The 1128257-nt window shown below is 41.3% G+C and overlaps 5 protein-coding genes and 2 long non-coding RNA genes across 10 annotated transcripts; 4 read left to right on the forward strand and 3 right to left on the reverse strand.

The window, feature by feature from the left end:
* Window positions 1-67499: 67499 nt before the first annotated feature.
* Window positions 67500-711146, forward strand: NEGR1 (neuronal growth regulator 1). 4 transcript variants are annotated; one of them, XR_004001643.1, is made up of 9 exons: window positions 67500-67847; window positions 327334-327566; window positions 454684-454809; window positions 496600-496731; window positions 555809-555929; window positions 563660-563811; window positions 688711-688981; window positions 702203-702283; window positions 705515-711146. XR_004001643.1 is itself a non-coding variant. In XM_030572935.1 (7 exons), exons 1-7 carry the CDS (start codon window positions 67672-67674, stop codon window positions 688833-688835), a joined length of 1065 nt encoding a protein of 354 aa, XP_030428795.1. In that variant the 5' UTR covers window positions 67500-67671; the 3' UTR covers window positions 688836-699677. The 4 variants fall into 4 exon arrangements, 2 of the variants coding, with proteins under 2 accessions (XP_030428795.1, XP_030428797.1); XR_004001642.1 differs by lacking the exon at window positions 705515-711146 and having other exon boundaries at window positions 702203-702568; XM_030572935.1 differs by lacking the exons at window positions 702203-702283; window positions 705515-711146 and having other exon boundaries at window positions 688711-699677.
* On the reverse strand, window positions 131046-154928 carry LOC115656357. The gene is made up of 3 exons (XR_004001644.1): window positions 154918-154928; window positions 152981-152982; window positions 131046-131124 (listed from the first exon to the last, which is right to left on the reverse strand). It is a non-coding gene; the product is annotated as an uncharacterized LOC115656357 (long non-coding RNA).
* A 101597-nt stretch (window positions 711147-812743) lies between the features above and the next one.
* Window positions 812744-828700, forward strand: ZRANB2 (zinc finger RANBP2-type containing 2). Its single transcript, XM_030571462.1, has 10 exons — window positions 812744-812884; window positions 814018-814070; window positions 814182-814290; window positions 815591-815673; window positions 817832-817908; window positions 819060-819197; window positions 820349-820521; window positions 823444-823530; window positions 826082-826246; window positions 826790-828700. Exons 1-10 carry the CDS (start codon window positions 812829-812831, stop codon window positions 826851-826853), a joined length of 1005 nt encoding a protein of 334 aa, XP_030427322.1. The 5' UTR covers window positions 812744-812828; the 3' UTR covers window positions 826854-828700.
* Window positions 828701-837932: 9232 nt separating this feature from the next.
* PTGER3 (prostaglandin E receptor 3) lies at window positions 837933-852059 on the forward strand. The gene is made up of 2 exons (XM_030572744.1): window positions 837933-838787; window positions 849981-852059. Exons 1-2 carry the CDS (start codon window positions 837933-837935, stop codon window positions 850266-850268), a joined length of 1143 nt encoding a protein of 380 aa, XP_030428604.1. The 3' UTR covers window positions 850269-852059.
* A 149533-nt stretch (window positions 852060-1001592) lies between these two features.
* LOC115656725 lies at window positions 1001593-1010489 on the forward strand. Its single transcript, XR_004001744.1, has 4 exons — window positions 1001593-1001664; window positions 1003690-1003784; window positions 1008171-1008309; window positions 1010104-1010489. It is a non-coding gene; the product is annotated as an uncharacterized LOC115656725 (long non-coding RNA).
* Window positions 1010490-1046597: 36108 nt separating this feature from the next.
* Window positions 1046598-1048225, reverse strand: LOC115656781 (paraneoplastic antigen Ma1 homolog). The gene has a single exon (XM_030573930.1). The coding sequence runs from the start codon at window positions 1048095-1048097 to the stop codon at window positions 1046598-1046600; it is 1500 nt and encodes a 499-aa protein (XP_030429790.1). The 5' UTR covers window positions 1048098-1048225.
* Window positions 1048226-1082775: 34550 nt separating this feature from the next.
* On the reverse strand, window positions 1082776-1125398 carry LOC115656063 (cystathionine gamma-lyase-like). The gene is made up of 12 exons (XM_030572334.1): window positions 1124997-1125398; window positions 1120784-1120865; window positions 1120210-1120305; window positions 1109796-1109905; window positions 1108954-1109085; window positions 1106685-1106742; window positions 1104611-1104688; window positions 1100849-1101001; window positions 1100466-1100587; window positions 1098567-1098619; window positions 1089901-1090039; window positions 1082776-1083770 (listed from the first exon to the last, which is right to left on the reverse strand). The coding sequence occupies exons 1-12, from the start codon at window positions 1125162-1125164 to the stop codon at window positions 1083744-1083746; spliced, it is 1218 nt and encodes a 405-aa protein (XP_030428194.1). The 5' UTR covers window positions 1125165-1125398; the 3' UTR covers window positions 1082776-1083743.
* Between the last annotated feature and the right edge of the window lie 2859 nt (window positions 1125399-1128257).

The following is a 1128257-nucleotide window of genomic DNA, read 5'->3' on the forward strand; positions in this document are numbered from 1 at the left end:
GTTAATTATACCCAACACTACTGTTGTCACAGTCAAGTTAGCATATCAAATGCTGCAGAAAGAATATTCTGTATCAGAATATGCAGAGGAATACAATTTAGTGATGGGAGAAGATCAAGAAGCCAAGACTCCTGTGTTATAGATTAGTCTCTCTCTCCCCGCCCCCCCCCCCACCCCCCTGATTCTGGGTGACTACGAGAAAGTGATTAAACTTCTCTCTGCTTTAGTTTCCCACATGACTATTATATTATGAATAAAATGGATGTAACAATACATGCCCACCTCACAGGAGTCTGGACTGACAAGAGCTTGGGAAACTCCGAGAGAAAGGTGCTAGATAATTATTATTCTTTGGTTATGTTTCTAAGGCTCAAATCTCCAAAGTATGCAAGGATCATTAAATAAACTGAAAATTGACATCACTGATCCTTTAGGAGAAGGAACCATTTCATCTTTTTTCCTTCATAAATTTGAAGGCACTTATTTATGAACAGTGAGATTGCAGGAGCACGTTGCTGGGAGTGGCCCACACTTTCACTCATCATGGAATGCCTGCTATATGACATGAAAATTGTGAGATCCAGGTTCTGCTTGATCTCTCATAATAGTGAGATGATGGCTGAGGATCCTCAACTGAGAGAGCTTTGAGATTGGGAAGGTGCAATGTCAGCCTACCACAACCTCATCCATGCCTGCTGGGTCCTACAGGCAAGTCAGCAGCACCTTGTAATGACTGGATTTAAGGCTGACGAGAGTTATAACAGCAGTAGAATGTATGTTTGGTCCCATATTCCAAGAATATTCATTGCTGACTCTAAACCTAACCTTAGTCTGAAGACAAAGTCCAGGGGCATTTTGTAGGAACTGGAGTGTTTTGGTGAAGCTGGTTAGCTACCACCTTCCTGATGTTCTTGATCTGTAAAGATGGTGTGGTAACTGGAGGGGCTGTTCACATTGACTGGTGATTCTTGTTTAAGGGTTTCTGGGATTATGCCTCTCAGAAGCAAGCAGTAGTGCCTACAGGTATAACCTTTGCGGTCAATAGTCGTTAGGGGATCACAGGTCCATACTACTTAGGTTAGCATCAGCTTCCTGCAATGCTTTAAGCACCTTTGCTTGTTAGGGGCAATTGGAGAGCTTCTTGAGTCTATTTAGCTTAACAATTACTGTATGGTATGTTTTTCTAATTCTTTAACCATTCTCATGGCTCTCCTCTGAACTGTCTCCAGTTTATCAACATCCTACATGAACTGTGGACTGGCCACAGTATTCAAGCAGTGGTGGCTCCAGTGCTCAGTGCAGAGGTAAAATCCTCTCTCTACTTGTACTGAAGGTTTATGTTTATGCATCTAGGGATCCATATTCTCTTTTAGCAACACCATTGCAATGGGAGCTCAGGTTCAAGTGATTATCTGCTGCAACCCTCAGATACTTTTCAGAGTCACTGCTTCTCAGGATAGAGTCCCCCTTTCTTGCAAGTCTGGATTACACTTTGTTTCTAGATATTATACACTAAAATTTAGCCATAATAAAACAAATCACTTTTCTTGTATCTAACTTACCAAGCAATCCACGTCTTGCTGTATGAGTGACCTGTCCTCTCCACCATTTTCCAGTCTCCCATTTTTGTCTGTTAATTTTCAGTGACTCTTTTTCTTCCAGGTTGTTGATAAAAATGTTAAACAGCACAGAATAGGAACTGATCCATCTGGAACCCCACTAGAAACACAGCTGCTTGATGATAATTCCTCATTTACTTTTACATTTTGAGGTCTATCAGTTAGCTAGTTTTTAATCCATTCAATGTGTGCCATATTAACTTTAGAGTTCTATTTTTTCATCAAAATGTCATGTGGTACCTAATCTAACACCTTCCAGATGTCTCTTACATCAACTTTATTACCTATTAGCAACTAAATTTATAATCTCATTTTTAAAAAAAGTTAGTTGGATACAATCAATTTCTGTAAACACATGTTGACTTGTATTAATTATATTACACTTCTTTAATTCTATACTAATCAGGTTCCATATCAGCTGCTCCATTATTTTGCCTGACAGCCTTATAACTATCTGGGTAATCCCGTTTTACCCTTTTAAAATATTGACACATTAGCTTTCTCCCAGTATTCTGGAATCTCCACATTGTTCCAAGAAATGAAAGGCTATATTAATGGTCCAATGTACTCCTCAGCCAGCTCTTTAAAAACACTTGTATGCATGTTATCTGGACCTGCTGATTTTAAAATGTCTAACTTCAGTAGCTGCTGTTTTAACATCCCTGCAAGATACTAATGGAATGGAAAGAGTGTTGTCATGATATGGCTAATTTATCTCCCTCACCCCCAATACAGAATATTTATTGATCACTTTTGCCTCTTTTGCATTATTATTGATAATTCTACTTATTTCCATCTAGTAATGGACAGATCTCATTGTTAGGATTCTTTTTCCCTCTCTAATATACTTTAAGAAGGAGGCTTATTTATTGTCCTTATCTCTGTTGATCATACATGTTTTCCCTTTGCTTCCCTTATCAATTTCTACAATTCCTAGACTGATTTATATTCATGACAACCAACTTCTCCTTTTTTCCTTTTGCTTATATATAATTTTATAGCTGTGTTCACTTCCCCTCTAAACCAGGTCACTTTTTTAAACAAGGATAGCCTCCTCCTTTGATTGTGGCTGAGTGTCCTTAACAAATTCCCAATTACCATTAATGTTTTTCTGACTAAATTCTTCCTACTGGTTGATTTGGCTCATAATTGTTTTCCACTTTGTGAAATTGGTCCTCTTAAAGCACCAAGTATAGATATTAATGGTTTGGATTTTGCACACTGTAAATGTGATCAGTTCACGATCACTTGTACCAAACTTACCACTCATTTTTAGTTCTGAGATTAATTTCTTTGTCAAGATAGGGGAATTCTTTATTAGACCTTATGTTGGTTGCTACATTTACCAAAATTGTCATCTATAATATTTAAAATTTTCAGAAGATGTTTTAGCACTGGCAGCATGACACCTCCAGCATATGTCACTCAAATTGCAATCCCTCATTATCACACAGCTTTTCCTGCATGTTGTTGATAGCTGCTTACAGAGTAGGTCATCCATTTCCCTAGTGTGATTTGATGGTCTGTAGCAAACACAAATTAGTATCCCATCTTGTGCTTTATTTGTTAGCGCATTGATCCATACGCAGTAAAGATAACTTTCTTCTGAGTTGTCAGTGACTCAAACATACAATGCCATTTTTGACACATAGTGCCACTCTTCCTCCCCTTTTGCCTACATGATCATTCCTAAATGTTATAACCATGGATTTTTTTTAACCTTGCAAGTATGTGACTCCTCCCACCAGGTTTCAGTAATACCAGCTAGATTGAATTTATGCTCATAAATAAGCCATTCCAATTCCTCTTGTTTGTTATCCAGGCTCCTAGTTATTGGTGTGTAGGTAACTGAAGAAATTCTTCTCCATCTCCTTTGGTTTCTTAATTTTGTTCTCAAAATCTTGATTTTTGGCGCTAAATGAGTGTTCATATCTTCCCTTTTTACCATCCCCTTTTGTTATTAGTTTAACACCCTCCTGACTACTCTAGACACTCTGTCCCTGAAGAAATTGGTTCTCCTTCTATAGAGGTGGAGGCCATCCAAACTATACAGGCCCAGCCCTCTCAAAATAGAAAGTGGACCAATGTTCCACAAAATAAAAACCCTACACCACTTACCTAGTCAGTGATTCACTTCCAGAATCTACTGCCTTCTGTTTTCTGTCACTTGTGGAACAGGAACATACGAATGGCCATACTGTGTCAGACCAAAGGTCCATCTAACCCAGTTTTCTTTCTTCCAGTAGTGGCCAATGCTGGGTACCCCAGAGGGAATGAACAGAACAGGAAATCATCAAGTGATCCATCCCCTGTCACCCAGTCCCAGCTTCTGGCAAACAGAGGCTAGGGACACCATCCTTGGCTAATAGCCATTGATAGACCCGTCTTTCATGAATTTATCTAGTTCTTTTTTAAACCATGGTATAGGCTTGGCCTTCACAACATCCTCTAGCAAAGAGTTCCACAGGTTTACTGTGCATTGTGTGAAAAAATATTTCCTTTTGTTTGTTTTCACTCTGCTGCCTATTAATTTCATTTGGTGTCCCCTAGTTCTTGTGTTAGAATGAGTAAATATTTCCTTATTTACTTTCTCCATACCAGTCATGATTTTATAGACTTCTATAATATCCACCCCCAGCCTTAGCTGTTTCTTTTCCAAGTGGAAAAGTCCCAGTTTTATTAATCTCTCCTCATATGGATGCCGGTCCATACCCCTAATCATTTTTGTTGCCCTTTTTTGAACCTTTTCCAATTCCAATATATCTTCTCTAGATATCCCAACATTCTGTTCACTTTTTTGACTGCTGCACATTGAGTGGATGTTTTCAGAGGACTATCCACAATGACTTCAAGATCTCTTTCTTGAATGGTAAAGCTAATTTAGACCCCATCATTTTATAGGTATAGTTGGGATTATGTTTTCTAATGTGTATTACTTTGCATTTATCAACACTGAATTTCATCTGCCATTTTGTTGCCCAGTTTTGAGAAATCCTTTTGTAGCTTTTTGCAGTCTACTTTGGACTTAACTATCTTGAGTAGTTTTGTATCACCTGCAAATTTTGCCACCTCAGTGTTTACCCCTTTTTCCAATCATTTATGAACATGTTGAAGGATCTCCAAGATGATTATTTGGACAATATTCTTCTTTAGCACTCTTCCAAGTTCCCTGAAATCCATCTATTTATATGTGATGCCCTGTCTTTGACTTAAATGTGACCCATCACCAATGGATCCTTGCCTATGGACTTCAGAAGCCTATTCAGTTTTAGTGATGTCTTATCTCTTGGCTCTGAGAAGACAGCACACCACCCTGTTGTCCCTTTGTTTCTTGTAGAATATTATTTAAGTTCTTCTGAGTATTGAATCCCCAACAAGGATCATCTGTCTTCCTTGGGCAGGTGGAGAATGCTTTGTGAGCAGGCTTAATTTTCTTACAGGTTGGGTCAAGCAGCCATCCACAGGTGTCCTGTATCTCTCTCCATTCCTTAGGATAAGCTGGATCTTGAGAAATATCTTCCACAGTTTCCACATGGAGAACCTGGTATTGATTGGAAAATTCTAGTTGTGTGGAAATCCTCCTGATCCTCTTCTCTCTATGCACTATGGCCTGCCCATCCTCCTCTGTATCCAGGCACATAGAATGCTGCCTTAACCTTTTGTCTCTTCTGGTTACAAACAGCCACGCCTCTTCTGATTTCCTCTTTCTGACTCCTGCAGTGATCAGTTCCTTTCTCTGAACAGGGGACTGCTGTTTCCTGAACCTGACTGTGTAGGAGCTCCATTGCATCTCTACTTACCCTTCCAATCCAAGAATCTTTTCTTCCAGCACAGCCACCAATTTGCATTTCATATTCAGGAAATCCTTTCTGGCAAGTCCACTACCACTACTTCTTGCTAAATGTACAGCACACTAACATGTCTTGTGTTAACTGCTCAGATGGACATCAATGGGCACTATGGAACTTTTAGCACATGGTAGCAGGGTCCACCCAGCCAGTTGGTGTGTGGCAGGCTAGTGTACTGTATGTTCACACCCTGGCTTGCTGTGCACTAACTGACTGGGAAGACAAACCCTTTGAGAAATCATTTATATGTTCATTGAACTTCCCATAGATAAACCTTAGGAGCAGCTTGATACTTGTTCAGAAAATTCCATGAGGAAGCCAGTGGGGAGCATAAAGCCGCCTGTGTAGATGACATAGTTGCATTTTAGAAACCAAAGTAAGTATCATCAGGATGCCACACTGCTTTTAGCAGTGGACTCTCATACCTTGAGGATTTGCTTAAAGGAGTCCCTTCTTCAGGTGAAGGAATTCTTATATCTGAGGTCATATGTAAAAAGTATGGACACCTCCTCTCCTACCTTCCCTAGATATTTGCTGTAGTGAGTAACCAAGTATTCTAGTGTAGATCCAGCTGTAGAATACAAGTAAATCAAGAATATATTACTACCAACCACCCAAGTAGCCCTTTGTCATAAACAGATAGCTAAGGGTTAATGTTCTTTTACCTGTAAAGGGTTAACAAAGGGAACCAAACACCTGACCAGAGGACCAATCAGGAAACAAGACTTTTTCAAATCTGGGTGGAGGGAAGTTTGGATGTGAGTTCTTTGTTCTTTGTCTTGGTTCAGTGACCCTCTCGGCTCTGAGAGTGATCTTTCTATCTCCAGGCTTTCTAATCTTCTGTTTCCAAGTTGTAAGTACAAGGATAGTAAGACAATAGGTTTATATTGTTTTTTTGTATTTACATGTGTGTAGTTGCTGGAATGTGTTAAATTGTATTCTTTTTGGATAAGGCTGTTTATTCATTTTTTTTCTTTTAAGCAGTTGACCCTGTATATTGTCACCTTGATACAGAGATCAGTTTGTCTTTTTCTTCCTTTTTATATAAAGCTTTCTTTTTAAGACCTGTTGGATTTTTTTTTAGTGGGGGCTCAAGGGGATTGAGTCTGCAGCTCACCAGGGAATTGGTGGGAGGAAGAAGACAGAGGGGAAGAGAGAATCTCTTTGTGTTAGATTTACTAAGCCTGACTTTGCATACCCTCTGGGTGAGGGGAGAGAGAGATTGATCTCTCGGTACTTGTGTTTCAAGGACTTGAAACAGGGAATCTCCTAGAGTATCCAGGGCAGGGAAATCTGGGAGGAGGTAAAGAGAGTGGAATCCCTTTGTTTAGATTCACGGAGCTTGAATCTGTATATCTCTTCAGGAACCCAGGGAGGGAACACCTGGAGGGGAAGAGGGAGAAAGGAAATGGTTTATTCCCCTTTGTTGTGAGACTCAAAGACTCAGTCTTGGGGTCCCCCAGGGAAGGTTTTGGGGAGACCAGAGTGAGCCAGACACTGGAATTCTGGCTGGTGGCAGCGATATCAGATCCAAGCTGGTAATTAAGTTTGGAGGTTTCAGGCTAGCTTCTCATGTTCTGAACTCTAAGGTTCAGATCTGAGTAGGAAAGTTATGACACCCTTATTACACATTTTTCAAGGTACCTGAACTACCAAAAAAAGGGAAATATATACACTGTACTATGCACATAATGAATACTAACTTTATTTATTATGTTGTGAATTATGCAGAGGCAGAAAAGCTATCATTTTAAAAAAGAAAAATGGAAAGCTTTTTTGTAGACTTTGTGTAGCATAAGCCTGACCTTTTAAATACATATCTGGAGATTACTTGGGTTATGTTTGACAGGAGTCTGTCATCCAGCTAAAGTTGAGGACGACTAAGGGTTCAACAGAGTAGATCAGACTCTAAATTCAAGTATTAACCTCAGAGAGCAATGCATTTAAGTATCCTACCATAGTAGATTTAAAAAAAATTAGTTTAGTATGTTGTCCAATAGCTGCAAAAACGTCTATCATCTAAATTTCTTAACAAATAAAACATTCATCACAATTGTATACCCAGCTATTCTGCACTGTACATGGTGTGTAGTCAACTGCTAATACCACAATAAATGAGGACTTTTTTTAAATCAAAGATTATGTTGTCCATCAGTGACTTGAGCGGAGGGCCTTATTAACAACAATTAGTTTTAAGAAAAAATATACAGGTATATACATTTATAGTTTAAACTTATCTGTAACTGCATGGTTCATCTATTACTCAATAGACTAGCCAAAATAGGAACTTTTTTAACATTTAATACTATTTTAAAATGAATTTATAAAGTAGCATGATATTTAAAATTAAAATATTAGTCACTAAAAGGAATAATTAATTCCTGCTGAATAGTATGGCTGTTTTTAGACTGAGTGGGCTTGTTTCTGGGTTGAGATGCACACAAATCAGCAGAAATTCCATTGACATTAGAGTTACACCAGTGTAAAACTACTAAGTGAAGTCACCATCAAGCTTTTATGCTATAAAATGTAAACACAAAAATATAAACATACTTATTCAGAAATGCAAGCAATTTTTCACAATAATACCGTGTTTCAAAGTAACACTTTGTGAATGGTGACACTACAGTTAGTATTCCCCATATTGCAATGAATCTGTTAAAATCTAACAGATATTACATAGCAGATTATTTAAGAAATGTAGCCAAAGATATAATCGTTTGCTGCGACGTTACTCCCAGATTCAGTACTGTGTAAAAATCTAACTGCACTATATTTGCCATCTTTAATTCTAAAACAGAAAAGGCAAAGAACTTCAGTAACAAATCCACATAACCTCTTTAGCCCGATGTGCACAGTGAATAAATAATACTGTTTCATAAAGGGCCTGGGAAATCCTTCTCTGTGAATAGCACCTTGGCAGTGTATAGTAGTTACTTGGAAAGAAAGTTGGATACTTCAAAATTTGGATTTTAACCAATGTGGGCCTGATTCTCTTATCTCTGATGCTGGAATAATGCCACTAACTTAAATGAAGTTATTCCTGATTTACACTAGTGTGGTTTAGGAGAATCAGGTCATATGACTGAAGTGTTTTTGTATCAAGGTTCCTCAGAGCAAATGAAACACCGCTCTGATTCTGAGCTGCAGTAAACTGATAGAATTCCACTAAAGTATAAATCAGCTTAGTTTTATCATCTCAGGATCTGGCCTGCTGTCCCTATTCAATGTTAGATGTAGCACGTTTTCTAAATCAAGGGAAAACAAATCTTCAGCAATTAAAGATTTGATTTACATTCAGTGTTTCATGATTATAGCAAAAGAATATTTCAATCAAGGACTAGAATAAAAGAGATTAGTTACCTTTACTTGTTATATTTGCATCGCAACTCTGAGATGCTGACTTCCCCAGTTCCCGGGGGGTGCTCTACCCCTACTCTGCCCTATTTCACCTGCCTCTTCCTGCCCCCGCTGTTCCCTCACACCTCCACACTGCTGAACAGCTGATGGTGGCAGGTGGGAGGTGCTGGGAGGGTGGGGGAGGAGCTGATCCGTGGGGCTGCTGGTGGGTGCTGAGCACCCATTATTTTTTTTCCATGGGTGCTCCAGAGTCAGCGCCTATAGTAACACTACATTCTCCAGTGTCCCTCTGTGCCAGTCCAGACTGACTCCTAACAAAGGGAGTAGGAGAATGAAGCAATGCTTTGTGACTTCACAAAAGTGGGGAGACAAACCCTGTGTACTGCTATTTCTCTTCATAGCAGTTGGTACTGCATCATCTCTGTAGGTTTACACAGATGCCATTTCAAAGGGAACCACTTCACATCAAACTTTTTGCCAAACTACCCGATACCTCCCAGTCGCTCCTACCCCTCTGTTTTCTGCTCCTAGTCTCTTGCTGTGGGGGCTGGTGATCTTCCTTCCCCCAGCTATTCCTGCTCCCTCCTGGATCTAAGTGACTTCATGTAGAGATGCCCCATACCTCCTCTTCTGAGTATGCACTGACAGCAAAAGCAAGCCCTAAAATTAAAGATAATTTGAATTTTGAAGCTCCAGCATCAGTATCTAGCAATTCCATAGCTCAGGACTGTTAGGATCGGGTGTTCAGATTCAGTCAGATCTTTACATGCTATATCAACTGATGTAGGCATGAATCCATTTTGATTTTGTGAAATCAGCAGCTGTGTGACTAGCTTTTGGATGTCACTTTATTCAAAACATGTTCTACTTATTCATGATTAGCCAAACGCAGTTCAGTGTCCAATAATAAATAATATGCTTAACGAAACACATAATAGGCACATAAGAATATATAGAAAATGCACTGTGCTATTTAACAGATTAAGTATGACAAGTGGTTAGCTATAAAATAATAGTTGTACTCAGTCATTTACTTAAGGCCAAATGAATATTTACCCAAGAGATGGGAATTGTTCCATTATTTCAGTTAAAACATACTTTTAGAAGGATCTGAAATGAACACCATTTAAAAAAAAATTCAAAGTGAACATTATATTTAAATAAGCTTGACTGAGAGTTACTTTGACAAATGTCAACAAAATCCAAGTTAGCGGTGACAAACCAACCTTCACTTACATTTTGAAACTCCAGAGTATGGGCCAGACTATCCACCTTCCATGAGTGCCCAGAGGGGATACTGTGTGTGCATGTTCTCATTTCCATATTTGGAGGAGGATCATCTGCTTCTGCAGCAAGGTCCTACCAACCCTCAGATCTTGCAGAGGCCTTTCCTTGTTGCCTGGGGTCTGCACTTGTGGGAGGGGATAGAACCTGGCTGGGAAGGGAAAGGAAGGGGACAGGTCAAAGAGATGTAAACTGTTCCCCTTCCAGTTCCACAGAAATCAGTGAAGAAAGATAGTGCTATGTTATCTTCTCCACTTCCCTCTCCCTCCCCAGGAGCAGCCAGAACTGGAGGTACAAAGCTTTCACAGATATGGCCCTGCATTAACCAGCAGATCAAGGGAAGTGATTAATCCCCTCTATTCGACACTGGTGAGGCCACATCTGGAGTACTGCATCCAGTTTTGGGCCCTCCACTACAGAAAGGATGTGGACAAAATGGAGAGTCCAGTGGAGGGTAATGAAAATGATTTCAGGCCTGGGGCACATTACTTATGAGGAGAGGCTGAGGAAACTGGGATTATTTCGTCTGCAGAAGAGAAGAGTGAGGGGAGATTTGATAGCAGCCTTCAACTAGCTGAAGGGGGGTTCCAAAGAGGATGGATCTCAGCTATTCTCGGCTGTGGCAGATGACAGAACAAGGAGCAATGGTCTCAAGTTGCAGTGCTGGAGGCCTAGGCTGGATATTAGGAAACACTATTTCACTAGGAGCACTGGAATTGGTGAAGCACTGGAATGGATTACTTAGGGAGGTGGTGGAATCTCCATCCTCAGTTTTTAAGGCCTGGCTTGGCAAAGCCCTGGCTGGGATGATTTAGTTGGGGTTGGTCCTGTTTTCAGCAGGGGTCTGAACTAGATGTCTTCCTAATCTGCTGACTCTAAGAATTATGATGGCCAGAGGGAGTGAGGGTTGTTCCCCTGGTAGGTTGGGGATGGGGTGCTGCGCTGATACAAGAACAGGGGAAGGACTGACAGACTTTGGGCCTAGTCAAAGGCACTGGTGTGTGATTATGTAGGGCATTGTGGGATGGATGCTGACACTTTGCACTGGGATGAGAAATAAACTCTACCCCTATATAACACGACCCGATATAATACTAATTCAGATATAACGTGGTAAAGCAGTGCTCCAGGGGAGCAGGACTGCGCACTCTGGTGGATCAAAGCAAGTTCGATATAACGTGGTTTCACATATAATGTGGTAAGATTATTTTGGCTCTTGAGGACAGCGTTATATTGGGGTAGAGGTGTATATGGCTTTGAGGACTTATATTTTGGACCAAAGAGGGTACTATTGTCAGGAAAGCACGCATAGAGTTACTGGGGACTCCTAAGGGGAAACTGAGGCAGATGTGCCTATTGAGCTGTGGTCCACTCCAGACAGGGACCATCCTAAGACAAAGATGCTATATAAAATCCTGCTCAAGCCTAATTGCATATTAAATGTTTACAATATGGTGACTATGCTTTATATAGCTGGCTCAGTTCTGACATCTGGAAAATATAGTAATATGAGGTCCTGAAGAATTTCAAATTTTCATTGTTATTTTTGGCATCCCATACCAAATGCATATTCATGTTTTTGAAAACACTTCATATTTCTATAGATTTTTTCGTTGTATGCAGGTGCAATTGTAGATTCATGAATACAGCTAATCACTTCTAATACTTACAGGAATGCTGCCATTGCATTGAAATCATCTGTATTTTTTTCTGATGGGTCTGTGTAGGATGTTCAGTGAATGAATTATAGTCTAGAGTAGTCTCCAAGACCTGTGGAAAAATTTCTTGCTTAAGGCCAACTCATCAGAGGTTTAATTTCTTTTCTCTTTAGAGAAAGAAAAAGAAAAATTACTCTTGGCAATAAGGAATTCTCTTATCCTACTCATCCAGAAGGTCCAAATTGGCTTTCTTATTAAAGATGAATAAAAACATTCATGGCAGATAATTTATTCAACAAATTTTAACTTTTTTAAAACAATTTGTCCAAAAGAAGCTTTTGGTTTTTTTATATAGTTGCTATTTGACATTTATTCATCAGATTACGATGGGTTTGGAGCTGCCCTCTGATTTATAACCTCTGTATGTTGAACTAGTTATTAGGATGTTTACTATATGAATATAATGGTGTAGCTCAACAGGGCACTGTCTGGAAAAGCAAGTAGGAAAGAGAAGAATGGCTCAAGATGGCCCATCTCTCAGCAAACACTTGAGTTAAGGAACAATGCCAGAAGAATAAACTGTTAAAATAAACAATACTTTTTCTTTCTGAACACTATCTGATCAACATAGACCCATGGCCATTGGTCCTGGGAGAGTGGCAGGTGCTGAACTCGGCCAGACCTTCCAAATAAGAATAGTTGATACACAGGGTATTGTAGCCAAGGTCCCAGTCTACAAGTGGGAGAACTGTGAAATTCCACCCCAAGACAGGTGAAGGCATGACACCTCCGACCTGAGCGGATGAGCTCAAAAAGACCAGGAAGGGGCCATTGGTGCAGCTAGCCCTGTAACCGTGACAGGATTCTCTGACTGTCCAGGTACAGTTCCTTGAAAGTTTTTAATATTCAGGTTCAAGTTAATACAAGCCACTGCATTATCTTTATGTGGGGCTCAAGCACTAGAGAGAAGTCCTGCCGCCCTAGAAAGGGTCCTGCCATTCTATTACAACTCATCTCTGAGATTTCAGGTTTATTTTTGCATGTGTGGGTGGGTCAGTATAAAATACATAAGATGTCAGTCTGTTCACATTTCATTCATACACAATAAATCCTTAAACTCAAAATAAACTATGTAGAAACACCCAACAGTATTCAGAGATCAGTTTTTGTGTCTCCAGTTCCCTGTGCTAGATTTCCTCCTTCCCACAAAAAAAGCCTTACTAGGCTAAGCTTCACCTGCTTTTTTTTCTTTTTCAATTCAGGAAGGCACTCTGAAACTCTCTACAGGGATTCAACCCCAAAAACTTGACTCTATGCTCTGGTTCAGGATGTACTTCTCCAGAGGGGTACCAGAAGCCCTATGTCTCCCATCCCAAACCCCTCCTCCTGCTGATTTCGTTGCACACATCCAAGCAAGGAACAGAAAACATGCTAAGATCAGTGAGACCACGGGTAGAATTTAAAAAACCAGCAAACGAACTCACTACACTATTTGATCAATCCCCAGAGGAAAATCATTAGTGTTTTAATGGAGTTATTTCTAATAATGAGTATAATTGTGATCTGCTTGGAGGCATTCTGTGGGCAGAAAGATGCTGAATTCATGGAAGTCATAGTGCTGCATTTTCTCATGATCTGGCCTCTTTGGGGCACTCAAGGTGCAAAGGGGACAGAACCTGACTACAACTATGTAGCAGAGAATTTCCTTGGTGGCGGGGGGAACTCCCTGGTAGAGCTCATGTGCTGAATGCAGGCCTGTACGTCTAACACCTCTTCATGACCTAACAGGCTAGTTGGAGATGGAGTGCGGTGTCGCAGCTCCCCTCCACCATGGCCATCCTGCACTTTGCATCAGGGCTGGGACTGACCATGAGAACTGGGAAGCCCCAACCCAATCACATTAGTCACTGCAGCTGGCTTGCAAAGATCTAGTCACTTCCACCACCACCCCACGTTTACTGAGGCACCTACTTCATCTTGAGTTTTTTCTCCTGACAAAACCAGACATACTTCAGATTCCTCAAAGCTCCTATTGATCCGCTTAACTCTTTCAATATTTTATTGTTCTTACCTTTTCTCTCTCTGGCTTGTCTGATAATCTCCTCCTGGCCTCCTCTACCCTACCCCTCTTTGTAGTATAGGCTCCTCTTTTACCATCAGATATTTGAGCAGTCCGTCACAAAGCCACAATGCCTGCTGCTTCTTTTTATTTTTATTGCAGCTTAATTAAGATGTCACTGAAAATATTCCAGGCTCCTTTCATATCAGTGCAGCTAGATTCATGCCTTATCAGTGAATGGTGTTTTCATCCCCTAGAACTTATGGGGATAGCTACATCAGAAGTTAATCTTGGGGAAGGGAGATGGTGGTGCTATAGCTGCTTTTCCCCCGAAGTGCAGTCAGAGGAGAGGCAGCTTTACAATTTGTCCAGGCTTCCATATAAGTTCCACTGGTGGAAGCTGACAGGGAGATGTGTTGAATCTACTTCCCGCTCTTGGACAGCCCGACCTACTTTGGGGACTATGCCAAATGATTCTTAACACAATTATGGAGTGGAGTTGCAGGCAACTTGCATTGTTGTTCTGTCTGAGGCTAATGTAAGGGACCCACAGTCTTCCAGGGGACTGTTTCTGCCAGTGTACAACCCAGGGAGTGCATCTTGCCCATAGAGTTTATACTTCCTCCAACTGCATCATGCTCACTAGATTTCTTAAAATCTAATCCCCTAGCGCCCCTGTTCTTGCAACCCTTCCCTTAGTATTGCTATGCCAAATGTCAACAAGTAGCATTGTTACATCTAGTCATCTAGGTTCCTTTTCTTTTAATTGTGTGAGCAAGATTTTAGTCTTGAATAAATACTTGTTGATAGTTTGGTAAACCAAAGGCCTTTGGCAGAAGTCATGATGAGCAGTAGAAGAGTTTGCTCTCTGTCTTAATCTCTCTGCTCAGATAAAATCAATTCTTGTAACAACATTGCTTCCTAAGAGACAGGTATTGGTATATGGACTGCGATTTGTGGAAGAAGGGATTGCCTGTGTGTTCTTGGAGTGCCTCTGTTCCAAGACTGCTGCATATATGTAAATAAAGCAAGTTGTTTTGTAGAACATATCGTGAGCCTAAATCACTGATTTCTTGTCCATTGCAAGGCCCCATACTTCAGCTACTATTCAGCAGACTGGCCATGCAGATGGTCAAAATGGGGACACTGGTGTCAGAAGGCAGAGCAACACTATATTGAATTCAAGTAGCTCATGAGCCTATCACCAACCTTCCCTACCACTTTTACATTCTCAGTCAAGCCTTTTCCTTTCTTGTCAGAATATATCTAACTCCCTTATCCTTTGCTGTCTAGTCTAACATGTCCAGTCTAAAATGTACCGTACTCATTACCATAGTATTAAAACTGGATCCTTCAGACCTCGTATCATATTTGATGCCTTAAATTGTGCCCTTGGAAAGCAAAGGTGTCCTTCAGGAGGACAATACAGAGCCACTATGCCACACAACATTCCAGATGGAGTCTGTCATGCCTGTTGCAATGATTTATTCACAGAAGCAAGAGATCCAAATAGGGACCTCAATCTGGATTCTTTGTGCCAAATTCTGTCATGGAGTATGCAGGTGCACGTCCCTTGAGCTGAATTTGGCCCCTTTGATTCATTACATTGTTTAGATTTAAAATATTTTGTGTTGCTCATTAAAAGGAGAAATGGAGCAGACCATTAAAATGCTTCCAAAAATAAATATCAATTTAGTGTGCAGACTGCCTCATCTGTTGTGATCATTTAACTGCATTTCCCCCCATCATTATGTGTAAAAGTAAGAAGACTCAAATTCTGACACTACAGTACCACCACAAGTTTGATCTAGTTCCTTATTTCTTTTGGAGTATTTTTGTTTGGTTCCTTGGCATTCTTTTTACATGTTGTACAACATTTGTGTGTTTCTCCTTCAGATCTGTTTCTGGAAGTGGGCAGATAAGATCAGTTTTAGAAGGAAAAGATCCTTAAGTATTACAAACATTAGTTAGCACTTCAGAGCATGTTAAAATGCATACAGTGAACCAATTAAAAGTTTTACATTTATATTGTTAGAGATAAAATAAGTGCATTTGGGAAAACAACTTAGCCATCTTACCCTTTGCTGTGGATCAGTGTTTCTTAAAGAGAGATGTGGCAGTTGCATGGTTTTTTAAAGTGTTTTCTCTGACTTAAAATTCTAGATGGTGCTAAGATTTCACTGAAGGTGTTTATAACGCAAACTTTTTGGATTCTGGTTTGCTGTAATGCATCTACTCAATATGCCTTATGCAACTTGAAAATGCAAGTTAATCTTGCTAACCAGGAAAAATAAGAAAGGAAGTGTGTGGTTTTTTTTCTTTTGAAATTTAGTTTATACTGAAATATATCCAGTCTGAAAATGGAGTATGAAAAATATTGGTGACATTTTTTAAAAAGATGCAAGAGAACTAGACACCCAAATCTATTGGGCACCCTCCTCCCTTAGGCTTCTTTGAAAATCCCAGCCTATTCCTTGTCTTACTCCCCCATCACCTCACTTCTTCTTAAAATGTGTATTCTAGTAGTTAGAATAGGGAATTAGGATTCAGAATTCCCAGGTTCTATGCAACTGATATGCTGTTTGATCTTGGCAAATCACTTAACTTCTCTGTCTGAAGTTACGCAGTTGGAAAACATGTTTTCCTCACAGAGATATTATGATGCTTGCTTAACCTAAAACCAGTTTGTATATATTTATCAGATAAAAGGCAAAATATGCTTTATTTCTTTATTTTTCTTTCATTCTTGCTGTGGTAGAGAAAGTGTTGAAACTATTGCAGACAATTAAACCAGGATCCAGACTCAATCCACTCTGTGTTCATGGTTTGATTAGGTCAAAGCCTCTATCACTTATTGTCTCAGCTATGGAGAGCAGCCTGTTTCTTGCAGTAGAAGAGAGCAGTAAATCCAGTAGGGCTGTCACAACACTGTATCTAGTCTGCAGCTGACAAAATAGATCAGACTCCTCATCCTCGCTTTCAAGGTTCTGTACAGCATTGCTCACCCTACAACTTAGTATTTGTCTCTGCTGCGCCCCACCCTTCCCACATACCATATGCTCTACCAACTCCTGTCTTAACATGCCCTTCACCACCTTGTCCCACTCGCAATTCTGTGCTGTTTTCATGCTGCCCTTATGTCTAGGGCAGCTTCCCCCTTCCAGAGTACAAAGCATGAAAGTGTACTGTTTTTCCTGCATTTTGCTGCATTAAACAGAGTGTATGTATAGAAAGAGACATTACTGAACCACAGCTTGTAATGATGTAGCTTGTTCAGAGAACTCATGATGATGTTTAACTGGAAGGCCTTTTTTTTGCCAGCATGTACTTCTGTTCATCATCACTCCATTTTATAGTACTTGTGCAACCCAGTAAGCTGCCTAAGTAGGTTTTACCACTTACTCCCACTATCAATGACTTTCATGTTTTCCGCAGAACCAATTAACTTAATCAGTTTTTTTCCATTGGGGAAAGGCTGGCTGCATATTTATTTGCCCCATGTATTTGCATGTGGCAGCCAACTTTTTGTGCCAGCAGAAATCAACACAACATAAAATTAGCTAGCAGAAGGAGAGAATGAAGAGTAGGTGGAGTGCTGCCACTATTGTTTAGTATGACAGCAGCATAAGAACATGCATATTAGGCAAGAGGAGAGAAGGCAGGGCAGGGAACTGAAGGGAAGAGTTTGGAGAAGAGCAGGTGAAGCAGGCAGATGAGCCAAGGATGGCCTGGGCCTGAGCAGAGGAGGAGGTGAGAGGTATAGGTCTGCTGCTATGTCTGGTGGGAGGGGTTGCAGAGGTAGACTTGACTGGCACAGGCAGTGGTGATGCAAGAGGCTGAGATAGAGATGATAGTGTGAGAGTAGCAAAGGAGAGGCAAATCAGTAAGGAAGTGCAGGAAACAGAGTAGGATTTTCTAAAAGCATTCTAAGGTTCTGGCCTAACTGTTCCCATCACACTCAGTGGGAGTTTTACCATTGATGTTAATGGGAGCAGAATAGGTCAAGGCTGAGCTCTTTTGAAAATGCAACCCTTAACCTTATTCCTGGCTGTAAAAGAAACAAAGATTTTCACTGTAAATTCATTTTCTTAAAATCAACTGTCCCTTCTCAGCCTGTTATCATGGAACGATCACACCCAAAAAACCACCGCAGCAGCTAAATTCTGATTGTATCCCTGTTCAGTTGCAAGTGGGGAAAGGGAGAGGGTCATTGATCTGCCAAGAATCACTTAAAAGCCAAGTTTATCTAGGCAGAAGAGGCCCCTTTATACTTCCTGCAATAAGCCAAGAGACTGCACATCTCTCCCTGTTGAAATAAAACCATGACAACAACATATGCTGATAACTGAAAGGGCTGCTGTTATTAGTGGTAGTAATAATAGTACAGTGGTAGCTTAGGCATTGTACAAACACTCTACAAGGAGTAAGTGTTAGGCACAAGCAGGCAAGCCAAGATTTCTCAAGAGATGCAGAAATGGTCCAGTTCTTTAAGAATATAATGTACAAGAGGAGGGGGAATCTCTTAACAAGAGAATCTCACTAAGACCACCTTTGAGTAGGCTTGGAAGGATTAAATTTGTATTGGTAAATGTCAGTAAATGTTGATGTCACTGTACCACACAGGCAAATTAAAAAAAAATACTTCCATTGATTAATAATCAAAATATACAGGTAGGCAAAGTAAGAAGTGTTGCTTGAGCATTTAGTGGGGTTTGATTTAAGGATATTTACTTTCTATATTTTCACATGTGATGTTGATAGTTTGTGTTTTAAAGGTTATAAGTCTTTGTCTTTGAATTTCAATGTCTGCAGGCATTCAATAATTACTGTCTGAGCTCCCTAATTTCTCGCAACTGTGAAAATTTAAATTGATAAAAATGAAAAAAATGCTTAAATTTTGATATCTATTGAAATTATATAAAAAAAATCTAATTCTGCCAAGCCTAATTATGAGAGAGTGATGTAATCGTGTGGTCCAGTTCCAAACACATGTAAAGTCTGTAGAATGGCAAGCAATCTTCTGGCAAGCTATAGGTGTCATTTTTCATGGTTTCTATCTAAAACATGACCAGTTGTGAAATTTTAGTTTCCTCTTAGCTATGACTTTGAGAATATGATTATCCTAAGTTAAAGCTTGACCAAGAGTAAGAATGTTTTTATCATTGAAAATAGTTAACATTAATAATGTGTCCTTCCACACACAATACCAGCTCCTGAACGATCTTCTGTAAAGAAAAAGTTGTCTCTTTAGTGAAAGGGAGAATAGAAAAGCCACTCCTATATTGAATCTACAGATCAAAATTGCTGCCGCTTAACCAATTACATAGATTTCAGAATCTGCACTTCTTGCAAGAAAGCATTACTGGCCCACTTTTGTTTTTAAAATTCATATTGCTGTGCCCTCCCTATGCCCACCTCTGCATCCGTTGATTAAGTAGCCAACATGAAGAGCGAACAGGGGAAGGCAAGAGTTAGAAACATCAAATGAAGGATTGAGGGAAAGCAGGAGAGCTCAAAGGGAGGCAATCCAGTAGAGTGCCTATGTGTTTTTAACATTGTTTAACCTTGCAAACCAGCTGCTTGAAAAGAAAATGCTTTCTGGGATCAAAACTGTCAAATGAGCCTCCATCTCAAAATGAAAACCGAATTTTTAAACCTCTGTAAATCTGGAAAATAAGCTCAACCTCCTGCATCACTTTAGTGTTATTCAAACAGTTGCTAATCTCTACAGTACTTTGACCCCTCCTTTTGCAGCATCCAGCTGAGGACTCAGAAGCAAGTCAGAGTAGCTGCCTTCATCCTCTGTCACCTTCAAAATCCAAAGGCTCAAACTGATACCAGAATTCTTCTGCAACATGATCATACCTTCCTGGGGAGACAGGTGCCAAAGGAAATTCCATAGTGCCAGTGGTATCCTTGGTCTTAGGGTATGTCTACACTATTAAATTAGATTGAATTTATAAAGTCAATTTTTTCAGAAATCGATTTTATACAGTCAATTGTGTGTGTCCCCACTTAAGACCATTAAGTAGGCGGAGTGTGTCCACAGTACCAAGACTAGCATAGACTTTTGGAGCATTTCACTGTGGGTAGCTGTCCCACAGTTCCCACAGTCTCCGCTGCCCATTGGAATTCTGGGCTGAGTTCCTAATGCCTGATGGGGCAAAAACATTGTCGCGAGTGGTTCTGGGTAAATGCTGTCAGCCCCTTCCCCCATCCATGAAAGCAATGGCAATAAATCACTACTTGCCTTTTTTCCTGGGTTACCAGTGCAGATGCGATACCATGGCAAGCATGGAGCCCACTCAGCTCACTGTCACCGTACGTCTCCTGGGTGCTGCCAGACATGGTATTGCATTGCTACACAGCAGCAGCTCATTGCCTTTTGTCAGCTGACAGGGCATTACGACTGGTAGCCATTGTTCTTGTCTCCTGGGTGCTCTTATAGCCAACCTCGATGAGGTCATTCGGGGGCACATGGGCAGACACGTGTGCTCCTGGCTAGCCTCAGTGAGGTTGCTCAGGGGCACCTGGACATAAATGAGAGACGACGATGTCTAGCAGTTGTACTGCACCGTCTTCTGGCGAGCAGCCAGGAGATGATGATGATGATGTCTAGCAGTTAGGCTGGCAGCAGATGGTGCAGTACAAGATGTATAAGAGAGATGGAGTGGATCAAAACAATAAAGAGACCAGATTTGTTTTGTATTCATTTGCTCCCCAACACCATGAATAGTGGGGGAGGGATAGTTTAATGGTTTGAGCATTGGCCTGCTAAACCCAAGACTTTGAGTTCAGCCCTTGAGGGGGCCATTCTGTGTAAAATCCCTGTAAGCCATGTCATCAGTAGCCCCTTCCTCCATCAGAGCTATAGCAAACAATCATTTTGCACCTTTTTTTTAGTGCAGACACCATTACACAGCAAGCATAGAGCCCACTCAGATCACCTCCACAATTATGAGCACTTTAAATACTACGCGCATTATCCTGCAGTATATGCAGAACCAGAACCTGCAAAAGCAAAACCAGATGAGGAGGCAATGGCAGCACAATGATGAGAGTGATGAGGACATGGACACAGACTTCTCTCAAAGTACGGGCCCTGGCAATGTGGACATCATGGTGTTAATGGGGCAGGTTCATGCCATGGAACGCCGATTCTGGGCCCAGGAAACAAGCACAGACTGGTGGGACCGCATAGTGTTGCATGTTTGGGACAATTCCCAGTGGCTGCGAAACTTTCACATGTGTAAGGGCACTTTCATGGAGCTTTGACTTGCTTTCCCCTGCCCTGAAGCTCAAGAATATGAAGATGAGAGCAGCCCTCACAGTTCACAAGCGAGTGGCAACGGCCCTGTGGAAGCTTGCAATGCCAGAAAGCTATGTCTGTTGGGCATCAATTTGGAGTGGGCAAATCTACTGTGGGGGCTGCTGTGATCCAAGTAGCCAATGCAATCAAAGAGCTGCTGATATCAAGGGTAGTGACTCTGGGAAATGGGCAGGCCATAGTAGATGGCTTTGCTGCAATGAGATTCCCTAACCGGGGTGGGGCAATAGACAGAACTCATATCCCTATCTTGGAACCAGAGCACCAAGCCAGCGAGTTCATAAACCGAAATGGGTTCTTTTCAATGGTGCTGCAAGCACTGGTGGATCACAAGGGACATTTCACCAACATCAATGTGGGATGGCTGGGAAAGGTACATGACACTCGCATCTTCAGGAACTCTGGTCTGTTTCAAAAGCTTCAGCAAGGGACTTTCTTCCAAGACCAGAAAATAACAGTTGGGGATATTGAAATGCCTATAGTTATCCTGGGGGACCCAACCTACCCCTTAATGCCATGGCTAATGAAGCTGTACACAGTCAGCCTGGATAGTAGTCATGAGCTGTTCAGCTATAGGCTGGGCAAGTGCAGAATGGTGGTGGAATGTGCATTTGGACTTTTAAAAGTGCACTGGTGCTGTTTACTGACTCAGATAGACCTCAGCAAAACCAATATTCCCATTGTTATTACCGCTTGCTGTGTGCTCCACAATATCTGTGAGAGTAAGGGGGAGACATTTATGGTGGGGTGGGAGGTTGAGGCAAATCACCTGGCCTCTGATTACATGCAGCCAGACACCAGGGTGTTTAGCAGAGTACAGGAGGGTTTGGTGCACATCAGAGAAGCTTTGAAAACCAGTTTCATGACTGGCCAGGCTACAGTGTGAAAGTTTTGTTTGTTTGTTTCTCCTTGATGGAACCCCCTCCTCCTCCTTGGTTCACTCTACTTCTCTGTAAGCTAACCACCCTCCCCTCCCACCTTCAGAGGCAATAAAGTCCTTGTTGCTTCACATTCATGCATTCTTTATTAATTCATCACACAAATAGGAGGATAACTGCCAAGGTAGCCTGGGAGGGGTGGGTCAGGAAGGAAGCACAGGTGAGGGTGAGGGAGGAAGGAAGGACAAGGCCACACTGCACTTTAAAACTTCTTGAATGCCAGCTTTCTGTTGCTTGGGCAGTCCTCTGGGTGAGGAGGTTATGGAACTTGGGGAGGAGGGTGGTTGGTTATACAGGGGCTCTAGCAGTGATCTGTGCTCAAGCTGCCTATCCTGAACCTCAACCATACACTGGAGCATATCAGTTTGTTCCTCCAGGAGCCTCAGCATTGCCCCTTGCCTTCTGTCACCAAGCTGACACCACCTATCATCTTCAGCCTGCCACCTGTCCTCGCATTCATATTGTGCTTTCCTGGACTCTGACATTGTCTGCCTCCATTCATTCTGCTTGGCTCTTTCAGTGTGGGAGGACTGCATGAGCTCAGAGAACATTTAATCGTGAGTGCGGTTTTTTTGGCCTTCTAATCTTCGCTAGCCTCTGGGAAGGAGGAGATAGTGTGAGCTTTGAAACATTTGCAGCTGGTGGAGGAAAAAAGAGGGAGAGTGGTAGTTAAAAAGACACATTTTAGAGGACAATGGGTAGACTCTTTCATGGTAAACCTTGCTGATAACATTACATAGCACATGTGCTTTCAGTACAAGGTCACATTTTGCCTCTTATTGAGGGTATGCTGGTTTGGTGTAAGATCTTTCATGCAGGGCTGGGCAACAGAATTTGGCTTGCAGGCAGCCATGGTAAGACAGTCTTTTGGCTTCTTTAACCTTCATAATGTGGGAATGGTTTTAAACAGCAGCGCCCTAATTTCCCATACCAAGCAGCCATTGGGTTGGCCATTTTAAAGGAGGAGGGGCTGCAGTTTTTGGGTTAATGTGCAGCACAAACCCAACTAAAGCCCCCCACTCCTACACACCCCCAATTTTCTGGGATGATTGCTTCACCCCTCCCCACACCACATGGCTAACAGCAGGAAACATTTCTGTTCAGCCAAAGGCAAACAGCCCAGTGGGAAGAGACACCTTTGAATGTCCCCTTAATAAAATCACCCTATTTTGACCAGGAATGATATCAGTCTCCTGAGGATAACACAGAGAGATAAAGAATGGATGATGTTTGAATGCCAGCAAACACCGGGACCATTCACTGCCATGCTTTGTTATGCAATGATTCCAGACTACATGCTACTGGCCTGGCATGGTAAATACAGAAAAAAAGCATATCTACTAAACACAAATCCCCATTCCTTCCAGCAATCATTGCTATCCCAATCCCAGGAGAGACTCTAGAAACTGGAAGATATTAATGATTTCTACGTCTTAGAAGGCAGAAATAGTGTACTTAGGAAGATGTCTTTCTTTCCTCTACATGCTTTGTGCAGGCTCTGCTCTAATAAAAATAACAATCCTGCTTTGCTCTCCTGAAACTGTGTAACATTCACTTCATATAGATTGCTCTGATTATTTTTCCTCACCCATTTTGTAGAGATGTGCCTTCCATTCCTCACCTTTATCACTCCTGTCTCACCTCCTTTTCCATATATTGTTTCTTGGGGCAACGAATAATCCTGGCTCACGAATATCAGATGTATGTAAGTTAGATGGCAGAATCATGTTCCAGCAGGGTTATTTTATATAAATTATAGAAAAGCAGACTTTCTGCCTTTCAGATCTTTAATATTTAGATGTTTGGATTTTGTACAGCACTTTCATTTTCACAGCAGCTGTAGGCATGTTGTTTCCAAGTGAGTCTGTGTGCAGACCATTTTCTGAGCCACCTTGTCTGATGAAACACTTTCAGCTTACATCAGTGGAGTCAGTTGGCTTGACTTTTTTTTTTTAAATTCTTGTAAAATATGTATTTTGATATTCCACATCCACATCTGCCATAAGTCAATGAGAGCCCTTGTGATTATTTGTTGTGCTACCATAAATTTAACAAAAACTATGCCAAGCAAAGCTGTGCAGAGCAACCTCAGAATTCTGAAGGCTAGTGGTGATCAGAGAACAATAATATTAGCATTGCATGGCTAGCTTAATCTCTTTTCTCCTGTAACCTTAACACTGTTTCAGACATTGATCAAAAATAAGACAATTCACTAATTTCCTTCCAATGAAGTTTAGTATCTAATTATAATTAAGTGGCATTTAATTAAAACACTTTTCCTAAGTGGGTCTTTGCTGAATCATGTTAACGGGCTCATTTGGGTTATCACATATGGTTTCTGTTTATCATGTGTAGTGGGAGTAGACTTGGTTGGTGAATCTTAATATGCTTTATACAGCTGTTCACCACACACTAAGGAGCTGATAAGCAAACATTAGCTAGCTGCTGAATGCAATAATAAACTGAGATATGTACCTATTGTGTAATCCGGCACACATGTGCCAGTTACTTTTTGTACCTTCCATTTTACTTTAACCATGAATAGCTTTAATATATTCTACAACCCTCCTTATGTTTTAAAACTTTTGAATTCAATTCCCACTTAAATGTTTACCTTTACACCTTTTTAATTTCTTTACATATTGTGACTGGACTTTTCTCCAGTGTTGTAAGAGCTATCATAATGTTTCTTCCCAGACAACTTAGTGAATTAACATGCTTGCCAGTTTCAAGGCTGCAGAAATGTTCCATGCTCACTGCTGTGAGCCTTACACTTGGCAAGTGCCAACAGGTCTGCAGTGATGTTTAAAAGAATTTTATTCATTGGCAACTCCACCATCATTCCTTAGTGTCACCTCTCTCACTGTTCTGGCCATGATCTTCTCCTCCCCACCCTCCTAGCAGGCATCCTGTCTTTTGCTGCATCATATTCAAGCTCTTCACTAGACCACGTCAAAATCTTTCAAACAAACCCTTTTTTTCCAATGAAAAAGGACAAATTTTCAAATTGGAAAAAATTCACAGACTTTTAGTTCTGCTGAAATACTTGGTGTTTGTGGTTTTTTGTTTGTTTTTGTTTTAATGAATTGTTTCTGCTGTTCTGAATTAATTTTAATTTTTGGTGTCTCACTGGGAAATGTTAGGTTGAATACAGGCTCTCATGTTATGTGGTATCGTTCTGGCTTGGTTGGCTGAGTGTGCAGATAAATTCTTGGAGACTGTGTGATACACTGACTCCAGCAGCGTCTCACTCTGGCATTCCTTTGTGCTTGGGGAAGCAGGCTGATAGTGTGTGGACACACTGGGGGTCACTGAAGCAGGCCAGCTACTTTGATTTCATAAGCAGTACTACTGTCTCCCTCTTGGTGTGAGGTTTTCATCAGTGTTTGCCTCTCAGCTCTGCTTGTTCACCTGTTGGGTGGAGAGGAAATATTTCCCTACTTCTGAGAGGTTCAAAAGTGATTGGCAATGTGGGAAAGACTTCTCAAAAAGGCCTATGGCTTGTTCTTAATTTTTGAAAGGAGAAGACTGGTGACAGCCTTTGGGATAGACCAGTGTCACATCCTATGTGTTCCTCTGAGCATGGCAGACCACAAACAGAGGCTGCAAAGAAGCAGCAGTCCTTTCAGATACAATTAAAGGAATATTTTTCAACTCCAACTTGAGATTGCTCCCTGGGAAGGGCATTGCCTGATTCCTTAAACAGTCCTGGGAAGGGAAGGGGACTCACTCGTGACCTGGAAGCTTCAAGAGATGAATGTTCCCCTGACAAACATTGATGTTGAAGGTTGTGATAACTCATAATGACATCAGTGATGCTGAGGAGTCTTTCCTTCAGAGTGCAGCTCCAGTTAGTCCATCCTTTGTATACTCAGACCAGCATGAGGGTGAAGCTGTGCTGGAGATTACTCCAGGGCGTGCTAGTGGCCAGGGAACTATCCCTCTCTAATAAATGCTGAAGGCCTTTTTCAGTCCTGGCATGGACATTTTTCTTAGCTCTCAATTGGGATGAAATGTGACTGCAGCCCCTAGCAGTGCAAAGAGGCTCTGTGTGCATTGGTAGGAGGGCATTGCTCTTGCAATATGTCACTTTCAGCAGCAAACAGCAATTTAGATCCCAGGTGGCAGGCCCAGTAAATCAACAAAACCATCCTCCTGGCTTTGGAGGTATTGTTGGATTGTACAAGGGCAGTGCATCAACAACAGGCTCACAAGGTCAGTCTAGGCAACAAGAAAGTGAACATCAGGAATGATTACACAAATAGGAACACTGGAACTGTTAGTGGCTGAGTGCCAGAGCAGTCACACCCACTGAGTTCACAAAACCACACATAGCAATGGCAGTACCACTGCTCACAAGTGTGGCAGCAGCATTGTCAGTTCCAACCTCAATTGACCGCATGCCGCCATCTGTGTGCAGCTTTGAGAAGCAGCATACTGTGCACCACATTTTGTAGAAAACTGACAGCTGTCACTTTGGTGTGGTTAAAGCCCCTGAGCTATCACTTGGCTTTGAGGTTACAGATGACTGGGTCAATGTATTGAAGGCAGTGCATGGTGGTGGACTCTCACACATTCCTTGCCTTGCCCATTACCTGAATCTTGCTGCCTGAGAATTCCTGCAAAAAGAGAGGAGTGCCTGTAATTGTCCTCCTATGGCCTGAAAGATCTGTGTGCAAAGTGGCTCTAGAGAGCACTGGCCTGCCACCACCTCCCTATATGTATCTCTTGTGGAGAAGACAGGTTGCCTGTGAAGGTTTCCCTGACACCTCTCTGCCAGGGAGCAGAATCTGCCATCCTGTGCTCCTTTACTGTGACTAACAGAAGCTTCTCCATTGCCTTTCCTCTTCTCCCATAGATATTACTCCTTCATATTACCCTCCCCTGGAGCCCCATTCCCTCTCCAGGAGTGCAGGCATGATGGCTGACAAAGGACATCCTTTCCCAGATTAGTTCAATAACCAAAACATTTTTGGTTTAATTTTCCCTCCCAGAACCCTAAAATTGGAAACATCACGATTTATATTTTCAAAATATTTTGCAATACTCTCCCCCTTCAGAATATTTGGATCAGCCTTCACCTGCAATATTTTACATAATCATACTCCTGACTACACTTTCTTCCTTTCATGTACCTACCTACCTTGTTCGCTCTGTTATCTTTGGGCTTGACCTTTAATCAAGCAAAACTTCATTTGAAATCACACCTGAATCAGAACTGGCCCTATGAAGTTCTTTCTAACTGTCCTCTTATAGAATAATCCTATGGAACTGAGATAAATGCAATGCAAGAACTGGATCAAAATACCCTTTTATCTTAAACAAATGAAAAACGTCATCACTCTAATTTCTGGAGACCTAATCCAGAGTCCATTGACATCAATGGAAAGAATCTCACTAACTACAATTCTACAGAACGGCTCAAAAAGCTTGCAAAACTAACATCATTCTTAAATACATTCTACAGGTTTATAGAGCAATTTGAATAGCACCTTCTGGGTTTCATGCACATTAAATTTTATAGGAGTTTTGCATAAGAATCACAGGACTGATTTTTTTTTTAATGTTTTATGCTGTTTGCTAAGCTGGAATAGTGTCTTGCCTTTTTTTACCTTCCATCCTCCATCTTTCTACTCAAATCCTAACTTAAAAAACAGTTCATTTGATAAAGACTGGTGAATTTTCTACACCGGAACTCTGCGTTTTGTTTTGTCTCTCAGATCATTGTTTTATGAAAAGCCCAAATTGGCTCATCACTTCCAAAATAGGCTTCCCAGGACTAACAAGATTGTAATGGCTCTTTACAGTGCAGGTCAAAAAGGTTCTTTCAAATGTGTTTTTCTACAGAAAATAGGAGTTTTGACACAGCAAAATTTTTCATGAAAACTCTCTGCTTTTTATAGAAATGAGTTTTTGTTGAAATCTTTTTAGATGAAAACTGAAATATAAGTTTTGTTTGAAAACCAAAAAATTCTGAGTTGTATCCAAAAGCTTGTAGTTTTGCGTTCTTCAACTAAAGTCTAATTTTTTTCTCTTTTGACGCAGGGGAAAAGATACATTTTCCAGTCTGCTCTAGTCATTTAATCTGCAAAAGCTCAGGAGCCCCTATTCTGTTGGTGGTTCTAGTGCTATCATCACCAGTTGTGCTTTAAGTACTGTGACTAATACCTGCCATGGGTGGTTCATTCTCTCTCATATTCTCCCCAAGAAGAGAATTGTGTGCGCACAATGTAATGTTTTGATTTGGTAGGGTTTTGTGTTTGGGGTTTATTTTATACATGCACTGGTACAGAGTTGTTGGAGAAGGCAAGACTGAAGAAGTGCACCTTGTGCTTGGCTGTGGCTCATGAGAAATTATGGATCTTTTAAAAAGCCTCCTTAGGCTCAGGGCATATGAAGGGAAGTCAAACATTCTCCTAAGGTTCTAGGGAGATTAGGGACCTTGGGAGAGGTGTAATGTAGCAACAGAAGGTATCACTCTTTTCTCCCCTAACCCCAGTGCCCTCCTGCCTGGCTGGCTGCTCCTGCTTCCCAGCACCATCACATGAGCTGCCAATGAGCTGAAATTGCTGTAGCTTATCAGTTTCCCATGTCCCATGCTTACTACTTAAAATATTCATAACTTTTAAAATAAGAGTCTAAATTAGACTGTTTAATTACCTAATCTTTATTTATGTGCACTACAGCTCTATCCTTTATCTTTACTTCTTGGGGTGTCTCTTGCAACAAAGTGAATAAAAACACTGACATTTGTGAACTCTGGACACCTCTTGAGAGGGAAGCGATGTCCTATTTAATTAATGAATCCTTCATCCACTAGGCATAAAATCGAGTAGGAAAACTCCTACCTCTGCCACAGACCATTACCAACTGTAAGGCCGATATTTCTGTGTGAATTTTATGGGCAGGCAGTGCAAAATCAAGCTTACAATAGCAACTCTGTGGCAGTAGAAACTATGGAGCAGCTGTAACAGATCCACAATAATGGCCTGATGATGGGCTGTCATTTAAATCAGGACCAATCATAGTTCCTCCAACTTTCACAGAGTTAACCAGGCAGTCAAATAGAGTAGAATGCAATAGGATGTGCCTTTAAATCTGACTCTTTTATCCATGGCGATCAATAATGATTAACACATCACTCTCCCTCTTTGACTCTTCAGGGATATGTCTTTTCAAGTGATGATGATGCTGCGTACTTTCCCTTTCGAGTCTGAATGTCTTCATGATGAGTGATAAATCTATAAACATTTGACCTTAATGAGGAGCATGGTATACATTTTCTTTTAGTTTTGTATGAGCTGTATGGGAGCCAAATTAGGCCTGTCACATGTTGTTGACCTGAATTTGAGTGGGAAGGGTGCATGAGGACACATTCTCCAGCATGTGTCCAACTGAAAATAAGTCATTTACTTTCTGGCCTGTCCATTATGATTAGCAGAACACTAACTCTACTTTACACACCCTTTATTCTTCTTTCAAAGTGGACTATCTCTTGTTCCTGATCTGGTGACTTCCATTTTAGATAAGGGTTTTTGGAGGCAAAATGCCCTATTTGGGCTGAATCACAGCCTTTCAAAGAGCTTTTGTCCCTGATTTAGATTGAGTATGCAGCCAATCTAAATACAAATTCAATGTGTTGATGTAAGACTGAAACAGAGTCATTTGTTTCTGCGGTGGGTCTGAGTCAGATCTATCCTGTGGCTCTACTGATGTCATTCTCATTTGGGTAAATAGAGAGGGTATCTGTTTTTTGTATACCTGAGTTGTATAAGGCTTGAAGTATCATATTCTGAAGTGTCCTCCAATGAGAAGCAGCTTTGTTCTTATTGTGTTTCATGACATTCACTATACGTAAGTTCTCTCACAAACAGTACAGTGAGAGGCTATTTTTTATCTTACTCCCATGTTGGAAGCACACTGATGTAAAATAATGCTAAGATACAGAGTGTCTTCTGATTAGATAGGCTTCATTATTACATTGATAAAGTCAAAGAAGACACAGGTCACTATACAAGTATTACAGATAGATCAAATTCACAAGAGTTCCTGTTGGCTAGAGCTGACCTGACTTGGGAGTTAGTGTGAAAATACAGACCTTTTTACTCAGTTTTGTTTAGAAATTGAAAAACAGATTACATTTTTGTTTAAAGAATATTATGGAACACAACATCCCTTTGTTGTCCTATGCATTGTGTGTTGGGAGAAGGGGGGGTTGTTTTTTATTTTTCTGGTTTCCTTTTTAACAAAACAAAAAACAACTGGATAAGCCATATTGTGGACTACTATTTTATCTGGGTAATGGTTATCAACATTTATCATAACATTGATGTTTGTTTCCAAGTGGTCTACAAACTGTCTCTAATCTCTGAAATTATATACACTTCACTTATGATTCAGCAGAGGAAGAATCCTCTCCTATAATACACATTCTATAGACAATTTCTCCTGTGTCCTAACTTGAAATGATTTAGCAAAAAAAATAAAAAATAGCTGGCTGTCCCTGATTAGCTGTTTATAAAAATGTACATTAGTAGTATAATCTTCTCCTAGAAAGAGTGCTCTGAAATCCTCTTTCAAAATTTTACATTAAAGGAGGCTTGACTATATATAATAGTAGTCAAAGTCTGAAAATCCTTGGTCTTTTACTTAACAAATGAATACTGGCAAAATATCTGGATGTTTTTATTTATTTATTTTTTGTAATGATCTCTAGCTTCATCAGAGTTTTTTTTGTTTGTTTGTTTTACACACAAAGCTGTTGAGGAGAGAGTTGAATGACATACGAAAGTATAGAAATTCAGATTTTAAAAATGATCCAATTAACATATTGGGGGGAAAAAGTGTTTGTCAAAATTTGACACTGTGTTTGTGCCCACTAATTCAGAACATTTTTCTCCCTGTCAATCTTGCTCCAAAAAATATTTTGTATCACTGTACATTGATGATATGAACAAAATCATCAAGCTTGCTTTCGGCATGATTTATTAGCAGAATCTAGAAGGTTCAAATACTACAGTTTGATTTTTTTTCTTGTTCCTAAAAGATGACACATTTTTTAGCTGTCTACATTTGTTGCTTCTTATTATTGAAGGCAGCATGAGATCTGCACATGTCAAATTGCCTCTGGCTAGCAAATATATTTCTGGGATACATAACGTTTTAAACAGGAAACACAGGAACAAGTCTACAAGCCAATCTGTCTACAACTAATAAAGTATTCATAACATACTTCTAGAGTAAGAAGCTGAAAAGGAAGCACCTGTCGGTCACAAGCTATATGTTACATTTCCTTTTGTTACAAAAGTGAGACATTGACAGCATGATTGCGCATAGCAAATCAAAATGAGTTTATTAAACTCTGGACCACATCCCTTTTGTATTAAAAAGCTATCAGTTAGGTAGGATTTACATGTGGCCATAGACTGAGTATGGGTTAGGCCATACAATTTAGATTTATGGAACTGTTTCTAATCCCACTTGAGCTACAGACTCCTCATATGATTTTTGACAAGTTAAACCCTATGCTTCAGTTTACCCATCCATGAAATGGGTTTAGTGATAAGTACTCACCCTTGTGAAGAGCTTTGAGGTCTTCAAATGAAAAGTGCTAAAGAATACTTCATATTTATAGTGTGCAAGGACTTGTGTTCTGACTCTTCCTGCCAACCAAAAACCAACAGGCATACCTTGTTGTGGCATCATATAATTTACTAGGAGCTGCAGAATGAGGTTTCATCAATTGTCACTAATCACTGCCTCTCAGTGAATCATCTGGCAACACTCTGTAACAGCAGTGCAAAAACCCCATCATTCCAGAATGCACCTTCTGCCTTTACTGCCTGTGATCTAAAAGTGATTAAACATCCTAGTACTAAGCAGGAACCCAGAGAAGTATGAGGTGATCCTGTAGGTTCGAGGATGCAACCAGGAGAAATGGTGGGAATTATTATTTTCACTGGAAGGATCCTCTCTCCCTGTTGTTCCGTCTTGAGGAGCATGTTGGATGCTTTGATCCTAGATGTTCATGTAGCAGCAGTGACCAAGACTGTGTTTTTTTCCTTAAGTGCTTGACAGATAAGGATGTTACTTTTTTTTTTTTCTGGACTTCCAATGCCTCTGCCTTTACTGATGTCTCCAGACTAGATTACTACAGAGTACGTGGGGCTTGAAAATTCATTTGGTGCAACTGAATTGGGAGTGAGGGTTGAGCCATCCTGATTTAAATAGGAAGGGGCTAGTTGCAAAGCATTTTCAGTCTTCATCTCTGGAACTTACATTCATCTCTCACTTGATCTGGCAGTGTGTGCTTTTGATCTTCAGGGTATGTAGTAGTATTAGATGATTCATACTAGATGATTTGTCCTTACCCACTTCCTACAGGGAAAGGTTATATGGGATGATATACTGGATGTGATTTTGATTAGCTTATTTTCATACTGCTGCTGACCAGGTTTGCATCCATATGTCTGTGATACATATGCTCTCATAGCATCAGCGAGAGAAGTCATGTGAGTACATCTCTCTGCACAGGTCATGTATTTGGGAATACCTGATCAAATCTCTTTAAGTAGCAGAAGAATGGGGACTCTGCATCGCTAAGCAAAGTGGCCTAGTTACAGCCTGGGGCAAATATTCAATATTAAGAGGGACATCTTGTGCCAAAGATATGGAATGGGTTGATCTGACACCTTCTGCTCTCAATTTTTATTTCCACCTTTTATCATTTTATTTCACTAATTTTATTCCTTAAATTTCCTCCCCTCCTCTTTTCTTGTAGTGTCATACCTTCCTTATCGGTCTTCTCTACCTGCTTTCAGTCTGGGGTGGGTGGGGGGGTTCATCTCAAGTATTCAAAAACAGGTCTACCTTTGTGATTCTCATTCTCTTGGAACAAGACAATAGTTGAACAGTGCATTGCTCAATGCATAGTAAGCAAGTATAGACAGATCACTTCAAAGCTATGCCAAAGGTTTTCCACTTCCTGTATCTGTCTTCTTTTTGACTGCTGTATTTCTTTTGCGTATGCTTGTGCTTAAAAATAATAAAGCTAATAAGCACAATAAAGGTCACCATATCATTCATAGTAATGAATGTATTTTAAAAGACACTCAGACAGAACAGTCCTGGCTACATCTTTGATTCCGATAAGGAGAAGAAAGGAGGTCATTGTTGACACACTCAGTGATCCAATTGCATTAATGCAAATGAAAAATGTCTGTACCAGTCCATTTTAATATATATTAGAATACTCAGAACAGATACTGCATGTTAGATTAAGCTGTAACTTATTGTATTGTATATTGAAGCCATGCCTATAACTTTCATTTTTAATTGATGTGGCTTCAGTTTTTGGGTGGTGGATGTTAAAAGTACCTTTATTTCTTGTAAGTATAAGGGCTTTCTTACTTTTGCCCTCACTAACACCCTATATATATGTAATTAATCTATTTCATAATGCTCTGTCTGCTTTACTTGCTGGCACTCTGTTTAAATACTGGCACTGTCAAAGCTAGCAATGAATTCCGCTTGCAAGAGAGAGTCTTGTTTATCTTATTGGTAAAATGCAAAGACTTCTTAATGGGCTTTGTATTACAGCACAACAGTGAAGTCATCTTGCAGAAGTTCTTCCCTGGGATTTATATCTGGCATCGAAAAGGGAAAACTGTTAGGGTGACTGGGATGGCAGACTTATGACTCTTTCGTAAAACACAGAAATGAAACAAAGTAGAAATGTGGAGGCATGCTCAATCTGTTTCAAATTACATTTTACTACTTTGACTATCACTGGCATGTACCTTAATTGAAAAAACCTGGACTCTCAAAGTTAGTACAATGGCTCTCACTCATATACAGGAGAGGTCCAAGGCTCTGTGTGTTTCTTCTGAATGATAAATGGCCCTATGCAGGGCCAGATACGCTGATCTTGCCAAGCTGTGTACAGTGCAATGATAGTGGGAGGAGTGACAACGATCGTTTTATGCTTTGCTTTGCATTTCTTCGATCCTTGTGCTGGTTGAGGTGCAGTCTATTCTTTGACATAGAGCAGAGCTGCCAAAAAGCTATAAGGGACTGTTCTGGCACCCAGGTATGGCAAGACTGCAACACAGGCTCCCCGGGGCATACTTTCTTACCCCTAGGAAAGCCCCCTGTGCCACAAGCCAGAAGGAAGTGTGGCATAAAGCTGCGCACGATGCAAGGGTAACTTTTTAAGACTGCTTTCCATATGTCTTGTGATGCTAGAGTGTGGGGGCATAGATTTTTAGGGTGGATGTTCCCAGCACACAGATCGAAATATGTTTAGTTAGCATTACATGCCCAACTATCCTGATGTGCCCTACTGATTGAATGTAATATGATTTACAGATTAAATGCACAGTACTATAAAACATCCACGTAATTGAGAGGTGAAATGAGTCTGTCTTTCTGCCAAAAAACACTTTCAATCAGGATGTCTCTGGATGTTTAAGTGATGTTGGAAATATGTGCCATTGTCAAATATTTCACTAATCATTTTGTCCTTGCCTCTCTGACATCAGCTCTATTTAGTGTAAGCTATATCATTAAATTATCGGTCATTACTATTTAGAGATACTATTGGGCAATATAAATTTAAGCCTTTTTTATTATGTGGAGAGCAACGCACAGAGCTTTTTCTGTTCATTTAGAATTGATAAGGCAATCTGTTTGTTCTCTGGTTACCAGCCTGAAAGAGAATGTTGGTAGCAAACAGTTAGTTTTGCCACACTTCACCTAAAACTGAATTGTTGATCAATTAAAAGACAATACATCAGATGTTTTCAATTGTGTTGTGGTGGAATTAATTGCTAAACTGCTAATATTAAGTGTGTGGTCAGCTCAGATTCCAAATTTCTTGGTCTAACTGCATTGAAATTACTTCAGTCTTGGTCAGTGGGTTCTCTCCACCTTGATTTCTCCATTCCAGGAGGATTTATCCAGAAGATGTTTCATTTCTATGACTGATGCAAAGACTTCTCTTCTTACTTTTGACCAAAAATTACTTGGTTATTGCAGTGTTCCTTAGAGGGCCTTCCTTGTTACTGCAATAAGTCTTATCAATAAATTCAAAATGCAGCAAGCTAGAATGTTCAAAAAAGCTAAAATTGTTAACTGTACAGTGTGACTGAGACAGCTCCACTCAGCATAAAAAAATCCAGGGCACTAGAACACCTTTCTTCCCCACACAGAATAATTGTATGTTATCGCAGCCACTGTGGATATCAGAATCCCTAAGAAGTATAGCCTGGAGACAGATGAATGTTTAAGTGCCCTGTACTAGGTATTGTACTACCTTATACTTAAAGTATTGGATTAATGTTTTCCTTTCTTGACAGACAAACCAGAGAAATGCATAGCAATTAAAATGATGTAGGACCTAATCCATTCTAATTTGAGATTATCCATGTTTACCGCTCCACAACTGTCCACTAATTCTTTTACAGAAGAAAGTTTTAAAGAAACTTTGATCCAGTGTGTTGTCATCAGGCAGGCATGTGATGTAGCATGCATCCAAATATCTGTCTAGCTCCAACACGAAGCAGAGGGTATCTCCATATTCAGAGGTATTAAACAAAAAATGAAAAAATAAAAACCCACCTAATTGTAATGTTTTATATTGATTTGTTTGGCCTTATTTATTGGATGTCACTGCAATGAAAATATCATCAATCACAAGTGCTTTTATTGAATATATTATTGGGCCGAAGTCTGACACCCTTAGTCTTCCCTTGAGTGTACTTGCAGAATAAGGTAATAATCAGCATTACTAAAGATGGCTCCAAGCCCTTTCTTAGCATTTTTACTATACCTATTGTGACAGACCCAGACCAGTGGGGTACAGGAGTCTGGTAGAGGGCAAATATACTGGCCACTGGGTGAGTAGTTTTCTGTTCCCTGAGTGACCAGAGCAGGGGCTGCACTAGAGTAATCAGAAACCTGCTAGAACCAATTAAGGCAGACAGGCTGATTAGATCACCTGCAGCCAATCAAGGCAGGCTAATCAGGGCACCTGGGTTTAAAAAGGAGCTCACTCCAGTCAGGCGGGAAGGAGCCAGAGGAGGGGAAGTGTGTGTGAGGAGCTGGGAGCAAGAGGCACAAGGAGCTGAGAGAGAGGCTGTGCTGCTGGAGGACTAAGGAGTACAAGCGTTATCAGACACCAGGAAGAAGGTCCTGTGGTAAGGATAAAGAAGGTGTTTGGAGGAGGCCATGGGGAGGTAGCCCAGGGAGTTGTAGCTGTCATGCAGCTGTTACAAGAGGCACTATAGACAGCTGCAATCTACAGGGCACTGGGCTGGAACTCGGAGTAGAGGGTTCCGGGTTTCCCTCAAACCTCCCAACTCCTGATCAGACACAGGAGGAGTTGATCCAGACTGTGGGGAAGATCACTGAGGTGAGCAAATCTGCCAATAAGTGCAGGACCCACCAAGGTAGAGGAGGAACTTTGTCACAATATATAATATTCGTAGGATCTGATTCATACTCTATTTAGGCCAATAGAATTAGAATAGTTACTTCTAAGTTATAGTGGTGTGAGTGAATAACCTGGTCCATGGCTAAATAGATAAGCCTTTGGAGGTCCTGTAAAGAAATTGCATCATTTTATCCTTAATATTCATTCGTGTTAGAGATGTCCAAATAGGTATTGCTCAAATTTTAAGATGCATGGCATTGGGTGTTGGGGTATATATTTTTAAGAAGTGATTGATACTTTTTGGAAAGATGAACATTAAAATTTAGCTCCAAAAAGGTTTATAGCTTATGGAATTCTGAAGATTTTTGTATTTGTGTTTGCACCACCAACAAGCTTCAGCTGCCATGTCATCTTTTATTGATAATATAGGCTGTCTAGAGGAGTTGGGTGCTCAACTTCCACTGAATTCTAATAGGATTTGTGCACTTAATTCAGTCAGGCCCATCTGAGAAACCCAGATGTAATTCTTAGCATATACACCATGATTTTGATGTTCAGAGTGGTTTAAAAAGAATTTATAAGCCACATGCTGCACAATCAAATAATCACATATCTCAAAAGGTTCTCAAACTGGGGGTGCAGAATTCATTCTGGGAGGGCATGAGAAGCTTTAGGGAAAAAACACTGCACATATTTTACCCACAGCAATGAATAGCAAAGCTGTTTCCTCCAGACATATCGGGTCCTCAGATGGTGCTGTGCATTTTGACATATGTCTGTTAATCTTGCATAAAATTATACAAAGTCGTTGCCATTTATACATTAATCTGTTTGCTACAATGTGGTGTGCGCATTTAATTGTAAGCATCGACCACAATTGCCATTTTGTTTTTGCTCTTATTACAATGGATCATTGTCTCTGCTTGAATCAATACCTTACTCTTTTTAATGTTTAGTGAGACTTACATGTTTGTATCTGTATATGTACTTCTGGGGGGTGTAAACTGAAACAACACCAAGAGTTGGGGAACATGATCAAATACTGTTGAGAACCACTCTTGTATCTGCTGTGGCATCATAAACTTTTTTTTTTCCCCAGTGGCAATCCTCGATTAATGGAAGTGGGGCAGATAATTACCATAGTGGTTCCTCACTTGCACATTTTTCTATTTAGACATCTATGGCAAGGACCTCGAGGGAGGTGAGAAAGCAGGTTGGTTGGATGGTCAAGGCCCACAAAATAGATATATAGATATAGATATAGATATAAGATGTGGAAATGGGAGGCCTGTTCACAGGCTAATGTGTTTTAGGCAATTAAATCACAGTTATGGTGTATCAATTAGGATCTGAATTAAAAGCTGTAAATAAATCAAGCATTATTCATCATGCAAGCCATTAACATACAGGACAACCCAGATCATATTACAAAGAATCATAGGACTGGAAGGGACCTCGAGAGGTCATCTAGTCCTGTCCCCTGAACTTTGGCAGGACTAAGTATTATCTAGACTATTCCTGACAGGTTTTTGTTTAACCTGCTCTTAAAAATATCCAATGATGGAGATTCCACAACCTCCCTAGGCAATTTATTCCAGTGCTTAACCACCCTAAAACCACCACATACAATAGGTTGTTGAAACTCTACCAGTAACTGGGGATGTGACCTTTTGTGTCCAAAACAAGTGGTCTTATATGGATTGTAATGAATATAAACTATAGTATCCAGCCTTTGGAGCATCTAGATTTGAGTTCAAACAATTTTTTCCTTAGAATTCTTTTGTGATTTTTAATGAGAACACCCGTATATTTGACACAACCAGATTTGTCTTCCACAAAACTTTCCATTTAATTAAAAAGCCATTTTACACTTGCGGGGGGAGGGGGAGGTAGAACGTTTTGACAGAATATTCAACCATCTTTATATATGATACATTATGTATCTACTTGTCTTTCTTTAGCTTGGTTAACTTCTGTTGATTTAACTGGTAAGTTTTTCAGAGCAGGGACTTGCTATTTTATCTGTCTAATGCTGATTTCATGGTTGGAACTGAATCCCAATCATCATAATAGAAGACAGCATAAAAATATAGCATAGACTAATGGTGTTAAAGGTCAACTTCCTATTTACAAGCACAGGTATTCTCTAAATCAGTTTTCAGGTAGGTGTAAATATCAAACATCCAGTCTCTCATTCTCCTGTGATTATTTCAGCTGAAATGCTAGACAATTAAATTTGCATTTTTTAGAAAAAGATAAATAACTTTAAGTTTAAAGAAACGCACCTGGAATGAGGAGAAAAGTAGCAAACTCAGGTTTTCTCCAAATATGGGAATGGATGACAGCTGCACAGCTTTTTCTATGTCACACTATTTTTGATATTTATTTGCTTTTTTATAGTGCAATATTCTTCCTAATTTAAGAGCTGACAGCTTAATTATATGTGATTGATATGCTTATTTTGGGTTAGCCACTACCAGACTGCAAAATATAAACATTATTCTTATTAGTATTTACTTAGCTTTACAAGTATAGAATTTTAAATTTCTGAGGAAATGGCAGTGGGATTCCAGGAGCAGTAACAAAAGGCAGAACTAGAACTGAGTGATTTTTTTTTTCAGTGAATAGTAAATTCATCAAAAAATATATTAACAAATTTGGATAGCTATTAGCCAATAGTTTCAGCAAAAAAAGCTAGGACTTTTTTTATGTGAAATCTATTTTGACATTTTCAGAATGAACCATTTTAACATATAGATTTTAAATCAACATTTCATTTAGAAAAGGCAATTTGTTTAATCTGAACAAAAATTTTTGTTTGGATTCAGCAAGAATAAAAATGTTTTTGGTTCAAAAAGGGGGGAGGGATAGCTCAGTGGTTTGAGCATTGGCCTGCTAAACACCAGGATATGAGTTCAATCCCTGAGCAGCCCACTTAGGGATCTGGGGCAAAATCAGTACTTGGTCCTGCTAGTGAAGGCAGGGGGCTGGACTCAATGACCTTTCAGGGTCCCTTCCAGCTCTATGAGATACATATATCTCCAAAATAAACCACACTTTTTTTTATTTTGGCTTCTAAATTGAAAAATCAATTATTCATTCAGTTCTAGTCAGAACCTCCTTGTAAATGAGTCAGAAAAGTCATTTAGAAAGTGGCCTACTTGGAAGCTTTATCACTCGACGCAGAGCCCCCAAGCTTGTACAAGTCCCTGTTTAATACTTCTGTCAAAAGACAGCAAATCACTGCTATTTCCCCCTCCTTCCTCCCACAGATGTAGACAAGATGGGGATGTGCAAATCAATGCCACTTTCCTCATAACTCCATGGAATTAAGCTTGGGAGGAAAGAGAAGGCAAAATTCTGCTTGTGGGTGCTGGAAGCTACTTCCGCACACACAGACAGCTATTTCCTGCTGCTTCAGACCTACTCATCATGAGTGGGTTTAGTATTTTAACAAACCCCTGAAAGGAGTGAATCTGACAGGTATGTCAAACTGAAAAATCTGAAAAATGCCCCCAATTCAACATGTTCAGTCCTGTTAAACACATTCTGATCCTACCTCCCATAAATAAATTCTGTCCACCAAACGTCCCTCACAGGTGCATGACTTGATATAAGCAAGGACTCAGTTACACCCATCCTATACTGCTTACTGAAGAGTGCAGTCTGAGGTCTTAATTTTTCCAGAGCTGGCCAAGACAACATGTAAACCATGCAGTTGCACATGTTCCCTCTAGAATTTGTCAACTGTCATAAGCTAGACAGCACTGTACTGTAGCAGTTGGCGGGTTCAGGCAGTAAAACCTGTTAGCTTCTCAAGTTGTTGCTATTGCTTACAATATCTCCTATAGCAGTAAGGTGGTATCAGCATCAACTACCTCCTCCTATTCACCCAACCATCACTATCTGTCACAGCACGTAGACTTTCTCCTTGCTGTCTTTATAGAAGTGACACACACTATACACTACTGAAGTGCCCAACTCACCAGTCACCAGGATCTTTGATCTGGTCCATGGAGAAGTCAAGGAGGAATGAAATCAGCAGGCGGGCAGCATTGGGCTGTGTGCATGCATATGTGTGTGCTGTTAAAGCTTAATGGATGTGTAATGGGGTGGGGGTAGTGAAAGAGAAGGTTGGGTGTGTGCAAACATTGAGTGAAAGAGGGGGAAACATAGCAGTGGTGTTAAGATTAAGATCATATTAGCTCATACATAGTGCTATTATTTACTGTCCATCCCGTCCTCATTTTCTGTACTTCATTCTTTCAGTCTCCCCTTCTTCCTCTGTTTCCCCTTCCCTCTCTCCAGTATTCCCACTCAACTCATTCCTGTAGTCTCACTCCTTGTCTGCTTCTAACTCGGGTCCCTACTCTCCTTTGTATTTCCAATTGACTTTAATTATGTTTTGATTGGGCCTATAAAGGGAGAATGTGGCTTACATATTCATAGATGCCCATAATCAGAAAAATAATTATGCTTACAATGTAACAAGCAAAAGTGAAGGGATTTCAAATTGTTGCTCAGTCTGTGACGACTTCCCAGAATGGACATTACCATTTCGGGGACACTGAGAAGCATGATTCATCTGAAGTGGATTCAGACAGGATTAATGATGTGATCTGGTTTCAGGTGCATGACTTAATGCCTAATGATCATTTAGATTTAAGATTGAGCCAAGTGGAAGACTGCAAAACAGAGCTCATGGTTCAGAGACACTTATCTTTGGGACCTAGGATACGGCAACCAGATAGCAAGTGTGAAAAATTGGGATGGGGGGCAGGTAATAGGGTCCTATATAACACAAAGCCCCTCGTATCAGGACAACTGATCACCCTAAGAGGGAACCTTGTGTGTTTAAACATCACCGTTCAGTCATTTGCAGTTTGTTTGCACCCAACATAAACTTGCAGGCCTTAGGAGAAAGGTTCAGGAAGAAATGTGTTCATTTGATATCATTAATGGTAGATGCACTTATGTAATAGTAAAATATTTCTCTTGCTTCATTCAATGCATAAACTTTGTTTAGACTAAGTTCACAGATGGAGATCTTCCCATTATGTTGCCTGTCAAGCATTTGACATAATTTTGGTGCTACATAAATAATAATTAAAGGCATTCTTTAAGTCTCTAACATGCAGTTCTAAGATGTGACTGGAAAAGAGTTGTAGATAATATTTGTTAATTTTGTAACATGTTTGTATTGTATTGAAGTTCTTCTGGATATGTCTTTAAAGGTCTAACATGCTCTTGGAGACTGGACAATAAGATTTGTGATTTTTTTCTTATAATACTCAACTTAAATGCATTTAATATCAGTTACCTCTAATTTAAAATTAATGGATGATATGTCTAAATGCCCTAGGTCTAGATTTTTAGAAATATCAGGCATTGCAACATAAAACTGATCTAGACACCTCAGTCATTTTCAGAAGTGACTTGGACACTTGGGTTACTAAGTTCCATTGACTTTCAATGAGGAGCAAAGATCCCTCAGTCCTTTATTCACCTAATGTCACAAGTTTGTATTCATTGAAAAATAGGTTTAATTTTTGTATTCTCCAGGTAGCTAGGCAGCTAGCTACTAAAAACACCATTCATAGCTGTAAGTGCAAAAAAAAAAAGATAACCAGCTATAAAAATTAATTGGATGTTCATAATTTTGGAGGACTTTAACATTTTACATGTCTGGTACATATAAATGTCAGGTAAAAGGCACAGTAATGCTTGATATTTCCAGATGAGCATCCTTCTAGCTACTACCTGCTGAAGGCTGAAATACATACCTTTCTGTGTAACAAGTGCAGCACAATCATATGCCAGTAACATAACCTAGAAACACTTTCTGGCTGTTGATGTACATGAGCATTCAATGAATTTCACTCTGCTTTGAAGATGACCATTTCTAACACTGCTACTGTATAACAGCCTTTGAGACTATCCATTATGTACAAGTGGATGAAGCGAATGTATTAAAGTAGTCTATTACTACAAAGGCAACAAGGCTAACAAATAAGGCCGGTTGAAAATGTACCATTAAAGTTGTTTTTTAAGAGAACTGGGTTTTCAACTAAACATTTTTTGCAGAAAGTAGCTGCTTTCCTCAGAAAAATTCAACTTTTGGTCTCATGGTTTAAACCTTGGTCAAACATTTTCAGTTTTCAATTGAAATCATTTTGTGTTTATGATGGAAAGTTGAAATTTTCCATGTAAAAAAACATTTCTGACCAGCTCTACTGATAACCATGTGTGCAACATTAGAACATGTTACACAAGGACTTCAGCCTGAAGTCAATGACAAAACTCATACTTGCAGGTCTTAGGAGAAAGGTTCAGGAAGAAATGTGTTCATTTGATATCATTAATAGTAGCTTCATTTAGGTAATAGTAAAATATTTTCTCTTGCTTCATTCAGTGCATAAACGTTTTCTCACTTAGTTTAATTAACACTTTTCTGGCCCATGGATCCTTCCATCCCACCCCTTTTTCTTCTCACACTCTTGCAACAAAAATAGAACTATTTTAAACTTCTCCAGATATAAGAATTACATGTTAAATAGTTTTCACTTACCAGTACATATAGTGCTAAAGTTGAATGCTAGTGCTTGCTGATATCGTAAATCAACCATTATGTTTATGGAGTTCCAAATTTACTTTGTCTTCAGTCAGAGTGAATTCATTCATTAAGGGTTTCAGAATAGGCTGGGACTGAATTCCAGAGGAGAAAAGCTGGCTGTGTTTCTAAGCCACAAAAATTCAGATTAACCAAAGTGAGTGCTGAGAATTCAGGTTTTCAATACAGTGCTCTTGTCCTAACAATTGCTCTGAAAAAGTAATATTTCAGTGTTTATCAGAAAGGCATTTCTTGAAGATAACTTGACTATTAACTTATTTTGTTACTGTCTAATTTCCAAAAATAAATATTGCAACTATTTCCCTATCAATTGTATTATATTTAATATTGGTCATATCACTAAACAGTGGTATTTTAGCATTTTCAAAAATATGCTGATCTTTTGTGTTCATTGTACAAAAACAAAGGACAAAAAGATGGGTGGGGGAGGAAGTTAAAGCACAAAAGAATTGTTCTTTCTTCATAGAAAAAAGATACTCCGTATCAACTTGTGGTGATATTCCAAACTAATTCTTCAGTTTTTAATAAAATATAACCAAAAACTGATTAAATCAATTCTTCAGCTTCTTACATGATTGTCTCACTTTATTAAAAATTAGATTATGCTGATACAAAATGGCATAATAGTGTTACCATAATTAAACAAAATTTGCTCTATACTACTAGTAAGAAAATACAGACTATAAGAATTTTTTCTTTTATTTCCTAAGTGACTGAATTGCTTTGCTTGGAGTTTATACATAGGGGAGTGATTCCACATTGTTTTCCAAATATGGTCATCCGCTTGCCCTTTACGATAATATCGGGTGATGTCTGACATGACATTCTGTACTCTACTTTTCATTCATGTAGAATATATCCACCTGATGCCTTTCAATGTTTGGCTATAAGGAGGAAGTCAACAGTTTGGGCATGAAGTACCTTACTGAGGCACAAACCATCTCAGCACCAAATAGAACTCAGTCCATCAACTCTTCTCTTGAGTGCCCCTGTCCAGTTCCAGGCCATCGAGGAGATTACATCAGATGGGTAGGCAGTAACCTAGTCCCAGATTTGGACCTTAGCGTCCAAAATATGGGGGTTAGCATGAAAACCTCCAAGCTTAGTTACCAGCTTGGACCTGGTAAAGCTGCCACCACCCAAAAAATTAGAGTGTTTTGAGGCACTCTGGTCCCCCCAAAAACCTTCCCTGGGGACCCCAAGACCCAAATTCCTTGAGTCTCACAACAAAGGGGAATAAACCATTTCCCTTCCCTTCTCCCTTCCAGGTATTCCCTCCCTGGGTTCCTGGAGAGAAAAACAGAAGAAAACTCCGTGAATCTAAACAGAGGGATTCCACCCTCCCCGTTTCCAGCCTTGGAAAACAGAAGTACCGAGAGCTAATCTCTCTTCCCCCCTCACCCAGAGGGAATGCAAAGTCAGGCTAGTAAATCTAACACACACAGATTTCCCCCTGACTTCTTCCTCCCACCAATTCCCTGGTGAGCACAGACTCAATTCCCTGGAGTTCCCCACTACAGAAAAACTCCAACAGGTCTTAAAAAGAAAGCTTTATGTAAAAAGAAAGAAAAATACATAAAAATGGTCTCTCTGTATTAAGGTGACAAATACAGGATCAATTGCTTAAAAGAAATATGAATAAACAGCCTTATTCAAAAAGAATACAATTCAAAACACTCCAGCAACTACACACATGTAAAATACAAAAAAACATATAAATCACTATCTGATCTTTTGTACTTACAACTTGGAAACAGAAGATTAGAAAGCAGGAAATAGAGAAATCCTTCCCATAGCCGAGAGGGAGATAGGCACAAGACAAAGAACTCAGACACAAACTTCCCTCTACCCAGACCTGAAAAAGTCTGGTTCCTGATTGGTCCTCTGGTCAGGTGCTTCAGGTTACCTCTTTCCAGGTGTAAGAGACATTAACCCTTAGCTATCTGTTTATGACAAGTACTATATTAGCTGTCTCCCCAAATGGTATCTTCCCTTTGTGGGAAGATTTCCTCACCTAGTACAAAGGCCTTTGGGAGTGAATCTGACAAATTGTGAGTCTCCATTTTCCCACCTTCCTAAGCTGTTAGGCCTGAGGAAGGATCTGGTCCACACTTTCTCTCCTAGGCTTTCTCCCATCAATCCTGAGTTGATTCCAGTCTCTACTACTATCAGAAGTCTGAGTATACAAGACCAAGCCCTCTAGCACAGAGATATGGAATGTCATAGCTGGATCACTAGTACTTGGAGGGCAACTTCTAGGCACTACTACAGCAGAGAGGAGCCACTGAATGAAGACTTTCAGCTGCCATTTTTCACAACTTTCACAACTCATTTTTCACTTTGACAAGTGACTGAGGATCTTTATGGCCAGCAGAGAGACAAATACCCCGTGCACCTAATTGGGAAGAGGCATTTGTTTTTCTGGATATTAGAACACGAACAGTACCTAACAGAAAGACAGGAAACTCCAAGACCATGAGGAGCAGAACTCTGTACTGCTTGTAGTCCAGGGGAAGGTAGCAAGCAGTGGGCCCCTTTCTGGGCATGTTGATTATATTGGACTTGAAAAGAAAAACAAATGAATGGGTTAGACTTTCTAAATCCCTGTGCAGGGGGAAAAATTTATTTGGGCAAAGTAGGCAAGAATGTCAAACCTTTTGCTGGATTACCATTGCCTGAGCAGATCAGATAACTCAGATTGGTAGGATTTATAAAGCTACCTCCACACCACTACATTGCTTCTCTTCAGATTGTTCAGCTCTGCCTCCTTGGCCAAAGTTACACTGAGGAGATTAAGAAATTAAATAGCATCTCAACATTTGATGGCAGGGAATGGTAAACCCCAAGACAAAAAGGAAAGAGTGAAAGATCAGTTTCTGGATCCAAAGAGACCTCTGTCCTCCATTTCACATGCTGTATCTTAAAGGGGGACACTGCTACCAGAGTGTGCTGCTAGGGTAAGTATTTTGTTACTGGCTTACAAAGTAAAATATTAACGTTTTCTCACTTTTCCAAGGCAGAAAATACTAATAATATAGGCTTAGAAGAATAGTGTATACATATAGTAGCCATGGGAAAACATTAAAAGCTTATGGGCTAGTTCCTCGTCTGGTGTAAATTGGCATAGCTCCATTGAAATTAATGGAACTTCACTGAAATCAATCAGCAATACCAATTCATACCAGTTTAGAATTAAACCTTATAGTACCATATAATTAGTATTCTAACAGAGAAGTTGTTCATCATACAATATTCATATAATATTCATCATACAATAACCTGTTTTCTAATAAAATATTTCCTTAGGAAAAATTATCATTTGCTACATTACTGAATATATAATCAGAAGGGGAAAGTTTTTTATGTAGTATGAAGTTACTGAATAAGCATCCGAAGAGGAGTAGTCTATTCCCAGCCCAGCAGAAGCATGGTGATGGGGATCATGTATTGGACTTTTTTGCACAGAAATGGAGGAGTCCATTCCTCAGCTGTCAGTCTAGAGTGTTTCATAACACTACATTCATTTTTTAATGTTTTTTAAATAACCCCCCCCCAAGAATATATGTCTAGCCATTTTTTCTTAATACAGGTACTGGAAATGCAAAATCGGAGCATGCTTTAATTAAAACTGCAGTATGAAAAGAAATCCCAGTCATGAGTCCTTCACTATATAAATGTACCACTGATAGATCTGTCAGATATTATAATAAACAAACTTTCTTTCCCTTGGGAGTTCAGGTTAGATTACTAAATTCTCTTAGCAGGGGAGAAGATTATTGTGGCTTTTTATTTCAACTACTCTGAGGTTATTGTATTTATTCTTTTCCTTAGCCTTCGTACCACAGATTTATAGTTAACACTACCTTTGGATACTGCGTATGTTGTCAAAACCTTTGGCTGATTCTTTGGTTTAATCAGTTAAGCAGTCTTTATAGTAACAATATTCAGTAGCTTGGATGTTGGTACTTGTTGCTACTTGTAGATATGGTTGCATCTAACATCCTGTGTCCCAAAAGTCTTGTATCCTGTTTTACTACTTCTCCTGTTTTATCAGCTGATTATTGCAGCTGAATATTTTACCTTTGGGTGTTTCAATTATGCATTAATGCAGAATGTTTTCTGTGATTAAGAGTAATAGATTTCTTTTTGCCAACTGACTGGCTTGGTTCATGAACAGACTCAGCTATATATAACTTCTGCAGATTTGCTACAATGCTGTATTTGGTTTTGTTTTCTCAATTTCATTTGATCTGATTTTTAAGTGGAAGGTGGTCTTCTGGCATCTGCTTAGAGAGAGTTGGTTTAGATTTAAATTGCTTGTTTATCTGCACATAATGTGGTAAATGCAGATGCCTATAGGAATTATTTTATAGTCTAAGAGACTAGGTAGGAATCATCACCTCCTTTGGCTCTTGCCTTTTTCAGTAGACTTTGATTTATTTGAACTGTATTCTCAGCCAGCCTATTTGCTTGTGGATTTCTCAGCAATACACTGCTTCACATCTGAATTTCAACTTACAAGCATCTTTAGAGTCCCTCACTAATATATTGTGATCCATTGACTGATTTAATTATTTCAGGTACACCATGGCTACTGGGAATGTCCTCTTCTGTGTGTGAACGATCACAGTATTTTTGGTGTAGAGGTGTTATTTCAAACTACTATGAATAAAGGCTCACAAATGAAAATGAGCAAGTCTGTCCCCAAATTTTGCCATGGGCAATGTGGAATTTCATAAGTTATGAATGTCTGGTTCTGTTGAAGACTTCAATGCAGCTGACACTTGTAAAATTTTAATATAATTATTTCTACCTCTACAGATTCTGTGCATGTGACCATAACATCATCTCTTATTCCAAAGTGTTTTAATTTCTCTTTTCTAAAATTGATACTGGTTAAATGGCACACAATTTTTCATCCTTTATTATCATTCTTTCAGTCTCAAACATTCAATCTATCCAACTCATGCTTATTCCTGTAGTAAGTAGAATACCTTTTTGCCTGCAGGCCAAACATTTTACATTACCATGTCAGGCTTTAAATGTTTCATCTTTGTCTTTGATTTGATTTTGGCCAGCTTTTATTCACTCATTCTCAGATTACCAAAAATGTGTGCTAATGCATTCAATTTATCATGATTTGGGACACTTTTTTCTATGCAGACTAAACTGCTGGTAAATTCTGCAGGTGACACAAATTGGTGGAGTGGTAAATAATGATGGAAACAGGTCATTTCTACAGATTGATGCGGATTGCTTGGTAAAGTGGGTACATCAGTACAAGATGCATTTTAATACAGTCAAAGTTCATAAATCTAGGATCAATGAATGTTGATCACACAAGTTGGAGGAAATACAGTGACACTGAGAAGGATTTAGGGATCATGGAAGATAACCAACTGAAAATGTGCCCCCATGTGATGCTGCAGCTCTACGAGGGTTAATCCAATCCTTGAATGTATTAGCAGGTGAAGATGAAGTAAGAGAAGAGAAGTTTGTATTACCTCTACATATGGGATTAGTGAGACTATTACTGAAATACTGTGTTCAGTTCTGGTGTTCCCACTTCTTTTTTTAAAGATGTAGAAACATTGGAAAGGGTCTAGAAGAGAACTACAAGAATGACTGAAGTCTTAAACATGCTTTATAATTAGATATTTACAAAAGAGCAGGTTAATAGGTGACTTCATCATGGTCTATGAGCACCTACTTGGGGAAAGAGATTCTGATAATCAAGAGCTCTTTAATCTAGCAGACAAAGACATAACAAAATCTAGTGGTTGAAAGCTGCCGCTAGAGGAATTCAGACTAAAAAAATTGCCAATTTTAGACAGCAAATAATTTTCATATTGAAACAATTTACCTTGGGATGTAATGGATTCTCCATCACTTAAACCCAAGACTGGGCATTTTTAAAAATGCCATAACTCAAACAGAAGTTTCACAGATTCCAAGACCAGAAGGGACTATTGTAATTAGCTAGCCTGACCTCCTTTATAACACAGGCCATAGAACTAATGTGCTTGATGCAGAAATTGTTGGGTCAGATTCTCTGGATTATCATAATGACTTTCTGACCTTAATGTAGGAATCTATAAATTCCCATTGAACCGATGGGGATTTGCACTATGTAGAATTACAGGATTTTGCTCCAAACTTTTTAATCTTTGTTCTGATTTCCCATTTATATAAATCTGGTGTTTCTTACTCTTGCATATGAAGAAGTTTCATTGGTTGGCTTTATCATAGTGATCTGTGCATTTTGTTGAATTACTTATAAATTTGTAGATAATCATTTCTGTGGAAGTGTATCTGTATAAAATTCAACCCTTCTGCTAAATTGGTGCAACTACATTAACTTCATGGTGTTACTCTTTTATACTAGAACAGAGTGTCTGACCATATCTGTTTGAACCATTATGAATGTGGATATCAAATTTATGTACTGGAAATTATAGTAAACATATATGATGAATTAAACTTATTTTACTTGACTAATATCCATACACAGATTGCAGTTGCCTCCTCCTTTATTCATTATTTGAATTTTGATGAAGTGTTTTTTTTTAAATTGTTACACTATAGATGGAGTATGAATATTCAAAATGAGCTATGTTGCTTAGTTGTGATTGGTTAAATACATTTACTACTTTCCCTAGTGCAGTGGTTCCCAAACTTGTTCTGCCACTTGTGCAGGGAAAGCCCCTGGCGGGCTGGGCCGGACTGGTTTGTGTACCTGCTGCATCCACAGATTTGGCCGATCGCGGCTCCCAGTGACCGCAGCTCACTGCTCCAGGCCAATGGGAGCTGCTGGAAGTGGTGTGGGCCGAGGGACATACTGGCCACTGCCTCCAGCAGCTCCCATTGACCTGGAGCAGCGAGCCACGATTGGCCTGACCTGCGGACGTGGCAGGTACATAAACCGGCCTGGCCCGCCAGGAGTTTTCCCTGCAGAAGCAGCGGAACAAGTTTGGGAACCACTTCCCTACTGAATTATAATGTTCAAGCATTTCTAATGCAAATACTTCAATATCCAGATTAATATATGGTTTATGCACATGGAACATCTAGCTTTTTTTAATTCACTTTCCACCCAGGAATGTATATCTTGTAAAACTCAATTGCTCAAATGCCTGTGGTACACAACCACAAAATGGAATTGAGCACATCCAAAGTGAGTTCTTTTCCACAGCAACTCGTCCATGTGATTTTTTTTTCTTGTAATACTTACATTTGAATCCAAGAAGAGCACATGCATTTTTATTTGAGACATATAATGGGGAGCTGGTCAGCCTTTAGGTTGACCAACTCTATATTACTTATCAAAAGAAATAATCATTACATAAAAGTCAACTTCCCCTCAAAAACCAACAGTGTTCCAGTTCAGGCACCAGTTACAGGAAGACTATAGTGAAGGTCTATATATCATCACCTCATGGGTTACAGAGCTGACCCTCACTTACTCTGGTGACTCTCATATTTGAGACTTGAACATCTGGAGAGGAAATGCACAGGCCATAAGTTTCCAATTTTGTATATTTTTATTAACTTCATAACTAAGCAAAAGCTTAACATTAAAACAAAGTGGGTTACTATTAAATCATAAAACAAGGTACAGCTGATTGTCATCTCAAATAAACCAACAATTCCTTAAATCCTGTGTAGTAATTTCGAAAGGCAGCAGTCTATTTAGATATCAGTCCAGAAAATAGTAGGGTATATACCAATCAATATATTTCAGTTCCAGCTAAACAGTTGATACAAGAAAAGTCAAATCACTCCGAGATTGAAGCTACTGTTGAGACTGAAGCTCTGATGCCATTTAAAACATAATTTGGGCAGGCTGCCTATCACCCAATCCCTTCTCCCTCAACACAGGATTACTATGAAATATTATGATACAATTCAGGAGGATGCAGTTTGTTACATTTAACATTCAAATGACAAATGTAGGTGAAAATAACTTGATTTCTCAAGATTAATTAGGCAACTCCTAATCTAGGAAATACATTAATCTTTTCTTTTAAACATCAAGGTACTAGAGAAACTATTCTATAGGGGCTGTTCTCAAATAGATTCTATGGGTTCTAACAACACACTCTTAATGCCAGCCCTCTTCTGAAGTTAAAAACGAATGCAGGAATGCTCAGGCAGAGGCATCCCATTAATAATAAAAATTGGAAAACAAAATTCAAAAGGTTGATACTTAAGCAGGATGTTTGTCACAGCTCTTGTGGTTTCATTTGGCTTCAGGAAGTTTGCAGGTGGCTGTAAAGATCAGCGAGTGCTCTTATCGGTGTTGATATTTAACAATGATGCACTTGCTGGCAAATATTAAACCTTAGATGGGCATGATACTGGATTCTACCCCTCAAGTAGGAGGGCAGAGGAAACATAGGCCTCTTTATCAGCCATGGTGATATTGCTCATGCAGAGGCCAATAACCACAGCAGCAGTTACTGCAGGAAAGCAAACCTGAAGTGAGCAGCAAGGCTTCTTCCTTTTACTTCAGGTTTTGAAGATAGTGGCCTAACTTGTTCTTCCCCTTCAGAGCTGCTCCTAAGGAGCTTTTTAATTAATCAAAATGGAGTACTCTCCTTCAGAGGTCACTGGCATCACCCAGTAGGGTCTTGATAAGTCACCTTCATGCAAACAAAGAACCTCCTTATTCCACTATCTTTGGGCTTAGAAAATCTATTTATTCAAAAATATATCAGGTCAGTGAGCAGCTCAATGGGTATTTTTAGACAGTTGAGGTCAAGAGTCAGGCCATAGACATCTCAACCATGGTAAAGGCCTGACTCAAACATAATTTGCAATAAAATGCAATGCTAGTAAGAAATTGGAACTAGAAAAATCCCACATCATATATTCACTCAGCCATGTATATAGAGAAGCAGTTCATATTTTAGAGACAGTAGCTTTAATTTTTGCTTTATATTTTGGTATTCAGCAGTTCAACATTGATCAGCATATTTTTTAAACACACACAATTTTGGGGGTTTATAGTAAGATCAGTCACCTCCTGTGCACCCACTTGTGGCCAGGAATGCCTCTGCAGTGCCTTGCTAATAAGTTTTCCACTCTTCAGGGCTCTCCCATTAAATTCCCACCAAAAAGTCTCTAAGGCTTCCTGACCAGGCTTTTCTCTTTCATTTTCCAAGTACAGCAAAGCAAAACTGAAAACAACATCATAACAATTCCCCTGCTGATCTTAGGCACTGTCCTCAGGGGTCTCCCACATCTCACTGCCAGGCCTTGTGTCTCTGGAAGTCTCGGCAACTCTCTCAACCCTTCTTCACTGCAGCTTCCTGCTGCTCTTTTAGTGAACCATCTGATCCAATCTGGCTGTCTCCTTTCTACTCAGGGCTGACCAGCCCTTGGCCCTTAAGGACAAGCATCCCTATTACAGGATTCAAATTTTATATGCAGGCCTATCTATCTCACAACCTGTAGTCAAAGACTTGTTTATGTGGTCAGAAATGGAATTCTCTTTAACACAGCACGCAGTTTAATCTTTGACCGTGCACAGTGTACTTGATGATCTTTCTTTCCATTTAAACTCTTCTGTTGAATTAGACTGCAGGTGTCTTGTCTTTTTTTTATCATCACAGAATTATACTCTCCACGAGGTTTGCATATTAGTTTTTTGGGAAGGTATCTGATCTCTTTTATAAATTTGTCAAATGCTTTATGTGCTTTTGTGGTCATATAGTACCTTGGATAAATGGAACAACTCCTGTTTATGTCAATGGGAGTTATGGGTGCAGATCAAGGACCGTACATGACCTTTTGTAAATGTTAAACGTGTGGCACTGAACCATGATATTTTTCTGCAGAGTACAAGACTACTCAAACATTTTGATCACAACATCAACATTGTCTCCTTCTGTCTCCCTATCCGCCTGCTGTAAATCTTCTGTGCTTGTATTCTTATGGAATGCAGCAGATCTTAGTATTTCAGCTTTTCTGATTTCTTGTCTCTTACTGACTTCATAAGTCTGCATATAATTAAGTGTTTTCTCCTCCTTCTCCAATTTTCTGATACATTCCCTCTAAAGTTTTAATTGCTGCGGTTGGTTAACTGCATCCAATTTTGTATGTGAAGTGAAGTTAAATAATTTTTTAAACACACGATGTGATATTTACAATAAGAATACAGCTTCTGTTATTTCAGCAATTTTTATTTCCCCCTGGATTTTGTTTTGTTTTTGATTTTACTTTCACTACTGGGTGGCAATAGCGCAATCATAATATATTTTAAAATGACTGGAGTTTTAACTCAAGTTCTGTTGAATTAAACTACTTAAATTTAAATTAAAATTTAAAATGTTATTCACCTGAACATGTCAAAGGAAAGAAAGTTAGACTCAAAATGTCCACCATTCAACAAAAATGGAGTGCCAACTTGAATGTTGCCCCGCTTCCTCAGGACCAAATTACGACTAAATTTCCTTCTTTCTGGGTTTAAACACACTTATTGCTTTAATGTAGTTTGTTTATTTATTACAGATGAAGTGGCATAGTTGTGTATGGCAATTTACTGCTATGAATTAAACTAAGGTTTCTGCCTTGGGGATTTATCATCTATTATGTAGCTTCTATTACCTGAATAGACTATATATTGTGGCCTCACTGCTGAGTGGTACTAGCTTTTTCATGGCCTTGCATGTTGGTTTCTCATTACGGAAAATAACAGTAGAGCTGGGTGAAAGATGGATTTCCCATTCCACAAGAGCTTTTAGAGTTCAGATTTCTTTTTCCATTCTGAACTGGGATTAAAATCAAAATTTTAATTTTTTGCAAACCAACAATCTGAACATTTTGTTTAGATCAGGTCAGTCAAAATGTTTTGTGTCAGTAATTTCCTAATGTTTTGTTTTGATTTTTGACTTATTTTAAATTTTTTAGTACTAAAACTTCAAAACAAAAACCTGTTTTGAATTGGGGAAAAAAAGTCAAATGTCAAAACAAGATGTTTAGACAATTCTCAATTTTTTTCAAAATTTTAACTTTGAGAGAGAAGGGTCAGTTTTGTAATTTTATCAGCTGAATCTATTTGCAAGAATCTATATTTTCTGACAAAAAATGTTTAAGAAACTTCCTAATCAGCACTAGAAATCAGTAATACAGAATCCTGGCATCCTTGTAATCACTTTTTAAATTTACATTATATACAACAGTTCTTGAGAAGAAGTGCTCTAACAGGGACATTGACAGTCCCCCTTTTCAGGAATCTCAGCCAAAATACCAGTGTCTGGTTCCCAGGGAGCAACTCTGCTGTTTGCCTTACTCTCTCTAATTAGCATAAATTCTCAAAACAAACTTCTCCTTTTTTTCCAGTGTTACCTCAGAAAGAACAAGCATTGCAAAAGTAACAACAATAGAAGTATTTTTCCAAGTCCTTACACTGCTCGCATGTGAAGAATAATAATTGTAAGACTATGTATGACAGCACCATCTGGTGACTCCCACCTTAATATTTTGATATATAGGTCACGTATTACTGATGTTGTATTGCCTTTATTTAAAATGAGTACACAGTGTGAATGTTGTAGGTAAATAATGTGAAATACTAATTTCCTTCTGATGCTTAAAACAGGAAATAATAACTGTTAGCACAGTGTTTTTCACCTTTCAATACTGTGACTCCCTATTACAACAGAAAATAGTTTTGGAACTTCCTGTCCAGCTAGTCATAAAGAACTAGATGGTTGTTCTGACACCCTGAAGCCTGCTTGCAGCCCCATTATGGGTCAGAAACCCCATGTTGAGGACCCACGCATTGGCAGATATTGATGTTATAATGGCAACTGCTCTGTATGGAAGTGAGCTGTGAGGTAGGAAAAGGAAGATATTCAGTTTTTATGATGGACTATTTATTTTTATGAACAGGAACATGAATGTTTCTTTAAACTGTCTGCAATAATTTTGAATGTGATTTTTTTTTAAAGAATACTCAGCAGGAAGTCAATTATTTTAGACAAGAAACCTGCAAGAAGTTGAATAAAACAGGAAAAAATAACTAGTATGAACAAAGTTAAAGCACAATATACAAAAATCAATGTACATAAATGGCAGGAGCCCTTTGTATATCTAAATTTATTTAGAAAAAGAAATATATCTATATCTTTTTATGGAGTGAACAAAATGTTTTAAGCTATCCTACTCATTCCAAGGCAACAAAAGGACAATGTTTCTACTGATTGTATGTACTTTTCACAAAGTAAATAATCTAAGTTCCCTAATTCTAAGCTAGCTCACTCTCTTACGTTGAGGCTACAAATCAATAAGATTACTCATGGTTTTAAGTGGTACAATGGGTGACACATCTTTCAATTTGGGCCCTTAGTAATCATTAGAGATGAACTTAGTTCAGATCTGGGGTTCTTATTCATCTTGAACATTCAAATCCTATGATTTGGTCCCATCTCTAATATTACATTTCTAGGCACCCAAATACCCAGAATATGTAATTATCCACATATCCTCTCTGATTTAAATTTGGGAGACTTGGGTCTCAAGTACAGGTTGTTTTCCCTAATTTAATTAATGGAACTCCACTATTAGCTCGAATAAATAAAACAGTGCCACACCACCAAGTTCTCCTCTGTGGGGCAGTGGTTCTTCCTCTCCTAGAAAATAGACTGCAGGGACCATTCCCAAACAGGGTTTGTGGGAGACCAGAACAATTGCCTTGACACTAGCTCCTTGACATGGGCTTTTATTATCAGGCCTGGAGTGGGGACAATATATACCCTCTCCTCTCTGGTTCTGTTTTCCCCCTGCTTAGCTCACCCAGTCTTCATTTCATCACCCCAAGGGGCCTCTCTCCACAAGGTCTCAGTGAGGTTGGGATGATGCTGTATAGGCACCTGTGCATGTGTGGGAAGATCCTTACATAGAGGGAGCCCTTCCATTCAAGGATCTAGAAGGGATGAGCTCTCATGAGGTGTTTGGGAAATAATAGGTCCTATCTTGCCCAAGTTACTCTCATAAAACCTTCTGCAGTAAAATAATATGGTGTTGGGTTCAGATTCAAATAATTGTAAAGTATGAATGTATCAAACACCAAATGTGAGTTTAAATTCTAATCTGTTTAGTAATCATAATTGTGCATCTACTGATTGAAAAACATCAAGGAAGCAACTAGTTGTTGTTTGTTATACTTAACATAGTGCTTGAGCATAATCCATAGCTTCTCAAAGTACATGAAAGTTACAGGTATAAAATCTGGTTAATGGCATTCTAAAGTACCATAATCATTTTCAGAATTCATTCTTAAACGAGCATCACTTCAGATGTAACTTTTGATAGCTACCTTCTACCAATCAGCAAGAAAATTTGAAAGACAAAATATTCTTGCACTTAAAAGGTTTTTTTAGTGTTTGTCTATTTCTAAAAGATATTTTATCCTCACTAAGAGAGGTGGCTTAACTTTTTAGTCTTCAAGCTTGAAGAATTATAGTACTCATTAGAATTGCTTCTCCACAAAGGCAAAATTCCATTTCTGCTCTGGATACTGAAGATGTCAGTTCCCACGGAAATAGCAGCCCCAAGAAGAGACATTTCAAACTGGTAACTGAAAACTCCTGTATGTGATCGTTTAACTTTAAATAGATAAATGATGGGTTTATTCAGGAATGAACCTGTGCGCTTTGCCTGTCTTCAGTGTGATCCAAATCACTACTGGTTGTGATACAAAATAATAATAATTTATCCTTGTATTTGGAATATATTTCTTCTTAAAAGCCTCAAATATGAGGCTTGTTCTAGATGTTTTCAAACTATATTCATTTGTGCATCTTAAAAATAGGAAAATGTAGGCTGTTAACAAGTTGACGGTATTATATATGTATTTGGCATCAATATTAGTGAGCTTCTGCCATCTGACAATTATTTCCTTAGTATACCATATGGTAAAGAAAATGTTTTCATGCACCCACACATGACTAACCTTTTATTGATAACAGCACCTTGTGCACACCTACCCCATAATTGTTGTAGATAGTAAGATTGAAAATCAAGAACCTAAATGTACCTGTGCTCTTCTAAATGACAAGAAGCAGAGCCCAGATTTCAAAAGAATATCTTGGATGAGGCGCTGCATAGCAGCTCTGCACGTCTCCTGGTTTAAGATAACTGATTTAAGAGGCTACTCTGCAGCACTGCTGCTCCAATTGCCTTTGCAGAGGCTGAAAAAGAGGCAACAACATCTCTCTGCTGCCTGTGTTCCAGCATTGTTACTACTACAGGATTTAATTGGTAGACGAGAGTTTCAAACAGTCTTAATAGTAAAACATATTTTCATTAAAATAACGTGACTGGTAACTTTCAGTTTGCTTTTCTATAAATGTCATTTGTCTGTCTTTCCAATATAAGTTTTTTGTGGGTTTTTTTGTGGCTTTTTGTAGTTTATCAGAGCTAGTCCCTGTAAGTTATATCAAGGTTCCTTGTGTTTTTACAATGAGGGCTGCAACTTAAGACTGTGTCTCAGAGCACTTTCCTTGCTTATTCATGATCACATAGTAGACCTGTGTGGTGAACAGAAACTCTATTTTGCACAGAATTTTGAGAATTCAAATTATGTTTTACTATTATGAATAGGGCCCTATCAAATTCACAGTACATTTTGTTCAATGTTGTATTCATAGGATTTTTATAATAAATTCCATGATTTCAGATATTTAAATGTGAAATTTCACGATGTTATAACTTTAGGGAATCCTGACACAAAAAGGAAGTTACAGGGGGTTGCAAGGTTATTGTAGAGGGGTCATGTGTATTGCCAACCTTACTTCTGCACTGCTGTTGGCAGTGGCACTGCCTTCAGAACTGGGCGGCTGTAGGGCGTCAAGTGCTGGCCAGGAGCCCAGCTCAGAAGGCAGTGCCACTGCCCACAGCAGCACAGAAGTAAGGGTAGTATGGTATGGTATGGTATTGCTACCATTACTTCTGTGCTACTGGTTTGAGAGATGGGCCCTCGGCCAGCAGGCACCACTCTCCAGCCACCGACTCTCCAGCCACCCAGATCTGAAGGTGGTGCAGAAGTAAAGGTGGCAATCATACAACTCCCTCTACAATAACCTTGCAACCCCATTGCAATCCCTTTTTAGGTTGGGACCCCCCAGTTTGAGAAATGCTGGTTTCCCCTGTGAAATCTGTATAGTATAGGGAAAAAGTACACACAAGAGCAGATTTCATGGTCCGTGACGTGTTTCTCACAGCCCTGAATTTGGTAGGGCCCTAATTATGAACAAAATCTGAACATTTTTGAAATTCTCTGCAAAATAAAATCCCCTCCCTGCAAAAAAATTTGTTTTGTATACATCACTTTTTTTAATTAAAGTAGACAATATGATTAACACAGGCTTTTGTTCTAATTGACAATCGACACAAGAGCTGTCCTCCAGTGGTGCCTTTCATGGTCATCACCACAAACCATAGGGCTGGGGATGGTTCTCAAGATGCTCCTGCTACTGCAGTTTGACAAAAACATATTTTGTTTGGTTTGCAATTTTATTTTATTATAATACATAGTACAAAATTAAAAATGGAAATGAACAGGTTTTTTCAAAAAGAAAAATCAAAACAGTCTTTGTTCAGAAAATGTCAAAATGATTGGACCTTTTTTCTCCAAAATGAGATTACATAAAGTTGATGTGATTTCACAGCACATTGAGATTGTGACAGAACTACATTCTCTAATGGAAAATGGTTCTGAGAGCTGGTTGGGAAAACTTCTTATGTAGCAATTTGATGGGGGGGAGATAAAACTGGGAAAGTATTTAGGATCAAATTTTCAAATCTCTCCCAATTTTGAGAGCCCACCTTGTTTGAAGTGCTGAGCACAGGATGGGCACTCTTGAGAATTTGGATCTTCATACCCAGAATTGAGCTGAACAACAGCCTAATAGCAATCTACACAGTGTTGCCTGGAATCTTATGCAAGATGTGGATGGTAGCACTGATTCACCTCAGAGAGATAAGACTGTTAACCTTAGTTTAAGTTCTCTTTATGCTGAGCTGGATAACATCTACCAGAATCCTGTGCTCAGAGGTAGAGAGAGACTTGCAGCTCTTAAGGTTATTGCAAGAGGGAATATTCCCTCTACAGAATGAGATGAACTACTACTTAAACAGTTCTGCAGAATGCACTGGGATCAGGATCTGATTCTTACCCTACAACTGGAACAAAAGAAAGCTAACATGACCATTCTCCAGTTTGCTATGTTGCTCAGAATGGAGGATGAGAAGCATGAGGCTGAATTAAACTCAACAAAGACACTTCTGAGAATATATCTGAGGCAAACACGGGTGTGAGATTTCTTCCTTGGACTGTCATATGGACACAAGTTGTGCTGTGACAAGGAGCCATTGTAAAGGAATTGAGAAAATAGTTGAACAAATATCTGAATTACAGCAACAACTGACTTCCTTCTCTAAAAAGTTTTTAAAAACAAAACTATGGGCTGTAAACCCAAACAATTGGTTGAATCTGCTACTGAAACCAGAAGTGCTGGGAGCCTGAAATCTAATATCCTTTTCCCAAAAGTGCCCAGGCCATGTTTCAAGTGTCCAGAAACGGGGCATATAGCAGCTCCAACTGAAGGGCATCTGGGGCTGATACCACTGATATTCTTCTTCCTATGCACTAGGGAAAATGATTATTAATAAAAATCAACACAAGCATTTAAGTAGATCCAAAGAGCCTGTTACAATACACTCTGTGTATATTTGAAAAGGACATATTAGGAGGGATTGCTGGACCCAGCTTCATTGCTACAGTTACCCATGTCACTATGTACTGCACATTGGATCTCAAGTGGCCACCATTTTGGAGACATCCTACTTGAATCACTTGTCATCCTTTCCTGTGTGGTACATTAATCTACCAGAGATCAAAAGTGCCAGTTTCCTACTCACCATATGTTATCACTTCATTCCCACATTCTTTTACTAGGGCTTCTAGATGAGTTAAACACACAACACAAAAGATGAGTGAAGAGCTTGTCAGTCTGAACACTTTGTCCAGACTATTAAATGAATACTTACAAATAACAAATACATTCCAAGATAATAGTCCCTGAATGGTTACTGATTTGCTAACCAAAAAAGAAGTTACATTCAGCACAAATAGTCTATCATCATATGGCTTGACCATTCTTATTTATAAATGATCTAATTTTTGAGAGGAACCCACTACAGAGATCTGTAAGTGAACATTTTCCCCATGCCATTAAAGACATTCCAAGTGAGTTGTTTTCCTGGAAAACCAGCTAATGTAAAAGGTTTCTGTTTTTCTCCCATGGAAGTGCACTGTGCATGTGTACACATTTGGTGGCAGGTGCTGCACAGTCTCAAAACAGATCCAGATGAAAGAATTTAGTCTCCAGAACAACAAAACTCTATTGAACCCTTACCTGCTTTTTCATTGATCTGCAAATGGCCTGAAACCAGGGGATTTAAATTGAAAATGAAAATAGAATAAAAACTTTCATATTGACCTCAATACTATCATTAACTGAGATCTTAAATGATCTTACGTTTAACAGCATGTTATTGTGGAAATGTCTCTCTATTCAAGGAGCAAAAAATATTTAGAATAGTTGAGGTCAAGTAAAAACAGTATAATGTGACTTAATAAATGTTAAATGGCTCTTCCTAAAATTAGATCTACCTGTGTTCTTATATCATGCTCATCACCACAATTTGAGTGTGTAATATTGACTATTTTGCATAAGAGCTCAAAACATTTAAATGGCTTCTCACATAACACAACTGCCTCTCTCCCAATTAAAATAGATGATTCCCAGCTGTTCACTAGTCTTCCTCTTGATGCTAACAGGAGGCTATGAAATGCCTTTATTTACCACTATGAATGACAACTTGTCTAACAATTAGTGCTGGATGACTTAGTTTCATGCCATTAAGAGATTACATGCTTATGGTAGCTCAGTTATTGCTTCCCTTAATGAAGCTTGCATTCCATATGATAAATTTTGTTCATTTACATTTCCTAATATTTTGGAATTCAATAGATATTATCTGACCTGCTCTAATAACAGTATTGCACAAACCCATGACAACAACAGCTAAATTCCACTCTATTACACTTGGAGACTGATTAAAGTAACTAACTGAAAACAGATCTTTGGTTCAATATCATGTGACAGGCTATGCAATCAGTGGGAAATAAAGAGAGGACTCAGGGAGGAACAAGCAACACCTGTTTTCTCCATTTGTGTGTTACTGTGATCCCAAGACTAGCCCTTTGAGATAAAGATGGGTCAGAGCACCCCTTATCTCCTGTGATAGAATGAATGAGAGTACTCAGTTTGGGGAAGGGATGAAGGTGGAGATGGAGGACCATTTTATATAAAGGATGAATTCAGGGAAAAGTGGAAAGTAGGCTATTTCTTCAGCTGAGAGGAAGGATTGAACTACTTCTGAAGCTGGTTGAGCTGTGGTCCTACGATAAATGGCCACGCATGCTGGGAAAAGAGGAGCCTGAGGCCCTTCAGATACAGACTCTTCTCCCTCTGAAGAGGGGCAGGGGGAAGACTCATGGGAAGAGTGGGTAGAGGCAGAAAGGATCACCTTCCATGATAGCTCTTTGATGTCAAGCAACTGCTAAGATGTAGATACTCCATGGAATCTGACATTCTTGAGCACTGATGTGTTTGCTTGTCATTTTTGTGTGGTAAACATATGGGCTTTAATGACTCCTGTCCTACACTTCTCAAGTGGACGGGACATCCTCATGCTCCATTGGGGCCATGTCACAAGTGATTGTCAGAGTGGGATGTCTCTGGGGGGGACTTGGATACAAGACAACATAAATGACTGAGGGTGCAAGAGATTAGGGAGGTGCTGGATTCTGTCTGGAAGAACTATTTTTAGAGGAGGAAAGGAAACTCTAAACATCAGTGTAGAGGTGGATGCTCAAATTCACCCCACTCCTGGGTCTGGAATTTAATGGTGACTGATCAGAAAAATAATTCCCTGGCAGAACAGAACACTTCTGTTCTAAGTATCCTCTTCCAGCATTTCTTGAATTGGTAGCAGAAAGGGAGCTAAAAATATTCCTGGGTTTGGCTAGATTCTCTAGAGTCCTGAGGAAAAGAACTATGGTATACTAGACACCCTCCTCCCCTCCAGGCCCAGGGATATAGCAGCATCAGGCTCCAGACAAAGCCTCCAGATAGGAGAACAGCTTGAAAGGCAAAGGGAGCCCACTGGGAGGATGGTAGGAAGAAAGTTAAAGAAAGTTACTTCAGTAAGTAGAAAGGAAGAACAGTGAACAAATCTTCGCCAGGTTTGAGTGTAGCGCAGAAGACCCCTCTTGCCCAACCCTTGAGCTCCCAGCCAGGGAGCTCCTAGTCCCTGGCCCCTCCCTTGCTGTCCCCCTCCCCCACAGCCTCAGCTTGCCATGCTGCCAGCGCTCTGGGTGTCGGGGCTGCAAGCTCCTGTCAGGCAGCATGGCTGTGAGAGCTGCCAGCCTACCCTGATGCACTAGACTGTGTGGCGGCATGGCTGGCTCTGTCTGGGCAGCACAGCTGCCAGTTCTGGTGCTTTGAGCGGCATGATAAGGGGGCAGGGAGTGGGTGGGGGGATTAGATGAGGGGCATAGGGTCCCTGGGGACAGGGAGCAGGAGGCGGCTGAATAGGTGTGGGAGTCCTGGGGGGCCTATCAGAGGGTGGGGGTGTGAATAGGAGTCAGGGCAGTCAGGGAGCAGGGGGGATGGATAGGAGGTGGGGTCCCGGGCAGCTGGTTAGGGGCAAGTACAGAATGTTCTCACATTCTCTTGTGTATAGTTGGTGGATCTCCATAAAGGATCTAAACCATCTAAAATTGTGTATTATGGGGACTGGAGAATTACCGCTACTATAAGGTGATACTTAATATACAAAGGTGAGCATTCTATATTATGCAGTATTTATAGCCTGGTGCCCAGCCTCTGTATGACTTAGTATGAAGCTTGTGTGACAAAAAGGGAGGAAAGATGCCTTTCAATTGAAATAGACCAGGATCTTTTGTGGTAACTGGAAAAGACCTACAAAAGTGGAATGCAATAGAAGAGGGTGAAGCATAAAGGAGAAGGAAATTAAGACTGTCAAGAGAAAGGGAGTTGGAAGTCACAGGTTTATGAACTGTTTGGCTATGGCAAACCAGGTGCCAGCTCATGCCAAGGCCTCCATATCTCATTTGAACGCTGAGAAATACATAGTTGGAATTAGTCTGGCGCACCTGTTAGTATTGTTAAAATGGGTATTAGTTATAAAAAATGTGCTTAGTGTTTGGATGTTTATAAAGTGCTCCAGGTATTAATCTCACTTACAACATCTGTGCTCTATATTGTAAGATATTTGAGTGTTTACATTGTAAGCTACCCTAACTGTATAAATCACCAGACAGGAAAGAGACATAAATTAATTTGAAATGCCGGCTTCTAACAGAAGGTGTTAGGTCCTCCTGCCTAACAGAGAAGGCCCATCAATACTAGACAAATTACTGTGGCTCATCGGAGGCCAAAAGACTTAATTGATTGCTCTTCTCTTTCCCTCTCCCCACACCCACATGAAGAGGAGACACACAAGTAAATTCCTCCAATCAGATAAGTATCAGGCTGTATTAGTCTGTATCCACAAAAACAGGAGTCCGGTGGCACCTTACAGACTGACAGATTTATTTGGCTTTAAGGTGCCACCGGACTGCTTGTTGTCCCATCAGATAAGTTTACAGCTGGAAGCAGAATGAAGGTGTCATAAACAGATAAGTAAGAGTTAATAGAACAAAAGTGCTTCATATCTCTTTTGCCTGGAAAGGGTTAACAAGAACAGTGAGCCTGGCTGTCACCTGACCAGAGGACCAATCAGAGGACAGGATACTTTCAAATCTTGAGGGAGGGAAGTTTGTGTGTGTGCTGTTAGCTTTTGGTGGTTGTTCACTCTGGGGGCTCAGAGGGACCAGACATGCAACCAGGTTTCTCTCCAATCTCTCTGATACAGGCTCTTATAAGTTGAGAATAGTAAGTACTAGGTAGATAAAGTGAGTTAGGCTTATGGTTGTTTTCTTTATTTGCAAATGTGTATTTGGTTGGAAGGAGTTCAAATTGGTATTTTGCTGGAAGGATTTTAATTTGTACTGGTATACTTAGGCTGGGAGGGTATTCCCAGTGTCTGTAGCTGAAAGACCCTTTACTTATTCTATTTTAAATTTACAAAGATAACTTTTACTGTTTTTCTCTCTTTAATTAAAAGCTTTTCTTGTTTAAGAACCTGATTTTTTTTTTTATTCTGGTGAGACCCCAGGGGACTGGGTCTGGATCCACCAGGGAATTGGTGGGGAGAAAGGAGGGAAGAGGGAGAGAGAGGTTAATTTCCCTCTGTGTTAGGATTACTTTCTCTCTCAGGGAGAATCTGGGAGGGGGAGAGAGAAGGAGGGGGGGAAGGTAAATTTTCCTCTCTGTTTTAAGATTCAAGGAGTTTGAATCACAGTGATCTTCCAGGGTAACCCAGGGAGGGGAAGTCTGGGAGAGGCAATGGTGAGGGAAAGGGTTTACTTTCCTTGTGTTAAGATCCAGAGGGACTGGGTCTAGGGGTCCCCGGGCCAGGTTTTGGGGGGACCAGAGTGTACCAGGCACTGGAATTCCTGGTTGGTGGCAGCGCTACAGGTTCTAAGCTGGTAATTAAGCTTAGAGGAATTCATGCTGGTACCCCATCTTTTGGACGCTAAGGTTTAGAGTGGGGAATTATACTACGACAAGGGAAAGGGAATAAAAATTCCTAACAAGGAGAAACTAGCTGTATGCTGCTTGGACACTCAAGGGAAAAGTTTTTGAGGCATAGGCAGGAGATCCCGAGTGTTTCACCTGGGTTAGCCCTAAGGGGGACACAGAGCTTGCCTACTGTACAAGCTTCTATTCCCTTTTGCAACTTAAAAGGGACTATGAAAAGGCACCATACACCTCTTATGCTGTTAATGGTAACTGAGATACCATTCCTCTCAAATAGTCAAAAATATGCTGGATCACTTTTCTGGTGAGATTATCACTGATCAGAAATTCAATTTTATTTCATTGGTTATGCAACAACTACACTGGAAAATACATGTCAGCAGGACAAAACCAGCCAGTCATCCACAACCTAATGATCTTAAAGAAAGAGGTGAGCAGGTGTTGAGGTGGATTTTATAAAAGTTTATTAATACCACAGGGCCAAACTAGTATTAGAGGTTGCTATTTTCATTTGCCTATAGGAGTACATGGTTTTGTTTTTCCACTGAGCTCCTTTCTCACCATAAGTGAAGATCCCCTAGGTATCCTGGTAAAAAGCTGGGAAACTGAAGCCAAAACATTGAAGGGCATGGCTAATTATACAGTCTAAATTAGGCCAGTTGGCAGAAATGAGAGATTTACTGCTTGGGACATCTCAAAGCCTTTCAGGGAAAGCAGAAGGCCCAATATATAAATGTTAAGGCAGAAGTGTGAGAATTTATATTAAAGCAAAATTTTGCTTGTAAGCTTTTGGCAAAATGACAAAGCTCCTATGAAATCTTAAGGGAAGCTGGATCCGTGATGATATGAGGTTGTGAGATACTATTAGGAATTGCTCATGCATATGTTCAGAGATACTATAGAAAGTTCTTGGGAGACAGGATATAGAAATGGATTTTAGTTTACAGATGGACAAGGAGTCCTCTTGTTTCCTGAATGTGCATCTTAACAGAATTTCAGGAAGACCTAGAAGGAAAAGTCTTGAAGGTTTGTATTGACATTTGTGGTGAGACTAGGGAGAACTACCTTGATGCATCATACTATCACCTTCAAAGATCCAATTAGGATATATCTGTGCCACAACCATTTATCAAGGAGAATGACAGCAGGAAGTGTGGTTATGCTAGATGTGGATTAGTCAAGTAGGTTTCAGGCTAAAATTGTACAATTCTGCATAGATTTATGAAAGCATAATCTGGTATCAAAGTTTGACTTGAATCTAATACTTCCTATTGAAAATCAAGCATATATTTTTGGCTAAATATATGTGCACCTTGATTTAAAGAAGAGTTAGTGGCCAGTAAGTTTCTCCCAGGAGACAATGAAATAAATTGCATTTCAAATTCCTAGACCTGTGTACCGCTTTACTGCCTTTCCTTTTGGAATAGAGTTGTTAGGTTTCACAATTTAATGGACACTTTTCTGAAGGGCTGAGAGGTCTATGATGCAGTCTGGTTGGGTCACAGAATTGTTTGATACCAGTGGTACATAGCTGCTCCTTCCCTAAGAATGGGAACCCTCACTGGAGGATTTCTCCCATACTACGATAGGGTGACCAGCTGTCCCAATTTTATAGGGACAGTCCTGATTTTTGGGTCTTTTTCTAATATAGGCTCCTATTACCTCTGCCTCCCTCCATCCTGATTTTTCACACTTGTCTGGTCACCCTATATTCCGAGGATGGGATATTCCACTAAGGTGACAATTTGACCTATTCTTAAGGACTCTCTTTTCTTCTCTGTGTGTCCCTGGGGGAGATGGGAGTCGCTGGTTCCTCAGGGATGCGATGTGTTTCCGTGGGCGTTGATTTCTTTTTCTCCCTAGCTCTGAGGAGAGATGCGGGTTTGCATTCTCCCCAGCCTAGGGCAATGCAAGCCCCTTAGCTAGCCATTTACAGGAGCCTCCTCACTCTTCTCCTCTGCCTAGGTAGATGCAGACTAAGGTGCGGGTTCCCCAGCCCCGCATCCACTTCACCCCTTTCCCGCCCACAAGCTGGGCTCACGATGGGGTCGGGAGGGGGTTCTCCTGACCCAGTTGGCCCGGGGGCGCCGGAGCAGAGTCCTCCCCGCTGAAGCTTGCTCCTCGGCCCCCGCCTGCTCGCGCGGATCGGCTGCTAGCCCGGGCCCGGCGGCGCGTGAGCAGCGCTGGGTCGGAACCGTCCTGGCCAGCAGTGTCGGGCGTGGCTACGAGCCGCCGTGCAGGGCACTGCAGCTTGAACGAGTTAGTTGTGTGTTACAAAGCCGCTGACTAGCAAACTCAGCTATCTCCCTCCTGCAAACGGGGTCACTCTGCAATCAGTGCCTTTAATTGCATACCATTTATTTCCGTATTGCCATGTCGGTGGCTGTAGCACACCTCCTCCTACTGCTGCTGCTTTGCTTTTAGCTATTTCTCCTCCGCCCCCCCCCCCCCCGCTTTTTTCTCCTCTGCTCCACCACCAGCCATCGGGACAAGTTGCTAAGGAAACGGCTGCATGGCAACCGGCTCGGAGCCTGGGGGCCGTCTGCTGCTGCTGAGCCTGACGCTGTTGCTGCTGCTTCTCCTGCTCTCAGTCTCCTGCGCGCTTCCCTCCTCGCTAGATGGTGTGCGAGCCACCCGAGAATAGACGCGTTCCGGACTCGGCCAAAAGAAACCAGGCGAGGCAGAACTCTGCCAGTGCCTTGGCTGCCTGGCTGAAGGGAAGGCTCGTCACGAGTACCAGGGGCTGGGAGCTGAGAGAGAGCAGCCCCGAGCAGGGATGGACATGATGCTGTTGGTGCAGGGTGCTTGTTGCTCAAACCAGTGGCTGGCTGCTGTGCTCCTCAGCCTGTGCTGCTTGTTGCCCTCCTGCCTCCCAGCCGGACAGAGTATGGACTTCCCTGGGGCAGCTGTGGACAACCTGGTGGTCAGAAAAGGGGACACGGCTGTGCTTAGGTAGGAAACCGAGCCTCTTCTTTACTTCTCTGTGCAAGTGAATGAGAGCGTTGTGCAAAGCCATTTCCAAGCGACTGCAGGCATTTCTAATACGCGTGTTGGTTTAGCTGCCTTAGAAGAGGAGGTTTTATTTTCACTCTGAGCATTAGAAAGATGGACATTTTGTAACACACTCCAGCTGCTGCTGCTTTTTTTAATCTCCAAGTCCAAGCAGCCTTGGTAAGAGTAGGTCCGGGAGAGGCGGTCCCACTTTGAAACTAGTGCTCAGTCATTCATGCCAACGCTTCCTATTCAGGAGGGCCAGTCCCTCTGCTTCTGTTTCTCACTTGTCCCTTTCCAGAGCCATCCCAGTATTTCAGTGGAATTAAAAGGCGTGTCCCTATTATTCTTCCCCAATATCTCCATTTCTAGATATAGTAGCAGTTCTCAGGTGGTCTCCCTTTGCTACGCGGTGCACTCTTCTACTCTGTTAAGTTTGGGAAGTTTTTTTAATCCCCCCCCCCCACCTCCCGGAATAAGTTTGCAACTTTCTTCGTAAGGCTTGTTTCTCTCACTCCACTGCCTCTGAAAGATGTAATGGCTCATCAGAGATCAGCTATAGCCCAGTTACCTCCCAAAACCGAAGCAATTGCAGAAGGAGATACTCACAGAAGCTCATTCTGTTTTTTTTTAATGTAAATTGATACTCAACAGTGTACAGATCTCAGCAATTCTTCATAACTGCCCTCCTCCGATGTTTGAACACACATTATTCGGACAATGGCTGTATTCTCATTCACTGTGCAAGTCTGTATGTCTGAGTTGTATGGTCTCAAAATACATCTTCAGATGTATATCTTTAAATATTAACATTGGGTGTCTTTGTTTAATAACCAGTGACCAGTGCCTCTGTAATTTAATTCTATGGGTGTGGTATGTAATTCTATTAGGAGACTCTTAAATCCTGATCGGTGGTGGAAATCATGTGCTACTTTAAATATTTAGATTTTAACCAAACCTAGTTTAAGAACACAGATTAGCCCTTGGATTATACATTCAGAACCCCTGCTCAGTTAATGTATGTTTTGAGACAACTATTGACAGCAAATACCTTATTACAGAAGAATGTCTAAGACTTTTCACTAAACATTAGATGGATGCAAATAATACATACCTGCTTTTTGAATAGTAAGTTTGTCTATGGAAGTTTGGAAATCCCTAGTGCTGGATGAAAATTCTACATGATGGTTTTTAATGTCTGTTATAGAATCTGCTATTCAAACATTCCTTGCCAGTATATTGCACAGTTGTAAAGGGGCATTAAAGATTGCACAGTATTAGAAGTGTATATACTATAATTTTAGCTTTTTTGTTTCCTAATGATTAACATGAAAGGAACCATCCTGCAATGACAACTACCAGTTCTAGTTTTACACCATTAAGAGACTACATGCTTATGGTAACTCAGTTATTGAATCACTTAATAAAGCTTGCATTCCATATGGTGGTAATATTTTTTCCAGTCCAGTTGGCTGGTGCAAAATTTGTTTACCAGTAGTAGTGCAATATACTTAATATAGCTGAATTCTTCTATTTGACTCAAATTTATTAATCTTCAGTTTAAAACTGCAAAAAATTCAAATTTAGCTTTTTGATACATTTTACTTTGTCAAGATACTTTGTAGTAATTAAAAAAATCATTTTCTTAGTACTTCAGATTTGATAAGAATAGACTGAATCTTCTTGTGTCTTGTAAGTCTAGACTTTAATCTGCAGTAGTTTTAAACCACAAACTATTTGGCTATAGGCTATTTTCTTTTCCCTTTGGAAGTAGCTGATTTCGACTTCCAGATTAAAAAGTGACCTAGCCCGATACAGTTTTCGTGGATTTGACAATTTGCTTGGAAAATATTGCATAAGATTTCCTTGAGTGTTCCTGATGTAGTATCTGTTGAGAATACAACCAGTGTCTATGCAGTGCAATTTTGTATTATTTATAGGAATATACTGTAGTTAGTCTCCTAGGGCACTCTAAAACCATGAATCCACTTGCTTTGGTTTCTCTGTTTTTGTGGACAGACATATTTTGCTGTTACATTTCCTATCTTTATTTTCAGAGCTTCAGATTTAAAGGTTGCAGAGAACAAGAGTTGAGGAGTTGCAGTTCTTAGTTCAGGACAGAACTCAAACAAATACTGTACTGAGTGTCATTGGTGGTTCTGGAAAATTAAAAAGAAATCCTACATTAAAAAATTAAAGTAATACAAATATTTGTGTGACTCTAAGGGTTATCTATTGGTGTCTTAGAGCTAGAGTGTAGCACTACAGTATATTAAACTCTGTGAGGCCTAAAATTGTTAGTTCGCAACTCAGTACCCATGCAGCTAGATGGATTACATAAATGAAATTGGAGTTTTAAAGTCAAACAATCATTTTTATTTCGTAGGTGAGAGAATATCTGTTTTGGAAGAGAATACTATTAAGGATGGAGTATACATCACTACTTACCTGTAGAACTCAGAAGCCAAAAGCATATTTGTGCTGAAATAATATATGGGGTATTCATAGTCCCTCCATCTCAATATAAAGCATTCTTCCCTCCCTTTAAAGACATAGATGACTTATTAATGAAATCCATATTTTTAGCTCTTTCATATCTTTAGTAGGTTTTCTTGCTGCTTGACGTTTACTGTATTACAAGGTAATGAGATAATTTTAGAGGAACAATGCACCATCACTAAGAGAATGCATTTTCTAAAGGAGGTACAGGAGAAGCATAGAGCATTTAATGAGACTTTTCATGTAGACCCTTCTCTGCTCTTCTTGAAATTTTCCCCAGAGGATATTCATATCGTGAATACACATGAAACTTTTTTAATTAATGAAACTAAGGAATTTGTTTTTTATTAGGTCTTGGCACTGGAAACAGAGTATTGCTCTGTAAATGCAGTGTCCAGTGAGTTCAATGAAGCGATTAATTTGCGTTCAGAAAAATGAGCTTCTTTCACCTCCCCCAGACCACTGTATTTAGATTTTCTGGATAAATGTACATTGCAGTACTCAAAGGTAGCTGTATAAGTGTGATTCTGAGTTGGTACTGTGCATCTTTTTTCTGTAATAGAGCTCTGTTAGTGCTGACCATTAATTGTGTGTGTGTGTATGTGTGTTGGCTCCTCACTTAGTGTCAGATTGCAGATTGTATCTGCATTAGTTATTCCCTCCTTTGCAGGAATGGGATCTCTAGGGAGTTACCTTTGTACTTTGCATGTTAAAATCAGAAAGCCTCTAATGAATGTGTTGAGCATAAAACACCTTTTAAAGGAGTTAGACTCTACAAGTCATTCTCCTCACTTCTTGAGTCAGCATTTTACTAGGTGATGAGAGAGATTATGCTAATTCGTTTGATTTACAGGTGTCTTGATTATCAGAGAGTCAACGCATTTTTAATACTCTTGCTCTGAATACGTTCCTGTTCAAGTTTTCAAGATTATAACATTTTTAAGTGATTTTGCCTGTGCCATTTAACTTAATTGCACATGACAGCTAGGAATAGATTCTGTATTCAGTTGACGTGTGTGTATTCCCACTGAAGCAAATGGAGTTGCACATGTGTATCCGAGGGCAGAATTTTGCCCCTCAGTGTTGTAACAAAGCTATCCTTAGGAGCTGAAAATACTACTTAGGGTGTCCTATTGTAGTAAGCAGGTGATATATTTCAGTAGGTAGGTACCAGATTCTATGAACTGCTATGAATTTGTTCTGGACCTCTCTGATTCTAAGTTTTCTATCTGAAAAATATAAAATAAATGTTTTAAGTGCTTGGAGATTTACAGATGAAGAGTACCACTAAATATCATAAGTAAAATAACTAGTTTGTCCTTTCATTTTGCAAGTGTGGAGATGTATTTAAGAAAAACAAGCACAGGTCTGTAATGTTTTTCTAATGCTCATGCAATGCCATGAAATGAAGCATTAGACAGACATACCATGGGGAACAATCCTGAACTCACAGGGGGGTGAGTTACATGCCCCCACAGGCAGGCCTCTTCCATTTTGTAATTGCATTGATTTTAAGATGTTTGAGGTAGGGGTTATATATATCCCTCTGTTCCTACAGCACCTAGAACAATATGGCTAGGCCCAGTCCTGACTGGATCTAGAGCTTGGTGAAATTTTTCACATAAATAGCTTTATTTATATGTGGATGGCTTTTGCTAGAAAAAGGGAGAAGAGGGACTATTACTATTAATTGGGGGAGGGACTTGAACTTGGGTCTTCTCTCCACCTCCTGGCAGTTGAGTGCTGGGCAGAGTGTCTCTCAGTCTCTCTCTTGTTGAACCTGTTCTATTTTGTATAAATAACTAAATAGTCAAAGGAACAGGGACTTGGATGTCAGACTCTGCCATCGCAGGCGGGTGCTCCTACTACCAGATTATGGAGTTTTTCCTCTCTGACCTAATACTTATTCAAGATATTAGGCAGAGGTGAGAATTGAACCTGGGTCTTCCACACTGGGCTAAAAGTTGTAAGGAAGGCACTGCTTTCTACTCTGTGAATGTAGCCCTTTAAAAATACCCAGAAACAAAGTATCTGCGGTCAAACAACCTGAATTATTATAATGTAAGGCTAGAAGGGACCTCGAGAGATCATTTAGTTCAACCCCCTGCTCTGAGGTAGAACTAAGAATACCTAGACCATCCCTGACAGGTGTTTGTCTAACCTGTTCTTGAAAATCTCCAGGGATGGTCCTTCCACAACCTTCCTTGGAAGCCTATTCTAGTGCTTAACTCTTCTTATAGCTAGAAAGCTTATCGTAATATCTAATCTAAACTGCCTTTGCTGCAGATTAAGCGGATTGCTTCTTAACAGTGGTATGGAGAACAACCGATTGCTGTCCTCTTTTTAACAGTCCTTAACATATTTGAAGACTTATCTGCTCTCCTCTCAGTCATCTTTTCTCAGGACTAAAAATACCCAGATTTTTAACCTCTCCTCATAGGTCAGGTTTTCTGAAGCTTTTATCATTTCTGTTACTCTCCTTTGGACTCTCTCCAATTTGTCCACATCTCTCCGAAAGTATGGTGCCCAGAATTAAAGAGTGGTACTCCAACTGAAGCCTAACCAGCGTTGAATACAGCAGGGCAATTACTTTCCACATCTGAAATATGACACCGCTGTTAAAAAAAAAAACAACAACAAACACCAGAATATTAGCGGTGATTAGATAGGTGATTAAGAAAAAGCAGAAAACCTACAAGAAGTGGAAAATGGGAGGGATTAGCAAGGAAAGCTACCTTACTGAGGTCAGAACATATAGGGATTAAGGGCTTGTCTACATCAGAAAGTTGCAGCGCTGGTGAGGGAGTTACAGCGCTGCAACTTAGGAGGTGTACACATCTGCAGGGCACCACCAGCGCTGCAACTCCCTGTTTGCAGCGCTGGCCGTACTCCCGTTTTGTCTCGGGTGTAGAGGATCCAGCGCTGGTGATCCAGCGCTGGTAATCAAGTATAGACACTTACCAGCGCTTTTCTTGACCTCCGTGGAATAAGCAGGTATCCCAGCATACCTGAGGAAGCCTCTGGTAATCAAGCTGGTCTCCTTTCCCGGTTTGCTCTCTCGTTCCCCGAACCCCCGAGCAAGCAGGTCTCCTTCCCTGCGGTTTGCAGGGTGGTTCGGGGAACACGAGAGCAAACCGCGGCGAAGCTGGTCTCCTTTCCCGGTTTGCTCTCGCGTTCCCCGAACCCCCGAGCAAGCAGGTCTCCTTCCCTGCGGTTTGCAGGGTGGTTCGGGGAACGCGAGAGCAAACCACGGCGAAGCTGGTCTCCTTTCCCGGTTTGCTCTCCTCGTTCCCCGAACCCCCGAGCAAGCAGGTCTCCTTCCCTGCGGTTTGCAGGGTGGTTCGGGGAACGCGAGAGCAAACCGCGGCGAAGCTGGTCTCCTTTCCCGGTTTGCTCTCTCGTTCCCCGAACCCCCGAGCAAGCAGGTCTCCTTCCCTGCGGTTTGCAGGGTGGTTCGGGGAACGCGAGAGCAAACCGCGGCGAAGCTGGTCTCCTTTCCCGGTTTGCTCTCTCGTTCCCCGAACTCCCGAGCAAGCAGGTCTCCTTCCCTACGGTTTGCAGGGTGGTTCGGGGAACGCGAGAGCAAACCGCGGCGAAGCTGGTCTCCTTTCCCGGTTTGCTCTCTCGTTCCCCGAACAAGCAGGTCTCCTTCCCTGCGGTTTTGCTGGGTGGTTCGGGGAACGCGAGAGCAAACCGCGGCGAAGCTGGTCTCCTTTCCCGGTTTGCTCTCTCGTTCCCCGAACCCCCATTGAAGCCGCCCAACAGCGCTGCAGTGTGGCCACATCTAACACCACTTGCAGCGCTGGTTGCTGTAAGTGTGGCCACTCTGCAGCGCTGGCCCTATACAGCTGTACTAATACAGCTGTAACAACCAGCGCTGCAAAATTTTAGATGTAGACATGGCCTAAGTGAGAGAGGCCAAAAGTCATGCAGAGTTGGCTGAGGCCCTGAAGGTTTCTCGCCTTCCTCTGCAGCATGTGGCACGGGTCACTTGCTGGAGAATTCTCTACACCTTGAGGTCTTTAAATCATGATTTGAGGAATTCAGTAACTCAGACATAGGTTAGGGGTTTGTTACAGGAGTGGCTGGGTGATATTCTGTGGCCTACGTTGTGCAGGAGGTCAGACTAGATGATCATAATGGTCCCTTCTGACCTTAAAGTCTATGAGTCTATTAGCCTTTTTGCAACTGCATCACATTGTTGATTCATTCAATCTGTTATCCAATATAACTCACAGATCCTTTCGAGCAGTACTACTTCCTAGTCAGTTGTTCCCCATTTTGTAATTGTGCATTCAATTTTTTTTCTTCCTAAGTGTAGTACCTTCACTTGTCTTTATTGAATTTCTTCTTGTCGATTTCAGATCAATTCTCCAACCTGTTAAGAGCTTTTGTTTGTTGGCTAATATGACTTTTTGGTTCAAAAATCTTAAGAATTCCTTACTCAGAGCAAGCCCCCTTTAACTTCAGTAGGTATCATGTCTGAGCAGTGGGGAGTGATGCCTAATATCTACATACTTCAAATTTGGCTCTGTCTTTTTCCCCAAAAAAATTGTCTGTAATCCTGCAGCACACAGGCAGAACGTTGCACCCAAGAAAAGACTCAGTGGACCACTATTTATCCAAGTCTAATTGAAAAGGAAATGATTTTTAAAAAAGATTAAAATAGTATTGCCATTCTAATGATTTAGTATGATGTCATTTACAAAGAAAAGCCACCTCATTCCCGAGGGCCGAATTCTACCTGCAATGTGTGTGCACTGCTCCCATTGATGAAGTCAGCAAGACTTTGATACAAGCACCGCAGGACTGAGCATTGCATGAGAGAAGAGCGTTATCAAAAATTTTTTAACTGCTAAAATACTGCATAAAATCATGATTCGTTTAGAAATATATGCAACTTGTAGTTATCTAATGACTCATTTAAAGCCATCGTACAAAAGAATCGTGCAGCAAAGTTGTGGAACATGTCTGCAACATCTTAACAACAGAAACTGCAATTTTAGAAAACACTTTGGGAGGGGACAAATTAAAGCTAAATTGAGATTACAATGAGGATGGAGAACTGTCTTGAATATGTTTTTGCCTCTGTTTCTCCAACGATCAAATGACTCTTGCTTATGTATTTGTTACTGTCAGAGCCTCCCTCTACCAGTCTCCTTGTTGCTGAATCTGCTTCCTGCCAATAAAACTGCTGGGTGCAGCTCTAGGAACTACTGGAGGGTGAATGTTGTGTATTGCTGCCAAAGACCATTCTACTGGACTTACTGCCCTGCTGATAACACTTCAGGGAAAAACTCAGAGAGGAGTTTACTCTTATATGCACCTGACTACAATAGCCTAGTATGCAGGTGGATTATGTATGTGGCCCTCTAGATTTTACACATTGCAGAAAGTCTTATACATTTTTGAAAGAGGAGTCCTTAAATTGCCCATTGCTGGGCATTGCAAACATAATCCCTTTAAAATATCTGCATATATGAGTTTGATCACCTACAGATATGTAACTCAAAGTCTAGTTTGACTATCCTTATCAAGATGACAATATAATTTCTTCAGACCTGATCTTTCTTATGAGTTCACAAACAGAAACAGCAAAAGGGCTCAGTTATACTGTTTTGCTGATGTAAATTTAAACCCAGATTTGTACATCAGGGCACCTATTCTGGGTTTACACCACTGTGAGTTAGGGTAAAATTTGCTCCAAATAACTTATTTACTTTCAAACAAGTTTAAAGTGCAATTCACTTTTTCTTTTCTTCTTATCTGAAATCTAAAACCGTAATAGCCAAAAATATTAGACCTACTTTTTGTACACTTATGTCAGGGATTAGAAAAAGTAAAGATAATTTGCTCTTCATTTCTTTTTCAAATCTAAGTATCTAAGTGGATCCTTTTCAATGATTCATCTGATATTTTTATGTAATGAGAGAATGAAATTTACAAGTCACCCTATTTTAGAAAGTAGGTAGAAGTGTTTTGTTTTCCTTTATACAAATGTGGGAAAACTGGTAATGAAATTCATGTTTTAAATTGTTGGAGTACTATACAATAACTTGATGCTTTCCATCCAGAGAGTTAAATATAGAGTTATTGTCTAAACTAAGAATTTTTAGATCCATGGTTCTAGCTTCATTGGAAGGAGCATTGGTAGGAGCTGTAACACAGATGTTTAAGTGGACTTTGGTGTATGTTTTACCATGGTTTTACAGGAAAATGGTTAAAAATGCGTTAACCTTGTCTATATTGCAATCTCTACCAGTCTAACACTGGAGGAGTCGTACTCCCCTTGGAATTATGAGTCTGAAAAATCTTGATGTAGATTTAGCTGGTGAGCTTTGCCCAATAGACTTAAAAACAGCTGGCTGCAGCTACCACACATAGGCGGTTGTTAAAGACTCGTGTGGGTTAGGCATTCTTTTGTCTGGATGGAGATTGTAGAGAAACTAACTCAAGGAGATGTCAGTTATGGTCTAACCTGGCTGAGGAGTTCAGAATTCATACCCAGCCCAAATCTGTATTAGCTCATCTCAGTGTTTGCAATAATAGTCTCCATGTTGTTGTGCCTTGTGACTTTGGGCTAAAATGGTAGTGCAGAGGACAGTCATGTCACATGACAGACCCCAAGGATTATTCAAGAGGGACTTGTTTTTCTGGTTACAGAAAAGTATGGGGGGCACATTAATATATGTAGTCTCGCTGCTGTTCTCACCATCTTTTCTGAAGGTACTGTGCACATAATGTAAATTTTTCACTAGGAAACATCCTAAGATTTTTGGTAAAAATATAAGAAGTGTGTAATCTTCATCGGGCTCTAAATCCTATTGATAGTCAATGAGACTAGATTCCAAGTCACTTAGTCACTTTCAAAGTTTTGATCTCTGGCAGCAACTTTGTTTCCCAAAAAGAAATTGGCCTGTTAATCTGGTAGTGTTCAGCAAAGAAACACTAATACACCTACAGGTGGAAAGCCTCTGACACGTCCACCAATGTCATTACTCCACCATCATTCCAAGTGCTGAATTTCTAGTGAAGTGAATGAGAGTTCTGATAGCAGAATATGCCTTTAAGTAACTGGCCCAGCATATTTTAGATGAGATTACATGTATTATCACTAGAGTCCCCTTGATGCATGTCCACACAGCTGTTGTATATGTTTAATTCTTTGCTATTTTATCTTTCCTAGTTGCTTCACATTTATTAATAGGGAATTTGCTTGACTTCTATGCCCCTTCTACATTTTAGGCTCATACATTAATCTGCTGCTTGAATCTTTTCTTGGATCTTTCAGAAAATATAAATACACTTTGCCATAGTTAGATCTGTAAAACTAAGAGGTCGCTTAAACAAGTTTTAACATTCCAAATCTCTGCCAATTATGAGAAGAGCACCTTATGGCACTTGAAAATTGTACAAGTAGTTAAACTATTCTTAATTTGCTCCACAATTATTTATTGCATGTATCATAAATGTTTCATATAGTTCCTCTAAATTTTATCACAGATTAAGGAATCAGTAAGACGTGAGAGGTGGAATTTGATCCATTCAAGACATGCTGTTTTATATAAAAAAGAAAAAGAGGACTTTAACATGATTAATTCCTTTCTTCTTGTCATTATGCACAAGAGTGGACTATAACCCAAACCTTGGAGAATAGGAGATGGAAGAATCAATTCCAGGGATTCAGGCTCTTTGTCCATCTGGGCCCTGGCCTCCATTACTGGCTATGAAGAGGAGTATTGGATTGGCCTGCTGCTTCCACTCCCAACAGGGATGTGATTCAGTGGATTCATACATTGTATGGATACCTTGGCCACACCTCTAGCACATAATCAATGAGCTGTGAAAATCTGCCACTAGGCAGAATATGCAAAATCTCCCTACACAGGGACTCCTGGAGCTCCATGATTCTGACTCTTGAATGGAGTACAAGGAACGTCCCAGGGTTAGACTCTATATCAGGGATCAGCAACCTTTGGCACATGGCCCACCAGGGTGCTTACCAGGGGGACCGGGCCAGTTTGTTTACCTGCCGCGTCCACAGATTTGGCTAATTGCGGTTCCCACTCTCGGCCAATGGGGTGGCGGGAAGTGGTGGCCAGCACATCCCTCGGCGCATGCCGCTTCCCGCAGCCCCCATTCACCTGGAGCGGTGAACTGCGGCCAGTGGGAGCCACAATCTGCTGAACCTGTGGACGCGGTAGGTAAACAAACTGGCCCGGCCCGCCAGGGTGCTTAGCCTGGCGGGCCGCATGCCAAAGGTTGCCGATCCCTGCTCTACATGGCCAAATAGTTTACAGTACATCCTAGGGGTAGACTTAAGATGTAACTGTGTGGAGTGGATTACAATATTTTAATCTTGAGTTGACCATTTCCTTTCAAGATGGCATTCTGCCCTCCTGAATAGATGCACTGACCATTTTCACCAATAATTAAAGCCACTGATTGTCAGCAGCCAAGAAGGGCATGTCCTCCTTCCACCCTCCAGTAACTCAGGGAGTAATACATGCATAACTCAAGTGAAGACCTTGAATTTGTCCCCTTGAGAGCTTATCTTCTCTTTCAGCTGTTGAAGAGCAGTTTGGCCTGAATCTGAATGATTTTTCAGAAAAATACTTCAGTGTACACACAACTAGTGGGATTTAAATCTGCAATCTAGTGAAGACAGCCTGGATTAATCTAGATGTCCAGAACTGGAGACACATCCAGTGACTGAGATTTTGCTGATAACCTTCACATTTATCTCCTGCATAGCCAGCACATAAAGCTTAGAAAAAAAAATCTATGATGCAATTGACTAGATTCACATAGACACTTCCACCAATGGCTCTCTAGTCATCTTTCCTCTTACTTCATCTGTAAACCAAGATGACCTGAAAAAATGAAGTTGGCAAACAGAATGCTCTTGGCTCTGGAAGAGAACAGAGAGCAAAATATTGTTACACCGTCCTATACTAAGCCATTAATGGTAGCCTGTTGAAAATATAGAGAAGTTCTTCATAGTTCTCTTAAAAACTCTGATTCTGTTAGCCTTTGAGAATAGACCCTCAAAACAAGTTCCTTGTCCTGATTGGAAAGGCAAACCCTCCTTTAAACCACAGGAGATAACTCATCACAGAGGCAAAATTTTCATTCCTCCAATCCGAATCCAAACACCAAATCAAGGATGTGGCCAGCTGCATGAGTTGATCTTATAAACACTTGAGACAATCACACACAAACTCTCTACCTGTTAATCTAACAGTGCAGAACCCTGGGTAGCTGCCACTTTTTAAGAATCAACCAAGAAGAAAAATGTTACCTCATCCTCTTGGCAAAAGTTTAATTTCCTACTAAAATTTACAACTGAGTCCTCAAAACAGGCAAGATTAATTCAGGCACCTGGATTTACATGAGGAGGTATATGTAAATAGTCCAAGTAAAATGTTTAAACATCTCTTTAAATTCTTAAAATGGTCTTGCCTTAGCATGTGTCTCATTTTACCGCATATGGAGAAAAAGTACATGTGTGGCAGACAGCTGTATTGACATGACCTATACTCCTGATTGGGGTGGTAGGCTATTTTCAGTTGTTCAACTGGTAGAGATAGAAATTTCTGTGACAGTGAGCACTGCCCATTAACAAGTTCTGTGTATACACCACAACAAGTAAGATCTGCAGTTATGCTGGGTTTAATTGTTAATGAAGCGATTGCATTTTCATCTCCTATATATTTAGCTTGGAGAGGTAAATTTTGGGAATATGTGGCCAATGTTTCAGATGTATGACATCATGACTGGATGAAGTTTTTTTTTTTGATGCTGAAAAGCTGAGTTAGAAATAAAAAGATAAAAACATGTTTTCCTTTATAAGAGGAAAAACAGTCAATCTCTCTTTAAAAATCTCTCTTGGCAACAGCATATGATCTGATGGTCAAACAGGCAAACAGCTATCATTAGTCATGCATAATTAAAACAAAGAGTATTTAACTGTTAGATTTTTCCTAGACAAAACTGTTACTACTAACATGCATATCTCTTGCAGAAATTGCCAATAGTTTTGCAGTTATGCAAATACAAAGTAAATATATAAGGTATTTGTGTACAGTATTCTGGGATTTTTTCAATCTTTGAATAAATGTTATACTAAATCAGACAGTTTTTTTTTCCTGTACGTCTACGATGTAGTAGTTAAATTTACCTAAAAGTAATCTCATTTTATATAGTCAACAATATGCAAAATAAGTTATTCCCTTGAGCGAACATCCAAGTCATACTAATCTATTTTACCATTGTGTCTTTACTGATCTTTCATTATGTACATGGGAAATGCATATTTATTGTTTAAACTATTGTCAAAGAAGGATGTTCTTTATATTCGTAACAGTCTTCATTCTCAGTATCTTTCTTCTTAATTGGGCTACTGTACTGGGGACTCATTTTCCTCTCAAATGAATGTAACTCCATTCATGTAAGTGGAGTTACTTTGGTATAAAAGAGAACAAGGCCTCTGGTCTTTAACTTCTTGGGAAAGATTAATAATTTTGTCAGGTCACATGTTTTGCAGACCAGTTTGGACATCAGCCGTGATTTGGATGTTCATTATCAGGGGATACATTTCTTAGAAGACAGTCCCACTCTCCTGAAAAAGCTAGTTTCTGACCTGTGTGGTGTCTGTGTGTGCAGAACTGGAAGGGGCTTTTGCTATAGAGTGCTGAAGAAAGCTCGTGGGAGGCAGGAACAGGAAAGAGCTGTAAGAGAGACTGGCCAACCAAGGGAGTCGTTCTTTCAGAAGAGCTGCAGAAAGTTCCAGTTTCTTATTTGTAGGGGATGGGGTGTCTGCAGGCTTGCAGTACTATGGCCCAGGAAATCTACCTGACACCTTTTCTGCCAGTGTAGACTTAATGTGGTTAGCTGGAACTTGCACACTGAAAACAGTTTTCACCATTCTGGGAAGAAAGAGGCAGTCAGTATAGGAATGAAAAAGTAAGAACTAAAAGTTCAGACATAAGCTCACTAAAGTTAATAGCAAAGCTCCCTTTGACCTTAATGGTGCAGGGCCAGGGCCTCACGAATAAACAGAGGAGGAGGTGATGGCTAGATTCCAGGGGGAAAAAAGTGTATGTGGCGGCTACCCCAGCAGTTGTTTCAGTGGCCAGTTTAAAGTACTTCAGCATACATGGTCTTATCATAAACTATTCCTACAGCCATATGAATATAGCATTATGGTAGCTATGTTCAGGGCCGTCCCTAGACATTTTGGTGCCCTACGCACCAGGTGCATTTTGTGCAGGAGCAGGCTTGGGGAATGGGGGGAAACTGCGCCCCAGCATGAGCTGGCAAAGCAGAGCGGGTTGGGGCCGGATGGTGATTGCAGGGCAGGCCCGACCCTGCACTCACGGGTTGGTGGGAAGCAGAGTGACCCAGCCACAGCCTGCTCTGCTCTGCTCCCTGGCTCCCAGCCTATGAATTTGTGGGGAAGAGAGGACACTGCCCCCCAGCACTCACTGGTGGAGTGGGCTGGGGCCAGGGTCGCTACACTTCCTGCTGCTCCGTGAGTGCAGGGCACTCCTGACCCCTGCTGCAGTCCCCGTACCTAGCTCAGGGGAAGTGGGGGAGGGGCAGGGCAGAGCAGGGTGTGGGGCTTTGGGGATGGGGTGGACGCAGGGGCAGGGGCAGCTTTCCTGGCTGGCTCAGCTGGCAGGGGTTTGGGGCTGGCCACTGGAGCCAGCACGCAGCTGTGTAGGCGCACCAGGAAAATTGGGGCACTTTGGTGCCCCAATTTCTTGGTGTCCTATGCAGCTGTGTAGTTGTGTATGGATAAGGAGAGCCTGGCTGTGTTTGTCCCAGGAGTATGAGAACGATAAGAGGTAATATCTTTTATTGGACCAACTTCTGTTGGTGAAAGACGAGCTTTTGCACTACACAGTGTGTCTTGTTGAATAAAAGATATTACCTCATACACCCTCTCTCTCTCTCTCTCCTCTCTCTCTCTCTCCTCCACCCCTTCATCTAGTCACATGTTCAAGGCATATATGAAATGTATCTTTATCCTTTTCAACTTCCTTTGTTTTTTCTATCACTCATTGAACAAGTGGCCTGACTTCCCTCTGGGCTCTAAATTGTCTACCTGATACTTGATTGACAGGGAAATCCCTCCTTGTTTGTTGTTCACTATAATATTTGATGTTTGAAGTAATAATTCAAGGGAGAACATCCTTTGTCCACAATGAATTTAAACTTTTAAAGAATATCAATTGGTGCTATTCGTCAGTTTCTGTCATTTGAATTATCTAAATGTTTCAAATATAGCTGTAGTTATGGATGAGTGCGCTGTAGTTTATGGATGAGTGCATTGACTACTGATTAATCTTAAACTGCACTGGTAATTATTCAGTCTCCTGAAGGCTAGAGCATCAGGAATATTAGTAGTAATAAGAGACCCTAGGAGCACACGAGAAACAATTCCAGTTTATTACAAGTTCCTTTATTAACATGTTCAGTAAATAGAGAAACGATCTCTCAAATAGTAAAATATAATAACAGCTAGCTAGGACTAAACACTTTACTATTACGAGCATCACTCACGTCTCCTGCAGTGGGACTCTGGAGTGTCCGTCAGTCATTCTGCTAATCATTGTTATAAACGTCATCCTGGCATTTCCCTGTGGGTTTCTTCCCTACATGCACAGGCATGCCAATACCTTTTATTCTGGGTCACATTTATACCCATTAAGTATCATACATATGCATAAGGTTCCAACCCCTTTTTCCTTATCATACTTCCCTCCCTCACTGATTTATGGGTGCCCCATTTCTCATTGGCTATCCCCTTAGTTCCCTTTATTCTCTCTGTGCATCTATGATAATGCAGTCAGGGGTCATGTGGTCTAGATGGATACGTTGTGGTATATTTTCCCAAACAACATCCATTGGCACATTCTTTAGAGTAATCTTGTAATTTACTGATACAGGGTTATTCCTAGGTCACATATTTATGTCAACTCTCCTTAGGCCTGAGGTCTAGTATGTCTAAGTTAAAATTTTACAGACCTCAGCCTATAGGCCTTGCATTACAGTCTTACTTTGCTTATGTGTATATACCTAACACACACTCATCATTCATAAATGCTTATCAACTCTTTATACTAGTATGATCTGATCCTACTTAAACCTATCCATCATGCATTGATTATGCTTAACCACAAACATAAATCTATTAAATTATTATCGAACAACTGGCTACACAAATATTTGGTCTCCTACTGGACTTCTGCTTTTACTTCCTTGAATAATGAAAACCAAGTTAGGGCTGTGAAAATCAGATAATGTAATGTAAAAAAACTTTAGACAATCACTGTTAAGTTGATGGTTCTTCATCTAGTGGTCTGACATGACTTTAGTTACTTTTACAGTATTCCTCAGTGGACAGTGGTCGATATTATTAAAATGCGTACACACAAGCACTACTAGGAATAATTTGGAGACATTTAGGAAATATTACATCACTCAGGTGCTGTTATAACTCAGAGCTCTTTTCATACTTACTTTTTTTTCATATTTCTTTGTTAAATTGGGTGAAATACAAAAGCTGTGTCAGGTTTGGAAGTCCAAAATAATTATTTTTAGAATTAAAGTGCTGGCTTTTATGCCAAAGCTGTTAATTTTATGTAGAAGTTGATAATTTTCTGCAAAGAGGTAAATTAAAACATTTTTCTAACTTGAATCAATTGACACTCATCATCAGTTGCATCTTCAGTGCATGGTCTGGAAAGTTGCTAGTAATTTTTAAGTAGTGTTTGCACGTTACATGGGGGAAAGTAATTCTGGTGACAGTAGCTTCTTTGTGATGGTGACGGCTTGCTTGTGGCAATGGGAAAGAATCACAGAAGATGTCACTTTCTATTAATACTAAACAGGGAACATCATTAGGATAAGTGAAACAGTAATCTCCCTATTCCTATTCTCTCCCTCTCTTTCTGTTTTACTGTAATGATTTCCCTAAAATCTTCCTTCCCACTTGTCCAGCTTCCTATCCTGTTCTAAAGAAGTGGTACACGTTTCCTTAGGCCTTGTCTATACAAGAAAAGTTTCACTGGTTTAGCTAAATCTATTTTAAAATCAGCCTAATTAAACCTGTGCAAACCACACTTACATTGGAGTAACATGCATGGCTGGGAAGGGTTAAACATCCTGCAGAATAAATAACCCTCAAAAGACATGTAGGGAGATAATGTTTGTGTTTTTCTGTATTTACATATATATGAGTAGGATGGACAATGTAATCAATAGTCTCTGTCTATGCTGTATTCTGATAATTCAGAGGCCAAAAGAACATCCTGTCATGTAAATGAATTGTAAACATGGGATATCTCAGTATTCATCTCTAAATGTACTGAGAATGGTGGAGGAACAAGCAAATGGCCTTATTAGTATAGCTAAGTACCGGTGATGGGCCTCCTTCAAAGTCATCCTAATTACCTCGTGTTCTCTGAGGAATTCCAACTTGTCAAAAGACATGAAATTGTATAAAAGATCTTTGGGTCCTGATTCTGTCATCTCAGATCTGCTTAGACTTCATCAGGGGAAGTTTGAGTCGCAAGACTGAGGTCCCAGTTATGCTGGTACACCTTGAATCTGAGATTTGGACACTGGACTATGATCTGAATTCTAAAGGAACTCTTTGCTGCTACGAAGCTCACCATCTCTGCTATGAATCTGCACCTCAATGAATTGAACTCATATCTGTATGTATATTGATATTTTAACCATTCTCTCTCTTGTTTTTTTTAATAAATGTTAGTTTAGTTAATAAGAATTGGCTGTAGCGTGTATTTGGGTAAGATATGAAACATTCATTAACCTGGGAGGTAATGTGTCTGATCCTTTGGGATTGATAGAACCTTTTCTTTTATATGATGAAATAAGATTTACAGAAATTTTCATCATATTTGACGTGGGTACCTAGATGGAGGCCTGAGGCTGGATCACTTTAAGGGAACTGTGTTGTTGGACTTCTGAGTAACCAGTAAGGTAATAAAGAAGCTGTTTTATGCTGGTTTGGTGAATCTAAGTATTGGAATATCCAGCAGCTTTTGTCTGCCCCATTCTTTGCAGTTCACCTTCATTGAGTGACCACAGCTGGCTTCTCACTAGGACCCCGGTCACACACTTGATTAACTTACTTTAGCTTCTGTCAGTAAATTGGCCAAGTAAAGATTAAACCATCCTAGACTGAGGAGCCAATGGGATGGTGTCCTTAGCCTCTGTTTGCCAAAAGCTGGGAATGGGAATCACTTGATGATTACCTGTTCTGTTCATTCTCTCTGTGGCATTGACCACTGTCAGAAGACAGGACACTGGGCTAGATGGACCTTTGGTCTGACCCAGTATCGCTGTTCTTATGCCAATAGAGGAGGTTTCAAAACAAATTGATAAAATTAACAGGAATAAGTCACCATGACCAGATGTCATTCACCCATTCTGAAGAAACTCAAATATGAAATTGCAGAACTACTAACTGTGGTATGTAACCTATCACTTAAATTAGTCTTGGTACCAGATGACTGGAGGACAGCTAATGTAACACTGATTTAATTTAAAAAAAAAAAAAAGCTCCAGAGGCAATCCTGGCAATTACAGACCAGTAAACCTAACTTCAGTACTGGGTAAATGGATTGAAACTATAGTAAAGAACAGAATTATCAGACACATAGATTAGCATGATATGTTGGGGAAGGGTCAACACTGCTTTGGTAAAGGGAAATCATGCTTCACCAATCTATTAGAATTCTTTGAGGGTGTCAACAAGCATGTGGACAAATCTGATCCAGTTGATATAGTGTACTTGGATTTTCAGAAAACGTTTGACAAGGTCTCATGTCAAAGGGCTCTTAAGCAAAATAAGAAGTTGTGGGAGAAGAGGGATGGTCCTCTTGTGGATCATTAACTGGTTAAAAGATAGGAAATGAAGGGTAGGAATAAATGGTCAGTTTTAACAATAGAGAGCGGTAAAGAGCAGGATCCCCCAAGGATCTGTACTGGGACCAGTGCTGTTCAACATATTCATAAATGATCTGGAAAAGAGAGTGAACGCAGCTATGATGCAGAATTACTCAGGATAATTAAGTTCAAAGCTGATTGTGAAGTGTTACAAATGGATCTCACAAAACTGGATGACTGGGCAACACAATGGCAGATGAAATTCAATGTTGATAAATAGAAAGTAATGCACATTGGAAAACATCTCAACTATATATTCAAAATGATGGGGTCTGAATTAGCTGTTACCACTCAAGAAAGAGATGTTGGAGTCATTGTGGATAGCTCTCTAAAAATATCTGCTCAGTGTGTAGCAGCAGTCAAAAAATCTAACAATGTGAAGTGTAGTCGGACGCGTCCTCCCTTCCCCCATTTGCCCTTTCGAGTGCAGTCTGCGCAGTTTCCACTGTTTGTGGCTTTGTAACGGCATAACAGGAAATGATGTTAGATGCTTGATTAAAGCTGCATTGCTCTATATAATCGTATTCATGCTTATGAATATGTAATCAATTAATGTAAGGAATGAGTGAGATAGTGTGAGTGACAGCCAATGGCAAAACAAAGGGGCATATATCACCTTTTATGGAACCATAGTATTATTTTCATGAAAGTATAAATCTCAAGATGTGCAGCCAGGTCAGGGGTGCTAACAAGGAAATGTAACAGCACGCTAAACTCAGGACCAGGCCAGAAGCAGTAGGGCACTCCCGTGGATCCGAAGTGACTTCGGGGACTCTTGTCGCCTTGCGGCTGATCTCTGGGCAGTTGTTACCTGGTCAGCCTCAGCCACCTGCAAAATTAAAATCAATCCATGCCTGCACCTGCAGCTGGCCAACATGAATGTGATGTGTGTGTGAGTATAGCTGTATTAGACAAGCTCAGCTCACACCAATAAACAAACCTCAGTGCTGCTCAAGTTCACCCTTTGTTTGGGCTCATTCCTTGACTAGTCTCAAGGACAGGAAACATTGAAAACCATTAGGAAAGAGATAGATAAGACAGAAATTATCGTCACTATATAAATCCATGGTACGCCAACACCTTAAATACTATATGCAGTTTGGATTGCCCCATCTAAAAAATGATGTATTAAATGGAAAAAAATACAGAGAAGGGCAACAAAAATGATTATGGCAAGGAACGTCTCCTATATAAGGAGAGATTAAAAAGACTGAGACTGTTCATCTTAGAAAAGAAACAACTAGGGGATATGATGGAGGTCTATAAAATCATGATTTGTGTGGAGAAAGTGAATAAGAAAGTGCTATTTTCCTCTTCACATAACACTAGAACCAGGGGTCACCCAATGAAATGAACAGGCAGCAGTTTTAAAACAAACATATGGAAGTACTTTTTCACACAAAGTACAGTCAATCTCTGGAACTCATTGCCAGCAGATGTTGTGAAAGAAAAAATTGCAATTAAGTTAAAAAAAAATTGGATAAGTTCATGGAGGATAGTCCATCAGTGGCTATTAGCCAATGTGGCCAGGGACACAACCACATGCTCTGGCTGTCCCTAAAACTCTGACTGCCAGAAGCTGGGGCTGGATGACACAGGATGGATCACTTGATAACTGCCCAGTTCTTTTCATTCCCTTTGAAACATCAGGCGCTGGCCACTGTTGGAACACAGAATACTGGGCTAGATGGATCATTGGGCTGACCCATGGTCTGGTGGCCTTTTTATATTCTGATCTATAGAGTGGGTTGGAATCAATTTAACTAGAAATATTTAAAAACAGTGACGTTAAACTGTGCAGTATTTCTCAGTGACAAAACCATAGAGTAACCTTTGATAATGCCTATTTTGAAGGTCTTTAATCTGTCAGAAGGCTGGGAGATGGCACTAAAAATATGAGCTAGTCAGTGGAATAAGATCGTCAAAGTGCCCAGGTAAAATAGTTCTGATAATATGTGGATTTTGTTCACTATAGATTTAGTCTTAGTGTTGAAGTTTGGATTGGATGTAGGGAAAATGAAAATTGGGGGTTTCATGTTTAATGTGGGGAGTGGGAAAGCCTTTACTTCTAACAGTTAATGTCCGGAATGGTAAGTGATTAATCCAAATGTGCATCAGTCTTATGTATTTACTGATGAAGTTGTCTATATTACAGTAATTCATAAGGCTTTAATTTTACTACTGTTTTTTCCTTTGACTCTTTTCCCTGCCTCCCCTTCTGTATCAAACAAAGAAATAATAAAACAAGCCAACTTCTGTTTGCAAAAGAAGAGACATGCTGGCCAGCTGGCACTGTAGTACATTGGCTTTAAATGAGGATTGAGGGGAAATGCAGTCTTGAGACATTCAGATGGATGACTGTTGTATCAACACTTTGTGGTATTTCTTGATGATATCACGCTAGCCTGAAAGGTCCTTAACAGTTATTGATTATCAACTGGTGGGGACTCCTCTGCCTGAAAGGTGAAAATCTTCTTAAAATGTGTAGAGTATACTCAGTGTAATTATTAAATGCAGTTACGAGCTACTGAGATGTACTGTTGGGAGTCTAGGTGTGAGCAAATAGTTATAATGTGTACTGAGAAAATATGGCTTCAGTGATTTGATATTCAAACTGCAAAATGTCAATTTACTATTTTTTAATTATCTAAAAGAAGTTTGACAGGGAGCTTAACACTCAGTGTTTGTTCTCTGTGGCTCTGATGCTACCCATTAAAATGTTCAGCTTGACACAGGAATTCCCAGCATAACCTTAGCTTTGGATAATTACAGTGTCATTTGTTTTTTTAAAAGAAACCATAGCTGTGAATGCCTGTCATATTTAAATGAAAATGTTAACAATTGAAGTCTATATTCCTCATGAGTTGTACATTATATTCTTGAAATAACAACATCTTATGTTGAATGTGACATGGTTCACACTAAAATATAGGCTATTACCATACATAAATTACATCATTTATCAAATCGGATATTTCACATAAGAAGTCAGTCCCTGTACAACTGAAATCAAATCTAATATTGCAAATCACCTCTCTATCAAAGAACTTGTCCTACATGATAATAGAAATATACTGTAATACAGTGGTGTCCATTTAGTGGCTTGAAGGCCATTTGCATATTCTGAAGCTCTGAACAGCAGCTGTTGAGACCAGTTAAGAAGTAATGCGCATGTGATTATGAATTGAATATGTGCTCTCTGAGCTGTGCCCTGCAATTTTAGACTAAAGTGTTTGAATCAGCCTCGTCTCTATGGAGAGGTGGTAGGAGATGCTCTTTGTCCAAAGGCTTTCCACCATTTCTCCTGCAGCCCATGTAGTAGAGTTACTGTGTGCTGGGAACACTTTGAGAGGCTGAACCATGCTACAGCTGCTGTTCAGCAGGTCCCCTGCTGGCTGCCTGCCACATAAGGGAAGGAGGAGAGAGTAGCTCTGTCTGATCAATTTCTTTCTTCCATACTGGGCTGTGAGAGCCCCATGTAGAACAGGATGGAAGATCAATAGGTTCTGCCTGAGTCTAGGGAAGCACCTGTTGAAGTCCCCCTGGGTAGTCCAAAACAGATAACAAGCAGAAGCTGAGAAACATCAGCACGACACAGCCAGCTATATGTCACTGGATCTGTGCTCCAGCAAAGGCTGGAGGAACCTGGGTAGCTCTGGTTTTCTACAGCTCCCAACAGACCTCTAGGAACTATGTGCTAGCTAAGGATATGGAATGCAGTGCACTCCTGCCACTCACCTTCCTGTTTCCAGCTAAGGAGTGTAGGAGAGAAGAGGATTGTAGGAGAGAAGAGTAGGAATTAGCTAGCCTGGGGTGGGCAAACTTTTTGGCCTGAGGGCCGCATCAGGTTTTGTAAATTGTATGGAGGGCAGGTTAGGGGAGGGGGTCGTGGCCTGGACCCCACCTCCTATCTGCCACCTATCCCCTGGGACTCATGCCCCATCGAACCCTCCCCCATTCCCTGATGGCCCCTCTGGGACCCCTGCCCCATCCAATCACCCCTTCTCCCTGTCCCCTGACTGCCCCTGGAACCCCTGCTCCTGACTTCCCCCTGCCACCCCATCAACCCCCTCCTCCTTCCTGACTTCGCCCCCAGGACCTGGCTGGAGTTGGGCCACGCTGCTGCTGCTGTCACCACCACGCAGTACAGAGCATAGGATCAGGCCGGGCTCTGCAGCTGCGCTATCCTCCCCAGGAGCTCACAGCCCCACCACCCAGAGCATTGCGCCAGTGGCGGAGCGAGTGAGCTGAGGCTGCAGGTGAGGGGGTACAGCGGGGGAGGGGCATAGGGTGAGCCTCCTGGGCCAGGAGCTCAGGGGCCAGGCAGGATGGTCCTGCAGGCCGGATGTGGCCCATGGGCCGTAGTTTGCCTTCCCCTGGGCTAGCCTGTCTCTAAATATGTGGGGATTCCCACAGTCTAGGGGAATCCCCCAGTGTGTAAAGGCAGCAGAACAGGGCATAGAATCTGCGCTCTCCCCTCCGCCCCAAGTACTGATTGTGGTCTCCTGACCATTTTGAAATAATATGGCTGAGAAAATTGGATCCCACCACTGTAATAAACACAAAATTGTAGTATGGTTGGTACATGGAGCAGTTATTAAGGTTATGAGAGAGAGAGCTATCACGTGACCAAAGATAAGTCACTAGGAAATATAACTTTTTGGTGAAGCTAAATTTCAGAATACAGCATCCCTTCCCCCCCTTTACTTATTGATTTGGGTAGTCCTCTCCCATAAGTAAAGATTACTTATGTAAGCAAAAGTTACAAGATCAGAATTTAATTTTAACAAATTTAAACATTTTAAAAAATTGGGCCCAACCCAAAAGGTGATGAACACCTCAATTCTCCCTTTCAAGTCAATTGCAGTTCAGGGAGAGCTCCAGACAAGACATTATCAAGCTCTTAAAGTCTTTAAGGGATTGGATACTTTTCTGACTAAAACCCCCAAATAATTTGATTTCTCAGATTGATTTAGTGAGAAACCAGTTTTCAGTGCAGGCAAAAAGGACAGATGTGGAAAATAACCTTTGTTAACCAACAGAAATCAATATTGCCATTTACTTTCAATAAATTGCTCCTCCCTGTTAATTGGAGAAAAATTGTGACCCACTATCTTAACCTGTGCAGATTAGTAGATTAATTTTAAATATTTGATTAATTTAGAACAAAGGCCTCATCAAGTTATTTTATTTTGTAAATAAATACAGATAAACACTGTTTCTCCAGTGCCATATCACTGTAGCAGCAGTGGCTAAGATCTTTTCTAGATACAGAAAAATTGTACCCGTTTAATTTAAGGTATGATTTTAAACTGATTTAGTTAAGTCACTCCAAGAGACCGTAATGGACACTTCAGTTTAAACCAAAGTTTCTTTCAGTTTAGCTTAAATCAGTTAGAAACAGGTTTAAACTAAATTGAAATAAGCGACTTGTAAACTGAAATAAAAGTGTCCACACAGGGGTTTTCAGTTAACTAAATCAGTTTAAAAAGCAGTACAATTTCTGTGCATAGACAAGGCCCAGTGCAAGTTAATTACCTACTTTGTTTCATGATCATAAAGATTTGTGTGCATTTGTAGGTACTAAATAGCATTAATTATGTATTTACTTGATTTTTTTCAACTTTCTAAAATGCTGCATAAACAAATGATGAAAATATAGATATGTAATTTAAGAAAATGTTATCTTTACCACCAAGATCCACCACATCCAAGAGAGCAATTTTGGAGTTTGCATTTCACATGGCTTTGTTTCAACTTCTGTATTTTATATTTAACTTTGCTGTAGATTATGTTAAAGTATAATATTTTTTATTAACATATTGTTCCTAAGTCTCATTTAAGGGCCTGATCCTGTAAAGTTGATACTTAGCTCCTCTAAGGAGATGATCAGCAACTCATAGGATTGATCTTTTATGCTATCATAAACCAGGAATAAATCCACTGGAGTCCATGGCAAAATATATTGGTGCAAAATTTGGTATAAATGAGAGAAGGAAGGGCCAAAGATTAACAGCTCTCATGCCCTTTGTAGTAAGAAATACAAATGAAATTTTATTAGAAGTCTTTACAAGAAGTGTGTACACATCTGTACATCCATCTGATATGAATTTTCATCCATCCAGTAACATCTATTTTGAATATTATGTGACTGATAAATGATTCAGGATGCCAAAATTACTTATTTATTTGATTTATGGAAATGCCACAAAGGTCTCCAAACCATGTTTTCTACGTGCCATTGATATAACTTAAAAATACACCCTAAATACATTAGTACAATTTAAGATTGAACTCACTGGGCAATTAAAAAAACTCTAATCCCACTCCCACTTCAAAAATTCCCTATCCTTATAATTCCTTCTCAAGATGTTAATCAAGTAAAACCATGGTAACACGTTCCAATATCATTGAAATTCTGAGATTGTCAAGGTTTTTTCCCCACTTTGAAGTTTAGGGTACAAAAAGTGGGGACCTGTATGAACACTTCTAAGCTTAATTACTATCTTAAATCTGGTACGCTGCCACCAGCCAGAATTTAGTGTCTGGCACACTTTCCGTTCCCCCAAAACCTTCCCTGGGGAACCCAGACCCAAACCCCTTGGATCTTAAAACAAGGAGGAATTAACTATCCCCTCTCCTTTCCCCCCACCAATTCCTGGTGTGTTCAGACTCAATCCCTTGGATTTTAAAACAAGGAAAAATCAATCAGGTTCTTAAAAAGAAAGCTTTTAATTAAAGAAAGGAAAAAAAGTAAAAATTATCTCTGTAAAATCAGGATGGAAAATGCTTTACAGGGTACTCAGATTCATATAGACTAGAGAGACCCCTCTGCAGCCTTAGATTCAAAGTTACAGCAAACAGGTAAAAATCCTTCCAGCAAAAAGACACATTTACAAGTTAAGAAAACAAACATAAAACTAATCTGCCTTGCCTGGCTATTACTTATAATTTTGAAACATGAAAGACTGATTCAGAAAGATTGGGAAAGCCTGGGTGTACATCTGGTCCCTCTTAGCCCCAAGAGCGAACAACGAACCAAACAAAAAGCACAAACAAAGACTTCCCTCCACCAAGATTTGAAAGTATCTTGTCCCCTATTGGTCCTCTGGTCAAGTGTCAGCGAGGTTTACTGAGCTTCTTAACCTTTACAGGTAAAAGAGACATTAACCCTTAACCATCTGTTTATGACAGAGATAAACAAGAAAAATACCAAAACCAACCAGATAAAAATAACCCAGAAAATGGAGAATTAAGATTATCACTCTTTTTACGCTTTGTTCCAGGTATTAAGGAGGACTCATGTTATAGAACAGGGGTTGGCAATCTTTCAGAAGTGGTGGGCCGAGTCTTCATTATTCACTCTATTTTAAGGTTTTGCGTGCCAGTAATACGTTAACCTTTTTAGAAGGTCTCTTTATATTATATAAATACAACTAAACTATTGTTGTATGTAAAGTAAAAAAGGTTTTTAAAATGTTGAAGAAGCTTCATTTAAAATTAAATTAAAATGCAGAGCCCCTAGACTGGCAGCCAGGACCTGGGCAGTGTGAGGGCCACTGAAAATCAGCTCGCGTGCTGCCTTCGGCACGCATGCCATAGGTTGCCTATCCCATTATAGAATATTGTTTTCTATCAAGTCATTGCATGTCAAGCATGATGGAGTGAGTTACTGTAGGCAGACACCCTTAATTCCAAATTTCCTTAAGATGGTCTGCAGTATTATTGCAAAGTAGACTTTTGTATTTTACATCCTCCACTGCAAATCCCTTCAAAGCCTCCTGCTCATATCCATTCATTACTGTACTATCCTGTATGCTTTTATGCAGTTAGATTTGAATTTCTTTTGAGACTTTTCAGTGCTCTAGCAGCCTATATTTTGAGAAATTCCTTAATTCAGGTCCCAGCAGTGCATAGTTTTCTTAGGCTTTGTCTACACTATGCTGCTAAATTGGAACCACTGCTATTGATGCAGCGACATTGGGTCTGCTGAAGATGAGAGAGCATCTCCCGTTGACATAGCATGGTGTAGGCCAGGGGTAGGCAACCTATGGCACAGGTGCTGAAGGTGGCATGCAAGCTGGTTTTCAGTGGCACTCACAGTGCCCATGTCCTGGCCACCAGTCCAGGGGACTCTGCATTTTAATTTAATTTTAAATGAGCTTCTTAAACATTTTAAAAGCCTTATTTGCTTTAAATACAAAAATAGTTTAGTTATATTATAGACGATTATAGAGAGACCTTCTAAAAATGTTAAAATGCATTACTGGCAGTGAAACCCTTTAAATAAGATTTTTTTTTTTTTTTTTTTGTGATATGTACCTTTAATTTGAAGATTCAGACACCACTTCTGAAAGGTTGCTGACCCTTGGTGTAAGCAGTGCTTTAAGTTGATGTAAGTTACGTCGACTTAAGTTACGTAACTTAAATAACATAATTTAGATCTACTTACCCCGTTAATGTAGAAAGCCTTAGTGGTTTTAAGGGTGTCCGAGGTGTTAGTGCAGGGCTTGGCAACCTTTGGGGTGGCTGGTGGGCCGTGAGAGATTTTGTTTACGTTGACTGTCTGCAGGCACGGCCCCTACAGCTCCTAGAGGCTGCAGTTTGCCATTCCGGCAAATGGGAGCTAAGGGAAGTGGCAGCCAGCATGTCCCTGCTATATAGAGAAACATCTTAAAACAATAAAGAAACCTATACACATGCTAATAAACTTACTAGCATCATCCAACCCCTATATGGATTCTGGCAGGAACAGACCTTCATCACCCCACCCACAAGGTTTCTTGTGGTTAAGTTCATCACAGCTTCAGCTCAGAACGGGCATTCAGTTATGGGACCTCAGTAGGCCCAGTCCTTCCAGCTCTTCCTAAGGATGGGGCCCTCAGTGAATCAGGAGTCCTGTCCATTTGCTGGAACAGGAGAAAGGCCCTGAGCCAGTTTAAACCAGGTTATTATCAAAAAACCTTTTCTTTGTCTGTTGGTCCCTAGAGAATACAGTCGGAACTAGATATATGCAGACCTTTCCAGGGATTTGGCTTTAAAGAGCTGATAATGATGAGTACATTACCATCACTCTCCTATTGAGAATAATATGCAGTGTCACAGTAACACATACACAGTTGCATTTTTAATAGCATGTACCGAAAGGTACTAACCCAATTCAATAAGATTTAACTTAAACTTTATTGAATTATGGCAATTCCATAAGGTTTGTTTGGGATGTCGTAGAAACTTGTCTGTCACACTAAGAAACTGAAGTTATAGAAAAACACTAATACATTCAATTAGCTATGCACATGGAGGGACAGTTCATTCTTCAACTGTTTGGTGGGGCAATTTCAGAGAGTAATATATTCTAAAACTCTCTTGCCCAACCTTGATGATCATGGTAATTGTGGCTTCGTGAAACAGGGACAAGACCTAAAACTATAATATGTTCCATCTCAGATCCTGTATCCGTGTATTAGTTTTCCTGATCCCTTTCTGGACCTAGGAGACTTCACCTTCCAATTGCCACTTTGGATGTTGGGTACCAATTCCTGACTCTCATACACTTGCTCACTTAGGATAATTCCTGGGTGGAGGCAGGTGTTCCTCACTTAAGCGATCAGGCCCCATGTCTAGAGTAAAACTATCTATGAATTGCACAATTCACACTTTCTGTAGCGATAAGCCATACTCCCTGAAACAAGGTTTGTTGCCTGATCTATTGATTGTAGTTACATTGATTACTTAAGAATTCCCAGTTAATACTCTGAAGTTTAGTGCATTCTTGTCCCAGATCAGACCCAGTATTAAATTAGTGTTCAGTTGGGAACCCTGATGTGAACAGTTGCAACACTCATACTTAGAAAAACCTTTGCATTTAACTGCATTTATAACTATTAGCACAGTTGGCAAAGTTACAAACACGCCAACCAGCCAAATAGATAGAGATAATACAGAACTACGTCTGATATTCATATACTCTCATCATCCCTTGCAAAAAGACCTGAAGTGTAAATTAGCCTCCTCATTGGTGGTTGTCATCCTGTCATCTCCCAAGAGTTACATCTCCCAAGGCAGTCAGGCTGGGATACAACTGGTATAATGTGTTATGCTGAGGCCACTATGCCTTATGCCTATTCGCAGGGGTTTCATCCCCTTATTGTGTTTCCTCACCTACAAATGTTGGGGTGCTCATAGTTTAGTCTGTTAGCCTCAAGCTTATTAGCATGTATGTCAGTTAGCTAGTTACCATGGCACTCTTGTGATCCGATATCTGCTGATGCTCCTAATTTAAAATATCCCAGTCTGGTATAAACGACTGTTCTGTGGTTTCCTGTCAACGGTTTAGTCACTACAGCATTCTATCAGAAGTAAGGACAGCAGTACCGCAACCTCCCTTACAATAACCTTGCGACCCTCCACAATCCCTACAATCACAACACTGTGCATTGAGATTTAAATAGGTGAAATCATGAAATTTACAATTTTTATGACATGAAATTGACCAAAATGGACCCTGAATTTGGTAGGGCCCTAGATTTTTACAAAACTTCACCTTATGTATACAAACTGTAATTAACTGCATTTTATAAAATAGTTAACAAGATCCCTCCAAGTCTCTTCTTGTTTCAGGGGAATTAATCTATCCAACCAGTTACCCTCTGGTTTTAAAACTGATGTTCTACCTTGTCTGTTGTAAACAATCTCCCTAATTCTTATCTCAAAGTTCTTGTTTAATCCGAGAACTGAATTTTCTGTTTCTCTTCTGGTTGCCAATTAAATGTGTGCTGCTTTCATATAATTCAATCTGGCTTTAACTGCTTAGCCATCATAGTTATCCTTTCACTAATTGTCTGAACAATGGCTTTCTGAATATAATCTAAATTCTAGATATTCAAGTTTGTCAAACCAAATGGAACTCCATTTTATGAAAAATATGACCACATCCTCAAATTTATACAGCAGACTGACTCAGAACTAAAAGATGCCAGCTACTAAAATAGAATCAGAACAGTAGGGCCAAATTTAAGGCAAATTATTTCATTTGTTTGTTTTTGATGTGAGATGTGTTACTTATTTTGGAGAAGGGGTGAAAGCATTGTCTTGCAATCAGCAGCTTCTTTAAGTGAATGTTGGCAATTCCTTGTGAAGGCTCCTGGAGGATGACTTCTTTTTCTAATTGATATGACAATCCAGTGCTGCCCTCATCTTCAGGGGGATTCTCTTGGTAATTCCATGCTGTTGCCTCTCCAAGATGAAAATACATGTGTGACTCTATTCCATATCTTTAAATTAAAGCACTGTTTAAGTTTAGCTCAGTTCAGAGAAAGTGATTCTAAAATAAGTCAAATTATGGACCTTAAAATACCAATTTTTATCTGCTTTGGGCTAGGGACTCCTTCAGCAAATCCTCCATGTGACTCAAAATGTTCACATTCTTTCAAATGCTAATCTGTCAGAATTGCTCCCCTAAACCAACTTAGATTTATTTTGAAGCAGTTAAATTAAAAACAAGAAGCTGCCTAACTTTCAAACCTATTCAGTGGTTCAAACAAACATTTCCTTCCAGAAACCAACATGGATCGTGTTCTGGCACCAGTTAGGTGTGGAGTAGATTTATTACAGGGCATTGGTTAGCATTTTGGTTCATAGGTGCTTATCCACCACAGCAGACCCTCAAATGTTCTGGAACCCATGTTGCTTATTGAGAGAAATGACCAATACATAAGTTAACTTTCAAAAGCTAATAGTGTTCTTATCTGAGCACCCGTTATGGGAAGATTGTAGGGCAGTTCTACAAACAAAGAGAGTGGGTTAATATCAAATCATATTAATTAGCAGGTTGATTAAAATATTAAGTAAATTAACAATTCTTAAAAGCTCTAAGTAACAATTCAAGAAGATACCAGTCTAGTTTAGCTGCCAGCCTTCAAAGTAATGAGGCTTTATCAGTTTCAGTGTTAATCGATATATTTATGTCCCAGCTAAAAACTGACATATGGAGGGTTAAGAGTAGCAGCCATGTTAGTCTGTATCCGCAAAAAGAACAGGAGTACTTGTGGCACCTTAGAGACTAAAAATTTGTTAATCTCTAAGGAGCCACAAGTACTTCTGTTCTTTTTGCAGAGGGTTAAGTCTCTCTCATGTCGAAGCTATTGTTGAGACTACAGTTTGCATGTAGTTAAGGCAGCCTACTCAAACGATGGGTGGCTAAGCCAATTTCTTTCCCCCCACAACAAGGGGTTACATGAAATAGTCCAATAAAATTCAAGATTCCACAGCTTGTTACACTTAAAATTTAGATGAACATTTAGGAGAAAATAGCATAATGTATCAGGATCAAACAAATAAATCCCAATTCATGAAATATCTGTATGTGTGATCTTTCAGACTTTGAGGTTATTTAAGTATTTCAGAAACTATCGTATAGATGCTGTTCTCAAATTCTGTGGATTCTGTACACACATGCATGCCTAGGTATATGCTCATTACCCACCTTTTGGAACTAAATAAAAACAAAAAAACCCACCAACTGCAAGAAAGTCTAGATAGAGAAGTCCCTTTACTAATTAAAATTGGAAAAACAAAACTGATACTTGTGCGGGATGGTTGTTGCAGTTCCTCTTTCACTCAGCTTCAGAAAGCTGGTGTTTGTTTGTAACTTATTAGTACTAGTGGTCTTACTGGATCTGATGTTTAAAAGGACTGACTTGCTCGATGTTACTTGCTTGTAGATGTCAAATCTTTGATGTTACATATTGCTGGAGTCCTCATACCTTTTCATTACCAGCCAGGAGTGTGGAGGAAGCACAGGCCTTTTTGTCAGGAATGGTATCACTGCGTGGTCAGAGATTAGCCGCCATTGTGGCTGCAGGCAGGCAGACAAGCCACACGTTGGCTTTTTCTTTTCCTTCTCTTTTTGAAGGCTGAGGCCAATCTGGTTCCTCTTCCTAGAAATCCTCGTGAGGACTCATTTAGTGAATCAGAAGGGAGCACTGTCCTTCTGAAATCACTGGCATCACCAATGATGATGAGAACCTGCACCCCAGCAGGAGCCCTCACCTCCCCAGACCCCAATCCTCTGCCCAGCCCAGAGACCCCTCCTGCACCCTGAACCCCTCATTTCTGGCCTCACCCCAGAGACAGCACCCCAGATGGTGCCCTCACCACCACCCCTGCACCCCAACCCCCTGAGCCAGTCCAGTGAAAATGAGTGAGGATGGGAGGGAAGCAGGGATGGAATGAGGTGGCAGGCCCTCAGAGGAGGGGCAGGACAGGGGGGGGACAAGGATGTTTGGTTTTGTGTGAGTAGAAAGTTGTCAACCCTACATGTGATAAGACTACCATACGCATGCAAAGAACTTCCCCATTTAATTAATTCTGGGTTGGAAAGCCCGTAGATCCAAAAGTATATCCCATCAGCAGGTCTGTAGGTATTTTGAGACAGTACGAGTGCATAGCCATCACTTCCAGTCAATCTTGGAGGGAGGCCACACCCCCTCATTCTCAGGTCCCTTAGTGGTAGCTAAGACCCTAGCCCTGTAGGCAGGGCTCAGCAGCAAGTAGTTCAGGGCTCTGGCCCTTGGGCAGGGTGGAACACCCAATAGTGTATCTGGTTTCCGCCTTCAGGCAGGCAGAGCAACACATAAACAATCTAGGGTCTGATACCCTAGCTCTGACAGATGGCAGACAAACACAGGCTTCTTGGCTTAAAGGGAGGAGGCTGCCACTCCAGGGATGGGGTCAGCAGCAAGGGGTTGGGGAACCCGGGACTACCCTACTCCACTGCCCTAACAATGGCAGACAGTGCTACTAGAGAGTCAGTGAAGATCCAGCCAAAACACACTGACCTGGATTCAGGCAACAACCCAAACTTACTATGGTCTTGTGTCTCTGGGCTACTTTCTATGAGCCCTTCATTTGGTACCTCGATTCTGTGGATGTCCTCCATCTCCCCAGGGTAGATAGCCAGCAGCAGTCCCAGCAGTTCCTTGGTACCCTGGTTGGCCGGCAGCTCTGTCAAGTCCTCAACATGGCTCCAGCCCCAGCAGTGGGCAAAAGATGTCCATCCTCTCTTACGGCTCCCACCCAATAAAATTGCAGGGCCTCCCTTTTAAACTTCCTGTCCCACCCCTCTCCATCTGGGTGTCCATTGAGTGAGCAAGGGTTCCTCCCGTTAATCTCTCGTTATAGAGACAATTTGGTTGATGGATCAATCATTCTACAAAAGTCCCCAATCAAAAACAATTTAAAAAATGCAGAGCTTGCAAAATGTTGAAATTGAAATACTAGGAAAAATAATCAAATATTTTCTTATCTATGCTCACATACACAGTTCCTTATTCTTGAACTCTTCCTTTTATATGGACAGGTGAATAACTTCCCTTTTTTAGTTTGGTATTCAGTAACTTATCTTTCAACAGCATTTTTGATGCACAAATTTGTGAGAAAGGTTAGGTTTTAACTCACTTAGAGAGAAAAACTGGCTTTTCCTCTTAAATATCACTATGTGGGGGTTCAGTTTTTATAGGCTTATCCTCACAGCACGTCACTTCTTTGCTGTGTGTCTGTTTAGATTGCAAGCTCTTCAAGGAGGGAACTGTGTCTCTTTCTATATCTTATAATCTATAAAATATCTCCCATGTATATATATTTGTATGTATAAAAATATACACAAATTGTATTATATTGTTGTGTGTGTACTTTTATACACACGCACAAATATATACACACAACGCATAACAGAATGGTGGGTCCCAGATCTGGGTTAGGGCCTCTAGTCCCTATTGTATCTCAAATAACAATAAATACCAAAACTATTAATTACACTGAGCAATTACATCATAGTCATAGAGCTTCAGGCCAGGAAGGACCACCAGATCATTTAGTCTGATCTTCTGTATATCACAGGCCACCAGTACCACTCAGTACCAACATATTAAGCCCAACACCTGAAATTAGACCAAAGTATTACAGCCCAAAGAAGATGAGTCTATTGTATGTGCCACTGGCAGACAATAGGCCGGATCGAGGTGCATCAGTGCCCAAGCCCCCCACAATGGCAGGGAATATTTTTTTCTCTTTTGAGCAAATGCTCAGTGCCACCTTAGCGCCCTGGCCATCCTGTCCAATATGCTGTCTCCATCTGTGACAGTTCCTGATGCTTCAGAGGAAGGAAATTTTAAAAAAAAAAAGCCCACAGAAGACTTGGTGGGGAGAAGAGAGTGGTATCCCTTTCTTACTCCAAACCTTGATGGCTGCTTTCGTTGTGAGAAATATAAAGGAATCATGTCAGAGACAGATTAAACCTTTTGTTGCCCTGTGCTCAGACTAAAAATGTTGCCCATAGGTTTGGACTGTCTAAGAAAAGGAAGTAAAAACAAAACTTTTCCCCACCTTTTTGGGTTCAGGAAATCAGAGAGACAACCAGTGGACTTTAATAAAACACTCAGCTAGGGGAAATCAATATGGAAATGACAAGATTTTATTTCTAAAAATATCCTGTGTATTATTGCTGAATATTGCTCTTGTTTGTTTTTGCTCTGGGCCATGATCCATTACTGAGTCAGGTCAGACTTGACTGCATGAAGAAGAGATCATGGAATGATAGTCAATCATAGTGAATATTAAGATACACTTCATCAATTCATAGGTGCAGAGCTCTAGTCACACCAAAGTAGATTTGATGATGAATAAATAAATTATGAAAATATCCCAATTATGATAAACATTTTTCCCTTGGGTGGAAAAACTGAGCTAGAAAATTATCCTTGACTCTTCATTCTGAAGACTAGTAATGGGCAGAAGGTTGAAGAAAGAGATACATCATTTGCCTCAATTTTGTAATATAGTCTTACACATTACCACAATTTTATTTTAAATTAACCTATTTACATTTAATTTTGTGACCTTTTTGCACTTGTATAAATTCTATGTATGTTACATTCATAGTCATACAGAGGTGTTGATGTTTAAAGTTTAAAAAAAAAGTCTGCCAATTAAATTAACAGAGCATAGTCAATTACAAACTGTGGGTGTGCTCCCAAGGGAGCAAGGAGGAACATTCAGGTGGATGTAGTGAGGATTTGGCCAGCCCTCCCTCCCCCCAGAAGGCAGCAACACCCAGTCTTGCTCTGGCCCTGCCCCTAGCTGCAGCCCCACCCCTGGCCGCAGCCCACCCACGGCTTCCACTCCCATCCACATCTCCTCCTTCTGTAGCTGCGGCCCCGCTCCTGCCCCCATCTCCCTGGGGGGAGGGTGCAGACTGGGTTGAGGGGGTGATGTGACCATGAAAAGTTTGGGAATGACTTGTCTATTACAACTCATTCCAGTTGTTCACCTTAGTTCTACCCCATGGTTTGAAATATGATTCATTAAGCTAAACCTTTTGACCTTCTTTGTAATAAGTTGTATTTAAATCTTTAGTTTAAATATGTAGTGGGCCAAATTTTGTTCTGTTTTAAATGGAGGCAGCTCTATTGTAATCCATGGAAATGCACTGTTTTGCACCAGTAGAAAATTAGGCCCTTGCTGAGGTGTGTATGTACATATATGCAGCTATCTACAAAATAAAACTTGCATAGGTCTAAGTTTATCCTCAGAAACAATAAAGATACATACGTACTGTATATGATTTTAGATACTGCAGCTTTCGCTGAAAGACTGATTTTCGCTGAAAGACTGGTCTCTCTTTATAGTGAAGCAGAAGTTATTGATAGGGTGCCAAACAGCAGCATGATTTCAAATGTGAGCAAATGTATCCCCTCAGGTCCTTGGAGCAGTGCTATGTCAATGAGTTAAATGGATGCTTTGTCAAATTCGGGTACATTTTTGCTGTGTATTAGCTCCCATGCATTATGTTTTTTAATTGTAGTTTGCTTATAATTGAGGGGTACAAAGAAAACAATAAGACATTATTTGTCAGTCTGATAGGTAGTGATCTTGGCAAACCAATGGCCATCATTGTCTAGATATTTTAGAAAACTACAAAGGAGAGTTTTAAGGAGGGTTTTGAAAGGGGATAATGAGGTAGTTTGTGGTTGATTATTGAGGAGTGCCTCCCAAAAGCATGAGGGACAGCATGAGAGAAAGCACAAAGATGCTTGTTTGAAAATTTAACAAGGGGTGATGGAGGTTGGCATCATGGACAGTTTGGAGATGGGAGCTGACAGCTCAATAGCGAATGGGGTTGGGTGGGGATAGGCCATGAAGGGCCTTGAAAGTGGAAACAAACAGCTTATGTTTGATGTGTTAGAGAAGGGGGAGCCAGTGGAGAAATGCAAAGAGAGGGGTGACATGGTTAAAGCAACAGGTTTGGAAAATTATCTTTATAGCAATGTTCCCAATGGATACACCCTTGTACGTGTGTAAAATTCGCTGACTTCAATGGGCCTCCTTTTGGGTTAGTTGGCCTACCCAGGCAGATCAAATCGCAGGAATGGGGCCTTAGTCTATATATTTATTTTGTGTTAAATCTAAATATTCAATCAGGATTTAGTCGCTGCCTGAATATATCACGCAGGTGGCTAAAAAAGAATAAATATGACTAAAGAATGGATGATTGATTTAAAATGAATCTTGGTTGTAGAAGTGTAAAGAGCACTCTCTGTGATAAACTGCTTGTGACTCATCTGAGTGCAATAGTTGTGTTAAATATTTCAAGTGAACAAGCATTCCATGACAATTACTAATAAGATTTTTAGTAGTGTGTAAATAATTAATAGTATGAATGCTTGATTTTTCAAATTGTAGATAATGGCACAATTGCCTAGTTTCCATATCCGAACAGTGTAAGATTTTATTTTATTTTAATATATTTTATTCGGTCCCCCCCCAATTCTTAATTTGGCCTAAATAGTTACCATGAACAAACTATTAATGCCCCAGGAAACATTCATCAGGATATGAAAACAACATTTATAACTGAGTGTTACATACATAGTAAACTCTTCAAGAAGTACCGTATCTGCAACCCATAAAGCTGAGGTCTGTTTTTAATAGCGGTTAGGCAAAGTGAGCTTTGCAAAGAAGTGTAGTCTATTGTGAGGCTTATTTCTTTTTAATCTCATCAGAATTGTTGTATAGCAATGCACATTTTTAAAGCACTACACCTGAGAGAATAAATGCTACTTTGTTAATTAGAAAATCATCAGTAAATACAAAATATTCAGTCCTCCTTGAGACCTTTCTCAGTAAGTAATCAAATAAAGTAGTATTGGGAACATTGTTTTACATTATTAGCAAAACATTGCTTTTTTAAAAAAGCACAATGTGATAGTTAAGGGTGTACAATATATTTATTTCAGGGGATTCAGGAAATCATAACTTGTGTAGAAGTCATGTTAAAACAGAATCAATTATTGACTAAGCAATAAAAGCCTCACATACTCACTCGATCTCTAAATGGTATTTTAATGTTCATTAAATTTACAGATATTTAACCTGCTTGTTATAATTACTTAAATAATAAATTGTAGAGAGAGTTCCATTGTCTCACTAAGATTTGGATGCATGGTGAAGTAATTTTGGGACACAGTAATCGTAAGTACATAAAACAAAAATAACCACCAAGCAAGACATGAATATCCAACACTACAGATTGCTGAAAAGCTAAAATATCTTTCCTGAGATCCCTATGATTATTTGTTGCAGGGATGGGAGGCATTGCATTGCTGTCTCTGAAGAATTGGAGTTTTTTTATCATTTAAATTTTTAAAGATTTTATAAAGCATCCCAGATGAAAGGCAATGTGCTGTGTTAGTGCAAAGTGCAGTAAAAGCTGTGTTTTCCAGCCCTGTACCAACTGGAAAGCTCTATAAACTGGCATTTCTAATCTTCATAGAGAGTCTGGTTTATAGTCTGGTTCCATGTGGTTCCCCAGAAGCGTCTCTTAGGCGGAGGGGTGGCAGGTGGTTCTGCGCACTGCCTCCACCCGCAGGCACCACCCTACTGCTCCCATTGGCTGTGGGTCCCAGCCAATGGGAGCTGTGGAGCTAATGCTTGGGATGGGAGTCGCTGCCGCGCCTCTGCCTAGGAGCAGGTGGGACAGGTCACTGCTTGCGGGGAGCTGCTCAAGGTGAGTACCTCCCTGGATCCAGCACCCCAAAATTTCCCATGCACCTGTCCCCTGCCCCGAGCCCGCTCCTGCACCCAAACTCCCCTCCTCTCAGTTAACTAGCATTTGTCACTTACTAGCACCCACTATTCCCCCAACATGCCGGATAAAAAGGCTTTTACTGGACTATTATTTTATAAGTTCATACTATTTTGTACATAGTAGCAAATGGTGCATCTCCTTTACCAGTGGATCAGTACCCGGTCTGCCTATCATAATTTTGATTTTTTTCTCTCACTCTTATACGCACATGCTCCGCGCACACACATGCATGTGTAAGCAGAGTTAGGATGAGCTCTACCCTGACATCTGGTGATGAATTATGGAGAGTGTGGAAAAGAATTTCAGAGGCTGATCGTGTTTGCATAGGCACACCCACTCCGCCTAGCATAGCCCACGGCAGCCTAAAATGGTTACTTTCACAGCTGTGGGATCCCCAATTTCTTTGTTATTGGGGTAGGAGAAATAAAGTGTTGTCACCCTGATTAAGTAAATGAGGAACTATGAAACTGTTTTATGATAAAGGGTTTCACTATCAACTAAATAGCACTTGCTAGATAAGGGACATGAGTTCCAAAACCCAGTGAATTGAGAGAGGCTGGGGAACCTGGTGGTGTAGGCTCCTTGTGTGACTCCTCTCTCCACTGTGGAACATCAAAGTTGATTTTTGATTCCCTTAAGAATCTAGATACAGATTACTGAGCTGAACTCTCTATGGGTTAATGGTGCACTAGCACTGGGGCTCCTCTACTGTGAGCTGAAATCACTAAGAGCTGGAATTGCTGAGCTGAGAGCACTGAGTACTGTGCTAACTAGTGGGGGAGCCTGAAGCTATACTGTGGAGCAGAGCAGCTGGCAGAGCGGAGTGGAGCAGTTTGTGGAGCCACGGAGTGAGTGGAGCCGAGCAGTTTGTGGGGATGGCTGGAGCGGATCATGGGAGAGCTGGTGGAGCAGAGCAGCTGGCAGAGCGAAGCAGCTGTGGGATGGGTGGAGCGGCCCACGGAATGAGCGGAGCCAAGCAGTTTGCGGGGACGGCTGGAGCGGATCACGGGATGGCTGGTGGAGCAGAGCAGCTGGCAGAGCGGAGCGGAGCAGTTTGTGAGGACGGCTTGTCATAAACAGATAGCTAAGGGTTAATGTTCTTTTACCTGTAAAGGGGTAACAACAGTAACCTGAAACACCTGACCAGAGGACCAATCAGGAAACAAGACTTTTTCAAATCTGGGTGGAGGGAAGTTTTGGGTGTGAGTCCTTTGTTCTTGGTCTGTTCTTTTTTTCTCGTCTCTGAGAGTGAGGGTGGAATCCCTCTATTTAGATTCACGGAGCTTGCTTCTGTATATCTCGGTGGAATCCCTCTGTTTAGATTCACGGAGCTTGCTTCTGTATATCTCTCCAGGAACCCAGGGAGGGAACACCTGGAGGGATATACAGAAGCAAGCTCCGTGAATCTAAACAGAGGGATTCCACCCTCACTCTCAGAGACGAGAAAAAAAAAGAACAGACCAAGAACAAAGGACTCACACCCAAAACTTCCCTCCACTCAGATTTGAAAAAGTCTTGTTTCCTGATTGGTCCTCTGGTCAGGTGTTTCAGGTTACTGTTGTTACCCCTTTACAGGTAAAAGAACATTAACTCTTAGCTATCTGTTTATGACATGGCTGGAGGAGCAGAGTGGAGTGGTTGGTAGAGCAGAGCAGTTCGTGGAGAAGGCAGAAGCAGAACCCCATGGAGAGGCAGGGCAGTTGGCCCTGGACCATGTAAGGTGCCCCTTTCTACCCAGGCTGGGTGAGCGGGGGGGCCCTCTGCAGATAGACTCTCGAACTCCGGGGCTGCACTGACCCGGGACAGAGACTTTTGGACTGTGGGACTTTTGGGACTGTGGGTGATCTTTGGGTTGCTGAACTGTAGGGACATTTGGGGTATTGGATTTTGGAGTCTTGGGGTGATTTGGGGGTTGCTGGACTCAAGAGCCCAGGGGAAAGGACATGGCCCAATTTCCTGGGGTGCGTCTTTGCTCATGGTTTGGTCTATGAACTCTAGTTGAGGTGTGTTCCCAATTTAATGCTTGTTGTTTATCTCATGTAATTAAACCTTTCTGCTACACCGAGACTCTGTGCTTGTGAGAGGGGAAGTATTGCCTCTTCGAGGCACCCAGGGGTGTGTGTAAGATTTTCGCAGGTCACTGGGTGGGGGCTCGAGCTGGTTTTGCATTACGTTGTAGGGAAGGGACCCCTCTGTATTGAACCCGGCCCTGCTGCTATCAATTCAGCCTGGCAGAAGGGTTATACACGTTTTCTCAGAGTGTGAAACATGTTCTGTAGGTCCTCTAATGCAGAACTGTCATACACTGATGATAGAGACAAGTTGGATGAGATATCTTTTATTGGACCAACCTCTGTTGGCCATCAATGATGGCTCATAGTAATGACATCAGATGGATTCAACTGTACATGCTCAGGAAAGTCATTAATGTTTACAGAAGGGAAGAGCTACCAGAACTGATCAGTAAAAATATGCTTCAGATGCTATATAGTCTATCAAAGAAAATATAAGATTATTAAGCCTCAGATGCTAGAAAACATTGACTGGTGGCATGATCTGCTTGATTCGAGAGGGTGTGTCTACCCTGCAGGTGGAAGTGTACTTCCTAGCATGACTAGACAGATGCACTAGATCTACTTGAGCTAGTGCGCTAAAAACAGCAGTATAGCTGGGATTAGCACAGGGAGCAGCTCAGGCTGTTTGTCTGAGTATTCAGGCAGCTAGCCTGAGCCATCGCCTGGGCCACCCCCAGCTACACTGCTATTTTTAGATTGCTAGCTCTGCCAGAGCTAGAGCATGTCTGTCTACTCATACTGGGAAGCATTCTCCCAGCTATTGTGTAGATGTACCCAGAGAGAAAGAAACTCTCTCCAACTCATATAGGAAGCCACTGAGCCATTAGATTTTGTTCCGTATAGAAAACTACATTTTGGTTCTGTGGAGTCTAAAGTTTTCACACACTCTCTTTGGGAGCTATCTGGCTCCTTATGGCGGGCATCTGTGGATTTCAAGCAAAATAAATCCAATGTCAAATTATATATTCTAATAAATAGCTTGTCTGGGATGCAGAAGACCAATCCATATCTCTCCTTCCAATTTTACAAATGCTTCTGCAGCACAAATAAAGTATACCCCTTTTTTATGATATCCAGGTACAGATATTTGTCAGATGATGTATGTATGCTGTTTCACAAGATGTAGATGTGAGGTGGCAGTGTCAAAAATTGTGCAGTTTTATGACTTGTCTAGTTGAGAATCTACCACATCATTAAAACTTTTGTCAAAATAACAATGGGATTGCTGTGTTGTTTACTGCAGCTGTCAACTAATTTATAAAATTGAGCCATCTTTTACATTAACTAAAATCATTGGTTGAGAATGGAGAGAACCTCTCAGAAACATGTGACAATAGAAAAGTGTTTAGGCTTTTAAAATGGGTGATCCAGTGGAATAAAAGCCCATCTCTAAAGCCTTGGTTTCTGTTATAGATGGTTAAATAGATGTTAGAAAGAACCTATATCAGAAATGCATAGCTGCATGGACTGGCGATCCATCTGTAAACCTCACCAAGGGCCTGAGCTGAAATATTCTCATTGACTTCAGACAGCTTCAGTTCAAGGCCAAAGTAACGGCAGCTTAACCAATGTTCTTAGATTATGCTGTCTGCCTGCACAATCACAGAACACTTATATAGAGAATTTTCTTCCTACATTTCACAATCCGTATGTTTCTGGTTTTTATTTCTACTTTTGCTGTGGAAGTGGGGCTGAAATTTGCACAAATAAGGTTATTTTGGGGAAATGTGTCTGAATAATAGAATAATTTGATACACAGACTTTTTCCCCAAGCTATTGAACTGATTTTACTATGTTGCTAACGTATAGATTTGGATGTCAATTGATGGGCTATGTATACCAGTATTCACCTGTCTTTAATGAAAGATAAATTTGTAGCCTTTGCTGGAACTATTTTCAATAGTCAAGGAAATTATTTAAATAGTATATAATCACTGAAGCTACTAATTTGCAGGAAAAATTGATAAAAATATAGTCTATTTCCATACTTTATTTGTTTTGAATCTGTCCAATTTCATTCCATTCCATTTATTTTAAATTAGGAGATTGGTTCAGTTAGTTGACTTAAAAATAAGTCAAAGGTAATACTGTTCTGTATAAATGCCAGTCTATAATGTAAAGTGACCTGAAAGTGTGTGTAAATTACAATCATATTTATAAAAGAGACAAGGTAGGTCAAGTAATATTTTTTTTTTGGCTCAGCTTCTGGTGGTGGAAGGGCAAGATTTCGAGCATCACAGAGCTCTTCCTCAGGTCTGTGAAGTTTGAAAGCTTGTCCCTTCCACCAATGGAAATTGGTCCAATAAAAGATATTACTTTACCCACCTTATTTCTCTCAAGTCCTTGGACTAACATGGCTACAACTACATGGCAAACCATTATATTTATACTCACTTTAACATTTACACTGCTGCCAGAGTGCTGTAAACAAGTTTTAATGTAACAGAGAATCAGGCCTATTAATAATCCCATTGGCTTCCACCTGAGTAAGGATTGCAAATGTATTCCCATATTTACTGAATAACATTTCACTTTATATTCATGACTTATATCATTTTCCAGGAGAACTGACTATAAATTTAAAAACAGAATTTACACAGATGTTCAACAAAATTGCAGTTCAAAATAATTGTGATTCAACAGAAACTGTGAATTTCAGCATATTTGACTAGTTTCTAATTGGACGTACAAATACAAGCAGGATATTTTTCTCACCAAGTGGTGATGCTTACTATGTATCTTTGATTTTTCTTCTGGGGCCTACTATATGTTCAAATTAAAGTGATGCACTCTTTGCTTTTTAAATTCAAAAACTACACTATGACTTGTGCTGAAGTTTTCACATTGCTTAGACCAGTGGTTCTCAATCTTTCCAGACTACTGTACCCCTTTCAGGAGTTGGATTTGTCTCTTACCCCAGTTTCACCTCACTTGAAAACTACTTGCTTACAAAATCAGATATAAAAATACAAAAGTGTGACAGCACGCTATTACTGAAAAATTGCTTACTTTCTCATTTTGTCTGTATGAAATTTTGCAGTTTGTTGACTTCAATAGTGCTTTTCATGTAGCCTATAGTAAAACTATGCAAATATCTAGATGAGTTGCTGTACCCCCTGGAAGACCTCTGTGTATCCCTGGGATACATGTGCCCCTGGTTGAGAACCAGTGGTTTAGACAAAAGATGTTGACGTATGTATTTATACTTCTGGTGGATGACACTTTAAAAGTGCATTTTGCAACTATGCATGTAGAGAGAACATTTTTGTCTTTAGAAGTCTGTTGAATAATGAGAAATAGGAAATGAGACTTTTTTTTTTAAATCTAATCTTGAATTGAACTATCTTAAATAACTGTTAAGTCTACTAGGGATTTGAAGGGAAAGGGATACATCTCAGCTGAATCACAGACTAAAAACACCACACAAATAAATCTTAGTAGGTTGCATAATTTAAACATTTGAAATATTTGTTAAATCTATTAACTTTTTCACTATTCAAACTTTATTCTAGAATGGCATTTTTACAATGTACCAAGAGTGTCAGTCAAATGGTTTTATTTCCTGGTATGCAATTTTTTCACTGTATCTCTTTCAGTGAAAAGTTGCTGTTATACTCTTATATATTTTAGGAATAAATCCACAGCCTTGCCTTCATTCCATTCTCACTTAGTTCCCATCGATAACCGCAACAGATTTGCCTTCTGATTTGCACTTGATATTTCCTGAAAATGGTGCATGGAGCAGTTATTCATTTGTGCATATGGCATTTCTTTTCAAAATTGTTCTTGGTGATTTTAGTTGTATAAAGCAGCTGAAAGGCTTTTGCAGTTGTCCAAAGCAACAAAGAATTTTTTTAAATTGTTAAAGTAAACTGACATATCAAACTACTGTTAAATTACTGTGCAATAGAAAAAGCACATCTGTAGACAGCTTTATCTGAAAATCTCAGTATAAGTACAAGAAACTGGAATATAATACCCAACAACGTTAAGTACAATACTCAGGATTTCAGAGAAGAATACCAGTGGAAGGTGAAAGGATATTAAGAAGATTGAGGAGAGTGATAGAAGTAGAGAAGAATGGTGAGAACTACAAAAAGGGCATATATAGAGAGAGACGAGAGAATGAGAGAGAGACAAATGTTGGTTATTGGAGAATTTTACATCTTGCTGTTTTTAGACTCATCTGGAAAAAGTAGTGCATAGGTTTTCAAAAGTAATGTGTTTTATGATCTTTTTTCCCTTAAGGTGTGGTGCATTTGCAGGCAGAATCAAACTGGTGCTAAATTTGTTTATGCCAGGGATGAATTTGGTCCAGTGAGTCCAATCGTGAATTACCGATATCTGAGTAAAACTCCCACCAAAGTCAATGAGAATTTTACCTGAGTTAGGAGTTCAGGATAGAACTGAATCCTGCAATCACTCTGGGTTCAAACCCAGAGTAAGGGGAAGCACGCTTTTGTGGTGCCATTGGGGTAGGCTGGAAAGGAGATTGGGATTCTGTGTCTCCATCTCCTCCTCATCACTCCCAGCTTCATCTGCTACTCTTGGAAATGGGTAAACTGCACTGGTTCTATACCCAACATGGTGCATATTTCCTTGTTTGCAGCCACAGCCTCACTAGCTTCAGTGTTGAGGGATGGAATCAAAGCTTCAACCAGTCCTCACCTCCATCCTCTCCTGCCCACCTGCACAAGAGAGAGACATAGTGACAGAGCCTGCTTTCCCTCCCATGCTTCTACCTATGATCAAAGTAGCTGAAGCAGGGTCATAGGTGTATTTTATTGCACCTTCTTTGGGATTAGGCAGTGGCAGGTGGGTCTCCATACTGCTCAGATGCTACACATAATCCCTTCATATAAACACTGCGTTGTTTTACAGAGCTATAATGTGGAATGAAGTGTAAAATTCTGAAGTTTTGTCACGCAGTAAGAGCAAAACAAATGTTTACTAATGATTGGTACTGCATACTTCACAATAATTTAGGCCTATAGAAACTGTAAATTTAGATTTGTTCCCCCTTGTACTTTGTACTATAGTTAGAGATCTATGGGCAAATTCTGTTTTCAAATACACCTATACTACCGAAGTGTGAGTCAGTGAGTTGCACAGTATAATTAAAGGCAGTATTTTGGTCTGCAATAAACTTAAATAGACTAAGTCCTCTGCTTAACAGAATAATTTGGCAGAATGCTTTGTGAAATACAGTTTACATTTATGTTAATGTGTTATAAAGGACCCAATCATGCAGCCTTTATGGAAAAATGACTCTTAAATCAGCAGAATTCTTGGTGAAGTCTGGACCGTGGGCTAGGATCCTAGACCAGGAATCCTGAACTCATGAAATATATTAGGAAGGAACAGTAATACTACTTGAGCACTGTGTGATGAACCTGAGGAACTCACTGCTGCAGGATGTTATTGAGGAAAAGAAATTACTAAGATTTACAAAGAGATTGGAGCATTAATGAGTAGGAACAATATAGGCTCTCAACCTCTTCCTAGCAAAAGCTCTTAATCATACTCTATCCTTTTCCTCCTTGACCTGTCGACCACCTTTGACATTGACCATGATCATCATCTTAAAATCTTATCCTCTTTTAGCTTCCATGACTCTGTCCTCTACTTCTTTTCCTTCCATCTTTCTAATTACTCCCTGAATGTGTCCTTCAGACAATCCTGCTTATCCTATCTCCTGCTTTCAGTGCTGGCTCCACAGGGCTCTGTCCTTGGTCCCATTCACTTCTCTCTTCACATTATATCTGAGCAATCTCATCTGCAAACAAAAATTCAACTACCATCTCTATGGTGATGACTCACTGATCTACCTCTGCTCCAGAGCTGTCTCCTGCCCAGACTAAAATCTCAGCCTTTTTGACATCTCCTCATGAATATCTAGCTGTCAGCTCAAGCTCAAGATGGGTAAAATAAAGCCCTTAATCATGCTGCCAAGAAGTCTTCCCTCCCTACCTCTTTGATCGCTGTGGTGATATGATAGACCATCCTATCTGTCACTCAGACCTGTAACAGGGGGGTCATCTTTCACTCAGACCTCTTCTAGGCTCTCATAGCAGGAGTCCTCATAATGACTCTAAAGGTATGTCTGGGTAGCAGCTTAGGCTAGCTATCTGAGTACAAACCTGCCCAGCCCCCCGGTACATATTTTGGTGCCTAGCTCATAAGAATGACCATACTGGGTAAGACCAGTGGTCCCTCTGGCCCTGCATCCTGTCTTCCAGCAGTGGCTTGTGCCAAGTGCTTCAGAGGGAATTAACAGAACAGGACAATTTATTGAGTGATTCATCCCTGTCATCTAGTCCCAGCTTCTGGAAGTCAAAGGCTTAAGGACACCCAGAGCATGGGATTATGTCCCTGAATATTTTGGCTTATAGTCATTGATGGACCTATCCTCCATGAATTTATCTAATTCTTTTTTGAACTCAGTTATAATTTTGGTCTTCACAGTAGCTCCTGATAATGAGTTTTATAGGTGACTGTTTTTTGTGAAGAAGTGCTTCCTTGTATTTGTTTTAAATCTGCTGCCTATTACTTTTTAGATTCTTTATTTCTTTTCTTATGTGAAGGGTAAATAATATTTTCTTATCACTTTCTCCACATCATTCATGATTTTATAGACCCCTTGGTCCCTTAGTTGTCATTTTTCTAAGCAACAATCTCAGGTTGTCATATATATGGAAGCTGTTCAATACCCCTAATCACTTGTTGGCCCTTTTGTATTGTCTCCATTCTAATACTTATCTTTTGAGAGTAGTTGACCAGAACTATGTGCAGTAATTAAGGTATAGGTGTACCATGGTTCAATTTAGTGGTATTATGATATTTTCTGTCTTACTTGCTTTTCTAACTGTTACTAAGCTGGGTTAGATTTTTGATGCTGACACTATTGAGGCACATGCTTCCAGAGAACTATCCGCAATGACGCCAAGATCTCTTTTTTCAGCAGTACAAATATCCATTTGTCCTCATTGTGTACACATAGTTGGACGCAATTTGTTTTCTTACCTTGCATTTATCAAATTTCATCTGCCATTCTGTTGCCGAGTCACCCTGTTAGACTTAACTATCTAGAGTAATTTTAGTATCAGAGGGGGGCCGTGTTAGTCTGGATCTGTAAAAGCAGCAGAGTCCTGTGGCACCTTATAGACTAACAGATGTTTTGGAGCATGAGCTTTCGTGGGTGAATATCCACTTCGGCGCATGCATGTCCAAGTAATTTTGTATCTTCTGCAAACTTTGCCACCTCACTGTTTATCCCTTTTTTCCAATTGTTTATGAATATGTGAACAGCACAGGTCCTAGTACAGATCCTGGGGAGGCTTTGCTCTTTACCTCTCTCCATTGTGAAAACTGACCCATTTATTCCTATCACGTGTTTCCTATCTTTTTAACCAGTTACTTATCCATGAGAGGACCTTCCCTTTTCTCCCATGACTGCTAACTTTTGTAGGAGCCTTTGGTGTGAGGGCCCTTGACAAAGGCTTTCTGAAAGTCCCAGGACACTATCTACTGGATTACCTTTGTTCACATGTTTCTTTGACCCCCTCAAAATATTTTAATTGATTGGCCAAGCATGATTTCCCTTTACAAAACCATGTGTTGCCTCTGCAACATATTGTGCTAATCTATGTATCTGATAATTCTGTTCCTTATTATAATTTCAGCCAATTTGCCTGGTACTGAAGTTAGGCTCACTAGACTGTAATTTTTTTAAACATTGACATTACATTAGTTGTCCTCCAGTCATCTGGTACAGAGGTTATTTGAGCGATAGGTTACATACCACAGTTAGTAGTTATGCAATTTCATATTTAAGTTCCTTGAGAACTCTTGGGTGACTACCATCTGGTCCTGGTGACATATTATTTGAACTGCTGCTTGTGTTACTTTAGGTATATGGCATGCTCCCAGCTGTAGTGCAAGCTTACCATTAGACATGGCCTTACTGATCCATTCACACTCTAAAACTCATAATCTCACAACAAATGCAATTTTGCGCTGGTCATATTAATTCAGATTGCTGCTCAAATATTGTTTTCGTTGCTTGTCATTTTGACCATATCACCACAATCTTTGCATGACTCTACTGTTCTCTCTCACTTCTTTGTCATATCAAACAAAAGCTGCTTATCTTTACTTTCAAGGTCCTTCACAGCCTATTCTCAGCTGATCTATCTTCCCTTCCACTTCATGCATCCGACGAAGTGGGTATTCACCCACGAAAGCTCATGCTCCAATACATCTGTTAGTCTATAAGGTGCCACAGGACTCTCTGCTGCTTTTACAGATCCAGACTAACACGGCTACCCCTCTGATACTATCTTCCCTTATTCACTATTGAGATGTCAACTCCCATGTTTCATCAGCCAATGATGGCAGCCTTCATGGCCCACTTGTTTAATTTTCAAAGAAACACCTTTGTGCTTTCTCCTGTGCTGCTCATCAAACTTGGAAGGAACTCCCTGTAAACATCTGCAAAACTAACTCATTATGCTCCTTCAAATCCTCCTTAAATCTCTCCTTTTCATTAATAACTGCAAAAACAATCATGATAATGGTTAGACGTCTCGTGTTGTAAGACCATTGCCTATCATGTTGACCAACTTTGTCTCATTGTTTCCTTATGCTCTCTCTTTGGTCTGTGTCTCTGTCTGTGTTGGTATCTGTGTCTGTGTCTCTGTCTGTTGTCTCTTATTTTATACTCAGATTGTAAGGTCTTTGGGCCAGGGACTGGTTATTTTGTTCTTTGTTTGTATAGTAGCTGGCACAATAGAGTTGTGATCTATGACTAGGGCTCTTAGTACTATGCTAAAACAAATAACAAATATACAATAATAACTTTCATTTACAGAAGCCAGGATGAAAATTCAAGGACATATCTAGCTTCTTGGCTTTAAGGCATACATTAATCACAAGCTGGGAGGAAAAAGAAACTTTCCTGAAATGTAAACTATGCCAGTTAAGTGCAATATTATTGTTATACCTTTTCTCTGACGCATGTAACTTGGGTCACTGTCTGTGACATGAGGTGAAATAGATGGCCCACTGGTATATATGGGATACTTATAAACTGTGTACTCTAATTATAGAATGGGAAACTGTGATAAATGGTAAGGACTCATTTTACCACTAAATGGGTTCAGATATTTGACACTAAATACATGCTGAAAGATAATTTAGTTTCTAAATCACTTTCACTCCTGAATTTCAATGATAGTTATGGATGAAAAACACCTATATTTCATCAGGAAGTAAATCAACTATTGAAGAAAATACTATGGGTGTGCTAGTAAATATTTATTTGTGATAGATGTGCATAAGTAAAGGATAGCATTTAGCATCCACAAAAGCCATATCAATCTTACAACATAATATAAGGATTCTGAATATATGCAATCTATGTATGAATGGTTGAGTACAGATTCCTCCTCAGCTCTTAGGAGTTGCAGGTCATGTAGTATGTCATTGGGAAGGCAATATTTCCAACATGTGTGCAATAAGGTTTCATGTTTGAACTCAATGTCATGATAATTTTGATTATGAATATTGTAAATATTAGAATTTTGAACTATGAATATTATTTTCACTAATATTTGAGGAAGCAAATACAGTATATTCTATGCCACTAAATGTATAAATGTAACTGATTTATTACCCTGTCCTTTTCTGAGAAGGCCTAGCAATGGTATAGGCCCATTAGTAGATGGAGATGATGAAATTGTTTAATGATGCAGAAAGGCAGAAGTTTTCAATGAATATTGTTATGTATTTGGAAAGAAGCAGAATGTACTTTCCAGTCCCATTTATTACTAAGGAGGACATAAAAAACATCTACGAAGGATTCATATTTTTAAATCAGCAGGTCCAGATAACTTGTAACCCAAGAGTTGCTGAGGAGAACTCTGGTCCACTAATAATTTTTTAGTATGTCTTGGAATACCTGGGAAATTTTAGAACACTGGAAGGCTGTTAATGTTGTGTCAATATTCCAAAAGGGGCAAATGGGATGACTCAAGCAACTGTAGACCAGTTAGTCTGACATCAGCCCTGGCAAAATATGGAAAAGCTAATATGGGATTCAGTTGATAAAGAATTAAAGGATAAGAATACAAGCAGGCTTGGAAGGATTAGGTTTTTCAGTAAATGTTCATTTTCTCATATATGCAAAAACCAACAAAAATACTTTTTATTGTGATCATCAGAATTTACAGATAGGCAAAGTAAGAAATTCTGTTTGAAAATTTTAGACTTTGATTAAGGATGCTGACCTTGCATATTTTGATAGGTGATGTTAACAATTTGTCTTTATAACTTATTAACTTTTTGAATATCAGTGTCTGTCATTCAGTGATTATTGTCTGACCCCATAATTTCCTCAACTGAAAATTTAAATCAATACAAATAAAAGTACTTAAAATGCATAATTTTTGTGCAACAGTGAAAATGTAAATAGGAAAGAGCTTAAAAATAAACAGTGAAATTATCCATCAATTATTAAAAAAAAACATTGAATTCTGCCAAGCCTAATATAATTAATGTCAGTCAACATAGTTTGATGGAAAATAGACCTTGTCAAACAAACCTGATTACATGCTGTGACAAGATTACAAGCCTGGTTGATTAAAAGTATTTTGTAGGTGTATTTTGCGTAACCTTTTTGTAAGTCTTAGTATTACACATTATTTTCTTTTTAAAAGCACTGTTACAATATCAATAAAGCACTGTTACGTGGAGTAAGAACCAGCTAACTGATAAATCTCAAAAACTAGTTATCCGTGGGTATCCTCATTAAATGAACATGTTTCTAGTGGGTTCCATCGGCACTAGACCCAATGCTATTCAGTATTTCAACAGCTGATCTGGAAATAAATATAACATCGCTGCTGCTAAAATTTGTGGATGACACACAAACTCGCGAATGGCAAAAAAATAGGAGGACCAGGGCAGTCACATATGGTGATCTGGATTGCTTGGGTAAACTGGACCCATTCAACAAAATGCATATAAATACAACCACATGTAAAGTTATAAATTTATGAACAAGGTTTGCAGGCCATTCCTACAGAATGAGGTAACAGTATTCTGGAAAGAAGTGACTCTGAAAAGGATCTAGTGGTATAATGGACAAGTAAACTCAGTATGAGTCCACAATGTAATGCTGTGGCTAAAGGGGTAATTAAATATTTGGAAATGAGTAGGAGTAGGAAGGTGAGTTTTTTACCTCTGTATTCAGCATGGTGACACTGAGTGTGTGTATAGTTCTGCTGTCAACATTTTAAAATGGATGTTGAAAAATTGGGGAGGGTGTAGAAAAAAGCCACAGAAATTATTCAAGGGCTGGACAAAATGCTTACAGTGAGAGACTTAAGCAAAACAATCAAGCTCTTCATCAAAAATATTGAGAGGTAACTTAATTAGTGTATAAGTACCTTCACAAGGAGAAAATACATGGTACTAAAGGGCTCTTTAATCTGCTGGAGAGAGGTATAACAAGAACCAATGGCTGGAAGTTTAAAGCCAGACAAATTTAAATTAGATATGAGGCACAACTTTTTAACAGTGAGGGTGTTTAACCGTTGGAACAAATTACGAAGGAAAGGGATGGAGTCCCTAGCCCTTGATATGCTCAAAATAAAATTTTATGACTTTCAGGAAGATATGCTTTAGCCAAACACAACTTATTAGTCAAACCCAAGTTTATTGGGCTCAGTAGGGCTATCTGGGTGAACTTTAATGGTCTGTGGCATACAGGAGATCAAATTAGATGATCTAATGATCCCTCTGGCCTTAATTCTATGAATTATGAAATTTGGTGATTATAGTTCCTTAGTCCATTAATTAATATTAAAGAATATTTGAATGTTTATATCACCTTATCTGATGTAATTTATTATTCAGTATTTTCGGACACTTTTTTAGTTTTACATTTGTTAAAATTCATTTTTTCTCAATGGCTTTCAGATCATGTTGTTTGAGTTTCTTCCAAAATTGTTTCCTATTCCATGTAATTTTAGATGTAGTCTGTAAAAGAGAACATGTTCAATAGTACAGCTGGTTGGAAAACGGAATTGCCAACATTTTGAAATTTTTGAAAGTTTCATTTTTATAATGTCAAAACATAATATAAAATGTTAAATAGTAAATATAAATATAATAAAAATAATACAACATAAAAATCAAAACAAGAATAGGAAGTTGAAATAAAGCAAGAATGAGAAAGTTGAAACAAAAATACTCCATTCTGATTTTGAATTTTCTACAATTTTTGTTGAAAACAATATTGTTCCCATGAAACATTTTGTAGTTGATGAAACAGTATTTCCATCAAACCTTTCCATCAAACCCTATATTCAAATGCAACCATCTATCCATGAATATTCTCAAATATTTGCTTAAAATTTGCTTTTCTGAAAACAATCCCGTCATTAAAATCTTTTGGTAGAATATTCATGGGGACTCTGACACAGAAGTGAATTCAGTATTTTTTCCAAGCAAATATTATGGATTATATATTAATATTCCAAGTTCAGTTTCTTCATCTCCTTTTAATGTAAAAGAGAATGGTTTTTTTGACACCTTTCAGATTTAGGGCTGCTTTAGATGTAACACAGTAGTACATCAGTCGTAAGCACTTTGGTGAATTGTTATTCACAATTATTTAGCATACAATATATTTTCTTGTGTCCTCACCTACCAAATTAATCTTTTTCCCAAATAAACAATTCAGTACAGTTTGGAGTCAATTTTGCCCATGGATTCATGGAAGCAATGCTCATTAGAACCAGTGAAAATTTTTCAGCACAATAGGATCCTAGTTCATGCTCCGTTCTCTAAAATCTATCTACATACATTTGGCCTATTCTACATAAAGAATATTCTCGAGGATTGTTTAGCTAAGATATTTCCCTGCCTGATTCCTATTTTATTTTGATGTGATATAAAATATGCCAAGTGAAAAATTCTGTCACCTTTACGAGATATACTGTTGCATTGTTTTCAGGGCCATTTATTTTTAGAAGAATTATTTTGACTCTTGGATTTTTTTTATTTTTTTTTTTTAGTAAACATATTGCAGGCATGAATGTTTAGAACAAGTACATTCTATTTATTGTTTACACTCTTGAAATCTATGACCAAAAAAGATTTGTAATTAGAGCAATTGTGCAGGAAGCCTTGACTTTGTCACTTACCTACATAATGAATGTAAAGACCGTGGACTACTGTTACTGTTTAGTTGAGCTGATTAATTGGAGGGACTGCACTGGTAATAATTAGTAAGTAGAAGAAAGAGCAGTGGAGTAAATCAATATCTCTGAGAAGAGGCACTTTGTCCTTTGGGAGTCTACACCATAACACAGCTGTCATGTTGCAAGGAGATTAGAGTATCCCTGATTAGTGTTGGTAATTTATTTAGTGGGGCCTTTACCATATATACCTAATACATCAAGTATCAAAAGATATTTAATTTAATAAATTGCATTAAAGCTTCAAGTCTTAATTTTGATAAATAAGCTGCTAACACAGTTTCAGAATTCTATTGTTATGCATTATAATATTCTCCTGATGTAAATGTTTAGCAATTATATGCTTCACTTGCTGTTTAGTGTTATAATTACTATGAAGGTGATTATATGTCTGCTTTTTTTAGTTTTAAGGATAAGCAGTGTTATAAAGTGAAGCAAATATCTTCCTGTTTTACAAACTGGTTGACAGGAGTACTAGCTCTCAAGCTGTTCACTTCTGGTAACATGTTATACCATGGTGGTATGGTACATTTGGCTGAATATATCAAAGCAGACAAATGCCTCAGATCCTTTTTCCTACTGATTTTGGACATGACCTCTCCTTTCCCCCAGTTAAGCCAGTGGATACCTCCCATTGATATCAGTGGGAGCAGGAACAGGCCTTCTTGCTCCAAGCTGTAGCCGGCTCGAGTCTGGCACCGCCATGGCTTAGGTTTGCTGAGTTCTACGGGAGCAACTCCAGGAGACTCAGAATGCATGCAGCTGACTATTCTCCCTCCATAGCTCAAATAATTCCTTCCCCAGATACCCATACAAGGTATATGGCTATTTCTTGTGATACAAGGTGATTCTACGGGATATGTTCAGTTAAGGATGAACAATGAACAGAGGTTCAGAGACTTAACCTAACAGAAAGCAGACAGAAAATTCCATCAAACAGTTTTCATGTGGAACCAGATGTAGGAGCTGTAGGAGCGTATCGCTTTACAAATATTTTGCCTTTTAAAAATGAAACTTTCTGCCTTCCTGTTGTGTGAGTGCATTTTTTGCTGCATTATGAGTAGTTAGCTCAATTGGCATTTGTTTCTGCTGGCTTCCTGTAGAATTATCCGTTACTATAGTCCATTGTTACAGACCTGTTCCAGTTGGTCATGATATGCAATGGGTAAAAATAACACTTTGTATAGAAGCACCCAAGTGATCTGAGGACTACATTGCAGAAAAACTTACCCTCATGTAAAATTCACTATGATTAAAAACACTTTCTGTGATGCAAACGGTGTATTTTTTGAAAGTCTCTCTTTGGGCATAAGGCATGCAGAGAAACTGATTTGTACAAAGTCTTGTCTTCATAATCAGATCTCTATGTCAACTGTTGGTTAGGAAATGACTTTCATATCCTTGCTGTTTTCTACCATGAAGGTGAACCAGCTGAGCTGATGATGAACAGATTTTCCCCATAGCAATGACAATCAGCATTTTGGATACATTTGGATGAAAGAAGCCCTAAAATATCAACTCAACTGAAGCTTTCCTTTTTTGTGTCTAAGATTATTACTCAAGTTTTATTCAAAGTTTCAACTAATATAGTAAGAAAATTGTGGGTATTAGAGAGGAATTACACTGTAATTGCAGAATAGTGAGTTAACATTGTGGACTTTTATGAGTAATGCAAACTGGTAATCTTATGAGTAATACAAAATGCTTAACTGTGGCGAGAAGTATCCAGGTTTAATAAAGATATGCTATAATTTTAAGAATCTAATTTACTAACTGTCAGTGTTAATGTAATCTCTGTAGCAGTAAAACTCCAGATTTGACACTAACAGGCACAGAATCCATTTCAGGGGAGTATAAACATCCAGTCTATGATAGACCTATGATTGTCACAGGTGAGAGTGTTCACTAATAAAGTGTGTATTAGTCCTAGACAGGTAAAGAACTCCCTTTCTTAATTTACTTTGAATAATTCATTAGCTAGCACTTTTCACCCCATGACAGTCACAGGTAATCCCAGACTGCAATTGCTAATTAAAGTTGGGAGATGAAAGGGAGCTTCTAATGAAATACTAGATAAATCCTGGAACAATGAAGGGGAATCTTAAATACATAAAATGATATTGTTCATTTGTTTTCACAGATGAATGAGGAAATTCGCTAACATTGTAGTAATAAATAAATTGGAAATGTGAGTGTATATTAACATGGATCTGGGATGTGAAAGTATTTCTACTTATAGTAAATTGTCCCTAGAGTCAAAACAATATGTGGAACATTTTGAAATATTTAGGGATTATCCATCCTATTGTTATTAAATGCTGTTGAATACTTCACATTCCGTTCTTTAATGAAAAGAATGACAAATCTGGGCAAATACTAAATAAAAATCATTATGGCATAGTCTGTAACGTATGCATTTATGTCAAATGATTCTAATTTTAATTAGTAGGTTTCAAGAATTTAAACACATGGAAACATTTTAGATAATATAATTTACTTTTTTTCTGGGTTATGCTATGATTTTGAAGGTCAAGATTTGAAAATGCTCTGTAAGGAGAATGTACTATGCTCTGGTATTGCTTCTGGCTGGCTATCAACAGAAATATATCTGATATTGCAGTATGTTAAAATATGCTTTACATAGGAAATTTTTCTGAATAAGAGTGGTTAGGAATTTCATTTTTTATGAATAATTAGAATATGCAGAACACTGCAAAGTGTATAGGACCCGAAATGTATTGAAGCAAAAAGTCTTGTATTTTTAATGGCATTGTTAATCATGGTTGGAATTGTCTTATCTTGTGTAGATTATGCTTCAACTTTAACTGCATAATGTAAAAAATGTAAAAAGAGGCTTAGCTGGCAGTTAAACTTTTTTCATTGAATGCTTATAATTTAGAGAAAAAATTTATTCACACCTTATGGAAGGTAGTGGCCTATTCTCGGGGATAGAACTAAGCCTGTTTAGCAGAGCTGTACGCCACTGAAACTGTGGGGTGCAGGACAACATTCTGCACCCCAGCTAGCCAGACTGCCTGTGCAGCCACACTACAGCCACTAATTCAGGGACTGGAGAAAGTCACCAGATTGTGTACAGATGCACTGGCCATGATATTAATCACCTACATTCTCTAACCCTTCGTGGAGAACTTTTGAAATGGCATACAGTGGGATACAGAGTCTGCCAGCACACAGTCTTTACTGTTGGCGCTCTCTTCAGATAATTCAAGTTTTAAGATGTTTCGGGATTTTCCTCAGGTTCAGATGATTTGGCCATGCCCAGAGTTCGAAATATACCTGGTGAAAAATCTTCAGTAGTTTATTTTAATATCTCTACATAAGAAGTTCTTAGAAGAATTTAAAATGCAACACAATACTTCCTAAATAGTCACAAAAGTGACTAGAGCACACGTAGACTGCAGACAAAGTCCACTGGCTGGACCATGAGAGACAGTGGAGAATTATCATGTGGAAGCCTTCTACATCCACTTTGCATAGGTTTTAATAAGTACATAAAGTGTTAGGCAGTAAAGAACCTGGTCCATGGTTTAAAAAAAATGTGGGGGGAAGCATTCCACTGGAATAATAAAAAATGATGGGATAGCTGCAAAAAAGAGAAGTCCTGAAGTCATAGGAAGAGTGTTAGGTTTTATAGCTTCAAATAAATCTGGGACATATTCAAACCTGCCAAATTATTAAAAATAAATAACTCCCTAATCATTTCAGAATCAATCCCCAACTCTCGGATTCTCAAATTCCTGCTGTTACTGAGATTTGCTAGTTGAGGTACAGACTGTGTAGGAAGTTTATACTTTTCATGGGCCACTAAAAAGGTCCTGGAGTGTGCTCTCACACACACTTCCACCTTCCTCTACCTTTGAGGTGCAGTTTGTGCTTACTTTTATTGAGGATGCTTTTTAGAATAATAATCATGCTGTTTTCTTTGTAAATACACACTCTGATACATGGGAGGGAGGGAGGAAAGGAAACAGTGAAAATGCCATGATTACTGACTTAAATGGCAGCACACTAAGACTGTACATTATGCTAGCTAATGGAAAGGATTTTCAGAAGGATTCCCCATCTTATCGTTCATTCTCAGTGAAAAGAGTAGTAAGGTGGGGTGAAGAAAGAAACTGTTAGGCATCATCATCCAAAGCCCAGGGAAATCTATGTACAATTCTACTTCCTTACTCCTCTTCAAAAGCAATGGATACTAGTATATCTGCATGTTTTCTCCATTGTAAAGTGGTTGCCCACTTCAATAGTCTGTGGTGTTGAGAGCTATACCCATACAAGTCCAACAGGCCCAAATGGATGACATAATGGTACTTAGCATTTGTTATATAGCACTTTATATGCCCGAAGCAAATAAATGCTAAGACAATAACTAATGAATCTTCATCCCTATGAGGTAGATGGAGTGTTCTCTGTTTTACAGATGGGAAGCTGGACAGCCTTTTCTTCTGTTTTCTTTTGTCCTTAATAAAGTCGGATGACGTCCTGTGAATGGGTTGTAAAAGGAGGTGAAAAGCTTATGGTGCTGTGGGGTTGGCAGATCGGTGTTAATGGCATGTATGGAGGCATTGCTGAAAGAGGCAGAGTTAAGGTTGCATGGGCACACTGAACCATGCCTTACTGGTTTCAGAAGCTTGAGTTTTGCTCAGCTCGGTGTTCTGGATGGAGCCAACATACCTTAACTCTGCATTAATGTGTTGTTTTGCCATTGAATTTCCAAGTTTGTTTGTTTAGTAGGAAAAGATATGTTGTTGGTAGGAGTTACAGTCATTTAGGCAATTATACATATGCCCCAAAATTTGCATGCTAATCTAGCCAATCACTGTGTAGTGGGGTGGCTGCCCCACTCCTGGAGAACAGGGTTAAAACAGCCAAGCTAGGCGGATTGGAGTAGCAGCCACTGCTGTGGCCAGCTCAGTTTAAGACCCAGCTGGCCCTGCTAAGAGGGCTGTGGGCCAGAAGCTAGAGGAGTCTCTCTCCACCCTCGGAGGGAAGGACCTGACTGCCTGGAAGCACAGGGTACAGGGAACAGAGCAGGGCTGGGGAAAGGCAAGAGGAGCTGAGGACCTCTGGCCTGGCGACTCCCCAGGCTGCAGGCCTTGGGAAAAGGCCAAATCAGGTACTAAGGTTGCAGAGGCAGCTGGTCTGAACCCCTTGCCAATGATGAGTGGTCATTACAGACTGCAGTCTGCCCCAGTGAGCTACATGATGACTGGCAGTAGCCACTAAGGCAAGGTGGGTTTAGAGGGCTGGGGGTTCCCCTGGGAGGGGCGACCCAGAGTGTGGGGGTACTGGTGGGGCAGAACTCTGAGATAAAGGGCACCAAGGTCTGAGAGGGACACAGGGCCAGTGGCAGGGGAGACACCAGCCTGCAGAGGGTTCTCCATACGCTGGAGAGCTAATTCCCAAGACGACCAGCACGAGATGTCTCGCTGGTGAGTCGTCGCCTCGCTACACGTCACCTCCCACATTAACTGTGCCCCCTCAGCCTTGCTTTGGCACACCTCCCTAGCCATGCCCCTGACCCATTCACTGCATTCTTCCCTCCATCCTGGCTCACTGCTTATTGTACCCAGGAGCCACCATTGCAAGCAGGGAACACATTTCTGTGAAGTCTTCACTCTCTGGTACACAAACATTTCTGTTGCCATTAATCTCTCCCCCCACCCCAATAACTTGACTTGCATGCTGTGCCTGGAGCAAAGAACAGCTAAGTTACAGTGAAATGGTGTTCGTGTTTGTGTTTCAGAATGGTTGGAGGGTGGAGTTTGTGACAGGGCCAGCAAGAGGAATCGCAATCAGGCTTTCTGTTCCACAGTACTGACAGTTTTACGTTGGAGAAAAAGATCCTTTGACCCCGGCCCAATATCTATATGCCCATTTCTGAAAAACTGTGAGGTATCAGAGTCTGTAATGTTTCTATGCAATACAGTCCATATTTTCTGGTCAGCCATAAACCCTCCAATTTTCTGCTTAGTCATTAACTTATCCTTAGTTATGTTAATTGAATGGTGAGCCATCAATCTCAGAGAGGTCTGTGATTCATCCAATTATTAGTACCTCTCAGATTAACACTATAATGCAGCAGAATGAAGCCATTGGTGATGGTGGGGAACTGTAACTCAGGAATCCATTGGTCAGATTTAGATCATTAACACTATCCTGCACTTCCATGGGGCACAACATATTTCAAAACAATTTAAGTAACCATTTGGATTTTAGAGCACTTAAAGTTGAGCTTTAACGCATATAAAATGGTGGAATGGAAATCCTCAAGCTGTTTGTCCATATTGGTGCATGCATGCTGTAAAAATTGCAATTTTCCTGAAAGACTATTCTCAGTTTGGGTCCTCTAAAGATTTAGCAGGCGCCATGCAGTGCCCTGGGTAAAATTGGCAGATTGAGAATATTTTTATCCACTGTCATGGGATACTCTCAGCACTGGGGTGCCCCTGATTGTCAGTTCTGGGGATTAGCTCTTTACAGGCCAGACACCAGCTTCTGTCACTCACTCACACTCCTTGCATGACTCAGGGTTCTGTCTCTTCATGGGTTGGCCCAATATAGAGAGATATATAGGTAGAGTCAATATACATAGATCACTATAATCTTCCCTTTCTGAGGTACCAAAATCTCTTCATCCAAAATAGCAGTCTTCCATTCACTGCCCAGTCCATGCCACTTTCCCAGTGGCTCATATGGGAAGCCAGGCCACAACTGAGGTCTACTTGTTCCCAGATCCTGATGTTATTTCCTTTGACTCCTTCCTACATCTTCTGGCTCCTCCCTCTCTAGATATACCCGCCCTAACTTCCTCCTCCCAACAGACTTCTTAGCATTATAGCCCCAAACACACAACCCTCCTCCTAGGGAATGACTGCAGATTAGTTCCCCTTCCAGTTCCTTTCTGCTGTCATCTCCCTGGCTTTATACCAGCCCCACCTGTTCCTTCTCAGCTGGGCTCCATCATCCATCAGCCTGACAATCCCTGGCTCTCACCCAGGCACAATCTTTCAGGTTAATTAACCTAATTTTGTGTGTGTGTGTGTACGTACACATCCTGCCACAATCACATCAATAGTTTGGTGTCTCTCTCTTTTTTTTTTTTTTAAACACGTAGAACTAAATGGAAAGACCCAACAAAAACCTATAAACGTTTTGAAAAAATGGCTATTTTTTCAGGGCTTATATTTCTGCTACACTGAGCTCAAAAAAACCTCCAAATCTGGGTCACTAACCCTACCCTGCACCCTCATGAGCCAAACCAAACTTCAAAGGAATCCAGCTAAACCTTCAATTTTAGAGCATTTAGAAAGGTCAACCTTTAAACAGAAGTGAGGACACAACCTTAACTGTAGTGGTGCTGCTGCACTGCTATAATAAAAGAGACAGTCCCTGTCACAAAGCTCACAATCTTACTGTATTAGTGGATATATGCAGGGTTTGTGCTTGGGTAGGGTGCACTGGCAGAGCTGGAGGGTGCAGGATATCTGAGGTATAGGGTGGTTGGGTCTAATGGCATAGCTGGGACTGCAGGGGCATTGGGGAGCAGGAAGGTTGAGGTTCAGGGTTGTTAGCATGCACTTGCAGGGTTATGGGGTGAAGTGTGATTGGTGTGAATTGGCAGAGCTATGGGGTGCTGAGTGTTTGGGGTGCAGTGACAGAGCTGTGAAGTGTATAAATGCTGGGCTGTGGTGTCATTAGGGTGTATTGGCAGAACTGATGGTGCAGAATGGGTTGATGTGCACTGGCAGAGATGGGGGGTGCCATGCCTCCCTCATCTGAGCTTCCAATCTATCTTCCTTCCTCGAGCACCGATCCCCATTTATCCCTCTCTCCGTATCCTTCCTTGTCCTCTCTGTAGTCCCAACCCCCATCCCCACTTTTGCCACTCTTTTGCCCTCTATTATCCCTCTCCACTGTAATTCCCAACCCTGTGGTTCATTCATCTATATCACACTGTGTTCCAAAAAAAACATGGATACAGATGTAGTCTCTAGAAGTCTGCTAAAGTCATTGTGCATGCAGAGTTTGCATGCTGTAGCCATACTTCCTATCTGAGCTGTTTGTCATGTTACTGACACCAGTATGAAAACTCTTATTCTGCTTTGGGATTTACTGACTGCACTCTCATGGCTTTCAAACATCCAAGTTCTTCCTCTTCAGGTTTGTAGAGTATATCTGAATTGCAGGCTCTTTCTGCTGGTTTTCTGTTCTTTTTTAGTCTTCCTAGGTAAAATAACCTTCAGTAAAATAAACACAGATTATGTGCTGCCTGAATATGATCCTGTCATCCTGATTTTAGCAACCCTAGAATTCTTCATGTATTTGTTCATGTAACAGTTAGAACAAACTGTTAAGAGCCAACAAATCCATATCTCCATATACTGGCATTTACTAAACATATCCCACTACCTTAAGGATTCCCATCTAGTTAGCAGAATGAAAAGGGCTTTGTCTTGTAAGATTTCACTGAGTATTTACATTATGCTGCACCCAGTAAAACAAGCCTTCCCTTTGTTGGAGCAAATTCATTTCTGTACTATGTCTAAATAGAGGGACGAAGGTCTCTCCCTTGTGGGAAGTATGAGAGATTCATCCTCATTATATAAACAGGGCACCCTAATCTTTCCAAATGGATGATTAGGACCCAGAATGTGAATCTTCCCAACTGGAAATCTAACATAGTGTCCCGAGTGGGAATATGTTCTATTCCCTGTGATCTCTGGCCCAAGACTGATTTATTTATTTTAATTAAGGTTTTTATCAATGCCTGCAGTGCATAAAAAGAAACCCATGCAAACTGCACTCTACATGAGCAAGAGTACTGCTAACTGAAGGAGTTTCAGGATAGGGCCCTTAAGGAGCTAAATTGAACCTTTGTGTAAGTAGGTATATCTCTATTGCAATGAAACTGACTTCCATGGGACTTCATTTCTCAGTATTAGCTTCAAATATGGCAAAATAAGTGAGAACAGACAGTGATGTACCTCATAAGAACATAAGACCAGCCATACTGGGTCCAGTATCCTGTCTTCCAACAGTGGCAATGCTAGGGGTTTCAGAAGGAATGAACAGAACAGATAATCATCAAGTGTTCCATCCCTTGTCACCCATTCCCAACTTCTGACAAACAGAGGCTAGAGACACCATCTCTGCCCCTCCTGGCTAATAGCCATTGATGGACCTATCCTTCATTAACTTATCTTTTTTGAACCCTGTTGTAATGTTGGCCTTCACAACATCCTCTGGCAAAGAGTTCCACAGGTTGACTTTGTGTTGTGTGAAGAAATGCTGCCTTTTGTTTGTTTTTAAACCTCCTGCTTATTAATTTCATTTGGTGACCTCTAGTTCTGGTGTTATGAGGAGGAGTAAATAACACTTCCTTATTTATTTTTGCCACACCAGTCATGATTTTATAGACCTCTATCATATTGCCCCTTAGTCGTCTCTTTTTCAACCTGAAAAGTCCCAGTCTTATTAATCTCTCCTCATGTGGAAACTGTTCCATACCCATAATCATTTTTGGTGCCCTTCTCTGTACCTTTTCCAATTACAATGTATCTTTTTTTGCGATGGGACTACCACATCTGCATGTAGTATTCAAGATGTGGGCATACCATGGATTTATATTAAGGTTGCCAACTTTCTAATTGCACAAAACTGGACACCCTAATCCCACCCCTTCCAAGACCCTGCTCCCGCTCCCTACATTTCTCCTCCTTTGATGGCTCACTCTCTCCCTCACTCACTTTCACTGGACTGGGACAGGACTGCAGGAAGGGGCTTCAGGCTGCAGGGATTTGAATGCAGGAGTGGGCTGCAGGTTGAGGCAGGGGGTTGGGGTGCAGGAGGGGCTCTGGACTGGGGGTGCAGGCTCTAGGGTAGGGCTTGGCGTGGAGGCGTGGGCTTACCTCAGGCGGCTCCTGCTCAGCAGCGCAGCAGGGCTAAAGCAGGCTTCCTGCCTATGCTGGCACCGTGCTGCACCCCAGAAGTGGCCAGCAGGTCAGGCTCCTAGGTGGGGGGCCATGAGGCTTGTGTGCTGCTCTTGCCTTCAGGCACCAACCCCCCCAGCTCCCATTGGCCATGGTTCTTGGCCAATGGGAGTGCAGAGCTGGTGCTCAGGCAGCAAGGGGGGCCCTGTGACCCCCTCCCCCCCTCCTGGGAGCCTAGACACAGTAGGGATATGCCACTGCTTCTGGGGAGCCACATGGAGCCAGGTAGGGAGCCTGCCGGCCCTGCACCAACCGGACTATAAACTGGACTTTCAATGAAGATCAGAATTGCTGGTTTGTAGAGCTTTCCGGTGGGTAAAGTGCCAGATAACACAGCTTTTATTTACTGTATGTAGTTAGGTATGTCTGTTTTTGCATTATTGCCATACAATAGTATAAATCTACTTGAAAAGAATCCCCCCAGGTGTGTAAAATCATTCTATGTTGCCAGACATCACAATGTCTAAACAAAACTGAGCTGACTAAGGGTGCTGTGGAAGGCCTACCTCAGAATGTCTTTGCATTTTGTTTTTTGTTTTTATTTTATACCTTGGTGTTAATGTTGCTTCAACATGTTTTTGTGACTCATAGTTTAAAACATGGGGGAGAAATGAAGGCAGTTGGTTTATAAAAGGCTTGAAAGTCTTTGATCTATTTTTAGCTGGAAACATACTTTTTTGGATGCTGGAGTTATTACTTTTAAACCATGCCCTTCGGTTGCACAATTTATATTATTTAAACACTGAAATCTCTTAAACCATTTTTCAATTCAGTGATTCTTTTCTATATGGTTTGCTGTTAAAATCTAAGATTAATCTTAATTTGCTGTAAAGCTACTTTATCCAATTTCATATTGTTTAAAATGTCCATTATAAACTTTTCAGTTTAATACATACTTTCCTGTAAAATGCTAAATCCATGACTAACAAACCTTGACAAGGTCTAGTGCTATATTTTTTTCTACTGAAACAAGAAAATTGGATCGATGTTGCATTATAATACAGGTACAATATCTGAATTGTAAAATTAAAAATGCATATTTGCAATTTAAAATGCAAACAATTTTTTACAAATCAGTGCTAGATATAAAAATTGGAATAAAAGTAATAAAAAATTATTCCTAGAGAAAAATATTCATAGTAGTCATGATACATTCTGATTTCTGGCAGTTACAGCTTGATTGCATACACAATTATTCTTGTGCTACTCTGATAAACTTGTGATTGGAACATAATATGCACATTTGAACTAAATGCCTCTTGTTTGAAAGTCTACCACACAATGAAATATACATCGAGAATGCATGGATTTTGGTTTGTATCTCTCCTCGCTTCCAACACATGGGAATGAGAAATTTTCTACCTCCGGCCTGATGATGAAGATGGCTATGATGATAATGCTTAGCGCTTCTATAGCAATTTGCATCTGAAGATCTCATGGTTCTTTACAAATATTAGTCAATTAAACTCTGTAACCCCTTTTAACCTCCACCAGTTCTAATCATCCTCTTTCAGTTTCACAGAAATATATGGGAGAGTAAGAAACTAAATAGTGGCTGTTCATGTGCAAGTGAGCAAATGAGGAGACAGCACAGGGAGCCCATCTGCTCATCTCTCCCAACCTATCCCCGCACAGGGACCAGCCTCAATTACAATTGTATTTCAGTCTGCTGGGACATGAATGTATGTGGAGAGGGAGGAGGAAGTAATGGAGCAAAGGACAATAAAAGAAATTATCCTTTCCTGTAAAAATTACATCAGAGAACTCAAGACTGTGAAAATGGTTCTGATAGCCAGAGTTGGTTTGGCCAGTTCATATGGCAATGGTTGGGTAAGCAAGAGTTCCAAAATTCTCATTTTACTGAGATTCTACATCTCTCTTGGCAACCAGCGCCGGATTAACTCTCCTGTGGGCCTGGGGCTATTAGATTTTGTGGAGCCCCTGGGGGTTTGGTGTTTGGGAGTGGACTCAGGACTGGGGCAGGGGATTGGGTTGTGGGAGGGGGTGCAGCTCCAGTTGGGGGAGCGGCAGGAGGTTCGGGGTGTAGGCTCTGGGAGGGAGTTTGGCTGTGGGGGGGGGGCTCCTGGCTGGGAAAGGGGTCTGGGGTGACGGTGGGGTGTGGGGCCTGGGAGGGAGTTTGGGTGCAGGAGGGGGCTCCAGGATGGGGTAGAAGGTTGGGGTGCAGGATTTAGGCTCCAGCTAGGAGGTGCTTACCTCAGGCAGCTCCTGGTCAGCAGTGCAGCGAGGCTAAGGCAGGCTCCCTGGCTGCCCTGGCTGCCCTGGCTCTGCACTGCTCTGCTCCCTGAGGTGGCTGGCATGTCCAGGCCCAAGATGGAGGGAGCAGGCCGCTCTGCGCGGTGCACGCTGCCTGTGCCTGCAGGTGCTGCCCTCGCAGCTCCCAATGGCCTTGGTTCCCAGCCAGTGGGAGCTATGGAGCCAGCGTTTGGGGCAGAGGCAGTGCACAGAGATTCTGAATGCCCCTTGCCTAGGGGCCTCAGGGGCATGCCAGCGAGCTGCCCTCACAGAGGTTGGGGGAAGGCCGAGGCTTGGGGACGAGTGTCAAGCCCGCGGCACAGAGACTTGCTGCAGGACAGATGAAAAGAAGCAGTGGGACGGATCTGGCCCACGGGCTCCAAGGCCCCCCCCCTTAGCCCGAGGCCATGGGCTGCAGCCCCTAAAACTCCTGTGTTAATCCAGCCTTGCTGGCAACTGATTTATTTAGTGCAGTGGTTCTCAAACTTTTTTGCTGGTGACCCCTTTCACATAGCAAGCCTCTGAGTGCGACCCCCTCAAAAATTAAAAACACTTTTTTATATATTTAACACCATTATAAATGTTGGAGGCAAAGCAGCATTTGGGGTGGAGGCTGACCACTTGCAACCTCCCCACCCCACCCTATAATAACCTTGTGACCCCCTGAGCGGTCCCAACCCCTAGTTTGAGAACCACTGATCTAGTGAGTATCTAAACTAAATGTGAAGTTCTCATTGGAGAGAAGAGCTTCCCTTCAGTGTTCTGAATCTAGTGTCTAGGATGGAGGGGTGAGTTTCATAAGGTGCCTCATCAAACTTGTTTGTTCTCTTAGAGTGCCAAGATGACCCATTAACACACACAATCCTGTGATCTATAGGCAACTTATGGGGCTGTCTTTGCAATCTTGTGGAAACATGTTTACTTATTTTCACCAAACCCCTTCTCTAAATGGTTATCTGGACGAAATGATTGAAGAAAGCCATTGCCATAATGCTTACTTCTATTTTGCTCAGATGGCCTGATACATGGATCTGATATTAATGCACATACACAGGCACATACACTGGGCTTCTGGCCCAGGTACCCAAGGGGCAGCCATATGTCTTGATCTGAAGATACATGTGCTGGTACATGAAAGGTTAACACTTCAAGCCTCGGTTTTTTTCTGCCCCATCTATTCAGTCTCCTGTCTTTGCTGTAGAATCTAGAAAAATTTTGGTGTTGGTGCCAAGACATCAGACCTCGTTATGTTCTACAAAAAGCCCTTTGCAAAAGGTTTTCTACCAATTCGTTTCAGTAGTTAGCCAGTACCCTTGGCAAACACTGCCTTCACATACACCTGTGCAACTCCCATTAAAATAATATTATTTACAGGTAAGTATTCTAAACATTCCAGCTACACTTTGGAATTTTATAAGAATGAAAGTAGAAAGCCCCACTTGATGGAGGTGCCATGATGCCACTCTTCAGCGTGGACAACATAGAGTGAAGCTGGTGACAGAAGAGGCAAATGCATTGCACTGCTTTGCTGGGTGTTAGGCTGTGTTTGCCTCATTACTGGGTTGAAAGATCACAAAAATCTCTATCCTGTCTGCTAGGACTTAAAAACAAAAAAACAAGGATTTTGTTTCAGCTTTCATTTTCTTACACATTTCTTCAAGTCCAGGTGCATTAGGTAAAAACAAAAATCTTAATCACTGTCCAAAACTGTATATGCAATCAGACAGTGACTTGCTTGTCTCAGAATATATCATGACTAGCATGTGTATTTCCCTTAAGTAATATTTTTATTATAATCTAGATTTGATTTTGAGCTAGTGGAATATATTTTTTTCTAAATTGAAAACATTTACATTGGTGTAGCTAGAGTATTCTTTTTCTGACAACTAAATGCTTGGTAAAGCTTCAGATTGTCTAGGAGTTTTTTTTCCTGGTCTTTTTATGGCCTGGCAATTTTCAGAATTCAGCTCCCCGGGTCTGAGAATAGTATTCTGATACAGGAGATCCATCAGCTCTGTATGTGTCACTCTTTGCAACCTCCATATTTAGTTGTCCATGAGCACATAAGGGGCCAGGGTCTTATCTGTGACCACAAGTTGCCTCTGAAGTTCTGATAATTACCTTTTGGGCATGGAGTAGATCTTAAAAATAAAAATTTAAAATATGAACCCTTTGTATAAGAATAAAGAATCTTGAACATTGCATTAAAGTCCCTTTAAGAATTTCAGCATTGTAAGTAAAGATATGTTTGAAAAATATTACTAGGCTTATGTGAAAACTTGGGAACAGGGGCTGGTAGTAGTTGGCCATATTATGCTACCAGTTATTATGCAGAAATCCTCAGTGATTTCAGTGGGAACATCTACTTAAAAATAATTGGATTTTAAAAATGTGTTAATCAAATTTTATGTTACAGAAATTATTGCTTCCAAGGAAGAGAAAATCTAAATTCACACATGAGACTGTTTTTTATGATGTGGGTAAATAGTCCATTCTAGAAATCCTTCTTTTTCTTAGTTAATTCAAGATTTTATGTGTCTATTGTTGTTGTTTTATTTTAATTATTATTGAGGGAAACAATATATTTGTCCATGTATGTTGTAGTTATGATTAATATTTGATATGGAGCTCAGAAAGGGCTCACAATAGGTTCTGTCTCTCATTAGAAGCAGGTATATCTAAGTCACTATAATCAAATCTCAAGGTATATCTTTGTTTTCTGTAGTGATACTTCTCTCTCTTCCTTTCTTCTCCTGCCTCCTTGCCTCTGTGCTTTTCTGTGCAACTGAATGTGAGTGATTCTTCATGCTCTTGGCTAGGCCAGACAAAGGTAAATGAAGTCCTGAAGATGCCCTCAAGCATGTATCCAAATCTTGGCTCCCCTTTTTTCCAGATGTATTTTGGAGGAAGGGCTCCCTGCATTCACTGCTTAAGCCTCCTTCCCCATTGCATTTACACTAGATCAAAAATAATTTGGCTGTCTAACCCGGTTATGTCTAGCATTTCCCAGTAAGAACACCGTGTTATCTGTGATGTTACATTGAACAGAAAGAACTCAAAGTCCTATAATTAAGAATCTGTTAGAACACAGTGGGTTTGGGCAATTTAGGACCATTATGCATGTTGAGATTCAATGTTCCATTGAGGAAGGAGGGTCAAAGAGCAACTTCCTATTTAGTACTGTATTCCTTCCTAATGTTTTACACAGTTCATAAAATCAAAACCATTCTCCTTTTGTTTTGTTCTTTCTCCTAATGGGAATTTTATATTGTTAATTCATATTATCTAAATATGAAGATGTTCACATCACTCAACTTTACTAGTACCATAAAAGGAATATAAATATTTTTGTTCAGTACTTTTCTAAATGAATAAACATATGTCTGGAATTTAAATCTACATTCCACAGTCTTTTTTAAATTAATTCTTGAAGCCTAAGTCTTCGGGGTCTTTTAAAATAAACTTTGATCAATTATTTTGCTCGAGAGTTCTAAATTGATTTGCAAGAATTAATGGTATCCATGACATTTTGTTAATTTACAGTGCATGTTACCAATAAAGTATTATTTCAAATTGTAAAAGTTAGAAAATGAGAAGCCTTCATTCATTCCTTTGAAGAATGTTTAAAATGTATACAGCATGTCAAGATTTCCTGTTTATTCAGTAATCAAGTTTTAAAGAACACATGTAAATGTTACTCAGTGTTCCTCATATCACAGAGTGTTGAAGGAAGATTATAGTGCACTCTAATAGTTTTAGAAAAATGAACTGAAGCAAGATTCATTAGCTTTTTCACAATATGCATAGATGTCAAGGGTGGGGGGGAAGGTTGCATATTGGTGCATATATAAAAAATAATCCCTCGTGCTGTTTTATAGTAGTTGTCACTCACACTGAATAAAGGTATGAAAGCTGAAATTAGGAAAAGACTCCCACATTTCTAGCTTGTAAAAGCAGAAATTACTTCAGTGCACCCGCAAACATGCCCCAAACCAGGGTGTATTCTTGCAAAGCCTTCTTTGAGCCAAACTCCCACTGAAACCAATAGGAGTTTCATGCATGGAGGGTTTGTGAGATCAGGCTCCTAACTGTTACTAGTTAAGTACAAAAAGAACTATTCCTGGGTGACCAAAGGAGGCCCCAAACCTGCAGTCACTTCTCAGGCATCTCCTGTTGACATCACTAGGAATTTTGCATCAGTAAAATGTGCCGGATCAGGCCTAAATTCTGTAATTAACTGACTGGAACTCAAACTGAACTAAGTCTTGCCCTTTTATGCAAACATGCAACCCTGCGGGGTGCACAGTCTAACCCTGCTTCTGACAAATAAGGTGTTATTGACTTGCAAATATCTGCTATGTTTACTTATTAGCACTGCATGCAACCTACTAATTCTGAGCAAAAATCTTCCTACTACAGAAAAAATTGTGTATTTCTGCAACATCTTAACAGATGTTTGATTTAAAGACTTTCCATTAAAAACTAATGACAAATAATGCTCACAAGAAATCATTAGCAGAAAATATGATTATTGTAGCTTACCTTTAAAATGATCTATGTTAATATTCTTGACAAATAAAACAACTGACCTTTTATTAAAAGGAATGATTGGTGTTAGTAATTATAATAAGCCACATTAAGTGTAATATATCTTCGAAGAACCATTGTATAATTTGTTTTTTTTCTTTCTACATTTGGAAACATTTCTTGCTTTCTTCAAGGTTGTTCTTTTAACGATTGAGACACTAACATTTTTTTCTCTTTAGTGAATTTAAAATGACTTTTCTAATCTTAATCATAAAAGCTCTTAGAGATTTCTTTTGTATAAACTGAGATTTTCACTTTATTATAGCACTTTTGTCATGTCAAAAATGTCTCACCATATCATCTTTGTAAAGAAACCTTAACACAGATTGTATACTCCAAATCCAAGTGCTGATACACAGGGGTCTTATCAGCACAAAAAAGTGTATTTTCAGCTTCGTAGATGTAACATGCTGTGCCTTTTCACCAAGGACACACAGCCTGGCAAGAGTACAGTATATCATGAGTGTGTAAGATGAACATCACTTACACAAAGCTACAATAATCCTCATTTCCAATTAGTTAGACAAAAAACAGTTGATATGCTTAATGTAGTATAGGAAGAGTAGCTATAGAATTCATAGTATAATTTCAATGACTACTTCATTATTATAATGGCAATGGAAACATAATGTGTTATTAACAAATTCAGCAATATGAAAATCCAGATTATATACATTTTTTTGGAAGTAGAACACAAAACCTTATGTTGTTTTTGTTTGAGTATTACTGTGGTTAGATGTTTGCTCTGTGTGTGTGTGTGTGTGTGTGTGTGTGTGTGTGTGTGTGTGTGTGTGTGTGTGTGTGTGTGTGTGTGTGTGTGTGTGGTTTTCCACTGTACTGTCCCAGCTCTGCGCAAAGAGTTGGCACAGCAAACCTTGAGCAAACCAGCCAATAACCACAAAATCCGTTAAGGTACAAAGGCACCCAGCCAGGTTTATTGTCAACAAAGCATGGTACTAGTATCCCGCAAACTGTGCCGGACCACTAATATATGTATGCCCGTAACAATAGATGCAGCTCAGTCAGTGGTAGAACTTTCCACTACCCCCTAGGCTGCCATGACTGCTCCTTGCTTTGACTTTGGCTTGTTTTGGACTTTGCCACCTGACTTGGATTCTGACCCTTGGTATCAACTCTGGCCTGGAACCTGATTTACATACTCCTCTGCTACTCCCTGCTCTGACTCTTGATATGGACTGCTTCTGTTGGGATCCTGACACTAAAGTCTGCATGCAACACTCTTCATTTTTACTTCCTTCTCCAAGCTAAACAAAAATAACAAATGTAGGGTTAGAGCAGACTAGATAAACATATTGGTAATTTTCCTAACTTATTTAATAACTGAGTATTTCTCCTAGCTTTCTGATATCCTTGCTTGAATAACTCTCCTGGGGCTGTTGATCAGGAAGGTAAAACTCAAGCTGATGAAATCAAGTCAAACCAAAAAAACTTACTAACCATAGATTCAATACACTTGTGTGCAACTTATTTTGACTTCAGTTAAAGTCGCACATGCTTGCATATCTGATGGCAGAATCTGGTCTGCTGTGTATTGTCTTGGTTACTAGTTTTTGGGCTTACTCAGCTGTACCTCTGCCTTTTTATGGCAATTTAACTTCTTACACTTATCCTAGATATGTAAGATATGTCTGAAGGCTCATTTCCAATGTTCCTTGTCCTTTTTTTTCTCTTATCTACCTTCAACTTTGCTATATGTGTACTTTGTACTTTAGTTTATTCTATATGATTTTCTTCAGTTTTCACTAGCATATTATTATTTATTAAAAGTATTTATTATTAAATTTTTGTATTTAGTGCCATAGATATTTACAGAGAGTAAAGACCTGGGCTGTGATTCTTCTCTCATGCCAGTGTAATTTTGAGTAACTCTGTTTAAATCAATGGAATTACACTGATGTAAAATTGTAAATATGATGCATCCCTACCTCTGTTATTTTACCATCCTCTAGTATTAGCGGTGATTTAATCTTCTATAAGTATTTAAAATATTCAGTAGTTTTATTAGAAATCTCTAGCCATATTCTTTCCAGGATGGTGCCATATTATTGGTGAAATACTGCATGCACTGAAGTCAGTAGCAAAAATTCCACTGATGTCAGTAGAGCCAAGATTTCGTTCCAGGCATAGGTTACTATTATCATTCGAAATACCAGAGTTCAAGAGAAATACATTTGTTTAGTCAAAATATGTTTCATTCTGACTTCCTTGCCCACTTCATGCTGTTTCCTGTTTGAAGAGTATATAGTGGTTACTGCTAAACATTAAATGAGGCACAGTATAAACGCCTGGCTGTACTTTACATTCTAAATATAGGAAATGTCACAAAAACATAAATAACAATGTATTTGTTTACATTCATTGGTGGCCATTTATACTATTTTAAATCACCCCTCAAATGAAATTGGATATAGGAGAATTGGAAATAAGGATGGTATGGTACATGTTCGGAAATACTGTTAATAAAATATTTCCTGAAGTCTTCAAGCCATGAAAAAGAAAGTTAGAGACTGACAAATCCTATAAATATTTTTCACTGACAACAGAAACCAGAACAAGAGGTTTAAAAGTACAACTGCTGCAGTAGTGTTCTTCTGTAATCCAAGTAAGAAATGAACCCTAAAAATGGCAAAACTGTCTGACCTAATTTTTAGTAAGCTATTTTCATATTTGTAAACAAATTTCCATGAGGCCTAACTAGCAAACATATATGGTCTTTGTCCCCATCTGATATTTAATCTCACATAAGTGACATTCATTTCTGAGGAGCCAAGGGGCTTGTCTTCACTGCAGTGTTAGCTTGAGGTATAACACTGCTCTACAGCCAAAATGCTTCTGAAATAAATGTAGTCCAACTTTACTAATTCTCGGTCACTGAGAATGAAAATGATGCTTAAAATTGTTGATTGGGTCTAGTTTCCAAGATATGCTATTGGGTCAGTATATACGACCCTTGACTTGGGAATGGCGGAGGATAAGTGAGTTATAAAGGGAAGGGATCTCAATTTAAACCAGAAATGACTAAAATACATCTTTGACTGGATCTATGAAGAAATCTATGACTGGGTTTGGACAGTACTTGCTTTTTAGGCAAAACAATGAATGATGCAATCTGAAGCTGGTATTGTGTCATGCATGATATGAATTCCATCATGTTATTCCTAGAAGTCATGGATGATGCAATCATAAGGAAGCTTATATCACTCTGCTGAACAAATTGCCCTATATCAGCTCTAGAAATCATACAGTGTCGTGCTCTCTTATTTGTCAGTGTTTGATTTTGCAAAGGGACACATTTCTGTTTAGCCAAAGTGAGCAGAGATGCCTCGTACTTGTGTGAAGAATGCAGATAACTTCTGCTATGTTTGTGGTGAAGTGACTTTTGCATCACGAAAGCGCAGTATAACTACTATGGTTAAGAAAGCCTATCACCTTTCTTTTGGCTGCAAAATTGGAGATCAGGACAACAGGTGGGCCCCACACATATGCCGCAACACTTGTGCAAGAAATCTTCGCCAGTGGTTGAACAGGAAAAGGAAATCTATGCCTTTTGCAGTGCCAATGATTTGGAGAGAGCCAAGAGATCATACCAGCAATTGTTACTTCTGCATGGTGCCTCCAGTTGGGAAAGGTGTGTCAAAGAAGAAAAAGTGGACTGTTCATTATCCAAACATTCCATCAGCTATACGCCCAGTACCCCACGGAGAAGGACTGCCGGTTCCTGATGCATCAGAATCATTCTCACTTGAGTCAGACGAGGAAGAGGAAGAGGATGAAACTTCTGGTCCTGAAGCATCGATGTCACAGGACCCACGTTTTCTCCCATCCTCCTCCTCTGAACCACACCTCATAACACAAGGTGAATTGAATGACCTTGTCAGGGATTTGGAACTACCCAAGAGTAAGGCCGAGCTGTTGGGCTCCAGACTACAGCAGTGGAATCTCCTGGCAGGCTACCAGGGCAAATGGAGCCCATCAATGCTTGCAGACTATTGCTGGACAGTGACAAGAGATGCTCCATTTAGTGAATACAAGAGACAAGCCAAGAAACGCCGAGTAGACACTGACTAGGACTAAACTATGTACATAATAGTTTTTTGCCTTTTGTTTCATAATAAATTTGATTTATGTAACCCTTTTGCTGATTTTTAAAGTGTTACATAAACAGGACAGGTGAAATATTATCATGTAAACACATGAAAAGACCTCGGTTTACAATTTATGATTAAAACTCTACTATCTACACAATATACACAGACGTAAAATGTAAAAACTTAAATATCTTAGAAACAGTAGCCAATCAGTTGTTTTAATTGTCATATTTGAATTCAGCACATCAAAATATATAATAAATATCACATTTTATCTCTGAAGCAGATGACTTCTCAAAAATTGTAGACCAGTGTAATTCTAGTATTGTCCCTAACCTGACTCTCACGTGCACACAACAATCACTAGGGCAGGTTAAGTGGTGCCTTAAATTCAAGTAGCTGGGCCATCAGGAGGTTTGGGTTGAAGTTCAAGTGCTGCTGGTGCTCGAGCTAGTAATGCATTGAGAAGCATCTACAGGTTATAGTTTGAGATAGCACAATTCCACTGCTAACCCACTCACTCTGCTAATCAGGTCACTCTGTGTAGCTGGAATGTTACTTTGCAGTGTGGCCACGGTCACTGGAGGTAGGCTAGCTTGAGTGGAGTAACCCAAGTATACTAACTCAAGCTAATTACTGCAGTGAAGACAAGCCCAGAGAGACTGGAGACTATCTAGCTCACTCCCATGCCCTGGAAGTTTTTAATCTGGTAGTCTTAAAACCATAAAGGAGGCTATCTTTCAGTGTAAGGATTATTATTGTATTGAGATGAATGCTACGGTAAGCAAGGGGTAACATAAAGTTCTCAAAATAAACATGCAGGGAAGTGGCAGAAACTTTAACATCAGTTTATATATTGGTTTAATTTTTAAAATCACTTTTTATGAGTGTCTCTTTTTCTGCACTGTCACATGGTTCTCTGGGTCTCTGATAGACTGAGGGCCAGATTCGGTCTTCCTTTTTGACATTGAGTAGTACTTTACTCCGCGAAGTAGGCCTATTGACTTCAGAGATACTACTTGTTGAGAAATGTTCTGTCATTGTCAGTAAAGGTGACTGAATCAGCCCCTAGGCTATGTCTACTTTAAGAGTGAGGGATGTGATTCCCTAGTGTGCTTACACACACTCATGGTAGCTTGAGTATAAATAGTAGTATTGCCATGGTAGTCCAGGCAGTGGCAGCATGGCTTAGCCGTGCTGAGTACGGAGCCACCAGTTTCAGGTGGATTTGTACTTGACCTGGTTAAGCCATGCCACTGCTGCCTATGATACAACTGCTACGCTGCCAGTTATATTTGACCTAACTCACACTGAGCTACTGTGAGCTAATGTTCAATATGTCCAGATGAGTTTTGATCTGTAGCAAACCTCAGTTCTCTTATAAACAGTGATTCACTTTGCAATGACATCTTAAAGAGTGATGTTGAAATGGCTTCTGCTTTAGCATCATGTTTGGTTTGCTGCTTGTGCTTGTGATCTATAATACTGCCTTATAGTCAATGAGGTTGATGTGTGTGATCTCATCTATAAGGTATGTGACTTGTGTATTTTTTTAAAATTAGCAATATGCTATATGTGATTTATGCATCACAAATAAATGGTCTCATTGCCACTCATTCATTTAATTTATAAATGGCATATATTGTCCACCCACATCTTTGTCTATGTGTTTTTATCATTCAGATTTGTTCTTGACAGGTCTTCAGCTAAATTAAATCATTAGCTCTTACTACTGTTCCTTTCAGTGGTTTTGAATAAATTATTTAGGGACAGATTTTTTAAAGGTATTATTGTTATTTTCATAGTGCAAAGCACCATTCTGACCAGTCAGGCACATCATTGAATTACCCTCACCACACGTGCCCTTGCCCCTTGGCAGCTGGCATCAGTCCCTGCAACACTTGCTTAGGCAATCTTCCTCCTCCACTCATCCAACTCACATCGTATTACAGTTAAAATGTAATATCATCGTACGATGTCTTACGATGATCCAATCAGGTCAGTATTATCAGTGAAGCAGAGATGACTACTTTGTCATCCTTGACGGATATGCTCTCCTGTAGGTTTCTACGAGTGGTTCCTTTTAAGACTTCTTCAAGCCAACTGTTGAAGAGGGTGGGTAATAGTGTGTAGCCATGTCTGACACCTGTCCTCATGTCAAACCACGTACTCTGATCATGCCCCACAAACACCAAAGCTATCATGCTTCTGTGGAGATTTTGTTTCAGCCTTATTACATTTTTACCAAAGCTGACCAGAAGTAGGATTCCCAAAAGAGGTGTGTGTCATATGCTCTCAAATGACTTAACAAAATCCAGTAAGACATGGACTGATTTCCTGTTGTTTTCCAGCACTTTCTCAAATAGCACATCCACTATATATCTTTTTTGTCTAAATCTGACTTGTTCTTCAGCCAGACAGTTCCCTGTCTTGGGCTCAGTTCTCTTCAGGATGATGCACAGAAGTATTTTGCTAGTGTGTCAGTAATGTGATATTGCAGCAGATTCCACAAACAGCCAGGTCCTCCAAAGATACATATAGGTGCCTAAGATGAAGATAGTACCTAGAGGAATTTCCAAAATACTTAAGACACCTATCTGTCATTGAAATCAATGGGAGTGAGGTGCCTCAGCACTTTTGAAAATACCACTTGCCACCTATTGGGTCTTCAGGCATCTAAATTTGTTTAGTCTAACTGAGAATATTCTGTCTAATTCTTCCTCCCACTTGATACTTAGGCATATTAAAAAAATATAATTATATATGGGGAGCAGCTTTAATTTGAGGGGCCATGAGTAATCTCTTGATAATTCTTTTATAGGAAAAAAATAGGATTCTCTATAGCTTATCCAAATTTTCAGTCTTTGTCTTGTCGGTACTACAATCCAGAATTATTTTTCACTTTTGATTTTTGTGACTCATGTAATCATGATATATTGTGGAGATGATGATGGCAGCTTTGACTTTTGATAAAATTTGGGAAAATAGCTTTAACTGGTCACCAAGCTCAAAGGCAGACTTTGTTGGTATGTTGTAGCTGTATTTAATCAGGAATCATAGGTTTTAATTGGTATTCTCTTGGGTTAATATCTAAAAGAATATTTAAAAGTATATAACCTGACACTGCACTTATTGAGGTTAGCGACTTTATGATAAGATTGTTCACAGAGTAAGGTACTAATCAATGTAAGGATGACTGAATTGGGCTGGGAACATTTGATCAAATGGTGTAAATTGTCATAGCTCCATTGACTTTGGTGGAGCTCTGACAATTTGCATCAGCTGAGGATCTGCCAGACAGAGGAACACATTTAAAAGATGAAACAATTAAATGTGGGTGCCCACAAAAATGAACAAGCACACTTTTCCACTCATAAAAAACCTGCACCTGTATATGCAGCTTGGCTAATTAGATACCTACATTGACAGACCTGGTTCTCTGTGCTGATCACTTGCACCTCTGCAAAGTGATGCAAAATGCCTCCATTCTGAGTTGGTAGCATTTTGCCCAACTGTAAATAGCCTCACAAAGTGTGAAACTGTAGATGGTCAAGTCCTGTGAGTGCAAGAACCCAATTTGCATGATGAAATAAGGGATTTTGAAGTTAAAATGTAATATGCACATTTTTGTGGGCACACTCATATGTTGGCAAATTTGGCGAAAAAGAAGAAATATGTTCACATTTTCTGAGACATTTAAGATATAGGTAAGAAAGAGGCACTATGTGTTTGGTCAAGTTCACTTGATTCAATATTTATCCATTCGGGACAAATATTGCACTCTGGTATATGTGCACAGCTCCTTTTGACAGCACTGGGTGCCACCTTCATGCATCTGAGAGCAGAACTGGGTCCCCTGACTTCGGGAAATCTATTTCTCTAATAATATCAGTAAAATATTACTCACACGCATAATATTTGTGAATTACATTTAATGGCTGCTTTTATTTGTTACTATATCAACCTATATTTACTAACCTCCTCTTAAAATTGGAGAAATGTATATTTTGATGTGTTTGCTAGGGTACATTATACCAGAATATTCTTTTACTATGTTAAAACTGCCCTCTTTTACAGCTGAGGATAAATTGTCACTTTATCTCTTAAGAGTTACTCCTCTTTGCTTCAAGTTGAATTCTTCAGAACTACTTCTTTTTACAGACCCTCTCTAAAACTTAAAGAAAAGCAAGCAGCATAGCTACAGGCTGTTTGCAGCTAACTCTTATTTTTTTGTTTTCAACAACTGCATGCTGATGGTTGTGAGTTACCTCTTTCCCCAAAAATCACAAAGGAAAAGGTGAAAGAGGATAAAGTTCAAAGGCAGATTGGAGATGTTCTCTGATTGTTCCGATAAGGGAGTGAGCTGAGCACTCCCATTCCATGGAACAAGTTGCATGGATTGTTCACAACCATTCCATGTTTCCCTAAGGATATGTAGGAGATCAGGGACACAGGTGAAGGCTGTGTGTCACTACTAGCTCTGTGTTACCAGCTCCCTTGTATGTTTCTTCTGCATTAAACTGAGCCTTCTGCCAGTTGTAAGTAAGGGGAGAAAGATGTTGCTGTGAAGGGGGGCAAGCTCTATGTGTGGAGGAATATAATTAGACCTTATTCCTGAAGTGGTGTTTTTTATCTTAATAATACTAATATAGTTCCATAGGTGTGGGTGGGCATGTACGGGAAAACTAAAGTCATACAGAATTTAGCCTCTGCTCCCAAGGAGCTTAAATTCCAATGGCTCAATCCTCCAATCCCACATTTACCATATTGTTTTGTTAAAATCAGTTGGATTGTGTGTGAAAAACTATTTCCAGGATTAATCCTAAGTGAGATGCAAAATGACATTCAAGGAATGATATGGGGTCAATAGAGGAAGGAATGGGTTCTTCAAGTTTTAAAGTTGTCATCTGATTTTGGCCTTTTCATAACAGAATCCTTGCGTTCATTATGAATAGACAGTGTTCTTGTGTTACTTAAGTCAATATTTTTGAATCATATTTTCAAATTAGCTCTGGTTTTGCAAAATCTTTATTGGAAACATAAATATCATTCTTCTATTATCAGATTCCTTCACAATTTTAAACAAAATAAATCAGTACTAATTTTTAACGTGTATTAACTTACAATATCCTAAATTTCCGGCACCGCATCTTAATTATTTTGTTGCTTTAGTAGTAACTTTGGAGAAGTTTAGCAAAACTAGAACTTTCATAAACATTCCCAAATGTTATCTCTTTTTGTGACTGTAAATGACCATTATTTTGAAGTGAAAAGCAATATTGTTTTGCAGTAATATATTGCTGAACGTATAGAATAACCTTGTAGCAGTGATAAATCATGGATTGTTACTGATATTTTTTCTTATTGTTTAAAACATTTTGTATCTCCTTGGTGAGATCAATTTTGTTTTGCTCCATTGTCCTTTATAACATTTAATGTTTCTGCTAAAATCAGCTAATGTATTTTGATTTCTAAATGTTGGGTGTTTACCTGCCACCAAACCCTTCTTGTGAAACACCTGCAATGCTATGCAACTTCAAGTTCCTCTAGCTTGGCCACTGACAGACAGGCAGACAATGATATTTCACTGCCGGCCAATATGGCAAGAATGTTGGATGTAACACTTCCAACACAGTGTTGGCCCAACTCTTCTGAAATTCCAGTGGAAAGTTACTTGGAAAAAAGGCCACCACATCTTGCTGGAGCACAAAGATTGCAATGAACATCAATGGTAAAAGGGTTAGGTCAAAAAATCCTAGTGTTCATTATTTGGGTGATTCAATTTTTTTGGATGCCTAACAGCGTGGCTGCTTCTGAAAATGTCATCAATAAATTAGCAATTACTGGATTAGTTTAGAAGGGATTTGCTGATTGGTAACAATAACTGTAGCAGTGCTTACTTCAGGTACCTTGTGTGGTTTTGCAGCTGTTCTTTTTCAGTCAGAGGCTCTTATGTTCATAACTGCAAACGGGAGGGGGAGCTAATTGAGGCAAGACTATCAGAGTAAATGAATTTCTTTGTATGACTCCTGACAGGGAGGACAAAAGAAACCTGGACTGTGCTGAATTTCAATCCAGGTATTTTATGGTCTTTTTCTCTCTTTTCAACCATTAATAGCTTGCAAGTGCGCAAGTCTCTAAAAGTAAAATAGATGGGACAAATTCTACACTCAATTGTACAGAGGTCCATGAAATGCATGAGTGTAAGGGCAGTATTTTGGCCATGCAGTTGAACTCTGTTGAGGCAAAACAGGAACTGGCATATTCCGTAACAAGAGCAGAGCAATCCCATGACTGGGCATGCATGAATCTCTAGCTTTTCCAGCATGTCTGTCTCTCCAAGGAAAGGATAAACTCATTTGTCCAGACTCCTGGGGCGTCCAATACATAGTCAACACCCATTTTAAAGACAGGAACATCTCCCTGTTTAATCAGCAAAGAGTCCTGTGGCACCTTATAGACTAACAGACGTTTTGGAGCATGAGCTTTCGTGGGTGAATACCCACTTCATCAGATGCATGTAGTGGAAATTTCCAGGGGCAGGTATATATATATATATGCAGGCAAGCTAGAGGTAAAGGTAGTTCAGTCGGGGAGGATGAGGCCCTGTTCTAGCAGTTGAGGTGTGAAAACCAAGGGAGGAGAAACTGGTTCTGTAATTGGCAAGCCATTCACAGTCTTTGTTTAATCCTGAGCTGATGGTGTCAAATTTGCAGATGAACTGAAGCTCAGCAGTTTCTCTTTGAAGTCTGGTCCTGAAGTTTTTTTGCTTCAGGATGGCCACCTTAAGGTCTGCTATAGTGTGGCCAGGGAGGTTGAAGTGTTCTCCTACAGGTTTTTGTATAGTGGCATTCCTAATGTCTGATTTGTGTCCGTTTATCCTTTTCCGTAGAGACTGTCCAGTTTGGCCGATGTACATAGCAGAGGGGCATTGCTGGCATATGATGGCGTATATTACATTGGTGAACGTGCAGGAGAATGAACCGGTGATGGTGTGGCTGATCTGGTTAGGTCTGTTTAATGTGCTATATCAGTGCTTCCAGAAAATATTGCTTTTGCTTCCCCCACTTTAGTCTCCTCTTCATCCTGGGGACTTTTGTCTTCCTACTCCCCACATGCTATTTTCAGTGAAGAGGCATTTAGATGGCAAAATATAATATATTAGACAGTAACATAGCCTCTGTCTTTTTCAGCTAGTTGGAATATGGAGCTGGATCTGAGAACTATTTGTGTAAGGAGTCTTGTTGAATTTTTAATATTTTTTTCAGAAGATTCTGCATCCATCTGATGCTTTTGAATTTGTGTCTGTGCCTGTTTTGAGTGGGCTGAGTGAGATCTAGTGAAGCCTGTTAGCACTGTTGCAGAGGGACGCTGGCTGGGAAATATTGTATGCTGTTGGCAGAATAACAGAGTGTGGAGATGAAGTGTGTGCCAACCAGGAAACTTTGAGAGAAGATACAAGGAAAGTTGCCAGCTAGAAAACAGAATGTAGCCAGCAGATCTAATAAATAGAGAGCATTTTAGTGTGAGGGTGGGAGCCTCCTCTCACAAGGGAGAGAATGAGACTGAGAGAACAGTTGTTAAATGCAACGTAGTGAGGAAAGTCAGCAAGAGACCTAAATAGTCTGAGTCACTTGCATGCTGGTATAGCCACCTTGTTCATTGTGAGCTGCCAGGCAATATCGGGTGAGAGAATGAGTGCACAAGGCCACTGCTGTGAGAAGAAGCCATAGAGAGAAGACTTAATTAGAGGGTCTGAGAAACAAAGAGTTGGTGTGATATACTGGGTGCAGAAAATTTGCTGTGGGGAGTGGATTGATGATAGAACCCCCTGCTGTAAGCGCGCTAGGCCCTGAAGGGATGAGAGAATTTATGTTGGACTCTATTGACACTGCCTAGGCTACTGTTCCCTACCGAGACTTTAGGAACTTTGGGGTGTAAACTTGACAGAGGCCTTCAGATATATTTTGTGGTTTGGCACAATATTTTTAAACTTTTTTCACTATATTGTTTCATTTTTCCTTTGTGCCACAGTCACAAATGCAAAATGAAATTATTTTGTAGAGCCTTGGAGAGAGAAGGTTGGTGAAGCAATATCTTTTATTGGACCAACTTCTGTTGGTGAGAGACACAAACTTTTGAGAAGCTGGTCCAATAAAAGATATATTACCTCACTCACCTTGTCTCTCTAATATCCTGGACCAAAATGGCTACAACAGCACTGTATTTTGCAGAACCTGTCAGATTATTAAAACGATTTGGATCTGCTTTCCTTTCTGATTCAGTCAGTGTTGCTATTTCATACCTCCCAGGTTCTCATAATTGTCTAGTGAGTAGTACTGCACTATTATTAGGAAGTAACGTCAAAAACCTTGTGTTAAGCTAGCTTTTCAGTGCTGCCTTTAGCAACTCAAGCTACTTAGCACTGAACGATTACATCCAGACGTGGATAAGATAAATCTGTATTTGGATATGTTTTCTTCACAGGAAGTAATTATCACTGATATTGTGTTACATTGTTTGTGATCAGAACCTAGATGTAATTATGCATTGAAATGTGGCAAAGGACGATTTATTTTCTGAACAAAACTCACTCCAAGTTTACTGATCGTTGAGTTTCTCTAGCTGAGTTGACAGTGACCTCTGTGGTGCTAAATGTGGCTGCTTTATTTAGCACCATTGCTCTACCAGTATGGTCTGAGATGGGGGCAGGGATTTAATTTCACTTGCTTACAACCTCTGGAGATTAACACTTTTCATATCTGATGTCCCTTTTCTCTCTGAAGTCCTGTCAGTACTGTATTAGGCCTCGGGACTATAAACACTTCCACAAAAGACATTTGGAATCACTTGAAGTCTTCCACTTGGAGCTTGACAGATACCTGTTGGAGATATTCTATAGATATAAGAAATATTAGAAAACTGAAAAAGCCCATTAGTGATTAATGGAGCAAATAAACTAAATAATCACTGTTCAGATACCACGGTGACAGACACTATAGAAGTAACTAAGATGCACTGAGATGCTCCAACCAAGATTAGGGCCCCTTGGTGCTAGGCACTGTATAAACGTGTATCAAGAGTGTCCTTCCTCAGAGACATGGCTGAAATGCCTCCACCTGTAACCCATCTCTTCACGTCCAGAGGGCAGGACAGGATATGCCGGTGCCATGACTTGAACAGTCAGGGATATGCTGATTTAGCAGCTGGGGATCCTATGTAGCCCTGGTCACAATTTAAAGCTGTCCTTCCCTGTAGGGCCGGCTCTAGGTTTTTTGCCGTCCCAAGGAAAAAAAATGTTGACTGCCCCCTGTCCCAGCCCTGGGCTCTCCCCCCACACCCACACCCCCTGCTGCACCAGCCCTGGGCTTCCCCCCCCCCACCTGCACCTTCCTTCCGTTGCAGCCCTGGGTTACTGGTAACACACTCCCAGGGCAGTCATTCAGCAGGAATTTTGGATGTGCACAGAACACAGACAGGATTGGTTCCCATATGGTTACAGAGCTGCAGTAAAGTGGAACAATTTTCAGCTTGTGTGATTGGAGGATTTCTGGATGCATATTATAAAACTGTCCTCCATAAATGAGGAAAAGTTGACGTGCCTTTATTATTCTTTTGTTCCACTCTTTCTTTCTATGGGGAATTTGCCAATGCAGTATCACTGTCTTCCTTTTAAACAAACAAACCAAAAAAAAGGCAATGGCTGTTGAAAATAGCAATCCCAGTCCTAATAACCACTGGGAAGCATTTCTTGCTCAATTTTATTCTACTTTTTCTACAGCAAGTTACAATGGATCAGTATATTTGATTTGGGAGATATGAAGTAACAGCTGCCCAAACTGAGCTTGAGCACTCCTGAATTTTGAGGTGTGCAAATCTGGAAGGCAGGTGCTGGGTGCAGGGAGGTGGGGCTGTGGCTCCATGGGGGAGCACAGCAACATGTATGCAGCAGTGTGTTTGGTGCTGCGTGGAGCCAGACACGCTGGTCTGAGTGGCACGGTAATGGGGCTGAGGGGTTGGAGAAGGGATAGGGAGTTCCGGGGGGCAGTCAAGGGACAGGGATTGGAGGGTTGGATGGGGCGGAGGTTTGGGGGGGCAGTCAGGGGACAGGAAATGGTTGGATAGGCATGGGAGTCCCAGGGGTTTGTCAGGGGACAGGTAGGGGGTGGGGTTCTAGGGGGGAAGTTGGCGGGGGGGGTCTCAGGAGGGGGCAGTTGGGGACAAGGAGAAGAGAGGCTTAGATAGGGGGTGGGGTCCCAAGGGGCAGGGGTCCCAGGAGGGGCAATCAGAGGACAAGGAGCAGCAGCGCTTAGATAGGGGGTGGGGTCCTGGGGAGCAGTTAGGGGCAGGGGTCTCAGGAGGGGCAATCAGGGGACAAGGAGCTGCGGTGCTTAGATAGGGGGTGGGGTCCTGGGGAGCAGTTAGGGGCAGGGGTCTCGGGAGGGGGTGATCAGGGGACAGGAGAAGGGGCGGTTGGATGGGTTGGAGTTTCTGTGGGAGGCAGTCGGAGTGGATGGTGGCAGGGCGGGGCTCCCGTCCCTCCCCATGGAGTGTCCTGTTTTTTGAATGTTAAAATATGGTCCCCTACCCTTCACAGTGCAACTCTCCACTCACAGCACTCTGCAGCATGAGGTCCCCCTCTTTCCTTTCCAGTTGGTAGTGGCCAAGGGAATGCTGGGAAATGTGGTTCTTTCTCTGCTCCAGAGCTGGCTTTATAGGCAGGGAGCTAACCAAGGAACTACAGCTTCCAGGGCCCTCTGTTGGTTCTCAGCTCCCATGCTGGATCCCTGCAGCCCCTGCAAATGGGCTGCCCCAAGCACGTGCCCGCTTTGCTGGTGCCTAGAGCCACCTCTGCTTCCCTGTGGGAATCTGTGGGGACAGCAGCAGCAGCACAAACCCCACATGCTCTCCATTGGGATGAATAACCGTATAGTGCAGTTTCCCTGATAGTGAATAGGTTAGGTGTAAATTGCGGCCCACCAGTCTACACTTAAATTGTGCATATTGGTGTTAGACTGCTTGTAATTGCCTGTGAGACACTGTGACTAGACTCGTTACTGTGAGCCATTGTTTCCATGGGGAACGGTGACTTTTGTTCCTGGGAACTTGGACTTAGACATATTAATGGTGTTTGGTTATCATGCGATAGCAGCTCTATTAACATGTGTCACTGCTGTTCTAACACAGAATAAGGTGGTTGCACTTACAGCTTGTTAGCTTGGTTGAGAAGATTTGAAGCTGTACACTTGAAATTTCTTCAGAGTCATTTCTGTATTTCATAGATATTCAGTTATGAACTTGGTGGTAGAATAAGGTATGTACATAATATAATTGCTACGTTGTAGTATTTATTGAAGAAATGTTTCTTATTTCCATAATAAAGAAGCACAAATTGTTGTACATTATAGAACCTTTTCCATAATTACATTCGGGTAACCTGTTTTTTGGCGATAGCTCCCAAACATCTCAAGCTTCCCTATATTAGTTAGCTTCATTTTGTTTTCAGCTCATTGTTAAAAAGCTTTTCTCTGACATTAATGGTTCAAGAAAGAAGGTCTCCAGCCACCTGGCTCTAAAGGTGTGTTTGCTTTGTTGTGTTTTAAGGTACTAGAATGCAGGATTAAAGGATTCTTGTGGAGCCTTTATTTCTGTGATTTTTATTTTAAAACATACATTTTGATACTCGTTTTGTAAAAACAGATTGAAAACTATCTTTCCTCTATGTTGTCTTCATTCAGTTTTTTCCTGTAGTGAAAGCAGAAGGTTTTATAGAAAATGTAACTGTCCCTTGTTTTAGTAGTACAGTAAAATTAGTTTCAGAACTAGCCTGAAGCTCCCAATGTTATACCAACATTTCACTGTTAATTTTAGCTGTTAAGGTATGCTATATGCATAATTTAGTAATGGATATTGAACTTGATTTTCCTTGATCTATTTCGGTAGAATCCACGCAGATGGTGGGGATGGCATTGCAGGCTGTAAAATGGATCTGAGAGAGAATTTCTACACCAGAGTGTCCTGCTGCATTTCTTTGAACGCATACGCAGTTTATTGTTGGGGCTGATGAAAATTAAGCCATTTTCTCATCTTTATCCATTGACACAGCTGCAGCTAACGGTTGTTTTTTCTAGTCTCCAATATGAGAGAGACACCAGCATCCCTAGAAAGTAATTGGTACGACCCAATGTATTTTACAAACATTTTCTTAGTTTTCCATTTTTGTACACTGATTTCTATAGTCATAAAGCATATTATAGTCTCTTTCTTTTTGGTCTGCATATTCCTGTATAAGTTTACTTCTCATGTGAGGTTTCAAGAAAAAATAGGCTTAATTTCTAAAACATTGTAAGTATAAATTTTACAAAAATGTTAGAAACTTAACAATTCCGGACAGTCTTTCATTCTATGTTGCTATCATTTCTAGAAAAAATGTTTTTAACTAGACTCCAAAGTCTCATATCTCTTCTGGTTTGGTGTTTACTTACAAATTCACAGCTAAGACATCAAAAGTTTTAAACTCTTCTAGGAAAGCTCGATCCAGTTTCCAGTGACTAAAGGGAAATTTATGTTTTTCCATCAAATGATGGTGTAATGTCAGTTTCATGTTGTGTTTTAGAGGGTTTGATTGCATGTGAATCTGTTTGAAAATTGTGAATGATATGAACACCGTGCAAATTGAAACCAACAGAAATGTCCATGCAAACTCTTCTGAAGAAAAACCGAAGAGTCAATGAGATCCTTGAGGCCTGATTCTGAGAAGTGCTGGGCACTCATAATTCCCATTGAAATCAATGAGAGTTGTAGGCACTTATGGAGACAGATTGTTAGATCTACCCTTAGTTGTACATGCAGTTCCAAGGAGGCTTGCTGTTATTGAAGTCAATGCAAGTGGGATTACAGCACATAATTACCTAAGAAATGAAACCTATAAGCTTCTTCAAGCAGTTATTTTCTCTCTATGAGCCTTATTGGTTTAACTCCATCACACACACATCACACTAGGGTGACCAGATAGCAAGTGTGAAAAATCGGGACAGGAGGTGGGGGTAATAGGTGCCTATACAAGACAAAGCCCCAAATATCGGGACTGTCCCTATAAAATCAGGACACCTGGTCACCCTACATCACACTTACATAATTGGCATTTTGGTTTTGATATGATCCTGTAAGGTTCACTTGAACTCCCCTCTTAGTTTCACAATTTACCCAGCCATTTGCTCCTCAAAGTAATTGTTCAAAAGGGTGCTGAGTTTTAATAACAGTTCCTGTTGCATATAGGATACACTGAAAGGTACAATACTGTGGGATTCTTTCTCCTCCCCATAACTAATATAAAAGCTTGGACGCATGTTTATTATGTACTGAAAACATTTCTTTCTTTCTGTCATGTCCAGGGAACAGTGTTAAATCTATCTTTCATACACACATTGGGTTTTGCATGTATATGCAAGAGGCCCATTAAGTGACAAAGCATTACAACACATTACTTTCTACTTAGTCGTTTCTGAATCTTGTATTACACACAATTGCTTTTGTGTTTTGCAGTCAAACCACAACCCCCCAGGGTCACAGTATTGGTCTGCCTCATCTGTAAAAACACTTCCAGATCTATTATTGAGTCAAATAACAATGAAATACAATAAGCCTTCCAACCCTTACTCCCTTTTGGCTTTCAAAATGAAACTGGTAACTTCCTGGAAGCTTTATTCCCAAAATGTTCTATTAGTGCAGTATGATGCTGGAATGCTATTAAAATGTCTTGCACATTAGGAGGAACTTTTATACACAGGACAGCTCTCTACAGTGTATTGCAAACAGCAAACTTAACAGCTATTCGAAAAGGTCTCCCCAGAGCAATGGCCTAGCTCCCTAAACACTGTCAGTGGCATCATTGTCCGGAGTTGAACTGCAATATATGAAAATTGCAGCAGACAGATCTTGTGCGTAATGATGCTCACAAGATTCAAGCTGTCATTAGGAAGCTGCAGCGCCTTTCATTTTTGGTCCACTGAGTTAGGAGCAGGCTTTCTGGCTGTGGAGCCAAAAAAATCTAACGCAGCTTCCATGCAGTACTCATACATCCTGTTAATAAATGAATAGATCTCTTGTTATTTCGGTGCCCCAAATTAATTTAAATATTTAGGGAAAACAGTGGAATTTGAGGTGAATAATAAAACAAATATTTATTTAAATGCCTTTTTGAGGTTTAATTTTCTATCCCACCTGAACACTTTAGGGAATTTAAAAGTATTTTGACATAATATTCTAGTGAGGAAAGTTATAACCAAATAGTCTGTTCTTTTTAGCAGTAATATCATTCATGCTTCAGCACCTGCTTCTTCATCGATGGTAGCAGCTGTTTGAGGAATGAAAAAAGGAATGAGACCTTGATAGTTTCATACTCTCCACTACTGTATATTAAGTTAAAGCAGCGACTGTAAATCTGACAAATCTTGGAGGAAGCTTCTACTTCTAGGTGCCTTTCTAAATATCTGGTATATATTTGTAAGAAGTTTGGGGATCTTTTCCTTAAAAAACAAACAAAAAAACTACTTTATCTTATGGTTTCAGCGTAGAATTTCACTAAAATGCATGAAAAATTCAATTCAGAATTCATTACCTTTTGCACTGTAGTGCCAGAGTCTATTAGTGTTTGAAAGTACAAGAACTGCTTTTGGCAGACAGAATAATTCTTCCTTCTAGATCATTCTACAGCAAGGTTAATCATTTAAATCTTGGCATAGCTGGTGATCATCTTACCAGAGTAAATGTAAAATATGTTATGTGTTCAGAGCATAAAATGCAAAAAGTAATGAGCTACGTGAATATTCTGTACCATTTGTTCCAATGGTATTGATTCCAGAGCTATAAATAAATGAGGATAATTATCATAATGCTATAAATATTTGTGGTGCATATTTGAGACCATACCTTAGCTGATGCAAATCAGTAGCTCCATTGCTTTCAGTGAAGCAAAACTAATTTACTCCAGATGAAAGTCTGATCCTCGATTTTTTTTTTTTTAAATGAAGGAAAATCTAAATTGTAGCCAAGTTTTGGACCTCCTTTTGTGAGCAGGAATGTTTTAAAAAAGTAGTGGAATCATTATTCTACTGTGTAAGGGCCATGGAGAGAACATGCTAGGTTGTCTGTGCACTGCGAACAACAGCTCCATTCTGGTTTCCTCCACAGCAGGGTGGTAAGAGGAATTTGGGAGCAGGTTAGACAGGGCGGGGGCGTAGCAGGAACATGGCCTCCGGGTCTGTGATTACATGATGGTTAACCAAATCCCCAAGTCTGGGGAGAGTAGCCAGTGGGCTGTAAAAGAAGCTGCAGCATTGCAGCACTGGTGCTACCTGTCCTGTGCTAGTTTGGGTGGGGAGCATTTCATCCGTCTGGCGACTATACATTTCTCCTGCACAAAGCCAGTGTAATTGAATTTTGTGCCCAGGTCAGGATTTATCTACAGTATTATAGGAAGAGAGTCATATACCAAAATACAATGTGTATGGTGAGCCCACAGCTGTTTCACTGTAAATACGGAGAACTGTCAGTAATCGATTTGCTCCAATTATTGATATGTACTAGTTGTATGTTAGCTAGAATCACTGTGCAGTAAATCCAGTTGCTAGTTAATCCAGAACTAAGGTATGTACAATAGTCAAAATCAACACAAAGCAATGACATGCTATGAATCTGGTGTCTGAGAATTATAATTTTCATAAATAAGGACTCTATTTTAAAATAGCTAGGGAAAGTCATTTCTTCTCTAGAAAACTGGCTGTCTTGGGTCTAGTTCTGCAAAGTGCTGAGTACCTGCTGGACTGTGTCATGATCAGCCTTCAGCTTCAGGAGGAGTTGTGGGCATTTGGCACCTCACAGAAGGTGCTCAGCACTATGTCAGAAATCCATGAACACATGGAATAGTCGAAGACTGTTGTATCAACTTTATAAATGTTATGTGTATCTTCATGCGCTAGTAATTGTATTCCTGATCAATGGTGAGTTGCATGCTATTCTTAAAATCCCTTCATTTTTTATTGAATTCTTCCCCCCCACCCAAAATTCCTGCCTTTTGCAAAAGCAACTACTCAAGTTTTACTGATTTTTTTTTTTTTTAACCTGAATTTTGCAAGTGCTGGAACTCCCTTGACCTGGCTCTCCTCCCCACCCCCACCAGATGGCACAGCATGCTTGCACAGAGGAAGTTTAACTGCTGGCTGAGGGCATGAGTGAGTGAGTGTGTGAAGACTGCTGCTGAGCTGTGTGGGAGTGAGATGAAGGGAGCTGGGTACTGGCTGTCAAGAGGGGCTCCCTGCCTATCTCGCTACCCTATAATCTGTCTCCCTGCCCATCTCCTTTTCTGAATATCCATGAGTGGGCAGGGAGCTGGTGATAGCCCCCATCTGCTTTCCCTGCTGGAAAGAACCCCCTTCCGACCCCAGACTTGCAACGTGGCCCCATCTACTTCTTCTGCCCACTGGGGGAGCCAGGTCTTGGCAGCTAAGACTTGACCACTGCAGTGAAAGGCCCACAGGAAGCTGAAGGTTCCCTTCATGCACACCCCCATCCGCCTCCTGCCCCTTCATTTTTGGGTTTTATTGATTTTTCACACATTTTATAATTATTTTTTATAAACACTGATAAATTCCTGGGAAATTTTAAATAAAATTTAAACCAAAGTCGAGAAGCCTTAGGTTTTCTGCAGGAATGAAAATGACTGAGAGGCAAATTAATGTAAATTCCTGGGCAGATAACAAGTCTGAAGAAGTCTCATGTCCTGGGGTGGGGTGGGATGGAATGAGAATTGCATATACTAGTTTGACCTGGTTCGAGAGACCTGGCAAACAAAGAACTGAAAACTGTTTAAAGTCTTTTGAAGCTACATTTTCTGTGTAATGCATTTGTTCTCAGTAAATAATACTTTGCTTTATGAAGGCTGGCTGGTCATTGGTTAGTTTTGTCGTTGCCCTCGAGAGCACAGGCCTGCAGGTGCTGACCTAAAGTCAGACCTGCTAAAATGAACACAGTAAATTGCAGGATACTGCAGCCTAAATCCCCAATCTGGAGGGAATGGATTGCATGATTCTGCCCCAAGAAAGGTGACAGCTAGAGGCCTGAGACCTAAGTGAGATAATCTCAAGGAGATCGCAAAGGAGTCAGAGGTGCAGTTACCTCAGAAACTGTAACAAGTATCTTTTAAAATCAACCTTTCTATGATTTTACAAAAGATGAACGTTGTATATGCTGACTCTATGTCAATGTAATGGAATCCTTAAAATGTGTGACTGAGGGCTAGGTGCAAATTTTACAAGCATGCCTATGTTTGTGCAAGCAATACAGTCAGTTGCCTGTGTAATATCAAATGTGCATGCATTTATGGTTTGGCATGCACAAACATCGCTGCGTGTGACTGCCTCTGTCTTTGTATGTGTAAGTGCTTCCAGCAATGTAGTTCAAAACTCATTATGCTCTGTGATCTGAACCAAAAAGCTCTGTTTAGTGCTGCTGAAATGCAATTAAAGTCCATTTGGAACAGGTTTGCAACGTAACTTTTCCTTCTAAAGTGTGTATATATGATTTGGAATGCAATCTATAATAGAGATATAAGGCCGGGTCCTCAGCTGGTGTACATCAGCATAGCAACACTGACTCCAGTGGAACTATAATGGTTTACACCAGCTGAATATCTGGCTCAGAGGTTAGATATAATGAGATAATATGAAACACAGATGAACTCCAGGTGTTCTGCCAATCACATATCTGGAGCACAGTGCAGAAAGCATAGAGTTGTATTATTTCATTGCTGTGTAAGATGTTACACACCCAAATCCCCTAGCAGCAATGCAGTTCAGAAGTGATTATACCCTTGCATCTCACCTAATAAGTTCTATTTAGTATTATCAAAGTACAATTATAGTTCACTTTGAACAGCTTTCTTGCCTCACTTTTCTTTCTAAAGGATCTGAATATTATTCTAAAAATTTTCATATATTCTCAGCATGTACTGGAATATACATAATGCATATTTCTATAAATGATGTTCTGACATACACTTTAGGGTGAATAATGAAGCTGCAAACTGTTCAAAGTGGACTTTAATTGCACTTTGATACCACTACAAAGAACTTTTTGGGTGAGATAAGGGTATAAATGAATTCCATTGTCTTACATCTGAGTTTGCTATAGTGTTAAATAAGAATCAGAAAATAAATACCTAACTAGAATTTTGAATCCCACAGGATTCAGTTTGAGATTGTTCCGAGACTGAACTCTACAGTTCGGTTTGATGCAGTTGGAAATGAACTGGAACCTGCATCTCTTGGAAATTTAAGATAAATGAAATTGAACCCCCAAACGGAGCCCCATTCTGCTTAAATCCATTCTTAACCTCCTAACAAGTTTCATGGCTGCAATACTTAAAGTTGTTTTCTGAGTGGTGGTCTACTCTTCCCTACCAAAATGCTCCTCCTGGCCCAGGTGGCCCCTCCTTTAGATTGGGTTATTCATATGGAATTTGCATGTTTTGTTTTGCTACAGTCATCTCTCACTCTTGTTGGAATGTATTGCACCTTGGACACAAGCTATGTACAAGAGGATTCAAGATTTGAGGCAAATGTTTCACACTGTCATGCTATTTCGATGACTTTCTCAGTCAGTTATTAATGAAAGATTATAGACACAGAGCGGGGAGGAAGGCCATGAATTCTCATTAGTTTGGTAAAACAAGTATTGCAAGGAAGGACAGAATGACATCAAGGACTTTGCAGAAGATAGTAGGCATGGGGGGAATATCATTAAGTAGGTAGCTATGTAAATAAACTTTTTGGTGTTTCCAAACCAAAGCTTTTGATGATTGCCCTTCATTATGTACATATATAAGTAAAATATTCTTAAACGATGCATGCCGTAATAGACATGATTCTTAACTGTGTACAGTAGTCTAAGATCATTCTACCAATTAAGATTTTCTAATCTAGATACCATTAAAACTGATGCTAAGAAACAATAACTGTCATGTGATGGTTAGCTACACCTTTTGCTGAAGTAGATCTATAGCTAATTTGAAAGTACAAAAATATTACTACAGTAAACTGGCAAACAAGATGGTTTTCAAGTTGTCTGCACGTTTTAGAATAAATAGACATTTTTCTTCATTAGCATGTAAAGCTTATTCCCTCTCAGTCATTCTTGCATGTTAACTCTGAGTTTTCACTGAGAAGAGTAGTGGATTGTTTTTTTATAAAGAAATGGCATCTGAGCAATTTCTTGACAAAATCTTGGTTTGAAAAATAAAGGTTCAGAAACCAGAAACTCAAAAGCAATAAAAATGTTAGTTTTGTGTTTTATTGGTGAAATAAAATGTATGGATAGCATCTGCTGTAGAGAGCAGAACAATCCTATGAAAACCAAGTCTATTTGCTTGTATAAAAGAGGAAGGATATTTCCTTAATAGTAAATATGTTGCAAAGGAGAAATAAATAAGCAGGTGCCTGAGACCATTGCTGGAAAAATGTAGCTTCTGTACTTTCTCTCACCTGTTTTCTTTGAAAATGTATTTAGTGTTGCTTGGAAGCTTTATTGACAAAGAAACTCTACTTAGTGCCATGAAACCAATTGGTTTCATTTTACAAATGTGTTTTGTAAAGGACAACTGAAAAGTTCAGAAAATGATACGTAGACTATGGATAGTAATGATGAAAACAGGTGAATTGAGAGTATACAACAGTCATGAGAGACCCCAGAATCCTGGTTCGACTAGTGTAATACATGGATGAGCTAAGTTTTCCTCTCAAGAAATGACATATTAGCCTCCCGCCGAAGACAACAACTTTAACCTACGTATAGGTTTATAGATTTTCCTTCACGTGTGTATTTACTATTATGTTTATCTAGTACTGGAGTAAGAGCCTGAGCAAATAAAACTCTAATAATATTTGGAGTTTTAAAAAAATGAAAAATCTACCATGTTTAACAATTATGCCTCATTTTAACATAGTCTACTATACCATATACATATTAGGAAGGATGTTACAGCATCACCTTACTATTGCAAAGAATTGAAAAGTGGTTGTTTTCAAGTAGATGTTTGTTTCGAAAAATACAAAATATGTTAGAGACGGCAATTCTAGTTGAAATGAATGGATGCTATTTGAAATGGGTTCTGCAAAGATGCATGCATATGGATAACTTTATATACTGTGAATAACCCCAGCAAAATGAATGCTTGAAGTCAGTGGGACCTCTTGCCGTGCATAATGTTAGGTACATGCATAACACTTTGTAGGATTGTTAAGAAATTATAAAAGTAGAGATTTTTTCTATACTTGTAAAGCAGCTATTACTTTAGTCTTATAATAGCTGAGACAACATGATATACAATTTCATATAGTCTCTTCTCATATTAGTCCTTTTGGTACAATCAGATCTGCCTAGACAGAATGCTGTGCTTGGGAGTAGCTCCACTTTAGTCTGACTGCGGAACTGAAGCCAAGTTTAATGGGTGTGTAGGCTCTCGGAAGTCATTTGTTCAGCCAGCCCACAAGACAGGGTCTGTGTAATCTCCCAAAATTACCAAAGGCAGCAACACATATCACTACTTTGCAGTAGCTATACTATTGTTACTATATGCAATGAAACTGGTATACTCTGGAAATCTATTTGTGCTAGCAATTAGCTTAATTTCCCTAATGTGAAACACAAAACTATGAGATATTAAAGAGAAGAACTGTACAGGGGAAAAATTATTTTAAAAACTGATACATTCTAAATAATTTTCTACTTTTGAGGAATTTGGATTACAACAAAGGCAAATGGCTCTTCAGAGCTACAGCGCTTGCCAAATGTTAATTATTCAAAAATGGAAATCTGACTGTCTTTGGATAATTGACAGGGCTACTGAAATGAGTGATTTGGCTGCTCTTGAAAGAATGTCCTTTAATTTAAACTGTTATTTGGAAACATTCGATAAAATGTGGTTGCTTGTTGGAAACTATGATTAATTTCTCATCAATGTTTAAATATTTAATAGCAAGAATTGCTCATTCCAAATTTAAGATTTTATTCACTTAGCTGAACCTTAAAGCTGGGCTTTCTGTTGTAAGTCTTATTTTATTGATTGATAAGATTTTTTTTTATAGCACTGACCACAAAACAACAAGTGCCTATGACTGTATATATGCCATATACTGGACATGTTTCTGTGTCTCTGTGCATTGTATTTAATTGTGGGACAGGTCAATAAAGGCAGAAATAGGGACTACAGCTGTGACTGGAGTTATCTGCCCTTCTGAAAAAGAAACATGACCTTGTAATAAATCTGGCTAAGTAGGAGATAGACTATTAGGGGTGGATGGGATCTCAGGAGGTTATCTAGTGCAACTCCCTGCTCAAAGCCACAGACAGATTTTTACCCCAGTTCCCTAAATGGCCCCCTCAAGGATTAAACTCACAACCTTGGGTTTAACAGGCTAATGCTTAAACCACTGAGTCTCCCCCCAGACTTGGGGTGGATCCTGTCCAGATTTTGTACAATGTTTATGGACCAAATGGCTACCTTAAATTTACTTTTTGCTGTCAAAGGAAGTAAGCGGATATGTACTTAATCCTATGTATACTGTCCTGGATCACGTAAAATATTAATTAACTAGTGTATCTGTATTTTTTTTTATTTTGTGTAAAACACATAGCACCATTACTGGCTGAGTATAAAGAGAGACTACCTAAGCATCAGTATAGAAATGTTACTATATTTAAAAAAAGATGGAAAATATAAAGCAACATGAAATGTTACATCACTGCTTTACACTCAGGGGCTGGCTATGCAGCTGCTGTAAACTGCCACAGCTTCACTGACTTCAGAATTATGCTCATCTATGCCAGCTGAGGATCTGGCCCAGAATCTGTTTGATTAGAGCATAGAGGAATATATTGTAATCCAAAGTATATTTAAAATTTCTATAATGTAATACATTATAGAAATATAAAAGCTACAATAAATTACAAGTACCTATAACAGGGTGTCCAAGCTATTTCCAGTACCAACATGACTGTACTAATACTAAAAGCTACTTCATGCGTGTATTTCAGGATATATTAGGTGGATTTTTTGTTTTTAATAATAATCTCAATATTGAGGCAACAGTGAAATTTGAATTCAGATACTGGTCTTGTGCTAAAAAGACTTAGTGCCACTTTTGCTCTTTAGGCAAATTGCAAACATCATCTGAATGTAACAACTACAGCATTGTATTAGTGCCAACTTTTAGTCTATAGCAGCTTCATGGCCATAGCTGCATGCTGTTCCATTTCAGAAATGCCCTATTTGTGACATGCTCTAATCAAAATGAGTTCATCTGGATAGCAGCAAAGAACCACTGAATTTCTTACATGAGAATTTAAAAATGAACTTCTCTACCTTGATACATTGTTTTTTTATATCATTAGAAAAAGTACAGAAAAGGAACTCTGAGATTTTGGACTTTGCAGTGATCAAGCAGTTGAGTCAAACGAGGACTAGAATTTCTCTCAAATGTATTCTCAGAAAATTCTGTCTTTTAATCCAGTTCCTTTCTTCCCAGTTATTTTTAACCATGATTTGTGATAGAAAATCTTTGCACTATCACTTAAACCTCACACTTTTAATGGGGAAGCTCAGCCAGGGTTCTTTTTTTCATTATACATTCTTTTTAAAAAAATGATAAATTACTTTTTCTTCCCAAGTCAAAGTGTGTCAGTTACAAATTCATGGTATCTTTCTAGGCTGAAAGGTTTGTTCTTCATGACAGGTGTCAGGATTGCTGGTGATTCAAATTAATATTAAAGGACAATAAATGAATGTCAGAGAAATCTGCAGATCTCCTCAGTCTAAGACACTCATCTTTGGACCTTTAATGCCTATAAAATATGAATTGCTTCTAGGCAAATTATTGAAGGATTCAGAGCAGTGATATGTGAAGAACCCAGCAAGATACAGCTGACAGGCTCTTAGAATGCAGACCCAAATATTTTAGATACCATCTGGAAATAAAAATAGCTTCCATACAGGAAAGGTACTTATGGAATCTAGTATAAATTTTGTTTAGATTTTTGGTATTGGTTCAGAATTTCATTTATTTTTCACTGTTAATACACAGATGTACTGTTTTACAAATATGTATTCCTAAATATGTGCTAGTGGAATTTGAAAATGACTTTTTACAACAATGTTCCAACAGTTTCTACGTTAGCAGAAAGAACCTGTCAACATACTAAGGACTGAAACAAAGAAGACAAAATTTCACTAATGATGAAAATCTGGCCCTTCAAGAGCCTTTCCATTGCCCGGATATGTTCTTTGGTACTATTTTTAAACTTGAACATTTTCATTTCACTTCTTACTCTTTCTGTGTAGTCTCCTTCACTGTGCTGAGGCTTTAGAAAACGATGCCTTGCATTTGCCAGTATGAGGTGTTCAAGGTGTGATAAAGCACAGACCAACCTTCTGATGTTTCATTGTAATGTGAGATAGGCACAACTGATAAATCGAAGGGCAGTTCCTCATCTGAGCTAGGAGAATTTATTCTCAATACTTTGAGGGCCAATTTCTGCAATCACTATACACATAGCTTGAAGTCAATAGTTAGGCTTCGAGACCACAAAGGTTCAGTGGCTGGAAATTAAAAATATATTGGAAAGAAAACAAGATTCGCAAATGTTTGGAAAATGTATGGACCACATCCACACAAAAATGGATATTTGACTAGTGCCATAGCAAAAAATTGGGAGGCTCCCTGCGAGGGAACCGAGTGGACCCCTTTCCATTAATAATATTCCATTATTAACTTAATCAAACTATGCACATAATCTATAGAAATCCACAACTAGTAATGGGCTGTGAATACCTTTCAACCTAAAATTGTCTGTCACATGTTACTCTTGTCAGTGGATAACTACTGAAAAAAAGTATAATGAATGTTTTTTATTACCTTGCTTATCCTGAGTAATGGAGTGCTCTATTGACAAATTCTTCTGTTATGTTCTTGAAGTCCAGTGCCTTGCAAATGTTGCTTTGTATGGACAATGTAACTAGTTCTACCAAACATTCTTGAGACTTGGTAGACATCAGATAAGTTTTTATTAATTTAAGCTTTGAGAAACTGCTTTCTGCAGACCCCCCAGAGACTGGAGCTGTGAGAAGCGCTTGTAGAGCAATAGATGTGTTTGGGTACATTGGGGATAAACGCTCCTGAAAATGAATTTAAGTATATCAAGTGCAGGCTTCGGCAAAATGCCAGAAAGACTGTGGGGTTCATGTTCTAGGTCATACCCATCTACAGTACTGCCATCAGAATAGATTCCAGGTTACAGCAACATTTTTTTCAATGCACTTTGTTGTGGGGGGGGATTCACAGTGTTTTTCACATCACGCAGGAATTCAGACACACTCATGCAATAATTCAAAATGTTCTCCCAGCTCCACCAGAGAAGCATCTATAGCAATATGGAAGCAGTCAAATTTAAATGTCTTTTCTTCATCACCGATAACTTGATCCTTTGCTTTGTAGCTAAACAACATCTTTCTGTGGACTCATGTTTCAACCAGTTCCGCAGGCACTGATGTTTCTTCTGCTGTCTGTATAGTAATTAACAACGCCTCTTCAACTCCATTTTCATGATAATTTTGTATTTCTGTCTGAGTAGTTCCAATTAATTTGATGAGATTATCAATATCACAGTATCTCTTATTGTTTCTCTCAATTTCAACAGCGCCAATTGCACACTTTGTGTCTGAAACCACATAGCTCTGACACTTTCAATTTTGCCCTTCCATCTTGTGATAGACAGAGGCTTTAATGTTGTTTTTGCATAGGATTTCAAAACTGTCCACCTACTGCTTGACACTGCAAATATAGTGTACATATATTGAAGAACACAAAACGAAAAATTCAATGAGTTTGTGGAATGTGCTGCATCACTCAGCACTAGATTTAAAGAATGTCATCTGCAAAGAATAAAAAATACATTATTGTTCTTTTGAATTAAATGAGCTAGCACACTTATGTTGTCCTGTCCTGTTAGCTCCATTACCATATTCCTTTCCCCTGTAATTATCAAATGTTGTATCATGTATGGATAACTCCTAAAGTATCTCATCTGACAAAGCCTTTCCAGTAGTTTTCTGCATATTCAGAAATGATAGGAACTGCTCTTCAATGTTGACTTCTGTCTCTAACGTCTTAACGTGCCTCAAAATGACAGACTGTTGCATCTGACTGATATCAGATGTTCAGTACAAAATAATGGAATACTATTTTATGTTAATAATTATACCTGTTGCTTTTTGAGGACTTCACAATGATATCATTTTGTCTTGTAGGGCTTAAATAATGGTGTCTTTCTCCTTTTGCAAAGAACTATCTTATATTTTCTTCATCACAGTCTTAAATTTATCCATTAACTCAACTTGGCCTAAGAAGTTTCAATTTCCACTCTCGTTAAGTTTCTCCGTGGATCCATAAAATGCTAGGTTCCATTAAGCTAAGTAAAGAACAATCGCTATAATTCCTTCAAATATATCTTGCAAGTGTTGTGACTCAGTTTTGAGCAATTATTGTGAAGTGTGGTCAATTGTAGATGCAGTTTTCATTTGTGGTTCCAATTCTTTCCACTTCACTGTATTTCCAGTGCAAACAGGAATTTTCTTACGAGTTTTGAGAATTTTGTGGATACATTGCCATTCCCAAAAACCACCATCAATGAGACTTTACTTATGAACACCAGATAATTTGCAACAAAAACAGAACACTACATCCACTTAACTGGACTAAATGAGCCAGTGTCATTGTACATTTTCTCCATGTTTCAATTTTCTTTCTTAATTTTCTTCAGTAACTTGCTTCCATTATGACTTTTATCTTTAACTTGCAAGGGCCCATGTTTCACTATGGGTATTCTTGTTTTGTCATCAATGAATCAGGGCAACGTTGAAGAATCACTGGCTTTAAAAACAGATACTAGAGTTAATGGAATGTCTTCTGAGTTGTAGCTACTATTATCCACTTATTGCGATATAGTAGCATAACAGTTAGACAATGTTTCTTGCCCCCTGTTTTCTTTATGCACCTCTAAAAAAACTTTTCTTGATCAGTTTCCTGTGATGATTCTACATTTGAAGAGATACCAGGAGTCAAAATCCTTTCAAGTGCAACTTTGTCTTTTAATCTTCACACAATGCACAGTGAACCTGTGGAACTCATTGCCAGGGGATGTTGTGAAGGCCAAAAGTATACCAAGGTTCAGAAAAGAATTAGATAAATTTATTGAGGACAGGTCCACCAATGGCTGTTATACAGAATAGTCAGAGATGCAACCACATGCTCTGGGTGTCCCTAGCCTCTGACTGACAGAAGCTGGTAATGAACAACAGGCGATGGATCATTTGATTATCTGTTTTGTTCGTTCTTTCTGAAGCATCTGGCATTGACCTCTGTGGGGAGACAGAATACTGGCCTAGAAGGACCATTGGTTTGACCCATTATGACTGTTCTTACATGCTCATGTAATCTGCTCCTCTCGCTCTCTTTTCCCTTCCTTTTTGCTGTACCTGATGTAAATTTTCTAAAACTTCCTGACATCTTGTGGAGCAGGGCCTGGCTGTGGAACATTTAGAGCTAGAGGGCAAAAATGGGAGTGGGCTTATGCATAGAGGGCCACATCCAGCCCCCTTCCCTACCCTCTTGTTTACTCTTTCTCATCATAATACAATGACAAGAGGATAGTCAATTAAATTGAAAGGCAATACATATATTCAATTGAAAGGCAACTTTTTACATTTTCCCCCATGGAGCAAGGGCTCTGAGGCCTTTCCTAATATAATGATCTTGACTGAGGACTCTGAACACTGCAGTCCATCCAATAAATAATAAAAATCCTTATTGAGTTTGTGAGTCCTCACAATCAATGAGCATTCATAAGCGCTGTGCACTTACTTTTAAACAGCAATACAACAGGTGACAGGGACTCGCAACTGTAAAGCAGAAAGCTTACCTCCAGCAAGGAATATACCATCTGTAAGGAACAAAGTTGGGGGAGGGAACACAGTATGTATGTCTGCACTACCGTGGTACATTGGCGCAGCTGCACTGATGCATAATAGAAGCTTAAATGTATTGGGTAAACAACAAAGTAAAAGAGGCAGTGAGAGACAAAAAGGTATCCTTTAAAAAGTGGGAGTTAAAGCTTAGTGAGGAAAATAGAAAGGAGCACAAACTCTGGCAAATGAAGTGTAAAAATATAATCAGGAAGGCCAAAAAAGAATTTGAAGAACAGCTAGCCTGAGACTCAAAAAGTGATAGTAAACATTTTTTAAGTACATCTGAAGCAGAAAGCCTGCTAAACAACCAGTAGGGCCACGGGATGATCAGGATGCTAATGGAGCATTCAAGAATGACAAGGCCATTGCGGAGAAACTAAATTAATTCTTCGCATCAGTCTTCACAGCTGAGGATGTGAGGGAGATTCCCAAACCTGAGCCATTCTTTTTAGGAGACAAATTTGAGAAACAGTCCCAGATTGAGGTGTCATTAGAGGAGGTTTTGGAACAAACTGGTAAATTAAAGAGTAATAAGTCACCAGGACCAGGTGGTATTCACCCAAGAGTTCTGAAGGGAGTTAAATGTGAAATTACAGAACTACTAACTGTTATTTGTAACTTATCATTTAAATAAGCCTCTGTACCAAATGACTCAAGGATAGCTAATCTGATGCCAATTTTTAAATAAGGCTCCAGAGGTGATGCCGGCAATTACAGGCTGATAAACCTGACTTCAGTACTGGGCAAAGTGGTTGAAACTATAGTAAAGAACAAAATTGTCAGACACATAGATGATCATAATTTGGTGAAGAGTTTATATGATTTTTGTAAAGGGAGATCATGCCTTATCATTCTACTAGAATTCTCTGAGGAGGTCAATAAGCATGTAGACAAGGGGGAACCAGTGAATATAGTGGATTTATATTTTCAGAAATTCTTTCACAAGGTCCCTCACCAAAGGCACTTAAGCAAAGTAAGCTCTCATGGGATAAGAGGTCCTCTCATGGATCAGTAACTGGTTAAAAGATAGGAAACAACAGGTAGCAATAAGTGGTCAATTCTCAGAATGGAGAGAGATAAATAGTGATGTCCCCCAGAGGTCTGTACTGGGCCCAGTCCTATTCAACATATTCATAAATGATCTGGAAAAAGGGGTAAACCGGTGAGGTGGTAACATTTGCGGATGATACAAAACTACTCAAGATAGTGAAGTCTAAAGCAGACTGCAAAGAGCTACAAAAGGGTCTCACAAAACTGGGTGACTGGGCAAGAAAATGGCAGATGAAGTTCAGTGTTGATAAATGCAAAGTAATGCACATTGGAAAACAGTATCCTAACCATACGTATAAAATGATGGGGTCTAGATTAGCTGTTACCACTCAAGAAAGAGATCTTGGAGTCCTGGATTGTTCTTTGAAAACATCCTCTCATGTGGAGCGGCAGTCAAAAAATCGAACAGAATGTTGAGAATCATTAAGAAAGGGATAGATAATAGGACAGAAAATATCATATTGCCTCTGTATAAATCCCATGGTATTCCCACATCTTGAATACCGCATGCTGATGTGGTCACCCCATCTCGAAAAAAAAAGATATTATTGGAATTGGAATAGGTTCAGAAAAGGGCAACAAAAATTATGAGGGTTATGGAACGACTTCTGTATGAGGAGAGATTAATAAGACTGGGACTTTTCTGCTTAGAAAAGAGATGACTAATGGGGGATATAATAGAGGTCTATAAAATCATGACTGGTTTGGAGAAAGTAAATAAGTGTTATTTAGTCCTTCTCAAAACACAAGAACTAGGGGTCACCAAATGAAATTAATAGGCAGCAGCTTTAAAACAAAAGGAAGTATTTTTTCACATGATGCACAGTCAACCTGTGGATCTGTTTGCCAAAGAATGTTCTGAAGGCCAGGACTATAACTGTTAAAAAAAACTAGTTTGACTATTAGCCAGGATGGGCAGGGATGGTGTCCCTAGCCTCTGTTTGCCAGAAGCTGGGAATGGGTGACAGGAGATGGATCACTTGATGATTATCTGTTCTGTTCATTCCCTCTGGGACAACTGGCATTGGCCACTGTCAGAAGACAGGATACTGGGCTAGATGGACCTTTGGTCTGACCCAATATGGACATTCTTATTTTGATGAGTGTGCAAAGGGCTATATAAATGCCATGTTTCCCATAATTGCAATACATTTAATCTTCTCTACATCAATCAAAATAGCATTGAAACTATGGAGTGGATCTGAAGCCCCCTGTAGCTGCAGGATTTGCAGGGTTGGGTGCTATGGCACTGTATTTGGCTTTCTGGGGCACTTGGGACCCATCAAATCTCATCTACTAAATAAGCAGCTCACTGGCCATATGGCTAAATGTTATCATATGAACAGGATGGAGTCAAGATGTTACACATTTAGGAATATATTCTAAAAACAAAAAAGTCAGAGGCTGCTTCTAATCCAGGCCTCCTGTGACAGTTTCACCTCAAGGTTTTTTCCAAGAGTGGAGGGAAGAAACATATAAGGGATGCCAGCTATCTGAGCTGATACTGATTGTGGGACTGGGAGGGCACACCACAGCCCTCAGGGAGCACTCCAGCATCTGCCAGCCAATGGCAGCCATGTCATCTCAGATCTATTATTGATCAATCCTAGCACTCCTACAATGCATTGGGGGTTGCTGGGTAGTTGTGGAATCCAGTCCATAAAAGACAGAACAAAGGAGACCTCATATTTATTATGGTAGTGCTAAGGGCCAACTAAGATGGGCATCTCATCGCACTAGGAACTGTATAAAACAGAGTAGTAGATTGTCTCTTCTTGCTGTGCCCTTGCAATATAAGTACCCCACCTTCCCTAATGCTCAGGTTAATGGTCAGATGGGTTGTCTGTTGCACATCAGATGATCAAAGGAACTTTGGGGTTCACTGGGTTGTGCGAGTTCCTTTTGGACTTTGAAGCAATTATGTAAGAAGTTATATTGTGTGGATAGTAATGACATGCTAGGAGTGTGTGTGTTGGAGGTAAAGGTTAAATATTGAATGATACTGATTTTTTAAAATACTTATACCTGAGTTTTAGAGGATCTCTGTCATACTATTTGTCAAGCATCTGGTCATACCGTATAATAACTATTACTATAATGTCAGTTTACTCTATGTAAAAAATGCTCTATTCTATTGATTACCGTATTCATGAAGCACTATAGTCGAGTATTAAACAATGTTCTGTATACCCTCATATGTTTTTATATGGATTGTTTTTGCCATTTAAAAAATGTTGTTATATACCTTAGTGCCTAAGGATGCCAAAAACTCAAATGAGTTTATTACTGTTGGAAAGAGTATTATGTGGCAAAGGGTTTATTTATGTACATTTTTAATATGCCTATCTTGACCGTAGGCCTTCATACAAAATTAAAAATACTACAGCCAACAATATTTTACAAGGTAATTTGCCTTTGCTGTCTAAGCTACCATACAAGTTCAATTATCCAACAGTTATTATGGACATTACTTTAAATAACAATACCCTGCAGTCAGTTTTACAAGGTTCTCCTACTATGGCCAATATCAAGGTCTGCCTGTTTGGATCCCTTTAAAGTATCAGGCTCTATGTAGGAAACCGGTACAGCCTATCAGAAAAGGCCTGTTGCTGAAGATAGGTTAATTGACGAAGCTTGCAGTTACGTTTCACAATAATAATTAGAGAATGCTTTTTTACATTTATCTTGCAACTTGGAGCAGTAATATCCCAACTGTCTTGCAGGAAGAAAATGTTTCTTTCACAGAAATTCAGCAGTATTCAGTGGAATTCCTCCTGTCAAGAAAGAAATCTCCATGCAGGACAGCTGGAATTTTAAGGCTGCAGGACTGCACTAAAGCAATCACGTGAATTTTAGTAGGAATGTTTATTAATATAGTACATTTTCAAATATCTGAAAGGCATAAGGGATGTGGCTAAGTTAAGGATAATTGAGGGAATTTCCAATGTTCGTAATGGCCTTGTTTGAAACAGCAGACTTAGTAAATACAAAAAAAAAAATCTGTGTAATCTCCTTGCTGCTTGGCATATTGCATAAATACTGAATATAGGAATCCCACTTGTCTTCATGGTACACCCGTAGGGGTGACAAACTCCTTAGGGCTAACACAATCCTAGGATGTACACCTCTACCCTGATATAAGGCTGTCCTCGGGTGCCAAAAAAATCTTACTGCGTTATAGGTGAAACTGTGTTATATCAAACTTGCTTTGATCCGCCAGAGTGCACAGCCCCGCCCCCGAGAGTGCGGCTTTACCGCATTATATCAGAATTTGTGTTATATCGGGTTGTGTTATATCAGAGTAGAGGTGTATAAAAAGAGAGTAATGAATAGGAACAGGGAAGTGACTTTAACTCAGTTTACAGCACTAATGAGACCAATACTGGAATTCCATGGATGGTTATTGATATTCACATTTTTAAAAGGATGTTGAAAAATTAGAGAGAGTGCAGAAAAGCTAAACAAACTATTTGAGGACTGGAGAAAATATCTTACAGTAAGAGACTTCAGCTAAACAGATTGAGCTCTTTATCAAAGAGTGTGATCTGTGTCACACAGGAGATCAGTCTAGATGATGTAATTGTCTCTTGCAGACTTAAAAAATCTCTTCATCTAGATATGAAATATTACATCTGGGTCATATTTCCAAAGGTGAAGGATCTTCTAAAACTACATATGCATAAAGCTTTGGGGGTAATACTGAGAAGCATTAATACTGATTTCAACATACATTAAACATAGTCAGAGTCATCATCATCTACTTGTTCCTTTACTTAATTTACTGGCCAGTTGTTCTCTTCTTGTTGCTCTCTTTGATGAATCGCTCAAGCAAAATCTGTTTTCATATTGCAGGACCTGCTCCTCTCTCTAATAACTTAGGAAAACTTCCATTTCCTCTGCAGAAAACATTCTGAAAAAAGTTTTTATGTAACTTGCATCTGGTAGGTGGGCGCTTGTTTGATCTCTAGCAACAATACTAGGGAGTGTAGAATTGCATATGCCTGCACAAAAAGATGTGTGAGGGAGTAGGAAAGCTTCCCTGTTACCTTCTGACTCAGGAAGACATTACTAACGTTCTTAATGTAGGAAATGTATAGCACTCTGCTAAGAAGTCACATTTCATTTCCTGCCCCTAGTCGTATGACAAATCAGGGTTACAAGCAATTATACTTACTATTAATATTCTAATATACTGAAGCCTAGAGGTCTCAGCTACAATTAGGTCTGCATTGTGCTAGGCACTGTACCAGCTAACGTATAGTAAGAGAGACAGTTACTGCACTCATGATTTTACAATCCAAATAGAAACAAACAAACAATGTGAAAGGAAACAGAGGCACAGAGAGTCAAAATAACTTGCTCAAACAACAGTCAGAGCCAGGAACAGAGCACAGGTCTCTTGATTCCCAATCTAGTGGGCTATCCACTAAATGTGCTACCTCCCCAGTGTCACCCTTGTTGCGTGGAAGGAATCATTATCCACTGACTCCACCATTACTGCTGAACTGTCTGTACAATTAATTCTCCTTGGATTACATCACTAGGCCAAGGACTACAAGGTCCAGGGAAGAGAAGTAAAAAGAGAGATTAAAGAACAGTAGAGAGGAATCTACCAAATTATGCTTTTCTTTAGCTATGTAGAAGTGTTGTGAGTTGCTATGAAATTCTTACAGAAGGTCAGTAAGCCATATGCAGGGCATTAACAGGTCAGTAAGGGTATTTCTGCACTGCAGTAAGGAGGTGTGATCTCCAGGATGGGAGACAGACTTGCACTAGCTCTGCTTGAGCTAGCATGCTGATAATCGCAGTGGAGAAGTTGTGGAAAAGGTAGCAGCTCAGGCTAGTCACCCTCACTCAGATCCAATGGGTTGGGCAGGCTTGGACTCCAGTTACTAGTCCACGCTGCAACCTGTGCCGCAACATCCACACTGCTACTTTTAGTGTGCTACCTTGAGCAGAGCTTGTGCAGGTCTGTCCACCCACAGTGGAAATCACACTCCCAGCTGCTGTATCGACATACCCTAAGAGTCTAATCCAGCTCCCATTAAAGTCAGTGGAAAGACTCCAGTTGACTTCAGTTGAATAATTATCTGCTAATACATTTATATGACCCTGAATATAGCATAATAGGAAGAGAAAGAATTGGACCAGTATTTAACCAGGTAGATTGCATTGGGGAATCATTTTTAAATAAGAAATTCCTTTGATCTGATGTGGATGGATACCTGTAACATCTTCTGCCTCCGTCCCCAAAGAGGCACGGAAATCTAAAGGTAAAGAGAACTCCCATTACCATCCTTGACAGGAACTCTCCATCTCAGGGACCCCCAAGAAAACCCAACTCTTCCAACAGCCTTCTTGTTTCCTGAAAACACATTAAAGAGATATTTTCCTCATCTCACCATTCCCCTCTGAGACCCACCGCTTTTATCATATTGATGAGAAACAACTAGTTGGATCTATGTGAAAAACTTCTAATGTGCCACTACAAAAGCATCAGAATAGTCTGGAGGGGAAAAAAGGAGGGGCTTGTATTTAATTACCTACTATGGTTCCTTTCTAGATTTAACAGTTCTACTCTTTGACAAAATGATACTTTCTTGAAAGGATGGCTGTACTGCATGCTTATTTATGAAGATTGTTCTTATATAGTCATTTTGGAGTTAGTTCATCCATTTTTATGTGCTAGTGGCTTTTTTATTATCCCATTCTCCCATTTTGCTATAAATTGTTAATTATTACCTCAAAGGCGTTAGGAAAAACTTTTATTAACTGTCATAGTCTGAGTACTGGTTATAGAGATTTACCTTTGTCAGAGTCCTACAGTACTCTGTTGTTATTAAATACAGCATATTATATGTTATAAAATAGGATAGCACAGCTTCTGTCTAGTTGTTTTTCAAAATTATGGAATACATCCATGACAGCAGCTACAAATAAGTTGTTTGTTTAGGGTTTGTGGAATTGGACTCTTAAGTACCATATTCATCATTTAAGCAGAGATTTCCATTAACTAATATTCACAGAACTCTATTATCTCTGTTCTCATTACTGCTGCTGTACTGTTATTTTTTAGAAAAAATAAGTTTATTGACATCCTAGCTTTGTATTGATTAAAGTGCAGTTTTCTTGTGTGCAAATTTTACTATAGTATTTCAAGAAGAAATCGCCATGAATAGAGAGATGTTATATCAATTTGCTAGATCCTTCAGGGATTGTTTTTAATGAGAGATACAAGATCAAGCCCATAGTCATTTTTTTAACACTGTGCATATTCTACTGTATCAATAAGTCTTGATCTAATATTCATCATAGAAGTTTAGGCCAAGATCTCTAAAAGTGAGTAGTGATTTGTGCGGCAGGGGAGCCTGCGTTTTTCAATACCCAGCTTGAGATATCTTAAAAGGGCCTGTTTTCAGAGCATGCTGAATACCTCACTCTGAAAACCGGACCAGTGTAAGGAATCTCAAGTAGGGCACCCCAAAATTCAGATACTCCAAATATCTAGTCACTTTTGAAAAAGGTGGCGTTAAATACTTAATGGCATGAAAGATATTAGCTTGTCACATTAATTGAAATCTCAGCTTTTAGAACTAAGGAGAGAAAAACAAATGGTATACAAAATCTGGGACCAAATTCTGTCTGGTCCTTACACATGCACAGGAAAGGGGGTGGTCAGAAGGGAAATGACAAGGAACAACTCTTGCATCCTGGTCCTGATTCCCGAAAACATGCAAAGCTGATGTTCCACAGGCTGTTCATGTCAAGAGCAGGAGGTGGGAGGTACTAAGGCAGCATTTGGCAGTCGATTGTGCTTTTTGTCTTTTTAGCTTGTACTCTGTGGCCTACTTGTGAGCATTACGCCTCTTCTGGTTGACTTATAAAGGTGCCTGGTAGCACCATAGTTAGGGTTGCATTATAAAATGGGTGTGAAATGGGACATAAATTCCTTGTTTTCTCTAAAAATAGGTGACCAATTGGTGTAAAATTTCACACAATGTATACTTTGTTTCTTTGCTTTGGATTTTGTTTTCCCTTCCTACATTTTTATTAGGATGTCTTTGAAATTGTGCTTTAGCTGAAATTTCTCCTTGGGAATTGCACTTTTCATTGTTTTAAAAACTTTGTGTATATCAATAGATTAGGTGCAATGGATAATTTTAAAAAAACCTTGAATTTAGATTTCAGAGTGGTAGCCATGTTAGTCTGTATCAGCAAAAACAACGAGGAATCCTTGTGGCACCTTTGAATGTAGAGTCATATTTAGCTGTTACTGATCATAACTGAAAGTTTATGTGCATATTGATGGGTCAGGATAAAACTCTGATGGATTGGGGCAGGATAAAATATAATACAATTTTCTTCAGCAGCAGCAGTGCTTCTGCCTCCTGTAGGTCCACCTCTTCACTAGCCTACACATGCACAAATCCAACCTTAAGCATTAAAAATACCATTACTACAACTGCCAAACACACACCATCACTTTAACTCTGCCCTGTTAAGGATGCCAGCCTTGCACCACCCCCTTTAACCTTCTTTCTGTGCGCAATTAACTTCTTCAATCAAATATACACAACTACTAGTATTGGGGGGGATAATATTTTAAAGGGGTGCATACTGAAGAGCAAAAGGGCATTAAGATTGCAGTGCATGGGGTCCATGATGAACTTTAGGTGTGGTAACTGTAAAATGTGCACCTATGGAATAGAATGTATGTATTGCTGGGTGGTTTAATGTTTCATTTCCTTGCTGTTCTGGATTTGTGTAGCAATAGTAGCTGCTTGTAAACAGTTTTATTTGTTTGGTTGGGTTTTTTGTATTGCAGTATGCACAGAACAAAAAAAAAGGGGGTGCAAACCCTCTACATACACACACAAAAAACCTCCAAAAGGCATATCTGAAAGCTTTGCAGACTTGGCACAGAAATTCTCATCCCTGTAATTGGTCCCCATTTCACATCGCTAACGCACAGCAGCATAAAAAGTGTTGAGAAGCTTGAACTGCTAGTGCCTGTGCTTTTAGATAAGTAAAGGAGTTTGGTCTCCAGGGCTTTAATTCTGGAGCACTAAATTCATATTTAAATTTAAACATACGAGAATCGGCCAATCACTGCCACCCTATCATGGACAATATCACCTAACCAAAAGACACAGAAACTCTTACTGAAAAGATGGCCTTATTTTTGCTGACACGTGCAAATCAGATAATTACCTGGCGGTATGCAATTGCATGCACATTTTTGCATGGGTAATTCTGAAAATTAGGCCTCAGATGTCTGTTACTTTTTTTTCACACATGCCACTCACTCAGCCTTTCATTTTAAAGTCCTGCTTGTGTATATACATATATATGCCTTGTCATAATTGGAAATAATGCCAATTGAAAGTTCAAGAATGTGTTAGATAACAATTCAATCCCCCATAAGGGGAAAAATAATAGTTTCCTATTTCATTTTCTTTTTCATGCTGTGGTTTGTGGCATGATAGGAATAATCTTTTGCTTTGTAGAATAATAGCAATAAAAAGCTTTGAGATTGATTAAATGCCTTAGCTTTGCTTCGGCCATTAATCAAACTTGGCAGCCATTTATTGCTTTGGATAGTGCAAAGCAGTAGAGATAATCCCTTCAACATAATAAATCCCTTAAACATATTAAAATGCAATATAAATACTAACGTAGTGATGTAAAAGTAATCTCTTCCAACTCTGATGTGGAAGTTATATATTGTTGGTAACCAATTTTCTAGGTTTGTACAGTTCCAGCTAACCTAGATTATTGATCTTTATGTGCAAGTAGCTCTTCTTCAGGACAGGTTTAAATTTTGACTACTTTGGCCAATGCCAGGTGCCCCAGAGGGAATGAACAGAACAGGTAATCATCAAGGGATCCAGCCCCTGTCGCCCATTCCCAGCTTCTGGAAAACAGAGGCCAGGGACACCAATCCTGTCCATCTTTGCTAATAGCCATTGATGGACCTTGTCCCTGCCTGCAGGTATATGGGATCTTCGGGAGCAATTACCACACGGCTGGGGTTCCAATTAATTTCTTTATTAAAGGAAAAAAAATGGAAGTGTTGGGAATTTAATAATGAAATACGATGGGATGGGGTGTATAGGGTGTTTACAATAGACAACGATGGGGGGGTTCTTCTTATTGAACAGTGTAGGGAGTTCTAATAGTGGGCTACAGCCAGTGGGGTTCAGCACAATGGGATACAATACAGTCAATAAGCAACTCTAGATACAGCGTGGAAATGCAAAGCGTACCCAAAAGAAATGCAAAATAAAATGGTAGCTTCTATATGAGTTAATAGCTAGATACACAGTGTAACACAGTGGCATCAATGTAAATACAAAGTATATCAGAAAAGTGGAGCCAACCAATGGGGTGTTATAATTACAAGTAAAATATGAGTTACAGTACAACAATACAATATCAATATAAAGGCTGGGTGAAGAAACAGGAGGGGGGGAGTGAGTGATTAGTGGTATGCAGACGAGCGGCTGGAAGCAGCGAGAGACTCTGAAGCCCTGCAGGGTAAGGAAAACGGAGCAGTGTGATGGTGATCTTCGGTAGGGGAGGGGCAGCGGAGAAGTGTAAAGAAGGGCTAGAGAGAGGTTTAAGCAACAAGCGGACACCAAAAACAAAGGTAAAAAAAAACCAGCAAAGGGTTTGGGAAGTTTCACAGGGGGAGAAGCAGCAAGGGGTTTGGGAAGTTCGGAGGGCGATGCAGATGCAGGGGGGGGAAGCAGCAAGGAGTTGGGAAGTTCGGAGGGAGTGCAGATGCGGGGGAAAAGCAGCAAAGGGTTATAACAGGGAGACACAGAGGAGCACACAGAGGGGGAGATTGGAGCGGGGAAAAACAGACACGGGAAAGTTCAGGGAGAGATCAGGACAGCAGAAAGGCGAATTTAAGCAGCAAAAAACCTTATCTATCTTAACCGACGACTAGGCAAAACGACAAATATCACAATTCTAAGCAAAGCTATAACAAGCAACTATACGGAGCAACAAAACAGTAAACTATAACAAGGCAGTTGAAACTTACAAGCTCTACAATCTTAACAAACTATGACTTATTAAACTAAAAAAAACAAGACCTATGGTGCACCTTATGCTATGGGGAGGTTACAGAGGGCAGAGTGGTATGTGTCCAGGACCCAGCTCCCAAGGAAGCCAAGGGATGGTGACTATAGCGGTGGATACAGCTGAAAGCAGAGAGCCCCAAGGCAAAGCCCACAGGAGCAGAGCTTAGCAGCGGCACAAACTTATTTTTAGCGGCAAAGAGCCCTGGAGTTTAAGAGAGGTTTTAAGACACAGACCAAGGTTTAGCTTGAGTCTGTATGCTGGGGAAACAGAGCCAGCAGCTAAAATAATAAAATAAAAGTATAGAAAGTTTTACAGAGGGATTCTTACCAGTCCCCAAGGCAGCAGCAAAGGCAGAAGCAGCAGCAACATCAGAAGAGGCAAGGAGGGCTCGGTACAGTCTCAATAATCAGGAGATCTCTCAGGTAGCAATTTGTTCTTCGTGGGGGGGGGGCGTTCAAAAAACGGGGGTACTCTCAGAAATAAAATGAGAGCGGAGAAAGGACCCCCTAGAACCCCTGGCTGATCAGACCAGGCAGTAATGCAGGAACCTTTCTGAGGTGTGTTTAAAAAATGTCTGGTTTTAAAGGAAAACTTGGGCAGTTTCCCGCCAGTAATCCTGATAGGCTCCCTCTGTTGCAGGGGAAGGGGCACAGGGAAAAAACTGAAGGTAAGCCCAGAGACATGCCTGGACATAGTCCTGTGCAATAGGTGACTCAAGAGCACATGAGGCCTATGACTCATGCCCAGGATCTTAAAAACACATTAGATCTTGCAGTTCTGGACATTGCCTACCCTACACCAAGCCCAGGCTCGACAAGGTGATAACAGGACTAACCCTTTGAACAGGGCAGTGGTCCCACTTAGCATGCAGCACAAGTGGCCATCCCTTTGAGAAGGGCAATGGCTCATGTTAAACAACTTAAGGGGCCCTCCCTGTGAGAAGGGCAGTGGCCCTGGTAAACAACTTAACAGCCAGAGAAGGGTGGCCACAGGAGAACAGAAAACAAAATGGAGTCTGGGGACAGCTGTAAGAAACAAAATGGAATAGGGGATAGCTGTAACAGACAGACCTATCCTCCATGAATTTCTCTAGTTCTTTTTTGAACCCTGTTATAGTCTTGGCCTTCACAACATCCTCTGGCAAGGAGTTCCACAGGTTGACTGTGTGTTGTGAAAAAATACTTCCTTTTCTTTGTTTTAAACCTGCAGTCTATTAATTTCATTTGGTGGCCTCTGGCTCTTGCGTTATACGAAGGAGTATATAACACCCTTATTTACTTTTTCCACACCAGTCATGAATTTATAGATCTCTTACTTTAGATAGTTCAGCCACGTCTTTTATGGGTCTCTTCTTTCTTTAATTGATAGCTTTAATTAATCAGTTTTCATGGTGCAGAGCCTTTGGTCTCAAGTTTTAGTGGTGGCGGTCTTTGAAGTTTGGGTTGTTTTTTAAGGCATTAAATCTGAGCACTGAGGCAGCTGCTCCCTCTATTCCGGAAAGTTCAAAACAATATTTTTGTGAGGGTGTTTTTTTTGTTTGTTTTGTCTGTGATAGCTAAGGGAAATGGTTTTGTTTTCATTGCATCTCTCAGACTATGGAGCTGAGAATAGTTGGTTTGTTTAATTCTTGGGTTAGATTTGTGTTGCCAGTTTTTAATGTTTTCCCTTGATTTTGTCTGTCCCTTTTCAGTGATTTGTCTGTGTAAAGACTCCTTTCCCCTCACCACAGAGCACTCAAGGTGTTCATTCCCTACAGTGCTTTCTGGTTGGCAGAGTCCTAGGTGCCCAGATGTCCATGATACCAAATTCCTGGAAAGACAATTCTGGCCTTTTAGCTAGACTCATTAAAACACTTGATTAAGGAAAGAGCAGGGCAGGGCTCTAGAGGCTAGACTCCTCATTTATCTGACTGTCAGGGTAGGGCATTATTTTGGCATGTGTGAGCACCTGAGACAAGATCTTGGAAGCTTGTAGAGTTGTCATACAGGAAAGCCCCATTCAGTCGCCCCTACCATCTATGCCTAAGGGCTGGTCTACACTAGGGGCGGGAAATCGATCTAAGATATGCAACTTCAGCTACGTGAATAGCATAGCTGAAGTCGAAGTATCTTAGATTGAGTTACCTACCGTCCTCACAGCGTGGGATTGACGTCCGTGGCTCCCCCTGTCGACTCCACTACTGCCGTTCGCGTTGGTGGAGTTCCGGAGTCGACAGGAGCTCGTTCGGGGATCGATATATCGCATCTAGATGAGACGCAATATATCGACCCATGAGAAATCGATTGCTACCTGCTGATAAGACCGGTAGTGAAGACATAGCCTAAGAGACATCGACATACTGGCACCTCAAACTCATTTGCTTGAGCATCTTGGAGGTGAAGACATGTTTGTTCTTCATGGGCTTGCACCTGGAAGTTAAATGCCATTCTGGCACTTTGATCAGCACCCTGTAGATGTTGTGTCCGGAGCAAACTAGTGGCTCAGCCTTAGCACATTGGTAACAGAAAGCTAAAGCACACCAGCTGCTAGACTTCCTATTACTTGGATGACGAATATGCAAATTATCCCCCCTCTAGAGTCTCAGTTTGTGATGATTTTTTTCCTGACTGGGCCTTACTTTACTTTAGTATCGCTCACCTCTCTTCTTGCTGATGCTGGCAGTACTTTTTACCAGTGTATTATGAAACATTTCTTGAGCTTTGCACTCTCCTGCACTGGGAATCCTATGGGTACAATATAACTAAAGATGAGAAATTTACTTACCTTTAATTCTGCTTCTTTGAACACATCTTAAACGATTGCTCCTTACCCAACCACCCCCCTTCAGATATTGATGTGTTTAAGAGAGTTTCATTTCCTGCTCATTCAGGAACTGGCTCAGAAGGTTTTAGAAGGAACTGAGGGAAGTGGCAGTTGGGATGGAACATGAAACAATTAGGCAAAAACCCAGCTGCTACGGCATCAGGGTGCCAAAGATCTGAGAGCTAGGAGAGTTTTGGATGCTGAGACTCAAGACAGGAAGAAGTTCCTCCAAAGAAGCAGGATTGCAGGTAACTAACTTTCTCATCTTGACATACACAAAATTATGCTTAAAAAACAAACTGTAACTTAGTGTCTTCAAAATGAAGACAGACATAATGAAATAACAAAATAGAAAAATAAGCATGATCACTGCTCCTTATCAGGTTTTATCTTATGCCAACATAATTAACGCATTGAAAGAATTAGCACTTCAAACTATGTGGTTTATTTGGCTACTCTTTGTTTGGCAGGACCTCTGTTTTTGCAGTTGAGCAAATTAATAGTTCCTGGTTTTCCTGGAATTTGAGGAGTAACCCTGCTTATGATTACTCATTTCTAACTAACAGTTCTAGGAACTGAATTATAGTTTGGGAGAAAAATAATATTTAATCTGTCTTTAGGCCTGAACTAGGGTCACTAACTTTAGATTTTGTGTACAGTTATCACAGCAATATTTAGAAAGAAACCCAACAACAACACGACACTCCACAGAACCCTCTATCTAATAGCCTGTGTCTTTGTGTCAAGTAAAGTTACTTTTCAGCTGCCTCTTTTTTTTCACAGAAGTTACTAGTATAGCAACTACAGGAGAGCTAAATGGAGGCCGTCTTCACTTATACTTGCATGTTTGAGTGTACCTGACTCATGACTAGCTTGTGTTGTACCTATAGTTAGTCTGGATGTCTTCCATACTATAAGCTATGCATTCCTATCTCCGTGGCCCCTTCTGTCACCTGGGCTATTTGTAGCACTGTATGCTCAGCCACCACCTTTGAAAATGACTGATTGCACCCTAGAATAAGTGTTCACCTGTAGCTTTGAACTCATCCAAGCTTATGAAAATTGAACCCTAATGATATAGATTTTGAAAGATGATATATCCTTTAAATTCATAGAAATAAACTTCCTTTTCTAGAAGGAATTTACAGAGAACATGAAAGAAATATGGCTACAGTTGAAAAAATACGGAAATATGGAATATTTGATTCACAATTTTATATCATTAGAAACTTATAATTTTATATTCAGATAAGATTCCAAGATAATGTAGTGGCTAGAGCAGAAAAAGGGTAAGCTATTATTTTCACATCAAGATTACGTCAGCTGCCTAAAACTTTAAAAATATATACTTAAGCTAAACTCTTGTTAAGATGAAGAACCTGGAAATGCAGAAAATTTCCTTGTTCATTATAGATAGAAAGTAGGACAGAGCTGAAGGAAACTTTCTGCCCAAAATGGCAGCCTGCATGAGATGAAGTAAGAGCCACTGACTAACTTTGAAATATTGAAATTGAAGCAGCTGTTGATTAGAATTGACAGGAATTTTTCATGTGAAGTTCTCTCATGTTTCACATCTATGCCAGTCGGGGCCCTAACTTGCAAACACTCCCACATGTAGGTAACATTTTGTTATTACATCCATTGTGGCTCATGTTCCTCTCAGTTATGCATCTATCAGTCCTATCCAAAACATTTTTCCCTACCATTTATGTTGCTATTACACCTTCCACTGTAGTTTGTTGAAAAAAAAAATCACATAATCACTGTAGCAATCCCTTACCCATCCACGGCTTGGCCTGCCTCTCACTGCAGCCATTGGAAACGCTCCCACTGACTTGAATGGGCGTTGGATCAGGCCCTGGTACATGGGGTTGTCACTTAGTCTTCTGCTTCCTTGCTGAATGTAATTTTAATTTATTTTAGCATATGATATTTAATTTTATCCTGACCTTTAAGAGCCATAACAAACATCTTGATTATCCAACTAAGTAACAGACTATTAAAATGAAAGGTCACCTACATGCACATTCAAGATATGCAGCATATATTCCTGTTTCGTGAAGAGACAATCAAGTTATGTTTTGCCACAGAGCAATTTTTGGATATTTATAAGAGAGGCAATGACACAAAAGAGTAAGAAACAATAATCAGGAAATAGATTAATGGGACATGAGTACTAAGGAAATAACCATATGGCAATATGTAAATAAAATTAAAAAGCAGGACATATTAAACTGATGATGCTATTTTGTTTCTTTTCCACCATATTTTGGCAGCCGCTGGAGTATCAGATAAAACTTTATAAACTTCATTGATCTTAGTTTTGTGCCTGTTTTCGTTGAAGTCACATGCTAAACTGCCATTGACTTCATTTTAAGACCCTGTTGACTTCAGATGAAGCAGGGGTATGCTTTTTAAACATCTTGAATTTAAATTTGCTCTATTTTGCACGTTAGCAATATCAGCTTTGCAAGATGTTTGGAAATACAGAGATATGATTATTTCTTATTTCCTATTCTTTGTTTTTTGTGGGGGGGGGCCATAACTAATTTTGAAGGGCTGAAGGATTGTGTTTTCCCCCTCCCCCCCCCCCAAAAAAAACCCCACTGCACATAGAGGATTCTCTGCAAGAAGATATCCTGTCTATGAAGACAGAGTGTCAACCACCAGAATGTCAGGATTCCTTCCTTCCTTCCCAAGACCTCTCCATGATGTTGAGATCCATTTAGGAGAGGGAAAAGGCTGGTGGTAGAGGCTGGGTGGTCCCATGTGGGATAGCAGTGGAGGTATAGAGATCATTCCCCCATGTGGTCTATGGATGTGAGGCAGAAAAGGTAATATAAACTGGGATTTATTAGCTTCTACACAGAGTTTCTTCTGTGATAAGCTACTTCTCTAATGCAAGGCTTGGGACATCTTCAGAAGGATTTTGTGGTAGCATGGCATCAGTAGGTAGACCTTTGGACTCATAGAGACACAAGACTTTGTGTAGTTGGCCATAGCCTTCCTATGCTCCCTGAATCTGCCTGCCAGGAATTTGGGTGGCCCCACAGCCTGTTCTGTGGTGGGAGCAGGGGAAGATTTACGGTGTAGTCAGGGAGGAACTCCCCATGCAGATTTCATCCTCCTAGCTTTCTCCTATGGGTTTAACATGGGAGGAGGCAATCCAAGAGATATTTTCGATACTTGTACGTAGCTCCCAGGCATTGTTTCAGTGTTAATTCTGTATGTTACTTTAAAGTCTATGTAGGAGGATTTTGGAGAGAAGCTGTTGGCTGAAACTGTTTACGTCTTTGAAACTGAGAGCTTGATGTATGGAAAAAATGTAGCTTTAGGATCCTGAAAATGCACAAAGAGTTTTTTAGAAGTTCTGTGTTTTTATGAATTAGCATCTCAGTGCATAGCATTCATAGTAGCTCTTTAAAATCTTTTCATAGCTTCAGCACAAATGTTCACTTCCACATAAATGTATAATTTACCTGTATCATTGGAGATCTGGTTTCATGTTATTTATCATGTATATTGTGTATGATTATATTTCAACTCCAAATAATTACTGGCAGATATGACTATTTCTTGGCACCTCTGTTTATTATACTTTGCACTCAAGACACAGCAATTCATTTTCCTGATCAACTCCCTGTGTCAGACATACAGGTTTCATGATTTATTGCTGCACTTGAATACTACTTGTCCTGAGTGCCTGTTCCAAAGCCGCTGTCTGAGAATGTGTCTTACTTTTCAAGGGATATAACTCTACTGAAAATCCTTTAATGCAATGTATTGCCGTGCTTCAGTGTCATTATATTATGTAATGTAATCTTAGCTGCTTATCTTCTTGTTCTCTTTGAGCTATTAAGTACCTAGATCCTATAGCAAATGAGAAATATTTCTCGATTTAATTTTAGTTAGTTTAAACATCAACAGAATCTCAGATAATTTTGCGATCAAGATAAATAATTCTTATAGTTATGGGAAACAGTTATGCCAGTGATAAGGCAAATAATTTCCACTTTCACTGCTTGTTTTAATGCAATTTTTTATCTCTGTTATATACCATTTATCAGATCTACATATTTATAAAATGGACTAGAGAAATCTGTCAATGATGCCTGATGCTAACTGTACTGATAACGGTATAATATCCTAAGTAGATATTTGTTGGCTGCATTTGGTTCTATTTGTGAGCATTTTGGATTCTCTTGTCTGAGGCAGATATCACTTTTGTGGTGCATATTTGGAAGTTCTTATAGTTACTTTGGAAGCTTGATACAGTTTGTTTTAAAATGATTCTTCAAAATAATGCAATAAACTTTATATTTATAATGGAAAAATAGCAAAGTTTAATGCAAAGGATTATGCAAGCAGATTCATAAAATTTCATCTCAATAAGTATAAAGTTACAGTTATAGTTCTACTGACAACACAAGTTAAGCAAGGGACTTGGAGGCATACTCTCAAATGGTATTCACAATCATTTAAGGATTCAAAGAGAGAGACTGCCTACGTTTATTTTTAAATATAAATTACAAAAATATATGCAGTGTTTTACTTGAGTAAACTTCAGATATGAATACACCTCTACCCTGATATAACGCGACCCGATATAACATGAATTCAGATATAACGCGGTGAAGCAGTGCTCTGGGGGTTGGGGCTGCGCACTCCAGCTGATCAAAGCAAGTTCGATATAACACGGTGTCACCTATAACGCAGTAAGATTTTTTGGCTCCTGAGGACACCATTATATCAGGGTAGAGGTGTACTAAAAATTTACTAGTTCTTTCCCATTACCTCAATTTTATGGTGGTTTCAGGGATAATACCAGTTATATTTTTATTTAAATATCATTTATGATTGTAATTAATTTATTTGTGCAATCACCCAATCCTATCTTTTTAAGAACTGAGAATTTGTAAATTAAATATAATTCAGATTCAACAGAATCAAGTCATTTGGAAAGCAGTATTGCTGTGAAAACATTTCTGGTGTAACTTTGGCACACATTTTCGGGAAGTTGTACATGGGGATAACTTCCAGCCACCTGTATCTGGGAAAATATTTGTGAATCCTTGCAGTTTCACAGTTCAAACCAGAAGTGCAGCACTTGCTGTTTTAGTTTCCTGTTAAGAATGTTCAGTCATCCAATTTGAGAGCAGAAACAATGCCATGTGACCACAGATTTTGGCTCGTGAACAGCTGTAGTGAACAGTTCATAAATGAGTCATAGTCTGGCAATTATTCATCAAAATGGTACACCAAAACAGTTATGAATGGCAAGCACATTCACAAAAATGATGAATAATCTGTTAATGATTCACATACCAAAAAACCCCACCTATATTCCAACTCCAGATGCTTGTTTTTCATTTAGAGAGCTCTGTACAATCCTGGCTCCCTTAGAGTCTGCATCTCTCTTCATTCTATTTCCAAAGAGTTCAGATCAGATGAGATGCTTTCGTTTGGATGAAATCCTTGCTCCACAGAAGTCATTGGGAGTGTTCACCCTTTGACTTGCACGGCTGGAAGACTTGGGGACAAAGTGTTCTCATTGGGGCCCCTCAGCTATGGAATTGACTTCCCCGAATGGTCTGAGAGAATTTGAGTTTGCAGACATTATAATGTAGGAAGTCTTATGTCTGTGCCCATTGTTTTGTCTCGAGGGCTGGCTTGAGAGCAGCAGGAGTTAGTTATTTGTGGTTGGGGAGGATTTTTTAGTTCTCCTGTACCAAATTTATGTTGGTTTAGTCATGTCTCGTTTGGTTGGTTTTAGCTTAGCCCTATTAGAGACCATGCTAAGCACATTTCATAAAATAAAAAATTTAGGGTATACGTTTCCTGAAATGTCTCTTAATGGTGTTGATTTTTGTATTTAACTGCTTATGGAAAAGGACGAAGTTTCTCTACGATAATGATTCTGTTCATTTTCAGACTGTTACGGGGAACAATAACAGTGCTGATTATGCTTCGGTCTGTGCAATCTTTTACATGCTGCATAAAGAAAATGCAGTATGTAGTCTGATTCATGTCATTTGGGCAGCTTTGACATTCTCATGTATACTGTGTGCCCCAGTGTAGCCATAGCCATCACCCTAGGATAAAACCATTGCTGATTATTGAGTTGGTAGTGAAACTGACTGTGAGGCTAGTGCTGTGTCAGCCTGATACTGGGCTGCCTTGCCCTTCTTAGTGACATTTCTCTTTGAGCTGTGCATAATTGCTGAATCTATATTTTTGGAAATAAGGTCAGATACAAATTTGTTACATTTTCTACTAGGCATTAAGTGAAACTCATATTCATTTCTCCGTGCCATACAATATACTTTATATTTAAACATAGGCATTCTATGTAAATGACCCTATCCTATGTCAACCACCCAAAATATTTATTAAATATCTGATAAAATATTGTTAAGGTTGAATAGGTTTAAAACTTTCTATGGGTAGCATCCAGTCAAATGTTTATAGACATCCTAACTACGCATGTATAGAAAAAAATTCCTAACCATTAGGTCTGGAAATGCACAATTAAGGTATGGAGTCAATTTTCCACTGCTGTTTAATAATAATTGACCATTCAGTCTTATCACAACCAATTTACACCATCAAGCTTTTGTTGTTCAAGTTACCAGTACAGCCAAGCCCCAGGGAACTGGTGTTTTTGTATTGAGTACAGTCTAAATCAATGGATTTATGCTCATTTACACCTGCCGAGGGCCTGATCCAGTGTCTTTAGACCCTGTTCAGAGAAGGGTTAGAGCTCCCTCTGCTTGCAGGGCATTTATATTTATTTTCTTTTATATAATTGACTGTTTATATTTATTTTTGGTGTATTTATATATAAACATTTATTTTAATACACAAATACATGTACTCATTGTTGAGCTGGTCTTGCTTTCCAATATATATTTAAAATATATTTTCATATCCCTATATACATATCCAGAGTGGTGAATACCACAATGTTCTAAACAAAGATGAAAATGTGCATATAAAAATAACAGTTATAAAGTTAGTAAGCATGTAGCATAGAGAGTTCTGTGTGTACATGATAAAGGTTCTGAATATCTATTCAGGTAACCAATAAATACAGAAGAAAAAATTACAGTAAAAGGCACAACTCCTCATGGAGACAAAGTAAATACAATGATCTGTAATTTTAGATGACAGAATAAGTGAAATGGATGAATCCAAAGCAGTATTGGAAAGAGTTTTAAAACTACTGGGCTCTTTCAAATGTTGGGCACAATGGCCAAATCTTTAGCTTAAGTAAGTTGGCATAGCTCCATTAACTTCAATGGCTCTATGATGTATTACATCATCTGTGGATCTGGCCCTGGATCTCAAAATCCAAGTTTCTGCTTTATCTCAAATTATGTAAGAAATGTTATGTAAATGCAGTCTAGGACATACCAAACTGCAAGAAACGTGGTATTTATTAACTAAATATAAGAGAGGTGTGAAAAGCAGACTTATCAAAGGCATATTTCTTATGCTTTAATAATGAAAAGCAATATGTTTCTCAATAATACTGGTGTTGTCCAAACAACGAAGACTCTTTAATGGGATGCTGTTTTAGTAAATTGAAAGTAATTGAACAGAGTTTGTTCATTGCATTAGGACATATGCAGTGTATGAGAGAGAGTGAAAATAAGGATAAAGTTTTCTAAAAGGATTGGCACTAAACTCCATAACCTTTCTGCCAAGTATTGAAACTGCATATTTTTGCATGTGTATCTGAGGCCATTTCTTTATAAATAGCATCCTAAGGGATTGTTAACAGTAGATGAAGCTTTCTCTTTATTCACTAGCTCTGGGATTTCCTATTTGCCAACACTGCAAGAGCATTGTATTATAAATGAGGACAGCTTGCTGAGAGCTGTGGTTTAATGTTGTCTGGAAAGAGATGAAAACAACATGTTCTGATAAATTTGTAGCAAAATCCAAGAGTTGGTGATTATACAGTTTGCTTCCTCCATACATAAGAAAAAAATGTATTATGAAAATGAAGGATTTGTAAATATATTCTTCTGAAAGTCTTTGCAATAAGTAATAGACTGTCTAGACAAAATTTCAAAACATAGATTTATGTATATTTGGAGGGGGGGCGACATTTAAGGGAATGGAAGTTGACATAGCAACACCAATTTCTGTATATTTATAAAGATAAAAAACCCACCACTTTTTGAATGGATTAAATAAAATTGCATTGTTTGCACTCCTTTAGTGTAGGCCCTGGGAAGTCAAAGCACTGCCAATGGTATGAGCACCTCAGATGAAAGGCTGCTGTAGGGCACTGACTGGCAGTCCATTGTCAGGGGAAAGCTTGTGCTATATCCTCAAAAAAAGACATGTAGTAGGAGGTGCTGCTTAAATGTGCTGCTCCACCCAGCACTTACAGTGGCCTTCTGCTTGTTTTTGTTCTCTGACAAAGGGAACTGACACTGGTGTCATGCACCTTCATTGCACTCCCCAGCAGAATAATGTTGGCACGTGGAGCCCTAGGATAAGAGAAAATTTTCAGCTCTAATAAATCAGGGACTCTGGAATCTGTAATTCATTGCTCTGAAAAGGCTTTCAGACAACACTAAGCATGTCAGTTTAATGACAACACTAGGGTACTTGTAGACAGCACTGGACATGCTGTTTAGGTATGTCCTTGTCCCAACAGTTAAATCAGCCATCCTTTAATCTGAATGCAAGTTAAGACGATTCTACTGTCAGTGATAAAGGAATAAAACTGTGATAAGAATAAAACACCCATTCATTTAAAGGTAAAATAATATACAGAGGGCACCTGTTAAAGAAATACTCTAAATCTGTTAAATATTTTTTATTTTCCAATATACTCATAAAAACTATTGGAAGATGCTGCTGTCCTCTTAAATAAAGGACTATCTTAAAAATGCATGTTTTGCACAAAAGATGGTATTTTAAAAGATAACCACCCAAGATATTTTTATAAAAATCAAAAATATCAGGCCATCCTGCAGGCTCTCTAATCATAGTAAGCAACATGAAGTGGGATGTGATTAAACTTTTATTCCCTTTCAATGAGAATTTGCCTGAGTAAAGACCTTAGGATTTGGCCCCATAGGCATACACAACAGAATGTTGTATCATTTAGGTCAGAGGCTTTCAGTTGTGGCTGCTGGTTCCTCCTCTATATTTCCAGCTGCTAAACTGCATTAAAATTACAGATAGCGTCCGAAGAAGTGAGCTGTAGCCCACAAAAGCTTATGCTGAAATAAATTTGTTAGTCTCTAAGATGCCACAAGTACTCTTGTTTTTTTTTTTGCGGATACAGACTAACGCAGCTGCTATTCTGAAACCTAAATTACAGTGAATACCTTCCTGATTTATATAGGGAATGCCTGTAGTTACCTCAGGGAAAATATATGAGAGAAGAGAAAGGAACTGTATGATCATGAGTAAAAGGAGCTGTCGCCAAGATACTCTTTGCATTAAAACATGTACCACACTATAAAAAAGGTTTAGTGTCTTTTAAGGTCAGTGTTAAAATAGTATCATTCTTATCTTAATGAAAGCTCACTTAAAGTAATAGCAACTCTGAAACAATCACTATGACAAGGATCTGGACAGTTGTAATCTGGAAGCCATTGAGTTTACCCATTCTTTTCTGTTGAAGGCGTTCAGGTATTGATAGTGTAGTTTGGCAGGCGGCTTGATTTAAGGTTCAGGGTAGAGAGACACATCTTGGCCTCTATTGCCAGTTTGGAAGCAGCCTGATAGTCTTAGTCTTGATGGTGTTTTTAGGCTTCTTTGGAGGACTGCAAGTGTCCCTTGAGCTCTGGCTACACCCAATATAGGTGAGAGGCTAAACCTGTAGTGGCTGGTACTGGGGAATTCACGGGTAAGTCTGGGTGGCAGTGGGGGTGAAAGCCATAGTTCCCAAAGAATGGGTTATGTTGGGTTGAGGTGTGGATTGCATTGTTATATGCAAATTCTGCATAGCACAGCAAGAGAAGCCAGTTGTCATGGTGGTAACTCAAAAAGCAGCAAAGATACTGGTCTAAGATTTGATTGATCCTTTCTGTTTACCCATTAGTCTGTACGTGATAGAAGGACAAGGTGAGGGCTCGAAGCCAAGGAGTCTCACAGATTCCCAAAAGAACCAGGAGATGAACTGAAGATGCTTGTCTAATGCTATGCCCAACAGTAACCGATGGTAATGGAAGATGTTTTCCAGGAATAGCCAAGCTGTCTCCCATGTGGAATGGTATGCCATATTTGTTAAGAGGTTGACAACCACCAGGATTACAAAGTGTCCCTGGGAGTGTGGCAGTTCTACAATAAAGCCCGTTGATATCATTGAGCAATGTTGCAGAAGTATGCACAGAGGTTGGAGGAAACCTAGGGGTTCTGATTGTGGACTTGTGGTACAGGCACAGGAGGTTTGCAATACCCTTATGACTTTGATCATCCAAGATCACCACCGTAGGTCCTCAAATTGTCCCAGAACCGGGCTTGGTTTTTTTCAAGAGCAGAGATAATCAAGCCAGAGCCTCCCTGGTACACAGGCTGATACTCAGTCCCACTTAGACTTGACGGGTGGGGTACAACTGTGAGTGTGGTAGATATAAGTGCCAACACTAATTTAGGAATCCACAAAATTTATCGTGATCATGGTTAAACTTATAAGGTAGGGGGATTTTGGGTTGCAGGGAGTTGAGGGGTTGGGAGTCCAAGATGGTGTGGATTGAGCTGTCAGGATTGCATTCTGCACCTGCTGGGGTGGCAAGGTCTATAGGGCTCCAAGTATCTCTGTCAGAGAGATATTGGCCTTTGTAGAATGCATGCTCATTGTAGCCATTCTAATTCTCTTACTGGTTGTATTGCGGCTTCTCCAATTGTCAGTGACCAGGACACTGGTGGTCAGCCTGGTGGCAGGACTTCATAATCAGGAATCATAGTAGAGCAGATCTGGAGTCGGAGGCTAGATGCCAGAGCCAAGGGTCAGAGACAAAGACAAAAGTCAAGAATTGCAGCTGATGATCAGAACTTGCTTACCCAGAATGAGGCAAAGCAGGGGCAGGGTTGAGTTGAGTCCAAAGCAGTAGAAGGACTGGGAACAAGGTGGGAGCTGCTTCTAGGCTGAAGACCAATCTGCTGACACCTCTAACTAATCAGGCAGCCTACTACAAGCCATCTGTATTCATTGCGTTGCTCTGCTGCAGTCCCTGATTCTAGAAAGTTTCCTGTGGTAGTTTAGAGGAACAAAAGAACAGCTATACTTGGTCAGACCAAAGGCCCATCTAGCCCAGTATCCTGTCTTCTGACAGTGGCCAATGCCAGGTCCTTGACTGAGGAATCCTGCAGTTTCAAATTACCTGGATGTAATTGAAAGAGCAACATTTTATGTCATATCCACCAGTTGGTGTCAACTCACTGTACTTAAGTGAGGAGTTCATTTACATTTTTGACCAGTTGACTCCTATGGGAACAAAATTGATTGAGAGAACTGAATTCTCCAGAAGTGCTTCTCCACTGACCTTCCTCTCTTGAGGCTGACCACTCCAAGTGTATCCACAGGCTGGCGTCAGGTTGTCAACTTTAAATAGAACATGGAAGTCTTGTAGGAAAACAAACAAAACCAGTCCTGCAAAGAGCCATCAGGAGTATGGTGCCCATTACCTTAACAAGAACATCCAGCCTAATTTAAGTTATTGCCTTTTCCTATAGTCCTGCTTCATTGGGCTCCTATGTACAGAAATGGAAATAAAGCTGATGGGAAATTTTCCATAAAATTGAAATGTTTACCTCTAACAGAGGAAGACAGTCTTGCAAAGATTTTTCAAGGGTGTGGTATTTTCACTTTTCAACCATCTCTGGGTGGAATATTTTCATGCATTCTCCCATCCTAGCTTGGATCTTTTCTATTGCTATGTGAGATTGGTTATGGCCTGGCCTATGGGTTGCAAGTCTCACCATACCAGTAGTGGCATTTCCTTTGTACCTTGCAATGCAGAATGCATGTCCACAATAGCCCCACTGCTGTTTCTTACCTGTTGCATTCAGTATTAACATGGCAATAAATAGCCTCTTTGCCAACATGCAGTGCAGCCTAAATAAATCCCCATTGAGTGGATAGAACTCTCATTCATATATTCACTAGGCATGGCTGATGGAATCCCTCTACTGGGATTGCTCTTATGCAAATTCCTGTACCCCCCTTGAATCTCTGTGTTCATACATGTCAGCAGTGTTTGTATTAAGCAGGGCTTTGGAGTGGAGCTCGGAGCTGGAGCATGGAGCAGCTCCGGAGCAGTGGAGCTGCAGGTTTTTGCCTGGAGCTGGAGCAGAGCTGGAGCACAGCTCCAAAGCTCTGGTAATAAGTTTGTACTAGTTGCTATATCAGCACTGGCAATATCTACCGATAGCTGGTGCATGCCCTGTCTGGTCAATGAGAGGTTCTCAGACAACTGTATTTGGATACCATGGTGATGAACAAGGACAAAAAACAAACTAAACAGACAGTGACACTCTTAGGATGCAAAGGAGACGTAGCTGCTGGAATGCAAGTGCACTGTAAGCATGTATTTTGCAATATTCTTTTTTGGGCACCCACTTTGAAAATGCTTCTCAGGAATTCCACTTTCTTCATCTGCCCAGTGCTGTCCTTTGATTGCTTCTTATATAAATCTCCTGCCTGAATACAGGGAACCATGACAGTAGTCTGTCTAAGAGCAAAACAACCATTAATTCTCTTGTCTTAGGACAGGTTGGAAGGAAATTTAGTCTCAATAGCTTTTGCTGAGCTAATAAAAATGCAAAAATGAAGAAATAGTAAGTAGTGCACTATAAAATACATATTCTTGAAAACTCCATACAAGGACTCAGAAGGGTTGTTTTTTGTGGTAGATTAAGGAATGTACAACTTCTTAAATGGTTCTAGAGTTCTTCCTTATGCTTTTGCATCTGAGTTTGTGTTAAAAATAAGAAACAAAATATAAAACCATGAAAAAAGATAATTTTACTTTGGCACATTTTATCACAGTGCTATAGATTTTGGAGTGCTGAAAATTCACATGGAACAACTTAACATTGTCATACCATCAGAAAAATACATGAATGGTCAAAATATATTAAGTTTTATGGCGAAACTGTTAATCTGCTATATATTAAAACATATCAAATCTATATTTTATTTATCAAGCTCAATGACTGTTTTATGAGCTAAGAAAATTTGTAGTTTTATTAGCATTATATCCAAATTATATCAAAATGAACATTGTTAATTAAGCTCTTAATTAAAGAGATTTATGATACAATATGGAAGTACAGCTTTATTTACTTATTTATATTTAATCTTAACACAACCAAATAATTATTGTAAATTAGACCATACTTATTTACTTGGTGTGTGTGTGTGTGTGTGTGTGTATATATACCAACTGTTGTAGATGGCTCCAACTGCAGGTAGCTGTAGCACCGTGCAGAATTTTTTTATCCTTCTCTTTGTGTATTTTCATCTCTATAACGTATTTAAATAGTATGTAATGAAAAGACAGACTCTCTTCTGTAATATTCAATACTCTGTAAGAGAAATGGCCCGTTTCTCAGCTGATGTAAATTTGTTTAGCTCCATTGAAGCTAGGATCTTGGCCCTAAAGGACTAAATAACTGGAGCTAGTCCAAACGTTTCAGTTGGAATGTTTTTCATTGGAAAATGCTGTTTCATCAAAACTGAAAGTTTTCACGTAATATAAATGACAAAATGAAATTAATGAAAATGGAAACGTCAAAATGGAAAGATTTTACCCTATCATAATGAAACATTTCCATATTATTTAAATAACACGTGATCCTTACATCTTAATTGTCTGGAATTTTTGTTCCAGGAAAATTTTTGATATGGAATATATTTTTTAATGTCAGTATTTCCTGCAGAATGGAAATTACAGCTTCTGACAAGCTTCTGAATCTATCTTATGGAATATATTACAGAAAGAAAAAGTATTGGCTATTAGAAGCAAACAATTCATATAGGTTCGGGGACACCAGTTTGAAATTTGCAACCAATAGTGATAGACAACAGTGGCAAATAGGAAGAATTAAGCAACAAGGAATAGGTATGATAAGTCTAAATGTTCATCTTCCACTTCAGAATTTACCCTTTTTAGCATAAATTTATTTAGCTTTGTGCAGAAATCTGACAGTGTGCATGGAAACAGAATTCATCATGGAATCTCATGTCCCACTTGGGCATTCTGATTACCATAATCTATTGTTAATCAGCCATAGTCTATGTGTTTGTACTCTGCATGCCAATAAGTTTCTGTACAATATCATCTGGGCCTGCCACTTTAATTAACTTATGAATTTATTTAATAAACCACAGGCAGATTCGTAGTGTGGATGCAGCATGGAATCTGGAGCTGGGGAGAGGGTTCTGGTCATCACTCTTCCACTGCCTTGCAGTATGGTCTTCAATAAATCCTTTACCATCTCTGCATCTCAGTTTGCTTCATTTAATTAAACAGGAACAATAATACTGACCTTCTTACCTCACAGAGACGTTGAGAGGATTAATTACATAATAGTAAGGGCTTTGAACATGTAAATACTAATTATCATTATTTTTACTACTCTGTAGTAAATGGCCTGAATTTTACTTACTGTTTTATATTAAGGTTTTGTTTCCACAACAAACTGCAGAAATTTAGATGTTTGGCTGTGAGGAAAGCAGATTTAATTTCTGATTTGCAAGTTTTGCTAAGTTTGTGACAGTCATTTGAGTTGAATGATGAAGGAAACTGCATTAGGACCAAAAGTCAAGAAGACTCAGATGATTTTGAAGTATTCCTCATTTTGGAGAAGTGACATACAGTGTATCTGATTCTGTATGAATATTGAAGCAATTGGAATTGAGCTATATTTAACAAGCCCTAAACAACACAGAAAGTTTTATTTGTAACTATAACTTCTATAGAACATAAACTCCTACTTGCGTTGAAGTGGCAAGAGGTACACCTAAATTTTGTGCCTTGAAAACAATATTATAATCCTCAGAATGATCCTAATCCGTTTCTTGGTCAGATGCATGCAAACATACATACTGTCTTCTGATTTTTGTGTGTGTGCGGGGGGTACTGTATAATATGTTTACTTCTCATTACATTTATAGACTCATTGACTTTAAGGTCAGAAGGGACCATTATGATCATCTAGTCTGACCTCCTGCACAATGCAGGCCACAGAATCTCACCGATCCACATTTGTTACACTTGATCAATAAAATGTCTCCTATATACATGCAGGCGTAATCAGCAAGCTGTATTCAATACATGTATTTAAAATCCTGTTAGAAAACAGTTTTATCCCAAAGCATACTTACATGAAGGAGCAGTAGGTGTGCCTTTTTCAATTAAGCATTGCAACTAATGCCTTGCAGAAGAAATGTAAATTTTAATAAGAGATAGGTCTAAATGTGAATTGCAAAATTGAACACACCTGAATTTGGGACACTTTGGATCTGAACTTTGATGCTCTGGTCCACCTCAGCATTTATGGGTCTGACACTACTAATTTGAATAAGGAAGGAAAAGGTTTATGATGGGTTATATATAATATTTCTTTCTAGCAAAAGTGCTGAAAAAACAAAGATCCATTGAAATAGGCTACATTTCAGATGGGTCCAGTTTCCCATCTTAAAAACTACTGCAAACTGATGCAATTCAATGAGTAGCATTAATTGGTGAGAACAATAGGTGCCTCTTAATTTTACCTGGACAGTAAATGTCCTGGTTGCCATTACCAACAGACTTGTGAGCCATTGAGTTAAGGGGAGAGAGGATTGTTGTTACATGAATTCAGATGAGCTTCTTTGTGTGGTGTTCAGCAGCCAAAAGTTACGTGCCTTTAGAGCTGGGAGATTTTGCATCTAGAGTGCGGGGTGAGTAAACTACAGCCTGCAGGACGCATCTGGTCCACGAGCTGTCTTAAGCCAGCCTGTGAGCCATGCCAGCAGCTCAACCCCACTCCTACACTCTGGCTGTGGTACTGGGTCAGGGGCTGGACCACGCGGCTCAGCTTGACCCTGCTTTGGCGCTCTGGCCCGGTGTGCTAGGTCAGGGACCATACCACGTGGCTCCTGGAAGCCGTGGCATGACCCCACTGCGGCTCCTACGTGCTCCAATGGGAGTTGTAGAGGCGGTGCCTGCAGATGGGGAAGCGTGCAGAGCTGCCTGGCTGTGCCTCTGCATAGGAACCAGAGAAGGGACATGCCACTGCTTCTGGGAGCTGTTTGAGGTAAGCGCTGCTCAGAGCCTGTGCCCCCTGACTCCCTGCCTGTGCCCCAATCCCCTGCCCCATTCCTGATCCCCCTCCCGCCCACCAAACTCCTCGGTCCCAGCCCAGAACACCCTCCTGCATCCCAAACTCCTCATCCCAAGTTCCACCCCAGAATCCACACCCCCCCACACCCCAACCCCAATTTTTTGAGTATTCGTGGCCCGCCATACAATTTCTATTCCCCAATGTGGCCTTTTTGCCACAAATTTTGCCCACCCCTGGTCTAGAGAGTAGCGAGACAGTTTTGAGAGAACTACACTGATAAAACCTCTTCTGAAAACTGAGACAGAGTTGTTATCTGGGTTGGTCTCCTGATCTAGAGGCCACAAAGTTGGCTTCCAGACACTTGTGCTATCCCCTACCTCCCTGGAAGATGTTTGTTTTTAATGCAGATTTTTTCCATGCAGATAGTTCCTGCAGTCATTTGTTCTTATTTGAAATGAAACTTAATTGTCCCCCAAAATTGTAAATAGCACTAATATAGCTGATCTTTTGTTGTACAGATTTATTAACATGATAAAGAAACATTATCTATAGAGCTTACAATTCAATGTCTCAGGAACATGTGAAAATTGTAATAATTTATGAATGAGGCTGAATCATAGATCAGAGTAGTTGAGTGGCCAAATGAGCATAATTCCAGTGATGGTTTTCCTTCTGGTTTTGGATTGAATTATATTAAGAAGATTTTGTGTCAGTAATTTGGAACATTAATATCGGGTACACCAATAAACGGAAAACTCCTTTTGAAATTTGGACAGACCATATTTCAAAGCTTTATAAGAAAAAATATTTACTGTTTTTGTGATAGTTTAATTGTTCACGAACTGGTTGTGAAAAGGTAATTTAACATCAAGAATGACTGATGCTAGTGAATTGCTTTTCTGAGTATGCAGTAGTTATTTACCATGGTTACACTGGTAAATTAAGAAAGGTACAATTATTTGGGAGGTACCATAGATCCTGTTTGCTTTTCATTCTCACCATTTTTCTAATGTATTTTTTCCTACATTGTTCTTTAAACAAACAAAAAATTGAAAATGTTTAACCAATTTTGAGAAATATGCTTCTAAAATTGAAGGATTACTCCAGACTACAGAGTATCAGAAGAAATTAATGTTAAATCTTTTAGCCATCAGGAGGTTAATTTTCTGCACATTTCATGGCTTGTACTCACAACTCTTGTTATTGTTAACATGAGTTACATGTGGAAATCCCCACACACTGTGCTGAAAACTAGCCTTCTGGTGTTTACAATAGTATTTTCTTTCTGAACTCTGCATTAAATTGAGGAAGACGTAAGTGTTGTCCTATCCTGTCAATATTTAACTGTGTTTATTCTTATTAAGGTTTGTTATTCCACCCAACCACATGAAACATTTCATCAAGAACATAATTAAATCCACAGCCAGGCACTTCAGTAGTTGGTAATATTCAAACATATTTTGCCAGAGACAATTTTTCAAAAGTGTCCTAGGTCCAGGGACTCTATTTTCTCATCTACTATCCCTGCTCTCCTCCCTCATTGATGCTTCCAACCCTTCTCTCCTCTACCACATGGCTACTTCTGTCATGAACTGGTGCGTGGGCAATCAAGCCTAGTGGTTGGAGGAGGGTCAGTCAGGCCAGGAACAGCACCGATTCAGAGCTGGAGATGGGAACAGGACTGGAGTGACCTGGACAGCAGGGAAGTGAGGTAGGACCAGGGCTGGAGCAAGGCTAGAAGCAGGGCAACACCAGAGAGATCACAGCCGCAGGGTGGGGCGTGTGTGTGTGTAGAGCATAGGGTTGTCAACCCTCTGGGATTGTCCTGGAGTCTCCAGGAATTAAAGATTAATTAAAGATTGTGATGTGATGAAATCTCCAGGAATTCATCCGACCAGTGTTGGCAACCCTCTCAGAGCAGTCAGAGATCAGTTGTTGCTGTTGGGGCTTAGGCTGTTCTCACAGGCTGTTGGGAGACTGGGCTGGCACAGCGGCAAGTCCTCATTCCTGACAGCTTCCTTTCCCTCTCTTCCTTCGAATAAACTGACCTTTCATTCCTTTCAAGATCCTAGAGTAACACCTGAGTGTTTTTTCCTCCCTTGCTAGCTGACCCTCTCTCTGTCAGAAGAAGCCAGATCCAGGTCTGCTGAGACGCAGCTGTTATTTCTGATAAAGAGTAGAATCAACCATAGGATGATGAGATCTCTGGGGAGAGAAGCGGATCATAGGGGGAAAAAGCTTTATTTTGCTTCATGCAGTTCCTGGACATTAGCTATCAGGTGACTCTTGTGTCCTTGGTGATATAATTTTTCTGAGGCCTTCCTTGGCCTTCACTCTCCTTTTGAAATGCTGGCCATACACTCCACTGCCACATATGGACCTCCTGAGATCTTTATGTTTCAGATACTGGTTGCCTTCAGTCTTGTGAAGAATACGACCAGACTGACTTCAGATACTGTAAAAGCAGCAAAGAATCCTGTGGTCCCTTATAGACTAACAGACGTTTTGGAGCATGAGCTTTCGTGGGTGAATACCCACTTTCTCAGATGCATGTGGGTATTCACCCACGAAAGCTCATGCTCCAAAACGTCTGTTAGTCTATAAGGTGCCACAGGATTCTTTGCTGCTTTTACAGATCCAGACTAACACGGCTACCCCTCTGATACTTCAGATACTGGCTGCCAATCTGATCTTTGAGGTTATGTCTACAATTAGACCCCTGTGGCTGGCCTGTGACAGCTGACTTGGCTCACAGGGCTCTGGTTAAGATGCTGTTTAACTGAGGTGTACATGATTAGACTCAGGCTGGAGTCCGGGATCTAGGACCCTGTGAGATGGGAGAGTCTGAGAACCCAGGGTCCAGCTCAATCCTGAAAGTCTACAACGCAATTAAACAGCCCCTTAGCCCGAGCCCAAGTCATCTGGCACAGGCCAGCCATGCGAGTGTCTAACTGCAGTGTATACATACCCTGAGAGGCCCCAGCAAGTGTATAGCCACTTTGACATATATCGATATAGTCACTATTTCCATAAAATATGAAATTGTTTGCAACACTACTAGTGGAAAATTTATGAGCATGACCTGGAGCAGCTGAAATACTCTGAAGATTAGGGGTGGTTGAAAAAAATTTGCAGAAAGGTGTGTCCCCCCGCCCCCCAAATCAGAACATGTCATTTTGTTGAAACTGAAATCTTTTGCACTAACCTCTTGGGTACTGGCTATTTTGAGGTCTCACTCTCAGGATTTTTGTGTGTATGTGAAAATTTCTAAATGTATCATTTTTGTCACACATGTAAACAAACACACATTTTGAAACTCAAAATATTTTGCTAAATGGAATTGTTGTTTTCCAGACAGCCTTACTAAAGATCTAGAAGAAATAATAGTGAGGACTATTTTTTTCTAAAACATTTTTTTTTCCAGTGCACTTGTTCATGGAGGACATTAGTACTGGAAGTGTAGATAAGTTGCTAGTCTGATATCACCCACCAAAGAAACAGTTGTCTTGAATGTATTATTAATGAGGGGAAAAAAGAAAAGGATGGATAATGACTTCATCATGGTAGTCAAAATGTTTGAATGCGATTTTTTAATCAAAAGAAAGTTGAGGGTTAACATTGTAATAGTCTGTAGCTACTATCCTTTCCTTTCCCAGGAGCGGCCCACATCTTTTCTTTTACAAAGAGTTTGGAGACAAAACTGAGTGAAATAATGGAATAGATTGTGACTTTTACTTCTCTTTATCTTTTAGAGGTTGTGTTTTAATATTTAACACTATTTTAATATTTAATATCGCTACTGCTTTTATATAAGCTTGTTATTCTAGACCTTTCACTGTGATATTAAGAATCTGTCCAGACAATGTGATTAAATTATTTTATATTTTATTGTTTGATTAGTTAAAAATAATCTTGTCTGTGAACAAAAGAGCTCAGAGGCCAGGATATGTCAGTAGTGCACCATTTCTGCCATTCTAAAGTTCTTCTGGGGCACCTTTTTTTTTGTGGAAAGGATTTGTGGGTTTTGTTAGGTATTATTCAGTATATTATAAACTGTATAAAACGTGACTCTCTGTTACTTTTTGCCCTATAAATCAGGGCCATATTTTCAGGCATGTCTTTATCTAGGCTGTAAAATTTCTGAATGCTCCGTTTTTCACAACTGTATTTCTGCTCATGCAGAAGCTCAGATTTGTATACACAACTTGACCCAACCCCTACTCAAAAAATAAAACACAAACTGATCAATCCAGAATTCATACAACAAAATAAAAATGATTTATTGGTTTACCTGAGGTATCACAATTCTGCCACCGTCTCTTTTAACATGATATTTAGTCATGAAATATAGTTCTTATGGACTATATTTTCAAACTAGCCTTATATGGGCCTCTGATTTTGTGATAGTACAATTATTGGTGCAAATAGATTCAGGTTCAGTTTTGTCCTTACAATTAGTTGTATTCAGATTTTAGATTGTTATGTTGTCTAAGGGCTTCTCTACGCTGTGCAGCAAAGCACACCAAAGGGGTGTGATTTTTAAAGCCCACTAACATGTTATGCTGTAATGGTCCTTTGTGGACCCTGCTGGCATGTTCAAAAGATACCTGGTTCATCTTATTGTAGTCCTGTTTGACATGGGACTATATCAAGGCAAACTAGGTTCCTTTTAGAGTAGGGATCGTCAAACTTTGGCATGTGACCCACCAGGGTAAGTCCCCCGGTAGACAGGGCCGGTTTGTTCCCACAGCCCCTATTGGCCTGGAGCAGCGAACCGCAGCCAATGGGAGCCGGGATTGGCCGAACCTGTGGATGCGGCAGGTAAACAAACCGGCCCGGCCCGCCAGGGAGCTTACCCTGGCAGGTCGCATGCTAAAGGTTGCTGATCCCTGTTTTAGAATGTGCCAGCAGTGTTTACACTGGACAATTACAGCGTAACATGTTAGTGTGCTTTACAAATCATGCCCCTTTGGTGTGCTTTGCTATGACGTGTAGACAAGCCTTTAGTTTTTTACTGCATCTACAGATTAGGGTCTTAGCCATCCAAATGACCTAATCTGTGCACCAAAATTGTGCCAGTATTAAATTATACCTGGAAAAAAATGGAGACCAGTGACTGAAAATCTCACCCCATAGCCATTGTCAATATTCGTTATTGTTTTTGTCTGTTAGAGGTATTGTTTCTATGAACATTGTTGTTTCTTTATTTTAAAGTGTATGGAAGCTAGTCTACAAACCTTACATTGCAGTGAAAACTGAAAAATAGATACAAAGTATCTGAAACATTTAGCATTATTTCTAAAAATGCATTTTCCTCAATAAATATGTTTGTATTTAATAACATGGACTTCTCTGTTTCTCTCTCCTAAAAAATCTAGTGAAATGTTTGCACTTGAGAGAAAAAAGAAAAACACTTTTAACTAAGCTGGGACAGGGGATTTTAGTAAAAAAAGATGTGTTAAAAGTGTTTTCAGTCTGAATAGAGTGTCTTGGTAGCTTGCAAATCTTGTTTTATTGCTGGATTTGATGTTACGCTGCATACAAATAAAAGCCAGGAAATAGTTCAGGGTATAAAAACGTTAAGGGTCATTCTACTAGAGGTCTCTCTCTGTCTCTTATGAATCTTTAGAGTGTTAATCTAGTTTACAAAACTGAGAGATAGAGTTCTGTCCATATGCTGCTCATCAGCCCTATCGGGTGAAATATCTTTGTTTCAGATTATGTTTCCACTGGCAGTTTTCTTTTTTTCAGAATGAGAATTCATAGTGACCCACCTTGACTGCTCATCTCTTTCCTAATGATAATGCATTCTGTAATCATATGCAGGCTTAATGAAAAAGGAAAACTTCTTAACTCAAAATAAAATAAAAAAACTGTTTTCTAGAGTCAGTATAAATCATATTTGAAACTCTTGCATTCTTATATCCTTATGTTTGTCACTGAGTCGTTGAAAATCTCTTATTATACATTTGTAAACCAACGCATGTTGGCAGGATATAGGTTTGAGCATGCATATTCTGAAGAATCTTCTGCTTCTGACAGAGAGTCATGTGGCACCTTTAAGACTAACAGATGTATTGGAGCATAAGCTTTTGTGGGTGAATACCCACTTTGTCAAACGTATTCACCCACGAAAGCTTATGCTCCAATATCATCTGTTAGTCTTAAAGGTGCCACAGGACTCTCTGGGTACGTCTACACTACAGGATTATTCCGATTTTACATAAACTGGTTTTGTAAAACAGATTGTATAAAGTTGAGTGCACGTGGCCACACAAAGCACAATAATTCGGTGGTGTGCGTCCATGTACCGAGGCTAGCATCGATTTCTGGAGCGTTGCACTGTGGGTAGCTATCCCGTAACTATCCCATAGTTCCTGCAGTCTCCCCTGCCCATTGGAATTCTGGGTTGAGATCCCAATGCATGATGGTGCAAAAACAGTGTCGCGGGTGATTCTGGGTAAATGTCGTCACTCATTCCTTCCTCCGTGAAAGCAACAGCTGACAATCATTTCGCGCCCTTTTTCCCTGGATTGCACTGGCAGACGCCATAGCATGGCAACCATGGAGCCCGTTTTGCCTTTTGTCATTGTCACCGTATGTGTACTGGATGCCACTGACAGAGGCGGTACTGCAGCGTTTCACAGCAGCATTTATTTGCCTTTGCAAGGTAGCAGAGACTGTTACCAGTCGTTCTGTACCATCTGCTGTGCCATTGTAAATTGGCGATGAGATGACGGTTATCAGTCATTCTGTACCATCTGCTGCTGTCATGGGTGCTCCTGGCTGACCTTCGCTGAGGTCGGCCAGGAGCGCAAAGACAAAATGGTCCTTTATGTTGTATCTAAAAATAAAGTTAGTCCTGCCTAGAATATGGGGCAAGTGTACTAGAGAACCAGTGTACCAGATAGCACAGCCGCTCCATGTCAATCCCACAGAAATGATGAGCTGCATGGCATTCTAGGGGTGCTCCTGCAACAATCCCACCCGTTGCTTCCCTCCTCCCCCAACCCTTTTGGGCTACTGTTGCAGGGTCCCCCCATTTGTGTGAAATAATAAAGAATGCAGGAATAAGAAACACTGACTTTTTAGTGAGATAAAATGAGGGGGAGGCAGCCTCCAGCTGCTATGATAGTCCAGGCAGGACATTAAACGGTGGGGGGAGAGGAGCCCAGCATCCTGCTGCTATGATAGTCCAGGCAGTACAGAATCTTTTCTTTAGACATGAAAGGCGGGGGGCTGATGGAACTCAGCCCCCAGTTGCTATGATGAGGACAGTTACCAGCCATTCGGTACCATCTACTAGGAATGACCAGGAGTCATTCCTATTTTTACCCAGGCGCCCCCGGCCGACCTCACCTGAGGCCAGCCAGGAGCACTCACAGGATGATGAGGACAGCTATCAGTCCTTTTGTACGGTACCATCTGCCACCGGGGAGGGGAGGGGAGGGGAGAGGATGCTGCTATTCATTGCCGCAGCAGTGCATCTACCAGGAGCATGCAATAGACATAGAGTGACATAAAAAAAGTCAATAAATGATTTTTTCCCCTTTTCTTTCACGGGGTGGGAGGGGGGGTAAATTGACGACATATACCCTGAAACACCCTGGACAATGTGTTTGGCCCTTCAGGCATTGGGAGCTCAGCCAAGAATGCAAATGCTTTTCGGAGACTGCGGGACTGTGGGATAGCTGGAGTCCTCAGTCCTTCCTCCATGAGCGTCCATTTGATTCTTTGGCTTTCCATTACGCTTGTCACATAGGACTGTGCTGTGGACTCTGTATCATAGCCTGGAGATTTTTTTCAAATGCTTTGGCATCTCGTCTTCTGTAACAGAGCTCTGATAGAACAGATTTGTTTCCCCATACAGCAATCAGATCCAGTATCTCCCGTACGGTCCATGCTGGAGCTCTTTTTGGATTTGGGACTGCATGGCCACCCGTGCTGATCAGAGCTCCACGCTGGGCAAACAGGAAATTAAATTCAAAAGTTCACTGGGCTTTTCCTGTCTACCTGACCAGTGCATCCGAGTTCAGATTGCTTTCCAGAGCGGTCACAGTGGTGTCCTGTGGGATACTGCCCGGAGACCAATACCGTCGATTTGTGGCCACACTAACCCTAATCTGATATGGTAATACCGATTTCAGCACTACTCCTCTCATCGGGGAGGAGTGCAGAAACCGGTTTAAAGAGCCCTTTATATCAATATAAAGGGCCTCGTTGTGTGGACGGGTGCAGCGTTAAATCGGTTTAACACTGCTAAAATCGGTGTAAACGCGTAGTGTAGACCAGGCCTCTGTTGCTTTTTACAGATCCAGGCTACACGGCTACCCCTCTGATACTTGTCTGCTTCTGATAGTATGTGACAACCAAAAATTGTGACTATCCTTCACTTACATGGATGTATACAAATTTTCCACACACACGCCCTCAAGAGGTAAATTCATCTTCCTTATTCAGTATTCAGCTCTAGGGTATTCCAGTCTTTCATCACACACAAGCTTTTGATAGGCTTCTTGTTCTAGCTGCTTCACTTTCTTCCCAAGTCTCTTTTTCTGTTTTACATTCAAGCCATTGGGGGAAAAAAATCATAATTTTTCCTTCCAAAGGTAAACTCAACCCTTCTGTAAACTCTGAACTTTAACATTTAGAGTGATCTTTTCCCTTCTATTACCTCCTTGTTTCATAGTTGTTCATTAGAAAAGAGATCTAAAAGGCAACATGAGCTTATTAAACCAGTATATCTGGCTATATCTCCTGAATTTTCTTCATCATTATGAGTCATGCATATAAACAAAACATTATGGAGAAGAGGACAGTGAAATTTTCATATTGAATGTGTCTGGATCATTTCTTCCTGAAATTGAATATGAGTGCTTGAGCACATCTCTGCTTTTTGTTCTGACATGGAATAGTCTCTCCAGTAAAAGTGCACTATAAAAATCCTCACGATAAAGATTCTTCTCTGTCTCTCTTTTCCAGTAGTGGTCAATGATAACCTGGTACAATAGGTGAAAAGATTCAGTTTTCTCCCATGCCCAGACCACCTTTCATTCCTCATTGCTAGAGCCCTGCGTGGATACAAAATTTGTATCCACATCCAAACCATTATCCACAAACATTGTCTGCAGATATCCACATCCGTGGATGCAGATATCCACATAAACCAAGATATCTGCAGATTTGCCCAGCTCTACTCATTGTCTTTGCATTTACCATCACTTTTTAGGTTTTCTTGCATTAATTTATGACTTTTATTTTGCTAGTTGAACTCGTTGTTTCAGCTGATTTTTGTCCTTATAGTGCCTTGAGTCGAATATCATTAGCAAAGTTACAGTCTGTTTAAGTGTATGAAACTCCAGAGCTGACCTCCATCTGACATTTTCTAGGCTTGCCTCATTAAAAATGGCTTATGAAAGTTCACTGGATACTTTATACTCATGAAAAAAGTATGGCAGTGGGAGAAATCCAATTTATGTCATGACATATTTGCATGTAGTTTCCATTTAATGTATAATTACAGCAGATAGCTGCCATTCAAATGCAAACAAAGATGTAGTGCAAAAAATCATGAAAACCCATGTTGCTATACTTTAGTGTCTGTGATTGTAACTAAGACATATCAAAGTATCATCGCTTTCAGTGCCAGCCGGCTTTTTCTTCCATTCTATAATTAAAACAACATGCTGAAAACATTTAACGGTATTTTTTCTTAGAATAAAGGGAAAATACTTAAAATAACATGTACAAAAGAAAGATGTTGATCCTTAGGTGCAGCCGAGGAGCACATACTGCATCTTAAGAGGTGTCTGTGCAAAGATGGCTTTAAGTCATATCTATGCTCCTCTAATCCTGGACTATCCTGTTTGCCTATCCAGTTCTCTGGTTTAATTTAGATCAGTCTGGTGGTTGCTTTAAATTATGCTGTCTGCGGCTGGTCCAAAGGAGCTGTCTGGCAGCAGAGGATCACTCGGGCTAAGGGACGAATCAAGCCTCTTTCCCCCCAGTAATGTTACTTACAGAAGCATTTGAAATGGGAAGAGTGCCCTTATGCAGATCTGTGTTACTGGAGGATCCCTCTACACTGGGATGATCCTCCCATGGCTGCTTTGCAGATGGAGAAGTGCAAAATTGCTTTTGCACAGCTAAAGAATGCAGCCAAAACTTTTACATAGCATTGTTGATATTTGTATCTTACAGAAAATAGTCTCTTTATTTAGGTACATATATGACCCCACAAATTGTTGGACACCACAAATTTGCATGTTTCTAAATTAATGATACCATGTAAGCAACGTGGTCCTGCAAGACCTCCAAGCATGCAACTCCCATTAAAGCCAACAGGATGTGGTGTGTTTGCAAGATCAGACCCAAATAAGGTCTAGTTCCACTTCCATTGACTTGAATGGAAGCAGGAGAAGCGCCATTTTATGCTTAGTTACAGGTCTTGCTTTGTTTTTCTCACAAGTGGGTGCATTTGCTCATTGTATCTAGTTATTTGTTTACTGATTTCCTCTTTTTTCATTCTTCCACAGCACTCAGGATCTGAGTTGCAACTAGAGATGATAACCATTTGATGTGCAGCTAATTTTATAGGAAAATTGAAGTATTTATGAGAATTAATACATTTGTTCTGTTTGCTATGTTAAATTTGAAATGTTCTTCTTAAAAGTCCTTTAGAACATTTCAGAGCAAATCTCTAAATTTTAATTTTTTTAAGAACACAGAGTGATTATGTTGAGGGCAGAAATGCTAGTTATATCTCCTGCATTTTTCATAGCACAATAATTTGTTCAGTATAGAAATACAGTTTTTAAGAGCTCGCATATTAGTCCTCTTGTAAATTGTGTACGAATTCCTGTATATTAATCAGCAACACTTAACACGTGGATTTCCAGGAACTGACAGGTTGTTTATGAAATCTTCCAAGTTTGCATGACTAGTTGGTTTCAGTTCTGAAGAATTATTCCTTATGCTGTAATTTTGTCTGCTCTGTATCCTTTCCATCTTTGGCATTAATTATAGCGAACAACTATTTCCCTAGTTATGTACAAAGTTCACTGGGTAGCACGTCTTCTTTTCTTTTCCACTTTAAAGCTGTTTATTAGTTAACGTATCTTGTAGCAAGTATTTTTCTAAATTGGTCTTCCAGTTAATTAAATTAATTTAAACAGATAAAAATCAATGAGTTAATATGAGATAATATGCTGTCTAATGCAGTATTGCATAATGCTTTGTCAGACATACCAAAATTGATCATTTAATTCATTCTAATATGCTTGATCTAAACTTATTTCTTTGAGATTTTTGGACTCGGGTGTCATTTTTTTCTCTGTTTGCCGATGGCATATCAAAACTTCAGTTTATGATCCTCCATGCATTATCTGTTACTTCAATTTCTTTAAAATCTCTAATTGATTTGACAGTTTTCCCAGGAACTTGGTCCTAATGTGAGGGTTATTTCAATCTTGATATGAAAGACAGCTCTTTTTTCCTTGGGGGATTTATTTAAATGTCACCTTTCCATAATGGCAGTGGCATAACGATGACTCTTGTTTTCAGCTACTTTTGCTTTTATGGTCTTGTTAAAGATAGCCATAGCCCTCTGTAATGTGAGGTCAAGTCCCAAAATCCTTTAGAAGACTTTCTAGCAAGTTATATTAAACCATTTCTTTCTTTTTGCTCAGTACTTATATAGAGAAACAAGAATCTAATTATTGAAAAGTAACACTTCTCAAACTTGAGCATGGAAGTTGATTGCACCAATTGGTTCCCAAACGGATTTGCCATCTCAAGATGTGCTTTACATACCTGCATTATATCTGAATTCATGTGACGCCGAGGGCCCTTTAAATCCCTGCCCGAGCCCCGCTGCCAGAGCTCCAGCGGTGATTTAAAGGGACCAGGGCTCCCCACAGCAGCTGGAGCACTGGGCCCTTTAAAACTTACCGAACCAAACACGATATAATGTGGTCTCACTTATAAGGCTGTGAGATTTTTTGGTTCCTGAGGATTGTGTTATATCGGGGTAGAGGTGTATATGAGTTTTATTTATTTTCTGTTTTATAATTTTTTTCTTCATTATTTGTGCATATGTATGTACTGCAGATCAAATAATAGGAAGGCATCAGTGGCTGTGTGTATGTATCTTTCATTAGATATGTATACACACAACCTTCTGTGAAAGAAGGGGATCATTAATATCAATTTTTTCATCATAACTGAGAGCAAATAGAGTGCCTCTGGTCCTGTCCATGCTCATTCTAAACCCCACAAGCAAACTTCATCCTTCTGCTTTTGCTTATTCTCACTGATGCATTATTTTTAACTAAAAATCATTCACTTCATAATTCATTTATAAATGATCGTTGCGCACACTACCCTCCTTTCAGGAGCTGTCTGCAAAGCGCCCCAAGGACCCATGTGCCCACATTCCGTTAGGCCACTTAATCAGTCATTTTCTGGCTTCTAAGAGGGCCCGAGATTGGCTGGCAGGACAGGGCAGCCATCCTTCTTAAGGAAGGGTCAAGGTGTTGCCTCTCTTTAACCAGTGTGACTGCTAGCAACCTACCCATTTGCTGGAGCAGACTAGTTGTTATGACTAGTTGTGTGAACAGTATGAAGTTTGCTTGACTTGTAATGTTATTAATGTATTGTGTATTTTTCCCTTCTGTATCAGTCAGGAGATATTGTGGTCAAATTATAATTTTGTTATTTATTCAAGTTCAAAACACTGAGTTCTTGCGGGATAGTTCTAGAAGGGCAAATTGGCAACCAACATGGAAAATATACTGTGGGGAAATGGTCTCTCCCAACCTGACAATCAGGAGAACTGAAATGAACTAAGGGCTTGATCCTGCTCTGACTGCAATTAGTGGGAAATTCCCTTTGACTTCACTGGTGTTGGATCAGGCCTTCAGAGAGATGTAAGGCTGACACATGAAGATTTGTGTGTTCACTGCATTTTTTGCCATTTCCCAGCTGTTTATCAACTACTGTTTTTGTAGGGCCTTTTATTGCTAAATATTAAACCTAAAATTAATAGTAGGTGAAGAAGATGCAAAATCTTATTACAGTACATTCATCAATGTTTTGGAGTGAAAAGAATGCAGACTCAAGCTCCAGGTGTGATTTCCTATACTACTATACTAAGTTATAAATGTGACCATTTTAGATAATGATAACCAGTGCGAGTTATAAACCAAAACTGCAACTTCAAAGCCCCTAGATGTGGGAATTTAATTGAAATAATAGAGAATGACACAAACTAGCATTTAATAATCATTTGAAATGTATTAATTTAAAATACTATATGAATCAGGAAGTAGATGACTACACAGAAATATATTGAACAAGTATATTGAATATGGCATTAGCTCAAGAACAAAATCTGATTTCATCTTGATAAAATAAAGATTACTCCTGGGGAAATTCTGTGCCAAAAAATTAAAAGTTCTGCATACAATATATTAAAACGTTGCATATTTTATTTGTCAGAATAACACAATATAATCATGCCAGTTTCAAGTATTTTATTTATTTCAAAATACCTATCAGCAACAATATGTCTGTAATAACACAGACAACAAAAAAGATTCAGGAAATATTTTTTGACAAATAGATTTCTTACTAGGCAAATTAATACAGAACTTGATGTAACTTTGTTGACAGTTTTCTGTTTCAGTGAAATTAAATATTTAATTTAAACAAACTCATTATACAAAAGTATTGTAACAACCTGTCCTAAGAGAATGATGGTGTCCTTAAGGACTGTTTTGTGTGTGTCTGTCATGTCTTGTTCAAATTACAGTTTCTATGTGTATTGTAAGGTTTATGGGTCACACCACTGTAGTGGAAGGAGGCTTGGTGAGTTAGTAGTTTAGTTGTAGGATAGTGGGTGGTTAGCCTGGGGAAAGGAGACCCAGGGTAGTGTGTGGGGTGTGTGTGTGTTGGGGTGTGTAGATGTATACATGGTTCGCCAGCCAGCCCTCCTTCAGTATGTGCTCCTCCATGCCAGACATGGGCGGGAGTGCTGGGGAAGGGGTGCAGTGGCAGGTGGGAGTGGAGGGGGGATGGGTTCAGGCTGGCAGGGAATAGATAAGGGAGGATGGTGCCTCTGGGGTCAGACACATGCAGAGTAGAGTTCAGAGTGAAGTACAACTGTATTATACAAATAAGACTGCTGCACCCAACAAGCAGGCCTGTGGTTCCAGCTTGTACAAACAGTGAATATCTCTTTGCCCTTTAGTAACTACATCTGGACCCAGATGGCTACTTTGGGAAGATATTTGTCCTGACATTTTATGGACTGCTTAATAAACATGTCATGAGAAACTTAATTTAATAGCACACCATGAGGTTTTTACATTGAGTTTTCCTGCTCATGCAGCGGGAATGCTCATGTGTATGCAAAGACATTATGTGTATATGTAACTAATACATTTGAAATGCACAATACCATAAAAATGAAGCATTTTGGTGGAAATCACAAATTATGTATGAAAAAATAAAATAATGTGGGGAACATTAATTCTGTGCAAATTCTGCATTGCACAGGGCTGCAGAATTCCAGCAGGAACAAAGGTACTGTGTTGTAGGTACTTGAATAGAAAATTTGTATGTATTTGTATACTGAAAATCTAACAAAGCCCAAGTTCAGGACAGTATAACTCCTCTAAAATGTAACAAAGAGCAATTCTTAGATGTGGAAATACCTGTTCAACAAGTAAATAAACTAAATGTGCAAGAATTATTTGATGGACTTAAATTTCACAACATTCTTGGAAAACACTTGAAATTGGGAGAAACATACTATAGCCTAGCTATTAGGTTGGGAACATAAACAATCTGGCAAAAAGAGTTTCATAAAATTGGGTTCTGCCTAATTACATCTGTCCTTGTTAGCATTCCAAGAAAGGAGCGTATTACAAACTTTTCATCATTCATCTCAAAGGGTATTGCTACAAATGACAATGTTCTGAGTTGGAGGAAATGAACAGTGGAATGAAGCAAGAATGAATATAGGGCAAGTCATCTTTAGAATTTTTACTAATACTGTGAAAAAGGGAATAAAAAGTTAATTAAATGTGTAGCTGATACTTACTGTGTAGCTTATACTCAAACACCTTTGGGTATAGGGATTTGAGACAAAGGGTTCTTGTGAAATTAGAAATAGATGTCAGTAATAATATTTTTTTTTAAAGTTCCACTTGGCAAAAATATATGCTGATGTACCTGGAGAAAAAAAATCTGAAATAAAATAATCAGTGTGAAAGGAAAATTTGGAAACAGTTGGGTAAGCTAAGTTTCATGCAGTAGATAAGGCACAGGACTGGGAGTCAGGAGACATCGGTTTTAATTCTGGCTCTTCCTCTGAGCTGTTATGTGACCTTGGGCAGTTTTCTCCACTTCTCTATTCCTCTATTTTCCCACCCAACATTTTTAGTGTTGGATATGTTGGACGTTGAATTTTTTCAATGAAGACTGGATGTGCATTTTAAAAACTTCAATCAGAAATTAAAGACTTGATATAGGTGTTACTAGAGGACATGTTTTGTCCAGTGTTATGCAGGAAGTCAGACTAGATGACCGCAATGGTTTATTCTGGGCTTGAAATCTATTGAGACTTCTGAACATTAGTGGACAGCAATTAGTCCAGCAATTAGGAGCCTTTCCACTGACTTTAATTAAAGTTAGATCTATCCCTGTTAGAGAGAAAAACAGTCAAAGGTTTCGACTGAAAGATTGCTCTCAGTGAGTTGGTTTCTTCTGATATAGCTCTGAGATTGGAATGAGAACAGCTTCCGCTCTTAAAGGTGTGGGGTAGTCATTGCCCAACTATACCAAAAGAAGGACAGGAAACACCTGATAGAGTTTTAATCAGGCCACAACTTGATTATTAGATGTCTGAGACTACCCAGCAGCTAAAAGTGTACAGTGCGGGTAATGTTCATTCATTATCTACCCCAGGGGCTTCCACTGGCCCCCCTCTTTTTCCATCCAGGTCCCCCAGCCAACCCATTGCTGGCATCGTACTACCCCCACCCCCGAATGAGGGTTATGGAAAGGGGAGTTGGTTCCCCACCATACCAGACATAGGAGTCCTGAATACCATCCCTGCCCATTCTGCTCCTTTAACCAATAACTCCTTTTAAAGTCCTTATTGTATATCTTCCCTATGGAGTGCCTGCACTGAACATTTGCTACAAGGAAGAACCAGCAATTAGCTTGGCTGCCTCCTCCCCAGGTTCCCAGACATCTCCTAATGCCCCCTTTAATATCAGCCAAAAACGTGTCTGCACCCAAGTCTGACAGGTGAATGTGACCCCTATCCTCCCAAAATAACTCTAGTGCCCTGTATGCTATGCCCGGATGCAAAATTACCGATCCTCCTATGGTCCCAAGGCATTTGGCCACCTTCTTGTTCACATACCTCCTTGCCTTATCCACCTGGAGTGAGCCTCACAGCTCCCCGCCAGGCCTTGTGTTGAAGCGTGGCTGACAACACAATTTTTACCCAGGAAAAAGTTCCAGGATCTGCCTCAGGTCCTGTTTTGCTCAGAGCATTAAGTCCACCCCTTTACACATTCCCAAATCGTTTGCCCCAAGGTGCACCATGATCATATCTGGTGAATGTGAATATGGATGTGAATAACAATGTAGCTTTCAATTTAGGGAAACGTACTTATAGAACACTAGGCATGAATTTGAATCTATTCAGAGAAAAGCAACTGAAAATAATAAAGAAACAGAGGAACTAATATATCGGAAAAGACAAACAACTACAAATATATGTCTTAGATAAGTGACAACTAAGGGGCATATTTACATCTCTCATCTTCTTCCCTGAATCTGTGATACCTTTATTTTGCAACTCACGTGGTTTGTACCTATAGCTGGGTGATCTCAGGAAACATGTTCAGTGAACAAACTCGGAGAGGAAAGAAAGTCCAGTGATTAGGGGGCACTAGCCTAGGAGTCTGGAGAGCTGGGTTCCACTTCCGGCTCTGCCATAGTCCTGGATAATCCCTGAGGGCCAGGTGTATACAGGTGCCTCATGGGATTTTCAGAGCACCTAAATGACTAACTCCCCTGGAAATCAATATGAGTTAGGCACCTAGTGCTTGTGAAAATACTGCTAGATGCCTATCTGCATCTTTTGGCACACAAATACCTTTAAAAATCTGTTCCTTAGTATCTATGCCCCAGTTCCTCATATGTAAACTGGGACCAGTAGTATTTTCCTATCACAAGTTTGTTGTAAGGATAAATGAATTTTAAAAGATCGTGAGACATTCAGATTCGATGGTAATGGGCTCCATGCAAGTACTTAAAATAGACAGACTTGTTTTTATTAAAAAAGAAAAATATACTCCATAAACTGCCTAATAGTTTCGCCTAGCATTATCTTAGTGAAAAGGATACAGTTTTAGAACTCAAAAAAGGATTTCTTTTATTGAGGAGTAAGAGATTTGCAGAGGTAATTCCCATTAGCACTAGTGGGGGATCAACCCAGAGAATGTCTTTATTCTCTGCAACTCTTTGGTGAATTTTACATCTACCTAATTTTTCCATGACATGAGGTTACATTTTGATGTATAGTGTAATATTGTTACCCCTCAGCTAAGCAAAGGCTGACTTCAGGGCCTAGTGGCAGGCCTCTATTCATTGTTGAATTAAAAATTGTAGTAAGTGAAGGCCCTGATAAAGGCCCAGTATGAGGCCTGAGGCCTGAACTAAAATAATGGCCAAGACTTTGCTAACATAAAGCAAAGTGAGGCTGTAAGCCAGAGGCAGGCCCTGCTCACAGAAACTGGCAAGGAAAGGGCTGATGCTGCAAGAAGATACGTACCTAAAAGGTACTGAACACAAGAGATCAGAACATTCACATACTTGCACATTCCACACAGATAACAAGGAACAGACTGACCCATCCCAATGACGGGGGCAAAAGGGTAATATGATGGATAGAGTTGTTTTGTTCGAATCAACATGTACAAGGTGAGAGGCAGCACCTTATTACGTAGAGGGGTTGTACCTTGCTACGTAGAAGGGTTGTACCTCAATACGTCAGGAGTGATGTGTAACTTGTTTGTACCTGTGTATAAGAATGCATCCTTGGGGCGATGTCTTTGTCCGGCCGAGGGGGCAGTGGAAAGTCCCGCCACTGACTGAGCCGAGTCCATTGACCGTGGGTACATATTTGCAGTATGCCCTGTAGAGTAACAATCTCAGAGGAACTACTACTGTATCCAATACGGCAATAAACCTGGCCGGCGTGCCTTTGTACCTTACTAGACTCTGTGGTCATTGGAGGTTCTCTTCGGGTCTGCTGTGTCAGCTATCTGCAGAGCTGGGACAGCATAAGAGGGAACACACGCACGCAGCCGAGTGATATCAACCAGGAGAAAGCAGAGCACCACACCAGTAGCATCTGACAACACACATCTGACAACAAAAATTGCTGTCATGGAGTCAGATATATGTTATTTGTTTATTTAGACATGAGTTGTGTTATTTTTAAACCATGATAGCTGCAACTGCAAACAGCTAGTCACAAAATTCTCCCTCAGCATCCCGAAGGAGCCATCAGGAACAGATGCCTTCATCACTCTAGGGTCCCAGCTGCTATTAGGACCATCCCCTTCTGCTGCCCTATCAACCTCCGGCCAGAAGCCAGGCAAGCAGCAGCAGATTTACCCTTTGCAGTTTCATCACATTGCCCTCTGCTAGGCTGACCAGATGTCTCGATTTTATAGGGACAGTCCCATTATTTGGGGCTTTTTCTTATATAGGCTCCTATTACTCCCAACCCTGTCCACATTTGCTGTCTGGTCACCCCACCCTCTGCTGATCTATTACTGCTCAGCCATTTCATTATCATATAATTAACTTTATAGAGATGCTACTTTTCCTGTCTGATCCTGTATGCTTGCATATTCCTGGGAAGACTTAGAGCTTGATCCAAAGCTCATAGAACATGGAGAGACTCTCACTAAGTTCAATTGACTTTGGATCAGGAACTTATTGCCCAAATGGATTCCATGTGTAATATGTTTTAGTTATGATATACTGTAATTTATGGGGGGCAGAGGAGGAGAGCTGTCATACATCTTTGAAACAGACAAGGCCTTCTTGAAGAAGAGAGAGAGTATGTTTTCAGCCAATTGCATTAATTTATTCTGTTAGAATTTTTAAAATTCTTTGATTAAACCAGTATACAGTGATATTACAAAAGAAGCTGTAGTAAGTCAACATTTGCCAGCATTGCCATCAATATCTCCTGCTCTAAGTATTGGGAAAACTGGGTAATCTTACATACGATGATGTGCAAACTTTTGGGAAAGGCTGACTTTTTCAGGGCACTTCCTGTGCTAGTCAATTCAGTAGTTAAAGCTTAACATGCCCAATCTTAATCTATAGTGAAATCCCCTAACTATAAGCTCCTTGGTGCCTCTGTGCTTTATAGTCATATAACATCCTATGGCAAATTCAGAAGGTACTTTGAAAATTAATAATGGAGATGTATCCCTTGTATTTTTATCTGTCTTTTAATGTAGTTTATCATCTGGAAACAAGGAGACGAGCTAGTACTATGTGACCAGTAATGATCTTGGGAACCATTACTTTAGTATTGGTGAAAGTTGTACAGGATGACCAGAGTTTCAACATCTGTTGTAATATAAAAGTCTTGTATATTTTTGTATTATCGCAAAAGGTTTGCAATGCACCTCAGAGAACACATAACTGGAGAAAGAGCTTGGCACAAAAATATAAATTTTATATTGTACCCAAAGAGAGAGAGAGAAAGAACAAAGAAGGGGTACGTGTGGACTTGATTACGTAAGAATAGATTATTTCTTGTACTTTGTTTTGAACTATTTCATTTTATTCTTTGAATTTTTTTTGTTCATGTCTTATAGGCTTTGCATCAGTAGTGGGTTTCTAGAAGGGATGTGATTGAGAATGGTGGAATACACAATATGTTTAGAGAGAGTGTTTCTTCCAGGCATAGGCATCAGCATGGAAGGAGGAGTGGAAATGTTCGTGAGAGAGAGAGTGAGTGTGAAAACTGGTGTCATTTTGGTACCGAATCTTTAATTCCTATGATTCTGTAATTCAATCCACTAGAGACTGGCCATGTAAAGGTCGCTGCTGTTTTGCTCTGAATGTCAGACTTTGATTTATCTTCCATTGTTGTATTAGTTGACTCTACGATTGTAAACAATAATTTCATGCTGTCCTTTTGACCACTGTCATTGCATTGATACATACAGCTTCTCATACTGATTCTCATGAGTCATTTGTTGGTCTACCCAGGATGACTTTTCATAGTTTAGTTTATACCAGAAAATGTTTGATATGCTTCTTTAGTGATTTGTTAAGTTTTTTATCTGAGAGGTGGATTACATCCAGGGTCACTTCAGAGTTCATTTTGAGGATATTTTGTCTGCTTTTCTGTGTTAACACCAGGCCTGCTAATCTGCTTTTCTTTTAAGACAAACTACTCTGCCTCCGTTTTATTGACTTTTTTTCCAGCAGGTATTAAGCTTTCATTGAAAAGGAAAGAATCTTGATTTCATCCATCAGGTCAGAAATATGAGCAGTTTATGGCCATCTTGTCTGTGAACATGCAATGTTACTGTTAAGTCTGTTTATTTTTTGTGTTAATTCCAACTTTAGTATTATGATTTTTAAGGTATTGCAGTTTTATGCTACTGCCAATTTCCTATCAAGTTTTAAACAAATATTAAAAAAACAAGGTGTCTCATCTTGCGTTAGCAACAATAGATAGTTGCTTGCTCGAATAAACGACATTTAGTTTACAAATTTTTCTGGAAAATTTGCTTTTAAGATTAGGCATGATTTATCCTCTTCCTGCCAAAAAAGAGAACATTTTCTGTTATACAAAACTGCAAGATTATATTGAACAGTTTATATTTATACATCCAGTGCACCGAATCCTGCTGTCAGTTACACCCATGCATGGTGGACTTAACCCAGTAGTGAACATGTGTGAATTCTGGTTTGTTGGTATTAGCTTCCTAATTAATGGCCTTTGCATTTCTTTAGAGTCTTTCCTGTTCTGTTGTGGAGTTTATTGTTTTCTACTGTGCTTATTTTAAAAGCAAATAATTAAATAAAAATGTTTCTACAAGCACAATGTATTCTTGTGCTAATCAGGACAGTCACTAATGACTTCATCCTGTGGGGTTCTGAGTGACTTCAACTCCCATTGTAGCCTTCAGTTGCTTACAGGACCAAGGCCTTTACTGGCTTATGTGTCTGGAGAGTGTCCATTAACAGTAATGGTTAACACATAGGTGTGACAGCAGATCTGGCTTTTATTCCACATTGTGGAACAAAAATCCTGTGCTACCCTGGCCAAGTCATTTACACTCCACCTCAGTTGGTGTTTAAGTAGTAGTTCAAGTTGGTCACCTAGATAATGAAGCACCCAAAATGAGAGGCCACTTTGAAATACTGCAGTAATACTTCCCTACCGTACAGAGGTGTGGTGAACCTCAACCCATTAAGAGGTTGGTAAAACACTTTGAGGTGTTCTGCTAAACTGAATAAATTATTAGCAATCATCATTATTATTCATGAAGTCTGGTTTATGGTAGAGTTTTTTCTTTGGTTTCTGTTAACAATTTTAAAGGAATGCCCACACCTTTTGAAAAAGCTATGGGGTTACCAATGATATGTAGTCAATGAGTTAAGATTGCTGTTGTGTAACTTTTCTGGTTTTCTTTTGCAAGTCCCCTCTTTATGGGTAATGAGACATTTGCATTGCTGTACATGGTTTTTAAATTACTCTGTTACAAAGAGGAGTTCTTTTAGAATACAGTTATGTGTAAATAAGAATGAACATGACATCAGTATTGCAAGATGAGTGATTGCTACAGATTAGAAGAAATGAAAAAGATCAGATGCAGAATAACAATTTAAGTATTTGACAGTTTTCATAATAAAAAGCAGCTCATCTAACATAGAAAGGCTCTGGTAAAATTTTGAAAAGTTCTGGAAATAGACCACAGGTATCTATAAGAATCATTTTTTTTCTGTTTTGTTTTTTTGTTTGGTTGGTTGGTTTTGGTTTTTTTTTGTTTTTGGTTTTCTTTCATGGACAGCCATAAAAAACTGGTGTGGATTGGAGGAGAACATATGGTCTTTAATATGGTATGCTTGGGGTAGCAAAACAGCCACAAACCCAATTAATTGGTCCTTAAAAGATTCCCATCATTGGTGGAATCACCAAATGATAAAGAGCTACCATTGTGATTTCACACTGGGCTTCTTAGGCCTCTGGGTAGGAGGCATGGCCAGAGAAGCCCTGCACAGCTCCTGGAATGGTCCGTTGAGATCATGGGATCAAGGCCACTTATGTGTATTGCATGCCTGGCCCTCTCAGCTCCCTGCCATCCCTGCACATCAAGCTTCCTGAAGAAGCCAAGGCCTAAAGGCCATGTTTATATAAAATTATTTTTTTGCCCATGCGGAGAGGAAAAAAACAAACAAAAACATATTTTCATATGGGACCTGGGGTAACCTAGAGTGGGCAAGGATATTAAATCAGGAAGGCTTGTGTCATTGGAATCACTGCAAAATAATGTGCTATTAGTGAAGATACACAGTTACCTAGGTGAAAACAGCAACAACAAAATTTGCCAGTTGTGGATAAAATCTTTGGTGGTAATTGTGACTCCCTTTTATCCACCTATTCATTAATGTTTAAGGATGTGAGTTTATCTTTCACAGAAAGTAAAACATTCTGAATACTAATGCAAATGCACACTGTATTCTTAAGCCACAGATTTATTCACATGGATATTCTGAAAGCTATTTATGAGTTAGGTGATCCAACTGGGGACAGATACTATATCATATGACTTAAGTGAACAAATGCACAGCATGAATAGTGACTGATATCTAGAGCTGGCCAGAAAATGAATCTCTCCCCCTCCCACCCAAATAAAAACATTTTTTGCAATGTTTTCATCCCAAATCAGACTGAAAGGTCAAAACTGCCAAAAAAAAAATCAGGAAGAAATTACCAGAAAAATTCCAATTTTTTTTTTTGCGCTTGCTGGCTGCCCATCTGGAAGACCAGTTTCACTTTCTCCCAGCAGAGAAAGTTCAATCAACAAGAGTTTTCCAGAACTGCTGCAAGAAGGAGAGCACTTACCCTAGATTCATACCCTGACTCTCCGCCTTCCCACAGCTCTGCTGCCAAAGAGGCAGCTGGCCAGTGAGAGGAGGCAGAGCTGGGTTGCTCATCCTCCCTGCTTACTACCCAGTTGGCTTTGGCTACCTGACTGCCTGTCTTTAATGCTCTTATTTATTTTGCTTTCTTTCTGCAGGCAAAAGGTGAAATTGATAAGCACCTTCCAGGAAGACAGCCAGGGAGCCATCATTTGATTTTCCTCATCGAAAATCAATTCTTTTAATTGGGAAAATTGAAATTTTCCCATGGAAGATGTTGATTTTTGCAAAAAGGGTCTTGTCCATCAGAAAAATCATTCCAATGGAAAATTTCCAACCAGCTCTAATAAAGCCCAGCAAATACTTGCCTTGAACAGTTCATATGCAATCCAAAGGTTGAAAATTATTCATTCTGAAGGTTTGAGCAAATATGAACCAAATTTATAAACATCACAACATCTTCACAGATCATTCAGGACCAGAAAAAAAATGTTGAATAAAATTATATGAAGCAAAGTATGTGTGCCCAACAATACACATAACTGGTGTCTAGAATTCAGAATAAATTACAGTGAGGAAGTATTTCCCAGTTTCAAAGCCAGATAAGAGGCCACCTTTAGGAGGCTAGATAAAGTTATTTATCTTTCTATATTCAAAATTAATGTAAGTATTGCAGCTGGACAAATACTGCATTGAATTTTCCAAAAGCTTCATTCACACTTTAAAACAAGGTTGTGCTGAGTGGGAGTGTTAGCTTCTGATGAACATTTTAGCAGACAAGTTTACTCGCAGGTATGTTCACTGAAACATCGAGCTTGTAAGCAAATATAATTCACTGAGAACATATTTGGGATTCATCATTGGTATTACACTGGAACTCTAATTATAATGTTATGGTTTTCAAACCAGGGAACAAAAACATCCACATGACCAGAGTGCCAATAAAAACAAGTTGGAGATAGCATGATTAGAGCAAACAGCTTGCAGATGAACTACAGAATTAATTGCCAAAATTGTACCCAACATGTCTGGAACTGATGTCAAATAGAGTGAAATCTATCCCTACAAAGAGAGCCAGCTCAAAAGCCTATTCACGCCACTTAAGTCCCACTTAAGCCTCCAGATAGGTCTTAAATAAGACTTAAATGGTGCATAGTATTTATGCTGTGCTACTGCCCTGGGGTGAATTTTACTCATAATAAATACATTTGAGAAAATTGCAGTCTGTTCACAGATTATCCATGAACATAAAAATAGATGTCATTCATCAGATTGCTTGTTAGGAATGATTCACCCAGTTCTAGTAAATATACGTAACCCAAATATATCTATGAGGCTGGTTGTGCCCAACATGTATGCCTAGTGTCTATAACCAGTCAGTTTAAATGGCTTCTGATAATGCTCTGGATATGATTGGGAATTATTTTCTCTATTATATTCAATCTACAGTTCTGGACTTTAAGCATCATCTTGATCATCAGTAATACGTAAGCCATCACTTTGTGGTACCAAAGCCTCTTGCCCTACTATTATTATTTCTTTGACAATGACTGTGACAGTAGACTAGCCCCTATCTGACAGTCTTCAAATCTTAACACTAATTAGAGTTACTGCTGCTGGATCTCAAACTTGGGCTTCTAGCGAATGGTTTGTGTAGGTTAGACTACTTGGGATGCATAAGCAAAGTCATGACAGCAGCGTTAGAGTTTGAAGTGATGCTGAGCTTCACTTGCTTCTATTACTGTTGCTGTAAATTTTATATATATATTATATATATAATTTATCTCAGTTTGGAAATAAAGGGATTAAAAAAAACTCATCACGAACCCTTATGAGTCTTTAAAAAGAAAGTATTCCAAGGGTTTTGTTGTTGTTTGTATTTTAATTAAGATACACAGTAAGTCGCACAGTATGAAATGTATGAATAGGTACCCTACTGTTGTCTGTAAATGGAGTATAGAGTCTCAAGAGACTACTGAAACTGTATTACTAAAAATATAAGCAAATAAAAATGCAGATTCATGTAAAAATTGAATAATTGTATCAGGAATATGCAGTGTTGCTGATTTAAAAAAAATATTATGAAAAGAGAAATAAACCTATTGCATTTATTGCACTAAAACTCTTACTTTTTGTGATTAGACCTTTTCGTATTAGATAAAAGAGACATTTTGTAACAAAAATGACACACTCTGCAAAGTGGTGATAATATTTTTAATATTTATTAAGCATTTGGCAGTGTGCTTAGTTCTGTGTAAAATATAAATCTTGAGATATTTTACTTCTCCAAAAGAGTGCCATCTACAGACTGAGAAATCAAGACACATTAGGAAGTCCAGAGCAGAAAACAAATGTGTATATTTGTATGTCCATGTGTAATACATACATACATACATAATATATATACACACACATAGATATGCTAATTTTTCAAAATCTGGACCCTAAAGTAAGGCTCCTAAATCCATATTTATGCACCTTAGCAAGTCGTCAGCTTTTTTAAAAGTACCTCAGAGGGTGCTGTTGCATGCTAATGATATTTGAAAATCTGGCCACTTGTTTGGTTGCCAAAGTATTGTTTTAAGAGACTGAGTTCAGTTTCTTTTTTTGAAAATTTTGGCCACAGTGTATTTAGAAACTATACGTCGAATTCTGCGAACATGTATGTATATGTCAGTAATCTGAAGTCTGTGATATTATTCACGTGCTTAAAATTAAGTATAAAATTATCAATAATAATGTGGAAAAGACTGAAGAGAATAATAAATATTTCTGTTCTGTATTTTCGGGAAGAACAGATGATATAGTCCATATATGATAATGATACCACTTGATATCCTTTTTGATGAGACTACAAGTTTGGTTGATAAAGATAATATTGTTGATGTAAGATATTTAAACTTTTGTAAGGCATTTGACTTGGTACCACATGACATTTTGATTAAAAATTATAACTGTATAAAATTAACATGTACACATTACATGGATTAAGAGATGGCTAACTAATAGTTCTCAAAATAAAACTGTAAATGGGAAATCATCATCAAGTGGACATGTTCTAGGGGGTCTTGCAGGGTTCAGTTCTCAGCCCTGTGCTATTTAATATTTTTATCATGGCCTGGAAGAAAACAGAATCATCACTTACAAAGTTTTCAGACAACACAAAAATGGGGGAATGGTAAATAAGGAAAAGGACATGTCACTGATACAGATCAATCAAACTGAATGCAAGCAAACAATATGCCAAAGTTAGACACAATATCCGTCTAGTAAAACTGGTTTCAGGATCATGAAACCAATTCTGTCCTGGTGAATGTAAAGGGCCAATTGTTCCACTAGACTTTGTCTCAACATAAATGATTCTATCAGTGTTTTCTTTGAGAATCATTTGTTTAACCCAGGCCAAAAGTCACTGGTTGGAAATCTGTAGTGAGGTTTTCACTGCAAGCTGTGATGGATATAGTGGACTCAGTGGCTGGGCCCATGGCTTCTGTAGTGGCAATGCACATGAGCTCTTGGCTGCAATCCTTGGGACTTTCCAAGAGTTGCCACAGACTTCACAGGACCTGCCCTTTGAAGGGTCTTTACTGTTTTCAGAGTAAACTGACTGTACGATGCATGGCTTGAGAGACTCTAGGGCAAAGGTGGGCAACTCCAAGTCTTTGGGGTTGTACACTCCTGTCCCATCCAGAAAGCATTTCCGCCCACAGAAGACCCACAGTTGTCTGCCCCTGCTCCTTGGTAGAACCTGACGAAAAAGAAGAGTAAGGGTTATAGATGTAGAGCTCCTCCTCCTTCTGTCTCTGTACCAGTGCCTGCTCCATCTAGATACCCCTGTAGTGTCACCAGGCATTTTGATGGAACACTCGGAGATGTCATGCCAGTCTGCAGGATTGTGTGCAGTGTTGTTGTAGCCATGTTGGTCCCAAGATATTAGAGAGACCAGCTGAGTAAGATCTTTTATTGGACCAACTTTTGTTGGTGAGAGAGACAAGCTTTTGAGCTACATAGAGCTATTCTTCAGGTCTGGGAAGGCTGCTTGGCGTGTCACAGCTAAATACAAGACGGAACAGATAGTTTAGAATAAGTTGTTAGCACATTTTCTAAGGGACAATTCAAGGTGAAGTGGTCCATTAACACTCCTGTAGTCATAGGACAAAAGGGGGTAGGAAGGCTTAGTGAGTTACAGATTGTTTTCATAAACTATAAATCCAGTGTCTTCATTAAGACCATGGTTTTTAGTGTCCAGCAAAGTTATGAATTTAAGCTCCCAAGCTCATCTTTTGAAAGTATTGTGCAGATTTCATTTGAGGATGGGGACCGATAGGTCAGATACAGAGTGATTGCTTTGTGAAAAGTGTTCACTCACAGGTTATTCTTTTTATCGTTTTCTTGTGTGAGTTCATCCAAAAGTGTAGTGATTGTCTGGTTTCACCCACATAGTTCTTATTCAGGCATTTAGTGTACTAGATGAGGTACAGCACGTTGTGATAGTCACATATAGGACCCATGGATCTTGAAAGCTGTGTTGTGAGGGTGTTGATCATTCTAGCAGTGGGGGTTTTGCATCTGTTGTTCTGACAGAGTCTGGTGCTGGTTTGAGTTGGTATGTCCTGCTCTGTGGGGCGGAGCTTGCGGGATATCATAAAACTACAACAACTCATACTCGATGGGGACCTCATCCTGAAACAAATCTTTCCTGAACCCCCTCTTCTGGCCTTCAAAAAAACCCCTCAACCTCTCCAAGCTCATCATCAGAAGTAATGTGGATCCTATACATACCTATCACTATGTATGGTGTACCTCTAAGGTCGTGGTCAACTGATCCACCCAAACCTGCTCATCCTTCATTTAATAGCCTGGACAGTGGTGCTGGAACATTTTAATAGTGGGAATGCTGAAAGCCAACCCTCTTACCCCTATCCAGTTCCCCACCCCAACCTGAGGTCAGGACCCCGGGGGTGCTGCAGCACCCTCTGCACCCGTAGTTCCTGTGCCTGTGGGCCTGGAGGCTCCATGGTTAAATCCTCTGGTTGATTCTCACTTGGAGCAAGTTTAATAGTAGAAAATGCTATACCAGAGATACTTACCATCAAAATGGAGGCTTTTTTTTCTGTTTGGTATTGTAAGTCTGGGGTCTTGCCAATGCAGGCCTCTGTGTCCAGCATATCCTGGACAATCTATTGCACCTAAAACGGCACTGGTTCAGTTTCTTCGTCAAGGTCTATCTGACAGCAATATCAGATTTCCATCATCATGCAGGTAACCATTCTGTATGATATGGCAGTCAGATTTGTGAAGGGGCTGGAAAGGTTTTACTCTTAAATAAGGGAACCTATGCCCCTTCTGGGACTTAAACTTTGTTTTGTTGAAGCTTATGGGGCCACTATTTGAGCCTCTAGCAACGTGCTCTTTACTGCACCTATCTCTGAAGGTGGCTTTCCCAGTAGCTATCACTTCTGCCAGGAGGATGGCTGAACTCTGTGCTCTGACATACAAACCTCTTATACAATCTTTGCTTGCAACCTCATCTGAGATGTCTCTCTAAAGTTGTATCCAATTTTCATATTACCCAGTCGATTTACATACCTATATTTTACCCCAAACCATATGCCTGTAGAGAGGAGAAATGTCTGCACATCTTAAATGTTAAAAGGGCACTGGAATTCTGCATGGACAGGAATAAACAGTTTTGTTTGTCAACCCAACTATTCATGGCCATAGAAGACAGAATGAAGAGTTTTCCAATCTCTCTTCACAAATAATTTCAGCTTGGATTATTTCCTGCATTTGTATTTGTTATGATCTAGCAGGCATTTCCCTGTTAAGCAAAGTGACAGCGCATTCCACTGGATTGCAAGTGGCCTCAGAAGCATTCCTTGTGCAAGTCCCTATCCAGGAGATTTGTAGAGCGGCAACCTAGTCTTCAGTTCACGTCTTCTCATTCCATTATTACATTAATCAATACTCCAGAGACTATGCTAAATTTGGATGCATTGTATTCCAGTCTGTGTACACGTGAACTTTAATTCCTCCTCATACTTTTACCCATGGTGGAATGCATGTGCACTCACTTGAAAAAGAAAAAATGGTTACTAACATTTTGTGACTTGTTGAAAGAGATGTGTTAGACATGTCTGCTCCACAACTGGCCATGCTATCCCTCTACATCAGAAGGGTCCAGCAAGGAGGAACTGACAGGGTTTGAGAGTGGCTGGGCCCTTTATAGTGGCATACAGTGGTGCACAGCAGCAGAGTGTATTCAAGCCACCAGGATGGGTGCCACGAGAGAAAAAAAGTCCAACTACTGTGCACAGGGCATGTGTACACCAAGAATGGAACATACATCTGCAACACATCTCAAAGAACAACAGTTGCAAAAGACTAGTAACCGTTTTATCCTGGAAGAAACTTTTAGAGAAGTGTGCAAAGAATTAAACATGCAAGTCCTATTATTGTTATGAAGAACTGTCCATCTGCTTTTCAATGCACTGTAATGACAGTGTCAGATTTATTAAATCTATTAAATCAAATAATGAAATATTATTTTGGTTTTCTCTAGAATCCCATGTAGATATTCTTTCCATTTTCAGTTCAGGGCTTGGATAACTCTTAATATTCATAGTGATTTCTTCTGTTCACAGTGTAATCTAATATTTATATTCACTAAAAACTGAGCACCAAAATTATTTTAACCGCCTAAATGACATTATTTGTGTTTTTAAAATCAGTTTCTAATCTTGACTAATTCTGAAATTTGACATTTTTCCTGAGTCCAGTCATGGAGAGCTACCATAAAACTGAAAGCTTTGCTAGCTTGCATAGTAACAAAGAGAAGCACGGGGGGAGGCAAGGCAAATGGTGGTTATTATTCTGATTATTGCAAATGGCAAAGTGTATATACACTTACACATATCCACCTCTGAGGCTCTTCTCCGTCAGTAGGCCCCTTGCTTCTCTTGAATCTGTTTGACTCACCCTAAAGGTTGCAGGGGAATATTTACTGTAATTCCTTCTCCTTCAGTGACAACTGTGCCAGCAGAGCCATTCATCCCTGGAGGCAGGGGCGGCTTCAGGCACCAGCACGCCAAGCACGTGCCTGGGGCGGCAAGCCATAGGGGCATCAGGCAGGTTGCCTTCGGCAGCATGCCTACAGAGGGTCCGCTGGTCCCGCGGCTTCGGCAGACCTCCCGCAGGCGTACCTCCGAATCCATGGGACAGGGACCTCCCACAGGCAAGCCGCTGAAGGCAGACTGCCTGCCATGCTTGGGGTGGCAAAATACCTGGAGCTACCCCTGCCTGGAGGAGGCCAGTTGTACTTCACTGTGGGAGAGAAGGCAGTTTTAAACTACATATGGGGCACCATAAAAGCTCTGACACTGGATGCTTTCTAGGAAAAGTTCTCTTTCCCGTTCTTAGCTGTGCTAACAAACTGGCCCCCAATCAGGAGGAGATTTTATTGCCTGCCATACTGCATTGTATCCCCAATCTCAGCAGATTTTCCATGTCTGGGATCCCTGGGTTCTACCAGCAGAAATGACTCAGGTTCCTGGTGTTTAAATCACACCCCCCTTACATACCTTTATGGAGAATGTGGAGTTCTAACACAGAATGGATCTATTCTGGCAGTGTGATGAACACTTCTGAATGACATTGAAGCCACCCTATATTTCTTGAGTGGTACTTCTAAAAGCTCCATAGAATTTAATACAGGGTTATAACCTTTCTATAGAATATCTAATATTTATAAAATGTTATAGCAGAGAGATAGTTCTCCATTAGATTATATCTTCTGAGCTAATAATTCTCTACAAGTGATCTCATTTTCTATTACATCTATGATGCTGTCAAACCAGGTGCCAGTTTATGCTAAGATCCCCGTGCCTCACTTGGATACTGACAAATACATGGATGACAGTATTGTTAAAATAGCTGGTAGAGTTATAAAAATGTGCTGCGTGTTTAGACTACTGAATGCTTTAGCGGCATACTAATCCAACACCGTTTGGGGTAGAAGCCCTACCTTCTGGAGACAGGAAAAGAGAAAGAGTTGAACTGGGCCCGGCTCTGCCAAACTCATCCCTGAAACCCAACACACAGCAGCAGTAGCCCATTCCCCATCTTCTGGGATAAGAATTCTCACAGACACACCCTAACAGTCTGCTCTGTGGGGTGTGTGCCCTCTCCCTGCAATACAGACTGTCTGACATGGAGAAAAGTCACAGATAAGAAAGAAACTTTCCTTTCTCCTGCTGCCACAAAGTGTAATTTCTCTATAATGTAGCTTAAATTGTGGAAGTCTGTGCTGTAAAGCTGAAGATTTGGGGTTCAAACTGTGCTGATAAGGGTGTTGTTACATGTAATATAATTAGTTTTCACATTTTTTCTTTAAAAAAAAATTAAAATAAACAAATCTACATTGATAGAACACTGGTTAAGTTGTGAAGTCCAGCACTCAAAAGTTAGGAAATGCCAGATTTAAAGTTGCACGTGCAAACTTCATTCTACCCCCTTGTGCATATGCATTATGGTACACTCTGTAATCATATGATCACATACTATTTGTTTGCAAAGGACCCCTCTATCAGTCAAGCATAGGATGGATGCAGAACTGGGCAGAACTAAGGCTGCATGGACAATCTTAAATTTGGCATTTCCTAATGTCCAAGTGCTTAATTTTGCAACCTACATAATTTTTAAACATTTTTTGTGTAATAAACGTATAGTTCTGTTAGCAAATTTAATAAAGTGTAGTACAGCTTAAAAACCCTCAAATGTATATTTGATCACACTTTTAATATGTGCTGTATAATTCATAAATGCAAATTATTTAAATCTTTAAAGTATGAAAATAAATTGTGTAATGTACATGTTTATTCTTTTCATATGCAGCACTTTATAGCTCAGATGAGAAGTGTTACTGTAGTGTTACTTCCAGTGCTGAGGATTTAAAACTTCAGGAACATCAGTGTCCTCCTATAGAGCCACCATTCACCAGACTTGCTTTTCTCTAACAGGTTGAGACATGGTTATCTCACAGCCTTAGAGTTTTGCTGTTTTGAAGGTTTTTGGTTAAATTAAAACCTTTATTTTATCAGTTTGTTCACTGTGAGCCTGGAAGTTTCTCTTCCTTTTCTCTGATGAGAATAATAGTATTTGCTAGATGCTTTCCATACAGACAAAGGATGGTCCCTACTCCAAAGAGCTCATAGCCTAAGTGTAATTTCTTACAGTAACAGTTAGGTTTGTTCACATTCATTTTGTCATACCCAGACACTCCACTTTGTTATTCTGAAGTGATAAGAAATGTGTAGCTGTTTCTGATTCTTCATAATTGCCTATAGTTGCTGCTAGTTTATTTAACAGGAACATAGGCCTCATATTTTGGGACAGGGAAATTACACAATCTCCAATTATCCTGCCTAGGAGGATAATACACAGTTTGGACTAGACTAAGAGTAATTGAAGAAATACTGTTAACAACAATGAAATTATGACATTCAACTTTTGTGGCATTCTGTGTATAATAAAAAAGTACAATGTTTTCTACAAAGAAAAAAATGGATAGAATGTTTGTTAAAATTTACTGATAAGGGAAAGATTCTATTTAAATACATAGAGTTTGTAATCAGCATCTTGTTTTATGTAACAGAAATCCTTGTATTACGTTATTATACAATTGTCATTCCAGTGCAAAGAATTGCAAGCCTGCAATTAATTACCTTGTAGTGTGAAATAATTTCATTTTCTCATTTAGTGATGTTACTTTATGTGAGCAGAATAGTGAGCAAACTCAGACCTGATGAAAATATAAGGATTAATTTGGCTCTCTTGCCTTAATGTGCAATGTCAAAAGTATGTGTGTGAGGTTTAAGAGCATGCTCTGACATGAAATTTAATGACTCATTAGATTGTTCAGAAGACTGTAAGCTATTTCTATGGTGAGATTCTATTGCTGCTTTCTCTTATTCTAGTATCTGTCTGCCAAAAACCTCTTTACTTGACAACTGTTCAGTATGTAATTTTTGGATAATTCTTTTAGTTAAATCAAGGAATAATAAATTAATTTTCATGTTTGATCTCAGAAGTGAGGAGAGGCTGATTAATGGACAGATCTGTCAGAATAATCCTCCCAAGAACCATTGCATTATTAGTTCCAAGCTAATGAACACAAAGTGTATTCTTTCTGCCTTGTATTTATTACTGTTGGACATTTTTGCTTTTTTGCTAATAATTATGATTATTATAAATATTTACAGGTTTTATGTAAAAATCCACCAAAATTATGCTCATTATTCTAAACTGGCAAACTAGGAAAAAAAGACAGGGCTGATGTTTCATTTTTCAGTAATTGTTTTGTAATTCCATTGTATTTTGACATGTGAGATTATGATTCCCAGAATTGAAATGGTTGTCCTATTTAAAATCCATTACTTTGACTATTCTAAAGATTGAAGATCAAGGGATATCATTATAAAGATCAAAGATCACTAGATATAATTTAAGCCACTAGAGTTCTGTTTTTTTTCTAAAATTTCTATGAATTCCCATGTCCAGAAGCATGTTAGTTGTCAATAATCACATTGTTGCATATGCATTTCCAAGTCTTGTTAAACCCATCATAATGCTGAATCCTGACTTTAGCTTATTCTACAGAGGTGTCCTCCAAGAGAGACAAAAGGGTGTAAACTTCAATATAGATCTTAAGTATAAAGTAAATCATTCCGCTTTTTGACGTCATTATCCATTTCCTCTATTGTGATTCCATAATGAAATTAAAACTAATTTTTTATAAAGGCTTTCCTAATTATTTCATTTATACAAGGATTCAGACTAATATATGTTGTGAGATCTTCAGCGCTATAGTATTTCAAATTTCTTTTTTCAGGTTTGATTATATCAAGATACTTGTCAATCTTTTGAAATCATTTTATTTGCTAATTGTCTCAAAAGCAAATTGTTAGCTCTCTATATGACTCGTTGAAAGAAAAAGATGAAATTGTACAAAGGTTGTTTGTACAGAGAGGAATGATTCACCCTTTCTCTTCCCTCTTGGTGTGAACATTAGACTGACTGCTTAAACCATCAATTAAAGCTGTGATGCTTTAAAGTTCATATACAGGAATTTGTACATTTAAAATCTAAGTTGTTTAGTACTAGGAAATGTCATTCTCTTTCTTTTTGATATTTGCTTCAGAAAAGAATTCCATTCAAACAGAAACATTTGCAAAGAACACAAATGAAATGTCCTATTTTTATCTCTTAAAGCCTTGTATTCTGAGAATATATTACAGTCAGTAAAACCTTTAGACTGAGAGTTTCTGAAATTCAAGTTTTACCACAGAATATTGTATGTTGTCTTCTGTAAATGTCATTCTTTATTGCATTCTTGCAGGAAACTATGGAGTGAGAGTGAAAATGTTAACATTCATAAAGGTGTCTGCTAATCAATATTTTATTTAGTGTTCATAGGAATCATAATCAGGATTGACCAGTAGAGTGAATACTATGCAATAGTACAGGAATTCATTCTCAATTATTAATGTATGAATGTACCATTATGTTAAAATACAATTATGAAAATGAAAGTAGTTATTCATAACATTGCAAAGGATTCCAATATGGATGTAAAACTAATTACTGTTTAGTATGGAGACATGAAGTAGAGATGCCAGAACTACTTATAACCATCATTCCAAAGTAAATGTTAATTTCATTGGCATGTTTACTATATATTTCACTATATACTGTGGCAGGTTCACAGAAACTAGGAAGTCGTGTTATGCCAAACCAGTTTTCTAGTTACCAGCTTGCTCTTGATTACTGTTTTGCTTCACTAAGTGCAACAATTCCTTTACTTTAAAAGAGGCTTTTGTATGATGTTTTATGAGGTGAGAGGAGGTGCATAAGATGAATTCTCCTCTTGTGCTGTTCTAATTTATAAGAATAGTGGCTGCAGTCACATTGTGGTATTTTTACATTAGGGTGTTAGGCCAGTGTACCCAAACAATCTCAGATCACTTGACCCTGTTCCAACTGTGCTAACCTACATGATAGCCTAGGTAAGGCCACTGTGGTATGACCTGCTTGCTGCTACTTTGCTTTCTCTTCACTCAGCCGTGCAGCCAACTGCATGGCTTTAAGTGGTGCAGAAAAGCTTGTACTGGTCCTAGATACCTGGAGTGAAACCCTGGCTTCATTGAAGTCAATGGCAAAACTTCCATTGACTCTGTGGAGCCAGAATTCTATGAATGTGGACCCATGTATGTGCCTGCCCTTTTTAATACAGTGACTTCAGCTGCTGACATTTTGGCCCTTGATGTAATAAATTTTTTAACCCATAAATCTGCATTATAGAAGTGAAGTACAAAAAATGTTGATGTTATATATGAAATACTTTTCCTGGCTGAGGCACTGCTGATGTATAGTAACCTCACAGCCTAGATGAGCCTCTATAAGTATTTTGGGAAAAAGGGAAAGAATAAGTATGAAACATAGGCATTAAGAGAGAAATCTCAGTTTTGCAAGGGCTAGATTGAAGTATTAAGTTATAATTAAAAAAGTTATTGGAGACCTCCAGAAAGCTCCAAGCCAATTTAATTAATGCAGTCAAACCTCTTTCTTCTCTCCCTCCAACAGAAAAAGCAGCAATCAGTACAGTGGTATTTCAAAGGTTACAGAGGCCTGAATTTTACCTACAGTGAATGCGAAATATAATTATAAATTTGTTCATATCCTATTTCTTTTTACTTCTTGGGAGTAAACATTCTGTCAAAGGGATCTATTGTTGTTCATTTCTGCAGTGTTCTAATGTTACTGAGAAAAACAGTTTGGACCATTAGGAGCAATAGTTCCTGTGTGACGAAAAAGAAGTCTATAAAAGTTTTATTAGTCTGGATATTAGTAAAAAGGGGAAAATAGCCAGCTAAAGCGAGGAAGGAGAAACTGCTGTTGACTGGCTCCATTATTACCAACCAGTGTGTGTTATTTCTGCCAGTTGGCCGTACTTTGGAAACTTTCAGATGAACGTGGGATAATTTGGTTAATAAAAATTGGAAAAGTTTTGAAAGGTGCATTAAAAATGGGGAATAAAGAGAGGTATTGTGATTTTCATATTACATGGCATATGTTAATATTAGTTACAATATATGCTAGTTTACATTGAGTTAGTATATGTATAAACTTTTATATTTCCTTTATGATTTTTAAATAGTGATATAACACTATACAGAGAAATAACAAACGTTGTCAACTGTGTATGTGTAACAAAAACAAAATTCTGGGCTGTTTGCCTTTTGGAAGCTCAGGGATTGTACCTCTTCTGGAAAATAAAACAGTGAATTTGTATCATATTTACACAATTAAGATTAAACGCTTGATTCTACACTAGTTTATGAAGGTCAGTAGCTTTATACTTGTGTGTAAATCTGTAGGACCAGTGTCTAAGATAGTGAGCTCTTCATAGTGGGACTTTTCCTAGGTATTTGTTTAACACGATTGAAACAGTGATCCTTACTGAGGCACCTGGAAACTTACACAATAATAATAAAGGAACATTTATAATGGTGATAAAACTGCATATCAGTAATAACTCCTTATGCGGAAATAAAACTGCAGTTCTGTTTTTTAAATATAGGAGCACATTTAAAGACATCTTCATCTTCTAAATGTAAAAGGAATGAGTTTTGTGATTACAAAAAAGAAGGAAACATATCATCTTTAAGCTGTTATGGATTCTGGAAAACCACTAGTGAGATCACAGAAAGGGAGTTTGTGTGGTGCTTAGAGTAATGAAGTATTGCCATATTATATGACCTCTATTATATGACCTGTTTATACTTCAGTTTTCACTTGTATGAAATGGGCATTTAAAGCTACTCACAGGGATGCCGCAAGGCTTAATAAATCAATATTTATAAAATGTTTTGATATGTTTGAAAGATGCCCTGCATATAGTAAGTGCAAAGTATTACTGTGTACATGGAGTATGTCTCATCTACCACATAGGGGAAAGTTTTGCAGTAGTTTGGTGATTACCCTCTGTATCATGCTATGTGGTCTGCTACGTGGAACTTCAGCTTCAGTAGCTACATTGCTTTGATCATGTAGACAAGATGGTGGAGCAGCACTGCCAATTGTTCTGGCCGTGGTGTGTTAGGAGGATACTAGTTCAGAGGTGTGACCCTTAAACTTCTATTGTGGCAAATTAGAAGGGAAGGCAGAAAAAACCTTTTTTTTATTTATTTTCAATCAGAAGCCAAGCGCTTGTTGTTCCTCTCATAATGGTCATTCACATCTTGGAAAACTCTAGGCCACTGTAATGTGCTCTGCCTAGGGCTTATTCCTGAAGTCCACTTGGAAGCTCAGGCTGGTCAGAACATAGCTGTGTGCCTCTTGCAAGCCTCTTTAAGAATTTCTTTTCAGGTCTTCACTCTAGTTTCCTGTTCATCTCCAGATGTAAGTCAAGAAATTGATGATATTCTTTTTAAGCTTTGAATAGTGCGGGGCTGCTTCTCACACATCCCCCACCTCAGCATTAAGATCCTCCACAAGGCTCTTGCTCTCTGTTTTGGAGTTGGACTCTTCAGGACTTGTGGCAAGATTCTCTCATCTGAGTGCTCCCACCTTTTGAATGTTTAGAGCATGGTAAAAGACTTGTTTGTCCTATTCTGGTTTGAGTGTATTTGTTTTAATTCCTGACAACGTAACAATGTGGTTGCTGACATTTCTGGAGATGGCAACAGTGCTCCTGTAGTTTTGTGTATATTTTTTCAATAGATATGCCATGTTCCCTCCCATATGGGTGGCACGGTCACAAAGAGTCCACATAAGGTAATTCCACAACCCTCAGTTCTCTACCAAGCAATGAGCTATGACAGCATTTTCCATGGAACTGCAGTGGGGGCAAGGAAGGGGTGTCCTACTATAAACTAAATGCGTTAATAGTCATGGCTTGGGTGTACTGGCACTCTTTGTACTACCTTTTGATTGAAGAGTGAGGGCTGTTTTTTTTGTAAAGTGAGAGAACGTGGGACCAGCCTAAAATTTCTTCCATCTAGTGGGTGTTTTCAAGCTATGAAACTAGAATTATGATTAAAATTTACAGAAAAGGTAGAACATCTGCATCTGCTAGTGATAGATTTGCATGAGAAGTACATGTTTTTAACTTCACGCTATAAAATCAGTAATTTTGAGGTATTTCACATTCACAGCTTAGAGTTGAAACTGTTAAATTCAAGGAACAAAGATACGTTTCCATATGTTTTGATGAAAAATATTCTTCCACTCTTATACTAAGAGAAATATTCTGTAACTCTAGGAATTTAGCCTATCTCTTTCTTTAGGATTTTAAGCTTTACTTTTAGAGGAGTGTGTTTTCAGGAAATGTTTTTAAACCTATGGACTTGGATACTATGCAAGGTGAAATTAACTTGGGACTGTTAATACTGGCTGTCATTATCTGTCTACCGAGAGTCTTATACCAATGTAGTGTTTAAACTCAAATGAAAATAAGGAGTTAGCATAGGTGTAGATAGAAAAACTTGTAAAATGAAACTGTAGCCAAGAAACTAAGACATGTTGACTTAAAAAAATATATTATTTTTCATAAAAGATTGCAAACAGAATGATACAAAATTTTCAGGCTCCACAGGGTGTGAAATATTGGTTAAACTCATTAATATAATCAGGAAAGGATGCAAAATAATACTATAAATTTTGGAGTTAAAATAATCATAACGTAACATCTGCTTATCTACTAGAACAAATAGAACATTAACTTTTACCTTGAGCTCACTGCCCAGGCAGTCTCCTTCCCACTCTAGTGTTACCACTTGCACAATCACCATTCCAATGGAGAAGAACCAAAACAGCCTTCCTTTTCCGTTCTCAACAATTACCCATAATATGCAGTCTTGAAGGACAAGTGTTACCAAAGTAAATTAAACTTAAGCTCTAGAAGGTGCCATAGACAAACCAAACAACTCACTATTGTGCCATTATTGCAATACACACATGAGAGAAATACCATTCTCTGGTTAATAACTGAACACACTCAATATTTATAATTACTGCATCAAAAACGTCAATAAACACAACCACTAGACTACATTTCTCAGCATACTACTCGCAGAGATCAAATCAACACTCTCAAAGTACAAAGCCCAAGATTCCTGATACAGTCTTCTCCATATCAGATTCTCCAGTTGCAGGAAGACCATCTCATACCAGAAACATGCTTTCCAGCTTTATTTGGCTATATTAGTGCATAAGGAAACAATAAAAGAAAGAAAAACAGATGGTGTCTGCTTTCAAACTCACATGTATGGTATTTTAATTACCAAATTTTCTTGTTGTTTTATAGCATTGCACTTGTGTTTTTGTAATATTCTCTTCCAAGCTCAAGGAAGGCACGGACTTACATGTGGCAACTCAAAAACACACGAAAACAAGAAACACCAATTACACTCATTTATCTTCATATATGCTACCTCTACTGTCTCTTAAGATTCCTACTACTATAATTGCTTTGTTGCCTTTATATCAGGGAAGCTTGTAAATGACATTTCCAAGGTAAACATAGTATGATATGAGCAAAACTTTGATGGACAAGAAAAATAGTGCATGTAAGTCCTCCTAGGAAGACCACCTGGCACTATGTGGGCCAGTTTTCCTATCTATAAAATGTTGATAATACATACCTAACTCAGGTGATTTGAGGGCTAGTTAATGTTTTACACAGCACTTTGAAAATGGAAACTTCTAAATAAGGGCTATTGCTTTTATGAAACTGTCAGCGTGAAGAAATTTAAAATTCTGAACATATAGTATATTCCAGCATTATCAATCATAAAAGATTGCATATAGGAAGAGTAGAGTTTTGTTCTCTAAACTAGAAGACATTTAATTTGGTCTAAAAAATAAACTAGTCATCTTCCATTCATGGAACTGTGTGTTCCTGCTAGTTTGTGTATTTGTCTTGTCATAATGACTAACATTTCTCTGTGTCCTCATTTATATATTCAAACACAATGAAACTATCCTATTCATTTACTGCTCTAGAAGCATATGAGCACTGCTGCCTTTATATTCTATTTTGTTGTTTGTTTTTCAGGACTTGTTGTCCTTTCTGGGTGCAGAGAATTGTAATTTGCTACATTTCTGTTCTGACCCAAGGCAATCTGTTCCTGGTGTGACACCTCACTACCTGTTTTGACCCCCTTGTGTATAATGAATTATACATCTGGCTTTATTTATACATGAATATGATCACATACTATTCGTCCAATGGGATACCTGTCTCATTCAATGCACAAGATGAGGCAGAAAGTTGCAAGAAAAGGAAGAACATGAAATAGCAGTCTCTTGTGTTTAAGGCATTGGACTGGGACACAGGAGTGCTGGGTTCTGTTTCTGGCTCTGCCAGAGACCTGATGCAATGTTGGACAAGACTGCCATAATGCATACACACAAGTGGCCTAAATTGAAGTTATAGAGGCAAACTTAATACAGGTGTTTCTTAATTGTTAAGTGCTAGACTTTGCAATCTTTAATTTTAATCTAACTTTTTTTTGGCATGGAGTTTAAAGAATATTGAGACATTATTAGCATAGAGGAATAACTACCCACACTGTGCTGGCATGCTAGATTATGTGTACTATGTCAGGTATATGGTTGGCACAAATTACATCCCCTCCAGGGCATGGAGCAAGATATATCCCCCTAGAGCTTCCTGAGCTGATCCTTGGGTAGTGCAGCAACACATTTTCCTATATCTGGAGCTTGTGGTAAAGTTGCAGTTCAGTCCTTTAGCAGAGACAGTGTCTTCTGGTGGATTTTCCCCTTATGAAATGAAGGGAATTATTCTAACAGACCAGACATCTTTTTTTAATAATAATGTAATTCCTCATTAGGCTGTAATGTTCTTAAGCATGCACTCTTTTAGGTATCTCATCTTGTGTGTTTTGGAAATGCAGCCTGATATCACGAGGAAACAGATATTGAAAATGATGGTTTGCCAACAAAAAAGGAATATGTTTTAATTATTCATAAATATTTGTAGTAAATATGAGTAGCCCAAATGTTTTAACCAAAAAAACAAAACAAAACAAAAACCTTTCAGATCAGAAAAAAGTTAAAAACATGCAACTAAAAATGATCAAGGTTTTTGTACAGACAGCATCCCTTTAAGTGGAATACATGCCTTAAATCTGCATGCAGGGGCACTATATAGAGACCTGTAGAAACGAAGTGCTAAGAGGAGAGAAGTGCAGAAATATTTGCATTTAAAGATCAATAAATATTGAAATTATGATAATGAGATTCATAACAAAACAAAAGACAGTTCACTTCTTTGATGACACTGCTTTGATAGAAGTGGGTTTGAAGATCCTTTCATTAAGCACAGAACAAAATTTAGAAAATATGACTTACTGGTAATGGCTATCATAGCTATGTTTTAATAGCCTCAAAACATTCTATGACTACAAAGAAAGAAAACAAAACAATTGCAACTTAACATTAACCAAAAAGCATACATTAATTTCTAAGCAACCGTGTGTCATGACATTTCTTCCCAGATCTGGACCTTAGCGTCCAAAATATGGGTGTTAGCATGAAAATCTCCAAGCTTAGTACCAGCTTGGACCTGGTAATTGCTGCCACCATCCAGGAATTATACAGTGCCTAGCTCACTGTGGTCTCCCCAAAACCTTCCCAGGGGACCCCAAGACTCAGATTCCTTGTCTCACAACAAAGGGGAATAAACCATTTCCTTTCCCCCTCCTCCCCTCCAGGTGTTTCCTCCCTCGGTTCCTGGAGAGATATACAGAAGCAAGCTCCGTGAATCTAAACAAGGGGATTCCACCCTCCCTGCTTCAAGTCCTAGAAACACAAGCACCGAGAGATCTAACTTCTCTCCCCCCTCACCCAGAGGGTATGTAAAGTCAGGCTTAGTAAATCTAACACAAAGAGATTTTCCCCCTGACTTCTTCCACCAATTCCCTGGTGAGCTGCAGACTCAATTCCCTGGAGTCCCCACTAAAGAAAAACTCCAACAGGTCTTAAAAAGAAAGCTTTATATGAAAAGAATGAAAAAGGACATAAAAATGGTCTCTGTATTAAGGTGACAATATACAGGGTCAATTGCTTAAAGAAAAAAAAATGAATAAACAGCATTATCCAAAAAGAATACAACTTAACACATTCCAGCAACTACACACATGTAAATATAAAAAAACAATATAAACCTATTGTCTTACTATCCTTGTACTTACAACTTGGAAACAGAAGATTAGAAAGCCTGGAGATTCCTGTGGTCACTCTCAGAAACGAGAAAAAGAACAGACCAAGAACAAAGGACTCACACCCAAAACTTCCCTCCACCTAGATTTGAAAAAGTTTTGTTTCCTGATTGGTCCTCTGGTCAGGTGTTTCAGGTTACTGTTGTTACCCCTTTACAGGTAAAAGAACATTAACCCTTAGCTATCTGTTTATGACACCGTGGAATCATGTTTTTGTAACCCAGGTCTGCCAGATAGGTGATGACATCTTGGTGGGAGGAGATCTTGCCGAATTGCTTCCTCATGACATTGTGCATAGCACTCTCTGTGACGTTCCTCACCTTGGCGTCCAGGCACGTCAAAAAGTGGAAGGCATGAGTGATAACTGCAACATCACAGAGATCACCCATTTGAGGGATGTTGGTGCTGCCCTGTCTGTGTGAGACCAGTTCATTGCTGGCTCTTTGGGGAAAAAACTAGTTGCTCAATGGTGCTGTTCTTCTTGTTAAGAAGTAACTTCACCATGGCGGATCCCCTCAGGATGAATGAATATGGGGGATCACGAAGGTGTTCAAGGTGCTGGTCTTTTGCCCTGGTGCCAAATGGTGGTGGTGCAGCCATCATAATGTTCCTGGACCAGTTGGAAAAAGTTTTCAGATATCCCGAACCCTTGCAGAGTGGTAAAAATGTGGTGGTGGAGCATGGATCCGAAAGCATTAGCCAGGTCAAGCCACGCTATGGCACAGGTCTGTGCCCTCCTGGCCATGTGGATGGCAGTTTGAAGGACAAAGTTATGTTCACGACAGCCTTTGCATGACATGAAGCCCTTCTGGATGGAGCCAATGGCTCCTGCATTCACTGACCTGTCTGTGATCCTAGCCGTGACACAGCTGGCGTATAGTTTGTACATTGTGGAACAGAGAGAGATGGGTCTCTAGTTGCTGGGGTCATCTTGCTCACCTTTCTTGTAGATGAGCATTGTCATAGACTTCTTCCAGGAACTGGGAGTACAGCAGAACTGTTTGCATTTGTTGAAAATGGCAATTAATACCAGGCAACTAGGGTCTCTTTTTTTCAGGAAGTTATAGTGAATGCCATCTTTTCCTGGGGCTGTGGTTTTTGTGTGAGTAAGTTTGGTCATTATTTCTTGAGGAGGAAAAAGGCAGATTTTAAGAAAATTGGGAGAACTTGCCACTCCACTTTTGCAAGCTGATGGCTCAGTTCTAGTGCTAGGGCATGAGTCTGCGCTCACTGGGGTCAATGGCAAAATTCCCATTTAATGATACTGGATTAGGACCCTAATGCAGACAACAGTCTTTCTGCATTTGATCCTGCAATTCTCTTGCATGTGAGACACAGCATGTCTGACTGTGTCATCTAACAGGAAATACGTACCCCACACCCGGTTGGCAGAGTATGGATTAAAATGCTTCACTGGAGAGAAGTGGTCCTGTACTGTGTAGAAAAATTGCATAATAGGCCAAAAGAAGGCTTCTAGCTCATTAAGTGGGAAGTGGCATAGATTGTGTGCATCCCTTGTACAGTGTAGAGCTCACAAAAGGGTAGGATCAAGCAGAGGGTGATATGGGACAAGGGGATGTTCTGGAGTGTGGATCCTCTGTCCTCTTCTTTCTCCCACTCTGGAGGGACTCCTTAGGGCTGCAGGAAAATTATTTGTGAGAATGTTTGGAGAAAGCCGAGACGGAGGTGTAAACAGAGCCAAAGCAAATTCCATTGTGAATCCACACAGGAAATGATGCTGAGATGTCACCCATCTCTACTCTCCATTGTGGCTTCTGGTTTGATGAAGATCCAGATCAAGCTTGGCAATGAGTTGACTTTGAACAGATTTTTTTTTAAAGACACTTCCATATGGCATTCATAATTAAATGTTACTTAATATGGTTAACGCTTCTGATTAAGAACCAACAAATAATTTGAAATCAATCCATGTTGTACTTAATATTCATTTGAATGCATCCTTATCTTCCTTCTGCCCTGCCTGAGATGCTCCTGTGCTTATTTATAGATCATACTGAGTCACCAGATACCCATAGCAACATAAATAGCTCTACGCATTTTATCTTGCTACTAAACAGATACCATAGAAAATGACAAATGGCTGAACAGTATTTTACTCTGAGTACTAATATTTATAAATTACAAAATATTGAGCTCTTTCACCCAACACTGTTAAAAATCCCCTTTTACTTGGTCTTTTTTTTTTTAATTCAAGGGCAGATGGTTAGGAATCTGGTTGTCTATTTTACTTAGTTAATTATTTCAATTCAAGTTAAACCCTACATAGCAAAGATTTAAGGATTAAATACAAGACAAGCAATGGTAAATAAAGTCGGGATCATCTCTTTCTCCCCACTCTGATACACACAGAGGATGACAAGCATCTGTCTCACCTCCCTATATTGTGGGCATCCTTTGATATAAAACTGAGCAGAAATGGAGCTCCACTGCGATAGGAGGGCATGAATGAATGAAGGCAGGATAGAGCCAAGGATGGGCTTGCAGCATTAATGTCAGCATCTCCCAGCTTGACTCATTCTATTCTCTCTCTTGCTTACATGGGATCAGGATGCAGAAACCATGCTATAGGGAAAACGGAGACCTGGAAAGTAGTGTGGAGGGACTAACCTCCATGGAGATGCCCCTTATTTACACAAATATTGACCAACTTCTGTGAGGATACCAGAAAATGTGGTGATTGGAGAGCCAAGCATCCTGTTCCCTCTACAAGTATACAAATATCTTTCTCCCTCCTCACACAATGGATGATAACTTGGGAACTCAACCTTTATACTGGTTGAGTTTCATGAATAAATTATCCACACCTATGGGGGGAAACATAATCTAAGTTTATAAATTAAACCTAGGATATATGAAATAAGACCAACATCCTTATTTGTTTGTGTAAAAAGAACAGAATGGACACATCCACATTCAGAAAAAATAAATGGGAATTTCTGTTTTTTACATAACTCACATTTTTGTACCTGGATTATGATTATGTTGCATGGAGATGAGTGTATTGTCTCTGAAGTTTCAAAATAAATGTCCCCAACTATTAATTTCCTTTCTTTTCCTAAATGAGTCAAGCTCAGGTACTGTACCTTGCTTACAAACATAGTTACAGAATCAGATTTTCAGAAGTAGGGCCTACTTCTGATTTTACTTGCATTGATGTACATCAATGCTACCTCAAAGGAAGCTAATGTGGTAAGCTGCTATACATATGCTAACAGTGATATCAGAATCAGGCCCTTAGACATTCAATTGATTGGTTAATGATTTCCAAACTATAATACAGATGTTCTATATCAGAATGTTTGTTTTAAAATTTACTCATGACCTTAACATTTATAAAATAAATAGTTGCAGGCCAAGAGAGTTGTTCACCAGTTATTCTATGGCAAAAAAAATAATTACTTTTCAAGGTGAAATCTTAAAAGAGGAGGTTATAAAGGAACAGATACAGTGGAAAAATAATTAGTAAGGTAAATCCTTCAAATCATTGCAAACATACTTCACAACCTAGCTAAATGTAGGGTAAAATAATTTGCACCACTCCTATCTAGAGTGGTGACTCGGTGCTACTATCTAACCCTGATAAGAGAGGAAGCTTAAAATGATTCAGTAGTACATACTTAACATCTTCTGTAACCATGGTTTCATTTGTCTGCATGTAGAATATAGATAATTTGCAACTGAGATTGTAGAAAAATACAAGCTTTGTTTGCAATGGAGGTAAATAAATGTGTGATCCAGCTCTCATAGGGCCAGAATCTGATTTTGTTTAAACTGGTGTAAATCAAGAGTAAAAACTCCATTAAAATCACTGGAATTACTCTGGATTTATTCCAATGTACCTGAAAGTAAAGTGAGGTTCATAATGGTGGGGAAGTACAAGTGAGAGAGCTAGTTCAAAACTAACACATTCAGCGTGTTTGTTTTTCAGGTTTATGGACATTCCTCATAATTTTTCAACACAGTTTGAAACAAAAGCAGCTCAAAGCACAATTCTGCATTTAGAATGAAAGCCACCTTCGTGTGATGAGCCACACAAGTCCTTGGGCTCTACTTAAATCCTTTAAGGACATGGGGGAGGTCTAATGGTGTCTTTAGTGATGCATACAGTCCTGTCATCCTTTAAACTAGATTATGATATTCTTACAGTGGGTGGTGCCTTGGGCCTCAATCCTGATAACATAGTAAGTGTTTGAGGGATAGTGGCCTTACTCCACAAGTAATCCCATTGAAGGGTCTGTATGTGAAGTAACACACTATTCCATGTAGTCTGTCATTCAGAGATTAAAAGAATTTATACTCTAATTAGAGAAGACCAACAAAATGTAGTAGGGCCAACAGAGGCACAGGGAGGTGAAAGGTAACATTTTCAAAAGCACCTAAGTAGTTTAGGTGCCTAAATCCACTGTCTGTTAAAGTCAATGGGACTTAGGCTCCTATGTCTGTTCAGAGCTGTTGCAAATTTTATCCAAAGTGACTTGCACATGTTCACACATCACATTAGTGTCAGCCGTGAGAATACAACCCAGATCCACTGACTCCCAGTCCAGTGCTGGATATTAAACCTATACTAGGCTTAGACCTATACTAGGCATCCAATTTGTTAAAAATATTAATAGTTCCACTTAAATTACTGTAACTATTGATTTTGAAGGGAGTTCAGAATTTAGCCCATTGTCCCGCAGATATAGAATTGTTGGTTTCATATAATTTAATACATATTTTAGAAGTAGAAAAGCACCTTCAGTCATTTCAGAACAACTTTATTTTATGACACTATTACATATGGGGAAAATACCTGCTGTGACTGCTGTCCATTCTAAATTTCAAATTGGGGCTATACTGAAAATACACTTTCTGTTACTTTGTAGATACTATATTTATGTGCCAGCTTTATAACATAATGTAATACCCTATTTCTATCTTGGTTGGCAAGAGAGGGAGGGTTGCTCAGACCAGCAAGCTGAAGAAACAATTTTAACCAAATGGGAAAAGATAAAAAAACATTGCAGAAGATAGGCAAGCAATTATTTTCTAGTACAAGTAAAAGAATTTCATCTTATCAGATGATGTGAAACAAGCAGAAATTGCCATGTGCTTGTAAAAGCTTAGCTAAACTTGTTAAGGACAAAGATAGTGCTGTTGGCCAAGTCTTAAGTGAAAATGGTAGGGACCTGAACACCGGTATACCACTCAGGAAAGACAGAGATGAGTAAAAGCTCCCTGGCTGTTGGACTTAGCATTTGACAGTTGGGTTACAATGATCCTAATCAGCTTATTTCAAATGTGCACCCCCAGAAGACAATTATATATAGCATGTGTAGTGCTCATTTAATTTGGTTTCACTTTATAATTGAGCTACCAAAGACCTCTTTACTGAAAGAAACACAAATCTGGATGTCTGCCTCAATGTTACCGGAGGCTTTAGGCTTTCAAATCCACTGACATTAGATAGGACCTGATCCAACCAAATTCCATTCAAATGCATGCGAGTCTTTCAACTGATTTAAATGAGAATTGGATTGGGCCATTAGAGTCCACTCCATCCATCAACTAATGAAAGAAATATATTAATGCAAAACTCAATAAAATGACCATATGTTTTATAATTTGAAAAGAGCAATGCAAATTTAAACTGATTACCGAACAGAATTATTAGCTGTGGCATCCAAAGCTAGGAACTCAACAAATGTTAAGAAATGGCATTGGAATGAAACCAAAGGACACTAAAGTACTGAGGGAAAAGGAATTGACAACTGAGCATGTGATCTACCCTCTAAGTCAATTCTTAACCAATGTCCCAACATAGTACTATGGTGCACTGCACTGCTAGAGATGCCATTTTTCAGATGAAATATAAACCTAAGGTCCCAATCTATCTATCATCTCTCTAGCATGCTTATCACCACAGTATCTAAACTATGGAAGTAACCTATGCTCATTAAAATCCCATGGTACATTTTACAAATTAAGGGGTGTTAGGTAAATTGATTGGTTTAAATTCCAACACTTAGTTCTGATGACATTCTTTTATTGTAAATTTCCCCTGTAGTTTCAATTGGGTGAGTTAACATTCTTCACTGATGTTTAGTGTTGTTTGTTCTGGTACATCACTCTGCCTCAGAAGTGCATGTATTTCAGTGGTATGTATACATTTGTGAGTCATAGTTGTAAATTGAAGTCAAGTTACAAAAAACACTAGTGGCACTTTTTATTCATTCAGATTCAATGAGGAGTTTGGGCTATTGTGCTGACAATACTGAACATTGGAATTTAGGGGTATTTTTGTACTAGACCTATTCACCATAATAGTGCTGAAAAGTAATTTTAAAGATCTCTATTTCTAGTTCTCCTTCATTTTTTTTGTTGAAGAAACAAAATGCACAATAATATGTCTGATTTCAGTTTTATATTCATGTAGAGCTTGGCAGAAAATATGTGCTGCAAACTGAACAGCCTGTAAATCCTGTGTTCCAAACAATGACTAACAAATCTCTGATATCAAAAATTCTTGTTTCCCATTTGTGTACTTCCTAGCCAAACCAAAATTCATTTTGAAACCACTGTTTTTACAAACATTTCCGACATCCCCTGAGATCTTTACAACATCAGGGCTTTGTTTAAAAATAAACTCTTTTATAATCTTTGCAAAACATTGTGTTCCTTCTAGTGGACAAAATAATACTTGTAAACTGCTGTGCATTTTAACCAAAACTGTAGCCCAGTGGTTATAATCTTGCTTAGCATTGCATTGAAATTGGTTGTTTTTAATCTTGTAGAGTTTGCCTTTTCAATAAGCCAGAGATCTTCAAGACAGCAACATCCAAATAAATAGTTGACAATGCGGAGATCGAGAGCTGGCACCCAAGAGAAGGGGTGTAAAACTGTGAAATACTAGAATTCTTGTTTTTGCCATCATTGTGAAGAAGTTTCTCTTAGGATCCATAGAGAGCCTATATATCCGGATACCCATATTAATACAGATCAGGACCAGGATTTTTCATGGAAAGTAAAAGTACTCACCCTTCAGACTCTTAAAACAATAACTCCTTCCCCTCCTCTGGTCAGGGTGGTTTTTTTGTCTCAGCAAGAACCCATCTCAGTTTACTCTGGCACGTCATTCCTTATTCATCTCATCCTTTGTAGTCAGCTCCATATGAAACCATAGCAACCTTTCCTACTGTACTGTTGGAAGCACAAAAATCAACCTCTGAAGATGAGAATAAGGGTGTCATTCCTTTTCCTTTCATCTGCTCTGTTTGAGCATTCCCAGTGCCTCAGTATCATCTGTTCCCTCTCATTGCTTGGCTTTTGAGAGAGGCAAATTGAAGCATTGCTTTCTTCACCACTAGGTTCTTTCTGTCAGAAAGAGGTGACTAATAAGTTATACTGGGGGAAGTAGGAAAGATATTTTCCACCAAATTGTGTGCACCCCATGCAATCTCTTTGAAATTAGTGCTTTGAAGTCAATGATCTTGCACAGCGTTTAAATCCATGTAGAATTTGGCTCTTTATTCTGAAATTGGTCCAGTCCTGTAGGGATTGTCCATAGTCTTCCTTTCAGGCTTCATTTTAAGTCTTTATTTAACTCATACCCTCATTTTGCATATGATGAATTCTGTCATCTGGCTGCATAATTCCTCTTGGCACTTTCTTTCCTTAAGGTCTTGTATGTCCATCCTTTGAGCCTCGGCATAACAATACTTACCATTTTCATTCTAGAAAACAACATTCTTCTGGCTATATCCTCTGCTAGGACAGTATAGGGATCTGAATGCCTTTTCTAAAGGTTCCACTTTTCTGACCTTTACTATGTTGTCCTTCTGTGGTTAGATATCACCTTTTGCTTAAGGTTATTTTTCCCCAGCATAAGGATTTTGAAGTCAGGTGTCATTCCTTATTTCACAAGTCTTTGTGCTTGGAGGATTATGACTCGATGTCAGAAGTTCTTAGTGCATACAACTCCCATTGGCCCATGAATCTTTAACTGAAGTGTTTGTTTCTTCATAGAAGAGCATAATCTAGGAAAAAATATTTGTATTTAAAACCTGAGTAGCTGGCTTTCGATGCATTTTTCACAATACTTCTAACTTTTTGTAAAGGACTTTAAGGAACATTTACTGTATGCCTTTTCTAAAAGCTGTGCATGTTTTTCAAAAAAAACCTTAGATTAATATTTCATCAAAAATATACAAATTCATTTAAGAGATTTATGTTCCACTTGGATACAGTGGCTACCATTTCTGAGTATCATGTTCCATTTTGGGGACATCAGTCCCAGAAACATGGATACACTAGTGAAAGACAGTATAAAGCAACACAAATGATTAATGAGCTAGAAGATTTAAAGCAGAGGAACCTCCTCAAATGTAGGCCTCACTTACACGTTTTGAATCACATATAGTTTGACAGCAGGTAAGATTCAAATTATTTTAAAAGAATTATTCCAGATTTGCACCAGTGTGACAGAATCTCACCCTGTGCATTGTTTCACCTACCCATTTACCAAGCTCACCAGCTGCTGTTGGATAAAAGAACTAAAATGTATAGCTTGGCTAAACAGCTATTGGTGAAGGATGTAACTGTCTACAAGTAACTGAAGGGCAAAGACACCAGAAAGGGGGAGGAATTATTCAAGGCGGAGGTTTCTCAAGTTTTATCTTTCATAATAGAATACGTCTTTTCTCACAGTCATGATAGCATGGGCCCCCATCCTACCCCTCATCAAATGATATCCCTCTAATAACTACAGCAGTTGCTTACATGGAAAACTAATATTAGACAGTATATGATGCATTGTTGCTTCTTTTAATGTATTTTAGTAACTGGAACCAACCCACCTCTCTGCAGACTACTAATTGTCTGTGGACCCCATTTGGGACCACTGCATTAGGAAATAATTGTGTATTGGTTGACTGATATGGAGAACTAAATAGGTTTTTCCTATCTTTGTTGTTTATTATTTGTGCCACACCCAGAGCTGTGCTAAACTCTTTCCAGAATGCCTCTAAATAAGGGAGTCTAAGTGATTATAATTAACAGCAATGAGATATAGTAAGAGACAACATAGGGTGGTGACTATAAAGAACTAGTGACTATGGCTGAGTTTCCTAAAAGAAACAGGGATAACCCCAGTGACAGAGACATTTGCAATAGGACTTGAAAAACGGTAGTGTACACACATGCTATAGGGAACACTTTTCCATGTAAGGGGATGGCTTAGATTACTTAATTGTTTGTTTCCATGACTAATTTATGTGATACCGTTAGCATCAGGACCAAAGAGAATAACTGCATATATCTAAATTTACATACAGAGCTGGCAAGTGTTCTTGGTTCCCACTGATTAAACCCAATTAAAAAGTTACAATCATATGTATAGCTCCTTTTTTACATAAAATCTAAAATCTTTAAAAACATAATTCAATTTTGGTTCATGTATTGTGTTAATTAATTCATTTATAAAGCCTTAGCAGTTAATTCACTTCATCATTTAAAGGCTTAACTTTAAAATTTTCATTAAATTTCACTTCATGTACTTCATTCATTAATTTATTAATTTAAAAAGCATTTGTAATTTATTGACTTTATCCTTTGTACAGTTAAAGAGTTCCTATAATTTGTCTTCCAATAATCATAGAATCATAGCAATCTAGGACTGGAAGGAACCCTGCACAGTGCAGCACTAAATATTATCTAGACCATCCCTGACAGATGCTTATCTAACCTGTTCTTAAAAACCTCCAATGACAGTGAATTCACAACCTACCGAGGTAATTTGTTCCAGTGCTTAAAAACCCTTGGATTTGGGAAGTTTTTCCTAATGTCTAACCTAAATCTCCTTTGCTGCAATTTACTGCATTACTTATCCTGTCCTCAGTGGACAAGGAGAACAATTTATCCTCTTCCTCTTTATAACAGCCTTTTACATACTGGAAGACTATTGTTATGTCCCCCCTCAGTCTTCTCTTCTCCATACAAAACAAAATCTTGCCTCATAGGTTATATTTTCTAGACCTTTAATTATTTTTGTTGCTGTACTATGAATATTCTCCAACATGTCCGCATTTTTCCTGAAGTGTGGTATCAAGAACTGAACACAATACTCCAGTTGAAGCCTTACAGTGCTGAGCAGAGTAGAATTACTTCATGTGCGTATCTTACAACACCCTTACTAATACATCCCAGAATGTCTTTTTTTTGCAACACTATTACATTGTTAACTCCAAATTAGTTTGCAGTCCACTAAAATCCCTGATCGATTTCTGCAGTACTCATTCCTAGACAGCCATTTTCCCATTTTGTATTTGTGCAATTGAGTTTTCCTTCCCAAGTCTAGTACTTTGAGTGTAACCTTATTGAATTTCATCCTGTTTATTTCAGACCATTTCTCCAGTTTGTCAAGATAATTTTGAGTTCTTATCCTGTCCTCCAAAGTGCTTGCAACCCCACACAATTTTGTATCATCCGCAAACATTGAGTGTACTCTCTATACCATTATCCAAATAATTTAGGAAGCTATTGAATAGAACCAGACCCTGGACAGATCCCTCTGGGACCCTGCTCGATATGCCCTTTCCAATTGACTATGGCTCTTTGATAACTACTCTTGTGAGTATGGTTTTCCAGTCAGTTGTGCACCTACCTTATAGTAGGTTTGTCTAGGCTATATTTCCCTAGTTTGCTTGTGAGAAGGTCATGTGAAATGGTGTCAAAAGCTTGACTAAGTCAAGATATATCACAATTACTGCTTCCTCGTATTCACAAAGTTTGTTACCCTGTCAAAGAAGGATATGAGGTTGGTTCTACATAATTTGTTCTTGACGAATCCATGTTGACTGTTACATATCACTTAATTATCTCTAGGTGCTTACAAATTGATTACTTGATTATTTGCTCCATTATCTTTCTGGGTAGCGAAATTAAGCTGACTGATCTATAATTCCCAAGGTTGTCCTTATTCCCCTTTTTTACAGAAAGGTAATATATTTTTCCCTTTTGCAATCCTCAGGTATCTCTCACTTACCCCATGTATTCTCAGAGATAATCATTAATGGCTCAGAGATCTCTTCAGACAGTTCTTTAAATGTTCTAGGAGTATTTCATCAGGCCCAGCTGGCTTGAAGACATCTAACTTGTCTAAGTAATTCTTAACTCGTTCTTTCCCTATTTTAGCCTCCGATCCTACCCCATCTACACTGATATTCATATGTTAGTCATTAGATCGCTGCTAATCTTTTTGGTGAACATTGAAACAAAAATGTAATTTAACACTTCAGCCATTGCTGTGTTTTCTGTTATTGTCTTTCCCTCCTCATTGATTAATGAGCATACTCCATCCTTGGTCTTCCTCTTGGTTCTAATGTATTTGTAAAATGTTTTCTTGTTACCTTTTATGTTGCTAGCTAGTTTAATTTTGTTTTGTGCCTTGGCCTTTTTAATTTTGTCCCTACCTTCTTGTGTTTTTTTCCCTTATATATTCATCCTTTTTAATTTGATCTAGTTTCTACTTTTCATGCGACTCTCTTTTGAGTTTCAGATCATTGAAAACCTTCTGCTAAGCCAGAGTGGTCTCTTATCAGACTTCTTATCTTTCCTATGCATTGAGAAAATTTGCTCTTGTGCCCTTAATAACATCTCGTTTAAAAAGTGTCAACTCTCCTAAACTCTTTTTTTCCCTTAGACTTGCTTCCCATGAGATCAGGTTTCCGAGTCTGCTAAAGTTTGCCCTCTTGAAGTCCATTGTCTTCATTCTGCTGTTTTACCTTCTACCAACCATTAGAATAATGAACACTATCATTTCATGATTTCTTTCGGCCAAGTTGCCTTCCACCTTCAAATTCTCAAATAGTTCTTCCCTATTTGTCAGGATCAAATCTAGACCACCCTTTCCCCTAGTCACTTTCTCCACCTTCTGTAATAAAAAGTTGTCCCCAATGCATTCCAAGAACTTCTTGGATAATCTTTGCTCTGCTGTATTATTTTCCCAAGACATATCTAATTAGTTGAAGTCCCTTTGGATGATTTTGTTATTTATTTAAAGAAAGCCTCATCTATCTCTTCTTCCTCATTATGTAGTAGCTTTCCTACCTGCTTCCGGAGAGATTCTACTGGTAGACACCTATCATACTGGATGGTCTGACCAGTCTGGCTTTCTGCAATGGGGAAAGGCAGGTGACAGTCTCTGCAAATCTACACTAGTACCAGCAAGAATCTCCAAGCAGAATTTTAAAAACATTAAAAAAACCCTCCAACTCCTTTTTTCACCTCATCTCAACATTTTCCTTCCCTCTCCACATTGTGTACTTCTGGAATTGTCAGTGACTCAACAAAAGTCTCTCTGTGGAAGGCAGCATCCCTGACCTCACTAATTCTTCTCATTACTACTATATGAAGTAGATTGGTTAAAGCCATCAGCAATCATGCTGCAGTGAGACGCTCATGTTTTCCAGAGCAAGGAATTTATTTAGTGGATAATTTCAGATGTCTGCTTTTTCTGAAAGCAATAATAAATTCTGACTACATACCATTCCGAGAAGTGATGAGAAATTGTATTGTATCTAGTATGAGTTTGCATTTGGTTAGCTCCACAATTAAAACTGTATCAACTTTATTAAGCATCCTGTATTTTTAACAATGGTTTTATAAAGGGAAAACAGACTATTTAGCACAATTATCATTCACATTAGAGCTACATGATATTTCAACATCTGGTAAGTGTTGTCAATTGTCATCTAAAGGCCCCCTGCTAAGATGAATCTGTGCAGACAACCGGAATCCTGACTACCAAAGGTTGAAAATTATGTGAAAGAGAGAGAAAAGATGCACAAACATGACTTTGTCTGCATCAGCAACAACAAGAACGGATTATAAGTAGACTGTAATATAGTGCACTCTATGGACCAGACCCTGTCTCTCTTCATGGTTGAGCCTGATTTTGGAATAGAGGATCACTGTAAAACAGCACTCCTATTTTGGTTTGTCTGGGAGGCACACAAAATCAATGCGCATAAACCCACACAGATTATTCAAGCCAGGAGCATGATTAAAGCAAGAGGGACAGGGCTGATATAAGGGAAGTTTAAGCTACAACACACACATCATGCCTCTAAACCCGATCCCAGATTGCTCCTTTATGCCGTTAAGCTCTGAGGACTTGCTGAAGGACTGTTTTTTAGCCAAGGTCAGGACACAATATTTACAACTTGGTTTTGGTATTTTGGACATATGCATATCCAAAACATGAAGATGAGATTTTGCTTCTTGTTTACAATCAGAACTTGTAAATTTGTGCCTGTGGTTGAGTAGGGCTGGCTCACCACTCTGTACACTTTGTAAGTATCCCTGCATAGGCCAAATTGTGAGATGATTGATTAGGACTGGGTGATTAACCAGTCAACAAGGAGGATGAGCTCATCAGCTGGAGACTGTTCAATGGAAGGCCACGTCCAGACTACTCGCCGTATCGGCGGGTTAAAATCGATTGCTCGGGGATCGATATATCGCATCTAATCTAGACGCGATATATCGATCCCCGAGCGCGCTTATATCGATTCCGGAACTCCATCAACCCCAACGGTGTTCCGGAATCGACAGGGAGAGCCGCGAACATTGATCCTGCGCGGTGTGGACGGGTGAGTAATCCGATCTTAGATATTCGACTTCACCTACGTTATTCACGTAGCTGAAGTTGCGTATCTAAGATCGATTTCCCCCCCGTAGTGTGGACGTGGCCGAAGACAGGAAGGGAGAGAAAGGGGCTGAAAGAAAGGGCAAAGAAGCTCAGGTTCTTAGGGAAGCGAGACCTCTCTCCCCCATCCTGTACGTACAGAGATATGTTGAAGCTTGGGAAAAGCCTTATGGGGATGGGATGTGAGGCTGCATAAGAGATTGTGAATAAAGTACACTGGTGAATTTACACAAGAGTGTGTGAGGACTATTTGCAAAAAGAAATCCAAGGTGTGGGAGCGTACCATGTGACAGTGCCCATCTCTGCAATTTGCTTGGATCTAGGTGCCCCACAAGGTGACAAGACTTTTACCCTTGTATTGAACTATGCAGATTTCATTTAAATATTTCTCCTTTTCTCCTCCTAAATTAAAAAGAGCAAGAGGTATAAGCTTGAGCTCTCTCTTCTTTGTATCTAGCAGCATATCCAGGCTCAGTACAGAGGTTCTCCCCAAGCAAAAAGAATTCTCTGCCACACCCTCTCTTCCTCACCCAACCTATGGAGCAACAGCCAGGCTACTCCGCTGCAACTGTTAGCTCCTACATGCCGTTTGCCTGTTGCCCTCTTGGAGAAATGTCCATATACTCATCTTTGTGTATCCTGAATCATGCTCCTTTACTCTTTGAAGAGACCCTCATTAGTTCTGCTGCATCCAGAGTTCTTCATTTGCATTGAAGGATTTGCACTTCAGCATTTTATTTCCGTACTTGGTTCACAGTTGATCATCTGGCATGTGGGGATTAATCTTTACATCTTTCATTACATTTAAAATCCCACAGCCTCACTCCATGCTCTGCTTTGAACTTTTCAGGCTGGATATTTTTGTGAGTTATAGTGGTGCACATGGAATTTTACTTAACTGCAGAGTTCAGATACAAGGGCTTATTGTCTGTTACTCCGAAGAAGGAGGAAGACACTTATCTTTGTGACAGAAAGCTGGAGTAGAGGAGTGTGTAGTTCTAAAACATCCTTTAAGAATATAGAGTCAAAAAGACCCATTTTAAGGTGGCACCTCTAAAAAAGTTCCCCTTTTGTTACTCTTTCTCACTGCTGCTTATAAACTAGTGTTAATACCATGTGTTAGACACTTAGATTGCAGTGTTAAAAGCCTAAAGTGGTTATTCAATTCAGATATTGGCATCAATTTGATCTGTACTTTAACTGGACATTCAAATTATCATCTTTCTTACCACAAAGTCATTGCTGCAGAAATTAGAGATGAACTGTAAGCAAGCATTTGCATAATATTTTCAGTCTAAAAACTCTAGTTCTTGCAATTCTGATTTTTATCAATCTTGAGATTTTTCCCTTCAGCTGAATTCGTAAAGTGTTTTAGTTCTCAGAAATTCTGAGTTTCAGTGCATATCGCTATTAATTCTGGGCCAGGTCCTCAGCTACTGTGAATTGGTGTAGCTCCATTGACATCAGTGGCACTACCCCAATTTACACCAGCTTAGTTTCTGGGCCCTTTGATCTTGCATTTACATTGTGCACTTTACCTTGTATAACAGCTTTATATGCTATTTCTCTGTCATGCATATTTATGTAATATTTTCAGTGCTATACTTGGTCATATCACTTCCTTTTTTGCCTTTGAAATTAACATTACTTTGTACCCCTCCAAACATAACACAACCCCTACCCCCCATCACTGAACTGATTTAAGTCTCAATCCTGTGCCCACTGAAATAAATATCAAAACTCCTAAGGAATTTCATGGTTTAGGATTAGGCTTTTAACACATCTATGCCCCTACCCAGCCACTTGACACTGAACTAGGAGGAAGAGTGGACCTTCTGACATTACCAGGCAATGGATTAGCCTTCAGATAAGGTGATAGTTTATAGATAGGCTTGGAAGAATTAGATTTTTGTTGATAAATGTCGGTAAACTTAGATTTCAGTGTACAATGCACAACGAACACCAAAAAGTGCCATCTATAGCAATGAAAATTTAGAGCTAGGTCAAGTAAAAAAAATTCTGCTTGAGAACTTACTAGAGTTTGATTTAAGGATATTTACTTTGTATATTTTGGCATGTGATGTTGACATAACTGCTATAAAGCTTGAACTTTTTGAATCTCAATGTCTGCTGTGATTAAATAATCATTGTTTCACTCCCCATAATTTCCCACAACTGTAAAAATTTAAATAGATAAAAATTGAAAAAAAAATGCTTAAAAGCAAACATCGAGAGTAACCATCAAAATTGTAAAAAAAATTTAAAGGAATCTAATTCTGCCATGCCTATTTATAGACACGCTGCTGTCCCTGTAGATTGCCTCTCTTTGGTACTAGGCATTCAAACTAGCAATTCTCTTTGAACATTCCAGTGTAGAATAACACACGCACACATAGTCCACTGTGCAATCATCCCACACATAATCAGTGTTTTACTGTAGCGCAATAAAATAAATAAATAAATACCTGCAGTAACTGATGGGTCAGTTTGTTTATTAATATATTTTACATGGATGGGTGCTCTGTAACTGAAGAGTAGTAAAAATTCAGATAAATAAATTAATTAAAATGAATTAAATCCAGGGCCGGCGCAACCCATTAGGCAACCTAGGTGGTTGCCTAGAGCGCTACCATTTGGGGAGTGGCGACCACAGCAGACAGATCTTTGGTCACCGCGGTCATCGGCGGTATTTCGGGGATGGGACCTTCTGTCACCTCTGTCAGGGGTGCCATTTCGGGGGCAGGACCTTCCGCTACCTAGGGTGCCAAAAAAAGCTGGCGGCTCTCCTGATTAAACCCTAATTTTCTTTGAAATATGTGGCACATATGTGCTGATGTATTTATTGCCAATCATTTGGGATTATTGTTTATTTCTTAAGTGTTGACAATGAGTTGAATATTAGCAGCTGCAATGAACAGTGTATATTTTATGATAAGCACTCGACTATACTGGGAAAAAAACAATTTCAAAATAAAGCAGAATTTTAATTCCAAATTCTCATGGGGGGAGGGATAGCTCAGTGGTTTGATCATTGGCCTGCTAAACCCAGGGTTGTGAGTTCAATCCTTGAGGGGGCCATTTGGGGATTGGTCCTGCTTTGAGCAGCAGGTTGGACTAGATGATCTCTGGAGGTCCCTTCCAATCCTAATAATCTATGATTAACTATGGTACCTGCCTTTCTGTGCTTGTGCTACTCTACAATGGCAATTTCCAAACACAGAAATTCCCTTAGATTTTCAATAGGTAGGTGACATGCTCTGACAGCTTTACATTTTGTGTGTTCTTCATTATGGTTTATTTAGAATTTTTTCCCCTTACTGATTTACAGCCTAGCAATTCACAGTTAAGGGGTTAGAAAGTTGAGGCTTTTGACAACTGCTAAATAGATTATTCCATTCTTTTTAATTTCCTTTATTTCAACTGAGATTTGACTGAGGGTACATTTCTTCAAATGTTTTGCTAGAGCCCATCGTGTGGAACAAGGGGAAAAAAAATTTTGGTGTAGAATTTGCCTGTGATAGGCATAATATATTTGAGAATATATTTATGCATATCTCAGTAAGTCTTGTGTGTGCTGTGTAGCTCTGAGGGTATTTATTTGTGCCAATTATTCTGCTTTTTCAACCAGTAAAACTATTTAGGAGGGGTTTAAATCATGGCCCATTTTGCTTACACATTTACTTATTTTGCTACGGATGTCAGATACCACTCATTTTCCATCATTCAGCAATAAGGAGCACAAATACATTTATAATTCTTAATATTTCCTGCTCTGATCAGTTAAAGTAACCATAACATTCGTTGCATATGGTTATATTAGTGTGTGTAAAAATAAGTTGTGCTTTCTAATGCAATGCAAATACTCCAAATTCCAAATGTTTATCAAACATCACACAATAAAAAATGTTTATAGAGTCTAGAAAATTAAAACTTCTATGTTACCTCACCTGTTTCTTATATTGAAATTCATGGGCTGATTTCAGCTGTTCAGTAGCTGCCCTTGTTGTATGTGTCTGCCTGTGAATACATCTATACAGATCGGTGGATACTCCGGTGTCTGATATATATCCACACCTAAACATAATGGTTAGGAAAAAGTGACATTCCCTTACCTCAGTGTATATATATAAATCATATGTGTTTTGTGGCTGCCTTTTTTTTTTTTTTGAGAGAGAGAGAGATACTCATATTCTGGCAAAAGAGAGTACAATACAAATTGTTCATTTGGATCCACTTCCTTGCTCTTTGTTCATACTTTCTTTGCATTTGGGACCCATACCCCACCGCTGCATAAACAATGTGCTGACTGAGATACATGTGATAAGCCACATGAAAGAATGGTGGTTTGGCATCTTTTAAACAAAAGGGTAACATTGTGTGGCTCTTGCTCAAAGTAAAAATGAAGCAGTAAGTTATGACAGGCATATGTTTCTGGATTATTCTAGCATGCTTGGGTGGTATTAGAAGGCACAAGGCTGATTGGCTTTATCTGCTTCTAAGAAGTATAATAATCCCCTAAAAATGCACTGCCTGGAGTGTCTTACTTATATTATGCAATGAAATATATGACTAGAAGTAGGAAAATGTAAATTTGACTTGAGCATGACAGCATTCACAAGTCACAGAAAGCTCTATTGCATCTACAGTTCTGAAGACATTTCATTAGTGGTCATAGGGAAAGAAGAATGCAGACCTCAAACTGTTACCTAATACACTTTTGCTTAACTATCAACAGGCTGTTTTTCAGTATTTGGGAATGGGTGAGTTCGTTCCCTCTAAAACACCTGTCATTGGCCATTGTCAGAAGACAGGATATTGGGGTAGATGGGCCATTGGTCTGACCCAGTATGGCTGTTCTTATGTTCTGTGATGACCAGGGCACTTGATCCTGTGACGTGTTCATCATGTCCTGTCAGATGAGGAGCACCCCTAATTCTTATGGACTTCAATAAGAGCAGATGGTACTCATAGACACTGGCAGGACTGGGCTCTGCTTCATTACAATTGAATAATCAATCATACACCTAGTGTAATGTGATAATCAAGGAAGCTACAGTACAAAAAATAATATAGTTCAATTAAATAACAACTGGTAGGAAGATTCCTTCAAGTTGTCTATGCTGTGATGTAGGAAACTAGATGCTTATTCACACAGGGCTAGATTTTAAGGCCAAAATGTTATATACCAGGGTGCAAAGGCACTTTAGTAATATACCTCTACCCCGCTATAATGCGACCCAATATAACATGAATTCGGATATAACGCAGTAAAGCAGTGCTCCCGAGGGGCGAGGCTGCGCACTCCGGTGGATCAAACCAAGTTCGATATAACATGGTTTCACCTATAACGCAGTAAGATTTTTTGGCTCCCAAGGACAGTGTTATATCGAGGTAGAGGGCTACTACTACTACTAATAATAATAATTAGTACTGCAAGGCATAGAACTTCACCTATGATTCCTGCACCAGTACCATAAGTTCAGGTTGAGCTAGAGAAGTCAATAGTTCTAGCTGCTTTTGAGTGAAATTAAGGGACAAATTATGGCACTAAGCCACACACCCTAATAGGGGCAGCATATGGCCACACTACCCCACAGGGAGAGATTCTGACTCATGGAAAGAAGAAAGACTACTGTGTGCTGGCGGAATCTCAGACTCCACCATCCTTTACAATAGCTTAACCTGCTGGCCCCCTAGTGTAAAGGGTCTCTGTGGCTTCCCTCCCCTCCCCTCTGCTGTCCGCTGGAGCACTCCACACCTCCAAGAGCATGCCAAGGAAGCAGTTGCTGTACTCCACCAAGTGCAGACCCTCATGTGAGCTATTATGATATATAGAGGCTAATTGTGTGTGCTCCCTCCCTACCCCAGCACCTGTGCGCAAAGGCTCTACCACTTTTGAACAAATCATTCAACTTCCCTTCAGATTTCAAGTAACTTGACATTTTAAGTATCAGAGGGTAGCCGTGTTAGTCTGGATCTGTAAAAGCAGCAAAGAATCCTGTGGCACCTTATAGACTAACAGACGTATTCACCCACAAAAGCTCATGCTCCAAAACGTCTGTTAGTCTATAAGGTGCCACAGGATTCTTTGCTGTTTTGACATTTTAACAAGTCTTTCTCTACCCACAGCCTGCTAGCTTTACTACTGCTAAAAGATCAAGATTCTTTCAAGCAGTACAAATATTAATCTTACATTATTACTGTACTAAATGTTCAATTGATTTGAATATTAAAATAGCCTAGGGACTGTTCAATAAAATATGTGATTACAGAAATAGTACAGCCCATTCCATCATGGAATAGCTCCTATGCATAACTTAAGTGATTGCAGATTATGGGCCTAATCCTGCAAGGAGCTGAGCATCTCCTGCTGTGCTCCCTCAACAATCCTCATCTTCAGAAAAGAGGCCTGGGACACCAAAGCATGAGATTGCATTTGCCATGTAACCTACAAAAGACATAAAAAGAGGTCCCTTCCTTTCTCATGGTTAAGCTTGAGAATATTTGCTACTATGACATCAGCATGCTTTTTAATAAATTTTCATTCTGTGCTAAAATTTCTCCTATATAATAAGTATCTCCTTTTCTCAGCACAGTAGCTTTAATGGCCAATGGCCATGTATACACACACACTTCTCTTTTTTTATACATTATGGGTAAGATTCTCAACTGCACCCAATAAGTGCCGGGTACACCAGAGAAAAGGGTAGGAGGTGGTGTGAAGAATCCATTTGTGGCTCCCCAACCATGGGGCTGATTCCGCATTGGCTTAGTCCTCTCAGTGTACTTTAAAGAAACTTCAGAGTAGATCTAGATACATCACCAGTCAGTGTCCTTGGGGTCCATTCCAGCAGCAGGAGAATACTAGAATATTGGGATATTGCAGCCACATCCCCTTGCGCATGGAAGAGATGATGTGGAGCTAGTACAGCTGGATCTATGATGCTTGAGGATTTTCCCACACTAGCAGACTTCTTAGCTGGCAGGGTCTTATGTATCTGCAGGCCCTCCATGGGACTTAACAAGCACAAAAAGACATAGCCCATCAGATAATCTGACATGTTGTCTTTTAAACCCTCCAGCAATTAGAGGATGAAACCTTTACAAAACAATAACTACCTTAGTAAGTCTGACATTGCCATGACTAGGGAGCAGTAATACCCCTATGAAACAGCTTGTCTATATGCTGCAATTGATACTTATGTTGCTAGTGGGAAAGAAGACAATCTCATTAAGGCCCACAGCATAATTTTGCAACCAGACTCTAGGAGAGTCATTATCTGCACAATACTCCATATTATCCACCCTGAGGAAAGAATATCCTAATTTCACTCATGAGCACAAGTCTTTAACATGATGGCTTATGCTGCTGTTCAGCTGGCTATTGAACTGCCTAATTTTATATAACTTTACAAACATCACAGGACAAAGTTCCGTGACTACAGTGCAAGGCAACCTGCCATATATTCTGAATATCGTGTTTTGTTTTTTTAAGTCATACAGACAATACAAATGCTATAAAAGATATTTTTCTGATTTTTTGTAAGAATCATAATATGAAAATCAGAATAAAAATGCTATGTGTGATCTAAAGAGTTTATAATTTCAAAAGTGACAGAGTCTTGTGGCACCTTCCAGACTAATAGAAGTATTGGAGCATAAGCTTTCGTAGGTGAATACCCACTTCGTCAGACACATCGAAATCACTCCACTATAGAAACATTGCTCTCACTTAAAATGTCTGTATTGTTCATCTGAATAATCTTTACTCACCCAAGTAAATCTTACCAAACACAATGGGACCACTTGTAAATAAGGCTTTCTCACATCATTTAGATTATGCTAACTTGAACTACTTTGAAATTATTTATCATGCAGTTTAATATTAAGCAAGCAAGATGCCTGGAAAGGAAAATGTAACATCACTTATGGTTTCTAGACTTTAGAATATTCCTTAGACATTTAATAAAATTCATGTTTTCTGGACTAGAATTCATTTTGTAGCAAACTGCAATTGAATTGTTACACTATCACTCTCAAGTGGCAAATTGTTTCAAGAGCTCCACAAACAGTCACATTTACACAATCTGATTGGCTACCCTAAAGGCAGAACCAATTTAATTATGCCAATATGCGTATAATGTTCAGAAATCTGAACTCACCTTTCCACAACGTAAATGTATATTATCTCCTTAAAGAACCAGGCTTAAAGCTGTCAGGTTTCATGTTAAAAAGTGAAGATTGACAGATTTGTAATTGTCAGCTTTAGCAAGCTAGTAACATTCATAAGTTTCATAATAGTGATGAAACGTTTCATTTGACAATAAATACAGTGCTGAATATAGTGATAACCTTGATTGAGTATAACATGGCTGTGGAAACATTCCAGAAAATAAGGTTTTGCATCTTTATGTAGAGTTCATAACAATCGGGGGGAAATTATTTGAAAATTTGCTCATTAAGAGCTCAATATAAAAAACATTTTGTTTGCATTGCCTAATAAAATAGGCCAGTAGATACATAATTTTTTTTTCCTGGAGTGTGTATTTTACAGCCTAAAATGTTCTGGTAGCTTTATGGCACAGATTACTGGAAGATGGTATTTTATGTCACAATAATCTATTTAATATGAAGATTTGTTCTTAAGATTGAGTAAACAACTGGAAATCTGCACAGGGCAATAGATTACTTCAGCTGTTTATCTGTTTTGTTGTTTTTTTTAAATATCTGACAACATCCATTTATTGTCCTTTGCATATGGTTGAAGTCCTAACGGCACATTGAAAAAAATACATTTACTACAAATTTGAAAGATTCCTATTGTTCAAACAAGAAATCAGTATTAGCACAGAACATTATTTTTTTGGCTTATTAAGTTTGGAGGGGTGGAGGACTATAGTTGAAATAAGTTAACTGATAGAAACTCAGGACTGTGTGTCAGAAGATCTGCCTTTTATTCCTGGCAATGCCACTGGTTTCCTTACTGGTCTAATACAAGTTATTTTATCTCTCTGTTTCTCCATGGGTAAAAGGAGGGTAATAGTATTTTCCTCACAGGGAGAATGTAAGGTTTAATTAATGTTTGTAAAATGCTTTGAAGTCCTCATATGGAAGGTGCTGTTTAAGCACAAGGTGTTATTATCACACTCTAATGTTGTTTATTTGTATGCACACTTTATAGAAGACAGCTCAGAGCACGTAAGGATGTGCCACAGTGGAAGGGAGCAGTCTCTATGGGACTGCTCCAGCTTGTATAACCTCCAGTAGCCCTTATACTGGTCTAAATGGTGTCAAGGGCTGTTACAACTTCCAGCCGCCCCATAACTGAGGAAACAGAAACCTGGGTTAGAGCCATCTTCTCCCCACAGCCTCCACAGCTGCACTAAGTGTAAGTCAACATTACAATCTGAGGTGTTACTGCAGCTCAGGTAGACATACGCATGCTAACTTTTTCCATGGTAGAGTGTAAAAATAGCATAGATGCAGGCTTCAGCATGAACTAGCAATGCAAGTAGATCTCCAGGGTCCCTAACATGCTTTTACAGCCTGTGCTGAAGCACACACTGCTGTGTCTACACTCCTATTTTCAGCCAAGCTAGCGCAGGTACAGCTACCACAGGTATGTCTACCAGAGTGGCAATCACATCTCACATTGTGTGTATATAGCATAGTTATATATGTTTTTAAGAAGTCATTTGTCTGTTTATAAGTTTTATAGTATATAACTGTATAGTTGTGTATCTTTAAAGAAGATATTTTTAGGAATATAAAAGAAAGGGCTGATGATATTGCACATAATACCTGTACAGGACTTTTCATCTTCAAAGGGAAGATGGGACACCTCCTTAGCGCCCAGTTTCAGTTTTGTGTATGAAAGTTCAATAATCTATCTATTGCTTATAATTCAACTAGTTCTATTGAAAGCCATCCTACTACCTTCTATGAGGTCTGATTCATGAAACCATCTCTTTACAGGAAAGCACTTAAGGACATGCTTAAATTTAAGCATGAGCTGAAGTTTCATTGAAGTTAGATTGTACACTTATTGAGACTAAGACCTGTCCTATTCATGCCTGCAAAGCATCTAGCACATATATGGGTAGCATATACCTAATAAAGCTCCTTGAGTCTTGAGTTGAAAATTATGGAAGCAAAGGTGATGTTGTGATTTGCAAATAGTTTCTCTACGTTTCTTGTCTTCTGAAGAACCATAGACATGTTTAAATGTTACTGTTTACTACAGAATGCACCCATGACCATAATATTTGTGTTGTAAGCATTGTGAATATTTTGTCTTGCACATATTTTCAGAGCAGGTTGAGTTGTACAGCAGCTGTTAATACTGGCTGATGATTCCTGTAGCTCAGCACAATGCGACCTTAGTATTCCTTATTCTGAGAAATTTAAAGCTATATGATAGCAAAAGTAGTAAAAAGAAATCATTTTCATCTTCTGACCCTATTATCAATAGAGATAAGATGTAGTTCTGTGGCGAACCCAGTTTGTACAAACCTACAGTGCTCATGGTGCGGCAAGCTTAGGTTTGCTAGCTATTTAAGCTGTTATCTGGTTGTTCAGTTTATTGTGTGTCAACTCTACTGTATGGTCTCGACAGGGATATAGCATAAGACTAGGAATTGAAATCCTGTTCCTATTGCCTGTTCTTTTCCTGACTCACTGTGTGAACTTGGGTAAATCACATACAGGAATATAGCAACTGCCATACTAGATTATCAGTGATTTCTCTAATACAGAATCATGTCTTTGGTACTGATTTGTACTGTGTGCTTCAGAGGAAGTCCCAAGAAACTCCATAATGGTCAACTATGCTCTAACCAAATAAAAGAAATTTCTTTCAATTAAAGGTCAGATTACACTCTGAAACTTGAGAGTTATAGCTCTTTTTATTTTAATGTAACTTTGAATGGTGTCATTATCCATATAAAAATATAATCCTTCTTTTGATGCTACTGTGCTGTTGGCCTCGGTGCTATCTAGTGGAAGTGAGTGTCACAGGCTAACTATGGAAAAGAACTGTACAAAATTGATTTGCCTTTGTACTTTTATAAATTATGCGTTTCTTGATCTTGTATCAGGAGGCAGTGTTGTCTCGTGAATAGAGCACTGTGTTATGACTCTCGAAACCTGGATTCCATGTCTAGTTCTCTTGCTGTCCTGATGGGTGACCTTGGGAAAGTCACATGCCCTCTCTGTGCCTCAGTTTCTCCACCTGTAAAATGGGAATAATGATACTGACCTCCACTATAAACTGCTTTGAGAGCTCCAGATGAAAAGCGCTAGATAAAAGCTCGGAATTTTATTATTATTACTTTATTATAAGAAAAGGTAAATAGGAGAACACACTTTACCTTTTCTAGACTATTGATTATTTTGCATACTTGATCATATCCCCCCTTTTCTGTCCCTGCAAGCTAAATAGTCCCAGTATTTTCAGTCTTTCCTCTTTCAATGTCTCTAATAATTTTCATTGCCAACCTCTACTCCACTTGGTCCACTTTTGTTACATACATCTTGAGAAATGGTAACCAGGACTGAATACCCTATTCCAGGATAGAGCATCCACAAGAAGATCGAAGAGGAGAAGTTGCAGCATCCATTAAATCTAGGCCTTTATCAACATTTGTCTCTTGATAGATGCAACGTGATGCACATCACTGTTTAATAGTTAATATGTGGAAGACAAGATGCAGAAGGTGCTGCCTTGTTGGACTCCTGCTTTCAGTTCAAATCTTTCTGATATTTTCCTGTTTTATCTTCCTTAGCTCGCTGCTAATCTTCCTAGATGCTCCAGAGAAGTGCTGCAACTATAGTGCCAGTCACTCTTTTGCCTAGTGAGCCTTATTCCTGTTTGAAGCACAAAAACTACACACGGAGATATTTTCTATAATCTCAGCACCTTTATGCCATCCCTTTCACAGTGAATATCAGCACACCCACTGACTTTTCTCTCTCTTTCTATCTTGCATTTCATTCAGGGATCACTAGCAATAAACTTCTCAGACACGCTGAGCACACTAATATTTCCTGAGCGCTTATATTATTTCTTGTCCTCTTCTTCTGTGTAGAGTCGAAGTGCTCATCAGCACCTGCTGTGCAAAGATTGATATTCATTGAGATGTCCATAATCACCTGGAAGGGAGTTTATGAAATAATAAAAAAAAAATTGGTAGGAAATTGAGTCTCTTTACAACCTTTGTTTTCATCTTGTAGCCTGATTTTCAGTTTCTATTATTACTTACAAAATGTGTAAGACACCCTTCCTTGTTCTATCAAGAGGCCATTTATATCATTAAAACAAACAATGTCATGTGTGGTAAAGTTCCTCCTCTACCTTGGTGGGTCCTGTGCTTATTGGCAGATTTGCTCACCTCAGTGATCTCCCCCACAGTCTGGATCAACTCCTCCTGTGTCTGATCAGGAGTTGGGAGGTTGGGGGGAACCCGGGCCCACCTTCTACTCTGGATTCCAGCCCAGGGCCCAATGGATTTGCAGCTGTCTATAGTGCCTCTTGTAACAGCTGTGTGGCAGCTACATCTCCCTGGGCTACTTCCTCAAGGCCTCCTGCAAACACCTTCTTTATCCTCACCACAGGACCTTCCTCCTGGTGTCTGATAACGCTTGTACTCCTTAGTCCTCCAGCAGCACACCCTCTCACTCTCAGCTCCTTGTGCCTCTTCTCCCAGCTCCTCACACGCACTTCCTCTCCTCTGGCTCCTCCCCATCTGACTGGAGAGAGTTCCTTTTAAATCCCAGGTGCCCTGATTAGCCTGCCTTGATTGGCCGCAGGTGTTCTAATCAGCCTGTCTGCCTTAATTGGTTCTAGCAAGTTCCTGACTACTATAGTGCAGACCCTGCTCTGGTCACTCAGGGAACAGAAAACTACTCACCCAGTGACCAGTATGTTTGCCCTCTACCAGACTCCTGCACCCCACTGACCTGCATCTGTCACAAATGTTATTCTCTTAAACTAGGAAGCAAACTTATTTTGCCAAACCCACCTCTACTAGAGGTCCTCTTATAACCCACACTGTAGAAAATATTCCCCTAAGGGATCCAAGCAACTATTGTCAGGGAAAAACTTGATCAAAAAGACACAAATTGCACTCTGATAGAATGTCATTGCCAATGGATTTCAGAGTGAAGACCCTATTGCTGAGAAGACCCCCAGACCAACACCTATAAGTGCCTTTCTGGAGACTTATACTGGAAGTTTCCCGACAAGTAAAACTGCCATGATGGCATATGCTGTAGTGGGTAAGGGTAAACTCTGAGGAAACAGGATTCTTGGCCCCTTTACAGAAGGATTTTAGGATTGTAGAAATGCCCTTCAGCCACAAGTGAAATGGCAATCAATCAAGGGTTAGTGTAATGTTCCCTTGTCTGTCTATTCTATCTAAAAGACAGAAAGGCATATTCTGCATTAGTGGTGTTCAGGGATAGAAGAACACATTACAATAGTCTGTCTTGAAAGTGAGAAGGTTATTGATGACTGGGCAAATTCATGTCAGAGTAAGGCACACGATCGTTGGCCAGCTGAAGATGGCAAAAGACAATTCGAACTACTACTGCTACATGTAATTCCAGGGCAGAGATTAATCTCATAGGATCCCATGGTCACATATGTTATTGTTTTAATATATATTTCATATATATTCAATTATATATTTAGTTGTATTACCCTCTCTGGGGAAGAGCACAACAGCCAACTGGCAAGCAGCAAGGAACACAACAACAGAACACAGAAAAGTTTCATAGGCCTACACTCCCCTCAAACCATAAATAGATAGTAAAACTTCATTGTACTTATTTGATCTACTTTGTAATAATGAAATCAGTCTTGCTAAATTTGAACCTGGGGTTCTAGGTAGACTAGGCAAGCCAAAACTGAGGTTTAGGTCATTAAATTATCTCCTCCTCCAAAACAAGAAATACTTCTTCCTCCCTCTGAAGCTCCACTGTGCAAGAGCATGACAGAGAAACACCAAGACAAGACAAGACAAGCAGCCAGTGGGTATTGCCATGTTTCTTAAGAAAGTAACTTTATGTATGGCAGTTGCATATTGCTAGCACTGGATCTCTGTGGATACACAGTGAGCCACCTGTGAGAACTCACCATGCAAGTTAACAGCCATTTTGCCTGAATAAGGGCTGCAGGTTTTGGCAGTCTACTCTACATGCAATTTCAGTAGGTTATTTAGAATAGCATTCACCTTCTCTTATTTTCTGTTGATAATCTGTTGTATTAATAGTTTTAATGTATTTTTTTCTGTTGTCAAAGCCTCATTTTTGTAATATTTTTCTTCAGACTCCTTTGTCATTTTCGCCTTCAGTGCATTAAGATGCAATTATGTACTTTGGCTAATTACTGCTTGCTTAATGTCAAAATACATAATGTGTCTGAAATGTCTTTAACTATTTTTCTCTCACAACATCATATATGGCACTATATATCAACTCAGAGGATATGAGAGCCATTCAGTATGCATCATGCCAGATATTTACCTAAAAATTAATTATTCTGATAGAACATACATTACATCTTTCGGGTATAGAGTTATAGGCATTTAAAATGCATGAAGAGCTCCTATTATACATATTTGGTTCCGGGGGCCTTTTCTTTAGAGGGTTTATTTACACAGATTCCAAATTCAGCATGTCATTTTAACACATTTTTGGAGGCTGACAAAGCTGGGAATACTTTTATAGGCTAATGCAACTGGACACAGAAGTGCCACAGTGCATTAGGAGAATAGAAATCCATTCTACTTCATACCTGAATTTACACTTTTCAAGAGACAGAATTTATTTGCATATTTTATTTCAAATCTATGTGAGTTACACAGAAGAAGGTTAAAATTAAATAAATGTCATGATTAAATGACAGACATAGGAATGGCACACCTGGTTGCCTGTCATACACATGCTTTCTAGTCACATTGATTACCGTGACTGATCGGTCCTTCAGCCCTCATATAGATTGCACCGATCACAACACGTCTTCAATTATTCTCTATCCTGGCCTCCTCCTCCACGTGTGACCATGCCTTTTCAGATAAAGTCTTCCTATTTCTTTGGAGGTCGGCTGAGTGGTTGTTTCGGTTCCTGTGGGTATCACTTGGCGACAGCTGTGGTCTGTCGATTGTCAGTGAGCTTAGCTATATGCCCAATCCATCCCATTTCACTGTATCTGCTTTTAACAATGATATTCTGCACTCCTCTCTGCTGTCTGATCACTACATTGGGGACTTGGTCACGGATTGAAATCCCCAGATAGTTGTCGCTGCTCTGACTTCATCAGTGCCCATGATTCGCTACCGTACAACACTGCCAAGCAGTACTGTTGAGTTGAAGAGGTTGGCATATGTTGTCTTGCTATTTTTTCCTTGGAGAACATCCTTGATAGAATGGAATGCGCACCAACCAACATCCTTACTTTGCGAGAGTTCACTTTCCTGATCAGGGTGCATGTTAATTTCTTGGCCCAAATAGACATATTGTTCAACTTCTTCTCTTTGTTCTCCCTTGGCTATTATTTGGCTTTTGGCAAGGCATCAGACCACATACATTTCGTTTTAGAGCAATTCATTTTCAGTCTGACTTAGCTGCTTTTTGTGTCCGATTTCTCACAGCATTTTCTGTAGTTTGGTAGCATTTTTAGCAATCAACACAATATCGTTTGCGAATCTGAGGTGGTTTAAATACTCTTCATTGACACTGGTTGCACCCTTCCAGTTCATCCATCTCATTACCATTTTGAGGCAGGCTGTGAAGAATATCGGTGAAACTGTGTCTCCTTGTTTCACACCTTTTTTGACTGGGATGTAAAGGGGAGTGTCGAACATAGTTATATTTGTAGTGCAGTCAGAATTTTCTTCCTTTAGTAGTTTGACGTAGTTTGTGTTGATGCCCTGCTCTGCAAGAGCTTTCAGCACTGCATTGATCTCTGTGCTGTCAAATGCTTTTTCATAATCAATGAATGCAATTCATAAAAGGAATTTGTATTCCCTTGAATGCTCTAATAGCTGGTTTATAGTGAAGATATGGTCCAGTGTGCTGAAATTCCTTTGAAAATCTGCCTGCTCGCTCGGCTACTGCTCATCTAGACTCTCTGGGAGTCAGTTTATTGTTGTTTTGGTGAATAGCTTGTAGACATGTGAGAGCAGGCATATTGGATGATAGTTCTTTAGATCTTCACAATCTCCCTTGTTGTACCGCAAAATGGTGTTCGACTCCTTCCAGCTGGATGGTATCGTCTGCATTTCCAAGTAATGGCTAAACCTCTGAGCAGAGGTCTTGGCCTCCAGCTCTTATAATTTTGGTTTTCCTGGACCTTTTCCTTCCTTCATTTGTTGACTGCATGTCAAACTTCACTGACGAGGACCGGGAATACGCACTCGTTGATCTGTTGAAGTGTTGGTAGTGGGACATTTATTTGAGACACAAACAGTCTGGTGTAGAAATCTTTGCAGACTATTTTCATTCGTGTTCTGTCAATTACTGCTTTTCCATCCTTGTTCTTTAGTGCCATTAGAGATAGGCAAAGTTGTCACAATGTATTTATTTAACTTTGTTTTCTCTCATTAAAAATATGCCTATTAAAATTGTTTCTGTACCAGCTGTGGCTTCATCATGGTCTCCAAGGATAGACATATGTAGAATACATTGCACTAATCCATTCTTGATCTGACAAAGGCATGGATTAAGTGAGCAAGGTTCATACGTAATAAAAACAGGCACAGAATTCAAGGTAAATATAGATTTGGAGACTGCTCCTAGTCACTAACAACTCCAGGAATACTTGGGGATCTCTTAAATCCTATTAGCAAAGGGTGCTAATAGGGGGAAAACCAACCCACAATGTGCTCTGGTTGCTTATACCATTAGCCCTCAGCCAGTTTGCTTTCATTCAAATCTGTGATTTGGCCAGATGCTAAAAGGGCATTAACTCCACATCATCTGGATTATCTGGCAGCAAACAGTCATGAAACAAAACACAATATAAATTGTATGATGATTTTTTTCTACTAAAGCAACTTGTTAATGAACCCAACATAAATAAACATAGTCACAGTAAGACAAAAAAAGTTACTTTTAAAAATGTCAGATAAAAAGGGTAGAATTTTCAACATATTTTCTCTACTTCTGTAACCCTGATATCTACCTTTGTAAAATTCTTCTCCCTTTTTAATTATTTATTTAGCGGGTTCAAATTTGGAATCTCGTAAACTTTTGTTTTCCATTTACCCTTATACCTTTTCTCCACTTATACTTGAGCTCTCATCTTCTCTTCTGCTGCTCATTCTCTATCCACAATTGTTTTCCTCTCTTGCCTGTTTTACTTTCTCATTAAGCCTGTCTTGGATCTCTCCATTCTGACCCTGAATGTTTGACTGGCGGGCTGGATTTCACTATGCTGCTTCTAATCTGCTGCAAATACAAAAATATTGATATTGTAAAAATCAATATTGCACTAGACAGAGCAGAACAAAGCTCTGTGTAGTAAAGACAACTTGGCTGGTCCAAAACACAGATAGGTCTCGAGAAATCATGACAAGAGGGAACCTATCCTCAGAGAGAGAACCTATATTTATAATATATAGTTCATTGGTATAGATGCCCACAATGGCAAAGAAAGCACTATGCCATGAATAAAACATTTTCAAAAGAACATTTTTGGGCGAAACAGCAACACTCATATGCCACCTTAAGCTTTTCAAAATTCCTTAAGATCCTTTCTTGGAAACTGTGGTTGTTGTTGTTGAATCCCCCAGCATTGTCTCTGATGCTGTTCAAATATTTGACAGATGCCATCTCTGCGATGTGCTGTCCAGATAGGTTAATATTGAGCTTGTTGTAATCTGGAGCTGGAGGCTGGCTGATGGTAATGGCCCTGGACTTAGTTTTATACAGATTAATAACAAGGCCAGTGCATACTGCTTCTTGCAATCATATAGGTCATGAGCTGCAGCGATTCACCAAACTGAACCACCAAGACAATATTTTTGGCATAATCAAGATCTTGAAGTAGAATGGTGCTCAACTCAGTGCCACTGACAGCAGCCTACTCAGGCTTATCCATCAACCAGTCAATGCTAATGTTAAACAGTGATGGTGATAGTCACAGCATTGCTGAATTCCTGTGGAGAAAGGCAACCATCCTACGTATCCTGAGTATCTTCCATTGACTGAACTATGATTTTCCCTTTCGTTATAGAGCTCTTCAATGACACTGTCTTCTCAGAGATGCTGAGATGCCTTATCAGATGCCACAAACTTGGCCAATATACTGAATCAAAGGGCTCATGGAAGTCTATAAAAATGTTGCTCATAACTTATTAAATTCAATCATCTTCTCAAAAAATTGTCTCATGGTAAAAATCTAGTCAACAGGTCTAAAGCCTCATTTTGTATTCTGGCCTTTGCCATGAAATGCATCACTGATTCAAGCCATTGTCACTGAAGCAAAAACTTTCCCTGGAACCAACACCACTAATACCCCTATAGTTGCTACATTTAGCCATGTCACCCTTTTTGAACAGCGGAAGAATAACCCCCTTCGTCCAACCATCAGGAATGATATTAGTACACCAAATGGTCTGGAAGAGCCTATGCAGCCAGGGTACAACAATAATTTCCGTTGTCTTCAGCAATTCGGGTAATGTTACTAAACCCTTGGTGCTTTCCCTAGCTTCAGCTTATGGGCTCTGATCCATATCTCTTCTTGGCTGAAAGAAGAGGTTTCTACCTGAACTTCCTGCCCCTCTTCAAATGGAAGAGGGATAGCATATGACAGACAATTGAGTAGTGTCTTGAAATGATCTTCCCATCAATGCAACTGATGATCCTGCAGAATCTGGCTGATGCTGACATCCCAACTTTATTGGACAAACTGGTGCCACCTTTATCTGTAAACACTGCAAAGTTGAATAGAAGGTGTGATGATCATGCCTGACAAGAGTCTCAGAAATCGAACAGTTGCCTGGTTGCTGAATTGTTCCATTCTGTATTGGAATTGATCTGTAGTTATCAGTATTATCACATAGATTATCCACTGTTAAGTGATGTAGGAGCTAACTGTGGACGTCTCATATTGTCCTGATGTATAAATCATTTATTTCAAATAGTACACATTATTTCACTAATTTAAGTTTGTAAAGTAGTTTATAATATTGGGATACAATGCATTATTTAATTGCAAAGCATTTTTGTTTAGTTCCTTTTTACCTGCAGGTGTTTCTTTTTTCAACCATATGGGCATATCCTCCAACCACTTACTACTGAGCACAATAGTGTAGTACCGGTATAACATGTTCCAGGATCAGGACCATAGTTGGTAGTTCCCAAATCCATAAATGGACTCATGAGTTTATATTAAAGAGAGGGATTTTATCTGAAATACAGCTTCTTTCCTGGGAATTAAGTGGAACAGTGTGTTAATGGAATAGTCATTCAACACGTGAAGGTCTGGGTTCAACTCTCTATCAGGGCAGCATTGAAGAACTTTATAGAGGAAAATATAACAGCCAAGTTTAAAAAAAGCTGGATTGAGGGCAAGCTACATGTGTTCAAGTGTAGGGAAGGGCCTTCTAATTGAAAACAGCTAGTTCAATTGTAAGAAAATAACCTGATTTTATTGTGGGCAGGAGTGGGTAGGAGAGGGAGGTTTGCCAGCCAGAATGACAGCCATCTAGGAGACCAAAAGCAGCTAATCTCTCTTTTGTTGTACTAAGTTTTGTCTCAAGAAATTGTGTTCCGTCTCTGTATAGCATGTTCTCTCTAACCTCCTGAATCAAAGAGGGTGATTTGAATTTTTCACCTGCTTGATTCTCTACACAGGAGGCATGCATGAAACAAACTCAAAATGCGGAGTTTTGGATTAAGTGACTCATCCCAAAGTGACTCTTCCAGGGTGTCCTACAGAAGACTGATTCTAGTCATAGTTGTTAATAATCTGTTAGCATTTGTTAGCAATATGAACACTTGGTAACATTTAATAGTATAACGAATATTTGATTGTGCAGAATTCCATTATGTTGAAATGACAACACTATATTAAATATAGCAATAATGCATCTTTAGTACATAGACATAGCCAAACATTTTTTAAACACCTCTCCATCTTTTAAGGCAACCTATGCTATTTTAAGTGTTAAGCAATGTGATTTAAAACGAGCAATTATATCACATGATCAGAAATTCTTATGTGACACAAAAATAGACTATAGTTTTCTGAATTATTTCCCTTGGCAGTGTGTTTAGAATTTTTTATTCCACATTGACTAACATTGGCTCTAAATAGAGATGTATATGTGTCACACTATTTTTTATCAAAAATCTTGGCGCAGTGGTGGTAACTTTAGAAAAAGGCACAAGTTTACTGACTGCTCTGTGATGTCCAATTTCTTTTAAAGTCTTGACAAATGAAATTCAGCTATATCACTTCAAAATCCTAGCAGGCCAGGATCTTTCTCCTCTTCCATCTCTACCAGCACATTCACCTTGCCCCACAGAAGGGGCACCAACTACCTGCAGTAACTAGCTACCTTCCACCAGCACTCTGATCCCATGGAGAGGAAATGTGGCTGGAGAATGAGCCTGCCCCCCCTCACCTCACAGCAGAAGATCCTGACCTGTGGAGTTGGGCCTGGGACTTTGACAGCAAGCCTGCTCCGCCCTTATGCTGGGCATGGGCAGCGGCAGCGCCTGTGTCCCGCTGGGCTTGTTATAGGCATTGCAAAGTGCCACATGGGATTGCAGCACCACTCAGATTTGGCTCTGTTACCCTATATCACGACAGAGGGACAGCCAGTCCAAATCTGAATGAGTGGCACAACCACAGAATGGGAAGCTAAGGCAGTCCCAGCCCCATGGGACGCAGGAGCTGTCACTTTGCAGTAAGCATGGGTGGAGACTCCCCCACAGTGGCCTCCCTTCCACACCAGGCCAGTGGGACAACCCACTGAGAGCATTCCCTAATGGAAGTCATGGGCAAACAGAGAAATCAAGGTATCTGTGATTGTTTCACCATCACAACAATCCTGCAGCCATAGCTATACATGTCTAAACAGCAGTTTTAAAATACACATTAATGAAATGTTTAAACTATACTATAAAATCAATTAGTACAGTAGTAAAGTGGACTCACTTATAGATTCTCACCCCAGGGCTTGTTTTCTCACCCAATATGCTGCTTTGATGGGACTACTTTGACTTAAGTGGAAATACTCTTGATTCATACTAGTGTGTGAGAGAAGCAGACTCATTTTCTTTACAAGTATTATGGCTCAATTCAACAAGGTATTTAAACGCGTGCCTAGCTCTAGGCACATGAGTAGTCTCTGAGACAAATCACATGATTAGTTAAATATCTGCTTATGTACCCTGCTGAAATGTGGCCTATTTATTAATATTAATGAAACTGAGAATACTGCAATTTTTTGTAGGTCAAACTTCAATATTTGTCACGCTTGCTTTTCCTAAATACTATTTTAAAGCCATTTTTTTGTTCACAGTGTAAAGACCCAGACCACCTCGCCTCCTGACCACCCCCCCCATACAAATAAACAAATGTAGGAATTGAAGTTTGTACGAATTTCATGGCTTCATGAACATCTTGAAAGCTTTTGGAAACCTCTTGACGGTGATGATATTTGGTGTTCTAGCCAATATCTCATGTTTATTTTTCTAAACACTAATGCCATGTTCACTAACCATAACTCCACCACCTTCATTTCCAAGAGAAATGCAAGCTGGAGGAAAATATTTTTTGTACCAGGCTGTTGCAGGTTGAACACTGTTGTGGCAGTCAGAATTAATAATAGAATGCCTCAAGTGGTCAAAACAAGTCATGGAATTTTGACTAGACAGAAAATGAGGTTAGGTAATATAGAGCAAGAAATCTTTTATTTGTTTTGGCTTTACATTTTATATCTAGTTATAATTTATAACTAGTATTTTATTTGAAAAATATAAATCTTGGGGGAAAAAGTCAACACTGTATATTTGATAATTAAATGATAAAGTTATTAACTCTAGCCACCAGTATTAGCAATGAGTGAAATCCTGCCCCCACTGAAGACAATAGGAGTTTTGCTATTGACTTCCGCCTGCTAGGATTTCACCTGGTATGTTGTAATCAAGCACTTCATGGCCAGAGCCTGGACCCTGAATCTTAATGGAAGGTATTTTGAAATATTTTCTTCTTCGCCTCGCCCTCTGAAACCCTAGGTAGAGAGACTGAAAGCCATTAACTATACAGAAGCCAGAGTAAGTTTCTTCTGCTTAACTTTCAGAGGTTTCTGAAGGTTTATTTTCCAGGTTAATCTACTTGTACAAGGACTCATTACATTTTCAGCTAAGTGGGCAAAGGATTAATTGTGGGTGAAACATGATAATTTCCCTTCAAAATTGGGGATAAAAATTTCAAATGGAAAAAAGCTTGAAAACTAGCCTCTGAGCAAAGTGCTAACAATTATCTGCACTGCAGCCTAGATCCAATTCAGGTTAGGTAATTTGCTATATAAGTGTGTGTTGCTTCAGCTGAAGCTGCCTACGGGTAGCTTTAACTGAGACATCAAACTGTTCTTAATTTTCTCTTAAATCTGTGTTCTGGGATAGGTGCATCTTGTTCATTTGAGACAGTTTATGAAAATTAGGCAGGAGAGCTCTTTCCACACTTTTCAGTCTACGTTATGTGAAAACCTGACTGATGTGGAAGACTTCCTTTAGGAATCAGGCCTTTAAAGTACAAGAAACTTTTAGTGTGATCTTAGCATTTTACTTTTCCTGACACGCTCTCCTCTGCAGTTTGGATTTTGTTCAGCATTTGAGACTCTCTGCCATATCATGCCGTTGATTAATCTCAGTCATGCTTGTTTTGAAGAGTCAGACGTTTATTGTACATTGTGGGCACTTTAAGAACCTGAAATATTTACCAGTAGGTGCTTCTTTATTCTCTGTGAAGAATAAAATGGGGGTTGGAATCCTGAAGCAATTTGAATGTTTTAAGTCTGATTAATTTCTATCTCTTTAAGGGACACAACAGATGGCTTGAGCATTAGCCACTGTAAATCTGAGTTTAGATGAAAGTAAGATTCATTACCTCCCTAGGTAGGCATCAAAGACTGAATGGTAACAGTAGATTCTTTCTGGCTCACAAGTGCTGCAAGCATTGCATGGCTGATCAGTAAATTACAAGGCAATGTAACAATAAGTGAGGTTTGTAACTGCATAGTACAAATATTTGTACTTTAATTGGATATTTAAAGGACTGAATTTTTAGCCATTTTTCGAAGGTAATCAGAAATAGAAGGTTTTATTTATTTTTTCATGTATACCTTAATGGTTGCTATATGTTAAATGAGTTTCGTGGTATGAATCCATTTACTAGTGGACAGGTGTTCACATAATAAAACATACCTTTACAACTGCCACCATTTTGGCAGGCTCAATAGATAAGCAAAGAACTGAATGGCTATGGAAACTGCTCTGCCTTCTCACCTGGAAGATCAGTCCATCTAGATCAGTGTTGAGGCTCACTGGTATATCAGCATATGGAAACTTTTGCTGCTGCTGTAGCCCCACCCAGCTATTTATATTCTGAGTCCAGATAACTTTGGTGCTTGGAGCTGTAAATCTGGTACCTTTTAAAAGGACTGAATTCACTTATACTAAAATTAAAATATTTTACAAAAATGTTAATGTATAAAAATACTATCCTATATATAGAAGTGCATTAACACAGATAGCTTTTATCTTAGCTAATGTAGGACACTCATCTTGCGATATCTAGAATGTTGTTGACCTGGTATTATTTAGCTCTTTATGTTTAAGTAAGAAATAGGATTACCATGAAATCATCATATTATGGTTTCTGTTACAGCTCATATTTCTGGGACCAGTAAAATGCAGATGATAAAGGAAATATATACTCTGTGTGTGTGTGTATATACACACACATATACAATATATAAAAGATATCATGAATAAGAATTGAAAGAAGTTATGTTTTCACCTGTTGACACTAGAAAATAAGAGGAATGAGCTTTTTCCACACTTTTCAGACTATATTATGTGAAGATCTGACTTATGTGGAAGACTTCCCTTAGGAATCAGGCCTATAAAGTAAAAGAAACATAGGATCTTAGCATTTTAATTTTCCTGACATGCTCTCCTCTAACGTTTGGTTTTTGTTCAGCATTTGAAACTCTGCTGAATAGTCACCAGTATGTGCTACTGAAGTAGGCTTCTGTACGTCATTTGGCTTGGTACCACACAACACTTTGATTTAAAAAACAAACAAACTAGAATGATAGAAAATATACATGGCACACATTGAACAGATTAAAAACTGACAGGTATCAAAATATGTAGTGTTCTTGTAATGCTGTTGGCCACAGGATACTAAAAAGACAAGGTCGGTAAGGCAATATCTTTTATTGTACCAACTTCTGTTGGTGAGAGAGACAAGCTTTTGTGTTATACAGAGTGCTTCATCATCAACTATGCTATTTAAAATTTTTATCGGTGACCTGGAAGAAGACTTAAAATGATCACTGATAAAGTTTATAGATGACAGAAATTGGGGGAGTGGTAAATAATGAAGAGGACGTGTCACTGACAGAAAGATCTGAATCACTTGCAAGCAATATGTGTTTTAATATGGCCAAATATAAAGTTATCCATTTAAGAACAAAGGATGTTGGCCATACTTACAGCTCAGGGACTCTATTCTGGGAAACAGTGACACTTGAAAAGATTAGGCCACCATGGTAGGAATGTGAACTCCCATGGAAAGCTGTGGCTAAAACATACAAATGTAACCCTTGGATCTATAAACAGGATAATCTTGAGTAGAAGTAAGGAGATTATTTTACTTTTTTATTTGGCACTGGTGCAACTGGTGCTGGGAAAAATGTATCCACTTCTGGTGCCCACAATTCAAGAAGGATGTTGATAAACTGGAGAGGGTTCAAAGAAGACCCATGAGAATGATTAAACAATTGGAAAACATGCCTAATACTGGTACGCTCAAGGAGCTCAGTTTATTTAGCTTAATAAAGAGAAAGTTAAAGGGTGACTTAATCACACTATAGAAGTACTAAAAGAGGAATAAATATTTGATAATGGGCTCTTCAATCTAGCAGACAAAGATATCGTACAATCCAATGGCTGGATGCTGAAGCTAGACAAATTCAGATTGGAAATAAGGCACAGATTTTTAATGGTGATGGCAATTAACCATTGGAACAACTTGTCAAATATTGTGATGGATTCTTCATTGGCAATTTTTAAATAGAGATTGGATTTTTTTCTAAAATACATGTTTTAATTCAAATAGAAATTAATTCAGGAAAGTCCTATAGCCAGTGTTACTCAGAAAATCAGTCTTGATCATCACAACAGTCTCTTCTGGCCTTATAATCTATGAATTACAAAGTTGTCCACTGAACAATATCATCAGCTTTATTATCAGTCATGTAGGAAACAATGTAATTGAGTCTGAAAGTCATTTTAAATTATTATTATTTCAAGAAAAAAGTGTGCATGCTTGAGTGAAAAGGACTGGTGATAAAAATATGATTGCAGCTGATCAATACCTTCAAATAAACTCTGTGTATGAGCGTCTCACTAAAGCCATGTTGCTTATTAGATGGTTAGGCATATTCCATGGTGAAACAGTACTATTATATTGGACATTTCTATTGAAATAGTTGATATAGTTGACCTGGTGGACCTCATTCCCCAGGTGACACGGATTCCATGCCACCTCACACTAGTCTAATGTTTTCTGCTCATGTTCCACTGCTGTACAGTGCAGTGCACAAACTATTCTATGCTTCATTAGTTCTACAGTGATAATTCAAGCCTTCTGAAATATCCGGATTTCTCCCCATCTGTTGTGATCTTGGCACATCAAAAATTTCCCACCTCGCCATTTAACATTGAAAACTGCCTCCACAGTTCCCTAAATCTCTCCGCAACACTTTTCCAGTCTGTCTATTCCCACATATCTTCATTCTCAGGGAACTGAATCCCTTGACTGTTAGAGTAATCTGGAGCAGATGGCAGGGGAAGGTTGTAGATTGAACCTTAGGCCATACTTTGAGGAGCCCAAGAGAATGGCTATGCTTGGAAGGATCTAGATTAGGCCTGGCTAAAAGAATCAATTCCTTCAATGTTGAGGTTTCATGTTTTTGTTCTGATGGGGAATTATTTTATTTTTTTGTGTGTGGAAAAAATGAGGGAGACCTACTCCAGAATAGCAAGGTAGATAAGAAATGCACCTGGGATGTGGAAGACTCAGGTTTGTGTCCCTGCTCTGAGTTGGGTGCAGAAGGGATGTGAACTGGGGTCACTTACCTCCTTGGTGAGTGCACTATCCACCAGGCTATTGGCTACTCTGGATTTTGGGGAATGGTGCGAGAGTCTCTCTCATGTTCTCTCAAAAAATATTTTGACTAGCTCTACTTTAGGTGGGATTCATTGCAAAAGCTATCTATACTTTGAATTTTCAGGGTCCTGTGAGTAAGAGACTCGGGAGTTTTCAGAACTTAAAATTCCCTCTCCTATTTAGTCCAAAATGGCTTACATTTGTGGACCTTTACACTGCAAAACCCAGCCATTTTAGTGGGAGTTTGGATGGGCAAATGGATTTGTATTTTATTTAAATTTGTGGACTGGGTTTCTTTATGTAGAGAAAAGTTGTTGATTTGCATCTGTTGTTGTTTATGTCCCTTGGACTGTAGTTTTAATTGTTTGTCAAGGGTATCTAGAGTCTGGGATGGGTTTTCTTTTATGTTTTATAGGTTGAAATATAAATTCATAAGTATGGTTGAGAGCCCAAATTATTGTCTTCATAGTATGCAGAAGTAGCTTATAAAGCGTCTAAGTTGCTTTGGTGCATTAAAAGTACAGAATATATTACAAGTACATATTGAACAATGGTACACTTTCATCTGGAGTGCTGCATCTAATTTTGTTTGCCTACGTCAGATATAATTGAAATTGACACAAGGTTGATATAGACTACACAGTTAAGTTGACACAAACAACTTATGTTGATCTAATTATGTAAATGTCTACACTATAGCCTTCCTCCCACAAATGTAAGTGTCCTACTATACTGACGTAATTACTCCACCTTCACAAGAGGGTGAGGCTTATGTAGATGTAGTTAGGGTGACACAGTGTCTGTGTAGACACTGTGTCCCTTACTTCAGCTGTCTTGTTTCTTAGGAGAAAGAAAAAATAGCCTCCCTTCCCCTGGAGAGCTGGATCCTGCTCCTGGCTTGGTGCCAGGATCCCAGGGAAACCTGGGGTATGGGGGCTTTCCCTGCTCTCAGCTGGGAGACAAAGCCTGAGGGGGATACTTCAAGTTGGGATCCTGGGCGAGAAGCTTGCAGAGCTTAGGACCCTGCACCCAGCGGGGAGCCAAGGCAAGACGCACCATCAGCCCCATGCCTGTTCCCTGCCAGGAGCCAGGCAGACTTATCAATTTCACAGCTTGGAGAGCTGTGAAATTGAAAACGCTGCCTGGCACCTGCAGGAAGTAGGAGGGGGATGAGAAGCCAGGGCAGCTGGACTCCTCCCCAGGGGCGAGAAGCCTCAGGTAATTAACTGAAGGTAACTCAGAGAAGGAGAGTAAACATTGTTAGACTTATAGTAGGGCTTATATATGACAGATTTCATAAATGAGGGTATCTGAGCCTGGGAAAAATGAAGAGTTAAATGGGACATGACTGATGTGGGCAAATTTTGAAGGGCAGAGGGCAGAGGGAAAACTGATTTGTCCCATAAAAGGATAACGAGGTCACATAAAAATTAAATTAGTAACTGATAAAGGCAGACATTCAGTGGTTTGAGCATTGGCCTGCTAAACCCAGGGTTGTGAGTTCAATCCTTGAGGGGGCCACTTAGGGATGCAGGGCAAGAATTGGTCCTGCTGGTGAAGGCAGGGGGCTGTACTCGATGACCTTTCAAGGTCCCTTCCAGTTCTAGGAGATTGATATATCTCCAATAATTGTTGTTATTATTACTTAACGAAATATAATAAATTTGACTGTAGTAGTACATAGATTGTAAGCTCTTCAGTCTAGGAGCTTTCTTTTTGTTATATATTTGTATAGTACCTAGCACAATGGACCTGGGGCCTTTAAGTGGTACCACAATACATATAACAATATTAATAATGATGAACATGTAGGCTTCGTTGCCACAGGAGGCCATAGAGTCAAATATTTTGGGTGGATTTGATGAGGATTGGATATTTTTTGCACTACTAACAACACTTGTAGTTATGGAAATTAGATAAATGTAATCAAATGTCTTTTTTCCGGATATAAGCTGGTTACTTTTAGAGACCAGTAAGAATTTGTTCTTCTTTGAGTGCTTGCTCATATCGATTCCAATTAGGTATGTGCACGCCGCTTGCATGGCTGTCGGAGAATTTGTACCTGTGTGGCGCCTTCATGGTGCTTGATATATACCCCAGCCGATTCAGCACCCCCTCAGTTCTTTCTTATTGCCCATGACGATTGTTGGAACTGTGGAGTTCTGCTTCGCTGCTCTCCCCTCTCCCTAGTCGGCCCATCCTGGGAGGCATGGAGACCATGATGGCTTCTCTCCCTGCTTCAGGACCTTCTCCAGCTCAAGTTCCTGGTCTGGGCACTGAGGTCACTGGCACAGGACAGCTGAACTGAGCTCCGCAAGAGGTCCTAGATGACCTTCTTCCCCCCGTGGCATCCTCCACCACCTCCTCTTCACCTAACGAGGCAGTGGCAGGCACTGCAGTCTCGGGTCCCCCTGCGATAGATCTCCGTGCCCACCAGGACCTCCTGTGTAGGGTGGCATGGAATATGAACCTGCAGGCAGAGGAGGTTGTAAAGGTGGAGGACCCTGTGGTGGATATTCTGTCTGCCAAAGCTCCATCAAGGGTGGCCATACCCCTTTCTTGGACCATCCAAACTACCACCAGAACAATCTGGCAAACACCTGCATCCATTACCCCGACTGCTAAGGGAGTGGAGCGGAAATACAAAGGGGTACCACTATCTGTTCACACACCCACAGCCCTGTTCATGTGTGATGGCCTCAGTGAACGAAAAAGAACAGCATGGTCAGCAGGCCCCGGCACCCAAATCAAAGGATGCTAAGCACCTTGATTTATTTGGGCGCAAGGTTTATTCCTCGGGGGAACTTCAGCTCAAGATTGATAATCAGCAGGTGCTCCTGAGCCATTACAATTTTAATTTCTGAAACTCCATGATGGAGGTCGAGTTGGTACCTCCAGAGTCTAGAGAGGAGATTGGGGCTTTAATGGAAGAGGGCAAAACAGTGGCACGGACCTTGTTGCAGGCCTTGCTGGATGCTGTGGACTCCGCCACATGTACTTGTCCTCAGGTATCGTGATGAGGCGTATCTCCTGGCTGCAAGCTTCCGGCCTGCCACCAGAACTTCAGCAAACACTGCAGGACCTCCTCTTTTGATAGAGAGGGCCTGTTTTTGGAAAAGACTGATTCAAGGCTACAAAGCTTTAAGGACTCAAGAGCGATAATGAAGTCCCCGGGCATGCACACACCAGCTACCCAGCAGAAGCCCTTCAAACCCCAGCAACCACAACAATGCTCCTATCCTCCTCCTTCGCCGAGGCAGGATTTCTGTAGGAGACGGGGGCATAATGGCAGGAGGAAAACCTCCTACCACCAATCCGGGCAAGGTATCAGTCTATTGCCTGGTCGAGACAGCCTGAACTTGATGGTCACCATCCTGGAGTGGGTCCTGGCCTCTCTCTGCTGGTGGCTAGATCCTCAAGTGGTATGTGAAGGAGTCCCCTTTCACAGCCCTCAACCCTCCTTGTCCCTCGTGATGGATGCATCAGCCCTGGATGGGGCGCCCACCTTGGGGACATTCAGACGCAGGGCCTATGACTCCTGTCTGCGCTCTCCCTTCATATCAATATACGGGAGCTGATGGCAGTATGCCTTGCCTGTCAAGCCTTCCAGGAGCAGTTGCACGGTCATTGTGTGGTGGTCCTCACAGACAACACCACGGCCATGGTCTACATCAACAAACAAGGGAGGGCCCCGTTCCTCCCCCCTCTGTCAGGAGGCCATTTGACTGTGGGAGTTCTGTATAGCGCACTCCATTCACCTGGTGGCGTCCTTTCTGTCCGGGGTCCAGAACACGCTGGTGGACCACCTGAGTAGGTCCTTCCACTCCCAAGAGTGGTCGCTTCAACCAGATGTCATCCATCCCATCTTCTGAAGGTGGGGGTTTCCCCAAGTCGACCTGTTTGCCTCCCACAGCAATCAGAAATGCTCAGATTTCTGTTGCCTCCAAGGCCGCTCCCCAGGCTCTCTCACAGATGCCTTCCTGCTCCCGTGGATGAGTCTACTATTTTACGCCTTTCCCCCATTCTTCCTTCATGGATCACGTCCTGCATCCGCGCTTCCTATGATCTGAGCAGTGTTCCGACCCACCCCTCACTGCTCACTCCACAAAGGGTCAGGCTTCATCGGCAGCTTTTCTGGCCCAGGTGCTGATCCAGGAGACCTGCAGAGCCGAAACTTGGTCCTCAGTACACACTTTTGCTTCTCACTGTGCCATCATCTGGCAGGCCAGAGACGATGCGGCATTTGGTAGAGTGGTCCTACAATCCACATTGTTTCACCTGACCCCACCACCTCAGTAAGGCTTGGGAGTCACCTAACTGGAATCGACACGAGCAAGCACGCAAAGAAAAAACACTTACTCACCTTTAACTGTTGTTCTTTGAGATGTATTGCTCATATCCATTCCAAACCCACCCCATTCCCCGCTGTCGGAGTAGCCAGCAAGAAGGAACTGAGAGGGCACTGGGTCGGCTGTGGTATATATCAAGTGCCATGAAGGCGCCACTCCAGGGGGCTCCACAGCTGACCCACTGGGTGTTGCTAGGGTAAAAATTCCCCAACAGCCGCGCATGTGGCACGCACACACCTAATTGGAATGGATATGAGCAACGCATCTTGAAAAACAACAGTTACAAAGGTAACTGTTTTTTCCCCCTTAAAAAGCTCTGTTAGCTGTGTAATGGGAAGTTTCACCTTCTTCTGAAATATCAGGTATCAGTCATCCCCAGAGGAAGCCTAGCAGACTAGATGTGTCTAATGCTCTGATCTGGTACAGTAAATCCTGCATTCCTATATATTTGTGTTCATTAATTCAGGAGGGAAGGTTCCTTAATTAGTGCTTAGATCACACCACAGTTCTGCTAAGGTCTGAGGAAATCAGCTTTTTAGATAAAGTGAAGGAAAAATGACCGTCCCTCCCCTCCACTCACACACACACTCCCTTTACAACTGCCTCTTCCTGCTCCACCATAGAGGTATTTAACCTCATCACTGCAATGAAAGATCACATTCATGTGTAAACATATCCCTCCTGTCTGTTGCATTGTTCCTGATAAATTGTGGCTTCCCAGTCAAGTAAACTGTATCATTGATAACTGCTGGACACAAATGTGCTCCAACAATGGTGATTTCTGTCTTTACCCCCCTTTCCATTTTCTCAGTAGGGCATTACTTTACAATCATTTTGTTTTATTAGTCCACTGCTCTACCCTTCAACATACCACTGCAGTCCAGAGAAGTTCTCCTTCCTTCAAACTGCTAATGTTTCTCACTCCTGCTTGTCTTCCTTTCCTATTGAGTCAAACATACAGCTAACACTGGAGAGTGAATGAATCTCTCAGATGTCCCCTTCCCTGCTTGCTGCCCTCCTGAATCCTGTTTTTCAATCTGGTTTCAGTTCACACAGGTTAGAGAACATGTAATGTTGGAGTGATCATGGCCAGCATTTTCTGGAAATGCCTCATGTAGCCAAATGCATAATCATATGCCAATGATAATGCAGTGATATGCACAAACTTAAACTGTCACAACACACACACATACACCCCCCTGGATTGAAAAATCAAAAATAAATGTTAGGATATTGAGTCAAATGTTTCCTTTAGAGATGAGCACATGTTTGCCATTGATTTCAGTGGAAGATGAACATGTGCATCAGAAGCAAAACTTTTTTTTTTTTACAGTAGCAATAATAAATGTGGTGTAAGGACTTCCATAGGGATTACTGGTTAATTGGAGTTATATAGGCTAAACATTTTTCACCAACATTTTTCATCAAGTTGCCTACACATTCCAACAACTTTCTTTATATTGCCGTACCTCTATCACCAATTAATCTGAATTGTCTATACCTATTCATGTTATTGCATTCAGAAACTGATCTTCCAACTAGGTAATTAAATCATTAAGTTTTTAAATTAATTTTCATTAAATTTTATCATCCCCTTTGGTGATGAAGTGAAAAATACTGAGTCTTAATTTTATATCCTTTTCCTTTTTATATATTCTTTCTGAATGGCACCATAAACTTTAGTTAATTTTTTTCAGTGTAAATCCAACTGAATATTGATAACATTTGTCAAGATATCTTAATGAAATATCTATATTTTAGCATATTGCTGATTCCTGTATTTTAAAACCAAATGTGTAAGAGGCTAATTACTAGGTTTGCTTTTATGAATTAGTCTTTCTTTTTTGTTCTGGAGGAGCAGATATTGCCTGCTAGAGACAAGCTGATTAATCTCAATTGTACAAGGTTCTCAAAGATTAATATTCTCTTTGTGATTCATGCTGTTTACAGTTTGGCTAAAATATTAAAACACATTACTTAAAAAGATAAGGTAAATTTTTCAGAGTAGACTAGTCCAATCCAGTTACATGCAGCTTGGGTTGCAGATGAGTAAACCCTAAATAGTGTTATACTTTGCTGTATAACAAACATCCCAATGAGTATTGCAGGACCTTTAAGCAAAAAATTCTCTCAACTAGGAAGAACATTTTTGTTTTCGGTGTCGTGCTTATCACTGCACCATGTCTAGAACCTTCTGTTTGAACTTAATTCCTGCATAATAATTGCTTAATATTAGACTACATCTTGAAGACCTCAGTTCTTACTCAGACTTACCCAGGCAAAAAATGAAGTCAGTGGGAGTAAGAATTGTATAATAACTAGGTAAAGATGTTAGTATTTGGATGACTCTTTTATTTGTATCTAAGAATAGTTGTTCCTTTATTACTACATATCAGTTGTGAAGCATTTCTACTGCCTCTTCAAGTCATTACACTCATCCACTCTACTTCAGGTGTGTGCAGGCCCAGTGCAGCAGAGTCAGACTTTTCCTTTTTTGGTACCCAATACTGCAGCACAAGTACCCTGCTGCATGATGGTATAAAGGACAAATACCCTTCAGTTCCTTTTTACAGGTCAGTAGTCAGAATACATTGACTTGCTACTTTAAGTTCTCTCTCTCTTAACAGATATATTATCTTCCTTACTGTAAACAGTTAGTGATATTCATTAGTTATATGAGTGTAGGTTTTATTTGTTTTTTTTCTTGTTTGTTTTGGAGCTTCAGTCCCCTCTTATTATTGGTGTGCTAACACCTGGTACCAAGATATGCCTTGGTCTACAGGATTTAAGCTTTGTGCCAGCTGTAGGAAATCCATGCTGGTGAGTGACCATGCATTCCACCTGTTTATGACCTACTCTGCACCTTGGTGCCAGACCTCCCCCGTTGTACTGGAGACAAGCCAGCCAGTAATAGCAGATCCTCAGGGTCCTGGCTGCTGACCTACTCAGTCATAATAAGCCCTCAGTACCATACCAGGGCTAGATTGTCAGAGCCTCTGTGCTTTCTCAGCCTGTGCAGTTCAAGGGTAAATCTAGTGTGATGTCCCCTGTACTGATATCTCCAGAGCAACTGCCATGGACCTCAGCACTATCTGGTGCACCACCACCATGGTCAGGCAACTCAGGGTCCTCCTTGGAGTCTGAGGTGAGTTCTTATGCCCCTTGATCCAGGGATAGAAGGCAGCACTTCTCTTCTCCTTGATCTAGGAAGTTCCAGTCCTGGAACCCACTGGATGTTCAGAGACAAGAACCCTTGGTGCAATCATGGCTGAGATCCTGAGCCATACCTAGTGCCCTAATGGAATCCAAGGGCCATGCCTCACACTTCCAGATCTTCCCAATTCCTCAGCATGTCAGACCTCCCAGCACACAGCCTGCTAGCTCACTTGAGGAGGTCCTGATGTTGATATAAAGCAAGCCCTTCAAGGCCTGCAGGCTTCAGATCATCCATGCACTGCACTGTAGGAAGATCGGCCTCAGCCTCCTCTGCATTCTTCCTCATCAACATCCGATCAGACTGGTTCCCTGGGACTCTTCACCTGTCCAAGATGGCTTCAGGGCTTAACAAGACTTTTTTAAAGAGAATTGCTACCTTTCTTGATATTCCTAATGAGGTGATCCTAATGAGGTGTCAAATGCTGTTCTGCCTCTAAAAGCTAAGAAAACTGAGAGACGGTACCATGTCTCTTCTGAAGGATATGAACAGTTTTATTCCTGTCCTTCAACAGGTTCTGTAATTGTCTCAGCAGTGAATCAAAGAGTACATCTATGATTTCATATAGCTAATCAGCAAAGCTTATTGGCTAGATATGATTTTTCCCTCTAGGACAATATGTTGAAGTTCTCACACAAGTCGCCGGAGGATGCCAGAAAGACATTCCAGACACTGTTGGACAAGGGCAAGTTGGTGGCTCACACCTTTCTACAAGCATCCTTGATGGAGCAGATTTGATATACAGAGCTAGATGTTCATGGCTTCAGTCCTTTGACCTACTACAGGAGGTCCAAAAAATGATCCAGTGTTCTTCTCACAGAAGGCGGATGAGACACTCCACAGTCTTAAAGATTTGAGAACCATGTTAAAATCATTGGGAATTTACACACCGTTCCTTAAAAGAAAGCAATTCTGCCCTCAGTCTATAGAGACACATACCTTTCCCACTACAGCAGCCTGACCACTTTAGAAAATGAGGGGGATAACCACAGAAGATGATCACCTTCTCCTCTGTTTTCTGGGTTCTTTGAGACAGTCAGGAAATCCCAGTTTCTCCCTCCAATTTTTTTTTAATTCCAATTCCTATGCTCTTGGACTCGTATTACCACAGACTGGTGGGTTCTATCTACTGTGAAACAGATATACGCCCTGCAGTTTATTTCCATCTCTTCCCAGCCCCACCTAACCCTTTTCCCTCTTCAGGGACCACTCTCACATGGATGTCCTCCTACCAGAAATGCAATCTCTTCTCCATTTGGGAGCTCTAGAAAAGGTTCCTCCTCTCCACCAAGGGAGGTGTTTTTATTCATGTTAGTTTGTCACTCCAAAGGAAAAAAGAGGTCTCAAACCCATCCTGGACTTGAGAAATTGGCCCCTTCGTGGATCTTGGTGACTGATACACTGCCCTTGACTTGAAGGATGCATATTTTCATGGGGTTGTCCATAAAATCCACAGGATATTCCTAAAATTTCTGGTTAACAACATCTATTATCATTTTACAGTTCTACCCTGTCTGCTGCTCTGAGTGCATTTACAAAATGCATGGCAGTGGTAGCTGCATTCCTAAAAGAAAGTAGGGGTATTTCTGCACCTGGATGACTGGTTGACTTGAGGTTGATCCAAGTTGAAGTCTATCTATCAAGGATCCAATCCCTCTTCTTTGTTCTGGATCTGTTGATCAATGAGAAGTCAATATTCTCCTCAGTTCAGATAACACAATTTATAGGGGCAACCTGGATTTTCCAGTAGCCAGGACATTCCCACCTGAAGCCAGATTCAAGACAGTGTTAAAAATTTCCATAGATCTCAAAGCCCATCTTCTTACAACAGTAAGAAATTGCCTCAGACTATTGGGGCACACATACCATCATGCCAGACATCTCAGAAAATTGCAGTACTGGCATGCTGATTTGGGGGCCTCCTTTGACTGGTTGGCTCAGGATACATGGGACATTGAAAACATTATGGCCAATGGTCAATGTAGCATTTTGCCTGGTAAGGGTAAATCAGTAAACATTTTAAAATACAGTTGTACTCTATAAAGTAACTATACAAATGTCATAATTGGATTCCATGTTTATTTTCTGTCTCAAACATGCTTAGTTTACAAGAAAAAAGAGATTTTGTTTCTCTTTTGTTTTGTTTTTAATTTCTAGTCCTGCAAATTCAACTTGAGCTCTGAGTGTGAAGCTGGATTCTTTCCAACTCATATGGCATCAGTGCAAATAAGGTGACACCTGTGTAACCACACTGATTTCAAAGGATTTTCACAGGTGTAACTGATTGGAATTTAGTAAACAATTCTGTCATGTGCAAGATGGAAAAGAATGGAGTTTATTCAGTCTCAACAGCAGGGGTCTGTGGCCCAAGAACCTCCCCACTGTGGCCTGCGGAGGAGAGACGCATGCAAACACGCTGCTGGCAATGTCTGCTCCAGGCGCCACCCTACAGCTCCCACTGGTTGGGGGAGAGGGACAGAGATACCATCACTAGTCGCTGGGCAAAATCAGCCCTGGAGGCAGAAGCACTTTTTTTCACAATGAATATAAACAGTTCAAAACACAGAACACAACTATCTGATGCACACCTGGCTGCAATCTTGAAAGTTTCAACTGCTCAGTCACTGAGACCAAACATCAACAAACTGAAGCATTGCCAGGTGTCTGGCAAGCACTAAAAACTCTGGAAGATGAAGAATTGTATAAAGTTGTATGACAGTTTTATTATTTCTAAGAAATTCAAAATAAAAAATATAATATAAATGTTTTCTATGTTCACTTTAAATACAAGCATAGAGCCAACGTGCATAACTTCAGATATAAAAATGATACAAGCATACAAATAGGATGAACACATGCAGAAGAACATAACCTTTGCCAAGATATGTTACATGGCATATCTAGCATAAAACATATGCCAGTTATGTCAAAGTTACACTCACAAGCATATTTATATAAAGCATTATGGGGTGCAACATCACAATGATCTAGGACAATGTTTCCCAAACTTGGGACGTCGCTTGTGTAGGGAAAGCCCCTGGTGGGCCAGGGCGGTTTGTTTACCTGTCCCATCTGCAGGTCCAGCCGATCGCGGCTCCCACTGGTTCGCTGCTCCAGGCCACGGTTCGCTGCTCCAGGCCAATGGGAGCTGCCGAGGGACGTACTGGCCGCGGCTTCCAGCAACTCCCATTGGCCTGGAGCAGCGATCCATGGCCAGTGGGAGCCGTGGTCGGCCTGACCTGTGGACAGGGCAGGTAAAAAAATTGGCCCGGCCCGCCAGGGGCTTTCCCTACACAAGTAGCATCCCAAGTTTGGAAAACACTGATCTAGGACTTTTAAATCGCATCATTCTCATTATCAAATGCCTTTTCCTTCCATTGCAACTCTGACTTGATTTTGTAGCCACTACCTGAGTGCTGCATACTATCAGGATGTTTTCCATTTTCAGATGATAGAGAACATATACTCTTTGAATGGAAGAGACGGAAAATGGTGAAGCATGCTGAAATTGGAGGTGGGGAAGAAAAAATGTCATTTGTTTTAATATTTTTGTTGCATAACTATATACAACTTCTTAATAGTATATCACCGTACTTAAAAGATAATATTTGTTCCTTGGCTGTAATTGATTGCACCCCAAATTTAAGAACATTTAAAAAAGATATATAAGTCATAAAAGTCTCTCTATATGTTTTGATAACTCATTTTATCTTTTACTGTATAAAATATATTGCGAGGGTCTGGTATGCATTTAATGTCTCCCTTCTACCCTTTATTAATAAACTAGTCAACTTAACATTTATTCAGAGATTTTTCTATCAGTTGTTCTCAACCTTTCCAGACTACTGTACCCCTTTCAGGAGTCAGATTAGTCCTGTGTTTCCTCAAGTTTCACCTCATTTAAAAACTACTTACTTACACAATCAGACATAAAAATACAAAAGTGTCACAGCACCCTATTACTGAAAGATTGCCATATAATTATAAAATATATCAATTGGAATATAAATATTATTCTTACATTTCAGTACATAGTATATTAAGCAATATAATCAAGTCATATACAATTTTAGTTTTTACTGACTTTGCTAGTTCATTTTATTTAGCGGGTTGTGAAATTAGGCAAATATCTAGAAGAGCTGATTTACTCTCTTGATGACCTCTGCGTACCCCCAGGGTACATGTAATCCTGGTTGACAACCACTGCCTTACATCATAGTATCTGAGCACCTTAGAAGTATTAATGCATTTATCTGCAGAACACTCCTGGAAGGGACTAATTATGATCCCTACTTTAGACACTGAAAACTGAATCACAAAGAGGTTAAATGACTTGCCCAAGGGCATACAGTTCACTTACACCAGAACTAGAGATAAACCTTTGGCCTTCCTGAACTCCCAATCTAGTGTCTGATCCACTGGCCCATGCTGCTTCTTTGGTATGCAGTGATATAAACCAGGTTTTCAAATAGAAGCACTAAGTCCTTAAAATGCTGTTATTTCCTCAGCTAATGTTTATAAAAACAAACATACAATTAATTTAGCTATTGCATCATACTCTAGGTCAGTGGCCCCCAAACTTTTTACAGTCATGTACCCCCCTTACTCCTGTGTGCCCTCTGCCCCCAAAGGCAAAGAGCAGGGCTGCACATCCTGGGGGGAGGAGAGATTCGCATGGCCAGGGATAAGGGAGTGGAGATCAGGGGCTGAGATGAGGGGGAGGGGGCGCAGAGCCAGTAGCAAAGTCGGGGGCAGGGCTGAGGGCAGGGCCGAGAGCATAGCTGTGGGAGTGGAGCCAGGGCCTCATCGAGAGGCAGGGCTGGGTGGATCTCCCTCCCCTGCCCCCTGTGGGGCTGGTCTTGGCCCTGCTGTGCCCCCCCGAACATTCCTCTGTGCTCACCTTGAGGGGCACCCCTCACAGTTTGGGGACCACTGCTCAAGGCAGTGCTGATCCTGCTGGACAAGTATACAGTAATGACATTTTTGCATAGTAAGAAGTGATATAATCCGGGGAGCTGGAGAATAATCACATTTTTCCAGAATAATTTGTTTTTAAACAGAAGATACGAACTTTTTTATCTATCTATCTATCTATCTATCTATCTATCTATCTATCTATCTATCTATCTATCTATCTATCTATCTATCTATCTATCTATCTATCTATCTCAATGTGTTTACAGACCTGTTAATATGTTATATTTGTATATAAATGAGAGTTTAAATTTTAGTGTATCACAGGTTTATTACCATACAGCAACATTCTGAGAAAGAGTTTAAATTGGCTCCCTGAACATCAGAAGCTTAGTCCCAGACCCTCCAAGAGATCTTTTAATGGAGAGCAGACAGCTTGATGTTTAATTCACCTTCAGATTGCTCATGTAAGCCTTTTGCCTACATAGTTAAGGGTTACTCACTATCTTTACATTAAATAGACATTTTGAAGTGCAATATCTCAGTGGCAGAGGGCTGTAGGCAATGAATTGACAATTAATTGAAACAAAAAACTTTGTCTCATTCTTCCTCAGTGAGAAGTTCTGTCACTTTAGATTTTGTGCTGTTTGAAATAAACTATGCTGTGTATCTTTTCTTTCCATTTGAAGGTTGTTGGGAAAAAAAAATCTTTTTCTAGTGCTGGAAACCAAATTTAAGGGGGTTCTGGGATTTAAGGTTTATGGGCCTGATCCAAAGCACACCTTAGTCTTTCCATTGACTGTAGTCAAAATTGCCAAGGTAGTTTAGAATTAATGCACTAAAAAAATTGTTTTTCTTGCTAACAATGAGAATCCAGTACACATTTAAATCCTCTGTACTCCTTATTAGAACAGATTAGAAGTTTTCTACAAAACAGTTTTTCATAAGAAAATGACAACTCGTCAAACCCAGAACAGGCTGTTTCAACAGATCTTTCTTTGGAAAGATTATTGGAAATTCTGCTTAAAACCAGAGTGAAGAGCGAGATGGTTTAGGAAGTAGTGATGGGCTGACTATAGTCCAGTGGTTAGGGCAGGCACCTGCAATGTAAGAGACCCATGTTTAAGTCCCCGCTTATATATACAAAGTGGAACAGCTCCATCTAGAGTAACTGAGAGACTACAACTAGAATAGCCAATAGCCTGGGGTTAAGGGCATGTGGCTGTGATCTGGAAGACTCAGACAGAACAGGGATTTGGATATGGCTGTCTCCTACATCCCAATTGGTTGTTCTGGGGCTCACTCTGCAATTTTTCATGAAATATGTTGCAAGGTCTTGGTTTTGTCCTGATGCAGAAAGGAACATTTTTTGACAATTTCTCATGGGACAGGAGACATTTTCTGCCCAGCACTGCTACTTACTCGACCAAAATCCCTATATACATCTCACAAAATCATAGTATTAATTTTCTTAAGTAGCTTTCCCTTACATTGTGGGGCACTGAAAGGAAGATGTCAGTCATTGCTTTAGGTTAATTTTATCACTTCCCCAGGTTGTGATAGTTCCTACCCAGCATCTCTCAATCAAATTCACTTATCCCCCACTGAAAATAATCAAGGAAGAGCTTCCAGCCAGGTCCAATAGTATAGAAAGTATTCAAAGGAAGAACTCTCTCAATAAATCTCATAAATAATTCAAACTTTCAGAGAATTGTCAAAGGAACCCCTTCATTGCTCCCTCTATCTCTCCCTCTTCATGTGTATATTGTATAAGTACCACATTGCGTCAATGATTTAAAAATTAATTTTTCCAGGTTGGTACAGTGTTTGCAGCAGAGTAGTAGATATGCTCACAAGGAGTACACAGGAGTGATTAGTAGCGTCTCTTAATTTTTGTGGTCATAGATGAAATAAATAAACAAAAAAAACCTCTGTTTTTGTTCTATGGCACTGGATATAAGAAAATGTATATTACCAAAAGACTTTGTCCTGTCTTGTTATCAAGCTAGGGGATAATGTAAGATGAATGTGCAGAGAACTCTGAACATGAAGAGAAAAGGGATATTTTTTTCAAGAGATGTGTGGGGAAATATGTGAGGGAAAAAAGGCATCCATGTTAGATATTAATAGAAATCCTGATTGTAGCTAATGCACTGAGGAAATTATTCAAGGACAATTAATCCTAATGTAAAGATTAGCCATGTGTTGTTGCCAGGATCTTTCAAACCTTAGGTTATCTACTGCATAAGAGACAGTCATGTAATTTAGAGCTGATTGTGAGCAGATTCAACTTGCACAACTTACTTTCCAAATAATTATTTGCACTATCCATACATAAATTGGCATTTGTTGTATATTTGGCTGGATTGTCCATCCCTCACTCCCTGTTTGTATATCAATAAGGTGGGCAATAATTAATATGTGTTTAGTAATGCTGATTTCCTACATGTTATAAGGCATAGCCAGGTGTTGGAGTTTTTTTTCTTTTAGCATAGACAAATTTTTGATTCTCAATACAAATGTCCTTTCAGAAGCCTTCAAAGCATTCAGTTTCTGAAAACTTAAACTATTTCCAAAAATAATTACAGCATGACTGTGTTAAGCTAAACAGTTTTCATAATTATATTGGACCGTGCCCTAGTTCAGATGTGTGTTGTAATGCAGTCAACAAACTTAGAGCCTGCTTCTCCAAACACTTACTACAGGGCATGGGTGATCTTCAGTGGGACTATTTGTAAATACTATTTGCAGCACACTTTGTGATATGTACTAAAGGTTTGCAGTAAAAATTTGGCCTTCGTATGCCTTGGCCAGCCCCTCACATGTCCCTACACCAGAGGTTGGTGGGATGCAGGAAAGGACTATTTCATCAGTCCTACCTTTTCTAGAGACCTTCCTGAGTCAGGAGTCGGGAGAACTCTTGGCTGAAGGGATCTGTCTGTGTTTTAGCCACTTTATGCCAGTACACCAGGGTACAGAATCAGGCCTCCATTTTCGGGAAGTACTGAAAGCTAAGACTAGAATCCATTAAATGATTTCACTAGCAAGACAAAAAAGGAAAATGGCATTTTCCTTATGTCCCTCCTAGCAAACGATTAGTATATTTTTGCCTTGTGCAGGAACTCCCACTGACAGCAATTAAATATTGTCAACTTCAGTTTTGTCATTGAGAGCCCCACAAAGGGATGCATTTATGGTACACTGGTCTCAGATGTATCAAATTCCATGACGCCATAGAGGTTTCCTGAATCCACAGTGTAGCTCCTTTCCTTAAGGTCCTGAGTTGTCAACAGTCTGCTGTGTGTGCAACACCACTTCCTGCTCCCCAAGGACTTGATACTGCACCATTACAGTTAATTGGAATTCTTCCACTAACTTGCTAGCTCCATGCTGTTTCTAGGCCTCTTTTTCAGAATCTCCCCTGAATCCATCCCTGGTTCACACAGAATGAGGGAGAAACATATGCGTAAGTGCAAAAATGATTGAAGTATGTAATGCAACAGGTGATCTGCATTACAATATGTAATCCGCTGGAACAGATATTCGAAAGTGGAAGAGACGTTTCTCAAAGTGGATTTAGTGGTCAGAGTTTATGAAGTACATTCTTATAAATTAGAGAGGCTCACTCAATTTCATGAAGTGTAAAAATGGGACTTCTTATTAAAACTAGATGACTTAAGGTCAGGATTGCCCTGATAGTTTTTCCTTTTTTGGTTCACAGCTGATCAGGAGAACAGTGAAATATTTAAAATTAATGGAGAGTCATATATATTGAAATTGTTTCCTATAAATTACATCATTATTTCATGGATAGTATTTGAATACAATCAGCTGGTCATTAACACATTGTGGTGTAGTTTTCTATCAAGTATACCTGTTATCGCATAAACACATTTAATAGAAAACTAGAGCTATGAACTATATTCATACTAATACATGCCTGTTTCTGCGCTATTTTCTTTAAATGTTGGAAAGAAGGTAGTTTCTATTTGTTTGTTTCTATCATATAAATAAGAATCCACATTAATAGTTAGGATTGAAAAACAGCATTGCTAAACACATATTGAGGAAATGTATTCTAAGACTAGCTCCTTAATGTAGTAGAAGATAGTAAGAAATTTTTCAAGGAAAATCAGCATGTCAGAATCAATAGCTGTGATTATCCTGTGGTAACTATGTTAAATGTTCATGGGCCATGTTCTTTAGACTGGATTACTGAGACAGCCATGTGAGTATCTGCTGGGAGAAGATAAAGAGCACCAGTTGAGTGGAGATGATGGTTTTGCTAAGTAATCTACTTCCTTGACTGCATCCTGTAAAAAGCTAAATTCCTCTGGTAAAATTTCTTTTCGCAATGAATGAATCAAATAGAAATACAGCATGAAAAATGAGAATAAGCTCCTGAGGTGCTCAAAAGAAAAAAAAAGTTCATCCTGTTAGCAGTACAGGCACATGAAATCACAAGGCTAGGTACCAACATTTGAAGCTGTACAAATCTTTAATGTATCCTCTTTGATTTATAATACCCTATTCATATCTTAAACCTTCCATCCCATTCAAAATAATGGCAAAGAGGCTATTTCATATTGTTTTGTTATGATTAGTATTCTTCCTTTGCTATAAGTGTTGTTTTAGGCCTGGAATAGTGCTCATCTTCTATCGTTCTGTGTACCACTGCAGCAGGTTTCAATCTCAACACAAAGATGTAGCAAATCTGGCCTTACCTATGCTAATTAAAATGCCTATTATCCTCCACAGAGCTGAAGGAATGCATTGTATATTGTTTTTGACATTTTTTTCTCTATCAAAGCTACAAAACTAACCCCTAGATGAAATAGCTCAAAGCACAACATGCTTGTTTATTTTTCAGTGATTTCAAAACCTTTTGTTGTAGTTTGTCATTTAAAAAAAAAAACTTTTATTCCTTGCACAATCCTTTGTTCTCCCTTTTTAAACATTGTTGATGAGTAATGTTTGAAGGGAGTGTATCTGGTGTGTTTTTCTATAGACTGAGGCCCCAGATTAGACGCAAGACTAAGGAATATATGCAATACAGTTGAGCCCTCTTATAGTGAAGTATTCTCCACTACTCCATCTCCCTCAATCCCCCCAAACTTCACTACAGATAGGGAAGGGCCTACATAGCTGAGATCTGCTCCATTTTATTGCAGCAGGGCTTTTCTCCAACTTCTGAAGATGCGAGGGCTTCTAGCAACTGTGAAAGGCACTGGAGAGACTATCTAAGAAAAATTCCACTTTGTTATTACAAAATAACTGAAACATAAATGTGATACACAAGATACATGGATTTATCGAAGCTTAAGTAAGAAATGCAATGATGAGGTTACATTTATTTAAAAGATCAAGGGAGAAATTCTTCCTCTCCCTACAGCCCCTGTTACTTCTGCAGCAGGCAGTGGCCATAGAAGTGCCATAACTGGCTGGAGAAGAATTCCACCAGGGCAGGCACTGCATAGAAGATACATAGGCCTTGTCTACACTACAAAGTTTTGTCGGCAAAAGCAACTTTTTGCTGACAAAACAAGGGAGATGTACACACTACAAAGCTATTTTTGGTGGCAAAACTCTGCTGTTTTGCCGACAAAACAAAACCATCTCAATGAGAGGCATAAAGCTTTTTGTGGCAAAGTTAAAGTAACAAAGGGTCAGTGTAGACCAGGGGTTCTCAAACTGAGGGTCAGGACCACTCAGGGGGTCGTGAAGTTATTACATGCGGCGGGTCACAAGCTGTCAGCCTCCACTCCAAACCCCACTTTGCCTCCTGCATTTATAGTGGTGTTAAATATATTGAAAAATGTTTTTAATTTATAAGGGGGGATTGCACTCAGAGGCTTGCTATGTGAAAGAGGTCACCAGTACAAAAGTTTGAGATCCACTGGTGTAGACACTGCTGTTTGTTTTGTCTTCATAACTGGCTTTCACCAGTATCCCACAATGCCTGCCATGACCTCTCTGCTCACTGTTTTGATCTCTGCTGCCCTGCACCCATGTGCCCCTCCCCTTTCAAAGTTCCTGGAAGTATATGACAGCTCCATGCGGCTCCCTTTGGGGAAAAAAGAGCAAATCATTAACTGGAATGCTCCTGTTCTGCCCTGCACTAGGAACACAGCAGCAGGCATCTAGACTGCTGCTGGGGGAGCGAGGTCAGGGAGACGGGGTGGGACTTGCTGTGCTGCTTTGACATTCCTCAGCACAGAAAGCTCACAGAGCTGCAGAGAACCCTAGACAGGCAGGCAGAGTGGGTTACTTCTGGAGAGACTGCTGTGCCAAGCAGAGCCCTCTCTCTGCCTCAGGATAGGTCGGTCAGCCTGTCGTCTCCGTCCCCCCACACTTCAGTTGAAAAGCAGCTAACAATCTACTACGATGCCCCAGGAATGATGGGATTGAGAAACTTGCATTTTGTGACGCTGTTTCTGCCCCATGAGGCATTGCTAACCCTTCCCAAAGCAGCCTGTGGCCAGTTGCATAGTGGGATAACTACCACAGTACACTGCTTTATGTGTTCATGCAAGAGCTGTTAGTGTGGATGACAAAGCAGCTAGTGTGGATATGCAATACCGGTTTTAATTAAAGTGGCATAACTTTTGCCGACAAAGCTTTGTAGTATGACAAGGCCTTAGGTTGTCCTATGTAGACTCTTCCATAACCCAGTATACGAGAACATGCTGGGGGGGTGGGGAGGGGCTGGGGCAGGATTGACTTGTGTTGTGGTTAGGAGTCGAATCCCCATAGTATACACGACTATGGGCATTTTGGCTGCTTTAGGCTGTGGATGGACCAGGTCACAAACAGCCCAGAAAGAAAGATGATCCATAAATTAGAGCAGCTCCCAGCTGGCTGCTCTACTTTGTACTGAGGGCCTCAGTGTCCCCTGGAGCTGTTCAGAATCTGACAGGCACAAGTGTGATTTAAAGCACCCTCTCCCCGAAGAGGTGAAATCCAGAATCTCAGGCTAGATCTTCAGATATGTATTGCTGCTTATGCTCATTATAAATGAAGTTATTTGAAATTAGCATAAAATTTGAAACAATATTGTCATCGTGAGCTACTCAGATAGCAATTCCTAGAATAATGTAACATCATCCAAAACTAACAGAGGAGTGATAGTTCTATTTAATTGTCATTTGTGAGCATTCATTGACAGTAACAATCTCCATGCTTTTGCAAAGAAAATCTGAGTGCTCCTTTTTTCAACTTCTATGTCAGTTTTTGTACTTTCAGAGATGTTTGAATGATCATTTAAAATGGGAAATTATGGAGCAAATCAGTTGGATCTTCAGAGTGGCCAGCTCTCTATTCACAACTTATGTTTGGCATTTTCTGAACCAGCTTTACAGTTATTCAACTGAAGTGAACATTTCCAACATTTTAGTGTGTAGCTATCAGGGCTCACAGGCCTGCAGGTCCTCAAGCAATGCTCAGGCTATGACTGCCACCCAGCAACTCCCCTGAGAAACTATCAAAGAATCCAGAAATGGGCTAGCTTGCAGAGGGCCCCACCTTGAAAGCTCCTGATTGGGGGGAAAATCCAGTCCCCTGATTCGCTAAGGAGAACTATATAAAACAGGAAGTAGTCTGAGCAACTAGAGAAATTCTTGGCTGGCTGGGACTATAGAACGCTTATGTGCACAGACCATACCAAAGTATTAAATACCATGGATGTGTCACTAGGAGATTTCTCTGGAGGATAACAATTCCATTTCGATGTTTCTAAATTTATTTTTGTTCGTTATTGGAACCTTTGAGTTCATTTAGGATGGGCATTATCTGTTGTATTTTGTATCCAATACTATACAGCTCTAAACCACTGCTTTAAGTGTCAGGATCACAGTGGGACCTTCTAGTCTTCCCTATCCAGGTTCATGTTATGTCACAGGCTTTCACTGCTGCATAATTCTTATCATTATCCAGTGATGCCAAAATATGACGTTCCTTTGGGCAACACATATGTCCTTATTTTTACAGTGTCAACGAGAACTGCTCCCTCCCCCTTTCTCTTTTTTTGCAAATTAAAATAAAAGATGAAAATAGTGTTGTCTTAGTTTTAACTTTTGTTTGGTAAATTCTGGAGAAAAATAAATATATATGTATATTTAAACAGCATCTATTAAAGTCCTGCTTTTATGTGAAAAGATGATGGCAGGCAGGATAAGTTAACTGGTTATCTTTAGTTAGTTTACTTGTATATAGAGGTACCTCCATGGATTGGTTGGTTATTTATATGCCTACCACCTCTATTATAAAAAGGCTTTGTAATATCTCAATAATAAATGCATTCATAACCACATCTTCTGTAATCACTACAGTTCCTGAGCTGCTATTTGGCACTCATTAACTGAAACTCCCATTCACCTATAATTTATGAGAAGCATACAATTATGTGTTATCAGTACTTCAAGTGATTACTACACTGTATGTTTTTGAGATAATGGCATGCAACACTTCATGATGAATTATGCCTCTCTGGGTAGCTTCAATTCCTCCATTAGCTCTATTATTTTTCTAAAAACCAACCTAGAGAGAATTATGTTACAGGGTTAGCAGTATCTGCTTAAAGTAAGAACTCCAGGTCATGTTGATCCAATAAAGAACAGGACAAGGCATGCCATTACATAATATTATGCATATTGTGTATATACATGTGTATGTGCATGAGACAGAAAGGTACTTTATAAGGATTTGGATATCAAATAAAATGACATTTCTTTACAGGGCCTGATTAAGCTGAAGTAGTACAGTGATGAATCAAGTCTACCATTTATTTCATTTTTTTGATTATGTGGTTTCAGTACTTATATAATTGAAGGACAGAGATCATTGGCTCAAGCCAGGAATGATTTAGGCAGGAACTGTACAGGCTTCCTCACATAATTCTATAAGTACTGTTCAGTATTAATCTGTAAGACACACAGCCATTTCTGACCTTGTCTCTTTCTGAACAGACACTGACAACTTTACCGTATATGGTGGGTTTGTGTGTAAGTCAATTTTTTTTATTTCTATGCGTTATGACAGGGCCTTGGAGCCATAGTCACGGATGAGGACTCCATTGTGCTAGAGGCTGTACAAACAGAACAAAAAAGATGGTTACTGCTCCAAGGCGCTTACAATCTAAGTATAAGACAAGAGACAGCAGATGAATAGAGACACAGGGAGACTACAAGGGCTCAGCATGACAGGCAGTGGTCTCAAGCACATCAGCAGCCTAACCATTGTCTAGTTTTTGGTAGGCATGACAAGAAATGAGAGTTTTGAGGAGGGAGTGGAAGGTGAATAATGAGGTAGATTTGTGCACCTCCCAAGTAGTCAACAGCTACTGCCATTGTGGGCCAAATGGAGGCAGGGGTTGGTATCTCATTAGTGAATGAGAGATGTTAGGTAGAATGTGAAGGGCCTTGAAAGTGAAGACAAGTAGCTTATGTTTGATGTGATAGAGAAGGAGTAGCCCACTTGATGGATGGAAAGAAAGTGAAGGTCTGGTCAAAGTAATGGGCTAGGAGAATGATCTCTGCAGCAGCATTCAGAATGGATGTGAGTGGAGCAAAATGGTATTTGTCAAGGCCAGAGAGAGGGATGTTGGAGTAATTGATATATAATATGATGCGAGACTGGAGAAGAGTTTTAGTTGTATGGGTGGATAAAGAAGGCCAAATCTCAGTGACATTATGACAAGAATTGGCAAGATTTAGATATAGCCCAGTGATTCTCAAACTTTCGTACTGCTGACCCCTTGCACACAGCAAGCCTCAGAGTGTGACTCCCCCTTATAAATTAAAAATACTTTTAAATATATTTAACACCATTATAAATGCTCGAGGCAAAGCAGGGTTTGGGTAGAGGCGACCCCCCCATGTAATAACCTCGTGACCCCTTGAGAGGTCTCGACCCCCAATTTGAGAACCCCTGAAATAGCCTGAATGTGAGGACCCTAGAGAGTGGTAGAGTTGAAGATGATTCCATGGATATGAGCCTGAGTGGCAGGCAGGATGGTGGAGTTGTCCACGGTAATTGTGAAATGAGGTAGGTAGAGGTTTGGGAGGGGGGTGGGAGAGTAGTCATGTTGAGCTTGAAGAGACAGGATCAGAGCCTAAATCAGCCATGTCAAATCACAGAAGGTAGAGTATAAAGAAGAGCAAATTTTATTAAATCACACTGTTTCCAGATTTCTCCTCATGCTCCGTAGGTTGTTAAGCCTCATGCTACAATGTATGCAGTTGAGATAATTATATTAGTGATATCAGTGGGAACCTCTAGCTTTCTATTGTGAAGGTTTGTCTTTTTGTTGTTGCAGAAAACTTTGTGTGAAGCTAATCAGCAAGGACTGAGTACTCTCATCATAGGCCCGGGTCCAACAATTGCTTCCTGTGTGAAACTCCCGCTGATTCCAATGGAGGTGGTGCAAAGAGTCTCTAAAAGCCCTGATTCTAATGGGGGGATGATTCCTCCAGGACAGGAACTGGGGAAGACAGCTGTATGGCTCCCTTTTGAGGACTCTTTTCCAAGCCCTGCTGTTGAAGCCATGTTGGAACCCAGACTAAGGTTGATGGGAGTATGTCGTGAGTGGGCAACGGTGGAGATTCTGTGCAGTGCTGCCACTTATAGGACTGCCCATGGAGGCTGCGTAAGGCCTCTCTAGTGCCCTTCCACTCCTAGGCTGCTCCAGTAGTTTGTGAGTTCTGTGCTTGGATTCTGTGTTACTCATGGGATTATCACCTCAGTATTTAAATACCTTATGAGGCTGATCCTGTGAGCCTATTGGGAAGTGATGAACATCTTCACCTCCCATGGAGAGCATCTGAGAGATGGGGACACTTAGTACCGCAGACTCATAGTGAATGTGTGTGCTTGTCCCAACTTTACTTGTGTCTGTTTGTCATGCATGTTTGATCATAATTTTTTCTGTTTAATGCAAGTCATGCTATGTAGTTCAATTTTAAGTTTCATGGTTAATTCAAGGTCAGTGGTATATGTACTCATCTCTAGAAACAGAGGTGGATTCAGAGATATGCAATGTGTGTTTATAGAAACATTATCAATACAATTTATCATGGAGAAAGCAGAATGTCTTGTTTTTCAGTAAAATACAAGTGTGACAATAATATGAACCTTTGAATCAGAAAGGGAAATCTGTGTTTTTTTCTCTCTATTATTTTATGTAACATAACATGTTTTTTGAAAAACAATAACACTAAAGCTGGTGTGCTCCAAGGGACCCAGGCACTTTGTCCAAAGCCATATAAGTAGAGCAGGGATCGGCAGCCTTTGATATGCAGCCCGTCAGGGAAATCCGCTGGCAGGCCAGGCCGGTTTGTTTACTTGCAGTGTCCGCAGGTTCAGCCGATCGCAGCTCCCACTGGCCGCGGTTCGCCATTCCAGGCCAATGGGGGCTGTGGGAAGTGGGTGCCAGAAAATCCCTTGGTCCACACTGCTTCCCGCAGCTCCCATTAGTTCAGAACGGCGAATCGCGGCCAGTGGGAGCTGCGATTGGATGGACCTGCAGACGCTGCAGGTAAACAAACCGTCCTGGTCCGCCAGCAGATTTTCCTGACAGCTCATGTGCCGAAGGTTGCTGAGCTCCGGTCTAGAAGATTATGATATTCTGCTCATACCCTATACAGGGGAGAAGCACTTGGCTTTGTTTGTAGTCTATTCTCAGTTCCTTTGAGGGGATATCTGCTCTCTGACTTTGTTTAGTCCTGTAAAGAGGTATACATCCAAAAGGGCGTGAGAAAAAGTATGCATGAGACAAATTAGAAGGCTGTACTTGGCATACCCTAGTTCCATGTTAGGTCAGCACTGTGATACTTTTATGGGAGTTAAACACAAATCACAGCTGTGAGTATTTGATTCTTTCTTCTATGTCCAAAAACTATGGCTCCTTCTTGCTCACAAATGCTTTTATTGTGCAACTCATACTAGCTCACATATTCCAGCCAACCAACATATTTATATCTGCATACAGTTCAGTAGCTTTTCATTTTTCTTGTAGATCAAACTCTTTTAGATCATCCCTGCTCTCAGAGATCCAAGATAATATCAAACATTCATGCGACTATTTTTGAAATTAAACCCTATTTTTTGTTAATTAAATTAATTTCTTTTGTTAATTAAAGAATTAGGAGTCCAGTATGGGTGTTCCATCATATGGCCATCATAATGCATTCATTAGCAAGATGTGGCATTTATTTGAATTTTGCAAGTATAATGGCAAACCTACATTCATTATTTTTTCATGAGTGCATCTTACTGTAATAATCTTCTATTCTCAGTCCTCATGTTTTTGTCAGAACTTATTACATCAGTGATTAAATCTTTTTTTCATTTTTAGCCTTGAAAGTAATAAGGATCATCATAAGTATTCTAAAACGAAACAAATGCAGCAGTTAATTATCCCTTGATCTCTATTAGTAACCTAGATGGTTGCTTTCAGACACATGTATATTCACAAACATACCAATGTTCATTTTTAATATATAAATAGAAGTGTGTGTGTGTGAATATGTATGTGTTTATGTTATTTATATATACACCGCTACCCCAATATAACGTGACTCAATATAACATGAATTTGGATATAATGAGGTAAAGCAGTGCTCCGGGGGGGGTGATGCTGTGCACTCTGGCGGATCAAAGCAAGTTCGATATAACACTGTTTCACCTATAACGCGGTAAGATTATTTGACTCCCAAGGGCAGCGTTATATCGGGATAGAGGTGTATATATATGTATAATTACTTAAAACCTATCAGCCAAAGCCCATGTTATTGAACATTTCAGATACACAAGCAACATTTTCAAAGGCCTGATTAACTGCTTTGCTGTGGTCTCAGAGCTTATGTTGCTTTTTATTCCTTTAATTTATGTTTCAGTGTCACTTGGCAGAAAATCAAGGGGGAAAAAATGTACCATCTGGTTTGGCTGTCATCTGCAGAAATGGTTGACTCATCTTTTTATATAATACAAACATACCTGACTTTAAGTTTGTCATGAAAACTCTTTCCCCACTGAATAGTTAAATAAAAACCTGTAGTCCTTGTTTATATTTTTATATTATTTTGCTACAGTGACCAATTTTTTCATAAAGTTTAGAAGCCAGTGTAGGCTAATAAGAATGTAAGATCATATAAGCTTTGGAATTAAATAAATAGATGCAAAATGTAGCAACCAGTATATGATATGTATTTTTGTAGTGATTGCAAATTAAAATCCTCATGTTTAGAATGATTCTACTAGTGTGGGAGATAATCCCTAGAGATAGAGTGGAGAATATTAGTAGAACCAATAATATCAAACAGATTACAGTTTTAAAGTGTCTCCACTGTATTATTGTTGTTTTTCTGTTATGCTTATTTTGTTCACTTCTGGTCTGCAAAATCAATCCATCAACAGCATATGAGAGGAAGTGCAGAGGGAAAGAAGTTTTTTCATATAAAAATTTTATAGATAATTCTAATTCATTAGAGTTGTGCCTGGTTATTCCATCTGGTGGATTTGGCCTATAAAATGAATAACCTATACTTGATATTTGAAAAATACATGTAATTGTTATCTCAGTTCATTGCTATCTGTTCAGAATGGTGGAGGATGGAAACCTAGTTAATGAGAACAAACTTTTGTTTGGCTTGGATGATTTAGTTATTAAGGTTGAAACCCACACAGATTTAAATTCAGATAACATTGAATATAAGACAAATTATATTAGTAAACTTGCAGAGGTATAAAAATAAAATCTCTTGCCATTTACATTTTTTGTCAATTTTTTTTTGTCAGGTAGCTGATATGTCTAAATTGTTCTGAGGCAGTGCAAGAAAATTGGATAAGACCTTTAGTGTAATGCTATTTGTGTAAGCACAGTTGTTGCAAACTACTGTATACAGTATGTACTCTAGCTTTTGAAACTCTGCTCTGCAAGCAGCAATCCAAGCTGAAAACAGACAAGAAAAATGCTGAGGCACCCTTTCATTCAGCCACTTTCCGTCTGAAATCTTAGTTCATTAGGATACTCTCATAGAAAAAGTTGAAAAAAATCTCATTTACTGGAGATTTTTGTACACTTAGAGCCAGATTTTAATAATGATTTAATTGTGAAAGATGCAGATAGGCATGTAGTCAGATGTTCAAAACTGCTTAGATACCCAACTCCCATTGATCTACAATTAAAATTCCACCTTTACACACCTAAATACCTTTAAAATATCTGGCCCTTAGTTTAAAATATATCTTTTGTGTCCAAGAAGCATGCACCATGAAATTTGTAAGTGGGGGCATTTTAGAAATCTACAAACAAAAATGAAACTGGCTTCAGTTTCTTTTCTTGAAAATGTTTAAAACCAGTGTAAACAGGGATTGTAAGGTGAACTACATGATAGTGGAGGGAATGATCCATTCCCCAACTGCATATACAATGGTGTGGAGAAACTTTGAACCAATCTCACTAACCCATGTTCCATCCCTATTTTTCTCATATAGTTTCTGAGGAGAGGCTGGTGGTGGCCATGCAGTGCTGTGGAATACAAATATACTGTAACTGCATTTCTTCACAGAATCATAGAAGACTAGGGTTGGAAGAGAACTCAGGAGGTCATCTAGTCAAACCCCCTGCTCAAAGCAGGACCAACACCAACTAAATCATCCCAATCAGGGCTTTGTCAAGCCAGGCCTTAAAAACCTCTAAGGAAGGAGATTCCACCACCTCCCTAGGTAACCCATTCCAGTGCTTCACCACCCTCCTAGTGAAATAACGTTTCCTAATATCCAACCTAGACCTCCCCCACTGCAACTTGAGACCATTGCTCCTTGTTCTGTCATCTGCCACCACTGAGAACAGCTGAGCTCCATCCTCTCTGGAACCCCCTTTCAGATACTTGAAGGCTGCTATCAAATCTCCCCTCACTCTTCTCTTCTGCAAACTAAACAAGCCCAGTTCCCTCAGCCTCGCCTCATAAATTATATGCCCCCAGCCCCCTGATCATTTCCATTGCCCTCTGCTGGACTCTCTCCAGTTTGTCCACATCCCTTCTGTAGAGGAGGGCCCAAAACTAGATGCAGTGCTCCAGATGTGGCCTCCCCAGTGTTAAATAGAGGGGAATAATCTTTTTCTTCTTCATCTGACTTTCCCAGGCCATCTGCTCCCATCCATGCTTTATAATGGAGATAGACATATAAAGGGGACTATTAAATATTTGGTTTTTAACAGGTACATATATTTTGGGTCATAGTGTGCCCACAGTTATACCTGTGTAACCTCATTGATTTCACAGGGTTTACATGAGTGTAACAGCACAGAATTTAGCCTGATATGCTTAAATCAACACACACATTTTTTTCACTGATTTAGTATCTTAATCTTGTTTTTAAACTTCTTTGCATTTCAGCCTTGAAAGTATTCCTTTTATAGCATGATGAAAGTTGATTATTATTCATAGAAAAAATACAAAGCCATAATTTTAGTTAAAAAAAGACAAGTTCTGTCACATAATATTTTATTATTATTATTATTATTGTATTTCTTTTCCATTAGAAAGATTTCATCAATAGCTTGATGAATATAAAATAGCAATATTTAAAAGAGTAGATATGTAAAAATTAATGAAAGAATGAAAAAAATTAGAATGAAAAAGACCATGACTGGAATGACCCCTGGAAATCATGCTGCTTTTTTGGGTTTTTTTTTTTGTGGATAATGAGAAACATACTATGCAGCCTTTAACTGTGATTAGCAGAATCATATTTAAGGTCATACTAAAAAGAATACATGTTTGTGCTTAGTTTTTCCTATGTATTGTTTCTCTTGAGAAGGCATTTAAGTTAATATTATAAGAGACTATAAAAATCCATAACTGAGTAGCAGTCTGCAATAAGGATATGTGGATGGAAGTAGAATTATTATAGTAGATGGGATGAAATCCATGAGATTCTGCCATTTCTTTATACTACAGAGCAGGGCTTGGAAAATTCCATTTGCTACTAGTGAATAAGAGGCATTCCCTGGTGAATGAAGGAGGCTGAAATATCAGTTGCTATAGAATTTAAGCTTTAATTTAAAAAAAAAAGTGCCTAGCCCTTGGGATCGCAAAGATTATACTCCAGACGTGACCATAAGGTAAAATGATGCAGTGCTCTTTTCTAAGTCTGCAGAAAAACAGTTCCCGTGTATCTGTTGCAACAGCAAGTGAAACTAATACAACACTTTTCAGTTTCACTGCTGCTATTCAGAACTCTTTGTCTATCTGGTCCCCATGAACCTGGGGGAATCCCTTTGGGGATCCGTCAAACATTATTCAGAACTCTTTGAGCACGAGTGACAGTGTCAAGAATCTTTCCCTTTGCTTGAGCTTGAGAAATCTTGAAGGAGCAGCAGAAAAAGCACTGGAACTTTTGCATTTGACCTTTCTTGTGTTCCCCTGCCTTCCCATCTTTTATATCAATAACTCGCTGGTAGGTGTCTGGCAAATTTGTCAAGCCCAGTCATAGAACATAATAATGTGATTTGTGCAGCCCTTACATGTAATAAACCATACAGAAAATCTCAAAAGTACTAGAGGTGACCTATGAGACACATGTGGATGGTAATTATGCTAATTACTCCTGAAAATTCAGGTAGCAAGTAGCCACTTGATCCATTTATTTCAGTCAGTTTGCCAATTAAAAAGCACATGGTATTAGCTGTTTCTTTTGAAAAATCCATGGATCATCAGATATCTCTGGACAGTTTCCTTGATTTCTCCCAAAACATGTACATTTCTCTAGTTCAAATCTATTGCTTCATGGAGTATAAAATATTGCTGGACAACACCCCCCAAAAAAGTAGAAACTACTAAGTTTGGAAGCAAACATTTAAAATCAGCTAATTATGAATAAGTATATTGCTACTACATTAAATGAGTTATTTGAATGAAAAAACTGGGTAAAAATCTCAGTTCTGTCAAATCTGCTCAGTTTAAAAGGAGAAAAAACACTGTCGTTAGCTCACGTAATGATCTTGTAAACTGAACAAATATACCTGTTTGCTTCAGGACAAAAGAGAAGAGATTTTGGGAGGAATAGCAAGAAGAGAATGGAGACTGCCCCACTTCCAGGGTTGGCCTTACCATGAGGCAAACTGAGGCGGCCGCCAGACTGTGGAGGGGTGCCAGACAGTGCCAGACTGTGGAGGGGTGCAACTATGACCCAGAGTGTAGAAAATTGTGTCTGCTGCTGGTGCATATGTATTCTCTCTGCTCTAGATACACAGAGATGGTGGAGGGCTGTGCTGGAGGAAGGAGGGCACAAGTGACATAACAGGCAGGCAGGAGAAAAGGTGAGAGGGAATAACAGAAAGCAGCAGGAGCTGCAGGGAGAGAGAGGAGGAGGAGCCTCTTATGTACCTCTCTAGCACCTCCAGGAGCCTAGACTGATTAACTCCAGCTTCTCAGGGTGCTTCCTGTTTCCTGTTGCTTCCCTAAACCCACTTGAGGAGAACAGGCAGTCAATTGAAGTAGTAGGAGCCAGTTAGGCTCTTAAGATGCTGATATCTTCCCTCACTCGGGCCCTGCTACCAGCCTGCTTATTTGTCCCCTTCAACTGAGTGTTGAGAGTCACTATAGCTGGCACAGAACAACAGTCATGAGTGAAAGAAGAAAATGCCCTTCTGGGGCAGCATTCAGAAAAAGAAAGCAAGCAAAGGCAGCTTTTCTATCTAAGCAGGAAGGAGCTCTCCTGAGATACATCGACACAAATATTCACAGTGAGCCTTCTGGCCCCAGTGAGGATGTGAGCGTTGAGAAGATGCCTGATCTTCCAGTTAGTCAGAGTGCAGGTGACCTGGCAGCTACTGCAGCATCTGTATCTCCATCTCAAATGGATATAACCATGCACATTCCTGAAGAAAAATGTAAATCAGAGTGGTGAAGGTGCAAGAAACAGCTGCTGCTGAGTTTAGTTTCTTAAGTCTAGATGACCCAGGACTGTGGATCCATTTGAGTGGTAACCTGAGGAACTTCCTTGTACTGAATGGGCCACAGCAAGTGAAAAACTTCATGTTCCCCAAAGACAATGAAATAGAAGTTTCCATCCAACACATTACTGGTGTGAAATCCCCAATGGTGACAAAGTGGAGAGGCCATGGCTTATGTACTCAAAAACCCAGAATGCTGCATACTGTTTTTGTTGCAAACTCTTCCAGTCTAATGTTCCAGCCACATTGGGTTCTACAGGAACAAAGGACTGGAAAAATCTGGCTAGAAGTCTGGCATGCCATGAGAAGGCAGCAAATCACCAGAGAGCATTCCATAGGTGGAAAGAGCTTGAGATGAGACTAAGGTTAAAGGCCACCATAGATGATCAGCATCAAGAGAAGATTGCATCAGAGTCTCTTTACTGGCAAAATGTTCTGAAAAGGCTCATTGCCATTGCGAGAATACTTTCTACCCAAAACCTAGCACTTCATGGCACTTCAGATCAGCTGTATCTGTCAAACAATGGAAACTTCCTTAAAACTGGAGCTGATGGCTGAGTTTGATGCTGTACTCCAGGAGCATCTAAGACGAACACCACGCAAGAAATGTGTTCACACCACTACCTTGGAAAAACAATTCAAAATGAGATCATATAGTTACTGGCAACAAAAGTCAAACAGAAGATTGTGGCAGATCTGAAGTCAGCAAGATATTATTACTCTGTTATTCTGGACTGCACACCTGACATCAGCCATATGGAACAAATGACTTTAACGGTGCGTTTTGTAATAACAGAACCTAGTGAAAATGTCCCTGCAATGGTGACTGTCAGAAAGCAGTTTTTAGAATTTATTGACATTGATGATACTACAGGAGCTGGTATGACAAATGTGCTTCTTAAAAAGTTGGAAGATATGGGATTTGCGGTAGCTGACATGAGAGGTCAGGGCTATGATAATGGTGCCAACATGAGAGGAAAGAACAGAGGAGTTCAGACACGGATCTGAGAGTTAAACCCTCATTTTTTTTTTTTGTCCCATGCAGTTCTCATTCGTTGAACTTGGTGGTCAGTGATGCAGCATCAGCTTCTAGTGAGGTTGTTGAATTTTTTAATGTAATTCAAAGCATCTGTGTATTTTTCTCTGCATCAGCTCACTGATGGCAAATTTTGAAGCAGCATCTGGGAACATCCTCTCTAACACGGAAACCACTGAGTGCCACACAATGGGAAAGTCGAGTGGAGGTGATAAAGCCTATCAAACACAAAATTGGGAAGATAGATGATGCCATAGTTGCCATTATGAAGGATAATGCTATGATGGGAACTGTTTGTAGGAGAACAGTGTCAGAGGGAAATGGAATCACCAGAAACATACATAACTTCAAATTTCTGTGTGGCTTAGTGTTGTGGCATACTGTTTGACATAAATGTTGTAAGCAAGAGACTTGACCTTGATATATCTGGAGCAATGGAACAACTGGACAAAGCAAAGTCATACCTACAGTCTTACTGGTCAGAGGAGGGATTTCAAAACATTCTGAAGAGTGCACAGGAACTTGGCAGAGGAACTTCACACTGAAGCTATTTTCCCACCCATTCAAGAATACAAGAGTCACCGAAGAAAAAGACGTTTTGATTACAAGGCACGGGATAATCCCATAAGAGACCCCAAACAACAATTCAAAGTTGAATTATTTAACTGGCTGCTAGATTGTGCAATACAGTCAGTTGAAGAACATTTCATGCAGCTCAAGGAACACCTCAGTATATTTGGGATGTTGTATGTTATTTCAAAACTCCTCACTATACCTGAAGAAGACCTACACCAGCATTAGAGACAGTGTTGACACACAATGACATGCACGATATTGATGCGTGTGATTTAGGTCAGTGCTTCTCAAAGTCAGGTCGCCGCTTGTTCAGGGAAAGCCCCTGGTGGTTTGGGCTGGTTTGTTTACCTGCTGCGTCTGCAGGTTCGGCCAATCGCGGCTCCCACTGGACGCGGTTTGCCGCTCCACGCCAATGGGGGCTGCGGTTCGCTGCTCCAGGACAGTTTCCTGCTCTCCAAAGACAATGAAAATAGAAGTTTCCATCCAACACATTATTGGAGTGAGGGTGGAATAGAGATTGGACACTTTCTGACTGTACATAAGGAAGATAGTGAGAGATCGCTGAGCCAGAAGAGGAGGTCAGGATTTGGCACTCAAAGCAGATGGTTGGAATGGGAAGAGGAACTGAACTGTATGCTGAGTTGTAAAATTGGCCAGATGGCTTGTTGTAAAGAAAAAGAAAATGCTGGGAATGATGGACTGTCTTGCTATGGATTTCCTAACCTGAATTCTAAAACTGAAATGAACTTACTAGGGTTAGTTTGTTTCCTACCGCTATAAGACACACCCTACAGAATCCACCAAGATTTGTCATACACTGGAAGGAACTAAAAACTATTCATAATCAGGATAATAAGCACCTCCCTTCTTTAACAGTGTGTCATCTAGAGTGACTCCTAAAATGGAGTGCACAGTTTAAAGTGTACAATGTGTTTTCTGCCTGCTGGGAAAGGCAGACAATTCAATATTTGTGAACCTTTTCACTCTGGAAAGGTAGCACTGCATGTGAGAAAAACCCATCATATTTCAGTTGAGTGCTGCTGGGTTATTTTTATCCAGGAAGGCTTTTCTTAAAAAAGTAGTTCTGAGGAAGTCGAAAGTCAATCAGGTGCACTGGGATGAACTGAAAAATCAACAGGAATTGAAATTAGGTTTTCAGAGACAGCATATGGAATAAGGAAGATGGCAACCAAGATAGTATCTTACACTCTTCAAACCTATTCAGACAGTGTTCCAGTCATTTCCAACCAAAATGAACTTCTCACAAACTGCATTGTCCAAATGCAAACTAGAGAAAAACAAGGCTTCCCTTGTGTGTGTTTCTGTGTATCTCTCCCTAATCTGTGAACAGTGTAAACTATATGTATTGTTATAAAAGGCAAATGCATTGTGCAAAACCATCCCTATCAAGTGAATGAAAATGCCACAGATAGAAAGTTCTGTATCTACAACCTTAAACTCTATTTTTAAAATACTGTTCATAGATCTTAAGCTTCTGTTTTATTTGGTTTCCTGGGAATTGGCTGTACAGATTTCAGTTCCATTCTTTGAACAATATAGTCTCCCTCTGGTGGCTAATTTGACATCTACAAATTCCCTTAACTGTAAATCCGCTGTGTTGCCTCTTGAAGAAAATTGTCTATCGAAGGTGGTGAATTCCAGTGATGTTCAGCTTCCCCTCCCCCCCGCAATCCATTCTGGCTTCCTCTGTGATATGGGTGTGATTACACTGATACAAAATGCTTCAGACATTTATAGAGAGCCATTTATTCAGGAGGATCCCCAGACACTTAGAACCAAATCCTAGGCCTCTTTTCCACTGCAGTGAGGGTTGTTCCGGGGTCTGCACAGTTTCAGGTGCTTAGGCACAGTGGTGATTGTGCAGTATGATTACTTACATAGGTACAGAGGTCAGTCTTTCTTGCTGCATATAGAGGGTAGAAGATCTTCGTATCTGGGAAGTATTGAGTATATATATATATAAGCTTGCTACCCCAAGCAACTCCCAATAGGTTTTTGAGCCTCCCAGTTGCCATAGGGGTCTCTGTAGCCATGAAGCAGCATTAAACACTGTAAACTGCATACACAATAGGGGAGAGTGGCGGGAATGCTAAATATATGGGTATATTTGCCTTGGAGGGGATAAGAATTACTCGGCAGTGGCGGGGGCTGTTTGCTGTCTTCCCCCTATACCCAAGTGCCTCTGAGGTATGCAGCTGTGTGCCACAGAATTACCAGGGCTAGGTTTTGGCCAGTAATTATTAAGCATGGACAAATTGGTTTAGATAAAAAAAAAAGTACCTAGTGAACTTTCACATAAAGCTGGAAGTGAATCTTCTTTCTAGTTCAGACAAGTTCAGTTTGCTGTGATTTTTTATGCTTTGTGGTGTTCATCTCAACTCACTGTTTCTAGCTACAACAAGAGTGAAAATTTGAAAACATCAATAGTCTGTGTATATAATATTTCTGTCACTGCTAGAAGCAGGAAGTACTGGAATCCTTGCAAGATTTTTGGCCCAATTATCAGACCTTTGAGGGACTGGATAACTCAGATAAGGCTCTGAACTTTTGGATGCTTGTCCAAAATTAACCTCTGAACCTTTTCATGTTCCATCTTTACTTACTATTTGATTTAAATCCATTCTATCCTGCGGGATGTTCAAAAATATTCTGTGAAAACTGTTTTTAATAGAAAATTGGATTTTCATGTACAACATTTAGCAAAAAGTGTCTGCTTTCCATAGAAAATTTAGATTTTTTTATTTAGAAAACTGACACCCAGAAATCAAAATAGTTTTGGCTAAAAATAAAAAAGTGATTCTGAAATGATGCTGTAGTGCCTCATGGGAGTTGTAGTTTGGGTTCTTCATGCTCTCTTTCCCCTTGATGGTCTATGCTCCGTGGCTGAACTACATCTCTTATGATGTACCACAGAATCTCAACAAGAGGTGAGGTCTTGGTGAATTACATCTCCCATGATGCATTCAGGGAGTCTAACCCACCATAGACAATGAGGGCATGAGGCACAGCAACAGAAGTGAGAAACCAATTTTTGGGGAGGTTTAGATGACCCAAAAAAAATGGATTTCAGTTTTTCACTGACAAATTAAAATTTTCATTGAAAAGTCAATAATTTTATTTGTTTTATAAACATTTTCTGCACAGCTCCACAGAACATATTCAGTTAAAGAAGCAATTCACAACACATAACATTGTTTCATTAAAGCCAGATATAAAGAGGAAATGTTCTGTGTTTTTAACTCTGTAGCTCTGGATTTCCACTTGCTCTTTTTCCACCCTCCAATCTCTTTCCACATGGATACCTTGTAAGATTCCACACTTAGCATATGTCTACATTTCAAGCTGGGAGTTCAATTCCCAGCTTGAGGAGCCAGACAGCGTCTCATGGAGCTAGCACATGTTTAAAAAAAAAAAAAAGGTAGATGCAGCAGCACAAGCAGTGAGAAGGACAAGCCACCCTGAGTATGTGTCTGGGGTTTAGATAGATATGTACTCAGGGCCACTAGCCTCTTCCATCACTATGCTGAGGCAGCTACATTCTATTTGTATTATGCTAGCTCAATGACACTGCTATAACATGATCCAATGGCTGGACATTGAAGCTAGACAAATTCAGACTGGAAACAAAGCATATGTAAACCCTGGAACAATTTACCAAAGGTTGTGGTGAAGTCTCCATTGCTGACAATTTTTACATAAAGATTGCATGTTTTTTTCCAAAAGATTTGCTCTGGGAATTATTTTGGGGAAGTTCTATGGCCTATGCTGGGTACCAGAGATCTGCCTAGATGATCATTATGGACTCTTCTTGCCTTGGAATCTATGAATGAGAGCAAACATGACTATGTCTCTTTTTGCTGGGAATCACACCCACCTCAAAGTGTAGCCATAACCTAAAAAATGTCTGTTTCATAGAAATCAATACTATGGAAGGATAAACCCAGGTACATAGTTGCTGGATGGAATTCACAATTCACAGAAATGTGGTTACTGCTTTTTCAGATAAATATGTTTCTAATACATTTAAAGGGCTCTGTGGGTCTACTCTGCTAGCTAATTATGTGGAAGTTCCTGGGGCAAATCTGCTCTTGCAGCCCAGTTCAAATCAATGGGTTGCACAGGATGTAAAAGTAAATATGAGCCCTTTTGCTGTACTTTATCTGTATAAGCTTAGGGACAAGAGACTAAATATTCTCTGAATTTACATTATAAAATGTTTTTAAGGTCAGATGGGGTGTGGCATATTTCATGTGATTTTCGTGGAAAAAAAGAACATTAAGCTGAATCCTGATGCATTGTCATACAAAAGTAAGGGAGGTAAAAGTTCCAAAATTGGATTGATTATATGAAAATTTAGGACTAAGGGCTATAACTTAAAAAAATCCCAATTTAGAAATTCAAGTTTTGTATAATTAGTAATAAATTTATGTTTTAATTGTGGGGAAGGTGACTGTAGCAAAAAGAAGAGTTCAAGAAACACCTTGATTTATTGCTGGAGAAAGAACAACGTAGAAGGCTAGGAAAGAGGGAGGAATAGAGAAGATGTGGTTAGAGATTTTCAAGGAAATTGGACAGGATAATATCTGATACTTGCAAATTGCAGCAAGTCATTCTCTGATAACTGTTGGAAGAAATATTGAAATATCCCTATGCAGCTATGTCAGTTAACAATGGAAATGATGTTTTAAATCTTGTTGTGTAAAACATTTTTGATTACAGCCTTCAGTCAAAAAAAAAGGAATTACTATTTCCATTGCACTCTCGTAGTCACATTTTAATACAGAGACAATCTCCTGACTGTACTATGGTTTATTCAAAACTTTCTCAAGAAACATAAGATAAAGAAGGATTAATATCTTGTTTATTTAATTATTGTAATGCTTGGTTCAATTAATTTTGCTATATGTTTGTTCTTTGTTCAGAAAACATAATTGGTGCTTCTTGGAGATTGTTTTAAAATTAATTGCATTAAGTGAAATCCTATGTTGACTAGCGTGAAGTTTAAAGATAAGCAGAAGCTAAGGAAGAAGAAAAGATAGGGCCTATTATACATTAATTATCAATCAGTATCCATTATTTATAATAAATAATTTGTCCTTAATTAACATGACAGATTATGTTATTGATGTTTATGGTGCCTAATTCAATTTTGGTTTTTGTCTTATCATTCATAAATGATCAATAAATGCTTCAGATAATTTGAATGTAGGGGGCTACTGGCTTAAACTGGCAAATGCTCTTATGACAGTGCTTACTACCATGAGTAGTGCATAAGCCCTGCACCTTGTTGTAGGTGATTCAAGTATCAGACCCTGTGACAAAGACCAATAGAAAAGTTAGTAATTTTAATTCACAAGATTTTATGCACTGATCTGGGGCTTTGCACCGGATCTTACTTCTAGTGGAGTGGATCAGGAGTAACTCAACTAATAGATTCAAACTGTGTAAAACTGGTATAAATTGAATTGGAATCAGGTTCTGAGTTTGGTGATCAAGCTAACCCAAGAATGAAACTCGGTGGAAAGCTCTGGATTATTTTGCATGAAAACAATAACTCAGATCAGGGTCCCTTGAAAGTATTCTCAGTATTCTCACAAAAAAATGTGCCCAAATTTGCCTGAAATGGTTGCAAATCTTAGGGAACCTGTCAGCTTCTTAGGCCGAGTTTCAAGTTTGTAACAGGATTCTAAACCTCACCATTTTTTTGCATCCTATTATTGAACCTAAATAGGTGTTTGTGTCCTATTATTGAACAGCTGCTTTGCTACTGTCTTGTAAGGAAAGAAACATTTTAGTAGTGCTCTCTCATCAGTGTCTGTCCTTTTATTTTGACAGTAGAACAGCCTCAGGCACCTCAGTGTAGGGGATCTATAACCCCACCTGACCTCAAACAAGGCATGTACCAAGGGAGCTCTCATCACCATGAGTGGAAATCAAGGAACTTGGTCCTATTCAGAAGGATATCGTGTGGCATTCATTCACTTTCATTCTGGAATACTTTCCCCCTTCATCTTAGCTTTTCCTGCCCCCTCAGAGATCAAGATGCACATGTTCTGAGAGAATATTTCACTCACCCTTATGGCTGAGAGGGCAAATTACCTCTTTGAGGTTGCAGTAACAGTGTGAGAGTTGTGCAGTCTGTAGACTTCCCACAGGCACTGAAGGTACCAGTTCACTGATGTTCCTGTCTACCTAAGAAGTGAGTTTCAAGGCCAAATTTAATTCTAAATTTCTTGTGTGGCAGTAGGTGGGATACAAGCTAAGCTGTCTCTCTGACCCTCAGCACTATTGAAATAATGTTAATGGGCTTTAAACCGAAAGAAAAAGGGAAAAATCTTTTCAATCTTTGGTAGTTGATTTCATTAGCACAGAATTATCACACACTGAAATGCCTAAAAAATTAAAACAAAGTATTTTTGCTCACTGAAAAAGTGGAGTAGTGAACAGATATGAGTGTATGCAGCAATTGTGGTTTTAAGGGATTAATTAATGGCAAGGAAGAATTAGCACAATACTGCAAAAATGTGTTTTTGATCATACGAGTAATTAATAAATTCACAAATCAGTAGCAATTTACAAACACAAAAATTATGAATTCATAAGACAATGTATCTGCAGCAAATACATTTGACTAGTTGTAGTATACACTAAATATTGTAGGCACTTTCTCCATTGCTTTTTTCTCCACCTTTTTGTTGTTGGATTGGTAAAATGCAGCAAAGTGTTATGTGCTTACTAATTTTAAAGCTATCCTACTTGAAGCCTTTGGGCCAAATTCTGCTCTGGCTTGCATTTAGTTCAACTTTATTGCCTCAGTGGATTTGCACGGATTGTGAGTCAACACAGAATAGGGCCCTATTTTTTGTCTTTTGGAGCAGATTGCTTCAGGGAAAATTAATCTTTCTTTTTACACATATCTTATCACTCCTAAAAGTCCACTTTCTAAAGGTACACACAGAACAAAAACCTGATCTGGAAAGTCATTTTTCTTTGAGTCATGTCTCTGTGTTCCAGATAAGTTCTTCTTTTCAAGGAGAACCACTGAACCTAAACTGGGGAAGTATGATTTTTGGTTATACATCAGGAAAAGTCCTGTCTAAGACCTTGCTTGCTCAACCTTGAAAATTGATTCCCTTGTTGTAGTGAGTAAATTATAGTGAATGCACTATATTCTCTTCATTAATCAACTTTAAAGTTGTTTTTTGGCAGATGCCTCCTATTTGTGATGTTTACTTTGGATGGTAAAGGGAATTGGCCAAGCAAGAACAACTTGGTCTTTGGCACATTGTTCAAAAAGAGTGAGAAACTATCACCAGACCAAATAAAACAGCTAGACATAATCTAGTGTTTATAATATCCCTTTTAAGAACTGATTTATCTCACCTTTTCTCAGTATGGAACCTTGATGTTGAAAGAGCTATATTTAAATGAAGAACAGTGAGAAAATTTTGCAACTTTCAGAACACATGTCATAGCATCTGGCTTCTTTGCAGGCTTTTGACAGCTTCAGAACTGCCCATTAGGGTGCTGAGACAGCTGTGAAAGTAACTGGCTAACTTACCCTTTTGAACATCATTTTCATGTGATTTAACTTTGAATCTGAGGAAAATTCCACTTTTATCTTTAATTGGTACCCTTAAAATTGCTACTTTCATTATTCAATATTTTTGAGCAAAAGTGGTTTATTTTCTTACAATCTAAAACTTTATTTTTGCAGGAGGGGGAAGCAATTTTGCTAGTGTTTTTAGGGTGTGTGTGTATGTGTGTACATTTATATGCATGTATCTGGGCAGAATTAGAGAGAGAGAGAAATCTAAATATTCACCTGGTCCCAAAAGTTACCTTCATAAATAATCATAGACACCTCACATCAAACTGCTGTAGAGTGGTATTAGAGAAAAAAATACCAACTTCCAGAGAGTAGTGTAAGGATTTTGGAGTGTGCCTGCAAAGTGTGGTTTTTGCCCTTGCCCCTCCCCAATCCACTATATACAGTATCATCTTTTGGATTTAAGGGAAGGTCTTCAGGATGATTGTTTACATCCCCCAAATCTTTTCCGACCTCCAAACTCTTCCTTTAGGAGCCCAAAGCTTTCCACTGAGGTCTACTCGTACTAGTGTAAACAAGGAAGAAAAATCTCTCTCCATAGAAGAGCTTTCAATCTCTGTCCTGGTGTCCCAAACATATATAGAACCAGACATCTTCAGGGGAGCACAATAAAATAAAAGGAGCATAAATAAGTAACATTCACTAGTCTAAATATTATGCCTTTTCTTACCTGTTCCCTTGTCCAATTTCCTTATTCCCTTTTCCTTCCTTCCTCCTTGTGGTGTTCTGTATCCATCTTCCTAACATTTTCTTCCTTTTGTCTCAGGTCTAAGTATTTTTTTAATCTCATTTTCTCTTCTTTCTTTGACAAGTCGCATCTTCTTTCTCACTCATATTCTCTTTCATCGTTACCCAATCCAACGTCCATCCCATTGCTCTCTCCTGGATTATATTTTCTCTCCTCCCTTGCCGAGCATTCATGTATTCTCTTTGCTTCCGACAGATCTCCTGTCTCTGATTACAGTTCAGGAGATCATTCCTATTTAAATTAAGAGCACATTTTGCCCCCATAAAATCAATTAGACTTAAGCACATATTTGTAATTAAACATCTACTTATGTTTTCTCTTGAATATGGATGGTTTTAAGCATGTGCTTAAGTGCTTTTCTAAATTAAGGTTTTTTGCTCTCTTGTTCCCATCTGTATTCCATTGTCTCAGCAAGATTCCCTTCCCTATCAATCAGTGTCTAATATTTAGAACTTATATAGCATTGTACAAACATCAATTAATGATCAGTCAAAATGCTTCTGTGTGAGGTAGGTAAGAAAGAACTGTTTCTCTCATTTTCAGATGGCAACAAAGCCTTAGGCATCAGAAGCAGTCTGTATGTGAAGGATTAGAACACAGGAGCAATTTGCTTCCAAACTCATGCTTGGTGTGGTGCATAATGCACCATTGAGTTGCTCGTCCCATGACAACCAGTTGCTACCTTGGTTTCTCAGCTGGTTGGCAGATGGGAGGGAGTTTGTGTCAGCTGCAACACAATCCGTGGCAGCTCAGAAGGCCCTGACTCCCTCACAGCTGCAAACTGGTCTGTCCAAAATTAGGTTCTCAGGCCACAAACAACAGCCTTTGGCGCTGTAGATAATATGTGAATGATCATAGTAATAAATTATCAAGTTACATTTTGAGGCTTTCTAAGCAACAAAAAGGGCTTGGTTACACTCCTTGCATCCCATTATCAGGGACAGTGGCAGGCAAGCCATGGCCTTGGGCTTCATGAATCCCCCGCAACACTGGCTCTGCCAATTTCCAGATGGAAATTACTTCTAAGAATCACGAGCTAGCAATAGACTGATTTTTTTCCTAAGCACAGAACTACTTTTCTGGGTAGTGATTCTAGCAACGGTATTCATAACCCAGAGCCCATAACTGCTTGGAGGAGTTCAGAGTTAATGAAATATCATCCTGCTTGATACTTTTGATGCTTGTTTGGCCCATTTTTCTACATATCAATATTTTTGGATTAAATAAAGTCTTGTTAGGAAAATTATTAGCATGTGGTATTATAGAGTTAATTTCAATTGGGTTATGAGAAGTATATGCTTAAGTCAGTATTTTTCATTCTGTTTTAAAACTGTATTAGAAATAATATTTTCTAGCCACTTGATCAAGTGCCATGGGCAGATTTAGCACATAAATTTGTAGCCTCACATCACAGTCTGGCCCAACAATCTAATAATCCCTTCTTGATTTTGTGCTAACAAATCAACAATCTGTTGTTTTTTTTTACTTGTTAGTTAACATTTAACAGTATCCTTATAATTAGATTGTCTGACTATACCGAAAGAAGGACAGGAGACATTTGGCATGGGTTTAATGAGTCCGCAACTTTATTATTAGATGTCTGGCACTACCCGACAGAGGTAACCCCACATTTATTACTGGGAGGGCTTCCACCACTGCCCCTCTTTTTCCATCCAGGTCCCTCCAGCAATCCATTACCAGGATCTTACCATCCACCCCTCCCCATAGGAGGGTTAAGGTGGACTATAAGAATGGGGGGTTTGGCTGGCTGCTGTACCAATCATAGGAGTCCCCAATCGTGCTCCCTGCCCCCATGTAAAAGGGAGGCTTGAGGTGCAGGGCTGTCCCTTTTAAACCCTGCATTCCCAGAGGATGTGTCACCGACCACACTGACCCTTTTTCAAGTTTTCACCTCCCTCCTGCCCCAGCTATAAATCACCATTTCCTTCATTCGGCCAACCAGTCAAGTACTCCCAAGGTGTGATGCAGTCATTTCTCTTAGCTCAGTGTGCAACAATGAGCAATTTACTTTAGATGAAAAACTATATTTGAGAAAAGTCACAAATGTTTTTCTAATATGTAATGCAATATATTAAGAATAATAATTCAGTACAGTGGCTTAGTTATCTTCATAGAGGGCTATATATTTTTACGGAATAGATACAGAAAAGACTTTCAGTTAACACTGAACTTTGGCTTCTACTACTTTTGATTCTGCAGATGGTAAAACTAACTGCAAATTAGATTCTGAAATATATCTTCATAATATTTTTCAACTGATTAGTTTCATATAGTTAGCAGCAACCCACCCTGTTGCATTCAGCTTGCAATTTTGTAACAATCTCAAGCACTGTGTTCAGATCCCCAGTGTAATGTGTAAAGATGCTATCAAACTCTTTCAGTGTATATATTTTCATTCTGTAGCTGTGCTTTGCACTCATTCAAAAGAATTAGTCTTTAATTTGTAGAGGAAGACTTTCAAAATGAAGTTTAGAAAGAGAGGAGTTTGTCACATTCATTGGGGGTATATCTACATCTTAATGTGCAGGGAGTTACTTGCAGAGCTCCAATTAAATCACTTAGTATACCCCATTGCACATTATTTTTTTTGTAATTGCTTCTTCAATAAACAATATTTGTACAAAACTACAGTAGCATACTATAAACCAACTATAGTAGTTTCAATCATTAACATACTGCTGATCCACTTCCATTTATTTTGATGTAGTTGAAATATGCTTTATATTTGGTTGTTGTCTAGGCATGGCGATCCGATAGGAGCTATGCTTACATAAATGGTGAATATTGTACAACATAAAACTTAGAAATGATAAATAAGATGAGCATAAAAAGGAATAGTACAATTATATATTTAACTTAATTTTCAGTCTTGTGAAATGGCACTAAAAATAGTTAAAGGAAAAGAATTTTTCAAATATTTTACCAAATGAGGAGAAACTCATTTTGGAAGAAAAAGAAGAAGAATTTCATACTAGATAGCATGTACCTCTATCCCGATTACTACTGGATGGAATTTGAATTGTTAACATTTCTTAATAATCTGACAGTTAAGGGAGATTCCCCTTGAGCTAAGTGATAGGGAACTGTGATTTCGGGAGCAGAAGGAACTGAGTTCTAGCCTGTTGTCATCAGAAGTGGTCATGGGGTTCAGAGATTATTGAAGTCCTCAATAGCCACAGATCAGCTACAATTTGAAAATGCAGACTTAGAGAGGGAGGAGATGATAATGAAGTTCTCTATGTGTAAACCTTTTCATTGCAAGCTTTAAGGAAGATTCCCCTGTATTTGGAGCCATAGTAAACTTGGTTTCTGAATTTCTAAATGACTTGCAACTTTTTAGGCCCATGTCTAATAAGTTGTAGTTATTCATAGATTCGTAGACTCTAGGACTGGAAGGGACCTCGAGAGGTCATCGAGTCCAGTCCACTTCCCTCATGGCAGGACCAAATACTGTCTAGACCATCCCTGATAGACATTTATCTAACCTACTCTTAAATATCTCCAGAGATGGAGGTTCCACAACCTCCCTAGGCAGTTTATTCCAATGTTTAACCACCCTGACAGTTAGGAACTTTTTCCTAATGTCCAACCTAAACCTCCCTTGCTGCAGTTTAAGCCCATTGCTTCTTGTTCTGTCCTTAGAGGCTAAGATGAACAAGTTTTCTCCCCCCTCCTCATGACACCCTTTTAGATACCCGAAAACTGCTATCATATCCCCTCTCAGTCTTCTCTTTTTCAAACTAAACAAACCCAGTTCTTTCAGCCGTCCTTCATAGGTCATGTTCTCTAGACCTTTAATCATTCTTGTTGCTCTTCTCTGGACCCCTCCAATTTCTCCACCTCTTTCTTGAAATGTGGTGCCCAGAACTGGACACAATACTCCAGCTGAGGCCTGACCAGCGGAAGAATGACTTCTCATATCTTGCTCACAACATACCTGTTAATGCATCCCAGAATCACGTTTGCTTTTTTTGCAACAGCATCACACTGTTGACTCATATTTAGCTTGTGGTCCACTATAACCCCTAGATCCCTTTCTGCCATACTCCTTCCTAGACAATCTCTTCCCATTCTGTATGTGTGAAACTGATTGTTCCTTTCTAAGTGGAGCACTTTGCATTTGTCTTTATTAAACTTCACCCGGTTTATCTCAGACCATTTCTCCAATTTGTCCAGATAATTTTGAATTTTGACCATATCTTCCAAAGCAGTTGCAATCCCTCCCAGTTTGGTATCATCTGCAAATTTAATAAACATACTTTCTATGCCAATATCTAAGTCATTGATGAAGATATTGAACAGAGCCGGTCCCAAAACAGGCCTCTGCAGAACCCCACTCATTATACCTTTCCAGCAGGATTGGGAAACATTAATAACTACTCTCTGAGTAGGGTTATCCAGCCAGTTATGCACCCACCTTATAGTAGCCCGATCTAAGTTGTATTTGCCTAGTTTATTGATAAGAATATCATGCGAGACCGTATCAAATGCCTTATTAAAGTCTAGGTGTTCCACAATCACCGCTTCTCCCTTATCCACAAGACTTGTTATCCTATCAAAGAAAGCTATCAGATTGGTTTGACATGATTTGTTCTTTACAATTCCATGCTGGCTATTCCCTATCACCTTACCATGTTCCAAGCGTTTGCAGATGATTTCCTTAATTACTTGCTCCATTATCTTCCCTGGCACGGAAGTTAAACTAACTGGTCTGTAGTTTCCTGGGTTGTTCGTATTTCCCTTTTTGTAGATGGGCACTATGTTTCCCCTCTTCCAGTCTTCTGGAATCTCTCCTGTCTCCCATGATTTTCCAAAGATAATAGCTAGAGGTTCAGATACCTCCTCTGTTAGCTCCTTGAGTATTCTAGGATGCATTTCATCAGGCCCTGGTGACTTGCAGGCATCTAACTTTTCTAAGAGATTTTTAACTTGTTCTTTTTTTATTTTCTCTTCTAAACCTACCCCATTCCCGTTAGCATTCATTATGTTAGGCATTCCTTCAGACTTGTCGGTGAAGACTGAAATAAAGAAGTCATATTAAATATTGAAACATAGTGTGAAAACAAATAACTAACAAACGTACAACTCTCTATATTTTCATTCTGATTATTAATCTTTTTCTCCCTTTGGTCATTCACAGATGTTATTTGGAAGATGGAGCTTCAAAAGGTGCCTGGCTGAACCGGTCAAGTATTATTTTTGCAGGAGGTGATAAGTGGTCAGTAGATCCTCGAGTTTCAATTGCAACAGCAAATAAAAGGGAATACAGTCTACAGATACAGAATGTAGATGTGATGGATGACGGTCCATACACTTGTTCTGTGCAGACCCAACACACTCCGAGAACAATGCAGGTGCACTTAACTGTACAAGGTACGTGTTTTAACCAATTGCACAGCATTATTAGTAATGTATTGAAAAAATCAGCATTTAAAGTTAAATATGTTCTCTGCTTAATTCACAGTAACCTTGTGATCAGAATGCATCCTCTAGAATGTCGGGTTTAATTTTATTGTATTTATGTTCCATCACCTCTCCCATGGATTTTGAACACCATAATGATTTCACTAACTCATAAAATCAAGGTTGGATTTTTTTTCTATAATATATATGCTCTAGTTATAACAGGAGTTAATTCAGGGAAGTCCGATAGCCTGTATTATACAAGTGATCAGACTGGATGATCACAGTGGTCCCTTCTGACTTTATACTCTATGAACTTTTCAGCACAGCTCATGCAAAATCCTCAGCTCTATTGCCTTGTTTAGGTAGATAGTGAACTACCTACTTCTATTCATTTCCCTTTTAAATTCAAGCCATGATCATGAATGTGATCTAGATGATGGTCATCTGAGTATGTTTTAGACAGCCACTCATATTGCCTCATGATCTCATGACATATTGCCAGGACCTCATATATTGGAAAAAAAATTCTGTGACCTTTTCAACCATATGAAAGAACTGTGGTAAGTTTTTTTTAATGTTACATTCAGTAATTATTGTGCACAACCTTTTGTACAAGATACACTAGTTTTAATGCTAGCTGAACAGTCCTGCTTTTCTCTCAGTACATGTGCATTTAGAAAGTAAGGTGGATCAGGAAGCTATTGTGTTAGATAGAGACTGACCCAGTATAGGCTGGAGTTGTTCAAACACAACTCAGTTTTATGGATAGATTATCACCATATTGATGCCAAAATTAGCTTGATTTCATTCCTGCATAAGTGGTACTTATGTCAAGCCATTGTCCTGTAAAAGTGAGCTCTGTAGTTATTCTTTTGTGGCCTTTAAATGAGGTATTAGTCTCCTCAAAATGTGGTTACTCTTGATTACTTGCAGGGATTCATTTATTTTCAGATACTATTTTATCTTTTCTGTTATTAGAGAGGATATGTCAAGTAGTTTATGTTTTAAAAAATATGATAAACATCTTTATATTATAATTTTAAATTAATAATTGCCTCATCAACAAGCCAGACAGGTAATGCTCAGACACAGAAAGTTTATACTCCAGTAGTTGATGTGGGATTACTGTAGTTTTGCAGTTACTTTGTTTTCCAAATCTCAGAAATGCATATAGTAGGTAAGGTAAAAACCAGGGCCGGCTCCAGGCCACAGCGCGCCAATTGCGTGCTTGGGGTGGCATGCTGCAGGGGGGCGCTCTGCAGGCTGCCGAGAGGGCAGCAGGTGGCTCCGGTGGACTTCCCACAGGCGTGCCTGCGGATGCTCCACCGGAGCCGCAGGACCAATGGACCCTCCGCAGGGACGCCTGCAGGAGGTCCACCGGAGCTGCGGGACCAGCGAGCGGCAGAGTGCCCCCCCAGGAAGCCGCCGTGCTTGGGGCGGCGAAATGGCTAGAGCCGGCCCTGGTAAAAACCTTAATCATATGATGCTGTTTATAAATGTAATTATTCATTGAAATTGATTGGCATTGAAGCAGTTTTTCAGTTATATTAATATAAGTTCTAGAGGGACAAACATCAGTAAGTCAAACAGGGTCAAGTCAAGCAGTATGTAGATGTTAGAGAAACAATTGTCCTTAAGTAGAGATGATTATCTGTATGCTAAAACAAGCTGTCTCACACATTTTTATTCAGATTTTAGTAGTTCCTGTCAATGCATGCTTAGATACATATTTTAAAAATATTATCTGCATGATAAATTTTCAAGCCAAGATAAAGTAAATTATTGAAAGAGTACACAGTTCTCCAGAAAGCTGAGCATCCAGAGTTTGCGGCTATGCTGGAGTTAGAAACAACAATGGGAGTAGAAGGTGGTAGTTAGGGGGTAGGGAAGGAGAAGAAAGAAAGAAAGAAAGAAAGAAAGAAAGAAAGAAAGAAAGAAAGAAAGAAAGAAATTCTATACCACAAGTCAAATGCTGCTTTGTTACAATAGTGCAGTACCCATTGACGTGCATGGGGAATATCAAATGAGAACAGAATTTGGCCCAGTATTACTCCTTTTCAATAAATTCAATAAATGAATAACAGTCACTTATAGCTACATAGTCATTTAACTTCATGTGTGTTACTAGTTTGGTTTTTTGCTTCTTTAAGAACCTGCACATAGATTCCCATCCCTCCTCTGCACCCATTGCACTGCCCAGGCAGCACACAGAGAAGAATCTATTATGCTTGTTATCCCCTTTGAGGGATCAAGTCCCGACTCCCCAAGAAGTGAAGAATTGGTATACCAGCCTCCTGTGTCACCTTGCCTCCATGTCCTGTGTAGGGGTATGTTGGGGCAGGGAGGGTGCATGGCAGGAGATCACTTCAGCCATCTCAAACTTGTTGACAGTCTCTTGGAGACTACTGCCATCTGACATAGGCTAGAGGAACTCCCAGGCTGTATTAACCTATGCTGTGGTGGAATGTGGCAGAGAATCGTAACTTTGATCAGCTCTATGATATACTACCCCATCTGCTGCAGCATAGAATGTAGCTCCAAATGTCTGAAAGCACAGGAATTATGTATGATAAAAAGAAATAAACCTGAGTGAAAATTATTTCTAACATCCGTGTATTGTTCTCTCTGAGGATGCAAAAGCAAGGGAAGAAAGTATGTGTCTCGTATGAGATGTATCTGGTAAAATTTCAGACAATGTCAGTACAATATTAAAAAAAAAAAACTTGACAAATTTCTTTACTGTGTTGACAGTTGAAAATAGAACAAATAAAAACATCAGTGAAACAGTGTATGTGTGTACACAAATAGAAATACCAAAAACTTTGTATCTTTGAAGTGACCGTGTCTATTGTCTCCAGCAGAGGTAATATGTGTATATCTGTCAATTTGTTGTAGGTCTTCTATGTGGCTCCTAGTATTCTGCCTTGTCATCATTTTAAAATACATAATCATGTGCTTAGTTCAGGGAGGGTTTATTGCCTTTGCATTTTAACACTGATGCCAAATATAGTTGGAGGGAAATATTCTCATTTCCCTTATGCTAGCAAGGTGCATTCCGCAATACAAGAAGGCACAAGTGTTATATGCGAGCTCTTCAAATGGTATGGGAATAAGAAGAAGCCCTATAGTCTTTATCACAAACTGTGTATGAAAATGAATACTGCTTTTGAAATTCATGAGTAAAAAGACTTTTATTTAAAACTTCTATGGTACAAAATCAAGACTCTTGGTTGGCTGTTTGTTGTTGTTTTTGTTTGTTTGTTTGTTTTAACGTTATTATGGAAATGACTGGACTTACTTCAGCCTCTGTGGCAATATATCCCAATGAGCCTCTATGGGGAAAGGAGGCAGAGGACAATAACAAAGGCCCTAGATAACACCCCTCCCCAGTGCTTCTGAGATGGTGGGTAAAACAACAAGCAGCTCATTGAAATTCATTTGCTTTCCATCTCTGCTCCCACAGAAGCCCCTAATGAGACTGAGAACAGGAAGTAATTACCAATGTTGCTACATGCCTAGACAGCAGATCCTAGCTTTCCTCTACTGTTCTCTCAGCATTCAGCTAAGCTACAAGTGTATATGTGACCTGGCTCCATGATGCTCTCAGTGGATGTCCAACAAAATTTAAAAGAATTCAGGTATTTCATTACAGCACCTCAATTGTGGTGTTTGCAAAGCCATGCAAACAAGAATTAAGTGACTAAACTAGACTGAAAGAAACATTTGTCAAATATAGAAATGAACTATTGTTGAAAGGACACCCTAACAGTGAAGGCAAAAAACAAGTTTTTTTTTTTTAACATAACAATCCACCCTGTTTTCTTTAACCTGCATTCTCACAGAAAATAATAGCTAAGAGGCCTGGCCTAATCCTGCAATTGGAGGCTTTTACTGTATCACCACTGCAGGACTAGGATGTGAGCAGTGTGAGTCTGTAGAGGTGTAGCAGAGCACTGACTCACCACCGTGGAGCCTCCTGCTCCAGCCTCCTGCTGGCTGTCTTGGGAATTAGCTCTCTCAGCCCTGAAGTGCCGTCTATGGGCCGATGTCTCGCCATCTGTTACCTGCCCCTCTGCAGTCTCTTTATCTCCACAATGTGTAGGTCCCATGTCCCTCCCGTACCACGGTGCCCCTTACCTTGGGGTGCTGCCCCTCATCCAGGGAACCCCACTCCCCTGAGCCCATCTCACCTCAGTGACCCACTGCCAGTCTTCATCTAGCCCCTTTAGTCAGAGGCAAACTGCAGTCTGGAATGGTCACTCATCATTGGCTAGGGGGTTGGACCTGCTGCCTTTCCCTGCAGCCCCAGTATCGCCTTAGGCCTTCCTGTCAGGTCTCAGCCTGGGAGGTTTCCAGGCCTGAAGTCCCCAGATTAGTCTGTCCCTTCCCCAGCACTGCTTTATTGAAGGTACCCTGTGTTCTGAGGCAGCCAGTTCTGTCCCATCCCAAAGCTGGAGTGAGACTGCCTGCCTCCTAGCTCACAGCCCTCTTTATACCAGCACTAACGGGCCCGCATTGGCTGCTACCTGCCTTCCCCTGATTGGCTCCTCGGGGCAGCCCTTTCCCAGAGCTGGTTTTAACCCCTTTCTTTCCGGAGCAGGGTGCTCACCCCGCTACAAGAGGTAATATGTATTGTACTGTTCCAAAGTAAAGAATCCCCTGCTTTGATTATTTTTATAATAGTTAATGCCCTCAAACAAGGAACTGAAAAACAAAGTTGAAAACTAATTGCACATAAAACACATAAATGAAAGCTTTAAATTAATTAAGCTAACAATCTGAAATAATGAATCAATAGTGAAAAATATGCCTAATTATTAAGCAAAGGCATTTATATCTTCAAAAATGCAAAGTGTAACCTAAGGCTTCAATTTATTAGTGTTTGGTGTAATCATCATTAACATTTTCAGTTGAATTTTTAATGAGCAAACTAATATAAAACAGAATTTAAAATGGCAATCTTTAATACTCCAGATAGTATACTCAAATCCTTTACAAATACTGTATGTGAAATCTTTGTCGCACTAATTACTTTTAACCAGTGCATCTTTGAACCCAACAATGTCATGCTGTAGCTTTGAAAGAACCAAGTGTATTTATTACATAAAGAACCTTATTTTATTAGTAGCGACAAAAACCTTTGAATCCTCTGAATTGATAGCTAAGATAATTTTTTTATAATATTTGTTGTATGCAGTTGTAATGAAAATACTTTTATAACTGCAGTCATCTGAGTTCAACTAAAACTTTTATGGGATTTATGTACTGTGAATCATGCCATATTGTTTGCATACAACTGGATTTGCAATGGTAACTAGTGAGTTAACTTCTGCATTGAAGTAAAGTAGAGGACAAAGTGATTGCACATATCCATTTTACTTCACGTGCCTGTGCGCCAAATGCACAGTTGTTGGAGGATTTCCTCTCAGCGGTGCTATTCGAGGCAGCATGTGCTCCCTCCATGGCCTCATGCTGCTGCGCGATGGCATACAGGGCAGAGCCTCCCTGACCTCCTCCTTACCACCTGTGACAGCTGTCATATTGTCTAGTCTTGCCGTCACATGTTTTTCACAATGTATCTATTTTGTACATAGTTGATACTTATTTAGCTATAGTTTTGGTGTTAGGTAGTTTTTAATATTGTTTCCTTCTAGAGTGGTGTTACACGTTCCAGTTCCTTTTGTTGGGTTCTGGTACTGGGGCCAGAGCATGCCTCAGTTACTGGGTTTTACCCCCCGTCATTCCTGCAAAAAGCCAATGGCAGTAAGTGACCTGCACTTCAGGGTGGCCAGACTTACATTTCTACTGATGGAGGCAGCTCTGTGTTCACATTTGGAGCCTTCCCACTCAGAACAGCTGCTTTGTTTAAGTGCACTCCTGCTATGTTGGCTGAATCCTGACAGCAGTCTTCCCAAGTACCAGGGAAGGAACACCACAAGTTGCCTTCATAGGACTCAGCATCTAGGAGAGGAAACTCTAGTACTGAAGTCCAGCAAGCATGCGGACAAAGGAAGTAGAGTGTTTCGCTTATATGTAAATATATAGTAAAAGTTGTTTTATCCAGCATGTTGGGGGAATGGAGGGTGCCTGTACATGAAAAATCCCTGTAAACTAACAGGGAGGGAGTTTGGGTGCAGGAGGGGGTGCAAGGTTGGGGCATGGGAGATGGTGAGGGGCGCAGGTTCTGGGAGGGAGTTTGGGTGCAGGAGGGGGCTTGGAGCAGGTGGTTGGCTCGGAGTGCTGTATCCATGGGTGCTCACCTTGGGTGGCTCTCCGAAAGCTACAACCTGTACTGGCTGCTCCTAGGCAGAGATGCAACATCCATTACCCTGAAACTGTGCTGGTCAGACAAACAAATACACATTCCTTTGTCTAGTGTTGACTGGGCTTATACTTTGCTTACCAAACACATTTTAACATCACAATTCTAGCACATATCCATAACTCTTTGTACACACCCCATATATACATCACTCGGGAATATTAATGATCAGTGAGTCATTAGTTCTTCAATGATATATTACATACTACTTATATCATGACAACTATGTATTAGGCATAGTGAGTATATCAGGCCTGACAAGAGTTGTAGACACAAAGTAATGAATCCTCAGTGGGCCTCTGTATCACATACCTCAGCCACAAAGAGGAGACACTTTGGGGGTCAGCAGCAACAATACCGCTGCTTCTACAGATATTGCTAAGCAAAATTCTCCGGATTTGGTGTGCTGGGTGTGTGCATGTCTGAGTGGATTACAGATCTGCACCCACATCTCGAAGAGCAATGGTTACAATATAGATAAGTAACCATCTTTTATCACAGCCACATGACAGGTAGGTCAAGTGGCTAAATCAGTCTCAAGCCTAGTGATAAAAGAGAAGTCTCCAGTGAGCCAAAAGAGGGGATAGTGAGTGGATACTTGAAAGGAGTCTGTCTGCATGAAAAGAACAGAATGAATAGAGGCCGGCTCAGAGAACCTGATTGAAGTCAGCAGCTGGCCTGAGTTATCAACAGAGACCCTAGAAGGACAGTGGAACTCCTGGCTTAAGGAGGGAACAAGGGTTGGACCTGACTAATTGCTAAAGACTCATTAATATGCTTTAAGAGACTTAATAAATGAAACCCCTCACAGGGGGAATCTCAGTTTAAAGTATTCTGGCCTGGGAGTGACTTCCTACAGAAGCCAAACAGGGAGTAGAGGGCAATGCACCTGCAGGGTGATGCTATTCCACAATGGATTATCTTGAGGGACGTTTGTCAGCCACAGGGCTTTTTTATTCAATTCTCACTCTCCATTTATTTGATGGCTTGACTGTGGCAAGACCGCATTAGACCAGTTTGGCCTGCAGTTTCCCAATCCTGCTTTTTCCTCAACTTGTGTGACAGAAGGCAAATGCCAAATGAGTAGGGATCTACTTATTCATGGGTTTCCTGAAGGAGTCATTTCCTTCTTATTTCCTCCATTGTTATGAAGGTCCATAGGACCAGTGGAACTTCAGAAAACTCTGTTTGTACATCTAGAAATCACAGTGAACAATGGAAGAGTGAACAAAGGGTGGCTTTAATAATGAATTAATTGCTTAAAAAAATAAAAGGCCTATTCAGATAATCCACATAATTTTATTAGAGTAAACTATTTATATGTTACTGTAAATCTATTAAACATGCACAGTTGATTTTTAAAGAGAGTTTATGATGAAAAGATAGTTCTTGCTAAACCATGCCCTTACTCTCATAGCTGCTGACTTTTACAAGCACAGAACACGCTTACCGGGAATGTGCTACTCACTGGTTTAAACTTGCTGTCTCAAATACATTTCTTTAATTAAAAGGCTTATAGAGCATCTAAATGGTCATTTTGAAGGAGAAAAGACCTGTAGCTTTTCCATCTCTATTCCACAATTGTCAGCTTTCCGTATTTATTTTTATCTTCTTCCATTTCAGAGTTGTCTAGTATATTTTCTGGCCTTCATCCAACTATCAGTAGCTTGCATCTGTGGCCTGCACAATTTCTTTTTGAATGTTGGGAGCTTGTGTTGCTTTTCTTATTCAACATTGGTGAGCTGTTTGATAATCATCTAAAATTGAGACTTTTTCTTTTGGCTTTAGTAAGTAGTAGTGAAGTCTTTGTAAAAGAAGACCTTGCTCTGTGTGAATATGTTTGTTAATTGTCCACTGTATCTAACTTTCCATATGTGGCCAAGCTTCTGAGGAAGGTGAGGCAATATAGATGCAGTAACATCTGGATAGAAAGGATATATATGATAAATTGTTTACACAATAGGTATGGTCATATTGGCTGATGTTTTCAAAGAAGGAATAGCAGGGAAATAATATCTTAAATTAATGTTGGATATGTTACCTCTAATAAATAGACTTTCAGATCTGGATGGACTGGCCTGACTCCAGAACATGTACCCAGGATCTTTTCCATACAAAGACTCTACCCCTTATTCTATATGAAAAGTAGTTAGGCCCCCAAATCCCATTGAAATCACCCTTATTCCATAGTCTCCTTTGGAAATCCCAGCCATCACCTTGTGACAGTTTTGAATGATCTGCTCAACACAGTGAAGTCTGTGACACAGCAGATAATCAAGATCCTGTTAAAGTTACTGAGAAGCAGGGTAAACACAATGGGAAAGCTCTGCAGTACTATTTGAAGGGAAGATGTGAGTTATGGCTGAAGGTCCTAATTTTTTTTCAGATAGCATAAGGAGTAGCATTCTCTGCACTCAAAAGATCCTGGGTACATGTTCTGGAGTCAGGCCAGGCCAGTCCAGTCCATATCTGAAAGTCTATGTATTAGAGGTAATATATCTAGCATTAGTTACAGATATTATTTCCCTGCTTTTCCGTTTTTTCCCTTCAGTTCTTTTACTTGTTCTCTTTTCAGTTATGACAGCCCAGAAGAAAAGAAATGCATGTCAAGCCATTTTTCAATTTTGTGATGCCAAAAAAACCTCCTGTCAAGTCTGACTGCATTAACATGCCACTCAGCCTCTCTGTTCATTAGAACAAATTAGATTTGGAAATCTTTTAACTTTAAACAAACTCCCTGAAAACCTGACATATAGTAACAGCAGCAATTATTTTCTTCATCCTTTTTATATTGCATGAGTTTTATCCCATGTAATGACAGACTAATTGCAGAAATGTTGGGAAAACTTTCAATGTCAATTAAAGTAACCTCAACAAAAATTCAACAGCAATTGGAACCAGGAGCATTTTATATCCTAAATAACAGCCTTTATATCAGACTTCACAGTTGAGTACATTAGAAGAAGGTAGACCTGAAGAAGAGATCTATGTAAGCTCGAAAGGTTCTCTCTTTCACTCACAGAAGTTGGTCCAAAATAAGATATTACATCACACACTTAGTTTCTCAAATATTTTGAGATCAACATAGATATTAAAAGACAGCAAACAATCTTTATAATGGCAATTAATAACGTAATGAGTATAAGTAAGGTAGATCAGGGCCAGATCAATCAGGTAGCTGCAAGGAGCACTATTTAGTCAAAACCAGAGTTTCTAGGTTTTGGCCATCAACATTCTGAAGCTTAGCACTTGCTGTTCAGACTTTCCAAATTTTGCAGCACTATGCATACAAAACTCATAATGCTGACTAGTATTTAACCCCCTTCAGTTTTTTTTCCCATTTAGGCTATCAGCTGCATGCCCTCTTATATTCTATGTTTTATGTTAGCATGCAAAATCCGTATCTTTTTTTAAAAATGCACACAGGATCAAATATATCTTCTGCAAGATGTGTGTGTTCCAGTTGGTTAGCTATACAAGGCACTTGATCCAACCCCATATATTTCTGCTCTGTTACAGTCAGCCCATTCCGTTGACACTTTCAAGCATCTTATGACTTTTTAAATCACTTTTGTACATGGAATTCTCCTTGTGCATCCTTCCTCTTTCTTTACTTCTAGTGTCTTTGTTTGTTTATTTTTGCTTGCAGTGTGGATAATGTGGGGCAAAAGTTCCATTGAAAAGAATCTTAACTAAGACAAATCACTTGGAAAATGTAAACTGAAAAGGCAAGGGACTTTGGAAAAAAATATTTTTCTAAAACGATGTATAATATATAATGTCATTATCTTGGGAGAGTGTATTTCCCAGAAACCTCACTGTCTCCCAGAGAAGATCTTCCTCAGATGCTGGCTTAGGTATATCTATACTGCATTTAGACACCCACAGCTGACCTGAGCCAGTTGACTCAGGCTCACGGGTCTCAGGCTAAGAGGCTGTTTAATTGAGGTACATAGATTGCGGGCGACTCTCTCACCTCTCAGGGTCCTAGAGTCTGGGCTCCAGCCACAACCCTAACATCTCCATTGCAATTAAACAGCCCCTTAGCTTGAGACAGGGGGTTATTTTAATTTTTTTTTAAGTTGTATTTGAGGGACCACATCTGGGCCAAGCCTAAAAACCACATTGAAAATTATATAAAACCATCTTAAAGATTCAACTGAAAGTCCAACTATCCTGTGTGTGTTTCCCTTTTAATTTTAGCAAATTTAGCGCGGAGGAAAGCTGCCAGCCTGACAGCTCTGTAAAGAAAAAAAATCCCGTATTTATGCACTGAACTGGCACAGCAGGAAAAGCAGCACTCGAAGCTTCCGCACAGCTTCTCAACCTCGATCTTGGGCAAGAATCGATCTCTTGGTTCTATCTCCATTCCAATTCAATTCTTGGTCCCTGCTGAGGCTTCCGCCCAGTAACAATTATTACTTGTACAAAGGTGGCTTTATGCTGTGGATGACTGTCAGGTACAAAGTGAGATCAACTGCTCATTATATACAGGCCTCTGCATAGTCATCAGAAGGTAGTCATCGTTGCCTTGGGCTCGCTTTGAAGCAGCAACTTACAGATAAAAGGTGAACTAACCTTTGTTTGTGTAGTTTCCCTTCAGAGCAGTGTGGGCATCAGGGTTCAGGTTGGCTCATGCCTGGCTTCAAGGACGCAAACATTTTTTGAAAGGATGTCTCATATTTGCACTGAGAATAAACTCACTCTCCATATTCTCTGGTAAAAAAGGCAAAGATATGAGACTTACACATTTATAAGGAATGACTTTGATCTCAGGATAGATCTGTTTGAAATAACGGAGACTCTTATGAACCTCAAGTAGCTAATTGATGCTATAGAGCTATATATCCTCTCTGCTGAATAGGGTTCATAGGGATGGCATAACTAAATTCTACAGAAGCAGCTTTAGTGTTTGTTTCTAATTTTTCAGAATAAAAGAATGAACAATATTAAAAGCAATGTGTGCTATTGGGGGAAAAATAATGAAAATAAAAAGCAAAAAAGAGATACAAAGTGAAGCAAAATCACTTAACCAAAGTGCTAGTTCTCCCTTTATGTTGCATATGGATAACTGGCAGCAGAGTCTAAAACACAAAATATTTGAAACAGAAGATATTTTTTAAAGCAAAGTTCCAGTCCTTTAAAATGGTGTTACATGGTGAATTCCATTGAATAACAATGAGTTCTTGTATAGGGAAAAAAGGGCTTTCCCTTCCTTCAGGGCAGGAAGAATTTGAAGGCTAGGAATTATATGCTACACATTAGAAATTAAAGAAAATAAAGACTCAAGCCTTATCCCAAACTCTCAGTGACTTCACTGGGAGCAGGAACAGGTGCCAAGATTACAAAATCATTTATGATGAAATCCTACTCTCCAAAAGAGTTCCCTAGGTGAATTTCTCTGTTGCACTGAGATCTTTACATACAATCATTCCAAACTCATTTTGAATCTTCTTTTGTGTGCCATTTTTGCCTGATGTTCTTGATCTGGTTCAGTGAGGAAAAAGTAAATTTTTAATGGGATACTATACAATTGCCTCATACCATTTGACTTGGTACTGCACAAAATTTTGATTAAGAAATACAAAATTCAGTTGATACACATTAAATGGATTAAAAACTGACTAACGAATATGTCTCAAAATGTAACTGTAAATAGGGGAACATCATTGAGTGGATGTGATTCTAGTGGGGTCCGGTTCATTGATACCTATGCCAAGATATCAATGACCTGGAAGAAAACATAAAATAGTCATTGATAAAGTTTATAGAAGACATACAGGTTGAGGATGTAGTAAAGAGGACAAGAGAACAGGTCACTGATATCAAGTGATCCAGATTCTTTTATAAGTTAGGTACGTGCACACAATATGCATCTAAAAACAAAGAATGTGGGCCATATTTACAGAGTGAGAGACTCTATCCTGGGAAGCAGTGACTTTGAAAAAGACTTGGTTCATGGTGGATGGGTAATCAGTTGAACATGAGCTCTGAGTGTGATGTTATGGCCAAAAAGGACTAATGCGTTCCTTGGATGTATAAAGAGGGCAATCTCCAGTTAACATTATTTCAATGACCTTATTAAAGGGAAGTGAGACGTAGCAGTAATTATTTACAAGTTTAGAAGGAGGTCTTAGTCAATTCAGTCTTCATCAGAGCTAGATGCTAACTCATGAACTGATGATTTAAATGTTAGATTTTCTGTTACCAAAATCAGAAAATGAAATTGTCATAGATCCTAGCAAGTGCCTCTTCCTGACCAACCAGTAGGGCTACTGTGAAGGGAGTCCAAGCCTCTGTGCTCTGGATCCCCCAAAGAGTGTTAAGCTTCTAGACTGTCAACAGGCTAAACCACTGGTTCTTCTTCGAGTGATTGCTCACATCCATTCCAGTTAGGTGTGCGCGCCGTGCGTGCACGTTCGTCGGAAACTTTTTACCCTAGCAACTCCAGTGGGCCGGCAGGTCACCCCATAGAGTGGCGCCGCCATGGCACCTGATATATACCCCTGCTGGCCCACCCGCTCCTCAGTTCCTTCTTACCGCCGTGTTGGTCGTTGGAACTGTGGAGCGTGGCATAGCTGTCCTCCATGTCCCTAGCTCTCCTTGTTCTACGGTTGATAGTTGTAATTAGTAGTTAAGTGTAGTTAGTTATATAGTTAATAGTGTAAATAATATTTGTAAATATTTGTTAGCCGGTTTGGGCCGTAGCCCTTCCCGGTGCCCGGCACCGGGCTCATGCCTGGTTTGCCGGGCTTCAAGCAATGTGCGGCCTATAAGAAGCCGATGCCGACCAGCGACCCTCACAACGTGTGTCTAAAGTGCCTGGGGGAATCGCACAGATCGGACAAGTGCCGCATTTGTAAGGCTTTTAAGCCTAGAACAAAGAAGGAGAGAGACCAGAGACTTAGGACTCTCCTCATGGAAGCGGCACTCGACCCGGCAGCTTCACAGGCCGTCACCTCGACACCGGCACCGGATCGCGCCGGCACCGGAAAGACTCCCCGGCACCGACCTTCCCCGGCACCGGGTGCAGAAGCAAGACCCTTGAAGTCTGCAACTCCATCCAGGCAGACTCGAGTGGAGCGCCCGGCACCGACATCTGCCGCGGCGCTACCGGCACCGTCGACTCCGGGCCCGGAGGGTCTGTCGAGTCCGGTCCCGCCGAACTCCCCCATAAGATCTGGGGTTGAGCTATTGGTCCCATCGACGCCGGAGACCTTCGCCTCGGCACGGGACCTCATTGCCCTGACTGAGTCAATTCAGCCTCCACCCCCGGTACCTCCGGTGCGGGTAGCGTCCAGGGGCAAACCTATGATGAGAGCGCCCTCTCGGGACTCATGCTCGCTGTCGAGGTCCCGACACCATGGTCGCTCAAGATCCCGCTGCCGCTCGCAGTCCCGGCACCGCTCCCCTCGGCGGTACCGGTCGTACTCGCGGCACCGATCGGCCTCCAGATGGTCACAGTCTGGTTGCAGCCACCGATACCGGCACAGGGACTCTAGGAGCCAGTCCCGCCGTCGATCAGCACCCCGGTCGACCTCCCGGCACCGAGCTGGTGGCAGGTCCCGGTCCCGGTCGACCTCCCGACACCGCGTCGGTCGCAGGTCCCGGTCCCGATCCTGGCACCGAGTCCAAGACAGACCCCGGTCCCGATCCCGGCACCGGTATGACTCCCGGTACCGGTCCCCGGCACCGAGAACATCTTTGGCGCCAGGACGCGGAGACTCTTACCAGCCGCGGTCGGCCCCTCCATGGCCTTCCAGACAACCGTCGGTGTCATCGCAGGCGGCCAGTGTATATGCGCTGGGCACTGACAGACAAGCGGCCCTTTTTCAAGACCCTCCGCAACAGGACCAGGGTCCGCAGCAGTGGGGGTTCTGGACACCTGGGCGTATCACCAAGCCCAGGGCCCCCAACAGCTTCCTCCTAGGCCTGCAATGGCAGAGCACAGGGCGCCGGAGGCGTCGTTGTCTCGCCCCTCTCCCTCCCTGGACGGGGAGGACGGGTCAAAGAAACAAGACCCTGATCTCCCTCCTGAGCCAGAGGCGAGGGCTGAGGCGGACCCCCCGCTGGACACTCTCTTGCCGGGGGTCTCCTCATCGTCTTCTCCCGATGAGGCAAGGGGTTTTATTCCCGCTACTTTCTGATCCCCAAGGCCAAGGGAGGCCTCAGGCCTATCCTCGACCTGCGAGAGCTCAACAAATATCTAGTAAAGTTGAAGTTCCGCATGGTATCCCTGGGGACCATTATCCCATTCCTGGATCCTGGAGACTGGTATGCCGCCCTCGACATGCAGGACGCTTATTTTCATATTGCCATATGGCCACACCACAGGCGTTTCCTTCGGTTCGTGGTCGACCGCCATCACTACCAATTTGCGGTCCTCCCATTTGGCCTTTCTACGGCTCCGAGGGTATTCACAAAATGCATGGCTGTCGTTGTGGTACATCTTCGGCGCAGTCGCATTCACGTGTTCCCTTACCTCGACGATTGGTTAATTCGGGGCACGTCGGAGCTGCAGGTCCGCAGCCACGTCCGCAGGATCACCGGCCTGTTTGCTACCTTGGGCCTCATGATCAACGTGGACAAGTCCACCCTGCTCCCCTCGCAGAGGGTGGAGTTCATTGGGGCCGTCCTGGACTCCACCGTGGCCAGGGCCCTTCTGCCGTTGCCCAGGTTCCAGTCGTTGTCGGCGATCGTTCAGCGCTTGCGGGCAGCCCCCCTGACATCGATACAGACATGCCTAACCCTGTTAGGCCATATGGCAGCCTGCACGTTTGTGACCGGGTATGCACGGCTCCACATGAGGCCCCTCCAGTCTTGGCTCATCGCACATTACCGGCCGGCAAGGCAGTCACTAGACATGCTGATCACAATCCCCTAGGGGGTGTTGGATTCTCTCAGTTGGTGGCTAGACCAGTCCATTGTGTGTGCGGGGCTCCCATTCCACCCACCCCAGCCCTCGGTGTCCCTAACGATGGATGCCTCAGATCTCGGCTGGGGGGCCCACCTGGGAACCCTGAGGACACAGGGCCTGTGGTCCCCACAGGAGGTGGAGCTACATATCAACATGCGGGAGTTGAGAGTGGTCCGCCTTGCTTGTCAAACGTTCTGTCACCAGCTTCGGGGTCGTTGTGTCGCGGTATTTACCGACAACACGACGACCATGTACTATATCAACAAGCAGGGTGGCACCAGATCCTCTCCCCTATGTCACGAGGCGATACGACTCTGGGACTTTTGTATAGCCCACTCCATTCTCCTCACGGCTTCCTTCCTTCCCGGAGTACGGAACACACTGGCGGACCGCCTGAGCAGATCCTTCCTCATGCACGAGTGGTCCCTCCGCCCGGACATTGCCCTCTCGATTTTCCGGAGGTGGGGTTGTCCCCGTGTGGACCTCTTCGCGTCCAGGGGGAACAGGAAATGCCAGGCGTTCTGCTCCTTTCAGGGCCGGGAACCCGGGTCTATAGCGGACGCCTTCCTTATTCCGTGGACGACCCACTTGTTCTACGCGTTCCCCCCGTTCCCTCTAGTCCACAAGGTCCTTCTGAAGGTGCACAGGGACAGGGCCCGCGTGATCATGGTAGCCCCGGCGTGGCCCAGGCAACATTGGTACCCCATGTTGCTGGACCTGGCCATAGCCGACCCAGTTCCCCTGCCCCTTCACCCGGACCTGATCACCCAGGACCATGGAACTCTCTGTCACCCGGACCTCCAGTCGCTGCACCTAGCAACGTGGCTCCTGCGTGGCTGACCAGTTCCGAGTTTCGCTGCTCCACCCCAGTACGTGAGGTACTCTTGGGCAGCAGGAAGCCTTCCACTAGAGCGACGTACTCGGCCAAGTGGAAGCGTTTCTCCTGTTGATGCGTGGAGAAGGGTCTCCTCCCGATGGAAGTTTCGGTGGCCAATATTTTGGCCTATATTTGGTCCCTTAAGCAACAGGGCCTGGCGATATCGTCCCTGCGGGTCCACTTGGCGGCTATCTCCACCTTTCACCCGGGTGGGGATGGCCGCTCCGTTTTCTCTCACCCGATGGTGACTAGATTCCTGAAGGGGCTGGAACGTCTATACCCTAACGTCCGACCCCCTGCCCCTACCTGGGATCTTAACCTGGTGTTGTCTCGGCTCATGGGGCCCCCCTTTGAGCCGTTAGCTACTTGCTCCCTGCTCTATCTTTCTTGGAAGACTGCTTTTTTAGTAGCTATTACCTCAGCTAGACGGGTGTCGGAACTCCGGGCTCTCACGATAGATCCCCCGTATACAGTCTTCCATAAAGATAAGGTGCAGCTGGGACCGCACCCTGCCTTTCTCCCCAAGGTGGTCTCAGCCTTTCACGTCAACCAGGAGATCTTCCTCCCAGTTTTTTTCCCGAAACCTCATTCTTCACGCAGGGAGCAACAACTCCACTCGCTTGATGTCTGTCGGGCTCTCGCGTTTTATGTGGAGAGAACCAAACCGTTCCGCAAATCCCCATAGCTTTTCGTGGCAGTAGCGGACCGCATTAAGGGGCTTCCCATTTCCTCGCAGAGGTTATCCTTGTGGGTAACGTCCTGTATCAGGACCTGCTATGACTTGGCTCACATTCCTACGGGCCGTGTGACTGCGCACTCTACCAGGGTGCAGGCATCGTCACTGGCTTTCCTCGCCCGTGTGCCCATCCAGGAAATCTGTCGGGCAGCGACCTGGTCATTGGTCCACACCTTTGCTTCCCACTACGCCCTGGTCCAGCAGTCCAGAGAGGACGCGGCCTTCGGATCTGCAGTGCTCCATGCCGCTACTTCTCACTCCGACCCCACCACCTAGTATGGCCTGGGATTCACCTAACTGGAATGGATGTGAGCAATCACTCGAAGAAGAAAAGACGGTTACTCACCTTTGTAACTGTTGTTCTTCGAGATGTGTTGCTCACATCCATTCCACACCCGCCCTCCTTCCCCACTGTCGGAGTAGCCGGCAAGAAGGAACTGAGGAGCGGGTGGGCCGGCAGGGGTATATATCAGGTGCCATGGCGGCGCCACTCTAGGGGGCGACCTGCCGGCCCACTGGAGTTGCTAGGGTAAAAAGTTTCCGATGAACGTGCACGCGCGGCACGCACACCTAACTGGAATGGATGTGAGCAACACATCTCGAAGAACAACAGTTACAAAGGTGAGTAACCGTCTTTTCCTCCTTTGGCCTCTGGCACATTTCCTGAGCACTGACTCTCAGTCTGCTACCTTTCTCAGAAATGGAGCTCCTTGCCCCACCTGCCTTGGACCCAGCAAGCCCTTGGGAACCATCTGGGTCCAGGAAGGCAGGCAGGCAAGATATCCTGTCTTCATGCAGGCTGTTGCATGCTAGCTTGTCCTCTCCCTCTTGGAGCCCTTTCCCACCTTCTGCGACTTTTCTCTCTCTGGCCGATGCTGCTTCTTCCTGTCTGGCCCCTGTTCCTGTGTGTTTATTTTAATCTGCCCTGTTTTGTTCTCCTCCTAGTGATTTTCAACTGCTCCTACCTCCCCCGCCCCCAGATGAATCAGCTAAACTGTTTTTTTCTAAGGATGCAGCTACTTTTTACATAACCTTTGGGTGAGGTTTAAGTATCATTGTTAACCTTAAGTGCTTCCCATTGTATCTGTCTGGAGTGTACATGCTACAGGCCCTGGCTGCAATGGTGGATCCACATATATGTGGGCACTCATAAAACAGCAGTTTTTCATAATACACCTTCACAATATCCATCAGAATTCATTACTTGCGCAGACATAGCCCCAATTTAGCACACAAATACCTCCTACCATTTTGTATTCTACAAATGAAGCTCTGAACAAAGGACTGAACGATCTACCAAGCTGTGGATGTGTTCCTGAGGGACTTTCAAACCAGCAAACTCACCAATACTGCTATTTTGGGTAAGAGCCGACCTAATAGTGACCTGGCAATGTGGCTGGCCCTTTGGTTCAGAAGACCATTTTGTATAGTGAAAAGAGTTTTTTAAATAACTTCTCACTGTACTGGACCTAGGTGCTGATTAGGAGCCAGAGAACTGGAATGCAATTAGGGGACTGTGTGATTTCTTTTTTAAAATTATTTCTTGATAACCAGTGTGGGATATCAGAAGCATAGGCACCTACTCCGTGGGTGCTCCATGGCTGGAGTACCCACAGAAAAAAAATGTTGATGGCTGAGCACCCACCGGCAGGCCCCCTATCAGCGTCTCCCCTTCACCCCAGCACCTTCCGTCTGATGGCGGACCCTGCTGATCTGCGCATCCACCTCCCTCCCAGCGCCTGCTGCGGATCAGCTGTTTTGCGACATCTGGAGGTGCTAGGGGCAGGGAAACGGGGAAGAGTGAGGACACAGCGTGCTTGGAGGGAGAGGCAGAACTGGGCAGGGAAGAGGTGGAAAGGGGTGGGGAAGAGGCAAGGTTGGGGTGGAGTGGGGGTGGGGCCTGGGTGGGAACGGGGGGGAGCCCCCCTGGCAGATTAGAAAGTCAGCACCTATGATCAGAAGTACAGTCTGTGACTGGTTGGTGAGTTTAACTTCAGTGTTAACCCCCAGTTTTGGGAGTATCTGCTCTCCCTTTTGCAGCCTCCCCTAACCTTGGCATCTTCAGTGAGGGCTATCCCAAGCACCCTGCGTCACAGATACCATTGAACTATCCTAGGAAAAGCCATATTCTCATGCGCTGGCTCTGGTAGAGCTGTATCTTTGAATAATTTTGAAGCTGTTCTTAAAAATAAAGAAGATCGAGGAAAGAAATTAAGCCCTGTAATTAGTATTTAGGAGCAACAGCTTGGTTTCTTAATTCTTCACCTTTTACTGGACAATATTAAGACTGATATTTAAGAAAGAGTTCAGTAAGTTAGAGGTCTTACTGCTATCCATGGGCCACAGTTTAAAAACTGTTATCATCTTGCATAAATACAATGGGACAGAGTTAAGATAGCCATGTGCGTTTTATCAAGTGCTTAGCCACGTGACTGTCATTTTGTTCAATATCATGTTCTTGATGGAGTTTCTCAGGCTTTTTAAAGGCGGATGAGAACATGGAAAGATTTGGTTAGTTTGCTCCCTATCTCATGCACCTGACGAGGGCTGTAGATTGGAAGGCAAAGACTAAAACTGTGAGGAAATTTTGATTCACTACTGGGCCACATCCCAGGTCACCTTTGGGACTACTGTAAATAAGGCATGCAGAATCGGGTCCGCATGTGTGAGAGACATATAAATTCCTATTTTTACTTCTCTCTCATTTTATTTCTGTGGATTATCTATATTTTGGTTTCTTAAACATTTGATACACTCTGTACGTAATGAATTGGAAATAATTTAATTGTATATGTAAATACAATTTATAGATTCAGTACATAATGATGATCAATGTTTTCAATTTAAATATGGTTCATATTTCCAGCATAATATTCCAGCCCTTTTCTTTGTTTAATAAGCCTCCTTAATGCTTCCTAAATATTAATGTATTGATTCAGTCTTTGCAATGTTTGTGAAGTCTGATTTATTTTCGAAATCTGGCCAAGAGAGACTTGCATTTGGAACTAACAAGATAAACCTTGCACAAATTTATTTAAAGTGGAAGAAAATAAATATGCAAAATACTTCTAAACTCATATCACCACCACTTTCCGGTTAAAAGTGACAACATATTACTCTTTTAAATTGCTGGTACTTGAGTGGGATGTCAGTTTTAGTTATAAAATTAACTTGCTAGTGCCAGCCACTGTTATCATCTTGTCCCATCTCAGAACAAAAAGGGAAAGAATTAGCAAATTTGTTCCAGATTTAAAAGTAGTTTGGTTAGATTTACTAAAAAATAGAAAAGCAGTCCAGTTCCATAATTTTATTTAGAATCTTTATTATTATGGGCCGTATCCATGAAAGCTATGAGTAATGACTAGTCAGAATGTTCTCCTGCTGCTTTTGTTTTTGTAGATTAATGAAATGCTTTATAAGCTCTTGCAATTCCTGCCAATTCAAAATGGACTCTAGCAACATGGGCTTTACCTGTGGGCTTGTCTATACAGTAGGGCAATTTGCACTATAGGGGTGTGATTTCTAAAATGCACTAGCATGCTGCATGCTCCTTGGTCCTTGTAGACCCTGCTGGTGCTCACTAAATGTTCCCCAGTGCACTTTCACTTAATGACATCACTTTATTACAACACACTAGGGAACATTTAGTCCACACCAGCATTTAGTCCACACCAGCAAGGTCTACATGGACCAATTAATGAACAACACGTTAATGTGCTTTAGAAATCACACCCATGTAGTAATTACCCTACCATGTAGACAAGTCCTGTACCTATTAATTCATTTCTTCTTTAATATCCTCTAATAAATCATGGAAACGCTCATCTTACCTGGCCTGATGGTGATCTCACTTGCATTGGCATAAGTCAGGAATAATTCCACTGAAGTAGACAGGGTTATCCTTGTGTGAAACCAGAGTAATTCTGGAGTGGTGATAGCCACTCCACAGTTAAAATTGCAACTGAATTCTCATTATAAGCCTGTATTTTGCCCCATCTCAAATCCACAAAGGAATATCTACCTCAAAATGGAAAGATTGGACTCTTTTTCAAAAGTAGGTTTTTCCTACCTGATTTTTAAATAAATTGGACAAGTTGTTTCTGACTTATAAAACTTTTACAATGGTTGTGTTCACTAGAGTCCAAAATGTCTTTTGGTGGTTTTTTGCTGCTTTGTAACAAAAAAAAAAGGGGAGTAGACATATCTACTTAAGATCTAATGCAAAGGACCAAAGTTTAGGAGATTAAATTCTAATTTTAAAAATTAGATATTAGTGTGAGGAGTAATCTCTAAATGGGTCAGAGATGGGCTTGAATAACATGAGCAGGCGGGGTGGGGGGGGTGTGGATTTCCCTCAGTGGGTCTTCTTGAAAGAGCCTGAGGCAAAGGTGGTGGGAGAGGGGAATGACTGTCTGTTCTGCTACTCACAAACTTCCCCTAAGCCCTCTGTTGTCTTGCATACCTCTGTTTTGAAGCACTTTGAGATCTGTTGATGGAAAAAGTCTATAAAATGACTATTAATAATAAGCATATGTGGGAAAAGAGGGGTTGAGCAACTCTAGAGGGCTTGTGGGAAAGGAGATTGGAGGTATTCTCACCTAACCTCCCTTTCTATGAGAATGCTGTGGTCTGTCAGAAGTGAACAGTTCCCAGTAATTCTTAGGAGTCTTCTTAGCATCCTCTCCTTCAAGCCTAAGGGGCTCCCAAAGTGGCCCAAGGCTTCTTACTAGTCACAATGTCCTTTTCCCCTTCCTTTTGCAGACTTCCCAAGGTTGGATGAAGTAAGTTCCCCCTTCCTTTGGAACCCCTTCCTGCAGACCTTAAGAGTCAGCTGGTCAATGGAACCATATGAAACTCAAACTACTTAAAGCACTGAAAAAAATGTTCTGAAATATCAGCGATAGTGGCACATTTTTGACTGAATACAATTCAAATTTTAGTTTTATATTTAAAAATTGAGCATATCCAAAAGCATAGTAACATTTTATTAACTTGTGAATGAGACTATAGCAAGTGTTCATCATCCTGATCTGAAAACCACAGTGTCATTTTGCATGAAAATAATCTAAATTTCAATACTTTAGTAAATGTCAGGACAAACTAATCGTTTTTGTTTAAATCTTTATAAGTGCAGAATTCCTTCTTTACAATGAATTCAATAATTGTCATTCAACCTTTCTTTAACTTCTGAAAGTTATATATGGAGAACATTAAATAGATTTTTGGTAAATTCACTTGCAGTCAAAATGATTTGACTTAAAAAGTGGATAGAATTTATTACTTCGTACTCTGTTGACTAGGAGTACTCCAATGTGGATTGCTCTGCAGAAGATTTCACAGAGCTCTGCAGTGCGCCAGACCTGTTTTTCAACGCTAAAATTATTCTAGTAAATAACAGTGAGGAGAGTGACAACCACTGCTAAATCATGGGCCACGTTCTGCTGTCACATTGACATAGCTATTAGAATGCTCCATACATACAGGAATTTTTCCCCAAGTGATTGTATCATGTATTGTGGAAAGAAGACTGAGACCACCAAGTCTATTTTTCTTTTAGGATTGTACTTGAGACTTACTGGGCCTGCTGAAGTCAATGGCAGAACTCCAAACTGGGAACCGATGCAGGCCCATGATAAGGCTTGTTCTGAAGCGTCTGGAAGTGAAAGGCTATTGTTTCAACCTGCTGTGTCAACTCAGACAGATGTTCAGTAATAAGAAAATAAAGTTTAACGATGTTTGATTTACTCTTCCAATCCTGCATAACTTTATTAGTGTAATTAAACGATGAGCAAGAGTTTCATTTTAGAGGATACTCTAGGTATGTCTACATTGCGGCTGGGAGCGAGGGTCCTAGTCTGGGTAGACAGAGTTGTGCTAGCAAGGCTTACACCAGCGCACTAAAAATAGCAGTGTGGATATTGAGGCATGGGTGACGGCTTGAGCTAGTGACTCGGGCTTGGCCCCCAGGAGATCAGGAGGGTTTGGACAGTTAGCCCGAGCTGCCATCCATGCTGCAATGTCCACGCTGCTATTTTTAATGCACTGGCCCAAGCCCTGCTAGCACAGGTCTGTCTACCCAGACTGGGAGGCATGCTCCCAGGTGCAGTGAACATATGCCTTCTGAATATAATATTCACACATAAAATGTCTGTAAGGCTTACTGGAATTCCTTTTGTATTTGAAAATACATACGGATTTACCTGTACATGATTTATTATAAGCAATTGATTATTTAGTTTTGTACATTACTATACAATGTATAAGTATATTGAGCGAAATTCTACCCTCAGTTACATTTGTGCACCCCCACTGACCGAAATCGGTGGTTCGCAAAGCCGGTCCGCCTCTTGTTCGGGGACAGCCAATGGGGGAAGTGAGAAGCAGCGGCCAGCACATCCCGCGGCCCATGTCACTTCCCGCAGCCCTCATTGGCCTGGAACGGCGAACCACAGCCAGTGGGAGCTGCAATTGGCCAAACCTGTGGATGCGGCATGTAAACAAACTGGCCTGGCCCGCCAGGGGCTTTCCCTGAATAGGTGGTGGATGAGCTTTGAGAACCACTGACCTAAATGAAGGTAATGGAGCTGAACTACTGTAACTGAAGGCAGTATCTGTCTCATTATTTCTAAAACCCTGACTATGCCAAGATTAATATCAATATTTTTAATGGCATAAGTGCCCAGTATAATATTATAGTGAGATGACCGCTACCTATTTCTGTGATTACTCCATATTCTTTTGATATCTCCACTGGCACTCCAATTATTTCTGCTGTTGTATCTTGAAACTGCCAACCTAGCAGAAAAAAAGTGTTCTCTCATTTTAAATTACATAATATTGTTCAGGGAAAGGTTAACAGGCTTAGAAAGCTGAATAGTGGTAGATTTCTCGTGGGGCTGGGTTCTGCTACTCTTATTTAGGCTGAGTACACCTTGCTAAAAGAGCAGTCCTTAAGAAAGGGTGGTGGAAACTGGCCCTTTTGGTCCAGAATGAATTTGTACTATTCCGCTTCCATCCTGCAACAGGATTTTTATTCCAAATGTATAATGGCAAATCTTGCTAATGGAGTATAGAGAATCATGAATTTTCCTGAATTTGCTATAGAGTGTACCCTGAACGTTTTCAGAGAACAATATCTTTTGTTTTTGCACAACCCAAGAGGGAAATATAGAGACAAATCTCCAGAAATGTTAAGAACATAATATAAGAGTGGTCATACTGATCAGACCAACAGTCTATCTAGCCCTACACTGTCTTCCAGCAGTGTCTAGTGCCAGATGCTTCAGAGGAAAAGAACAGAACAGGGCAATTATTGAGTGATTCATTACATCATGCAGGCCTAGCTTCTGTCAGTCAGAAGTTGAGGGACACCCAGAGTACGGGATTGCATCCCTGATGATCTTGGTTAATAGCTATTGATGGATCTATCCTCCACATCTAATTATTTTTGGAACTCAGTTATACTTTTGGATTTCACAACATGTCCTGGCAACATGTTCCACAGGTTGAGTGTGCATTGTGTGAAGAATAAATTTTGTATATTTGTTTTAAATCTGCTGCCTATTAATTTCATTGGGTGACCCTTGGTTCTTCTGTTGTATAATGGGGAAAATAACACTTTCTTGTTCACTTTCTCCACACCATTCATGATTTTATAGACCTCTATCTTATCCTCCCTTAGTTGTCTCTTTTCTAAACTGAACAGTCTGTCTTTTTAATCTCTCCTGTTATGGAGGCTATTCCATATGTCCAATCATTTTTGTTACCCCTCTCTGTACTTCTTCCAATTCTAATATATCTTTTCTTTTTTTAATGGGGCAACCAGAACTGTACACAGCATTCAAAGTGTGAGTGTACCATGGTTTATATAGTGGCTTTGATATTTTCTGTCTTTATTTATCCCTTTCCTAATGGTGCCTAACATTCTGTTAGCCTTTTTGACTGTAGATTGAGCAGATGTTTTCAGAGAACTATCCACAATGACTCCAAGATCCTTTCTTTGAGTTGTAACAACTAATATAGACCCTGTCATTTTATACATATAGTTTGAATTATATTTTCCAATGTGCATTACTTTGCATTTATCAACACTGAATTTCATCTGCCATTTTGTTGCCTGGTCACCCAGTTTAGTGAAATCCCTTTGTAACACTTCTCAGTCAGACTTAGTCTGAACTATCTTGAGTAATTTTGTTTGTCTGCAAGCTTTTTTTAAACTATTTATGAATATGTTGAACAATGCTGGTCCCAGTACATATCCTTTAGGGAAAAAATTATTTACCTCCCTCCACTGTGAAAACTCACTATTTATTCCTATCCTTTGTTTCCTATCTTTTAATCAGTTACTGATCCATGAGAGACTGTCCCTCTTATCCCACGACTGCTTACTTTGCTTAAGAGCCTTTGGTGAGAGACCATGTCAAAGGCTTTCTGAAAATTCAAGTATACTATATCCACTGAATCGCCCCTGTTCACATGCTTTGTTGACACTCTCAAATAATTCTGATAGGTTGCTAAAGCATGATTTCCCTGTATAAAAGCCATGTTGACTTTTCCCAAAAATAGTATGTTCATCAATGTGTCTGTTAATTCTGTCCTTTATTATAGTTTCAACCAGTTTGCCTGGTATTGAAGTTAGGTTTACCAGTCTGTAATTGCCAGGATCGCCTGTGGAGCCTCTCTTAAAAATTGTTGTTACATTACCTGTCCACTAGTCATCTGGTACATAAGCTGGTTTAAGTGATAGCTTATATACTACAGTTAGTAGGTCTGCAATTTCATATTTGGGCTCGTTCAGAATGGGTGAATACCATCTCGTCCTGGTGACTTATTACTGTTTTTGTATCAATTTGTTTCAAAACTTCCTATATTGACACCTCAGTCTGGGACAGTTCCTCATATTTGTCACCTAAAAAGAATAGCTTAGATGTGGGAATCTCCCTCACATCCCCTTTAGTGAAGACCAATGCAAAGATTCATTTAGTTTCTCTGCAATGACCTTGTCTTCCTCCAGTGCTCCTTTAGCACTTTCTTTGTCCAGGTGCTAAAGGAGCTGATTGTTTGGCAGGCTTCCTGTTTCTTATGTACTTGACACAAAAACTAACAGTATTTTTTTGCTAGTTGTTCTTCAAACTCTTTTTTTGGCCTGCCTAATTATACTTTTACACTTGTCTTGCTTGAGTTCATGCTTCTTTCTGTTTTCCTCAGTAGGATTTGGCTTTCATTTTTTAATGGATTTTTGTCATCTCAGGCTGCCTCTTTTATTGTGTTATTTAGCTCTAGTGACATTCTTTGGTCCTCTTATTTGTTTTTTTTTCATTTGGGGGTATATATTTAATTTGAACCTCTGTTGTGTTTTTTAAAGAGTTTCCATACAACTTGCAGGCATTTCACTCTTGTGGCTATTCCTTTTAATTTTCATTTAACTAACTTCCTCACTAACTCCCCTTATTGAAGTTAAATGCTACTGTGGTGGGCTTCTTTGATATTTCTCTCCCTACAGGGATGTTACATTTAATTACATTGTGGTCATTATTACCAAGCGGGTCAGCTATATTCACTTCTTGTTCTTTTTCACCTGTTTTCTGAGGTTTAATTTTTTCTTCCTTAAATGTTTCTACTTAGCACTGTGAGTAGCGCTATGACAAATATATACTATATTAAAGCCTATTCAAATCCCATTTTAGTCAGAAGATATTGATCTCCGTTGACTTCACTGGGCTTTGCAGGAGACCCTTAATGAGAAAAAAAAATGCTATGCTGTACATCATCATACTGTGCTCATCGTAGCAGTATATATATAGCCACTTGATGTGTATATATCAAGATGCTAACTCATGAAATGAAGCAGAATAAACATCAAAAACAGCAAAAATTAAAATGTGTAGGAAAACACTGTGTATATAACTTTTGGCAAAATGCTTACAATATTATAAATAAAGAAAAACAGAAAAATAAAAAAAATTAACCATTCTGAAATCAGGAAAGTATATTGTGGGTAAAAAAATGTGCCCAATACTATAACAAACATTAGCATAATACAGAATATACTGAACTCATAGCTAAAGCATAGTGACATGGGTGTATTGTCTTTGTCCTGTGACTGAAGACGTTGTTAGGCATATGACTCTTGTGAGATTTTTCTAGGTGAAAGATTGAGGTCAGAATTTTGCTGTTAGACTGATTTAAAACTAGAAATGTCTGACATTAAATACCTTAGTTGAAATGTTATCATCAGATAAAAACCTTTTGTCAAGTTTACTTAATGGCTTAAAAAGTGAAGTCTGAATTGCACTGGAAGTACAATTCCTAGCACCGTTTCTCCTAAAAACTGTGAAGATTTCAGGGAAATCTTAGCTATCCTGTAACAGCACAAATGTTGTGATCAGACAGGAGTATTACTAGAACCCATTTTGCCACACAGAACAATTTAGTCCTGGAGTCAACTTGTTTATTGTCAAAAGTTAAAGTTTGCACCAGTTGCAGGCATGTTAGGGTATTCCCTTAGTTACCCTGGGCCAAATTCTCCTCCCCTGAGAAGTCACACTGGCTTCAACATGCTGAATGTGCATGTAAGAATAGATACTTTACAAGGAAACATGCAAGCATACCTGGACAATATTATCATTTAAGAAATGTATCTGATGGATACGCAGTGTAATATATATACACTAGCCCATATGTTGTTCTGCATGAAAGGAACTGATTTGCCTTTAAGAACTCTGTTTTCCAATTCTGTTTTTATTCATGTTTATTTTTATACAATTTTTTTTTAAACTCACTGGGTAAAATTCTTCCTCTCATTACAGCTCCACAGGTATCCGTGGAGTTGCAGAAGTGTATTTGAGGGCAAAAAAATGCACATTGCATATTTACAATGGGAAGACAAAGAACTAAAGGGATGAGGAGTTATTGTCCCAAAAGACACATATTGTGCAATACAGACTAAAAACAATACCTAACACCCAGACCAATTTCCAGTATACATTTTAATGGAATGCCCTAAGTGAAGTAAGCTTGTCTCCCATTTCTTGTCTGAAATCTTTTTTTTGCCATTATTGTGAATGATAATTATATATGTGAAGTACATAATTAGATATAGAGTATGTGACAAATTCTGTTCTGAATTACATCTGTGCATCTCCTTTTAAGGCCTTGTAATAAAGAAGATAATTTGTCCCAGTATCAAATTATATTTGTCTGGTTTAGAGTTTATTTATTTAGATATAAAATAATAGAGGCCTATCCAAGTGCCCTAATATAATTAATTATACTGTAAATATAATTCATTTCAATCGGAGAAGCATTAAAATCTGTTCAACAGGACAGTCACCTATCCCCTCCATCACCTAGAAAGCACACTCTCAGCTTTCTCCAGCGGCCCTGTCAAACAGAAGTCTTTTGCAGAGCACCCAGAAAATCACCACGTTTAGGTCACCGAGGGAGGAGCAAGTTCTAGAGTCTTGCCAGATACTCGGTGGTAATTTATATTCACTTTGATTTGTGTTTTACTTTGGAACAGGTACTATAAAGTAGTTCCGTTCTTTTTACTCTAGAAGTGATAATGCTGTTCTGTGAAACATTTTAGAATAAAAGGTTTCTTCAAACTATGGTGACTCCTATAGCTCTGCCATAAGAAAAACGTGATTTTACAGTAGAATGGAATGTTCTGAGAAAATGTTTGAAATATTTATATCTACTAAGTATTCAAAAAAGAGAGGTAATTGAATAACAAGATAACTGGTGAATCTCAAAACATGGCACTAACAAATGCTGCATATGCTAAAATGCATTCAGTCTCTGGAGTGTGATAAGTTGACAGTGATATCTGACTTGGACAAATCAGAGACAGTGACGCTAGCTGCTCATATGTGAATAGTTACTGATTGAGGTTATTCACAGGGGGAAAAGAGCAATAGTTAGAAGGCAAATGTGAATATATATGGTACAGCATGAAAAGAAAAATACTAAAGGGCTGCTTTTTTGAGATTATATCTGCAGTATTAGATTGTAGAATAGCCTTTCAATAACCTATGCTTGTGATTCTTAAAATTAGACTGTGCAAAGTATTATAGACTATAATGTTGGAGCAATCTAGCTGACATCTTTTCCATCTCTAACTCTAATCCATCTTTCCTCAGATGTGATTAATGTATTGTTGAATGTTACTCAATCCCTTTCTACAGTAATTAGAGCTTGGCCCCCATTTTACAGTGTTTAGCTGGCTGCTTTGCAAGCTAAATAATTCTAATTATAACATTCAGAACATTACATGTATCAATAAAGGCAATTAACATGACTTGAATCTAATTAAAAAGAAAATAATTATAATTATTATTTTAAAAACTACATATTCTTAGAATATTCTTTACATTTTGAAATTTTTACAGAAATAAATGGACAATTCCATGAATGCAATAAACAATATTAATTCAAAATAGAAATGAGGAGAAAAAGGATTATTTCCCAGTTAAACCACTGTATTGGTAGTCACTAGACTTAGGTTCTGTTCCTGGCTTTGTCTCTGACTGTGTGAACTTGGGCCAGTCCCTGACATCCCAATGATTCAGTTGTCTCACAGGTATCTATAACATGAGGACTGTAATATTTATCTACTACTCAGGGAGTATTCTGAGCCTTAATTCATTTAGAATTAATGGAGGGAGAGATAGCTCAGTGGTTTGAGCATTGGCCTGCTAAACCCAGAGTTATGAGTTTAATCCTTGAGAGCACCTCTGGGGTAAAAATCTGTCTGGGGATTGGTCCTGCTTTGAGCGGGGGGGTTGGACTAGATAACCTTCTGAGGTCCCTACCAACCCTGATATTCTATGATATCTATAAGGCACTTTTGAGATCCTTGATTGTAAGGTGAAACTCACCAATGATGAAGGGAAATAGCTGATTAGAAATTCTAGTGGCTTTGCAATAAACTGTTGTTCTTAGATAATGTGGTGGCCCTTGCTGTTTAACAACTTAGGCAGTGGCTAGCTTCTATGTTTTGAAGGTGGCCACTAGTTCTGGATCCTGGAAATCAGAGCTTCATTGGGACCCTAGGGTAGAACTATTTTGCCTTATGGACTGCCATCCCTGAGGCCTTTTACCAGGAGAACCACCCCTGACCCTGGCATGCACTCGCAACCTGACCCGACCTTTCCTGATTATTATTTCAGGTTGGAAACCAGCAGAAGAGGGCAGGGGTTGAAACATGAGCTTAGTCTGTAGGTGGGGACGAACCAGCATAGAGTGGGCAGCAACTCTTTGCAGGGAGCTTGAGCTAGCAGCTAAAGTGAAGTGAGCAGGGAAGTGAAAGATTTTTCACCTACTCAGAGAGCTTTCTTCTGATGCTCTGTGTGGAGCCTAGTCTTATTTGACTAAATACAAGGCTCTGACTGGTTGAGCCATAGAGAAGAAAAGGGGCTGAGATTGAATGAGCTCTCTCTGGTATATTCTTTCTGTAGAGAGTGTTAAGCATGTGCACTCTTTGGTGTCCTAAAGGTTAAAACATTTCACTTGTGATAAAGGGTGACAGCTTTGTGTCCCTTTTTAATAAATCATTTTTTCTTTCTCCTGTAGCTCTGTATCAGATTGCTGTGAAAATAATTATTGGTTCTTTGCAATGACATTCAAATATGACCATAGTGGTATCAGAAATTTTTTTTTCCACTTCACCTTATGGAAGGTATTACTTTCAGTACTTGGAAGCAGAGTGTCTGCTTTCGGGGGATGTTTTGCAATGCAAAATGAGGAAGTAACTGGACTGTATTATTGTGTCAGCATATACTATGTCTCACATCAGGATAAATATTAATTTTTTCGGTTAGGATGCTAGACTGTACAGAACTAGAGTATTTTGTAAATAACATGCTGAACAGTATCTGGCACTCTAATTGTAACATCTCAACTGTGTGAATTCTTAGAGTTTTAAATTTAAATTTTAGTAATGAAACAAATAAAAATGTCCTCTTTTCCTTCAGATCCTGACTTTAATCACACTTCTATGCTGACACCTTCAGATGATTGTGTCTCCTGGACATTGACATCTTTTTGAATTTGCTTGTAGCTGTCTAAACTGTCTGTTTTACAGCTGGTATCAAACTTAGATGCTCCTTGGTACAGGGAATGTTTCATTATATGTATTTTAAGCACTGAGCATTTACATTAACAGTAGACTTTGCATCAGTGTCCATCATCATTAAGTACATCATAATAATAATACTTTGCCCTATTATAGCTCTCTTTCTCAAAGATCTCAAAGCACTTTATTATTATTATTTATTATTTCTATTATTGTAGCACTTAGGGGTCTTAGTCATGGACCAAGGACCCCGTAGTGCTAAGTGCTGTACAAACAGACCAAAAAAGACACACACTGCCCGAAGGACCTTACAGTCTATGATCATGAACAAATTTAATACTAGAATCCCTGTTAAGTAGGGAGAAGTATTATCTCCATTTTACAGATAGGGGTTCTAGAGGCATGGAGAGAATTAAACCAAACTTATACAAAATGTCCAATAATTTTGGATGCTTCAATGTTAGGGTACCCGTCTGAGAAACACTGTGCTTGATTTTCATATGTGCTAAAATCTTCAGCTCCCAATGACTTAAGTTGCAGTTTGGAGTGTTCAGCACCTCTGAAAACCAGTCTCTAGGTGTCTCAAGTTGAGCACTCAGAAACTGAAGCACAAAATTAGTGGACTCGTACCCTATTTTTTCTTAAAGTGACTAGTCCAAGGAGACAGAGCAAGTCTGTGGGAAAGACAGAAGGAGAGCCTAGACTTCTTGCCTTCCAGTACCATACTCTGTCAGTAGCAGCTGTACAGGTGTTGTTCAAGTAAGGAGAATATGTTAAAAGAAAGTAGACTTTTAGAACTGCTGTACTGCACTGGAGGTATATGTGGTCTGGGCTGGAGTAAGGAATAGGGATTTTAGAGCCCATGCTTTAGTCCTTGTCTCCCGTGTCACGGGATAAGGTCAGAATCTCAGCTTTCATTTACACAATGTTTCTAGTCCTTATGTGTGCAAAGGAAAACTTGGAAATGTGAGCTGAATGTAACTGTCTGCCTGCCTGCCTGTCAGTCTTCAAACTGCCTGAAACAATCATTCCAAGAGGTGTGATCTTATCCATACATCATAACTCTGAAACCTGCTGCTACCACCCCAGGAATAAACCCACTGTGTGGTGCTGGGGCATGGGCAAGAGGTTGGAGCCATGGAGGCATGCTATTAGTTGTGCTTTAGAGTCCTAGATTTCCTTAATTTAGCCCATATATAGTACTATTTTGGAACTGCTAACTACACCATGTATTTATTAGTTGAAGCTCCATTCGTTAATGACAAGTTTATGTCCTTGATCTGTGTTCAGTTTGTTAAAGTTCTTAGGGTTTTTTTTTTAAAGGAATTTATGCACATACATTGCTGCTTTACCTAACTAGACTTGCTTAGAAATCTTTTCTGTCGTAATCCCAGGCAACCATAAAAATGGATTTTAATTTCTTACAATACCAAAAAGTTTCAGATCAGTGGCTGGAATTTTAAACTACTAATTTAAGCATCATCCTTAGCTGGATAATTAGATAGTAATTTCTATGAAGCCTTGAAATGGTTTGGGCTCTTCATAAAATCTGTTGATGGCAATGGTATGAAAATTCCTTTCTATGACACTTAAACTATAAAGCTGTCTTCTTTTGGTAATATTGCTTTAGCTAATTTAGCCTTCAAGGCCTCCAACACATTATAATTTCATTCTTGTGTCCACAGTCTTCTCTTACATATTTTACATACATGCCTTTGTTTTAAGGCCAACTAAAATACTAATATGTATAATTCTATTTCTGTAGAAATCTGTATCCATTTGCTTTTGGGAAGGACAGGACAAGGGTCAAATTCCCTCATTCATGTCACTGCATAAACAGATTCTAAGGATTCCCCAGCAATCACTTTAAACTGCTGGATTAACTTTAATAAATCGTATCAAACCATAGATTGTCAGGAAAATATATTATTGTTTTTGAGCATTGAAGATTTGTACAATGTTGTATAACTACCACTGTCCTTCACATGACGCAGTATTAGTTCTCACAGAAAAATCCTGGGCCCTGTATGAAACCTGGGCAAAAGGGCTTTGGGTAGCGGATGTATAGTAGTACATAGAATTTGGGAGAGAAAATCCACTTCTTCAACTTGCTGGAAAGGTTTGGATCACTAGGACAACCTGGACAGAAGGGATTTGCCAGCTCAATGTGTTAGTGCAAAATTATGTGCAAGTCATTTTATATCTTTCTGGATTGTCTTGGAACCAGGTCTTCTTGGAAGCTATAATATAGTTTTAGTTATATTATCAAAGCATCCATGTTTTGAAAGCTAAATTTTCTTCCCCAATGGAGCATTTTAAAGAGTTGTTGTATTCTATTTAAAAAAGCCATTGTGGGGTTCTCTTCTCACTGTGTTTCAATAACTCGAGCTCAGTTTTGCTCAGTTTAAAAGTTATACAATTTTTTTTCCAACTGGCAGACCTACAGTCTCTAAATGGGAAAGTCAGGCTGAACTATTTCTAATTTGTACAGCATCATATGTAATAAAGATTCTGCATACCAAATTCTGTCAGTTACACCTGTGCGACTCCATTGTCGTCAGTGAGGTTGCACAGGTGTAATTAGTGATAGAATTAAACTTCTCTATTGGAACTTGGTTATCAGTTTTGATGATGATACATGAACCAGAATTGAATCCAGCTCTCATACTCATAGCTGGGTTGACTCTTCAGGGTTGAAAAGAGTAAAAAGTAGTAAAATCTCATTTTGTCAGTGAACTCTGACCCAATGCTTGGTCAGTATGACTCTGAACACGCATAGGGGAAGATCTGTATTGTTTTAGTAAGTAAATTTCAGAGTAGAACCAACCTCACACTAAAAAGGCTGAAACACAAGCATAAACAAAACTAAGCCTCTGACCATGCAATGAGCTCTATGTAGATATGTTATCTCTTGGATGTGTATATACAAATTATATTAATTCTACTGGGCATTTCTTGCAAGCATCAAGGAAAAATATATCCCTTTTCTTCTGAAGCAGAGGTATACAGGGATGTATTTTTATGCTTGATTCGTTATTCAGTTATGCATCATTTACAAGGAACTTCACACACAAAAACTGAAGGATGCGATAAAAATAGCAAACTTCATGTGTTTCGTATTCATCCAAATCCTCTTAGCAGTGCTTACATTGCTAATTTGTTGTTTTACCACACAAGTTGAAAATGAGCTAATGAACAAACTTAGCATATTTGCAGGAAAAAACTCTAAATCAGAAATTAAGAATGATTAGAAAATTCTGCAAAATGTTGCTGTGTAAGTAAGATCTATTTGGAGCCACCCACACTGGCATTCTGCCCACTTGTGCCAGATTTTATTTGATCTAGTCTACTGTAAAAGAAATGCTTATAATATCAGTAAGTGGATCATACAATCCAAGTGCAAGAAATTCACAGTTTGTTAGGCAAGAATACACCTGAAAAATATTCCTTCCCACTGCTACCTTTGGGCGAAATTGTGCCTGATAAGCACTTCCCTAAGTAAGGAGAAGTGCGCTGCTACCCTACCTTAGATGGAAACCAAGGAATTGGGGGGATTGTTCTTGGCTAGGCACAGTCTCTTTCTAAGCTCCTGTGCATGAAGAAACAGCGAAAAATGTGTAGTCTGTACTGTCCAGCTTGCTGCACCTACAGTTCTTGACCCCCTGTGGGGCATAGCGAGGAGGGACTATTATTTTCCTTAGCTGCTTTTAATAACTCTTGAGCTTGGAAAGCATCAGAGGAAAACAGCACTTGCAATTAAGTACCCCTGCTACAGAGTGGCTAATTATTTGCAGGGTCCCTACCACAACCCTGATCACTGATACTAATGTGAGTTCCATTACTATATCAATGGCCAATATATGCCTCAACTCTCCCACTCTTCATTGGCGAGTTGGCACACTGGAAACTAGCTAATGCTAGCTATCACCTGGGAATATTTTCAAGGATTTGGGAAGCTGCTAGGGAGTGCTGAGCCAAGAGAAAGGGGAGGTTCTTATTTTGAGGAGATGACTTTTGTGGGGAAAATTGCAGCCCATCATTCTTCCTGTCCTCTCTGGAAGCTTCCCTTTTATGATAGCTGCGCTACTGATGTGACTTGCATCCCCCGCTACTAGTTCCTGATACTTCCCACACATCAAGAACCAACAAGAAGGTGTCTAGGGTTGGAGCAAGGAGGGACTAATCCCATGGATGAAAGTAAAACCAGCAGATGAGAAGAGGTGAGCAGGAAATATAAAGTTCTTGGAATCTAGGGTGGGATCATTCCAGCACTTACTGGGGAAATGAGAGAGAGCTTGGGAGGTGAGCGGCTGTATAGGGATGATCCAACTCCCATCAGTTGAAAGATTCTTGTTCTTTTCAGTGGGAATTAGATGAAACCCAGCATGATTCTAATGTTTTTACTACCTTAATGCCAAACAGTGATGTTGACTACATTTTATTCCTGGGTCAAAGAACTTAAGAGGAATAAGGAAGTCTCTATTCAGTGCTAAGTAGAAAGAATATTGCACAGAACCAGTATTTTATATATTGGACCTTTGAAGAACCGAGGGCAAAATTCAGATCTGCATGATGGATCTTGACTGCTGTTCTGCTTGATGTGTTTTTTAAATAACTGTAATTCAGTCTGGTAGTTGGTAATGTGCATCAATATAACATTCTAAATATATAAACTAGAAAAGATGGGATAACTTCACTGCTGGCATCAATGGATACAACTTCACTGATGCTGTATCCACCTTTGTCACTGGTTATTTGGTCCATTGAGAAGGAAGATGAGAGATATAGAGAAATGGGGTAAAGTAAAACTAAGCAAAAAAGCAAAGTAATAAAACCACTAAATGGGAAGGTAAGTGCAAAGAAAATGGTCCTGATATTCCTTTTACCAGGAAGAAATGGCCAAAGCAGTAAAGTATTTATTCTTAAACTTATAAACTTTTATACAGCTATCCATCTTTTAAAGTTTTGAATACATCTCCATACAATATTCATCTTCCTTTGTCTTTCTCTTCTCAAATACTTTTTAAGCAGAATCAACTGCATAATTAGAACTAAGTCAAACACCAGTGGAAGTGTAGTTGACATTTATGGCCAGTACATGGGTAGTAAACTTTGGAATTCTTTGATAGAATACTTTCAGTAAAATGAGCTCCATGCTTCTTGCTATGGTTCCATTTTTAAGTGTGGAGAAACCTATTGCACAGATAATTGTCTTTTATGGAGTTACATAACGCATAATGTTTAAGTATCTGTGTGACACTGTTCTGTTTCTGTTCATACAGTCTGATCTGAAAGTATCACAGTGTAAGGTAAGCCTGTGTACCTGCCTTGAAATTAATAAATCCTTGAGAGATGGCATTATCTGCTGGGATGATCAACTATAATGTCATTTATAACTTTTGTAGCTGACTCTGCTTTAGGGAAAGTTGATGCATGAGCTGTGTGTACACTAGATTATTTCATAAAATGAGATATATTCTACATAAACAAAAATATTTTACCTCCAGTAACCAGCTCATGAATAAAAATCTGTAAGCAGAAGGGACAGAAACAACTCAATATGGGAACCAGAAGAAAAAGGTGAAATGTATTCAGTTGAACTTGATTTACAACAATCATCCCCTAAACCCAAGGTCCTTATGAAAGATTGATTGGGCATGGAGACTGAAGTAGAGATGGTCCCTCCAGATGAGATGCTCCCATACAGTTATTCTGGGAAGCATGTAATGATTTTCTGCAAATGTTTGGTGAATAGAGCACTCTGTAGAGCCCTCAGTTCAGCTCATTTCATAATCTTAAAAACAAAAAAAGATACCGGAGATAGGTCTTATTTAACAATGTAGTGCCTCTGTAATTTTCAAGGAACAAAGGCTGTATCCATTGTATTTGCAAGAGAATCAGTCTTGAATGTTTCATTGTTCGTATGGGAAGTTTCCTCTTATTTAAGAAAACAGTGTATGCTTCTTTGTAAGATCTTTTAATTCAGGAAGTCTATTCTATCCTCGATGCACATGGATAATTAATTATAATTAATAATGAATGCTCTTGGAAAAGGAGAAATTCCCCAAGACACTATAAAACTCACAAAGAGGATACAGTCTGTTGCCAATGATTCTACTGTCTCAGAGTTCTGCTGTAAGTTACTTGATGTACCTCACACAGGGCTAAAGCAAAATTTATCAGCAATTGCACAGGTGATTGGATTAACTGGAAAAGAGGGAGCATGTAAATCAGTTAATTTAAATTCCACCTCCAAAACACAAGGCCCAAATCTACCCCTTTAATGTAGATGATGATGCATCTCTGTATCACATTTCATGATCTGGGAGCCTACTGCAGGGAGAAATCATCTTTTGTTTTGGATTGGTTTCCCCCTGTATATTTTCTTCCCTTGGGATCACCTGCAGCTGAATTATCTTCTTTTAGGCGGTAGATTAGAGAAGATGACCTGGATATTTGATGTTTTTGAGACCTAAATGGTTATTCACACAAAATATGCCAAACTGATTAGAACAAAATCAAATGTACATCTTGAAAACTAGTCCAAAGGGAAAACAGAAAGAGAGACAGAGAGAGAGAACAAACATCTATGACAAATGGGGTGGTCATAATTCTAAAATAATTCAACTGGGTTCATTGACATAGAATGTACAGTGAGTGGTACCAAAACAGAACCATTACCTACGGCTAAACATACATTTACTAGAGTATGCACATCATTCCCCACTTCATTCATTGAGCAAAAAGGTACACATTGGGATATGGTAAACAGCTAATTGTAATGATGCCCACTGTATCCCATGGCATTCAGAAATACTGGAAATAACAGGAAAGCAGGCAATGCTAGCTCCACAAAAAGCCATGATACTCCAGACAGATAAATAAACAAACCCACTCAGTATACACACAACACCTCCTCCACCCAGATCCCATGTCTGAAAGCAGATTTCAAAGAAAAAATACTAAAAACTGAATAACTGGATGTTAAATGAAAGCAGATAGAGCAATGGAATACCCCACATTTTAGTCTTTTAGCACAGATGCACTGAAATGGTTCTAGTCCTGAAATGTATTGGAGTTCATTTTCAGATCCAGTTATGATATTTTCTGTTTGGGTCCATTTCTAATTTTGATATAGATATCCCTTAACTATCAAGTCCCTATTTATTTCTCAAAGAGACACCGTCAATTTGATTAAAAAAAAATAAATTCAGTGCTTAAGTTACAGATGTGTAAATCTTTGCAGGATGAGGCCTGAGATTTACTTGTAACTGTTGCAAGTTAAAAAATGTCAAACAGAAATGTGATGTTATTCTTAAACAATTTTATGAAATTTTATGATAGTAAATATAATTGATGACATTTGTGAGGTTATCTAGTTGAGATTAACTTAGCCAAACAATTAAAAGCTCCAGTTGATTTTTGACTGAGATTTTAGATCAGTTTAGTCATATAATTTATTCTAAATTATAAAACCAATACTAAAATTTGGAGAAAGTATGTCACAATAAGAAGTGCTGTGAGACTAGAAAGGTTACTCTTTCATCAGTGTAAATCTGAAATTTTAAAGTTGTAGAGGTTAATTAGCTTTTACCAAACATCTGCTTTTTTTTTTTTGGCTGCAGTGTTGTAAATTCTTGTAAAAATATTTCAGGCAAAAAAATAATCTCGAATGAATTTCCATGTGTACTGTGGTATACAGAGATGCATCTTTCTGTACTCCAATAAAGGATTTAAAACAGCTGGAAAGGTACCCTAATTGGGTAATACTGTGACTTTCTCTGATGTTTAGGAATACCTGAGCAGTTTAAAACCAGCATATCCAGCTTTCCTCTGCCTGCAGACAGCACCTCCACCAACAGATCGGACTGTATCTCGATCTTAGTGTTAAGTTGTCATATATTATTATGAACTATTTGATCAGGGGTGTGGGGAAGAGGAGCTTTGCAGATAGTTCAATATTGCCTGTGTGTACTGGAGTGTTACTTGCAAGGTTTCAATAAATCCCTATGATTCTATAAGTGAATATTACAGGTCATTCTCATAGTATGGGATATGCCCCTCCTCCCCAGATAATTCCCAAACAGTGGTCCTTAGGAGGGGCCTGAAACTCTTCTCTTATTTTTTATTTATAGACTTTAAAATATATGAAATTTTTTCCATGGGATGTTCTGTTGGAACAAGCTCATAGAGAATCTGTCACCAAGTATCCATGTGGGGATTGAGCATGATTTCTCCTGCTGTGACGACACCTGGCCATCGAGGTCCCTTGTGGTGCCAGCATTGAGTGGTGCCTGCTCTCCATGGGCTCCCTTCTAGAGCTCGGCCAGTGTGGAGCCACTGGCAGAGCTGGTGGCAGCGCAGTATCAGCAGGCCTTGCTGGTGAGGAGGTGATGGAGACATAGGTCCAAGGGGGAACAGATTTGTTGAAATGGGACTAATTGGTTGGAATGTGCTGGAGGGGACATGAGCTCAAGGGGGATCATTTGGGGGTGGGGGCTTCCTTTGAACACTCCTTCCTTCCCCCTTGAGTCCTGGGAAGAGTCATTGGTCACATGTCAGATTGAGTTTGGTTCAGTACTTCCATAACTGGATCAAGTGTGCACAGGAACTGTCCAATCATCACTGAGCTGTGTCAAGGTAAAGGTTAATAGCTGATGTACTGATTTCTTGCACTTATGAAGGTAGGAACTGAGAGCAAAAAGCTTGGAACAATAATCAGTTCTTCTTCGAGTGATTGCTCATATCCATTCCAGTTAGGTGTACGCGCCGCGCGTGCACATTCGTCGGAAAACTTTTACCCTAGCAACTCAGTGGGCCGGCAGGTCGCCCCCTAGAGTGGCGCCACCATGGCGCTCCATATATACTCCTGCCGGCCCACCCGCTCCTCAGTTCCTTCTTACCGCCCGTGTCGGTCGTTGGAACAGTGGAGCGCGGCTTAGCTGACCTCCACTTCCCTAGCTACTCGTTTTCTCGTATATAATTATGCAGTTATAACACTTTTATATATATATATTTGCCACGTTGCTCGGCCTGTCAGCCCAGACCTCATCACTCAGGGCAATGACAGGCTTCGTCACTTGGACCTGCAGCCTCTTCGCCTCACGTACCTGAGTCGGGGTGACAGGCAGCCTTCCGCCTGGTCAACGTACCGAGCCAGGGGAAGCGTTTCCTTTACAGCTGCAGTACGCTCGATCTTGCTCCTGCTGAGGTCTCGATCCCCTCTATTTGGCCTGCCTCTGGCCTTCAGCGGCAGGATCTGGCGGTATCATCGCTGAGGATACTCTCAGCAGCCATCCCTACCTTCCAGCAGGCTAAGATGGACGTTCAGTGTCCCACTATGGGTTCGAGGTCCCTCAAGGGCTTGGAGCGCTTGCACCCTCGGGTGCGCCGCCCAGCCCCGCCCTGGGGCCTCAACCTAGTCTTGGCCAGACGGGTCTCTGAGATCAGAGCTCTTACGAAGGTTCCACAAAGACAAGGTGCAGTTATGACCGCACCCGGCTTTCCTCCCTAAGGTGTTTTGGCCTTTTATGTTACCCACAGCTCAACGCAATGGGCATAACCGTTGCACTCCTTGGACATCTGTGGAGTGCTCGCATTAGTTGTGCTGACAGAATCATTTCCTAAGGTGCCCCAGCTCTGCCCCGGTAGCGGGCCAAAGGGAGGGCTTGCTTGTTTTCCTCTCAGAGGATCTCATCTTGGGTGATGGCGGACATCCCCACTTGTTCTGATTTGGCTCATATTTCCCCAAGCCACATCACCGTGCATTCTACCAGGGCTCAGGCTTCATCTGCCGCCTTGCTGGCTCGTGTTTCTACCCACGAGACCTGTCGCGAAGCTCCATTGGTCCTCGGTCCTTACCTTTGCTTCGCAGTATGCCCTGGTTCAAGAGAGGCTGTAGCCTCTGGCTCGGCAGTTTTATTCTGCCACATTTCACTCCGACCCCACCGCCTTTGTAAGGCTTGGGATTCACCTAACTGGAATGGATATGAGCAATCACTCGAAGAAGAAAAGACGGTTACTCACCTTTGTAACTGTTGTTCTTCGAGATGTGTTGCTCATATCCATTCCACACCCGCCCTCCTTCCCCACTGTCGGAGTAGCCGGCAAGAAGGAACTGAGGAGCGGGTGGGCCGGCAGGAGTATATATGGAGCGCCATGGTGGCGCCACTCTAGGAGGCGACCTGCCGGCCCACTGAGTTGCTAGGGTAAAAGTTTTCCGACGAATGTGCACGCGCGGCGCGTACACCTAACTGGAATGGATATGAGCAACACATCTCGAAGAACAACAGTTACAAAGGTGAGTAACCGTCTTTTCTGTATAAAAACACCTACTGGGTATCCAGCGTATTTATTAATAGATGCAAAATAAAACTGAAATATAGTGCCAGACCTCCTTTGTTCTTACCATCTAAGAATCTAGCAATAGAAGGTCTGTTAAATCTTGGAAGCTGAGGCTGGGATTTTTCATAATAACTGAAGAGAGGCATCAAAATCTCACTGAAATTTGATGGGATTTACATATCTAGTTCCCTTAGGCGCCTTAAAAATCAGGACCCAGATCTACCTTGAACCTTACAAACCTTTGTTCTCTTTGGGTAAAATTCACACTAGGTAAAGCTCTAAGCGACAATCTAAATCCTCAGGAAAATTTCACCTCTTTTTCTGAGCAGGCGGGAAGAATTCTCTTGCAACTGAACAAGTGTAGTTCCATTTTGTCTGAGGTAGAGTACAGGATTCAGAAAGAAACCATCCTCTGTGTGTCATTAAGCTTAGCTTCGGTGAAGGGCTATGTGTACACCGCTACATGAGGATAATGGGGGCTGGGGTGGAATTGGTGGATATGCTACTATGACTGTGAAAGCCATCTCTTCCCGGGGAGACACATAAGCAGTGCAGAGGCTAATCCAATTCTGAGAAGCCTCTCTGCTACTGCTCTGTCTCTTGGAGGAGCATTCCTTCCCTGAATGCAAAGAACACTTCCCAGTGCACCCTGTGCTGTGAATAGGAGGAAATATTTAGTTCATTATGCAGGGATTAACTAGTAAAAGGACCTTGTGTGAATCCCCTTCACTGTGGGGAATTTCCCGCTGAGAAAATGTTTAAATAGTTATCTGAATATTTATTTTATTAATTTAAGGAAAGAAAAGACACATTCAGTGCACCTTTAAAGAAAGGGAACAAATCCAAATAACAAGCAGTAGCATACTCACTACTCCCAAGAAGTAAACTTGTTTTATTATCAAAGATAAAAACACCAATCCACAACCACAACACACTGCTTTCAGCAATCTGGTGAATAGTTCTTGGAACAGTTGAAAAACTCACAGGCTTTCCCTCTGATACTTGAAAGTAAGGAATTTGTGAAGAAACTTTAAAAGGCATGGCTTAAATCTTCCTGGTCATTAAGTCCCCTTTTGTAAAAGTTAGTCTTTTGTTGTCCATTTTTAAAAAAGATTTTCCTGTAAGGAAAACATTTACAGGTTTTAGATTTAGAGTGACTTTATAATCTTCAAAAGATTTCAGGACAGCAAATAATGAGCTTAACTAACCTGAGCAATCTAGGAAGGGTACATCCTCTACAGAGGAAATTAAAGCCACTGCTATTTCTGATCCTAGTGATTGAAATACCTTCATAGTGAGATTTAATTGAGGAGGTTTAGGGTTTCTAAATTGGGCCTTCAAAAAGGAAGTTTCTGCTCTTTCACTCTTTAATTGACTGCAGCTAGGGGAAGTTTTTCAACTTTTTTTTTTTCCCCTGAAGGTTTGTACAATAAAGTTAACCTGCACACAGGTAAAGGAAATGATCTAGCAGAGGGAATAATAAAATGTCTTCCAGAAATGTTATTGGAACAATTTCAAGAGGAAAGATTGGAATTTATAAGTCTTTTAAACATTGCTTCTAACTGATGTTTCAAAAGGTAGAGAAAAAAGTCAACACATGCGATGTAGGAGGGACTAAGGAAGATATTTTTTTCACATAATTTTTTCGAAGCTTAGGGGTCCAGGACAGTCACTAATTTTTAATAGGTTCGGAGGTCTATGTTGGAATCCAATTTTTAAAAGGAGGTTAAAATACCAGTCTCAGATATGGGACTAATTGCTCCCATAGAAAGGGGGGGAGGGGAAGCAGAACAGTCCATATCATGCCAAGGAGATTGTGAGGGCAAAGTCAGCTAGACAGGAGTATCCCCGCGTCGTTCAGTCTCCTTCTCCCTCGTCCACTTCCCAGCACCCTCCCTGGATGCATAACTGTGCAGAGAAACCAACCTCTCACCTTGCCCCACTTGGTCTGAAATAGATGAAATCTATTGATCTTCAGGGTGCACGAGCTCCATTTATTTGGGTGCCATCTTAAGTAGGGCTGAGATGTATTGCAGGGAGGTTGGGGAATCTGGGGAAGGAAATTAGATGTAAGCTTTTTTTTTTGGCTATTACTTTATAATTAGATTGGGATTTGCTGTTGGATTTACCTTTCCCCCCATCTAAGTGTTTGTAATAAAAATAAATAAATAAAATATATTAACACTCTTGAACTGTGAGAAAGAGTGGAGGCCTTACTTGCTCCTTAAGAAATGCTCCTGGTTTAGTAAATGTCATATTTTATTGTAGAATATGATTTACTAATTCACTCATACTTGATCTGATTATCTGCATGACTGGCCCAAATTTATATGAAAGTCATCTAATATGAATAGCTTGAGTGGAAGACTCTTATAGTATTGAAAACTAGGTAACATTTAATACTGCAATATTTTGCCAGCAAAAAAAAGACATTATCAAACATGAGAGACACAAGGTAGGTAAGATAATAATATATTTGATTGGACCAACTTCTGTTGACATAAGAGACAAGATTTTGAATTTTCAGTGTTCTTCTGGTCTGGAAAAGGCCCTTGTAGTGTCAGAGATACAAGCGGGAACAGATAAGGAGTTAAAACATATTGCAAGAGACCATTCAAGGTGAAGTGGGCAGTTTATCCCATGTAACAACAGACTAATCACAGAAACATTGGGAAAACTTTCAACGTTAATTTAAAAAAAATCAACAAAAATACAGCAGCAACGGGAACCAGGAATATTTTGTGTTCCAAATTCTGATTATAAAGTATGTTACTTAGGACATAAAATGTTCCTGGTTCCAATTGCTGCTTAATATTTGGGGGGGGGGTTGTTTGTTTTTTTATTGACATAGAAAGTGTTCAAAACATTTCTGCAATTAGTCTGTCACTACATGGGGTAAATTTTCCACTTCCCCTTAAATGGTCTCTTGCAACATGTAAGAACATAAGAAAAGCCATACTGGCCCAGACCAGTAATCCAACTAGCCATGTATCCTGTCTTCCAACAGAGGCCAATGCTATGTGCTTCAGAGGGAATGAACATAGTTGGCAATAATCGAATGATCTATCCCTTATCCACTCCCAGCTTCTGGCAGTCAGAAGCTATGGACACTCAGAGCATTCAGTTGAATCTCTGACCATCTTGGCTAATAGGTCAATCACTGCCTATCTTCCACAAACTCATCTAATTCTTTTTTCAACCCATTATAGTTTTGACCTTCGCAACATCCCCGGGCAATGAGTTTCACAGGTTAACTGCCCTTGTGTGAGGAAATACTTTTGTTTATTTTAAACCTGCTGCCTATTTCACTGAGTGATCCCTAGTTCCAGTGTTATGTAAAGGCGTAAACAACACTTTTTCTCCACACCAGTCATGATTTTACAAACATCTATTATATCCCCCTTTAGTCATCTCTTTTCCATGATGAAAAATCCCAATCTTTTAAATCTCTCCTCATGTGGAAGGCTGTTCTATAGGCCTAATCATTTTTGTTGCCCTTCTCTGTACCTTTTTCAATTCTAATGTATCTTTTTTGAGATGGGAGCAACCGGAATTGCATGTAGTATTTAAGGTGTGGGCATACCATAGATTTGTGTAGTGGCATTATAATATTAACTGTCTTATTATCTATCCCTTTCCTAATGATCCTAACATTCTGTTAGCTTTTTTGACTGCTGCTGCAGACTGAGTAGATGTTTTCAGAGAACTATCCAAAATAACTCCAAAATCTCTTTCTTGAGTGGTAGCAGATAATTTTTATCCCATCATTTTGTATGAATATTTGGGATTGTTTTCCAATGTGCATTACTTTTCATTTTTCAACATTGAATTTTATCTGTATTTTGTTGTCCAGTCACCCAGGTTTGTGAGATCCTTTTGTAACTGTTTGCAGTCAGCTTTGGATTCAACTATCTTGAGTTATTTTGTATTGTCTGCAAATTTTGCCATCTCACTCTGTATCTCTATTTCCAGAGCATTTATGAATATGGTCCACTGGTCCAAACACAGACCCCTTGGGGACACTGCTGTTTACCTCTCTCCATTCTGAAAACTGACTATTTATTCCTACTCTTTGTTTTGTGTCTTTAAAGCAGTTACTGATCCATGAGAGGACTTCCTATCTTATCCTATGACTTTGCATAGAGTCTTTGGTGAGGGACCTTGTCAAAGGCTTTCTGAAAATCTAAGTACACTATATCCACTGGATCCCCCTTGTCCACATGTTGACCCCCTCAAATAATTCTAGTAGATTGGTGAAGCATGATGTCCCTTTACAAAAGCCATGTTGATTCTTCACCAATAAATCATGCTCATTTCTGTTATTTTCTGTTGTTTCAAGTGCTACTGCAGTTAGGCTTACCAGCCTGTAATTGCTACAATCACCTCTGGAGCCTTTCTTAAAAATTGGCATTATATTAGCTATCCTTCAGTCATTTGGTACAGAAGCTGATTTAAGTGATAAGTTACGTACCACAGTTAGTATTTCTGCAATTTTATATTTGGGTTCCTTCAGACTTTTTGGGTGAATACTATCTGACTTATTACTGTTTAATACAGTAGTCCTCAACCTTTTTGTCTGGTGGGTGCCAGACAAAGGACCACTGCAGTGGTGGAGTACCCGCTGAAATGCCGCCGAATTTCGGCGGCATTTCGGCATTGACGCCTCTCGATGACGCCACTTGCCGTCGACAAGCAACGTCATCGAGAGGCGTCCCCGCTGAAATTCGGGAGCAATGCCTCTCAATGAAGTCACTTGTCCACAGCAAGCAGCATCATCGAGAGGTGTCCCCGCCGAAATACCGCTGAAATTCGGCGGCATTTCGGTGGGTGCTCTCCTGGCAGGCCAGGATGCAGGCGCATTAAGATGCCCCCGTGGGCGCCAGGAACCATGTTGGGGACCACTGGTTTAATATATCAATTTGATCCAAACCCACTTCTATTGACACCTTAATCTGGGACAGTTCCTCAGAATTATCACCTTAAAAGAATGGCTCAAGTGTGGGAATCTCCTTCACATTCTCTACAATGAAAACTGATGCAAGGAATTCCTTTTTTTTTTACAATGGCCTTATCTTCGTTGAGTGCTCCTTTAGCACCTTGATCGTCCAGTGGTCCCACTGATTGTTTGGCAGCTTCCTGCTTCTGAAGTACTTCAACATTTTTTTGCTGTTAGTTTTTGAGCCTTTTGCTAGTTGCTCTTCAAGTTCTTTTTTTGCCTGCCTAATTATATTGTTACTTCCTTATCTTTCCACCCTTGTATTGAGCTCTTATCACCTGAGTGCCTTTCCAAACCTGAACAAGAGCTCTGCAATGCTCGAAAACTTGTCTCCTCCACCAATAGAAGTTGGTCCAATAAAAGATATTACATCATCTACTTTGTCTCTTTCATATCCTGGGACCATTGTGGCTACAACAACACTTCAAACAATTATTGAATATTATAGACTGTGCCTCATTGGGAGACAATTAATAGAAATGTCCACATATCTGGGATAATCTGCCAGGTTATTATACATTCAGTGCACTTGGGGCTAGATCTAGGATGCCTTGTATACAGAGGACTCCCACAAAAATCTTGGAAGTGTCTCTTAATAGCATTTTAACTTCATTACACCCTGAAGCTCCCATTCCAGAAAAAAAGCTTGTGTTGCTGTTTCCCCTAAATTAAATGATTTTAAAGTTGCTAAAAAGTTATTTTCACAAGTGGTTTGAAACAGCACAACTTAGTAGAACAATAATTGAACTACACAGTATACAAATTTCTCGTTTTCATACTATTACCTTCAAGTGCTTAGACACATTTTTCAAGCTTTACATCTTTTTAGTGATTTTTTTAAACTACTCTACATTTTCTGAACCTTAGATCCATGAGAATGATAAAAAGGTAAGTGTGTGTGTGTGTGTGTGTGTGTGTGTGTGTGTGTGTGTGTGTGTGTGTTTAAAATAAAAAGATGTTTGTTTTGCTAAAAAATTTCCACTAAATTTTCCAAGTTTTTTAGCTGAAAAATTCAGCTTTCATGACTTTTTTTTCTTAAAAAGGTTAAAAATAGTTTTAGCTGAAACTTTTAACCCTCTCTGCTTAGCACATGCTGACATATGAAAGGTTAATTATTACCTTTTTATTTTCCATTGAAACTTCTTAACTGAATTTTCTCAAAATACGAATGGAATGTTTTAATTGAGCCCTGCATAGCCAGTTCAGTGAGACACAGATATGCAGTAAAATTTTCCAAACATACACTCACTGTATAGAAATACAAACTCTGAATAATAAACAAGTAACTTACTCTTAAGGCTGCTGACCAAAATGTAGTTCTGCTACAGAATGGGCCAGATTTTTAGCTGGTGTAAATTAAAACCACTAAAAACAAACAGCTATGCTGATTTATACCAGCTGAGAATCCAAGTTCTGGCATGCTGTGACTCTTTAAAAACAAAAAACAAAAAAAAAGGAGACATGCCATCATAGCATACCAACCTATTTCAGGATCATAAAGGAGATATAAATATATTCATTAAATACTGCATTACCAGCAGATTAATAATATGTATTTTAATTAATGTTAAAGGACCATGAGTTTTGTTAGAAAATAAATGACTTATTTCACTTTATTGCAAAGAGCTTGAAATACCAGAAACAAACCTAATGCTACCGCTTGCCACCCTTGGTGAAATAACTTTCATTTTCAATATTTAAAGAATTTACTTGTACAATATAATACAATACAAGACTTTCTCTTCACTGGAAAATGATTTAATTTTATTTGTATCTTTTAAATAGTAAAGGAACTAAAGTATTGTGCTATTTCAATGTATTTAGTGGAGAATTGGTATGATGTTATAGTACAGTTAAATCTACCTTCAAAATTATTGATTTAATATTAGAGATCACATAAATATTTTATTTCTTATTCAATCAAAGGAAAACAATAAAAAGAGGTTTTTCTTGTGAACTGGACTAAGTATTACTCTGAAATACTTTCAGTCTACCAAAAATAAGAAAATAATGTGTCAGCCTTTAATCATATACATTAGAATTATGCTAATTTAAAAATGAGTAGACCCCTTTTTGGGAGGCATACTGACATTGCCCAACCGTGGGCCTTTGTTAACTCACCAAGAACTGCATTGAATTTGCATAAATGAACAGATTGTTGCCACTTTCTCATTAATTCCAAGACAACCCCCCCCCCCATTAAAATGGAGTTAAAGTTGAGAGTATGTATCAGTAATTTAAGTATTAAAAATATTACAGGGGTGTTGTAATTATCCAAAATCCAAGCATTACAGGAAATGTCACTATTAAATTAAGGATTTAAAATAATATAAGCATGTTAAATTATGGAAATTCACAATTAAGTCTCCCAAACAACCTTAACTCTGCCATTTAGGGATACCATGCAATAACTATTAATTTCTGATTAAAGCATTTTAGTGTTTGTGGTTCCAGATTAGACTAAACTGTTTTTTAAATATTTTCTTAAAATATATATTTCCCCCTCATGGTGTTACTACAGAGCACTGCTAAAGTTGTTTGGATGTCTTAACATGTTTCAATTTATTTTAAGTGTAACCGTAACTCTCTATTTCCTGGGCTTGTAATGGTTAGGGAATAATTACAGCAATGCTGGAAGGTTCTTTTACCCTTAAATTAGTGATATATACTCTCAAACTTGAACTCTATTTTAAAGTAGATTTTTTTCTTGGAATTTCCTTAGTTTTCTTAATTAAAAATTTCATATGTCAATACTAAACAAGAAATTCAAACAAAAGGTTAGCATGTGGTATTAGAGAGATGTAGTAGGAACCTTACATATCTTTAAAATTTATGTTTAAGGGGTAATTCACTGGTGCACTAGAGTCACACAGAACAACTGGATTGCACTGGTAACGATGGCCCTGAAGAGACTCATGGTTTAGTGGGCTGGATAGAGACCATCACTGTTTGAAAGAGGCTGTGTGGAGAGCCCAGTTTCTGTGCTTCAATATCACTAGCATGTGGCCACAGAATCTTTAAAGAGCAGTGACAAATGGGCTAAGTAATCTACGTTTGACTCATGTCCAATCTCCTCATACCACTAAATCATTACATCCAGTACAATTGTTAAGTATCAGAGGGTAGCCGTGTTAGTCTGGATCTGTAAAAGCAGCAAAGAATCCTGTGGCACCTTATAGACTAACAGAAGTTTTGGAGCATAAGCTTAATATTCACCCACGAAAGCTCATGCTCCAAAACGTCTGTTAGTCTATAAGGTGCCACAGGATTCTTTGCTGCTAGTACAATTGTTGCGTTCAGATTAGCTGTAGACGAAGGTTAATGATTGGCTGAATTAGCTTTGATGTCACAGCAGCCCCACCAAAGTTACCTAAGCTGTTGACTTCACTTTGTAGCCTAAACAATCATAACAATTAGATAGCACAACTGTTAATAATTTAGCTTAATTACAACTTAATTTATGAAAACATAGCATATGGGTAAGATTTCAATTAATTTTAACTACATGGAAAACTTTGAAGAGTCTGTTCTCTTCCATTATTAAGATCACTGAGGACAAAGAAAAAACTGAGGACAGATGTTTAATTATAACTCATAAATGAATTCATAGTTTTACTTGTAAATTCATAGAAAATTAATTCTGTATTTCAAGAGTAAGTGCTGTAGGCTTGGGCAGGATACAGTGAATTTTTCACACATAATGAATCCCCGCATTAAATGCTTTAAGTGCAAAATAGAACTCAGTCTTAATTGTATTGGCATGACCAGTGGCTCCATAATACAGAGAGCAGCCCTCAAAGACTGCAAGTCCCATCATTCAATTCTGAGTAGCATTCTGTAGCTAATGCTTTCTGAAACAGGCCTCAGATCAAAAGTCTCCTGAAGTCAGACTTGAATACTAAAAATGAAAGTGGCTAGATGTGTCTTTGTAGAACTGCCGGGGCCATGTTAGGTCCATGACCCACATTTGGCCACTATTTGTCCCATTTAAATTGTGAGAACAGCAATTTTATTTTAAGGAACTGTCTTGTTGCTGGATAAATAATTGGGAATGTCATCATATTCAGAGGTGACTAAGGAACCTGAAGATTAAAATAATTACCAAAGTGGCACACCATAATCACTGAATTATTGAAAGTATAATAGTTGCCAAATATGATCTGGAAATTTCTGGATAATGAGTATTATGCAAGTACGGTATCATTATCACAAAAAATAAAGCACTAAACATGGATTGCTTTGGAATTACATTTGATATTGCTTTCCTATTGCCTAAACAAATAGAGGGAAGGAAAAGGCTCAGATAACACCAAAAACTATGTATTAAAAAATCCTGGTTTTAAACATGAACCCCACATTTTGGATAAGAATTAGATTTGACCACACCGCAATCAATTCATTGTAACAATCGGGATCTTTCTATAAAAGCTGAATCCAAAGCCCATTGAAGTCACTGGGCTTTGGGTCAGGCCCTAAATGTGGAGTTTTGTGACTGATCAGTGTGAGTCAGGTTGATTTAATCCTTGTTATGTGTCTAAAACTGCACAGCAGGCTTTTAAAACTATTTTAGGAAGTTTGAATGAAGTTATTTAAAGGGCTAAGTTCAATGTAGACTAGTGGCTCATTGCTCACATGATGCCTCCTTGGTTATATTCATTTCTAACTGTAGATTCAAATTCACAACAGTAATTAATGTGGTCTGTCATTGTCTATGATCTTAGTCAGAAGGACTGCTAAGAAACACCCACTTTCTGCCTTTTCCCAAACCTATTAGATGACTCTTCATCTGCATTTCGAACTAGGATTGTATTTTCAACCTATCCCCTCCAAATTTGCCCCACCTCTTGGCAAAAACAAACAAAAACTAAAAAACACATCACCACCATCTTGTTATAAGCTTCACTTTGTTGGAAAATATTATACTTTGTTCCTGAAAAATATGTTGTGTACTGACCCAAGTGTATCATATGAAGTTGGAGATGGATAAAGACCATATAGTGGAGGCCAGCGATATTCTCTGGACAATATTTTTGAATATACGTGTCACCATTTAGTGCTCTCTGTGGGTGATTTCAAAGACCAAAATATGTTCTTCAGAAGTATTTTATGAGCCACAAGCTTTATCTAATCAGAATGATATATCAAGCTCTTGAGTAGGTGAACTTCATCTTGAATGTCAAGGAAATCAGCCAACTCTCCTTTCTTCTTCGAGTGATTGCTCACATCCATTCCAGTTAGGTGTGCGCGCCGCGCGTGCACGTTCGTTGGAAACTTTTTACCCTAGCAACTCCAGTGGGCCGGCAGGTCGCCCCCTGGAGTGGCGCTGCCATGGCGTTCCATATATACCCCTGCCGGCCCACCCGCTCCTCAGTTCCTTCTTACCGCCGTGTCGGTCGTTGGAACTGTGGAGCGCGGCATAGCTGTCCTCCACGTCCCTAGCTCTCCTTGTTAACTCTCGTTATTGTTATAGTTGTTAGTTAGATCGTTAAGTGTAGTTAGTAAGTAATTAGGTGTAAATAGTGTTGTAGATAGTTATTCGCCGGGGGCTGTAGCCCTTTCCGGCACCCGGCACCGGGCTCATGCCTGGTTCGCCGGGCTTCAAGCAGTGTGCGGCCTGTAGGAAGCCTATGCCTACCAGCGACCCCCATGACGCATGCCTGAAGTGCCTGGGGGAATCGCGCAGATCAGACAAGTGCCGCATCTGCAAGGCTTTCAAGCCCAGGACAAAAAAGGAGAGAGACCAAAGACTCAGGACTCTCCTTATGGAGGCGGCACTTGACCCGGCGGCTTCGCAGGCCGTGATCTCGGCGCCGGCACCGGATCGCACCGGCACTGGGAAGACTCCCTGGCACCGACCTTCTCCGGCACCAGGTGCAGAGCCGAGACAGTCAGCGTCTGCTACTCCAGCCAGGCAGACCCGACTGGAGCGCCCGGCCTCGGCATCGGCCGCGGCGCTGCCGGCACCGTCGACTCCGGGCCCGACGGGTCCGTCGAGTCCGGTGCCGCCGAGCTCCCCCATAAGATCTGGGGTTGAGCTATTGGTCCCATCCACGCCGGAGACCTTCGCCTCGGCACGGGAGCTTATTGCCCTAATGGAGCCTACTCAGCCGCCACCCCCGGTACCTCCGGTGCGGGTCGCATCTAGAGGCAAGCCCATGATGTCGGCACCGTCTCGGGACTTGCGCTCGCGATCCCGGTCCCGACGCCACAGCAGATCAAGATCTCACCGCCGCTCGCAGTCCCGGCACCGCTCCCCTCGGCGGTACCAGTCGCACTCGCGGCACTGATCGACCTCCAGACGGTCGCAGTCGGACTCCAGCCGCCGATACCGGCACCGTGACTCCAGGAGCCAGTCCCGCCGTCACTCACTGCACCGGTCGACCTCCCGGCACCGAGCTGGTAGCAGGTCCCGGTCCCGGTCGACCTCCCGGCACCGCGTCGGTGGCAGGTCCCGGTCCCGATCCCGGCACCGAAGCGGCGGCCGGTACCGGTCCCGATCCTGGCACCGAGACAGAACCCGGTCCCGGTCCCGATCCCGGCACCGCTATGACTCCCGGTACCGATCCCCGGCACCGAGAAGATCTTCGCTGCCGACTCACGCAGACCCTTACCAGCCAGGGTCGGCCCCGCCGTGGCCTTCTAGGCAGCCGTCGGTGTCTTCGCAGACAGACAGCGGGTATGCGTTGGGCACCGACTGGCAGGCGGCGCTTTTCCAAGACCCGCCGCAACAGGACCAAGGCCCGCAGCAGTGGGGGTTTTGGACCCCATGGGCATACCATCAAGCCCAGGGCCCCCAACAGCTTCCTGTTAGGCCTGCGACAGCGGAGCACAGGGTGCCGGAAGCCTCGTTGTCTCGCCCCCCCTCCCTCCCCGGATGGAGAGGAAGGGTCCAAGCAGCAAGACTCCGCTCTGGCTCCTGAGACAGAGGCGAGGGCCGAGGGGGACCCCCCCATTGGACACTCTCTTGCCGGGGGTCTCCTCATCCTCCTCCCCTGATGAAGCGGTGGCTGGCACCTCCTCCAGTAGCCCCCCCCGCTGGATCTCAGGGCGCACCAAGACCTCCTTAGGCGAGTAGCTCAGAATCTGAGCCTACAAGCCGAGGAGGTCTCTGAGATCGAGGATCCGATTGTCACCATCCTCTCGTCGGATGCTCCCACCAGGGTCGCCCTACCCTTCATTAGGACGATCCAGGCCAACGCCAACACAATCTGGCAGTCACCGGCCTCCATCCCCCCTACGGCGAGAGGTGTCGAGAGGAAGTACATGGCCCCCTCCAAAGGCTACGAGTACCTCCATGTCCACCCGACACCGGGTTCCCTGGTGGTGCAATCGGTGAATGACAGGGAGCGTCATGGACAGGAAGCTCCAGCCCCCAAATCCAGGGAGGCCAGGCGTATGGACCTCCTTGGACGCAAAGTCTACTCGGCTGGGGCCCTGCAGCTCAGGGTTTCGAACCAACAAGCCCTGCTCAGTAGGTACGCGTTCAACTCGTGGGTGGCAGCGGACAAATTTAAAGAGCTGCTGCCACAAGACGCCCGCCAGGAATTTGCGGCCATCCTAGACGAGGGCAAGAAGGTTGCACGAACATCGTTGCAAGCTTCGTTGGACGCTGCAGACTCGGCTGCCCGCACCCTCGCCTCGGGGGTAACGATGCGCCGTATCTCCTGGCTGCAGGTCTCTGGCCTTCCACCGGAGCTCCAACATACCATCCAGGACCTCCCGTTTGAAGGCCAGGGCCTGTTTTCGGAAAAGACAGACCCGAGACTTAAGAGTCTCAAGGACAGTCGGGTCATTATGCGCTCCCTAGGGATGCACACGCCGGGAACGCAACGCAGACCCTTCCGGCCACAGCAGCAACAGCAGCGCAGGCCATACCCCCAGTTCCGCCAACGGCAGGACCTCAATAGGTGCCGTGGCAGGAATGGAAGGCGTAGGCATTCGGGGAACCAATAGGGGCAGAATCAAAGCTCCTCTAAGCCCCCGCCTGGACCCAAGACTTCATTTTGAAGGTGCGCCCGAGGGCGCAGTAACAGTTTCCCTCACGGATCCTTCCGCCCCGTTTTCCAACCGCCTTTCGTTTTTCCTTCCAGCGTGGACCCAAATGACATCGGACCGCTGGGTCTTGCGTACGGTGCAGACGGGATACCGCCTGCAGTTTACATCGTTTCCTCCTTCCCGCCCCCCTTCCTCGTCCCTCTTCAGGGACCCCTCTCACGAGCAATTCCTTCGACAGGAGGTACGGACGCTCCTCGACAAAGGAGCTATAGAGGTGGTTCTGGAAAACGAGAAAGGCAAGGGGTTTTATTCCCGCTACTTTCTGATCCCCAAGGCCAAGGGAGGCCTCAGGCCTATCCTCGACCTGCGAGAGCTCAACAAATACCTGGTGAAGTTGAAGTTCCACATGGTATCCCTGGGGACCATTATCCCATCCCTGGATCCGGGAGACTGGTACGCCGCCCTCGACATGCAGGACGCTTATTTTCACATTGCCATTTGGCCACACCACAGACGGTTCCTTCGTTTCGTGGTGGGCTCCCTTCACTACCAATTTGCAGTCCTCCCATTTGGCCTTTCCACAGCCCCGAGGGTCTTTACAAAATGCATGGCAGTCGTTGTGGCACATCTTCGGCGCAGTCGTATCCACGTGTTCCCTTACCTAGACGATTGGTTAATTCGGGGCACGTCGGAACTGCAGGTTTGCAGCCACGTCCGCGTGATCACCGGCCTGTTTGCTACCTTGGGCCTCATGATCAACATGGACAAGTCCACCCTGATCCCCACGCAGAGGGTGGAGTTCATCGGGGCCGTCCTGGACGCCACCGTCGCCAGGGCTCTTCTGCCGTTGCCGAGGTTCCAGGCATTGTCGGCGATCGTTCATCGATTGCGGGCAGCCCCCTTAACATCCATACGGACATGTCTAACCCTGTTAGGCCATATGGCAGCATGCACGTTTGTGACCGGTTATGCTCGGCTCCGCATGAGGCCCCTCCAGTTGTGGCTCATTGAACATTACCGGCCGGCAAGGCAGCCGCTGGACATGCTGATCACAATCCCCCAGGGGGTGTTAGATTCTCTCGACTGGTGGCTGAGCCAGTCGGTAGTATGTGCGGGGCTCCCCTTCCACCCGCCTCAGCCCTCGGTGTCCCTGACAACAGATGCCTCAGATCTTGGCTGAGGGGCCCACCTGGGAACCCTGAGAACACAGGGCCTGTGGTCCCCGCAGGAGGTGAGGTTGCACATCAACATGCGGGAGTTGAGAGCGGTCCGCCTTGCTTGTCAAACATTCTGTCACCAGCTTCAAGGTCGTTGTGTCGCGGTGTTTACCGACAACACGGCGACCATGTACTATATCAACAAGCAGGGCGGCACCAGATCCTCTCCTCTATGTCACGAGGCGATGCAACTCTGTGACTTTTGTGTAGCCCACTCCATTCACCTCATGGCTTCCTTCCTCCCCAGAGTACGGAACACGCTGGTGGATCGCCTGAGCAGATCCTTCCTATCGCATGAGTGGTCCCTTCGCCCGGACATCGCCCTCTCCATCTTCCAGAGGTGGGGTTATCCCCGTGTGGACCTCTTCGCGTCCGGGGGGATCAAGAAGTGCCAGGCGTTCTGCTCCTTTCAGGGCAGGGAGCCCGGGTCTATAGCGGATGCCTTCCTTATTCCATGGACGACCCACTTGTACTACGTGTTTCCCCCTTTCCCTCTGGTCCACAGGGTCCTTCTGAAGGTGCGCAGGGACAGGGCTCGCGTGATCATGGTGGCCCCGGCGTGGCCCAGGCAACATTGGTACCCCATGCTGCTGGACCTGGCCATAGCCGACCCAATTCCCCTGCCCCTTCACCCGGACCTGATTACCCAGGAGAACGGGTCTCTCTGTCACCCGGACCTGCAGTCGCTGCACCTAGCGGCGTGGTTCCTGCGTGGCTGACCGGTTCTGAACTGCGCTGCTCCACACCGGTACGGGAGGTGCTTTGGGGCAGCAGGAAGCCTTCCACGAGAGCGACATACTCGGCCAAGTGGAAGCGTTTCTCCTGTTGGTGCGTGGAGAAAGGTCTCCGCCCTATGGAAGTTTCGGTGGCCAATATCTTAGACTATGTTTGGTCCCTCAAACAACAGGGTCTGGCGATATCGTCGTTGCGGGTCCACCTGGCAGCTATATCCACCTTTCACCCGGGTGGGGATGGCCGCTCCGTTTTTTCTCACCCGACGATGTCTAGATTCCTTAAGGGGCTGGAACGTTTATACCCTAACGTCCGACTCCCTGCTCCAACATGGAATCTTAACCTGGTGTTGTCTCGGCTCATGGGGCCCCCCTTCGAGCCGTTAGCTACTTGCTCCCTACTTTATCTCTCTTGGAAGACTGCCTTTTTAGTTGCTATCACCTCAGCTAGGCGAGTGTCGGAACTCCGGGCTCTTGTGGTAGACCCCCCGTATACAGTCTTCCACAAAGATAAGGTACAGCTGAGACCACACCCTGCCTTTCTCCCCAAGGTAGTCTCGACCTTCCACATCAACCAAGAGATATTCCTCCCGGTTTTTTTCCCGAAACCTCACTCTTCAAGCAGGGAGCAGCAGCTCCACTCGCTTGATGTACGTAGGGCTCTCGCGTTCTATGTGGAGAGGACCAAACCGTTCCGCAAATCCCCCCAACTTTTCGTGGCAGTAGCGGACCGCATGAAGGGGCTTCCTATCTCCTCACAGAGGTTATCCTCATGGGTTACTTCCTGTATCAGGACCTGCTATGAGCTGGCCCATGTTCCTACGGGCCGTGTGACTGCACACTCTACCAGGGCGCAGGCGTCGTCACTGGCTTTCCTCGCCCGTGTGCCCATCCAGGAAATCTGTCGGGCAGCGACCTGGTCATCGGTCCACACCTTTGCTTCCCACTACGCCTTGGTCCAGCAGTCAAGAGAGGACGCGGCCTTCGGATCTGCAGTGCTCCATGCCGCAACTTCTCACTCCGACCCCACCGCCTAAGTATGGCTTGGGATTCACCTAACTGGAATGGATGTGAGCAATCACTCGAAGAAGAAAAGATGGTTACTCACCTTTGTAACTGTTGTTTTTCGAGATGTGTTGCTCACATCCATTCCACACCCGCCCTCCTTCCCCACTGTCGGAGTAGCCGGCAAGAAGGAACTGAGGAGCGGGTGGGCCGGCAGGGGTATATATGGAGCGCCATGGCGGCGCCACTCCAGGGGGCGACCTGCTGGCCCACTGGAGTTGCTAGGGTAAAAAGTTTCCGACGAACGTGCACGCGCGGCGCGCATACCTAACTGGAATGGATGTGAGCAACACATCTCGAAGAACAACAGTTACAAAGGTGAGTAACCGTCTTTTCAAGTTGGTGGCAGAATTTTAACAAGGGACTCTTAGAAGCCCCCTATCACTGCTCGAAGTCTGTTGTCATGACAAACTTTTATTAAAGTGGGTGATCCAGTTTTTTTTTCACTTGTCTTTCCAGTCAGTACAATGGTCATACAGCATTTCATTATTCATTAACAGTGAGTGCAATGTTGGACTTTCAGATGTTGGTTCTGTAGAGTGATATTGCTATGTCAGAGAATAGTGTGTTAAATGCTCACATAGTGCAAGGGATTCAATTTGTATCTAAACAGATGTAAAAATCACTTCACATAAAGAACTGAGTGAATTAATTTCAGAAGAATAGTTTAGCAAGCAACAAACACATTGCGATACTTGAACACAGCTGCAAACTTGGAGGATAACCTAGATTAGAATACTGTTTGTAGCAAATAGCAAATTGAAGCCCTCTTTGAGGCAATTAAGAAAATCAGAGCATCCTTCAAAGCAAATAGACATGAAAAATGCCATTCTTGCATTGTTTTTCCAAATGCTTAATTTTGCAACAGCCCTGAGTGTCTTATAGTTGTTCAAAGCCCAGTAGAACTATATATCTAATGTACAGATGAGTTTTTGTTTTATATGAACTATTCATCCACATCTAAATGCATATTTTCAATAGCAGAAATGATGAATGAGAATTATTAAAATAATTTCCCACTGCTGGCTGATGCATAGCTGCAGCCAGATAACGTTTTGTATTTATATCTCACCACTAAGAGGTGGAAGTCACTGTGTGGAAAAAGGTTAAGCAAACAAAGATGTGGTAGATTGGGGAAAACATGGCTACATTCAAATGTGAATGTGACTACCTGCAGAAGCATGGTGGTAAATAGTGTTGGTAGCAACCTTTGCTTCCTCTCTTCCATTTACTAACTTTCATTTAAAAGATTCAGGACATATTTCTGTTATTACAGCAGCTCTGTAAGACAGATAATTCAGTCAGTGGTTTCCTTTTGAAATCTGGTGTTTCTCATTGACTTCCATGAAAACTTTAGAAACACTTCTTAAGTTGTAAAGGGCTTCTTCTTGTATTTTACGCTGTTTCCCCTTCATTGTGTATGGGCTAGGAATGAGGTGCCCACACGATTTCCTCTTCCTTTTAATTTTGCCTGATCATAAGATGTGTTACCCTCCTGTGTGGGCACACAGGGACACATCCCTGAAAGGAGCTTCATGGCCATATATCTTAAAAGAGCAATATAAAGAAGAATTTGCATCAGTAAAACCAGGACGGATGTGTTACTGAATTCTTGAAGCAATAATAGGAATAATAAATGGTATGGTACTTGATATTCTTGACACACCTAGTGGAAAAACTCTATAATAAAGGAAAACTCTGACAAGACAGTGCTTCTTAATGCTACAATATGATTCTAACTTCCATTATACATGCTTCTCACAGATCTTTTATTCCCAGGTATCGGTATAAAAGCTTGGGAATCCTACAAACAAAATATTTTAGTCCTAAAGTTTTGAAATTTTTGAAAATCATGCCTAAGAAGATGTACATACAAAATCTGTTAATTTCCTGCATTTTTGGTGTTCTTCCTTGCACTGTTTCAAATATTTCTCTCTCTAGGTAAACATATTCATTTTTTAAAAAATCTCATGGGAGAGATGTGAATTTGAATTCAAGTGCTCTAATTTGGACGGATAAAAAGGACTTAAGGAGTCAGAAAATACAACCACAACTGTAGGTCTGTGATTATCAACCCATCTCAAAGCCATTATTACATACAGCACAGTGCAACAGATTGAATAGTTATATTATTACCTCATCTTTAAGACCTTAAGACATTGAATACTAAATACAAAAAAAAAGAGGCAGCTATACAAATGATATACTAATTTTATTTAGCGTTCAATTTTAATAATCTGCAGTTTGCATCTTAATTTTAACATTGTTTCCTGCATTACTGCCATTAAACTCACCTGCTAGAGAAGATAAAAAAGAGACATTTCTTAAATTGTTGACTGTGTAGTTTAGTATAGTATCCAGTTTAGGCCTCCATGACCTAAATGTCATGGGCATATAAAAAATTAATTTTTAGCGTAGTCAAGGCATCATATGGTAACAGCTCTTTTGTATTAGTAACCTTTTTTGTGTTTGCAGTATTTCAAAACAAATAATTTATCTGGCATTGTTCATTGGTTTATTATCCTTGTTCCGTTAGAAATTATTATCCATAACTATTTCAGAAAGTTTGCAGATTATATTAGCATTTCTCAGGAGTGAAATTACTATTCAGGTTCCAAAATAAATGCCAATAATTTTTGTATTTAAAAGGAAATATTTAACAAAAGCCTGTTCATACATATCTACTGTTGTGCACGCCAAGCACCATCATATTACTCTTTGGTTAAAAGAATTTGATTAAATATAATTACTCTGTACTTGACTTCTAATCATCCTCAGTAACTGACCCCGTATTCACGCCTTACATATGCCAAAACTGTCTTGTCTCATTGCTCAGATTATAACTTCTCTTTCAAAATATCCCATTTTCTCCAAATAGGGGAATTTATACATGTCTGTCAATGTAATCTGGTAAATCATTAATCATGACATTAAATAGTGTGGCACTAATTGTATTTCCCTTAAGGATTCCTCTTCTGTCTTCTGGAATTCTGATTAGACAGTCCCTGTTTGAATCTGTATTTTCCAATAAGGTAAGACATATTTTAGCCAAAAGAAAAAAAACCTTTATATAATTTCCATTTTTATAGTAATCTCCTTCTTCCATGTCAGAAGCATTTAAACATGCTTATATATAGCAGCATCTGAAAGTGCCACTATGGCTTATTTCTTGTACCCATTTCTAAGCCTTTATAACTTGTGCATAAAAATTGCTGCAGGCTGTGCAACCTATATGTAGGATGTATATTCTTCTTTCAATGTGAGGGAGTAACTTTCAGTAACGGTATATCTACACTGCAATTAGACACTCGCTGCTGGCCTATGCCACCTGACTTGGGTTCACTGGGCTCAGACTGAGGAGCTGTTGCAGTGTAGACGAGCTCTGTGGCCTTCCCACGTCACAGTGTCCTAAAACCTGGACTTCAGCCCAAGTCCGAATGCAATTAAACAGCCCTTCAGCCTGAGGCCGGCAAGCCCTCATCAGCTTGCACAGACCAGCTGTGGATGTCTAACTGCAGTGGAGATATACCCATAAAGTTGAAGTTGGTCCAGTAAAAGATACTACCTCACCTACCCTCTCGCTTTCATATCTTGGGATCGACATGGCTACAATAATACAGTAAAGCTATTGGTAGTTACATACCATGGTTGCCATTAATAACCCACACAGATGTAGTCTACATATCAGATATCAGTGTGTGGTAATGGTAGAGAAAGAGTGACAATTTAATAGTAAGAGCTAGTACATGAAGTGGAAAATAATTCTCAAGGTATCATCATCTCACGGACTAACTTTTGGTTGGAGGAGGAAAAAACTATCATTGACTTCAGTGGGGCCAGCACTTCACCTGTAATTTTTTAATAATCAGGACTAGCCATGGTTAAATTCAAAATTGTTAGAAATGTAATAGTTTCATATGTACTTGCATGTCACTGTAACTCAAAACATTTATTTAATATGACAAAATACAGCGTTCAGTTCTGGATATATTCATAACAGAATAATTTAGATTAATCATCTTGTTGCCCTTCACATTTAAGACTGAAAGATTTTCCTTATGGAGACAGACAACATGGAAACAATCTGTATAACGTGACTAAACAATGACAAAAGTGGGGACATAAATTGGTGTATTTCAAAAGTACATCAAGGAAGAAGTTATTTAAGGTGACACAAAGAGGTGTAAGTTGGAGTAATGGGATGAAGTACAGGAAAATTCAGGCTGAGTATGCGGTCTGATAGACTGAAATAATCTCTCAAGGCAAGTGGTATAAGGCACTTCATTTAAAGTAAAATGAGACTTGAAAAAGTACTAGGATACGTACTATAGGAAACAATCTTGCACAAGCAGCAGAATGAAATATGTGCTCTAATAGGTCTTTCCCAGCTCTAACATGTGGGATGCATTTATTAAAATAAAGTTTTGCAGAGCATTAGTCCATAATGTCCTTGATTCAGAGAGAAGTAAATGAACATAGAAATTGACAGATTGGATCAAACTCAAGGTCTACCTGGTCTACTTGCCTGTCTCCAATAGTGGCCAGCACCAGATGCTTCAGAAGTAAGACCTGGTCTACACTACAGGGTTAGGTCGAATTTAGCCACATTAGGTTGATTTAAAAATGAATATGTCCACACAACCAACCCCGTTGGTCTTAAAATCGACTTCTGTACTCTTCTCCAATGAGGGGAGTAGTACTAAAATCGACTTTGCTGAGTCGAATTTGGGGTAGTAAGGATGCGAATCGATGGTATTGGCCTCCAGGAGCTATCCCAGAGTACTCCATTGTAACTACTCTGGACAGCATTTTGAATTCCGATGCACTAGCCAGGTACACAGGAAAGGCTCTGGGAACTTTTGAATTTCATTTCCTGTTTGGTCAGCATGGCAAACTCAGCAGCACAGGTGACCATGCAGTCCCCCACAGAATTGTAGAATGTAGAATGTTTCTACACTCTCCTTATCTCTGTCCCTGAGATTATCGCACTCACGATAACACGTTTTCTGAGCTCATGCAGTCCTCCTGCATTGATAGGGCAACAGCTTAATGCATGGAGGCATTCAGTGGCAGAGGCCAGGAAAGGACATAATGAAGCGCCTGTTGGGGAAGCAAATGGACATGATGAAGCATCTGTTGGAGCTGCAGGAAAGCCAACAAGAGCACAGACTCCTGCTGCATCCACTGTATAACCACCTACCCTCATCCCCATGTTCCATAGCCTCCTCACCCAGACGCCCAAGAGTGCAGGGGGGGAGGGAGGCTCCGGGCACCCAGCCACTCCACTGCAGAGGATGGCCAAAGCAACAGAAAAGGCTGTCATTCAAACAATTTGATTTTTAGTGTGGCAACAATAAGCAATGTGGCCTTGTCCTTCCCTCCTCCCCCACCCCACCCAGGCTACCTTGTCTCTTATCTCATTATTTTTAATTAATAAAGAAAGAATGCATGGTTTCAAAATAATAGTTACTTTACTTCGAAGGAGGGAGGGTAGTTGACTTACAGGGAATTAAAATCAACAAAGGAGGTGGGTTTGCATCAAGGAGAAACACACACAATTGTCACATCGAAGCCTGGCTCATCATGAAACTGGTTTTCAAAGCCTCTCTGATGTGCAGCACGCCTTGCTGTGCTCTTCTAATCACCCTGGTGTCTGGTGCAAAATGATTGTCTGACGTTCCTTTCACAGAGGGAGAGGCGACTGATGAAATGTACCCCAAACCACCCGCTACAATGTTTTTTTTCTTATCAGGCATTGGGAGCTTAATCCAGAATTCCAATGGGTGATGGAAACTGCAGGAATTGTGGGATAGCTACCCACAGTGCACTGTTCTGTTAAGTTGATGGTAGGTATGGTAGTGAGGATGCACTCTGCCGACTTAATGCGCTTAGTGTGGACATATGCAATTGACTGTATAAAATCAATTTCTAAAAATCGATTTAATTTCATAGTGTAGACATACCCTAATTGTAAGAAGTAATAGGCAGATGTGGTATAATTTGCTTCCTAGATTAATTATAATCCTAATATCTAATAGAGATTGGTTTAAAACTTGAAGCGCAAAGTTGAATATCCTTTTCAGAATTTTTGTTAGCAATAACAATTATAATCAAAGATTATACTTTGAAAATTGCATGTTTTTTGTTAGTATGGGAGCATATATTCTCAATGACATTTAAATGGATTGGTCTAATATGTGACAAATGACCATGTCAAAACAACTCCAAATAACACTTTTAAAGATGGTGTGAATACCTTTCAGCATGATACACTTCAGAGAATATTTCAGTATATTAAATGCACATTTGATGTAGTCTAAATTAGGGATGGTGAGCCTTGTGGAGTGTGAGGAATGCAAACTTCAGAATTAAGGTTTGGGTTCGTAAAATCAATTAATTAAGTTGACATCTTCTAGGGTATTTTGGGTGGGAGGTGTTGTTTTTTCTGCAATTTAAACCCATACTGGGTTTTGTTGTTGTTTTTTTGATGGGTGTTTCAGGTTAAAAATAAAGTGCAAATTGAAGTCACTGGCACAATTCCCATTGCTCTCAGTGAGGCCAGAATCTCATACAGGTTCTTTACCATGGTGTCCCTTTGGCTAAATCTACATGAAGGAGAATAGAAATCCAGAAATGTTCCACCGGTTCAAAATATGTGGCCTATATGGGGACATGTATGATGATCAATGATACTCACTTTGGTCCCAAACTGATATCTGAAGGTTCAGTTCTGGGTCCTGGCACTGCTGAGGCAGCTCAGCGTGTCTGGAAAGTTGCCCTGAAGGATCAAACAAAGATTCTCATTGTTACAGACAAATTTATGCTACCCACCCTTTGGAGTATGAGGATTGTTGGGTGTGAAGAGGGTGAAAGGGGCATAGTGGAGTGGATAGTGCTCTGCCAGGTGATTGGCAACTGAAGCTCTGGAGTTGTTCTATGTTATGTGAAGGGCTTTTTTGGCCCTCAGACATCTTAAGATCAGGGAAGCAGAAAGGTAGTATAGTCCTCTGCTCATCAGAGTCAAAGTCTTGTCACATCTGAGGCTTCAGTCTTATGTATGTGTTTAAAGTATCAGTGAATGAAGGGAAAGTGTACCAAGGCAGTGAAAAGAAGAAGGCTTGAGAAGATAAATCAAGAGTTTTCTGACAGACAGTTTATGCCTAAAGACCTTTCAAACCTACAGTGTTATGTTCAAGTTGGTTTCAAATGAGGCAAAATGGGTCTGTATAGTGGAAATTCATATAAATTCTCAAAACACTTCTATTTTGTGTGGTTAAAAAAATTAAAAGTAATAAACTAAATGTGCATTTAAAGTGCATTTAAAATAATATTAGATTGAAATTTTCATCACAACTCCTTAGCTTTTCATCTGCAGAATTTGCAAACACATCTGATTTACAAGTGCAAAATGGGTAATTGCGCTAATTTTTGCAACTCTTCACTTGTCCGTGCAAGTACTTTTTTGTAGGTTGTAATTATGCAGGCCCTGTGCAGATTTGGCCATGGAAGTCTGACTCAAAACACAAATGCAAAGGCATTCAGCTTTAAGACAGAATCTCTGTGATAAACTCATTTGTAGGGATCACCAAACAAGTAATCAGTGCTGTATTGCTACAAGACCAAAAAACAAAAGTGAGGAACAATAGCTTCAACTCTGAATATTCTATATTTGGTGAAATCTTTAATATTGTTTGAAATGAAGGGTGGGTGCGTATTACATCTTCAAATTGTTCTTTTCGTATTTCAAATGCTTCTAGAACTTTGGATATAAATGGAAGTTTTGATTGTCATTGATGTCACACCATTTTCAACAATCTCTCTAAAATGCACCTGTTTGATTCCCCCTCTGATTTCCTTTTATAATTTCCATTTCATAATTGCAGTGAGACACTCTAGGAAGTGTGTGTCCGGAAGACTACTACACTTCACTGGCAGTTGAAAGCTCTTGGAACAATCTCCCAGAAATACACTGCCTGTTGTGTTCTATTGCTTAATTTTCCAAACTCCTTAATATCCAATTCTAGCTACAGTACGTGACCTACAGTAAATTGTTTCTTTCATAACTCTCTTTAGAATAGACACACACAGACTGTTCTGAACATAAATTAATCTTATGTTTGAAATCTCCATCAGTTTATATAAGCAAGCAGTTAGCTGGTAGTTTTATAAAGGGAAAAACTCCCCCCTTTACAAGGGCAGCTTGTCAGCCCAGGCTAGTGAGGCACAGCCAAACCAAGAATTCCCAAAAGCTACAAAATACCTTTTTATTTAATTCATATTTACAGATTTAAGGGCAAATTGTGATTTGATTTAAATATCACTACTCACTGTCTCCAGTAGTGAAATGCTTGCCAGAAAGTTCTAAGAAGATACTTCTGCATGAGGTTCAAAACTTGGTATAGTTAATAATGTGTCAAAAAACTGCCTTGTTACCATGGCAATTTATATGCCCAGCAGTCACTTTATAAGGGCATTGTTGTGGTAACCACTGCTTGGTGAGGCGACAGCAGGATTATAGCAGTTAAAACCAGGCTGAAGGTGGCGGCGATGGGGCCTGCACCCTGCACCTCCCTGGTCCTCTTCCCCATGGGAGGCCCTATGCAAAGGGTGACCAGACAGCAAATGTGAAAAATCAGAATGGGGTTGGGAGGTAATAGGAGTCTATATAAGATAAAGACCCCAATATCAGGACTGTCCCTATAAAATCGGGACATCTGGTCACCCTACCTATGCATGTGCACGAAGAGCCACCAGGCCTGCCTCGTACCCTTGACCCTCACCCCCTACCCTCTGGTAGCAGTAGGGGGTTGGGGCAGATCTAACTCATGGGTCCACAATAAATAAGGTAAATGTTTAATACCTGTTAAATTGTGCATTGCAGGTGGGGTGAGGTGGAAATAACTATTTTGTAATTTGTGCCTCACCTGCCAAAAAAAACATGAGCCGGCATTATTCCTTGTTACAAATTATTCTATTTAAAGTTACTTACACCCAGATTTTTAAAGGTATTCAGGTGGTATTCTGCCCAGTGTTGTAATGTCTAACTCATTTAGGAGCCTAAGTGACACTGAAAGTCAATCATTTGCAAATTAAATATGAAAGCAATGATCGTAGCAAAACTCCTAAAGTTTTGGAGTTTGAGATCAGTTTGGATAAGCATCCTACAATTTTGGATGCCTACCTGATTCAATGGAGGCCCCAATAGGTTCTGAAACCCTCTTAATAGGAACCTCCCTCTTATTTCAACAGATATTCCCACTGCCAATGTTATTTTCATGGGAGGAGGGTGAAGGAAACCTGGAGCCAGGTCATTTGCTCCCCTCATTTTATGTGAGTAGGCAGCTCCCCCTTCTGACATCTTCAAGGAAGAGACAAGTACAGTAAAGAAGCACAAATTAGGAAGCTTTTTTAAACTGAATAAAGTAGAATGGCTATACGTTTATGAGACTTCATTTTGTACAAGTGCATCACTTCAGTTGGAAATAATCAGATTTTGGTTTCTTGCTCTCTGTAGGCCATACATTACATTCAAAGCTGCATATGCTGTTAGCAAATGTTCTGATTACACAGTACCAGTATGTTTTTAATATCTGTTACTCCTGTTACATTGTTTTTGTTTTGAATGCCTCACTTCTTGTAAACCCTCCACCCATAAAATATATCATATGTGATATATGATCTGGCTACTTTGTCAAGAGTATCATCTGAAAATTAATACAAAGCACCAAAACATGAGTCTTCCAAACTGTGAAGTGGAAGTTTCCAGGTTGTGGTCATATAACTTTAACTGATAAGTAACACTCAGGGTTGGAAGCTGTGTATCTAGAAACATAAACATATTTTTATAACACCTTGTGACTTGTGAAGAGCAGTATTTCTTTCCATTCCACCACATCTTGAGCTGTTTGTTTGGAATATTATTGCAGATTTAAATTATTAACATTGTAACAACCAAAAATCATCTTTCCAGGTCGGAATATAAAATTACTTATGAACACTATCACAAAATTACCATTAACTAAGTCAACATACAGCAGTGTTTCTCAAACTGGGGTTGCTGCTTGTATAGAGAAAGCCACTGGCGGGCCGGGCCGGTTTGTTTACCTGCCTCGTCCGCAGGTCTGGCTGATCGTGGCTCCCACTGGCCGCGGTTCACCACTGTAGGCCAATAGGGCTGCTGGAAGCAGCGGCCAGTAAGTCCCTCAGCCTGTGCCGCTTCCAGCAGCTCCCATTGGCCTGGAGCAGTGAACTGCGGCCAGCGGGAGCTGCAATTGGCTGGACCTATGGATGAGGCAGGTAAACAAACTGGCCCGGCCCGTCAGGGGCTTTCCCTACACAAGCGGCAACCCCAGTTTGAGAAATGGTAACACTCATTGTTTCATGTTCTCTGTGTATATATATCTTTCTATTGTATTTTCCACTGCATGCATCTGATGAAGTGGGCTGTAGCCCACTAAAGCATATGCTCAAATAAATTTGTTAGTCTCTAAGGTTCCACAAGTATTCCGGTTCTTTTTACTGACATACAGTATGGCAGGACAGCTTTCCTTTTAATATCTCATTGTGTTTAAATGCCAAGTCTAATTTTCAGAGCAGCCAGTACAACCTTGGGCAGGCCTCCAGGAATATACAAATGTACTCCAAGTTTTTCTTTGTACAGAAACATAAGCAGCCAATGGGAGAGTATGTTGGAAAGTGCTATTGTGTAACCATATTAAGCTCCTTAGCTTCCAGGCCAGCATCAATTTAGGTTGACATATCCAACCTTAGCCATTTCAGTTATTAGACAATGGGGCTCCCCGAATGTTGTGGGTTCTTTGCCAGCACACAGCTATCATGAAGACTCCCTTATCACACCCCTCCTTGCAGTGAAAAGCTAGAATCAGCAGAGCACCTGTAATGGCCTTTTAGAGCTATTAGCAGCCAATGCAACTTAGAGAAGTCTAGAGAGAGGGACTGGACCAAAGCAGATCAACTCAGAATAGGAGTTATGTAAAAGTGGTTTAAAGATGTCTTTCATCTCCCTGCTCCTGAGCTGTGCCAAGTGCTTTTGAGCCTATGTGAGACAGGTATTTCATGATGGTATTTCATTACCTGTACCTTACTAGGCTATCTGATTTTTCTTGCGTCTCTGATACATTTTCCTACAGAGTATCAAACCCCTTTTCCATTTTTCAGATCTACAAAGCTACAATGATTCTAGGCCTCAGAAGGTTATTTTTTAAGAAATGAGGAAGTGTAGCATTCAAATGAGACTGATTTAATAGCAGTTACTACTGGATCTGTGTCAAATTCTCTAGATAGCTCAGCTGCCCTTGAATGCTTAATCACCATTTGCAGGTGTTGCAAATTTCACTTGGATGCTTTAGTGCCAGACTGAGCAGCTCCGGTCTACCCCTGAACTGTGACGGTAAGCTTTTTGGCATCCTATGAATTTCTTCTCTTTAGACACCTCTGTTTTCAAATGTAGATGCATCTTTTCTTGTTAAACTGCTTTCTATGTATAATTATAAGGAGATGACACTTCCTGAAAATGTTACTTGCCATTTCTAACTGGTTCCAACAACACTTTGGTTCCATTTTTATAGATCCAGGCTAAGTTCCTTGTGGGAGAAGTTCTTGCCAATTAGAATAGCAAATAACATGGGAAGAGATTTGATAGTTTTTACTGATGTTTCTGTAATATCCCTCTTTCCCTAAATGGAGGCCAGCAATGATTTTTGTTGCTGAACAAACCAAGCTGAATAGCTTTATCAGCTTTTCATATTAAAACATGATAAATTAATCTAGATGTTTCTTCTAGTCTAAAAATGCTCATTTATTTATGGAGCCGAGAGACTACGCACTTACATAGCATTGACAGGCTGCTGTTGTAATTTTTAAACTAAAGATGGAAAGTGGTCTTCTGTATTATCTGAGCAAAGTCATTAGCTAGATGTTGAAATCCTAATTAAAAAGGATTTTGAATATTCAGCTGTGGAAGTCAATATTAATTGAAGTAAGCTGGCTATTTTGAATGTTTTTAATACTTGTAATTCTTTTGAATAGTACCACAGATTTGATTTATTCCTTATTAGAAGAGACTTTAATTATCATTGTATTTCATAGTATAATTTCATAGTTTCTTTTTTAAATTAACTTTTTATTGAATTTCCTGAAAACACAAATCCAAAACAATAATGAAAATTACACACGTGCATAATAGCATAAGTATATATGATATTGTAATATTTGGCATAAATTATGCGGCCATTGTTAGTGACAATAAAATTGAGGTTATGCTGAAAATTGCACTTAAAATAAGAATAATTTCTTTCACACTTTAATTATTAAATTTAATCTCTAAATTTGTCACAATAACTCTTCACAGGATGATACAAATTTCCCTGCCATTTCAAAATAAAAAAATATTTACTAATTTTTGTATGGGAAACATTTGAAATATTCCCTTTTTCAAATTCTGCCCCAGCAGTGTCACTTTTGGAGGTTCCTGTGTCTCAACAAACTCCAAAATGCATTCTTTCTCTCTCTTTCTTCAACACAAGGACTTCTTAGAATTTAAAAATCAAATACAACAGAAAGAATAGGAGTACTTGTGGCCCCTTAGAGATTAACAAATTTATTGTAGCATAAGCTTTTGAGGGCTACAGCTCACATCATCGGATGCTGTAGCCCACGAAAGCTTATGCTACAATACATTTGTTAGTCTCTAAGGTGCCACAAGTACTCCTATTCTTTTTGCGGATACAGACTAACACGGCTACTACTCTGAAATACAACAGAGTTATCCTTTTTTACCATAATTGAATTGATCTCCACTAAGGAAAAAAAACAGCTGAATTGCTGAGATCTATCTTGTCTTTTCTGATAATACAGAGGCAGCTGTAGTGGATCTTCAGGCTCATGGTTGCTGATAGATTGGGCTTTTCCTTTTGCTTGCCCCCTATCACTCTGTCTTGATCCCTGTCATGAACAAGAGATCATAAAGGTGCCTGGAAGAGGGAGGAGATTTACTATCCCTGACAAACTCTCTGTGGGCCATTGAGGGTGCAGACAGTGCAGACTGAGAAACCTTGGGCAAGTTTGTCAGACTGGGACTCCATTAAGGGGTTAACAACTATGGAGGATGGGGGTAGCGGGGTGGTGACCCGCTCCAGCCCTGCTCCCAGGAGAGGGCTGGCAGGCTGAGAGAACAGCCCAGGCTGAGTGGGGAAACAGCCACAGCTGTGGCCACACCCCAAACGGACTCAGCTGGCCCTGTAAAGGTACTGCTGGGTTGAAGTAGTCTCAGTCTCTCTCTGCCTTTAGAGGGAGAAGGGCCTGGCTGCTAGAGAGTGTACCTAAGGTGGAGCAGGGCTGGGGGAAGGCCAGAGAAGCAGTGGAGCTCTGGCCTGGAAACCCCCCAGGCTGCAGGCCTAGGGTTAGGCCAAGTGGGTACCGGGGTTGCAAAGGGGAAGCCCACAGGTAGGCAGAGGCAGCAGGTCCAAACCCCTTTGCCTGTGATGAGTGGCTGATACACTGCAGTCTGCCCCAGGGAATGGGGGCTAAGTGATGACTGGCAGTAGCCATGACTGAGGTCAGGTGGGGATAGTGGGGGGTGGGTTCTCTGGGGAGGGGAGATCCTAAGACTGAGGGGTTACTGCCAGGGGGAAGTGCCCTAGATAAAGGGGCACTGGGTCTGGGAGGGACATGGAGTCCAAGAGAGGATAGTGGGACACAGGCCTGCAGAGGGCGCTCTGGAGGCTAGAGAGCTAATTCCTGGAAGAAATCAGCAGGAAGTGCCGCAGGAGTGAGTCTTGCACCCTTACAATGGGATACAGGTAAGGGGTAGAGGTCTTGCAGCCATAGATGCCTCAAGCATAGAGCTATGAACTCCTCTCTGGAGGCAGCTTCTGCTTCTGTTGAGCCATCTGGGGCTCAGCCAAGGGGATTTCAACTGTAAAGAACTAGAACAGGTCAGCTGGACTGGAACTCCTACTGGAGAGGGCTAGGACTTCCTGGAGAGTCTTGTGGCCATGAATAAGGGAGCATACATTTATTTATTTGGATTTAGAAAGGCAGCAACAGGAGGCATCGATCAGTCTATAATTGAGTCTAATAAGTGACCTGTATCCCAAACTCTAGGTGATTTAAAAACACAATAAATCAATAGAATCCCACAAAATACAGAGAGCAGTAATCCATTAATCACATGTCAGAAATCAAATAAATGAAAGAGAGGACATGGCAGGCTCCTTGTTCCTCCCCTCCCGCCCATGCACTTCACTGTGAATGCCACACAAACTCTACTCCCTTTACCTCTCGTAACCCAGAGCTCCCCCAGATTATCCATCAAGTATATGTCTGTGTGGAGCTGCCATCTGCTGCATTGCCTGCGACTCTCAACATAAGAACTGTGTGCTGGTAAAATAGAGGAGGTTTGTTACAGTGGAGCTCCACTCTACTCTGCAACTCCTTCCCATTATTCCCCTGTGTGTTCCCACTATGGCCCTTCATATACAGTCATGTTTGCTACCAGGCCCCTGCCACAGTAATGCTCCTTAACATGGACCCATCCACACTGGCAGCATGGTGAACCATGTCTCTCTGGTCAAGTGAAAATATTTTAAACTGGATTTAAAAGCATTAGAAAGAGGGTGGGGGTGTGGTAAACAAATTAACTAATAGGAATGTTGAGCTTTGGTGATGAGATATAAAAGCTTTTGCCCAATTTGGGAATTCCTCCGAACTCTAATTGGCAACTTGAATATGGTATTGAATCTCAGTCACCATCCCATATTGCTTCTACTCTGGTACCTGTGGGTCAGTATCTGGTAGGAAATGCGCTCTCAGAAGAGGGATTTCACTTCTTCTCCCTCCACTAGACATATAGCAGGACTGATTTATTTGTTTGTGTTCCACTGCAATATCTAATTTTAGTCTCTCCCCCACTGTAGAATATCAACTATTGTTATACTTAGTCCTCAGGAAACTGTCTCTCAGAGAGGTAACTAGAGGCTGAATTTGTCTCTATCTGGCATGGATACCTTCTTCAATCAAATTGAATCCTCTAATAGGGAGTTTAATAGCATTCATTCCGCTCTCAAATAGTCACTGGCCCTGAGATGATACTTGAGGCAATACTGTGGGACTTGATGATTGCTTTTGCCTTAAAAAGTTATAAATATTATTATAAGGACAGAAGTCCCTTAAAGGGGTGATTTTGTTAATGAACAGGCAAGAGTAGAAGAGGGTATGATCATGTGTGAACATATTGATAAAGCAGAAAGTGCATTTCATTTTATTCAGAAGAAATGTTATCAGTTTGCTGGTTGGACTGACTATTTGCTGGCTAGTAAAGTGAAGGCCAACAGACTCAGTAATAGGATACTTAAGATTCAGGATTTACTATTCACAGATTTTGTTGTTATTAATAGGGTTAAAGACATTATTTTAACAAACAAACAAAAAATCCCACATCTTGTATTCCCTCACAAACCTGTTCCTTAGGAGTATACCAAGAGATGCAACAGAATGGAAGTGGTGGCCAAGAACTAGGACTGAATGATTATTTCACACAAATAAAAGCTTATACAGTAAATTCAACGTCCTTGTTTTTGAAAACTATCCTTCAATAGACTAATTTTTATTTTACTTTGTTTTTTCAGTTGCTCAATTAATTGTACAAATGAATTCTTGCCTATTGATTATTTGAAACCTGCTCATTGTATTTTTGATTCACTTCATGTATGATTGGTCACCTAAATCACATACCATTGTTTCCGATCCCAAACTGGAGGATGTTCTATCTCACAAAAAGTCAACTGCATTAACATTTCCAGTGGAAGATTTCTAGTTCTGCAAACTTTCTTGCAAATAAAAACAAACTCACTTGAAATTACGTTAAAAGTTTTGCTAATGTGCTGCAACTCAGATGCTAAACTTAAACAAACTATTTTTTTAGCTAAACCCTTTATGACCATTTAATATTAAAACACTTCAGGCGATAAGTTATTACTTAATTTTTGTAGAGGGTTTTCTTTTACCTTTCTTTTCTTTTACCTTTTTCTTAATACCTGATTGATTTTTCCTTGTTTTTTAGATCCAAGGGGGTTGGATCTGGATCCACCAGGAGTTGGTGGGAGAAAGGGAGGGAGGTGGTTAATTTCTCCTTGTTTTAAGATCCAAGGGGTTTGGATCTGTGTTCACCAGGGAATTGGTGAAGTCCCTCAAGACTATCCAGGGAAAAAGTGGTACTTGGGGGTGGTGGTGGCAATACCAGATCTAATCTAGTAATTAAGCTTAGAAGTGTCCATGCAGGTCCCCACATCTGTACCCTAAAGTTCAGAGTGGGGAAGGAACCTTGACAGCTGTATAAAGAGAACTTGTTATCTCTGTCCCTGACATTATGCCTTTTGTGTGTTGAATACAGCTCCATATAACATTTGCCTTTTAACCACCACATCACACTGCAGTTCATTTCTGAGGGCCTGATTCTACTGTCATTTCTGTTCCATATACAGAGTGACTGCATACTTAGGCCCTATTTCATTTATTATCAGGCTGAGGTCTTCATAGGATTACCAACTTTCTACTCACACAAAACTGAACACCCTTGCCCCGTCTCCTACCTCACCCCTCCTCCAAGGCCCAGTCCCTGCACCACCCTTTCTCTGGTGCCCTGCCCCTTCTCACTCCATTCCTCCCCACCCTCACTCACTCACTCATTTTCATTGGGCTGGGGCAGAGGGTTGGGATGTGGGTGAGGGCTCTGGCTAGGGGTGTGGGCTCTGGGGTGGGACCAGAAATGAGGAGTACAGGGTGCGGGAGGAGTCTCTGGTCTGAGGCAGTGGGTTGGGATGCAGGAGAGGGTTTGGGCTCTGGCTGGGGATGTGGGGTGTGGGGTAGGGCCAGGGATGAGGGGTTTGGGGTGCAGGAGGGGATCCCGGGCTGAGGCAGGAAGTTGGCATGCAGGGAGGGTGAGGGCTCCAGCTCTGGTGTGGGGCTGGGGATGAGGGATTTGGGGTGCAGGAAGGGGCTCTGGGCTGGGGCTGAAGGGTTTGGAGTGCAGGAGGGGGCTATGTGCTGGGGCAGGGGGTTGGGATGCAGAGGGGTGTGAGGACTCCAGCTGGGGGTGCAGACTCTGGGATGGGGCTGGAATGAGGGTCTTGGGGTGTAGAAGCATGGGGGGACTCTGGGCTGGGGCTGAGGGGTTCAGAGTGTGGGAGGGAGTTCTGAGCTGGGGTTGGGATGTAGGGGGGTAAAGGCTCCAACTGTGAATGCAGGCTCTGCTGTGGGGTCAGGGATGAGGGATTTGGGGTGCAGGAGGGGGCTCTGGGCTAATGCCGAAGGGTTTGGAGTGCAGGAGGGGGCTGTGCGCTGGGGCAGGGGGTTGGGGTGCAGAGGGGTGTGAGGGCTCCAGCTGGAGGTGCAGGCTCTGGGGTTCCTTTTCGACGAGGTGTTCCACCAAAAACTGGACACCTGGCAACCCTAGGTCTTCCTCATATTTATTGTTTCTGACTATCTTTTCTTTATGTGTGCCTTTGCTTTGATTATTTTGACCCAAAGTATTGTAATGAACTCACTATTGGGTGTAATCATTACTAGTTAATCGTGTGTCATGTAACAAGACTCTTGTTGCCCTGTTCTGATAACAACTAATGCAGATTCTACGTAAGCTCTGCTGGGAGAGCCAATCTTTTGTATTAGGATTAGATTCTGTCCCTGCTGCTGTCTTGCGACGAAGTTCCCCTTAACATCTGTGAAGATGTAGATGGCTATGGATTTGTTACAGTATTCATAAACATATTAAGTCTGCTTTACTTAATTTCTGTTGTTTTACAGTCTGTTTGAATCCACATGTATTTTTGCTCTATTCTCCCTTTGCAAGACTTGTAGCTTTATACCTATGAATGTAATTCAATTTTTTTCTGTTTTCTAAATTATTTCTGAAGATGTTAGAGAAGCATATATTTATCAATGCCTCTCCTCGAGGCTCACTTCTTAGTGAGACTTGCAAACTCAAGGAAAATACATTTTAAAACATATACTTTTAAACAATACTTTTTAAAAAATCCTGCTGCGTTTCCTTCTCCAGTTTCCCAGTGCATCATGTTTTGGCTTTGTCTGTTTTTTTGTTTTAAGGCCCTGATCCTACAATTTGTTCTGTGTTCTCCCTGAACCCACATGGAGCTCTGTTAAAGTCAACAGGGATCTGTGTGCGCAGGAGTTGGACCCTGCCAAGCAGCTTGCAGGATTTGAGCCTTTGACTGTAAACTCTAAGAGGCAGGGACTTTTTTCATAATTCTATTTATCGTCATTAATTTAATTGTCCCCATTTAGCATTAGTGTCAATTTCTCTTTAGTATTCATTTGATCCCTAATAAATTTATTTTTAAAACTTGCTTTATTAATCTGTCCCTGTTTGCCTAGCTTTCCCTTCTGAGTTCCAAGCTTAACACAGTAGTGAGAATTTTGCTGCATGCACTGAGAGCAGAAATTTGCCTCTGCGTTTTCTATACGATTAATTCACAAAAGTCAACATTTCTAAATGTGTGTCATATTCTGGCAACAGGGGAAATGAGTAAAACAACCAAATAGACTTAAATTGAAAACAAAATTGAGAAAGCAAGTTTTCTGTGAGTGTTTTTGTTAGTGTTTTTTTATAGAATGAGGAGGGAAAGCTTCTGTTTTGGTGACAGCACGTTAAAACTGCTTCATGAATCAAATACCGCTGAAATATATGGCTCAGGTGGACTTATCAGTGAACTCTGCCACTTAGCTGATATCTTCCCACTTCTTTCTTTTTTTTCTTTGCTAAGGAGCAATACTCAAAAATACTTAAAAAAAAAAAAGTCCATAATAACACATTCATGTTTTGAAAATAAATATTTTCTGATGGGTTTGTTATTGGAAAGAGACAGGCAAAAGTAGTGCAGAATTATGTTTGTTAATCTATTTGTCTCTTGTCTCTTCTTCTTTTCAAGATATTAGGACAGTATGTTAAATTAAAACATATTGGGACAGTAAAGAAGGTGCGGGTTTATTTAAAGCTGAGCCTTTGTAAATCAAAAGTATCCTCTTTTACTGGCATATTGCTGCCCTGATTCTGTTGGCAGGAACCTTGAACGACAAGCTGACAACTAGCACTGTGAAAGCAATGTGTTCTTTCACTAAATTTGTGTTAGGTTAGACGAGTATTTTGGAATCTTGTTCTTTTCTCACCATCTCTCTGTTGTTGCAAGTGTTCTCCACTAGAGGAATGGCTTCCAGCTTAAGTCAGTTGTATCAACTTGCTACACTGACCAAGCAAATATCTGGTGCCACCCATTCAATGAGTGCATTCCAGGTCAATCAACACAAACTCCATCATGAGATTAGTGTGAACATACATGAATGAGAGGTAGGCAGCAGTGTTTCACTAGTATCCATCCTGCATTAAGGTAAGGCAGCAGTTACAAATACCTCTGGTACCAGTATGGGGGTTGGGGCATATACCAGTATGGTGGTCAGGAATCCCTGAGGTAGAAAGGACAATCCTTCAAAACTTTATATGAATTTTATTTCAAGTGAATCAATGTAATAGGAATTCTTGGTCTGATTATGCTAATTTATTCTTATTAATCACACATACAGTACTGCCAGTAGTACTTAAGAGTGTGAAACATTGCAGGTACTGCCACAGTGTTCATTATCTTGGAGGGATAATACCTCAAAAAAATCTCTCTAAAACAATATTTAGCACTTCTATGGAAGTAATCTGCTCATATGTCTCATGTTCACACTCCATAAAGAGATTGTAGGTGCAAGCTTGAGATCAAAGGACTGTAGGTTAGATTAACAGGGAGTATAGTGGAGTATAACTTCCCTTCTGCTGAAAAATGAGCATAAGCTCCATCTCACCTCCTTGCTCCCCCCTTTCTTGGTGCACTGAAAACTCACCAAGCAGGGGGCTTTTGAAGTGGGAGCAGCAGAAGGAATGGATATCTGGCAGAGGAATTTCTGGAGCTCACAGCTTTTCCAGTCAGTGGGAGGAGCAGCACAACCTGAATAGGAGAAGATGATGGTGTCTCAGGTGGAAGTCCCCTGCTTAGAACCTCTCCTCTAAAGGAAGATCTGCCCTACCCAGTAGCTAGGCTTCCCTCCAAGGGGAGAGGAGAAGGAGGCATTCCCAGCAGATACACATCCATCTCTATTTTCAAAGAAGTTTTCAGGGAAGAAGCCAATCCTTCCCCTAACTCCACCCTGGCATTACTCAGTTTTATTTTTAAATTAGTACAGACTCTCCATCTAGTTAGAAGTTGGGTGAGCAGCAGCAAGTATGTAACCCCACCCAGCTCTGCACATTGTGCATGCACGCATGTTTTTGCATGGCTGGCTCAGGGACATAATACCTTTTGGAAGTGTTTCTTACTGCATCTCATTGCCCCAAGAAGCCCTTATCAGCACATGGCAGTGGCATCTGTGATAGGAGGCAACAAAATTAGTTAACTCTCCCTCTTATTTTGACCTACTTTAAGCAGAGCTGAAGTAGAATGAAATAGTTTTTCCAGAAATAAAAGGAGAGGGTAAGCCACAAAACAGAGCTGCTATAAGTTTAAGAGAAAAAGAAACAGTTGACCAAGAAGTACTGGTAAATTAAACACTAACGTTAAATGGAATATTTTATCACTCTGCATTGCAGGTGACCATAGAAATAAATAACATCTATGATTTTTCAAAGGAGCTAAGTAATTTTGTGACTTACAATATTGGTGACTGTGGGTACAAAGGTAAGGGGAAATCAGATCTCTTCCAGGAATATGTTAATATTTTCAGATCAGGAAGGAATTTCCCCCCTCAGCTACAGCACTGTACATTTAACCAATGGCCAGTGGAGCTTTTTTGTTTGTTTGTTGTTTTGTTTGGGCTTTCCTCTCCAGCACTTATCAGAGGCAGGATATTGTAACTGATGGACCAATGAGCTGATCTGGTATGGCAAAACCCTGTGTTTCTATAACATTTAGTGGCTCTTTCTAAATCTTCTAGAGCAGAATGATAGAGAGTGGCATGCTTAGTTAGAAATATTGTATTACTAGATCTGTGTTTCAGTAAGTTCTCTGATTTGAATCAAATTTTTTGCAAACCAATTAACAGACATGCCAGTTTTATTTTGTTTCATCTCTCCTCCTTTTCTAGCATCATCATTGGCAACAAATACACCTTGAAGGCATACAGTCTAGCTTTTCTATTTTTGTGTTTTATGGATAATAAATTGAGTACCGTAATGAAAAAAAAGTGAAGAGTGATGAAAGGGCTGCAGAGAGAGCAAGTACTAGAATCATAGAACTGGAAGGGACCTCGAGAGGTTATCTAGTCCAGTCCCCTGCCCTCAAGGCGGGATTAAGTATTATCTGTACCAGGGAAAGGCAAACTACGGCCCGTGGGCCGGATCCAGCCCATCAGGGCTTTCAATCCATCCTGCAGGATTGCCAGCCCTGTGGCACACAGGGTTATGGCAGGCTCCCTGCCTGCCCTGGCTCCATGCTGCCCCATGATGTCCCTGTGGCCCCTGATGGGGGAGTGCAGAGGGCTTCATGTACTGCCCGGGCCTGCAGGTACCGCCCTGCACAGCTCTAATTGGCTGGGAACAGGGAACTGCTGCCAATGGGGGCTTCAGGAGTGGCACCCACAGGCGAGGGTACTGCGCAGCAGAGCTGCCTGCCCTGTCCCACCCCTGGGAGCCAATGCTGGACATGCTGGCCACTTCTGGGAGTGGTGTGGGGCAAGGGGAGGCAGGGAGCCTGCCTTAGCCCCACTGCACACTGCTGCCACCCCAGAACAACTCGAGGTAAGCAGTGCCGGGCTGGAGCCTGCACCCCAACTCTCTGCCCCGAGCCTCCCAACCCCCTTCCCTGAGCCCCCTTCTGCACTCCTCCTACATCCCAACTCCCTGCCCTGAGGCCTCTGCCATACCCTTCCTGCATCCCAACTCCCTGACTGAGCCCTCTCCCACACTCTGCCCCCCATGCTGCACCCCAACCCCCTGCCCTGAGCCTCCTGCTGCACTCCATGCCCTTACTGCACCCCAACCCCTTTCCCACAGCCCTTTCTTACACACTGCACCCCCCCAAGCCCCACACTCCCTCATGCACCCCAACCCCCTGTCTCAGCCCTACATTCATGGCCCTGCATACAATTTCCCCACCCAGATATGGCCTTCGGGCCAAAAATTTTGCCCACCCCGATCTATACCATCCTTGACAGGTGTTTGTCCAACCTGCTTTTAAAAATCCCCAATAATGGAGATTCCACAACCTCCTAGGCAATGCATTCCTACTAGTCCTCTCTCCTCTCCTGGCATATACCTAGAGAACAATATGAGTCACAGAAAACAGGGAAAATCTATTACATCAAAAATTGAAGAATAATTATCTAGAGAGTCTTTCAGCTCTTTACTAGTGGAAAAAAGGTTTGCATGACAAAATACCTATTGGTAAGAGTGAAGACTCTTTGATTCGCTTGCAAAAAAGATAGCTGCCAAGGTCATTTTTCACAGAACTTTCAACATCATAGCAAATTTTTACCCCTCAACTGTTCATTCTGAACACATACTTAATTCTGCATGGAGTAGATAATATTGCTCTCGTAACTCTTGGGCTGTGGTGCTTTTAATAGATGGTGCAGTGCTTGAAAAATAAAAAAAGTTGATGTTATGTGCCTCTCCCGAAGGGAATGATGGCATACTCTTCCTTAGACCTATCTCTGTTCTATTTAGAAAATTTCTATCGGGTTTCTCTATTGCACACCATTATTTTCAGCTATTGCAAGCCTGGGCAGAGCATAGACATAAGTATCAGGCCAATTTGAACACGGACAGCAGCACAATTGCCAACTTTCACGCGGTAAATAAAACCACCCTGACTTTCACAATAAGCCAAAAATCAAGCTAACCCCATTTCAAAACAAGGGCAAAACAAGCCAGTCCTAAGAACCCCAACATTCTATGTGACTAGATCTCCCTGGCGTACAATCTGGGACTGTAGTGGGCCCACTGTGCACTCCAGACTCTCCCTTGCTTGTCCCTGCTTGCCAGGAGCCGATTTAAAAAAAAAAAAAAGGCAACAAGCTACAAGCCAAAAACTAGCCAACAAGCAGCACACAAGTCAATTAAGCCAAAACCAAGCCCAATTTCTGTGGGTTTTTTTCCACGGGTTTGGCATGTCTGGACCATCAGCCTTTCTAACAAAAAGACTTCCTCAAATTCCACTGAATGATCCATTTTAAAATAGCATCTGAAAAAAATCACTCCAGGAAATCACCCTTTTTATGAATAAGAGATGGGGAAGCCTCTTGTGCAATTCTAAAATTCAAGTCTTTCGTTTACTCTTTAACCTATTTTGCTGTTACTAAAATACTTACTGTACTTTCGATAGCTTGAGTATTTCAGGCCAAATACAAATTTAGTGTAAACTCATGCAATTTTATGTTTCCACAGAATTGTATCTGTTTACACCAGGAGCAAATTTAGACTGGACTACCTTTAGATGCTGTGTCCACTCTGTACACAACTATATAGCTTGTGCTGGACATTTTGTTACCTGTCAGCTTCAGTGTTTCAAAATTAACCAATTTTTAAAAAAACTTCTAATAGAGCACCCTTTAAATAATAAGTTTTGAATTTATTTATTTAAATTTCTTATAAAATTTTTTTAACGAGTGTTTTACTGCTTCCTTGCAGATATTTAGAAGAGCTTTGCCAGGCCCACCACCACCAAACATGATCAAGCACATCATACTTCTCTTCTCCCCTTCTTGCATATACTGCTTCCTGCCATCTTTCAAGTTGCAATTTCAGCTTTCATGTGACACAAAGAGCTGTCGAATGCATAAAGTAAATAATTTTTGAATAGAGAAAAACAAACGTGTCTTTAATATTGCTGTTATCTCTCAGTTATAGTGATGTTAGGGTTTATTTGTAACCATAATTGGTATACTTTTCTGGTGGAATCATGATTTTTCAAGTTGATTTTGTACATTTTAAAGGAAGGAGCTTCTTTATTTTATTAATTTAGAAACCGTAGGGAAGCACTGTGAGTTTTTGTTTTTGTTTGGTATAAATGGCAAAACTCTCATTTACTTCAGCGGGCCAGGATTTCCCCACTGTTCTCCCTTTACCTATAAACTTCACTTACTTGTTCCCTTCCCTCTCTCCAACTTTATTCATTTTTCAGTAGTTTTCAACAAATTGGGAAGAGCTGACTAGAATAAATTATTGCTATCTAGTCTAACTATGAGGAGTAATGACTAAAACCTCAGTAATAATGAATTACATAAAAGAACTGCAGATTGCCTCACTGTAGGAACATATTTTAGTGAAAATGTGAATGTGACCCAGTAAAAAGGGGAGGTATTTTTAGAGATGGTAAATCTGCCATTATTGTTAATTTTTTCTCAGCCTTTAGATGAAGTTAAAAACAATGTGATGAACACAGTGACATAGCAAAATTAAGTTTGGGTTGGAGCCTCTGTCATGCAGCTTTCTCATCATGTTTCTAGCTGTTTTGGAATGGCTGTGTATTTTGTATATCCCTAATATCAAGTCGATTTTAGGCTTATTATGATACACCATATGTACATATGGATATATTTTTAAAAGAAATACCATATGTTGGTATCCTAGCCCATCAAAAGGCCTAGCACTAAGCTATAAATCTTGCATCATTGTGCATACAGTATACATATATTAAACACTTTTAGAGCAAGATGCTACATTTTTCTTCATGGTATTAATAGTATTTCATCTGTATCCACATTGGTAATCAGATTTCTTTTTATTGGAAAATTCTTCAATTAGCTATGAGACAAGTGAACAAATATGCATGTAGTATCAGAGGATATAAAGGAGGTACTAAAGCACCATGCTGAGTGAGGGCCATGTAAATAGGCAACACACCAATGATATGTAGATATGTGGTAGCATTCTCTAAAATGCTTCTAGTTCCACATGCAGGGCTAGTTAGACAGGCAGAACTGTAAGGTCTCAATGAGTGGATGAGATGATAGTGTTTGGAGGAGGAATTTAGGTTTTTTAGGTAATGAGAAACTTTTGGGACAGGAGGAGCCTATACAGGAAGGATGAGCGCCACCTAAACCAAAACAGAACCAATTTAGTGGTGTCCTAACCCAACCTAATAGTCTCACTTCAAGGGGAGAGAGGGTGGGTGCTACCTTGCCTGCTGTGTGGAGAAAGGGCTTTTAATGCCAGGGCTTGCACCTTATTAAGCTTTCTGTGCTTATGTTCCCAGAGGATGAGTCTGCCTTGCCCTGACCGCCAGCCACCTTTTTGCAGCAGTTTCTGACCTATTTCCTCCCCCAACCATAAAGCCCTGCTACCTTCCTCCAGCAAGCCTGGACAACACCTCCTTATTTCAGACGTGGTGCAGTCATTGCTGAGACATTAAATCAATTCTTTGCATTGGGCTACACTGCAGAGGATGTGAGGGAGATTCCCTCAACTGTGCCATTCTTTTTAGGTGATGAACCTGTGATACTGTCCCGGATTGAGGTGTCAGTAGAAGAGGTTTTGGAACAAATTGGTAAACTAAGCAGTAACAAGTCAGTAGGACCAGGTGGTATTCATCCAGGAGTTCTAAAGGAACTCAAATTTGAAATTGCAGAACTACTAACTGTGGTATGTAACTGATCACTTAAATCAGCCTCTGTACCAGATAACTGGAGGATAGCTAATGTAATACCAATTTTTAAAAAAAGGCTCCAGAGGCAATCCTGGCAATTACAGGCCAGTAAGCCTAACTTCAGATAAATTGGATGAAACCATAGTAAACCACAGAATTGTTTGATGATTAGATGAACACATGTGTCTTGAATCAGTCATCATGGCTTTTATAAAAGGAAATCATGTCTCACCAATCTATTAGAACTCTTTAGGGCAGGGGGCAACAAACATGCGGACAAGGGTGATCCAAGGATATAGTGTACCAGAACTTTCAGAAAGCCTTTGACAAAGTCTGTTACCAAAGGCTCTTAAACAAAATAGGCAGTCATAGAATAAGTGAGAAGGTCTTCTTATGGATCAGTAATTGCTTAAAAGACAGGAAACAGAGGGTAGGAATTAATGGTCAATTTTCACAGTGAAGAGATATAAATAGTGGGGTTCCCCAAGGACATATATTGGGACCAGTGTTGTTCTACATATTCATAAATGATCTGGATAAACAAACATGGGTAAATACTGACATGGAAAAATTTGCAGACAATTACTCAAGATAGTTAAGTCCAAAACTGATTGTGAAGTGTTACAAAGGGATCTCACTAAACTGGATGACTAAGCAATAAAATCACATTGATGAAAATCAGTGTTGATAAATGCAAAGTAATGCACATTGAAAAAATATATACAAAATGATGGGTTCTAAATTAGCTGTTACCACTCGAGAGAGATTTAGAGTCATTGTGGATAGTTCTCTGAAAACATCTGTTCGCTGTGCAATGGCACTCAAAAAAGCTAACAGAATGCTAGGAACCATTAGGAAAGGGATATATAATAAAACAGAAAATATCAATAATGCCACTATTTAAATTCATGATATGCCGACACTTTGCAACTATTTAAATTCATGATATGCCGACACTTTGCATGCTGCATGAGTCTCCCCATCTTAAAAAAAAAAAAAGATACGTTAGAATTGGAAAAAGTACAGAGAAAGGCAACAAGAATGATCATGCTTCCATATGAGGAGAGATTAAAAGGACTGAGACTATTCACCTCAGAAAAAAGACAATTAAATGTGAATATGATAAAGGTCTATAAAATCATGAATGATGTGGAAAAAGTGAATAACGAAGTATTATTTACCCCTTCATATAACACAAGAATCACAGGTCATTCAATGAAATTAATAGGCAACAGGTTTAAAACAAGCACATGGAAGTAATTCTTTACACAACACACAGTCAACCTGCCAGGAGATGTTGTGAAGGCCAAAAGCATAACTGGATTTAAAAAAGAATTAGATAATTTCATGGAGGATAGTTCCAACATTGACTATTAGCCACTATGGTTAAGGGAAGCAAGCCCTTGCTTTGGATGTCCCTAAAACCTCTGACTACCAGAAGCTGGGACTGGATGACAAGGGATGCATCACTTGATAAATTGTTCGATTCTGTTCATTTCGTCTGAAGCATCTGGCACTGGCCACCGACAGAAGACACTATACTGGGCTAGATGGACCATTGGTCTGACCCACTATGCGATTCTTATGCTCTTACACTATGTTCATGTGTGGACATAGGTCAACACGATGGCTTTCTGGACCTATTTCCTATATAGAAAGGAAAATGAGATGAAAGTGGCATTTCTGCAAGAGGGAGATGAGGTCATCTAAAAACCTACTTGAACTACTTACTTTTGATTAATCATATATATAAATTATCTATAGATCATTATGAGTTAAGCCCAAAATGTCGAATAAGTAATCATGTAGTTTGCTAGGATAATAGATTTACTAAATAGGACCAATAATTCATCCCTGTTTTGAGCAGATGTAAAGAAGTTGTTTGATGATGGTTAACAAGAAGTCCACCATGAAACAATTAGCTCAGAAGAGGTCTTTTACATTTAACTCAATTTATGGCAATGCTTTAATTGATGATAGGCTATTAGCCATCAATTCTTATCTTCTGGTAAATCTCTGTGCCAGTCTGACTATAACAGTGGTTGATAGAACCATATGGTTAACAATGCCTTTGTTAGTACACTATTTTTTTTTTAAAGATTTCTTTCTCCATTTTTTCATTATGATCTATTTTTATGGCAACATAGTTCATTGTTTCTGTACTATAAGGCTGATGTTTAAATCAGTAAAAAAGAATTCCATCAGTGATGGATAACTACATTTACATGGCAGTATATTTCCAGCGAAAATACAGAGGCTTGTTAAATGCTTTATGTAATTCTGATGGTATGAGAGAAGTATGAGATACTGGTTAATCAAAAGCTCAGAAAAGTACTACTTTTTATGAAGTTTTCATATTTTTGCTTCAGCAATAGATTGGAAACAAATGAAGTGTCAAGATATAGCCATTTTTCTTTCCAACATACCCATCACTTACTTTGTCAGACCCAGAGCTGATGCTTCCTTTGCACAGAAGACAAAGTATATTTAATAAGCAATAGGTGGGGACCTTTAAAGCAATGTTCTTCAATCAAAATGCTGTTAAGGATCTAACAATGTAAATGCAAAAAACAAAAACAAAAAAACAAAAAAAACGAGCTCCCTACCTGAAACCACATTTTCCTAGTTGGTGATTGGTTGCCACATAAGTAAAAGATCAGTTGTACATTAGTACAAAGTGTAACCAATTGTAGTTTTAGTTTTACCTAAGTAAATGTAGTACACGCTCATTTAAAATCTTTTTATAAAATTTACTGTGAAAATTCATGTATATTTTGTGTGTGTTTTGTGCACTGTGCTAAATATTTCAATTTCATATATTCTCTTCTTGTCACAATGTTATGGGGGAAGTTGTGGATGCAATTATGTAAAATTTACTTTTTGTTTTGATTGTAATATATTTTTTTCAATGGAGCAAGAAATACTTTTAAAAGGAAAATTATTTAAATTGTTGCCCCTTTTTTTGTAAAGTAGTTTTTATTTATACTCAGCAAAATGGAGTCTTATCACCACATAAAAAAGAAAACAGGGTTACACAGAATAAGACCGTAAATGAATGAATAACACAGTGGCCTCATTATAGTCCTGTAAATCTCAGTGAGGGTCAGAATGTAGCACTTCCTTTTTTCTTTTTTTATAAAAATAAAACACCATAGGCCAAATTCAGCCTCTATTGTGTATACATAACGGAGGAAAATGAGGCCAAGAAGGTGGCGACTCTTGTACTCACATCACTTTTATTTTAAACTGGGGGAGTTCACACACAGCTTTTGCAGTCCGTGGCAGGTCTTGAGATTGACCTCACTGCACATTTGGCAATGGGGACCTTTGTTGTGCTTGGAAGAGAAGGCGTCTTACCTCTTTAGGGGTGGCTAGAGAACAGAAGATGTGTTGCCCATCTAATGGTGGCTAGAGAGCTAGTGAGTAACCTTCAACATTAAAGCAGTATCAAGTATCCGAGGGGTAGCCGTGTTAGTCTGGATCTGTAAAAGCAGCAAAGAATCCTGTGGCACCTTATAGACTAATAGACGTTTTGGAGCATGAGCTTTCGTGGGTGAATATCCACTTCGTCAGATGCATTCATGCATGTATTCACCCACGAAAGCTCATGCTCCAAAACATCTGTTAGTCTATAAGGTGCCACAGGATTCTTTGCTGCTATTAAAGCAGTATGTTTACTTAGGTGACTGTTTGTTTGCGGGCAGGGTGAATCTGGACAAGTATGGTAGCCCGTTGGACACCTTTCAGGCCTGGTCTGTAAAATTGGAGATAACCGAGGAATTGGGGAAAAAACGGAGGGGCCTTCCAGTACCCTGACCTACGTGGGGATTGAGCTAGACACTGCCAGGTACATCTCAACTTCTTCAGGAGAACCTTCAGAAGCTACTGGGCTTGATTAGGAGAGCTAGAGAAGTCAAGAAAATTACATGCTGTGAGCTGCAATCTATTATTGGGCATCTTTGCCTACTGGGTGGTAGCCTCAGAGTAGATATCTTGCAGCTGCCACCTCAAGCATATCACAGCTTCGTAAGAGTTACTAGAGAGATGAAGGGGAATTGGGATGCGGGAACAGTTTCTGAGCCATTTTAATGGAGTGTGATTGTGAAGGGAGGAACGGATACTTGAGGCTGATTTAAAGATTCACTTGGATGCTTTGGGACTTACAGGTTTTGGGGTGTTTTACCAAGATAGGTGGTGTGCCCAGAAATGGATACCAGGATACAAAAGGTATAGTGCAGGATGTAACATTTCTGGATTTTTCCCCTCATTTTGGTTGCAGACTTGCAGTGATCATTTGAAGAATAGAGTTTACTAATAAAAAGGTGTTTTTCTCTTGTGCAGCAAGATAGTGGTGGTACATATTATCTTTCACCAGACCTCCAAATCACACAGAGTTATGAGGTTGGTAAGAGCATTTGTTTAAGACCTAACATCTGTTCCCCTTCCACACATATGCCTGGGTTTGATAATGACATAGCAGATGCATTGTTTTATTTTCAGATGGACAGATTTCAAGAGCTGGCACCAGGAGCCAGCAAGGAACATGAATGGATGCCACTAGTTTTATGGAACGTAGGCATACGGTGGCTATCAGCGTAGCAAAGAGTTCAGTGGCTCCACAATATTTGTGGAGTTATAAAAGAAGTTTTAATGATTTTGTGCAATTTCAGGAGTGGGAAAGCCTGTCACTCATATGATCTATTCCAGAGGACTGGGTGCTGCAGTACATGGGGTCATTAGCCATCTGGCAACTGGCATCATCAACCATCTCCACTTGCCTGTTGGGCATTACATTTGTCAGTAGGCTGAGCAGTACCCAGATCCTTGTAGTGGGTTTTTAATTTGGAGGTTTCTAGGAGGATTGTCTGGAAGCACTGACCATAGAGAGGAGACACTTTTTGTCCTATCGCTGTCAATATTCTTAGGGATCTGATCTGGATCCCAGATCCCATATGACATTGTGGACAAGAGGTGGCCTTATTTAGGGCTGCATTCCTGGGTAGTATTTTTTTGATGCTCTTGGGATCAGTGAACTAGAACCTGGGTCCTGTTGGGATTCTTTTGGAAGGGCTTTGGAATTGAGGGATATACATTGGGAGGGATGATTAGTGATATTAACCTTAAGGAGGTCAAAAGTAGATCAAAGAGGCTAGGGTGAAATCCCGTTATTTTACAGGAGGGTGACAAGTGTGGGATCTGCGTTATCAAGGCTCTGAGGGCATGCATGGCAATAAGACCAGAGAGGGATGGGCCCCTCTTTATTCACAGTGGTGAATTGTCCCTGTACAATATACCAGTCTATTACAAATGGGGACTGACAAGGTTGGGGCTTCCAGCACAGGAATTGGGTTCCCACTCATTCAAGATTGGAGCAGCAACAGCAGAAGCACAGCTAGGTCTGGGGCCGGGGCAATTCAGGCAATTGGATGCAGGCATTCTGAAGCATACAGAATACCTGTGAGACCATTGGTGGGGACTCAGTGTTTATTTTCCTCTGTGTTTGAGGAACATACTCAGCAATGTAGGGTTTGGGGTTTAAGTTAGCAAAATAACACTGATGAATGCACACGATGCTGATTCCACAAATTGGTGTTGGACTAGAAATTTCAAACGTTCAAGTAAGTCCAATAGGTAGGATTGCCCTTCAAATTTCACTCCATTTGAGGAAATAATTTTTTAATGAACCTGGTATGTTCTGAACAAACACTTCTGGTTTAGGTTTAATTTCAAAGTGAGATAGCACATCTTCTCTCATATATCAAATTTATGTTGCCTTCCATCTTGGAGATTTCAACTGGACTAATTCTTCCAAATTTCAAAGTATTTTGATTTATCATCATAAGAAAATTGTTCAAAGCTGCAGCTTTGAATATTTCATTCTTGGTTGCCCAGATTTTGTGTTTGGTATTAATGAACCTCTTTCTCTGGGGATTCACAACTGCATAATATTATTTGCATGAACTTAAAGAAGGGGATCACTTTCTATGGGGTTTCAAAGTAATTAATTGATTAATGTGCTCCTTCTCTGAAGAGCTGGAAGTTTAGGTGAATTTCACTCATCTTATGTTTTGGGACGGGGGGTTGTTTTGTTCTAAATCAAGTCAATTACTCAAAGTCCATAGGAGTCTCATCTATCTCTGCTATTTATCTAATCTCATTCATCTGACCACAGTGGGATACTTGGGCTATATAGGATCTTGTGGAAAGATCTGGGGGTCAAGTTGACACCTGATAGACAGTTTCAACTAACTTTGATTTGTAGGTAAACAGTGCTTCTTCCATGCCAACCACAGAATATTCTGAAAGTAAGTTGTGCCAGAACTGTGTGTTTTTTTAAAAGGGTTGGCCAGTGACACAATTTTAAAATTGTGGAAGGCAAGATTTCCCATTGCTTTATACCCGATGATTTCATATGATGTATTTGACTGTGAGAAGTTCTTTCTTCCAGACAAAACATATTTTGGAGGTGGATGAGGAGAATAAAAATGCACATTTTGAGTTTTTCTGTTTCTAGATCTAATGATGAAAATGCTGTACACAAATTTTCTACAGCAGTAGACACGTTTTGTGCGCGTATCAATAGTTATAAAAGGAATTAAAGGAACTTGAACACAGTGAAATCATCTCTTACTTTACACAAGGCACCCTGTCATTAGAAACAAATTTTGCATATAGCAATGTGATATTAGACTTTTTTCACTAACAACTTATCTTTTGGCTGCCATTGAAAGTCCAACTCCTGAAGAGAAGTCTTTGAAATACTGGCATTTTAATCTGGGATACCAAATATGTGACACTGCATTGGAGGTCTTTTTCCTTCAGTAGGGCCTGATCCAGTTCCTGCTGAAGTCAGTGGGAATCTTTTCATTGACTTCAATGGGAGGTGAATCAGACTTATAACTGATAGGTGTTGTGAGAGCAAGTGATTAAGCATATTTACCAACTTTTATATGTACATATAGAAATCGCTAAAGAAAAACAACATTGCAGTTTACTGGTTAACATAAAATTGTGTTTAATTTATTATCTTTATTGTATGTAAAATACTTAACTACTGATTGAATGCTCATAACAAGTAATATTCGTTGTGAATTTAGCCCCTTAGTTCTGTCCAACAATTGTTCGTCTGTGAATGTATCCATTATTCACAAGTAAATTGAAATGTCAACCATAGGTAATCTATGGTTGACATTTCAAGCTGTTCACGTGGACTATCCATTATTCCTTACATCTTGGTGTTTGATTGTCACATGTTAATATTACAAGCTTGGCTGAGAGAGGTAATAGGGTTTATATAATATACTTAGACTTCCATAAGGCATTTGACTTGGTGCCGCATGACATTTTGATTAAAAAACTAGAGCACTATAAAATTAACATAGTGCACATTAAATGGCTAAGTCATAGATCTCAGTGTGTCGTTGTAAACAGGGAATCACTGAACAGGTGTGTTTCTAGTGGATCCTGCAGGGATGGGTTTTTGACACCCTCAGTAATAAAGTGTGCAAATGATCCTAAAATTGGGAGAGTGGTGTTCAGTAATGAAGAGGACAGGTCACTGATATAGCGTGATCTGGGTCACTTGGTAAGCTTGCCACAAGGAGACCATATGCATTTTCATATAGGTATATGTAAATCTGTACCTTTAGGAAAAAAGAATGTAGGCCATACTTTCAGGATGATAAACTCTATTCTGAGGAACAGTGACTCTGAAATAGATTTGAGGATCATGGTGAATAATAAGCTGAACTTGAGCTCCTAATGCAACACTGTGGCTAAAAGGGCTAATGCCATCCTTGCATGCAAAAACAGGGGATTCTTGAGTAGGAGTAGAGGTATTATTTTACTTCTATATATGGCACTGGTGTGACAGCTGCTGGAATGATTAAAGGTTAAACAGGGTTCAAAAAAGAACTAGATAAGTTCATGGAGAATAGGTCCATCAATGGCTATTAGCCAGGATGTGCAGGGAAGCAAAACCATGCTCTGAAGTGTCCCTAGCCTCCATTTGCCAGAAGCTGAGAATGAACAACAGGGGATGGATCACTTGATGATTACCTGTTCTATTCATTCCCTCTGAAGCACCTGGTATTGGTCATTGTCAGATGACAGGATACTGAGCTGGATGGACCACTGGTCTGATCCAGTATGACCATTCTTATGTTCTTAGAAAACATGTCTTATGGTAATAGACTAAAGAAACTCAGTCTATTTTGCTTAACAAAGAGAAAGTTAAGGGATGACTTGATTACAGTCTATAAATACCTACATGGGGAACAAATATTTGATAATGGGCTTTTCAGTCTAGCAGAGAAAGGTATAATACCACTCAATGGCAGGAAGTTGTGCTAGACAAATTCAGATGGGAAATAACATGTAACTTTTTAACAGTGAGTAAGTAACCACTGGAATGATTTACCACACATTGTGGTGGAGTCTCCATCACTGGCAATTTTTGAATTGAGTGGATGCTTTTCTAAAAGATCTGCTCTAGGAATTCTTTTGAGGAAATTCTATGACCTGCGTTATACAGGAGGTCAGACTCGATGATCGCAGTGCTCCCTCCAGGCCTTCGAAAACAGGAAAACAAGCACATCATATATTCCTCATACAAATTTTCATACAAATACTTACTGTGCTAAATTTTGTGAAATGTTTAGGAACATGAACATTTTCATGACTCCCTGGATGCTGTCTGAACAATAACAATCTGAGAGGTATTTGGTATATAAACTGACAAATAATAGCAAACAGAATTTAGTGCAGTTTTTTTTCTCCCATACGGATATTTACACATCACTGTGTGTGGTTATCACCCAGCTTTAACTGGTTCAAGCCATAAAAAGGAAACATAATCAGCAATTTCTTATGTCATCTTGGTGATTGCTAGAAACTATCCAAGTTTAGTACGATTAGTGGGCATGTTAGGAAGACAAAGCAATAAGCTTTGCAGAGAAAAATCAAAGAAAAAAGTATCCTTGCACATACCCTCTTCAGCAGGGCTGGCTCCAGGGGGTTTGCCCCACCAAGCAGCCAAAAAAAAAAAAAAGCTGCGATCGTGATCTGTGGCAATTCAGTGGGAGGTCCTTTGCTCCGAGCGGAAGTGAGGGACTGGCTGCCTAATACCTGAAAGTGCTGCCTCACTCCGGAGTTGCTGCCCCAAGCATCTGCTTGATAAGCTGGTGCCTGGAGCCGGCCCTGCTCTTCAGTAACTACATGAGACTTCTTGGAGAGGTCATGAGATGTTATGGGCTTCACTGCCAACAATATGTTGGTGGCAACCAGTGGTACATCTCAGTTTCCAAACAGCGCCATCATAAAGATGGCACAATGCCAATAATAGATCATCTCTTGCATATAGGAGTGTGAGGTTCAGACTGAAGAAAACTGAAGTGATGCTAGTCAGAAGGGTGATTATAACAAAAAACTATCTTAGGCAGTGTGCCCCTCTTCCTCCCAGTGAAAGCATCCTCACCCATATGCCTAGTGGTGAAAAACTTTGGGGTCCTATTTAACTTATCATTATCCCTGGATGAAATGGAAGCATCAGAAGTAAATAATGCCCTATTCTATCTTCAACTTGCTGGGAAACTTTGCCCCTTCTTTTAAGCCAGGAATCTGCCCACAGTGATACATTAATCATTTCCAGACTCACTATAACTCACTCTATTAGGAGCTGAAATGGAAACAATTCAGGGGGTCCCAGCTTTTGTAAAATATGGCTACCAGTCTCTTCAATAGGACAGGTTACTGTGCATGCATTCTCCTGTACTACAATTCCTCTCTGATCTTCCTGTGTGCTGTTGACAGTTCAAGACCTCTTTCCAGGAATTGCTAAGACAGCTGTATTCTTCTGGGACAGTGCATCTTGCAAATTCCAGAATAAAACATATGAGAGCCAAAAATGAATTTATAGAGATGATTAGCCTAATCCAGGATCTGACCAGTTTTAGGATATGCTCCAAGACAATTCTCTTTGATAAAACTTTCTCAGCATAACCAAAAGGATTTACACATAAAAAATGAAAAGCAAAGAAAAAACCTCAATCCCAGGAAGTGTAAAAGAACCCAGGAAGTGCAGTAGGGTACCTCTACACAGATTTAGTATACCTGGAGAGGGTTTTAGAAGCTATAGTGATGTACACTACAGAAAACTGTAAAATAGGTTGTTTAATTGGACTGACGCATTTTGCTTTCCTTAAAAGAGTGTGTGTATTTGTATCGATGATGGGTGGATCTTCAGATCTTTCCTATCTTCCTGTTGAAGAAGGGGTGCCCAGCTTTTTGTTAATCGTCAGTTATAAGGATGTTTTATGTTGGTTTAAATCAGTGTTCAAGACTATCATTGCAAGGAAAATGGCTAGAAGCTTACTTTAAAAAAAAGAAAAAGTTGAAATGTTTCATATATATATATTTCTGGTTCAATCCTAAATAGATAGCGTGGGTGTGGGACAGTGGCCATGGGATTTCTGAGGTCTGAGTGTAGTCTCTTCTCAGATGCCAGGACTGTAGCAAACCAGGCATACAAATCAAGTGTGTATATATAGATAAATAATGTAAGTAGTCTAAATATATAATAGATTCACTCTTTTCAAAACTATTGTTGGACTCTGGCTCCAAATGTAATTCACCAGGAGTCCTGCCTATTGATGGTAACAAATTACATTTAGATAGCATCTTTTGTCACAAAGGAGCCCTGAGTACTTTACAAACTGATTTGTAAATTTAAATCATTTCACTTGCTCCTGAAATGTGGCAACAGTTCAAAAGCTCACAGTAACACTATATACCATAACAGTCCAGAGCAAGAGGTTAAGAATATAATAGGTAAAGAATATTTTATCCAATAGAAACTATGAAGGAATAGCATAAGGGGGAATTTAGGTACAGAAGGCAGAATATAAATACCGAACTTGGAATTTGGCCAAGACTCTAAAGTTTATACAACTGTGTCTGCAATAATGCCATAGGATCTTTAACAATAAAAAATAATAACCTCAGCTTTGTCTCTTCCAAACTCTTATTTGAATTGTGAATTATCTGTGAAAAATACTCTCATCTCTCTTCATTGTAACTCCAATGATTGCAATGAATTGCTCCTTGCTAGCACTAGTATGAAATCAAAATTTAGTGCTATAAATAGTATTGCGAGTTTACCCACATTTGAAATACATTACTGTCAGGATTTGCTTGAATTCTGTAGGTCTTCAGTCTCACTTTTTTTTTTTAAATTGCTTGTGGAGTCTAAAGGAAATTCCACTCCTTATTAAACAGCCCTGAGGAAAATAATGTCCCTCATGCCACAATATATTGATGTGCAGTTCTGGAAATGATGTATTAATTTATTTAATGGTGTATATATAGTGCCTGCAAGCTTTATCAAATATTAAAACAAACCATCGTGCAAACAAACTAAATAGAGAAGCTTAGATAAACTTGATTTGTCTTAAGGTGCACACTTTGTTCCAGTTATTGAAACACCCTTATTGTGCAATTTTAATACATTACTTAGGAGTACCAAATAGCAGTTCACAGTAACCTCTCTGTTTACTGAAAGTCAAATCAGTCCCTCCTATGGAAAAAAGTAGGGAGTAGGGGGAAATAGTTGTCAGAAATTTTTGAAGTTTACCCACTGATTTACCATCAATAGTCTGGGAGAAAGGAACTCTCAGAAATATGGGGAAGGAAAAGGCAGAGACTTACAGAACTTGTGTTTCCTTGTGAAAAATCATATTCCAACCTTGTCGATCCTTGGGTATCTACACACACAGCCAGCATCTCATTGCCAGCATAGCTGATCTGAAAAGGTGTCATATCAGTGGCTCCCCTGCCATATCTACATCCTATCTTCCTGGAGTGCAATATTAACTAGAGCTGGCTGAAAAGTTTTACCTTTTTCAGTCTTTGTCTTGGTAAATTTCCTAAGCTACTGGTGTTAAGTCCAGGAAATTCAAAGCACTTTGGCATGCTGAAAATGCCATGTAAGTGACCTGATTTTCCAGTGGAACTTCCTTTTTAAAGTGATATAAACTGGAATGTCAGATTTCCAAATTTCCTGTCTCACATAATCACAGGGCTTGGTGTATGCTCCAGCCTGTAACCAATCTCTTTGGGAATGACCCCTTTAGTGCACCAGTCTCCAAGGACATAGACAGTTCTGCAGGGCAGGTCCAGGGCCTTTAAGACAATGAGACTGGCCCTTCGGAACCAGCAAATTGTCTCAGTCCATAGTTCCCTGCAACAAATCCAGCCAAGCCTGAGTGCAATGCTCTCACTGAGTATTTGTGGCAACACAAGCAGCCTTCCCAAACAGGGTAACCATTTGTTAGTTATCTGGCACAGAAAATCTGAAAGTCTTTAGGTTAGCACAGAAAGGCAGATGTTAAGCCACAGTCCATCCCAGCCAACCCAGTGCCATGAGGAGTCAGCCAAGCATAATGGACTGTATCTCTGGCTCTCTTCCCCTGGCCCCCTCTTGTCTCCGCTGGTCTGGTCTCCTGAGTCCTCTCAAAAAAGGCAACCCTTCTTTTAGTCCCCTGGAAACTTGCTTTTCCTCATTCCACAAGTCCTGCCTGCTGTTAAATGTTGGCTGTTCAGTCCTTGAGGCATCTTTGTCTTGCTGGAATTTAGGTCAATTTGAGCCAGTCCTTTAATGACTCGATTCATCCACCTACATAGGAAGGGGACACACACATGTGCGCACGCACGCACACACACACACACACACACAGAGCCCCGCAGTCCCAGGAGCAGTTTTAATCCTTTCACACTCACTAGGTAGCAATACAGATGGAAACTGAGGCGTGCCTAGAACTCATAAAAAATACTACAGAAAATTCCCATGTTGTCACACCCTCCAGCATCATCCTGTACAGGAAGTTATGGCTATTGCAGTCAGATAACTGTTACCTCTCTAACCATAGGCAAAAACAGGATGATATTACTGTCACAGCACAATTCTAGTGGCTTCCTACCAGACACCTAACATCATCCCGAATACGAAGTAACACTGAAACTGGGAAAGTTTATAATTTATTATATAAGCTTTACTAAGTGAAATAACTTGGTTGATTGGCACTGATCAACCATTACCATTTTTACCCCTATTTATATAGAAGAAGATCATCCAATCTGTGTAGGTTATAACAAATGCATTGATAAATGCAAAACCTTGTATAAAATGAGAAAGCATCTGTTTTGCTGCAGCATGAACTTAGACACTAATCCTTCAAGAGATCTTCCTGCACAGATCCTTGTGTTATTGGGTCCTCCTATTGACGTCAGTGGGATTCCATACAAGAATATTCCTTTTGAAGTATCAGTACCTTACTTTGCAATTTTTAAGCAGTGTGTGCGGAACGGGGGGGGGGGGAACAGTGGTCAATAATAGTACTAATAACAGTATTTGTTTCATCTGACTGAATTTGTATATAAATACCTACAATTTTTCTCTTGAGTATAAATAATATCATCTTAAAAGAATAGGAATAGAATTTTATGGACAATAGTGTTATTAGAAACTGTGTTTTTAATCTCATCTTCCTTAATATAACACGTCCTTGGGAGCCAAAATATCTTACCGTGTTATAGGTGGAACCATGTTATATCGAACTTACTTTGATCCACCGGAGTGCACACCCCCCCCTCGGAGCACTGCTTTACCGCGTTATATCCAAATTCACATTATATCAGGTGGCATTATATCGAGGTAGCGGTGTAATAAAATTCTAACAGTCTAGTAGTTTTCTAAAATATCTCTTAATCTGATAAACATGGTGCATTCTAGAGAAGCAAGTTAGTCTTGTGTTTACGGCACTGGGAGATCTGGGTTCAGTTCCAGTCTCTGCTGCAAACGTCCGAACTCACATAACTTGCCTTAGTATAAATGGGAATTAATCACACTCCTCAGTAAAATAATGAAGATGAATTTCTTAGATGAAGTGACTTTTAAGTCACTATAGCTATCTTACTGAAACAAGATAAGCCCTAAACCAAAGCTTTCCCTGTCTTTTACTTGAGGTACCTGATCCGGTCGGTGTTCTCTGAGCACTTCTAATCCCTCCCCCCCACAGAAGACAGGAGGTGCCCCCTGACATCCAATGGCCAGAGCACTAGGGTAGGATATGGAAGAGATGGGTTTAAATTCCCACTCTGTCTGATGTGGAACAGAGATTTGAACCAAAGTCTCCTACCTTGAGGTAGAGTGCCCTAACCACTTGGCAATAGGGTGTTCACAGGTATGTCTCTCTCCATCTTTCCTCCTGAAAGTATTCCACTTTTTATAAAGTATTCATTTAGCCAGAGTGAGAATTACTCTATAGTCTGGTGCTTAGGACCCTCCTCTGGGAGGGTGGAGACCTGGATTCATGACCTAAATTCCTTTGAAGGGCATGGTTTATGCCATACCTGTTTCCTTGACATTTCCTACTAGCTAGTTTAGGTAGCATCCTGCTCAGCATGCTGGCTTTTGTGAATCTCTATTTTGCGCTCCTAACTCTGCACATGCATTATATAGGGAGCTTGATGGAAGAGAATTGAGTAAGGTGAGATGGCCAAATAGGAGGTTAAAGCAGACAAAGTGAGAAAGAGTGAGAAATAACCAGGGAATATACAAGGGTTTTGGCAATAGTAAAGGAAGGTGTAAGGAGGCGCCCTGGCTCCCCGCCGCGCCTGAGGGGAACGAGACAGAGCAGGCGCCTCAGTGGGCGGAGTCAACATGGCCTGTCCCCGCCCCCTGGAAGTCAAGGGGCGGGACAGGAAGTATAAAAGCCCGGCCCCAGCGCTCAGTTGGAGGCAGGCTGCCGGAGAGGACAGACACTGGTGCCCGGGCTCCCGCTTGGCCGGACCTGCCCCGCGCCCACTACCCCGAGGAGCGCTGGCCTGACCTGCCCCCGTGCCCACTACCTGGAGGAGCGCTTCCCGGACCTGCCTCGCGCCCACTACCCAGAGGAGTGCTGGCCGGACCTGCCCCACGCCCACTACCCAGAGGAGTGTCAGTGTGTTGCGGCCAGGATCCCCACTGACCGCAGCGGGTCTTGACTGCTGCTAGGGCCCTGGGCTGGAACGCAGTGGAGTGGAAGGGCCTGCGTTCCCCCTGCCACCCGTAACCGGGTGGCAGACTCCCCCTCTTCCCACCTATTGCCACTGCTCTGCCCTGACCCAAAAGGCCAGAGCTAATTAGACTTGTGTTTGGTGCCCCGCCCGAACCAAGGGCTGGGCCCCTTTGACTTTGCCACTGCTCTGCCCTGACCCAAAGGGCCAGAGCTAATTAGACTTGTGTTTGGTGCCCCGCCCGGACCAAGGGCTGGGCCCCCTTGACTTTGCCACTGCTCTGCCCTGACCCAAAGGGCCAAAGCTAATTAGACTTGTGTTTGGTGCCCGCCCAGACCAAGGGCTGGGCCCCTTTGACTTTGCCACTGCTCTGCCCTGACCCAAAGGGCCAGAGCTAATTAGACTTGTGTTTGGTGCTCACCCGGACCAAGGGCTGGGCCCCTTTGACTTTGCCACTGCTCTGCCCTGACCCACAGGGCCAGAGCGAACTAGACTTGTGTTTGGTGCCCCGCCCGAGCCAAGGGCCCAGGCTGATACTGTGTTTGCTCAGCCCCTGTCAGAAGCCTGAGCCTGAACTATTACTGCCCCGCCCAGCCAAGGGCCTGGGCTGAGACTGTGTTTGCTCAGCCCCTGCTAGAGGCCTGAGCCTGGACTGTTACTGCCCACCCTGTCCAAGGGCTGGGGCTTATTTACTTTGAGAGCCCCGACCCCGGCTAGAAGGCCGGGGTTCTACCTTGTTCACAGACCTTACCCCGCTCAACACCTGCCGAGGGGCTAAGCCTACCCGGACTGCAGTGCGTAAGGAGGCGCCCTGGCTCCCCGCCGTGCCTGAGGGGGACGAGCCCCGACACGACCGGCTTACAGAAGGGATGCAATATAGTAAAGAAACATCAGGATGAGGTGACAGACTCAATATGAGGGAGCAGAGAGGAATCAAATGTGAAGTGAGTTTGCAAGCTTGGAGGATGGAGAGGATAATGGGATTATTAGGAGCCCTGGAGAAGGGAGGAAGATAAGGGAAATGTGAGTTCAGTTTTCACTACATTGAGTTTGAGATGGCTGAGGTAACGTTTAAGATCAGCTATCAGAGAGCCAGTTGGAGATTCAAGACTCGACATAGTAAGAGACAGATTTGGCAGTTGCCTTGGTATAGAAGCTGTGAGGATAGATAAGGTAACCATTGGATAAAATGTAAAGGAAAAATAGGAGAGGAGTACAGAAAGCAAAAAGGGAGAAATGGAACCACCAAAACAGCCACTAAATGAACAACAGGAGAGTATAGAAAAACAAAGAGCATAGAGTTATGAAAACTTGAGGAGAAATAATGATTGTATCAGTGAGTTTGGAGGCAATTAGGAAAGGGAAGCCAGGGAGAGATTTGGGCATTTTGTATTGTTTTTTTGTCCCAGGTGCATAAGAGATCTAAGAAGCAGGGCAGAGTCAGATCAGGTGCAGAGTGGGAACAGGGCCCGTGGAATTTGGATTAAACAAATCCATGGCTCTTTTCTCATGTAGAGAAGCACACACTAGCCCATAGATTCCACTAGTGACCACAGAGATTTACAGAGGAGACACCACCACATCTTAACCTTCTCTTAGATAAGCTAAATAGATCGAACATCTTCAGCCTCTGACTGCAAGACAAGTTTTCAAGGTTTTGAATAATTTGTCTCTCTTTTTTTACCCTTTGAAATTTGGCAGCGTTCTTTCTAAAATGTTGACACCAGAACTCGATACAGCATTCCAGTTATACATGGAGTGAGCAACCAGCCTCCATCCACCAGACTGCTCTCTCTGATACATTGATTGATTCATGGGCCAGGGCAGACTGGGTCTGGCCATGACCCAGATCTCCCACCCACTTTAGGCTTTCTGTTCCCCAGAGGAAGCAGTCGGACAGTCCCAGAACTCTGCAGACTTTTAGAATGAGAGGATCTGTCATTATGAGATGCCCTTGTTCATCGACAAAAATTAAAAGCTTACTTTATTTGTGTTTGGGGGGGGGTCATCAGTTTGTATAAGTGTTTTTTTCAGGAGGAATTTCAATGGAGAGAGCAAAAGGGTAGTTTGTGGAGGAAGACATAAAAGATAAGAGTGGGAAAAAGAAAGAAAGGAAGCAAAGTGACTGGAGTCGCAGGTAGGGTACAGGTACAAAAAGGGGGATTAGTAAGAAACGAGAACAAAAACGTACAGTAAGGGTGGAGTTGTGTAGACTTTTTTAAAATAAAGACAGGAAACTGGAATTTGATATGGAAGGCAAGAGGAAGCCAGTGAAGATGTTAACTATAGCAAGCCAAGGCTAAAATAGACCACTATACATTTATATTCTAATTTTATTTGTACAAATTTAACACAGTTTTAACATTTTATTTGTCGCTGGTGTGGTGTTTAAAAATAGATCTTCAAAAATATCTAAATATGTAGAAGGAAACAGTAAAAAGACTGGGAGCTAAGGTTCTAATTTTCCTTTCATTTAATACAATTTTCACACAGTATTACTCCACTGACTTCACTTGAGTCACCCCGACTTATACCAGTGTATTGGAAGAATTAAAGCAGACATTTAAAAAAGAGTTGCTAGCCATTAATTATATTAATCTAATTTATGAAAAGAAAGACCGCTTTGTCTTGAAAAGCAATGTTCCCGCTTTGCACAATTTTGTAGATTTTGTCACACACAGCCTGGTTAGGACCTTGAAAAATATGACTGATAATTTAAGGATACCAATCTGATTATGCTAAGTAGGTCTAACAGTATCTATTCCAGAGTAGTTTTGAACAGTTCTATAATTGCAAAGCGAGGAGGGAAATAACTATTGTTAAATGAACTTTTTAATACAAAACACATAGACCTTTAATTTAAAACAATTTTCAAAGTGTTTTTAAATGGGGAAGCTAATACTATCAGTCCTAATTTGCATCGTTCTGATATCAAGTCAGGAGTTTCATGTTTGATTGTTAATTATTCTGTTGATTATCTTTCTTTATTTTGAAAGACTTTATACAATGTTTTAGTGATTTACTCTTATTTATAAATGTGATTAGATTTCTCTTTCTTTTGGCTATTTTGATAAAATTTAGTAGAAAATGTAGGCAAGCCTTATTCCCATAAAATTCAAATATTTTCATTTTTCTATATTTCTGCAAAACCAACACAAAATGTAAATACACTAACTAAAATGGCACAAGTTGGTGTTATAATTAAAAACTAATAATGAATGTTACTTGTAGTGCAGGCTATCTATTGTAATTCTAGAATTAGATAAATGATATAAAAGTGCTCTTGTCATGGAATAAGACAGTCCTCTTGAAAAAGGATTTTTAATTAATTTTTTATGTAGAGCCCTGTGTGGGTACAAATTTATTACCATGGATGTGGATATATGTGTATATAAACCACAGGGCTCTCTCGGGAGCCACAGCAGCAAAAGGAGCAGAACGTGGGACCACTGCTCCCAGGAGCCAGAGACTCGCACCAGCAGCTCCTCTGGCGCAGCTGTACCGCCCCTAGCCCCGCCCCATAGGGTGGGCACTAGACTCACCGGCAGTTGTGTTAAAGCGGTGCGCATGTCCCCAGACAGGAGACGCAGACAGCTGTGTGGAAGGGACGGGGGCAGGGCTGGGATTGGGGGTGGGAGCGGTATAGCCTCACCAGAGGAGCTGCCAATGCAGGGCACTGGTTCCTGGGAGCAGCGGCCCTTCATTCCGCTCCTTTCACCACTGCAGTTCCCGGGAGAGCCCTGTGGTTCCACGGATACTGATTAATATCTGCAGATATCCGCATCCATGGATATGAATTTCTATCCACACAGGGGTCTATTTATTGGCAGCATTTCTCTCTCTTGATAGAAATTGTCTTCTATTCTGAATTTTTGTTTAATTTAAATATGATTTAAAAAAACAATTTCTGGAAATTTTAGATAGGTATACTTTTGCTGCTTTTTATCCAGTCTTAGGATCATTTTAGTCAGATTGCTGAAGTCTGTCAAATGTATTAATTATAACTAAAGACTCTAATTCTCTGTGTCTAATCACGATGGGCAGTTAACATATTAATTGGAGAGTTTTAAGACTTGTTATTTCTGCATAATATTTCCCTTGGTATATTGTACCCATCTGATCTGAAAGCGGATGTAACACATTTAAGTGGGTGAAATTCTGGTCCCACTGAAGTCAGTTTCAAAACTCGCATTGACTTCAGTTAGGGTCAGAATTTCCCCCATTCTGCCAAACAGCTGTTGAAATACTTGAAAGTCTAAAAAAAGGGGTTGAAAAAGGAGGAGACCAAGAACTAACATGTTAGGTACAGTACATAGATTCATGAACTGAATAAAAAGCAGAAATGTAACCTATAGGAATGTATTGATACTTAATAAATGTATCTTCTGCAGAGTGGTCCAAATGAAAGGTGTTTTATAAATGACTGGAATGTTTATTACAAAGATACATTTTAAAGATATATTAGTTTTATTATTGTCAGATCATTTGAGATAATGTACAGGCTATCTGTAGTGTACACAGCAACTTACTATAGAAAGTGAAAACTATGTTCGTACTTTTTATAGTCTTATCAAATCAAACCATAATATGTTAGGTTTGCCTCCTGTCCAGGTTATCCCAGGATAAATCCCTTTTCTGTGGTAGCTGTCCCAGGAAATCTGTAAGGTTGCTGTGCTGTTTGCTATACGCTATGTGCAGGCTCAGAATAGCTCTCAGAAAATAAAACAAGGTCTGTGCCAGAGTTGGTGTAGTGTTTCACTGCACCACAACGATGCTTACCTCTAATTTAGGTAGAAAGCAGGTATCTGAAAGGAGGTTGGGTTCTGTCTCCTGCTGAAGAAAGTGGCCTACTGACACCACCAATACTGAGAGCATTCGGGTATTCTCTTGCTGTCCACTCAGACTTGTTTGATTTTTAAGAATACACACATTCTTATGCTCGTTTCTACCATAGTGAAGGCTGAATCACAGCAGAGACCTGCTGTGTACTATTAGCGTGTACTACACTTCGTACTGTTGCTGTCTAAAGGGACCTCAGCTGTTACAGTTCCGATTTTAAACAATATTTTATACCTTTTGAACAGAAAAATTAACTGGAGTTGCATCAAGGTGGGCAGCAAAGCTTTGAATTTTGATGAACAAACGTTTGCAAGCTCTCATGATCACTGCGGTTTGCCTGTTCGCAGCAAAGAGTGCATAAACATTTGTGCCCCTAAGCTGCCAGAAAAATGTTTGGCAGTCTAAAGGGAGGATTCACTTGAGCTATTGAAAGCAGTTACACTGAACCCCTTCATTATTGCTTGATTATAAAACTGTATTCACAAAGAAATCTTATTGGGTAGTGACAATTCTACATTATGATGAAAATAGACATGCTTTCTCATATTAAAAAATTAAAACACCTACGATATTCTACAGTAATTTCATAGAACACTAATAGCACAATTGAAAGCTGTAATGTTTTATACCATTGTGGGAGAATATTGTATTTTTTATTGTTTATGCCTCATAGTTTTGGCTTTAAATACAGTTGGTTTGAAAAACTTCTACCAATAATTTTACATCAGAAAATGTAGTTCTGTTGAAATCAAACTGCTTCATGACATTATGTAGATTTTGCCAAAATTTTGTTTTGGAAATAAAAAAAGAAGTGTCTAACAAAGTCAGACTGGCCTAATTTTGGAACAAAATGTTTTGATATTTCATTTTGAAATAACTTTTCATTTTGAATGTTTTATTTAATACAATATAATATAATAAATTAATTATAATAGAAGTTAAAGTCAAATATTTTGTTGAAACAAATCATTTAAATCCAAAACAAAAAAAAATGGGAAATTTGGGATTTTTTTCTTCTTAGGGAGGTTCAGAATTTTGGGATTTTGTTCAGATTCTAAACTAAATCAAATTTCAAAATCTCCAAATCCTTCATGAAACAGTGTTTCTATCCTCCCCACATCTTTACTCGCCAGTGTTCCCTTGTTGATATTAGACAGTATCATAAGCCTTAAGCTTATAAATATCCTAAAATACTACTTCTCACTACAATGATCTGTTGTTTTAGTGTTTAAATATTTCTTTCAGAATTATGTTGCATGCTAAAATGCTATATATGTTGACAATTTATTTTGATATTACTGTCACGAATAAGATAAGCCAGGTATAGCCATCTGCCCCTAAACCCAGCCATCATTAGCTGCCTGCAAGGAGTGCAAGGAATTGCACAGAAGTGGTTCTTGGAGAGAAATATGAAGGGTGGGAAGGAAGAGTTTATAGTTTGCTTTCCAGGCATAAGGAGCAGCATACAAGATGCTGCAGCTGCATCTGTGTAAGATGCTGACAGACAGGTGAACAGGCATCACTGGCAGAGCAGAGAAGTACAGGGAAATGTGATAAGTGCAGACAAGTGGATTGTGGCACCACTGTGAAGGCCTTAAACATGAGGAGGAGAAGAAACTTGAACTTGATGCAGTGAAGAGAAACAAGTGGAGGAACAGTGATGTCATCAGAGCAAGAGGAAAGGAAGATACATTTTGTATGGACTGTAGGAAGGTCAGAAATGGTGGTAACTATAACTGAGATGGGTGATGGGAGCAGAAAGACAAGGATGGCTGTTAGAAATGTTATGAAGAAAAACGCGGTAATATTTGCTCGCAGCCTGGATGTGTGGGATACGAGAAAGAAAGTCAAAGATTATTCATGGTTGTGGACCTATGTGACAAGGAGGTTAGTGATGGTGTTCACAGTGACAGAGAATGGGGGAAGTGATGGGATGTAGGATTGGGTGGAAGAAAGCAGTCAGAAGTGGAAACTATGAGTAGATATGATCGCCTAGAAAAAGAAGATAAAGGAAGATGGGGGGCAGCAAATATGGAGCTTTCTAGGACCTCTACCAGCAGTGGGAAGGAGAGAAGGAAAGCATAACTGAAGGGGTGAATAGATGGGGCGGGGGGAGAGAATCAGGAGAGGATGGAATAACAAAAGCCAAGGAAAGACAAGATTTAAAGGAGGAGTGAGAGCAGCAGAGAGGTCAAGGAGGATGAGTATGGGATTTGGCCATCAGGAAACTTGGTGAGAGCTTTGGTGGAATAGAACATGCAAAAGCAAGTTGGAATTAAAGGAGATGAACTTGTGGCAGTAATTGTAAATGATGTGTGGGAGTTTAGAGATAAAAGAAGAGAGATAGGAAATATCTGTAGGAGTAGGTGGGGTCAAAAGTGGGGTGTTTCAGCATGGCAGAGAACATGCCATGATTTTATTTTGAGAGGAACAGGCCAGAAGAGCGTGAACTTAAGGTGAGTAAAATGGAGGGAGTGAAATTTTGGGGGTGAAGGAGCTTAGGAGTAGTGAAGAAAATAGATCAAGGGATCATGTGGATACACTACAAGAAGAGAGCTGATGAAAACCGTAGCAGGGGAGACGAGGAGGAGGAGGAGATGATGTTGGAAGGAGATAGGAGGTGGGAGATCACATCATTTTCTTGATAAAGAAAATTCTGTTTACCCAATACAGTTGTACGTGACTAAGGGAGTTCTTATATCCTATTGGATAAATAAAGGTAAAGTTTGAATTGCAGTTGCTCCTATGGAGTGAGTTAGCACAAAAAGCGGCTGAGTACTACCATATCGTCTTTTCTATTCATATATAATGATGCCAAATATAAATTATTTTCAATAGTTTAGTTACAATATTGAAGGGACATTGTGAAGTAATTTAAGCCTTAAGAGGTCAAATTTTCAACTCAGCATCTCAAATTGCAGGTGCGATTCTGTGTGCACATTTTTTTTCCAGTCATGATTTCATTCTTTTGCTTGAAAATTGAATAGTTATTTGATTGGGTAGTTACCTGATTTTTCTATGCAATTAAAGTTTCCTTGATAAAGTCAATGTTCCTATGTCTAGGGGAAAAATTGTTGCTGCAATTTTGGAAGCCATTTTTGAAAATGTTTCGTGGGCCAGATTTTTGCTGGTGTAAATGAGCATCACTACATTGAAGTAATGGAAGCTGTGCCAACTTTCATCAGCTGGAGATCTGCAGATATATCTTTAGAAGGTTCTGTTCTGGGACAGATACTGCAAGATGCTTAGTGTCCTCAGTTTCCATTGAGATCAATGTTCACATATTTCCCTCTCGCATGTTTGTACTGGTGTTTGTATCTCTCAGTCAAAGTAAAATAAATCACTATACTTAACAGCAGATCGTATGGATGGGCCGAATGTTCCATTCCTCCTTTTCTGCAATGAGCAAAGGAAAGGGGGGGGAGGGTAAGGCAAGGTGTCTATAAGACCTATTTGTGTCCCTAATTCTGGCCCTGATTCCCAATGTAATTTGGGACAGGACCAGAGAAGCTATCAATTGCACTGGTTTGTAACAGCCCTATGTTGATTATTATGCCAACACATTAAAGCTAGAGGACAGTCCCCTATGATATGTAAATCTCTAGCTATGTCCCCTGTGATAGATACATGGAAGTGGGTTGGTGGCATCTTTATGCCATCCAAGTACCCCTGGAGCAACAGAGTATTCTGTGGCAGCTAAACATGCCATGCAAATAGCCATTAGTCAAGCCCTCCCTTCCAAAAAAAAATGTTTATATGTGCATGTACCAGAAAAATGAGAAAAGCTTTGAAGGAAGTCACATGAGTTAAGGCTACTGTAAATAGTAAGTTATTTAATCTGGAAAATATTCAATTATGCAAAGTACATATTTACATCAGTCAGCTATATACATTTACTTGAGAGAATAACCCTTGCATTTGAGTTTATTCCATTCTTCCAAGTAACTTTCTATGAACATATTTTTGTTCTGTTTTATTTTAAAGATAGAGACAAGGAACTTAAATTTAGAAAGCTATTCATAAATAGCTGTAGGGTGACTAAAGCCAGAACATTTGCTAAATTACTCATGGTATTCTTCTGCCAGTTGTACCTATATACTTAAGATGTTGTGGTCTCATAGACTCATAGACTCATAGACTAATAGGTCAGAAGGGACCAATCTGATCATCTAGTCTGACCTCCTGCACAAGGCAGGCCACAGAACCCCACCCATCCAATTTTATAACAACCCCTATCCCAGGATCGAGTTATTGAAATCTTCAAAACTGGTTTGAAGACCTCAAGCTGCAGAGAAACCACCAGCAAGCGACCCGTGCCCCACGCTGCAGGGGAAGGCGAAAAACCTCCAGGGCCCCTGCCAATCCGCCCTGGAGGAAAATTCCTTCCCGACCCCAAATATGGCGATCAGCTAAACCCTGAGCATGTGGGCAAGACTCACCAGCCAGCACCCAAGAAGGAATTCTCTGCAGTAACTCAGTTCCCATGTCATCCAACATCTCCCCGCAGACCATTGAGCAGACCTATCTGGTGGTAATCCAAGATCAATTGCCCAAATTGACAATCCTATCATAACATCCCCTCCATATACTTATCGAGCTTTGTCTTAAAGCCAGGAAAGTCTTTTGCCCCGACTACTTCCCTCGGAAGGCTGTTCCAGAACTTCACTCCCCTAATGGTTAGAAACCTTCGTCTAATTTCAAGTCTAAACTTCCTAATATCCAGTTTATACCCATTCGTCCTCGTGCCTACATTAGTACTAAACTTAAATAATTCCTCTCCCTCCCTAACGTTAACCCCCCTGATATATTTATATAGAGCAAGCATATCCCCCCGCAGCCTTCTTTTGGCCAGGCTAAACAAGCCAAGCTCTTTGAGTCTCCTTTCATAAGGCAGTTTTTCCATTCCTCGGATCATCCTTGTAGCCCGTCTCTGAACCTGTTCCAGTTTGAATTCATCCTTCCTGAACATGGGACACCAGAACTGCACACAGTATTCCAGATGGGGTCTCACCAACGCCTTGTATAACGGTACTAACACCTCCTTATCCTTGCAGGAAATACCCCGCCTGATGCATCCCAAAATCGCATTTGCTTTTTTAACAGCCGTATCACATTGGCGACTCATAGTCATCCTGCTATCAACCAGCACCCCTAGGTCCTTCTCCTCCTCCGTCGCTTCCAACTGATGCGCCCCCAACGTATATCCAAAATTCTTATTATTAGTTCCTAAATGCATAACCTTGCACTTTTCACTATTGTATTTCATCCTGTTCCTATTACTCCAGTTAACAAGGTGGTTCAGATCTTCCTGAATAGTATCCCTGTCCTTCTCCGTGTTAGCAATACCCCCCAGCTTCGTGTCATCCCCAAACTTTATTAGCACATTCCCGCTCTTTGTGCCAAGGTCCGTAATAAAAAGGTTAAATAAGATTGGTCCCAAAACCGATCCTTGAGGGACTCCACTAGTGACCTCCTTCCAGCCTGACAATTCACCTTTCAATACGACCCTCTGGAGTCTCCCCTTTAACCAGTTCCTTATCCAACTAACAACTTTCATATTCATTCCCATCTTTTGCAATTTGACTAACAGTTCCCCGTGCGGAACCGTGTCGAACGCCTTACTGAAATCTAGGTAAATTATATCTACCGCATTTCCTTTATCTAAGTAATCCGTCACCTTCTCAAAGAAGGAGATCAGATTGGTTTGGCACGATCTACCTTTAGTAAATCCGTGTTGCAATTCGTCCCAATTACCATTGACCTCTATGTCCTTGACTACTTTCTCCCTTAAAATTTTTTCCAAGACCTTGCATACTACAGACGTCAAGCTAACAGGCCTATAATTACCCGGATCACTTTTATTCCCTTTCTTGAAAATAGGAACTACATTAGCAATCCTCCAATCATACGGCACAACCCCCGAGTTTACCGATTGCTTAAAAATTTTCGCTAACGGGCTCGCAATTTCACACGCCAGTTCCTTTAATATCCTCGGATGGAGATTGTCTGGGCCCTGGCTTATCATAGAATCATAGACTATTGGGGTTGGAAGGGACCTCAGGAGGTCATCTAGTCCAACCCCCTGCTCCAAGCAGGACCAATCCCCAGATTTTTACCCCAGTTCCCTTAATGGCCCCCTCAGGGATTGAACTCACAACCCTGGGTTTAGTAGGCCAATGCTCAAACCCCTCAGCTATCCCTCCCCCCTCATACATTCCATGTACATGAGAGTACATGCATCGTGTCAAGAATTAAGAGTATGCCTTTGAATTTCTTGTATTTTGCCAATTCATTTTATAATGTCAATCATATCTAACTTGGAGAGGGTATATTTAATAATGATCCTTTGGGCTTTTTTCATGACAAATGGGCATATTTTATCTCATTTTTAGACTATGTAGGTCACAGCTGTCCAGTTTTTTCTTTGGTATAGAACTGTCTTTTGCAGAGTGAATTAGAGTAATGGATTAATTTCAGGAATCTACATGGAGAATCTGATTAATAAAATTATCCTTTTATGTGGAAATAATTCTTTTGTATGTTTCTAATCTTGAAAATGCTCGCTAATGAATGTGTGGGGTTTGGAGGGTCATTAAATGAACTGGGAAAAGTGTGGATTATTTTTGAAAGTTAGGTTGTGGCACATTCTGAAATATGTTTTTATTTCTGTGGAAATGTACAAACCTATTTCAAACAACGAGGGAGAGTAATGAATTTACCTATGATAGAAAATTGAAAAGCCTGAGATTTTCCTTTCAACTGACTCTTCTCCTCCCTGCCATCCCACACATTGGCAGTCTTTCTCTCTGCCAGTCAAAATAATGCACTGCAAATATAGTTAATTTGCTTTAGTGACAAAATGTGTATCCCTCACTTTAAGTGAATTTAGAGGATTGGGAAGTCCAAGAATTCAAAAGCTCTTTCTTCTTTGCAGTCTCTCTGGCTTGGACCTATTTCTTAGCTTTCCTTGCTTTTATGATTATAGTACGTATGGCAGTGAAAGTCTCAGAGGGCTCAAGGTCTTCCTGGAGTCTGAACTTGATCAATTTTGAGTAACATCAAATTTGTATAGCTAATAGAAACTCACCAGTAATCTCTAGGAATGGGAGCGAGGGTACTAACTGTGCTTTTAGTGAGGGATGTTGAGAATTTACTAAAGATGTTAATTGGGTGCTCTAGCATAATATCATATTGCAAGAGAGAGCATCTGCTTGGAATTGTACAAGGGAAAAGATACCCATCTTCACAATCTTGGAATAAGTTGTATACTGTGCATTTCAATAGGAATATAAATATTGTTTTATAAGGGCTCTCTTTTACAAATGGGATCAGGTTTATAAATGTATAGGTGATATATGACAAGGTATCTGTAAATACTCCCCATCTGCACCTTGACTTATTCCAGATTTTAAAATGCGTTTAGGACTGTATCTCACCACAATTAGCCTTTGTGATGCGTGAATCACAGAAACTGCACAGGGCTTCTTTGCTATGTGGCCGCAGACACTGAGATTCTGATTTGAAGGAGAGTGTCCTACCCTCCGTCAACCACCTCTACCTATAACAGAGACTGTGTGTCGTTAGTATCATCATCCTTTACTTGGATCAGATTATCAAACTCTATCCAGTATAAATGCTGAGTAATAGGGTTATGGGACAAATTACGTTGGTGATTGCATACTCGCTTGATTAACTGCAAAAATGTTTGAAGGAGCAGAGAAGAATGGCTAATAGTTTAGTTTTTCTCAGTTAATGAGAAAGAAATGATCCATTGTGTTGAAGACTCCTCATGGCCTACAACAAATTGTGAAAAGGAAAAGGAAAACTTCAGCTACCACTCTGTAGTGATCTGGGACAGAAGGCCCACTTTGGTGTTCACAGATGAGTGAGGTTTCCTTCCACCACAACCACACTTTGGCCAATTCCTGTCCCACAGGCAGGTTAGCTACAAGGGAGGAAGGGGAGAGGCAGGATCAGCATAGGGTGCTGTGTAGGTAAAGCTTCCAGGGTGTCCAGTTTTCGACCAAAACTCTCAGTCAAAAAGGGACCCTGGTGGCTCTGGTCAGCATAGGTTACCAGACAGCAAAAATGTGAAAAATCAGGATGGGGGTGGGGGTAATAGGAGCCTATGTAAGAAAAAGACCCAAAAATTGGGACTGTCCCTATAAAATTGGGACATCTGGTCACCCTAGGTCAGCACCGCTGACCAGACCATTAAAAGTCCAGTCGGCGGTGCAGCGGGGCTAAAGCAGGCTCCCTGCCTACCGTGGTTCTGCGCAGCTCCTGGAAGCAACGGCATGTCCCCCTTCCAGCTCCTATGCATAGGGGCAGTCAGAGAGCTCTGCATGCTGCACCCACCCCAAGTCCCAGCCAATGGGAACTGCAGAGGCAGCGCCTGCAGATGGAGCAGCGTGCAGAGCCACCTGGCTGCACCTCCACATAGGAGCTGGAGGGGAGAGGGTGGTAAACACCATCCAGAGCTTGCACTCCTGACCCCCTCCCAACCCCCTGCCCCAGCCCTGATCCCTCTCCCACACTCTGAATCCCTCAGTCCCAACCCAGAGCCTCCTCCTGCACCCCAATCCTCTCATCCCCAGCCCTACTCCACAGCCCCAGCTGGCATCTTCACCACCAACTCCCTACCTCAGCCCAGAATCCCCTCCTGCACCCTGAACCCTTCATTTCTGGCCCCACCCAGAATCTGCATCCCCAGCCCAGAGCCCATACCCTCCCCCACACCCCAACTTCCTGCATCAGACTGGAGCTCCCTCCCATACTCTGAACCCTTTAGTTCCACCCCCCCAACCTGGTGTGCCCTCCTGCACCCCAAACCCCTCATCCCAGGCCCCATTACAGAGCCCGCACCCCCAGCCAGAGCCATCACCTCTCTCGCATCTCAACCCAGTGCCTCAGCCCAGAGCCCCCTCCCACACCCTGAAGTTCTCATTTCTTGCCTAACCCCAGAGCCTGCACCAAAAGCCAGAGCTCTCACCCCCTCCTGCACCCCAACCCCGTGAGCCAGCTCAGTGAACATGAGCAAGTGACAGAGAGTGGGGAGAGTGAGTGACAGAGGGAAGGGGGGACAGAGTGGGCAGGGGCAGGGCCTCAGAAGGGGTGCGGCAGGGCTGGCCTTGGAGTAGGGGCAGGTCAGGGGCAAGGGTGTTTGGTTTTGTGTGAGTAGAAAGTTGGCAACTCTATGTGTAGGACTTTTACATTAAATTTTCTTCATTAAATCAATTCCACAACTCCCTCCATGAAAACACAGCCAGCTAGTTGTGGAAAGCTTGTTGCCTCTTAACAGCGCATATCAACTCAGCACAGTAGTTTAGGATGTGAACTGAAGAATAATACTATATCCAATTGAAACTGCAGGAGAAGTTCAGACAGGCTTCAGCCATAGGCACTGACTCTGTGGGTGCTCTGGAGTTGGAGCACGTGAAAAATTAGTGGGTGCTCTGCACCCACTGGCAACCAAACTCCCCCCTCCTTGCCTCCTTCTTCTCCCCCCCGAGTGCACCACATCCCAATTCCTCCCTCTCCCTCCCCCCACTTCCCACTACTCCCTCCCCCACTGCCTAACAGCTGTTTGGTAGCACTTAGGACTTTCTGGGAGGGAGAGGGAGGAGCAAGGACATATTGCACTCAGGGGAGGAGGTGGAGAAGAGGCAGGGCAAGGGTAGGGACTTGTGGGAAAAGGATGGAATGGGGGTGGGGCTGGGGACTTTGGGTGGTAGGAGCTGGGTGAGAAAAGGTGGGGTGGGGCGGGGACTTTGGGGAAGGGGTGGGGCAAGGGCGCTGCAGGGGCAGGAAGGGGTCAAGCACCCACGGGCAGAGGGGAAGTCGGCACCTAGGGGCTTCAACCGTCCTTGAACACGTACCTTCTGAATTTTGAGGGGTGTACAAACTCCAGATCCAGATCTAAATTTTGCAAATTGCTCATATCTTTATAATGGACAGAACAAAAAATTCAAATCCAAATATTGCGGAATTTAGGGATATTTGAATTCCAAGTCAGGATCCACATTTTGCCACTTATGCAAATCTCTACTCTAGCTGTTTCTCAAACTGGACACCTATGCTAACATTTCTTTTAGTACTGTGGGGTTTGCCTTTGCAGTTTCCTCTCCAAACAGTGGCCAATACCTAATTCATAGAATCACAGAAGATTAGAGTTGGAAGAGACCTCAGGAGATCATCTAGTCGAATCTCCTGCTCAAAGCAGGACCAACATCAACTAAATCATCCCAGCCAAGGCTTTGTCAAACTGGGCCTTAAAAACCTCTAAGAATGGAGATTCTACTACCTCCCTAGGTAACCCATTCCAGTGCTTCACCACCCTCCTAGTGAAATAGTGTTTCCTAAAAACCAACCTAGACCTCCCCCACTGCAACTTGAGACCATTACTCCTTATTCTGTCATCTGCCACCACTGAGAACAGCCAAGCTCCATCCCCTTTAAAACCCCCCTTCAGGTAGTTGAAGGCTGCTATCAAATCCCCCCTCACTCTTCTCTTCTGCAGACAAAACAAGTCCAGTTCCCTCATCCTCTCCTCATAAGTCATGTGCCCCAGCTCTCTAATAATTTTGTTGCCCTCTGCTGGACTTTCTCCAATTTGTCCACATCCTTTCTGTATGGGGGGCGGGGGGGGGGGCAAAACTGAATGCATTACTCCAGATGTGGCCTCACCAGTGCCAAATAGAGGGGAATAATCACTTCCCTAGGTCTGCTGACAATGCTCCTACTAATGCAATTTTGCTTGGCTTGTCAGAGAGATGATGAAATCATAACTTGAAGCTGAATGGACTTGGATTTGCAGGTATTCACAGTGACATATGGGTTTTTTAATACTGAAAACTAACCTACTTACAGAAAGAATGAGTAGTACTTGTGGCACCTTAGAGACTAACAATTTATTTGGGAATAAGATTTCATGGGCTAAAACCCACTTCATCAGATGCATGCAGTGGAAAATACAGTAGGGGGAAAATTAGCATAGGGAAATAGTTGGTCCTATGACACCATCATAGGACCTAATCACATCAGACGCACCATCAGGGGCTCGTTCACCTGCACATCTACCAATGTGATATATAACCACCATGTGCCAGAAATGCCCCTCTGCCATGTACATTGGCCAAAACGGACAGTCCCTACATAAAAGAATAAATGGACACAAATCAGATGTCAAGAATTATAACATTCAAAAACCAGTTGGAAAATACTTCATCCTCCCTGGACACTCAATTACAGACCTAAAAGTCACAGTTCTTAAACAAAAAAACTTCAAAAATGGACTCCAACGAGAAACTGCAGAACTGGAATTAATTTGTAAACTGGACACCATTAAATTAGGCCGAGTTACTGTCTGCTGGAAGAGAGGCAGCCACCATGCCTGAGTGACCAACGGCAGGGAATGCTAGGGACAGGGGAGAGTTGCGACCCAGGGACCTAACCACTAGGAAGTACCACTAATAAGCCTCAGGCCCATCACACCATTTTGATGACATTTAACTTGTTTAATGAACAAAAGTTATATGTGCAGAACAATTTAAAGTATTTCAGATGTGGTTACAACCTATATTACTTCATGGATCCCCCCCATCACACCATCATTAACTGCCCAAACTCATTTGTATTCACTCAGGGTGCACTGTGCTGTTTGTGGGGATTTATTTTTTTATATTTTACTAGTACTATGTTGTGCACACATGGGGGCAGCTTTTGGTTGACTATGTCCATATGCACATGGCAAAATAACTGGGGCTAGCAGTCAGAATATTTGATGGAAGTTGGACACATAGGTCCTAGGCTCAGAGAGACCCACTCTGAAGCCCTCCACATTGTGGAAGAGTATAAACAAAGTCGGCCATCAGTGAGATGGGCATAGTCCACATGCATATAAATGTATGCAACTCTCTCAATCTAGCAATGATCCCTAAACATAATTCTTGTCAGAGTTAAGCAGCAAGAGTAAGGGTTGCACAGTTGGAGCCTTGGAGAGACAGAGAGAGAGAGAGAGATTTGTTCTTCCACTATTATGCTGCACTTAAATTGTAAGTCTCCACGGAGAAAATCAGCTACTGAAATCAGCCTAGTGATGTAAGTAATTAATAAACTAGAAATGTATGCAGTGTTGTTGTAGCTGTGTTGGTCCCAGGATACTAGAGAGAGAAGGTGGGTGAGGTAATATCTTCTAATGGACCAACTTCTGTTGGTGACAGAGGCAAGCTTCTGAGCTTACATAGAGATCTTCGGGTCCTGAAAATGTGCTGAGTCTCATAGCTAAATACCAGGTGGAACAGATTGTCTAAGGACATTTCCCCGACCTGAAGAAGAGCTCTGTGTAAGCTTGTCTCTAAATACATTACCTCACCCACCTTGTATCGCTTAACTAGAAATGTCTGTTAAACTTCCATCTTATTTCTGGAGTTGTGTAGACTGAGAAGTAGTGCTTTTCATGTGCAGTGCAGTTTTGAAAAGTGCTGAAGCATATTTTTTCAAAGATGTTATTCTGTATGTGGTATCTGTAGTCCAGATTCAATAAATTCTCCATCCACTCTCTCTATTCTGAAAGCCTGTACAAGGCTGCAAAATTGATTTGTGCGCATTTTTGCAGCCTTACATAGGCTCTTGTGGCAAAGAAGCTGGACTGTGTTGTTTTTATTGATTCTTGTCCTGTGTAATTTTTATAGATCTATTTGATCAAACTTACCCTGGTACGTATTTTGGTGCAATTCAAAACATCAAAATCAAACGATGGCTACTATTCAAAATGTAATAGTTGATCATACCCTACATTTGTAATAACTGAGGCTCATAGGGTAGAGGTAGCCCAACTAGCTTACGAACATGCTTCTATAAACCACGAATATTTGGACCCCTGGTCTTGGGTGTAAGAAACATTGTATTGCCTTAATGATATTACTTCCTTTCAGTTGTTTGTGGGATAGTTCAGGCTTTCATGTTCAGTTCACACTATGCCTAGCAACAGCTATGAAGAATTATCAGGCTCTGTTTTCCTACAGAGCTGCTGTTAGCAATGTCACATGGCTTCCCTGACCTTCATTTCTCTCCAGCCTTTGTTTCCCTCTTTTCATCCCGAAACAGGTTCCCTCACGACTGCCTGCCCTAATCGGTTGCTTTTATTGTTTTAGCATGAAACTGCCTTACTCCAAACTCTACAGAGAGGGCACAACTCTACAGAAAGTTGGCAGTTTTTCAAAGGGACGCTATTAAGGGCCCAAAAGCAATTCCAATGGGTAGGAAAAATAGAAAATGTGGCAAAAGACCACCTTGGCTTAACCATGAGATCTTACATGACCTACAAAATAAAAAGGAGTCATATAAAAATGGAAACTAGGTCAGATTACAAAGGATGGATATAGGCAAACAACACAGGAATGCAGGGGCAAGATTAGAAAGGCAAAGGCACAAAATGAGCTTAAAATAGGTATGGGAATAAAGGGAAACAAGAAGACTTTTTATCAATACATTAGAAGCAAGAGGAAGACCAAGGAGAGGGTAGTCCCACTGCTCAGTAAGGAGGGAGAAACAGTAACAGGAAACTTGGAAATGGCAGAGATGCTTAATGACTTCTTTGTTTCGGTCTTCACTGAGAAGTCTGAAGGAATGTCTAACGTAGTGAATGCTTATGGGAAGGGGGTAGGTTTAGAAGATAAAATAAAAAAAGAGCAAGTTAAAAATCACTTAGAAAAGTTAGATGCCTGCAAGTCACCAGGGCCTGATGAAATGCATCCTAGAAAACTCAAGGAGTTAATAGAGGAGGTATCTGAGCCTCTAGCTATTATCTTTGGAAAGTCATGGGAGACGGGAGAGATTCCAGAAGACTGGAAAAGGGCAAATATAGTGCCCATCTATAAAAAGGGAAATAAAAACAACCCAGGAAACTACAGACCAGTTAGTTTAACTTCTGTGCCAGGAAAGATAATGGAGCAAGTAATTAAAGAAATCATCTGCAAACACTTGGAAGGTAGTAAGGTGACAGAGAATAGCCAGCATGGATTTGTAAAGAACAAATCGTGTCAAACCAGTCTGATAGCATTCTTTGATAGGATAACGAGTCTTGTGGATAAGGGAGAAGCGGTGGATGTGGTATACCTAGACTTTAGTAAGGCATTTGATATGGTCTCGCATGATATCCTTATCGATAAACTAGGCAAATACAATTTAGATGGAGCTACTATAAGGTGGGTGCATAACTGGCTGGATAACTGTACTCAGAGAGTAGTTATTAATGGCTCCCAATCCTGCTGGAAAGGTATAACAAGTGGGGTTCTGCAGGGGTCTGTTTTGGGACCGGCTCTGTTCAATATCTTCATCAACGACTTAGATGTTGGCATAGAAAGTATGCTTATTAAGTTTGCAGACGATACCAAGCTAGGAGGGATTGCAACTGCTTTGGAGGACAGGGTCAAAATTCAAAATGATCTGTACAAATTGGAGAAATGATCTGAGGTAAACCAGATGAAGTTCAATAAAGACAAATGCAAAGTGCTCCACTTAGGAAGGAACAATCAGTTCTTCTTCGAGTGATTGCTCATATCCATTCCAGTTAGGTGTACGCGCCGCGCGTGCACATTCGTCGGAAAACTTTTACCCTAGCAACTCAGTGGGCCGGCAGGTCGCCCCCTAGAGTGGCGCCACCATGGCGCTCCATATATACTCCTGCCGGCCCACCCGCTCCTCAGTTCCTTCTTACCGCCCGTGTCGGTCGTTGGAACAGTGGAGCGCGGCTTAGCTGACCTCCACTTCCCTAGCTACTCGTTTTCTCGTATATAATTATGCAGTTATAACACTTTTATATATATATATTTGTATGGTTATACGTGTTTTCCTTGCTAACATGGTTAGTTTAGTTAGCGGGGTTCAGGAAGTAGCCCCTTCCATGAGCCCAGTGCCGGAGCCATGCATGGCTCACCAGATTTTCAAAAGGGGCCCGGCTTACCAGAAGCCGCGGCCGAAGAGAGATCTACATGACTCCTGTTTGAAGAATCACACTTGACAGATAAGTGCCCCATTTGCAAGGCTTTTAAGCCGAGAACAAAAAGGTGCGGGACTTTCACTTGCCCCTCCACCTTGGGCGCGGAGCGATGTTCAAGCGGCGGGCAGAAGCGCCTCCTCGGCACCGGACCCCGCCGGTACCACCAAGGCCTTCCGGCACCGACCGTCGCCGGCACCGATGTCGACTCGGCACCGTTCCCTTCTTCCGAGGTCGAGAGAGTCTACGATTCCTGCTGGTGCCTGGCGGCTCCCCGGCACGCGCCGTGGTTGAGCCCCCTGCTCCCGCTACTTCCGTGCCACCTGCATCGCAGCCAGAGAGCTCGCCTCAGTTGCGTTATCCGGCCTGCAGAGGCACCGATGACTTCGGCTCCGTCGATTCCAGTCCCCCAGGACCAGGGAATCCGGTGCCTGGCAGCTCCCCGGCTCGCGCCGTGGTAGAGCTTACTGCTCCTGCTGCTTCTGTGCCAGCTGCACCACAGCTAGACAGCTCGTCTAAGATGGCTCGCCCGGCGCCGACGACGTCGGCACCGTCGATCCCGGTCCCACGAGGGCCGTAGAATCCGGTGCCTGACGGCTCCCCGGCACGCGCCGTGGTTGAGCGTATTGCTCCTGCTGCTTCCGTGCCAGCGGCACCGCAGCCAGAGAGCTCGTCTAGTCGGATCGCCCGGCGCCGACGCCTGCTACGGCACCGATGACGTCGTCACCGTCGATCCCGGTCCCACAAGGGCCGTGGAATCCGGTGCCTGACGGCTCCCCGGCACGCGCCGTGGTTGAGCGTATTGCTCCTGCTGCTTCCGTGCCAGCGGCACCGCAGCCAGAGGGCTCGTCTACGTCGGATCGCCCGGCACCGACACCTGCTGCGGCACCGATGGCGTCGGCACCGTCGATCCCGGTCCCACACGGGCCGTAGAATCCGGTGCCTGACGGCTCCCCGGCACGCGCCGTGGTTGAGCGTTTTGCTCCGGCTGCTTCCGTGCCAACGGCACCGCAGCCTGAGGGCTCGTCTACGTCGGATCGCCCGGCACCGACACCTGCTGCGGCACCGATGGCGTCGGCACCGTCGATCCCGGTCCCACACGGGCCGTAGAATCCGGTGCCTGACGGCTCCCCGGCACGCGCCGTGGTTGAGCGTATTGCTCCGGCTGCTTCCGTGCCAACGGCACCGCAGCCAGAGAGCTCGTCTACGTCGGATCGCCCGGCACCGACACCTGCTGCGGCACCGATGACGTCGGCACCGTCGATCCCGGTCCCGCAAGGGCCATAGTATCCGGTGCCTGACAGCTCCCCGGCACGCGCCGTGGTCGAGCTACTTCTCCGGCTGCTTCCGTGCCCACGGCACCGCGGCCAGAGGGCTAGTCTAAGTCGGATCGCCCGGCACCGACACCTGCTTCGGCACCGTCGATCCCGGTCCCGCAAGGGCCGTAGAATCCGGTGCCCGACGGCTCCCCGGCACGCGCCGTGGTTGAGCGTATTACTCCCGCTGCTTCAGTGCTGACGGCACCCCAGCCAGACGGCTTATCTAACTCGGTTCTCCCGGCACCGGCACCTACCGAAGCTCTGATGACCTCGGTACCATGGATCCCGGCCCCACGAGGGCCGTCGAATCCGGTGCCTGACAGCTCCCCAGTACGCACTGTGGTTGAGCCTGCTGTTCCCTGCGCGCCGGAGATGTTACCAACGGCGAGGGCTCTCAGTGCCATGACGGAGTCAGTGCTGCCTGACCCGGGCACCGCCGGTACGGGTAATACAGTCTCTTCAAGGGACTGTCCCCTGTCAGTACAGCAGAGCGGCACCGTCTATGATCACGGTCCCGCAGACGCTCCAAGTCCTGTCGGCACGCCGGACACCACTGGCAGTCCCGGTACTGTTTTCCTCGGTACTGGTCACACTCACTGCACCGGTCGGTATCCCGTTCGCCGACCCGCTATCGGCACCGTTCCGACATCTGGCACCGGGGCAGGTACCTTGACTCCTGTAGCTCTTCTCCGAGCCTCGAGATCTCGGTCGACCTCCCGACACCGTTCTGGTTGCGGGTCTGGATCTCGTTCCAGGTACCGATACGCCTCCCGATGCCGGTCCCCGGTGCCGAGTTGGGCAAGGTCCGAGTGAGTCAGGGACTCGGCCCGTGCCCTCTTTTAGTACCTCCATGGCCGTCCGGACACGCATCCGTGTCACCCCATATGCGCGGATTTTATGCTCAGGACCACGATCCTGATATCATGGCCAGCGGGCGCCAGCCCCGAAGCGGAAAGAGCCTTGGCGAATGCAAGGTGTACTCTGCAGGGGCCCTGCACCTCTGGGTAGCGAAGCAACAAGCCTTGCTTAGCTGCGATAATTATAGCACCTGGGTGGAGGAGTTTCTCCCTCGAACCTCCCACCTAGAGTTCGCTGCCGTCTTGGAGGACGGGGGAAAGAATTTACCCTTTGTTGGTAAAGGCATCTTCGCGGCAGAGACAGCCCCAGACTGCGAAGCCTGCTGGACAATAGGGTCCTAATGCGTCTCAGCATGTATACGCCTGCGACCAAACGCAGGCCTTTATGGCCCCAGCCGCCATACTCTGTGCCTAGCCAGAGGCAGAACTCTGGAAAACGGCAAGGCCAAGGTGGTCGCAGACAAACGTCAGGCCCCCTAAAAAGCCAAAGTCGAGGTCCCTCGCAATTACCACTGGGACCAAAGACGGACCTTCCAAGGTTCACCGGAGGGCGGTGTACCAGTCGCAGGACGGGATCCTGATCCCGCTTTCTCCTGGCATGGCCCCAGTTACTTTTAGGTCGCTGGGTCCTGCGCACGATGGAGCATAGGTACCACCTTAAAATTGCTCCAGCCCTGTCCCCCTTCAGCGGACGAAAGGGGCTAGGGGTTTTACTCCCGTTATGCCCTAGTCCCCCACTCGACCACAGGTCAGACCTTCCTGGTCCTGCATGGACTCAACCGGTTTGGGATAAGGTTGAAGTTCTGCATGGTATCCCTGGGAACCATTATTCCATCCTTGCCTCCGGGGGGCTACTATGCCGCCCTGGATAGGAAGGACGCGTACTTTTGCAATGCCATCTTCCCTCCGCATGGGAGATGCCTCCGCTTTATAGCCAGCGGTGAATACTCCCGGTTTACGGCCATAGTCGCCGCCTACCGTAGCTATGTCGGATATGCGTTTTTCCGTATTGGGACGATTCGCTTATCCGAGGAGACTCTGACACACAAACCACTCAGCCCGTGGGCATCGTCACGGTCTTATTCACAGATCAAGGCCTGATGATTACTAATAGAGCAATCCGCTCTGGTTCCCACGCAGAGGTTGGGCTTCCTAGGGGCTATCTTGGTCTCCTACCTAGCCGGAGCCTGCTTATCGCAACTGCGGTTTTAGGCGATGGCATCAATCATCTGAGGTCTGAAGGCTTTCCCAACGACCTCAGCTCGTTCTTGTCTCAGTCTCCTGGGTCCATGGTTGCCCGCAAGTTTGTAACCAAACGCGCCAAGCTCCGCCTCCGTCCTCTCCAAGTCCGGCCCACCTCGGCGTACCGCTTGGACAGGGAGCCAATGGTCATGGTAGTCACCGTTCCCTCGAACGCCTTAGGCTCCCTAGAGTGGTGGCTAACTCCCTCCTTGGTGTGGACAGGATGCGGTTTCATCCGCCCCAGCCCTCACTGCCCCTGACGGCGGACGCATCATCTCTCTGCTCGAGTGCTCATGGTCACCTCCGAGCTTAAGGCCTTCGGTCTTCTAGGGAGCTGGCATTCCTCATTAATGCCCCAAGAATGAGAGTAGTCCGCCTGGCATGCCAGGGGTTCCATCGGCAGCTGCGAGGCCGTTGTATCTCGGTGTTTACAGCCAACACAATGGCCAGGTGCTTCATAAGCATTCAGGGGGGACATAGTCCTCCCCCCCTTTTTTGTCAGGAGGCCATCCATTTCCTGGTCTTTTGCATGGCCCACTCGATGGAGCTGGCGACGTCCTTTCTCCCAGGCGTTCGGAACGTCTTATCTCTTTGACTCAGCAGGTCTTTCCTGTCTTACGAGTCATCACTCTGCCCCATGTGAGGCGTCCCGCTTTCCGGAAGTGGAAATGGTTCCTCGCACAGACCTGTTCGCTCACCGCGAGTGCAGGAAATGCCAGATGTTCTGCTCCTTCCAAGGTCTCTCCTCGGAATCGATCTTGGTCGCATTCCTGATGCCGTGGAACGGCCAACTGCATTATGCCTTCCCGCTGTTCCCACTGGTTCGTTACGTCCTGCTCAAATTCCGCAGGGGCGGAGCGTGCATCATCATCATGATCACTCCAAAGTGGTCCAGGCAGCACTGACATACCACGTTGCTCGGCCTGTCAGCCCAGACCTCATCACTCAGGGCAATGACAGGCTTCGTCACTTGGACCTGCAGCCTCTTCGCCTCACATACCTGAGTCGGGGTGACAGGCAGCCTTCCGCCTGGTCAACGTACCGAGCCAGGTGGAAGCGTTTCCTTTACAGCTGCAGTACGCTCGATCTTGCTCCTGCTGAGGTCTCGATCCCCTCTATTTGGCCTGCCTCTGGCCTTCAGCGGCAGGATCTGGCGGTATCATCGCTGAGGATACTCTCAGCAGCCATCCCTACCTTCCAGCAGGCTAAGATGGACGTTCAGTGTCCCACTATGGGTTCGAGGTCCCTCAAGGGCTTGGAGCGCTTGCACCCTCGGGTGCGCCGCCCAGCCCCGCCCTGGGGCCTCAACCTAGTCTTGGCCAGACGGGTCTCTGAGATCAGAGCTCTTACGAAGGTTCCACAAAGACAAGGTGCAGTTATGACCGCACCCGGCTTTCCTCCCTAAGGTGTTTTGGCCTTTTATGTTACCCACAGCTCAACGCAATGGGCATAACCGTTGCACTCCTTGGACATCTGTGGAGTGCTCGCATTAGTTGTGCTGACAGAATCATTTCCTAAGGTGCCCCAGCTCTGCCCCGGTAGCGGGCCAAAGGGAGGGCTTGCTTGTTTTCCTCTCAGAGGATCTCATCTTGGGTGATGGCGGACATCCCCACTTGTTCTGATTTGGCTCATATTTCCCCAAGCCACATCACCGTGCATTCTACCAGGGCTCAGGCTTCATCTGCCGCCTTGCTGGCTCGTGTTTCTACCCACGAGACCTGTCGCGAAGCTCCATTGGTCCTCGGTCCTTACCTTTGCTTCGCAGTATGCCCTGGTTCAAGAGAGGCTGTAGCCTCTGGCTCGGCAGTTTTATTCTGCCACATTTCACTCCGACCCCACCGCCTTTGTAAGGCTTGGGATTCACCTAACTGGAATGGATATGAGCAATCACTCGAAGAAGAAAAGACGGTTACTCACCTTTGTAACTGTTGTTCTTCGAGATGTGTTGCTCATATCCATTCCACACCCGCCCTCCTTCCCCACTGTCGGAGTAGCCGGCAAGAAGGAACTGAGGAGCGGGTGGGCCGGCAGGAGTATATATGGAGCGCCATGGTGGCGCCACTCTAGGGGGCGACCTGCCGGCCCACTGAGTTGCTAGGGTAAAAGTTTTCCGACGAATGTGCACGCGCGGCGCGTACACCTAACTGGAATGGATATGAGCAACACATCTCGAAGAACAACAGTTACAAAGGTGAGTAACCGTCTTTTTCACACATACAGAATGGGAAGAGACTGTCCAGGAAGGAGTATGGCAGAAAGAGATCTAGGGGCCATTGTGGACCACAAGCTAAATATGAGTCAACAGTGTGATGCTGTTGCAAAAAAAGCAAACGTGATTCTGGGATGCATTAACAGGTGTGTTGTAAACAAGACATGAGAAGTCATTCTTCTGCTCTACTCTGCGCAGGTTAGGGAGTATTGTGTCCAGTTCTGGGCACTGCATTTCAAGAAAGATGTGGAGAAATTGGAGAGGGTCCAGAGAAGAGCAACAAGAATGATTAAAGGTCTTGAGAACATGACCTATGAAAGAATTGAGTTTGTTTAGTTTGGAAAAGAGAAGACTGAGAGGGGACATGATAGCAGTTTTCAGGTATCTAAAAGGCTGTCATCAGGAAGAGGGAGAAAACTTGTTCACCTTAGCCTCTAATGATAGAACAAGAAGCAATGGGCTTTAAACTGCAGCAAGGGAGATTTAGGTTGGACATTAGGAAAAAGTTCCTAACTGTCAAGGTAGTTAAACACTGGAATAAATTGCCTGGGAAGGTTGTAGAATCTCCATCTCTGGAGATATTTAAAAGTAGGTTAGATAAATGTCTATCAGGGATGGTCTAGACAGTATTTGGTCCTGCCATGAGGGCAGGGAACTGGACTCGATGACCTCTCAAAGTCCGTTCCAGTCCTAGAGTCTATGAATCTATCCCTGGGAACTTGGACATTACCTTTTTTAGGAATTCTACCTACCTTCCCAATACGGCTTTTTTTAGGATTAATAGTTAATAATTGTACAGTAATTTGAAATGTAAATCCTTATATCTGTATTAAATTATTTTTATTATTGTTTGTTTATTTATTATTTTATTTTCATGGTAAGTTATGGTCTTAGACAGCCAGACACACATTCTGTCTGAATTCCCAATATTTATAGTCTCTAGCTGATGCAGAATTCAACAACTGCAAAAAAATGGTACAGTATGTAGCAGATGCTGAGTCATTCAAGCAACTTTTCAGTGAGTAAATGCCTGTGATAAAAGAATGTTTACAAAATCTAATTATACAACACAGCCGCAGTTGTTGCTATTACGGGTACTACTGTTTTCAACATAGAAATGTAAAACTGCCCATTTTTCTTTGGCCCTCTCCTTTCAAGGAAACATAGTGGCTACCTATTCAAAGGCAACTTGGTTTCATTATCTCTGATGTATGCAGTTTGTGAGGTGGCACTGTCCAAGTCATTTTTAAAATACATTAGGGGGGATAATCATAGACTATTCGTGAATCAACTATTCTTGGTTGAACTGGATAAATGGCTGAGAAGAATTTATGGGCCAGATCATGGATTTGTGGTGCATGTAGTCACAAGCAAGAGGGGAACTATGAGGCACTGTGGCATTCCAACTTGGCTCTCTTGAAATCCACTAGTACAGAATTTATATGGGTCCTCTGTGTACTGAGCAGTGGAATAAAATTAAAGGCCATGTTTAAAACCAGAGGTGTGGTCCATTGTTTTAGCTTAAATACCTGCTCCCCTAATCTATTTCCATCCTTTTTGGAAGGAAATGTGAAGGATGGCAGCGTTTGACCCCATATGTTTACAGCTATTTTACTACTGTGCACACTGGGTCACACTTTAGTTTTAAATAAGACACGTGTGTGATTTGGGAAGAGGGATTGGTGCAAAGAGTTAAGCTGCATCAGGACCTTTGAGAGCCAGCAACCCTTCCTTGCAAGTGTGCAGATCCGAGCCATTGGCCCACTCTTCTGCTGAAACCTTTTGAAGGTGTGGGGGTGACACTGCTGCTTGCTCTAGTGCAGGGAATGCAAGAGACTACAGTTGTGGCTGACACCTACACTGAATTTAGAAGGCTCCTTGCATCCATCTCAAGTATTATGCACCCACAGAGGTCCAGCCACAGTCTGTCCCATAATACATATAGAAAAGTATTGTTAACCTGGACTTCACTACTTGCCAAACCCAACAATCCATATGTAAAAAAATGAGTCTCCCTGCTTAGCAAATGTTAAATAGTGTTGCGGTGAAGTTCCATACTTAGTAACTTATATATAACCCTATAGTATATTTAACAGTACTGTATACAACCATGTGAAATACTATAAACTGCAGTTATCAGAAAAGGAACTTAAAGCATTTTTGGATAGTGTATTCTTGATCTTTAACTATTGTTTATTCACTCACTGTTTCATAAAGGTTGTAATAATTAACGAGATTCTAATGTAATTTAAGGTTTCCTTAGCCCTTCTTCTTCGAAAGTAATGGTTAAGATATCAGGAATTTTTAACTAATATGATCAAACTATTTTGAGTGTTTCTGTACCTTAATAAAATTTAGGGAATAAACTGAATACTCAAGATCTTCTGAACATTTTCAATATTTTTTGTCATTATGAAGGTTTTTGCTATTACAATGTTAGTAAAGGAGGTGCCCAGTAAAGACAATAGATATGGTCCCCAAGAGAGAGGAAATCTGTTTTTCTTCATAAATATTTTTATTAAAAAAATTGAAATCTCATAATTATATTTTTCCTGTAGTACAAGCATATGCTTGCATTATGGAACAGTTTTGTTTGAAAACTGCATTTTTGGTACAAAAATGTAGCCATTGCTAGAGTTTCATCACATTTACTAGAAGATACCATTATAGTGCAGAATATATCACTTTTTGCATGTTTGACATTGAGAATGTGTCTGTACTCTGAAAAGTGTTTGTAGAAATAGCAGTGTGGTGTTCCCTGTTATCTTTCAGTGACTTCCATACTAAAGGTGCTTAGTTAATATATAAAAAGACACTTCACAAGTGAAAGCTCAGCCTGGATTCCACAAGTAACTTTGGTTCTTGTCTTGCTGTGCATCATTACCAGTAATAAAGATTCTGCAGGCCAAATGTTACCCTCCCATTTACCCTTGTAAAACTCCATTGTCTTCAAGTTATGCCCTCATTGATGCTTTCAGTTACACTGCTGAAGCCTTATTATATTCTGATTAGTTCTATAAATGGAATTTAGTGAACTATTCTGCTTAAGATATACAGAAAGGAAAAAGAAATGCAGCTCACTCTCTCTTGGCTATAATGGCATTGCAGGACCAACAGGCGTAAAAAGCAATAAAAACTTACTTTACTCACTAATGTGAAGAGATATAACTCTAGATACACACAGGCAGCAGATGGAATGAATAGGAAAGTACTATTTTTGCATAATCATTTTTCAGAGAACAATAGCATTTTAATTTAATGTCCATTATGGACTAACATGAGCATGTCCAGATTTTGCCTAAACAAGAGCAACATTGGCAGATTGCTAGGAATCTGAGATCTATTCCAAATGTTCATAAACTGGAGCAGATTGCAGTTGTCCTAGTGTTTAATATGGAGCATCCTGATCCATTGGCTGTACCTTCATATAAATGATGGAATAGTTGTGGTCATAAACAATTCTGAACAAGGATTTGTTTGCAAAATACCATGAAAACCATTGTAGCTAAAACATTATATTTAAAAAAAAATCCCAACAGTATGGATTTCAAGACATATGCCAGACATCTGAGGACTAAAGAAAATGAATCACTCTTTTTCTATTCTTTTTTTTTTAAAGTTTCTCATTGTTCCATTTCAGTTTCTCCGAAGATATCTCGTATTTCAACTGACACTGTTGTGAATGAAGGAAGCAATGTTACACTTATTTGCTTGGCCACTGGGAAACCAGAGCCTTCCATTTCTTGGAGACATATCTCTCCATCAGGTAAGCACAAAACCTTTTTTAACCCTCTTTCAGGAAACCCATCACCATTCATGCCTTTATAGATTAGAAAGTGACACCACTACTTGTGTGTGCCCAGTTTAAGACAACTGGACCTGATTTTCAGAGAAGGTGAGCACTCACAAACCATAGCTGAAGTCAGTGAGGTTGTGGGTGCTCAGCAGCTGTTAAACTCAGGCCCTTAGACATAGGTTTAGACACACAAATTGAGATACCAAAATTCTACTTCACTTTTGAAAATCTGGGCCTAAGTGACTTGACTAAGGACACAGAAGAGAGTTGTTGTCAGAGACAGGATGAGCGTTCCTGGTTCGCAGGTTATGCTCATTTCAGCTGACCATAGTAATCTATCAAACATCTCAAAAAACCAAGGACTCTTTCAGACACAGTTCTCTATACCTAAAAGGGAAAGATGAAATTTACAGCATTCTGATTTAATATTTTTAAATATTTCACTACCACGGAGCCTTGTGATTATGCTGTTATACAGAATAGCTTATCAAAATGGTTTTAAATTAAAGCATACATGAAAAATTGTAAACAGATATGATATCTAAAGAAATAATTGTGATTCTGATTCCACATACAGAATTCTTTTTATATTTTTAAAGTATTTTTTGTAAGTGACTAACAGAGTTAAACTGTTCTTTGGGGGCCTCTGTTTATAGGGCAGCTCTAGGTATTTTGCCACCCCAAGCACGGCAGGCAGGCTGCCTTTGTCAGCTTGCCTGCGGGAGGTCCCCGGTCCCACGGATTCAGCGGCACGCCTGCGGGAGGTCCGCCGAAGCTGCAGGACCAGCGGACCCTCCGCAGGCATGCCGCCGAAGGCAACCTGCCTGCCGCCCTCGCGGCGACCGGCAGAGTGCCCCCTGTAGCTTGCCGCCGCAGGCATGCGCTTGGCATGCTGGTGCCACCTCTGTCTGTGTATTCCCACTGATGGCAAGAGCACCTTATTGCAAGTTGTGTTGATAGAGGAGTGCTCAAGTACACTAACTCCTTCAAGCTTTCAGTGCCTGAGGCTGTTTAAGGGAGTTCCACTCCTCAGCTGTTTCAGTTCCTGTCTCTCTCTGTTGCTGACTGCTGAAGGAACTTCACTTCCGTGTTTCAGAGCTTTGGCTCTGACAATCCTCTGTGTTTTATGTCTAGTAGGATTGCCGCCCACTGCCAAATGGAAGTGGTACACAGCATTGGTGCTGGATCTGGAATGTTTTTATGTGGATGTTTTTATTTATTTTGAACATAAAGCGTCTGTTCTACTCTCTCACTTATTTCAAAGAAATTTTTTGTACTCCATTGAGTTGTTTGGCAGTATGTTGTCACTGAATTACTGTCTCCCATTACTGGAATATAAGACTGATTTGATGATTGTTCTGTAACTGAAATATTATATTTCCCTTTATTTACTTCCACATTAATTATTTAGTTTGAAAGGTTGCTGGAGAGATCGCATTATTTGGCATTACTTTCTGGTTGCTTAGTCAGATGTCTGGATACTTTTCATTTCGAATGGATGACTGAATGTGTTCCTATATTGACCAGAGTAATGGCAATTAATTACTGTATGTGGTGGAACATAACATAGTGTGCCTAAAAGGGAGTCTGAGCAATAGTTTGCTTTACAAAACAAGATTTGAAAAAGTTGCTGTTGGCCTTTGGAACAATGACAATGAAATCTGTTTCAAGTGACAACTGATAAACCAGAAAAAAACAGTTGCATCATAAAGATGGTTTATAACTAAATGTCAATCAAAATAGTATCAGAAACCTTGGGGAGACTTTAGAATGGTTGCTTTATATATGAAGTTGCTTATAGGAGGCACTCCCTAGGGTTCCCTGAAAAAATGAATTACATTAGCTGAACCCTAGTGCCATCTTGCTAAAGTCTTATAAGTGCTTCTAATTGATATTTTTTATTTTAGATGCAATCTCTGTGCAACCCCATTGGCTTAGCTGTTTATCTTTTCAAGAGAGGAGCAGTGCTTTGGTTGTGTTTTAATTAAAACTTGTCACATAGATTTTAATTTTACATTCTAGGTCAACTTCTTTATTGCGTTTTGGTTAACCTTGCCTGCTTAAGAGGAATCAGGAGTGAACAATGTTCAGAAAAAAGAATTCCTTAGAATAGGCAAGGTTAATCAAGCCTCAAATGGCAATAAAGAAGTTGAGTAATTACTGCTTATTGCAATGTAACTTGCATGCTCTCTGTAATTCATTTAACTTGATAAAATGTATTTTCTAAACTACCAATAGTCAAATACAGACAAAAGCTCTGAAAAAATAATAATAAATATGTCACTATATATTCTATACAGTATAATAGTACTAGATATGTATCAGTAAATAATATTGTTAGAGCTATCTCCTTCCAGTTATAGCGCATCTGTGTTTGCAATCAAAATTTGGGTCACAAGCTTCTGTACAGCCAGAGACTCGGAGGGCAGCAAAACCAGTGCACTCAGTCCGTGGGGGAAGGAATATGTTGGGTTGCTTGTGAAAGACTCTTGTTTGTCTTTCTAAACGATATGCTCTAGCTCATCTAGAAGTTATGGACTCGATGAAATTTTACAGCTTGTGTGACACAGAAGGTAAGCCTAGAAATTATTATAGTCTCTTTTGGCCACACAATCTATAAGTCTTTTAGCCAAGTAATGTTAATGGTTTCTTGAAGGAGAAGCATCCAGACCATTCTTGTTCATTGCATATTATCCACAAGGTATTTCTCCCTTGTTAGGTTAGGTTAGTTCTCATGCTGTTGCTTGGACAGCATAGAGGACACCAAATGCATTATGTGCCTCTGTGATGTTCTGTTCTGAGCCAAATTTGGTGTGTTACGGGATTGGATGCCTGTAAGGCACAGGTGTCTGTTAACGCTGTCCAGCCATCATGTATTAGGTCTTCCAGTGGGTCTTTTCCATTCTGCTTTTATTGGGTCAAAGTCAGAGATGACTGTCTCTCAGGGAAATTGGAATGCGTTTGGAGCAGATGACTTTACAACCTTAGAGAGCGTTGAGTGCCAATTGATATTTTCAGTCATTTTGAGATGCTTCATTTGAATGGTGTCCAACTTCTTTTCAATCTTGACAGTGTGGTGCCTGAAACATAAGTCAGAATACTTATCACTGAAACATTAAAGCTCTTTAGCACTTCATATTGCTATTTACCAGTGTGTTCAATTTGTGAAAGGGTACCTGACAAGGTACTGATAACATATGCAGTGCAGGCTTCGGGTTTTTACTTGCCGCTACTCATGTTATTGACAACAGAGCTGAGGTAGGTGAAATCACCGATAGTCATGACTGTGTGGTCACCCATGAAGATGCTAGTAGCTCTCAGTGTGTTTGCAATTGCCACCTGGAAGAATTTTGGTTTTACAACAACTAAGTTTTGGGCTGACTTCTGCCACTGAGCTTTCCTGGGCTTTAAGTGTCCAGATCATCCATTGATTCAACAACTAGCGCTACATTATTGGCAAAATTGAAGTCAGTACAGTTTCTAACATCAAGGTATATACCTAAAATGCATTTACCTGGTCTTAGAGAGACAAGATGGGTGAGGTAATATCTTTTATTGGACCAACTTCTATTGGTGAAAGGGTTATCACCTGTCTATTAAAACCACCTTGCTAGTAGCCATCATATCAACTAGGAAAATAGGGGAGATTCAGGCCCTCATGATGGGCCCCCCTTACATGTTCTTTTGTAAGGGCAGAGTTACCCTTAGGTGTCATCTGAGGTTTCTGCCCAAGGTAACCAATGACTTTCACATCAGTCAGTCTGTTCACTCCTGTTTTTTCTCCCTAAACTGATTCTGCCATAGGTGAAACGAAACTCCACACACTGAAATAATGAGAGCCTGGTATTTTTATTTAGGGAGGACCAAGCTGCCCAGGTCACACCTAAACTCTTTGTGGCTTTTGCTGAGAGGGTTAAGGACAGCCCTTGGAGGGGCAATCATCTCCGAAGCTGTTCAAGTGGGTCTCAGATTGTCTTGTTATGATATAGCTAAAAAGGTTGAGCCTGGACAAATTAGGGCTCATTCCACTAAGACTGCAGCAGCTTCTGCAGCCTGTCTGGGGCGCATCCTCACATCAGAAATGTGTAAGGCAGCAACATGGAGTTCTAGCCACACATTTACCACTCACTATTTCCTGGTTCCAGCATCCAGCTCAGATTCTAGTTTCAGTAAGATGGTCCTGCAATCTCTATTCATATAGGACTCCTCTTGCCCATGTCCAGGTGAATCGGCATGTGATTGTTGGACATTGGCAGTGGAATCTCTGTGGACAATCACTCAGAGAAAGAAAAGTTCTTCTTCGAGTGATTGCTCATATCCATTCCAGTTAGGTGTGTGCGCCGCGCGTGCACATTCGTCGGAAAACTTTTACCCTAGCAACTCAGTGGGCCGGCAGGTCGCCCCCTAGAGTGGCGCCACCATGGCGCTTGATATATACTCCTGCCGGCCCACCCGCTCCTCAGTTCCTTCTTACCGCCCGTGTCGGTCGTTGGAACAGTGGAGCGCGGCTTAGCTGACCTCCACTTCCCTAGCTACTTGTATTTCTCGTATATAGTTATGCAGTTATAACCCTTTTATATATATATATTGTATAGTTATACGTGTTTTCTTTGCTAACATGGTTAGTTTAGTTAGCGGGGTTCAGGAAGTAGCCCCTTCCATGATCCCGATGCCGGAGCCCATGCATGGCTCACCGGGTTTTAAAATGGGCCTGGCCTGCCAGAAGCCGCGGCCGAAGGGAGATCTACACGACTCCTGTTTGAAGTGCCTCAGGGAATCACACTTGACCATTTGCAAGGCTTTTAAGCCGAGAACAAAAAGGTGCGGGACTTTCACTTACCCCTCCGAGCGATGTTCAAGCGGTAGACAGAAGCGCCTCCTCGGCACCGGATCCCGCCGGTACTACCAAGGCCTTTCGGCACCGATGTCGACTCGGCACCGCTCCCTTCTTCCGAGGTCGAGAAAGCCTACGATTCCTGCTGGTGCCTGACGGCTCCCCGGCACGCGCCGTGGTTGAGCCCCCTGCTCCTGCTGCTTCCGTGCCACCTGCATCGCAGCCAGAGAGCTCGTCTAAGTTGGATTACCCGGCACCGACACCTGCAGAGGCACCGATGACATCGGCACCGTCGATTCCAGTCCCCCAGGGCCACTGAATCCGGTGCCTGGCAGCTCCCCGGCACGCGCCGTGGTAGAGCTTACTGCTCCTGCTGCTTCCGTGCCAACTGCACCGCAGCCAGAGAGCTCGTCTAAGATGGATCGCCCGGCACCGACGATGTCGGCACCGTCGATCCCGGTCCCACGAGGGCCGTAGAATCCGGTGCCTGACGGCTCCCCGGCACGCGCCGTGGTTGAGCTACTGCTCCTACTGCTTCCGTGCCAGCTACACCGCAGCCAGAGGGCTCGTCTAAGTCTGATCGCCCGGCACCGACACCTGCTACGGCACCGATGACGTCGGCACCGTCGATCCCGGTCCCACAAGGGCCGTAGAATCCAGTGCCTGACGGCTCCCCGGCACGCGCCGTGGTTGAGCTACTGCTCCTACTGCTTCCGTGCCAGCGACACTGCAGCCAGAGGGCTCGTCTAAGTCGGATCGCCCGGCACCGACACCTGCTGCGGCACCGACGACGTCGGCACCGTTGATCCCGGTCCCGCAAGGGCCGTAGAATCCGGTGCCTGACGGCTCCCCGGCACGTGCCGTGGTTGAGCTACTGCTCCTGCTGCTTCCGTGCCAATGGCACCGCAACCAGAGAGCTCGTCTAAGTCGGATCGCCCGGCACCAACACCTGCTACGGCACCGACGACGTCGGCACCGTCGATCCCGGTCCCACAAGGGCCGTAGAATCCGGTGCCTGACGGCTCCCCGGCACGCGCCGTGGTTGAGCTACTGCTCCTGCTGCTTCCGTGCCAACGGCACCACAGCCAGAGAGCTCGTCTAAGTCGGATCGCCCGGCACCGACACCTGCTACGGCACTGACGACGTCGGCACCGTCGATCCCGGTCCCACAAGGGCCGTAGAATCCGGTGCCTGACGGCTCCCCGGCACGCGCCGTGGTTGAGCGACTGCTCCTGCTGCTTCCGTGCCAACGGCACCGCAGCCAGAGGGCTAGTCTAAGTCGGGTTGCCCGGCACCGATGCCTCTGAGGCACCGACAACGTCGGCACCGTCGATTCCAGTCCCACAAGGGCTATCGAATCCGGTGCCCGACGGCTCCCCGGCACGCGCCGTGGTTGAGCTTATTGCTCCTGCTGCTTCCGTGCTGACGGCACCGCAGCCAGACAGCTTATCTAACTCGGACCTGACAGAGTCGATGCTGCCTGACCCCGGCACCGCCGGTGCGGGTAATACAGTCTCTTCAGGTGACCGTCCTCTGTCAGCACAGCAGAGCGGCACCGTTCATGATCACGGTCCCGCAGACACTCCAAGTCCTGTCGGCACGCCGGACACCACTGGCAGTCCCGGTGCTGTTTTCCTCATCGGTACTGGTCGCACTCGCTGCACCGGTCGGTATCCCGTTCGCCGACCCGCTATCGGCACCGTTCCGACTCCCGGCACCGCGGCAGGTGCCTTGACTCCTGTAGCCTCTCCCCGAGCCTCGAGATCTCGGTCGACCTCCCGGCACCGTTCTGGTTGCGGGTCTGGATCTCGTTCCAGGTACCGATACACCTCCGGGTGCCGGTCCCCGGTGCCGAGTTGGGCAAGGTCCGAATGAGTCAGAGATTCTGCCTGTGCCTTCTTTTAGTACCTTCATGGCCGTCCGGACATGCATCCGTGTCATCCCATATGCGCAGATTTTATGCTCAGGACCATGATTCCGATATGATGGCCAGCGGGCGCCAGCCCCGAAGCTGAAAGAGGCTTGGCGAATGAACCTGCTTGGCCGCCAGGTGTACTCTGCAGAGGCCCTGCAGCTCTGGGTAGCAAAGCAACAAGCCTTGCTTAGCTGCGATAATTATAGCACCTGGGTGAAGGAGTTTTTCCCTCAAAACTCCCACCAGGAGTTCGCTGCCGTCTTGGAGGACGGGGGAAAGAAGGTTCCCAGAGCGTCCCTCCAGGCCTCGTTGGACGCAGCAGACTCTGCGGCCAGGACTCTGGCCTTGGGTGTCGCCATGAGGTGCATTTCATGGCTTCAGGTTTCATACCTCCGGCCGGAGCTGCAGTATGCCATTCAGGATTTACCCTTTGCTGGTAAAGACCTCTTCGCGGCAGAGACAGCCCCAGGCTGCGAAGCCTGATGGACAATAGGGTCCTAATGCGCTCTCTCAGCATGTATACGCCAGCGACCAAACGCAGGCCTTTCTGGCCCCAGCCGCCATACTCTGTACCTAGCCAGAGGCAGAACTCTGGCAAACGGCAAGGCCAAGGTGGTCGCAGACGAACGTCAGGACCCCTAAAGAGCCAAAGTCAAGGTCCCTCGCAATTACCACTGGGACCGAAGATGAACCTTCCAAGGTTCGCCTGAGGGCGGTGTACCAGTCACAAGCCGGGATCCCGCTTTCTCCTGGGGTGGCCCCAGTTACTTTCAGATCGCTGGGTCCTGCGCACGATGGAGCATAGGTACCACCTTTAATTTGCTCCAGCCCTGTCCCCCTTCAGCGGACGAAAGGGGCAAGGGGTTTTACTCCCGTTATGCCCTAGTCCCCCACTCGAACGCAGGTCCCAGACCTTCCTGGTCCTGCACGGACTCAACCGGTTTAGGATAAGATTGAAGTTCTGCATGGTATCCCTGGGAACCATTATTCCATCCTTGCCTCCTGGGGGCTACTATGCCGCCCTGGATATGAGGGACGCGTGCTTTCGCAATGCCATCTTCCCTCCGCACAGGAGATGCCTCCGCTTTATAGCCAACTGTCAATACTCCTGGTTTACGGCCATAGTCGCCGCCTACCGTCGCTGATGTCGGATATGCGTTTTTCCGTATCTGGACGATTCGCTTATCCGAGGAGACTCTGAGACACAAACCACTCAGCGCGTGGGCATCGTCACGGTCTTATTCACAGGTCAAGGCCTGATGATTACTATAGAGCAATCCACTCTGGTTCCCACGCAGAGGTTGGGCTTCCTAGGGGCTATCCTGGTCTCCTACCTAGCCGGAGCCTGCTTATCACAACTGCGGTTTTAGGCGATGGCAACAATCACTGAGGTCTGAAGGCTTTCCCAACGACCTCGGCTCGTTCTTGTCTCAGTCTCCTGGGTCCATGGTTGCCCGCAAGTTTGTAACCAAACACGCCAAGCTCCGCCTCCGTCCTCTCCAAGTCCGGCCCACCTCGGCGTACCGCCCGGACAGGGAGCCAATGGTCATGGTAGTCACCGTTCCCTCGAACACCTTAGGCTCCCTAGAGTGGTGGCTAACTCCCTCCTTGGTGTGGACAGGGATGCGGTTTCATCCGCCCCAGCCCTCACTGCCCTTGACGACGGACGCATCATCTCTCTGCTCGAGTGCTCATGGTCACCTCCGAGCTTAAGGCCTTTGGTCTTCTAGGGAGCTGGCATTCCTCATCAATGCCCCAAAAATGAGAGTAGTCCGCCTGGCGTGCCAGGGGTTCCAGCGGCAGCTGCGAGGCCGTTGTATCTCGGTGTTTACAGCCAACACAACGGCCATGTGCTTCATAAGTATCCAGGGAGGGACATAGTCCTCCCCCCTTTTTTTGTCAGGAGGCCATCCATTTCCGGGTCTTTTGCATGGCACACTCGATGGACCTGGCGACGTCCTTTCTCCCACGCTCACCGCGAGAGCAGGAAATGCCAGGTGTTCTGCTCCTTCCAGGGTCTCTCCTTGGAATCGATCTTGGACGCGTTCCTGATGCCGTGGAAAGGCCGATTGCATTATGCCTTCCCACTGTTCCCACTGGTTCATTAGGTCCTGCTCAAACTCCGCAGGGGCAGAGCGCGCATCATCATGATCACTACAGAGTGGTCCAGGCAGCACTGATATACCACGTTGCTCGGCCTGTTAGTAACAGACCCAATTACCCTTCCACCCCACCCAGACCTCATCATTCACGGCAACGACAGGCTTCGTCACTCGGACCTGCAGCCTCTTCGCCTCACGATGGCTGCTGCGTACCTGAGTCGGGGGTGACAGGCAGCCTTCCACCTGCTCAACGTACCGGGCCAGGTGGAAGCGTTTCTTCTACAGCTGCAATACGCTCGATCTTGCTTCTGCTGAGGTCTCGATCCCCCTCTATTTGGCCTGCCTCTGGCCTTCAGCGGCAGGACCTGGCGGTATCATCGCTGAGGATACGCTCAGCAGCCATCTCTACCTTCCAGCAGGCTAAGGTGGACGTTCCGTGTACTCACGCTCTATGGGTTCGAGGCCCCTCAAGGGCTTGGAGCGCTTGCACCCTCGGGTGCGCCACCCAGCCCCAACCTGGGACCTCAACCTAGTCTTGGCCAGACGGGTCTCCGAGCTCAGAGCTCTTACGGTGGTTCCGCCGTACATTAGGTTTCACAAAGACAAGGTGCAGTTATGACCGCACCCGGCTTTCCTCCCTAAGGTGGTTTCGGCCTTTCATGTTACTCACAGCTCAAAGCAATGGGCACAACCATTGCACTCCTTGGACATCTGTGGAGTGCTCGCATTATATTGTGCTGACAGAACCATTTCCTAAGGTGCCCCAGCTCTGTCCCGGTAGCGGACCACAGGGAGGGCTTGTTTGTTTTCCTCTCAGAGGATCTCATCTTGGGTGATGGCGGACATCCCCACTTGTTGTGATTTGGCTCATATTCCCCAAGCCACATCACCGTGCTTTCTACCAGGGCTCAGGCTTCATCTGCCGCCTTGCTGGCTCGTGTTTCTACCCACGAGATCTGTCGCGAAGCTCCATTGGTCCTCGGTCCATACCTTTGCTTCGCAGTATGCCCTGGTTCAACAGTCAAGAAAGGCTGTAGCCTCTGGCTCAGCAGTTTTCATTCTGCCACATTTCACTCCGACCCCACCGCCTTTGTAAGGCTTGGGATTCACCTAACTGGAATGGATATGAGCAATCACTCGAAGAAGAAAAGACGGTTACTCACCTTTGTAACTGTTGTTCTTCTTCGAGTGATTGCTCACATCCATTCCAGTTAGGTGTGCGCGCCGCGCGTGCACGTTCGTCGGAAACTTTTTACCCTAGCAACTCCAGTGGGCCGGCAGGTCGCCCCCTGGAGTGGCGCCGCCATGGCGCCCAATATATATCCCTGCCGGCCCGCCCGCTCCTCAGTTCCTTCTTACCGCCGTGTCGGTCGTTGGAACTGTGGAGCGCGGCATAGCTGTCCTCCACGTCCCTAGCTCTCCTAGTTATCTATCGTTTATCTATCGTTCATCTCTAGTCCATTATAGTTGTTAATTAGTTGGTTAAGTAGACAGTTAAGTTAAATAGTTGTTAAGTAGTTCTTCGCCGGGGGCTTAGCCCTTCCCGGCACCTGGCACCAGGCTCATGCCTGTTTCGCCGGGCTTCAAACAGTGTGCGGCCTGCAAGAAGCCCATGCCTACCAGCGATCCCCACGAAGCGTGCCTGAAGTGCCTCGGGGAATCGCACAGATCCGACAAGTGCCGCATCTGTAAGGCTTTTAAGCCAAGGACAAAGAAGGAGAGGGATCAAAGGCTCCGGACTCTCCTCATGGAGGCGGCACTTGACCCGACGGCTTCGCAGGCCGTGATCTCGGCGCCGGCACCGGATCGCACCGGCACAGAGAAGACTCCCCGGCACCGACCCTCTCCGGCACCGGAGTCAGAACCAAGGCCGACGAAGTCCAATACTCCGGCCAGGCAGACCCGGCTAGAGCGCCCGGCCTCGACATCGGCCGCGGCGCCGCCGGCACTGTCGACTCCGGGCCCGGCGGGTCCGTCGAGTCCGGTACCGCCGAGCCCCCCCATGAGATCTGGGGTTGAGATAATGGTCCCATCCACACTGGAGACCTTCGCCTCGGCTCGGGACCTCATAGCCCTGACTGAGCCCACTCGGCTGCCACTCCCGGTACCTCCGGTGCGGGTTGTGTCCAGAGGCAAGCCCATGATGTCGGCACCGCCCAGAAACTCTCGTTCACGATCCAGGTCCCGACGTCTTGGGCGCTCCAGGTCCCGCCGCCGCTCGCAGTCCCGGCACCGCTCCCCTCAGCGGTACCGGTCGCACTCGCGGCACCGGTCGACATCGAGACGATCGCGGTCAGGTTCCAGTCACCGAGACCGGCACCGTGATTCCAGGAGCAGGTCCCGACGCTACTTGCCGCACCGGTCGACCTCCCGGCACCGAGCTGGTGGCAGGTCCCGGTCTCGGTCGACCTCCCAGCACCGAGCTGGTGGTAGGTCCCGGTCGACCTCCCGGCACCGAGCCGGTGGCAGGTCCCGGCACCGAAGCGGCACCCGGTACCGATCGGGATCCCGGCACCGTGACAGAACCCGGTCCCGATCCCGATCCCGGCACCGATATGACTCCCGGCACCGGTCCCCGGCACCGAGACGATCCTCCGTGCCGACCCGCGCAGACCCTTACCATCCAGGGTCGGCCCCACCATGGCCCTCTAGACAGCCGTCCGTATCCTCCCAAACGGACAGCGGGTATGCGCTGGGCACCGACCGGCAGGCGGCGCTGTTCGGTGATCTGCCGCTGCAGGACCAAGGCCCACAACAGTGGGGATTCTGGACACCCTGGGCATACCATCAGGCCCAGGGCCCCCAGCAGCTCCCTGCTAGGCCGGCGACTGCGGAGCGTAGGGCTCCTGAAGCCTCGTTGTCTCGCCCCCCTCCCTCCCCGGAAGGGGAGGAAGGGTCCAAGCAGCAAGACTCCGCTGTGGCTCCTGAGGCAGAGGTGAGGGCTGAGGAAGACCCTCAGTTAGACACTCTCGTGCCTGGGGTCTCCTCATCCTCCTCCCCGGATGAGGCGGTGGCGGGTACCTCCTCCAACAGTCCCCCCCCCGCTGGATCTCAGGGCGCACCAAGACCTCCTCAGGCGATTGGCTCAAAATCTGAGTCTGCAGGCAGAGGAGGTCTCGGAGATAGAGGATCCAATTGTAACCATCCTCTCTTCTGATGCTCCCACCAGGGTCGCCCTGCCCTTCATACGGACCATCCAGGCCAACGCCAACACCATCTGGCAGTCTCCGTGCTCCATCCCTCCGACAGCGAAAGGCGTCGAGAGGAAGTACATGGCCCCTTCTAGGGGATACGAATATCTCCATGTACACCCGACTCCGTGTTCACTGGTGGTGCAATCAGTGAACGATAGGGAGCGTCATGGCCAGGAGGCTCCAGCCCCCAAATCCAGAGAAGCCAGGCGGATGGACCTCCTTGGCTGTAAGGTGTATTCGGCTGGGGCGCTGCAGCTCAGGGTCTCCAACCAGCAAGCCCTGCTGAGCAGATATGCCTTTAATTCCTGGGTGGCAGTGGACAAATTTAAGGAGCTGCTGCCACAAGATGCTCGCCAAGAGTTTGCGGCCATCTTGGACGAAGGCAAGAAAGTCGCACGCACGTCCTTGCAAGCCTCCTTGGACGCTGCGGACTCGGCTGCCCGTACCCTCGCGTCAGGAGTTACGATGCGTCGCATCTCCTGGCTGCAGGTTTCCGGCCTTCCGCCGGAGCTCCAGCATACTATACAGGACCTTCCTTTCGAAGGCCAGGGCTTGTTCTCTGACAAGACAGACCCCAGACTCAAGAGTCTGAAAGACAACCGGGTCATTATGCGGTCCCTCGGGATGCACACCCCCGTGACGCAGCGTAGACCCTTCAGGTCGCAGCAACAACAACAGCGCAGGCCGTTTTCCCAGTTCCGCCAGCGGCAGGACCTTAACAGGCGCCGCGGCAGGAACGGAAGGCGCAGGCATTCGGGGAACCAAGGGGGGCAGAACCAAGGCTCCTCAAAACCCCCGCCTGGTCCTAAGCCTTCATTTTGAAGGTGCGCCCGAGGGCGCAGTAACAGTTTCCCCTATGGATCCTTCCCCCCCGTTTTCCAACCGCCTTTCGTTTTTCCTCCCGGCGTGGTCCCAAATAACATCGGACCGCTGGGTCTTAAGCACGGTGCAGACGGGATACCGCCTGCAGTTTGTTTCATTTCCTCCTTCCCGCCCTCCTTCCTCGTCCCTCTTCAGGGACCCCTCTCACGAGCAATTCCTTCGGCAGGAGGTGCAGACGCTCCTCAGCAAAGGAGCTATAGAGGCGGTTCCGGAAAGCGAGAAAGGCAAGGGGTTTTATTCCCGCTACTTTCTGATCCCCAAGGCCAAGGGGGGCCTCAGGCCTATCCTCGACCTGCGAGAGCTCAACAAATACCTGATGAATTTGAAGTTCCGCATGGTATCCCTGGGGACCATTATTCCATCCCTGGATCCGGGAGACTGGTACGCCGCCCTCGACATGCAGGACGCGTATTTCCACATTGCCATTTGGCCGCGCCACAGATGCTTCCTCCGCTTCGTGGTGGGGGCTCTTCATTATCAATTTGCAGTCCTCCCATTTGGCCTGTCCACGGCCCCGAGGGTGTTTACAAAATGCATGGCAGTTGTCGTGGCGCATCTTCGACGCAACCGTGTCCACGTGTTCCCTTATCTGGACGATTGGTTGATTCGGGGCACGTCGGAACAACAAGTCAACAGCCATGTCCGCGTGATCACCGGCATGTTTGCAAGTCTGGGCCTCTTGATAAACACAGACAAGTCCACCCTGAGGCCCACTCAGAAGGTGGAATTTATCGGGGCCGTCCTGGACGCCACTGTGGGCAGGGCCTTGCTGCCTCTGCAACGGTTCCAGACCATGGCGGCGATCGTTCAACGTTTGCGGTCAGCCCCATTGACGTCAGTGAGGACATGTCTAACCCTGTTAGGCCACATGGCGGCTTGCACCTTTGTGACCGATTACGCTCGGCTCCGCATGAGGCCTCTCCAGCTGTGGCTTATCAGTCATTACAGGCCGGCAAGGCAACCGTTAGACATGTTAGTCACAATCCCCCAGAAGGTCTTAGATTCTCTCGGCTGGTGGCTAGACCAGTCCGTATTATGTGCGGGTCTTCCCTTCCACCCCTCTCAGCCCTCGGTATCCCTGACGACGGATGCCTCAGATCTAGGCTGGGGGGCCCACCTAGGGACCCTGCGGACACAGGGCCTGTGGTCTCAGGAGGAGGTGGGGCTACACATCAACATGCGGGAGTTGAGAGCGGTCCGCCTTGCTTGTCAAGCGTTCTGTCATCAGCTTCAGGGTCATTGTGTCGCCGTGTTCACGGACAACACGACGACCATGTACTATATCAACAAGCAGGGCGGCACCAGGTCCTCCTCCCTGTGCCACGAGGCGATACGACTCTGGGACTTTTGCGTAGCCCACTCCATTCACCTCAGGGCTTCTTTCCTCCCTGGAGTACGGAACACGCTGGCGGATCAATTGAGCAAATCCTTCCTGTCACACGAGTGGTCCCTTCGCCCGGACGTCGCTCTCTCCATTTTCCGGAGGTGGGATTATCCCCGGGTGGACCTCTTCGCGTCCAAGGGGAACAGGAAGTGCCAAGCGTTCTGCTCCTTTCAGGGCATGGAGCCGGGGTCGATAGCGGATGCCTTCCTCATCCAGTGGTCGACCCACCTGTACTATGCGTTTCCCCCGTTCCCTCTGGTCCACAAGGTCCTCCTGAAGGTGCGCAGGGACAGGGCTCTCGTGATCATGGTGGCCCCGGCATGGCCCAGGCAGCACTGGTACACCATGCTGCTGGACTTGGCCGTAGCCGACCCAGTTCCCCTGCCCCTTCATCCGGACCTGATTACCCAGGACCACGGGACCCTCTGTCACCCAGACCTGCAGTCGCTGCACCTGGCGGCGTGGCTCCTGCATGGCTGACTGGTTCCGAGCTGCGCTGCTCCACGCCTGTGAGGGAGGTGCTCTTGAGCAGCAGGAAACCGTCCACAAGAGCCACATATTCAGCGAAATGGAAACGCTTCTCCTGTTGGTGCGTAGAGAGAAATCTCCGCCCTATGGAAGTTTCGGTGACCGAAATCTTAGACTATGTTTGGTCCCTCAAAGGGCAAGGTCTGGCCTTATCGTCGTTGCGAGTCCACCTAGCAGCTATCTCCACCTTTCACCCGGGTGCGGACGGTCGCTCCGTTTTTTCTCACCCGACGGTGTCGAGATTCCTTAAAGGGCTGGAACGTTTATTCCCTAACGTCCGTCCCCCGGCTCCGACCTGGGATCTTAACCTGGTGTTGTCCCGGCTCATGGGGCCCCCCTTTGAGCCGTTAGCTACTTGCTCCCTGCTCTACCTCTCTTGGAAGACTGCCTTTCTAGTAGCTATCACCTCAGCTAGACGGGTGTCGGAACTCCGAGCTCTTGTGGTAGACCCCCCATATACGGTCTTCCACAAAGACAAGGTGCAGCTGAGACCACACCCTGCATTTCTGCCCAAGGTGGTCTCAGCCTTCCACGTCAACCAAGAGATTTTCCTCCCGGTTTTTTTCCCAAAACCTCACTCCTCAGGCAGGGAGCAGCAGCTCCACTCGCTGGATGTCCGTAGGGCTCTTGCGTTCTACATAGAGAGGACCAAACCCTTCCGAAAATCCCCCCAGCTTTTCGTGGCGGTAGCGGACCGTATGAAAGGGCTTCCTATCTCCTCCCAGAGGGTATCCTCTTGGGTTACGTCCTGTATCAGGACCTGTTATGACTTGGCCCATGTCCCTACGGGCCGTGTGACTGCGCATTCTACCAGGGCGCAGGCGTCGTCGCTGGCTTTCCTCGCCCGTGTGCCCATCCAGGAAATCTGTCGGGCAGCGACCTGGTCATCGGTCCACACCTTTGCTTCCCACTACGCCCTGGTCCAGCAGTCAAGGGAGGATGCGGCCTTCGGAACTGCAGTGCTCCGTGCCGCGACTTCTCACTCCGACCCCACCGCCTAGGTATGGCTTAGGAGTCACCTAACTGGAATGGATGTGAGCAATCACTCGAAGAAGAAAAGACGGTTACTCACCTTTGTAACTGTTGTTCTTCGAGATGTGTTGCTCACATCCATTCCACACCCGCCCTCCTTCCCCACTGTCGGAGTAGCCGGCAAGAAGGAACTGAGGAGCGGGCGGGCCGGCAGGGATATATATTGGGCGCCATGGCGGCGCCACTCCAGGGGGCGACCTGCCGGCCCACTGGAGTTGCTAGGGTAAAAAGTTTCCGACGAACGTGCACGCGCGGCGCGCACACCTAACTGGAATGGATGTGAGCAACACATCTCGAAGAACAACAGTTACAAAGGTGAGTAACCGTCTTTTCTTCGAGATGTGTTGCTCATATCCATTCCACATCCGCCCTCCTTCCCCACTGTCGGAGTAGCCGGCAAGAAGGAACTGAGGAGCGGGTGGGCCGGCAGGAGTATATATCAAGCGCCATGGTGGCGCCACTCTAGGGGGCGACCTGCCGGCCCACTGAGTTGCTAGGGTAAAAGTTTTCCGACGAATGTGCACGTGCGGCGCACACACCTAACTGGAATGGATATGAGCAACACATCTCGAAGAACAACAGTTACAAAGGTGAGTAACCGTCTTTTACTTACCCAACAGTAAGTATGGTTCTTTGAGATGTGCTTTTCAAAGATTCCACAACCCACCTTCCATCCTCATTAGCCAGAGTCCTATTCTTATGGGATTCTAATTAACAAAGGAACTGACTGCAGGTTGCACCCTGCCCTTTGTAACCTTAGCCATGGGATGAGAGGATGGTGGAGACACTGCTATTCAAAATAATCTAATCTCAGGCACCTGGGGCATATGCATACCAAGAATGGAATCTGTGTGGACAGAGTGTCTCAAAAAAACACACTTACTGTAGAGTAAGTAACTAATCTTAATTAACTTGCATTTATGTGACTATTGTCTAGGATAATAAAGAAAGAAGCTCAATCATAATATGGCTAATTTACTTTGGCTTCCAGCTGCATTTAACCCCACTTCTTACAAGGAGCAAACACTGATAAATCTCTCTTGGCAGAGAACTGAAATAGAATTTGAATGTATTGTAGCTGATTTACTATTGTCATGGCTCTGTTTCCTCTGGGATAAGGATAGAGGATTCAGGACTGGTTTGTGGGAAAGGAGGAAGGCCCAGAAACTCTGTGAAATAACTCCATGACAATATAGAAACAAGCTGCCCTGGAAATCCAACAGATTATATTCTGTCTGGTAGTCTGTCATGTAGATTGCTGAAGTAATTTTCTTTTGAGGTAACAATGTAGCTGTACTGTATTGGAGCACATATTTTGGAATAGAAATAGCACTAAAAATCAATTAAAATGTGCAAGGGATGCCTCGATTTATTAGGGGAAAAAGTACATGATACTTGCAAACACTAGTTTTCTCTATAGTGTTTGCATCCTAATTTCTGCAAATTGAGTTTATCTAGAGCTAAGGTTAATTTGCCCTTCATGTTTTTCATTAGTTCTCTCCTAGAACTCCCACTGACAACTATGAAGCTTACATACATGCATCAGAACAAGAATACAGCACTAAGTAATAAAGAATTATATTTAAAAGATTCTGGAATTGTTTATCAAAGCTGCTACTAAAAGATAAGATACTAAAATCTCTGTATACAAATGATTCAATTTAGCCTAATTCAGAAAAGTTATCATGGTTTGCATCAATGCAGCCTCAGCTTGGATGAGATCTGATACAATTTTTTGAACAAGAGATAAAATAAAACTTTAATGTGAATGAAAATAAAATATATTTAAAGATGATTTTAACTTAGTACATAAATTATTGGCTTGTAATCTTTATGGTGAATGTTTCACTTATTATGTAAATGCATTCATTATATAAATATTCATTATACAAACCCATTATGTAAATCCACAAAATCTACACACACAGTGTAATGCCAAAAGGAATGTTAAACTGTAGTTTGTAATCTGAAATTCTCGTATTGTTGAAATGTCATTTGATTCAATTGTAGGTATTTATTTTGTTCTGACATTTAAGAGCAAAGTTTAACATCCATAGTTTAAGAATGAAACCAGAATGTTAAAGAATTAAGGTCTGTCTGAAACATAATGCTAGTTTTAAACACTTGTATGCACACCATACTTGTTACATTACCATCTTTGGAAAGCAAGCACTGCAAATGTTACCAAGAGGAGTTGTACACGGAAAATGGACCCCCATCTAAATACCACATGGCAGTAATTTTGCAATGACCTGATCCACTCCATTGTTTTGGTTCATGTCTCAGGTGAGCAAGGGAAGGAGATGACCTGCAGTTCCTCCTCTTCTTTCAACAAGTTGGTTTGGCAGCTATTTGTTTTACACGTGCACAAGGCTTTCAGATATGCTTCTCTTTTCTCACTCTTTTAGGGTGAGGGGTGGATGGAGAAGGTAAAACAAGAGGATTGAGACAAAAAGATATGGATGAAGCTGGCAGTTGCAAATCTGTTTAGATCCTTTGCTGTTACTGAAAAATGCACGATGTGCTGAATGAGCAGGAGTCCTATGGAAAACGTAGTCTGTGATCATGTTATTAAAGACTCTATTAAAGTTTATATGAGCACCCTTAATTCTGGTATTTCCTAACTTTTGAGTGCTTGACTTCACAAGCTGAATGTTCTTTGAACATACTTTTTAGATGTACTTCCTGGATTTTTAAAAAGCAAATTGAAAAAAACAGAGTAGACCATGTTGGAACCATAGTCAGACCCCCATAGTTCATCAGCAGAATTAAAACGTGTAGATGCATAACACAGACATCTACCGCTTAGCTAACTAGTAGTAGTAGGTTGTCATCCTCTGTGTGACCCATCCACTAGAAGGAGATGAAGTACACATTTGCCAGTGGGATTCACAGCTATTTGAGTTTCCTCTCGTGGTTACCCACCCTTCTGCCTCTGGCCCCTCCAGCTTGTGTTGTCTCAGTCCCAGTCTTCCTTTTGCCCCTCTCAGGTTCCTCATCTCAGTCAACCCACGTCCCTCTGATTCTTTGTCCTGTTCCCCAGCTCTTTCTCACACTTTCAGCAGCACCTTGTCCCAGTCTCTCTTCTCCCCATCCCATTTGGCCCTGCTTCTCACCCTTCTGAACTCAGATCAGGCTACTATCTCTCTATCCTCACTGCCTGCAGGAGTGAGCACTGAGAAAACAGGAAAGAACAGAAAAAGAACAGGAAAGACAGCATCCCTCCTCACAGTCCCAACGCCTGGCAACACAGCACTCCTGTCTAACAGGATCCCCTTGCCAAATTTCAAGTCTCTGTGCCAAAGCAAGGAGGCACTAAAGAGAAAGAAATGGTTGTAAAAAAAAAGTTAACATTGGCAAAATAACTTGTTCTGAGAAACAGATGAACCGTATTTGCTGATGTTTAAAAAATAAAATAGAATTTAAAAATAAAATATATCAGCCATTGACAGACAAACAGCATGGGAAATTTAAGCTCAAAGGTTTAAATTCTGTCAAAGTTATAAGCAACAGAAAACAGGGTCTTACAATGGAAAGTGTTGGGCATTAATGATCTGGTAGATGGCGTGGATTGCACCCTCAGGAAGTTTGCAGATGACACTAAACTGGGAGGAGTGGTAGATACACTGGAAGGTAGGGATAGGATACAGAGGGACCTAGACAAATTAGAGGCTTGGGCCAAAGGAAATCTGATGAGGTTCAACGAGGACAAGTGCAGAGTCCTGCACTTAGGATAGAAGAATCCCATGCACTGCTACGGACTAGGGACTGAGTGGCTAGGCAGCAGTTCTGCAGAAAAGGACCTAGGAATTACAGTGGATGAGAAGATGGATATGAGTTGACAGTATGCCCTTGTTGCCAAGAAGGTTAATGGCATTTTGGGCTGTATAAGTAGGGGCATTGCCAGCAGATCAAGGGACATGATCATTCCCCTCTATTCGACATTGGTGAGACCTCATCTGGAGTACTGTGTCCAGTTTTGGGTCCCACACTACAAGAAGGATGTGGAAAAATTGTAAACAGTCCACCAGAGGGCAACAAAAATGATTAGGAGGCTGGAGCACATGACTTATGAGGAGAAGGCTGAGGGAACTGGGATTGGTTAGTCTGCAGAAGAGAAGAATGAGGGGGGATTTGATAGCTGCTTTCGACTACCTGAAAGGGAGTTCCAAAGAGGATAGATCTAGACTGTTCTCAGTGGTGGCAGATGATAGAATAAGGAGTAATGGTCTCAAGTTGCAGTGGGGAAGGTTTAGGTTGGATATTAGGAAAAGCTTTTTCACTAGGAGGGTGCTGAAGCACTGGAATGGGTTACCTAGGGAGTGGTGGAATCTCCTTCCTTAGAGGTTTTTAAGGTCAGGCTTGACAAAGCCCTGGCTGGGATGATTTAGTTGGGGATTGGTCCTGCTTTGAACAGGGGGTTGGACTAGATGACCTCCTGAGGTCCCTTCTAACCCTGATATTCTATGAACATGCACCACTACTTGAACCATCTACAGTATAGCTCATGATAACAGCAGAAAAATAAACACCTGCAAAGCAGAATATTCACAGCCAGTTCACTCTCTATTGCCTGCAATACACTAAGTATTTGCAGTTGAATAATATTGGCAGTAGGATGTTTTGGAGGTAGTTATTTTTTTTTTCATTTTCATGCTCTGACTCCCGTCCCCTTGTTAGCAAACTCCAGACTCTCTTTATGCCCCCTTCTCTTGTGTGTGGGCGCACACACCATGATTGAACTGAATCCAATACTAGCCCTATTGTTTCTGGACAGTGCTGAAGCTCTGAAGATGTATTACACTAATGTATCATCATAACACTGGTCGTTCTGACAATATATTAGTGTAATACATCTTCAGAGCGCTCAAATGATGGGACTGTCTAGGACGAATGAGTTTAGGAGTTGATTCAATTCAATTACAGGACAAAAGGCATTGCTAGTCATGGAACGCAGAAAGAGAGAATGTTTCCTGCAAAAATCTCACTGGAGCAGATTACTACAAAAATCTTGACATTTCATGGGGAAAAAGTCAGCTTGTTTGCTTTTAGTTGCAGTTAAAAATAAATACCCTGAAAAATTAACAAGCCTTAAAATTAGCACTAACTATGTTAAAAGTTAAAATGTTAAAATATCTTGTTCCATATGTATTTAGCTATTGTAGGGTAATTTTTTTCCCCAAAAGTTTAATGAATGTTTCTGCACAATACAAAAACAGTAAACTTCCTGTTTAAAAAGTAAGAACTATGTGCGATGGACTTCTTAAAAAATGAAAATTGATTTTTTTTTTACTTTAAATCAAATAGGATCAGATTTCCAAGGACTTGTATAATGTGTGAATTTATGTTTTAAGATGCTCAGCTCTTTTCCTTTAACTCAAAAGTGGCTTTATCTTTAAACTATACTTTGCAGTTGTAGCACTCAAAGCTAGTGAATTATATAGACCCAAGTGTCGATAGAGCGTGCGCATGTACAGACCAATACAATAGGTGTTAGTGTACCTAAACTTCAATTAATAAAATCACAATCCAAAACAATATATTCAATACAGCATTTCTTAGTCTATAACAAGCTGATAACTTCCACACTACTCTATAGCTGCTGTCATTAACACTACAGAGCTAATACTAATACTAATCTCAACTGCGTAAAATATCTAGACATAAATGGAGTTTTTCCTAGCTTTATAATTCAAAGTCGAATTGAAGATATTTCAAGTACTATGGAAATGGTCCCATCTGAAAGGCCTCTCTGTTAGATCGTTGTTAAGGTCCCGCTTGAATTGCTTTGTTCTAGGTATCTTAAATCTTGGGATTATTTGTTTCCTGGTTCATCAGTCTGAATTCCTGAGGCCAGTGACTGCTGCCAGCCTGGTGCTGCCACTCATCTGTCTAGTACTCCAAGTGACCACAAGCACTTCCCTTGCTTCTTTTTAAAGCCTTACTGCTAGTCAAGAATAACTCTGTCGACAGCACAGCTGTTACTTAGATTGATATGCATTTGCCATCTACGAAATTTCCCCATGATACTCCATGTAATCACCTGGCTAGTGGTATGTGTACTGCCTTTTTCTGGATGGGATCAGAATTCTTTGACTACGCCATAACCCCTGTAGTGCTAACTGAGATATTCCTTTAGCTCAAGTGTTAGAGGCCTATTCCTTTGGAGCAGGAGGATCCGAGTTCCATTCTCACTATAGCTGTGAAGTTCTGAGTAGCTGTGATGTGCACCCTAGTGGCAACTGTAAAGATCCTAGATGGACATGGATATAGATAGATTTAGATATATTTACTGTATTATTCTATAGCATAAACTAGTTGCTTTGCTTAGGAAAAATAATGTAAAACAGTTCAGTGATTTAATTTGATAAGCAGTAGCGATGACATGCCTCCCTTATGCCATCATTTTTTCATCTTGTGGGCAATTGTTTGACTGTGGTATTAGCAGTGTACTCAACTTTAAGGTGAAACATCTGTTCCTTGCAACTAAATTAGAATGGCCTACCCACAGTCCAGGAAAGTTTCAGTAGCAAATCATGCCAGGAAGGATCAACAATGAGTGGGCCAGGATTAACCATGAGCCGGGAGGAAACACGTCTGAGCATGTAAATGTCTCAATCTTCAGTTTCAAATCTGCTGCAAGGTGCTGGACCTGCATGTTCAAGTGATGGCTTCCTGGCTGACAACCACTTTCATGACCCCTTGGTGAAAGTCAGTATTACAATGGGGAAGCGGAGAGCTTAGGTCTTTTTGTAGACAATTATACTTGACAAATTTATGTACATAAAACCACCATGCTACTGTGATGGGCATATTAGAAATGAATAGAAAAGAGAAGCCTAATATACAGTGGTCCATTTTGTGTTTTAAATATTTATGCCATTAATACTTTATAGGGACTTTATTCTACTCTATATGGGTTCTTACACTATGGTATCTGAACCACTGACAACCACTTTCATGACCCCTTGGTGAAAGTCAGTATTACAATGGGGAAGCGGAGAGCTTAGGTCTTTTTGTAGACAATTATACTTGACAAATTTATGTACATAAAACCACCATGCTACTGTGATGGGCATATTAGAAATGAATAGAAAAGAGAAGCCTAATATACAGTGGTCCATTTTGTGTTTTAAATATTTATGCCATTAATACTTTATAGGGACTTTATTCTACTCTATATGGGTTCTTACACTATGGTATCTGAACGCCTTCCAGTAGTGCATTAAGTCTCATGTCACATCTGTCACGTTTAGTTCTCTCATCCTGTCCCCAAGGGAGTAGTATGTGCAGTGGAATATCTTGCTTTGATAGGGTTTTAGCTGTTTATTTTTTTTAATATACGTCACTCTGTATTTCTAAGAGAGACAAGGTAGGTGAAGTAATATCATTTATTAGACCAACTTCTGTTTGTTTATTGGACCAACACAGCTACAACAACACTGAAAACAACTATGTATTTATGTTAGAGAAAGCAAGGTCAAATACATGTTCCTTGCTCTTGAAGTAGAAGTGGTGAGTGTGACAGATATTGCAACCGCATGCAGCATCTTTGAGGACTATATTGTACTTTATATTTAAAACATGAAAATCTCAAAAAGCCCTTGTATTCAGATGGGCCAGACAGCATGAGCTGTAGAATATTTATAGCACATATTTGCGCCCATACAAATGATAATATGTATTTGTGTGTTCCTGCTTTGCTAAATGGGTTTCCTGGGGAATCTCAAGGAGGTGGTGTGTGGGGGCTCTAGCTCAGTAGGAGGCCACTTTGCCTCACTTTGTCATTGGGGCACCATCAACTATCCGGGAATTAGTGAATCAAGTCCCCAGGCCTGAGGCCTCTTTGGTGGAGTAGGCCAGAGTAGCAAAAGAGTCTAGGTAGCTCTGACCCTTAGGCAGGGCAGAACAGCAAAGCAGCCTAGGTAGCTCTGACCCTCAGGCAGAGCAACAAACAGTCTAGGGAGCCCAGGCCCTCAGACAGGACAGCACCAAACAGTATAGGGAGCTTGGGTCCTTAAGCAGGGCGGGGCTATCTGCAGTCTTTCAGCTGATGTCCTGACTCAGGCAGATGGCAAACAAATGTAAGCCTGGTGTAAGGTGGGTAGGCAGCCACTACAAGGGTGGGGCAGACATAGGGGTAGGGGGATTCGGGCCACCCTACTCCACTGGGTCCCAGACCACTAAGTCAGTGGGCATCCCACCACAACATGCTAACTTGGGTTCTGACTGTAAAACTGGACCAATGTCTGGTTTCCCTAGGGGCTACTTCCTACCCTAGGCTGGGGAAGGAGTTCCATAGTTCAGGGGTCTCATTGGGGTATTTGGCTACTGGCAATCCTGGTTGCTCCTCTCCTCTTCCTCTGGAGTCAAGGTGCTTGTTGCTTGGTAGCAGGGCCCAGCAGGCTTGGGACATCCATATCCTTCCCTGGCTCAGGCTCAACTAAGCTAGAGACCCAGCCTCTTAAACTTCCTGTCCCATCCTTTAGCTTTTGGCGGGAGGGATGGGCCTGGCCTAGCTCTCCTCACCAGAGATCCAAGAGTGTGCTCCCCCTTTGGCTCAGTGAGAGACCACTCCACCTTACTACATCCTCCAACAGTAGTTATGTAAAAACCCAGCCTTTCAAGCTTGACCTTATCGGGGAGGGACTGTTTTATCTGTTTATCTGTTTTCAAGAGCCTGGGAGACAAAGCAAGATTTCTAGTATAAAAAGCTTGTTTAAACAGACTCTGATTCTTCTGATTCAGCAAACCAACAGGACTTTAGGTCCTAGGGTGGCCCTAACCCCGCGGAAGAGTTGGAAAGACTTTGTCCTACCGGACTGCACATGCGGAAGATGGGAAATTCCTGGTATGTTTAGTGAGGATTTAAATCCTTTTATTGTTTTTATGGTTTTCCACTGTAATGCTTTTGATCTCATAATAAATGTACTTTGCTTTGGAAGAGCTATGTGGTCATTGGTAAAAACACTAATTGTCTTTGGAGAGAAATTCAAACACAGGTGTTGGCTGCTAGGCAGACTGGCTTGCTGGGGATATCACAGTGTATGTATGGCACGGGGCTGCATGCAGCCTTAAAGTCCTTTGTTAGAAGGCGCACGGCCCCCTCCCCAGAGACAGGTGATGGTTAGAAGCCTGAGACATGAATAGACATTCCTGTAGTGGAATATGGAGGCGGGATACAGAATTCAATTACCCTGAAATTGTGACAGTGTGGTTTGTGATTGTCCTTAGTTCCTGGGGGAGTTTATCCCAGAGTCTCAGACTGGCCATTGAGAAATTTCTGTCTCATGCACAGATTTGCTTTACCCTTATTACAGAGAGTTCCATTGTGCCAGAGGAGCATATCTGTCAACCACAGTTTTCATCGCAGAGCTTTAGCCAGACTTTTAGATATCTTGGGTTTGGGCCCTGAAGTACCTAAATAAAGACCGAGAACTTTAAATTGATTTGATAGTCTGTAGGAAGCCAGTGTAGAGAGCAGAGAACAGGTTAGATCTAATCACAATAACCTATGTTGTTGAGGAGACACACTGAAGCATCTTTACTAATTGGAGTTTCCTAAGTGCCAAAGGTTTCATGCTCTAGTTCATCTTATTGTAAAATTATTATTCTGGAGTCAAGTTTAGCAATCTGTAAAGTCAGCATATGTCACTAAATCAATGGCTCTTTAATATGAAACACATTTGTAGCAGTTTCCCACCAACACAGGAGGAAAATGGAGATATCAGCCTATTAAAGGAAATAGACTTCCACCTATACATAGTTTTATTTATCAATTTAAAGGCAGCAGTGTAATTAATAGCTTCCAGTGGTTGCTGTCTTTCTACCTTCCCTTTGTTTTTGGATTTAAGGAAAGAAGATGTATAGTATTGAATCCTCAAAAATTCATCTATCCTTCAGAAAGGAAATATCTTTTGATTTCAGTTTTAAAAAATGTTATTCAATGGACTTTACCCTGCAATGGATTAAATCCATTGTAGAATAGATTAAATCTGAAGATTCAGGACTGAAAATCACTTTCAGTATCAGTCCTTTACATATGGAGTCACTGATATTAAACTCTGTGATTAATGGGCTGTCAATTAAATGGTCTCATAAAAATGCCATCATTATGAGAACTATTCAAATGTTTTAGTATCCCTTTAGGAGCAATTAGCAGTAATTCTGGAAATGTTCACATCATCTGTAAATTTTGAAACCCAGTGAAAAATTCTGCCTATTAATGTGGAGTTGTTATAAGTAGTGAGGGAGATTCAGACTAAGATATTCAAATACTTTGGTCTGCTGTGTAGTGAGGATACAGTGATAGTCTTAGTAAAACATGCATTTTCTGAGGAAAGCTATACAAAATTGGTGATTTTTTTCTTTAGAAAAATGTATATAATAATATTTATTTTTTTGTTTCAGGTGATTTTGTGTCCCCTTTTCAGCAGAAATGGGCAAAATGATTTCAAATTGATTTTTATGCAAAGATAACTTAGAATTTTAAAACCATGTTTCATTCAGATTAGGCTTTCTCTCCTCGGAGATGGACTAATTATCACCTGAGAAGTAGTATGTTTTGTAATCAAAGTTTTGTGAAATATGATGAATTTTTCATTGAAATTTCTAGTTCATAACCAAACACAAAGCAAGTACAAACTATAAATAGTTTTGCATTTATTTTTGTAAGTTCTTGACCCTGTCTAGTTCTGAGCAATGTGATCTTCTGGAGAGCAGTGCCTGAATTGGAGGTTAGGGGTGAAGTGATGGATGATCTCCAAAATATAATGCGATGCTCCAACTTTTTCTTTGCTTAAATTATTTTACCTTTTCCTCCCTAGTAGTAAGAACTGGAGAGTATAGTGTAGCCATCTATTAACTTCTTCCCCTTTCATTTTGAGTGCTGGATATCAGTGTAGAAAAGGAGAGTAAATGAGTACACTGATGGGGGACATGACTTCTCATAAAAGTGAGTTTTGTGCGTAAACAGATAATGAGATTGTGGTTAAGTGTTTGAGTATTCTCTGTTGGTAAACATATCCTCAACTTTAGAATGCAGTAATAGCCTTGTCTTATAGGCTAGATACAGAAATCTTCGGAGAGAAAACTGGAGGAATCAGTGGGTTTACCGAAGTCTGATATTTTTATAGTGGATAAAGTAAAACACTAACCATGATGGAGGCAAGATGGATGTATACGAAAAGCTACCCAAATGAAGAAAAAGTTACCAGATGTAGCCAGAATCAGAACTGCAGGATTCAAATATTCAAAAACAAAGGAATGGAAAAAAAAAACACTATACCAACTTAAAATGAGATACAAATGCATATGTTAACAAATGTTGAAACGAAGAAATTGTATTAGCATCAGTCACGGATAATTAGCACCCTGCTAAGAGACCATAAATCCTCACATAAGGGCTCTGAACTATGTTGAAGTTAGCCCTAATTATGTTGTTGTGGTTTTATAAATTCTTTACTTCTCCAAACTGAGAAGTATAAATTTTCATATTTAGCCTTGAAGACTAGAGAGAGAAAATCTTCTTCTACAATGAAATGTTTCATATATTTCAGCTCTGCCAAACAGAATTCTGAATTTCACAACATAACAAGAATTTCTCCCTGTTAAAGGCTCATGCTTCGACTAAATCTGTGAGAACATATTCTGAATCAAGAACCCTGAATGAAGAAAAAAACATATACTTCTCTCCCAGATAATCTGTCGGTTGATTGAAGACTGGTATTTGTGTCTGTGCTGCCAATACACCAGTCTCTTCCATGCAGTACAAAGATTTCCAGAAACAGATCCCCAAAAGTCAAAGGGAGTAATCTGGTAGACATGCTGCCCACAGATAACCATCAAATCTTTTGGTTTAAATGTTTTTTTCCCCTTTCAAAAGATAGCAACTGGTCCATAGCATTGTCACTGTAAGTATTAAAATGTAGATAGTTGACCTTATATCAATATTCTACCTCTAAGGCAGCAAATTTCAGCATATGAGATAGTCGTGTGTTCTTTGTTGCACTGAGTGTAAAGGGAAAATTCAAAATTACTTCCAAAAATGGTAACTTTATGAGGCTCAGATATATACATTAGCATGACAGGTAGTTCTGCTCAGTGATTAAAAGGTAGTGTAACTTCGGAAAGTGACATGGGGGGGAGGGAATTAAACTTGACATCTTCACTTTTAAAACCAATCTGTACCCTGATGAGTCAAAACTAACCATTAATAAACTGCAGCAAATGGGAAGGTTGTGCAGGTAGAAAAATATAAATAATTCCTAAGACTAATTTTCTCTCTCTCTCTCTCTTGAACACAGCATCAAGGGAGAAAAAAGATTTTCTTCCCAATAAGGTGATGTTTGAGGATTACATATTCATGTTAAAGGAACACTGCAATGTTGTTAAGCTAAAAATGCTATACGGTAACTGACAGGTTTATGCTGGCATTAACGTTACTTAGTGCTCTCACGTCATCACAGCTACATTGCTTTGATGATTGACAGTAATACAGCAATTTAATATCTTCAAAAGATTTGTCACTCTAATGATGCATTTGTGTAATGATGTATTGCTATTATGTTATAATGCTACTCTGAAACACAAACCCTTAATATGAACACTCAGATGTGCTCTGCATGTTTTATCCCAAGAATTGTGTAAAAAAATAGCTAAAAAGGAATATTTTTGAGAGAAAGTAATAAACACTAAAAAGCTAGAAAAGCCACTGCTAGCCTATACGTGTACAATCTTCCTTGATTTTTTTTTTTCAAACAAAACCTGTCATTGCATTGGTAAAGACTTATCTTGATTGTTCTATTCATGAACTAATCAAAAAATACATAAATAGTTCATTGTAAGAATCTAGAGGTGAAATTCTGGGCCTATTTGAAGTCGGTTGGAGTTTTGCCATTGACTTAGTAGGGCCAGGATTTCATCTCAGAACTCTAATTCCCACTCTCTCTCCAGTTCATCTATGAGACACTATAGAGCCTAATAGTGAGAAAATTAAATTGTCTTCTGAAACTTTTTTCAGAGACTAGTAATTCAATTTCTTCTCTCTTTCCCATGGCTATGGCTTTATTTAACTGGGTATACAGTAATCACAATATGTCTTAACTCATTGTTTCTGCTCACGGGTAGATGTGCGTATATATATAAAATCTTTTCTTCTAGTGGATGGTTGTTGGAATTCTCCAGATGCTTTTGATATTGAAGATAAAATGTAATAGACATTAGTGACAGAATTAATACAAATTCCTGGATTCATGAGAAAATGTTGTATATGCATGCATATATATCTGGCTTTTCAAAGAATTATGAAATTCATTTTCCTATTTTCAAAATGCATAAGCAAATGAGTTATAGTGATGTGCATATATTACCACCAACTTTGTACATGATAATGACATATTACCACAAACTTCATATGTGACATAGAATCATAGAAGATTAGGATTGGAAGAGACCTCAGGAGGTCATCTAGTCCAACGCCTTGCTCAAAGCAGGACCAACTCCAGCTAGAACATCCCAGCCAGGGCTTTGTCAATCCGGGCTTTAAAAACCTCTAAGGAAGGAGATTCCACCACCTCCCTAGGTAACCCATTCCAGTGCTTCACCACCCTCCTAGTTAAATAGTTTTTCCTAATATCCAACCTAGACCTCCCCGACTGCAGCTTGAGACAATTGCTCCTTGTTCTGTCATCTGCCACTACTGAGAACAGCCGAGCTTCATCCTCTTTGGAATCTCTCTTCAGGTAATTGAAGGCTGCTATCAAATCCCCCCTCACTTGTCTCTTTTGCATACTAAACAAGCCCCGTTCCCTCAGCCTCTCCTTATAAGTCATGTGCCCCAGCCACCTCAAAATTTTATTGCCCTCCTCTGGACTCTCTCCAATTTGTCCACATCCTTTCTGTAGTGGAGGGGCCAAAACTGGACCCAGTACTCCAGATGAGGCCTCATCAGTGCCAATAGAGGGGAATAATCATTTCCCTCAATCTGCTGGCCATGCTCCTACTAATGCAGCCCAATAGGCCGTTAGCCTTCTTGGCTACAAGTGCACACTGTTGACTCATGAATCAACTCACTTAGGAACTTATTTTCAAAAGTATTCTCTCAGTAAGGATGCCTCAAATTTAGACTTTGTTTTCAAAGATGTCAAGCACCTGCAGCTCCAAAGAGCATACATAATGGTTTTGAATCTGACCCTTTTGCCAGTATCTGTGTTCTGATTCATTTAAATGATGAAAACTTAACAGTGGGAATTTTGAGTATGCTGCAAGTTTCCTCTTCAGTGGCCTTGAATCATAACCCAGTGCCTTTCTCTGAGCCAGAGTGAAGTGAAAGTACATCTCAGTTTGCCTGCTGACCTTGTAGCAACAGACTCTGTTGCATTCTTGGAAGAAAATGATGGGACATAATGAAGTTAGGGCTTAAAGTAGTAATTTTACTCTTGATAAAGCATATGTAATTCCTCTAATATTTTCTGCAATTATGTGTGATAATATTTTGTACTTCTATAGCACCGTCCATCAAAGGACTTTGCGCACATTAATTATACCTTGCAACCCCTCAGATTATATTTCCATTTTACAGGTGATTAAACTGAGGCACAGAGAGGCTAAGAGACATATTTTCAAAAGTGCTGTCTAACTTTGGTTGGCAAACACTAGACACACATCACATTTGAAAATAAAGCCATCAGTGCACAAAATTGAGAACACGAAATTAGAGATGACTTCTTAAAATTTAGGATTAAGTGATTTAGTCTGTCACACAGGAAGATTGTGGCCAAACCAGGAATACAGCCCAGATTTCCTGATCCCCAATCCACTGCTTTAGCCACTGAACCAGCCTTCCTTTTACTGTGTGTCCACATAAAGCAGACAGCACCTTTCAGTGAATACTCATTAGGACAACTCCTTCATACTGTATAAAAGATACTAAGAATCTATGATTTAGGACCTGTAATCTATTTTTAAGGATTAGTAGTATAGCCTGTGTAGCTCTGATCTTTTTCTCCGGTTATTTTCAGTTACGAAAATCTGCTGTTACATGATTGCTAATGTTCTGTAAAGATAGTTGTACCAGCGAATTTTAATAGGTCAGTATAGCATCCTCACATGTACAGAATAGATTTACAAAGGAAGTGCTGACAGACTCTTAACAACTGCCCAACCTCTACACCCCTCTAAAAAGAATCATATAAGCATGCCCAAGTTTTCTTTAAAAAAAACTTTTTTTTGTTTTTAATGTTAAAATATAAACACAAAACAAAACAAAGCATAAAAATACATGTGCAAGATGGAAATATCATATACATAATAAAATTCAACATTCATCATTTATAAAACATGCAAAATGAACAAAAAACCACCCCTAGACCTGTAGGCATCATGCAGGGCATCAATTATTAAATAATAGATAAATAAATGAGAATATAACCTTTGAGTATCAGGGACTAATATATGCTAACTTGCAAAAGTATGCAATAGTTTAATGTGTGACCAGGCACCCTCATATTTTTTCCAAGCATTTCTATTACAGAGTTATTTTTCTATTAATGCAGTAGTAGAGAGCCCCCTAAACTAATCTGTGTATGAAGAAGGAATTGCAGATTTCCATTTTCTCAAAATAACTCTTTTCGACACTAACATACTTAATGCAATCCATTTCTGAATGCTAACTGGTAATACCAACTCGTTCAGCACCCCTAAAATACACAAGCTTGGAGAAGGGAAGAAAGCAACACTTAATGTTTTTGAGAGGGCATTGAATGTGGCATTCCAGAATACATGCATTTTTGACGGGTATAGAGGATGTGTGAAAGGTTGTCACGTGGCTGTTTGCATTTCCATGTGAGTTACCAATCTAGCCTTAAACAAATGTTCTGGAGTCCAGTAGTACCTGTTTAGTATCTTGTTCTGGAAGAATCTGGAAGAATCACAGCTTTCTGTTGTGATAATTAGGCTAAGTACTTTTTCCCTTTTTTTGTTGTTGTTGTTGAGACTGAGATTTAGGGGGCAATTCAAAGCATAAAGCCACTGATAAGTAATTCATACAAAGAGACTTTTGTTTCCATATTTCTTAACATGTTCTCCTAGAGGTGAGAACATTGAAACAGAGCAGTTGTCCCCTATTCTTAGATGAATCCATGAGCATAGCTGCTGAAAGAAGGAATTGTGAGACAGTGGTAGCTGATATTTGTTCAACATGTAATCAAAGAAGGCCAGTCTATCATCTTGTAATACATCTTTATTTATTTGAATAGAAAAAGGATTAAGTGTGGAGTTGGCCTTGATTGTGAGGCACAGGTTTTCCCATATTCATACAAGAAGAGAATTAGCAAGATCAGACGCTGTAATCATCTTAACGTTTTACAGGATGCCCCATGTAGATGCAGATATTGAATTTTCCCATTAAGGGTAGGGGGAGCCTTTAAAGTTATATAAAAGAATAAAGGGAATCAAATATGGCATAGCTAAGCAATTTTCAATATCAAACCAGGCTGGTGTGTATACAGAGCTACTGTAGGGGACACATTTGGGATGCTAGATTAATATAAATGCAAATCTGGCAACCCCATGTAACCTCTAGTTGCTCCAGATTTTTTAAGGGTCCTGTGTGACAAGCAAGACTATTCTTTATCCCCATGAATTGCATGATAAGCCTATTTATTCAAGCAAAAAACAAGAAAGAGACCTGGAAAGACAATAGGCTAATGATATAAATTAATCTGGGGCAGATATTCATTTTGTCTATTTCTGCTCTCCCCAGTATGGATAGAAGAAGGAGATGCCTCCTATCTACATCCTTGGAAATTTCTGTTAATATAGAACCCATATTTATAGAAACAATATTGGGAATATTAGGACAAATTTCCTAAATAAGTTATTTCATAGACTCATAGTTTCATAGACTTTAGGGTCAGAAGGGACCAATATGATCATCTTGTCTGACCTCCTGCACAAAGCAGGCCACAGAATTCTACCCATCCACTTCTATAACAAACTCCTAACCTATGTCTGAGTTATTGAAGTCTTCAAATTGTGGTTTGAAGACCTCAAGCTGCAGAGAATCCACCAGCAAGTGACCCATGCCCCACACTGCAGAGGAAGGCGAAAAACCTCCAGGGCCTCTGCCAATCTGCCCCGGAGGAAAATTCCTTCCCGACCCCAAATATGGCGATCAGCTAAACCCTGAGCATGTGGGCAAGACTCACCAGCCAGCACTCAGGAAAGAATTCTCTGCAGTAACTCAGATCCCATCCCATCCAACATCCCATCACAGACCACTAGGCATACTTGCCTGCTGATAATCAAAGCTCAATTGCCAAAATTAAGCTATCCCATCATACCATCCCTTCCATAAACTTATCAAGCTTAGTCTTAAAGCCAGATATGTCTTTTGCCCCCACTACTCCCCTTGGAAGGCTGTTCCAGAACTTCACTCCTCTGATGGTTATTTCCTTGCATATTTGAAGTGGAAAATGCTGAACCTGAGAAGGATCTGGTATTTTAGATATATCCATTGCTTTTGACTTATTCCAGTTAAAGTGAAAACCCGAGATCTTTCCAAAAATATCAACTACATTCAATAATGATGTGATTCATGAGGATGGGTTCTTCAATAGTATAAAAATGTCATCAGCGTGTAAACTGATTTCGTATTCTTTCCTATTTAAAGTCAAACCTTCAGTGGCTAGTGCTGATGAATGTACATTGCCAGTGGTTCAAGAGAAATGTTAAAAAGGAGGGGCAAGAGGGGAAAGCCCCGTTGTGTCCCTCTTTTTAGCTGAAATAGAGAAATAATTGTTTTAGCTGATAATAAACAATGTTAGAGTTGCATAATACACTGACCTCATTCAGGAATATTGGTCCAAATCCATTTTTTAGGACAGTCATTAGATTAGGCCATTCAACCCTATCAAAGGCTTTCTCTGCATCTAGAGATGAAGCTATGGAGGGAACATCTGACTTCTGAGCTTGCTGGATCAAGTGAGTGATTTTCAGAACCCAATGTTCCTTTAATGAAACCAGCTTCATGGGATAATGGTGTTCAGTCATGTCACTAAAATTTTTGCAATTATTTTGCAATCTATGTTCAGTATTGATACTGCATGAAAGTTGCCACAGTTGCAACAACCTTTATTCTTCTTAAATATTAAAGTAATTAAATTAGTTTTCATGTGATGAGACATGGTTCCTTTTTGGAACGTTTCTGTGAAGACCTTTGAAAGAATATAGATAGCTGATTATAAAATGTTCTGTAGAAATTTGCTGGAAAGCCATTCATCCTAGGGACCTTGCCAGAATTCATATTTGTATAGCCTGTTCGATCTCTTGTGTTGTGATAGCTTTGTCCATAAACAACACTTATTCTGAAGATAAGGTATTAAAAAGTAAGCCTTCAATGAAAGGGCCAAATTTATTAGTGTCAAATTGGTTGTCTGATTTATATCAATCTTTATAGAATTGTTTAAACTGATTATTTATATCTACTGGTTTAAGGATGGCTCCGCCCACCCCATCTTTTTGTAATAAGGAAGAAATGCTGTCATGGGCCTCTTCCATCTTAAGTCTCTGGGCAAGAAGTTAACCTCCTTTATCTCCTCATTCATAATATCTTTCTTAGATCCTGTTGAGTGCAAATTCAACTTGGCTTATATTTATATTTGTCATTGAATAGAGAACATCGGATGTTTTTATTATTTTGGTCAGTTATGTGCATTGTCTGCAACTCATCTACTTCCTTGTCCAGAGAGTCTAGTACTGAGTCTTTCATTCTTCTTTTGGGAGGCATGCTTTATGCATTCACCCTTATGGTAGCTCTCAGAGCTTCCCAGAAGGTAACTGAGTGCTTTTGTGTGTGTGTGTGGAGTTAGAGATGACTGAATCAACTGTGGGACAAAATTTTGCATCTTTTAGTAACAGTGTGTTCAGCTTCCACCTTGAAGATTTTAATGATGTGTAACCAGTGTCTAAGGTAAGTATAATGGGAGCATGATCTGAAATTGATATATTATCAGTAGCTGCTTCTCGGCATGCTGGAATTAGTTCTGAAGGCACAAGAAAAAAGTCAGTTATGGAGTAAGATAAATGTACTGTAGAAAAATATGTATAGTAATGTTTCTTGGGGTGTTTCAGTCTCCATATATATTTTAAATGAAATTCATGCATTAATATAGTAGAACTTCTTCAGAGTTATGAACTGACCAGTCAACCACACACCTCATTTGGAACTGGAAATACACAATCAAGTAGTAGCAGGGAGGGAAAAAAAGCAAATACACTACAGTACTGTGTTAAATGTAAACTACAAAAAAGAAAGGGAAGGTTTAAAAAAATATTGACAAGGTAAGGAAACTGTTTCTGTGATTTTCGTTTAAATTAAGATGGTTAAAAGCAGCATTTTCTTCTGCATAGTAAAGTTTTGAAGCTGTTGAGTCAATGTTCAGTTGTAAACTTTTGAAAGAATAACCAAAACATTTTGTTCAGAGTTATGAACATTTCAGAGTTTCAAACAACCTCCATTCCCAAGGTATTCGTAACTCTGAGGTTCTACTGTAATGAGAGTTGGTCTATTATGCTTTGAGAGATGGATCTCAAGTAATTGGATTTGTCCAGATATCTGTCTACTATAGTATTCCAATTGCCTCTCAGTAATGCAGGAATGTCTTTTATTTAATTAGAAAGAATGTCTGCAATGTCTTTGAAAAATTCAGAATTACCTCCACTTGGTTTGTAAATGCTTCCAAGAACTTTTTTGAGTTGAAACAGCCTTCAAAAAGAATGTATCTTTCCTCAGGATCAGACCAAGACTGTATACATTGAGAAGTTATTCTTTTATGAAATAAGATATACGTGCCTCTGCTCTTAGAATTTAATGATGGGTGAAACTTAACACCTACCCACATCTTCTTGATTCCTTTGGCATTTATTGATGCTAGATGAGTTTCCTGCAATAAAGCTACTTGGAACTTTTTTGATCTGAAGTGTCTCAGGATTTTAATTCTTTTGGAAGGTTTAGTCCCCTCATATTCCAGGAACATACTCCAAGAAAATTTTAAATTGTATATTAAGACATATAACCTTATTCTAAAGATATATATTTCCTCATTGATATTGTAAAATCTTTAGGATATGGTCTGTATTATACATATTAGATACTGGTTAGTTTTGAATGAATTTGTGCCTCTAAGGAAGTCAGGTATACAAAAAGGTCTATAGTTAAATAATAGCATGTGGTTTCCAAAGTATATTTGTAACAGAAAACAAAAAATTATCAGACTTAAAACAAGCCAGGGTGGGCATGTTCAGATCCTGATGGCTTCATTTCCATCTGGTCTTCCCCTCCCTATATTATCTACTAATAGTTTAAACATTTCTACATGCAAATTGTTGGGATTTGGTGGTTCCCAGTGAGTCTGATGCTGGGTAGAAATCATGGGACTTCGATCCAATGCGATTCAATTCAATAAAGCTTTATTCAACATGTGCACAAAGAGAGCCCCTGGTACAAAGAATCAGGCAGAGTCCCTCCAGCAAGGAGCCCCTCCCCTTGCTACTTTATAGCACATGGTGCTTGTATAACAAGTTCTATAACAACTTACATAACATGAACCTTAACCAATCAGAGTTAAACCAACCCATATATGGGTTTGTTTATCACATGCTCATAGTGCTCCAGTCCAAATGCCGAGCTCTCACCCCTCCCTGTGGCCTTCTCCAGAATGTTCCTAGGCCGGTGAGCCACAGCATGCTTCCCTATGCATAAGCACCCTGCAAACCACATTTTATTTAAAATAAACACAACCATACCCTTCAAAATATATTTGAAGTCAACTATTACCCTGTAAATACCATTGGGTATTCAGAGACATGTATAATATATTTTTACCTACAGAAGTTTTTATGTATACATACATAAACATACGTAGATATACACAGACTCATCACTTGTAAATGTATAGTTGATTTGGTAAATCAAATATAAACTAGTACCAAATCTAAATGTGAAAAATACAACAATATAAAAAATTCATGTTCGTAGTATGCCAAATGTCCTGCACAAATTGAATAACTAATGCTATTTCAGGTTTAGGCTATAGTCTACTTTGCATGTCAGGAATATTTACTGTTCCAAGGGATATGTGCTTACCATAACATGACCCATCAGAGGTAGAGCTCTTCAAGAGAGTCTGTCTAGCCCTATAAATTGTGAAGCTTAATGCAGATCATACTTCAGTCAGTAGATGGTGCTGTCAGTCCCAGCTTAGTGTTAAACTGTTGCTTTATGCATTGCAGTGCTATTCAGTGGTTGTTATTGTTCAGTCCTAAAGGAGGTCAAAGAAAAGTTCAACCTAGCTGGTTATCTTCTAGGAGTTGGAAGATTATATAAGTGAATATTACCATATCTACATAGAAAACATAGGAAAACAAACTGATTTTTAAACTTGTTGAGGTATGCTTTTGTGATGGTCAAATTTGGCCTCAGTCTCAGTCTTTGAAGTATCTGCCAAGCTTCATAGGAGGTTTTGCCAAATGTCCTCTGGAGTATTCTAAATCCATAGTGAAGGTGGATGGGTACTTGATACTATATCTGACATTGGTCCCCCTCAGAATATGGTGTATGCCATTGAATGCAGCCCTCTTTTTGTAAAGTTCAGCTGAGAAGTGAGGAAAAGGAGACATTTTGTGGTTTCAGTTTTTCTGACAGCATTCATTAACATTACTTTCTTACTAACATTATTTAACATGCATCTGACGAAGTGGGTATTCACCCACAAAAGCTTATGCTCCAATACTTCTGTTAGTCTATAAGGTGTCACAGGACTCTTTGTCACTTTTAACATTACTTTAATGTTGAACTTCAGCAGTTTGAAGATGATGGGTCTGGGCTTAGACTCCTGCCTTCTATTACCAGGCATTCAATGAGCTCTTTCAATGTCTAATGGTGGGCTCTGGAGGGTCCAATTTAAGTATATCAGGGATCAGCTTCTGAAGAAAGCTGATAATATCTTTCTCCTCTAGACCCTCAGTAATGCCCCAGAGATGAAGGTTTTTTCTTCGAGATCTGTTTTCTAAGTCATCTTGTTTTTCTTTCTGTTTGTCTAATCTAAAAGGTTTCAATGGCAGGTTTTTTAAGCTTATTTTTCAAGTGGAACATTGTTTAGAGAGTTCATGAATATCTTTTGAGATTGAATCTAGTCAGTCAGTGCTGTAATGTCTGGGCTAGGTTCTGCTGTAGCCTTGCAAATTCTCCCTTAAGCTGCTTAGGTGATTCAAAGTTAGGTCTTTTGTTGCCTCTCATTTTTCATTGGAATTTATATTCAACAGTTTGAAGTTTATCCGAGAGTTTAATTTAAACTTTTATGTCAGAAATGTATTGCCAGTTTGTTAGGAAAGTAATTATTAGAGATTAATTAATATGCGGGCGTGAGGAGGTCTGGGACCAGGCAGCCATCTTCCACATGGGTACCATGCAACCGTAGCTCAAGTTTTTTGCATAGTAGTTGTTATGAGTTAGAGCAGTAGCAATTTGTTATTCAGCATCCTTTCTCTCTAACAGTACCAAGAAGCAATCTTTTGTCAATACTTATTTACACTTTCACTTTCCCTGCAGGTATTGTTTCTGCTGATAATTTTCAGCTGGACTGATGACTGCTTACCAGATGTGGGAACTAATGTTGTTTGTGTGGTGGCTAGGGTGACCAGACAGCAAGTGTGAAAAATCGGGACGGGGTGGAGGTAATAGGAGCCTATGTAAGACAGAGACCCAAATATTGGGACTGTCCCTATACTATTGGGACATCTGATCACCCTAGTAGTAGCAGAGTTGTGCCGAATACCTAAACCTGTCACTTCTGTCAATATGGAGTGGCACTGTGACAGTGATATTGACCTTTGCTGAGGCTGAGTATAGTCGCATTCAGATTGCAAAGTAAATGCCACAAGTGCAGTTACAATCAAAGAATGGTTAAGAAGGCTAGAGATAGATGAGAGGAAGTTGGGGCTTTCCTTATGTTTATGCATAAATAAAACAACCTTGGGTTTCTAGTGAGGAGTGCTAGCTAGTGGCCAGTGAGTATAATCCTGAATATCTATTTTATGGATTTGTAAGACACTACACTTCACTTACTGTCTTCTTTTCAAATTGATGTCGGTAATCGAAACTGAAAAAGGCATTAATTACCCCCCAATATTAGACAAAACCTGTCTCCAAATTTCACGATTGATCCAATCCCCAGAGAAATTTAGGTTGGAGAGTTTTTAATCTCATAATTTTAAAAGGATTTTTAACATACAGTATTGTATACTTTGTAGTGTTTTATGCATTGTTTTCTCAGTGTTATAAACAAATTGTGTGCTTTCCTATTGACAGCCTCCCATGTAATTGTTATCTCATAAATTTAGCTATCACAGATTTAGCCTACTTTTGTGTAGATAATTACAAGGTGGGATGATTTACCCAAACTGAGTATTGTGATTATTTTTAGTATGCACAGGTAGAGTGTATGGAAAGTTATTTCCAGGGAAGCAGTGTGGTCTAGTGGCTAGAGGAAACGATCAAGGCACTTTGGTTGAAATCCTAATCCCACTGACATCATTAGAAAAACTCCACTAATGTCAGTGAGACAAGGATTTCAGCTTCAATTTCTGTTCCCATATCCACCACTTACTTGCTGTGTAACTGTGAGCAAGTCATTTAACCTCTCTGTATCTCAGTTTCCTTTGTAAAATTGGAATAATACTCACCCAGCTTTTGTCAGTTGATTTCCTTCATGTTGCAACATGATCTTTAAACAAAAAGCGAGTGGCCTCTATACAATGTGCTTTTAGATGCAGGATTATCACACAAACTTGGGAAACTAAAGAGTCTTTCACAAACTGGAGTAGATCCTTTTGGATGAATAGAAAAATTCATACATTCCATATATGATTCACTGGAGCATTGCCCTCTGGGATGTGAAATTTGATAGAGTCTCCTCTGTGTAGCTGAATAAATTCCATAAATTCATAGAGATCTGGTAGCCTTTCACTGAACCCTTTTTGGACTTTGTATCCAGTGCTTCCCATAATACTTTGTAAAGTACACCTCTGATCCCATTGAAACCTTTTCCTTCCCTGTAACTCAGTTCTTGCTTCAAGTGCTCCGAGAGGTAAGAATTAGGATATTCTAGATTAGTTTTGTGAATAGTCCTCTGTAGGAGATACATTATCACATTTTTAATCTTTTATGATGTAACTTCCCGCAGAGAGGAGCGAGGGTGGATTGTGTATCCTTCTCTTTTTGTGAGTGTTGTGAGTGCTGTAAGCAGTTACAAATAAAGCCCTTTGCAGACCAGCACCCTGGTCACTTAGGATCTGTCTACGCAGGGATTACAAATTTGTTTTTGGCCCAGGTCAGCAGACTCAGGCTCTGGGGCTAAAAAATTGCTTAAAAGTGGAGAGGAATAGCTGAAAGTGGCAATCCTGCAAGGGTAGAGGGTCTGAAAGCTTGGGTTCCAGCCTGAGCCTGAATGTCTACACAGCAATTTTTAGCCCCTCAGCTCAACCCCTGTGAGCCTGAGTCAGTTGACCCAGGCCAACTGCGGCTGTGGCTGAGGTCTTTTAACACTGTGTAGACATACCGTTAGATCACTCAGGACACTGAGTGCAGTTAGAGTAGGAAGGAGTTAAGTAGCTTGATTGGGTTTGGAAGGGTAGAATGAATCACTTACATCTGTAAAATTTTCCAATAAATTGATTCAACCTGGCAACAGTGGCCCATAACAGCAGCGAACCATCTGAAGAGTAACAGCTGGTTCCTTTGTGGAAGATTGCTTTTCATAATTTTTCTCTTATGAACAACATCGGGAAAAATCATCCTGGTGCAATTTACTGTATCCTGTAAATTATTTCACTAGATTTTATCACGGTTCAGTTCAATTCATATTTTTTCCATTGCAGTTTTATCATTCCTACTTTTTGGAACTGGTGTTTTCTGTGTTTTTTTTCCCTGTTAGTGGGACCTGTTAGTGAGTGATATCTTGATAAGTATAGAAACTCCTGTGTAGAGAACCTGCATGAGGCCTATATATCAATTAAATCCTTAAAATAAGGCTTAAGTGGAACTCAAGCAATAAACAGGCCTTGTACTCATCCTCTACATGAATTTTGACACAACTAACTATTTGAAGATTTACCATTGCTCTGTACATTGTTTGCAAGGTTCTTAACAGTTGACCAAATCTTATCTGTGTTGTCACAGTGTGAATAGCAACTTCCAGCAATTTCTCCCTCCTTTTAAGCATGTATATTCCAACGTGTGATTTATTAGAACCACTGTTGTGCATTTTAGTAAGGTTTAGTTAATATTTTCAACTTATTTTATGTTCTGTTGTGAAAGTTTATAACTTTGTGCAGAATTTAAAGGTATTTTATTTGTTCTTTAGTCTATTGAGAACTGCTCAAAAGACAGAAAAATGAACTTTCCTTCTAAGGATCTCAAAGTGCTTACAAGAAACATGGAAACACTTTGTAAAAGTCAATATATACAGAACCATATTGGTGAATTTCATCTACACTGCTAGAAGGTTTTTAGATCTATGCCCATTTTGCAGCTGAATTTATCTGATGTATGTTGAGATTAGGGAACTCTAATCAATTATGAAGAACATGTATATAACCTTTCCTGGGAAGTAGTTGTTAAAGTATCACTTGTTAAACTTTCTCTTTCCTTAAAATTGTTTTCTGTACATAGTAGAACAAAGGCTATAATAATTGCCCAGTTTTATTGGAATAATTTTGTCAGCAACATCCAGAAGAAAATCATGAGTTCATTGTTATACCTGAATGATGCTTCATGCACCTCCAGTTAAACTTTCTTGAATTTATTCTCTCTCGCTCTCTTTTCATTTCAGCAAAACCATTTGAAAATGGACAATATCTGGACATCTATGGAATTACAAGAGACCAGGCTGGGGAATATGAATGCAGTGCAGAAAATGATGCCTCAGTCCCAGATGTGAAAAAAGTAAAAGTCACAGTAAACTGTAAGTCCTGTTACTTTTTAATCACTAAATCCAGTGGAGAGGAAAAAAGAGCTGAGAAGAAAACAGCCTGGTGTAGTATAGTGGCAACAAGCTGCTGAAATAATAGCCCTTTTCTATTAAAGTAGCGAAACATCCTGGACACTCACAGTCGGAGTTAGTTCCACAAAAGGGAGACGTGGAATAAAGGCTGAAATGTCTGTGTCCTCCAATCCTTCTGCAAATGGAGGATGGTAAAGGTTGACATTTCACATTTCTTGCTTTTGTGGACATAAGTCAGACTCTTGGGTGGTGATATTTTTTCACACTGGAGACTGAACTGTGTAATTCTCATTATTACTAATGGGACTGGAATTCCTGTATTTGTACATTGAAGGCTATATTCTTTTCTCAGAGTTCTTTTGCCACAGTGTTCTGTAGTTTAATTTTGTGCATTGTACAGTAATGTAGGAAGAAGAGATCATTTAGGCTGGTCTATCTCAGTGGTAGTATATTAAATAGCAGGTCTTACGATGATATAACCCCAGTACAAATACATGAGAAGCTCTGCTAGAATGCAATTATTTCATTAACATCTTAGTAGAGATGTCTGATATCAGTGGAATTGCATTAAGATTGGCTGTTAGATTACTTTATAGGCTATCAAGTCTGTCCATACATGGGCTTTTTTGTCAATGATTTGCTACTCTACAGTTTAAGTCAACATAAGTTATGTTGCTCAGGAATGTGACTTAGCCACCCCCTTGAGCAACATAACTTATGCTGATTTAAGCGCCAGTGTGGACAGCACTATGTCAGAGGGAGAGTTTTTCCTGCCGACATATCTACTGCTACTTGTAGGGGCTGGAGTAATTAAGCCAACAGGAGAGCTCTCTCCTGTCAGCTTAGAGCAGTTACACTACTCTTTTGATTTGAAATATTACACTAATTATATGCTAGTAAAACTACATAACTTTAAGGGAAGGAAATGAGAATAAATTCTTAAGGGTGAAACTACAAGGGAAATTTTAGGTAGGCTAAATGCAATTACTCAGATTGTAATTTGGCCAGATCACTAGGATTAACACGTCTCTTCTCTTGAAAATTGCCTTGGGATCTTAAATAATTACAAGTTGCAAGGACTTTGGTTTGTGCCTCCTTCAAAAGTTGGTGTCTCTAAGCACAGTGCTTTTAGCACCATGCTATGAAATTAGTTCTGTAACGATTCAGAGAGAGGAGTATGGCTGGCAGAATTGCTTGCACTACTAAATGCATTACTTGGGTTTTCCTTGGAGATATCCTATCAGAACACTGACCAAGCCTGACCTTGTTTACTTTATGAAATGGTATGGCTGCAGGCCACTATGTGCTGGGATGTAGTAGATCAATGCAGTTGCCTTTTACTCGTAGAGGCTTAGTTGATTGTTTTATTCTTATCATTATAGGCAAGATTCTGCCTCACTTAATCACATGGATTAGTACTTACAATGATCTCAGAGAGTAAGGGAAGCAGAATCAGCACCTTAGTAGCTTTTTTTACATGTCCCTAAATCACCAGAGGGTTTGGCACAATTGACCACAATTGGCAATCTCTCTGGCTCGGAGAGGTCCAGGCGTGAAATACATAGAAACATTGCAGATCAGGTTTACATTGGTAAAACTATAATATGAGCAGAACTGCTTCAGGAAGCTAACACTCAGTCTGTACTTTGATTTTCCTGTGTCCCTTGTCTCCATGAACATTTTGCTGAATGCACCCCAAATTTTGGAAAGTAAAAATAATTGTTTTAAAAATCTAAAATTAGTGTTAGTTTTACGGATAACTATAATAGTTTTATACAACATGTAAGTGTACAGCATAGTTATTCTTCAATGTTTTGTTATAATATAATATATTACAGTACAACTGCAAATCCTTACAATATTAGTCCTTTATCATTACAGTAGTCTAACTGGCTTCACGTCAATAAAGGTTTGTAGAGTGGGGCCTTTATTTTGTGGAGTGACTTTCATGCAACCTGTGTCCCAGAATGTTTTACAGAGTTAAGTGAGCCACCAAAGTGTATACTCAGTAGGGTGCACTGCCCTACATCCCATGTACCCAAGGGGACATTTTCTGCTGGTTAAGAGGCATCTCCAGCCCCAGGACCACTCATGCCTATGCAGCAGTCACTGTTAGTCACATTCACACTTTCTCCTTGATAATAATACCTGGCAGCATTGTTGCGGTGCCCCCTCAGCCATCCTGGCCAGCAGCTTCAGGGTGGCATTTTTGCCAAATAAACTTTGATTCCTCATAGTTCTCCTCTTTCTTCCACCTCCTCTTCAAGAGCCGCTCAGGTAAAGGTAGAATTTTGCAGGTAGAGGGAAGGAGGGAGCTGAGGTGCAGAAGAGGGAACTGGCGAGGCTGAAAGAATTGTTTTAGCGAGGTGCTCAATAATAAATACTTTAATCCCTGTAAACTGTTATTCTGTCATGGAGCTCAGTGGCACAAATGCCTCTAGTTTGACTTTGCAACTTGATGGCCTTATTAAGTACATCATTCCTTATACCAAGAGCCCTAATAGCTTCACCAGTCTAATTCTTAGTCACATATATACTTCAGTTAATAATGAATATTTCAAATATTACTTTACACTTAGGCTACTTTTAAATACTAATGTATAAAAATATAAATGGCAATTTATATTTCTGTATGAACCTTTTTTTTGCTAGAGAAAAATGAAATAAAACATTTTGAACAAACAAGTATCTGTCTTAATTTTTCCAGAAAGCAGCCAAATTGATTTTCTCTGGTTTCAAGTAATTTAGAAGAAAATTAATGTAAGCGCTGGGAACCCGCAGTATGTTTCAAACTTCACTTGGGATATTTACATAACCAGGAGCAAAGATTTTAGAGCTAGATCCTGACCTCTGTGCTCAGCTTTATACAAGTGGTCTCTGTAGAAGTTTGGCAGTTAAATTGACCCAAGCTACGGAGCATCACTAGAGTCACTTCATGGCTGCTGTTTCAGCCTTCACACTGCAGTTCCATCCACAGTAGCTGTGTGCCTCCTGCAGAGGATTTTGACCTGCGGGTCTACTAGGCATGCCCCTGCCATGCCTCCAAACAGCCTTTTACTTCAAAGCAACCCTCTGACATCACCAAAGGCACATATACTAAAAGCAAATCTTGAACATAGGACTTGAAAGAGAGAGACAGAAAATTCATTCTTAGCCCCCTTCCATAGCTAGATAATAGGATTTTGGGGACCTTCCAGTAAAAGAGTCTTTGAACCCCTGAGTGCAAATTACATTGTGAGCCTGTCTTCCCTGGTTCTAAGACAGTTTTTCAATTCTCCTCACAGGAATCAGAATCTCTCCGTCTCCTGTGGCCCGGTCCCTATCTGTCTCCCCCTTTCCCTCTGAACCACTTAGCCACATCCGTCTCCCTTACTTCAGGACTCCCCATGTCTTCCTCTCCTAGCATCCTATTATTTCTCCATTCTTCTCCTATTGTCTGACCCCCTTTCTGGGTTAGAGGGGAAAGAAGGTGATCTTCAGAGCTACCTGGCCTCTTGTGATTCTATAGGATGAAGAAATGGAAAGGGCAGGGGAACCTATTTGCTATTCCTCCTGCTATTGTTGTACTGGAGAAGATGAGGACGGGGTATGAGGGAAGCGTCTGGCTCCCCAGGTTGAGGGAGGGTATTCTTCAGTCTGGAACTCTCTCCCTGCTGAGCTATCCAAAGAATTAAAGATTAATCTTTAATTAAAGATTATGTCATGTGATGAAACTTCCAGGAATAAATCCAACCCAAATTGACAGCCCTAATTCAAGCCCAGGACTGCTGATGTACAGGACCCAGTGTGCGACTAATCTATTCACTTATTTTTTTGTCTGAGTGTGTGGGCTGTTTGTGTACATGAGAGTGTTTGTTTGGGAGGGTATATTGCTAGTTTGAGAAGGGACTCTGTAGTTTAATTTTGCTAATGACGTTTTGTCAGTTTTTTTACATATGCTTCCAGTGAAGTGTGAGTGTGTGTTTTGATTTATTTTGTTTTTACTTTTTAATGTGATGGAAAGACCCCGTGGTACAAAGATATCTTGCAGTTACAGAATGTTAGCTTCAGCAGTTGGCATGCCAGTTGGACCTTGTCCCTCTTCTTTCGACAGTGTTTGCTTATGTAAGCGGGGTCTGAAGAGCTTGTCCCTGACATCTAGTAATGGACCGGGGGAAAAGACTTCAGGAGCAGACTGTATTTACATGGACACACTTAGTCTGCCAAGGTGTTCAGCAGACAGAACTGCATTGCTAAAGTGATCAATTTTGGCCGATGTGTTACAGTTCACTTTGATATTGAATACGGGGTAATGACATGTTGTTATCCTGATTGTATGACTAAAGGGCAGCTGAACTGTACTTAGCATGCTCTGATTGAGGGGGTCACCCTACTGAACCTCACATGATAAGCAGCAGGATGGGAGACCAAACCACAGTGAAAATGACAGAGGATGGGGACAGGTGTTCCTACCTGATGCTCTGGAATGTGCCTAAAGAATCCTAGACAGTATTTGATCCTCCCCTTTCCAGTGTTTAAAGACATGACTCAGTGGACTCAGTAAAGACTCCTTTTTTCTTTTCAGTGATTAGTGGAGCTGAAATCAGTGAGGAGCAGCTCCAGAGGTTAAGCCTTAGACCTGGTATGGCGTCAGTGTTTCAATGAAAGACTGAGGCAACAGCAGAGAGGTTCTAATAACTAAGAGCAGAAATCACTAAGAGCTGTGCTAAGTTCTGGAACCTCAGAACGCAAGGTCAGTGAAGTAGCAGCAGTGGTAATGACAGTGGCACAGCTGAGTGGTGGCACAGAAAGCAGCAGAGGTTGCAGCGAGCCGCCAGTGGCAGCAGCAGTGGCAAGCAGCGGCAGCAAGGGGCAGCAGAGATAGCAGCAGCAGTGAATCATAGAATATCAGGGTTGGAAGGGACCTCAGGAGGTCATCTAGTCCAACCCCTGCTCAAAGTAGGACCAATCCCCAACTAAATCATCCCAGCCAGGGCTTTGTCAAGCCTGACCTTAAAAACCTCTAAGGAAGGAGATTCCACCACCTCCCTCAGTAACCCATTCCAGTGCTTCAGCACCCTCCTAGTGAAAAAGTTTTTCCTAATATCCAATCTAAACCTCCCCCACTGCAGCTTGAGACCATTACTCCTTGTTCTGTCATCTGCCACCACTGAGAAGAGTCTAGATCCATCCTCTTTGGAACCCCCTTTCAGGTAGTTAAAAACAGCTATTAAATCCCCCCTCATTCTTCTCATCTGCAGACTAAACAATCCCAGTTCCCTCAGCCTTCTCCTTGTAAGTCATGTGCTCCAGCCCCCTAATCATTTTTGTTGCCTTCTGGTGGACTCTTTCCAATTTTTCCACATCCTTCTTGTAGTATGGGGTCCAAACTGAACACAGTACTCTAGATGAGGCCTCACCAATGCCAAATAGAGGGGAATGATCACATCCCTCGATCTGCTGGCAGTGCCCTTACTTATACAGCCCAATATTCCATTAGCCTTCTTGGCAACAAGGGCATACTGTTGACTAATATCCAGCTTCTTATCCACCGTGTTCCCTAGGTCCTTTTCTGCAGAACTGCTGCCTAGCCACTCAGTCCCTAGTCTGTAGCAGTGCATGAGATTCTTCTGCCCTAAGTTCAGGACTCTGCACTTGTCCTTGTTGAACCTCATCAGATTTCTTTTGGCCCAATCCTCTAATTTGTCTAGGTCCCTCTGTATCCTATCCCTACCCTCCAGCATATCTATCACTCCTCCCAGTTTAGTTCATCTGCAAACTTGCTGAGGGGGCAGTCCACGCCATCCTCCAGATCATTAATGAAGATATTGAACAAAACCAGCCCCAGGCCCAACCCTTGGGACACTCCGTTTGATACCAGCTGCAAACTAGACATGGAGATATTGATCACTATCTGTTGAGCCTGATGATCTAGCCAGCTTTTTATCTACCTTACAGTCCATTTATCCAGCCCATATTTATTTAACTTGCTGGCAAGAATACTGTGGGAGACCATATTAAAAGCTTTGCTAAAGTCAAGGAATAACACATCCACTGCTTTCCCCTCATCCACAGAGCCAGTTATCTCATCATAGAAGTCATTTAAGTTAGTCAGGCATGACTTGCCCTTGGTGAATATATGCTGACTGTTCCTGATCACTTTCCTCTCCTCGAAGTGTTCAATAGTTTCCAGTAGCAGAGGCAGCAGCAGCAGTGGAGGCATTGCTCATTGTGCCCCTCCCTTTTTGGGGTGCAAAGTGAGTCCATGTGAACACACCAATGAACTCTGGGTCTTTGCTAACCCAGGACAACCAACCATGAGTGGGGTGCTGCAGAAAAGGAGAGTGTTGTGTTAAAGGGACATTTGCTAATCAGAAACTGAGGCAAAGGACACTGCTCAACATACTCTGGGGTGGATGTTTTCTTATGGTTACATCCATAATCGTGATTGTGTTTTCTGAAATCAGTGGTTTTCTGAAGATGTGCTTGCGAGGGGCACTCACCCAGATTCCTGGAGGAGCACCCCAGAATGTAACCCTTCTGCCACATGGAGACAGCAACAACAAGGGCTGGGTTCAATATCTAGGGATTTCCCTTAACAGTACAAACAGAAGTGGCTGGAGCCCCCCACTCAGTGATCTCAGAAAACTAATCAACATCCCTAGGGGCCTCTAAGAGGCAATACTTCCCCCTTGTAAGAACTGAGGCTTGGTCTAATCTACAAACATAAGCCACGTTAAGTCGATCTAATAATGTTTGCATCTACACTACCGAGTCCTTTCTGCCTACCTAAGTGCCCTATAAAGTTGACTTCTGTACTCCACCTCTGTGAGAGGCATAGCACTTGCTTTGACATCCACGGGTCGACATGGGGATAATGTAGACATTGCATTGTGTAATTTTAATGAATTGGCCTCCAGGAGGTTTCCCACAGTACTCCACTATGACCTCTCTGGACAGCACTTCAAATCTATTGCATGTCAGTCAGATACACAGGAAACAGCCCATCCCCTGTTAAAGCCCTGGAAACTTTTGAATTTTCATTTCCTGTTTGATCAGCGTGGAGAGCTCACCAGCACAGCTGATCATGGAGACTCAAGGCCACAAACATGATCCAGCATGGAATACAGAGGAGGTGGTGGATCTTACTGCTGTGTGGGGAGAAAAGTTTGTTCAAGCAGAGCTCCAATCCTGCAGAAGAAATGCTGATATGTATTCCAAGACTGCATGGGGCATAGATGGCTACATCAGAAGACAAGCATACCAGAAGACAAGGGAGGCAAACAATTGTCTGGTTCTGCCCCACAGAAATGCTACTTTTATGAGGAGCTGCATCCAATTCTGAGCAGCAATCCTACCACTACTCCAGAACGCTCCGTGGATACCTCCCAGGAGCCCTGGGCAACCTCAGGCAATAACAGGGAGGACATTGTTGATGAGGAGAAGGAGGAAAATGTGAGTCAGGCAAGCAGAGGATCCATTCTCCCTGACAGCCAAGAACTTGCAACTTTCTGAAGAATCCTTTGTTCCTAAAGATGCCTATGTCATTGCACCTTTCCCGATCATCCCATGTTGATGTCAGTGAAACGGTCCCTGTGAGCCATCAGAGCTTGCAACACCATTGACTTTGGGCTTATGTACTCTTTGGCAAAGTGGTCTGGTGCCAAGATAGGGATATGTGTTCCGTCTATCACCCCACCACAGTTAGGGAACCCTATCTCAGCAAAAACATCCACTATGTCCTCACGTTGCCCAGAGTCACTACCCTTCTTAGAAGAAGTCTGTTAATGACCCTGCAAACTTGGATCACAACAGATCCCACAGTAGATTTACCCAATCCAAACTGATGCCCCACTGACCGGTAGCAGTCTGGCATTGCAAGCTTCCACAGAGCTATCCATTGTCAAAGCAGCTCCCATTTTAGTATTGCTGTGCTTCAGGGCTAGGGAAAGCTCTTTACACAGTTCCTGGAAAGTGGCCTTATGCATTTGAAAGTTCTGCAGCCATTGCTCGTCATCCATAGCTGCATAACAATGTGGTCCCACCAGTCAGTGCTTGTTTCCTGGGCCCAGAAACAGAGCTCAACAATGTCAAAGTGATGCATGACTGTTGCCAACAATTGTGAATTGCTCTGCTCTGTGTCTTCCAGCAGGGGTGCTTGAGTGGCATCACATTGTTCCATGTGGCGACTCCTGTGTCGGCTATGTAAATACCTCAGGATAAGGCACGAGGTGTTTGTAATGCTCACAACAACAGTGTATAGCTAGGCAGGGTCCAGGCTTATCATGCTGTGGTGTCCGTGTGGGTGATCCAGGCTTGCAAGAAAGGCTTGGTTTGTTTGCTGTTGATTTCAGGGGAGGAGGGACATAAGTACATCATGGGAGGCTAACACCATGTTCCCATAACCACCCATGTCAATGTTCTGGTCCCATAAGGCATTGCAAGCCCAACCCAAAATTCTACTCAGCTATGTGCACTATGGGATAGCTACCCACAGTGCAGTGCTCCATGTGTCAATGCAAGTCCTGCTGGTGAGGATGCACTCGGCCGACACAATGAGCATAGTGTGGACATGCAAGATCGACTTGCTTAAACCGGAGTCTCGATGCTGATTTACATGAAGTTGACTTAACTTTGTAGTGTAGACATGGCCTGTATAACAAAATAAAACTTTTATTAAAGGGGAAAGGGAATCTTCAGACCCTGCTTACAATTAAATCTGCTATATGCTTCTTGGGACTGCATAGAGCCCATGCTGAGTATGTTATGCCTTCGATAACAATTATTTTTTGAAGAAATGGCAAAACCAAGATTCAGGTATAAGACGAAACAGCTTGTGCCTATGCAAAATTTGTAGAAGTCAGCTAATTGTTATACATTTTTGTCTATCTCAGTATGTAACTTGTCCACTAGCCAGTTGAACTAAATGCAGAAATACTCTCAACATCTGTTCCATACCACAAACACTTATTCAGTCTGACTAGGCAGAAGAATGACATATTCAGGAGCGTTTCAAGATAAAACTCACTTACATTAGAAAAGCAGAAGCACCCTGTAGTGATCAGACTGCTGTGTATATTTCATTCACATTGAATTTTAAATGTAAAATTACAGTTGGATAGAGAGGACTGAAATACTAAGCACTTAATTCTCAGTTGTTCTGAGTGCGAGCTGAGTCCTGGGGCTACCATGGGGGTCATGCTAGCTATAGCATAAGGGATTGTTCCAGCAGCCCAAGGGCATTAGAGTACAAAATCCTCTAAGCCCACCTTTTACACCTCCATTTTGTCTTCTCTCAGCTCCCGTGTCTGCTCCTGAATTCCTCATACACAGCAGGGGAGAGCTGTGCAAGCTTTACACCACTGAAGGAGTCCACTACAGAGAGGAATCTCCAGCTGCCCATTTATAGCAGCTTTAAATTCCCTTTGTACCATGACTTATCCAGAGCTGAGAATCTGGCCCGTAATCACCTAATTACCTCTCAAAGAGTAAAAAGTACTTTGCAGTTGCGAGGTGCCTTCTATCAGGCTCTTGTTGACTGTATGGGCCTAATCTGTGTTCTGTTCATTGCATAAGGTCCATGAAGTGAGGAAAGCAGAGAGTTCAAGAATATTCCCTAAACTGCTAGATACATGGGAGATAGTGTGACAACCCATGTGACTGGCATGGGTTGACAGTCGGGTTTGAACCTAGCACAGATCTCGGTGCCTCTTGAGCTAAAGCAGTAACCTGGTAGCAGTAATAGATTGTTAGTCTCTCTGTGAACTAACCACTAGCTAGGGGCACAACACATACTGTGAAAACATGTTACATATTCCACTTTTCTGGGGAAACTTCTCTTGAGGTCCACAGGATTTAAAGCCACATGCTTGGATAGCATTTTCCAACAACCCTCCATGGATTTAACCTTAGATATTTTACAACCAGAAAGCACAGATCTCTAGCACTGAATGTAAAAGAATAACTGCACTAGCTGATGGTAGTAATCTTCTGTGGACCAGGCACACTGTACAAACATGTTACAAAAGCATGCCCCACACACCAGCAGCTAGAAGAACCACCCTTTTCCCCTGTCATAAAAAGAGGCTTTCTCACTAACTGTCTCAGCAACCAGGAGGGTTTACATAAGGATTGCACACCCTGCCTGCTAGCAGTAATGGGAGGGCTAGATTGTGAAATTAGAATACATGTCTGTCATTGCACTGTGTAGGTCAGTGTACCCGTGGTTCCAGCCAGAAAGCAGAGTAGTCTTCGCACTGACCTTTCATAGCACATTCCCTACAAGAAATGTGGGAATGGCTAGTCACATTCCTGTGAAGTAGTGCAGAGTTTCAAACTGTGTTTTTACGTTCTCAGAACATTGCTGAATAGCCACCCACAACAGCATCCTGAGATGATTTGTAACATAATCCCACTGGTGTTGTTCCAGTTGGGTCACACTGCCCGTTGCAAGGGCATCACCATTCCACCTCATGCTAGCTGACAGCATCAGTTCTGTCAGCAGTATCAGATGCTGAACTGAACCAGGCATGGATATAGCTAATAGCAAAAAGATGTCCAACTTTGTTTGCTCTTTAAACAGCTTAAAAGGCTGCTTGCTGGATAAGGTTCATCAGCTAGGCTAGTTGTGTAGGGAATGCTCAGACCTGCACACCCCCTATTACCCAGAGCTGCATCACAATCTGGGCAGGACATTTATTTGCCTATATTTGCATACTGTGCCCTCATATTGGCCTCAGAGATGCCTGCAGCTGGAAGCAGAACATCACAATTTGTTTGAGTGTGCAATGCTTGCCTAGAGAGGATTACTACACGTGGCCGCATGGATTACTTCTCTAGGCATTAGTATCTAGCTGGGTAGCCTGGTTTATAATCTAGCCCTGCATGGAGTTTCAGATGCATAGTCAACACAGTGGAATGTCAGGTCTTCATTTCCGTAATTGGTTTGTAGATTTCTGCAGTCATTTAATGACATAATGGCTCTTCAGCTCTTAGAGATTGAATACCACTATGATTAAGACCAGTTTCTTATTTTTATGTGAAAATAATTACATTAAATGTGTATTAAATTAGTTTGCAAATTAAATCTGTAAGGTTTTTAATAATAGAATCATAGAAATTAAAGATAGCAAAGCCTTCTGATCATCTTTCCCACCCCAGGCTAGTGTAGGATTGTTCTTAATGGCATGTTCTTCAGTCTTCTTTTTTCCCCTCCAAACATACACTGAATAAAATATTCACTTTTATTAGAAAAGTGAACAAATGAAGACAAAAGCCTGCCTTCCTTTTCTTTGTATCATTTCTGTTATTGAAAAATTCTCATATATAGTATGGCACAAGAGCCTCATACTCTGCAGTGTATTTCTGTCCAAATCCTCACCCTTAGATCCCCAAGGGCCCTTAGATCCTGGTCCTTAGACCCCAAGCTCTGTCTGATATTGGAAAATAAATTTTTTGCCTCTTCCACTAGATGAAAAGAATTTTTTGAGTAAACTGCTGTATTAACAAGCGGAGAGAGACTAACTGGCAAAAAAATCATAGTCACTTGGCTACATGATCTGGAAATTATATTATCATTTACCACGCCAGTGCCTTTGGACATATTGGATTGGATTCTGATGTCAGGTTGCACTGTAGTAATTTGGGAGTAACTCCATTGGCTTCAATGATGTTACTTCAGATTGGCAGAAAGATAACAGCATGCACTTTGTCCCAATGGGCTTGATTTTACAATTGTAATTAAAGTAGGTATAAATGTGGATAGATGGGTAAGGGTATATGTGCAAACCTTTATTTTGCAGTCAGGAAAATGCAACCAACAGCGACTCTAGCAAGACACGCAGTGAACTCCATATCATACAACGCGATGATTATCTGATGATAGAGTAACGCAAGATGGTGTAGCATCACTTAAGTCTTTAAAAACCAGATGAGCATTAAGCAGCACACCTGGGATGAAATAGAGGGAAATATTACTGGGGGGAGCTGCATACTGCAGTTATCAGTAAAGGAAGGGTTTGTGTTTGGAAAAAAACCACAATAATTTTCCTAATCTACTTTTACTATTGGAGGCTGTCTGGTTCTGTTAACCCTACTGATAAAATTCCTCCTTTGTTGGCTCACTAGTACCTCCACTTCTATTCTGCTCATCTGCCCATCCTAATACTCTGCTGTTGCTGTGTTCCTGATGTGTTCTGCCAATCTTCTACCTAATTCTGGTGGGTTTTTAATTTGGCTGCATTATTTACCTTCTGATTCAGCTCCTCAACAGATCTTTACTCTGTGGATATGGCCAGAATACCAAATAGTACTCTAGGGACAAATGACCCAATTTTAGCCTTTATATCTCACAAGATTTTTACTTGCTTTCTCTGGGACAAAGAATGAAATAGGTGCATGCTCTTTTTAGAAGTAACACATCCTCTTGCATCCTCTATTTGGCTTTGTGTTTTCCCTTCTAAGCTCTTTGATCTGCTGAAGTACACTGGTTGGACAGAAGGTTCAAATGGTCCTTATTCCATCTCTGTATTCTCCTTGCATAGCCTCTTGCATCCTCTATTTGGCTTTGTGTTTTCCCTTCTAAGCTCTTTGATCTGCTGAAGTACACTGGTTTGACTGAAGGTTCAAATGGTCCTTATTCCATCTCTGTATTCTCCTTGCATAGCCTCTTGCATCCTCTATTTGGCTTTGTGTTTTCCCTTCTAAGCTCTTTGATCTGCTGAAGTACACTGGTTTGACTGAAGGTTCAAATGGTCCTTATTCCATCTCTGTATTCTCCTTGCATAGCCTCTTGCATTAGTGTGTTTTCTCCAAAATATTACACATACAGACCTTTGGCCATATAGTATGACGATTCTCATGAACAGTTTAATGTAAAATAAAAAAAAGTCAGAAGTGGTACTGGTAGTTAATATTTTCAAATTGCTGCAGATCTGGTAGTTGTTGAATAAATCAAGCTTTTACTATGCCCTGTAATATATGGTTGCAGTGAACCCTGAACAGCTATGCTGCATAGGAAACAGGCATATTTTTGAATATGGATATTCACTGCATATAGTAGCTGCTCAGTCTTCCAAATATGTACAAGAAAATTATGTGGTTTCAATTAGTTTTTGATTCTAAAGTTTCCAGGCTGGATTACATCCAACCAGACACAAATAGCAGTTTGCTGTCTGCCCTTGTATCATAAATATTATAACTTTAACATGTTTTTCTTTGCAGTGGTGTATTGCATAAATTATTTTTCTCTTTAATATATGTGTATCTCTCATGCTTTCTTTAGAAATGATGTCAAGTATCACAGGGGTAGCCGTGTTAGTCTGGATCTGTAAGAGCAGCAAAGAGTCCTGTGGCACCTTATAGACTAACAGACGTTTTGGCGCATGAGCTTTCGTGGGTGAATACCCACACATCCGACGAAGTGGGTATTCACCCACGAAAGCTCATGCTCCAAAACGTCTGTTAGTCTATAAGGTGCCGCAGGACTCTTTGCTGCTTTTAGAAATGCTGGTCATAGAATTCATGACTTTTTTGCGTGTGCTCAGTGAAGAAAGTGTAATGAGATCTTAGCATCTAGTAGTGTGGTGCTAGTAGTTTCCAAGTAAGGAATACATTTCCAAATTGAGCTAAAATAGATAAAATATAATCCAATTTCACTTTACCAGTAAATCTTATTAGCATTTTCCATTACATTTTATAAGGCAAATGCTAATTTACAGATGATAATCTTGAGCCCCCTTTGGAATAACTAGAATCTTGGATTAACAAGATTTTAATATACATTCTGAAAGCTGGTCTGTAGTTATACATACATTACTGCAGCTTCACTAACTCTTGTCTGTTTTATAAATGAAACACTTAAAAAAAAATAGAAGCAGTTGCTAAATGCTGGAATCCCTAGAAGCACTTAGGTCATGCTAAGAAGATGAAGAATGAGACACATGCACCATGAAGCAAGCTTTTATTTTAATTTATGTAAAATTGTCAATTCCCTAAATTAATAAATAGCAAATGTGAACTTTTAAATGGACTTGCATTGCAGAATTTCTGTTTTTAGCTGCCCCTTGTAAATTATACTAAGGGTCTGTTCTGCTGTAGCTGTAAAATAAACAGTTTGCTTCAAGCTAGACCATGTGGATTTCACCGAGTAAGAGTCAACTAGCCTTCTAAAAGAAAATGCAGCTATTAAACTGAAAATAAAGGATAAGATTGTTAATTTAAATGTAGCTCTTACTAGCCTTGTGCTACAGACCACGGGCTAGATTCACTGGTGCTGGGGCAGGGTGGTGTAAATTACTCTTCCCTGCACCAATTTAGCCTCCTGATCCTTGGAAGGAATTTAACATAAGAAGGGGAACTGATGGAACTGCTGCCTACTCTTTTCCCCTGGTTTTCGCCTAGAGGATGGGGAGAGGATAGATATCTTTAGTTTTTGACCAGTGCTCCAAAGGAGTTCTGCTGGTACTGGTTGCTTAAGAGAATTCTCGGAGTTAGCACATCTTCAGACAATGTCCCCTTCCCAGCCAGCAACTGTCTACTAGCTTTATGGCTCCACTGACCCTTACTGTTCCCCATTAATAAGAGAGGGGAGTTTGCAACTACTTTTCAGTACTGCAACCTCCTCCTTTGTAGGGCTTTCCAATGTGAGGAGCCTGCACAGCATAAGCTAAGCAAATTGGTGCTGTTTGTTAGTTGCATAAGTCATGTGGTATTGTTTCTCTTCTCTGATTGAGTGACTTATGCAACTAACCAGCAGCTGGAACTTTCACATATGTCATTCAAAATTCACTGTTGCCAAATACTAGAATATTTAAGCTTAACATTTCCTTTTCATGACAAGTAGGCGATTTGCTAAATATTCATAGGAAAACAATCACAGGGGACATGAACACAATAAAAGTGAATGCATTTAAAGATTTGATCAAGAATTTACATAAATATTATTCTAATAGTCAATCAGCTCTAATAGTGACTGTTGTGGTTGATTTATACATGTATAATTTCCAATTTGATTTGTTACTTATGTACATTTTGTACTATTTTTAAAGGCAAATTGAAATGAATAGACAATATTATGCCCAGGGGATGGACTTCATCAATCTAGTTGTCTTTTCCATCTCTTTTATGATTCTTACCACAGTAAAATCCAATGTAATGTTTTGCTTCTCTAATGCTAAGAAGTTAATTAAAGAAAACAAAGCTATATAGACACTGTCATTTAATTTTCTGTTTAATTTTTGATATAATGGTTCACTAAGAATTTGACTTTGCTGCCACTTTTTTGAAGTCAATGAGAGATTTGCATTATTTTTCATAGGAACAGGATAGGGCCCTTAATTGCTTGTGTAAATTTTATTTTAAATGTTTGATTTTTCTTAGATAGTTTAGGTTTTTGCAGAACAGCTTAACTCATTAGCATGTCTTAGAAATCTGCCTCACTGTTGCTATGGCAGTTTGCATAATATTATCCACAAAGTTCTGATTTTACTTTGAAATCAGACATACTGTACAAGTCACTCTAACCTCATTATATCTCTAACCTTAAAACTACCGTGGAAGAAATTACACTGTTCTGTTTGTTGTGCCTTTTAGTGTCTAGACATTTCTCACTGTCCTTACTCTTTTAGAAGGTATGTTACTTTAGAACTGTTGTTCATGTTAGGGCTTGGCAAAATTCAAGTTTAATCCTTTCTAATTTTGACTCATAAAATCAATGTTTATTTTTAAACATTTTTAGCAATTTAAATGTTCATAGTTGTGCAAAATTATGGCGTGAAGTAGCAGGCAGTATAGAGGCCAGTCATTATTTAATGTCCATAAATTCTGAGTTTCAAAAAGTTAAAGCTTTATAACTATTGAAACACAAATTGACAGTATCACATGTCAAAATACACAAAGTAAATATCCTTAAATCAAACGCTCAAGCAGCATTTTTCTTACTTTGCCTATCTGTAAATTTCTGTTATGAAAATATTTTTGTTTGTGTGTGTGTACAGTGAAATTCACATTTGCTATCATTTGCCAATAAAAATCCAGTCTTTCCAAGTCTATTCACATTTCATATTAAAGAATTACAAATCACCCACTTGGATTTCGTTAACAAAATGCTTAATTTTGATGCAGCAAAGAATAATTTCTCAAAAGCAAACAATATATATAAAAGCTTCCAAAAGGCTACTGCACAGATCTGCCTCTGATGTTCTGCAGACTTTATTAGACACTGCTGCAATTAGAACATTAGTCACAAAAATGTATCAACTTTTTCTGTTTCCTGTAACTTCTAATACAACCTACAGGAAAAAGCAATGGAGTCCAGTTTAACCAGTATGTGTTGTATGTGTGATAAATAACCCTGATTATGAGCACCTATAGACATGAAACCACATATCTGTAGCTCCCACTAAAGTGGAAAGAAGTTGCTGATATTCTCAGTGTATTGTACTTTTTTCTTGAGTGAGATCTATATATATATATATATCACATCTTCATGGTTTGCATCCTCCACCCACATGGAATTACAATTATGACTTGAAATAACTGTTCAGAAAAAGATACTCAAATCAGAAAAGTGTGCATGCATGGTATTTTCACAAAACACAATTTCACATTTTCCTTGTCTATGGTTCAGGGCATTAGAGGCCAATAAAATCAATCTCTAGCCAGCTCTAAGGTTCTTGCTACTCTAGTGTGGTCCATCTCATTATGGATTCCTTCTAATTCTAAGTCTCTGACTGTAGGGAATCCTTAGTTGTCCCAACTCTTCTCTTTTCTTCTGGACCTTTCTGAACAAAACCCCATCTGACAGGAGATATCATTCTTGCAAATATAGGTGAGTCTCTCATTTCTCATCCATCTCCTCATCCTGAATTGGTCTATGACCTGATGCCAGAATCACATGTGCTATATACTTATCACATCACTGTAAAACTTTCCTGTCAATGGGAATAGAATCTAGGGTGCTGGATTTTCCGGGCCATGGACTTGGCATTTGAAACTTCTGCAGCATGCTGTCCTCATCACAAGGCAGAACCTTTGTAAATCTTGTAGCTCAAGCTGCTGATTATTCTCCAGAATTATCAGTCTAAAATTTAATTTGTACTCCATTGGCCTGCATGATTGTTTTCTGGTTGGCCTCTTCACCCAAATACTCCAGCAGGCAGTTCTGGTTCTTGGCTTAAAATTTGTAGAGCCCTGCAAATCTGCTACATATCCGCTTCATATCTGCGGATCATTTTTATGAATAGTGGAGTGGGATGCAGATACAACCGCGCAGGTCTCTATGGATCTGGAATGGAGACAGAGACGCATTTGGACAGGGCAGAGCGAAGCTGAGCCATGCCTGTCCAAGTCCCAAACCACTTTGGAGGTGCTTTTCCTCTTCTCAGCACCTGCTGGGCACATTATAAAGAGCAGCCCGGTCTTCAGCCTGCTTCGCAGTGGCAGCAGCCACTCCCCCCTCCACCCCCGCTGGGGCTGCAAAGCCGGGAAATGCATCCAGGAAAAGGGAATCCTATTTCCAACAGAGCCCGGAGAACTTTAAATAGGGGTAAAAAGTCTGCCACCCTGGCTGGGAGCGGCAAGAAGGGGAGAGAAGGGAGAGCGAGAGGGGAAGGGAGAGAAAGGGACAAAGGGAGAGTGTCAGTGCCAGGCAGGGGATGGAGAGATCATGAAGTGCCAAGGACCTGGGCCACCTGGCTGATGGCTCGGGGAGCAGAGGAATGAAAGTCAGTGAGCCAAAGAAGTAGGAAGCAGGAGCAGGCGAGAAGACCTGGGGGCCCATCCCCATCCTCTCAGGTCGGGTCCTCGCAGGGAGTGCAGGCCCACATGCATGGGGTGGGGGAGCTCTGAGCTGGGCCCTGGGGTGGCCTGCGAGGCCTCCTGGGCCCCATGCTAGCCACCTGTCCCCCAGGGCAGCAGTCCTGATACATAGCAGGTACATGTTGAGCAGCAGCGGCTGGGCTCTGGTGTCATATCTCTTGGCAGCACCTGTCCCGCGTCATCCAGCTTGGGCAGCCCAAGGGTTCATCACATTTGGGGCCAGTGGCTGGGGCTGGGTGGCAGGTCAGAATCTAGGCTGTCCAGCACCCACTTGCTGTCCAGTGGCTTGGTCCCTGCTCCACACTTCCCCTTCTCCTCGAGATACTATGCCACCCCTTACCCCTAGTCTCTGCCCTTGCATTGCCTCTTCCCTGCAAGCCCCCCGCTCGCTCATCTCTGCTCCCTTTCCCTACTCCAGACAGCTTGCTAGTATGGATAGAGGTAAAAGTCAGCTAGTGGATCATGGGTCGGATCGCGGGTTGATCCTGGCAGATGCAGATCCACATTTTTGTATCCATGCAGGGCTCTATAAGTTTAGGTGTACTCCACCCTGAAGAGTTGTTGATCACTTGTTAGGGTTTAGGAGAGTTCTCAGAGTCTTGTAAAAAATGCCCTTGCTGTCCACATTTGAAATACATCTGCCCTCCTTTTGACTCTCGTACCACGCACTTACCAGTTTCCTTAGGCTTCTGAGGGGTCAAATACTCTTCTAAACTGGGTAAAGCCAGGAGCGGCTCCAGGCACCAGTGCTCCAAGCACGTGCCTGGGGTGGCAAGCCACGGGGGGGGCACCCTGACAGTCCCTGTGAGGGCAGCAGTCTAGCAGCCTTCGGTGGCTTGCCTGCAAGAGGGCCACAGGTCCCATGGATTTGGCAGCAATTTGGCAGTGGGTACGCCGAATCTGCGGGACTGGGGACTTCCCGCAGGCATGCCGCTGAAGGCTGCCTGACTGCCGTGCTTGGAGTGGCAAAAAAAGCTAGAGCCTCCCCTGGGTAGAGCACAGCAGATCTTGGCTTAGGTAACTGCTGTTGAGACAATTGCTGTTCAGCTTAGACATATTACTCTCTCCAATCTATCTCACAATATCTCTCACCAGAACTAGATGTCTCTTCCAGTCTCTTCATCAGCTGAAGGCTAGCTTTCCTACTGGGTCTCCTCTTCTATCTCATTTCTTTTCTGATTTAGAATGCTCCTTCTTGATAGAGCTAACTTCAAAAAGAATTCTGTATAGAAAATGTTTCTCGGTTGGCCACCTGAATTAACACCCTTGATCTTGAGCATGATTAGCAATGATATATGCCAATAACTTTGTAAAAACTGATCTTGTATGTGAATCTAATTCTGTATTTTTTTACTCCCTTAAACTCAAGAATATCGTGGACTAATGTGTGTAATCTGCTCAGGTACACAGAAGGTTGTTCTATAGTATGTTGATGAGTTTCAGAAAACTGAGTCTTAAACTGATAGTCACTAAACTCCCATGGACCTTTTCTAGAATCCTAAAATAGTCTCTAGCACTTGCTTTGGTACCAGCTCCTAAGGATATCTGTAGTGCTAGGGGCAGTAAACTCTTATATTCCAGGGTGCAATCCAGACCAGTAAAGGATTGTGTCATCACTTTCCCTGAAATCTTGGTTGCCTCTCAGTGGTTTGCTGTTGTAGCTCCCAATCTGGACTGCTCACTAACAGCCAAATAGCATGCAGGTCACAGCCTGAGTGTCTGTGTACAGTCACAGCTCTGGTCTAGCAACACTTATCTCAGCAGCCTGTCAGCAACACACCAGCCCCACGCTGGCTTCCAGCAACCTTGGTTACTACCTGCAGGGTGACCCCAACACATTTCCAGTCCGGAGTTTTCTCCCAAAATTTGTGTTTTGCACTGTCCAGGCCTCTCCTGGCAGCTTAGATATTAAAGGTCTGTTGTCCCTGTAGGAGTCAATATGCCACTTTAACTGGAGTTACCCAAACAGTTCAGTTTTAAGTATCAGAGGGGCAGCCGTGTTAGTCTGGATCTGTAAAAGCAGCAAAGAGTCCTGTGGCATCTTATAGACTAACAGACGTATTGGAGCATGAACGTTCGTGGGTGATGCATCCGATGAAGTTGGTATTCTCCCACGAAAGCTCGTTCTCCAGTATGTCTGTTAATCTATAAGATACCACAGGACTCTTTGCAGTTCAGTTTTAATACAACACTGGATTAGTTTTGAGTTAAAAAATAAATGAATAACTAAAACAAGCTTAATTAACTACAAAGAGAGAGAGATTGTGAGTATACGTTTAAGGTATTAAAGTCAGAAATGGTTACAAGAGAAATAAAGATACAATACTTTCCAGTAGCTGCAACTTCAAAAACCAAGCATGGTTCAAGGTAAAATTCTTACCACAGGTTCCCAGCAACACTGCAGACCAAATTTTCAGGTCAGGATCTCTCACAACATCACATGGCTGGGTCCTTTGTTTTCTTAGGTGAAAAAGAGAGAGAGAGAGAGAGAGAGAGAGAGGGAGGTTCTCCGGTGTTTTTGCACCTCACTTTTATACTCCAGTCACCCTTTGAAATGCATTTTCCTGACAGTTATCCCTAGATAAAGTTACTTCCTGTTGTGAGGAAGTAGACATGGAGTCTCAAAGTGAAAGAGGTTCTGTGTGATGGTTTGCTAAAATGCTGCTCAATCTGCTCTGCCCCCTTTTGTTCCCAGAGACTGGCCACTTAACAGCTGAGTGCCCATCAACTTTGACATGTGGCTAGAGGTGTCCTTTGTCTTTGATAAACCAGTGTACCCACTCCCCAAACCTGTCTGGTAAATACATTGAGTCATAATTTCAGGTCATATTCATAACTCTTAATATACATTTTGTATATACATTTCACCATCATATTACTGACCAGTGAATTATTAGTTTTCGAATGATTCCTCACCGGGCATATTTTGTTGAGTGGTGTATTGGGTGTGAATACAGGGATGCATTCGTTCACAATCTCAATGATCCGTCTTCTCTTGACCTTGTTAGAAACTTAACTGTTTTCCATAAATTATTTGGCATAAGCTCGCCAAGTGGAATAATCAACTCTCCACTGGGTTTGGGTGAACTGCCCAAAAACTCATTTCATTTTTAACTTTCTATTTGTCACAGTCTTTGTCTCACTAACAGATTTTAAAACCTGCCTAACAGCCAGTGTTGCGTCTTGAAAGAAACACACACAACAGGGGTAGATGTCTCCAGTGGATGGCTACCTGTAAAAGGTATAGGTCCACTATCTCTTAACCTACTAATCTGTCTGTCAATCACAGGGCTATGAGGTTTGGAACATGTATTAATAACAACATCATTCAGGAAAATCTTATAACTTCACATATAATGTTGCCATGAGTATTTTACCAGGGAAATAGTGACTAGCAAATAATGAGTTTTCAAATGATACTTTACAAGATATATGTAGTACAAGGATTGTTACAATAATATGTAGGTTGTGAATACAGGGATGTATTCTGTCACACCTCCCACCCTTACGAAGCTGCAGTAAAGTTACCACCAGCTGACCTGTAGGCAACAGGTCGGGCTTTATCTTTTTACATAGATCTGTGATTGCAGATACAATGTCACTGAACCCAGGCACAAACCTACTGTAATAATTTACCAGACCTATGAAAGATGTGGACCTGTTTTTTGGTTTGGGGTACAGGCCAATTTATAAGGGCTTCCACTTTTAAGGGATATGGGAATATTTAAACACCCCCTATCCAATGTCCCAACTAAGGAATTTTGGCTGCTCCAATTTTACACTTAGAGACATTTATGGATAGGCTTGCTTCCTGGAGCTTTGACAGCACAGTTTTAAGTGTTTTTTTATGATCAGCCCAAGTGTTGCTAAATGCTGGGATGTCATCCACACTCACCTTTGCAAAGCTCTGCAAACCAGTTAACACTTGGTTGACCAACCTCTGAAAGTGGCTCCTGCATTAATTAACTCAAATGATAACATTGTGAACTCATTCCAGTCACATATCAGTGATGAAAGCAGATTTTTTCTGTGCATCGTTATCTAAAGGAATTTGCCAGTAACCTCTAGTTAAATCAAAAGAGCCAAGATATTTAGCTTTACTTAAAATATCCAGCATATCATCAATTCTAGGCACAGAATACACATCTGGTACTGTGACAGCACTGAGTTTTCTATAATCAGCACAAAACCTTACAATGCTGTGTTTCTTAGGGACCAAGAGCACAGGTGATACAGAAGAGCTGTTTTTAATTCTCCTAAGTCTAACATGCTTTGTATCTTTTTGTAAGAATTTGTTCCTGCACCTTGCCACTGGCCCTGTAGAGACTGCTGGGAGGTGGCTGTGGTCCTTCTACAATAATTTTATGAGTTAGCAAGTATGTCTTCCTTGGCTTATTAGAAAATGCTTCTTTGTGTTCTTGTGGCACAGACAACACATCTGCACTTTCAACTAGTGTTATCACATTGCAAATATCAGTGTTTTCCATAGTTGAGTCAGTTTGACATTCAGCCTTAAAATCAATGAAAATCTCCTTCTACACATCAAATCATGGCTTGCATTCTGGAAGGATGTTTGTGGGAGCTACTTCAGCGAGGCATTGTAAGGTACCCAAGGCTGCAAGGCAGGGGTGACACAGTCTCTACTGGTCTGGACTGTTCCATAGCATGTCACTGTGACGTTGCACTCCATAAGATTTTATGAAAATATGCTAATGAGTGTGAATATAATGTAACTGGAATATGTTTCATGCAAAAGGTTTCTTATAAGGTATCATTATCAAAGCTTATAATCTACAGAGTGTGGTCATTCTATTTGTATAAATGTATCATTCTTGTATCTGAAACTAGAAATATGAAATATAACTCTGAGGTCCGATTGTAATTATGCAAAGTATGGGCTATTAATGGTGGTTTGGAATCTTCATGGCTCTCATCAACTAGGGCAATTGACTGTAGATGGCTCTGTTTACTTGCAAGCCTTCCTGTGAGTCAGGCAGGAAGAATGAAGGCTTGGGGTCTCACAGGACATGTGACCATGTAACCTCATACTGGAATCCATCTAAAACCTGGGGCTTTTCCATTTAGAAGGAGGGGTGGTGACCCAGAGAGACAAAAGATTCCCTCCTTGTGCCTAAGCTATAAAAGGGGGTGGAACAGAACAAAGGAGGCTGCAGTCATGAGAAATCCCTTAGCTACCACCTGAGCTGGAACAAGGGCTGTACGGGGGAAAGGATTGGGCCCAGACTAGAAAGGAGTCTAGTCTGTATAAGAAGCTTATTGGAACATCTCTGCATTCAGATTCCTACTGTATTAGGCTTAGACTTGCTGTTTTTGTTTTATTTTGCTTGGTAACTTACTTTATTCTCTCTGTTATTATTTGAAATCACTTAAATCCTACTTTTCATATTTAATAAAATAACTTTTGCTTATTAATTGACCCATGGTAAGTAAGAAATGCCTGGGGGAGCAAACAGCTGTGCATATCTCTCTATCGGTGTTATAGAGGGCAGACAATTTATGAGTTTACCCTGTATAAGCTTTAGACAGAGTAAAACAGATTTATTTGAGATTTGGATCCCATTGGGAGCTGGGTGTCTGGGTGCTAGAGACAGGCACAATTCTGAAGCTGTTTTCAGTTAAGGCTGCAGCTTTTGGGGGATGTGGTTCAGACCTGGTTCTATGTTTGCAGCAGGCTAGCATGTCTGACTCAATAAGACAGGGTACTGAAGTCCCAAGCTGGTAGGAAAAATGGGCTCAGAGGTAGTCTCAGCACATCAGGTGGCAGTCCCAAGGGAGTCTCTGTGACCCAACCTATCACAGTCACACCCATCACTTGCACCATTTCTACTATGGCATATCTGTTAACTTCATTTGAATGACCCCTGGAAGTATGGCCATACTCTTCGTACCTCTGAAGTACTTGGATAAGGGGATTTAAGTTAGGGACTAGGCCTTAAATTAAGAATAGTCTACTCCATTTATAGAGATTGGATTTTGAAGCAGGACAACCTTTCTTTGGGCTTTGGTCTAAACGTAGGCCTTGTCTGCTCTAGCAAAAATTGGACCTGTAAATCGCCACTGGTGTAGTTCCACTGGTAGTAAAAGCAAAGATAGTAGTGTAGTGTCATGCTCAGAAAGTTTAGCCATCGTTTTTCATAAACCTGCTCTGCATCTTCAGAGGCAGTCCAACTTTCTGTAAGTTTAGGATTTGCTCAGCAAAAACTCAATTTCTTATACATGCTAAGGAATGTGAATTCCATGCAGTAGGGTGTAGGCTGAAATCTGGGAGGGCAATCTCCTGATTTAAACAGAAGGAAGTTCAGTCTATAGACACTTTGACATCACAGCCCAGATGCAGATGCATGGCACTCAATCCAGGGGCTAGAGAAGGAGTACTGGAAATATTAATATTTTCTTTTGGCTTTCAAACTGATTAGTGTTTTTTCTGTGAATAAATTTTACAAATTGTTTCAGAAAAGTCTTTGCTTTGCAAAAATTTAAAAGAGAGCTTACTAGACAAGAAAAAAGAACATCAAAATGTTCAGCAATGGTTGGCACTATCACCTAATATGTTAGTAAGGAAAGGGGGAAAACAAACAATAAGAACTGGTGTCTGCATTACAGAAAATATTAAAAAGATCTTGTATTTGTAAGTCAGTTGGTACTACATCCAAAACTTCGCTTTTCATTTGTTTACAACTTTCTCAGATTTTTACTTTTGAGGATGAAATGTATAGGTCTCTCCAGTGGTGTGTATGGGCTTTTTTAAACCATAGTAAAAGCCTGTTTTTCATTTCTGACTAATCTCGCCCTGGACAGAAAGCAGATTTCAGTTGTGAAAAATTTGGCAGATTCTGTCTTGCAAATGTGTCAAAAACTATTTTGTTTTAAAACTCCATATTTGGTCATCCCTGAATAAGGAATATGTTTTGCTTTGTTTACAGAAATCTAGTTTTGAATTAATGAAGTTAAAGATGTTTAAAAACATTATTCAGAGCATGAATAGTATATTTCCCTAACTTCAGAAATGTGCTGAAATGTGGTGCTCAGATTTTATGCACTTATATGTTTGAATGGTACGGAAAGCATAATTCATCTTAAATTTATTGGCACAACGAGAGGCAGCTTTAGCAAATGGCAAACAGTAAATTTACATCTGAGGCAAATTCACAAATTTGTCCAGGAGTAAAATTTTCTATCTAATCCACAGTTCTACATGTAGATGTTTTGTCAACGTGCTTTTATTTGTTTAAATCTCATCTAGAGTCAAGGAAGCCTCTTTTTTTCTTTTTTTTTCTTAATCTTTTGATTTGTGTGATGATAGAACTTGCAAATGGCTGATATTTGTATTAAAGAGATATAACTAAATTTTGAAAATTAGCCTCCATGCACTGCCTTCATACAAAAGATACAGCATATACTTTACAGAATAAGAGGGCTAGAAATTCTTGGTTCTTCAGAAAGATGTAGGAAGCCAGATCTGTATTGCAAGGATAGAAAGGACATTACAGAGAATTCTTCTGCAGCATACACACACTGTGCAGAAGGGAACAGAGAAATAATGGTTAATTAACTTGTAATGTCAAATATACTAGAATATTATACACTTCAGCTAAAGGTGACCAGAGCACTAAAGCAACAGAGACAGAATTTTGACTTCACATTAAAAGCTAATAAATACAGACAGGGCAGTTATAAGAATAGTTACTAGCCAAAGTATTTTATAAAATTAGTTAAGTAATTGTCAGTAAAAATAGGTAGGACAGAACTATGATCTCAAAGTAGGGGATGAGTCTTGGAAGGCTTCTTGCTCTATTTTAATCTAAAATTTTCCCGTGTTTTTAAAGCTGGACAGTACTTCAGTTATGTACCCTATAATCAGAGGAAAGAATTCTTCGAGTGCTTGCTCATATCCATTCCAGTTAGGTGTGCGCGTGCCACGTGCACATTCATCGGAGATTTTTACCCTAGCAACACTCGGTGGGCCGGCAGGGCGCCCCCTGGAGTGGCGCCACTATGGCGCCTGATATATACCCCTACTGGCCCATCCGCTCCTCAGTTCCTTCTTACTACCCATGTCGGTCGTTGGAACAGTGGAGCGCGGCTTAGCTGATCTCCACCTCCTTAGCTCTTCGCTTGTTTATATAGTTATTGTGTACATAGTTCATTTTCTATAGTTCTAGTTAGCATTTATATTAGTAGTTTTTATAGTAGTTGTGTATATAGTTAGAGGGGATCAGGGGCTAGCCCCTTCTTCTCTCCCAGTACCGGGGCCCATGCCCGGTTCACCGGGCTTCAAAACCTGCGCGGCCTGTCATCGGCCGATGCCCACAGGAGACCCACACAACTCCTGTTTAAAGTTCCTGGGCGAATCCCACCTTGCGGACAAGTGCCGAATCTGCAAGACTTTCAAGCCCCGGACGAAGAAAGAGCGGGACATTCGCCTCAAGCAACTTTTGATGGAGGCAGCTCTAACTCCTCCATCCTCAGCACCGACTCCGGCACCGGGGACGAGTGCTCCCTCTGCACCGGAGCGCACGGTTCCAGTAAAGGCTCCTTGGCACCAGCCTTCACTGGCTCAACCTTCTGGCCGGCACCGATCCCTCTCCCCGAGGAGCAAGAGGCACAAGGCTCCTGCAGCACCTGATTCTACACCGCAGTCGGAGCGTACATCCAAGGCGGACCGCCCAGCACCGTCAACTGCCAAGGCACCGCATGCCTCCGCACCGTTGATTCCGGTCTCTCAGGAGCCATCGAGTCCTGTGCCTACCAGCTCCCCAGCGCCCTCTGTGGTCGAGCTCATCGTGCCCTCGACGCCGGAGACCTTCTCCATGGCTCAGGAACTAATTGCTCTGACGGAGCCTGAGCTGCCCCAACCCCCAGCACCACCAGTGCGGGTTGTTCAGTCATTGGGCAAGTCCGCCATGATGAGACCATCTTCGCCAGGCACTGCAGAATGCTGCCAGTCGCGATCCAGGTCCCGCGGTCACTCTCGCTCCCGCCATCGCTCCTGATCCTGACGCCGCTCGCAGTCCCGGTACCGCTCTCCATCCCGGTACCGGTCGTACTCGCGGCACCGCTCGAGATCCCGGTCTCCATCGCGGTACTCTCGGCACCGGTCCAGATCCCGGCACCGCCGTACCTCTCGCAGCCGATCTCGGCATGGAGACGTGAGGCACCGGTCGACCTCCCGGCACCGTGCTGGTCGCAGGTCCCGCTCCCGGCACCGCTACGACGCTCGGTACCGTTCCCCAGTACCGCGCAGACAGGAGTCCAATGGACGCAGAGACCAGGTCCAATTGACTTCAGCTCCTCCGAGGCCCTTGCGTCATCCATCCGTCTCCTCTCGTGCGGACAGTGCCTCCTACGGGGACTCGGATACGCATGCCCATGGCCTGGACCACAGACCTCATCAATGGTCCTTTTGAACACCTTGGGCGTATCATCAAGCCCAAGGCGAACCGACTGGCCCATCACGCTCCGGTCACTCAGAGCACCGTGTGCCCGAGGCCGCCGTCAGCCGACCTCCCACCGCTGGCACAGAGGAAATCAGTGCACACGCACCAGACCCGCATGACCTTCCAGAGATGGAGGTCCCCCAGGACTAGGCGTCAGTGCAGGACCCACTCATCCTGGGGCTGTCATCCTCCTCTTCCCCGGATGAGGCAGTAGTGGGGACGTCATCATCGGGGCCACCTCTGATTGACCTCTGGTCACACCAAGACCTTCTGCGGTGTGTCGCCCAGAATATCAACCTGCCGGTAGAGGAGGTTCCAGAGGTGGAGTACCCTGTGATTAGCATCTTGTCCGCAGAGACACCCACCAGAGTGGCTCTCCCCTTCATCCGTTCGATCCAGGCTAGAGCAGACACTATCTGGCCATCCCCAATTTCCATCCCACCCACAGCCAAGGGGGTCGAACGGAAGTACATAGTGCCTTCCAAGGGGTATAAGTACCTCTACGTGCACCGCTACGTGCACCTGTTCATTGGTGGTACAGTCTGTCGATGAACGGGAGTGCCATGGCCAACAAGCCCCCGTGCCTAAATCTAGGGAGGCCTGGCGCATGGATTTGTTGGGATGGAAAATCTATTCCGCGGGAGGCCTCCAACTCTGCATAGCGAACCAACAAGCCCTCCTGGGCAGATACAGTTACAATACCTGGGAGGCAGTCGGGAAGTTTGCCGAGTTGGTTCTGCAGAATTCCCACCAGGAATTTGCAGCAATCCTGGAGGAGGGAAAGAGGGTCACAAGGACCTCCTTACAAGCCTCGCTAGATGCCGCTGATTCGGCGGCTAGAACGGTCGCCTCTGGCATAGCCATGCACCGCATATCATGGTTGCAAGTGTCCGGCCTGCCACCTGAGTTGCAACATACCGTACAAGACTTGCCGTTTGATAGACAAGGCTTGTTCTCGCAAAAGACGGACCCCAGACTGCAGAGTCTAAAGGACAATCGAGTAATTATGCGTTCGTTGGGAATGCATACGCCTCAGACTCAAAGATGGTCCTTCCGCTCCCAACCTCAGCTCCCTTACCCCCCACCTTGGCCAAGGCAAGTCTTTGCCAGAAGACGAGGTCGTACTAATCGCAGACGTCAGTCTGGACCTCAAGGGGGTAACAATTCCGGTCCCACTAAACCAACACTGGGACCCAAATCAAACTTTTGAGGGTGCACCCGAGAGCAGTGTACCAATTGCCTCCCCGAATCCCTGTCAGTTCTACAACTGCCTTTCCCCATTCCTTCCTGCGTGGCCCCAGTTGAGGTCAGATCGTTGGGTACTACGTACGGTGGAGCTTGGATACCATCTTCAGTTTGTTTCACCCCCTCCCTTCCACCCCTCCCCTCCTCTTCCCTCTTCAGCAACTCCTCATCCAGGAGGTCTGCAGGCTTCTCTCAATCGGAGCTATAGAGGAGGTACCAGAGGAGTTAAGGGGCAAGGGGTTTTATTCTCAATACTTCCTAATTCCCAAGGTGAAAGGGGGCCTCCGCCCTATCCTAGACCTGTGAGGAGTGAACAAATTCATCCAAAAGTTCAAGTTCCGCATGGTATCCCTGGGAACCATCATTCCTTCCCTGGATCTCGGAGATTGGTACGCCGCTCTCGACATGCAGGATGCATATTTCCACATTGCAATTTATCCCCCGCACAGGAGGTGTCTGCGCTTTGTGGTAAATCATCGACACTACCAGTTTACTGTCCTCCCCTTTGGTCTCTCCTCGGCCCCTCGTGTCTTCACAAAGTGTATGGCGGTCGTCGCTGCTTCCCTAAGCCGTCGTCGGATACATGTCTTCCCTTACCTCGACAACTGGCTTATCCGAGGGGCCTCAGAAGCACAAGTCATCAGCCATGTGACCATTATCAAGGACCTGTTTATGCGTCTTAGGCCTGATCATCAATTTAGACAAGTCCACTCTGGTGCCTGCGCAGAGCATAGAGTTTATCGGGGTGATGCTGGACTCCAACCTTGCAACGGCCAGTTTACCCCCTCACCGGTTTCAGGCCATAGTCTCCCTTGTCCAAAGTCTTCAGAGGTTTCCAACAACCTCTGCCCGCAATTGCCTTGGTCTCCTCAGTCACATGGCTGCATGCACATTCGTCACAAAGCACGCCAGGCTGTGAATGCGTCCTCTCCAAATCTGGCTTGCCTCTGTCTATCGGCCAGGCAGAGACGCCATAGACTTCATTCTGACAGTTCTGCCGAGCGTTCTCGGCTCCCTCGACTGGTGGCGAACGTCCTCCCGGGTGTGTGCAGGTCGGCCGTTCCATCCTCCCCAGCCCTCCATGTCCCTGACAATGGATGCGTCCTCCCTGGGCTGGAGTGCTCACCTAGGGCACCTGCGCACCCAAGGCCTTTGGTCATCCCAGGAGTTGACGCTACACATCAATGTCCGGGAGCTGAGAGCGGTGCGGCTGGCGTGCCAAGCGTTCCAGCGCCATCTGCAGGGCCGTTGTGTTGCAGTATTCATGGACAACACAACGGCCATGTATTATATAAACAAACAGGGAGGGACACGGTCCTCCCCCCTGTGTCAGGAAGCGATCCAACTGTGGGACTTCTGCATAGCCCACTCCATACACCTAGTAGACTCCTTCCTTCCAGGAGTCCGGAACACGCTCGCAGATCATCAAGCAGGTCCTTCCTGGTGCACGATTGGTCCATCCGTCCGGACATTCTCCATTCAGTTTTCCAGAGGTGGGGCTTTCCCCACATAGACCTCTTTGCCTCCCAGGAGAACAGGAAATGCCAGGTGTTCGGCTCCCTGTCGGATGCCTTCCTCATTCCGTGGACGGGCCACCTCTGTTATGCCTTTCCACAGTTTCCTCTCATCCATCGAGTTCTGCTCAAGATCCGCAGGGACAAAGCCCGCCTTATCTTGATCGCTCCGGCTTGGCCGCGGCAGCATTGGTACACCATGCTGCTCGACCTGTCTCTGTCAGACCCGATTCCCCTGCCACTCTGCCCGGACCTGATCATGCAGGACTTCAGCAGGCTGCACCACCCGGACCTGCAGTCCCTTCATCTGACTGCATGGCTGCTGGCTGGTTGAGCCAGTCAGAGTTGCGTTGTTCCGCTGCAGTGCAACAGGTGCTGCTGGGAAGCAGAAAGCCCTCCACGCGATCAACATACCTCGCTAAATGGAAGCGCTTCTGTCACTGATGCGCTCAGCGGGACCTTTCTCCGCAGTCTGTATTAGTCCCCACCGTCTTGGACTATTTATGGTCTCTCAAAGAGGAAAGTCTAGCGATCTCTTCTCTAAGAGTGCACCTTGCAGCTATTTCCACCTTCCATCCTGGGGAGGCTGGCAGTTCCGTTTTTTCCCATCCTATAGTTTCCAGATTCCTCAAGGGCTTGGAGCGACTCTATCCCCAGGTAAAACGCCCAACCCCTACCTGGGACCTGAACCTCGTCTTAACCAGGCTTATGGGGCCCCCCTTTGAGCCTTTAGCCACATGCTCGCTGCTGTACCTGTCCTGGAAGACAGCATTCCTAGTCGCTGTCACCTCGGCTAAACAAGTCTCAGAACTTCGAGCTTTGACTGTGGATCTTCCGTATACAGTATTCCATAAGGACAAGGTACAGCTGCAGCCACACCCAGCGTTCCTCCCTAAGGTCGTCTCTGCCTTTCATGTTAATCAGGACATCTTCCTGCCAGTCTTTTTTCCAAAGCCGCACTCATCGCGATGGGAACAGCAGCTGCATACTCTGGATGTCCGCAGGGCTCTCACCTTTTACATCGAGAGGGCCAAACCCTTCCGGCGTTCACCTCAGCTATTTGTAGTGATGGCAGAACGTATGAAGGGCATGGCAATCTCTTCCTAACGGATTGCATCTTGGGTGACATCCTGTATTTGGGCATGCTACGACTTGGCTCACGTTCCAACTGTCCATCTCACCGCCCACTCTACTCGGGCTCAAGCCTCATCGGCCGCATTATTGGCCGATGTTCCCATACAGGAAATCTGCCGCGCGGCCACCTGGTCTTCCATCCACACCTTTGCATCGCACTATGCATTGGTCCAACAGTCTAGAGATGATGCCTCCTTCGGCTCATCGGTCTTACATTCCGCAATGTCTCGCTTCGACCCCACCGCCTAGGTAAGGCTTGGGAATCACCTAACTGGAATGGATATGAGCAAGCACTCGAAGAAGAAAAGATGGTTACTCACCTTTGTAACTGTTGTTCTTCGAGATGTGTTGCTCATATCCATTCCACACCCGCCCTCCTTCCCCACTGTCGGAGTAGCCGGCAAGATGGAACTGAGGAGCGGATGGGCCGACAGGGGTATATATCAGGCGCCATAGTGGTGCCACTCCAGGGGGTGCCCTGCCGGCCCACTGAGTGTTGCTAGGGTAAAAATCTCCGACGAACGTGCACGCGGCGCGCGCACACCTAACTGGAATGGATATGAGCAACACACCTCAAAGAACAACAGTTACAAAGGTGAGTAACCGTCTTTTTCCTCTGTTAGATATGGGACCAAATCCTAATCATTTCACTCACAAGGGTGATGTCATTGATGAGACTACTTGTGTGAGCTGGGTGAACAGGATTTGGACCATGATGTTGTCATGTCATGTAGTTATTATAGTTGTCCAACATGTTTTCTGTCATGAATAAATTTAGACTAAGAAAGATTGTCAATATCCATGACTTAAGAACTATATACTATAATCTGAGAAATAAACGGTGTTGTAATGCATTGATCTGAGAAAACACATGTATTCCCATAGATGAGAGATAGATGCTTCATTCACAAGTACAATGCTCATCAATTATGTCCTTCAGATATGTGTTTAAAATTTGAGAGGACAGACTGAAACAATGTGGTGCAAGGCTCTGATTGAAGATCAATCTTGGTCCTAAATTTACATTGATTTTCTGTTGTTCTGAATTTCGCAAATGCCTGAATATTTGCAGCTTCTTTCTAAAGGATGTTGTGCATGTTAAGGCACAACAAAGTCAATTAGAAATTGTTTTCTATATGTAGATGGTATTCAGCTCCCATACCACAACATCTGGCTGCACAGAGCTGGGTGATGTATCTAAAGATGTTACAGGATATTAGTATTCAAGATAATCCATGAACAGGGAAAAAATGATAAAGCTATATCTCTTTTAAAATCTCTACCTTGTTTACACCTGAGTTCTATGCTAGTGGTACAGTGTAACTAAAATTGTATGACAACAGCCCATCAAATGAGCCATCTTCTGCCTCCTCAGAGATCTTGAGTTGATCAGTTGCATAAAGCAAGTAGGACAAGGATGCAGTTTCGCTCCTTCACTGGAAGATGAGAAGCTGCTTGTCATAACACTAGCATTGTCATTGAAAATGGATAGTTTTCAGTTCAAGAGTCAAGCAGGACAAGTTGATCACGCTGTCAACAATACACACTGTGCTTTGTCCCCTCCAGAAGAAGACAAGACTGTTTTCTACACAAGCAGTAAGATGAGTAATAATAGGGATTTAAAATATTTTAAATAAATTATGTAACTGCCTTCTCCAAAATTATGCTTCAGACAGAAAACACCAATGTGATCTTGATACAGGCAATAAAAGACTTCCTCAAATGATTATAAAAGATAAATTTGAGTATTAATTACCTCTGGGCTTCTCCACTCTGGGTCATTTCCTTGATGGCTAACTCTGAAGATTGCCATGGGTTTCCTTTTTCTTCTCCAGATAATTCATGAAAGAACTGCAGATGGTGGTAGAGGCAAGTAAACTTTTCCTATTAGCATTTGGCAGTCATTTGAAATGTCCAAAGACCTCTGCACCTGGTTGTTTCCTTCCAGAGCATTCAAGACCATAAAAAGCTTAAAACAGAAAAACATGATGTGATGTAAAATATTCTTTGAATGAGAAAATCCACTCCCTGCAAAAAGGAAAAACTTTAGATAAATTCAAAATTATCCGAATGTCAGAAAATCAACATAATTAACTAGGAAATGCATGTCACTTAGGGATCAAATTTATTTCATTTTAGGAATTTAGACCACAATGAATAATCTGAACACACAAGGCAGCCCTTCTGATAATGATGAAAAACAATATGCTGACACTCCTTGCAAAGGCATGGACTACCTTCCTGGAGCTTCCGTCCCTATTATCTATGACTCATCAATTGCAGGCACCAAAACAGTAGATCCACCTGCAGGGTTTTAAATACAGGTGCACACACTTTCCCAAATCAATTCAGGTCTGTTCGAAACCTGGCTCTAATAAATCACTAACAGTTTGGAAAAAGTGAAAGACACTACGGAAGCTGTATTTTTTTCAAGCAATGTTTTGTGTCAGCAACAATGTTTTTCGTTTTTAGAGGATTAGCAGAATATCATGCTAACATTCCCTTTTTCACAATAAGTAGAAAAATATACTTAATGCCTTGTATATATAATCATACAATTGAATCCTAATGCATAAATATCAAATACATTGCAGTCTGTTAAACTGCTATGCTGGACTTTGAGGGTGCAAGAATTTTTAATAGGATTTAGGGTTTTTTCTACAGTTATGAAGAGATTTTTCAACTCTACTGGAATGGACAGGCATGGTTCAGATAAATGTCCCACACTTTTCAGTTCTTGCTAGTATTACCCCCCACAAAAGTGTGAAGGTGAAAATAAGAGTCCAGGCACATATACAGTGTGATTATGTGTCTCTGTTAATTCTCTGCAGGTCCTCAGAATAAAGATTCTACTCTTGCAAGACCCTGGGAGATACACAGCAATGTGGTGCTTGTCTGTCAACTTCCTAGGGTGGATGGAATCTTGGCCCCATTGAAGTCAGTGGGAGTTTTGACACTGAATTCAGTGGAGACAGGATTTCACCCCTAATGTCCAAGTCAGTTTTGTGATGGCAGTCTGTGTTGTGCACCTTTTATCTGCAAAGCCATGTTCCTGTGTGGCATGTATTCACAGACCCTGTACTCTTGTCCCCATGACTCCGTTCATCATTTGAACTCAACCCAATCTCTGATTGTAGGTGTAGATTTCAATTATATTGTTAAAGCTTGCTAATTACAGCACTGGTTCCCTGGTGAAGTTATTAAATCAGCTTTTAATAATTTCTGTAATTGGACTGGAATATACCAAATGTTTGGTCCTAGATTTGAGTTTGGAGAGCATTGTAAACTATGTATTATTTCTTTTCTGCTTTCTGTTTTTATGCTGCAAAGTGCCAACAACAAAATTATTTTGGAACATTGGTGAATAGTCTCTGGTTTAGTGTTCATAGATTATAAAGCCAGAAAGGACCACACTATGATCATAATCTAACTTCCTGTATAACATAGGCCATAAGACTTAGCTAAATTACTTCCTTTTTGAACTAGAACATATCCTTTAGAAAAACATCCAATTGTGATTTAAAAATTGTAAGTGATGGAAAATCCACACAAACTTTAGTAAGTTGTTACAATTGTTGATTACCCCTACTGAAAAATGTGTACCTTTTTTCCAGTCTGAGTATTTCTAGCTTCAACTTCTAGCCATTGGCTCCTGTTTGCTAGACTGAAAAGCCTATTATCAAATTTTTGTTCCCCATTTTAGGTTCTTATAGATTGTGATCAAGTTACCCCTTACCTTTTCTTTGTTTAGCTAAATAGATTGAGCTTCTTAAGTCTATCATTTTAAGGCATGTTTTCCATTCTTTGAATTATTTTTATGGCTCTTCTCTGAACTATCTCCTATTTATTAAATCCTTCTTGAATTATGGGCCAGAACTGGAGACAGTATTCCAGCAGCAGTTGCACCAGTACCAAACACTGAGGAGATATAACCTCCTTACTCCTACTCAAGATTCCCCTGTTTGTACATACAAGGATTGCATTAGTTCGTTGGCTATAACAACATACTGGGAGCTCATGTTCAACTGATTATCCACCATGACCCCCAAGTCTTTTTTAGAGTCACCACTTCTGAGAATAAAGTCCCTCATCCTCTAAGTATGTCCTACATTCTTTGTTTTTAGATGCACAACTTTACATTTGGCTGTATTAAAAATAATATTTGTTGCTTGTGCTCACTTTTCCAATTGATCCAGATTACTCTGTATCAGTGATCTGTCCTCTTCATTCTTTTCCATGCTCCCAATCTTTTTGTCATCTGCAAACTTTTATCAGCAATGATTCTTATAAATGAACTGGAAGAAAACATAAAATGTTTAATAGCATCAGAAAGAACCGATCCCTGCAGAACCCCACTAGAAACACACCTGCTCAATGATGTGTCCCTATTTACGATTACGTGTTGAGATCTGTCAGCCAGTTTTTAATCCACTTAACATGTGCCGTGTTAATTTTATATTGTTTTAGGTTTTTAGTCAAAAAGTTGTGTGGTACCATTTCAAATGCATTGCGAAGTCTAAGTATTTTATATCACCACTACTATCTTTATCCAGTAAATTTGTAATCTCAAAACAATATAGATATAGTTTGCTGAGATCTGTTTTTCATAAACCATGTTGACTGGCATTAGTTATATTATACTCCTTTAATTATTTATTAATCAAGTCCTGTATCAGCAGTTCTATTATTTTGCCAGGGATCAACGTCAGGCTGACAAGCCTATAATTACCTCTGTTGTCCTATTTTACCTTTCTGGGTATTGGCACAACACTAGCTTTCTTCCAGTCTTCTGGAACTTCATCAGTGGTCCAAGACATCTTGAAAATCAATATTATTGGTTCTGCTCATGAATCACTTAACTGACTCTCTACATATTTTCTATTTTCTGTCTCAAATCTAACCTACTAATTTTGAGGCCAGTGTGGCTAACACTACTCTATAAGAAAGCAGAACAATGGTACTTCTTTATGATGAGAGCATGACGTCTTTAAATCATGATTTGAGGACTTCAGACAGATGTTATGGGTGTACTACAGGAGGATGGGTGAAGTTCTTTGACCTGCAATGTCCGGGAGGTTAGACTAGATGATCATTATGATCCCTTCAGGCCTTAAAGTCTATGAATCTGTGAATACCATTTTGGCCCATGCTACTTTAGCTTATGTTAAACACTAACTGTATCTGTGTGAGTAAGAAGATAACATCGATTTCTGGATTGTAGATGATTATTAAAATGTAATTCACCACATGCTGCATGGCACACATATCAGTTCACAATGCACTGTACATAGTTGATTTGAAACACATATTTGCTCACTACCTTTCTGAATGCTCTATTTGACGGTATTGCTAATGTCTAAGGGCTGGTCTTCATGGCAAGTTAGTGCACACTGTTGATTTACACCACACTAACTCCCTGTGTAGACAAGCACTAAGTATCATAGTTTCATGGCACGTCTACATTTACCTCCAGGGCAATTGATCCAGCAGGGATCAATTTATCATGTCTAGTGAAGACGCAATAAATCGACCGCTGAGCACTCTCCCCTGACTCTGTTACTCCACCAGAGTGAGAAGCGTAGGGGGAGTTGACAGGGGAGCATCAGCAGACAACCTACTGCAGTGAAGAAAGTAGCTCTACGTACGTTGACTTCAGCTACGCTATTTTCATAGCAGAAGTTGCATAACTTAGACTGACTTAGCTTGCCCCCCACACACACACACTGTAGACCAGGCCTCAATATCTAAATAGTTTAGCTTGATATTATATTAACACCTAAACTAAAAACTGCGGGGTTTATATGTAAAATTGGCTTAAATGAAGGAAAATATGGGCAGGTATTCCAGCTTTCCCAAGTAATTCTGCCAATTCACCTGGCCTCATGTGCAACATCCTGATTATTGCTGTCATCACCACGTCTGAACATTTCCTTCCTGATGAATACTCGTAATAATATCGCTCAGTGTTTCTGACTAAAGGTGTGCAAAATATTCATACCAAATGTCAAACTAGAAATTCACAGCTGTATCCATTTTGTAAGGAATTAAAAAAAACATTTTCAGAAAATGTTAATAAATTGTGATCTAATCCTTGTTTTGAACATTGTCCTCTAAAGATGTAAGACAGTACATTTAACCCACTGTGCCGCCTAGCATCCAAACAATTGGATTTTTATCAGTTAAGTTCTGCAGCACTGAGAGAAAATAGAAACTGTTTATCCAGAAAATCTTGTAAACAAGAGCCAAAGAAAGACAGCTGTGCTCTGTATGCTTCAGTTAAATGGCACCATTATCACAATTCAGGTTGTGAAAGTCCTAAGTATATCCCCACATTTTTGCTATACATGTGTTTGAAGGGACTCCAGACTGTAGTAGTGGCCATGTTCCAAATCGTAATGTTTTGTACATTGTCCAAGTTGTTTGAGGAAATTTGCAGAGCACCTGGCTGCATCCGCCTCATTATTATTACTAATCATGTTTATTAAAGTAGTGCCTAGGGGCCAGCCAAGAAGGAGGGCCTGTTGAGCTGGGACCCCAGTACAGACACAGAATAGCACATAGTCCCTATCCCAAAGCCTTTACAATGTAAATACACAGGATAGACACATTGTAGAGAGAAGGGGTAGAACATACAAGCAGAGTGAACCTGGCTTTTTTTATACATACTATTTGCCTTGCTTTTTTATGAATATCATGATCAATTAAATTTGCCCAAAACTGTGTTTGAAAGAAGTTTATGAGACTCATATGCCCCTTCAGAGTTGCAAAGATGTTTGGAGTGGAATTGGCATATTTTCCTAAATTTCTCCGTAAACATCTACTGAAGCTATTTGAGATTGAATACTGTTTTTGTGAATGTACTGTTTGTTTAAGGGAAAGTTCTGGAGTGCTGCCACTGTTATTTTTTTCTGTATCTACTAAATATCAGAATAACATACACTGGTCTGTTTCTATAAACTGTTACAATTGTTGCAGCTTACCTGAAAAACCTTATGCAAACTTCATGTATTTTTAAAGTAAAGCAGTAGCTTCTAAACCTTTTATGGTTTTGCCTCATTCTTCATGAGATGTATATGTTTATCAGCTATAGCACACTGTCAGTGAACAGTGGTTTTCAATCAAAAAGACTGTCAGTAATCCTGATTCACTAACAAGAAAGCTGTCAAGCTGTGACAGCTGCCGTCTTTGCAACCCCAAACAATCTGTTTGATGCTAACGCTGACTTGTGCTTCCACTTATTATACAGTAATAATGAGCAGTATCCTTAGAAATATCATTTTGGTGAGTATATTTAGCTACTTTGTTATGTATATGGGCTGTACAAAATCAAAAGCCAAGATGCATAATACTGCTTTTCTGCAACACCATTTTGTTAATTTTGTCATTTGGGACCTACTTTTTATTTCAGGTGTTCAGTTTCAGGATTACTCACCCAGCTTTTACAGTTGTTCAACACATATAGCTGGGGGGGGTTGTTGGTTTGTTTGTTTTTATTACCAGTGGTTGAGGAGAGCACAAATGTATATTTTTAAAAAATTATTTTTTTAAATAGGGTATTACCATTCCACCAGTTGTACTTATTATTTACAGAACCAATTAAAGAAATTGGCAGGATATTTCCTATAACAATAGAGCCCAAGGATCTCAGCCTGCTCAATTAAATTATAAGGGTGCAATGTTTGGCCCTATGGCAGCAGCATATAGGTGCTGCAAAAACTCTGGAGACAGCTAGGGGAGAATCCCCTCTGCCCCCATCCCTCCCCGCCCAGCACAGGCATTGTGTACGGCTGCTCTAAGAGGCTCCCATAAGTCCCCAGGCTAAATGGCATGCTGGGGCCATAGTATTCACCAATTTCTACGCCAGAGAGTTGGTCAAAAATTTTCTGATGGAACAATTTTCTTTCAGAAAATAGAATCCAAACAATCCGAGGGCACATGTCAATTCCCTAAAAAGTTTCAATGAAAATCAGGAAGGCAGGCTTGCCAACTGTCCAACTGATCATCCAACTGCCCTGGCCAGCTCCCTGGCTGCCCAGCCTGCCAGGAAGCTACTTAGCTGCTCAACTACTCAGTAGACTGGCCAACACTTAAACAGATTATTCTGTTTCTTTGGACATTCCGTGATATCAGTGTTTCATTCCCCGGTGGAACAAAACAAAACGTCGACAACCCAGAATTTCCCACAAAATGGAAACTCCCTTTTCCAGCCATCTTCACTCTTCCTAGCTCAAATCGAACTGCAAGACCCTCGAATCTGCTGCTGTTCAGCAAGCATGAAACAATGTTATTTAATTCACTCAGAATTACATGTTGTTCTTAACATTTTATGGTACTTGATAGAGAAAAGTGTTTCATCTAGTTGAGAAATTTCAACCGGATAATCATAAAACTTCTATGATAATTTTTTCCCTATTGCAGAAACAACCTAGGGAGCTGTTGGTATCTGTGCTTTGAAGGGTTCTCTGTGCCAGATCTGCATGAACTAGGGTTTGGGAAAGCCACTCAGTCTATGATTGTATGAATCTATCCCATATACATGGTTCAGAAGGGCTGAAGCCCATGGACTGGAGCAGCAGCCATGTGGTTGAAAGCAACCTTTCAGGCCAATGTCCTGGATTGGTGGGATAGATTTAATCTGTCCTATCCTTCATTCTTTATGTAGGGAAGTGAATTTCAACATGTGGAAGAAATATTACATAGTAGCAGGGGTGAACACAAGGGAGAGCAAGCAGGGGCATGGGCCCCCATCAATAATTGGCAGGGACACAGAGCTCCTTTGGCCCCAGGTTGTGACAGGGAAAGCAAGCTCCTCCGCCCCTGGGGCTGCAGCTGAGTCACAGAGCTCCTCTGGCCCCAGGGCTGTGGCACAGACCTCCTCTGGCCCTGGGGCCAGAGGAGCTCTCACTCTCTCCCCGCTGCTGCCCTGGGACCAGAGAAGTTCGCTCTCCCCTCTATGGCCTCAGGGCCAGAGGAGTTTTCTCTCCCCTCCACGACCCTGAGGCTGGAGTAGCTCTGTGATCCCACCACAGCCAAATACTTGTGGAAACATTTATTCAGATGGTTCCACGGCACATGGATTTTCGTTGAACTGGTGAGTACTGCTGTTTATTTCTATGCATATGATTTATGTGCATGTGTTGGTTTAATGTGTATAATATGCGTGTGTTTAAGGTGCCTCTACAAAAGCCGTCAGATTTAAATTCCTGTGTACACCCCTGCTTAGTAGAACTAATGTGAAAATGGCATGGGAATGGGAACAGTGTATGTAACTTATGAACAGAGCTAAAGCCAGGCATTCTTGAGAGGCAGACTATCCTGCTTGAGCAGTTATGGTGAATTTCAGGGCAAAGTGGAATATGAATTCCATGATCAGGAAGGAGGATGCATTTTGCAAATCATTTGAGGTGAGCAGACTTGAGTTCAGATAACGTACTGTGAAATTTTACAGTGTTTTGTTTCATCTGTTTTCCAACTATCTGAATTACACCTACTCAGATTTTGGCAGGGTTATGAGCTGTGTGGCTTTAATGGATACAAGTTACAAGATAATTAAATAATGAGTGAATTTTTCACCAAAATTGTGACGTCCCATCAAAAACTGAAGTTTCCAAGTTTCATCCAAATTTTTTATGACCATCTGGCTCAGTACTTTAAGTAAACCCTTTCACTTGCCTTAGCAGCAGCTTGATATGACAACTTTTTCTTTCTAAGCTATACTATAAATTCTCTTTGAATAAAATTATACTTTCCGTTCTTCTTACCTAAAGTGTCCAGGTGCCATAATAAAGTTCTTCTTGGAAGATTCCATTCAAATGCCAGAGACCAAAATAAGAAATGAGTAGAAATTGGTGATTTTGCTGATTTCTTTCCAGCACCGCCGAGTTTTGTGTCATGTGATTAGGTCTATAGTTCTAATAAAGATCCTCAACCATTTTATAAGTTTGCAAGAAGATGGAAGAAATCATTATGACAACTTTTCTCTCCCCCAGTTATAGAAGTAATAGCAACAGAGAGGATGAACCAGGCATTGACAATTGTCATTGTTATGCTAGTTCTTTCTACTTACATATTTGAAAATCGTGGAATTATTTTATTGCAGCTCTTTATGAGCCTGATTCAAAGCCCACTGAAGTCAATGGAAAAACTCTCAGTAACTTCAAATTAGATTTGGATCAGGCCACATAGGTGGCTGAAAGACATAAAACACAAACTCCACTATATAACAGAGCCAAACATAGGGAGTTTTATGTCTATTTTTATCTTCTGTGTATCTGTTCATTCTAAATTATAAACGTGTCATCTATGCAAATACAAAACTGTTTATTCACCATAGATTCTAAGTAAATTGTGTGGCCAAAGGGGTGCATATGCTGCTCTTTACTAAATACATAAATAAAATATGACAATTGCCCCTTGTACAACTGGAATAGGGTGACCAGATAGAAAGTGTGAAAAATTGGGATGGGGGTAGGGATAGTAGGTCCCTATATAAGACAAAGTCTTGAATATCAGGATTGTTCTTATAAAATCAGGAATTGGTCACCCTAATTGTGAGCTCTGAGAAGTATTCCTCCTACTGATGTTCTCTGAGACACTGGGACTCTTGACTGCAAAAAATACAGTGCTGTGGCTAGATATTACAAGTTAGCCATTGTGACTACTTTGCTGTGCCCTGTTAAGTTTAGCTGTCTATGGGAGTGTGTAACACATGGGCATAGTGAGTATTTTGAATCTGATAATCAAACACATCAGATGTAGGACATGTTCAGCATGTAGTCAAATGTTGACATTTCCTCTCACCCTCAACAAAAAAAGGTGCTTTGTATTTATTTTTTATCTATGTTAATCCTCCTTAAAATAATTATTTATCTCGTTCTATAGACTGCACAATGTGGGACATAGTCTCCCATGAATGCATATGTGTAATCCCATTAAGATTAATGTCACGTAAGATAGGTGTGCATTGGGAAATAATAGACCCCTGTGCTTTATTGCTATATTAGAACACCTCATTTGACAGTATAGCACAATTATCATAAAGGGAAATACAATTAGAAAAACAGTTCACGAGAAAATGGAGGCATCTGATAGAAACAAATTAAACAGTAACATAAAACTTGATGAATTTATATGGCAAAGTATTCCTTCCACACACAGATAAACACAATTACATTTTATATAAAAATAAATAATTCCCTGTATTAAAGAGAGAGACTATAGGAGACTACAATTACATTGCTGTCTGGGGATAATTATATACCTTTCTAATACAATTTCTTTAGAATGACTCCTTTTCTTCCTTTCATAACTTTTAAAATTGTCATGAAATGACTACTATTTCCTTGTAAATTACATGAAATCCATTTCATATAAAGCACAAGAAGACTGGCTAAAATGACGTCTTGTCTTCTGTCATTCAGATAATTTTAAAGGGTTTTTTTATAGCAGCCCTGTGTATTTCCCCATGAAGATTGGGGTGGGCGGGGGTTGTTGTTGTTTTGTTGTTTTTAGTATTTTTCCTGTATGAAAGTAAACATTTTCTTTTTGGTTGATTTATCATCATAATTACATGCATTTTTAAGCTTTCCTCTCAACCTAGTACTGGAGGGAGGAAACATTAAATCTGTAGGAAAGTTCAATCAGTGATTTCAAGGTATGTTATAACACATCCATTAGAGAGACATATTTTAGAAGATTCAGAAATTCCCTACGTCATGCAAAATTAATAACATGGCTGTATCACTCAGAAGGAATATTTGTAATTGTGCTCACAGCAGCCCAATGGTTAGTTTGGGGTGGTCACTTTAACACTAGTATACAAAGTCTGAGTCACTGATTTAGAGACAATAAAACAATAAATGTGGAGAGAAATTGTGAAGGAAGTGGTCTTGTGCCATCATTATGAAAGGCTTATATCACACACATTCAGAAAACATATCTAAAATGTGATGGTTAGAAAGCAAACTCTGATCTCAAACACACAAATCTCCCATTGTATTTAATGGCATTTTAAGCTGTTTAATTTCTTCCTGATAAGTTATCTAATAAGTATTTGTAGCTGTTTAGCTCTCTGATTTCTATGGTATTTGACTCTCTCTAATATTCACACACTGAAGATATGACTCATTTTTCTTGGAATAAATCCTCAGGTCTTCAGTTTTATATCCTTCTTTCTTCCTTTGCTCAGGGAAACTGCTTTTGATTTTGCAGGGAGTTTGTCTGTTAAATGATTAAAGGACATCCTGATATGGAAATTGAAAAAAAAATGTGCAAGTGCTACTCAGTATGAATTAGGGTTGCTGTTTCTGGCCCAATGAAAGAACATCAGGAATTGGACCCTTACTTTTAAGACTTAGTAAATCTTTACAAGAATACATTTGTGAACTGCAAATATGCTGCGGTAACATGAACTAATTATTTTTCTCCAATATTAACAGTATAGATGAAGGTGAATGTATTATGCTTTGGCAAACCCAACATTTTACAGCTGATGAAAAAGCATGCATTTTGCCCTAAACAAGTTGAAATATTTTGTAAAGATTTATAAATCTCCATAAAGAGACCATATTTGTCTGTCTGGCTGAATATAGGGTATAAATGACACTTTTTACTGCTCTAAAGACCTCAGTATTTTTCATATTAATACATCCCAAAGATCTGAAAACTGCTGATGTTTGACTTCCTGTTTCAATGAATTGTAGAAAACCTGGTGCCTTGTAAGAAAAATATATTTATTTTGAAACATTGGAGAGCAATTTGCTTTACAAAAGAAATAGTGAAAGAAACCAAAACTTAAATTTGATGAAAATGGGCAAAATAATTTTTTTGATATTTCCAATTAATTCCACAAAAATGTTTGTTTACTCAGACAGTGTGGTTAATCACACAGGTGAAATTGAAAGTTACTAACACTGAATGCTAGTGTAAAAGTTAATAAATTCAGCTCATAATCATTATGCTCATGCTAGTTATAATAATTTACTGTCCATACTAAATCTTTATAAGCATTGTAATTAAATATAAAATGCACATTAGAATTATAATGAGTAATTAGGGCAACATAACTAATATGCATAAAAGTCCCAAAGCTCATTAAAATGTTAAAAGACAAAACCTGTTCTAGCTAGAATTTTTGCATATTTTCTGTAGCTGTCTGAATGCCTGTGTACCTTGTGCATTGTTCTTCCTGTTCTTTTATAAACTACATATTAAAAAACATACTGAAAATGGTATAGAAGATTCAGTATTATCTTACCTGGTTTCCAGTTGGAACAAGAGATGTAGAATCTCATTTCTAATGATATCCCACAGACCAACATAAAGGCCTGATTTATCAAAATTGGATAGCGCACTTCAGATACATTTAATCTGAGCAGGAACAAATTATGGAACAGAGAAATATCAACATAAATAGCAAAAATTTCATCTCCACTCTTTGTTTAATTTATTTGCTATTTAAGCAGTAGAGGAAACCACAATGTGCAATGAACAGGCAGCATTATTGAAAGAAGAGACTTTCCTAGCCAAGTGAATTATAATTCATCCATTCATTTTACTAAAATGAAACCATATAGGTCTGTGACAAATGCTTTTGATAAAGGATTTGTCTACTTTACTGTTCCTTAAGGGATACACTCTGCCCATGGTGCACATATCTAACTTTAACAAGTGTTACAGGAATTATACATACACATTAAGGAGACAATAGATCCATGAACCTTGACTATTAAGCACATGTGATGTTCATGCTTGATTGTGATTGTGATGCTGGAAGTCTTTGGGTAGCACAAGTACCAGGAGGTAGTCGTGTTAGTCTGTAGCCACAAAAACAACAAGGAGTCCAGTGGCACTTTAAAGACTAACAGATTTATTTGAACTGTGCCTAGCAGTCCTTCCTCGAATAGCATCCCGTGGTCGAGGAAGCCAAAGCCCTCCTGGCGACACCATCTTCGCAGCCAGGCATTCTCTTCGATTCTTCCTGTTGAAGGTAGGGGCCCGGGCAGAAACAGATGCATCGTGGAGGTGAATGCCTGGCTGCAAAGATGGTGTCGCCAGGAGGGCTTTGGCTTCCTCGACCACGGAATGCTATTCGAGGAAGGACTACTAGGCACAGATGGCGTTCACCTTTCGAAGAGGGGAAAGGCCTTATTTGTGCACAGACTGGCTAACCTAGTAAGGAGGGCTTTAAACTAGGTTCAATGGGGACAGGTGAGCAAACCCCACAGGTAAGTGAGGAACAAGACCTGGGAGATGGGTTGGAAACAGGAGGGAGCATGGGCTATAATGGCAGAGAGGAAGGAGGGTCAGGGCAAAGCTGGGAGGCAAGATCAAACCAGTATCTTAGATGCCTATATACAAATGCAAGAAGTATGGGTAATAAGCAGGAAGAACTGGAAGTGTTAATAAATAAATACAACTATGACATTGTTGGCATTACTGAAACTTGGTGGGATAATACACATGACTGGAATGTTGGTGTGGATGGCTATAGTTTGCTCAGGAAGGATAGACAGGGGAAAAAGGGAGGAGGTGTTGCCTTATATATTAAAAATGTACACACTTGGACGGAGGTGGAGATGGACATAGGAGACGAAAGTGTTGAGAGTTTTGGGTTAGGCTAAAAGGGGTAAAAAACACGGATGATGTCGTGCTGGGAGTCTACTACAGGCCACCTAATCAGGTGGAAGAGGTGGATGAGGCGTTTTTCAAACAACTAACAAAATCATCCAAAGCCCAAGATTTGGTGGTGATGGGGGACTTCAACTATCCAGATATATGTTGGGAAAATAACACCGCTGGGCACAGACTATCCAATAAGTTCCTGGACTGCATTGCAGACAACTTTTTATTTCAGAAGGTTGAGAAAGCTACTAGGGGGGGAAGCTGTTCTAGACTTGATTTTAACAAATAGGGAGGAACTTGTTGAGAATTTGAAAGTAGAAGGAAGCTTGGGTGAAAGTGATCATGAAATCATAGAATTTGCAATTCTAAGGAAGGGTAGAAGGGAGTACAGCAGAATAGAGACAATGGATTTCAGGAAGGCAGATTTTGGTAAGCTCAGAGAGCTGATAGGTAAGGTCCCATGGGAAGCAAGACTGAGGGGAAAAACAACTGAGGAGAATTGGCAGTTTTTCAAAGGGACGCTATTAAGGGCCCAAAAGCAAGCTATTCCGATGGTTAGGAAAGATAAAAAATGTGGCAAAAGACCACCTTGGCTTAACCACGAGATCTTGCGTGACCTACAAAATAAAAAGGCGTCATATAAAAAATGGAAACTAGGTCAGACTACAAAGGATGAATATAGGCAAATAACACAGGAATGCAGAGGCAAGATTAGAAAGGCAAAGGCACAAAATGAACTCAAACTAGCTATGGGAATAAAGGGAAACAAGAAGACTTTTTATCAATACATTAGAAGCAAGAGGAAGACCAAGGACAGGGTAGGCCCACTGCTCAGTAAGGAGGGGGAAACAGTAACGGGAGACTTGGAAATGGCAGAGATGCTTAATGACTTCTTTGTTTCGGTCTTCACTGAGAAGTCTGAAGGAATGTCTAATATAGTGAATGCTTACGGGAAGAGGGTAGGTTTAGAAGATAAAATAAAAAAAGAGCAAGTAAAAAATCACTTAGAAAAGTTAGATGCCTGCAAGTCACCAGGGCCTGATGAAATGCATCCTAGAATACTCAAGGAGTTAATAGAAGAGGTATCTGAGCCTCTAGCTATTATCTTTTGGAAATCATGGGAGACGGAGGGGATTCCAGAAGACTGGAAGGGGGCAAATATAGTGCCCATCTATAAAAAGGGAAATAAAAACAACCCAGGAAACTACAGACCAGTTAGTTTAACTTCTGTGCCAGGGAAGATAATGGAGCAGGGAATTAAAGAAATCATCTGCAAACACTTGGAAAGTGTTGAGGTGATAGGGAATAGCTAGCATGGATTTGTAAAGAACAAATCATGTCAAACTAATCTGATAGCGTTCTTTGATAGGATAACGAGCCTTGTGGAAAAGGGAGAAGCGGTGGATGTGATATACCTAGACTTTAGTAAGGCATTTGATACGGTCTCGCATGATATTCTTATAGATAAACTAGGAAAGTACAATTTAGATGGGGCTACTATAAGGTGGGTGCATAACTGGCTGGATAACTGTACTCAGAGAGTAGTTGTTAAAGGCTCCCAATCCTGCTGGAAAGGTATAACAAGTGGGGTTCCGCAAAGGTCTGTTTTGGGACCTGTTCTGTTCAATATCTTCATCAACGATTTAGATGTTGGCATAGAAAGTATGCTTATTAAGTTTGCGGACGATACCAAACTGGGAGGGATTGCAACTGCTTTGGAGGACAGGGTCAAAATTCAAAATGATCTGTACAAATTGGAGAAATGGTCTGAGGTAAACCGGATGAAGTTCAATAAAGATAAATGCAAAGTGCTCCACTTAGGAAGGAACAATCAGTTTCACACATACAGAATGGGAGGAGACTGTCTAGGAAGGAGTATGGCAGAAAGAGATCTAGGGGTCATAGTAGACCACAAGCTTAATATGAGTCAACAGCGTGATACTGTTGCAAAAAAAGCAAACATGATTCTGGGATGCATTAACAGGTGTGTTGTAAACAAGACACGAGAAGTCATTCTTCCGCTTTACTCTGCGCTGGTCAGGCCTCAACTGGAGTATTGTGTCCAGTTCTGGGCACCGCATTTCAAGAAAGATGTGGAGAAATTGGAGAGGGTCCAGAGAAGAGCAACAAGAATGATGAAAGGTCTTGAGAACATGACCTATGAAGGAAGGCTGAAGGAATTGGGTTTGTTTAGTTTGGAAAAGAGAAGACTGAGAGGGGACATGATAGCAGTTTTCAGGTATCTAAAAGGGTGTCATCAGGAGGAGGGAGAAAACTTGTTCACCTTAGCCTCCAATGATAGAACAAGAAGCAATGGGCTTAAACTGCAGCAAGGGAGATTTAGGTTGGACATTAGGAAAAAGTTCCTAACTGTCAGGGTAGTTAAACACTGGAATAGATTGCCTAGGGAAGTTGTGGAATCTCCATCTCTGGAGAGTAGGTTAGATAAATGTCTATTAGGGATGATCTAGACAATATTTGGTCCATGAGGGCAGGGGACTGGACTCAATGACCTCTTGAGGTCCCTTCCAGTCCTGGAGTCTATGAGTCTATGAGTCCATAAGCTTCTGTGGGTAAAAAAAATACTTCTTCAGATGCATGGAGTGAAAATGACAGACACAGGCATTATGTACTGACACATGAGGAGAAGGGAGTTATCTCACAAGTGGAGAACCGGTGTTGACAGGGACAATTTGATCAGGGTGGATGTAGTCCACTCCCAATAATTGATGAGGAGGTGTCAATTCCAGGAGAAGCAAAGCTGCTTTTGTAGTGAGCCAGCCACTCCCAGTCCCTATTCAAGCCCAAATTAATGGTGTTAAATTTGCAAATGAATTTTAGTTCTGCAGTTTCTCTTTGAAGTCTGTTTCTCTTTGAAGTCTGTTTGAAGGGTTTTTTGTTCAAATATAGCTACTTTTAACTCTGTTATAGAATGTCCAGGAAGATTGAAGTGTTGTCCTTCTGGCTTTTGTATGTTACCAGTCATGATGTCCGATTTGTGTCCATTTATTATTTTACATAGAGACTGTCCGATTTGGCCAATGTACATGGCAGAGGGGCATTGCTGGCATATGATGGCATATATCACATTAGTAGACGTGCAGGTGAATGAGCCCCTGATGGTGTGGCTGATGTGATTAGGTCCTCTAAGAGTGTCGCTAGAGTAGATATGGGGACAGAGTAGGCAATGAGGTTTGCTACAGGTATTGGTTCCTGGGTTAGTGTTTCTGTGGTGCAGTGTGTAGTTGCTGGTGAGTATTTGCTTCAGGTTGGGGGGCTGTCCGTAAGCGAGGATTGGCCTGCTTCCCCATGTCTGAGAGAGTGGGGGATCATTTTCCAGGATAGGTTGCACTGATGATGTGCTGGAGAGGTTTTATCTGGGGGCTGTACATAATGGCCAGTGGTGTTTTGTTATTTTCCTTATTGGGCCTGTCCAGTAGTGGTGACTTCTGGGTACCCGTCTCGCTCTGTCAATCTGTTTCCTCACTTCCCCAGGTGGGTATTGTAGTTTTAAGAATGCTTGATAAATATATTGTAGGTGTTTGTCTCTGTCTGAGGGAATGAAGCAAATTCGGTTGTTTCTGAGGGCTTGGTTGTAGACAATGGCTCGTGTGATGTGTCCTGGATGAAAGGTGGAGGCATGTAGGTAAGTATAGCGGTGTGGTGCGGTTTCAACTCACCAGCGCGGCGCCTCCTGCTGGTCATCTCGAGAATTATCTCTTCCAGTCTCTGGAGCACAGCTGGCCCCGTGTCCCTCCCAGATCCCATTGCCCTTTACATCAGGGGTTCTGCCCACTAGCAGTATCCCACAATCTGGGTGTCTCCACCCAGGGGAACCTCCAGTCCCCTATCCCCACCTTGCCTCAGTGGCTACTGCCAGTTCGCATCTAGCCCCCGCTCACTAGGGAAGACTGCAGTCTATAAACCACTCATCATCAGCAAAGGGGGTTGGACCAGCTGCCTCTGCCTATCTCTGGGCTGCTCCCCTGCAGCCCCCATACCTTTGGTAGGCTTTTAACAAGGCCCGCAGCCTGGGGTTTTACTAGGCTGGAGCTCCCCAGCTCCCTCTGCCCTTCCCCAGCACTGCTCCACCCTAGGTACCCTCCTCAGTTTCCCAGGCAGCCAGGCCCTTCTCTCTCTAGGGAACTAGAGAGTCTGACCTTCCTTCTGGCCCTCAGCCCTCTTACAGGGCCAGCTGTGGCCTGACTGGGGCGTGGCCCTAGCTCTGGCTCCTTCCCCCAATCAGCCTAGCTTTTCCCTGCCACAGCCCTCTGCAGGGCTGCTTTTAACCCCTTCAGGGTGAAGCAGGGTGACCACCCCACTACAAGTGGTCAGTGGGTTTCCAGTATAGGGTGGTGGTTATGTGACCATCACTTATTTGCACTGTAATGTCCAGGAAATGGATCTCTTATGTGGACCGAGGCTGATGGTGGGGTGGAAATTGTTGAAATCCAGGTGGAATTCTTCAAGGGCCTCCTTCCCTTGGGTCCATATGATGAAGATGTCACCAGTGGAGCGCAAGTAGAGGAGGAGCACTAGGGGATGAGAGCTGAGGAAGCGTTCTAAGCCTTGGGTAGCACAACGTGCAATTTTATTGTGCCCCAGCCCAGGTTCAGACTTCATCGAAAATAAGGTTTAGTGCTAGGTGTAATTCTCCATACTGATTAGTAGTAAATCTCAGGCCCTCTGCAGCTTTCCGCCAGCTTTCCATTCTAGTCCCACCAGTAGATCCATTGCCGGGAACCTCCAATTCCAGCCAATTCCACCAGCTCCCCTCCACCCCCTTTTTATCCAGGTGCCTCCAGCAATTCTGTTGCCGAGACCTTACTGACCACCCCCCCTCATAGGAGGGATTAAGGTGGACTCTAATGATGGGGATTCGCTCCCTACCATACCAATCAGAGGAGTCCCTAACTGCCCCCAGCTCATTCTATTACCAAGCACCTCTCCTTAATTCCTTTTCCAAGCCATTTATCCATTCTTTTGTGCCTTAATTTATGGAGTACCTGAACTGAACATCCACTATACACTTAAATAAAGAGTTGCAACATATGGCCTACCACCCATCATGCTCTGCATGAACAGAGCCCACCTGAACCTGCTGTGAGGAAGGTGAAAAAACCCCAACTGCACCTGGCCGATATGGTAGTAAGGGAAAAATTCCTTCCCAGCCCCCCTGAACAGGGGCTAGCATAATGCCCACAGCAGATATAGCTAATCACTCAGCATATTTCTGACCGAAATAGGAAAGAAGGGTTGATGCTGCCTAGCCTGCTCCAAGTGATGAGGGGAGGGTCCAGGCCCAGACTGACCTTTTTAAACCCCTCATTCCTAGGTGATGAGTCATCCACCACACTGACTGCTTTTCCAATAGTTTACGTACTCCCTCCTCCTCCCAAGCCAGAAAGTATTGCCCTCTTCTCCTGGCCAGCCAGAGAATCCCCTCCTTTCCCCCCCCCCCGCCCTTGCTTAAAGTGCCGGGCGGTGATTCTGCCTGCCTTCAACCTCATGAACTACCATTGTCAGTGATTAATTTTCAAGACGATTACACAGCAGGGGGTGAGTACAGAATTTGGTCCCACTACATGTGCTCATAAAAATGGGCACATAATTGCATTTTTGCCAAAATATGATATGCAGTTTTAAAACTGACTTCATTCTCAATTGGTAGAAGTTGTTAAACTCAATTTGTACCAGTAATATAACTATTCCTATAGAATATAATTGAAATAGCCAATGCAGACTAAAAAAGTACACATCCTCGAACCCCTCCTCAAAATAACTGACATCACCAGAATATTTTATGGTGTTGGTTACTGGAAAGTTTTGTCTCTTGTTTAGTAAGACCTGCACAGCTCATCATGCAAGTGCAAAACTCATGGCAATAAAAAGTTTACAGCAGTCCTCATCCTTACTTACTCACTTTGCAAGTTCAGCCTGTTCAGGGGCCAGTCCTGTAAAACTGTCATTAATATATATAATTATTATTTGAATGCTTGATGCTGGTTATACCAGCAAGTGCTGACTGTCTCCAGCTACAGTAACTCCTCACTTTAAGTCATCCTGGTTAACATTGTTTTGTTGTTACGTTGCTGATCAGTTAGGGAACATGCTCGCTTAAAGTTGGGTAATGCTCCCTTATAACGTTGTTTGGCAGCCACATAACATGCTTTAACCACTGCTTGCATGAAGAGCAGCCTGTTGCAGCTAGCTGGTGGGGGCTTGGAACCAGGGTGGACCGGCAGCCCCCCTATCAGCTCCCCGCTCCCCTAAGTTCCCTGTGCAGCAGCTGCCCAGCAGGCTACCAGTTGCTGGCAGGTAAGTGGTCCCTCCCCCCACTCCCGTGTGCTGCTCCTGCCCTCTGCCTTAGTGCTGCTCCCGGGAGCCTCCTGCTTGCTGTGCAGGGGAGAGGGGAAGAGGGGAGCTAATGTCAGGGTGTCCCCCTTCCCCCTACTCCTGTTCCCCGCTTACCCCTTCTCCATATAGAGCAGGGTGGAGACAGGACAGGGCTCAGGACAGAGAGAGCTTGCTGGCTGCAGCTGCCATCTCAACTTCCTGATCTTTTTAAAGGCAACGTACTTAGAGTGGTATCAGCGTACTTACAGGTGCAATGTGCATCTCTTTCTCTCTTCCACACACACGGTGTGTGTCTCTGTCTGCCATGCTGTCTCCCCTTCCTCCATTCATGCTGCCTTGTAGAGCGTGAGGCTACATTAACAACGTGTTAACCCTTGAGGGCTCAGCCGAGTGCTAGTTCATCACTAAGCAGTAAGGCATTCCCCTGGAAATATCCCACCCTCTTCCACCCTCTGACTTCACCACCTCAACCAAGCTTCACAGTCATCACAGCTGTGAACAGTATTAAATTGTTTGTTTAAAACTTATACTATAGTTTTTTGTCTGGTGAAATTTTTTTTCCTGGAACCTAACCCCTCGTATTTACATTGAATCCAATTTCCCCACACGAATTGCTTAATCATTTTGGTTAAAATCGCATTTTTCAGGAACATAACTACAACGTTAAGTGAGGAGTTACTGTACCTCCCTCTAGTCAGGCAGCTATGTGTTGGGATTTCTCATGGGTCAGTCAGTGCTGAACAGTTTTCTTGCTCTTATCCACTCTGCTTTAGTGATAAACTTAAACGTTCATCAATAAGACCCTAGTTCAGCACAGGGTTTTTTTTGCTGGAAATTAATCATATTTGTAAATTCCTTTAAAATCCCATTCACTTATGTACAGGGTAAAAGTTGAGCATATATTCACATGCTTTGCTGAGTAAGGATGTACCTGAGGCCTTGGCTACACTGGCGCGTTATAGCACTGCAACTTTCTCGCTCAGGGGTGTAAAAAAACACACCCCGGAGTGCAGCAAGTTAAGCTAATCTCCACGGGGAGATGGAGTATCTGCAACATGGGAGAGCTCTCTCCCAGCGCTGGTGCCGTGACCACACTCGCACTTCAAAGCACTATACAGCTGCAAGTGTAGCCAAACCCTGAGTCATGATCTAAGGGAGGGAGGGTAAGTCTATAAATTGAATCACAAAAGCTATATGCTAGTACTGATGCATATACCAGTGATATAAAATCCCCTTTTTCTTCATATTGTTACTTCATCTAAATGTTAATCGTATTATTTTACAATATATATATATTAGCAGGAAATAAACTAAATTCATTACTATAACACATTAGTTATTAAAAAATCCTTTTTATGATTTTCATTTACTGTAAGGAAAGTATTAGCTATTCATTTAGTGTTTTTTCTTGTCACAGAAGGAGTAAGAGCAACAGAATTGTTCAGGACAATGAGCAATGTCCAGTACCATCAACTTCAAAAAGCTCAGACTTTAAAAAACTCAGACAACTAGTAGCTAAGGTCCCGTTGGAAGACAATCTAAGGGAAAAATGCATTCAGGAGAGCTGGCAGTTTTTCAAAAAGGCAATATTAAAGGCCCAACAACAGCAAACTATCCTGATGCAAACAAAAGGAAGAATAGCAAGGCTGCATCAGGAGCTCTTTAATTACCTGGACCTGAAAATCAAAAAAGAACCATGGACAAGTTGAGTACAAAAGAATAGTACAAACGGGTAAGGACAAAATCAGAAACGATAAGGCTCAAAATGAGTTTCACCTAGCAAGGAACGTAAAAGGCAATAAGAAGAGGTTCTATAAAGACAAAGAGAAAGAAGTGTAAGACCGCTACTTAACAAGGAAGGAAAGCTAATGAACAACATCAAGAAAGGTTTCAGAGTAGCAGCCGTGTTAGTCTGTATCTGCAAAAAGAACAAGAGTACTTGTGGCACCTTAGAGACTAACAGATTTATTTCAAGAAAGGTGAAATGTATAATACTTATTTTGCTTAAGTTTTCAATAAAAAAGGTAATTGTAACTAGATGTTTAACACAATTTATAATAATTGCACTTATTGCAATAGGTTACCTGCCATTTGGGAGTGACCACTGAGATATATTTATTTATTTTCAATTTCCTAACCTGTGGCTATATAAAATTTCAGCAGTTAGTAAGGGAGGCAACCCAGAAAAGTGTTACTGAGGGCAGCTGGACTTTCCTAACAGGGAGAGATAGAGGGGTCACTCGCTGAGAAAAGTTAATAGGCAACAGGAAAAGTGCTTTCGAAGGAAAGTGAGTTAAACAAGAAAGATAGGAAATATTTCTCTAAAAATACCAGCAGGATTTTAACTCCTGGTTTTAACTCCTCGGCATGAGCCTGGTGGAACACCTCAGTTGCTAAAGGTTTTTTGTTTTTACTCTTGACAGAAGCGGTAGCAGCACAGAGTGTGACCAAATGCCCTGCAGTCACAGGTCACCCAGGCCGCTTATGAATGTTGGTCTCTGCATGTGCCGTTGAGAGGTGTGAGAATCCTGTAAGGTGGTGTCTTCAGAGAATCAGAATTACAAGAAGGGCATTCACAGTTGACCTAAACACAAACTGTTTAAAAAGGAGAAATGTGCAGAAACAGTTGGTGGTACTCAGCTGAGGAAGTAGATGTCTGCTTTTTATGTAACTGAGGGAAGTTAGGCAATGGGTCTAGGGGTAACAAACAGATGTCATATTTAAACTGTTTTCATTTGGTTGAGTACAACTGAAAAGAAGTTGGGAGTTTATTTATTATCATCAGTCTAGAATTTGGTCTGGATTCTGACCCCAACTCCAGCCCTTACACACTGCTGTGGTGGCATATAGGGTCCTTAAAGGAGGTGCAACAGGCCCAGAGGAAATCCCTCTGCACAGTAGCAGTTTAGGACTTATGTAAGCAGACCTATACTGCTCCACCTTACATGCCTTAGTGTGGGAGTGGGAGTGGGTGAATTAGAGGTGGGAGAGATTAAGCTCATAGTGTTGTGCTACAGGAATTCTAAGCTGCAGGGCAACCCAGAGAAACCCAGATACATCTTCCAAAAAATAGTCATCCTGAAAGCTGCTTAAACCTATGCCAGAAGCTATTTCAGTTTTCATGGTAGCCCAGAATTGGGGCAGCACAAAGGTGGCATTTTCCCCCAGTCTTAGACTGAACCTTCTGTGCTGCATCTCTCAACAGAGACAGTACAGATTCTAGTCCCATGAGGGTTACTAGTTTTCCCTACACATATTAGTATGCTTTTCAGTAAAAACATGGCACTGATTTTAAATCATGGTAATAGTGCATGTAAATTGAGAATGACTTTTTATTGCACAGTTGAAAATCTTGTCACTACCAATTAAAGAGAATGGACTGATTCATTCACTCCCTGTTATTACGGGGAAGAGACAGTTGGAGAGAGTGGTTATGGCTGCTGAAACTAAAGGAGAGAAAAGATCTTTTGGTGGCGTTCACAGCGTGCTATGTATTGGTATGGAAAATAATGCATTCTGTTCAATCCCATCTAAAATTTTACTTTCCTGTGTTTTTTTTATTAGATGCAGGGCTACATCCTTCTATTCCTAGCGTCCAAGTTTTCTCTTCCCAGACTCCGAATTAATATAAAATTGGATGAGCTATCACACATCTCTGGAATACTAATTAATAGTTAATACTTTAGTAAATAGAAGCCCAGCAAGATTGTGTCCAGCATCACACAGGAAGTCAGTGACAGAGTCATTAACAGAACCCAGTTTGTTCTTTCCAGTTCTGTACTTTAAACGCACCATGCTGTCAAACTATAGAGTCTAATGCCTTTAAGATCCAAAGATCTGGGACAATGTATGGGATTGTGACACACAGGTTCATTTCTGGTTCACTGCTTTGTGTCAGCAGCTCTTCTCAGGCCTGACACGTTCACTATACTTCACACACTGCGTCATGATATTTATATAAAAGGTGACATGTAATATACGGTTTGAAATCTAATAACTCACTGATCATTAATATTCTTGTGTGATATATGTAAATATATTTAAACCAGATATGTCCAAGAAGTGGGTAAATGAGTTTGCCCTAGACAAAGGCATGTGTGTTTACTTCTCTGAATAGCCTTCAGTCTTCAGGCAGAGACAATGAAGGCCCATTTACATTTTAGGTAAACAAAGCTATCAAGCTAAAAAGAGGTGGAAGAGTCTGTTTCCAGCAACGAAGAGAAACTTTATCTGAGCTATAAAAACCGGGAAGGGGTCTGAACCTCAAGTGATAAGCAATTGACTCAACTGATTGTATACAGTATTATTGTATTATCAAAGTTTTATCAAGTGAGATGTTTTATGAGAGCGTATGACACACTAGTGGTTAATATCTTTGTAAAATGTTTGTATTCACACTATCTGAGGAATTACAAATATGCATCGATATTAGGCTTTCCAGTCGGTGTCCAAACAGAGGGAAAACAGGTATTTCCCAGGGAGGAGGGAACATCACTGATGTTTATTTGTCTGCTATGTAAATTAAGCATGGTGAAATCAAAACAATGGAATCTCCATTTACATATAGAGGAATGGGAAGTCCACAGGAAGGGAAAAACAGCATGAGGTCATTCTGCCGCTTGAAATTAGGTCATTGAACTTTGGAAGATAAAAGCAGAGCCAGAAAGGCATTTTAGCATCCATCGCTAGAGAGACACAAGGGAACAGAGCTCCTGAAAGCTGAGAAAGATGAGTCCTTCACCCAAAGGGCAGGCAGCGGTTGAAATCTCTGGGAATTGTGTATAGGTGAGAAACTTGCATAGGAAAAAGATATTTCACCTAGGAAGACAAGGGAAGCCAGCACCTTGTATTTCCGTGGAAGTTCCTGACTGAGGCAAAGTCAGCCATGGCTGGAAAGAAGGTAGACTGGTGAGAGAAGTGACCTTGACCTTGCTAGATTACATTTTAGACTTCTAGATGCATGTTTTCACTTTTGTTTGTTTGTAATTATTCCTGTTGTTATTCCTCTTATGCTACTTTTAATACATTTGTTTTATTTTTACTACAAACTAACTCAGTGCTCTGTTTCAAAGGAAAGGTGTATTTACTTCAGTTAAGTTAATAAGTTGTATTGCGTTTTTGTCTCTTTAAAGACACAATGAACCGTATTATTTCTCTGAGCTGTCCAGGAGAGGGCTGGACGCATGGTTTGGGAGAAATTTGGGACTGGGAGTATGTTGTAGTCACCTTGCTGGTTGTAACTGAGGCTGGTGGAAGTCAGAGTAGGGCTGTAGACAGGCTACTGGGGTCAGAGCTGCTGAACTAGGGCCGTCTAGAGCAAAAGCACTCAAAGTGTGACCTGGATGCTTGTACGCTAGCTCAGAGCATCCCAGGAGGGAAGCTAAGCAGCAAAGCATTGAGTTACAGGGTAGTAACACAACCCCTCACAGGTCTCGATTGCACTCCCCAAACCCTGTAACAGGGACTCAGTCCAATTGTCACTGAAGTCAATGGAGACACAGACTCCCAGTGACTTCAATAATATCTGGATCATGCCCTTCGTTAGCAATAATTCTTGCCAGGTAAAGTGTCCTTTTAAATATTTGTGAATATACTTAGGGGTAATTTCTGCATTTTATAGGCTATTTTAAGGGTCTGTAGAGGTGGAATCTGCATACTAATGCTTGTTTCCAGACATTTTATTTTAGTACATCATAATTCTACTTCATATACTTTTAACGAGATTTTTGTTTGTACTGAGTCATGTCCCTATTGGCACATAAAATAGCATTATGAAACTGACCAGCCTATGTAAAGAACTTCCTCACGAACCTTCTGTTTAATATAGCTGTTTCTTTCTTTGCAGAAGTAGGCTCTCATAAAAGATTATGGCCTCTTAAAATGACAAGCTTAAAGATGAGCATGATTATGAAAAAGAATAGAGGGAGGAATCATTTTATCTAGCTAGCTAGCTTCCTAGCTGGTTTAAAGCAACCTCCGGAAAATTGCTTAAAAAATTAATGGAGTTTTATTTATAAGTTGAATGTTTTCTTTTCTATTTTTAAGTATAATTTATATGCATCATGAAATACTATGAAAATATTTAAAAAAAAATCTAAGAAGAAGGCAATTGCTTATCTGTTCATGGTTTCCCCTTGTTAAACTATTTCCTGTGCAATTTCATGCTGTTTAAGGTTGGATTTTCATAAAAAATGGAGAAATTGGCAATCACTTATCTATCTTTTATTTGTTGCTGTAAATTAAAATATTAATCTTTTAAATGTTTCTTTTGTGCAAAGAGAGCTGCAAAAGAGAGCAGACTAGATTAGGTTGCAACATTTATGTGTATAGTGAATTATAGGAAAAATCAGACATATATAAAAACCCTAATTATTATAATTGTGAAAGTGAGTTCTACCTTTAGTATGTACCGTTCACATTTTACACGCTTTTGGTTTAATCCTCAATCCTTAGACAGACATAATCTTAGCAAGTCTGTGGGTATTGTGTCTTCATATGCATGTAGGACCTGCTAGAGTCTTTCCAGTTTCCAATGGGCTTTGTATAAGTCCCTTAAGGATTAAGTATATTTATAGGGTACATACTGTCTTTGGTAAGAAATTAAAATATTTTTGAATAGTGCAACGTGCAGTGGACGCTTGTTTGTTCATATCATAGGATTATATGTTTGTTGCCTGAGACACATAGCTAAATAAAAGCTGTATATTATATTCTACTTTCAGGGATAACCTCTTCCATATCCAATTTGAGAAATGTGGTTGAATGGGAGTAGTCCTGTCACAAAAATCAAACAGGAAAATGTAATGTTGATCCATCAGACATGAAAGTAACTTCAAGCATCTTGTAGAAGAAATGAACATATAAATCTGTAGTGATTTTTCTTTAAAATCTGCACTTCCATTTTTTTTTCAGTCGCCCCCACAATTCAGGAACTTAAATCCAGTGGTGTGATGCTAGGAGGTAATGGACTGATAAGGTGTGAAAGTGCAGGAGTTCCTGCTCCAGTCTTTGAGTGGTACAAAGGAGAGAGAAAGTAAGTAACCTGCATGTATTTATTGTATATGTTATATACTGATACCAGTCTAATGCTGTTCTGCATATTATAAGCCTTGTGTTATAAAGAGAGGGATCAGTGGAGTTTGGTGTAGTACGAATGTTCAGTTGATTTACAGTAGGAATATTATGGTGAAGAAACAAAATACTGACAGGGCTTAACTTCTAAGATTGGGTCCATTAAGGTGTAAAGAAGCATTTAAAAGATGCAGTCAGTGTATCTCATGGATAGCTATGGTTATCATGTGCCTGATTTTAGATTGAGGGCCTATTATTTTATTCCCAATCCAGTCTCCAAAGTCTTTTCAATTTTTGCAGTGGGCCTGTACTCACGTGCAAACAGATCAGATGTTTCAGCACATCTGAGGAATACCTGATATATTTTGATGACACTGCATTGCACATTGGAGGGCTCCCTACTAAACCCAATGCCTTGGGTATCAGACCGTACAGGAACCAAGTTGTGTGTGCAAATCACAGTCACCGAAAGAAACAATCCCAGCAGCATGGGAGCCCTGAGAATCCCTCTTACCTACTCAGAAGATGAGAAGGAAGGAGCTACTAGGACAAGGCATCATCACAACCTCTCTGGAGAATGAGGGATGGAAAGCCGCCTCTCTCTCACAGAAACCAAGTGAAACATTGGAAGAGTCCTCTCCCAGCTTTAGGATGAGAAGAGAAAAGCCCAACATTCCCTTCAGCAATCAGAAGGGAAAGATTATTATGCACTGTTGTCAGATACTATAGTAATGGAGGCTATATAAGTACCTAAGATAGATAGAAAAATCACAAAAAAGGGAAATATTTATTATCATGACAATAACTACCGACAGCTTCCATTCTGAAAGAAGGCTGTTCAACCAAAAGACTGGGGGGAGCGGGACAAGTTCTGTCATTTGTGGTCTGAGGAACAGGTCCAACTTCTGTGAATTGCCATCACTCCACTGAAGTCAGTGGAGCTAGGATGCTTTATGCGAGCTGAGAATCTGACCCAGGGTTTACTTTCTCTCATCTTGCATGTTGAAAATCAATAAAGTGTTTTTCATATTTGTTTTTAGTCTGTTTCATTTTTAGGTGCTTAATGCTACCTAGTTTGAGTATCCCTCTCCTCCACGGCATCTTTCTTTATTTAAAAACAACTGCTTTCATGGCAATATTTTTAATATGAAAACTGTTTTACAGCTCTTAGGTTTATAGGAAAGTTTATTTTTACAAAATTTAAATATTGGGGCAAATATAAGTTGTCAGTGTCTGTTTAAGGCATATGCACAAGGGGACAAAGTGAATGTTCACCTTAGCTTTTGGAATTTCTGGACTGTTAAGTGCTCGCTTTCTCAACTTTAACTTCCCATTAATGCTGGGATTTAACACGGAATATTAATAGGCATTCTTCATAAAAAACAGTTAGAACATTTCTGACTGGACAGCTGCTCTTCTTGAGATGTGTTCCCGTATGGGAGTATTAGCTGTTCCCTTTGCTCCACGATGTCACAGAATGGTCCTGAATACCATACTCAGATGAGTTGCAAAGTGTTTTTTAATGTGGTGCAACTGAGACTTAACACTAACAGTAGCAGAAGAGATGATCTTCTTTTGAGGGAACCTCCTAAATCCTGCTCCCAAAGGCCCACACTTTGTCTCTCCCCCTTTATTATACAAAAAAACTACCATTATGTTCGAGAGGGGGTTTTGTTTGTTTGTTTGTTTGTTTGTTTATTTTTTTTTTTTTTAACAAGCAGTGTTGCGGTACTGTTTGCGTACATTATAGAGTCTGGACTCAACTGGATACTCCTGATTTGATGTCAGTAATATCCATTAAATGCATGGATCTGACTGATTCCCTTATCTTTATGTATGAACTCAGTTTCATGAGAGCAGTAAGACACAACAGGCAATGCATTTCAGGACAATAAAGTCATTGCCGTCTGTCTCTTGCTTCAGTTATAACATCACCTGAGGCTTATTTTAATCATCCAGAAATGCACTACTCTATTGTGTCTTATTGCTTAAGTATTTTTTAGTAATGCTTATGTTAAGTCTAATGGTAAATAGTATTTTTGTTAAAACGTTGTTTATAGACACACTGCAGATACTGAACATTTGCAAAGATTCTAGTATTTTTGAACATTGCAGAACCTTCCCATTTACAAGAAAGTCACTCTTTTTTTTTACTCTACACTGCTGTGTTTCCCAATACTACCCCTGCAAGTATCATCTCTGAAAGATGAAAAATCTGTGCAGTACTATGCTAATAAAGCTAATTCCCTGCTGTAACGCACAACTGAGAAATGTCAGTTTTCAAAGGTAATTCAGGAAAAGACTATGCAGAGCAGTGAGCAGATTATTTGTAGGCGTGGCTGAAGTCACTTGCAGGAAATGTTAGGGCCCAATTCACTTTCTTCTGAAGTCAATGGAAACACTTCCATTCCTATAATGAGAACTGGATTGGACCCTAAATTAGTGCTGAGTGAATTTAAAAACAAAATTAAGTGGTGGGTTAGTTTGAAAAATACCCAAGAATATCTGTATCTGAAATAACTATGACTGTTGAATTTACAAACTGTTTCATGTACTTGGATCTAAACTTGACAGTGAACAGGTCTTGCAAACACCACACAACACTGAGGAGTCAGGATCCTAAAAACGGAGGCAGCAGAATATAAACTTTCATTTCCATGGGAGGCACTGTGACATAGTAAACTCCTGGACTGGACACTGGAGACATGGGTTCTGTTCCTGGCTCTGCCTCTGGCCTGCTGGATGACCTTGTGCAAGTCACTTTGACCTCTCTATGCATCAGTTTCCCCATCTTTAAAGTGGATATAATGATAATGACCATTCTTTGTAAAGTCCTTTAAAATATACTGATAAAAAGTGTTATATAAAAGCTAGATAGTATTATTATTTATTTAAAAATAAATGTTTCTAGGTTTATTGTTGCAAAGAAAACCTTATAAATTTGCACCATGTTAACCAGTACAGTGCTGTTTTCCTGGTCTGCAGACAGATAGCTTCTGTGCCTTTATTGCTGATCAAAGCTTTCTCAAACAGTGGCAGAGTGAAATTAATAAGACCTTGATCAATTTTAGTGTTGCTGTTCAAAAATCTGGAGAAAAGTAGTGAAACTGTCCCTGTCAGTTGCATGTGCTGCTACTTGAGAAAGTTATGAACTGCCAGCAGGTACAAGCACTGGAATTATTCCTTGAAGAGAATGACATGAAAAGGAGGATAAGGGTACAGTAGGAGGAGACTCTTGAGTGGAAGGGCACTGGAGGTAGAGATGGAAAGCTCATTTTCCATTCCAGCAGCTTAAGGGGAATGAAACTTCAGATTCCTCAGGCTCCTTTACTTGCTTGATACAAATGATGTAAACCCCAACAGAGCCTAGAGGTAGCACTCTGGTAGGAATCCCTTTCCCAGAAGCAGGAGAGCTGGGCTTATAGTCAGCTGCATATCATCCTAAAATAAGTGCTATATCTCAAACAGAAGTTATGGGCTTGATACAGAAATCACCGGTGAAATTCCATGACTCACCCTAAATGACTCCCAGGGCCTAGAGAGGCACACTCTGCCTCCATTCCCCAGTAGCAACAGCAGCCAGTTCCCCCTTCACATCCAAGGGACTGGTGTCGGAGAAAAACTCAGTTCTCACTTTTTGTTTGGGTGCAGCAGAGTCAGATACTTTATTTTGCTTAGCAGCTACAGCAGGGAGAGAGTGCACTAGGACATAGAATCTCCCCTTCCTAGACAGGTGTCTCAATGGGTAAACAATTACAGCAGCATTTATACTTTTGTTACAGACAATAATAAGCAACAGCTGCATTTTGTTTATACATAGGTCATCCTGATATCTTGTTTTTCTCACTTAAGAGACTCCAGTCTGCATTTCATATTATCTACACAAGGTCGAAACAACTTCTCACACAGTTCTTTTCCACTCGCCTCACACAATCCTCCCTTCTACAAATCTCACGTTATTAGGGTTATAGTTAGCCTAACTCTTGCTGACAGAGACTTTCGTACATTAAGATCCCCTACAAATCCCTGTCTGTTCTTTCTCTACTTCCACACTAGTACAGTGGGATGAAAGGTGTAAGAGGAACTTGGGAGCACAGAGGAGCATGGAGTGGTAAATAGAGTTAAGAGGTACAGGTAGGGGAAACCCACCCTTAGAGGACATGGGAACTGAGGGCAGCTGTGATTGCTGAGGGAGCTATGATAGATGGATAGGGATTTGGAGGTGGGAATAGTCAGGGGGACAGGTTGGAGGTCTCAGAAATTCGGGGGTGGGGTGGGGAAATGAACAGGGACAGGGGAGTTCTGTGGCACAGAAGCTGGGGAAACAGAAGAACCTAAAAGAAATTAGATGTGATAGGGATGCTGAAAGTGGTAGAGGCTGAATACACAGAAATGGGACCTGGTGGACCAAACTAGAGGAAACATGGAGAGGGAGATGAGAACAACGGGAGGCAAGACATTAGAAAAGATGATGGAGCAATAGAGATGAGGAGGAGTAGGAGGAAGCAGAGGCAGGAGGAGGGACGAGGAGTCAGTGTGGGAGGAAGAGTGAGGAGGATGAGTGAAAGCTGGGGTGGTAGAAACCCGGGAGGACAAAGAGAAAGAGCTGGGGCATTGCAAAGGCTGAGAGCATGGAGAGTGAAGCTAGGAAGCATGAAAATGGAGGCAGGCAAAGTCCAGCAATTACAGGAGCTGGTGGCATGAGGGAGAGAACATGGTGGAAGCAGATAAGAGGGGAGGATGAGAAAGGGAGGAGATATTCAGAGATGGAATGAAGAATGAGGAAGGACAAAGTAAGAGGGATTTTGTGGGGAAGGAGGACAGTATAAAGGGAAAGGATGACTGTCTTAATAGGTAGATTAGGCCTCAGAGACTAAAAGCTCTAACCAAAATATGCTGCTGTCAACACCTGGGAAGCACAAAAGGCAATGTGGCCAGACATCTGGAGAGCTTGAGAGAGGCCAAAGCAGCTTGCCACACCAAAGCCAGTACTTGTAATGCAGATAGGCTTTGGTGTGATAGAACAGGACTTGTACTGCTTGGAACCTCATGGGGGTAGAGCCTCGTGGCTCTGTTTGGAGGATCTTTCTCTCCTCTGACTCAAACTTTGTGGACCAAAGACCTTCTCTTGTTTGACTTTTTGGGGGATTTGGGGGGGGGGGTTAATATTGTTTTCACATCCATCTATTGTAGCTGCCATGGTCACTGGCATCTGTTGGGTTTATATGAAAGCATAAAAGAAGTTAACACTTACATTTGGCAGGTCTGACCACTGGATTGGGCATGTAAAACCCAATGCAAAGCCCTTCCTGCAAAGCTTTCTATCAGCTTCTTTGCTGCTGATCACTGGAGCAGTGAAAATGGTCTTTGCAGCACCAAAGTACTATTTAGCACTGAAATTTTGAAAGATGTACTAAATATATGATGCAATGCTGCATGTAAGTTTGGCATTACGTACATGGTACCTGTTCAAGAGCTAAGTGGTAAGTTTTTGAGGAGCCCAGAACTGCAAAGCAGGAACATCACAGTTTTTCTGTGGGTGGTGGAGGAAAAGAAGAAAAAGAAAGTTGTAATTTCAGAAGGCACATAGCTGTTTACAGTAATATATATTTTGCCTTTCACAAGTCTGGAGGTAAAAATGGATTTTGTTACTATTCTTCTTACCCACAAAACCAAATTTTCAATCCTCTGTTTTTTCTTCAAGTAAGTTATCTTAGTTTGTTCCTGAAATTACAGTGCCCACAAGGCAGTACATAGCCACTGGAATCTGATATGTTCTTTTTCAGTGTGTGGTTTGGCCAATGCACTCAGCCAACAGATATAAAAAACAGTACAGAACTCTTAGTGTGTTGACTTACACCGAGAAGTACACACTGCAGTGAAAATCTAATTTATATGCAGGAAAGTATGGTGATTAAATGAAAACTAGAAGCGTTAATGAAATGCAGTAAAATATTCAATAATCAATATGCAGATGTACCATTAATAATGATAGATTTGCATTTTGAGGCATAATATTAAAAGATTGCATCCCTCTCCTGGATTTACAATTCTCTGCTTCCATATATCAAAATTAAAGAGTAACATGTTTATATAAGCCAAAATTCTGGTCTTAATATGAAATATAAGCAATTTTCTGAGTAATCAAGCATAGCTGGTTATTTTCATCATATATCTAACTCTTGTGTCTGACTTGGTTCGATGCAGCTTGTGCATTCTTCCCTACCATGATTAATTATAAAGACTGAAATTTTCCTCTCAACTCAAGTAAAGTCCCAAGGCTGCCCCTCAACCCCAGGATTTTTCTGGACCATTAAAAAAAACGTGATATTTAATCATATTTGCTATCTCTTATCAGTACAGGTGCTTATCACTACAGTGCCTGCTTTTTACATAGGATGAACTATGTATCCTTTATCTTTGGTGAATCTAGAGAGTGGGAAGACTCAAAAATTGATGTTCATTTGCCTGGAAACACTGTTCCCCTTCTAACTTGGTTAATATCCCTTTCTCCAGTGTGGTAGCCATGGTTGTGGAATGACCATAAATCCAAGTAGTTGCTCCTCTAGACACCTGGTTTGTGTTTAGAGAAACAACTACACAACCAATGAAGAGGATCCTGAAAAAGTTCCATGCAAAAGCTTTCCTGTAAAGCAAAGAGAGATGCAGAGTAAAGATAGGAATAATACTGTTTCCCTTTTCCTAATACAGCCCCTTGTTTGGCGTTAGGAGTAAGTAACTCTTTCTGCACTTCTTTACCATTTTTGCATGACAGGGACTAACTGGAAACGTGGGACTCTCCAGCAAAGCCAAAACAAAAAAATGTGGGAGAAGTAAGCCTTATTTTGTGCCAAATATCCTGGGTCTTATATCAGCTTGCTTGCAATGTAGAAGGCACTTTGAACTTCATCTCAGGAGCTGGAAACTTCCTCAAACCAGGCGAATCCTCACCTGGAAAATGCAAACTGGCTGCTTTCTGTTTTCTTTGTGCTGCAGGACAAAGAAAAGTAGAGCAGTGCTCAGCCCTTCAAAGTGGCTGCTCAGGCTGGAGGACCCCTCTTCCTAGGCCTCAGAGCCCAATCTCCAACTTGAGCCATGTCTGTGCCACTAATTGTAGTGTGAGCCCTGCAAGCCAAGGCCATCAACCTGATCTGGGAAGCTCGCTTCCACAGGCTGCGTAGATGCTGTTGTAACCACACTATGATAATTGGATTACTTTGCTTTATACTTTGTTTCTTTGCACTAATGGCTCAATTTTCAGACTTGGCACTTAAATTTATCACAACATTACTTTACCTGGACACTCAGCTATATGTTTTACATGTTATGTGCCAATTTGAATATCCAAGTACAGGATTTCACCTTCCTATTAAGGTGTCAAGATTTAAAAGCTGGGTTTTCTGTTGTAATACTATGTGCTTAGTGATATAGGGCAATGGTAATTAGATGAAAGTGAGCATTGCATCGTATTATTGTCCTTAGACCGTAGAGCAAATTGGCAGGAAATTGTGTCAATGTAATACTATCCAGTTATTGCTTTGCCAGTGCTCCCCAGCTCTGCCATTGTGTTAGCTTTATACCCCTGGCTAGTTCCCCACTGTTAGCAGTCAGGCATCATAAGCAAATAAAGAAAATGCAAACATGATTGCTTGAGGCATGTGGTTTACAGAAGATTTTCCTTTTGCCTTCTAGACTGATCAATGGTAAACATGGAATTACTATTAAAAACTATAGTACAAGATCACTTCTCACTGTCACCAATGTAACAGAGGAGCATTTCGGCAACTACACATGTGTCGCTGCCAACAAGCTGGGAGTTACCAATGCCAGCCTGCCTCTCAACCGTAAGTAACATGGATGTATGGAAAAATGTTCATAACTGTGTTTGTTTCTCTGCAGTTGTTGATGGAAAAGTATAAGAATTCAGCATGATTGTTCTGGGGTTTTTTTCACAGGGAGTGTGAATACCATAGCATACATTCCTTAATAACTGCAAATACACAAATCTAACTACTCACTTTCTGAAAATAATACACTGAGCTTTAGAAAGCCCTTTGTTTGGGGGATGGAGAGAAGCTTTAAGGGAATCCAAAAGCACCACATGTTTAGTGGCAGGGGATTGCTACTACACATGATGCTATATTTGGTTTCTGTCTCTTTTTCACTATTCTGATGGAGTTGTACTAGAATCTGTTGTCTTCTGATGCTCTCTCCTTGAGGTATCCAAGAAAGATTCAAAACTTTACATACTGGAGATACAAAAATCCAAGGTCTTATTGCAAGCATGAAATTAGCATGACAAAATCCACCTCCATGGAATACCAATAATGCATGCCTAAGATTTTACTGTAAACAAAACAAGAAAACCTTCCAATCTATTCAAGGAAGTAATACCTGAACATGCACAAACCAGGGATTACATTCATGGAGGTTAACTCTCTCATAACTCTATCTACAGATTTTATTCTAACATCTTTTTCCCAATCTACAGACCAGTTCTCATAAATTCCTCAGAAAACCAGTCTGAATTTAAGATTGAATCTTTCTGAAAAGCCAAGAGTGGTTGTGATGGACAAAGCAGAGTAGCTTGGTGATTAACATCCAATTTCTTTTGCATAGAATGAGTCTCAAATAACCTATTTCAATTATCTTCTACTTTTAGAGTTAAGGCATTTATCTGTGGTTGCAGTACTTCTGTAGTTGATATGATAATTGTGACATCTGTGATAGTGATATCTGGAGATATGTATTGTCTATCAGGTGAATGATGTGTGTTAATTTACAGTATTTTAATATAACAAATTTAATGGTGAAAAAGGAATTCAGAAAATATGTGAACTATTTTCTAAATTTGGTACATTTTTCAGTGGAAATAAATGCTTAAATCCTGAAACTCCTAACTTATAACCCTGAAGTTTCTTAATAGTCCAGTTATTTCTTATCTCTTCCAAGGCTTATATTCAGTTGGAGCCATCCAGAGTGGAGCTCTGGTAAATATTTTCAAACCTGCGGGAGCCCCAGTGCCTCCTGCTGGGCAGAAGCCCCAGCCCCCTGACCTCATGGCTAAAGACCCGAAACTAGGCAACTCCCCAGATCTAAAGCCACGAGACCTTCTAACCTGCAGCTGAAGCCCCGAATGGAAGCAGGAGTGGCACAGGGGCTCCAGGAAATAATCCCTGGAGAATTTAAGTCCTCATATCTTAGTTTTATTATTTAAAGCAGAAGAAAAGAATCTGAATCATCATAGGGTAGTATGAAGCCTATTTATATTGCTTCAACAGGGAGAATGTATTTAACGTTTGAGATGTCATTAACCAAACGAGAAAATGGTTACAAATGTTTTTAACCTAAAATACAAGACATAGCACATCCCATCTTCCCAAACAATAATATTCCACATGAGAGTTTCGAGTAAATGTAAGTAGTAGAGCTTCCCCTAAATTTCCAAACAAATTGGATAAAATGTAGCATTCTTTTATTGATACGAGCATACCTGAATTTGGGGAAAAAGCTCATTTAGCTGTACAGCTGTTGCTATTGTGTCTATTAAATACATATGGCTGAATCCTAAAATTTGTTTAATCTCTGCTCAGTGCAAGTGAGGAGCAAAGATGACTAGAGGCCACCTTTACACAGCCTTTGAATTATTCTAAGTTGCATTGCCCATTACTAGCAAATGGCTTATCCTGCTAGCCAAGGATTACTAGTGTACAGAAGCATTCTGACTATGTCCCTTAAGCCTGTGCTGGTGGGAAGAGGGTGTTGTAAAGCCAACTACAACAGCTCTGTGTCACATGATGATTTACACCCGATCAAAGAATCCCTAGCTGTTAGACCATCTTTCCACCTGATTTGCACCTGCTTGGGCAACACAAACAGAAGAGGAATCTGGTGAGGATCAGGTCCATAGTGCATTCCACACTGTTTGGATGTAATCAAAATTTTTACGAGGCCAGAATTTGGGCAGGTGAAAGTCAGAAAAGTGAAAATAGGCAAATGAAAATTTCTTAACATTTTAACGAAATTTGTATCTGTAAAGAAATTCTTTGATAGCCTCTAGTTCAGGGAGAAGCCAGAATCAGTTCAAGGAATGAAAGAGTAGTGTATAGTTTCCTTCACTCTCCAGTTTATGTGCAGGAGAAAGTTCAGGTGTTGCAGAAGCCAATTCAGATGGGTGGAGGCGTAATGAGGGATGAGAGATGTATCACATCATGTGTGGGAGCCTGTTCTTGGAGATGCCTGGTGGCATGCACCTTCCCTATGCTTGAAAACTAGTTCACTTGAAGTAACAGCTGGTTTGAGAGGCAGCTCAGAGGTCAGCCAAAGTCTGTGTGCCAGCAGCAACAGAATAGAACTGAGAGCTGGAAAAAACTATCATGGCTCTATTATGATGATAGTAGATACAGGCTGAGCATCTTTCTGAAGCACTCAGAGAGATGTAAGGATTGTCAGGGATATGTAAAGTGCAAAGTATTATTGTTGTTAATAACAGAAATTTTGCATCATAAAAGATAATGGCAGATCTGAAGTGAAACAGAATGACAGAAAATAATGGAACATGGGTCTGATCCTGCATTCTGTGTTGTAGAATATGAAAGTATGTAATACAGGATGAGATACTTTATAATATTTTGTTGCATTATATTAGTGTTGCACAAATCAAGTAATGGCTTGTCAGGAGTTAATGAACTGCATAAGAATAAGGAATTCAGGATTTTTGAGATTGTTCCTGTGACATGATTTGCACAGTCCGAGGAACCAGGAAGAGAGATTCTCATGCAAAACTCCCTGAGTAGTGATTCAATTAAGTATTTGATTCTATGCTTATATGACAGAGGGATTTTTCTCTCTAAAAGATACAGTTTAGTTTGGTGAAAGTCAAAGATATAGCCGTGTGTAACACCATAATCTGCAAACCATTGTTCTAGAGGGGGGTTTTCAGTTAACAGTAAAGAGTTATTCGACAATGAAATATATCAGTTGCAGGGATAAACGTAATCTGATGGCAACATTGCCTAAAATATTTTACAAATTAGTCTTTGATGTCTTATTTAAATATATATTAATAAAAATGAAGAGTGAATGCATTAGTATGTTACAAAATGAGCCCTTGAGTGGTTAGAATAGTGTCATTAGAAAAGCTGCCAATAATTACTGAGATTGCAGAGCTCCTGTTGGATGTACTTCTGAATTCTTCTACAGAGCCACAATCAGTGTATGAAGACAAATGATTTTATCAGGATTCTGTCACAAAGCCCTTGTGTAGTACAAAAGCAGCAAATATTGAGTGCAAAAGACTACACACCTCTGCTATTAGGTGTTGGCAAATTGCCCAATGTCTCTGAGCAATTGCTAATAGGATGCTTCTATATATGCATTTTTTTAAAGGAACTTCTTTAAATATGGCAGTAGAAAGCCTGCATTTTCTTCATCTGCAGGTTCATATATCGTAGGTACATGACATCTCAGTTATCAAGAGCCAGTACCCATTTCTTAGGGGAGGAGTGGTCATACCTCTGCTGTATTCTCTTATAGTAGTATCTCGGCAGCAAAGTATTCTTTAAAAGGGTTCAAATTAAGGCTATTAAGAAATACAAGAATATTTAACAGGATTATTAGCAAGGGGAGCATGAGTATCAGTGTTGCGTTACATTCAGCCTTAAGCCAGCAGAGAGGCAGGAAGTGGGTGTGGAGACAGCTGAATTATAAGGTACAGAATCTCTTCATGTGGTCTAGGCAGCCGGTTTGGGAGGAGAGGAGAGTGATCAGGCCATAAGTGGTTGTCTGGGTTAAGGGAGTTACATAACTATGGAATAGTAATGCAAGCTGGGTGGAAGGAGTAGAGGGGAAACCTGCCTGAGGCAGTTGTTTTCTAAGTGGGGGAAAGGTATCCCAGATACTGTTGTGAGCAGAAGAAACTGGGTCAGGATCATTTCTATTTACAGGAAGTGGGAAGCTGGGAAATAAATCAGAACAGATTTGCATGTGAATCTGACTTTTGGGGGGGCTCCTCCAGACATTCCAGCTTCTGTGGCTATTTTGAGCGTTGCCATGTCACTAATTGAAGAACATGATGTGTTCTGAACGTGTAAGATCTAGCTATTAAAAATCAATCAGCAATAAACTGAACTTTGCAGAAAAAAACACAAAGGCCCAATACTTCCAGTAAATTAATAATGAATGGCAGGTTGCTAATTATTCATGGCTAAATCCTTGGTATATTCCAGATAGGTTCTTTTCCAAATGCCTTTCTGTGTTTTCTTTATATGAGTATATGAACTGGATGATCCTCCCAAGCACCACTTTAGTATGTGCGCTAATTGGATGGTCCCATCCTGCCATTTATGGGCCCTATTCATCAAATATTTTGCACCATTTAAGCAGATTTTCCACAGAGTTTGCAGCACTTAAAAAGAGGAAGAAAGCAGGTTTTTCTGTGAATGAAGCGGATTTTATGTTTCATTAAACCCATTTTCTCAAGGGAACAAGTATTGTTATGATATGTACCCAGGATAAAAGGTTCCATTTACAGAGGAACAAGGCAGGGAGTTGGTGGATAAAGGAGTAGTCATTGTTTAAATATGCAGAGTCTTCTTCTAAATTAACACAGTTTTAAATAAAAACAGAAAGCATTTTCTTGAAAACAAATTTTTGAAACTGCCCTGTGGGTCTAACTTTAATCCTAGCCACTAACACAGGTTTTGCACAAATATTTACTCTGCTATTCCAGAAAAAAACAAGTAGTCACAATATTTACTGCTAAAACATATATCTCATACAGTATAATCCTCTGCAATTCACTGACTGAAAATGTGAGGTGAGATACCGCTATGTGTGACAGAGTATATACAGATGGTTGGTTGGTTGATTTTACAGATAAGAGACTCGTATTTTATGGTTAATATAGTCAGGTATATTTTTTTTCTGTTTTTAATTAGTAATGGGAAAAAGAGTAGGGAAAAGTTTGGGTATTTCAAATAGAAGAACGTTCAGTGAGTCTGTAATGTGTTACATTAATTTTACTTTCTATACCAGTATAGTATACCACCCATTAATGTTTTGATGACACTTAAGAAAAAGCTGCTTCCTGTGAGATCTCATTCACCAAAAGAAAACCTCACAGCCTTAATGCCAGCAGCTGACTTCTCAACCATCCTCCTCCTCAGAGGAGTGAGAGGATGAAGGGCGCATTGACACTCTACCTCTGTCCTCTTCTTCAACAAACAATTCTGTGGCACCACTGGTAGTCCCACCGTACAGATGACCTTAAAAGTTATCGAGAACTCTTGGAGAGGCTGGCTTAGATGTTGGACTTCAAATTTTATTTGCTCCAAGAAAAGTTTTTATTGTTTGTGCTGCATTGTTCAGATGAGGCAACCTAGCTTAATGAAAATAAGAGGATTTTTGAGTTAGAAGGGGTCTGTAGTTAAATCCAGCCTCCATGTCAGCTGCATCCAGGAGAACTGTCCTGTAGGTATCAAGTCTTATAGAAGAGATTTGAGATACAATTCAGCTGCCTCAGAGAGTTCTTGGCAGTTTGGGTTGACAGCCAGAAAAAGAGTAAAGAAGAAATTAGACCTTCAAGGGTAGAATCCATATGTATCATCTATGCTGCAAATGAGGATAGCTAATTATCAAATGCACTAATAAGAAGTATTCCTTCATCAGAAATTGTTTGTCCCCTCTTCTGGGCCAGTTTCCTGAGGGAAAACTAAAAAGAAGCTACGGCTCATATTGCTGAAAGACATCGGGTAGCAAAACATGACTTGTGACTTATGATTCAAGTGCCACTGCAACCTGGTCCATCTCAACAGCCATCCCTGTGTGCCAGTCCTTGTGGCTATACTCTTCTGGATTTGCAGGGAAGATTAGATTGCAAGAGAATACTTGTCCTTTGGAAATCCCATTCTGTTCAGAAGCAGAACAGAGAACTCTTTGTGTAACCCATGCCTGCTGGGTGTGGTGGTCTGTCCCCCTCTAGTGGCACCTAGACTAGAGCTTAATGAATCTGCTACAAGCTCGACTAAGAGCTATGTGGTTTTTAGCTCATGCAGTAGAGTCTCATGCATTTAGCTTTAGAACTCCCAGGTTCAATCCCAAGCACTGATGGCCGGGGTCTGTCAGCATTACATTTGCACACTCTAAAAGACCATAAAACTGCCCTCAAATGATTGGCCCTTTGTACAGCACAGGCAAAGGAGCTTCCCTCAGCCTTTGAGTTCCAGTACCATGGGCTCTTATGCCATGCTGTAGCCAAAGACCCTGCCTTCTCTCCTGAGAAACTGCATTCCTGGCATAGACCACATTGGCTCAGAGATTCAGTGAGATACCAGCACTAACAGGTGATCTAAATTACGTGCTGTTACTGTGGATACATTGATCCTTAATTCTCACCCTACATTCTCTCTAAAATGATTTTGATTTCCAGTTAAATCAATCTGTCATTTTGCCTGTTCTCCCCCCCTCAGGCCTACCCAGGGAGGTTAGGTTACAATACGAAGGATTTGAGTTGCTATCTGAATAGCTATGCTATTCCACAGATCAGACAGATTATTTGTATAGTACAGGTCAATCCATTTCTATTCAAGGTATCAAAGTGGATCAGACTCTTGTTATGATATAGTAGGGATTCTATTATCATAAGGGCTCATTCCATCAGCTCTAAGGCAGCCTCTAAGTATATCTCAGAAATGTCTCTGTGACAGAGATATGCAAGACTCTGGATTTCTGTTCATATCTTCATGCAGCATTGCTCCTTGGGCTTAGCCTGTAAAGCAGACACTCACTTTGTAGGAATAATTCTGTAACGTTTCTTTAAGAAACTCCTTAGATCCATCTCTTTAGGTCTGAGACTATTTGTCAGTCTCCTGCAGCATGGATCCGTATAAACAGTGCTCAAGGAAAAATGGATAGTTACAACAATAATTGTTATTTTCTTTGAGATATTTTCCTGTACGGCCTCCTGCAACCTTTTCCCACTATTTGAGTTTTATCACAGATTCTTGAATTAGTGGGAGGAATTAAGTAGCCATTGGATCTGCTCTTCCCCACCCTCATTTTTAATGAGAGCAACAGGCAGATCATTCAGGCAATCATCTTGAACCATAGTTACTGTGCTAAGTAGCCATGATTGCATCTGTTTATTATTGTGCAAGGTATTTGTAGTAATCCCCATCCTATTATCATCTATGCGTAGAAGGGGGACTATGGCCAATACTTTAGCCAAATGCAAAAATGTAAATGGTACCTTTTTAAGAGCTTCACTGTAGAGGAGAAATTAAACAGCTACCACGTAACTAGTCAGATATTACTTCCTGTTAGTGGTGAATTAAATGATCCATTCATACTTGTTACTTGCTTCAAGTCTTTTGGCATAAGAGAGAAATCCTTGAAGTAATAGTAATAATGATTATAAAATGTAAATCATCATGAACAGCTGCAGGAAAAAGGTAAGTGGTTACATTGGGAAGAGGAGGTACTGGATAGCAGGATGCGTGTGCAATGTGACAGTATATTCTGTGCTAATTTAATTTCTGCTGCAAAACAGAACTACTGTGCTCTGTTGAATAAGCATCCAACTGTGAACTTATGGTTACTGCGACATGCTTATAATCTTGTCTCAAACATTCCTACATGCCATTAAGCACCAGCCCATGCCCTTAATTTATGCTTGTTGATTAGATTGTGCCCCAATTCCCACAAAAAAATTCACACTCAAACAATATTTTTAGTAAATTGAGCTCCATGCCTGCAATGTAAAAAAAGAATATTATATATTTATATATATTGAAGTTTTAAATTAAGTCTTTGTGATCTCGACATGACATGTAGTAATAATATGTGTATTGCTCAGTCACATTTACTATGCATGATTTGTGTACCACTGACCTCTACTGGAATGTCAAAGATGTATAGATGTGTATAGTGAGCATCATTAAACAGAAGATATTTATGGCACTATGCTACATCTTCTAAATAGAAAACACTGGGCCACTTTAATTTTTTATGCAGCATTGGGAAAATTTTACTCTCCAAAGTGAGTAATTTGATATGTGAGTAAAATATCTTTATTTGTGCCATCATTGTCAATACTATATTATGGTAAGAATAGGGGTGCAGAATTTCTCTTTGGTCTAGTACATTTTCATGACATTTTGTAATTTACACAGTGCACATTGCATATTCACCTCCAGCCACTTGTAAAGACCTAATACTACTACAAATAATGGAGATAAAACTCTGTTTTTAATCACAAAGTCCTACCTACTGCCATATATGCACTTTAGTTTTCAATTCGTCATTAGTAACCTTGAATTTGTAATGACACATTATATATGAGATTATATATCTGTAAATCTATAGCTAGCTCTGACTTTAGCTATAGCTATCTATAAACACACAGTATGACACACCTGTGCTAAAGGGATGTAATCATAATTGTTGTATTGCCATATAATTAATCTCTGCAGCAGATAGTATGGCATACATCAAATACGTAATGATCCACTTAACACATCCCCTACCTGTATACTGTCCATGGAATGACTGACTGCAAATTGGATTTTGAGTATAGTTTGAGAGAAATTCCTTAATTTGAACATGTATTTGAGCTGCGCAAAAACATATACAGACTGAACATTTAGCATCTTATGAATTATTCATCCACATAGATTAGACAGTACCCACCAGGGTGTAAAAGGCAGGAACAAGTTAGCTTCACTTCATGATGTGTACACATGCTGGTGCTCTCCATAATGCCATTGCTAATGGCCTAAAAGCTGCTCCTGCCACCACCCCCCTCACCTCTGGCTAACACTCCACATGCATAAGCAATGAGTAAAGGAACACACTCTTGAAGATCACATCATGTCTTTCAACCTCTGAATAAAGCTTTGTTAGTCTAGTTGTGCGGAGATTTGGGTTTGATCCATGATAGCTTTTTGCTCTCTCTTTTTCTGCCCAGGATAATAATTTGATACTATAATATTTTATTGATATAATAAAAGCTGCATTAAGTCACCTGCTAACTATGTTTGCCTGTCTAATCTGGCAGTGAAATCTGAGTCCCTATTAGGATTTCTCGCTATTAAGTTCATTGTGTATGTGGCCAACTGCTGTACCATCCAGGAACATAGCAATCCCATGGGTAGCTACTATTAATAGGTTTCAATAATTTAAAATATTGTTGTTTGAAATCATGCACACTGTGTCACAGGCTGCATAGAAATTCAGTGAGCATTTTTATCGTCTGTTTTATCATTAAACTCTAAGTTATTTTCTTTATTGACTGATAAATTGTATTTTAATGTGTTTGGCTTTGTGGCAGGTTCCCGCTAAGTTTTAGCTGAATATCACCACTAGCCTGACCTTTCTGTCATCTCTGCAAAGAAATGTGCTTTACAGGGAAATCTTCTTTATGTTCAGAGTTTCAGTTCTGTTGGCCAATAACTTACAAGGAGGCATTTGAGCTTCTTGTTTTACTATTTCATTTCACAAAGCACTAACCCTAAAAACAAATCAGACTGAAATCTGACTGTTGTTTTATGTCGGGTCTGAGTTGGAAGGTCTGCGAAATTTGTTTTCAAATTTCTGCAGGCATTAGGAGCTCGATGCAAAGCCCAGTGAGGTCAGTGGAAAGACTATTAATTTCAGTAGGCTTTGGGTCAGGCCCAAAAAGCTGCAAGGTACATAGGCTCCTGCAGAGACAAAGCACTGGATTGCAAACCAGTATGATGTAGCTAAATCTTTCATTTGAAATGTCCTCCTACTGCTGCTGCCTTGTTCTTTCCAAAGAAAATCCCCTGGGGTACACATACCCCATCTAGAGATTTTCCCACCCAGTCTTGTTGTGCTGGTTCCTGTGAGAAGTAAGGCCCGGGATCTTCTCTTCTCCTTGTGGGAAGTAGGTGGTGGAGAGTCTAGTAATGGGGTGGGGAATGTCTTTCAAAGCATGTGATGTATGCAGACACATTTTGTGAACTCCCTACATGTTTTTAAATAATTAGTAACACTTCTGTTTTTGATTGCCAACTGCTTGTAGCACAGCACTTCGCACACCCTTTGATATTGTAAGCTGGATGCAGATCCAATTCAATTGAATGCAGGATGTCATGAAACCCTGAACAGTTGAGCAAGGCACTTTATCTTCGAGGCTAATAATAATAATACTGTGTCTTTTGTTTACATAGAGCTTTTCATTTCAAAAGAACACAAAGTGCTTTATAAACTTAACTGAATGCTTTAAAAATTCTACACATGAATCCCTTCTAATGCCAGTGAAATTCAGTCACTTGTGGGATGGAATGTCCCAACTGATTAAGGGCCCCTTCAGAGCCCACTGAAGTGAATGGGAATCTTCTCATTTACTTCACTGGGCTCTGGATCATGCTCTAAGAGAGTACAACAGTGCACAAAAAGTAAGGCCCCATCCTGCACTTATTCCTGTTTGCATTCATGATTACAATGTAGACGATGCATGAGAGTAAGCATTGCTTAAGAGAATAAGGGTTAGTGCTTTCAGGTTCTGAGGTAGTTAGTGAAGATGGTTGCAGTTCATTGTTTTATTATATCCTCCTAAAGTGTGCTAGGCACGTCACAAACAAATAAAAAAGATATGATCCTTACTGTACCCAATGAGCTTAGAGTTGACGTATTAGCCCAGGCACAACAGGTGAGAGCAACAAAAAACGTAGCGGGGAGAAGAGGCAAAGGTTACAAAACTAAGGACATGAGGTTACTTAAATGTGTAGACTGTGACTGAAATTTTCAAAGCTGCCAAGAGATTTGGATACCCTGAGAGCCTGGGCTTTGAGGCAATACATCTGGCAGGCTGCCCGAGAATCAGGAAGCCCAGGCTTCTGAAGAGCAACGAGCTTGGGAGCCAAAGTTTCCAAATTCCCTGTAAGCCTGCCAGGCGGGCTGCCTTGGAGCTGAGGATGCTAGAAGCCCTGGGAAGCTGGGCTCCCACTGCTCCCAGGCTCTGCAGTCCCTGCTTCCCATCAGTCAGCCAAGCAGACTGCCAAGGAGTTGGGAACTTGCAATCCCAGTCCCCAGCAGCCTGCCAGGTGAGCTTTCCAGAAAGTGGGGAAGCTGGTTTCTGTTAGCATTTCATCAGAACTGACACATTTTCATGGAATATTTTAATTTTCCATGAATCTGCATTTTCTGGTGGAAAAACGTTGCATTGGAAAATTTCTGGCCATCTCTAGTGTGCATACTAATGTTATAGAGAAGTTAATTGGGTTTCCTATTTAAATTTTCTCATGATGCAGCAACAATCAATAAAATTGTATGGCAACAAATGTTAAACTGATACAAGGAAATTTTTCCTTTAAAAAAACCCTTATAATATGTGGAATACATTGTCACAAGATACTACTGCCTAATAAGATCAAAAGAGATGGAGGGATTTATATCCATAATGGGACAGCCACAGTTTCATCAAATAGGATAAAACAAATAGTCATCTCTTCTGCTTGCATAAATAATGTAGATCTATACGGATCTGGCTCAGAACTTTCAGAAGGTATCTGTCCCCTCATTGCTCAGGTAATCAGTCAGCCACTGATTAATGACAGTTCAGAAGTAATTCCCTCTATGCCTAGTTTATTCTATAACTGGGATTCCTTGCACTTTATTCTGGGGCATATGACACTGGCAGTGTCAGAGACAGGGTAAGATGGGCCACTGGTATAATCAATATGGTTATTCCTATATTTCTTCCTTTAGGTCAGAAGGAATTTTAAGATCCCAGGATTGTACCTGTATGGAAATATTGTATTTAGATTTCATCAAAGCTGTAAGATCCTGGGGCATTTACCTTTTCTTATGTTTTTTGTTAAATTGCATATTTATAACCAGATCTGACAGCTCATTCTCAGCCTGTATACTGATTGAATCCCAGTGAAATGATGTAATATAGGGACATCTAGGGAATTTGCTTATTGCTAAGTGCAGTCATGCCAACTATTCTTCTATTTAAAAAATGGAACTGTAGGTGAAGCTTATCAATATGTACTTGACTAGATGTACATGATGACCAAATTTTCCTCACTTTACTCACTAAAAAATCCCATTGAAGCAACTAGTAAGCCAAACAGGATTTGGCCCATATTCAGAGATGTCATGCTCCCCAAAGAAAATATGTTTATTTCTCTTGCTATTTAGAAAACAGCAACTTCTCTCCAAACCATAATTTCCTGAAAGGCGCTTGTTTGTTTCTACCTTGTGAGCAATATTCTAGTATAATGAGTTAAAATATGAAAAATGATTCAGAAGAAATGGTGGTGGGTGGCATATTATCCAAATAAAAGTATCATTCATCTTGCTGGAACTTGCTGTGCAATTCATACACATTTCAGCAACAAATTGGAAATCACAGAAAATTTGGGAGTGGGAATCTTCTGTACTTTAATGCAGCAATACCAAAAATAGATTCACAGATTTAAAACTGTAAGGGAGCTTTTTTTTAGTCTCCCCATGTATAAACGTTCATTAACCTCTGCATTAGATCATCTAGGAAACAGGATGCTGAGGGATTTAACCAAGCCTTTAAAGGAGGAGATTCAAGCAGATTTTTTCTTAAATCTACCTACAGTGTTATCATGTCAAACCAACAAACTTAAGACCCACAGGAATCTCACAAGCTTTTGAACATATCCTGTAATAAACTAAGGATTTATAAAAGCTTCAGGGTTTAAAAAAAACAGAGCATCTGAAAAATGCTAGCAATTGATGTCTGGGTATTTGAGACAGTTAGAGGTAAAGGCATATAATTTACTTTTCAGAAATGTACTTCCTTCCCAAATTTATTATTACAAGTAATCAACACTAGCGTCCATCTTTAGTTTAAAATACTTTACCATGAAAGCCTTATAACAGCAAGATGACATTTCCTATCCACTGAAGAGCTCTCGTTGGCATAGTCTTACTAAATGTCTTACTCTGCCTTTTCAAGTTTTTAATCTTTGTAATATTTTAATTTCATAAACTTTATTCTAAGATAAAAGGCAAAGCTGGGAACTTGATGATTGGTTATATTAATGTCTGTAATTAAAATACTTTCTCAGGACAAAATGTTTTAAGCATTTCATTTTCAAAATTGTCATGGAGAGGGAAAGAGGAGGTCGTAAATCTTCTTGTCTTTACAGTAAGCTAAAACATAATGCAATATAGTAAATAATCATGCATTATGTTGAACTCTTTGGGCTGTAACATTTAAATCTTTAACAGCTCTTTGAGAATATAAGGACTGAAAATTCCAAGGCAGCGCAGTTCAATAAGAAAATAACAAAATGGTAATCCTGAGTTTGGGATTAAGAATCTTATTATATTTGACCTGTTCACCTTTCGTGGCTTTTAAAACTACAGCTGATGGAAGTGCTGCACACTTCTACATCACCGGCAGCTGCTGCATTTATGTTCTGAGGCAATACTTGCTAAATCAGTTCATTTGGAATTTTATTTCATTATTTATTTTTGCAGTGAAGGACTGTTACCCTTCTTCTTTTCCTAGAAGTGAGTTGAAAATTAGACTTGGTAAACTCAGAAAGATCTACAGGATCAACAACACATTTCAAAATATAATTTTTCAAAGTTTTAAAATTCAGATACATCAAACCCCTGCTTTCTGTCAATCCAAGCATTAAAATTAGGATTAAAACAGAGGAGGAAAATTAAATCTCCCTCACATTTCCAGTCATCAACCTGCATACGTTGTTTGGTAATGATGATGTGCCGTTAGTCAGTCAGAAGGCTAGTGACTCTAACTTGCAAGGACTCAGGCAGTTTGCAAATAAAAATACTTCTACTGGTCATTGAGCATTCACCACTAACAACTAGATACTAAAAGTGCTGCTGCTTTCTGTAAATATTTAAAAATTAGTGTAGAACCTGAATGAGCTGACATGATGAAATGTAAACTGAAGATGCAACTCTTGGTGCATGACCATTCATTTGAGTGAGAAATTTATTTTAAATTCTTTAGGTCCTTAGAGAAATTATCAACTTCTACATACAATTATGGACCTTTATATAAACCCAAAACCCCCGGAAAATTGTAATAATGCAAGTAAAATTACCTTTTGTTGCTTCTACCAAATAGAAAGTGCTTTTTTCCTTTTTTACCCTATTTTCAATCCTGAACATAACAAAAACTAATCCAGAAGATCAGATGACCTATTAATGAGTCTTGAAAACAGCATTAGCTTAAAACCAGTGGAGATAGTCCACACAGGCACCAAAAATCTGTCTAAATGTTCTTTTACATTCCCCCAAAATCTTTTCCTGTCTATTCAGAGATCATGCAATATAATATAAAACAAAACAGATTGTCTGTATCAACCTGAGGGCCAGATCCTGGCCCCTAACACAGCTGATCTGTGCCACTCCAGTGTTGCAAAGTCAGCTTAAACCTGCCTTAAGCAGCCAGCTGGATAGTCCGCCAGTGTCGGAGCCAGGCAGGGGCCATTTAATCTTAGTGTAATTTAAAACAACCCTGAGGCTGCTCTTAATTGGGCTTTGGGCTAGATCAATTTCTGGCAGCCCAGACGACTGGTGGTGGAGATGTGATACAGCGTAATATCTGAACCTAAAAATGTGTAGCAGACCTGCTGAGCCTGTGAGAATTCCCTGCATGACAGACATGGCTTCGGTCCCAGTCCATAGATAGAAGGATCCTCCTGCATAAATCCTATTTGCATAGAGTATCTCTGAAGTCAGTGGGACTCTGCCTGGGTATACAGTGAATCTGCACATTTTCTGTTACAGAATCAAAGCATTACTATTTTTTCATTATTAGATTTAGACAAAAAAGAAAAGGAGGTGGCCAGGCAACGTTCTAGTGTTCTAAGTCTGCAACCTGTAGACTCCTTGGAAGCACGGATTGAAATTTCGGGAGAGTATACTCATCCCTTCATTCTTCTGAGCTACATAAATGGAGTAAAGTTCATTTGGATTTATATTGATAATTAATTAGATGAGTTTTGCCATCGACAGTACCCTTGAAAATGTCCCTTTTGAGAGTGCCTACTTTAAGGTGTCATTTTCTCTTTTAACAGTCCTGCCACTAGGTTCACATATTTCTTTTAACAAAATAAAACCTTTTTTAAAATCTCAAATTAGCATGGTGCTCCATCTTGGAATTCCTGTTTGGTGGGGTTTTATGGTTGCTGCAAAAACCAGACACTTACTCCACAGGAATGTCTTATTCTTTAAATGATGGCACTGCAGGAAACCCCTTAAATAATATATTTGTGCTCTGAGCATTCTGCCTTGAAGCTTTGTCTTCGTATGTTCAACATTGGAGAATTATACTTAAGGACCAAATCCTGCAGCCCTCAAATAAAATCAGTGAACAAGATCTAGCTCTGTATGTGCTATAACTAGTGCTGCATTTGTGCTTTTCCCTCTTGCAAGCTTTTACCAAACAAGCTCCGTGTTCATTTGACACTCAGAATTGCTTTCAGAGAGATTTTATGTTTTTGCTTTGAATGTAACCTTAAGTTTCAGCAGCTCCCTTATTTTCTGCACTGGGAGCAATTAGAATTTCCCAGCATCACGATGGTGCAGTTTTCTGCCTTTGTTTAAGCATATGATGCAGAGGAAGCCTAACAGACTCTTTCAGTAGATGTGATTAAGAGTAAGAGATGAAAGGCCCTAAGGTCACAGGAGCTTAGAGGAGCTGAGTGATAGCTCAAAACTCTAATGAACAACTTGCTGCCGAGCTAAATAAAACCCACGTTTACCCAGGGGGTTACTGGTGGTTCCGTTTTATTATCCTGTTTACAGAGTGGGGATTGGGGTCAGTAACATTGTTTTTGCTTTACGTTGATAAAAAGATCATTAAAGATGTTCTTGTCGTACCTTAGAAATTGTTTCTATGTACTTTAATTTCCTGGGATTTTTTAATTATTAGTTTGGTTTTATGCTGACCATTCTACACATAAACAATAAGAGTTCTACATTTGGTCTTCAGTAAGTTAAGGGCTATATATTCTTGTGTACATACAAGTGTAGTCAGTTTGTCTCACACCAGAGAATAAAATGAAAGGAAGACTGAGCTACCTTAGGGCAGGGGTTCTCAGCCTGATGATCATCACCACTCTACCTTCCCATGCTCTCAATGAGAAGGGGGTTCCAGGGTCCCAATGTTATCCCAGTATGGAAAAGGTGGAGAACCTCTGGCTTAGGCTGATCTTATATTGTAAGTGATAATTCATTTATTTTACACAAAATAGCACACACAGTTTACATATGTTTATATACTCACCACATTTATTTGCACTTATAACTTACGATTCTATAGTGTATAATGTAGTACTTGAACCTCTGTCCAATGTCTGCCCTTAAGAAGAAGAGAGTGAAGCCTAAAGTGCTCTCTCTCTGTCCTTCAGTTGTACTGGTCCCTGTTTTGGGTATAATGGCTAGTGGTTTATAGACAGATCTTAATTTTGAGGAGAGAGACAAGTGGCTAATATCTTTTTGCAGTTTATTACTCTGACCACTAGAAAATCCCCTTGGAATCACAATTCATATTCTTTAAATGGGATAACTGATTCTTTTGTGTGGTTGGGATGGGGCCACACACAAGAGAAATGCATTTTATGATTTAGTTGGTCCTGTGGACTTATCAATAAGGGGAGAATTCAAACCAGTACTCTATAGAAATATACTTTTTTTCTGGCTCTAAACATTCCATAGTTCCCTAGCCAATGAATGTATTTCCTTCCTCTGTATGCATGTGTTTGCTGTTTGCATTACCACTTATTATATGGAATAGTCAGACACTTCTCTGACTAGTCTTATACAACTAATTATTCTCTCTTGCCTATCTATAGCTCATGCTCAGTTTCAACAATCCATATTCACATAATTGTTAATCCATTGCCCTCTCCTATCTTCATATGTTAAAAGAATGAGGAATACTTGGATGGTGTTTTCTAGATCATTAATGGATTGTAGTTTCCTCAGGAAGTCAGTGGTGTCTCAAAGAGAGCTGGGAGTGCTGGATATATGCCATCATGTGCCAGCAATGCCCCTCTGCCATGTACATTGGCCAAACGGGACAGTCTCTACACAAAAGAATAAATGGACACAAATCAGACATCAAGAATTATAACATTCAAAAACCAGTCATAGAACACTTCAACCTTGATGAACCTAAAAGTCACAATTCTTTAACAGAAAAACTTCAAAAACAGAATCCAATGAGAAACTGCGGAATTGGAACTAATTTGCAAACTGGACACCATTAAATTAGGCTTGAGTAAAGACTGGGAGTGGATGGGTCATTACACAAACTAAAAACTATTTCCCCATGCTAATTTCCCCCCTCTACTGTTACTCACACCTTCTTGTCAACTGTTTGAAATGGGCCATCCTAATTATCACTACAAAAGTTTTTTTTCTCCAGCTGATAATAGCCCACCTTAACTGATTTGTCTTGTTAGAGTTGGCATGGCAACCCCCATCTTTTCATGTTCTCTGTATATATATTTATCTTCCTACTATATTTTCCACTGCATGCATCTGATGAAGTGGGTATTAGCCCACAAAAGCTTATGATCAAATAAATTTGTTAGTCTAAGGTGCCACAAGCACTCCTTGTTCTTTTTGCTGATACAGACTAACACAGCTACCACTCTAAAACCTGTTCATATGTTAAGTGACTCTAGACTTAAAAGGTCTTTGGAGCAGGGGCAGTAGGTGTTTCACTGCAAGGATATATTGTAATAGGCAACAATGTCTTCATTGAATTTTTGTTTTTCCCACACTAGTGAGCAAAAATAATCTCTCTCTAGTGCTTCAGAGTGCTATGAAGGAGAAACAACTTCATTGCCAGCCCACATCCTGTGACCCTGGACAGGATCAGCAGCACATGCAAACTGGAGTATACACTTCTTTCTGTGACCAGCAATGGCTTTCCTCTCATTATCCTGCTCTGTAAGTGAAAGGTGGTTCCAGTGCCAGACACGTGTCCAGAATTGCTCTGCTGGCTATCTCCTTTCTTTTAGCATTTTATTATTGACAGAGACCACAAGCTTTCCATAGTTTGGGCTGAACCTAGAATTCCTATTTCTAAGCCTAATTTTCATCCTTCCATCTTCTGTAACTTTATACAAACCAAACTGTCCATAATTTCATGTGTGTGATGTTATGCAGGTATAGATTTTTTTTTCTGGAACGTTCGAGGCTAATTGTATAATATAAATTTACAACCATAATTCCAGCTTAATGAAGTTTTTTCAGGAATTTTATATGGTTTATGAATTACGCCATGAAGCCAGCATATTTCAGTATGCAATTTATACAAATTTGTAACGATTCATTTGATAGACATTGACTGTAGATTTCAATTCATCATGGATCAGTAATACCGTAATTACACAGTAATGATTTAAGAACTTATTCACAAATTGCTATATCAGTAGGAGCTAGTATTGAGTAAGGTAGGCAACTACTGTACAGCAACTAAATCTTTAAGTCAATTGTTACACAGATAACGTGTTTTTTTGAACATATCCATGGAGATAATAATACAATGTACTGGCTATGGATTAGCTAAAACATCACAAAAAATGTAATGTAATTTTGATATAGTTGTGAAATGAGATATTACTTATAACCACACACACTTCTATTGCTCAAATGACTTTTAAAGCTATCAATAACATTATTAAATCCTGAATTAATAAGGTAACTTTAAAAACTATCTGATCAATAGAGGTATGTGTACATGACGAAATTAGTTTGATTTTATAGAAGTCGATTTTTAGAAATCGATTTTATACAGTCAGTTGCATATGTCCACACTAAGCGCATTAAGTTGGCTAGTATCGACTTACGGAGTGGTGCACTGTGGGTAGCTATCCCACAGTTCCCACAGTCTCTACCACCCATTGGAATTCTGGGTTAAGCTCCCAATGCCTGATGGCGCAAAAACATTGTTGCGGGTGATTTTGGGTACATGTCGTCAGTCGCCCCTCCCTCCATGAAAACAACGGCAGACAATCATTTCGCACCAAACACCGGGGCAATTAGAAGAGCACAGCAAGGCATGCTGAGCATCAGAGAGGCTTTGAAAACCAGTTTCATGACTGGCCAGGCTTCAGTGTGACAGTTATGTGTGTTTCTCCTTGATGCAAATCTGCCCCTCTTGTTGATTATAATTCCCTATAAGCCAACCACCTTCCCCGCTTCAAAATAAAGTAACTATTGTTTTGAAACCAGGCATTCTTTCTTTATTAATTAAAAAAAACGTGAGATAATGGACAATGTAGGCCGGGTGGGGGAGGAGGGAAGGACAAGGCCATGTTTCTTATTGTGGCCACACTAAAAATCAAACTGTTTGAATGACAGCCTTCTGTTGCTTGGGCCATCCTCTGCAGTGGAGTGGCTGGGTGCCCGGATCCTCCCCCCTGGTATTCTTGGGCATCTGGGTGAGGAGGCTATGGAATATGAGGAGGAGGATTGGCAGTTTTACAGTGGATGCAGTGGGGGTCTGTGCTCTTGTTGGCTTTCCTGCACCTCCAACAGATGCTTCATTATGTCCGTTTTCTCCCCCAACAGATGCTTCATCCTGTCCGTTTTCTCCCCCATTAGCCTTAGCATCGCATCCTGCCTCTGCTCTTTGCACTCACTTAATTCTTTCCTGGCTTCTGCCACTGAATGCCTCCATGCATTAAGCTGTGCCCTGTCAGTGTGGGAGGACTGCATGAGCTCGGCAAACATGTCATCACGAGTGGTTTTTTTTCACCTTTTAATCTGCGATAACCTCAGGGACGGAGATGATTGGGGGGACTCCTTGGTTACCTGTGCTACTGAGTTCGCCATGCTGACCAAACAGGAAATGAAATTCAAAAGTTCCTGGGGATTTTCCTGTGTACCTGGCTAGTGCATCAGAGTTCAAAGTGCTGTCCAGAGCAGTCACAATGGAGCACTTTTGGATAGCTCCCGGAGGCCAATACCATCGATTCGTGTCTGCAATACCTGAAATTCGACCCAGCAAAGTCAATTTTAGCACTCCTCCCCTCACCGGAGAGGAGTACAGAAGTCGATTTTAAGAGCCCTTTAGGTCGACGGAACGAGGTTGGCTGTGTGGACGCATTCATTTTTAAATTGACCTAACATGGCTAAATTCGACCTAACACCATAGTGTGGACCAGGCCTAGAATTATGTATGCTTACAAGTAATGTCTCATTTCACACTATATCAAAATTGATGTGCAATGGGAATTGGGCACCTAGGTGACCTGTGTATCTTTGAAAATTTCCACATTAATCCTTAAGTATATATATTATATACAAACAAAGGAAATGATGCAGACAATTTAGGTGTGGGTAGCAATTGCCATATATCTCAACTACATATAAATCAGCAAAGTGGTTTAATAAAAACACAATCTTTACTTAAAAGGACAAGTAACAATTAAAAATGCATATTACACTGCTCTACAGCCAAAATGCTTCTGAAATAAATGTAGTCCAACTTTACTAATTCTGGGTCACTGAGAATGAAAATGATGCTTAAAATTGTTGATTGGGTCTAGTTTTCAAGATATGCTATTGGGTCAGTATATACGACCCTCGACTTGGGAATGGCAGAGGATAAGTGAGTTATAAAGGGCAGGGATCTCAATTTAAACCAGAAATGACTAAAATACATCTTTGACTGAATCTATGAATAAATCTATGACTGGGTTTGGAAAGTACTTGCTTTTTAGGCAAAACAATGAATGATGCAATCTGAAGCTGGTGTTGCGTCATACATGATATGAATTGCATCATGTTATTCCTAGAAGTCTTGGATGATGCAATCATAACAAAGCTTACATCACTCTGCTGAACAAATTGCCCTATATCAGCTATAGAAATCATACAGTGTCGTGCTCTCTTATTTGTCAGTGTTTGATTTTGCAAAGGGACACATTTCTGTTTAGCCAAAGTGAGCAGAGATGCCTCGTACTTGTGTGAAGAGTGCAGATAACTTCTGCTATGTTTGTGGTGAAGTGACTTTTGCATCACAAAAGCGCAGTATAACCACTATGGTTAAGAAAGCCTATCCCCTTTCTTTTGGCTGCAAAATTAGAGATCAGGACAAGAGGTGGGCCCCACACATATACTGCAATACTTGTGCAACAAATCTTCGCCAGTGGTTGAACAGGAAAAGGAAATCTATGCCTTTTGCAGTGCCAATGATTTGGAGAGAGCCAAGAGATCATACCAGCAATTGTTACTTCTGCATGGTGCCTCCAGTTGGGAAAGGTGTGTCAAAGAAGAAAAAGTGGACTGTGCATTATCCAAACATTCCATCAGCTATATGCCCAGTACCCCACGGAGAAGGACTGCCGGTTCCTGATGCACCAGAATCCTTCTCACTTGAGTCAGATGAGGAAGAGGAAGAGGATGAAACTTCTGGTCCTGAACCATCAATGTCACAGGACCCACATTTTCTCCCATCCTCCTCCTCTGAACCACACCTCGTAACACAAGGTGAACTGAATGTCCTTGTCAGGGATTTGGAACTACCCAAGAGTAAGGCCAAGCTGTTGGGCTCCAGACTACAGCAGTGGAAGGCCGAGCTGTTGGGCTCCAGACTACAGCAGTGGAATCTCCTGGCAGGCTATCAGGGCAAATAGAGCCCATCAATGCTTGCAGACTATTGCTGGGCAGTGACAAGAGATGCTCCATTGAATGAATACAAGAGACAAGCCAAGAAGCGCCGAGTAGACACTGACTAGGACTAAACTATGTACAGAATAGTTTTTTGCCTTTTGTTTCATAATAAATTTGATTTATATAACCCTTTTGCTGATTTTTAAAGTGTTACATAAACAGGACAGGTGAAACCATAAACACATGAAAAGACCTAGGTTTACAATTTATGATTAAAACTCTACTATCTTAGAAACAGTAGCCAATCAGGTTTAAATTATCATATTTGAATTCAGCACATCAAAATACATAATAAATATCACATTTTATCTCTGAAGCAGACGACTTCTCAAAAATTGTAGACCACTGTTATTAGACTAGCATGTATAACAGTGTTTAACAAATATTTATCATTCCTTTATCATTTGTGCCATTTCATTTAGTATCTTATTGTTAAAACAATCCTCTTTCTAGTCATTTCTCTACATTCAAGTATCTACCTTTCACAGTAATTCCTATAAAAAGGTACTATTTGATGCAATGTTAAGTGCTAGGTAGAGTTATTCGATTGAATGGAAACAAAGAAAGTAATGCCAGCAACATAAGGAAGTGTGTTGTATTCAGGTCCAAATATGAATACATCCAATTGATGATGGAGGTGAGTCAGAAACTCTATGAAGTCCACTCAGGACTTCACTATTGCTATTGTTTTCAGTTGGAAGGTACTCAGGTACTGTGCTGATGAGTAGCAGTATAAATCCCTTAAGAGGGTCGTTAGGTAATCTCCGTTTTAAGATGAATATAAACTGAAATGATTAATTTTCCTCCATGAAAAATTGCCTCCTCACATAGACAATAAGCTACACAAATCCAAACTGTCAGAAGATTTTTAAGGTTTGCAGATTTTGAGCCCAGTCAACTTACATAAATTGTCACATTACAATTCTGTATCTTCAGCCTTATGAAAGGAGAGGATAGGATGGTCTTGTAAATCAAGCACTGGATTTAAATCAGAAGACATGGATTTTATTCCTGACTCTGCTAGTGACTTCCTATGTGGCCTTTGCATAGCAGTGTATATCGATATACAGTATATGAATTCACAGGCATTATTGAAGCAAGCACTGAAAGATTCAGCCTATGGACCCTAATCTTCTCTGTGCCTCACTTCTCTTTCTTCATGCGCAAAATGATGGCAATAATAGATAAGAAGCAAAGAAAAGCTTAAAATGTAGGAAAGAAACACATTACAGATTAATAGCTTCTAAATAAGAGAAGCCAGTTAAAGATTCCTTTGGACTTCTGATATTGACTCTCCTTTTGCCCACTTCAGGCATATGTATCTGTTACATGTAAACCAAAGAACAGCACATGCTAAATTCACTGAGATTTGTTTGAGCGTTGCAATTCTTTTTCTACATGTATGGCACACGTGATTCCCCATCGTAAGTTCTGAAACTAACAGAATTCTCTACCCAAGCTATTAGTTAAGCCTCAACCTCCAGTATTATGATGCTGCTTTGCATGTTTTTAATGACAAATCTAAATTACATTAGAAACCTCTCTGATGAAAGTTGGGTGTGTCCCTTTCAGACATTTCCCTGTTGTTTTGTTGTTTGTCCACTCCTGTTTGAGTTAGCAAAAGGATTGTGGATACCTGTATACCTATATATACCTATATATACCTGTATACCTATATATACCTATATACCTATATATCCACCCTCTTCTAAGGATAATGAAAGGATAATGTACTACTCTTCTCCTAGATAATCCTTTGGAATAGATTTTAAACTGTCCTTTTTCACTAAACCTAATTTCTGCTAGTTTAATTTAGTAAAAATTTTAAGAACTTTCTTTCTCAAAAATGCTCTCCAAGTTCCTATATGTTGGCAAGAGAGCCTAAGCACAGTTCATTGAAAAAAATATGGGTAAAATCTAATCACTTTAATTGGCTGCAGGCAATAACATTAAGATATAAAGCATTCGACCCCTGCAGAAAAGCTGTTGTTCTCTGGATATATAATGGGTGAATGACATTTCTGATGACACAGAGAGAGTTCTACTGGGCATATTGCACTAAGGTCTTCAGTACTGGGGGTGAGCAGTTTCATATCTTTTCCTGATATTTGATGAGAGGTGCATATCCTTAACTAGCAAACCAGAAAAAAAGGAAGGGAACATCTTTTGGATGTAAACATAGAAACAGACCAGTCAATCAGAAAGGGGAGGATATTTTAAAAGACTCTTCCAAGGTAATTGTTTCTAGGGCATGGATGGGCAAACATTTTGGTCCAAGATCCACATCTGGATGGGGAAATTGCATGCATGGCCATGAAAGCAGGTCTAGGGCAGGGGGTTGGGGTGTGGGAGGGAGTGCGGGGTGTAGGAGGGGTGCGACAGGGGGCTCAGGGCAGGTGTTGAGGTGCAGGAGGGGTATGGGGTATACAAAGGCAGGGGGTTGCGGTGCAGGAGGGGGTGTGGAGTGTAGTGGGGGGCTGAGGGCAGGGGGTTGGGGTGGAGGAAGGGTGCGGCAGGGGGTTGATGTGCAGGGTGCAGGTGGGATTCGGTGTGCAGGGCCCAGCGCCGCTTAACTGGGTGCCTGCGGGTATCTCCTCTGAACCTTCCATAGGCCGTGGTTCCCTGTTTCCAGCCAATGGGAGCTGCAGGGGTGGTGCCTGGAGGCAAGGGCAGCACACAGTGCCCTCTGGCCCCCCACTCCGCCCCCAGGGGCTGCAGGGACGTGGTGCCAGCCACTTCCAGCAGCAGCGCGGGGCCCACGGGGCCATGGGGGTGGCAATTCCACAGGCCGTAGTTTGCCCACCCCAATCTAGGGTTCCCAGGTGTCTGGTTTTCTACTGGAATGCCCTGTCAAAAAGGGACTCTGGAGGCTTCGGTCTGCAGTGCTGACCAGGCCGTTAAAAGTCCAGTTGGCAGTGCAGTGGAGCTAAGGCAGGCTCCCTGCCTTCTCTAGTTCCACAGGGCTACCAAAAGCAAATGGCATGTCCGGCTCCTAGGCATAGGGGTGGCCAGGGAGGCTCCATGCACTGCCCCTGCCCTGAGTGCCAGCTCTGCAGCTCCTATTGACCAGGAACTGTGGCCAATGGGACCTGCAGAGGAGGTGCCTATGGGCAGGAACAGCGCACAGAGCTTTGAGAAGGGCCAGGGTTGGGGCTCGGGAAAGGCTAGGGTAGTGGTACGGCAAGGGTGTTCATTTTTCTGCAATCAGAAAGTGGCAACCCTAGTTGTATCATTACATCATAACATAGTCCAATTTTATGCAGGATTAACACAGGACTGAGAAATACAGACCATAATAGCAGATACTATAGGAGACAAAAACTTCTAACTGAAGTGCAGAATTTTATAGGAGGCAAAAAGATTATCTGCATGATCCCTCTGGCTCCTGATTCCTTATTAGGTTGGAGATCTGCATAGTCAGTAAAAGGGGGGACATTAACAGGCTTTTTGTCAGATGTGTGATATTTACAGAAACCAGAAAATATGTCATTGAATAAAGTTCAATCTGAATAGAAAGTTGGTTGATAGCATTGTCTGTTGAAGGCATGCCATTATATAGCAGGAAAGAAGTGATACAGCAGTATACATTTCAGCTCCGTCGCATCCCTAATGTGTAGTTTACTTTGTAAAACTCAACTCTCACTTCCAGCAATAAAGTAACAGTTGTACACATTCAAAGAATGACCTCTGAGGACAATGATATATAATTAGTGGGAGCGGAAGTGGTTCTAATCATATGTTTTTTTAACAGCAAAAAAATGCTAACAGTTTTCTGCTTCTAAATTATTCATGAACTTCCTATTTATACATATTAATGAAAGCAGAAATTAAAAAGAGCACTATGAATATTTTGACACTTTTTCTTCTTTTTGTTGTAGGCTGAACAGCTGTAAAAATTGCACCTAAACCAGCTGTTTCCCCTGGAAAGATCTAAGATTAGAAACAAAGGTTTATATGCAAATATTGTTCATCTTTGATAGTAAAATATTTTTACTTTGTAAAACTGAATAAAATGGTTTTATTTTGGTGGAGTTTTGTGTGGGGGGAGAGAGGTAGTTAATTAGATGTTCGCCTAAGTATGGTAACTAAATAGGCTTTCCCTGTTTGCTTTTCCTTGGTTTCATTACATCAAACATATAAAGTACCTTGGGAGAGGTCTGATTTTTAAAAGTGATGATGAGCACAGGCACCCAGCATTCCTATTGTTGTTAGTGGGAGTTGATACTTAGCACCTCTGAAAATCAGATCATGTGCATTGTGTGGTTTCCTTTAATCATTTTAGACTGAGGTAGTTGTGCAACCCTGTTCTGTAGGAAATATTTCCACAGTTCGGCTTCATAATAGCAAAAGGCCAGGAACAGGTTAAGCAAGCATTTATGGATTACATTCAAAAGAGGGCATAGAAAGCCCCCTTATCTCTTACATGGAATACAACCACTCATTTTCCCCCTTTTTTTATTTTAATTATGAAGTACACAGGATGAGCTTTAAAGCAATGTCTTCACTACAATCTCCATTACCGATTGCTACACGGTGGTGGATTTCTCTTAGAAGTTAGAATACCCTGTATTTCAGAGGTAATGTGTGTATCATGATGTAGAGGTTATTGTGGTAACTGCGTACTTCTACAGACTTGATAGGTAAACCATAGCATAAAAATTGACAGAAATGGCCAGGCTTCTCAGGGGCAAGTTAGATTAATGTTCCAGCTTTTCAGGAAATTTTCCCTTTTGTGTTAACTGATTGAGATTAAAATCCCTATTTATTCCCCCCCTCTTCTCTTTGGCTGACAGTCCACTTTATGTCTGGCACATTTTTTCATGGAAGACTAACTGAATTGTTTCAGGCATGCAAAGATAATATTACAAAGATTATATACTCAGGTTAGTTTTGTGCTTTTCCTGGTGAAAGTTCAGGAGGGAAAAGATAAAAACAGCATAGGAAACTTTGATGAATATGGGTTTTCATTTGAAAATTGGTTGTGCTTTTTATTATCTTTCATTTTTGAGAATGCTAGGCAGTGTTTTGTAACTTCAGACCCATAATCTAGCTCTCTTTTTGATTTACATATCAAATGTGTTATTTTCTTTTTGTATTTTGGCATAGTGCAAAAAGAATAAATACTTTTATAAGGTTTCTTATCATTTGGTCTTGTAGTTTTTCCTATGTATTGGCATTTATTGGCCAGATTTTCCAATGTATTTAAATACCTAAAGATTCAGTGGGATTTTTCAGAAGCTCCTGCGTGTTTTTGAAAATCCCTCTAGCTGGCTATCTGCATCTCTAAGCATCTAAATACATTTGAAAATCTGGCCCTGTGTGGCTTTGCATAGAACAGTGGTTCCCAAACTTGTTTCGGCGCTTGTGCAGGGAAAGCCCCTGGCGAGCCGGGCCGGTTTGTGTACCTGCTGCATCCGCAGGTTCGGCCAATCGCGGCTCCTAGTGGCCGCAGTTTGCTGCTCCAGACCAATGGAGCCGCAGAAAGCTGCATGGGCTGAGGGATGTACTGGCTGCCACTTCCAGCAGCTCCCATTGGCCTGGAGCAGGAAACTGAGTCCACTGGGAGCCGCGATCGGCTGAACCTGCAGATGCAGCAGGTAAACAAACCAGCCCGGCCTGCCAGGGGCTTTCCCTGCACAAGCGCCGGAAAGAGTTTGGAAACCACTGCACTAAACCCTTTCAAGCTATGATTGGGATGGACTGTGGTGAGTCCTCTTTCCTGCCAAGAGTGACAGCCTATCTATAGACCACAGCACAGTCACTGTCTCCAGCTTTGCAGGGGAAGATGAATAAGTTGCAGGACATTTAAATAATAGTGTAGTTTATTATCTTCTTGCATCCAGCGTGTCTCAACTTCAGTGCAGTTTTTTTTAAGGCTGCCACAAATTTAGATCATTTTCCCCTCTTCTTGTTTTCTTTTGTTAAATGAAATCTCTTGGTGATTACTCATGGCTTCAGAAGACAATGTATATGTAGTACTTGCACAATTTGTGTGGCAACAGGCCAAAAGTTTTACCTGCCTCCATGTTCAGGAGAGAAAACTTGGTACAGTTTGGAGCTTTGTGATAGTATTTTTGACTTCCAAATGTTCTGCACTATCAAAATTTCTCAGTGGTTGCCATTATGAATTTTATGTAAATCATTATTTTCAGTGGTGCTCAAAAGCACTAACTTATATACAACAATTCCTGTTATTTCTCATGATCTCTTAAGTTATGCCCAAATGGAGTTTTCCTATAGTCACTGGTACTTTCTTAGTAAGCTGCTCTCTTTGCCTGCCTACAGCTGCCGCACTTATTATTTATTATCTCTGGATTACACAGAAGTGTGTTTGGCACACTTCTTTGCCTTCCCCTTCTTTCTGTCCTCTAGAGCAGTGGTTCCCAAACGTGTTCCGCTGCTTGTGCAGGGAAAACTCCCGGCGGGCCGGGCTGATTTATGTACCAGCCACGTCCGCAGGTTCGGCTGATCGCGGCTTCCAGTGACCGTGGTTTGCTGCTCCAGGCCAGTGGGAGCTGCTGGAAGTGGCGGCCAGTATGTCCCTCGGCCCAGGCCGCTTCCAGCAGCTCCCATTGAATATCCTGTGGTGCTTTTCTCAGTGGATTGCCAAAACATGTCACTTGTCACCACTGTTAACTTTTGAACATGAATAATAGGTACAGACAGACAGACCCAAATAAATACAACAAAATACCCGCAGATCAGCAATAAATTTGTTTATGATTTTGTGCTATACAGAACAGAGTAAGAAAAAAAAGGTCTGCTACCCTCCTGTAATTAAGGTGGATTATTAAAATCATTTGCTTATCCAGTGCAAAGCCATGTGCTACCAGTACATACAGTTGTCTTTGTTATGTTTATTTTGTTATTAAATTATTTGTATTATGGTAGCATCTAGGGACCCCAACAGGGACCAGAGCCCCATTGTAATAGGCACTGTACACACATGAATTGTACATAATGAGCCCCATAGTGGTCAAATTCTGTGTAGCTATTTAAGTGGAGTTTTGCATATGTGAGAGAAGCGAGCAAGCTTTCTCTAATTCAGCATCTCTGGTAATAGTAATGATGTTTTAATGATAATACTTGGCATATATATATATGACCTTTTGTCCTAGCATTTTAAGGTTCTTTCACATTACCTGAGTATACCTAAGGAAAGAATAATTATCTCCATTTTGCAGATGAGGAAACGAGACACAGAAGAGATTTGACTTGTACAAGATCATACAGTATGTTGGTGGCACATCTGGGATGCTGATCTAACAGTCCTGATTCACAATCCCTTGTGTACTTTGTGTACTTTCTCTTCTGCTGGTTTCTCTAACATGATGGATAAGCCCTTTGAGCTCTGAGCATGATGAGCATGTAAAATGCCTGTGGTGCAGAGGATAAGTCGGTCTCTGTGAGAGGGGAAGTGATCTCTGGGAAACAGACCCATGTTGCTGATTCTGGCTTTAGGAGCTGGAATTGTAGTTTGATGAGCAAAGTAGGCTCTTGATTGTTCCACTGTGTAACTTTCTGAGAATCAGAGAGCAGGACAAACTGGAAAATATAGTTTACCCATATTATTCCTAGCCTCTGGCAAGGCATTATAGGACATAAGGAGAATTGATAAACAAGATGGAGTGAGATCTGGAGAAGCCTGGCAGTGGTGATGGTCTCTCCTGAAAGGTGTGGGCAAGTAAACCCACTCTGTTGTTTTTTTTCAGTCTGTGGTGTGGTGGAGTTTACAAAACCCTCCCTAAGGCCGAGGCACTGGAAAGGCTGGAGCAATGCTGGGCCAGGAAAACTCCACTGCTGAGCATACTCCTGGGGGGAAGAGCAGTATAAAAAGAGCTCCAGCAACCTAGGCAGGGCAGAGAAGAGAAACCATTTCCAGGAAGAGCACATTCCTGAGATAGAAGGAGAAGGAGCTCTTACTGAGGAGGTCTGGCTGTTTTTCTTTCCCTCCTCCTTTGAAACATCACCCCAGAGATAGGGAGAACCACATGTGGGGGCACCAGAGGGTTGTATGCATCAACCTTGAGACTTTGGGGGTTTGGAGCAAAGGACTATGTAACAGCAGTCACACCACAAGCTGAGACTTTGGGTAGGATAAAAAGTGGCACAGGGGAAGATGAACAGGAAGTGAGCCAAGCATAGGTCAGCCCATGCTGTCACACATTCAGGGCCCTGGGCCCAGTGAGGTGGGAGTCCCTGGGTTTCCCTACCCAGCCCAGAGACCCCTATGTCTAGCCCTGGAATGGCAAGGAAACTGACCTAGCTGGACCCCATCTAGGGATCCCAGACACACATAGTGCAAAGAGAGACCGGGCAGTGGGCCCTAACTGCTAGCTGTTTGACCTGGCAACTCTGTTAATGTGACTTTGGGATAAACACTTGTGATGAGTGTCTAAAACAGTTTGTGGGATTGTGGGCATGTTTTGAAGCTCTTTTTTTTTTTTTTTGACAAGTCTAATAAAGGCCCTAGGTCAGGACCAACTTTCCATTCACAAATTCAAAAGATTTGTCCTTATCTCCCCTCCTGGCTAGTGACAATCTCTCTCTCCTTCTCCTTCTCCCTCTCCCTCTCCTTCTCCCTCTTCCTCTCCTGTTTTTTCCCCCACTGTTGTCTTTCTCTTTGCCCACTACCTGCTCCTTTCTCCCCCATTATCCCTCTCCCTCACAGTGGGCTGGTCTCCTCTTAACTCTTTCCTTCCCTTCCATTTCTGTCACCCCACTGCCCCTGTCGCCCTACCCAGAATTTGACCAACTCACTTTGTCTCCATCTCCTTAAATTTATTTCCCACTATTAGCACTGTTTCTGCTCCTGAGGGCCAGGGGATAAGTGGGTGAATATGTGTAAGGCAGTACTAGTTTAGGATTAAGGTTAGGGTTACCATCACTTACCGCTATCTGCTCCACTCAGCAGTGGGACTGAAGGAGTTGAAAGAGGGAGCTGTGAGAGGTAAAGAGAGAAAATAATCTTGTCTGCCTGCTCAGCAACTGCAAAAATAAGTAAACCCTTGTAGCTGAGAGGAGGCACTGCAGAGAGACCTTGCTGACTTTCTGCAGTCCTACTGCCTCTTTCAGCTGTGGTGAAGAATGGCAGGGGCAGGCTGCAACTTTTGCTGTACTGAGCTGGAATGTTTATCAGCTGGTAGTTCAAGCTGAAGAGGAATCACAGGTCTCTAGCTCCTCGTGCCAACAAGTTTGTATGTGTATGTATAATTAAAATTTCTGTTTAGGAGACAAGATGTTCAGAGAGCTTGTATTGGTATTTATGGAACAGTTGCATCCTCAGAAGGGGGATGTTCACTCTCTCAGCAACAAAAGAGGAATGAGATTTAGAGATTGTGGAGGCAATGTTCATAGGCAGGGGAAATTCTGTTGTCTAGTAACCTGGGACAAGTAGGCGTGCTATCTGAACAAATAAGTATTTAATTGTCCTGCCCACCAAACCAAGACAACAGAGCAGGCTGAGTAATGTCAGGCACAGCAGCAGTGGCTAGGATTGCCAACCACCTAATCTTACAAACCCAAACACCTTTGCCTGCCCCCTGTCCTGCCCCTTCTCTGAGGCCCTGTCCCCCACTCATTCCATCTTGTCTCCTTTGCTGTCCCCCACCCTCGTTCACTTTCACCAGGCTGGGGCAGGGAGTTGGGTGTGGGAGGGGGTATGGGCTGGGTCAGGGATGCAGGAGAGGGTGGAGGGTGCGGGCTCTGGGAGGGAGTTTGGGTGTGGGAGAGGGTGCAGGTGGAACTCCAACAGATCCCAGTCGTCATCATCAGGATCAAATCTGGGACCTCTGGAGCTAAATGCATGAGCCTCTACTGCATGAACTGAAAGCTATATGGCCCTTAGCTAAGGCTGTAGAGCAAACCCCTTAATCTCTCTCGAAGTGGTCTTAGTGCCACTCGATGGGACAGGACACCACAAACAGGAAGTGTGTGGGTTACATGGGCTCTGGGAGGGAGTCTGGGTGCAGGTAGTGGGTGCGGGCTCTAGGAGGGAGTTTGGGTGTGGGCTCTGGGCTGGGGCAGGGGATTGGGGTGCAGAAGGGGGTGAGAGAGGCAGCACTTGCCTCAGGCAGCTCCCAGAAGCAACCAGCACACCCCTCTGGTAGTGGCTTCTAGGCAGGAGGCTCAGGGAGTCTCCATGTGCTGCTACCCATGCCACAGTTCCTGGCCAATGGGAGCTGCGAAATTGGCACTCGAGGCGTGGCAGCATGCACAGACCCTCTTGCTCCTCCCCAGGAGCCAGAGGGATGTGCCAGCTGCTTCCGGGAGTGGCATGGAGCCAACGCAGGTAGGGAACCTATCTTAGCCCTACTGCGCCACCAGACTGTCAGTGCCTAAAATCTCCCAGTTTGGCTGCAGTGGCCTCCGGGAGACAGAGCGTGATTCCGGTAGACTCCCGGTGAAACCGGGAGGGTTCGCAACCCTAACAGTGGCTGTCAGGGTTGCCTGAATAGGACTGTAGCAAACAACTAAGTTGCCTTGGGGCAAGGAAGGTGGAGGAGTTGAACAGAGAAACAGAACTGAGCTACCAGTCAGAGGAAAGATGCTGGAGAAAAAGAGATGGTTGAATAGAGCACAGACCTCAGATGCCACTATGTGGTAACGGTTGGTAAATGGTAATGGGGAGCTTCATAATGGCTATGTAAAGGGGACAGGGAGAAGGGTTATCTTGAATGAAGCCACTTTGTTACATTGCATGACTGTCCAGAAATCCATAGCCATGCTGTTCTAGCCATATATGAATCTGGAAGAGGATATCTGAGGATCCTGCATTACAGACACTGGAGGAGAGACGGTGCAGAGTCATATTGCCTGTATTTGTGATACAATATTTATCTTCATTTTTAATCTGCTTATGTATAATCGGAAGGTGTCAACTTTAAAATTTTCAGCCTACATAAGCAAGGCCGGCTCTGACTTTTTTTGCTGCCCCAAGCAAATTAATTAATTAATTAATTAATTAATAAACCAGGGTGCAGGGCGTCTGGACCTGGAGGCAAAGCAAAAAATAAATGAATAAATAAAAGAAACCCCAGGGTACAGGGAGGCTGGACCCGGAGGCAAAGCTAAAAAAAAAAAAAGAAAAAGGGCGTCTGCTGTGCCTCCCTAGGATTGGACGGAATGCTCCCATTAGCATCTGCCACCCCAAGCACGAGCTTGCTTGGCTGATGCCTGGAGCTGGCCCTGTACATAAGCAGAGTAAAGATTTCACTCTTCAGATTTATTTACATTGCTTGAAAATTGTATGTGCTTCACTTTCTCACTCTTGGATTTTGTTGGATTTATACCGTTTGTACTGCAAGGAAATACCATGGGGTCAGAAACTAGTGATGTAAATTTTTATAGGATGCTCAAAAAGGAGGTTGTAATATGAAGGGGAACTTGTGAAAAGTTCCCTATGCATAGTGCTAAAATTTTCTCATTTGGTCACTATCCATAAATATGCCAAGAATCTTGTAAAAGGCAAAGTCTTGAACATGAACAAATGTGATATGGATAGTTAAAGGAAGTAGCTGGGCTTTTTTTGTTTGTTGTTTGGTTGGTTTTTGTCAGTAGTATAGAGTAATATCACTGTGTGATCCTTTCATTTTTTAAAATATTCTGTTGTATGTTCCAGTGGAAAAATAACTTTCCATTCAAAAACACCTCACATTTACAATATACTGAATTAGCCAGAAATGTACTTATTTAAAAGTATTTCGAACACTTGACAGACTTTTGTATTCCATTTTTTCATTTTCAAGCTATGAAAAATAATTCATCCTGCATTAAATAGGATGATTTCCAGTCTGTAACCTATCAAGAAATCATATATATATATATATATATATATATATATATATATATATATATATATATATATATATAAAATCCATATCCATAGCAGATTGAAGGATTAAGAAAATTTGCAACATTAGCAACTGTTGGACCTAATCCTTCAGACACAGGGCCTGATGAGGCATAGGGGCAGCTTAGCCTAAAGACTACAGAATTGAATCCATTACTTGTGGGTTTAAATGGTATGTAGGTCTTGTCCTAGATTTCTGCAGAGGGGTACATTTCATCCATAGTGTGTAATGTAGTGTCTTAAAGACCTAAATATTAAAGTAATGAATTATCATTTTAGGTATACATTAAAATACCCATAGACTTTAAGGTCAGAAGGGACCATTATGATCATCTAGTCTGACCTCCTGCACTATGCAGGCCACAGAATCTCACCCATCCACTTCTATAACAAACCCCTAACCTATGTTTGAGTTATTGAAGTCCTCAAATTGTGGTTTGAAGACCTCAAGCTGCAGAAAATCCTCCAGCAAGTGACCCATGCCCCATGCTGCAGAGAAAGGCGAAAAATCTCCAGGGCCTCTGCCAATCTGCCTTGGAGAAAGATTCCTTCCTGACCCCAAATATGGCGATCAGTTAAACCCTGATCATGTGGGCAAGACTTACCAGCCAGCACCCAGAACTCTAAGTTTAATTATTGTGAACTTCCTACCTTTTACATAAAACCATGGTCAAACTCAGAAATGGATGAATAGTGAGATAAAAACTAATTTACCAACCTCTGAAATCTGAAATGTAAATTTCAATTTCAAATGTATTTGCAACCCTTTCACATTCATTTCCTTTGCACATCCAGGACCAGGTCCTCAGTCTTGGAAATGGCACCCTCTGCACCATCCCGGTTGAGCCAAGGAGGCCATAAAGCTGCCTTAATCACATAGATGAGGATTCTCCCTATGTGAGGGAATCCCAAAGAAGTGCCATGTGTAACACCATTTGGGAAGATTTAAAATATACTTAACTTTAAAAAATATGCTGTGATTAAGAACAGACAGACAATAGCAAATGTACAGCAGTGAACAGTTCTTCACGGTCAGAAAGATGGATTGAATGACCTACTAGATCCTTTCCAGTATCATAGCTATTAAATTAATTATTAAACATCTTGTACAAATTGAAATATGAATATTTGTCTTGCTGTAATAAAAGAACAAACCACACAAGTAAAATAAGCTATTATTTGGCAACTAAGGTGTGATAACTCATACCTGAAGAAGAGCTTGACTTGTTATTGCAATATATTAATGATGAGTATAGGATACAGAATTAATTAAGGGCATCTCCATGTACCAATCCACTTAAACCTTTTCATCTGGAAGGTTTATATGTGAGTAAGTTTACCATCACATTCAAATAGTCCCTGGCTTACTTTGGCTTAATGAGGCTTTTCATTTAAAAAAAATCATTATTCATTAACATATAAGGTGCAGATTTGAAGGAGATTAAATGAAATTAATGTAGTTAAGTACCAATGATCTTAATTGAAAATAGTTACGCAATTAATTTTCAACTCATATTAATACGCTAATGCCACTTTTATTCTGGACTTGTCAATTTATTACTGTAAAATGTGGGAAATCTAACCTTTTATTTTTGTTTTTGTTTTTAACAAGAACAGATTCCACTGGTGCAGATTTAGGTAAAATGGATGTGTTGGTATGACTGTTATGTTTTGCTAAATATATGAAGAATTATTAATCTTGTAGCACCAGATATGGATACCCTTCTTCCAATTAATAGTGTAGATAGTGCTTATGGAACAGGATGCTACTCAGTTTGATTAAGGATATAAGAATCTCGCCTATAATAGAGAGTGCATTTCTCCATAATATGCCTTACCAATATATAGTACATGTAAATGTCACTGTATGCTATATATAAATATCTAATCATAACTGTTGAAATCCGCTACTGTTACCATAGTGAAAACTATTTCATGTAATATTATGCTAAAATTCATATAACTGAGGAGATTGTTGTAGGAGGAACATTGATTAGTATCTATAATCCAAAATGTTAGGACTAGAGCAGGCATATGCTGGAACTATACTTAGGTCAAATGCAGTGAACATCTTTCCTTGACAATGCTAATTCACTGTATGCTTTTCAGTCCTGCGCTCTCCTGAGAAAGTGCTATTAAATTTTATGCTCTTCTACATAACGCATTACAAAACCAGCATTTCAAGAAATACAAGCTTTTATATACAGAGTAGTTGCAGTTGTTATTTTAATCCTTTCACACATGGATCAAAATAAAATGTTTCAATATTGGGGGGGTTAAGTTATTTGAAAATTAAAGGCTTTAAAAAGCAATATACAAGTTCTTAAGTTTCTCTGTGTCACATTTATTTGGAAAGTGAGGTACAATTCCTATAACCAAATATGTGAATAAATAAAAAGCACAATGTAACCATATAGAGTTCCATATCAGTCTGATATAGGATCATTTTTTTTGCCAGGAAATCTGATTTTTCATAATGTGCTTTACATTATCTATGTATTATAAAAGCTGGTATCTTAGCAATGGTATGAGTGCACTGCTGCTTAATTTTGGACCTATTCCAAGATTACTAAAGCTATGTTTCCTTTTAAAGAAATGTTGGACCTCCCTATGGGTGATTCTTTTTCAGCTGCTGCTGTGTGAAAATAGACTTTAAATAAATTTTCACTTTTGGATTCTTCTGACACCAGCAGTTCTTTCAGTTAGTTTCAGTTCCATACATAGAACTTGTCTTTTCTATCACAGAGGTTTGAGTTAATCACAAAAGTCAGTTCTGTGAACCTTGCAGATAATGTAGACTTGCAAAACCTGTGGCAGCCTATACATGCCGTTACATACCTCAAAGAGCTGTTTATATTACTGAGGGCTCTTCTTTTGCAAAGCCCCTTTTTAATGGTCTAGTTTATTTCTGAAGCAGAATTGAATGTGAAATCCACAAAATAGAAGAGAACATTGTGATTTTGGTATTGCTTAACAACTGTACTCACATAGTGTGTTGAAATGGCCCTATCAACACCATTGTCAGCTGATGAACAACATACAACATATTACTTAGCCACAGCAGAAGCTGAAGCCCATCTTTGCATTCATGGATCCCAGTAAAGTAAGATCTTTCATATCAATGCATTTTGGATGCACAGTTTTCTCTGTCCCTGCTGTGACTCTCTGAAAATTGGTAAGTAGAAAGATACGTATGGTAGGCTTCATTGTGTATTCTTTATTCTTAATGTGGAACAGTGTATTTCATTATTTAATATTGTTCAATATAAAAAAGGTATTTTCTTTTTTGTTTTTAAAGGCCATGATTAGCAGAAGATATCCTTAACTTCTTTATAATCATGGATGAATAGGATATATTTTTCCATATGTTGTCAATGTGATGTTAAAATTATGTAGTTGTAAATGATTGGTGCATTTGGAGGAGAACTGCATTTAGGAAAGTCTTCAGCGAAGATATTTGATCATCTTTTCCCTGGTCCTGAGAAAAAGATGATTTTTCCAGTGAGGAAAAAACAGGCAAGTGGATCATGAGTGCCAGGAGCTAAAGAGGCCAGTTCCTTAAAGTAAGTATTATGTCATTTCCACTTTCTTATAGACAAATTGTTGAATACTGTGCCTAAAATGCAAGTTACCACATGGAGGGGAGGGAAAGCATAAATTGTGTCCATGGGGCCTCGTGTGACTAAAAGTTCTCTAAGTTCATTATTACACAATATGCAAGGTATCACTTTTTCTTATGCTTCTGTTTTGCTTTATTTTTATGCTAGAATAAACACTGAAAAAGAACCAGCATCTCCTCCTCAAGAACAAGAAGAAAGAAGAAAGCAATCTGAATAGTGCTGGAAGATTGAACTGATCCTCCTCTGTATGTCAGACTTCTCTAGTTTCTCCTGGCAGATCATGACCCAAATCTTAAATGTCTTGGATCTGCATTATTCTTTCTCTTCTTTCATCAATAACATTTGAAGATGGAAAGAAGCTGGAAAACTCATTTAGGGAATACATGATAATGTTTGGTGGTTAAATGTTCCAACAGCATGTGTCTGGTATGGGCAGTCATTCTAAATGAGTGGCAATAAAACCTTTAGATCACACCAGTACTGTCTCATTTAATACATAAATATGCATATCTCTGGTGTTGAATAAATAATTGAGAATTTCCTTAAATAATATTAATGACTTTATCTCGCTTTTTAAAACAGATTCTTCTTTTTGTATAAGTTCCACCCCCTTTTGACCCACCATGTTAAGAAAATGCTACCATTATTGATAAATTGGGCAAAAATATTTGCAAGAATTTTAGAAGCGCAGACTTAGATTGCAGGATTTTTCTCTTCTATAGGTAAAAATTTATCTGCGGAAATAGCATACAACATTTTTATAACTGGAACTGATGTTTCTTGTATTAAGAAATATTATTTTTTATAAAAATCATATTTCTACACATTGTTTGCCATCAGGATACCCTGGTACTGAAATAGTTGTATCCTACACAGTACAGAAATGGTATCCTGAAGAACACTGGTATCACTCTTTGTACCACAGTATTATAATTACATTGTGCTGTTCAAAATATATGTATATTAAACTACATGAGTTGGTCAACCTCAGCTGATGTACATGAAAGTCCGAATAAATTGTCTCCCAGGTAAACAAACTTCAATCTTTTTTCTTAGTCCACCTGTATTGCTGTTCCACCTTAATACGTATGCAGCAAATGCCTTTGCTAAAGACAATGTGTAAATTTGGTGGATCCTGTGATTTTTGCTGTGATAGAGGGAGGAAAGGGTGGGAGAAGAAAGAGGCCATGTGTCTCACTAGAACGTCCAGCTAAAATACAACCTTGGTGGAGTTGGTTTGCTTTCACTTCCTTCCACCAGCCTGGGGTACCCCTCTCACGCTGGGTCAAGCCACAAACCTCTAGCAGGTACTGCACTTGTACAGACATCCACAGGCAGGGACACACCCAGCTGAGTTAGATGAATGATCTCCCAGTCACTCATGAACCATCAAGAGGGAGGCTCCAGCCAATTTCCCCTAGCTTCCCAGCCTTGCACCCCAGAACTGTACTGTCTTGCACTGGTCAGAAGCCAATGAAAGTTCAATACCCAGTCTGTCCCTCCCTAAGTGTGGAGAGGACACACACTAGCCTTAGTAAACTGAGCTGAAATTTTCCAAGCACTTCAACCAAACCACACTGTTTTGGATAAAATATAAAACAGATTTATTAACTACAGAAAGATAGATTTAAAGTGATTATAAGTAGCAAGCCCAGAGATCAAAGTTGGATACTTAAGAAATAAAAATACACTTGCAGTCTGAGTTCTACAAACTAAACAGGATTTGAATCAAGCAGTGTCTCACCCTAATAGATGGTAAAAACAGGTCACAGATCCTCAATACATAGGCTGGGACTCTTTTCTTACCTGGGACCACCCTCCCCATTCAAAGTCTTTGTCCTCCAGACATTTCTTCCAGGTGTTGAGTTGGAGCGGGGAGGGGAGAGAGGCCAAGTGATGATGTCATTTCCCCTCTTGTATAGTGTCTTACAGCTTGCTAAAAAGATCTATCCTGTGACATGAGGGTCCACCCCTATTGGTCAAGCAGTCTCCATTGTCTACATCTTCTCTCTGAGAAGTCTTCTAGGATGGCTGGCCATTGGAAGAGTGGATTCCCTTTAATGGGCCATCAGAATGACTGGTTACTCCACTGTTGTACCTGAAAGGCTGGTTCTGAGTGTTTCCAACCTCACAACATTTATCAGTAATTTATGCAGCAATATTTCATAATCTCACCTATAATGATAACACATAGAGTCCAATCGAATATTAATGTTCAACAGATCAAGGCTTTAAAATGATACCTCACAAGGCATACTTTGTACAAAGCACATAATAATTGTATAACATTGGTGAATATGGGGCTCCAGACGCTGCTTTGAGGTACAGTGTGTCATAGCTAGTTCAGTTGATTGCCATAACGATTAACCATTTTTTCAGTGCTGTTGTGATTTGTTAAACTTAACTCCAATAATGTGGTGTGAGTAATCTAGTGTAGTCAATGATTTATTTGAGAAAACAAGCAAGTTTTTTCACTGTACTGTTGGTAAATCACTCGCTCTTCTGACCTGTTGGCCTGCATCTCCTTTCACAGATATAACACTAGTTAAAAAAACATGTTTTTCCTGTAACCTCATTTAGGGCACATTTATACTTACAATATAAGCATATCCAGTGTCATATATGATTTATGTGTCAAATTCAGTTTACTGGCAGAAACAATATTTGTTTCCAGAAGGTACTGATTTATTGATTCTCTTTATATCCTGAAAGGTTGGTTCATAAAGGTTATCAATACAAAGGGGAGATAATATGGTCTCAGTGTAGATACACCAGAATGTGTCTGGACTCTTGATTGGTGTGACTGTCTTGTATATTAGGTAATGGTGGGCTTGGTTTTTTATTGTTATTTGTTTGTTTGTTTTTTTCTATGTATGGCTTTACATTGATAAATCTGATTAATATATACACTAGTGCAGAGGAAACAAAGAAGTTGTGGAAGCAAACTTTGATGGATGGGGGATAAATGAGTTGCTGGTAATCAATGGCTGTCAGGAATGTTAACAATACTAGGTAAAGAAGAGCAGACTGAAACAGTAGAGGGGAGATTTCTGCAGTGTAGAATGTTTATCAAGTTTCACTCACTTAAATGATCATAATGTTGCTGACCTGAATGGGTGCAACAACCCAAAATTTGCCCTTTGTGTTTTAAAAAAATGCATAGTTTGGAATAGAGTCCTCTTCCTTCCTTAGAAAATTGGGCAAATAATAATATTCCAGCTCTGGCAGCTTAACCAACAGGCAACAGGTGTCCAGAGTGAACAGCTATAAGTGGCCTAACTAAAAAGATGCATGCAGTAGAAATCCACTTCTAGTGAACTGGATTGAAAATCTTAGACTGTGTCACTGTATCACACTGTGCAAATTTCAGTTACAACTATGGTAAACATCTGCTTATAATGAATCTATTTTAGAGGAAAATATCTTCACTGTGGACTCAATCCTGCAGAATTGCAAAAATGGCTATAGATCAGCACAAATTAAACAGCTATCAAATACACAGAGCTTGATACTTACGTATTTCCAGCAACTAAAGTAAGGGTAGTCCAGCTTGCTCAGCAACTCTGTAGATCTGCGATAGGAACTCTCATTCAAGATTTGCTTATTCAGAAATACTGATCTTTATGGGTCCATTTTCCACAGTCACGTGACTCCTGGAAGCACTTTGATCATCATCATCCATTCATCCTGTTGCTGCTGAGGTATATTTAAAGCAAGCTGACCCTCAAAAGACACCTCTGCACACTTTCAAAGAAATTGCTTTGTCTTGTTTTATCAGCTTTTACCTGCAGCTGTCCTTGCCTTGGGCCATGCTCTCCAGAAAAGCCTGTGCTAGGTTTTGCAGTTTCAGTTCTAGAATGCCTAAGATCCGCTTCTACATATGTTCCCAGAATCAATTACTACAACATGGGATTTATGTAGCTTTTGTGGAGCAGCGTGGCAGCTGCTACATACCTGAAATAAATGTGTGGGATCACACTTAGGGCACAATATGAAGCCTGATACTTAACGCCTGTGGATTTTTGTAAGAAAATAAGATACAGCAAAGCTAGCTCTGTGCAGTTCAGCACACTGTGGGGAGCTGCTGAACTCTGCTGAGTGCTGAGCAACAACGTTCAGCAGCTCCAAACATGTCTGCATGCTGGGCAGTTCACTGCAGGCTCAGGCCCTATACAGATTCCTCTATGTGCTTGTATAAAGTATTAAAAAAAAATAGCAAGCTGCCCCCATGAATACAGTAGGCACGAGAGAAGGAAAGCCCTGCTGAAGAATAAATCTTGGAAACGTTTAGAGGGAACCAGTACCAGCAGCAGGTCTGGATGAGTATTTTCCCTTAGTGCTTGGATGGATAAAAATTGTCCAGACCCCTTGCATTGTTCTCCAAACACCTTTTCAATATGGGAGAAGATTTATACAGGGCTTTAATTATATGCTGCATATGTGGTTATTACTCTACTGTAATAGAGGTCCAATTCTGGATACATTTGAATTGCTTTCTGTACCTGATTGGATGCCAGTGATGTCATGCCAATGTCAATATGCCCAGTAAATTTATATGTCTTACTTCTTTATCCTAGCTTAATTAAAATTTTATTGTAAAATACAGCACTGCCATCAGTGCTTTTGTATATGTCTAGTGGCTAAAGTCACACAGTTGGCCTCATATTTCAAAGAGGCATTCATTAATCTCTCAGGAATTCACTTGTTGTGCTTTATGGCTTGATTTTATGTTATGTTTCCACAGAATTAAGAGTAGATAAGAGGTGTTTAGATTAGAATATTTCACCCTGTCTTAAACCTTATCCTGTTCCAAAACATTTGGGATATGTTTATTCATGATGCTGTTTGGATCTTCAGAGAGAAAAACAAAACAGCTGGTTTCCTCATGAACACACTGGGCTATTTTAATAAAAATAAAAACACACTAGTGCATCATTAGTAACATTTTAATGAGAATGTCAGTTGTTGGGTTTAGTGTGTGAGTGGTGTTGGTGGCCTGTGCTACACAGGAGGTCAAACTAGATGATCTGGTGGCCATTTCTGGCCTTAAACTCTGATTCTACCTACTTTCTCGACATGTTATTGTTAAAACTATTCAAATTACTAGTCAACTAGAGATTTAGTGGTCTCCCCAGAAGCAAGATCTGACTCAGAATGCTACCACTAGGAAGCGTGATCCCATAGAAAACTCATTTTTCTTTAACTCTGGGCTGAGAGGAACAACGCCACAATCATGTTCTCTTTTGGGATGCAAAAGTTCATGTTAGATCAAATTTATATATGTCAAAATCCTGAAAGGAGGTGTGAACAGCTCTACTGTTCTACTTCTTTATGTCCCACTGCTCATGGGCAAAAATTCCCATTGAAGTAAAAAATGTCAGGTTTTTATGTATTTTTCATTTGCATATCTTATGCCAGCGTGAAATATGGCTAGCACAACTGTCCCTGGATATCTGTGATCTATGTGAGACCTTGATATTGTAAGACGTCTAGACTTGGGCCCAAAGGAAATGGAAAATAAATGCTAAAAAAAAAAAGCAAAATGTCGCTAATGAATCTTTAATGTGTTTTTATTTTTAATAAAATAGTCCAGTGTGTTCATGAGGAAGCCAGCTGTTTTCATATTCTCTCTAAAGACCTGAACTGCTTCATGAATAAACATGTCCAAAAAAGAGTTTTGGTACTTGAAGCTGGGGAAGATATTCCAGCCCCAAATAGCTTGATCTATGATTCTAGTAATGTGTAAAGTCAATGGGAGTTTTGTCCAAGGACTTACAGCCAGATTCTTCCTCCTTCCTGATGGTGAGTAGTACTTTGCTCAGCAAGTAATTGTACTGAATGGGACTATTTTCAGAGTTGAGCTACTACTAATCTTCAGTAAAGATGGCAGAATCTGGCCCTGAGTCATGACTACAGGGCTTGGCCCAATAGTAATAAAATCCTTATTAATATTGATGTGGTAGAAATGGTGGTTTTCTTTTTAATGGCAAATTACAATAAAGTATGAGTTACCTGGCTGACTGTGACAAAGATAACTTTGCTACTAGCCTGCAGTAAATGGAACCCAGGGCTTCTACAGGAAACCACAGCAACAAGGAGGATTAACTCCTACAATATCATAAGAACAAGATCATGTTATCTCAGGACAGCCCAGAAGATAACTCATGTCACCTCTGTATAATGCTTTTGAATTGAAGACAACAGTAATACCTGGGAAACAAGATATGATTTCCCAAAGCATATAGACACAGGAAGGGCTGATATCCACCAAATCAAATGATCAAAAATAGTAAACCAAAAATAAATAGCTAGCATTTGAAGTATACTCATCAATAGTTCCTGCCTACAGTACACTTGGTTTTCAAGATACATTGTTTTAATCAAATTTACTTTTTTCTCTGCTAGTCGCATTTGCTCTATAAGAATACAAGCTTGTTTTACAAGACACTTCATTTTTTCCAAACAAAAGGTTATTATAAGGGGGGTTGCAGTACTTCTACCCTTACTTCTGCGCTGCTATTGGTGGCGGTTCTGCGGTGGCTACTGGCTGAGAGCCCAGCTTTCATGGGAGAGCCACCACCGGCAGCTGCACAGACATAAGGATGGCATGGTATGGCATGTATTGCCAACCTTCTGTGCTGCTGCCTACAATGCTGAGCCTTCAGTCAGCAGCTGCCACTCTCCGGTTGCCCAGCTCTGAAGGCAGCAGCACAGAAGTAAGGGTGGCAATACCGCTCCTGCCTAAAATAGCCTTGTGACCCCATCTTCAACTCCCTTTTGGGTCAGGACCCACAATTTGAGAGACGCTGGTCTCCCCTGTGAAATCTGTATAGTGTAGGGTAAAAGCGCACAAAAGATCAGATTTCACCAGGGGAGACCAGATTTCATGGTTCATGACACGTTTTTAATGGCCATGAATTTGGTAGGGCCCTGCAAATAGATTACCAAGACTATTGAATAACTTCCCAATTCACCTCAACGTAATAAAGCCCATGCTTTTTTAAAGATCAGACGTTGCTGGTCAAGCCGTTTAGTTAACAGAACAGGTACCTCACCCAGATAGCATTATTTCTGTAGGTTCGTGTAATTTGGTTTAAGTGGTGTATCTATAGAATATATTGGTGGAAAGTATGTATGTATAGCAGTCATTTAAACAGAAACCTTCATTTGCAGGACATCAATTCTGATCCTAGAAGAATCCACTGAAATCATTTTTTTCTATATTGAATTTGCATCAGACTTACTGAAACAAGCAAGCACCAAGAGTAGCCTTAGAATGTCACCTGTCCTGCAAGAGATTTCCTACTCCACCAGGGAATTTCCATTGAATAAGTATCAGTGAGTTTGAGGAAGAAAGGAGACTCCCTTCCTTCAAGACATTCTAAGTCTCCAGGATCATAAATGTTAAAGCATGGGGCTTGAGCTTGCCATCCTCATAATGATTAAGTCGATTTTGAGTCCATGTTCAATAGGCAGAGCATGATTTTCATTCATTCCTTCCAGACCTATCCTTTTTGCTAGAAAGGTTTTGTGATTAGTTCCTGGGGGTGTAGATACCTTACTGTGGATGTCCCAAAAATAACAGAACTTGTTTTCACCCCAGAACTACATAACGCATCGTAGCAGAACACTGCACTGCAAACATTCAAGGGCCTTCCCATCTTTCCTGAATGCTCTTCCCAGGCAGATCCTCTGGTAAGAGCTAACTTGTGCTCTGCTTCAGCAATGCACTTATGTATGTGTATGACTATGCATGTGATAGTCCCATTAACCTCTAATACTCACATATATAACGTTACACATGAGTTTACATGTTTTGTTCAATTGGGGCCTTGGAGATGAAAGCAGCTCCACTCCCCAAGGGAGACATTCACCCCAGTTCTGAGGGTTCACAAGGATTAAAAGGTGCAGAGGATCTTTGCAGGTCCTGCATTAGGATGAGTCGTACCCATTATGCCACAAAGCAGTTATGGTTTACCCCACCCCTGAAGTGATTTAAAGCTGTCTCAGATATCAGGTGGGTTTCCTCCACCAGCTGAACTGATAAATGTGGACAATTGTGTAAACCGTCTCTAAGCAATATGTAGGAAACTGTATTTATATAAACCACAGTATATGGCACAAAATGTCAGCCTTTCACACTGCGCAGGTTTTACATTTCAAAATGAATTGTAAAGTTAATACAGTGCAGTTGTGAATTCCCAGATCGGCATATATTAATAAAATACAATGTACAGTGTTATGGAAGTGCCAATTCAGAACAGATATATTTTAAATAATTTATAAAATAAATTCATGTGATTATTGAATTGTCACTTGATACATTTTAAGGACTTGTAACACTATTAACTTTCATTCAAACTAATGCACTATTTTAAAATGCATTTTCTTGTTTTAAATGAAGCAGCATTTCTTAAAGAAACCATATTTATAATTAAATGTCTCTCTTTCAGAAAATGTTGGGTGTTATTTCATTTTGAATAAATCTCACATTCACAGCATTAAATCGAATATTGCAGCTAATATGGAAAATTGAAATGGGGAAGACAGAGTGAAGCTCTTTAGCTATGATTTGCATGTCCACTGTTGTCTTACTAGTTATTTCGTATTTTTTCAAAGCTGTTGCATTAAATTTTCATGGTATTTCCATTATATGGCCCAGGATCCTTTGGATTTAGATAATGCTACTGCTAAATCTTTTTTAATTAAGAGCATTAAGTTGCCACTTGAAAATGTTACTAGTTATTTGCACCTGTGCAGTATTTATTAAGATTGGTATGTTTGGTTTGTCTAAAAACCAATAAAAAGAAATGGAAAAAGTGGAGTATAAAGTACTACCATACCGAGATAGTGAGATGTCATAAAGTTAATGATTTGTTATACTAAATGTGGAGAATTTTGGAATTGTATATAGCTTCTTTTTACTATTCTTTGTATTGCACCAAGTAAATTAAACTTCTTCAAAATGTGGTTTGATATTGGTGTTTTCAATTTATGTTTTCTAGAAATAGTTTAAAGAGAGGATAATAAAAGATTATTTCCACAAGTTCACCTAAGAAAATGCCAGAATTCTCTTAATCATATTCCTTATGTTTACAGTCTTTGTCACTACTTATGTTTGCAAAAAAACATAGTGTGAAAGAAAGCCTTTTTGTACACAAGTTTCAGTATTTCACAAGAAAAATTCCTTGTGAATTTTGGCTTGAAAACTTTAATGGTAGGTTTAGAAAGCTGGCAGAATGGAAATTTGCAAATCGGAATGTGGTATCCTGTGTACTGTGTATTGGTGATGCATGAATAAAATAGATTTAAAAAGAAAGACAGTGATGTGTATCTCATGACATAGGTTTGCTTTATTGCACGTTTTTCACAGAATCTCTGGTGATCAGTTGAATCTTTCAATAAAAGGTCTTATGTGTGTCTCTTGCATGACTGTTTATTGTCTCATTTTGTATCTGTGTTCCATGTGTAATTAATATCCAAATGTTCTCTTTTTTTTTTTTTCCTTTTCCCTTTTTGTAGAAATTATTGAGCCTACTACCTCTAGTCCTGTCTCAAGCCCAGGTCAGTATCCACATACATTCACAACGTATGTTTGGGTACTCTTTCTCTCTCTTCAGGAATCATGACTTTTACATTGTCATATCAATAAGTTGAATTGATATTGGGCAGTATTGTTTCTGGTACTGCTGGATTGTCTCTTTCCTGTCTTTGTGCATTCATTAGTCTGTCCTTCCTTAAGCTGTATACTCTGCTCTCTTCTAAGTTTCTTTCTTTGAGAAAACTGTTCTGGTTTGTATCTCTCCTGCCTCCCCTCTCTCTCTGTCCGAAGATTATGCAGTAAATACATACAAGGGGGCTTAGTTGTGCATTGCCTTTACTTTTAGTACTCTTTGTGGTTTTAGTTGTAGAAAACTGACTGTTGGTTTGTGTTACTATAAACAAGGCATTTGTTTTGCCTTTTGTAAACCTTTTTCTGTAATATCTACCAAAATGAAGGAAAGTATTTAGCTTTTCTGAAAGAAACATTCCAGATCATCACCACTTCTGAAAAACTCATGGGAAGGCTCTCAGGGAAGTCTCTGCTGTGAGGTTCTCCTCATAGAACTCATCTTGCTGAAGGAGGTGGAGTTTACCTCCATGCAAAACAGATTGCAGAGCCTGCCTCTACACTTGGCCCCCGGGATCTATGAGAGGTGAGGATCATCCATACAGAGGCCTTGACCCCTGGGAGATTTCCCATTGTTGGTTCCCTAACAGTGTGTCTCCACTGGAATCACTCTAACAGGGACTGCCTCAGCCAGTACTGTCTCCATAATGCAGTGGGAGGAGGAACACTGTGGAAAAGATAATATAGTCCCAGTCTGTATTATTTTTTCTGACTAATCTCCACAGGGACAGGGCAGGGGAAAATGATGTGTTCCCTTCCAGACTTTCCCGGTTGAACTTTCTTCCTCCAATCCATGCAAATTGTTCTCCAGGGGGTCTGATGATGGTACCATGGATGACACAAAGGTGGCTAAATCTCCCTTTACACACAAGGAGTGAGATCTGCATGCTGAGAGGTCCCTTCAAACAGAAATCTAGGAGGCACAATCTGGACCAATAGTTATACAAATTTTAGTTCCATTTTTGTATATCACTGTATTTGTGTTTTGCACAGTTAAATTTAATGATTTTTATAAAACTATATTTTCCTAACTAGTCATAAAAACTGACTCCACACATATGATGTGTGAAAGGAAAACTCTTTTCACACAATTATTTTTTAAGAAAATGGTTATTATAATATACCAAGAGTTTTTTATGTCATCAGATTACTGATCCACAGTGTAGTCAAATATGGCTTTTAGGAGGAAACTGAACACAGTTAATATACCGAACTGTGTTTCACAAATATGTACTGTTTCTTAGCAAAAGTATCTGAAGGAGAGTCAGATGCTTCTGGGAAAAGTGAGGCACAAAACTTTTCTTGAGAGAAGCAGGATTTGGGCCTCTATGCTTCTCTCTGCTGTAAGACATGGTAAGGAAAAAATCAAAAGTAAAATGAGTCAGTTAACCCGCTACAGGAGCAGAAATGGGGGGTGAAGTTGCCTGGCTCCCTTCCCAAAAGAGACTGGAGACAAAACCCTTTGCATCCTCTGTGGCCCTATCTCAGGGATGGGCAAACTACAGCCTGCCAGCCGTTTTGACCCAGCCTTCGAGCTCCCGCTGGGGAGCGAGATCTGGGGCTTACCCCACTCTGACATTCTAGATGGGGAGCAGGGCTGGGGGCCGCTTCATGCGACTCCCGGAAGCTGCAGCATGGGCCCCTCCCATGCTCCAGCCGGGGAGTTGGGTCGGGGTCACTCCACGTGGCTCCCAGAAGCTGCCTCATAGCCCTTCTCCGGCTCCTACATGCTCCAATGGCACCCTCTGGTGCTCCAATGGAAGCTGCCGGGGCAGTGCCTGCGGACAGGGCAGCAGGCAGAGCCACCTGGCTGTGCCTCCGTCTAGGAGCCAGAGAAGGGACATGCTGCTGCTTCCAGGAGCCACTTAAGGTAAGTGCTTCCGGAGCTTCTCTGAGCCTCTCCCCATGCCCCAACTCTCTGCCCCAGCCCTGGTCCCTCTCCTGCACCCCAAACCCCTCATCCCCAGCCCCACATCAGAGCCTGCACTTCCAAATGGAGCCTGCACCCCTTCCCGTACCCCAACCTCCTGCCCCAGCCCTGATCCCCCTCCCACCCTCTGAAACCCTCAGTCCCAGCCCAGAGCATCGTCCTACACCCCAAACACCTCCTCCCTAGCCCCACCCTGGAGCCACACCCCCAACCAGCACCCTCACCCCCTACCGCACCCCAGCCCCAATTTTCTGAGCATTCATGGCCTTCCAGACCATTTATTTTCCCAGATGTGGCCCTCGGGCCAAAAAGTTTGCCCACCCCTGCCCTATCTCCTTTTTCTATCAGTGTAATAGTCACTGGTAACTCAACAAGGTGACTTATGGGCTTTCTGCTTCCCCTCCCCCACAGGCTTTACTAAAGGGGAGTACAATATAACCCAAAGTAAAGTGTTCACTGGCTAATACTGTAGAAATCAGGGAGATGCAATAAGGAAGAGAGAGTTACAAAAGAAAAACTAAGAAGCATATTGAACCTTCCCATCAAGCTCCAAGGTTAACCTTGAGAAGGTTCTATCAAGAGAGAAGCTGGGCAGGCTGTGGAGGAGTGTACTTTCCAAAGTTCACAGATACAGAGGCTCCAGTTTCACAGAGGGGCTGCACATCCATGCTACCATTTGGATCTTCCTTCCCTCAAGAAACTGTGCTGCCTTTATCCACCCCAGGACCTCCTACGCTGGCACTGCAAAGCATTTCAACTAAACTACCAAGAAAGATCAGTAACATGGATTTATTTAAGACCAGAATATGGCTCTCAGAAAAAGATAGGCAAAACAAAGCCAAAACAAGAGTGAAAGGGAAGGATGAACTTGACCTGCAAAGAACAGACACAGGTTGTACTGAAGTTAAAGCCAAGCTAGTCAGGCGATTTTTCACAGCTGTTTTAGGCCTCTGGGGAGTGAAATATAGGTAGATCGAGAAATGTTTTTAGAGATAACAGAAGCCTTTAAGGAGTCCAGAACTTTGATATAAGTCTGATATTGAATGGCGTGACAACTGTGCACAAACTTCACATTGAATTATTCTTTCTATATGTATTGCAAATTTCTTTGTGTTGAACAGTCTACATGGTCTGGTGCTATTCTGGACCTAATTCAAGGAAATGAGGCAAAAATGATAAATATTATATGATTAAAGTTAGATGGCATCTAATATTATTCAGTTTGAAAGACTTATGAGAGTAAGTACTGCAGCAAGGAACGCACATTTCTAGTTTAGGAAAGCTGACTTTGAAATAACATAAAAGGTTGCGAAGACTTTTTATGGAATTCTTAGTAAATGGGGAAATCTATCACAGACAAAAAAATATAGTCTAGAAAGTAATGACGAGAGAGGCCAGTGTCCCACTGTGATATATTTCTCCTAATACAAAGTGGGCACAAGAGACCACTGTGGTTAAGCAGGGAGGTAAAAAGGGAGCTAAAGATAAACAAAAGGCTTTTGTTTGAGGTACAGTCTGCAAAATAGGAATGGCACACCTTTAAAGCCAAAGAGAAGAAAATTAAGAGAAGCAAAAGATAATGAATCGCTAACTGTATGATATATTCCAATTTTAAATAATTTAAAAGATGTGTTTAAAATACATTTGCAAAATGAAAAATGTAAGAGAGAGTTGATCTGTTGACAGTACAGAAGCAGATTCAAAAATTGCAAAAAAATCAAACCGGTTAAAGAATAAGAGTTCAGTCATAATCCTTCCTCATGAATGTTAGTCCCACTGAAATCAATATAGCAGTTGAATTGTTCTAAGTTTGCCTTGCATAACTAGACAATGTTCCTGTGTATTTCTTACACTTCTCTATTCTGAGTATGTTAAATATCTAGGGTATGCTGTTACTATTGTTATAATATCATGTAATTTCAAAGGCAATTAAAAGTTTTCCATGGCAGCCAAGATCTGAGCCCCAATATGCCTGTCTCAACAGAAGAGGACAACAACAGTGGACTAGGATAGTACTGTTGCTGAGGACTTTGTTTATGGGGGGAAGTGACCAGAATAAACATTTTCGTAGAAATTAAAGATTAATAGATTAACATAAGAGACATCTATTATTTTTTTCAAAATGAGGGTAGTGAAGTCTACTTAATATATTATAAAGTCTTTGCCACATCAGTTTCTGATTCAACTAACAGGACTGGAAAAGTGAATTATTAACACAAAATTATATATATATACATATATATATATATATTCACGAAAATAAGGTCTGTGAAATGTAGCAAGTGATAAGATTAAAAGAAAACTATACTGTGATCAGCCCTGCAGGGTGAAGGCATAGAAGGTAAGAGGTGTTTTCCACTATGATAAATTGTACAATGCATTTAAAAAACAAATGTATTTTTCTATTGCAAATGCCATTTTTGAGTTTATTGGTAGCAATTTCGGTAAAAATAGTCATGTGACCCTACAAATGTTAAAATACAAAAGACTGTATGCATATTTCCATCTGCTTTATCACTGCATTTGAACAATCAAAAACCATTTTAAATATTAAACTTAATATAAATATTAATCAGAAATTCCTTTTCTAATTACATTTTGATCATATTAGCATTGTGGCAGGTTTACAGCCTTCTCCAAGTTTTATGCATAACTTTTTTAGCAAGATGGTACACTGAGATTATCAGGCTTTAGACATGACAAATGACATTTAAAAAATGTAAGTCCAGTCTGTTTCTTACTGAAAACAATGGCAAAACTTTCTTCATGCTGTAAGTTTGCTGCTACTTAAGACTGTTTATTCATAGATCAAAGTCCTAGTCAAAATATAGAATGCTAAACAAACAGTATCATTTCAGGCATCATCAGAGATAATTTTGGGAAGGATTTAATAAACATAATTTGAAAAACAACTAAAATTAAGTAGATTTTTGAGAGGCAGGGATTGTTTAAGTATGCCCAGTGTTCTGTGATGGGATATTGGATAGGGTGGGGTCTGAGTTACTGCAGAGAATTCTTTCCTGAGGGCTGGCTGGTGAGTCTTGCCCACATGCTCAGGGTTTAGCTGATCGCCATATTTGGGGTCGGGAAAGAATTTTCTTTCGGGGCAGATTGGCAGAGGCCCCGGAGGTTTTTTGCCTTCCTCTGCAGCATGGGGCACGGGTCACTTGCTGGTGGATTCTCTACAGCTTAAGGTCTTCAAACCACAATTTGAAGACTTCAGTAACTCGGACAGAGGTTGGGGGTTTGTTATAGAAGTGGAGGGGTAGGGTTCTGTGGCCTGCTTTGTGCGGGAGGTCAGACTAGATGATCACATTGGTCCCTTCTGACCTTAAAGTCTATGAGTCTATAACTAACTAACTGTCACTGGTTTTCAGAGATATTGCCATCATTACAGAGAAAGTAAATACAGTGGTAATTATATCCTGAAATTTTATCAAAGCATTAATTAGGAATTCCATGTCAAAAACTATTGACTAGTCAGCAGAATTCATGATATGAAGATGAAAATACCTTGTTTTATAGAAAATTGGCTCAGGCGCGATATGAAAATGAGTAACTGACTATTTCTGCAGCTGGAAATTTTTTTGGACTTGTGTAGACAAAGTAAACTGATAGCTGTAGGAGCAAAGATCATAACACTAGAAACAGGAATATACAAAAATCTAATAGCTGCATAGTGTACAGAGCAAAAGGGAATTCAACATTATTGCAGCAAAATGTTTGCAATCACTATCCTATTCCACACCTGTATTTAAAGAAGCATTAAAATACTAGGAAACATCAAGAAAGAGAAGGTAAACCTCAAAAGAAATGTTTCTTTACAAGGAACCAGGGTCAAGATTCATCGCAAATACATTCTTCAATATTGTCACCTTTTCATAGAGTCGCTGCTTGAGCCAAAACCAGTTCTGTGAACTTATTCAGGATCTCTTGTTTAACTATAACCAGTTTCACTTAAGTATGTTAAAATATGTTTGTCATTTATTTACAAATGTGGCAAAGAACAGCATTTTCACCTGACTGTCAGACTATATAGAGATGCACACATAATGGAATACAGTAACCCCTCACTTACCGTTGTAGTTATGTTCCTGAAAAATGCGACTTTAAGAGAAACAATGTTAAGCGAATCCAATTTCCCCATAAGAATTAATGTAAATTGAGGGGATTAGATTCCAGGGAAATTTTTTTCACCAGACAAAAGACTATATTTTATTCATATATATATATATATAACACACACACATACACACAGTATAACTTTTAAACAAACAATTTAATACTGGTACACAATGATGATGATTGTGAAGCTTGGTTGAGGTGGAAAAGTCAGAGGGTGGAATATTTCCCAGGGAATGCCTTACTGCTAGCAATTGGCTGAGCCCTCAAGAGTTAACTCTCACACTCTACAAGGCAGCAGGAATGGAAGGAGGGGAAACAGCATCAGAGACAGAGACACACACCCTGTGTGAGCAAGAGAGAAATGTGCATTTCCCCTTTAAGTAGCTGACCCTACTCTTAAGTTGTTAATTAGATCAGCTTACTGAGACCGCAGCTGCTGCCAGCCAGCTCCCTCCGTCCTGATCCCTGTCGTCTGTCCCCCCTTCTCTATGGAAGATGGGGTAAGTGGGATTCAGGGGGGAAGGAGACACCCTGACAGCCTCCCTTTTCCTCCCTCCCTACCCCCCGCACAGCAAGCAGGAGTCTCAGGGAGCAGCTCCAAGGCAGAGAGCAGAAGCAGAACGTGGCAGTGGGAGGAGGGACAGCGGGGAGCTGATAGGGGGCTGACGGTCCACCCTGGTTCCAAGCCTCCGCCAGCTAGCTGCAACGGGCTGCTCTTCCTGCAAGCAGTGAACAAAGCAGGTGGTTGCCAAATGACGTTGGAAGGGAACATTGCACAACTTTAAATGAGCATATTTCCTAATTGTTCAGCAACGTAACAACGAAACAATGTTAACCGGGACAAGTTTAAGTGAGGAGTTACTGTAATTTAGCACTCAAGTGGCCCAAATTCATATGATAGTTCTCCATAATTACTGAATTGCTTTAATAGCAAAAAGGTATATCATACATTCTTTATTAAAAGAAAAAAGTAACTTTCATTGTCTTTCTGGGGTTTTTTTCCATTCTTCCATTCCTTACCTAGTTTTTATTGGGCTCTTCAACATTTTTTGATTCTTTAAATACAGTTTGCTATAATGTGTAATCCCTCACCCCACTGGTTAACAATTAAGCCACCCTGTTTCAAGTCATAAACATTCAGCATGGCTGCACTTATACATGTATCAAATTCCGTAACAGTGTATCCAGCCAGGCTGAATATAAACTTTTGCAATAAGGTAAAGTTCCATTGAGTTGACCATCATGCATTAGGAGGAAATGAAAGATGTTAAATTTAGTCTTATTAAAGAAGAAAAAAAGACTTTTCGGTAACTCAGTCAATAGCTTTGAAATAACTACATGTTTTTAGGTTTCTAGGGCCTATCTGTTAAAAATTTCTTCTATTCCCTTTGAATAACCCATTATAGATAAAAAAGAAATTTAGCATAATTATACCACTGTCTAGTTTTTTACTCTGTAGTAAACGTTATTGAAATTAAGAAGCAGAAGCAAATGTTTTTACTGGGATATTTTTAAGCCATCTACAGATTGAAGTCTGAATTCTCTTCAGTCTCCAACACTGCAAGAAATTTGAGACAGGAAGTACTTTACATTACATTACAAAGCACCATGGGATTGTCTGGTAAAAATAAATTGAAAACCATCTGGAGCAGATGGCGGCAAAGTGAAAGAACTGGAAATTAGACTGCAAATAATCTGGGGGCACAACGCAGCACAAAATCTTCTATTTTAGCATTTTGTGAAGGGGTAGATTACTACTGACTGTGACAGTGAGCTCCTAATAAAAACCTAATATGAGGATTCTGGAGATATAAATGGATAGTACAGAAAATTACTTAATTACCAGAAGTCCTGAAACTGAAACTAAAAGACAGCCCAAGTTGTAGGCAAACAGGATCCTCATGAGTTAACCTAAAAAGAACAGTGAGATTGTCACTGAGACAGAGAGAATTAGTTGAAACTTAATGAGAAGTATCAGTTCTTGTTCTTCCCTACATCAGTCCCACTAGGACATGTTAAACTGCAAGAAGTGTTACAGATAAAGGAGGTTTATTCAGAAGGTGGGTCTGAAGTCTGCTATCATGTTGCTTTCAAAGATGAATGTTCCTCATGATGGGAAGTGACATGTTCTGAGAGAGTGATTTTTGCAAACTGTTTATAGCAAAAGATTTGGGAAAGTAAGTGAGGCAAGGCCATGCTCAGTGAAAGACCTAGGGACTCTTAAATCTGAAATAGCTAAACACTACTTGATTTTGTTCTGCTGGTCGTTTGTGATAAACCTATACAAAAAGATTTGGGAAACTCAAATGAGGGACCTTTTATTTGTTTTTTCACTGTTATAACCATAAGGTTTTTTCCGGGAAAAGTGTGTAGAATCCATGTGAAGTATTTGCTTTGCATAGCAACTTCAGGCTTTTTAGTTGATGAAGTGCTAAGCAGTCAGGGCCACTAGCGTATCTTAGCAGGTTCTCTGCACCTGGCAGGATTGGGCCATCATTACCTCTCAGAATAGGACACAGAATCATAGAAGATTAGAGTTGGAAGAGACCTCAGGAGGTCATCTAGTCCAATCCCCTGCTCAAAGCAGGACCAACACCAACTAAATCATCCCAGCCAGGGCGTTGTCAAGCCAAGCCTTAAAAACCTCTCAGGATGGAGAGTCCACCACCCTCCTAGTGAAATAGCGTTTCCTAATATCCAACCTAGACCTTCCCCACTGCAACTTGAGACCATTGCTCCTTGTTCTGTCATCTGCCACCACTAAAAATAGCCTAGTTCCATCCTCTTTTGAACCTCCCTTCAAGTAGTTGAAGGCTGCTATCAAATCCTCCCTCACTCATCTCTTCTGCAGACTAAATAAGCCCACGTCCCTCAGCCTCTCCTCATAGGTCATGTGCCCCAGCCCCCTAATCATTTCATTCATTGCCCTCTTCTGGACTCTCTCCAATTTGTCCACATCCTTTCTGTAGTGGGGGGCCCAAAACTGGACACGGTACTCCAGATGTGGCCTCACTAGTGCCAAATAGAGGGGAATAATCACTTCCCTAGCAATGCTCCTACTCACTCAGCCCAATATGCCGTTAGCCTTCTTGGCAACAAGGGCACACTGTTGACTCATATCCAACTTCTCATCCACTGTAATCCCCAGGTCCTTTTCTGCAGAACTGCCTCTTAGCCAGTTGGTCCCCAGCCTGTAGTAGTGCATGGAATTCCATCTTCCGTCCATGGGATTCTTCCAACATCACTTAAATATTTCTCTTCCCCCTTCTCTCCAGCTACTGTGGACAACCATCCACAGAGGCTCCAAACAGGTGTAGTAATGGTTCATGAGTTCATTAACATTTTTATGTATAACTAATAATTATGAATAGATATTATGTGTTTAATTTGTTATTTAATGATTACAGGCACAGATAGACTTACAATCTCTTTGATGTCATTGGTATTCAGCTGCATGTTATATTGTGTTCTTTTTTATTTTAAATTTAAATTTAAAGAAGTTCAGATAAAAAATATCCTGAATTATGACAGGGTTTGATACTCAGGAAAAAGCTACATTTGTGAAAAACTTGTCATGAACAATGAAATATTATCTAAAGATTAGGGAATACAGGGGTAAGTTTTTACTGTAATGCATGGGGATTTAAGCATGTGACTCTCATTCAAGTTAGTGAGAGTAATGCAATACTTTTTTCATGTTGTACTGGGAATTCACTTCCAAGTAAAAAGGAACTTCTAGGAATATTTGAAGTTAACTTAGAATGGGAAATGTGTGCTAAGCCAAGTTCTCTCTCTGTGTTTAACAATTCTCTTTGCCTTTATGACTGAGTGCACAAGCACAGCAAAATATCATTGGTATGATAAGCCTTTTGAAATCTGTGGTCTCAATGAAGTAAAAGAGGGCTCTTGACATAATGCTACTCTAAAGCACCCATAAGAGTCTACCATGCAATGAGGTCCCATGTGAAGAAGAGTTCAATTAAGTCTTGACATAAAAGATCAATCATAAAATAACCAAAGGATCAAATGTATCTTGATCAGGGATCAGCATCTTTTGGCACACGGCCCTCCAGGGTAAGCCCCCTGGCCGGCCAGACCAGTTTGTTTACCTGCCGTGTCCACAGGTTCAGCTGATCGCGAATCCCACTGGCCGTGGTTTGCTGCTCCAGGCCAGTGGGGGCTGCAAGAAGTGATGCAGGCTGAGTGATGTGGTGGCTGCTGCTTCCCACAGCTCCCATTGGCCTGGGCGAGCTGCCAGTGGGAGCTGCAATCAGCCGAACCTGCAGATGCAGCAGGTAAACCAGCCCAGCCCGGCCCACTAGGGCTTACCCTTGCAGGCTGCGGGCCAAAGGTTGCCAATCCCTGATCTAGATTAAGGAATGAAGAATCCAACTAAGCCTTCAAAGAGTTATATTCCAATATGTCAGTAATTGATGTTTTACCATCAGGTCCTTACATTAACATAGTCATGATCTGAAGTGGTTCTTTTATAATGTTGAGATTCTTTTCCACTTATATACAACAAGCAGAGTTAAATATGGGTCAGTTTTGATGTTCAATTTACTAGCTTTTCAGAGTTGAAGTCAGGCTCTATTTTATGCAATCGTGCTTTTAGTTTAGTTTATGGAAAATTTCTAAAATTAGTTCAACAAAATCAGAAGATTATATATTGTTTTACAAAATGTTTTCATGGAAAACAGTGGTTCAAATGCCTGTATGCAGAAACATTTCAGTGACCTCAAAACCAGATTCAAATAGCTGGGGTTGATTTACAAAGTTATTTTTCAGGTCTCCCATTCCCAACATAACCAGTTCCCATTCACCATGGTCATATCAATATACAATGGATTTTTGGTAGGACCAATGAAATTATTCTTCAGAGCATCTCCAAATTTAACTGACTGAAGCTATGTCTACACTGGAGTGGGGGATGTGTAATTTGATCAAGGTAGCACACTAAAAATAGAAGTGTGGCCACACTGTACAAGAGATAGGAGGGTCTAAGACCCTAAGTAACTACCCTCTTCTCCTGCTTGCGGCCATAGCTACACTTCTGTTTTTAGTGCACTAGCTTGAGCAGAGCTCAAGTGTTGGTTTGTCTGCTCGAGTTGACAATTACATCTCCAGTTCCATTGTAAACACACCCTGAATCTGTACAAAATTGTGGAGGGAGTCTTCTCGTTCCACTCAGTCCTCTGCTTCAGGAGAAGGGAAATCCATCGACTTATGCTGGAATATGTGCACTTCTATAATAATAAAACATGTTTTGGAGGACAATTCTACAAATAACCTAGGATCTGGGGGCTGCTAGCTAACCAGCCATTTGGTTCAGGGGAACTGTAGTATTTACATAGTACTTTACAAAGCTAAAATAATTAACCATTCACTTGGTTCCTGTGAGAAAGGGAAATATTATAAAAAACAAACAAATGGGGAATCAAAGGACAAAAGGTTCTTCTTTAAGCATTTTTCCACACAGATCCCACTGTAGGTGTGTGCATCCCATGCATGCAAGCCTAGGACTTGTCAGCCAGCAGTGTCCATTGCGATATATGCACATGTGCTCTGTGCACCCTCATGCTTCCTACAACAAGGGTATAAGGGCAGAACGGACCCAACTGAAGTCCCCTTGGTAGTGAGTCAGAGCTAACCGTGTCCTCTTGCTTTCATGTAGCTCTTAAATAGTTTAGGGTTTCTAGCTGGTTAGTTTGTTTAGTATTAGTGTAAGTTTTGATAAAACTTAATTTAAACCGGTTGACTTTATTTAAAAAAAAAAGACTTTTCTTTCTTTGAGACTCACCCTAGAGAATGTCCAGAAGATGTCTTATAAATTATTTGACATTTTGCACTGGTATCATAGGGCCATTTAGCATGACTATTAACGAGAACATTCTTTACCCTGCCAAAAATCTTTTGCAGACCCCAACATCTCTCTCTGCCACATCTAAGAGAGCAGATTGCCGATACTAATTTCCTCCCAAAGGATATTCAAGTATATTTTTACTCACTCAATCCCTCTGCCTTTGATTGTTAATATAGCTCATAAAAAGTTTAAGCTGCCTGGGTCCCATACTCTACACTCAGAGACAAGGCGCCCAAGAAGACACATCTAATAGGAGGAAAAGTTTAGTAATATGCTAGTTTGAAGATTCATGTAGCCAACTAACAGGCTTTCTTGGCCAAGTACAATTTTATTCAATGGGGAAAGTTTTTAAGTAAACTGAAAAACTTCTCCTCAGGAGACTAGAGACAAATTGAGGTCAGTGGTTAAAGAAGGCCAGTTGGTGGTGAAGGCAAGTTTATAGGCCTCATTGGATGCCTCTGACACTGCGACGAGTTCAAAGGCCATTATGGTCACTGTGCAAAGAACATCATGGTTCCAGTCACTGGGCATTCCAAAAGTGGTTCAGGCCACAATTGAGGTACTTCCTTTTGAGGGCCATGACCTTTTTAATTCAAGAATTGATGAAGCACTTCATTCTCTAAATGACATTGTTTGGTCTCTCGGTCTTTACACACCATTGCAGAAGAGAGAGCAAAGTAGATTGAAATCCTTCTTCAGGCAAAGACCTCCATCATCTTTGTATCAGTACAACATGGCTCCTGATGTTTTTTCTATTAAAAGGGCTTCCTTCTAGAAGAAGAGAGGCCTACCTTCTTTTTTTGTGACAGCAAATTCTTCATCAGGCTAGAAGTTGCAGCTTTGATGCACTGGTGGAGAGTCCTGGACCCAGTTGTAGAGAATCTTTACCCCTTCTCTCCTGCCTTTGGAAATCACCTTTCCTTCTTTTTTTTTCAGATACATAGTCTGCAATTTTTACTGACCAGTCTTTCTTAGAAATTGTTCAGAATGGATATTCCATATCCCCCTTCCCCAACTTATCCATCTTCAGGGACCTGTTTCATGACACACTGCTGCTTTTGGAGACAGACACTCTTCTTTGGCTGGGTGCAGTAGACGAAGTGCCCCAAGAATTTTGAAGCAAGAGTGTGACAGGGTGCTGGGGAAAGGGTTCCTGATTCAACCCTCTGTTACGCTACTCCCATTTAGGAGAATAAATTAGAGCTGGCTGGAGGTAACCTGGCCCTAACTGGGGAAGCAGAGACAGCTGCTGCCTAATTATCCTGGGGCTGTATAAAAGCCTCTGAAGAAGGAAGCCAGGAAGAGCAGAAAGAAAGGGAAAAAGTAGGGAGTGGAACCAGGGAGGTAGCTTTTTCTTCCCTCCCTCCTGCCTGCAGACAGTGAAGGGCCAACTGTATCTGGTGAAACCATGGTGGAAACAAGCCTGTGAATAAACTGCATCAGTGGATACTAACCCCAGGGTCTCAGAGTGACTTTGTGGACCTAGCAGAGGCAGGAGCAAAGGGGGCCCTGCCATGCTGTGCTACAAAGGGTTTCTGTCCCCACTACTTACTCATTCCAAGGAAGAAAGAGGGATAGCATCCAATTTTAGATCTCAGGAATCTCAACAAGTTCATCTGTTGCTTCAAAAGATCTCCCTTTCTTCTATAATTCCTTCCTTGGATTCTATTAATTGGTTCACAACTGTTGACTTGCAGGATACTTGCTTTTATGTGTCAATCCTTTCAGCTCACAGGAAGTTTCTGTATTTCATGGTCAATGGACTTCACTGTCAATTCAGAGTATTACTCTTTGGCCTTTGAATAGCTCCAAGGGTTTTACCAAATATCTGGCAGAGTTAGCAGCTCATGTAAAGAGAAAAGACTTCCATGTGTATATCAATGGTTGGCTGATTGGAAGCCATTCATAGCAGCAGATCAGAAGAGATGTTCATGTTCTTCATTTATTTCCCAAATCAGGCCTCAGGATCAATTGAGACAAGCCAGATTTAACCACTACTCAATCTATAAAATGTATAGGGGCAATGTTGGATCAATGAGACCATAGTCTCTGCAAAGAATCACTTGATCTATTTCATTCAGTCTCATCCAAAAATCTCATTGAGAATCAGCCTCAGTTTTCTGGGTCATATGGCAGCTTGTATTTACATGACTCTGTATGTAAGACTACACCCCTGGCCTCTTCAGGGCTGGTTAAGGAGGATTTATCAGCCAATCAAACACACCATGGACTTAACAGTATAGAAGTTTCCCTGAAAATACTGTCATCTCTGCTTAGGTGGAAAGACCTCAGAACACCTGCCAGCATATTTTGCTTCAACCACCAACTTCTTCAAAGACTGTGGTGACTGATGCATTCAAACAAGGCTGAGGGGCTCATCTGGACTCTCTTCAGACCCAGGACATGTGGTCCTGAGCTTAGTATCATTACACAAAAATGTTCCAAAGCTGAAGGCTGTTTGGCTAGCCTACAAAGTGTTTCTGCCTCTTTTTCAGGGTACCACTACTCAAATATTGACAGATAATAGAAGATTGATGCTTTATATAATCACACAAGGAGGGTCAAGATCATCCCCCTTATGTTGAGAAGAGACATACCTATGGAACTGGTGCATCCTACATCAGATCAGCCTCATTGACTTTCATCTTCCAAGTATATGGAACAGTGTGTTGGATCAGTTGAGCAGGAAAAGGTCTGTAATTCTTGAGTGGGAGTTGAAATCTTGGTTATAGATCAAGTATTCCAGGAACGGAGAGTCCTCTCCATTGAACCCATGTCATCGTGCTCACTATATCATCTCCCTCTTAAAATAGCATTTTTGGTAGCCATCACTTTGACTTGCAAAGTGAATGAAATTCAGGCTTTGATGACAATCCCTTCATTTATCATAAGGAGAGGGTTACCCTCATGCTACATCCACAATGTTCACCAAAAGGATTTTCACATAAATCAATGTATACCTCTTACTAGTATTTTTTTTCCTAAAGCATGTGACTCCCTGCAGAGGCTGAACTCCACACACTAGATGTTCTTTGGGCTATGTCCATTTACCTTTCCAGAACAATAGCATTTTGTAAATCTTTCAGATTCTTTGTATCTTTTGATAATCAGTCTAAAGAGCAGACTGCTCTCCAAGACACTCTAAATGCATTCTTCCCTTTCTAGTTTAGAGCGCACTATTCCAGGTCTCAGTAGATACATACAACTGCTTTTAGGAAAGTCTCTATTTTTGAGATCTGTAGGGTGGTTACTTGGAGTTCAGTTCGTGTGTTTACCAATCACTACTCCAGCTTCTAGATCAGATGCCCAGTTTGGCAGCCATTAGTCAGGCAACAAAGGTGGGATCCATGTCGATAAAATGCTCAAAAAAGAAAGAGGTGTGGGGCTTGTTTCCGATTCATGGTCCGTTCACGTATCCGGGCGGAGTTCCTTTGGGAGGCATCCACGGGCTCCCTTGATGCCTTCGAAGAGCAGTGGGCGCTGTCCAGGGTTCTCTGCTCGGTGTCCCCGTCAGGTTCCCTTCTTATGACCCTTTGACCGCACTCCTGTCCCTGTTCTTTTATTAGTTGTCCCCCGTAATCAGTGGGTTCTGTGGTCCTGTGGGTCCTCCCCTTAGGCTGGGGGGGATCCTTTAGCAGTGGGCGGGCTTCGCAAAAAAAAGTAACTGGAGTTCTTCTCAAGTCTCTGTGGAGTGCTTTTGTCCACACAGATCTCATTACCTGCCCTTCTTCCCCACCAATAGAGTCTGAATTTCTGTATTAGTGAAGGAACTGAATATAGTTGGAGCTGCTCTGCCCTTTATACCCTCATTGTAGGCAATGTAAAGATGCGAAGGGTGCATATGCAGCCCCAATGTTCGTTGCTGGCTAAAATATTCCAGGTTTGTGCACATGGAACACACACACCTACAGCAGAATTCTCCATAACTTGTGTAAGTCCACAGAAGAGACTGTGTATCAGAGACAAGATTAAAATTAATGTGACTTTTGTTCTCTTTCCTGTGGTTAGTCCACTAGATCATGCTACATCTCATGCTAAGCCACTTATTCTTGTGGCCACAACCACATTAGCACTCTGCAGAGAAGTGGCAATTAACACTTTTTTAATGAAAAAAACACTTTACTTTTTAAGTAAAAAAACTGATGTTTTCCTATACCTTTTTCAGGTGTGCCAACTCCCGTGTTAATGGTGTTGGTGGGAGGCTGCAACCACAAGATTTGTGGGTCCCAGAGTCCAGCATAGAATATAAAGTCTAGTACATTCCCCTCTATATTTATCCAAGCATCTTTGAAAAATATGGCTCATTTTCATTACTTCATCTATATGCTGGCAAAGAAAAAAGTCAATTACACACTAAGATGCTAAAATAAATTCTCAGACTTGGCTGCATCGCATCATTATAGTTTTTTTTTCCTTATCAATGTTTTTCTAGCTTTTCCTTAAGAACTGTTTAGCTAGGGGATAGCATTAATAGTCCCTATCTCAACAGGTGAAATACTGAACTGATGAGGCTCCATTGACTTTTAATGCTCCCATACTGTGTAAACACTATCAAGACTCCATAACATTGAATCTGCTAAACAAATACAAGAACACAAAAGAACATTCATCTCACCAATTTTCCATGATCAAGTTCAGTCAAGCTATGCTAATCTGCTGCTTTGAGTTTTCAGTGTTAAAATTGTCTATAAAACACATATGGTTACTCTGTTGGTATGCTTTGTGAAGTTTTATTCCAAAAAGCTTAGATTAAATGTGTTTTCATTTGTTATGTCAAGCAGATAATGTACTACAAATCTACAAAGACTAATTTTAAGAGTCCTAGTCGTAAAATTCTACTTTCTATCTTTGAGCTGCCAAAACTGACCAATTGTAATTCAAGAAGAATACGAATATGTGAAATATTTCATTAACAAAGTAGTCCCAAAATTCTACATTCACCCAAAAAGGTTAGCATCCATATTAGTAGACAGCAGTTTCAAATATTTTTAGCATTTTTACTAAATCCAAATAGATTTTAAACGATCATATTCTTTAACACAGAACTTCTCATTTGAATTAAGTCACTACTAAACTATTTTTTGTCTCTTCTGCAGCAGTGATCTGGAGATCACTTAAAAAATGCCTGGTTAATTAAAGAAAAAAGATTACAAACAGGGATCCCAGTTACAAATTTTTATGCTTAGCTTTGGGTGCCCATAGTCACATTTGGAAAGTTCAAACCAATTTTAAGCTCCTCTAAGCTGATCCAAGCACATGGATGGTGGAGTTAGTTGCTCACATTTGAAAATCAGGTGCATTGTTGATATTTACTTGGTCAGTCATTTTCTTGAACTATGGTCTCATGCAATTCTTTAGTCCCTTACCATAATAATAATTATTCTGAAGACAGTGCATTGAAGAGTCTTTTAAGAGGCTACTGAATTCCTGAAGATGACTAAATAAGTAACAGTGACAGGACATGGGGAAATAAGTGGGAACCCTTCTTAACTAATGATCTCACACATTATTAAAGGACTTATGAAAATTAAAGACATGCAGTGATGAGGGCACTTGCTGTATATAATTCAGAGGAAAAGTGCACACTGTATCTGTTTTAATGCTGTGGGCAGTTTGGACAATTCATTGAGTCCCTAATTATTTCTCTTTGTCCTGCCATTGTAACTTATCTAGTATATTTTAATATACATAGATACTAAAACAATCTCAATTTTCAAGCAGGCTCTATTAGTCACAGGGGAAATCTATCTTTCAGATCCTACAAAGTCAACGTTCCCATTTTAATCAGTGGTCATTTTGCTTGAATAAGAACTGTAGGATTGGACCTTATGAACTTTAGAATTGATAACATTATTGAGCCTTCTGGTCAATGCCAGCTTGTAGTAAAATAAATCATCTGACTGGTATTGCTTTTGTGTTGGGAATGTTGTATTCACTGTTGTTAGAAGAATTGCTATAACAAATTAAATCAGTTTTCCCTCAGGATTTTAAATGTCTTTGCATCTGTGGGTTCTTCCCCTGCTTTCTCAGAAGCAAGGGCCACTAAGCCCTCTCTCTATTATTGTCTGTGTTAGAGTAAATAGGCACATTGGAAATAATAACAGTAAATATAAAACAAATGTTTTCAGTGCTGGGTTGGGTTGTTTTGAAATTTTTATGGCTCTGGACTTTCTGCTTTTTCTTAACATCATACCTTTGCAATCCATCTCAGGGACACTGACCCCTAATTTTTTTTTAAATGGCTCATTTAAAAAATTGATTTTCTAGTTGAAGTATCCTTTGCACAATATGCCTTGGTTAAAAAAAATAATTTTCAGAACACTATAGAAGTTTCTTACTGTGGTCCAGTTGATTGGTGTAATAGTTTATATGCGAGTAATAGATGCTGTCTCTACAGAAATTGCTGTCAAATGCAGTAAGGAAACTGCACAAAGAGAAATACTTTTTTCAGTAACTTCTTTTTAATTATGCTAATCTTAAGAAGTACTTTCGTCATTACAAGTAGGTATAATATTTTCAGACAGGTATTTCATTTTTAGGTAGATGGAGTCCCTCTGAAACTAAATCTAAAGTCTTTTTTTTTTTTCTTCAAAGAGTTTGGCTACAGTTGTCCCTCTATTTATTTGAAACCAGACCCCTTTCCCTATGTTGGACACCTTATATTTTTCCTCTTTGTACATTTATGAGGGTAGGTTTCTTATTTTTATTTTATTTTAGAATGATATATTAATGTGAATTGTTGCACCACATTCTGGGGATAGGAAGGTTTGGTTATAAATTCAACTAATATGGCTATTCATCTTCAGAGTATTTAGTGTAACAGTTGCTATTATAAGAACTGTGGAATATTAAAGCAATGTCAGTTCTTAAACCTGTGACATTTAGACGAATGATAAACCAATTGTACTCTAGAAAATGAACTGCCTTTGAAGTAAGGTATTCACCTGCACTTACAAAATACATGGAAACTTTGTTTCAGAGATGTTCCTAAATTATCCTAAGAAAAAGTGCATTTTGAAAATAAAAACTGTGGAATTAGGTAAATGTTTCTGTTTAAAAGAAGTACATGTTTCAAAGAACTCACTGTGTTAATTCAGTGACATTCTCTAATATTTAAAGACTATAGTATTTCAGAAGACTCTTTGACTACAGCAAATCATAAGGATATTATTCACTGCTTGCTGAATAAATGCATCACATACAATCAGAAAAACTATTTTCTGTCATCTAAAGAACAGGACAGAAGTGGGTCATATTCAGTCTATTGATCCGTACTCTGTAGATCTGTATGCTAAATGTAAGAATACTTTCTGCTGATATAATATTGACTACAGACATGCTCTTCATTGGGAATTTAAATATTAATGAACTTTCCAACAAATATGAGTAGCCTTTCTGAGTCAAATAGCTGCTCTGAGACTCTGCGTGTACTTTGCTTAGCCAGTGTTTCAAATAGAAATGAGAATATCTAAGTTTTTCAAAACCTAATGCATTATTTTGATTAATCAATTTACTCTCTTTGTTGATTTTGGTAAAGATGCTACTGTTTTTTCATGATGCAGAAGGTTCCAATGGAATTTGGAGTCTGTCAAAATATCATAATACCAATGTATAAATCCATGGTGCACCCACATCTTGAATACTGTGTCCTGTGTGGTTGCCCCATCTCAAAAAAAATACAATGGAACTTGAAAAGGTTCAGAGGATGTCAGTGAATACGATCAAGAGAGTGGAACAGTTTCCATATGAGGAGAGACTAAAAAAATCTGGACTGTCCATCTTAGAAAAGAGATGACTAAGAGGGAATATGATAGAAGTCTATAAAATCATGACTAGTGTGGAAAAAGTGACTAGAGAAGTGTTATTTACCCTTTTACACAATATAAAAACCCAGGGTCACCCAATGAAATTAATAGGCAGCAGGTTTAATGCAAACAAGAGAAAGTACTTTTTCACACAACTAACAAGCGGAACTCATTGCCATGGGATGTTTTGATGGCCTAAAGTATAACTGCATTCAAAAGAATTGGATAAATTCAGGAAGGATAGGTCGATCAATGGCTATTGGCCAAGATGGTCAGGGATGCAACTCCATGCTTAGCTCAACCCTTAACTTCTGACTACTAGAAGCCAGGAGTGGAAAATGGGTGGATCCTCCATAATTAACTTGTTCTGTACGCTCCTCCTGAAACTCTGGTATGGGCCACGGTCAGACAGAGGATACTGGGCAAAATGGACCATGATCTTGACCCAGTTTGGCAACTCTTATGTCTATAAGAGGGTGAAGATTTTTATTTTTTATATTTGAAGGGTTATCAGAATAGAACATGCTAAAAATGAATGCCCACCTTTATTTAGTCTAGAATATATTTCCTTGGTCTGTATAGTTCCATAATGTTGTTAGTAAGAGGTAGGAGATCTTTAAGCAAAGGTAATCCAAAGTTTTGGAAAAATTCCAACTCAGTGGTCCCCAAATTTTTCAGGGTCATGCCTCCCCTTACGCCTGTCCACATCCCCCCCTCCCCCACCACCATGGCTGGGCGCACCTCCCAGTTTGGGGACCTCTGTTCTAACTAGACATGTGGAAAGAGGTGAATCTGTATGTGTGTGAAATTTTGCTTGAAATGTCTCACTATATTTTGGTTGTGGTGATTTTGTGTCTCTGAAATCACATTTCAGCAGAAAATTGCACTCAAGAAATGCCAAGCAGAGTGGCCTAGTGGCCATCTTTGAAATTATTTTTTTGTGTGTTACAGGCAAGGATAGAGGATGGGAGAAGCAGCGAGAGAGAGAGAGAGAGATGTATTAAACTGGTAGTTGTTGTAGCTGCTATTATTGAGCACCTTACAACACTGTTCAAGTTTCCACCATCGAAGTTGACACAGTGATTGCTCACAAAAATTAGTGGTCTAATTCTGCAAAGCTTCCTTATTTGTGGGAATTCCTTACTTGTGGGAATAATTTCAGTGAGGTCAGCGGAATTACTCACCTCAGTAATGCTTTGCAGGATAGTGCCCAATATCTGTCAAACAGTTCCGAGGGACAACTAATCAGAATAACAGTAAATTGAGGGGCAACGTTTCTAATCTGCATTACACAAGAGGGAAATGGACTTTGTTTGATGGCATTTAAGTCTGGAGCAGTTAGCACAAAGCATTTTTTTTCCGGTAGCTCTTCATAGCAGCTGCTATGGAAGGAGGTAGCAGGCCAGCAGACTTCCACCCAAACATCCAAGTGACAAGAGGAGCCAGAATATGGATGGGCATGAGGGGTCAGTACTGGTTCAGATAAGGATTCAAAACCAGTACCACACTAACAGTGTGGGAGATTCTCCAATCACTGCCTGTCAGGGGCGGCTCCAGGCCCCAGCACGCCAAGCGCATGCTTGGGGCAGCATGCCGCGGGGGGCACTCTGCTGGTAGCCGGGAGGGCAGCATCCCGCGGCTCCAGTGGAGCCTGCGGGAGGTCCACTGGAGCCGCAGGACCGGCGACCAGCCGAGCACCCCCCACGGCATGCCGCTGTGCTTGGGTTGTCGAAATGTCTAGAGCCGCCCCTGTTGCCTGTATATGCATTTTGTTATTGTCACTGTGCAGGGGTTTTGTTGCTCTTGTCTGAACTGTCTCTTCCATGTTTTACTGTTGTAACAAAACAGCAGCCTTAATGCCATAAGTGAGTGACTGTGCAGTGGTTTTGTTGCTCTCCTCTGGACTTTCTCTTGTATGTTTTATTGTCGTAACAAAACAGCAACATTAATGCCATAACTCAATGAAATTATGTGGGACAGACAATGTAGAATCTGATCGATTCTTTTTGTTGTGTTTCGTGAGCAGATTTACAAGAACAGCTTGATAACTATATCAGTTTTGCTGTAATGAAGATATTCATATTTAAAAACACCCTAAAATTCAATGGAATATGCACACAATTCTTTATCAGCTTTGGGCCCAGAAGCTTTTGAAACATCATCTGATTTGGAGAATTGTCCATGGAAAAGTATTTTAATACTGGCAAATATGATAGTTCTGGAATCAGTATAAAATGTAACATGTTATGTATAGGTGACTGTTTTTTCTATTTGGTGCTATTGTTTGCCAATGTGAGCACATAGCAAATAAGATTGGATATATTAGAACTGCAGATGAAAATCAGTAAAGCGAAGAGCTAATGTTCCAGATGTAATGTATTTTTGGAAAAGTTTTACAAATAGATATTTTTCTTTATAGTTCCAACAACTTTTTATTAAATATTAATGCAGATAAAATGTGTGATGGTTTCAGTCCATTTCCTAGTGACAGGTGTTCCCATCTCAATTAGTATATGTTGGCAGTCTTGGTACTGAGTTAAGGGCTGAATAGATATGGAGAGTTAACTACTGAACCTCCCCATTCCTAGAGATGATTCATCCAGATGAACTCTAAGGCACAAAGACTGAAAATGCCTGCTCTGTAACTGTTCTAGGGGGCATGACCCAGATTTTTAAATATGACTCTCTATTTGTGGATGTAGTCTAGGTCATTTAGATGACTATGTACCTGTGTTGTGCTGGTGAATCAGATTCTTACACATCTAATTGCTCTTAGAACGAAGTGACCATGCCCCGCATTGAGGCTAGGCTGTAAATTTAGCCCAAAGAATGTGCTGTTTTATGTTTTCAGTGCTGCCAATCTGCAGTCTTTTGATAGCATTAAAATTATGAGAAAAATGTTCAAGATAAACTTTCCAATTTGCAACTTTGACAGTACAAAAGATAGAAAAACTACCCTGAAGGAGCCTGCATCTGAGGTTAAGTTGTAGTTGAGAGAAGACCAGAGCAGTATTTAATATTTATTGTATTTTGAACATATTTATGTGAGCGTTCTGCATGGCCAATAGGTATTTTAACTGAGTTGTACATGTGCCAAATTCAAATATATGGACAGAAAATGGAAGGTTCCTCTTCTTTTTACCATACAAAAGAACTTAGAACTAGAAATGGTCAGAAATTTTCATTGGAAAATGCTAATTTGTTGAAGAAAAAACTTCCTTGGGAACGTGTGGATTTTGACAAAATTAAGCTGGAATCCAGGCAGGTTTCTGATACCAAACTGCCTGGTTTCCTGCCAGCTTGCCCACCCAGTTCCTCAGAATAATTTTTTTTTTTAATTTCTGAATTTCCCGCAAAATGGGGATTCCAGTTTCCAGCCAGCTTTAGTTTTAACTTCCTTATAGTGTGAACATTTGGGTATAATTAGCAACATCCTGCCTACCTATTACACAGATGGGGCACAGGAAATGTTTTGTTATATAGTATGGGGTCAGCTATTTACTTATGTTGTGCCTAATGTTTAAAACCCTACTGCCATCATATCCTTTTTTGTTCCAGTTAAATGGCTGTCCAAATTACACTGTCCAAATAACTAAACTGTTTTGCAAAAAGTTCATTACCCTTTTCTTCTACACTTCTGATATTTTAAGGAGAGCATCAGACATTAAAGATGCGTATGATTATAAGATCCTGTATTTCATTACGGATAAAGTAAAATGGATATGCCACAAGTGAATTCACAAAAGAATGTGATTTTTTTCTCCCTATAATAAAGTCTGTTTAATATAAAATATATTATATGCATAGTTGATTTTACAGGAACATGTGTGTATCCGTACATTAAAACAAAATAGGGGGCTTGATGCCCCTCCCATGCTGGTGTAAATCAGAAGTAATTCAATTGAAGTCAATGGCAGCATACCAGTGGAGGTAAAATCCTGTGAGTGAGAGGAGGCCCAGACCCTATTACCTGTAGCCAAGATCAGTGTGCATAAAGGTTATATACTGTATGAGCTTCACAGCTGCTGGTCATATAAGTTACCCAAGAGAGCTTTAAATGTTCTCAGTTCAAAAATATTTATTCATTTATCAGAACTCTTTGCTGCTCATGAGAGTGCTGGCTCATTATATTTGGCCTTGTTTTGCACAATATTATACGATGTATGCAAATGAATTACCTCAGAGTAGTAAATTTTGTGAATGTCCCAAATATGCTGGCAAAAAAAGTGGAATAGGCTTTAAATACTCCAAATGACTTGATAGACTTAGATTATGAGCAGATAGAGGTAATTTACTCATAGAATTCAGTGTGATCACTTAGATAAAGCAAAATGTGGGGCAGATATTCAAGATAATTTATTATACATTATTCTCTAAAACCTCAGGCACAGTGGTTTGAAACTCCTAAGAATTTCCCTCCTCCTAGTTCCAGCCACTCAGATGGCTGAAAACTACAGAATCTCATTAAAAAAATGCAAACTCTTTCGGGGATATGGTGCACCTCTGTGTATGTCTGTGACAAGGTTAGAATATTACACTCTTGAGTTTGAGGACTTGTTTTAAATCCTGTACAAATACTATTCGTGTCAGCCAACTATGATTCAGCACATGTAATCATGATGAAAAATGTTAAGTTCCTGGCCCCAGTTTGCCAAAAACTGTCCCAATGGGCCAGTAAGAGAAGCTTGGAAAATGTTAGTTCTCATGGATTCTTTTGCTCTGATTCCTGTTCATTTTTTGCTACCCATAGTTATCCCACTGGATATTAAGGATCAATACAGAATATGGGATTACACTGACATTTTTTTAAAGAAAGTGTTTGTTCAAATCAAAGGTTTTTATTTTATGTACAAAATATTTTTCCTACTGCTACAAGTCAGACATTTTTTGACTGTTACTATTATTCATATATAACAGGGTATGGTAACAACTTAAAATAAACCTTTCAAAGTTAAGCACTTTGGGTCTGATCCAAAGCCCATTGAAATTAATGTGAGCTCTCAATTTATTATTTAATTTTTATACTGTTACTGCAAAGAAACTTTTATGTTAGGTGCTACACAGCCATGGGGTTATTGCAAGTCCTGAACCTGAACATCTTACAGTCTAAGAAATAGAATATATTACTAAAATTTCCACAAAGTAATATTATAGGGATGTGGCATGTGAAATAGACTGTTCAATTCAGAGAAGCTAGCTTGTAAATGTGCCTCTCAGCACTTTCAAATTTAGTAACCATCTAGCACATAGAAGCAGTCAGTGTTGGACTCATGCCTCTACCCAGGGCAAAGTCCTAGTAGTTTATTTATGTATTATTTTTAATGAATAATATCTATTACTTTTAATGAATAATATCTATGAGATTATGATTGCAACAATGCCTTTTGTTGTAGGCACTAGAGTGAGATAATTGACCTTGACTTCTTTCTGTGCCCTTGCTTTCACCTTTCAGAATACATACTCAAGTTGCAGTCAATTATCTCTCAGTAATGCCCACAATGGCAGGGACTTATCCTTTTAATTAACTAACTTTTTAAAATGTATTATGAGACTCCTTAATATTTCTGATGGTGAAAAAATTATAGCCTACTATTGAGAATAAAGGTCTTATTCAGCCAACACAGTATATGGAGCCACATTGAAAGAGTTCTCTGCCATACTAAGCTGATTCAGAGAACAACGCACTTTTGAAAGAACAAGAATTTATTTGATTGAACAGAGTATGGATTTTGTAATAGGAAAACAGCAAGTAATTTGAATAGTTAGTGGTAAATTGTCAAAGCAAAGCACTTCAGTTATACACGCATTCTAGTAATAACTAATGCCTGCAATGCTGTTTATAAGATGTCCATATCTAGAATCTTCTAATGCTTTTTTTTCCCCCTCTGTAGAATCTCATTTAGAATGGTTCATTTTAAATGAAGAAGCAGCAGCCTTTTACAAAGAGGTAGAAATCCTCAGTCAGCTTAATGCAAATTGTCACTTTTCACATATCGTAGAATTAGAAAGAAACCTTCTTTTGTATAAAGAGACATGAAGGTTTTACCAGTTCACGGGTTATATGCGATAGAAATTAGCAAAAACAATTTGCCCAAATAGCAAAATATGCCTTTTCCCTCTTGTGCAAAAAATATGGAGTATACTCCTCTTTAATAGGTATTGAGCATGACTTAGAACCCAAACTTACAAGGTACTGAGTACCATCAGCTCCAATTGAGGTTAATGGGAAAGAAAGTTGAAGGCCACCAGCACCTGGCAGAATTGTGCTCTTTCTGTATTACCTAAGCAGGAATATACAGTACTTCTTCTTTTGTGATCGTTTTGGTTAGAGTGTGACAACCCTGAATATTTCTAAAGTTTCCAACACCCAATTAAATCTACTTTAGCAGTCTCTTGCCTTGTCTTCCTATATCCTAACTTGATTCCAGTTGCCAAATTTCAGGATGTACATACACATGTGATGTACCCATCATAAACATTATAGAGCAATGTTTCTCAAACTGGGGTCACCGCTTGTGTAGGGAAAGCCCCTGGCGAGCTGGGCCGGTTTGTTTACCTGCTCTGTCCGCAGGTTCAGCCGATTGCGGCTCCCACTGGCCACAGTTCACTGCTCCAGGCCAATGGGAGCTGCTGGAAGTGGCGTGGGCCAAGAGACTTACTGGCTACCGCTTCCAGCAGCCCCCATTGGCCTGTAGCGGCGAACCATAGCCAGTTGGAGCCGTGATCGGCTGGACCTGCAGATGGGGCAGGTAAACAAACTGGCCTGGCCCACCAGGGGCTTTCCCTACACAAGCGGTGACCCCAGTTTGAGAAACACTGATATAGAGCTATTGTAGCCATAGCATTGAATTAATAAGATAAACCAGGAAGGATTTGAGGGCACTGAGCACTTTGCAGGATTAAGGCTAAAAGGGAGCAAGGAGAATGGCTGCTATTTTCTGAGTGGAGAGAAACAAGGAATGGGATGCTGGCAGGGTTAGATTTATGCAGTGCCTTAAAATTAAGGCTGCAGATGTAGAGTTTGAACTTGTACCACAGTGTGACAGGGATTCCGAGAAGAGAATCAAGTTCAGAGTAGTTGCTCTGGATTAAAACATATTGGATAGAGAAAACAGCAGACAAAGTCGGTGTGACCAGAGAAGAGGAAGTTAAAGAAGTCAAGGCAAGAGAGGACCAAAGCTTAACAGTCACAACCTGTTGGCCTAGATTGAGTTGTGGTGAATTAGAGTTGATTTTACCTCCTCTGGTGCAACAGACTGACTGCAAGGTAAATATGTAGTCTGCACAAAATGCAAATCCATTATATGAGGATACCTACATATTTCCTCATGAGCCATGGACACATCAGCACAACAGTTACATGAAAAAAATGCACTGAACAGTCCAGGGCACTGAGAAAATTGTGAGTGCCACATAGATGGCAAAATCAAAGGCAAGAAGTAATTGACTACTGGAAAGCTATTAGCTGAAGTCTGCTGTTTTCTCATGAACTAGGAAATATGAATTATTTAAAGTTGATCTGACTGGAATCTATAAATATAACGCAACACTAAAGAGAGTTGAGCTATAATTTACCTAGACTGGAGCTGGTCTGAATGACAAAATCCTTTTCAAATGTAACTTTCCAGAGGTAGGGAAATCTCCTTTCTATTAAAGTGTATTTCTACTGCAAAGACCAGATTTTCAAGAGCCGGGGCAGTGCTAAGGAAGGCAGGGCTGGATGTGAAATTGACTTTGCCATTTTTCTAATCCCAATCCTAGGAGCAGCTTCCTGGCTACTCTAATTTGCACTGGTTTTTAATTGCCACCTTGGAACCATTACACCAGCAGACACTGGAGGAACACAGCATGTTCCAGATGTTATTGTCCCATTTATCACACACCAGGGGCCAGAAAGGGGTAGCACAGAGTCAAATTTGCTAGCTATCTGACTCCTGGGCATTTCCCCATGTAACCATAGTATGGGGAAGGATCTGGTCCTATATGTAAGCATACATTTACACTTACCCTTTGCCTAAATTGATAGGCGTGTAGGACTAATCTCGGAGCCAAATTCTTCAGACACACACCCTGGAACACATAAGCTCACCTTTTCCAGGGGCTAACAGTCACTCAATGCTGCTCAGAAGTAGACAGCATTAGCAGTAGTGTTTGGAGCAGGCTTAATACATGTCCTGTGAAGACTTTTGGGGAGAATAAGGTTCCCATGCATGAGCGCAGACTGTAGTACCATTGCCAGTCCTCCCTTGGATGAATTCTCTTCGAGGCACAAGCTGGGACACCCTATGCTTGAGGAACTGAACATGACTCTTGGTCTTTGGAGGCTGGAGGCAGGGGTTATTGAAATGAAGTAGGAATTATTTTTCTTTACATAGCCAGTGCCTCACCTCTTCATCATAAAGGAGAAGCAGAGCTTGAGATCATTGCACATGTGTGGGCACACACACACATAGGCCACAAGAGCACCCACACAACCTGCCAATATTTGGATGCCTGGAACTCTGGTTCCAGCAACATCTGCATCAACACCTGCCCTGAGTACCTCCGTCAGCAATTTCTCTGGAGGGAGAAAGCAATCTTTACTATTAGAGATCACAGATGCAGTAAAGATGTTGTCAGTCATTGATTCCCTATTGACTATCAAACAATTAAAGAATAAACCAATAAGGGTAAAACAAAAAGGCAATATATCATTGCTGAAATAAATAAACAAAATAAATACATCAGAGGAGAGGCACAGCTAGTGCCTGGAATCTAGGGGTCCAATAACATTACTTACCCCTTCAACTCACTGTACATGGTGCATATCCTGCAGCTGAACAGACACCAGAAGCTGCTTTGTACCTCCTTTCATCAATATCAGTATCCATTCCTTGGGAAAAGGTGAAGAGGGTGAGGTGATATTAAGTGGCTGCATAGCAGAAACTGCAGCATATAGCACAGCTGGAGGCAGAAACAGAACTATTAGAACTCAAGCAGCACAGACCAGAGGTGAAAAGACAGAGCCGAGGCGTAAACTTACAGAGCTGCAGCTGCCACTGGGGAGGCAATTAGTACAATGTTGCAGACAGCAGACATGATCTTTTTAGTGTTTGTTGTTAAGGGTGAAAAGAGCTTTTCATGCATACATGTCAAGAAACATGCTGAACAAAATATACCTTACCACCTTAGTTCATTACCCTAAAGAAATATAGAGCAGTTTACAGGAAGAAAATATCACCCACAAAAAGAAAAGAACAGTCTTTCAGAAAAATGATCTTGCAATTTCATAACCTAAAACTTGACCATATAGAGAAAAAATGTACTGAAATGCTAAAACAGGACAAATAAGAAAAACATATGAGCCAGCACCTTTCTATCACTGCTGAAAATGGCCAAAGAGTGCCATGAGAGTTGCAGCTGCTTACACCAGGTGTGAATTTGACCCTGTGTGTTTAACCCCTTGTCAAACATATTAAAACATTTTCTAAGAACTTGATTGGCCATCATACTTGGGGTATTGAATCATAGAAATGTAGAGGTGGAAGGGACCTCAAGAGGTCATCTAATCCACGCCCCAGGCTTGTGCTTAGGCAGGCCCAAGTACATGTAGGCCATCCTTGACAGATGTTTGTCTAACCCAGTGGGTCTCAAACCTTTTTACTGGTGACCCCTTTCACACAGCAAGCCTCTGCGTGCGACCCCCCCCTAATAAATTAAAAAAGCTTTTTAATATATTTAGCACCTTTATAAATGCTGGAGGCAAAGCGGCATTCGGGGTGGAGATTGACAGCTCACAAGCCCCCATGTCATAACCTTGCAATCCCCTGAGGGGTCCAGTTTGAGAACCCCTGGTTTAACCTGTTCTTTAAAATCTTCAATGATGGGATTTCACAACCTCCCTTGAAAACCTATTCCAGTACTTAACTATCCTTATAATTAGGAAGTTTTTCCTGATATCTAACCTAAATGTCCCTTGCTGCAGATTAAACCAATTGATTCTTGTCCTAACTTCAGTAGACATGGAGAACAATTGATCACAATCCTCTTTATAACAGTTGTTAGAGGGCTTTCCCTTTAGCCCCTCCCCTGGTTCTTGTCATGCAGACAGAAAGCAGAAGACCAGAAGTCCAAAGTGCAAGCAATGCGATGTTTATTGGGGCTAGTTCCAATCAAGCACACCCATAGCTCTACACACCAGCAGAGTCTGTTTCCCAGTGTTCCATTCACAGCTCTGATGCTGCAGAGCATTTACCCCATGTCCTTCTTCCCAGTTCTGATGCTCCAGAGCCTTGTCTGTGTCACCGTTCCCCGTTTTCATTCCCATTCCCTATTTTCACCTCCTCCTTCTTAGCAGGCCCAAACATACCTGCAATGCACATCCACAGTCCCACTCCTTTTGTATCCCATGGAAGGGGTGAGGAATGAGGTTGTGCTATGGTCAGGGATTTTGTCAGGCATTTCTTTGGTCTTTTAGTGTTTTATACCTTCCTCCCAATCCCTCTTTGCCTCTCCCGACTGGTTGCTTGACCTTGCCTTGAAATTTGAGGCAATCTTAAAGTGTGCTCATGTATTACACTCCCACGATGCCCTGTAACACTTTAACTGCTCTTACATGTTCCCATTGTACTAACAAATCCATCTGGCTAGGGAGAAGCAACACACACAGTGTCTTTTTTTCGTTGTTCACACATCTTAGTATAAGATATAAGAGTATCATAAGTCAAACCCAGAATTCTATCTCAGGGTGACAAACAGGCTTCTATGCTAGCACTAGTCCTTAACATGGATGCAGACTGTTATCAGCTCCCCCCTCAGTCATTTTTTCTCAAGAGTAAACATGCCCAGTTTTCTAAACCTTTTATCATTTGTGTTGCTCTCTTCTGGACTCTCTCCAACTTGTCTACATCTTTCTTTACACGTGGCACCCAAAACAGGCAAGGCCGGTGCTAGCATTTAGGCAGCCTAGGCAATCGCCTAGGGCGCCAGAATAATTGGTGGGCGCCTTTTTGCCGGAAGGGGCGGCAGGCGGCTCCAGTGGAGCTGCCGCAGTGGTGCCTGCAGAGGGTCCGGTGCTCCGCGGCTCCGGTGGAGCTGCCGCAGTCGTGCCTGCGGACGGTCGGCTGCTCACGCGACTCCGGTGAACCGCCCACAGGCATGACTGTGGCAGCTCCACCAGAGCCACGGAGCACCGGACCCTCCGCAGGCACCACTGCGGCAGCTCCACCGGAGCCGTGGGACCAGCGAGCAGGGAGGCGAAATTGCCGTCCACCTAGGGCGCTCAAACCGCTAGTGCCAGTCCTGAAAACAGGACATAATACTCCAGCTGAGGCTAAACAGTTATCTCTCATGTCTTGTATACGGCACTCCGATTAGTATATCCCAGAATGGTGTTAGCCTTTTGTTGGCTCATATCCAGTTTGTGATCCACTGTAACCCTCAGGCGGTATTTGATTTTACTTTCCTAGGTGTAGCACTTTATGCTTGTCTTTACTGAATTTCATCTTGTTGATTTCAGAACAGTTCTCCAGTATGTCAAGGTCATTTTGAATCCTAATTCTGTCCTCCAAAGTGCTACCAAACCCGTTCAAGCTTGGTGTCATTCGCAAATTTTATAAGCCATACTCTCCATTCCATGAGGTAACTCATTAATGAAAATATTGACTGGACCCAAGACAGACCCCTGTGGAACCCCACTAGATACCTCCTCCCGCCTTGACAGAGAACCATTGATAACTACTCTGAATATGGTTTTTCAATCATTTGTTTATTCACTTTGTAATTAATTAACTAGTAATTTAATCTAGACAACATTTCACTAATTTGTGTATCAGACTGTTATGCTGGACTGTGTCAGAAATTTAACTAAAATCAAGATAAATCAGATCTGCTATTCTCCCCTATCCACTAGGCAAGTAACCATGTCAAAGGAAGGAAATTAGGTTGGTTTGATATGATATGGTCTTGACAAATCCATGCTGGATATTCCTTATAACCCTATTATCTTGTAGGCACCTACAAACTGATTTGTTTAATAATTTATTCCAGTATCTTTCTAGGAATTGAAGTTAGACTGATTGGTCTGTTATTTTTCAGGGTCCTCTTTGTACCCTGTGTTAAAGATAGGTACTATGTTTGCCCTTCTCCAGTCCTCTGGGACCTCACCTGTCCTTCATGAATTCTTGGTGACAATTGCTAATGATTTCAAAGTTGCTTCAGCTAGTTCCTTTAGTACCCTAAGGAGAATTTTGTCAGGTCACGCTGTCTTGAATACATCTAACTTATCTAAATATTTTTTACCCATTCTATTCCTATGCTGGCTTTTATTCTTTCCCCTTGTCATTAATATTGAGTTAAGTATCTGTCAAAATTAAGTATTTTCGTGAAGACTGAAGCAAAATAGGAATTAAACACCTCAGCCTTCGCTTTATGTCACCCATTATTAGCTCTCATTTCCCGTTAAGTAGTGTACCTACATTTTCCTTCATCTTTCTCTTTCTCCTAATGTATTTACAGAATCTCTTCTTATTACCTTTTGTGTCCCTTGCTTGGTGTAACTTATATTTTGTACGTTAGCCTTTCTGATTTTGTCCGTTCATGCTTGTGCTATTCCTTTATATGCATCCTTAGCAATTTGTCCATGTTTCCATTCCTTTTCACCCAAGTTGCCTGCCACTTTCAGACTCACAACCAATTCTTCCCCGATAGTCAAAATAATACATGAAATGGCTTCCGCCTGTATATTTTCTCCATCTTCTGAAACAAGAAGTTACCCTCTACTTATTCCATTATTGGATATTTTGTGGGTTTTGCCATATTAATTTTCCAACAGCTGTATATGTGTCACTCTAAATAACTCAGTATTGGAGATGCTATACCTACATTTCTGGTTTAAACTATGGATATTTCTTATTCAAAAAAGACTGCCTTGACTTTAGATAAGAGATGAGCAAATGTGGTAATGAATAATATACTCAATTCAAGCCTTAAGCCCTGCATTCTTGATATCAGTCCATTCACACATTGTCTTCTGCAAAGGTTCTTAGAGTTTACACTCCCTTCCTCCCACCCAAATACTGATTTCTGTACAGTTATTGGTTGAGATTTTGAAAGTCGCTAATTTTAAAGAGGAGTTTTGGGGTTAATTCCCTATTCCAAGGTAAAACTCCCAGATTTTTATGATCTTTATTGACTTATTTTTCATCTCCACAATGTCCCTTGAATCCTCTGGGCCGGATCATGATGTCCTTGCACAGCCATGCAGGAAAGGGGGCAGACAAGAACCATTCTCCTCTTACAGTGCTGCTCAACCTCCTTCTTCTTAGTAGTAGCCCCTGAATTTTGGGCAGTACAGAGACTGCTCACCCTGGGAGCAACTAGTCTACAAAGGATAGGAAGACAGTGGTCGACTGCCTCCCACCTCATACCTACACCAGTCTGTAGAGATGGGCTGACATACTGGGCAAATACTCTGCATCCACTGAATTGCTTTGTGCACAGTGTGCAACCCCAGGAGAAGTTATGCATGTACAGTATCCCTGGCACTCCTCCTGGGATAAGGGATTTCATACTACATCCTACATTGAACTGTGGCATAAATGACACAACTAGCCCTTTATATCTAGCTGTAAAAGTATAGAGTAATTATTGGGGTTGGTTTGCAGTCTTGCCAATCCATCTCTTGCTGTAATCCTTTAAAGCTACAACTCCAAATAATTAAGGATGTGTTAATATATTCTAACATTCAAGTCTCTCGGTCAATTAAAATTTTGTATGAAAATAAGCAGGAGCACTACCTAGCCTATTATTCAAGGAATCGCATTCACTCCCAGGAAATTATGCAAGTAAACACTCTAGCCAAATTATTAAATGGAATGATATTAGATAGACTTTACTCCAGCAGCCCACACTTGTGTTCTCTTTAAAAGGATGTAGAGTTACTCAGAAAATCTTTTTTTTCACAGCTTTACTGTTTTTCCAAGTTATCCTGTAAATTAGGACACTGTTCCTTGCTGTAGTCTCATAAAGCATTGCTCTATGTACTATATACTGAAATGTAAGTACAATATTTACATTCCAATTGATTTATTTTTATAATTTTATGGTAAAAATGAGAAAGTAAGCAATTTGTCAGTAATAGTGTATGGTGACACTTTTGTATTTTTATGTCTGATTTTGTAAGCAAGTAGTTTTTAAGTGAGGTGAAACTTGGGGTACACAAGACAAATCAGAGTCCTAAAAGAAGTACTGTAGTCTGGAAAAGTTGAGAGCCACTGTCATAAAGGATTACTGAAACTAAGGAACTCAACCTCCTTCCACAGAGGCTTCCTCTCAAATCCAAGGTTCTCTACACTCATCCATCTTCATTTAGTTGAAACTGTACGCTTTATCACAGTGATATCAAAACCCTCAACTCAGTTAGTAGTCATGCTTGTAGTAGTGCATGCAGCTCTGATTTCTGAGGTGAAATCACTTTCTTTCACCCCTGGATGTTTGCAGGCACAAGTGAGGCAGTCCCTTACACAACTTAGGTGGTGAAGTTAATAGTTCAGAAGAATTCAGCGTGTGAATCAAGTGCAAGCGTTTTGAAACATGCAGATCCACTAATAGCTTTTTCACTTCACTTAGTGTTTATATACGACAGTAAATATTACTCACTTGTTTCCAGCATTGTATTGTGATACTCAAAAAATAGGAAAAATAAGCAAATGCATTTGTCTTGATTGCATGAGATTTAATCCTTATTCCCTTGTAGTACATATGTTTGTTTTTTTCAGCGAAAGAGCATTTATTATTTAATACATTGTTTTTTAGCAAAGGCACAATGTTCTATTTATAGATACCAGTACAATGAAAAGTCACAATTTAGTATTGGAGAATATTTGATTCGCTTGTAAGAACACTGAATTCGTCTACATATTTTGCAGATTAGATTTAAATAAAGTTTGTGATGTCTTCACAAATTTTGAACAGCATAACCAAATAATTTGAATAAAATACTAGGGGTCTAATCCTGCAATCCCTATACAAGCAAAGGGCTCATTGACTTAAATAGGTAGGGTCTGCCTATGTAGAAATTGCAGCAATTTTTCAGCCCCAGAGCCTGAGTCCCGCAAGTCCAAGTCAGCTGCAGGGTTTTTATCCCTGTGTAGACATAGACCCTGAGTCCACTTCCGTCCCATTTGCCCTTATGAGGATGTCTAGCATTGCAGATTTTCTTTATTGAAATTGAGCCCCTCAGGTCCAGATTTTCCCAGAGCTGCACTCCATATAGGAGCAATCTCAGGACCAGTGCCCAGGGCATTCACATGCAAAATACACATCTTGGTGTTTACTGTTACCACCAGGCCCTCCTCTTGGTACTCAGAATGTCCCTTCTGCATGGCATCCCCGTAATTTGGGAACTGGTGATACTCCCTTCTTAAACTTCAGTGGGCTGGCAGTCTCTCAGACTGAGCTGTGGGTCAGCGGCTCTGGCCTTTTGGTTCAGGGTATCCATGGACCAATTACTGTAGGTATAAATCAGGTAGTTAGCAATCCAATAATCGCAGGTGCAGTTTGTACCCTCAAATAAAATAAAGGAAGGGGAACTAAAAAGGGAAACTCTTTCCCGCTAAATGCAGCTGGAAGAAGGTTTGCTGTACTCAGAAAGTTGAATGTCTGTAAATGAAAAATGACCAGACTAAAATTATTATTAGAGTGTAAGTAAAGCCAAATTATATATTTACAGTTTACATTGTGGTCCTGCTTGTATAAAGTGGTGCAATCTATTTTACAAAACCTCAACTTTGCTTCTGTGCACCAACCAAATTATCTTAATGGGTGTTTAAATGACAGACAAGATGAATACCTTCCCTCTGAGTCATTTTCTGATAAAGAGACATCGCTTAGCTGCAAGATGACAAACTATATGTTCAAAGTGACAAATCATTTAATTAAAATTTACAAGTGGTTAATAATGTTTGACCCAAATGGAGGCAGTTATCATAAATCAATTTCAGAGGAGGAACAACGCATTTCAGAAAAATCGATCGCTAGTAGCTACAGTACCTGGACATACTCTGCATATCTCACAGTCTATTTTTTTAAGAGTCCTCTCAGCTGTTTGTAGTATAGTCTAGTTTAGAAATGATTTCAATCAAGTTGAAAAGTAGTAACCATTTTACTTAGGCAGTGTTTGAACTCTCTCTAGTTTCATGAATATTTAATATCACGTACAGGGTTCAAGAAAAATGCTCTTGTATCTTAAGAGCAAATAGCTCAAATTTTGATGAGTTATGTTTTTATTGCATATACAGGCCAGTAGAAATTACAATCATCTTTCATGAAAAGGCTGGGTAGTTATTATTATAGGAGAATAAGGGTGGCCATTGCATTTACTAACTAATATAGTCAATGTAAAATTGCCAGGGTAACATGCTTTATTATTTATGCTGCCAAGCATATAATGTGCTGGTAGTTCCATAAAAATATATATTAGAGGAATTTCACATGCCAGCAAGCTGTAGATCTGTTTTATGTGTGTGACTTATCCAGTGTCCTTCTATTTTAGTTGTCCCCCATAACAACGCATGATTAAGCAGTATTGACATACAAAACAAGCTGGTGAAGTAATGCAGATCTAGTCAGTTACATTTCAAGGCTGCATTATGTTTTAAACGTCCCATCATGTTGATTTTGCTATTTATTTCATTCGCTGCTTTTTTTTTTTTTGCAATGAGAGCACTAACAATGATGAATTTATTTAATATTAATGTGGTTCACCAGCAGTGCACACAGTACTTTCACAAATTACAGCATTTTAATAGTTTGTATCTGAAAACATTTTTAGCAACTTATGCTGTCTGTGAAAGTAACATAGAAAAAGCGAGTAATCAAATATTTAAGAACATCAGCTAAATTTATCCTTGAACAAGATGAATGAAACTTAGATCTATAGAAAGCACCTGTCTGCTCTCATATTGGAAGAATTGTTTTAAGATTGTAATCTACATTAGCAAAATTTTGTACGAAAGTTCCTTTTATATGCAGAATCACCAAAAAACAAGAAATCTGTTTAACTTAGTATCCTTTGCTGAAATCAGAAGAGTAATGTTTGAACAGGCCAAGAACTGCAAAGTTTAATGTAAAAGATTATCATTCGCAGTATACTATATGACTCTGCTTGAATGCTGTAGAACTAACGAAATGTTCATGATATATGGGAGAACTATCAAAGGTTGCCACTGAATACATAGATTTAATATGCTGTTTAATTCAAGAGCTGTTTTACAATGTCACACTCCATTTTGAGAAGTGATTCAAACCAATCTTTTAAAATATAGAAAGAATGTTTTTAAAGGTCAAAAGCACAAACATTTTACATGCTAACTACTAATAAATTCATCTCTTGTAAAAATTAGCAGTTCAGCTAATGCCTGTGAAGCTATTTACAATATTATAGAGTAACACTCAACCCCTAATTATCTATAGTAAGTCATAAATAATTGTCAGGGTTGCACATGAAACAAAAATTTATCAAATTAGAATAATTAGTTCCCAAGCTAAAATTTCATCTCGCATTAAAATGCTTTTTTCTTTTCTCCAACATGACACTAACATATGAAGGAATTGTTGTCATTAAAGCACGGTGGTAGAAGCACTACTGTATTCTGTCATAAGTATATGCATAAATATCTAATTGCACGTGCAATGCATATGATACTTGAAATACACCTAATAGCTACTTTTGCAATGTACTGCTTTTGCATTTAGCAAATTTATGAGAACAGAACTCTAGTAGATGGCTCAAAGTCACACAATTCCTTATGAAAATATGTAAATGGGGGTATTGTTCATGGATTATTTTTCCTGTTGTAGAATGTTGAATAGAGCAATGACAGTGTTACTGGACTTTATTGAAGGGACTTACTAGACCTTATGTGCTTTTGGGCCAATGATGGCAATTCAGTTCCTGTAGACTAGTACTCTAGAGCCATAGAAATCAGATATGGGGGGGAAATTATAAGGACATGATGTCCAGTCTCATGCCAAATTCAGGATTATTTGCAACAACGTATTTTCATTTTGAATAACTGTTTTCATATTAATCCTACATTTTTGCTTAATTTCATACCGTCATTTTAAACTTCCTTGTAAAAATCCTTAATAATTCCTCTCTAGCCTTGGTTTCTTCACCCTTTGAATATTGTGCTCACACTTGATTGTCATCTAGACGACTATAATAGGTTGGTTGGCCCATTCAGGGTGGTTAGGCTCACCCACACCTCATCCTGATCATCTGAGTGATTTCTTTAAAAGGCTCAGGAGAGCTGCCAGATGGAGGGTGTCTTTTGTGGCTGACCGAAAAGAGAAAGGGCAGCTGGAGAGAAGGAAGGGCCTGAGGTGGGTGCTGGGGAATATCAAACCACAGCCAGGCAGAAGAGAGCCAGTAATACTCCAACTAGGTAGGGCTAGGAGTGTCAGGCAAGACAGAACCCTGCCTGGGAAGCTGCAGGGAACAAGACTGGTTCCTGCAAGGAATAAAGGGACTGAACTGAACTCAGCTCCAGGAAAGAGGTCTGGGGTTTCCTGATTCAAGGAGAGGGAATTTGAAGACTTTAATAACTCAGACATAGGTTAGGGGTTTGTTATAGGAGTGGATGGGTAGGGTTCTTTGGCCTGCTTTGTGCAGGGGGTCAGACTAGATGATTACATTGGTCCCTTCTGAGCCTGGAGTCAATGAGTCTATGAGACGCTGAATTGGGGTTGGGGTCTGCAGTGTCAGTGTGTGTATGGACTAAATAAAGTGAGTCCCTATGCAGCAGGGGAATGTCTTAAAGTGCTAAGGTTGGGTGGAGTTTTTGAGGAGCCCTGTGACAGAGCACAGATGAGAGTAGCCAAACTATTGGTCCATATTGGGCCACAAGCAGGTGCCCCAAGTCACATGATTTGCACAACAAGCTATATTATTATTATTAGGGATAATAATCAGGGATTGGTTCTTTGTTGTGCTAGGGATTGTGCACCTACAGAGTAAGGGACAGTCCCTGCCCTGAATGGCTTATATTCTAAATAGACAGTACAGGAAACAGTGATGGAAGATACAAAATATGGTACACCTCTGCCCTGATATAATGCGACCCAGTATAACACAAATTCTGATATAACACAGTAAAGCAGTGCTCTGGGGGGACAGGGCTGCGCATTCGGGCGGATCAAAGCAAGTTCCATATAACATGGTTTCACCTATAACGCGGTAAGATTTTTTGGCTCCCAAGGACAACGTTATATCAGGGTAGAGGTGTAATTACTAATTTTTTGTTCACTACTTTCCCCAAAACTATTTCTCTACCCCCACTCCCTCCTCCCTCTAAACACGTGCCCCAGTCCACCTATATCACCATTGCTGATCCCAAACTCCTTTACCTAGAGACATAGTGGTCTTCCCTAGTCAAAATCAAAGATCTCTGAAAGTGCAAACTCTGTTCCTCCCCTGCCTGCACCACTAAAGCAGCTTCAGCCACAACCAGACTGACATCCTGCCCTGCCCTGCCTCTCAGGGTTTCGTCCTCAATCCTGAGAGATACAGATTGTGCCCCCAGAGTCGAAGGTGAGCCACTGGGCCCATGTGCTGAAGGAACGCTAAGCAGATGGTACGTTCAAGGGGTGAAGTCCTGATCCCACAGAAATAACTCCGGTTGACTCTCAAAGAATATGCATTTGGACAGTTATAGACTCATAGACTCTAGAACTGGAAGGGACCTCAAGAGGTCATCGAGTCCAGTCCCCTGCCCTCATGGCAGGACCAAATACTGTCTAGACCATCCCTAAAAGACAATTATCTAACCTACTCTTAAATATCTCCAGAGATGGAGATTCCACAACTTCCTTAGGCAATCTATTCCAGTGTTTAACTACCCTGACAGTTAGGAACTTTTTCCTAATGTCCAATCTAAATCTCCCTTGCTGCAGTTTAAGCCCCTTGCTTCTTGTTCTATCATTGGGGGCTAAGGTGAACAAGTTTTCTCCCTCCTCCTGATGACACCCTTTTAGATACCTGAAAACTGCTATCATGTCCCCTCTCAGTCTTCTCTTTTCCAAACTAAACAAACCCAATTCCTTCAGCCTTCCTTCATAGGTCATGTTCTCAAGACCTTTAATCATTCTTGTTGCTCTTCTCTGGACCCTCTCCAATTTCTCCACATCTTTCTTGAAATGCAGTGCCCAGAACTGGACACAATACTCCAGTTGAGGCCTGACCAGCGCAGAGTAAAGCGGAAGAATGACTTCTCGTGTCTTGTTTACAACACACCTGTTAATGCATCCCAGAATCACGTTTGCTTTTTTTGCAACAGTATCATGCTGTTGACTCATAGTAAGCTTGTGGTCCACTATGACCCCTAGATCTCTTTCTGTCATACTCCTTCCTAGACAGTCTCTTCCCATTCTGTATGTGTGAAACTAATTGCTCCTTCCTAAGCGGAGCACTTTGCATTTATCTGTATTGAACTTCATCCTGTTTACCTCAGACCATTTCTCCAATTTGTCCAGATCATTTTGAATTTTGACCCTGTCCTCCAAAGCAGTTGCAATCCCTCCCAGTTTGGTATCGTCCGCAAACTTAATAAGCGTACTTTCTATGCCAACATCTAAATCGTTGATGAAGATATTGAACAGAGCCGATCCCAAAACAGACCCCTGCAGAACCCCACTTGTTATACCTTTCCAGCAGAATTGGGAGCCATTAATAACTACTCTCTGAGTACGGTTGTCCAGCCAGTTATGCACCCACCTTATAGTAGCCCCTTCTAAATTGTACTTTCCTAGTTTATCTATAAGAATATCATGCGAGACCGTATCAAATGCCTTACTAAAGTCTAGGTATATCACATCCACCACTTCTCCCTTATCCACAAGGCTCGTTATCCTATCAAAGAATGCTATCAGATTAGTTTGACACGATTTGTTCTTTACAAATCCATGCTGGCTATTCCCTATCACCTTACCACCTTCCAAGTGTTTGCAGATGATTTCTTTAATTACTTGCTCCATTATCTTCCCTGGCACAGAAGTTAAACTAACTGGTCTGTAGTTTCCTGGGTTGTTTTTATTTCCCTTTTTATAGATGAGCACTATATTTGCCGTTTTCTAGTCTTCTGGAATCTCCCCCGTCTCCCATGATTTCCCAAAGATAATAGCTAGAGGCTCAGATACTTCCTCTATTAACTCCTTGAGTATTCTAGGATGCATTTCATCAGGCCCTGGTGACTTGCAGGCATCTAACTTTTCTAAGTTCTCTGTTTCTGCCTAAATAAATGTGTCACATGTCACATGCAGGCAACTAGCAAGAGAGTGAATGTACATCAGTCTATAGGCTAGTGCACTGTATGAGACTCAGGTTCAAGTCCCTGCTTCTCTGTCTGATTCAGAGCAGAGTTTTTCAGCCCAGGTCACTCGCACTTTGCAGCCTAATACCCTAGCTACCCAGTTATTGTCTCTTTCCATCTGCTTCCTGATAAATGTTTTGTGGAAACTGGTACATTTCAGTTTTAATGAAATGGCATATTTTGTTAAAATGAAATGTTCTGACCAGCTCTAATTGAAAATGGTGTATATTATGTCAGCGTATCACACACAGTAGCACTGATGTATCCAAGTTCATGAGTTCAAGTCCCACTCCGACATTAAGGGTCTGACTCTGTACTAACAGTACAGTTGAATGTTATAAGACTGCTACATTGTTAAAGGAACCTTCCTTTGGACAAGCTACTTAACTGTGGTCCCTTGACAGCTATCATGGTTAAATTTAAGTATCACATGGTGCTTATCAGTATAATTAGGGGTTATCCAGAGGGCTATGGCCAATATTCCCTCTCTTCATAAAACAGGTTCTAATATCAAAGGCAGTTTTATGTCAGCTCTTCTGAAGTGCATGATGGCTGATTCATTTTCCTGTGATCACAGCACTGCTATCTGTGCAAGGAGCTCTGAGATCCGCTGAATATGAAAGATGCTATATAAAATCCAATTTTATTCTATTCTTTCTCAGTAATTTGCCTCATAAATACTTTCTGTGATTGTGAAATATTGTTTGGCAGTAGAAATTAAACTCAAGTGATGTTAGGACTGCACTATTTTATCCTGTTAGACATCAAGAGCATCTGTCTTCTAGTACTGCTTCATTTATCCTATTAAATGCATAATCATGATTCATTTTTTATTGTTCAATAGAAATTTTCATGTTCAATATGATCAAATTTATCTGTGTCTCAATGATGATCTGCATTTTCAAGTTACTTTACAGGTATGCCCCATGACAGATCGTAGAGGAGAGATATTTTAAATACTTTTTAACACAAGGTATCCTTAACATCTGAAAGATTAGAGGAAACTACATTGTTTTAAAACCTCTGTACTAAGATTTTATGATATCCAAAGCCATTTGCTTGAGGTAAAAATACATGCTAGACAGCAACAGATGAGGAATCCATTATTTACAGTGATTATCTAAATCGCATCAGTTCCTGTTAGGGCTGTTAAAAGTCTGTCAGAATCATCATTGTTCATTTTTCATAAGGGTTCTGACAGTTGTAAAAAGAATAATTATAGAGTAATAAAAAATGTGTACAAACATTGTGATCTCATCAAAAAGTCAACATTCACCAACTGTTATATCTGAATCTGTAGCCATCTTAGTCTGTATCAGCAAAAAGAACGAGGAGTACTTGCTGCACCTTAGAGACTAACAAATTTATTTGGGCATAAGCTTTTGTGGGCTTCATCAGATGAATGCAGTGGAAAATACACTAGGAAGATATATATACACAGAGAACATGAAAAAATGAGTGTTGCCATACCAGCTATAACAACACTAGTCAATTAAGCTGGGCTGTTATCAGCAGGAGAAAAAAACTTCTGTAGTGATAATCAGGATGACTCTGAAGGACGATCCCTCACTCTCACACATCTTGGGAGACAAGCCAGTCCTCGCTTACAGACAGCCCCCCAACCTAAAGCAAATACTCACCAGCAACCACACACACCACACAACAAAAACACTAACCCAGGAACCTATCATTGCAACAAAGCCAGTTGCCAACTCCATCTACATATCTATTCAAGGGACACCATCATAAGACCTAATCACATCAGCCATACAATCAGAGGCTCGTTCACCTGCACATCTACCAATGGGATATATGCCATCGTGCCAGCAATGCCTTTCTGCCATGTCCATTGGACAATAAAGAGAATAAATGGACACAAATCAGATGTCAAGAATTATAACATTCAAAAACCAGTGAGAGAACACTTCAACCTCAATGGGCACTTAGTTATAGACCTAAAAGTCACAATTCTCCAACAAAAAAAACCTTAAAAAACAGACTCCAACGAGAGACTGCAGAACTGGAATTAATTTGCAAACTGGACACCATTAAATTAGGCTTGAATAAAGACTTGGAGTGGAAGGGTCATTACACAAAGTGAAAACCATTTCCCCATGCTAATTTTTTCCCCTACTGTTACTCACACCTTCTTGTCAACTGTTGGAAATGGGCCATCCTGATTATCACTAAAAAAGTTTTTTTTTCTCCTGCTGATAATAGCCGACCTTTATTGATTAGTCTTGTTATAGCTGATATGACAACACCCATTTTTTCATGTTCTCTGTGTATATATATCTTCCTAGTGTATTTTCCACTGCATGCATCCAATAAAGTGGGTTTTAGCCTACAAAAGCTTATGCTCAAATAAATTTGTTAGTCTCTAAGGTGCTACAAGTACTTATTCTTTTTGTTATATCTGAGACATTACAGTAAGTACCCAGATTTGGACTAAACTATAACTGAAGCACCTTAGAAACCGCAATGTGGTAATTGCTGGTAAATGTTGACTTTTTAATGGCAACCACTGTGTTAAGATTTAAAATATAACTAAAGTTCATAAACAAATAACTGCTATTAAATAAAACTTGTACTATACTTTTTCACTGTGAAAGTAGTAGCATATAATATATTTATATTCAAATACACGTTGACATGATTCCTCCAAAGCTACTGCAGTCTATCTTATGGGTTCAATGAGTCAATAATCCACTGAATAAGGGTCCTTAATAGTATGCATTGACACCTCCTTTGGAGCCATTACTAACTATTGTGTCAATGAGCTTCAGATTTTGAACATCTTAAATAGTATATGCAGTGACACTGAAGACCATAACAATTCCTTTTTCATGATCCGTGACTAATAGGTCACTAGGAGATCTTTGAACCATTGGTTTTAATCTACTATGCTGCAATGCATGGAAAATGCATCAAGGTATATAAAGGCTCAGTACAATTAGATGCACTTCAAAGCATCATCAAACCACCTTCAAGTTCTATATCTCACCCACTAACATGCAGTTTGTAATATTTCTAAAGAACTCATTGGAATTTCAATGAAAGAGCCATAATGATTCCATTGTATGTAGACCTGATGAGGTTTCTGTCACATACTGTGTCAATTACACACTTAGGTTGTTTTTTTTTGATAAACCAAGTAAATTGAGCATAAAAATAACATTAAAAGAATGTGAAGGTTCTGATTTAACTCTTCAGAAACAAAGAAAGCCAAAATAAAGGTTCTCCTTCTCAAGCTATTCTGACTAATTGTTAGAATATTTTCCACATACCCACTGCGTAGCAAGGAGCATTCAAGTGACAACATCTACTCTTCAACAACAGGCACATCATCCTCTTCATTATGGAGGTTTCCCAACTAAATTACCAAATTTAACCAGTCTGCTTGAGGTTTCACACATGGTCATTTGACTCAGTACTATTTTTTTCTAAGTGCATGGTATATTGGACAAATTGTTCATTGTTTATAAATTTGAAAAATGAAGGCTAATTCTCAATGTTTTACTGTATACACTCAAATTGGCTTTACTTTGTTGGCCTTTGCAAGGACTAGTATCCTTGACTGTTTTGGAAAGTTAGTTAGATTTTGGGAGTTATTAGAGTAGATTAATATGAACCTCAGAAGCTCTGAATGTGGTTGAATATAGGCCTGATAATTGTGTAATCATCCCATGCTGAATTTGCGTCTGCCATAAGGAAATTAGAGTGCTGGGCTTGCTATAAAGAGTAATGGAATGTATGAATAAAAAATAACTATAGAATATCAGTAGAAATCAAATATTATATTTTTAAACTATCATAATTTTTGTAGCTTGGAGAATGTATAGGTGGGTGTGAATACAAAGGCATTTTTAAGGTTTTTAAAGATAGCTTAAGTTTGTGTTTTCATACTTTCCAGTGTTTGGTTTTGTGATTTTGTTCTCAGTACATCTTTAACACATTTTCTATTCTGGAGATGACTGAAATGGTAAAGGGACAATAGACTTTTCTTTGCTCATAACTTGTGAATATTGCCTGCACTGACCTAACTTTACCTGTGTAGGAACTTTGGAACTTGGTCCTAGCTAATATTTGCCACATACACACAAAATGGAAGAAAGTCTTGACTGAATGCTTAATGACTAAATCATTTGATGTTATTTCAAGGTCAAGCTTGATGAGAGCCAGAAAATGAGGTAAAATCAGTGAGTCTGACATTCATAGTGTGAGTTGGATATATTTATTCCTGTTTCTTTAAATATTAGGCTCTGTTTGCCTGGCTGCAGTGTTGTTTGTTCTAGACAGCTTGAAATGGCAGTATAAAAAATGTGCTCTTGCAGCAAGAAGCACAACACTAGCAATCCAGGCAACCCATCAGTTTCAAAGTCTCACTACTCACTCTCAATGGCATCTGTCTCCCTAGGGGTCCAGATCGGGCCACCACACAGCCTCTGCACTGTGGAGTGTGGACATAACAGAAAAACTTAGGCTTAAAGGTTACATTCAGACTTTATCTTTGGTAATGGTCTGACTCCAGTCAAGAGAATAGGAATGGATTCAGGACCTCATGAGTAGACATTTGGAGTGTGGGTGGAGTGAAATGGGGGAAGGATTAAATCTAGAAGACAGACAAAGCCAGGCATGTGCAGTGAATAACGGTGAATGGGAAGAGCGTTGCCCATCCCACCCACACGCTAGTTGAAAGCTCTATCTTCTGAGGTACTTGACATTTTGAATTAGTATGAACAATCTCTATTGTCTTTCTCAGGCCTTTGTACACACAGCTAAAGGACAAAAGACCCCCAAATCTATACTCTGATATGGCGCGACCAATAGCTGTCGTATTTTGATTGTCTCAAGTGTTTTTATTACCCCTCCCCAAATCCCTCAGGTATTTCATTATGTTTTAAATCTGAACTCAGTGACAACTTTTTTACACAGACATTGTAGGATGCCTTAAAATCAATATCAGACTGAGCTTTTAAAATATGCAGTGGAAATATTTATATATATAAAATGATAGTTACTGGTTGCATAGTGATTTGAAGAATGCAAAATACTGTAATGAGAATAATTAGCAATGAGCGTATGTGTCTAGTGATTCTCCTCCAAAACTCTGAGTACTTGTGTAATCGTCTTAGTAATGATACCTGACTAAAAGTTCTAAAGCGGGGGCTGTTTTTATTTTTGTGTATTGTTCAGTGGCAAACTCATTCTGGGCAGTAGTAGAATAGTAGAACTTAGCTTAGGTCACCTGTTCTCCTACAAATTAAGGATTTCTTCGGAATTCATTAGTGCAGCAGATTGGACCAATGGCTATACTGTAAATTATGCTAAAATGTTTACTGTTAATGATAGTGCTAACACTGAGTACAAAGAATAACCATTTCCTGTTCTGGAATCTTAGCATTTACTCCTGCCCTGAAATACTCGGATGCTATTCTAAGCACTCGTGATAGACTGAAACCCAAAATTTGCTTATATTGGAAATAGGAACTTAATCAGCATAAATACATTAGTTTTGAATCTCTGCAGGTCACAGTGGTTTTGTGTGAAATGGAGATGAGTAAGACTTGTCGACATCCACCTCGCTTACATTTTCCTATAAATTCTATTGTTTCTTTAATGGTCCACCTTCTGACTTCCTCTGCTACTATTCACTTTTGGAGAGGGACCAAACCCATTTTTTAAAGCCACCAATGCTTTTCAGCTATATTTCCTCAGACTGCCATCTCAGAATATATGAAAGTAGCATTTATCTCATTACCAGACTAGTAGATGGACAACTTTTGTAATGATTTCCAATGCATTTTGCATCAACAGAATAAAGTGCTTCCTGGTTGGAAAACATACAGGGCCAAATTTTAGCCAGTTATACCCATGCAACCGTATTAACTTCGGTGTGGTTGCATGGGCATAAATGAGAGCAGAATTTGGCCCACAGTAGAAAATGAGACTTCTGAGATGTAACTTAGGATAGGATGAATCCAGCAACTAGATAATAGAATCAAGGTTGCTCTAAACTGCAGGCAGATTATAGTGAGTGATTTAGATTAAGCTCTCTGGGTGTTGATTTTGCCTGGCCTTGCATGGTGCACAAGTGGAAAGGAGGGCACAAATAGCCTTCCTTCCTGCCTTGCGTCAGGTGCAGTCCTGATCCTTGCACTCCCAGAGAGTGGGAGAGAATGGAAAGACTAGCACACAAAGCTAATTTGAGACTTCCCACAGTGGGTAAGCAAGGAAGGGCCCAGTGGTGCTGGGTGGGCATGACTAAGAGTGCACATTAGACTCTATAAAAGGATGGGGATGCAAATGTTATTCAGGCCTAGTTTTCCCCAGTACCCTATGGGTTCATTGTGTCTTCCTTAGACTGGAGCACAGCCTCTCTGGTCCAATTCCTTCCAACTTGTGTCATGGCTAAATGCCACAATCACGTCCACATCATTTGATTCAATATTTACTGAAGAGTTTTGACTGTCCTGTAAGATGAGATCAAGTATCACTTCCCTGAGGACTTCTTCCTACACTCTGATTAAACATAATAGCACGATCATACTTTACTTTTATAAATAATCTATTATAAAATGATACCTTTGTTTGTATGTTGTTGAACTCCAAACAATTTGCTTTCCATAGTAGTGTCTGGGGTTGTAAATCTGTGTGAGGTGGGCTTCTTTCTTTGTAGTTAATTTTTTTATAGGAGTGATTCACAGTGGAGAAACATGGGAATAACAGTGCCATGGTCAGCTTGAAATGGTCCTTGGCATACTTAAAATATCCAAAGTATCACTTGGTCAAATGTTGTCGTTGTCCAAGAGGCTTGTCTCTATTTAATCAAACTCTCCGTTCAGCTTTCCTATTTGAAAGGACTTGCTATCTATCTTGTCTCTATGTATTTAAATTGAATAGTGAATTTTTCATCATTATGAGATTCATATCTTCAGTGCTTAGCCTGGAGAATGACTGTATTTGCATAAGACTAAACAAATTGGTGGTTTCACTGATTCAGAGTTGTATACATTTTTCAAGGTTGTTGTTTGGCCAATCCTCTGGCCTTTAAGATAGGGATTGCAGTTTCTCTTTTTGACACACTTTGGTTAAAACACTCATAAGTCTGTTGTGGTGCCCTCCAAGCTGATTACCTCTCTTGTCTCAAGTCATCACTTTCTAATGTAGTCTTTTTATAGACTATCGAACTGCTCCTCCAAAGTCATAAATCCTCAACTAACATCAAGTATAACAATATTTAGAGATTTTTATCTGTAGGACTTGACTGAGACTTCAGAGCCCCATTATCTTACAATCTTTTCTTTAAAAAAAACACACATTTTTATGGCCTAGATTTTTTCATTATCTTTCTTTTAACACTAAGCCTGACCTTGAGTTGGTTTCTCCCTTCCTCCTTAGTTTGTTTTACTTTCTGCATATAAGCTATTTCTTAAGGCTCCCCCCCGAATAAATCATTAACCTATATATAATAAAATGTGATGCCTATTACCATCTTTCATACATAATCCATTTAACAGATTTATCTATGCTTATTCAGGCACCCTGAAGAAGTCAATGTTTTTATCTTTAGGGTGTCAGTGTTACAGTTTATAATTATTTTCAACAAATGGCTAATGCAGTGGTTGGAGTTTTAAAATGTTGCTTAGCAGAAACAGTACTGTAGTTTTCCTAGTCTCTTGTATTAATTAGAAAGAGTGATATAATATGACTTTGTTCCCCTTTATTTACTACCAAGAGAGAGGATTGACTATAATCCCATCTGTGCTGAGTGCACACTTAAATATTTTTACAACTACATAGATTTATAAAATGTTAAGAGTGAAAGGATAGCTTGATAAGTGTACAGGGGCTTTGGGAAAGATGAGCTTAGCTTGCAGAGACATGGTCAAATTTGAAAGTTATATAGAACAGTTTTAGTACTGATACAAGAGGGACTTCCTTCCCCATGGGAATCATTACATTTTATAAATGACTCCTGGGAAAGATACATGAAGCAGATATAATGGACAAAAGTAAGAAAAGAGCAGACTTTTATTTGGTATCCAATAATATTGGGTATACCCACTGAATTGCAAAGCTTTCCTTGTAAGTGGGTGGGCCAAGAGCACCAAAGTTCTTTCCATTCTTCCATTTATTCATATCTGCTTCTACTGTAACTAAAAAGAACATCTGATGCAAATCTGTGATATTATTTTTAATGTTCTATGGGAGATTACTCAAGCCTCATAATGTATGCTAAAGGGACAGTGTAAGGCATGCACCCAAAACTAATTTCTAACTCACATTGCTGAGTGTATATTTAAATAGTTTTCTCATGTTGCAAGGCTGCTGGATGCAAGAATCAATGAGCATTAGCTATGTTTTGTGAAGCAAAGAAGAGAGAAATGCCTTCTGGGATAAGAGAGCAGTGACAAAGATGTATACGAACTGTTAGGTGATTTCATATGGATAAAAAATGTCACTTTTTTATGCTGTGTCTCTGTTAACCACCTGCTTTGGTTGTTTTCCAAATAATAATTTTTAATCTTTTAGAAATCCAAAAGTGTCATAACTTTTTGCCATATTATCATCAGTGCATTAGTTAGAGATACCAACAGCCATATATTATTATTGATTATTTGTATTACCAGAGTGCTTAGAAGCCCTAGCCATGGATCCAGGACTCCAGTATGTTAAGTGTTGTACACAAGGCCGCCCAGAGGGGAGGGCAAGTGGGGCAATTTATCCCAGGTCCCAGGTCCCGCAGGGACCCCCGCGAGAATATAGCATTCTATAGTAATGCAACTTTTTGTTATGGAAGGGGCCCCTGAAATTGCTTTGCCCCAGGCCCCCTGAATCCTCTGGGCGGCCCTGGTTGTACAAGCACAGAACAAAAGATACTTAGATTGTAAGGCGAAGAGCTTGACCCAGTGTTGGTCAGCCTGACAGGCAGTAGTTTCAACAGCCTAAATCATTGTCAAACTTTTTGTAGGCATTACAGAAAAGTTTTAAAGCAGATAATGAGGTAACTTTTCAGATGTTTATGGGGAGCTCCTCCCAAGCGTGAGGGGCAGCATAGGAGAAAGCCAAAAGGTGCTTATTTGAAAATTTAACAAGTGGGCAAGGGAGGCTGGCATCATGAGCCAATCAGGAGTGACATCTCAGTAAGAAATGAGAGGTGATAGAGAGGGTGGGGATAGGCTGTCAAGGGCCTTGAAAGTGAAGACAAGTAGCTTATGTTTGAGCTGAGAGAGAAGAGGGGATGAGTTTAGGAAAACAGAGTGAGGTGTCACATGGCCAAAGCAATGGCCTAGGGAAATTGTTTTAGCAGCAGCATTCCAAATGGTGATGAGCAGGGAAAGATTGCATTGGTCAAACCTAGAGAAAAAGGTATTGCAGTAATCGGTATGCAAGATGAGGAGAGCTTGATCCGAGAGTTTTAGCTGGCTAGATGGATAAGAAAGACTGTCTCTTAAAGTTGTTACGCAGAAAGAATCAGCAAGATTTAGCCGTAGCCTGGATGTGCTGCTCTTGAGGGAGGCTGAGTAAAATAATTACTTTTGCTCATGAGTGATGATAGCTATAACTAGCATTTTACCTAACAATATGGCACCTATTAACAAAAGGATTCTCTAAGATTGGAGAGCACCCCTGTGCTAAAGTCACTATTTTACAAAGGCATTTGCATGGGACCTAGTTTTAAACTGGGAGCCTTGAGATAAAACTGTTCTGTGGAAATTATCCTATATAGGTTTATTAATTATTTAGAATTGTGGAAAGCCTAAATGTCCACTGGCTTCCTTAAAAACTCAGTAGTTTAAACTATAGCTTGTGAAAGAGCTGGACTCTAAAGCAGCCTGACATATAGAAGGTGGCATAAGGATTCAAAGGGAATATTCTATGTACATTTGGGATGTTCTAGTATTCTAGTATGGGGACAATGAGTGCAAAAGATTTGTTGAGATAGGCAGTGGGTAACTTAGATGAAGATTTGAAGGTACTGCAAGAGTCTCATTGGTGTGAATCTGCTGAAGAAAACTCAGTTTGGAGGTTCATTAATCAGTAATTGATGGCATCCAAGTTACTTATGATCCATCAATCTGTCAGCACCAGTGAAAGGAAAACATTTAACTCTTTTACAACCAGCTGTTTCATGTTCTGATTAGGTTTACTTTTACCGTATCTATTATTTCTGATGTTTTCCTTGGTACTGGTTCTTTTTGTTAGTTCTTCCATAAGGTGCTTGTATTGATTACTTAGCAAGAGTGCTGCTTTTAAGAAAATGGCACATATAACCTAACTTTGTCTGCTTTGGGAACAAATTCAAGCAGAGAAAAAGGGGTACGGGAAGAAATCATGGAAAGGGACTCTGACCTGAATTGTTAACACAAGTGGGGCTGGTGGCTTTGTTGCGTACCTCTGAATGACCTCCATAATGGTATGAACTAGTCAGGAACCTTTCTGAATTGAGAAAGTCAAGCGAAAAAAGCTTTTACAGACTAGTTTGCAATAGTCACTAGTAAAATGGCAAGATTTCCTCTTTGCTGATGAAATACATAATAAAGCCCCAATTTTTACCTCCAGGTTTCACCAGAAATCACTTAACAAATTACAGAATATTTTTAGTCAGAGTTCTATAGGAAGATCTACCACAGCCTATATATTCTAATCAAATGAAGACTCGGAGAAATAGAACTGCGGGAATGTTGCAGATGTAGCCTCATTTATTTCCATTTTAAGGCAAGACTCCAGCCACAATACTTTAGGAGTGAAATTTGATAGCATCTATGAAGTAGACATTATGGCATCTATAAAATTAAAATGCTGTGCATAAATGAATAACTTAGATGGGCCTGCAAGGTGGTGAGTATTCTCAATTCCCCTTTGAAACTAACAGCAGTTGAAGGTTGCCAGCATACCACATGAAGGACTCATAACCTTGCAGATGTTATTGCTTATTGACTTATCAAGTCAGTGGGAAATTGACAATGAATGCAAATATATGGGCCAGTAAATCTCTCTTAATCTAAAGTGTATTCACTATTTATTGTGCCCCTCCCAGGTATACAAACATCCAACATAGTATAGAGCTCTAGGCAGATCATTCCATTCAGCAAACAAAATTGTCTGATTTACTTGTCTAATAAAATGGAGCCTTACGTGCCAGGTATGGTTGAATAGAACAGCTCAGCAACAGTTCAGTCCCTGGACAATAATAATTGCACTTGCCAGGAACCATGAAAGCTAATTTTATCTTAATCCTGTAATAAAAGACAGTATCCCCAATGACTAAAATTGATACATTTTCCTATATATGACCTAGTTACATCCATTGGTATTTGGTAGATGACTCCACTGACTGTGGAAAAACACTATCAGTTCTTCTAACAACAGACTATACTACCGAATCCAGTCTAAAAGCTGTCTTCATCTTCTGACAATTAATGATTCACCTTCATTTATAACGGCCTCTACCTCCATACATCTGATAACTGAATTCTAAACAACAGGGAGCCCATTCAGAGATGTGGGGGGAAGGGGAATGGAACAATTATGAAGATCGGTATTTTCTGCAGTCTTTTAATTGTTGCATTACTGAAGTCATTAACACTCGAGACAGATTTTGTCCAGTTGAACTTCTATGCCATCTTTATATTTCTGCTAAATAATCCCAACAGTTTTGGTGGACTGATCACATGAGCACTACACATCAACACTGTCAGTTGGCATTACTGTCTGAGTCACCTTTAAGATTTTTGGGTACCACTTTTATCAGCAACATAGATCTATGTGCTTATTAATATAATTTATTATTTGTCTTATATTAGCTCCCAAAGGCATCACACATGCTGGACATGCTAGAGAAATATTATTAAGGACAGTCCCTGCCTCAAAGAGCTTACATTGTATTACAGTTCTATGCAATAGAACTCCAGTTTTAACACGCACACAGGGAAAGCTCTTGAGCTTAAAGACGTAGTAAGAGTCTGTAAATGGCACCGCTTTATTTGATGGATAGAATAGTTATTTCTTATGACCCTTCTCCAAAGCAGAGGAGGAGGAGCAGTTGGTTTGCTTTATTTTACTTCTGTAGAAGCTTGACTTTGATTTTTCTCTATTCACTAATAGTGTGGTAAAAGCGCAACTAATGACTGATAGGTGGCTTTCTCAGATACCCTGTTACACCCAACCCTCAAAATTCTTATAAGAGTAATGTGTTATCATATTTTTATTATTACCTCAAGGAATAATAATCTTTCCTTTCATGGATGATAATTGATTCTGGGCAACATAGACCATAGAGGCAGAGAAATTATCAACATATTAAAAGCACACAAAAAAACCCATTTCAATTCAACATGATATGCCCTAAAGTCAGGAAATTAAAATGTATTTGATTTTAGAGGTTGTCTCTTTGTGTAGGGGTTGAGTGAGCCAATTTCTAGTGGGTTTCTAGCACTTCTCTGGTGGGTGTGGCAAACCCAGGACAAACAGCTACAAAGGGAGGGGTAGTGGGGGTTAAAAGGCCTCTCTCAATCCACTGAAGAGAGATAACCAGGAGGAAATAAGGTTCAGCTGGAACAGCGGCTACCAGGGTACTAATTAGGTTCAGCTGGCTCCAACTGCTGGAGACCTTTATAAACCCTTCCTGGCATGGAAGCAGGGGGAAAAGTGAAAGAAGCAGGGAAGTGGTCAGCAAGTTAGGTGCAGCAAGGAAGGTGGTGCTCTGTCCCCAGAAGGGGAGTAAACAAGCACAAGGGATTGAATGAGGGAAGGATTAGCCAGACCCTGTGCTACCTAGAAAGGTTTGCTTTGCCCAAGCCTGTGTCTCCAAGGCTAAAAAGGACTGAGCCTGCTGAGGAGAAGAAGGTACTTTGACACATGGATTAAGCCAGTTTTGTAGAATCTAAGCTTTATTTTAAAGAATTGAGAGCCAGATTCTCATGGAGCAAAGGTAGTCAAGGGTGTGTCAGCAGAGGAGTCTGTGAGTGCAGTCGGGGAGCCAGCTGCAACTGGATAGCCACTGAGGACTCTCCAAAGCCAGGGGAGTCCTGGAGAGCACAGCAACAGCACACACAGAGCAGAGTAGCCCAGATTATCTGGCCCTGAGTTTCTATTCCAAAAATAACTTTCTGAATGTGACACAATTCAGTGCTGAGTCTGCAGATAGACAGAAATCGTGCTTTTAAGACCAAATACTGTACCTCACCCTCATGAATGGCATGTGACTCCTCCATTTTGGGAGCCTGGGTGCTTTCCCGTCCTTACCAAGACAATAATGGTGGAGATGAAAGATACTTCACCACTTCTTTCAAAACTGTTTTCATACCAGATTAGTGACCTAGTAGTACTGAGGCTATATTAAATCCATGGCACATTTGAATTTTAAGACTAAGTTAGCAAAGCACAACTTCCCTCCCCAGAAAATCTCTAAAATATTCTATTAATTCACAGAAAAAATGTATTTTTCCCATACTCAGAGAACTCAAACAGCCGAAAAGAATTTTACCAACAAATTAATATTGGGGGTTAAACAAGTCTGAGAAACTTCAAGCCCTTTTCAAAAAGTTGTAAATGTTTTACAATATGCCTAGAATGAAAGTTCCTTCAAAATAATCACTGCAGAAGAATGTCACTGCTATTTGTTGCTAAGACTGAGGGATGGGCCACTGCTTGTAAATGTGCTTTGAAGATTACGATGATCTCAGAACACCTGGAGATTTCCACAAGTCAAGGTGAGGAGAGGATGCACCGATGCAGAATAGACTTACCAGATAGGAGCACATTCAAGTAGATAACTCAGTATGCATCATGCCTCAAGAGATCTTGCTTGTTCCGAGATGATCCAGCAGCTGGGCACCTGGTTTGTTTCCATTCCTGTTTCTACTAGCCAGACTTTACTGAGGATACTTTATCCTGAAGGTTATACCCAGACTGCAAACGTAAGCAGGAGATTTATCCAGCAAACTATATGACAATAAGAGTGTTTTAGTGAAATAGAAGCATTTACTGAGAGATCTGTTACACATTTTCATATTATTCTTCAAATATGTATGTCTTCTCTAATTTTTGATCCTTTTAAAAAATTATATTTCAATAGTATTTTCAATTCCAGTTCCAATTAGAGTGATTTGTGAAGAAAAATTGCAATTTTCTTTAAAATTGCCCAGATGACCTAGTTTTCATTTTAAACTACGCAGTTAGCCAGTTTACTGGAAAGTTGCTTATTAATATACTATTATGTTTGGGAAATGAACATTCATAGATTAAGGAAAGATATTTTCAACCTTCTGCAAAATTAGGAAACTAGTTTTATTGCAATAAAAATTGTCAACATTTTTTTTCTGCAATAAAAGCAACTTCTTTTCCCAAGAGGAATCAGATTGCAGGTTATTATTTGATTCTGAATAGTTACGTTCTTTGTGTTGTCTTGCTGTTGCACCCTGTATGTGACACAGTCAAACATACCCAGTAATTATTAGTCTGTAGACCTTAAAGATAAAAGATTCATCCCAGCCCTCTGTCTGTAAGGGAGCTGCGGTGCTAGAGAATGTATTTGACATGTTTGGGGGTGGGGAGCAACTTAAGTTCTGTCTGGAGCTCATAGGAGCGCTGCCAACAGAAACTGCCCAGGAGAGGCACTAAATCATTGCTTCTCTTGGCTGGCTTGACACCACTCACTTGGGGCCATAACAGGAGACTGCACGTCTATGACAAAATAGAGGTTACTAGACAGTTTGAGCTACTGTATCCTTGTCAGCAGTATGGGGTTGGGTCTGCAAAAGCAATCCTGAGCGTGAACCGGGTCCACTTTGGTTTTGCTCCTTCTGTTGGCTTTTCAGCAGTTGTTGCAAATAACAGATATTGAGACAGATGCATCCCTATGAATTCATAGTTTTGCCAGAAATGAAGCTGGCCCATTATTCCCAGAGTTGAGTCTACCTCACCTGAGGATGCTGGTGCTCAAAGATGTTTTAGGCAAATGAAGATGTTTATTATAAGGTTCTTACAGCTGAAGTTTTTGTTAAAAGAAACTGCCATATTAACTACACCATAGCTAGTTAGTTGAGACTATATATTAAGTCTATGGGTATGTTATATCAATAAAAAGTCAAATTCATTGGTATTGTATCCTATGTTACTTCTGAGTCTTCATTTCCCTTCATTCAGCTCTGCTTCGGATTCTCATGTTACCAGATGTGAACTTAAAGCTACAATTGAACCTAAATTAATTCAAGAACCTAAACTTGTACAGCTTTTCTCTCCCTCAGTAGAACACATCTCAGTTTCCAAAGCTTTGTGTGAGCTATTATTTCTGGGCATATTATTGCTTCCATGTTTGGCCACGCTGTCACTGCACTACCAGTTCCTAACTCATTGACCTGCAAAGTGCTTTGGGAATATCCTGGATATGAAAGGAGTTATAGAAACCATATCTTGTTTTAGTCTATTTTGAACGAGAAATTTAATCAGTGGTGAGCTGCTAATTAGCAGCTAAAGGGGTCGAAGGGTTAGTTTGTTTTTTGTTTTGCAGTATTGAATTAGTCTGATTTGTCAGCTTTGGAAAACATTACTTTTTCAGTTACTTACCTGAACATATCTTCTTTTTTTTATTCTAAGAATTCTAGTGTCTTTGTATTTCTACAATCTGAATATGATTTAATAAGCTTTAAAAAGCTGGTTCATACCAAGGAAATCAGATTTACATAATTTTCCACTTGCTCATAGAGCCACAGCAGTTCAGATTGTCTTTTACATTGGGGAGATGGTTCTAATATGATAAGATGAAATACCACCTACATACAGTATGCTTGATCCTGCTAGCTTGACTTCTGTAATAAATTAAAGGTTGGTTTGTCAGACTGACTTTTAATATAAACTGCTAGTGTAATCAAAAGAAGAAAAGGTAAAAGAGAAACCCCTTCCACTTCTGCCTGAGAAATAATTCAGATTATTCCTTCAGAGAGGGGCCATTCCTGTGGTGCTTACTCATGCAAATAAACTACTAGCCACTAAAAGACTTCTTGGGCAAGTAAAGGTTCCTGGATCGGGACCTAATGTTGTCTTTTTATGTATATATTTTATTAGCTGAAACTTGTGCTTGGGAAGTGTAAGTGATGTTTTGTTCATGTCTCTCATTCTCCACGTAATAAGATCAACCTACATTCAAAATTAGCAAGAACATGGCAATTGTGTCTCAGATTTCTGTACAAGGAAACTAGTGAAATGTTTAGCTATTCGAAACACACTTAAATTCCAAACTCTCAGGACTGGAGTAGAAAGCAAACTAGATGTTGTGAACCCTTCAGTCTCTCTTCATTGCTTCATTTTATTTCTTCTCTTCTGTTCTCAGGTATTCCTTACTCTTCTCATTTTTAGTGATTTAGTGATTATTTATGTAGTACCATAGGTGTATATGGTAGGAGCAGCTCCAGCAGCAGCGAAAGCAAGGACTGATGCACTGGAGGGAAGAAGTGAAAGGGCCCAGCTGGGGCCACTGCTCCCCCCAGCATCCTCTCTGAGCCCATAAATGTTCAGGGGAAGACCCCATTCACACACTCTGGAAGACCAGGACATAGGTTGTGCATCCTTTCCCCTATCCCTCCCACCATGTGGCATGGCGGGGTGGGCGGGAACTGCAGGAAGAAGCCAGCCAGAGACTCCAGCTGATAAGAGCAGCTACAGAAGGTGCTAAGGTTGCCAACCCTCCCAATTTTGCCAGGAGTCTCCTGGAATCAGGACCTATGTCCGAGAGGCTACTGCAGCCAAACCAGGAGATTTGAGGCACTAACAATCCAGAAGCGCAGCAGAGCTAAGGCAGGCTTCCTGCCTGTCCTTGCACTGCGCCGCTCCCAGAAGCGGTTGACAACCCCTGCAGCCCCTTAGGTGGGACGCAGAGGGTCTCCACGCACTGCCCCCACCCAGAGCATTGACTCTGTAGCTCCCATTGGCCGGGAACTGTGGCCAACGGTAGCTGCAAGGATGGTGCCTGTGGGCAGGGGGAGCACCTGGAATGCCCCCACACACATCTGGAAGTGGCTGCCAGAGGGATGTGCTGGTCACTTTCAGGAGCCATCCGAGGTAAGTGCCGCCCCCCTAACTCACTTTTACACCTCAACTCTCTGCCCCAGCCCAGTGGAAGTGAGTGAGGGTGGGGGAGAACGAGCGACAGAGGAAGGGGGGCTGGAGTGAGCAGGGGTGAGGCCTCAGAAAAGGGGCAGGACCTTGGGGAAAGGGCAGAAATCCATCTTCTAGAAATCCATTAAGCAATGTGACTAGCATTGGTCATGTAATTCTTTTCCTCCTTTTTTTTCTCTCCAAAATTATATGAGGATTTTTAAATATATTTTTTACTTTTTTAGTTGATGTCTGCTGTGCTATGTGCCTTTGTTATTGAAGGCAAGGCCAAAACATTGCTCCTCACACTTGTACTGGAAAGTGTCAGTGTCTGAGGCAGTTCTTAGATCATATAGAGTTTCCTCCATAGCTTTGGAGTGGCCCCCAAGAAATTTCTGTTTCCTATACAAATGAAGTTTACCCTTACTGTATACAGCTCTGTTGTATCTCAAAAGCAGTGTTGTTGACCACCATCCTCACCCCAGAGCTACAGGAGATCTTTTAGGTATTCTGGGCCCTGACCACTAGTGCTTTGAAGATAAGGATCACAAGTTTGAATTTGACTCTTCTTTTTGTGTGTGAGTAGCCAGTGTAGAGAGAGGAGGACGAAGTTTAATGTGCTTGTGATAGACTGTGTTGCTGGAGAGATGTATTGCTGCCTTCTGCACTAGCTGGAGTTTCCTGAGGACTGATGACTTCATGCCTAGTTATATTGCAGTGCTGCTGTAATCCAGCCAGGAGATGGTGAAGGCTTAAATTACTGAGGCTAGGTCATCATTTGTCAGAATGGGATGGAGTCTCCTAGCCAACCCGAAATGGTAGAAAGTGTAACTCAGAGACTCTGTGTGACACCTTAGTGTCAGTGAGGAACACAGGAGTACTCCTAAACTATGAACTAACTTAACCAATAGTAAATATGTATCTTCAACCACAGGAGAGTGCACCATGGCCAGAAACTCCTCCACGCATTTCCCTTTACCAAACAGTGTAACCTTCATCTTGCTTGGGTTCAGCTTGAACTAGCTGTTCTTCATTTGCATGTTGTCTGTGTTGTTGGCACATGAGCCATGTCTTCTTCCTAGTTGTCCTAGTGGCTGCATGTAGATGTTGAATAGGATTGGTGATAGAACTCCTCAAGTTGAGTCTAGTGATGGGTATCCCTCCATGAATTCGCCTAGACCCCTCGATAGGGCTATTCTAGATAGTACCCTCTTTGCTTGACAGCAAGTTTCTGCAGAAATGCGTACTAATTAGGATCTACAATTTCAGGGCCTAATACTGCAACAATTATCTAAAGTAGCACTCACATGAGCAGGGATTGCTCATATAAGTAAGTGCTGCTCAACAAAACGGTTGCACAGTCAGGTCCTACATTTTAGAATAACTCATAATAAATGCAGAACAAGCTTTGAAATGAGTGATAAAGCAAAGAGCACAGGATTCATATGTAATCATAGGAGGACTGGGACCATATTGTTTCAAATATTGAAGTGATATTTTTAAATAGAATCTTTCACTGAAGACCATTGAATATTAAGCATTGTGTAGTTTATTTTCAGTGTGTGCTTTTGGCATTCAACATCTGTGAAACTGTCAGATTTACCAAGAAAAATCTTGAAATGTGACTGAACGTCATTTAGAATTATGGGCCAGATTCACTGAAGGTGGGGCAGGAATATGTGAATTACATCCCAGAGACAGGCAAGCAATGAGACCACCTTTATTTGCCACTGGGTGCTCTGCAGGTTGAAGCTGCTAGGAAGATGCACTGATAAAAGTGGCATTCCTTAGCTATTTCAGCTATGCTTCTTGCCAGCCAGTGTTGCCTATGATTTTAGGCTGTTCTGTCACATAAAGCACACCCCACCCCAGCAGACGAGGAGTTGTAGCCATTTCTCTGTTGCAGTCTCCTCCCTTGGTAGAATTTCTGTAGCTGGAGCCCAGCATGAAGCAGCATAATCTAGCCCTAGGTGTTCATTAATATTGTTATTTATCAATGCTACAACACAACTGAATGTTAAAATACTATGGAAAGTTAAGTATCAGAGGGTAGCCGTGTTAGTCTGGATCTGTAAAAGCAGCAAAGAATCCTGTGGCACCTTATAGACTAACAGACGTTTTGGAGCATGAGCTTTCGTGGGTGAATACCCACTTCCTCAGATGCAAAAGTTGGAAAAGTATGGAAAGTTACTTCTAATTAAGGTACAGAGAAGTACACTAGCGCCATATGTCATCATCTTTTTATTCAAAGATTCTTTTCCTGATGTTTGAATAGCAGAGATCTTGGAATTATGGGTTATTTTATGCAATTCTGTGCTTCGAGCAGGTAGAACCCTTTACTAGATGTACATGTAAATTCAAATAGTTAAGGCTCTGTTCAGGGAAGCATCCAAAAAGTTGATGTTTATTGATAAGCTGTTCTGTCTGCAAAATAGGCTACATCGGGGTAGGCAACCTATGGCATGTGTGCCGAATGCAGCACTCAAGCTGATTTTCAGTGGCACTCACACTGCCTGGGTCCTGGCCACCAGTCCGAGGGGCTCTGCTTTTTAATTTAATTTTAAATGAAGCTTCTTAAACATTTTTAAAACTTTATTTACTTTACATACAACAATAGTTTAGTTATATATTATAGACTTATAGAAAGAGACCGTCTGAAAATGTTAAAATGTATTACTGGCACGCGAAACCTTATATTAGAGTGAATTAGGTTGCCGACCCCTGGGCTAGACATATGACAGAAATAGGTGTTGACCAGAACCTGAATGGGAAGAAGGGGAATGAACACTTACTGAACATTTCAGAAGCTCCAAGAAAAAGTTTGAGCTTCGTGCATTTGAAATAGTATAGCAATGCCATCCAGTTGATCATTGTCATTACAAGATTTGATTTTTCTGTGACATGTTTATCTATAGATGTCAAATTGTTGTATTGCATTAGTTGAGTTTTATAATTCTGGCAGCTGGACCCATTTAATGAAACAGAAAATGAATGAGTCTTTGACACTAAGAAGACAGGTAGACCTATAAGTATGTTTTATGTTTTATAAAGGAGAAAATTGGGTTTGACATATGACAAAAATAGATTTCATGAGATTTCAACATTTGTGCTTTATTGTCCAGAAACTGAATAGGGAAAAGCAGAATGAACACTTACTAAACATTTCAGAAGCTCCAAGAAAAAGTTTGAATTTCCTACATTTGGACTAGTATAACAATGCTATTAGGTTGATCATTGTCATTAAAAGGTCATAAAAATTAATAAAATATTTTATATAAAATAAAGAAAGTTGAATAAGTTCAGTCCTGCAATGGGTTAAAGTTCAGTGGGGTTCTCTTTTAATTCAATACCTACTCCACACTATACGGTACTCTCAATTAATTTACCTAGTTTTATATTTAAACACTTCACATTGTTTGTCATAACTGTAAGACCAATCATTCCATTATCTGGCTATTCTTAACATCAGAAAATGTGTTCTAATAAACAGAACACTGCATTGACACTGAGGCCAAGCCAAAGTAGTGGAAGCACAGAATCTTTCCATGTAATCTATATGGGAAGAAGTAAAATTAAAGGTAGAGGAACACATTCTTACAGAACATCTGGGATGATCTAGTACAATCAGTATAACAGCACACAGATCAGAATTCAGAGTTCATTCTTGGGTTTGGAATTTGAAATTCTGTTAATTTTGAAATTGTGCAGATGAAGCTAGGAAATATAGACATTAAGTTATTTACTGAATTTTTTTCAAAGCCTTTAATCAACGTTGGGCTTTGGGGTTGTTTGTTTTTTTGCGGGGGAGGATTGTGCATTCTTTCTCTTCCTGTTGAAAAGATTATACTGTTTTGGTACTCACATTTCCATGAGCAATTTGTATTCCCAGTTACTAGTACATTATTTTGTACAGTTTACAGTTTACCCAGTGATATTAGACACCATATGCTAATACTAATGCTAACATTCATATAGTACCATGGTAAGGGAGTACTTTTACTGAAAATATTGCAAAAATGCCCACAACAGATTCTAAGAGCAGGTCCAGGATCTACAAGGACATACTGTTCAGTAAAATTGGCAAGATATAATACTGAAGAATAATATCTGAAGCAATAGTAGTGTCAAGAGTCAAATCAGTTTTCTGCTATGTCTGCATTTCCAAGAGAATCCATTAAAAACAAGTTGCTCCTGTTGTCAGGACCAGTGACTGTAGTGGAAGAGCACCAAGAAATAATAGATTTTGTTGTGATCCATTCTTCCCAGTAATTCTTGGCATTTCTTGGTTGGAGCAGCATGATCCATGTATCTCCTGGTAGTGGAGGATCATTAGCTTCTCCTCTAAATATTGCCAGAAAGCGTGCTTCCAACAGATTGACTAACCCCTAGGTAATCTGCATTCATGGCCCCAGGATATGATAAGACCTTTAAAAGCGAGAACTTGTTAATCATGGACTAACCAGAAGGCAGCTGCTCTGGACCAGAACCTCAGGCTCCCCAGTAAGTGCCAAGATTACTTGGGTGTGTTCAAAAAGAAAAATGTAAATTCCGTACCCCCACATAATGCCTAAAAGTATCCAGTACTTCTTCAAGTGCTTGCTCATATCCATCCCAGTTAAGTGTGCACACGCCGCATGCACGTTCGTTGGAAGATTTTTACCCTAGCAACACTCGGTGGGTCGGCTGGGCACCCCCTGGAGTGGCGCCACTATGGCACCGGATATATACCCCTGCCGACCCAACCACCCCTCAGTTCCTTCTTACCGCCCATGTTGGTCGTTGGAACAGTGGAGTGCGGTTTTACTGACCTCCACCTTCCTAGCTACTCATAGTTCTCTAGTTATTTGGTTGTGTATATAGTTCAAAGTTTTATAGTTATAGTTAATTTTTATTGTTCATAGTTAGTGTATAGTTAAGAGGGGTTCGGGGATTAGCCCCTTCCCCGCACCCGGTGCCGGGGCCCATTCCCGGTTCACCGGGTTTCAAACCGTGCTCGGCCTGTCATAAGCCGATGCCGACAGGATATCTACACGACTCCTGCCTTAAGTGCCTCGGGGAATCTCACCTAACAGATAAGTGTTGCATTTGCAGGTCTTTTAAGCCGAGAAGAAAAAAAAAGCGGGACTTTCGGCTAAAGCAGCTCCTTGTGGAGGCGGCTCTTACCCCTCCGCCTTCGGCACCGAGCGCTGGTCAATCGGCAGGCAGAAGCACCTCCTTGGCACTGGACCGCGCCGGTACTGCCAAGGCCTCTCGGCACCAGCCGTCGCCGGCACCAAAATCGACTCGGCACCGCTCCCTCTCCCTGAGGTCAAGAAAGCCTAAGGCTCCTGCTGCTTCCATGCCACCTGCACCGCAGCCAGAGAGCTCGTCTAAGTCGGATCGCCCGGCACCGACACCTGCCGCAGCACTGACGACGTCGGCACCGTCGATTCCAGTCCCATGGGGCCGTCGAGTCCGGTGCCTGTCAGCTCCCCAGCGTGAGCCGTGGTTGAGCTTACTATCCCATCCACGCCAGAGACATTCTCAACGGCGAGGGATCTGATTACCATGACAGAGTCGACACTGCCTCAACCCCCAGCACCGCCGGTGTGAGTAATACAGTCTATCGGCAAGCCTGCCTTGATAAGACCATCCTCTGTCGGCACAGCAGAGAGGCACCGTTCACGATCACGGTCCCGCAGACATTCCAGGTCCCGTCAGCGCTCCCGCTCCTGATGCTGCTCGCAGTCCCGGTACAGTTCTCCTCCTTGGTACCAGTCGCACTCGTGGCACCAGTCGGTATCCCATTCGCCGGCCCACTACTCTCGGCATTGTTCCAGCTCCCAGCACCACTCCAGGCACCGTGACTCCCGTAGCCACTCCCGACGTCGAGCCTCGAGATCTCGGTCGACCTCCCGGCACCGCTCCGGTCGCAGGTCCCAATCTTGTTCCCGGTACCGGTATGCCTTCCGGTCCCGGTCCCTGGTGCCAAGTAGGGCAAGGTCCAGTAGAGACAGAGACTCTGCCCAGGGCTTTTCAGCACCTCCATGGCCATCCAGACACGCATCAGTGTCGTCCCACGCGGACAGCTCTTATGCTCAGGACCGCGATTCTGATGTGCCCACCAGAGTCTTCGAAGAGACCCAGGCCCAGGACCAAGGAACTCATCAGTGGTCTTTCTGCACACCTTGAGCATACCACCAGGCCCAAGGCATACCAGTAGTTCCGTCCTGCTCTGTCTCATCAGATCACCGAGTGCCAGAGGCGATGGTTAGCCGTCCCCCTCTGACTGCTGCGGAGGAAACCCCAGTTCACCCACCGGACTCCCAGGTTCCTCTGGAGCAGGAGATCACCCAACAGCAACAGGCCACCCAGGAGCCACTCGTCGCCGGCATCTCCTCTTCCTCTTCTCCAGATGAGGTGATGGCAGGAACATCCTCCTCGGACCCTCCTCCAATTGACCTGAGAGCCCATCAGGACCTCCTAAGGAGGGTAGCACTCAATATGAACCTCCAGGTGGAGGAGGTCCCGGAGGTAGAGGACCCGGTAGTAGACGTTCTATTGGCGGATGCCCCCACTAGAGTGGCCCTACCATTTATTCAGACCATCCAGGTGAACGCTGATAGTATATGGCAGTCCCCAGCCTCTATCCCTCCTGCGGCCAGGGGAGTCGAGCGTAAACATATGGTGCCCTCTAAAGGGTACGAGTACTTGTATGTCCATCCTTCTCCCTGCTCACTAGTCGTCCAGTCCGTTAATGAGAGGGAACGCCATGGCCAACAGGCACCAGCCCCGAAATCAAAGGAGGCTAGGCAAATGGACCTACTCGGCCACAAGGTGTACTTGGCAGGGGCCCTACAGCTCCTTGCTTAGCTGCTATAATTATAACACCTGGATGGCGGTGGGTAAGTTTACGGAGCTTCTCCCTTAAGACTCCCGCCAAGATTCGCTGCCCTCTTGGAGGAAGGGAAAAAGGTGGCCAGAACTTCCCTCCAGGCCTCGTTGGATGCAGCAGACTCAGCAGCCAGGACTCTGGCCTCGGGTGTTGCCATGAGGTGCATCTCATGGCTTCAGGTTTCAAACCTCCCACCGGAGCTGCAGTATACCATTCAGGACTTGCCATTTGATGATAAAGGCCTCTTCTCGGAAAAGACTGACCCCAGGCTGCAAAGCCTGAAGGACAACAGGGTCATAATGCGCTGTCTCGGCATGCATACGCTGGTGACCCAACGCAGGCCTTTCCGTCCCCAGCCTCACCGCCCATACTCTGTGCCTAGACAAATACAGGACTTTGGCAGGCAGCGCAGCCGAGGTGGTCACAGACGACTGTCAGGACCCCAAGGGGGCCAAAATCAAGGTCCCTCGAAACCACCACTGGGACCAAAGACGAACTTTTGAAGGTGCGCCTGAGGGCGGCGTATCAGTTACAGGCCAGGATACCTCTCCTCCATTCTCCAACCGTCTCTCCTACTTCCTTCCGGCATGGTTCCAGTTAACTTCAGATCGCTGGGTCCTACGCACGGTGGAGTATGGGTACCACCTCCAATTTATTTCAACCCCTCCCTCCCACCCTCCAAACCTGTCCCTCTTCAAGGACCCCTCTCATGAGCAATTCCTCTTACAAGAGGTGCAAACGCTCCTCGCCATAGGAGCTATAGAGGAGGTACCGATGGACAAAAGGGGCAAGGGGTTTTACTCCTGTTATTTCCTAAACCCCAAGTCAAAGGGAGGTCTCAGACCTATCCTAGACCTATGAGGACTCAACCAGTTTCTGATAAAGTTGAAGTTCCGCATGGTATCCCTGGGGACCATTATCCCGTCCTTGGATCCTGGAGACTGGTATGCTGCCCTCGATATGAAGGACACGCACTTTCACATCACCATCTTTCCTCTGCACAAGAGATACCTCCACTTTGTAGCCAACCATCAGCACTTCCAGTTTATGGTCTTGCCGTTTGGCCTTTCTACAGCCCCAAGGGTATTTACAAAGTGTATGACCATAGTCGCCGTCTACCTCCGCTGACGTCGGATACATGTTTTTCCGTATCTGGACGATTGGCTCATCCAAGGGGCCTCCAAGACACAAGTCACTCAGCATGTGGGCATCGTCAAGGACCTATTCACACATCTAGGCCTGATGATCAATATAGAAAAATCCACTCTGGTTCCCATGCAGAGGTTAGACTTCATAGGAGCTATCCTGGACTCCAATATAGCCAGAGCTGCTTACCACAGCTGCTGTTTCAGGCGATGGCAACAATTATCTGAGGTCTACAGAATTTCCCAACGACCTCATCTCACACTTGTCTCGGTCTCCTGGGTCACATGGCTGCCTGCACGTTTGTAACCAAACATGCCAGGCTCCGCGTCCTCTTCAAGTTTGGCTCAACTCGGTATATCGCCAGAGCAGGGACCAAATAGACATGATAGTCACCATTCCCCCGAGCACCCTAGGCTCCCTAGAATGGTGGCTAACTCCCTCCCTGGTGTGTGCAGGGATGCCGTTCCATCCGCCCCAACCCTCAATGTCCCTGACGACGGACGCTTCATCTCTCGGCTGGGGTGCTCACCTCAGTCACCTTCGTACTCAAGGCCTTTGGTCTTCTCAGGAGCTGGCATTACAGATAAATGTCCGAGAACTGATAGCAGTCTGCCTAGCGTGCCAGGCATTCCAGCAACAGTTGCGAGGCTGTTGTGTCTCAGTGTTTACAGACAATACAATGGCCATGTACTACATAAACAAACAGGGAGGGACACTGTCCTCCCCCCTTTGTCAGGAGGCCATCCAACTCTGGGACTTTTGCATAGCCCACTTGATAGATCTAGTAGCGTCCTTTCTCCCAGGTGTTTGGAACACTCTGGCGGATCGACTCAGCAGGTCTTTCCTGTCTCACGAGTGGTCGATCCGCCCGGACGTTATGCATTCTGTTTTCCAGAAGTGGGGATTTCCCCACATAAACCTGTTCGCTTCCCGCAAGAACAGGAAATGCCAGATGTTCTGCTTCTTCCAAGGTCTCTCCCTGGGATCGATTTCGGACGCTTTCCAGATGCCGTGGAAGAGCCAGCTCCTTTATGCCTTCCCACCGTTCCTGCAGGTTCACAAGGTCCTGCTGAAACTCTGCAGGGACAGAGCGCGCATCATCATGATCACTCCAGCGTGGCCCAAGCAGCACTGGTACACCACGTTGCTCGACCTGTCTATAGCCAACCCAATTACCCTGCCACTCCACCCAGACCTCATAACTCAGGACCACGGCAGGCTTCGCCACCCGGAGCTGCAGGCTCTTCACCTCACAGCATGGCTGCTGTGTGACTAAACCAGTCAGAGTTACATTGCTCTGAATCAGTACAACAAGTTCTCCTGGGTAGCAGGAAGCCTTCCACCCGGTCAACGTACCTGGCCAAGTGGAAGCGTTTCTACTGCTGGTGCGAAATGCTTAATCTTACTCCCACTGAGGTCTTGATCCCCTCTATTTTGGACTACCTCTGGTCTCTCAAACAGCAGGGCCTATCAGTATCATCATTGAGGGTACACTTGGCAGTCATCTCTACCTTCCACCCAGGCGAAGGTGGCCATTCTGTGTTCTCACACCCTATGGTTTCGAGGTTCCTCAAGGGCTTGGAGCGCTTATACCCTCAAGAACGCCGCCCAGCCCCGACCTGTGACCTCAAACTGGTTTTAACCAGACTTATGTCTCCCCCATTCAAGCCGTTAGCAACCTGCTCGCTACTATACCTGTCTTGGAAGACAGCTTTCCTCATAGCCATTACATCGGCTAGACGAATCTCCAAGCTTAGGGCTCTTACGGTGTATCTGCCGTACACTGTGTTCCACAAGGACAAGGTGCAGTTGTGACCACACCCAACTTTCCTCCCTAAGGTGGTTTCGGCCTTTCATGGTAACCAGGACATCTTTCTCCCGGTCTTCTTCCCGAAGCCACACTCAACGCGACGGGAACAACAATTGCACTCCCTGGACTTTCGTAGAGCGCTCGCATTTTATATTGAGTGGAAAAAACCGTTTCGTAAAATGCCCCAACTCTTTGTCACAGTAGCAGACCGAATGAAAGGCCTAGCTGTTTCCTCTCAGAGGATCTCATCTTCGGTAACGGCGTGCATCCGCACTTGTTATGATTTGGCTCATATTTCTCCAAGTCACATCACCGCACATTCTACCAGGGCTCAGGCTTCATCTGCCGCCTTCCTGGCTTGTGTACCTATCCAGGAGATATGTCGCGCAGCTACCTGGTCCTCAGTCCACACCCTTGCTTCGCATTATGCTCTGGTTCAACAGTCAAGAGATGATGCAGCCTTTGGCTCAGCAGTTTTGCATTCTGCCACATCTCACTCCGACCCCACAGCCTAGGTAAGGCTTGGGAATCACCTAACTGGAATGGATATGAGCAAGCACTTGAAGAAGAAAAGACAGTTACTCACCTTTGCAACTGTTCTTTGAGATGTGTTGCTCATATCCATTCCAAACCCGCCCTCCTTGCCCACTGTCGGAGTAGCTGGCAAGAAGGAACTGAGGGGTGGTTGGGTCGGCAGGGGTATATATCCGGTGCCACAGTGGCACCACTCCAGGGGGCACCCAGCCGACCCACCGAGTATTGCTAGGGTAAAAATCTTCCAACGAACGTGCACGTGGCACACGCACACCTAACTGGAATGGATATGAGCAACACATCTCAAAGAACAACAGTTACAAAGGTGAACAACCGTTTTATTTACAACCTCAGGCAAAACTGTGCTACAGATGAATATACACCAGGTCTGAATCAGAGATGGAGGGGCTACATGTGTATATCCTGGAAAATTTGACAAAAGGTTTCATTTTGAGATCCACCTCTCCAGCAGGGTCACCAGTCCTCTTTGTGCAAAAAAGGATGAGTCACTATGCCTCTGCATAGACGATCACATATTAAATCAGGTGATTATTCATAACCAGTACCCATGCCCCTCATACCAGAATTGTGGGATCACTTGAGGATTCCCAGGATCTTCACTAAACTAGATCTTCAGGAGAAATATAAACTAGTTTGTACAGGGCCTGGGGACAAATGGAAGATCATTTTTTATACTTGGTAAGGCCTTTGAATACTTAGTAATGCTGTTTGGCTTAACCAGTGGTCCCTGCAACATTTCATAAACATTGTGCTCATAGAACAGAATATCAAGGTTGGAAGGGACCTCAGGAGGTCATCTAGTCCAACCCCCTGCTCAAAGCACAACCAATTCCCAGACAGATTTTTGCCCCAGATCCCTAAATGGCCCCTCCAGGATTGAACTCACAACCCTGGGTTTAGCAGGCCAACACACAACCCACTGAGCTATCCCTCCCTCATCTGCCTATTTATAGTGGAAGCAGGCACATCTAACATGGTCCTGGCAGCAACACAGACAGACAACTCATCCCCACAGAGATGAACTATGAAATCCTGGGCAAAGAGCTGCTCTCAATCAAAACTGCAGTAAAGAATGGCTTTGCCACCTTGAGGGATTCTGCATCCAGTACAGGTTTTTATTGACCATAAGAACCTTGAGTACCTCCACAAGGCTCAAGCTTTGAACCAAAAATTATGAAGGTGGGCCTAGTTCTTCTCCCGATTTGAGTTTACAATTACCTATCACCCAGGAAACCAAAATTGGAAAGCCAATGCTCTATCACAAAAGGGGGACTACTACCAGAAAAACAAGGAACTTACTTCTGTCTCCACCCAACTCCTCAAGCATGGTATTTTGTAAATGCCACAATTCAGCACAACTTGCTCTCCCTCATCTGATCCATCTTGAAAGAGCTGTTTTCCCAAGAGATACAATCTATGCCATTAGCAGCTAAGATGCACCGTTTGGTGTGGGATGGTATAACCTACATTGATGGATGTATGTGTGTCTCCCTGGAGTGTCTCCTACTGGAGGGGCTATGGCTGGGCCATGATGCTCCATTTATAAGCTTTTTATCATAACCCATATTTTCAATAATGACTAGTGGTTTTAGGTGCCCAACTTGAGACAACTTAAAGGAACTTGATTTTCACGAAGTGTTTAGCACCTGCCCTCTGAATACCAAGTCCCTTTAAGGTGCCTCAGGTTGGGAACCCAAAACTTGGAGCACACCAAATCACTAGCCACTTTTGAAACTTGTTTTGTGTGTATCCTGAATGCAGGTCAAAGGTCTTCAGGCTAAACTGAGGCCAGACGTATGTTTTGGTGTCTACTGCTATTTGAGTGTACTTTCAGCATAATGCACGGAGATCTATAATAAACTGAGTAGCTGTGATGCTTCATAAAATAATGCCCCCTCAAAAAAAAACTTGCGTTAAATATGTCTTTAGTTAGGGAATCAATCATCCAAGAAACTGTATAATGAATAGGGATATTCTTCCAGTCACATTGCTCAATTGTCTGAAAATTCCTAACCTTATAAATCTGCCTCACAAAAGGAACAGTATCCATCATAATAGACTGTGCTATTATACATTAGACATGATGCACAATGTAACCAAGTGCAACAAATAAGAGGGGGAATTGGGAATTTGTTTTTAATGTTTTAATATTGAATTGAAATTCAAAAATTCTTGTTACTTCAGAATAAATACACATTGCTCAGAGGTAACTTCTGTTTGTACTGAAGGGTTTCTTGTTCACAGTTTAGGCAGTTGGATAAAACCCACTTAATTTCTCTTTGTAATCCTCTGACACAATGCTGAACTACTCATAAGGATCCTCTAATATCAACATACATTAAACAGTGTTATTAATAGGCTAGGTTAGAAAATATTTAGTAAAGTAATAATTTTCTACTGCAGAAAGATTGATATTCGTGGCAAAACATGGAACCTAGAGACTTTATCAGTTATTAGTCTAACTACCCCGTCACCAAAACAAAACAAAAATATATATAGCAGGTGAAATATTGCTATAACTTAGTATTTCTTCACCCTCACCCACGTGGGTCAACTCTGATATAAAGATGAAAATTGTATGCAGAAACAAAGTCCACACGAAAAATACATAGGATGAGTTAATAAGTTAATTACAATAAGACTTAGCACAGCTATTATTTTCAGTTTACCGCTTGTTACCAGTTGAGTTTTTCATGAGCTATCACCATTACATTTATCTGTGCTGAAGTGATTTTCCTATAATCCCACACCACTGCGAAAGGAACTAAAACACAATGTGAGATTTTGTAAATGTGTCTCTAAATGATTAAATTGCTCAAAAGATTTTTAACTTTTGTTCTTTATTTTGTGAGGGAAAAATTGATCCAAAATATACATTTATAATAGTATTCTTTATTTGTTCTTTAGTATTCTTTTTCTCTGTGAATACCCATATTCATTTTGTATAATTTCAAGTCTTCATCTCAGCTATGAATTGTATCAATTAAAATTTCTTCTTCCTTTGAAAAAATTGAATTTACTGCTCTTCCAGGTTTGAATGAAAACCTTTGAGACTAGTTTCTGTATCTTCAGTTTTTGAGACAACAGTGAGGCAAGTTTGTTTATCTAGCCTACAGTAGTTTGGCACCCGAATGGCCTTTTCAATCACAGAAACACATTGACCATCGTTACTAGTTCCCCTGACACTATGCATAAAACTATTCAGATTATATTGACATCTAATTTGACTGGGATAAAATGGTTTAAGTACTTATATGGCGAGAGTTTTACTGAAATTTTAAGAAAAATAGAGACTGTGGGTTAAGTTTTCAAAATTGTCTAAGTGACTTAGGAGCTCAAGTCCCATTTTCTAAAGTGATGACATAGACGCTTAAGAACCTACATTTCATGGAATTCAATAGGACTGAGGTTCTTAAGTGCTCAAAGTCACTTTTGAAAATTTAACCCTCACACTAGATAACTAATTTTTTAAACCAGAATTGTGCATTCTGTGTGAAGCTTCCAAGATTCCATGATTAATAAATGATGATGGGAGGATGGATGGTCTTGTTAAGGCACCGAACTAGAACATGAGAATTTCTCTTCTGATCCCAGCTGACTTCCCATATAACTTGGGAGAATAATTTTTTTCTGGAATGAAGAATTAATTCCCTTTTTTGCCTGCATTCTCTGTCTGTAAAATGGGGATGATAATGTTTCCCAGCCTCACACCCCCTGTTTTAGGAACAATTGATTGCTTGTGAGATATTCAGATTCTATAAAATAATGCCACGGAAAAGCCAGTAATAATAATAATAAAAATTCTTTGAGGAATTGGAATTTTGACTGCTAAGAAAATCTTTTTAAGGCATTCCAAATCACCAGTTCATAAATGCCTTAGATTCCTTGCAGAAACTGGCTAAATGGAAAAGATTACAGAATGGTCTATTTGAAAAATAAATCTGAGGACTTTTTTTGCAACCATGATGTCAATGGTATAACCATAATATATCACTGAAATCTTTAGGGGATATCCTGTACAAGGGATACTTCTTTCTTGAGCAAAGTCATAACTGGATGTGAGTAGGACAACCAGGTGTAGCATTACAGTGCTGAAGGAAAGACTGGAGCTGTAGCAAGAGCATTTTAGAGTTAAGTGGGAGAGGTGTCAAACACTCGAGTAGGAAGTACAATCTAATACCTCACCAATTAGTTCAATTCATTATTTAATAAATACAACAAAGTGTCAAGCATGCATTAGTCAGTAGTGTTAGTGTAGCAGAAACAAAAACGATGCTGTAATACAGCAGGTGATATTTACAGGTGCGGGAATAGATACGAAAAATATGTGGCTTTACTTTTTACAGGTTGCATTGTTGCAGAATATGTACTTGAAAGTAGATTGGTTTTGCGCTCATGAACTTGCAGGAACAACAGTGCCTAGAACTCAGAGGTAAAATTCAGCCTATGCAGAGGACCAGCTCAAGTCCTGTACACAATTTAGTTCCACTTAGACGATAGCTTAAGGGATGTATACACCTTTTATTGGTCTTCTACACAAGAATGCATGTCATGCTAGGCATGATGAACAAGGCTCTCCACGTAGTGATAGCAATGTACTTTAAATCCAACCTGCCGCACTTCTGCTGCAGTGCTCTGCTTCTGAGCAGAGATTGCTCAGTTCTGTTGAAGCGCATAGTGGAGAAGTAATATCTTTTATTGGACCAACTTCTATTTGGTGGTGCTTACGCATTGCTCTGTAAGCTCAAAGCTTGTCTCTCTCACCAACAGAAGGTAGTCCAATAAAAATTACAACCTCACCCACCTTACCTCTTTAATATCCTCGGACCAACACTGCTACATCAATGAAGCACATAGTGATCTCAGATGGATAAATGTCCTTTAAAGTGAAGGATGAAACCACTAAATTAATTTTCACTAGGGGTCCATATGTAAGCACATGTATATAATTTGTCAATAATTTGTAATTGCTGTACAGGAATTTCAGCTTTGATCTAGTTATTGAATGTTTAATTTTTGTAATTTCAGTTCAGTTTCAATAGTATGTGACACAGTCCTAATATAGGAATCTTGTTTCATAGCAATGATGATTTCTCATAGATGCTTTGACTGTCATGGAGGAGGGGGGTTAAATCTGACTTTTAAACTTTGGAATATTTACCTTCAAGATGTTGAGAGAGTGGAAAGGTGAATGGAATGAAGAAAACAGTCTGTAGAACTGTACAGGAAGCTAGAAGAGAGCAGATCTACAATACACTTGTAGAAGCACAAGAAATCTAGAGGTGAACTTACTGTAGATTCCCAGGCATTAGTCCACTTGTGCAGTACCAGGTTAAAGATAAAGAAATGGCAGCAAGGTATCCTGTAAAACTTTACAGCTCAGATTCAAATACCTTTACTCATGTTGAATTGTACACTACATGTTGAATACACTACAAATAGTCCTGTTGAAGTCAGCTGTTTGTGAGGTAAGGCACTGCCCAATACAGTAACTCCTCACTTAACGTTGTAGTTATGGTCCCGAAAAATGCAACTTTAAGTGAAACAATGTTAAACTAATCCTGTTTTCCCATAAGATGTAATGTAAATGCAGGGGGTTAGGTTCCAAGGAAATTTTTTGGGGACAGACAAAAGACATTATATATTGTATGGTACTGTACTGTACTGTGATTTGGAAGTGCCCCGGCTTGCCCCACACAGGCACAGCCTGCTGCAGGTAAGGACACTAGGAAGCACCTTCTCAGCAGCAGCAGCAGCAGCAGCTTCCCCGGAGAAGAACAGGTGCTGACTTTGCCGGGGGATGCTTTAGGCCCACCTCTTCCTGTCCCCGCTCCACTCCAGGCCCACCTCTTCCCACCCTCACTCCACCTCCTCTCTGGAGCAGCCACCTTCCCGCTCCTTCCCCACCCCCAAAGTCCTAAGTGCTGCTAAACAGCTGTTTGGCAGTGCTTAGGACTTCCTGGGAGGGAAGGAGAGGAGCGGAGATGCAATGTTTCCCCGCTCCTCCCCCTCCCTCCCAGCGCTTCAACTTTCTGGGAGAGAGGGGGAGGAGCAGAGATCTGGCGCTTTCCTGCTCCTGCCCCTCCCTCCCAGCAAGTCCTAAGTGCCACCAAAAAGCTGTTTAACGGTGCTCAGGACTTTCTGGGAGGGAGGAGGAGAAGTGGTGACTCGATGCTTCCCCGCTCCTGCCGCTCCCTCCCAGCCCTTTGCGCTTAGGACTTTCTGGAAGGGAGCGGGGAGGAGCAGAGCAGCAGCGCTTTCCCACTCCTCCCTCTCCCTCCCAGAAAGTCGTAAGTGCCACCAAACAGCTATTTGGCAGTGGGGGAAGCACTGGGATGGAGGGGAAGGAGGCAGAGAAGAGAAACTTGTGCAATGCTCCCTTGTAAAGTCGCTGCTCTTCCATAGAATCTTACAAGCAATGGACAGAGCAGGCAGCCAAACGACATTATAAGGGAGCATTGCACAACTTTAAACGAGATAACTTTGAAACAACGTGAAGTGGGAGGATGTTAAGTGGGGAGTAAGAGGATCAGAATCTGACCCTAAGATGTTAGTGGGGGGGGGAATGGGAGGAAAGCAGCCTAGGGCTTAAGGAGGACTGTTATAGGGAAGTGGAGGGGGAATAGACAGTAGCTAAATAATCAAATTATGCAATAAAACGTGTTTTTCATGAACCTATTTAGAGACTTCATGATCTGTAACATTGTTACTGTAACTTCTCCATTACTTTCCCCAAAACTTAGCATGAAACATACACCCCTAATGATGTGAAAAAATAGCTATGCATAAGAAAATAAAAATGGAGTCTATTACCTTTTCTTTATTTTCTCATAACTATCCAGTAACACCAGGATTGGGATTCCAAGACCCTTTTGCTAGGCCAAGGAGTAGAATTTAGGCATATATGAGACCTGAGGCAACAAAAGAGTTTAGAATCCAGCAATAGTTAAGACCATAAAGCCAAAAATGTAAGTGTTCTGTCTGCCCCACATAAAGCACTGGAAATGTTTGAGTAAACTAGTAGTTACTAACTTTCCCCTCTGTGAAAATGACGCTCTTTTTCATAAATAAGGAGTAAATAAGTTAAAAGCGAGATTGTGTCAGTGAAAACGGGCACACCTTGGAAAAAAAAAGAACAAAAAAATTAAATGACAACATGAAGATTCAGGCTCAGGGGACTCAAAGAGCCTTGATTTGTATAATTGTAATTTGTAAGACCACCTAGTGTCTAAAATGTCGGATCAGGCCCTTGCCTCCAAATATTCTTCAGAAGAAAAAAAACTATCTTGTATTTCCTAAGAACTTGACATTTTCTCAGTTTTAATACAGTTTCACATTCTTTTTGTTTGTTTGTTTCACTTTATTGTGTTCAGTTTAAAATAAACAGTACTTACAAAAATAGAAAACAAACTTAAGTATTTGCATGTGGACATCTGGAGAAAATTCACTTCAGTGCGACAAGCACAGCTGTAGGAATACTTAGCATCGCTGCTTTTTTTTTCTTCAAAATTTTGAGATTCTGGGGTTTTATCAAAGAGAATAATTAGTTGTAGACATATCAAAATGCAAGATTTCATACTTAGTTTGCTACTCTCCTTTAAAAGAAATACCATCTGATTGAAACAAGGGATAATTTAGGATGGCTGTATGGTAATAAGGGAATAATTATGGCCCTGGTTCTGGAAAACATTTAAGAACATGCTTAAATCCATCACTTCAGGACATCACTTAAGCATGTTTAACTTTATTCAAGTGGTTAAGATCCATTGACTTAAAATTCACATGCTTAAAAGTTGTCCTAAATAGGGAAGCTTTCCTGAATCAGAGACTGTACCAAGATCTGATGTAAGGTAACATAAGTCTTTTAGTAAACTGTAATTTTCTTTTCAGCTTTGCATATTATAGATAAGTCCAAAGGCTCAGTCCTTCACTGCTTGTGCATATAAAACTGCCTTTGACTTGACTGGGAGTTTTGGTTACATTCAGAATGCAGAATCAAGATCATAGTCAGTATTGTGTTAGAAGCTAGTAAAAGCCCATATCGTAAAATTCTGGTCTGCACTTTGGCACTGTTAAAACTATGAGAAATCGAGTTGTCAGTGTTTGCCCAGTCTTGAAAATGAGCACTTACTGAATGGCCCAGATTCTGCACTGAGATTCACAAGTGCATTTTCAGTTGATTTCAGTAATAGATGTGGGTGCAAATCTGAGGGCAAGTATCAGAGGGGTAGCCATGTTAGTCTGGATCTGTAAAAACAGCAAAGAATCCTGTGGCACCTTATAGACTAACAGACGTTTTGGAGCATGAGCTTTCGTGGGTGAATACCCACTTCTTCTGAGGGCAGAATTCAGCCCATATTGATTATTAAATCAGACTTTCCAGTGGTTCTCAACTCAACTTTAATCTTATTTGTTCCTTAGGGTTTTTCTTTGTGCTGAATTAGGATTAAAATAATAATGTTCAGTGATTAATTTTGATATTGCTTATCTGAAAAATAAAAGCCCCATCTTTTTGTATAATTTAGAACTGTACAGAATATATGAATGTACAGTGGAAATAATCATGCATTCTCAGGGGATGTCCAGGATGACTTAATAGTTCTTTTTCATTTCTAATATCTATGATTTTGTGAAAACAAAATGAACACTTTCCATTTTTGTCTTTCTGTTAGTCATGTGTTAAAGTCCCAATCAAAATAGCCAGCCAGCAATGTGAACACTGCTGTATCAAAACTTGTTTTTTATTTCAGTTGTTGTTCCTTTTAATATGCTGTTGTATTTCTTTATTCTATTTGTATGTATTATTATAACTATAATATTCACTGAGATGGGGGATTGCAATATAAGTTTGCATTAAGAAAAGGTAAAACAAATCCCTTTTAAAGAGAGTGAAAATAGACGTGGACCTCCTAGCCAGACAAAATTGTCAAACTTTGGGATCTAAAGTTAGGTACCTAAATCCATATCAGGTCAATGAGTCTGAGTCAATGATCTGATCTTCAGCAGTGCTGAGCACCCGCAACTTCCATTGACTTCAGTGGGAACCTTGGTGCTTAGCACATCTGAACATTAGGTCATTGATTCAGGTGTCTAAGCAGGGATGTAATTGCCTAATTTTAGGCATCCACATTTGAACATGTTAATAGTAATAATTATTTATTGTTCTGGGTAAGATGAAAGAATAGACACTATCAGTCTTATTTTATAGTGTATCTTTCTCTCTTTCAGCTGCATTTTCCAGTTATCTTCTAGTTTCAGAGTGAGCACTCCTGAGACAGAAAGAAAAATGCAAAGATTTCCAGATTGCTGTAAAATAAAAGAATTGGAGATGGGGAATAGAAATATTTACTTAATATTTATTCTTTTCTTTCCAGCTCCAAGTACAGCCCAGTATGGGATTACCGGTGGTGCTGAAGTTCTGTTCTCCTGCTGGTACCTTGTGTTGACACTATCCTCTTTCACCAGCATATTCTACCTGAAGAACATCATTCTACAATAAATATAAAGAACCATGAAAGGCTTTTAAGGATTCTCTGAAAGTGCTGATGACTGGAGCCAATCTGGTAGAGTTTGTTAAAAGCAGCGTGGGATATAATCAACAGTGCTTACATGGGGATGATCGCCTTCTGTAGAATTGCTCATTATGTAAATACTTTAATTCTGCTCCTTTTTTTGATTAGCTGCATTACCTTGTGAAGCAGTACACATTGTCCTTTTTTAAGACGTGAAAGCTCTGAAATTACTTTTAGAGGATATTAATTGTGATTTCATGTTTGTAATCTACAAGTTTTCAAAAGCATTCAGTCATGGTCTGCTGGGTTGCAGACTGTAGTTTACAAAAAAAAAATATTGCAGTGAAAATGTGATTCTTTAAGGCTGCAATACAAGTATTCAGTTCCTCTTTAAGTAGGATTCTATCCACATTTATTCAGAAGCATTTTTATTTAAAAAAATCAAATAATATTGCCTTCAAAATATTTCTTCAAAATATAACACATATCTAGATTTTCTTCTAGCATGATATTCAGGTTTCAAGAATGAGCCTTGTAATATGACTGCATAAAGCAATTCTGCTTCCCCACCCCGCTCTGTAAATTCAGCATGGGTGTGCCTCCATAAAATACTACTTTTCTCTTCCTCTCCAACAATTCTAGAATGTGTACTGGTAAATGACAACATGTAAATTCAAGCGTACCTAATCTCCAGTTGAGGACAAAGATGCTATTGGCTAAAAAGAATACCTTCTCTTCCACCTCCAGTGGGGTAATGGAACTGCTCCAAACTTTGCCCACAACAACTAGACTACATGGTATTTTTTAACCAGTCAATCAAAAATAGCACAGGTATATTTCCCTTATTTTTTCCCTCTAGTGTGGTTAATTTGTATATTTTGTTTGTAAAACAAGTTTTCCTGGTATAAAATACAGCACAACTCTCTTAAGAGACTTCTTGTGAATGTAACACTTTTCCCTTTCATTGCTCTAGATCAGAACTCTTAAAAGGCTGTATATGTGAGGTGATGACAGACCCTTTTTTATTATTGGCCAGTACTACATGAATTGATGTTCTTGCACTGGAGTTGTACTGATCAGCTAGCTCAACAATGATACTTTCATTGCACATGTTTTGAAATCTCAGATAGCTGACAACATAGGAAGCATTGACCATACATTTAATATAGATATATTTAAAAACAAGTGGCTCCAATAACTATATTTTGGTGTACCTTACAAATGCCATCACATTGCATCTTAATTGCCAGAATTTCATTAATGCACTGCTAAGATGTATGAATATCTTACTGTAACAATTAATTTCACCTTTCATAAATGACTCTTGCAGTCCTCACATATTGCATTGAGTTCAAGAGAAGTTTTGCCTGAGTAACGGACTGGATCCTAAAATAGCATATTTTATTTCTATGGATATAATAGAGTTGTTGGGTTTATTTAAACAGCCTCTAATTTTGCTCCCAAATGAATGTACAGTCATGCTGTAAATGAATTGTGAACACTGAGTTGCACTTGCAAAACCGGAGGCTGAAGCAAGGTCCCTTTAAAAATTTGACTCATTATGAAAGTTGACCGTATATGGTCCAGGCCATCACCCATTCTGGTCAGTACAAAAATACACACCAACTTCAATGGAATTCGATTGGGCCCATATAGAAAGAGCCACTGGTGATAAGAATTTCTAATTAACACATTAATTACAATATAAAATTATCCAGTCACTTGTTCAACATATAAAACCACAATAAATAATAAGAAGACTGTTGCCATGTGAAAGTTGGAGTTATTTATATCAAAAGAAGATTGTCACTGAACACCATATTGCTATTTTGGCTACTTTTTTAGTATCACTGCCACAACAATTTCACTCAGACACACTCCTACTCAGTCATTTTTGGTACTGTGTTAAGCTCCGTAACTAGCTAGCTGGGTACTGTACATATTCAGCACTTTCAAGTTCATTTTGCAAATATCCTATTTTTTAAAATTCAGATTATGAATTTCTTTAGTACCGTGATCAACTGCCCCATTACTAGTATATAAACAAAATATGCAGCAAATATGTTGTAATTACTAAATGACGCTTAGATAAGGAGCATAAAAAGAATACACTGACTCCATAATAGGGCAATAAAATGTATTGAATCACGCTGTTTGTGTTCAGTAATAGATTAGAATATTTCTATTCTTCTCTTAAAGTTGTGCGTTAAGCAGGTTCTATTTTCATAAATATGGCATTTTTTTAAAACCTTGAATAACATGATGACATTTTATTAGTTGAGGAAGCAGTGTATAAAACAGTACAAACCATCTTGTACACTCTCCTGAAATTCTGATCACTCTTGTATTGCAGCTTTAAAGTGCTAAGCTCTAGAATCCATTCAATAGAAAAAATGGTGCTGCAGAAAGTATTACATGTGAGTACAGTTTTATGAAGAAAGAAACAGATCAAGGAGATGTATAACTCGGATGCCTTTTCTCACATGAATTAGGAATTGTTTCTGTACTGTAGCTGGACCAAATTCTATATTTAGGCTAATTGTTTTTTTTTCATGATTACTGACACATGGAATGTGAGGATTCTGGCAGCAGAATAGAGTATGGAAACATTTTTATTAAATATGAAAAAAATGAAGTATTTACTTTTTTGCATCATGAGAATATTCTTGCCAGTAAAGCCACTGGAAAACATAGGCCAAATTTTCAATCTAGCCTCTGAATTTGCACTTGCAATTTTTGTGAGACAGTTTGTAGCATGCAAAAATCCATGTTTGTGGGCACAACATTTGCTTCTGCAAACTAGGTACCTAAACATCTATCGGCTCTGCATGTTCAAAAGTGATAGTTTGTGTGTGCAAATTTAAGAGACCAATCCTGCGCATAAGTACTGGGGCCACTCACATTAACACTGTGTCGGTCACTAAATGTTTGTAGGATTGGTCTCTCAAGAGTGTTTATGAATATCTGACCATCTAAGGTTCCAGTTGTGCAAAGGGTTATGCATATGCTTAACTTCATGCACTGAGTAGTCCCAAAGAAACTACTCGCAGTACATAAAGTTAAGCACATTCCTAAGTTTTTGCAGGGTTGGGGCCCAACTCAATATTGGTCAAATAAAGTTACTTGCGTCTTAGGTTAATCTGTTCCATAAAGTAACCTGATAATTGTACAGTTTGGGACTTATTGGGACATTCTTTCAACATGGACTGTGCGGACTGTTGCAAATTAAATACAGTAGAATTTTACAAAATTGATCTTTTAATCTCTGGCGTATACTTGCTTTCTAGCTGATACTTTCATAATATATTCTATGCTCATCCAATTGATACCCCTTACCGTTCATATTTTTTAATCAATTATTATTACATTTATCCACCATTAAAAAATATTGAAAATAAATGGATTTGCTCCAAGCAGTTCAACATTTCTTATGCTAAAACTGTTGTCCTGCACTTGAATTACTAAAGTTTGTAATTCCATAAGTTCCTGAATGTGCAATAACTCAGGTCTATTAACTACCATTGCATTGATGACATATATGGGCAATGGTGCTGTAATTATAGTGTTGCTGATCGTGATTCTTTACTAATATTGAATTTAAGGATGTCTCAGAATTTCTAATACAAACACAGGTTCTCAAGGGTTTATAACTTGGCAGGAAAATGTATTCTTCATAACTAGACAGCTTTTTTAACTTTTCTATATATATTTAGAAAATCTGTTTCTAAGAGACAGGAGTATTGAAGACATTACCAGTGAAAGCTGCTCTTTTGCACACTTTCAGAGTTAGCACTCTAGCAAAATAATGGTAAACGCTATTCCTACCAAAATATCTGCTTACCCCACATAACTGTGTATTAAAGAGTGTGTATACCAAAATATGTATTTACCTGGAAAATCAATATGCCTTAAAGCCTAAATATGCATTTACTTCCAAGATTGGATCTTGCTCTTCCAGTCTGGAGGTAAATAATCCATATTTCACAATCTGCCATGGAAGATTTCGTTTCTTAAAAAACAAACATGCTCAGTTCTTTTTTAAAAAGTATTAAATAATTTTAAAGTTCTTGCACAAACTAACATATGTGAGGAAAGGAAAAGTTAGAATGAAACTCTATCCTGACACTCTGACCTTCTGAATTGCAGACAAATAAACTTGTTCTCAGCAATTTTTGAACTGAGAAAATGACAAGGAGTTTGGTGGTTGCCACTGAAACTTTTCCGTTTGCAAGTAATATTACAGAATTCCCTATACTTACTAAAGGAAATGCTGTGAATAGGGTGGTAGGATACGTTAATGCTAGGGCATATGTAAAGATTTTTATAGGTATCACTGTATGCTCATTTTGAATTTTTCTTCTCTCTCTCCCTCTCACAGGAGTCCCCTCCAGCTGGCCCTATTTCCCTATTCTTCCCCAACACAGTAACATTTCTTCCATCTCCCAAGCCTTCTGTGGTAGAGTACATCCTATTCTCTTTCTGCCTTCTTATTCAGCTCCATCCCTTACTCTCTCAGATACACACCGATCCCTTCCTTCTGATTGCTGGCGTGAGAGTTGGGTCAAGAAAAAATAGCTGGTGACACAAATTATTCCAGGAGTTTCTGGCAATTGTGAGGAAAGATAGTCATATCTGGAGTGCAGCCAGGTGTAAGGGAACGTGTCTGGCTGTAGGGAGATAAGGCAGGACTATACTCACTGTTTGCAGAAGTCCCAGCTGGCCCTATTTCCCAGCTTCTGGAAGCCTTCACTCATTCACAGCATTGTACCATCATTGACAGTGGCTTTCTAAAATCCTTAGGGCCACATGCAGCCTGCACTGGCCTAAGTGCATGAATATGTGAGAGCAGAATTTAAACTTTAGACAACAGTTTGTCCTGAAACCCTTAGAGAACTGACTAATTAACTCATCATATTGTTGTACCTAGTATTGAGCCTACTGTGGGTCTCAGAATAGGGCACAGTGTTAAATACAGTACCACATTTCCTAAAGACCTAGGCAGCAAAAAGCACCAGTTTAGCTGCTGACCTAAAGAAGCTCTACATGCCTCATTAAAGCTGCTTTCTGTTCTGAGGGAGAACTCTCTCCCAGCTAACAGCCTCATGATGCTAGGTGAGGTAATATGCAATCAGCTGATGTAGCCCATCTATCTCTGTCATGTGGCATTCAGAGGGGTTGAAAATGTACTGAGCATGCTCAGTGCATCCTCAGATGCCTTTATGTCAGGTGGATATTCCCTTTGTTGATGGACATTGAGCCTGCTGGGGAAGATCTGTGGAGAGGAAGTGTGGTCTGATGACATTATCAGCAGGACTGAATTCTGACAACAGGAGTGAGCACATTGCCTACAGATTACTCCTTTCCCCAATAATAAAATAGTGTTTGGGAGGCAGGGATGACAGGACATCCCAAACTACACCTCAACAACATCGGGGGGGGAGATATGGCTAATGTTGCAAAGAGAAATATTTTAATTATTCAAAAAAATGATTCTTAGGCCAGAGTTGGCTTCTCTCGGTCTTTTGTGAGGCTGCACAGTGCTCTAGGATGGTTGTAATTTCCTGAAATCATGTGCCCTAGCTAGAGGTGGATAGATGGATTATTGCTGGTGGAGAATTGTGGAAATGTTCCCACCCCCAAGCCACAATACTATCCCCAAGCTTTTTAATTTATGTAGGTTTGGCATCTGCACAGCACAACTTTTCTTCTGAATGGGTCTACTTGAGATCTGCCAGTATAACCTTAACTTTCCTGGCTGTGCCAAAATTTATGTCACATTTCCCCAAGTCACCAGCACCACTGAGCACTAATTACTATTTGCATATTTGTTCTTACCCTAACACATCTATGCCTAATTTCTAGAGTTTGAAGGCTTTTCTACTTTATGAACTTCTGCTCTAAAATTTAGATTTCAACATATTCATTTCACACTTTCGATAAATCAGAGATGAATCACAACTAAACTCAGGATGCCCTAAATTAGATTTTAAAATATATTAGAACCTCAGCTCTCCCATGTTTCGACTGGACCACATGTAAATCTGTATTTTAAAACAAGACTTGGGGCCAGATTCTCAGCCCTCCTATGACTATTTTATACCTCTCCAATGGCACAAAGAAACCATAAAGCTGTTGAATCCGGCCCTTTGAGGATTCCCATTGGAAGGGGAATTGCTGAGTAATGTAAAATACTTTTGAGCAGCTCTGCACCATCCATTATCCCATCCCTGGCACAGGAGCGTTCTGATACCCCAGCTATCTTTGGTTGCTGGAATGGCCTCTTGGGGACTGCTCTAAGTTATGCCAGGAGCCATCTCCATTGTTGGGTAAATAAAAGGGTGACATAAAGTCGCCTTTCACTTTGATCTTGCTCTGAGCATAGCTCCACCCAACCAGAGAATTTGGCCCTTAATCTTAAAGAACTTTAAATAGAAATGTAAACAAAAATGATAAATAATATAGAGACTGTAATTCTACTTGCAATCAATGTTCATCTATTCATTTTTTTTTTAATTCACCTTCTTTGGGAACTATGAAACCTGGTAAAACGGAAACCACACAAAGTCAAATAGATTACATTTCTGCAGCAAAACAGAGAATTTAAAGACAGAAAAGAAGACAGTATTGTAAAGTTAATTCCAATAAGGCCACATGAACCTCCCCCGAAAAGTTTTAAGTATGTGAAGATTCATTATCCCGTCACTGCCTTTTTGCAGCCTGCCAGCTAAATAAATGCCTGTAATGATGTATACATTATATTCAGTGTCCAGAGGGCTAAGCAGTCTTTTTTTCCCTAATGAACATCTATCCTCTTTATTCATTACCAACCAAAAGCAAAACACAATTTACGCATTATAAGATGTGAAATATGTACAATAACATAAGCGTCCCACTTAACAAACCCATTACAGTCATAAGTGCACAGCTCCCATTAACCTTAAAGGCATCTACTTAAATGTGACTCTCAAGTGAGAATAAACTGTAGGGACTTAAGATAACACTGATTTTGCCTTTTTGTATGTTTCCAGTTGTGGCAAGGGGGGACCCATCCCTTTTCCAGTTTTGTGGCTATGTCTTGCCCCTCCTCCCCCAGTATAAAATCTTCAGGAAAAATAATTTAATTTCCAAGATACTAGTCATTTAGAAGTGCTTAACATTTCTGAGGTATCACTTGAGGTGGTGATACTTCATCAGCTAAATAAAAATGAGAGAGGTAAAACATTCCGGGAAGCTACAGTAAAAGTTGGCTAGTCTGCCTCCACTTAATGCTAATGAGACAGTTTCTTGTAAAAATTCCAACTTGATAGAAACTACAGGAGGTAGCATGGTTCATTAGGCTACAAAAGCTGTGAAATGGTAAAAGGACTGGTTTTCCTCCCTCATTTCAAGTGATTTGCTAAAAGCACTAGGATGTTCCACTATGGAACTTTGAATTCACTATTCCCTTCATTAATTTTGACCTTTTTACATTTGGAAAAAAGTTAACTTTAGGGTAAGCCATTGTACATTCCTCCCCCCCGCCAGCTGCCTTTAACCACACTGTATAACTCTGTTGGGTCTTTTTACCCATTTGCTCAGTTGGAATTGAAAACTAAACTGGATTATGCTAGTTCTGTGACCTGACATCCTGCCTAAAACACACTTGAGCAGTGATCTAAGAAAAATGTGGTCAATGGCTCTTCTGTAGATACTCCTTTAGAAAGTGATGCCTTTGATTTAAGCTGCTTTAGCTGGTGTCTGTCAAAAATTCTCTCATTGCTTTCAGTGATCTGGAAAATAAGCTTGCAAGCCAGCCGTGTGGAGTTCAGGATAATTTAAAATAATAACAAAAAATTACACGGCATAGTTGACACATTCTTCTGAAGTTTTATTCTAAGACATTTCCATAAATAGTATCTTATGCCACAGTTAATCAAGCAGACATGCTTAAACCACAGGTGAGCAAAAAGCTTGATTATTATTTTTAAGATTTAATGAAACCATCCTATAGGCATGAAAACAGGAGAATCCCAGAGAAGCTGTTTTATCCATAAAGTGTTGTTTAGGTGTAAATCAGTGTTATGGTGGTGTTGCAAGTATTCAGGTCTTTGTGGTGACTAAAGTAGGTTGGAAAATGTTAATGAAGGCCCAATTTTGGCAAAAAATTAGAATTGAATTTTTTACAATTCCCTCCCTTTGTTTTCTGACCAATTCTGATGGTGACAACATACGTAGAGAGCCAAATACAGTTCACATGACTCACTCATGGCCTGCTCCTGCTCCCATTGAAGTCAATGCAAGTTTGGCATTGATTTTAATGGGAGCGTAATTAGGTCCTGATTGACCTCAATGAATCAGGTTCCATTCATGTGAGGGGGGGTTGGCCTACAATATAATAGCTGTCTGGTGGCACTATTAGAGGTGAAAAATATGTGCCACCATTTCCAAAGTTGGGTATCAAAAATTAGGCACCTGAATAAAAATATTCTGATTTTTTTTTCCTGAGGTGCTGTGTGCTCTCAATTGATTTTGAAAACAGCAAGAATTTTGAGTGCTCAGCAGTGCTGATTATCAGGCAATGTGTTCAGAGACCTACATATGGACTTAGATTTTTAACGTTAAGCACCCAAGTTTGCAAGTTGCGCCCAGAGTATTTTTTGTTGCAAATCAACAAGTAGCAAGCTGCTCTGTTGCAGTTCTTTATTCAAGTCATATTGGGGGGGGGGGGGAGTTACACATTAGTTTGATTACAAAGCTGCTAAGGTAAGCTTCTATGGTCTGTTGTTGTTAAGAGATAGTACAGTGGGGTGCAAGACAATCTCTCCTGACTAGAGCAGGAGACTGGGAGCTCAGACCCTCCTGGGTTCCATTCTAAGCTATAAGAATATTTCCCTTCCAGATACATTGTGAGACTTAATTAAAGAGGATCTGCTCGTAAGCTGTGCTGTGGATCCACAATTGCCAGTGACAATCAGTGAGAGCTCGGTACCTTTCAGTCTCAAGTCCTTAATGTCTGGAAAGTCCTTTGAGGTCCTGGGTTGAAAGATGCTATAGAAGTGCATATTATTCTTATGTAGTCTGCATCCCACGAAGTGACTAGAATTAAAGTTATTAATTGGGGATGGGTTAACCTCAAAAAGTTCAGGGGGTTGATTTGCATAATCATCCAGAATAATCTTATCTATTATATATGCACCAATAGGCTAAAAATACTGCAGGAAATAGGTTATCAGGCACAATTTTTAATACTTCATATTTCTACTCAGAGCAAGCAGATTTTCTCATAGTATTTTGGCATTTCAGGTCTTGTAAGAAGCAGGAAGAGCAAAGCCAGGTGAAAATTAAACTAAATGGGGAAATATTAAGTTAACTAGGTTTTTTTCAAAATTTGATATTCAGTTTGAATCATTTATAATTTCATCCAAATCAGTTTACCCTCCCTTACTGTAAAAAAAGGTATAGGGATTTTGTCTGATTTAGTAAAAATACATTTATTTAGGATAGCTGATTCATATCACTCTATGTTACCACTCAGACACCTTTTTCCAGATCTCATTCCTGTTTTTAAAAACTTAGCAATTTTACCTTACTAACTGAATAAGGTTAGCGTAGTATTTGCAATATTCCCTAAGAATTCACTATACTAAGCCTAGCAAATGCAACAAGTAGCATTATCTAACTATCAGTGACAAAATTGGAATGTTTTTATGGGTAGCTACTGTATCATGGATTAGTAGACATAAGAGGCCAGATCCTCAGCTGTCAGCTACGTTAATTTACACGAGTTGAAGATCTGGCCTTACATTTCTATAATAAACCTCAACAGTAAACAACTTTTGAACTGCATTCGCTCTTGCATGTGCCAGGAGGTATAAAATTAGTCTTCATGTGCCAGTCTGGCCTGCTGCACACTAGGGAGGTTTCACCGAGACAGGGCAGGTGGAGGCATTGCACCCTGTCTGCTCTCTGGGTTTCCATCCACAAAGGGCAACTTTGATTTCTGCTAAGGACTCAGCCAGTGGAGGCTGCAGGGGATATGCATGAGTCAGCACATTCCTTGGCTCTGCCCTCTTCTTCACCACCGTCACTCATTTTTCGGACAATACTAGCCACTTGTGGGCCCATGGGTGGGGGTGGCTGAATCTGCTGAACTGAGCCTTTTGCCTCTAAGACAAATCTGAAAAATTGATAGAAGCAATAGACTACTAAAGAGACAAGAAACTGGTATTGAACTTGATGGGCGTAGAATCTTTAACCAAACCTACTTGGATTATCTCAATACAGATGCTTTGTAATCCCTAGATGAGAGCTACCTTCATCTGGTCAGTAAGACATCCATATCTTTTTACAGGTTTTAAATTTTAAAAGGTAGAAATACAGAATGATAGTTCAGTATTTACATTCAACTTGTTACCTTTGCTGCTTCACGACCCACACTTTTTGGAGAGGGAAAAAACATGTAGGCATTTCCTATAAATGGATTATGGGATTGGATTTTCACTTAAAATAATTTGAAGGAGTTGTATTGTTTATCTGACTCAACAAAATTTTCCTCCCCTAGCTGTATGCATGAATGTTGATTGTGCTTTCAGTAAAGGTACCGAGTTAAAATATTATCTTTTATGTTATTTATATTCATATAACATGGTGGAGATATTTGATTACAGGTTTGCCTTCCCTGTAGATGATTTACTTAGTGACCAGTTCCAGAGCATTTCCAGTATAGTTATTTTTGACATTGCAGTTTTCATAAGTGTGTTCTGAGTTCTTTATTTCACCGTGTTAAACACCATCTTGCATGTGAATATAATGTAAAAGGCTACATATTAAAAATTAATTTCAAAAGTTAATTACCCTTAGTAACTCAGCTTCTTAGAACAGTTGTGAGCTACATCAGATTTAACATCTGCTCCTTTTAAATTGAGATTGTTAGTAATGTTAGTCAAGAGACACTGATGAGCACTTCTCCCTTCAAGATTTTTCTCTCAATAAGTTTGCAGACAAGATACTCAGCTGAACTTTTTATTTCAGAAGAACTAAGGGCTTTGACCTTATATCTGAGTGCAGAATTAAACACTCTGGGAAAGGTTAAGGCACAGATTGAGAGAGTTCAGAATTATACCCCAAAATACTTAAAGAAATAATTTTAAAATGTAAAGATCACTGATCATATATTTTTTTTGAAAAAGGTACCTGTTCCTATGCTGTCATCTAATCTTTAGGGACTAGATCCAATGAGAAGACTTACGTTGGCAACCGTGAAAGGAGGATTAGGCCCTAGAATCATGTGGTGTAGGAAAGCACGGAGATGATTTTTCCATTAGACAAATGCACTTTTTTTTTTCTTTTGTAGTTGAATATGGATCCCATGAAAGTGACTAAAGCCACCAACTAGCGTGTAGGCATAGTATAGGCAGACATTGTACAACCTTCCCTATATAGCACTGCTAATACACTTCAGTCCTAGCCTGGTCCCCAGACCTCTCTGTTATTTATTTGGTCCTGTCCTGTCTAGACAATCATACTAAATTTCATGGACCATACTCCACTATAGAGGAAATAGGGTGAAATGACCAAACTCATTTGTATTTGTGATTGAACAGGAATTGACACCCAGAACACCAGAGATGAAAGGCAGGTGTGTTCATCCATTGTGACACCTGGTTTTGGTTCTTTTGCAGTTTAACAGAAACAGTCTGAGTCCTAGTGCAAACTTTCCCTGCCATTTTCTTTATTTTCCTTCCAAGGAAAGGGGTATACTTGACTTTTCTTTTAAATCTTTAAACCTGTATTTATTTTTCAGGTGGCTTGCAATTAAAAACTGCAATTGTTCTTTTGTTTCCCTGTCTAGCTGAGAGTGGTGAAAAGTAACTACTTCAGCACTGCTGTGAAATGTATAACTGTTACTCCCAAGCCATTTCTGGGAAAATACCCACTGTGATGGCATAACCTCTGTCATAACCAATGAAGAGAGGAAACTAAGTCACTGTATTTAGAAAGAGAAGAACCTCTCTTCTCCTTTCCTTCTTTCATCCTCACACACACAAATAAGACCACCACTGTGCGATTCCCAAATAGCATTGCAAAAGTTAGTTGTGCTGGGCTATTACTATAGGCCATGTAATCAATAGTTTAATAATTCACTTGTCTTAACTTAATGACACTTGTTTAGATGTAATAGTCACCCTGTTAACAAACCATATGGCTAATGAAAAGTTTTGAATGTTCTAACAACTTCCATGTACTGTTTTGGGGGCAAAACGCCTTCCCACATATGCAGAAGGCGCTAAACTGAAATGCATAACCACAATTCCATTGCACAGAGCAGGCAGCAAATAGGCCAGGGAAATGCTTTATCCTTTGCACTACACACAACACTGGCTGCAGCCAGAGGATCACTAACCAGAAGGAGGTACAGCAGCAGCTCCTATAGCCCAGAGGCTCTGTTAGCAGCTGCAGTAGAACTCCTGGATCCTGGCACAAGGGGTGGAGAATTCCATCTTAACTCCCAGCCCAAGGAGAGACTCCCCTGCTTAAAGCCAGTTTAAACAAGGGCCCTTGCACTGTTTTCAGGTCCATTTCTCTCATACAGAGTTAGCAGTCTCTGATCTTCAATGTCCTTGAACTAGATTCTAAGGGCAGAATGTTTAGAAGGAATAACCAGGGACTTGCTTCTCTTAAGGGGGAGGGATGCATAGACTAATGCAAAAACCAAACCTTGTGTCAGTGAGAAATGGAATTTGTGTGTAATCATCATTTTACTACTCTAAAATTATCAAAATAATTCCAGACTCAACTTTCTGTCTGGAATTCACACTTGATTTAATGTAATGACAAATATAAAGCATGTTTATTTAATCTGTTTTACTTTCTATTTGTGATGAGTAAAATGAGCATATTTTCTTTTTGATGTTGAGAGAAGTCTTACTGAGATGCTGTTAGTGGGTCTAAGGGGTCAATTCTGATCTCCTTACTTCATCTGAGTTGTACCTAGCTCCATGAGAAGCCCCATTGTTTTCAGTGAGGCTACGCAAGTAAGATCCACTTGCTGTAAGTAAAGGTGACGTGGAATTTTTCTGCACAAAAAAATCTTTTTGCAACACTTGTTTGGACTGAAACATACTCATTTTAGTCTATGACCAGGGACCAAATATGAGACTGGAAAATACCCGAGCCTCAAACTAGGCTGGGCCAGCCAGTGGCACAAACTTAGCGACTCCCCGCCCCCGCGCATCCCCAAATAAGAGAGCTCTGAGGGGGAAAGGCTGTTGCCTGCTAGTGAGAGGGGCTGCTAAGGCCAGCTGTGGTGCAGCATCGCTCAGCCCCATTCCATGTTTTTCCTGTGTTTTTCCTGTGTGTTTCCTGTTCTTTTCAGGACATGATGCCACTTGCAGTGGTGTGGAGCACTGAGGTGTATACCCTGGGAATGCATTTTATGTGGCATTTCAAGCTGGAAGTAAGTCTCGGGATTTCTTTGGTTTGTCTCCTGATTCTTGAACTCTTCACTCTGGCAATACTTGTTCCATTTGCACATCAGACTACCATATGACTGCTCTGGGTCCATCCTGGGTGGCCCCTCCTGGGGGTCTTCTAGTCATGCGCCGCTTGAAAATTTATTTCACCTTGTTATCCATTTTGCGACTGCTCTCTAGTATTAAAAAAGTCCTTCCCTGTCCTGGATGTTATGACACATATATAAATAATACATGCAAATATACTTAAACAAGTTGTCTTGGGTCTACATTTATTTGCTGTTAAAAATAATAATATTAAATAATATTAAAAATAAAAATAGCCACAAACAGTATCACTACTGTAAACTGTAGTGGTTTTGAATCATTACTGTAGAATGATGCAGTACCTTCTTAATAAGGGTAAATTAGCTATTCCATCCCTAAATATATTTAAATAAGCCCTCTCAGCCATGAAATATGGTTTTGTTTTCCAGACTATGTGTAATTTAGAGGGATTGTTTTAGATTAGGGAAAACAGGAAACAAGCAAGCAGAGTGTATCTTCCATAATATCCATCCTACATCTTCTCCTGCTCCTTTACAGACAGACAGATAGGTCTTGCGGTAAAAGAGAATCATGGCTTTGCACTTCCAAGTTAGGAGCTAATGAATTTCCATCATCTGGTCATGACAATTTTGGCATTTTTGAGATCACTTGAAGCCCTGAATTATTCCACACCCACCTGGACCCACTTTCAGATTGATTTAACCTCCCCAAGGGACAAATTCTGCTCTCAGATTGGTCTCAGGGCAAATTGCTCATGCACAAGTAAGGCTGGAATTTGGCCCAAGACAGTAAGATCTCATAGTAATCTTATCCTACATAACTATCTTTCCCAGCTGATCCCCTCCTTCTCTTGCTCCACTGCAACCCCACCATGTGCTTGTTACAGGCTAACACCTCTTAACTTACACACACACACAACCTGGCTAGTCATTTGTGTCCCACCTACACAAATATGTTCTTTATTTGGGAAACGCTGGTGCAATTATTCAGAATCTGATGCTTTCTCTTCTTTTTTAAATGCTTTGATCAGCAGTGACATAGCTAAACATGTTGACACTGAAAGTAATATCACTGGTGTCTTAGATAGTACCTATTGAAATGAATATGGCAGTCCAATCCTGAAAACTGTTGTTTCAAGCTCAGGCAGACTTCTGCACGTCAGTTGCACTTTTTTTTTATGTTTTAGTTTCAAAGATTTTCTTTGAGAATGTAACACCTAGAGACCTACATTCTTTTGAAAATCAAAGCTCAGACTCTGTAGAACTATTGATGAGTTTGTCTGGGCCCCCAGCTAGTTCTTTGCACCTCTCCACAGGGGGAAACCCCCCCATACCCCCCAGGATATTCCTGTGTCCTAGTATCCAGCTTGGTTTATAGCAGGGGTCAGCAATCTTTCAAAAATGGTGTGCCGAGTCTTCATTTACTCACTCTGATTTAAGGTTTTGCATGCCAGTAATACATTTTAAAGTTTTTAGAAGGTCTCTTTCTATAAGTCTGTAATATATAACTAAACTATTGTTGTATGTAAAGTAAATAAGGTTTTTAAAATATTTAAGAAGCTTCATTTAAAATTAAATTAAAATGCAGAGCCCCCCAGACCTGTGGCCGGGATCTGGGCGTGTGACTGCCACTGAAAATCAGCTTGCGTGCCACCTTCGGCACCCATGCCATAGGTTGCCTACCCCTGGTTTATAGCGTACGTTTTATGACTAGGAGTCCAAAATCTGTTCTGTCTCTGACAGCTGTGGTGCAAGAGCATATTTCAGTTAGAGTTGTAGCTGAACTGAGAGAGTGGATCTCAAACCACCAAATCTTCCATCTCCAAACTTCATGGGTCCAGCCAGTCTCTGTACTAGGCCCAAATCAGAACATAGAGTCTGAACACCCTTGAACTGGGGGAAATCTTGGATCAGGATCTGAATGCCGCTGCTCAGGTTCACCTGTAGTTCCAGTGCAACACAAATTGTAGCTTCCCCTCAAAAGACTGAAAGTGCTCACCTCCTGAATACTCCCGCTGAGCCAGAGAGCAGATATTCTGCAGTGGCTCCTCACCATTGGTTCTAAGTAGTAGCAGTAGCTCCAAAACCACTTTTGCTGATCTACTATATATATAATATACTTCTGCGGTGTGTGGGGGTGTGTATCAAAAGCTATACACACCTCATCCTCTGCTGCTGGCATAAACTATATGCTGCTTGCATCCTAATGTTGCAATCCTTATGCATGCCAAGTTATGCTTACTCACAAAGGGAGTCCAGCAGAGCTCAGTGAGAATATGTGTGTAAATTACTGCTCACTGTGAATAAGGCTTGCAGTATCTGCTCTTTCAAAACGTAAACATTTGATTGGCAGTGAAAGCTAAGCAGCCATTCATCTAAGTGCATAAAATGTGTCCATAAAGATGCACCAAGGTTACGTGTACACGCGAAATTGCAGATGCAAAACTGGAGGTCATTTTTCCAAATCAGCCCCATCATATCACCATGTCCTGGCCAGAGAGTCTTTGTATTAATAATCTTCCTGCTAATTTGCATTTTCACTCACGTTTTCTTCCCCTTTCACACTTAGCATTTAGCGATTTGGCTCATTCACCTTTAGCTTTCTGAATAAGACAGAATGCAAAATCCTCTAGAGGATCTATGTCAGTTTCACACTGTATCCTTAAAAAGAACCCTTTTTCCCAAGGTACATTCAGTTTTCATGTAACTATAGTATTGCGTATACCTGTTAAGTACAAGGAAAGTCAATTTGTGAATTTTTTCTAAGTGCTTCTTATGGATCTTGACTCTAATGTAGATCCTTAGAAAATTAAACAAAGCCTGTATTACTCATTTCAATTTGAATGCTGCTCACAAATTAATGGTCCCTTTAATTAGAAAAATGAAACTGCAAAAAGGAAAAAATAAAAGAGTGCATGGTATTTTTCATTTGAAAGTACCATGCTGTAAAAGATGTTAAACCGTTGAGCCAGATTTTAACAAATGCTAAGAGAGGTTTTAATTAGGGCTGACACATGAACTGAGCAATCTCACAGTACATTATATATATATGAAGGGTTGTTTTAACTAAAACCTAGAATTATTATGTGTAATTAATGTTATAAATGAACAGATATGCATGGCATCTTTTTGGTGCCAAGTGAATATTAATGCAGACTTTATTCTCAGCAGGTTCCCTTCGCGCTCTCACTGCAGCTTGCTAACTAGGCAATGTTTCACAATAGTAACCTGTTTGGCATCAGATCAGTAAACAAAAGGCACAAGGGTAATGTGTTTGCTCTTTCTCCACAAAGACTCTGGATAAGTTACCTTTCCATTTAATTTACTGTCTGGATCTCTATGTCATTTGTATTCTGTGTAGCCCTTAAGAATATACGGTAAGTGTCTCTTAAAGTATCAGACCTAATTGAAAAATGCAGTTCAGGTATAACTTGATAGATGAGAATGAGTCACAAGTTCCAAAATAAAATCAGCCAATTTTTAAAAGATCATATTCTTTGTTAATTAGGGGAAAAAGAGATTAGCTTATAGAGAGAAAATTATTTGGCATACCTGAGGATATGAGACTACAATATATTCCTGGAACTGCAGCATAGATACATTACAGAGCAGACAGAATGGGGTTACTTGAAATTATTGTTATGACCTATACCTTTAAACATCCTTAGGAGAAAAAAACATCAAAAGACCTGCACATGTCTACTAATCATTTCAGAATGGGGGGAGGGGGAAAAGAAGTCTCGTCTTTATAGGAACCTACCTCTGTGATTTGTTTTGTTCAAAGACTAGCTTTTGCATTTCTATATGCATGTCAAGGCTGACATTAAATATTAAAGCAAGATATTAAAATTTCAAAGAATCTGAATTAAACCAAAAGTATTCAAAAATAAATGTTCCTGAATATTTAATATTAAGGATTTCATAATTAGTTTCAGAAAACTCTCAAGCCAAAAAAGAGGGATTTTTTTTTAAATACTGGTCATAATCATGATCTTTGGATTTATGTGGCATGTGTGGTACACCATTGAGAAGGACACTTCCTTTGCTTGTTTTTCTCTTTCTTTGTCCACTGAGGGAGCCAACTTAATGATAACCTACAAACGGTTGCTATTATGTATATCTTTGCTGAGTAATTGATTAATAGATTTTAAGGCCAGAAAGGACCATTATGATCACTTAATCTGAGCTTCTGCATAATCCCCATCATAGAATTTCACCAAGTCCTGCATCATGCCCATGGTTCTGGTATGGCTTTTAGAAGATAGCCATTCTTCATTTGAAGATTTCAAGTGATGGAGAATCCTTCACGTCCCTAGGTAAAGTGTTCCAATGGCCAGTTAAAAATGTGTGCCTTATTTCTAGTTTTCCTCTATCTTCCGCTTCCTACAATTGATTCCTGTTGTTTCTTTGTCTGTTAAATTAAGTAGCCCTCAGCCATCAGAAAATTTTTCCTCATGTAGTTACTTACAGACTATAGCAAAGTCACCTCTTAACCTTCTCTTGGATAAACTAAACAGACTGAGTTTCTTTAGTCTCTCACTATAAGGAAGTTTTCCAGACTTCAGTCCATTTTTGTAGGTATCTTTGGAATCCTTTCCAATTTCTCACAGCTTCTTTCAAGTCTGAGCAGCAGAATTGGACACACTATTCCAGTAGTGGTCTCACTAATGCTATATACAGTGATAATAGCCTCTCCTACATTTGAAATCAATAGGATTATGTACAGGATTAAAGATACATTTGATTGTAACTGTTTACAGGATTGGGCTCTAAAAGAGGTGCAATGTAGCATATGCCATAATATAACAGCCAGGCTTCAGTACCTGAGTAGGTATGTATATTTCTGCAAAAACACCCGCACTTCCGAATAACTACATTACTGAGGGAGTGAAAAATTCTGATCTTAGTTCCACTGGTGTAAAACCAGAGAAACTCTAAGGAAGTTAGAGCAGCTACTTTAGATTTAACACCAGTGCAAATGAGATTAGAATCTGGCACAGTATAATATACTGGCCCCGAAACACTTGCCAGTTGCCTTACATAGCCAACTGTGTATTTGCAGTCAGCCTTTGCAGTAGTCACACTGTTTCTTATAGTAAATAGAATAATGGGACGTGCAAGGGAGCACTGTGCATAGTGCAGTAACCTGATCTATTTATCCTCAGTAATACTGGTATACTTTGAAGAATCGTCGCTATTATGTAGTCATTGGATGCCCCATTTCTATTATGGATCAAAGGCGAGATCCTCAGCAGGTGTAAAGCAATATAATTTCCACTGAAGTCGCTGAATCAATTCCTGTTTACACCACCTGAGAATCTGGCACATATTTTTGGCTAGTGTATTGTTAGTAGCATTTATTTATTATTTGTATTCCAATTGCACCCAAAAACGAATCAGGATCATTGTACTGATGGCTGTACAAACACAAGGGATGACTGTCCCTCCCTGAAGTACCTGCTGAAGGTTTTTAGTACCCAGTTATCATTCATTAATACAATCAAAGTAAAATGTTAAAAAAGTCACAAATTTTTAAGTTTCAAGGTTATTAATCTCCTGCAATGTGCTGCATTGAGACAGCTCCCACAGACGTGAGATGTTAAGAAATTTGTTCACCTTTGGATAGATGAGAAAGAGAATGGGTTGGTTGTGTACATCTTCTGCTTCCCTTGATTTTCATCTAGCTTTCTGAGATGTATAACATAATTCCATTTTTAAGTAAGATATGAAATGGTGCTGCATAGCTCATGCTACCTGGTAGCAGAATACCTTGATTTGTTTGAAGAATACACAAACCAGTTAAATATTTTTATCTATCTTCATTTGTAGAAAGTGCCCAACACTGGGTTGCCTGTGTGCCAAAATATGTTATTTTTACAACGTCTCTTTTTTTAACAATAGTAAAACCCGGCAGGCACCTAAAGTATATTTCTGCCTCATTTTGTGCAGTGCAGTGATATCGTGGGTTAGTTTAATCCAATAGTTAGATAAGGGACTAGGAGACATAAGATCAGGGTTCTATTTTCATCTCTGCTTCTCTGTGACCTTGGGCAAGTCACTTCACATCCCTGAGCCTCCAGGTTGTGATCAGTAAAATGGGGCAAATGATATTCATTCTCCTTTGTGACGCTGTTTAAGATGTAGAGATGAAAAGTGAAATATAAGAACTATTATTGCCATTATTTACTCTGGGATACAGGTAACAAATGGGATTTAAGTGGTTTCCAAAAAAATTAGAAAGTTGGCATTGAACTAAAGAGAGCAAATAAAGCCAGTGACTTACAGCATTTACTACACATAACCAGGAATCCTTCACACAGTATCATACCCAATAGCCTGTTTATAAGCTGGTTGTAACCAACTGCTATCAGCCTTATAGGACTAAGCTACTGTACATGCATTTTCAACTGCATAACTAACACCATATTATGAGCAATGCTGTTTTGGGCTGCTTCTTCCTCTTCAATGGAAACAATTCTCTGTATTTATTCATATTACAAACCTACAACCTGGCACATTGTGAACCGCTGCATTGAAGTGCGGTCTTACACTTTGTGAAGTCATTTACACCCAGGTAAAATGAGTGCAAGGTCAGTGTAAACAGAATGTAATGAATGTGGAATTCTGATCTGGTAGCAGCTTACACTCACTTTGCACAGGGGTAAATTACTTCACAAGATGCAGGACAATAATATAGCAGCAGGCCCTGATAACGGACAGGAGGGAAAGAGCTGCTGTGACCCAACAGTACAGATCTTTGTAGAAAAACATTCACAAATTTCTGTCCAATAAGAGTAAGCAGTTCCTTTATGTGCCCATAAAGACCCATTGCAATAATATGGGAGACGAAAAGAAAGTCATCAGCCTATAGTCAGTGGTGACACAAAGTAATTACCATCCTTCAGAAGATAACATGACTTTAACACTGTGAATTGCTAGAGCTTCAAATAATTTCCAAAGGAAATAATGACTTGTGCTACTGCAGCCCATTGGGAAATGTTACAGAGAACCATGTGAGATCTCCAGAGGAGACAGTAATAAACTCATATCGCCTCTTTACCTAGCCTAGTGCCACTTTGGTAAAAATGCTTTAATATCATTAAGGACAATATTGTAGCTTCTGTCCCAGAGATTTTCCCCTTCTTCCTTTCTATGTTTCACAAAATCGTTAATGATTCCTATATATTAGACTCTGCCAGAGTTTGAAGTGTGGCACAGTATGGCTTGGGAGTGCTAAAAGTAATAAACACTGAGCAGACCTCCCACATGTACCCTGCGTTCCACTCTGTGGGTTATTATCTTTTGACTGTGTTTGTTAATTTGCCAGACTTGTTTTTAGATCTTCACGCAGTAGAGCAAATAACGTTTACTTTCAACAAAATGTCATATTATGGTGGGGAGGGTTCTTGAAGAGATAAAACCATATACTGACAAAACAATAAAAGAAAAATCAATCTTTATGACAGATGAGAGAGTGAGATTTACAGTGTAATCAGAAAGACACAAAGAGATTCATGGGTTGTAGGGAATGGTATCTAGGCAACATTATTCCATAGATGGAAACACAATCACACTAGCATGATCTGTTTCCTTATTTCTGAACAAATCTTTCAGAGCATTCTGCTGAAGTGCATGGCTGAAGTGCACACATCTTAGTGCTGAATCTGTATCAGTTCAGGTCTCCTTTCACAGAGCTTCTGAACTCCTCAAGCCTTATGCTTTTTTGATGCGATCAGTTGGCACAGAACGTGCACTCAGAAAATTGTTCAAGATAAGGGGCAGCCCTAGTGAAAGAGGCAATATGTTACATTCTTCTGCTTCTGTGCTGTTAGGTATTTAGACCTGCAGTCAGAATAAAATGAAGAGCTGATCTGCTCTAAAAACGACCTTCTGGAAATTAAATGATTGTCCTTATTAATTTTGCTCAGCTTTACAGTATGCCTTATATGCAAGCAAAATGATTAGTCAATTAGAATTTAAAAAGACTGCTCCTTGAGTTTAACAGCTTCTATATTTTAATTTATACTTTAAAACAACAAACCTAAACCCTCTTTAAATTGCTTTCGGACTGCTAATCTGCACAAATTAGAATCCTGTGGCCGGACCCTCAGCTGGTATAAATTTAAAATCCCTCCTCTCCTGCAAGAGAGATCCCACCTTGCAGGGTGAATTCCCTCCTAGCAGCCATCAAGTTGGTTGAAATGCTGGCCCCGCTGAAGTCAATGGAGTTTTGCCAAGATTTTAGCCATAAAGTTTTCTCTTTCGTTCATGAGCTAGAGGTGAGTGGAGCTTCAAATTTAACAGACACCTTCTGGTTAGAAGCTGCTATTAGAGACAGAACCTGCAAACAAGATCCAAAGAGCAGCTATCTTGTTCCCCGTTCCAGCAGGAAAGGCAACAGAAAGGCTGGGTTTCCTACCAGAACATGCCCAGAGAATTCACAGTTTAAAGCATTCCACTCATATCTTCTGTATCTACCTTTAGCTAGTATGTTTGGTTATCTGCCTAGTATTTATCTGATCATTTTTCAAATCTCAATTATGAAAACACAGCTTCTGTAATAGCGACAATCCGTTTCACTGCAGAAAACCTGGCCCCAAATTCCCATTGATACAGCCAGGATTTCACCTCAGAACCTTAGCTGACTTCTTGTGAGGATGCTTCTCTGTCTCGTAGGAGATTTCACTGCTAGCTTTTGTGGTAGGCATTTGGTATAGACAGAAAGGCCAATCAATCCATCAATAGAAAGGGCAAGGGATAGCTCAGTGGTTTGAGCATTGGTCCACTAAACCCATGGTTGTGAGTTCAATCCTTAAAAGCCACACTTAGGGATCTGGGGCAAAATCAGTACTTGGTCCTGCTAGCAAAGGCAGGGGGCTGAACTCAATGACTTTTCAGGGTCCCTTCCAGTTCTAGGAGATAGGTATATCTCCATTATTTTTATTTTATTTTATTTTTAAAGTCATGACTCAGTAAAAAAAAAAGTATTATTCACACTATGTCATGCAATGTTTAGTAAAATGTCTTCATGGCATTTAAATGTTTTCTCTAGCTCCAAATAGGTGTGTGGCAGACGTCAGTGCTTTAGGTGATCACTCTTTCAAACTCAATCTGTTAGATGGGTACAAAGGGCTCAGATACATTTATATACCGTACCTTTGCAGCAGTGACAGTTTCATTAGGTGTACCTTCTCTGACTGGAAAATGGATGTTAATGTTATCCTGCACGAATATAGCTGAAGGGGCAGTCATCTGTCATTAAGACTCAGGTGTTCTAAGAGGGCAGTTTGGTGATGATAGCTTAAGGTACAGCTTTAAATCTTTTCCCTGGGTCAGAATAGGAAGCTGTTATTTGTGTGGAACTCCTACTTAGCCAATAGTTTTGATAAAACTGAACATGATGTTGTTATTATTTGGCTGCATTGTTATTTCTATGAGTAATTGAGAACTTTTGATGTTGGCACTGAAATAGCAATAAATAGTTTTCTATACTGTTGGGAGTATAAGGTAGGAAACTGAGTCACAAGTCAACCCAATTTAGACTCAATCAATTTTTGCCTTTATTTATACAACTTCAGACAGAATTATTGTCACGTATAGTGTCTGAACATATATTTATACTAGAGGATAAACAGATAAGATGGAATTGGTAGGGAGCCAAATTTTACTGCATTCCGGGGCACTGGAAGTTTTCTTGTACTTCATGAAGGTCATTGCTGCCTTTGATGTCTGGTCTTGTCCTTCCATCCCATTCATTCAGTTTCCCTGTTCCAGTGTTTCTGCAATATGGGTTTGTCTTTTTATACATTTCCTCATCACACATTTATTAACCTTTCTCCAGTCAGCATTAACCCCGTTAAGCATTTACTCTGGGTAACCCATACAATATGCATGTGCAAGCTTCCATTTTACACAATTTTTGCAGCTTGTCATTCCATTTCTATGTCACTCTGCTCCTGGGTTTTCCCAGTAAAGGGGCTTTTTGTCATAATAGGTTTGTGTACTTTTAAAAAAAATCTTCCAGAATTGCCTGTTACTTTTATCCTATCAACAATAACATCATGTTAACCAAATCAGAAATTCTATATAAAAGGAGATTTGGCAAAACAACATTCATGCCAGCAAGGCCTTAGCCTAGAGGTTACCTCATCTAACTCATTCACTGTCCATAATTATAAATTATTGAAGTGTAACTAAAAAAGCAGTTAATCTTACTATTTAGCAATTCTTTGTTTTTATATTTCAATATCATAATTCAGTACATGTAAATTATTACACCCTTTAACCTATTTGAAGGGCTAAACAATCTCATAACATCAATATTTTCTTTAACTTCTTTAAACATGGGTTTTCAGAGACTTTTTCACTCAAAGTCCAGCCTTACATTTGTGAATCATTACCAAAAAATCCCCTTTATTGGTAATTTTCTTTGTGTTGCATTTTGAGGGGTATCTTCATTTTAGGGTCTTAATAATCATCATTCTCCAACAATTCCACATCATGGTACAATCTTTTCCAGAGTAGTATTTCAGCTAATTCAATTCTGAGCTAATAACATACTAAGCTAATAGATTAAAGGCCATTTTCATTCTGTGACCTGAACTGCTATTGATATTAACAGGAATGTTGCACAAAGATCATGGATAGTCCATAGCCTTAATACTTATTCATCAGCCCTGGCTTTCAGAAGTTTGCAGAACCCCTGTGGGACCTGACATAGCCTATGTTTTCCTTTAATCCAACTAAATCTGCAATTTTCCAGCATGCTATTTCTGAAGTAAATGGCTTCACTCCCCTCTAATAAAGACAGTGGGCCAACTCATGCCCCTGAGATCTGGGCACAAGAGAGATTGACCCTCCACCATTTCCAAAGCATTGTAGATGTTCTTTTAAAACAAGTTTAAAAAAATAAATATTGTCATGAAAAGAAAAATAAATAGTGGGAAGTAAAACTAAAGCTAGACTGTAAACGCTTCGGGCAAATATTTCGGTATGTACAGAGTTAACACAATGGGGCCCTGAGCTTGACTAGCGACTCCGAGCCCTACAGCATTACATCTAATAGTAATAATACTACATTGCAAAACAAGGTTTCTAAAAGTAGTTTTGCTCTCAAGTGATGTTTGGGTTGTAGATTTTGGTACTTGTGATTTGCATTCACAATTCAAGTGAGGGTGCAAATTGCCCCACAAAAGGAAGATATCCTCTTTAAAGCTTTGGCCCAGTGGTTACAAAAGACCTTACTATTATACAGGAAGTCAGATCTATATTCAGGAGTTTCTTCCCAGAGCATTGTAGCTAACATTAAGTTGTCTATGAAGTGTGAAAAGGGAATGTCAATCTCTAGCAACTTATAAACTATTCTGTAATTATCTTCACATAATATCTAGATGTCCAGTGTTTTTGTTCACATTCAATTTTCAAAGAATCAGGTTTTACAGCTTAGAAATATATGTGTTTTCAACAATATCTAGTAAATCGCTAGCTGTATATTTTTGTTATGACGTTAATACTCTGTATCTAACCCTCTTTTCCACTAAATCCTTTTCAACTTCCTTATCACCCATTTAACCCTGTGAACTCATACTCCTTCCTCTGGAATGAATCTGAGCAAGGCATTTCACACAACATTCACTTTCACAAATGATATACTTTTGGCTGGCTGCAAACGCTTGTAAGAAGCAGTTCAGTGAGACTGTAATAGGGTGTTGCTTTTTCCTAACACTAATTAATATACTTCTAGTTAGAGGATTTAGAGTCCTGCAGGCTTTGAGGCACTAGAGAAGTTCTTACATGCATATTGTGCCACCCAATTGTGCCCTCAAATGAATGTCCTTTGCTTCATGACCTTGCATATATGTGCCAGATGTGGCCAACTAGCTAATAATTAATTGTTTCCTCTCTTCTGTGCAGTATATGTGTCTAACTCCCAGGAAGCTAATGTGAGAGGGGCATGTGTGTTAGTGGAGACTAGATTTCATAGTCTTTACATGGAGGTTTTAATTGAAAGGAACTCTGGAAGAAGCCTCTCTAAGAGCTATCTCTAACAATAGATCACCTTTAGCATTCTTAATGCTGCTGTAAATCACTTGATTTTAAAAAATGCTGTACTTTTTCAAATGCCAGCCCAATTTTCCATAATGAAAAAAATTGTCATACCAGTAGGGAAGAACATTAAAAGTGTCTAAGTAAGTCTGTTTACTTGTAGATTTTTAAAAATTGCCACCTGAGATGGACAAGCCTAGTTTCCCTCATTACCAGCAAAATACACTTTGCAGCTCCCGTTATAGAAAGAGAACTTTGTAAATTAAGCACTTCGAAATCCTGACTTACCAGCTGCGGAGCCATTTAGATAACAACGAGAAAATAGAGTTGACCAAAAATGGGACTAGAGCATATAATTGGACATGTCAGTATACTGAAAATTGACATACAAAAACTCTACTTTTCTGGAAAATACTGAATATATACAATGTTCAGCTCAGTATATTCCCATATGCTGTACTCTTAAACCCATAAATCTAAAAGTGAGAGCTCACTAAGGGCCTGATCCAATGTCCACTGAAGTCAATGGGAGTCTTTCTGTTGTCTTTAATGGGCATTGTCTCAAGCTCTAGAAGAGTCGTATCAGTCAGCCTTTCCATGTTACACCGTGCTGGAAGAGTTGGGAAATCCTATTTAAGATGCCAAAGAGTTGAGACTCAGTAAAAGTGATTCACATACGTTTCTGATGAGTAAACCTAATCTTATAGATATACCAGTCCATTGAAAGAAGCTGTAATGATGTAAAGGTTTTATCACCTGAGTTTGGGATGACTGCAGTGCACGCAAGGGGTGAATCCATAGCGAGTTATGTGGGTCTTTATAAAAAATGTGCTAAAATGTTTGTACAGCACTGTTGTGTATTCTGAATATGCCACATATGCTTTAGAAAAGCTCTTACAGAAATGTTTGAGAGAAATTTTTTGAAATATTATTGGTATTACTTCTGTAATCCACAGCCTATAAAGCCAATATCTTACACCACTGTAAATCAAGTGTAACACCAGTGAAACTCTACCGACCTCCACTGAGTTATTATTTATTTCCACTGACTTAAATGAGATCAGAATCATCTTGATGAGCAAACAATACAGGACATGGTGGGAAAAAAGAAAATTGCAAATAAAACATTTTAGAAACTTGAAAAGATTACCTAAGAGAGCTTTTCTGCACTTAGTGACGCTGCAGTTTTAAGGCCTGATATCTCAGGAACTTTCAGGACTAGAAGCAATTTCTTTGTGCATGTCACTGAAGATCTGAATGTCTCTTTTCCTCCAGTGGTATAATACTCCCATTTCTATCTCTACAGTGTTGTAAGATTTCAGAGCTTAGCCATGGTGCAGGAGTGAATAGTGTAGGTATAGGGATTTAGGCTGGTGTAATTTTGGGTGAGGGGAGAATTCTGGATTGAGGAGAAAAGGAAAAATGGTCTCTAGCAAATTTTTCTTGTTCTTTTAAAGTTCAACTGTTTGATGTTTCTCAGAGGTTTGGAATGTTAGAAGTGCCCAGTGGACATAAATTAGTGAGGCAGAGCTCAGCTGAGGTGGTCAAACATCCGTGATAAATGCAGTTTATCACATGATTCTCCAATTTATAACATAAAGCTTGCCACCACGGATGTGGTATTTGTATAATTACCCATTAAATAGGTATATGATTGGTTCCAATGTGCAATTTTCATGTTTTACTGCACAAACCATATTAAATGTACTGAATACAGACAGTGTTTTAAGGAATTACAGTTAATAAATGCATCCTTTAGGGTGATTAAATACACAAGCGAAGATGAGAGTGCAAATCAGTTTCTGCTTCCCATAGGATGCTTTTAGAGAAAAAAAGTTTCTGTCATTTTTATTAGAATGAAATATAATTTTGTTTCACTCTGTTCTCTTTGTTTCTAATATATAAGGATTCAGACAATATCATGTGGTGTGAGTAATAACTTAATGCTTTATCTAAAATATAGTAATGGGAAATTCTGATGAATTAAGCCAATATCTGCTGAAATTAGAGTTTAGGAAAATCCTCCCTTGTGATCATTACAAAACAAGCTGTTGTAAACTAGTAAATCTCAGCTGTTAGGTGAGCACAAGTGACAGGCCTAGGAAACAGCTTTATACCCATAAAGCATAATTGCATTTTATTAACGGGACATGATTTGAACTTTTTCACTGAATATGGAAAACAATAAGTTGAAATGCTGGTTTTTTTTTTCTTGGTACGCTTCCAACACAGGGAATAGCCCATTAAGGATTGTATTTTATCAACTAAGAAAGCATTGGCTTGTCCTTTCACTTATACCTTAGTTTGAATCATTTATAAATGAAATCAGGTGAGTTAGAATACCAGCTACTGTACATCTTACCGTAGGAAGCAATGACAGTACTGTGGCAGGTTTATTTTCCTAATGATGCAGTAAAAGTAGGATGAATAAAGAAATCAGTGCAATTACATATTTCAGCAAAGTCCCTAATACTCTCTGCTTTTAAAATGATCTCTTAGGATGAAACCCTGCTTAGAGAGACACTGCCTGTGGATACTGCACACTAGCAAGTCAGTGAACCTTTCTTTGAATGTTCTGCCTGCCCCTTGGATCTGAATGTTACAGATTGGACTGTTGAAGGCTTTACGCTCTCCCTGTACACGGTCTATGTTCAGCCAATAGATTGCCCATATCAAGATTGTAGATTAATGTGTGTCCTTTGCTCCAGGCCCCCTGCTCTCTCTATCTGACACTGAAACAGGATCCTTAGGTCCCACCTGCCTGAAGGTAGAAAGCACATCATTGGCTCTCTTTAGCTATGTGCCCAGGAAAGAAATAGCATCTTCTTTTCTTTCACTTTTCATCTGCTGTATCTCAGATTTCCTCAAAGCCGCCTACAACAAAGCCTAATGCATTCCACACTTCCCTCCTTCTCAACCACCAACATCAAGGCCAACAGAAAAATATGAAAGCACAGAATTTGAAGGTAACCACAAATAAGGATAGCAACAAAAGACCAGATCCTCCATTGAGCATCAGACCCGCACCACAAGAATTCTGCCATACAGTTAGAACATCTAGCCCCAGGAGGGTCATTGCAATGTCAGAGTATCCTAGGGTTGCACAGAGTCCTTGGCAGGTTCCTGAACCCTAACCATCCCTTGCTGCTGGAACAGAGGTTGTGGATAGAGGAAAAGGGACAATGGAAGGATGTGCCAATGCCCACCTTCCATTTCAGTGCCTTAGAGCTATAACACAAGTGTAAATTAGAGCTGCCTTAGATTTGCTGCAATTTTACAGCAGTGGTAGAGAAGCAGTCCTGCAGCCCAAAATTGCAGGAGTGCACAAATGAGTGTTAGTAAAGAACCTTGCATCCCTCCACAACCTGTGTTGTTTCTCCTCACCACAATCTCCTGGTCCAGAGAGAGTGGCCAGGCACCTGCCAGGAAACAGCCAAACTTACTAGACCTCTTCATATGGCCTTTTTATCATGTGTCATCTGTGCTCAATCAGTCCAGGTTTTGTGTCGTCAACTATGAAAACCCAAATCAGACACACTCAGAGGAGACAAGTAGAAGCCTCACATAGAAGGCTCTCGAAGAGGACAGGCTCCTAAAGTATCACAGAGTCAAGTATCATAGAACAGCCATATTGGGTGAGAGGCGATGGTCCAGTATCCTGTCTTTTAACAGAGGCCAATGCCAGATACCTCAAAGAGATTGAACAGAACAGAGCAACTATCAGTGATCCATCCCCTGTTGTCCAGTCCCAGCATCAGACAGAGACATATGATGAGCGTAACTACACACGAGAAAGAACCCTCTCATAACACCTAATTTCTGCACAACACTTATGCAACATTAGAAAATACCTGATACTCTGTATTATACAGAAAGCTTTGCTACATCATCACATACTGTGGTTTACAAGCCTGAAAGTCAAAGGGCCACCCAAATATGGTACCACAGCAGAATAAGTTAAACTAATGGTCTGACAGATGGTTGTTGCAATCTTCTAGACCAGTTCGCTGTTCTCATTGCCACCAATATGAACCCAGCTAATTGCCACTAGAGAAATAGACTTAACTGGTATAGTATGAATGCTACTATGTCAGCTAAACAGTTAAAGTTTGGACAGAACTTTGAAGATGCAAAGCACTGCATAAAGAGTGAGTAGTATTATAATACTTGATGTGTTTACAAATTGCAGTGAATACTTCATCATTCACACACAGTTTTGCCTCATGATAATAATCATTCCACTGATACAGGCGATGGTAATGGAAAATTACATGCTCCCCTGGCACATTGGTTCACCAAAAGAAACATAGATTGGCAGATACATAGGCACACCACACACACAAACAGAGTTGCATTTCCCTCTTCCTTTGTGAGTGCATCGCTTCCATTTACACTCAAAGGAGTTGCAGTCAGGAATCAGAGTGGAGAAAATCTTGAAGGCATAAAATTTGTTGTCACTGTGCTGCAAGTTAAAACCGACTTGATATTTTTTAATTTTCCTATGATAAACTCATTGTCTTGAGACTATCGTGTGCAAGTCAAGCCATTTGTTTATGCCTCATATTTTCTTCATTTTCAGATTGTTGGCATTGTAGCTTTATTTTTCACTAAGTTCTTTTGCTAGTGTTCATCCATAATCATCAACAAAATAACTTAATATATGTAGGCGACTATAATAACAGTAAATGCTGTGTAGGCGGGATAATATATGCTCTATTGTCAATGCATGTATGCTGAATTAAAGACCCTATTCTGGTCAAATGCTAATACATTCTGTGAGCACTTTTCCATAAACACATTATAAAACACAGCATAATGAAAAGGTGATCTGAATAATATAATGATATAATCTTATATATGCAAGTTTAAGAACCCAGTGTTTTTATGTATCAGCGTTGCTTGCTCATTGGCACAAAAAAATTGATTTGCCTGAGAATACCAATCATGATAGTGATATCACTTTCACCTTAAATGTGATACACATTAGGACACAAGTGGCATGAAATCTCAATTGTAAATGATTTGTTCTTTTTTAAGTGAACTTTGCTACAGCTGGCTGCCCCACTGCTATCAAAAATTTATATAAATATTCCATTTTGAAGATTTTTTTTTATGAAAAATTACACATGGAACGAAACAGCTTAAATAAAAATTCCAGCACATGCTTAGACTTTCAGCTACCACATATTTCAGCCACGGCACTTCTCTTCAAGGATTATCTTATAAATGCTGATGGACCAAACTTGAGCAGTAGAGAGCTGTGGGTGTAAGAATTAACCCAGTTAGTTTCCAGGGCATATTTTTTATATTTGCTGGCTTCTCTCATTAGACCACATGACAAGATCGATGCTTGCAATAAAATGGTACACATCACCGATGGAAGAAAAAGCAGAGGTACCTGATTTGAACATTGGTTAGCCTTGCCAACAACAACTAAGGGTAGAGTTCTGCAGTCCTCTATTGAGCAAATCTGCTCTTAACTTCCAGTGGAGTTGGGAGCACCTAACACTTTGCAGCATCAAGCCACAATAGTCTAAAGTTCAACATGAACAGAGCAGGGAGCTGAAAGAACTCCACAAGATTCATCTCATGGAAATTACTAGTAGACAGCATCTGATGTGGGAGAGGATTGGAGACTGAGGGAGCTGGCAGGGAATGAGAATTCCTAACCCTACAGATCCTGGGAATCTACAGGGAGTGATACCCTAAGCTCTGCAGCAGCTGGAGCTGTCTCAGATGAATGGCTGGTCCTCCCTCGCCCTGACAACAATGCCTGACCACCAGTGGCTGAATCCCCCTGCAACTACTCAGAAGATACTTAGAATTTGAACAACAACATATTTCAGCAGCAGAGAGCCTCATTATGCTTCTATTTTCATCAAAGGAAGTTTTGCTGGAGTGAAGGCTGCTCCAAACAGCTTTATCTCCAGCTGAGTTAGCGTATTGACTAAGACAGCTGCAGGCTGAATGGGATTGGCCAAGCTCTGATCCTCCCCCACCCATCCCAAAAGTTCAGGGTTACCCAACAAAGAGGCTTCCTCTGTGATCAAGGAAAGGAGAGGAGGATGCCACAATGGGAGATTTTCCTTCCTTTTGATCAGATAGGGAAAATTGTGTCTATAAAAGGTCCCCTCTAGAGGGAATGCTCTGACCCTCCCGTAGTTGGATTCTAATCACTGGGAGTAAACATACCTGAGTATTTAAAGGTAAAGTGTTACTTTTATTTAATTCTGTGTTATCCTAGCAGATGATCCTAGTGAAAATTTAAATTTTTTTGCTATGCAACATACACACTGATTTGCTATTATAGTATCTAAAATAAGAGCGCATTTCAAAATAAAAATCCCAGACATCTAAGTCGGAGTGATCTTAAGTTAGCAATGGATGATTTGTGAAACCAAAACACAAAAATCATTTAATCTGTGTCATAAGAGAAGCAACATTTATACATTTGTTGCCATTAGCAGAATGACTCTTTACTGGAAGATTGCCATAGAATCTGTCCTGCCAAATACTAAATGTAAGCGTATGTTTCTTTTTTATGGAGACATAAAATTCTGGTTGCCCCAAACGATGAGATAGGTATATACTATGTCTCTACAAACAATATGCACTGAATGCCTTGATAGAAAATATCGTCTGTTTTGAAAGATTTTACCACCTTGAGAGAGATTCATGATATGAAAATCAGAGGCTAGTGGAGGAACCAGTCATCCCTCTTAGATTGGTAGGTATTTTGTAAGTTCACACTCTGTGGGCTTGATTTCAGAGGAACTGAGTATGCACAGATCACATTGACTTTTCTTGGAGTTGAGGCCACTCATCACCTCTGAAATTTAGGCCAATGTATGGCTAGCAGGGCTGTAACCAGGGCACGGCAAAGCTGTGGAGGTGGAAAAATGGGGCAGAAAAAATATGGGGGGGAAAATGGTAGAGGGTGCAAATATGCTTACTCACCCTGGACACTAAAATGCGTAGTTATGTCTCTGACGGATAGCCAGTAAAACAGGAAAGCCTCTTTGTGTTAAATGTAAGGGACCTATGGCACCCTGACACACTGCACAAGGGACAGACTGCAAGCTCTGTCCCTGTAACACAAAAGGCTGCATGACAGCTCTGGTGCTATAACATCATAATGTCATGACCTTCTGAGACCTGGTTTGGAGGAAAAGGAGTAGCTCGGACACATCATGCACTTGTTTCTGCCCAGAGAATCCACAGCCTGTGCCTTGCAGCCCGTTGCAGTGGTCCATGGTACGCTATCCCACGCTGTGATGGCAAAAAGCTCTTTGTGCTACAGTATGCGGCATCTGCACTATGCCTGCTTTCCTCAGCCAGGGCAGGAATTGTGTTTTCTTGTGTCTCCCAGGGAAAAAGAAAAAATTCAGCAATGCTAATGATATTTCTTCCACCACTGTCATTTTCTAGCCAGCCAAATGAATGTAAATTCTTAGGATTGGCATTCATATTATGCACTCTGTGGACTGCTTGTCTTGAATGTTTATACAGTACTATTAGATCAACAGGAGTGAGATGGATTGCTTTTCATTACACATGCAGCATGTTCAATTAAATTCAGAGAGTCATAGAGTTTAAAGCCAGAAGGGACCACTAGATCATCTCATTTGACCTCCTGTGTATCACAGGCCACCATCGCCACCCAGCACCTGCACACAAAACCCAACTTGTGTTAACATGGCAATTTGGGAATATACCAATTCCATGCTGTCAAATTCTCTTCCATTCTAAACAAAATGTTAGTGCTTTTAGCTTGATTCAGCCAACAGTTTATATAGTTTCTATATTGTAAAATCCTTTGCAAGGATGCAAATGTGAATAGGTTTGTACAGGCTGCTGCACTGCAGAACAGGGAGGTTTTTATATTGAATTGGCCCCTTGATTCTAACTTGTATTGCACTGACATTGATTTTTAGTATCTTATCACTAGTGATTATTCCCCTTGTCTAATATAAGCTCGACTTTAAAAACCTTTTTTCCTTTTTCTAAGACTGCAGTAATTAGGAAGCCTTGGGAAGGGTGAGACTGAGATACAATCTCCTGAAAAGAGTGCCTGTAAAGTGCTTGCTGTGTTAATCCTGCTAGCTTATATTTTAATTACTATATTACTAGTCATATATTGTGGATTTTAAAGAGCAGTAAACAGCATTACCCTGAAAAAAATCTTCGTTCTGAGCCTTCTGTTCCTCATTCCAGAAATACATTTTCATTAGTGATCCTGAGCAGAAGGCTTAGTACATTATCAAATGATAAGACATATTAAAACAATAAATAATACCTGTGCCATGAAGCTTAGAATTAAGAGGGCAATGTGACAATATGATATGAATGATACAATACATATTTGAGCTAATAATAGGTTAGGAAAGTGAAGCAATTTTTAAACAAGTAACGCAGGTGAGTCTGTAAGGGGATGTGTTTAGAAACTATGAATGAACTCTGACTCTGCTATTTTGAGCCATGAACAGGGAAATTTAGCAATACGTGAATTGGTCTTGGTACAGCAATATTAAGTGCTAAAAATGTATCTAGTTGTATTACATACATGAGGTATTGCAGGATCTAGGTCTAATTTTATGCTGAATTTTTGTATCATGAATCTGTAATATTTATTGGGGATAAAGAGGTAAGAAAAAGCAAGATATAGAGTTTGATTCTGCAAACACACATCAGGCCACAGTAGGGCTATAAACAGGAGTGGGGGTTGCACTTTTCTGTTTAAAAAAAGATTCAGTAAACCTTGTGTTACAAATCTGGTGAAAATACATCTCAGGGCAGGTCCTCTTTTCATCTTCAATCATGGGCCTGCCTTAGGGCTGCTCCAGCTCATGTCAGCTAGAAGAACCTTTCGGGCCATTGCACTGTCCCAAATGGCGATATCCTGGCCTCTTAGGCTTGGAGAACTTCACTGGCAAATCCGATTGTAAATTAATAGTACCTATTACATTAAATGTATGATATTTACACAACAGTTGACAAAATAAAATCCCATTGTTCTTGATCCTTATTTTGAGCTGATCCCTGCCTGTTGCACTGGAAGAGAGCTACAACATACATTAGCAATATAAAAGCCATTTAATCATCCTAAATTTCTTTTGTTAAATATCAGGCCAGATGCTCAAATGGAATAAATTGGTGTCACTTCACTGATTTCAGTAGAAGGCAATGGAAGTATGCTGGTTTACACTCCCTAAGGATCTGACTTATTGACTTAAAAAAAAAAAAAAAAGAATCTGTACAGGACCAATGAAAATGTGGTGTTGATGTAATTCCACAAACTTACTACTAATTTTCTGGCTAATGCCCAAATAATGACATTTTTCACTATTTCAAGGATACTTACCGTTAGTTATGAATTTTTGCTGTACTTACAGAGTACGTCAAGCTTAATTTCTTATCTTTCTAGTATCCCTTTGTCAGTAAAATGAGCCAAATTGAAATCATCTAGACAGAAAAAGTAATGCTTCATTGAGGAGGAAAAACCGTTACTAAAATGTGCAGATGTGCAAAATGTTTAGGGATGCTATTGAACAGGAAGTGGGCTCCCTGGTGGTCCACAGAGTTAGCAGGTCACTGAAATCTGATGAGTTAATGTGAACTGTGGGTGGTCTTAGGTTATCTAATTGGTTTCTAAGCTAGACCTCTTTTCAGAACATATGTATCTTTAATATTTGAACTCTGATGAACTGATTGCTGGTTATCATTTGCATCTCTTGCAAAGCAGCGTACCCTAGCTGTTAAAATACAATTCTTGGTTTCCTTTCTGCTGCATTGTCATACTTTCTATTGTAGGTAAGGCCCCTCATCAAAAATTAAGACAATTGATACGAAAATCAACATTACTTCTTGCCTGATTATAAAGCTAAAGTAAACATCAATCTGCCATTATCCTTTTATATATTTCTAAGCCATATGTGCCGATTCCATCATTTGAGTACATTTTCATGCAATATACGTAGAAGCAAATTATTTTTAATAATTGGTACAAGTCTTCATTTTAACTGAACAGAAGTGTTTATTATATGTGCTGACTTTGGTCTTCATTCTGAGTGCCAGCATTAGTGTCTGCACATTTAAAGCTTTTGACCTTTAAACTGCATGAGTTTGCTATTTAATTATAGGATGGTACTAGCTGGACTGCAAAATGGAATCACACGGTAGTAAAAACTGCATGCAACGCAGACCATTAGATTTGGCAAGTGTTACACAGTAGGACTCCTCTTGCATTTGGGAAATCATTCGGCAGAATTACAGCTGTTGATGGCAAAGCTACTTAAGAGCAAATAAGGTCAAAAAAGCATAAAGGAGCAGGAAGGGAAAGTCTAGTATTAATCATCAGTTCAGAACATAAAGCTTCCGTGATAACTGCTAACAATTAAAGTAAACATTTGCATAACAGTTCACTTGTGTAAATCAAATTAATGCTTGAGAATTATTTCTGTTCTGCAGTGTGATGATTTCTCTATGAATAATGAAAGACGTAAGGAGAGGTGGTGTGTAATGCTTCTACTCTCGTGTGTGGCACTGTTATATTGCTTCCATGTGCGGGGGGGGAGGAGGATGCAGAAAAACAAGTGGTTACTGTTATTTCATTTCCTAAAAGATGCACAGATTGTGCATTACAACCTTTACCAAAACACCACAACAGGGCTCAGATTTAACTGAGTCACGTTTTTAGTGAAATTTATAGGCATACTGAAGGAATAAGTTTTAAATTTTATAGGTGTGCAGCATACACCTTGAGAGTCCCATGTGAAAGAATCAGAGTAAATTTCTGTTTCTCAGTATTTTATGAAATGAGACTAAAGAAATTCAATAAATACCAGGATAGCTTGGGTCTGACTGACCCTTTTGCTTTGCAGGCAGAGGTCTTACATAAAACTACCTTTGAAATTGGAGTTATTTTTTCCCTTTTTAAATAATGTGGACATGTGATGAAAAAAATGCTTTCCCACTCGTAGTCCTGTACACCTTCAAAGACTTTCCTTTTGCAAAAGGCCAGTATTTCCGTTATTACAAAAAAAACCATATAGCCCCAGTGCTGTTCACTCGATATAACCCCGTTCCTTCCAAAAGGAACTTTGTCCTTTTTCTTCAAACTTGCCAACTTTGACATGTATAACAAATAATGACCCATAATGAAAAACAGCTTTTATTTTATTGCAACAAATAGAATAAGAAAAAGGAGCAGGATTTAATGAAAGTCTAATATCCTTCCTCCTGAGAAAGGAGCAGAAGAGCAGACAATTGCTAATTTACTTTATGATATTATGGAGTACATAACAGAGGCATGCTGGAAAGTGCTGCCATTCTAGTCACTAGCAGAGCTCTTATTCTATAGATCTGTATATAGTGTACATAGACTCTGGACTTTCAGTGAGGAAGCAGGTTTTGTTAGTTTTGTATCATTGTAGACTTTTATCTTGAAAAACCACATCTTCATCTTTGATTTGGGAGACTAGGTATGTATCTCTGTGCAGCAGTTTTTTGCTAGTAGTGCTTTCCTGATACCCAGCTGGATTATTCTGCAGGGCTTCTGTATAAACAGATTTACATGTACCGAAGATGATATTTGCTGAGGATTAACACTATGTCCCTGATCCTGCTTTCACCCTAGTTTTACACTGGTGTAAAACCATTGATTTAAGTGGAATAAATCTGGTGGACAATGATGTAAGTGAAGGCAGAATCAGTCCCTATATATTACTTAAGTATCCCGATGATACAGCATGGTAAATATTGATTTTTTTTCATTTCTGTGCAGAAGGTAAAAAAGGATAGGTATTGGGTTAATGTTTACATCAAAATATCACAGAACAGTAAGAAAACCAAGTGATGAACAGGGGCTTTTGATGCAATTATATGGCTGAAATATACAAGATAATCAAATTAGTTGTATAGTTTGGGTTTGCTTAAATGACCTTACTGAATGAATTACTTTTTGTACTCCACTGAAATGTGTTACAGGAAACACATGTTTCATTTCTACATTTATCAGAATAAGGACAAACACTAGATATTAAAAAATAAAATATATTTGGTAGAGCCAAATGTAAAAAATGATACATATGATATCATATGCTATATGATATGTGGGACACACATAATAGCAAATTAGTCTTAACTAGGGTTGTAAGAAAGAGAGATTCTCTTTAGAGGGTGCCCAAAAAGTGAATTTATTTTAGTTTAATTCAAATGAGATACATTTGATCTGTTGCAATTCAAGATGAGAGAGAAGATTAATCATGATGCTATCCATTTTTGTAATGAATTTCAAAACTCTAGAACATACATTTGAGAGATTAACCAATTTCAGCTCATGAGTGGAATAATTTATTTTATTTGAGACTGAATAAATACCTGGTTCATAGACTGTATGCCAGACTCCGCCCTTGTATGTGTACATGTATCTTTCTTGCAAATAGATGGCTGTATACAAAAAATCTAACTTGCACTCAAGGAGCACGATTCTTGATAGTGTTCCAATATAATGTGCCTCTCCCCTAGTTTCAGAAGCAGATTTCCTGTTGTCTCTCAGCTGATGGAATCTCTGCTTTGAATCTAATGTACAGTATCTGTCAAAAGATCAGATATTGTATTTGTTTGTTTTTTAGCTTGCTTTTAGCGGATAACAGCATGGGCCAAATGAATCCAAGGAAAATAATTAATCACAATACACTGGTCCTCCTAAAACAGTTGCAAAAAAAATATTCCCATGACTAATATGAACCCAATTGCTTCAAATCCTACTTAAATATAATCAATCAGCAGTGTGGAAAGCATTGCCCCAAAGCTCCTGTAGGGATAGGATTGAATGGAACCAGATGGTGTATACTGGTTAAAGCAGTGACTAGGTCAGTGCATTTTCAGACAACATACCTGCACTAGTGACTCATTTCTATTGCACGTATATTTTACCCGAAGATCAACATGGTGACTTTGTCAAAGTCTCTATGTTGATCTTTGGGTAAAATAGGGATTTCATTTTAAAGCAGCATAGCAGCATTACAGTGTGAAGCTATAAGTAAAATAAAACCACTGCAGACTGTATTTCCTCTGTTTTAGCAGCTATTAGTCACAGAGATGATAAAGCCATTATTGCACAGTAAACACATCACTTGTATAAAGGAAGATGATTAAATTGCTTTACATTATGTTCATATTCCTTCCTGCAGGGATTGCATTTTATTCCAGAATCAGATCATGCCTTGTACATTGTGTCACAATTAGAAATTAATGCTTATATATAAATATAAATATATATATGTTTCTCTTTTTTATTCAATTCTAAATAAATCAGCTCAAGATGATAGAGAAATGGTTGGGAGTTTTAGTTTCAAAACGTGGTTTACAGTAAATACATTAAACGGATGCCTTATTTATGAGAAGTGAAGGATTTTCTGAATAGAGACAATCCCCTATTCCAAAGGTAACTGCAGAAATCTTAGCTGGGGATATTCTCCCTAGAGAAGAGTGAGAGGTGTGTAGGACATTTCTATGTAAAGCCAGTCTGACAGCAAGATAGTAACCACCTGTGCAAAATGAGAAGCTGAGGTCTGAAAGGAGCCTTGAAATTTCAAGCCTGGGTTAACTTTTATGGGACCCTAGAGCTATCTTGACTCATGGTAAACATCAGACACACAAACACTGGTTCTGGCCCTGGTGAGTTACTTTGCATCTTCATCTCCCTGTGGGAGTTGTGAGTGCTCTGCACCCCCCAGAATTGCTCCAGGAAACAGCTGGTTCCTTTCAGGAAGGTTACAGGCATAGAAAGGATAGTGTATAGACAATGCTACAGTATTTATTGCATCTGTCTCATTAATCAGACAGACATTGCTGTTTGAAAAAAAAATTAATGGTTTTTGATATGTTCAGAAAAATATTTCCAAAGCCACTCGGTAATTTTCCATGTAACCTTCCTACTGAACAATGGATAGGAAGAAAATCACTTTTTTATAACTTGCCAGACAAATTACTTTGGTTAACAGAAGAATCTCTCCCAGGATTAGAAGATTGTGAAATGCTTTATTTCAGTAGTTTGACCTTAAGTTGATTGAGTCACTAATTCTTTCCAAATCCTAGCAACACCCTGTAGGGATCACTGTACTTGTTTCCTTCATCTGCTCTCTAAATTAAATAAGAAACTGTTTATAAAAATGATGTCTTGATAGTCCCCAGGGATGTTCTTATAGAAACCTTACATTACAGACATGCTTGCTGCTAGTGATCTTTGTATTACAGCATGGTTGGAATCTTCAAGGAACCTTTTTCCTTATAGTAATTGTAAGGAAAATATAACACTACTGCAAAGGTGAAGTCCTGGCCCCACTGAAATCAATGGGAAGACTCCCATTGACTTTGATGCAACTAGGATTTCATCTGAGAGCTTCAACATGCCATCAGGTTACAGCAAACTGCATGTCTGCAAGACACACAGAGTATCAAATTATCAACCTTGGCATTACACTGCCAAAAGTACTGTATTTATTCTAATATTTGGGCCATTATTTTTAATTGCACATATGGACATAAAGGAAAAGTCAGTGTGCCATTAGTACAAAGTGATGTTTAACACTTTAACTATAAAATACCGTGTGGAACTATGAACAAATCTTACAAGTCCAAACTCTAAACAATGTACAGCATTTTATGATGCATGTAGTATTTTTAGTAGCAACAGACTATGACATTTGAGGGCTTCAGCCTAGTAGGATATTACAGTGTTTCTCGCTTCTATGTACTATTTTGTATGGGTTTAGAGAAGATGGCCTCTGTTGTGCATTGTTTGTGAAATGTTTCTTATCCCAGAGAGGTGTATGATGTAAAATACGTCAGTGAAAAGTGTATATTTTATGTGAGAGGAAAATACATTTTAATAAAGGTAAAGCTTTGTTAGCTGTAAAAATGGCAACTGTTCAAGTGTACAGTAACTTCTTACTAATGTATGAAAATCTGTGATATTTTTGATTTGATTGTATTTGTATTGCCCAAATAAAACATTTTGGCTGTATTGTTCCTAACTCTTGCTTTTTTGAAAAAACAGAACAAAAAAAATGCATTTATAACCCATTCATGTAATCTTGTTCTGCAAGTATTTTTCATAGTCCTCAGAAAGCAAATGTTCAGAAGAGAGATAAGCTAGAGGTACTGTACAGAGTGAAAGCCCCATGTTATTTCAGTGTATTGCAGTGTGCAAATTGAATTTCCAAATCTAGGGTCAGATTCTGCTACGCTGACTAAAATCTTCTTCTGTAAGAAGTCCTGTTGATTTCAGTAGAACTACTCTGGAGGCCCTGTTCCTCCACTGAGCTATGTGGAAGGACCCAGACAGATCAGAATTTAAGGCAATATGCAGCATAAGAAAGGGCGGCAGACTCTGACCCCTCATAACCTTCTGCTTCTAGAGAAGTTTTTCAGTGGGAAAAAGGGTTCTTTGAATAAAAGAGAGTTCAACTTGTGCTCTCTAAATCTTGAGCCAGCAGTACCTGAACCTAAAATACGCAAAACTCCCATGGCAGGCAAAAAGAGATTGATGTTTGCATTATTTCATTGGGCTCTATGACAACTAAGTCACTTTTTCATATATACTAAATGTTAGTGAGTAAACAAAAATGTGATGCATTGTCCATCCAAGGTGCCTAGGAGGGTAGTATTTAAGCACTGCGGTATCTTGTCTGCTCATCTGCTTGCAAATTTGGTTAGAGAAAAAGGTGAAATAAACTAGATCATTTAAAAACTAGTGGTGGACACATCCTAATGCTGCTATACAGCTTTGGCATCCTTGTCAGACAGGCGGATGAACTGGAACAGCAGAACTATTGCTGAAGAGGATCAAGATGCATGGGCAGAGTTCTGTGGGGAAACGTGCACAGTCATTTGCGCCTGTATTCTATTTGACTCCAGCCAGTGCTATCCATCCCTCAATTTCATGACAACTAAATTGCATTAGAGTTTTACTAGGAGGCAAACCAGATTGCCATCAATGGCAGCTATGAGTGAGCAGACAAATGTAAGTTAATAGAAGTTCAGAAAAATAGGCTACATTTAGGTTGCTGGTTTATCAGTCAAATCATAATATCATGGCAATGCTGGGAGCCAGTGGGGAGATTTAGGAATGAGGGGGTAGCATGCTGAGAAAGACTAGACCCCATGAGACTTGGAGCAGCTGTATTCTAAATGAAACTGAGCTGATGAAGTGTACCCTCCAGTAACCTAGCAAATAATGAATTACAATTGTCGAATGGAAATATTAAAAAAGAAAAAAAGCATCAACTAATATTTCCTAGTCTTTCCTGCCAGGAAATGAACTTACTCTTTAAATATTCCTATGGTGGTCGAATGATAATAGTAATAATAATGCCATATGTTTATATAGAGAGACAGGGTGGGAGAGGTAATATGTTTTATTGGCCCAGTATCTGTTAGTGAGAGAGACAAGCTTTCGAACTTACACAGAGCTCTTCTTTATATAGTGCTTTTCATTCCAAAGGCTCCAAAACCACTTTAGCAAAATTTACTACAGGAATCACTTCACCTGATGCTGAATTGTAGCTACCTCTGGGGTGAAACATGGCAGCCATTTAACAGCACACAGCAATGCTACACAACAATTTAGAGTATGAGATGAAGAAAATTGTAATAATTGCCTGCTGCTGTAATAGGAGCTCATGGTGGGGATTTAGGAATGAGGTAGCATGCTGAGATGTAGACCCCAGGAGACTTGGAGCAGCTGCATTCTTAATGACTCCAAGGTGATAAATTGACACTGCAGAGGGAATTAAGCAGATAGAATGTAAAAGCCCAGATAGGAATTTGCCCAGGATACCAAGAGAACCTCAGTTTTACATCTCTTTCACATTATAACCCCTATAATAGCACATCAGGCCCAACATTATGTTGGGGAGTTTGTTGAATATTGACCTACAGCTTGAGCCAAAGCCCATTAAAGTCCAAGGGGAAACTCCCAAGGGTATTGAATTGAGTCTCAAGCAGATCAACATTATTTCCTGCCAAATCTTTGGTTTTCCTTTTGATGCTCGTGCCCATGTAAGCAGTAGCTTGGCACACTCATGTTTGTGTATCAAGTATGACAAGATTACGGCTTTGAGTGGTACTGCTGCTCTGGTATCTTGGATACTGAACAGAGATGTCTGCCAAGAAGTGAATAAGATTCCATGTTACACCAAGAGTCTTAGCACTTGAAATAGTTAAACCAGAACTATTCAATGGGCTAGACCTTATGTGTATTAGTGTTTAATTTTATGACATTCCTATAATTTCATCCAAGCTGAAAGTGGGAGATTCAAAACTACTCAACATTGGTCTAACTCTGATTGACTTCAAGGGGAGTAGAGTTAGGCCAACAATGAGCAGCACCTTTAAAATCCCGCACTGCCTGTCTCAACACTATACCTAACTGAATGTAGGCTGTGCTTAGATGTCAACGCACAGGGCAGACAGACCTTTGCATCCTCTAAAAATGAAATAAGTGAAAACTCAGCCAATAGCGATGAAGAGAGACCTAAAATGCAGTACGTGGATACTAAAAAGCAGAGTCCATAAACAAAGATTGTACTACCAGATTCATACAACTTGACATGAGTCCCAACAATAGCAACTCACTGCTGTTCACTCAGATGTAACTACCAGGAGTACCGCTGTCTGGAAAACACTACAGCTATCTTGTGACTAGTAAAGAATCAGAGTCATTTTTCTCTTAACACTAAACAAGGCAATGTATTATAATAAGAAAGAACCACCTTAGCCCTAAAGCTCTCTTTCCTTCTCCCTCTCCTTTGTGCTTACTAGAGACTGCTTAGAACTTCCCTGGTGCCATCCTGTCTGCCTTCCTACTACAGATTTAGAGAGTACACCTATCTTAACATATGCAGCAGCAATTTTGCCACAGTGCATATACTGGCACAGGGCTGTTCCAGCTCGAAAACTATACCATTCCCCCCGTCTTTTATGTCTTTGGTAGCTGCTAGTTATGTCATCCTTAGAAGCAAAGTGATTCAGACAGTGACATCAAAGCACAGGGAAATGATGTGCAGAATCTTTGAAATCATTCCCAGACCTGCCAGTTTAGGGGAGGAGAATTGAATCAAGTTTGGTGATCTTCATCACTTTGACCTTCCAGCAGATAAGTTGGATGTTTTGTGAATACCTTCTAAGAACAATAAATACCAGATAGTTCTCTCCTGGTCCATCTTTGTTCCAAGCAACTCCCTGGTGCAAGCCATATGAAAGACTAAACACATATGACTGACAGAGGTGTGGTGCTGGTTGAGTATATATAAAGCCTGCTGTAGGTTTTGCAGGGCCCCATGTGAACAAACTTGTGAGTAGAGCCACCTTGTTGCCTTGTCACCTATGATAATGTCCTCCATCACTTCTATATCTGCACCCAGAATGCCTAGCTCCTGCCTACATGTAATTTCCCTCTGGCTATGCTGACCCTTATACCATGGGCTTGTGAGGCTCTCTGGTCTCTAGTGCCCTTACCCCTTTGTAGACTGAAAGCGAGGAGGAGCCATTCACTGGAGTTGGATGGAATCTGTGAGAACCAATAGAGCCCAGAGATCATACTCTGACCGTCAGGTCAGGGTGTATATAATATAGGGTTCCTGGCACAGTGGAACCCTAGGTGACCACACTAGCCTAAAACTGTCGTTCTATAATATGAGCATCCCATGATGCAGTCATGTGTCTTTAATTTGTATATGTTTTCAGCCATAGTATCCGTACCAGGCACAGATTCATTGCCTACAGACTATAGAGGGGAACTGATAATATGGGAGACAAGTGGGTGAGAGCTTGTAACACAGTGTTGGGGAAACCCAGAGCGCTGAACCACTATTTCACCTTTCTGCCTCAGCAAGAGTGAGCAGTGCTGGAGATTAGACTGTGTGTCAGTTCCCTGCCATGCCAGTCTGCCTTCCTCACCAGCAAACTCCTTGAGACACTACCAGTCTTTAGTCTTGCCTAGCAGGCAACAACCAGTGAATTCCAAGTGCCTCAGAGATGTCTCTGTGCAATGCACAGAATGTAACACCATACACACATAGAAGATACTAAGTTTGCTGCTCTTTTTAAGAGTCAATACATTGCAACTTACTAACTTAACTGGGACAAACGCGCATTTCCCTGTAAACACAGCAATGAGTTGGTTATAGTAAAAAAATATATATACAAAAGTTGATTAGCACAAGGCATAAGTTAAGTGATGCCAAATAGCAGGAATTAATGTAGAAATAGTTACAAAAGTAAAAATCCCCAGAGGCCAAGGCGCTGGTTTTCCTTGTCTCCTCAGGAGAAGGATAACTTTCTGAGCACAGGCCCTGTTCCAGCCAAAGAACACCCTCATGCCACAGGAGGAGAAGCTATACCAGCTATGGACTAGGGGAGGCAGTGCTGGATCCTTCTGGTAACAAGTGGACTATCTGATTGGCTGTGGGTTTTGTGGGAGCAATGGTGGACCAGGGATTCCTGAGTGCAGGGGAATAGGGAGTGAGGGTGGGAATGGGAGGTGTAGGCCAAAAATGTTCAAACTTGGGTGCCTACTGTTAGCTTTTCAAATCCACATTTAAGCCTCTAGCTGGAAGTGGCCTGATGTTCAGCAGTCCCAAGCACCCCACAGCTACCAGTGAAGTTAATGGGAGCTGTAGGCACTCAGCACCTTTGAAAATTAGGCCACTTCCTTAGCTGTCTAATTCCAGGCCTCCAAGGATCCTCCCCTGGAAGGCACTAAGGCCCCAGTTCAGCAAGGTATTTAAGCACATGCCTAACTTTAGCCTTAACCCATCTTTAACAGGACTATGCAGTAGCTTAAAGTTTGGAACATGTTTAGTTGCCTTGTTGAATCGGATCCATAGCTGAAGGCAATGAAAGTTGAGGCCATTTAGTGCGCTCAGAACCTTGCATGAGCCAAGCCCTAATGGCGAGCTGCATTTATACGTAGGTGGAAAAAAATGGCAGGGATACATTTTTGAAAGCAGTGCACAGAGTGTTAGTCATTTTGTTTCCATTGATTTTAATGGGAATTCTATAGTTATAACTTGACACATCACTTTTGAAAATGTACTCACTTAGCTCTCCTGTTGACCTGTGCCTACTGTGATTCAACTTACCTTGCATGAAAAGCACAAGACCCTCTAGTATTTAATGCTTTGCAATCTGAAAAGATAATAAAGATGGCTAAAAGTATGAAAGGACCATTATGCTTACTTCTGTAGTACAATTTTGTATTTGTACGTTATACAATTAAACTGTACATTACTCTTAAATGCTGGGGAAATGAATTGCACTGAGTACTGAACCTTACAATATCTCAAGCAATAATATTATAGGATTCCCAAAAATTAATTTCATTCTATCTTCAAATTAATGAGTCGAGAACAAAAAATATATGGTCTCAGGCAACAATGACAAAAATACTTAGCTGAAACATGCCATCTTTCTGATTGCTAGATTTATTTTACTCTTTTAACTATGCTAATTTGTGGTGTTGGGCTTTCTGATTTCAGGACGAAGTACAAGGTTTATATTTTTGGATCTCACTCAGATAATGTCTTTATTTAACCCTGTTTGTTTTTCCCAGAGAGTATTCACCCTTATCTGCTGAATAGAGTCAGCTCTGTAACGGTAAGGAAAAACAAATTGAATTTTAATCACAGGGTTTCTATTCTGATCACTGTCGCTCTAACCAGACTTCGTAGTTATCAATAAAACGCTAAACAATGTGTCACTGCTGAACTGATTTTGGTTGCTTATACCTTCCCACTTGCTTGAATTTTTAAGGTGCCTCATTGCTGTATGTGGAAAAAATTCCAGTTTTTACAGTATCAGTAATAGACTTTATATCTGAGGTAGCTAATTGATTCTGCTGGTGTTTCTATGCTTTCAATGAACGACCAATTAAAAGAAGCATTAAAAGGGAGAACTTTTACAGTCCTAACTTTGTAAAGATAAGCTTAGGAGCCAGTTCTTCTTAATTAATGCATATGAAGCACAGACTGCTGCTTTACAAAATGGAAATGTCCATCAGATTAAAGAATACCTTACACATACGCATCCTTTTTTCTCCACATTTAGAAGTTTGCACTCCTCACAGAAACCTTAACTATGAGCTTGAGGATTGTGTTTGTTAAAACAGAGGCGAGGAATTTGTTTATAGTTAATTCTTGTGGCAATAAAAATGGACCAAAAAAACCTTTTAAAATCATGTTTTCCTTTACTAAATATTCCTTTCTGATAACAGTCTTCACTAATGCATGTAAAATATTTCATTCATTCTTTCTCCAGGGATATTTATAAAGGGGGCGTGGAAGATATGCTGCAATGATGTGTTCAGAGGGTCTGGGGAGGCTAGTGGGCTACTAACTGAAATATAATAGTTTGAATACATATGGCAGATTTTGGTTCATAATGAGATAGAAGTTAATTGATGATAATATGCTTCCAAAATATAATGGAGAGTTTAGCTGCCAGATGCCCTAACATGCGTTTTGCTTCTGGAAGATAGTAATTCAAATGGGCACTTGACCTGAAGCTTTTCCTGCCACTTCTCCACTTGGAGTTTTGGTTTGGTTAGGTGCTCTTCATTCAGAAACAAAACAGCATCCTCCCAGCTACAGGTACCCAAAGGGTGCTGGCCAGGGAGGCAGCCAGACTTCAGGTGGTGTAAATACAAAATGCAGGCCATAGTATTCGATGACCTTGCCCCAAATGGTAGCCAAGCTTTGCCAGGCCATCTGTTCATGGGCCTGCCCCACAGAACTAACTGTGGTTTGTGGACCCCTCAGCAATGTAACACGATCTTAGGCATGCTAATGCTGGCTCAGACACTAGAGTATATCTATACTGCAGCTGGGAACGAGCTTCCCTGCCTGGCACACACTCTCATGAGCACACAAACATGTTGAAACACCAGCGGAGGCTCAGGCTAGTCACACGAGCTTGACCCACCTGATCCACTGGGACTGAGATTGGGTGGTTAGCCTGAGCCTCTGCTGGTGCCACAACCTCCACGCTGCTCTTTTTAGCAAGTTAGCTCAAGTCTACTAGCACAAGTCTGTCTGTCTGGGCTGGGAGGCTTGCTCCCAGCTGCAGTGCAGAAATACTCTATATGGCTTCCTAGCTGTGGATCCTGACCAAAGCCCTCTTGGAGAAACTGTGTTATTTTTACCACAACTGAAGGAAAATATGATTTGCTAATCAGGAAGAACTGCAGGGTCCCAGGGGGTCCTGAGACCCTCTGTCAATGCCTTCAGAGTGTGGGAATGGTTTTGGACCCATTACTATCAGTCAGGCAGCTGCTAATTGGGACTGGCCCATGGCAGGCTTGGGCAGGCCAAAGCAGTTAGGCACTATTACTGACCACGAGATTCCCTTGCAGGGCTTTCTAAGGGCTTGGCTACACTGGAGAGTTGCAGCACTGTAAACCCACCACCAGCGCTGCAACTTACTCACCGTCCACACTTGGAAGGCACATACAGCGCTTCATCTCTCTGGCTGCAGCACTGGCTGTACTCCACCTTGGCCTGGGGAATAATGACTGCAGCGCTGGCGATGCAGTGCTGCTCCTTAAGTGTGGCCACCAAAAGCGCTGTAATTGTCCTCCGGGGTATTCAGAGGTATCCCAAAATGCCTGTTCAGCCACTCTGCTCATCAGTTCGCACTCCACTGCCCTGGCCTCAGGTGACCCACCCTTTAAATGCCCCGGGAATTTAAAAAATCCCCTTCCTGTTTGCTCAGCCAGGTGTGGAGTGCAATCAGTCAGTGAATCTTTCCAGGTGACCATGCCTCCACGCGCCAAACAAGCCCCAGCATGGAAAAATGGCGAGTTGATGGACCTCATCAGTGTTTGAGAGGAGGAAGCTGTGCAGTCACAGCTGCGCTCCAGCCGTAGGAATTACGATACCTATGGGCAGATATCAAAGGCCATGATGGAAAGGGGCCATGACCAGGATGCAGTGCAGTGCAGGGTTAAAGTAAAGAAGCTGCGGAATGCCTATTGCAAAGCCTGCGAGGGAAACCACCGCTCAGGTGCTGCCCCCATGATCTGCCGTTTTTACAAGGAGCTGGACACGATACTTGGGGGTGACCCCACTGCCAATCCGAGGACCACGATGGACAGTTCAGAGCGGGGAAAGGAGGGGGAGGAGAAGATGGAGGGCGGGAGGAAACTGAGAGTGAGGGTACTGGGGTGGGGGGAGACACTCCGGAGTCCCAGGAGGCATGCAGCCAGGAGCTCTTCTCAAGCCAGGAGGAAGGTAGCCGGTCGCAGCAGCTGGAATTTGGTGAAGGAGAAGCAGAGGAGTGGGTTCCCGGTAAGCAGCTTTTATTTTCAGGATGGAAATGTTTCAGGAGAGGAGGGGGAATTATGGCTGCATGCATGCATGCCTACATGTAGAATAGCCCATTGATGTGGTCTATCACGTCGCGGTAATCGGCCTCGGTAATCTCTTCAAAAGTTTCTGCCAGAGCGTGGGTAATGCGCTTGCGGAAGTTTATAGGGAGAGCCACTTGTCCCAGTCAGGCTAACGCGTCTGCGCCACTGTGCCGCGAGGGGTGAGGGGACCATTGCTGCACACAGGCAAGCTGCATAGGGGCCAGGGCAGAATCTGCATTGCTGTAGGAGACCCTCCTGCTCTTCCTAGGTGACCTGCAGCAGCGAAATATCTTCCGGGATTAACTCCTGTGGAAAATGTTGGGATAGTGTTCAGTGTAGGTCCCCCTGCAGCACTTTGCTTTCCCCAATGCAATGAAACCCCAGTACAGCCCTGACTCAATCAGTCCCCCTTCCCAGGTGACCCGCAGCAGTGAGATATCTTCCAGGATTAATTAACTCCTGCACTCATTCCCCGTTACTCACCATTTCTTCACTGCTGTGTGTTCTCTGTGCTCTGGTTGGTATGTGGAAAGTATGCTAAAGTGAGACTGTAAACTCCTTCACTGTGATTATACACAATGCTGCCTCTCTGTTAAATATTTCAAATTTTGTCTTTCTAATAACAGGGTCCTTGAATACCCCACTGGCTAGATCAGAGACTGCTGAAAGGCTACAAAACCTGAGACAGAAGCCACGAAAAAGCAAAGAAGATATGGTGAAAGCAGTTATGAATCAGTCTGCCAGAGAGAGTAAAAAACTGCAGGACTGGAGGGAAAAAATGCAGGACTGAGGGAAAGAGAAAGCAGAAGAAAGGCAGTAGCTAAGAAGAAAAGCACCAAGCAGCTGATAAGCATCCTGGCGCTCCAAATGGACTGTATCCGTCACCTCGTAGCAATGTAGGCAGAGCACTACCGTGTGCCCCCCCCCCAGTCCCAAAGTCCCAAAGTTGAGAACTACAACCCTTACCCTCTGCACTCAACCCCCATCACCATGCAGCATTTTCATCCTGAACTGCAGCAGTCATTGCACAGCACTCCAGACAGGACATAGTCAAACCTCTGACTGTACAGTTCACCACCCCACCCTCCCTGCCCTTTTAGTTATTTCTTTTCAATAAATGAATTTGTGGCTTTCAAAACAGTTTTCTTTATTGCAGAAAGTGTACATACTATAGCCCAGGAAAAAATAGCCACTTGCAAATCATTGTAACCACTGCAACTTCACTCCCATGCAAGGCACCAAACTTACTGTTGGCTTGCAGCCTCAAATTCCTCCCTCAAGGCATCCCTAATCCTTGTAGCCCTGTGCTGGGCCTCATCTAGTAGCCCTGCTCTCTGGCTGTGCAAATTCAGCCTCCAGGCGTTGAACCCTCGGAGGTCCATTCCCTGACTGAATGTTTCACCTTTCCCTTCACAAAGATTATGGAGGGTACAGCATGCAGATATAACCGCAGGAATGCTGCTTTCCCCCAAGTCTAGCTTCCCATAAAGAGAATGCCAGCACCCTTTTAAACGGCCAAAAGCACACTCCACAGTCATTCTGCACCGGCTCAGCCTGTAAGTTGAACCGGTCCTTGCTCCTGTCAAGCTTCCCTGTATATGGTTTCATAAGCCAACACATTAACGGGTAAGCAGGGTCTCCAAGGATCACAATGGGCATTACAACGTCCCCTACTGTGATCTTCTGGGCTGGGAAAAAGTCCCAGCCTGCAGCTTCCTGAAACAGGCCACTGTTCTGAAAGATGCATGCACATCATCACCTTTCCAGGCTAGCCTGTGTAAATGTCAATAAAACGCCCATGGTGATCCACAAGTGCCTGGAGAACCATAGAGACATACCCCTTCTGATTAATGTACTCGGATGCTGGGTGGGGTGGTGCCAGAATAGGAATATGCGTCCCATCTGTCGCCCCTCCACAGGTAGGGAAATCCATTTGTGCAAAGCCATCCAGAATGTCCTGCACGTTCCCAGAGTCATGGTTCTTCTTAGCAGGATGCGATTAATGGCCCTGCAAAACTTGCATCAACATGATTCCAACAGTTGACTTTCCCACTCCAAACTGGTTCCCAACCGTCGGTAGCTGTCTGGAGTTGCCATCTTCCAGATTGCAATAGCCACCTGCTTCTCCACTGACAGGGCAGCTCTCATCTCGTGTCCTTGCGCCGCAGGGTGGGGCGAGCTTCTCACACAGTCCTCATGAAAGTGGCTTTTCTCATCTGAAAGTTCTGCAGCCACTGCTCGTCATCCCAGACTTCCATGACGATGTGATCCCACCACGCAGTGCTTGTTTCCCCGAGCCCAAAAGCGGCGTTCCACGGTGCTGAGCATTTCCCGTTAATGCAAAAGCACTTTAGTGTCATACGCATCAGAAAATCGATATCATCGTCGGAATCCTCACTGTCACTTTGGAGCGGAGGAATAGCTCAACTGCCAGCCGTGATGTGTTGGCGACATTCATCAGCAAACTCCTCAGCAGCTCGGGGGTCCATTTCCCACAGAATCGTACTGCACAGAAACCGTTGGGAGACTTACAATGGTGCCAAATGTGGACAGAAAAACAGTGACTGCTGGGATGTGAAGTGATGCACCATGGGGCATTGGGACAGGAAGCAGAATGACCCGCACCCTTCCGTCCCCTTCCCATAACCCACGGCGCCAAAATGGGACGAGGTGCTCTGTGGGATAGCTGCCCACAATGTATCACTCCCAACAGCGATGCAAATGCTGCAAGTGTGGCCGCACTGAAGCGCTGGTAGCTGTCAGTGTGGCCACTCTGCAGCGCTTTCCCTACATGGCTGTACGAAGACAACTGTAATTCCCAGTGCTGCACACCTGCAAGTGTAGCCAAGCCCTAAGGGACAGCCTATGGAACAGATCTTTTCCTGCTATCTCTACCTGGGGGCGTTTAAGGATATTTGACTTGTTTGAACAAATGCAGGGTTGGTTAGCTAATGCTTTTCTCCAGTGATAAATCCTACACTGGACTTTTGTGACTATCTGTGTTGAATGCTGTCAGTCCTGGTGCTGACAGCACACATCTTACTAGTATAGGAGCTTCCTTTTTATTCCCCAAAAAGAAATATCTGCAAATGTCTTATGCTTCCCTTGCCTATCTAAGAGGGCTCATTTTTCTTTGGAATCTGAGCTTGAAGCAGACATCACTGACTGCACTTAAAAAAATCCTTTTGTCTTTATTAGATAACTGGGTTTCCTAAGACATTGTAATGGCAGTAACTTTTTGTAATTTTGGTGTAGCCCAGAAACCTGCTATCAACACAATAGGCATAAAGTGCAAGCTTGCAGTGTCTGTGGATCATTATATCTTTTAGATGCTGCAGGTTGAAGATACTGATGATTCCAATCTACCATCTAATGCCTGACATTGTCTTTTCCAGACAAGTTCTTTTTTCTGAAGTGCTCTGTATTTTCAGAGCCTGACACACGCTGGGAGAGTACTAGAGGGCAAGCATGCCTATCACAATATTATACAGTTTCATAACGGAATGAAAAAATGCCTTTTCCCCTTACACCGTAGAAGGGCTTTAGAACAGCCATTTAAAAAGGTTAATACCGCTCAGATTTCCAAAATAAGGGGGTGGCGGCGATAGTTTTTGTTGAGTCGAAATAGTTTAATACATATACAGAGATAGTAAATTGTAGTGGAATTGGAAAATGGGTGAGGCGACTTTGATGTGCCTCCTTGATTGGAGAGGAAGTGATGATGCCTCCCAAATGGTGCCCACTTGGTGGCACCAAAATGAGACATCACTCTCAGTAAATTGTGCAGATCTGGGCCCTCCCTCTGCCCTCTTATATTAGGGATGAAAACAGTTTCCGATGTTGACTTTTAGCTTAGGCCTCAACCTCAGTGAGATTAAATGGAACAGTTCACACCCCCAGAGCTATTGTTTCATGAGTCACTGGCACTCTAGGATAGCCTGCCCTGGGTCTGAGTATCCCCAAAGCAAAGTTACTGCAGTCACCCATGTGTGTTTGGAGACACATCACATGACTGGGAAAGAATCCTAGAGCATCTCTCAGCACACAAACAGCTGTGTCAATTTCAGGAAAACATCTCTGTCCTCAGGGAAAATTGTGGGAAGGTATTGGAGGATTATTAGCACTCAAGTGATTTGGCCTGCATCACCACCCAAATGGACAGATTCCAGCCCAAATTAAACCAGAGCCAGGGTTGTAAACCCCCCACCCCCAGTGGGTAAGCAGGCTTAAAGCACCTCCAAACCCAGGTCAGAGGTTTTTATGTGTGGAGGGGGTGGCAAAGGTGGGGGTCGGGGTGGGGAGTGGGCTGAAGCCCAGCAACAGCCCATATTACATGGGCAGTGATGACAAAGGATATGTCTTCAGTAAACTTTTGCACCCTGAGTTAATTGATTGCCAATTAACTCCAGGTAATTAACATGTTTGCAAGGGCCAGTGGGGACCTTCCCCACAGATTTCACCTAGGGCATGGCTACACTTGCATATGTAGAGTGTTGTGAGTTAAACCAGCCCTCAGAGAGTGCAGGCAGGAAAGCGCTGCAGTGTGTTCACACTGTCAGCTGCAAGCACACTGGTGTGGCCACATTTGCAACACTTGCAGCAGCACTGGGAGCAGTGCATTATGGACAACTATCCCACAGAGCATCTCTTCCCATTTTGGTGCTGTGGCTTTGGGAAGGGGGTGGAGGGGTACAGGGAATTCTGGGTCCTGTCCCAAAGCCCTGTGATGCATCGCTTCGCATCCCAGCATTTCCTGTGCTTCCGTCCATATTTGGATTACCAGGAGTGCTCCAGCCGCAGAGCTTGGGCACTCTACGTGCCTTGCCAGTATGGACGCATTGTGAATTAGGGCACCTGCGGCTGCTTTAATGCACTCTAACTCGCAAGTGTAGCCAAGCCCCTAGACTACACGTGTTTGTTCTTTGCCCTATGGATCAACCAAGGACAAAGAATAAAAGTTTGTAGCGTGGATTAAATGTGTACGGAGTGCCCACATTAGCCCATACAAATGTGTTAACTGGCAATCAATTAACAAAAGTTAGTGAAGACAGGCCCACAGACATCTCCCCATCAGTTACATTCAGCTCACATTTTTGAGGCTTTCCTTGCAACCATTCATAGATTCATGTAGTTTAAGGTAAAAAAAGACCATTAGCTCCTCTAGTTTGACTTCTGTACAACATAGGCATTAACTTGCACATAGTTACCCTTGTATGGAGCCCAAACCATAACAACTAGAGATTTACATTTCTTTAAAAAATGAAACCTGAACCTCCAGAGAAAAAGTTAGCCCCCTGAGGGGTACATACCACCTCATACTGAACCTAATCATACAAAACACATTTGAAAATTACAGTGTTTTTGGTATCAAGAATCAGGGGTAGCTGTGTTAGTCTGTATCCACAAAAACAACAAGAAGTTTGGTGGCACTTAAAGAATAACAGATTTATTTGGGCATAGGTTTTGTGGGTAAAAAAAACCACTTCTTCAGATGCATGGAGTGAAAATTACAGATGCGGGCATTATATACTGAGACATGAAGAGAAGGGAGTTATCTCACAAGTTGAGAACCAGTGTTGATGGGGCCAATTCGATTAGGGTGGATGTAGTCCACTCCCAATAATTGATGAGGAGGGTGTCAATTCCAGGAGAAAGCAAGCTGCTTTTGTAATGAAACATCCTTGGTGGCCAGGATAGTGTTTTCAGGAAGATCACCAAGGCATTGTAGTTTCCTCAGGAAGGCAGTGGTGTCTCAAAGATAGCTAGGAGTGCTGGTAGCGTAGGGTCTGAGGAGAAAGTCCAAATAGCCAGATAATTCTGCTGTAAGAGTGCCGATGCCTGAGATGATGGGGCATCCAGGATTTCCAGGTTTATGGATCTTGGGTAGTAGATAGAATACCCCTGGTCAGGGCTCTGGGGGTGTGTCCGTGGTGATTTGTTCCTGTCCTATATTGAGCAGATGGTGTAATTTCTTTTGGTACTCCTCAGTGGGATCAGAGGATAGTGGCCTGTAGAATGTGGTGTTGGAAAGTTGCCTGGCAATCTCCTGTTCATAATCCAACCTGTTAATTATGACTACAGCACCTCCTTTGTCAACCCCTTTGATTATAATTTATTTTTGGTAAATAATCTACAATAACAACTTTGCATTGTTATAGTTCTTCTGTCCTAGGATCTCAAAATTATTTGCAAGCACTAATGAATTAAGCTTCCCAACACCCCGGGAGGTACAATGGTTAAGTATTATTTCCATTTTCAAAGTGGAGCAACTGAGATGCTGAAAAGTGGAGTGACCTGCTCATGCCCATAAAGTAAATCGGTGGCACAGCTGGGAACAGAACACAGACTTCAGTCTCCCAGACCATATAGGCACCTAACCTGAGGCACCCAAGATTGGAAAATGTTGCCCTACAATCTTCTCTGGTAATCAGGGTTCAAAGCAGATTTGAGCTTTAAGGAATCAGACCATGAGAAGCCTGCCTGAGTTCCTCAGAAGAATGGTCCTCTCCACATTGTTCACTCATATCTGCTTTCCTGAATGTGTACCCAACTGCGCAACTTTAGTGAGCACTCATGGAAGCTGTTCAGCTGAAGTCATGAATGAATAAGTGTCACCAACCAGATCCTTAACGGAAGAAACATTTGGGAAGAAAATGCATTGCTAAAGTAAGGTCCACTTGTGATGTATCCTCAATTTATCTACTTTTCTTGTCCATTTCCAGCTTCCATATAAAAGTATTTTTCTAGGCAGAGGAACAAAGTTCAGACACAAGGTCAGCCAAGCAGCTGTCCTTTTATAAATGTGCTCTCTGAAAGGACTGTAGCAATAGCTATCTCCTGTGAAATCTAATTTAATACATTAATGTAGATCCATAAAACAAAGTCACATATAGTGTGAGAAAAGTTATTTATGGCATTGGAATCTTACTGATTACAGCAATAAATAATACAGAATGTATCACTGTGAAATAATGTAAAGTCAGTTAATCCACAGGAGCAGTGAAGGGAATTGGAACAATGTTGCTATCATTCTGGTGCAGTAATTTCAGAACGGCAGCCTTCACAATTTCATTCTTCGCGATATCAAGCAATTTCACTGTTCGTATTATTTACTATTGAGGTGTTAGGCAGTTTCTACTCATTTGTTAATAATTTTTTGAGGAGATCCCCTTCTGCTCCTTATTATATGAATGGAGCTGCTAGTTCTATTGCTAGTTCAAGCCAACAGAATTACAATTCCCTTCAATATTCCCAGCATGATGCCAGCAAGATTTCAGTTTAATCCAGGGGCACAAGTTCAGCCAGTAACAATCATTTCAATTTCTATTGCCGTTTACTTAGGCTTAACATTGGCAAGCTGCCACACCCTCTCTGTCTGAATTCTATTAAACCACTTTCACAGCATTACTTGGAAAGCAAAATCTGCAGCTTTCCTTTACGTTACTACCCTACATAATTTAATCAGCAATTGGGAGGCACAAAACTGCAACTGGTGCGATAAGAAAAATAAAAATCTTTAATTGCTCTTACAGATTTATTTCCACTAAAACTACAGCTATTGCCCTTAATAAGAGAGAAACAAATCTCAATCACATATTTATTAATGTTACCTCCAGACCTTCAGCTTAATCTCTGCCCCCCCTGAGTGAAAGGGATGAAATGCTCCCATGGAACCCAGACACAGCTCCTGGTGATTAGTAATCCATTATTTAGGGCTAGATCATGCCACTGATGCCCAGGCCCACTTTGGGAGTCCTGTGGACCACATTGTGCTCAAAGCCTCTTAAAACTCCCTGGTGAACAGGTGAAGCATAGTCACTAAACTATCTAATACCAGGGTGCTGCATGCATCTCCCTTCCCTGACTGGCATGGATGATGGGATCATGTCCTTGCCCCTTCGGAGTTGGCCCATGCACATTGAGGCACTAGCCCAGAGTAGCATGTGCCCTGTTCTTGCATTTAGATCACCAAGGAGTGACGGCTCCTTGCATGCTTCCCTTCTGACTCAGTGCAGCTGGGCTAGAGTCAAGCACTATCTGGAGCTTGATCTTAGGCCCTGCCAAAGTCTGAAAAAAACCTCTCACAATACATAGACATGTTAAAAATATTTGTGGAAGTTTTAGGAATCAGTGCAGTGAAAATTAGATAAAACTCTGGCAGCAGCTTTCCTGTGCAAACTGAGGCCAGTGATGTATTATGTTCTGCTTTTCATATATTACATTTACTCATGCAGAAATCTTAAACAATTGCCATGGGATGAGATCTTTATCTCCACTTCAGATCCTTTACACCAGGTAAAAGGACCAGAGTGGCATGAAGGGAGCCATAAAAGCCCCCATTTCAGCAGAAGGAGGATTCCCTTTGCACAGGCACTGTGGGAGACAGTCATGAGATTGTCTTCTGAGGAGAGAAAAGTGTCAGAATTTGGAAAAGTGTGGAGTAACAGAAAAGGAGGCATCAAAATAACTCAGAGACTGCTGGCTTCAATGATGGAGAAGATGGTGGCACTATCAACAATGCTAGAAAGGGAAAGAAGAAGAGGAGTTTTGGCAGGAATGATGAGGAGCAGAGTTTGGGCCATGTTTAGTTGATGCTGATGACAAGACATCCAGGAAGAGCTGACAGAGAGAGAGGATGAGAAGCAACAGTAGCTAGAATGAGACAATTCAGTGGTGGAGAAAGAGATTTGTGAGTCATAAGCACACAGATGATCGTTGATGCAAGGTGAGATGATGAGACCACCTAAAAACAGGATGCACAGTGCAAAGAGTAAAAGATCAAGAACAGAGCTTTGGGGAAACCCAAAATGAGAGCGGGAGAGGAGAGGAGGAGAATCCACTGAAAGAGATGATGAAAGAATGGTCAGACAGGTAAGAGAAAAGTGGGAGAAATAGGAGGAGAAGCAGGAAAGAACAATCTCAAAAGCCCAGTGAATATAAAAGGTCAAGAAGGAGAAAATCAACAACAATAACGAATGCAATGGAGAGGCCAAGGAAGATAAGGATGGTTAGAGGCCCTGAGATTTAGCCATGAAGAGATCCTAGGCAGACCGGTTTCAGTTTAGTGGAAATGTTGAAAGCCACATTTGGATGGATCCAAGACAGAGCTGAAGGAGGGAAAATCAATAAATCAGTTGTAAACTATGCATTCAGTAATTTTGGAGATAAAGGGAAAAAGAGAAATGGGTGTGTCATTGGAAAAACAAGTGGGATAAAACATAGAAGAGACCAGGGCATGCTTATATAGGGTGAGGGAGGAACCAGAGGCCAATGAGAGGTTGGGAAGGAAGGTGAGGGAAGGGCAAACACCAAGGCAATAGAAGTAAGGAAGCAGGAAGGTATGGGTTAGGGGATTAGAGAAGGGAAGAAGACGGTAGAACTCAAGTAACAGGACAGAAGGAGGACATGGTGTTTGGCAGGAGGGGGGATAAGGGGAGGGATAGGGATGAGGATGTGAGTCACGGAAGATCTTGGTGGATGTAACAATTCTTGAGGCACCCAGGACTGTGAGTCACCTTCTTATCCCTTGCCTCCATCGAGTGGGAGTCTTTCTTGTGGTAGCTGGGTGTCTGCTCCCCAACATCACCAACCTTTCAGCCACTCAAGCACTTTCCTTTGGGTTATGCCAGCCCTAACTTCACCTTGCAGGTTAACAATAGGTGCACATAATCCCTGAGTCTCTTTGAATCATTTCCCTGTGGTATCCAGCCCCTAGCACTGGCTTCGCATTTGATTTCCTCTCTGAAAACATCTGCACGATGTTGTGCCGAAAGAAAGTAAGGGGAGAGAGATTAAGGAAGAGTCAGTGGTTACAAATAAGTGACAGGGACTGTGGATATTGCCAGGCCCGCCAGAGGATTCAGGGGGCCTGGGGCAAAGCAATTTTGGGGGCTCCATCCATAAAAAAATTGCAATACTATACAATACTATATTCTCATGAGGGCTCCTGCAGGGCCCAGCACAAATTGCCCCACTTGTTCTGCACCTTCTGCATCTTGGCACAAACCCAGTTTTGAGAAAACTTCTTTACAAGGTATCACTGATTCTCAGCATTAGCTAGTGCTAAAAGGCTCTAAAGCTCATTAAAAGGGTTGGAGAAATATTTTCCATCAAAACTTTTTCTGGATCAAAAACTAGGGGGTTTTAAAAAGCAGAAAAAAATCACGTACAATGTCTGCTTTCCTCCAAAATTTGTTGTGGTTTTTTTAATTGAAAAGCTGAAATTAGTCTGCAAAAACCTGAATATAGTTTGGGGTTTCAGAATTGTGTGGCCAACTATTCGCTGCTTGCTGTGTTAGATTGTTTAAAGAAACAATAAAAAAATTCTGCTTAAAAAAAATCCAAAACTTTTGAACCACCTCAGCTTGTGACCAAACACCTGAGCCCATCCAGTCAGAGATTTTTCCAGGTTTCTCATACTCTGCTGGCTTTCTTGATTCATATCTGTCTCCGTAACTTTGGGTTCATTTAGGTTAGAACATAAGAACAGTCATACTGGGTCAAACCAAATTCCATCCAGCCCAACAATGGCCAGTGCCAAGTGCCCCAGAGGGAGTAAACCTAACAGGTAATAATCAAATGATCTCTCTCCTGCCATCCATCTCCACCCTCTGACAGACAGAGGCTAGGGACACCATTCCTTACCCGGGCTAACAGCCATTAATGGATTTAACCTCCATGCATTTATCTGTTTCCTAGAGACTGGCTCCCTGGGGTCTCTCATAAACTGGAGATGGTTACCGTGGGTTTGTCTTTAGTACAGCTTACGTACATACTCCATGAACTGAGCATTTGAGCTTGTTCCCGAATCTGGGATGAGCCTATGTTGTGAAAACTGAAATGCTCAAAATAGTACATGTATGTGAATGAACACAGGGTGCTAAAATTAAATTAACCCACAGGTTCTGAAACTGGGGGTCAGGACCCCTCAGGGGGTCACGAGGTTATTACTAGGGGTTGCGAGCTGTCAGCCTCCACCTCAAACCCTGCTTTGCCTCCAGCATTTATAATAGTATTAAATATATAAATAAGTGTTTTTAATTTATAATGGCGGGGCTGTGAGCTCCAGGCTGAGTGGAGGGAGCTCAGGCCCTGCTGTAGCTCACAGCCCCATCCCCTTACCACGTGGCTCTGAGTGGGGCGGAGCTCAGGGGCCCTGCTGGAGCCGCTGCCTCTCTCGAGGGCAGCTCCTGGATGCACTGATGCTCCAGGAGAGGAGCTGAGGCGGGGTCGAGTCAGGCTGGGGCCAGGGAGGGAGCCTCAGCCATTCTTGTGGGGGCCCCTGCGGAGACCGGGGCCTGGGGCAAATTGCCCCACTTGCCCCCTCTCTGAGCAGCCTTGGATATTGCACTCAGTGAGAGGAGAATGGTATTGCTGTTTGGCCAGAGAGATGGTAGAGCTGAAGAAGACAGAACATACCTTCACTGTTTCAAGGTCATGGGACTCCCTCCAGAAGCAGGAAGCAGCACCAGGACAGGAGATGAGGATGCAGACACAGGGAGTAAGTCAGGACTGGGGTTAATAGGACAGACTTACTGGTGAGATAGAGAGTCAAGGGTACAGAGAAGAGCATGGAATGGAGGAAGTAAACTACTGAAGCGAGGAATGAGAGAGCTGAGAGGAGCAATGAGAGCTGAGGTAGCGGAGATCTCATGGACGTTGATAGACTGGAGGTTGCAGAAGGGGATGGGGTTAGTGGGCATGCGATGGTGTAGAAACCCCACATTGGGCAACACAGGGTTAATAAGATAATATACCACACCTGTGAGAGATATCAGATTTGGTTTGAGGAGCTTAAATGCGATAATCCAAGCACAGCTGGTGGCAGGTCAGAGAGGAGAGTAGGTTTCCAGTCCTCAGTTCTTGGAGCAAGGCTGGCTAAAGGCAACAACTCCTCAGATGACTGCTCTCTAAGGGCCCTTCCCTGAAGGAAGGGAGTGCCTGATGCTCATCTACTTGAGAGGGCACTATTATTTTACATTAGCCAGTGAGCCTAGCTAGGGCCACAGCTTAGCAGAAGTTCCTCTGAAGGAAGAGAGCTTTGCCACACCTGTGGGACATTTCATTGGTGTTTGTGTTTACTGATAGTCCACCCCATTCTGGGGCTATCTGGGGCTCAGCAGGAGGGCTGTACTCTTAACTCTCTCTCACAGCTGGAGGGCTGAGTTTCTTATGACTGGACTGGTGTGGTAGAATACCTGAACACTGTAGAGCAGAGGTCCAGATGACTACTGGGGCCTAGCCCAGAGGTTCCAGTGGTAGGAACCGCACTGACAAAGTGATGCTGAATGAGACTAGATGGTGCAGGAAAGAGGGAATTCAGAGAGAAAACAGAAGGGATAGTTTTTAGTGAAAACAAGGTTAAGTGACCATGTTTGTAAGTGAGAGGATAGATCTAAGATGAAGCTAAGGATTTGGACAGCTGATTTGTTGGAGGGGGACCTGACATGAAAACTGAAATCATCAAGGATGAGACTGAGAAGAGAGGGAGAGCCACACTCTGAAATCAGAAAGGAAAGAAGTCAGGGGTATGACAGCAATGAGTTGGTGGAGGAGAGAGTTACAAACTGACCTTTTATCTCCCATGTTGCCTCCTTTTCATCCAATTCATTCTCTGAGCCTTGCCTTAAAGTTGCCCTTATGGAAGCAAAGAACAGAAGGATGGGATTGATGGTTTCAGTTGTGCTGCTCACATTATTTCTTTTTAATGCCTCAGTGCAAATGCAATGTAGATATTAAACAGGATGAATAAACAAAGCCACCCATTTTACACAGATGTATGCAGTTATGGTGCTCTGTTTTATTGAATCACTTAACATTTGTAATGCAGGAGAACAAAGTGCTCTATTCCCATTTGGAGGTGTTTATATTTCCTATTTAAGCAATAAGGGTGCACATTAGCTCATCTAATGACGGCTTTCATCAAACGTACAGTTTGGAACAGTAAATCACAGTGCTTTTGTTTTCACTCTGAAGGCTTGCATCAGTAGCTACTCCACGTACAGAATTTCCATTTAGCCATCATGAGAAAAACCCACAGCCAGGGCCGGTGCAACCATTTAGGCGGACTAGGCGGTTGCCTAGGGCACCGAGATTTGGGGGAGCCAAAAAGCACCCCCCAATTTTTTTTTAAATGGTTGAGCATCCGCTGCTGCTGGGACAGAGAGGGAGTCTGAGCTGCCGGCGGCAGCCGGCAGCCCAGGTTGTCCTCTGGGTCAGGGCGCCGCCATGGCAGCTGGCAGCCCAGGGTGTCCCCTGGGTCAGGGCACCGCCGGACGGGGCGGCAGGCAGCTCCCGTGGACCTGGCACAGTGGTGCCTGTGGGCTGTCCGTTGGTCCGCGGGGCTCGGGTGGAGCTGCCGCAGTCATGCCTGCGGACGGTCGGCTGCTCGCGCGGCTCCGGTGGACCGCCCGCAGGCACCACTGCGGGACCAGCGCGCGGTGCGGCGAAATTGCTGTCTGCCTAGGGTGCTTAAAACCCTAGCTCTGGTCCTGCCCACAGCAAACCCAAATCAAAAGGATTTCTTGCAGACAAAGCATGAGCATTTGGCTTTCTCTTAGGTGAAGTGAAAAGCTCATAGGTGAAGTGAAAAAATGTAACCCCACAAACAGAGAGCGTTTGCTGAGATTTTAAAGGGTAGCCAAAATGATCAGACTCTTGCCAAGATTCTCGTTAAGATGCATGTTGCTGTCCAGGTTTCTTCTTTTATGTGTTTCAGAATACCTGATGGCTACTTCTAGGATGAATATAATTAACTTTCAATTCTCATCAGTTACATTTTCACCTGTTCCACTTGTAACTCCCTGGAACTTCTAACTTGTCCAATTAGAGTGCGAAATTGCCATTAGCCACAAAAAGAGAGAGGGTAAAGACCTCTCCTACTATGCACTTAATTAACCCTTGGCAATCTACCCTGCTGCTTGTCTCTTAGATGTTTTTAAGCCTCACCTTGAATGATTACATTCCTTTCAATGTACCCACAGAGCGGCATGTTGAATGTTGTATTTCCTTAGTTGGGGTACCCAATTCCTAGTATGAGGCATAGACTCCCTGCTACAGAAGCAGTTCAGGGAAACTACATCAGCTCTAAAATGGCTGAGCCCCTCCTCCCCCCACATCCTTACACCATCCCTGTCCCCTAAATCATTTAGAAGTGAACTGGAGAGAAAACTTGGGAAAAATCCTGAGTTGCAGGGGGAGAGACTAGATAACACCAACATTTGGTTCTTTCCCTGCCTAATATGAATTTAATTTTGTGTTCTATAAATTTATATAGGAATTAGGCAGCATAGGAACAAGAATTATTTCTCATTGTTTAGAAATGAAGGTGTCCAAAAAGGTGTGGAGGACAATCCAGGGGCTTCTGGTGCTTTATGGAAACTACCTAAACTTACAGATCTCGTCCTTCTTAGTCAATGGAATTGGAGGAAAGAAACTTTTATTAAATGTGATTCTTGTAAATAGAGTGCCAAATTCTACTCTCACTTACTCTGGATTTACACCTGACTTCAGTGCAGTTGCTCTGAATTTAAACTAGTATAAGTGATAGCAGAACGTGGCTCTGGCGCAGGAAAAGAAACAAAAAGCTATTCTAAGGCAATGTGAGAGGAGCACCCCTCTTGTATGATTGACAACATTTGGTCCTGCTCCCACAAACACTTAGGCACATGCTTACCTTTAGTGCTCATAGACTTTGAAGTCAGAAGGGATCATCCTGATCATCTAGTCTGACCTCCTGCACATCACAGGCCACAGAACATCACTCACCCATTCCTGTAATAGACCCCTAAACTCTCGCTGAGTTACTGAAGTCCTCAAAGCATGATTTAAAGACTTCAAGTTACAGAGAATCCACCATTTTCACTAGTCTAACCTGTAAGTGACCTGTGCCCCATACTGCAGAAAAAGGCAACCCTCCCGCCCCACCACCCAGGGTCTCAGCAACAATATGGTGATCAGTTAGACTCTAAGCATATCGGTAAGCCTTACCAGAAGACACCTGGTATTGAATTCTCTGTAGTAACTCAGAGCCCTCCCCATCTCCAGCTGTTGGGAATTTTTTCTACTAGCAGTTGCAGAGTGGCCACATGCCATTGTGGGCAATCTCATGAGACCATCCCCTCTATAAATTTATCAAGCTCAGTCTTGAAACCAGTTAGGTTTTTTTCCCCAATTGGTCCCTTTGAAAGGCTGTTTCAGAACTTCATTCCTCTGATGGTTAGAAATCTTTGTCTAATTTCAGACCTAAACTTGTTGATGGCCAGTTTATATCCATATGTTCTTGTGTCAGCATTGACGCTTAACTTAAATAACCCCTCTATCTCCCTGGTATTTATCCTTCTGATGTATTTATAGAGAGCAATCATATCTCTCCTCAGCCTTCTTTTGGTTAGGCCAAACAAGCCAAGCTCTTTGAGTCTCCTCTCATAGTTAGGTTTTCCATGCCTCAGATCATTCTAGTAGACCTTCTCTGCACCTGTTCCAATTTGAATTCATCTTTCTTAAATGTGGGACATCAAAATCACACCGTATTCCAGATGAGGTCTTGCCAGTACCTTGTATAATGGTACTAACACTTCCCTGTTTCTACTGGAAATACCTTGCCTGATGCATCCTAGGTCTGCATTAGCCTTTTTCATGGCCATATCACATTGGCGGCTCATAGTCATCCTGTGATCAACCAATACACCCAGATCTTTTGCCTCCTCTGTGACATCCAACTGTTAAGTCCCCAGCTTAGTTGTTAGTCCCTAAATACACTTTGTAATATTAAATGTCATCCTATTTCTGTTACTCCAGTGTACAAGGTCATCCAGATCTTCTTTTATGATATTCCGGTCCTCCTCTGTATTGACAATACCTCCCAACTTTGTGTCATCTGCAATTTTTATTAGCATAGGCCAATAATAAAAATGTTATATAAGATTGGTCCTGAGACCATTCCCTGAGGAACTCTGCAAGTAATCTCCCTCCAACTTGACAGTTCAGCTTTCAGTATGACCCATTGTAGTCTCCTCTTTAACCAGTTCCTTATCCACCTTTCAATTCTCATATTAATCCCTATTTTCTCCAATTTAACTAATAATTTCCCATGTGGTACTGTATCAAATGCCTTACTGAAATCCAGGTAGATTAGATCTACTGCATTTCCTTTGACCAAATAATCAGTTATCTTCTCAAAGAAGATCAGGTTGGTCCAGCACTATCTCCTTTTTGTAAAACCATGTTTTATTTTATTCCAATTACTGTTAACCTTTATGTCCTTAACTATTTTCTCTTTCACAATTTGTTCCAAGACCTTGCATACAGTTGAGGTCAAACTAACAGGCCTGTAGTTTCCCGAAAGACTTTTTCCCCCTTTCTTAAAAATAGAGACTATATTTGCAATTCTGCAGCCATAGGACACAACCCCCAAGTTTACAGATTTATTAAAAATCCTTACTAATGAACTTCTAATTTCATAGATTCATAGATTCTAGGACTGGAAGGGACCTCGAGAGGTCATCGAGTCCAGTCCCCTGCCTCATGGCAGGACCAAATACTGTCTAGACCATCTCTGATAGACATTTATCTAACCTACTCTTAAATATCTCTAGAGATGGAGATTCCATAACCTCCCTAGGCAGTTTATTCCAGTGTTTAACCACCCTGACAGTTAGGAACTTTTTCCTAATGTCCAACCTAAACCTCCCTTGTTGCAGTTTAAGCCCATTGCTTCTTGTTCTATCCTTAGAGGCTAAGGTGAACAAGTTTTCTCCCTCCTTCTGATGACACCCTTTTAGATATCTGAAAACTGCTATCATGTCATACCCCATGCTATCATACCCCTCTCAGTCCTCTCTTTTCCAAACTCAACAAATCCAATTCTTTCAGCCTTCCTTCATAGGTCATGTTCTCAAGACCTTTAATCATTCTTGTTGCTCTTCTCTGGACCCTCTCCAATTTCTCCACATCTTTCTTGAAATCTTTCTCAACAATACTCCAGTTGAGGCCTAACCAGTGCAGAGTAGAGTGGAAGAATGACTTCTCGTATCTTGCACATAACACACCTGTTAATGCATCCCAGAATCTTGTTTGCTTTTTTTTTGCAACAGCATCACACTGTTGACTCATATTTACCTTATGGTCCACTATAACCCCTAGATCCCTTTCTGCCATACCCCTTCTTAGACTCCATCCCATTCTGTATGTGTGAAACTGATTGTTCCTTCCTAAGGAAGGATGTGCCAGTTCCTTTAATATTCTTGGATAGAGATTATTCTGGATCCCCTGTTTTAGTCCCATTAAGCTGATTGAAATTGACCTTCATCTCGGATGTAGTCATTTCTACCCCCATATCCTTGTTCCCATTGGCCACTACCCCTGAGCTCTTCATTAGCCTTATTAAAAACTGAGCCAAAGTATAAGTGTTTTCAGGTTTAGGAACCTTGCTTATGCAACAAGAAATGCAGACCTAAATTTCCCATTTGAGATACTCCAAAGGAGCCTGACTTTCAGAGATGAATGTATCCAGTGATTGCCCAAGAGCTGCTCTGAAAATCAGACTCTTTAGGGTATCTCACATTGGGCACCCAAAAATTAAGATCCCTAAAATAATTTACTGTGCCAGGGGGTGCTCAACTCCCCAGCTCTTCCCCAGGCCTTGTCCCCACTCCACCCCTTCCCCTAAGCTCCCACCACATTGCTTTCTGCCCTTGCTCCACCTCCACCCCGTCTCTTACTGCCCCATTCTGCCCCCTCCCCTGAGCGCACCCCACCCTCACTCCTCCCCCTCAGTGCCTCCTGCATGCTACAGAACAGCTGATCTGTGCACTGGGAGGGAGGGGGAGGTGCTGGAGGTGCTGGTGGGGGAACGCGGGGAAGCTGGCTGCCAGTGGGTGCTCAGCTCCAGGGCTGGAGCACCCACAGATTCGGTGCCTATGCTTTGTTTCAAGTAATTGTGTGTGGAGATGGATCACCACTAGAGCTGATCAAAAAATACAGAGGAAACTATCAGGACAAATTTTTTAAAAATTGTTACATTTTTCTCAAGTTTTCAAAAAAATTTAGATCACTCTGAAAACCAACTGGAAAACCGGCAACACTATTTTGTGTATAGTTTTGAAAGTTTTTTACAAACAAAATTCAATCATTCTAAACCAGCTCCAGTAACTACTTCACCACATCTCCAAAGGGAAAAATAACAATGGCACCATCCCTGCAAAGAGTGGCAGTCCCACAGAAGTACAGTTAAGCACACGCTTAAGGGATTGCAGGATTGGGCCCTGTGTCAGCATGCAGTTGACTGATACTACAGAGCATGCAGAAGGAGAGAAATTGGGATATGACATACAAATCCTATATACAACAGTTAGCCCAATGCCGTTAGGAAGGACTAATCACAGGGGTCAAGATTTGTACAATCTAGACCAAGATTAACTTGAATGCCCCAAAATGAGATGGCAGCAAGAGGCGGTCTGTTAGGCTGACGCTGAGAAAGGTAATTATTTCTTGTTGTTAGGGATATTTCCATATTTGGGAATGCGGGCTTTATGCCTGCCTAGTGCTGCTTTCACTGTAATGCCTGAGTGCACACTTTTATTTGCAATTCCATTCTATTCTGTGGCAGCTTATTTTGCTTGAAGTTAAGAGACCTGAAATTCAAATTTCTATGGTTTGGCAATTAAAAAAAGAAAAACATAATAAAACAATGTTGGATTCTTACTGAACTTCAAAGACTCCAAGAAATTCAGATATACTGCTAGAAAGCTTCTGAGATATTTTTTGTTCCTTCTCCGTCTGCCAAGTTAAAAATGTAAATTATGGGAACCTGCACAGTGTAGTGTTTAAAGATAAACTCATGCCGTTTCCAGTAAAAAATTCTCATAAGAACAAAACAAAGCTGTAAGGATTCCAGGTTCAGCCCATGTGTCTATAGCTCTGAAATGCCACAGGAGACACTGTTCTTACATTTTATTCAGGATGTGACACGTCAAAACAATCTGTGCAGCAAATTAATGCAAATGTTCAGTATGTGACATTTATCTAAAAAGTCCAGCCTCTAACCAGCACTTTCTCCCATGAATTATTTTAATATGCAGTATTAATAAATTCCAAATTGTTTTGATATTTATGCCTAGCAGTGTTTTTCAGTCACCAGTCTGGAAAATTCCATCAGCAATTACTCTTAAGATTCCAAATCCCTAAGGATTAAAGATCAAGTGAAAGAAATCACTCATTTTTTTTCAAGCAAGACTCACTGGCTCACAAGTGGCAGAAGAGATTCCATTTTACTTGTCCCCATTTTCCTACCTGTTTACCTCTTTCCTTGTTGTGTGCAGTATAGTTGCAGCCGTGCCAATCCCGGGATATTAGAGAGACAAGGTGGGAGTGAAGGTGTCAAAAAGGGTGCTGAGGACAATCCACCAGACCTAAAGAAGAGGTCTTTGTGGCTTGAAAACTTGTCTCTCTCATCAATAGATGTTGATCCAATAAACGATATTACCTTATCTACCTTGTACCTCTTTCATGGCAGGCTGCTCCTACTGTCAGGAAGTCGTTCTCTTTCAAAATCAGAGATGTTTCAAACTACTTTATTCCTCTTTAAGGCCTGTGTACTGTTCAATCTGGGTGCAATACAGGGAAGAGATGGGACTGCAGAAAACTGCTGAGGTAAAGAACATGTTCCAAGAAGACAGAGAAGCTTCCAATACAGCCAACAAGGGAATAAAATTGTGGAGGGTTACAGCAGTATTTTGGACTCTGAAGCATTTCACCCTCATAACTTTTAACAAAGGACAAACTCAGGAAAGAAAAATGAAAGTCTAGCTACATCTCCTCACACTCATTCACTTCTTAAGACTACAAGAACCTGCCAGTCTTGCATTTGCTCAGGGATCATTGTAGGGTAGACTCACCACAGGGCCTGCACCATCTTTGGAGGGAAGTCCTAACAGCAGAAAGTCTACCAGAAGGAGGCTATAGCACCAGAGACCAGCTGCACTCATCCTTCTGTTAGAGGGACCACAGGTGGCCAGCAGTGCCAAAAATTGAATGGCTCTGACAAGGAGGTGGGGTAGTAATGGAAAGAGTTGGATGAGCTGACTCAGTGTATTTCTACTGCTGTTTTACCTGGTTAGAATTTAAATCTGTCCCCAACCAAGAGAGCTCCAGGACTGCCTGGCCTACACCCCGAAGTGAATCTTCCCTCACATGATCAGTTCCTCATCCACATAAGACCTCCCAGCACTAAGAGAGGTGAAGTAAATGCAGATTCTACGTACTGATCTTTGTTCTCCTCACAGTATTACCAGTTTTACACCATGAGAGGAGAAGCTGGTGCTATATTTTTAGATTTGAAATAAAAATTAAATAAAAAGCCAGAACCTCCAGTCTCACTGAGCTACTGGTATGTGTGTGGAGGGGGGAGCCAAAGATGGCTTTATGCCTCTTTAGTGACCCTCACCTCAACCCTCTACTGGCTCAGCCCCATGCTGAGCCCTGCCCTGTTGCCACTGATCCAAATGGCCCATTCCAGGAGCCAGGCATCATCAGGCCCAGGGACACTCCAGCGATGCCCCATTTTATCTGGTCATGCAACTGCACTGTCATACATGGGGTGCTCTGTGCCACCCATGGATCACTCTGCACTGGGGGAATTCATCCTCTGGCCTCTCCTGTTGACTTTAGGGCAGCTTTGTGATGGCAGACTGGCACAAAGCTGCCTACTTGGCCTGGAGAGTGTGGCCTGAACTTTTTATAATATAATATTAAAAGTTTGGTGCTGGTAAATAGAAAAGACCTCATATATTGTTTATAAAAATATCCTGGGAAAGCAAACCACCAACATGCAGACCTCGATTTGGTGGCTGCAGCACTCACTATGACCTACATTGCAGACAACCATGCTACAACCAATGCTCCAATGGGCAACCTGCTTAGGTCATTGGGTATTTGTTTTTAGGTTGTGTTCCTATATATCAGATTAAGATCAATAATCCTGACAGTGTACGGTACTTAAGCTTAGTTTTTGTCTTCTTTCTTGCATGTTTTATATTGACCTAAAGATCCTCTTGTCCTTTCTTCCTCCAAGAACATATATAGTATAAGCTCTGCACTTCTAGAATGTGAATGGAGTTGGGTCAGGTACAATTATTTTGATCTTGTTGCTGTAGCTGAATAGCTGCTTGATGAGTATTGAGCTTTGTGTGCGTGTATTGTGTATAGTTGTTACTGTGAATTTTGCTGTTCTTTCTATCCATCAAGGGTTTTCTTCTCACCCTCACAAACACAAAAGATGGATTTTTTTTTCAGACAGGAACTCCTGGAGTGCAGGTAATTTATTCCCCAACAAAATTACAGGAAAGTGCATCATTTACCAGGAAATACTTTCTTCTACCTCAGGTGGGCCAGCAAATGTTTTTTCAATTCAGATTTAGGTTTTGTGTGCTGGTTAGCAAAGATTGGCTTGAGAAGTAGCAGCATATTGAAGCTAAAGAGCTGCTTTTTTTCCTTTAGTGATGCTGAATATTTGTGTACTCTCTTTATTAAGAACTCAGTGTGATCCAGCATTTGAGAAGTTCAGTAAGAACATAAGCTTATAAAATCATAAGTCTCAATCATGAGCCCAGCTGTGCACCTGTCCAGGGGAGTAAGGAGGTGTAAGGCTCTTAACTCCCTCTTGTGGGCTACCTATATCACCAGAGCATGCACAGGGTGGTGCGTAGCCACCAACATGCTGTTATTCCACCTCTCATGTAGGTGGGTGAGAACTGGGTGAAGCCTTGGTGCCACCCCACACAAAATGCCAGCCAGCGCACTAGAGCTGCTGTAGCGGGAGAAGTAAACTGCACCAGCAGAAGGGCTCCGTAGCACAGAGACCCCTCCACACTTGGAGCAAAGGGGAAGCAGAGACGAGACTGTGATTTTCAGAGTCATAATCTGGACCCTTTCCTACCCCATCCTGGGCCAGAACAGCAATACACTGCCTCTTCATCAGACTGGATTGATAGGTTACTGTCCAGCCCATAATATGTCCTCTTTGCTGCTTTGTGATTTGAGTTGATTCACATTGTTATCATGGAATAACAGGCTGGAGATTAATTGATATACAACCATTAAGCTCCCGAATTCAAACAAAAATGAAGACTTTAGAGTCAATAAAATAAATCTTAATTTGGTTTGTGTTCCTGAGCCAGGAGCCCTGTAGAGAAACACTGGGAATTTCAAGGGCCAGGGAACTAGTCTCTGGGCTCCCTTAAGCCCAGAGGCTGAAATTCTGCTTGGCCCTAAACTGAGATGAACAAGGGCAAAACTCTTCTTACTGCTTCACACAGACACAATGCATTCACATGAGGGCTCTTCACAATCTATTCCAGTGGGGCTACTTGCAAAGTAAGCCACTATTCAGTGGGAGTTGGAGGGGTAAAACTAGGTCCTAAATAAATGGTTTTTCTGTGTATATAATAACTGTTATGTATTTAGAGTCATGGCAACAAGAGGCTTTAAAGATTGCTTTAGTAGACGGCTAGACAGGAAGTGCAGAAGTTAGTATTAAGTATTTGGCTACAGTCAGCTACATTGACCTACATCACCATTACAGAGAGGGCTTGACTTTGACCAGGCGGGCATATTCCACAGCAGTTCCATCAAAAACATTTGCTTTTTACATCTTCAACAGGTCCTTTGTTTTTCTACACAATTTTTCTTATCAAATCCCTGACTCATGTCTGCACATTACGTGGAGGATGGGCCAACATGATGCCTACTAGTAAAAAACAAGCCACTTCAACATGACCTTTTCTAGGACTCAAGAAACCCCTCAAGAGTTTCATGAAACAGAAGTGGGTAAAGAGAGCATTGTTCGCTGGAGGCTGCTAGAAATGAACCAGCTATAAAACAACCCTGAAGGGAGGAAGCTTACAACATAATGATCTACAAGGTACTGTTACTAAGACTGGGTCAGTTGGATCATACAAAATGAGAACTTTCACAAAAAGACTCTAACTGAAATGGAATCGTACATGTGTGGAGGTTTGAGACGGTATGTGTAGTTTTCCTTCATTTTCATTTCTCCACACCTCTGTGCTTTGTAATTCGGCCCAAGTCTAGAAGCTGTGTCCTGATAGACCGTAAGGGAGACTGCTCTAGCATGACCAGATGGTGAAAATTCCAGGAATCGTATTAGAAATCCTGTCCTGGTAACATTTCCATCCTCATTTTGCAGAAATAAGGACACTGACAGTGATCTTCCTTATTTTTTTTATAGCAGTGTAACTCCACTGACTTTCTCCTGAGTAGAGCTCTTTGAAGAGGAGACGGGGGGTGGGGAGAAAGCAGGAAAATGACACAAAAAGTGAAGGACAATATTTTCCTTTTATTTATTTTATTAAACATTTCCATCCAGCTTTGCTCCTGACTCATTAGTTTAAATGAGAGCAGAGTCAGGCCCAGGTAGGTCAGATAGTTTAAAAACCATGGACAAGTCTATCTATCTTAGCTACTTATATAGTCCCTATTACCAGAATATCTGAGTGCCTCTCCATCTTTAATTGTTTTATCCTCATAATACTCTCTAGAAAGCAGAGCGGAGCAAAATTCAGAATTTCTGTCCTGCAGGAAATTCCAATAGTTCACCATTTCTTTTCATTCCAAATTGGGCAAATGTTGGAATTTCACAACTTTTCAGAGAAAAGCAGTTCCAAAAATTTTAATTTTGGAAATTTTAAAACATTACATTTAAACATTGTTGATTGAAATGAAACATTTTGACATTCTTAAATCTACATGGTTCATTTGGGTTTGTTGAAATGACCCAAAACGCTTTCTTTCAAGTCAGTTCAATATTAACTTCATTTTCCCATTGTGGTGCATTGCCTCAGGGGCACTGTAGTTTGAGAGCCATATGCCCCTCATTCTCCTTTATGGATCCGGAATGATAGGAATGTGCAGTTTCATGTTTTATTGAACTAAATTGAAACAAAATGTTCCCGGTCAGTTCAACAAAATGAAATGTTCTGATTCAGGTCAAACCAACCTGAAATTAAGTAAATCATTTCAATTTTTCCCAACAGCAGATCTAAAATTTTCTGCAAAATCAAGATGTTTCCATGGAAAATTTTGAGTTTTGCTAAAACTGCATTTTCTGTTGGAAAACCATTCTGACAGAAAATTGCCAATCTGCTCTACTAAGAAAGTAAATTCCTTCTCTGACCCTTCTCCTGACAAACTGTTACGTCTCTCTCTCACGCTATGACTTCTTTCTTCCCCCTCAAGACCTGCCCCTTGACCCAAGGCAGCAAAGAGTCCTCCTCACATTTTTCAAAAACAGTTTTCTGAAAATGAATAGGACTGGTGAATCTTTGCATTCCCTCAGCCTCCGGGAGACTGCCGAGGGAGGAGAAGAAGGTCTTTTAATGAGAATTATTAATGGCCACCTTTCAAATGCTTAACTACCTGGGTCAAGTAAAGCCTATCACAGACCTTTTTTCTCTGGCTGTATCCAGTTATCAGGCCTCCTTTTAAACCTTCTTATCAGTTTTCCCTTGATATAAATTATCAACAGATCCCAGATCCTTTGTCATAAGCTCCAACCGAGGGTGGGACCTCCTTATGTTAGGTTCTATATAAACACAAAGAAACAGTCCTTGCCTCAAAGAGACTGCAGTTTAAACAGACAGGATAAACAAGGGGTGGAAGGGAAACAGAAGCACAGCGAGGTAAAGTAAGTGACTTGCCTAGGGTCGCACCAGCAGGTCAGTGGCAGAACTGGGAAAAAGAACCCAGGTTTTCTGAGTCCCAGTCTGAAGCCCTGTCCACTGGGCTGGCTGCCTATCTATTAAGCAAAGAGATTTGGGTTCCATCCTTTATATATCCTTGCTTACACTCCAAGGAGGAATTCTTGAATCTTCTACCCCAGGAACTCTCATATAGGATCAGATTAAATGATAGACAGAGCTTGAGCAAAAAGTACCTTTGACTATGTTTGCTGCTAAATATTGGACTTTATTTCAAAACCACTATGACGTAAATGTCAAAAAATTTAACTCCTCTCATCTCGTCCAGACTTTCTGTGATACAATAGTTCAGCCTTCTAACCTATCCACATTTATGCTGGATTCTACAGCCTTGTGCTAAATAACATGCATATACTTATGCCTGATGATAGTGAATTCATTATATTCTAGTAGGCCTACACGATACTATTGTTTGAAGATACTTCCTAACAAGCACGGGCAAAATAAATTACTGGAGCCTATCACATCTAAATTACTGAGGCAGCCAGACACTCAGGAGTGTACCTAATTTTTCTCTTGAACAAAAACTTACAGTAAACAATAGGTATATAAAGGGGGAGGCAAGAGATAACGCAGTGCTGGAAAATTGTTTCTTTGAACATTACAAATGCGTATCTTTGACAAATTGTTCTTCCCTAGCCCTGTTTGCTCCGGAAGAATGATGTACCAAGGCCGATTACGTTAGTGCCAAGGTTTTTGTTTAGCCAAGGCTATTTTCTAAATGCATTTTGCTGGAAGGTGCTCCTAGTGGCTTGGAATGTTTCTCTATTCTGTTCTTTGCAAAGACACAGGGCTTTGGTGTGATGGCTTTTCAACTGCGTGTTAATTCAAAATGTATCAATAACAAAAAAAATGTGAAAAGGAAGAGAGAAACACTTTCTGTTAGACAAGGTCCAAGTCTTAGTAGAGCAGGCTGGTATTTCGTCTGCGCCAGGCTGAAGTATTGTATGATGCCCACATTCATTAGAAATATCTTCAACCCATATTATTTAATAGCATAACTAGAGGAGTATAACATATTAAAATCATGTTTATGTTTCTTAACTCAAACCAGTTGAATACCAGTCTATGCAGGGAAAGGATTAAAATCCTGTCTGCCTTTGTGCTTCCATGAGGCTGGGTTGCTGTAACTGAGAACAGAAGGTGGCCCATAATGCCTGCGATGACTGGGTGAACTAGTTCAAGGTTTAGTGGCTAGACTGTACCTACCCCTGCATATGCGCATAGGATGGAAATTAGAAGATACCAGAACCCTTCCCTCTCCTTCTGCCCCAGTGTTGGATTCAGGCTCAATCTCAGTCTGTTACCTGTGGCAGCAGAAACCCTATAGAAGGATACATTCAGCAAGGGCAAGGCCTCGTCTTCCCTCTCCCCTACATTTCAAAACCAGCCAGCAGAGCTAGGCCAGCGCAGGAATAACACAATTTGCAATCCATTAAAGGTTCTAGCAGCAGCTGCCTTCAGCTAACTTGGAAGTAATGTGCCTGCCTGAGAGCAACGTCTGCAAGAGCTGTCGCCAGGGTGCTGTACCCTCACACTCTCCTCCTGTGGACAGTAGCTTAAAGCCACAATTTAGCCCAAAGTGATTTTTGTCTTGCTGTCCTTGGCTCACTTGTAACTAAAGACTACTGGAAGTGGAACCTATTAAGGAGTTCTTATAGCCCCATGACACTTGATTACCCGACTTTGTGCCACCAATGAACCTGTGAAAAAGATCACTTGTCTTGTATCACCATAGCAACCAAATCATTTTGATTTGCGCGTGTGTGTATGTTCGGTATTCTGGTTTCCATGGCGAAGTCACAGCACATTAGAGCAATGGAAAGTGCCACACCATGGTGCTGTTCATCCACTCAGCTGCGTTGAGGTAAGTGGACTCCGGGGTTCCAAGGCAGATGAATCAGCACGCTACCAGTCAGGCTGATGAGGGTCGTTTAGATCCCCTGCGCTATCTAGCCCAGCACAAAGCAGTATTCAGGTATTTTATCCATCTTAGGGGCACAGCATGAAAGATAAGGAGCGGAGGCCACCAAAAAAGGTAGAGGCTGACTCAGTGCAAGAGCACTTCCAGAAAAATAAAACAGATAGTGTAAATCCTAGGATAAAGAAAAAAAAATCTAAAAAGATCAGACATCTCCTCCTCCTCCTCCTTTGTTTCCTTTCTGTGTTCCATAAATCATCTTGTTTATGTAATGGTGGACGATAAAGCAAGACAGATTTAGAAAACTTTTTTTTTTATTTCTGTGAAACAGTAAAATGATTGATTCTGTGCACAGAACGGCTTATAAGAAAGGCAGAGCTTTCAGGGATGATTTACTGGAATCCACTACAACATTGGATTTGGATACTACAAAATGCCAGGCATTCAGAATAAATAAATGAATTAAATAATTGGAGAATAGCTTTGAGTAGTTAAGACTGAGTAGGAAAAAAATATATAGCCCTGCATTGTCTTCTGTACAAATTCACACTCTGGATTTATAAATTAAGAGTATGAAGAGCACTAGTTTAGCTTGAATATATAAAAACAGAGCAGAGCTATTCAACTTAAACAGTGGAAGTCTTATCTGGCTGCCTTGGCATTTATATGACAATGTATTAGTGCTGCCCTGGAATAATAATTCTTTGCTGATTGTAAGCAAACCATTTTTATAAATCTTGTGTTCTGCTCTTTTTTCAAGATAAAGAGCTAGGGTGTACTTTAGAATGTACATGTACTGCATGAAATGTCTAATACAATTTGGATTTATATACAGTAATGTCTTTCATACTCAAGTTGTTCTCAAGTTCAGTGCTTTAGTTGTGTCAGAAACTGGTAATGCTGTAGTTTAGGCAAACAGTGATAGTCATTATGCACTCAGCTACATCTCATGCATAGGCTTGGAAGTCTTTTTTTAAAAATCAAAATAGAAACATTAAAGCACTTTTCTGACAAAGAGAATGCTAGTGAGGACATCAGAGTTATCACTTGAAATATTCCAAGATCAATCCTGCAAACATTTACTCCCGCAAGTCGTTTTTACCAATGTGAGCAAGGGATTCCAGGGAGAAACCCTAAGACTGCCACTGGAGAGACTGACAGTGTTATATTCACAGCACCCACACAGAAGAGTTAGATTAAAAAAAATACTTTTTCTGGAAGACTTGAACATCAGAGTTTTATTTCTTAGAATCCAGAACCCTAATACATAAGAACCAAAGCCAGAAAGGGTATGTCTATGTTGCAGTTAGACACCAGTGGCTGGCCCATGTCAGCTGACTTGGGCTCGCAGGGCTTGGGCTGTGGGGCTCTTTAATTGCAATGTAGATGTTCCAGCTCAGGCTGCAGTCTGAGATCTGGGACCCTCCAACCCTGCAGGATCCTAGAGCCATGCTCCAGATTGAGCCCGGATGTCTATACTGCTATTAAACTGCCCCACAGCCCAAGCCTCACAAGCCCAAATCAGCTGGAATGGGCCAGCTGTGGGTTTTTAATTGCAGTGTAGACATACCCAAAGAGACAAAGCAGACTGCTTCCTAAGGCAGAGAGGGACACCTCGTCACCTTGCTGAAGGCTGGCTCTTTGAAGACTAACTGCTCCAGACCCAGATCACATGCTTCCCTACAGAGCTCCCTTTCCTGCATGTAGGACAAGGGAACACCTTACAAATGAAAATGAAAGCTTGTAATTTTAACGCAGCTTTCAATACACCTCAGTCAGTTCAATGTCTTCTCTGAAAGAAAGAGGACAGATTCTGATCTCATTTATGCTCTTGGGATTGTTGATCTAAATCTGGCCCATCACCTTTAGCAGTTGGATTAAAGTGCATTGACATGTCAGCACAGGCCCAGCCTAAATCCTAGTGTGGGACTTGACTTCATGTCATTCTGACTTAGAGGACAGAGTTGGCATTATTAACTGAACTATCCTGATACCCTGCAAACGAGGTCTTGTTCTAATGGTATATGTATTATGGGGAAGAAAGAATAGGTAGGAGCTGACAACTACCTTATGAAGAACAGATCAGTAAAATGTTTTTTCTGCAGTCTGTGCCATGAGGTAGATGTAGTTTCCTATATTGTGCCCATCACCTTGGCATCTGAGCAAGTTGTATCATATTTGCCTAATGCAAGCCAAGCTCAGGAACATCATTAGAATGGCTATCACTATGTAAATAAATGAGTCGAGGGGAAGGAAGTAAAGAGAATGGCCTTTTTGTTTTGTTTTGAAATCCCAGTTCCTACCCTCAAAAACCTGTAGCCCCCTAACACGGGTATAAATAGAGGCATGGCTTAGGTGAGTAGATTAAAGACACACCTGAAGGGCAGTAGGGAGCTGTAGAAGCCTTTTCCATTCATAACTTTTAGTTACACACCACATTGTGGACACAGCCTGTTTCCACTGCCAATGGTATGTAGCATAGACATAGCCTCAGTTTAATCGCTGAGCTGCGAAAAGTTTCGTAATGTCTCTTTGAGAAATGAGCTGCATTTCTTGGAGTATTTTATTCTTGTGCTACTCAGCACTATAGATTTTGAGCCTTACTGAGGAAATCCCAGGTTGTTTAACACCATTTACATACACACTCAAAACACAAATCAATACCTAACAAAGGAGCTTTCTGTGTATTGTGCTCCAGTTGGTTGCTGCCTTCCCCATACTGATAAAAAAGTGGCTGAAGTTTTGTGGTGCTATATGTATAGAGTTAATGAAGTGCTTTAAGGTCCCTTTGAGTGAGAGGTGGGATATGGAAATAAAATATCAGAACTAACCGCCTTGCTGTGTGAGGAATGTGGCACACTAGTCCTTTTTAGATACTTGGCAATGTCCTATGTTGACCTCAGAGGCAAGCACTGAAGATTCTCTCAACACCGGATTTTTACAGGCTGAGCCCTTGATAAGTTCCCAAAAAACAAGCTCACACTTCTTAAGTATAAGAGGATTCTTTACTAGGGTTGACATTCAAGAAATGATGCAAATGTCAGAGGCACATATCTCAGAAATTAGTTTAAAAAGAAAAGCAGAGCTTTTCCAAGAAGCACCCTCTGGAGCTCAGTCTAAAAGGGAGGCTGTTATGGGATTCAAGGGGCAATCCAGACCAGTAAGGGGTTGTGTTATCACTTGCCCTGCCCCCTACGTGCCTTACAATGTTTTGTTGCCGTAGCTCCTAGCCTGGGATGCCCACAGTTGAAACAAGAGATTTTTTGGTTGCTCTATTCTATGAGAGGAATACAGAATTAAAAGCACTGTCCTGCCACCATTAGCTGAAACAGAGGAAAAGACCAAATTTAGGCCTAATCAAACAAACAAAATAGAGTGGTGACAGTGAATCATAATGTTAAGATCTACATAAGTGCATAATTTGCTTTACAGTTATAAGGATTTCATAGTTAATAAAGATGGTTCTAAGTGGTTACAGCTAGAGGAAACAAGATGGTGGTCACATGCAATCATAGCCCGAGAAAACAAAATGGCTGTCTTGGAGCAATTAGCAGGCCAGCAGGCTGAGGTGAGTCAAAGGTCACTCCAAAACCTGAAGGGAAGGGTCAGCTAAGCATAGCACAAGGTCTTAAACATGTCCAGCTTTAATAGTACAGGTCTTCAGACAGGTCTGATTTTACTGACAGATAGGTTAGCAGCCATGATTTGTCCATAAGAAGGGAAGGACCAATCAGAGAAAGCTAGGATCTGTATATAAAGCAGAGAGCTGACTGGCTTCAGTTAGTGTGAGTAGAAGGTGCTGCTGAAGTGAGTGGTGAAAGCAGGACAGAAGAGCTAAAAGAGCTGAAATCACAGAAGAAGACAGTAGCGGCTGAAGAGTAGCAGCAGAGCAGTAGACAAAAACTGCATAAACAGAGCAGAAGGACCATTCAGAGGGAAGGAAGACTGCAGGAAAAGTAAGTTTGGTGATTTCATTTATAAGAAATAAATTGAGTAAGTGGGTATGTTTGAGATAATGAAGGTGGATGTCAGTGGATGTTTGTTATTATGTATATAGTTTTAATGTTTTAAATAAGTAGTTTGTTGCTAGCATCCTATATGTAACTGGCCATCACATATAGAATGTAACCCCTGAAAAGCTATTTCCAGCTGCATGATATCATAATATTGAGTACCTATTATAAATCTGTGCTAATAAAATTTGTATTATCCTGTGATCCGTACATGAGAATTGATGTCTGTAGAGTTATATCAAGTATATGTTTTAGATTTCTGTATTAGGGCATATTGTGTTAAAGAACATAAAAATGGCCCTACTGAGTCAGACCAATGGTTCCTCTAGTCCAGTATCCTGTCTTCTGACAGTGGCCAATGCCAGGTGCTTCAGAAGTACTGGACAGAAAACATAATCATCAAGAGATCTATCAACCATTCCCAGCTTCTGGCAAACCATCCCTGTCTATCCTGGCTAATAGCCATTGATGGACCTATCCTCCATGAATTATCTAGTTCTTCTTGAACCCTGTTATAGTCTTGGCCTTCCACAGGTTGACTGTGTGTTGTGTGAAGAAATACTTCATTTTGTTCATTTTAAATCTAATGCCTATTAATTTCATTTAGTGACCCGTAGTTCTTGTGATGTGAGAAGGAGTAAATAACATTTCCTTATTTACTTTCTTCTGGGCAGTTAAGAGAAATAATATTTGTTTGTTTGTTCTTCTAAAGACCAAAAAAAATGTGACAACTTATTAACTAGGTAAATACACTCTTCCTTTTAAACACAACACTGAGTCAGTTTATAGTAAAAATAGAACAGATTTCTTTATAGGTAGGGCTCTGTGTCTGTCACGGAGGTCGTGGAAGTCATGGATTCCATAACTTCTACAGAGGCCAGTGTGGCTGACCCCAGGGCTGCCCAAGCAGCTGGCTCTAGGGCCAGCTGCTCGGGTTGTCCCGGGGACAGCCACACTAGCTGCTGCAGCTCCAGGGGCCCCCGGCTGTGGTGCCTAGTTGGCTGGCTGGAGCAGCTGTGGTCTGTGAATCCTGTCAGCTGGTGCTGCTGGCCCTGGGCACCCCTTTCCCCTGGCGTCCCCCCTTCAGCAACGCCCTCCCCCTGTGTCCTCCCCAGCAATCCCCCCACCCTCAAGATTTAATTACACTTATTTTTAGTATAAGTCATGGACAGGTTATTGCCCATGGGTAAATCATAGCCTATGTCCTATTATTAAAGATAAGTGATGCCAAGTAAACGAATAAATTTAGAAAGATTTACAAGCAAATAAAAGTGAGAACACTCATCTAAAAATTTAAAACTAGCAAGGTACAGGATTTGATCAAGATGGATTTTCTTACCCACAGTCTTCCAGCAAGATGGTGACTACCCCACAGCCCTTCAGTCAGGAACTCGTCCAGGGGTTCAAAGGTGCTGGGTGCTTTGTCTTCTTATATGAAAGAAATGACTTGGGGTCTCTACCCCTTTCTTTTATGGTCCAGTGAACCTTTGAAACTGATTCTTCTGACGGTTACCTCTCAAAGTTAAATTCATGCAAACTATGAGGAAGATGACATGGAGTCTGATGAGGAAGGAAGCTCTGTATTCTTTCTTCCCCCACTGGTGTTTGCTGGAATGTTTTTTCTGTCTCCTGCCATCTCTTCTTCCTGCTGTCTTGAAGGGCCTGTTTACTGCTTATACGGAAATTGAAGTAAACACACATTCCTTTGTTTAGGACACAGCTATTGACCACTCCCCCTAATATGACCAGTTTCCACACAGTTTAGTCACAATTCCAGCATATATTCATAACTTTTAATACACAACATGTACATACATTATACAAGAATATTAATGATCAGTGAGATATTGGCTTTCAAATTATACTTACAATGTATATTTTGAACACAAAAATACAACAGTAGTACATAGGGTTTGAATACAGGGTACTGAGGTACAAGGCTAGCCTTTCAGGGTTCCTTGGGCCTCTACCAAGCTACATTTTCAAGTCTACCTCTTTCTGACAGACTTAGACCTTTGATCTCATAAGCCTGGTCTTGCAGTCTCTGGTGCTCTAACAGACACTTAGTGGTCATGCTGGGAGCATCGCTCCATGTTTCCCTGCTGCACTGTTTGTCCATTGTTCTCTTACTGAACCAGATTTTTCTCCCAAGAGTGACAGACTACACCACAACCCACCTCACTACTGTTTGAGGGTTTCTTACTCCTAGTCTTTTGCTCAGGATATTCTTTCTCACAACACTAATTGAGCTGGTCACATTCCCTGGCCTGCTCGTCAGCAGCTGCCCTGCCTCTCCCAGGTCCAGCACATGACTACACAGATACTAAGTTGTTCTCCATCTTTCATCCCAGCTCTAAGATGAACTCTTCCCACAGCCTCCTGCCTCAGTTTCTCTGGGCTCTTTCCAATCAGATCTCTTATCTGACCTTCCTTCTGCAGCCAGCACCCAGGCTGCCACCTCTAGCCTGCTGCACATGCACTGGCCCACATGCTCTCTTCTTGTGCCTGATCCTCTGATGCCCCTTGCTTTTCCTAGTCATTCTAGGCAACACTGAACTCTCTGTTGGCTAGATGTTAAGCAGGATCCCCTGCTGCCTCCCAGAGTGGCCTGTTGCCCAATTCTTTCCTTCTAGGTCATTCTAATGGGGCTAAGCTCAGTTACTTACTCAGTCATCATGAAATAACCCTTCCACCTCAATCACACCATGCCAAATATCTCACCTTTTCCTAATTTCAAGGGGGCAAAAAAGCAAATGTTAAAGAATCAATGAGTGTCGGCAGATTTATCTGAGCCATTTATAGCTGGGTCCCTCAGCCTGAAGGGTATTGCTAAAAGGGCAAGGGTGTCAACTCGATCCTGACTAGCCAGGAGGAGTATCCCAGGTTGGTCCCAAGATGGATATGGTTGAGAACCACTGTGCTTTAGAAATCAGTGAAGAATTTTCCATAAGGGAAGTTGGAGAATGTTGACATGTTGGAGAAACAATGACATTAAGAATGACAAGTACTCTTTAATCACTTCTTCCATTCCATCATACACTGTGGACCCTTCTGGGCAGGGGGGGAGTTCATCTGGGATTGACTCGGAATTATTATACTATTTCCATATACAGAATACATGTTGTGAGAAGCTTCTAATGACAGCTAATGAACCAGGCTGAGAGAGGTAATTCAAATAGTAAACAACGTTATTACAGCAATTTATAAATATCTTTCATTAAACATTAAAAACAGCTGCTCTCTGATAGCGTTCTTGTAAAATGAGTTGGATGATGAATTTATAAGTGGTTTGCAGCTAACTAGGTGTCATCAGACAGGGAGATTCCAGGCCTCTTCCAACAGAATTTCAGAGCTCTGGACGGATGGAGTCCTTCAAAATGGCTTTGCACTACAGTGCCTCTGAGTACTTATGAGTAGCTGTAAAAACTTGAGTCTCAGTTTTCTCTCAACTTACACCCACACACCCCTGCTGAAATCACTGTGCCTGCACAGGGTGTAAATCAAGACGCATGATGGGAGAGTTTGGGGGCATTTTAGTAACTACCTTACAGCAGGTGACTGGGAGTCAAGAGTCGTGGGCTGAGATCCTGTGCTGTGCCGTAGGGAGGCACAGGGCAGAACTCACTGCCTTGAAGCAGGGAGGGCAAAGGTGGCTTTGAGTCATCCTGGCCCTCCTATTCTGGGATCCTTCAAGGGCAGGTGCAGCCTTGACATAATTGAGGTGGCTCAGGGGGTCATCCCAAGTCATAGCAGCATCCCTAGCTATGTGCTATAGGTCCACGCCCTACTACCCACAGCATGGCCACTACTCTGGTCCTTGGGGGAAGGGGAGAGGACTCATTGGACAGTATAGTCTGCCTTACGCCATATTTGGGCCAGTGCCAGTGGGACAGAGAATCCCTTCCCTGGTGTCTCTTCTCAGCGCTGCACTGATTTCCCATGCAATGTTGAACAAATGGTTCTGGGTATGTCTTCACAGCACGCTAAGCCTGAGTCTGTGGACTCAGTGTTTCCAAGCCCCTGCCTGAGCATTCACACTGCATTGTAAAGCTGGATTTATAATTGCTGGACCCAGGACTCACAGCTATGCTAACGTATCCGTACTGTGCTACGCAGATCGTCTGACTTGGGTCTGCAGCTTGACCTGCGTACACAATGCAAAATGGCAGAGCTTGTACCCAATTCACAGTGGGACTTGGGCGCTTAGCTACTCCTCCCAGCAGAGTCATAGGAACCTGGGTCCTGAGTGCTTGCTGACCTGAGTCTCAGTGATTTGTGTGTGGATGGAAGGGGACTTCAAACCTGACTCAGAACCTGGGCTTAGTGTGCAGTGAGCCCCAGTTTCTCCTGCGGTAAAAATGGAGCTTCTCAAATTAACCCTCCTCTGCAAATCACTCTGAGATCTCCTGCTGAAAATGCTAAGTGCTAAGTATTATTATCCCTGGGAAAATGCTGTGTGAGCTCTGGTGTATTGCATATTGTCTGGTTACCTTACATGGCAACATAATTCATCATCATTGCACCTGATGAGAAAAACAAGTTAAAGATAAAGGAACATTATGTCTAAGGGTGAAATTTCAGTGCACAGCTGAAAAGCTCAATCTCCCCATCAGCCATACCACTGTCTGACCTTGTGCAATAATGACATAAAAGACCTGGGTTAGTTCACAACATCTTGAATACAAATCTAGTGATTATAGCTGCAATTGACAGTATGGGACACAACCTTTGTGGCACCATAGTTGTATTCTTTTAATACCTCCTCATTGAAAAGGGCTCTCCTGTTTAATGAAACAATGTCATTACTAATCATATCTGTTATTTATATAACATCCCTATGTCAAAGCTGTCAAAGACCTTTTGCAAGGTTGTCTCAGCCTTATTATCCCCTGTCATAAACAGATAGTTAAGGGTTAATGCCTCTTTTACCTGTAAAGGGTTAAGAAGCTCAGTGAACCTGGCTGACACTTGACCAGAGGACCAATAAGGGGACAAGAAAGTTTCAAATCTTGGTGGAGGGGAAGTCTTTTGTTTGTGCTCTTTGTTTTGGGGGTTGTTCGCTCTTGGAACTAAGAGGGACCAGATGTCAATCCAAGCTCTCCAAATTTTTCTGAATCAGTCTCTCATGTTTCAAACTTGTAAGTAACAGCCAGGCAAGGCGTGTTAGTCTTATTTATTTTTCTCAACTTGTAAATGTTTCTTTTTTGCTGAGAAGATTTTACCTCTGTTTGCTGTAACTTTGAACCTACGGCTAGAGGAGGTTCCTCTGGGCAATATGAATCTGATTACCCTGTAAGGTATTTTCCATCCTGATTTTACAGAGATGATTTTTACCTTTCTTTCTTTAATTTAAAGCTTTCTTTTTAAGAACCTGATTAATTTTTCTTGTTTTAAGATCCAAGGGGATTGGATCTGGACTCACCAGGAATTGCTGGGGGAAGGTGGGGGGGATGGTTAAATTCTCCTTGTGTTAAGATCCAAGGGGTTGGATCAGTGTTCACCAGGAACTTGGTGAAAAAGCCTCTCAAGGCTACCCAGGGAGGGGAGGTTTTGGGGGGACAGAAAGTGTTCCAGACACTGAAATTTCTGGATGGTGGCAGTGTTACCAGATCTAAGTTAGTAATTAAGCTTAGAAGTGTCCATGCAGGTCCCCACATCTGTGCCCTAAAGTTCAGAGTGGGGGAGGAACCTTGACATCCCCATTTTACAGATGTGGAAACTGAGGCACAGAGTGGTTAAATGACCCAGTCAGGGATAGAATTCAGGTCTTCTGACTTTCATTCTCCTGCTCTAACCACTAAATATGCTCCTTCCTATTTTGGAACTACATTCCCTCTCCCATGCTTAACTCCACAGGATGCATTCAAAGGAAGGAAATAAGACTGGGTCCCCCACATTGGTCCATAGGATTCAGTTTGCCTCCCATGTTGAATAGGCTCAGAATCTGCCCTCCAACCTTGGGATCCCTGGGATCTGCACAGTTCCAGGGAGATCAATGATAGGTCAGGACCATCTACATGGAGACCATATGTCTCCATGCTGGTTCTGTGTACCTCATGCTATTCCCCTTTCCCCAGATTCCTGGCAGCATACTTTCACTGCAGCTACCAGTCACTTCCCTTGGCCACCGCAGCTCTGGGAGTTACTTCTCCACCCTTTTAGAGGAGATCCTCACTGTAGAAAAAGTTCTCCAGGAAAGGAAATACAACCATTGTGCTTTATTAACTTTTACTTGCAAACTTGGCTGGGCTGGTAGATATATGAGCTCTCCAGCCTTGCACTGCACCCAGTTCCTCCATCCTCACACACTGGACCAGTAGAGCTACCATGTAGGCAACTTAACCCTGGTTCCACACAGCGGAGTGGATCTACAGGCAGAAGTTTCCCTCTGCCCCAGGATGTGGCAGGGGCAGCATGAGCTACATCTTAGTTTGATGTACAAGGAATGTATTCATCCATCTGACCTGTTCATCTATCAAGTCAATTTTCAATTGTACTTTACCTTTAAATGCATTGAGAGTTTATTATTTTCCTGTTATGTGGTGGTCTCTTAAAAAGACCCCACTGTATTTTTTTTTCCTGTGGGAGGAGTAACTCATCCATAATAGGCCTATCTCTTTAATGGGTAGCTGTGTAAGTGAGCTTCATGGTAACAGTGACTCAAACCTGTATAAAATTTCAATACTAATTCTCTCCTTCTGTAGCCTGTGGCGTTTGAGCTGTGCTTCCCTTCACCTCATCTAATCTTTAGTATTGTGAGAGCCAACAGTCACTCATGGAAAGTTCTTGGCAGCTGCAGGACCCCAAAGACTGACTTTGGAATATATTATGCTTTTACAGCAATGACATTTGGGTCTCTGATTTGTTTCTTGGCCAGGTTGTGATAGTTCTACAGGTACAGAGCTGCCTGCTGCCTCACTACAGGGTCAGCATGTTGATTTTGTACCTCTAGACATTATTTGTCACTTGGCTCACCTTGGATTGCAAGACTTTTTTTCTCCCTCCTTACTATATTGTTGAGGAAAAAGATTATGTGCTGTGTTCCCCCTAGATTTATATACAGCTTCTATCTCTTCTATGTAAAAAGAAATAGCTTCTCATGCCCATGTTAGCCTGATGTGACAATTAATCTCTAGCAATACTCATGCAGACTCTATTACCTCGATGTATCTACCTCAAACATACTCAGGAGTGGATCATACCCTTCTATGCTCAGAACACACACGAAAGTATCTTTTCTTTTCTTTCCTCCCAGCTCACACCCTTGCACTGACTGTACTGAAATCTCCTTCTTTTGAGAATAACCAGTTGTTGCTTATTCCTGTGCCATTTTTGAGAACTGAATCTTCTGAGTTCAAAGATAATGGAACTTTAAAAAAAAAAAAAAGGATTTTAATGGGAGGATTTTGTGTCATAATCAGAATCGAAAGCCTAACCATATCTAAAATAGTCTCCCAGTGATTAATGATTTTAAATTTCATAATTTTTGAAGCTACATTTGAAGAATATGCAAATGTTTTCTGAAAAGGCTGCTCTTTTTGCTTAAAACCCCAAGCAGCAGTCTTCAGATATTGTTAAAGCACATTCACATTTTATCACCACAGATGCCTGGGCAGCTGTATAGAAATCCATCAGCAGTCGATGTTTTTGAAGCACTGACAGTCAGTTTGCAGGGAAAATAAAGTAAAAAGGGCTAATCCTGGATTAAAAGGTATGCAGATTACTCTCATTTTAATGATGAATAAAACTAAAACTACACCCAACCCCCTCCACAGTAAATAGGAGAAAATATAATAAATATTCTGAGGCAGTCCATCAGCTTTGCAGAAATCCCAGACAGGAGGAATACCCAGGTATGGAAGTAGCTTTAGGTCTGTCACTTCTTAGATTGGCTGCGATTAGGTGTCTTGCTAAAGTAACAAACTAGATTGCAGAGTGGCAAGATGGAAGGATTCATACTTCCAGGAACCATCCATGTTGTCCAGCTGGTATTGTTTCAGTCTTAGAGGATACTTTCTAAACGTTAGCTTCCCGGTCCAAATGCCGGTCATCAAAAATTGGCCAAATGACAAGAGGAGCTTGAGTTACAGTAGTATGTGAAACCCAAGTATTCAAGTTGGGATAACCTGGAGCTGAGCTCTGTAAGCCTTTATATGATGGCAATCCAAGCCCAAAACTGATTGCTAAGTAGGTGAAGATCTCATGTTCAGATGCATACTTGTCCCTGAAGTTGCAACACTGGCCTTCTGAAGAGCTACATGTGTAACCTCCAAACGTTGGCAGATCGTGTTTTGTGGTCAGAACAGCAAAGCTCATCTCAGATTTTGCCTTTTGATTTTCAAAGATTGCTGTATGCGTGTCTAGCTGTCTGAGGGGTTATCAGGTCCACACTTTCTGCCAGACATAGGTGCAGTGCTTAAATCATAAATACCCCCATGAAGGAGTGTATACTTCTGTGTGAAAGTTTCCTGCAATGTGCCTCACTTTGACTGCTATACACCAGATGGCACCACACTAGCTGATTCTTTACTTGACATAACATAGACCAAGATATGGACAGGGAATTAGAATATATGAAGTTAGTTCACTCTTCTGATACTTATTATCTCAGCACCAATTTTATTATCCCGTAGCACTTCAAGAATGGCACCTCAGTAAGTTGTATGGAGAATGAGTATACTCATTCTGGATATTTCAGTGCCCCGCCCCCATGCACACACACTCCAACACACGGTCCATCTCCAACTTCTCTCCTGTCTCTGAAATGAGATTCCATCATCTTCCTAGTCCTCCCTAAATTCCCCTGTGGCTTCCAAAAGATTCCTCCTCTATCACGCAATATTCTTCTAAGTGAACAGAGTGCTGTATTCTCCAGCAACCCTGCTCCTTGGCATGGAGCTGCTTTGAGCTCCACACATAGTCTCTGTTGATCACCCCTTTTGTTTTGTGGACAAAGGAAAGTGCAGAATCTGACAGCAGAGGGAAGCAGCTCACAGTGGGTCTGATCCAATACTCTTCCCTATTGACTTCAGTGGAGCTGGATCAGTTTCAGGGAGGCCAGCCAAAGAGGACATGGAGGTTCCTAACAGACTGGGACAGGACTGTAATCCAGCAGCAACAGCCCTTCCAGTGTTCTCACCGTAATACTCCCTAATGGCCATTAGCCAGTCCTTAGATGACATATGGGGTTAACTACAGGATACATTTTCTTGTGCTTTACAGAAAACTGAAATATTATTTTCCACTTCACAAACTGTGATTGCACATGGCATTTTGATAGGAGTTTTGAACAACTGAGGCTCATCAGGATTCTGCAACAGAAATGAGCCATTATCTGATGCCTTTTCCAGAAGTCACAAAGAGATGAGAAAATCCAGCTACAGATTTTCTAGTAATTACCATATAAACTGATGCAAACACTTACCACTTTAGACAAGTGAAGGCCTAAGGACTTACCAACCATTATAGCCAACCAGCTACCTTTTCGCTTTGCATCTAAGCAGCTTTCTGTGTCCAATTCATTTCATATTGCGTTATCTTGAATTTAAGATAAATGGGGTAACTTCACTATTGACTTCAATAGAGTTGTTTCTGCTTATGTTAGCTGCAAATTTGGCCCAGAATATTGGCTTGAGATCCACTTATTTCAAATGGTAGAACATTAATTTGGCTCTATCCACCTATTTATGATCAAATCACATTCCTTTTTGGAGCTCTGCTATCATAAACATGGATGGAGTATGGAGATCTGTACTTCTGGGAGATGGGACAACCTGAGCAGGTCAACACTTCAGTATGAAAGCTGCTGAGATGTCCATTGACTTCAGTGGGAGTTCGATCAGACCTTTAATTCATAGATTAATCTAATTTTTTGGAAATCCATAGTATACAACTGAGGCAGAACCTAGGCCCAGACTGGTTATCCACTGAAGGAAATGGAGTGAATTGCATTGTTCTTGTGTAAACCACTGTGGCCAACACAGAACTGTGTTGATGGATGCTGAACAGGTGCTCAGATTCTGTGGTGATGGGTGTCAGTATATTACCACTTGACTGATGGGCACCAGGGGAGATCCTGAGTGGAGGAAATGTAGGGACACCTGGGGAAGAACAATGGGGGAAATAGAAGTGTCATAAAAAAAACCTATGTAATTATTGGTTGGAATTTTATAATAGGGATTGGAGCTAGGAGAACTATAAAGCGTTTGTTACCCCATTCTGAATTTATGCACATGGAACCTAAAATTACTCAAATATTTACATTTTTTGTCAATGGCTTTAATCCATTTTGCCACTTAATTGTATAAAACCATCTTCCACAACAAGGATATTGGTATTTTTAAATAAATTCTTCTGTTTTTAAATATAAAAAAGCCTGTAATACACAAAAAAGCTACAGATGGAGTTTTTATATACAGTTGTTTTCTCAGTAGATGGAATATTGAATCCTTCACCCATTAAATGTATCCTCACCACAGATTTGCTACACCTGCTATTTTACATCTCAGTATATTTCAAAGTGACTATTTATGGTCCATTCAAAATGAAATGTAGACAGACTCTGTAAATAGCTTTTAATAGCACAACGATGACACCTACTGGTCAGTTATCTGCATTCATGGCTTTGCACAATCAAGTTATACAAAACAAAAGTCCATCCAACTTTAACATGTGTAAGGGAAAATGGACATAAAATGAGATGTATTGCAGGCATTTATAATGCTTTTAATAGGTCTTTCTTTATTCACTTACTAAATAATCACTTTGTTTCGCTACTAAGGCTACACAAAATTCTCCTGCAGAACTTGGAAAAGTGCTCTGATAGCCAAGAGGCTCTGTATAGCCCTAGATTATGCTGGCTTATGTGACCAAAGTCAGTGCAAAGGACTGCTAGTGGTAGAAAAATCTGCCCTGACAGAAGCTGGAGCAGCCTAAATTGCTTTCAATCCTTGCCCCACAGTGGAACTCACACCTAACCAGCGCAGTCCCCACAAAAAAGTCAACCTTACACTGCCCAGAAATTCCACTCCTCATGTCTCAAGCTAAGCCCATTTTTGAAGTGGCTTTGCAGCCACACCTGAGACCAAGAGCTGCCACAAATTTCAAAACCTTTTTAAGGTTTGCCCAACAACAATAAAAATGCAGTTGTGCAAATAAATAGCAATGATTGGTGCTGTACCATGCAGTCCACAAAAAGCCCTACTCTGGCCTGCATAATCAGGGCCTGTGCTTCGATTTAGGCCACCCAGGCAGTCGCCTAGGGCACCAGGATTTGGGGGGGGCGGCATTTTGCCACCCTTGATGGCAGTTTGGTTGGGGGTCCTTCCGCGCTCCAGGTCTTCAGCAGCAATTCTGCAGCTGGTCCACTCACTCCGAGACCCGCCGCTGAAGTGCCCCAAAGACCAGGAGCGTGGAAGGACCCCCTCCCCACCACAGAATTGCTGCCGACCGGGAGCGCGGGAAGGACCCCTGCCTAGGCAGGGCCGGCTTCAGACCCCCACAACATGCCACGGGGGGCGCTCTGCCAGTTGCTGGGAGGGTGGCAGACAGCTCTGGTGGACCTCCCACAGGCGTGCCTGCGGAGGGTCTGCTGGTCCCGTGGCTTCAGTGGAGCATCTGCAGGCACACTTGCGGGAGATCCACTGAAGCTGAGGGACCGGCAAGTGGCAGAGCGCCCCCCGTGGCGTGCCGCTGTGCTTGGGGCGGCAAAATGGCTAGAGCTGGCCCTGCGCCTAGGGCGCCAAAATACCCTGGCGCCGCTCCTGTGCATAATACACTGGATACCAGATGATACCAGTTCTTCTGGGCATGGAAAGTTCAGCAGTCCCTATTTGGAACAGGCATCCAGTAAGACCATTAATTCCCTCCTAGACATTAGCTGGCATTACATAGGACAAGACTTCTGCCTTTTGGACCTGCTGAATCACACTCCAGTTTCATAGATTCCAAGGCCATAAGGGAGCATTGTGATCATGTAGGCTGAACATTTGTATAACACAAGCCATAGAACTTCCCCCAAATAATTCCTAGAGCAGATCTTTTAGAAAAACTTCCAATCTTGACTTAAAATTGGCCAACTATATCCATGATGAATAATGCACAGAACATGAGCACATCAGTAGACTGGGCTAAATCCTGGTCCCAGTGAATTGATTTGACCACCTCCTCCCCTTTCTCCCCACCACTTTTTCTCCTCCTTGCTTTGATCCAGACAGTGCCTCTTTTTCTCCATGAATGGCTCCAGCTGAATTGTGTTAGAGATGGACAGGATAGTGTTGCCAGAGGTAATTTTCCCCAGGATTCTGTCAGTGTGTTCAGTGACAAAGGATGTTGATAATGCCTGGGGTGATGCCAGGAGTACATAATGCCAGAGGCGGCATGAGTCACCAGCAGAGAGCCTAGAAATCCATTTCCCACGTAAAAATGCGGAATTTGCATTTTTACAGAGAATCTTTAGTTTTTACATTTTGTGAAAAAATAAAAACATATTAACTACATTATACTAAAAATACCATTGTCACTTATTCAATGTGCCCAACTTCCCTTTCTTGTGGTTGATTTTTGAATGCACTTTAAAGTTATGTAGCTAAACATACTCCGATAAACTGCTTCCAGTGTATAGAGGTGACTCAATGGCATATAGGAATCCATGTTTTAACACATCTCAAATTTCACTTCAGCCTCCAGATGTGAGTAATTTAAGTATGAAAAGCTGGTGAAAACTTTAAAAATCCCCCCTGAAGACGGTGTCGCTGAGTTTGTCAAGGACACATTTCACATTGATAGCAATATGCTCTTGTGTACCATATGCAGTAAGGCCGTAGATTACATTCGATGGCAGACAATTGTAGAAGACATGGAAGGCACTAGATGTAAACTGAATGAAAAGAAATGAAAACAAGAGGCTGAAACAGCTGAGCCATCGACAACAGTAAAGAAACAATGCACTGTGACTGGATCAGTCTACTGATTTTATTTTATTATAATGATTGATGGCAGTAGTAGACTTCGAACTTACTTTAAAAATGTAAATCTATCAATAAAACATTCTGTTCGTGTGATATCCATATATTTTGTGGCTAGGGAAATTTTAACTTTATTTTAATTGCAGAAAAATGCAGATTTTTATTATTCTTAATTGGAAAATGTTGGGTTTTTTTAATCACAGAAAACTAGGATCCCTGGTCAACAGCTCTAACAAAGTTTCATGCAAGTCTGAGAGGGACCATTTCTGGCTTCTCATATTGCCTCCCCTCTTTGAGGACTCTGCAGCACAAAATGGAGTAACAAAAATCTCAGTGCCATAAGTGATTGGCACAGCTGCAATCAGTGTTCTGTTTTATTGGGAAAGTTCAATGCACTGAGATTTCATTCCAATGAGGAATGATTTGAGGACCTAATTTTCATAATTTAAAACAATTGGGAGGAAAAACAGAGACAAGAAGCTATGAATGGGAAGAATAGCTGAAAAAAGGAAATGAGCAAGGGCAGACAGAGACAGGAGGAGGAAAGTGAGCAAGTTGATGCAGAACAGCAAAGAAAGGAACAGATGGGAAGGAAGAGTGTGAGCACTACAGTTTCTGTTACCTTTTTTCTTTGATTTTTTTTTAAATTCAAAATCTGCTGTTTCCAGTTTCCTTAAATCAGCGTTTTCTCTGTACTGCTACCAGGGGCACCCAGTTCATTTTCCATGATGCCTGTGGCCTGAAAAATTCTAGGACTCCATACATGGTGAATCAATAAGAATCTTCCCCATATATGTGGAGGTTCTTTTCATGCTTGGGTGTGTTACCAGGCAATTTAAAGAGGCATCAATTCCCCTGAGACTGTCACAAAAATCTGAATTAACCAGATTGTGTTTCCCAATCCAACAGCTTTAGTGCCCTTCTATTTTCTGTTTTGTTCTTTGGTTTCTGTCCATGCTAGACAACCAAACCATAACACCTTGTGATTTCTGTTGTTGCCAGATTCTGCTCTCCCTGACATCTGAGCAAACTCATTGAAGTCAGTGGGTCTGGACTGATATTAAGGGTAGATATTAACCCTTAGGAGTACTCTTTAGTCTTTCTTTAACTATAGAACATTGCCTTTCCTCCAGGGAAATACTCACATAAAGCAGAAACAGGGCACAGCTGAAAAGTCTGAATCAGATCAAAAGTTCTCCAAAGATCAAGGATCTTTTGATCCAGAGTATCAGTTTGAAGGCACATTTGAATCCAATGAAGAACAAAGATATAACAAAATCAATACCTGGAAGTTGAAGTCAGAAAAATTCAAGTTTGAAAAAAGGTGCACTGTTCTAACAGTGATGGCAATTAACCATTAGACCAGATTGTCAGGGGATGTGGTAAACTTTCTGGCACTTGGAGATCTTTAAATCGAGACTGGAAGTCATTCTAAAAGATCTGCTCTAGCTGAACCACAGGTTGTTGGATTTGATGTAGGAATCACAGGGAAATTCTATAGCATGTGTTACACAGGGGCTCAGGCTTAATGAGCATAGTGGTCTTGTCCGGCCTTAAAATCTATTAAATCTATTCTCCAAAGCTTTTTTTTTTTGGGGGGGGGGTGCGTCAGATCCAGGGGACTGGCTCATGATCCATCTCTGATATCAAATCGGTCAATTAAGTTTCCACTAACCAAATTTTAACCACAAGGAAATATTTTTCTTAAAGGTTAAAAGAAGTGGGGGGAGGGAAGAAGGGGGAGAAATAACTATTGGTAAACCCTGTTTGTACTGTACATGGCTCAAGGGGCAAACTGCAGTGCATTAACCTCACCACTGTAGCTGATGTACACTCCTGTTATATAGTGCACTTGATCTGTATCACTTCAACAGGGACTCTTGACCCTAGCTCTAACCCTTAGGTCTGGTTCCTGGCTTTTCACCACCACTGCTTCAACTGTTTGTCCTGACCACCCAACTCTGGTCTTGACAAGAAGCCACAGAGGGCAAAGAGCTCTTCACTTCCTCTATTGGTGACAAGGGAATAGTGCTACCATAGAGCACTTAATTTGATAGACTACCTACCCATAACTTCTCTAGTGGCACTTGGGTAGTAACCATTACCATACATGATCTCGGTTTTGGGGACTTAGAGGGCTCCCAGAGAAGTTCAGAGAGGGGAAAGTTCTGACTCTGTGATAAAAAGTTAATTTCCAAGCAGCCAGGACTCTGCTCAAAGGTTCTAAATTATTAACACTGGTTCTCCACTTGTAAGGTAACTCCCTTCTCTTCATGTGCCAGTATATGCCTGTATCTGTAATTTTCACTCCATTCATCTGAATTGAGGTTTTTACCCATGAAAGTTTATGCCCAAATAAATCAGTTAGTCTTTAAGGTGCCACTAGACTCCTCGTTTTTCTAAATTCTCTTGGCTCTCCTCCTATGGGGACTTTGCTGCAAAAGACAATGCAGATTAAGGACTTTGCTGTGAAAGATGACACAGACTGAGGACTTCACCGTGAGAGACAACACAGAGTTCAGCAGCAGAAATGGATGAATTGTGGGGAGGGCCTGTCTATCTAGTGCTTTAATAAAGCTGAATCACTAAGATGACTTAAATGGTGGCACTTGTAGGTGGGCAAGCAGCTCCCAAAGGCCCGGAGACAGACCTGCAAAACAAAACTTGGATTATTACTACTTGCTGATCCCAACCATGAGTGAGTTTGATGGGTGAGTGAAGTGGTACAAGGGGCTGCTATGGGACATTCTTACCAGTGGATGGAAAGAGGGTTAGACAGATTACTGTCAAAGTTATTAGAAAGGGGCATACGTTACTCTTTATTTGCATGTACAATCTGTTGCTTTGTTTCCCAAATTTATGACTGATCCCTTTCTCATAATAAGGATTCCCCAATTTGTACACATACTGAGTGCTTATGAGTGGAGAAATTCTACCTGTTCAGGGCACCCGGGGAGGGTATGTATAGCTTTCCCAGGCTTCTGGGTTGGACTCGAGACAGTTTAGTAAATTGTCAAGAAGGACCCTAGATATATTAAACCCAACCTTTTTTGCTGCTGTTAACTGCCTGGCAGAAGGGTTACGTGTGCATGTGTAAGAGATGAGGCATAATAAAATGGAAACTTGATTAAGCACAATATGTTAAATGGTAACATTGCTACCTTAAAGAGCTAGATCTCACTCTTATATGCAAAAATATGTGGAATGCTGAAAAGGCATAGGTATTGTATTGACTTCAATGAGAGGCTTAGATGTGCAGAGTACAGGATAAAGCTACTAAACACTAACTCCTAATTTTATGCCATTTCAGAAGGAAGACTTCTGTGAAAATATCTAGTGTTATCACACTGTGAAGATACGTTTATTATCAGGAAACAGAATGACTAGGGCATGGTATAGAGAAATAATTGCCTAAGGATCCATAGTGGACTCTAAAGAACAATGTGTGTCCCCATCCAATTTTTCTAATGTGACTTTGTCATAAATTTAAAGGGAAGGGTAACAATCTTTATATATGCAGTAATATAAAATCCCTCTTGGCCAGAGGTGCAGAATCACTTACCTGTAAGGGGTTAATCAGTTCAATTAACCTCGTTGCACCTGACCAGGAGGACCAATGGAGAAAGAAGATACTTTCAAATCTGGAGGGGGTGGGGATTTGTTTCTTTTGTGTGTGTTCCCTCTTGAGACAAAGAGAGAGACCAAGCAGGTAATCCAGCTCCTACTGAAATGATACATATAAAATTACAGAAATTGTAAGTAAAAGCAAGGAAATGCATTAGATTATCTTTTGTTTTAGCTTGTGAATTTTCCCTAGGCCAAGGAAGTTTATTCCCGTTTTGTAACTTTGAAGTTGAGCCTACGGTAGAATCCTCTGTGTTTTAAATCTTTTTATTACCCTGTAAAATTACCTTCCATCTTGATTTTACAGAAGTGCTTTTTTATTTTTCTTTATAATAAAGTTCTTTTAAGAACCTGATTGTTTTTAGTGTCCTAAAAACCCAAGGGTCTGGTCTATGCTCACCTTGTTAACCTATTTGGTTGGTATATTATTCTCAAGCCTCCCCAGGAAAGGAGGTGAAGAGGCTTGGGGGGGGGGATATTTTTGGGAGGAAAGGGCTCCAAGTGGTCCCTCCCTGAAAGTTTGTTTAAATCACTTGGTGGTAGAACAATACTGTCCAAGGACAAGGAAAGGAATTTGTGCCTTGGGAAGTTTTTAACTTAAGCTGGTGGAATATAAGATTAGGGGGTCTTTCATGCGGGTCCCCACATCTGTACCCCTGAGTTCAGAGTGAGATAGGAACCCAGACAGACTCTCATTGCATTCCTTCAATCTTATAGCAGTACATGACCTGTACTGGCAAACTACCACCTCAGTAAGTGCTGCAGGGCAAATCTGACTAGATGGAAGTCAATGTGCTTGATATGCCAATAGTCTGAAAAAGAGAGAAACAGAAAAAGGTACTGATCGAGAAAGAGGAAAGCAGTAAAACTCAAGAGAACAGTACTGAGGCAAACCACAAAGGAATCAATAGAAGCAACAGACGCACTAGCCTAGTGATAAAAAACAAACACAAATTGGCCAGACTTCGCTCTCAGATACATATGCTTGACTTCAGTGGATGACGAACATGCCTACCTGAAAACAGAATGTAGAAAACCCTGCTAATAGAGAGAATATGCCTTCTCTTTAAAAGGCTTTTATGTTCAGTTGCTGCTCTTCAATAACATCATTTTACTCAATCTGCCTCTTACCCCATATATCTTCAGTGTTCTGTTAATTAGCAATTTTGATGAAAGATCCTCCTCTTTAAAAGGCTTTTAATTTATGTTTTTGAGGGTCAGACTACCTCCTCCTGTGGAGATACCTATAGGAGAGGCAAAGAAAATGCAGTGAAGTCCAAGAAGTTGACTTATTTCCCACAAATCATTTTGCTTGGGGAAGTGGGCCCATGGAGGATTCTAGGGCACCAGGGCAGCCTTACAAGCCTGCAAATCCTGAGAGAAGCTTTCCCCACATGCGACAGCATCAGGAGTGAACTATCTTCATTTGTAAGCGGAATTTAGAAGAGCACAACTGCATTTTTCCCTCCGACTCAGTTCCTGGAGCCATGATATTCTGCCATGTTCTGAGGCTATTAAAAATATGCTACCAGTTGCAGGGTATGCAGCTTCTATCAGTTATGACATGTTTTCTATGCAATTTTAGATAGAGATGTCACACTTCATGCTACAGAGACCACTGCCATTTTGTGTTCAGAGATAAGAAGCATACACACTGTGCTCCCTCCTAGAGTCCTTACATTTGTTCCTTGTTGTATTGTTTTCTTAACGTAAAATAAAGGACAAAAGTAACTGCATATCAATGGGTGTTCTTTATACAGAAACAATATCGTAGAGCACTCTTAAGGTTGGAGGGCAGGATAATGATGTCACCATGGGCAGGCAAGATGCATGAAAAGTGTAGACTGTATGTAAGTGCGTGTGTGTGTGTGTTGTCCCTGATTATAAATAATGAAAATATAGAGAGGAATTGTGACTTCTTCCTTCTGGCATGTGTCATTTTAACTTTGGCACTGTATTAAAAAAACTTCTGCATTATGAATCACTTGTAGCATAAGAATGACTCACCTGTATTAACAGAATGACCCATTGTTAGCTTATTTGCCTGCAACAAATAAAAGGATTCTTAATGAACCAAGTCAGGTATTCTGAAGGTGCTGAAGAAGGGGGATCAGGTGCATTTTAGGGTGTAAAAACAAAAATGTCATATACTTTGTCAGGATTTCATAGGGATTTTTCTGACCAATGAATGAAGTTGCTTTAGCATAGTGTTAATGTGGTGAGTGCTGGGTGAAAAAATTCAATTGAATGCTGTCACAAGATTCTTTTGTTTTACTGACAGGAGTTGTCATGTTCTGCGACACCTGCCATGCAGAGAGCAAACTGATAAATAGCTTAAAGATGAAATTGTCAGTCACCATTACCTTGCATAAGCAATTATCTGTTCTGGTGGCCTGCAGTGCTGGGCCAAGAGATCCAGGTTCCTAGGCCCTGTGGACATGAAGAGGTAGGCGGAACCCTGTCAGGATGCGGATACTTAGCCTCTGGGAACAAGGGAGTAACTTAGCCCCATGCAGAAAGATTCTTTAAAGATTTGTCAGTAATTACTCTAAAAATAGCTGTTTCTAGAAATAGCATGGGAAGTGCCAGATAAGGCCATGTACATACAGGTTTAAAAAAAAGTGAAGGAAATGGTGGGAGAGGTTGGTGGGGAGGGTAGAGACTAAGTGGGCAGCTGTAACTTTAAAGAGATTTTTCTAATCACACTGACATTTGCATAGATTAGCTCTGAATCTTTAGGCTAGAATCGCTCTTGGGTATCACTTAAATTGAAGAGATCAGCTGTAAGTGATTTCTAAATTATTTAGGCATAATATGATTGACACTAACCCAGTTTTCCAGAAAACTGGATCTTTAAAAAAAAAAATCATATCCAAGATAAACTCCCACCTCACCTCTCTGCACATCCTTGATATCATAGAAAATTGAAAGACAATCGCATTTCAAACTACCTTTGTTTTAAACCCCAACAGCACTGTAAAATGTTGCAATGAAATGATTGAATAATACACAATTGTTTGAAGTCTTTTTTTATTTCTGGGTCCCTGAAAGAAAATGTAGGAAAAGCTGTGGTGCCCGATGGATCTGTACAAAGCTTCCATCACTAATAAAAACCATAATGAATAATACGAGATACACTTAAGGACAAATTGAGCCCACACTTCCATAGACTGGCTCAGACACTGGTACAGTTTTGTTTTTAGGGGGTATAAGACTTGGGAGCTGCTCAAGTGCAGCAGCATGCAGGGTATAGATGCTGTTGCCACCTTGGTCCTCCTGGACTCCCCCTGCAGTGGAGACATCTCAGGGCTGAAAGAGCTATTTTAATCTTAGGTCTCATAATAGGTATGAAATAGGATTCTACCATCCCCACATGCATTGCCTCAGTGTAACTATTTGGTGAGGCACTGGTGGTGAGCCATATAGAGGGCTTTAATAACCCTCTGCTGAATGTGTGTGACAGGTCCCCCTCTGTTACAGTCCCCAGCTTTTGCTCAAGCTGTACCAGCTCATACTTTTAGGTTTGAAGGTGCCCCATGTAATTTCCAGTATGTATTCAAGATGGCAGCCATCACACTTTCACCCAAGGATTTCTAAAAGTGCTTCATTTAATTAATTGCATTATTTCATAGAGTGTCTTGGCTATGGAATCCTCCAGGGCTCGGTCTAGAGAACCCTGCAGTGGCACAGGCTAAACATCATCTATAGATTGATGATAATCAGCTCTTCACCACCCCTGACAGAAATGTTTCCCTTCTCTTCCAGTTTCTGGCAGAGATAGGGACCTAGATGACATCAGCTAACAGGGAAGTGATGCTGTTTGACACAGGAGTGGCCAAAGCTAATGTCTGGTCTCCCAGTATAGGGCGTTTGCTCCTTTCTCCTTCTCAGGGTCCCCACTGCTCCTGGACAGCCAGATGGCAGCAATGGCCAAGAAAACGATCTTTCATCAGCAGCCCAGGCAGCTGTGATCATCTATCTCAGATGCCAGCCTGATCACACTTTGGTCAATTCAGGGCTGAACAGTTCCAGTACAGTCTACCTGAATCTAACCTTGAAGTATGATAGCTTCACTTCACTGGATTCTATTGACTATTTCTTTGATTTCACTCCGTGGGCCAGTTCTGCAACCTCAATCTCCAAAATTTTGCTTTTAAGTTCAGAGTTTGACCCAAGCTCAGTGGAAAGTGCTGAACATCACCCAGCTTCATGTTGAACCAAGGAGAACTGTAGCAATTTTGGACCAAATTCTCTGATGTAAACTAGTGCAGCTCCGTTGGCCCTTTGTACGAATCTGGACCATGAACAGGTCCAGATTCAGTCAAAAGTGTTCCTGGTTCGCTAGAAAAATAATAAACTTCAGAGGATTTTTGGAAAAACTTTCCTTTAGTATGGAGAGTGTGATACTATGAACTTGATGCTGTGAGGTACAGAGCCCTCACCTGTCTGGTGTGAGCACCATGACCTCTCAGTGGCAGGTGAGGGCAATCAGTATCTTTCAGGAGTGGGCCATAAATCAGCTTTTTTTGTGAGACTCTGTGTGCCAGGCTTGAGATGAATGGGGGTTGCACTTTATTTGAACTCTGTGGACTTTTTATAATTATGATTTAATGAAAAGCAGAAAAGTTTATTGAGGAGTTACTATATAGTGAGGAGAAAATGAAGACCAAGAATTCCTCTCCTTTGTGATCATACATTGCTTCATAAATAAGACACCTGTCAGAATAAATTTTTATGTATGTGATGTTGGCACAATTGAATTTAATAAAAAAACAAGAACTACATTTTAAATGATGTGGAAAAATCACAGCCAAACCAACAGTAAAATGGAGACATAACATTGCTCTTGCATCCTGGATTGTAAGCAGCAGTCTCCTGAAATTTACAAAGCCATATGAGGCAGTGGGAGAATAATTGTGACTCTGCCTCCACCGGCCTGGTGCTCAACCTACCTACCTGAGCTTCCATGAAATGGCACAGTGAGCCTCCCGGACCATCCCATCAGGCAGTGCAGAACTGGCAGACGCACCTTCCCTCTTGATTCCCCCTCTCTGCCCCGTCATTTATGCAAGCTCGCCAATGAAGCTGTAGAGCTGTGCAGTGGGTTACTGCACCTTAGAGGTAGAGTAAGTTAACTGTAAAAACGGCATACTGTACTTATTATGCTGCTTTCTGTGGTGGGAATGGGGAGGTATGTCAGAGTGGCAAGGGACTCCACTAAGTGCTGAAAACTAGCCACTTCCTAGAGCTCCTTGATGTGGTTCCCTTGGTCGCTTGCACATCCCGACTTCAATAAATTAGGAAGAAGTGGCCATCCACCTGTGTTCTGGCCTGCCAAAGTTTTGGCAAATGCCTCCTGGTGCCAGAACTACACTGAAAATGCAGTGAGGTCTGTTTTATAGTGGCATAGCTCAAGTCACTTCAGTGGAATTACTCCCAATTTTAGGCCAGTGTGAGTGAATTCAGAATCAGGCTTATGTATGGTAAGTGTTTCCTTAGTTTTGCGTATGTGCAAAACTATGGCCCAAATTTGTAGCCTTGCAGATAAGGTCAGTATAGAAAGTTTTAGGCTCAACCCCTTTTGGAATTATTTTCATTTCTTTGAATCTATTATTAATGTATTTTCTCCTACTGTAATGTGGGTGAATACATTGTCCTCATTTATGTTTCTAGATGGAATGCAAAAAAAAAAATTTAGTCAAAGACATTTAATTTATATGCAAGCAGACATAGTACAAAAAGAAAAGATCACTCATTCAAATAGATTGGTTAGAGAAGGGTGAATCATTTCAATGAGCAAGTTACAAATTGACAGTTCATACCAACTTGATCTTCCCCTTTCTAGGATTAAGAGGCTGAATTCTGCTCTGCTGTACATCCCGTTATTTTCAGTGCAGAATTTGTTCTGATGAATTGACAAATGAGAGATCTTGAGCGAGAATGGAAAAGTAACCATAAATGTTTAAATGCTTCTTAAACATTCCTGATGTATCCAAGTAGAATGCCCCAGTTGTGCTGCTGAATACCTAAGCTTTTCCAGGATCTAGGTGGTCTGATACCATGGTGACAAACATACTTAGAGAGAGAGAGATTAGATAGACTATAACATGATCTATCATTCCACTGGTTTCTGTAGATTGGAGATAACATGTAGCATAACCAGTGCAGTGGAAGGTTAGCATGGAAAAGGCTAATTGCCTTGTTTAAGGTGGCCATTTAAATGGTTATTCCTTTTCCAGACAAGCTTTTTAAAATGAGATATAAGATCTCGCTAAAGTCTCACCTTTTCTTTTTCTAGGTTAGCTGAACTTACACATTAAATATTTTTGATCAGACAAATTTATTTCTGAAGTAACTCTTTCATGAATCTTTGTAATTATATTCATTGTGTTAGAAAAAGAACCTTTTTTCATTGCACAGATCTTTGAAATTAAAAGTTGTTCGAATTTTATTAGTTGAAAAACAATTATTTGCACTTTAAAAGAATGCCCAGCTACGCTTCATCATAACACCTTTCAGAGGTTAAAAGTATGTCTTCTGCTTTCCCTATTGTGAGTTTTATTATTCTTTCAGTGACATGAGAGCACAGAACAGCTACTTCCATACAACCTCTTCAGTCTTATGTTTCTCTGAAATCTCAGACGTCATCATTAGAACTGCTGCCACCTGCTCACCTAAACTGTCAGATCTGAATTCTAGAAAAGCCTTTTGTTTGCTAGAGACACCAAGTTACCAAGAGGAAAGAGGACAAAGTAGCCCCATATAATGACTTGCAGAGTTCATTGTTCATTGCTTAAAAAAAGGTACTAATGGCAAGTCTTTTTTTCCTGAGAAATCCACTGCACCTCAGAAAAATTCTTCAATCCGTTCCTTGAGAGATGTAGGGCTCAGAAAACAAGGAAGAGTAATAATAATAAAAGAGAGAGAAAGCAAACAATGAAATAGCTATAGAACAGTATAATGGGACTGGTATAACCTAGTCACATAACAGCCAGGAGCTTTACACCATAAATATGCTTTATAAGCAGAAAGGAAATGTGGCAGTGTGCATTTTCTGGTGGAACCTTGGATGCCTGGACTACAGATCTCTTAATTCCTTTAGACTAGAGAGGTGCACAATATTTGAGGAAAAGCTACATTACTGAAAATGTGAGGGAGTTTGCACTTGATTGCACATACAAAATGAACCCATTTTGCTGAGAAATTTGCCAGGTTTATGAACACGTCTGAAGATGGGTCATTTTTACAATGAGGATGAGAATTTTTGCATGTTTTGATACAAAAATAGCGTGGAAACCATCACATTTTGCAGAATAGCTATACTGTCCAAAATGAAAAAGCAAATATGTCTGAGCAATGCAATAGAAATGAAGTTTTTAACCTATCCCTCCATTCTGTTTCACCGTTTGTCCTGTAAAGATCATGTAACATGTCTTTGAGAGGGGCATGAGATCGCAAGGTTGGATTTGTACTTGAGCATCTAATCTGGTAGAAACTAGCATGTTAGCTGACCAGTTAAACCTGGCAGAATTTCTTTCCTGTGCAAGAGACATTTCTTTTTTTTAGTCCACTTTTTGGGTACACGGAAAGGGCCCAATCCTTCAAGGTGCTGAATCCCTATATGGTGCACAGTATCATTCTGGATCAGCCCCATATAGAAGTCAGCTCTAGAAGGTACACTTTACTGTACCAGTACCTAGCAATGTTAACTAGGTATCCTTGCTGTAGTTCATAAGCTGGTGAACACTATGCAGGGTTAGGACCTATATAACTGGTAGAGGTGGTGATTTTCCAAACTAGCTCCTCTTTATTTAAAATAATAAAATGTATAACCATGTGAACACCCCAACACAATTTTTAAAATTTGAAAACCTCTGCATCCCTGAATATGGTTGGCTGGTACACGCTCTTGTCAGATATTAGTAACCACAAAATACTTTTAAATTAAATAACTCATACATTTTAAGGAGATTTGGCTTAATGTTTTGAAGGTGTATGATTAATGCAATTCTTGTTGATGGTCCATGTCTTTTTAACTGTTCTTCTGCATATTTGGGGGCTATTTCTTTGTTGGATAAGATATGTTATTTTGCCTTACATCTTTTTAGGGGAATAATTTTAAAAGCCAAGCTAGGTCTCCAGTGGCTGTAAAAGCAAATCCTAATCTGTATTGTAAATGTCAGCTAAATTGTGGCCAAATAAACGTCTGGATTTTGCTGACAGAATGGTAGACTCAAGTGCATCATGAGTTCTTATTTATTTTTTTGAGCAGGAATACTACAGCTAAGACAGCAGTTCGATAGGTGAAATTTGCCGGAGAAAATGATGCATGTGTATCGCCACAGAGATTGGGTGAGAGGCTGTTGTCAGTCAAAGCAGCAGAGAGCTCAATTAGAGAATGTGAAATTATTGTACTAGAGAAACATGAAATATAATGACAAAAAGCAGACCATTTTCACGTGCCATGCACATTTTCAGTTGAAGTTCTATGTAGTTTGGGTGTAATGTGTAAATGGTGTATGCACAGGTATCTGTGAAATGGACAAAAAAAAATTTCCTTCCATGGATAAGACAATTTTACACACTCTTTACACAAAGAGGCTCCCAGTCAACATTTTAGAAAAAACAGAAATATGTCATCAATGGGACAAAATCAAATACATTTTTGAGCATTGAAAATATCTGACTCCAAAAAACAAAGAGATTTTATGTGAAAATACTCAATCTGTGCATAGATTATTTGCACACTAAACTGTTAAAATAAATGGATGTTTACACTATTAACTATAGTATCTATTTTTAATTGTGTTTTATGTGCTCTCAGAAGGCTTGAACTATTCTTTTAATATAATTATAAACTCTCATGCAACTGATAATCTTTTATAATGATCTCATGCTGAAGAACATATCTCTTCTCCAAAACCATGTCAGATTGAGTGACATGTGAGTACTTCTCTCTAAGCATCTGTTAGAGAAATTCTATTACTGAATGTCTGTCACACTTGAAAATTGGAAAAAAAAACATTGGAAGACCAATGCAATTAAAATGTTACGATGCATTTTTAAAACTGCTTTCCATTACAGTCACAGAAGGCTCTTATTTTTTTAGCAAATTATGAACAAATAAGCCTTATTTTAATGGTTTACGGAATTTGCCTATTTTCACATTCATACTGTTATGCTCTCTATTTCTTGTTTCAGCAAAAAACCTATCAAGCCCTGGTGCTCTCTTTTTTTTAAAAAAAAAAAAAGCAAAGAGAGATTGTTTTCCAGTTTAAATTAATGTATGCTCAGTTAGAACAACACAAATGTTGTGATAGTCTGATATCATCTGATGGAAGCACATTACACTCTGAATTGATAATTCATCAATTTGAAATTGTTAGTATAATGCATTTGTAGAGGACCAATAAAGTGTTTTAAAGAAATTTAAAAAAAAAATTGATCCTACCTCTAAGACCTTAGTATAGGTGAATGGCACATAAATACTATAAGTAAGGAAGGCAATATTAAAAGCATGAAAGAGCAATCAAAAATGGTACACATCTTATTAGTTCCAAAATATTAGTGAGAGGTGAGGGTGGTTTGTTAATAATTGTATTATGAACATCCCCTGAAGGGCAGTCTAGAGATTATGGGTCAAATCCTGGTCCCATTAAAGTCAATCAGTTTTTTGCCATTGACTTTAATGGGATCAGGATTTTATCCTATTTGATATAGAGAGGATTCTTCTGCCCTAATTCTGCAGATGGCTCTGCGTAGATGGACCACTGCACCTGCATGGAGCCAGATACGGAATAAAAGCAGGGACTGTCCCTTTCTGTACGTTCATACATCAACTAGTACAATGGGGCTCCAAATCCTGAGGCCTCCTGATGCTACAATAACATCAATAATCATTTTAATATTAATCAGAGATTCCATAGCACTGCCTTTCCTGGTGACCTGGAAGTCCAATCTAGTTTTTGTTAAAGTACATGGAAAGGCATCCATGTCTTCAGTGAGATATGGACTGGTCTGCAGACAGTAAATCAATGCTCTGCAGTAAGTGACAGAATACCAGATTGGATGGAAAGCTTCAATAACAATGAATTTTTGTCCTATTGTTTTTAATCCCTGAAAGTAAGTTTTATATTCTACTGAGTGCTACTGCTATTATTTATCCACAAATATCCCTTTGAGGTACACAGGCATGAATTAAGCCTCAAGGGCCAAATTCTGTTCTTGGTTACACGATGCAACCCCACTGACATTAACAGGGTTGCATCAGTGTATCCAAGAACAAATGCCCTTTGTAAATTAGTGTCTCATACACAACTGAACGATAGTGGAGCAGTACACAAAGTGCCCATTTCACAAAGGGAAATGCAATTGACAGTGCAAGACATCATGGATTTAGGGCCTAATCCTGGAAGATGTTGATCACTTCTGGAGTGGCTTTGACAGGCTTTACATTGTGACCTCACAGGCTCGGTCCCTTAAAGTTTGACCAGTGGCAACAAGGCTCTTTTGTTTTTCATGGCAAACTCTACCAGCGAAAGGTCTGGTTTGGCCTCTCTCTCTCTCTCCCGTGTTTTAAATATCCTGCCTGCTGTAGAAAGCAAATATGAATAAGCATTTTATATTTAAATATTCTGCTGAGACCTCAATTGTTTACCATTGCTCTGCTCATATTATTTTGGGGAGACCTTCCCAAGTTCTTTACCTTAACTGAAATCAAAGCAGTGGTACATGAAGCAAAATGCTTGTTTAGATGTAAACAATGTAAAGGAGGGACACACTGCATGATTCTGATACATCTTGCCAACCTTATGTTTTATATCGAGTGTATGTTTTAAGTACTTTTGCTTTTCAAAACCCAGCAGGGTCACACATGAGGACAGACAATTTTGTCTTTTTGCAAATAGATTTGACACAGTATATTTTTTAAATATTTCCCCCATATTTAATAAAAGATAGCTAAAATTTCCCAGAATAATACACTGGAAGTGTATGTTATTAAAGTGCCACCTACTGTACTGAATAAAGTAGTGCATAATGTCACTGCAGAAGCAAATCTTTCTAAATATTTTGGTGAACAACTATAATCTCTTGCTTGTTCTCATGCCTTATTTTTCTTTACCTTGTTCTAAAGATCTATGCTGACAAAGTTGACCAAAGACAATTGGTTTCTATCCATTACAGTGCTATCAAAGTCTCTGGCATCTTTTAAATGTAGATTGATTGATTATTCCGTGCCATGAAAGCATGTCAGTTTGAGACAAATGTTTGTTAATAGAGGTTTTAAACTTTCCAGACTCTGCTGCCTGTCTCTGAAGTGCAGCTCATTAAAAGTGGCTGTACACCAAATAGCATCATAGTCTTTTGGCTGTTTAGTTTGTCCTAAATCCTCTGCTCTGCACCAAGCCTAGACAGCGGAGATTGTTTTGCTATGGACTGCTCCCCCATACTTCAAGACCTCTTCTCAGACCACAAGGTAGCAGTGGAGCTGCTCCACAGCCACTGCTGCAGTCCAGTAGTTCTTGCTGTTTTACAGGGGGCAATGGGAGATTCAGATAACTGTGGTCCCATCAGCCCATATCTACCCCTTGCCCTTAAAATCTATGTGCATGAGAAAGCAGAGAAGCCTCCACAAATCCTGCCCCAGTGACCAGCACAGTGGACTGCACTGATAGAAGGCAGGATTAGCCCTTTTCCTGATTACTAGGGCCATTTAATAACTGAACGGATTTTCTTGTGGCAGACAAACCCAGATGGTCCATTCATAACACACCTTCTCCAGCAATCTTACTATTTTATCTCTTTTATTAATAACACTGTCACATTGCCTTATGCACTAGGTAGTAGAAGGTGGTAAATAACAATCCTGTAGCCAGACTCCAAGTACAAAACAGAGTGTTTGTATGATTTGTATTACAAAATGTGGTTACAGCATGCTAGTGAAAGTGAATAAAAATTACTAGGACAGTCAAAAAGGCTATAAATAAGCACATAAAATATATACAAGAAAATTGGCTTTAACTAAGGAGAGCAATCTGGGTCTCTCCAGTTCAGTACTTCATTTGAAAGAGAGGAGGGAGGGAGGGAAAGAAAGAGAAAGATGTGTATAAAGAAGGGAGGAAAGAACAGAAAGTGCATTTCCTGATGTGCCCGCCCAATCTTAAACGAGAAAAGAAGAGTCTATCTTGTCATCTCCACCCACATCTGTGTGCCTCCCTGTAAGAACATTTGTGTTTCTGTATTCTCATAATTTCCCCATTGGGCCAATTCCCCCCTTGCAACTGCCATTTTGTTTGAAGGATGCCCTGCCCCACTTTATTCAAATTGGGGAAGAGAGACATATAAAGTCTATGAATGGTCACACACAACTCCAGAGATCAATCAGGCTGAGTACTGCTGCTCTAGAAAGTTTGTGCCTGGAATCTGGGGGAAAGATCATTTCCGAACACTTCCTAGCTCTTTCTTTTTTTAGGTTCAAGAGCAACTTTTATTGCCTGGAATTCATTTCCCCTTTGTTCTACTATCTACAGGCTCAATCCTGAAGTCAGCATGCAATCAAAACTCCCAGACTTCAATAAGACTGTTGTCTGACTCTGGATTTGTAGCACCAGGGCTCTACCTCACACCGTTTCTCTTAAGAACTGCCAAGATCATTATGAATTATTTGGTTTTACTGCTTCAACAGTGCAAAGCATTGCCTAGGACAAGCCCTGGTTGGCTGTTTCAGCTCTCACACCACCAGTTATCAGCAGTCCCAGTCCCTGATGCAGGGTCCATGCTGAGAAAAAGGGCAGTGCAATCCCTATGCCCCAGTGTTCCATGGCCAATGGGGCAATTCTTGGTGCCTATTGGCAGTTGGCATAAAATAAAGCAGCCCTGAAGCTGCTCTAATTTACATGAGAGATTAGGTAGCCCCAGGATTTGGGGAGCACAACACAGCTCCACGTCTGCACTGGGCAATGTGCACCTAGCTGTAGCATAGAATTGAGCCACATTGTTTACATTTGCTTTAATCCATATTAGTTTTCAAAAATATATTTTACCTTTGATTCATTACGGATATGCAGTGGAGTTGTAGCCATGACAGTCTCAGGATATTAGAGAGACAAGGTGGGTGAGGTAATATCTTTTATTGGACCAATGTCTGTTGCTGAGAGAGACAAACTTTCAAGCCACACAGAGCTGCTCTTCAGGTCTGGGAAAGTTACTCCCAGCAGCACAGCAAAACGCAAGGTGGAGCAGAATGTTTAGGATAAATAGTTAGCACATATATTGTAAGGAACCATTCACGGGAGAAGACAATCGCTGTGCTCTCAAATGAACTCACACAGGAAAATGATAAAAGACAAAAATACTGTATCACCTGCAGGTGAACACTTTTCACAAAGCGATCACTCTACATCTGACCTATCAGTCCTATCCCCAAAGGGAACCTGCACAACACTTTCAAAAGATGACCCTAGGAATTTAAATTCATTGTTCTGCTAGACACTAAAAATCATGGACTGACCAGAGAGGGATTTATGGCTTATTAAAACAATCTGTAACCCACTAACCCCGTCTTTTTTCCCAGACCTGCAGAGGAGTTAATGGGCCACTCTACCTTGAATGGTTTCAGAGTGGTAGCCGTGTTAGTCTGTATCAGCAAAAACAACAAGGCACTTTAGAGACTAACAAATTTATTTGGGCATAAGCTTTTGAGGGCTAGAACCCACTTCATCAGCTGCATGGAGTGGAAAATATAGGAGCAGATTTAAATACATGAAAAGATGGGAGTTGAATTACCAAGTGTGAGGTCAGCCTAATGTGACAATTCAATTAACAGTAGGATACCATGGGAGGAAAAATAACTTTTGTAGTGGTAATGAGTGGCCCGTTTCAAACAGTTGACAAGAAGGTGTGAGTAACAGTAGGGGGAAATTAGTATGGGTGAAATTAGGTTTAAGTTTTGTAGTGACCCAACCACTCCCAGTCTTTATTCTGGCCTAATGTGATGGTGTCCAGTTTGCAAATTAATTCCAATTCTGCAGTTTCACGTTGGAGGCTGTTTTTAAGGTGTTTTTTTTTGTTGAATTGCCACTTTTAGGTCTGCTATTGAGTGACCAGGGAGATTGAAGTGTTCTCCTACTGGTTTTTGAATGTTATAATTCCTGATGTCAGATTTGTGTCCATTTATTCTTTTGCATAGAGACTGTCCGGTTTGGCCAATGTACATGGCAGAGGGTCATTGCTGGCACATGGTGGCATATATCACATTGGTAGATGTGCAGGGGAATGAGCCCCTGCTGGTGTGGCTGATGTAGTTAGGTCCTTGAATGGTGCCTTAGAATATGTGCTAACTACTCCTGCTAAGCAATCTGTTCCACCTTGCATTTTGCTGTGAAGCTGGGAGCCCCTTTCCCAGACCGGAAGAAGAATTGTATGTGGCTCAAGTATTGCCAACTTCAAGAGATCAAAAGTCATGAGTCGCCCCCCAAAATCATGACATTTAAAAAAAAAGATTATATTACGTTTTGAGGTCAGTCTCTTGATGTTTGAACTCCCCCTGCCCATCCCCAGCATGTGTGCATGTGACAAAGAGTGCTGCCCACTCTCCCACATGTACTGGATAAGGGGATTTTGGTCCCTGATTCAGGAGCTCTCACCCCCACATCTGCCTATCTCCTGCCCAGCAATAAATCCTGTCCCCCAGTTCCCCATCAATTCTGTCCCCACCCAGCCCTCTCAATTCAACCCCCACAGTTCAGCCCCCCAACCCATCAATTCCCCCCCCATGTCTCCAGTTAATGCTCCCAGCACCACCCCATTTCTCACAACCCACCATCAGGGCCCCCAACCCCATCATCCCTCACCCTCCTCACTTCAGTCCCTCTGCAGCCTCACCTTTGCTTCTTAGGGCTCTTCACCTACCCCAGGCCTGGAAGGGCTGCAGTGGGGTCCCCTCTCCCACTTCCTTGGCTGGCATGGGAGCAGCCACCCAGGACTGACAGCTGGAACCACTGCTCAGGTCAGGTGGCTGACAGGATTTCTAAGTAAAATTAAGCCTCACTTTTAGAACACTCAAGAGTCAGGATTTGTTTCCAGTTGATTCAATTGCATATTTGAGGTTTGGTTTGGCCCTCCCTTCCCACTTCTTTATATCAGATGAAGTTTCTCTTCCCTGTTGAGGGGGAACCATGCTGTCTATCTCTCCCCTCCCCCCCCCAATTTGTTAGCTTGCTAGATTTTTCTGATATGCAAATGAATACTCATTGTCTTTCAAAGTACTTTGGAAGTAATTAAGGTGGGTAACTCCTGTCTGACTGGAAACACATTTTGAGAATGTACTGCAGCTGAAGAAAAAATCCTGATATTTAAGAGTTCTATCATGCATGAGGGTTTATTTTGCTCAGAAATCGCAACTCTCACAATCAATCTGCAAGAGCTGGCATGTCTGCAGGGCCGGCTCCACGCACTAGCAGAGGAAGCACATGCCTGGGGAGGCACATGCTAAGGGGCGGCATTCCATTCATTCTTGGGGTGGCACAGTCCAGGCAGCTTTTCTTTTTTTTGTGTTTGTTTGTTGTTGTTGTTTTCTTTTCTTTGCAGTTCGGGTGGCAGTCCAAGCTGCTTTTTTTTTTTTTTTTTTGCTTGGGGTGGCAAAAATGGTAGAGCTGGCCCTCCATGTCTGGCTCAAAAGCTTCTCTCTCTCTCTCTCTCCAACAGAAACTGGTCCAGTAAAAGATATTACCTTGTTCACCCTGTCTCTTTTTTATTAGGGAGGTTCAGCAAATCTGTTTTCTGCTCTCTATTGCATTCTCTTCCACTGTATGCAAGACTGAGGAAGGACACTAGAATGAGTGCTTCCCATGCGCCACTGAACTGAACCAGCCAAGAGCGACCACGCATGGGAGCTGGAAAAGAGGTCTCTTGTAAGGCTGCTTCTCTTCAGAGGTTTACACACCAGAGAGCAATGGTTTTCCATGGCCTCTGCAAGACAGTAGCTCGTGACAGGTGGCCTCTCTTCAGAAGTGGTCTCTAAGGCAGGTTTTACTGTAATTACAAGTCTTTCAGGACCAAGTAACCATGTTCCAGCCTTTACTGGACCAGATTTTTCAAGATGCAAGCCAGCATATGTTTTATGCACACGCAGTAGTATGCATGTGCATACTATCAGCTGGGCAAAAGCAAATTGAGTAGTTTGCATGTGCACATTGCTAGCCAGGTGCTTCTCTACCCAGACATGCATAAATACTCGATTTGCATGTGCATGTCTGACAATGTGTGCATAAAGTAGACAGACATGCATCTGTCCACACACAAATATGAACAAGCTTGAATACTGAAAATCGAGCACCATTGTCTGTTGTTGAAACATATCTATCCAGTAAACGTGTATTCTGGCATTTATTCAAAAACAATCTATTGGTTTGGATAGTTCTAACATTAATATTTATAGTAATATGCAACCTTATTCGTATTCAAAACATTATTCTACATATTCTTAAGGGGAATCTAGTTAGTGCCATTACACAGAAAAAACATCTGAGCCATGTCTGTTCATTCTTACTACAGTAGCTGAATGAGGCCATATTTATTTTTTCAATCTACATTACAAATTAATGATTTTTTAATTTATTATACTTACAAAGATTAAGAGCAGTTCTCTTGCAGTAACTTTAATTGTAATGAAGTTGCAGTACCAGGAGTTATGTAAGATGAAGTTCATTGCTTGGAGAAAAAAGAAACTGTCATAAATAAATATACCCAGCTAAGAATGTTTTCCACATTTTCTGCAATGATAATATAAAAATCTTTATTCCTTTCTCACTGACTGCAGTTCCTCTACATCAATCTGAGTAAAGAGCATATGAAAATTATTTGTACATGTTAAATATATTTTTGTTGTCTACCCAAAGTAGCAAAACTGAGAATAATAATATTCAACTCATAACTAATTTGAAATTTATCTTGCTGCTCAAACTGTCATACCACCAAGCTTCATTCTATGGGGGAAAGCTACCAGAGATGCACCTGCAGCTCCAAGTTTACTACTTGTGTAAAGGAGAGAAGTAAAAGAGGTCAAATAATTAGAATTTTTAAATTTTACATTGCAGTTTCACCCATTTTGATTTTACAGTGCCAGACTTGACTACTTGATTTAAAGGATGGCTCTTGGTTGGCGATTACTTTCCCAAAGCCAGTATGCCATAAGGCTTTGTCTACACTATACACCTTTTAGCAACATGGCTGTGCCGTTACAGCCGTGCTGCTAAAAGTCACGCAGTGTCGCCACTGTTTGTTGGCAGGAGTGAGTTCTCACGCCAACAAAAAACTTACACCCCCAACAAACGGTGGTAACTTTGTCAGCAGTGCCTGCATGGAGCACCACTGACTTGCTTCACAGAGGTGCATATATCAGGCTATGCTTTGCAAACAGCAGGATTTCAGTCTACTAAGAATCTACTATACTAGTACTATAAAATCTACCAAGAAGCTTCCAAACAGATTAAAAAATATGTTTTGAAGCAATAATCATACAAGGAATATACAGCAGCATTGCTTGCAACAATGAGAATTTGCACATTAATTAAAAATGACAAAATGGAACTACTTAGAAATGTATATGCCATAACTGAGTGACCCCGTAATCATATTTCTGTAAAACATTTCCCTTCTGCACATTTTATCCTCATTTGTCTATAAATCCAGCATCAAGGACCCAATCCTACTAAACACGTCCTATGCAGTACTCCTATTCATGGTAGTGAGCACTAAATTGGGAAGGAATTGGTTGAAGGCCCTAAATTACTGTAATATCCTACAAGGAGGGACCAGTCTAATGTGTTTCATTTGAAATGCTCAGAGGATTGTAGGTGGTATCATAGCACCCACTGGCAGCGAAGTCCTGTCCCCCCCAATGCCACCCGCCCACCGGCGGCCCCACTGATCAACTGCTGCCTCTCTCTCCCAGCATCTCCTGTCCACTGCAATCAGTGTCCAGGAGGCTCTGGGAGGCAGGGGGAGAAGCTGCAATGGAGCATACTCAGGGGAGGGGATGGAACTTGGTGGGAAGAGATGGGGTGGGGATGGGGCCTGGGGCAGAGTGGGGGTGGGAAGAGGAAAGACGGGGGTGGGATCTTGCAGGAAGGTGGTGGGTGGGGGCAGAGTCTGAGGTGTAGTGAGGGGGGTGGTTAAGCACCCCCCTCCCAGGCCTGGAGGAAACTAGTGGCTATGAGTAGTATAACATAGCAATAACAATTAGCAATAACTAAAATACTATAGGATGGTGTTCCTTACTAAACACTGTTGAGTGTATGTCAGATAATTCTCTTTTATTTCGTTGAAAGATAAGCAGTAATCCTTTCTTGATGCCTGTCTCCATTCATACTCCCATTAGTTTCGCTTTGTGTACCAGCCAGGTTCTGTGATATCTTTCACATCACAAGATTTTACATGTTGGGAAGTCACTGGGTATGTTTACACTGCAATGTAAGCCTGGGCTCAGACTCAGGCTTGAGCTAAGGTTAACAACTTTCTAATTGCACAAAACCGAACAACCTAACCCCGCCTCTTCCCTGAAGCCCTGCCCCTGTCCCACCCCTTCCCAGAGGCCCTGCTCCCACTCACTATATTCCCCCTTCCTCGGTGGCTCGCTCTCCCCCACCCTCACCCGCTTTCACTGGGCTGGGGCAGGAGATTGGGGTGCGGGAGGGGGTGAGGGCTCTAACTGGGGAAGTGGGCTCTGGGGTGGGGCTGGAGATGAGGGGTTTGGGGTGCAGGAGGGGGCTCCAGGATGAGGTGTGGGGCTGAGGGATTCATAGTGTGGGATGGGGCTGCTGGTTGAAGCAGAGGGTTGGGGTGCAGGCTCTGGGGTGGGGATGAGCAGTTTGGGGTGCAGAAGGGGGCTCTGGGTTTGGGGAGGCTCAGGGCTCAGGTTGGGGCATGGGCTTATCTCAGGCAGCTCCCAGTCAGTGTTGCAGCACGGCTAAGGCAGGCTCCTTGACTGTCCTGGCTCTGCACTGCACCCCAGAAGTGGCCAGCAGGTTCAGCCTCTAGGCAGGGGGGCCAGGAGGCTCCATGCACTGCTCTCGCCTGCAGTCACTGCCCTTCCAAGTTCCCACTGGCCGTGGTTCCTGCATAGAGTCTCCCCTTCCCCTCCTACATAGGAGCCAGACTTGCTGGCCACTTCTGGGGTGCAGCACGATGCCAGGACAGGTAGGGACTAGACTGTCTTAGCCATGCAGCACCGCCAACCAGCCTTTTAATGGTCCAGTCGGTGGTCCTGACCGGAGCCACTAGGGTCTTTTTTTGACCAGGTGTTCTGGTCAAAAACCGAACACCTGGCAAACCTAGCTTTAGCCCAAACCCTGCTTCTGCCAACACACAATTCTGTCCAACTCAGGCCAGCAAGCTCTCCAGGCCCGGGCCTCAGGAGCCGGCAAGAGGGGTGGGGTTCAATCCCGAGTAACACTGGGACTTGGGTCCAAACTCTATCATTTCGCAGTGTGGACACAGCTTGGGCCAAGGTTCCTCAGGCTCAGGTCCTGAGTGTCCAACAACCCTAGCCCACAATCCCATGGGCTGACATTCCTTGTTCTTTCTATCCCAAGACTAGCCAATTGCCTCCCAGAAAACAGAAGCAATCCTCCTGGTGCAAGTACAGCTGCTCAATGTTTAACCTTTCCATTTTATTTTGACCACTAAGTTGCAAACATAGTGAACCTTCTCATGTGTTTGTAATGGCCCCCAACCACAGTCCTTTGCCAAACATGCTGCTACCTGGTCATGGGAATCACAGCCAGATTTTGGTAAATGTCTGGAGCAAGACAAAACGTTCAACTTCAGTGAGGAGTACCAGATGCATAGCAGAAAATAGTGAAACAGCTGGCAGGGTTGGTCAGATGTACTGGTGACCTTCTGACCCCAGAATTTAGTATTGGACCAGATGGGAGCAAGCAGGTGCCAGATCAGGCTAGCAAGGTGACTGGTGCTCATACCAGTCCTCAAGGAGACTTTACCGCAGGAGCAGGTCCAGCATGTCCTGGGTCTGTACTCAAAGGAGCTGTTTGATCTCTCTCTCTCTCTCTCTCTCTCTCTCTCTCTCTCTCTCTCACACACACACTAGCAGCATTTACCTGCTAATGGTGGAATGTATGCCAGCACGTGAGCGTCCCCACCTCCACCCCACCATGTGGAATTCAAAAATGGATCCCCAAAAGCGCAAACACCAGTTAAGCAATCATTTAAATGTAAATGTACACTTGATAGTTGCACATTCTTACACAGATGTGCCACAGTGTTACAAGACTCTTATATTGTCATCCCTTTTAGTATGGTGCTCTGTATAAATTATAAAATGTCCCTTTGCCATTTAGGAATCTCCAGGATTGTTATGCCCTCCAGAACGTGGAATGCATGAAAGAACAGAGGCGGCTTAGGTAGTAAGCCCCTTGCCCTACTCCACCCCCACACACACTTCACCCCTCTCCCAAAGCCCAAGAAGGTCAGCAATTTTTAAAAATCTAGCATGTGCATATTTTACTGACCATTATTTGTGCTCTCTTTTAACTCTGATTAACTTAATACTGTCCACAGAGCTCCTGGGAACTGAAGCATTCTCTTACAATATATTAAAACAGTTTTACAAAGTATCTTTTTTTGGCCTTAAGACCTGGCAGTCACTTTTCTCTTTGGATGCCCTGAACCTTCTTTGAAGTACTGAGACAATGTTTGATAACTGCTTTCAGGTCCTTCTACCTCTATAGGCCTCCATACCTTGGCAGTTTGGCCACACTCCAGCAGGAGCCTGGGATTTCGAACCGTCACAGACCAGTTCGAGTGGAAGCATTTCCAGTTAGACTTTCTGGACAGGGCCAACAAGCAAGTGCACTACCAAAGGGAAGAGGACTCGCAGCAAGTGGAAAGGCACAGACAGGCTGCAGAATGGGAGGACAGAACTGCAGCACATGAAGAAAGACTGGCAGCACGGTTTCTATGGCAGGAACATTGGTGGAGGGAGTAAGATAGAGTACAGTGGAAAGACCTATTTGAGAGGCTGTTTGTGGTATTGGCCCCAAGAGCGCAGACTTCTCACGTCCTGAATCCCCTCCATGGTACCAAGTGCTACAGACCAGGAACACATTGGACAATTCCATGGCTAGGTGGCCCACGCACTCCTTCACACACTAGCTGGACAGGGTAAATGTATCCCTTGCAGGCCTCCCCAGATCATGCAGCAGCACCAAGTGCATGCTAAATATACAAGAAAGGAAAATAAGAATGAGGTGCCAGCGGACACACAAAAGCAGAGGATTTATTTGTTGACACTGGTCACTGTTTGCACTGTTCAATGTGTGTTTTATGTACTTTCTTTTATTACTCAAGTATTAGAGGGGTAGCTGTATTAGTCTGGATTTGTAAAAGCAGCAAAGAGTCCTGTAGCACCTTATAGACTAACAAACATATTGGAGCATGAGCTTTCATGGGTGAATACCCACTTCGTCAAGTGTTGTTGTTGTTGTTGGTTTATTATTGGTATTTTGATGTCCTAATGGCAGCTGGCCTGCCTGGCAATGCTTTAATATTGTGTTTTTTGTAAGACAACCATGTTCCTAAATAAAGGCTTTTATATTATTAAGAAAGTTCATTATCATCACTGCATCACATCATATAATGTGTATTTCAAATAATAAAGATAAACCATGATATGGCAAACACAATTTCTCAGTGCAGCTATATACATCAATCCACAATGAATATCCACAGTTCTTGCCACACAATGCACCACCATTTCATGAGTAATCTCTCATCCATAATTAAAAATCATGACTATCAGTCCCCCTGTGACAGGGTGCATAAACCCCACACTAGAACTGAAGGAGTTAAAGAACAACTCTGATCCCAGACAGCCCCCCCCAGCCGCATCTAAAGAGCATGCCTGGGATGGAGGCAGGCCTTAAAAGGAAGCCAGAGTTCACAAGGGGCTCAGAGGGCAGGGAAAAGGAGCTGCCCTGAGAGGTCCTGAAAAGGGATGCTGCAGCATCTCCTCTGGGAAATAAGGAGCCTACCTGCTAGGCCCAGACAGACTAAAGGTGCATTTGATACATTTTCTTCAGTGACTTTTGCTACAGACTGCAAAGCTTGGACTATAAGAGGGGTAGGGGGTAGTAGAAAGTGGACCAGCTGCAAAGTGCTCAGAGTTCCTGGCCTTTAGTTACTCTCACAGGCCCCTGGACTGGAGCCTTGGGTAATGGGAGGGCCTGGGCTCCTCTGCCAAAGCCCCCTGTACTAAGAAGGAACTGACCTTGTAACCAATAGGTGACACTTACCTCAGGCGCCAGTCATCACACACTCCCATTCATTGCATACAGTGACAGCACCTCATTTATTGTTAGCATTGCTGTACAAACACATTCAAAAACATACTATTCTCCCTAGTTTCTGGTCCACGCAAGTGTATAGTGTGAGAGCATGGAGCATCCCTGATTTCTACTGAATCCTGCTCCAGCTGTGACAGGATCTTTCTGGCTGATTATACGAATTCAGTAATCCATTGTTGCCATAGGTCCATCCAGGGGCAAATGGCTCACCTTTGCCTTCACAAAGACTGTGAGAGCACAGCAATCCACAATATTTCAGACAGCATTGATGACACTGGAATCCGAACAGTTCTGTAAATAGTGCCGGTGGCATTTCAGTGTGACAAATGCACATTCTACACCTACTGAGAGTGTTGTGGCACTTAGCATTCTTATATTCATAACCTATACACTACTGTAATAATTTTTGAACAAAATATGCCTTGTGAAATATCACCACTGATCATTAATATACTTGTGTGATGTATGTTTGCAGTGGGTATTAAGCATTAGGATATATCCTAGAATTATGACTAAAGTGTATTTAAACCAGGGATGTAAGGAGCAGTTGTTTAAAAGGTCTGCACTAGACAAAGGAATGTATTTTCCCCATCTCAGAGGTACTTCCAAAGTACTTTGAAAGACAATGAGAGTGTATTTACATATTGTGGAAACAAACCCATCAAGCTATCAAGGAGCAAAGGCAAATCACACACGAATAAGTTAGGGAGAAGACAGCATGGCATCTACACCCAACAGGACAGAGAAGTTTGGTCTGGGTTTTACTTTTCAAATAATTCATTGCAAAGGTTTTAATGGTCTATAAAGATTTGGGGATGGCCAAACTTCAAGTGATAAGCAGTTAAATTAACTGATTATATAAAATATTACTGTATTACAAGCGTGTATATGAGGTCTTTTCTGAAAGCTACCGACACGCTGGTGATTAATATCTTATAATATATACTTTATAGTATATAAAGTATATATTAACATTATATATGGGTACTTAATGAAATATGGGTACTTAATGATATTCTTTTTTAAAATACAGGTTTCCTCCCAGACAGGAGGGAAGGCAACTATTTACCTGTCTCCTATGTAAAATTAAGCCTGGTGGAACCAAAAATATGGAAGCCTCATGCAAAGGGGTTGGAAGCCTACAGGAAGGTAAGAACAGCATGATGTCATCCTGCCTCTTGAAATGAAATAATTGGACTTTGGACGATATAAGCAAAGACAGAAGCCATCTTTGGTATCCATCACTAGACAGACCCATGGGAACAGAGATCTTGCAAGTTGAGATGAGTTCTTCAACCAATTGAGGTTGAAGCCTCTGGAAACTGAAAATAGATAAGAAATCATCTTGAACAAAGCCTGTATCTTCCTATGTAAATTTTTAGACTTTTAGATACATATTGTCATTTTTATTTGCTTGTAATGCCTTCTAACTTTATTCCTTTCACTTGTCACCACTTAACCTAATTGTTTTTGTTAATAAACTTGTTTTACTATTACTATAAACCAACTCAGTGCTGTGTTTAAATGAAAGTGTGTATTTACCCCATTTAATAAGCTTTGATTTCTTTCTGGGTCTTTAGAGGAACAAACAAACCTTATTATTTCTCTGAACAGTCCACAAGAGGGCTGGACAAAGCACACAATTTTGGAAAAATTAAGGACAGAGTATTTTGGGGTCACCTTGCTTGTTGTAATCAAGGCTGGTGGAAGCCAGAGCAGGACTGTAGACAGAATCAGAGCTATCTAAGCACACAGACACCCAGAGCGTGACTACATGCTTGTAGGATGGCTTGGAGCATCGTAGGCTGTGAGCTACAACAGCAAGACATTGTGAGTCACTCAGGGTTATAGGGCAGTTGGTGACACAACCCCTCACTGGTCTGGACTGCACCCAGAACTGTCATCATATGTATAAAGAAACCTTCTTTTGCCAGGCCCTCCGAGATCAGGATACAGCTTCATAAACAAAGGCAAAAGGGGTTTTGTGGGGTCCCTAAACTAACAGTGGGGACAGTAACTCTATTTATGGCAACATGATTTGGTGGCAATAATGTCTCAGAATGATTATGAAAATTGACTTCTGACCGGCAGAAAACCCTACCATCATGAACTTTTTCAGTACTCCCTATGCTGGCATCAATAAATCGGCCTCTGAAGTCCACAACAGTCTGCATAACAATTAAGTGGTACCCTTGGTGGTTTATGTACTCATATGCTCCTTAAGGGAGGAAACTGCAACCATGAGTCCCACCAATGGCCCCACTATAGTTCTCTCAAACCTTGTTCTCTCAAAACCAGCAGATACTTCAGGAATATTGTTTATGCCCATTACCTTTGGGTAAATCACACACCTGATTGCCTCAGAAACTTCTGCTACCACTTTACCCACAGCTGGCTTTCTGACACCAAACTGGTTAGCAATAGATCTGGAGCAGTCTGGAATAGCAAGCTTTCAGATGGTTAGAGCAACCCATTTCTCGATTGGCAAGGCCACCCTCATGCATGTGTTGTAATGCTGGAGGTTAGGGCAAGCTGCTCAAAAGATTTAGAAATGTAGGTTTCTCCACTGGAAAGTTCTGGACCCACTACTAGTCATCCCAGGTCTGCATGACAATGTGATCCCACCCATCTGTGCCTGTGGCCCTGCTTCAGAAGTGCCAATCTACCTAGGATGCATCAGCAGCTATACAACAGTGCAAAGTGCAAGATCATGCACTTAGAAACTAACAAGAATTTTTGCTATAAGTTGGAGATGTATCAGTTGCAAGTGACACAGGAGGAAAAAGACCTGGGTATATTGCTTGATCACAGGATGACCATAATCCACAAATGTGATGCAGCCGTGAAAAAGGCTAATGCAATCCTTGAATGCAATCCCAGGCAGGATATTTCCACTAGAAATAGGGAAGTGTTATGACCATTATACAAGCACTGGAATACTGTATGCAAGTCTGGTCTCCCATGTTTAGGAAAGATTAATTCAAACTGGACCAGGTGTTGAGAAGGGCTACTAGGCACTGGTACAAATAGATTTTAACTCTTACTGGTACAGCGATTTATGGGAGGGACACAAAGGGGGGGCACCAGCTAAAGAGGGAGAAAGTGACCTCACCGCATGACTTCTTCCCGCTCTGCCCCCAGCCCAGGGCCCCATGGGGTTGGCGTGCAAGGTGCAGGCAGGGAGCTTAGGGCAGGGAGTTGGGGTGCAGGAGGGGTGCGGGGTGCAGGCAGAGGGCTTAGGGGAGTTGGGGTGCACGGGGGTGAAGGGTGCATCAGGGGACTCAGGGCAGGGGTTGGGGTGCAGGAGGGGTGTGGGGTGCAGGCAGAGGGCTTGGGCAGGGGGTTGGGGTGCAGGAGGGATGCGGGGTGCAGGCAAGGAGCTCAGGGCAGGGGGTTGGGGTGCAGGAGGGGTGCAGGGTAGGGAGATCGGGGGCGGGGTGCAGGAGGGTTTGGGCTCCGGCCTGGCACCGCTTACCTGCAGCGGCACACTCCCTGCCTGCCTGCCCTGGCCCCATGCCACGCTGCTCACCACATCCCTGTGTGGCCCCTGGGGGAGGTGGGGCACAGGGTTCCATGTATGCCCTTGCCACACCTCCAGGTACCTCCCCCAAAGCTCCCATTGGCCACAGTTCCCTGTTCCTGGACAATGGGAGCTGCAGGGGGCGGTGCTTGGAGCAACGAACGGAGGTTTCCCAACCCCTGGGATGTGGTGCCATGCCGGCTGCTTCTGAGAGTGGTGCGGGTCCTGTGGCACCATGGAGGGCAAATCCCATGGGCCGGATCCAAAGCCCTGAGGGGCCAGATCCAGCCCATGGGCATTAGGTTGTGCCTGTGCACACTTGGCACACCCCGTGCACACGCCTATGTTTGAGTCTATAATGAGAGTCATGACCAGCATGAGTCTGACAGTCCTGTATCCTCCTCATCCTCCTCCGACAGGTGCCTTCAGTGGGTCAGAAAACACAATTGTAATGTCCACCCGTGTCTCCTGGATGCTCTGCATGTTTCTTGAGACAGGAGTGAAAGCCCAAGAGCTCTTCAAATGGTGGTGACTCCTCTCTGTTGCTGGTTCCGGTTGCTGGGACCCAAAAGATGGCTCCGCTGGATGCGTTAGCAAGCCTGAGGTAGGCTGGTTTCACAGGCACAGCAATTCTCTGGATATTTAATTTCACTCAGGCAAGTAATTTAATCGACTCTTCCTTTCCAGACAAGTTTGTGGCTTTTCCTGTAAGAAAACTTACAATTTCATTGCAATGAAGTCCAGTTTGACTCGGTTCTGTGTAATGAACCGGACAGCAACAGAAAAAATTAGAGAGCAGGACCCTCAGCTGGTGTAAATTAGCCAAGCAGCAGTGAAGCTCCAGTGACACCAGTTCATACTACCTGAGGATCTGGCCCATACACTTTGGCTCTGGTTACCTACAGAAACTCTCATAAAAATGTCTACTGTTGCCATTACCAGTCCAATTACAGCACTCTTAGCAGTGTTGGGATTCCTGGGTTAGGCAGGCTGTGGGCATGGTTGCTGTATGCATCTCTGTACCATGTAGCACTGCTCCCAGCACCAGCCAGCATGTCTGATCTCAGCCCAGCCCCTTTCTCTCCCTCTCCCTAGGGTGACCATATGTCCAGTTTTGGCTGGGGCAGTTCTGACCAGCTGTCCTGACTTTTTTTTTTCAAAAGGAGGCATTTGTGTGGTTTGCACTTGCTGACAGTTGGGACAAATGCTCACTTTTGTCAAAAAAAAGGGGGAGGGGGTGGAGCAACATGTGATGGGCATAGGGTGACCAGACAGCAAGTGTGAAAAATTGGGACAGGCACGGTGGGGGGAATAATAGGAGCCTATATAAGAAAAAGACCCCAAACTCGGGACTGCCCCTATAAAATCAGGGCATTTGGTCACCCTAGATGCAGGGGGAGGGAGCAGGCAGAGCGTCCAGCCCCCTCCTGCAGGGGGGGAGGGGAGGGTTCCAGCAATAGACAACAGCCTCGTGTGTGGGGGAGGGGATATCTTGGAGTCCCGTATTCTCCTTGGGAAATATGGTCACCGTTACCTCTCACTCTCTCCTGCTCCCCATTGCCCCGCCCTCCCCCACACGCTCCCTTTGCTTCCCTCTGCCACTTCTCCTCCCCACCCCGCTCCCTCCGATGGGGTCCTCCGGCCCCTAGGGGGAACTCTCCGCACCACCCCCCTTTCCCGGCCGGGCAGGGTGGCTATCCCACTGCCTGATTACAATCCTCCGGCAGGGCTGGGCCCTGTGCGCGCCGAGACTGTGGCTGATAGCGGGAAACAGGCGCTGCGAGGCAGCCCCGCCAGACGCAGGACCGCGGCCCTGCAGCGCCGCTTGGCTCCGGACGCGGTGGGCCAAAATGTCGACGAAGAATTTCCGAGTCAGCGACGGGGACTGGATCTGCCCGGACAAGAAGTGAGGGGGCCCGGGAGCCCCATAGACCGGGGGGGGGTGCGGACCTCGGGGCGCCGTGGACGGGGAGCGGGGCCCCAGGGGTCCGGGGAGCTCAGGGTCCTCGAGTTTTCTTCCTACCGGGCACAGGAGGCGCCGTTTGCGGGGCTGTTACTTCTCCGGGAGCCACAGGCCGGGGAACGGATGGATGGTGGGGCAGGTCCCTGCGCCTGCTCCCCTGCGGGAATCTCTGCTGCCTCCGGCTAGTGTAGCGGGGCCCGCAGTGTGAATAACGCCCTTCAACTCGGAGGCCTCCCCGCCCGGGAGGCTCAACTACTCTGCTGGCTGCACCCCCGGGTCACTTCGCTCCCGGGGCGGCGGCACGATGGCAGCGCTGCACCCACCACACACTGGTCCCGCAACGTGTTCTGCGTGGGTGGCCCCAGGCCCGCGTGCCTCCTCGGAGCCCGATCGCTGTCGGTAGGGCTCGAGGGGCAGGGGTGTGCCTGAGCAGAAACACTGCAGCGCCAGAACTGGAAACTGACATGGCTATAGGAGTACAGGGTACTTAAAAATCTGCAGGGAAACCCAACAATCCTTCAGTCTTATTTATAATCCTTCATTTAGCGTCCAGTATGTTTGAGAAAACATTTAATAAGAAAAGTTAAATATTTACCCAGAGTCCATTATTAAATACAAAATATTTGCCAACTTTTGCGGGATGTTTACAGTTAATGAAGGACCTAGTGCTATTACTGTGAACCAGTAGAATTCTGACAAAATAAAATTGCCAGTGGCCTGTTTGTTTGTGGGTTTTTTTGCTGTTCCGAAATGTGTATTTGTACAACAAAAAGAAAACTAACCACCCTGTTACAAACTGCTAATTTATTTCAGAGGTTAGAAAACAAAAAGTCATTGTTATAAGTTCCTCTGAGTTTTTTATAGAAGTTTTATTTTAGCTAGAAAAATTAAGCTACTAACATTAAAATTGTTCAAGGTGGAAAAATGTCATTATTCGTTTTGCAAAACAAAGAAAACGTTATAGGATTTTTCATCTTTAAAATATTTTCCAAATATAAATTGCTATCATCTTTATCCTCTCCCCATTTAAAAAAAACTGTTAATTGCCCTTCATAAGAATATATTTCTTTTTTCAGGTGTGGAAATGTTAATTTTGCTAGAAGAACCAGCTGTAACAGATGTGGTCGAGGTGACTATCTTTCCAGTTTAGAGTTCCCTTCTCTCATATTTCCCCAAAAATAGATTGAACATTTCATTCTAAGAAACTTCTTGAAAATTATTTTGTTGAATCTATTTTCAGAAAAAACAACTGAAGCCAAAATGATGAAAGCGGGAGGGACTGAAATTGGGAAGACGCTTGCTGAAAAGAGCCGTGGCCTGTTCAGTGCAAATGATTGGCAATGTAAAACGTATGTCGGTTTTGAAACTTTAATATTATTCCTGCTATAAACATTTTTAATTGACTGAAAGGTCATGTATCTTGGATATTTAACTCAGTCAGAAACAATGTAGCTTTTAGTGAGTAGGCAAGAGAAATTGGAACTTTCTTTTTTTTTTTTTTTAAACACTTTTTAAAATAGGGCTTGTGTGTTTTCACATTAGATTCGTTTTCATTTAGCTTTTTCTGGACAACAAATATTTAATCAATATGACTTTGGACAGACAGAATGGTCTTTTGATTACAGCACAGGATTGGAAGTATGTGTTTCATTCCTGATCTGAGTGAAAAATTTCCTGTGTGACTGTAAGCAAGTTACTTCACATCACAGGCTATACTGTGTGCGTGCGGATTTTTTAAAAAAAGAGATGGGCATGGGAGAATGAAACTTACTTCACAGTGACTTTGTGAAGTTTCAAAAGGTGCAAAAGAAGGGCAAAATTCAGCGAAATTATCTTTTTCCACAAACTCTGTACATGTGAATACTTGTATTCTTTGAAACTTTTATGGAAACAGATTTTTTTATGATACCCTGATTTTACGAAGAGCTTCATGTCTCCTGAGACCCTCTTCATTTTGGTTTATGAATTGTCTTTATTAATCTACATACAATTTCCAATCTCTGAATCCTGTACCTATTAGAATATTTTTCCATCTCTAGAAAATGCTAATTGAATTCTGGTTGACGTTTATTTCAAATTTCAGCTTTACAACTTGCACTTGCCCCTGTGTTCCTACAGATTACATCCATGCGCTATTTTTCACCCTCTAACTCCTGTCCTTTTCACACTATTTTCCAATCTTCCTCTGTTTTCTTCCATCTCTACTGCCTTTTTTTAAACAAGCCAAGCACCTTTCCCCAATATATATACAACCCTTGAAAAAAGTGGCAGGTAAAAATGACTTTTGTAGAGTTATGATGTGAAAGTTCCTTTTATGCCCAAATATATGCCATTTTGTTACTATACTATGATTTGGTATAGATATGTGCATGTATATGCATTTTAAGCTTGATCATAGTTGTGCCTCTCTTGGGGTTCTTTGAGCTGACTACTTGACTCATGGCTGTCATCCTTATTCTGGCAAAATTCCTATAGACTTCTCTGGGAGTTGTGTGTACATAAGTACTGCAAGAGTGGGCCCTGATCATGTTACAATTACGTAATTGATTTCATTCTTTTCTGGCGCATGCTGCCTAATTCTCACGGTATTTAACTTGAAATAAAATGTTGCATTTTTACACTTACTTTCTTTTCCCTCCCCGACTAAAGTTGTGGCAATGTGAACTGGGCCAGGAGATCAGAGTGTAATATGTGTAATACTCCAAAGTATGCAAAACTGGAGGAAAGGACAGGTAAGATAAATTTGCCTTTTTAAATATTCAGTTCTCTTCATAAATTTTAGAAATCATAACATAACTTAAATCAAGTGGTCATTTTTAATATGCATAGCAATGCTACCTAGTTGTCGTCTTGCATATCCCATCCTTGTAAGTCTATATACGTGCTAAGTATTACTAGTATGTAAAGTACAAGTGTGATAATGGTTGACCTCAGGAAATCCCCTAAGGTCATTCAGTTTAAACCACTTTCTTAGTTTTTATGAAGATACAGTATTAAAACAAATTCTTAAATAAATTTCCAACAGATTATGTTTAAACTCAGGAGAGGTTAATTTTGAATTTCTGATATGTAGCCATAGAGTCCATCTACACTAGACTTATAAATCAATAATAGGTTACAATATGTTTCCAGTTTGTAATGTAGAATGGAGCATAACTATTTCATAATCGTGTCATGTTTTGGATATAATAAAGTTCCATCTGCATTACAAAATGGAACCATATTATAATTAGGTCAGGGTTGCAACCATGTTGTAACTGGAACTGATTGGGTTGTAATTGTGTAGACGAGCCCAGTAGGTGTTAAATGGTCAGGGAATTGATCTGTTTTAGTATTCTGTCACTTCTCAAATTAGAAGCACAGTACTTAATTTATTCCTCATAGAGAAAAGTACAATTTATCAGTTTTCTGTTTCTTCCACAATTCTGTTTAGTCTTAAAAATAAACTAAGTCATGTTGACCAGTCATATATATTGAAAGTACATGTAGCACAATTCATTTATAGTTGTTTGTAAGAAATAAAAATTATAGCTGAAATTAAAATTGAAAATTAAAATAAGTAGTTCTGAGCTCCTGGCAGATATTCAGAAATGATGAAATATGTTGGGGACTCTAAACAATTGAACAAAATACATGCTGGGTTTGTGTGTTGAGAATTTTTTTAATGTGTTGCTGCCTTACAGAAAACATTCACTGTGGAAGCCATTCTTATCAGGTGTGAGAAGAGAAGGATGGCTCACTAATGTCTTTTTTACTAAGGATACTTGAATGAAAGGATCTCTGTTTTAGAAGTTCATTTTTTTGTGTGCTAATTATTCCCCCTTTGTAGCCGTCATTCTCTTTTTTTGCGGGGCTATTTTGACATTTGTTGTGTCAAAATATCTGCTATGACTTCAAATGGCAGAACAGTTATTTTGGAAATGGCACGAGCAATGAAGAATGAGGAGTTTAATGGAAGTTCAAGTTTGTTATGATAGTTGGGTATAGACCATTGAAGGGGCAATTTTAATGTATTTACTAGCAATCATTTCAAATGGAATGTGATAAATAATGTGATCAAATAACCTTAAGGCTTCACTTTATAAAATATTCCCTGTATGCAACAAAAAGCAGTAACAAAATTGTGCTTTAAGCAGAAGTGTCAACTCAGTGATATTCCCTTTCCCTCTGCTTTCCTTCTGAAATCACCTATAAATGTAGGGTTAAACAAAACATGCAAAAAATGTTTTTGGGGGACTAGATTATCTCCCATCCCAAATTTGCCTGGCAAATCTATAGGGTGTCAGGGAGTCTGTTTCAGCTTCTTGATTCTCAGGCCCACTCTTGATCGTATTCATCTTAAAACTGCTAGCAGAGTCTTAAATTCCACTTCTGCGTTATGGGCTATAATGGACCCTAGATCATGGAAGTATGGCAGTGGTGGAACAGAGCCCTCTGCCCTGACACGCCCTGTGGGTCAGAAGGAGAGGCAGGGTCTGGCTGCAGCTCAGATGCTTCAGCAGGGTGTCCTCCTATACAAGAGGAATTCTCTGCTGGACGTTTGCAGCCTGATTATGTCTCTTTCGTGGCACTTGGCCCTTAATTAGCTAAACAGTCGCAGTGGGATGTGTTTCTTTCATTTAGCGAAGGTTACCTCAGTTTCTCAATTAGATATGTAAAAACTATTTTTGACACACTTGTGTGAGAACAGTTCAATGTCTACTTCCCTTCAGATTGCATAATATTCCTGGTATAGATTTCGTGATAGCTTATACATCTAGAAACATCTTCTATTGGATTTTAATCAGATGTAGCATAATAAAAGTATTTACCAAAGACTTTGAATTTAGTGTAATTGAACTTACACAATATAAGAGGTTATCTAGTACATTCTTATCTTACAATTTACAGGATATGGAGGAGGTTTTAATGAAAGAGAGAATGTTGAGTATATAGAACGTGAAGAATCAGATGGGGAGTATGATGAGGTAAGATTATGTATAATTATTACATTGGAGGAACATAAGTTAAAGTGAAGAGATTTGTGTTAAGAGCACATATCTGGCAGGGAAGTCTGGCTTGAGAAACTAACTCAGGGTATATCTACGCTGCAAGCACTATAGTGGCACAACTGAAGTTATGCCATTGTAGTATAGACTCTTCCTGCAGCGATGGAAGGGGGTTTTCTGTTGCTGTAATACATCCACCTCCTTGAGGTGCTAGGGTCAACAGAAGAATTGTTCCATTGGCCTAGCTGCCATTGATAGTGGGGTTCAAGCTTTAACCTAGCTGCAACTACCTTAGGTTGATCTAACTACATCCGTCTGTGCATGAAATTTTTCACAGCCTGAGTGATGTAGCTACATCGACCTAAGTTTAAGGCGTAGACCAAGCCTCAGCCACCCAGGCTTAGGGTGAGGGAAGCTAGCTGTATAAATCTTCTGAATTATGGCTCTTGCCGATTCATATGTGAAGCAGAATTGGTGTGGAATCTGAAAAGTTGAGGGGGTAAACGTCTAAAAATCAGTTAAAATTTAAATTGGTAGGAGTTAACTGTGGTTTGTTCCATTAGTTTAACTGCTTGCAAGATCTGCTTTAGATTTCCTATGCTGTTTTCTTTAGGGTGCTCATACTGCTTCCCAATATACTGAAGTCTGTTATAAAGCAGTCTTGTAAAGCATATGCTGTTTGATTGCATCCACATTTTAGATGAATTTATCAGAATATGTGAGGCTACTCATAGACATTGTGATGTGTCTTTCATTTTAGATCTACAGTAGGTTTTTGCTGAGTAGACATTTGCCTTCTCTGTCTCCGCACATAGCAACAATATATTTTTTTATTTGTAGTTAAAGCAGGGCTTTGGAGCTGTGCTCCAGCTACACTCCAGCTCCATGCAAAAATCTGCAGCTCTACTGCTCCGGAGCTGCTCTGCGCTTCGCTCCAAAGCCCTAAATTAAAGTTGTTTTTACTATTTTTCACTTTTTCCCACAAGGCTTACAAAAGTCTTTGTTCACTATAGTCTTTTCATGTTAGCTCAACGGGCGGCTGCTTGTTTAATATACTGTAATTAGTATTACTTGTAGTGGAGTGGGCGGAAACAAAGCATGTGTCACTCACATTATTTATTTGCAATTAGTTTGGTCGCAAAAAGAAAAAATACAGAGGGAAGCCAGTTGGGCCTGCATCTATCCTGAAAGAAGTAGAAGATAAAGAATCTGAAGGGGAAGAAGAGGAGGATGAGGATGAAGATCTTTCCAAGTATAAATTGGATGAGGTAAAATAATTCTTGTTCTTTGTTACTGCTAACATACTATGTTCTTACTAAGTGAGATTGGCCTTAATTCTTAGCTGCTTGTAAATGAGTATTGTTATACAATACATAAGTTATAAATAAGAATATGTTCTCCTAACCTCTGTATGCGTATTGGAGTGGGATATGTGTGTATTGGAAGAATGCATGAGCTGAGGAGAGTTTGTCAGCCTGAACTCTGTATTTGTTGCTTTGAATGACTGCGGTCAGAATCTTACCACTTAAACTTACATTTATATTTTAACTTTGGGAACAGAATTAATCATTGTATGAAATATATGTTATATATATATAGGCTGTCTTAATAGGTAGATCCAGTAGATTATGGTGAAAATGCACACTAACATCTTTTTGAATTACCTACTGCTGCACTATTTCTAATGTTTTCAAAATAAATGTCAACATGGACTAGACATGTTCCAGATGTCTTCTGTTAAATGATGCTGGCTTTATTTTTAGCTATAAAATTGAAATAAATATCCTTCTGATCTGCAGTTTTGTTTTTTATACATAGTGATTGTTAAATATTAGTTGTTCCTTTTAGGCCATGATCATGAAAAGACTTGTGCACATATTTACTTTTATACACAGACCAACAAATCAATGGGACTTCTCAGAGTGTAAAGTTAAGTATGTAAGGAATTTGCAGAATTGGAACCTAAGTTTGGTAATGAGATAGACTTCCTCTGAGCCTGAGAATTCTGCCAGGCAAAATAAAGCTTTGTCTCATTTTTTTAAAACAGTCACTGAACTGTAATACAAATGCTGACATTATAATTCACTACCTAACTTTTTAATTATTTAGTCATTCTGCAGGTTTTTGAGAATCACTTTTTTCAGTCCTATTTTATTGCTGTTTCTGAAATTATTTTTATGTAGCTATTTGATCTTTAACAAGCTGCACTCAGTGCTTGAGATTTTTTTGTTATCTTAACAAAAGAGAACTAAAAAAACGGATTTGAAAAGATTGGGCAATAAACTCCAAATAAAATACAGAATAAGAGCAAGTAAAAACTACTACTACTCCAAATGAAAATAGTCTAAAATGTAATCCTACTTTCTGCATATTTTCTTCATATTTAAGTCTCCAAACCAAACAGTCTGCATTTTTTCAGGATGAGGATGAAGATGAGGCTGATCTCTCAAAGTATAATCTTGATGCCAGTGAGGAAGAAGATGCTAATAAGAAAAAGAAATCCAACAGGCGCAGTCGCTCTAAATCTCGATCTTCCCACTCACAATCTTCATCGCGCTCATCCTCACACTCAAGCTCAAGGTCTAGGTCAAGGTAAACGGGTACAGGTCAAGGGTAACGCCAGGCAAAATGTCAGTATCTAACTTCTTTATTTACATCTTTTTTTCTTGATTGACTTATAGTTTCAGTTAATAATGTGACAGTTTTATATATTCAGTTTACACAGGTAGATTACATTTTTATAATGGCCTTTTGTAGCTCCACAGTTTTAAAAGTGAGGGCTTCTTTTAGTTTGTCACTTTGCTTTCAGTGAGTTAATGTTTCAGCTGTATCTGTAACAATTATGGCTTATAAAAACAGGAAAGCTTGAAAACTAATTGTAGTCCTTTTGACTTGCTATTGAGTAGTCACATTTAGTGTTAAATAGACACTTTTTTGGAAGTACTGAGGATTGTTGGGAGAAAAGTAGACAAACTGGGAGGCAGGGATAGTAAAGTAGGAGGTAATGCAATCAGAGCAGATAAAGTAGAAGGCCACTATTGGAAAATGCCTTGAAGGTGAAGAAGATAAACTTGAGTTTCATGTGGTAGAAAAGGGGAAGTCAGTGGAGGGATTAAGATGATTATGATGTGGTTAGAGCATCAGGCAAGGAAGATGATCTTAACTGAGTTAAAGAGTTTGCAGGGTCTACATGGGTCTCAGTGAGGCCAGATAAAAGCTCTAATTTGCACATTTAAAGAGAACACAGAAAAGCTTATTCTCAAATCAGTAGTGAACCAACCATTTAATAAACACATCATTTTATTAGTTGGTTAAAAAAATCTCTATTTCTCAAGCTCCTTAATACTAACAAATGTAAGATTAATACATTGATATCTAACTAGTAGTAGTATAGCTAAGAATTAGTTATTGTAAGAGGAAGCTTATAATTTGACCATAATAAATTGCCCAAGTTGAAACTTAGTGAATAACCTCTTGGTTTAGGAGAATTTGCACCTGCAGAAAAATCCATTAGGACGGTCTCAAGTTCTTGGAGTAAAAAAAAAATATATAAACCAAGAGGTTATTCACTAAGTTTCAATATATATATATATTTTTTACACTTTAACAGCTTCTCTGTTTAAAATATCAGCTATTGTTTTGCCAGAGTTTAAGGTAAGTGAGGCACACTTTGCTTTTGTCTCTGAAGTGGCCAGGATTTCAAATATGTGAAAATTAGCTTTCCTTTTTCCTTTTTGTTAGAATGTGTATATTAAATGTTTTACTTGGCCTACATGACAGCATATTGTCTCTGCACCTTCCATTCAAAACTCATTTGCTAAGTGCACCGTCCTTGCCTGACTTTTTGAACCCTCTATTGAATTCCACTTTTCCACTTCATAAAGTTTCTTCTGTACAGAATGCCCTCCATGAACAGATCCATAGATCACTATCCTTTCCTTGAAATGCCTCCGTAAGGTCCACGTAGGCTAGAGTCCCTTCAAGAAGCTAACCAAATATTATTGGCAGAGCTGATTGGCACTTGCCAATTTGTTTATCAAAAAACACATTTTGATAGTACATTTTATTTCTCTTCTTCAACCCTTCATCTTAAGAGTCTGAACTCTGAGAGGCAGGGACTGTGTGAACTGCACCCACTGCATGGGAGCTACTGGAATGCAAATAAGATTATCTGTCATATTTTTTAAAAAAATAGTACAAACTACAGTCAGCTCAAATGAAGGGTCAAACATAAATTCACAAACCTCAAAGTTGATGAAAAGTAGTTTAATTTATTTTGTGTTTCCTGGGATCTCCCAGTGTTGGTTGGAATCTTGTCACAGGTACTTCAATACATATTCGCAACATTGGGCTGAGTCTTTATTTAATTAAACATAAATGTGTGTTCAAAGGGTTTTGAGTTCTCCTTGAAGGTTTTGTTTTTGTTTTTTAGAAACCTAAATCTTATCTTGCTAGAAATAAAAGTGCAGACTATTCTTATTCTGTATAATATGATGAAATAGAGACATTGGTAACAAAATATTTATTGGGAGTTATGGAATTAATTTACCAAATAGTGCCAGAAAAGATTATTAACTTTTGATTTGACATGTCTTCTCTTCAAAATAATTACAATTATACCAGACTTGTAGTACTGTACTCCTGCTTCTTGCATTTTAAGGACACCATCAATTTGAAAATTTCATTAGTTTAAAAACATTGTAAGGTTACAAGTAATGCCTGAGATTTCCATAAATTAGCAAAAAAGAAAATTTACTCTTGTGTGTGCACTGTGCCTTTTATACAGAGGAAACAATGAGAGTGATTATAGGCAGTTTCACACTTGCTGAAAAGAGCCTTCTAAATATCAACAAGTGAATAACAAATCTTGACACTTTAAAGAATTTGTTTAAGAAATGTTCATGATAGTGTATTTGGAGTACTATATCAGACACTAGGACTCCTAATTTAATACACTTCTAAAAATCCAAGCTGATGGTGTCCCATTAAGGTGAAAATTACAAGATTTGGTTTGGATTCATGAAATAGTTAAAGGGTAAGCAATCATTTTATTAACTTCACCGAATAACTGCTACCCTACTTACTTTGTCTGCTTTCACAATTTAATTACTAGTTCTAATGACAGCTTTCTATATCTTAATAGGAAGCCATTAATAAAAACCTTAACTTCTTTATGCCATTCCTTATATATTGGAAATTCTGACTAGAATTATCCATCAACAGTTGAAAGTATTTAAATAACTCCAATGTACAATCTGGCAAAACTTTAAAGACCAAATAAAGTCTTTCATGAATCCGGGCCCTAGTACTTTAATGTGTGATAAAGAGCTGCATCTGCATATTGTTAAAAACAAATTATGAAAGAAAATGAATATTAATATTTGAAACTTTTCAAAAATAAGAACTAGTATTTCAGATGCTAGGGTGCAATGATCAAAATTCTAGATGTAATTTTACAATAATCATATCTCAAGGCTGTTTAAGTATTGGAAAAAATCCTCCATGTTGTTTCAGGTCCCATTCAAGAAGCTCTTCGAGTTCCAGATCAAGATCTCGTTCCACTTCCAGAGAACATTCTAGATCTCGTGGGTCGAAATCAAGGTGAATGAGGTAGCTTTCTCCCTGCTTTGCAGAGAGAAATTAAAAGGGTAGCAGAACTGATTGCTTGTTTGTTTCTCTAAAAAACTATTTTGACTTAACTCATTTTCAGCATGGAAGTCAATTGTTCCCAGGTCCAGTGTTCTAAGGAGTTACCACTATTAAATGAAATAATTATTCTTGAAAATGCAAGTTTTTTTTTAATGAGAATATTATTAAAAGTCTGGTCTAAAGCTAAGCAAGTGGCTAACCCGGTGTCTGCAATATGTCAAAGAGAATTTGAATGCATATTTTTCCTTGAAATAATTCTTGCAACTTTATTTACTGTTTCCTCTGGCAATTAAGTGTGAAATATTAGAAGATGTGCTATACTCTTATTTTGTATATGTTGGTAACGTATGTGAACATGCATTAGACAAAACTGTTGAAACCTTTTTGTAAATGTGGGGGAAATATGTGAAATCACTGATCAATTACTCACGTAAGTAACCCACTGAAGTCTGAGATCACTCGCATGTGGTCAAGGCAAGTAAGACTTAGTCCAGATTTTCTGGATATACTCATTAATGATGATTTAGCTAGTCTTTTTGTATAGCAGTTATTGAACTGTGCAAGGCAGCCAAAGCTAGCAAGTAGTCCTTGTGATGAGTTCACTGAGGCTTCCTGTTGACAGAAGTTTTTGCAGTAGAATGCAAATTCACCTTTTTTTTTTTTTTTCCCATTCCTGGAGAGGGCCCTATGGTGTGAAACAAGTGGGGCAGGGCATCTAAAAATAGTTTTGCATCCCTTGTGTAGCACAAACCTCTTGAGTAGCCTCATTTAAGGGGTGGAGTATAAGCAGGGATTCCATTATCTCCTAAAGAGAAAACCGTGGAAGTGCTCCATGCAGCCTCTGTGGGTATTGCACACTCCTTATGGCAGCATGTGGACTCCCCTCCCCACCTTTGACCACAGTAAAATAGTATAGATAGTGAACGCTTGGATAAATAAAGATACATCTGACCCTCATGGTATATACTCTACACAGCTCCCTACCCACCCGAGCAGTGCCTCCCTGTCTACAATGTTGTTTTTAGCAGTGTAGTGTAGGGAAAGGCTCTGCTGCTGGAGCTTTCCTCCCCAGCTGGGGAAGACTCCCAGCAGTGGACAGAGAGGCTCCAGCAACTCCCTGTAGTAGGGGAAAGGCTCCAGCAGCATGGAGCTGCTGGAGCTTTGCCCCACCACAGTGAAAGACTTTGGGAGGAGGGAAAGTTCTGGCAGGGGGAAGGCAGTGGGGAAAGGTTCCCACTGCCACCCCCATGCCAGAGCCTTTCGTTGCCCCATGTAGCTACATACTGCAGTGTGGATGCATCCAGCTTTTCACAGTGGCATGGAGCTGCACTTACCCTACATGCTGCAGCCAGTGGTGTGCAGTGTGGATGTATCTTATGAAACTGTTCTGTAGCTGCTCTGAGGGAAGGATTACTCCTCATTTCACCCTCCATGTGCCCAATGTCCATATTAGCTATATTTGTCCTGGGCATTAGTTGGAATTTTAGCCTAGTGAGAATTGCAACTAGTATAAAATTAAGTAATAAAAGACAAAGCAAATTATTATTTGACATCCCATTGATACTGAAGCAACAAGTTCAGAACAAGTTATTTTTAGGATACAAAATTGGTTTAAAAATGGATTTCATACCTGTCTATTAAATTGCTTAACTTCTGTGAGTGCTTTATTATTTACAGTGAAGATTGTGAAACATTTCTGCAGGTCTGATATCTGAAAAAGTACTGTCACCAAATCCTCTTCGGTGGATTTAACATTGGGCTTGGAAATAGAATGTAGGACCTCCTAACTTCATCACTTTTTCAAATCCACAAATAATGTTTTTTTTTCATGAGAAAGTAGTTGATTTCTGTGAACATAGATGACAAAATGCCATGCAAGATATTTTGCTAACATTTTTAGTTTATTAAAATTGCTTCAGTTTAGTAGAAGTCTTGCAAACTCAAATAGGCGAATTTGGGTGGGAGGGATAGCCATTTTTTGAGATTTCTTCCAATTTTAGTATTTTTTTAAGGCAGTTTATTTTTGAAGTATCCTTGGTTTAATGATCCACAATGGAATATCTCTCTCTACCGGTAAAGTGAAACATGATTTTAAATAGCTTATGTTAAATCTGTAGTTCTCCTACCTCTCACTTTATGGACTGTACTACTTAGCACGAGTATAGTTGTCTTGTAGGCCATCTCTCATCCCAGTCTCCTGCAGTATGTTTAACAAAAAAGCTTAATTGTTGAGAACACTGGGAACAGGCTCCCAAACCACTGGTCCACAATACCATATTTCAAAAGCATTACTTTAAAAATAAGGTTTTTTTATTGTTAAGGTAGAAGTTCTTATTGATTGTTAACTAAGAAGTAAGTATTAAAATACCCACAAATACATTTTACAAAATGTTGTGGCAAATCTTGTATTGAATCTTCTTTGATCTGAACTCTGTAGTAGACTTTTGCTGTCTTCTTTGTATTATGCACAAATTAAATAAAATTTATTTCTTAATCAATAAAGATCCAGCTCCAGGTCCCATAGGGGGTCTTCAACCCCAAGAAAAAGATCTTACTCAAGCTCTCGTTCATCATCTTCCCCTGAGAGAGGCAAGAAGCGGAGTCGCTCTAGATCTTCTTCGCCCGGTGATCGCAAAAAAAGACGTTCGAGATCACGGTCACCCGAAAGGTTTGGGTTTATGTAGAATAAGAATGGGTGCATTTAAAATTTGTGTAATACACTTTGTGAAGAAATGAAATGAACTGGGAAAGGATTGATTTTTATCAGTTATTCATTTTGGTATTTAAAAATAGATTTCCTGCCCTCCCTCTCCCAATTACCATGCTGCTTTTTAAAACATAAATGTTTTAAAACCATCAAAAAAAATCTTCCTTTGCAAAATCAACTGTTAAGAGCTTGTTCCATAGAAAAAAGACCTAGATAACCATTGTTTCACTGTTTGAAGGGGCTAATGTACTCCATTGCTTGATTAACTTTCATAAATTAATAGTGTGACATCAAGGAATTGTAAATTTAATATGAAGTGTGGTAAATTTAATACTAAAAAGTGTAATACATTAGTGAGCCTAAACAGAAGGTTTCAGATTATTTATATATTCAGTTTATATATTACCCCATCAAATAAATTAGTCTTCTAACTATTGTGGGTGTGAGTGATACAATTAATTTGAACTTATTTCTTTGCATGTTTTCTCTGTTTGTATCTTACAGACGCCGCAGGTCGTCATCTGGATCTTCCCATTCTGGTTCCCGTACAAGTTCTAAAAAGAAATAATGCATTAAAGTTCACATTTAAAAAAAAAAAAATCCAGTCCAGTGCATGAGGCATATTTTTAAGAAGTTGGTGTCTTATTTGGTCAGAAGTGCTAAATCTGCTAGTAGAAATGCATGTTTGTCCTTGCTTTCTGGGAAGCTTTGTTCATTCATTAAACAAAAAGTAAGGTAGCATTTTAAGCCATAAATTTCCCAAAGTAGGTGTGTACTTTTCATTATTCCATTTATCTCCTCAGATGTTGCATATTTGTATTGTTAAACAATGTATAATTGGGCCCACATATTTTAGTACTACCACATGGTTGGTTTGTTTTTTAATTTTTAGGGCTCCAACCCATTACATTATTTACCATTCCCTGAGCTGTGAATGGAGACAGGTTGATCTGCTTAGTCCCACCCTCCAAAAGAAAGCTGCCTGCACATAACAGCTCCTGAGCTTCTTTGATGCACTTTTGCTAGAACCAGAGGAAATTACTACAATTCTAAGGCTAAAGTATCCCATAGGGGGAGGTTTTAGGCTAGGCTTCCAATTCTTCTGTATTTAAACAAAAGTTGTGATGAATGGCAATTCTCTCACTCACATTTAGTGCAGACGTCCGATTCCCGCACCCAGTATTAGGTTCTGTAATGGGTAAGTGAGACTTCCACTCTCCCAGCTTGAAGGCTTTTGGGATCATTAAGCACTCTCTTCTCCATAGCTGAGGTCTCTATGGAGATTTAGCCTATTTGATCCTGTCTTAGCCAAGGAGAAGCCTGTTTTCTGCAGTAGGTTGCTGGATGCAATTTAATTTCCATATGTATGAAGTCTGTGATCCTCTCTTAGAAAGGGGACAGTCTTGTATGGACTTGTAATGCTGAAATCAACATTATGTAGCTACTTTTGAAGTGTTGGGGGACTTTATGAAACTAGTTTCTTTGGAGTTACAGTACAGGGTTGAAGCCTCTGCACGCCACCAGTCAAAGATTAATTTGGGCTGGAGAGAGATTTTTTTCCACAGTAAATTTTACTTGTGGTAGATAAACTGCATAAGAAGTTCTCCGGAAATACAGATAAATCTGTGCTTCTAAATAAATGTGATCAAAGATCATCACTGTTCCCCTAAACTTTATAAAATTTATGGCTTAAAATGCTTTATGAAATTTGTTTTATTAGCAGTATCAGATTAAAGCCTGGTCACTCTTGAGCTCCGTTTGGTTAAGAAAGATTTGTTAAGTTATCTTCAGTGGCGTCACAAGGTAAGTATGTTAAGGGAAAATAATGTTTTTTAAAACAAAAAAGCAATATATCTGTAATTATTTGAGTAGTAAAACTTTCAACATCTTTGATAAGTTGCTTTTGTAAAACGAACTTCACAAGACAAACGGAGCAAAATTACATTCTGCTTTTCTTTTTTTTAAATGACTTTTTAAGTTCCTTTTGGACTGATTTGACAGAGCAAAATGTTTTTGTTGTAGAAATATTTTGATAATCTTTTTGCAGAAAAAATTGCCCTGCAACAACTTCTTTATCGCTTTCTTTTATATCTGATTTCCTTGCTAAATGTAGTTTAGATTGCACAAGAACAGTTAGTTTCTCTTAACTGTGCCTCTGACTTCAGGAAAGTCTACCTACTAAATTGTAAAAATTAGATCTATTAGAAGCTATATGTTACCTTTTGGTTTATTCTTGTGCTTTGTATTAAAATTGTTGCTGTACTTAGAGAAAAGTTTTTAAATTTTAGCAAATGGTAGGCTACAGATAACTGAGGAAAATTATGGTATCATTTGGCTTAGATAAAATGTACTAGGTCATTTAATGAAGAAATGATTCTGCAGACAAATGTAAATAAAGCCTGTGAGTCAATTATACAATGAGTGTTTCTGTTTAGACATGTAGAACAAATCTTTCTATCTGCTGGCTCTCTTTAAACTTTTCGCAATGCTAAGCCTTTTTATTCTGTTTAAAATATCTGTGATGTAAGAAGAACTAGCAACTTAAAGGCAAAAGCAGTTAATCCAACCCCAGCATGTCTCGAAAAATACAAGCAATATCCATTCTTATTGAATAACTAAATCAAAAAAACCACTGGGCAATAGATCAGAATCAGGCCCACTTTGTGTGAAACGGATTAGTCTTAGGGCTTGTTTCAGGAAAAAGAAATCAACTTCTGTAGCCTAATGTTGTAATTTGACTACAGTAAAATATTGTCCCATGGCCTTCTGCTTGGCCTTGCACACTTCCTAAGTAAAGACCTTTATATTTGGATTACAAATACCAGCTATACAGTAAATGTTGGAATTTCTACAGACCTCTTTTAAACCTGGAAAACTTATATTATCCCAGATGAAGGGAAACTGCTCTGGTTAGGAATAAAAGAAATGTCTTCATGGAAATGCATGATACTGTATTTCGAAAACATAGAGTAAAACTGAATAAAAACAGACCATTCTAGTTTCATTATCCAAACAGAGTGAAAATGGAAAATGCAAACCATGAATGTAAAAGATGAAGAGTAACTGATTTTTTTTTTAAAGGTCAGCTGAATTGCTTTTTAAATAAATAGTTGGGAGAGAAGAGTATGGGTTGAAATCCTAAATCATTAACAGAATGCATATGTAGCCTGCAAATTGCAAAGTAGTACGTTTTAAAAGTAAACAGATTTACTTGCCCCAGACCTAAATTCAGTGATTTGTTTCTTCTGCAAGAGGCGAGGGTGACAAAAGATCAAGGGATTGCTTATGTTAAGTATGTCTTTATCTTTCAGGAAAAATATAATAACTTAACTTAAATAATTAGCATTATACTAACTTGGAGCAGGCAGGATTAGAATGAGTATGTCTAATAATTTGAGACAACTTTCCATCCCTGCACTGTGCATGAAACTTAAACCAAATAAACATGTTTTTTTACATTTTGAGGTAAATAGCCATGCTATTACCGACATGTCCTCTGTGGATCAGGCACAGAGGATGCCATGTAATATACGCTGACCACGGGGTTATACTTATGCATTTTTATGTCATGGGAGGAATATGTGAAATATGTAATCATAATATATTCAAAACTACCGAAAGGGGTTTTAATTTCATTTTTAAACTCATATTGCACCTAATTGTTGTGGAGAAATTTTACCATGTAAAGGGAAAGCGCTGAATGCAAACTTAAGAAATGGTACGTGTTACATTTTATAAAACACTTGAATTTCCTGTTGATCTAAGAAGTGGTGTGTCTTCTAGTATTCCTACTATCATAGTCCTACTGAGCACAGCAAGCCACCGGCTCGTCCCTTGGAGCCCTGCCGCCACGTGTGCAGCACTCTGGGTGCCGGGGCTGCGCGCTCCTGCAGGGCAGTGTTTGGCTCCGCGGGGAGGGAGACACGCTCCCCACTCATCCGGAGCCCTGTCACTGCGCACGCAGCGCTCTGGGGACCGGGGCTGCATGCTCCTGCAGGGCAGTGTTTGGCTCTGCGGGGAGGCAGACACGCTTCCCACTCATCCGGAGCCCTGTCACTGCGCACGCAGCGCTTTGGGGGGGTTGGGCTGCACGCTCCCGTGGGGCAGCATATCTGACTCGGCTTGTAGCCTCATGGTAAGGGGGCCGGGGTGGGGGCAGTCAGGGAACAGGGAGCAGGGTGGGTTGGATAGGGAGTGGGATGCCTGGGGGTGGTGGTGGCTAGGGGCAGGGGTCTCTGGAGGGGGCAGTCAGGGAGCAGGGGGCGTGGATGGGGCATGGGAGTCCCAGGGTCTGTGGGGGGTGGATAGGGGTTAGGGCAGTCGGACAGGGAGCAAGGAGGGTCCTGGGGAGCAGTTAGGGTGGGGGGGGGTCTCTGGAAGGGGTGGTCAGGAGACAAGAAGCGGGGGGGGTTGGATGAGTTGGGAGTTCTGAGGGTCCTGTTGGGGCAGGGAGCGATTTGATAGGCATGGCAGTCCCGGGGGTCTGTCTGGGAGCAGGGGTGTGGATAAGGGTTGGGGCAGTCGGGACAGATAGGGTCTTGAGGGGCAATCGGGACAAGGAGCAGGGAGACTTAGATAGGGGATGGGGTCCCAGGAGGAGGTAGTTAGGGGACAAGGAGCAGGGGGGTTGGGGATTCTGAAGGAGGCAGTCACCCAGCCCTGAGCCCTCCCTCTCTCTCACACACACACACTCTCTCTCTCTCTCTCTCTCTCCCCCTCCCTCCCCTGGGCCCTGTACCTCCCTCATACACACCCAGCCCTCTGCTTGACTCCACCTCACACCCCCCATGACCCCAGCCCTGACTCTGGCACCCCCACACATACCCATCGCCCCCTCACATGCCCACAGCTCTCTGCCCTGACTTTTGCACCCCCTCATCCAGCCCCCCACATCCCATGCACCTGCCACATCCCACCCTGAGCACCAGACGGGGGCTCCTGCACCCCCCTCCCCACACATTCCCACCTGCACCCCTCGCGTCAAATGGGAGCTGTCCAGGTAAGTGCCCCACACCCAAACCGCCTGCCCCAACCCTGAGCCCCCTCTCATTCTAGCACTCCCACCCTCAGCTCAGTGCAGAGAGAGGAAGAGAATGGGCCAGAACCAGGGAGAAGGTAAGTCCGGCAGCCAGAATCCCAGACCGGCAGAGGTTGTGAGCAGGGCTGGGACCACAGCTTGGCAGCGGGCTGAGCAGGTCTGGCAGCTGGGATCCCAGCTGGTAGGAGCCGGCAGATGGAACCCCTGAGCGGCAGTGGGGTGAGCCACTCAGCCCACTGCCGGTCTGGGGTCCTGGCCGCCAGCCCCGCACAGCCCGCTGCCAGTCTGGGTTCTGGCTGCTGGACCCTTGCCAGCCGGGGTCCCAGCCACAGGCCCCGCTCAGCCTGCTGCTGGCCTAGGTGAACAGAACCCCAGACCAGGAGTAGGCCGGTGGCGTAAGATCAACAATTTAATTTTAAATGAAGTTTCTTAAACATTTTGAAAACCTTGTTTATTTTACAATACAACACTAGTTTAGTTATATAATATATAGATTTATAGAAAGGGACCTTCTAAAAAACATTACACTGTATTACCGGCATGCGAAACCTTAAATTAGAGTGAATAAATGAAGACTCGGCACACCGCTTCTGAAAGGTTGCTGACGTCTGGACTAGTTCATCTGTTTGGTATGTGTCTCAGCCCTCTTGGGTCTGCCTATCATCCCCTTCAGTGTCAACCGTGGATGACACAGTACATCAGCATCTCTACCATTTGTAACAATCTTGATCCCCTACTTCTCTCCTAGAGATTTTAAAATATCAATCTGTCAGAATCTGAGTTTCTGGTTTTAAAAGAAAGCAACAGAGGGAGGTTGAAAGCAGGACACTTTGTAATGATCTAAAACTAAAAAAAAAAATTTTCATAAAATTGGTCTGCAGTTCTCTGTCACGTAAGAGCTTTGGAATCCCTGAAATGAATTGTTTGTATTGATTATCTTTTTACTGTTGGTGACAGCTTTGTTAAAAAAAAAATTTGGTACACTTTTTGAACTATTTTGGAGAACTTATGATATCACAGAGGCCGAGCAAGTGCAACCTGATTGAGGAAAGAAGTGGCTTTTACCTGGATTATTTTTAACTAGTAGGTATTAAAAACCATTTAACTCAAATGCCTTCTAAACAGAGACAGAGACAAGGGAGTTTCAAATCCTCATCTCTAGTTCTTCCACCAGAAAACTCCAGCAAAATAAGAAAAAAGAACAATACTTGAAACTCTTGATAATGTACAAAATGAAGAATTAAAATAAAACCACATTTACAAGATACAAGCCCATCCCTCCCTCCCCTTAGATTACATTAAACAATGGCTGACAGAGAATTCTTGTAGCTTCCTAGCTGAATTTGGGCAAAAATCCTAGCTTGGTATAATGTTCTAAAGATTTTTCTAAGCCCTGCCTAGCAATCCCTTAAGTCATGCAATTTGTAACCATTCTCTTGTTTTGGGGCTTCAGAATTAGTGCAGGGCCTTATTCTTGAGAACAAAAGAGTGGACTCAACATTGCTTTTCTAGCAACAGTGTGCTAGTGCTTGAGAAAGTAGACAACATTCTCATACATTTTTAACAATGTATATATGTTAATTTGGTTGTGAAACACCTATTAACATGCAATGTGAGGTCCAAGCTAGGGCATCCCTAATGTCTTGTTGCTAAACTGAAGAGGACAGGTTGTGATATCACCCTGTAATTTGGATGCATTCACCCATCAGGTACTTTCTAGTTTTTGGGTTTTTTGGTAATGTTCCATTGATTGATTGGACACTGCTACATCAAGGGTACTAGCATTAGCCAAAGGAGAGTAACTGAGAACAGCAAAATAGCTGTGTGGGGTGAGGGAGATTGCAGGCATATAGGAGTGTTGGCATATTAGAGCAGATCTGATGTAAGTGTAGCAGTCTGGGAGAACTGATGGTGGCAGCAGAGTATCTCGAACTGGCAATGGGCCACAGATCTTTGTGCCTGTCAATAACAGTATGAATTTAACCTAGGTCAGGAGAAAGTGGAAGTAATTAACATCTGAGGGTTGGTTGACCTATGAGAGATGAGTTAGATATCAGGGTTCAATTGCCATGGGGTAAGCATCCCTATCTGAAAACTACCATGCTAGTAACCAGGCTTGCTGGTGGTCTCAGTACAGTGGCAAGGAGGCTAAATACAACCCTTGGAGGATGGAGAAATTTACACACAGGGCTGCAATCTCTGGGGGGGCCGGTCTCCACCTTTTTTTGTGAGCCTTAAAGTCACCCAAGAAAAAAAGAAAAGACTTAAGGCAATTTCTACCTATTGCATTGTGTAATTAATCACGTGCCAATGTTCAATAAATACAGAAATCTTGTTCACATTCTCACGACTAGAACCGTTGAGTCAAATCTCCAACACCATTAAGATTTGTGAAGATATTTCAGTATAAGCCCCCCTATGGACACTCTTATTTCAGTAAATTTCCAAGTGTAGACAAGCCCTAACACTCAAGCTTTACAGTGATTGGATTAGCAACACAGAGTATCTGTGTCCCCATTATGTTACCAGTTCAAACAGCAGCACTTGACCTTCCACCCAAAGCCAATACAGGCCAGCTAAGGTTGAAAGCACCTCTATTCCAGCTAGAGTAGACATCTGTGCGTGCATGGAAGCCAACCGGGGGGCAATGCTTAAGTTATACCTTAAGTTAATCCTGCACTGAACACAAGCTCACATTCAAAAAGGCCTGACTGTATGTGTGGAATCTGTTATTGCTTGCCAACTTCTTTTTGTTCCCTAATGGATCTGGAATCCTACCTCCATGCAAATACTTTTGTTCTTATACCGTCATCCAGAAAAAGCAAATAATATATAAAGACAACCTTAATTTTATCTGTACAAGGGATAAAATCTCCACGAGACTTGATATTCTAACTACAGTTGTTAGATTCAGGTTGGTTGATGTGCATAAAATAGCCATTCTACTAAAAATAAAGGCAGAGCTGAATCCCCATATACATATAGATCTCTTAAGCACAAAACGCATGTAGTGCCAAAAATTAGCATTTAGTACATTTATGTAAATAATTTCACTTCCAGTCAAATATCAGCTGGCACCTTTCATGAAGAAAGCTGATTTAAATAGTCCCTGAAATACTGTATGTGTGAAAAATACCAAGTTATTAACACAACACATCACTGGATGGTGCTGTTGTTTGAGACAAATGCAATTCCCTGTATTTCTTTGGCAACAAGGTAAAATAAAAAATCAGTCGGCAGGAATGAGCTTGCAGGGGGTGAGGGTTTGGGAAAGGAAATGGGGGTCATTATTATGGCCTCTGTTGTATAGAAGGTCAGATTTGTCACTAAGGTGAGCAGAACTGTCGGTCCTGGTCTTAGAATCTGAATTATGGTACAGTCATGCATACTTTCCCATCTTGGGCTTCCATGAGCTCATGCACATTTGCTGCCATATTTATGCAGGACAACAGGACTTGCTGTATGACTGTGCAAATATCTAACACAATGGCATACACCATGGAATGCTCTATACCAAAAAGTTTGGCCAAATAGCAGCACTCAGTGCTGATGACCACCACCATCACCCTTCCCTTTCATTCTGATCGCAATTCTAGGGACCACAGGAATTGTGCTGCAAGTGGGTGAGTTGAGCTAATTTCGTGTTATCTATTTAGGCTGTTTTCTATCTTTTGTACTTATCATCTACAACAATGAAAATAAGTTGATTTCAGCCTCTTTCTCACATCTTAGATCAAGAGGAGGACTGGGAAACAGGAGATACATGTTGTGTTAGTAATCCTGTTGCTGTAACCCACGTGTTTGTGATCTTGAGCAAGTTTCCTGACCTCTCTGAACTCATTAAGGGAGATAATACAAGAGAGGCCAGGTGATCCAGTGGTTAGGGGACAAGCTAAGCCTTAGGACACCTAGGTACAAGTCCCAGCTCTACTACAGACGTTCCCTGTGTGACCTTGGGCCAGTCACTTAGGCCCAGCTCCTCAAACGTAGTTAGGCTCCTAATTTCCATTGAAAACCATGGGAGTTAGGAGCCTAAATACCTTCGAGGATTTGGGTCTTGGCCTTAGTCTCTCTGGGCCACAATACCCCATCTGTACATGAGAACAATAGCTCTGCTCTACCTCACACAGATGATGAGGGGGGTGAACATCAAAAATGGTGAGACACTCAGGTACTGTAGTTATTGGGGGCCATATAGATTAGATAGATATTCTCACATGGGTGCAGTGAGATGTATGTAATTAGGCTGAGCTTTTCAAAGCTGCATAATGATTTGGACGTCCAATTTTAATGTGAATTGGGTGTCCAAACCAATTAGGCAGCTTTAAAAAACTTCAGATGTAATGTTTGTAAAGCCTATTTGACATTGTTGGATGCAGCTGTTTTAGAACTGGTTGTGTTATCTTCAGTTCCACTTTCTGGTTCTCAGTCACTAGTAGAATAGTGAAATGTTTGTGTTACAAACATGTTTGTTGCATTCAACATTTTTTCATGAAAATATCTCTGTTAAATTTGGAAAAACAACGAGGAGTACTTGTGGCACGTTAGAAACTAACACATTGTTTTGCTGATACAAATTAACACGGCTACCACTCTGAAACCTGTTAAATTTAGATTTGTTTTGTTTTGTTTTTTTAATAAAACTTAAATTTATCTCTTTGAATGACAAAGTATTATTTGCCAGAGGATACCTGAACTTAGCAATTATGTCCCCTAAGATGGCAATCTAAACCTGTAAGATGGACCCTGATGGCAAGTTTTTATATGTACAAAAGTGAAAAACTAATCAAACTTCCCTAAAATGGGAGAATAAATACCTTAATCTCACTCTGTATGACTACTTTCCCCCTAGATTTACTATCTGTCTATTCAAAATTGTCACACCTGAATAAAATAGTAAACTTCAGTAACAAAACAATATCCTGTAATGTTAGTTACTTATAATTAAGACTTGCACTGTTTGGCTAAAATGGATTTTTACCTGACGAAATGATAAAGTGGCCTCAAAGGCTGGGGAGGGGGAATGAAGTTTCCCCACTAAAAAATGTTTTCCTCTACTACCACATTTTAAAGACTGCGCCACATCCTGGTTTTAGTTTTGCTCTATTCCTCCTTAACTTGATATGAAAGGAATCAGGAGCAGCATGAATATTATGAATTAATATCTAGCACATTTTGATTTCTAAAGAGAAAGATGATGGCTCGTTTCTCATTTACCAAAACAACTCCAATAGTCTATTATATACCGATGCTTGATGTTAATGTTAATGACAACAATTGGTATTTATGCTCCAATAATACTCATGGATACAGGTGATGGTTGTATCTGGACAATAACTTATGTTTTACTTGCAATTACGCTATTGTACTGGATAAAAGAAATTAAGGGCTAGAATCAGGGAAATCTGTACATAAGTAAAGATTCTATAAGTAAGGATAGCTCCATATGAAGAAGAGAAAACAGCTGTGGTGTGAATTTAAGTTGAAGATGAGCAGCAAGGGTAGAATAAAAAGCACCTAACAATTTTAATTAATGTTAAATGTATTTAACTGACCAATGAATATTAAGGATTTTTTAAAAAAGTTATTTCATCTCCTAAAAACCATGTAAAGGTGTAGATTCCATACCAATATAGCTGATTTTCAACATGAAAAAGCAGTAGAAAAGCGCAATCAAGCCAGATAATTCTAGGGAGGATAACGCATCCTTTTCACTTCCTTTTATTCTTATAATCACTGTCATACAGGCACTTGTAAAGAAAGTTTGACTTTTCTTTACACGTGTTTAAGGGTTAAGAGTTGGGTTCTCGCTTTGATGGCACAGAAACAGAAGGTATGGATACAGAAAATCTTTTACAATCATGTGGCTAGATATTGTAACGGAGAAGCTGGCTGAATGGATTTTGTGTCCGTGTTGATTTCGAGATAGATGGCGCCAATGGCCCTGTACGCTTCTAGGTACATTACTCATTTGTTTCTTTTCCTCTCGTGCCTCCCGTCCCAAATTACAACTAAATAAAAGGAAACCTCGTGATGTGCCGAAATGGTCGGAGGGCTCAGAGTCCCCCCCGCCCCCGCGCAGCTCCCTGGCAGGAACAACCTGTAGGAGGGAAAATGTGACCAGGAGCAGAACGCTCTGTGGCAACTCTGCTCCGCGTGGCACTGTCGGTACAGCCGCCCCGGGCGTGACGCGGTGCCCAGCGCGGGCCAGGCTAGAGCTGGGCTGCTCGCTGCCCATGCGGGGCTGGGCGGATTGTTACCGCCCTTACCTGGAAACCGGCTCCGGAGGCGCCTGGCTCCGTCTCCACCGGCAGAGCGGCACGCGGCGGCTCGCGCGCGGGACCCAGCCAGTGGCAAGCCCCTCTCCCCGCGTCCCGCCGGCTAGCTGGACGCGAGCCGCCCCGCTCGCCAGCCTCTCGGGGGAGGGACGCCCCCCAGCGGAGCTGGACGAATGAAGCCCCGGGGCCCCGCCTCCTCTGCCTTATAGCGCGGCGGCTGGTCCCTTCGGCCCACTGAGCTCCTCGCCATGGGCTGGGGCAGCGCGGCCGCGGCTGGGCGGCTGCTGCTGCGGCTGCGGCGGCGGCTCCGCTCCCGCGCCAAGCCGGCGGCATGACGCCCCCCCAGCTCTGTGTGGGGGGCCGCTTCAACCACACCGCTCCCAGCATGTGGGGCGGCGCCAGCGCCACGCGGGGGGCCGACAACGGCACGGCGCGCCCCGCGGAGGGGTGCGGCTCGGTCTCGGTGGCGTTCCCCTTGAGCATGATGCTGACGGGCACGGTGGGCAATGCCCTGGCCATGCTGCTGGTGTCCCGCGCCTGCCGGAGGAAGGAGAACACGCGGAAGAAGTCCTTCCTGCTGTGCATCGGCTCCCTGGCGCTCACCGACCTCACCGGCCAGCTCCTCACCAGCCCCGTGGTCATCGCCGTGTATCTGGCCAACAGGAACTGGCAGGAGCTGGACCCCTCGGGCAACCTGTGCGCCTTCTTTGGGTTCTGCATGACCGTCTTCGGCCTCTGCCCCCTCTTCATCGCCAGTGCCATGGCCGTAGAAAGGACCCTGGCCATCAGAGCGCCTCACTGGTACGCCAGCCACATGCGAACCAGGGTGACCAAGACTGTCTTGTTCAGCATCTGGCTGGCGGTGTTTGCCTTTGCCCTCCTGCCCATAGCTGGTTTAGGGCGGTACACCCTGCAGTGGCCAGGGACCTGGTGTTTTATCAGCACCGGGGACAACCACGCTGTGGGCAACACCTTCTTCGCTTCAGCCTTTGCCTTTCTGGGACTTTCCTCTCTGATCCTCATCATGGCGTGTAACTTGGCCACAATCAAAGCTTTAGTGGCTCGGTGCAGGACCAAACCCTCAGCCTCTCAGTCCAGCAAGCAGTGGGGGAGAATCACCATGGAAACACTGGTCCAGCTGTTGGGGATCATGTGTGTTCTCTTTGCTTGTTGGTCACCACTGTTGGTAGGTTATCTTTTAATTTGCTGTGTGATATTGCTAACCCCACAGCATTCTTTCACAGAGAATGGGGGTGATGGTTACAGTATTTGGGGGGGGAAGCAAACTTGTCACATCCAACTCCCTAAAACATTGTTTTTGTGTCCTCCCCAACTTTCAGCCTGCTTTGTAGGGGAAATAAGCAAGTGGAGGGGGGCACACCCTGTTGAAGAGAATTGAGTAGGAAGATACAGGTTTAAGGGAATCCCTGAGTGATAAGTACTGGGGATAGGAGCAGGTGCAGGGCACGGTATGTATGGGAGGACCCCGTGGGATGCAGAGCTGAGGATGGACAAATACAAGGGGACCCACTATGGAGAGCTAGTAGAGCTATGGGTGACCTGTATGAGGGTCCTCTTGAGGAACTGTGCAGGGATGAGTGTGATATAGGGGACAGATCCCCCTGGAGAGGAGGTTAATGGGGGGATGGAGGTTCAGAAAGACCTTGATGAAGAGCTGATAGGGTCTCAGCTGGAGTATTGTATTCAGTTCTGGGCACCACATTTCAGGAAGGATATGCAGAAATTGGAGAAAGTCCAGAGGAGAGCAGCAAAAATGATTAAAGGCCTAGAAAACATGACCTACAAGGAAAGATAGAAAAAAACAGGGTTGTTTAGTCTGAAAAAGAGAAGACCAAAGGGGACTTGATAACAGTCTTCAAGTATGCAAAAGATTGTTATAAGGCGGAGGGTGAATATTTGTTCTCCTTATCCACTGAGTACAGCACAAGAAGTTATAGGCTTAAATTGCAGCAAGGGAGATTTAGTTTAGACATTAGCAAAAACTTTCTAACTGTAAGAGTGTTAAGCACTGAACCAAATTACCCAGGATGGTTGTGGAGTCTGGGTCATGGGAGGTTTTTAAGAACAGTTTAGACCAGGGGTAGGCAACCTATAGCATGGGTGCCGAAGGCAGCACGTGAACTGATTTTTCAGTGGCAGTCTCACTGCCCGGGTCCTGGCCACCAGTCCGGGGGTCTCTGCATTTTAACTTAATTTAAAATGAAGCTTCTTAAATATTTTGAAACCTTATTTACTTTACATACAACAATAGTTTAGTTATATATTATAGACTTATAGAAAGAGACCTTCTAAAAAGGTTAAAATGTATTATTGGCATGCAAAACCTTAAATTAGAATGAATAAATGAAGACTCTGCACACCACTTCTGAAAGGTTGCTGACCCCTGGTTTAGACAAATATATGTCAGGCATGGTCAAAGTCCTGCTTCAGTGCAGGAGACTGAACTAGATGAGCTGTCATATTTCTGTCATTGTGTAGAATGGGGGCTGTCATAAGCTGTGGGCATTTGCAGAACATTCAAGGAGGGCTGGTAGAATGAAGGTTTGGGGAAGAGAGGTGGGAAATGAGGGATTTGCAAAGAAGGAAGAAAAGAAACTGAGAACATGAAGGAAAATGTGGATCTTAGAAGAGATTAGAGACGCTAATGTATTTGGCAGGCAGGTAGGAGTGAGTGAAATGAAAGAAGAGGGAGATTGATGGGGGATTTGAAAGTTCAGAACATCATTCAAAGACTGGTGTTAGCAAAGGGTCAAAACACACCAGGACTTGTGTGGTTCTGCTGCCTGGATAGCAGAGAGCAAGATGAGCAGTTCTATATTCTCTGAACTATGAAGTATGGCAGGGATGTTTTTGCTCACCCAAGCACAGCAAGGGATCTACCCACTGGAGCGCTGAGAAGCCTAGAGATGGTGAAATAGGGCACCAAATGCTGAGGCTATCACTCCTCTTCAGGATCTCAGGAGGAAGTGTGTACTGCTGGAAGCCTTCTGGTGATGGGGGCCTCATGTTAAAGGGAGGAAAATGTCTTTTTTTCTGCACCAACCTTACACACATATTCCACTGCTTTGAGAGAGAAGATCTGACCTGGGCCCTGTTAGTGACCTCTCACTTGTTACACTGGTTATTTCATTCAAGGTTTGTTCCCTGTGTCATATTTTTGGCAGTTTTTAGAGAACTAGTGATGACAGTAAACACTGCAACATTTCAGCATTTTTTAAAAGAGGCTTATCACACAACTTTTAGCCTTTCTTCTTCTGTTCTTTTTTTGCTCAGTCCCTTCCTTGTTGATCTGGGGCAAACCCCTTTTCAGAAGTATCGGGCCCTGAATGTAGGATGTGTGTGTTTCCACTGCATGAGACTTGGCCGAGGGGTGGGAGAAGGGGACGATATCTGTAGCCCTGTAGACTCTGAAGCATGGTGGAGACTTTGCCCCCACAGGATAGTATTATGAATGGTGCTAGAGCATCCAGCACCTGGACCCACCAGACATGTTCCAGTGTGTGTGCATGCACATGTCTTTGAAGGGAAGAGGTGTAACTAGCTATGGGGCCTACTACCCACAACAGGGGTGCAGGAACAATTTTTATACTGAAGGTGCTGAGAACCATTGAACAAAACTGTAAACCCTGTATATAATGGAAACCACTTGGAGCCAGGTGGTGCAGCAGCACCCCTAGTTCCAGCACCTTTGGCCCACAGTGACTCCACCGTTGTTCCATGGCCTGGTAGGGAGACTTCTTCCCCCTCTGGGACCCCTGCAGATCTCCCCTACACATGGCTCATGTATTAGGGTGGAGGATTTGGCCCTTACAATTGACTAGTGCAGCTACCTTGGGAAGAATGGCTAGTGGTGCTACTGGAATATTCCATGTAAATAAGATAGCATTAGAAATGAGCTAGTACTGCCCAATGAATTTTTTTTTGTAAATTAATAACATCCCAGGAAAATCTTAAAACCATCCTTTCCCCTCCCCTCGCAGCAGAGATCATTAATGGTTTTTCATGGGCCCATAACTTCTAATCTGTCCCATTTAATGGCCTCCTTTCTGGATTAGATCTCTATGAAATTGTTTGCAAAAATATACGTGCCAAAGTCTGGTCTGTTATACACAAATGAAAGCTTGCTGAGATTAGTGGAGATACATTTTCTTATACATATCTAAATTCAGCCATGGAATTTCTATCAGAGTTAAAGGAAGTTTGTACATGGGATTGGTACAATAACTGTATTTATATGTTAGACTATGAAAAACCTTGGGCAGATAAGGCCTTTAAAATGGCATAATTGTACTGAATAGCAGTACGTAATCAAATAGAAAAAGTAGCTCTCAAGTTCAAACATAATTTTTGATATCACACTAGGCTGTGGTTTGGTAATGGGCAATATTAGAAATATTAGACCTTAGGGGGGAGGGATAGCTCAGTGGTTTGAGCATTAGCCTCCTAAACCCAGGGTTGTGAATTCAATCCTTGAGGGGGCCACTTAGGGATCTGGGGCAAAAATTGGTCCTGCTAGTGAAGGCAGGGGGCTGGACTCAATGATCTTTCAAGGTCCCTTCCAGTTCTAGGAGATTGGTATATCTCCAATTTTAAAAAAAAAAATCAGTAACCATATTGCAAACCTAGGGAAAATTGCTTTCTAAATGACAGACAAGACAATGTTCTACTCTTAAGAGCACCAGCATAGCCTCGATTTGACCACATCTCAGCAGCAATGTAAGAGCAAATGCTGTAGTGAGCCCTCAAAGCAGTAAGGTACACCTCTACCTCAATATAACATTGTCCTTGGGAGCCAAAAAATCTTACCACGTTATTGGTGAAACCGTGTTATATTGAATTTGCTTTGATCCACTGGAGTGCGCAGCCCCGCCTCCCCAGAGCACTGCTTTACCGTGTTATATCCAAATTCATGTTATATCGGGTGGCGTTATATCGAGGTAGCGTTGTATCTTTTCGTTCACAGGATTTAATGCAGCACATTAGAACGTGATAGTGAATTAGAGCTCAATGGCAATTGCTAGAATTGGCCAAAGAGGTGCACTGTCACCCACTGTCACTACTTCCTCGTTGAATCTTTCCACCCAGAAGCCTATTCAGCCTTGTAGAATGGGGATTGTGGATGTGGTTCCACTGCACAAGGTGTATGGGGCCTGAAGGCAGGAGAGCTATGCAGGATCCTCCTGGCTTTGGCTTCATTAATTTTCCCACAGGGCCATACTCACTATTTTTCCTTCAGTGGCAGGAGTTCATGCAGCTGTTCTCAAAGTCTATTTGAATAGGCTTTTTCTAGTTAAAATTTAAAATTTACATACTTTAGAAACAGCCGCAGAGACTTCTCCTTAAAGACATTCAAGGTGGCTGTCATTTTTGCTGCCATGAAACAGACTTGGATATACAGGAGGCTACAAAACTCTGTGGAGTCTCAACTCTGCCCCAACACCCCCATTAACAAGTTTGAATTCCTCCTGGCTCTTTGAAGTTAAGGGGAATTTTGCTACTGACTTCAATAGGCCAGGATTTCACTCCCAGTATGGAAAATATTTGTCCTTAGCCTTAATTATTTGAGGGTCAATACACTAGCTGATTCTTAACCTGACCAATTGATACAAGGCCATAAACTGCAAATTTAGTCATGTGCATAAGTGTTTCTGGTATCTGGCCCCTAATGAGTGTTTATACAGCCAGAATCTCTACTGGTCTCCCAGATACCAGATGTCTCCTTCCACTATGAATACTTTGAAAGCCTTATTGTGTGTATCTTGGTAGCTTATTTTTCTTGCCGCTTTATTACTTTTCCTAATGTAATATTAAAGCTATAAGAGACAAGAATAGCTCCATTTTTTGAAACATGGGAATTGTCTGTCATTGTCTGGGAAACTAAGTAAGCCAAAGACTACATGTAATGACTTCTTCATTGTTCACTAGTACAGTACATTGAATACAGAGCTAAAGCAATTTCAGACTACTTCCATTTTGTTTGTCATATTTTGCTTTTACTCTTATTGTGTAGATAGTGCCTAAAATGTGCAAAGTGTTTTCCAAATGCAGAGGAACACACAATCCTCTCTTTAAAAGGTAGAAGGATCTCTCAAGTCTTTTTCACCAAGCCATACATTTTTAAGCAAAATGGCCTTTTCTCTTTTTTACACACACGCTCCAAAAAATATCCCCTCCTTTACTACTGTGTAGCAATGCTTCTTGCCGATTTATTTTAAATAACGTTTTTTCAGATTAAAAGCAGAAAGACAAAACTATTTGACTTATACTGCAAGGGTGCCCTCCACTTTACTGAATGCATCTATGTCAAGAGAAAGAGAGGTATCTGCATGCAGCGAGGAGAAAAAAGGGACAGTCACAGAAGAAGTTGGACAGACCATCTGAGGCTTTTAAACATAATTGATATTGTGAGAAACTATTTAGGGAGCTGTAGAGAGAAGGAAGAGAGATCCTCTAACATTTTGCTATAAAAAGGTCAGCACTGAGTGCTGAACTGGCAACTGACCTGACCTTTACAAATCAAAGGCAGAGCCAGTTAAAAACATACTGGGCAGCAGACCTTTGAATTTGTTTTATCTTATTTCTTCTGCCTGTCTGCTTGAGACTCTGCTGATACTCAGAGTGAATTAATGAGTTGTATTTGTTTCTTTATGAAATGACATCACTTCAAAACTTTTTATGAATTTTCGAGGAGCCCGGTTCCATAAATCTTCTTCTGTTCAGTGTGTTAGCCTCTATGCCAATATGTTTCCCTCTTGGATTCATAGTCCTAAAGTTCAGAGCAGGCATTATAGAACAATTAGTGGGGGTTTTGTAATAATTAAAAAGAATAATTCTAGAATAATTAAAAAGATTCGCACACACTAGGAACAATGAGCCTGATTCTGATCTCACTTGTCTCAGAATGAATTGTGAGTAACTCTATTGTAGTCAGTAGCGTGTCAGAGTAAAACCATCATACAGGAGATCAGAATCAGCCTAACATAGCCCATAGATAGGAAATCTAAAGTATATTTTCTCCCTTGATATTTGTGTTTAACTCCCATGGAATTTCTTCTATGTGCATTAACGGGAGAATTGCCTTGTAATTGCCTTGTCCCTCTTTTCCTAGCATAGATGATTTAAATTTGGTACATAAATAGTTTTAACATTATGAGTAATCATTACAGAACAATTCTTAATTTTTTTAAAAATACTATATCTGCTAGAATGTATTTGCCATGACTACACTTATAATTTGTGCATACAATACTTCGGAATACAAAGCCATTAACCCTTTAAGGCTAACTCAAAAAATACAGAGATTTTTTTCAGGACAGAAGGGATTGTTATGATTATCTAGTCCAGGAGTAGCCAGCCTGAGAAGGAGCCAGAATTTACCAATGTATATTGCCAAAGGGCCACAATAATATGTAAACAGCTCCCCCCTGCTCCCAGTGCCTCCCACCCACTGGCAGCCTCACCAATCAGTGCTTCCTGCTCCCTCCCTGCACCTCCCAATCAGCTGTTTTGTGGCGTGCAGGAGGCCCGGGGCGGGGAGGGAGGAGGTTCAAGGCCATGGCTGGCTCAGGAGAGGGGATGGAAAGGGGTGAAGTGGGGGAAGGGCCTGTGGCAGAGCCAGGGTTGAGCAGTAAGCACCCCCGAGCATATTGAAAAGTTGGCGCCAGTAGCTCTAGCTCCGGAGTCAGTGCCTATACAAGGAGCCGCATATTAATTTCTGAAGATTCACATGGCACCGGAGCCACAGGCTGGCCACCCCTGATCTAGTCTGACATCCTGTGTAAACATAGGCCAAAAGGAGAGGCTTTCATTGAAACCCCAGGTACACTACTCATTTTTATCTATAATTGCATTAAAACAACTATTCTGAACATTTTGTAAGTATTTTCCAGCTTAAAAAGTCAGTTTTTCCCAGAATCATTTGTTTATGCTGTAGAGACTTTGGTAAAATGAGATTTGTATTCTGTAGCTTAATGGTTTTTTTTTTTTGTGTGTTTTTTTTTTGAGTAAACCGCTGTTGTTAATGAGTTTTGAAAACCCTTATTATTAACTCAGTAATAAACCCTTACATGGACAATGCTGTTTTAGGCCTATCTCTTGGAAATGGGGCTAGGGTTGCCAACTTTCTGATGGCAGAAAACTGAACATCCGTGCCCCGAGGCCCTGCCCCTTCTCCGAGGCCCCCACCACCTGCTCTCTCCATCCTCCCTCCCTCTGTCGCTTGCTCTCCCGCACCCTCACTTACTCGCTTATTTTCACTGGGCTGGGGTTGAGGTACAAGAGGGGGTGAGGGCGCCAGTTGGGGTGCAAGCTCTGGGATGGGGCCAGGGATGAGGGGTTTGGAGTGTGGGAGGGGGCTCCAAGCTGGTGCAGGGTGTTGGGCTGTGGGAGGGGATATGGACTGGCTCCGAGGTGGGGTCAGCAGTGAGGGGTTCAGGGTGTGGGAAGGGGCTCTGGGCTGAGGAGTGGGGAGGTGAGGGCTCCGGCTGGGGGTGCAGGCTCTGGGGTGAGGCTGGGGATGAGGGGTTTGAAATGCATGCGGGGGTTCTGGACTAGGGCTGAGGGGTTCAGAGTGCGCGAGGGAGCTATGGGCTGGGGCTGGGGCAGAGTGTTGGGGTGTGGGAGGGGATGAGGGGTGTGGGCTTCAAGTGGCACTTACCTCAGGCAGCTCCTAGGAAGCAGCAACATGTCCCTCGGGCTCGTAGGTGCAGGTGTGACCAGCAGGCTCTGCGCACTACCCCTGTCCACAGGTGCTGCCCCCACAACTCCCATTGGCCACGGTTCCAGGCTAATAGACTCATAGACTCTAGGACTGGAAGGGACCTCGAGAGGTCATCGAGTCCAGTCCCCTGCCCTCATGGCAGGACCAAATACTGTCTAGACCATCCCTAATAGACATTTATCTAACCTACTCTTAAATGTCTCCAGAGATGGAGATTCCACAATTTCCCTAGGCAATCTATTCCAGTGTTTAACTACCCTGACAGTTAGGAACTTTTTCCTAATGTCCAACCTAAATCTCCCTTGCTGCAGTTTAAGTTTAATGGGAGCTGCGAAGCCAGCACTCGGGTGGCACTTGCGTCGCAGGCATGGGAAGGGAGTGGAGCGCTCCTGGCCACCCCTGCAGCTAGGAACCAGACGGACATGCTGGACACTTCCAGGAGCCATGCAGAGCTGGCCACTGCAGCCAACTGGACTTTTAGCAGCCTGGTCAGCTGTGCTGACCAGAGCCACCTGGGTCCCTTTTCGACTGGCGTGCCCGTCAAAAACCAGATCCCTGGCAACCCTAAATGAGGTTAGTCAGAGGTTACTATTGTGAGGAACAGGCAAGGAGCAGCAAGGTCCTCAGAAGCTCTGGACATCAGTCCTCTATGATGGGAATTGTAGAGGAATTGTCAGGTAGATGACAGTGCCTGGACCCTGGGGAAGGCTTGGTCAAAAAAGGAGGATATAGGGGAAGTGATGTTGTATTGTTATCACTTAAAATTAGACAACAGTAGAGGCTTAAGTATATTTTATATAATTTAAAATAAAACTGGAAATAATCATGGGCAGAAGTCTTTAAAAAATAAAACTAAATTAATGGAAGCTTCAATCAGTAAGTTGTTCATGAAACAGGCTATTGTAATCTTTGGGTGAGCTAGAAGTTTAGCTCATTGTCCTTCTCCACTGCCTAAAAAAACCCAGCTTCCATAGAAAAGCACTGCCATAATACAAATAATAATTATGAGATGTAAATATGTTTCTGTGTGTACATTACAGCCAATGTGTACACACAATGGGTACACTGCTCTGTAATACAAATAATAATTATGAGATGTAAATATGTCTCTGTGTGTGTTCCAGCAAATGGAAACCAAACTGTAATTAATTAACATTCCCAGCATTCAGGTTATTTTCTTCAGGATCAGTATTTGAGGAACTCTGAAATATGATAGCCCTTATAATCCTTTTAAGCTTGTGCTGCTATCTCAGAATTCATGAAATTGCAATATCAATTGGCAGATAAAATACAGTATTTATGAAGAATCTGCTTTCATGTGCCAGTTGCTATCTGTTTTGTTTATATTACATAATACTCCACATGGAGTGTTAAATTGCTTTGCTGAAAATTTCACTTTAAACAACATATAAGGTTATAATTTCATGAATTCTGTGTTGGCCTATTAAAATAATTTTAACTGAAGTCTGTAAAAGTTACAGGGCTAGATCCTCAGCTGGTGTAAATCACTGAAGTCACTGGAGCCGCAGAGATTTATATCAACAGAGGATCTGGCCCATAATTTGTATAGTAATGTAAATTAATCACCCTGTTTTATTAACTATAAACTACATAAAGCAATGGGGCAATTCACATAGAATCATGGACGCTAGAGACAATACAAAGCTATTATGTCATTAAGTACATTTTCCTGGTAGTGCAAGATTATGTATTCTGCATTATAAATTTACTAACAATCTGTCCAATCTAATTTTAAATGTCTGCTCACAACATGTTGTATATATGAAAGCTCAAAGACTCCCAGCAAGTTCATAAAATAAAGCAATTTAAAAGAGCATTCATTCTATTTAAAAACAAACAAATTCAAACTTGTACTAAGTCTAATGTTTCAGCTTGAGAACTCTAGCTTCTGGAGATCTGTGTGACTGGTGATCACTGAGGACAAAACTACTGATGAGCATTCCTAACTTCCAGAGGTCCCACTTAACTATTTTTAGCCAGCCATCCTCCAGAATTGTAATTTGTAATTATGTGCAAGGATTCTTTAGGCCAAATCGTGCCCTTGCTCTTAGGAGACATATTGGGGTATGGGGAGAAGAGGATGGCATCTGTGCACAGAGGGACCAGTCTTTAGGCAGGAATAGCTGGGAAGAGAGCAGGGGGAAGGGAATCCTGTCTCCTGGAGTAGCCTCCACCAACCCATGCATGGCCTCCTTGCAGGATGTAGCAGCATATCTTCTAGCCCTTCCCACTCCTCTGTCCTGCCCACTGATGCTCAGGCAGCCTTCATAGAGATGGAAGAAGAGCTTTGCCTCTTTCCTGTATAACCATGGGCAAATTAACTAAACTCTTATTGGCCTTCATTTTCCTCTCAGTGATGGGGCTAATGATGCTTCTATGTTATGAGATTTATTTCATTAATGTCTATAAAGCACTTCGAGATTTTTAGATGCAAAGGGATCTTGAAGTGCTAATCATTATTTTGATTGATTGAATTATTATATTGCAGTCTTCTGTTGATAAGTCTTTAAAAGCCACAAACCTTGTGGCAATTCATAAACCAACAAGGAAAATTGATTTGCCAAATTCAAATGTCTATTTGTGCCATCCATCTCAATAAGCAATAGCAAATAATGCACAGATCTTATCTAATACCCCCAAGGACTAAGGGGATCACTGACACATCTCTATGATGGTGCTGTTAGTTTAGCAGCTGGCAGTTTGAAATACATGTGTTAGGACTGCCCTGAAGTACAGATTTTCTGAGAGATAGTATGATTGAAGATCTTCAGCTTCTGGGCTGCTTTCTCTACAAATTAATGGCTCTTGTTTTATTTGGGGTAGATAGTGGTAACACATCAAGAAAAGCCGATCTACTGATGCAATTTCTTTTGACAGCTGCCAGACATGTTATACTAGCCAGAGGCATGGCCACTCTGGCCCCATTTTGGGTAGTAGGTACTATAACGTATGGGATATGTCGGTCATGGAAATGCTTGCATAAATGCCCATGTTTAAATGCCCATGACTTTACAATTTGCCTATCTTTTCTCAACCACACCAACTAAAATACTTAGGGGTCAAATAGCCATGCTTATCATTCTTTGTACCTTATTAACTCGTATTATATTGAAGTTTCTTCTCTCAATATGAATTATCCAGCTAGATTTAGCAACATGGGTAAGGGTGGAGGTGGCAGTATGAGCTCTTTTAATTGATTTCCCAAGCTCTGCAATTTCCTAATCTAGATCAGTCCATCTCCCACCTAGCCTTCTGCCAAGTCCCAAAGATGGGAGATAACAGGCTCCTGGCTGGTATCAGTGCCAGATATATTGGATCAAACCAGTAGACAAGGTGGAGGGTAAGATATTTATCTCCCCCCCAATTACTGCTGTGACCTGAAGCACATCCTGCACGCAAATCCACACAACACACAGTATTGTACATAAGACCTCTTTGAATGAAGTTTACTGGGGACAGCCTTTATTTTCCATGATCGTGGTTTGATTTGAGGGAAGTAGCTGGAGGGGATCAGAAGATTCTAATCTGATGGGCCCCTCTCTCATAAGACATTTCTGCCCAAAGAAGTATGGATGTAGTTTATTTTTAATGATACAAATTTTTCTCATCTTTTCTTAGATTATGATGTTGAAAATGATCTTCAGTCACAAGTCGGTTGAACACTGCAAGCCATCTGACAACACAGTTCAAAGCATAGAACTGCAGAAAGAGTGCAATTTCTTCTTGACGGCTGTACGCTTGGCCTCACTAAACCAGATCTTGGACCCCTGGGTTTATCTGCTATTAAGAAAAATTCTCCTCCGAAAGTTTTGTCAGGTAGCAAATGCTATCTCCAGTTGTTCTAATAATGGATGGAAAGGGCGACCTATCATGTTAACAGAGGAAATCAGACAGACAGCAGCATGAAAGAATATTGATACACCTTGCATGCAAATTACTTTTGACAAGTAGTCTTAAGCCTTACTGTGATTTTGGGCATCTGTGGCGTGCCGGTGTCTCCACATAACTAAGCATTGTAGTACTTTTGAATGGACTTAGAATGCCAGACAATTATGTATCTGGTTTGCCAACAATACATAAATATAAACAAAGGAGTATGGCCTATTATTAACAGTTACCTAAAATTATCATAGCTAAAACCATTCAAGCTAAAGAATATGACTTTTTTTCTGCTGTATACATCATATTTTCTGGGGATTTTTCTTTCTTTGAAGGAGAAGAATCAATAATTTTCATGTCAGGTAACATTTGAGACACAGATTCAACAGCTTAAGTTATTGAAAAGACTCGTTACTGTACTTAATTTTGACTCTAAGCTTATCTGCTAGATCCAGATATTATTCCTACCTCCTTTTTAGGGGAAAATGCAAGAGACTTGAGGAAAAAAATAATAGGAGTCCTTTCCTTTCTTTAGATTTCAGTGATTTGTTAGAAGAATTGCCAATGTCGTTGTGTATAATAATGGTGTTCTCTTTCAAGTGCTGAAAGGCAGCAGGAGTCATATGTGCTACATGGGCTTACCATGGTAATTACGGATTTTTAGTAAATGCAAGAATAAACTCACCTGCTGCAAAGGAGAGGGGGCTTTGGGGAACAGCAGAAAGGTACAATCTATCGTTTAAAAAAAAATAAACTTTGCACTTTTTTTTTTTAACAAGTAATACCTTTGAAACACCCATGTTAGTGAAGCATTGTTTCACACTATGGCGATGTAGTCTACTTTAGCTATTCACAGTAGATATCCCTTTCACATAGCAAAAAACTCACCCAATACCTTCAAAGAGCAGCTTTCTCTGTGAAGGTCATGATTCTGGGAACAGAAAGACCTTTCAGCTACCCTGTGGTGTTGGGCACACCACATACACAGCACCACTTTTTTACTTAAGCACCCAAAGGGTGGGTCACTCACAATATGAAATATCAGCCAAGAAACAATAGCTTTTTCCTAAAAGCCAGCTTTCAGAAACATTACAGCCTTGAGATTTTTTTTTCCTTTTTTTAAATCAAGCTCCATTGTCAGCAGAGATTTCAGTTGGAGGATCTCATTACTCAGATCTTTCCTTGAGTAATTTTCAGGTTGGATCATAAGCACTCACATTTCTGCCGAATTGTTTGAACATCTTTTACTAACTCCCTTGTTTTCCTCCAGTTTTTCATGGGCCCATAACTTCTAACCTGTCCCATTTAATGGCCTCCTTTCTGGATTAGATCTCTATGAAATTGTTTGCAAGAATATACGTGCCAAAGTCTGGTCTGTTATACACAAATGCAAGCTTGCTGAGATTAGTGGAGATACATTTTCTTATACATATCTAAATTCAGCCATGGAATTTCTGTCAGAGTTAAAGGAAGTTTGTACATGGGATTGGTACAATAACTGTATTTATATGTTAGACTATGAAAAACCATTGGGCAGATAAGCCTTTAAAATGGCGTAATTGTACTGAATAGCAGTACGTAATCAAATAGAAAAAGTAGCTCTCAAATTCAAACATAATTTTTGATATCACACTAGGCTGTGGTTTGGTAATGGGCAATATTAGAAATATTAGACCTTATGGGGGAGGGATAGCTCAGTGGTTTGAGCATTGGCCTGCTAAACTGAGGGTTATGAGCTCAATCCTTGAGGGGGCCACTTAGGGATTGGGGTAAAAAATTGGTGCTGCTGCTGAAGGAAGCAGACTGGACTTGATGACCTTTCAAGGTCCCTTCCAGTTCTAGGAGATTGGTATATCTCCAATTATTATTTTATTTATAATACTCTTGTAGGTAAGTATAACATTCATGAACAACTAATCTTCCCTCTGTAGGTACACATTGAAATAGCATGAAATATGAAAATCCAAGATGGCAGCCAGAAAGTATTTGGCTAATCACTTTTCATGTCCTTGTGTCTAATCTTCACCATAATGGCAGACAAGAAAGAAAAGTAACTGGAGTTAGATTGGCAGTTAACATTGTATATCAAAGCCTCAGAGATGATTACTTTTAATGTGACATCAGGACTCTGACATCTCAATGATAATTCAAGAAATAGCATAAATTATACTGAGGTACTTAGACATTTTGTAATCCACTGGTTTTACTTTAAATCTACTTGCCTTCTTGTTCAGTTTCACAGTGACACAAAATAAAGATGCTTATTCAGCCCATATATGTCTGAATAAAGAAGAAATCAAGAACCTCATCCAAAACCCTTTGAAGGGTGGGACTTAGGCCGCACCCCTGTCCTCAGCATTTCCTATTGGCTAATTTATGCAGCTCCCTGCTAGTCAGGGTACTGGCTTCTGAGAATCACTTTTAGGCACCTTACTCTCTCCCTACATTGTGCTTAACATGGGTTTGTGAATTCCACTGGGCAGCGGGGCACCAAAAAGTTAGATGTGGTAACACTCAGCATTACAATGCCAGTGGCCTCCTTGTGAATCTAATGCTAAGGGTCTGAGCTGCCTCCTACTGAAGTCAATGAGAAATTTGCCATTAGCTTGGAAACAGGACACTGAGACTCCTAAAAGTAATGTTTCTTCTATGTATTGTAGTGTTAGGAGAGAGGATAATCGTTTTATGATAATAAAGCAAGATGTAAACCCAATTTAATCAGCATATTGCTTGTGTCAGTGGAAAACAAGTCAGCCAGCCTACAGGGACACCAGAGAGAAATAATTACAAAAAATGGGTTCCCACTTTGAATGTAAAAGGTAGGAGAGCAGCTGTCTGCAAATAAGATTTTGATTAACCTGTGTTCATGGCAATCAGTCTTAATAGTTTGGCTCTAAGCTAAAATGTGAAGTCACCTAGAATTTACTAATGTCTTTTGTTGTTTTTGTTTTGTAATTTATGCCCTGAATTAATGTGCCTGTTTAAACTTGTTTTTTTATTAAGTGTAGACTTGGTTAATGGTAGAGTTGTTTCTTTGTGTTCATATTGTACTTTATTAGAGCTGGGCCAAACAGGTTTAGACAGGTTCTAGTTCCTTTGAGGTTTAGGTACCTGACCAGGAGGTTAATTCAAACTATTTTGCACACTTATAACTTCCCTTGAAATGAATGGTAATAACAATTGAAGCTAGTGAAAGAAAGGGAAATGCCTTGCTAACATTTAAAAAGGCTTTCAGCTATTAAAATATCATTTAGAAAAACTCCTGTATAGTTCCTAAATCCTCATACACCTGGAGGAAGTGCAACTCATCAAATGCTTTGTTGCCTTCTGTAGCTCACTATGATTTTCTTGTTTTCATTCATGGGCTCTTAAGAACAACTGTCCACCAGCTTATGTATCGCTAAAGCTAGATAGCTACTCGGAAAAATAAAAACAACTCCTGAATATTTAACAGATGTACAAAACCCGCCAAATGAGACTCATTAACCCAGGATCTATGATGTGCCCCAGTAATAGGGCAGAGGACATCTAACAGCAGTCTAAGTGAGGAAGGCAGCATGTTTTGACATCAGAAATATTTTTTTCCAGTTAGCAAATCTCCCTACTGGTTTGCATGCTTTTTGTCTCGGTATTTCTATCTTAGCCCATTTCTGTGATGTCCTTCTTGCAAAAGTTATGTGCTATATTCATATTAATGTGCCTATCATTAAAAAGAAGGCTGATTCAGGAATAGCTATATAAACAGATCATTTAGAAATGAACGCTGCTCTTAGGACACTACTTAGACTAATGTGATCCAATAAGAACACCGTCTTAATAATTTAGTGTCATGCCTAAGACGGAACCAAAGACACACCTTTTAAAAGCAGATCCATTATTCTTCAAGGCATATTAGGATAGTCAGTTATGCACATCCATACAATATGTCTTAGAAGACATGGAGCTTAATTCTGCTTGGACATGCACAGCTCAGTATGTTTGCACTAGTGCAAAAAGGAGTGGAATTTGGCTGATATGCTGAAAATCTGAAACATACCCTTCAGCTGCAAGAGGTTTACACCAGTGTAATTGAAATCAGAATTTGGCATTCAGTGCCTTCTAGGTAATAGAACAGAATACAATAAACTAGAACTACAATGTCTTGGCCAACATTTGCAATCCAAATAAAACAAGATCTACTGTCCAGCACTCTATAGGAGATAACGTTGAGTACAATGACCATATGTGCCTACACTGCGTCTGCCCTACTAGTGTCTAGAGGTCATTACTGGTAAGCGCTCTGGGAAATACCGAGAAAGGTACTGTATAAAACCAAATTATCCCTTTCTTTGAAAGAAGTGCCATGTTCCATTTTATGCCAAAAGACTGTTATGTTAAAAGCCTGTTTTTCTGTTCAAGAGATTAGCCTCATTCAGTTTATGAACATTAGCTGTTTTTCAGAAAGTTGTCCCTTGTAAAGTGTGACCTCCGTTATTTGAGTGAATTGTGCTCTGCTGGACTTTTCTGTCAATCAATAGCCAAACAGCAGCCTGGTACAATAGGATCCAATTTTCTCTAAGTATAGTGTAGCAAGAGTGCAAAAAGTTATGAGATTGAGTAATTTTTGTGTTAATATCACCACTGGGAAAACATTAGTTTTTCATCTAGCCTAACAATGAGATATGCAATCGCAATATAAGAACTCCTGAAATTTAAAGATAGTTTAAACTAATTGTTGAAGGGAACCAGATATGGGCATTATAATGCTCACAATAATCTCATCCATTTGCACTCCTGTTATTAAAACAGTTCCTTTATTTTTTTTAATTTAGAGAAAAGAAGGATCATATCTCTCTTTGGGTGCAGTAATATGAAGAATTGTATTTTATAAACCAAGAAAGTCTGAGAGATTATTTGCATCTTATTTGTTTATAGCAAAAGAATTTAAGCACTATTTGCCAGGCATGGCTTTATGACATGACTGGCAACTGAAGCACTTTCTTAAATGAATTCAAAGATCTTTATCAGAAATGTAATTATTTGTTTTGTTTTCCCATTTATCTGGTTCTGTGGGGAAGATATTTTTGCTGTATCTTTTTGCAGATGCCTTCTATATTATTCTAAATGTATGTAAATTTCACTACAGTCGTATTTCGAAGATCCGTTTTGATAAAAAGATGTACTTCTGTCAGAGACATTGTAGAAACTGTGGTGTATGGTGGAATTCTTTTGATATAATTTTGTTGGCATTCAAAACACAGCCTGTTGGTGTATTGAATGTGTGTGTGTTGTATTTGTCAATGCAAAATAAACATTTAAAAGTTCAGCAGAATAACTGGTCTTTATTTCTTGATGCCAACTTTTGCCTGCAACATTTTGATACAACAATTTCAAGTAACTTTCTGCAATTGGCTTCAATGTGAGCACTATCTGCTGCTAAATTTTTAAACATCTTGAGCCAAATTCTGTGCTGACTCCATTAGGACTGACTGCAGAGGTTTAAGTTCAGAATCTGGCCTTTTTTGTGGGCCAGATTCTGCCATCCGTATGCACACCAAGTAGTACTTCATGCCCACTGAAATCAGTGTCGCCATTTGCAGAATAAGGTAGTACTATATGTGAGTAAGGATGGCAGAATCTAGCACTCTATCAATAGGTTAGCAGCACATTTGTGTATCTTGATAAAACAAGATATTTGATTTACAGCATTTGTGTTTGATGTTGTACATAACTATCTTGGTTGGTCACCTTACCTCTTTTGGGGATCACTGTAGCATATTTAGACAGCTATGGTACATTGATAATTGCATGCAGAATGGCTCATCATATGTGTTTTTATTAGCAGTGCTGAAGAGGCTTTCACCCTGCTGTGGGCTAAGAACAGATGATGATATTGGTGTGACTCTGCAACTGCACTTCCTTGTTAAAGATAAGAGGAGCAACAACAGATCAGAGTCTATAACCCACAAAGATGTGGCCTGTGAATAACAGATGAATAGTGTATCTAAGACACCCATTTGGACAGAAGAGCACAGGGCCGCCCAGAGGACTCAGGGGGCCTGGGGCAAAGCAATTTCAGGGGCCTCTTCCATAAAAAAAAGTTGCAATACTATATTCTCATGGGGGGCCCCTGCGGGGCCTAGGGAAAACTGCCCCACTTGCCCCCCCCGGGCGGCCCTGAACCAGCCAGCTCTGCTCCACTGTCAGAGCTCTGCACTTGCTTACTACTTGTGCCAAACCCTTGCACAGGAGTGTGAGCAGTATGGGCGGATCCTTGAGCCCTCTCCCTGCATCTGAATAGAGCTGGGCCAAAGAGAGTGAGAATGACTCAGTAGCCCAGTGATTGGGGCACTCACCTGGGAGATGGCAGACCTAAGTTTCAGGCCCTGCTCCAATGCCAAGTTAAGTATTTATACAGAGTAGAAGAGCTTCAACAGGAGAGACTGAGATATCCACCTCCAAAATATCTCATAGTCTAGTGGTTAGGTCCCTCTCTTGCTTGATAGTGGAGGAAGTTGAGCAATGGTACATATCTAGGGATTTACAAAATTCACAGTCCATTTTGGTCAATTTCATGATCATTGGATTTTTAAAATTATAAATTTCATGATTTCAGCTATTTAAATCTGAAATTTCACGGTATATAACTGTAGGGTCCTGACCCAAAAGACCGTTGGTGGGGGGCGGTCACAAGGTTTTTGTAGAGGGATCATGGTATTGCAGCCTTTACTTCTGCGCCTTCAGAGTTGGGTGGCTGGAGAGCAGCCAGGAGCCCAGCTCTGAAGGTGGTGCTGCCACCAGTGGCAGCGCAAAAGTAAGGATGGCCTGGTATGGTATTGCCACCCTTACTTCTGCACTGCTGCCTTCCGAGCTGGGAGCCCTGGCCAGCAGCTGCTGCTCTCCGGTCACGCAACTCTGAAGGCAGTGCAGAAGTTAGGGTGGCAATACCACAACCCCCCTACAATAATCTTGTGCTCCCCCTCCTCCTTTTTGATCAGGACCCCGAGTTTTAGAAATGTTGGTCTCTCATGTGACATCTGTATAGTATAGGGTAAAAGTACACAAAAGACCAGATTTCATGGGGAAGACCAGATTTCACAGTCTGGGACATGTTTTTCATGGCCATGAATTTGGTAGGGCCCTCCACATATCCAGTAATATTAGCAGAAATCAACGGGTGTAAGATCTGAAGGCAGACAGCTGCTCAGACATGTCCAACTGGGATTCTTGCCCATTTGCCACCCTATGGAAACTCCTTCTAATGGACACTGAGAAGACAGGGAATGCTTTATGTGAGATGGAAAGGGAATTTTTTCTACCTACCACTGCTCAAATTGTTCATCACAAAGTTCAAAGATTGCTCTGGGAGCCACAACTAAGCTGAGAGTCAGGTTACCAGGCTATCAGAGTACGAGACATGCCAGATGGCAGACTGGGAGTCAGAGTCAAGAAGGAGGGCAGATATTTGGAGGTCAGAGTCAAGCAGCAGGATCAGGTAACTCGGGGCAGCAGTCCTAAGCAAGGAAAAACTCAGTTTTACTGACAGCTTCCTGGTCCTCTTGAAGTGGGGAACCAATTCGGCCAGAGGGTTTCACTTGGCAGCTCCCAGGACTGCAGTCCAGTGACAAAGCTGAGCTTTGAATCTGGGCTATTTTTAGAGGTCACTGAATGGCGAGTTGTCACCTACTAGCGCCAGACGACGTTGAACCAGGCTTTTTGGGATGGTTCCTATGGAATGTTTGAATTAGAGTAGGGGCATACATATTTTTTGTTGCCTCCCAAGTGCACTCCTCAGAGCCATATCTCTCCCAGTGGATAAATTTCTGGAGCCACCTACATTTATGTTTACAGTCCAAGATCTCATGAACCATGTATTCTTCCTGGCCCTGTACTTATACTGGTGGAGGAGGTGGCTGGGTCATAGAATATTAGGATTGAAGAGACCTCAGGACGTCATCTAGTCCAATCCTCTGCTCAAAGTAGGACCAACACCAACTAAATCATCCCAGCTAAGGCTTTGTCAAGCTGGGCCTTAAAAACCTCTAAGGATTCCACATCTCCCTAGGTAACCCATTCCAGTGCTTCACCACCCTCCTAGTGAAATAGTGTTTCCTAATATCCAACCTAGACCTTCCCCACTGCATCTTGAGACAAATTATTCTTGTTCTGTCATCTGCCACCACTGAGAACAGCTAAGCTCCATCCTCTTTGGAACCCCCCTTCAGGTAGTTGGAGGCTGCTATCAAATCCCCCCTCACTCTCCTCTTCTGCAGACTAAATAATCCCAGTTCCCTCAGCCTCTCCTCGTAAATCATGTGCCCCAGCCCCCTAATAATTTTTGTTGCCCTCTGCTGGACTCTCTTCAATTTGTCCCCATCCCTTCTGTAGTGGGGGGACCAAAACTGGACACAATACTCCAGGTGTGGCCTCACCAGTGTTGAATAGAGGGGAATGATCACTTCCCTCGATCTGCTGGCAATGCTCCTACTAATACAGCCCAATATGCCAATGGCCTTCTTGGCAACGAGGGCACATTGCTGACTCATATCCAGCTTCTCATCCACTGTAATCCCCAGGTGCTTTTCTGCAGAACTGCTGCTTAGCTAGTCAGTCCCCATCCTATAGTGGTGCATGGAATTCTTTCTTTCCAAGTGCAACACTCTGCACTTGTCCTTGTTGAACCTCATCAGATTTCTTTTGGCCCAATTCTCCAATTTGTCTAGGTCACTCCGGACCCTATCCCTACCCTCCAGCTTATCTACCTTTCCCCACAGCTTAGTGTCATCCGCGAACTTGCTGAGGGTGCAATTAATCCCATCATCCAGATCATTAATAAAGATGTTGAACAAAACCAGCCCTAGGACCGACCCCTGGGGCACTCCGCTTGATAACAGCTGTCAACTAGACATCGAGCCATTGATCACTACCTGTTGAGCCTGACAAACTAGCCAGCTTTCTATCCACTTTATAGTCCATTCATCCAATCCCTACTTTTTTAACTTGCTGTCAAGAATACCATTTCAAAAGCTTTGGGTCTTGTGAGGGAAAGGTTTTTCCATGTCTGGTTTCAAATCTGATACATACAACACTGGGTGAAACTTCAGAGAGCAGGGTAATTGAAGTTCCAAAGTGACTGGATTGATCTGTTCCTGGATCCTAAAAGGAAAGTCCAGCTTGGGAGTGGTTCAGTCTGTGGTGGAGATGCTCCATGGAGAGCCATACCTTCTGTCCCATTGAGTAGGTGGGTGCACTGCTGTCAATGCTGGTCTGCATATCATTTATAGTCTGCTCTCACCTTTTCAAGGTGTTTCCTCACTTCTTCCTGACCCCAATTAATCCACTGCACTAGGTCTGAGGCGGCTGGAGAGGGAAAGGATATGGGTAATTGGGAGTGGAAAAGGGTGGTACCCACATTTGGTTTAAAAAGGGGGGGAGGGGCTTTGATCCATGGGCATGGTCTGTAGTGTTATACGTAAACTCCGTGTAAGGGAGAAGCGAGCCTCAATCATCCTGGTGATAAGTGATCAAGCATCTCAGATACTGCTTGAGGATCTGGTTGGTCCTTTCCATCTGGCCCTTGGACTGGGTATGATAAGCAGCGGAAAGATGTGTGAATCCTCAGTAGGCGCATAGCCCTGTGCCAGATGTAGGGCATGAACTAGGACCCCCTAACTGGAGGTAATGCACTCTGGAAGGCCATAGACATGGACTGTGTAATTAATCTATAGCTGGGCCTGAGCAACTGAAACAGAGCCATCGGGGGCTATCAACATTGAACAACTCTACCCAGCTAGACCTAAGTGGTTGCTACAGGCAGAGCCACTGATGTTTAACAACGCTCTGCCAGCAATCCTACTTGGAGGCTGGAGTGTGGAAACACCTAGTGGAAGGACAGGAATACAGAAAAAGTTCCACAGACTGCTTTTAAAAATGTGACATGCTCTCTGATGAGAGCAGCCATTTCAACACCAGAACCAGACGATTTAGCAGAATGAGTGGAAGCAGGAGGGATCAGAACCAAACCACAAGATTGAAAAAAAGGGATGAGACTAGACTAAGGGGAGGGACTGCATTCAAGAGTTTGTTGTTTTCCCTAGATCTGTAAAGCTCTGGCATTAGGGTGATCAGATGTCCCGATTTTATAGGGACAGTCCCAATTTGGGGGTCTTTTTCTTATATAGCTTCCTATTACCCCCACTCCCCATCCCGATTTTTCACATTCGCTGTCTGGTCACCCTATCTGGTGCTGTGTAAGAGTAAAGTGTGAGTGCGTTTAAGTTCCTTTGCAGAGGCTGTGTTCCTTGATTTAACTGTCACGTGGGCCCCAAATAGTTAATCCAGAGTGTGTGCAGAGGTGGGCTGTGGGTGTGGGCACATGCACAGGAGGCTTGGAAGGACTGAGAGACTGGTTCCAAGGTCTAGAAGGCTAGACTTCAGGGTCTTACTGCCCAAGAAGGGTGCAGACACAGAGTCTTCATCTGGGAGTGTGCTGGAGAGACCCAGAGAGTTGGAACAGTGATCAGTAACTACCAGACCCAGCTGGCTTGGAAGCATGTGGGATCCAAAGATTGGGTCCTGTTACAACAAACTGATTGACCATCTACAGTGGAAAGTCAGTCAGGGCTGAAAGAACCATTGCTGTGCATGTGGTACAGATTTTTATAAATTTATGTGGCCTATCCTCTGTGTGTGTATGTAATAGTAAATTACAGAAATGGTGTTAAATCCCTACATCTTACAAGGGGAAATTACTTTACAGTACCACAGTATTGTATACAGGGTAAAGTTATGTATTTTTCCATTTAAAAAATATATTGGTAAATGAAAACACATATGGCTAATACTAATGACTAACATACAACACTTACATACATACATAATCAGTCTTAGATGTGCTAATTTAGCATACATATTATATTTTAGATTCTAGTGTGTGTATCCCTTTAACCATCATTATTATCACTGTGTACTTATTTACCAACATCAGTTTAAGAAAAGAACTATTATCAGAGTAAATTAGAAGCTTGTTTCATTTTTATTGATTGAGTCTAGATAAGACTTCATAATATGAATGGTCTTTTTCCTGGCAGACAGAAAACATTATCTAATTGTTTGTACTACACTCCTAATGTGGTTATTTTTGTTTGGTTAGTATCTATGTTGCTGCACTTGTTAGGATTCTGGGGTATGTAAATCCAGGATCATTTACATTATCAGCGAGAAGACAATTATGCTCATTACTCAGAGAAGTCAGACCAAGTACTAATAGATTTAAATGGTCATGGAGTCACATAGAGGGACTGACTAAAGACTCAGGCCTGCTACTCTTACTCACATGAGAAATCCTCACTTAGTAGAGGGGGGACTACTCATGTGAGTGAAGGCTGCAGGATCAGCACCTAGATGAATCCCTAGCGAGTCCTTCCAAACCCAATGATTTTATAGTGGATGCATACCAAATACAGCAAGTAATGTGCACAGTACTGCATGCACACCTCTTTGGAGTGAACTTTCAACACTTAAAATAAGCTCACAACAATGATAGTGTTGGCATGTTTAGTGGGGCTCTGGGGCAATTTGGTGTAATCCCATAACAATAAAACTGGTCCTATGGCAGATCAAAGAATTTACCCTAGCAGCATCTTTTGTTATCACTCAGTTGCATGGAACATGAAAAAGAGAATGAAGGAGAGGTGAACACCTCCATTTCTGAAGATGACGACCTGGGATAAATACTTTGCATTTTTAGCAGATTTTAAGTATCACATGCTTGCATCGTCAGTCTAACAGTCCTGGGGACACAAGTCCCTGTCTGAGTTGCATAACAGAAAGGTTGTTACCAGATTTGCCCATTACTTTGGGGTATGCTCTTTTATTAGGGTTACTCTTCTGGGTGCAGGGGTGTTTCTGTAATTCTATCAATGTACTGTTTGTGTCACGTGTGTTTTCGTATGGAGCTGTACAAGTCCCCTCCCAATGGAGCTATCCTGCAGAACCTAGGTTCCCTAGGGCTGGGTGCACACGCACGCACACGCACATGCACGCACACCCCTCTTGTGTGGCCTAGGTCAATCAGCACTTTCAAGCTGCCCCCCCTTATAAGGCTTCATTACTAGAATTGGTCTAATAACTGCTGAGCTGGGTGTGGGCAGGCCTGGGTTCATTAACATCTGGAACAGAGATTCTCCCATCATGCAGTGCTTCCCTGCTTTTCTGGTCCCAGAGTTCAGTGTGGTTCTCTGTTCTCCATTCTGTCTGCTAATGGAGCTGCTTCCCTGTCCCATCTTTGATGCAGATGAGGCTAGGGGAGTTGCCTTTGTTCTTGTCACCCTTGTCAGGAGGGGTCTAGGTGTGTCTCCAATCCGCGCTTCATTGCTCTCTGCAAGTCTTGTCTCTGATTGGTTTTGGTTCAAGCAGAAGCTGGTGTCTTTCATGAGTCAGACAGACTGGATACTGTGCCCTGGTTCCCCAAGAACACAGAGCTGACTGGTATCAAGCTGTACACAATATTCTGTTCACAGCTACAGAGATATATATATGGTAACAGCCTCATTTTATTCCCAGCCATTAGTGCAATAGAATTTTTACATGCTGTTTATCTATAACAGCGGCAGACAGCATTATCCCCATGCCCACCAGTGCCAGTCTTAGATGTTTGCAGAGGGAGAGCAAGACTCATGCATGGCAGGAGATAGCACCTATTTCTTTGCGTTCCACCCACAATAAAACTTCTACCCTCCTATACAGCCTGAACGAGAGTCCCAGGATTCCTCTTGCACACTATGAGCATTTGCCACCATCACCCTTCCTACATAAAGAAGGAAAGCATACTTTATTGCAGGTGGCCGCTCCTGGCCCAGCCCTTTGGCTGCTGAGCAGGGAAATTCTAGGCAGAACTGCAGTATTTGTATACTCCTGGGAGGAGCACTGAGAACCACACATAGGTCTATCTGTGACTGCAGATGCAGCTTGCCAAGCCTGAGATTACCATTACCTCTATGTAATGACATTTCTTCCAGCCCTCAGAGATTTTCTTACTTCCCCTCACACCTGCAGAAGTAAATAAATAATGACCAATTCTACGTGAAAAGCTGACAAACAATGAGAGCCTTTCCTACTGTTCCACCAGCTGATTATACAAAGAGCAAGGGGGGAGTGTGTGTCCTGTTAACGCTAAAAAAAGAATCACTGGGTTTGTTTCTTCTTGTTCAGCCATAGACAACTTAATTTCTGAAGTTTGTTACCGATAAGCATTGCAAAACAGGATCCAAGTTCACACTTCTGCAGCATTCTTAAAGCTAGAGGGAGGAGTGCCCTGGCTGCAACTCCTGAGCACGTGTTTCTGTTTCTAGGGAAAACTAGTATAGAGCACATCTGACATTTATTTATCCATCAGCTTCCCCTCAACATACAGTAATACCTTTGGACCAGATCTTTCTCCAGGACTGATTTATATAGCAATGTCCAGACCTTGCGGAACATTTTACTCAATAAAAGCAGACCCTGAGAACCCAAGTAACTGAGTGTTTTGTTGAAGGAGCACGTGGAAATGGAGGAGGAAAAAACCCAAACAAACTTCACAAACAGTAAGCAGTATAGTAGAAAAATCACTCTGGCTTTACCTATAGTCCATGGGAATGTGAGAATGATAGATAACCCATAAACGTCACACATCAGGGAATAAATAAACTGAAAAACGTGTTTAAAACTCCTTTAGCCAAAATTCATGTCCAAGCTTTGGAAACAAATCAGCTGTTCCTGATGAACATTTATCCCCTCTTGCAGTAGGCTCCCTGCCAGGTAGCTAAAGAGCAGGTAAGCCTAGTTTCTCCATGGTCATATGTTGGGGGGGGATTGCCCCTGTCTTCCTGCTTGACTCCCCATGGAATGCACTGCAGGACCACCCCACAAACCCATGGGATCCCAGTTGATCTGCAGGAAACCAAAACCATCCAAGTAGAACCCCTGCATTTCTGCACTGGCTCTTACGTCCCTGATTTGAGCTACGCAAACTTTTTTGGATGAAACATTTTTTGGGGGAAATATGCAGATTAAGGTCAACCACAATATTCTTCAATTCATATCAAATTCACCAACTTGTTTCAGTTAAAAAGCACAATTCCCCCCCCACCCATCAAAATGTTTCATTTCAAACTTTTTCAAACAAAACATTTTGATTTCTCTTCATGGCACAAGGGGTGGTGTTCCCAGCCCAAACACCAATCAGCTTGGAGCCACCTGCTCCCTGACCCGATCCTACCCATACCTCACCTTCTCCCCCAGCAAATCCCAACACCTTGGAGCACCCTGAGAGATCTGGGAAAAGGAGGGCGTAATGTAGAGAATGTAACTGACTTCCCCCCATCCCCTCTGTGGCCTCCTCTGCGCATAAAACCCCAAACACAGTCTGACCCTCTAAGTGATAGAATGCACACTCACATAGTTCAGTTGGAAGATTCTTGAGGTGAGATTTGATAAAGAAGGGTCTAATTTGGCAAACCCCACCTCATGCATGTAATCCTATTAAACCAGGACCAGTAATATGAATAATGGAGTGAAGCATTGGACCTTAGATCAGGGCCTTATATGGATAAAGTGTAACCAGGGAAGGTGGGTCAGCCTTAAAAAATGATTCAGTATTTTGGCACTACCAGGCAAAAGGAGCATTTTTCAGAACTAGATAAGATAGCACAGCATTTGAAGCCTGCTTCTTTATTCCATTTCTAACTGTCAGTATTGGCTTCAGTTCCCATTTTTAAAAACCCTAGATACTTAGTTTCATTTAGGAACATTACAAATTTAAAATGCCTTTTTCACTCTGTCAGAGAAGGAATCTTTATTTCAGAAAATAGATTGAGTCATAATTTTAACAACAAGAGATAAGTAGCAATCATCAGCCATTCCCTGAGTGTTATTACAACATCTGATATCCTGTATGAAATACAGAAGAATGTGAAAACAAATCAGAACTTACAGGGATGTGCTGGAAATTCTGCTGACTGTCTAGTACACATTTTTCTAGACTGTCTCTACTTTTACCTACTGGTACAATTGTAGAGACAAATATTTCAAAAATCGTTTAGGGAGTTATTATAGATGGAGAACAGAACAAGGAGTCTCTGAATATAGAGCTAATTACAAACAGAATTGCAGACTGGGATGTTTTAATCATGAAGGATTTTTTTCGCCAAAATACTAGTTAACTCAGAAACTATAGTGATATCATGTATAGTGCACCATAAAAGAGCAGTACTTGGTCATAGAGAATGCCAGATCTATTGTCTTTGCTAAGATCAGAAGATTAGGATGGACACAAACATTCTGAGTACGTGTGGCATTTGGCAGCTCTAACAATTATATTCTCTTCACTTACGAATTCAGTCCACTGGAATATAATCAGACACGTAGGTGGTACTAACTTGACTAAAATCAGTGGGTTTGATTCTGATCTCACCTACACAGTGTAAATCAGTAGTAGCTCCACTGAAGTCCATAAATATACATTGGTGACAAGCCAGCAAATGGGAGATCAGATTCAGGTCCAGTAAGATTTAGTGACTCCTTTGTTTGGGAACTTTTGAACTTCCAGACCAATATGGAAAATGTTATTTGTTCTCTCAGATAGCTCTTCCACAAATGGGTTACATTTCTTGTCTTTAGCATAGCTTCTGAATTACATTAAATTTGTATTGATGAATTGTGGCAAAAGGAATCCACTAAAATGTGTGAAAAATTGTCAGACAAAAGCAAATCCCAAACTTCCACCAGAGTCAATTTTAACTGAAACAAGTTGGTGAATTTGATATGAATTTGAAGAATATTATGGTTGACCTTAATCTGCATATTTCCCCCCAAAAATGTTTCATCCAAAATAGTTTGCGTAGCTCAAATCAGGGGCGTAAGAGCCAGTGCAGAAGTGCAGGGGTTCTACTTGGATGGTTTTGGTTTCCTGCAGATCAACTGGGATCCCATGGGTTTGTGGGGTGATCCTGCAGCGCAGTCCATGGGGAGTCAAGCAGGAAGAAAGGGATCAGAGAAATAGGCATGAATTCCTTTGGGGTTAAGTTAAAAGATTTTCAGAACAGAAATAGCAAATAAAGATGTGGTTTGCATATTTCAAAGGTCCTGCCTGTTCCCTTATCCACAGTCTTATTATTTACTTTGTGGCAGCATCCACCACCACCAATTAGGACTGGGACCTCATCAAACTAGGCACTGTACAAATATACAGAGACATAATGAGCAAAACTTTTGTTTTTCTGGCAAGAGGACTTTTATATCACATTAAGGAAAACAGCAAATAGGCAAAGAACAAATATAAAGAGAGGGATCCTTTCTGGCACCATAGAAGGGCTATAAAAGCCACAGAGACAGCCAAGGGAGAATTTCTTCAGCACAGGGGATGGTCCAGATGCAGAGGTGACCATTGGGGGCGGGAGCAGGAGGGGGGATCTATGCAGCACTTGGCACTGAGCTGCCCAGAAGTTGCACACATTTAAATTCATCTTTAAACTGGTTTAGTTAAACTGGTGCAAAATCCCTCGTAGACATTCTGATTTTGGTTTAAGAGTGGCCTAGAACAGTGTTTCTCAAACTAGGGCCACCGCTTGTTCAGGGAAAGCCCCTGGCGGGCCGGGCCGGTTTGTTTACCTGCCACATCTGCAGGTTTGGCCGATCGCAGCTCCCAATGGCCGTGGTTTGCTGTTCCAGGCCAATGGGAGCTGCAGGAAGGGGCATGGACCAAGGAATGTACTGGCCGCTGCTTCCTGCAGCCCCCATTGGCCTGGAGCGGTGAACCGCGGCCACTGGGAGCTGCGATCGGCCAAACCTGCGGACACGGCAGGTAAACAAACCAGCCTGGCCTTCTCCTGAACAAGTGGTGGCCCTAGTTTTAGAACCACTGGCCTAGAATGCTTCAGCTTGTGCTTGTAACTAGAGCTGGCTAGGAATTTCAATGAAAAGTTGTGCAATTTTTTTTCTTCCAAATTAGGATGAAAAGACAAATTTTGAAAAATTCTTCATGGGACCAAAATGCCAAAAAACCTCCTATTTCTAAAACATCAGAATGTTCTGTTTTGATGACTTTGGCATTTTAAGTTGAAAATGTCAAAACAAAAAGTTTCATTCATTTTGAAAGAGTTTGGGTCTAAATGAAACATTTTGACCCTTTTTTTTGAACCAAAACAGACCATTTCTGACCAGGTCAAACTGGAAAACACAAGCCTCCTCACAGTGTCAAGGAGCAGTCCCCAGTGAAGGCACAGAGAAGCAGAACTAACTTCACTAGCAACAACATGAACCTGATAAATGTAACAAAGGACAAATTACTGCAGTGGGGGAATGTTTTGTCTTTTAATTGAAAAATTAATGAACCAACTGTTTTTTTAAGGGGAGCACTTTTAATCCTCCTCCATAGGAGGCGAAAGGGGGTGTGGGAATGACTGATCTCTATGGCAACAGCATGGCTAGGAAGTGAGGCTGTAGCCTTGGCCCACCACTACACAAATGCCTCCCTCTGGTCCTGAAAATGGACATGGAGGCAGTCCTCTGCCTCCACTGCTCTTTCCCAGGCCACAAACATTTCCTGCAGTACCCTGGGATGAGCCTGCAGCTTGTCCTCCCCCTCTCGCCCCACTGAGGAGAGCCGGTCAGTAACCTGTTCCCTCATGACTTGTAGGTGCACCCAGGCCTTGTCCCATTCCTCTGGGGCAGAACCTGGGTGAGGTGCTGTGGGCTGCACCTGGACATGGAAGGGAATCAGCCCACTGCTTGGGTGGACAGTGGGCAGTATGGCAAGGTCCTTGGTGCCTCTTTAGGTGCACACTGGTCCTATGCTCCTTCCTCCTGGCCACATAGGAGCTCCCTTCACACTGGTGGCAGGAGCCACATCCAGCTGCCTGCCACCACCAAAGTGCTCCCATATGGTTGTGCAGTGCAGGGGCAGCTCCAGGACCCAGCACGCCAAGCGCGTGCTTGGGGCGGCATGCCGAGGGGGGCACTCTGCCAGTCGCCGGGAGGGCGGCAGGCAGGCAGGCAGGCAGCCTTCGGCGGCATGCCTGCGGAGCCGCGGGACCAGCGGACCCTCCGCAGGCACGTCTGCGGGAGGTCCACCAGAGCCGCGGGACCGGCAACCAGCAGAGCGCCCCCAGTGGCATGCTGCTGTGCTTGGGGTGGCAAAATGTCTAGAGCCACCCCTGGTGCAGTGGCAGCACCTCATGGAGTGGGGAAAGGTTCATTCCTCAATCTCCTTCCCCACTCCCCCACTCCTCTATTCCTACCGAGCCCTACTACGACACTCCCTTCCCATCCTTGATTTAGTGAAATTAGAAATCAAAATGGTCACTAGTGGACTTCCTGTTATAGGTCAAAAGAGGCTGAAGGGTGAAAAGAAATAGTCTTCTAAAGTTGGAACAAAATGAAACAGGAAATTTGGGTGAATTTCTAAATTCAAAGAATTAGGGAATTCAAAATGAAATGCTGAAGTTTAAACAAAACAAAATGGTAAAGTAAAAACAAAATAAACATTTTTGATTCCCCCCCAATCATTCTGAAAATATTAAATTGAAAATATTAAAATCAGCACAATTTTGTGAATTTTTTGTGGCATTTGTATATAAAAAATGGTTTCATCAAAAATTTGCAGCCAGCTCTACTACAACAGGTATTTACTCAAATGCCTGGAGTAAGGAAACTCTAAAAGATCCTGCTTTAGAAATTTCTATATCTAAATCTAACTCCCTGAGAGAAGAATCTTATATAAATACTTTTCCGAAGGGACTATATAGGATGAAATTCACCCCTCTACACAGGGCCAGCATAGGCATATCACCACTTAAGCTCTGTCTAGGGAACTTAAGTCTAACTTACACAATGCATAGACCTTGTGCTGCCCAGGTACATTGGAGGAAATATCAGCTGAAACCCTTAGCAGCAGACACAAGGGATGGATCATATTTTTCCATAAACATTACTGGTATTCAACTAATGAAGACAAATTCAGGCTTAGTTCAGTTTTATCCAGCTATTAAGTGACTGCAGAATTGGAAATATTTGCAGTCAATTTTCACTATATATTCGCAAATAGGAGAAAACCAGCAAAAATTAATCACCAGTGATTACTTCTATCAACAGCACTTACCTGTAGAGGCCAGCTGAGAGCATGAAAAGAATTTAACAAGAGAATGTGACCAGTGTGCTCCTTTGTGCTCAAACAGACCGACATACAGCATCTTCAGTGATATTAAAAAGGTGAGTGATTAGACTGAAAACTTCTTAGGAGTTATAGAAGATCATTCTGGCTTTTTTAGTTATTGTAATCAATCCACATTTTCCTCATTGTATCATTAGCAAAATGATAGTGTCATTGAACTAAATTTAGAAGATCTAGGATTCAGTTATAATATACAAATGCTGGCCCTTATCCTGGACAACACACTAGCTACTTCACACTGCTCCACAAAGATTGGGATTTTATTAGGTGTGTGCTAATTACCTACCTCATGATACAAAATTACCGTACCTCATGATACAAAATTGGGAGGCATCATCAATACTGAAGAGGATAAGAGTATTATACAGAAAAATCTGGGTGACCTTAAAGACTGGAGTGACAGAAATAAGATGAAATTCAATAGTACAAAGTGAAAGTTCATGCACTGAGGGTCTAATAAGAATTTCTGCTATAAGCTGGGGGCACATTATTTGGAAGCAAGAGAGGAGTAGAGAGACCAGGGTATGTTGCCCGATCACAGGATGACTATAAGCCACCAATGTGACATGGCTGTGAAAAAAGCAAATGCAATTCTAGGATATCTCTGGTAAGGCATAGAGAAGTATTAATGCCATTGTACAAGCTGCTACTATGTTCAGATCTGGTCACCCATGTTTAAGAAAGAGGAATTTAAGCTAGAATAAGTGCAGAGAAGAGCTAGCAAGATTATCGTGGAAGGGACGGTCTGTCTTATAAGAAGAGACTGGAAGAGCTTGACTTGTTTAGTTTTGGGAAAAGACGGCTGAGAGGGAATTAGGTTGTTTTCTGTAAATGCATTGGCGGGTGGGGTAAATACCAGGGAGGATGAAGAGCTATTTAAGCTAAAGGACAATTTGGCACAAGAACAAAATGGATATAAACTGGCCATGAACAATTTCCAGCTGGAAATTAGAAAAAAGTTTCTAACCAGGTTCTGGAAAAGCCTGCTGATAGGTGTTCTGAGGGCAATCAACCTAATTAGTTTTAAGGGAGAGCTGGGCAAATTTATGAGTGTATGATTGTATGATGGGGCTGCTCGTGATGGCAGAGGGCTGGGCTCAGTAGCCCTGGGGCTCCCTTCCAGGATGAGTCTTATGTTCCTGAAAGCTCATGCTTCAGGGATTCAGCTGGCCACATGCAAGGATCAGGAAGGGACTCCTCCTCCTTCCATATGTATCCTGGGGTGGTTGGGTTTTTTTCAATCTCCTTCCTCTGAAGCATCAGAGACGACCATGGCTGAAGATGAGACATTGGATGAGGAGGGCCAGGGCTCTGAGGTGACAAGTATTCTCTCAGCTGCTTGCCTGGCTGGCTTGTGCTCATATGCTCAGGGTCTAACTGATCACATACATGAGGTTGATTTTCCTCCAGGTCAGATTGCCAGTGTCCCTGGTGGGATGAGGGAGGTTCACTTTTCTCTGCAGCATGTGGTGTGGGTCACTTGCCAGTGTTATCTAGTACATTTTACTCACTTCACTGGCATTGCAGAGGCCTCAGACACTGGCACACATCAGTCCCTCCCAGTCCCTCTGTCTGTGGCACATAATAATCTAGTCTCCTGTGGGCTATAATACTTTAGACTAATTTTGGTTGTTGGGTTTAATGTGCAGGTGCTGGGTGGTGTTGCTGGCTTGTGATGTACAGAAGGTCAGACTAGATGATCTGGTGGTCCCATCTGGCATTAAACTCTATGACTGTCTATGACACTGACACAAAGCAGCCTTAAACATGGCAGATCCAGCCACCAGAGAACCTCTCCACGGTAGTGGCTCCTACACCATCTCCCAAGCCAGCTGCCAATATAGAGGCATGGCTGAGGCTCCACTAACAACTGCTTAGGTCTGTTGAAGCTGGCACAAGCTAGAACAGCCTACAGGCTACTTTAATGTGTGCTGTGCATCTGGCCTAGCACAAAATAGGACTGGGAGATGGCAAAGGGCATCTTTGCACCCTCCCCAGCAACGGCCGAGGATATTGCCCATTAGCTATAAACTCTGTTTTTGACTATTTGGCCTGCATGGTTTAGTTATGCCACAGAAATACCTACAGGAAGAGGTTTTGGTCAGGAGGAAGGAGAAGAATTCTGTGAGGATCCCATTGTGAAGTTTTGCTGGAGTCATTTCTGGAGAGGAAGGGTTTGTCCTACACGGAACAGCCAATGGTTTGATGAGTTCTTGGATTTGGGTAGGACATACAGAACTGTACCCCCATTAAATTCTACAAGGTTTTCCCATGAAGTTCTGGAATAAGCTGCATGTCACAATGAAGCATGCAACACCCAGGACTCATAAAATGTAAACTCATTACACAGGCTTTCAGAAACACAATTATCTTCCAAATTCTAGGTCTGAGCTGCCTTTGGCATTTCATATTATACTAAAATATATTAGGCTGCTGTTTGACTGCTACTGTGTAGACTGTATTAGGAATTGAGCAGGTTATTTTGATCAGTTTGGATGGAATATATACCCAGTTAGCTCAAATATGTTCTATTGATTTATTTGAATGTATTATGCAAGCGAGTGCTAGCCAACCAGGGGAGTTGTTATTTTTAAAATGTATTTTCTTCCCTAAACCTGTTAGGTAATACAGAGGGTTAATTCATATACCAGCTTGGCAGCTGTATGCTTTATTATTATCTAAACTAGGAATAATCTATCATATGCCTTGTTACCAAAGAAAACCTTATATAGTATTTAAATAAGCTTGTTTTTTATACTAATATATTTGTACTAAACCACAATGTCTACATGTCACAAACGACTACATGGCTGATGACTAAATTTTTACTTCCTTTTGGTGGCATATACTGGAGACAGAGTAAAATGTAGACTGGAACAAAATATAATTGTGGTTCAAACATTGGATTTGGTCCTTTCTTAAATACATGTTTTCCTTAAAAGTACTGGATCATCTGGAGTGATTTTTAGCCCAAAGTGAAAGAGGAAGGTCTCTGCAGGAGCATGCACTAACAAGAGTTAGTCAGTTGTAGAGATTTCCTGATTGGTATAATAGTAAATGTTTAAATATTTAAAAATAAATAAGGGTTTGGCTAGGGATATAAGCCCTGAAGCATCACGGCATAAGCCAACTTGTATCTAAGGAAGGAAGCTTTGCTGGGGCCGGTTATCCTACAGTTGCCTGCTGCAGGATTTCTTGTATTTTCCTCTGATGCAGCTGGTGCTGGCTGCTGTCAGACACAGAATACTAGATTAGATGGACTGCTGGCAGGATCTATTCTGGCAATTCTTATGTAGGCCACAGTCTACAAATTGGGTAAAAACTGTCAAAAGCATTTATATGGCCTAAGATCCGAAATCCCATTTTCAAAAGTGACTTGGGCACATAGGCTCTTTAGGCTCACTGAAAGTGAAGTGCTTAGGCAATTTTGAAAGGTTACCGATGGTCTTGTTTTTTATTTGCTGTCACCTGGCCATCATATTGGGTGGGATTTTCAAAAGCATCAAAATGACTTTCAGTGGGACTTAGGCACCTAACTCATGCAAGCACTTTTGAAAATTCCACCCAATATCAATAGTTAGGTAACAGCAGATAAAAACAAGACCATGAAAGTCCAACTGAAAGTAAATGGGACCTATGCTACTAAGTCACTTGGGTGCTTCCGAAAATCTCACTCATTGATAGTGAAAGAAAAATTAGTCCAAACAAAAAGGCCAAGCTGATATGATTCAAGGACTATGTTAAAATCATGCTTCTTAAAAACAGAAGATGTAAAACCAAAAATTAATAAACCAAAATTGATGTGTCAAATATTGGGCCCAATTGGTAGAAAATAATAAGGGGATGGTTTATTCCACCTATCACTGTATTTTTGGGTCCTTAAAAAAAGATTTTTTGGGAAAAACAGACAGGGGTTCTGAAGCAAGCTTCACCCAAATGCTGCCACTCCTACCCCCATCCTCATCTCCTGGGACCCTGGACCTTCTGTATCCTAATCCTAAAAAATGTCCTACCCAAATCAAATAAAAAAGAAATCCAAATTACATTACTGCCCCTACCAGCTCTAGCTAAATCCCAACCACCACCTAAAATAAAACAAAATTAAACTTTAACAGCAGCAGCAACAGCTCCAGCTTACCTCAATTAGCCTTTTCTCTTTCTCCCAAAAAGCAGTCATTACCATCTTTAATACCATCTGAAAACCGTCAAACAAGGAAAGTTTGCCTTCTAAAACTCTCTCCAGCTTAAAACATGTTAAAATAAAAGCCTTACGTACATTTTACATTTCAAATGCTTTAATTGTTTTTCCATCTTTTCTGTATCTTTAATAAAAAGTTAAAAGAAAGAGTACTAAGCAGACTAAAGTCTCTATATACCAAACCCCTAACCATATTTAACACTGTTTAATATGAAACAGTAACGAAGTGATGTTAACACCTTTAGCCCATTTATTCCATCCATATTAATATAACAGATCCCAATGGTTCACCCAAAGGGGTCATGAAAGGTGTCTACTGATAGCCCATGTCCCACTGACCATCAGAGTCACTGTGAGAGTTATATATGAAACATATGTGAGGAGTTATGTATATGTACTAAATACTACATTCTCTCAGTGTATAGTTAAAAGCAGGCCACTCAAAGGTAGAGTATTTTGAGACAAACGTCTCAAAACAGGGGGTAGGAGACACTTAACTCCCAGGAGGACCATTCTTTATTATCTGTCACAAATTAGGAGTCTAAGTCAAACACTAATGAAAAGCTGGCAGAGACTTTAGAAGGAAATTAACAGGAAGAGGTAAACACTGTGGTGGGGGAAACTATTTTCAGGTGAGCATCAAAGGTCTGTTCTGGTATATTTGGGGTGGGGAGTACATAAGACATCTTGGAATCTTCAATCTGTGAGGACAAGCACCAGCTGTCTTGATATTACAAAAGGGGTGGATTTCAGCCAACCTGGTTGAAAATGCTGGGGAAAGGACTTGTTCTGTGCCTGTACAGCATCTATTACAATGATCCATGACTAGGGTTCCTAGGTTCTATGGAAGTACAACTGATAAACAATAATGATAATAATAACAGACTGAACCACATATGACAGATGTTAATCACATCAGTTGATGAGTCACTGGAAGGTGCTCAGATACTTTAGTGATGAGGGTGGTAACAGAGGATAGAATAGAACAGAATAGATTGTTTCCAGTGATGGAGAGAAGTGGAGGAGAAGAACAGGTGTAAGTGTGCGTAGGTTTGTGGGGCACATTGCAGAGTCTACGTGCGTAGCTAATGAGCAACTCTGGAGTTTCAGGGAAGCTCTCCTTCAACTTGAAGAATGATCAGAGTGTTCCCTGATTCCTGAGATGGCTTCCCTGCCACAGACAAGAAGTGGGGTGCAGTGACATGCCTGACCAGACAAGAAGCACCAGGGGGTAGAGGAGCCTGACAGCCCAGCTGACCATGCATCCTAGCATCTCATTTGACAACAGTATACTGGAAGGGACACTAACAAAAGATTTTTCCTGATGCAGTCACTCTCTTAAACATGACCTTAGAGATGTCTGAGAACTTGTCTACACACAGTTTTTGCACCAATGTAATTAATTCAATAGAATAAAGTATATAGTTAAATCGGTGCCACTCTCTACCTAGTGTGGACACAATCCTACCAGTTTAAAAGGGCTTATATCACTAAAGCTTTCTTGAGTTACTGACAGTGTTATAGAATGTTATTGAAGCAACCCACACCTGTGATGAGCATTGTATAAGAACCTATATATAGAATAGAATAGTTATTTATTTACCCAGTAATGCTGCTTCTTTCCTTAGACATATGGGAAAGAATTTTTGTTGAAATGGGAAAATAAACCAATAGATTCCCCAGTCTCTGATTCCTTCTCTTTGTCAGCACATGCACCAATGGGACACAGACTTGAATGCAGGCTAAGGGTGTACATCTGAGCGCATATCACAGCCCAATATGTTTCTTTTAAAAACTGCATGATAAAGCAGTTCCAGTGGAGGGATAGGTTTGCCACTCAGCAATGTTTTATAAGAAACAAATACCTTTGGCATCTTTTTAGCTGCATGAGGGTAATTAGCCTATAATATCCAGGCTATATTGTTTGCATGGGGGCCCTGTTCAGATAGATTCTACTGCTCGCAATGGCCAAGATTTGAAGTTTTTCATCAGACTTGCAATCAGAATCGCAGCCATGGAGAATGTGTTTCTGGACTCTCAGTCTGCTGTGCACAGAGTTTACTCTTCACTGAATATGTTTTTGGTGGGAATATGAAAAGGATGAGAAAACATCAGTTTAAGTCTACAGAAATTGGAGCACGATCAGTGGGGAAGTGTGGAGGCCACTCTGCCAATTAGTGAGGAAAATGAAATCAGACTTTATGTTACTCGTTTAGACTGATCCTGATGCATTCATTAGGAAAGAACCTCACAAGAATGACTAGAAGACTAATTGCTGAATTTGTGAATTAATACACAAGAAAAACAATTTAAAAAGCAAGGATAATGCATCATAAAATGTACTTTGTTCGTGCAACTATTATAGTTTAGTTTTAATTATTTAGAAAAATACTTCCTAGTACACTGGTAAATGGTATATACTTTCTTTCTGAATAGCCTCAGACCTCCCTCTTAGAGCTCTCTGATATTAGCAATCATATATTATATACATCACCATTTTATTTACATATGTATTATTAATTATTAGGTTTCTCTATGTTGCTCATCACTGCAGCATGACATTGCAGACACAAGATATTGCTTCAACAGTGTTATGCCAGAGATGAGTCTGACCCAACGATTTTACAATTTGAAGTTCTGATCCTGCATTCCCTTAGTAATTATAACTGTGCATAACCCCATAGAAATTAAAGGGACTTTGCCATTGGCTTCAGTGGAAACAGATTGGGTCAACTGTTAAGACTGATTTAATGAAAGACGGTAAAAAGCACTAATGGTTCTCATCCTTTTCCATCCAAGGATTTATCTTCCATCTAGCCAGGACCCCATTTAGTAATATGGGAAAAATAGGGTAGTAAAGACCCCCCCAATACCTTTTTGCAATCCTTAGGTTGACAACCAAGTGTTAGAAGAAAGGAAGATGAGATCACACAACAATAAGATTTGGAGTTAAACCCTGGCCCCACTGAAGTCAATGGCAAAACTCCCATTCTCTTCAATGGGGCCAGTATGGTTTCTTTTTGGTTAGTAAAGCGTGTGTCTTGAGGGTCTCCCCCCAAAACTGGGGGGTTGATAATAGTTACTTTGAAGAGGAGACTTGAGCTGTAGCATTTGCTGAAAAGGAAAGTGAGAAATTGCCATTTTTGGTATAAGAATTACAAATTAGGAAAATTCAAGTTAAGAAAATTCTACGGCATCAAAATATGAAAATATAGCAGGACCAGAACTAAACAGTGTTGAAAACGTAAATATTTCTTTGCAATAAGAACATTCTCCCAGAGAATCAGATAAGCAGTAAAAGGAAAACATTAAAAAAACAAATGACCATGGTGTTTCCTGTTGAAATGTACACTGGCTGTCACCTCTGGTATTTCATTACAGAGATAGATGACAACAGCAGAACTCCTAGGATAGAGAAAAGGGTTTTTTTCATTACTTCTTAGTTTCAAATATTGATGATATCACCCAAGAGCAGAGAGTATTTTGAATGAACACCAAGAAAGAGAAAAATTGGCAGGTAATCCATCCTGGGAGATGAAATCATCATAAGAGAAAAGAAACTAATCTGACTGTAGCTCCAAAGGATTAGAGAGATGCTCTCTATTATTTATACACCACAAATCACATGATTTACAAAGGTGTTGAGCATTTATAACTTCTTCACTTCCTTAAGAGCTGTGGCTGCTTAGCAATGTGGAAAAAACAGACTATATATACAGTTAGATTTAAGTATAGGTAAAATATTTTTAATGTGATTACATGACTCCCATGCTCAAGGGAAAGAAGTAGGTCATGCAACATCTTCCAAAAAGATCTTCTGGAAGTTCAAAATATCTCCTGAACACTTGAGAGGTCATAAATGGAACAACAGACAAGAATAAGAACTAGTCCTTTCCAAAGGAGTGTACAACAGAGATTCTATTGCAAAAAGAACCTCTGAGGAGTATCCATTAGGTATGTGTGAACTATTGTGAGTTTTAATTGCATTTCTCTAAGGCCCTGATTCAAAGCCATTGGAAAGATTCCCAATGACTTTAGTGTACTTTAGTTCAGGCCCTAATAGAGATGAGGCTAGAGAGAGAAAAAAAATCTCTAAAAATGACACCAGCCTAAGTTTAACCAGTGAGCTCAGGGATAGGTTCAAAATTAGTTTGAAGCTTGACAGGAATACCATTCTAAGCAAGATTTGTAATGGCTTAATGTTTCTAAAGATCTAGGGTAATCCAATTTAAAGAAATATGCATGATATATTTGACCAAAAGTTTTATAACAGTGGTAGGCAACCTATGGCATGCGTGCCGAAGACGCACACAAGCTGATTTTCAGTGGCACTCACATTGCCTGGGTCCTGGCCACCGGTCCTGGGGGGCTCTGCATTTTAATTTAATTTTAAATAAAGCTTCTTAAACATTTTAAAAACCTTGTTTGCTTTACAGACAACAATAATTTAGTTATATGTTATAGACTTATGGAAAGAGACTTTCTAAAAACATTCAAATGTATTACCGGCGCACGAAACCTTAAATTAGAGTGAATAAATGAAGACTCGGCTCAGCACTTCTGAAAGATTGCTGACCTCTGGTTTATAACTTCAGATAACCAGTGACAGTTATATTTCGCATGATACAAACAGAGATGTTAGATAACAACAGAGAATACTCTTACTGAAAGGTTGAAACATAACACTATTTTATTTCTTAGAATTCTGAGCAATAACACACAAGAACCCCAAAACAGAAAGAGACAAAGCAGTCTGCTGCCTAAAGGAGAGAGGAACAACCAACCTTATCTTACTCCAGGACGGCTGTCTGGTGACTGCTGATTCCAGATCACACACTTCACCACAGAGCCCTCAAGAAAAAAAGCAGAATCAGGAAAACCCCCACCATTAAAGTGATAACTTGCAGTTCCAACACAGACCTTGATACACTACAATAGTGTAATAACTATGCTAACTCATATCTGCAATATTGCCCAAGAGTTCAGCCAGTTTGGTCAGATATTCTGTTTGCAATTAATTTGCTGTTAAATAAGGGTATCTAGAAGAAATACAACTATTGACCACACTACATAATACTCATAGACTTTAAGGTCAAACGAGACCATTATGATCTTCTAGTCTAACTGCCTGCACAACACAGGCCACAGAATCTCACCCACCCGCTCCTGAAACAAACTCCTGACCTATGTCTGAGCTACTGAAGTACTAAACTTGTGGTTTAAAGACTTCAAAGTGCAGAGAATCCTCCAACAAGTGACCCATGCCACACGCTGCAGAGGAAGGCGAAAAACCTGCAGGGTCTGCCAATCTGCCCTGGAGGAAAATTCCTTCCTGACCCTAAATATGGTGATCAGCTAAATGCTGAGCATGTGGGCAAGACTCACCAGCCAGACACCCAGGAAAGAATTCTCTGTAGTAACTCAGATCCCACCCTGTCTATTTGCCGCTAATAATCAAATATCAATTAATAGCCAAAATTAAGCTATCCCATCATACCATCCCTCCCATAAACTTATCAAGCTTAGTCTTGAAGCCAGATATGTCTTTTGCCTCCACTGCTCCCCTTGGAAGGCTATTCAAAGAATTTCACTCCTCTGATGGTTAGAAACCTTCGTCTAATTTCAAGTCTAAACTTCCTGATGGCCAGTTTAAATCCATTTGTTCTTGTGTCCACATTGGTACTGAGCTTAAATAATTCCTCTCCCTCCCTGGTATTTATCCCTCTGATATATTCATAGAGAGCAATCATATCTTCCCTCAGCCTTCTTTTGGTTAGGCTAAACAAGCCGAGCTCTGAATGTATTCTGACAAATCAGTACAATAACGTAAGGTGAAGAGTTCAAACCTAGATGAGCCTGTACTTATGCTTCTCAATCCATATATAGGAACCAAAACGTGGTCTAGTTTTCAGAGGTGCTGAGCACATGCAGCTTCCAGTGACTGTAGTGGAATTTGTGGGCAATCAGCCTCTCTGCAAATCAGGCTACTGTTGTTTTAGTGCATAACTATGGATTTTGGAGCCTAACTTTAGGCATCCAGATATGTAAGTTTTGGCTCAGGATTAAGGGTTTCTAGGAACTAAACTGTAGTTAAATATTAATTTAATGGACTGGAAATCTCTCTTTTTCATGTGTGCATCACTGGGGTAACAGCGGCCAGATACCATGGTGACTGGGCAATAGGTCAATCATTGGAAACAACCAAGTATGTTAAAGCATGACAGTGCCCAAGGTAGGTGTAAGGTGTCCTGCTTATAAAGACAAGGTAAAAAAGTGATGAGCAGGCCAAGAAGCGCAGGGGAACTCAATCCTGTATTAATAAGAGCACTGTTATGGAGTCATGATACATAGCTAAGTGTCTCATTAGCATGCAGAGGTCTGCGCATCACCCACATCTCCTCAGACAGCCTTTTCTATCCATACCCATCCCTTTTAACCTTTTGGTAAACTGTGTAAGAGGGGAATGACACGTAGCAGGTTTGAGACTTGCCAACAGCAGGCAGGAATATGCCAACCTGCAGCTTCCCCTCACTCTTCTATGGGAGCACAGCAGCTTTGCACACATCTGCAGTATCAGAGCCTGGATGAAGAGAGCATGCTACGATTTGGTGAACTCCCTGGTGAACTCCCCTTGACCTGCTGCAGACACTGACTTTACATTTATACTAGTACACATTCAGTGACCTCATCATTTGGTGCTATGATGTCATCGATGCTCAGACACGAATAAATGGATTTACTTACTTCAGTACACATTCAAAGTAATTCAACTGAAGTCAATACAGTGACTGTGAATTTGTACTGGTATGGGATGAGAATTGATTTGAATGGAGTTACTCAAGGTTTGCACTAGTATAGTGGAGATCAGAATTTGGCACAACATTTTTATAGAGACTCTCCACCACACCACAGGGTTTTAAAATCCTTTTGACCTGGGAGGAGTGTGTTAAGTTTTAAACTTCCTACTGCGAAACCTGACCACAGTTCAGTTTCTGGTAATGGCATATAGATAAAGTATCTTTCATGTATATATTCTAGAGCATTCTACACACATACAAATTAAACATAGCTCAAGGGTGGGATTTGCTAAAGCTCTCAGCATTGACCTAACTCTGCTCCCTCTGATAAATGTCAAAACTCCACTGACTTCAGTGGGAACAACTGAGCACTCATGAAAATCCCATCCCAAATGTCTAACCCAAAGCTAACTGGAAAAAATGAGATTTAACCTCCGTTTAAAAAAGCTCATTTGATAAATGAACAAAATCAGGGTCCTGAAGTGAGGAAAGTAATAAGGACCCAACTAAAAATAACTGTCTAATGGAATTTGGGGGAACTGTGGGAAAAGTAAGAACCGATGGATTTAGAGGCCAGGAGGAGCCAGAAATTCAGAGGAAATGTGAGGTATGAGCAGGGGTGAAAGTAACTGAAAGGACTTACCAGTACGCCAGAGTCCTGAGCAGGGGATGTTGCCTCAACCGGAAAAGGCGGGGCCTCAACCGAAAGAGGCAGGGCCTTTAAATACAGGGCCCTTTAAATCAAGATTTAAAGGTCCTGGGGCTCCCGCTGCAGCTGGGAGCCCCGGAGCTTTAAATCACCCCATGGAGTTCCCAGCTGCAGAGGCAGCTGGGAGCCCTGGGGCTCAGGGGCAATTTAAAGTGCCTGGACTCCGGCCGCAACTACTGCGGTGGAGCTCTGGGCCCTTTAAATTGCTGCCAGAGCCCTGCCACCACTACCCTGGGGCTCTGGCAGCAGGGGCTGGGCAGCACTTTAAACGGCCCCGGGCTCCGGCTGCTGCAGGGAGCCTCGGGCCCTTTAAATCACCAGCCTGGGTAGGGTGACCAGATAGCAAGTGTGAAAAATTGGAATGGCGGGGGGAGGCTAATGGGAACCCATATTAAAAAAAGCCCCAAATATCAGGACTGCCCCTATAAAATTGGGACATCTGGTCACCCTAAGCCTGTGGAAGCTGGTCTGGGCCAGCATGGTGTACTGGCTCTTGCCGGTACACCATACTGGACCGTAGCGGTTTACTTTCACCTCTGAGTATGAACAACATAATCTTTTATTAGATTTATATATCTATGTCAATACTGTTATTGAGAAAAATCCTGCTTCATTTACTCCAATTGGATTAATCACGTAAGGTAAGTAAGCAGGTTTCAGCCACTGATTCAGCAAGGTTCTTAAGCATGAGTGTAGACCCATTGATGTCAATGAAACTACTTCTGTGCTTAAAATTAGACAAGTACTTAAGTGCTTCGGTGAATAAGTCCCAGCAGGCTCTGCAAAAGTCAGCACAGGCAATTTCCAGGGGCTTGGATGAACTTGTTTCTCAGCTGGGGTTCATGTCAGTTTATACTCAGAGTTTACCAGATTCAGGGTTTTTGAAAACATGAATTAAAACGGAATAGAAATCACTAAATTTCACCTGGTTCTGAATTTAAATTGGGAACAAGTTTGCTTGAAAGGTTTGCAAAGCTTTCACTGAACCTGGGCAGAGTTTTAAGTTTGCAACAAAATATGAAACCAAGCAAGATTTTTATGTGGTTTCAGGTTTTGTTACAAAAACTTTACACAAATCTAGTAATAACTAATGCAGAGATTATAAACTATGAATAGACTGGCTTCTGCTCACCTTGCCCAAGTAAATAAATGCCACTGATTTCAATTGAAAATGAGCTGGATTTGGGCATACACTAACGCCAGTAAATAATGGGTTAATATTTGACAGATATCTGTAAACTTCCCTGACACAAGATGAACACAGAGATCATGCCGAGAGTATCTACATTTTTATGTTATTGTGGATAACAAATTATTTCATTTTATTTTTAACAATATTTTTAATACAAAGTGACAAAAATATAATAAAGACTTTGCAGTTACAATCAGAGGACTCAGTAGGAGCATTGTTTGCAAGAAGTATAAGGTAAATGGATTTCAATAACCTAGATGGAGCTATTATAAGGTAGGAGCATAAATGGTTGGAAAACTGTTCTCAGAGAGTAATCACCAGTGGTCACAGTCAACTTGTTAGGGCATATTGAGTTGGGTCCTGCAGAGATTAGTTCTGTGTCTGGTTCTGTTCAATAACTTCAGTGATTTAGACAATGGCATAGAAAGTACACTTACAAACTTTGTGGATGATACCAAGTTCGGAGGGATTGCAAAGGCTTTGGAGGATAGGATTAAAATTCAAAATGATCTAGATAAACTGGAGAAATGGTCTGAAGTAAATAGGATTAAATTCAACAAGGACAAATGCAAAGTACTCCATTAAGGAAGGAACAATCAGTCGCACACATACAAAATGGAAAATGAGTGGAAGGAGTACTGCAGAAACGAATCTGGGGCACATAGTGGATCACAAGCTAAAAATGAGTCAACAGTGTAACACTGTTGCAAAAAAAGCAAACGGCATTCTGGGGATTAACAGCATTAGCAGGAGTGTTGTAAGCAAGACTCAAGAAGTAATTATTCCGCTCTACTCGGCGCTATAAGGGTTTGACTGGGGTCTTGTGTCCAGTTCTGGGTGCCAGATTTCAGGAAAGATGTGGACAAACTGGAGAAGTCCAGAGAAGAGCAACAAAAATTATTACAGTTCTAGAAAACATGACCGATGAGGGAAGATGGAATAAACTAGGTTTGTTTAGTCTGGAGAAGAGATGACTGAAAGGGGACATGATAATAGTTTTAGTATATAAAGGTTGCTACAAGGAGGATGGAGAAAAATTGTTCTCCTTAACTCTGAGGATAGGACAAGAAGCAATGGGCTTAAATTGCTGCAAGGGAGATTTAGGGTGGACATTAGGAAAAACTTCCTAACTGTCAGGGTGGTTAAGCACTAAAATAAATTGCCTAGGGTGGTTGTGGAATCTCCATCATTGGAAATTTTTAAGAGCAGGTTAGACAAACACCTGCCAGGGATGATCTGATAATATTTCGTCCTGCCATGAGTGCAGGGGACTGGATCAGATGACCTCTTGTGGTCCCTTCCAGTCCTACAATTCTAGTTTTCTATATGCAATAAATAGGTAGTTTGGCTGCTTATATATTAGAACCATCATATTTAATAAGACCAACAGATAAAATATTTTTTTCTGTATTTTACATTAGTAACTTTTTTTCCATGACAACAATCTCTCACACTATGCCAAACCCAAAAGAAAGTTGATAGACTTCCACTATTGGACTGGAATAATGGATCTGGCAGCAATGTATAGTTGGAGGTACAGAAGAGGGTCAACTTTTGTTGCAGGATGTTTGTTATATTACCCAAGTAGGGCAACAGACATTAACTAGTACAGTAAAGGTGCAAACCAGCACTTTCCACGATTGGGCCTTATTTACAGCCAAATCCTGCATTCTTTACTCAGGCAAAGTTTTTATTGAAGGCAATGAGAGTTTTGCCTGGGTAAGACAATGTATAGTTTGGCTCTTAAACTATCATGTGTATAACTCCAGTAGGATCCCTTTCTTGCCTTTGGAAGCAAACTGTTGGAAATTTTATTTTTACATAGGAAATTCTGTCATTACAAAAATCCGAAAATATAGATTTGCTTCTACTTGGTACCAATTTTAAACAGCCTTAGTTTATCATTTTGGCAGTAGGATGGATCTTCCTTGCATATTGTTTGTACGCAAAGGAGAAAGAGAAATTGCCTATAAATAAAAGAGAAGTTACGCCATTTAATAACATTTCTACTGAAGGGAGAGCGCTTTGCATGTCTCTTCAAAGCACAGTACACAAGGACCTGTGGTAAATAGAGCAGATAGACTTTATATATGTTGGGCATTCACTCATTAAGTTCCTAACTTCCACTTATTGGCATCACTTACCATTGATTAGGCCCAGTAACTTTGAACTGCAGTAGAACTGCAGTGCTATTGAAGATCAAAACTCTGACAGTAAAAAATTTAGTCAAGGGGTACAATTTTCAAAAGTACCTAAGTTACTTAGGAGCCTAAGTCCTATTTTCAAATTTGACTTAGGCATGCTATATAACATCCCACTGTTCCCAGCCCAGGTCGACAGACTCGGCCTAGTGGGGCTCTCACTAGTACTCTACAAATAGCTGTATGGATGGTGCTCTGAAGTTAGGCCTCGCCCTCAGGGTGCAGCTCAGGCTCTGCAGCCTAGGAAAGTGGATGGGTTTTTCAAAATGCTGTCTATCCAGCTATTTTTAGAGTGCTAGTGTGAGCCCCGGTAGCCCAAAGCTGCCAACCTGGGCTGGGAGGCTCACCGCTACCTGCTCCAAAATGCTGTGTAGATATACACTTAGGAGTTAAGTTCCACTGATTTTCAATGACAATTGGGCTCTTAAATGCCTACATCATTTTTAAAAGTAGGACTTAGGCTCCTAATCAATTAGGCACTTTTGAAAATTTCACTGAAGATCTTGTACTCGTTTGACACAGTTAGAGATCAGTAAACAGAGTCTGATCCTGGATAATGCTGAGCACCCTCAATGCACATTTAGGTGTGCCTAGAAATCTGGCCATCTGTGCTTAATACTCAAATTTATCTATCACTCAGTGGATTATACTTGTTCTCACTAAATCCTAACCCTATGCATGGATATCAAAGGTTAAACAGCCCATTACATCAGGTATCAGTGAATTAGCCCCTCTAAGTCAAGCAAGGATTTCCTGTGACAATGGAATATATGAATTTTACAAAACCAACACCTGAAACAGCTGCACAAACAAGGAGCTTTGACAAAGCAAAAACTCCATTAGCTTCCATCCATCATTCATTAGGAGATGGGCAAAGAAATCCCACACCAAAAATGCAAAGAGAAAAAGGATTCACCTTTGTGCCTGTTGGCCTAAAAAAGATTCCTTGGCAACTTGCCTCTCAGCAATAACCAGACCACAGTTTACCCTTGAATTGGCTATTTGCAACCCATAGGTAACCCATAGGGATCACATGCTCTTGGCCAGCTATTTTGGATCTGTTGGATCTTCTCTGGGAAGTGCTGGCAACAGGAAAGGTATTTACAAGATAAAATTTGCAAATCATAACTAATCTAAGACCTTGCAATTCAAGTTTCAGCTAGTTGGAACTAATGTCCTTATTAATAATTATTGTGAGGCTGCTGAGTCTCATATAAAGCATGCTATGTGCATTATTAATCTACTGCCATTTGATTTGTTTTGAGTGTAGGAGGGTTAAAAGTTAATGAGATGCATTACATTATTTTTATTTTTACCACGTTTTTCTACCTTGAAGTGTGGAAGCTACACAGGCTAACCAGCTATTTTCTTAACCACATTTTTATTTACTGGAAAGTTTGCTCTGAGATTATAACGGATCATTAATTTTTAAAACTGCAGGAAGCAAAATTGATTTACTTATTGCAACTGTCATTGCTCCAGAGTGCAAGGCAAAACCAGTCTCTCACTTTGGGATAAATTTGTCCTGCACATGGGTGCACACAACTCCCATTTGGAGACAGTCAGATTTGTGCCGTTTCTGATGGCAGCATTTGGCTCATTGGCTCAGAATTCATCTCATGTCAAAAGTGACAATGCACAAAAAGGTCTGTCTATATCTGGACAACTCACTAAACCACTGCTCTGCACTTTTTGGCCAAGCCAGTATCAGCTGAACCTTCTTTTCCAATGTTTCCAGTTGCCTTCCCTTCCCAGTGGAAAGGAGAGCATTTCATTGTTAGAATTGCATCCTACTGTGGGCAGTTATGAATGGATGCACCCATGGGAGCATTACAAGTTACTAAGTTTAATAACTGATTTGGCCTGATTGCTAGTTTCTGTACCAGAGGGGCCCCAGAGTGAAATAGCATGGTGAGGTGTAGGTCATAAATAAAATGCATTGGCAAAGTTGCAAGAGAAAGTTTGCAAGAGCCTATCCATGCTACATCTGGTTCTTGTCTGCACTATATCCCTCACTTTCATGAGCATTACACATTTACTCCCTTTTCTTAGAAATCAGGCATATATTATAGCAAGCTATAAAAGTCCAACACAGGACATATCATGACAAAAATGGCAATGTTAGCTAGTATATTGACAGACAACATGGTTTGGATTGGTAGGGCTGAACCAGAAACATCAGAGTCCAAACTGTATTATTGATTCATTGTGCTCAATGGGAGTCTTGATTTACTTCAGTGGGCTTTGGGTCATGCCCTTCGGGCTTAAATCCTGCCCTGTTGAAGGCAAAGAGGAGTTTTGCTACTGATTTCAATGTAAGGAGAAGTAGGCCCTTTTCTGTTCTCTGTCTCTACTTCCTCCAAGGTTAGTTGATAAAGGCATTAGGCTTGAGCCACTATAAATGTCTGTGTTCTGCAGTGGAAGTGGAATATGTCATTCTTTAATATTCCTAAAATTGATCTATTGAATAAGGGGGGGCGGAGGGGAAATGCCTGGTTACTTCAAACCTGAGAGTAACTAATCTCAGCCTGAGCAAAGGGCTTTAATGGAAGTTTTATCCAGAGTAAAAATCCCAGCTTCATTCAGGTATGTCCTTTGTATTGACTCACTGCTAATTGTAGCAACAGTCAGTATCATTTGGAATGTAATCAGACATTGTGATAACAGGATGGCTGATAAAATAGTCCTGTGGGTCCTACCACCTAATAAATTACATTGTGTAAGGCATAGACCTCTTATTTCCTTTTGTCCTTTGTCAAAGATGCTGAATCCTATACTAGACAAACTGCTCTGCGAATTACTGAAAACATATATGGTGTGTTGCTAACTCACTGCACTAGGTACGTTGGGAATTTCCACTGAAAACCAAGGGCCATATTCTGAGCCTAGCTCCATGACAGTAAGGTTCACAAGAGCTCCTTGCTGTCATGGATGCTGTATCCATCCTGGGTGACCAGTATTAAGGTGGCAGATGTGGTGCTAATGTACAGCAGACATGAGTCAGTGGTTTGGACGTGCTGTCTGGAGAGGAAAAGGGGAAGTCCACTTGCTGCCTCTGAGCAACCAGATATCAAACCTGCCCTTCTAGAACTCCCTTGTGCTGGAGCTGTAGAATTTGCAGCCCTATGACTGTGGTAACTCTCCAAGCTGGACCTGCAGTAGTGAGGCACAGGACCCAAGAGGGGCTACTTACCATTGTCAGAATAGAAAAAAATCTTAATGTTCATTTTGCTCAATTTCAGAAATTAAAAATAAGAAGAAGAGCTGAAACTCAAGCTCTAGGGAGTGACAGGTTTCCTTTTACAACTCTTCTGAACTCCTCCTTTCCCACATGGCCTGTTGGACAGAGGTTCTTCCCTAAAATACATATATTGGCTAATTGAACAAGATTCACCAAATCTGGTAGACACCAGAATGAGGTGAGTGCCATGTTCCCCCTCTCAGCCGTGCTATGTGAGGTTCAAGCACTGTAAGTCGGGGCCAGAGGGATGGTTTCTTTCTGCAGCATCACACTACACCTCAACTCTGCAGGAATTCTCCTATCAGAACATAAGATGAGCCTTGATTACTGATCACAGCAGGCTCTGAAGTCTCTCAGAAAGCAACAAATGTTCTTTCAAGTTATTGGACTTGGAGGGTTCTTTCGGGAGAAGCTTTTGTAAATGCAGGATGATGGGAATATAAGACTGAGGGGAAAGCCCAACCCCCTATCATTTCACATAGTCAGAATGGAATTCTTCAAATAAATAAATAAACTACATTATTAAAGACTATCTTACAGCTCAGCTGTAAACAAGAATTTTGGTTAAATTAAATTCCAGTACAAGGAAATTCTTTGTAGCCAGACAGAGTGGGCAAAAACCTCCCTGGGTGTAAACTGTCATAGCTGCATTGAACTCACTGGAGCTGTGACCAATTTACACCCAGCTGATGATCTGGCCCTAAGGATGTTATAAAAGAATCTTATAGATTCCTTTTTAAGGCATCTTAAAACAGCTTGCTTTTGACGTAGACAGGATAAAAAAAAAGTGTTACCACAAACCTCAACCTTACCATGCAAAAGGTCATGTCAATCTCTGAGATCTAGAGCAATACAAACTACTTCTCCCTTTTTCCTTCCAGACAGCAGCAACCTTTCAGTGATGATCATGTTAAAAGCAACAGATCTTTGTTTCTCAGAATAAATGTTAGTCATTTTACAAGTGGCCCTTAACATTTTCAGAAGTTTAATCAAGGCAACACCACAGGCATCAAAGATGTCTTCCCAAATTCAGGTTTATCATTTCATTATTTTTCTCACTGACTATATACAGGAACAGTTTCTGTAAAATATACTTAGCTACTACTGTAAAATTAAAATATGCATTTAGTTCTATATCACTATAGTCTAATCATATTGAATGTGACTGACTCAATATTCATCTAGAGAGAATATTTCCCTCAGTCTGTGGGTATGACTCAAGGTAAAACAAAAGAAGCTATTGTCCAAATGTAGATCTCATTTACAGTAACATAAGTCCACGTGAATGCCAATGAAGACCAAGAAATTACTCTAGATTTATACCAGTGTAACTGAGAACAAGCACTTTCCCTAAGAAATTCTAAGTATCAGAAATGGTGTATCTATCCTCTCTACCTCTTAATAATATTCTTTCATTCCATATCCTTTTCTTTAAAACTGCTTTCAAATCTACTGTGCCTTTCCAAGTAGCTCAGGGATTCTGGTTCACCTTCACATGACCGATGGCTTTAAGAAAGAAATTTTTCTGGTTAAATAAATAACTAAGCCTGACCCATTCTGTGTCTAAATACTGGAAAGCACAATGGAATTTTACACAATCAGTTCTGTATCACATTCACTGTATCAGAAAACACATGTGCAGATAAGCTTCCTTGTTAATACCTTACACTCACTAAAGAATATTTCTTTCAGTCCAAAAAATGTCCTTCCCTCCTTTCCAAAGCACAGCCTTAACTTTGATTCTGAGAAGCTTGTGCAACATCCATTCCCAATATCCTCATACTGCACACACAATCCTCTCCCATCTCACCCACTGAGGGTGTAGCTATCCTTCAATTGTTTTCTGTTAAAAGAATCACCCAGAACTCAGTTCAGTAGAAGTCTAGAATATTTTCTCCTTTAGCAATCGATCTGTAATTTCAGTTAGAGTAAATGTGCAGCAAAGGAAAATGTCCCAAAAGTAATATGTAGGAAACATGATTGGATGGGCAGAATATCTGCTGTCTGGATCTACTTGTGAAGGAGCAAAACATACCAGAGTTGTTTCACATTCTTGATGTGATCTAATGAATTGCTTTGACTCATATAATTGAGAGCCCAATCCTATGAATCTTTGAGCAAGTAATCTTATTGCAATTAATGGAACTCACAGGAGTAATGACTTCTTGCAGCATGTCCACAGTAACAAGCATGCAATGTATCTGAACTCTAGAACTCACGTTACACACACACACATACACACACACACACACAGAGGGCAAGAGAGAGAGGAGAGAGAAAATGGTCTGTTCACAAGCAATCATATTTCTAAATTGCTGTAATGGTGCTTAAATACTATGGTGACGAACATATTACAAATGCATCGGAAAACCAATGTGAGCTACTAGTTAAAGAACTAAATCATGCCTTTCCGGATGACCCTCATTAAGCATTTAAGCCCAGACTTTTAAAGGTATTTAGACATAGATGTTGTGATGCTGAGCACAGCAAACTGATTTAGGAGCCTAAATCTCATTTTCCAAAGGGATCAGAGGCGGCTCCAGGCATCAGCACGCCAAGCGCATGCTTGGGGCGGGAAGCCACTGACGGTGCTCTGCCGATCGCCGCGAGGGTGGCAGGCAGGCTGCTTTCGGCAGCTTGCCTGCAGAGGGTCCGCTGGTCCTGCGGCTTCGGTGGACCCTCTGCAAACAAGCTGCTGAAGGCAACCTCCCTGCCGTGCTTGGGGCGGCAAAATGCCAAGAGCTGCCCTGAAAGGGATTTAAGCACTTGAGTCTAAATTCCATCAACAGTCAATGGGATTTAGACTAAGTGCCTAAATCCCTACTGAAAATGAGATTTGACCCCTAAATCAATTAGGCTTTGCAACACCGAGTGCAGAAACACAAATGACTTTAAAAATCTGGTCCTTACTATTCCAAATCTGAAAATGAATGGCCATTTTCAACATATCAGGGTTTAACAGTGCAGGCATTGACTTGCTTTTGTAAAGTGCTTTGTAAAGCGCACTATGTAAGTATCAAGTACAGGGTTTCTCAAACAGGGGTTGCCATTTGTGTAGGGAAAGCCCCTTGTGGGCCGTGCCGGTGTGTTTACTTGCTCTGTTCGCAGTCCGGCCAATCACGGCTCCCACTGGCCATGGATTGCTGCTCTGGGCTAATGGGAGCTGCTGGAAGCGGCGTGGGCTGAGGGACTTACTGGCCGCTGCTTCCAGAAGCTCCCATTGGCCTGGAGCAGCCAGGGCCAGCTCCAGGGGTTTTGTCACCCCAAGCAGCCAAAAAAAAAAAAAAGCCGTGATCACGATCTGCGGCAATTCAGCGGGAGGTCCTTCGCTCCGAGGGGGAGTGAGGGACCCTCCGCCGAATTGCTGTCGAATACCTGAAAGTGCCGTCCCACTCCGGAATTGCCATCCCAAGCACCTGCTTGATAAGATGGTGCCTGGAGCCGGCCCTGGGAGCAGCGATCTGCAGCCAGTGGGAGCCGCGATCGGCTGGACCTGCGGACAGGGCAGGTAAACACACCGGCCCGGCCCACCAGGGGCTTTCGCTACACAAGTGGCAACCCTTGTTTGAGAAACTCTGATCAAGTATCATTATCATTTATAGCAGGGGTTCTAAAACTGGGGGTCGGGACCCCTCAGGGGGCCGCAATGTTATTATATGGGGGGGGTCGCAAGCTGTCAGCCTCCACCCTAATCCCCGCTTTGCAGCCAGCATTTATAATGGTGTTAAATATATTTAAAAGTGTTTTTAATTTATAAGGGAGTGGGGGGGGGTCGCACTCAGAGGCTTGCTGTGTGAAAGGGGTCACCAGTACAAAAGTTTGAGAACCACTGATTCATAGGATTATAATGTATTTAATGATTTGCTATTAGCTAATAATTCCTTTTGTCACATTGATTCAAATCTTCTCATTATTTTAGTCTTGCTAACGAACTTTATTTATGAGCTTGCAGTTTTTATTCAAGTAAAAACTGTTTATTAAAAATGGATGTTTAGATGATCAGCTGACTGAGCTAGTTTGCAGCTCATCTGAATTTCTGTCATTAGCTGCCAAAACACATACCACTCAGTCTACAACACCCTTGGCAGAGCCACCTGTACTTCACCATCATTTGTTCACTGCTAGCTATTCCGCTGCTTAATGGACTCCAGAACATCCTAGCCCATTAGCCAGTGGGGACATGATGCATAATGTTGATGTATTGGGTGAGATGACATTTTGTTGCCAGCAGCCAATGGGCAAAGCAACTCTGATGTCACTCTGTGTAATGGAGAAAAATGATCTGTGGCTGAGATTTTGATCAAATGGGTCCCTAAAGTTAAGGTTCTAAGTCCGTGTTTAGCTGTCCAAATAAGTGGCCTAATTTTCAAAAGTGCTGAAGAACCAGACGCTCCCATGGACTTTAGACTATGTCCTTTAACACACTTTACTGTCTGACAAGTGAAGTAGCCTTGGTATAAATGTAAAGGGACATAACCAGAAGAGTGTTTAAAGTGCAGGGGAAAACATCTTTTGTTCAAAAGTCCATTTGTTCATGCACAGGCAGCATAAAGGAGAGAAGAATAGAATATTCTCAGACGGTACCTAAAAGGCTAAAACAAAGGCTACCCTCCGTTCATTCAAAAATTGCATCACTAATGTCATTGCTGGGTGGTACAGAATACCCTGCTTTAGGGCTCTAAAGTTTGACAAATCTATCTTTCACCCTGAAGGTATCTGTCATTATTACCACGAATACCGGCTCTGCTGGGAAAATGGCATGCATTACATTTTAAGGACTAGATTGCAGCTCTTAGCCCCAGTGCTGAGCAGGAGGGATTCTGTCCAAGGAATGCCAGAGGAGAATTCACTGCACTGTATCTTGGGATGGTGCAGCACACACTCCTCTCTGGAGATAGCCAGTGTAGGCTTCGGTGGGGGTCTCAGCCATACTTAGTTCCTACTCCTTCTGTCATCTGAGACAATTTGTCTACCTGCAGATGCATGAAGGGAACTGTTCCTGTACTACCCTGGTGCAAGGACTGATTGTCCTTGGTCTTTTTGCATAGGGCAGAGAGGGGTAGGGAGAAGACTCCTTGCATGCTCCTTCCCCTCTCTGCCCCCATGCTAGCTCTAGGAACAATCTGGCCCTAAGCTAATGAACTAAGAAAGCAGTATTGCTCTCTGTAGAACTTGGGAAGCCCTTCACTTGTTAGACATCCTGGAATGTGTATCCCAGAGTGCATTAAATCAGTAATTTAGTAATACCTGTACTCTTCCAACACCTTTGACTTATCAGAAAGGGACAAGAGTGTTTGGGAGGGAACCCTTCCAGGAATGAGATCATAGCTTTGTTTCTTTGATTAGTCTATCATTAGACTATTTTCTGAGACTGCCAGGAAGGGAGTCAGTTAATGGAATTTTTTATGTATGAAAATTTGCCCACTAGATCTGGATTGAGATCATCATCTCACTTCCCATAGGAAACCTACAATCCTTTAGATAAAGCTTTGTTCACTAGCAGCCAGGACCAGAACTGAAACTATATCTTGCAGCAAAGGTGAAATAATTCAGAGCTCATTCCTCACCAATCTCTGAGCCATGCAATCCCTCAGATACAGGGCTAGATACTCAGCTGATCTAAATCAGCCATTGAAATCAAGGGCGCTACGGTGATTTACACCTGTTTAGGAAATTGTCCAGACTCCTAGAGACTATTTTACTGTAAATCATTTAGTTTCATATTCCTTTATATATATATATATATATATATAAAAACAAACTGAAAACTAACTAGCCACCAAATACGTGAAAAGAATATTTGGGCTGAAAGATATCAGAGGGTAGCCGTGTTAGTCTGGATCTGTAAAAGCAGCAAAGAATCCTGTGGCACCTTATAGACTAACAGACGTTTTGGAGCATGAGCTTTCGTGGGTGAATACCCACTTCCTCAGATGGGGGTATTCACCCACGAAAGCTCATGCTCCAAAACGTCTGTTAGTCTATAAGGTGCCACAGGATTCTTTGCTGCTTGGGCTGAAAGAGAAATTTATAAAACCAATAAATAAATAAAAGTGATATACAAATACTGCATTGCCAGCAGATCAAGGGATGTGATCATTCCCCTCTATTTGACATTGGTGAGGCCTCATCTGGAGACTGTGTCCAGTTTTTGGGCCTCACACTAAAGCAGGATGTGGAAAAATTGGAAAGAGTCCAGCAGAGGGCAACAAAAATGATTAGGTGGCTGGAGCACATGACTTATGAGGAGAGGCTGAGAGAACTGGGATTGTTTAGTCTATAGAAGAAAAGAATGAGGGGGGGGGGGAAGATTTGATAGCTGCTTTCAACTACCTGAAAGGGAGTTCCAAAGAGGATGGAGCTCGGCTGTTCTCAGTGGTGGCAGATGACAGAACAAGGAGTATGGTTTCAAGTTGCAGTGGGGGAGGTTTAGGTTGGATATTAGGAAAAACTTTTTCACCAGGAGGGTGGTGAAGCACTGGAATGGGTTACCTAGGGAGGTGGTGGAATCTCCTTCCTTAGAGGTTTTTAAGGCCTGGCTTGACAAAGGCCTAGCTGGGATGATTTAGTTGGGGATTGGTCCAGCTTTGAGCAGGGGGTTGGACTAGATGACCTCCTGAGGTCCCTTCCAACCCTGATATTCCATGATTCTATGAGTGCATTTAGCCTTCTCCTTTAATATAAACCTTTGTGTCTAGGAAAGAGACTCAGCCTTAAATATGAATGACCTTGTTTGGGTTTATTTGTATTATTTACATAGTACCCTCATGTGCAAAGCATTTTTGATAGGGAATATGAATACAGCCTTTGTTTCTTATCTTCAGTTAGAGGAACATAAATACGTCCAATTTTCAACTGCAAATTATCTTTTAAGACATATAAGAAACTAAAAAATAAAACTAAACATTTCGTATATAGTGACTTGTGTGGTCTTGGGAAGGTTTTTTTGCACAATTGACTCCTCAAGCAAAAAAGTTCCCTCTAAATAAAGTTTGGAGGAGGTCACTGTGGGGAAATAATCAGTTAGAAGCTAACTTTAAGGTTTGTAATAAATGTGATCAATATTTGGATGAGCTTTTATTTTTGTTATGATGGCCGAATGCCCCAGGAAATGTGGTGTTTGGAAATGTTTTCAAAAACTGTATTTATTGTCATTTATTGTGTTTATGTAATACAAACGCAAAATTACATACGCACACACATACCATGGCACCCACACAGTGAAACAGTAAAGCTTTAAAAGTACCTCAAGGAAGCAACACTGTAACGGTTACCCATCCAAGTAGGCTGTATACTGTCAGGCATATAACGCATGGATCCCAAAGTGCAGCTTGGCAGGATGCTGCCTATAGCCCTGTCCACAGCCAGCCTTCATTTTTCTAAGGCTCTTGGAGACTAATTATTCTAGCAAGTCAGAACTCAAGACTGCTCTTCTTCTCTAGCTGCTCTGTAAAAGCCTGGGTTTGGTGGTCTGCACTGCCACAATCTATTTTCCAAATATCAAGGAAAATACAAACACAGATGCTTTTCGTGCCGCCTCTTACAAGGTGCTGAAGGCTTTCAGTGAGGTGCCAACTCCCACTGAAGTCAATAGGGATTGAGGGTTCTCAGGCCTTCATAAGATCAGGGCCTAATTTTTTATTAGGAGATTTTTAAGTGTATATATAGATTAAGTTAGGACTTTTGAGTGCATGACAATTCGCCAATGTCATGGTGGGGGGGGGGGGACTCTGCAACTATGACGTTCATGAGAGATGACTAAAATTGGCAAACATCCTGTTCTGAATCTGTATTCCATTCCCTCAGCCCCACCCCAACACCATACCAGAGAAAACACCCTGCTTTCTTTCAGGGCCTGTTCAGCTCCCCTGTTCCCAAAGAGAACTACAGGAGCATTGAGGGATTTTTTTCCTTCCACAGCTGCCACTCAAAATTGCCAAATGTGTGTGTAATGGGGAGAGGGGCCCATAATACGGAGAGAAAGGCAGCTCAAGTTAATACAGCCTCAGGTTTAATTAAGGGGTGCTGGTTTAGGTTTAGGAATAAGGAGAGTATTCCTAAAATCCTTGCCAGTTTCCTTGCTCATTCCCACCTCTGTCTCCCCCTCCAACCCTACTGAATCCAACTCCAAACTGCCCTTGCAGAACTGCTTCCTCAGCGATCCCACAAAGGTGGGATCCCTATTTCCAAAAGTGCAGGCATCTTGCTATGCACATACCTGGAGAAAAGCATGAGGCTCTTAACTGGCCATGTTCTATGTTTCCAAAACAAAGAAATGCTAAATAAGGAAGTGTAGAGTGTGCGGTAAACAGCTTAGCAGATCTTGAGCCACGTTTTTTGTAAAGTCTGGTGTACTAACTAAACCACCACTTTAAATTGCTATTTTGGGTCTCTCTCTCTCTGGAATATATTTGAAGAAGAAACACACCACTTAAAACCAAAGTGTTTTGCTGGATCTTTCTTCCCCTTTGTCTCCGATGCTTTCACATGAAGACTAAATAAACAATTAAATGTGGTATTTTGGATCTTCACTCTCAGGTAATCCTGCTACACCAATTTTTATATAATTCATGATAAATACAAAAGCTATTGCATTTATGTCAGTGTATTGGTTGGTTTATGGTAATGTACCAGTTAATAATTCTGTTAGTATTTTACTCACTCAGTCATTGGCTGTTACTTTTTTTTAATTACTTATTGCTACTCTCCATTACTTCTTTTAGCTAAACAATTTCAGGGTGAATTACAAGATGAAGCTGTGCCTTCTCCAGTTTTGACTCCATTCCCTAAGCCCATTGGAAACCAAGAAGAGCCTTCAAAAAGGGGAATCAGAAATTATTAATTTGTTCTACTTACATTTGCCATAATTTAAAGAGATGTTACTAAGCTGCTTTTCTATTGTCCACAATTGATGTGGAAAGTGAGTAACAGGCCCATGATGTACTAGAGGACAGGGAAGACACACTGAAGATTAAGTATAATTTAAATACCAGAGAGAAAAAAAAATCTATTATTACTTTTCATTACAGCTATATGGTAAGAGCTGGGTTGCGTATTAAAATGTCTTTGGTGGGCAGCACAAATCTTCCATTCTGTACATATCTGGTTAGTCATCCAACTCAGTTAATTAGATGAACTAACTTCAGCTAACTGATGAACCTTCACATTTAGATATTATATTGATTGGCACAAATTTGTCTATCATATTCAGTTTACATGTCTGCTCTAAGGTGCAGTTTCACATCCTCCACTGCCACCAGATACCACTGAATAACAACTCTGAAGTGATATAAAGTACAGTAATTGGTGATTGAGAAGATAAATAATTTCTATAGTCAAAGTCCCATGAAAATTAAAGATGAAAACAAACCTCAGAGATTGAATCCTAGAATCGTATGACTGGAAGGGACCTCAAGAGGTCTTCTTGTCCAGTCCCCAGCACTCAAGGCAGGACTCAGCATTATCTAGACCATCCCTGACAGGTGTTTGTCTAACCTACTCTTAAAAATCTCCAATGACAGAGATTCCACAACCTTAGGAAATTTATTCCCGTGCTTAAGCACCATGACAGGAAGTTTTTCCTAATGTACAACCTAACCCGCCCTTGCAGCAATTTAAGCCCATTCTTCTCCTCCTATTCTCAGAGGCTAAAGAAAAGAATTCTTCTCCTTTCTCCTTCTAACCACTTTTTATGTACTTGAAAACTGTTATGTCTTCCCTCAGTCTTCTCTTCTCCAGATTAAACAAAGCCAGTTTTTTCAATCTTCCCTCATAGGTCATGTTTTCTAGAACTTCAATTTTTTTGTTGCTCTTCTCTGGATATTCCCCAGTTTGTCCACATATTTTCTGAAATGTGGTGCCCAGAACTGGACACAATACTCCAGCTGAGGCCTAATCAGCACAGAGTAGAGCAAAAGAATCACTTCTTGTGTCTTGCTGACAACACTCCTGATAATACATCCCAGAATGATGTTTGCTTTTTTTTGCAACAGTGTTACACCGTTGACTCATATTTAGGTTGTGATCCACTGTGACCCCCAGGTCACTTTCTGCAGTACTCCTTCCTAGACAGTCATTTTCCATTTTGTTTGTGTGCAACTGATTGTTCCTTCCTAAGTAGACTAATTTGCATTTGTCCTTATTGAATTTCATCCTATTTTCTTCAGATCATTTCTCCAATTTGTCCAGATCATTTTGAATTTTAATCCTATCTTTGAAAACACTTGCAGCCCCTCCCAGCTTGATATTATACACAAATTTTATAAGTGTACTCTCTATGCCATTATCGAAATCATTGACGATATTTAATAGAACTGGACACAATATTGATCTGGGATCCCACTTGATAGACCCTCCCAGCTTGACTGTGAACACGGATAACTATTCTCTGGGAATACTTTTCCAACCAGTTATGCACCCACCTTATAGTAGCTCCATCTAGGTTGCATTTCCCTAGTTTGTTTATGAGATGGTCACGCAAGACAGTATCAAAAGCCTTACTAAAGTCCAGATATAGACATTATTAAGGTCACAAGAGCAAACCATCTCATTGCATAGGATTAATAGGATGTATGGCAAGAGACCATCATGGCTTAACCAGGAGATCTTCAATGACTAGAAACTCAAAAAGAGAGTCCTACAAAAAGTGGAAATTAAGAGATCATTTAATGTATTTCTTTTGTCCTTGTCCAAAGCTCCTCTACAGAAACCAAGAACATCCCTTTTCCTTGCAGCTGATTTTATCTTTGGATCCTTTGAAAAGGTCACATTTACTTTCCATAGTAAAAAATGTGGATTTTAGTCACCACTGGAAAACCCTATCAGAATTGCAAAAAATTCCATTACAGTACTCCGTTCTTTCCCTTTATTTAATTGGCTGGTGAAATATCTGGAAGATGAACTTCCAGAAGTTATCAAAGAATGCTCCTCATTGTCCACATTATTTTTCTCAGAGTTCCACATCAGAGTATTGTAGCAATATTCAACTGTGCAATGGATGGAGAGAAACATTTTTGAGCTGGCTCACATCTCAGTAAAATCACAGGCAGAAGTGAATAACAATGCATTGGCACATGACAAAGCAGATCCGTCTACTCTACCAGAAGAACATTCAGAGCAGTATTTTAGCACAGCAGTGAGCTTGGCAGCCATCAAAAACTGGTAATATCATAAAACCTGCCCTTCCGCATCATAATAAACCAGTCTATTGTACAGAGACTTGGCACTGTCATGAGGTACGTGAGGGTAGGTTGTTTATAGGAACAAGATGTTTTGCTGCACTTCTGAGAAACCTGTTAACAGAATGATTTTTCTATCACTCCCCTAAGAATTACCTGCACAATAAGACCACTTCATGCCTGACAGAAGAACATACTCATGAGTGATCCCTTTCTTGCCAGATTTGCTTTACGGTCTCACAACCCTGTCTGAAAACATTTTCCTTCTACTTTGATTAATTATCAGAGTCCTGTTCCACATCTAGAAAAAGCTCCTTCTGTTCCCGTAATAGCAGCTCAGTGACATATGGAGCCAAAAGACACACAAAAATTGCCTCTGTTTCATGCAGCCAGAGGATTTTTAATTTTTTCACAATTTCTGAACCATTAAGATCTCTGCTGATCATTTAATTTGTTCGGTCACTGTGTGAAAGGATGCACATATCTAAGTGAAACACCAACTTGAGCAAAATCTGCTGCCATTATTTGGTGTCTTGAGGAATAGCTTTTGTCCACATTTCATGTGTACTATCATGGATCACTGTTAACACGGGTATAATATGTACACCATCTGCCACATCTTGCCCCAGGCACTACATAGAGCCTGAGGGTATTCACATTCCTTCATGAGTAATTCCAGACTCCCACAAATCTCTTCTGACCTACAACATTTCGTACACAGGGACTTGTCAATATGAAAATGTAGCATTGGCTTCTTTGAGACAGTGCTGCTCTGAAATAAGTCGTTGCATGGGATAGATAATGTTGTTACCACTTTTTGAGCTAAGCTGAACTGAGCAACTGGCCAGAATTCAGGGTGCATTGGGTTGTTTTGGTTAGGAGAAAAAATTGATGATTGACTCAGGTATTTCTTTGGTGCAATCCTATTTATTTACAAAGAATATGTAAAGTCCTGTTTCCCTGAACACAGCAGGAATCAAAGAGCAGAAGACAGTTGCTTTGCTCATAGTTCCATACCCTTCGCAGCCAGCACGTAGTCCAAAAGTTCTGTTTCCAGACTTTTCTCAGGGCCACATTTCCAATGCATGTTCTGACTGTCTTTCCGCTGCCTTGTTTGTTTCTTTGCTGTTTCTACTCCTTTTCTTACTTACACAAACACCATCACATCAAACAATACGCAGTGAAACCCCTCCATCTACATAGCTAAGCCTTCTGTACAGCCAAGCACATGCCTTTGTTTTGAGCAGTGACGTGCCTGTGTTTTGGGTGGAGGTTCCTATTGTTTCAGCTATCTGGTTCCATTAAAGGGACTTAATTGTTTCTTACATTTATCCTGACTGAAAGGCAGCTGTTACACCCATTGGTTTCAAAGAAGTTTAACCCAACTTATATTTTAAATGTGGAGCTCTAGTGATGGGGGAGTTTCTTCAAAGGCACAGTGGGCAAACAGGTGCCCAACACTTACAGAAACTCAATGCTGAACTCCTTTCTTGTACCTTTGAAAATCTCTCTCATAAATAACCAGGTACTTTTCCTTCGTTGCTCATCTTGCTTGTGTGAAATAAATTCCCAGGTACTTCCTGGAAGATGCCCCTCCAAAAATTATTACAAACAACACTGTCCACATTCACCTATATTAGCAGCAATAAGCATGTTGTCTGTAAGCATTTACTCAATTACTTCCTGTAACTGGCTGACTAATATCTAAGCAATTTCCACAGGCTCTGCTCAAGCATTGTGTGAAATATATCCCAGTGCCTCAGCGGTCTCATAACAGCTCTCAAATTATCTGGCACATGGCAGAGCAGGACTGTCAATTATGTGTTTTTGATGAGGTGAGGGAAGAGCTAATAGAAGACATAATTCATCTGAACATTAAAATAAAACAATTCTCGTCCTCCAATGATCATCCAAAATTGGTCCATCCTCTCCTACCATGGGTGTTTTCAATATTCATTCTCCCAGCTAAGATCAAGTGCAGTATGTCCATTACAGTTTAAAAAAAAAACAGTGTTTGCTAAAATAATCCCTCCGAAGCATTTTAAAAAAATCAGAGTTAAATCCAAAAACAAACAAAATACTTCCCCATCTTTTCCCTGTTTGCCATATACCAGCTGCACATCCATCCTTTGCTATGAACGCAGTACGGCTCACACTGAAGTCAGTTTAAGACTACAGGATTTTTACTGCTCTTCGCTTGCAGTGTATTGTGATCAAAATGTATAGCTTGCAACCACTACGTAAATTAAACCCTGCTATTTCCAATCATTTGCATTTGTTATAAACAAGCATTATCAAATACAGCTGCAATACAGTTTCGCCAAATACTGCATGTACATACCTTGTTAGCCTTCCTAGCCATTTGAACTGAAGCTTTACAGATCTGCACACCTACAGGGGCAGAATTTTCAAACAGGGTGGAGGTTAAGGTCTGTATGAGATTGTGTGGCTATTTTTGAACATGGAGCCAGGGCTTCCATTCTTGAAAATTTTTATTGCACAATATTTTAGTGCAAATATGTCACTAAATGGGATACACCTGTAACATATACTATGTGTTACCTCAAAAAAAAAAAGGTTTTTGCCTGATAGCTACTGTATATAAAAAATTCTTTATATACTTACTGAGCTAAATTCATGATGGGTGTAAGTTCATTGAATTCAATGGAGTCACAACAGGGATTAATTTGGCTCACATTTCTTGCCTAAATTCCATAAAAGTAAATTTCTTCCGTTTCACCAGATGGAAAGCTAGAGTATATATTATATAATCTAACATAGTCTTGATCTACGCTTTTATACCCCAACCGTCAGAGTGTCTGAGAACCTTATAGCTTAGAAAAATATATAAGGATGTATTTGATATTATTCTCCCACCCTGCTCCAGAGGTTGGTACTTTGGATTTTTTTAATCACCAGTATTATTATTTTAGTTATCTGCAGCGGAGACAAAATGCAGGATCACAGAGATGAGACTGACATTTGGACAAGAAAACTGAAAGTTTGTGCTGACATTCAGATCCCATGTGAGTTCCATGGCTGTGTCAATGCTACTGAGAAATTTCTGTTTCAAGAATATAGAGGCATTCATGCTAGCAGCAAACAGTTCCATTGTTCCTGACTAGAAAGTAGCAAAGATTGAATACTTCATTCATATAATGGAGAAAGACATTGGGGACAGCACTGTTCTACACTGTGCTTAACAAAACACGAAGGAACATTTGTTGTATTTTATAATCATTTGTCATAACTAGAAAAAAAGAGATCAGTTCTGACAGTGTCTCACTGAATTTCATTTCTTGCAAGAACTTAAATACAGTTAGTGAATGCTAAAGAAATGTGTGTTCATTTGTCCTGCTATAGAAACTTAACAACCATGGAAAATCTCACAGACTGTATCCGAACCATTTCCTCCTTGATTTCCAGACAGATTTCTTTTTGATACATACACGGAGTGTAGGACATTTCTGACTGATAAGATGTAACACTTTTCCAGGTCCTTTCCTTCCCTGGTCCCAGCAATACCAACAAAAGTAAGCAAGCAGAAAGCACCTTATTCATATACAACAATACTATCTACTCAAACTGATCGGCACACATTATAGGTAATGCTGGATTTGAAGGAGATCTTGGTGATCAGTTAATGGAAAATGAAATATCCAAGGCTGATGGAGGGAACCTGTTGCCTAACAAAAACCAACAATGACAAATAAGAGAAGACCTCTGTCTTGCTACTAGTGCTAACACTGAATAAGTAGCTTGACTGCACATCCTCTAAGCTCTCTTCTGAACTGACATAGCAGTAACTTAGCATCCAATGCTGTCAGTGACAACAGAAACAGAGATGGGCCTGAACAGCAGAATATGTATCAGATTTGGACCAGAACCCCAGACTTTCCTGAGGTTTAGTGTTTTGGGCTTCTCTGTAACAGTTCAGTGTAGCACATTAAAAGGCACTGACTGTGGAGTGTGGGTCCAGAGCTGGACTCCTTGGGAGGAAAGCATAGTTTCACATCTAGTGTTACAGTTGGACCCATCTCTAAACAAGAACAGAACAAATACTATGAAAACAAAACATGTCAAACTTCCTTCCCTGCACTTCAGTTCAATGGGCCGGGTCTTCAGCTGGTATCAATCGGCAGAAACTCAATGCAGCTGTGACAATTTACTAAAAATGCAACTCCGCCACAATATTGAATGTTATTTAGATCAACCTTTTTTTCTGATGTTCCTGTTTTGTGAAGCTTACATTTTAAGTTGTAAGAGCTAGGCAGGACATTCCATTCCCACCAAGCCTTGTACAGTTATTTACAAGCAAGCTTCAGGGGCCTGATTTGCCAATGCCATGCATCTTGAATAATCATTTATTCCTGTGAAATCAGAATGGCAGCAGTTTACAACCACTTTTCACAGGTGTAAAAGGCTGTAACAAGGTGCAAGGCAGTGATGAATCAGGTCTGCCATCTGAAAATCATTTTTATGCAGCTCAAAGGATTTCTGCAGTTCATAGATTTATGTCTATGTAATGACTGACGTTTCTGACATTGAATTTGTAACATCTTGAAAGTGATCAACACTTTGAAGTCTTCAATGGGAATTTTGGCGTTGGAGAACCAGCTGATCTTTATTGAGAAAATAAATGTCTAGATATATTTTGGCCGCCACCTGTTCTTTTTCCTTCCCAGATCCATTTTTTCTGGTTTTTTTGGGCTAAGTTTAACTGGAGTCAGTGGATTAATAAATTCTTTGGTGTTGCCTCCTCTTTACTCCTTCAAACAAGCAAACAAAATTGCTCCCCCCCCCCGAAAAAAAAAGTATCAGCCAAAAGAGAGACTTTGTGTGACAAGTGTGACAACTAGATTTCATGCAGTCAGTAATAGAGGGGTTACCAATGAAGTCCTTGTAGCTTCTCCAATTTACATAAGCTGAGCACATGGCCCAGAAAATTCTTTGTTCCTTGTTTCCCTTGTGGCAAGTGAGATATTTCCCAAACTAAAATAGTGGCTTTAAGAAAGACGTCTCTACTGACATCTATGCAATAAATATGACATCTCAGGACAGTGACTTAGTAAGAACTGGGGTATCAATGGGAAATTAATTTAATTTCACCATTCATAACAATTCCAAAGGACAGAAGAGAGCTTTCTCATAGCTTTTTCTCTCCAGCTAAATGTGTGATTTAGTTCTCCCTCCCCCCAGTGAATTTGTGTATAGGGAACAGGCTCTCTGCCTTTTACTCTAGCGATGGAATCTTGACCTTTAAATAATATATCTTGGAAGTGGGAGAGGGAACCCTGTTCAACCAATTTCTTCAGTAATGGCACAGGATAGGCTAATGTTCTTCTTTGAGTGATTGCTCACATCCATTCCAGTTAGGTGTGCGCGCCGCGCGTGCACGTTCATCAGAAACTTTTTTACCCTAGCAACTCCAGTGGGCCGGCAGGTCGCCCCCTAGAGTGGCGCCGTCATGGCACCCGATATATACCCCTGCCGGCCCACCCGCTCCTCAGTTCCTTCTTACCGCCGTGTCGGTCGTTGGAACTGTGGAGCGCGGCATAGCTGTCCTCCACGTCCCTAGCTCTCCTTGTTCTACGGTTGTTAGTTAGTGGTTAAGTATAGTTAGTTATATAGTTAATAGTGTAAATAATATTGTAGATAGTTGTTAGCCGGTTTGGGCCGTAGCCCTTCCCGGCACCCGGCATCGGGCTCATGCCTGGTTCGCCGGGCTTTAAGCAATGTGCGGCCTGTAAGAAGCCTATGCCGACCAGCGACCCTCACGACGCGTGTCTAAAGTGCCTGGGGGAATCGCACAGGTCGGACAAGTGCCGCATTTGCAAGGCTTTTAAGCCCAGAACAAAGAAGGAGAGAGACCAGAGACTTAGGACTCTCCTAATGGAAGCGGCACTTGACCCAGCAGCTTCGCAGACCGTCATCTCTACACCGGCACCGGATCGCACCGGCACCGGAAAGACTCCCCAGCACCGACCTTCCCCGGCACCGGGTGCAGAAACAAGACCCTCGAAGTCTGCAACTCCATCCAGGCAGACTCGAGTGGAGCGCCCGGCATCGACATCTGCCGCGGCGCTACCGGCACCGTCGACTCCGGGCCCGGTGGGTCCGTCGAGTCCGGTCCCGCCGAGCTCCCCCATAAGATCTGGGGTTGAGCTATTGGTCCCATCGACTCCAGAGACCTTCGCCTCGGCATGGGACCTCATTGCCGTGACTGAGTCAACTCAGCCGCCACCCCCGGTACCTCCGGTGCAGGTAGCGTCCAGGGGCAAACCCATGATGACGGCGCCGTCTCGGGACTCACGCTCGCGATCGAGGTCCCGACGCCACGGTCGCTCGAGATCCCGCCGCCGCTCGCAGTCCCGGCACCACTCCCCTCGGCGGTACTGGTCGTACTCGCGGCACCGATCGGCCTCCAGACGGTCACGGTCTGGTTCCAGCCGCCGATACCGGCACCGGGACTCTAGGAGCCAGTCTCGCCGTCGATCAGCGCACCGGTTGACCTCCTGGCACCGAGCTGGTGGCAGGTCCCGGTCCCGGTCAACCTCCTGACACCGCGTCGGTGGCAGGTCCCGGTCCCGATCCCGGCACCGAAGCAGAGGCCGGTACCGGTCCAGATCCTGGCACCGAGACAGAACCCGGTCCCGATCCCGGCACCGGTATGGCTCCCGGTACCGGTCCCCGGCACCGAGAACATCTTCGGTGCCAGACCGCGGAGACTCTTACCAGCCGCGGTCGGCCCCTCCATGGCCTTCCAGACAGCCGTCGGTGTCATCACAGGCGGACAGCGTATACGCGCTGGGCACTGACAGACAAGCGGCTCTCTTCCAAGACCCTCCGCAACAGGACCAGGGTCCGCAGCAGTGGGGGTTCTGGACACCCTGGGCGTACCATCAAGCCCAGGGCCCCCAACAGCTTCCTCCTAGGCCTGCAATGGCAGAGCACAGGGTGCCGGAGGCATCGTTGTCCCGCCCTCCTCCCTCCCCGGACGGGGAGGAAGGATCGAAGCAACAAGACCCTGGTCTCCCTCCTGAGCCAGAGGCGAGGGCTGAGGCGGACCCCCCGCTGGACACTTTCTTGCCAGGGGTCTCCTCATCCTCTTCTCCTGACGAAGCTGGCACTTCCTCCAATAGCCCTTCTCCGCTAGATCTCAGGGCACATCAGGACCTCCTCAGGCGCGTAGCACAGAATCTGAGCCTGCAAGCTGAGGAGGTCTCTGAGATCGAGGACCCCGTTGTCAGCATCCTCTCCTCCGATGCTCCCACCAGGGTCGCCCTACCCTTCATTAGGACGATCCAGGCCAACGCCAATACAATCTGGCAGTCACCGGCCTCCATCCCCCCTACTGCGAGGGGCGTCGAAAGGAAGTACATGGCCCCCTCCAAGGGCTATGAGTACCTCCACATTCACCCGACTCCATGTTCCCTGGTGGTGCAGTCGGTGAACGAGAGGGAGCGTCACGGACAGGAAGCCCCAGCCCCCAAGTCCAAGGAGGCCAGGCGTATGGACCTCCTCGGCCGCAAGGTCTATTCGGCTGGGGCCCTTCAGCTCAGGGTTTCCAATCAACAAGCCCTTCTTAGCCGCTATGCTTTTAACTCGTGGGTGGCAGCGGACAAGTTCAAAGAGCTGCTGCCACAAGAGGCTCGTCAAGAATTTGCGGCGATTCTTGACGAGGGCAAGAAGGTTGCATGAACCTCGTTGCAGGCCTCCTTGGACGCTACAGACTCGGCTACCCGTACCCTCGCCTTGGGGGTAACGATGCGCCGCATCTCCTGGCTTCAGGTTTCTGGCCTTCCACCGGAGCTCCAATACACCATCCAGGACCTCCCGTTCGAAGGCCAGGGCCTGTTCTCGGAAAAGACAGACCCCAGACTGAAAGTCTTAAGGACAATCGGTCATTATGCGCTCCCTTGGGATGCACACGCCTGGGACGCAACGCAGACCCTTCCGGCCGCAGCAACAGCAGCAGCGTCGGCCATACCCCCAGTTCCGCCAGCGGCAGGACCTTAATAGGCGCCGCGGCAGGAATGGAAGGCGCAGACAGTCGGGGAACCAAGGGGGACAGAATCAGAGCTCCTCCAAACCCCCGTCTGGACCCAAACCTTCGTTTCGAAGGTGCGCCCCAGGGCGCAGTACCAGTTTCCCCCACGGATCCTTCCCCCCCGTTTTCCAACCGCCTTTCGTTTTTCCTCCAGGCGTGGACCCAAATAACATCCGACCGCTGGGTCTTACGCACGGTGCAGACGGGATACCGCCTGCAGTTTGTATCATTTCCTCCCTCCCGCCCCCCTTCCTCGTCCTCTTCAGGACCTCTCTCACGAGCAATTCCTTCGACAGGAGGTACAGACGCTCCTCAACAAAGGAGCTATAGAGGCGGTTCCGGAAAACGAGAAAGGCAAGGGGTTTTATTCCCGCTACTTTCTGATCCCCAAGGCCAAGGGAGGCCTCAGGCCTATCCTCAACCTGCGAGAGCTCAACAAGTACCTAGGGAAGTTGAAGTTCCGCATGGTATCCCTGGGGACCATTATCCCATCCCTGGATCCGGGAGACTGGTATGCCGCCCTCGACATGCAGGCCGCTTATTTTCATATTGCCATATGGCCACACCACAGACGTTTCCTTCGATTCATGGTGGGCCGCCTTCACTACCAATTTGCAGTCTTCCCATTTGGCCTTTCTACGGCTCCGAGGGTATTCACAAATGCATGGCCGTCGTTGTGGCACATCTTCGGCGCAGTCGCATTCATGTGTTCCCTTACCTAGATGATTGGTTAATTCGGGGCACGTCGGAGCTGCAGGTTTGCAGCCACGTCCGCAGGATCACCGGCCTGTTTGCTACCTTGGGCTTCATGATCAACGTGGACAAGTCCACCCTGCTTCCCTCGCAGAGGGTGGAGTTCATTGGGGCCGTCCTGGACTCCACCGTGGCCAGGGCCCTTCTGCCGTTGCCAAGGTTCCAGGCGTTGTCGGCGATCGTTCAGCGCTTGCTGGCAGCCCCCTTGACATCGATACGGACATGTCTAACCCTGTTAGGCCATATGGCAGCCTGCACATTTGTGACCGGATACGCACGGCTCCGCATGAGGCCCCTCCAGTCGTGGCTCATCGTACATTACCAGCTGGCAAGGTAATCACTAGACATGCTGATCACAATCCCCCAGGGGGTGTTGGATTCTCTCAGCTGGTGGCTAGACCAGTCTGTAGTGTGTGCGGGGCTTCCATTCCACCCGCCCCAGCCCTCGGTGTTCCTAACGACGGATGCCTCAGATCTCGGCTGGGGGGCCCACCTGGGAACCCTGAGAACACAGGGCCTGTGGTCCCCGCAGGAGGTGAAGCTACACATCAACATGCGGGAGTTGAGAGTGGTCCGCCTTGCTTGTCAAACGTTCTGTCACCAGCTTCGGGGTCATTGTGTCGCGGTATTTACCGACAACACGACGACCATGTACTATATCAACAAGCAGGGCGGCACCAGATCCTCTCCCCTATGTCACGAGGCGATGCGACTCTGGGACTTTTGTATAGCCCACTCCATTCACCTCACGGCTTCCTTCCTCCCTGGAGTACGGAACACGCTGGCGGACCGCCTGAGCAGATCCTTCCTCTCGCACGAGTGGTCCCTTCACCCGGACGTCGCCCTCTCGATCTTCCAGAGGTGGGGATGTCCCCGCGTGGACCTCTTCGCGTCCAGGGGGAACAGGAAATGCCAGGCGTTCTGCTCCTTTCAGGGCCGGGAACCGGGGTCTATAGCGGACGCCTTCCTTATTCCGTGGACGACCCACTTGTTCTACGTGTTTCCCCCGTTCCCGCTGGTCCACAGGGTCCTTCTGAAGGTGCGCAGGGACAGGGCCCGCGTGATCATGGTAGCCCCGGCGTGGCCCAGACAGCATTGGTACCCCATGTTGCTGGACCTGGCCATAGCCGACCCAGTTCCCCTGCCCCTTCACCCGGACCTGATCACCCAGGACCACGAAACTCTCTGTCACCCGGACCTCCAGTCGCTGCACCTAGCAGCGTGGCTCCTGCGTGGCTGACCAGTTCTGAGTTGCGCTGCTCCACCCCGGTACGTGAGGTACTCTTGGGCAGCAGGAAGCCTTCCACTAGAGCGACGTACTCGGCCAAGTGGAAGCGTTTCTCCTGTTGGTGCGTGGAGAAGGGTCTCCTCCCGATGGAAGTTTCGGTGGCCAATATTTTGGACTATATTTGGTCCCTTAAGCAACAGGGCCTGGCGATATCGTCCCTGCGGGTCCACTTGGCGGCTATCTCCACCTTTCACCCGGGTGGGGATGGCCGCTCCGTTTTCTCTCACCCGACGGTGACTAGATTCCTGAAGGGGCTGGAACGTCTATACCCTAACGTCCGACCCCCTGCCCCGACCTGGGATCTTAACCTGGTGTTGTCTCGACTCATGGGGCCCCCCTTCGAGCCGTTAGCTACTTGCTCCCTACTCTATCTTTCTTGGAAGACTGCCTTTCTAGTAGCTATTACCTCAGCTAGACGGGTGTCGGAACTCTGGGCTCTCATGGTAGACCCCCCGTATACAGTCTTCCATAAAGATAAGGTGCAGCTGAGGCCACACCCTGCCTTTCTCCCCAAGGTGGTCTCAGCCTTCCACGTCAACCAAGAGATATTCCTCCGGTTTTTTTCCCGAAACCTCATTCTTCACGCAGGGAGCAACAACTCCACTCGCTTGATGTCCATAGGGCTCTCGCGTTCTATGTGGAGAGGACCAAACCGTTCCGAAAATCCCCCCAGCTTTTCGTGGCAGTAGCGGACCGCATGAAGGGGCTTCCCATTTCCTCGCAGAGGTTATCCTCGTGGGTAACATCCTGTATCAGGACCTGCTACGAGCTGGCCCACGTTCCTACGGGCCGTGTGACTGCGCATTCTACCAGGGCGCAGGCGTCGTCGCTGGCTTTCCTCGCCCGTGTGCCCATCCAGGAAATCTGTCGGGCAGCGACCTGGTCATCGGTCCACACCTTTGCTTCCCACTACGCCCTGGTCCAGCAGTCCAGAGAGGACGCGGCCTTTGGATCTGCAGTGCTCCATGCCGCGACTTCTCACTCCGACCCCACCGCCTAGGTATGGCTTGGGATTCACCTAACTGGAATAGATGTGAGCAATCACTCGAAGAAGAAAAGACGGTTACTCACCTTTGTAACTGTTGTTCTTCGAGATGTGTTGCTCACATCCATTCCACACCCGCCCTCCTTCCCCACTGTCGGAGTAGCCGGCAAGAAGGAACTGAGGAGCGGGTGGGCCGGCAGGGGTATATATCGGGTGCCATGGTGGCGCCACTCTAGGAGGCGACCTGCCGGCCCACTGGAGTTGCTAGGGTAAAAAAGTTTCCGACGAACGTGCACACGCGGCGCGCACACCTAACTGGAATGGATGTGAGCAACACATCTCGAAGAACAACAGTTACAAAGGTGAGTAACCGTCTTTTCAGAGCTGGTGATAAATTCAGAAATCTTCTTCCTCTTGAAAAAAACAGGCTTTATGAACATCTCTCCCCTATGGATTTTGTGGCCATATATCTAAGAGGGTCTATCAAATCCCTTAGCTCATTAACGGGCAGATTCTACACCCTTGACTCATGTCTTACACTTTGAGTAGTTCTACTGACTTCAATGTTGACTCTACCCTTCTATACCACTTACCAAATTGCTTTAGCGGACAAATTTCAGTGAAATTACTTGAAGAGTAGGGTACTACCCAACATGAGTGGAGGACACTCAAATCTAGTCCTTCCTATGGACTTGACATTAAAAGTGTCTTTATTTCAGTAGAGGCTCCTAGGTGCTACTACGATAATAATGGATATATCTGGCTACCATACAGTCTGTGATTTCAGAGATTTCCTATCCAGACTAAATCACCATCACTGAATTCTGCACCTGACAGCTGGTATTGGGCATTGATCAGTTATATTATAGAAAATACATTTGAGGTGACAAATCTCAACAAATTCTCTAACGCAATTTGGTGAGTGCTATTTAAAAAAGCTCTCAGTTTCTGCCTTGGAGAAGTGAAAATTATTTATCATTATTCACATTCACTTCATTTCAAATATCTTACAGTGTATTCTGCTCACACCTTAATTGACATGGATGAAACACAGAAAAAACAAGCCTCAATAGGGTTGGAAGAAATGCTATTAGAAAAATCCAGAAAGTATATTTTTATTTTTGAACTATCTGGGCTGTTGCTGAAATCTCAATTTTTTAAATATCAACAGCTCTGTTTTTCTTAGAACATATAGTCAATGTCCTTTCTGCAACATTTTTCAAAGGGATCTTTCCTGAAATACTTAAACATTTCGTAATATGATCTGAGTACATTCAGTAAAAGTTCAGTCAACCATAGGTTGTGACCTAATCACACCCTCTCAGTACTAGATCTATTACTGATAATAACAGTAAAGTGTTCCATCAAGCCTTTCATAAAAGAGGTTATGGGGCAAACTGAGATGGAATTAAACACTCTGTTCCTATTAATATTAATGAGCGCCACACATCTAATGAATCATGCACTGAAACAAAGAGCCTGTGGTCAAATTTAACTCTAAATGGTATATGGAAGTTAAACCTGTGAATGGAAACCTGCTGATTTTCTTTTTCTCAATGCTCTTTCAACTCAATCCTTCTTACCTTCTCCACTTTAGTAATCTCTTTAACTTCAATGAGATGGCGTGTGCTTGATTTAGGCCTGGTCTATACTGGGGGGGGGGTGGCATCAATATAAGATACGCAACTTCAGCTATGGGAATACCATAGTTGAAGTCAACGTATCCTATTCTGACTTACCTCCCGTCTTCAAGGCGTGGGATCGATGGCCGCAGCCCTCTCTTCGAGTCCGCTACCGCCGCTCGCTCTGGTGGAGTTCCGGAGACAACGGGGAGCACATTCGGGGATCGAAATATCGCGTCTAGATGAGACGCGATATAATCGATGCCCAATAAATCGATCGCTACCCGCTGATACGGCGGGTAGTCTGGACGTACCCTAAGACAAGCAACATTTGGCCTGTGGTCTTTTCTCAGCTTTCTCTAAAAGTTTCTAGTGCCTCTTTGAAATCTCATCAGTTGTTTGCAGTGATTATAGTTTAAAATCTGGCTGCAACAAGTCTTCCTTCACTGATAGCAGGGTTTTGGTCCTGTCTCCCATCAGTGCCTGCACTGGACTGTTTTGGCACTCTATAATGAGATAATCCTGTGTGCTAAGACGGGGTCTGAATCAGAAGAAAGAGCTTGATGTAACAGTCTCATAGTTCATTCCACCTTACCATTATACACTCTCTCTATGTGTACATATATATATATATATATATATATATATACACTGAGATGGTGGCATGGTGGTCAAAATCCCATTTGCATGCAAATTCCTTGAATTCTTCCAAGGCAAACTGGCATTTGTTGTCAATGAATACCCTGTCTGGAATGCCACATCTCAAAAAGTATGGGCTCAGTTTGCCAATCACTAATGAAAGGCATCAACCTCCCAAAAGTCTGAATAATAGTCCACTGTCATTAAGAACTGCTTTTCCTTGAAGGTAAATAAGTCCACTCCCACCTTTTCCCAGGGTTAGGTGGGCAGCTCATATGGTAATAGAGTCTCTTTCTGCTAGCGGTTATCACACAACAGGCAGGTGTCACAGAGTTGTGTATTCATCCCTGGCCAGAAAACACATTCTTGAGCCAGTCTAAAACAGTTGTTAATGCCCATGGAGGCATGGAGTTTTTGCATGACTTCCTTACATAATGAAGTGGGGACAAAAGCTCTCCTGCCTTCAAAATATCATTCCCTCCTGCACACTCAGCTGTGATACTGTCTTTCCAAACACTGAATGTACAAACCTTGCTAGCCGCCTTACCCATTGAACTGGAGCTTTACAAATCTGCACAACAGGGTGGAGATTAAGAACTGTGCAAGATTGTGTGGCTGCTTTTGAACTTAGAGCAAGGCTTCCTTTCTTGAAAATGTTTCATTGCACAATATTCCAATGCAATCAGGATTTACCTGTAATATATTCCATTTTAGGTTATGCCTGACACAACTGTATATAAAATTCTTTATACACTACTGAGCTAAATTTCAGAGCTGGGATAAGGCCACTGACTTCAATAGAGTCACATCAGAGAAGAATTGGCTCAACTGCATATTTAATACAGTCGATATAAAAATGTTAATGAAAAACAAATAGCTTACACTATATATGTTAAACAAACTCAAAGCAAAGAGTACAACTTCATATTATTACTAGAATTTAAAGAGATGATAATTGCCATTTTTCCACTGTTTGTGAACTGTCCATGAATAGACCCCAAAATCCTCAATGAAGAGTATATTAAACCATTCTTTTGATGTCCAATCTCATTTCTCCTATAGAACTTGGACAGAAAATTTATCATTCTTATGAAGCATTGTACCCCTTTCATATCCACAGGAACTGACATGTCTCTGACCTCCCTGATCTTGTTGGAATCTGCTTTCAGTCCATCTGCTGAGAGTAGATATTGAATGTATATCAGCTCATGCTATTTGAGTCACATTTTTTCTGGGTTCACTTTTATGTTCTTGTCTCCACACCAGTGCAGAAAAATGTATAGTTTTCTGTTATTTTTTCATTCAGCTTCTATATCATTGCTCCTTTCACCTACAAGGATATCATCTGCAATTATTTTCACCCCAGGCAGGCCTTCCAGCACTCAGGTGACTTCTTTGAAACACCCCTGGTGCTAAGCTTATGCCTATTGGCATGTGCAGCCATCTTGAGCAACCAAATGATGTTGGAAAACTTGTCATCACAGACTGTAAAGATTCTGGCTTTGAACAGTTCTGGCAAGATATCCTCAACTGTGAGACATAAATAGTAGCATCTTTTTAATGACTGGTTCAGTGGCTTTGGGTCTATGCAGATGGAGAATTTGCCCGATGGCTTCTTTACCACAACCATGCTGCTTACCCAGGCTTTACTGACCTCTCTGGGTGCCATAATATCCTTGCTTTGCAAACTTTTGCACTGTTTGCGTACTGGATTACATAGTGAGCTTTCCTTCATGGTAAGCACATGGGTTCCACTGTGCGGTCTACATCTAATTGCAGCTTTCTTTTGAAGCACCTGTCACCTTTGTAAACATCCCCATAGTCTTTATAAATTTTCTCCATTGTCCATAGAACTCCCTCTTTTGCTTCTTGCAGTTCTGACGCTGAACTCTGATCATGACTTGTATGGCTGTATTCCCTAAACAGGGTCTATGGTTTTTATCCACTACTATAAACTTCAGTTGGTACCATCTGTTATTTTTCAGGTTAGTTACTATGAGGTCACATTTTCCTACACACTGCATTGTGCTCTCATTGTATGTTATTAGAGTGTGCCTGGTCTCTCTCTAATGGGTGTTTTCAAGTCCAATTCACACCAAGGAATCACACTGCAGGAGACCCTGCTATCCAGTTGAAATCACACAGGGCATTTTCCTATTAACACTGATGCTTGCACAGAGGTTGGTATTGTCCCTTGTTGCTTTCCTGTCCCAACAGCCTGAACTCAGGCTCAAGGAGACAGTCATGCTTTCATCACGTTGTCGGAAGTGCCATCCCTCCCTTGTACATAACTGACTCTTTCTGGGACCTTCCCTTGCTTTGGCACACACTGCTAAAATGGTTCAACTTGGCACAGTCCTTGCAATGCTGTCCTAGTGCAGGGCACTTCTCCTTTACTTACTCATGCTGTCTCCCACAGTAAATGCATCTCTCTATGGGTAGGGAACCCTGGCCACCTGCTCTCCTTTGCTGTTGTCTCACTATCTGTACTTCTGAGGCTGTTGTGCCTCCTAGGGCTTTCATCTGTTTTCTTGAGGCATCTGTTTCAAATCCCAGGTCTAAGAATTTGTCTAATGTGAGATCGCCTTCCTGAAGCAGGCTGTGCTTTCAAGTGCCATAAACTATCCTGTCCCAAGTCAGGGAGTCTGTCAAGTCCCCACAATTGCATGTAGCAGACAGTGTATGTAAGACAGTATCATAGAGGTCTATTCTTTCCACTTTGGATGGTGTCTATTGAAAAACCTGTGTCACTCCACACAATGCCTCAAGGCCTCTAGAACTATTGTGTGGCTTCAGGCAGTGGTGAGCTCCAGAGTGGTGCGGCTCTTTCTGCCAATAAACAGTTCTACTTTCCTATTGCAGTTCTCCTGCACGGCCAGGTTTGTATACAGCTGGAACATCTCTTGCCACTTGGTCCATGGCTGGGCAGATTTGTATTTGCAAAATCCAGAGCCCTGGAGGGCTTCAGACCAAGTTCCATTGCTCACGCTGCCAGCTGCTGCACTTCAGGGAACTCACAGTTCAGACGCTGCCACCATGTTTCATTAGCAAGGAGTGACACTGGAAGTAGGTTAAGTTGAACAAGTGGCACTTCATCAAACCCTGTGCACTGCTCTATCAATTAGGCTTAGTTGCTTTCAGCCTGACTTCACCCCTTCCCTGCTCCCCTGATGTCCCCTCTCTAACAGCCCTTCCAGGGAATATGGACCCCATGGCTCCAGTTCCATTGGTCATGTGCAGTGAAGTCTTTCCCTTGACTACACGGTAGCTCTCCTCACACAGTTCATTTATTGTGTTTGCAAGGGTGGGATGGACTGGAGGCAGAGACATTCACTCCACTTCCCGAATTTAAAGCATAAATAAAATGCCAGAGGGGCACTGTTTGAAGGCGCCAATAATGCCTATACCCAATGGAATGAGTTAAATACCAAGGCTAGGATTCTTGGCTGTGCCCCCAGGACACAAAGTGTAGCCCAAAGTTGGGGGGATCAAACTAGCTTCAAGCCATCTTTGAACCCATCTGGTTCTTGGCTGCTCTGGAGGCTGGTGCAGCCTGTGCCATAAGGAAAACAACCAGGAGCTGCTCTAGTTTACATTCCCCTTAACAACACAAACATGCTGCCTATGGGTAGCACACAGCAGCTGAGAATCCTCATAGCTACATGAATTTCATTCCAACACTCTGCACACCCCGTACTCCAGAGCGAGAAGGGAGTCTATGCAGAGCAGCCTACAGTCTTACTCAATGCCTGGACCTGGAGAATTCTCCCCTGGCCACCTCTGGGGCTTTTATAGCCCCTGCAGAGCACATCAGTAGCATACAGAGGCGTGTTTAGAGTCTTAATTACACATCTCTGTCTGTGGGCTTGAGCGGTACAACAGTTATTATGCCGGGGAGGTTATTAGATTTTTTTTCCCTTTTGGTTAATTTAATTTCCTTTTGATTTGGCTGCAAATAGTAATGTTTAAAAAAAACTGAAAAAAAAATTTTGATTCATTAAGCTCCTTAGAATTTCATTTACTCAGCAGAATATATCAGTGCTAAAGGAACCATATTTATAGACCTTTTTAAAAAAGTATAAGTTCAAACGCCAATTTATATTTGTAATTTAAGATACAAAATGCAATTCTTGTAGTGATTCACTGATTACTTTAAGACTTCTGAAATTCTGCATTTAAGGCTATGTATATTGTCTAGTCAAAGAAAGTGATGACCATACTTTTCAAATAGCACTGCTCCTTACACCTAAATCCATATTTAGGCTTTTACATATGTGGCCTGATTCCAAAAGTGCTGAAGACCTAATGATCCCATTGAGTTCACTGGGATTTGAGAGTGCTCATAATATCTAAAAATCAGGCCATTTCTTAGTATCTAAATATAAATGTTTAGGCAACTATATTGGAAAATTGGGGCCTACAGCTGTTCACAGATAATTTTCAAACAGAGACAAGGTCTAAAGCTATCAAATAAATCATGCAGTATGAAAAGTTCATCCACCTACAAAATAAATCAGTAGAGTGGTTGGGCAAGCTTAGTACATTACCCTTAAGCCTCGATTAGAGCAATTTTAAATATCTTTTCCAAGATATTTTGTTAGCCCAAGACTTCCAGATAGTGTCATATTTTAAATGGAACAAATACTTCTTTTTTCCATTTATATAAACATAGCAAGCGAAAAAGAACATTTATGCTCAGCCATTCATAAGGAAACATGGAATGGTTTTAATTTCACCGTGCAAAGAACACTCATAAAAAACAGCTAAAGACAATACACCATGAATCAAGGACACACAGTTAACATGTACAGACCAAAGGTGTTATTTTTTCTATGCATCTCTTATATAAAACTCAAAATACAAATTGAAGGCAAAACGCAAAGAGAAATTGAGAAGTTAAGTTGTGACATGCGCTTCTTGTTGGTAAGAGCTTACACAGATCTCTCTGCAAGTGAAAACAGCACAGCAATTGTTCCTGCCCACAATAGGCCAAAGCACATAATCTTGACCAAGATCTGAACCCAACCGAGCCATATTCTGCTCTCACAGAGGACTCCATTGATTTCAGTTTAATGGAGTCATGTAAATGAGTGCAAAATGTGGATCAAGATGACCCAATGGCAAAACCTCCCTCTTTATACCACTAGCACATAGCATCAGAGTAGAAACTGTGGCATTGAAAAAGAAATCATAGCAAATCATTGATGCTTCCCAAAAGAGAAAAATATCAGTGATGTGGAAGGACGGAGGGAGGCAGAGAGAAATGGCTGCATTCAGGATGTCAGTCAAGAAGTTCCACTGGAATTATACCTGAGGTGAATAATCATTCCTAACTGTTATATAATGATGAACTCTTGCTCACTCAAGTTACTTTTTGACTATAAAAGGACAGTTCTGGAGGGCTGGCATCACAGGGAGGGAGAGAACTAGAGGACATCGTGAGAGGCAGAAGATCTTCAAAAACAACTGGATAGTTTGGAGAAGCACCCAAGTTTTCAGATCCTTATTTAAAGCGAATCTGTTGCGGTTCACCCATCACTGCTTGCAAAGAAAGGAACATTCAGTAACAATTCTCATGTAAGAGAAGAGAGCATAACACGAGAAGTGCTTCAAACAAAAATTACAACATTTACATTTTAATACTTCTAGCAGAGATTAGGAATGTCTGAAATGCAATCTAACTTGACAGGACGAATTACCAAGATAAGAAGAAATTGGATACAGCTAACCATAAAGGGAAATCCAATATGCACTTTACTTTCAAATTGCCAAATTCAAAATAAAAAGGCTGAACAAATATTTTAGGTAATAAAAACAGTGAAATCAGCAAATCATTAAAGGGTGAGGCCTGGCAGCCACAAATAGTTTTTTAGACTAACGAATTACTTTTAAAAGCACAATGAATAAGAGACATCCCAGAGCAGATCAGTCACTCAAAAATGCAATGCCTATGATGAAGAGCCAAAGAGTGAGAGGTCAGCCTTGCAGAAGGGCATACAGGGACAAATAACTCTGCCAGATCAGTGTGCCAGGATGCTAGTTTATCTCAATCCTCCCTGTCATAGAGTCCCTTGGGAACCACTCAACATCTTATGGGGTTGGGTACAGAGGGATTTTTTTGAAGGATGGTAACTGGCAGAACTTTTGAGCTTGAAGATTAGTATTAAGTGTAAGAGTGCGAAAGCTACAATAGGGAGGAACATCCTGGGAGAAACATACAAAACTGCAGTGATCTTGGGGACTGACCCCGGACACTCTCCCTATCGACATCAAGGGCCCATTTCTCCATTGTCGTGCACCATGTGCCATCATTTTTATCTGTTCAAAGTCCTACCAAAACAGAATAGTGGTATTTTACCCTCACTGCCTAAAGGATGGCACAGTGCTATACAGTGAACAAGACTTGCTGTCATTTCCTCCCACCTAGGCAGAGGGTCAGGACTGGATGTGTAGCTGTAATGAGCATTGCAGGTGACAAATGGTTTCATTTCTAATTTGGGAGGGCCAGATTCTGTTCTCAGTTAAACAAGTATAACTCCCATTAAAGTCAGCAGGATTTGCACATGAGTAACTGATGATAGGATCTGGCCAGCAGAAAACCATCCCAAGCACAAATAAAAGAGGTATCCAGGCTCCAGGGAGTGAGTTAACTCAAGTCACAATTTCTAATGAAAAACGGATCCCTTTGTTAAGATTCCCTCTTTTTTATTTCTTCCCGTACCTCTGGCTGCTGAATAAGGTTTAGACTGCTTAGAGTGGCAGGGGGTATATATATGGTGGTTTTTTTTTATTACTGCTGTCTTCAATTTACTGAGAAACACAGACCATCTGGCTCTCTGTAAGGTACACAATTCCACTATTTCAAAGTGTATAATAAAAACAGTCTTACCAGTTCCCATTACACTAAATACACATGGACAGAGTTGTTTGCTTTCTACTGGTTGGGACTGAAATTCTGCTTTATATGGGATGCATGGATTGTGCCATATTTGCTTGCAAAACACAGGGCAGTCAAGCAGAAGCAGGGATACTGTCACAGAGTCCCAAGGGATTTTTTTTTTTTTTACAATAACTCTGAGTTCCACCTGTGGTGATGAGGCTCTACACTACTGTCTAATGGCTAGTGGCTAAACACCACAGTGCAGGCCCAGGAAGGGAGGTGTTAATTAGGGTTGGGAAAATGGAGAACAACTAGGAATAATGGGAGGCATGTGAGCTTGGGAAAATTTAAGCTGAATATAAAAGAAGATTCCTTACAGTAAAGCTCCCAAGAAGAGTAGTGATAGCCCCATCCCTTTAATGAGACCAGATAATATACTACAAGGAACAGTGTCTATAATCAACAAGGGAGAAATAAAAAAAGGGATGAAGTAAAATGAAAGAGGTGTGGGTTAGAAGAGCTACATTTCCTCCTCTGTAAAGTCCCACATTTGTATTTATTAAAACAGTTCTTTTTTCCAGCAGGCAATACAAATGTTCTAGTGCAGATTATTTTTCACCTTGTAGGATGAAAAAATGAACTCATTAAAAAAATATACAGAAACTCAGGTTTCCTTAGCAAGATCTTTTAATAATATTCTTTGGCTGTGTGTTACTCTAACTTCTATTTTTCAATTCCAAATGTACATCTCTCTCCTCTGCCAAGTGTTCCAGGGAACCAGCTTCTCTCTCTCTTCCACCTAACCCCATCCTAATTTTAGAGTCCTATTGCAGTCTCCCTCTAGGATATCAATTTCTCTAATCTGAAAGCTCCTGGATAAATCTTCATGCCCCTGGCCCAAGGCTAATTTCTTTCTTTTGCACATCTCAATCTGTTTTAAGTAGTCATGGAAACTCCATACGCATTGTAACATTCATTCATCTGATGATATAATGATAATGACTTACATTATATAGCCGCTTTCATCAAAAGGATCCTGAAGCAATTTACAAAGTGATTTAATGCTGGATTAAGAAGAGGCATTTGATTAACAATATGATCAGATGCTGAAAGGTCATCTGTTCTGTTACCAGCTGGAAATTCTGTTCTTAACGCGTCAGTAAATAATTAATACTTCTGTATTATCTGTTTGGTGTTATTATTATTAGTATTATTTGTATTATCATAGAGGCAAGAGCTCGTGACATGGGCTCATTACACTAGGTGCCACGCAAACACAGAATTAAAAGATGGCTCCTACCCCAGAGAGTTTACATTACACACGTGCATGCTATTCAGAGGGCATCATGCCCATTCATGCTTCTATGGGCACATTTGAAGATACCGTTAAATATATTTCTTTCAGCATTTAGATTTGTTAGCTGGATCACCATTCCGTACACATCACTGCAACCTTTATATTGAAATGGTTCTCATTGAATCAGAAGCATAAAAGCATTTGAAGTTGTTTATCTATATAGGGCATTTGCTTGGCAACATGCCACAGTACCTGGATGTTCAGAATTTACTCATCTTCTTATCAGTGAATCCTCCAGGCTCATTTAATTTAACTGGTTTTTCCTAAAGTTTCCTCAGTCTTTCGCAGACGGCCTTTTGTCAATCACTTTTATATCCCTTAGCATTTTAGACAGACATGATAAATCTTTTGCTGATTTTTATTATATTGTATTATCTGCAATAGAAGTCAGAGAACTAGCAACTAGCACTTCATAAAACTTGTCACTTTAAGATTAGCAGAGGAGTTGGAAAGGGCTGAACTCAAGGAATTGCAGTGTTTGCTATCAGTTAACAACTGGGTTTTATTATATTATCTGAGTGTGATTTGTGTTATAACCTTATCTGTGGAGAAGAAACTTGTAGCTTCTTTCAAGAGCTGTCTGGTAGGGTAAAGACTTTTGTTCTTGATGTTGAAGTGGTCTTCTCTAATATTTTTTAAAACTTTCTTAAAGGTGAATTCCAGTTTTTCTGTAAAAAGTTCCAAGAACTTTTTTGAGCAATTCCATTTGGCCTTAGCTTTCTAAGACCTCAGGAAAACTAAATATCCAAGGGACCGCTTGAGTGAGTAGGATCTGGGCCACTAATTCTAGACTTCTTATCTATCTGTGGATTTAAGGCATTTCTCATTTTGATATGGTAAACACTGGTTCCTGATTCCCTGCCAAAATAAGTGGCATCGCACAATATTAACATACATTTGAAAGTATTAGTCCATTCTAAACTCATCATATTTCCACCCTTCTGGGTGGCTGGGTTGCCATTAACTCTGGCAGAGAAGCCACAGTTTGCAGCACATTTTCTCAGGATCTCCAAAAGGCAATTTGTTAAAATACAACACTAATCACAATTTTAAACAGCAGCCCTCGACTTCTTTCCTCCATTGGAATCTTACAACAAACTTAAACCTGTTAGAAAAAAATCTCAGATGTTCACCTTTAAGTGAAGGCTGGGAATCACATGTAAAGGAGAACCTGCTTTCAACAATTCATGTGACTAATAAATGTTTTAATATTTTATTATTGTTATTATAGTATAAAAATAATCTGTGGCCTGCTAACACTTTATGGTTGTCCCAAGAGTGCACAGCATGGCTCCTCAGGCACTGCTTAATATAAAAGAGGTTTCACAAAACCTCTTGGCGCAGAAGCAATTAAACAAGCCAGGCAATGATCAAATGATATCTTTCACAACAGATACTGCTCATGATCATGTAGTTACTTTTGTGAAAGTGATAAGAGAAAATTAAATCTAAATTCACTTCTTAAAATTAAATGAAAGTTAAAACAAGTTCACTCCTTTCCCACTACTTTGTTAGTCTTAAAGAGACAACCTTTCTTAAGTGCTGGTTGCTAAGCTCCTTGATTAGTACTGCAAACAATACAATAATAGGAATCGGCAAAAGATTGATTTCATCTCGGAAACCCAGCAATAAATTGTACAGTAGCCAGATTTCTCTAGCGAGGATGCTTCTTGGCAAGAACTGCGAGAACCCAAAAAGAAAAATATTAACTTTTTGTAAAATTCTTTAATCCTTTTCTACTACAACCCATAAACGATACACCTTCCAGCTCTGCTTCCTGATTGGCTTAATGTAACTGTTACAATGAGGAGCAGAAACAATACCATGATTATGCGACAATTGCATCTTAGCCAAATATTCAAATGTTAAATATAGATATTAAATACATACAACAAATGGCTTATCAATCAACAGTGGGGAGTAAATTCAAATAGCAGGTAAAGAAATAGCAAACTGATAGCAGATAATCAGTGAGCAGACAGCTGGGCTAAATTCAATGAGTAAGTATTTGCTGTGAATCACTGTCTCGCCTTTAGTGCACAGCCTCTGGAACCCATGCAGAAGCTTGGGAGTAGATTGCCTTTAACCTTTGGTGCAGAAGGAATTGATGTTGGGCAGTTTGAAATGAACAGAAACGTCACTGCCTGGAATAGCTGAACTATCTCCTGTTTATTGTGTCTGACACTAGCAAAGTTATAATTACAGTCCTTTCAGTCAGGCTACTTGAAATGAATTCAGCTGCTTTGTAAGGACTTATTACATAAAAATCTTTCTGGAATTGTTTTTAACATCCATTTCTTCATGGTAACTGCAGCTATTGTTTTCTTCTACTACACATTCTGCCTATACAGCATGAATGTTTTTAAGATCTTGGTCTCTTACATTTCTAACTCTTCCTCCAGTACTGGAACATTTAGTAGGATAAGTTATTGGGGTGCAGAGTGGTGAGTTAAGTCTTTCACAGGAGGGCTCATAATCCAGAATTGCCTGCTACCCAATATTGCAGCTCTGTTTTAAAACCATCATGTCTTTAACCGAAGTTTATAACTATTGTAACAAAACATATTATTCTCAAAACTATGTCAAGATCCTACAGACTGACAGTTGTGTAACTCCTCCCCCTCGAACCAAAGTTTAGTTTTCAGCTCCTAACGCAGGTAGAAAGTACTCACGTGAAGTTTCCAAGTGTGGAATTTGCTCCTTCTCTTGGTCCAAAGCTCAAGTTTGTTACTCTTCAGAGCACACTGCAAGGTTACTTTGTGGCCTTTGGCTAACCTAAGTTATTGCCTTTTTGCCTTCTTTCACTTTTCAATAATATGTTGATGTTTATACCTACATATGATGCACCCAGACATCACGCCAGGAGCATACTAGAGAGATATCAGACAACAATGACTCACAATTCAGTCCAAGTCACTAAGTCTTCTCCACCAATTATTGCAGGAGCTTTGTTAGAAGTGGCGTTCCGGAAGTTTAACAAATTGGGGAATTGTATCTGATACACTCAAGATCTGAGACGTGGAAGAAAGCATCAAATATACCTAGCAGAAGAGCCCAATGTGTTTTAGACTCGTGGTCTTGGGCATCACACACAGAATGGCTGTGAGGGAACAAAATGAACTCGCAACTTAATATAGCCTTTAATTTGTCCAACCACTAGTAACTAATAGTAAATCAGTAAAAATGCCTCTTGTCCTTGAAGATTTCAGAATAGTTGTGATGCGTGACATAGAACTGCATCTCAGCCTCCAATAACAGCAGGACAAAAAGATGTATTATTAACATTTATATTACTGTAGCTCTAAGAGAAACCGCAAACCCGGGACTATGGCCAGTAGTAAAAGATCATCAATTATTTCTAGTCAGTGAATCATTGCATAAGTTTGAAGTTTCTGCTAGAAGGCATATTTTGGTGAAAAAATGTTTTATTTGCTGTTTTATAAGGGGAATTTTGTAGAAAGCCACACTTTCCATGGCTGGCCCTCACTACAAGATTTAACAGAGGTAAAAAAAGACAGAGTTGGGGTAGAGAGAAATCAGGGGAAGTTCTCTGACCAGCTCAGAAAATGGAAAGCCAAGAAGTTAAATGCGAGCATTGCCGCCACCCTCACCCCCCAAACTCCCACTCCTTCAAAAGATCTGACTGATTGCATTCTCTTTGCAAAAGTGATGCCCCTTTGTCACCCCTAATTTCAAAAAGTTCTGTATCTGGGCCTCATGTTCCTTGTCAATGCATGGTCCCCAAAGTATATTTAATCTGAAAGGCAGCGCTTTCGACTGACTGGCCATGTCTTATCACCATGCCAGGCTTTTGGTTTCAGTAGTGAGCCAGAGGAAAAGTACTGACAGCACTTTGACCAACACCAGGAAGGTCACTCATCCACTTACTGAACCAACGTGATTCTGTTTAGTCACTAAGAACTGCAGGATCACAGCAAAAAGGCTGTGTGGACTGCTTAAGAAACAGTATTGTTTATTGGTGAGCTATCACGCCCAACACGACAATCTGCTTTAACCAATAGTGAGAAGTCATTCACAGGAACATTTGCCCACTTCTATGATGGTACGTCAGGAATGGTAGAACTGAAGGTGTCTACATAGTCACGGGTAGAAAAACAAGCAATGGAGTAATCCAAATACCTAATTTGGATTTGGAATTATTTGAATATCTGAACAACTCTATGTTCAGAAACATCAAACTTTTCCAACATTTACTGGGTCCACTTATACAAATATATTGTATATTGTGTGCTTTCATTGAAAAGTTTGCAAGGTCTGGTTTCAAGTGCTCTGGGCCTGCATTTTAATTGTTCATTGCCTTGCACAGATAGAAAAAGACCTTCAGTTAGCACAAGGTAAATAAGAGAAATATGTGGTCTTGTTTTCTGTTTTATTACCTGAAGGTTCTGTGGTACCTTGGTACATTAAGTTACTGATTTCATTACACTACCATATCATAAACTGTGCTGACACCAAAGTCCACAAATCTGCTTCACACAGTAAAAAAAAATATCTGGCCAAATAAAGCAGATGTTTTAGCTGTTCTGACTTGTTCTGTCTGTGTGTACCCCCAGGGTCACTAGCCACACTTGTAGCACATACTGACAGTGTCTGAACAGTCTAAGGACATTGGGTGTGGCTGTCATTTCAGCTCAATAAATCAAAGCAATGCAAATTATTTCGAAAGCAACTTATGCTGAGGGATCTTAGGATGTTGCAGAGTTCCACTAAAATTAAATGGTCATCCATTCTGCTCAATTAATAATTCTTATCATTTAGAACCCCTGAAAAGGATAGACGTCTTAATCATTTCACTGCTGTTCTCAGACTTCCATATCTACCTCCTTAACCCCAATTTTCATCCTATATCCACTCAAACATCTCCCTTTGAATGTCTCGCTCTCACTTCAAAATTAAAGGGGCCAAATTCTATTCTCCCACTGAGACGGTTGGGAGGGCTCCATACAAGTAACCAAAAAATAGACTTTTGCCCCCTGGACCCAAAACACCCTCAATGATTAGCCGTTTTTTAAGGGTTAAACATTATGGAATCAATACCTAATGACATTACAAATGTCTTCAAATTCTGCTTATTTAAGGCCAGACTTCACTTTTGAAAATATCAGTGGCTGCCCTATGGACCACACACACACACACACACATCTGTCTAAAGCAGCAAAAGACCAACAGAAATGAGCGAAGAAATGATGTTGTAGAATTAAGAAAATAATGATAATTTAGCACCTTAATTGTGCAGGGCATTGTTGAGTAGGTAAAAGATGCCAAACAAATCCCTGCTTCAAAGATTTTACAATGTAGGCACAAAAAGAGACTATGCTGCAGATTATTCACTGTATACTCATGAGATACCCACTCCTGGATAACTGGTTTAGTAATCTAAGGGAACAGCAAGAAGGAAATTTAATGTAATTGAAATGGAATCATTATGAGGAATTAGAGGATTGTGAAGGAACTGAATTGCCCATGTACCTCATAAGAATGAGAACTGCATTGGCAATGATTCTCATTTCCACAAATGAATATGGGTAAAGAGCACAATGAGCAATACTATGCATGCTGGTCACTGTAGTCTTTTGATTACTAAATAAAGCTTGTGAACTTTAATGCAGCCTGATCCAGAAAAATATGTCCTATCATTGCTTGAGTGGATATCGACAATCTGCCAATATCACCCAATGAAAAGAACATAAATAAGAGAAACAATCACATTATGAACATCTGCAGAGAGTGTCTCGTTGCCTTTTGCTGTCAGGAGTGGCAGTCTGGCATTGAGGGAGGACTCTGGATGCAGCTTGTCCAAGCACTACCATTTAGGGACTCTCCACTGCCCACACACCCTGCGTCCTGAGTGTACCAAAGCATCGCCAGTTAAAGACTTTGAAATGAGAAAGTGGAAAATGAACATCGGTTTCTACAGCTAAATATTTTCTTTCTTTGATGAAAGTTGAAATACAAGCCAAGCTAGAGCTAAGATGAAGTCCCAAATCTGGACCCCAGAGGGTCATTCCAAAACTGAGCCAGAAAGTCTGCCCCTCTCCCATTATAACTTCCTGAAATGTTCTGAGCTGGCATTCAGAGAAACAATTCCATATTTCAAATACAGACAAAAACAGCTAGTTCACATCCATTTCTTCTTCCTTTGGGCTGAGAGTATCTGCACTGATGAAATTACATAAGACTCACTCTGTGGCAGAATTTTTTCTTTACTGAACACAGGAATATATCAAATCAATCTGTAGACTTCTCCAACCCAGGCAATACTATATCTGTGTTCCAGGAAGTGCCTAACAAAGGAGTAAAGATAAGTTAGTGTCACCATTCCTAAAGGCACTTTTATGTTTGGTCACTAATTAATTTTTCAATGGTCCTGAAGTCTCACCTGCCTAATAAATGTCTGCTTTGAAAACTCTGCTGTAAACTGCATAGTCATTGTCACCATTTAAATGTTATGGTTAACTTCAATTTTCTAGCCAGCATTAGGGTGAAAGCAGCATCCACCTTTGAAATTATTGCAGAGTGCATTGTGACTACCTCAGTACATAGTTGGCTTGACAAAGGGTCATCATTCTGTTCAACGTCAGAAACTTCAGTATTTTAGAACAGATTTCCACACACACCCCTTATTATTACTACTGCTCGAGTGTATTTTGAAATAAATTCCCTGTAGGCCATGCATGCCAATATTAGAGGCACATGTTAGAATTTTATAGTGGGTGAACTCTGAATAAAAAAGTCTCTTTACAAAACAAGTGTTCATTAAAAAAAGGTTCCTGGAATAATTTTAATAGTGTATTTTATAATTAAGTTATTCACAGATGGGCAAGGAGGGAGGATATCTCCATAAGCCAAAATGGCATTCAGTGTACTTGCTGGAACTCTCTAGAACTGACAAAAACATAGGCCAAAATTTTCAAATCTAAAGTTAGCCACCTAATACTATATTTAAGCACCTAAATAAGAGGGGCCTGATTTTTCAGAGGTGCTGAACTCATATATCTCATTGACATCAGTGTAATGGAACAGTGGCTTTATGATTCTTTAGGTACCCAAATCTGAAAATTTTGGTAATATATATTTGTAATATGACCCATAAGGGGATTCAAGGAGTCAGTACCTCTCATAGGAGAGATTTGTAATACAACCCTAAAAGCATCTAAACAAACCATCAAATTGGCATTCACAACAAAAACCATACAGGACCTAGTTAACAGGAATAGCTACCTAGACTGAACATGCCAATGCTGCATTTGCAAATAAGAAAGGTTTCAAAAAGGTTTAGCAGTTGGGGAAGTTAGAGTTCTTGTTACTAGGGGAAAAAATTAGTAGCTGGGAAGAGGGAAGGATCAAATTTGCCTATTTGTTATAGGCATGGTATCCCTGATGGGGCTAAACTCAATATTCTGGCACCTCTTGGTGGCTGTCTTGGGGATTAGCTCTGAAGGTCCATATGCCCTCTCCTGATGGTACCTCACCTACCATCATGTCTGCTCTCAGACCCACAGCTCTTCAAGAACTGTGGCATCCTCTTAATGACGCAGTCTTCCAGCCACGTCAGGATCTGTGATCCCGTCCTTAGGGGCCCTGCAGTCAACTGTCCCAGCCACTTCCCAGTAGTGAGTTGGAGGGGGGGACCTGGACCCATCCACTAATTTGGGTCCTAGCCCAAGGACCATGTAGATGGCAGCCATGTGCTGCATCCCCTCCAGCTCCTCAATGCATTTCTCTGGGTCACTTCCCCACAGCCTCAGCACCTTCTTCACCCTTGCCTAAGGGCCTCAGTCCTAGCAGCCAGCCAGGAGCTTCCACTCACTCCCCAGTTCCTGCCCAGCACTGTTCTGTCCAGGGTGCTATCTTCCCTCTACCTGCCAGGCACCCAGTCCTCCTTTCTTGAGCTCCTGGGAGTAATTGAGCCTGCTCTACCCAGGGCTGGCTCCAGGCACCAGCACAGCAAGCAGGTGTTTGGGGCGGCCAACACAAAGGGGTGGCAGATCTGGGTCTTCGGTGGCAATTCAGCCGCGGGTCCTTCAGTCCCTCTTGGAGGGAAGGACCTGCTGCCGAACTGCTACCAAAGAATGAAGCGGCGGCGGTAGAGCTGCCATCGAAGTGTCGCCAGTCGTGGGGGATTTTTTTCCCCCGACCGCTTGGGGTGGCAAAAACACTGGAGCCAACCCTGGCTCTACCCTACAGCTCTTCTTATATGGGCCTGCTGAGCCCTGATTGGCTTCTTCTAACAGCCCCTCTCCTATTGGCTGCTCCCTGCGCAGCCTTCCTAGGGCTCTATTAACCCCTCATATGCCATTGTGGGACAGATGCACCATCACAGAGCTGGAAAAGCTGTGGTATTTGGGGCTCTTAACACTTAGAGGTAGTTACCATTCCTGCTATAAACTTTCCTATCTGGTTCAAACCTAATATAGCTGATTTTTAAATAATTATTCAGTGGAAGGTCAGTAACAGTTAATATAGGTATCTATTTACCTTTTTTAATTTTTATTTAACATCTATCACTATGGAAAGGAATGGGTGTTGCTGTGTTATTTGATGGCTTTAAGATTATATTTCTGTATTTTCAGGTTTGTCCCATCTTAATTCAAAAATAAAAGCAGCACTGAAACTGAAACAAATTTAGTTTTTCCATTTCTTCAGAACTAAAAAAAACCCCTCTCCTTTCTTAGGTCAGATCATTGGGGCCACAAGATTACTGGTGAAATATATTAAGAAATTCCAAGGGCTTGATAAGTCCAAGAATATGTTAAAAACATAAATGTCATCTGACATACTGATGGAGTCCAAACTCTGCACTGCATACCTGAAAAACATTTGCCAAAACAAAGACATTCATTTGAAAGTTGAAGACTATGCAGACTATAAAATCAAATTCTACTATCTTGCTACAGCAGAAAGAACACAAACAGCCACGATGAAGCACAAATCTATTTAATCATCAATGAAGATACAAACCAACTCTTAGCTCCTCTCTTTTATTCAAAGTACAGGGCAACACCAGCATGAAGCTGTCCACTAAGGCATTTACACTGGGTTAAAAATAGAAACACTCAGTGAGCCATTCACTCCATTTGGTATCTGGGCAAAATCAATTTTAAATCAGCATAGTCTGACAGCTTAGGATGTCCGGCGGATGTTCCGGCCTAGTATTACTTTTTTTTCCCCTAGCTTTTTTAATATAACTGCATCAATATAAGGAAAACAAACCTTCATTCATGAAAATTCTGCAGCTGTTCCACCTTAAAGGACCAAGCCTATACAACTAATGGAAGAGGGGAAAGTGGCTTCAGGTTTGGGATAAAATTTTCCTTCAGACATGGTATTAAATACATGGATGGGGCTTGATCTTCAGCGGGTGTACACTGGCATAGTTTCTTTGGAGTCAGTGGAGCAATGGGTGATTTAAAATAGTGAAGGATAGGACCAATGGTATTAAAACCACAGTCATACCAGAATGGCCATCTATGCTGCAAAATGCAGAGTATTTCACAACTCAGAACAGTCACCAAATCCTGTACTCGGCACCCAATGCCAGTAACTGGGCAAGAGTGGTCCAAGGGGGAGGAATCCTAGGCCCCAGAGCAAAAGCAGATATACCCTGAAGTCACTATTTCAGCCTCAGGGGAGAGTAAGCTCTCCTAGTCCAGGTATGCATGCTTTGCAGGGAGAATTCGTGTAGCAGCTAACCCTCCAGTCTCACTCTCTCCCCATAGCCAAAAAGACTGTGTGCAGTGGTGCAGACACCTCCTGTGGAGGTGAATCCATGCTGCGCACCCTTTACAGGGATTTCTGAAATCCTGCCCCTCCTGTTGCTTCTAATACCCACAGTGCCCCCTCGGGTCAGGGTGGGCAAAGAGGTTTCAATCAACTTAATTAACAATTTAAACTAGAGAACTTCTCATACACAAAAATGCCTTGAGGCTAACCTAATACAGTCAAAGAGCAGTGTACATAGGATGGAGCAAAACATGAACCTACAGTTTGACAATATTTCTTTTTTTTTTTGGCGAAGCATTGATTCACAGAAAAATATATTTCTGCATGAAGTTTTTCAACCCAAATTAATGGATGAGGCCTGGGTTTAAACAGTTTTGACCAAATAAAAAAATTAATCAAAACAATTTATTTTGACATTTTTCTAATGAGACATTTCTCCTTGTCATTTAAAAAGAACATTTCATTTAGAAATTTAACTAGATATGTTAAGGGTAAAAACAAACAAAATGTAATGAAAAAGAACAAACAAATTTTGTTTCAGGTGGAACAAAACATTTGGTTTAGCTACATTTCTTTCTGTTTTTCATTTCAGCAAGAAATACCAAAAAGTTTCAATTTCAGATCAATCCAAAACTAAATTTATTTCAGTTCAGCCACCAAACTAATATTATATTTTATATATATAGTTATTTGCTCAGTTCTATATTAAACTACTGAATTGAGGCCATCAAGTCAGTCCTATAAGATATACCTTCTAATGCTTAAAAAATGAGACTGGCACATTTAACAAGGCAAAACCACTAACAAGACCAAAGAAAAAAATGCCAAAATAGACTGAGTTTGTTTTGTTGCACATGTTCATTAAATAAAAATGCATATAAATCAAGATTCTAGGAAGACAAGAAATAAGACAATGAAATGTTTTAAATACCTCTTTTCAAGAATGACACTAAAGAAAGTGTTATCCATACATAATGTACTTCTCTCCACTTTATTTAAGTACATTAATTCATTTATTGCATAGTGCAGAAAGGAATGTTATTGTCAATGTAAGTGAAGCGGGGATGGAGAGAAGTCAGTGAAATATTGTACTAATATAATAAATGGACTCAACACTGCACTAAATTACTGTGTAGGGAAACATGCCAATAACTCTAGGACGTTAGAGATAAGCTAACTAGAATCAGTACTCTATGCTTTTCCTGAGTCTCTCTCATTTTGGCTGTTTCCCAACTACTTTCGCTTAAAACTTCATTGTCTTTTGCTCATCTTAATTTACAGAATATTCAGCAGTGGATGCAGGGAAAAAAATTAATGTACTTTTAGTTTTTACAGCAAAAGGTGATATGCTGCTCTGTTTCCTTATTAAGGGCAGGATAGTCCCACATAATGCTCTCTGTTGCTGAAGGAGCTCATCACCTTACAGGAAGCACTCAGCAAGCAACAGGTATTACGGGGGGCTGTTTGACAACAGGTACATTATAACCATCTCAAGCGGCCTTCTTTTTTTCAATTCACTGTACATACACACACAGGTAGGTGAGAAAGGATGGTCTCATGGATGGTAGATAGGAGAGCCAAACTGTATTCCTAACCCTTCCACAGACTTCCTATGTGACCCTGCATGCAGTGCTTGTGGATCCGTAAGTCACTAAACAGTATAGGTGCTTGCAAATTTTTGGATGAAGTTTTGTTGTCGGAATGAGAACATATGAGTTTCAGCAAAACTTTAGCGGGGAAAGGGTTTTTTCTGGTCAGAGAGTAACAGAGAGATCCTCACCCCAGAACAGCCCAGTTCCACATTGGGATGAAACTGAATCTTTTCAACATTTTTCATGAAAAAAAGAAACCAGACAATCACTAGCTCAGTGACTGCTAGAGCACTCATTGGGGAAGCGAGGAATCCAAGTTCAAACCCCTGTTCTACCACAGCTGAATTAGATACCTGAACCTGTGCCTCCTACATCCCAACATAGTGCCCTAGCCATCTGGTTATTCTGGGGTGGGGCTCTCTCAATTTCTCTCCTTTCTATAGATAATTAAATACTCATTAGGATGGGGAGAACGATTCTATATCCTGGTGCTTGGGCACTTACCTGGGATGTAGCAGACCCAAGGACTTGAACCTGGATTCCTACTTCCAAGGTGAGTGCTCTAATCATATGGCAGCTCTGTCTTGTGCGGTCTCTCATTTTTCATAAAAAATGTTGACAGGTCTCTGTTTCAGTCCAATGCGGAACAGGAATAATTTCAAAATCTCAGATTTTTGCAGGACAGGAAAACAGTTTTCCACTCAGCTCTACTTAACAGCTCTGTGCCTCGGTTTCCGTAATTGTAAAAATGGAGATACTTGCCTTATAGGGGTGTTGTGAGGCTTACTTCACTAAAAGAAATCCAAACATGTTAAAGAATGGAAATGAACAGTTAAAACACCCAAATGAACAACCTTAACTCCTCCCTGTAATGACAATAAGCAATAAACATACAATTTTGATAAGCACATAATAGTGTTTGCAGTTATAAATTAAATGGATTTTTAAAGACACATTAAGGGGGGGTTATTTTTTTTTCTTCCTGGCATCACTACAGGGTGAGTTAAGGTGGTTTGTGTGCCCTAATTGCATTTCCATAATTTAACGTGTTTGAATTTCTTTTAAGCTTAACCTTAGTTCTGAATTTCCTGAGATAGTAATGTTTGCTCAGGGATAATTACAACTTCCTATAATATTTTTAATCTTCAATTACTCTCAACATTAATGGCAGTTTTATGTAGTTTTTATCTGGGATTTTCCTTGTTTTTACACAAATTACAAATTTCATAGATGAACACTTCACAAGAAACTTAAAGAGAATGTCACTATATCTTATTTGCCTGATAAGTCTAATGTCAGTACCAGGCAAATTAGTTGAAACAATAATAAAAAATAAATTTGTCAGACACATAAAAGAACATAAATTGTTGGGCAAAAGTCAACATGGTTTCTGTAACGGGAAGTCATGTCTTACCCTCTGATCCCACTGAGGGTTACCAAAAGAAACTACATCATCTGCTTAAGAAACTCCCTGAAAAAGCACAAGGGCAAATTCGCATGGACACACCCCTAGAATCCCAAGCAGGGGTATTCTATCTGCTACCCAAGATCCATAAACCTGGAAATCCTGGACGCCCCATCATCTCAGGCATTGGCACCCTGACAGCAAGATTGTCTGGCTATGTAGACTCCCTCCTCAGGCCCTACACTACCAGCACTCCCAGCTATCCTCGAGACACCACTGACTTCCTGAGGAAACTAGACTCCATTAGTGATCTTCCTGAAAACACCATCCTAGCCACTGTGGATGTAGAAGCCCTCTACACCAACATTCCACACAAAGATGGACTACAAGCCGTCAGGAATAGTATCCCTGATAATGTCACGGCAAACATGGTGGCTGAACTTTGTAACTTTGTCCTCACTCACAACTATTTCACATTTGGGGACAATGTATACCTTCAAGTCAACGGCACTGCTATGGGTACCCGCAAAGCCTCACAGTATGCCAACATTTTTATGGCTGACTTAGAACAACGCTTCCTCATCTCTCATCCCTTAATGTCCCTACTCTACTTGTGCTACACTGATGACATCTTCATCATCTGGACCCATGGAAAAGAAGCCCTTGAGGAATTCTACCACGATTTCAACAATTTCCACCTCACCATCAACCTCAGCCTGGACCAATCCACACAAGAGATCCACTTCCTGGACACTACAGTACTAATAAATGATGGCCACATAAATACCACCCTATACCGGAAATCTACTGACAGTTATACTTACCTACATGCCTCTAGCTTTCATCCAGACCACACCACACAATCCATTGTCTACAGCTAAGCTCTACGATGCAATCACATTTGCTCCAACCCCTCAGATAGAGACAAACACCTACAAGATCTCTATCAAGCATTCTCACAACTACAGTACCCACCTGCTGAAGTGAAGAAACAGATTGACGGAGCCAGAAGAGTACCTAGAACACGAGTCGGCAACCTTTCAGAAGTGGTGTGCCGAGTCTTCATTTATTCACTCTAATTTAAGATTTCATGTGCCGGTAATATATTTTAACATTTTAGAAGGTCATTTTCTATGTCTATAATATGTAATTAAACTATTGTTGTATGTAAAGTAAATAAGGTTTTAAAAATGTTTAAGAAGCTTCATTTTAAATTAAATTAAAATGCAGAGCCCCCTGGACCGATGGCCAGGACCCAGGCAGCGTGAGTGCTACTAAAAATCAGCTCGCGTGCCATAGGTTGCCTACCCCTGACCTAGAAGCAGAGGCGGCTCTAGGCACCAGCACAGCAAGCTCCTGCTTGGGGCAGCCCATTTGCAGAGGCAGCATGGGAGTTGAGAACCAACAGGGCTCTGGGAGCTTTAGTTCCTTGGTTAGCTCCCTGCCTATAGAGCCAGCCCTCGAGCAGGGAAAGAACTACATTTCCCAGCATTCCCTTGGCCACTACCAAGTGGAAAAGAAGGAGAGGGACCTCATGCGGCAGCGTGCTGTGAGTGGAGAGTGGTAGGGAGGCCATATTTTAACATTCAAAAAACAGGACATTCCAGGGAGAGGGAAACCCCACCCTGCCACCATCCACTCCCTCCGACTGCCCTCCACAGAAACCCCAACCCATCCAACCCCCCCCTCACTCCCTGTCCCCTGATCACCCCCTCCCGGGCCCTTTCCCCTAACTGCCCCCCAGGACCCCACCCCCTATCTAAGTGTTGCTGGTCCTTGTCCCCTGATTGCCCCCTCCCGGGACCCCTGCCCCTAACTGCCCCCCAGGACCCCACCCCCTATCTAAGTGTTGCTGGTCCTTGTCCCCTGATTGCCCCCTCCCGGGACCCCTACCCCTAACTGCTCCCCAGGACCCCACCCCCTAGCTAAGCATCACTGGTCCTTGTCCCCTGATTGCCCCCTCCCGGGACCCTTGCCCCTAACTGCCCCCCAGGACCCCACCCCCTATCTAGGCACCGCTGGTCCTTGTCCCCTGATTGCCCCTCCCAGGACCCCTGCCCCTAGCTGCCCCTTGGGACTCCATCCCCATCTAAGCCTCCCTTCTTCTTCAAACTGCCCCCTCCTGAGACTCCCCCAACTTCCCCCCCAGGACCCCACCCCCTACTGTCCCCTGACTGCCCCCCTGAGCCCCTGACCCATCTAATCCCCCTTCTCCCTGCCCCTGACTGCCCCCTCGAACCTCCACCCCATCCAACCCCTCGTGCTCCCTGTCCCTTGACTGCCCCCCAGAACCCCTTTCCCCTTCTCCAACTCCCCAGCCCCCTTACCGTGCCACTCAGACCAGGGCGGAGCCCATAGTGCCTGCCCCCCCCCCCACACACACACAGCTCCTGCCTTCCAGATTTGAACACCTCAAAATTCAGGAGTGCTCAAGCTCAGTTTGGGCAGCTGTTACTTCATATCTCCCAAATCAAATATACTGATCCATTGTAACTTGCTGTAGAAAAAGTAGGATAAAATTGAGCAAGAAATGCTTCCCAGGGGTTACTGGGACTGGAATTGCTATTTTCAACAGCCATTGCCTTTTTCTTTGTTTAAAAGGAAGACAGTGATACTGCATTGGCAAATTCCCCATAGAAAGAAAGAGTGGAACAAAAAAATAATAAAGGCACCTCAACTTTTCCTCATTTATGGAGGACAGTCTTATAATATGCATCCAGATATCCTCCAATCACACAAGCTGAAAATTGTTCCACTTTACTGCAGCTCTGTAACCATATGGGAACCAATCCTGTCTGTGTTCTGTACACATCCAAAATACCTGCTGAATGACCCGTCCTGGGAGCTAGTTACCAGTGACCCAGGGCTGCGGCGGAAGGAGGGTGCATGTGGCGGAGGGAGGGAGCCCAGGGTTGGGGCAGCAGGAGGTATGTGTGGGGGGCACTGGTGGGGGGAAGGGGAGAGCCCAGGGCTGGGGCAGCAGCGGGGTGGGGGGAGGGCACTGGTGGGGAGGAAAGGTATGTGTGGGGGGCACTGGTGAGGGGGAAGGGGAGAGCCCAGTGCTGGGGTGGCAGGGGGTGTGGGTAGGGGGGAAGAGCCCAGGGCTGGGGCAGCAAGGGCGTGCGGTGGGGAGCCCAGGGCTGGAGCGGGGGGCAGCCAAAAGTTTTTTTGCTTGGGACGGCAAAAAACCTAGAGCCGGCCCTGCCTAGAAGTCACCTGCTACAGGACAGGCCCAACAAAGAAAGTAACAGAACGCCACTAGGCATCACCTTCAGCCTCCAACTAAAACCTCTCCAGTGCATCATCAAGGATCTACAAGCTATCCTGAAGGATGACCCATCACTCTCACAGATCTTGGGAGACAGGCCAGTCCTTATTACAACCTCCAAACCTGAAGCAAATACTCACCAGCAACCACACACCACACAACAAAAACACTAACTCAGGAACCTAGCCCGTTGCCAACTCTGTCCACATATCTATTCAGGGGATACCATCATAGGACCTAATCACATCAGCCACACCATCAAGGGCTCGTTCACCTGCACATCTACCAACGTGATATATGCCATCATGTGCCAGCAATGCCCCTCTGCCATGTACATTGGCCAAACCGGACAGTCTCTATGCAAAAGAATAAATGGACACAAATCTGACATCAGAAATAATAGCATTCAAAATATGTGTTTTGAATTTGAACAATATAATTGTTCTCCTACGTTAGGAGAACACTTCAACCTCCCTGGCCACTTGATTACAGACCTAAAAGTCGCAATATTACAACAAAAAAAACTTCAAAATCAGACTCCAACAAGAGACTGCTGAATTGGAATTAATTTGCAAATTGGACACCATCAAATTAGGCTTGAATAAGGACTGGGAGTGGATGGGCCATTACACAAAGTAAAACTATTTCCCCATTTTTATTTCCCCTCCCCCCACGCAATTCCTTACATCTCCTTATCAGTTGCTGGAAATGGGCCATTTTCATTACCACTACAAACAGTTCTTTTTCTCTCCTGCTGATAATAGCTCACCTTAACTGATCACTCTCCTTATAGTGTGTATGGTAACACCCATTGTTCCATGTTGTCTGAGTGTGTGTATATATATATATATATATATATATATATATATATATATATATATATATATATATCTCTTCCTACTGTATTTTCCACTACATGCATCCGATGAAGTGGGCTGTAGCCCACGAAAGCTTACGCTCAAATAAATTTGTTAGTCTCTAAGATGCCACAAGTACTCCTGTCCTAATCTATTAGAGTTCTTTGAAGGGGTCAACAAACATGTCGACAAGGGGGATCCAGTGGACGTAGTATACTTAGATTTCCAGAAAGCCTTTGACAAGTTCCCTCACCGAAGGCTCTTATGTAAATTAAGTTGTCATGGGATAAAATGGAAGGTCCTTTCATGGAATGAGAACTGGTTAAAAGAAAGGGAACAAAGGTAGGAATAAATGATGAATTCTCAGAATGGAGAGGGGTAACTAGTAGTGTTCCCCAGGGGTAAGTCCTAGGACCAATCCTATTCAACTTATTCAGAAATGATCTGGAGAAAGGGGTAAAAAGTGAGGTAGCAAAGTTTGCCGATGATACTAAACTGCTCAAGAGGGTTAAGACCAAAGCAGACTGTGAAGAACTTCAAAAAGATCTCACAAAACTAAATGATTGGGCAACAAAATTGCAAATGAAATTTAATGTGGATAAATGTAAAGTAATGCACACGGAAAAAATAACTCCAACTATACATACAATATGATTGGGGCTAATTTAGCTACAACGAATCAGGAAAAAGATCTTGGGAGTCATCGTGGATAGTTCTCTGAAGACGTCCACGCAGTGTGCAGAGGCAGTCAAAAAAGCAAACAGGATGTTAGGAATCATTAAAGAGGGGATAGAGAATAAGACAGAGAATATATATTATTGTATTGGGTACAGCCACATGTTGAATACTGCGTACAGATGTGGTGTCCTCATCCCAAAAAAGATATACTGGCACTAGAAAAGGTTCAGAGAAGGGCAACTAAAATGATTAGGGGTTTGGAACAGGTCCCATACGAGGAGAGATTAAAGAGGCTAGGACTTTTCAGCTTGGAAAAGAGGAGAATAAGGGGGGATATGATAGAGGTATATACAATCACAAGTGATGTGGAGAAAGTACATAAAGAAAAGTTATTTACTTATTCCCATAATACAAGAACTAGGAGCCACCAAATTAATAGGCATCAGGTTTAAAACAAATAAAAAGAAGTTCTTCACACAGCGCACAGTCAACTTGTGGAACTCCTTGCCTGAGGATGTTGTGAAGGCTAGGTCTATAATGGTATTTAAAAGAAAGCTGGATAAATTCATGGAGGTTAAGTCCATTAATGGCTATTAGCCAGGATGGGTGAGGAATGGTGTCTCTAGCCTCTGTTTGTCAGAGAGTGGAGATGGATGGCAGGAGAGAGATCACTTGATTATTACCTGTTAGGTTCACTCCCTCTGGGACACCTGGCATTGGCCACTGTCGGTAAACAGGATACTGGGCTAGATGGACCTTTGGTCTGACCCAGAACGGCCATTCTTATGTTCTTATGTTATGATATTTCTAATGATTTGAAGATATGTAGTAGCAAACTTTTGACTATGGTATTATTTTAATTTTTAGGGCCAAAGTCACCAGTATGCTAAGAATTAAGTCAAACTATCCCTAGTGGAATTGATAGTAGATCCTAACAGCACAGGGAGCTGACAGTTTGGCTCCACTCCTATTTGAACAATTGGATGCAGCAGCCATTTTGAAAGAGGGCAACTTTGCTGAAAGCTGTTGTGGCTTCAGTCTCTTTAAAACAATGGGAGAAAGCAGCCATGTTGAAAGATGGCAGTTTTTCTACAATATTCTCTATTGAAAAGAATTACTAGTCATATCTTGCTGTGGGAGAAACATTAAGAATAATGGCAAAAAATGAACCATTAGTTCTTAAAAATACACAAAACATGTAGCATATACATAGGTTTTCAATTAATTGTTACTATACGAGAAGTTTGAAAGTCTTTGTGTTATTTTGTTCATGAGATCATTCAGGACAACAAATGGTCTAACACCTGGTACTACATTTCTTAAACTATCTGTTGTTACCCTAATTATACCTTAAACGAATGAACAGATTTACTTGTAAATATCAGTAAACTGCTCAGAGGAGGTGCTTACTAGTATATGTACTTACAATATAGCCATTGAATTCCTGCCTTATATGCAAAATTCATTGCAACCTTAAAGTATGAAACCGACAGTGGTGCTCCTTTAATATTGTCATGCCTCTGCCAACAAATAGCAATTGCCAGGTACTTGCAGGTAGGTTTGCTGTTAGAAGAGAAATCAGTGAGAGCACATGAAAATATTATTTATGTAACTTGTTTTATTGATACCAATCCTAGAACAGAGGTGGTCACAAATAGCATGAAGACAATCCCTTCATTCAGGATCACAGTCCAAACACAAGTACTTGGAGTAACTGTACTTCAAGAATTGACTCTAGTCAGAAAGATTAAGGTAGCGCAAACTCTTGCTGTTGGTCACAACTCCCCCAAAGAAACCTCAACAGAAAAAAACAACAATACACAATTTCTTTCAAAACTAAAACTTGTTCACATATTAAGGAAAATAGCTTGTAAAACTGTGTGTAATTCCATCATCTGGTGACTCCTCTCTCTATATATATTATTTTCTGTTCTTGATTTTTAAACAGTGAGGGCCTGATTCTGATTTACCCTGAGGCCCCTTTACATTGTTCTAGCAGTGTAGATGGGACTTTAAAGTGGGGTAACTGTAATATAAAGTGTAAATTAGAATCAAGCCCTCAGGTAATTAAGGCCAAAGAAATGCATGCAATAGTATGCCCATGGCCTAACACTTGTCTTCCTTCTGTATTATGATGATCATAAATGCACAAAATACTGTACCTCTATTGAGCCATCATGAGACAGAACAATAATTATATTCAGTAAAGCTTCATTTTATAATGTAATTTGTTTTCCTCTCTTGTGAATAAGCCTAATGACAAACATAATGCACTCTGAAAAATAGCAGTAGCACTTCTAATGGCATGGCAGACAGCCAATTTTTCTAAATGAATTAGATCATACTGGCCTCTAATATACAATAGATCTGCTTACCCAATAAAATATGCATATTATCTCTTTGTTACTGGGATAACTTTTGGTAGGGGGTGGTTTTTATTAAGGTCGACTCAGAAAATATGAATGAGAAAGTCATTGAGTTCAATCACCTCTTAGAACTTGTTTGGTTATCAGTGTCATAGGTAATATGGGCCATATTGTGCCATCAGTTTCATAGCAGAACTCCCCCTTGGAGTAATGAATAATGATCAGTGGCCCAATATGGCCTCGTGTGCTGAAGAGAATAATAAAATGGAATTGAATATTTTATAATTATCCAGCAATTGATTAAATAGTACAAAATTAGAAACTCATATAACTAATGTCATTGTGCCCTTGCAGAGGTTATAAATGCTTTTCAAAGGAAAAGCAGAGCGTCAGCAGGGACCAGAATGTGGGATTACTGAGTATTGATGAAACTCAGGACTGCAATGCAGTAGAGAAAGGCTATTTAAATCTTCAAACAGTTGCTGCAGGTTTAAGCAGAATTTTCTCCAGATCCAGACTAGGGAAGTGTTTATACAAAAGAGAGAAGAAAGTTACAGAGTTCTGAGGATATGAGACACTATGCCTGCAAATGACACAAGATTATTTGCTAGCCAGCATTAGAATATGAAGGACGTCAGAAGGACATAGTAAAGCTAGATGAATAGTCAACACTGTGGCAGCTGAAATGATTTGTCGATAAAACCAATGTAATACATATTGGAAGGAATAATACAAACTATTCATACATGTTACTGGGTTCTAGTCTTTTCCTGAGTACCCACAGATAGTCACTTGGGTGTCACTGGTGACAGTTCAGTGAAAACTTCAGCTTAGTGCAAGCCAGTGATGAAGAAAAAGAGAGAGAGAGAGAGAGAGAGAGAGAGGGAGATTATAATACTGCTACATAAAACCCAAGGAACACTGACCTGGGATAATGCGTTCAGTTCTAGCCACCCCAGCTTCACAAGATCACAGAAATGGATGGGTACAAAGATGAGCATACAAAGGATTAACAGAATAGCGAAACTGCACATGAGGAGAGACTGAAAAGAAAAGGACTGTTTAATTTAGAGAGGAACTGCATAAGCAGGAACATGAGAACTTTTAACCAAAACCATTGCGGGGGGGAGGGATGGCAAAGGGAAGAACCAAAAATGGCATTTGGACAAAAATGGATGTCTGAGAAAATATCCATTCTTGTGAAAATACGCATATTTTCACTGGAAACTGTAAATATTATATTTTTAGAAACAAAACCAAATTATTTTCTTTTTGACAAAAATCTAAAAAAAATTGACAAAAACAACGAACAAAAATCTTCATTTTCAATTAAACTTTTTTCAGGAAAAAAATCATTTTCAAAATAGCTTGATTATGAGACCATGGCTTCCTTCTCTCTTGCACACCGGGCTGGTTATGCTGCAAAGAGCACTGGCAACATCTGTCTGCATGTACAGCCATTGGAGCCTCTCTCCAAGGTCTTTTCCTTAACACCTTCCAAAGATGTTTGGCTGGTGCACCTTGTCCTCTCCATAACCCAGCGACTTCTTGTAAGAGTCAGAACTGAGCCCTTATAATGGAGGATGTAACTGAAATAATCTCCCTGTAGTTCTGCTTTCCCCCAAATCACCACTGTTTGGATTTTATCTGATGGCTCTTTTACATACCTAATAAAATTATTTAAAGACTCTGTAAAGCTCTGCTGTGTAACAATATGAGTCACAACACAACGATCTTGAAGGAAGTGTATATGCAGTAGTGATGAGACAAGCAGCTTCAGGTTGACTCCATACCATAACAAGCTCTATATTCTCTCATTAACTCCATACATAACCCTGCTGCAGACAGAGTGGAGGCATGAAAGGTCATCATTAGTCAAAGTCATCTCTCAGAAAGGACCTTATGTTTCCAAAAGAAGATAAAAGCTCATGTCTAAGTGATATGTTGGTTTTATATGCAAGTTATTTGTTTCAAGGACCTGTTTAGCTTAGCCCCAAGTATGCTTCTCCTGGCCATACTGCACTATTTGTGAATAATAATCACCAAGCTATTCATCCACCTTGGGTTTATTTTTTCATGGCATTTTTATGGCTTTTGGTCCACGTCTTCTGTTATTTTAGCAGAATGGTCCTTTCCACTTAGTGACACTAGTTAATATAATCATCAACATTACCCAAGGATGTGTTCTGTGTATAAATACCCAGCCTTCCCCAAAGGCTCCGAAATCCTCTCTTTGTAGATTTAAATGGTGTTGATATTTCTGGTGATAAATTATTCATTTTCTGATGAAGATACCTCAGCGATTTTATTGCAGATCAAGAAACATGTAAATTGAGAGAAGCTTGGATTATTAAAAAAGACCTTTTAGGGATCTAAATCATAACAACATATTTAATCTTGGCTTAGAGACTGAGTTGAAAAATCTCAAGAAGGGAACTGAAAATGAGTTCTAAAATTAGTTCTATGACAAAATGCATTATATATTTCTTTCTCTTAATTCCATTTGATTGTCTTCTATGCATTTATGATATATACCATACACAAACTTTTATATATACATATATGACATTAATGTGTTAATAAATTAGGTACTGCATTAATTATGTCAACATCTTAATTTATATTTTCAATTCAATGCAACAAAAAGATGAAATAACAGTTGCAAATGTATTAATACAAATGTTTGGATCTTAAATTTACAGCTCTGAATTATATTAGGGTTTTCTTCAAATTTGTGCCTACTTAATTAAATGCACATTTGTTCTGTTATTTTATGTGATTACATATTTTTTTCAAACAGATATATAAACTTCAGTACTATCACATTTCAGCCTTACTAAAAAGTATAAAACCACAAGTCACAGGTATATGAATGTTATTTTCATCAAATACTGTTCCCGGTCCTTTGGCTCTGTCTGAGATCAAAGAGATTAAAGAGCCTAGGACTTTTCACTTTGGAAAAGAAGAGACTAGGGGGGATATGATAGACGTATATAAAATCATGAGTGGTATGGAGAAAGTAGATAAGGAAAAGTTATTTATTTATTCCCATAATATAAGAACTAGGGTCCATCAAATGAAATTAATGGACGGCAGATTTAAAACAAAAGGAAGTTCTTCTTCACACAGCACACAGTCAACCTGTGTAACTCCTTGCCTGAGGAGGTTGTGAAGGCTAGGACTATAACAGCGTTTAAAAGAGAACTACATAAATTCATGGATGTTAAGTCCATTAATGGCTATTAGCTAGGATGGATAAGGAATGGTGTCCCTAGCCTCTGTTTGTCAGAAGGTGGAGATGAATGGCAGGAGAGAGATCTCTTGATCATTAGCTGTTAGGTTCACTCCCTCTGGGACACCTGGCATTGGTCACTGTCGGTAGACAGGATATTGGGCTGGATGGACCTTTGGTCTGACCCAGTATGGCTATTCTTATGTTCTTATCAGATATCATGCTTTTTTTAAGTCTGTTATCACTTGGACATCTGAAGAAAGAACATGAAAGTAAATTAAAGGCAATACAGTCTGAAAGATGTTTGGTTATACTATTGTACTGTGCTCTTGAAAAGCCACATTTGACTAAACTGAAGTTGTGATAGTGTAATTAAAAGTTGTATGTTTTCCCATCAATGCAAAAAGACTTTTACATTAAATTAGAAACATTTTTATCATTTCAACAATCGCTGACTCTGTATTTTCCATAGCCCTACTTCTAAAAAATATCTTACCTTTCATTTATTGTTCAGTATTTTAACAAGAAGGTCTGTACCCAAACTGATGCTACCAGTAGTGAAGCCTTCCAGAAAAGAGGTCTGCTTGAAAAATGAGATAAAGAGAAACAGCATTAGATGTATGTCTCTAATTATCTGTCATATGAGCACACACTCATTGTTGGAAGCTAAAATAAACCCAAGACAAAAATCATTGAGTTCAAACTACCTAAGATAGCTAATATTTCATAATCACAGGGCCTGACTGTCCTTGCACTTACACCAGTGTAAGTCAGGAGTAACTCCAATGAAGCCAACAAAGTTATAGCGTGTTAAAGTGAGAAAGAATTGGGACCCTACTTTTTTTTATTGCTAAAAATGAGAAAGTGTGGGTCGGTTATATAATTGGCTTGTCATTTATCCCCTTTTATTTCTATTCTTTTCCCTCCCTCAGAAAAAGGATTTGTTCTTCCTCAAAATTAATGGCACTGGAAAACATAGTCCTTTATCTAGAGAACCTCTACAGCATGGATAGCAATGATGACAGCTTCATCTTGCATCTGTCTCATCACCGTGTCTCATCCCAGATTGGGGGGTGAGCATCTCTAGGGGTGGGAGATTATTCCTGTTTCCATATCAACTGAATGTTTGTCCTCGCTCACTCAGCAAGAATGGCAAGAAGGGTGTCAGTTGTGCAATAAAGAATTGTAAATTTGCACTTCTATGGTGGTGTGCCTGTCCCCCTTCTAAAATCACAGACACTGAATCTTTCTCCAGCCTTCCTTTCCCCTATGTCCATAACAGGTGTCCTGGTTTTCCTCTTTGAAACTCTAGTTATCCTTCCTAGAAGGGAAAAGCTCTGTCTCATATTACCAACTGCCTGAGATGTTCTGCATTGCTTTGCATGTATACTACCTTAAAAGTTTTGGGATGGCAGCAGCCACTTTTAATAGATCTCTTTATTATATGTATATCACAGTGCCTACTGGCCACAGCTAAGTTCAGGGACCTGGCTGTGCTACGTACTGTACAAAATCTCTTTGTAGGAAACAATAAAGAAAGTTTACTGCTGCTTTATATAGCTCGATCTGTTTAGTTTTAAACTTAACATAATCCACCAGGTTTTTGTATACATTTATAGAATTTAAAATGCTATATACTCTGCAAGGTAGCCACTTAGTTGTATCTTGGCCATTTCAGTTATACTACATTACAACAAGCCATGTAAATGTGTAATTCCCTATGCATTTGTTCCATTTCCATAGACACAGAAATATTAACACACTAAACAGAAATTATAGCTCCCCTTCATGTTAAATGTGTGCTCATGTTTTCTAGAGCTTTTTTTTTATTGGGGTACTTAAAAACCTAATAAAAGGCAGCTGAAACCAGTCACTTAGAGCACTGTGTGTTTATGCTCAGGTCATATGTATTGATTAGTAAGAAATTAGTCAGTTGCTGGGATACTGCACTCAAACAACTCACAAGCAAGCTCTCTCACTCTGTCCATAAATATAAAGTACAATAGGACTGGTCAAAAAATTCCATTTAAACTATTTTTCGCACAGAAAATTGGGTCTTTAACTAAACACTTTTTTTGCAAAAACAAAACAAAACTACTCTCTGCAGAGCAATTCGATAAAAATGAACACCTGAAAAATAAAGTTTTCTGCTTTCAGCCAAAACTCTATAATGTTCAATTTGGAAATTTTACCACAGTGCCTCATGGGAGATGTCATTTGGGTTCCTCATGTCCCCATGCTTCTGTATGGGTTGGGTTTCCCAGCCAGACTCCCCTCTCCCACCACAGCCAGAGACTCCATAGCACTGAGGGAGCTCAGCAAGATGAGAGACCAAGGAAGAATGGTGCATTGGGGCAGATGTATCATTCATTCATTCTGAATGCCTACAACTTACATCAGAGCCAGAGCCAAAGCCAAGCGCTGTGAAGAATTATTATCCTACTTCTCTGAAAAGATCACAACTTTCAAGAAGGCTTCTCAAACAGCATGAATCCATTCCACTTATACCCACCAACCAACAGCCCATTTGCATTCTCAGAATTCAGTGCATTCACCCATCAAGTAGTCCTTGACACCCTAAAGGAGTCTCGACCCAAGACAAGTGAATCCAACCCATGCCTACCTGGCTTGTGTGAACAACAGGTGCTATTCCTGACTGAAACAACCAACACTTCATTCAGAGAAGGAACCTCCCCTTCCTTCTTCAAGCAGGCAATAGTCCCACCAACACTGAAGAACCCCACTTTTCATACTTCGTCGTACACAACTACTGCCCACTGTCAAACCTCCCATTCCTGAGCATGCTCATAGAGAAGCTAGAAAGGAAAAGGCCAGCTACAAGCTCATCTAACTGAACCTAACATTCTAAACCCAACACAATTCTGGCTAGGACATGGAAGCAAACCAAAGGCAGTGCCTTAATGGCATTGATGGATGATTTCTGCCTGAGAAGAGATAAAGGACAGACATTCTCCTCCTTCTGGGCCTCTCTGCAGCATTCAACACTGCTGATCACACAATTCTGCTGTTTCACCTCAAAGAGCTGTCAGGAGTCTGACGTAATGCACTAAAACAGTTTGAGTAATTCCTGGAGAGATGCGCCCAGCAAGTAGTAACGAGAAACTGCACAACCACAACTAGATTCTTCGCTTGTGGAGTTCCAGAAGAAGCAATTTTCTCTCCAGTCCTTTTCAACATCTATATTCAACCACTAGATAAATTGGTCAGATGCCACAGACTCAAGTGTTATTAATATGCAGGTGGTACAAAGCTCTACCTATCTCTCACTATATACAACCACACAACAATCACAAAGATGTCCTAATGCTTGGATGAGATCAGTTTTTGATGAAGAATCACTAGCTGAAGTTGAACCCTAAAGAAGACAGAGATGATGATGGTCAGAGGAAAGTATTCTGAAGAGTTTGCTGCCACAATGCAATCATCATTGGTTGAAGTTATATGCCCACAATTGGTCAATTCAGTCCATACTTTAGGAGTTCACTTGGAATCTTTGCTGGTGCTGAGCTCCCACATAGCTGCATCCTCAAGTAAGGCCTTCTACGATCTCTGCTTGTCTGGAAAACTCCATCTTATCCTGGCGGATAAAAATTTGGCCTCAGTTATTCACACCTTCATCACCTCTCAGCTGGGTTACAGCAATGCACTTAGGAAACTCCAGCTAGCTCAGAATATTGCACCACGTCTCTTCAACAATATAGGCTACCACAAACATATCGAACCTCTCCTCCACTTTCTACACTGGCTGCCTGTAAATTTTTGAATCAAGTTCAAGGCCTCGGTCCTTATCTTCAAAGCACTCCATGGCTTGGGCCCAGGATATCTAAAATATAGTCTTAAACTTCAAGATGAAGACAATGGTCAACAACTTCACTCCTCTGGCACAATGGAACTCTCAATAGTAAGAGTAAAGCGTCTCTGTACGGGACACAGAACCTTCTCTGGGGGCAAACCAAGACTGTGCAATGAACTTCCCCAGGAACTAAGGACCATCACAAACCTCACCACTTTCTACTCAAAGTGGAGGGCACATTCCTTTGACCTTGCCTTCTCTAACACACATAGCAACAGGCATATTTTTAAAAGTTTTAAAAGACGCTACCAAAACAAGGCACTGCACTGAACATGCTTCCTCCTCTGGGAAGAGTATGAGAGAACACACAGTACATGACAATTGCAAGATCATGCTGCTTAATGCACCACTGAAAGGTGCTCAGATACTACGGTGATGAGCACAGTATAAAAACCCACATGTGGTCTGCCCAAAAAGATATAAGGCATCCAAACTACAACTTTCTTGAGGTACCAGCATTTCTCAATCAAAATGTTCAGTTTTCAGCTGAATTTTTTGTGGGGTTGCCAAAAAGTCAGAATTTTTCAATGGGAATTAAAAATGCTATTTTCTGACCAGTTCTAAACTATAATGTAGCTGGAAAGTCCTGAAATCTGAGAAAAAGGCACTGTATGTAAGGAATGTACAGGAAAACAGCTTTATACAAGTCAGTAAATCTTTTAATGCAAGCTTCATAGAACCAAACTTCAAAAAGTCTTTAGGCCCACTTTGCTCTCTCACAAGTCATTAGGGTTGCACTCATCTGCTGTAAGTGAGGGAAGAAATAGGCTGCAGTTGTCTTATCAACATATGTAGAATTGGTGGGCATGTGACTCCATTCTGAGAAGGGATCATTTTTGAAGAGATCATTACTCCAATTCCCTTTTGCCATATCCTGCAGGACCAGAGACTGAGACCCTTCCACTCTATTGGGGATCTTTGCTAAGATGTCCATGCTTTTGTCATTTCCAGCCTGGATTTCATGGAAGCTGAGGAGCACTGAAGATGGCTATGAAAAATTTCACAAGGGTGCACTCAGACCCACTGTCCAGCAGAAGTTAAAGCTCATATTGTATCTGCAATTTAACCTGAGCAGCCTCCACAGGGTGGACTACTGTAATGCACTTTTGTGGGGTGGGAGCTATTGAAGAATTCTGCCATCCTTCTGGAATAGAATAGACCAACACAAACCCCCACTCCATTCAAGAGCAGCAGGGGAAAAGTGCATGGGATGTCCCTCCCAGGATGACATCTTAAAAGCCCAGACAATGGACAGGCAGCCAGTCTTCACAAACTCAGTGACATCAAACATCACCTGGACTTTATTTCTACTGGAAGGGATGTTCCTCATTTGAGGAGGAAGGTCATTGCCTAGGATTTAAGTTGGGGGAGGAGAGGACAAATTATATTGAGATGTTTCTGAAGATATTCCAGTGTCCAGAACTATTGTCTGGTGAGATTCAGCCAGTTTTAAACACTGATATTGTCAAGCTACAGGAACATAGACCTTCTGCTCCTCAAGTCAGGGCCCTCCTGTCACGGGCAACCATGTCATAGGATCCTATTCATAAATTTATCAAGCTCCATCTTTAAAATAGTTAGATTGTTTGCCCCCACTACTCCCAGTGGAAGCTTGTTCCAGAACCTCAGTCTTCCCATAATTAGAAAATTTCTTCCAATTTCCAGCCTAGAACAACAAGCCATTTTCAATAATTTGCTTTTTATAACAGCAAAGCATTGTATCAGTAGGAACTATATGCAATACTGATGACGGAAAACAGTGAACTAAAGAGTTATTTAAAAATCTGTGAGGTTTTTCACACGGGTAGCAAGCCAGGTTCTCTTCTCATAAGAGTCCTGCCAAGATATACAGTATATAATACTCTAAGCTTCCAGAAATTTAAAATACACTTCAGTTTCCAAATGTGTCATAGCCTAAATACTTCACATACCTAGTGTGATGCAAAGGAAATAATTGTTCTTTCTGGTAGCCCATAGAATCAAAAACTCCCACAGGCTTATTTACATGTTAGAGGCTTGGATAGCATGGGCCAATCATGGATAAAGGCAAAGAGCACATATTTGAAGGACAAAATAATCAGATCTTATGCATGTAATGGTGTGATGGTGCTGTCTGTGGGAGCCAGCTGATGTCATTCAATCAGGATGAACTGCAAACAAAACGGGGCAGACAAACCCCAAATGCTGGTGGTTATTCCAATACTTAGATTTACCAAGCCAGCACAAAACAGCTTCTATAGTACCTCACTGGTCACTTAGAAGTCCAAACCACGCAGTTCCCTTAAAGTACCCAGCCTTAGGCCTCTGTCCAGACACACCTGTCATATATGATGATGATTCCTGAAAATCTTATCTCATCATATAAAAGAAAAGGTTTTTCCAATCCCAAAGGATCAGCCACATACCCAGGTCCAATTATAACTTAGATCTTACCCAAAATACACATTATAGCCAATTCTTATTAACTAAGCTAAAATTTATTAAAAAAGAAAAAAGAGAAAGGGTGTTGGTTAAAAGATCAATATACATACAGACTTGAATTCAATTCTTGAGGTTCAGATGCATAGTAGAGGTGAGCTTGTAGTTGCCAAAAGTCCTTTCAGATATAGTTCATAGGTTATAGTCCAATGTCCATATTCAGGGTGGCTCCAGTCAATGACTGGGGATCTCAATCCTTGTGGCTTAAGGTTTCCCCCTCTTGAAACCCAAAGCAGATCTGAGATGAAGCAGGATCAGGTCCCAGGGTTCTTATACATTTCCAGCAGCCTTTCAGCCTGAGGGTATGTCTACATCTACAATTTTGCAGCGCTGGTTGTTACAGCTGTATTAGTACAGCTGTATAGGGCCAGCGCTGCAGAGTGGCCACACTTACAGCAACCAGCGCTGCAAGTGGTGTTAGATGTGGCCACACTGCAGCGCTGTTGGGCGGCTTCAAGGGGGGTTCGGGGAACGCGAGAGCAAACCGCAGGGAAGGAGACCTGCTTGCACGGGGGTTCGGGGAACGCGAGAGCAAACCGCAGGGAAGGAGACCTGCTTGCACGGGGGTTCGGGGAACGCGAGAGCAAACCACAGGGAAGGAGACCTGCCTGCACGGGGGTTCGGGGAACACGAGAGCAAACCGGGGAAGGAGACCTGCTTCCCCGCGGTTTGCTCTCGCGTTCCCCGAACCCCCCTGCAAACTGCAGGGAAGGAGACCTGCTTGCTCGGGGGTTCGGGGAACGCGAGAGCAAACCGGGGAACGAGACCTGCTTGATTACCAGAGAGGCTTCCTCAGGTATGCTGCGATACCTGCTTATTCCGCGGAGGTCAAGAAAAACGCTGGTTAGTGTCTACACTTGATTACCAGCGCTGGATCACCAGCGCTGGATCCTCTACACCCGAGACAAAACGGGAGTACGGCTAGCGCTGCAAACAGGGAGTTGCAGCGCTGGTGATGCCCTGCAGATGTGTACACCTCCTAAGTTGCAGCGCTGTAACCCCCTCACCAGCGCTGCAACTTTGTGATGTAGACAAGCCCTCAGAAAACAATAGGCTTAACGCCTCCTCCCAAACATCCTGGCAATTAGCACAGAGTAATTTACCCATTAAACAGTTCAGATACAGGTTACCACAACCTTCAAAGAGACACAGACAATAATACTATTTCACTCAAGTATCATCATAAATGTTAAATATTCCTTTTTTTGATCTTTGAATTAAAACTATAACAATAGACAAGACTTGTTTGCTTACATCACGAGACCTGAGCAAACATCTACCCTTGAGATGTCTAACAATGCAGACTTGCATTTCAAAGCTCTATTCATTTACATATCTTCCTAACCAGCCTTAAGGTTCACCCGCGGCTCAGCTCAGTCGGTGAGGTGAGTTAATTAACTCTTTCTGGCCCTGTCATCTTTCAGTGAGATATTATAATCACACTGATAACATCACAAATGGTCACTGAAGTGGTTCTTAACTCAGGTTTTTCAATTATTAATTTTGAAATTAAACATAGCAAACAAAGTTGTAATTGCTTAGTAGCCTAAGGAGTGCTACCTGCAGATATTCCTTACTGTTGTGACTGGAGCTTTAGCATGCAGTCTCTAACCCTCCTGAATTGTCACTCTCTTCATGTCCCCACTTGCTGTGTGTTTTGCATAAGCCTTTAAGAAAATTTCACTCCTCATTTCCAGTTGGGTGTCATGTGGGGACTGTCTTTCTTCCCAAGAGATGGCAGCAACACTCTGTGGAGACAGGTTTCAGAGTGGTAGTCGTGTTAGCCTGTATCAGCAAAAACAACGAGTCCTTGTGGCACCTTAGAGACTAACAAATTTATTTGGACATAAGCTTTCGTGGGCTAGAAAAGCACAAAAGCTTATGCCCAGAAAAATTTGTTAGTGTCTAAGGTGCCAAAACGACTCTGTGGAGAGTGCAGGGAGAGTTCTGCTAGGGCAGGGGTGGGCAAACTTTTTGATCCGAGGGCCACATTGGGTTTGCAAAACTTTATGGAGGGCAGGATAAGGAAGGCTGAGCCTCCCCAAACAGCCTGGCCCCCGCCGCCTATCTGACCCCTCCCACTTCCTGTCCCCTGACTGCCCCCCTCAAAACCCCCAACCCATCCAACCCCCCTATTCCTTGTCCCCTAACCACTCCCTTCCAGGACTCTACCCCCATTCAACTCCCCTGCTCCCTGTCCCCTGACTGCTGTGACCCCTATCCACATCCCCGCCCCTATTCAACCCCCCTGTTCCCCGCACCCTGAAAAGCCCCCCCGGGACTCCCATGCTTATCTAACCCACCCATCCCCTGAACCCCCCAGTACCTCTGCCCCATCCAACCGCCCCCTACTCCCTGTCCCCTGACTGCCCCCCGGGACCCCATCCCTTACCTAACCCCCCAACCCCAGCCCCCTTACGATGTTGCTCAGAGCAGCAGCCACTCACAGCAGCATATCTGGCAGCCACGTCACACAGCCGGAGCCAGACACGCCACTGCACTGCTCACCAGGAGCATGCAACCCCTCTGCTCAGAGCGCTGCTGCGCGGCAGCGTAACTACAGGGGATGGGGAGAACAATGGGGAAGCGCCCAGGGCTAGCCTCCCTGGCCAGGAGCTCAAGGGCCAGGCAGGACAGTCCTAAAGGCCGGATGTGGCCCGCAGGCCATAGTTTGCCCACCTCTGTGCTAGGGTCTAGGACTCTTGCCTGGAGTGAGTTCTCACAAACCTTAATTTCTTCCTGCTGGAAATATTCCCAAGCTGCCATTCTTCTGTGCCCCTTTCCCCTTCTGCTGGTTCTTGGCTATTCTTTCAAGCCAGGAAGGAGCAGACAGGAGGTACAACAGAATCTAAGGGTGGAGGAAGGGACCTACAAAGCTCAGAGGTGAAATGGGCTTGAGAAGCACTGCAAGATAGACAGGTTGAGTGAAAGAGGCTGAGGAAATGAAAGTGAGTTATCTAGTTCCTATTGTGCTGAGAGTGAATGGAAGGTCTGGTGCAGTACTTTATTTTGTTTCCTCATTTCCCTCATAAAAATATTACCCACATTCTGTTAAACATTTGTAACGTTAGTGCTGAATTGTCTCTCTGCAGTGCCAGAGCTTGGTAAAACAGACCCCTAAACAAGGTAGGATTTGTCACTTCCTTTGCACACTCAAAGCAGCCGGGTATAAGTAAGCAACACTAACTGCAGTGGTAACCCCTAATCTGTGTGTGGTCTCCAAGATCATTCACCCTCTGAGACCAGCCTTGTATCAGTCTTAACATTAAATTGATGGGAGAGGGAGCCTCATTGGGCCCTGTCTTACTTTAACTGAAATGTTAAAGTATATGATATAGCCCATCAATTGGCCAAATACTATTTTTAGTTCCATGTTTGTCAATCTAAAGTAAAACTGTTAAAATAATAATACATAGGTGTTTCATGAGCATCTATGTACAAAATGGGTCTAAGGTTAGGGCCATAATTTGATCTAAATTACTCTAGTGTAAATCCAAATAATTCAATTTAAGTGGATGGAGTTATTTTGTACGCTGAAGGAGCTGAGGTCAGAATCTGGACATTGAACATCAAGGAATGGGGTATATTCACTTGTAAGCAGCAATAACAGTCACAAGTGCCTTCTTTGGTCTCTTTGATTTATTTTATAAAGTAAGATTGGCATCCATGTGCTACATTTTTATGGGAAGGCACAGAGAGTTTTGAGTGAAGTTTCCACTCACAACTGATTGCTTCTCAGTTTGACATTCTGAACCTCAGTGTTAAATGCTGGCATAAATTGCACAGCAGTAGCGTTGCTTGAAAATTTTGCATTGAAACAGTTTGAAGAAAAATTGGGTTTTTTACTAAATGTTTTCACATAAAGTATCTGCTTTCCACAGAAATTGTCACACTTTTGTCAAAAGCTTTTCTCTCACTGAGCACTAGCCTTGCCTTGGTGGCCCAAGAATACTTAGAATTAGCCTCTGAACTTTCAGTAATAGCAGCAGCCTAAAAAGACATGGATAGTCAGCAAAATATGGCAGACTAAAGATAGCTACATATATTCAAGAGCATTCTTACAATCCTCTTCTCTCTGTCTCCTAAAGTTATTCGTTCAGTTGACAGCACAAGTAGGAGGCCCTTCCATACTCAGGCATGGAAAGATGAAGTTGTGGCGACCAGAAAATATTACCAACGCCCCAATCAAATCTGGCACAAGCCACACATGGGTGTTGAATCTCTCCAAGGCAGGAGACCCATAGCAACGTTTAAAGCCTCAGCAACTAAAGCTATAGTATTCTTTGCTGCATAGCACCCATAAGTATGTATTAAAATAACATGAGTTCATCTGCGACAATCTTCATTTGATTATCTGTTGAGCAAGTTCTTTTACACGATGCTTTATTAGAGAACCTAGCAAAACTACTTACTCTACTTCTGAGCAGATGACAGAAGGAAAGTTCAAGCAGCTCTTCCTGTTTAATTTACATGTGGCCTTGTGCTATTTTATTTCAGTGCCTTGTACATTTTGCTGATCCAAGATCAAACACCCTACCTGAAAAATATATATTTCAAAATGCTAACAAACAGCTTGAAGGCTTTCTTTAAACACACAATAAATCTGAACAAAATGTTGTTTCTATTGAGTCAAGTTGAGAATAACCATAAACTTTGAGAGAAGACTCATAAGATTGCACAAGTGGATGGAACATGAACAAGCCTTTAATATTTCATTATCTCTGGCTTTTTCCCCCCCCCTTTTAATTGCTGCCAATAACTGGTTCTAAATCTTAAAAACACATAGTTACAGTTGCCACTATTAACTGCAATGATATAAATATTTAAAGATTCAAAGACTCTTTCACCCCAAGGTTTCTAAATAAACTTTAAGCATAAAGTTTGATTTAATTTTATCATTTAATGCAAACACATGCAGTATGTAAATGTCTCATTACAAAGATGGCTGGGCAGTCTGAGCCTCATTTTACAGATGGGGAAATTGAGATGCAGTCAGATTAAAGGCCAGATTTTCAAATGAGCTCAGAAATAGAACCCAAGTCAGCTGACTCCAGTGTCCGACTGTATTCACCTTCATTATGGGAATCAAATAAATCTTTCATTTTTACTTACAATTATCCCATTATCCTTATTTTCTTTGAACATTTCTAAAACCAAATCAAAGACTGAAAGTAATAAGCATAGAATTCTTATATACAATAATGTAATACATGCATTTCTCTTCTTAATTAATTAGTAGTAGTATGTTTAGAAAGTGGCTTAGATAAATTTAGATTAGCATTATCAGTAAAGAAAGGAACGATGCAAATAAATGAACATGTTGCAAAGATTAAACAGGTCTTCCACTGGATTTTTTTTTCATTCCTCTACGTTATTGATCATGAAAAAAAACCCATTCATATGGCAAAAAAACAACAACAATTTGCTTAACTTCTCTATAAAATTAATTACTCTACACAACAAAGCAATCCAGACAATGCAATAAGACTTGCATTCAGTCAGTGTCCATTTAAAAAAATGGACTGTCAATAGCTCATCAGTAAAATGTAATTGTATTCTGAAACACCATCACCAGCCACAGATCAGTTTAATTGATTTTACAGTACAACATTTTTCTAATTGCTGCTTTATCAATGTCCTGAATAAGGATCTGTGCAAAGAATGCTGCTGAGGATGCTTGCAACCTTGGGGAATGAGCAATCAAGTTTGTTGGTGGAAAAACACCTGCCTGATCATAACTAGTAAGAATACATGAAGTTATCCGGGACAAAATTGTCTGTGAGGAGATTGGAAGACCCGCCTCTGTCCACTACAGCCATAAACAGTTGGGTGGACTGCCAGAACAGTTTAGTTTTTTCTATATAGAAAGCTAGAGCCCATCTAACATCCAATGAGTGAAGACATTGTTCATTCCTATTTGCATGAGGTTTCGGGTAAAAGACAGGTAGGTAAACTACTTGACTGCTATGAAATTGCGAAGCCACCTTTGGGAAGAAACTGGGGTAAGGATGTAAACACAGGCTATTGTGATTAGATGACATTTAAGGTATGTTATCAGGGATCAGACTGATTGGAATTGTACCTCTGGGAGATAGGCCCTGGTCTAGGTAGAATCCAGCACAGCCCATGACCTCCGTCAGCTGCCCAGGAACGAGGGTAGACTTGTTTGCATTTATCAGAAGGCCTAGGACCTTGAATGTTGACTAGATGAGTTGAACGTTGGATACTGCCTGAGCCCTAGACCAGCTAGTTGTCTAGATAAGGATAGACCTGCACCCTTAACCTCCTCAGAAAAGCCACCACTACCTCCATACATTTTGTGAACGCCCGAGGAGCTGCAGACCAACCGAACGGGAGTACCGTGAATTGGCAGTGTGAGTGGTTCACTACGAATCTGAGGAACCTTCTGTGTTCTTGGTACATGGACACGTGAAAATAGGAGTCTCTTAAATCGAGGGCAGTGTATCAGTCTCTAGGATCCAAATTGGGGATCATGGATGCCAGTGTGACCATGCAGAACTTTCTTTTTGAGATAGTTGTTGAGATGACACAGGTCCAAAAGGTCTGAGACCTCCCTGAGCTTTCAGGATTAAAAAAATAATGGGACCATAACCCCTTCTCTCTTAAAATTTGTGGAACCTGTTCCAGGCTCCGACCCGAAGGAGAGATTGAACCTCCTGGACCAGAAGCTCTTCATGAGAAGGGGCCCCTGAAGAGGGATGGGGTGGGAGAATGGGAAGGAGGGGTAGAAATAAACTGGAGGGTGTATCCCACTTCTACAGTGTTCAACACCCCATGATACATGGTGATACAGGACCAAACACTGATGAAGTAAGAAAGGTGGTTTGCAAATAAAGGAAAAACAGGGTCTGGCATCAGGGGAACTGGTATAGCATCCTTGAGCGCCCCATCAAAATGCCTACTTAGAACCCCCTGAATGTCTAGGTGGGGCAGGCATTGATATCAAGATAGAAGTGGGTGGTGTGCCTATGCCTATAACCCCGACTTTCTCTTCCTATGCAGGCTCTGACTGGCAGCCAAGGCAGAGTGCCCAGGGAGCTGTTTAGGCCTGTAGTGCTTCCTGGAGGGAGCTGCACTGTACAAACCAAGGAATTTAAGAATCACTCTCGAGTCTTTTAGTCCATGAAGTTTGTGTCCGTCTGTTCCAAAAAGGCAGGTCCTGAACAGTCTGTTGGACCTTGTGTGGGAGCCAGAGGACTGTAGCCATGAACTCCTGCACATGGCAACTGCTGAACCCATGGATCTGGCAGCAAAGTCAACTGTAGCCAGAGCAACTTGTAAAGAGACCCTCACCACCAATTTTCTCTTGTCCACTGGCGAGGAGAACTCTTGCTGGCCCACTGCGGGAGCAAGTCTTTAAAATTTTGCATGGAGTCCCACACATGAAAATCATTCCTGCCCAGCATAACAGCTGCTGGTTTGCAATTCTGAGTTGTAACCCCCTATCCCTGGTAAAATAAACTTTCCTACTGAACAAGTCTAATCTCATTGAGTCCTTTGATTTTTGGGCCTGGGCCTGCCCCAGAAACATCCTGAGGCCCTGCCCCTCTGTGTCAGGTGCACGAGGTGTGGGGCAGGCAGGCTCAACCAGGCAGGATCCCAAGTGTGGAAGGGCTCAGTGTTGGGGGATCCAGATGTAGGTGTGAGGGTTCTGGGTGGGACAATCTGAGTGCAGGCAGCTCAGTGGGGTGAGGTCTAGATGTGGGAGGCTCTGGATGCACAGAGGCTTTTTGGAGGGGTTCCAGGTGCAGGGGCAATGGGACTCTACAGGGGCTTCCAGGTGAAGGTGGTTGGGGCTCAGAGGAGAAGGAGAGGAGAAGGTTGGGGCTATGGGTGTGGGGGTCTCATTTGGGGGTGCTGGGGGAGTGGGGTTTGGTGGGGGTGTTGGTGCAGCTAGTTGGCAATCAGTGGCATGTGGTCTGGATGTAGGGCTCAGGATGGTGAGTGGAGTGGAGCTTATCTGTGCAGGGGGATTGAGTGCAGGGAGCTCAGTGGGGTGGTCTGGGTGAAGGGGTGAGGCTCTAGAGGCAGGGAGTCTGGGGAGGCAGATGCAGGGGTTGAGGTTCAGTGGGGTTGGGTTCAGATCTGGGAGCACTAGGGGGCTCTGGGTGTATGGGATGAAGCTTGGCAGGGGTGTCTGGGTATGGGAGGTCCAAATGGAGGAGCAGCTCCCTGTATAGTGACTCCTCCCCCAGAGATGAGGGCAGGAAGCAGGGGAAGTTGATGAGCCTAATGCAGCTGGAAGAGATTTCTGGGGCTGGGTCTGACACAGTCCCAGGCACTCCTTGCAGGGGAAGAGGAAGTCCCATGCTCTGGAGCCACTGTTTGAGGTGTCCTCAACCCTGCGGTGATTTCTCTCTCTGCCAGATGCTCTGAGTGCCTGAAATGATGTACCTGCACTGCTAAGGAGTGGAACATGACTGCTCTTCGAACTTCCCTTTGTTTTCCTGTCAGAAAGTCATTTTTCTCCAGGGAAGCAAAGAAATCTGTGAGGACATGAATTCTGTGCACGCGCAGTGGCACAAGATTCCAGGAGGAATAAGGACTCCAGCTGGAGCCAGCCCATGTTGGGTGAGGATGGAGGTGTCCCAGCCCTTTACCTCCTTTGCAGGCAGTGAGTCCCTAGCCACAGTCAAGTTTGCAGGGCTGCTTCCAGGGAATGTAAACCCCAGCACTTCCATCCCTAGCTGCAACCCCACAAAGCTGTCTGCAGCTGGGGCCTTTCTTCCAAAAAATTTGTTACTAAGCAGAATGCCTGTTGCCAAATCACTTTAACATTAATCTCAATGGGACTGGATCAGTTCCTGGCAAAAAGTTGCTGTTAAGCAAAAGTCATTAAGACTGGCATCACTATTAAGCAGCATCGATTGTATTGACAATGTTAGAACAATAAAAAGAGAATAGGTAAGAATAGCATTGTTTCAGAAAATAACAATTAATCAAAAATTTGGACATAAAGTAATGCAAAACTCAGAATTTACTGGAAAATGGTGGTTTCATTAATTAAATCTAGATAAACATAACACATAACTATTGTAATGTATTATTTGTAGCAGGCAAACTGACAAAAATTTCAAACATGTCCTCACAAAACTCACTGTACAGGTTGTGCTCACAAATTTTCACCTTGAATCTGGGCCTATAGACTACAAAAGCCTATGACGATGGCCAAGCTCACAAGCTAGGATTCAACCAACCAGCCAGTCACCTCTTTTAGCTACCGTATGAAGATAATAATGAGGAATTCTCACACAAATAATTCCTTAGTCAACTAGACATAAAACTGTAAAGACACTAAAGTGTCACAGTTCTCTACCTTTCAACAAGCACTCGAGCCAGCACCAGCGACTACTATCTGCGAGGATACATTTATCACGGTCTAATCTTGTGCCATCAGAAGCAATATATTTTTATTAATATTTATGAACATTTTAAACTATTTAATATGACAAAATCTATATCAGTTAAAAAAATTGTGTCTTTTACCAAATAACATCTCTTATTTGCTTAAATATGCAGCTCTAAGCTGAGAGAGCGTGTCACATTTTGGTCCAATAGGGATGTGCATAAAAATAAGTTGCGAAACTTATCAAATGCCAAAAAATTAACAAGTGTCTAAATTTGAGACCCCCTTTGAGCTTGACCGCAGGCCAAATGGCCCTCCTGGCCCCCACTCTGATTGGCTTTGCAAGTATATTACAATTACCTCAAAATTAGATCAACTAATCTTTAACGAAAGACTGTGAAATGCTCTCATAGATCAGTGTTTCTCAAAATTTTTGATATGAGGGACCAGCTTTCTGCCTATGTCAGGGACATCTCAGGGACCGGTGCTTGTCCATGGACCAATCGTTGAGAAACGCCGTCATAGATGACCGCCTATAAAGGCATTATAAACTTCACAGTTGTCAGCATTGGGGAAACATGATCAGCCCTTCTCAGCTGCTTTAGCTACTTTTTTTTTTTTAATTATCAGAGCTTTAAATTATATGTAAACTCCAAGCAGAGAAGGATGGCCCTCAACCTTTTGTGCATCTCTTAATATGCTTTTTGCCCTCTGGTTAAATATGTTGTGAACTGTGAAGACCTGCAACTGAAGAGTGGGATGCAGGTCACTCTCCGCAACACACAATAAAGGTTTTATAGTTTCATAGCTTCAGACCACCATAGGGCTCCACTTCCTCACTTGAGTACAGACTATTAAAAAAATAACCTGTCAAGTTTGGAGAAGAGTTTATATTGAACGTTAGTCATCCAGGGCAGATAATATTCTGTGTTATGAGGTTTTGTAATATTTTTTGTGTGGTAGCTTTTCATGATGAGAAAGGTTTCCTCAAACCAAGTCTAGCTTTTAGAGGGCATATGTTCTTAAGTACTCTGTTGCTGATTTATAGAGCTCAAAAAGGCTGAGCACTTTTACCTGTGACACAGCCCTCAGTATCAATGATTAAAACCAGGAGTAAAATTACAGTGACAATTGATCATACCTGGAGACTTTGGAAGGGCCTGAACTTCCTGTGCCATCTCTTTGTAACTCCATGATATAGTTTTATATATTTGTTTGCAGTAGGCTGTCCATCTGGGCTTCTTCAAAACCCAAATTAATCTTTATATTTCATCTGTTTTACATCCATTTGATTTCAGGGAGCCACTTTTGGGGATAAACCACCACCAAATCTGGTCTTATGGTTTTTCTGCCATCCAGGAACTAAAATAGTGTGAGGTCGGACCTCTCCGCATTATTTCAATCCCATTAATTATTTCCTGAAGTATAAGAAAAGCTCGTACATCAAGCATAAAGTAAAGTGCAAGGACGATGACAAAATACTAGAATATGGTACTAAAACTTAACACAATTACTATTAAGGAGAAAGAGCAAAGACCTATTCCAGAATAGGGAAAGAACAGATTAAATAATATTTACATAATTTAGATATATTAAAGTTAACGGTGCCTGATGAAATTCATCATAGAGTACTTAAAGAACTAGCTGAAGCAATCTTGGAACCTTAGTGATTATCTCTGAGAACTCATGGAGGACTGGTGAGGTCCCAGGCAACTGGAAAAAGGCAAAGATAATTCCTTTCCTAAAAAAAGGGGAACAGTCAGCCTAACTTCAATACCTGTAAAGATACTGGAACACATTATTAAACAATCATTTTGTAGGCACCGTGAAGATAATAGGGTAAATAGCCAGCATGATTTTGTAAACGAATCATGCCACACCAACCTAATTTCCTTCTTTGTCAGAGTAACTGGACCAGTGGATAGAGGGAAAGCTGTAGATTTTATATCAATTTTAGTAAGGTTTTTGACACACTCTCAGATCACATTCTCATGAGCAAACTAGTGAAGTATGGTCCAGATGAAATTACTACAAAGGAGGTGCACAAGTGATTGAAAGACTGTACTCAGAGTAGTTACCAGTGGGTTGCTGTAAACTGGGAGGACGTATCTAATGCAGCTCCAGGATTTATTTAGGAGGCTGTGTAGCATGTACTGTAACTTGCTTGAAATAAGTTTTCTTTAAAGGCCGTAACTTATAAAATTTATAAAACCTCCTTGTAAAATTTAAACTCAGGGTGGATTTAAACCTTTTTGAATCTCAGAACAGTTTTGGTTCATTTTGAGTTTTGGATTAAGTTTTGGAAGAGGGTCTTATTTTACCTAACCCAAGTTAACCATCCTTATTTCAATGTTTAAGGAACTCTGTTCTGATTCAAGCAGTAAAGTAGACTTTTTAAATGACATTAAGTGTAGAGGCAGCATTTTCTGAACATATATGAACATAGCTAAACAGCTGGCTCATTAATGAAATTCATTTAATCTTCTTCTTAATTATTTCCCAGATTGAATAAGTCTAATGTGAAAAATAATTATGCATTGAGTAAATTAGAAAGTTTAAGTTAAAGTAATTAAATTTAATAACATAAAACATATGAAACCTGCAATATACATGCCTTTCACAATTGTAGAAACACATGCTATTCTTTGCAAAGTTAAATAATAACCTTTTAGACAACACTCTTCATCTGTAGAAAACACTTCAAAATATGAAGTTAATATCACCACTACCATTTTGCAGAAGGGGAAACTAAGGCAGAGTCAAAATGGCTTGTCTGAGGCCAGCCAATAGCAACAGAACTAGAACTCAACTTTCTTGAATCCCAGTCGTGTGTCCTAGCCATTGGATCACACTGAGTTCTAGTCCACCCTCTTGGACAAGTCTAGTTCAATTGTATCTTATTGCTTTATTAAAACTAGAGATTTTCAAACTGGGTAACTACAGTTGGGCAACTTTAGTCCATATTTTGGCATCTAAATGAGCTGCCTGATTTGCAGATTGGAGTCAGTAGCAGTGCTGTGTGCTGAGCACTTCTGAAAAATCAAAACTTAGTAATAATAAGTTATCACCTAGGTGCCCTAGTGATAGAACAGGACCACATTATGCTAGGCTCTGTACAAACAATAAAGAGGGTCCTTGTTCTGAAGACTTATTTAGGTACCCAACTGTAAATACCCAATTTATACCACACTTGAAGTAGAAAGGAAGAATATAAACTGGCTAATGCGGAAAGATAGGCAGTAGCCTAGGACTAGCTGAGTTCAATTCTGCTAGTTTCTAAACCCCAAAACCTTCTAGAACAGACGATAATCGTTGCAATCACCTCCTCTGTCGTAATTTATTCAATGCCAGTTTATTTTCACAGACACTTTAGGCAGGAGTAAATCACACATGTTCAGATGTCTAAAAACTTGCCAAAAATATGGTGATGCTGTATCGCATTTCCTTTATCTTCTTCTCTTCTAGAATACTTTGCTAATGTATATATACTGGCATAAGCATGTTCTCAGTTTTGTGTACATTAGCTTCCATCACAGTTACAGCCACTTATATTCCAACACTGTGTTCTTTCCTAGGTTTTCACAACATTGGAATTGTCTACATATTTTTGTCTAGAAACAGGTTGCACTGTAAAATGTAATTCTGATTTGGTGTATGTATTTTAATACACACAGTGTTGTTATATTTTTTTTCTTTGTCAAAAGAAAGCAAGAATAGGGATTTGAAACCTATCTTAAAGCAGAAGTTATGAATGCATGTTTTTATTCTCAGGCTTTGGGAGGTCGGCCAGTCCTTGCCCACAGACAACCCGCCAACCTGAAGCATATTCTCACCAGCAACTACACATCACACCACAGTAACTCTAACTCAGGAACCAATCCATGCAACAAACCTCGATGCCAACTCTGCCCACCTATCTACACCAGCGACACCATCACAGGACCTAACCAGATCAGCCACACCATCACCGGTTCATTCACCTGCACATCCACCAATGTAATATATGCCATCATACGCCAGCAATGCCCCTCTGCTATGTACATCAGCCAAAATGAACAGTCCCTACGTAAAAGGATAAATGGACACAAATCAAATATTAGTAATGGCAATATACAAAAACCTGTAGGAGAACACTTCAATCTCCCTGGACACACAATAGCAGATTTAAAGGTAGCCATCCTGCAGCAAAAAAACTTCAGGACTAGACTTCAAAGAGAAACTGCTGAGCTTCAGTTCATCTGCAAATTTGACACCATCAGCTCAGGATTAAACAATGATTGTGAATGGCTAGCCAACTACAGAACCAGTTTCTCCTCCCTTGGTGTTTAACTGCTCAACTGTGTTTAACACCTCAACTGCTAGAAGAGGGCCTCATCCTCCCTAATTGAACTAAACTCGTTATCTCTAGCCTGATTCTTGCCTGCATATTTATACCTGCCTCTGGAAATTTCCACTACATGCATCCGACGAAGTGGGTATTCACCCACAAAATCTCATGCTCCAATATGTTTGTTAGTCTATAAGGTGCCACAGGACTCTTTGCTGCTTTTACAGATCTAGACTAACATGTCTACCCCTCTGATACTTGTTTTTATTTGGTTGGTGAAAGCTAAAGACATTCATTGAGGACAGGAAAGTAATAATGGGTTTAAATTGCAACAAGAGAGATTTAGGCTAGACATAAGGAAAAACTTATTAACTATAAGAGTAGTTAGGTACTGAAACAAATTATCTACCGAGGTTGTGGAATCTCCATCATTGGAGGTTTTTAAGAACAGATTGGACAAACACCTGTCAGGGATTGTCTAGATAATACTTGGACCTGCCTCAGTACAGTGGGCTAGACTTGATGATCTATGAAAGTCTCTTCCAATTCTCCATTTCTATGATTCCATGGTTATTTACTATTTAAAACTAGAGTATTGTTTGAACTTTTTATTATCACTTGCTCATTTCACAAAGATTCATTTAATATATTTTTGGACAATAGCAAGTCTAGTATCTTTGTATCAGAAGATTTTGGGGGTTTCTTCCCTCACATTTTCCATGCTCCCACTTTCCCCCTCCCCCCTAAATGGCAAAAAGGAAGATAGGAAAGAGGAAAGGGAAGGGGGGAAATGAAAACTGACCAATTTTCATTTTAAGTTTCAAAAATGTTCAGGGTTTTTTTGTGGAGGAAAAAAGTCAAATTTTTCACAATGGCCTACCATTCCTTCCACTGACACAGTTCCATCAATGGCTGCAACAAAGGGAATGCCAGGATAGACCAGCTGCTGTTGAAAGGGAGGAGAGACCTCCCAACAACAAGACAGATTACAGGTGGTTTCTAGTCCACAAGTTGTGTGTGTACAGGGTTAACGACGATAGGAGACTATTATGCTTTATTGTCAGTTGTTTGTTCACATATATAAAATAACCTGAGAAATATATCTGTTCCAACAGACCTAAGGCAATTACTGATGTTTCCAAGTATGAATCTGCTGGATAACTCCTAAAAGACCAATACCACGGCTTCTTCTAGTGTCCAAAGAGAGAACTGTGTCTTGGACTATGCTTCAAAGGACAGACAGGAGAAACCAATGACAAATGCTGAGCTTTTAAAGTGCTGCTTCACTTTCAATTTTTATAGAGTTTAGCTTTAGTCCCGATGAGTAGAAATTCTGAAATAAAAACACTTAGAAATGAGTGATTAATTGGCAACAAAATTTATCTGACAAACATGACAACTGTCTGCTCACAGGATTATCAAAGAAATAGATCTCCATTTTTCAAGACTATTAAGTATTCATCATTTTTACACAATTTGTTAAAATAACTCTATAGGTTGACCATGAACAATTATCCAAGAGTACTAGGTATTCAGTATTAACCACCAAAGCTGTTAACTGTGATTGGTCAGAAAAGTCACACGGCATTGGTTATTTTCACAGTTTGGATGTGTGTAAGTAATTCCTGGATACATTTATATGTGCAAAACTAAACTTTGGTTTCTGCAGATATGTTTCAAAATTTTCTCCAAAAAAGAAACAATACAGTGGATCAAAGCGCATTCCCATTCCTGTATCAGCCTGTTGGCTGATTTTGTATCCTTGAATCCCAGAATCACTGTATATCACTGAGAGAACAATGAGTCTCAGCAACTATTTAAATTAAAATAGGCAGAACCAGAACAAAAAAAAATAAAATAAAGGGAAAAGTTGGGAAAAGACATGGAGCTCCCACAGCCTTGCATTCAATCTGCTGGTTTTTCATGCTCCTTCTCAACAGGAATTTGGTAGTGGGAAATAGGCTCGCACCATACTTATACTTGAGATATATGGGCATTCATATTTGTCTTTGAGACTAGTCCTGTTTGTTGAGGCAGCATGGGTCAGTAGTGAAAATGGAAGGAATCAAAAGACTTAAGTTCTCTTCTGCTACTGACTTATTGAGGATGTCATTTAAATGCTCTAAGCCAAATATTTAATAGGGCCTTTACTCAACCTCCATTTTGTTGGTGAATACAAATTATAGGTATCTAAATATTAACTACTTGGTCAGAGGGTGCAATCAGGTAGCTAGATATTGAAATCATTTGTGCTTCCGACTGATTTCCGGCACAGAATTGGAAGACTTTTTATCCTGCTGTACTTGTTCTCATTTTACATATGGAGAAGCTCAATACACATCTCAGTAAAATGTTCAGAGATCCTCAGATGAGTACAAAGTGCTATTAACAAAATCAGACATCACATCAGTATTTTAAGACAGGTTATGTTTGTGCTCCTCTCCTTTTGTTAAGTGCCTCTCAGGAGAAGACAATGGTCACTTGGTTTGGCCATTTTTATCTGGAAATATTTAACGAATTTTGTGACTTTTCCAAAATAAAGGTTTCGTAGCTGTTCCCATGAGGCCATTCACAATTCTTAGACAAAAAGCTATATGGTTAGCGTTATTAGCTGGTTTTTGTGTAGGTCAGCTTACATCCATCCTCCTTGCTATAGTGTAATCTCACTCCATTTTGATCAATTTTCACTTTCCTGTCACATTACTCTTCATCTGAAAGCCTTAGCTTTCTCATTTAATGTGTTTTCTTTCAGAGACACTCTTATGGCATCAGTGAGAGCCAAAAGGTCGCTTCCTAGCCTGAATCACAGTGCTTTGCTATTGTACATCAAGCATTTTGATTACAGAATTTCAACTCTATTACTCTCTTAATGCTGGAATCCAGCTGCCAGAACGGGGAGCCCATTTTCTTTTAGTCATACTTCCCATAACAAGTGCTACTACAGAACTTGCTTAAATATCAGAGCTTAGCCTTAATGGGTTCACAGAAGTGCAACTCTATCTTAACATCAGTGTTTTAACTAATCCGTAACAGCTGATGAAATTCAGTGCTGACAAATGTAAGGTAATGCACGGAATAATTTGAACTACACATGCACAGTGCTGAATTCCAAGCTAACTGTGACCAGTCAGGACAAAGACCCGTGTATTATTGTGGATAGCACTCAGTGTGCAATGGTTGTGAACCAAAATCTAAGTGTAATGATGCGTAAAGAATGAGAGAACACAAATCTGAAAACGTTAGACTATCATTAAATAAAACAATGATGTACCCTCCCCTGGAATACCATATTCCTTTCTGTGCAGCCAATCTGAAAAATGATAGAGCAGAAATGGAAGAGGATGAGACAACAACGTAAAAGATTAAAGGAGAGGAATGATTGCCCTCTGAGGAAAAGTTGAAAAAGATTAGCTTATGGAGGAGACTAATTTACAAGCCCCGAATATGATCAAGCTAATCGGAGCTATATTGTGTGCATTCAGTCACCATTAATTAATAAAATAGAACACCACATAGTTAAAGGTTAATTTGGATAAGCAGGGCATCTGGAGGCAAGGTTGAATACCAGCAGCAGGCTTACAGTTTCTGCTAATCAGAATGGGAGGAGGGAGAAAAAATTATGAGACAAAGAAAATAAGAGGATGAAGATCTTGAATCTGGGTGCCTTTGATATAAAAGTTTATCATGGCTAAGATTGTTAGGAATGTTTTATTGATAAGTAGTTTATTGATGTTAGGAGAAGTGATGACCCAGTAAGGGTTGTTGTCAGACATCACTGGTGTGGTACTCTGCTCTGCCCAATGTTCATAACAGTCAGCTGCGTGTGTTCCCTCTGTGTGCTGCCCCGGCTGTGTGCAGATAGCTGACACAGCAGATCCCAAGAGAAACCCCAAGGACCACAGACTCCAATAAGGTATGAAGGCCCCTGGCCAGATTTATTGCCAGATGAAACACAGTCTCTAGCTCCCCGGATCAGATGTCTACAGTTCTGCTAGTACGTATGTGCTCCCTGACAATGGACCAGCTCAGTCAGTGGCGGGATTTACCACTGCCCCCGACGCCAGACAAAGACAACCCGTCAGAGGTCCATTTTTATACATAGATACAAACAAGTTACACATCACTCCTGATGTATTGAGGTACAACCCCTCTATGTGTCAAATGCCACCTATTAGCTTGTACATGTTGGTTCGAGCAAAACTCTACCCATCATATTATCCTTTTAACCCTGTCTTTAGGAAGGGTCAGCATGTTCCTGTTATCTGTGTGGAATGTGCTAGTGATTGAGTGTTCTGGTACCATCCTGGCACGTGTACACACTACTTGTGCCCAGTACCTTTTAGGTATGTATGTTTTTGCAGCATCAGCCCTCTTCATGTCAGATTCTGTGAGCAGGGCCTGCCTCTTACTCACAGTTTCCCTTTGTTTTATATCCACAAAGTCTTGACCGTTACTTTAGCTCTGGCCTTAGATCTCATACCGGACCTCTGATACAAGGATTTATGTTTCAGGACCTCATCTTACTACATTCCCCCACTTTTTGTCTTTTTATGGGGAGGATGTTTACCCATCGTCCTGGAAAAGCATAATGCATGGACTAAAGATCCCAGTGGGCTAAACACTGTTATGCAGTTACCTTATTTTACCATCCATACACTCATGCACCTCCAGTATTTAGTCTGCACATTACCTCATATGACTGATAGACTGATTTTGTTATCCAATTATTTTTAGTCCCTTATGATGGGCCTAGAAATGTTGGGCCCGGGACCATGACTGAGGTGTGGGGGTCCGTGCTTGTGTATTGTTAACTTCACTGAATGGTATGAGATGGCCTTTGCTGGTATTTATTAGTCCACACTAGGGGCTTTGTTAAGAAAAAACAGATAACTAAGTTATATAGATAACATGAATATATGGACATACATAAATGTATATATGTTGTGATTACTATGTGGCTGATAAATGATCATATGTGATTATGAGGGGGCTTATATGCTGTATATGTTAGAAGTATATGCTTTAACACCTTACTCCTTAAAACCAGGATTCTCAAACTAGGGGTCAGGACCCCTGAGGGGGTCGTGAGGTTAGTATATGGGGGATCACGAGCTGTCAGCCTTCACCCGGAACCCCGCATTGCATCCAGCATTGATCATGGTGTTAAACACATTTTTTTAATGTTTTTAATTTATAAGGGCGGGGGGTCACACTCAGATGCTTGCTGTGTGAAAGGGGTCACCAGTACAAAAGTTTGAGAACCACTGCCTTAAAATGATTATTCATTACCACAGTCGTATTGATTGTTATTTCCATCCCCTTCTTCACTCGGCACTGTAGCTTGGCTTAACATAGTGTGTAACAGCACCGTCCCATGAGAACAATTGTTAGAGCCTGGATTCCCATTAGGATTATGCACCCATGAAAGCTCATGCTCCAATACATCTGTAAGTCTATAAGGTGCTACAGGACTCTTTGCTGCTAAGGGTTTGGACCACTGGATATAAAGTCACATCCTCTGGAATTGCCCACCAGGGCGTTCCCACTTCTTTTTGTACATTTTCTATTTCATTCATTTGCTGCTGGATCAATTGAGTGATTGGTATTAGAGATTCAATGATTCTCGCCACCAAATCATGTATATCCAACTGCAAGTGTTCCACTGGATGGGGGAACAGTTCAATCAGTGAGTCTTGTCGGTGTTGATGTGGGATGATCATTTCAGTGACAGTACTGCCTTTGCTTGTTGGCCAGATGGCAGGGGATCCTCTTTGGGTGGTGTTAACAAGAAGTATACAAAATCCAGCATCACTTGTACGGCAAAAGGTGGCAGAGATGGAAAAATTATGATAAACTATAGCACAGACCACATCCTAAATTTGTACTACCTCATTAACCAGTTCCTTGTGTTATTAATATCAATTGTGGCATAGCACTCACACAGCCACCATCCGTTATGTTTTATGCAACAAGCTTGATTAATTTCCAAGCCAGTTTCAGTTACTAAGCGCACGGTGGGGTAATGCTTTACATAGGTCTTGTTTACAAGTAATATACCTTAACTGGCTCTTTCAACCATCTAGGGACTACCATCATGAGATATACGCTTTTGCTGTCCTCCTTGTCCAATCTTGGAACTCTGTCAAATTTAGCAAAGTGTAGAAAAACAGATGTAATATGGTTTATGCCTCGTCGCTGTATTTGTTTCAGGATGGCTGTGAGGTTTAATATCCGTGGCCAATTCTGAAGTTGCAATTGCAACAAACTTTGCTGTACTATCATGATTACTCTATTTCCATAGGCTGTGCAAGCAACTGCCAACTAAATATTATTTTTATGCTGTTGATGAGGGACAAAATGACAGTAGTCAGGTAACTAAACCCTTGAGCAATCAAATGCATATTATCCATAGTGACTGCATGCTGGTCCAGTAAACTGCTAATACCTCCTCCTGTTTTAACTGCTTTGCCTATTCCAGTCACAGTGGTGTTTAATTTTAAATTAAGATTTTCAATATCTGCAGAGTTTCATATGGACATGCCAAGACCAGAGCCTCCCATCACTCCTAGTAAATCCCTCCTTTCTCTATCATGTTTGTGACAAAGCTCTGACCTTATCTCAGTAGGTCCCGTGCTTCCTGGTGGATTACAGTAGCCTCTGAGGCTCACTGTGATCCTCTATATAGCCCTTCTCCCTCTAGAGGCAAGGCTTACAGCTTACTAAGCCATTTTCATCATAAGCCAGCAAGGGAGGTGAGGAAAAGGTACCCTGCCTTGCACAGTCTCTGTTGTCTCCCAGTCTCACTGAATTGTCAGGGAGGGGAGGAGGAAGTCCAGGCCCACCCTCTACTTGGGGCTCCAGCCCAGGGACCCTGATAGTAGCAGCTCGTGGTAGCTGATTTTTTGGAAACAGGACGAGTATGATTCCCTGGACCACTTCCCCACAGCAGCCCCCACTTCCTCAATATCTGCATCACTCTTACCTCAGGGTCTCCTTCCTTGTGGCTGATAGGGTTTGTACTGCTCAGTTTCTCCAGCAGCGCAGCTTCCTCCTACAGCTCCTGAAATACACACCCCCACCTGATTAACTGGGAGGCTTTTGACTAGTTTCAGCCAGCCCCTGATTGGCTTCAGGTATCCCAATCAACCTAGCTGTCTTCTCTGCTTTCTGGAAGGATCGTAATTGGCCCTAGGTGTCTTAATTGACCTGGAGCAACTGCCATTTGCTTACCCTGGTAACAGGGCTTTGTTTAGCATGGGGCTAATATAGCTGTCTCCCACTACTTTCCTGTAGCCATCTGATCTTGCCCCATCACATGTAGTAGGGCGATTTGGGTGTCCTTTCAGAATTGTAATTGCATTTTCACTTCCTAATTAAACCAATCCTTATAGTGTCTGGGGCACTGCCTTGGCACGGTCATACTGTCAAAACTGAGTTTTAGGGGCATGTAGATCCATCCTACATTTTCTACCATATACTCTGCAGTAAGATGCAGGAAAATTCCTGACATAGGCTATGGTTGTACAGTAGGATGGTCCCTCCTTGGGATAATGTGGGTATGTGGAGGAGTGGAAGGAGGCGAAGTTGGGGCTGTTGTTGAACAGGCATTTTCACGTACCTGCACAGGATAGATACATCTGCTGATGCTTGGGGTTATAGACCAAGTTCCTGTGTACGCTCCTATATCTTTTAGTTAAATGTTACGAATGTGAGTAGCCACACTCCATTTAGCCTGCAAGTCAGTAAACTCCACCTTTCTTGTCCAATCACTGTATGTTTTTACAATTCCATTTAAGTAAATAATCACTGTGGCCCCTGCTCAAAACCAGTTCAAGGATACTGTATCAGCCTCGAGTTTGTGTGCTTGGACGACACATCCCAGAGTCAGATACTTTCCCACCACTCTTGTGAAATATTGCTCCTTGATTTGATGCGACTAGAGCGTGCTCCATTTCCAGAGTGACTCGTTTCCTTGCTTTGCATATGTTCATGTTCGCTTTGTGTCAGGAGTGTTAATAGAATCTGCATAAGGAACTGCAGTAAGAACAAAAACCTGATCACAATTAACAACACTATCAACCTTCCGACAGCATGCATCCTCCCCCTGTGTCTCTTTACTCAAAGTCTGTTCCTTTTCAATCCGCCTTCGAGCATTATAGACTTCTTGTACAGGAACATGTTGAATCTCACTACCATCTCCAACAGTCCATCCCAAAGCCATCTTAATAGCAAAGGATGACACCCTGAGGATGTGCTCCAGTTGTTGCTTTCCTTCAGTTTCACACACTAATTTCAAAACAGTTCCAGTAGGGTGCGCTTGACTTGCTGCATCCCATCTTTCTGTCCAAAGAGTTCTGGTTACCAAATGCATTTGGCTGATCTTTTTGACATCGACCGTCCCTTTGCCACTTGGGCCACTACCAGAACACCCAACAGGTTCCCTATCCAGGTTGGCATCATAACCTATACAAATATAAAACAACACTCGCTTCTCTCTCAGGGGTAAATGTGTATCACGTAAGTTTTTTTGTTTGTTTAAAAGCAGAATTGACTCCAAGCAATATATTAACAACAATCGGGGTGCTGATGGAGCTTGGAGATTAAAGCTCAAAAAACCTCCATTATTGATTTGTGCTTACCTTAACGACTTATCCAGTATGTTTTTCTGTAAAAAAGCAAAAAACATGTAATATGCAGTTTAACCCTCGTATTCCTTTAATTGCATGGCATGTTTCCACTGAGGCTGTTCCTCTATTTCAACCAAGTACAGAGAGGGCCCTAATTTATCCAAAATTGGCCAAAGGACCTAACCACTGTCCTTTGGGAAATATTTTCTTTGGAGTTTGTTCAATTTTAACCATAACATGGCTTCCAATTTGCCATTGCTAGATATCACTGTTTTCATCAAATGCCTGATTCATGGTTTTTTTGCTGTTCTGCAGGCTGCTGTGCTGCAGCTGCTCCTTGAACGGCACCCAACCACTGTTTAAAGCTGTTCATCCAGATGGTAGTTGCCAGTGTTGTAATTGTTTCCCAACCTGGGGGATACAGCAAGTTTTCCTAGCTGGGTATAGGTCTCCCAAAGAGTATTTCATAGGGACTAAATCCTGTCATGCGGCTTGGACGCTCCTGATCCTCATCAGAACCCATGTCCCAATTTGTTCCCAGCTCATTACACACTTTAGACAGTTCAATTTTAAAAGATTTATTCATCCTTTCCACCTGTCCCCCAGCTTGAGGGGAGTAGGGGATGTGTAATGCTAGGGGAATACCGGCCCATGTCCCCATACTTTGGTATATCTGTCCAATAAAAGTGGGACCATTGTCAGAATCAATGCTGTGGCAGCCCCCACCTAGGAAAAAAAAAATCAGCTATTAACATTTTTGCAGCTGCAGCACTTTTTTCTTTTTTAGTAGGGAATGCTTCTACCCATTTGCTATCCACAATTACAAACAAAAATCTGTTCCCCCTAGGAGTAATAGGCAAGAGTCCTACAAAATCAGCCTGTAAAGGTTGGAGGGGGCCTTTTAATGCTTGAGGCATTAACTCTCCAAGTCTTCTAGCAGGGTCTTGCTTAGCACATATAAAACAGCTATGAATATGCAGGTTTAAATGCCTCTTCCTGTTTCGGATGACCTCCCACAATTGAGCCATATATCCATCCTAAAAGGAAGTACTGCATCTGCTGAGGGATTACCAGAACTCATTCATTTTCTGGTTTTGCCAGAATTAGGTCGAGACCCCCTGCCACTGTGAGGGGCATTCTGCTATCCATTGCTGTATTAAGTCATCTTTTGCCTGCAGGTCCTGTAAAAACTGTAGCTCTTTCTGGTTGTTCTCTTCACTTTGTTTTTGTTTTGCCTGTGCCCGGGTGGTTACTGCCACAGGCGTGGGCTCCCACAGTGTTCCAGTGAGTGCTGCTTCCTTAGCCAATTTATCTGCTTGTTCATTTCCCTTTTTCAATGGGCCTGTCCTCTTATGGGCTTTTATTTTAACCATCTGGATCCTCTGATACTGCCCTGCCAAGTTCTCTATTTGCTGCCATACGGTCCTGTGTTTAATTTTGAATCCATCAGTTACTGTAAAACCTACACTATTCCACCATGGTAGGTAGATGGTGGTTCCCTTGTAAACATAATCTGAATCAGTTCCTATTATTAGCTCAGTTTGTTTGTTCTTCATTCTAGGTAAAACTTCTAAGACTGCTGACATCTCTGCAGACTGTGTTCCTTCTTTGATCATTTGTACTGGAAGAAGTTAACCCTTCGCAAGTTTCCAGTTAAACAAATCCCTACAAAGCCAGTGATTCATTTTCCATCACTGTAATATGAGCTACCATCCACAAACCAAATGTTTTTTCCAATCACCTGTTCAACTGGGGTTCCTTTAAAAATAGATTGTGCTTTGGATTCCCGTTTGGGTTCACAAACATGTTCTTGACCATTTATAGTCAATCCCCACACAGATATTTCAGGTTCTTTTACTGGGACTAATTGAACATTCTCAGACATGAGAGCAAAGACCCATTGAATGCCTTATCTACTTTCACATGTCCTTTAGACAGATTTTCCTGACTGAGAGATTTTCCCAGTGCGTGGTGACTCTTTACAATCACCTTACTTGCTCCGATAATTGCCTGAGCTTTTTGTAGCGTCCAGGAGGCAGAGAGAGCAGTTCACTCACAAATTCCCAGTTTGCTTTCTGGACCTGCTAATGCTCTGCTATAATAAGCAACGGTCTCTCCCCAGCACCAGTATCCTGTGTAACAATACAGAAATTCTTAACATTAGGGTACAATTCAAAGGGGAATTCGTTGTTAGGGGCAGCCAAGCTAGGAGCCTCCATTAACCCTTTTTTCAGGCTTTCCCATGCATTAGTTGCCAGTTGAATTACTTGCATTAGTTGCCTTGGTCCAGGTCCACTGTGGTCTTTTAAGTCTCTCATACAGGGGACCTGCTTTCTCTGCATACTCAATCATAAATTCTCTGCAGAAGTTAGTGATCCCCAAAAAAGATTTAGTATCTACCGGCATAGGGAGGTTAACAATACACTTCACCCTTTCACTTATCCACAGGACCTTCCCCCTGTACTGAGTTGAAGTCCAAGATATTGCATTTTCTGTTTAAGCTGGGATTTAAAGGGGTTACATTTCAAGCCATACGCTTGGCAGCAAGTCAATAACTGCTGCATTAATGCTTCATGTTCCTGTTCTGTTTCACTGACTATTAAAATGTCAACTACATACTGGACTATCCTTCCCATTTGAAACAGTCCCTTCTTCTCTAGCATGTTTCTCTCTACAGTATGAAATATAGGTGCGTCACAGTACCCCATAGGCAAAACGTTCCAGCAATATTGCATACCCTGGAATACAAAAGATCTTCTGTATTGAGACTCTGGGTTTAAAAAGATTTCAGAGGGTGGCTGTGTTAGTCTGTATCAGCAAAAACAATGAGGAGTCCTTGTGGCACCTCAGAGGCCAACACATTTATTTGGGCATAAGCTTTCATGGGCTATAACCCACGTCATCAGATGCATAGAATGAAAAATACAGTAGGCAGGTATAAATATGCAGCACATGAAAAGACAAAAGTTGCCTTACCAAGGCCGGGGAGGGTCAGTGCTAACGAGGCTAATTCAGTTAGGGTGGATGTGGGCCATTCCCAACAGTTGACAAGAAGGTGTAGGTATCCACAGAAGGAAAATTACTTTTTGTAGTGACGCAGCCACAGATCGAGCCAGAAGGGTACCCAGAAGTCACCTACTACAGGACAGGCCCAACAAAGAAAGTAACAGAATGCCACTAGCCGTCACCGACAGCCCCCAACTAAAACCTCTCCAGCTCATCAAGGATCTACAACCTATCCTGGGGGATGAACTCTCACTCTCACAGACCTGAGGTGGCAGGCCGGTCCTCGCTTACAGACAGTCCCCCAACCTGAAGCAAATGCTCACCAGCAATTATACACCACACAACATGAACACTAGCCCAGAAACCAATCCCTGCAATAAACCCCATTGCCAACTCTGCAGACCTATTCAAGAGACACCATCATAGGGCCTAACCACATCAGCCACACCATCAGGGGCTTGGTCACCTGCACATCTACCAATGTGATATATGCCACCATGTACCAACAATGCCCCTCTGCCATGTACATTGGCCAATCGGACCATCTCTACGCAAAAGAATAGATGGACACAAATCAGACATCAAGAATTGTAACGTTCAAAAACCAGTAGGACAGCACTTCAGTCTCCCTGGATACTCAATAACAGACTTAAAAAAGTGGCCACTCTTCAACAAAAAAACTTTAAAAACAGATTTCAATGAGAAACTGCAAAACTGGAATTAATTTGCAGACTCGACACCATCAAATTAGGCCAGAATAAAAAGACTGGGAGGGCTGGGTCACTACAAAAAGTAAATTTTCCCTCTGTTGATATTCACCCCTTCTTGTCAACTGTTGGGAATCAGCCACATCCACCCTGGTTGAATTGGCCTCGTTAGCACTGACCTCCCCACTCCCCTTGGTAAGGGAACTCTCATCTCTTCATGTGCTGTATATTTACACCTGCCTACTGTATTTTTCATTCCATGCATCTGATGAAGTGGGCTATAGCTCATGAAAGCTTATGCCCAAATAAATTTGTTAGTCTCTAAGGTGCCACAAGGACTCCTCCTTGGTTTGGGGTTTAAAGATAAACTCCAAGAGCCATTTGCTACATCAAGTACTGAGAACCACTTCATATCAGGAGTGACTACCTCCAACAATTCTGGATAAGCAGCCACTAGTGGTGCTCCCCATTTGGCAGTTCTGCTTAACCCCCGACAGTCAATAGTTAATCTTCATCTTCCATCAGGTTTTTTTTAACTGGCCAGATTGGTGCCACATTAGGTGCTGAACACCTTCGAATGAATTTTGGGTTTTCCAATTCTTCTATAACTTGCCTTAAAGATTCTTTTGCTTCCTGAGGTATTGGGTATTGTTTTATGCATGAGGGTATGTCTCCTTCTAATGTAACAGAGGTTTGTATTTTTCCAGTACCTAGGGAGTCCACTGCCCAGACAGTTTGAATCTCAGCCCACCAGCCTTCCCAGCCTCCTGGTGCAGGAGGTGGCTGTTTAGGCTTTATTGCTTTCACCGTCAGAGTAGCAAGCCCCACTGGAAATCGGGTTAGTGTTATTTGTTTCTCCCATTACAGTGAGAGTTTGTCTGATACATATATTTGGGAAGTCCAGGATTATTCCCAATCATTGCCCCAATTAGATTTTTTCTCCCTGAAATAGCACTCTTCTCCTGAATGGTATGTACACCAAACCGGAGAGGGAGGGTTTTAACATCATATGATTCTTAGTTCCTGACAGGGCCAGCGCTACTGTTTTTGCTGCCCCAAGAAGCCCACCGAATTGCTGCCACTGACGGCAGGGGCAGTCTGTGTGCCATTAAGGCAGCACGTGCATTTCCACGGCAGTGGCAATTTGGCAGCAGCTTCTGTCTTCAGCCAGAAGACAGAAGCTGTGCTGCCATGGACAGCTGAACAGAGAAGCTGCCGCCGAATTGTCGCCTCCGTGGAAATGCGCGTGCGGCCCTAACGGCACACGGACTGCCCCCACCGTCAGCAGCGGCAATTCAGCGCACTGCTTGGGGGCAAAAACACAGGAACTGCCACCTCTTGCAGATTGCCGCCCCAAGAACCTGCTTGGAATGCTGGTGCCTGGAGCCGGCCCTGGTTCCTGATATACTCTGTCGTTGTACAGAGTCCACAACTGGATATACATTAAATATATCTTTTACTGTAGGAATTCCAGCCCGTGTCCAACAGAAAATCTGCAAGTCTTCCCCGACTCGGATGCTTAAGTGGGGGCACACCCAGACATCTATTGTCATGGGTTGCTGGAAAATGCATTCCGAGTTGCAGGGAGGGCTGTCCTATGCTACTGAATTACTAGCAGTCGGATCATTCAATCCAGACACCAAAACAGTTACCTTAGCCACCTTCATCATTGCCTTTTCTTCCTCCTTTTGAGACTCCTTCCCAATCATACATGCCTGTAGCTGCGCCTGCAGCTTCTCATTCTCTCCTTTAAGATCTAGATTCTTCTGTTTCAACATTTCAGGTGATACTTTTCACTCTCTCCATTTATTCCTCTACCTCTGTTCATTCCACCACCTCTCCAACCCTGGCCGTGAGGAGAGTATCCAGGACCCTCTGTTTTCCACTGTCCTAACTGTGTTTGCAGCTCATTGTTTAACCACAGTCTCCACTTTTTCAATTCATTCATTCCAAGATATGTCTCTACCTCCATTCTCATACCAAGCATTGATCCATTCTATCACAGCACCTCCAAAACAAGTTGCTTCAAATCCTCGAGATCAGTATCTCCCGCTGTTAAGCTAACATACGTTTGTTTTATGTCAGCCAGCTTGGCCGGGGCCTCTTTCGGCATTCTTGTAATTCCTTTAAGTGCAGCTCATCCACTGGATAACTTAAAATGTTTTTGAGCCACACGTTTAACCATTTGCGTAACATTGTCATCAAAACCAAGGTTATGACAGTTCAGTGGTGCCAACAGGGTACGTACTAGAATTGGTTCCTGTAACATGTCAATTCCCACCACTTTTAACAACTGCAAGCACTTACGTAGCCATGCCATAAACTCATTAAAATTCTCAGAAGGCGGGGGGCTGACAGCTCCAGCTAACGCAGTTAACTCATTCATTTTTAAAGCATCGAGCCTGGCTGTTAAGCCGCTAGCTCAAGGTGGGCGAGGTGAATACGTACAGCATTTGGGTGTCTCCATTTCCCTTTCCGTTGCACTCCATAACCTCAATGGAGGTGGAACATTAGTTTGTGGGGTAGCCTCAAGGGTAAAGTGGGGTGTAAGTGGGGTGTCAAGGTCAGGTTCCGCAGTAAGGCTCTCTCCCATTTTCCCTCACTTCTCCTGTTTTAACAGGAGGGTTTGTCCAAAACTCGTTTCTCATCATAAGATGGTGGTTGCAGTGCGGTGGCCCCTGACCACGCGTCAAGAGAGGATGATCCATCTGGGTTATTCCATACGTCCCCAGTGCAGCATCCATTCCAGTTGTCCCATGTTCCATCTTTTAATTAACTAGGGCCACCTGTTTCCATTTCTGCCCCCATCCTTCAGGTACTGTAAAAGCACTCAAAGTCTGTTGAGCAACAGGGGATGGTACTTTTTTCTTCTGAGGTTTTCCACAGCTGTCTCCAATTTTTTGTTTTCCTACTTTATCTGTTCAAGCATATCGTGAGTCTGGACCGTCTGTTGCCCTGTTAAAAGAGCTTGGGATTTCCAGTTCTAGACTGCCTGGGTCTTCTCCTCCAAGGCTTTAGCTATCTCTGCTACTTCCCTGGTTTTCTCCATTACTTGCCTGGTCAGCATGTCGGCGTGTTGTTTAGGCTATCTTACTGCCATAGACATTAATTGCAAAATCCTAGCTTTTTTGCTTTTATTATTTTTTTAGAGCTTCTGTTTCTATGATTGCTTTACATATGCCAGTCTGTGTTTCCCCACTTTCTTTTCAAAATTCATATGGACCCCCTTTACTTGCAATCCAGCGGGTCCACAAGTTATCAAACTCTGTGGGGATTTGAAGGGAGGCGATAAGGGGGTTCCCTAGCTCGTGGTTTTCTGCCATGTTAGATCACAGATCCTACAGTGGACAGCTCATTTACTCACCAGATCAGGGGTCTGGGTCAGCAATGTCGTCAGACATCACCAGTGTGGCCAATGGCGATAACAATCAACTGCATGCATGTGTTCCCTCTGCATGCTGCCTGGCTCTGCACAGATAGCTGGCACAGCAGACCCTGAGAGAAATCCTAAGGACCACAGACTCTGATAAGGTATGAAGGCACCCAGCCAGATTTATTGCCAAAACAAAACAGTCTCTAGCTCCCCAGATCAGATGTCTCCCATCTTTTAATGTGCTGTAATATATATACTGCTTACTGTATTCTTCACTCCATGCATCTGATGAAGTCGGTCTTAGCCCATGAAAGCTTATGCCCAAATGAATTGGTTAGTCTCCTTGTTGTTTTTATAGTTCTGCTAGTACATCTGTGCTCCCTGACAATGGACCGGCTCAGTCAGTGGCAGGATTTACCACTACCCCCGTGGCCAGACTAAGACAACCCGTCAGAGGTCCATTTTTATACACAGGTACAAACAAGTTACACATCACTCCTCATGTATTGAGGTACAACCCCTCTATGTGTCAAGGTGCCGCCTATTACCTTGTACATATTGGTTTGAGCAAAATAATTCCAGCCATCATATTATCCTTTTAACCCTGTCTTTAGGAGGGGTCAGCATGTTCCTGTTATCTGTGTGGAATGTGCTAGTGATGGAGTGTTCTGGTACCATCCTGGCACACTACTTGTGCCCAGTACCTTTTAGGTATATGTGCTTAAATCTACTAAATGGTAGTTTTAGATAAGAGCATGCTTATTTATATCAATCTTTCATTAGCCAGGAGCACTGTGTTCCCATTGATTTATTCCTGACAGTACCTGGAGTGAAACAGTTATGTTACCACTGCTTTGGGTTTAAGATCCAGTGTAACAATGTGTGTTTTCCTGACTGCAACAATTTTACTTTTAGTCTCTGGTTTTACTCTGCTGATTGGTGCTACATAAGGTCTGAATCCTGAAGCCCACTACACAAGTAAGTAGTCCTGACTTATGCAATTAGTGTTATTAACTCTACTTAAGTGATCAAGGTTTGTAGCATCAGGTCCCAAGTTACTAAAATTAATGAAATAATTGCACTTCCCTTATTTACTGTGAAGTTTGGACTTTAAAGTTTAATAGTGGAAGAAATTTCCCCCACTTCCCATGAACAATAAAATGACCAAATTTGATTCCTGCAGACTTAATCATGTGAATTCCAAATAATATTTACTTTTTGACACCCAGTCATCTGTTAAGTAGTAAGAACACAGAAAACATTTATGAAGTGTTCTTCTCTTAGAAAAAAGAACTGTAAATTATTTTGCCTGTAATAAATCTAGTGCTGAGAGAATTCATATTTAATATCATCCTGAGGTCTCCGACTACCATTTATTTTCTAAAAACTCATTTTCATAACTCATAGCAGGTGCAGTTTTAGACGGAATTTATGATCTCCTGGGCTAGTACTATTCATTTTACCAGTGTAGATGAATCCTAGAAGTATTTTAAAATAATGTTAATCCATTTTAATTAAAATGTTTTTAAACATCCCTTAGCATCTAGTGTAAACAAACATTTAAAAATGTTATCTAGAGCTGGTCATGTCTAGTCCTACTGTCAGTAGTTTGACTTTGAAATGGGTCAGTTAGACACTAGTTCAAGGTGGAGATGAGAAATAGAGAACATCCTAATATGCCAGGGGTGGGAAAACTATGACTCGGGGGCCACATCCAACCCTTCAGACGTTTTAATCTGGTCCTCAAGCTCCTGCCAGGGCTCTAGCCAGGGAGCGAGGTCAGGGGCTCGCCCCACTCCGTGTGTGCCATGGCTCTGCATGGCTCCCGGAAGCAGTGGCATGTCCCCCCTCTGGCTCCTATGCAGAGAGGCAGCCAAGGGGCTCCGCACACTGTCCCCACCCAAAGTGCCACTCCTGCAGCTCCTATTGTCCAGGAACCAGGGCCAATGGGAGATACAGGAGTAACACCTGTAGATGGGACAGGGCACAGAGCCGCCTGGCCATGCCTCCGCTTAGGAACTGGAGGGGAGACATGCCACAGCTTACAGGAGCTCCTTGAGGTAAGCACTGCATGAAGCCTGCACCCCTGACCCCCGTCTGTGCTCCAACCCCCTGCCCTAGCCTTGATCCCCCTCCCGCCCTCTGAACCACTTGGTCCCAGCCCAGAGCATCCTCCTGCATCTCTAACCCCACCCCAGAGCCTACCTCTGCTGCCGGATCCCTGCCCCCCGACAGCCCCAACCTCCAATTTCATGAGCATTGTCATGGCCCGCTATACAATTTCCATACCTAGATGTGGCCATCAGGCTAAAAAGTTTGACCATCCCTATAATATGCCCTTGCTAGGAGTGACGTCTCAGGCCCTCTGATAAGACTTTGGAGCTCACTTTCAAAGAGCTTTTGCAAAGGGAAATAGGAGACTTGGGCCTCCACCCTCAAAGATAATGATGCATGGGGTTAGTCTGAGCACCTTTAGGGATGATTGAGAGCTTCCTACAGTAACAGAGAGTTCAGTCTTTCTCCCAATGAAGTTAGCAGCACATATTTTATTGGACTTTATTGGGAGCAGGATTGGGCCCCAAAGCTTCAGTTAAAGCTAAAGTTTTGAATGATGATCTGCCCCCTTGGAAATTATTCCATGTTCTAAGAGACCTCGCACAGTCAGGTCACTGTTTCAGTATTATCCCATTACTCTTTATTATATCCCCTTGGACTGCCCCAAAAGAGTCTTATTTTTTATACCCTTCATAGTCAGAGAGCAATCTCTTGCGGAGGGAGCTACAGTTCCACACCTAGAACCAGATTGTACCAGTATGTCGGTTACCCTAAATGTCTAAGTTACTGTACTAATTTATAACAATATATCCCACAATAATAGTTTCTGACTCCTAAATTTTTCCTTAGTCAAGTAGACATTCATGATCCCTTTTTCTTCATGCAGCATAGCCAACCTCTCCTTACTTCATTCTGTCTCTATAGCACTTAAACCCAACCCCCGCCCCCAAATTTCATTTTTATATTAACCTGAATTGATTTTGTTTAATAATCTATCACTGAGAAATTATTAAACCAAAATGTGAGTATTTGAGGAGAGAGATACCCCAAATCAACGCTTTCTATACATGTGATTCCTGTATTGATTCTGCATTAGCAATTAACGAAACAGACATTTTTCCAAAGCTATAATGGCAATATCTAGGAAGTTTATGTACAGACAAGAAATAATCAAAACTCAGCTGTTCATTTTAAGCTCTGTTAGAAGTGCAAGATGAGAAAAATATCATTACAAAAGAAAAAAAGACAAATCAAAAGAAGGGGGAAAAAGTCATTTCCACAGATGTGGGGTTGGTTTTTTTAATAAACCAAGTGTAAAACTGACATTCAAAGCCACAAAAATAATTGCCAATGTACTAATTAACTTTGCGTTCTACTCCAAAATCTGGCATCTTGTCATTCCTTTTAATTATCTCCTTCCATTTTAGATTCAGTCAAGGATAGCTAGTAACTTTCAGGAGACCCAGTGCCAGCCTAGTGAAGGTCCTGTACCTGGACAGAGCATGAAGGTTTGTAGGATCTTAGTTCTAGAGGCAGAGAGCTTTAAAAGATAGAGGGATTCCTAATGTCCTTACACTTCGGCACTTCATCTCCTGTTGTGTGGTTCCTCCTGTGTCCTACTTCCCTGAACTTTGTATATTCCTTGTAAATAACTAAATTTTAAAATCAAGAGTACTTGACTCCCAGATCAATTTCTCCTAACTGGAACAATCTGGAAGAGTGAATTTCTTGCTAACCACTCAGGTCAACACTATTGTCATCCACCACAAGAGGATCTATGAGATCAGTGCTCTGGAGTTATCAGAGCTAACTTGCATAAAACAAAACTCACACTTATACACAGGTCTTTGTTGGTCCCAACAGTGTGTACTGTACAAAATTTGACTTAAGGACGGCATGAGCTGAACAGAGTCTTGTGATAAGCGTTTATTCCTCCCTCATGTGAGAGTCATGATTAATGTTTTTCACTTCTGAAAAGACTTCTGAATTATCAATTTATCCTAAAATTAGTTTTCATGAGTAACCTTATGCTAGAAAAGTAGCATGTGTCCATCTCCAGGAAGCTATGAAATCAATTTTTCCCAGTAAAACAGGAACTGCATTTCATTAAAATCACAGAGGAGTCGTTATTATAATCCCACATAAAATATTTACAATAATTTCCATCTTAAACTGTTTCTATACATTTTGGTAGGAAAAGAACATTAGTCACTTCCACAAAAAAAGTAACTCAGTCCCCTTTTGAAGAGCATAAACAGAAATGCACAGTATTCTCCTGATCCAGAATAAAAAAGTTTAAAACAATTTGTGCACTAGGCAGTGACATGCTTAAAAAGGAACAAATTAATTTCTATGCCCTCATGCAAATTCAGTGCATTTCAACATGCAGCTTAAGAGCCTGCTTCTGTTGAAATCAATGGCAAAACTCCCATTGACTTTGATGGAACAAGGATTAGACCACCTTTTATAACCAAATCCTGAGAGGTACTGAGCAGCTGCAACTTCTACTCAGGTAAGTGGGTAAGTGCTCAGCACCTTTCACAGGCCATTTGGGCCTAGATTCAATGAAAACCCTTAAGCACGGGCTTATGTGCTTCATTGAATATGGATGACTTAAACATGTATTTCTCCCTTGCTCCCTCAATGTTCTACAGCCACCCGTATAATGGAGCATCAAGATTCCAATCTAAGACTGTGTGTAAATACAGAAAATAGAAATAGGTAAATAAAACCATAGAAAAATGAAACCATAGAACAGATGGAGGATTTAAAAGGAAGTAAACTAATTTAATATGGTTTCAATATTTAAGCACACAGCCTTATGACTGTTGTTCTTGGCTATCTTCCCACCTTCAAGTCTTCAACTCATGAGTGTAAGGTCTTGAGGGCTGACACTGATTCCTATGCTATTTGTATTACTCCCATGCTACAAATGGGGGAAACTGAGGCACAGACACACTATATTAGTTGCCCAAGGTCACACAGGAAGTCAGTGGCAGAGCAAGGAATTAAATATGGGTCTCCAGAATCCCAGATCTGGCACCTAGCCACTGAACTATCCTTCCTCCCTAGAAGCTTGGGATAACAACCAGCTGGTAGTATGCTGCTCCAGCCTGTAGCCCTGAGGGGACCGGGGGGGAAGTGATTTTCCCCCACAGATATAAGCTCATGCACCTTCCCCTCTCCCCACAATTTCTCCACTCAACTTGCTTCTCATTGCAGGTGCTTTGTTTCCATCCTCTGAGAGTATAAACATAGGGAGAGATGTTTCTAATTACCCCTCATGCCCAAGATGTTTTAGCACTCCACCCTAGCCCCCTGCGAGACACAACACTGCTGGCCTGCCCTTGCATTCTGAGGCTGTGCTGGAATTCCTCCCAGAGCTCTGCCACTTACCCCGGAAATGCAGCACCCTGAGCAGCCTACGCCTAAAGTTAGCTTGTTGCCTTTTTATGCCATGAAGTTACAGCTGCCTACAGGCTACTCTGCGTTTAAGAGGAAATTCTTTGGAAATGTGTTTATTTTCTAGGGATCACAAGGCCTCTTAGAAAGATGGCTTGAGTAAAATCTTTAGCCTTGTAACTTTAGGCCAACCTAGCAAAAAGGTAAAACAATCCGCTACTGAGATAGGGTGGGGGGTATAAAGAACACTTAGCACAGAGCAGTAGGAAGGTAAAGAACTAAGATCTTTGCCAGGGGGAGAGCAAAATACAACAGGAAGCCAGACCCATTGTAATCTGTTCTTGTGCGCTCCTGTTTAGCACAAAGCTTCACTGAAGATAATTATTCAGTTGTGCAGGTACCCAGAGGTCTGTTGCAGTGCTCTTCTTTTCGAAAGGAGACATCCCCAAGGAAAAGGCTCTCTTTTGCCTGACCTATTGATTGTGCATTTATTATATTAGTGATTTAGTTTCCCAATAAGCACTCGGAAATTTGGTAGGTTCTTGTCCCAAGATTAAGCCTAGCATCATCATCACTGTTCCCACGTGCACAGTCACAGCAATCTCACCTCAGAAATCACACTGCATTTATAATAGTTTTATTAACACAATGAACAAATTCACAAACATGCTAACCCAGCAAGGCAGGTAGAGATAATACAGAAATAAGCCAAACATCCATAAATTTACACTATCCCTTACAAAACAACTTGAAATATTAGTTCTCCCACGGGCTACAGCTCCCCTTCTCAAAGCATACAGGCTGGGATGTAACTTTTCTGGATTAAGTTCATGCCACTATACCTAGCATCATCACTAGGGGATTCAGCCCCTTTTCCTTATGTGTAGAGCACTTCTCCCATAGGTTATTAATCCTTTTACCTCAAGCTGATTAGTATGTGTGTCAATCAGTTACGGCATTCTTGTGGTCAGATATCAGGAGATGTCCCTAACTAAAAATCTCAAAATGCTATAAACCAGCATCTTGTAATTATTTACCTAACAATAAGAGAACTAGATGCGTGCATGGAGGATGGGTCCATTAATGGCTATTAGTCAGGATGAACAAGGATGATGACCCTCGCCTTTATTTGCCAGAAGTTTCATGTTTCATTTCCTTGGTTTTTTGTTTGTTTTTGTGTCTCTCCTTATTAGTTCTATTAACTATGGAACAAAAGGGAGATTTAAGAATTAGCCCAGTCTGCTGCTCCCTATGTCACTTTCTGTTCTTCCACAGCCTTTTGGCTCCATCCCTGCACACACCGATCTTTCTTCTTCTCCTCCCCCTTGCATATAGCCCCTAGTGACTTTCCAGTCATGCCCTGCTGCCTGTGCACCATTCTCCCACACAGGTTCCCTGAGAGCTTCCTGACTCCCTCACACAACTGCCTTTTTCTCCCTCTGCATAGATTCCAGTCATTTCACCTTTTCCTCCCCTCCACAGAGTCCCAAGTGGATTTCTCTCTCACACCTCCTGCTTCCTTACACTGTACAAAGTTCCTACTGGTTTTTCCTTGCTCTCTCTGCTCCAAGTCTGACTTTCATTCTTCAGATAAAAACTGGGGGCTTCTCTCCTGCCATCTCTTCTCACACTACTTCTTTCCTTGGCCTCAGTCTCCTCTCTCTCTTCCAAGTCTCTCAACTGTTCTTCTCCTCTTCCCAAAACTCTAACTGCCATTTTGCCAACCTTCAGAATGAGATTGATATTTAGATGGAAATAACCCTCTCGATAAAAGAGAAAGCTGCCAAGCTTCACTTGGTTTCCACATCAAAACTATGCAAAACAGTACATTTTCCTGATTTCAATTCAAATCATGTCAGCCAAAAGTTGCCCCAAACTGTGCCTAAGTTCTCCTGAAAACCATAGAACCAAAACAAATTGTCCTGTGAATTTGGGGATTGATCACTTGATGATTACTGTTCTGTACATTCCCTCTGGGGCATCTGACATTGGCCACTGTCAGAAGATACTGGGCTAGATGGACCTTTGGTCAGACCAAGCATGGCTGTTCTTATGTATTTCAGAAGTTTTATGCTGCCACTTAGCACCACAGTAGCTGAGAGCACCAGGATGTTTGGGAATTCAGCACACAGTTTACTCATCATTGTTAATTTTCCCATAACTGGAAGCACACAGCTCTAAATCAAGGCCTTAAATGGAAGAGAGTTCTGAAGCCTTCTTTTTTATTACTATTTGTTTTGTTAACCATTGTGAAAGGTCAGTGGTGGGACCAACAAGCCCAGTGTTTGAAGCTCATATTAAAGTGCTGCTCTTATCAAATTTAGAGGAAGTGAATTTTTATAGCATCATTCTAAATTAAGTCCATAAGAGGCTTTACTCAGCCTATGAAGGGCAGCCCAGATTTCTTCTATAGACCCTAACGATATTGCCTTTGGAGAAAATTCTGTCAGTCTGTGCATAGAAAACAAGCATATGCTGTTAATCTTCTTCCTACAGACCTCTAGACAGGCTTTACAGCAGGGCTGGCCTTACCATTAGGCAAACTGAGGTGGCCGCCTCGGGCACCAGACTGTGGGGAGGGCGAAGGGTGTCACTAGGACCCAGAGTGCAGAAAATTGTGTCTGCTGCTGGTGCATATGTATTCTCTCTGCTCTAGATGCACAGAGATGGTGGAGTGCTGTGCTGGAGGAAGGAGGGCACAAGTGACATAACAGGCAGGCAGGAGAAAAAGGGTGAGAGGGAATAACAGAAAGCTGCAGGAGCTGCAGGGAAAGAGAGGAGGAGGAGCCTCTTACGTACCTTTCTAGCACCTCCAGGAGCCTGGACTGATTAACACCAGCTTCTCAGGGAGCTTCCTGTTTCCTGCTGGGGCAGCATTCAGAAGAAGAAAGAAAGCAAGGAAGCTTTTCTGTCTAAGCAGGAAGGAGCTCTCCTGAGATACAGAGACACAAGTGTTCACGGTGAGCCTTCCGGCCCCAGTGAGGATGTGAGTGATGAGGAGATGCCTGATCTTCCAGTTAGTCACAGTGCAGGTGACCTGGCAGCTACTGCTGCATCCATATCTCCATCTCAAATGGATGGAACCATGCACATCCCTGAAGAAAAGAGTAGATCAGAGAAGAGTGTGGTGGAGGCGCAAGAAACAGCTGCTGCTGAGTTTAGTTCCTGAAGTCAAGATGATCCAGGACTGTGGGCCCACTTGAGAAGTGGCTTGAGGGACTTCTTTGTACTGCATGGGCCACACCAAGTGAAAAACTTCTATTTTCATTTTGGGGAATGTGAAGTTTCCATCCACCACATTTCTGGTGTGAAATCCCCCATGGTGACAAAGTGGAGAGGCCATGGCTTACATACTCAAAAACCCAGAATACTGCATACTGTTTTGGTTGCAAACTCTTCCAGTTTAATGTTCCAGCCACATTGGGTTCTACAGGAACAAAGGAGTGGAAAAATTAGGCTAGAAATCTGGCATGCCATGAGAGGGCAGCAAATCACCAGAGAGTATTCCATAGGTGGAAAGAGCTTGAGATGAGACTAAGGTTAAAAGCCACCATAGATGATCAGCATCAAGAGAAGATTGCATCAGAGTCTCTTTACTGGCAAAGTGTTCTGAAAAGGCTCATTGCCATTGTGAGAATGCTTGCTACCCAAAACCTAGCATTGCATGGCACTTCAGATCAGCTGTATGTGCCAAACAATGAAAACTTCCTTAAAACTGTGGAGCTGATGCCTGAGTGTGATGCTGTACTCCAGGAGCATCTAAGAGTCACCACCCAAGAAATGTATTCACACCACTACCCTGGGAAAACAATTCAAAATGAAATCATACAGTTACTGGCAACAAACGTCAAACAGAAGATTGTGGCAGATCTGAAGTCAGCAAGATTTTACTCTGTTATTCTGGACTGCACAGAACAAATGACTTTAATGGTGCATTTTGTAACAATAGAACCTAGTGAAAATGTCCCTGCAATGGTGACTGTCAGAGAGCAGTTTCTAGAATTTATTGACATTGATGATACTACAGGAACTGGTATGACAAAGGTACTTCTTAAAAAGGTTGAAAGATATGGGAATTGCGATGTCTGACATGAGAGGTCAGGGCTACGATCATGGTGCCAACATGAGAGGAAAGAACAGAGGAACGCAGACACAGATCCAAGAGTTAAACCCTCAAGCTTTTTTGTCCCATGCAGTTCTCATTCATTGAACTTGGTGGTCAGTGATGCAGCATCAGCTTCTAGTGAGGCTGCTGAATTTTTTAAATGTAATTCAAAGTATCTATGTATTTTTCTCTGCATCAACTCATCGATGGTAAATTTTGAAGCAACATCTGGGAACATCCTCTCTGACACTGAAACCACAGAGTGTCACAGGATGGGAAAGTCGAGTGGAGGCAATAAATCCTATCAAACACCAAAATGGGAAGACAGATGATGCCATAGTTGCCATTATGGAGGATAATGCTATGACAGGAACCGTTCGTGGGAGAACAGTGGCAGAGGGAAATGGAATCACCAGAAACATATATTACTTCAAATTTCTGTGTGGCTTAGTGTTGTAGCATGACATACTGTTTGAAATAAATGCTGTAAGCAAGAGACTCCAAGATGTTGACCTTGGTATATCTGGAGCAATGGAACAACTGGGCAAAGCAAAGTCATACCTACAGTCTTACTGGTCAGATGAGGGATTTCAAAACATTCTGAAGAGTGCACAGAAGTTGGCAGAGGAACTTCACACTGAAGCTATTTTCCCACTCATTCAAGAATACAAGAGTCACCGAAGAACAAGACATTTTGATTACAAGGCACGGGATAATCCCATAAGAGACCCCAAACAACAATTCAAAGTTGAATTCTTTAACCAAGTGCTAGATTGTGCAATACAGTCGGCTGAAGAATGTTTCATGCAGCTCAAGGAACACAGCAGTATATTTGGGATGTTGTATGATATTCCAAAACTCCTCACTATACCCGAAGACGACCTAACCCAGCAATGCAGGGCACCAAAGACAATGTTGACACATGATGGCATGCGCGATATTGATGTGAGTGATTTGGGTGATGAACTGAAAGCCCTTTCAAGATGTATTTCAGCAGGATCAACTCCAAAGGTTGTTCTGGAATATATGTGCACAAATAAGATGACCATCCTCTTTCCAAATGCTTTTGTTGCTCTGCGTATACTTCTTACACTTCCTGTAACAGTTGCCAGTGGAGAACGCAGCTTCTCCAAGCTGAAGTTAATAAAAAACACATCTACACTCCACAATGACACAGGAGAGGCTGGTCGGCCTTGCAACCATCTCAATAGAGCATGAGCTAGCCCAGACTATGGACCTTCAGCAGAAAGCAGTTCAAATCTTTGGAACCAAGAAGGCACAGAAAGCACCACTTTGATTATTCAAACAGATAAAAATGCCAGTGTTTACTATGCAGACAAGAAAAAGTAACATTTGCTGTTCGGGCATTTGAAAGTGAAGTGTTACTTAAAATTTTTGAACAAGGCATTTAAATTTTTTAGTTCTCCTTTATTGGGGTAGGTAGCAGAGCAGTACCATGAGAGGAATAGAACAGGAAGAAGGCAGAATTATGACCTTTCAAAATTTTGGCCCAAGTGAGGGGGCATGGGGGCATCATTTGTGCTCCCCGCCTCAGGTGCCAAATGTTGTGGGCTGGCCCTGCTCTACAGAGCCAGTCACAGCCCCATTCAAAAAACGATTTAATGAAAGACTCATAACTTTAAAAATACCTTGTAAAACAAATAAACAGCAACTTCCTAGATCTTATTCCAATGTACTGTAGGGAGAAAGTATGCTTCAGAGGAGAGGGAGTCAAGAGACCTAAATGCTATCCTCAGCTCTGCCATTGACCTTTTCCTGTGACTTGGGAAAAAGCTAAATATCATCATGGGGTATAAAACAGATTTGACAGACAAGTTCTACTTACTACGTGTGAAGAATTAGAGGATTTGCAGAGCATTATAAAGACAAGCCATGCATTGTTTGAGGTAGCATAAGACAACAGCTTAAAGCTTCCTCATTAGACACTGCTTTCAGATCACCACTGAAATCACCACAGATACTATATTTATTAACTATCTTGCAGCTCCATTTAAAGCCCCCTATGCATTTTATTCTTGGAAGAATTAATCTGCATTATTGATTGCCTGGAAAAACCAGTAAGTTGTGCATGTATGTAAGAATGTTGCTAATTATCCAGCTGTCAAGATGCTACAGCTGATGCAAATGTGAACACTACAGCATATTCCAAGAAGTTGCCCCAAACCGCTAACTTCACAAACAGAAGCAAAAAAATCTGTTTGTGGAGCAGCTCAGACCATAAATCATTGAGCAATAGGGGCCAAAGGGAGTTCCCTACTTTACAGATGAAGTGAGGAGAAACTCTCTCTGGCAGATAACTGCTTTCTACTTCAACAGCCCCTAAAACTAGTCAGGCTCTCTCTCTGACCCTCATGAGCTTAAAGACACCAGTAAGGAAACTGACTTCTCTACTTAAAGCTTGAGAAGCAAATTAGAAGTAATTTATCCAAAAAAATAAATAAATCAACACTACATTAACTTAATCTTTTAATATGATGTGGCCAATCCTGAGTAGCTCGCTGTATTCCTTTCTGGTACCCTGTCTTTCAATTTTACCATCTTTGAGGCAGCAGCTACTACTTCACTGTTTAAGAAGCAGATCGCATTTTGTCAGCGGTATGAGTTAGGTTGGCCTATACATAACTTACTAGAGTTTGCGTATTCTGGTAAGTGGGAGATATTTTCTGCAGGATAGAATCCTTTGATTTTTCAGCCCTACAACATTATAGAAATAACTGATTCCTAGTGATTTAAGTAGAGAACTTTTGGGCACCTTGAAACATAGTTCTACTCTGGAAGTAACTGTGTAAAAATGGCTGAGTGGAGCGTACGTTATTGTGTCTTGGTGATTTCTAAGGCAAACTTGATAAGTTCTCAAGTCAAAAGATGCTTTTTCTCAACATACTTGACTTGGGGTCCAAAAGAAACTGGGTTCCGATTTATGCATCAATCATAAAAAAGAGAGTCTGTAGGTCAAATACTGCCCTCGCTTATACCTAGGTAACCCCATTGCCTCACGTTCAGATTACATTTATACCTACACGATCCTATTGTCTCCAGTGCAGAACATAACTAACTTTTGAAAGGCAGTCATAATTTGAAAGTAATGGGAGGCATAGGTGACCCTGCAATTGGAACAGTTAACAATTGTATTGATAAGCCAGAATAAATGCAATTCACTTTGCCAGAATCGACAGTAAAAAACTGTGTTTCATTGTGAAAATAAGCAGACTAGACTCTGTATACACAGACAGATCTGCTAAGAAAGAATGTGCTTTTTTTTTTAAATAGGAACCTTTCACAGTAGCACACACTTCAAGAATGAGATTTAAATGTCTAGTCAAATGTAGTCATTTCTAAGGAAGTTGTCATGCAGTGCTGTTTTAATGTAAATTACATAACAAAGCTACTAAACATGGCTCATTAAAAGGTAATTAGAGATTAATGAGTCGCTCCAAAAGAGTATTCTGACTCTGTTCATAAAAGAAACTGAATTGTAAAACATGGTGATATTTGATCCAAATAAATACAACACAGTAAAAAGTGGTAAAAGCTTTGTGGAATTCAACAACAAAAAACAAATAAAGCCTACATTGCCCACAAAAGTGTATGTGCTAACAATTTTGAGGATTCATGTTTGAAGACCCACTGAAAATGTAAGTCTTAATCATTACCTTATATGTTTAAACAGAACCTAAAATGATATATTTTGTTCCAAATTTAGGCAAGTTTGGCAGGGAAAGTTCTCTTCTAGAATCAGTGAAATGTATGGAAGAACCACCACTGCAAGAGACTTTTCTACTCAAGCTCCATCTACAAACAGATCTGTCTTAGTTTTGGTTGTTAAGAGGGAGGATGTGCTGTCAGTTCTATCTAGGATTTGCTTACTTTAGATAATTCTAATAACAAGGTCAAGGTTCAACTCTGGGTGCAGCTCCTAAATCCAGAGTCAGGCACCTAAATAAAAGTGGCCTGATTTTCAGACATGCTGAGCAACCCTAGCTCCCTTTGATTTCAGCATGGATGGGTGCAGGGAGCTCAGTGTAGGATCAGGGTCTTGATGTTTCTTTCTCTTGTGATCTTTACTTACTCTTACGATGCTGTGCTGTCCGTCCTCTTTTTTTTAATCCAGTCGCACTCAGGGCCGGATTTCCCATTAGGCACCAACATTCTAGGGGAACCTAAAAATTCAAATTATGCCACTCCCGGGTCCCAGCAGGGGGCAGGTCCAGCTGAGGGGGAGAGAGCCCCACACAGCCCTGCTGGAGTGCTCCTCGCTCAGCCCGGCATTAAGAGTCACCTCCCAGTGAGACCAGTGACTGTGGCCAGAGGGCTGGACTTGGGACGGTGGGTCTCTGGGGTGGGGGGTGGTTGTAGAGAGGTGCTGGGCAGTTGTAGAGGGGCTGTGCGGGGGGCATTGGGGGAGTGTCTGTTGGCAGAGGGAGCCTGGGGCTCCTAAAAGTGAAAAGTGACAGGGTACCCCTGCTGCCTGCAGTGGGGTGGGGGGCTCCAAGCCCCTGTGCCTATGAGTGCACAAGATGTAAATCTGGTCCTGGTTCCACTACTTCTTTTGCTTGCTCCGTACTGCTCTCGTCAGCACATTCATCCCCACCCTCCCAGTCTAGATTTCATTCACATGGGGCTCAGACATCTGTCACCATACATCATATAAATTGTTAATCTTGAACAAGAATAACTACAGAAAAAACAAGTGGAAAAAAACATTAGGAGAGGCTTCCACTAAAAGGCAATTGTGAGGATATTCTATTTCCTTGAGAGCAAGAAAAGTAAAACACAACAGGAGTGAAAAATCCTTAAGCACTAATAAGGAGATGCAGTTTAGAGTTTCAGCTGTTTGTCTCTGCCAAATTTAAAGGGTCAGTACACCAAGACAGGCATTCTGGGAAAGCAATCCTATAAGGTGGTGATCCTGACTGGGGAGAGTTAGTACTAGGAACTAGGGAGCTCTAGGCTTCTGCATTTTGTAACCGCAGACATGCATTATATTAGAGACATCAGCTATGAAAATGCTAAGGGGCATTTTCTAGCCGCAGTGGGCAGATACATGGAGTAAAGGCTGCTACTGTCTTTGGGCTGAAGTAAATGGAGGCAGGAGGCAGTTCTCCTCCCCAGTCTTTCACCCATCCCTGCATAAGGGTATTATGCTATAAAGTGCTCAGCTCCCAGAGGAGCTCAAGTTGCTCAACATCAGGATCAGGCTTTGAAGTACAATATGAACAAAAATGTCCCAGCCAGAGTCTAAATTCCAACCCACCCATTGGATTGTGGGTACAGTAGAACCTTTCAATATCCATCTGGGCTTGTGTGGTACATGCTGTGCAGCACAGATTCATTTTTACAAACTCTCCTCAGAGTATAACCTTTTGATAGTCAATATCTGTTTCTTATTATTCCCAGTCTCAAAACAGATTTCACATCACCACCAATCAGAATGTTACAGCTTAATGTCAGACTTTGTATCAGTCAAGTAGGCACTGAAGAATTCCAACAGGTGTTACAGTGTGTGCACTTCTTTAGCATATAAAACAAAATGGCTTCTGTACAGAGGTATGTAACGTTTTTATTTTCCTTTTGACAGGTAAATTTTCTCCATAGTAAGAGCATTCTATTCCTTGGCAAACTCTACCTGCCAATTGGTGGAATAAAGGGATTCTTCCACGGAGTTGCTGAGGGGAGAGAAAGTTCAGTGCTTTGAGCATTAGCCTGCTAAACCCAAGGTTGTGAGTTCAATCCTCGAGGGGGGGGAGTCAAGGTCAATAAACCTGTCTAGGGATTAGTCCTACTTTGAGCAGGAGGTTGGACTAGGTGACCCCCTGAGGTCCCTTTCAACCCTGATATTCTATGAAAGCAAGAGATCTAGAAGCTTTGCTGCATTAGGTGTTCGCTATTTTATACCTTCCAGATTATGCTAAGAGCTTAATTGGACTCATGCTTTAGATAAGTAATTGCACCTGTCTCAGAAAATCAGGATGTCTGACAGACTACCCAGTATGCTGAAAACTGTATTTAGTGCTACATCCCTCCAGAAGACATCGTTACTCTTAATCATTTAGAACATCCTGCTTGGGGCAACGTGCGATCTAAAGGGTCACACTGACCTAAAAGCAGAGTCATCACGTGAAGGCAGGGGCGGCTCTAGGCACCAGCAAAGCAAGCAGATGCTTGGGGCAGCCCATTTGCAGGGGCAGCAGCCAGCAGAGATCCAGTCTGGGAGCTGAGAACCAACAGGGGGCCCTGGGAGCTGTAGTTCCTTGGTTACCTCCCTGCATAGAGCCAGCCCTGGATGAGGGGAAAAACTACATTTTCCAGCATTCCCTTGGCTGCTATCAACAGGAATGGGAGGGAGTATGGTAGCTGAAGCCTCATGCTGCCGCTTGCTGTGGGGAGCTCACTGCTAGAGCGGGGTGGCACTGTGAATGGGGAACAATTATGCCCAAGGAGTAGAAGGGGGGAGCCTAGAGCTGAGGCAGCATGGGATTGGGGGAGGAAAGAGCCCAGGGCAGGGGTGCAGGTGGGGGGAGGCCCAGAGCTGGGGGTGCAGGTGTGGGGGAGGGGGAAGAGCCCAGGGCTGGGGTAGGGGCAGCCAAAATTTTTTTTGCTTGAGGCAGCAAAATAGCTAGAGTCAGCCCTGTGTGAAGGCTCATATTGGAGTTAGTAAGTGCAAGAGATCCCGTTTCCAAGAGTCCCAAGTATAAAAGTGTTCTATTTGACAGGCTTCACAAAGGCAGGAAGCCTGGCATGGGCCCTCTGAACAGCAGTGATTTTCACCAAAAATTTGATAGGGGATGTAACAAGTATGTATAGCTAATTCACAGCTCTAGTTTCAAAATTCTTGGTGCCTGGTGATTGACAAGTCATTCCCCACTCATTTAAACAGCTGTACAAGCAGAGATCCTGTTCCTGAGAATGTCACAGGTGGCTGAAATTCTATCCTTATACAATGTGCTCAGAGTCGTAAGCTATTGCTTATCATGCTTCCTAGGGCCTACCTTTTCAGTCAGTCCTTAGAGCCTGCAATAACCCTGTTCCTTGGTTTGATCAGGACTGGTATCTATGCCAAAAGAGAGAGAACCCTTCCTTAAATGTATTTGTTTTACCTCTGAATTTTGTTCACCTCAAGCAATCAAACCACTGCTCTGAAATTGCTGCCCCATCTGAATTTTAAAGGTCAGCAAGTATACAGATTGTTCTGTATGAGCATCTTACTGCAAGTCTGTCAGCTTGTTTTCACAGTTAAGTCCTTTGAATCAGTCACATGGGGGAAAAAAATCTTTAAAGAAAAATATTATTGCAAGTAAATCATTTAAACACACAGGGCCAGAGAAGGAAGCCGAGAGGAAGAGAGAGCTGATTCTAGCTTTGAGCATGCAGGTGTTTGGAAACTACTCAGCCTATTTTCTTCCAATACAGTTTGAGCAAAATGACTCCCACTACAATAGTCTGAACACTGCAGTTTAAAGTGTTGCCCAACTCCGCTACCTGGAATTAAGGTAAATATCTGAAGGCATCAGGAGCCAATATCAACATTGCTCTGAGTTTGATTAACAGATGCCTTTCAAAACGCACTGAAGATTTAGTGGATCTTATATTACAGCAATGAGTGGAAACCAAATCCCAAAATGTAAATATCCCCAAACTGCAGAGTGTTAATATTTAGATCCAAATCCAAGTGTTGCAGCTCATGGTCATCCTTGATTTATTGAAACGTTCTCTTTGCTCTAGGCAAAGGTATTTCTCCAGCTGAAGACTCCGCTGGCCTCAGTCTCTCCAGCGAGGAAAGAACTAGAATAGCTGGCTGTGTCACCTTCTCCACAGCTCCCTGCATGGGGGCCATTTCAAGGGTGTGCTGTCCTTTGGCTATCCTCAAGGAACCTTCGCCAGCTGGTGCAGGTTGAACAACTAGTGATGGGGCAAGAACTGCAGAGAGAATCAGGGATTTGTAATCAGCTTCCTATTGCCCTCATCACCACCACTAACTTGGGGGAAGCAGATAATCTGGTCCATAACTTATACTGTAGTATGTGGGTGTACAAGACACTTCACAGATGTAAAACAGAGATCCTGGGACCAAGAGCCTGGGGCCAGATTTACAAACATCTATTTAGGAGCCTTTCAGTGGGAGTTAGGTGCCTAACCTGTTTAGGCACTTTTGTAAATCCCACTAGGTGCCATTCTGCATCTATAAGCACATAAATACCTTTGTAAATCTAGCCCCTAAAGTCTATATTAGAAATGAACAGAATGAATAATGACAGAGCACGGCTGGGTGTAGAGAAGGAGAAGAGACTAGAAAAAGAGGAGACAGGAGTTTTCCCTAGAAAAATCTCTCATGCACTTTGTTTTATTCATGGTCAGGCACAAGAGTGGGGACAGATAGTTCCAGTGTGAAGACCACTGGTGAAAGAAATAAGTTTAGTAGAGGGATAACGTAGGTGGTCAGCATTTGGCTTAGAGCAGAGGAAGGGGAAGACTATTCCCGGCATAGGATTGACAAAGAATAAGCTGGTTATGAAAAAGGGAAAAGGACAGGAGAAGGCAGAGCTTAGGACATGTTAGGGATTGGCAGAGGAAAGGAGAACAAAATGTCAGCATAAGCACAGGTGTGCAGGGCACTGAAGATAATGAGATAGAAGTTGATACAGGAAGAGAAGATCAGAAAAGGAAGATGGCAACTCTTTCAGCCAGCAGACTTATCACTAGGATTTAGGATCTAAGTAATTGGCAGGGGTTGTATTGTGGTTTCCAACAACAAAAATGATTTTTGATAGGTCTCATGTTTGTCAGCGTAGAGTTTGCTGGGGTGGCTGAGACATGGTCTAAGGCTATAAAAGATGCTGCTGCAGAGCTGAAGGTCAGGAACCAATAGGGGGTAGGGAGGTGTTTGGGAGATACCTGGTGGTAGGGTGAATATCAGCTGCATAAAAATAAGTGAGGTAAAGGTGAGCAAATAAGAGAACAGACCCAAGGAGCACTTATGCACTTTGCTATCATTTATTCAGCCACCTATTAGGCGACAGGGAAAAAACCTCAGTCATTTCAGTTTGCCGGTGAATGTTTTACAAACCTTCTGAAGTCACCCTCTGAAAAAGATGTTTTAAGCACCTGGAGCCACTCTAGCCTCTAGATATATTCCTTAAGGAAAATTCCTGAACACCATCCAAATGCAAATGCAAATTAATCTTGTTAGCAGGAAGAGTTTGAAATGTTACATTTTGCTACTTCCATTTACCTTAATACTTGGCAGCATACGTGACTTTTTATCTGAGAACTGCTCAGTAGCAGAAATACAGAAACATTTCCACATCACTTCTTGTAAACAGCAATGAAAAACAGCCAGGACCCGAATCATCTCTCAGTTACACCAGTGTAAATCAGGAGCATCTCCACGGAAGTCAGTGGAGTTATGCAAGCATAATGCTGGGATAGGTAAGTGGAGAATCAAACCCTCAAGATCTTTAACCCATTTAAAATATCTCTGGGTCCAGTCCTGTGTGATGCTTCACTAGAAGTTTAGGGCATTTAGCAGCTTGTAGATTCAGACCTCTCTATTTTTGGTGGTGGGACCATTGCAAAAAAGGAAGTGTAGTATTCACTCCCAGTGAATGCAGTGTTGTGCAGAGGGGCCAGCCTGTAGCCAGTTCAGCACTGGCATTTCCCTTGTTCTGAGGGATTCCGTATACCTAAACTTCTGGACACTGTTCCACTCTAGCCTCAAAAGATGAAATTCACCAAACATGTACATACTTTCACATCTGTGCAAAGTGTAGCACTTTCTTTATTTGAATTGAATTAATGATTGTGCTAATCTACAATGGGTTCAGCTCCTGTAGCTACAGTTTCAAACTCAGAGTGAAAATAACCTCTAGTGCTTTTCTATTTGTCTCCCCACTTAATCACAGAGGGATAGTGCTTTTTCACTAGAACACTAAACACACACAATGAGAAATGAATGATAAAATGAACTAATTGGCTACACATTCTGCCAAACACCAGCCACTCTACTTTGTAACTTGTTACAATTCACTAGGTATCACTTTGTAGAATGGAAGATCGTCATGGAAGAAAACAACTAACTTGGGCTTCAGTGCTAAGCTGCAAAAGTTGAAAATGTGCAGGAAAATAGAACAAAGGAAAAGTGTCTCTCTGTTAGATTAGGTTTTATTCTGAAATTTTTTTTTACAGAATTTGTATCACATTTCATAGACACTGGAAGGTCATTTGAGTGTACTGCATGTTTGGTCATTTGAGATAAACAAGACAGTGGGTGCTCCAGGCATGGAGAAAAACATTAAAGGAGGCCCCAGGACAAGAGAGGATGAGGTATACAAAGTGGATGGTAAAGGAGGGAGACCCAGGAGGTAGCTTCAGTGCCAATGCCAGCTTTCAGCCATTCAGTAAAAGACATAAAATGAAAAAAAGCCCTTAGATTCAAGACTTTAATAATTCAGCCCCAACCTACATCTTAGAGCTCACCTTTTGTGTTTCCCCATTTGCTCTGCCACTGATGCCAGCCTTCTTCAGGTCTTCACTGAGGGTGGGCCCCCCCATTGGAGTGCCCTTCCAGCCTCAGTCGTCCTTGTGGGAAGAATGATAGAAAACTACCTCCAACCTGTCTTTGCATCAGATGGATGGAAGGAGTTCAAAATGAGGTTCGGAGATGCAGGGACAGGGCCAGCTCCAGGCACCAGCTAAGGAAGCAGGTGCTTGGGGCAGCCAATGGAAAGGGGCAGCACATCCGGGTCTTTGGCAGTGGGTCCCTCAGTGTGAAGGACCCGCCACCGAATTGCCGCCAAAGAATGAAACCGAAGTGCCACTGATCGTGTCTTTATCTTTTTTTTTTTTTGCTTCGCCACTTGGGGCATCAAAAAAGCTGGAGCCAGCCCCATGCAGAGAAGGGAGAAAACAGGGCCCTATGTGTCACACAGGAAGTTTTTAGTATTCTCAATCCCTCTACATCCCTTATTTAAGGGCTGTAAAATATGTTTACTGTAGTAGCCTCTGTGAGCATACTCAAAGCTGTAGTGGTTACAGTAGTGCCTTCACATCCCAACTACTTGTGCACCTGCACAATTTTGAAAAGCAAGTTGGGCATAATACAAGACCCTCACATGCAGAGACAGTCATTTGCAATACCCAGAGAAACCCTTCTGCATGCAAGAGACTGCTAAAAAGTTATCAGCCGCACCCTGAGGCACTTTTCTGAAAGAAGCAACAAGCACATCTGATGTCAGTCAGTCCCTCAGTACCTACTCAGGCAAAATAGCAGCTCTGCATAATTTCAGGAACCACTGCAGAATGTGACCCTTGATGATTAAGCAACTGAGTTTATAGCTAATGTTTTGATAGAATTATTTCTCTCTTCAATACTTCTAAGGATAACAAATTTGGGTTACAATAATTTTGCTTTTAATAGAATTGCACAGAAAAGGATGTGGTAAGCTGCTTTGAAAAAAAACATCTTTATTGCCTTCGTGAATTTGATAGGCATATTTATGTGCCAAAGAAAAGCATAAAAAGGAAAATGAAGTCAAAGCAAGGGTAATGCAGGTCTTCAAATGCAAACAATTAGCAAGATGAAGAATAGCCCTTAGGAAGAATGTGCAATAATATTATAATATTCATAGTGATGGAAATTGTTTTCTTTTAAGGAAGAGTGTGTTCAAGAATGTGACAAAGCCACCATAAACAAACTAAACCATAACTTTGTCCACACTCCCAATTAAACCCTGCTCCACCATCTGCGACTGGAATTATTCTACTCACCCATCACCCAGTTTCAGAATCGGGTTCTCATGCTGCCTTTTCCTCAGCCACACCTTGTAACTTTGGCAAATATATTAGTGTGAGCACATTACATGTAAGAATGTCCAAACATTGCCCTTGTATATGTAACTCACACACCTTCTGGGTGTGGTGTTCTGGCCCAGCTAGTGTCACCAAGAGCAATTAAGGAGTCTGCTCTACAACCTTAGCTAACAGCCAGGTGACTTGAGGCTCATGCACTAAGCTCTAGAGGTCCCCAGTTTGATTCCCCCCCCCCCCCGCCAACGACCGTGGTCTGTTGGTGTTATATGTGCATTTATTTCAATAGGATTTCCCAGGTATTTCAACAGGAACAGCATGCCAAAAAAGCATTTTGTCCCAATGTATTTAGTACAGTTATTACTAAGTACCATGCCATTTCCCATTTTAATAATTTCTTCCAAAGCAGAATATGTGGTGATATCATTTAGACTTCTTTCTTTCAACGTAAAGTGTAATTATCACTAAGGCTTAACAGTTGCTTTGCTTTAGTAACCATGGAAAAGGGGCTGAATTCTTCATTGCATTGCATTAGATTTGGTGCAGGTACAACACAAAAGCAAATATTTTTAAGATACCTAGCAGTAACAATTAATGAGCATAAACATGCAAACAGTAAGTATCGTGATGTGATGTACTAAGAATGTGTTCACTTAGTATTTATGTACATGCCATTTGACAAATTTCTCACTGTCATCCTGTGTAGGACCAGCAATGATTTACATTTGTGTGTAAAGAAAGCCTGTTTATTCCAATCACCCTATCCTTTTATTTCTACCCTTTTGTAGGGCTTCCTCTGAACACTAAAAAGGAGGATTTCAATGGAAATGAGAGTTTTGAACACAGCATCAAGGCAGAGGTACAGTGTGAACAGACTAAATACACAATATTAAGTCAGAGTTCAATTTAACAGCCTGATGCTAAAAACCCTCAAGCTTCATACTTCCCATTAATTTACCTTCACACCCTGTGAAGTTCGCTTTAGTTCTGCACAGGAGGTGACAAAATCCTCATCACACCTTCCAAGAGCATGACCGTGTCCTCCTCCACTTCCAGAAGCTCAATCCTGCTCACTGTCAAGTTAATAGGAATTTTGCCACTGAGTTTAATGGAAACAGATGCAGATCCCAGGATTGCAGACAGCTACCATGCTTACAGCAGCAGGAGGTAGCCTGTCAGTAAGCTATCACCCCACAAGTCTGTCCCATGGGAAGTAGATGGTCAGGGGATTAAGGGAAGGGTCCCCTGCATTCTGTAGCAGCAAGATCAGAGAAAGACTTCTCCAGTCCCACTGCTGCTCAACCATCCCTTTCACTCACTCTGGGACTGAGGTGCTCCAGAATGCACTGCTGAATTAGGAATCTTGCCAGAACAACTAAGCTAGTGCATACGGATACTCCTTGAGGTACGCTAGAAGGTTGGTTGAATCTGAGCAAGTTTCAGGTTCATAATGAAGATGAAAGTGATGAATTTTCATTTAGTGTAAGCACACTTGTGCAAACCTTTCATAGAAAAACCTGAAATAAGGTCTGACGTTACATCATAAAGCTTAATAGCTTATTGAAGGACCATTTCCAGCAGCATGAAATCATTCAGTGAAATGACGCTTGAATTCCTACTTCTTCAAGTGAAGACTATATCAAAGTAAAGACCAGGAAGTATTAGGGAGAATGAAAATTTCGTTTCTGAGTTTAGATTATAACTAATACTTTGGATGATTTAACCATCCTTGAAACGAGGACAGCTCAAAGCTATCTAATTTTTGTGTCTGGTTGAAATGTATTGTAAACCTATAGGGGTACAGCATGGAATTCCACTGATCAGTATGTCACTACAGAGATCAAACAAGGCTCATGGGAATATGATGCAGATAACAATGCAGCAAGTCAATATAATAAAGGACACTATTGTTCATAGTTCTCCAAATCAATAAGGAGCCTGGGCCAAGGAACCTAACAGACCCCACAGAACATTCAAGCCTTACCAGGGAGGAACCAAACAGAACACACACACACAGACACACACACACAAAATCTACTGGGAGGAGATTGGTCTTTGACTATTAGCAGCAAATGCCAAATGGCCTGTGATAGGATGTTAGATGGGGAGGGATCCGAGTTACTACAGAGAATTCTTTCCTGGGTGTCTGGCTGGTGAGTCTTGCCCACATGCTCAGGGTTTAACTGATTGCCATATTTGGGGTCGGGAAGGAATTTTCCTCCAGGGCAGATTGGCAGAGGCCCTGGGGGGGTTTCACCTTCTTCTGCAGGATGGGGCACGGGTCACTTGCTGGAAGATTCTCTGGACCTTGAAGTCTTTAAACCATGATTTCAGGACTTCAGTGGCTCAGACACAGGTTTGATACAGGAGTGGGTGGGTGAGATTCTGTAGCCTGCGTTGTGCAGGAGGTCAGACAAGATGATCATAATGCTCCCTTCTGACCTTAAAGTCTGATTCTATGAGATGACACTCTGTTCACAATGATTCACATAGGCAGAGTGTATGTCATGGGTGGAGTTTGGAAGAGTACCACTACCAGTCTGACCCCTGATTAAAACAAAAAAGTCTCAGTGGTTTCATGCATGTTTTTCCCCACTAGACTACCTCAAGTACTTCTAAATTAGAATTAAATATTTGAATAAGATATTAGAAATAATGCAGCTGATAGTATCAAGTTGATTGAATTTTCTGTAAAACTGGACAATCTAATTTCTGCCAAAAGCTATTTACTAAGTATTATGCATTTTGCTAGAATCAATTTTTCATTAGTAGTCACTCAACTGACACTTGGATCCCTGGACTACTTAATATAAGCATGAAAGAAATTCAGATGCCATTTTATGGGCTTGCCAGCATCTTAACTGGGTTGTTTGGGTTTCTACAGGTTTGGCTGAGCAGAACATACCACTCATTGAGATGCACAAAGAGCGTCAATCCTTCAGACTTTCCTGCAGCGATTTCCACAATAAAGGTTCAAATGTAAATGCTAACACGGCCTTAATTTTCCATAGTACAGACTCTGCCAACTGGATTGTCACCTGTCAGTACATTTATGGTTTGTCATTGTTAAGAGTAAGCCAGTAAAATTTGCCTAATTGTATAAACCTGTGAAGAGATTTAGGTCAGTAAAAATGGCACTGGTATCATAGTTTGAATCTAGTATTTAAATCTAGGAATTATTTTCCTTATTCTGGCATTTCCCTTTATATTAATCAGCAGTGAACTTAATAAAAAGACATAAAAAAATCAGCTACTCATGCCACAAAACCTACTCACTGTGAAAAACCAACCAGGGAAAATATAATTATGTATGACCAAAAAGAAAAATTGACCAGCTCACATGATTTCTAAATAATGTCTATCTCCCCCATACACTATTGGCTAAACGTTTCCCCTACTTGTCCCAATACACTTGCACAAAGAAAAACTCCTCAGGCTCCCTTGCCTTTTTGTTTTGTTTGTTTAAAGCAACCTAGAAAGGCCATGGAGTAGACAAGCAGAATGGTGACCTGATACTTCATTGAATGTCAGTTGTGAGTCAGGTGAATGCACCCAGCAATTCATTAGTCAAAGGGGATGTGGTTAAATGGATTGGAAGAGAGGCCATTCTTCTCCCCTCATCTCCACAAGGCTGCCACTGCTGATGCCTGGAAGTAAATGTGGGAAGCAAATGCTGCTTCTATTTGGACTGGCCATAAGCAGTGCTGAATGAGCTGCCACAGGCTCCTGCACTATGGATCAGGAAATTTTCACTTGGCTCTTACAGCTCTGCTTGTGATACCCCCCAGTTCATGTCTGTCAAAAAGTCATCAACTATGGCTATTTTTAACACTCCTTAATCTGCATACATGAGTCTTATGGGTTGGGGACAGGGAACATGGCTTCAGATTGTCATTAAAAAAAAAAATCCATAAAACGGACTATGAATGCCAGTAAGTTTTTTCCTAAAGCACCTCAGAGCCTTGTTAAAATAAGCACCATTTCAATATTCAGTATCATTACCGCAAAAGCAGCTCTAAAACTTTATAAGATATATTGCTAATGGGAAAATCTCAGATAGGGTGTATCTTATCTTCATTTCCTTTGGCTCTGTGCATTAGACTGGGAGAGACAATTTATTTTAACATTTTTGTTTTCAATGTGTTTTATTCAGTGTAGTGACTTTCCTTCCCTATGACTAAGGCTAAGATTTTATCGCAGATATGTTTAGTGAAAGTCAAGGACAGGTCACGGGCAATAAAGAAAAATTCACAGAAGCCCGTGACCTGTTCCTGACTTTTACTAAAAATACCCACGATAAAATCAGAAGGGGTTAGGTAGATGCTTCCCCCCTTTCAGCTGAGCCATGGAAATCCCCCTGCAACCAGTGGTGCCGGGGAGCTGCAGGGATCCCCCATGTTGCTAGTGGCAGCTAGGGAGCTGCAGGGTACCTCCTCACCTGCAGGGGCTGGGAGCTTGGGGGCAGCGCTGCCTGGGGTGGCAGGGTACTTCACAGGTCCCTGCCACTGCGGGAGGCTGCAGGATCCCCCAGCCACCAGGGCTCAAGTCACAGAGGTCCCTGGAAGTTACAGATTCCATGATTAAATTGTAGCCCTACCTATGACCCATTTCACTTGAAAAATAGTTTTCAAGGAGTGGAATTTGGTATTTTCCTACAAACACCCCTATATCAATCTATCCTACTTTCCTTGTGCACCTCATTGACTGCACTGGGAATGAGTCATGCAAGGAATGCAGATTCCTGCCCACAAATGAATCTACAGAGATTTCACCATCAATTTTTTCAGCTAATACATTTCACTTACTGCTATTTGTCCCAGACATGCAGGAAGAAACACAAGATGTGAGAGATGTAGTTTAATTGGACCACAACTTTATTAATTTAACTTGTCTGGGAATTATCCAGCAATAACCAACCCAATGCTGTCATCATTCCTTCCTCACTCATTTCCATCTATTTGGGGAGGGCTGCCATCAGCATCCCACCTCTCTGGCCTCTCTGTTGCTGGGATCCCACTGCCTTCCCCTCATATGAGGGTTAAGAGAGCTGAGGAAACACCATTGTCTTCTCCATATTATGAGGCCCAGACCCATTCCCAGCTTCTTTAGGGAGTGCCTTCCACTAAACACTCTTCCAATCCCAGTTTAGCAGGGAATCAGGCACACTTTGCAATGAATACCTGCTCTGGACCCTTGCCATGTGCTAAACTGCAGCAACTTGAACCTAACCTCCTATCTCACATCCTGGGAGCTGCTATGTGAAGGCAGAAAATGACCCTGATCAGCCCAATCTGGCGAGGAGGGAAAAATTCCCTCTCCATCCCCAGAAAGGTAACCAGTGCAGATCAAAAACGCAGTCCCAAGCTAACCCAATGGTGATCCAGAAGTGCGATAGGGCTCTGCCTGGCAGGACAGAGAATATATGCTCTCCTCTGGCCAGCATGAGACAATGGCTTATCTGAGCTCCTACAGCCATTCTCCTCCAGACCCAAAGGTGTGGGAGGAGCTCTTACCAGAGTCACTACCCCTTTCCTCCTGTTTGACCAGACAAAGTCAGCCTCCTCCCTCCTTTGAGGTTTCAAGAGTTGCGTTCTAAATCCAGTTAAAGCTGAACTTGGGACCAGTGCAAATTCCTGTTCTATTCAGTATCATTGTAATAAAGTCTTGTTGTTATGGGAACGAGACTGCACTAAACAGATTACCCCAACTTGAAGCAAACTGTCATTTAATTTACACTCTGGTGCTTTTATTCTCCCTGTTCTAAGCAATCCTTTTTATATATAAAAAAATGTTAACATTTCCAAGCTATTACACCATAATAAATTGCCAACTGAAAACTCAGCTAAAAGTTGCTTGTTTTGAGCATTTCTATGATTTTAAACTGAAGTTGCTTTTTTAAGAAGCATATTTTGGACTTCTAAAAAATGCCTTCCACCCAAAGATCTCAACCTAGTTGACAAACACCAGCCTATCGGCCCACAACATCTCTGTGAGGTATTAGACTACAAGTTCCTTTGGGCTGGAACTTTATCTTGTGTCTATAAAACACTGCTAGTGGCAGTTATATAAACATTGTATCGTGAAGTTATGGTTACAAGAAAACTGAGGGACAGAGCTTCTCGCAGAAAAAGTCACATAGTAGAGCCAAGAAAGTCCTTTCCCCACCTTAAATTCTGTGTTTTACTGTTATGAGATAGTATAGCAGTGTTCCTATGTTTCATTTAACAGGACACACCCTTACTACCAGTGGTCCATGCAAGTTCTTAAATTGGAGTATCCATTTATGTCCAGAGAAAGCCAACAACCGCCACCCCAAAACACCCTCTAAGTAGCCGAGTCTTTACTCTGAAAAGGGAGGAGTGCCGGAGACTTCAGAAAGTCCACTAGGGCTTTTGGTATTGCAGTTGATATTACATGGAAGACACTTGGCTACTATGTTGATAGGCAGTCATACAAAACCCTAAGATACATTACAGAATTTCTATCCTGTTCCCTGTTATGTTAATACATCTAATTGTTTCATAAGCGTGTGAACATTGCAACAGCTACAGTCTGTTGGAATTAATCACCAAGATTATTTATATTTGAGTGTTGAATGTACAAATACATATAACTCCAGTTAGCAAACCAAGAGCATGCCATCTAGTCTATCATTATGTTGTTAGTTGATGTGCTAAGCATATCCTCCCATTTGGCTTTCAATGAGCTACATCTATTAATATTGATGTGTAAAATCAGTGTATTACTGTGTTGTGGTTTTGGCTGTTTATTTTTTAGGTTCTCTTTATCTTACAATACCTAGTTCTTATACCATGCTTTTCCTCATATGGAACTCAAAGTGCTTTACAAAGGAGATCAGGATCATTATCCGCATTCGATGGCTGGGGAAACTGAGGCACAGAGGCAAGTAAGTGACTTAAAACACATCAAGCCACTGGTAAGCCAAGAAGAGAACCTAGTCTTCTGATCCCAGTCCAGTGTTCTAGTCAGTAATTGTTTTGCTATCATCAGTTTTTAATTGTATAGGATTTAGAGGACTCACAAGAGGCACCGAACAAATGGATTAAAATCAAACAAATATGTGACTGCTTCTCAAGTACATCAGCAGGGCTATACCCCTGGTCTTTTGAGAATGACTGAAAGGTGGTTGAGCTTGCTTATAAGCTGCAGCCAAAAAGAGATAAGTGGATGATTCATATTGAGAATGAAAGAGAGAAACCCATTGCTTGAAGATCCCAGTTTCTGTGTAGAAGGGAAAAATGAAAGTCTCAAACCATCTTAAAGAAGTTATATCCATATAAACAGGGTGACTGGTCACCCTGTCCAGAGAGAAGGTCTTCTCATGCTCCTTCTCATTTTCCACAGAGGTACTTGAAGGAAAGACTGGATATATTTACCCAGAGGTATCCTCTCATAAGGAAATGGTGGGCCTGTTACCTTCTCCAGAGGACAGGACAGAGGACACCAAAAGGAAGCTGTGTGTGAATGAGAGACACTGGTCCAGGTAGGAAGTTCCTCCTACCCTTTATTGTCCCCCTTCATGCTATTCCCCACTTCCTATCCAATTTGTAGCTGAGGAAGAGGGGGTAAGGTGGCACCTCAAGTCAGGACTGTAGCCCTCCTTATACTCTGCTGCTGTAAGTGCTGGAGTCCGGAGGAGCATGTCATAGGAAATGAAACAGATAGAGGGAAAGAAAAAAACTAAACACATGATGATTTCAGGTAAATGGCTTCTAAACCACATGTGGGACAATTGTGTCCAGGGATTTGATCCATATTACTCTTGCTATAGCTCACTTTAAGACACTGATTGTTACTTTGTCTCTGCCACCTCCTGTGCCCCTGCATATTAGAACTTTCCTCACAGAAGAGAGAACTTTTAGTCACCCTCAAGTCAGCACTCCTGGTAGGGAAATGGGAACCCTTAAAGGAAAACAGCCCAAGAACTTATGAGACCAAGTGAAGGAATCCTCACCCTTAACATGTTACTGCAGACCAATCAATCTGTGCAGACAGCTTCCTTAAGGCTGCTGGGGATGGCAATGAGTGGCAGACTCAACCGCTGCCTTGCAGCCACCCAAGCTCTGAGCGACATGGATTCATGTTTCTCCCTGATATGCCCACTACTAGCCTTCCACCAATCTGGAGGCAGCTGCGGCACACAACCTGCAGACGTTTGCATGCATGTAGATGGATACTCAGCTACCCAATCTGCACAGCACATGCCACCAGTTGCACATTCAAAAGAGGCCTTGCGGCTGGCTGAAAATTCAGCCATCGATGGTCACTATACACCGCTGAATTGTATTCCCGGTCCATCTGGCATTTACACTGTAGTGTATGAGTTGGGAATGATTGTACTTCCTTCCCATACTGCAGGAACACTACATAGCAATATTGACTGACTTTCTTTAGCTATCTTCTCTCTTTAGAAAGTAGCCATGACTTCCATTTCCACCTTAAATGATTATTTTGTTTCCAATCTGCATTTTATACAGGACAAAGGCTGGACCAATACCCGTCTGTTCCATCCTCCCACCCCCATCATTTGCTACTGACTAAGTTAGACTGCATTTCCTCATCCATTTAATATAACCAAATTAATATCAATATTGTACTCCAAGTCACTCTAATCTAATTAGTGTCAATATTTTATCATTTTTTATATGAGGTTCTCACAGGGGCGGCTCTAGACATTTCACCGCCACAAGCAGGGCGGCATGCCGCGGGAGGCGTTCTGCCGGTCCACCGGAGCCACCTGCCGCCCTCCTGGTGACCAGCAGAGTGCTCCCTGCGGCATGCTGCCCCAAGCTCGTGCTTGGCGTGCTGGGGTCTGGAGCCACCCCTGGGTTCTCAGCAGCAGCTCTGAAAAAGAAAATAGCATTCTCTTCTATTTTGGGAATCCACACTGAATATTAATAAAGACTGACATCTGGCAAACTGAGTATTAGTCCTTGTGTTACTACTGCACACGCTTTGTATACATAAGATGCATTCTGAGGGCCTGGAGGCAGTCAACCATCCTTGGAAGCTTTGGCAAGTTTCCTTGGAAAGAGCAATGGCAACACAACACTTCAGATACTGTTGCTAAATAAATAAAAACCTTGCTCTATCCAACAGAATGTAATGGAAGCTTAGTGAACAATGTGATCCCTCTTCCTCTCCCCTATTAAGAGTACATTGTGGGGTGTATTATGTTCCCCCTGGGGAGCTCTTGGTATTTCTTCTGAACCCCTGAAGATATGTCTCCCCCACTCATAACTCTCACTTTCTGTCTCCCTGCTTGTGGCTCTCTTAGGAATAAACAGGACTCCCTTCATAGGCAGTCGGTGCCAATGCTTATCCAGCAGTAGAGTGATGTTGACACTGGTTCCTGAAAGCACATCACACCGGCGTTTGGCTCCCTGTCCTGGATCTCCTCTGAGTACAAAGTTAGATGCAAGGTTTTGACACCTGATCCATACCTGGGAAGTCACTTCTGCAAGTGATTAAACTAACTGTCAACCCCACCACAATGCAAATTCATTTCAGTGTACCTTTCCTACCACCACCCACTGAAAGAGCATGGATGGAAACAGACTTACCCTTTTAGAATCTATGGAGTGCTCAGACACATAGGAGCTGACTCTGTGGGTGCTCTGGGGCTGGAGCACACATGGAAAAAAAATATAGTGGGTACTCAGCACCCATCAGCAGCCCCGCAGATCAGCTCGTCCCCCTCCCCACAGCACCTCCCACCTGCTTCAATCAGCTATTCAGCAGTGTGCAGGAGGCTCAGAGAGGGAGGGGAAGGAGCAGAGGCAGGAAGAGGTAGGGGTTTGGGGGAAGGGGTGAGGTGAGGCTTGGAGTGGAACAGGGGCAGCAAGAGGTAGGACAGGGATTGGGACTTGGGGGAAGGAGTGGAGTTGGGGCGGGACCTGGGGCAGAGCAAGAGTTGAGCACCCCCCAGGAACAGAGGAAGTCGGCACCTACATTCAGACACTATGGTGATCGCCATGCCTGACTAGAATAGAACACAGAGAAGTGCAAGGCACTCTTACTTCTTCCATTGTATAGCGTTGATTCTGTTTGCACATAACTCCCAAGCCCCTGCTAGCTCAGGTGATATATACTGTAGGAGGAATGGGGTGGGAGAAATCTACAGCAACAGGAAAATAAATTGGAAGGTGTCTCCACTCAGAGCAGCAGCAGGAGGAAAGGAGCAATGGATACATCTTAATCCAAAGGTTATTTTACTCATTGGATAGTTATTACTTTGAAAAATTAATGTAATTTAAAATCAGGCACTAGTGCATCTACATAGTTGTTTGTTTATACATTCCCTGGATTGCTGGCCAATGAGATTTCAAAGATATGTTTAACTTTTAGTTTATTGTTCCTTTAAAGTCACAGAGAATAAATAGAACTAAACTACCACCAATCTGGCAACATTTTATTCTTCTTTTGCCCTGATCCTTTATCATCTCTATCTTCTGGTACCATTTCAACCCTGAATCACATAATAAATTCTTGAGACCCAGAAAAATACCAAGATGTGCCACATAATCTGACTAGAATATATTTTAAAATTGTCTATAGTTTCTTTTCAGATCTAATAGAATATAGACTTGTGAAAGAAAGGCTGAAAAACAAAAGGGGATGTTACCAGTGACTGAGGAAGATATTAATTAGATTGGCTTTCAGATGTCTTCTGGGAGGTACATAACCTTTCCTCTGACTCAGACAGTACTTAAAGAAAAGCAGAACATTCTATTCTCTCAGAGAGAGTAGGGAATGTGAAATTACTGAGGGCTTCCTTCAATGCCAAAGTAGAATTGATCCCACTAGTCCCAATTCTACTCCATTACATTTGTGCAGCCTCACTGACACAATATTTGTCCACCCCAAACATTCATGAGTCAGGTGGCAAACATCATGAGATTGGCTTTAAAAGCCTACATTTAGGATTTTTATTGTCTGTGTTTTTATAAGTATCAGAACTTACAAAAAGATCTAATTACATTCTAAAGTAACTTGTAAAGAACACTATTCAAAGTTTGTATGACACAATCAGCCATAGAAATCACCTAGCAAGCATATAGGACATAATTGCTTTTTCATAATAGGCCCAATTCTGCAGTACCATTGGAACCTGCTCTCACTGAAGCCAATGGCAAAACTCACTTTGCCTTTAATTGGGAAGGCTCAAGTTCATAATGTCATAGGACTTCAGGTTGCACAAAGAACACAAAATCAGGCCAATGTTCTAGTTAGATTTGCACAGATATTGTAGGAGTGGAAATCTTGAACTATGTTGACCATTTCTAAACGGAATTTGATTTACTGTATTTCAACACAGTTCACTTTTTGCTAACATTTTCCAAGCAAATTTTTGTTTGCATGAATATTTACAGAAAACAGAAGTCAACAAATATTTGTAAGAATTCACCTTGCAGCCATCTCGAGGCGTTTTTTCTAAACATTAGTTCATCGATCCAGGAATAGAAACAATACAATGTGACTTCTCCAGTTGGATTCTGAGCTAAATGTGACCAAATCGCACAACACAAATGTTGACTATCAAATAGTCGTGGGAAGAGTCAGTGCAAACAGTTCACAAGCAGTTGATAGTCTGAAACTTGTTCCCACTAAGCATTTTACCTTTATGAATTTCTTCACAAGGCAAAATAGTTTGACAATCTATTTGCAAATACATTGTGAACCAAAAAGAGGCCTAAATTAACTGGCTTACTTATTAGCTGTGAATTGCTTGGCCACCTGTCATGCTAGTAAATTGCACATACCAATAATACAATCCAACTGAAGAATCAAGGAGGAAAAGTTTTATTAAATGTATATGCTAGCTGGTGCACAGACAATCCCTGAAGAGTGAATGAAGTAATTTAAGGAAGGTTCCTACAGGTGTTGATTTTATTTGTTTTGATCATGACCATCATCAGGTTCAACCTAAAGAATATCATTCCTGATTCTGTAAATGTAATTCTATTACTGTAGCCTGGAAGGTCTGTTCAGCAATAAACTCTGCTGCCTATACCACCACCCCAATTCAGTTGAGGAATACAGAAAAAAATAGTAACTTGCACAAAACAAAGTTACATGCAAACAATCGTTGGAGGTTCTGTAGAACAGTTAGCATCACACCTATGTTTGTCCCAGTAATTATGCAAACAACAAATTCAACATAAAGAATGCCATTCTGGGTTACTCAGAATGTAATTCCATCTTTATTTCAGACCCAACAGCAATCAATATCAGCATCTCTCTTCAGGCAATATTCTTTTGGGGGTAGGGCTTGCAGAGGACATACATGGTGAGAATGGTAGTATTACTGGCCTCAAAAGTTCAATGAGTCACCAACCAGTCAACCAAGATTGCATTGCACCCCCAAAAAAACTTGAGAATTTTAGAAAGATTAATTGTTTTTTCATCTGTCTTCAAATTCTTCCCCTGTCCAGCCCCCAGCATGTGTTGCCAATTTATTGTGAGAAAATAGGTTTTGGCTGCCATACTGCCCCATCAATTAATTTTCTGCCCCACTCCACTCCACACCAACTCTTCAGTCTCAGAATCAAATCAATTAATTGTGTGAACCCCACATCTGCCTCAGGCCCAACCCTGGGGTTACTATCTCTGAGATACATATACACACACACACACACACACACACACACACACACACACACACACGGACACCTGGGATGATCCTGAACCCACAAAACTGGACAGCTGTGTCTAAAAAGGCATATGCTGGGAATCCTGGGAAACCCTGGACAGGTGGCAACCACAACTCAACTCTGCCCACCCAGCCATACCTCTGCACCCTCTGCCCTCAACAAAACTTCTGCTGTTCCTGCACCTGTGAAGGTTCTTCACCCTTTCTTGGCTTAGGGGCTGGAGAGAGGGCTGTGCCAGGAGATCTTCACCCCAAGCATGGGTCCTCTTCTACCCCTTTCCAAATCTGGTGTGGCAGCACACAGAGGAAGAGCCGATCACAGGTGGTGAAGGAGGGAGGGGCAGAACTGCCCAAAACTGTTGAGCTTTTTCCCACCCCCTTTTCCACCCTCCTCCCACTCCCAACAACATCTTAGCTTCTCAGGGAGATGTTCCTGCTTCCTACAATTCCTGCCACCTGCAGGTCAGTCTGCGGGAACTTTCTCCCTATGTAGCCAGAAAATTGCAGGAAGGCTGAAACTTCTTGCATCCGGGTGACACTGGTTCCAGAAGGGTTTAAAAACCCATTACGCAGAAGGGTTGGCACAAGTGGAATGCAGAATTTTAAACTAAATCCATAAGGATTGCACACTGGCTGGTTTGAAAGCTCGACAGATAAAATGAATCTGTCGAGATTAGGAAAAAAGGCATAGGGGCAATTTTGGAGTGGTTGGCTTGTTTGTATGGTGTGTCTGGCTGAATTGCAATGTCAGATAGGGCCACTATTGACAATACAACATGCTTGTGTTTGGTTTCTTCCTCTCCCCCCCACAAAGCCTCTAGCAGGAAAGTTGAGAAGAAAGTCACTTGTTATGTTCGGGTCATGTAGTAAAGATGCTGTAGATTAGTGAGTGGTTTCAGAAGCCAGAGACTGGAAAAAAGCTCCAATCATTAGTCTTTTTATGACTTTTTAGTCAGGACTTTTTACTATCCACAAATCAACTGACAACACTAGATAATAACCCAGAGGCTGCCCCTGCTTCTGGCAGGGACAAGACACGCCCCTGCCCTGAATTCCCCTTTGACCCAGCTTCTCCTTCCTTCACTCTGCCATTGGCAACGGTATGACTGGTGAGGACTTGTTAATCCTTAACAGATTGGGCTTCTCTGACAAAGTAAAGGGGCTGCAAATATTTGTCGTTCATTCCAGTCCTTGCAATTGTGCCTTCGAAGTTATGTTCCTCGGTATTGTTTTCCTCAATGTGAAGAACACACCTATCTGCTTTATTGACCATGTTGCACTGAGTACTCCCATGACACTCAAACTACCAAAATCCTGTCCCAGCACTCACAGGGTTCAATACAAAGCTTGAGCTGGACTCCCTGAGAGCAGTCTCTTCCTGATTGTTCCAAAGGCCTTAGTCTACATTACAGAGGATTGTACCTGCACCATTATCCTCTGGCCAAACTGGAGGGTCTAGATTTAGGTGAGCTGTATTATCAACCACAAGCATTTAAAAGTCATGAATCCATCCCTTCAAAATCATGAGACTGGCTAAGAAAAAAAAAGTTATGAGATTTTAAAAATAATTCAGAGTTCCTTTTATTTGCCTTCTAACATTTGAGACTTGAGAGTTCATGTTTTCCAGCTTTACTCCACAATTACAAGGGCTAGAAACTTGTTTTTTAAAATGAAAGCTGAGATCACCTGACTCCAAAAGTGGGGCTTTAAGAAAGTCACCCAACATTGGGGTTAAGATTATGAGAGTTGACAACACTAGCTGAGTGTCAGGAAGACCAGAGATCTTGTAACGAGAGATGTGAGTTGATCAAGGGATCAGTGAGAAGTTTTGGGGCAGGTATGGGCAGAATTTAGATACGCTATGGAAATAAAACCAGCAGGATCCAGTGATGAGATATGTGAGGAGAGGACGATGATACATGAGGGAGGAGAGAAGAATGGAAGATGACATCAAGGTTGTGAGCCTGTACAGGAAGGTTAACGCAGCTGTCCACAGTAATGACATTCAAATTAAAGTTGTATTTCATATTCATAACCACAAACAGGAACTACTTAGCTTCTCCAGATGGATACTAAGCTATCAAATACATTAAAAAGCATAACTCTAGGATAATAACTCTATATCTGAAACCTAATTGCGGTGGCAGGTATAACTACTATTTTTACTTCAGATCTGAGAGGGAGCAGTTTATGGCTGCATCCAGGACAAGGTCAGTGACCTATTTCCAGGGTCAGTGAATTTACTTATTATTCTTAGGTGTAAACTACAGAAGCAAAGACATTTATGTTTCTCCAAAGGAAGATTTGAATAGTACGTTATTGGGGCAGAGTGCATGGGGAGAAAGATGGGCAAAGGAGTTTATTTTTTACCAAGCAAAATTAAGAGTGAAATATAATGGGTTAATATATATGTCCTATGATCCTGAGGATCCAAACACATACAGCAAGTAACCAGCAAAATGGATCTTGAGTTGCTTGCCAACAAGGCTGAGGCACCCACATATTAATTAGAATGTCCAGGACTTAGTTAATTATGTGTTTTGTTCCTTTAGTGAGTAATGATATAGTAAGCAGTAAGTTCCAGGAAGAACTGGAAGTGCTAATAAATAAATACAACTATGACATTGTCGGCATCACTGAAACTTGGTGGGATAATACATATGATTGGAATGTTGGTGTGGATGGGTACAGCTCAGGAAGGATAGACAGGGGAAAAAGGAAGGAGGTGTTACCTTATATATTAAAAATGTACACACTTGGACTGAGGTGGAGATGGACATAGGAGACGGAAGTGTTGAGAGTCTCTGGATTAGGCTAAAAGGGGTAAAAGACAAGGGTGATGTCGTGCTAGGAGTCTACTACAGGCCACCTAACCAGGTGGAAGAGGTGGATGAGGCTTTTTTTCGACTAACAAATCATCCAAAGCCCAAGATTTGGTGGTGATAGGGGACTTCAACTATCCAGAAATATGTTGGGAAAATACCACGGGGCACAGACTATGCAATAAGTTCTTGGACTGCATTGCAGACAACTTTTTATTTCAGAAGGTTGAGAAAGCTACTAGAGGGGAAGCTGTTCTAGACTTGATTTTTAACGAAGAGGAACTTGTTGAAAATTTGAAAGTAGAAGGAAGCTTGGGTGAAAGTGATCATGAAATCATAGAGTTTGCAATTCTAAGGAAGGGTAGAAGGGAGTACAACAAAATAGAGACAATGGATTTCTGGAAAGTAGATTTTGGTAAGTTCAGAAAGCTGATAGGTAAGGTCCCATGGGAATCAAGACTGAGGAGAAAAACAACTGCGGAGATTTGGCAGTTTTTCAAAGGGACACTATTAAGGGCCCAAAAGCAAGCTATTCCGATGGGTAGGAAAGATAGAAAATGTGGCAAAAGACCACCTTGGCTTAACCACGAGATCTTGCATGACCTAAAAAACAAAAAGGAGTCATAAAAAATGGAAACTAGGTCAGATTACAAAAGGATGAATATAGGCAAACAACACAGGAATGCAGGGGCAAGATTAGAAAGGCAAAGGCACAAAATGAGCTCAGACTAGCTATGGGGATAAAGGGAAACAAGAAGACTTTTTATCAATACATTAGAAGCAAGAGGAAGACCAAGGACAGGGTAGGCCCACTGCTCAGTGAGGAGGGAGAAACAGTAACAGGAAACTTGGAAATGGCAGAGATGCTTAATGACTTCTTTGTTTCGGTCTTCACTGAGAAGTCTGAAGGAATGTCTAACAATGAATACTTATGGGAAGGGGGTAGGTTTAGAAGATTAAAAAAAAAAGAACAAGTTAAAAATCACTTAGAAAAAAGTTAGATGCCTGCAAGTCACCAGGGCCTGATGAAAAGCATCCTAGAATACTCAAGGAGCTAATAGAGGAGGTATCTGAGCCTCTAGCTATTATCTTTGGAAAATCATGGGAGACTGGAGAGATTCCAGAAGACTGGAAAAGGGCAAATATAGTGCCCATCTATAAAAAGGGAAATAAAAACCAACCCAGGAAACTACAGACCAGTTAGTTTAAACTTCTGTGCCAGGGAAGATAATGGAGCAAGTAATTAAGGAAATCTGCAAACACTTGGAAGGTGGTGAGGTGTTAGGGAATAGCCAGCATGGATTTGTAAAGAACAAATCGTGTCAAACCAATCTGATAGCTTTCTTTGATAGGATAATGAGTCTTGTGGATAAGGGAGAAGTGGTGGATGTGGTATACCTAAACTGTAGTAAGGCATTTGATACGGTCTCGCATGATATTCTTATCAATAAACTAGGCAAATACAATTTAGATGGGGCTACTATAAGGTGAGTGCATAACTGGCTGGATAACCGTACTCAGAGAGTAATTATTAATGGTTCCCAATCCTGCTGGAAAGGTATAACAAGTGGGGTTCTGCAGGGGTCTGTTTTGGGACAGGCTCTGTTCAATATCTTCATCAATGACTTAGATGTTGGCATAGAAAGTACGCTTATTAAGTTTGTGGATGATACCAAACTGGGAGGGATTGCAACTGCTTTGGAGGACAGGGTCATAATTCAAAATGATCTGGACAAATTGGAGAAATGGTCTGAGGTAAACTGGATGAAGTTTAAGAAAGACAAATGCTAAGTGCTCCACTTAGGAAGGAACAATCAGTTGCACACATACAATATGGGAAGAGACTGTCTAGGAAGGAGTATGGCAAAAAGAGATCTAGGGGTCATAGTGGACCACAAGCTAAATATGAGTCAACAGTGTGATACTGTTGCAAAAAAAGCAAACGTGATTCTGGGATGCATTAACAGATGTGTTGTGCGCAAGACACGAGAAGTCATTCTTCCACTCTACTCTGCACTGGTTAGGCCTCAACTGGAGTATTGTGTCCAGTTCTGGGCACTGCACTTCAAGATAGATGTGGAGAAATTGGAGAGGGTCCAGAGAAGAGCAACAAGAATGATTAAAGGTCTTGAGAACATGATCTATGAAGGAAAGCTGAAAGAACTGGGTTTATTTAGTTTAGAAAAGAGAAGACTGAGAGGGGACATGATAGCAGTTTTCAGGTATCTAAAAAGGTGTCATCAGGAAGAGGGAGAAAACTTGTCCATCTTAGCCTCTAAGCCCATTGCTTCTTATTCTATCATTAAACTGCAGCAAGGGAGATTTAGGTTGGACATTAGGAAAAAGTTCCTAACTGTCAGGGTAGTTGAACACTGGAATAAATTGCCTAGGGAGGTTGTGGAATCTCCATCTCTGGAGATATTTAAGAGTAGGTTAGATAAATGTCTATGAGGGATGGTCTAGGCAGTATTTGGTTCTGCCATGAGGGCAGGGGACTGGACTCGATGACCTCTCCAAGTCCCTTCCAGTCCTAGAGTCTATGAATCTATAAGCATGGAAAGAGGTAAGCCTCTATAGTTCTTACTATGGTGAATTAGTAGGACCCTAACAAATGCACAGCCATGAAAAACACTGTGGAATCTGGTCTCCCACCATGAAATCTGGTCTTGTGTTTACACCCTATACTATACAGATTTCATGGGAAAGACCATCATTTCTCAAATTGGGGATTCTGGCCCAAAAGAGAGTTGTGGGGAGTTGCAAGGTTATTTAGGGTGGAGGGAGGTTTCATGGTAATGCCACCCTTACTTCTGCACTGCCTTCAGAGCTCAGCAGCCAAAGAGCAGTGGCTGTTGGCTGGATGCCCAGCTCTGAAGGCAGCACCCTGACAGCTGTAGTGCAGAAGTAAGAATGGCAATACCATACCATACCCCACTTACTTCTGCACTGCTGCCTTCACATCCAGGCAGCCGGAGAGTGGCGGCTGCTGACTGAGGGCCCAGCTCTGCAGGCAGCAGATTAGAAGTATGAGTGGCAATACCATACCCTGCCACCCTTACTTCTGCACTGCTGCTGGCAGTGGCTCTGCCCAGCTCTGAAGGCAGTGCCGCCGCCAGCAGCAGCACTGAAGTAAGAGTAGCAGTACCATAATCCCCCCTACAAAAACCTTGCAAAACACCTTCCCCCCTCACTCCCACAACTTTTTTGGTCAGGACCTCTACAGTTACAAAATCGTGACATTTCAGATTTAAATAGCTGAAATCATGAAATGTATGATTTTTAAAATCCTATGACTGACATTGACCAAAAGGGACTGTGAATTTGGTAGGGCCCTGGTAATTAGTATAACAATCTTAGTAAACTACCTCTGCATGTTATCTCCTCTCACTGCTTTTCCTATTTGTGTATGCCTTAAGTGTACAGCCAGACTGGAGGCTTAAATAGGTTTGTCAACATGGTTTTCTTTACTTTTTGCTGATTCCCTGCAGATACACCTCAGCTTTGTTTTGCTTCAGGTATTAGATAGAGAGTAGTATGGTTTGGGGGTCTTAGCACAGATCTGGGATCCAGGATCTCGAGTCCTACTCCCATTTCTCACAAAGATTCACATAGGGTTCAGTCATGAGTCCTCTTGCACAGCTGTGCAGCAAAGTAAGGGAGTGTAAGGAATCCACTTAGGGCTGGTCTTCACTACTGAGGAGATCAACACTGCTGCTATTGATGCAGCGGGTCTCGATTTAGCAGGTCAGACCTGCTAAATTGATGGCAGAGAACTTGCCAGTTGACCCTGCTACTCCAGCTCCCGAGAAGAGTAACTCCAGCTACATTATTCACTCCTGTAGTGAAAACAAGCCCTTAGTCTCCTGTGTGGCCAACCCACATCACCGGAGCTAACATATGGGAGTGAGTACCTACTGCCAGGCTGCTGCTGCTCCTCCGGATTAGGTGGGCAGGAACAGCTGAAGCCAATTCAGGTGGAGGGAAGTGAACTGTGCCAGGAAAGAAGGTATGCATAGCAGACTCCTCACCTGGAGCAAGGGGGCTGCGCCCAAGGGTAGACCCTGGTAACTGCCTTGCCACTGGAGAAGTGCAATTCCCTACTTCCACTTGCTTGGGATGGATTGTTATAATCCAGCTCTTGGTGACATTGGTCAGCTCTCAAGCTCTCAGTCTCCTTTTCTCCATCTGTAAAATAGAGTCTATGTCACTTATCTCCCGTACAGGAGCACTGTGAGGGCTTAGAAAGGCATTTTGAAGATGAAATTGCTGTAAGAGCTGTGCAATGTTATTTAAAGACCTATAAATAAAATGTTTGTACTGACAGATCTCAGAAGGAAAAAGAGCAAGGTGCTTTCCTCAACAAATAGTTTAAAAAAAAGCTACAGAAAGAGAACATCAGGAAGTAGCCAAAAAACTCCCCATTTTGGGATAAAACCTGGTCCCGCAAGTCCTGACCCAACCCTCTCAAAAGGTGTTTGCCTGCCTTTGGGAGGCAAAGGAAATAAACAAAGAGTCTTATAGCCCTTATCGTGAGGGCCTAAAAAGGGGAGAAATTGATCAGAATCTAACCCCAATCCACGAGAGACTCAGGAGAGTCCTGCAACCCTATCACCGGATTTGAAACCTTAAAGCACTGTGTCCTTTACAATGTCTTCCTCTAAAAAACAGAACTGAAGTTGGCACTGCTGGTTTATGAACCCCTTTAGTAGTGCAGGCTCTGGTTATCTGCCCAGGGAGTTCCTCTTTGCATTTAAGTCTGATGAGCATCTGGCTACATCTACACTACAGCCCGGATTGATGCTCTGAGAACGATCCACCAATGGTCAATTTAGTGGGTCTGGTGAATATCTGCCAAATGAACAGCAGATCGCTCTCCAGTTGACCCCTCTACTCTACCCCTGATGAGTAAAGCAAGTTGACAGGAGAGTTTCTCCTATTGACCACCCCACGATACGTCAACTCCAGCTATGTTATTCAGATAGCTGGAGTTGCATAGCGTAGGTAGACTTACAGCAGTAGTGTAGACATAGACTCTGCATTCACACACCACCTGCCTTTTAGCCACCACCATGTCACACTACAGGGGCATAACAAGTGGGAGGTTGCAGGATCCAGCCATCGCCCTTTGGCCCTTGACTAGAGCTGGGTGGCATAACAGCAGAGACCCTTCTCTGGAGGCATAATGGGGGGCAATTGAGCTAAATTTGAGTGGGATTCTGACCCTGGCACTTCTTGGCTGCCAGTGCAACAGGAGTGCAACTAGAACTACCTCCCAGTCTCCCAAAAGCAAAAACAAATCCATGAAACAATCTTTCCCAAGTGGAGTTTAACACCAACTATTATGAATGCATTTTATAATGCTTGGCACAGTGCAAGAGACAAAATGAAACCAGCCTATGCCCCAGAGTTCAAAATTGTGACCAGGAGCAATGGGATGAAATGAAAACATAAGTGAATATCAAAATCTATTAACTTTAAAATTAGACTGGACTACTATGTTGTAAGGAATAAGCCTGCACTGACAGGGTCATGGAAAAGATGACTTAATAGGTCTCTTTCCATCTGTATGGAACTTCTGTGGTTTTTTCTTGGGCAGGAGCAAGGTAATCAGTGAAGATATGGCTAGATGTAACAGGATTATGAGGTTAGAACTCGCTGTAATAGGATTGTCTTCTTCACCATGCTAATGGTTTTCATGGAGCAACAAAGAGAGTGAGTGAGTGAGTGAGTGAGCGAGCGACAAGCAGATAGACAGGAGGGGAGAACAGGAGATCATCTCTACCTATCATTATGAGACACACAAAACAGATTGGACATTTGTGACCTTGTGTAACTGTATTCTTATATCTCCAACCTACCCAATCTCAACATTTTCAGAAGACTGATTATGGCTATTACAGAACATTACAATCAGCAGAAAACATGTTTTGACAAGCTTTCAATACCAGGTGCAGAAAGGTAATGGAAATGGTAGCGCTATATAAATATTTTTCTTACAAAGTTAAAAACCAACTGCTCTGTCTTTCCTCAGTACTGTAATAATAATAACCTTCTCCCTAGACATCAGTTCCAATGGATTAAGAAGTCATTTGCAAAAAGACATGCCCGTGTTATTCTTGCCAACATTTCTGTTATAAGCATTACAGGTAAGGCCCTCCATCTGAGATATCTACATTTGAGAAATGGTATGTATTCTGGTTTTCCACTAGTTATAGTGACCTTTTTTAGAGTAGAGAAAGCATACAAAAGAAATGCAGAAAATGACTATACAAACAAAATAAAGACATTGAACAAAAGACAGATTTTAGACCCAAGGGTGATTATATTCTGAAAAATGGAGTTCTGGGAATGTTTACAATCTTTCAATTATTTCCAGATCTTGTTCCATTTACAATGGAAAGGAGATTATATATGTAGACAGATACCGCAATCTCTGTTTGAGAGCTAAAACTCTGGCTTGTGTATTAACATTAATAGAGCCTGTCAAAATTATAGTGAATGATCTAGTCGGTGAATTTTGCCTTTTTTTCCCCCTTCTGTTAAAGAGCCATTTGTGAACTGATGCTGATTTCTGAAATCATCATCTACAGGTATTTGCAAAATAGTTTATGCAAAACAAACTTTCAATTTTGTGTGTTTGCAAACTATACACTTCAACCATTAACTATTCCTGGGGCGCATCACCTAAAATCACATGGTAAGGATCACAAACTTTATATAGCATATAATTTGCTAATAATAGATTCTCTGCTCACATGTAAATAAGGATGGATATTTGTGGGAAGAACAGCCATTCCCCTAAACATTGGTGCAGACAAACAATTCATGCGAATATTTCCCAGTAGCTAATTGTAGGGGCTATGAATGGTCAAACCAAACAACCATTCGGCATTCAAACAAATGTTTGGAGACCCAGTTTTTGCATTATCTGACCAACTCAAATTTCTTCAATCAGACCTTGGTTAATAACTTTGTTGATAGATGAACCAGAAAAAATTATGTATGCTTTTGTAGCAGCATTGACTCTGCAATTCAAGTGAGTCAAAATACCCTGGAATATATACAAATAGCTCCTTCTTAGACAACTCATCTACAACCTCCCATTGAAATCATGGTACAGGATCAAGCTATTTTTCTGACCCTAATCACACTTGATATGTTCAAGCTTTTACACATGCCAATCTTAATGGCTTTGATTTGCCAATGATCTTTGCATAGGCAAAGACCCATTTTAGTCAGTGGGGCTCTGTACAGATGCAGGGGTCCATTGATGTGGAATTGATTCCACAATTAGCATAAAGGTGACTAGTCCATCTCAGCGGACTAGTAGCTTTGTGCCTTGGAAGGTGAACATGATTTTAAAATCATGGCAAAAATGGTACAGTAAAAATGTTCATTAAGTTGCAGAAGTACAACTTAAGTGCTTAGATGGCACAACTCAATAGATATAGTTAGATATATTTTATATCTACAGAGTGGTTGAAATTAAAACCTAAGGAGTTTTGACAAATGACATTTAGTTTTTAGTAAAGAACAAGTCACTATTTTCATGCAAACATTTTCCATTCAATATATTAATCATACTGCATGAATTAGTATTGTAATTTTAAAAAAAGTGTCGCAATCTTGATTATTCTTTTAAGTTTAAATTTCAAAGGATAATCTTTAAAAGCCTTAAAGATGTTGCATACTTACTAAAAAGTAAGTTTTAAAATTTAAATGTTTCAATGTGCTGTAATTCTTCATCTTCAGAGCATATGGAAATCTCAGCTTGATTTTTCTGGAACGCTACCATTCTCCCTACCTATTACAAAGGAGAAGAACCTCTATTATTGCTTTATTTCAGTAAATTATGTGCCTTGTATTGCACTGAGTAATAAATGAGAACTGAGTAAATTACTACCATTTCAATGGACAAAAAATTATCTGTATTAATTCTTTAGTAGTTCAATAACAACTGAAACTGACTGATTTGAGTTCCCCATTATTTCTTAACAAATCCAATTAAAGAGGTTATAAAATTTTAAAAGCTGGATTTAATACAGGAAAAAATATTAGAGGATTGAAAAATCAATCTAAAAATTTTTAAGTGCCTATGAAGCAATAAAATATAAAAATTTTTGAACCATTTATACACCATAATGCTATCTTTTGACACAGCTTTTTCATATAAAACCATAGTTACTAAGCTAAGAAAAAAGGATTTGTTTAAAATCCATAATATTGCTATGCCTGCATATCTTTATTAATTAGAGCTATCATAGTCTTTGGGAGTAATTTAAGTTTCTTATGAAAATAAGATACTAAGTACCTAATCCTGCTCCCATTGAAGCCAATGGGATTCTTCCATTGACGCTAATGGGTTTTGGATCAAGCCTTATGGGTGAGAGCCTGCTCGCATTGAAGAAAATGGCAAAATTCATATTGATTTCTGTTGTACAGAATGAGGCCCTGATAGCGCTTGCCAGAATAAGGAAGAATGGAGGGTCTCAGTGCAAGATACTGTATCTGAATCCTACAGTGCAATATTCTTGCTAGTCCAAGAGTAAACCTCTACTGAGCAGAGACCAGCAGTGGTTATGAACACTGGTTCCTCAAGGAGGACGAAGAAAGCCCATCACATTTTTCACTTGTAACCTAGCATAGGTTTCAAGCTCAATTTCTAGAAACAGAGACGAGTGTTTAGACTATTACATTATTATAGGGATTTCAGCACCAGGAGGCCCTTGTCATTTCAAGGTCCTCTTGTACAACCACATGATCCCATTGCAGCTCCAAAGATCTTATAACTGAAAGCCTTGGTCTTGCAAAGATTCATGCACATCCCTAACGTTGCACACTGCATCATCACATTGGTTTCATTGAGATGATTCAGAATATGTGAAACTATGTGCAGATGTAAATCTTTGTAGGATTGGGACTAAATTAAGATGAACAACTAGTGGGTGAAATACATGGTGGGAATCAGGGAGGTAGCTGGAGGATAACAGTGCTAAGAACACATGAAAGATTAATTAGAAATCCTTATTGGCTTACTGCCAGCACCAGCTGAGGTGCAAGAAGTTGGGATTATGTTGCTCCTCCTGGAATTACTCTTCTGGGGCTGCACTAATCACTCCCCCCAGTCCCTCATTTCCTTGCACTACAGCCAGATTTTGGCTGCCCCCTTCACAGATGTAGTGGGGTGGGGGGCAAAGGGCTCCCCATATCTTCTCCACCTTGCTCCAGTAAACCAGCATCTGGTCCCTAAGGGGGAAATGATGATTACTTTTTCCATGGGGAAAATCACTCACTCACATTATTGATAACTAACTCAAAAACAATATACTTGGTTAGTAAGACGTATGAATTTGTTCCATACTCAAACATGTTACTATGAAAAATTCTTGTTTTGGAAATTATTTCACTGGATTCCTTTATCTTGGGGAACCTGTCACTGTGCACAGGAAATAATGAAAATGAATCCCATGGCATTTTTAAATGGTGCCACGCGAAAGGTGGGCCCTAAATACATTTGTACAATTAAAGCTGACAAGACCCAGAAGGAGAAAAGATGAGAAAATGGAGAGGTGGATTGAATCTTTGTTTTGCAGATAGTTAAGTGTTACTCTTTTCCACCTATGAAGAGCAAAAAACATAGGTTCAGTCTGAATGGTTTTTATTTTAGAATAAAGGAACAACAAGAGTCAAATCCCCATGGCAAAACACAGTGCAGCCTAACACCCTACATCACTCCGTAAAAATGGAAGTTGATTCTACAGACAACAGGTTTCATAAAGTGCCAAGGTATTGAATGCTGAAAAACAGTTACGCAGCTATATATAGAACAGTTAGTCCAGGGAGGCTAGCTTAAATCAGTATTGGTTAAAGAGATATTTCATATGCAGTAGTCAAATATAGTTATGCAGCAAAGCCCTTTAAAAATGCATCTTTGATATGCTAGTAAACCACATGTTAAAAATAAATTTCCATTACCCCAAAAGTTTTAAAATAGAAAGTGACTCAAAATGAATGCGTGTGGAAACTACGAAGTTTCATCTGACTGTGTCAAAGCTGCAAATTTCATATGATTTTTGTAGAACCCATAATGTACAGAAATGGGCATATATTAATCTGAATGTTTAATTAAATCTTTCGGCACTGCTTTCAGAGTGGTAGCCCTGTTAGTCTATCAGCAAAAAAAATAGTGAGGAGTCCTTGTGGCTGTCATAACCTTTTTCCCAGATTTGGACCTTAGCGTCCAAAATATGGGGGTTAGCATGAAAACCTCCAAGCTTAGCTACCAGCTTGGACCTGGTACTTGCTGCCACCACCCAAAAAATTAGAGTGTTTTGGGGCACTCTGGTCCCCCTGAAAAGCCTTCCCTGGGGACCTCAAGACCCAAATCCCTTGAGTCTCACAACAAAGGGAAATAATCCTTTTTCCCTTCCCCCCTCCAGGTGCTCCTGGAGAGATACACAGACACAAGCTCTGTGAATCCAAACAGAGTGACTCCCCCTCTCCGTTCCCAGTCCTGGAAACAAAAAGCACTTTCCTCTTCACCCAGAGGAAATGCAAAATCAGGCTAGCAAATTCAACACACACACAGATCTCCCCCTGATTTCTTCCTCCCACCAATTCCCTGGTGAGTATAGACTCAATTTCCCTGAAGTAAAGAAAAACTCCAACAGGTCTTAAAAGAAAGCTTTATATAAAAAAGAAAGAAAAAATACATACAAATGGTCTCTCTGTATTAAGGTGACGAAATACAGGGTCAATTGCTTAAAAGAATATTGAATCAACAGCCTTATTCAAAAAGAATACAAATCAAAGCACTCCAGCACTTATATTCATGCAAATACCAAAGAAAAGAAACCATATAACTTACTATCTGATCTCTTTGTCCATACACTTAGAAACAGAAGATTAGACAACAGAAACTACTTCTCCAAAGCTCAGAGAAAGCAGGCAGCCAGAAAACAAAGACTCAGACACAAACTTCCCTCCACCCAAAGTTGAAAAAATCCGGTTTCCTGATTGGTCCTCTGGTCAGGTGCTTCAGGTGAAAGAGACATTAACCCTTAGCTATCTGTTTATGACAGTGGCACCTTAGAGACAAAAATTTATTTGGGCATAAGCTTTCGTGGGCTAAAACCCACCTCAAATGCATAGAGCTGAAAATACAGTAGAGGTATAAATACACAACATACGAAAAGATGGGAGTTGCCTTACCAAGTGGAGGGGGTCAGTGCTAACAAGTCAATTCAACTTCCAACTAGGTTGTTAACATTCGGGGGCAGCAACCGTGGCGGCCGGACCTTCTGCTGCCTCTGTCGGGGGTGGCATTTCGGGGGTGGGACCTTCCACCGCCTAGGGCGGCAAAAAAACTGGAGGTGCTCCTGCTAACATAATTTTAAAAAATCCTTACAGTCTTGAACTGTACTGGCCATAGATTTCTCCTTGTGTCCCTTTGCATGCCTTATCAAATTTCTACAATTCCTTGCTTTTGATTTATATTCATTACCATCAACTTCCCCTTCCATCCATTGTTTATATTTTATGTGTAGCTGCCTTCTTTCCTCTTCTAAGCCACAGCATGGACCATGCTAACACATTTCATTTTTAAATGTGCTTAGTTTGAAATATTAACGATTTACTCGTTCTCAGTTCAAACTCCTATTTATTTCCTAGACCAGTAGCAAATTGATTTAAAATAGGCACTTTTATCCAGCTGGGGCAGTCCTTTCCCTTTAACAAAAAACAGTTCCACTTTTTTTCCCCCCATTAGCGCTATTATAATTGTTGCCAATCTCATTACTACTCATTCAGTATCATACTGGCTGTACAATACTGAAGCAAGCATTAGAGTAAGTGCTCCATCAAGAGTCAGAACTTTACATTTCAAATGATGAACTATGAATCCATCAAGAATTGAGGATAGAATGTGATGCTTCTCAGTTTGGATTACTATTACTGTATACAGGCATGACCTAATCCCTGCTATCTTTACTTAGGCCAAATTCCCACTGAAATAAACCTTTTACTCCAAGCATAAGGAAGAGATACATAAGCAGTTTAAAATAGTCTGCATAATTTACATCAGAATAAATGTATGTTTTCACGGAAAAAAAAGATTGCTGCTTTTACATAACCTATCAAAGAGTCTTGTGGCACCTTATAGACTAACAGACGTCTGTTAGTCTATAAGGTGCCACAAGACTTTGCTGCTTTTACAGATACAGGCTAACACGGCTACTCCTCTGATACTTGACAGGTTATGGTTTGTGTAAGGTGGTAGAATCTCCAGCCAGCTCCAAACCAAAAAATACCAAACACCACTGTCCACAGAGTTAAAAAGTCACCCCTCCTGCTGTCTGATTTATTAACAAATGTGTGATTCCAAAGTAACTCCAGCCATCTCTTTAATCTTGGCTGTTCTTAGGGTTCCCACCTCAGGACCTATCTGATCCTGACTCTGGTTCCATGTGCTAGAGGGCTGCTCCCTCTAGCTCCTGTATATTCAAGGTGAAGTCCAATGAGTCACATCTGTTCCAAGGAGTGTCAACCTGCAACTCCATTCAGTGTTCCAGCACCTGGCCTCAGAGTGTGTCACCAGGAGAAACCCAACACTCTGGAGAAGGCCTGGTCCTATAGCCACTACTAATGTGAGTGGTTGCAGAGAACTCAATGCAACTACTCATCTGTGCAAGGACTAGTCATGCAAGGAAGAGTTACAGAATGGGGAGGCTCTTCATTTATTAGCTGAAGTTTAAATCTTCATTAGAACATTGTGAGAGAAGTACCATTTTCTTATAAAGGACCCACTGAATCCTGCTACAACAGCTCCCAAGACTTCCCAGGCAGCAGAAAAAGAAAATTTAAAAAATGCATGAATAGTGCATTAAGAGGTAGAGATGGGAAAACCAGGTCTGATAAAATAAGGACCATTCCCTGAACCTCTTCCCATTTTTAGAGCTGAACTAGAGCATAAGGATTTATGAAAATCTGAAATGCTCAGACAAGCTTTCCTCCATCACCGCCATCTGCCTTTGCACTGTCACGTTCCAGCAGAAAGTGGAAGTGCTGACATGTTGCATGGGCATTTCCAGCTACCATTAGAAGCAGAAGTGCTGGAAATCCCACAAGATTAGTTTACAGATTCAAGAGATTCAAATAGCTCACATAAAGTACCAGAAGTGTTTGATGCTTTTCCAAAGTCTATCACCATACTATCCAAGACTAGCTTTATCACTACTAGTGAATAAGAGGTCTTTGCCAGGCTTCATGGAGGCCATCTGAATGAGAATAACCCATCTCTTGGGAAAGGCAAAATATGAAAGCCAATCATGGTCTAATAAGGCACTTAATATAGTAAGATCTCCCAAAAACATAACAATTTCCTCCCATCTGTCTCACTGACCAGTAGATCAGTTTCTGAGCAGCGTTGCACGTAGCCCGTTTTGAGTGGAGGGTCCTACTGTTCGAGCTGCCTTACACCAAGAGGCACTTAGCTACTTCTTACGGTTGTCTGAATGAAGGATGGCTATCACACCCACCAGCAACCAGATTTCACTAGCCTCCATTATACCAATACAATCTTCATGTCTTCAAGAGACAAGATGCTGCATAAGGCACCAGCAGTAATTTCCTCAAGATCTTCTTCCTAGGCCAAGCTAGAGTGAAAGCGTTCCTTAGATCTCTACAGACAGCATTAAAAAAAAAACTAGATGAACCTAGATTAATGATACCAGGGTAAAACCAACTTGGATGCCTTCTCAACTTGAGGCTTTCTAGTTCACTGCATAGAGTTTACTGGATGCCTTGCAATATAATAAAATAAAAGGGCTTCCAAGTGTTGGTGAATTAAATGGCTAGTTGCAAAATCTATTTCCTAGGAACTCAGGTTTATTTACTACATTATGTCCTTATTCAGAAGGCCAAATTGTTACTTAATTTTAAGGCATTCTTAAAGCGAAAAATCTGGTGCCCATGTTCAGGAAGATGGTAAAAGATCAGTGCACCTAAATATTTCATGGCTGTAGAAAATTACTGTTTCATTATCTGCTTCAGAGACTCCTTATAGTAATTTCCATCTCCTTTATTAACAGATTAATAAAAACTGTTCTACGTAGGTAGAAAAATGCCCTGAGTCCCACTTACATGCATGTAGCTTGTTAATGAATACCAGTTCTTATTTTGCCTTTTATAGCCCCTTACATTTCATTACTGGATTATCTAGATTAGGTATATCCTTACATGGGAAGCTCATGTGAACAATACCTTTTAGAAAATAATGGAACAGATGGCACTGTTCTCAATGACAGTGGCACTACCCGTTATGAAGAATAGATGTGTAACTGAACAAACACCACACTCAAATTGCATAGTGACTGGCACCAGAAGGATTTAAAAAGCTATTTCAAAGCTCTTGAAGGAGGATACATTAGCCACACTACTCACCAGTCTTTTGTGCTTCAATATCATGCCATCGCCTTTTGTTTTGACTACATTTTTGAAATATGGCTTTATATGGAACAAGTTAAATTTAAACCTTTGTAATAAATGTCTCTGGGGAAGTCATGAATTTAATTGGGCCAGTTGGGCAAGTAAATGGGAATTTTGCTTGAGTAAGAAAGTTAGCTAAGGACCTCAAGATTCAACCCATATTATAGAAATGTAGGTCTGGAAGGAGTCTCAAGAGGTCCATCCTTCTCATGTTGAGGCAGGATCAACTATACCTAGACCATCTGTGACAGGGGTTTGTCTAACCTGTTTTTTAAAAACCTTCAATGATGGGGATTCATCAACCTCCCTTGGAAGCCCATTCCAGTGCTCAGCTATCCTTAGAGTAGATATTAAGAAAAATTTCTAACTCAAAATATCCTTTGCTGCAGACTAAGCCCATTACTTCTTTTCCTGCCTTCATTGGATGCAGAGTAAAATTAGTCACCGTCCTTTTTATAACAGCCCTTCATACATCTTCAAATGTAGGTCCATCCTCAATCATCTCTTCTTTAGACTAAACATACCAGTTCTTTCAATCTTTCCTCACAGGTCATGTTTTCTAAATGTCTTTTTGTTGTTGTTCCTTTCCTCTGGACTCTCTTCAATTTTGTCCACATCTATCATATAGTGCCCAAAACTAGACACCATACTCTAGCTGAAAGACCCATCAGATTGCACTGTGTGGCCAGCTATCTGGATAGAGTTGGTCATGAGTGGTGTCATGTCTTGTGGTTTCTAGAAAAGCAACTGTAAAACAAAATAACATGGCCACATTCTGGTTTCAGAATACATCTGCATCACTACCACTAAACTGAGAGGGAGCTACATATGCATGTCAGAAGACAAATTACGTGTGTGTCTTATTATCCCCCATGAGGTTTATTGTACATTTCTCTGAACCAACTGGTTCTGGACACTATCTGAAACAGGATACTAAACTAGAAGAATCTGATCTGATTGTATAACCAATTTCTAAGACTAATACTTTTAAATTTATTCACCAGCCAACCAGAATTCAACCACTTTGGGGGCTTTCCTTCAGCTTGATTCATTAGCACAATTAGATTTGCTGTTACAGAGTTCATAAAAGGTCTCTGATTATTTTGGTTCCCAAAACAGAATATAAGGTAGAATCAAGCCATGTGATAATCCTAAGGAATCTATAGAGAATAGATGCCTGTTTTATTTGATGCAGGAGAAGCTGAAAGTGGTACAGCAAGCAAGATAGTCAGGGACCAGACCAGTGAGGACCACCTGCTGGCTTTCTCCCTAACTGTACTGCTAGGCAACCAATGAGCCCAGCTGCACTGTCTCTCAGGCTGTTCCCAGCTCCTGATCTGCTGCTGGTTTAGCATTCCTGCCTATCACCCTGGTTTCCACAGCAGTTCAGTGGCTGCTCAATGGATACCATGCCTTCGGCTGTGCTTGCCCCTGCTCCTGGTCATTCCAGCCCCCACTCTCCTCTGGTTTCAGACTTCTTAAGGTGACCCTTCCACCTCCCCCCCACACACACACACACACCCTGTTCTGCCTCTGTCTTAAAACTCTGGATGACCCACTCATTCTGCCATTCCACTTCTATCTCTCCAGTATTAATCCCCTGGTCTGCCTGTGATTTACTGCAGTTTACTCCCCCTGCCCTGGCATTTGGTTTTTGCCCCCTCCAGCACTGGCCCTAGGCTCATTTCCTGGATTCTGCCCACCCTGGACTCAGTTCTAACTAGTAGGCTGAACTCTTGCCACCCTGGCCATGGGCAGTCATGCCTAGTGGTGAAGGCAACAATGATTTAGAACTACTACTTATGAACTCTTTCAGATATTGGGTAATGAACAGGGCAATGATACTGAAATGCAGTGCGTTTTCCAAGTTATGTAATGTGCTCCAATGCACCTGCTCCAGTTTCTGGCCTGTCTCAAAATCTGCCAAATTTTCTTACAAGAAATTCAAGGGAAAGATGCTGGTCCCTAACTTATCATGAATTGTTGAAAAACACCACATATGTTTTCTACCAGAGAGGTAATTTAGTCAAGAGGGGTGAGGGGAGAGAACCAGAGATGTTTGTATTATATTTTTAACTTATCATCTCCTTGGATTTCCAGATACTGCAGTTCTGACCACAACTAACTGTTCACCCCTGCGTATTTTGAGAAGAAAATATGTCAAATGGGCTTCAAGCTAGACAGACCTGAGTGTTTAAGACTTTGGGAAAGATTTCATTCTCGGCATTAAAACTATTTCAATAGAATCCTATGGAAATACCAGCAACTGGAGCCTAGGGCAGTTAAGATAGTACAGATCCTATTGTACCTAGGGTTACCAGCTGTCTAAGCACACAAATCCAGATAAGCTTGCACACCCCTGCGCTGAGGCCCATCCCACTCTATCCCCCCCCCCCCACCATCACTCGCTCTCCTCCACCCTCACTCACTTTCACTGGGCTGGGGCAAGGGGTTGGGGTGCGGGCTCTGGACTGGGGCTGAGGGGTTCAGAGTGTAGGAGGGGGCTCTGGACTGAGCCTGGGGCAAACGGTTGGGATCCAGGAGAGGGTGCAAGCTCTGGGAGGGAGCTTGGTGCAGGAGGGGACTCTGGGGTGTGGCAGGAGGGTGGTATGTAGTCTCTGGCCAGGCAGTACTTACCTCGGGCAGCTCCCAGGTGGCGGTTCAGCGAGGCTACAGCAGGCTCCTTGTCTGCCCTGGCCCTGCGCCACTCACAGAAGTGGCTGGCATGTCCTTGTGGCCCCATCGGGGAGGGGCACTAGGAGTCTGTGTGCTACCTGCACCCTGAGGGCCAACTCCACAGCTCCCATTGGCCAGGAACTGTGGCCAGTAGAAGCTCCAGGGGGCGGGGGGGCAGAGCCTACCTTATTCTCGCTGTGCCACTGACCAGAAGCTGCCCTAGGTAAGCAGGGCCAAGGGGCTCCGTGCATTGCTCCTTCTGTGCACCACTCTCAGAAGTGGCCAGCACATCCCTGCGGCCCCTGGGGGAAGGTGGGGAGCTCCAGGCACCACTCCCACAGCTCCAATTGGCTGCACTTCCCGGCCAATGGGAGCTGTGGAGTCAGCACTCCGGGGATGGGCAGACCTGTGTCCTCCCTTCCCCCTGCCAGGGGCCACAGGGACATGCTAGCTGCTTCTGGAAATGGTGGAGCCAGGACAGGCAAGGAGCCTGCCTTAGCTCCGCTGCAGCACCAGACTTTTAGCAACTTAAAATCTCCCTGTTTGCTTCCAGTAACCTCCAGGAGATAGAGCCCGATTCTGAGAGCCTCCCAGCAAAACCTGGAGGGTTGGCAACCCTAATTGTACCAAGTGCTAACAAACACTTGGCTGGAATTCCCTAATCTTAAAGTATTTAGGGAAAGGAGTGCTGTTTAATGGGAATATCTGAGTAGTCCAAACAGGAAGTTTCCCCATTCCTAAGACTTTTGTGATATTAATCACCTTGCAATCATTTCTAATGGAAATAAAATTTGTGTCTACTCCTGCCAGCTTTAATGTTACCCTTGTGAAACATGTACAGTCTTTCGAAATAATTTTGAAGCCCTCAAGTAGTAGTTTTGTTAATAATGTATCACAGACAAACCGGAACAGTCATCCTCTTACAAGACACATACAGAAATAGAAACACTACAGGAAATATAACTTGACCAAGAACTTTTCTATTCCCAAGGCAAAATTAGAAGAGAACCATACCACATTCTCAATTTCACATTATAGGATTCAGTTCCACAATTTAGATACAATTCTGTTTCTCAGAGACATACTATACTAGCAATTATATATAATCCCATATGGATTTCTTACTTCTGAATTGAATGCATTTATTGAAACTTTGTGTTTAAATCTATGACATATCTGAGTTTTTTATTCCAGTTATTTCATTCAGCAGCCCTCTTTCTTGATTATTTATCTCATTGTTAGCCAGCAGCATTCTACATATTTCAAAGCTGTTCTTTGATGACTGCTGAAAAATGGTTCACAAGATAATTTTATATTTATGTTTTTGACAGAGAAAAAATATTACATGACAAAAAGCAACTCAGTAAATCAGTAAGAATAAGCCAAAAGGAAAATGAAAGTAGTTCCCTACAAGTATGAACTTAATTACTACTAGAAAAAAGTAGCAGAAAATGTTTCCATGGATATTAATTTGAATGCAGATTTCAATTTGACCACATCTACGACCCTTTCATGTTTACATGCTGCGAACATTCCTTTGCTTGAGTTTTACTGGTGTGAAAAAACAAGCTTTTCATGAGTTAAGTCCAAGTGAAGTTGAACACTTTTACTGTATATTTAGCTGTAATATTCAAAAGTGCATGTTTTACATTAACAAGCACAGTTATGCAAGTCATCTAATCCAGGTAAAGAAATAGTAATGTGACTTGTGTAAAACCACAGATAAAGACTGGAGTTATAGTTGAGTACATAGCACTAACAGAGTAAAAATATTACAGGGTTGTTGTGGTTATCCCCAACACTCATTACAAACTCAGAAAACTCAGCATTAATGGGTAAGCTTAAAAATAGTTAACTGCGATTAATTGACAGTCCTCACACGATTACCTCAAAAAAATTAACTGCAAATTAAAAAAAAAATGTGATTTATCGCACTGTTAAATAGTATACCAATTGAAATTTATTAAATATTTTCAGATGTTTCTCTACATTTTCAAATATATTGATTTCTATTTACAAGACAGAATACAAAGTGCACAGTGCTCACTTTATATTTTTTATTACAAATATTAGCACTGTAAAAATGATAAAATAGTGTTTTAATTCACCTCATACAAGTACTGTAGTGCAATCTCTGTCATGAAAGTGCAACTTACAAGTGTAGATTTTTTTGTTACATAACTGCTCTAAAAACAAAACAATGTAAAATTTTAGAGCCTACAAGTCCACTCAGTCCTGCTTCTTGCTAAGCCAATTGCTCAGAGTTTGTTTACATTTACAGGAGATGCTGCTGCCTGCTTATTTACAATGTCACCTGAAAGTGAGAACAGGCCTTCACATGGCACTGTTGTAGCCAGCGTTGCAAGATATTTATGTACCAGATGTGCTAAAAATTCATATGCCCCTTCATGCTTTGGCCACCATTCCAGAGGACATGCTTCCATGCTGATGAAGCTCATTAAAAATAATTTGTTAATTCAATTTGTGACTGAACTTCTTGGGGGAGAACTGTATGTCTTCAGCTCCATTTTACCCGCATTATGCCATGTATTTCATATTATAGCAGTCTCAGATGATGACCCACCACGTTTGTTTTAAGAACACTTTCGCAGCAGATTTGACAAAATGCAAAGAGGTATCAATGTGATATTTCTAAAAATAGCTACAGTACTCAAACCCAAGGTTTAAGAATCTGAAGTGTCTTCCAAAATCTGAAAGGGATGAGGTGTGGAGCATGCTTTCAGATGTCTTAAAAGAGCAACACTCAGATGCAGAAACATTGATCTGCTCTGGATTGTTAATGAACAGAACCCATCATCAGCATGGACACATGTCCTATGGAATGGTGGTTGCAGATTGAGGGGCATATGAATTTTTAGCACATCTGGCATGTAAATATCTTGTGACACTGGCTACAATAGTGCCATGCGAACACTTGTTCTCATTTTCAGGTGACATTGTATACAAGACGTAGGCAGCATTATCTCCTGCAAAGTGTAACCAAACTTGTTTATCTGTGTGATTGGCGGAAGTAGGACTGAGTGGACTTGTAGGTTCTAATGTTTTACACTGTTTTATTTTTCAATGCATTTTTTTTACATAATTCTACATTTGTAAGTTCAACTTTCATGATAAAGAGATTGCACTACAATACTTGTATTAAGTGAATTGAAAAATACTATTTGTTTTTTACAGTACAAATATTTGTAATAAAAAAATAGAAAGTGAGCACTGTACATTTTGTATTCTATGTTGTAATTTAAATATAGTGTGAAAATGTAGAAAACATGCAAAAATATTTAAAAATGGTATTCTATTATTGTTTAATTGCACTATTAATTTTTTTAATCGCTTGAAGGCCTTCTTAATAGAAACCCAGACAAGTTAAGATTTGGAAATGCACAGTTAAGGCACCCAAACAACCTTAATTCTGCCCTGTAGTGACACTATGCAATAATCCAGTAACTATGATTAATTAGTGCGTAAGTGGCTGTAGTTGCAGATTAGATTTAACTGATTTTTAAGGCACTCTTTTTTTAACTCATGGTGCCACTAAACCAGCACAAAACAATGAGGAGTTCTTGTGGCACTTTAGAGACTAGCAAGCTAAGCAGCACAGTGCCTCTTAATGCCATAGTGGGATACTGGTTCTGTACCTACTCAAATGATGAGCAATATGACTTGGTGCAATATCTGTTTTCCTTTGATGTCTCCTATACAAATACTGATCGGTCCCAACACTGTTTAGATACCATGATAAACAGCTGTCAATTACACAGCTAAAGGTGTTAAGTATATAGATACACATGTACCTTAACCAATGAGTAATGTAATGGTGTGTCTGAATGTTCTGCCAAAATCCTCTTGCAGATATTATACTTCAGATAAATTACAAGTGATAAAAGATTACTGCAGTGCTCGAGAGAAATGCATTCAGTGGAAATGGCTAATATTCAATTCAATAAAATTACAAGGGGGGGGAAACGGTACAGTTAGCTGGAGAAGGTGGCTGCCTTCCTCCATATTACATAAAGCTGTTTTTACAGTTATATTTCAAACACAATTTAAAAATGTCTGTATTTCAAAATACTATTAATTCTGAATAAAACTCAAAAAACATATAAAGCACACAATGCTAGGGAATGCCGCATATTGGCATACATCCTTGCAGGTGGTGGTTTTTCATAAAGAATCAAGACTCACCCTGCTGGACTGATTCTCATCTATTATTGTCTCTCTCCAGTTAATGTCTGAAATAAAATTTCTTTTCTTTGTGAGGATAGGATGAAGTAAAGATGTCCCTTCACATCTGAATATTATTAGCTTGTCAAGGAAAGGAGGTACAATGGTTAGGGCACTAGTCTACTACTTGGGTGACCTGGGTTCAAAGTCCCTACTCTGCTAGAGACTGTGTGTGTGACCTAAGGCAAGCCAGTTAGCTTTTCTGGGACTCAGTTCCCAATCTGTAAGGTGGGGATAATAGTGTTGCCTTACCTTACAGCAGAGTTGTGCAGATAAATAAATACATTTAAGATTTCGAAGTGCTCAGATACTGTGGTAGGAGAGGTCTTACAAATACTCTGCTATTTGTATATGTCTAAACTCAAAAAGAAACAGACACACAAGAGAAGATTTTGCATGTGAAAGGATTGCAGGAGAGGTCCAGCTCTTATTAATTTACCCTCCTTTATTCTCTCTTCTAGGGAGAATTAGGGAGATGTGAAGATATTACCATTCCCTAGTCTGAGTTTAATCATCAGTTCCAGCTGGCCTGCCATGGATGAAGTCATTGGGGAATTATCAGTATTTCTTGAAATCAGGGACAGTATCAGCAAAGTGCAGGTCAGTTCTGTAAAGTTGTCCCAAGAGGCGCTTTATTTTGGAGAATGAGGCATTTTGCAAATCTAGAAAACAAATAATCCCATTAACTTCAGTAACTAACTAAGTATGTGTGTAAGGCACGCAGCATTTGACCTCAAATGTGGAAGAAATCATGCAGAAACACTCCACCCTCTCCCTCACACCTGCATGCCTTGAGTAAGTGACCTGTGAGAGTTGTACAACCTCTCTGAAAGAGATCTCAAAACAAAATAGCTTAGGCTAGGATTTTCAGAGTTGCCTAATAAAGTTCCATTGCCAACTCCCAAGGGAATTGGGAACCTTCATTTCCTTGGATGCCTTAAAAATCCTAGACTTCATTTATTACTGAAGTCAATGGAGAATCTGATGAGTAACTATTTCAGGATTGGCCCATGTGAGTTACATTACAGTTTGATACCAGATACTCAGACTGGGAATTTTACCATCCATGACAATGGGAGCAACAGAAACTCTGCTTATTAAATGGCCAATCCAGCAAGGCACTAGACACCCTCAGAAAGTGCTCAGCACTTTGCACCTAAATTTCACTCTTCACTGTCAATACAACTGTTGGACAAGTGACTCTGCACACTGGAAACTACCTTTTCACTGTAAGTTTTCACAAGCGTGTCAAGCTTCATTAGTGGGAACGTAGCAAGAGTAGATTGTTCAGTATCTGCTCTTATGCCAACTGGCAAAGGGCACACACCTTACAGTTGTCAGAATATTTAGCCAAACTGCATCTTGTAAGCTATTGTGTCACACACTTTTTTTTTATACACTGGTCTTGAATATCATTGTGATATGTATGTACGAGTTGTGTATGTGCTGGAAATATGTTCTTAAAAGATTTGGTGGCAACAGATAATCAAGCCTACCATAGACAAAAGGTGGATTTACTAGTCTGGGTCAAGCTTTGTAAACAATGAAAATATATTTACTTGTAAAAAAGTTAACCAAGCAATCAAACAAGGGAGGAGCAGACAGCTTGGTGAGCACAGCATGATACACACCGGAGAGTGAAACCCAGGAGAACTTCCTGGCTCTTGAGGAAAAGACAATGAACTGTGGGAAATATAAGGGGAGCAAAAAGACATTCAGATTATCCACCACTTAGAGGATGTTGCCTCCTTTGGCTTCAATTATGTGAGATGCTCGCAGCTTCTTGTAAGTGAGAAACTGATTTAGGCAAAGTTATAGCTTGCTAGAATTAAGTTTTAGGCACTAGAAAGTGTTGCTTCTTCTTTGTAACCCTTTTTCATCCTTTTATTCTTGCCTAGTATCACTTAAATCTGTGTTGTCCATTAATAAATTTATTCTTGTTTTATAAAGCCAGTGCTGTATATTAAAGAAAAGAACGAGTCCTCAGCTAAACTAAGACTGACGTGTGCACTGTCTCTTGGGAGACAAAATTTCTGCAAGTGCCAGTGAACAGAACTGGATGCTGCAGAAAGACATCCTTGTGGTTCACTGATTGATATCTGCAAGGTTAAGACTCTGCCTATCTTAAGGACTTGGCTAGTGAGGTGGACTGACTATGCTTCCCAGAAGCTGTCTCACAGAGTAATCTCCAGCAAAGCTCTCTCTAGACAGGGACTCAGGGTTCCCAGCGGAGAACCCCACAGTAATAGATAGTAAAGAAATGAGCTGAAGAAGGTCCATGATGCTGTGCTACAGTGGGCTACTCTAACCAGTTCAGTTTTGTTTTCACCAGACCATGTTCTCTCTTCCTCTATCACTAGTAACTTCATATATTTCATAGGTTTTTACAGAATTTATATATTAGATGACTGTATTAAGAGCTATAAACAAGAGAACAAACTCCCTCTTGTAATATAAAGCAGACCATAAATTGGAATATTGTCCTAGATTCACATTGCCATTTCTACCAAGAAACTGCAATCCTTGACTCTGTTTTCTCCCTAGAGTACTTTAAGCGAATTATTACATGGTTTTGGGAAATTGGCAGAGTCCCCTGCCACCCACTAACTGGCATGACACTCCTTTGTCCAGTGGGGGAGCAGAAGGATTTATAGTATCAAACATTTGCCTCGTTATGTGCATAGCGATATGGGTAGCTACCACTAGAACAGCTCCAATAGCTTAACAAAGTTCGCTCATTATTCAGTCACTGAGAGCTCAGTCACAAGCCTGGCTGCCATGTCTTTGTAGGAGAGTAAGGGGCTTTAGAGGGAACTACCCACATCAGACCCAGCATGAGTGGAAGAACAGCTGTCCCTGGGCTGAAACTCCCCTTCCTATGAAGGTGCACAGTGATGGAGAATAGGAAGAACTTTCAATGGTAACTAAGTGCCTAAATACCTTTGAGGATCTGGGCCTTTGTGCTTTGAAGTCCAGAGCCCAGCCAGTGCAGTTGACCTGGCACAAAAGGAAGAAAACCGAGACTGGAGCTACAACTCAGTCCCTGCACTGCCTCTGACTTGCGGAGTGCCAGAGCAGCCCAGAGGGAATTCATGACCACCTTCCATAGCACTGATGATTAGATATTCTGAAACCTCTTTGTCACCTGCTTCTAACTACCCAATTAGCCCATAATGACCACAGCAATGTTTTGAAGCGAGTGTAACCCTTCTGCCCCTCTGAGTTGGCAGCAACAAGGGCCGGGTTCAGTATCCAGGGGTTCCGTTTCAATAACCCAATTCCAAACCAGCTCGAGCCCCCACCCAGTGACCTGGGAAAATCTTACACACACCCCTAGGCGCCTCAAAGAGGCAATGCTTCCCCTCTCGCAAGCACAGAGTCTTGGTGTAGCAGGAAAGATTTAATACATGAGATAAACAACAAACACTAAATTGGGAAAAACACCTCTACTAGAGTTCATAGACCAAACCGTGAGCCAAGACCCACCCCAGGATTTTGAGCTGTGTCCTCTTTCCTGGGCTTTTGAGTCCAGCAACCCCCCAAATCACCCACAGTCCCAAAAGTCTTTGTCCTGGGTCAGTGCAGCCCCAAAGTTCGAGAGTCTATCTGCAGAGGTCTCCCCCGCCCCAGCCTGGTAGACAGGGGCACCTTACGTGGTCCAGGGCCGACTGCCCTGCCTCTCCGTGGGTTCTGCTCCCGCCTTCTCCACGAACTGCTGCGCTTTACCAGCCGCTCCACTCTGCTCCTCCAGCCGTCCTCAGAAACTGCTCCGCTCCGCCAGCTGCTCTGCTCCACCAGCTACCTTGTGAGCTGCTCCAGTTGTCCCTGCAGACTGCTCAGCTCTGCTCGCTCTGTGGGCGCTCCACCCATCTCACAGCTACTCCGCTCCGCCAGCCGCTCCGCTGCCACCAGCTGTCCCGTGATCCGCTCCAGCCGTCCCCACAAACTGCTCCACAGTATAGCTTTGGGCTCCCCACTAGTTAGCACTGTACTCAGTGCTCTCAGCTCAGTGATTTTAGCTCAGTGATTTTCAGCTCTGAGTGATTTTCAGTTCTTAGTGATTCCAGCTCATAGTAGGGGAGCCCCAGCGCTAGTGCACCATTAGCCAAAAGTGATTTCAGCTCAGTAACCTGTATCTGGATTCTTAAGGAAATAAAAAATCAACTCTGACATTCCACAGTGGAGAGAGGAGGGGGTGCAACTGGTGCTTCTAGCTCCACAAGGAGACTGCACCACCAGGCACAAATACCTGTTCCCAGCCTCTCTCAATTCTCTGGGTTTTGGAACCCATGTCCCATGTCTAGCCAGTACCACCCAACTGAGGGTGAGCAATTTGTCACCAAGCAATCCCACAGCTTGGGAGTCTGGGATAGGGTGGGCGTGCCTATGCAAATACACTCTCTGACATTCTTTCCACCAGATGTCAGGGTAGAGCTTATCCTGACTCTGCTTACATCCTCCCCCCAGCCAAGAATTTGTCGTCCCGACAAATCACATTCCCTACTATACCAACTTATTGGTCTCCTCCAAAAGGCATTAGATAGCCCACTTTAGCTTTCACAAACCTGTGTGCTAAATGTATAGGCTCCTCACTAATCACCCCAGGTGCATCGTAAGTTAACCGTTTCACTGGTCTTATTACTCTGTCTCGCCTATTGAGAATCTCTGTTGCTGTGGTAGAGGGGACATCCTCTTGAGTGACGGATGGGGAGGTTTCTTGTGAGTTCCCCTCGGGTACTGGCATAGGCCCCTGCATTTCTAGTTCTAACAGTGGAGGGTCGCAGGTGCTCTGGACATCCTCCATCTGTATGTCACCACTGTCCAATAGTCCGTGTAAGTCATTACATGGGGGTCCCACCAGTGGCTTAGGGATGTCAGGAATGGGCCTAAATACTTCTGCCATAGGGTTTAGGGCGGAAGAGGATGTGCTCTCTTCTGATTCAGCGGATCGAGACTGGAATTTTGTCTTCATCCCAGGATACACCATGGTTGTGTCTTCCTCCTCGGACTCACTGTCAGATGTGCTGAGTAGGGGTAGGTTAGCTGCAGGAGGCCGGCTGCCCACGCTGGAAGGCGGCTTTGGTACAGCACCTTCGTTCTGCCCAGTTGCCCTGTTGTGGCCCATCTCATAAGGGCTGCCTACCAATTCTCCCACAGGAAGCAAAAGGTTTCTATGCACGGTTTTGGTCTGCCCTGGACCCTCTTCAGGTTTGATCTTGTAGACCGGCAGGTCTCCTAGCTTTTCCATCACTAAGTAAGGTATTGCCTTCCATCTGTCAGCTATCTTGTGCTTGCCAGCAATACCCAAATTTCGCAGCAGGACTCTGTCCCCTGGCTGGAGTTCTTGCAGACGCACCCTAGCATCATATCGCTGTTTGTTGCGGTCTGCGTTCTTCCGAGCTGCAGACGTAGCTAAGTGATAAGCATCCCGTAGCTTTTCTCGTAGTCGGGATACATATTGCTGATGGGTTTCATAGCTATCGCCATCCTCTGATACACCAAAGCACAAATCTATGGGTAGTCTTGGTTCTCGCCCAAACATCAAGAGATATGGGGTGACTCCTGTAGCATCGTTCTTTGTGGCGTTGTAGGCATGCACTAGAAATGCGACATGTTGGCTCCAGTTTGCCTTCTGCTCTGGCTGCAAAGTCCCTAACATATCTAACAGGGTTCGGTTGAACCTCTCTGGCTGCGGATCACCCTGTGGGTGATAAGGCGTTGTCCTTGACTTTTTAATTCCTGCTATCCTCAGCACCTCCTTCAGAAGGTGACTCTCAAAGTCTCGTCCCTGATCCGAGTGTATCCGGGCTGGGAATCCATAAACTGAGAAATATTTTTCCCACAGTACTCGAGCGACGGTAGTGGCCTTCTGATCACGTGTGGGGTATGCCTGCGCATATCGCGTATAATGGTCCGTCACTACTAGAATGTTCCCAATATTCCTCTTGTCTACTTCTAAGGACAAGAAATCAATGCAAACCAGCTCCAGAGGTTTGTTGCTGGTGATGTTCTTCAGATATGCGGCCCTTGTGGGTAGAGTTTTCCTTTGAACACATCGAGCACAGGTATCACATTTTCTGCGAACATCTTCGGCCATCCGAGGCCAATAGAACCTACTACGGATAAGTTCCAGGGTCCTCTCCATCCCTAAATGTCCAAAATCATCATGCAGGGCCCTCATGGCCAGGGCTCTGTACTCTTTTGGCAGCACTAGTTGATTCCGTTGCTTTTGTAGAGGGTCTGTGGTCACGCGGTGTAGCACTCCCTGAATCAGTTTCAGTTTGGTCCATTCTCTCAATAGTAGTTTACCCTCTGGGGTAGGTGGGACAACCTCAGCTGGGCCTCGCCCCTCTCTTTTGGCAAGTAGTGTATCACAAATGTCAATATCTTGCAGCTGGGCTTCCTGCCAGTCAGCTGTATTGAGCATGGGCAAGGGAGATTGGTCCAAAGCAATATAGTTCACTGAAGCAGAAGGCACGCATTCAGGGGGCAGGCCCAAAGCTTCAGCAACACATCCATGAAGGCTCTCAGGGGCCTCTGGCTCTCGGCGACTCACACTGCAGATAGCTCTCACGCCATCCGTGGGTATCACAGCAACGTCAGGTGCCTGTGGACGTCTGGACAAGGCATCTGCATCTACATTGCTCCTCCCTGATCGGTATTGAATGCTGAACTCATAGCTAGCCAAGGCAGCCACCCATCTCTGGCCTGTAGCATCCAATTTAGCACTTGTTAACACATAGGTCAGTGGGTTGTTGTCTGTCCACACCTGGAACTGAGCACCGTACAAGTAGTCTCGAAATTTCTCAGTGATGGCCCATTTCAAGGCCAAGAACTCCAGCTTGTGGATGGGGTAGCGAGTTTCACTGTCAGACAGTCCTCGGCTGGCAAAGGCTACCGGTTTGCGTTTGCCTTCCACTTCCTGATACAGTACTGCTCCCAGACCCTCCAAACTGGCATCAGTATGCAGGATAAACGGTTTGCTTGGGTCAGCAAAGACTAGGATGGGAGCATGAGTTAAGCGAGTAATGATTTCCCGAAAAGCTCTCTCACATCTTTCATCCCACCGCTGCCCAAATGGTTCGAAGGGGCCATAGTGTCTCTGCAAAGGAGTCTTTGGAGGCCTTCGCTTATTCTGGGTCTTAGATTTGTTCTTGTTGGACTGGTATCCCCTGGTAAGATCATTCAGAGGTTTTACAATCGTAGCATAGTTCTTCACAAATCTGCGGTAGTAGCCACTAAATCCAAGAAACGTCTTGAGTTCTCTGTAGTTAGTGGGTCGTGGCCAGGTAGTGAGTGCTTCTATTTTATCGGGGTCAGTACTCACACCCTCTTGGGACACGATGTGACCTACATACTTTACTGAGGTTTGGCAGAACTGGCATTTATCGATTGAAAGCTTCAAACCGTATGCCTCCAACCTATCGAGCACTTTAAGAAGTCTTTCTTCATGTTCCTCCAGGGTTCTTCCAAACACAATCAGGTCATCCAAGTAAACTAACACCTGCAGTAAATTCATGTCTCCCACGACTTTTTCCATAAGTCGTTGAAATGTGGCAGGGGCCCCAGAAATCCCTTGTGGCATGCGTTCGAACTGGTAGAACCCTAACGGGCAGATGAAGGCTGTCTTCTCCTTATCCTCTTCTCCCAGAGGGATCTGGTAGTATCCACTCCGAAGATCCAACACAGAGAACCACTGACTACCCAGCAAACAGTCCAAGGCATCTTGTACTCGAGGCATGGTGTATTGATCAACTGTAGTGCGCCTGTTTAGGGTGCGGTAATCAATACACATCCGGATTTTTCCACTCTTCTTACGAACGACCACAATGGGTGAGGCATAGGGGCTTCGTGACTCTGTGATGATACCATTTGCAATCAGCTCTTGAAGATGATGGCTCACGTCTTCCATCTCAGAGAGGGCAATCCTTCTAGACCTCTCCCTGAAGGGTCGGGGATCTTGTAGCCTGATATGGTGTTCCACTCCCTTTGCACATCCCACGTCCCACTCATGTAGTGAGAACACCTTGGATCTCTCGCAAAGCTTCTTCCTCAGGCGATCCTTCCACTCTTCAGACAGCGGTGAGTCCCCGAAGTCAAACTTCGCAGGATCTATCATTGGAACTTCAGCTTCACACTGGGGTCTCACAACGCTTTCAGGCTCAAAGATGTCTGCAATCTTCTGCCCTGGTTTTACAAACACATCACGGCGTGTTTCATTAGCAACCAGTATCGTCACCTCCTCCTGGGCTTCAGCAGGTAGGGTTATGACTCCACTGAGAACCAGCACTCCTTCTGGGAGCCCTCCCTGGGTTGGCTGCTCTACCACAGCTAATGTTCCCTTACTGCCTTTTAGGCAGGTACTCCTGACAATCACCTCCTTTTCTGACATGGCAGGCACCACTAAAGGGACCGGGCCTGCATACCTCAGTGCCCCTACTGGCAAATCAGGCATCACTTTTCTTGTGTCCTCAATTTTTCTGTAAGCTGCGGCACAGTGTGTGTGTATCACCAAGGTGTTCAGATATTGGTCTCCTGCTTGCAGTCTGCAGTAATCGGCCAGTATCCTAAAGAGGCTGGAGTTGGTCCCTATTAGCACAGACACATCAGAGGCTCCTTTGGGGTCAGGGCATATTAAAGCAGCAGTGTCCACCTCCTGTCTTACCCCAGCAATTTCTTCTGGGAATTCCAGGTGTACTACGACATAGCCCTGATAAGGGTATTCATCCATGCTGAGGCCACATAGGCCAAGCCCTGTCAGGGGCCGTATAGGCAGATGCCCAAGCATCTGCTGGTAGAAAGACTGGAATATGATAGTCACCTGGGATCCAGTGTCAAGCACTGCTCTACATTCTGTCCCTTCAACCTTTACAGTGACTTCCGCTCGGGGTCCTATCAATCCTGGGGGGATTCGGGCCGCATGGTTCCTTCTAGGGGAGCCTCCGCATCCTGCAGGCCTAGGCGGCTCCCTTCCCAGGCCCTGGGGCCGTTTCCCGGCTTTCCCCAGGTGGTCCTCAGCTTTTGATATACCAGCATGGGATTCTCTGCATTCTGACACCTTGCAGCAATGTGCCCACTCTGGCCACACCGATAGCAGAAGAAGGATTGTCCTTTCCCTTGCTGTCGAGGGGGTGCAGATGTTCTAAACGTAGTCCTCTGGACCATCATAGCAGAGGGTTCCTTGCACCTGGAAGTCTTTGCTGAATCGAGGGTACTCTCTAGTTCAGTCACTTTCTGTGTTAAGGCCTGCACTCGCTGAGTAAGTTCCTCTTGAGGATTCACCATTAGTGCCTTGGGTGTCCGTGTGGATGTTGTGCCAGATGCTTGGTGTTGCTGCACCTCCCAAACCTCGCCAGCTGCCTGCCTCTCTTCTTCTTCTCGGACCTCTTTTATCAGGCGAGAGTAACTTGGTGGATTATCTTGCCGTTCCCTTAATCGAAGGTGGAGAAGGATTGGGTTCTGATATTGAATTCCTCTCACAATCTGAGCCAATCTAGTCCGGTCCATTTGCTCAACGGCTACTGCTCCCCTCATGATGGCTCTCTGTAATAATTTCTCCAATCTTTGGACATAGGCAGAAACCTTCTCTCCCTTTTGTTGCCTGGCATTGAGGAATTTGCAATAAACATCCTCTGAACCCTCAGTTCTCCCAAAGGCATGGTCCAGGGCCTCTAGGCAGTCCCTCACCTTGACCCCAGGGTTACCGAGTTTCAGGGTGCGAATCACATCTAGAGCTGGCCCCCTGAGACACTCTACCAGTCGCCTTCTCTTTTCAGCCTCAGGCACCGCCCACTCCTGCAGCATCTCTGTGGTGTGCTCCAGCCAGGGTTCAAATGCTTCCTCCCCAGGTATTGGGGTGGGACCCCCAGAAAACAACCTCAGTTTACGATAGGGGCTTGACTCGGGGTGGGGTGGCATGACCTTCCCTAATGCTTGCCCCAAAGCCTTCACCCACTCATCAGGTGAAGGAGCAGTCTCCTGTTGTGGGGCTCTCGGCTTAAGGCCCAACAGACCCGGCATATCAGCCAAAGTTTTTCCCTCTTTCCCCAAAAAGTTTGACATTTTCTTTAAAAACTCTACATCAGCAGTAGGGGCTGGTGAGGGCTGGCTCCCAGTGGTTATTACCTTCCACTCACCATCATCCACTGCTATCGTGCCTGGAACCTGTAGAGGGTCCACAGCCGAGGGCAGCTCACACAATACAGCAAAAGCGCCCTCTTCCCTCACAAAAATGCGCCCACGCATTGTGCACTTACATAAGTACTCAGTGGATGACCTTAAGATAGGTTCTATTGAGCCCTCATCGACTGCCTCCAGCACCCCCGTTACCAGAAGACAGTTCCTGGGGTCAATATTCATCCCCTTGCACCAATCCTCTAACAAGTGTATAGCCATTATACAAACTCTAAGCTTTTCCCAATACAACAGATCAAAAACAACAAGGTAATTAGGGGTTTTCCCAATTCAATGGATCACTCAAAATGTGCTTGCGAGGGGTACTGACCTAGGATATCCCGGACGAGCCCCCAAAATGTAACCCTTCTGCCCCTCTGAGTTGGCAGCAACAAGGGCCGGGTTCAGTATCCAGGGGTTCCGTTTCAATAACCCAATTCCAAACCAGCTCGAGCCCCCACCCAGTGACCTGGGAAAATCTTACACACACCCCTAGGCGCCTCAAAGAGGCAATGCTTCCCCTCTCGCAAGCACAGAGTCTTGGTGTAGCAGGAAAGATTTAATACATGAGATAAACAACAAACACTAAATTGGGAAAAACACCTCTACTAGAGTTCATAGACCAAACCGTGAGCCAAGACCCACCCCAGGATTTTGAGCTGTGTCCTCTTTCCTGGGCTTTTGAGTCCAGCAACCCCCCAAATCACCCACAGTCCCAAAAGTCTTTGTCCTGGGTCAGTGCAGCCCCAAAGTTCGAGAGTCTATCTGCAGAGGTCTCCCCCGCCCCAGCCTGGTAGACAGGGGCACCTTACGTGGTCCAGGGCCGACTGCCCTGCCTCTCCGTGGGTTCTGCTCCCGCCTTCTCCACGAACTGCTGCGCTTTACCAGCCGCTCCACTCTGCTCCTCCAGCCGTCCTCAGAAACTGCTCCGCTCCGCCAGCTGCTCTGCTCCACCAGCTACCTTGTGAGCTGCTCCAGTTGTCCCTGCAGACTGCTCAGCTCTGCTCGCTCTGTGGGCACTCCACCCATCTCACAGCTACTCCGCTCCGCCAGCCGCTCCGCTGCCACCAGCTGTCCCGTGATCCGCTCCAGCCGTCCCCACAAACTGCTCCACAGTATAGCATTGGGCTCCCCACTAGTTAGCACTGTACTCAGTGCTCTCAGCTCAGTGATTTTAGCTCAGTGATTTTCAGCTCTGAGTGATTTTCAGTTCTTAGTGATTCCAGCTCATAGTAGGGGAGCCCCAGCGCTAGTGCACCATTAGCCAAAAGTGATTTCAGCTCAGTAACCTGTATCTGGATTCTTAAGGAAATAAAAAATCAACTCTGACATTCCACAGTAGAGAGAGGAGGAGGTGCAACTGGTGCTTCTAGCTCCACAAGGAGACTGCACCACCAGGCACAAATACCTGTTCCCAGCCTCTCTCAATTCTCTGGGTTTTGGAACCCATGTCCCATGTCTAGCCAGTACCACCCAACTGAGGGTGAGCAATTTGTCACCAAGCAATCCCACAGCTTGGGAGTCTGGGATAGGGTGGGCGTGCCTATGCAAATACACTCTCTGACATTCTTTCCACCAGATGTCAGGGTAGAGCTTATCCTGACTCTGCTTACACGAGAAAAACCAGAAAGGCTAAGACTAATGTAACTGTAACTAAAAAGAGAGTCTATGGCAATAGCTACTGGCTCTGCACAGTATATTCTTTAGTTTTGATTTTCTAAGAAGAACTAAAGCCAAATCTATTGGGAAGATGCACTTGTTCTTCATGTCTAAAAAGGAATACATGTACAAGCACCAATCCCGGATCTTTACTATCTCAGAGGGGTAAAAATCCAAGAGAGACTAATTGTTACAACACCCAAGTAGCTATAGTTCACAGCTTTCAGCCAACGGTATTGGTAAATGATCCCAATAAACTCTCTCTGTTTGTGTTTAATTAGTCATACATTTCTTCAACTGAAATCATTAAGGAAGACTCTTTTCCTTAATTCTGTTTCCTCCCCTCCATTATTTGAGTACTTGTTACAGTGTGCTTGACTGTGAACTGGCATCCTCTCTAAGCTCTATGTGCAGTTAGGGCATATATAGCTCCTGGGCAAGGTGAATGTAAGATTTTAGCAAATAAGAAATTAGGGTTGCTAAGCATCCAGGATTGTCCTGGAGTCTCCAGGAATTAAAGATTAGGTCATGTGATTAAACCTCCACAGATGTGTCTAACCAAAATTGGCATCCTTGTAAGAAATTAAAAGAGCAAGAGCTTGTTTTCCTCTGTCATTGGAAATCACCTAGTATATTTTGGACAGTACAAAAATAAATACAGCACATGCAAATGAATTATTTTAAAACTTTTACCATATTACATGGAGGCATCTAGTATTTATATTTTGACTAGATAGATATTCTAAAAGTCTACCCTTATGATAAGATAGGAATATTTTCAAGTGTAGTTAATTCTACACTAGAGTGAAAATATTGCAGTGTTAAATGTTGTATCCAGGGCCAGTGCAACCATTTAGGTAAACTAGGCAGCCGCCTAGGGCACCTAGTGGTTGGGGGCACCTAAAAGCCCCCTCAGGCGAGGAGGTGGAGGTGAGCTAGGGGAAGGGGGGCGCGGAGAGGGCAGTCTGCAATAACGGGGTGGGGGGGTGCACAGGGGAACAGCTCCCAGCTCCAGCTCACCTCTGCTCTGGCTCCTCCGCTGAGCACACAGCCCAACTCTAAGTCTCCTCCAATCAGCGCCACAAGACTGGGCGGGGAGGAGAATTAGAGCAGCGCAGACGTGCTCAGTGGAGGAGGCAAAGTCTAGGTGAGCTGGGGCAGGCTACTCAGGCAGGCTTAGTTTCTGCAGGAGGTCTCCCCCGGCAGGGTTAGTTACCATGGGGGGGGAGAGGGGTTAGCTGTCCCGGTGAGGGGGTAGCTGCTGCGGGAGGGACTCCCCGGGTGGGGGGCTGAGTTAGTTGCTGTGGGGGTGGTGGGGTTAGCTGAGGAGGGGTGCAAGGTGGAAGTTTCGCCTAGGGCACGAAACTTCCTTGCACCGGTCCTGGTTGTATCATTTCCTTCTTACAGAACCACCCCAAAATTAAACTCAGTGAATATCCCAAGGGTGCTAAAGTCAAATGAACACCTTTACAAGCAGCAATCATGTCTAGGGTTATGGAAGATGACGGCATAGAGCCTAATATGCCATTTGGCACCAAAAGTGAATTTCTGCTTCCCCTTTTAGTAACAAATTAATGCATCAGGAGAGAGAGCTAGATGAAAATGTAATCATTCTGGTGTTTAATCATTTGAAAAAATCTATTTTAATAAATTATCTAGACTTTTCCCTCCAAATTAACACTGTTATCCTATTTCCTACTTCTGTTAATAATCTCCACCTTTATATTGTTATTGCAGATAGATTATTTTTTTATCATCCCTCACAGGTCATTTAAACAAGGTAATCACATTTTTCTCTGTTCTCTGAGGCCCCAATACTGCAATCTGATTTGATAACCTAGGTCCTGCAGCCAAATGAAATCCTATTACAGTTTATGGGACTCCAAATGGGCATAAGATCCTGTGCTAATGGATCAGATTGCATAATCACAGTTTAATTTATCAACTTTGTATATAATGAAATGACAAAAAGATGTTGTATGAAATGTGGCTGTGGCTATGTTGGTCCCAGGATATGAGAGAGACGAGATGAGTGAGGTAATATCCTTTTATTGGACCAACTTCTGTTGGTGAGAGAGACAAGAGCTCTGGATTAGCTCAAAAGCTTGTTTCTCACAAGCAGAAGGTGATCCAATAAATTAACACCTCACTCACCTTGTATCTCTTGTTTTACATGGGATACAGAGTATGTGTACATTGCAGTTGGACACCCAGGGCTGGGCCATGACTGGGGCTTGTTAGACCCAGGGACCATTTAATTGCAGGGTCCTAGACCCCTAGCCCAAACACCTACACCACAATTAAACTGTCCCTTAGCCCAAGCCCTGTGAGCCCCAGTCAGCTGGCAGGGCCCAGCTGTGGCTTTTTAATTGCAGATTAGACAAACACTAAATGTATATGTGGGTGTCACCTCAAATTAGACCCTCTGTATTTACTTAACTAACAATGAAAAGCATTTGGGAAGGGGAAAGGTCCATCGGCCCCAATGCTGCTGCTGCCGCCTCCGCTGCCCTCAGGGAGAAATAGGAAAACAAGCAAGTAGCAGAGCTCTAGTCAATGAAAAAGCAGAGGGGGCAGACAAACAGGCTGCCTACACTGCAGCTGGGAGCAAGCTTCCCAGCCCAGATAGACAGACACGTGCTAGCTCAACTCAAGCTAGCAAGCCAAAAATAAGAGCAATTATTTGGTGTGACTGTGGTAAGGGAAAATTGAATATAAAGTCTGTTAGATGGTTAAGAAATCTGACATCTTCCCCTCTCCCTGAATCAAGGAGAGAACAACAGAGAGAATATGCATATAGAGAAAAGGGTAAGATATTCTAGCTCTATGTATCTCTTGCTTTATTCTTCCCTGAAGTGGTCCCCACCTTCCCCTACAATGCAACTTAAGTGACCTATCAAAGCTTGAAGAACAAATTCAGAATAGCCAAAGGAGTACTTCCTGCAAGCAAGTTTGCAAAAACCACATAGACCCAAATATGTTTATAGAAGTCACTGAAAGTGTCAGACTGTGACCAGATGTTTTGCAGGTGCACCAGGCCACGCCTGTGGACGATATAAGAAGCCAGACACATGCCTTATATTCTGACCTAGCAACTGCAGGACTGCTTTCTCCATATGCCCCTGGGCAAAAGATATCCAAAAGGTGACTGCAAAGGTCAGAGAGAAGGCAATGCCCAGTGTATCCTGAAGGGGTACAGATATTGACCCATTCCCTCTGCATACCAGGAGCCTTTGGAAGATATTAGAAGTCTCCTTGTGGCATGGTCACAAATCTGCATTAAAAAAAAATCTCATTTGAAATATCCTATAGAATTCCACATGGCATTAAAAAATCCTCAGACCTCCACCCTTGAAATTCAGTCCCCACATTTTGGAGATGTCATGTATATCATGGCATTTTAATAGTCTAGAAATGTGTTTTATTCTTGCATTCCAATTACTGTTTGCAATAGTACCACAAACAAGGTTTCCCCCAAAGTCCCTTGGGGTATCCCAGATTCCTTGGAGCCTAGACTTCAGATATTAAAGCTCATCATTTTAAACAAGATTACCAGCTTTATTGAATACAGGCAGCTGGACTGGATGTCTATATAGAAATAAATAAAACTTCTCAAAGGCCTTCTCAACATGTACTAGGAAACGTATAAACCTTGAGAGAGATTCCATGGTTGTTTCAAGAAGTGTTCCAGAGCATGGGGTCTTTCAGTGATGTCATACTCAAAGATACAGGCAGGCAAAGGATTCTAAAATCTTGGTCATTTACTTGAAATAGACTCATTTATTTAGGGAATATTTTTCTAACCAGCCTTACCCACAGATATATGCCCTCCTCTGTTTAATATAGCCATACTACGGCCTTGCACAAAATCAGGGCCTATGGGACTCTACCTGGGCTGATCTCATTTCAGGATTAAGGCCTAACAATGTTCATGTTTGTAAACAGCTTTTATTATAGTCAACCCCATGCTCTGGGTGTCCCTGGGTGGACTGGACTGGACACCAGGGGATGGCATTGCCCTGTTCTATTCATTCCCTTTGAAGCAGCAGGCATTGGCTACTATCAGAAGACAAGATACTGGTCTAGATAGATCATTGGCCAGACCATTTTTATGTTCTTATTATGCAGTGAAAATAAACCTGTTATTTTTCTGTCAAAAAAGAGGAAACGTACTTTCAGGCTGCCTTACTTATGATTGTTGCTATATTTAATGAACAGAACAACTATAAAGTCCCCATGAGAGAGCACATTGTGTCATCCATCTTTAAATGGCACACATGGAGAACTGCTACAGGCAGGGCAGGGGGCCCACTTTACTCATAGGCCTTACGTGCACTAGGATTTGGAAGGTGTTAGCTAATACATGCTAACAGTCTCATGTAGACAAAACATTGTGCCTTTAACACATGATGTAAGATTGAGATATGGGGAGTCAAAGCTTGAATTTGACCAGTTTAATATGCGCTACAGGCAAACTGCTAACATCTTCCAAATTCTAGTCCAGACAAGGCCATGAAGATTCAATATGTAGAAGACTGGCTTAGATAGGTACATACACCACATTAGCGCAGGAAAAACAATTCAATTGTTACTAATCAGCTTTTAATTCACAGAACTAGTTATTCAATACACAGTGATAAATGAGTATTTGGGCACTACCTGGAAACAATGAATTAAAAGTAAAGATGAGTCTGAATTGCAGAGTTTGGAGCTAGGTCCAAATCTGAACATCCACAAACTCTCAAGTTGTTTGGACTCAGACCTCCCTAATTGGAATGATGCACACAGGGCCGGATTAACTCTCCTGTGGGCCCAGGGCTATTAGATTTTGTGGGGCCCTGTATACAAGTCTTTCCTGGGAGGGAGTTTGGTGCAGGATGGGGCTGGGGATTGGAGTGCAGGGTCTGGGAGGGAGTTTGGGTGCAGGAGGGGGCTCCAGGATGGTGAAATGTGTTGGGGTACAGGAGAGGGTGAGGGCTCTAGAAGGGAGTTTGGGTGCAGGAGGGGATTCTGACCTGGGGCAGGGGTGCAAGGTGCAGGCTCTGGCCTGGAGGCGCCTGTCACAGCAGCAGGGCTCAGGCAGGCTGCCTGCTTGCCAGCCATAGCCCCACGCTGCTCCCGGAAGCGGCTGGCTGCTAGCACATCAATGCAGCCCCTGAGGGGAGGGGGACAGCATGTCTCCATTTGCTGCCCACGCACGCCGCTGGGGCAGCATGTGGAGCCACCTCCCACCCGGCCAGAGGCTGCAGAGTCATGCCAGCCAAGTCCAGGAGTGGGGTGTGGCCGCAGCATGCCAGCCAGCCAGAGACCTGCTGTGCCAGGGGACTTTTAGTGGCCCAGAGTTGAAGATAGCTGCCTGTGATTTCTTTTTGTGGGGGCACAGCCTTGAGCTGGGGCCCTGGGCCCTCAACCTCCTGCCTTAATCCAACCCTGAATACACACACATTCTTGGTCCATTTTTTCTAGTTATTGTGGGAAACTAGATCATTCGTTCCAAATGTATTTAAAGAACAACCCTAACAATACACTTTGGAAACTGTCCAAATTTGCTTACGCTAGCAGTAAGCACAGCATTAAGTCTGGCTGCTAGTCTGCATTTTTATACATACCGAGGCTCAGCCATAATGATCCATCAGAAGACATGACAACTTCTGGTTAATTTAACAGGGAGTTCTGTACAGATGAAAGAGAGGGGCCAATGGCACAGCCTTAAACCAGACATGATACTGTAGATATGAGTCATGCAAATGTACCAGCAGAGCTCAGCACCAATACTTTATCCTGACCTGTGGTTTCAGCACCTCTGCTGTTCTAATCATGGGTAGAAGCTCAAGACACCATTTGTACTGAATTGTATGGTGGGTTTATAATGTACATAAATGAAAGACTGGTGCCCAACCTTGCAAGGTCCCAAGCATCCTCAATACCCACTGAATTCAGTCCAGCTCAACATAGAACTGAAGTGAGGTGAATGGAAGTTTTACCTGAGTGAAGACTAAAGGCCTGAATTCTGCAAAATGAGGAGTGCCTGCAACTCCTGCTGAAATCACTGAGAGTGGGTAGGGGTAAGTACCTCGACAGTTATGTCTATACTGAAGCTGGGAGCATGCCTCACAATACACAGACTTGCACTAATTTAGCTCAAGCTAGAATGCCAAGAACACCAGCAGCTCGGGGTAGCCACTCAAGGTCAGACCTGGGGGTTGGGTGGGATCTGAGCGCAGGTAGCTAGACTGAGCCACATCCACGTTGCCATTTTTAGCACACTTGCTCAAGCTGACCTAACAGGAGTTTGTCTACCCTGGGCCGGGAGGCTCACTCACTCCCTGCTGCAGTGCAGATATACCTAGCAGGGCTCTGAGTCTTGGCTGCACCCAGACAGAGACAGATGGCCTTAGAATATCAACAGTCCACTGCCAAGCCTCTACTGGTGCTTTGTAAAGTGCTGCATGTGTTTAGAGATGCTTATAAAATATCAGTAAATGTAGTTGGTGGAGACAAAATTACAATTTGAGGGGAAAGGACCCATAGTGCTCTACAGAGCAACCTGAAAATCCTCCCCAAGCATGAACTACGAAAGTGAGAAATAACATTTTTCATGATAATTAGCATTGCTGAACTTCTGATCTTGTTGATGACAACCCTCCATATTGGACATGTCACATGAGTTTGTAAAAACAGTTTCCTTTCTGCTGGATGAGTGATTTAACAGCAGAGAGAACAGCTGCCAGTGTAAATGTTCAGACACACAGTTTAGAAGGTGTGTGTTGTATTTATTTGCTCTTCAAGGGCACATTTTTCAAAGTGACCTGAATTTATATGCAGGCCAGCCAATGGGGAAGGGGGGAAGAGGGCAATTGCCTGGGGTCCAGGTGATTTAAAAGGGCCCAGGGCTCCCAGCTGGGGACCCCTCAGGCTCTTTTAAATCACCTGGGCAGGCCACAGGGCTCCTAGGCACGTGTGGGGTGGTACTAGTGGCGGCAAAGGCAGCCGGGAGGGCATGTGAAGCCCTGGCCGTGCCAGAAGAGTGGGCATCTCTTGTTAGCTTTCGAGGGTGGGGGTACTGCTCAGGAGGGGGGTAGCTCTTTTTCATTAGTGCTAATGCCATTTCTTTAGCCATTATACTTTGCTGCTGGTTCCCTGTGTATAATGATTGTGCTATTAAATCAGTTGTCAGGAGCACCTGCAGGGTGAATCAGGCTGTTCTTGTGGTCTTATAAATTTAAAGACGTCAGTCACCAGCTAGCCCATCAGCTTATGTCAGCAGTTTTCAAGAGCTCTCGCACCTTGGCTGAAGCCCTGGATCTGGGGTCACCTCACTCTTGTAGACTTTCTTCAGATATAGCAGTTTGGCAGCCTCCATTCCTCCTACAGCTAAGGTTGCCTATTGCTGTTATTGGGTCTTAACTACTTCCAGACCCATTGAATCTCCAGTCCTCTGGGTGTTTCTGCAGCTCAGGAGAGATCAAGATAGTCCAGCCATCCCCATGTGACCCCAAGGGATAGAGAACCAGTGTGGGAAGATCTCCTAGGAGGACATATTCAGCAACACTTTGCAAATGCAGACTTTGAACTATCAAGTCATGCTAGCTAAAATATGGCTTCAGGGCTCTGGTATTAGACCAACTGCCTGGACAGGCTAGGAATGTGGTTAAAGCCATGATCTCTGAAGATCAAGGGGGAACATGCCTACAAAGGTGCCCTGTCAACCCATCTCTACCATCTGCTGTGCTGGTGACAATACTTCAGGATTAGACTAGATCACCAAGGTCAGGTCACAATCCAATGCCTCTGGACCCAGACGACCAAACTTCACCAAATATCCTGGAACTGAGAACAGTCTATTGAGGCTGACAGTCATCCCTGCCTTGCCTGAAGGGCATCTGTTTCCAGCAGCTAGTGAACAATACTACTGCCTTGTGCTATAGGCCCAGCCATGCTGGCTGCTATCTGTGACCTCAGAGAGCTACCACATTTTGGTGCTTGCGTGTTGATCATATTGCACTCACAGCTCTCCCTCCTCCAGAGGGAGAGAGAGCAGCCCTAGCAGGAAGCTGCCCATCATGAATGGTCCCTGGAGGAGTCAGCAGCCAGTATTGTTCCTGAGGCAGAGAGCCAGCCACAAAATACCATACCAAATACCAGGCCCGTTCTTTTCCAAGAGCCCAGGGTCTGCAATGCATTCATTGCTTCAGGACTGGAGCCTGTCACTTCTCTAAGGCTTTCCTCTAATTCCTTTCATTCCCAGGGTCCTGGCAAGGGTCAGGAAGGACAGCGCCAAAGTGCTGCTCTTTGCCCCAGCTTTATATTCCCCACTGCCTAATCTGCTGGATTTCCTGTCCCAAAGGTGAAGCTGGACTCTGCACTCAATCCCAGATCCCTGAGTCTGAACCTTACTCCTGGCCAGTTGACCAACCTGGGCTGAGGTTGCCCACCAGAAGTCTTTGCGCTATGGAGTGAGAGGTTTTCCATCAGATCCTGTATTCCCTTCATTCAGAACTATCTGGCCTCTTGCTCAAGGTAGGATTTCAGCCTTCTGCCATGTCCTCTCAATTACAGAGAATGTTCTGATTTCATGTGTTTCCTCCTGTTCTGAAACCACCTCCATCCCAGGACATAAATGTGACACTCCCTAAATTAATGGAGCATCCCTCCACCCCTGAGCCATTGTCAGGAAATTCAAAGCTGTTATTCTTATTACTATTTGCTGGGGCCCCATTGTGCTGGGTCCTGCACAGACACATAGGAGAACACCAACCCTTCTCCAAAGAGCTTCCAATCCAGATGGGAGGCTCTCTCCCTGCTGCGGATGAGTGATAGCTACAGATAAAGGCAAGAGAACAGGGCCAGGAAGATGTTGGTACATACAGCTTTGTTTATGTGTATGTCTTTGGAATCCCCCTCTTCAGGAAACTGAAGGCTGCTATCAAATCCCCCCTCATTCTTCTCTTCTGCAGACTAAATAAGCCCAGTTCCCTCAGCCTCTCCTCATAAGTCATGTGCGCCAGTCTCCTAATCATTTTCACTGCCCTCCACTGGACTCTCTCCAATTTAATTCCATAATGTATATATATTTAAATATAGAATTCAAAATAAATTCTACATCTTCTATTTAGGCTCACAATTTAATACTGGTGCTGTAACTGGTAGAACAACATTAAATTACATCAAGCAATGTCACAATTGACATACAGTGGGTTCTAATGTGTTATCAACAGGATAAAAAGCAGGGTCATAAATCTCAGCCATCCCTTTCTTGGGGCTCCATTGACTGTTCTGCCCTGGGGTCTGGAATTGCTGTTGGTGGGCCTGTTTATATGCTTTGAGCTTGATTGTCAGAGGCTGAGTACCCTTAGCTCCAGCAGAAGTCAATATGAGAGACAGACAGAGCGCTGCAAGTGCTCAACATCTCTGAAAACTCAGGCCCAAGGGGTCATAAGCTATGCAACAAGGACTGAGGCACCTACCCAAACTCAGAGAGCACTTGAAATCTGGGCCCTAGCATTCAGAGTGAATGCTTAGTTAGCTAGAAAGATAAAGAGTATCCTCCTTGGGAAATACAGTGTTATCACAAATTGAACTGCTTTGTACTGGCACATCAGCTTTATATTTTGTGCTGTATTTACTGGTGTATTACATGCACAGCTTGTTAACACTTCATTTTATTCCCCAAAAGCTTCTATCACACAACAAAAGCATTTATACATACTGTGGTGTTAGGATACAAACAAAAGTCTACTTATAGTATTTTTCTGTATAATATATTAGAAAGAGGATGATAGATTTCCCTGTCCTGTCATTCCTGTACCTCCCTTTCCCTTTGGAAGGGGAATAGTCTATGGTATTTACATGCATTTTCAGTGTATTCTGTAAGTGCCAAAAATAATCCCGGTCCCCCTTGCAGCACAGAAATGGCACTTGGCAAGACAATGTTGCCCCAGGCAGGATATACCAGTCCCACCCATGTTATGGAAATTCACACAGATGTACCAGTGCAAATTCCTATTCAGACACATTACATCAAGCAGATCTTACTTCAAAATGTTACATTACAGCAGGGTTCACATACCCGTGTCAGTTCCAGGGATCCCATTTCTGGAGTAGCAATAGACTGACAACAGAATAGGAACCTTTCAAAATCCACAACTTTAGAACAGGATGCAACTCTTTACAGGCTTTTTTCCAGACCTCCAAAAGATCCAGGTCAAGTTCAGTTCAGATCTTATGGCACATAAACTTGCTTAAGACAGTTCTAATTCAGTCCAGCATTATCCCATTCACTTTAGAAGCCACAGGAGTGCTCTCCTGCAGCTACAGAATCAGCATTTCTAGTGGTCAAAGAAGAGCACAGGGAGTCTGAGTCTTGCTGCCAACCTAGCCACTGACTGAGACCTTGAATCACTTAGTTCTGTGCCTCAGTTTCTCCATCTCATACATCTCCATTGAGATCTTTGCAGGAAAGGTGCTATGCCAGTACCAATATTACTTTACTTATTCCCTTGTTGGACAGAAGCCAAGAAATGAAACCCTTACTGTACATTTTACTTTCTTCTTGTCATTAATTGTGGACACTAATGGAGATTTATGTTCTACACTAGACTTCTAAAAGGAGCTTGTTCAGCATGCTATGTACAAGAAATTTACTGTAAATTCCTGTTGACCACTCCAATTAAATAATGGCAGGAAATGGTCTTAGATCATGTGTAATTGCTGGAAGATACAGACATCTATGTTTATTAATCAGGTTCTCTCTTTAAAGTGCCTACTCTTCTAGCAGAAAATGAATTTGATTGTTCTGTAGGTCAGTTTCTTGATTTAAAAACAATTAGCAGCTTTTATTACAATAATAAATTGGATTTATACAGCACCTTTAATTCTGCAGGATCCAAATGCTGTTTGCAAATGAGATCAGATTTTGTTACTCATGTATGAATGAAGAAGTTGTTTGTGGACGACAATCTCAGCAGAGAGAGTATAATCCTATCAAAAAGAGGCCAAGAAACACTTGCTAATAATACTGAGGTTTATTAAACTGTCTCCTACAAAACCCTTGAGAAGAAAATTATTTCACACAAAGGAGCCTGGTTCTTGGGTTTAAAAGGCCTGTAATGCACCACCAGTCTTCCTGCAGAGGACTATCACAGTGCACACAGACAGGGAGCAGCCAGAAACTTGGGGGACTCCCAAGTTAAGATGAATTTAAACTGAAACAGGTGCAGAGAAGGACTACTAGGATGATGATATGAGCAACGGAAAACCTACCTTATGAGAGGAGACTCAAAGCTTGGCTTGTTTAGCCTAGCCAAAAGAAGGCTGAGGGGAGACATGATTATCCCTTTGATGTATTTAGAGAGCATGTATCATGGAGGGAGAGAAGAAGTTAAGCTAAGCATCAACGTGCGCACAAGGAAAAATGGATATAAACTGGTCATCAACAAGTTTAGGCTCAAAATTAGGGGAAGATTTCTGACCATCTGAGGAGTGAAGTCCTACCTTTCAAGGGGAGCAGCGAGGGCAAAAAACTTAACTGGCTCCAAGACTGAGCTAGGTACGTTTATAGAGGAGATGGTATGAGGGGACTGCCCACAATAGCATGTGGCCCATTAGGGAATCTTTTTCTCCTGGCAGTCGCCAACAGCTAGAGAGGGACACTCAATGAGAACAGCCCTGAGTTACTACAGAGAATTCTTTCCCAGGTATCTGCCTGGCAAGTCTTGCCCACATGTTCAAGGTCTAACCGATGGCCGTACTTGGGGTCAAGAAGGAATTTCCCTCCAGGTCAGATTGGCAGAGACACTGGGTTTTGTTTTGTTTTTTGCTTTCCTGTGCAGCATGGAATACATGTCACTTGAGGTTTAAACTAGCATATATGCCAGATTCTCTGTAATGATGTCTTTAAACCAGAAGTAGGCAAACTAAGGCCCGTGGGCCAGATATGGCTCCCGGGACCCTCCTGCCCTACCCCTGAGCTCCTGGCCTGGGAGGCTAGCCCCCGGACCCTACAATAAATCTAAGCATGCAGATACAAGGTGGATTATAAATGGGATGGAACTGGAAAGCAGGCAACAAAAGAGTAAATGTGGCTGTCTTCCACCATGCCCTTCACAGTAATAATATGGCCCTGCTCTATTTGGAAAAGGAAGCGTGGCTTGATTGAGGAGGGCTGGGGGGGAGCAGGGCGAGCGGCCACCATTGTCTCTCTCAGACCCCAGTGCCAAATCTCGTCCATACACACCTCTGAACTCCCACCAGAACTACATTATAGCACCACCAGTGTTATTGCAAAGGTGGTCTGGGCAGGGTGAGGGCATGGTCATTGCCCAGCCCTGCTCCACTCTGGCTAGGGTTCTGCAGAAAGTGCTATGAAAGTTCAGCATGCATTGCTTCTCCTGCAGGTCCTCCCCATCGGCTCTGATAGGGTTCTGCTGGTCTCCCTCCTCTAGTGGCAAAATGTCTCTTACCATGGCTACTGGTACTGTCCCCTCCTTCATCCTGCAGTGAGACAATGGCTGGGAAAACCAGAGTCTACCCTACATGGTATATTAATTCACTCATGTTTCTAAGGTTCTCATAACAGTGATGGAGACCATACAAGTACCTAGACAGGCGAATAGACACTCCCTTCTGGAATACAGACAGGCTCCTCATCCCATGTTAATAAAACACTTGTACAGTGTAGTAGCTGAACTGTGTTTTACATTTTAACGAGAAATTAAAGTGTGTTGCTTAATAGAGCGAGAGACTAAAATTCAGAACTGTGGACTGAGATCCTCAGGCCAAGTAAAATGTAAAGAGTAGCATAAAGGTGCTCTACAAGCCCCCTTTCCATCTGGAGAAGAAGTCGTCTGGAGCTGGCACTGCCAAAAGACTGTCACAAAGCTGCCTTCCGAGGACCACTCGAGTCCTGGAGTAGGAAGTGGACTGCAGGCTTGGCTGGGGCCACACCACACACAGCACTTCGGAGACTCCACTAGGTCCATGGAGCTCTGGAGAGGCCACCATAATTTAGGCATAACCCTAGGGGCCGGTCTAAATTAAACCAGGAGCCTATCCACTCCTGGAGCAGCCCAGGATCAGAAGGATACAATGGTGGCTTAAAGCTACCTTAGCCTCTCCTCTCCCTGGGCTGCAAATTCTGTGCTGTCTTAAGAGGTCTCACTCCTGGACTCTTCTAATTGACTCATGGTTCTGTCATTTATTTGCTCAATGCCTCAGTTTACCTATCTGTACACTAATACTTACCTCATGATTGTGTTGAGACACTATTGCACTGAGATTCTTGAATGAAAGAACAGCGGTGGCCCTTAAAAGCTTGACAACTGCCTTAAATAGATTTTGCAGCTGAATAATTTCACTATTTGCAGTGTTCAATACATTTCCTATAGTACTCTATGGATAGAAGGGAACCCTGGTGATACTGAGCTATGTTTAAAGTGACAAATTAGGAGGCATAGCTGAATTATTAGTATTGTATTATGTAGGCTTGTGCTTTCAAGAGTCATGGTGGTGATGATTTTTCTAATAGAATACAAGGAAGGAATGAAAATTGCATGTTAAACAGGATATTGCAGACAATGGGAAAGTTAGAGCACAGATTAATTCAAGTTTGTGATACAGATTTCACAAAGTCAGAACTGCAGTAGTTATTAGACTGCACAGCAATGAACTAGCATCTGCTCAACCAGAGCTAAATATCTTTGTGTTAAGACATTTAAATCATAAATATTCTGGATACCTGAATGACCATTTCCAAAACTGTGCCCTGGTGAAGAATTAGATTAGTAGGGAAAAGAAAGTATCTTCATATTTCTACTTTAACAGCCTAACGGTGACAGTCAATGGCCAGCCTGCAAATCCTAGGAGGCATTGAAACGGAAAATCTGTACTGTAGCATTTGACAGCAACTATATAAATAAGTTCTGCTTAATTATGACAAATAGTCTTTGTATTTCTATTATAGAAACTTTCCTATGAGTAAAGCTGGAAGCTTCTAAGAACCGTATCTGCCTAATGTGGTAGAACACTTGGCTGCTTTAAGTGCACTTTTATAAAAGGTTACTATTGTGACACCAGCTGATAAAAGCCAAAAATCCTCAGGCTATTGGAGGATGAGGTGGGAAGGGTGCTCACTTGCTGCCAGTAGCATAGTCGACAATAAACTAGTTTACCCACTTCTCATTTGGGCAACCTGGAGCTTTTTTTTTTAAAAAAAGTGGGTAACCTAAACTAAGCCAATACATCCCTGCTTTCTGCCATACAACACTGCAGGCTGAGAGCCAGGTTGTGACTAGTCCTTGTGTAGCCTCACCCTCCTCTGCCATGCACCCTGCAAAAGGGACAGACTCTGCTTTTAGGCAAGGAGAGGAACTGGAGGACACACATTACCCCAAAGGGCTATGAACCTACACTTTCCACAGAGGGAAAGTCTAAAAGACTCCTCCCTTCTCAAGATCCCCGCTGGGATGCTGCTGTCCTGAACTATCCCTTGCTCAGGGAGTTGTCTTAAAAACACACTGTGTTTTCACATTATAGGGTATTTCCAATGAAATGCCTTGAGATATCTTGATGTTAATGGCACTAATAAGCTGTCGTCCATCCTCCAGGCAAGCTTGTAAAAGGGACAGCAGAACTATCTAAGTGAAACCAGCATTTTTGGGTGGGGACGTTCTTTCCTCCTTCAAAGGCCAAGACAGACTAGTAGATGCTTCTTTTGAAGACAGTCAGACCTTTGGCCTAAAGCAGTCAGCTTGAGAGCAACAGAGGGTGCTGCTTCTTCTACATGTTGAAGAAGGGGCAGCAGTTTGAAAATGACTTGCTTAGGTATTACTTGGCTATGATTTTAAGTCACACAGATGGCAGTTCATTTGCTGTGCAGTTTACTCACTTTTATAGTTCAATTATGTCTCTGCATTTTTTGTTCTGCGCTGTACCCTGCTACCACTGCTGTTAGCTCTGTCTGTCCCAGGAAGCAAGAAACCAACCCTTTATAGGCCATCAACCTTAACTTGAACTTTCAGGGGCCTAATGCTATCTACTTTGAGCCAGAAATGTAATGCCCAAGCTTTTTGCAAAGGGATACCAAATGTTTGCCAAAATTTAGGCAACAGCTTTTTCTCCCCCACTAGCATACCCCATCTCACAGTCAGCATGGAGGTCAATCACGGATAAGGGAGGCAAGGGCATCAGGACACTCCACATTTTGTAGCGTTCCTGCACCTCGAGGCAGAATGCACCAGTGTTGTCCAAATAACTAATAAACATTAACATCTACATTTTCAAGAGTATTTACTGATTTTGGTTGTTTGATTAGAGACAACTTGCGTCTGATTGCTAGAAGAGTTAGGTACCCATAGTTCCCTCCTTGATCTCAGCTGGAGAAGGCTCAGCAATTCTGAAAGAATCAAGACCTACTTGTCTTAAGTTTAGTACCAAAGAACTGTGAAACCCCAATTAGGAGCTAATCCACATTTTGAAAAGTGTTTACACAGGAAGCGGACAGGTGGATGGAAGGGCATTGTAGGTCACTTACCAACCACCAGGCCTTCAAGCGCACCCAGATAGCATATTTAGATGTTTGTTTTTATACACTTTACTTCACTGGACAACACTGTGCTTGGAAACTGAGCTGAATGCATTTATAAAACAAAATGCAACTTTTTGAGGAACAAAGCTGGAAAACCAAATTCTATCAGCTGCACCAGGGCAGGTTCATTAATACCAGTGGAGACATGCAGGTATAATTGAGAATATGTGCCCTCCTCCTTTAAACAAAACCCACCACCTCAGCGCTTTTCTCAGAAATACTTCAGAATGCATCAGCTAATACATATTTCATTCATACATATTCAGATGCTGAATAACTAGCTAAGTCCTTCTGCAGGAATTGTCAAACCTTGTAAATTTCACTTCATCTCCAGTGTCATTAAACGTCTGTTTCCTTAAAGCAGAGTCATTTTATTTGCATTTACTTCTAAGTCCAGCCATATGCAACTATTTTCATGGGAAGAAATGTAATCTTTATTTAATTCAGTCATGATCTGGGACTCCAGGTACAAGAGAACTGCTCCATTGAGTGTGGTACAATCTGTAAGTGCAGATGTGCAAGATGCTACTAAAGAAATAAAGTTCTAAAGTTTACATTTTATCTACTGAACTCCCTCTAGAAAGAGTTCAGCACAGAATAACATTTTTTTTTAAAACACTTTGGCCTTCCTTTGAAGCCTTCTTTATGCTTCCTGGTTCACTGTAGGTATCCCAGAATACATCAGTAACATCACAGGTATAACACAAAACTCATTGCAAGCAATGTAATTTGCGATGTCACACATATTTTGGGATATGTTCAGCAAACCAGGAAGTACCAAAAGGGTTTTCTAGAGGTGAGGGAGAAGGAGGAAGGATTTTAAATGTAGAATTCAAACTAAGTTCTGGGCTTAATGTCCCCAGCAGGCTGAGTGTCATTTTAGTGTTAGAGTTCACATTTAAGGGAAAGTTTCCATTTCACGTACCTTAGGCCATTGAAGGCTGACAGATTGTCAGGGGAGAATAATTATTTCTTACTGATTCAGTTGAAATATTTCACTTTAAAGATTCAGCTGCCAAGTGGGAGATCCTGGCATTTGCACAGCTAGATCTGGACATGTTAATGATGATATTTATGGACTGTAACTTACGGAAAATATCAGTGTGCTGTCCCAGAGCAGATTTCTTTTTAAACTATACAGAGTTTACAGAAAATGTGATGAGAGAAGTTTTGTTACCATTTTTCCTGTTAGTTGGCTGGAAAATTATTAGGACATTAAGAATCTGTTTAAATTCTACTATAAAAATCAACTCTTTCAATGGCTCTGTACCTTAGATGGCGTCTAAAAACTTCTCCATAAAGTTGACATTCCCCATCTTTTTCCATAGAGACCAGTCCTGGTCCCATTGAAGCCAATGGGAGTTTTATTTTGACTGCAATGGAAGCAGGCTTGGGCCCAACAGCAGACCAGTATTTCATGTGTTAAAAATAACTAATGACCAATCATTGGGAACATAGATGCTGGGAGCTACCTTTTCCCAACAGAAGCAGTGTTTAAAGAAAGCCGCATTTAGAAAAGATAGCTGCCAAAGTCTTAAGAAACATCCATTTCACAACAGAGATCCTGTTGGTAAAAATGGAAATCCATACCAAATGCAGCCAGTTTTCCTGTCTCATTATATGTGGGTGCAGAGGAGGAAGTTGCAATAATCTTTGCTGTTTCGTAATAAAAGAAGAGAACATCACCTACTTGTAGAGCAACAGAACGTTGATTTCAGATTAGAGCTATAACTCCCACAGAACTCAATTAAGAGTTTTCACAAGTCCTTGTTTTGCTGGCAGGGAGCTCGGAAACTGTTAGTGGTTTCTAAGTGAATGATAGTGACCACTAATGAAGTTTAGAACTTTGCTTCTGTACAAGTATTGGATTATGTGCCAGAATGACTTTCTAGAGATCAATCTTATTAGCAGCAGGGCTTGTGTAGCCAAGATATCGAGAGAACAGAAAAAAGGACACTGTAGTAAAATAGTATGTGTATACTAGCATGCATGATGCACAGGAATTATGATAGAAGGGCAGGGCAGAGCTGCAACGTACTGAGGAAGTGTCTCCTACCAGTACTCTGGGCATGGTTGCTATGACCTGAAAGACCAGAGGGAGGGGAAAGATTTGTTTCTGGAATTCACCACCCACTTCTACAAGAACACTGTTCCAGAGCTCTTTTGATGTTATGTTTTTGACTGCTAGTCTAGAGACTAAACTGCAGTGGTTAAGAACCCTAAATTCTGCAAGTACATTTTTTCCCCCAAAAAGAAAAACCTTGATTTCCCTCATCTTCACCTCAACAAAACAAGCATTCTCTGCTTGGTACAGAATGAGTTTTAAGGTCGCCAGATTAAGATCCTGCTGCCATGAAATTAACAGGACATCTGGTGCTAAACAATTACTATAAAAAAATCAAAACACAAAGACCAAGAAGAATTTCTCTTTATAAGTTATCTAGGTTACATTTGGCAGTCAGATATCAGGGCAGAGCACTAGCTGTAATGAGCCTGTGATGCCACAGCCATTATGGAATAATTCTTTAGAGCAGACATAGATTTAAATAAATGTCCAATTAAACAGGGATCTTTTGAGCTTTAAACAGTGCCACATAATTATGAATAGCAGTTCTAGTAAAGATACAACAATAATGATTTAATGACAGGAGCAGGGAAGAAGTTTACCACTTAGATGGTTTCCACTTTTGCCTAGGAAATTCCATGGTTCATTTCTCAAGTTTTATCATGATTTCCTGTCACATTGGCTAATGATTGAGGGTCAGATGATTTTTGGCCATTGCCTAGATGTGCAAAGTGGTAGCAGGATGGGTTGGAGAAGCCACACCCCTTCACAGAAGACAGGCCCAGTCACAGGCGAGGGGTGCTTCCTGCCCTGAAAAGTTTATGATCAGATCCCCCAATCCTGTAAATTACTCTGCTCCTAGATCACCTTGCAGGATCAGAGCCTAGATAGATGAGAGCTGAGAGAGTCCCAGGCTTGCTTTACCTTTCAATAGCAATCTTCAAAGAAAAAAGTACTTTGTGTATTCCTTTTGCCTCCTTTACAGACTTGATTTATAGTTCAATTTCATTACCTAACTTTACCAGCCTCCTTCCAGTTCTTACATGCAAATAATCTATAATACACAACTTCTGAACTTGGTATTGTAATGAAATTTCATTACAATATCTTGTGTGTTGAATTTGGAAATGTTGACCAAGGATATTTCTAGGAATAAAGGATAATGAGGGGGGAAAAAATCAGTATAGTTATGGGTACCTGATCTCCGAGGGGGGGGAAGAGGGAGGGAGGGGTGAGGGAAACAAGTTTTATTTTCTTAACTAGGAGCTTAGGGTTTTCCAGCTCTTCTGCACCACCTAGGGGTACACATTTTTCTTAGGCTATCCCAGGCGGTTTCAAGCTTTTTTTCATTTGCAGACTCCTAAAAGATTTCAAATGGAGGTGCAGAGTCAGACTCCTTTGGAAATCTTATTCTGCAGACTCCCAAGGGTCCACAGACCACAGGTTGAAAACCACTGGGCTATCCTGATCTGTGTGTGTCATTTTCATATATGGATGTGTATACAAGTAGTTTTATGGTTTCTTAAAATGCCCATAGGCATGACAACTCACTGTTAAATTAAGCCAGGGGTGGCCAACCTGAGCCTGAGAAGGAGCCAGAATTTACTAATGTACATTGCCAAAGAGCCAAAGTAATACATCAGCAGCCCACCGCAACACCTCTCCCTCCCTCCCCGCACCTCCCAATCGGCTGGATCATGGTGTGCAGGAGGCTCTGAGGGGGAGGAGGAGGAGCAAGGGCATGGCAGGCTCAGGGGAGGGGACAAAGCCTGTGGCAGAGCCAGGGTTGAGCAGTGAGCACCCCCCAGCACACTGGAAAGTTGGCACCTGTAGCTCCAGCCCCGGAATTGGTGCCCATATAAGGAGCCACATATTAACTTCTGAAGAGCCGCATGTGGTTCCAGAGCCACAGGTTGGCCACCCCTGCATTAAGCTGTGCTGTCCATATTAGCTATGGCACTATAGAGACTTTAAAAGACTTTATTTTCTGTCTCATTCCATATTTCCAAAAAAAATTCTGAAGGACAGCATTACAAATGCATTTGGGACTCTGAAACAGTTATGAAGATTAAACGTAAACCAAAAGAGAGTCACTGATCAGTATAAATGTAGAAAGTTGTTTTCATTAGCGTGGGACCATTTAACAGCTCATATCATGGAATCATGACAGACTGTTCACCACCATATAGATATATTTTTGCCTTTTAAAAGAAAAAGAAACACTTTGGTCCTGATTCCGGTCTCATCTGGTAGATGGTCTCACCAAGTAGTGAGCAAGCTCAGCTATAGTACATGCATTTTTCCAAGTTACCATTAATGCATGTACACACAAGTAGCCAAGGTGATTATTAGACTCAGTTTAGTTTTTCCAGGACAGTTCCTCCCTAATAATCATAGATAATCAGAATTCTAGATAGAAGTGTAGTAGAGCACTCAGGAACAGAGTTATGTGGAGATAAGAACTATAGTGCCTAGATATGGGTATCTTTTGTATTCTGTTTTCAACTTTATAACACAGCATGGAACCAGTGCAGCATAACATGTTTAATTGCAATCTATAAAACTACTCACATGCTTAAAGCTAAGCCCATGCTTTGCTGGATCATGGTCCATATGCACATCTATTTGACAATCTTCAAGTACAAATAAAATGAAGACATCTTTGTGATCTGTATATGGTTTGTGCTCCTTGACTTTGTATTCTGGAGGGTTTTTTTCTGCTGCCACCACACCAGGATTCTTCCATCACCTCACTGACTTGCCATCTCTTTATAAAAGATGCTTTGAAATCTAAATCTTAGCTCCCATATACAACTAATGCAAGCACTCACTCATTGCCAGACCAGTGAGCCTGTTACCCACCCCTCTAACATCCCTCCATGGCTACAGGCCATGTCTTCTCGAACTTCTCATAATATTTTGCAGCATTATCAGTCACTGTAACTGCTGTGTGTTGTGGGACATTTGTATGAACAATACAATTAACTTGTATTATAAAAAAATTAAGGAGCTTGATGAGCTTCGCCTGTGATCAGAGAGTTCAGTAGGTGAGCCAAGGACTGCTCACTGTTGGAAGTGAGGGATGACAGCAATAGAGGAACATCTGAGTTTCCTTTACAGCAATGATAGTCAAGGCTTCAAATCAATGCAGGGAAATCAAATTGGCAAGATTCATTTTCATCAAAAAGTGAATATTAACTAGCTTTAATAGTTACAAAGAGAAAATAAGTAAATAAGTAAAAACACCCCAAAATAAAAGGAAAGTGAAAGCATAGAGCTGTACAGCCAGAATCTGTAATCTGCATTCACTGGGTTCATTATACACTTAGGTTGGGCTGTCACAGGCACCTAAGGTGCCCAAAACCCTTTGACGCTCTCTGGCTCCTTAGGAAATCCCAGGCTTACAGACCCTCCAAAAAGAGCATCCCTAGAGATAGACCATAGTGCCATATAAGTGGTATTTAGGATTAACTCCTACAATGTCCAATGATGCTAGTGCTCCAGCTAGTATCATGGTCTGTCTTGTGCACCAGGCTTGCCTCACCCCTGTGATAATAGCAATGGAGCATTGGCATCACATGTTGAGTCTGCGTCACTGGAGAGATGGTTCTAGCTTGGGGCAGCAACCATTCCAGCACTGAGCTAGAGATTCTGGAGTAGCTGCACAGCTTTTTAGCCTCCGATACAATTAGGTTGCCCCAATGCTAGTGCATGGGAAGATATTTCCCAGAAGTCAGCTGAATAGGCAAGGCATTGAGAGCTGGACAGCAGGGTGTACAGCAAGTGAACAGACCCACATGATACAATGCAGTCATTATGGAGAATAGGTTGTAGTTCTGTAGTGTGCCCTGCTAGGCTGAGATCACTTTGCTGGCACCCTGACTCAGTTTTCCTTCTTCCTGAGCTCCCCAATAAAGTCCATACATAGGCATCTTTCTGTACAAACAACCCTGATTAGGGCCTGGGTTTAGTCAAAACTGCAAACAAAATTCCAAATCCCAAAACAGATTCCACAAGGTCCAACCCAATTTTCTGCTTTTAGCAGGTCATTTCTATCCCTACCTGGCTCAAGTCTTGTTCCCCTGGTGTCTCAAAGTCTTCTACAGCCATCAAAACTCTGTAGCTTTACTCTGTCCCTTTATAGGTCCAAGTGCCTTCCCTTAAGTCACAGGTACACTGCTTCTTAAAGGAGCCAGTCACTCTTCTGATAGCTAAACAGCAGTTTATAGTTACCAACTCAGGAGCACACTTCAGCTTGTGCTTAAGTGGCCCCTTAAGTGAAGTTAACACATGCTTAAGTACTTCCCTGAATAGGGATAACTTACTGAACTAGGTCAAGAGTTTCCTGTAGCCCCTCTGAGTATGTCAACACTGCAATTAAATCCCTATGGCTGGCCTGCATCAGCTGACTGGTGGTCACAGGGCTCAGGCTGTGGGGCTATAAAACTTCACTGTAAATGTCCAGGCTTGGGCTGGACCCCCGACTCTGGGATCTCACAACAGGGGATGGTCTCAAAGCCCAGGCCTAGACATATACACTGAAGTTTACAGCCCCACATCCCAAGTCAGCTGACACAGGCCAGCAACAGGTGTTTAACTGCAGTGTAGACATACTTCTGAGAATGTGTTGGGACGTCCAGTCCCTCATCCTGCCTTGATGCTCCATCCTCATTCCTGTGAGAAGCCTCAACAAGGAGCTAATGACTAGAAAGCAAAGCAGGAGCCGCTTGATATTGTCACTGTGACACTGCCCCTTCTTTTCTGCACCCTTTTCTCTTCGCCACTTCTGCCTCCACTGCTGTGTTGGAGGCTATGCACCTTGACAGTGCACACCACCAGTACTGACATTTCTCTCTTCTATCCTCTTTTGGCCCATTTCACCACCACAGCAGTGTGTTTATAGTAGTTTGTTTGCTTTGGCTCTGTCCCTATAACACAGAGATTAAACTGGGTCATTCTTCACCTCCAGGAAGACTGGTGATTATGAAATAACCCTGAGCGTTCCTGATAGATAAATGCTTTACAGTATATATTTTAATCCAGTAAATATTATTTCATTGTAGCATATCACTCCAGATATGTCTACGCACTCCAGACACACACCATTATGGCTGGACATGGTATAGTGACTCTCCTCTGCCTTTGGTACCTCCTGCCAACAGCCAATTTGGTTCTGCAGCAGTCTGCCTCTTCCTGTGATTTGGCCCTCTGGCCAGTTCACTTTTAGTCCAACCTCTTCCAGAGAAACCTCAGTCCACCACATCACTGGTCTGCTAACATCACATCAGATTTCAGGCCAACTTCAAGCTTTTGGGGCCTGCCAGGGTCCTCTGGCTCCAGGGTCTTCACAACTTGCACCTTAGGTAGGAGAACAGAGGCCTGACCTCCATTCTGTTTATTGAGACCCTCTGATGTATCCCTAGACTCCTCCCTACCATGGCCTACAGCTAGGCCTTCCACATAGTCTGTTCCCCAGCTGACATATTTGCAAGTCCCAAAACAAAAGGGAAACAAACTAACTATAAAGACAAAAAAATAAAAAGTCCTGCACCAGGCCTACCTGCCCTAACAGGGCTCAGACACTTCAGAGGCTCTAGCACTAACTGGTCTACCCAGGCAACTTCAAGGCAGTGTCCAGCACTAGCCAACTAGCTCAAGAGGGCAAATTTAATACCTATTTATAAAAAGGGGAATGAGGACAACCCAGGGAATTCTACACATCAACTTAACTTCGGTACCCAGAAAAATAATAAGCAAATAATCAATCTATCGATTTGTAGATCCCTAGAAGAAAATAAGGTGATAAGTAACAGTCAACATGGATTTGTCAAGAACAAATAATGTCATACCAATCTAATATCCTTCTTTGGCAGAGTAAAAAGTCTTTTGGATGCGGGGAAGCAGTAAATGTGATATATCTCAAGTTTAGTAAGGCTCTCTCACATGACCTTCTCTGATACTCTCACATGACCATCTCATAAACAAACTAGAGAAATATAGCCTAGATGAACTTACTATAAGGTGGTTGCACAACTGGTTGGAAAACTGTCATCAGAGAGTATTCCCCCATTCGAGCTGGAAGGACATATCAAGTGGTGTCCTGCAGGGATCTGTCCTTGTCTGGATCTATTCAATATCTTCATAAATGATTTAGATAATGGCATAGAGAGTATACTTTTAAAATTTTCAGAAGATACCAAGCCGGAAGGGGTGCCAAGTGCTTTGGAGGACAGGATTAGAATTCAAAATTATCTTGACAAACTGAAGAAATGGTCTGAAACAAATATGATGAAATTCAATAAAGAACAAATACAAAGTACTACACCTAGGAATGAATAATCAGGTACACAATTACATAATGGGAAATGACTGCCTAGGATGGAATACTGCAGAAAGGCATCTGGAAGTTACAATGGATCACAAATTAAATATGAGTCAATAACATAATACTGTTGCAAAAGAAGCAAACTTTATTCTGGGGAGTATTAGCAGGAGTGTTGTAAGCAAGACACGAGAAGTAATTCTTCTACTCTACTCACATCTGGAGTATTATGTCCAGTTTTGGGCACCACACCTTGGGAAAGATGTGGACAAATTGGAGAAAGTCCAGAGGAGAGCAACAAAAATTATTAAAGGTCTACAAAACATGACTTACAAAGAAAGATTGAAAAAATTAGGTTTGTTTAGTCTGGAGAAGAGAAGACTGAGGCAGGATATGATAACAGTCTTCAATTACACATTAGGTTGTTATATAAAGAAGGGTGATAAATTGTTCTCCTTAATCACCAAGCACAAGACAAGAAGTAATGGACTTAAATTGCAGCAAGGGAGATTTAGGTTAGATATCAGGAAAAAACTTCTTAACTGTAAGGGTAGTTAAACACTGAAACAAATTATCTAGGGAGGTTGTGGAATCTCTGTCACTGGAGGTTTTTAAGAACAAGTTATCAACACCTGTCAGGGATGGTCTATATAATACTTAGTCCTGCACCGAGGCAGGACTAAGAGGACATATCAAGGTCCCTTCCAGTCCTACTTTTCTATGATTCTATGCTATATGCATGTATAGATAGATTTTTGATATACACAGAATGGAGTGCCATTCAAAAACCAAATCAGCATTTACTGCACCAATTGACATGATTGCAATATTTATATTCAATATTCTTACAGCAGCATGATAAACTCCTGTTAATACTTCCATAAATGTAAGCTATGGGGGAAGTCAATTGTGTCTTTTAATAGTGCCCACTCAATTACTCCATTGAATATATTCATGTGTTTATCACACATGAGCATGCACACAGACACACCGACATTATAGAAAGATAAATAGTGGAAGAAATGTGCACCAAATGTTTCAGGAATGTTTGCTGCTGCTATGGAAACCTTTTCCCTACTTGCTGCTCTGTTGTATGGGATCAGAGTTAACAGCAAGTCCCATTTCCTCTCCATTGTGAAACAAGAGCAATTATAAAACAGGACATGTATCTAGCATTCTTTCCCTGTACTGGGAAACACGATCTCACGGTATTAGATAGAAAATACAAATATAACAGGTGCTTTGGGGGGGAGGGATAGCTCAGTGATTTGAGCATTGGCCTGCTAAAGCCAGAGTTGTGAGTTCAATTCTTGAGGGGGCCATTTAGGGAACTGGGGTAAAAATCTGCCTGGGGATTAGCCCTGCTTTGAGCAGGGGGTTGGACTAGATGACCTCCTGAGGTCCCTTCCAACCTTGCTATTCTTTGATAACAAGCTGCTAAATGCCTTGGAAAGTGTGAAATCAATTGAACCATTTATGCATACTCATGGGCAGAGTTTAGGGGAAAACCTGCCTTTTCTGTTAAAGCTTCATTACCCTTTATACGCCTCACCAAACAATTCAAAAATTAAGCTACTTGTGTTGCTCAGGACCAACAAATATAACACATCACTAAGAAAAGACAGAAAATGGCTTAGGAGCAGGTTAATCCCCTCCCCTCCTTACTCTGCACCAGCTAGTTATGTGAATTTGCATATTATAATCAACTTACTCCTACAGTGATAAGATGTTTATTGATATCCTCCAGCATCTCAAATTTCACTGGTTCTGCTGATAGCCAGTTCATTTTCCAGATGTCACCGGAGCACTCTATGTAGCAGCTGACCTGCTGAAAAACCCATGCTATGTACTTGCTGGGAAATATGTTTCATTAGAATGAAAGAGAGATGGGTAGTCCACCTCAATCAGGCCAGAAGCACAATGATTAACACTTATGGTTTCCATTATCAAAGGAGCTGAACACACCAGCCCCAATCCAGTAAATCATATTTGGGCTAAATTTAAGCACATGAACAGCCCCACTGAAGTCAAAGCTAAGCATGTGATTAAGTGCTTTTCTGGACCAAAACTAGAGTTCTCAGCACCTTGCAGGACTGAACCCTATCCTCACAAACTCACTATCCAGAACCATTACTCAAACCTCCAGGTGATTTCTTTTGAATTGTCACAGAAGTTAGAGATTAGAAGCACCCTGCCAGTGCCACCTTGTTCCCTCTGCACATTGCTAGTGTTTTGTCCTGTCTACTTTTAAATACGGGGCTTCCACTAGTTCTTAGGAGTAAATATTTCACAGCCTCATATAGCTCAGCAAGTGGATGATTTTCCATATTTAGCCTTAATGACCTCACGTCAGCCCTTGCTCCTGTAATTACACGTCCATCTTGTAATTTGGAGATTACACCTTCTAAATAACTAGATTCCTCCATTCTCTCCTAAGTTATTATACTCTTCCAGGGCCTGCTCCTGCTCCCAATGAAGTTAATAAGAATTTCCCCATCTGCTTCTAAGTGGGGGTTGGAGGAACTGAATCCTTAATCTTTCCTTAGGAACCATTTCCTTTAGCCATCTTGTTTCTCTTCTCTGATCTGCATGCAGTCTGTGTATCTTGCAAGTAAACAAGGCATGCAAAGTTCAGCAGTTACTACACGGCTCCAGGAATAGGGCTGGGCCCAGACTGTAATTCTGAGAGTATGCTTTCCTGAACAATGAAGGGGCAGAAAGGAGCGTTTTGTAGGTGGCTGGCTGAGTGCCTGTTTGAACTATTATTTTTGCTGCTGAGGTTTTTATTGTATTATTAATTATGTGTCTAGAGCCTTGTATAGTCATCTTTATTATTATTTAAATTTACATGCATAAATTAATTAAATAGCTCTATTCAGAGTCACAATTCAGTCCCAACAAAAGGGAAATAATCTGTGCCAATCCCTTTTCCTGGCACAGTTTATTTCCCTGGCCATGCCATGCCTGGCACAGTTTATTTCCCTTATTGTGTGTTGAAGGGTTGAGCTAAGGCTCTGCCCACTCCTCACCCACCTACTTAGGAGGCAGAATAGCAGCCTAGCAGCAGCTGATTACCCCCATCCAAAGTCTGGTGATGTGGTAGCCAATGGAGAGGAGCCAAGAGGCTTCTTACTCTCCTGCATGGGCACATAGCAAGGCTCACCAGCAACCCCTAGGGTTTAGCAGTATCGTTGTGTGCTTTGAATTATGAAGCACCCCTCCTTAATGATCCTTTGGCGAGGGAAATGTTTGTTACGATACCTCTTCTCTCTTCTAAAAAGTACTTCAGCTTGCAGTGGGATATTTCTGTTAGCTGCTTTGGCCAGCACTAACTTCAACTAATTACTTTAAGTGTACATAATATATATAGATAATAAGCCCATTTAGGAAAGGCCATTCTATCTCAACATATATGTCAACCATTCTTTAAACCTGCTTAGAAAATAGAAATTAGGACCAACACAACTTTAGTTGCATCTGAAATAACAGAAGTCCATTTTTAGTACCATATGTTAGCAGCAACCATTTCCTAAGCTTTCAGGAACAAGCAGCCATTTGTTCTGTCAGTTGTTAAACTCCACTTGCTGAGACAGTAGCTTTTGAGAAGTTAATCTACTGCTTGGATGATAACTTGGCAAAGTTTAACAGCATGGAATGACTTCCTGAAAAGAAATAAAACAACAGCAGCTCAAATGAAGGAGAAAATTAAATGAGCACTCCTTGTAACACGAGTAGTAAATTCAATTGTTCTGCCCTTTTATTCTTTTCCCTTTCTTATTACTTGCCCTACTTCTTCATCTGTTCTTTCACTCTACTGTTCTTATTCTGTAAGGGTATACAAAAACATAAGACGTAAATTTTCAGACTAGATGTTCATGATGGTCCATTTTTGCTTGGAATCAATGGTATGCTGATCTTAAAATATTATTTGAAAATGTGGAAGCCAGAGGCTCTTTGTGCTTTTGTGCACATTTACTGCATATTTGTTTTGTATGGTTTAGATGATAACATTCCTTTAAAGCCGATCAATAGCCTCCAATGCTAAAAGCCCTTTTTAATTTTTCAGTATCATATTTTGTGCTATATTCATTTGAGCAACTTTATATATATACACACACATATGTATATATACTATATATATACATACATACATATACACAGACAGATTTATGTATAAAAATATATAATCTTTAGCATATCCATATTTGGAGGAAAAACTAAATAACTATGAATATAAAAGTAATCAAATCTACTAGTAGATCACAGGAAACAGTAAAGCATGGTTTAACTTGGAAAAGTAACTAAAAATTAATTGAAAAAAATTTCTGAGGACTTTATTGACAAATGGACTTTTTACTCATATTAGCCTTCAAAAGTTATCATGGGCATGAAAGTGAGCTGGACTCTATTCCTTGGGGTTCATCATCAACAGAATTGTTTATTATGTTCCAGTACATTACCCTCGTTGAAGGAAATGAGACTGTACAGGTGTTGTTGCAGCCACAATTTGAAGACAATAGGGTTGCACGGCTGTAACTAGAATCAAATTTAGCCTGCAGAGCTTTGTTACTAGTGATGAGTTTTTTCTTCTCACACCACTTGACTTTCCAATCCCAGAGGGATTTTGCTGGACTAGCTGTTATAAAAATATGTCTACTTCTAAGCATTTCATCAGCTAATAATTGAGACACAATAAAATGGTGCCATGTTTTGAAACACCTTTCAAAGTTGAACCATACTTTAAGTTGCTTCATAAAAGACTACAGTCAATACCAAAAAGCAAAAATACTCAAAAGCAAAGTGTGGATATGCAGCACCCAAGAGACTGGTATTCCCAATACAGGTCTGCAGTGTGGATGCATGACCTCCCTCAGAGAGTGACAGCGAGGGACTACAACATGCCCCCTGGTGGGCCGAACCAGAAGAGCCATGTCTGCCCAAAGGGCGGGACAGGAAGAGGAAGTATAAAAAGCAGGCCCTACTGTTCATGTGTGGTGGAGTTGCTATAGGGGATAGATGCATTCTATTTGTAGAGGAGTTACTGAGGCTACCTTTTGAGGCCTGACTAGCGCTCCCAGGACTGCTGGCTGACCAAGATGCTGAGGAGTTGCTGGGGCTGCTGCCTGAAGACTGGCTGGGTCTCCCCAGGTTGCTACCTGTGGACTGGCTAGGGCTCCCTGAGATGACAGATGCTGATACACCTGAAGGAGGGAGTAGGAAGCAGCTCAGGAAAACCAGGAACAGTCTGGCTGGGAGCTGACCTGACACAAGCTCAGCATGTTATGGGTGGATCCCTGCTGACCCAGTGGTAGACTACTCTGTCACTGTTAGGTCCCTGTGCTGGGGCATAGTGGAGTTGGGTGGGCCCATATCTCCCCCCTCCCTGTCACTCCACCCCTGGGATGGCAATATTCCCCTCCTTAGGCCAGGAAGCCTGTGCTTCTTTGGTGACCCTACCTGAGCCACATAGACTGCTTAGCTGCTCTGCCCTGATTGTGAGCCAGAGCCCACTCATTGCTTTGCTGCCTGGTCTGGGGCTCATAGATTGCCATACTGTTCTGCCTGGCTGGAGGATTGGAGCACTAGGTAAAGCTAATTCTCCCTTTTGAGCTCACCTTTACAGGTATAGGATAGTGAGGCTGCATGGCTTCTCTCAGAGAGAGACAGCCAGCAGCATACAAGGTCAATTTGTTTTAATATGCCTTGAAGTAATTTAATAATGTCCATGGTGGTATATAAAATTGCAGATCAGATTAAGTACAATTTCCGTACAGTGGACTAGTTTTGATCCACAGTTGTTGGATGGTATTTTAGGTTTCTAATGTTGTGAGTTTGTTTGTTTGTTTTCTTTTTTTTAATACACTTTTAGGGTCAAGAGTGAGGATGTTAGCCCTAGTTGTGCCTTCTTCAAGTTGCCATTTAAATGGTGAATCCTTTTCCAAACAGATTCTTTCAGTAGACACCATACTGAGGCTGAAAGTTAAATCCATAAATGGTCTATTTTCTGGACAAAACAACCGTTTACTGTTGTGATAAAAGATTAATGAGTTGTATTTGTATGCTAGCAGTAGAAAAGCACTCAATCTCAGCCATATGGTTTGGAGGATCTTTAGCGTTTACTAGATGCTTTGCTACAAAACACCTGGAATAAATTCTCACTATTTGTACACATTCCCCATACTTCAATTCTGTATGTTCTAGAAACAAGTATTTTATTATATTATGGAGACTTGTTAAACACAGAACTGCTTTACTGCAGCACTAAAGTTTTTATAAATCAAGTCATTAACTTTAAAGGTTCCCACACTGATTGCTAAACAAACAAACAGCAGGATGTTTATGCCTTTGCATCCCAGCGTGCTGCAAAACATTTCACACGCTCGCTTTGCTAGAGCCCTTATTTCAAAGTTGACCATCATCTTTGTGCACCTCCTCCCTCCATGCATCTTAGAATGTGTCTTCTTTCCAGTTGTAGATGGGGCTCAGGTGTGCTCTAGGTACACTGATGACTTAATACCACCTCAGGTACCTCCTTATACAAGCTGGATTTCAACAACCACTTCTCTGAAGGATAGAGGTCTCCAGAATTTCTAGGCACACTTCAGCTGAAAACATGTTAAGTGTTTTCTTCCAGACTCTGTTTAAATGGAATACTTTAGTGGAGGAAAAGGGGATGCTTTGTATTCTTATATAGACATACTTAACTACTGTGAGTAGTTGCATTGATTTCAATGCAACAACTCATGGTAAAACTAAACGTGTGTAAGAGTTTGTAGGACTGTGGTATTAGATTGCAAGCTCCTTGGAGCAAGAGGTGCTTTTTTTGTTCTATTTGCATATTGCCCAGCACAATAGGGGCATGCTCCATGATTGGATAGACACTTAGACAATGCAATAATTCATGTTACAGGTGCTCATGGAGTAATGACCTATGAAATTATGGACATACATAGGAAGTAAAACTTCTGGCTAGAGAGAGGGGCAGTTGTGGATAGTTTTAAAACACAAAAAATTGAATAAGGTGTGTTGAGGCATTGCTTGTATGTTAATTCCCTTCCCCCTAATTTTTGTATCTGTCTAAAGATTGTGAGCTCTTGTGGAAAGGACTGTTTTCCCTTGGTGTGACTTACTCCTGAGGAATTCTGCACCTCTGTGCATGCTCAAAATTTATGTCCCCTACTGATAAATGACTGACAAGGCAGCCACAAAACTGGTCATGCAACTCTCCCAGCAGTATGTTTTGTGTGCCCCGGGCAGCCGGCAGAGAGGTAAATCACTGTGGGGTGCAGGCAGAACTGGGGAAGACATGGCTGGTGGCTCCTATCCTGTGCCAGGCTCAGATGCTAGTCCCAGCTGGGCTGGGGAGGATGGGACTTCCTCTTCCCCTGAATGGCATCTGGGCTGGGTCTGACCCACCCAGATTTCTCCCTGAGTTGTAGGAAACTCTGCAAACCTCTTCTCTCCCCTCACTCCCCTGCAGCCCATGCTTCCTGCACTCATTCCTCCTCAGCTGCAGGGGGGAGAGACTCCCTGTACAGGGAACTGCTCCTGCATCTAGACCCCCTCATATCCAGACCCTCCTGCCCCAAGATGAGCCCCACTCCTCCTAGATCACCCACACCTGGATCTCTCCCATGCCCCAACCAACTGCACCTGGATCCCAACTCCACTGAGCCCCATCAACCACTTTTCTGGACCCCTCTGCTGAGTCCTCATTACTGTTGCACCCAGAGCCCCCCCAAGTCCCTGTCCATCTGGATTCCCCCCTGAGCTGCCTGCACCCAGACTGCACCACACAGAACCCTCTGAACTCACACCTGGATTCTCCCACCACATTAAGACCCTTCAAACTTGGCTCCTGCTTGGCAGACAGGCACCTAGTGCAGAGGGGCAGGCCCAGTCATTGTGCTGTGTCAGGGTTGCATGCAGCCTCACAACTGAGCCTATCCCTTGGGATAGGGGAGCTACACAGTGATCTCTCACATCTGTGCAGCCAGTGGCCTGGGCTTCTCCAGTGCCATGCTGGAGCCGCCACTTTTTTGACAAATAAAATTTGCAGAATTAAGTTTTTTGGTGCACAATGCCCTCCGGAGTAAAATTAGCAGAACAATAAGTTTACAGGCAAGGACTTACTAGGTTCCTTATACAAGTCCAAAGGAGAATTATACAGGGAGGACATAATTTGTCACCTAAATGCTACAGTAATGGGCACCTTGAAAATACTTCAATAGTGAAAGGTGAGTGAAGAGAAAGAAGAGATGGCTTGTACTATTTCTAGCAGATCAGCTGAAGGGCATGATGGCCAAAGGATGAGTGTGCTCTCTGAGGAAAAGACCACAGCAATGAGAACTCTTAGGCAGGAAGCTTTGGTCTTACTTTCTATATGGAATGTAGAAAGCCTGGTCTGTCAGAGGCTGTGGTATCTCAAAGTAATGGTTTTCACTTGTGATGTGCATGTTTCCTTAATGAAAGTGTGATCCAGCTTGCAATGTATTTGAGATTCAGAGATGGTTTAAAACAGATTCCCTGCATTTGCAGTACCCCTTAGAGGGCCAGTACCTGAAGGGAAACTGGCTTCTTCCTTGGCAATGGCAGCTATGCTGCCAAAGTGTGCAATTATCATCTGTTGGTGTTGATGTCAACCAAAAACAAATACAAGTATTACTTAACCGTCTTCATCTCTACACTCCACAACCATTACCCTATGGAAGTGAAGCAACCTTTTGTACAAATCAGCTACAGTTCTTCTCTTTAGGGGTGTGTGAAGTGTTTTCCACCCCCCCCATCACTCCTCAAGCACCAGAGAACACTCTTCTCCCTCCTTCCCCCTCCCCTCCCGCCATGCAAAAATACTTCCAAGGGAATTCTGTAATAACCCACTCATGTTTGTATTTTCTGGACCTTTTGAGATACTATAAACCATTTCAGTGGATTATTTAGCAGGATACTGCATAAGAAAGGATGCCAGTAAATAGACTTGGCAATTTCAAAACCTTTTTTCTTAAACTACTTTTGCTGCTTTCTGCTAAACGTAAGCTTTTGTTTGAAAAGTGTCTAGCTACCTTCTAAAAGGTTAATGTCAATGAAATCTACCCACAATGTGGGAATGCATCAGAATAAACCCTTCTGCATCCTGACTTCCAACATCTTGTCACACCATAGTGAGGACTCAGGTGTGAGATTTCAATAATATTAAAAATGACAACATAGTAAAATATTGATAAGACCTTGCCTCTATAAAAAGGCTGTACTGAGCAAAGAATGCCAGCTTTGTCCCATTCATTTTATTCACTAATGCTCCACTTACAATTCATACAGAACATTCTAAACAATTTAATGTTAGATTAAAAATAGTGGGTTTTAAAAGGCCAGAGAACTAGTATATGGTGTAATATTAGACTTCTTTTCTAAAAGGAAAAAGAAAGTCTAGATTTCATTTGCTTTGTGAAAATTTTGAAAACATTAAAAAAGTTATCCTTCCAGTCTGTCTGACAAATGCCCCATTTAATTTCCCCTTTCATTAAATTATCCACTTTAGAAATTTAAGCATACAGAAACAAGTTATATGCTGGTAAGACAGGAGTTAAGACTGAAATTGTTCTCATTTGTAATTCCATTCCATTAAAAAATTCAGACTAAATCCTGCTTTTTACCTGTCAAATCTTCAGAAGATTACAGTACAGTATCAGTTATGACTTTTTAAATTTTCAGTGTTACACAAAATCAAACCAGATTTGATATTCTCATTCAAAAAGTCTGAATTTGATCCTACACCATTCAAAATATATCTTCAGTTAAACACAATTGTGATTTTTTACAAAAAATTCTGCAGTATGATGAAAGAAACAGCCTGCACCAACATAACTGCAGCATGCACTCACCATTGTACAGCATAAAAAACCCAATTTTTAATATTTGAGATCTGGATATAATACTGTTGCATGTACATCACAGCTGATCTCAGATCAACAAACTTTTCTCAGAAAGGAGAGGGACAAGCACATGTTTTGTGCATAAGTTTGACCCATGTTGAGTCACTGGAGAGCGAAGCTTAAAGACTGCTTGGGTATCTCTAAACTTATAATCAAAGTTTAGGGGTGTGGTTTCCCCCCCTTTACATTTAAAGGAAAATCTCAAGAAAAATTTGAAGAAATTTATCAGTAGTTTGGCTTTTAATTTAATCTTCTCTGGGTGCCTTCACTTTGTAGTGATCAGCTTCCAATTTCAGGTCTTAGATTCCTAGGTGTGAACCATATGCTCTGGGACCTGCAGTAACAGAAGACAAGCATGATATAATTCATTGTGGTGGTCTCTAGTATTGCAGAGCTGTTTGTTTTAGCAAGAAACTGGCCATATATTAGCAATAGATAAAGTCATGCTCCTAGAAGGCCTCTGTAGATAAGTTTGACTACTTGACTGTTGCAAAAGTGCTCAGAACTTCAATTTTTGGCTAATTTCTCAAATCCACAAACATTCTATTACAGAGAATAGTTTCAGTTGCATAGGGCAGTAATTCAAGCTGTTATATCTGTCTTACTAGCAAACCTTGTCATGCTGCACCCATGGAAAAGTGATCCTCTCTCTACCCCACGTTTCTTGTATTCTTTTTTTCCATGCTCCTTTTAACTACACCAATAGCCTGGTGCTGTGGCACAGGGATGTAAGACAGTACATGGGTCTAGTCCTTGTTTTGCCAGTGACTTGTTGCATTAGTTGAGGCAAGTAACTTAAACTTCTCCACTGGCCTGCTCCAAAGAACAGGCTCAAGGTCTTTCACAAGTACCTCCCTGGGGCTCTACACCTAGATTGACTACACTCAGCCTTTTTACAAGTCCCAGTTGTCCATTAAACTATCACCTGATCCCCATAGTTACTCCCTCAGGCTGAGAAGCAGCTAATTAATTATGGTGCAGTGGGACTGGCCCATCTCCCCTTAAAGGGGCCAGTCACCTGTGACAACAGGTTTCAATGATTTGCTAAATGTGGGTCTGAGTTAATTAAGAGCACCACTGTCACTGTCTCCTCCTTTGCCCACAACAGACAGGAGGAGACAGGCATCCTCCAGAATATATCTCTACCTCAATATAATGCCATCCTTGGGAGCCAAAAAATCTTACCATGTTATAGGTGAAACAATGTTATATCAAACTTGCTTTGATCCACTGGAGCCCCCCGGAGCACTGCTTTACCACGTTGTATCTGAATTTGTGTTATAGTGGGTCACGTTATATCTAGGTAGAGGTGTATACTTATGTTCTGAGGCTCAGAAGGAGGTAAGAGGCAGACCAGTTGAAAGCCTCTGAGTGAAGATAAAGGAAGGACAATATCATGATAGGGGGTCCACTATGGACCACCAAATCAGGAAGAGGAGGTGAATGAGGCATTCTAGATTTAAAAACAAACAAAACACACAAGACCTGGTTCTAACACAGGACCAGACATCTGTTGGAAAAGTAGTACAATAAAATGCAAAATTTCCAATATGTTCTTGGAGTATGTTGGGGACAACTTCTTATTTCAGACAGTGGAGGAAGTAATGAGTGGTAGTCAGATAAGACTGGCTTCTGACTAACAGAGCAATTGGTTGTGAAACTGAAGATGGAATACAATGTGGGTGAAAGTGACCATGAAATCATAGATTGTGATTTTAAGGAAAGGAAGGGGTGAGAGCAGCAGAATCAAGTCAATAGATTTTTGAAAAGCAGACAAACTGAGAATTGGTAGGGAAGTTCCTGGGGGAGGGGGGAAAATCTAAGGAAAGAGTTCAGGAGAACTGGCAGTTTCTCAAGGAGACCAAATTAAATTCACAGCAAACTATCCCAATACAAAGGAAAGATTGGAAGAATAGCAAGAGACCAATGTGGCTGCATCAGGAGCACTTCAATTATCTGAAAATCAAAAACTATGTTGCTAAAGATGAATACAAAGAATAGCAGAAGCATGTAGGGACAAAATCCAGAAGTATAAAGCACAAAATGAACTGCACCTAATGAGACATAAAAGCCAATAAGAGGTTCCTAATGTATTATTAAAACAAGAGACAAAAGGAAAAGTCCATGGGGAAGAGGAGATAATAATGGCTGACACAAAGAAGGCAAATGCCTATTTGCTTCAGTCTTCACTAAAAAGATGCTTACAAAAAATTAGCAATGCAGGGGAAGGAACACAAACCAAAATAAGGCAAGAACTGGTTATAGAATATTTAGATATGTATTCAGGTAGTCAAGAGCCTGATGAAATTCACTCTAAGATACTGAAGCAATCTCAGAATCATTAGCAATTATCTTTGAGAACTCATGGATGATGGGTGAGGTCCCAGAGGAGGGCTGTGATGGAGTGTACTGGCCCCGCACTGGAGAGGAAGGGGTTAAAACAGTGTTCTTAGCAGCAAAAGCCACACCTCCCTGACCCTACTGGGCATTCTCCAACTGCTGCTGCTGCTACAGTATAAAAGGGAGCAGCCTAGCTCAGTCTTGTCTGGCTACCAAGGAAGGAAGGATGCATCTTGCCGGCCAAGGAGCAGCCAGAATTCCAGATCGCAGGAGATGCTGAGTTCCAGGCAGGGGCCCAGGTACTTGCTGATGCCCCAGGGAGATTTCAGTTGCCACCTGAGGAGCCCAGAGATTCCCAAGACACCGTGACCTCAACTTCAAAAGTCATGGTAGGAAGCAGCCCAGGGAGGGACTAGCCAGTGTCCTGGCAGCAGTCAGCATGTTGCAAGCAGATTCCCCCGCTGACTTTGGTGAACCCTTTCACCAGTACCAGGGCCCTGAGCTGGGACCAGGTGAAGCAGGGAGGGCCTGGGTCCCCCTACCTGGCTGCCCTCTTTAGGGGGTGGCCCATCAAAGCACCTCCCACAGCTAAGGAGAGCCCTACTGACTTTGACCATTAGGCCATGCATCCCTACAGCCTAAGAGAGTCTTACTGACTCTAGCCACTGAGCTAAGCTTCCCAGCAATCCAGGGAGTCCTATTAGCTCTAACCCTGGGCCTACCCTGCCCTTGCCCCACCTCCAGGGGAATGGGATGTACTGGCCCTGTGAAAAAGGCAAATATTGTACTTATCTTTTTAAAAAGAACAAAGATGATCAACGCAATAGAGAACACTCACCATAGCTTTGAAATCTGGAAAGATATTTGAAGAAATTAATCAATAAATTTGTAAGCATCTAGAGGATAACAGGGTTTAAGTAATAGCCAGCATAAACTGTCAAAAACAAATCATGCCAAACCAACCTCACTGACCGGGTTGCTTGCCTAATGGATAGGAGGGAAGTAGTTGGTGTGACATCTTGATATTTAGTAAGGTTTTTGACAGTCCCACATAAAGAAACTAGGGAATGTGGTTTAGATTAAATTACTATTAACTGGTTGAAAGATCATACTTAGAATAGCTCCCAATGGTTCTCTGGGGGTACTGCAGGGGTCAATCCTGGGTCTGGTACTAGTCAACATTTTCATTTAATGACTTGAATAGAGTGGAGAGCATTCTTACAATTTCCCAGGTGACACCAAGCTGAGAAGGGTTGCAACCACTTTGGTGGACAGGATTAGAATACAAGACCAGCTTGACAAATTGGACAACTAGTATGAAATGAAAAAGAAGAAATTCAATAAAGGCAAGTACAAAGCACTATGCTTAGGAAGGAAAAATCAAATCCCTAACTACAAAATAGGGAATAACTGTCCAGGCAGTAGTAGTAGTGCAGAAAAAGATCTGGAGCTAACTGAATGAGCCAACAATGTGATTCAGTTGCAAAAACATAAAAACTAATTTCATTCTGGGGTGTATTAACAGGAAGTGCTGCATGTAAGACACAAGATGGAACTGTCCTCCTCTATTCTACACTGGAGAGGTCTCGGCCAGAGTAGCATTTAGTTTTGGATGCTATACTTTAAGAAAGATGTGGACAAACTAAGAGTCCAGAGGACAGCAACAAAAAACCATTAGAAGGTTTAGAAAACCTGACCTATGAGGAAAGGTTAAGCTGGAGATGTTTTAATCTTGAGAAGATTGAGGGAGACCTGATAAGACATCAAATATAAGGGATCTTAAAGAGGATGGTGGTAAATTGTTTTCCATGTTTACTGAAAGTAGGACAAATAGTAATTGGCTTAATCTGCATCAAGGGAGATTTAAATTACCTATTAAGGAGAAACACTAAGTACAGGATAATCAAGCACTGGAACAGGCTTCCAAGGGAGGTTGTGGTACCCTGGTCAGTGGAGGTTTTTATGAATAGATTACCATAGAGGTTCTCAAACTGTGGTTCATGACTGTTTTGATGGGGTCACCAGGGCTGAAGCCTAGAGCCTCAAGCAGGGCTGAAGGTAGGGGGTCACAATTTTTTCTAATAAGGGAGTCATGATTTGAGTCTAAATGGGGTCACCAGCACGAAGTTTGATAAACACTGGACTAGACAAACATACTTCATCTCGCCTCAGCATAGGGAGCTGGACTAGGTGACCTTCTGAGATCCCTTCCAACCCCTCATTTCTATGATTTGCTACTTGATAAGATAGGAGAGCAAAGGTGTCAGGGCATGCCATCCTAACATAGCTGTGCCCTTCTTGTGTTGTAGCAATGTGTAACAAAACAGACCAGCTGAGTTCCACCTCAGCACCATGATGAGAACATTAAAATGTAATATTAGGACTTCATGCTGCAATTTTTTTAATTATGCACCTCCAGATTGGTGCTCCAACTAAACATAAGAGTCTCTGCTTTAGATTAGGCAGTTATGCCTGGTCCATTCTATTAGGAGAGCTTGCAGAGAACACTATTTGTTGAGAGCAGGTGTCATTCACCATGCCAACCATACAATGGAGAGTACAATGTTCATAGAAGAAGCAAATAATTATCAATTGCTGTTGCCTTTTTTCCTTCTGTGTGTTTTAGGGGCTGTAACGAGGCGGTGTGGCTCCCCTCCTCATCTGGGAGGGTCGAGCCCCGTCACACACCCATAGGGGCAGGGCCACTAAGTGGAAGTCCCGCCCCGCAAAGGGTCAAGCGGCGACCCGGAAGGTTAAAAGCTGGCCCTCAGCCCTCAGTTGGACCCCAGCCACCGTCAGGAGCAGACCTGTCCGTGGGAGCTCCTGACTGGGAAGCTGCTGAGACCACAGGCCGGTGTCCAGACTGGCCAGGGCCTCCCGACGCTCGCTATAACGAGGAGCTGCCAGAGCTTCCCTGCGCTCGCTACAACGAGGAGCGGCCAGAACCGCCCCGCCCCTGCTGCGGCCCTGAGGACACCCTGGAACAGGCCTGGCCGGACTTCCCGGAGGAGCTGCCAGACTTGCCGCCCAGCCTTGGCCGTGAGGAGCTTCCATGGTGGGACGTCCCCGAAGCGGGTCCCACGAACCAGGTAGGCTCTGAGGGGGATACTGGAAGTAGCCCGGGGGCAGCTGACCCGAGTTAGGCTGCAGATTTCCCGATACCCATGGGAGTGTGTTGCGGTCAGGATCCCCACTGACCACCTGCAGCGGTGATCACCGCTTCTAGGGCCCTGGGCTGGAACGCAGTGGAGTGGGTGGGCCTGCGTTCCCCCTGCCACTCGTCCACGGGTGGCAGAATCCCCCAGCCTGGAAAGGCCAGCTAAACGGAGATAACTGTGTGTTGGGGCCCTGCCCAAACCAGGGGCTGGGTCCCCCTTTGACTGTGCCGCCACCCGGTTGTATCCCCAGGGACCGAGCTACCTGGATGGTGGGCTACAGTCCCAAGGACCTAGACCCTCAGACGACAAGTCGAGGCCGGTGTGGCTCCCCACCTCATCCAGGAGGGTTGAGCCCTGGCAACTCCCCCGCTTACAGGGACCTATGCTGAAGAAATGCAAATGGCATGATATTACCAAAAAAAAAAATTAATTTCTTTGAGACCTCTGGGGGAATGTAAGGTTTGAATTCTTCATAGATTAATTTTCAAGAGTAAATAAATTCACTAGCTTAAACAAAAAGTTACCATCCAATCCTTTCCTGCATTTGATTACTTTCCAGGGAGCAGCCATTGTCCTTATTAGAAGTGCATAAACTTGTTAATCACTTCTATGCCTAAGCATTACCAATCAAGTCATTACTATTACTGCCAGCTTCTAAGAATCATGCACATTAGAAATCTATATCTATCCCTTTTTTTGAACAGGATGTTGTAGAGGATATGTAAACAGGAAACTAATCATGGAAATTCAAAAACCCAAAATGCAGTCAGATTAAAAATATTAAATAAAGATGATAGGTTTGTAATAATGAACTTTTGTATTAGTTATCTGATAAAGTAAATGTATTCCACTGATTTAAGATAAATGGTGAACGATGCCATACACTTAGTTTGAAAAGCCATAAGTAAAATGCAAAAGGAAAATCATTTTTATAAACAAGAGGCACTAAAGTATTAGATGACTTACTGCTGCTTTCAAAGCTTGCTCCAGATCTTCCAGTATATCTTGTGCATCCTCCAAACCAATTGACAGGCGAATCAAAGTATCATTGATCCCAAGAACCTCTCTCTCCTCTTTAGGAACTGAGGCGTGAGTCATAATAGCCCTGAACGAAAAGAAAAATGGTCTCTGCAGACCCATTAGGGGTTTTATTAAATAATTGTAAAGGCCAGCTTAATTAGCTATCTACCAGCTCTGTAGGAGTGGGGACTATTTTCTGAACAGCAGTTTTGTGATAGTCTCTACTTAATCTACACATCAACAGCCCAGATCCTCAGACAGTGAAAACTCGCATAGCTCCAGTTAAGTCAATGGGGCATCAACTAGAATAAATCTATGTAGCTCTACTGACTTCACTCGTTCGTACTAGCTGAGAATCTGGTACAATATTGCCTGACTATAACTGTTAAAGGAAAAACAGTGGGTACTTTGGACACTCTCTAGCTCCAAGTTTTCATCTGGAAAAGGAAGCAATATCTATACTATTTTCCTTCAACCTTTTTATTGTATTTGTCCAAACATGGGATATCTAAAAGTCTTCCTGCTGGAACTGCATATCTGTGTTTTAAAGACCATGGTTTGAAGGTAAATTCAAAGAAACTGAAGTTTTCCAAGGAAGGAAGGTAGAAGAACTGAGTGAAGTTTCAAGTGAAAGTGAGAAGCTGAATCAGAGAGAATTTGTATACTTGGAAACATAAGTGGCGAGTCATATGGGACCATGTGCCCATGCTCCACCAATGTTTGGGCTTATATCTTCAGAGCCGTCCTGTCCCCGGGCAATGGCCCCGAGCCCTGCACTTCGTGGGACCTCGTGCTTCAGAGGGAAGCAGGGTCCAGGATGGCCTGGGTGGCTTGCAGGGGGTCTGGTGCTGGCAGCAGAGAGTGTCCTTCCCCCAAGTCCCCACCCTTGCCCCAACTCTTCCTATCCCTGCTCTGCCCTGCCTCTTCCTGCCCCTTTCCACAAGCCTCCACCCCACCACTTTCTGGCTTCCGCCCCCTCCCACCAAGTGACACCAGGAGCCAGAGGGGCAGGACAGGCTGGGGCCAAGTCACTTGCTGCTGCTGGCACCAGGTCCCCTGCTAACCTCCCCGGTCACCCTGAACCCCACATCCCCCTGAAGCATGGGGCACCCCAAAGGGTGGGGCCTGGGGCAACTGCCTTGGTCCATCCTATGGATGAGATGACTCTGCTTGGACCCATTCTGGGCACCACCAAAAATTATACAAACCTGAAGCCCGTGCCTGGAAAATATACTTAGTGCCACTGGAGAGAGATTTGGAGAACTGAAAATAAGAAACCAACGTTCATAGGCGGCAGTGAAAAACATAGTAGGAGTACTGAGACCAGCAATTAAGTTAAATACTGAAAGAAAGTATATGCTGCATGTGTCTGTCCCTGCCCAATCTATGATTTGGAAATTGTGGGCCTTACAGAGAAGGAAGAAAAGAAGGTACAAGTAGTAGAAAATGATACTGGAGAGAATGGAATGCTAGAGAAGGGTAGCTAGAGTGAGCATGGAAGAAATTAGGAGGAAGATGAACTTGTACTCTCCAGCCTGTCATTGAAAGGCCCAAGTTTCAGGTGGGCGGGACATATGGATAAGAATGGGAGAAGAATGACCAGCAAAGAAAGAATGGCAGGAACAGGACAGCAAGAAAGGAGGTGGAAAATCAAGGATGGAAAGACTGTGACATGTTGCTAGACAGGATTCTTAATCCTGCAGGATAATGACCCAAATTCAACCTTTAGGGCTATATTGGTAGATTGTTTTTTGTGTGTGTGGGGGGGGGGGGGTTATTTATTTTTGTTAGAGGTTAATGTAACCAAATAGTTCCTGTCTATGCTGTAATCTATTTATTCAGAGATCAAAAGTCTAACAGTTACAGAACTGTAAATACAGTGATATCACTATATTGATCTTTGAGGTATATAGCAAATCACCTGCAAATGGTGGAAAATGGGCAATTGTCTTATGTTAATCCATGTAGCTAATTACTTGTGATGCGTAGGAAATTCAGAGTCTCAATTACCTATTGTTCGCCTAAGGATTCTGAGCTGTCAAGAGAAGGCCTGGAACTGTAGTTAAAAACAAACCAAAAAAACCCTTGGGTCCTGATCCCTTTTATCTCTGATCTGCTTGATGTACACTTTTAAAAAAAAAAAAAAAAAAACCCAAACCCACTAAGAATTGGCTGTAAGCGTGTATGTGGGTACAATCTGAAATATTCATTAACCTGGGAGGTAATGCTTCTGATCCTTGGGACTGGCAGAACTTTCTTTTATGATTAAGATTTTCAATAATCCTCATCATATTTGACTTGGGTGTCTGGGTAGAAGCCCAGGGCTGGGTTGCTATAAGGGAATTTGTGTTTTAGCTTCCAGGTAACTAGTACAGAAGTTGTTTTGTGCAGGCTTGGTAAATCTAGGTAGTGGAATGTCCACCAGTTTTGAGGATTATCTCTAATTGAATAACCTCAATGTGGCTCCCCGGGGATCCTGGTCACAACTGTCAAGAGGTTTAAAGAGGAAACAGGATTGGAACTCCAAGGCCTACAAACCTGTGCCATGGACAAAGAAGAGTGGTAAAGAATTGTGAGCAACTCTGATCCCATGTAAACCAGAAAGGGACTTGAGAAGGGAAGTGAATTAAACAAACATTGCTAGACATTAAAAATGGGCTACGTAAGAAATAATTGATGAGGGTTTCTTCTGCCTTAAGGTAAGAGCTGAGAGCTTTACAGGTATTAGACTCAATACCATCCTTATTTACAGACTTATCTCCCATTGATTTCAGTGGGAACTCAGCCCATATGCAAGGGCAGAAGATGACAATGGTATACACATCATGCAGAGAATGGCCAATTTTTCCTTTGTATTCTCCTCACCCCAAGCTGACAGACAATATTAAATTCATTTTCACTACTAGCTGCAGTGGCTACCGCATTAGCAGAGAAGCACAGGTCTTGAAAGATTCAACCATTTTATCTTCAAAGTCTTCAGATAAGCCCAGAATGATCTAGTGTCATATAATGAAATACTGTTACAAACCCTGTGTTTAAAGTTTACTGGTTTCAGAGTGGCAGCCGAGTTAGTCTGTATGAACAAAAACAAAGGAGAGTTTTTGTGGCATAACACATTTATTTGGGCATAAGCACTGTGTGGGAGGGAGGAGAGGGGGAAGATATACACTCCTCACTATATTTTTCACTCCATGTATCTGATGAAGTGGGTTTTAGCCCATGGAAGCTTATGCCCAAATAAATGTTAGTCTCTAAGATGCCACAATGACTCCTCTTTGTATGGAAAAACAGGTGCATGTAGTTGTGTGCCAAGTATGCCCTCTTGTGTACAGAGTTAGAATAGCAGACTTTTTTACACTAGCAAAACTGAATAAAGACAAGACAACCAGAGCTGTGCACTGACCAGTCAACTGGACACCATGTGAAACTGGAAGGAGTCAATCAGGCAGCAGCAGAGGCCCATCCCCCAAAAAATCCAACCAAGTACTATGCTTGTATTGCATCTTAAAGGTAGGCACATCTGGGCTGTCTGTCCCCACACATGGGGCATCCACTTACAGTTAGGAAGTGAAGATACTGGGGCTGCCAGCCCAAGACCACAGAGCAGAAGCAGTGTGGGGGTCTGCTTTCACCCCCTCTCCTTTAGCCAGAAGGTGGGGGATGTGCTGTTTTTACTCCCTCTCTTCCCCCAGACAGAATAGGGACAAGCCTGCCAGTTCAGTTTGACCCGGAGACAGAATCTGCTTGCAAGGAAGCTGCTAGCACAGAAGAGGGAGCTCAGATGCTACTGGAGCCTGGCCTGGAGTGTCAGCCGCTGGAGCCCAAACTACACTTTGTTCAGAATTACAAACATTTCAGAGTTATGGACAACTTCCATTCCCAATGTCTGTAACCCTAGATTTTACTGTACATCATGTGGATTTAGTGAACCCATTGTCCATATTTTCATTCGTAGCTGAGACTCCCACTTTGAATAAGGTAGGCCAAAGAACAATAATACTGTGCTGCAAAAAAGCCAGTGATAATACTGTGGAAGAAACTGAAGGATATTCCTTGATTTACAGTGACTGAGGGGGGCAGTTTTTCAGTTGATCTAAACACTACTAACATAACCTCACCTTAAGCCAATGACACAATAAAATATAGTATTTTTGAGGGAGGAATTTTCTGCTTTTGCTTCACTCGCATTTTACTAATCCTAGTTTTTATAGTTAAGGAAAAGAGAGACAAAGATTAAATATGCCCTAGGTGAGATTCTGAGAAGCACTGGACACAGAACTTGCAGCCCAGTTCCTCTAGAAGAGACACAGAGGATTCTTTGTGCCCTCCGAAGCCCTTGAGGCCTGTGTAAGTTACACCAGCTTTCCAGGGCTGCCTGGGGGGTCACAGCGCCACCCTTTAATGAGCACTGCAGCTCATTAAGCCTTGTGGTGGATTTAGAGCTGCCTGTAATAGTTCATGAATGTGGTATTTTGAACTAATTGTGTTATCTGCTGCTTGCAGATATTGTGAATCATAGTTTTGTCAGGAAATGTATCCAAAAAGGGGAGGCGTGGTTATTTGCAGAAAGATGTAACTATCAAGACAATGCAGAGCAATTTGCTTTGAAGCCCTGGCTCAGCCCCTGCTTGCTGGGCCTGCCAGACCAGCTCCACCAGGAGGGACTCAGCCCCTTGGAGAGGGAAAGAGTCAAGCAATCTCAAAAGGGTTTACACACACAGATACTTCTTTGAGGGGATCTGACACTTAAGGGGGAGGATGACCCCTGGGCCTCTAGAGGTCAGGGTAAGACAGGGCTATCTAAACCTTTAGGTAAGATAGATATGAACATAGACAATTTTTAAAACAAACAGTCTTTCATATCCTATGGTGCATTCCTACTGTTAAGGTAAAATAATACTTTGTTTTAGGAAGGCTGTGGGGGGGTCACTATATTCACCACTGACCACATCTCATGAAGGGAAGAACAGCAGGTAGCCAAAACCCAGTTGGATCTACTGATCAGTCAGTCATGTTTGGTATCCAGGGCACTGTAGCCTAGCACGCAGGCTGAGAATGGAAGAATCAGGGAATTCCACCACAAGGAGGTTAAAGACTTGAGACCTAAGATACGGAGGGGGTGCACTGAAGAGTCTGGAAAAGGGGACAGACATAAAGCTTGCTCTGAAGTGTGTCACTCCCCTCCAGCTCTGTGCCCCACCCGGCCACCTACACCAGGATTTAGGAGGGGACGCTTAGAAGCGGGAGTGCAAGTAGGCACCCTGTACCTGCAAGAGATTTCTAGTAGACTGCGGTGGCCAGGGGAGGGTGCAAGGCTGCACTCTGCTCCTTTCAGGCTAGGGAAGGCATTCATTCCTAGGGCTTTAACAGCACAATCCATGTACTAACAAACTTAAACAAAGCTTTTGTAGCATGTGTAGTGCTGTTTTATGTTGGTCAGGAGCCCTCAGGAGGTGGCAGGGATGGAAGCTATTTAAATAAGTGGTTTTGGTTCTTTTTCTCCCTATTAGTCTGAATTATCTATGACAGTATGAATGTCATAGATAAATCATTAGAGGAATGCCTCTGCATGCACAGACCAGAGGATGTTTGGATTCTGATGTCAGCCTAGTTCTGCAGCTTGACAGGAATCAGTGGTGTTGTCTCAGTGTAACTGAACACAGTATTCTTCCTTGCAGACAAATTAGTCTAACATGCATTTTGTTAACTGGAACTGGAGAAGCAAAATAAAAAAAGAACACAAGGGCCTCATGTTCGAGCTTTGTGGGTGAGAGAAATACAAGTGAAGATTATAGTACTGGACAGTGACAGCCTTAAACCAGCTGCCTCCGGAATCTGCCAAGAACTTTGCTGAAACTATGTTCCTCATCTTAGCAATGGTGCTAAGACTTATCACACATCTGCCCACCTTTATCTGAATGAAGCTCCTTCTGATCTGACAGCTCAAAAATTGTCAATTTCATCCAGAACAATTTACAAACTTGGAACCTAATCCTCTAACCCGTTAATCGTTTGATCAATCCCATGAAGACAATGGGATTATTTGCATAACTATGGACCATTTTTGTGGCAAAAGTTTCAGGAGTCCATTCCTATAAATGAAGTTGGAGCCCCCCCCCCCATTTGAAATATATTTGGGTACAACAGCATAATGCAGTTTAGGATATATTCTACTTAAAATTGTTTTTTATTAAATCATACATATGCGAAAATGGCTCCTCACCCAAATCCCATATAAAACAAACAGACTGAACACTACATATTTGGGGGGGGAAGTGAAGAGTTAAGCATGTTGATGTTCGTACATACAACACACCCATTTCAGCACTGCACTGGAAAATATAGTTGAATGTAATTTTCTATGGAATTTGAAGAAAGTTTAACAGCCCCAATTGTTTTCTGCATTAATCAGTACCTAAAAAAGTTACATGCCTTCTAAGAGAAAAGAATCAGTCCACACTTACTGGGGGGGGAAAAAAATTCTTTCCACCTGGTGTTCAGAAGAGTGCTACAAGACACATACATAAGCTCATGAGCAAAGGGTGGAGAGGATAATGTGGGAGGATATGACCAGCAATAAATAAAGTCCCAAAGAGGCAGAGGTTCACAGATTTGCAAACCTAAAAACCACCTCATCACATAACTTTTTAATGTCCATAAACCTGGTAACCCCAAAGGAACACTGAAGCCCATTAACCTGAAATGTGTGGCAGTATGCTGTCACTGACTAGGCTCAAAAGGCTCATTCACAGCTGAACAGCTAAAAATTAAACTTGCTCTTTTAGGCTAAACAGTCATATCACTGGCTCCATCTCTGTTCCATAACAGAACAAGACTCCAATGGGGCATGGTGCTGGCACAGAGGGTCTCAGTTTTGTGATTTTTCAGAATTTCTTGTCATGTACATGAAATAGCTGGTACTTACGATTAAGCTATTTCTCTGCACGTATATTCATCTTGGTATCTGAAGTTATGATTAGCAGCTACGTGTTTGCTCTTGTGGTAATGCCCACAAGTTATTTAGCCAGCACATAAAGGGACGAGTCAAGTTGAACAGCTCATTAAGGAACACTTAGCTCACAACAGACCTTGGAAAATGCCTGTCTACACTTAATGGACCTTTCCTGTGAACATTCTAACTACAATATGGGTGGGGGTGATGGACATGTAACTTGCCCATGTGACTCCAAATACCATCTTTCACACTGAGAATAGATTTCCCTTCACTTGGAAGAAGCAAAAAGGCCCTGGAAACATCTCCATTTGCTTCTTTCCTGTTCCAGTTTCTGGACAATGAACATATACTAATAGGAGCGTTCTAACCAAGGGACTGAGGACTTCAAGGTAATCTGGAGCCTTCATATTCCTTGATCCTTTGCAGATGGACTTATGAGTTGCATATGGTACACAGACTCTTCTAGCCTCATTGACTGCTGATTTCTCTCCTGCCTTGCAATGGACAAAGATCAGATGTCTGCTCTGCTGACTCTCTCACCTGAGTCAGCAGCCTTTGATACCTATGGTATAAGCAACATAGCTCTTGCTTGAGTGGTTCTGTTTTTTCCTCTCCAAATGTCAAAGCTTGTTCCCACTGAAGTCAATAGCAAAACTCCTTTTGTTTTCAGTGGAACAGGATTTGGCCCCAAGAAATCAGAGAATGTGATTTTGATCAACTGCTTATCTGTCTAGAGATATTCCTCATGCATGTTCTGCCAGGCTGATTTGATTGCCCCTCCTCTATGTCATGTTGAGGAAAATAATAAAACAATGTGGGCTGTAGTTCTATCAAGATGCACATGGCACAAACTGTTTTTGCCTCTTTTCCATCAAACCCAGATTGCAGAGCATCTTTGCTTTCTCAGTGCCTGGCGGAGAGCAATACTTAGATAAAGGCAAGCAGGCAGCTGCTTAGCTTGGACATAAGGGAGGCACTGATAGTGTGTTAAAGGAAAATGGGGTGATTATCCTTCTTTCATTTAAAAAGTTTCCAGTTTGGGGTGCTGCTGGATCCTCAATGACACCTGGAAGTACAGGAGGCACCAGGGACCTAAAATATCATTTTACAACTGCATTTGTTTAACACATGCAGGGCCATGTGGGGAGGTCACGCTCCCCCCACTTGCGTCCCTCCTATGAGTGCAGTACCGGCAAGAAATGATTTCTACTTGCACCACTGCTTAGAAAGCAGCCTTATGGCCATCTTCCACAATGACTAAAATAGGGGAAATCTCCATCAGACAGAACCATGGCTTTTAGGGCTACTTTCTTCTATTGTGATCCTTTTACCTGGCATTTTATGGGACTGGAGTGGAGGTAAAGAAATCACGGGAAGGTCTTGGTGACACCATACTGTACCATTCAAAGCAAGAGAGTCTTCCATTATTTAAATTCCTAAAATAAGATCTCATCACTGCTCATTTCTTGACCAGCCATAAAATGCTCATATGATATAAAAATTAGTTCTGTGGTGCTTGGCCACAAAGTGAAACATTCAAATTTTAAACACTACACAGCTTCAAGATGACCACAAAATTCAACGGAAGCTTTTCTTCGACAGTATGCACAATTTAAGAATTGTTTCATCTTAAATCTCTACTGGAAGACTGACTTACGGATGTTCTGCTAGGCTTTCATATCCTCCCAGACTCTCAGCCAGCGTGAGAAGCTATAGCAGGAAATACAAAAGTTCACTTTGAAAAACTGCTTGTTTATTTGAAACAAAGGCAAGAGGATTTAAAATAGCTACATTGTAGAGGAAAAGGCAATTACATTTTATAATTTACTTAATTTTGCAGTAGAATTCGCTGAACTAGAAAACCACAAAAAACTTTCATACCATGGAAAAAATATTGGATGCAGTAAGAAAAAACAATTGGTATGTAGTTTACTAGCAAAATGTTACTGGATCTGAAAACATCTGGCTTAACTTGCCTAAAGAAGAGAAGGAAGAGACAGTAAGCAACTCAAGGGAGAAATTTTTGTCAGGGCTAACCAGGCTACACCCGTAAGCTTTGAGTACAGTCAGAGTGGGGATGGGGTGAATCTCTTGGGGGCGGGGGGGGGGAACAGAACAAAAAAACCCAAACTTTAAATTGAAATTACTCCCTCCTCTCTCTTTGCCACATCCCTCACCTGTCCAAGCTATTAATTCTTCAGGTTTCACGCCCCACTACACTTTCTGGGCCCAATCAAGGGCAGAACTGATGGAACACTGTTTCAGAGGTATTTTACTTATGTTTGCAGCCTTACTAGAAGCAAAAAGGTCATGAGATTCTTTTCTCTCAAGATGCCTCATATGATTTTGCAAACCCAGAAATTTGGAGGAGAATCCAAACTGCTGGATACTTAACAGAATTCAATTGCTGATCTTTTGAGGAATGCCCACCATCCATTAAAGGTCTTCATTAATCACTGATCTTTAATCATAGATATGTTCTTGCACTAGATGACAAAATGCTCTCTACGTACTCTGCTGCATTCAGAAATATACACTAGATGTGTGTCTGCTGAGGATGCAGCAACTGCTGTCAGGATCAGTATGCCTGCTTTTGTTCCTCTTGCCTCTTCTGCATTCAGGAGTAATCCACTCCTTGTATACCCAGTCTATTTTAGAAAACACTTCTTTTCTTAAGCATCAGACCAACAACTGATTAGTCAGGACACTGGGGCTGGAGGTAAAAACACTCAGAGGGAGGTGAATCCTTGATTCTGGAATTTGATTCTCCCTATTAAACAAACAGAGACAGAGACGGCTGACCTTCCAGAACAGGATGAAAGACTCATTTTTGTACTTGAACCTTTGTTTGTGGGATGTTATCTGATTATGTGAAATTTCAGTTGTGATTTTATTTGGGAGTGAGGGCTAGTGGTGGTGGAACGGTCTGGGAGAAAGAGAAATCCTTAATTTGCCTGTCAATATAGATACTAATTGGTTCCGTTTTAAAAAATTTACCAAACTTTGTGTGTCCAGAGAACAATAGCCATGAACAAGTTAAATGATGACATTTAAGAAAAAGGGAGCTAAACAATGCTTTAAAGCTCATGTTACAAGAACACCTGTCAGGTGATCTGCCAGAGAGGCAGCACTTCCTTTTGGAACATTGATCATGAAGAAGTCTCAAAAGGCATTTTCTATTGTCAAGTATTTTAAAATGTTCTAGCAGTGTTATATCAGAAACAGTTCTTCTGCTTTCAAGTGCATTAACAGTTGTTGGAATATATGCAAATACTTTCAGTAGCAAAACATGGTTTAAACTTGCTATATAAGCCCCAGCTATGATTGTAAACACTTCAAATGGGCTGATACTTCCTTTTCTTCCTTCTCGTTACTGTCTCATCTCATAATTATCCGTTATTTAGATTGTACCCAAATAGATTAGAAGCGTCCCAAAAAGATAGAAAGGGAGTCCTTGCTTTGAAAATAACCACTTCCTCTTTCACTCAGAACCCTAACTGAGTCACAATCAGGTTCTCTTACAGAATTAGTTTACATTCATTTGAAGGGAAGTTACCTTTAAATTCTTGAGAAAGATTTCAGCCTGTTCAAGATTTCCTTTAATATAAAAGGCAACCATCCCAGAACAGCCAGTGGACTGACGCTTCATTACCTCATGCTGAGGATGCGAGGGCAGTCCTGAAATTAGTCACATTCTGAATAAAACAGCTTATACAGTCTTAAAATTGCATCAGAGAAGAGCAAGCCACACTAAGGCACATAAAAAGCAAACTTCAAGTGTTAAGCAGCATAGAATCACCTGCAAGATAAATGCCTATGATAGAGTAAAACTTACATATCAAATTCAATGGATGTATCAGCAACACCTAGGAATACAGCACCCTATACCAAACAGAGCCAGAACCAAAATATCTTCTCTTCGGAAATCCTGCAACTTACCAGGATAAATGACTTTTTCTACCCGGGGATTTGATTCAAGGTACTGAGCAACAGCCTGCGCATTGTAGAAATGCTGCTTCATCCGGATCTGCAGTGTCTTTAAACCCCGATTGCAAAGGTAACAGTCAAAAGGAGATGGAACTGCTCCAAGGGCTATAAAATAGCACAATATTACAAATATATAAAAAACCTCTTCGGCCTTATTGAATAAGGTCTTAGTTTCCAAACTGACCCCTGATGTTAACAGATGCAATTCCCATTGATTTCCATGGGAACTTTGCCTGTTTATACCAGCGTGTAATTTGGCCCTATATCTGGAAACTCAAACATAGTACTCTGATACCACACTAAAAATATTCTAACTTTAAAACAAGATATGGGGGAGAGAAAAATAAAGACAGTTTACCTCCTCCTCCCCTCCCCCCAAAATATAAAAGAGTCAGGCAGGAGATAAAACACTGAAGACTCAGGGATGAATCTTATCAGACTTAAGGCACTCCCTCAGATTACTTTGTATTTGCCCTGCCTCGTGTACTTAATTCAATGGATAAAAATGAATTTGTGAAAATACAGACAAAAAAATGCAGCTGCCAAAACATAAGATTCCTAACTTATCATACAAAAATCACGTGTGCGCGCTGAGTGCTAGGGTCCTGAGTCTAAAGGAAAACAAATCGAAAAATGTACACCAGCTACATAAAATAATTTATTAATTATATGCCTCTTTATATATGTGTAAGGAGATATTTTGCAGGGTACTAGGGAGGAGAAAACAAATATTTAAATAAGTTTAGAAAGGTACTGTCCTGACAGCCCTGCAGCCAAAGCTCCTCTGTTTATCCACAAAACAGATACTGCTTCAATCCTGATCTGAAAGGTCTACCTCCAACAGATGAGGGCAGTTATTAATGGTTTGTAGCACAGTGGGGCTAGAGGCTCAGTTCTGTTGGCACTGTACAAACATACAGTAAGAGACAGTTCCTGCCAGGCAAAGCTTGCTATCTAGGACCCCGATCCTGCAAAGGACATACAATGCCTATTTTTATATGCGGAGTGCTCCCATTGACGTCCGTAGGACTACTCACAGAGCCTAAACATTAAGCATGAATGCAAGTCTTGCCAGGATCCCAGTCTCATTTAAGGCGTTTCTATATTCAGTCCTTGGTCACTGCTGAATTGGTCCCCATTAAAAAGGTAATTACCAAACCAAACCACAAACACCTTTGTGTGACAGACTAACGATATCCTGGACCTTGTGGAACCTTGTAGAATTAAGATAAATTTTAAACTAAGCTAAAACTTATTGAATTGGGGTTAATACTGTTAGGGTCCATTGTATTAACTATGTAATTGTGTGTGTGCTGTTTATAGAACCGTATGTACCTTTTCTAGTCGGAGGGGGTTGCTAATATAATTCCTCCACTATCAGCCCTTTGAGGCCACTCCCCTGGCAAGGTGCACATATACTAGTTCAAACTGATTCTTCAGAGACCAAACAGACAAAGAAAGGATTTTTGGATAAATAGCCTACTTTGTAATTGCCTCAAGGCCTTCTTTCTGATCCAGCAAATGGGCAGGGCCCTAATCCTTAGGGAAGAATTGGAAGGACTTGGCCTACTAAGACGCCATTAAACTGGGTGGCTGTTCTGAGCTGAAGCTGTGATTAACTTGAAATGACAAGAAACCCCTTGGGTGGAATACTGAAGATCCCATATTAGGGCCGGGATGATCACTGATAAGCTTAGTAGCATACGTTTTTATTGGTTTTAATATGTTTTGTCTGTAGTGCTTTTATCTTAAGAATAAAATAGGCTATGCAGGAAGAGCTATGTGATAACTTATGACTCTTATCAGTCTCTGTAGAGAAAGCCAGCAAGTGGGCAAGGCGAGCCTCTGCTAGGGAGAATACAGTCAAGGTAGGAAGTAGTGCAGCCTGGAAATACCCCAGTAAGAAGTGGGTGAGACATGGGTATCTACACAAGAAAGGCAATGGCTAGGGAGCTAGAAGCCTGAGAGTAGGTGCCCTTGCTGAATCACAGCAGGAGAATACAGGTACAATTGCCCTGAGCTGTGACACCTGGCAATAAACTGACACTATCAACTCATTTCACATAGGCTAATAGATGACTTGAGATGAATTTAAACACATGAGGTGAAGTCCTGGTCCCATTGAACTCAATGGAAATTTTGTCATTGATTTCAATGGAGGATCTTGTTTTACCAATTATATTAGACCAGTTGAAAACCAGCAGGATCTTATTAAAGGGGACAAGACAAAGATGCCACATTTATTATAACAATTTATGACTAATAACTAATATCTTAATTCTTACACACACACACATTATACCTATTACCTATACACACACACAAACACATTCACATTATACCTAATACACACACACACACACACACACACACACACACACTAGGTGTTCTGCAGCTGCTGCATAGTTACCAGTCCTGAAGATAGCTTAAGTTCATGGCTTGATTTTGCAGCTTGGGTTCGTAGCTTGTGGCAGCTAACTGGCCAGGAAAGCTGGGCACAAGGCTGAGCTGGATCTCTGTTGGGCAGGCACCGATGTTCTTCCATGTTGGCAGCAGATTGTTACCCAGAGTCTCTCATCTCGCCCTTCTTTTTTATAGGCTTTTAGTTTGGATTCAAAGTCTATAGGTCTTGCTGTGTCACGCTGCCTCTGGGTTTAGATTGATCACCCATCAATTGCAGGCGTGACTTTCAGCCTTGGACCTGGCTTTGATCTTCCTTCTGTAGTTCTCTTGTCCTTTTCTTTTTAGGGTGGATGCCTCTTACTTTGTTTAGGGCTGTTGTCTAGGTCTTCAGCCGTTGGTATTTGAACTTTATCTCATCAGGACAGGCTGGGGCTGGAGGTTGATTCCATCATTCATACATACCTCATTCACACATCTAAACTAATAAGATTACAGCAGGGTTTGCAAAAATGAAGGTTGGAGGAAGCTTTTACAAAATGGAGTGTGTTTTAAAATGGGGTTTGAATTACAATATGGAAAAGTTACAGTATAGGCAAGTGTAGTGAATGGTGAACAGAAGTTACATTAATAAAGTGAACAATTGAAAACAATTTCATTTATCAGTTCTACAATCTCACCCATGGTCTAAGGAACAGAGGCTTGTATAGAAGCATTTACTAATCCACTGGGCCATTAATTAAATTATGAATTAAAAGGACAATTAACCACTTTGTCTCCTGTTTTTCTGTTCTGACACTTGAAAATAAGAAGAAAATCTTTCCATGAATAAGCAGTGCAAATAGTGATAAACATATTAAACAGTGCTCTTCATCAGCAGATTTGAAAGCACTTTTCAAAAGGTCAGTATTATTTATCCCCATTTGACTGCTTGGGAAACTGAGGCACAGAGAAGCAACATGACTTGTTCAAGTCTACCTAGGAGGCTGCTGGCAGTAGGGTGACCAGATGTCCCGATTTTTGGTTTTTTTCCTTATATAGGCTCCTATTAGCCCCCACCCCGTCCCGATTTTTCACATTTGCTCTCTGGTCACCCTAGGTGGTAGACAGGAATAGAACCCAGATCTCCCGAGGGCCAATCCAGTGCTATGGACACTAGGCCACAATCCATCCCATTTAAATTCTTGGGTCATATTTGTAGCCTAGATACATGGATTTTATATATGTAAATACACCACATGCAAAAATTTCTGTTCTGTACAGGCATACTTGGATCAAGTAAGTTTTAAAGAATTTCCTGTGTTGGCTACTTACCATCTTGTAAGAATTTGAGCCTTTCATAGAGATCATCACAATTTACTGAAACCAATCCCATTACAACATCAGTGTGCCCTGAAGATAAAAGAGGAGCATTAAATTGTTAACTTGTTTGTAGTCAGGAAGCTTTCAATATATAAAGGGTTGGGGGCTGTTTTCTTGGTCCTGCTACTACATATTTCCTTTTCTGTTTTTGCTGTTCAAGACATCAGATATTTCTCCTCACTGCTGCCATCATCTATGCACTGACATTCAGGTCAAGATCCAGATTAGCCTCCTAGATCATGGTTAGTGCTATGCTCTGTAGCCGCTGGCAGAGCCTGCTTGTACAGTGGAACAGTTGGCATCTGCCCTCATCTCAGGGTATGTCTACATCTACAATTTTGCAGCGCTGGTTGTTACAGCTGTATTAGTACAGCTGTATAGTGCCAGCGCTGCAGAGTGGTCACACTTACAGCAACCAGCGCTGCAAGTGGTGTTAGATGTGGCCACACTGCAGCGCTGTTGGGCGGCTTCAAGGGGGGTTAGGGGAACGCGAGAGCAAACCGCGGGGAAGCAGGTCTCCTTCCCCGCGGTTTGCTCCAGTGTTCCCAGAACACTCCCCCCCCCCCCCAAGCAGGTCTCCTTCCCAGCGGTTTGCTCCGGTGTTCCCCGAACCCCCCTGCAAGCAGGTCTCCTTCCCAGCGGTGTGCTGTCGCGTTCCCTGAACCCCCGTGCAAGCAGGTCTCCTTCCCAGCGGTTTGCTCCGGTGTTCCCCGAACCCCCCTGCAAGCAGGTCTCCTTCCCAGCGGTTTGCTCCGGTGTTCCCCGAACCCCCCTGCAAGCAGGTCTCCTTCCCAGCGGTTTGCTCCAGTGTTTTTTGAACCCCCGTGCAAGCAGATCTCCTTCCCTGCGGTGTGCTGTCGCGTTCCCCGAACCCCCCTGCAAACCGCGGGGAAGGAGATCTGCTTGCACGGGGGTTAGGGGAACGCGAGAGCAAACCGCGGGGAAGGAGACCTGCTTGATTACCAGAGAGGCTTCCTCTGGTATGCTGGGATACCTGTTTATTCCACGGAGGTCAAGAAAAATGCTGGTGTTTACACTTGATGACCAGCGCTGGTGATCCAGCGCTGGATCCTCTACACCCGAGTTTCAACGGGTCTACGGCCAGCGCTGCAAACAGGGAGTTGCAGCGCTGGTGATGCCCTGCAGATGTGTACACCTCTTAAGTTGCAGCGCTGTAAGTCCCTCACCAGCGCTGCAACTTTGTGGTGTAGACAAGCATTTAAGACACCCAGTCTCTCTACTTGCCAGAAAATAGGTAAAACACCAGCACTTAACACTTCCGTCTAGCAGCTCATTTGTTGCTATGGAGCAGACACAACAGTAGATACACTGCTCTTAGCCAGTTTTAGTGATAGTGGCCACTACACGTTAGTGGCTTTTGTTCACTTTTTGTTAAAGTTTGATTTTTTTCATAATAAGTGTTTATAGCAGAGGTGGGCAAACTACGGCCCGCGGGACACATCCAGCCCACAGGACCGTCCTGCCCGGCCAAGGAGGGTCCTGGCCAGGGAGGCTAACCCCCAGCCCCTCCCCTGCTGTCCCCTCTCCTCTGCAGCCTCAGCTCGCTGTGCGACCAGCGCTCTGGGAGGCAGGGCTGCAAGCTCGGGGTGGCATGGCTGGCTCTGGCCGGGCAACGCAGTTGAGGGTCATTACAACCAATGGCTCTCAGTAACACAGACAAGAGAGAAAGGCAAAGAAGGTCCTGGATGGAGAAATCCTAGTCAACTTGCTCAGGAAAGAGCTTAGGTTTGAAAGTACAGTCCTGTTTCAGGGCTTTGTTGTTGTAATTAAATGAAGGCAAATCAGTTGGGCAATATCTGTTGTGTGTATGCTGTGGTCAGGAATTGGGTAGAAATACCACCCATTTATAGGGTTCCTCATACCAAGGATTTCTGAGGGTTCTTTAGACAGATATGGAGAACAAAGAGCATGAAGCAGCAATAGAAACTGATATTTTATGGCACTTATTATTGGTTTTAGAAAAAACCAAGAGAACATTTGAGCTATGTAATATTCAGACACTTACCATTCATGTATTTGGTTGCAGAATACATACAAATATCTGCCCCAAGAGACAAAGGACGCTAAAATGGAACAAACACAGAATATCTGATTTAACATTCTTTCACCATTTTCAAATCACAAACTACTCTCACCTCATCCCACAGAAAGCAGAAATTTGGTGATCAAAAAACAAGACTCAGGTAACAAGACACACGCAGGCTGGAAGTTTCAAAAGCACTGTCTCTCTCTTATTGACTTCAGTGAGAGAAGAGTTCAGGCAATGCAGAGCACTTAAAATCCTACCCTTAGTTTTTAAAATTATTTTATTTCCATTTACAGACTGCACCTACCAGACGGCGTATAGGCACATAACGAATAATAACCACTTCAACATGCTTACAACCTAATCAATGTTAACTGCACATACAAAATAACTTGCCCTAACAATCAAAACCCTGAGCCTCTTCAAAGAAAGGCCCAGGTAACCAGGCCAATTTGTTCATTGCATTTTTTTTTTTTTTTTACATTTGTGTCTGGATTGGTCTTTCACCTTAATGACACTGCCTCAGGAAAATTGAAAAGTTTAGAGCAGGAGCAACTGACAAACAGAATTCTTCACATTTGCTTCAGTTTTCAAATTGCTCTTCCAAGGAAAGAGTAATTGGAAATGACAAGACAAACAGCCGCTTTCTCTAAAAATGATCTGATTTTACATCAGTCACTGAATTACAGACTGCAAATTATTACTCTTTAACACTTATACTATGTTTGTTCAGCGTGTTAAAAGGCTAATGTAGTTAATAGATTCAGAACAAAAAAGTAAAAAATCTTGCTGTCAGACTATGTACAGAAGTTTGTATGGTCTTGCTGTCATCTCTCAATAATGGAATAGTAATTTAAGCACTAGTGCTTTCTTCTATATGCAACATATTGAAGTAGTAATAAATTCCTGAGGATAGTTATCCTCTCAGCAGTGTGTCCCAGTAGCAACCTTCAAGTGTTTAATACATTACCTTTTAATACTTGTCAGACAATCCTACAGAGTTAATCACAAATAGATTTTCTCTCTTGTCTAGTTAGTATGTTTGTTAACTTGATCACAAGTTATTGCATATATTACTCCTTCAACACATTCCCATACTGAGTCTTGCAGAAGCAACTCAGAGCCAAATTAGAAAAAAGATCACTACACTTTTTTCAAACTAGGGCCCAATTCAGCAAAGCACACACGTAAACTTTAAAGTACTTGCTTATATGAACCAGTGCCTTAAAAGGAAGAAAATGATGTACTACCTGGACAATGCCAAATCTCACGACTTTGTATTTGTGCAGACCTACTTTAATCACATACAAATCCGTTATTTTGCAGCACCTCCTAAATTTATGAAGAAATTAAAAAGCAAATCAAACATAACAATTCCTGTTCCCAAAATGCAGTAAATTAATCTAATTTTCATTAAATCAGATAAGTGTATGTGTGTGTCTTGGCATGAACTAGAAACTCTATTTTGTCTGAATCTTATTCACTATACTTCAGGATTTTTTAACTTGAAAAAGTATTACATGCTGCACAAATGGAAAAAAATAGGGGAGCTTTCTGTGGCCAAAATAATAAACTCCAAATTACTACAAATAATAACTAAAGACTGTGTAGCTGAGAGGTTAAAGGGTTTTTTCTATATTTCGAAGATGCTGCATTCAAATACATTGAGGTCGTAGTGTTAAAATATTTTGTTCACTTGTTCTCCAAATCAAATGATATTACAGATTTATATTTTTTTAAACAAAAACAATTAAAACACAGTGTAATGTCCAGAAAGGTGTCCTAGAGTAAAACAAACAAGACAGGAGAAGAATTCACCCATTTAAAGAGGAGTTAACTGAAAAAGCAACCAAATCAGAAAATCCATTTAAAAAGGTCATGTTAAGTCACAGTTAGAGAAGGTAAAAAATTAGCTTCACCAATTATCTAGGGCACTAGCACAGTGTTTTGATTTAGTGCAACCATTAACTAATTCGCCTCTTTGTTTTAACAGATCTCACATCTTTATATGGTTAGCTGGGTTTTTTCCAATTCATTCTTTAAATGGTGTAAAGTGCTTTGGATCAGATCTGTATTAGCAAGCCAATTGTGCATCACACTTTCAGCATGAAAGCTTTAAAACAAGGCCAAGAGCACACAGTTCTTCATTGATCATCCCTTCTGCCATTAGAAATCATTAAAAAAAAAAAGAATAAATAAATCCCTGTGTATCAACCTTCCCATTATTTCAGACATTCAGTCAGCTTACCTGGAAATATGCTGACATAAAGGTGTTGTCTACTACCATAATAATGTCTTTATGTTTATGGATGACATCTGCACAGCCTTGAATATCAACGACCTTCAGGGTGGGATTTGTGGGAGTTTCAAGCCAAACAAGCTGTAATTTTTCAAACAGAAATCATTAGTTTTAAATATCTGTAAATTACACAATGTACCATCACCTATAACTTTCTTTTTAAAAGGACACTTTTTCTTTTTCCACATATATTCTGAAGAGAGTACCAGACTGACAGCCTCACGTACTTACATCTGGGCCTGATGCTATGGCTCTCACTCACACATGCACCCTCCTTTCTTAGAATTCCTTTAGCAACACCTTTACCAATATAATCATGAATTTTTCTTCATATTTTTAAGAAAAGCTCTTAAAAATCATTAGCTGTATTTAATATTAGTTTGCCAAATGCCATGTTCCCATCCAGCTGTGCAAAGTGTAATTACTAAAAAATAACTCATGAAAAAGCAGCCTTTAACCATTAACAGAGTCAACAGCAAAACCTTTCCTCCTCAACCCAGAAAACCCTTTACAACATTCACCTCTGAACAAATCTTTATTACTAGCCCAGTAAAAAATGTCCCTCTCTCTGCATGGCCCCTGCAGTGTTCTGAATTTGCCACCCAAAAGCACAGGGTTCCCAAGAAGAGACTTCAGAACTTTTTAAGATCTGTGATTGTGCTTTCTGCCATAAATAAAAACCTGTCCTAAGAACTGCTACACTCTTATAATAAAAACAGCATTTGTAAAGGAACAAAACAAAATTATTCAAAACACACCACCAACGGAATTCAGAAGTATTCTTCCATTACCTTTGTATCTGGTGTGATTGCAGCCTCCAGGCATTCCAATTTGCTACAGTCAACAAAAGTAATCTTCACACCCATTCTGGAGGCTATCTTCCTGAAATATATGTTTGTACCTAAGATAGGAGAAACATTGTATTATGAAAGACATGTTTCTGCTTTACACTTATTTGACAAGAGAGAAGAAATTTTCTATGAACACTAGAGCACACTCACTGATTTTCATTTTATGGGTAAGAAAGGCTCAGGAGGGTGGGTGGAAGACAAAGGCAGGACGTTTTATGCAAAAATTAGACTAATAATTTTGTGTTTTTTAAAATACGTTTTAATGACTGGCTGGGCTATTCCCTTCCTGTATGCAATTCAAGCTGCCACTTTCCTCTTTTCTCTGGACTTGCCACCAGATGATTCGTGCCAAAGTTGTGTAATAACTTGTAGAAAACACATTTAACAACAATAATTCAAATGCCAGCGAAGTAACTATGTACAGAAGACCTGATTATATGGTAACTCAGAAGTCCCCAACGTGGTGCCTGCAGGCGCATTTATGTGCGCCAGCCTAGTGCCCAGCAGGAGAGAGAAGCTGGAGTCCAGGGCTGCAGGCTGTGGGAACCAGCTTTCCCTGTCCCTGGCAGGCGCGGGGCTCTGGTTTCTCTCCGGCTTCTCTGGGGCTGCCAGTGTTCTCGGTCTCTGGCAGGTGCGGGGCCATGGCTTAAGACAGAGAGAAGCTGTGGCCCTGCACCTGCTGGAGACAGAGAACTTCAGGGCTGCAGGCTTCATTCTATGTTAAAGTAGGAATAATAAATATATTTGGACCAGCAGTTCAACAATGTTTTACTTTTTTAAACTAAATAAGATGAAAACTGTTTGATATTTATTTTGTAAAAACTCCTTAATTTTTCTTACAGGTAGATAAAAAAGAGCAAATTCACATGGTAATGTGAAAGAATAATTGCTGAATAATTTAATTTAATAACTTTTACATGTAAAATTACCCTTTTTATCTTAGCGATTCATATATTATATAATATTAAATAGGCTGTTTTTCATATTATTTAATGTACAAATACAAAATAAGTCTTGAAAAATTGCTGGCGCCCGCCACACTGTTCTGAAAACATGAATGTGCTACTGGCCATAAAGAGGTTGGGGACCACTGTGGTAACTTATCCAAAGCGTGTGTTGACCCTAACTGACAAGCCATCCAGGGTGGGCAGAATTGTGGGAGATGGTGCTAGCAGAAAGGAAATTATTGGGTAAGAAATTTTCTGTTCTGCAGCCCACTGTCTCCCACATTTCTGCTACACATGCAAAGTAGCGAACAGGACGAGAGAGGGATAATAGAACAAACACAAAGGAAACAAAAAGGACCTCTCCCTTCTACAAGATTGCTCAAACAACATGGTTATTACTGGACCACCACCTTTAAGGCCTTTCTGCCAAAGAAGCCCTCCGCAGAAGACAAAGTCCACTCTATGGCATCTGATAAAGAATTTAATTGATGACCATATTGCTGCTTTGCAGATCTCTGTGGTGCAAGCACGTGCTCTTTTGGCCCATTAGGTCACCATAGATATTGTGGAGAGCTCCTTGATTCCTTCTGGTACAGAAACACTGACTGCATTGTATGCTTCAACAATACATAATTTGATCCATCTAGCCAGCGGGAGCATCAAGATTCTGAGTCCTAGAGTTCAGCTGGAAGGAGACAAACAGAGTGCCTGCCCTCCTAACTGACTCCATATGCTTGATGTAAATCTTGTGTGTTCTTCTAACATCCAAAGTGTGCCACAGCTTCACAGCTGGGTGCTGTGGCTTTAGACAGACTGAAGGGAGGGCAATCTCCTGTGAGGCATGGAAAGGAAAGTTCACCTTTGGCAAGAAAATTTCTGGCATTCTTAGCACCACCTTGTCCTCATGGAATATGCAGTAAGGTTTCTGCACAGATAAGGCTGTCAGTTCTGAAAGTCACAGGGTAGATGTGATGGCCTCCAGAAAACAGGCTTTGATGGAGAGGTAGTATGACGATGCAGAAGTCAGGGGTTCAAAGGATGAGTGGTTAGGGCTTTCAACACCAGTGGTGGATCCCATTTAGCGAAGGTCAGTCCGACTGCCAGTTTGACTGCTCTGAGAAGCCTGGAAACCTGAAAGTTCTTGGTCAGGGAGCATAAAGACTCTATGAAGAGTACGCGACAGAGGGCTAATACCTGAAGTCCCTTATCTACCCCTTGAAGGAAGTCTACAATAACTGAAATCCCAGGAACTTTTGGGTTTGCTCTGTGCTCGACGGACACCAAAGGCTGAACTTAGTCCAAACAGATGAGTAGGCTTTTAGAGTGCAAGCTCTCCTAGAGGAGAGCTAAGTCCTCTCTCTCTTCTGAAGATAGCTGTGCTAGGCCTAGCACTTCCCTTTCAATAGCCAGGCTGCTAGATGAAGGCGTCTACCAAATCCACTGAGCTTTGGAAGTCCCCTTGAGATAGACATCATTATCAAAGCGAGGATCTCCATCTGAAACTTTGTTTTCTTCAGCCATTTGTTGAGCCTTTTGAAGTCAAGGATGGCTCTGATTCTTCCTGTGCCCTTCTGAATAGTGAAGAACACAGAGTAAAACCCTGAAAAGCGTTTTTTGGGGGGAAATCCTATCACATGTTTCAGGATGAGATCTTCCACCTCTGGACAACTTGCACTTGGCAGGATCCAAGCTGACTGGAAACTGTCGGAGGGGGTGTGGTGGTGCCCTCATCTCAAGAGAATAACTCTGGCATGCTCTCTTTCAAGTCCATTTGTTTGTGGTTGAACTAAACCATTTGTCTTGAAAATAGTACATCCTGTCTCCAAAGCTCAGGTCTGGGTCAAGGTACGTTTGCTCACTGTGATACCGAAGATGAAGGTTTTCCCCTCACTCCTCAATTCCAAGGTTTTTCCTTACATGTGTTGTCTTTTCTCTTGAACCTCCATAAAGAAAATGGATGAAAGAAGTGTCTCTGTCTGCATGTGGGTTTGTAGGCCCTTCTTAGAAGCGCTAAGCGGAGAAAGGAGGACTGAATGGTTTTAATGGCTATTAGCCAGGATGGGTAAAGAATGGTGTCCCTAGCCTCTGTTTGTCAGAGGATGGAGATGGATGGCTGAGAGATCACTTGATCATTGCCTGTTAGGTCCACTCCCTCTGGGGCACCTGGCATTGACCACTGTTGGTAGACAGGATACTGGGCTAGATGGACCTTTGGTTTGACCTGGTATGGCTGTTCTTATGTTCTTAGCTGCATTTTCAACCACTACTTTATCCAACTTTTCTCCAATGAGGAGAGATCCTGTGAATTTAGAGAAGCAAAGGGCTTGTTTGAAGAGAGTAATCACTTTACAGGGAAGAAGCCATGCCTCGTGGCCACAGAGCTCGATGCCATGGCCCCGGCACAAAACTGCATAGCATCAATTGACACATTGCCACAAATGCTGTAGCAGACATATACTCATGATTTTGACTTACCCCTTGGGCTGGCAGAATGAAGTCCTCCTGGTCCTTAGCGCCTCTCCCAGTTCTGTTTTAGGTCTCCTCATAAGGATTTTCTGTGGTAGAGTCATGACTTCCTGGGGAGATTGGGTCCCAACATGTGTGTCTGGCTAAATGCTCCATGCCCTAAGCTGGCTGACCCTTGCACTGCTAGATTAGGCAGAGTGTAATTCACCCTCCATGGAGCCCATTAAAGTTGCCTCCCAGATGGAGCAACATCTGGGCTTAGCTCTGTATTTGCATGGCTGCTCTGCCATTCCTGAAAGGGGGAAGAAGATCTCAGCAGGGAGGCACTGAAACTGAGACTCCGTGCAGTTTCACTGCTGAATACCTGGTCCAAGAGAAGGAGAAGAAAAACAAAGAAGGCTGTTCACTGCTACCTGAAAACAAAGAAAATCAAAAGGCAAAGGAAAGGTCAAGAAAAAAAAAAAAGAACCACAACTGACTGCTGTCAGGGAAGAAGAAAATGTGGTGACAGCCAGAGAAAGGGGGTTGGGGAAGTGCTGCAGCTTTGAATTGCCTCTGGAACTGCACAAAGGAGGCAACTCGCTCATACATAGCAGAATTATGGGAGATGATGGGCTGCAGAGTGTTGTATTTTTAAAGAGTGCTGTGGATGTTAAGTAATGGGAGACCATTTAGGCTATTGTTTCAGATAGATTTCTTAAGTCCTTTTTATTTTTTTAAAAAAATATTATAGTGTTCTATCCTATAAGAAGATGAAAGTCAGGATTGAAAAAAAAATTTTTACTGGTCCCAAGTGCACACCCATAGTGGTTTTCAACTTGAGATCTGAAAAGAAGAAGAAGAAGAAGAAGAAAAACAAATACACACACACACACACACTAGAATACAATGTATCCATTGTACTACATGCTCTCCTTACTCTGGTTTGGGGCATTCACCACAAAAATACTAATGGGTTTTGAATATCACTTGGAAAGTATTATGCTTAGGACTATTTGAACATTTCCCCTTCATTCATGAAACTAGCTATTATTAATAAAATAAAAAAATGGACTGACTTTTGTTACATGGCTGAATTACAACACTTGTTAATTACATTAACTTTCCTTTTTTCAGACAGTCCATCTGAGTTTGCCTTCTTCCTCCCCTCCCTCCAGTCCCTTGCAGTCCCTTTCCACATCATCTTTCCACACCCTCATCTCCCTTAATTTTCCTCACAGTCATGTGTTTCCACCATGCAGCCTCAGAGTGGCCACCTGTTTCAGAGTCTAGTTAGTAGGCTTTAAGAATTTATGAGGGACGGGAAGAAGTGGGAAGAGAAATTACAACTATTTTGTTTCTTGTCATTCCATTACAGTCGGTAGTGACAACAGCAAGGAGACTGATATTGCCTTAAACCAGCGTGGATAAAAATCAATCATAGGTTTTTTTCTCAAAAAAAAATTTTTTATTAAAAAAAGTATCTAAAGAGAGTATTAATTAACATCTCTTTGAGCTATAACGTATCTCATCATGGAATAGGTATTATAAATTCTAATTCTATAGTATGAGACAATATATTCATGTAGTGTTTAAGAAAAGTTTTGTAAATGAGTTCCAACAGTTTATGGATTAGGGATCCAATTTTATGGAGTTCCAGAGGCTTCTGTATAGATTATTTAGGTTAATCTTTCTATCTACCCACAGGGACTCAGTGCTCAGTCTAGAAGATACCATCAGAGATGCTTAGTTTTGCAGTTCTCAAACTGTGGATTTGTGTCTCCAGAGATAACATACTTGTTAACAGCAAAAAATGTTTTTAAATATATCGAGGTGAGAAATAACAGATCTCAACCCTATTGTCCCTCTGCTAATTTGTGTACATAGAGACAATCCCTTACCTCTCTCTAAAAGTGCAAAGTATCAAAAAGTTCAATGAACAGAAGATTGTTGGGGCGGAATAGATCTGGACGAGGAGAAATCTGGAGATAAATGTGAGAAGGGAGGGACAGGCAGTAGAAACAAAAGTGAAGCTGTTTGACCAGCACATTCCAGAAGTCTTGAGGTCTTTGTGAGTGTAGCTACCATCCCATTCTCTCACTAGGATGGAAAACCTATAACGGCAGTAGGCAGTAAAAGAGACCCAGTTTTGGAATATGTTAATGAAGTTCCTCTACCTGCAGGTAAGACATGCATGCGTGTAAAATGCAAACACTGCAACAAAGAAATGCAAGGCATGGTTGCCAAAATGAAACATCTTGAGAAGTAGTCCTTCTTGAGAGGAAACTGCGTTGAAGATGATGAAAGGAACATGTCTGAACATGCAGGATCTTCAAGTCTGTACATTTTTTTATTTCATTCTTCTTTCTTAAGGACTACCTGTCTTCCTTCTGGACTACTCTTGAATTCTTATGTCTGAGCAAAAAAAATTTAGAAGTGTTACTCTATGGTGCTATCATTTTAGATGCAGTTGCGATAAATAAATAGCTGAAATAGGCAGATCTTCCTTTTACAATTTCACCTTTAAAGTAGTACTGAGTGTCAGTGAATGCAATGAGTAATACTAAATGAGCAGTATGGGAATAATTAAATAACTGCATTGACTTATTTTGTTTAGGAGAATCCATCCTCAATACACAGGATTCTGAAGACTATCCACCTTCAAGATCACCATCATTTTGCATAGTGGCAGATAACTCTGATAGTGTTTCAATCACATCATGTTTGTCACACAGCCACAGTATATCATATGTAGCAAAAAGAAAAACAAATCATCATCATCCAGAAACGACCATAGATAATTCTGTGATAAGAACCAGCAGATTACAAAAAAGAGGTAATTGATGAAAAAATTGCCTGGTTTGTTTATGCAACAAACTCTCCTTTCCATATGATTGAGAACCCACACTTCATTAACATGGTTTAGTCATTAAGACCAGGATACAGGTCCACTCAACGGAGCAGATGTCGCAAGCAAATTGCTGGATAAAGTGTATGAAAGACATTGAATAGGGTGCAAAAGTTCTAGAGGGAAATATTGTTAACCTGATTCTTGATGGGTGGAGCAATGTCCACAATGATCCTGTTGTATGTGCTTGTGTGACAACAGAAGGGAATGTCTTCCTTACAGAAACAATCGACACATCAGGAAATGTACACATAGCAGAATACTTACAGTAGCAGCAGTAAAAGCTATAACAAACTGTGAAAAAAATTTCAAATCTCTAGTATGCACCTTGGTCACAGACAATACTGCAAACGTATCCAAGATGAGAAGAAATTATTTAGCAGAGAGTCCCAAGCTAATTACATACAGTTGCATTGCTCATTTGATGCATTTCCCAGCCAAAGACTTCAGTTTTCCAGAAATAAAGGTCAATGTTGTTGAAACTGCAAAATACTTCTGTAACAACCACTTTGCAGCAGCAGCTGCTCTGAAAAAAGTGGGAGGAACCAAGCTAACTCTCCCACAAGACATGCGATAGAACTCAGTAGTGGACTATTTTGAGCACTATATCAAGATCTGGCCTAATCTGATGATGGGTTGTGAACAAAATCGTGAAAAACTAGATGGCACTGTAACAGCCAAAGTTCTCGACATTGAGCTTAAGAGAAATGTTGAACACATGCCGAGTACCCTGAAGCCTATTTCTGTAGCCTTGAACAAAATGCAGGGAAATAGCTATTTTATTGCCGAGGCTGTTGAAATTTGGAAGGAACTGAGTGAGAGCTGAAAGAGAGAAATATGCTATGACAGAGTTAAATTACAAAACAAACAATAGTAGCTTCTTCTGCCAGTGTAGAAAGAATATTTTCTTCCTTTGGACTAATTCTTTCCAAATTTAGAAAGCATTTGGGACCTGAAAAAAGTAGGAAAGTACTTTTCCAGATTATGAACAAACAGAAAATGAAGGTGAAGACAACAGAGTTAGTTGCAGAAGTCAATATTTTAAGTTTCTCGTGTTGACCTGGCTGACATAGTCAATTTAATTTTTTTTTAATATTTCGTTTAACTATTTTAGTTAAAAACATTTAACAAAAACAAATCTGATTTAAAAAAACTTGAATGTTTACCTAAATTTAAAAATTCATAGTCTTGTTTTGTTAAAGTATTACATGTTTGCTGTTGGAAAAAAAAATTCCAGAATATATAACATTGTTGATTTAGTTAAGTAAAACAATTTAAATGTCTGTCTGGTGATGTTCTCCTCCTAATACAGCATGGCAAGAAAATTCTCCAAATATTAATGATTAACCTGCTGAATTGGAGATATTTATGAAGTCACTGGGAGGTGAACTATCTGCTTCAATTACCTTTGGTAAAACAAACAAACAATCATATATTTTCTGATATAGCTGTAAAACGAACCTGAAAAATGTTCAAAATAAATCACTTTAAAAAATGTACAGCATGTACCTTCTAAAAAAATGAAACCTACATCTCTGATTTGTGAAGAATATATATTAAGTTTATAACCACTAACAAAGCGGCATGCTTATGTAGAAATCTATAATTAAATTGAGGCTTCCTGACTAGTGATTTAAATCAAATCCACCCTGATAAGCTCATTAACTCAGAGGTTTAGCCACAAAGCCTACAGCGATGAACAAGGGCTGTAGGCATATCCAATGTAATTTTTTATTTAATTTTTTAAAAACACTGGAAATAACCTATTTAAAAGGTATGTCAATCTCACCAAGACAATTCTGTCTGAGCAACTTCAATGTCCAGCAGAGAATGGGTTTTCTGAGTCAACTTGGGTTTGGATAAGCATATGACATTTAACTTTGGATTCCTTTTGGCTCCATACACGTAAATAGACTCTTTAGATCATATTTCTGGGTTGGGAATATGAGGATCACACCCTTGTCACGCTAGCATTATCTTTTTCAGGTGGAGATAGAGGCTTATTTTTGCTCTCATCTCCAGAGGACTTTTTTCGTCCATTTATTCTGTCTGGGAAAGTAATGGATCAGGTTGGACTGCATACTTCTGCAGAGAAATACTTTACAGCCAGCAGCCTACTTTACTTAATGCCTGGTAGAACATTTCTGGGACACCCAGGGGATTCACGGGGCCTGGGGTCTTCGGCAGCAGGAGGCCCCCGCATCACCGATAATTCAGCGGCGGGGGGTCCTTCCGCTGAGGGATCCACCGCCAAAGTGCCCCAAAGACCCGCGGCGGGGGTCCTCCGCCGCCAAATTGCTGCCAAAGACCCAGCACTTCAGCAGCGGGTCCTGCTTCAGCGGTAATTCGGCAGCGGGGAGTCCTTTCGCCTCAGAGCGGAAGGATCCCCTGCTGCCAAATTGCCACCGAAGACCCGGAGCGGAAGAAGCTCCAGGGGCCCGGGCCCCACGACAGTTTTCCGGCCCTCCAGAGTGAATGAAGGACCCCGCTTCAGGAGCCCCGAAAAACTCTCGTGGGGGCCCTTGCAGTGCCTGGGGCAAACTGTTCCCCACTATGGGCCGCTTTGGGACATTTTGATGATTTATCATCTTCTGACACGATGGCTCCTTAGTAACCCCCCTTTTTAAAGCTATCCCCACAGGTTATCCTGGTATATGGATGACCTGCAAGTGATGAAGTATGAGGGGAGGTGGTTTGTAACAGCAGCCAATAGAGGCCAGATGGCAGGGGTCGGTATCCCATCTCCAGTGGTCACTGCTGAAAGGCGGAAGCCTGAAAGATTGTAGTGTGGAGTATTTAAGTCTCAGGCTATGCTGGTTTTAACAGTGGAGAAGTAAATTCCACCATTTCCTCTGTAAATTTAAGTCAACAGCACTGCTTCATGTACTGGACAGCCAGGTAAATCTAAGTGGCTTGGAAAATAAGTTAATATATTTTTTAATATGAGAAACTGCTTTGTGGCTAATGGAGGGCAAGGTGCTGAATTCCTTCAAATATACAGTCCACCTGTTGCTCAAGAAATCATCCTTCAACAAGTATTGCCAATGGTTGGCCTCTCCCTAACCTTTCCTTTACTGAAGAGGCAGCTAATCAACTTGTAGCATCTGGACTTTGTCTTTTTCAATTTGGTTCAAGACCTGGGTATGATACGGAAGCAATACTAGCTATATTGGTTAATTATCTCCTTGTAGTGATGAACAAAGGTCAGCTTTTGACCATGCTGATTACTCTCTCTCTCTCTGCAGATCATGAAACAGGAACCCTGAGGTAGTATTTACTTTCTCAAAGACTCTGCCAGAAGTGGACAAGGTCACATTTCCATTAATATATTCTTTCCTCTGAAAGTTCCCAGAGTAATATGAACAATTCCTTCTCTACCATATGGAGGCTCCATAAGGATATGTCACCCCTCCTGTTCACATTTGTGAAGCCATTAAAGACAATCACAAGATAACATGGGCTGCAATGTTAGCAATATATGGAAAACTCACACCTCAAACAGAGTCAGACAAGGCTTTCACAGTGCCTGGTAAAGATAATAGTTTGGAATGAGTTGTCTGAAACTCAGTCCAGAAAGGATTGAGGTGATGCTGGTGAGTAGAGCAGGTAATCTAGAGGAAGCGACAGATACTATAGTTTTTTGTTTTGTTTTCTGGAACACTGGCAGTCTGGGGCCATTTTGGATCTTTACTAGCTACTGGATGCCTAAGCAGAATCAACATTTATCTGTGCACAGCTAGGAGGTTGGGACTTTTCCTCTCACCAGTTAGCCATACCTTTTGAGTTCCCCAGCTGAAACGAGTGCAATCATTCTACAAACATTTATGTCTCCACCTTTGGCCAATGAAGTCATGAAGGAATGGTCTGTTATTAAAGAAGACTTTTCATTGCATGAATTATTCTTTCCAATTAAAAATAAACATCATAAATATGCAATTCAAACAATAACTGGTTGAACATCCTAAGTGCTTAGTTATCTATGATCAATTTAATATATTTAAGGAGGCATACAGCTAACACTGTTAAGACCCAACATATATTTGTGCTCACTTACCTCCATAAACATCATCCATACAGATAACAGTGTCTCCCATCTTTAACAAATGTGCAATATTCATAGTAGCCGCTGAGCCTGAAGCATAAGCTAAACCTAGTACAGAAAAAAGAATCACTGTGACAGAGAACAGACACATTTATATTTTAACAGAGAGAGATCTTTACATCATGTTATGAACATAAAATTTCTGTTTCTCCTCCCTCCCCCATCTTCCTATTTAGTGTCAATGTTTTAGAAAGGACCACGTTCTGCCACTCTTACTTATACTGAATAGTACATTACTGCATAAGTAGTTCCACTGAACGGCAGAGTGGAGTTGATATTTATATACTAACCATTGTTAGCATTTTTGGTTAAAGAATATTAATTCAGGTATATGTTAAGAAAAAAAGAACAAACCAGTGAAGTACTTAAGCAGACGAAGTAAATGCTGACAGCAAAAGCTGAGTTAAATGATTTACTGTTAGTGGTCAAACTCTGGTGCTCCAACCCTCTTAGGATACTTTTACTGTGTATCTTCAGAATGGACTACATGCTGACACATTTCTTAATGAAAATGCTGAGAGCTTACAGTACTTGGCTCCATCCAGTGTGGCCACAGCCTTTTCCAGGCAATTCCGAGTGGGATTTCCACTACTGCTATATTCAAAACCCTGTGGTGAAAAGAAGATACAAAAATAACAGTACGTGTTGGGGATTTTGAAGGAGGTGCTGTACAATAATATAGTTAAACTTGTACTGACAATTACCTGTTTGAAAATTTGGTAAAATCCTAGCCCATCCAAGAAATCCATATTCCTAACACTAAAGTTAGGCATCCAAAACATACCCACCTGCTATCACAAGCTGTTGTACACCACCCCACAAAGATCCGACATCCGTTGCTTGTCAGAACAGAAGACAACCTATTTGCAGTCAAACTAAGCACTCTCAGAATCTCTAGTAAGTCATTTCTCTGAGACATAAGCTAATTTGGCTGGTAAGGTTTTAATATGTCCTCTTATATTTTGTTGCTAATTAGTCTCACATTGAAAGACCACTTTTACTAAAAAGGGCTTCGATAGTTCAATTCCAAGCATTAACATTTATCCCTCCATTTTGGGAACTGAGGCTAGAGCTTCAGCTGCATAAATCTGCACAGCTCCACAGATTTCATGTAGCTATGCTAATTTACATCAACTAAGAATCTAGTCTGTATATCTAATTCACATGCAAATTTTAAAGTTTAGGGGGTTAGTATGGGAAATCTGGATGCAGTGTGTGCTCATTAAAGTACAGGCTGTATTATAATGAAGATAAAACTACAATAAATTAATTTTTAAAATGGTAGCAAATTAACTCAGTTTTTGGCACCAGCTGATTTTAATCATCTTATTTTAGCAATAATCTTATGAGACTCCCTCATGGATGTTCAAATAGGACATCATAATCTCTCTGGTACTTTGCAAAGGGTCCAAGCACCTTTAACTCCAGTTGACCTCAATGGGAGGCAATGAGTATTTCAGGATCAGGCTCAAATACAGTATAATTAGGGCTTGAGCCTGCATCCATTGAAGTTAATGGTAAAGCTCCTACTAGCTTCAAATGGTGAAAGACCAGGTTCTGAATCCTGCTCCACAATTCTGGAATGCAGTGCTGTCTCAAGTCTTCAGCAATGCATGACTGTCACACAGTGATGTCAAAATATATAATTGTTAGTCACATGAGCTGCCTCAGAACAAATGTTTACGTATCTGCAATAATAAACTGAACTGAATCCAAAACTTCCAGGGTCCTAATCAAAGAGAAAGATGAGCGTCCCTTTTAACACACACAACACTCCTGCCAGTTGAAAGGCAGGTGATGCAAAAGGCCTGTCAGTAGATTTTGAAAGCCACCAAGTTAGTCTGAAAAATTATGATTCTCAAAAGGACAAGTATTTTCTTGGCAAAAGTCATCCTAAATTCCAGCCGGTATGCTGGGAAGACTTTCACTGGTGCAATGAGCCCAAAGGCCCTCGGAGGGACACTGGAGCTCTGTCTAAACAAACTCTACAGGAGAAACAAAAAAAGAAGGGGAGGAGAGATGTATTCTTATGTCTTTCTAGTTTCAGACTCCCAGCGTAAAGATATTCTTCATCCTGTTCTGGATTCTGACACAAGCTCACACAAGGTAAGGAAGCTGTCTTTGAACCTGCAGTAAGAATGTGGCTGAGAAAGTTAGATAAAAAGTATATTCTATTAACTCTCCTGTATTTCTGTTCTCCAATTGACTGTAAACAGCTTGTGATTATTTGCTATTTTAACACAAATTTGGCAAATAATTATTGGTCTGTTGCTCATTCACAAGTATTTGATATTTAAATTCAAATTCTGTCAGGAGGACAGTGAGAGGACATACTGATCACATGGTATGTTTCCATTCCTTAGTTAAATAAGGGTAATGCTTAGAATGGGGTAGGGGGAAGAAATCACATTTGTTAATTAAGAAGTTTATTTTTGACAATTACTGCCCAAAGTCTGCTTAAAAAAAAATCTTAGTTTCCACAAAAATTTCCTTCAGTATTCTCTATTATATTTATGGAAAGTGAGCAGCAAATGTTTGCTAACATTGTCAGAAGACGGGTTACTGGGCTAGATGGACCTTTGGTCTGACCCAGTAGGGCCATGCTTACATTCTAATTTAAGCAAATTCATTTAACAATACGGAGGAGGTTTTTTTGTGGTTGTTGTTTATTACAGTATGGGTCCAGATTACATTCTGCTAACAAATTTCAGATGAAGTAGTATTCTGCTTGCCCCTAGATCATGTGTGGGCAGAACATTCATCTGGCTATCAGTTTCCTGATGTTGAAAGCACTTCCAAGAATCGACACCAACACATCTACAGAGAGTCAAAGACACAAAAAGGAGTTAGGTACTCAACTCCAACTGACTTTTAGTTTGTGACTTTGAAAATTTCCCTCAGAGACTGTATGTTTTTTCAGATCACAGGGAAACCTATACGTCTACCTGGGGGGAAAAGACTGATGCTGCTGGCTCCATTTGTTTATTTAAGTTAATACGAGGGAGGGATGGTAACATTTGGACCTGCACACTTGGGTCTTTTTTTTAAATGACTACTGATTTAGGATGTTTAATTTGAGACAGCCTAGAGGGCTCCGATTCTGGGGGGGCAGGTACTCAGCACTTCTTAAAAATCAGGCCTCTTTCATATATCTCAAGCTGGGCACCCAAAACATCACTAATCAGGTGAAGATCTTGGCTCTGAATCAATGGCATTTCAGTCTCTTTGATCTTTGCCAGCAGGTATTGTTTCCTTCAGCCTACAATACAACCGCTTCTGTGCTATTCAACTCTTTCCCAAGCAGAATTTGTAGTTTATGGAGTATTGCATTGCTTTTTGCTCTGCTCTGCAATATAACCACTTTTTAGTAGTATTACAGTTAAGAGAAACTGTGAGGACCACATATCCATGCCTATAAACTATCAAGGAACTTTTTCTATTACTCTTCCCCCATACCAATACTACCGGGAAATCAAGACTGAAAGAAGAAATACAGTCTAATGACCTGATTCTGATCCACATTCAGCTAATTGTGGGAGATATTAAGCTCCAAGCTGACTAGTCTCAGAGGAAAACAAGTTTGCCATCTCCTGACTCCTGCTACAATTCTGCAGTGCAGAAACAAGGGAGGGAATTACGTTTTTCTTCCAGCCTGTTGTGCATGTTTATTTAGGGCTTCTCTACACAGGGGGAAAGTCCAAAGTAGCTGCTCTGCACTAGCTATTCTGCATTAACCACCACAACAACCCCCCTGTGGATACCCTTACTGAGCACTAAAAGTGCTTGTGCCCATTAACATACTTCCAATCTGAATTAAGTTAAGCTAACTACCTAAGGGTACGCTTAATCCACAGTAAGGGTGTCCACACAGAGATAGGGTAAGAATTTAAAGCGCACTATCTACTCTACACTGCCGGAGGGCAGCCAAGCAAGCCCCTTCTTTCATCATTCTGACATTGCTAGGCTGTCATGCATTACATGGTTAAAGAGTCAAAAACTTTATTAAGCTTTATAAATGTAGATTTTTAAATGCATAATATGTCTCTGCACTGAGTATTTAATGATAGATATGCTGCTTTGGACAGGTGCCTATTTGGGTAGCTGCCATCTGGTTTATGAAACTTCCAAGCTGTGTTGTAACGTTTAAAGTGCAGCGGCATAGGATTTCGGTTCTATAGCATCCATTGGAATCTCTAAAGTTAAAAATAGTCTGCATTTCCCCTCTGGACCTTTTTGTGATACAGAGAGGATTATTTACAGCAGTGATACAGAATTTTTGCTTTTGGCTGAAAATTGCTTTTGGCAATTTTGCAAAACAGAACATTGTTGAGACTTTTTTTAAAAAACTCTTCAGCTGTAAATAATTTGCTGCTTTACATCCTTTTTGTGCCACAAAACTGGATTTTAAAAAACAAACCACTATTTTCAGTCTGAATGGACAGGAAACAAATTGGTTTCCCTTACAAATGTGCGCGTGTTTACATGTGGATAATTTGTGTAAGGGTCAGAGCTGCACTTACAGGGACGCACGTTTCTGCTATAGAGAGGAGTAAACCTCATTTTCTGACAGGTTTGAGAGAGCCTTTGAAACCGACATCTGTTCCACTCCTGTGATCTAAAGCAGAGCACCCGTAACCCCCTCGCTCCTGCCCGCAGCGCTTTCTCTCGCTCACTCCCCACGTTTCCCTTCGCCTCGCATCACCCCTTCCACTCCCTCCCCCGCCGGAGTCCCCACTCACGCGGTGCTGGCCGGGCGCCTGCTGCTTGAAGGTGGTGGAGAGAGAGATGGGGGGCACGACGGCCATGGAGGTCCATTGCTCCGGCTCCTGCCCCACGTGGATGGCCTGAGTGGCGAAGTGCTCGAAGGGCGGCAGGAAGCCCTGGGACCCGTCCTCAGCCTTCTCCATGCGGTGCTGTGGCTGTAGGGGCCGAGGAAGGCGGCTGGTGCTGGCAGCTGCAGGGACTGGAAGCGAGGCAGGCTCAGGCTATCGGTGCAGCCGGCCGCTGTAATACACCGCGTTCCGGGAGCCGGCGAGTGCCTGCAAAGGCAGCAGCTCCGCCTTGCATTGCACAAAGCGGCTGGGGGAGGAGACTGGGCCAGGCGTCGCCGCCGGGGCCTGCCCCTGATTGGCGCAGGTGCTGGGCGTTGCGGCGTGCCCCCGGTCCCGGCTGCTGACCCTGGGAGACCCAGGCGGGAGGTGCCGTGTGTCCCAAGCTGCCCTGGGTAGCACTGCTGCCCCACTGGCATTCGCGGCCCATGAACAGGCGTTTGGATGGATAAACTGAGAATCTGCCAGGGAGACAGCGGTGCTGGGTCCGTGCCAGCCCAGGCCGCAGATATTCCCTTGGGCTAACACAGTAATAGTTGCTTTCGGGTCCACTGCACTGTCTTACTGTTCCGTACCACCTGAACGATCCCAAAGCACCTCACCCACACTCTAGCTTGCTTGCTAGCACACATATATATACCTGCCCCTGGATATTTCCATTACATGCATCTGAGGAAGTGGGTATTCACCCACGAAAGCTCATGCTCCAAAACGTCTGTTAGTCTATAAGGTGCCACAGGATTCTTTGCTGCTTTGACAGATCCAGACTAACACGGCTACCCTCTGATACTCCTCACCCACACTATAACCGGGTGGAAAGGGGAGTGGAGCGCAGAGCTCCGCTGGCTCTGCTAAAGCACAAGGTCTGATTTGGTGAACCAGAGCGCTCCCCCTCCTGGCTTGGTGCCCTCAGAGCTCTCCCTCCTCTCAGTTTATTTTAACTGTTCTTGAAGTGCAGCTGGCTCTGGGATAGAACTGGTGGCCATCCAGCTGACCATAGCAATCTGCAAAGCACTTCTTTCTGCATAACGTCTCTAATATACAGTCTTTCCTATCCATAGCTAAAATTCTTAGCCAGGTTCTCATCATCTTATGTGGTGATTACTACAGCAACCTTTTCTCTAGCCTTGACAAATGCAATGTTGCCCCACTTGTATCCAGTCAGCATGCTGCTGAAAAGGTCATTCTGCAGGGTTATTGCTTCGAATATATCACCCTTCTCTTTGCATCTGTCCACTAGCTCCCACTCCTCCGTGTATGAAACATAATCTACTGTTCTTTTCTTTCAGTGCCCTTCACAGTCTATTGCCTCACTACCCATCATCTCTCCTTCGCTACTGAGATACCAACTTCTTGCTTCCAATTGGCCAATGATGCCAGCCTTTGTCACCCACCTGTTACATTTTCACACAAGCACCTTTGTGCTTCTTCCCATGCTACCACACTTAAGAGAACTTCCCATGAATATCCATAAAGCTACCTCATTGTCCTCTTCTAAATTCCTCCTTAAAATGCTCCTTTTCCATGATGCCTACAAAAAAACTTCACAGCAGTTGGGCTGTTGGCATGCTCACCCAATTGCCAGTCATGCTGACTAACACTGTTTTATTGTTTTCTTGTACTTTCCCATCTGTTTTTATCCAGCAGTTATCTCATCTTATATTTAGATTGTAAGCTTTTTGGGCAGGGACTCTGCTTCTGTTCCACGTTTCTACAGTGCCTAGCACATTGGGATCTTGGTCCAGGAGCAGGGGTCATGGGCACAATGGTAATATAAATAATAATAATTTGGGGGGATTGTGGCGAAAGACACCAGGGTATAATACTGTGCTTAGGAAAAAGCATGTGAACTTTTTGGTGCCTATGCAGAACAGACCCTATTTATTCATACAGTCATCTTTCAAAAAATAATCCATCTCTTGTAAGAAATCTAACTCCACCCTTTGCGGTCATACAGCATGCAACTCTATGTAACTATTGCAGGAGGAAGGGATGAATCAGTCCTACTGGAAATTGAACCTATGGTAGTTGTTTCTCATCGAGCATTGACAATATATTTTGTACAGTTCCAGTGTTTCTCCTGGGATCTGTAGCGAGGCGGTGTGGCTCCCCTCCTCCCCAGGGAGGGTTGAGCCCCGTCAATCACCCCCCAGGGCAGAACCCTGGGAGGAAGTCCCGCCCCTCAAAGGGTCAGGTGGCGACCCGGAAGGATAAAAGCCAGGCCTCAGCCCTCAGTCAGGGCCCAGCCACTGGCAGGAGTAGATGTGCCTGCTGACACTCCTCACCGGGAAGCCGCTGAGGCCCGAGGCCGGTGAGAGCTGCCCCGCAGTCGCTACGACGAGGAGCTGCCGGAGCTGCCCCACAGTCACTACGACCCCAAGGAGCTGACGGAGCTGCCCCGCAGTCGTTACGACAAGGAGCTGCCCCGTCCCCACTACGGCCCTGAGGAGCCGCTAGACCAGACCTGGTCTGCCGTCCCAGAGGTATTCCCAGACCTACCGCCCTGCCCGGACTGGGAGGAGCCCATGGTACTGGACACCCCAACAGACAAGGTAGGAACCAGGGGGGAGGCTGGAAGTAGCCCGGGGGCAGCTGACTACAGTCAGGCTGCAGAAGGCCCTGCGCCTATGTCAGTGTGTTTCGGTCAGGACCCCCTTCCCCACTGACCGCCACTAGCGGTGTCAGCCGCTATTAGGGCCCCGGGCTGGAATGCAGAGGAGTGAGTGGGCCTGCGTGCCCCCTGCCACCCGTAACCTGGTGACAGACTTCCCCCCCCACCCCCCGTTGCCACTGCTCTGCCCTGCTCCAAAGGGCCAGAGCTGATAACTGTGTTTGGTGCCCCGCTCGAACCAAGGGCTGGGTCCCTGTTGACTTTGCCCCTGCTCTGCCTTGCCCCAAAGGGCCAGAGCCGATAATTGACTATTAGGTTTGTTGGGACTCGCCCGACCCAAGGGCTGGCCCCCCTTTTATTGAACTGTGTCGCTGTTCGGCTCCGCGTACAGGTCCCGAAGATAGAGGCCCTCGGACGACGAGACGAGGCCAGTGTGGCTCCCCTCCTCCCCAGGGAGGGTTGAGTGCCTGCACCCCCTCGGTCACATTTGGCACCTGACCAGGGACTGCTGAGCCCCTTGTCCCTGTGAGGAGGGGCCGATAGGAGCACTAAGCTACTCA

Source organism: Gopherus evgoodei, chromosome 8 (assembly GCF_007399415.2).
Source record: "Gopherus evgoodei ecotype Sinaloan lineage chromosome 8, rGopEvg1_v1.p, whole genome shotgun sequence".
Classification (NCBI taxonomy): domain Eukaryota; kingdom Metazoa; phylum Chordata; order Testudines; family Testudinidae; genus Gopherus; species Gopherus evgoodei.

What these genes read in the sequence shown, in the direction of transcription:
- NEGR1 (XM_030572935.1), top strand. Translation starts at nt 67,672, where the DNA reads ATGGACATGATGCTGTTGGTGCAGGGTGCTTGTTGCTCAAACCAGTGG. An exon ending in GGGGACACGGCTGTGCTTAG is followed by an intron (nt 67,848 to 327,333) that starts GTAGGAAACCGA and finishes GGTCATTCACAG; the next exon opens with ATGTTATTTGGAAGATGGAG. An exon ending in AGTAAAAGTCACAGTAAACT is followed by an intron (nt 496,732 to 555,808) that starts GTAAGTCCTGTT and finishes TTTTTTTTTCAG; the next exon opens with TCGCCCCCACAATTCAGGAA.
- PTGER3 (XM_030572744.1), top strand. Translation starts at nt 837,933, where the DNA reads ATGACGCCCCCCCAGCTCTGTGTGGGGGGCCGCTTCAACCACACCGCT. An exon ending in CTTGTTGGTCACCACTGTTG is followed by an intron (nt 838,788 to 849,980) that starts GTAGGTTATCTT and finishes ATCTTTTCTTAG; the next exon opens with ATTATGATGTTGAAAATGAT.
- LOC115656063 (XM_030572334.1), bottom strand. Translation starts at nt 1,125,164, where the DNA reads ATGGAGAAGGCTGAGGACGGGTCCCAGGGCTTCCTGCCGCCCTTCGAG. An exon ending in CAATCACACCAGATACAAAG is followed by an intron (nt 1,109,086 to 1,109,795) that starts GTAATGGAAGAA and finishes GAAAAATTACAG; the next exon opens with CTTGTTTGGCTTGAAACTCC. An exon ending in TGCAACCAAATACATGAATG is followed by an intron (nt 1,104,689 to 1,106,684) that starts GTAAGTGTCTGA and finishes TTTTATCTTCAG; the next exon opens with GGCACACTGATGTTGTAATG.
- LOC115656781 (XM_030573930.1), bottom strand. Translation starts at nt 1,048,097, where the DNA reads ATGGCTATACACTTGTTAGAGGATTGGTGCAAGGGGATGAATATTGAC.
- ZRANB2 (XM_030571462.1), top strand. Translation starts at nt 812,829, where the DNA reads ATGTCGACGAAGAATTTCCGAGTCAGCGACGGGGACTGGATCTGCCCG. An exon ending in TGGATCTGCCCGGACAAGAA is followed by an intron (nt 812,885 to 814,017) that starts GTGAGGGGGCCC and finishes TTCTTTTTTCAG; the next exon opens with GTGTGGAAATGTTAATTTTG. An exon ending in AGATCACGGTCACCCGAAAG is followed by an intron (nt 826,247 to 826,789) that starts GTTTGGGTTTAT and finishes TGTATCTTACAG; the next exon opens with ACGCCGCAGGTCGTCATCTG.